At 36.3% G+C, this 1,153,433-nt stretch overlaps 1 protein-coding gene, 1 long non-coding RNA gene, 2 other non-coding genes and 1 pseudogene across 5 annotated transcripts; 4 read left to right on the top strand and 1 right to left on the bottom strand.

Annotated features, from left to right (window-relative positions):
• Window positions 1-412,455: 412,455 nt before the first annotated feature.
• Window positions 412,456-436,921, bottom strand: LOC150108271 (uncharacterized). Its single transcript, XR_016548128.1, has 3 exons — window positions 436,840-436,921; window positions 428,492-428,688; window positions 412,456-412,486 (listed from the first exon to the last, which is right to left on the bottom strand). It is a non-coding gene; the product is annotated as an uncharacterized LOC150108271 (long non-coding RNA).
• On the top strand, window positions 436,139-1,145,406 carry LOC150108267 (uncharacterized). 2 transcript variants are annotated; one of them, XM_090390670.1, is made up of 42 exons: window positions 436,139-436,420; window positions 444,206-444,283; window positions 450,050-450,198; window positions 450,386-450,600; window positions 450,715-450,992; window positions 461,686-462,057; window positions 464,892-464,976; window positions 489,159-489,514; window positions 490,036-490,262; window positions 511,720-511,903; window positions 514,745-515,263; window positions 529,825-530,100; window positions 530,867-531,030; window positions 534,554-534,706; window positions 550,675-550,837; window positions 574,340-574,702; window positions 602,720-603,142; window positions 653,711-653,935; window positions 661,007-661,076; window positions 683,875-684,125; window positions 705,941-706,111; window positions 725,712-725,825; window positions 741,803-741,922; window positions 753,384-753,506; window positions 753,619-753,675; window positions 766,962-767,476; window positions 790,177-790,252; window positions 811,639-811,788; window positions 840,337-840,453; window positions 845,239-845,355; window positions 870,808-870,913; window positions 897,989-898,057; window positions 911,644-911,715; window positions 926,791-926,862; window positions 943,378-943,452; window positions 952,284-952,355; window positions 997,919-997,990; window positions 1,015,367-1,015,438; window positions 1,039,223-1,040,091; window positions 1,077,521-1,077,694; window positions 1,128,730-1,128,953; window positions 1,145,011-1,145,406. In XM_090390670.1, the coding sequence occupies exons 2-42, from the start codon at window positions 444,214-444,216 to the stop codon at window positions 1,145,200-1,145,202; spliced, it is 8,172 nt and encodes a 2,723-aa protein (XP_090246796.1). In that variant the 5' UTR covers window positions 436,139-436,420; window positions 444,206-444,213; the 3' UTR covers window positions 1,145,203-1,145,406. The 2 variants fall into 2 exon arrangements, 1 of the variants encoding a protein (XP_090246796.1); XR_016548127.1 differs by lacking the exons at window positions 1,039,223-1,040,091; window positions 1,077,521-1,077,694; window positions 1,128,730-1,128,953; window positions 1,145,011-1,145,406 and adding an exon at window positions 969,689-969,725 and having other exon boundaries at window positions 1,015,367-1,015,395.
• On the top strand, window positions 588,180-588,251 carry TRNAG-UCC (transfer RNA glycine (anticodon UCC)). Its single transcript has one exon. It is a non-coding gene; the product is annotated as a tRNA-Gly (tRNA).
• Window positions 588,365-588,437, top strand: TRNAT-UGU (transfer RNA threonine (anticodon UGU)). Its single transcript has one exon. It is a non-coding gene; the product is annotated as a tRNA-Thr (tRNA).
• Window positions 1,024,983-1,026,076, top strand: LOC150108268 (small subunit ribosomal RNA; annotated as a pseudogene).
• Window positions 1,145,407-1,153,433: the final 8,027 nt, after the last annotated feature.

Raw genomic sequence — 1,153,433 nt, 5'->3', positions numbered from 1 at the left:
GCATTATCAATTAAGGTTTTAATTTTTTTATTATATTATTAGTAAAAAGAAGCACAAAATACAGTAGAAATGAGTATGTTTATTATTACAGAACAGTACGTTAGTTTTAATTATCCATAACAGAGGGTGCTGTTTTAATTTTCCCACAATGTTTCTGAAAATGCTGGGAGGTTTAAAAAAGATAATTTACTCCTTCCCGTAGGACACTTAACCAAATGTGGTTATAAATTCTGAAAATTTGTCATTCTCTAAGTGTATTTTTATTTCTTAAGCACGAATGTAATAGAAAAACCCCCGAGGACAATAAAAATCAAAATAAAAGACGTAGAGCGAGATAAAACTCCTTTTTTTAGTGTTCGCAAAATTTTGAAAACTACCAAAATGAAGCCTTTATTATCCATAGGCGCAACCACTTAAAGTTCCAACTGGCATCTCGTTTGCGATTTTTACCAACCATTTAAAACGCTGATGAGATTTAAAAAAAAAACGTGCTGTATTTTTCTCCTTATTCAACTTATTTTAAAATAAGTTTCAAAATGTATAGAAATCTGAATACATTTCGGTTAAGGAATGAGAATAACTAAATGCCATGCAGCTAAATCGATTATTTCACAGCAAAATCATTGAATGAAAAACACAAGTGTCAAAACTTGGAACGATGGAACACAAATTATATAAATACTTCCTCTAGAATGAACTATCTGGTCATTATTAAGTTTCTGCTGAGGTTTCTATATAAGCCTGATTCTTGAGAAATGAAAGTAGTCAGAAATAGAGAATACAAAAAAAAAAAAAAAAAAAAACTAGCTCCTTCATGACAGTCTTCTTCTTCTTTGATGCATCAATCCAAAGATTGGTAATTATAGCCACATATCACAACATTCTGTCCTGTGATCTCCTCTTTATCTCTTCTTAACTCCTAGCGCCAGTTAGCATCGTTATGTTATTTATGTATGAAATTTTTGATCTGCCTCGTGGCCCCTTTCCTTCTACAGTCCCCTCCATTATTTCTGTAATCAGTCCTCAAATGGTGTCCAATTAGGCTTTTTCTTCTCTTATTGATGTGATTTCATTAATGACCGCTCTTCATGAACTATATTCAGAACTTCTCCATTACTTTTCTTTTCTGTCCAACTAATTTTCATCATCTTTCTCTAGCACTAAATTTCAAATGCCTCCAGCTTTTTCATGTCTTGTTTTGTTAGAGTCCAGGCCTCACAACCATATAATGCGATGGTCCATATGTATGTTTTCACTAGCCTTTTTTTGAGCTGGATGCTAAGTCCTTTACTGGTAAAAATGTTTCTTCCGTTATAGAATGCTTTTTTGGCTAGGATTATCCGTGCTTTAATATCTGATTGGTTTCTTCCATCTTCTGTGATAAGACTGCCAAGATATTTAAAAGAGAATACCCGTTGTATTAGGTCATTGTTTATTTCCAGGTTTATTTTCATTGAATTTGCTTTACTTGTAATTAATAATTTTGTTTTCTTATAATTAATTTTTAAGCTGTATTGTGTGAAAATTTCTTTCATCTTTGTCAGGGTGGCTTTCAGTTTGTTTTCGTTATCAGCTATAACCGCTATATCATCCGCGAACCGTAGCCAGTTAATATCAATTCCATTGATCTTAATTCCTGTTTCTATTAGTTCTTTCAATTTATTTATTGCATCTTCAACGTAGAGATTAAACAGTATTGGTGAAAGAGAGCACCCCTGTCTTAGACCTCTTCGTATTTTTGTTCTTGCGGTTTTTGTTTTATTGCTGACTGTTTCTATTAGGGCTTCTTGATGCTTGTAAAGATTAAATATGAGCCTTCTATCTCTCCAATCTAACGTTATTGCTTTTAGGATGTGAAACATTTGGTTGCAGTCAATACTGTCGAAGGCCTTCATGACAGTAACAAATAAAAATATTTCCTCAGAAATCAAAATAATACTTAAAACGTCCTCTTTTTAAACAAAACTGTCCTGAAACGGAATTACAATATTTTCTTATGGAGAAGCAATGTAATTTAAACGGAAGTGATATGAATTCCATGAATTCCAAATATGAAATATTGTTAACCGATCGTAGATTAGCTTTATGGTAGGCTAAATATTATTATTATTTATTTTTTTTTTTTTGAAAACCAGTTACCTTCGGAAGACGAAACCTTGCAGTTTTTTAAAGTTACTTCAGACTACCAATAATCAGGGTGATGGTCTCACTTATGAGGGATAAAATTCATCTATCAGATGAAGGCATTCTCAAACATAACGTTCCAAAAGGGATCCAAACCCACATCCTATTACTTTGAAAGTGAAAGCATTTCAACTCTGCCAATCAAACAATTAACCGTTGAAGGCCTTTCTTTAAATAGAAAGAACAGAAATAAATCTTCCTTTTAATAACGAAGTAATTTAGTGCTATAAAATGTAAAAACGATAAGATTAATATATTAACCAACTCATATAAAAAGTAACTGGTAAAAATTCAGCAATCTAAATCAAGCCTATTGTTTAAATTGCAAAATTGTAAAACGGAAGTAAAGAATATTAAACATTCAAACCGGAAGTAAAGAATGTATGAAAATATAAAACGGAAGTAAAAATGTAAAAGAATATAAAACGGAAGTAAACAGTATTAAACATTCAAACTGGAAGTAAAGAATGTATAAAAACATAAAACGGAAGTAAAAATGTAGAATATAAAACGGAAATAAAAATATAAAAAAATATATAAAACGGAAGTAAACAAAACTCTAAAATGCATACCGGAAATTATAGACACTTAAAAGCTTAAGAATTAATTTGGTTGTAGGCTTACGTTATTTAATTAAGACAAAACTTTTATGCACGGAAAGTTATTTAACTGGAATAACAAATACGGAAACTCTTCAAAAACTAATAATACATAAAATAACTTGACGAGGTCAGAAAGTATAATAATCTGTTAAATAAAATTCTACTAATCGAAAACGCAAGCTTAAAAGTATGCAATTACATGATCTACGGAAGAAAAATATCACTTAATAGTTGTAATAGTTAAACGACTGTTTAATGCACAATAGTTTATCTTCTTACCTTCTAACGTATGCCTTTGTTTCTTGTAGCAACGCTGTACAAGTTGTCCGTATTTAAGGAATTTTCCGAAAGAAAAACCATTACTTGCCCGGTTAAGAATAATTTCATCTTTTTCTCGAGGCATCTTCCTTCTTTAAGATTAATGGCCTGCATTTCAGGAGACAGCGGAACGATTTTCTGTGAATGTTTGTGGAATCTTAATGATGAGCTGGAGGTGTACATTGATTGGAATTAAAATACAGCAGTAGCTCTTCCGAGATACAGCCAACGACCTTTATCGAAAAAAAAAAAAAAAAAACGCGATGCATTCTCTGTAGGCATGCTATTGCTTTCCATCTTAGAGATTTTCATGATAGCTGTTTATACTGAACAGGATAGGAATAGAATATATTATAAGAAATAATAGTCCTATTTCATACCATGTGGGAAAAAGACACGTTTTTAATTTAAAAAAAAAAAAAAGTTATTTTGAGCCCGTAGAGAAGCGCTGCAAATGATTAAGTAGTATCTTTCCTATTTGCGTTACCCGTACGTTTTCCATATTTCTTTCTTTTCTTTTTATTTTAAACTATCTTTACTAACTTTATTAACAACAAAAATAAAACGTCAAATTTCCTTATTTATGTTTTTTCAGTTTTGTGCCACATTTCCGTGGCGTAGTCGATTGCAACGACGTCCTGAAAATATACTTTTATTCTCTATCCATTCTGGAATGCATGGAACATTTATAAGACGTTTCAATTGAAGGAGAATTTGTCGATTTCCTAAAGAGATATCAGAACTTTTGCGTGCCGTAAAATCTTAATACCAGCCATAGCATTCACGCGCTGACAAACACAAGACTATGAAAATTGAATTAATTGCCCTGTCATTACCAAAAAAAAAAAAAGCTAGGACACTAGGCCTAACACGTACTAGAAAAGAGAATAGGATAATTTTTCCTTGTTTATATTTTTTCAATAATATCCATGGTATCAACTACTTAGTTTATATAAATGTCTGTGCGATAAGGTTTCTATTCTATGGAAAAATAAACTTTTCAGATTTTCAAGAATAACAGATTGGACAGAACGTACTGAAAAGGATTCTTATAACTTTTCTGGATGAATTTTTAATGGTTGAGGATTTTTATTAAAGTTACATGCGCTCGTGTTGTCTTTTGATCCACTATTCAGCTATTTTATAAACTCCAAGGCAGTATCTATTCATTCCATGATAAATGGGTAGTAACCATGGAAACGTACTACTCGTATTAGATCGAGAGCAATAGAAAAAATAAGTAAAAAGATGCTGAATTATTGTATATTGCAATCCCGAGGCAACTCGCCACGAAGATAACTTTAATTTCATTATTGTACTCCTGGTTTTCTTCTAATTAATTCAAAACACAGAATTTTTCCTGTACTATTTCAAAATTAGCTTTTCTTAAAGCATCCAAAAAAAGAAACGTACCCCTGACTGAAATACAACCTTCAAATGTACACCTCTGGACAAAAAATGCGCCATCTATAAGTCAGGTAACGAACTAGCATACATTTTTATCAAGAAAGAGGATATCTTCGTTTATTCACCAGAATTCCATTTATAAATTACCTTCATGTGTTACCCCCCGCCATTTTTTATCATTTATTCCTAATCTTCTTTGTTCCTTTTCCACAATTCCTCTTTTATCTTCTCTAGGCATTCTTTTATCCATTTACTTCTTTTCCAATTTCTCATTTTTCAGATTTTTTTTTCACTCTTTTGAGCTGTCTACACTTATGACGTTTCTTGGATAAAAATAAGGCCGCCTTTTTCTTCCTTTTGCATAGACAATGTAGGTCACATGCACGCCTCATCCATCTGAATCCCGGCATCACCTCTGACTCTGTTTGAAGAGCTTTCATTTGTTTCCTTTCCATTTGTGCTTTTTGTTGCTTCGATTTTTCTGACATGCAGAAGTTTGTCATTCTTTGACCGATGTCTCAGCATCGCTGGTCACTGTCTTTGTAAGGTGTGTGTAGGGTTGTTACAGTCACTCGTTTTTCGTATGATGTGCCCAGTGAATCACTCGAGATTCTTCACTCTTTCTATTGAATGAAGAGTTTCTTCCAAACAATTTCGCAGTACTGCATGTTCTTGGAAACGGACCCATTTATTTCTTCAGAAAAGTGTAATTGTAATTTATATGAAACAATCCACAAACAGGACTTTTTTATATTCTTACACAATAAAATGGATAAATACATATCGATATGAAATATGGAAGAGTGAAAAACAATCTAAACGAAATATCCTGTGTATACTTAATAATATAATACATTTGATTAAATGCGCAGGTTCATTGTCATGGTGCATATTAAAAAAAATCCCTAAAGCGTATTTGCGTGTCGATTCTCACACAACAAAATGGATGAATATCTAAATACGAACAATAACAGCGAAAACGTAAAAATGAATAAAAAAAATGGAATACTGTGTTTATTTGGCCATAAAATGCCGGTCTTGTTGGCCGAGTGGTTAGCGCATCCGCTCTCCAGCCAAAAGGCTGCGGGTTCGAATCCTGCCGTGAGCATGAATGTTTGTGATTGTCTGTGAAAATACTAGTGCACTAGTGGTGGTGGTGGTCAGTAGATGGCGTTGGTGTGGATGATGATTGCGGTTGCGGTTCGTTATGGTTGGTGTGAGTGATAGACTAGGTACCCTCCCTCGATGAGCATTGGACTCGCTGCAGCTGTAATGTAATAATAACAATAATAATAATAAATTATAACAGATTGGATTGAAAATGTGCAGGTGCATTGCCATGATGTATAATAAAAATTAGTCAATCATATTTATCGTATCGATTCTTGAACAATAAAATGAGTATTTATAAATACAAGGTAGAATACTGAAAAAATATAAATTAATAAAATAAATAATATAAAATATAAGACTGCATTTGTTTCATCATAAAATGATAACAGGTCGGGTTGAATGTGCAGATGCATTGTCATGGTGAAATTTCCATTCGCTGGTTTATCAATTCCGTGGTTTTGTAAAATGCATTCATAATGTGTCAACACTGTAATCAAACTAAAACAATAGGTGTCACTTTGTTCTTTCTGCGCACTTGTAAGCGTGCCGAAAAAAGATGGCAACATTATTACGAAAATGCTATTTGCATTACTTATATTTCGATTGTTGTGTTGCTCATTTTAAGGTAAAAATCAGTAACACAACAAAGATTCAGAAATATCAACAAACATGATAATAACACGTTGAATTACTATACTGACCACGAGTGACTAATTCGATTCAATGAGATTTTCTTTCGCATTGATATCCAGACATGTCATTGCATGTTCTGCACTAGGAAATAACCTAAAAGCCACGACTAAAAGAATTGAAATTATAATTAAATAATACTAGTTTTCTTAATAAGAAGGGGACAGATCGAATACAAAAACAAGATTGGATTGTTTGATTGATTTTGATAGTTTCTTGTACAGAATGCCTGCAAATAAGCAAACCTCGTAATGAAGTTATAATTTTTCCCAGAAATTTCTCTGGAATTTTTCCCAGAAATGATTCCTATTTCATTTTTCCTTCGATAAATGTCTAGCTCAATGGGTTTTAGGAAGACAGAATAAAAATCTGTTTAGGAGAACAAGAACGTATAAATAGGATTAGAATAAAACGAAACGTTGGCTAGGATAACAAAACTTAAGATGCGTATGACAAGAAAACCAGAGTACTTAAGGTTATTTGAAGGTCATCCGAACGTTATTTAGAAAAATATTTAAAATGACTGATCACGTTTGTCCCACACAGGAGAAAAGAATCTTCCACACTTTCTTTATTAAACCCAATATTTTCTTTTGTTTTCTTGTTTTTCTACGTCCTTAGGTCATCGCTTCCTTTTCTTGTCACACTTTCCTGTGTCCATCCCTCTGAAACCAATCAGCTGCTTTCTTTGACCATTTATCATCCTCTCATCTGACCATGTGTTCCGCCCACTCCCACTAAAGAGCTTTAATTCTTTTTGGCACTTTGATAATTCCAAGTTTGCTGCCTGAGTTTCTTTTTTTTCTCGTTCCTCTCTTGCTGTCTCGCTGTAATATTCCAAGTACATGCATCTCTATTGCTTGCTGACATACTTTGGGGTTATATTTTTTTCCTTTTTAATTTAAGCTATTGTTGTAATTGTTGTCTTGAATTATGGAAGAGGTGACCATCATATGATCTGTCCGGTTTGCATGTTTTGCGAGAGGATTAAAAAAAAAATAAAATGCTTGCCATCACCGTATGAGGTCGACTAGTTCATTGTCAGATGAAAAAGTCTTTATTAAGGTTATTTGCTTTTCAAGCAGGGTTTAAATGCACGTCTTTCACCAATTGTGTAAAAATCAAGATGATTCTAGATTTCTATAATAATTCCTATAAAACATTAAAGGAAACAAGCCGTGCTAGAACTATCGTGGAAAAAGCCATCAAAAAGTTGAAATGTGGAAAGGCAGCTGAGGTTGATGATGTTGGAGTAGAGCGCGCATAGTTCCCATTTGTTCCAAGTAGATTAAAGATGAATGTGAGAATTACAGAGGAATTTCTCTACCGAGTGTTCACCTAGTAATGTGCAGGCATACTTGAGAAGCAGCTTAGAAAAATTCTCTTCCAGAAACTTGGAAAAGAACAAGCTGGATTGAAGATAAATATAGATCGTGAAGATCAGATTTTCGCTTTTAGACAAATATTTGAGAAATTATCAGAATATAACAAAGATCTGTATTTACGTTTTGTACATCTGGAGAAATACTTAGTCTATATTTGAGTTATAAGTCAACAGTCAGAATTGAAGGAGGTACAGGAAGATGATTGGATGTAAAATCACGGTACGACAAGGATGTACATTATCTCCACTGTTATTCATCATCTATGTGGATCACATTATGAAAGAAAGTGGCATTAAACCGGATATTAGAATTGGAGACCAACTTAACTCTTTGCTTTATGCAGATGATGTTGATGTTGTACTCCTAAACACATCTAATGCAAGTCCCCAGGATTCACTAACTAAATGGAATAACAACTGTAACAAATGTCGCATGAAAACCAACAATAAAAAGACTAAAACTAGGAAAATTGGCAGCAGCATAGAAGAAAACTTCAGCTGCATTATGAATGGAGATCCTATACAACAAGTAAAATATTTCAGCTATTTAGGCACAGTTTTAAGTGAAGATGGAAAACTAAATACCGAAATAGACAACAGAATATAAAACTACTATGGTAGGGAGAAAACTGAATACATTTATAGAATAAGAGAAATTAGTCAAAACACTAAACTAATAATTTAGAATCCATAAGACAAATTCACATGAAATTTGTCTTATGGATTCGATATGTGGGTTGGAGTCAAAACAGTTTATTGAAGATTTCAAACTACAGATGTGAGAGTTTGGAGGAAAATTAGAGGAGTGAACAAGTGGCGTCAGTGGTGGAACCAAATTAAAAATGAGGATATAATGAAGAAGTCAGACAGTGTTAGCAGAAGACCCAAAGGACGTTATTAGGTGCGCTAAGTTTGTGCTTTAGGCAAACAGCTTTTTTTTTTATTTGTTTTTTGAGAAAGTTTTTTTGTTTACAACAAAGATCTGTTTTCACAGGATTAAACGAGAAAAAAACACTTTTTATTAAATTTATTAGAAATGTTCTTTCTTCCGAATATAGAGAAAGGTATTTGTATTTCACATCCTGATATTTTTGTCCCCAAACGCAAGTAAAAAAAAAAAAAAAAAGGTTATTTGAAGGTTACACGGAAGTGAATTAAGCCTATTTGCAAATTGGTGTTTACGTTGAGCAACAAAACTTTCTAAATAATTTTCCAGATTCTAAGTGATTTACAGCGGATTCTGAAGAGGCATTTTAAACTTCGTTTGTGTATGTGTGTGCACGTGTTCTTAATGATGAAAATTGAGATTTAAGGGAAATAATTTTCGTGTAACAGGTGAGCACAAAATTCCATTTTAACGTAACTCTATTTCGTTCCTACGGTTGCTTCATTGAGATATTCCATTAAGTTTTGGAAACTCTACTTGGAAAGCCATTAGTGTGGATTTTATAATCTTTCTACTAAGGGAAACTCTGCACTGTACTTTCGACAGAAACTGCTTTCGGTGACACCCGGTTAAAATGGAATGGGCTTTCGCACTATCCCGGTAAACTATAAAAGCGTAAATATTAGATTTTGGAATAACCCTAGGTTGCAAAATATCATAGACCTGTCAGATTTTAATGTTTCACGTAAAATATTGCAGAGATTTCTGTACTTCATATTAAATCTGATTACATCTAACTATTCTCTTGTTTCAACAACATTTTGGCCAATTACGTGACCAAAATCATCACTAATTCAGAAATCTATTAAGAAAATTGACTTTAATGTACTCGTTTTGTGGGTAAGTTGTAGCGGATAATTATCCTAAAAGCTATCCTAACACCAACTATCATGCCTTGGTGAAAGTTCAGCAATAACTTTCCTTCGTGAAAGCAGTTTCTAATATGTTAACAGTGTTTACTGTTATAGGCAAATAATAGGTGTGACTGTAACGTAATGATGGTAAATTTTATGGAGTGATTTAGATTTTGCTAGTAGGAGAGAAAAGAGCCAAGATTGATTCCCCAGTATCGTTTATTCATTATTAGTATTTCGTGATACCTCCAGGGAGTCCAAAGACTCATCGAGGGAGGGCACATCCTCCACAACTCTCTGTATCCACCAACTACAACCAACTGCAACTACTATCATCATCATCAATACCAACGCCATCTAGCCCCCACCGCCACCATTAGTATTTTAACAGACAATTTAAAACATCCATGTCCACGGCAAGATTCGAACCCGAGCCTTTTGGCTAGAGTGCTGATCCGCTAACAACTCGGCCAACCGGGCCGGCAATTAGATCTATTTGTTACTAGTAGTTACATGGTGGGACTAATTGTTTTGAAATTATGACCGACGCAACTAACTCCGAGAGCATGTATTAGACATTGATGAGCCAAAACTTTATAACCACCTACCTAACAGCGGGTTAGTCGTACTTTGACCGATCTGCTTGTACCGGACTTGGAATTGACTCCACTAGAGCATGGAAATGCCCTGGGGTATTATTCTGGACCAAGTGAAGCATGTCGTCGACCAGCGGTTGCTACTATCCACATGATTCCACAAACATTCAATGGAATTCAAACCAGGAGAAATAAGCGGACACAAAAGCACGGAATACTTGAATATTCTTCAAACCATTCTTGCACAGTGCGAGTCTTAAGACACGGGAGATGTTGTCTTGTTGAAAGAGTCCAGATCCATCGAGTCACATTGTCACCATGCAAAACAGTACCTGATCGGAAACAATTCGCAAGTAAGAATTAGCGGCCAAGGCGTGTTCAATGGAGAGGACCCAGGGATGTCCATGAGAATAACTTCTATATCAGGATATCATCATCACCGGCCTGTTTCCGGCCAACTATGCAGTCTGACTGGCCAGAATCGAGATGGGTGGTCATAATCTTTTGACTCATGCGTGTATCTGGTAATTTGCGTGCATGTGTATGTGAGATTTTGAAAAACCGAACTTGTAAAATAAAGACTGACGTTTCTGGTAGAGAAAAGCCTTAGGAGGTTGTGAGTATTTGGTTCTGTTGATATTAATTGTTCTCGTCGAGAAAAATTGAATCCACCATCTCATAAGACTATGTAAACCGAAGGGCTTTATCGGTACCGAATGAGCTACAGAAACTCGTAATCACTGTAAAAGGAATGTGATTTTACTGAGTGATAACTCAATCAGAATGTAACGATTGCTTATATTTATCATTCTCAGTCTAAATTGACCTTCACTAATAGCTCACTAGGTAGTACAGAGTTCCGAAACAAGTCTGTTCGTTTTAAATCAATGTTCTTGATCCAAATATAGTAATTAATCCTTCGAAGAAAGATGGGCTTGTACGAGGGAGTATAGTGGCTCTTTCGCTAAATCTGTTGGTCCATTTGTGGGTGAGTGCATTGAGTGAGAAAGGTTTAATTGAAAAGACAAATTCGTTGCGTGATGAAAACACGTTCTACTGTGGAGACTGGACTGTCATTACACTTAATGTAGAGAAAAAAGATAATGGTTCTGTTGATATCGCGTGTTCTCAACCAAAAAATTGAATCCACTTTATCTTAAGAGCAAACACGTATCTATAAACTGGGAATGCTTGAAAGCCTAAGATTAAATTAGAATTAAAATTCAATTTTTAAGTGGCTTCCGACAAAAAAAAAGGTTATACACCTACAGTACTTTAATACCATAAGTAATCTAAAGATTTTAATTGATTTTTATTTATTTATTTTATATAATCCAAAAACCTTCTCAGAAGAGATCAAACAAGGAACTTTTTTAAGCCATTTTAGGCCTCCAAATAAGCCGGAGGTGGTCTCACATCGGGCGGTGAAATTCATCTCCCACCTAAAGACAACCTCATACGCTCCTGCCCATGGCGAGAAGTCAGAAGTCACCTCCTGTTGGTTGGAGAGTTAACCATTCGACTCACTTACAAAAAATACTCAAATAATATAAAGGAAAATAGCAGAGTCGGATCGGCACATAAATCAATAACACCATCAATAACATCTTTGCCTTATCTCTAATATTTCTGTTATTCTTTACTTCTATAATAGTAATAACTTAAGGAGTTGGACCTTCCTTAAGTTTGTGTTCTCATATTCTACGCAAATCATTGACTTTTTTGTACTCCTTCCCTAACACCCTATCTTCACCAGTTAGCATATAAACATGCCTTTTTTATTTGTGCAATTCCAACTGTAATGTTGGTTCTTACCTATCTGTTGCCAATGAAAAACAACTGTATTTAATCAGTAGAAAGTGGTCTCAATACTTGAAAGCTAGCGCTGACTTGCATTGGCAACAGATAGGTAAGAACCAACATTACAGTTGGAATTGCACAAATAAAAATGGCATGTTTATATGCTAACTAGTGAAGATATCTAAGTAGAGTCTACTTCATGAGTCTACTTAGACATCTTCACGATATCTAAGTAGACTCATGAAGATGTCTAGAATAACACCTAAGTGAATTTGAATGTTTATTGCATCAATAAGATAATTATTTAAATAACCCAATTGAAGATTGTGATTTTATAATACTGACTTGGGTTCTGAAAAACAAAATCCTGAGAAATTTGTTGATCTTGTGGTAATAAGTTTCGCATTCATTATTAGGCTTAATATTTTACAGAATAAAATAAAATACAAGTTTATCGAATGCTATATTTCGATCCTGTAACAGAGGCGTCATCAGGGATACAATCTCAAAATTGTAAAAGAGCACCAAAAAAAAACAACAACACTCAAAATAATAAGTGGAAAGAAATTAGACTAAAAGCCTAAAGTCCTATTTAGGAGCGCCCTCTATGGATGCTGTTGAACGGGAAGCCTAAAAATTAAAATATTCGAAATCTTGGGAAGACCATACTTATTAAGTTAGGTTTATTTTTTAAATCTGCTGCTGATTCTAAGAAAAGTCTTTGAAGTTTGTGTGTGTGTGTATTGCGGTGAAGCATCGTAATTTTTTTTCTGTACAAGATAACCGAAGCATCGCCAGCTAGACCAGACTAAGCACAATAAGGGAGACAAGTGTATTCTATTATTCCGCTGTGCTGTTTTATTATTAACCAAAATAACCACATATAAGCCTAAATATAAAACTTTCAAATTATTAATCACGAATGAGTAGAAACTTATAATGGCAATGCCATTTCGTGCTTAGCTCCCATATTCTGTATACTTCACCCATATGCTCTTAGACAACCGCACACAATTACTAGAAATTTACTTACATTAGAAATAAAGATAATTAAAAAAAAAGATATTTAGGTTAAATGGCATTTTAACGCACTGATTCCAGTGAGCGCTATTTTCCTTACTAATATCCTGAAGAAGATCATATGAAGGATGGTTGAAACGTTACACGAAGTATCACTAAAAATCTGAATGAACACAAGAACATCATTCCCCCCCCCTCTTAGATGAGTCTTTAATGTTTTTTTTCCCACTCTCTCTTTCCTAGTGGGATTTCTTTAGCTATCTAAAACAGGCACCATACTTTTCGAAAGAAAATACTTAGAAGTTCTACAAGCGATTAACCGCTAGCACTTTCACCTTTTAGGTATCATTATCTCATATCAGACACTAGTTATTACCTCATCCAGTATCTGCGAACACCATTTACCGTTGATAGCCACGAACATGGAATTAGTGTCGAACATTATATTGTAGAACAAATCGAAAGAGCCAGGTTTGATCGTTGGAATAAAGAGCAACCAGTTTGTGTCTCAAGTTATGGCGGAGTTTCTTATTCTAAAAGAGTATTGGAAGATACAGGGCTCCTTATTCTAAAGAGAAATAGCTAGGTACAGGGCTCCTTATTTTAAAGACAAATAGCTAGGTACAGACTCCTTATTCTAAAGAGAAATAAGTAGGTACAGGGCTCCTTATTCTAAAGAGAAATAGCTAGGTACAGGGCTCTTCATTCTAAAGAGAAATAGCTAGGTACAGGGCTCCTTATTCTAAAGAGAAATAAGTAGGTACAGAGCTCCTTATTCCAAAGAGAAATAGCTAGATACAGTGTTCCTTATTCTAAAGAGAAATAGCTAGATACAGGTATCCTTATTCTGAAGAGAAATAGCTAGGTACAGGGCTCCTTATTCTAAAGAGAAATAGCTAGGTACAGGGCTCCTTATTCTAAAGAGAAATAGCTAGGTACAGGGCTCCTTATTCTAAAGAGAAATAGCTAGGTACAGGGCTCCTTATTTTAAAGACAAATAGCTAGGTACAGGACTCCTTATTCTAAAGAGAAATAAGTAGGTACAGGGCTCCTTATTCTAAAGAGAAATAAGTAGGTACAGGACTCCTTATTCTAAAGAGAAATAGCTAGGTACGGAGCTCCTTATTCTAAAGAGAAATAGCTAGGTACAGGGCTCCTTATTCTAAAGAGAAATAGCTAGGTACAGGGCTCTTCATTCTAAAGAGAAATAGCTAGGTACAGGGCTCCTTATTCTAAAGAGAAATAAGTAGGTACAGAGCTCCTTATTCCAAAGAGAAATAGCTAGATACAGTGTTCCTTATTCTAAAGAGAAATAGCTAGATACAGGTATCCTTATTCTGAAGAGAAATAGCTAGGTACAGGGCTCCTTATTCTAAAGAGAAATAGCTAGGTACAGGGCTCCTTATTCTAAAGAGAAATAGCTAGGTACACGGCTCCTTATTTTAAAGACAAATAGCTAGGTACAGGACTCCTTATTCTAAAGAGAAATAAGTAGGTACAGGGCTCCTTATTCTAAAGAGAAATAGCTAGGTACAGGGCTCTTCATTCTAAAGAGAAATAGCTAGGTACAGGGCTCCTTATTCTAAAGAGAAATAAGTAGGTACAGAGCTCCTTATTCCAAAGAGAAATAGCTAGATACAGTGTTCCTTATTCTAAAGAGAAATAGCTAGATACAGGTATCCTTATTCTGAAGAGAAATAGCTAGGTACAGGGCTCCTTATTCTAAAGAGAAATAGCTAGGTACAGGGCTCCTTATTCTAAAGAGAAATAGCTTGATACAGGGCTCCTTATTCTAAAGAGAGATAGCTAGATACAGGTATCCTTATTCTGAAGAGAAATAGCTAGGTACAGGGCTCCTTATTCTAAAGAGAAATAGCTAGGTACAGGGCTCCTTATTCTAAAGAGAAATAGCTTGATACAGGGCTCCTTATTCTAAAGAGAGATAGCTAGATATAGGACAATTTATTCTAAAGAGAAATAGCTTGATACAGGGCTCCATATTCTAAAGAAAAAGAGCTAGATATAGGACACTTGCTTCTAAGGGAAATAACTAGATATAGGACACTTCATTCTAAATAGAAATAGTTTGATACAGGGCTCCTTATTCTAAAGAGATATTGCTAGATATAGGATACTTTATGCTAAAGAGAAATAGCTAAATACTGGGTCCTTATTCTAAAGAGAAATAGCAAGATATAGGACACTTGATTCCAAAGAGAAATAGCTAGATATAGGACACTTCATTCTAAATAAAAATAGCTTGATACAGATCTCATTATTCTAAAGAGAAATAGCTAGATATAGAACACTTAATTCGAAAGAGAAATAGTTTGATACACGGCTCCTTATTCTAAAGAGAAATAGCTAGATACAGGGGTCCTTATTCTAAAGAGAAATAGCCAGATATAGGACACTTTATTCTAAAGAGAAATAGCATGATACAGGGCTCCATATTCTAAAGAGAAATAGCTAGATATAGGACACTTTATTCTAAAGAGAAATAGCATGATACAGGGCTCCATATTCTAAAGAGAAATAGCTAGATATAGGACACTTGATGATAAGGGAAATAGCTAGATATAGGACACTTCATTCTAAACAGAAATAGTTTGATACAGGGCTCCTTATTCTAAAGAGATATTGCTATATATAGGACACTTTATGCTAAAGAGAAATAGCTAGATACTGGACTCCTTATTCTAAAGAGAAATAGCAAGATATAGGACACTTGATTATAAGGGAAATAGCTAGATATAGGACATATCATTCTAAATAGAAATAGTTTGATACAGGGCTCCTTATTCTAAAGAGAAATAGATAGATATAGAACACTTTATTCGAAAGAGAAAAAGCTAGATGCAGGGCTCCTTATTCTAAAGAGAGATAGCTAGATATAGGACAATTTATTCTAAAGAGAAATAGCATGATACAGGGCTCCATATTCTAAAGAGAAATAGCTAGATATAGGACACTTGATGATAAGAGAAATAGCTAGATATAGGACACTTCATTCTAAACAGAAATAGTTTGATACAGGGCTCCTTATTCTAAAGAGATATTGCTATATATAGGACACTTTATGCTAAAGAGAAATAGCTAGATACTGGACTCCTTATTCTAAAGAGAAATAGCAAGATATAGGACACTTGATTATAAGGGAAATAGCTAGATATAGGACACTTTATTCTAAAGAGAAATAGCTTGATACAGTGCTCATTATTCTCAAGAGAAATAGACAGATATAGGACACTTCATTCTAAATTGATATAGCTTGATACAGGGCTCCTTATTCTAAAGAGAGATAGCTAGATATAGGATATTTTATTCTAAAGAGAAATAGCTTGACACTGGGCTCCTTATTCTAAAGAGAAATAGCTAGATATAGGACACTTTATTCTAAAGAGAAATAGCGTGATACAGGGCTCATTATTCTCAAGAGAAATAGCCAGATATAGGACACTTCATTCTAAATAGATATAGCTTGATACAGAGCTCCTTATTCTAAAGAGAGATAGTTAGATATAGGACATTTTATTCCAAAGTGAAATACCTTGATACAGGGCTCATTATTCTAAAGAGAAATAGCTAGATATAGGACAATTTATTCTAAAGCGAAATAGCTTGACATAGGGCTCCTTATTCTAAAGAGAAATAGCTAGATATAGGACACTTATTTCTAAAGAGAAATAGCTAGATATAGGACACTTCATTCTAAATAGAAATAGCTAGATACTGGGCTCCTTATTCTAAAGAGAAATAGCTTGATACAGGGCTCATTATTCTAAAGAGAATGCTGTGAAATAGATGATTAGAGAAAGCAAGCATTTGTAACATCACAATTCTTACTATGACCCGAATATAATCTGAACTGGATGAGAAGGAAAGGATAAATGTGTTTGTCTACAAATCAACTTTTATTTTCTCGTATAAGACACTTTAATTCATTAGCATGTGTTCTAGAAGATAGACAGCCACAAGCCTACCTCTCGAGTGCCCACACGCACATGCACACACAGAAATATTTTCATGAATATGTATTAGCTAGCGATTATGAGTGCGTTCACCTCTTAGTCAAGTCAAGGATTTGAACGTCTTTGAATAAACAGTAAGGATTTGGCTCGTTGTTAAATGTAGTTGTTGGATGGAGATAGCGACGGGGGAGTTGAGAAATATGTAAAGTATCCAAACCGACAGATAAAGGAGGTAGATATCCGTCATTAAAATAGCCCGAGAACATTACATTTATGATAACGATGTCGTCCTCAACTATCTTCAAAGTCTTATTTAGATTTTGTATGTGAAAACACAAAGTTTTATCCTCTTGAGCTTCGGTTTATCAAAGCACAGAAATGGCAACAAAACTCGAGCAACAGATGCTTGGAGGTATTTGGACATCCGGTCTGTTGCCTCAACAGAAAATCTAAAGAGCTACTTTACTCAGCTAGACTTCTCTGAGACAGAATGAAATAAAAGACCGGAGTTATTTCTGTGTTTAATCACATTAACCCTGGAGCATTGAGAATATGTGCGCATTTTAAATATTCTACTTTTCTAAGGCATGAAAATGACACGAGGTGTTCTGAGGAAACGGTTTTAGATTTCCACTGAGTCATCTTTTACTTTCAAGGGAGATAGCACGGATGGGTTTCCGTACTTATCACTTCACGTTTCAATTGTTAAGAGTTCGGTAACTTTTAATAATAATGACATTTCACAAAAAGAAAGAGCTAGAGTCACTTTAGAATGTGTCCATTTTTTGCATGGGGGGGGGAGATTTTCTGGAATTTATTTTGAGGTTGTTAATCTTAACAAAGACGAGTCTATCAATAAGTAGTTTGTTTATTTATTTATTAGAAACGTGAAATAAATGTTAATAGTAAAACAATAAAGTAAATTGTCTTAAAAATTAAACGTTATATGATAAGTATTTCTTAATATTATTCTGCTACAGAATTCTAACCCTTTAGTGAAGTGTGTTATCATCTCATCCCATTTTCCTTTATGTGTTAGGTCCAATGATCTATTAGGACCAAGTTCATTCATTTCTTATTAATATAATTTGAATAATAACAATATGGGTGGTTACTTCTATCTCCATAGTGTGCATTTTAGATTTAGTTTGTTTTGGTGGAGCTCAAGACCTGCCGCATCCCCGAACAAAGGGTCATCATTTACTATACCACAAAGGCAGCCCAGATCATAAAATAAATAATTAATTAATTTAAAATAATGACGCCTATCGTCAGAGTTATGAACTATATCATCTATCAATACTAACAAACTGCATCTCCATATGCTCAAAGCAGTTAAACGATACACAAATTCTGAACGTAAACTAAGGTCGAACATAGGGTAGTTCTGGCTTACACCATAATTTCTATTTACATTTATCCACCATATAATTTACATTTATTTATTCAACATATCTCATATAATGAGATCCATATAATGGTGGTCATTATACCTCGGTATCCTATTAACCTCGTTATAGCAAAGAGCCAGCCGAGTAGCCACAGAGCAAACACAATAAAGATAACAATAGAGTCCTATGCTAAGCAAATATCATACTACAGCTTGCAACTGTCAACCAACAAAATTGAAACACATGAGGTTAATAGTCTGATAGAAGGTTTGGAAGCAATACTCAAGCAAAATGGTTATGACATTCTGATACTTCCGGTTCCGGCTTTGTTGAACACAGACATTTTAGTCTCATACAATGCCATAAACAAGTATAAATGTGCACTTTTCTATTAGATTTTTTTAACCCTCTATAGTCATCGTTTTCCCTATAGAATTTTAGTTCTTTAACCGAGTCAATCGCGAAGAAAGAGAATACAGTCATTTAAGGTTATTTGTAGTTCGCCTTTCTTAGTAGAGTTATTTTCGGTAAAGAACAACCACTTCTGATGCTGGTTATCAGACACGAAGGTTTGAAATAATAATAATAAAGCCCATCTTTTGCCAGAAAGGAGTGAACCAAATACAGCCGGCTAAGAATCAGATTTACGTTAATTCTAGCAATCTTTTCAGAACTTTGTACATAAATAGAATTACAGAAACATCCATTGTGACGTGTAAATTACTTGCAATTTTCTCAACCAGAAAGATAACCGTAGTGGAGGTAATAATTTAAGTTGGCTTGTGGATCCTACCGGGCAAAATATGATTGTCTTTTGTTCTCTTCTATTTTTCTAGAAACGCCACTTTCATGTGAGTTACAAACGCTTTCTCTTTCTGTGCGTTCTTACTTGGCAAAATGCCAACAAGTTATGCTAGTGTACACTATATGGATTTGGTGTTAAGATACTGCCTTAGAGACCACGGACAGAAAAGAAAGGATAAAAAAAAAATAAATAAAAAAATTGAAAACGGCACCAAGCCATCCCACATGTTTCTAATAGCTAACATGGTGCGTGTAAGTGGAATGTGAATTAATGACTATATCATGAAAATGTGTGCATTACATGTAATGATGGCATACGGTTAGGCTTAAGAAACAATGTACGGGATCAGATAAAAAATTTAGTGCTCATGCAAGTCTATTTTGTTGGTTTCTATGGCGGTAGTAATTTCCTTGTTTTTATTATTCATTTTTTTAATGATACAGCTGGTGAAATGACTGTTGAAAGATAGTTGTGTATAATAGGAAGTCGTATTAATGGACATTCTTGCATTTTACTTTTCTTCTTTTATGGTAGAAGATTTTCCGACGTTAAAAATTTCAATTTTCTTTTGATACTATTTAAATAATATCCCTAAATATAAATGCTGTTCTGTTAACATTCCGAGTCAGAATAAAAGTGTGAATATAAATGTTGATTTTCGCTTGCAAAATATCTCAGTTCTTTTATTAAGTCGGACTGTTTTGATAGGCAGTGTATTATATTTATTGTATGGTTAAAATTAATGGTGCGTAAAATATGTGAATTTCATTGTTCATTGTTAGAATAACTTTCATTGTGATGCAAACTGCAAGAATTAGATTGTCAGAGCTGATGCTATTTCATTTGAATGAAAACTACACGATTTTTTAAAATTATTATTTTGTTTCGATTCTTGATAAATCTCTGATCATGGCAGGAAGGTAACAGCAATAGCAGAGCCTCAGTTAGCACTTCATTGGATACAGCATTGCCTTCCACTAAACATAAAAAGAAAAGGTCTAATTATTATTAGTCTTTTAAAGTAAGAATAGTGCCTAAAATTATTAAATTAAGCATTTTTTCTTCTTTTATATATTTTATTTTATTTTTATTTATTTATTTTTGAATAAGCTAGAGAAAATACAAGCTGTTGGTTAACATGAATAAAATTGGCTTATTCAACAGTTATAAACTATGTAATATCTATGCAGTATGTAACTCTGTGTAATATCGTGTTTCAGGACATGAATTTAAAAATAATATTTTGTTCCAGAATATGCTTTTTCGTGTGTTTCATTGTGAATGAAATTCCAGCAGACGCAACAAATACTAAAGTCCAACAATATGTAATATTACTCTAACTCAACGCATTTCTCAGCTTATTGAAATTCCAGTCTGACGTAACAATGTATGTTTCACTTAATATTGTTAGGTCGTTATCAATATTTCATTGTGACGTAAAACACACGAATATAGGCGTTTAAAATATGCTAAAAGTATCTGTTAAATCGACATGATCCCAAATACACGTTGAATTATAAGCAGAATGAACCTATACAAGTATTTTTATGCATAACATGGGTCGATACAAATAGTGGAAATCATTGCTATCCTTGAAATGCGTCCTACTGTGAACATTTCTCCTTTATTTAGAATAGTTTATCACTCGATGCAGGTGTAGGTAAACAAACTAACAGACAGAGTTCTTTGACAAGCAAATTATTCCCTCTACTTGTTCTCGCTAGTGTGCATTCTTGTGGGACTATTTGAAGTAGCATCAACGTAGGAAGTTATATGTTTTAAATTAGTTTGGGTTATCTGTCTGTGCTATTAGAACACAACAACCTCTAACTCTTTTATTAATAGACCTCGAATTAATTAGCTTTCCCGATTGCGTGTGATCAAAACTTAATTATTGCAAGCTACATGAATCGGATTTTCTACGTAGAAAGGGGGGGGGGGGCTGCAAGGCAATGAAAATGACAGATTGGATGAACTCGCTACCGTTAAAATTAAAGAGAACTACAACAATACATTCATCAAAATATAAATTAATTGTTAACGAAAATTTCAATAAGATGTAAAAATATGTGAATTTAAATACAAATCGATGTCAGTTGAATCAGATATACAATGAATGGTAAGTATATTAGATACACCTAGCATTCAGAACAGCCTCAAATCATCGGGAAGTGAAATCCCCCCCCCTTCAAACAAATTTTATACGCTTACTTGCTTTATGTAGCCTAGAGCGGGGTGTGTCCCTATGTTCCCTAGCAAGTGTAAACCCTCTATGGACGATATGGAGAGTTAATGCCAAGAGACGGGGTGCAAGGTTATCTCAGACCAAAGGAAACCCAACAAGTTTCTCTGTAGGTATTCGTAATGTATTAGCTTAGAGATAACCACTTGCACTCTTCTTGGCATTGACTCCACTACATCAAAAGTGTCCCGAGGTATTCTGGTAAACTAAACAGAATAACGTCTCGAAGGTGGGCCGCCTAGCGAGGAGAAGCTGCCATCGACCAGCAGATGCTGCGTTCCTCATGATCCCACAAACGTTCGATGAGATTCAATTACGAGATCAGGCAGCCAGTGGAATACATGGAATACTTGGATATGCTCTGAACCATTGCTTGCATAATTCAAATCTTGTGACACGAAGCATTGTCATGATGGAAGAGTCCGGATCCTTTGGACCACATTGTCACCATATATGGCAGTACCTACTCAACAGTTCCAATATATGAATTAGCGAAGACGTGCTCAGAGGGAATGTAAGGACCCAGTGATATTCACGAGAACAATCTGAATACGAGGATACCGCAGTCATCGGCCTGTTTCCACCAACCTTGCAGTCTGGGTCGGCGGAAACACGCTGAGTTTTCGTAATGTTTTGGCTCCTGAATATAAACGCATATAAATTTGTATATATAAATACAACAAAAATGCGAGCGACAATTCAGGCACTGTGGTTTCGTTTATTGTTGTACATCATTTTTAATATAATCATCATATTGATAGCATAACTGGATTATGCTATCAATAGCATAGGAAAAATAAAAAATTGTTCTATATAAACAAATTATATAAACTAGTCTTAAAATTAATTTCATTATTTAAATATGAAGTGTAAAATTTTAATATTAAAGAAAATTTTATTAAACACCTAAATTTTTTTGATTATTATTAAATATGATTTAAATACTAGACTTTTTTAATTATTGTTATTATTAAACATACTGTTTAACTACTAATAATACATGACGCAGTGATCCATATGATCAAACACGTAAATTTCTATGTGAATTTTCATAATATTTTCAGAATCTCTTTCAAATATCGTTTCTAACATACTCAAGACCATCACTTTATGATCTGCTCGTGTTTACCTTCCGTTCAATTCCTTTAACGCAAGATAGCAACGTTTATGTTGCTAATACTAAGAAGTAATTGTTGTGTCGATGATTTCCTGTATCAACTTGCCAGCAGTGAAAGTTTGTTGTTTACGTTAATTAGGACGTAAATTTTGATGTCATTCTCTCTAATTGATCACTTTTAAAAGAGAAGACGATATGCATCCAGATAGATATGAGAATGCAAGCAGACAGCGTAACCCAGACTACCACTTAAAAATACTTAAGTGGTAAAAAAAAAAAATAATAATAAATAAAAAAATAGAAATCAGTCTACAAAGAATTGTGGACAGATAAATATTTTAAAAAAGGCAATTGGCAAACATTTAATGAAAATGAAATAACTAAAGAAGAATTAGAAATCAGCCTGAAAGAAACAAGAAACGGAAAATCACCTGGAGAAGATAAGCTAGGTTCAGAACTATATAAAGATGCAGGAACTAGATTCAAAGAAAGACTCTTATTATTTTTAAATAAAATTTATTCAACTGGTATCCCCCCAATAGAATGGAAAAACGCAATTGTGATTCCTATCTTTAAAAAAGGTAGTAGAGATGACCCTAAAAACTATAGAGGTATAAGCATACTAAATTCCTGTTACAAAATATATAGCAGAATCTTAAATAGCAAACTAATGAAATATTCCGATATTTTAAATTAATTTCATTGAAATGGGTTTAGAAAAGGACGATCATGTATAGACTCGGCATTTTTCTTAAAATTAATAATAGAGAAAAGAAGAGAATACAATTTAGAAACACATATTACTTTTATTGACTTTGAAAAAGCATTTGACAAAGTTAAAAGAAGCATTTTATTCAACGTATTAAATGAAAGACAAATACCAAATAATATCCTAAAAGCCATCATAAGTATATATGAAAATAATCAAATACGAATAAGATTAAATCACGAGCTATGACATACAATGGAGATAAACCAAGGGATCTGACAGGGATATCCCCTCTCAGCAACTCTTTTTAATATTTACCTAAATGAAATAATAATAAAATGGAATAAAAATTTCCATTAAGGTATTAAACTTTCTTTTACTGTGAACTTAAAAACTCTGCTCTTTGCCGACGACCAAATAATAATTACAAATTCTGAAGATAACGTACAGAAAGCTATTTTAGATCTAAATGAGATATCCAAAGATTATGGTATGATAATATCAACAGAAAAATCAAAAACTAAAATCTTGGCCTTTAAAGGACAAAAGATCCAGCAAGAACTAAAATAGTAATAGATAACAAGATCTTAGAACAGGTGAATTCATTTAACTACCTAGGATGTATGATCACTTATGAAAATGAAAAAGATATAAACGTAAAAATTGCAAAATATTTAAAAATAACAGGCGTAATTAACTGTTTGTTTAAATCAAACCTAGTTCAAAATCAAACCAGACTAAAAGTATACAATACATTAGCCTTACCAGTCTTAATGTATGGAAGCGAAATCTGCACAATAAAACAAAAGACAAACAAAGATTAACAAAAGCAGAAATGAAGTTTATGAGAAAAACTACAAAGTATACCCTATTTGATCACAAAAGAAACGAAGAAATTATGAAAGAATTAAACCAAGAACCAGTAATAGAAAAAATTAAAAAATATAAACATAAATGGATAGAACACGTTCAAAGAATGAAAACAGAAAGATTATCAAAACAAGCCTTGAAGTACAAGCCATCAGGAAAAGGAAAACCAGGACGTCCTCTTAAACGATGACTTCTAAGTCCGGAACAGGCCACGTTAGGCCTAATTCCTTGATATGCATGATGATGATGATGAAGAAATCAGTCGTAAGAGGTTTTAAGATAAAAATCAAAATTTTTTAACGAGTATAGATACATCTTGTTATCGTATTTTTAAAATTTGATTTATATTTTTTCCTTCGTTGTAGATGGCGTCTCTGTAGCTAAATCGGTATTAATGCTACATTTCGAATGGAAAGACCATCTTATAGTAATAACGCACGCACACTTTTCCCATCAAATACGTCATTTGATTGGCTCCAACTGTCAGTCAATCGTACATTTACGGGAGGTTTTCGAGTGAATTAAATGGTAAATTAGTCCGCCTCATACGTTGTTGACAGGATATTTCCTTCGAGCAACTTGATTTTTCTCAACGAAACCAACCTAGCACGAGCAGCACAACTTTCAGCTCAAATACCAACTGCTGCAATTCTACGAAAAAGGAATTTTGTTAATCTAAGTAATTACAGAAAGCTTATTGAGTTAAGAACACCTTACATGTTAACCTCCGTTGGCAACTAACTTATAGTGATATGATTAGAACATAAGACGCTGTTAGATTTTTAGATTAATATAAATGAAGAAAATAAGACGTGCTGTACCTTTTAAGGTTAATGGAAAGGAGAGACCACCCTTCGAAATATCTACGATGTAAAACTGTGCAATTGCTTCGTCTGTTTCCTTGGAACAAAGAACGAAAGGTTCGTAATTAGTGACGGAGAGAGAGAGAGAGAGGGGAAGGGAATGAACGAGAAGCATAAGTCATTCATTCCTCGTGTCATATAGGACTTCAGCTAAATGTGAGTTAGCCGGTCTCTCATGCAATTTACAGACATTCCATCTCATTATAACGTAAGACGTTTCAGTGTAATATAATACCAATCGCCTTCGTAAATTTCTTAAACGGATGTAGACTTTGTTCGGAAGCGAATATTACTGCAACGAATCACTTGAACCAAAGAAATTACGCTGCTTATGATGAAAAGGTCTTCGTAAGGTAGTTGCAGCATTTTGTCCTGAAACTGAAAAGAATTCCATTCTTTCCTGGTTTGCGCCCTAACCAGGAAGCTAAGAATCTTTATAAGCTTTTCAAATGAAGCTGATCTTTCATGGAGATTAAAGAGATGTGCTCTACATAAACTCTGGTTGTTTTAATCTCCAAATGGACAGGCAAACCAGCCATTGAACGCATGCAATTCACAGTCATAATACAGTTATTGAGATGATAGGGTTACCCTATCACATATTGAATTTTCTTCATTGTTTTTTAAGTTTGTCGACGGATATTTCAATACACACGGGTCTTCTAAAATTTCATCATTCTTACAAAATTCTAAACTTCCTGAAAAACTTTTCTTTAGTGGCATGATTACCTGATTATATATTTTCATTATTCAGGAGCGTCTTTTAAAGATGAAGCTGATCTTTCAAGCAATTTTATAATTTAAGAATTCTATGTAACAGAAAACATAAGGTTTTCTTTTACATAGAATTCTTAAAAGAGAATATATATTTTAATATATATTTTGATTAGTTTTTGATTATTCAGGAGCGTCTTTTATCAAATCAAAAGCAATTTTATCAATCTCAATCATGCAAATTGAAGATTTCCATATAAAATAAAAGAAAACATTTACATTGACTTCTTAAAAGAGAGTATATATTTCAATAAAAGGTGTATACGGATTTCTTCTATTTTATTATTACATTTTTAAATTTTACTTCTTACTTTTTAAATTTTATAGATTTTAACAGAAACCAAATTATTATATGAAAAATATAACATTTTTCCTTTGAAATAGTTATTTATGGTATCTAAAGTTACCGAAAATTTCAACGCAGTATTGAGATAATTCAACAATCATTTAAAGACCACAGAACTCTCGAAAAATTTTTTTTTCAAATGTAATATTCGTGCTACATTATTAATAGTCGTGCAATTGAAATCCACCGACGGTTTAAACACCCCCTAAATCCCCTTGGATGGCATCGTTCTCATCAATACTTGAAAAGAAACAAACTTCATTGAGTCATTATTCGAAAAACAGTTTCCACTTTAATTCTTGGTCATTTTTAACTCTCATCGAACAAAAAAGGGCATACGATAAATAAAAATAAATCCTCTTCTTACCATTACTAAGATAAGGGTGGCTCCAGGCTGGCCATTATGCTAGTAAGGAGAAAAGAACTGTCTGAAATTGAGCTACATAAAAACAGGCCACGTTGACATGTGCGATACCTTGTAATAACTTAGCGATGAAATATTGCTGGTGTCAGGAGGCCCGTGTGCTGGGGGAAATGATAGTGTGTTCCTGCTTCATCCCTTCTTGTGATTAATTTTACGAACAAAATAAATTATATTAATCTGTTATGCTTCAGGGTTAAAATGATAGTCAGTTTGCCTTTTTTTTTTTCTCCCTACTCTCTTTCTATTTTTGCCAATACGTGAAAAATATAAATTTAGTTGAAACCAGAGATGATTCGGTAACATTGGTTTTGTAAGAAACATATTTTATTTGCACACACACCGACAGATTATGATTGTATATTGGCGAAATTGGTATTTGGGTAAATAATTTTTGCCTTTTGGCAACCAATGTGCAGCTTCCACTTTTATCTTGCTCAATGTTGACCTATACACGTTAAAAGCAATCATTGAAACCAAGGATATTTGCGCCAATATCATTAATATAGGAGGCTTTTCAGTTCACATTAGTCTCATAAATAGCAGCGTTTTTTCATCCGCAACTAGGCGTAGGCAAGCACATAAGGATAATGCATGAAATTTACATATAAAAATATATATAGACATATAATAAATTTAGTTTAATCCTTTATCCAAGTGTAAGCAAACAAAGTTTGCGCCTGAAGTATCTTCAGGACTGAGGCAACTCGTGGTAAAGGTAGACCAAGATCTCACCACTACTTGTCTTAGCATCTCCCATAATGCAAACTACATCTCCTTGCGGACATGTATAATGCTATGCATTAAGGGAAGGGCGACTATCCAGACCGGTTTCGACCTTTATTGAGGTCTCATCAGTAGGAGCTAGATCCAGAAGTGGTGATACCAAGGTGGAAGTAATGGAGAAGTCATATTTACCTATACGAGTTGCCAAAAGGTGCCTCACCTTATTATTAAATTACTCTGGATTTAGGAACTTCCAATATATAGACATGTCTAACCCCTTATATTATAATTAAAGTTAAGAAAACCGATCTGATTAAGTAGTTGGCTTTACGAGATTACTAAAATCACAATCATAACCCTAAATCATTCGGTTTCCATATTTTGAAATCATTTTTAAATCCGTTAGTTTCCATATTTTTTATAAGCAGTATTTGTAGTTTTGTGGCATCCAGTCGTTTTCGACTCTTGGCGATCCTGTGAACAAAGGCTCCGTCCCACTCGGCTTCATCCTTTCTTTCATCCATTGTAAGTTCAAGTTGGTAAGTTCTTTTATGTTGTCCATCCAACTCTTTTGCGGTTTTCTTCTTCTTCTCATCCCCCCCCCCCATCTTTCCCAACAGAACTGCTTTTTCCAATGATTCATCTGCTCGCGAATGTTCAAAGTACACCAACTTCTGTTTAGTGATCGTTGACTCTGAGGAGCATTCTCTTTTTACACCTTCAAAAATCATTAATTATTCTTACAGTTCATGGGATTCTCAAACGTTTTCTCCACAGCCATAATTCAAATGAATCAATTCACTCTTTCTATCTTTCTTCTTAATAATCCAGCTTTCACAACCATACATCACGACTGGAAATACCATTGCGTGGACAATTCTAACTTTCGTGGCCTTACACGTCTATCTTTCATAGTTTGTGTCAGGTTTCACATCGCTTTTTCCCTGTGACTATCCTTCTATTAATTTCATCTTCACATTTACCGTCGTTTCTAATTCTGAACCCCAGTAACTCATAACTTTCAACGATTTCTATTTTTATCTCCCTCTATTATAAATTCATTTAAATGGCCAGAAGCCATCACTTTTGTTTCGCTGATGTTTAAATTAAGCCCAGCTTGGTTACTTTCCGTCTTAACCAATAGGATCGACCCCTCCAGATCCTCCTTTGTTTCTGCTATGACTCTTGTATCATCTGCATATCTTAAATTATTTATTTATAAGCGGTATTACCTTGTTAAAATCCAATGAAAATATCAGCGATAAGTTAAACGTACAGTAATATTTCCATTATTATGTCGTTCCTTCACAATAACAATTCAGGGGTGGTTAGTGTCATCGTATCCTGAAGTGTTAGGTTATTTTTAGCCTAGCAATAACACTTCTCATTTCATTTACACAAATAGGGAAAAGATAAATGCAGTTATTAGCTGTTTTTACCGTGAAGTTTAACGAGGGATGCATTTAACAACGTTACATTTTAGCTGACTGTGACAAAATGATGATTCAAGTCGTTAGCTAATCTTCTTCCTTCATTATCTTTAAGTATAGGAAGAGTTGGATTATGTGTATCTTTGTCAATTACTTTAGAACAAAATAAATTAATTCTGGGACTACTTTGGCATTATGTGTGTGTGTGCGTGCGTACGTGCGTGCGTGCTTCACACAAATTCATTAATATGCTAGTGGTCTTGAGAAATTTTGTGCGTAGGAATGATATAAAAAAACTACATAAGTCCCCCCCCCTCCAAAGGTCAAATACGTTAATTATTTCTTCTTTGGGTGGGCCTACGGATTATTTTATTTGTATTAATTTCACATATATGTTTGAATTTTTTTATTTATTTTTACCATGGCCGTAAACTGTACTTCAGAAACCAAACATAGAACTTAGTCTAGCCACTTCAAGCCTCCAGTAAGCAGAAGGTCGTGTCACACCGGACGATGAAATTCATCTCCCCTCTAACACAAAATATCTAAGCCTAAATGCGTTTCTAATTCGCAGACTATTAGTCTATAGAGCGGTTAAGCTAAAATCAATCAACTAAATAAATATTGACAGCTTTGCGTAAAATAATAGTAGAGTATAATAATATAATATATTAAATAATATTCTTCGTCATTGATCATTATTTATTCGATTGAGAGTTTCGCTCTCTTTTATATTGCGTTTTCTTTATAAAATAGACAAACTAGCCGGAAAACACACCTTCAGTAACAAACAGTACATGACCTTGAATTTCCCTAAATAGATTTATCCAGTTTTATAATTGCCAAGAGATCACGCATGCGCCTTTAAGGTCCTATCGATTTCCTATAATGCCATCTACAAATAAGCAATAAATTATTTCTAAATATTGAGAAATGGTTTAATCTCTAAAAGACTATTTTCAAACTGCACATCAGATATGTAGGGCAATTTAGGTTCTTTTAATTTCCAATAAAACTGTTTTTAAAGAACGATAATTTAATTGATTTTGAAGTTATTGTATATGTAACGGAAATGTTGAGTCAAGAGTCTTATCAAGCCAATTTTTCAATATTCATAACTAAAAAAAAAAATTAAACGCTGTTACTTTGTACGGTGTAGCAATACCACCCAGAATTATGGACTAAGAGAACGAGAAACAGAAATCGTAAGATAAAATTAATAAACTGCTAACAACCTAAAGAATAGTCACAGTGGTATGTGTGCACGTTCCACGTGGAGATACGAAATGAATAACGTAGTATGAAATGGACCATAAATTAAGTTACACAAGCTGTTAAGTCCTTTTCACGCATGGTGCGCGCAGCATAAAGCGAACGACTTCAGTAATAAATAATGCAACAATGGCTTCACAGCTAGTAGAAATATGGTACGTCAGATACCACTCAACACTTCCAGATACTGCGTGTCAGTTTCTTTACAACAATTAAAGCAACACGTGCCAACTTTTTTCGAACTATGTGTCATTTCGTGCTCAACAATTAAATCAAATTAATGTCAATTGCCGCTTAGCAACTGAAAAGCCACTCATCAGTTTCGTCTCGTTTGAAGTCATTTTATGTCAATTTCTTTCTAACAATTAAAGCGAATGTCTATTAATATCACTCAACAATTAAACGGATTATACGTCAATTTCTTTCAGAAATAACAATAAAAAATATGAATTATTTAAAAGGAAGTCTGTATTTTTCACATGCTATCATCACCATGACGCAACATACAGAGATCAACTTCCCCACTATTAAATAACAATGTTTTGGCCCTGACACTACGTGGATAATAAAATTTTCCATGTAATCTCCGCGCATGGCCTTGTTCCCTAACATTAGCGGAAAGCAGTTAATTGGCTTCAACTCCAAATCCGGACCTATTAGAAGTGAATCTGATGACCTTCGTCAGAATGAAAGAGCACAATACTTCCTTCCGCTGACCTTAGTATACTAAGCTGTGTACAGTGATATTACCTACGGTTTCCTCATATGTTTTTTGGGCACGTGGTAATTAATGTTTGCGTTGCATACCTTTTGTATAACGAAGATAACAAGACACGTTCAATTATCTGCTTTCCACACTTTACTGCTGTCATCCCTTTTAAGTGAGTTGATGGAAAAGTTGCGCATGAGGTAAAAGTTCGGAGCCACTAATGAGTAAACAATAACAGCAATCTGGGTAAACACAATTATATGGTTTAAATATTAAAACCAGGGGGGTTACGCCAATGCACTGTATTATAATGCAATGTTTGGGAGCTTGTCTTGTAGTCTTAAGATCCCCACAAGTCATGTATCATAACGGCTGAGTAGGAAGGAGCTAGATGAACGTAGTGGAGTTAGAAGTATTTGTTGAAAATATACAGGATGCTTTTCCCGAGCTGTCGTGCAATATTTAAGAAAATGAATTCACCTCAAATGGACAACACGCATGAAAGTTATAGTTTTCAGTTACATTTCACATTTGATTGTAAAATGGGACTATATTATAATGTGATCTAACATGTTTGTGGGAACAGTGAAGAGATCGTTTGCATCGTCTGTTTCCTCATACGACCACCAGATGGCATCATAGTAATCGTACGGCCTAGCCATTATTTTCAAGATGATTGACTGGACGTACAGTCTTCGAGATGCGTAGCTTGATGATCACAGGCAGACTGTGCGCGCTGGATGCCAAATTAACTCGGGGATGTTTATTTGGACATCATGAACATGACAAATTCATGAACATCTTTGGTGTTCTTCATGCACCCAGCGATTTCTATCTCTTCAGGCTACTGATGGAGCACCTGACTGACGAGTGCTCTGCAAACCGATGGGGATGTGGAAAAACTTTTTCGTTTCCTAGTTAAGGACATTGACAGGAGTTTCTTCTACTTCGAGATAGATGACGAGTCCCTATAATAACACGGTAGAACAAATGTATTAACATTTTTGATGACTATATGATAAAGTGATATGTACCAAGTACATTGATAGGCTCATATCTTGTGTTAGAATAAAGCCTTTTGCATAAGAAATTATTTCCGCTTTATTCATTTGTTTATTTATTTGATATATCCATTTTTAGGGAATGCCGGTTATGTTAACATTAACCGAAACTGCATTTTTTAATCTTATAACCGGTTGAGTCATTGCCTAGTCACAAAACAGCATTGCTCGAATCGATTAGGTAACAGATTAAGCCTTCTTCTGCGATAAACTCAATGGCAACGTTTATAATTAAGATAATTATTGCTCTTAGGCTTTCTTAATAAGTTGATTACTGCGTTATAGATTTTGAAAAAAAAAAGTAGGCTGTGTGTTGCTGTATTTATTTATTTATTGAAAAACATAAGGAAAGTAAGCATTTTGTATTTTACACAATTTTTTGAAAAGATTTTATTGTTTAGGCCTTTTCTCACCAAATAGGCCTTTAATGTTTAGGCCTTTCTCAAAAAAAGTAGTTTTGTCATCTTTAGTATTTTTTCGAAAAGTGGATCTTTCTTATTAGATCTCTTCTAAGAACGTAGGCATTTTATATTTTAGGTCTTTTCTAAGAAGATAGGCATTTTAATTTTTAGGCTTTTTCTAAGAAAGTAGGCGTTTTGTATTTTAGGCGTTTTCTAAGAAAGTAGGCGTTTGTATTTTAGGCTTTTTTTCAAAGAATCTTTGTTCTTTTATGCCTTTTCAAAAAATTTGACTTTATTGTTTAGGCCTTTTCTCACAAAGTAGGCTTTTAGTGTTTAGGCCTTTCTCAAAAAAGTGATTTTGCAATTTTAATAAGTGATTACTGCATTATGTATTTTGAAAAAATAAGCTGTTTGTTGCTTTTTAGGTCTCTTCTAAGAACGTAGACATTTTGCATTTTAGGCATTTTCTAAGAAGATAGGCATTTTTTAGGCCTTTTCTAAGAAAGTAGGCGTTTTGTATTTTAGGCCTTTTTTCAAACAATTCTTTATTCTTTTAGGCCTTTTCAAAAAATTAGGTTTTATTGTTTAGGCCTTTTCCCACAAAGTAGGCTTTTAGTGTTTAGGCCTTTCTCACAAAAGTAGTTTTCTCATTTTTCTAAGTTGATTACTGCATTATATATTTTGGGAAAAAAAGTAGGCTGCTTGTTGCTTTAGATCTTTGTTGCTTTTTTAGATCTCTTCTAAGAACGTAGGCATTTTGTACTTGAGGTCTTTTCTCAAAACCTCCAAGTTAATTCACGCCTTTATTCAAAAAAGTAGACATTTTTATTGCCATTTCTCAAAAATTTTTTTTTTTTTAGACCTTTTTCTGAAAAAATTGCTTGTCGTTATTGTTGTTATTATTGTCTTTCTTAATGCTCCTAATGCGGTTTTTATTCTTCGTATGCTAATAGGAGAAAGAGACAATTTCTTTCTGAAGTCTGAACTTTCTAAAAATCATTTTAGAATGATTTTAGTAGGCATAAATAGTGTAATCACTGTTAATCGCTCTTCGTTTCAAAATTACGCCTGAATAATCCTTAATAATTACGTTTCTAAGACTTATCAATGCAATGTTTCTGAGCTTTAATTTTTCCATCAGTAAACTAATCATTTATTTCTCTAGAAGCAGTAGAGAATAATTAATCCAACTTCGTTTCCCATAAATATTTCTTTAAATAATGTCCCTTTCTCCAAAATAACCAAAAGGAAAATTCAGAAAAAAACGGTGATAACGGCATTGTTTTCAAGGCATTCAAGCTTATCTACCAGTTAATTTTACTACACAAAGATAGCGCCATCCTATCCATCTCTTAAGGTAATCCTTTGTTTATTAAAATAAAGCTCTTTTGAAAGGCTCAGTTCTATCCTATCCTTTGTGTTCTGTTTACAGTTGCCATAGTGATCATTTCCCGGTTAATGCTATTGCCAATTACAGATTCCTATGCAGCTACTTAAACACGAGCTTCACCAAGCGTAATATCCAACAATTAAAACAAGCATGTCTGTTTCACAAGGCAGGCGCGCACGCGTTCTAGCTCGCTGCCAGCTGCAAAAGCGAGTGTAAGGAAGGTGACAAATGGGATATTATTTTACTCTTCTGTCTCCATCTGTTTCGTTGCGCGCAGTCCAAATGTTATGTTTTAAATATAGCCAAGCCAGTGGGTAGCACTCCTTGGAGGACCGTTTCAAAATGTCGGAAGATGCCAAGATCTCTGATTTATAGATATGAGGAATAAGACCATTAACGTAGTTTTATGGGAAGTGCTTTGAAGCGTTATGTTGGTAATAAGCGTATGAATTCTTGCTTCCAGCTTACGCCTCTCTTTCTTTTAAGTGGTGGTAATTTAGTGAGTCTCACCCATCCTTTCTCCCCCCCCCTCCACCTCGCAACTTCCCCCCTAACTACTCCGGGAACGTTACCTCACTATATACTTTGTGCCTACGACCATTTCGAGAGAAATATATTAATTAATGAGAATTTATGTGCGAGTCTAATTAAACAGTCAGAGACCACAGTAAATTGCGGACACCAGGCCTCGGATAGACGAGCTAAAGCTTGACATCTGCAAGCGAAAGAAGACGTGGTTTATAGGCGGACGCTGTTGGATTTTCTGTGCGTTTTATTTAAAGAGGGGGGGGGTTAGAGCTATTCGGCAACACCTGCGAACAACCAAATCATTTGGACTCACCGCCTTTTATTTACGTTTAAGACACACGCCGACAACAGAATCATCGAGACTATTCCGTCCTTAATATATTTTATTATCTTGCTTTCGACTAATTCTTTTCCGTCTGTCCACCCTCCGCTTTGTCACGACAAGCGAAATGAATGTCCGGACCCTATCTTTATGAATGTAACCCCCCCTTTTCCGTTTTGCGCGGTAAACAGTTACGGTCTTTGCCGTAAATATCTTGAGAGACACATCCCGGAACTAGGAACACTACATTTATGTGTGTGTGTGTGTGTAACTCGGAATAAACTGTCGGCAGAAGTCGGGCATGCTTTAATTTCATTTCTCGCCATCTACATGGGGATGGTGGTGACTCGATATGAACAAATTAATGCTACCATCCAAACTCTTATAAGTAACATTGTTTCAAATTTAAATATATGTTAATGTTAATTACGTCTATCTTTTAAAATTAGCATTCAGGATTGACCAGATTTACAAATCATCCAATTTTTGTTTATTTTAAATTTAAAATGTAAATAATTCCATTATTGGTTTGGGTATATTATCTCATGCTAAGGAGGAGCTGTAATATAACACAAAACATATTTGGACTCCACACAGAGTTTCCACCTTATCCAATTCTCCAAATACGGTATTCACATGCTAGAGATATTCTTTCTAGCGGAATTAACATAAAAAAATAATGCATTACAAAAGTCAAATCAGGTAACCGAATTTCTTCTAGTTCTTCGTAGCATTTATCCATGATTCGTAAGGAGAATTACGAATTAGGAATCCATTTAGGAATCCTAAATGGATTCCTAAATGAGCAACATTTAGGTTATTGATGTCCATTTCGAAATAATGAAATCCTTATGTTTTAGAAAGGAATCTGATGAAAGTATTAGGGGATAATATAGAAATTTTCTAGTCCTTTCTAATCAAGCTGAATTAACCTGTCTCGGACGGAGACGGATGAGGTTTTCTATAAAACATAATTTAATACTTCAAGAAAAAGCAGTCGATAAATTTTTTTTAAATTTTTTTTATTTTTTGAAATTAGATAGTAATAACCAGCAGTTTATATGCAAATTAAAATACATTTACTACTGAGTCAGTTACCCTTGGGCGTCAGTGATTTTAATGGCTTCCTAGAGACTCACACAACGCAACCTTACCTGATCTTACCTTTTGTTTCTTAAGTAACAGTTGTTACATTTTAAATATATTTTAAACATGGCGAATATACATAAATTTTAATTCTTACTCTTTTTATTACAAACATTAAATATAAAACTACCGTCTTCTTGCTATGATATAGCATGCATATACGTAGTAAAGGATGAAGTCAGTTATTGGTTCCACAGAACACGTCATCATGACGTCACACCTTTCTTATGATGCTATTTGTCAAATAAAACCATTTTTATCGTATAAACTGTATATTTTATTATACTTCGCTTTAAAAAGAATGAAGGGAGGAAAAATAGAAAATATATGCAACATAATATTATAATTTTTTCCCTTCATTCTTTTTAAAGCGAAGTATAATAAAAATGGGTTTATTTGACAAATAGCATCATAAGATAGGTGTGACGTCATGATGACGTATTCTGTGGAACCAATAGCTGACTTCATTCTTTACTACGTATATGCATGCTATATCATAGCAAGAAGGCACAAGTTTTATATTTAATATAAAACTTGTGCTATAAAATTTAATATAAAACCTGTTAATATAAAACTTTAATATAAAACGAAGATTTAAATTTTGTGTCTGATTAAACTCTTCGATGTATATCTAAAGAAATTGAAGGTATTACTCTAAGTTAAATACCGAGAAGTCTTTTCGTTCTATATTTATGCAAAGTTTCATCCTTCTCTACAAACCTCCAATCTACTTGAGCAATTTAATATATGAAATAAGAATTCCCGGATGGTCAAGTGAAGAATTTAATAAATAGTCCGAATTCGTGTTTAAATCATGGCTTAGCTGAGCAATGATTTAATTCGTTGTGTGTGTGTGTATGTGTGTGTGTGTGTGTGTGTGTGTGTGTGTGTGTGTGAATATTCCTTTATTGTGGCAAACAGTCCCTTAATGGCCTCTCCCGTATGCGAACAGACACACTGGCTACAAGACAATGGAAGTCTGAAAACTTCATTACCACCATTTAAATCTCTTAATTAGCTCGGTCAGGCCTGCACATTTATACAGCTAATTGGGCTCGAGTCACTACACTGCCTATTGACTAGGGAGGAACGCGCAATCAATGTTTAAGAAAATACTCCGTGTTGGTCTTAGCAAAGGTGAAATAACTGAGCACAAAAGGAGATTCATAATTTGTCGGATTTGCGTATCAACCGCAGCCAAGATGTTCGCAGGCATTAAGGAAGCTCTGCAGGGAAATGATCTTAAAGTATTTGGTCGTCGGGAGAGAGCATTCATCTGGGAATAGACCAGCGGAGTTCAGGGATAGGAGCATATTGGGACAGTAAAAGGGAATTAACACCTTACCTACACGTTGTGTAACAAATAAAGTGCACAACTGGGATCCACTGACAGTATTGCATGTATCGAAACACAAAGACGTTAAGTGACACCATCTACAGACCGAATTACATCCATTTGATTAGTATTACATTACTTTATGCAGATAATCTCTCCCTCTTTCTCTCCTTCCTTTTCGCTATTAATGTATGAAGAATAAAATGCCTAACAGACACCATATCGTAGATGACTTATTCGCTCACACAAAATGGCATTCGCTTCTACTCCTTTATGGAATTTTGCCATAAATACATTGACAATGGATTACAAAGGTAGCAATTAACTATAATGTGCTCACGTAGCGAAGAGAGTTTTTTTCTTTCAATGTGTACCGTCCCTGGAGTCACTGGTCAGCAAATGCGGTACTAAAAATCGATGTAAGTTGACCTTAAGTCGCACTCTAGCAGGGGATCTTCGTAAATTAGAATTAATCTTTGGTACAACATCAATCATTTTGTTGTACGTTCCTAAGTGATGTTATTCACTAGCATGACAAGGCCGACTTCCTGCTAATCAGTGGCTCAAAAAATAGGACGGCAAAAGTCTAAAGTTTTAGAGTTTATGATTAAATATTGAGCTCTTTGAGACGCATTAAAATAATGGTTTTAAAGTCTTATAAAATGGTCTTAAAAGCCAACCACTTTGTTCCTTCTTCAATGTCGACTTGTTTTAATTTATCCTTCTCTCTTTCTTTGTATTTTTATCGGTTTCGACTAAGCAATAATTGGAGCCAACGCTGCCTCTCTGAGGAGGCAATTTCGTCGCACGTGCTTTAGCCCCTTGTAAAACGCTTTTCCCCCAAAACGAAGTGAGTGTTAAAATGCCGCCTGTTTTTTTTTTTTTTTTTTTTTTTTTTTTTTTTTTTTTTTTTTCCCTTAAGACAGCTTTTGCGAAATGGAAGAGGCAAGAGGTCATTCTACCTCCGTTTGTCTACCGAAGAATGAACACTTTAGCAGTGAGTTAGCAAGCACGTTTGGCGAGTACAAAACGCGGATGCCGTGTTATCATTGCGGATCGATTTCCCGATAGATAGCGGCGGTAATCCATGAAAATTATCCGACGCCATGTGTTAGGAAAAGGGACAAAAACCAGTGTATATATTCTGAGGGAAGAGTCGCAGTACATCGAACGGGTCGCTGTTAATGCGGGATTTTCTGCTCACCTATCGACCCAAGGGGGAAACGAGGAGAATGGGGGAAGGGGGGGGCTCCATCCTTTGCACTCTTTATGAAGCGCATTCGGTATCCTGTCTCGTAGCGTGCCAAAGATAAGGAAATTTCTTTAGAAGGAAGGATTTTTGATTCGCTCGAGGGCTTCAGTGTCTCTCTCTCTCTCTCTCTCTCTCTCTCTCTCTCTCTTTCTATCTTTCCATACTAGCATCGGAAACAATGTTGGCGATTTGCTGGAAGAATAACCCTCCTCACAGTTTCTTTAATTTCATTATATATTTCAGATTTTTCAGACTCTTCTTTGTCTTTTATTGCATTTTACACGCTCTCTCATCCCTAAGGTATATTTTAGATCTCATTTGTTCATCTATTACTGCATGCTTCTCAAGGTTTTCTCAGTTTCTCAAATTGCTATTCACTTAACATTCAGTTTTACTATTTTTTTTTCTTATATTGTTTTCCATTTTCTTTTTTTTTATCCAGTTTGCTCCCAGCTCCCTATAGAGCCACGACTACTTGACTACATTCATAACATTCACTAACTTTTCATCCATACGTACAATCTTTTGTTTTTCTTTCTTTCTTCTATCTATTTATCTATATAGATTCATTTTTATTTATATATTTTTTTTTAAAAAAATGCACTCAAAACATCCATTTTCTTGGCACATTGGCAAGGATTCGAATTCTGGATCCGAATCCTATCTTAGAACGCAAAGAATCATTGTAAAGACTTCTCATCTGAAGGTGAGTTAGGTGGTGTTATATGGAGATGGTAAAAATCCCCAGAATTAGACAAACTAGCCGAAGAACACATACGCAATTAGCAGACAGTTGTCTCGCATACTAAGTTGATTTGGACAGAATGTTAACTAATACATTCCGATTTTACTTGTTCGATTCATTTTGTCAGTCCGTACGCATAAAGTAGCTTCGCTTTCTTATGGCGAGTTTTTATTAAAATTTGTATTTGGGATCATGCAAAACTTTGCCAAGCCAAAGAATTTCATAAAATTTAGGTTCCGAACAAAATTTGACAAAATATTCGAATTTTATTTCTTCACCAATGTCATATTACTCATGAGATTCATTTTTTGACAGCACTTACAACTTTTTTTCTTAATAATAACAAAGAAAGAAGGGGAAAACTCCTCAGCAAAAGACATCTCAAACTGAATTATTGGAGCAGAGCCCCAAGTTCTCTTACCTGTAAAATTCTGCCGATTTCCTATTCCAAATTCTGTTTTCTGATTCCTCAGTGTTTTATGGAAAATTGGCTCACTATTGCTACTAAAGACATTGAAATGTGTTCAATCTGCAATATCAATCCGAAAGCTTGGATCTAAAATCGTATTTTTTTTTAATTTTTAATTCTTCAGTTTTAAAAAATTCCTTCCCATCATTTAAAAATCAGTCAAACTGTTTTTTAAAAAAAATGTTTATTTTTGTAATCGTTTTGATTTCAATAATTCTCTCTAACTTTTATCCGATTTTTGAATCTTAATTTTTCTTCCAATTTTTCATGTTTCTTTATTTTAAATTAAGTTTCTTTTTTATAAGGACTTGGCTCCCTTATGATCTTATCTCTTTCACCTCAAAATCTTGGATTACTTGATAGAAAATGGACCCCAGTTTATTATATAATTTTGTGTCTAAAACCATTTTTCGTAACATTCTACTGCGATTATCATCAATATAACGCTATGACCAAATAAATCCATCTGATACTATAAATGGTATTCCTTCATCAATTTGTAGAAACGTTTGGTAATAAACACAAATATAAATTTTTCATACGTATAAAACGATTATTAAGCTTCATATAGAGCACCAAATTATTCACTTTTGAGTCCATATTTAAGAAAAGCTATTGATATAAGAAAATACAGAGGATTAACGACCAAATCGATGTCTGGAATGAATGACTACCTGTATGAGGAAAGACTTCGACTTTGTAGGTTAAAAATCTTCGACATAAGGCGAATAAGAGGGGGATTTGATTGATATAAATCTCTTAAGGGAACAAGTTGAATTACACTTTTATAGTTTGGCAGGAATCGCGTGTCAGGGGACATAGTTGAAAACTAATGAAGGGATGGCTGTAGATTAAGTCAATATTCTTTTAGTCAAAGAGTAATCAATCATTCGAATTAACTTTTGGAAAGTATGGTAGCCAAAGATCCAGGTTACAATCCTTGTATTGGAAGTCATTAATTAACTATAACTAGTAGTTTTTTGATTTGTACAAACCCAAACGTTTTATCATGAATGGGCTGGGTGAATCTATTAAGGAGATAAGGGTATGTTAAGCTAATGAAACGTCTCATAGAATATAATACTAATACCCTTGTCATTTTTTTTTGTTTCTTGTGCTCTCTCTCTCTCTCTCTCTCTCTCTCTCTCATTCTTATTTTTATTACGCATTTATCTCACTACTATCATTCCATTGTTTTGCATCCTCTTTCTATGCTTCCTCTGTATTATTCTCTATTCACATCGAAAATCCCCTTATTAAAAGTTCATTATTTTATGAAACGCAATTCTATTGAACTCCAATATCTTTCAGTGCACATTCCCAGCCAGTAGGAAACCCAATTCAAATCCAATTAACAGCTATTCATTCTTTATCAATTAAAGAGATTTATTTATCGAAGCATCCTAACACTTAATTAGGTTTTTTTTATTTTTACTCATTTCTTCGATTCTTTCACCGATTTACAATGCAAACCCATTTGGCAAATTTGTTTTCCGTTACCCTGTGATTCTAAAGGTGTGGTAAGCAGCGCCGCCTGTAGGTGGTTTGCGTTACTACCGTTCCAAGTTCACTTTAAAACGATATCGGCTTTAGATGAATTCTCATCGTGCTCTGCGCGTTAAAACTTTTATCATTGACTTGTCGGTTTATTAAATGTGTCACATGACAGAATTCGTTCGTCACACGAGAGATGTCAGCTTTCAGTGGGAGCCACATTTGCATCTGAAGAAGTAGTAGTTTGCGTAATGAACAATTTGCCCTCAGAATAGGAAAGTAGGTTTGACTAAGACTGTAATCAACGCAGATAGGAAAATGCCACGAACACTCAAAATGTATTTCAATGCGCTTTTGTCGCTTCTCAAATTTGTTTTACGATGCTGGTAAAAAAGCGTTCGCCCACAATCGCTTTGCAAAAACTTTTTCGCACGTGTCTGTGCGTGTGTGTGCGTGCGTGCGTATGAGTATATCCGTGTATGAACTGTAAAAATTCTTGTGACTCGTCCTTTAATTGAGACCATAGAAACTACTTCGACAAATTAGAAATACGTTGAATACGCCATAGTGTTTTCTTGTAAAGCCGTTCAGTGGCGCAATAGGTAGGACGCTTGCCTTTCGATTGAGAGCCTCAGAGTTAAAATCCTTAAAAAAAAAATTAAAATAAGATGTTTTTTTTCTATCTAGTTTTAGAGCCTCAAATAACCCGTTATTTGCACACTAGACTATTATTATTAAGGAATAAATGTATCCATGAATTAAAGACAAAATAACGTTTTTTTGACATTAACTTCAGGGTTAGGAACTAGAGCATAAAAATATAAATAAAAAAATACACTAATAAATAAATAAAAAAAATAAATAATTAATAAATAAAAATGAAGAAATGAATAAAAAGTAAACAAACACATCAACAGAAAAAATAAACCGGATTAAAAATATACTAACAAACAAAAAAATAAAAATAAACCAATTAAAAGTAAATCATATAAAAACACACCATGTAAAATAATGAAATAAATAAAAATAGAAAAAAACGGAAACAAAATTTTAAAAATGTCTCAGCCCACCCATCGTACTAACCTCCAATCTTCTATAGTTTTACAATCTTGTGTTTGTAGGAGTCTCATTAAAATTACTTTTTTAAAAATTACGAATAGAAGGAGAGTTAAGTAAAAGTTAAAAAAACTGAAAACCAAAGAGAGTTTATTGCAACACGTGCTTAGTTTCCCAAGGCACATGTTGCTAACATATAAGAATGTCGCTAATATTTAACTGCGGATTTTTAAAGTGACTACCACCCCCGAAGAGTGGATATTATTAATTAATTTATACTGGTTACAAGAGTGGCAGATTCGTTAACATGAAGTTATCAGTTGATTGACTTCACTGAGCAAGAAAAGGAATACGTGGTTTTATTCAATTACTGGATTTTAATTAGGAAGTTAGCAATTTTTTTTTTTTTTAATAAAAGTTCATACACAGAATATACGAGGCTCAATGTTGATTTCAAATGGACGGAGTTTTTTTTTTTTTTTTTTTAATAAAATTACTAGCACTACCGAAGTGGCAACCGTGTAGAATATTTGTTTAACCTTGCAGAGGTCGCGACTGATCTGACAGATACAAACAAATCGTTTAATATTTAATATTCTTACATATATCCAGTGTATAGCTTGGAGGTTATGAGCAGCTACGCAAGCATATATTACGAGTGATATTCTACATTGTTTATGCGGTCAATTTTGGTTTAACACGTGTTATGTAAAAACGTGTGATATTTCATAGTAAATTGTATCTGGGAGATACCGCGACCTCCGATGTCAGTATTGGTTTAGTTTTTTTTTTTCTTTGTTTCTTTGTTCAATAATTTCTAGATTGTAATTGAAAATAAATAAACCATCATGTATGATATTTGCAGTTTTTTTTTTTTTAAGTTTTATCTCATCTTAGCACGTACTAGTAATGAATGTATCTTTCAGATACACGCGACCTACGCTGCAATTTTTTCGACCGCGACCTCCGCAGAGTCAAGAATGCTTCCTGACGCAGACTGGCGGAATAATGCAGCAGTTCTGAATTAAGTGCAAGTCAGTTCTGATCCAGAGCGTAAATACATCTTATGCTCTATGGAATTATGAAAGCGATATGTTAAAGGAGCAACAGGCACGCATTCAGTAGTACCGATGAAAATTTTGCCATAGAAACGTATCAAATATTAAGAATAGTATTCGGAGAAGAAATAATTTAATTACAAACACGAATGTTGAGAAAAATCAAATTACACGATAAATCATACTTGTCACTTATTTATTTAGTAATTTCTCCAATATCGCCACTCAAACCATTTCAACTTAATGCATTTTGATTAGTTAATTTTAGCCTACGCCCAGACCCGTTTCTACATTTTGCAGGGCCCTGAATGTTAGTAACATTTATGGAAATTTTAAATGGAAGAATATCTTGCTACTTAATTAATTAAATCAAATATGAATAATATTTATGCACATAAATAAACAAGTATGCTCTTTAGCATCAATTTAAGTAAAGGGAAAACATTAGTTACAAAATAAATGTGTTTATATGTACATGATATATTATTTTATTATGTAAGTACACATTATCATATAAATACGCCAGAACAATGATTTATTTAATAATATAAATAATAATATAAAAATATGAAAAAAAATATCCATTTTTACTATAAAGAATGAAATATATGTATAACAACTTATAAGATTTAAAAGGAATCTTAATATATTAAATTTTATTTAACCTGATGCGCTTATCAATAAAATCATTTATAACGCTATCAGAATTCAAATTTTTTTGCAATTTCATGCTCTCTAGATATTATTGCCAGGGACACAAACGTTCTTGAGACATAGAAGATCGCAAATAGGTTTTTATTAATTTTAATTTGGAAAATGACCTTTCTGCTGATGCGACCGTAATTGGACTGGTCAATAATATTTTAAATGTCGTAGTAATATTTGGATAAATATCCGACAAATTATCTGCAATTATGAATTTTAAAATATTAATGGGTGCATCTTCTAGAACAATATTTCTAAAAATAATTAATTCATTGTAAAATTCAGATTCATCAATATCTGCATTTAATTTTTGATACAGCTGTTTGCAGTAAAATTTTAATTCATTTTCTGTCATTTTTCTTATTAATTTCATATCATAAAGAAATCCAAATGATTTTTCGTGAATTTCATACAATTCAAATCTTTTTTTGACAGATTGTAAAGCAGTATCTAAAATTACAAAAAAGAAATTTATCCTAAAATTATCTTTGTTATCACCTATGTGTGATTCATCAGGCGTTTCATAATAAAAAAATACTTTTCTTCTACGTACTCGACTTTCTTTAAATTTAATTTCTATTTCTAATAGATTTGACAGTTCTTTAGCAATCTCAACACAGCTATCAAATCCTGATATTCTCTGCTCTTCAAAGTACTGCACTAACTCTTTAATATGCTTAGTTGCTACGTCTATAAGAATTTTTGCATTTTGTAATACTTTACTTACTAAATTAACTTTTGACAAAAGCTCATACCAAATTACAAGGCTTAGTATAAACTCAAATGAATCTATTTGTTCATATTTTGAAACCACTTCTACTTTGATAGTATTATCTGATGCAGTTTTAAATCATTCTTTTAGTGCATTTAAAAATTCTGGAATTTGAACACGTACAGCTCTAACTGATTCTATTTTACATTCGCATCTTGTGTCACATAACGGTTTTGGAGTTAATTGTTTAACAAATTTCTCTAATATGTCCGAACGTGAAGTTGAGGCAGCAAATAATGTACTGTATATATTTTTTGCATAACATTAAAAAAATTTATTGCTATAATTGATGATTTTGCGACATCCCCTAAAATCAAATTTAAATTACGACAGGCTCAAGGAGTATAAAATGGCTTTTCGTTTTCATATAAAATGTAAGCACGGACTCCCTTATATACTTCTTTCATATTCGCTCCATTATCATACCTTTACCATCTACAATCTGACAATTCAAGATTTAATTTATTCAAAAGTTAATTTATATTTTCATATATACCTTTACCAGTAGCGTCATTAGTTGTTAAAAACGTCAACAAGTGTTCACAAATTTCAATATCTGCTTAAAATATATGTAAAAATCTAAACATTACTGAAATTTGCTCCTGATGACTAACATCAGGAGTACAATCGAGAATTATTGAATAGTACTTTGCCTGTCGTATCATATTTACAATATTTTGTTGAATTTTGGTTCCCATATCAATTTTTCCCCCCGAACATCGCATTAAATGATCTTTTAAAAGTGGATCAAATTCTGCAATTAATTCTACGATTCCAAAAAAAATTACCGTTATGGGCTGTGTACAAAGCATCAAAATTACCTCTAAAAGCTAAATTATGTTCGGATAAATAAAGATTGCTGCTACTATTCTTCTTAAAACATTTCTTAACCGTTCTGTTTCAAATTCTATGACATTTTGATTTGCCTGATCAATTGTATTGTGATTTTTTAAATTACATTCGATTTGTGTCCATGAATACATGCATTTGATGTGCACTGGATTTCGGTCGTGCGACTTTAATCTTTCACTTACATGTCGCCAGTCAGAAAAGCCATTATTAGATAAAAAATTATCATCAGAAGAAAATAATTTGCAACAAAATAAAAAATAGAGTTGGAAGAGTTTGACTATACAAGCCATCTTCTGTTTTGCTTCTCTCCGTTTGCAATTGTCCTAACATAGTGAGCTGTGGAAAAACAGCTCTTGTTGTCATCTTTTGGAAAATCATTTTCAGTCGGAGGAGACGGTGGACCACGTTGTACAATTTGTATTAGTGTTGCGTTGTTCACAATTTTGAACCATGTTGCTGGATCATCAATAGTAAATAGTTCACCTTCCTCTGGTGTCTCAGTTTTAGGATCTTCAATACTCATTGTTTGACCAAACGCGTCATGTTCTCCGCTTCCTTTGAGTATTTCAGAACTCTCATTATTAATTAATGCTGAAGCCAAAGAACTGTTTGTAGTTACTTCAGAACTCCCGTTATAAACTGATATATCTGAACAACTATATGAGTTCAACTTCATAAATTTAAACAGTGGATTTCTTTGACGTTCCTCAGCCGCTTCTTTTTCTTGTTTTCGCTTTCGTTTTTCATGCCCACTTGGGTATTTTCTTCCATAATAATCTCGCTCACGACTAGTCATACTCTAGAATTAAATACGATAGATTTAATTATAAAATAAGTTAATAAATTAAAACAAAATGACTTACCTGATAAATAAAATATATCTAAAATAGATAATATTAGAAAATAAATAAATCTAATATAGATTGAAAACTGCTATTGAAGAAAAATTCTGATGTCGGATAACCTAAAACCAGTTTACAAAATATATTTTTTAAGATGTTTTGCAAGTAATGTCACATAAAAAAAATTGCCATGACAGTACGTGTATTTACTTACTTGTTAATAAAACCATAAACTAAAATCAAAACACTCCTTAAAATGATTAAAAACACCTGTTTCAAAATGCACTTTCCCTATTTAATTATGTTGTACGATATCTTAGAGTAGTTTCAAATATTACCACTCTAGCGCTACGATCTTATTTCGCTTACTATAACAACAATAATTGGTTGTAAAATTATATACATATATTTTTCTATATAATAATATTTTTATATAATAATTACAATATTAATTAATATAATAATTTTTTAAAAAAATGATTTTCTTTTTTCAATTTTTTGCACTTTGCGGGGACCCTGTGCCACCGCAAAGTTCGCACACTCATGAATACGGCCTTGCCTACGCCGATTGGACGAACTAACGCTGACGTCAGCAAGCAGTAGAGACAGATTGGTTTAGAGTGTCTACTGTCTAGATACAGTACCATCACTTAAACTTGGGCAAATGGCGATGAATTTTTATAGCGAGGCTGAGTTCAGATAATTAGTTTGGTGCTCTCAATCATTCAGGTTGCAATTAGACGAAAAAAAGTGCAGCATTAATATGAAAAATATTACATTAGCGTGCACACATGGAGTCTGAGAAATTAGAGGGAACATTGGCTATAAATAGAATCTCTCTCTCTCTCTCTCTACATCTGTTGTTTCTCCAATACAACAGATGTGGAAATGACTCGACAAATGTCATTCAGCATCCCATTTTATCCCTAGGAAAACGCATGAAGTCAAGTACAGCATCCTAGTATATGGCTATATTTGTATCCTGTGCTTCTTCTTTCGCATTATCCACACTGAAGGAGTTATACAACTGAATACAAACGCGGCAGCTGAGGAATGTTTAGATGGGCCTACCAGATCATTGAATATGGAAAGAGTCACTGCATACAATCAGATATATCGAACGTAGCAGGCGATAACTCAAAGCATCAGGCTATAGAAATGCCCCTGATAAAGATGCACCTGTAATTTGATTGCATATTGCGTCATATAGTGATCGAAAGATATCTAGGGATAAGTGGAAGACATTTCCGTATCAGTAATGCCACATGGTTGTTCGGTGATGAAAAAAAGGGTTGCTCCCGCTCTCACCTGCTGAGTTTATATGACTTTATCCTCCATAGATTAGTGAGAATTGACGATGCCCTTTGATCAGAAAGACCTAGATTCGAATCCGTTCATTTCAAACGGCAATATATGACCATCAAATATGTGGTGGTCTTAAATGTATAGCACTTTAGAATACTTTTAACCAAAAAAAAAAAAACAGTGAAGTTTTTAATTTTACGACCAGAGGGTATGTTCAACATTAAGAATGCAAATTCAATACTTTATCAATTACATCAGACATTTTTGAAAGGTAACAACTAGTGAAATATTCACCAGGTTGAATACATGTATACAAATTACAGTCAAATACCTGCATCGGTATTTGACTGTAGTTCGTCTTTCCAAGCACATCTCATTCTACCAATATACCCAGTCGAAAAAAAAAAAAAGAAAGAAAGACGAAATCTGTATGTAGACGGGGAGATGGCAGAAACCTAACCATTCGCCAGAACAGTCCCTCGTCTTATTTTAGACACTCGGGGCTCTCTCTCACTCTCTCCCGAGCGCGCGCCAGCTGTCCGGATAAAATCTGATTTTAATTTTTCAATAAAGGATAGCAGGGTTGAAAGTGGCTACAGCAAAACACCAGCCCTGAATGTAAAAACATTCTAAACCCGTGGATTTGAATGCAAGAGTAACTCACATGGCGAGTATAGAATGCCAGTCGGGCTAACCTATTTCGCTCGCTGTTAGCTTTTAAGAAATTTCATCGCAGGTTTTCCATTGCACTTTACCTGGTGAGACTATATATCTACCATTATTTATTAACAGCCCTAGTGGGAAAAAAAAATTCCGTTTGCCTCAGAAGGTTAAATTTACTTCTGCGTGTTTTTCATTTATTTATTTATTTTTATTTTTTTTAACTACACTGAAAATATTACATTTTAAGTCAATTAACAAAGCAAGCGCCACCTGCCGTTTAAAATATTTATTCTCATGAAATTGACTAAATTATATTAGAAAACGGATTATTTGCCAAAAGATAAATTGTGAATTTCATGATTTAAAAAAAAAATATATATATATAAAAAAAAAAAATATATATATATATAAATATATTTTTTTTTATATATATATTTTTTATATATATATATATATATATAATTCTGAATATTGTTGATTTTAATGAATTTTACAATTACTTGGCTAATTAGTAAGTCATTATATTTTTATTTATTAATTTTATGGCTATTTTGCCTATTGTTTTTAAATAAGTAAACAATATTTACCAAATCCAAATATTGCATAGCATCAGAAATTAAGATTTTTTCAATCCACGTACAACCGAAGGATAGATTCTTTATTATTGTGAGTTCTCACTAAATTCATTTGAGTTCGCCATTTTAGTGAGATGCGCGAAATTTACTTATTTTATGAAGAAAAATAAATAAAATAAGAATAATAACGAAATAAGCAAAAAAAAAAATAATAATAAATGAAATTAAATAATCATAAACAGTTAAAAAAAATAACATGCTATAAATATCAATAATAGAAAAATATTTGATGAAATGTAATATATTCAGAGTACGTTCTCAGAATTTGAGAAACTGATCAGAAAGTAGTCTCCTAATTTATTTCTCTCTAGTTCAAAAATGAAATAGAATATAGAAAGAAATCAATCAAATAATAATTAAAAAAAAAGCCTAATTCCAACATAGTTTGTCTCAAAATTCATAATATACGAAGAAAGTTCGACTATATTTTTATAGAGGAAAAAGACATTGGTAGGGTGCTACGAAGGATAATATAACTGCCACGTTGAATGCAGAGTTCCGGGCATCGACTGGAACACGAATCTGCACAAAAATATTCAGAATCGAAGCTCACAAAATAAGTTTCCATGGTAAGACCGCAAATATGCAAGCCCCACATTACTCGAACTAACACTCAGCGTCGTCTTCAGTGGCGCAAAGAGCGTGTACAGTGGGACGTGGAAGCTTGGAAAGCTGTGTTATGCAGCGACGAATCACGCTACGCCCTCTACCAAGCAAATGGAAGGGTGCGGGTGTGGTGGATGCCTAGTGAACATTTCTTACCGGAGTGCGTAACCCCCAACTATGAAATTCGAAGGTGGCGGTGGGATGGTATGGTCTTGATTTTCCTAATTTGGCCTCAGACCTCTGTTTGTGGTGCTACGAACATTGAACTCTAAGAGGTATCTGAACATTCTTGACAAGGTAATGCCTCCTACTTTGTGACATTTCATAGAAATGTCACAAAGTAGGAGGCATTACATTGAAATAAACTGGAGCATCGAGTGAAGTCAAGGGATATTCACTCCGCAACGGTCCAGGAAATCATTACATGCTTACAGGAAGAATGGTCCAAAATTCCGATTGATCTTCTTCCAAAATTCCCATTGAACCCATTGATATGAATTCCCATAAGTATCATACACTTATGGAAAAATATGCTCCGGAGGATTGTCGCAGTCATCGCAGCGAAAGGACGTTCTTTCCAGGCAGTGTAGTTTGTTAATTGTTATTACTCAGCGTAATCTTAATCTAGTCTCATTATTCCAGACCAACTTGCATAACTCGTATATAGTTTTAGTGTAATAAATGTGAACGCATCATTTGCAAGTTAAACACAGTCTCGTTAATTTCGAATATTTTGAATACATGGTTTAGCGGTATGACTTATTTGTACAAAACTCATTTTAAAAGTATTGAATGGACGCTGAAACGAGATGTATGCTGATATAGAGATGGGATGTCATAGTAATACCCTTTACATGTACTGTAGTATTACCTTTTTTGAAGAACTTGAATCTCAATAGGTAAATTACACTGTATTCAGTTACAGTGTAAGAATTCTTATTTTATGTTATTAATAAAATGTTATTACGAAAATTATTACGAAAGAAAAATTACGAAAGTTTGTAAAGAGTCAAATAAAACTGAATTTTCACAAACTAGACAAATTTGACGCTACACCTGATTGCTAATTTTGTCGTCAATGGGTTTCGGTTTGGTTTTGATTTGAATAATGGCCGTAGAAACTAAAACTGCGACACCAGTATATTGTGTCTATAAATTGAGTAACCTATAAATTTTGGACAACTGGAATCTTTTAAATAAAATTGTATTAATGCTACAACGAAATAATGTCAAAGCAACGAAAATTTTTCCTATATAAACATCAGTTCAATCTTGGTAATTTTCGGACTTTTTTCCCCCCAAAATTAAGTATTTTTGGCAATAAAATGCTTGAAGAAATAAAATACAAATAAACAAAATATAAATAAATAAAATATACTAAATTTATACCTTGCCCTTTATGTTATTACAATAACTTTGTGATTCTGGTGAAGTAGACTTGCGCAAATTTCAAAGTAAACTAACAAAATGCTTTAGCAAAAAAATGAATTTTTTATTATAAAATATGGTATCTATTTAAATTCTTAAAAATTTAGTTTAATGTAAAATATTTCTCCAAGAATAAATGAAAAGAAAAAGAATTATCATTACAAAACCAACTTATTTTCATAATAATACTAATACTTAATAAGGTCTGTTAGGTTGTTTTCAACGCTTAGTAACATGAACAGGTATAAATAGAAGAAATGCTTTTACACCATCTTTAATGTAAACATCTGACAATTCTTTGCACAGCAAACGCATTCTTCTTCATCAAAGAGGCAACGGGGACTGCTTATTTCTGTCACGACAGCTTTTCCACTTGTGTGGGACACCTGTTGTTATCACTGGGGAAAAGTTCATCAGCCCTCCGTTCAATCTTATTCTTGTGCTGGTTTTTCTATTGTGATAGATTCTCCAGTTCCCAGCCATTCTTCGAATACTTTCAACTAGCGTGATAAAAACTCTTACTAGAAACCTTTTGGCTTTGTAGTTTTTGTTACAAAGAGCTGCGTGTTGCCTGAAAAAAGCTTATTTTGAATACATGGTTTAGCGGTATGATTTACTTGTACAAAACTCATTTTAAAAGTATTGAATGGACGCTGAAGCGTGAAGTATGCTGATATAGAGATGGGATGACATAGTAATACTCTTTACATGTACTGCACTATTATCTTTTTTGAAGAACATGGATATGATTAGCCGTTTATTTGAATCATTTATTTTTCTCTGACAAGAGAAAAATATTCTGTCGGTTATTGAATAAGAATTTGAATGTCTTACACAACTTACGAAGATTTTATGATATGAAATTTTCTAGCTGATGGGATTTAAGTTAAAAAATATTTAGATATATTTATTAACCCATACATGGTACTAATGCACTATAGGTTGATCTACCAACCTCTCGTGCATGGGCTCAGCATAAAAAAAAATTAAGGAATTTAAAATAATATATTTATTTACTAGTTGATTTCCAGTTAGGGAATCAGTCCCTTTAGTTGAAAAGTTAACTGTTTTGGTTAAAAATTATATTTCATACTGACTACAATACATAAGAAACAAAACTGGAAAAAGTACTTTAAATTCTAAGTTGGAAAGAAATTTGTGCTTCAAGTACAAATACTGGTTTTCGAAAGTACTTTGACTATCCTTCTTTTCTCTATCTTAATGGAAAAAGTATAAATTCTTTCGAATATATCAGGTATTAGTTTTTAAACTACTTTCATCTCCTTTCCAACCAACAGGTTGAGGGATTCCGATGTTTGCGCGATTGTCTTTAGATTAGAGATAATTCCATCTTCCAGTGTGAGAATTATCCTCGCCCTTCCTTCACACACCTCTTACTGGAGGTCTGAGTGGCTTGAAGAAGCTACATGTTTGGTCTCTAGAGCAGAGTATCCGGATTATGTAAAATAAAATAAGTTAAAAAAAATTCAAAAGTAAAATAAAATAAAAAAACTTATCCTACGCATAGAGACATCTATATGCCTATTATGTATAGATTTGTACCGCGATTTCGGAGCGTTGGTATGTTCCAAAATGGAGTATAATAACAACACCCACGCCTATGATTATGTAGCACATTTCTTTTGATCGTGTTCTGTAGTTTTTTGAGCATCACCATCATAGATGGGGGAAGACGGAGATTACCCCAAAGAACGAATTGGATTCCAAGTTGGAAAGAAAGATATTTGACAACTGTTTCTTTCTTATTATTTTATTTATTTATTTATTTTTTGTTTTGTAGGATTAGAGAAATCAGGACGAATAATAGACGCCAATTGAGTTGAAATGCATAAAAACGAATCATCTGTAAGGAAGCGATTGGAATGAATCCGTGAGACAGACAGCAGAGAGAGAGAGAGAGAAGCAGGGATTACCAATTCGAAAACCCTCTGCTACCCTACATTTCTAACGAATGAAGATTTTTGGACGCAATTCCGAATGCGAAAACGGTATTTTACTGTTAGGCAGATTTGTGGTTTATATGAATTAGCAACCATACAACAGAAATGTAATGTTAGGAATTAAGAAAGGAAATGAAAACTCTCCGAAAAGTACTCCGATTCTCCGAACCATGTCGTGGCTCATGTCTAGAGATAAGCGACTCTGGCAAAAAAAAAAAAAAAAATCCCTGTATCGGGTGGGCTGCATAGGTTATAGTCACGAATTTATATTCCGTGAATTACAGCGCTTAACATCTGCACTGATCTCTAACGATGCTGTTAAATCAGAAAATATAAACAAATGGCAAACGCCTGCACAAGGCGTAAACAAAATGAAAAATTAGTCATGAGAATTTATCGTAGATCTATGAGTTGCATTCTCCAACCAGAACGGAAACTTTTGCTGTAAATCTAAAATACCAGTTTCTGATCACATCATTCGGTTAATTTGGACCATTCTTCGTTCAACGTGGCCATTTATTAGACTCACTGAAATGACTCGCATCGAAAGTTTGCGTCAAAGAATTTCTATGGAGTAGAGAGAGGAAATTAGCTACATCCCAGTCAAGTTTTTTACATCATTTTCCTCAAACCATGTCCCATAAGTACCTCAATAGGACATGATATATGCTCGTGTTGAAAGAGACACAGATGATTTCTGATAATAATATATAAATAAATAAATAAAAAGAAAAAGAAAACTTGCCACGAATTAGAAGCATTGTATTTCCGTCAGCGTTCGTTGTCTGCCTAGTTGAGAGAACGAATAACGTACTCGCTCTACGACCAATAGTCTATACGTTCGCATCGCATCCTGAGATGTACGAGTGTGTGAATATCTTGGAGTGAATTTCATAGAGGTGTGATTATCGCTAATTAAAGGTCTTCAGCGGCTTGAAAATGTTTCAGATTTAGTCTTAAGAGCAGTGTTTCCGAATTACTTAACCCTTAGCCTACTCAAGGTCATAAATGTACTATACCTATACAATCTTTCGTAGGTGATGCACTGGGGTCATGAGGCGTCTCTCAGGCATCCTTCACATCCACCAATCCACATATTCGAATGGAAAAAAATGTAGATTGGTTCGTTACTCCGCACTTCTGACGCTTTCCAGACTAATCGCAATGTTTTTACTCCATTGACTGATAATTCTTACTTCAAGCTAATGAATATTGAGAAAATTATGCAGTATATATTATGCACAAAGTTTTTTTTTGCAGTGTATAGGGCCTCTGTATAATACCTCTGCACTGTATAATGCAGAGACATGTAGCTTGTATATTATATATATATATATATATATAATATACTAATATAATAATAAATATATAATAATATTTTTGAATATCATAAAGGGACTTTCTAAATACTGACTGCATTTAAATATACTTTCATACAACGTGTGTTGTGTCTCCATAAATTCTTCACCATGAATTATGTACAAAGTTTCTGCATTAGAAGTATGTTTGTGACATTATAATGTTTTGTAAAAATGTGTCGAATCTCCTTGCATATATTTAACATTCCTTCAATGATATTTATAAATCCCAGTGTTATCCTGACGACTGTAGTCATCAAGTATTCTTCCGACAACGCTAATATCATCTACTAAATCAATTCATCCTAGACAAAACATCTGTTTGTTAGTCATCCAAAAGAAACTTTTCTGAATATCATAAAGGGACTTTCTAAATACTGACTGCATTTAAATACACTTTCATACAACGACCTCTCTCAGTAACTAGGCATTTTTTTTCGTTGCCTTTGTTCTCATTTGCAAATATAATAGCGAAACGTCATTTAGACCCAATCAATCAAATCTTCTTGCATTATTTACCGCATATATAAAAATTTTCATTATTCGATTCATATTTAAATGTACTGTATTAAATTAAAATACATTTAAATGTTTTAATATTAAATTGTGTCTTCTCCTTATGGCACGTTACCTTCATATAACGGCTTGCTGAGAAAGCAATTTTTAGTAATGAAAGGATAATCAATTCCATCCCCATACGTTACTGGATCTTCTCATGTTTCCCCTTAGGAAGGGAAACGAAATAAAATTTGTAACTATGACAACTGAACCACCCCCGTGTCGAGACTGACTAACTCAGTTTCAACTGAAAATGTCCTTACGACGGTCACCACTGCTTCCCAGATGGTATTCAAACCCAGAGCTTTTCAACCAGAAAGTATTGTTGCTATTGGAGATGTATAAATGCTTTACAAAATTAAACTGTCGCATTTTTTTATCTCCATAGGGAGTAGCGTGTATTCTTTTATCCCTAAATAACTTTTAGAAATCAACAGACGGCTTGTCATCAGTAGCCATCATCAAACAGCTGAGCTTATGACTACCAGTGATTTTTAAGACATTGTGACAAGGGTGTGGCAGACTACTGTAATGTTCCTAAACCCTAACATTCATATTATCTGAAATAGTGTGAGGTCGACTAATGTTTTATGAAATACTGGATTAAGAACCCAAGTTTTTAGGAAACTCTAGTTGCCTATACCATAGATATCGACTAACTCAGCCGGAAAACCGGTTGAAAAAAAGCACGTCTTATAGTCAGTGACTAGTGATCGAACCTACGGCAGTCTTTCTTCTGGTAGTCTAGCATTATGATGTCAGATTAGTATTAAAATTATATTCAATAATTTTTTTCTCATAGTGCCATTCTTTCGACGCCGTCTGGTCACTTACGTAATAGGGTTTTAGGAATAAAAACTACTAGATGACGAAGGGGTAAGGTCGCAACTCCCTTTGCGTGCAGAATGAGTGAGACATTCATTCGAACCTGCAGCCTACTGGCTGGAGAGAAGAGACGCTAACCACTCAGCCAACCAGGCTAGTCAATAAGTATTAAATTATATATAACGGAAAATATATTTAACGCAAATTATAACACTTGAATTGATTAAAAAGTGCACTTTAACTGAAATTTAAAATTCAAATCTACACTCCATTTGTCTCGATATGTATAGACTTAATTAATTTAAAATTCTTTGAAAATCAAGGATGCTTATTACAGAATCCATCCTTCTGTGTTCACTACATTCATAACAGAGGACCAGAATCTGAAGGGCCGTGTGATTTGCTTCATCTGAATTTCACATCGTAGATCTGCAGTGTTCCATGAGTCGGGAATTAACTTCGTTGCATACTGCATTAAAATTCTGTTAACGGCATCCAACAGTAATTTTCGGGTGTGTGTTTCCTCCTAAAAATCCAACTTTAAACATCGTAAATTAGCGCAATCTACACGCCGTTATTTAATTTAGGTCCATCTGTTATTAGACTAAATCTTCCTGGGTTAATGAATTTATCTAAACGATCGCATCCGTCGGGTTGGTAAACTAAACATCCCTTCTACGCATGCGCTTAATTAATCTCGGAGGGTTTGCCAATAAACGCACCAAAACAAGAATAAGCTGAAGCTCTCGCAGAAAATATACTAAAGTGCATTAACTATCTTTATATTACATCAGTTTTCATTAAACAACGGATTTATATTTTAATTTAGTGTTAAGTATCTTGAAATTAACGTAAAATGTAGGATTTATTTATTCATCCGTCTATTTTAATTGATTTCTACGCTTCGAACTTTTTTAGTCACATAAAACTGAATTTTAGAATCTAAATTAAAAAAAAAACAATTGAAAAATTATACATTTCATTTATTTTATTTACTTTTTTCCTTCTTTTTAATTTTTTTAAAAAATTTCTTAAGTTTATTTATTTTTTCCATTTTTAATTTTTTTTTTCGTTTTTAAATTTTTTAGAATAATTGTTTTTTTAATATTTAAGTTTTTCTTTTTAATTTTTTCCAATTTTAATTAATTTTTTAAATTTTAAATAGTGTATTTAATTTTTTTTAATTTTTAAAAATTTTCAATGAATTTTAAAATTTAAAAAAAAATTATTTTCCAATTTTAATACTTATAGTTTTTTAGTTTTTATTTTTAATTATTTTTTTTTCATTTGTCCACCACCATTTATTCAAATTAAAAATTTTCACCTTAATTAAAAATCTTTTTTAAATTAAACATTTTTTTTCGCAATTGCTTTTATAAATATTTATTTTGATACAACCTGATAATTAAGATTTCAACTTCTCACAAAAGAACGTGATAATTAACTAATATTTTTAATTAGACAATATTTAATTTACTGAAAACTCCTCATTATGTTTGCGTCCTTAACTTTTTACTTCTCAATACATGTATTACTTCACTAAATTAGCATGCGGCATTCAGAAAGTTAACTTCTCAGTATGCAACGTCATAATCTTGCGGAACAAAAATAAAAGATAAAAAAAAAATCCTCATTGCCATCATTAGTTAAATATATATTTTTTTAATTTCCGATGAATTAGTGTGTAAATAATTACCTCACCCTTCTTTAATGAATCGGATTCATTACCTACTTGGCTTCTTAGCTAGTGATTTGTTTGGTTAGTCATCAACAATCTTATTCAGGCTCCTATTTCAAAAATCAAGAAGTAATTTAAAGTGAGCGCTTTCTTTAGAAATTATTCGGTATTTTCTCTCTCAACCATCTTAATTAGAACCATTTAAATTAACATTCGTGGTCATATTTTCCTCATTAATGTATTTTACTGTAATTGGCAATTATTTCTTAATGATTCCTCTGCTATCCAACATTTATTTAATTTTATCTTTGATGTCTTATTTTTCGCATATTTTGTGGAATCTAAAACTGTACTTCAAGCAATTTTTTTGTGATTATTCCACCTATTACTGCATTTGACATTTCAAGTAAATTCAGTCTATGACGTAACAATACAACCACGCGTCTACAGATGTATCCATGACAACTGCAGTAGGCGGTAGCTGAAATTTGCAAGTATTTTGAAATATACTTATTAAACGTGTTAAGTAAAAGGATTGTGTAATATGAAATGTTCAGTTATTTTGATCGTTTTTTTTATTTTGCATGATGGGTTATTGTTCACTATTAAAGTAAGGTTATTTCAGAAGCAATTTACGCAAGCAAATTACTTAAACTCGCTACAGGAACTTTCATGATTATTCGTTTTTGATATTCTTAGAAAGACTGAATAGCAACTTAACTTAGAAGAACGGGCTGACCAATCTATTTTCGACTGTAATTTAGCCTCTGTTTACTAAAAGCATACAGTTTCACTGACGAGCTGAGTTTTAGCCAGGCTATTGCCTTTTACCTTATCTCTTTGCAGATTAAGGTAGATACGTCGAAAGCACGACTCAGTCTATTATTGTATCCCACCGAAATGGTAGATAAGTGCGTCCTAATAACTATAATCTCAATTTCTGTGGAATACGATTGGAGAGATGATACTACTTTGTAGTTATCATGCACAATCATCTACATAAATGACCCTGTTTCCTAAAATAACCTTCAAAATATTCAGGAAATAACTGTTTAAAGCGAAAGATTATGTGAACATTTTTGGACTTTGTTTTTCTGCTCACCGTTACTCGATATGCACGTTATCTATTGCTGCCTCGCCATGATTAATTAGGGACTATAATTGGTTCTTTCGTATATACGATAGGTTCATTAGTTCTCTGCATATTCGCGTAACCCATCACAGGTAATGTAATTTTGGTAAACACCACATTTTGTGATCTCTCTCTCTCTCTCTCCACTTTATTTTGTCTCTTTACACAAAGCAAGATCCGAATCTGATCGATGGCCTGAAGAACATTTATGAGTAAATAGGCATTATCAGCTGATCTCCTACGTGGAAATCATTTTTTTTTTTTTTACTTCATAAAATTTAGCTTTTTCTTAACGCAAAACGGAAAATCGGCCAGAGAACACTCACAATTAAAACATTGAAATACTATGTACTAACTGTGGATTGTGTAATGTAGACAGAGAATTGTGTATTATGTTGCGTACTCTAAGGTGACCTCTTTAATATTCATAATAATCCAACAAACAGACAAACGTCCTGAGACATTACTGTCATCACCATAATATCGGGAGTTCAACTGGACTCGCAATGGATGATAAGCTGATCAGAATCTATAGTAGGGTTTAATAAACTGTTCTACGGAACTCTAGGGTTCCTCAAAAACCTGCAAGGATTCACCAGAACATACGCATGCGAATATTAGTATTAAATGCAGTTTCTGAAAAAAAAAAAAAAAAAAAAAAAACTTCATTGAATGAGGAGAAAAGATTTTTTTTTAATTTTATTAAATTGACACATAGAACACTTGTGTTACTTTTTTATTTGTAATACTATCATGTTTTCTTGATTAAAATATTTTGCAGGTAAATGTTCATTGTCGTAATTCTTTTCTGAAATTTTTATGAGAATTTTCGCAAGCGTTCCATGAAAAATAAATAAAATAAAATCATTTATGTAGGATTCTGCAGTCTTAAAAAGTTTAAGAAATACTAATCTTAAGGGTCGCCAAAAGGTAGGATGTGGATTTAAGAGATAAAAAAGTCTCATAAAGCTAAGCAACAAACCTGAACATCGGACTAAAGGTCCGATGTTCAGGTTTGTTGAACATGAAACTCCCCCCCTCCCCCACCGCATACAACCAATGTAGTCTGTCTCTCTAATTCTAACCTTTTCGGTTTTTCATCTTTTTTTTAATTTTTTTTTTTTATAATGGCCATTTCGTCTCTTTCTTTCCATCTCTCTTTTTTTCTATTATTTCTATATATTTATTCTTCTTCCGTCTACCTTTTCTTTCATTTCAATCTCCCTCTTTCTCTCTACGTCTCTTCTTTTCTATTATTTCAACTTCATCTCTATCTTTCTCTCTCTTTTCTTCTTTCCACTAAGATCTGTAACTGCTACGTGAAAGTTTTGTCCTACTGAGACCCTACCAACCTCTTGCTGTGTGTGTGTGTGTGTGTGTGTGTGTGTGTGTGTGTGTGTGTGTGTGTGTGTGTGTGTGTGTGTGTGTGTGTGTGTGTGTGTGTGTGTGTGTGTGTGAAGGAAACCCCTTGTTACCTATAGAGAAGTACACACTGTTAAAAGTTCTTGTTAGAGCGACAAGCGAACAACTCCTCACCTCTCCACACTAATTGGCGACATGAGAACTTTCCTAATTAGTAGTCGACGAAAAGCTCGATGATTAAGGAACCATTTGTGTACGAAAAATCTTCTTTGAGTGCATAACTTGACGACGTGGTAGTACTTTGCAGTAGTTTGCCCAAGAAAGAGATTTACGAACGGCAACTATTTTTGTCCAACTCTTTCATCCGATGAGTTTGTTTTACAGTAGTCCTATGGGAAACAAATAAACGGAATTCCCGACAACCGGATATCTCTTATGGTTTATATATTAGCTGATGCACACAGTAGATACTTATTGCATTAGCAGTTTCTTCTCGACAAGTTCTGGCATGAATTCGTAATGATCTATTAAAGGTTACGCTTCGGCCTATGAAGAGATTTATTTATTAAAGTGAAGAGTTTACTCATTAAAAATAAATGATTTTCTATGATTTAATCATAGAAAATGATAATGAAATATTGCTAACAAGGACGGGCTCTTTCCTATTATACTCATAATAGGAACTTCGTCAACCTCATTGTTAAGCGAGTGCACGTTGCTATGACAACGCACATATGCTCTGGAGTGAAGAAATGGATTTGTTTATTACAGAGTTATTTATTAAAATGAATTTAATATTATTAAAATTTAAAACAATAACAACTAGATAATGGTATGCAAATGCCGATCATGTTAGACAAAGGCATTATTATTATTATTATTATTATTATTATTATTATTATTATTATTATTATTATTATTATTATTATTATTATTATTATTATTATTATTATTATTATTATTATTATTATTCAGTTCCCAAACAGACCTTGCCTATTTCCACTCGATTCTGTTTTCGAAACGTCTTTCATAGCAACGTGTACTTACTAGCACTATGAAAGACGTTTCATAGCGCTAGTAAGTACAAAAAAACAGAATCGAGTGGAAATAGGCAAGGTCTGTTTGGGAACTGAATAATAATAATAATAATAATAATAATAATTTTTTTAAACATTTTATTATTTCTCAGATAAATTACATACATTATATGAATCAACACAATTATGCATAACAAATGCTTTCTCGTACATAAAGTTTTTTTAAAAATAATAATAATAACAATAACTGTTTACAACGTATATTATTATAATATTCATAATGATGATTATTACAGATGTTTCTTTGCAATTTTACACTCTATATATACAATATAAATGGACATAATCACTCTATATTGCATACATTTGTTTACATATAATACATACATTACATACATTGGTTTACATGTGATACGTACATGCATTTGGTTACATCACTTGGATGAGAACTAATTTCTCTGCTTTCATCCTCGAGGATTATATGTAAGCTTATCTGAGGATGACACCAGTTGGTTATTATTTATTGCTTTTTTTGCTGTGTTGGGAAGCTACGAAATCTATGATTGAGAAATTCCCGCGCACGCACGCAAGCACGCACGCACGCACGCACGCACGCACGCACACACGCACGCACGCACGCACGCACACACACACACACACACACACACACACACACACACACACACACACACACACACACACACACACACACACACACACACACACACACACACACACACACACACACACACACACACACACACACACACACAATAACTTGGAATGTATTGATGCGTCGCTGAACTGGAAGCCTGAACGAATATATTGTGTGTCATTAAGTTTGTATGGTATTTTGGATGCGCGTTTCTTGTTCATAGTATGTCCTTATAACTCTTTTCAGGCTATTGTAGTTTGTAAGGTTTCTCTATTCAAAAGGTAATTTATTTATCATATCTGGCATGTAGAAGTTTCGCGTGGCCTTTCCGTAGTGATTATTGTATTTATATGTGATATAATTAGCTGTCTGAGGTCTTGTTATACGGTATGTATTTCTGACTGTCCTGTAGTTGGCATCGAAATAATGTTTTAGCAAAGCTGCATAGTGGCATAAATGTTTTGCTGCCAATATTTTGTGTTCTGACATTGCAATGTAAATAAGGTCGTTATTTTCTCTTTGTTCCCAAAAGATCAGTTTTATCATTTTGTGCTGTAGAGACATTAATCTATTTATTTTGTAGGGTGCACAGAAAGCATACGTTGTTATAGCGTATCTTAGTATATTTTGGCATAGTGCTTTGTATATTAGTGTTTTTAGGCGTTGGGAACTATGTCTTTTAACCTGTAGAGTTTGCCGCTTATTGTTCGGAGTTTGTTGTGTAGATGGTTTATGCGGCTATTCCAGTTCATATCTGCATCGAAGTAAATTCCGATGTATCGTATTGTTTCAACCTGAGTGGTTGTAGTGGTTTTGCTCTTCTGTGTGTTTTTTTTTTATGTTGGATGGTTATATATTTGTTATCAACTGGTCGAGTCAGTGGATTTCTGAATATCATTAATTTTGTCTTTTCTGAGTTTAGGTGTATGGAGTTTTTTCGTGGGCCAGTCTATGATCAGATTTATGTCATGTTGTATATTTTTTGGGCTATGCTTGCGATATTATGAATGGATATTTTTGCTGTATCGTCTGCGTATTGGAATATCTTACCTTTGAGTGGTAGCTAATTAATATCGTGCGTGTAAATGTTGAATAGAGAGAGTACAGCTGGGAGAGTACAGCTCCCTGTTGTACTCCATGGGTTACTAGTAGCTCTCTGCTTCGGTTTGACCCGATACGTGTGATATGCTTTCTATTTTGAAGGTAGTTTGTAAACTACCTGTGAAGAGGCCCGTCTATTCCAACATGCCTCAGCTTTTCTAACAAGGTTTGATGTGTAAGTTTATTGAATGCTTTAGTTAGATCAATAAAGACTACCATGGCAATTTTGTTTTTGTCTAAGGCGGTATTAATTACGTCTGTAAAGTCTTTCAAGAGAAATATTGTTCCCTTATTTTTCTGAAAACCATATTGTGTTTTAGGGATAATATGAAAGGTCTCTGTATATGCTGTGGGTTTCTTCAGAACCATCCGCTCCATAATTTGATTGATAATTGGTAATGTTGCTATGGGTCTGTAATTGCTGATTAAAATTCTTTTTCCATGTTTGTATATGGGTGTGATTATGGCGGTCTTTAGCATACTTAGTATCTGTCCTATTTTAAATATTTTATTTATTAATTTTAGTAGGATAGGACTTAAACTATAATAATTATAATAATAATAATGTTTTTGTCTAACTTGAAAATAAAGCATTATATTCAAATCACTTTGACACAGTTTCTAAAATAAATCATAATAAGCAAATAATGCATATTCCTACAGAATATTCTCTTTAATTAAAATGCGATGAAATTGTGATTCACTAGGTGGCGCTCGTAATTGTAGAATGTTCTGCTTTATGTCGATGAAGGATTAAAAGTAAAATATTTCAATTAATTATAACGAATGAAAGGCATTAAGAATAAAAATAGAAATAGAAAGATGATATAAAAAGACAATTCTCAATTTTTTTTCTTTAATAGAGATCTTAGATAACTGATTGTTTATCTTAAATCCCATCATATTAGAGCATTTAAAGCCACGAGGAAACGATCATTTTTAAAATTACTGAGTAATTCTTTTTTTGCTTATTCTTTATCAAGGTTTTTTAAGTCTCTTTACATTTTATTTTACAGAATTAATTCTCATAAATATCTAATATTGCACGACTCTTTAGAGATGAGAAAATATGTTGCTAAAAGTAATTACAATTTTTTTAAATACGCACTCTTTTTTTTTTTTTTTTAGATTATATTTCTTGTTTTCATCTATTCTCGATATCAATCTAAGTAATCAATTGCGAAAAATCATATTTCCACAATTTGTATTGAATATTAAATTTTAGATGTCTAACTTAGATATTAAAATGATATTGGTTGTATAGTCATAAAATATTTAATGCAGTAGGGCATTCTTTTTAGCTAAGATTTCGAAATAAATTAAAATAACATCTTGCATAAAATGTAGTTTACTCCTTAAATAAATTTAATACTTAGCTTAAATTTTACTATTTTTCAACTTTAATTGAAATAGAATTATACACCATTTTATGTTTTTAATATAAAAATTAATAACCTTTATGAGAATTTTTACGGTAGAAATTCCCCGTGTGGTGGCCCTGACGAGAAAAGGAGGGTAATGGATGGCAACGCTGTGGCCAATGAAGTTTTAACTGAGGCTCGGCTATTGCTCTTACCCTTCTGCCAAAAAAAAAAAAAAAAGATTCTGATTTTGATGGTAGAAATAAGATGTCACATATTGCCTACGAAATTGTGATAACGATTTATGTTGCTGTTGATATACTGTGGATGTACTAAGGATTTAAAAAAAAAATATCGCTCAATACTTATGTTTTAAGATTGCATTGTTCTAAGCATGACTTTAAGCTTCATAATGACGTCACGGTCAGAGTGTTCAAAATACCGTTTCAAGCCGGCTTAATGGTCTTCGAGTACCGGCTCTCTGACCACCAGGGCGGTAGCTTAAGTCCCGCCGTAGCACAGATGTTTGTGATTGTATTTAGGGAAGATGAATATCATCGCCCGATTTAAGATCACCTCCCCGCTTACTAGAGGCCTGAAGTGGATTGAAAAGTTTCATGTTTGGTCTCTAGAGGAGGAGTTACGGAATGTGTAAGGGATAAATAAAATAATAATTCGGGAACCGTCCTTAGTATTTCTCAAGTACTGTCATCGTCTACACTTTCTACGCATAACGTTACTAGCTGGATGGGTGAAGCAAACATGCTTTTCATATTATCCTTTATCTGTAGAAGAAAATTATGGATGGGGTGTTATTGAGCCTTAAGCTCTCCCTTTGGGGACTGCGGAGTTAGCTATGTTCAGTTGGAAGTAGGATTGACTTTGGTATTTTGTATTTGCAGTATATTGCTTCATTGTAGTTGGCAGCTTGCTTGATCAGCCGGTTTGGGTGAATGCTTAACTTATTGAAGAATTTTTGTCTGTTTGTCTCTGAGGCATGACTCCATGTTGGGGAAGCGTAAGTGATAACCGGACGAATTATCATTTTGTAGATAAGTAACTTGTTTGGCTCTACGGATGATCATGGGGTAGAGTTGAGTAAATACTTTAGATGTCTTCTAACCTATTAGTTTGATATGACTTTTAAATTGGAGTTTGTTTGTTTTTTTTATCTAGTTTCACACCGACATATTTGACTTCTGTCTGCCATCATGGAATCTTAACTCCATAGCTCTATGGATTTATCGACACTTCCTTTTTTTGGAGATGGACTGAGTCCTTGACTCTTTATCCATTCCTCTGATTGAAGAAAATCTGTGTGGATGGGGTGTTATTGAGCTAAAAGCTCTAGTCATGGCTAGGTAAGGCAATAGCCTAGCCTCAGTTAACACTTCATTAAAATCCAGTGTAACAGAGTTTTGACTCTTGGAGATTTCACTACCATCTACACTTCTTATCCTTATAAGGATTGGCTTAAAGGGGCCAAACAAGAATGCTTTTCATCTTCCTCGTTACCTGCTGTAGAGGACAGTTAACACTTCATTAAAATCCAGTGTAACAGAGTTTTGACTCTTGGAGATTTCACTACCATCTACACTTCTTATCCTTATAAGGATTGGCTTAAAGGGGCCAAACAAGAATGCTTTTCATCTTCCTCGTTACCTGCTGTAGAGGATAGTTTAGGGATAAGGTGTTATTGTGCTATTAGAGCTCTGATCATCGCAGGAGGGTAACAGCAATAGCCGAGCCTCAGTTCATTGGCTACAGCATTGCCATCCATTACCCTCCAAGGGTATTAATCACCGCATCTCACGGTCGATTCTTGACCCTTGTTCATCCCTTCACTTCTTATATAGTCCTTATATAAGGACTGGCTTAAAGGGGCGAAGCAAGAATGCTTTTTATCTTCCCCATTATCTGTACTGGAGAGTGTAGGGATAAGGTGTTATTGAGCTATTAAAGCTGTGATCATGGCAGGAGGGTAACAGCAATATCCTCAGTTAGAGCTTCATTGGCTACAGCATTGCAATATGTTAAGGTAAAGCCGTCTCTAAAAATTCGGACGATTCCTAGGCCACTCAATGGTGGGGGAAAGACCGTCCATCTCAGCCTTGGCTTCACTCAGTAATGGCCTTCCACCCACCACCACCACCGAGCAGAACCGCTCATATTCCGATTCCGAAGAAAAGCATTCACCGACAAAGCCCCTCACCGGGCCGTGCCGGAGAACACTTTACCCGGAGACTCAAATTGCTCCCTTAAGGCAAAAACCTTAAGAGAGCAAACTCAAACTCTCGAATCTCTGCGCCCCAGCGGGGTAACAGCCGAGCCTCAGCTAAACTTCATTGGCTACAGCATTACTATCCATTACCCTCCAAGTGATTTTCCCCTACACTTCTTATTAGTCCTTATAAGGACTGGCTTAAAGGGCGAAGCAAGAATGCTTTCATCTTCCCCGTTATCTGTAGCGGACAGTGTATGGATAAGATGTTATTGAGCTATTAAAGCTCTGATCATGGCAGGAGAGTAACAGCAATAGCCGAGCCTCAGAACTTCATTAGCTACAGCATTGCCATCCATTACACTCCAAAGGTATTCCCCCCTACTCTTCTTGACAATTGACAATTGACATTTATGTCTTTAAGGGTGAAGCAAGATGCTTTTCATATTCCCCGCTATCTGTCGTGGTTACAGTGAGGGTAAAATTTACGAGCAGTTTGCTCGCCCTGAATGGGCATGGAGAACCTACTCTTCTTTAGGATATCAGAATATCTATATATTATTGAATTATAAAATAAAAAATGGTGTCTTTCTATATTTCAATCACAACTGAAAATAACTTTCAATTTTGAAAATAATTTATTAAATTTAATAAAATATTACATTTTATGAGATTGTATTTCATTTTCTTTTATTTCTGATATTTACTGATTGAAATAGAAAATAATGATCGAAACCTCTCTAAATGACGAATTTTTCAAACAATGAAGATTATATTTTAGCAATGAGATATTAGCCTTTTTATGATTGGATATTACATTAGATATTCAATTAGCGAAGCATGTCGTGATTATTGTTTCGCGTGATATGAATCGATAGGAAATCAGTCGGTAAACCAATGGGAATGGTGATTGACTGGTAGCGTTTTGCGAAATGAATAATCTTGCTATACGAGAAAGCTTATTTAAACCTAAAGAGATACATAAAATGGCAAAAACCAAAGCTAGATTAACCACATTGAAATCGCTGATAGTTTTAAAGACTCAATCTTAGAGCAAGGAGCTGATGTAGGATATGATTTTTACTTAAGGCTAACTGAACTTAAATTAAGCTGTCTAGAATAAAAAAAAAATTAAAAATCAGAAAAGAAAAATAAGCAAGTTTAAAACGAAAAATAAACGAACATTTTTCTGTTATGATAAAGATTTGATTTCGAATTTTGGAGAATGAGAAACTAGAAAGTGGGAAGGAAGAAAACCACAAAGATTTGATATAAAGGAGACGGAAAATTTTAGGAGAGTACATAATGAGGCAGCGAAAGACTCTTGGAGTACTAAGAAAGGAAAGGAAACAACAACAACAAAGATTATCAAACAACATATGGAAGTTAATAGAAGAAAGGCACAGTATTAACACTATATTTAAAGATGCTAAATCTCAGAGAATTAAAGAAATTCATTTGAGAGATTATAGACAAGTTACTTAAAAGGAAGATGTGAGAAATTACGTGAACAGTATGGCAGAAGAAGTACAGAAGACTGCAGTATTAGAACACGTTCGAAAATTATAGGAAGTGACAAGGAAATTATGCCCTGAAAGAAGAAAACGTTAAAAGAGATGATGATGGTAACTTAAGAAAAAGGATATGATTTTGAACGATGGAGAAATTTTTGAGATTTTAAATGGGGAAAAACGTATAACTGACATAAGAAGTTCAGCTAAAATACTAGTGGTGGTGAGTAGATGGCGCTGGTGTAGATGATGCGGTTTTCTATAGTTGGTGGATTGAGTGGTGGAGACGGAGAGCAGGTGCCCTCGCTCGATGAGTCCTTAGACTTCCTGGAGGTGTCACATAATAATAATAAGATAACTTTTATTTATTTATTCGTATGGAGTTTCCTCCCTTTTTCTCCCCCCGTCCCTACTGGGGCGAGTTGAGCCCCCTCATGTGGGATTAAGTATTTATGGCTGTAGATCCATGTGTATTCACGGGACCGGTTGCCTGCTTGCGGGATGAAAACCGCCAGATAAACGGGCGAATAAAACTCTACTGCCCACACCCAAGACCGGCTCACTTGGCTATGGTAGATCCTCAAATTCCTCACGTCTTCGACGGGAATCGAACCTGGTATACTCCTTCCCCAATCATATGGTTGCGAAGCGCACAGCCACGAGGCTAACCGCGCGGACATAAGATAACTGAAAAAATGCTTCTAATAAATTGCAAGAATCTTTAATAATGTGCTAGAGAATGAAAACATACCCAGACAATGAAATTTAGCAATGTTAACCATAATTCTAAAAAACGCGATCCCACTAAATGTGAAAAATTGGAGGGGAATTAGTCTACTATCAGTACCCAGATCACTATTTTGTAATTAAAAAAAAAGTTTAAAAGTGAAATAAAAGAAAAACAAAAAACCTAAGGCATGGGCAAGTTGATTTCATAACAGATGGCGGTACTGCCCATCATATTTCTACTTTAAGGAATATCATAGAACAAACTTCAGAAATTAAGACCTCCTTAACAGATTTTACGAGTATTGATAGAGAAACTTCAGAATGGTTCGATATAAGAACTGATATGAGACGGTTGCGTAAGGTTCTGATCACTTTTTTAAAATAATTATTGATTGAATTATGAAAAAAAAATACAATTAGAAGACGGGGAGTAAAATGGAATCTCACATCACTGCTGAAAGATCTGGATTATGCAAATTGCGTAGTATCTATATCATCAAAACACACTGATGTATATGAGCAAAAATCAGAAGTATTGTATAAAACAGCTGAAAAGCTTGGGCTTTAAAAAAAAAAAACAATAAATCAAAGGACTTAAACTGATCAACCAAATGACAGAAAGAAATTAATATTGACCGAAATGCACTCGAAAAAGTTAAGAATTTTTATACGTGGTAGGTAACTGAAGGTGGAACTGGCAACGATGTAACACAGGGATTAACGAAAACAAATATTGCTATCAGAATATTGAATAACATATGGGTATCGTCCAAAATCACAATAAAAAAAATAAAGATTTTACATATCAGTGTTAACCTCGCTGAGCAAAGAAACAGGAAGCTAAATGAAAATTTTAAACAACGTTTTAAGTAGAGTATTAAAATATTTTGTCCACAAAGCATAACAAATGACGGATTATATAAACAGACAAAGCATATAAGTATCAACTGTAAAAATAAAAACACATGGACTGGATTGGACGTGTACCGGGAATGGAGAGCGATTCCAATTGTAGTTGTGACATAGATACCAAAAAGTAAAGGAAAAGACCTAAATTATTTTGCTAAGGAATGACAGAAAAAGAAAGAAAGATGTCTGGTTGATAGAGCTGCAGATAGATAGAATTATTGTTAATAGACAGAACTAACAAGAGAAAATGGATCTCGGCCTTCTATGCTATGCTACAGGACGAGGATAGGTACATACAAATATTCAAATTCATATATTTCCACTGATGCTTTAGGGGAATATGCATTCACGTGTTTCGACTACATTAGCTATGTTGTTGACGTAACCACTTCATTAGAACTTGTCATAGTCCATTGCCACTATAGTATACAATTATGATTAGCCCAGTGCATGTTTCAGTGCTTCGTTTCCACAGACAGGACCTGCTGCTCTACGATCCCCTGTTACCGTAAAGTTGATGTGAGGCTTCTGAAACTATTAATATGACTAATTAATGCCTGTCCTATGCAGAAGACTACCTCGAGTGTTAGTGTCACTAACAGGTAACGCCACCTAACTACAGTTTAGCGCCTTTTAATTATTAGATTTAGAAAAATCATTTTCGTGCGTTTATTAGATGAATTATGAAACATAAAAACACGTAGCTGTAAAAGCATTTTATCTTCTCTCTTTCGTCGTTAGACGGAGTTGAAATGCATATCCGTATAAGTAAAATTTTTAAAAAATAAAAAGAAAAAAAATTGAAATGTTTCTTTAATTTTGTATACCTTATTCTTTTGAATCCAAAATGGCGTATCTAAATTCGTATAGATGGCAGCACAAATTTTATTTTAAATTTCCCAGCCATAAATATTGTTGTTCCTTTGTCAATATTTTACAAACTAAGCTTACATAACGAGTCTTTATGAGCCAATTCACACACACACACACATATACAGTTCACAAATTAATATATCTAAATCGAAATGTACATATTTTAATTTCTGATAAATGTTTGATGCATTGAAATATTTATAATTCCGAACTGAGTTCGATTCTTGTCGTAACGAGAGGAATCTTTATATGGGCTTTTGCAATTGAAGGGGAGTTAGCCCAGGCAAATCGGCTATGAGAACACACACAGAGTTAACAGACAATATATGCTAGTGACGGTGGTGGGCGGTAGATGGCGCTGTGTGTTGACGGTAGTAGCATCACGTAGTTGGAGGATTAAGTAAGTGAGACGGTGAGTTATAGTGCAAAGACTCTCAAGGAGTCCAACGACTCTCACGGTGAGTCTTTGGACTCCTTGGAAATATCATGTAATAATAATAATAATAATAATAATAATAATAATAATAATAATAATAATGTGTGGGTGTGAGAGATGAGAGGGGTGATAGGCATTGCCATGGCAACCTTGATAATGACGATCTGATGTGACATATGATGGTTCTGAAAAAAATTAGCAGAGTAAAGAAGTGGTATCAATGGTGAAATGAATTTGATTTACATAGATTGAGGAGTACTTAAGACGATGGAATGTAAATGTAAGAATTGAGATTAGGGATCTGACAAGTGATATACCAATTTCGAAGACTTGTAGAAAACTAATAAACTATTAATGATGTGAATTTTTGTAATATGTAATTCACTTATTACAAACACACCGGACAATATTGATGACTTAGATACTAAGATATTTATGATCTTGCTTATATTTTTACCTGATAAAAATATCATATTGGAGTTGCTGTTTTCATCATTCTTTCTGTAAAAGGAGCATTAAAAGCTCATCTTGGAAGAACAAATTAAACTAAAGATCCGGTCCTGATATTCTACGAGAGACATTAATTCTAAGCCTCTCCATCTCTTCGCGACATTATATCTTTCAAATGAATCTTACAAAATCAACTTAATAATAATTCTGTTGGCGTAAATAGTACTCACTAAAGACCTCATTGTAACTGCCTTGCTATTCTTTATTCAAAGAGTTACGCTTAGGATTTTATTTTCAGAAAACTGTTGAACACACATGCGCACGCTGTGTGATAGAGTACGTTATACTCTAAGCCATACAAAACCCTCTACTGATTTCAACAATTTCAAACAAACTAGTTTCAATATTATACTTTTAAGTTTCAAATCTAGTTGAGAACTTAACTCGACTTGCCAAAAGAAGCAAAGTCCGTCTAAGAATGGTCCATCTTTTTTTACACTCATGAGTCAAACCATTGAACTAGATTGTTTCCGACCAAGTAGACTGTACGATTGACTAGAAACAGGCCGATGGTAGCGGTATCCTGGTATTGAGATTGTTTTTATGGACGCCTGGTCCTTTTGTCTCCATTGAACATACCTTGACCGGTAGTAGTTATCTGGGAACTTCTTACGGACATGGTTGACAATATGATCCAATGAATCGGGACTCTTGCAGCAAGACAACGATCCCGTGTCAGAAGCCTTGCATCATTGTGCAAGCATGGTTCCAAGAGTATATCCAAGTTTTCCATGTGCGCCTATGGCCGTCTAATTCTTCTGAATCGAATCTCGTCGAATATTTGTGGAATCATGTGGAACACAGCGCCCCCCCGGTTGAGACCAGTGCCTAGCTCGGTCTCTGACCTCTGGAATTCTGTTGTCTAGAATACCTCAAGACACCTATGTGGCCTAGTGAAGTCAATAATAAACAGGTTTGCACCCATCTCAGCGGTTATCTCAGAAAAAAAGGAGGCCCCAACCCGCTTCTAGGTAGGTGATCATAATGTTTTGACTCATGAGTGTATTTCTGGATAACCAAGTGCAAGCCCAACGAAATGCGAGGATTTTTAATCTTTGTCCATGATTCATATTACTTTATTCAGATAAACATTTTTGTCCTGTGCTTCTTTAATGTTTTTTTTTTTTTTAATTTCTTACTTTCTTTCATTGATTCTGTCCTTTTTCTAGTTCACAAAGAATGTTATATTTCTAAAGTAATATAACATTTCTTTGGCCACGCATACGTTTTTATTTTTAAATCATTCCAAGTTGTTGTAAATTGGCGTAAAAAAAAGTGCCAGTTTATTGATTTTAATTAAGACATTCATAAACGTAAGAAAAACACTTTATATCAAAAATAAAAATAAAATTCACGACCAACGATTTCTTCTCGACAAGACTGGTGTTTTAAAACACCGCTGCTATAAAACTTCCAGCTTTCAGAAGTGAAAATAAAATTCAAATCCGCTTCCAAAGGCTCCTTTCGGTTGTCGGTCGCGCATATGATTGTTCAGCAATAATAAAAAAAAAAAAAAAACGGTGATAATCAGATGGCGAGATAGTCTGAAGAATACGAAGGATGGAATAGAATTTCCCATCCAAAGCTGTAGAGCTTGTCCTGGGTCACTCGCTCCATGTGAGGCTTCTCATTCTTCTGAAGGAACACAGCGCCTTTACGGTTAACCAGTGCAGGCTGTTTTTGAAGCAGTGCTTCATAAACTCGCTGTAGTTGTGTGCTGAATAGGCTTCCCTCGTTCAGCTAGAGATAGACGCCTGGTATGGACAATACCAGCAGAATCCCACAAGCCGTACAACAAAATCTTCTGTTTAGTTCTCATCCAGTGAAAGCTGACAATTCACCTTGTGTGTGTGTGTGTGTGTGTGTGTGTGTGTGTGTGTGTGTGTGTGTGTGTGTGTGTGTGTGTCACAGATTCACTGGATAAGAACGCTTGGTTGTTGAACACTAGCTGTTTCTTCATTAGCTGTTATAAAAAAATAACAGCTAATGTTGAACATTAGCTGTTATTTTTTTATTTATTTTAATTTGATAAATTTAATGTTAAATTTTCTTGGCTAGATGGGTGAAGCAAGAATGCTTTTCATATTTCCCGTTATCTGTAAAGAAAATGTACGGATGGGGTGTTATTGAGCTATAAGCTCTGGTCTTGGCAGGGTAACGGCAATAGCCGAGCCTCAGTTAAAACTTCATTGACTGTAGCATTGCCATCTGTTACCCTCTGAATCCTCAAATACCTCATGCTCCTCCTAATATTACATTTGGCATTAATGACTTTAGGGGTGAAGCAAGCTTTTCATATTCCCCGCTATCTGTTACGGGGAATAACAGATAGCGGGGAATTTTATGAGCAGTCTGCTCGTCCTGAATGGGTATGGAGTTTATGCATCGCTAGAGGAAGTTAAAATGGCTTTTGGTATTATATGTTTGAATATATCCGTTGCCTCGTAGGCTACAGCTTGCTAAAGTAGATCGTTAGGGGGTGTATGGACGTTTTTAGGAAAAACTTTGTTGCTAAAGATTGTAGGAAAGAGAAGAGATGAGGAATATTTGTATCTCGATGAAGATGATTGTTTCTAACGAACCATGGGGCGTTTAAAATCATTCGCAGGCAGAATGTTAATTTTTTTTTCTTTTGGGCGGGGGGGGGGGAGGAAGATGGACAGAGTCCTTGACTCTTTACCCCTTCATCTGATTGAGGAAGATGTGTGGATGGGGTGTTATCTAGCTAAAAGTTCTAGTCATGGCTGAGTAACTGCAATAGATGACCCTCAGTTAAAACTTCATTGGCTACAGCATTGCTATCCCTTACCCTGGGATTCTTCCCAAAACTCAGAATGTTAAATTTCAGATCGGCTAATCATGTCACACACACACCAATGTTAAATTTGAACTTTGAACTTAATTGGTTGATGGACTGAGTCCTTGACTCTTTATCCCTTCATCTGGATTTTAGGTTGTGAATGATGAGATTATTGTGGGTAATTTACCCGCTCATTGTGAGCGTTGAGGCTGTATCAGCTTTCGGTTTTTTATGTTTGAAACGATCTGAGGGCTCGTAGTCCGCTGCCTGTCGAACTAGCTGATTCGGGTGATTATTCGTGATTGTGAAGAATTTCTCCGCAATGCTTGTCATGTAGGTCTTAATATCTGGAAGATTGGCTTCTTGATGTAACTGGATGTTTCTGATGAACCACGGGGCATTAAATGCCATTCTTAGGCATTTATTCTATATTATCTGAAGTCTGTTGATGTTGCTTTTAGCTGTGTGACCCCACGTTGGAGAGGCGTAAGTTAGTTGCGGTCTGATTACTGATTTGAAAAGGAGGATTTGGTTGCTTATGCTTAGGAAGCTGTTCCTATTCAAAAGTGGATATAGCTGCGCTATGGTCTGACTTGCCTTAGTGGCCACACTATCCATATACGACTTGACGTTTAGACGTGCATCAAGATGAACTCCCAGATATTTGGTAGAATTGCGCCAAGGGATGATTTTACCAAACATTTTTATTCTTGTATTCGGTTCTGCTTTACGTCTGGTGAAAAGTACTGCAGAGCTTTTTTTGGAGTGTGATTGTGATACGCCATTTGGTGTACCAATCCTCCAATTCATTGACTGCTCTCTGCAGCTTGATTGTGGCCAGATGTGGACGGAGGGATCTGGCTATAATGATTGTGTCATCGGCATAAAGAGCGGCGATAGCTGGGACAGTTTGGGGAGATCTGCCATGTATATGGAGAAGAGTAGGGGAGATAACAGAGAGCCTTGAGGGACTCCGGCCGTGGTTCTCCTCTCTGTGGATCTGATCCCGTTGAGTTTAGTTTAAATTTTCTGTTATTTAGATGTGATTTGATAAGTAGAACTAGTGGTAATGGAATACCAACTTCGTGTAGTTTAAAAATTAGTCCGTGATGCCACACTCTATCAAATACCTGAGTGATGTCCAGGAATACTGCGCCAGAGTGTTGGTGCCATTCATACCCTTGGGTTATATGTTCGATAACTCTGTAAATTTGTAGAGTTGTGGAGTGATATTTCCTAAAGCCGAATTGTTCACCTTGAATGACATGGTTGATATCTGTTGCCTCTTGAACCTGTGTGAGAATAGCACGTTCGGCTATCTTACCTATGAATGAAAGAAGGCTGATTGGTCTGTAATTTTCAGGAAACTGTGTATTTTTTCCAGGTTTGGGAATTAGGAAAACGTCGGCAATTTTCCATCGCTCTTGGAAATAATTTAGCCGGAGGATGGCATTAATGATGGCTACCAGATGCAATACCCCTTTGCGGGCGGAGAAATAACTTGAGTACCTTGTTTGTTATTCCATCTGGACCCGGAGCCTTTTTGTTATTTAGTTTTTTTAAAATCTCATATATTTCTGTTGGTGACACGGATTTGTTGTTGGATTGGAGTGAGGCATTTTGAGTTATTTTACGCACTTGTGTGTAAATTTTACTTATGAAATTTATATCTGTATTGATATAATTAGGGCTGCATTGTTTTTCTAAACTGTCAGCAAATGCATCAGCTTTTTCCTCATCGTTGTAGACAACATTAGATTCATCTTGGATTGGAGGAAATGGTATAAAAAATATGAAATCACTCTGTTCAAAGAAACGCTTTGAACAGAATGATTTCATCATTTTCCATATTGATTGATCCTCTGCGTTTACTTGGTGAATTTTGTTATTCCAGAGTTGGTTACGATGGTCCTTATCGAATCTGGTTTGTTGCTCTGTTAACTGATTGTTTATCAGCTGGGTCCATTGTTCTCTGATATTGTCTTCTTAATCTGTTTTTCTCTTGGATAAGACGTTTTATATCCTCTGGGAGTTTATTTGATGGTGCACATTTGGTTATATTTGTTACCTGTGTTATAGCTGTCAGTAGTTGTTTTTCAAGAGTTTTCATAGGCTGCTTTTTTCAAGAGTTTTGTAGGCTGCTTTTTCTATATCTTCGGTGGATGTTATATGCGGTATTGGACCAAGGTTTTCCTGGAAGGCTGAGGGAAGTTGTTTCCAATTTATAAATGTGGTGGTGTTTTCCGTTAAATCTTGTATGGTGCCTAGTTGTAATATGATGGGGTTATGATCAGAACTTAAGTCGTTGATTGCTTGTATCTGATAGCTGTGCGCTATGTTTTTTAATATAGCAATATCTAGTACATCAGGACGTCTGGTTGCTCCGTAATGTGTGGGTTCAGTGGGTCCTATTACTGTTATATTTCTTGAAGTGGTGTAAGAGTTGAGTATTCTTCCGTTAATATTTGAGTTTCTGCTATTCCAGACTGAATGTTTGTCATTAAAATCTCCGGCTATAATCACTGCTCTGCCTGTATTTAGTATCACATCTAAGTCAGATTCAAGGGGTTTTTTATTTTGGGGGTTGTAGGCTGCATATATCGCAATGCTGCTTGTGTTTTCCATATGTTCCATATGTGTTTTCCATGAGTTCTGTTTGAGATTCGGCTATTGAATTATGTTTTAATTTTCTTTTCACAAAGATGGCAGTGCCTCCACCCTAAGAAAGCATCTATCTGTACGGTAAGTGCTATAACCGTTAATTCTGATTTTGTCACTTGGACGACGATGCGATTCATTTATGAGGATGATGTCTGCTTGGGTTTCTACTGCAAACTCCTGCAGCTACTGTAATTTGTTACATAAACCATTTGCGTTCCATGAAAAAATTTGTAACGCTTTCGGTTTTCTTTTAGACTTATCCATTAAGAATTTCCATAAAAAGTGATTGTGTATGCCTTAAGATGATATCCGTGGCTTCTTGAGTTGGGTTGGTTTGTCGGAGTTCAGCAAGCATTTCTCCTAAGTGGCTTGTTATGTTTAGTAGGATAGGTTTGTTGGTTTGCTGTGACTGATTTGGTTTTGGGTCTTTTTGGAAGGTTGATCTTGTAACTTCAGCATACGATCTTCCATCCGTTGTAGAAACTATGGTTTGATGGGAGGACGTGTGTTTTGAAGAGGTTTACTGTTTTTGAGTTGAACCTTTTGGTTTTGGGGAAATGCTATACAGCCCCTATAGTTTGCAGGGTGTGGTCCTCCGCAGTTTGAACACTTTGCTGGAAGTGTGCGGGCTTTATGGCATTCATTTGATGCGTGTTTGCCACCACATTTCACGCAACGAAATTCAGCCTTGCAGCATTGTTGTGCGTGCCCAATCTTCTGGCATCTCTGGCACTGGGTTGTAGTTGATTTATGTTTCAATGACTCAACTTTTATGACTAGATCACAGATGGTTTGGAGATTGTATATATGTTTTTGGTCTTTACTTATTTTCACTAGAATTAGGGGTTAGGGTGTTTTATCAGCTCTCCGCATGCGGCTGACTTTAATAGGGCTAAATCCCTTAAATTGGAGGTCTGCTGTGAGGTCTTCTATTTGGATTGTTTTAGTAACTCCCCTTAATACTACTTTTAAATTTTTCTCAGTGTTGAGTGCAAAAGTGTGGTATGGCAGGTTGTTGTTGTTGTCTAGAAGTTTGGTTATTTTTCTGTAGTCTGATGACGTTTTAGGCTGTATGCGAATCCCTTCTTCTGTGTTTGTGGCTTTCATGAAGGTGATATCTGAAGATTTCAGAGCGGATGCAACGGACGTCCAGTGCTCCTTGGTCGTTAGGATGACTGGGGGCACCCTTTCTTTAAGTCTATTTTCCATTCTATCTCCGCTGTTTTGGGTGTATCTGCAGTGGAGGAGATTTTCCTTTTCTTTTTGACCGTTTGGAATTCTGTGTTGGTTTACAAAAACTGCGGAGTATTATCTAGCGATGCAGCATCCTCTATATTCGTGGAGTGTCTTAATTCTTTCAATCAACATACTTCCATTATTTAAATCATCCATCCTATCCTCTGTGACTGCTGTAGGGGGAATGTATCTAACAGATTTACTTTCCCTGGCCAGTTTTCGCTCAATAGTTTTCCTAATCTTAGAAATTCTCTGTAAACTTCTTCGAATATGCTTTCATTGAGGGGTTTTGACATGTCTGATAGGAGGTAATAACTCTCTTAGAATAAAGTTTGAGAAATGAGTCCAAGAGCACAATGTAAATATCCCGTAGATCAAATCGATCTACCAGCATAAGTAGCAATATTTTGCACTTAGAGTTTTCTGAACAAAATTACTTACCCAATCTTAACCCAAACTCAAGACATTATTCGTCAAACTAAATGATATTACATTCACTAGGCTTTATACGACTCAGCTAATCCTAATCTTAACTCCTAATCGCGATAGCTACCTGGAATCAAAACTGAAATCCCAATAAAATCGTAACACGCAGACCAAACCTCTAACAGAATTAATGTTAAATTTCCTTATAGTCCTTGCCTAAAGGGGCGAAGCAAGAATGCTTTTCATATTCCCCGTTATCTGTAGAGGACAGTGCAGGGATAAGGTGTTATTGAGCTATTAAATCTCTGATCGTGGCAGAAGGGTAACAGCAATAGCCGCGCCTCAGTTAGAACTTCATTGGCTACAGCATTGCCATATGTAAAGGTAAAGCGGGACGATCCCTTGGCCACTCAATCGTGGCGGAAGACCGTCCATCTCAGCGTTGCCTCCACTCAGTGATGGCCTTCCACCCACACGCCACCACCGAGCAGAACCGCTCAAATTCCGAGGAAAAGCATTCACCGACAAAGCCCCTAAGCTGGCCGTGCCGGAGAACACTCTACCCGGAGACTCAAATTGCTCCCTTAAGGTAAAAACCTTAAGAGAGCGAACTCAAACTCTCGAATCTCAGCGCCCCAGGGGGGTAACAGCAACAGCCGAACCTCAGTTAGAACTTCAATGGCTACAGCATTGCTATGTTAAGGTAAAGCCTTCTCTAAAAATTCGGACGATCCCTAGGCCACTCAATCGCGGGCGAAAGACCGTCCAGCTCAGCGTTGGCTCCACTCAGTGATGGCCTTCCACCCACCACCACCACCGAGCAGAACCGCTCAAATTCTGAAGAAAATCATTTCATTCACCGACAAAGCCCCTCAGCGGGCCGTACCGGAGAACACCTTCCCCGGAGACTCAAATTCCTCCCTTAAGGCAAAAACCTTAAAAGAGCGTACTCATAACTCTCGAATCTCAGCACCCAAGGGGGTAACAGCAACAGCCGAACCTGAGTTAAACTTCATTGGTACAGCATTGCCATTCATTACCCTCCAAGGGTATTACTAACCAACAACCAATGTAAAATTTGACAATTGACAATTGACATTTATGTCTTTAGGAGTGAAGCAAAATGCTTTTCATATTCCCCGCTATCTGTTGTGGTTACAGTGAGGGTAAAATTTACGAGCAGTTTGCTCGCCCTGAATGGGCATGGAGATTATGCATCGCTATGGGATGCTAATATAGCTTTTGGTCTTCTATATTTGAATATGTCTGTTGCCTCGTATGCTTCAGCTTGCTGAACCAAATCATTGGGGTGCATGGACGTCTTTAGGAAATACTTGGATGCTAAGGATTGCAGAAAAGAGAGAATATAGGGAATGTTTGTTTCTCTGTGGAGCTGGTTGTTTCTAACATATCACGGGGCGTTCAGAATCATTCTCAAGCACTTGTTCTGCACTCGCTGTATTTTGATAATGGTGTTAGAGGTGTTGCTCCAGGCCGGAGAGGCATAGGTGATTATAGGACGAATCATCATCTGGTATAGTTGCAATTTGATTCTGTATGTAAAATTTTATATCCTTATAAGGACTGGCTTAAAGGGGCGAAGCAAGAATGCTTTTCATCTTCCCCGTTATCTGTAGAGGACAGTGTAGGGATAAGGTGTTATTGAGCTATTAAAGCTCTGATCATGGCAAGAGGGTAACAGCAATAGCCGAGCCTCAGTTAGAACTTCATTGGGTACAGCATTGCTATCCATTACCCTCAAAAGGTTTTAATCACCGCCTATGTAAAATTTCCTTATCCTTATAAGGACTGGCTTAAAGTGGCAAAGCAAGAATGCTTTTCATCTTCCCCGTTATCTGTAGAGGACAGTGTACGGATACGGTGTTATTGAGCTATTAAGGCTCTGATCATGGCAGGAGGATAAAAGCAATAGCCAAGCCTCAGTTAGAACTTCATTGGCTACAGCATTGCCAACCATTACCCCCCAAGGGTATTCGATTGGATGAATCAATCACCGCATCTCAAGGTCGATTGATTCGCTCTATGTAAAATTTATTAATTGTAATAATTAATATATACAAATTACAATAATAAATTAAAGGTGTATTTATAAACCTTACTATATAATTCGAAATATTTCAAAAAATAAAATCTTTTAAATATATTTGAAGTTATATATATAGTTTTTCCTATATATTATATAAAACAAAGGTTGTTGCTGAAAATTAAATTGCATATTACTCAGCATCTTTTCAGAATAACCACTCTCTCTCTATTTATGTCATGTACAATGTTAAGTCGTTTTTAACATGCATATGAAATATGTGTTTAGTTTATTAAATTTTAGCGTTTTCTTACATTTCACATGGCAAATATTCCTCTAAGTTCGTTATTCATCCGGGTATATTAATGGACATGCGCAATAGAGACATGTCCAGAATTATGTGACAAGATCATTGCTGATGTTTGCTGTACATTAGTGTTCTCTCCAAAAAATCGAGGGCGAACCGGAGGGAAAAAGGGAGGGGGGGGGGAATAGAAACGAAGAGGTGGTGTCGCAAGCTGATCGCCAGTAGAAACTGAGATCGAGTTTATAACTCCTGCTGGTAGCAAATATTTCAAACTGGTCACGTGTATGATCAGAACATCGTGAGAAGATGTAATGAACCCTCTGACATACATCACATTAAAGCATGAAAGAAAAGGGATGGTCTCCATTAGCCAGTGGAGGAAAAAAAAAAAAAAACTAATCCTTTCGACTACTTTTTGAACTTTCAAAGAAATATAACGTTCCGGTCTATGACAGGTGGTGTAGACTTTCTGAAACTTAGCCATAAGTCGATATCCGCTTCGTGACTACAATTTAAATGATCGGAGAATCGAGTGCAATATTTATTGGCTCGTGTAGACAGTGATAGCCGTAGATTAGTGTCTTCATTCGTAGAAGTGTGTCCTGGTTCTCGTAAGATATGTTCCAATTTTAATTGCCAACTCCCATTAAGTTAGGTTTAAGATCTATGGATGGAGAGGGCCATACAGCACGGAGATAAATCTTCCGAGTCTTTACTTTTCGTCTTCAATGGCTTCGTTTGTTCTATTGACAGTTTTAGTGATGGTGGATTCAGTGGGGGTGTGCGCTTCAGTGACCTGTGACCCATGTAAGTAAATAAGAAGATCCATCCGAATAAACGTATGTTTGTGTGCTTTCATTTTTTGCACTCGTTACAAATTAATATTTTTTCTTTTCACTCTATCTTTCCTCTGTTCCATCGTTTTTTTTTTTTTTTATAAATTTCTTCGTTTTATTTATTTATTTTTTTTTATAAATATTATCCAACAAATGCATGATTTCTATGTAGGACACCTGTTGATCGAAATTGTAATCGAAATCCTATTGTAAGTAATTAACAACTCCGCCTATAGGCTGGATAGTTGAATTCCTTGTTTTAAATTCATCAACTAATTTTTAGAGGGCTTCTTAAAGCTCAAATATTAGCGATTAATAGTGTTTTTTTGTCTGCCATCTTCTATTATGATTTATTTTCGTTTTTGAATACCGGAAGTATTCTTTAGACCCCCCCCCCTCTCTCTCTCTCTCTCTCTCTCCAAGTAGCTCAGACGTGAATATATTTCACGCGCAAAACGTTCTTTTGCTTACTTGGGAAAAGGATTAAAACCAAGTATAAAATTTCTTGATATCTTTAACATATTTTACACCCCAGATAAAAAATTTTTACACTTTTCTCTCATCCAGTAAATTTTATTAAGAAAGTCAAACATCTTTTGTCTACTTGTATCCTATCCTATCCTATCCTCTGTTATGCTCACGCGCAGACCTACACTTTTTACAGTGTAGGCATCCGGAACCGGATCTTACGAAATAGGTTGGTTACACCTTATTCTTAAAGGTATCCTATGATACCTAAAGGTATCATAGGATACCTTTAGGAATAAAGTATAACCTTTAGGAACACACACGGACTACCTTATTCCTCAAGGTAGTCCGTGTGTGTTCACAGGGCCGGTTTGCCTGCTTGTGGGATGAAAAACCCCAGATAAACTTGCGGAAAAACCCTGCTCTTCACCCTCAAGACCGGCTAACTTGTCTATGACTGAGGAAGATCCTTAAGCTTCTCACGTCGTCGACAGGAATCGAACTCGAAACTAGGACACTCCTTCCCCAGGCATATGGTTAAGAAGCGCACAGCCACTAGGCTAACCTCGCGGACCTACTTGTATATATCAGATATATATGACTTCTGCATTAATTCACCCTTGGTATCTCTCCCGGGTTTGACTCTCACTGAAGAGACCTCAATAAAGGTCGAAACCGGTCTGGGTAGTGGCCCTTCCCATTATGCATTGCATTATACACTTCCGAAAGGGGGTGTGTGCTTTGCATTATGGGATACATACTAAGGCAAATGATATGAAGTCATTAGCCTCTGTATATAAGTAGCTCGCTCAGACGTGAATATATTTCACGCTCAACACTCTGTTTTGCTTACTTGGGAAAATTATTATATATCTTCGAATGCAAAAGCCAATTCTCTACTCCTGCTTGCCATAAAAGCTTAATAGTAATCGGTGAGATGACTCGAAGATGATCACGGGAGATGCATGCAGTCGCTAATCCTTCAACGCGAAGTTAGTGCTTTGGGTCGAGATTAATCAACGCTCCACCCGCTTTCTTTCTTTCTTCCTTCCTTTTTTTTTTTTTCTTGTTCTAGATGATTAGTTTAATTTGACTAGTCTCTGAAAAGCATAGTGGCATTACGTAAAGATTTATAATCATAAAAGGATTTTATGATAATAAGCTAGCATTGATTATTGTGAAATCCTTTATTCTTCTCCATGCTATTTATTTTCTTAGATCTTTTCTTTTGGAGGTGGATTTTTAGAAGCAGCAAATGAATTTTCAGTTAAAATGCGAACTTTTTGAACTGCAACTAATTAGTTCTGTATTTTATCTTTATGTTCTGTTTATTTTCTCCCCATTCTTTTCTCTCTAAATCCCCGAAACCGAACAGTGGAAAGAGAGAGAAAGAGAGAGAGAAAGAGAGAGAGAGAGAGAGAGAGAGAGAGAGAGAGAGAGAGAGAGAGAAGAAAAAGGCGAAAGAGAAAGGTAGGGAAGGTTCCCTGTATTTGTTAAAAAGCAAAACGAGTAAATATACTTATGAGACTTTAAGAGTCTAAATTCATTAAATAAAAAAATGTAAAAAAAAAAAGGTTTTTAACTGTTTTATTAAGTAAATTTAAGAGATCAGATTTCAATATTTAAATTCTTTTAAATTCAAATTTTCTACTATTACCTCCAAATAGGGTACTTCCTCGTAAGAAAAAAAAATACAAAGATGGCAGTCGTAAAATTAAAGTAATGAATGGTCATTTTTTTATAGATCTTGCTACTCCCACGTACACATACACACTCTTCTTAAGAAAAAGATTTCATACTCCATAAATCCTTTGATCATATGCCGTTGTCATGTTAATAGATCAAGAAATTAGAAGACTCACATAGAGGATTTATTATTATTATTATTATTATTATTATTATTATTATTATTATTATTATTATTATTATTATTATTATTATTATTATTATTATTATTATTATTATAATCATAAACAGAATAGAAATTATTATGTATAGTAATAAAATTAAAAACTTGAAAGTATTAAAATAGTTAATTCAGACCACTCTGACCAGTTCTCGAGTTTGAGAAAATAAAAACTGATACACGCAGTTTGCAATCATAATAGAGCTGACTTCGTTGCCCTATTTACTGCATCGGCCATAATTCAAACCAATTTCAGTTAAAGACGTTACTATTTCAATTTGTTTATTGTGAAGAATTAAAAAGCCTTTGAATCTCAATCTTAAATCTAGAAATTGTTTCAAAAGATTCTCCAGGTCTTGACGAAGTTTTTCCCATTGTTCTCTTCAGCCTTTTAATTCTCTCCTATTCCACTGATTAGGCCATATTCTAATCATTCTAAGAAACAATTCTTTACCACACAGTTTATCTCACTTCAATTCTTTATAAAGTAGCGAAGAAAACCGTAAACATTCAACTTCTATTTGGAAATGCTCAACTAAAATGGTCATCAACGTGAATGAATTTCGGTCACCCACGTTTTGGACGAAACGCCATGTTTCGTCCAAAACGTGGACGAAATTGTGTAAATGTTTAAGAAAGCTCTTCGTATCTCAAAGGCATACACAGGATGATCCTCTTTGAAACAGACACTTATCAAGCACGTTCCCATCATAGGGCTTATCTTTTGATTTCAGTAAGTGTGTTGTCAGATTTCTCTCCTGATGCATCGTATAATGATGGGTTAATTGTTATCGTCGAAATTTGCAACTCCTGTAGCGGTTCCGCAAAGTTCTGTTCTTTCACCTCCTCTTCTATTGATAAATCAGTAGCTTTCTCCAGTTGACTGCAAATCGAATCCAATAGTTTTGCTAATAACCCGCACAGTGGATTTCTCCTGCTCATTTGATAAAACTTGAAAAAAAAATCCTATTATTTCAGCGTTTCTTTGATACCACCCAAATCTTTGGACAAGATAAGAATTCTCTTCCTGGAATAACATCATCCATATGTTCACTGGACATCCACAGATGTCGTGTGGTCACTTCGATGCTCGGTGATGTGCCACACCAGGCCTCACCGTATAGTCCTGTTGTATGCTTTTCTGGAGGCTTCAACTCTCTGAACATCAGTCGCCACACACACACACACACACACACACACACACACACACACACACACACACACACACACACACACACACACACACACACACACACACACACACCATCTCATTGATGGTCTGCCCCTGCCTCTTTTTCAAGGAACTTTACCTCCTATTACTGTTCTAAGAAGTCCTCCTTCCATCCTTTCAATGTGTGCAAAATATTTTAACTTAATATTTTTGCTTAACATTTTGCTTGCACGAGATGTTAAACTAATAGTTCTATAGTTCTTGCAAGCCTTCGCATCTCCCTTCTTATGTAGTGATATGAAAACCAATAGATAACCACTACAATCAATCTATGAAACACTCTTATCCCTCCGTCCCCTGTGGCCTTAATTAACTCTATTGGGATTCCGTCTGCACCTGGGGCCTTATTGCCGTTAAATGCTTAACTGCTCTTTCAATTTCATGCCTTAGTAGAGGAGGTTCCAAATTGGAACTTCCCCGGTGAGAGGGCTTCTGCAAATTTTCTTTATCCACTCTCTTGTACAGTTTCTGACAGTATTCTTTCCATCTGTTCTTGATTTCCAATTCTTCTGCTAGTAATGCTCCATTCCTGTCTTTGATGACATTCAATTTGGGCTTAAACTTATGCTTTAGGTCACGAATTAAATAAAGCACCCTTTTATAACAGTTACTCCACGATGCTTTGAGTCACCACCTGAATAAACAATTAGCTTACTATCCTGTCTTTTGAAGTGACCGTCTCTTCACTCCATCTGGTCTCTTTAATTCCCAGGATGTCAATCTTATACCTATCCATCTCTTTACAGACAATCTCAAGAGTACCTATCTGTAGACCTCGAACATTCCATTCTAAGATTAATCCTATACTTTCTGTGTTGCTCATTCACGATATCACTGACTTTTGATGGAGACTTATAATATACTTCTCGACCAGGACCCTCTGCCTAAGCCCTGAACGCGCTTTGATTATTGTGCGTGACAACCAATGCAGCACGAGATGTGTTGTAAGGCACAACCATATTAGCATTTTGCAGTGAAGTCACTGCAAGAAGAAAGTGGTAGGGTTGCAGAGGCCCTTTCCACATAAGAAGAGATGAAATAGCAAAATAGGAAAGATTCACCCCTAGCCCTCAAATACTCTAATAGCATTGTGGAGGGGAGGGAAGCAAGAAGAAAAGAAAGAATGAAATAAAAAAGGGGAGGAATCAGTCTACAGATAATATGACATGTATATTACATGAAGTAAGGCAGGGTCCAGCACCAGGTACCTTGGGTTTGTCACAACCGTACTCACTTAAAGTTACCCCTTGAGGAACTGGGATAACAATACCCTCAGATATTTCTTAGAATAAACATGTTACAGATATCACCTCCTCAGTATCCAAGAAATTAGGTTATTTCTTCCACCCAACGCATTTATTTACGTCTACACATATATTAACCCCGCTGAATCACCACTCCGGCCAAATTTTGAATACATATCTCACATGAGGGGTGTTCTAAGGGTTCCATAAAACTTTTCTCAGTACAAAAGAGAGCAATTAAGTTGATCAGCGATCCCCATCTGTCACCAATGCATTTTCTTTTAAAAAGATGTTCAGCCTTTGCTGTTCCGTAATTTCGACAAATATTTCTGTGTGGAGAAATCAGTGGTTCGTCAGAATTGCCATCTATAATTCTTCCCGCTGTTCTTAAATCGGTCTAAATACGTTATTCGACACTCCTTCACAGTTCAACTCCAAACTTACCGTAGAAATCTTTCTTTCACTTTATTCATTCTTTTTATTGCTGTCTTTTCGAACTGCCTCCCTTATGTATTTCCCAAGCTAATCCAATTCGAACAAGTTTCTACATGCTCCTCAATTTTCTACTCATCCGCGGTACTGTAGGTTGAGCAACCTCTCTTGTATGGAATTACCATAAAAAAGAACAAAGTGCTGGAAATTTAAAAGAAATAGTTAGCAACGCTACTAAAATGCTTGTTCTATCGCGTTACCTTCAGCACAACTTGAGAATCATGATGATGATGTCATCACTAGATAATAAGTACAGCAATAAGAGCTTTGTATGCTACATCTATGTAAATTCTGTGCGAAAATCAAGTTAAAATAAAGAATAAAGTTTTGAAAAGTGATTAAAATTAAGTCCATATTTTATTCTTTTTAATTAAATTCATAGTTATCAATGGATTTGGATCCCACTGTTACAGGGATGCTTGTAAATGTCTATAAGTGGTCAATGATTTTCATCTTCAAATGTGCGACTATCACTCCGCTAACTGAAGAACAGAAGTCATTTGGAAAAGTTCAAAGTTCCACGTGTGGTTTCAAGCAAAGTTTCCCGGATGTCTAACTCACCCATCTACAGTTGGCTAAGGGTTTAAGCTTTTGAATCTACCTAACATTAGATAAAAGTTAGATTTGGAAGAATCCAGCTTACTTACCAAAGAATGAAGGCTACAGCTTATTAGGATTGTTGGCCACTTGAGACCAACAATGAACTGGAGAAAAAAACAGTGATTTCACATCGGAGGATGAAAATCATCTAGAACCCGTATATTACTGAATAACACTATTCAATATGTGTATGTGTGCGCGCGTGTGTGTGTGTGTGGCGTTATTCCAACCGAGTATACAAAATTCTTGACGAAAAAAAAAAAAAAAAAAACAGGGCGCCAACAAAATTTACAAACTTGAATGTAATTGGATTACTGTGCGATATCAGGCTTGTTGGTAAGTTTTTGAAAGAAGATAAAACCAAACGCAGCTTACTTCCCACAGGTGAAAGCGAGAGATAGGCTTAGAATTTTAGTTGTTAAGTTTCTTTGCTTGCTTTTCCTAATCAAGTTAGTTCTCGGTGGTGTTTTCTTTCAAAGCCATTAAGGAGAAACAAAATGAACAACATAACCTTGAGAAATACCAGTAGCAACTCTTACAAAATCCCATTTAGATTTAAGAATCTACATCCATACAATGTGCTCAGCTATAGCCACTCACCGTGTTTTTCAGAAGAAGCCCAATTTTTAGCGGCATCTAACCTTAAGCACATCACTTAAGTCTATTATCCACACTGCATGCATATTTTCCGAAGTAAAATCACCAAGCAAGTAGATGCTTGGATCAAAATATTTGATCTCTGATATTCTTAATGACACATCAGGATTTTTTCGTGCTTATGTAAAAGAACCACAAGCCTTTTATTACTTCCGAAGGATTTTCTCTAGGATTATCTTTCGCTTTTGTTTTTATGTGCGGTTACGATGATGCGGGGAACGTATCGATTAAACTTAAAGACATAGAGAGAGAGAAAGAGAGAGAGAGATTCAGACTTCTCGAAGATGAGGTCGACCATCTTTTGATATAGCTTTAAACACATCGTTTGAATACACCCAAGTGTCAAAAACTTTCTTTTTCAAACTCAGATCGGTTATTTGAGGTCACATTTTGTCTGAGATTTCCAAAATTTAGCTGATTGCTTTTTCAATAATGAAGGAAATTTTTTTTTTAAAAAAAAAAAGTCGTTCAGAAATGTGAACAGCACTCCTGGCAGAACATTTAGGTGCGATGTATTTACTTAATTTATAAATACTTTGAAGTACAAATAAAATACATTAAAATATAAAATAAATTAAAAAGAATAAATCATTTTTTCTAATAATTATCAATTATTAACTTAAAATTAGTAAAACAATTTAACACCATATATTTTTAAAGATAACTTATTATAAAATTTGTGAACGGACTTTTTTTTTATTTTTTATTTTTTTATAAACATCTCCCATAGACCTAGCTTCGGTATAATTCGATATTGTTCGGTTAGTTATTTGTTAATCTACTGCACAACGAGTCCTGAAGATGACAGGAAAATAAATGTTTATTTAGTCGCTTATGTTTTTAAAACGTTCAGATAGCCTACAAGCCACAGACTTAATTAAGATACTTTTTAATTACTTAAAATCTGAATGTTAATTATTTTTAACCAAGAGTGGATTTTTAAAGTAAATAATGATATTTACTTTATTTTATAAGATAAACAATATTTTGCAATTCTAATTGCAATTTTGTAATTTTACGTGTGAAATGACGCCAAAATAGAGAATTTCACCAGGTGGAATTGTCTATGTATTCAATTCCATCGAAATTGCTGCTCAATGTAAAGACAAACATGTCAGCGTAGATTTGATTACAATTAAGGTTGCATAATGTATTCGAACAATAATACACAATTAAACCGAATTCAGTTGGCGTTGCTATAGATATCATTTGGTTTTTTGTTAAATATCTAATAGAATGGAAAACGCCAGAGTAGAATTATATCAATGGTAATATAAATTGTCATGCAGACAGGAGTATACAAAACTCATGCAGGTAGGTTATTTTGTCACCACATGGATGCTAAGAGTGTCAAAAACAAAAGAGTAGAGTTTGTTGCCTTAGTCAATATGTTGGGACCTCCGACTGTAGGCATTAGTGAGACCTGGCTATCAGAATCAGACCTACTAACTGGTATCGAGTGTAAAGGGCACAGTATTTTTAGGCAGGATAAACAGGATAGGAGAGGAGGGGCAAGCTGCTAATGATATCGGATGACTTGAATCCAGTTAGGGTTGAGACTTATGATTGTAGTACTTCTACTAACAGTATTTCATGTAGCAGTGAGTTTGAAGTCATCTGTTATGAGATGGAATCTAACAAGAATCAATTACATAGTGGGGTGTTGTTAGAGACCTTGTGGATCGGTTGCTAGTGAAGAAGAAATGCATCACCAAATAGAAAAGATGAGCTCAAAAAGAGTAATCATAATGGGAGACTTTAATTATCCAAATATTGATTGGGTAGCAGTAGAATCTCATAAGAAGAATGAAAATAAATTTATTCAACTGTTGCGGACAACTTCGTCAAGCAGCATGTGACCGAAGGAACTCGAGGTCATATTTGATTATAATGTCAGAGAGCGTTTCAGTTAAGTGACCAGGGGCGGCTCGTGCATAGGCAACGGAACTGCGGAACTGCAACACCCCAATTTTTTTCGATATATAAAGATATTTATTAATATTTGCTTGTAATATTTAATTTTAGCATCAACAATCCTATACAATTCTCTTATTTTGTATAAAAAATAATAAAAATCCATCTTGTAGCACTTAGGAGGGCGAAGGACGTTAGCAGCACTGTGTTTACCACAGTGTCATATTGCTACGCCCGCAAGCATATGCACGTCATAACGAGATGCGAGTTATTACTGTAATGGCACTGTCCGTCGCGCAGTTCCACTGTTGTTTATATGCAGTTTGCGCTAGTAGTAGAGTGTTCGTAGTGCTTATCGTGTTTACTCCGTCTCTTTAAATTTTGGACATTACAATTAAAGACATAACATTTATTATAGTTTTTATTTTCGAACATTATTGGGGTTATGATAATGGATTTTATTTTTTAATAATTTTGAATTATACTAAACTATCATTGTATCGATAATAAACAATATTTTTTCGTGTTTAATTTTTTTTTTTAATTTTTACCATAATTTTGATATTTTATCCAAACACATGTACACTGTTCTTACAGTGTGTATGTATATTTCGAAAGTTGCAGCACCCTCACGATTTTAAGCCACGAGCTGCCACTGATCCTTGTAACTGTTTTTAAGTTAGTTAAGCCATACAAATGCTGCCAATGATACCACACGAAGGTGGAGTGTAGATTGCAAATTTTAAAAAGATCATATTTATTCACTAACTTTTTGCTATGTACAGCGCATTAGAGGAATTAACGCGAGTAGCGAAGTAACATAATAATTGCCAAACATTAGTAGCAACTCCGATGTCTATTTTTTCTTTAAATTAGAGGCAATTATCTTCGATAGCGTGTGCATAATTTATTTCCTGTTTGTAAACCACTAAATAAATCTCTTTTTAAATAATAAATCTATCTAAGAAGGATATTTTCTCCTTTATATTAACCTCAAAATCTCGAGAACCTGCAATTTCTTTAATTCGTCTTTGAGTTTTTAAGAAAAATCTTCATCTCACATGCGTGATCGGAGTCTATCGTCCCATCTTTCATTTACTGCTAAAGATTCCTCCCCCCCCCCACTTTTTTTTTCTTTTACTGATTACCAACTTCAGACATGATTCATTTAAGTTAATCCTTTGATTATGTCTCAAGTACGAGAAAGAAACTGTCACTTCTTGTATGCTTGCGCTAATAACCAAACCCCTTCGTGTTTCGATTCAATTACATCAGAGAATTCCAAGCGTTTGTAATCCGGGGATGGAAGGAAATATTTTCTTGTCACCTTAAGTTTATTATCACTTTAGCGAGTCCATTTTAAAAATAACGAAAGGCTTAGCGCACAGGAATTTTTCTAATTAGTGTAGCATACGAACAAATAGCGCTAACCAAGCAAAGAATGGGAATTAACCATTAAAATTAATGGATAGTACATTTTAGCTACCCTCGCGATAACAGAAAGGAAGTTCAATCACCCTACCAAAAGTCTATCTACCGATTCCCCCTATTGTTTGAATGGTTTAGTCCTACTGGAATATTCTCTTCTATATATAAAGGCAGCAATAAAATTTTCAATGCTTTTTAGCTTGAGATTCTTTTTTCTATGTTATGATTGTCGATTTCACGAGAATGATTGTGACGTCACATTGTTTGGATGATGTATATTCTTTTTCATGTTATGATCGTCGATTTCAACAATCAAAGTGAAAGTGACGTCATCATTGCTTAGATGATGATGTATTGTATAGGTAGAATGCATGGATCGTTAAATGAAGATGGATCAGTTTCCATAGCTCATTATTATTATTTTTTTTCTTTTTCTTTTATTTTAGGATTTCACTTTTGGTTCATACATTATAATTTTTTCTAGAAATAAATAAAAATATTTACGAAAAATATTTTCAATATGAATAAAGGATCAAAATATCGGAACAACTAAAAAAATAAGAATAAGAATAATAAAAAAACAACATAAAAGTATCCTTTCTTCAAACTTATGATCCCTATTACAAAGTTTGGAAACCTTCTATGTAAAAACTACAGGCTGAAAACTTTGAAAAGTTTCACAAGATTTTTTACACACAATTTTATGGTTATCGGTAACTTATGTCCATGTTGAAAATCACGTTTAATGCATAAACATCGCCAAGTTGGCCTAGTAATGTTTATTTATCCCTTTCGGTCCTCTGATGGTGCATAACTTAGGTGCTTCGTGCAAAGAACTTCAATCTTGCTTTATGGTTTCGGGAATTTAGAAGCTCGCCCAGTGAGCGAGGAAGAAAAATAGTTCACACTATTCTACTATCAATACACAGGCTGAAAGAAATGATGATAAAGTACGAAACATGACTCGAAGGAAGAAAAAATACAGTCTGTGTTTTCTTTATAAAGAGCTGTATTCCCCCCCCCTTTTCCCAGGTAACTTAATAATCGCATTATTTATCGTATTTGGATGGGAATAACAATTAACAGTGTATATTATTTCTTTGTACATTTATCACTTATTTATTTAAAAGATCATGCACAGTTCGTTCGAATAATAAACCAAGTACATTTCATTGCGGCAATGAACCAAGTATATTTCACAGTGCAATAATGAATCAAATACGGTACATTTCACTCAATTAATCAAGTATGTTTCACTTCAACAATGAACCAAGTACATTTCACTGCGACAATGAATCAAGTATGTTTCACTTCAACAATGAATAAAGTACATTTCACTGCGACAATTAATCAAGTATGTTTCAATTCAATAATGAACCAAGTACATTTCACTGCGACAATGAATGAAGTATGTTTCACTGTGTAATTTAACAATGAATCAAGTATGGTATGTTTCGCTACAACAATGAATCAAGTATGTTTCATTGTGTAATGATTACTACATACCATTGTAACAATGAATCAAGTATGGTATGTTTCACTACAACAATGAATCAAGTATGGTATGTTTCACTACAACAATGAATCCAGTATGGCATGGTATATTTCGCTACAAGAATGAATCAAGTATATTTAACTTCAACAATGAACCAAGTATATTTCGATGCAGCAATGGAACAAGTATGTTATTAAAAGAACTGAACAAAAAACTCCAGGTTCATTTTTACGAGCTCTTGAACACTTCTGAATAGGTGCATTAAAACTAAATATTATGTAAACAGAATAAAGTGATGAGTATGTTCTGTGACAATACTTTAGTATCAGTTTGCCTCGAGTCTGTATCTCCTTAAGTCCGACTAAATTAGCCGTACCAATAAACTGCAGTCATCACGCACGAGACTGAAATTTAAGAGCTTTTTACAAGAAAAGAGTCTTGTGGCGAAATTACTGAGCCATGATTATATGATTTTAAAAAAAGTAATGAGAAATTAGTAAGAAAGATACCATTTTATTTATACGAATTCTTAAAGAATCTATGAAAAGCAATTTATTTCCAATGTTCAAATAATCATCAATATTGATTGTTGTGATTAAAGAGGTTGTACTAGTATCTGTTCCAGATATAATACTGAACTGAATTGCGTGCTAAAATATCACTTATTGACGCTGCTGATATATACGCTGACTACTTTGTCACTTGGTATACGCTAGCAGAACCAATGGTTGCCATGGAATTCCGAAGCATAACATCACATCACAAAATAATTATTAATTATTGAATACTTATTAAATAACAATAATTATTATTGATGTTGAACTAAATCTCATGCAAAGAGGGGGGGGTAGAGAGGGTTCAAAACTTTGTCTCCGTGCAGATATCTGCTAATAGATCGGTCCTTACAGTGCGAAGTTCAAACTAACGGAACTTAGGAAAAGAACTATGTGCGTTCATCAAACCAATTATTGAAAGCACAGTCTGGGAATGGCAGAGAATGACTGCTAAAACCTTTTTAATCCTGTGGCCAATTGAATCTCCACTGCTCCAGAGAATCGATCAGAGAGAGAGAGAGACACGCACACACAAGGAAATGCTCAGCACTAAATAAGACTAAGGGAGTGACGTCATCAGAATGAGATGGGAAATATTGATCTTAGTCGCCCTGTCTCTCCTCATTCCTTATTAGTTGTCCGAACGCACCATCTGAAGAAACAGGTGCACCATCAAAAGAATGAGTGGACACAGTCCTGCGGATAGAATAGAGAAATTTATTCCGGAGGAAAAAGATTCATCAGATACAGAAAGAAGGAAAGAAAGAGGATTGATAGAAAGACGACAGTAACAGGATCCATATGAAAGAAGCGCCAAAAGAGGAGAGTGCGGGACACGTGCAATACATTGGGATGCAGAAGGCAACATGACACTGGATTTTGGGAAGGGAATGATAAATGATCTTTTCATAGCTTCAGCTCTCTCTCTCTCTCTCTCTGTCAGTGTTGCTCTAGATATCGTCTGAGCTATCAGTCCTGTTTCCATTTACTTTTTTTATGTTGGGTTTCTGTGCTAAACAAATTGCAGCAATTTTGTCTCTACTGATAAAAATATTCAACAAGGTAGTCTGTTAAGAAAAGCTCATAAATATCTTGAAAGGCATTTACCACACATTTTCTTTCTTTCTTCAGTTTCCAACAAATAGTATTAAGTTCCCATATTTTTCATTTTTTACCTGCTTCTATTGAATCAAGTTGTTAAGATAGAAGCGTTAAAATCAATCTCGTTAAAAGTAACTATGAATATAAATATATATATATATATATATATATATATATATATATATATAGAAAGTTTTTTACCTTGGGTATATACTATGATACCAAGCAATTTTATAAGCTAGGTTTTAATCCTTTTTCCCAAGTAAGCAAACAGGCAAGTAAGTCAAGTTTGCTCCTGAACATAGTTCAGATCTGAGGCAACTCGTAGTAAAGGTGGAGTAAGTTCTGATCACTTTCCTTAGTATTTCCCATAATGCAAAGCACATCCCATCAATGGTTACTTATGGCTATGCATTAAAGGCAAGGGCTACTACCCAGACCGGTTTCGCCCTTTATTGAGGTCTCGTCAGTGGGAGCCAGACCCCAAAATGCCAAGGTTGAAGTGATGCAGAGCTTATAAATTCTACCTAAATAAGTTGCCACAAGGTGCTTTGACCCTATTTAATAAAAATCTCAGGATAAGAGTAAGATGTAGAAAGTTTTCAACCTTGGTTATATATCATGTTAAAGATACCAAGCAATTTTATAAGCTAGGTTTTAATCCTTTTTCCCAAGTAAGCAAATAGACAAGTAAGTCAAGTTTGCGCACAAGTGTGTGCGCGCGTGTGTGTGTGTGTGTGTGTGTGTGTGTGTGTGTGTGTGTGTGTGTGTGTGTGTGTGTGTGTGTGTGTGTGTGTGTGTGTGTGTGTGTGATAATTGAAAAACAAAGAAGCGAGAAATTTAATTATAACATAATAATATTTAGATAAAAAAAATTTAATGGGAAACGTGGTACTGTATTGAGTTTTATCTGTAAAATATACAGTATATTTAAAACTCATTTGAATTTTAGTTTAATTTCAATTTTCAAGTTTAATTTTAATTTCCGGAATAAATCCATATATGCAGCAGCACTCTATGACATGCAGAAATATTAAAATACAATAAAATGCCAAACAGTGTATATTTAACTGCAAACATAATAACTGGCCTCCCGATTAAAGGTGCTCGTAGATTAGCTGATCAGTTGTTTTAATCAAAGCCCTCGTGCGTGTTTTGTCGGTTCGGCTGAACGTTCGTTAATATGCGTCAAATCTTGTGTAGGGAATGAACGTAGGGTCGAGAATATTGGCGATGCTCCGTAGGATATCTAAGTCACCTTCTTTTATTATTATTTAATTTTATTATTCTTTTTTTTTTATTTTTTTAAATTTACTTTGATTTATTATTTATTTAATTTAATTATTTTATTATATTCTATTTATAATGATAATTATATATTTTGTATTACATATCTACGCTTGATGATATCTAAAACCTTGCAATATCGAGGAAGATCAGATCGAAATATTCGATATTTTGTAATAGGGAGATTCGAATGTCGCCAAGAAAAATCTTCACATTTAAGAATACCCGAAAGGAAAGCATAGATGGAAATTGCCGGTATAAAAGGTAATGCGAACGTTGCCGTCTACTCAGAAAATATAAATAAACCAATTTGAGGATGTCTGGAAAAGTTTACGAAGGTTAATTGCTTAAAGAATGACTAACACGTAACAAGGAGTTGGACGGCTAAACCCAGACAGCTTTCAAATTGAATCACTGTATGTTCTTTTATTAAGATAATACTTGGACCTAGAGGGCAGCACTGGCAATTTGGAACTCATTTAGAATTTGTGTTATGTCCTTTTTATTCTTTTTTAATATGCCTACTTCAAAATATTTTTATGAAAAAAAAAACAGAAAAATAAAATTATTATAAATATATTTTTACTCGTATAAGATTGTGTACTATTTTATTTAAAATATATACGTGAGGTTTTTAATAATTTAAATAGGTGAAAGTTTAAAAAAAAAAAAACAGACAGGTGTTACACAATATGGAAATGAATGAATTAATCAATAAATTAATCAACTTCAATAAAGAAAAAATGATAATAAAAATTATAGAAAAAAAATTGTAATATTACTATTATTACTATTATTACGGGCAACTCCAGGGAGTCATTGGACTCATCGAGGGAGGCCCCAAATCATATTCATCACAACTATTTGACATTCATACAGTATCTATCATACCTCGCCTTAAACTCATTCACTGTCACAGCATCCACCACAGACTCAGGGAGTGCATTCCACTCATTCACTACTCTAAAAGTAAAGAACCCAGCTCTAACACCTTTACTAACCACACTTTTGCCCTGTTTCCATGGATGTCCCCTAGTCCTCCCACAACCAGCCCTGTACTCAAAAATATCTTCTGAATCAATTTTATAGAAACCCTTCAGTAATTTGAATGTCTCAATCATATCTCCCCTCCTCCGCCTATCAACCAATTTTTGCAACCCACAAATCCTCAACCTGTTCTCATACGGTTCATTCCACAGACCTGCTATCATCTTGGTCACTCGCCTCTGGATCCTCTCCACCTCCTCCCCATCAAGAAGAAACCTAGGTGACCAAATCTGAGCACAGTAGTCTAGATGGGGTCTTATCAAGGCTCGATACAGAGGAACAATAACCTGCTTGTCTCTGCTTGTCATCGTATTCTTCAGCAACCAAGTGATTTGATGAGCTGTTTTGGTCACTTTTGCAATGTGTCCCCTAAATTTCAATTCCTTATCTACCAACACTCCTAAATCTCGTGCCTCATCAATTTCCTGGAGCACGGTTCCACCAATGCAGTAAACTGCCGCCAATCTTTTCACCCCAAAATGCATAACCTTACATTTTGCCACATTAAATTGACATCCATTCTCCTTAGCCCAGACCTCCAATCTATCCAAATCATCCTGCAAAATTTTGACGTCATCTGCATTCACTATTGCCCTACCCAACTTCGCATCATCCGCAAACAAATGAACTGTTCCTCTCAGATCATTTCCTATATCATTTATGAACAAATTAAACAGCAGTGGTCCAAGAACAGATCCTTGTGGCACACCACTAGTCACAGGCCGTCTTGTGGACTCTACTCCCGAGTAAACCACTCTCTGATATCTCTCCGTCAACCACCCTCCTATCCATCTCACCAACCCTATGTCCATTCCCATATGCTGCAATTTACTGATTAGAATTCCATGTGGAATCCTGTCAAAGGCCTTGGCAAGGTCCAGTAGAATCACCGTAAACCCATTACCCTTATCCAGTTCAGCCGTCACTGTGTTATAATACGTGAGCAAGTTACTGAGGCATGACCTACCCTTCACAAAACCATGCTGTCCCCGATACAGTATCCCATTTTCTTCTATCCAATTTTGTATTTTCCTCTTGACTATTTTCTCTAAGACCTTGACAATGATTCCTGATATGCTAATCGGTCGGTAATTTACTACAGCAGTCTTGGAACCACCTTTATGCAGTGGAACTATTTTCCCCTCTTTCCACCCGCTCGGGACTAACCCAGACCCGAGACTCAAATTAAACAAAATGGTCAAGGGTACTGACAATTCTTTAGCTGCTTCTCGTACAACAAAAAGAAAGAAAAAACAAAATTGGAGACACACAAAATATATAAAATACATAAATAATAAATACACCTTTTATAAAAATTAATTCTAAATATATTTATTACATGTTGCTTATTTTTTTCTTTGACAATAAATGAAACAGTAACGACGTAATCAGTTGTTATTATCTTTGGTTGTATTATTATGTAATATAATATAATATCAGTGATATAATATATAATATAATATATAATATAATATAATATAATATAATATAATATAATATAATATAATATATATTATACTACGGGGGATCCACCCCCTGACGCCTACTGCGCCCAACCCCCGAGTTCCAGACTGCTAGGCCGGTTCTCCTTGAATTCTGATGACTCGAATTTTGAAGACTCGAAAGGGAGTTCCTCCCCCCCCCCCCGGCGCATAAGGCGCCCATCCCCCGAGTTCCGGACTGGTAGGCCGGTTCTCCTTGAATTCTGATGACTCGAATTTTGAAGACTGGACACTCACGGTAGCCCTTGAGTTTCAAACCGTTTCAAATAACTTGGCAAAAAACGTGACACAAAAATGCTACAAAAAACGTCTTAGCATTTTATATTATAGAGTAGATTACATGAGTGATATAATTGTTTTTTTCTTGCTTTCATCCTGTTTCTATGCCTACTCTTGCTTGTCATATAATTTGTGGCAATCCCTTGATATACGCGGCAAGAGTTTTGATTCACGCGCCTTTAACCCTGCAGAGCTCGCAGCTGATCTGACAGATACATGCAAAATGTTTAATATAAATATTCTTACACAATTCAGTGTATAGCTTGGAGGTCATGTGTTACGACATTCATATGTTACGAGTGATATTCCGCGCTGTTTTTTGCTGTCAGTTTGGTTTAACACATGTGATGTAAAGGTTTGTGATATTTGACAGTAAATTGTATCTGACAGTAAATTGTATCTGAGAGATACCGCGACCTCCGATGTCAGTATAGTATAGTTTAATTGTTTTTTTTGTTCTTGGTTCAATAATTTCTAGATTGTAACTGAAAATAAATAAACCATCATGTATTACTGAAATAGAAAGTCAAAGGCTTATTTGGCTCTCTATTTCAATAATACATGATGGTTAATACATACATATCCTCTAGGGGATGAGCTTTACATTATGGAAAATACTAAGGAAAGTAATCCGGACTTACTCCACCTTTACTACTACGAGTTGCTTATGCTTGCATCCGCCGAAGCTTTTAGTTTCTATATATTTGGCACGAAACTCTTGTAGTTTCTATATTCGGCTATGAAATAATGTTGGATTCAATATCCACTTAATTTGTACCATCATGTACTCTATTATATTTGCATTGTTTTTTCTTTATGTTTCATTGCTTGTTTGCTTTGCCGAGGTCTGGAGAGTCATTTTGCTTATTATCGTAGAATTTATGCCGATAAGAAAAAAACTAAAACTGTTCAAACGACTCTTGATAACTTCTTTTGGTAGAAAAATTGCAGTAAATAATGTAGGTACAAGCATTTATTAAACATTTACTTTGAATTCATTTTTATCTTTCCTAAAAGAGTACCATATAAAACGAATTATTAATAATTCGTTTTATATGGTAATCGATCATGGACGAATTGTAATTTTTACCATTGGTTATTAGATTTGATTAACGCGATTTTGATATACGCGGTAACATCAAGGGATTAATTTCTCGATTAATTTCTCGATTCCTCGATTAACGCAGTTAATCGAGGAATACCTGTAATTGTTTTTTTTCTTGCTTCCATCTCGTTGCTATGCCTACTCCTGCTTGTCATTTGAACCGATCGGGTTGATATTCATGTACGAATACGATTAGAAAGGAGTATCAGCTGTATCTACAAAAAGTAAATAAATACAACGAAAAGGTCAGGTCTTATTTCCGCGGTCCTCGGAAATCGATGCGTCAAGCAAATTGAACTGCATCTACTGCAGTGAACAATGCTGTGAGAAAACATCTCGCTCTCTGTTCCTATAAACTTTCAACTGTTACACAGCACCACAGCGAATAGCAAAGTACCTTTATGCATTTTGCTGTGACGCTACACTACCTTAGGATGGATCGAAATTATCTGTCTCCAAAATGGGTCTTAGTAGACATTCAAAGGAAAAAATTATCAAGCCATAAAGATCGCAACTCATCTACTCATAAAAAAAATGAAAATAGAACATAAATAATAAATTCTGTGATCATCATTATATGAGATAGTTTTTTTTTAAACATCACTCCCACACACACTAGAGGCTGTAACGTCTATAGGAAATCAATACCGTTTGTAGGCAGGGGTCAAGAAAAAAAAAATCTGCCGATATTCTTTTTGAAGATTTAGAGAGTGCAATCTTTGAAATGAAAAATGAATGGGCAATACCATGTTCCGTGAGTCAGTAGTTCAGCTGTAAAAAGATGTTGGACAGCTGTTGCTTTGTGTGTTATTGTAGGTCTAGCAGAAATGAGGAGAGGAAGGATGGATGCAAGTCCTGCTGAACAACGCCCATGAAATATCTGTAGAAGAGATACAATGCAGAAACCAACTGTGTGTGTGTGTGTGAAAGAGAGAGAGGGGGGAGGAGAGGCGAGTTAGCCGAATTTTCCTCTTTTGAACAGCTAGAGAGACGTATGAGGTGCACCAACCCAAGTGTGAGAACAGTATTCCAAGGATAGGATAAATTCATACAGAGTTATTAACCGGACAAATGAAATGTAATGTCTTCATAAAAGAAGAATACCATCGTTTCTTGAAGTGGAGGATACTATAGAAGCGATGAGATTATGACTGGAAAGGCTAAGAATAAGAGTTTGTCTGAAAACGGAAATCTGGTCTTGAATGCGAAGTTTAATATTATCAAAGTTAAATGGAGAAGACCAGACCCCAAGGTCTTTCTTTGCGAGAAAAATGAATACAAAACTGTGTTTCTGAAGCATTGAAGGCAACCAGATTGTTAATTTCCCCATTGATGGATAGTCCTGAAATTCAATGTTTAGAGCACTTGTTGAAGATGTTTCTTGAAGCTTGGCGTTTGAACAACTGCAAGGTTTATCGGAGGAGTAGGATGAATGGAGAGCGGATGGGGAACACTTCCACTAATAGAAAAATAAGAAGGAAGAGAAAACCTTCTACCTTAGACATAGTGAATGATCTGAAAGAAAATTGGCAATCCAATTACAAAGGCACACCTTAAAATGACAATTTGCTTTTTCTAAGAATCCCTCGATGCTAAACACTATCAAACCCGTTTCAAATGTCAAGTGCAACAGCACAAGCATCTCCAAACCTTCCCATGGCCCATGCCCATAGATGGGTGATGATGATGTAGGTGAGGAAATCTGCTATCAGTCTTCACTGGTGAGATCCATAGATTAGTTGAAGAAGCCGGATCTTGGTGACCTTCTCCATTATTTAGAAAGCAATGATTTGAGAGCAATATGTATATACTTTTATGGCAGACATTTGGAATCGGTTGTATGGTTTTTTCTATGTAGTACTCTGAGGGGAAGGAGCGAATATCATATAGTCTAATATGATATTCACTATATAATGAGTATAATATAGTTTATGATAAACAACAGGGTGTTAGCTCATAAGCATATATCCTAAACATCACTGGTGGAAAACCACGGCGACCAGAAGCCTCTTTTTGGTATCCAAGTTGTTGAAGATTTGGTTTCCAGATTATTCATGTTCAGGATGGTCAATCAACCCTCATGTGTGTGTGTGTGCGTGCGTTTACGTGTGTGTGATAGAGTATTATCGTGCATTATAACCACATCCATGCATTTTGGCCTATTACCCAATTTTAAGTCCTCTTGCAACTGATGATGATGCAGATGAACGATGACATCTTGTGGTCATATAATGAAACAGTCTATCGCCTTATTCATTTTTACTTGATCTATGCTATTACCTTATTTTTTTGAATATCTTCTTAAATAGCCTTTTGAAACCACTCACATAATTTGTGGATACCTTATCTTATTATTATTATTACTACTACCAGGGCCGGCGGAAGTGGGCATGAAGAACATGCGGTGCATACGGGCGCTGTCGCCGGGACATGGGTCATAAGTTTATTTTTAAGAAACAAAATTTTTATCATAAAAAGAAAAAATTCTTAGAATGGTCAATATTAAAATAAATAAGGCCGGATACACCGAATAAAAGTTTAAAAAAATTGTATATTGCCGCCTCTTTGATCAGCCGGCTGTTTACAATTTTGCAGCGAGAGCAGGCTAAATGCTTGCCTGCAGTTGTTGTGTCTACTGCTGTCTATCTAAAGTGAAACGGTGAACGGCTTTTATCAGCAGAAACGAATTTTCGTACAAAACATTTGTTCCTAGTTAACCAGTTCATATGGTACGCATCTCAGTAGGCTACTGACAGTAGCGCAGTGCGGACTGTTATTTCGTCTCTGTGTCGTGTTGTGTAATAATTTCTTGTTTGTATAAAATAGAAATGGAATCAAAAATTTAAAAAAAAAGTTATCCGGTGCACAAAATCGTAAGCGTCATGCTGAGAAAGAAGCAGAGATATTAAGAAACAAACTGGGGCTCTTAATAAATTTGTTAAAATATTAAAATATTCTGATGCAGATTGTAACCAACTCGATACATCAGAGATCAGAGTCGAAGAACCGTGCACATCATCCAGTTTTCATGAAAGTACTATTGCAACTATTGAACAAGATAACAAGACGCATGATTTAAGTGAAAACCAGTTAGGAGAAGATTTGTTAGTTGTAGTTGACCACGAAACTAACACATTGTTAGTCTTTGTAAATTTAGAAGATCCAAGTGAATGGGGAAATATTGATGAAAAATTACAAGTTGTTTTAATTGAAATGGGGCCTGTTCAAAAGAAAAATATAATATATCCCAGAGATACATATGGTCGTAAATTTGGCGACACGTATTATAATAGAAAAATGGAAAACGGGGAGCTTGTGCGAAGAACATGGCTCATTTATTCCGAAACTTTAAATTCTATTTTTTGCTTTTGTTGCAAACCTTTCGCACCTACCGAAACAAGTAGTCTTGTAAAAGGTTATAACGATTGGAGAAATGTAAGTATAACTTTGCATAGACATGAGACTAGTTTAACTCACATGAAAAATTTCTTAAAATGGAAGGAACTTGATAAAAATGTATAAAACAAAACTACTATTGATTGCCAGACTCAATGGAAAAGAAACATTGGAGTGAGTGCTTTAGAACGCTTGATTGAAATTATAAAATTCCTTGGTAGCCGAAATTTAGCTTTTCGCGGATCATCTGATAAATTATATGAAAAGAATAACGGCAATTTTTTAAAATTAGTCGCTGTTTGCAAAGTTTGATCCCGTTATGGAAAATCATGTTGAAAGGGCCCTACAACGAAACAATAGAGTACACTATTTGAGTAAAGACAGTCAAAATGAAATATTGGAAACTTTAAGTAACGCAATCAGGGATACAATTTTATTATCAATTCGAAAATCTAAATATTATTCCACAATTTTAGACTGCACACCTGATGCAAGTAAAACAGAACAAATGACCATTATTATTCGCTTTGTTTCCTGTGACAATGGAATTGTCAAGATCAAGGAAAACTTTTTAGGTTTTGCAGATATATCAGATTCCACAGGACGTGGTTTATGTGCAACAATAATGGAACAACTGGAAAAATGGAACATTTCCATTGAAGACATGCGAGGTCAAGGGTATGACAATGGGACAAATATGAAAACGGCAAAAGAACTGAGTGAAGAGGTGGATGGAGAACAAGAATTTAAAACTGGTACGGAAGTTCGACGACGAAAGAATACACGACAATTTGACTACGAGCATCATGACGAAACGCCACAATCGCCAGAAGATAAATTTAGAGTTAATATGTTTTATACACTTCTAGACGTTGCAATGTGTTCGTTAATAGAATGTTTTGAACAATTAAAGACATATGATGATAATTTCAATTTCTTATATAGATTACTACAAATTAATAACGAAGATTTACGAAAAAATTGTGACGATTTAGAGATTCTCTTGAAGGACGGCGACAATAAAGACGTAAATGCAATAGAACTATATGAAAAGTTATGTGATTTCCGGAATATTTTTTGGAAGGATAATTTAAATATTCAAAACCCTTTCGATATTGTTAATTTTATTGTGTCCAATAATTTATCTTTCCCTAACTTTTCAATTGCTTTAAGAATACTGTTAACCTTACCTGTTAGTATAGCGAACGATGAACGTTCCTTTTCCAAATTGAAATTGATTAAAACTTACTTAAGAACAAGTATGTCACAAAAAAAGCATGTTAGTCTGGCATTAATAGCTATTCAAAATTATATATTTGCGGCATTAGACGTTAAGACCATTATTTCTAATTTTGTGAATATGAAGTCAAGAACCCTAAAATTTTAATAAAAAAAGTTCAAGTATATTTATGTAATTTAATTTATTTTCTGTTATTCTGTAAAGATTGTATTTTTTTAATACTTATATTAAATGTTCTAATTATTTCTGAATTATTTTCTTATTTTCTCATCTATCTCGAGTTTCTTTTATTTTCCTAAAAGATAGTTCCACTTATAAAAATTATAAAAAACTTTTTACAAGTTACTAAGAATTTAGTAATTTGTAAAACGCAAAAATTTTTTAAACTTTAGTTCAAATAAATTTTAACTTTAATTAAAATTCATTTTAATTTTGTTAGCGATTTGGGTCGGTGAGAAGGCTCCTGTATCATTGTATTCAACGATTAAAGTGAAGTGGCTTTATCAAAATTTGCTTTAACTTTTGAGATTTTTTTGAATATTCGGGTTTTTAACGATTATCCTGCCTAGTCAACACCCCCGGTTCGTTACATTTAGCGAACCCACATGTGAAGGTTCTGTCAAAATTTATTTAAGAAATTACAAATAATTTAAATTTTTATTATCGTAAAAGAACCGCACACGCCCGGATCGTTACAGGGGCGCTTAGATAAAAATTGCATGCGGGCGGCAAAAACCCTAGCACCGGTTCTGACTACTACTACTATTTATTGAAACACCACTTTGTTTCGTCCACCGAATCAGAAAAATAAAAATCCACGATCCTTCGTCTTACTAGTTCTCAAATTTATCACTAGGTGGAGCCATACACCCTTTCTGTTTCTTGTTTCTAAATCTGGTTTTCTTAAACTGAGGCCATTATCTAACAATTCTAACATGCGCTTTTAAATTCGTTCTATTCGCTACAAGTGTGTGTGTGTGTGTGTGTGGGCGCGCATTATAATGGATTCTATCCATCAAAACGGTCCATTCGCTTTAATTTGTTCAAAGTATCAATTAGTTGTGTTGGTAGGATATTTATTTACTGATACTACTTTAGCTGAGAGTATCCGATGGTGGTTTATTTCACTAGCAATTACTGCTTGCATTTTGTCTAATGACCACTCTTCGACTTACTGAACTTCCTATCTGATTCGTTTGTTTTTGAGCTGCGTGTGCTGCTAACGATTCGATTAATATCCTAAAGAAATGATTTCGGGGCTCAATGTATACCTTAATGTTCATCTACATCTTGTTGTTGTTCCATCTCAAAAGGATAGAGAGTTAATGCTCTTTAGATCGATTATCGTAACTGCAAATAGTTGGGGAGTATGTGACTGGAATAGTTTACCAAAGGATTGGCAATCGTACTCTCGTCGATCTAGTCGCGATTTGAATTTTAATTACTTAAACAGAGAGCATTTTTATCCGTATTACGGAAATTGCGTACCAAATCGAGTGAACGGAACCATCTGTTATATCGATATTCCAGACCAGAGTAGTTAAATAAAATAAAAAAAATCATGTATAATTGCTTATCCTGTATTAGAACAACTAATACAGGAATCAAATTAAAATCAATAAGAAATAAACTAGTTTATGTTTATTTCTTATTGATAGCTTTAATTAATTTATCAATTTTATTTTTAGTCTTTTTTACGCTATTAAAATCCACATAACATTTAAAATAGAATACTGCATCAATTAAGTCGAAAATCGATAGTCACGAGCTAAACAATCAAAAAGGCATGATGTTGACGTCACTCAACAATTGAAAATGTTCATGAAATGATAATGAAATATACAATGTACATTGTTTAAAATTCAAGCACGTTTTGTGCAATTGTTGATTGCTTAAATTCCTGCGATTAGTGAAATGTAGTGACAATGTATGTTTCATTTCAGAGCCTTCTTTTTGTTTCACTGATTAAATATAGAATAAAAGATAATTCAGAATAGAGCAGTACATCCTTTGTTTTCCTGTAAACGAAGATACCTTCACAGAGAATTTTATATTAAAGTTTGCGTTGTATTACTAGACTATATGTTTTCTATTATAAAATATAAAATATATCCTTATCTCAGTAGATAGGCCAGCGTAATAATAATCAGTTTCATTTTTTTTTTTTTTTTTTAAATCTTGAAGAATGCGAAGATAGTGATAATTATCTTCGGAGTTCATTGAAAGAAAAACCTGTTCCTTTCACTTACACTGTTGGTTGTTTATCTAAACAAACCTGACGTATAAAATAGGTGGCTTTCTTTTCTGTCGTTCCCTTGGCCATTCTGTTACATTTAAAGGTGAACTTGTTTATTCCAGGCATCATCACAGGTCAGCTCTATCTGAAACCCACTGGCACGGAACACGCCTTTTTCACCGGAGAGAGATTTACTATTACATGCTTCGCTAATGAAGGCATGAGTGCTACACGACTTACCTGGCAGGGACCATCGGGCAGAGACATCACGGTGAGCGAAGGAAGGTATGTAACACACTCTTTCACTTCGTGCATGTGCGCGCGCACTCACCACACACACACACACACACACACACACACACACACACACACACACACACACACACACACACACACACACACACACACACACACACACACACACACACACACACACAGGGATAGAAAGATTAGGAAAAGAGAGAGTGAGTTAAACTGCAAAAAAAAAAAGAAAAAAAGAAAGGAGAAATGAAAGATGAAAATTAACCGGAAATTTAAACATAGACTAGTAGGAAATGAGAAGCACGTAGAGGGAAGGAGGGAACTACTGAAAGAGTGAAAGAGAGAAAAACAGACAGCAAGAGAATGAGGATTATACAGAGAGAGAGAGAGAGAGAGAGAGAGAGAGAGAGATAATGTTAGAGAAAATGAGAACATGAAAATGTGAAGAAAGAATGAATAGAATAACGAAAATAAAAGAAATAATAATACAGAGAAAGTATACACATATATATATATATATCAACAATTGGTATAATTGTTGATATATTGGGTATAATATACGTTAAGGATACCAAGCTATTTTAAATATAAACCTGGTTTTAATCCTTTTTCCCAAGTAAGCAAACAAACAAACAAGAAAGTCAAGTTTACACCTGCAAGTAGTGCAAGTCTGGGTGACCCGTACGTAGTGCAAGTCTTAGGCAACTCGTGGTAAAGGTGGAATAAACTCTGATCACTATTCTTAATATTTACCCTTAATGCAAAGCACATCTCCTGGAAGAAATGTATGATGCTATGCACTAAAAGCAAGGGGCCACTACCCAGACCGGTTTTGACCTTTATTGAGGTCTCATCAGTGGGAGTCAGGCTTAGAAATACCAAGGTTTTAGTAATACAGAGGTTATAAAACCAGCTTAAAACCAGGTTTAAAATAGCTTGGTATCTTTAACGTGTATTATACCCAAGGTAAAAAAAACTTTCTACATCTATCTCTCATCCTGAGATGTTTATTTAATAAGGTCAAAGCATCTTATGGTAACTTGTTTTGGTAAACTTTTTATAAGCTCTCTATTACTAAAACCTTGGTATTTCTAATATCCTGAAATACTCTCTCTCTCTCTCTCTCTCTCTCTCTCTCTCTCTCTCTCTCTCTCTTGTCAAGAGAGAGAGAGTATTTCAGGAATAAATATGATTTGATGGAGCAGCAAATCATCTCATGAAATTTATTGTATATGTTATGTGTATTTGTCTGGTTTGTAAATATTTCGTCCATTTTCCAAGAATGTATTTTGTTTACTGAGACTTACAGTACATAACATCCAGATCATTATGGGAATTATCTACACTTTCGGGAATCCGACATTCATTAGTTTTTTTTTTTTTTTTGTATCAGCGTTTCTTCTGTCTTATCAATCTCACATATGCTGGTATTTTATTGTAGATCAACAACGTCTTATAATACACAGAATATTCATTTTTATTCAGAAATAGATATTTTTTACTATCTGTTATTTCTGAAGACTAGAATAAAAATGTCTCTATATACTGTTAAAAAAACTTTTCAACCTCAACAGATGCTATACTGCACAAGCAAAAGAAAAAAACAAATAGCATCTTTCTCCTAACATCCACTTTCAAATTTTCAGTTCCAGAAAACGTGTAACAACTGTTTGTAATACAGCCATTGGATACAGAAAGCACTCAACTCATGACAAGTGACAACATTCAATTGAATGGGTTGACATAATATCTAATCACAGCCGCTATGTGCTGGGTGAGTGCAAAATGTTAGCTCACCCAGCTTCGCCTTCTCAGCGGTTTCAAAATACTAAAACGCTAAGAATTTAACCCGCTGCACTCTCTTTACATCTTAACGCAAATGCGACGCAATATTTACTCGCAATATATATATATATATATATATATATATATATATATATATATATATATATATATATATATATATATATATATATATATATATATATATATATATATATATATATATATATATATAGAGAGAGAGAGAGAGAGAGAGAGAGAGAGATAATGTGAGACAAAAAAAAAGGCAAGAGTGCCTTCATGTCAACAGGAATACGAGTGAAGACACGTGACCTATTTTAAATGGTTCTCTTTCCGAATGCTTCAATAGCCATTTTTCCCGTGATATTGTCCTAGTATGTACTTCCGAGAATGGCCAAGAATACATTGAAATCATTTTTCTATTTCATTCCTTCAAAATGAAGATGCATGATCTCTCTCCCCACTTCGCGCTTTCCTAAAATACCCCGATAAAGTGATATTCAGAATTTTTTTTTTTTTTTTTTTTTGAAAAGTAATGCATTTTTTCCCCCCTGTAATGATTTCACGTCTCTTTCAGGGTACACGTGGAACCAGCTCCTCAGAACAGTTTAGGATTACAGCTTATAATTCAGGAAGCCGAGTTTAAAGACGCGGGGCCCTATACCTGTTCCGCCATTGTGGGCGGGAGAGAAATAGCAACGTCTCTGGAACTTATAGTTTATCGTAAGTAGTTTTTTTTTATTGTTGTTTCTTTTTCTGTTTATTTTGTTCTCTGTTTTCCGTGTTTTTTCTTTTTTTTTTTTTTTGGCATTTTTTTTTATTTGTGAGCATCGCCATCACAACTCTTTTTTTCTGACATTCTAGTTTGCACATCAGTAAAAAACGAATGTCATTGGATCGCATCTTGGATCCATTTGGGATTCTATGGGAGGAGTTTGCGTCGTGTATTAACTTGGTTATGAAGATATCCACGACTAGGAGTCGCCTGTCAAAATCGGTGATTGATCAGAGAGTAAGAATAGAAATCACATGAGATGTAAAGAAGACCGAAAAGTTTCAGACCAAAAATAAAATAAAAACATATCAAACTTTTTTTTAAAAAAAAAAAAAAGATGCAAATAAAAAAAGAATAGTAAAAATATTGAGTGGGAATTAACAATAATTTGGCTAGCGTTCGTTTAAAAATGTCTAAACAATGTCAAGCTTTTATTTTATTTTATTTTTTATTTTTTTAGAAATGAAAGAAATCTACCACAAAACGTAATGGATGTTATCGTATTGTCTGTTAGACTAACGTTGGAACAATAATAGAAGCTACGCCCAGATCAAAGTACATGTTCGTTTCACTTCTGCATATACATGCTTTCATTGGTAGAAGTTACTATGGCAACTGCTTAGAAACTAACCGATCGAATTTCATTGTTGATTTCAACCACAGATTTTACTCTTTTTTTTTTTTTTTTTTATTTATCTTATTGATTAAACTTGTAATACAATTTTAGAATAGTAAAAAAAATATTCGAAATAGTTGGATTTCTTTAAAATCAGTTTTATTTATTTTTAGACCCGCTGCAAGATTAAAATGAAACCAATGATTAAAAAAAAAAGCATTTTATATAAAATTCCAGGCTTCCTATATCCTGGTGAAGCCCATCTAAGCACATTTGTTTTACGTTTACGGAGAAATTCTTGAACAAAATGGAAAAATAAACACTGAAATAGATTGCCGATAATACAGTCAAATGTCAATTATTAAGATTATTATTAAATGACACGCACACGTGCAAAATCTTACACTAATCTGAATTCTCGAACCTTTAAAAGCGTCGAGAAAAATTGAAAGTATCTTTTCTGCATTGTTCGTTTCCAAGCGAAAGGAATTTTACAAATACGAATTGAAAACTGAAAGAAAGGTCACAGATAACGAAGGAAAATTTAGTGTTCATTAAAAGTTTAATTATATTTAATTGAAATTAGAAGTTTCACCTTCCTTCGTATTTAAGAGAAATAATTCCGATTTAGAATTTAAAAAAAAAAATATTTTACAGGTTCCATAACGTTTACAAACACTCCCATGGAACAGTTCGCTGCAGAGAATGAGGACTTTCTTATACCTTGCAAGCCTAAAGCTGATCCAGAACCGTTAGTGTCTTGGTATTTGAACGGCAAAGCCTTATACAGCGGTGAGTGTCAATTGGTGAATTATTCAATTTGGATCTGCGCGAATTTTTTTTTCACAACTGTCTTATTAAAAATTAATGAATTAATTTTTCGATTAAAATTCTGTTTACGGATTTATTGTAGTTACTGTACTATGACTAAAATAATAAGCATTCAAGTTCTCGTGCTTGGGTCAAAATAATCCTCAGTATATATTGAACTTCAAGCTCTAATGTCAAAATAATAGAATCAATATGCTCGGAACTAAATAAGTCTATTGTTACTGTACGCCTACAGATACGAGACCCTTCGACACTTCTACGCTTGTCAAAAGAAGGAGAATCCATTCCACTAATAGGGTATTCAATCCGTATTGTGGGATGAGTTGTTTATTATTACACGTCGGAAAATCAACTTCTCTTTTATGATCATTGTAGTTTTTTTAAGTGGTCACTATTTTACTTGTATAACAGTTGGAAAATTTTACGTATAAATCACGTGATTTCGCGTGTTGGTGACCAATTCGTCCATCGCCTTATTGCTTTCTACCCTTCAACATGAATTGACTCTTCTTGGCAGTCTGCCAACGAGAGCTCTCGCTTATGTGGTCGGACAGTAGTAGATCTGTTCCGGTTCTTGTGCATGGTGTCAAAATAACTGTTACCATGTATTCCATTTCTGTACTCAAAATAATTCTATAATAATTCTATTAAACTTCAAGTTCTATTTGAAGATAAATTCTGTGCTAGAATGAAAATAATTCTCAGGACACACACATTCAATTTCGCGTGCTAGAGGAGTCAAATTATTTTTTAGATCAAATAATTATATTCTTATGTTAACAGCAGTTTTATTCTAATCTATTAAATTATTTCTGTTCATGTTCTGTAGTCAAAATAATTGTGTAGATTTAGTCAAGCTCTGGTCAAAATAATTATCAGGATGTATCAAATTCGTGTCTAAATAATTGTTCAGGATGCCTTCTAGCTCACTCTAAAATACATTAATGGCCATACATATTCTCTTGAATCAGTTTGATCCGAACATGAGACCTTGCATGAATGTGGAACAACTTTTATTAATATTTTTCTCTTCGTGCATTCATATATTTGAAATGAATGCATATTTTATTGATACCCATTTCTCAACCTTTCTTTCCTTCATTGTACTGTACTTAATCTTCAGGTCCCAGACATGTAATCACCGACGAAGGATTAAGAATTCACAGCGTCAGCAGAGATGATGCAGGTAATTACACCTGTCGTGCCTTAGTATCCGCACCCCGAAATTCCCAAGTCAAAGACTCTCACATATACGTTCATGTGCACTGTAAGTATTCCCAGTATTCATCTTCTCAGCGAAATGTAATTAATAACGAAATCTGTTCTGCCAATATGAAAACAATTATCTCGTGTGACAACGTGTGTGTGTGTGTGTGTGTGTGTGTGTGTGTGTGTGTGTGTGTGTGTGTGTGTGTGTGTGTGTGTGTGTTCTTTGATTTATGCATTTTTATTTGGCACTTCGTTTTAATTATTGTGAATGGTAGATATTAATGTAAAATGAAAATATTGATACTATGAGTAAACAAATAAATAAAAAAAGTTACCCAATATATGATCTTATATTAAGATGGTTCCGTCTATATGGCTTACCTGGTTTGGCTGAGTCGATAGTGAATCTGCTCCTAGTCAACAGGCTATGGGTTCGCATCTTGTTACGCGCATGGAAGTTTATGATTGCCTTTAGCTGGGAGATGAACGTCATCCCCTACCCCAGTGTAAGACGATCACCGTCCGTAGAAACACGAAGAGCTGGAAGAAGTTGGGCTTTTGGTTTGTAGCGCCGAGAGAAGCCTTCGTAGCTCGACTCGTATAGACGAGCCTGTTGGTTGGAAAGATCCTGGTCTCAATCCTTCCCATGTCTGACGTGAGTAATAGTCATGAGATGTTTTCGGTTAAAATGGTGAGTTAGCTGGCTTCCGGAGTTGGAGGGTTTTCTCCCTGAAACCCGGGTTTGTCGTCCCTCAAAAACAAGCATAAATACTGGTACTTAGGGAGGAGGAACAGCCGAGGAATGGCAAGATTGCATTAATTCTCTAAAATCCCTCATGAGGGGGACTGAATTCGTCTATTTCTTGGACAGAGGAGAAGTGGATGGATGGAAATCACACTTAACAACTCATTTGTTTATTTTTCATTAGCTGAATATTTTAATAATGTTTAAGAATAAAATCGTGCGATGATTACATACTATTTCTTACTTTTATTATCTTTCCATATGCACAGCTTGTACCATTATATGGTCATTGGGAAAGATCAGTGGATATAAAATCTTTTATTTTGGCGATGTCTTCTATTTTAAGTGTTTCTTGTATTGTTCATTACGTTTTAACAATTATATGAAATCTGAGCACTAGTAATAGAACGAAAAAGAGAATTTAAGCATTAAAATCTTTCTTTTGGTGTATGAGAGCAATGCGGTGGGGGGGGGGGTGAACTAGAAGGGATTTTAAGGGTATGATCGGCGAGAGCATTCAATGATTCCATTGATGGCAATCTCAGACGGTTCAAAAGTGAGAAGTTGCACTTTTGAACTCTGCTAAGATCATCTGCCTATCAGCACTTCCGTTCGAATAGCTACCCAAGTTGTAATAACCCGTTTTCGCACGTGCAGTTTCGACTTCTCTCAAGCATACTCCCGCTGGTTCAATGAACATCTGTTGCCGTTATAGATTGCTAAATCATGGAGGGTCCAGTTGGAACCACTTAGTCTCAACTTTACCAAACAACAATAAATCAAGTGACCGACATCAGTTACATCTATTCCCCCCCTCCCTCAACTCCCCCCCCCTCTCTCTCTCTCTCTCTCGCTCTCTCGGCTTCGTTCATCGCAGCCAGATGGTGTGAGTCCCCCAAACTGGGAAACATTCGGTTCAGAGACAAGTTATTAATTCCCGCTCCTAATTGTACCTTTTCCCTCCTGTAATTACCGACTCCTTATAGAATATCTTCAATGACTCTGTTTTTTTTTTTAATAGTGACGTCAGCAGTTTGTTATGAGAAGGACGATAAAACAATCCTTTCACTCGCCTATATTAGACTGCGGTAGATGAAGCTTTCACCGAACACACTTACTTAACAATGCGGAAAATGCTGCAACATTTCCCGGCAACAAAAACGCATCATTCACCGGCAAAAGCTAACTAACAATCATGCCCCGTTGGAATGATAGGAGATCATTAACTTTTCTCCACTGCCAGTAAACAGCAGCCGGCGTTTGTCTAAATGGCATTCTAAAGTAAATCTCTCGCTATCCTATAAATCTGAATAATAATAACGTCTTTAAGAAGAGTTATTCGATTACAAGTGAAGAATTCCAAATATGACAACTATTATCGTTACTATAATTAGTTGTTGGATTAGAAGTTCCAGACATGTCTTTGAGTAATACAAAGGTATTTTTGATTATTATTATAGATAAGAAAACTAGGTTTAAATAAAGATTTAGAAATAAAGTTCTAAATATATCGATGCGATCGCTCATCATACGAGTAAAATATATTAATATACCATATTAAAGGACATATATATACTGCGTTACAAAACTTATTCGGTCAGCTACGTTCCTCTTGGATACTGTAGAGCAGTGACATATCACGTGACTCAACAAGGTATAAATACAAGGGTCGCGCACAGAATGTCTATAATCGTGTGTGATAGCGGATACGAACATGTTATTTCGAGTTCCGGGAGTGGTAAAAGAATGCTAAAATAGCTGTGCCTTCTTCTTGTGCATCAGTGGATTCTTAAACAATCGTATTCCACGAGTGGTGCAAAGCTCGTCGTGATTGGACCTTCGATCCTTCTGAAAAAGCTATTGGCATTCAACAGAGAATCATGATATACATTCTGCAAATAAGATGGGCGTCTTTAGATAAATCAAGAAGGCATCGGGAGAATTTTATTTACCAAAGTGTATGGTCCGGTCTGTTTAAATCATTCAATGATTTAATTTTCAGGCACTTCTTGTCGTAGTGCCTGGAAAGATGAACATCCAACATTATATTGACATTATGGACAATTTTACGTTGCTTACATACATGGTCTGATGAAAAGAGAGCACAAAAGAAGGCTGTCTAGTCCAGAATTCCGAACTGAACTCTATAGTCCTTAAAATGGAATGTCAGTTACGGAGACGCCAAACACGGTCAACTACCCTATTGGAAGCGACTGTCATTTTGATGGACGAATAACCAAAACACTTGTGTCCGTTTATCGACATTTAATAGAAAATCTACTCATCAGAATGACATTATTGTTTAAATAAATTTGCGAAACAGATGTCAACATAACTTGTGCTACACAGTGTACACAAAATTTCCATACCAACGATCGGATGTATATAAACTGTTAAAATACCGGTTACTAATTTTTGCTTACTCAGTGTATACGTATTTGATTCTTACGTGTTTTATTTATTCATTTTTATGCGGTTTATATATATTTCTATCTTTGGATAATATAATTATCTTTCCTTGGATATTTGGATATTTTTATTTCTGAATGCCATTTAAATTAATGAATAGGAAATAAAATATTAAATATTCAAAAACTTCTGTATTAACAGACAACATTCCAGACTTGCAAATCGTCTCTGTATTTGTTTGTTTGTATCAGTGATCTACCGTACGCGCTATTGATGTAACTAACGAATGTATTACGCTGTTTAATAAAAGTGGAAGGAGAAAAATTTTTGTCGAATAAAGTTAGTTATTATGTCCCCTTTTGAAAATGCGCTATCAAAGTGTGTTTGCTTTAGTAATGTAGAAAGGAACCTCATTGGATGTTTCTTAGATCGTATCATTTCCGGAGGTCTAATTTGAATAAATATAAAGCTTCTGTTTGGAGTGTTGCACGCAATAGAAAGTAGTTGATGGCAGGTTCGTAAGACTCGTGTGATTTTTCTTCATCGAGTGGACCATTCATATTTAAATCATTGCCAAGATCAATTATTCTGTGTTATTTGTTAATAAGCTGTTAATATCAAGCCCAAGGGAGTCTCCAAAAGTCTGCCGGAAACTTAGAAAAGATAAGATCTGAATGAATGTGCCTTCGACGCTGAAACTAAAAATAAAAATTAAAATAAAGAATAACAAAAGTCATTCATTGGAATTAATGTAATCAACCAACCTTGTTTCTTGACTCGAAAACTTGTTTGGATTTCTGAAGTTTAAATATTCGTCTGTTTTTTTTTTTTTTTTGAATAATATCGGAGGAGTGATCTTAATTAGAAACGAATGAATTAGAATTAGTTCTTTTCAACTTTGGTATCGTTTATTTATAATGGATCAAATGTTGGAAGAGCAAACTCAGTCTGAAATGAAGGATAAATAGAAATTTTGCTAATAAAATATATATATTAATTAACTTTTATGCAAAAAATATGAAACAAATGAGATGAAATCGAAATAAGTTTAAAATACATAAAGAAAATGTTAATACCGTTTATAATATTGAATAATATTTCTATATTCTAACAATGCTATCATAAATAATAATATAAAATATTATAGGGAAGGATTGGACAGGGAAGGATTACATGTAGCTGCCTACAGAGGGTAACAGATGGCAATGCCATTGGCTGTAGCAAATGAAGTTTTAACTGAGGCTCGGCTATTGCCATTATCTCGCAATGACCAGAGCTTATAGCATCTAGCCATACATTGTCTTATACAGATATCGCAATGACCAGAGCTTATAGCTCAATAACACCCTATCCATACATTGTCTTCTACAGATAACGGGGAATATGAAAAGCATTCTTGCTTCACCCATCTAGCCAAAAAAAAAAAAAAAAAAAGAATAAATTTAAAAAAAAATAAAAAATTATAGACTTCTTTCCGGTGTGGTGGCTGGGATAAGAATAGCTCCACTGCAGCCCATGCATATCGTACCAGGTGACTAAATTGAGCACCCAGGGAGGGTAAATGGATCGCTGCAGCCAATGAAGTTCTAACTGAGGCTCGGCTATTGCTGTTACCGTCCTGCCATGATTAGAGCTCATAGCTCAATAACACCCTAATCTTACATTGTCTTCTACAGATAACCGGGATATGAAAAGCATTCTTGCTTCGCCCATCTAGCCAAAAGAAAAAAAAAAAAAAAAAAAATTATAGGTGTTATAGAGAGAAAGCCAGGGTAACAGATGGCAATGCTGTATCCAATGATACAGCATTGCAATATATATATATATATATATATATATATATATATATATATATATATATATATATATATATATATATATATATATATATATATATATATATATATATATATATATATATATTTATTTATTTATTTATTTATTATTTAATACATAAATATTAAAATTATATTTATATTTTATATAATTTAGCGACATAGCTAAATTATATAACTCTCTTGTAGAACTATGTAAAGGTTTATTGAATTTATGTCTTCTTCTTCTTCTTGGCTTCCCGTATTAGGCAACTGTTTGTCTATAACATTTTCAAGAGTTTGAAAAGTCTTCTGCATTGATCAGTGTCCCTTTGGTTTATATTTCCAAGCGCTATTTGGCGTCTGTCCTCATTCATTCTTTCTACACTACATAGTTCTTCCAGTTCTATAGTTTGTGATGTCTTCTGTTATGTTAATTATTTTCTCTATGTTTTTATAGCCTGTTTTATAGCTCTCTATGTTTTATAGTTTTATTTGGGTTGTTGTAGACATCTGTTTTGTAAAGTGTCTGTCCAAAGTTCTAATGGCTGCTAGAAATGTTTGTTTTTTATGTGCAATGTCCGAATATCTACACGTAATGAGTTTTAAGGTAATGAGCTAATTCTTTGGGTTTTTTTAACCACTTTAATTACAGATAAACCAGTGTGGACGACACCCATCATACAAAAAACATACGGTATGATTGGATCTATAGCCAATCTCACTTGCGAAGCAGTAGGAAAACCGAGACCAATGTTTGAATGGCTCAAAGATGGAGTGTTACTTGGAAACAGTGCTAAATACAAACTCATACATAATCCCATGAAAAGTATCTTACAGGTAAGCACGCAATGATAGTTTTATTTATAATTTCTTTGCATCATCTATTAATAGATTATTCATTTTTTATTACTCAAAGCGGATTTTTTCCTTCCCGGAAATCAATACAAATTATACATTGATAAAAAAAAAAAAAAAAAAAAAAAAAAAAAAAAAAAAAAAAAAACGACCCTGACCACCCACACAAAAGCACTACGACACTACAAACAGATTTCACTGCAGTGCCGCATTTCCAACCGACTCCTGCACATCTTCTGTCAAAATTGCCTTCCCATCAGTCTTCCAGAAGAAATCCGAGCAAGCCCGGCGCGAACGAATGCATTCCCTCAATTACAATGTCGAAGACGCATACTGCACTCATTTCCATAAATTTCCAGCCTCTCTTGTCCACAGAGAATTTTCCACGAGTCGGAGATTTACATTCTATTAGCAGCCAGAAGAACATTCATTTGCGCACCCTTTTGAAAACATTTCTTTCCGATGGTCACGTAAGACTTTTCATGCTCTAAACGTCAGTCGCTTGCTCATCTATTAACGATCATTCATTAGATTAGTGATGCATCGAACGTTACTTGCTTAAAATAAAATAAAAAAATATTAACTTATCAATTTATAAAATGAAATGTGTTATGTATATCGGGATGTTATTTACTGTCTTAATAAATTAAATGACATTTATTTACTGATATATTAAGCATCGTTCATTGAAATCTGTTTCCAATGTAGGAAGCATTTTCATTTAATAATTGCAACAAAACTTCGCTTTTTTGCTAATTGCAATATGGAATGATGATAAAATATTACGTATAACGTGAAATAATCAACTATATCTCTCTACAAACTCCCCGTCATCATATTAAGAAATATCAGGTTCATATTCGACTATTCATTCGGTTTTAATCTTTGCACTTGTTCATCTTGTACCTGCAAGTTAATATTTTGTTTTCATTCACTGCAATGAATTAATTATTTCATTCTAAAATAAACGTATTTATTTGCTGTTAATTTTTTATCATGTGTTTACTTTTCAAGCTGTTTAATTGGATAGAATGAGCTTTCACTTGTGTTTTAATGGCATTAGCCCCGATCTTTATCAACTCTCATTATGATAGGAAATGGATATATTAGTATCCGTGGATTAAAAAAGTATTAGAGCTATATAACTTTAATTGATACTGTACTGCTAATACTCTATATATAAACTCAAAAATGAGTTTGAATATTATTTGATTTACTACTTGTTTAAAAGTTATAGAAATGCCGAGTTATTAGTAATATTTATTAGTAACAGCAATGTCTTTCTTTAAGGAACTGAATAGGATTTGTTCCTTTTATTATTTTTAATTAAAGAATTTAAAAATATTTTTAAACAATTTTTATTTAATAATTTAATTTTTTTTTTCCTGTGAAGGATTTTAAAAAGGATTTTACTATAATTGTTTTCTCTTTAAAGGATTTACAGGATTTAAAAGATTTTCCTTTAAAGGATTTGAGCTTCCTAATGAAAAATGATGCTCAGTCCTTTAAAGATCATAAAAGATTTCTCTTTAAAGGATTAAACATGGTTTTTCATTGAAAGGATTTAACAGGATTAAACATAGTTTTTCATTTAAAGGATTAACCGGACTAAAAGGATTTTTCTTTAAAGGATTTAACTGGATTAAACATGGTTTTTCATTAAAAGGATTTTCCTTTAAAGGATTTAACAGGACTAAAAGGATTAACCAGACTAAAAGGATTTTTCTTTAAAGGATTTAACAAGATTAAACATGGTTTTTCATTAAAAGGATTTAACAGGATTAAAAGGATTTTCCTTTAAAGGATTTAACAGGACTAAAAGGATTAACCGGACTAAAAGGATTTTTCTTTAAAGGATTTAACAGGATTAAACATACTTTTTCATTAAAAGGATTTTCCTTTAAAGGATTTAACAGAACTAAAAGGATTAACCAGACTAAAAGGATTTTTTTAAAAGGATTTAACAAGATTAAACATGGTTTTTCATTAAAAGGATTTAACAGGATTAAAAGGATTTTCCTTTAAAGGATTTAACAGGACTAAAAGGATTAACCGGACTAAAAGGATTTTTCTTTAAAGGATTTAACAGGATTAAACATACTTTTTCATTTAAAGGATTTAACAGGATTAAAAGGATTTTCCTTTTAATGATTTGACATGATTTCATATTTAATTTTTTCCAATATAAGGATTTTTCCTACATTTTGAGATTAGCCCATTTTATTATGTTTTAATTCATTTATGTTTAAAGACTAGGTGTTATTATTTTAGTCCCATATTTTTCAACAACTACAGTAGACGTAGTAGTAAGAATATCAAATTCTATTGATCTTTTCTTAATAACTTTCACTTCATTAAACAATCAGTTCCATCCATCATGCTACTCCTAATATTGTTACTCATGATATTATTGTTTCTCCGACTTTTTCTCAGTTCTTTGCCGCAGCACATGAGTTTATGTTCGTGTTCTTTGTGTTTTAGGTGAGGATAAAGAGTGGCGGCCTCTTTGGCAAATTTATATGCATCGCTAGCAACAGTATGGGAGAGAGGAGGCGAGTCATTGAGCTTGTAGAAGGAGGTAAGCCAATTACGATGCACACGCTAATTATTTTACAATGATTTAGAAATTCTTTTAACCAATATGTAACAAATATACGGGTATAGCATAACTGTCATTGCTGTTTATTATAAGATTCAGTGATATCGAATTCGTTTCGACTTAGAAAAATATTTGAAGCAATTTTTTTACTTTTATGCATTTAAAAGAGTTTTGTTTATTGGTAGTCTTTCTTAGCTTGAAGTAGAAAACAAAAACAGTTTCTTACGGTATATCATTAGAGAGAGAGAGAGAGAGAGAGAGAGAGAGAGAGAGAGAGAGAGAGAGAGAGAGAGAGAGAGAGAGAGAGGGATTTATGGAGAGAGGCAACTAAGGCCGTGATGCATTTAACTGCATGTGTTCTCCAACCTTCGCAATCGGATAAACCTGCCATTTGGACATAAGAACAGCTAACTCAGTTACAGATGAAAAGCCTTTATTATTGTTCCTCGGTCGTAAACGGAATTCGAACCCAGGTCTTTCCAGCTACACGGTAAAATATCTTATTGCCTTTATAACTTTGCACACCTAGAAAGAGAGAAAGAGAGAGTATGTGTCAAGAAATCTAGAAAAATGAGATCAAAGAAAAAAGACAGAAAATGAAATATGAAAGCAAGAATGAAAATGAAACACATCAAAGAGAATGGGAGGACAAAGAAAAGAAAAGAAAGAAGAGAGTGAAAAATGAAGGAACATATAACGAAGATAAAAGATGGAGAAAAGAAAGAGGTGAAAATGAAAACAGCAAAAAGAACGCAATGAAGAAACAATAAAGTTTGTGTGTGTGTGTGTGAGAGAGAGAGAGGGAGAGAGAGAGAGAGAGATCGAAAGAATTATGTGATTGCATTGTGGGAAAGGTAATGAGAAAGAAAGAAAGAATGCGAGAAGGGAATCTAACACTATAGAATGACCAAATAACTCGAGAGAGATTTAAACATACTTGTGAAAGAAAGAACGTGGTAGCGAAATTAGTTGAGCAGAACAGAAAGAAAGAAAAATGAAACGCCACAGAGAGAGAGAGAGAGAGAGAGAGAGAGAGAGAGAGAGAGAGAGAGAAATCAGCCAGTGTATATGTGTGTACGAGAGAGAGAGAGAGAGAGAGAGAGAGAGAAAAGAGGAACAGAAAAATGTTTCAGAAAGTCATTACGTTCACATTCTCCAGTCCACTGTAACATCCCCCGACGCGCGGCTGCTGAGAGATTGTGGTCTTTATGCCGAGACGGAACTCTTCCTTGCTGCGACAAAAGTGTCACACAAAGCCGTCATGATAACATCTCGCATCCCTTCCTTGCACTGCCTTCAAGTTGCTTTTCAATTTTGCTCACCTGCAACTCTCAAAGTTTGCATAATACTGTCGCCAAATTTACGTTCCAAAAGTTCGCTTTTGTTCGCGGCATTCTGCCTGTTGACGCTATTTTATCTCCTTTTCCTAACCGACTATTCAACGAACACATTAAACGATGCAGCGACCAGCGTGTCCCTGTTTACATTTCACGCAAATAAATCTTCAAGACGCGTATCCAGAAACAAGTGATCTCGATCAGCTCGTTTACCGACCGCACAAATGAACGGGACGAAAACACTTGTCCTACTTTTCTGATGAGTGCATCAAATTCCATACGAAACAGAACGTTCCTCAGAAATTACGATTAAAAAAAACCCATTAGGTAGGAACCTTCAATGGATAATCAGATTAGCAAATTATCTAAAAAAGAAAAAATATGGCTATGGGCCATTGTTTATGAAAGGACAACCAAATAGATGCTGAGTTCATTTGAATTTTGAACAAAATTCAAAAAAAAAAAAAAAAAAAAAAAAAAAAAAAAAGATTATCAGCTATCATCCTGTTTTTCCAATAGTAGGCAGCTGATGAGAAAATACAGCCTTATTAACCTCTCTCTCTCTCTCTCTCATTCTTAAGAGCATAAGTATCGTATTTGGCATCGGCAAAATATCCTTTCATTCAATCCTCGACCATCCTGTTACCAGTTTAAACAAATGTTCCCAAACGTGTTGATTGATGGTGGCTTTGGATCGTAAGCTTTGACGGCATTCACCTGCCATTTGTCAGCCTTTCACCAATCTGCTCATATTAATGGTTTTGGTGCTGCCACCGGGATTAAATTTTCCTATCCAAAGTGCAGACAAGACGCAACGATTTATCTGTGTGTGTGTGTGGCCACTCCTTCTTTGTATGAAGAGGATTTTTTTTTTTTTTTATTCCGTAAGTTGACAAGCTCCTAAAGGTTATACTCCCTTTTTGTAACTAGGTAGAATGGGACGAATGAATCAATGGAAACTAAGCTTATTAACTTTTTCAAGCGATGCGATTAAGTGGTGAATGTAACTTGACTATAGCTGTAACACATTAGTCCTCACTTGCAGCAGACAGTGTTGGCATGTTTCACATTATTACTGTGTGTTCAGACTGAAGATTAATAGTGGTTAAAAAGGTAAAAAAAAAAAACTCATTCGAAAGTAATTAATTATTTAATTAATAAAACAGTACTTCTGCTAATATAAATTAATCAATACTTACGTCTCTTACATCCTGGAAGTATATTTACAGTCTTTAGAATAAATGCAGACGTGTTATGATGAAAATTAACTCAATAAATAATATATTTCTATTTTTTGATTATTAAGTCCTTTATACAATAAATTTGAATGAAAAACTTATTCAAAACGTTTTCATTGAAAACGTTATTTATATATGATTGAAAATACTTATAACAACTCTCAAAGAATAAAAACTTCTTCATAGTATTTTGCCTTTCGGTTTAAAAAAATCTGGGTTCGAATCACGTTGCTATGAAATTTATCAAGCCCTTTTCAACTAAAGGTGAGTTAGGTGGTCTCATGAGGTTTGGTTGGATTAGTTGGAATAATGGATGGAGCAACTTTCATCCCGTGTCTGGTAATTTCTTTCTTTCTCTCTCTCTCTCTCTCTGTGTGTGTGTGTGTGTGTGTGTGTGTGTGTGTGTGTGTGTGTGTGTGTGTGTGTGTGTGTGTGTGTGTGTGTGTGTGTGTGTGTGTGTGTGTGTGTGTGTGTGTGTGTGTGTGTGTGTGTGTGTGTGTGTTGTTTTTCCAGTCTCCTTTTCGGGACTCGCATTAAGTATACTTCCTGGCATCCCTACCCTGCGCGATTCGATAGAACATAGGTCTTTTCAGCCAATGAAGATCTCGTACAGAGGATGAAAGGGTGGTTTTATTTTTGTTTTGTTTACTTATTTATTTATTTTTACTGTTGAACATCGCACGCACTAAATCAGTGGTTCTTAACCGGTGTTCTCCGCAGGTGAAAGATGTCACTGAGTATAATTAGCTACTCTGAATAAAACTGTCGAGGGAATTATTTCCATTATAACAGAACAATTAACAATATTGGAAGAAAATATTTCAAGTTACTTTCCTTCCTTAAATACACACAATTATGACTGGATACGAAATCCATTTGGCACAGTTAATACATCGACTTGGGAATTTTCGTTACAAGAAGAACAACAGTTAGTTATCTTGTCAACGGATCGTACTCTGAAAATGAAATTCTTTGAAATACCTCTTGAGGAATTTTGGATTTTGGTCCAAGCCAAATACCCAGCTTTCTCCACAAGGGCACTGAAAATATTGTTGCAGTTTTCAACATCATATTTGTGTAAGCTCGGTTTCTCAATATTAACCCATATAAAAAATAAAAAGCGTGAAAGACTTACTAATATAGACCAAGAGAGATGAGGGTAGCTATATCACCTATTAGACCTGATATTGCTGAAATCTGCAAAAGCCGACAAGCTCAAGTATCGCATTAAACACACACACACACACACACACACACACACACACACACACACACACACAGGAAATTCCACTACCTCTAAAAAAAAAAATTTGATCATTTTGATCGCCATGTTTCCTCTCTTTTAGACCTTACACAAATTTAAGACGTAAATCTACCCTATATATATAAAATGATAAGCCTTTTTATGTCACGTTTTTAAAAACGCTTTGAAACTAAGGGGCTACCCTGAGTGTCGAGTCTTCAAAATTCGAGTCATCAGAATTCAAGGAGAACCGGCCTACCAGTCCGGAACACGAGGGGGGGCGCCCTAGGAGCCAGGGGGGCCGTATTCCCCTTGTCAATTTAAAAAAGAACAACTTTATAAGTATCTCGCCGATTCCTTTTTTTTCCCCACAGGCCTCAAGAGACAAAAATTAGCACCTACTCTCCCATAATGCCTATGAAATAAACAAAATATTATTTTATGTATTTTTATCCTGGATTTTTTTTGTACCACATATCCACTATTTCTCTGACCTTTCGAAAAGAGTGCATGCAGTTTATAAAGCAATTCTAAAGAATAGAGCACAGGTTCTTACTAAAAGAGTAAATTTCTTAGAGAAGTTGCCGTCATTTTCTCACCGGCCAATCTCTTTCAATAATTATAAACATTATTTCTAATTATGGTATTATGATTTTAAATTTGTAATGAACCTGTACAATTAAAATTATAATGAGTTACTTTATACGTCGCTTTGGAGAACAAATTGATGGAATTGTATAACTTTGCAAATAACATAAATAAAACATTTTCGAAGGTGAAATGTTTCAACAGATAAACTGATGGAAAGAATATCAGAATATATTGTAACTATATTTTTGTGACATCCTTTGAAATAAGAATCTTCGTATCCTAAAATGAGTCATAATCGATAGCGCAAATCATTGCCAGTGGAATATTGTCATTGTCGTAAATACGAGTATATGAAAAGCAGTCGTCATTTATTTCAGGACAGTAATTAACTTGAAATGATTAAAATTCTTGTGCAACTCTTTTTGTTGTAGAAGAGGTAATATTTAGTTAAAATGTTTCCGATAATAATAATCATAAAATTTCCTACAAGGATCTGAACGAATTTAGGAGCGTGTTTAGGAACATATGATAATAATGAGAGTATCCTGTTATATAATTATCAGAAAAAACTAAAGGGATTTTCATTCCCTTTAGTTTTTTCGAAATATTATATTTCGAAATTTATAGTTAGGAATGGTCAAAAATTGCTTGACAAATAGAAAACGAAGTATGGGAGTCATTTTGCAGCTGAAAATTACTTGGCTGGGACTTGTGGTTTATTTATTTTTTATTTTATTTTTTATTTATTTATTTTTTTTAATTGAAAGTGGCAAATGCATTTCTATTTCTTCATTTCCTACTATGAAGATCTTTACGTCCTGCTAGTGTTAGCTTGCTAAACCGGTTTGTTTTCTCTGATTTTTTTCTCATGTAGGAGCTATTAATCTGTTGTTTATACGCGTAATATAATAACTAATAACTGTTGTACGAATCTTCTAAGACAAAATGTCTTAGAAGATTCGTACAACAGTTATTAGTTAATAAAGGCTCTTCATTATTTTAATAAAAAAAATATGCACGAATTGTTACTATGGCAACAAGCAACTCACACTAAAAACCTAAATGAAAACTATTAAGTTTCGATTATTTTTATTGGGATATCCTTGAAATGTACAAAAGTATGTTAAAATATTAAATAACTAAATTACTTTTGTACCTTTCAAGGATGTCCCAATAAAAATAATCGAAACTTACTAATAGTTTTCATTTAGGTTTTTAGTGTGAGTTGCTTGTTGCTATAGTAACATCAAATGTTGCCATAGTAACACTAAATATCAAAAGATATTATTGACGGTTTCTTTACACGTAAACCTTGCAAAAAAAAAAATACTCACTGATAATTTGTTCATTTCTCTTTGAAGAAGCGCTGCGTTAGAAGTGATAAAGTTTTCTTCCCAAATAAACTTTCGGAAAAGACAGACAAGTTGAGCGACGAGCAGATCAATTCTAAAGGAATAGTTTTCGATCTTGAACCTCACTGAAAATTTATATCCCGTCACGAAACGGGGATTCTGTAATAGGCAACTTACTTATCTCGCGTTCTTCTTGCAATATCCACTGTCTTATCCTTTTCCCTATTCCTTTTCTAGTTTCTTATCGTTGTAGAGGAAAACACATCCCCAACCGTAATAGTGAGCCCATCTGTTGCCATCAGCCAATACTCCACTTCATTTCCATTGGGCCTGTTGGCACTCCTACGCTGAAAATACATAAAACAATCACTAGCGAGAATTTTCCTGCAAATCCCCGAGGATTCAGAACAACATTAACTGAATGAAAATGTCATATTTAAGCTATTCGGAGGGAATTTGTACTCTGAGAAAATACATCCCTTGCGAAAGCTAAACAGTGTTTTAACACCATTAGACCGATGAATAAAAAAAATTAAATAAAGAAATAACAAGGCAAAGATGATTGGTACGATTTTGTTGCGTATTTCATAGCACAAATTCCAATTGGTTGGTTGTTAAAAATTAAAAGACTTCCTACAGGAGTGGTTTTCACTCTATTTACAAAAATATTTTTGTAAATAGAGTGAAAACTATTCACTATTCACCACTATTCACTCTATTTTGAAAATAGAGTGAAAAGTGGAATTTTACATATTTTCGATAGATTTATATATTTTTCTATGAAATATTAATGTAACCTATATTTTACTTAAAATTATAAATTTTAATTTATTAAAATTAATTATTCTTTTAAAATTATCTGAAAAACTTAAAACACCTTTAATTTTTTCAGATTATAATAGTATAATTTGATTTCGTCGTTTTATAAGTTGAGAGTCAAAATTACAGACCAATCAGTCTCATCTCTAATCTCGGAAAAATTGCTGAGAAGGTAATTCTTACTAGGCTTCAAGATTCAGTACTCCAGTTAAACATCCTGCCTGAGGAGCAGTTTGGCTTCAGACAGTTGCATAGTACCACTCAACAAATACACCGATTGGTGGAACATATCATTACAGGTTTTAACTGGCGTCAATGCACTGGGGCTGTTTTCCTAGACTTAGCCAGTGCATTTGACAAGGTTTGGCATTATGGTTTGCTATACAAGCTTATATCATCCGGTGTTCCAATCGGAATCATTCAACTCATCAAGACATACCTCTGCGATAGGCGCATGCAAGTGAGATTAAGTGGAGTAGTGTCTGCACAGAAACACATCTTGGCTGGAGTTCCACAAGGATCCTTATTAGCACCGATCTTATTCTCCTTATACTTGCATGATATCCCACACAACCCATTATCTTCAATTAAAGCTCTTTACGCTGATGACACGGCGATATTGGCCAGATCATTAAAGCCTCATTTAGCCATCAAGAAACTGCAAGAAAACCTACTACAAATAGAACAATATTTTGCCAAATGGCGACTCCAGGTGAACCCTCAGAAGAGCGTAGCTGTCTTATTCTCTAGAAGATCAGTGCTTCCTAATGAAGATATTCTCCTGTTTAACACAAAAATTCAGTGGAAAACAGAGATCAAATATCTTGGTGTAGTAATGGACAGAAAACTGACTTTCAACTCCCATATCAAGACTCTCTGTGTAAACACGTCAAAAACCATAGCCCAGCTCTATCCGCTAATAAACAGAAACAGTAAGCTGAGCACCAGAATCAAACTTCTCATATATAAACTGATGGTTCGTCCAATACTCACCTATGCCTCACCGGCCTGGAGCCATACTTCAAACTCAAATATCATTAAATTACAACGCGTTCAGAACAAGTGTCTCAGAATGATCCTGGGCGCTCCATGGTTCGTCCGAACTGTCCGACTGCACCGGGACACGGAGGTCCCCTATATCTACACCTTCATGCAGACTATAGCAACCAAATTCTTTTCAAAGGCAACTGTGCACCCTAACAGACTGATCCAACTGGCTGCTGACTATGATGCTATGGACTACTCGAAGCACAAAAGACCTAAAGCCATCCTCAAACCCCTCACTGAGGATTAATCTCCTAGCCTGCTGAGGGCGAGCAATTTGCTCATAAACTCTTTCTACTCACAGTCTCTATTAAGATAGCCGGGAATATGAAAAGCTTTTGCTTCACCCGTTAAGCCAGTAATGTTACTAGTTGTTACTATAAGTTGAGAGTAGTATTTTGAAACTGCCCTATATGTCTTCTTCGTTCTCGTATCTTTTTCGTTCTTAGTGATGTTTTTATTTTTAGTGATAATGACAATTCGTTAGACCGACAATACATGCATTCATACATCTTCAAGGCCCACTTTCTTTTCCTAATTGGGTTGTGAGGGACAACAGCTGTATTTTTAGTGATAATGCATCCATACATCTTCAAGGCCCACTTTCCTAATTGGGTAGTGCGGGCAACAGCTGCATTTTTAGTGATAATGACAATTCGTTAGACCGACAATACATGCATTCATACATCTTCAAGGCCCACTTTCCTTTCCTAATTGGGTTGTGGGGGCAACAGCTGCAAGAGGAACTTCCAATGGTCACGATCCTCTGCCACCAAGCTCAGGTGTTCTGGTGAGATTCCAAAACATCTCCACCCAAGGTTTTGGATATAATCTATCGAGCAAGTCCTTGGCCTTCCACGTGGCCTCCCACCCTCTAGCTTGGCAAAGAGGGCCTTCTGGGGTAGCCTTTCTTGTGGCATTCTGACCAGGTGTTCGTACCAATGTAACTGTGATCTCTCAACACGGAGAAGCAGCGGTTGTGCATTGAGAGTTTCCCGAATTGCAGAACTTCTGACTCTGTCGAGTCTTGTCAGCCATGCAACCCCTCGAAGGAACCTCATTTCAGCCACTTGGATTCGTGTCCGCATTCTTTCGGTCATTACCCAACTCTCATGACCATAGGTGAGGATGGGGACATAGACCGTATTGAAGACAGCCAGCTTTGCCTTCTGGTTTAACTCCCGCTTCAGTAGTACCGAACGGCTAAGCTCCCGCAATATTGGGCTTGCTAAGCCAATTCGAGTATCTAGCTCTACGTCCCATTTTCCATCATTCGGGAATATGAAAGGTATTTAAACTTCTCTACCTGCCTCGGTGGGACTCCACTTACATTTAGAGTGCACTGGGATGGTTGTCTTGAGAACACAAATGTTTCAGTTTTTGCCACACTGATCTTCATTCTGGCGTCTGCACAAACAGCTACAAACCTATCCAGGATCCGCTGGAGGTCATCTGTGGAAGAGCTAAGCAGAACTAGGTCATCTGCAAAAAGCAGACGTCCAATGTCTTCCATTGTCCAATGTCCAATCTTCCAATTCTGACACACTCACTGCCTCGGCTGTGCCTATCAATCCAGTCCATAAATATTATGAAAAGGAGGGGTGACTGAACACACCCTTGGAGGAAGCCAACGGAGACTGTGAAAGGTTCAGACTTTGTGCTGTTTACCCTGACACAAAACTCTGGGCATTCATACAGGGACTTGATGGCAGCTAATAGTTGGCCATCCACTCCATACTCCTGTACTACTTCCTAAAGCTTATCCCGAAGAACCCGATCATAAGTCCACAAAACACGTGTAGACATTCTTGGCATATTCCCAAGATTTCTCAAAGACTTGCCTTAAAGTGAAGATTTGGTCAATTGTGCTTATACCAGGACGAAAGCCACATTGTTCTTCCTGGAATTTTGACTCAACTATGCTCCTGCACCGTCTTTCCAAGCACCTAGCATACACTTTCTCAGGCAGGCTGAGAAGAGAGATGCCACGATAGTTACTGCAATCCTTCTGGTCTCCCTTCTTGGAGACTGATATTATTATGCCTGTCTGCCATTGCTTTGGTGTTCGCCCAGATATCCAAGCAGCCTGACACACTCGAGTCAGCCAGAGAACACCGTCTCGATTTAAGGCTTTTAGCATTTCGGGCCGAATTTCATCATCGCCAGCAGCCTTGCCCGACTTTAGCGATTTTATTGCTAAATGGACCTCTTCTGCTGTGAGACTAGTCATTGCCACGATCTGCATCTCTTGGATGTCCACAACTGCTGGGCCACTCGGGTTAAGAAGGCTCTCAAAGTATTCCCTCCATCTGTAAAGGATATCCTCGGTTGTTAAAAGTGCACCATCAGAGGCCGTAATTGCCCTCCCTCGAAGGCGGCGGATGGTTTGCCAGAATACTTTGTTTGCATTTGCAAAGGATGAGTCTAATCTTTCTCCAAAGGATTCCCAAGCCTTCTGCTTTGCTGTCTTTACTGCCTCAGCAGCAGCTTTTCGTGCCTCAACATACCGCAAACGCATCCCAGGTGACCTGAGTCTGCCACGCCGAGCCGCTTTCTGCCACAGCATGAGAGTGCAGAGTCAGTGACAGCTGTTCTGAACAGCTTCCACTCCTCCTCAACATCTGCAGTATGCTTTGGAATCTCTTTGAACCTGGATAAAATGTCATCTGCAAAATTCTTTCTCACAGCCTCATTTTCCAATGCATCCCATTTCACGCGGTATAGCTGCTTTGGCCTGCCAGCGTTGATGGTAGCATCTGGTTTCTGAAGCCGTAGAGTGCACACAACAAGGTGGTGGTCAGTTGACAGTTCTGCCCCTCTTCTCTCACGAACGTCCAACACTGAGGAAAATAGGTCTGCTGAGACTATAAAGAAGTCAATCAGAGATCTTCGTTTCTAGTGTATCCCTGTACCAGGTATACTTATGGACTTCTCGATGCTGTAAGAAGGTATTCATTATGGACAAGCTGTTAGTACAGCAGAAGTCCAATAATTTCAACCCATTTGATTTAAGATCAGGGGCGCCGTTCTTCCCAACCACACCCCTCCATGTCTGGTCATCTGTTCCAACATGTGCATTGAAGTCACCCATTAGCAGGATTGATTCCATGTCTGCCACCCCGTCAAAAGCAGCATCCACTTCCTCTAGGAAGGCAGAGTATTCTGACTCCAGATTAGGTGCATAGGCTTGCACCACAGCCAAATCATGGTTTTTCATCTGAAGCCTTAACACACATACCTGTACCCCCAATGGGATCCACTCAGCAACACAATCTGACAGCTGGGGGCTTGTGAGTATCCCCACACCCGCCTGAGCAGACATTGTCGGGCTCACACCAGAGTAGTAGAGCTTCTACCCCTTATCCAGGTCGACAGTTCCAGAGCTTCTCCTCTTGGTGGAAGAAAGCCCGACTAAGTCTATCCGGTAGTGCTTCGCTTCCTCGTCCAGTTCCAACTCCTTCCCTGTCATAGAAGATGTTCCAGTTGCCTAAAGCCATAGTCTGGTGCCGTTGTAGTTGCCATTTCCGTCCTTTTGCAGAACCATTTCTTTGCGCTGCCCCTAAACACCTCCCCAAACGGGTAGCGTGTCCATTGATGGAGTTTCCTCTAGCAGAGTGGTGTCTAAGGGAGACTGTGACATATTTTTCGAACGGATCCCTCTGCCTAAAACCCGAATGCGTCCCTTGGTAACCCGCGCGACGGACGATGCGGTATGAACATTTTTTGATGGCCTGATCATGTTACAGTGTTTGATAATGTCCTGTTAGCACAAGACGAAATGACACAGCAAAATAGGAACGATTCCCCTCGAATACTCTAATAACATTCGGGGGAAGGAGCAAGAAGAGAAGAAAGAAAGAAGCAAGGGAGGAAGAGGAGGGACCAGTCTACAGATAATATAACAGATGTATATTACATGAAGTAAGGCATGGTCCAGCATCAGGCACCTCGGGTTTGCCATGCCCGTACTCACTAAAGTGCGCCCCTGAGGCTCACTTTAGTGAGTACGGGCCGACAAATATATAAAAAATAAATTAATAATGAAAGAAAAATAAATTAATAATGAAAGAAAAAGGCAAAGGTGGCTATTACGATGTGTGTCGTACGGGAGTGGTTTTCCTCTATCCATTATTATTATTTTTTTATTATATAAATTCTCCTGGAGTTAAAGACTCATCTAGAGAGAGGTTTATACCATTAACAATTACATACATTGCACAAGGTGGCCCATAACACACGAAGGGCTTTAAACATTTAATAACGAATTAAATAAAGAATTTATTTATTATTTATATGCATTCTTACTTAGGAAAAGTGGATATTAAAGATCCAACACTATTTCAAAGCCGATTGTTTGTAGAAACTTACGAAAGGTTCGTAAAATTTGACCTGAGATCCTACGAGAATGCAATCCTCGGCATCGGAGTTGACTTGGTTTGCACTACTTAAAAGAACACGACCGCTGCCCAAGCACCCGTATGTTCGCCTTTTATCAGTGAATGCACTAATAAAAGCCGCTAATAAGAAATACATTTGCCGAAATGAAGCCTCATTCTTTGTCTTGTCCAATTTTTATGAATACAACACCACTGAAAACATAATTAGTAATTAATTTGTATTCTTATTTTGTTATAATAAAATAATTAAATTAAATCTTCAGATTCTGTATTTCATTATAACAAAAAATAATTAATAAACAAACACGTTATTAAATGTTTAAACCCCTTCCTGCTGGGTAAGAAGTAGAGATCATCAGTTTACAATATGAAATAAATATACATATATTACAAAAGTCCACCGACTTACGTAAAAACTTTCCTAGCCTGTAATATATCGATTACCGAAGTTTAAAGTCGTTCACAACATACTTGGACAATTCATAATCATTCCACTCACTCACCACTTTCCGCGTAAAAAAATAAAATAAAATATTTCTCCCCCTCTTATTCACCACTCTCTCGCGCAATTTCCAGCGATGACCTCTAGTTGTAGCCCCTTCCTTATTTTCCACTATCTGAAAAACCTCTCTCGTATCCATCCGGTAAATCTCTCTCAAGAATTTAAACGTCTCAATGATATCACTCCTTCGCTTCTTTCACCCGAACTGCGGATTATATGACTTCAGTCTATCCTTATAGCTAACATTCTACAGTCCTGAAATCATGTTTGGCAACCGCCTCTGCACCCTCTCCAAAGTATCTTCATCCTCTCTAAACCCAGGTGGTTAGATTGGAGCACAATAGTTCAGATGTGGCCTTATCAGGCCCTTATGCAATGTAATCACTAACATTTTATCTCTGCAAATTAATGGTCATCTTAATATTGCAGCAGTCCTCTAAGTTGTCTTTATTACTTTGGCAATATCCCCCTTTAAATTTCAAATTTCAATCCATAACTCCAAGATCCCTTGCTTCCTCATACTTATACATGTAGATGCAATAGCCCATCTGCAATTCCCAAAATTCAAAACCATACATTTAGCAACATTAAACTGGTATCCCCATTTATCTACCCACATTTACAGTTTATTCGGAGCCTCCTGAAAAGTCGCTACATCAGCACTGCTCTCAATAACCTTCCCCAACTTCACATGATCCACAAACAACTGAAAATCTAATTGAATTCCGATGGCGATATCATTGAGATAAAGATTGAAAAGTAGTGTTCTCAGCTCAGAGCCGTGTGAAACCCCACTGGTAACTTTACTTTTCCCTGATGTTGTCCCTCATACAAAACCCTTTAATATTTATCTTAACCCATACGTTGCAGCTTAAACATCAGTTTATCACGTGGTACCCTAACAAATTCCTTTGCAAAATCTAAAAAAAAAAATTTACAGTGTATTCGTTTCTCTCATCAACTACGCTGGTTACTTTATCATAAAAGTTAACGAGATTACTGAAACAAGAACGCCCCTACACAAATTCGTGCTGACCTCCAAAAATAATATTAATTTGATCTTCCCAATTCGTATGCGAGCTTTAACCAGTATATTACTTCTGTGGTTTTAACAACAACAGAAGAAACATAGTGGTGTCCAAAAGCTAAGGAAGAACTACATTTTTACCTGTAAATGAAAAAAATGTCATGACTACAACCATATATTATTGCCAGCATACTAATAAATTAGATTACACAAAAACATGCTATTAATTACGTTTTTGGCTAAAGTTACAAATTTCTGAAAGACGTAGTTAAGGAGTTAATGTAAGAGTGTTACAGAAAGCTATGCAGAGAGATATTTCAGCATGGAATATGTCTATCCTGAACTGCGATGCGGCTCTCACATCGTCTTAGCACCAAGTGATTCAGGAGGTCTTGAGGCAAACTGCCTACTCCTCCTTCAGAGCAAGGATAAGGACTTGTTTGTTTACTGGAAGGGAGAATTTCGAGCAGCAATGCGTTTCCATATTGTATTCCACACTTGTTCTATGGGGATTGAGATCTGGGGAGCATGCTTGCCACTCGATTTGATTAATATCCTCGGTTTCTAGAAGTATCTCCACTGCGTGTGTACGATGCGGTGTGGCATTGTTATCTATAAAAATGAATTCTTCGCCTATAGCACCACGGAACAATCGAACATGAAATTGAAGAACTTCGTTGCAATATCATTCACTACTCATACTCTTTTCCCAACACTTTTAGCTCTGTGCGTCCATTAAGTATAATGCCTTCCCACACCATGACCCCAGCACCGCCGTATCTATACCATTCAAGAACATTCTCGCGATGGTAAGCAGTACCACTTTCACGCCAGATCAAGTGTCGTCTAGAATTGGAGGAAAAACTAGATCAACTAATCCATAAAGAGTACATTGGCCCATCGGTGTCTTGTCTAATTTTTATGGATACAGCACCACTGAAAAAAATGTGCTATACGATGAGCTGTGGATAAAGGAATGTAGATTACAGGCCTTTAGGCATATAGGCCTACTTGTCGCCGACGTCTTGCCACGTTTGTCAACATATCCGTGTACCTATGCTTGAATGGAGCTGACTTGCAAGCTGACCTGCCGTCGTACGTCGATTGTGTTTGGCTGTTATAACTAAAACTCTGTCTTCATGATCTGTGGTAGAGAGTGGGCAATCTCTTCGCATACGTCTGGAACACATTCCATTGATCTGAAACGCCCATAGCCTGGATATAACGCCATGTGAGATTCAAAACTCTTTAACAACATCAGTAATTCTGCAGCCAGAATTCTTCAGGTTTCCAATAATTCTTCCCCTGCATGAAACCATCTAGATGATGTCTTTGAGACATTACAAGACATCCAACTTCGCAACTTTATTCCTTCACGAAAAGAGCTTCGTTCAAACACAGTTCCCTTAATGCAACCTTTTGGCTTTTATCTTGTTGAGTGCTATTACGTGACCCCTTTGCGCGCGATTCGGAAATTTGAATGTGTTCCCACTTTCTACTCACCACCGGTGACATCGTCAGTTATACCAATTGCGATAAACTAATTCGTCTGAATTTGCTCTTGTAGTCTTTATAAACAGTGTTCGTCCTTAGGTTTTAGCCGCCTGTGTGCAAACGGTTTTATAATTTGATGCCTTCATTCTCCTATCACTCTTATGGACTGGCACCATCTCATCCTTCTTACGCTCCCCAGGAACTTTTCTAGTTGCAAGGCTTTCATTAAACATCCCATTCAAAGGATCTGTTAGTTCTTGAGCGCATTCGTTTAAGACTTGTTGCGAATTTCATCCCACAGCATTACTGACATCGAGTACTTATTGCAAACGCATCCACTTCACTTACTTCTGATCCGTTATGCTTAACTCTCTCTCTCTCTCCATTCCCTCTGGCATGACTCACCTCCCCAGAATGAAACACTCCAATAAAGTAATCATTAAAAAACTCTACAATATCATTCTCCTTGGTAATTCAATCACCTTCCATCTAAAAACACCATTCATCAACAATCATTCCTTCTTTTGCCAGTCACATAATGAAAAAAAAAAAACCTTGAATGTAGTGCTATAACCTCCTCCTTACTATATTGATTACCTTTCTAAACTTTGTATTCCTCATGCAACTGTTCACCACCTCTCATTCTACACTTTTCCATAACCTCCCTTTCATCTGCAGTTCTTTCTCAACTTCAGTGGTCATTTATTTTACTTCATTTTTTTCATTCGGTATAAATTTTGCTACTGCTGTTAACAAATGTTCCTTAACTGGCTTCCAAGCACTGACCTTTATACCCTCTAATTCCTCCATCTGTGGCACTGCCTCAAGTTCGTTTATAATACTAGTAAAATTGTCGGCCTTATAATTCCATATCACTCTCTTTCTCTTTAAGACTTTCGCATGCTTGTGCATTTCCCCCCACAGGTAAAAATCACGTGGTTACTTTCACCAAGTGAAGGGAAGCATAACATTTCAGTAACAATCAAATTATCTCACGCTATAACCAAATCTAAAACTCTTGATTCTCGCTTTCTCTCTAACACATGCTGTCTAAAACATTTGTCCCTGAAGAATTCCAAAAACTGAGTTTCCTTTTTACCATGAGCTACTTCCTCTATCCAATCTATATTTCTGCAATTGAAATCACCCATAATTATCACCTGCTTTCCCTCCTCATGAAGCCAATTTGCCTGAACATTTCCTGCTCATTCTTCTCTACATCCCCTGGCTTATAGCAACATCCAACCTGTAACCTCTAATTCATAATCTTTAATTCACCCCATACACCTCAAAGCAATGCACATTATATCCTTTCTGACTCTCTTTCTTAGAGGGTGCATCTCATCAGCTATCGTATGCAATACTACACCCCGTATCCTGCGGAAACAGTATATCCTTCTACTTCTATTCCTGTTAGGACATCATCCTCTGTTAACCACGTTTTACTAATACCAATAATTGTAGACGAGATCGAATCAATGAATGTTATTAATTCATACCCTTTATTCCTAATGCTCCTGGCATTAGTATGTAGAAAAAGATACTTCTCAGTCCTCTCTCTCTATATATACATATGTCAGCTGGCATACCCTTGGCCCCATATCTATTATTGTCCATAATATCCAATACATATCAATCAGCTAACGCCTTTTTTATTCTCTTAATGGGAGTAGGCAAGGCCGTTATAGCCCAATCTAACTTTTAGAGACTGAGTGGGCAGTTCAATCTCCACTTGGGATAGCTGGCCTAAGGCTATCACTAATTAAGCGGCACGCAGTGAAGAGAATGGCTCAACGAGTGCCGCCATCTCGTGGTCCCTAACCCTAACACAATATACTTAATGTATGAAATAGTGTGGGTTCTACGGTCGATTTTCTTCAGTTTAGGGGACGAAAAACCCGAGTTTCCGGGAGAAAAAACCCACTTGCCCGTGCCAGAGATCGACTAACTCGGGAACCGGTCGAAAATCTCCAATACAACGTTATCTTATCTCCTAAAACATTCCCCACATGAGACCGTCCCCTCCTGCTATCAACCCTATCAATTCTACTTTCCCTGCCCAAACATTTCCATTTGCTCAGAGAACAACCACTTCTCCAAACGCTTGTATCTCTCCTTATTCAGACGCAACCCACCTTTTGCATCGAGCGTTCTTCTACCATCAGATGCACTCCAAATATCGCCACATTCTAGACCTATTCCTACACAATGTCGCAATATCATTGACCGACACTCGCCCTAACCTTCAGGAGTAATGTGATTCTTGCCTAGGGTCTCAGCCTTGTATCTTACTGGAATACAACAAAAACAAAGTGGTACAGAGTTGTCACCTCAAAGAAGACGTAAAAGAGGAAGGCGCTAGTCCCGTGGGGTATAAATGGGCGAGGATGGGTCAAATGGCAAAGAACAAGTAAGTCATGCATGACTGTCTCCACAAGGCTTTGATGCTCTATGGTGAGACTGAATATCTAATAAGCCAACAGTAGTAAGGGTGAGTGGCTGATGTGCTACTGGACTAAACATATGACCTTGAGGTGGATTATCGGAATATATCGGCACATTTTCTGTTATCACTGATATAGAGTCTGGTACTGATAACCTTTGTTTATGCACTCCACTAGGAGGCAAAGCTTGAAAACTTTTAAAAAAGTTTTCTGTCATTTAATATTTTATGTATCGAGAAATTTAGGTATTTTTCTACGAAATATTAATGGGACTTTTATTATATTTGAAAATATAATTTTAAGTTTTTTAATTATTAATTATTTTTTCTAAATTTTTAAAACTATTAAAGATACCTTTAAGTTCTTTAAGATCATAATATTATAATTTATAACAAACGCCATACAAAGAGAGCGCTAATCGACCGTGAGATGCGGTGATTAATACCCTTGGAGGGTAATGGATGGCAATGCTGTAGCCAATGAAGTTCTAACTGAGGCTCGGCTATTGTTGTTACCTTCTTGCCATGATCAGAGCTTTAATAGCTCAATAACACCTTATCCCTACACTGTCCTCTACAGATAACGGGGAAGATGAAAAGCATTCTTGCTTCGCCCCTTTAAGCCAGTCCTTATAAGGACAAATAACTCATCCCCGTGTGGTTGCCGGGATAAGAATAGCGCCGACGTAAATCCATGCGTGTCGTAAGAGGAGACCAAATGGACGCAGAGTTTTGAGAGTTTTGCTCTCTTAGGTTTCTTCCAGAATTTCGCTCTCGGTGAGGTGGGGGGGGAGGCTTAGATTTCGGGAGGTTTGTCTGGGAGTGCATATTTTGAGTCTCTGGGGAGGGTGTCCTCCGGGACGGCGCGCTGAGGGGCTTTGTCGGTGAATGCTTTTCCCTGGAATATGACCGGTTCTGCTCGGTGGTGGTGGTGGGGGGGGTGCCCCATCACTGAGTGGAGCCACGCTGAGTTCGACGGTCTTTCGGCCACTATCGAGTGGTCTAGGGATCGTCCTAATTTTTAGAGTCGGCTTTACTTAAAAAAAGCACCAATGTAGCTAATGCATGTCGTATACGAGGCGACTGGCATCTATTACCCAGGGAGGGTAATATAATAAATGGCAATGCTGTAGCCAATGAAGTTCTAACTGAGGCTCGGCTATTGCTGTTACCCTCTTACCATGATCAGAGCTTTATAGCTCAATAACACCTTATCCTTACACCTACAGACAACGGGAAATATGAAAAGCATTCTTGCTTCTCCCCTTTAAGCCAGTCTTTATAAGGACTATATAAATAACTCATTCTGGAATTTCTCATTCACTCTCTATTTTTACGAGTTTTCCATTTTTTTTCCATATCATATATATATTTTTATGGGTTTTCCATACTTGGTAACCCTAATATACAGTATCCCCAAGTTAAAAAATTAATTACATTATATATATATGTAATGTAATTAATTTTGTTCTGAATTAGTCTCTGTTTTTACGGGTTTTCCTTTTTTTTTTTTTCATCTCATATATTACCTTATCTTTGTTGAATGATTAGCCTTTTGTACCAAGTGTATATGGATTTGATATTTTATTTGTTTTCCAGAAATTTATGTATTTTTCTATGAAATATTAATAAAATATTTATTTTACTTGAATATCTAGGTGTAAAATTTTAAATAAAAGTTTGTTTTTTTTTTATTTCTAAAAATGTTAAGTATACCTTTAAACTTTTCAAATCATAATATTACAATTCATTTATCATAAACATTCACCGTGTTTCTTGTACTGTAGGTAGGCAGCCTGGGATTTTTCCTTTATTATTTATTTCCGATTCGCTTATTTTACATTTGTTATATGAGTTATCCATTCAAATTTGTATTTTCACATTCAATAGTCATTTATTGATGACGTTTTCTGAAATTTAATATTGTTAGACTTTCTATGTTTCATTTCTACAATACAATTTCATTTGTTGGTCTAATTTTCGTAGTTCGGCTGCATATTGGTCATGCAACTCCTTGATCGGTTCTTATTTTTGTTCGTTTATTTATGATCATACTCTTCAGGATAACTCTTAAGCCATCGAAGTACCCTACAAACGTTTATTGCTTGTCGTTGTTTCACTCTAAAATAATTCATTATTTTGCAATTATCTGTCCTTTGATTTCTAATTTATATCTTGTAGGTTCGCAAGCAATTGTCCCAGTTTTGTGTTTTTTTTTTCTGTTCTTTATATTTTTCTTTCCTCCTGCATTATGAACTGTATTTAATTCTCTTTGTAATCCATCTTCATGTTAAGTTCACTTAACGATATCCAGCGTATCTAATTATACATAGTTTTTCATTTTTAATTCGTCTTCTACATTTTTCCATTTTGTTTACTTCTTCCGTTACTTCATCCATCACTAAGCTAAATAAGGTGGGCTTAATGAGTAACTTTGTTTAATTCCTTTGGTTATTTCAATTTCTTCTTTATAATTATCCTTAATTAATTCTCCTGTTTGTTTTGATTTTTAATGCGATTATTATATCTTTTAACTGTATTCTATCATATGATTTAGTTAGATTCATAAACCCAGAGTCATTTATGACATTCTCATTTTTTATTGTTGTTTTCTTCAACATAAATCTACCTGCTGTCGATTTGTTTTCTTCTTTGTTGCTCATAAATTCAAATAAATTTTTTATTATATTCCAAGTTATTTCGTGCAGAATTTTAACGATATGCTAAGAAATTTATTCTCTACAATTCTTAAGCTCTTTCACCGCTCATCGAATATTTTTTTTTCATTGACTACTTTGTTTAAAATACCAAAAAATTCTTTTGTTAATTACTTTCCTCAATATTGTAACATTTATTCTGTGTCTCTTGTCTATTTTAGCTGATTTGCTATTTTTAGTTCACTGAGGTTTTTTTTTTTAAATATTCTTATTTCGCACGTATATGATCACACTTTATTATTATTATTATTATTATTATTATTATTATTATTATTATTATTATTATTATTATTATTATTATTAAATTTCTCCTTTTGTGTTAATCTCGATGGCCAGTCTCTATAAAGTGACTAGACTTCTTAGAAACCTACATTCTGCTTACCATAATAATATACAAATTAACTGCTATGGTTGCACTTTTATTTTATTTATATTTTTGTATATTTTATTTTTGCACTTTAATATTTTATATTAAACTGCAAAGTATACTCTATTCGATCACAAAAGAAATGAAGAAATTATGAAAGATTTAAACCAGTAATCAGTAGCAGAAAAAATATATAAACATAAATGGATGGAACACGTTCAAAGAATGAAAACAGAAAGATTACCAAAAACAAGCCTGAAACTACAAACCATTAGGAAAAAGAAAAGCAGGGCGTCCTCTTAAGAGATTTGCTACCTGAATGATCTGATTTGTTATTGTTATTTGACAACTCACGAGGAGTCGAAGTACTCATTATAGGAGGGCACTCCATACAGCCCACTCTCCACATTTCTTAATCGTGTACTAGGGATAACCTGCCAATTGTTGCTTGTTAAAAAATGTACTGCGATGCTGGAAATGAACAGTATATGTGAATTTTGAGAAGCCTCTCTCTCTCTCTCTCTCTCTCTCTCTCTCTCTCTCTCTCTCTCTCTCTCTCTCTCTCTCTCTATCTATCTATCTATCTATCTATCTATCAAATCTAACTAGATAGATATATCCACTAGGTGGCCAAGTTGGTGCATGTGCGTTCATACCGCTCCTGCATTCTTCCACCTTTTATACGTTTACCCCCAAGGAAGGACTTAGCTTTTTATATAAATATATCCTCCAATCTGAGAGCTATCCACTCATACTAGTCGTGTACGCGACGCCTAAGGCCGGAACAGGCCACGCTAGGCTTAAATCCTTGACAAGCATGGTGATGCATATTTTATTTCATTCATATTTTTGTATATTTATATAAACATTTATTAATGTTTAAGATTAACCTTCAGTCACTTTTCCAGCTTTATCTTTCTTTGTACTAATCAATGGCTTTAAAACATCAGTATAGCAGATTTGTTCGTTAATTGGAACAAATGGTAAACTTCGGTAAATGTTTGGCATATACGGTGAAATAATTATTTATATTTGTGGCATGCTCTCTCTCTCTCTCTCTTTCTATATATATATATATATATACACACACACACACACACACACACACACACACGCGCGTTTTTTGTGCCGTAAATTGTTCGCCATGTTTGTTTAGTGTCCTCGGAGACATCCACTCCCAAGTGTGGTATCGATGAATTTTCTCTGAAGGGTTTATTGAGCAAAATGTTGTGTTACCCTTTATTGGCATTGTCTGTCTTTACAGCTTTTCGCCCGCGCGTGCTGAAGTACTTCAGTGTTACCCATATAATAGTGCAACTAGGGACCATGTCCCGCTGTGACATTCGTGTTGTCAGAAATTGACATTTTCAACAGGACAATTCCTGTAGCGAGTAAACAGATGGCGCTTTAGATGTTCGCTAATATTTCGTGAATTCCCAGATCACTTGTTAATCCATATTTCCTGATTCCTTTTTTTATTGTCTTTAATATCCATCTAACAAAAGCTCTTTGTTAGTTGGATGTTTTTGTACTGTCATATTAACGAGAAAAAAAAATTTTGAGAGTTGAGAGAAATGCGATGTAATGCATCTGTTTATATAGTTAACCAAAGTAATTCATTATCTGAATAAAAATGGATATTTTTATATCCTTAAACTAATGATTTAATTTCTAAAATTAAAACAAATATTAAACACCTTTAATTATTCTATATCAAAACGCTATAAAAAGAAAAAAAAATAAATATACATTCTTCTCAATATTTTTAAAAGAATTGAATGCCGTAAACTGACAACAAAGGAAAAAAAAAGATTTAATTAATAGTACCACACGACTAGTTTCGGCTTTTAACAGCCTTCCTTCAGGTGTTTTCATTAAAAAAAAAAAAAAGAAAAACATTAAACAGTGAAGACAAAAACTGTGAACAGCACAGGAAATCTCTATACATATTTAACGTGAAAACGTTGTAAAGCTGTTCTTTCGTTAGCCACATTGTTGGTTATGTGCGTGCGTGTAGCAATCTCGTGAGCGCCAGTATTTGATCACAGCAGAATGACAGTCTGGGAGGTCGTAGCTTAAATTATTATTTAAATGTACAGGGTTGAGGAGGATTCCTCTAGATTCTACAATTTTTCTCTCCAATTCGTCATAGCAACGGAAAATGTTGTTAGATCTATCCCGAAGGATTGTATGAGTATGGTTTTCATCATCAGAATGGGCAGAAAAAAGGACATGGCTGGATAAAGCACGTGTTCTCTTGTAAGTGATGTCCCTCCTGTGCTCCTCCATACGCAGTTCAATAGACTTATCCGTTTGGCCAAAGTAAGGAATATCGCAGTCACACCATATCCTGTACACACCGGGATATTTTAGATTGTGATGGCTAGGCTTTGGACGGCTCACTAGAGAGCGGATCTTAGGAAGCGGAGTGAATAAAGTTCTAATAAGATTTTTTTTGAAAACCTTGGCTAATTTTTGAGAGACAGCTTATGCATGGTATAGATATATTGCCTTTAACATTATTCATTTCTTCAGTATGGCGACTAGGAGGATTAAAAAGGTATTTTTTAGTAATTTTTTGAGAATAACCATTCAGTCTGAAAGTGGATCTTTTAATTCAGTTATTTTAAAAATATGTTTAACAACCGAGTAAATCAACCTCAATGCATATATATATATAATTTATATATAATATAATTGATATTATATATAAAAAATATATAAATTATATATATATAATTTATATATTTTTTTCTTTATATATATATATATATATATATATATATATATATATATATATATATATATATATATATATATATATATATTATTAATTATTAAACATAATTATAATTATTAAAATTATATAATTACAATGCTTCATATTCGGTTGTTAATTATTAAAATTTGATATAAAAATCTAAAATTACATAAAGATATTAAAATCAACATGATAAGTATGTAATAATTATTAAAAATGTAAATAACATTGAAATATTTAATATAAAATATTTACTATTTAGTAGCAGTGCTACAATTAATTGATTACAATGCGTTTTTTCTCTCTTTTTTTTTTTAAAAAAAAAAAGATTATTCGTTTTCAGAAGAACTTTGACTCCAGCAAGGATTTAGATTTATTACATATTCTACCTTCGGCAATTTTTTATTTTTATTTTTATTATTTTTTTATTTTATTTTTTTTTTTTAATGATTGACCTTTTTTTTTTTTTCCGGCTAGTTTTTATTGAAGTACTGTACTTGATTTGGACAATTTTTTTATTTGCATTCTTTTAACATATGTTTATATTTCATTATTTCTTTTATTATTAGTTCATGTTTTTTTTTTTTATTTCTTTTATGATCAAATAGGGTATATTTTACTGTTTACCTCATAAATTTCGTGTCGGTCGCTATTAATCTTTGATTATTTTATTGTCCAAAATTTACTTATATATAGTTCATAAGCGTTTAATCTAGTTTGTGTTTGTTCCGGTTTAGGTTCAAGTATAGAATTTAATAAATTCCCAGCTTAAAGTTAACATGAACAAACGCCTCTCATTTAAAAATATTTTGTAAGCGTCATGTTATGTCACGTGTTTGTTTGTTTTTCCATCTCCATATGAAATTATGTTTCTAAATATATTTTATAAATAGTTTATAATTAACTACAATAAAGAGCCAAGAGGCTAATTTTTTCGGCGACGTAAATTAAGCTAAGGGGATAATAAATCCTTCATTATTTCAAAGCCGAATAAGAAACGCGAAGATCGAAATCTAAGCGTTTCATGCCGAAGAACTTCCGGCGAGTCCAAGCGTAAGTCAACACCTGGTAGTACAACACTAGGGCAACTCGGAGCAAAGGTGGAGCAAGTTTTGATCACTGTCCTTAATATTTTCTCATAATGTAAAACGCAGCTCCTAGGAGCTGTATTACTGTTTTACATTATGAGGGAAGGTCACTACCCAGACCGGTTTCGACCTTTATTGAGGTCTCATCAGTGAGTAGGTAGACTTGCATAAAACAGTAATACATCTCCTAGGAGCTGCGTTTAACATTATGAGAAAATATTAAGGACAGTGATCGAAACTTGCTCCACCTTTGCTCTGAGTTGCCCTAGTGTTGTAGTGTTGACATACGCTTGGACTTGCCGGAAGTTCTTAGGCATGAAACGCTTAGATTTCGATCTTCGCGTTTCTTATTCGGCTTTGAAATAATGAAGGATTTATTATCCCCTTAACTTAGTTTATAATTAACTTATAAAATTATGTTGCTTCTTACTATTTTACTTTTTTCTGGATCTTGATTTTTAAAAATCATTGGTTTTGATTTTTTTTCCTTGCGATTATCATTTCGTGATCATTATTTCTTTCTTTTTGCTTTAGAATCATTGATTATCACTTGGTATCATTAGCAGAAAAAGAGTGCTTCAATTCAAGTTAGAGGATAGGTTAATATCTTAATATTTATATTCTCATTATTATTTCTTTGAAATACTTATAATAATTATATTTATATATTTCATATACTTATATGAAATAGCTATATAATTATTAAAATTTATTATATATATTAATTAATCATATTATTTTAATAATTTAATTTTAATTAAATAACTGCATTATATATTAATTAATTAATGTAATATTTATTAAATAAATATTATTTATTTAATAATATTTATCTCAACTCACTACGTGTTATTGAGCTATGATAAATCAAGTTGCACCTCGAAGACGATCCAAACTCTTCCACTAAATTTAGTCGCCTTTATACCTGATGCAAATTATTGTGAGCAAGCGGCACTGATGTGCTATAGGTCTCGTATATCCTCTCTAAGTGCTATATTTGCAACTAGTTTTTATGGATAATAATTTACAGATAATTCAATGTAGAGTATACAAAATATCCCATCTTCAGGTTAATATGTATTACATATGCATAATTTGTGAAATTTTCTATGAAATATTAATGCAATCTTATTTAAAATTTAATTAAACATTTAAACTATTATTTAATGTTTTCTAAATTTCTAAAAAATTTAAAGACACCTTTAAGTTTTTCAAATCATAGTAAAAAAAAAAAAAAAAAAATCAGCTAACGCCTTTTTATTCCCGTCTTTATTCATTCCCGTTTTTATTCAAATCATAGTATTACAATTGATTTATAATAAACATTCGTTGTAGGTAGGCTTTCTGCCTCTACGTTTCAATCATCAAGTCCATTCAAATTTTTGATTTCGCATATAATTATTTATTGATGGTACTTTTATTTAATTATTTGTTGATGGTACTTTTACATTTTTGTAATTGGTGTTTACCTACTTTTAATGTTATTACGCTTTCTAAGTTTCATTTCCACAATATCATTTATTGGTGTAATTTTTGTGTTCTGCTACATATCGATCATACTACTCCTTTATAGGTTCTTATTTTTGTTTCTTCATTTATGATCATGCTCTTGATTCCTAGAAGAACAGTTTTGAGTTGCACAAGGATTTAGGCTAATGATAGAATATTAATATAATTAAATTAAATTAATACGGAATTGATTGCCGCCTGAAATATTCTGGAAATTTTCTAGATCTAAACCCTAATGAAAAACTGAAAATTGGATGATACAACGAAAGATTCAAATTACTCTTCTCAGTAACGCATATATGATATCATAATGAAAAAAAAAAAAAAAAATCAACGCCATCTGTAGGAAAAAATGTTGCATTTACAAAGAATTTGTAAAGACACTATCACGTATTACAATATGATATTAATCGTAAAGAGATGCATATGAAATGATAAACTGAAAAGTAAAATATATTTGTATTTCTCTGGAAACTAAAGAATATATTTAACATTCTTCAAAAGGTATATATTCAAAATAATTGCATGTTTTCAGAACGATAAAGTTTAAAAAAGAACTTTATCATTCTTTTTTGAAACATCCATTGCAATTTTAGTCAAAAACAATACTTTTAAGTTTTTTTTTTGTTGTTGTTTTAGCCCTTCCTTGGCCTCCTTTAACATCAGTAACGAGCCCGGAGCCAGGCATTTTAGTTGTGGCTGTTCTTCAAGCAGTGGAGAATAAACCAGAAGTATTGGGATACAAAGTACAATACAGGTTATCTACACAAACATCGACAGAAAACCAGTATCAAGAATTTGATGAAAGTAAGTACCTTTTTTCTTTCTCTCTATCTCTCTCTCTATTTCTATGTGTGTTCCATGAAATTAGACAACCACAGTTTGCTAATCTTCTCAATGTCTAAAGAAACTTAAAACAAACCAATTACTTTACAGACTTTTATTGTAGTCTTTGGCAAAAGCCAGTAATTTCAATACGAGAACCTTACAATAAGGGTTTTAATTTTCTCTTGTTCTTGTTCTGATTACACTGGCAAAGCCAATCTTTAAGTCTCCATTATGCAACCTGAACTGAGAGGATACAAATGATGATTTTAGAAGATTGACAAGCTGGAGTTGTTGCTATGGTATCAAAGCTTCTCGCTCAGGATAGACGGATAGATCGTTTGCCTTGTTTACATGTCTTGAGCAGCTAACAAATATTTGAATCTTTTTTTTTTTAAATCCTTAGAATAATTTTACGAAAATGCACAACTTCGTTCGTTAGACCTACGAAGCATGGGTTTCCAATCACGACAGCCGTCTCCACCAGATGGATATGCAAGGAGGAAATTTATTCCTCAGAATCCTATTTAACGTTATAGGATATGACATCCCATCGCATGGCAGCCCAAATACATTACCTTGTTTAATCTGTCATGAGATTCTAAACAGCTCTCGCTGCCTTGCAATCTTTCGACGAAACTAGAAATGAAAATATGACCTGTAGAGGATTAGATGAACGTCAAGATGGATGCAGATTTTTTTTTTTTTCGTACATCGTCACCTTAAAGATGTAAAAAAATCCCAAGTTTGTGTATAAAGTCGAAGATCAGATCCGTTAATGATAGAATGATGGGAATAATTTTACGCCGTAGTAATTTTCTGGAGCAAAAGGCAGACCAAGAAATTTTTCTTCGATATCAGCTGAATAGTTACTGTATTATATATTCATAAATAAACTCGTTTTGGTGTCGGTTTGTATGTATTTATATACACAAATTTACATATGAAGTAAACAAGGACCTACTTCGAAAGATTATCTTTTATGCAATTCCTTAGGATGGTGTACTTTTCAATCCTTGATCAATGTTAAGTCCAAACTATAGCCTAATATCAGGGTTCAGTTGAGCTGCTTTGAATTATGATTGATGTAGTTGACTGAGTGGGTTCTTTTTCGCCTCTTCAGAGGAATAAAAAAAATCGAGACACCTTCATATGAAGACTGACTGATATTAAAAAAAAAAAAACTTATAAAGGTTTCGAATCGCATCTCAGACGCGATTCAAACCGAGACTTGCGAGAATTGCTTGTCAAGAAAATCGACATTCGTTTAAAGTTTATAGTTTAAAAACTGAACTTAAGGCCTTTGGGTCTTTCCTAATAGCCAGTCGACAGGAAAGTAGAGCGGTTGTGAAGATAGAAGAATCTCACAAAGTCTTTTCTAAGCAATTGATCGAAAGTTTCAAGTTCGTATACACTCAGGACTAAGATAGCAAGCAATAAGGCCTTTACTCCTCTGTGTATTACATCTCTCAAATGCGTCTACTCTAAGCAGTTTTATCCTGGTATGTAGAAACAAATACCTGACTTGAGGATTGAAAAAACTCAACGTCCGTATCTCAGACTACATAGCTCAGCCTAGGATCGGAACGTCATGACTGTTCAGGTCACAAATGAGAATCGAATCTGGATGTCTTTTACCATGGAGGAACCTGCTCAGAAGCACATCACAGGTATTATACACAAGTAAGTTTTCTGGCCTTAGTTGCCTAGATAGTCACAAGGCATGGGTTTTTCCATCATCAAAAGACATATACAAGATTTTTAATCTTATATATATATATATATATATATATATATATATATTTTATATATATTTTATATATATATATATATATATATATATAAAATTGACGATGTAGATATCTACGAGGCATAGGGATAACTACCTTATCCTCGATACGGTTGTGGTTAAATGCAGAAAAAATTCTTGATACCACAAGATAAAAGAGGAGAGAAGGAATAATAATAATAAGAAGATGATAATATCTACATTTAATACGTGTTAATGTACAGATTATATGTCTTATTATATACATATAAGCCCTAAGCTGTTTTATAATGGTAATATTATATGGCCGTGGTCTGTAAAGTTCTCGGCTTAACAATGAAAAAACGAATTTATAATTTCAAAGTTATTTTTATTTTTCAGCATAATCATCCCTTAAGGCTTATACATTTATTCCAGCGATGCTCCAGCGCCATTATCCCGTACCTGTAGTGGTTCTCAGTAAGAGCTGCAAAATACCCCTGTACAGCTGTAATCACCTCTTGATTCGAAGAAAAACGCTGATCAGCGAGGAAGAGTTTTAGTTTTGGGAAGAGACGGAAGTCAGAGGGAGCCAAATCTGGGGAATAGAGTGGATGTTCTCACAATCATAGTGCAGATCCTTTAATTTTCCCATTGCCAAAACACCTTTGTGAGCAGGTGCATTGTCCTGATGAAAGATGATTTTTTTTTCTTCTGCAAACCGAGTATTTTCTCACGAATTTTTTCATCTACTCTGGTTAGAAGATCGAAACAATATTCCCCGGTTATTGTTTTACCCATTTCAAAATGAGTAATAAACAAAATATCTTTTAGCATCCCAAAACACCGATGCCATGACCTTTCCTGCTGATGGAACCGAATTTGTCTTCTTTGGCACTGAACAACCGGCTTCTGTCCGCTGTTTTGATGCTGTTTGGATTCTGGTGTGTAATGGTGAATCCAAGTCTCATCCATAGTAATAAATCGACCCACAAAATCAGTTTTATTCTTGTTAAAACGCTTCAAGCACTGCTCAGAGATTTCCATGCGAGTGCGTTTTCGATCTGCTGTGAGCAAACGCGGCACCCATTTTGCGCAAATCTTTCTTATTTGCAATTCTTCATGCAAAATATATCCTGCACGTTCTTTTGAAATGCCTATAGTCTCAGAAATTTCACGCACTTTGACTTGCTGGTCATCCAATACCATATCATGCACTTGATCAATGATTTCTGGTGTTGTTACACTTTTTGGAAGTCCTTCATGTGGATCATCTTCAAGGCTGGTACGGCCACGTTTAAACTCGGCAGCCCATTTCTTAATTGTCGAAACGAAGGAAGAGAGTGTCCATAAACTTTTATGAACTTCGAATGAATTTCTTTTGGCGTTAAACCTTCTTTTACAAAGAATTTTATAACCACACGACACTCAGTTTTATCAATTTCAAGGGATACAGACATCACTTTTGCTTCAGACAGCTGTATAAACACACTACTTGATAGAATGATTTGCAATTTCACATGGATACTTATGATCGATGTACAAACTTAGAAAAAAATTCTTGCCGATAGTATTGCCATCTATGGTCGAGGCTGAGAACTTTTCAGACCACCCTCGTATATTATTGTAAATTTTCACTGGTGAATGCAAGTTGACCGGCATTACAGTAAAGTATTTTCATCGGTGAGTTAATTCTCACCTCTTCATATTCAACCGGTAAAAAAAAAAAAATAATAAAATAAAATAAAATAAATCCTTTTCTTGTCAGTACTCCAATTATAGGCCCGCCAGTTCAATGACATTCAGCGCCTGTTATCTGCGGAGATATTTCTGTCTGCCGCCCATCCAGGTGCTTGTAATATGAAATTCTAATATGAAACCCTGGTGATTCCACTCTCCCACATGATCGCTTATAAGAATACATCGAGAGGGTTGGTTGGTCGGTCTCCATTGTCCGATTCCCATAGCAGCTTTCAATTTCCCGGGAGATCATAAGAACAGTGTTTTCTCGTGAACGCGATAAACATTAGCAACATTTCTCATTGCTGGTAATTACGTCTAAATACCTGGCGACGTAATGGGTCGTCTATGAGCGAGAAAGTAGGAAATTTAGTAGAAGGACTTCATTATTCTAATTACTAGATCGAATAATTCATACATCTTTCTCTTCACTCAAGTCACTTCTCTATAATTAACCTTCTCCATAGTTCATTAAAATTTTGCGTACTTCTTTAATTTTCTATCTGGCAACGTATACAAATTATAAACTGCACCTTCTGGAGGAGCTATTACAAGCTCTGCTTAGCAAGGAAGTGTTTAAAATGCTTTAGGAAACCTTAAAATATTCGGAAAAGAATTAAAAATAAAAACTCGACTGGGCGCTGCAGTAGGGAAGGAGAAATAAACACTGTAATTTTGAATTGACGTCATCCATGACGTCATCGTTTAGAAATAGATCAGTACTCGTATTTAAATACACAAGTAGCTGTAAACACTGAAAATTGAAGTTGAAACTATATTGTTAAAAATATTGTTTGTAACCCACTCAAAAGATATGGACAAATATTAAACTGATTAATGAGGCTCCCTAACATTTCATTTTATACGTATCTTCGTAGAGCGCCATCTACATTATTTGCATAGCCTATGTTTGATTATTATTATTGTTTTGCATTATGTGCTACCGTAGAAATTCTATTATTTTGGCAATAGTGTGTATAAAATAGTATTTTCTTTTAATATCTCACCATTCTCAATATTTTAATCCAAGTCCTGATTTGTTCTTTTCTACAATAATCCGAGAGAATCGCTTTTGGTTATTTCTAACTTTGCTAGCGAGTATCAGACATAGTTAATCCTTTGTCTTTTATTTCCAAAACTGATTTAATTTTTTATATTCTTGTTTCGCTGTTCCAATCACTGACAATATTATTATCCGAGATTAGACTTTGCTGTATAACGTGGGCAAATTTCGATAACTGTTAATATCTTTAAATACATTAAAATCATGTACAATGTCAGATGAATTCACATAAATTTTAATTACTAATGTGATCAAAAAGTATGCGAGTCTTTTCCTGAGACCTGTTTACTTAGCCTAACCATAGAAAGTCCTAGAAAACTTCTCTTATCACAGCAGCATGGAACTCTCTTTACGAGAGGAATAACAATGGCTAATATCATTCCTCGGTACATCATACTGGACCAAGAATAAACAAACTTTTAAACTAATGTTTTGTACGTATACCTAGAAGAAGTTTATTCATAGTAGATTTCCCATACTAACTCATTCATGCATAACACTCTACTAGCTTGTCCGATCATGTGTCCACTGGCGATGCATATAAAACAGATACGTTGCATTAAACAGTGCCACATGCCGTAAATTATATTTGACTTTCATAACGATATGGAACGCACATCTTGGTCTTGTCTTTCGGTTGTAATGTGGAATAACAATGAAAGACCCGCCTTCATGGTTAGAACTTGATTTGCTTGCGTGCCTCATTCCCAGACCAAACCCATCTACTGGAAGCAGGTGTAGTTGTCTATTTTTATCTATGCCGTAGTCATCTACATAGGCATAAATTTCTCTTTTGTTTTATGGCATCTATATATTTTCTCTTTTTATCTTTACGACACGACCATCAATAGCCAGCTGAATATACGCTGTTTTTTTCCTGACTGGTGTAATATTTACGAATTTATACATAGTAAACATGAGTATTGCCTGTTTATGCTAAAGGCAGTTTCTTATAGCTATTATAGAAACCAACCATTTAGATGAATACGAAAAACTACTTCCATTTTCATTCTCTTAATCCTTATTCCACTCAAACGATGTACACAAAGTTTGCCAAATAACTTGCCATCTAGATTATAAAGTGGATGATGAGATAAGATCCAAGGTGTGGAATAAATGCTACAAGAAATTATGTACTCTGTTCAATCTAATGATCTAAATTATGGAAAATAACTTTATTTTGATAATTTTATTCATCCTGACCTCGAAGATGATATCAAGGTCATTCATACTGACCTTGAAAATATCAAATAATCTTGCATTAAAAATACTGATAATATACCTCTATAATTGCAATTGAATTAGTCCCGTTTAGGGGGGGGGGGAGAGAAGGAATAATTTATAGATGCATTTAATTAACTCGATTTAATGATTTATTTATTTCCAAATGTTTCCATATATAAGTTTGCGAATGTTAATCGTGGCTAGCACTGAATTTTGTTTATATACTCAGATATTATGCAATGTTTAAGAAGGGCCATGATTTTTAGAGAATATTGTCTCACACTAACAATATACAAATACAAAAAAAAAGAATATACCCAATATACAACTAGAATGACAATGATGCAATAAATGATAAAATGGAAAAATAATAATAATAAAAAAACATTAACTCCTTTGATTCCCTTACAGGGAGTAGGTGAGGTCGATTTATCCCTATCTAATGTTTTGGTGACTGAAGGGATTAGTTCAATCTCCACTGGAAGCCAATTAGAAATGGCAGCCCAATGCTATCACTAATTATAAGCGGCATCCGATAAAGAGAGGCGGCTTGCAAGTGCTGCCATCTTGTAATCCCTAATCCTAACACTATATATTTATTTTCTCAGATAGTATGGGTTCTACGGTCAATTTTCTTTAGATTACGGACGAAAAACTCAAGTTTCTGGGAGAAAAAACCTGCTTGCCCATGCCAGAGATCGACTAACTCCAGAACTTATTGAAGAAAGGGTAGGAAAATGTTCCTCTAGTCGGCCACTAGATTTGAACTTAGGTCTTCCTTTGGGCGATCAAACGATGTGGAGTGAGACCGGCACTTTCACTGAACTATACAGGCTCTAGGAAAATAATATTATAGAATAAAGTATATAACCAGAAGGATGCTCTTTTATTTAAAAATGAATAAATGTCTGATATCATAATAGCCATTGTATATTGTATTAGTGATATATTTCGACTATTAATAGTGCTTTGTTTCCTTTTTCAGCTAATCGCTTGGTAGTAACCGAGCTGAATCTAGGGAGTGAATACGTAGTTCGAGTGGCAGCTAGGAACATATTAGGTTACGGAAATTATTCGGATGAAGTGAGTTGCACTACCAAGCAATTAGTGCCTGAGACTGTAATCGATGGTAGTGCCAATGGAGCAAGGTTTTCTACACAAGCAACTCTTCTTTTAAGTGTCACCTTATTATTGGTAGTGAGTATAATGTGAAACAGCTCGCTTTTGAATCTGTCCAGAGAAAGAGAATGAGTGAAAGAAAGAAAGAGAGAGAGAGAGAGAGAGAGAGAGACCAAACAGAATATCTAAAAGACCACGTGGTTTACGGAGAATGCCTGTATGATGACTATTTCAATTCTGACCAAGTCCTCTTTGCAAAAAGAAAAAGGCGGTGAATTTTAAAACTTGAGGAGAAAATATATATAATAAATAAATACCGCTAGAGGGAGCTTCGAACAAAGTGCTGCAAAGAAGAGATATTTTCTTCGAGACAACTTCCTCACTGAACACAAGTCCTGTGAATGGGCATTCCAAGTCCCACTAGTAGATCGAACATAAGTGATTTGGTTTTATTATTTTCTTCCACAGATTTTTCAGTTATTTCTAAGCTATTCTAGTATCCGTAAAAACGACGTCATGAACATTCCATTTGGTATGACGAATCAAGTTCTGGTCGTGTGTCAAAGGATGATTAACATTTTTACAAAATACATGTGAATGTTTCAAAAACTTTGCTACCAACCCTTCTGTGTCCTTGCATTTCTCTCTGATATTTAGCCAACATATGTTCGAGTGTGCCTAGTTATTTTTCTACACGATACCAAAGAACACTCTATTGCGTTTTACAGGGTAACGTATGAGAATTATGAAGGATTTGTAGGTGATAAAATATGTCTTTACTTACTAATATATTTTTCACATTTATGCGGGCTCTTATGTGTTATTTTTAGCTTGTCTACTCATAAAGAAGTGCTTTACTTAACTGGCGATACGTAAAAACATTCTAAAGAGAAATTCGCATTTCGTTTATAGTTAACTTTAACGTTTTGATGAGGCCTACTAATCTCGAAATAGCAACCTGTAGATAGTTACAACAAACTGATATCTGCTAATTAATTTTTTTAATTATCAATAACAACTGAAGTTACTATACTTGCTTTTAAATTTACAAATGAAAATGTTTCTTTAATTATAGAATTTAAAAGAGTTTAGTGTGGCCTTTGATCTGAAAACAAAGTTTATAATGAAGAAGGACCATTAACTTTCTTTATATGTTGGAGAGACAAAATTGCCAAGAGCATTCTGGGAAGTTTGTAAACTATTTTACTTGTAGTGAATAGAGATCATTTTCAGTCATGTGAATGCTCAAATTCGTTATGAAATTTTATTATCTAACTATATGAGATGGCATCATCTATTACCAGAGTGATCTTCCATTTATACTTAAATAATGAATTTAAATTTCTTTCTAATGCAGGGCCGGCTCTAAACACTAGCAAAACTGGTGCATGTTTGGGACTACATATGTACACGGGCGATATACCTTCATTGGAAAAAAAAATAAAAATAAATAAAAAGTAAATCTTGAACATCGTAATTTAGTTATTGTGATGATATTAACATAAAAATAATTATATTAATAGGGAAAGGATTTATTTTATTTAATACATTTTTTTTTTTTTTGAAGAAGAAAAATACAGAAGTCAACAAAAGAGGGTCTCAGTTTGTTTGGGGAGGCGACAAAAATATAGAGCTGGTTCTGTCTAAAAGTTCTATTTACTGTGTCATCTTTCATTCAAATGTAATATGACATGCCTATTTGCAAAGGATTTTAAAAGATTAGAAATATATAATTCTCATTGGAATAAACCCATATTTCATGAAGTGCAGGCTATTCATTAAGAGTTCATTTTTGTTAGATAATCGTGAAAATTATCCTCTTTTTGAAACGACGATTAGCGAACGCTTCCATTAAAATCAAAGCAATTAAAAAATGACGTATTCAAATATGATTATCACATTATTAAATACAAATTCAATTTGTTGAAACTATGAAATTAAAACAAGTGTTCGAAAAAGATCAGCTTTATATAATTAGATCTTTGTACACCAGATGGCGCAGACTACTCAGCACTATTAGTGAATAAAGCAGTTAATGTTATGTTCAAGCAAATTTTATTTTAATTACGGTGAATAAGATTCACTATCCATACTGTTCTTTATAAAAAAGCTTCCGACTTTCTTCGAGGCTGATTTTAATTTTAGATTATATGTTCATAAAAAAAGCCTGTAATCCGAATTTAAGCGTCTTCACTCGTAGACTCATGAATTCAAAATTTTTACTAAATTGCTTAACAATAGATGGATAGATGGCGCTGAAGTCTCAGGCCAAAATGCAACACTTATTTACAGCTCGAAACTCTAAGACAGACAGCCTTTATGTACAGCTTATTCACGACTTACGAAATAGCGCTAAAAGTAATGCATCTATAAACAGATTAGCTGATTTATGAAATTATGTTTGCATTTGGTTAACTCAATGGTAAAATAAAGTTTTGCCGTAATGTAAATATATTTTTACGTGTCCTGTATATGTATATTCAAATTTTTCCTCTTTTTTTGAGCACATGAACAACTAAATATCATGAAAAATACTTATCAAGTATACATACATAAATATAAATAAACGATATATATAAATAAATGATAAATTACTTCATTTTAACGTCAAAAATTATAATTTATAATATAAATAAACGACACATTAACTTGCACCTTTAATGTCAAAAATTATAATTTATAATAGTAAAATATAACTAAATAATTGATGACAAATTGTATGTAACTAAATAATTTAATCGATGACAAATTGTATGTAACTAAATAATTTAATCGATGACAAATTGTATACATTTAAATAAATGAAACTAAATAACGATACATGAATTCGTTTAATAAGTGAAAATGAATAATGATATATACGACTTAGATTGAAAAAATGAAAAATGCTTATAGATTGTCCTTATAAGGACTGGCTTAAAGGGGCGAAGCAAGAATGCTATCATCTACCCCGTTATCTGTAGAGGACAGCGTAGGGATAAGGTGTTATTGAGCTATTAAAGCTCTGATCATGGCAGGAGGGTAACAGCAATAGCCGAACCTCAGTTAGAACTTCGTTGGCTACAGCATTGCCATCCATTACCCTCCAAGGGTATTGGATTGAATGAATCAATCACCACATCTCATGGTCGTTTGATTCCCCTGATCGATTTGCCTGAAAAATGCTACCCTCATTGTCATTATTTATAATAGAGCTACTAAAAAATAAATGGTGTATTATGTATTTATTTCTAAATAAATAAAGATGAAGCTTTTTTTTATTAATAATACTCTAATATTCACTTATGATATACATTTTAATGAGGTCTATATATAAAGTACTGAAGAATTAATTACAGGGTTCATACTTATAACAATTTAAATTTTGTTCTTAGTGAGTGTCTAAAATTCTAGTTCTTATCCATGTATTAAAGGAGACAAAGGTAATAAAAGTATAATAAATATTGTTGTAATAATAATACAGTTTTCTGAAATATATTTAAAGAAATTAGTTACTCCAGTCATGATGCACTATTTATTTATGCTATTTTATTTAAAAATTAAGGTAAAATCAGTAACAAGTAAAATTTAGTTTCTAAAATGATTCCATATATACTTGCAGAAATAAAATATTAGGAGGAAAAGTATATAAAATACTGGAAATTATGTTAAATGATAATTTAAAATTTATAAAATCACAGAATATAATTTAAAAGCTTTGAAAAATAACATTTACATCCTTTAAAATTAAAAAAAAATCGAATATTTATAAACATAACAAAAAAATTTTAATAATTGTAAAATTTATTCCATTTTATAATTTATAAATATCTATTTATAACATAATGACATCATAATATAAAATGCAATTTAATAATAAAATTTGTTTCTGATTTTATATTGTTGAATCAAATATTTTAAAATGATATCATAAGGTATATTTTATGATATTTATGATATACGGCGTAATACACCACTTGGATTCTACGAATAACTTCATTGAAATAAAGGCTCAAGATAGGATGCGTACTTTTTATTCAAATGTAAATAATGAGTAAATTTAAATCTCTCTCCATTTTATAAAATCATCACATTTTATTTTATAAAATCATCACATTTTATTTTATGAACCACTGAGAACCATATTATCAGTTGTTAGTCATCGGTTATGAAATGAGGTAAATAATTGTCAGATAACCACAAAACTGCTGGACACTGTTGCTCTTATGGAAACGAGATCCGATAAAATAACGATATATATAGCAAACCGTTATTTTCTATGCTGTGATATACTAATGTTCTGACTTCCCGAATTTGTTGATTACGATGGATGAGATCTGTGTATAAATGCTCCAAAATTATAGTACATATTACATGTCATTACACTCATATTTCTAATAATAATTCTTTGGGTCACTGCTAAGGATTTTTTTAAGTGAAGAACGTCAAGTTTGTAAATGTCAGCCAAACAGCGACGCTTTTCTCTGTTTATGATGTTATGCTAACTGCATATTATCTTTGCAGGTGTGGCTAAGGTGTACATTAAACAAGTGATTGAATCTGAGATTCTGTAATACTGTCAGTGTATCTTTGTATTATAAAATAAACGCATTGAAGTTTTGTATTTTGAGTGTCCTTTATGAACAAGTGAAACGCAAAAGATGTTTTCGAACTATGCGAGAATCGCCACAATCGATTGCCTTACATTGATCGTTTACATCCAGCGATATGTATGACCAGGACCGTCGCCAGATTAGATCGCACCCTGTAGCAAACAATTAAATAGCGCCCCTGATGGATTATAAGACAAAAATATAAGAAAATCTCCAATTGCTATTTTGTTTTTATTACAAGAGAAACATTAATGAAAAACGATTACATAATAATATTAATTAAATGTTTGCTCTACGGGGATATCGCACAATAAAACTGTTTATAAGCTCTTCTAAATTTCAATTATAAGCTGTGTCCGCCTCTGTCGATATAGTTGCTAGACCAACCAATCTTTCTTGGGTCATTGCTATTTGCTAATAATTTTTAATCAGTTTAAGCTTGGAAAAACTTCTTTCCGTACTTGCTACGCTAACAGGAATTCTTAGCGCAGCGACGGTGCCTATCGCAATATGGCTGAACAAGAACCCTTATTAAACAGCTCAGTGAGGTAGGCTGCCTCTATGCTACACCCTGTCGACGGTACTGTGTATGACTGATTTTTTTTTTTTATATAAAAAATAAGTTCTTTGTTTACCAGTTAATTTCATTATCATGTCTTAAGAAGTAAAAATGTTTTCAGTGTGACTTTCAGTGTAGATATTAAGTATATAAAAATAGTGAAACCTAAATACACAATTACAATAAACACGCTTAATAATAAACTTACCATTACAACAAATTTATTAAAATTTCATGAGTAGTTTCCTGTCGGTAACCTTCTCCACATTGGTCTTTTATTTACTAGATTATAGTCCTGTCATTTCTATATCCTAAAGCACTCCTAACTGCATCAATTCATCTATATCTCTGTCTTTCTTCCTGCCACTTGTGCTTCGGATATGTCATTTGCTAGTCTTTCATCTCCTATTCTGTTTAAGTGATCCAATCATCATAGCCTAGCTCTGCTTGCACATTCTTGAATATTGATAATACCAACTTTTTGATATTTTTATTTTTCATATGGCTCATATTCACGGTCGAATATTTCTCAAGAATTTCATATAAGAGATTTCGAATGTTTGATCGAATATTTTATTTCTATAAATGAGTTGAGTCGAACACTATCTTGTATGGTACTAGGTTGCTATTTTGACTGATTTCTCTCTTATTCCAAAAGAAAAAAACAAAACAATTATTTAACTGGTTTAATCCTATCGAAGTATCTTTACTTGGGTATGAAGGTGGAAGACAATCACAAACATTCATGCCTAAGCGGGATTCGAACCCGCAGCCTTTTGGATAGAAAGCGCATACGCTAACTACTAGGCCAACCAGGCAGGATATTTTGTTACATATGTCTATAATATAAGTTGCTGCATTAAAAAAAATCTAAGAAGAGAATATTAATTTCATAGAACTTATTTCCTTATCAGGTGAAATATCGTCCTCCTAATAGATTAAATACTTTACAAATAACAGCGCAGATGGGGAGACACTTGACTTACAGTTACATCATCTTCCTTTCTATCATTCAAATTTTACTTGTTGACTTACAAGTTGAGTATACACCAGATCCAAGGTCTCAAACTCAAACGCAGCAAAAGGTCAGTCAATTTAGATGTATATCAGACGCGGGCCGTATTCAAAATTATTCTGTGACCAAAACATAAACTAAAAAAAAAAAAAAAAAGGCTCTAACAAAGGCCCCTTTGTTGCCGGGCCTTTACGACTTACGTAAACAGTTACACCACCATGTAAATTTTAAATTTATAACAATTTTTATTTTTAAATTTTAAAAATATAACAAGTTTCGAAAATATAAGTTCAATTACATTTTCTTCATACTTTAAGAAAATTATTTAAATACATAATTTTGACTTACAAAAAGAAAGTTTTTTTTTTATCTACGAGTCCTTTTTTAAAATTTGATTTTGATCCTGAAACCTGACACCACTGGCCGGATACAAAGCCTTAGTTGGCCGTATTCGGCCCGCGGGCCGCCAGTTTGCGACTCATGCACTAGATATTACTTAGCATTAATGTTCCGTTTACGCCTCTTACTGTTGTGTTTCTTGAGACCTTTCTCTTGGTACTTTATCATATGCCTTTTCTAGATTTGCAAAACTTAAATACAGATCCTTGTTATATTCCTATGAAATCGGATCCTGAACTCAATTTTAATTTCCCAGGAGCTCTTCTGTAAATTTCTTTGGTCTTGTCTGCTTCTTTCGTAGGGAAAGTCCTCTGAAATTCTCGCATTTTCTTTACTTTTTTTATTTCTTCATATTTTTAAATATTTATTTTGGTACGATATTCACGATATGGTATTTAACTTCTATATATCTACTAAATTCTTCCTGTAGCTTAGATCCTGATCCTCTCAGAGCCGGGATTCACCAGAGCGGAAGATTCTGTTCGATAAATGATTCTACATGATAAACATATTCAATTACAAGAACTTCAATTAAGTGTTGCAGTTTATTATCATGACGATGATTCTGACATAACAGTTATGTTCATGTATGGCAAACAGCATAGAACAGGGTTGTTATAGCGAGCTTTGAACATTTTTAGATTTTATTATTTACAAATACAATTACGGTTGCTATAAAAATTACATTTCAATTAGATTATAGCGACATTATAATTCGCTTACAGTTACATTTGCTAGAAAGCTACTAAAAACAATTTTAAACAACGAATGTTTAATTACACTTTTTCGACATTCAGATTTAATTTATGAAACTTCTAATCAGCAAAGGGTTAATTCCGACTTTTATTCTCGATAATTTAAACGCCAGACACGAGTGAAAAGGAGAGCATTCTCAATTACTGGTTTCTTGATTCGATGATTGCGGAGTTATATTTTTCGAAAAAGGTATTCAAATTTCTCTAACAGCTGCCCGTATTCATATCATTTAATTTTTATTTGTAGTCTCGTTTTTTCTTTCTTAATTATATGCTTTAATTATACATACATAATACATTGTTTCATCAAAAGCTCTATAACCAACATAAAATACTGTAAGACGGTATTTATGTTGGTTAATTGAATATTTAAATTTCATGAGTTGTTCTTCAGCTGGTTTGCTTGTTTGTGCAAGGAGAAGTCCGTGTTTCCAATAGGGAAAAAACCTCTTTATCTCTGTATGACACCAAATCACCCATCTTTGGCTGTAGAAGCTTCTATAAATGCTGTTTACAATATAGAGAAGTTATTTTGAACCAAGATCTTCCGAGCAAAAGGCAAACATCCTGGAAACATAAACGTACTAATTTTTTTTTAACAACTGAGAATTTTTCATATGGTTCTCTAAATATGATGATTTTGAAGATAGAAGGAAGAACAACGTTGCCCTTGATCATTCACCACTTGTGCTGTGTGGCGCTACTTGCATGCCATCTTCTTCTTATGATGGCTCTACAAACCCAAATCAAGTCTTGGCCTCCAGATTTGTGTCCTCCAACCAATCCAACTAAAACCTTACTTCTCCAGTTTGGACATTGCAATGTGATGTTTCTATCTTTACTAATAGTATTTATCCATCTTATTCTTGGGTTTCTTCTTTGTAATTTACCAAGAATTTTACCATTTATAGTTTTCTTAGGTTATATTCCATTTTAAAAACATCTCCTGTTCACTGTATCGTTTTGAGTTTGATTAAATTAGATATTATAGGTTATTGATAGAATTGGCATAACTCATGGTGGTATCTGATCCTCCAGAGATCATAATCATTTACTAGGCCAAATATTTTTTTTAAAAAGTTTCCTTTCAAAAATTGAAATAATCCTGGCATCAAATATCCGAGTTTCAACTGTATACGAATTAACATTTTATGTATTTTTACTTTAATGTTCGTATGAATAACTTCTGACGTGTATACACGTGCGATGCCACTCCTCTATGATTTTTAATACAGAGAAAATAATTATAATAAGGAAAATAAAGTGACAAGGAAAAAAGTATAAAAAAACAAAATTAAAAAGACAAAAGAAATCTTAGAAAAAATGCAAATAGAAACATCGTATATTTGTGTGTTGAGAGGATGGAATATGACCTTTAATTTTGTTTTAAACTCTCCCCTTTTCTGCCTCATTAGGATTTCCAATTAACCATCCCACTACTCCAACATTTCTTGTCATCCCGCATTTATTTGCAGCTTAATGCATTACGTTAGCCCACTTTTATTCCTCCAAGAAATATGCGCTTGCGAATTCTTCCAAGCCTAGAAAAACATCGTCATGGCAACTTAAAAAAAAAATGAAATAAGATTCATTCGACTTTTTATTGTGTCCAATGATTTATTGGAATCTCTAATTAAAGAATTTACTAAGAAACTTGTAACACTTGAGTGAACGTCATGCGGTTTTGTCTTATTGCATTAACCAAACAACAAAGAAGAATGAAAGAAAAAAAATGCGGCTCATTTTTCAACATTTGCAACCCTCTTTGCGTACATAAATTAATATCGTTACCAATTAAACACTATAAGTGACTTCAGTCTTGGAATTACTAGCAGAATTTAAAACAACGACATGAAAACAAACAAAAAAAAAGTCTTTAGAATTTTTAACGACAATCACCGAGTTTTTATTAAGTATAAGCACTCATAAAAATATCCTTGCTATTAAAAAACCCTAAAATTAATTCCTAATGGAAAATGATTTCTTGTTATTGTTGCCATACGGTAAGAATGTATTTTACACTAATTACAATTACATTAGATTTTAGAGTACCATGACATTTACATTACTTGATCACTTTGTTTGTCAAGCAACTAATCCATTTTTTACATGTATGCAAGTTTATTATTTTTTTGTAAGATATTTGAATATTTCTGAACTTTGACAATCAAATATTTATTCGTATCATTACGATTATCTTTTTATAGAAGACTTTTTATAGAAGAAAAATTAGCAAATATAGTAAGAGTCCCGCCACAAATAATATAAATAAATAATAAAAATTTTAAGCATATCAAAATCTTAAGCCTTTTTGAACATATTTAAGATATATTATCTTAACGATCGCTTTGAATACTATCGCCCCTAGTGGCCAACACTATAACTAACGATGAAGCATTATTTATTTATGATGTTGTCACTCCGATTGTATGTTTCTCAAATCATGCGTAGAATTTTATCATTAAGTATACTTAATTTATCATTAGAAATACTTATTATTTAAAAGTGAGTGTATTTATTAAATTAATTATTATTTTAAAAAATAAACAAAATTTTATATTTGTATTATTTAAAAAAAATTTTAATATAAATATATATTCCAATATGGATGCCACAGCTCTTTTTTTTTTTTGTCACAAACGTTCTATTAAATTGCCAAATGTTTGTCAAAAGAGCTTGCTTTATTTATTCGTTGCTAGGAAACCGTTGCTACGAAACAACAATGAAATGGACTATTTCGAGAGTTGTACATTTTTTCTTCTTTAATCTCTAATGGTTGAAATAATACGCACATTTCGAGTACAGAAATGAATAAAAAAACGCAAATTAAATTACCCGTCTTTTTGTTTAACAGATACTATCAAGTCATTTATTTACAAAACACATCACTTGTATCTGTGTCTAGTAACTGACGAATAGTTTAATACCCTTCGTGACAGCGCGTTAAGATGCGACCACATAGAAACTTTTGAAAGAATACAAAACAGCGTGTACTTCTCGAGATGAACAAATTGGATAAGATGCCTTTCGTCATCCCTTTCTTCTTCTTCCCCCCCCCCACCTTCGGGTGAATATTTTCGCATACTTGTCAACACTTTCCGTAATTAGCGCACAAGTCAGAAAGGATTGTAATTAGTTACGTTCTTGCAGACGATAGCGGAACAGATAAAACAGTGTGCGAACACAATGAATGGAGGTTACGGATAGGACGATACCAGACGATTTCAACAGACAGGGAACAACAATAATAAACAATAGCCGTGGGGGGGGGGGGTGATACGAGGATGACTATCTACACGGAAATGTTTCTATTTGAAATCTGTTCCTAGTTAATCGGTATTCTAAGGCAGCTTAGAAAAGGTTATTTGAGTTTTCTCTCTCTCAAACAGGAACTCAAATAACCGCCATTTTACTCTTTCATGGGCATCTTTTATTATTATTATTATTATTATTATTATTATTATTATTGATTTCATAATTTCCTAAATTAAACCTTTAAATCAAACATTATTAATATCATTAAATTCGCAAAATAGGTGGACTTTGTTCATTTTATTTGTTATAAAGAACAACTCGTGTAAACATCCACGCGCTTTTAGAACCCACTCCTTTCTGAGTAGCAGTGGTTGCATTTATATCAACTGATCTGTCGAAATTGGCAAAATATTCAAATTAATTAAGTGGACATTTAAAGTTTTTAAATATTAAAATATTCTAATTCAAATAAAAAAAAATGTCAATCAAAATACTTAACTTTTAAATGCAATAAATACCGAGAAAAAAAACGGCTGCTTTGAAGTAATTCATTTAAATTAAACTTACACTTTTTTATTACGTAAAATAAATTTTATTTTATAGAATTTTATTTAAAGATTATAAACCTTCATAAAACACCTTTATTTTAGTTTTCATTCCCTATTTATATAATCCTTAATGTGCCCCAGTGGAAAATAATATTTCTTTTACAGATATTTATTTGTAATATTTATTTCACCACTATCACCTAACCCAGCACATTTCTATGCAACAAACCGTGACATGATATGGGCCATGACGTCATTGAAGATGTTCCTTTCAGTAGACACACAAATGTTTCAATTTTTTTTACCCCTTTTCATCCAGTCCGTTCAGTTGGTGCATAACCATTGAAAAAGATAAAATAGTTTAAAATATTAAACTATTTTATAACTTAAACTTATATAAGAGTAATATATAATAAAACAATATTTCACTTGTTAACTAAAACACAATTATACATAATTTAGCTTATTAATTAAAACATAATTCGCAAGAGTGCCACAGTACCATTTATTTGACCCAAACCATTTATTTGGCTAAGATACATAGATGATATATTTGCAGTATGGAATCACACAGAACCAGAACTCCATTCATTTTTACAAAAAAAAAAAAAAAAAAAAAAAGAAGTCTACGACCCCAAATTAAATTCGCATTAGAAAAAGACACACCAAGTAGCATTTCCTTTAGAATTACTATTACCATATATGCATTTTTCTCTTCCCTATACACAAATAGATATATTTTTGGCAGTACAGTAGTAGGGTAGCCACTATTAACCAGATCAAGATAAGATAAGGAATCGAGACGTGATTGGTTGTTCATCTGATGACGTCATTCTGTGTGTGACGTCATGGGTTTGGAATGTTTGGAATTTCCTTGTGGGGTATATATGTCAATCGCTTCAGTTCTTGAGTTTTGGTGCGCATATGGAATTATGGGTGATGGTGTAGATATAAGGAATCGTGTCATGATTGGTGGGTCACTTCTGACCAGATTAAGATCAAGATAAGATATGGAATCGTGACGTGATTGGTTGTTGAGATGATGACGTCATTGTGTGTGACGTCATTAGTTTGGAATTTCCCTGTGGGGCATATGTGTCAATGGGTTCAGTTCTTATGTTTTGGTTTGCATATTGAATTATGGCTGATGGTGGAGATAAGGATTCGTGTTGTGATTGGTGAAGCACTTCTGACCAGATCAAGATAAGATAACGAATCGTGACGTGTCGTGGGTTGTTTTCAGATGTAGATAAGTGATGTCATTTGTTAGTTATAAATAACTGACGTTGCTGTTTTGAATGGAAAACAGAGATATATTAGTGGATAAGGATTTGTGTCGTGATTGGTGGGATACTATGAACAAAATACGGGTAGGGTGAATGTGTGGGGGGGGAACGACGTCCGTGTCGTGGATGTGTGTTGTTTTGAGTTGTAGATAAGTAAATGGTTTGCATATGGCATTATGGGTGATGGATAGCGATAAGATAGATTTTTGAACGTTTGGAATTTTGCTGGGGGCCCCTTTCTCTCAGGGACATGACGTGGTGTGTTTGGTTCGCGTATAGCATCATCATCATCATCATCAAATTCCTGCCATGTACCCTCAAAGGGTGTACAGGATATGATAGTACTACATGAAAAAAATTACATCATTATTAATTTCCTATCTACAATTTTCCTCCAAATCAGTCTGTTACTTGTCAAGACTCCAACATTATCAGATCTTATATTTCTATCGTTTAAAGCACTTTGTACAGTATCAATCCACCTATATCTTGGTCTTCCTCTAGGTCGTTTTGCTGCCAACCTGGCAGAGAACACTTGTTTTGCTAATCTTTCCTCTCCCATTCTATTTAAGTGACCATACCACCTGAGATTAGCTCTGCTAACACATTCCTGGATGCTGACAATGTCAAGTTCTTTCCTAATATCCTCGTTTTTAATATGATATTGCCATTGATGCCATCTGTTCACGCCTATAATCTTTCTCAGGACTCTCATATCTGTGGTCTCTAGTCTTTGGTCAAGTGTTTTACTTCTGACCCAGCTCTCAGATCCATAAGTTAAAACTGGTTTGAACACTGTCTTGTACACAGCTAATTTAGTGTTCCGACTAATTTCTCTCTTATTCCATATGAATTTATTCAATTGACTTCCCACCATACCAGCTTTGCTTATTCTGTTGTCTATTTCTATATTTAATTTACCATCTTCAGTAAAAATCGTGCCTAAATAGCTGAAATGTTTTACTTGTTCCACAGGTTCTCCATTCACAACACAGTTGACATTTTCAATAATTCTGCCTATTTTCATTGTCTTTGTCTTTATATTGCTGACTTTCATACCATATCTATTACAACAGCTATTCAATTTAGTCAGAGAATCTTGCAGACTTGTAGCAGATTTAATTAGAAGTATAACATCATCTGCATAAAGCAAAGAGCTGACATTAACATCTCCAATTTTGATATCATGTTTAATACCACTTTCCTTCATAATGTGATCCATATAGATAATGAATAACAGAGGGGATAATGTACATCCTTGCCTCACACCAGATTTAACATTAAACCATCTTCCTGTACTTCCTTCAATTCTAACTGCTGACTCACAACTCAAATAAAGACAAAGTATTGCTTGATATAATGCCCCATTGACACCATATAACTGCAGCGTATTGAATAGCTTCTCTCTTGGCGCCTTGTCATATGCCTTTTCCAGATCGACAAAACTTAAATACAGATCTTTGTTATATTCCCATGCTTTCTCGACTATTTGTCGTAAAGTGAAGATCTGATCCTGACAGCCTCTATTTGGCCTGAATCCAGCTTGTTCTTCACCAAGCTTTTCTTCCACAATTCTTCTCAACCATTTCTCAAGTATACTTGCATAGATCTTGCCAGGAACACTCAGTAGGGAAATACCTCTGTAATTCTCACATGCAGTTTTATTTCCCTTTTTATATATGGGTACTATGAGAGCTCTACTCCAGTCATCGGGAATTCGTCCCTTTGTCCAGGCTTTCTGAACTATGCAGTGCAGCCACTGTAAGACTTTTATACCACCATACTTCAGCATTTCTGGTCGAATATCATCTACTCCTGCTGCCTTTCCACATTTCAAGCCTTTGATGGCTTTTTCTACTTCTAGTATGGATATGTATTCCTGACTGCATGCCAGGTCAGTGTTTTTTATCACTGTGCTATCATCACTGCTTGTTTCATTTAGCAGTTTTTCAAAGTAATTACTCCATACTTCAAGGATATCTTTTTCTCCCGTTTTCATGTCACCTTTATCATCTCTAATACCTTTTACAGCACTCTTTCCTCCATTCTTAAGCTTCTTCAACAACCTCCAGAATATTTTGCCACCTTCTTGATATTTATTTTCTATGTTCTTGCCAAAGTCCTCCCATGACTTTTGTTTAGCTAGTTTTACACACTGTTTAGCGTATAGCATTGTGGGTGATATTTAGAGATAAGCAATGGTGACATTATGTGTTTGGAAATTTCTGGGGAACATATGTCTCTCTGTGATATCACATAGTGTTTTCATTTGCCTATGGAATTGTGGGCAATGTTTTTGAGATAAGATATCTTAGAATTTTTCCAGGGTGACACACACACATCCTTCATTGTCATCATGTTTTGTCTATATATGTCTGTACTAATTTTCCAATACACTTTGGGGTATTTCTTTCCTGTGAAAGGGTGGGAATTCTTAGAGTAGAGTTCTTAGATATGGCGGCAGCAGTATGAAAAAAAAAATACTATCCAGTATTAGAATTACGCTTACCCAAACATACGACCAGTGGTTATTGTAATTAGAAATCACTGTTATGTTTAAGTTAAAAAAAAAAAGATTAGCTTCCATTTCTTTCCAGAATGAGACATCTTGAAAATATCGAGGGTTTTCTGAATATTCCAGGTTGCTGATTCTAACATATATTCAAATCACAAAACACACAAACACAAAATCTGAAATGCAGTTGACTATTTTTTCATTACAGGTTACTGGGGCTAACATATATTCACAGCACAAAAACACACAAAACAGGAGTTGAAAGATATTTCTGTAAATAACCAGGAAAGCTAGTTGACTACTTAATTTAGATTACTATCCGATCGGTTCTCTGTATTAATTCCTTCCCACAGTTGCTCATGATATGTTTTTCCAAGCTCGGTGGGAAAGTCTATGCGCCATTTTGTTGAGGGTAAGTGTTATTTCCTGTTTAGAATTCATAGTGCTGTTAGAGTATGGAATTCTGACAAGTGAAATGATTTTTTTTTTCAAATTGATTGGTTATTTTCTCTATTTTACTTTTAAAATTCAGTTTAACTACATATTCTAACAATAACTGAGCAAAAATAAAATGTATGTGAAGTTATTTTCTGACACTGTAAATTTCTCATTAAGTCTTATCTTAAAGATATCTCTCTTATCCGGTATTTAATTTGTTGTACGTAGGTGAGAAATCGTGTGCTTTGGTTGAAACTCTTTTCGTTCCTGTGGGAAATTATTGCCGTAGTAAATTAATCCTTATATTTATTTTTTTAAACCAATATGACTATTAATTTTACCTTCGATTCCTTGTACTCTTAACCTATTTCTGAACTGAAATTTATTTATTTTATTTATTTTTTTCTTTAGCATTAGTAATTTTAAGTAAAGGATATGAGACAAAGGTTTTGAACCCACTGTGGCATTTTGTTTTAGAAACTTCTTTTTCCAGCACAACAAATAAATAGTTATTTCTTATTATTTCAAATGATTATTAGCTCTGTAATATATACTTTGTTGATTTCTATGTTACTTTTTTTGAACTGTAATATTATTAACAAATTGTATTTACTGAATCTAACATACCAAAATTAAGTAAAGTGATAAAGACAGTATTTTTTTTCTTATTTTTCTGATTTAACGTTTGTGCTGATGTTCATAGGGCATGATTTGCCACTTTTGTTTACGTGTAATTCACGTTAATTCACGTGATTTTTTTCCATGTGACATTTCAAAACAAGTTGAACTATGGTTTTAACATAATTCAACTATGTAAAACTCATTTCCATTAGTCCCAATTGACTGTTGTCTTCTCAGCCCGACATTTATTTCACAGTAGGGATATTTATATATATATATATTTTAACACAATTATTATATTAGATATTCTTTCCAATACAAATAAATAATTATTTATTCTTATTTCAAATGAAATTAGCTCAGAAAGAAAGAAAGAAAAAATGTTTACCCTCAAATAAATATTTATGATCACAGCAAATAAGAAATTCATCAGCTTTTTCAAAGTTTTAAAATTCATGCAAATATTGCCTCATTTGGTATAATTTAACCACCTTACCAGCCATTATGGATCAAATATACATCCTCATATGCTTCGTATCCATCATATATTTCAATGTAATATCAGTGGTATTACAAATTTAATATGCACTTCGCATCCATGATAATCTTGACGTCTATAGACATCTTGGCCGGTAGTGGGGTCAAATGAAAAACAGGTCTGGCTATTAAGTTCGTTAATGCTTTTTATTTCTCTTCCAGTGACGAGTATTATTTGATATATGCATGTTGATTCACTTGATTTTATCTGCATACTACGATACCTTTTTTCTACAGCAATCTTTTTAAGAGTTTTAGTAATGTGTTTGTTTTTAACATCTAATGTCTCTCTGTAAAATAACCAAATTCTAACAGTCGTACTTTCAGTACAACTGTTTTTTCTAGTCTGTTAGAGGTATCTACAGATATAATAACAAAATTGTAACTTTTCAGGTGAAATCTTCTCCACTAAAATTCTTGCTATTAAATTAATACCTGATTCCTTTTGCTTCGAAGAGTTGACAGGTTCTTGAAATATTTTTTGGGTTGCATAAACAAATAAGACTTTTAGTTCACTGAGTGGATTTTCAAAAAAAAATCTCTATTGGTTAGTTTGTGGCATGAAGTTTCACAAAAAAGTCTAACTTAAATTCATATAACACATCCACAACACCCAATAAAGTGAAAAATACAATCTTATTTTTGGTCCTAAATCTGCTTATTTTGCAATGTTGTTCAAAGGTGCTTCCTATTTTTGAATTTTTCTCTTCATTTAGCAATCAATATTTGATATTTGCATGTTGATTCTATTATCCCATTTCTTAGTTTGTCCAGAGATAGTGAACCAATTTCCCACTTCAGCTGATGTTTATATTTTATTAACCAAGAATTCTGTTTTTTAACTCTTTCAGGTAATTCTTTCCAACTACAAGGTGATTTTGTCAATGCATATCTTAAAATAATCCCTTCAGAAATACTAATTTCTTTACAAAATAAATTTGAAGACTTATTCAAAAGAAATTAAACATCAACTATACCAATCATAACTGAAAATTCGTATTTTCCACCCAATGTCGATTTTTCATATTCGTTTTCCTTCATTCGTCTTCTTAGATTACTTCATATGGCACCACAAATAAATAGTTATTTAATTATTATTATTATTATTATATCTCTGATTATTAGCTCTGATCTTATGTTTTATGCTAACTTTCTGTTACAAATTTCTAAACAATTAGAACTTTTCACAAAGAAACTTTCAAAGAATTTTGTGGCTCACCCATTATTTTTACATTACCGAACACAAAACACCACAACACAAAACAGCAGCTGCAGTGGATTAACGATTACCTTAAGTCCAAAGTCACTCAACTGTATGGTTTTTTCTTATAGTACTGTTTACAATAACTAGGCTCTACCCTGACTTTTCCTTCAAAAATGAACCTTTTGTGCAGATGACTCAACAATATGTTTTCACATGCTGTTGGATATACTGTTGATCTGTTTTTATCTTACTTTGTGTGGGGAAAGGTAAAATGGTAAAATTCGTATTTCTGTTATCTGGAGAGTACAAACATTTTTCTATAACAAATTTTAGGTGTTTAAGTCACGTTTTTGGTTTAAGTTATCTGCTGTCACTCTGTAAAACCACCAAATTCTAACAGTTGGGATTTTCGATCATCTGAACGAAATGTTTTCAGATAACTCAAATAATGTCAATAGGTAGCATTAGACATTTTCTAAACTAATCAATTACATGGATATTAGTTTTCACCACTTTTTCCCCATTCCTGGCATTAATTTCACAGTAGTGATTTTTTTACAATAATTAAATAGAATTGCACTAATTTATAAAGTGGTGGATTTAAATATCAAATTCTAATCAGAATAAGTAAGTAAAAAATTCACCATGGAAAAACACAACAACAAAAGCACACATCTTTGTTCATTTAAGTTTACAAATTCATATTTTATTTTGCTGAAATACTATTTACAAGTATATTCACTGAGAAAAATTCGAAACATGTAATTACCTAAAAGTATTTCACAATATTTATTTATACTCTTAATATTTTCCAAAGAGTTCAATAAAGAAAATTTTTGTTTCTCACTGTTTCTTGGTTACATTACATCAAAATTGCTGGTCATGCAAAACAGTTTTTAGATCAAATACCATGGTAAGCACAGATCCATACATTTGATATTGTGTCAGTCTGGAAATGACACCATGCTTCCCTAAACTTTGTGTATTTTTTGTCAATAAATATACACAAACAGTTTTCGTAAAATGTTCGTAAATGTCCCAAAATAAAGAATCTTTATAAAGAATATAATCTTTAATTGGATAAAATTTTGAAAGTCTAATTTTACCATTGATGAATTTAAATGATTAGCGATAATTTACCCCATGACGAATCGCTGGTAATTTAGTTTCCAAAAATAGTAGATGATTATCAGTGTCCTACATTTTTGGTGAAAATCTCTTAGCTTCTTCACAACTAATAGAAAAAACTTTACTTCCCTCAGCTCCTGTATCATCAAGTATTAGTTCCCTATCTTGGCATTTCAGAATATAACACTCACTGAGGTCCATTTCTTAGTCAACTCTTCTTTGCAAGTAGCCACGGATATCAGACCACTTCCTGCATAACCTTTCTGAAGTGGTCCTGGATAAATACATCACAATGTATGTGTCTTCTAAAATAATAATCGGTTTCTATCCTTTTAGAGCTATGTGAAGAGTTTTGTCTCATGCTATTTTCCTAAAGAAATAAAATTTCAATGACTTTTGTAGCTTACCCATTATTTTACTTTACTGAGGGGTGACAGGGGGTCTTCCCTGCAATTCCCCCCTCATCCCTTCTTCTCCAGAAGATGTCCACTCAAGGTAGTGGAGATGAGCGAGCTCATCATTTGCAGATATCTTTTAGTGATGTCACCTCCAACTGATACTGATAACTTTGGAGGGGAAATAATGCGTTTTTTTCCCATCCCAACAATTTCAGACATATGAGTGAGAGAACTAGTCACATGGTCTAACATCAAAAACGCCAAGGATAAACTACTTTACATAATAATGCCAAATAATACAGAATACCCTTCGAGCCACAGAGATAACGTTTGCCCAATGGTGTCACAAATTAAGATAATCTCACATTGTATCCAACAACATGTAGAAACATGTCTGTGAATCATCTGCACGAAAGTTTCATTTTGGAAGGAATGGTCAGCATTAAAGGTCAGCTAAATAGTACTATAAGGAAAAACAAATGATTAAAGTGTCTTTGCAGTTACGGTAATTCGTTCATCCAGTGCAGCTATCGTATTGTGTTGTGGTGTTTTGTGTACAGTAAAGTAAAGTAAAATAATGGGTGAGCTACAAAAGTCATTGAAATTTTCTTTCTTCGAGAAAATAGCATGAGACAAAACTCTTCACATAGTTCTAAAAGGATAGAAACCGATTATTTTAGAAGACACATACATTGTGATGTATTTATCCAGGACCACTTGGGAAACGTTATGTAGGAAGTGGTCTGATATCCTCAGCTACTTACAAAGAAGAGTTGACTACCTAAATGGACTGCAGTGAGTGTTATATTCTGAAAAAATGCCAAGATGGGGAACTAATACTTGATGGAAGCAAAGTTTTTTCTATTAGTTGTAAAGAAGCTGAGAGATTTTCACCAAAAATGTACAACATTGATAATCATTTACTATTTTTGGAAACTGAATTACCAGCGATTCGTATCATGTGGAAAATTATTGTTAATCATTTAAATTCATCAATGGTAAAATTAGACTTTCAAGATTTTATCCAATTCGAAAAAGATTCTTTACTTTGGCCCATTTATGAACATTTTATGAAAGCTGTTTGTGTATATTTGTTGACAAAAAAATACACAGAAAGTTTAGAGGGGCATGGTGTCATTTCCAGACTGACACAATATCAAATGTATGGAAGTGTGGTTACCATGGTATCTGATTTAAAAACTCTTTTGTGTGACCAGCTATTTTGATGTAATGTAACCAAGAAACAATGAGAAATGAAAATTTTCTTTTTGAACTCTTCGGAAAATCTTAAGAGTGTAAACTAAATATTGTGAAATACTTTAGGTAATTACATGTTTTTTGAATTTTTCTCAGTGAATATACTTGTAAATAGTATTTCAGCAAAATAAAATATGCATTTGTAAACTTAAATGAACAAGGATGTGTGCTTTTGTTGTTGTGTTCTTCCACAGTGAATTTTTTATTTAGTTATTCTGATTAGAATTTGATATTTAAATCCACAACTTTATACCTTAATGCAATTCTGTTTAATTATTGTAAAAATTCACTGCTGTGAACTCAATGCCAGGAATGGGGAGATAATGTGGTGAAAACTAATATCCATGTAATTGATTATTTCAGAAATTGTCTAATGCTACCTATTGACATTATTTGAGTTATCTGAAAACAAATCGTTCACATAATCGAAAATCCGAACTGTTAGAATTTGGTGGTTTTACAGAATGACAGCAGATAATTTAACCCATTAATGACTTAAACTCTTAAAGTTCTAAAATCAGCTAACGCCTTTTTATTCCTGTATACGGGGAGTAGGCGAGGCCATTTAGCTCTATCTAACTTTTGGAGACTGAGTGGGCAGTTCAATCTCCACTGGTACCAATCAGAGATAGATGGCCCAACGCTATCACTAATTAATCAGTACTCAGTGAAGAGAGACGGCTGAAATGTGACGCCATCTCGTGGTCCCTAACCCTAACACAATATATTTAATGTCTGAAATAATGTGGGTTCTACGGTCGATTTTCTTGAGTTTATAGGACGAAAAACCCGAGTTTCCAGGAGGAAAAACCTGCTTGCCCATGCCAGAGATCGACTAACTCGGGAACCGGTTGGAAAAAGGCTTAGAAAAATTTCCTCTAGTCGCCGACTAGACTCGAAACCATGTCTTCCTTCGTGCGGCCAAGCGCCATAGTTGGCAAACGCCACATCCACTGAGCTACACAGGCTCTAAAGTTTAGTATAGAAAAATGTTTGTACTCTCCAGATAACATAAATACAAATTTTACCTTTCCCCACAAAAAGTTAGATAAAAACACACCAACAGTATATCCAACACCATTCAAAAACATGTCATTGAGTCATCTGTGCAAAAGGTTTATTTTTGAAGGAACGGTCAGGGTAGGACATAGTAAGGGTAATCAGTACTATAAGAAAAAACCAAAGAGTCAAGTGACTTTGGACTTAAGGTAATCGTTCATCCACTGCAGCTGCTGTATTGTGCTGTGGTGTTTTGTGTTTGGTAATGTAAAAATAATTGGTGAGCCACAAAATTCTTTGTGAAAAGTTCTAATTGTTTAGAATATTGTAACAGAAAGTTAGCATAAAATATAAGATCAGAGCTAATAATCAGAGAAATAATAATAATAATAATTAAATAACTATTTATTTGTGGTGCCATATGAAATAATCTAAGAAGATGAATGAAGGAAAACGAAAATGGAAAATCCGGTGAAAAACACAAATTTTCAGTTATCATTGGTATAATTGATGTTCCATTTCTTTTAAATAAGTCTTCAAATTTATTTCCTGAAGAAATTTGTATTTCTGATGGAATTATTTTAAGATATGCATTGACAAAATCACCTTGTGGGTGGAATGAATTATCTGAAAGACTTAATAAACAGAAAAAAAATCAGCTAAATGATAAGACTTTTATTCCGTTATAGGGAGTAGGCAAGGCCATTATACCCTATCTAACTTTTGGAGACTGAGGAGACAGTTCAATCTCCATCGGTAGCCAATCAGAAATAGCTGGCCCATGTCTATCACTAATTATATCAGCCACCGATGAAGAGGCTGGCAAACAAGTGCTGCCATCTCTTGGTACCTAACTCTAACAAGATATGCTACTGTCTGAAATAATGTGGGTACTACGGTCGATTTTTCTTGAGTTTATGGGATAAAAAACCCGAGTTTCTGGTAGGAAAAACCCGCCTGCCCATGCCAAAGATTGACTAACTCAGGAATCGATCAAAGAAAGGCTTAGAAAAAGTTCCTCCAGTCAGCGACTAGACTTGATCTTAAGTCTGACTTCAAGTAACCAAGCACAGAGGACACAAGCACCACTTCCACTGAGCTACAATCTTGGTTAATAAAATATAACCATCAGCTGAAGTGGGAAATTAGTTCACTGTCTTTGGACAAACTAAGAAATGGGATAATAGAATCAACATGCAAATATCAAATATTGCTCACCAAAGGAAGAGAAAAAATTAAAAACATTAACAAGGTAGTTAGAGAGACCTTTTCTTGATTTAAATGAAATGGATGCCCAAAAGCTTAAAACATAATGTGTACTTTTAAATACTTTTGGAAACATAGCAAACATTTCTGTGCTTTTAATAATGCTCAAAAATATATGTATTGGTTTCAAAATAATAAAAAGTGTGACCCTTAATTTTACTACAGTAATAAATTCCCAATGATCACAAATGAAGAAACTTTCAGTTGAAAGTCACATTGCTGAAAATCACATGACAACAATTCTGCAGCCATGGGAAGAACCTTTGAACAACAGCGCAAAATTAACAATAAACAGATTAAGGACCAAAAAATACGATTGTATTTTTCACTTTATTTATTTTCTGTGTTAGATTTAATAAGTACATTGTAAATAAAATTTTCACTCAAATAAAATGTGTAAATTAGAATGAACAAATTGGGTGTTGCTGATGTGTTGTACAAATTTAAGTAAGACTTTTTTTGTGAAATTTCATGCCACAAACTAACCAGATACTTTTTCTTTTTTTTTTTTGAAAATCCACTCAGTGAATTAAAAGTCTTATTTGTTCATGCAACCCCCAAAATATTTCAAGAAACTGTCAATTCTTGGAAGCAAAAGGAATCAGATATTAAATTAATAGTGAGAATTTTAGTGGAGAAGATTTCACCTGAAAAGTCACATTTTTTGTTATTATATCTGTAGATACCTCTGGCAGACTAGAAAAATAGTTGTACTGAAAGAACGACTGTTAGAATTTGGTTATTTTACAGAGAGACATTAGATGTTAAAAACAAACACATTACTAAACTCTTAAAAAGATTGCTGTAGAAAAAAGATATTGTAGTGTTCAGATAAAATCAAGTGAATCAACATGCATATATCAAATAATACTCGGCATTGGAAGAGAAAATAATAATAAAAAAAATTAAAGAACTTGATAGCGGATCCGTTCTTCATTTAAATGAAACCACATGATGAAAACAATATTTGAATGAATTTCAAAACTTTGAAAAAGTTAATGAATTTATTGTTTGCTGTGATCATAAATATTTATATGATGTTAAACATTTCTTTCTTTCTTTCTTTCTTTCTGAGCTAATTTTCATTTGAAATAAAAATAAATAATTATTTATTTGTATTGGAAAGAATGACTAATATAATAATTGTGTTAAAATATATATATAAATATCCCTACTGTGAAATAAATGTCGGGCTGAGAGAACCACAGTCAATTGGGACTAACGGAAATGAGTTTTACATAGTTGAATTATGTTAAAACCATAGTTCAACTTGTTTTGAAATGTCACATTGAAAAAAATCACGTGAATTACACGTAAACAAAAGTGGCAAATCATGCCCTATGAACATCAGCGCTAACCTTAAATCAGAAGAAAAAGAAGGGAAAAAAAAATTGTCTTTTTCACTTTATTTAATTTCGGTATGTTAGATTCAGGAAATACAATTTGTTAATAATATTACAGTCAAATAAAAGGTAACATAGAAATTAAAAAAGCATATATTACAGAGCTAATATTCAATTGAAATAATAAGAAATAACTATTTATTTGTTGTGCTGGGAAAAGAAATTTCTAAAAGAAAATGCTATGCAGAGTTCAAAACCTTGTTTGTCAAATATTCATTACTTAAAATTACTAATGCTAAAGAAAAATAAAATATTATAAATAAATTTCAGTTCAGAAATAGGTTAAAAGTACAAGGAATCGAAGGTGAAATTAATAGTCATATTGGTTTGAATAATAAATGTAAGCATTAATTGACTACAGCAATAATTTCCAAAGGGAACAAAGAGTTCCAACCTAAACACACGATTTCTCACCTGCGAACAACAAATTGGCAAATGGATAACAGATATATCTTTAAGATAAGATTTAATGGGAATTAAGTATCTTTAGGTCTTTATTAAGTAGTTAAGTCTTTATTAAATATCTTTAATAAAGACTTAATCGAGAGTGTTGGAAAATAAATTCACATACATGTTATTTATTTATTAATTTTTCTCAGTTATTCTGTTACAATATGTAGTTAAACTGAATTTTAAAAGTAAAACAGAGAAAATAGCCAATCAATTTGAAAAAAAATCATTTCACTTGTCAGAATTCCATACTCTAACAGCACTCCGAATTCTAAACAGGAAATAACACTCACCCTCAACAAAATGGCGCATAGACTTTCCCACCGAGCTTGGAAAAACATATCATGAGCAACTGTGGGAAGGAATTAATACAGAGAACCGATCGTATAGTAATCTAAATTAAGTAGTCAACTCGCTTTTCTGGTTATTTATAGAAATATCTTTCAATCCTGTGTTTTGTGTGTTTTTGTGCTGTGAATACATGTTAAAATCAGCAATTTGGAATATTCAGAAAAGCTCGATAGTTTCAAGATGTCCCATTCTGGAAAGAAATGGAAGCTAATGTTTTTTTTTTTTTTTAAACTTAAACATAACAAGTGATTTCTAATTACAATAACCGCTGGTCATATGTTTGGGTAAGCGTAATTCTAATACTGGATAGTTTTTTTTTTTTTTTCATAATGCTGCTGTCATATCTAAGAATTTTAAGAACTGTACTCTAAGAATTCCCATCCTTTAATGGGAAAGAAATACCCCAAAATGTATCGGAAAATTAGTACAGCCATCTATAGACAAAACATGAAGACAATGAAGGACGTGTGTCACCCTGGGAAAGTTCCAAGATATCTTATCTCAAAAACATTGCCCACAGTTCCATAGGCAAACCAAAACACCATGTGATATCACAGAGAGACATATCTTCCCTAGATATTTCCAAACACATAACGTCACGATTGCTTATCTCTAATATTACCCCCATTGCTATACGGGAATCCAACACACACCACGTGATATCCCTGACAGAATGGGAAGTCCCAGCGAAATTCCAAACATTCCAAAATCTATCTTATCATTATCCATCACCCATAATGCCATACGCAAACCATTTACTTATCTACAACTCATAACAATACACATCCACGACATGGACGTCGCTTCTCTCCACATTTACCCTACCCCTATTTTGTTCATAGTATCCCACCAATCACGACACGAATCCTTACCCACTAATATATCTCCCTTTTCCATTCAAAACAACCACATCACTTATTTACAACTAACAAAGTATGTCACTTATCTACATCTGAAAGCATCACATCCACGTCATGATTCTTTATGTTATCTTGGTCTGGTCAGAAGTGCCCCACCAATCACAACATGAATCCTTATCTCTACCATCACCCATAATTCCATACACGAACCAAAACACAAGAACTGAACCCATTGACACATATGCCCCACAGGGAAATTCCAAACTAATGACGTCACACACAATGACGTCATCATCTTAACAACCAATCACGTCACGATTCCTTATCTTTTGATCTTGATATGGTCAGAAGTGCCCCACCAATCACGACACGATTCCTTATCTCTACCATCACCTTTACATTCAATACACGACCAAAACACAAGAACCGAAGCCATTGACACATATACCCCCCAGTGAAATTCCAAACCCATGGCGTCACACACACACAATAACGTCATCATCTCAACAACCAATCACGTCATGATTCCTTTTCTTATCTTGATCTTGATCTGGTTATTAGTAGCTACCCTACTACTCAGTCCGTATATTATACGATACATCCTAGATTAGTACATTATTATTAGCTTATCTTAAGGATAAGTTGCTGTGGATATATACAATATTTAATTCCTTTTATACAAATAGATATACATGACTACACAATACCTGTACACTTATATATCCTTATTTAAATTATGTGTTTCGTTTTCTATTCCGTTAGTTTTCCCTTTCGGAGTGAGTTGTGTTGGCTTGTTTTCACGTTTTTTTCTTCACAGTGGATCTTTTATTTCCATGATTTGTATGTTTTCTTCATATTCTTCAGAGATAAGGCCTGTCTTCTGCCATTGGTATTTTGTTATATTTTTTCTGTTTATTGTGTCTGTTATGATTTCATTTAGTTGTTTGTTGAGTTTTTTTTAAATATATCTGGGCCTGTTTCTCTTCCATAAATTCTGTCACATCAGTATATCCAGATGGAGTACATTGTTGTTACAATTATAATTGCTTCGGTTATTGTTATGTTTCCGTCCTTTAGCCAGAATAGGGTGTGTTGTGTGACCTTTGTGTTTTATGTGTTTTTTGTGTTTTATGAATTTCTGAACAGTGTTCCATATTGTAGCGGTATGGCGACAGTATAACATTATGTTGTATAGTGTTTCTGCTTCAGGGCAGAAGTAGCATTTGGCTGGGCACATACCTTTGTATGTGCACCATATTTTGGTAGGTAGGCAAGAGTGGTGAACTTTGTAGTAAAATATTTTTAATTTCGGGTTTATAAGTAGTCTGAATGCCTTTTTGAGTACATTGGATAATTTTAATTTTACCTCTTTCAATCTCTCGGTGTTGTGGTATATAACTGCTCGAGTGGTGCTATTTTTAGTTTAATGTTGAGGAAATCTCTTATTGTTATACGGTTATTAATGAAGTTGTACCCTTCCGCAATTTCATGGAACATTTTTAGTGTTTTGCCATTCGATTGTGGAAGGGAACAAGTTATTTGTTGGGGCATTATTCTTTGCATGTAGTGTATGATATATGCACTCCATGCTTTGTGTTCGAGTAAGCTCTCTCTCTCTATGATTTTTGCTTTTGGGCTTTAGAGTTTTTAAATCTACGTTTATTAAGCCAAGTCCTCCAGCTTCTATATCGTGAAATATTGTAGATCTTAGTATGGGTTCGTATTTCGAACCCCAAATAAATTTTGTGCATTCTCTGTGAATTTTGTCAACTTCGTTGCCATTGTAATTAATGTGGGTTACAAGGTACCATATTTTTGATAGTAAAAACTGGTTACATACTTTTGCTTTGCTTGTAATGAATAGTTGTCTGGGTCTCATTTGTGATTTTTTTTTTTTTTTTTTTTTTTTGTAATTTTGTTATGGGCTACTTCCCATTGTTTGTTATGGGAAGTAGCCTCTATTATGGGTTTGGTCCCCTATAGTGAACCCCTAAAAGAGGGAGGTGCTCATTGATTTTAATTTCGTTCGGCATGTTTGGCTTATTTACCCACGTGCCGACGATTGCGTGACATTTATGAAAGTTTAATTTTAGTGCAGATGCCTTTTCCAAACATTTCAATATATTACAAGCAATCGTGAAGGACTCGACTGTGGCTGTGGTTAGCGTTAACATCACATCGTCCATACGGCCCACACTAGACCACATGATAGGGATGTAAATGATTGTTAGGTAATTTCTTTAATGGTGGGACACTAATGTTGGGGAGGGTTGGAAGAAAGTACTCCAAACTTTCCTAAACGTACTCACATTTCATATAATTTTTATACATATATTAAATATATAGAAAATTATTATAAATGAACTTACTCTTTTAAAAAAGTGTAAATGTTTGATTATAAATTCGATTTGGAAAATTTTAAAAAAATAACAGTGGAGTGTTATAAATGCGATTTCAATAAGGAAAACTGTTGTTCATAGCGTACTAAAATTAAAAAAAAAAAAAAAAGCTTTTCAGGAACACAGTTTAAAGAAACGAAATTGATATAGTAGTGTTTGTTTACAATCTACTGCCTCGGGCAACTACATCGACAGCTAGTAGTAAATTTTTTCCCAGGGAGGCTCTGTCTAAATCAGACCGCTATCACCTCCTCTCCACCAAAGATAATATCTCCCAAACGCTGCTAATAGACATTTATGTCTCTTCACATAAGCGATGAAGATTAGATAAGTGTTAGTTCTGATAAAGCCGAGCTCCTGTTAACATATATTAAGATGAACACTCTTTATCCGAAATGATATCAACCTCAACAGAAAGAGCTGATTCATTGGACAGCGCATCAAATAGCTGCTAACAAACCCGAGAGCGAGTCCTTTGCCAATAGGATGATCACTCATTGTTAACACCTGCAATCCGGGTCCACCTTAATACGTTCGCCACATAATCATATATATTAGTTACCCATTATTATGTTCGCCATTGATCCGAGCACCGGCAATGATGGGGTTACCGGGTATGTTAATATCGGTTACACACCACACTAACTTTGATCGCTGTCTGGTAATGTAGGGATGCTGTATTTCATCGATCGATCCGCATGCTCGGGATATGTAATTGCTTCCTAATGTATGCTACCAGTCAGTCCCTGCCACAGGCGAATGCGGAGATGCCATTATGTAAGATTTAATTTGCCGATTGATTTTATGATAGCGTATTGAAAGGGATGTTCATGGCCTATTAACGTACAAGTTCAGACAGTGAGTTCAAGAATGCCCACGTAAGGGAAAAATCACGTTTTTTGAACTGTTAGCGTTTTTAATGAATAGAAAACAGTTAACTTTAATAAGGATAACAATTGATATTTATATCTTTTGCTGTAAATCTGGTTAGCAATGATTTTTCACGTTCATTGCTGTTCGTCTCAGATACCACTGCATACATAATGGAAAAACATAACTAATTGTGCTTGACGTTTCGTCAATTTAACATCAGCATCCTCAAGGGAAAATTACGTATAATTCCAAACCAACAGAAAATAACAATAAAAATGTCGTTTATATCTTGGCTGATTATCTGCGCATGTTTCTTGAGGGAGGCAGAGGGACAGAATTTAAGATGAACTTTTATCATTTAACAGAATGTGGACTGCATCGAATCAAGTATTTTTAAGAATCTCCTGGGGACAGACACCCTTCCAAATGTGACAACTGAATTCAACATCTTGCGTAGAGTTAATGGCTGTTCAAAGGTTAATAGGAAGAAAAAAATGAATGCTGAGAAGGACACATTTGTAATACGCTTATGACATGAAAAATTGGAGTTTAGATCAATACCAAAAAGTAGACTTGTCTTACTTTAAACAACACGCCAACAGATTTGGCTGTCGTCAAAAGGGAGACTGAAAGAAAAGAAAAGAAAACATATATATATATATATATATATGTGTGTGTGTGTGTGTGTGTGAGAGAGAGAAAAGTTTTTTACCTTGGGGATAATATATATATTAAGGATAGCAAGTAATTTTATAAACTTGATTTTTTTACTTTTTTTTTTTATTCAAGTAAGCAAAACAGTTAAGTTTGCGCCTGAACGTAGTTCGAGTCTAGAGGTAGTGCAACACCAGGGCAACTCATTGTAAAGGTGGATAAAGCTCTGATCACTATTCTTAGTATTTCCCATAATGTAAAACACATCTCACTAAGAGATGTATACTGTTATACATTATGGGTGGGGGGTTCATTACCCAGACCGGTTTCAACCTTTTTTTGAGGTCTCTTCAGTGAGTAGCTAAACCCTGAAATACCTTTAGTAATACAGAGCCTTATCAACTTTACCTATACAAGTTGCTACAAGGTGCTTTTACTTTGAATAAGAAACTCTGGAGTTTTTTTACCTTGGGGATAATATATATTAAGCATACCAAGTAATTTTATAAACTTGATTTTTTTTACTCCTTCTCCCAAGTAAGCAAATCAGTTAAGTTTGCGCCTGAACGTAGTTCAAGTCTAAAACGTAGTGCAACACCTTAATATATATTATCCCCAAGGTAAAAAACTTTTCACATCTTTATCTCATCCAGAGTTTCTTATTCAAAGTAAAAGCACCTTGTAGCAACTTGTATAGGTAAAGTTGATAAGGCTCTGCATTACTAAAAATCTTGGTATTTCAGGGTCTAGCTACTCACTGAGGAGACCTCAAAAAAGGTTGAAACCGGCCTGGGTAGTGACCCCCCCACACACACACATCTATAATGCATAACAGTATATATCTCCTAGTGAAATGTGTTTTACATTATGGGAAATACTAAGAATAGTGATCAGAGCTTTACCCACTTTTACAACGAGTTGGCCTGGTGATGCACTACCTTTAGACTTGAACTACTTTCAGGCGCAAACTTAACTGTTTTGCTTACTTGAGAGGAGTAAAATTACTTGAGAGGAGTATATGGTTACGAAGAGCATAGCCACTAGGATAACCACGCGAACGTGTCGGACATAGTGGATGGTGATAGCATTACTGAAATCTTTCTGAAGAGAACGTCATCGATTTGGGGAATGATTGGTTACTATTATTATTATTATTATTTTGATAATGTCGGAACTCTAAACGTTTGTGTGTGTGTATTACAAGTCTCATTTTATACTCCCTGACAATGTAACTGATACGAAAAATCTTTGTAACTGATACGAAATATTGGAAGCATTAAATACTTCTTTTAATCGTTTCCTAGTGCTATTTCACTCCATTAAACTTTCATCACGAGTTTTTCCAAGAACTTAAGCCTTACTTAACACTCTGATCTCTTACTCTTTGACCCTGAGTTCCTTCTGTCACATGCTGCTTGACGAAGTTGTCCGCAACGGCTCAATAAATTAAGTTCCATTCTTCTCATAAAATTTTACTTCTAGTAAGTCAATATTTGGATAATTAAATTACGATTATTCTTTTTGCGCCATCGTCTCTATTTGATGATGCATTTCTTCATCACTAGCAATCGATCCACCAGGTCTGTAACAACACCTCACTATGTACTTGATCTTGTTAGATTCCACCTCACCAGATGGCTTCGAACTTACTGCCACATGAAATATTGTTACTAGTATTGCAGTCATAGGTCTCAACTCTAACTGGATTCAAGACGATATTTGATATCATTATCAGCACCCCCCCGCTCTCCTATCCTTCCTAAAAATACTCTACCCTTTAAACTCGATACCAGTTAGTAGCTCAGATTCTGATAGCTAGGTCTCACAAATGTGAGGGCCTAACATATTGACCAAGACAACAAACTGTACCTTTATTTCTGATACTCCTAGCATTCGTGTACAGATATAATAATCTATCCGCATACTCTTTTGTATACTTTTGTCTGCAGTCTGCATGACACAGTTGGACAACTTGCAGATGTTTGTTCTTATCTAGTACCTTACTTCTACAGACAACCCTGCTCGTAACTGAAAAGTCCGAACCAGACGAACACAAAATTGTTCTTTCTTCCTAATCGTCTTCATGATAATAATCATTCCCATCATGAACACGATTACCTAACATTGTCGCTCTTACACTCATCTTCTCACCATTCCTCCCGTTATAATTTAGTTTCCCTGACTCTGAGTGTTAATTAACATGGAGTCGTTAATAATAAATGAATTAATTATTAATGATTTTTTAAAAATTTTTCGAGACTCTTTTGATACCAAACGCATGAAGTGTAGGCTGTCGCTCTTATACAAATCCCTTCATCCCTAAAATTCACTAATATTCAAAAACTCGCATGTATTCCTTCTACATTCTCCTAGATCTCCTGTGTTCTGACAACCGAAATAACTATGGATATCAGAAATATTAGTAAATATTTAAAATTGTAACAGAAATACTTTTTGGTACTGATCATGTTTTTACACTTTCTTATCAAGTAAGATGTTTGCCAGTGAAAATTAGTTAAAATATTTTTCTAAAGCACATACATATTTTCTATGTATTTTTCTGAAGATTCCAAATATTTTCTAAGGATTCTATATATTTTCTAAATATTTTTATTAACACTAAATGTTTAAAAATTCTAAATGGATATATCATTTGTTGCAACTGCCTCGTTTGTGTGTGTGTGTGTGTGTGTGTGTGTGTGTGTGTGTGTGTGTGTGTGTGTGTGTGTGTGTGTGTGTGTGAGTTACGTTATTTTATACATGTATTCTTGACACAAACAATGTTCTGTTTCCTCTCATTTTTAAATTTTCAAAAAAAAATAATCAAAACTTTCATTCTTATAATGTGAAAGTTTATTGCGAACTCACTCAGAAGGTACAAAAGAATAATGTACGCACAGATTTTAGAGCAATAATCACAGTATTGTACAAACTCATGTTTACAGTATTATGGTAGGCTTGCGTATTATTCATATAAAGCTGGCTGTCAAAACTACGCATTAAGATATGTTTTTCCATATACGCTCATTCTCCATCTCGCAGTACCCCCAAAAGAATTCATCGCCCAGGTAAGATACCCCTGGGACTTGTAGATGGGCTTCATGCCAGAAAAGAAAAAATATGATCTCATATTTCACAAGAAATTCCGACTATCCGAAGACATATTTCGCACAGAATTCTGTCATAAAGAATGCAGTTACGCTGTTGTGCATTGAATAATTAAACAGACATAGTAATAATTAAGGACGGATATAGTTAAATATTGAACATTTCTTTTGAGAACTTAACTCCATCGATTAGCACAGTTTGTTTTGCATAAAAAAAGACTTATTTGTAAAAAAAGGCTTCTGACAAAATTTCATTGTGTTTTTTTTTTCAGCGCTTAAAATAATTGTATATTTCATTTCATTACTTAAATTATGTTTTTTTTTTTTTTTTTTTGCTGGACAGCTGAAATATACACTTATTACTAATGCGCAAGCAGAATCGCTTGTTACCATGGGAACATAGAACATAATAGTGCATCCGTCTTATTCGATAACAAACAAACGAAACCATTTTAAACCAAGTGCTAAACAGACTGCACTCCAAATTCATTACAATCACTCGTTAATTAAAATGTTGGGAAAAATCTTTCGTCTAGTATGGTTAATTAATTGTTACAAAGGAATAAAAATGCAGCCAAATAAATTCTTGAAGATTAATTCCGTAATTAAGCGATTATGATTTTGATTTCGACTAATCGCTTCTCTTTTCAGGCAAATAATAACGATTATCAAATGTTAATGAAATTAATATAAAAGTCGTGCGAAGCCAAACAAAAACTAATTTCTGCATCGACTTTGTCGCCGATTGTAGCTTGTAGTAGTCATTGCTTAGCAAACGTTTTCCAACCATATCGAAGCTGTTCTCTAACTGATTTGTTAAACCAAAATCAGAAGGAAGCCTCCTTAAAAGAAGAAAATATAAAGATTACTTATAGTCAAGTATGTGGGATATGTCGGCAATTTTTAGCCGAACATTCTTCTTTCTTCTAAAGTGAATTTCAAATTTCAGCTACTCATCCCCACTGAGTATCGAAGCGTCATTTGTCTCGTCTTGTCCATAAAGAATGAGGTACAAAGAAATTTTTCACAAATCCTTCAATTAAGTTGAAAACGCTGAGGTGTTTGGAATTTTTGGTATGGGAAATATCCGAGTGGACAATTTGTCAAATACGGCGTTGCGGTGGTGTCTCGCTAAGCTCAATGAAATTAAGGTTATAGACTCTTGAAAGAATCAAGAAACATACGAGGGGAAAGACCTCTTGCATGTTGTGCGGAAATGGATGATTATGTTACCATAAACGAAAACTTCATATAAATAAAACTGCTTTTTAAAGAATGATTTATTAAAGGCTACGTTTTTGAAGGATATTCATTTTAAAGGCTATGCACGTCTGTTTTAAATAATGCTTGTTTTGAAAGGAAATATTTACATTTAAATGCGTGCCTTTAAGGCGACATTGTTTTCAATGATCATATCTTTTACTTTAAATATATTTTGCTTAAAGAAGAATTTCCTTGATTTAAGGGCTATGTTTTAATTAAAAAGGCTTATTTTTTATTATAATGGCTATTTTCAAAGGCTTTGCAATTAATAAAAATAGTTATCGTTGTTTTAAATATGACCTTAATTTAAACAGGTTATCTTTTTTGCTTGTTTTAAAGGTATAGCCTTTAATTTAAACAGGTTATCTTTTTTGCTTGTTTTAAAGGTATAGCCTTTAATTTAATAGGTTATGTTTTAAAGGTTGTTTAAAGGTATGGCGTTTAATTTTAAAAAAAGTTACGTTTTAAAGGTTGTTTAAAGGCTATGTTTTAATTAACAAGAATTATCTTTTTAGGTTGTTTAAAGGCTATGTTTTAATTAACAAGAATTATTTTTGTTTAGTTGTTTAAAGGCTATATTTTTAATTAACAAGAATTATCTTCGTTTAAACTATGCCTTTAATTGCAGTTATCGCAGGTTGATGATATTATCCTTTAAAATAATGTCTATTTTAAAGGATAATATTTTTAAAGGATATCTATTTTAAAATATGTCTATTTCAAAAATTAACATTAAAGGCTATACGTTTGTTGTAAGGCTACGATATTTTAAAAGATGTCATTTTTCTTATAGTGTTTAAGTTTAAAATGTATTTGTTTAAAAGGCTTTCGTTCTTTAAAAAATGCTGCGTCTTTATTTTAAAGGTTAAGTCTTATTTTCTTAATAGGATTTTGAGTCTTAAAATCATATGAATCTGTATAAGCATGTAATATTTCAGAAGGAAAAAAAAAACTGCTGGCCGAATTGTTATTCGCTCTCTAACGAATTGCGGGTTCGGACGCCTCTATGGATATGAATGTTTGTCGTTGCTTTAGGTGCGGGGAAGCTGTTTAAGTGTAAGACATCCTCTCCGTTCCTTATTGGAGGCCCGAAGTGGCTTGAAAAAGTTCCATGTTTGGTCTCTAGAGCAGGGATTCCGGCTATGTAAGAATAAATATAAAATAGAAAGAATAGAAAAAATCATTAGCCTACTTATGGTACAAATGTACTACAATTATTAAATCTAATTTTATGAACAATGCATAAAATTGATGCAAATATATTGTCTTTATATATAATCTGTCGATAAACTCTTCGTGTTTCCTAAACCACATTCACAGAGATTGCTCGATGTCAGGTTTATGTTTTTATCAATAACCAAGAAAGATGTGTCCTTTTTGTTAACATAATAACAGTTAATACGTATATAAAGGAAGATTATGTAAACAGATAAGTAGAAGATATTGCGTTTTAACATGCACCTGTTACTGGGGATAAAAAGAACTCTTAGAAATACTATTGACGATTTTTAACAAGTTTTTATATGTCTTTTATTAGATGTTTAGTTGATGTTATTGTACAAACCTTTAGAATAGCACCACCACAGAGCAATCAAGTCATACGAAACCTCCCAACAGCTATAGACTGTAATAGATGTAGCAATTCAAGATATAGTTTCCTCATTTATCTCTTTTTCTAAGGCGTAAACTGTCTTGTGTCAGCACCTTGTACGAAGGTCTGACAATGACAGAGTTCTACACCTCCTACACATACACAACTCCTGGGCGTTTCTTGACATTGTAAAAGTAAATCTTGAAGATGGCTACAACGTCTTATAAACTCGTAATACGCCATCTTACGGAAAGTTATTAAAGGAAGAGAGAACGAAAGAGGGAGAATGGAATGGTCCGTCACACATGATTAGCGGCGGTAGAAAAATAAAATAATTCAAGTTGTCTAAAGAAATTTCACAAATAAGAATATTTCCTTAAGGTCCTTTGGATGAGTTCGTTGGAATTGCCTTATTTCAGGCATCTCATTCACCATTGCAGCCTGTTAAGCATTTTTATTCATTGAATTTGTTTAACGAACAACCCACTGACAGCTATATCCATCATCTTCCTTGCCGTAAGCATTTTCGACCTCCTCCCCCGTGTAGCTCTTTTCCCCTCTTCCCTAACTTACAAAACAACTTTTTCTTCAGATTTACAGAAAGTGTTGTGCGAAGAAACTTTTATGGATTTTGAAGTTTCTAAATATGTCCTGCTAATGGTTGTTCCAAGAGGTTGGAGCATCGACCAAGGACCACTTTTACAATATTTATTTACCAATGAAGAAAGTTTAACTGTGAATCACTTGCTGTTATCTGTCGTTAGGTAACGTTCTTGGCAAAGTGCCAAATTATCATTGGTAGCATTTAAAACGTGTAGAATTTTTGAGAAGCGCATTTATTAAAATAATTTAATAGTATTTTCGTTATTTATTGAGAAACTAATATAAACATATTGAAATTAGTTACTTAATTTTAAATTTATAAATAAATTTTGAAAATATTTAAATATTTTATTTTTAAAATATTTAAAACACTTTAATACACCCTTTTAAATTATATATTTTACTGCTATTTAAGATTTGTGGATTGCATTTTTTTGACTAGGTTTTTCAATTGGAATTCCTTTTGAATTCCTTCTCGCACTATTTCGTTTGTTAGAAGGCGGTGATTAATAATTAATAATATTTAATAATTAACCTTGGAGGGTAATGGATAATAAAGGGTAATAAAATATTTAAATAAATATTTTATTTTTAAAATATTTAAAACACTTTAATACACCCTTTTAAATTATATATTTTACTGCTATTTAAGATTTGTGGATTGCATTTTCTTGACTAGGTTTTTCAATTGGAATTCCTTCTCGCACTATTTCGTGTGTTAGAAGGCGGTGATTAATAATATTTAATAATTAACCTTGGAGGGTAATGGATGGCAATGCTGTAACCAATGAAGTTCTAATTGAGGCTCGGCTGTTGCCGTTACCCCCTGGGGCGTAGAGATTCGAGAGATTGAAGAGGTTGCCTTAAGGGAGCAATTTGAGTCTCCGGGGAAAGTGTTCTCCGGCACGGCCTGCTAAGGGGCTTTGTCGGTGAATGCTTTTCTTCGGAATATGAGCGGTTCTGCTCAGTGGTGGTGTGTGGGTGGAAGGCCATCACTGAGTGGAGCCAACGCTGAGATGGACGGTCTTTCGCCCACGATTGAGTGGCCTAGGGATCGTCCGAATTTTCAGAGACGGCTTTACCTTTAAATATCGCACTACTCTTCACAATTCTTCCCACGATATATAAATGAGTCAGAGGGAGGAGACAGGTATTCTTGTTTTCCCAGCTGTAGTAAAATTGGGTTATGGTCAGATGACAACACTTTCAATGATTTTATTGGGTTATGATCAGATGACAACACTTTCAATGATTTTAGGTTATACTGAAGATTAATATTTTGCAGAATCTTGGATGTCAGCAGCAGTGCCGTAACGAAATAAGCAGCCGCCACGGGCGCAACTAGATTTGGGGAGCAAAACGTAAAAAATAAAAATAAATAAATAGATATAAAGGTTCTCTATTTTATATTGTATTTTTAAATTTCGGCAATACGCCGCTTTAGACACAAATTCTGCCACTCATTTTGATGGGGTTAATATTAAGTATTTAACATATTGCATTTAGTAAAATTTAAGTTGTTGCATTTACATTTTTCAAACTTTTTGTCATTTTTGAGTTAGGGGGGGCGCAAGTTAGACACTTACCACAATCGCTTCATACCCTCGTTACTGTACTGGTCAGCAGTGCCAAACGTACTAAGATGAGTTGGTTCCTTGGCGCCTGCCACGACAGCATAGTTTGATCCTATGTAGTTGGAAAGGATGCAACCATTCTTGTTGGTGGTTCTACAATTCCAGGAAGGGTGCTTGGAGTTTAAATCTCCGGCAATAGTGATGGACTCTCTATTAAAATTCACTAGATTATTATCACCCACTAAACCCAAGGTATTAATGAGTTATAGATTTTTAACCAATCAAGAGCCGATTTTATATATTTAAAATCCTACATATATGACATATATTTCGCGCGTCTTCGGTATTTCTATTTACATTGCCCACGAGGAGGAAAAAAAAAAAAACTCAAAAACAAAAATCATCTCAGATACCAATAACTCACTATAAGGTATTCATCTGCACGCTGATATCAGTTTTCTGTTGCCATTTAAATTTACGAACCTCAGCATCAAAAAATGAAAAGAAAAAAGAATTATATTGGATAGCTGCTTTGCCATTTTTCTTAATGTTTCTACCACAAGAACATAGCAAGCAACAGCAATTACAGAATATAAAGACAAATTATAGATCTTCAATGTCTTTTTATGCGAGAGAACTGCCAACCTCCAACCGTACATTTATTCTAATTAGTGAAACGGGTGCCAATACACAGAGTTCCTTCTTTGGCTTCGCTATCGTCTCTTGTGTGGCGTCATTTAGCTTCCATCATCTAAGAATAATTAATAGAGTACTTCGGTGACTAGCAATAAACATCTTACACCCCCTAGCGGCAAAGTTGCCACCGCACATAAATAATTAGCAGCATTGCTTAATGAAAGAAAAAGTGTTTACTTGGCGTTTTCTTACTACATATATTATCGATCTGCTCATAGGCAGGTGATAAATTTTGAGAAACATGCGATGTTGCTAACTTACGTTAAAGTGCAGTAATGGTGGAAATCAACTGTTTTGTATGAATAAGCTGGTTAGTAGATAGTAATTGGAATCTTTGGAATGATTCGTTGTTATCGATCTAGATGTCGATCTCAGAAACATAAATTAATTGATTATTTTGTTTTAAAAAATAAATATTTTATATTTTGCTTAATAAATTTTATTTTATTTATTCGTATTTTTTAATTCTGAAATAAAAACTAATCTATAATAAACACACCATTTAAAATCCTATGTATTTTAGCATGATAATGATACGTTATTTTTTTTGCATAAAAAATAGGAAGGGATCGAAGGGATCAATCGACCGTGAGATGCGGTGATTGATTTTATATGAGATGCCCATATAGGGTAACGAATGGCAATGCTGAACCAATGAAGTTTAACTGAGGTTCGGCTGTTGCTGTTATCCTGGGTAAATGAGTTCGCTCTCTTAGGTTTTGCCCTAAGGGAGCACTTTGAGTCTCCGGGGAAAGTGTTCTCCGGCACGGCCCGCTGAGGGGTACTTGCCGGTGAATTATTTTCCTCGGAATATGAGCGGTTCTGCTCAGTGGTCGGGGAGCCCGTCACTGAGTGGAACCAACGCTGAGATTAGGACGGTCTTTCGCCCACTATGGAGTGGCCTAGAGATCGTCCGTATTTTTGAGATTTCACCTTTACTTACATAGTCGGTGATTGATTTTATATGAGATGCCCATATAGGGTAACGGATGGCAATGCTGAACCAATGAAGTTTAACTGAGGTTCGGCTGTTGCTGTTATCCTGGGTAAATGAGTTCGCTCTCTTAGGTTTTGACCTAAGGGAGCACTTTGAGTTACCGGGGAAAGTGTTCTCCGTCGCGGCCCGCTGAGGGGTACGTGCCGGTGAATTATTTTCTTCGGAATGAGCGGTTCTGCTCGGTACTCGAGTTTCACTGAGTAGAACCAACGCTGAGATTTGGACGGTCTTTCGCCCACGAATGAGTGGGCTAGAGATCGTCCGATATTTTTGAGATATCACCTTTACTTACACATACGGTGATTGATTCATTAATGCCCTTGGAGGTAATGGATGGCAACAATGCAATGCTGAACCAATGAAGTTTAACTGAGGTTCGGCTGTTGCTGTTACCCCCTTGGGCGATGAGTTTTTGAGTTCGCTCTCTTATTTTCCTCGGAATTTGAGCGGTTCTGCTCAGTGGTCGGGGAGCCCGTCACTGAGTGGAACCAACGCTGAGTTTAGGACGGTCTTTCGCCCACTATGGAGTGGCCTAGAGATCGTCCGTATTTTTGAGATTTCACCTTTACTTACATAGTCGGTGATTGATTTTATATGAGATGCCCATATAGGGTAACGGATGGCTAATGCTGAACCAATGAAGTTTAACTGAGGTTCGGCTGTTGCTGTTATCCTGGGTTAATGAGTTCGCTCTCTTAGGTTTTGCCCTAAGGGAGCACTTTGAGTTACCGGGGAAAGTGTTCTCCGGCACGGCCCGCTGAGGGGTACTTGCCGGTGAGTTATTTTCTTCGGAATGAGCGGTTCTGCTCGGTGGTCGAGTTTCACTGAGTAGAACCAACGCGGAGATTTGGACGGTCTTTCGCCCGCGAATGAGTGGCCTAGAGATCGTCCGATATTTTTGAGATATCACCTTTACTTAAACATGCGGTGATTGATTCATTCAATCCAATACCCTTGGAGGGTAATGGATGGCAGTGCTGTAGCCAATGAAGTTCTAACTGAGGCTCGGCTATTGTTGTTACCCTCCTACCATGATCAGAGCTTTAATTGCTCAATAACACCTTATCCGTACACTGTCCTCTACAGATAACAGGGAAGATGAAAAGCATTCTTGCTTCGCCCCTTTAAGCCAGTCCTTATAAGGACTATAAGGCATAAAAAAATAAAAAATATATTTTTTGTATTGTATAAAAAATCCAGGTGATTTTTTTGCATAAAAAATTAAAAAAACTTTTTTGTATAAAAAATAATAAAAAATAACCTTGACATGAGTGCAATGTTCAGCTGTGCTTCTAAATTACCTGTGCATCTGCTGTAGCATATGTTGAAAGCCTACGAACTGTCTAATCTCATACCTTGTCCAAAACTACAACTTAATCCCATTCTCGATCAGAGAGTGAAATTCTGTTTCACATATTTTAATGTCACTTTACCCTTATTCACACACCGATTTGTTACGATGGTGTCAGAACCGACACAGCAAAACTCAGACGACTATCTGCTAAACAAAGGATCTTTTTTTAAGCACCTGGAAAAACGATAACAACATGGATGTCACTTTTGTACTCAAATTGTATAATCATGTTAAAATCATTTATGAAAATTTTTTGTTTTGAAAAATCTTACCAGAACCCTTAGATAACCATGAACTTTTTTTTACTAGATTTTGATTTCACACACACGCACACGCACGCACGCACGCACGCACGCACACACACACACACACACACACACACACACACACACACACACACACACACACACACACACACACACACACACACACACACACACACACACACACACACACACACACACACACACACACACACACACACACACACAGTTGGCTAAAAGAAGCAGCCAGAAACGAACGCATAGAAACCAGTTATCAGAAATTCTCGAAATCTGCAATAAAAACACTTGCAGAAGAGAAAACCTAAATATGTGGGAAGAAGAATGGAAAACATCAAAAAACGGATCAACAACAAAAGAATTTTTTCCTAGCATCAGAAGCAGACTCCGACTGAAAAACACGCCATTTCTCCAGGTTTAACCACGCTACTAACGGGACACGGAAAACTAAGACACTACTTACACAGATTCCATATCCTGGAATCACCACTATGCATCTACAGTCCACACCTTCAACAGACTGGACTCCATCCGGATGCCCCTAATACAACATGTCATCTCTTCCGGAGGCAAGTGGCCAGTGTCAAAGCAGAGACTTATCGAAAAGTATTACGCAGAATTAATTAAATTTGCTAATAAAATCGACTTCCAATCCTTGTGACCTAACATAAATACTGATATTATGTGAATTATACTGTATAGTGTTAATATATGTGTATATAAAAATATGAATGTAAATATAAAAATTGATACAAAAATATCAATAGAAATGTTAATCAGTACTTGTAAGCTACATGTAATATAAGCATTGTAATCCAATGGGACATGTAGGAATAAATTACCTCCTAGTAGGGTTACTATTGGGAGGAAAACGCAAAACACACACACACACACACACACACACACACACAAATAATAAATATAATGCTAGCGTCGATGTTAAGCAAACTTTCTGAAATTTAGTCACTGACTTCGAGAGTGGAAAAAAAAAAAAAACACATATGCTTCGCATCCAACGGTATGTAACCGATTGACAGTACTCTTTCTTGCGTTCCAGGAGAGAGAGAGAGAGAGAGAGAGAGATAAAATAAACAGAAATATATAAAGAAGAAACTGATGAATCATTGAACTAAGAGCTAAAAAAGAAAGGAAGAAAGAGCAAAAAAGATAAAGTCAGTAGAAGATGAAAAAGGTTAAAGCAAAAGAAAGAATAAAAGAAAAACAGGAGAGAGAGAGAGAGAGAGAGAGAGAGAGAGAGAAGATGAAATAAGCGGAACCGAATCAGATAGATAGATGTGATGGGTAGTTGTTGGTTATTTCATCCTCGAACTCTCTTACGGATGGAGATTTTCCGGTTGAGCAGTCGCACACGTGGAGAGGTGAGAACACTGATGTTAGCAGCTTTTCCATGTTTAATGGAATATTTGTGTTCTGTTTTTATTGCCGAGCAGTTTTAGTGTCGCTCCTAATTAATCATGACTCCATTAAATCGCATCACTTTTTAATGGAGTTTTTCAGCAAATGCGAAAACTCGAAGATCTTTTAGTCGAAGCCTGCCTCTCGCAGTAGCTAGTCCGACATTATTGTTCCATTAGCTTGGTCGTCCCGTTCCGCCGAATGACTGGGCGATCGTAGTACACTCGCTAAAAACAGAGCACACTCCAACACAGCGGCTACAAAAACACTTTCGGTAATTGGAGAACATCGCGACAGAATTTAAAACGTGATAATAAAACAGCTGATAACGAGAGTAAATTCTTTACCCACCACTACGTATTAAGCTAGCTAAGATGTGCCGCGTGGTGGCAGATGAAGGCCGTTTAACAAACACGAAGCTAACAAAAGAGAAAAAAAAAATTCATCGTAGTCCGTGCTCGTGTGGTGTATGGAGTGGATGAAATCTCGTTTACAAAATTAAGTCCTGTTGACGGCTATCATTAGCCTTTACGAGAAAACTTCTCCGATCTGTCCATTAAAAACGGATGTTATTCACTTTGACTAGATTAGATGGAGAGAATCGAAAAGCGGCTTTGATTGGGTTTGGTCGTTTGAATCCGCATATTGATTTTTTCTCCTTTTTTTTTCTTTTGTTTGTTATTTTTTATTGTTTTTTTTTAAGTGTTCATCCCCACTGTTTCATTCCTTAAAGCTTTTCTCTTAAACCGCTTGACTGATTATGACGAAATTTGGTTGTCCAACCAACAGGATGAGGGTTCGAATCCAGCCGTAGGCATGGATGTTTGTGATTGTCTTTAGGTGGGAGATGAATATCATTGGTTGGTGTCAGATCATCGTCCTGCTTATTGGAGGCCGAAGTGGCTTGAAAAAAAAAAGTGGATTGTTTGGTGTCTAGAGCAGAGCAAGGTTTCCGAACCAGGTAAAAAAATGACTAAAAAGACAAAAATAAATAAATAAAAATAGAAAAAAGTCCTTAGCCCATCCATAGTACAAATGTATTGTAGGTTTCCAGCCTTTCATGGGTGGAAGTCACATAGAAAAATATAATAAAATAAAATAAAGACACACACACACATTCGCTATCCAGTTTTAATCCAGATTCTGTAGTTTGTTCATTCAAGTTTATATGCAATGGTTAATATTGCATAAAAGCAGGACAAATTGTAAATAATAAATACATAGCGTTCACATATAACCGTATAACTAGTATTATCGGCGAAGCTTTTATCTGCTTTTCATTTGTGGATTTCGAGATTTATGTAGAACTGTTTGAAGAGCAAACAACTTGAATAGCTGTTTCCACTTTAAGACAGTATTGATAACACAACACAACGCACATGTGTGATAATCACGTCATCACACAAGTGGTGTGTGTGCGTGTTTTGCGTTTTCCTCCCAATAGTAACCCTACCAGGAGGTAATTTATTCCTACATACCCCATTGCATTACAATGCTTATATTACATGTAGCTTACAAGTACTGATGAACATTTATATTTACATTTTTGTATCAATATTCATATTTATATTTTATATATCCATATATTAACACCATATGATTTACACAATATCAATAATTTATGTTAGATTACAAGCACTGGAAGTTGATCTTATTGGCAAATTTAATTAATTTTAGAAATACTTTTCGATAAGTCTTTGTTTTGACACTGGCCACTTGTCTCCAGAAGTGATGAATGACGTGTTGTATTAGGGGCATCCGGAGTCCAGTAGCTGACAGTCGTAGAGCATGTGGCCAACAGTCTGTTGAAGGTGTAGACTACAAGTGCATGATGGCGATTCCAGGATTTGGAATCTGTGTAAGTAGTATCTTAGTTTTCCGTGTCCCGTTAGTAGCGTGGTTAAACCTGGAGAAATGGCGTGTCTTTTCAGCCGGAGTCTGTTTCTGATGCTTGGCAAGAATTCTTTTGTTGTTGATCTGTTTTTTGATGTCTTCCATTCTTATTCCCACAACTCGAGGCTTTTCTCTTCTGGAAGTGTTTTTATAGCAAAGTTTGAGTACTTTTGGTGACTTGTTTCTAGCCGTTTACTTCTAGCTGCTTCTTTAGCCAGCTGATCCGCTCTCAAGTTTCCTGCTACCCCAGTATGCGCGTTCACCCACCCACCCACACACGTGTGTGTGTGTGTGTGTGTGTGTGTGTGTGTGTGTGTGTGTGTGTGTGTGTGTGTGTGTGTGTGTGTGTGTGTGTGTGTGTGTGTGTAAGATATTCTACTTTTGTTGAAAATACCGCCCTTCTCCGAAAGAAAAGAGATTAAAGTGAGCTTCCCAAAGGTAGGAAAGAGGTCAAAGTCCCAATGACTTCGACCTCTTTCTTCTCTCATAGAGCAGGTGCTTCAATGTTTTACAGTTCTAATTTTAGAAGTCGTCTGAAAAGTTCCACTAAATGTCTTATAGTATATTGTCCTGCAACATAATAGGCAGAATAGTCAAGAAATGTCTCATTTTGCGATATAACTCCTGTCTCAGACAGAGGTGGCCAGTCTCAGAAGTGGTCTCAGTAAGAGATAGCACTTATATACGTTGTCAGTGGTAATCCAGAAACAAGTATAAGATGAATACCCACGCAGTATAAGATAACTATCAGTACCCATTTTTACGTTATTTACTTCTTGACAGAACGTTTTTGATCATCGATATCCTTGAAGGCATCACTAGTCTCTTGGATCTGAATCATGTCTGCTGTAATGAATTTTGATGCAAACCGTGAGCAAATTTTTCCCTTCATGGATTTTGTTTCGGTTTTCTACATGCTTGGATACTAAATATTCCCTCTTTGTTTAAATGCCTCACTGTCCAATTACAGATGATGATGCCATAAGTTACATCACTATTGCCTGAACATCCCACATGCACACTCCTGGTCTGCTTGCATTGGTGACCATCGTGACATTGCCACTTTAAGTAAATTAATAAAAATGAAAGAAAATTAAATTAACTAAAAAATTGTAATAAACAGATATTTTCAGAATCGTGCCTTCCATTTATTATTATTTTTTTTCAATTTTTTATGGTCTCTCTTGCTTCATATTCATACCCAATTTCTTCGCCTTTCTATACTCAGAACTTCCCGCCCCCCCGTACTACTGTTTTATTCCCTCTCTCTCAGTTTTTCCCCCTATTGCGATGCTATTAAAAAGAGCAGCAGTTCAAACAGGCTTCCCTTTGTTCTTGTACGCTCTGCTATCGATTTTAAAAATCAATCTCACTACCTTCTACTGAACTTTTATTTGGACTTTTTTTTTTAAGTCTTGCATTTCCCAACTGGCGTTCTGTTTTGCATTTCTCTTAGTGTAATTCAGCTGAGTGTTTGTGCACATATATGATTTCCGGAATGTCTTATCTCTTCAACTTATCTTCAAGCATCTACTTTCTTTACATGAAGTTCGTTTCTTTGGCCACAACTACTCTGCTACGTAATACGTATATGTGATTCGATCTCAATCCTTATATCTGTTCAGCACTAGGGAACAGTTTAGAAAAGGAACTTGTACTAAGTGTTTGCTAGTATCCATTGGCAGCGCTATTTTGAGTTGCAAAATAATTGCATATAAAAGGATATTTTCAAAAATTCAATAAAAGATCTTTGTTTATACAAATTTATTTCCGCTTACGTATATATATATATATTTATTTATTTAATATTTCTTAATATATAAACAAAAATCCAAATAAAACATAACTGTTTAAACAGAAAACACAATTATGTAAAAAATTCTCAAAATATTATGATAAAAAGCTAATAAGTAATATTATTATTAAATAAAAAAATAAGTGTCTTTGGTAAAATATCATAAACTTTGTAAAATTTCTATTATTTTAAATAGAAATATAAATGCAATGCTAAAGGAAATAGAAATATAGAAACATGACAATTGTCTACGCACCAGTCCTCTTAAAGTTCTTAAAAGAACTGGGCGATGGACTGAGTCCTTGACTCTTTATCCCGTCATCTGAATGAAGTAAATCTGTGTGGATGGAGTGTTGTTGAGCTAAAAAGCTCTAGTCATGGCCGGGTAGCGGCATTAGCCGAGCCTCAGTTAAAACTTCATTGGCTACAGCATTGCCATTTGTTACCCTGGAAGTCCTAAAAAGGACTTTTGGCTTGTCCGCCTCATTCTCCGAAGGCCAAGTCCCAATCACGCACCAGTCCTTTCTTACCAAAGCTAATAAGTAATATTATTATTAAATAAAAAAAAAAATTAAAAAAAAATAAAAAATAAGTGTCTTTGATAAAATATCATAAATTTTGTAAAATTTCTATTATTTTAATTATAAACTTATTTTTTTGAATATAAAATAAAGTAGAAAATATTTTTTTTAATTAGTATTAATTTATATTCAAGAATAATCGAATCTTCTGGTTCTCAATGCAACTCAACTGAAATTACAACTGTATACCGCGATTGTACTAAAGCTCATCAAGGGATAGTAAATAGCAAATATACAAAACTAGGTATATTAACATTATTTGTGCATATATTGCACAAATAATGTTAGTGGGACTTATAACAATATGCAAATGGCATATAATATTACATGAAATATAATCATAATTCAATCCTAATTATTCCTTATTATTTAAAGTAGTACTCTAAATTTGCATTGGATAATTTCAGCACGTTGTGTCCTACTGTGGCTCATAACAGCTGGAATTCGCAAACATGATGTTATATTAAATTACACTCATGGAACAGAATACCGATTCGTCAAGATTTAGTGCAATGAAACTCTCCATATATACGGATATATTTCTTCACAAATTAGGTTCCAAAAATGTTAGACTTGAAATTACTGATTTTAGGAACAGAATTACATTTTAGTCCCAATAATTTAATCTTCAAACAACTTTGTGTCAGCATCTAAGAATGCTACTGTTTCTACCGCTGTCTTCCACATTAATGTCCTATATAAATAACATAAACAAATTATCACGATTTCAAATCATCTTGTGTTAATTAACATATATTAAAAAAAAAAAAACAGTTACCAATTTTATTTAAATGTCTTTTCTCTCCTGGCTCTCGTCTCTGAAGTTGCAAATGTAACTGATTTAGTTTTTCTGTAAAATCACAGAGAAAATCAAGATTAATCGTCCATTTTTCTCATCCAATCCAGGATCTGATTCCCATTCATCCATTAAAAAAATTTGAATAAAAGATATCTGAACCGTTTTGGAAAGTTACCACAGCTAAACCAACTTATGTCAGTGTGTAAATGAGAAGACTCCCTGTTCGGCTGGTTCGTTGGTTGTTTGAAATTCCGAAGAAGCTTCTAAAGTCTGTGGGGTCAATCAGTTGAAGAACTTAATTCCAGGAGGAAAAAATCGGCCACCTCTGTATCAATCCGGCTAACTCATCTTTCGAATTCTAATAAATCTCTTTGGAATTTGATACTTTTAAGCATTAAACACTACTGGCGGATAAGACCTTGGATTTCGTATTAACTTTGGTAAGAAAGGACTGGTGCGTAGACAATTGTCACTTAAACTGTCTCGCCTTTCTTTTTAAACAAATAAGAAGTCTTTTGTCCAGCGCCTTCGTACTATTTATGAGCAATTCTAAAATGTCTTTGGAACTCTTTTCGGAAGTGCAACGTTTGAATTTCAAATACATTTATCCTTCAACATAATAATAATAAAAATTCTCCTCCTCACATGTAATAATATGATGTCTTAAGTGGTTTGACCCTAATACAGTCGTCCCCTCCCCGTCCCCTTCGCGGATACCTGAAACCGCGGATAGTAGCGAACCACTAGCTTTTTGTACATATATAGCAAAATTGAAGCAGGAAATTATTAATAAATTGAACTTAGTCTCACGCGATAAGACTGTGGGGTTCTTTATTGAATATGTTATGTAGTTAATATACAACGTATACACAAAATTGTATAGCTAAATAAATAATAATAAAAAGAATTTTTTTTTTTTTTTTTAATTAAATGAGTAATTTCTGGACTATCACTTCACCCGTACTATCCAGGAGTGCTTTCTACCGCATTTGGGCACACATTCCATTGCTCCTCGATAATAATATTACAGATTTATTCAAAATTATCATGAAACAATTTTTACGTCTTTAGAATCTACGAGGAGCACTGGAATGCGTGCCCAAATGCGGTAGAAAGCACCCCTGAGTAGTACGGTTGAAGTGGCAAACCAAACGAATTGCCTCGTTCAATAAAACTTCGTCTTTAGACAAATAAAATTTAACCCACATAATAATTATGTAGAACGAAATGAGAAAAGATGCTAATGAAAATGTAATTGTTAATAAAATCTCAGCATCTTTATTCTTATTAGGAGGAATCAACCGAGATCAGAACACCTGGTTGTGTTCAGCTACATATTTATTCATCTTCCGAATCTTTGGCAGTTGACTGCTTGATTGTCTACTGAGCAAATGATATCATCGATAGTAGACGCTTTATCGACTTTTTTTAAAAACATTGTGATTGGAAGCTGCCGTTTTTGTCTCTTCAATTCAGTAAACAGCTTCTGTAAAGGTTTCAAAGCTTCTGTTATTGTGCGAGTCATTTTTATGCTGCGCTCCATCATTGAATCATAATCCATTATCTGTTACTTTAATGTTTGAGCGGTTGGTAATATCGTGGCCAATTTTTCGAGTGTCCACGCTGGTGGTTCTTGTTCACTTTCGTCCTCATCGTCATCTTCTTCTGTAGAAGATTTGGCAAGAAGATTATCAAGATCGTGAGGTGCTCACGAACATTTAAAGCCTGGTGCTTGCTTCACAGTTTTATGAATGTAGGTCCGTTGCGGCATTTTCTTCCAAATGAGGCCGGTTTCCACAATTGAAAATTTGTTTAGGATGATAACCTTCCTCTGCAATAATTTTTCAATTCTGCTGGGAACAATGCAACAGCTTTCTCATCAGCCGATGCAGATTCTCTCGTAATTTTTAGAATAAACCTAGTTTTGAATCTATGCAACCAGCCCTTTCTTAATGTAAATGACTTTTCTTCCTCTTCTGTTTCGTCTTGCGGCCGCATATCTTCATATAGGATCAATGCTTTTTTGTCGTAACTTGTTACCGTCAATGGGAATCCTTTTTCTTGTCATGTCTTCCACCCACAAATTCAAAGCTTTCTCTACCTCGAGAAACGCCTTACACTCACTGTACCCATAACTTTTGCAGATTTAGTCACAATGGAAAGACTGGCACGCTTTTTTCTTTGTTCTTCAACACTTCACGTATCCAAGATTCGTTTTTATTATAGATCTTGGCAACGGTTGCAATTCACTTTTTTTTTCCTACTTCAATCATACTGATAATCTTTGATTTTTCACTAATACTGAGCGCTTCAGTCTTCTCTTCTGTTTTGAAGCCATTTTTAAAATTTTCACTATTTATTTGCTTTAATTTAAACGCAATGACAGACAACTGACTGCTTTCTTCGACAATTCGAATAAAACTAAACATGAACAAACACGTACGTTTGAGTCCACGCACCTAGCAAAACAAGCGTGTTTCGACAAGTTTTCAGCCTGTGCGTATGCATGTTTCAACCGGCGCGGCGCTCGTCCGTTTCGCGCGCTTTTTTCGAACTGAAAAAAGCGCTGGGGGGGGGGGGAATACTGTACTTGGTTAACACATTTGGACTAATAACAACCTATATAAATAAGTTAATTACATAAAAAAATTAAATTAGATAAAATTTTAAAAAATCCTTAACCCACTCACAGTATAAATGTAGGTTTATACCATGAGTGGATTACAACCTACACAATAAGTTTGCAACCTTTCTCCGGAGGAAGACATAAAAAATGTAAAATAAAATAAAAACTTTAAATGTATAATATGAATAATGGTCACTTTAAGCCGAATGGGAAGCAACTACATCGTTAATATATATATATATATATATATATGTATGAAATTATTTAAAACTACCCCCTTTTTTTTTGGCTAGATGGGTGAAGCAAGAATGCTTTTCATAATCCCCGTTATCTGTAGAAGAAAATGTATGGATTGGGTAATATAGCGCTATAAGCTCTGATCATGGCAAGAGGGTTAACAGCAATAGCCGAGCCTCAGTTAAAACTTCATTGGCTACAGCATTGCCATCCATTATCCTCCCTGGGTACCCATTTTAGTCACCTCTGACGACATGCATGGACTACAGTGAGGCTATTCTTATCCCTGCCACTAGACGGAGTGTAGAATTGCACTTATAGTCCTTATAAGGACTGGCTTAAAGGGGCGAAGCAAGAATGCTTTTCATCTTCCCCGTTATCTGTAGGGGACAGTGTAAGGATAAGGTGTTATTGAGCTATTAAAGCTCTGATCATGGCAGGAGGGTAACAGCAATAGCCGAGCCTCAGTTAAAACTTCATTGGCTACAGCATTGCCATCCATTACCCTCCCTGGGTACCCATTTTAGTCACCTCTGACGACATGCATGGACTACAGTGAGGCTATTCTTATCCCTGCCACTAGACGGAGTGTAGAATTGCACTTATAGTCCTTATAAGGACTGGCTTAAAGGGGAGAAGCAAGAATGCTTTTCATCTTCCCCGTTATCTGTAGAGGACAGTGTAGGGATAAGGTGTTATTGAGCTATTAAAGCTCTGATCATGGCAGGAGGGTAACAGCAATAGCAGAGCCTTAGTTAGAACTTCATTGGCTACAGCATTGCCATCCGTTACCCTCCAAGGGTATTGGATTGAATGAATCAATCACCGCATCTCACGGTCGATTGATTCAATCATATCTGACCAAAACTGCACTTATGCTACTATACTAGCTTATATGAAAATGGTTATATTAAAATTAAAGGTGTATTAATAAATTTTATTAAACATTTTATTTCTGAAAGGTTTACTCATTAAAATATAAAATATTTTTAATTAATATAATTTCCTTAAAATTCTATATAATGTATATAAAATGTTTCGAACATTTTAGAGATAGAATGTAGTTTATTTCATGGAATGCACAGATATCTTTTCTTTTCAGAGCTGCTAACCGTTTGTTATTTGTAACATTTTGTTTCATGGTCTCGTCACCATGTGGCGTGAAATCTATTCCAACAATTCAAATATGTCATATAGTGTCTTATATTAACTGAAGCACTGTTTCGCGTTAAAATTAATGTTTCAATCAAAATTAATTCCGCATTGGCTTAGACCAAACTATAATATCTGTTAAAATAGACATTAGAAATCAGTGTACAACCACGTCAGTAATTCAGATATTACAAATCAAAGCACACAAAATGCTTTCATAATGGAATCGTTCCATTGCTTGTTTGTCTCTGTTACTGGCATCCACATTCTTTCCGCGAGTTCGAAGGTATTAAACGTTAATGATCGGGATTGGTAAATATACTGAAACATTGAATTTGTTTTTTAAAACACATCATATTAATTATTATTATTATTTGACACCTCCAGGGAGTCCAAGGACTCATCGAAGGAAGGCACTTGCTCTACAACTCCGTCTCCACCATTCAATCACCAACGGACCGCAACTACACCAACGCCATCTACCGCCGACCGCCATTGGTATTCCGACCGACAATCACAAACATCCATGCCCATGGCGGGATTCGAACCTGCAGCCGTTTGGCTGGAGACCTGATACGCTATACACTCGGCCAACCAGGCAGGCCCAAGGACAAAATGAGAGGAAGGGACGGATTCAATTTATTGAGGAGAATAATTATTGAACATTAATTCAGTTAGCTCAGGATGAACAAATGCAAAGAGTAAAACCGAGTATGGCTTTACTGCAATGTCGTAAATTATTCGCGTCGAGATGGATGATCGCTGTAGTCTCATCAAATTAAATCTCCCTAATCACAGCATAAATCCGTAATTAATCGAGAGAGAGAGAGGGGGGGGGCACTCAATTGATACTGAAATTCGGCAAACGGCAAAGCTAAAATTTTGGTTCAAAATATAGTCCTGAACATAAGCGGAAGCAGTTATGAAATTCAACATTACCTTCTGCAAGGAGTTCGAATGCATAAAACACAGGGAAAAGCAGACACCTATCATATGATGTGTGCATAACAGATGCAATGGATGCGGTCATAAATCGATATGTAGACAGAACAACTGATACAATCCCCATAAGGAATTTCTCTTCTATTTAGTATTGTTTCACTTTCCAGAGGATAATTCCTTAGACACTTTAAGATTTAGTTGTAAAAGTAACACATTCCAATCGGTTGACGACCTCAGTAAAGATCCAAATAACCACAGAGACATGTTGCTTTATCACAGCTCATCTCTCTCTCTCTCTCTGGATAAATGAATCAATTAATTACCATAGTTACACTATCCTCTGGGTTATTTTAGTGCGCGCAAGAAAGTGTTTACAACAGTCAGAGAAAATATTTATTCGCGTCAAACTGGATGATCGCTGTTGTCTCATCAAATTAAACCTCTCTAATAGGAGAAAGTTAAACACATTTGTCGTGTATCTGTCACATTTGTTGGTTCGAGATTTTAGTTAATCTTTTTTTTTTAGGGTAAGCTGGAGTTGATCATTGCCATAGAAACTGTCTTTTCGCGGTGCGTATTTGTTATCTCCATCAATATCTAACGTGAAAATATTCACGCCAGTTCTATGCTTGGTGGAGTTTTTGTCTGGTGATGTTTATTTATTCTTGCGACTTGTGTATATTTCTATGCTCTTTCTTGGATTTAGTATGAAGAAAAAAGAATCGAAAATAAATGATCTTCGACGATCTAAAGGTGGATGACTGCATAACATCAAGATTTGTTGAGCGTAAGAAAGTGTAAATGGTTTACTAGCGATGGGAGGTTTAAAACTAACAGACCACTTTTCAAGCACGCACTCATAGATATTTTTTATTTGGGAAAGTTATATTTTGTTGCCTTGTAGCTACTGATGGAGCCCATGCGAATAAAAAGTCTCCTAAAAGCACTACTAAGTATGGGCTTTTTATTCAATAACTACTCCACCTATAAATAAATTATAACATTAGGGAGAATATTGCTAACAAGTAGTATATTAAATATTCTGATATAAAATACTTTATATCAGAATATTTATACTTTGAATATCAGAATAAAACACTTTGTTGTGTGTGTGTGTGAGAGAGAGAGAGAGAGAGAGAGAGAGAAAGAGAGAGATATTCGCCTTTATTTCTGAGCCAGTCTTTTTCTCCCCTCATCTGATAATGATGTCATATAAACCACGCCTCTTACTGACGTCACGTACCTGTATTCATTTTCCCACACCATAGCACTAATACACTGTAAATTTCACAACTTTCGTATGTGGGAGTTGATAGGAAAAATAAAAATAAATAAATAAATAAATAGATCCAATTGTAGGCAAATATAAAAAGAGGAAATGTTGGATCCAATTGTATATAAAAATGTTGGAGATTGATGTGTGCTATTCTATACCAGAATAGACAGATTGATTCATTGATTTCTGTAGATCACAGCTTGCTTTGTAAACTATGCTTGAACTAGTCAATAAAAAGGTACAAAAGTTTCTAGAAATTTAAATGCAGGCGTAATTTATAGAAATGAAAGAAAGTTTAAGTAGAAATTTTGAAACATGTCTCAAAGACTGAAGGTAAAAATCTTTGACAGCATCAGTCTTAATGCTTTTTATAATTAGACATCATCTAACAGAAGAACGAGAGAGAGAGAGAGAGAGAGAGAGAGAGAGAGAGAGAGAGAGAGAGAGAGAGAGAGAGAGGGAGACTGGAATACCATTCCAAGTTTATCATTCAAAGATAGAGTAGAACTAGATTTAAAAAAGTCTTTTAAACAAGAAAAGTGCAATTCTCCTGAGTGTTGATTAGCTGCATAGATAAAAAAAAAAAAAAAAAAAAAAAAAAAAAAAAAAAAATGCAATTCAATTCTTCATGACTGCAGATCCCTAGAGAATAAAGTACCTCTTAGTGGGAATTCACTAGAGACACCAAATAGTACTCCCATCAGAGAGACCGTTCGCCTTTGCTACACCCAAAGCATAACATGGTCATAAATATAGCTGGGAACTAAGCCAGCTGTGGGGAAGATGAAGTTCCTCAAGATGTTCATATCTCAAGTGTACAATTCCTAATAAACACTTTTCTCACACGGAGTGTATACCCTATACAGCTTAACACAAACACATAGGCCCGAACTAAATATGATTTACAGCAGCTCCGTGATACTTCGAAGTTGTTGTTTTTTTTTTCAAATTATTTACAAAGTGACATTCTTCAGCAATATAATACGCATTATATACACTACCTTATCAAAAGTAAAGGCACACATGTGCTCCGAATTTCAAATATAGGAAATTTGGAAATCTTAATAAGAATTAAGTGATGTTATAAACCATAATGTATACTACCTTCCCAAAAGTTATGGATATCAGAATACTTCCAGTTTTTCAATTCAGATGGCAACCTAATCTGCACTGCCGTCCCGACAACTCCACATCAATTATATGCCACGAATTTTTTCGAATTTGTTTTCATATTTCAAATTATCCAGAAAGCGATATCGTCAGAACTATAATACGTATGCAGGCAAATCGACCATGAAAACACACACACAATTTACAGACAATATATACTAGTGGTGATGGTGGTGGACGGTAGATGGCGCTATGTGGTGATAGCAGCGGTGTCATGTAATTAGAGGATTAAATAAGGGAGGCGGTTAGCTCTGTTGGGGTGGTATGACATCCCACGATTAGTCCTTGGAGATATCACCTAATAATAATGATAATATACACTACCTGATCAAAAGTAAAGGCACATATGTGCTCCGAATGTCAGATTCAAAAGTTTAAAATTTTAATAAGAATAAAGTCATGGTAAAACACAATGTATACTACCTTCCCGAAGTTATGAATATCCGAACATTTCCAGTTTTTCAATTATTTTTCTCAGAATGTTAAACCGGGTTCGAATCTCCTTTACGACGTGATCAGCTTTTATCATGTCTTTTCAATGAAATAGTGAGCTAGTCAGTCGCATAAGGAGGTAGAGGTTTTTTTACTTCCTCGAAACTCGGGTTTTCGTCCCTCAGAACAGACAAAAACCGGCCCCATAAACACAGTTGTCCCCTGTTGAGTCCCCTGAATCCCAATTTAGGGGACACAACCTTTTTGGACGGATGAGAAATGAATAGACTGATCAAAGTATGAACCATCCTATTTTCCTATTAAAATTAAGCAAATATCTATCGCCATCTAGCGAATGAAATGTGAACTATTATGCATTTTCCTATTTAGACGAATAATAAAAAATTGTAAATTGCACATAGCATCAAATACTCGAATTTGTTTTTTCATTAAAAATCTCCAAGCCTCACAACAATCAGTAGAATGGGAATGGTGGAGATGCATAAATATCTTTTATAATCCCTCTAGTGAAAATTGAGTGTCGAGTGATTATAGTTCATGTCTGCATTGGAGTGGAACAGAAAATAAATAAATGAATGTGAACAATACATTTTCGTTGCGAGTCAGGCTTTGCAAATTAAATAGCGCAGCACATACAAACGCAGAGAGAGAGCTCAGTTCATGAACATTTAACTTTTGTCCAATAATGCTCTTGCCAGGAAAGATTGATAACAGTTAATAGCTGCTTGAAAGCGAACACATTAAACTTGGTGTGCCTGTGAATCAATGTTGGATAGTTTGATGTATGACTTCAACTTAATTACTAAGACTTCCGTCTCACTTCCAGTTCCCTACAAGCTCGTAGATAACATTTCGCCTAAATCCTTTTATTTAAAAAAAAAAATTTTTTTTTCATCATTTACGCTTTTTTTTTCTTTATATTACATTACTTATTACGCTACTATAACCAATTGAAACATTTTTACTGTCAATCTGCCACTTGAATTGTTTAAAGAAAATAGAAAACTGACAATTACAGATGAATTATGAGCGACCTGAGCGACACCTATACAAAATTAATGAAATAACACGTGAATTGCCTTGTTGGTTATTTGACAACCTAAACTGTTGCTAGGAGCGAAGTGTGTCATTGTTGAAATGGACAACTGGGTGATGACGTCATTGTGAGAACATCAAGGGTCTCGTACAAGGCTTTTTTGTTGTTGATAAAAAAATAAATGTACACGCAATAAATTTTTTTTATAAAAAAAAGAGACAATTATAACACAGTTACGAAAAAAAAAAAAAGATGTTTTTTTCTCTGCGATATGACCATTTCTTCTAAGAAATATTCGTCTGCAAAGTTTTTAAAATAACCAATAATTTGCTTATTCCACTTGGCTGAAAAAGTCGCTAACTATTCATCAGTGTCGTCTATTTTAATACCCAATACCACTGTGAAAATGATATTGGAAAGACATTATACAGCCTGAAAAATTGTTTCTGCTTTTTTTTTCTTTGTCTTTTTTTTCTTAACCACTGACTTGCCGTCAATAATTTCGAATTCTATTCTTAACGTTGTCATGGCGACAGAAGCATCTTCTTCATAAAGTCTTGCTATCTAGTTTAATAGCTTCCTCGGTTCCATTTTCAAACTACTGGTAAGAAGATTTCGACTTCCTATTGCTTTCATTATTGGAACTTCTCAATCCCTTTTTTTATACGTACTCTCTGACATGAATCTGAAGCGGAATATTTAAAGAGAAGCTCTGAGAACGACATGAACAAATCTTTTTTCTCTTCCCGCATAGTATTAGATAGCCTTAAAACGATGTGAATCGTTCGTCTCCACCCTACTGGGTTATATTGGCAACCGCAAAAAAGCAACACGTTTTCACAAAGCACATCGTACGAATCTACTGCCTTGAAGATCGAGAGAGAGAGAGAGAGAGAGAGAGAGAGAGAGAGAGAGAGAGAGTTCATAATATAGAAAATGGGCACACACAACAGGATACGAGGGAAAGTAGAATATAAATGATGGCAAATCAGATATCCCTACAGTGGAAGAGAAGTCAGAAATAAACCAAGAATAATTTCAAATAGGAATAGTTAAATAAAAGAAGCGAATGGTAAAATGAAGAAATGCGATGTTATTTGTAAGGAAATAAGTAAAATGCATACACAGATGAGGATATAATAAAAATGACTACAGATAAATGGATAATAAAAACATATGCGTAACTATGGATATAATAAATTTAAATAATAGAAGAATTAGATATTACTTGAAAAGGAAAAAAAATGGAAAATCACAAGAAGATTAAGATTTAGAAGGCGATCCTTATTGTTTTTAAATAACGTTTATGCAACAGAATATTTGCCCAAATAATAATAAAAACGCGATCTCATTTGGGATTCTTTTCCTTGGCCATTAATTAATGACCAAGCAAATATTTTATATTTGGACAGCATAGTGACCCACTGTAGTCTTTCCTTATATAGGATAATGGTAGCAGGCAACTAACAACTCTTCAATATATTACAGTCTCGTGCAGTCACTCTTACACCGTTTCCAATTCTCGGTTACGGGAAAATTCATCGAAAAAAAGTTCATCGAAAGACAATTCATCGAACAGCAATTCATCGAAAAAGCAATTCGTCGAATAAACAATTCATCGAACGACAATTTAACGAATGGCAATTCGTCGAATGACCTATTCATCGAACGACAATTCGCAGAAAATGCAATTCATCAAAAAAAACAATTCACCGAAAATATTTCGATGAATTCTTTTATAATGGAACAAAGGAACTGTATTTTTCATGAATTGTGATTTTTCGATCAATTGTTGTTTTTCTATCAATTGTGTTTCATCGTTGATTGCCTTTCGACGAATTGCTTTTTTGATTAACTGTTGTTCGATGAACTGATTTTCGATGAATTGTTTATTCGGTGAATTGCTTTTTCGATGAATTGTCGTTCGATTAACTGTTTTTTGGCGAACACTCCGATACCCAATTCTCAGCTCTGTAACGCAGAGAACCACACAATTATAAATCTCAACTTTCATTCTTAGCGCTATTCCAATGTCTTTTTCAAAGATTCTATGATAAGCTTTTGAACACGCTGGAAGCCATTCGTATCCTTTACTTATTTTATTCCCCACCTCATCAGTATCATTTACACAGAGACCAAGATAACTAAATTGAGAGATTTCATCTGTGGTACACCCTCTAAGAAATACAAGAGGGGTCACCTTTATTATTTCTTTTCAATACCTTTGTGTCCTCAACTTTGGTAATCACACGTATTTGATTCGCATTCCAGTGAGTTCTGTTGATTAGTCCCTAATTTATCCATTTACTGTTACGACATAATCATATCTTTGTGGGTAGTAGCATCAATTGAGACCAAAATTTACGTCCATATGCCTTAAGCGTCAGCGCGGTTAGTCTGTTGGCCATGTACTTCGCAACCATATGCCTGGGGAAGGAGTGTCCTAGGTTCGATTCCCGTCGTCGACGTGAGGAGCTAAAGGATCTGCCATAGCCAAAGTAGCCGGTCTTGTGTGTGGACAGCAGGGTTTTTTCCCCCAGTTTATCTGGGGTTTTTCATCCCGCGTAAAGGCAAACCGGCCCCGTGAACACACAAGGAAGGCAACGCGCAACCACCTTTCTCATAGTCATTTCCCTAGATGGTGTATATAGCTTCCCCTAAACAGCCCAAAGTTTATTATATAATTAAGAATTCAAAGATGGCGCTTTGGCTTCTGTAATTTAATATCAGAAATTAGAAATATACATCGTATATGGCCTCTAATGATCAGGTGACTTTTAATTCCCAAACTCTCCGCTTGGTGGAAGGAAGGAAAATTAGTAGATTTTCGACATAAGCAAAATTTCAGAATCTCTCTCTAAAAAAAAAAAGAAAAAAAAAAGAAATATAAAGTAAGAATTTAAAAGATAACTATAAGGAGATGAAAGACGAAAATTATAAGAATAAAATGACTATAAGGAAATTATGGCCAAAATAAGTATTCACTTTCAAACACGAGATTTTTTTGTGTGGTTGTTGTTATGACTTTTTTTTTTTTTTTTACCTCAGATGAGAGTACAGCGATATTCACCTGCAAACGTTATACAATTAAAATCATAAAAAAAGGAAAATGGAAGATAATAAAGCACGTGGGTGTAATTCATGAATAAAACTGTCTTAGTCAAACATATTAAAAATATTTCTTTACTGGAAGATATTTATGAATACGTTGGGGGAGGGGGTTGCTAAGGGAGAAAAAAAAGCGATTCAACTGGCCACTGTTGCCATGCAAATTAACGAACCTTGTCTGAGGCCATCCATGCAAATGACGAGTGCTTCGCATGCGGCTGTTAAAACGATCCAATCCCCACAAATGCTCCTGTTATGGCTGTAACAGTTGTGTGCTCTTTCGGGCGTGAAGATAAGCTGTAAGAATGAGGCCACACCGAGTCGTTGTTTATCCATTAGAATATTTTAAGGATTCAAAATGAACTTTGATAACTTTCTACTGGTTGAATGGGGTTCATAAGTAAACACAAGCACGAAAATTCAATTTTCTTTGTGCTCGTCAATAGATTCTTCTCCTTCGCTTGACTTTTCGTTCTATTTAAAGATGTAGCTGGTTATCAATACAGATTTTAATGAGAAAGTTGTCTCCGACTAATTATAGTTACTTGAACAATATACTTAGGGCTATTCTGTTTCTACAGAATAGAAAATCTTTTAACACTAAATAACTCATATAACCAGAAATCCATTATTAATTTTTGTTTTCCTTTTTGATGCAGAGTCAATGAAATAATTTCAAATATATGAAGATTTTAATCCTTTAACTATTTCTGCTTTTAAGTATAATTGACACCATTCGATCATTCTGTCGGTTTTACTCTTCTCATTTGTTCATCCTGAACTACTATAGACTTCAGTTGCATGAGTGCACAGACACGTCGGAAGGATGAATTCTGTAGTTATTCAAATTTATAATAATTAATATTTCTCGTTGCGAATTGAGTATATATTTTCTGTAAGATAAAAACCTTATTTCGACCGAATAATGCAGTGTATATACGTACAGTCTTTCGTTTGATAATTTTTTTTTTTTTCAATTTTAAAAATATTTTATAATTAAGTTATCCTGTATTCTTTATTTAGTTCTTTCTTAATGTTCATTTCAACTAAAAAAAAAAAAGAAGTTCAGTTTCGAAACTATTTAAAACAGCGAATCCTGACAGAAAATTTAAATTTGAATATACGAAAAACTCAGATATATTTACAAACGTATTTGCATATAATTACCATTCATTGAAATTCAATATGAGTATATTTGATTCGTCTATAGTTTAAAAGATTATATGACGCGTTTTACGATCAATCCAATAACTACCCCTGCCATGAAGATCTTTTTTAGAGGAAAATGTAAAAATCCGAAAAATTACCGTTATGTAATTTATGGACGATCCCTTTAGGGTGTGGTTACCTCTAAATGCTATGAAGACCTTACAGCATCTTTGCGTACTAACTCTCAGTGATTTTTTTTTTTTTTTTTTTAGATCGTTAGTCAGGACCGCGCCAAAGATAATTGTAACCTAAGTGTAAGATAATTTTGCCATTCTTTATCTATATCTGATCGCGTTAAATTAAAAACACTAGCCGAGTTACCAATTTTTCCCGCTAGGTGCGCCCTAGTTGGTAAATCGTAAAGACTATCATTGCGATAGACACTAAATGCGTACAAAGCATCAAAATGAATAGCTTTTTAAGAGTACAATGTCAAATAACTTACTTGAGAGAAAACAAGGTAATCGTAAATGCAGTACTTAAAATTGGGAAGCCAGACGTTTATTTATTATTCAATCGTTTCGAGAGATGATTATGTATATAAACTGCTTGAGCTACATGCTCAGTTTGCATGTCATGAGGGATAGTTGGGAATACAGAGATTTTTCGGGGTTTTTTTCGAGAAAAAAAACCCGAAAACTGGCTAACTCACCTCAAGTTGAGAATCTGTTATGTTTCCTGTCATACTACATTGGGAAATGTCCTGTTTATAAAAAGGGGTGATTCGGGGGTATGTTTTTTTCCTAAAAAGAAAACACTTCTTTAGGTCTATTAAGAAAATCATATATTAATATTCAAGGGAAATTTATTTGTTTGTTTATTTTACATTTATTTATTTATTTATTTTTGTAAAGCGGACTCCAAATCAATCCCAAATATTTCGAATCCTATAGGAATTTAATTTTAAATCGAAAATACATTATAAATAAACCTTGGTTAAACACTTTCTACCAAAACAGAATATATTAGTAACAATTTACAAAATCTTCTCTTATATTTGAATAGCACATGATGGTAATATGACACCAACTATTAAACCACATTTTAAATCCAAGAACGCTAAAACCTGAATTTATTGAACTTTTTTTCCTTTGTTCAATTATACAAATTGATTATTAACAATGTTTGTGAAAAATATGTTATGACTTTTTATTCTTTTATAAAAAAATAAATCAAAAACTTGATTTATGTGGCAATGTTTCTTTCAAATCTTTAATTCCGTATTGAAACAAACATCGCTTTCTCTGGAATCAGTTTTCTTCCACAAGTCTCTGGATGTTCACATATTTTATAAGTTATTCGCACAAAACAGCTGGAGGGAACTTTTTTTCCCTTCAATTTCTCCCTGTAAACAGATGGTACCATGGACACACATGGATAAGCGTGGCTTAGATAGCAAACGCAAACAGGCAAAAGCTTCAAACACACTTATATAAATATATTCAAAGATGCAGTGCAGAAAGCAAGACAGACACACACGCAAACAGAGAGAGAGAGAGAGAGATTTTAGTTAAAGAATTGAAAAATGCATTTATAGGAACAAATTCTGAATCGCGTCAAATAAATATTAATATTTTAAACATATTTCGAACAACAAAATAATAGAAATCATTTGTAATAACAATACAAAAGACAATTACTTTTTATCTCAGTAACTAGGCCTTCAGCACGCTATTAAAAACAACTTGAAAAAAAAAAAAACTATTGCTGAAATGTCATGGTTTAGTGCCTATTTCGTTCTAGCCTAGATAATTTACTTGCATGTTCGACAGATGTTTTGCGTATTTCATTTAATTGTACATTTCATTGAAGCAAAATTTAATTGTATATTTTATGAATCCAAAGCCAATCAGAAAACAAAAAGCATCACTCTGAAATTAGCAGAGTTCCCCCCCCCACACACACACACGAGATGACTTTTGTATATTTCATAAAACCATGACTTTGTTTGTGTATTTCATGGAACTGTGATGTCACATTCAATATCCCAAAACAAACAAAAAAAATTATTATACAATTAATAATTAAACATAAGAAAAATTGTTATAAAGTGGTGGCACAGCTGGTATTCAAATCACTAAAAAGATATTTTAATTGGTGACTTATAATAATAAGCTAATAAGAAACTATTGAACTTTAATACACTATTATGTATAAAAAAAATAACAGTTAAGTAATCAGGAATACTAGATGAAAAAAAAAAAAATCTAAAACTGTAAATAAAGACAGCAATTAACCCAGCACTTGTATGTTTTTGGTGTAAACAATAAGAATAGCCACATTGTTGTTAGCGCCCCCATAGTGTTTAATGCTTGCATCTAAACAATGAACTTAGCTACATTGTTAGCGCGCTCATGAACTGTACAAAACAAGCCAATTGTTATAAGTCCGAGTCATTAGTTTCACGTTAAAGGCCTCTATACAAGAATTATTTGCAAACAATGGGTCCACCGAGCCATCAAATTATCTTTTTGTATACAAGACTAATTAACAGGCTATTTTTTCCCCTTACTTCTTTTGGGCGTTTTTGCAGACACAACCAACAACAAAAAAGTAGAAGGAACTACATCTTGGTGGTACTTCTTGAACATTTACTACATGGTTGCCTGGAATTTTTTTTTTTTTTTAACCACGTTGGCACTTTACTGACATAAAAAACTGTCTTCTGAGGCATTCTATTTTGTTATATGTATACGATAGCCATAAGTAAAGTATGGTATGATTGTAAGTGTGGATTTTTGTCCATTTCTGTAAATAATTCTATACAAAAAGAAGAAAATAAGATGACGATGAGAAGAATTTACAAGACAGCGATGAGGACAATATCTGTAATATTTAGAACGGTCCTGTATATTAAAATCTGTACAATTTGGAGAATTAATTTATTGTAATTCTAGCTAATTGTAATTTGTATGTTGGGGTCCACTAAGTAAAATTAGCCGTAAATAAGCTAGTTAACACACCAGCATTCTTATAAATACAACAGAATTATAATTTCCCGGTAGTTTTTCGTTCCCCCGTTTGTGCTAACAAGAGTTGCAATCCTGTCTAGCAGATTTATTGTAATTACACTGCCACCTGTCAATAATCAACAGGGTACTGCTGCGTTCGTTCTCTCTTGTTCCGTCATTAACTTGCTCCATCTAGAAGTAATTAATAAGAGAACGCCGGTGAGTTGCAATAACGTCGTCGTGCCCTTTTCAAGAGCTCGGCTGGATCGTTCTTCTTAAATAATTAGTGTTGAGACTTAATGACAGAGATAAGTGGCGCTGCCATTTCTTAAGTTACTCAGCTTATTATTGATAGAGTGATAGGCAAAGTTGCATTAAGGCTTTGGTTGGAATGCTTTTATTAGCGTCGTTGTTCTTCCCAAATGCGTATATGAAAAGAAAAAGAAAAAGAAAATAAAAAAAAACAAGAAAGGAAGAGTATAAAGAAAGAAAAAAAAAGACGGATAAAATCAGAAGAAATAAGAAAAAGAGAGTTATTGGAAATACTGGGATAAAGCTCTGCATCGATTTAGTTAACAATGCAAAATAATAATAATAATAATAATAATAATAATAATAATAATAATAATAATAATAATAATAATCTGTGGTCCTGAACCAAATGTGGAAGTGTCGTATAATACTCCCTTCTTCCCCCTTTGGAAGAAGGGAGTATTTTCTTTCCCCCACAGAAAGGGAGAGCGTCGAAAGATGCACTTCAGGCATCCTTTGTCACTCTAAGAGATACCTGAAATCCTTTAACCAACAAACAATGCAATTTTCGAGATGACAGTTGTCGGAGCTGGTGTGCACTACGCACTGTCTTTTTCGATATTCTGTCACGTCGAAACAGAAAACATCATTCGGTTTAGAAGATCGCTCAGAAGAGATCCTGTTATAAGAATATCTACGGGGGGAGGGGGGGAGGACAAATTCAAGAAATTCAGTCTGTCTTTGTTCAATCCTGGTGCCGAATCCGAATTGCAAAAAGTGAAGTTTATTAGAAAAAAATATTCAGTTAAGTTAATATATTTATTAAATTTATATTATTATTATTATTATTATATATTTTTCAGTATATTAGTAATGTATTAGTAATATTATTAATACATTATTTATCAATTCATACTATATTTCTTGAATTTATTAAATTAATAAATATATTGATGAAATAATTATTAAAGAAAGCGATATAATAATTTTACATTAGAATTACGGCGACCAAACGCCCTTTATTTAAGAGGACAGTCCTTGGTATTTTACTGACATAAAAATCTGTCTTCTGAGCAGTGGTAGCCGGTGAAAATTTTAAGTGGGGGTGCTGCATATAAAAAATAAAAAAACCTTTTTTTTCCCCTAATCATCAACCAATTTATTAATAAATTACATATTAAGAAATTGCTTTATTAAAAACATTTCACCCTCACCATGAACACGCACCAATAATAAAAATTTCATATCTCATAGAAATAACGCGCGCAAGCCTACACTTCATCTGTAGCGACACTGCCCAACGAGCAGTGTCGGATTCACTTATTACGTACAGTGACAAGTGCAAATGAATATCGGCTAGATTAGCTGCAATTGGCCAAACGTGATAATTCCATCACTGTGTTAGATCGCAGCGCATTTGTTTCGTAATTTAAAGCGCTAATCGAACAATTCCAATTATTAACTATTCAATCCACGTCCAAACATAAGCTGTAACCTTTAACATGTTGAATTGTATTTATATAATGTTGTAAGCATCGTTATTATTTATAAACACAGACAAAATTTAATTTTTTCATTTTTTCCTTGGGGGGTGTGCTGCAGTGCTTATGTACAAGCCGCCACTGCTTCTGAGGTATTCTATTTAATCTAAAGGACACTGCTCTGTCCTTTAGATTTATTTCTTTTCTAAAATGGCCATTTTGTCCTTTATTTTGTGAATTGCAATAGTAAATTGAACACGGCCCATAGAAACATGAAACTGTCATTTCATCGGCACTCGCTAGCGGCGCGGCATATATGGCTGCGTCGTTGATGGGAGTATGTACATATTGTACGTGACTGTGTGTGTGTATGTGTGTGTGTGGTGTAGAAGCTGTGGTAGGAGTGAGTGGACGTCTTGAAGTTGGGACGTTGCATTGTCACTGATTTACGTATTAGTTCATTTTTTTAAAAAAATCTTTTGAAAGCATTTTAAAAATCGTTGAATTTTGCTTATGGCTCCCTGGATGGAATGCTCACATTGAACGAGTATTTTCATTAGTGAACAATATGCGGACCAGTGAAAAAAAAAAACAATTAAAAATCGAAACATTGAAAGCATGCATTTATACCAAATGCAAGTTTGACATGTTTTTCTTAAAACATTTTAAACGAGGTCTGTTACGATGTCTTTGTTCATACGAATAAAAACAATTCTGTAGAAAATTCTCCTTCCTGATCAGGCTTACTGTAATTAAAATGTACTTGAAACACAGGACCTTTCATAGTGGATAACATTGTGATTTTCAATGGGCAATTGTTGTTTATGAAAATAAAAAAAAAAAGTTTGGTGCGAGGAGTACTCTTTAGTTGAAGATTAAAAAGTGTAGTCAGCAAGTGCTACTTTTCAAAATCCCTTATAAACTTAAGGCAAATAACTCTATCCAGGTACAGTATTACACTGTGTCATGCTGTTGATCAATGCATATGTAAATATTACGATCAATAGATAATGCCTATCCTGAAATGAAACTACAATGGTATTGATGATATCCTATTGGATGATTGAAAACCATACAAAATGTACATTTCGAATATACTGTTAATTTCAAAAAAAAAAAAAAAAAAAAAAAAAAGGAGGTAAAGTTTAGTGATTTACTATATTCTATGTCATAGTATAAATATAAATATTAATATAATTTTATACCAAGGATCGTAACTTGACAGTTTTTCTAGTACCCGAAACGGAAACATGATTTAATAGGTTTACTTGGACTCCATTTGCCTAATAAAACCATTTTGTTTCTTCAAGCAGTTTCTCTAATGTGATTTGCTTCTTCCGGATTATATATTTATATATATTTATAATTGGAAAAAATTTACCCAGTTGCTTTATTTGATGAAACTAATTTGTATTTTTATTTGCAAACACAACTTCCATCAAACGACTTAATAAGATAAGGTTTTATCTTATTAATTACAATATTGGTATAATTATTATACCAATTATGATATGAGTAAAATGCAATATTCTATATTGCATTATATAATATTCCATTGAATTATATATTGAATATTTCATATTATTTCATATTATTGAATTTTCAATTGGGCTGATTTCATACCCGAAACTCATGACTGTATTGCATGAGTTCCTTTTTTAAAATCCTTTCTTGAAGCTGAAGGCAATGCAAGGCTAAAACATTCTGATAAAACATTTTAAAAAATGCTAACTTACCACACAACGGGATTTGAACGGTAAGTTAGCATTTTTTTAAAATGTTTTATCAGAAAAAGTTAGCCAATCAGAATCCCGATTTAAACCCTTAACTTATCTACATCAGATCGCTTGAGTTTTTTAAATAAAAGCTTAAACAAATCTTTAAATAAAATATCTTATATACGATTGGCTATCTAAACACTACACATATACATCGATAAGGGATTTCTTAGCAAGACAATTCTTTGAAATTGTTAAGATTGAACTTTATTCTCTTGACAATCACTCTTTTCGTTTAAGTGCCCACACACATAAGTGGGATCAGTTGCGGTGTCACCGTGAAAATAATGTGTGTGGGTCTCGCAATGTCGCCACTCTTTACGTATCTGTACACTTCTCTGTATTTGTTTCCTTTGTCCTGTCCCCTGTTAGTTTCAGCCTAGGATTTATCAGCAGCGTGCCTGAACACAGAGTAATCAGTTAGGTACCTCTCACACACACTGGCTAAAGGATCGTTTACTCAAAGTGACGACCACAACACACACTTCCAAAGCATCTTATATCTAGAATGAAGAGACCGGAGATTGCTTAACCAGGAGGATTACACGTACCTAGCAAAGGTAAGCAACCCTTTCTGTTTTATCGCGTCACTTTAGAAATTAATTTCTCGACTTCACATCTAAGATTTGCTAATAAACGTGTACTAAGGAGTTGCAAAGACGACAGCTACATGCACCGTGTCATGTCGTGTCGTCAAAGTCAAACGTTACATTAGCCGCAAATATGTTACTCCACAGATAGGGTCACAAAAGAGGATTGTATTAAAATAAAAAAAAAAAGTGTTAAATTAGCTTAAGCTTATGTAAAATAAGTTGCAAACGACTTTTAAATATAAATTTAATAATAGCGTGTTTATTTCATAGTTGTAGTCTAGTTAAACAATTGCCTGAGCTGCTCATTGTTGCCGTATTACATTTCATACCACCGGTCTAGTCCAACAATTACTACCTTAGTCCATTGTTGTCATGTTACATTTCCGAGCTTAAGCTTAGTGGTAACAATGTAGCACACTATCTGACATATTATGTTTCCTCAACTGGTAGCTATTACCAGAAGATGGCGCTTCTGTTCTTGATACGTTACCGGCTATTTCATTAGTGGAAACCAGAATAAATGAAGAATATTGAAGCAAAGATAAACAATCAATCTAGGAGAATGTATTCACTATCGAATTGTAACCTGTGGTGAGGCAAATTAAACACAGACCTATCGCTGATGTCTGTTAGAAATAATAGTCTGGGTTAAAGGAGACTACCCGAGAGAATTTATTGTAAAGGACTTTAAAGATGGAAGACCGAGTAGAAGGCACAGTTGACTGATTTATGAGTCTTATCTGTTTCATGGAGTTATAGTTGTGCGTGGCGTATGCAGAGAGGATTTCATATCGTAATACAGAAGTCAGTGCGGCTACTTTCAAGCGAAAATTAATGGTTTATTCGAATTTATGAAGGCCGTCGGTGATTCTGGTACATTTCGGTGCAATTCAGCAAGATAATGAATTCCTATTCATCTTCACATCCACTCAAAATATAATTCTATAGAAAATTACTCTATAAATTGATGTCCACAAGCCTACTCGAGTAAAGTCAATTCATCGCAGGATGCAACAGTGTGGAATTAGACCTAATCTACCGGAGGAAGTGAGTGCAGTCAATTTACGATGCGAGCATTGTGTTACGTAAACAATTAATTTATCGTCAAAACATTGTCACAAATATTCCAGAATAAAAAGTATTTCCAAAATAATATGACAAAAAAGATGTTGAAACCGGTAAAAAAAATTTTCCCTCCCAAAATTCTAACAAAAGTATTGCTGTAAAGTACTCTGGTAAAAAAAAAATCCCCAAATCCCAAAAGTATCTGTCAAAAATATTGTAGAAAAAAGTATTCTGATAAAAAATTAATTTCAAAGTATTCCGCAAAAAAGTATTATATTTCAGAAAAAGTATAGTCGTAAAAAAAACTATCCCCAAAATATCCTAGCAAAAAATATTGCCCAAGTATTCTGATCAAAAAAGTATTTTGAAAAGTATTCTGTTAAAAAATAGCCAAAAGTGTTCTGTTAAAAGTATTACCAAAAAGTACTTTGCTCAGAAAATATCTACAAAAGTATTTCTGCCAAAAAAAGTATTACCAAAAGGTATGTTAAAAGTATTGCTAAAAAGTATGCTAAAAGTATTGGCAAAAAGTACACTGCTGAAAGAATTTCCCCAAGAAAGTACACTGGTAAAAAGTATTCCCAATTTACTGAAGAAAAAAGTGCGTTGCTAAAAAATATTTCAAATAGTACAGAGGTAAAAAGTATTCGAAAAAAATACTCTGATAAAAAATTATCCACAAAGTATTCTCCGAAAAGAATACTTTTTGCAGAATGCTTTGAGGATAATTATATTTCATAAAACGTGCAGCTGTAAAAAACCATCAACAAAATACCTTAGCAAGAGTATTGTCGAATAAGTATTCTGGCGAAAATTATTCTGGTCAAAAAGGCATTTCCGAAAAGTAATCTACTAAAAAATCGTCAAAAATATTCCTTTAAAAAGTATTTACAAAGCAGTAATTTGCTCAGAAAATACCTACAAAAGTATTCTGGCAAAAAAGTGTTGCCAAAAAGTACACAGCTAAAAAGTATTCCAACAGTATTCTGACCAAAAGTACTTATTTAAACCTTTGCGCAAATATAATAATAATAATAATAAAAGCAAGCGTGTAATTTTAGAATTATATTGTATAAACACGTGGACCGCAAAATAATCCATCTTTCTTTACTTAAGTATTTCAAAGACTTTGGCAGTTTAATGCAAGTCAAGTTACATTATCTGTCACATGCTTTAACTTCATCGTTTTCCGCTCTTGTAGAGCGGAAACAGGAAGTCGATGCGACGCGCATGTCACAGTGGCATAAAGGGAATGCTTGACTGTTTAATTGCTAATATCCAAAGCTTGCTTCTTCAGAATTATAAATGCTTCGTGTAATCCTTTGATGGAATGTTTGAAATATTGTTTGTTATTTCGCTGGAAAGCAAATTTTAAATGCGTTTGGATGACATCGACCATGTTAGTCGAGAGAATTAACAACATAAGAATCATTCACATACTTTCGTGGGAAATTGATTGCTGTAAACTGACTGCTTAATAGACATTCCTTAAACTGCATTCACATACCGTCGTCCTGTTTCAACAACTAACTGCATTCAAGCAATATGTCCAATACATTAGTACAAAGTTGACAATTTTCTAATACCCTTTTCCCTTTCCACGAATCCTAGTTTATAAAGTACCCACGCTTACATCATGCAAGTTATTATCCATCTAAATCAAGTCAAGTCGTCTAACTTTAGGATAAATAAACCTATTCGTCGGCTTTAATATTGTATGATATTTATCTTCGTCCAACAATTACCAGAATATAGTATGAGTTATCTGTTGGTAACTTTTGTCAACAATACTTTGCGCGCGGCCCTTGCGAAATTGACTACGATGATAGATGTTAGTGGAATTAATGGCAAACAAAGCAACATTGGCTTGATCAATCTATAATGATAAATTGATTGCGGGCACTAAAAGTGAAAGAAAAATAATCTGTCAAGCGGAACACGAAGGATGAGAGAGAGCTATTGAAAGAGACTTAGTATCGAGAAAAAAAAAGCCAATCGATGCATTGGGGATAATATTAGAGTAAAAATATATATATGAAATAATCTGAATTATTTAAATTATTCCGAAATATTCATAAATAATAACGACAATATTATATAAAAACTGCTATTTTGTTGAATGGTCAGTTATTCGCATCTGCTGTATGCAGCTACATTAGGAAAAATAAATATGGACCCTGAGAAATTAAATGAATGAATGTGATTCATTGAATAACTTTTTAATGAAATTTAAGTATTGCAAAATATATTTTCCGTATAGCTAATTACTTTTATAGCTTTTATTATTACGTCATATTTTATCTCGCGCAAGCTCCATTGAATTGAAAACTACTGCTTGCAGCTAACAATATAATCACACGTGAACAATGATACCTTTGTGTGGAGCGTGACAATTAGTAGATTTTTTTTTCCCAGTTCAGCACGTGAAAACTCGTAATAAATACTGACACGCGCAAGGATCACAATTAGTAGATTTCTTTTTTCTTTTCTTTTTCTTTCTTTTTTTTTTCTCTTTTTCTTTTTCTTTTTTTAAGTTCAGCACGTGAAATCTTGTAATGAACACTGCCTCGCACGAGGGTAACAATTAGTAGATTTCTTTATACCGTTCTTTGCATTCAGTTCATATCTAATAGTAGTTTTAAAGCTCTTAATTTTGTTTTAAGAGAACTTTTGTGAAGATAAGAAATATGTGATTTTTTTTTTTTTTTTAGAAACTTTAACAAGCTTTTTTTTGTAGTTGTTCATTCTTGAAACATCTCAGACTTCGTTCGATGACATTTGTCGATATTAGCACCTTTAAAAAAAAAAAAAAAAAAAAAAAATTGAAACTAAAAGTGCCTTAAGGAAGTCGGATTACTTCTACATTCCCAACTGTTATTTTTATTTCAATGAAAGATCCTAACTTTCTCTGACACGTTTGGTACAAGACTTTTTTCTTTGTTCTTCTCGTGAATGCACTGGTTTAAATAAAAACTTTACAGTCTACAAGGACTGTAATTAGTTCGGGTATTGAGGTTATGTAAATGAGAAGAAATTCATGGAAATGATTCAGTGTCGGAATGAGACGGAACACCTGTAAGCATCATTTTAATTACCATATAAATTACTGTAATTATCTAGAAATGAAGGTACAAGATACCAACGCTGAACAACAGCGATGTTTTCCAACAAACAATTGTCAAAACACGAAAGAAATTGGACAACTTCATCAAATCTGAAGAAGGTTTTCTAAAGTCTTGATTTATATATACAACAAGAATTTCACTTAGATTTAAGCAAATTTTCCTCAACCCTTCGTAACCATTCTCCAGTAAATAACAATTTTTTTAAAATTAGGAAATAGTTTTAATTCCTTATTTGTTTATCCTGTTTTTTTCTAGAATTAGAGACACATGCAAAGCGAACTTTAGCATGTTGATCGCGATCGTCCGGAAGATCGCGAAGCTTTTTTTTTTAGGCTTAACTCAAAGTTTCATATTATTAATTTATTTAGTACACATCGATTCACAAAATTCGGAAATTATTGGGTGGGATAAAAAAATTACATCCCTCTAAATTACATATATTATGTGGCAATGCCTCCACTGATCTGCAGCAGATCAGTGGACTGGTTCCAAATCAGATGTCAATGGTTCCAAAGCAACACCCACTTGTATTATGAGCACGTCTAGGTAATATTTACTGCTCTCAATACGGCACTGACAGTGTATTTTAAAATAATTTTAAAAATTACCTGAATATAAAATAATATGTATTATTTAAATTAATACATATTAATTTATGAATTTAAAGAAATAGTTTAATTTTTAATATTTACTTAATTACTCGAAATTTATTCAAATAGCTTTTATAATCAGAAATAATTATAAATAAAATTTTGACAGTAATGTAGACTGCAATAAAAAAAAAAAACTGCAATGAAAAATTATTGATTGAATCTCAATGCGGATAGACGTGTTTTACTTACTGTGCTTGAAAACCGCACTCTTTTAGGCTGTACTTTACAATTTACCTCTGATTGATTGCACTGGCTCTAACTCCGCCCAAATTCCTACTATTCCCCCTATACACGAAATGTGTATGAGGTCAGTGGCCGCGTAGGTCCCAACCGCAATTGATGACTAGTGGTGGATTTATTGTTTTAGGGAGGTAGGAAATCCGACCTGAGCCAAGCAGTTTCAGGGTCTCTTCCCACAACACAACACCGCTTCTCGATCTTTGTTAGTTGACTGTTCCAGTCAACAGGATTGTGCTGGGCCTACAATTATATTCCCGCAGGCCTAAGGCCTGCGGGAATATAATTGTAGGCCCAACGTCCTACTTTATTACCAAGTCTTTCACAGCCCTCAAATAACTCCAGGAGACGCCCCATTAGCATGGAGGACATCAAGGAACAGACCGGGACTCTAAACAAGGAGGAGACACTAGATGTGCTAAAGTTCATCATGGCAAAGTTTGAGACTGACTGACCGCGTTATTTAAACCTGTACGACCCAAACAAACGATCCAAAAGGAGAGGATGAGGATTCTCAAGGGGAATTCATTACTGTTCAGCCACCTAAAACCTCCCGCCATAACAACTCACAAGGGGAGCTATTCCAGCAAACAGCGAAGAACAACAGAAGATCTTATGGAGGAAGGGCTCATCCACACAGAACGTTCCGAAAAATTCGGAGAAGGTCCCCCAGTCATATTACGGGATAAGGATAAATGGACTTCTGTCACATCAGCCCTCCGGGAGCACAACATCACATACTCATGGGCAAAAAACTCAGATGAGGGAGTCAAAATCCAGCCAGCTACCGTCACTGACTACAGGCAGATGACAAGGCTAATGGACAACAAAAATCTTCCCTACCATACCTTGGCTTTACCAAGCGAAAATACCCTAAAGGTGGTGATACGCGGTGTCACAGAAGGAATCATCTCTGAAGAAATCTCCGCTGATCTAAGCAACCGGAGCCTGACCCCCAATCAAAGTGAGCAGGATGCTCAGGTCTGATAAAAGGCCAATGCCTTTAGTACTTATAGAGATTGATAACAATCAGAAGAAGATATATGAACTGACTGCTATTTGTGGCTTCAGAATTACCACGGAACATCTAAGAAAGAGAGCGCGAGCCGGACAGTGCCACAGATGTCAGCGGTTTGGGAAAGCCCAAAATCTATGCCTGGCCAACTTCAGGCTTAAAATACGGCGAAGGCCACCAGACCATCATATGCACCAAACCAAGATCTACGCCGGCTAAGTGCGCAAACTGCGGAGGTCCCCATCCCGCCAACTATAAAGGGTACGCAACACACCCTAAGAACCGCGGATCAGCAAAAGCCGCCCATCCACCTCCCAGCAGGGACACTCCGGGGGAACCGTGCAGATCGCCATCCAGTCCAAACAACCTCCACTTTGATAACTCAGGAAGGAAAACAACCTGAAACCAGGACCAAAACATACGCCGAGGCTGCTCGAGCCAAGGATATTTCCTCCAACGAACTCACAATCTCCAACCTAACATCAGCACTAACTGCCTCACTAGCTACGATGCTTCAGAAATTCAGCAAAACAAATCCTACGCCATTCTCCACGAAGAAATTCCTGTAAGGTACCCATTCAATTTGGACAGCCCTCAATCATGAAATATAAGCCTAAACACCCTTATCATAACTGCGTGGAACGCAAATGGACTGAGGAACAAAATCCTGGAACTGCAAGAGTTCACTCACAGATACAATCCTGATATAATCGTAGTAAATGAAACACATCTCAGGCCAGCTAATAATCCTAAATTACGGAGATGCATATGGTAGAAAACAGACACACTCACCACCAGTGCAGGAAGTACAGCTGTATACATTAAAAACTATCTAAGCCACAATGTTCTGACCAATCCGCAAACCAAGAACGTAGGCATAACAGTATTGAAGTTCATTCAAACAATGCTGGCAGTGTCAAAATCTATGCTGTGTACAATCCAGCCAGCATTCCATTACTGGTATCTGACTTGGACTCCATTCTCGGCTCCACAGACTCCATCATCATCATGGCTGGAGACTTTAATGCCAAGCATACAGCTTGGCATTAAAGGGGTCAAGCTCTCCAGAACTCTCTCAGATCACATTGGCCCAGTACTTATTATCCACAATAAAGAGGAAATAGACATAGCCGCAAACAACCTTACCAGGCAGATCAAAAAAGCAATAGCGTCAGTTACCCAAACCACAGTCTTTCACCCTAGCGGTCGGATCCCTGAGGAAATCATGGACCTAATCAGATTAAAAAACAAAGCCAAAAAGAGGTAGCATAACACAAGAACCCCACAAGATAAAACAACTCTGAATAATTTAAATAGACAAGTCCGTGAAGCTCTGCAAAAACATTGCAACCAAGATTGGGAAACCAAACTGACGAATCTAAACCCAGAGGACAACTTCATCTGGAAATTCTTGAAAACCCTCCGCACTAAAAGGGAACTTATACCTCCAATTCAGTCCAAGAAGGGAGTAACCCACACTGACATAGAAAAAGCAGACGCCCTAGTTGACAGCTTGGAAACTCAATGTAACCCCCTCTTATGAAAATCTGAATATCAATCTTATCTACAAGTTTCACCGCCAAGTCAAACAGGTCTTAACACAACAAAAGGATAACTCAGAACCTATCACACCCACTTCTCCAGCAGAAGTTACAAATATCATAACCCATCTGAACAACAACAACAAGGCTCCAGGTCCAGATGGAATCATAAACAGAACAATTCAAACTACTCCCCAGAAAAGCCATTGTGCATCTAGTGAATATAATCAATGCCATCCTCAAATTTAAGTATTTTACCTTAACATGGAAGACGGTGGGTATCACGCTAATCGAAAAGATTGGAGTGATATCCGCCAATTGGAAAGAACTCTCAACTCCCTCAAAGCTACCGACCTATCAGTCTTCTATCCAGCCTTGGAAAGGTTGCGGATAAAGTCGTCCTTACAAGGCTTCACTCACCAACGAATAAATTAGGTATTATTCCAAACGAACAGTTCGGATTCAGAAAAAAAACATAGCACTGTACAACAAGTACACCGACTGGTCGAATATATCACAAAAGGTTTCAACTGGAATCTCCACACAACTGCAGTCTTTATAGATGCTGTGAAGGTTTTTGATAAGGGGTGGCATCAGTGTCTTCTCTACAAACTCATCAAATTCAATATACCAATTAATCTAATAAAAATAATCGACACATACCTCAAAGACAGATACATTCAGGTCAAAATAAATGAAACTGCATCAACCAGACGCAAGATCCTAGCAGATGTGCTGCAGGGCTCACTTCTGATCCCTCCCCCCTGCTATTTTGCTATTTTGAGGGATAGCTGATATCCCTCAAAACCCAAGTTCAATAATCACAGCATTATATGCAGATAATACTGCTTTATTAGTAAGACCTCTCAGCTCCAAACTGGCAATCAAAAGACTCCAAAGCAATATTCATACACTGTAGACGTGGCTGATGGACTGGAGGATCCAAACAAGCCCCCCCCCCCAGAAGAGTTCAGCGATAGTGTTCTCCAAAACGAAGCTCCAGACCAAGAAGGACATACACCTTCTAGGAATCAAGATTCCATGGCAGACTGAAGTCAAATATCTTGGCGTGATGCTTGTCAAAAAAACTCCAATTCACCAGTCATATCATATAAAACACATAAGCTCGAAGACATCCAAGTCATCATGCGACTCTACCCAGTGATCAACAGAAGAAGCAAACTGGATACTCGGAACAAACTACTCATATACAGGATGGTAATACGCCCAGTCATCACTTGCACATCTCCTGCATGGAGTCATACCTCGGATACAAACATTCAAAAACTGCACAGGATACAGAATAACATTCTGTATCCTCTGTCAACATTCCCTACACACACATCCCTCCTTCATGATCTAGCAGAAACGTTCTTCACCAAGACAAGCAATCATCCAAACCCCGCTGATCAAGCAAGCTTCAGACTACAATGAAGCAGAATTCTACAAATACAAAAGACCCAAGTCAATTCTATGCTCAGCTGAACACAGCTAATTTCACTGCCCTTCCAGGGCGAACTTAAAGCTCAATAATTCTCCACTCAAAGAACTTCCCTCTCAGGCAAAGGGGAATATGAAAAGCATATATGCTTCACCCATCAAACCAGTAACGTTCTGCGTTCTACGTGAGACTGCAATGAGAGAGGTTTTTGAGTTTAGAGTTTGACAAAGACAGACGTGTTTACTTCCTTCTGCTAGAAATCTCGCTCTTTTAGGCTACATTATGCTACTTACGGAGGTATTCCGTAAGTAGCATAATCTTGCATTGCACTGGCTCTAGCCCTGCCCTAATTCCCACTGCCTCTCCCTCTACACGAAATGTGTACGGCCGCGTAGGCCCCCACCTGTAATAAGGACCAGTGGAGGGTGTATGGTTTTAGGGAGGGAGGTAATGTCGAGCTGAGCCAAGTAAGTTCCATGGTTTCTTTCCACAACACCAATTGCTTTCCTTCTCACAAACATTGCTGGTAGACCACCTCAGTCTACAGCATTTTTACTGGCAGGTCCCTAGACCTGCGGGATTTTTCAATTGCGAGGAATAGTGCCGTAATCGCCATGAGCGGGAAGGAAGATGACTCTTACATAGAATCGCTCGATAGAGGCTGGGCGCTCAACATTTTCAAAAAACTTATAAAAAAATGTGAACACGAGTGGCCTGGCATCCTTAACTTATACTCCTTGTCCAGAGAAGATGAAGAGGGTGAAGACACTGCCCACATGGAAGAGAAGCTAGATTTAGTGGTCTCCACTCCCACAGAAATCTGTGGGAGTGGAGACCACTCCCACAAAATTTCTAAGATTTTGAAGAGGTTCATGAACCTCTTCAAAATCTTCAAACAACAACCACAGAGCCACCTAAGGACAATGGAATGGATGAAGATGGTCCCATCTTTGACTCCCCTGCCTCTCCCAAAGAGAAAGTACCCCGATCATTCTCCGTGAAAAGCGCAGATGGATGTCCATAAGGATCACCATGTGAGATCTCCAAATATCTTACAAAACAGCCAAAAATGTAGACAACCGCATAAAGATTCAGCCCGCCGCTGTAACCGACTACAGAAGATTGACGAAAGAGTTAGACTCACAAGGTGCACAATATCACACCTTCTCCCTCAGGTCGGCGAAAAACCTGCAGGTGGTTCTTCGAGGTGTTTCTGAGAACATATCTACAAATGAAATCGCTGCTAATCTTCGCTATCAAGACCTACTACCCATCAAGGTCAGCAAAATGATCAGAGCTGACAAGAGTCCGATGCCTCTGGTCTTGGTCGGAATCCATCAGGCCAACAAAAACATATATGAGTTGACATCGATCTGTGGACTTAAGATCAGTCCTGAACCTCTTAGGGAAAGGGCTTCAACAGGACAGTGCCACAGATGCCAGAAATTTGTCTATGATCAGAAACTGTGCCGAGCAGAGTTCAGATGCGTTAAGTGCAGGGAGAGCCACCCCACCAACACCTGCACCAAGCTGAAAACCACCCCGCTAAATGTGCCAACTGCGGCGGCTCTCACCTAGCCAACAATAAAGGATATACGCAACACCTGAAGAACAGACGGTCGGAGACATCCAAACAATCTTCTTCCTCTAATACACGAACACCAGAGGCTCTTGTAACACAGACAGAGGCTCAGAGGCTCATGGGCTGCAATCAGAGGTTTTTCAGACGAGATCACCATCGGCTGAAGAGAACTTATGCGGATGTAGTCCGTTCCAACAAGAAAACACATGAACAAAATCATCCAGCAGCATATACTAACCTGACCGCTGTTATTATTGCCTCACTAGCAAATATGCTACAAGATTTCAGCATGTCAAATCCTTTATTAACCTTCACGAAAAGATTCTTACGTGAAACACAAGCTGTCCTCACAGCACTTATTGACGAATAGAACCAATTGTTACTAAAAACGTCAAGAAAACCTTCTAAAGTTAGAAAAATGGTTCTCCAAATGGAGACTACAAGTAAATCCCCGAAAGAGCTCAGCCATTCTCTTCACGAAAAGATCCATATCTCATGCAGGAGACGTCTTACTATTTAATACTAAAATTCCCTGGCAGACAGAAATAAAATACCTTGGTGTAGTGCTGGACAAAAAAGTTAAATTTTAACCAGCAAATGAAGTCACAAGATCCGAATCAACAATTATATTACATACCACACAGACAAAACTTATGCAAGAAGAGGAGGCACCTCCATCTTTATCAAAAGAAAAATAAAACATAACACAATAGCCGATCCCCAAACAGAACAGATGGAAACTACAAGAATGGAAGTACATATGAAAACACAAGTAGTATCACGATCTTCGCAGCGTACAAATCCCCTGAATGAAAAATTCCTAGAATCAGATTTGGACGAGATGCTAAACGCAGGTAGAGCAGGTAATCATAGCTGGAGATTTTAATGCCAAACATTCAATCTGGAAGAGTGGCAACTCCAATATCAAGCAGAATATTCAATTCTTATACTACTATTACGAGAAACGTAACAGTAATTGGACCCACAGAACCCAGACACTAAGCAGCAACCGGCCGTCCAGATGTACTTGATATAACTATACTAAAAACATTGCAAACAGCTATCAAATACAAGCAATTAACGGCTTGAGTTCTGATCACAACCGCATCATATTGCAACTAGGAACCATACAAGATCTAACTGAAAACGTCACCACGTTTATTAACTAGAAAACTCCCCCTCAGCCTTCCAGGAAAACCTTGGCCCAGTACAACATATAACATCTACTGAAGAAATAGAAAAGGCAATGACAACCTTTCAAAAACAAATATTAACAGTAATATCACAGGTAACAAATATGACCACACGTACACCACCAAATAGACTCCCAGAGGACATCAACCATCTTATCTGAGAAAAAAAAAACAGGTTACGAAGACAATATCGCAGAACAGTGGATCCCGCAGATAAACAGGCAGTTAATAGAGGAAGTGCTTTTAGTGCATAACCCATCAGATTCCGTATGCACTAAAAGATCACCGAAACCAACTTTGGAACAATAAGATACATCACCTAAACATAGAAGATCAATCATTACGGAAACTTATGAGATCGGGTTCGCTCAAAACATAACACACTTCCTCCAATCCAAGGTGAATGTGGAATAGTCTACAAAGATGAAGAAAACGCAGAAGCATTTGCAGACAGCTTAGAAAGAAAATGTAATCCCAATTATGCCCAAGTAGACCTAAACTTCATAAAAAAAATCCACCACACCCAAGTGCGCAAAATAACTCAGAACTGCAAACCCAAATCAACAGCAAATCCATATCGCCAACAGAAATATATCAAATCATAAAAATAAAAAATAAAAATAACAAAAAAGGCACCGGATCCGGATGGAATCACGAACAAGGCGCTCAAGCTACTCCCACGTAAAGGTATTATGCATCTAGTGGCCATTAAGTGCCATCTTACGGCTAAATTACTTTCCAGAACGGTGGAAACTTGCAGATGTCTCCCTAATTCCAAAAACTTGAAAACAAATACACAAATTCCACAGAATTATCGTCCCATTAGCCTACTATTATGCGTAAGCAAGATAGCAGAAAGCGCTATACTTACAGGGATGAACGAGGCGGTAGAAACGTCATAAAAGACGAGTAATTTGGCTTTAGGAAACAGCATTCCACAACTCTCCAAGTATACAGAGTCATTAAATACAGCACCCAAGGATAGATATAAATGGCACCAACACTCTGGCCCAGTCTTCCTGGATGTAACTCAAGCATTTGATAGAATATGGCATTATGGACTAATTTTCAATTTACACCAAGTAGAAATCCCATTACCATTAGTTTTACTCATCAAATCATATCTGAACAACAAAAAATTTGAAACAAAAATCAACGGAATCAGATCCACTGAAAGAAGAATCACGACTGGAGTCAATTAAGACTCTCTCTCTCTCTGATCTCTCTTACTTTTCTCCATATACATGACAGAGCTCCCCAAGTTGTGCCCATCCATCACCGCCCTCTATGCCGATGACACGATTATCATTGTCAGATCCTTACGACGACAACTGGCCATAAACAAGCTGCAGATAGCAATGAACGAATTAGAGAATTGGTACAGCAAATGGCGTATCTCAATCAACCCACGGAAAAACTCAGTACTTTTCACCAGGCGTAAAGCAGAACCGAACACAAGCATACAAATGTTTGGTAAAATCATCCCTTGGCACAACTCAGCCAAATATCTAGGAGTTCAGCTTATAAATGCCTGAACTTCAAGACACACATAAATGGTGTCTCCACTAAAGCCAATTAGACCATTGTACAGCTCTATCCACTCTTGAATAGGAACAGCTTCCTTCCCAGCTTCCTGGGGGGCACACCATCAAAGCCATCAGCTGCACCGAGAAGCCACTGCCAGATATCAAGACCTATATGAGAGGCATTGCAGAAATATTCTTCACCATCACGGATAATCACTCAAATCAGCTAATTCGATAGGGGGCTGACTACACACCCTCGGATCGCTTCACGCATACAAAACCGAAATCCTTCATCGCAAGAGAAAGTTGATACAGCATAAAATGCTCACAATGAGCTGGTAAATTACCCACAATAATCCCCTCACCAACAAACTAAAGCTCAGATAAAGGGATAAAGAGTCAAGGACTCAGTCCATCCTCCAAATAAGTTCCCATTTCCCAGTCTGCAACGAAAACTTGCAGTAATGATGAAACATGTTAATTTCCTAGAAAATAATTGAAGTATTTGGGACTGGAAATAACGATACATACTCAGCGAAAAAATACAGTGGAATAAAGAATCAAACAAACGGAACATCCAATAATCAGTTAATTGTTCAAGGCAAACAGCACCGAGAAACATTACACTAGTTCAGAATTAGAATCTCCTAAATTTTAGACATGGTTAGCCATAATTCCGATTAAAATAAGTAACCGTAACAAATCAAGAGAGCTAGCCTTTAAAAAAACACTTGCTTGTGAAAAGCACTGTCGAATACGGGTACACTTCTAGGTAGTCAACGATGCCAATCTGCTGAGAAGAATGATGGGCCTAATCTTGTTACAGATACCTCCTGGTGAAGGTAGCTTTTTTGGGAAATTCATTTAGACAAAGTCATGAAGAGGTTAGGATAAGTACTTTCATTTTCCATAGTGACTTTGGTGCGAGGAGAAAGGATTTTAATTGTTGTACAAAAGGGATCAAGTCATTTACCAGATGTGGTCAGATAGCTAAAATATAATCAAGATAAGACCAAGAAAGAGGTTGAGCTTCAAAAACAAAACCAAAGTATCCTCAGGTATTGTAGCCAATAACCGTTAGCCAAAGGGATGTCATCCCATAGTGGTGATTTCAATATACCTATGCGTCTAATTCTTCCAGTTAAAATAATTTGGGTGCATGATGAAGTCAAAAGTCGTATTACATCAACGGGAAACTCTTGGGGTAGGCAATGAAGAGTTTCGTCGAGGGGAGGGGAAGGGGGTTGTAAACAAAGAAGCGATACTCAGACTGATCATCTATTATCGAATATTTGTTTTTGTTTAATGCGCCCACTATTCTCGTCCTTTGTCCAACTTCCCTGAAATATCTAAATTATTTAGACTATCTTGTGCGAACCTTCCTCCAGCATCGAGAAGTCGATAAGTATACCTGGTACAGGGATACACTTGGACAAGAGTCTTTGATTGACTTATTTATATTCTCAGCAGACCTATTTTCCTCAGTGCTGGATGTTCGTGTGAAGAGAGGGGCAGAACTGTCAACTGACCACCACCTTGTTGTCTGCACTCTACGGCTTCAGAAACCAGATGCTACCATCAACGTTGGTAGGCTTAAGCAGCTTTACCGCGTGAAATGGGAGGCATTGGAAAATGAGGCTGAGAGGAAGAATTTTGCAGATGACATTTCCTCCAGGTTCAAAGAGATTCCCAAGCATACTGCAGATGTTGAGGAGGAGTGGAAGCTGTTCGCAACAGCTGTCACTGCCTCTGCACTCTCATGCTGTGGCAGAAAGCGGCTCGGCGTGGCAACGGGCAGTGAGAAAAGGACACCTTAGTGGAACCAAGAGGTCCAAAAGATGTCCGGGCAAAAAAGGAGGCCTAGCTAACATGGCTTAGGTTCAGGTCATCTGAGATGCGTTTCCAGTACACTGAGGCACGAAAAGCTGCTGCTGAGGCAGTAAAGACAGCAAAGCAGAAAGCTTGGGAATCCTTTGGAGAAAGATTAGACTCATCCTATGCAAATGCAAACAAAGTATTCTGGAAACCCATCCGCCACCTTCGAGGGAAGAAATCGTGCACAGCAAGGGCAATTAAGGCCTCTGATGGTACGTTTTTAACACCTGAAAAGGATATCCTCCACAGATGGAGGGAATACTTTGGGAGCCTTCTTAACCCAGGTGGCCCAGCAGTTGTGGACATCCAAGAGGTGCAGATCGGGGCGATGACAAGTCTCATGGCAGAAGAAATCCATTTAGCAATAAAATCGCTAAAATCGGAAAAAATCTGCTGATGATGATGAAATTCGGCCCAAAATGCTAAAAGCCTTAAATCGAGACGGTGTTCTCTGGCTGACTCGAGTGTGTCAGGCTGCTTGGATATCTGGGCGAGCATCAAAGCAATGGCAGACAGGCATAATAATACCAGTCTTCAAGAAGGGAGACCAGAAGGATTGCAGTAACTATCGTGGCATCTCTCTTCTCAGCCTGCCTGAGAAAGTGTATGCTAGGTGCTTGGAAAGACGGTGCAGGAGCATAGTTGAGTCAAAATTCCAGGCAGAACAATGTGGCTTTCGTCCTGGTATAAGCACAATTGACCAAATCTTCACTTTAAGGCAAGTCTTTGAGAAATCTTGGGAATATGGCAAGAATGTCTACACATGTTTTGTGGACTTGGAGAAGGCATATGACCGAGTTCCTCGGGATAAGCTTTGGCAAGTAGTACAGGAGTATGAAGTGGATGGCCAACTATTAGCTGCCATCAAGTCCCTGTATGAATGCCCGGAGTGTGTCAGGGTAAACAGCACAAAGTCTGACCTTTCCCAGTCTCCGTTGACCCCCGCCAAGGGTGTGTTATGTCACCCCCTCCTTTTCATAATATTTATGGACTGGATTGATAGGCACAGCCAAGGCAGTGAATGTATCAGAATTGGAAGATGTAGTATTTGACGTCTGCTTTTTTCAGATGACCTCTAGCTGACCCTGAGTAGGTTTGTAGCTGTTTGTGCAGTAGCTGGAATGCAGATCAGTGTGGCCAATACTGAAACATTTGTGGTCTCAAGACAACCATCCAGGTGCACTCTCCATGTGAGTGGAGTCCCACTGAGGCAGGTGGAGAAATTTAAATACCTTGGGTCCATATTCACGAGTGATGGAAAGTGGGACGTAGAGCTAGACACTCGGATTGGCTCAGCAAGCGCAATATTGCGGGAGCTTGGCCGTTCAGTAGTATTGAAGCGGGAGTTAAGCCAGAAGGCAAAGCTGGCTGTCTTCAATACAGTCTATGTTCCCATCCTCACCTATGGTCATGAGAGTTGGGTAATGACCGAAAGAATGCGGACACGAATCCAAGTGGCTGAAATGAGGTTCCTTCGAGGGGTTGCGGGGCTGACAAGACTCTACAGAGTCAGAAGCTCTGCAATTCGGGAAACCCTCAATACTCAACCGCTGCTTCTCCGTGTTGAGAGATCACAGTTACGTTGGTACGGACATCTGGTCAGAATGCCACAAGAAAGGCTACCCCAGCAGGCTCTCTTTGCCAAGCCAGAGCGTGGGAGGCCACTTGGAAGGCCAAGAACTCGCTGGATAGATTATATCCAAAACCTTGGGTGGACACGTTTGAGAATCCCACAAAAACACTTGTGCTTGGTGGCGGGGGATCGTGACCATTGGAAGTTCCTCTTGCAGCTGCTTCCCCCACAACCCAATTAGGAAAGAAAAGTGGTTCTTGAAGATGTATGTATGTATGTATATCTTGTGTATACTTTAATTTTGGCAGTTTAACTATATTACTGGGTTTCGTTACGTTGATGATATTTTGGCTGTTATTTCGGATGACACACACACACACACACACACACACACAGAGAGAGAGAGAGAGAGAGAGAGAGAGAGAGAGAGAGAGAGAGAGAGAGCTTTGTGCGAATAAAAACCGAAGATTTCTGAGAGACAACTCTTTCCTGTAACCGTATGCGACTGGATAACTCACCTTCAGTTGAAAACCCTACTAAAGGTTTCGTCCCCTACCGGGAATTCTGTCTTTCCCAATAAAGGGTATCGTTGATATCCGCTGAACTACAAAAGTTCTTGGATGGTTTATCCTTTCCTAAATTTTGGGAGATTTTTTATCCTAAGCCTTTGATTTTACTTCTTTTCACTGCTTTCTGTCTACAAGCGTTGATGCCATTATTCTAGCGTGAGGAATCAACTAGTCATTGAATGTGCTACCTTGTTTGAATGCTTAACTTTTAGGAGGATGGATGGATGGCTATTTTCGGTCTCCGAATTATTTGTTCACTTCTGTTATTAATTAAACTAATTTAGTTCGCTGCTATGTCGATGTGTTTGCATTTGTTTCTACTACGTCGCAGCTTCCTTCAAGGAATCCAATAGGTGATTTGTGGAAAAAGAAAAAAAAAAGAAAAAAAAAAGTTAGCAATAGTTTTTCATTTAGAAAAAAAAAAAAAGAGATCTTTTGCCGCTTTTATCAGCGAAGCCTCTCTTAATGCGATTAATCTTTTACGACTGACATTTAAAAGGTGTGCAATCAAAAGACCACAAAGCTGAGTGTCACGGAGTTTTTGCTGCAATTTAAACAAGATGATGCTCTTCCTTGAAGAAAAGATTTTTCTCGAAGAATACTGTATTACAATGTAAAATTAATTAAATGTAATGACTTCAACCCTAATGATGAAGTTTTAGAGAATTCTGTCTAGTGCGAACATCAGTCACAAAAATCAAGAGAATATCCCATTTTTAAACATTCTATAAAAATCAAGTTTCTCAGCTTTCTTAATTATTTGTAGCGTTTAATATAAAAGTAAAAACTTTTTTAGACGTCTAAACGAATCACCATAAAATTTCATTCCTCCCCCAACAAGTTCTTTCACTCTTTTTTTATTTTACCTTGACGGACATCAGGAACTTGTAGCTTCCCCTAAATCTGCCGTATCTAACGATACAATTTATTACGTGTCATACTTAATGCAATAACCCTGACACATGCACACTAACAAAAGACACACAACCTATTCTTGCAGTCTCCCAAGCATATTTTTATCTCCGGAAGCCTTCACGCTCAACCATACACATCAAAAGCTCAACAATGGAGCATTCTACGCATTGAAAACAACCAGTTTGTGTCTTTGATTCATCCCAGATGATATCCATTTATAAAATATTTCCAACCTTAATAGTTCTTGGCCTGTATGGTCCTTACAATTTAAGGAATCTAAATGGCGTGCTGCGGGAATAATGGATAATGCCAAACTGGGTTCATTTTCTTTTAACAGATTCCTTTATTAAACACAAAGGGAGGGTTGGTTACAGAAAAGAGGAACCTGTAAGCAGTATAAAATATAAAAATGAAGGCCTCTCCTATAAGAAATTAATAAATGAAAATTCTTTGAGTGATAGAGCAGATAGCAACTATCTGTTTACGAAAAAAAAAAATCTACTGTTTTGTGATTAAAACCGCTGTCTTTAATAAAATAAAAATAACACACACACACACACACACACACACACACACACACACACATATGTTATTTTTATTTTTTTTAATGACAATCCCCATAGAAGGTCCGTCTCTCTCCTTTTACGTATAGCAATTAAACAAGCCAAGAAACTATGTTATCTATGAGTGAACGATATTGTGGCAAAGTCAATCAGTTAAAATTAATTTCAGCTGGTGGTTAAAAAAAAATAAAAAATAAAGAGTCCAATAAGGTAGAATAATGAAGTAATGTACAAGAGTACAACCTGGGAAAAAATTATCAAAATGATTTATTCAAATATTTTAACGTAACAATATTTGGGATTTAAAACCAAATTTTTCATTAAATGGATAAGAATCCTATATTGTGATATAGCCAGTAAGTGAAACTCAAGATCGAGAACTACGATCTATGAGTTTCAATGCCGAAAAACTATCGGCGAAGGCAATTCGAAGCAAAGGTGGAGCAAGATCCCTCACTATTCTTGATATTCTCTCATAACAATATAGGATTCTTATCCATTTAATATCTGTTCAATTGCCAGAAAACTAGCCTTTTGACTTTTTATTTTAATTACAAATTTTTCATTGTTTGAGTGATTCATATTAACGTATGAAACAATGAATATATTTGTCATCTTAACTTTTAATACTAGGCAAATCAAACAAGTGTGTGTGTGTGTGTGTGTGTGTGTGTGTGTGTGTGTGTGTGTGTGTGTGTGTGTGTGTGTGTGTGTGTGTGTGTGTGTGTGTGTGTGCGTGCGTGCGTGAATATAAATCCTTATCGAATGAAATAAATCGGTTATTTCAAATCCTATCTACTTCTTAGAACAAAAGAAGATGAATTTCAAGAGGATGTGAGATCTGTTTTTGTTTGCTATGTTCTTAAGTAGTTTTATCAGTGGAAAAGGTATGCGGATATCCTATTTGATGTACTTATCAACGTAATTGCTCTCATGAACACATTGGAATGTTCAAAAAAGTTACATTTTTGATTTTATTTAATGATAGATTTATTTCATAACTAAATGACTTAACAACTTTATTTAGAATTACTTAGAATTATTTTTCATTTTATTAGAATTATTTTCGAATTAGAATTACTTTAGAATTAATTCAGAATTCAGAATTCGCTTAGAATTAATTTAGAAATCAGAATTAATTTAGAATACAATTGGATTTAATTTTGATTAAATAAGACTTTATTAATGACTAAAGTTATTTTATTTTCTAATCCTTTCTAAAATAAATTAAGTCACAATTTGAATACCTCAAAATTGAATTTCTAAATTCATTTATTAAATTCAAATTTATATTTTAAATGTAATTTTTTTTTAAAAAATTAAACCTAAATAATTTAAATTTAAATTTTATTTACAGATTTAAGTGAATGATTTTTATTAAATTAAATTTGCAAATAAAATGATTGATAATAGCTTAATTACTATGAAATTGAATTTAATATTAATGGTCTTAATTTGATGCGTTGAATTAATATTGTTATTAATTGAAACCACAGTGAAGTCCGAGAACTTAATTCGGATGGCACACTCACAATGTCAGTGGAATAGTTTGCGAAAAATTTATTCTGAAAATTCTTTCATCAAAACCTCAGTTATTCAATTCTGTTTTCAATGCTGAATTCTTTTCAATACTTATAATTCAATACAATTCAGTCTTGCTTTAGATATTTATAATATTTTATCTAATTTCTTATAAATATATAATACATTTAAAATAACAAAAGTCACAGAATATTATTTTAACGTATAATTATTGTATTTAAATATGGGAAAATTCCAAACAAAAAATAGTGCCAATGAGTACCAGAAATAGAAATCCTGCTGGGACTTTAATATGCAAAATACTTCGATTGCAGAGCTTTAATGTGAAGCCTACGCTACAGCACAATATCCATCGGACTCCTCTTGACATGAATTGAGTGCAATCCACGCTTCTTCCAGCAACATTGCATTCACTCACCACGAGAAAAATCTATTCTCCAATTCCCTTACTGAACTTTCAAAGGTAATCCCTCGTTCTTTCAACTGCTGCCATGCGTTAAAAAACTTTCAATTAATTTTATAAAATGCATTCCCTAACTTATATCTCTTCAACATATTCCCTCTTTCGGTCTGGTTATTGGTCTTTGTTATCAGTCTATCCTTGCAGTCGTCGTTATATAATCTTAGCATCCTCTTATCCCACACCCGCTTTTGCACAGATCTAAACTCAGACAGCCGAATCAACACGACCTTATTAAAAGAAAGTGCTATTAATTGTTTGAGGTTAAGTCATCAAAACTATGACCATGAGGTCGGGATATTATGTGTATCCCCACTGAAAAAAAAAAAAAAAAAAAAAAAAACATGACCACTTCTCAGTTTGACTGATTCATTCAGTTGAAAAGCCTTTTATGAAGGTGCTTTCTTTTGTTAATTTCTTTTTTTCTTCCGTAAAACAGACAAATCAACTAGAGAACACACGCACTTAACGTACATAACCTCCTGGCTTTATTTCTAAATGGTATAAATAATTAAATCATGTCCTCTAACGTCATGTTTCAACATACAACCCGAGAATCTCAGTTGTTTTGATGGCATTAAAGAAGGGAAATATCTTTAAAATTGCCTATCATTTTAATGGCATTCTGTTTCCAGGGTTGTTTAGCAGCTCTCTCTCTCTCTCTCTCTCTCTCTCTCTCTCTCTCTCTCTCTCTCTCTCTCTCTCTCTCTCTCTCTCTCTCTCTCTCAGTTCAAACATATTTCAATCGAAAGACTTCAACATTTATTTCATTTAATGACGTCGATAACGTGATGATATTTATAAATATAATTTTACACCTACGCATTTCCGGTCGTTACTCTGCTATAATGTTCGCAATTTGCGAATTCTGTGGAACGGCCGTGATTTGTCTCTTTAATGAAATGCATCGTTATCATCTGCAGAGACAGATGGCAGCAGTGTTGTTAGTTAAATCTTTACGATGGGTAATCAGAACCAAGTTCTAGCAACAAAGTTCTCTGCCTAGTTATCTGGTAACTATTGCCATCTTAAGAACATCAACTCCGTTCTGGGAGTTCTATTTCCGTATACGCCACACTTAGTGCTATGATTTCAGATATTTTGCAATTTTAAGAAAAAGAAAAAAAAAAGGCAACTTAACATTTCGACTTTATTACTATAACCTTCTTCAGGCGGAGTACATCTCGAATACAATCATTACTAAATATGGTTTATGTGAATTACATGTTGTCCTACTTATAATGCTTACTCACCATAACCTATCTAGCAGTCTTATTAACAAGTAAATATAGCAAGATCATCACTATCAAGCTATTTGATTACGAGCGACTACCAACGAACTTATCAAAGCAATTTTATTTTCATAGAGTTGGAAATAAAAACTTCTGGATCTGAAATCTTATTTCAAACACTAAAGCATTCACTTTTAAAGAATAGCAAAACGACTTGTAATTTCACAGCAATATTATACTGTTCTTTTCACTTCACGCATGCTCCATGTGTTAGACTTCCGGTTTTCGTTTCAATCAGGAAGTGAAAAAAAATGAGCTGCCATTACGTGTTATAGTTTATGGCGTTTTATTTGAAAATAGTAAATCTCGCGAAGTATGCGCGAAAACATGTACGTTTTTCATCCCAAAACAAGTAACTCTTTCGTAGCATACATGCATATAAATTAAATTTCAGTTATTATTTCCAATAAATAAATTTTTAATCAAATCAAAGTATTCATTTAGTTCAATATTAACTTTCACGTAAGTATAGTACGGAAGAAGTGTAATAGATGATCTATTATTTAAAGACATGTAATTGTGCTTTTCTCGTAATATAATTTTATTAGCAAAGCAGAGCCTCCGTAGCTCAGTCAGTATAAATTTGGTCAGAAAGACATAGGTTCGATCCCGTCAGTAATGTGAGGAACCTTTATCTGGTCTCTTTCGACTAATGGTCAGTTAGCCACTCTCATACGATGGTTTTTCGCCCCCCTTCCCCACAGAACAGGCAAACCGGCCCCGTGAACACATATGCATTACTGACATACAGTGAATGCAATGTTTTCATTACTATAAGAGCTATTAATTACTAATATAAAATAGAAAGGTGTATTATATAATATATTATTTAATTTTAATTTTTAGAAAATTTTAAAAAAGTATTATATTAGTTCCATTTTTCTTTCTATTCTATATGAAATATTAATTTTTTTTTTATTGAATCGAATTGTATTTTATCATTGTCTTAATTTGCTTTGAGCAATATAGTCATATGGCTAAAAACGGATTTGAAAGTATTAAAGAAAATATTTCATACAACGGTAAGTGGCGTAGAAAAGAGAACAAAAATATTTATAGATGGAAAGAAAGGATAACGAAGAGAGATGGAGGTGATTTGACATTTATTCGTGCAGTAGTTAACGCCTGTCGCTAAAAAGAGCTATTAACTGTGAGTTTTTAATTCATCCCATAACATTGCAATTTACTGACAAAAAAATACTGTTGGTGGTGGTGATGGGCGGTAGATGGCGTTGATGGTAATTCCGTGTAGTAGGAGAATTAAGTAGTATGGGAGACTTAGATGTGTGTAGCGGAGTGGAATAGAGTGTCTTCTCGCGATGAGTCCTTGGACTTCTTGGAGGTGTTATGTAATAATAATAAACTAATGCCATTTCAACGCATACCATCAAGATTACCTTGACCAGTAACCAATCTCCTACATTTATAATCTTTCGTAAGATGCGTAGTCATAGCTTATTATTATTATTATTATTATTATTATTATTATTATTATTATTATTATTATTATCATCATCATCATCATCATCACGATAACCCCTAAGTTATCGTAAATTATGTAATATTGTTCAGTAGATCAATAATTTTTCTCTATGCCTGGAATAATGTATTATTATTCCACGCATAGAAAAATAACAGGGACGAATTCTTCATGCTTGCTCTGCTTGCTGCGCAAGCTCATTACTTGAGAAAGAAGTAATATTTATTTGTTAATAAATGCATGTATTTATAAGCATTCCATTTAGGCTTTTATTTTTGTAGACAGAAGACGTCTTAAGCTTGCGCGGCAATAATTGAGCTTTGGTTGTAGGAGCTTCCAGGTCCTCGCAGCAGCACTGTGATTTCATGCGCGCGCATAGCCATTTCACGTCGTCTCACTCTGTTGCTTAAACACAGGCCGTACGCAGTCAACGTAGCTCTAGCCAGTGAGCTTCAGCCAGTCTTTACAAGTGTGCGTGTTGATTGGGAAAATTAAGTTACAACCAACTTTTTATGACGATGTTATTGAGTAGTTCATAAAGAAGAACCGTAGGGTAGAATTTGTATTCAAGTAGCTAAATTGAAAAAGATAGAATGTCATTTGTGAAATAAATGTATTTGTATGATTAAATGTACATAAATTTCTAAATATATAGTTTTAAATGGTCAGTAATTCATTATTCCGCTAAACAGACTTCAATCACACCTCTCACTCCCTGAATGATAACGCACGCACGCACGCACGCACGCACGCACGCACACACGCACGCACGCACACACACACAAATTTATGCGGAAATGAGAAACATCACGACCGTATTCATTGCTTTCTTCTATGCATCTGTTTTAGAAGGTAAGTGTTGCCATACGTACAACAAGTACACTCGCCAGCTAGATTGCGTGACGAATGGAGACCCTTGCACAAACAGACTGCTTCGATATCTGTGTTCCAAAAATGTTTTCTGTAAACGACGAACTGTTTTCTAAATGATACTAACTATTAAGCTAAATCAAACAAAGAAACATCAGTACAAACACGTATCAATAGCTGAATGTTCAGAGTGCAAGGCACCTTTGCCAATAAGCTCTAAAATGCGTGCTTGAGTTCCATCAGGGGTCTTCTTTGTAATGCTACAATCGTACACACAATACGAAACTCAGTATTTTTTTTTTTTATGATTCTAAAATCGATGAAGCGAGTGCTAACTTCTAGAAATGGGAAAGCACAGCTGTTTCGATTTCTACGCATATCACTTCAATGTTCGGAATAACCTCCTGTGCATTTTCTTTGCAAGTGAATTATATTGAAGCTCCTCTCTAGGATATTCTCATTGATTTCATGCCTGCAAGGATTTATAGTAGAATGGCGACAGAACACCGATCCCAAATACACTAAATTAGTTTTATATTTTACCAATAGTTCATGTAAAATACGATTGTATATTAATATAGTTTCGATAACAGTCGAGAGATGGCACTGCTTACAAATATTCAAATTTAATTAGCTTCGCTAAATGGATCATGAAGTTAATATTTTAAGCCACAGCGAATGAGTACATCCAAAAAATTAACGTTCGTATTGCAAAAAGAAAATCTTTTTCACAAGTCACGAAGAATTTATTTTTGATTCTGATTTTTTCCCTTTTAGTCATTTTCGACCGTAGGTGACTTTGTAGGCATTGCCCACAAAGTATTTGTGGTGAGATTTTTACAGGGGGTAGTTCATCATTGCCTGGGACGTATTATATCGGGGAAGGTTTGCCTTTTCTGGGGAAGAAACACCCGAGTTTCCGGGTGAAAAAACCCTCTCCCTCGGTATGAGAGCGGCTAACTCACCTTTCGTCGAGAGAGGACAGATAAAGGTTGCGCACGTCACTGACGGGAATCCAACCAAGTTCTCTCCGAGCAAAGGGTTTCGTCTATACCGAATGAGATAAGGGGGCTCGAGAAATCAAAGCGGATGCAATTGAATTTCTAAATTCAAATGCATTGCTATTAATTAAAATTTTTCATATTCCAGATTGGACATCTCGCAGGAACTGCCACGACCTCGTGTTACACCATAATTTAACATCGTCTGGGAATTGCAAAACTGATGTCGACGGTTTGGGGCCCTTGCCCCCTTTTGAAGTGGGGCGCAAGATAGAGAACAGTACAAACGTCCCTGATATGAGTGGATTTGGTCTCTTACTCTTTTCAGTTCCCTCTCGTATTTCTCAAGATTAAACGGATTTCCTATCGTAGTGAAAAAATTAGATCTGCTTGATCTTTATTCAGGTATACACCATTGTTCACCATAACTCTGAAAGACCCAAGCCCGTCAGGGGTTATGAAGCCCCTGGTTCTTATTTACTGAACATAACTTACGAAGGGGCATCGGAGGCTCACCTCGTGCAGCTAATCGACCAGTCATATTCTTGCCAGCAGTTCATCAAATAGACGTGCAAAGGTGCAATGTTTGACTTCTGGTATCCATTCGATCTCGATAGCTGGTAAGAGACTCGTATTATTTTAACTCTGATATCATCCGCTAGATGGATCTACTTGTCCTTTCTAAAAGTACTTCTCGATGTCATTTTTGTATTTTTTTTTTTTTTATAGGTGGGTGGGTCGCAATTGGAAGGACCAATTCTACTTGGGAGACCGAGCAGAGACCGACAGTCAAAGTTGTGGATGTCACCCATACTGTTTCCCAACCAGTCGTAACAGCACTTGCAATTGTGAAGCAAATGATAAACTACGGTGATTAGAAAACAAAGGCCTACTTATGGATTCCAGTCGACTGCCTGTTCTACAGCTGCGTTTTGGGGATACGGGAGAAGCTAACGAAGCCGGACAGCACACACTAGGTCCACTGATGTGTCGTTCAACAGGCCACCAAGTTGAGTTCGCAAAAACTAATCAGCATATTCCAATTCCTCTGTAGGAACATTTCTAGCCATTCCCTCCTGTTCTTTATCCCTTTCTAACAAACCTAACAAAGCACTTCAGCCAATAATGGCCATCCTTGGTCTGTACCCATCTGCTTATAAATCACGTGCATTGTGCTGTCATCAGCATAAGGGTGGTCATGATTGATAGCTGCTACAAGAGGTCTTTTATTAGTATCTAGTAGAAATAATACTTCATTGCCAGAAGAGAAAAATTCAATTAAAAACAAGGACAACAACAGACAGAGGCTGGAGAAATATTCCAGCTTTAATATACATAAATGACAAGCAATTCAATGCATCCAATTATTATCACTATCAGTGATTTTCGAAAAGAACTCTGGGAAATGTAGTAGTTGGTTTACCTATTAAACGAACTGAAAACATCAAATATCAAACATTAAATACCCCAAATATTATGAACAGAATCCAGTAACATATGGCTGGCGATACGTGTTAGGCCTCGGCTATAAATAAGTTGTATATTTGCAATAGGGGTATATATGCGTTCAAGTGTATGTGTATGATCATGAGCAAAGGTCATAGTCGTTGAAGGATAATTATGGTAGTTAAACTAGCCGATAAATAAATGAACGATATTGACTGACGTACCAAGGCTCTACAGACAAAGTAATAAATTTACATTCTTGTTAAAGAGATTAGATTCGTTGTTTTAGGATTGTGGCTATGCAAAAGGCAAAGTATGGTCTAGCATTGCATCTGTAAATCGCGCGCGCGCGTGTTTGTGTGTTTAGGGATATCAATGATTCACGTTTCCTTAATCATTCCCTGCAGATATCGTTTGATTTTAATCAATTTCCGCATTATCCCTCTGTACCCAAGCGGCGTTTTCCAGATCTCCACTTCACTACACAAAGGCGATTCTTATATAAATAGGACTAACATGAACGCATCGTTGCGAAGACTGCATTTCAATGCTCGCCAACAAATCCTTTTAAAATCCCCCACTTAGTAAAAGTAACGACCCATCGAATAACGAACGAACAGAGCTATGAACGTGAGTTTGGCGACAACCCTCTGAACACTTCTGGGTATAGATGAACTGGAGAAAAGAGTACAAAGAAAGCATACGGAAAAGACCGCCAATCGTGGATTTTTGTTTACTTTGGGATGTTGATAAACGCCCTGATTCCTCGCGAGACAAGAAGCAACACACATGCGGACAAATGGACTTGCTTAATTACTAGCACGTTCAGAATCAGGCAATTATTTTCTTTGCCTGCAGGAATCCAATGCACACATTCCCAGTAAGTGACGTAGTCTTGTTAGTGTGGGAGTGTTTTTATTAGCGCGGAGTTGAAAATTTGTAACTACGTTGGGACACTTAGTGTGTAATGAATAGTTCAGTTGCTCTAAAATATTGTTCTCTCTCTCTCTCTCTCTTTCTCTTTCTCTTTCATTATTTCTTTTCTATGCAAAAGATTTGCCAAATACTGCTGTTCGCCGTAAGGGGGAAGATACGAATAGACAAGAAATACTGCCGGAGGATACTATTCGCATCTTTCATACAGTGTCCTCCGACACTATCCTTTCTATATGGATTTATAGGGTATGTTATTAGAGACGTCTGGTGTAATTATGATTATTAAAAAATAATCATAATGCAGCGCATTTTACAATAAATCTAAGAAACTATTAAGATGCATACCTATTTTTTTTTGTTCGTCCACCTCTCTCTATCTGTCTCTCTTTCTCTGTCCGTCTATATCCACGTGCAGTACAATAGTGTCGCTTTGATTGATGAAATTGGGTATTTTTACTAAAAGTTTGTTAAACTCTATTCTGATTTTCAGAAATTATGAAAAGCAACATCAAGTCGTTTCAATTTTGATGCCATTTGGATCATTTTAATGATAAAATTAGGCAAATCAAAATTACCTTTACGGTAAATGCCAAAAAAACAGCTGTAGCTTAGAGCAGTTGGGTTGTTGCATAGATCTGAAATAGTCAGAAGCAACTGATATACGAGGCCATTGTACTGTTAATTAGGTGTGATCTTCTGGACGTTTTTTTTTTTTTTTATTAAATGAAAAACCTGAGTTTCCGGGTGGGAGTGCTTCTCCCGCATGAGACAGTCTAATTAGTGAATTAACTTGTCTCAATTACGGAAGTAGAATAGCATTTTGCTGAAGGATAGCAAAATGCAAGTATTTTTATGATTGCCTCGAAATATTCCATACTTTTAATATATTAATTCTGTAGTAGAGTAACATATACCAAAGTTATGTTGCAGCCATGCGTAATTACGTTAGCATATACATTAGCATATTAGAGTATCATATACCAAAGTTATGTTACAGTGTATACCAACTCATCATTCTTCAAGAAGCTTCTCTGTAATACATCGGGAAAATATTTCATCGAAAAGATTACGGTTCGAATCCCGTCAGGAACTAAAATATTATTTTCTGGACCCTCACAAAGTAAGAAGAAAAGATAAACTATACTTGAACTCAAGAATATACGTCACAATGTTTGTATAGATGAGTCAGAGAAACTAGTGTATCGATGTAAGGAATCTTACTTGCAGACTTTCATCAACTTTACAAGCAGATGAATCACCTAAAATGGGTTTCTGAAGTATATTAAACAAGCCGATATCTCGGAGCTGATATTAATTTGGATGATAATCCTATAATTTAACACTACACATTAAAAGTAAAATGATGAACGACATTATGTATAAAGAGATAATTAAATGTGTGAAGATCAATGGGATGTTTCGTCATCTAACCACGCCGCCTTGCGGGAAAAAATGTGGTAGTCTGGCGAATATATCTAATGTACATCGTTTTTTCTTCCTTTCCAACATGATAAGAATGTATGAAATGCTAAAATAATCATTAGTTATCGTCAACGTATCGAAAAAAGAGAGATAATTTCTGGAGGGAATAAAATATGAAGGCACTGTGGATTTTTTTTATGCACAGGCGTTGCTCATCGGGACTTCTAGGCAAAATTATAAATCAAATTATCTAGGAACCATTATCTAGTACTTGGAGATGTGATTTATTGGAAATGGTCTAACAAATCGTGTTGGGTTTACGGCAGTGTCATGCGAACTTGAATATCTGGAAATTCTGAACCAAGTAAAGTATCCACAAGCGAGCTTCTTACCTTACTTACTAGATTTGGCCTCCTGAGACGTCTTTCTCTTCGCCAGACTGAAGCGTGCACTAAAATAGAACGAATTTTAACACGTGATAAATATATGTTCATTGGAATGTGATAGCAGCTGGAGGCCATTCCCAAACCTTGTCTAATGGAAATGCATTGAACAACCGAAGAGTCATCGTATCCAATCAGAAGGATTCCAAATTGAAGAAAATTAACCACAGGAATTTCTGTTTTATTTTCTTTAAAAAATCGGTTTTGGATATTTTTAGTAATCTCTCATGGATGATCTTAAAAAAAAAAAAGATATTTTATCTGAGGAATGAGTTTTACATTCAAGGAATGAAGCAGGTACTAAAATTTATTATTAATAAAATATGGCGGAAGGTCTTTAAGGAAATTTTAAATACAGCATCTAATAATATTATTTTATTCACAAATTGAATAAAAAAAAGAATAAAGAAGAAATATAATAATAATAATAATAATAATAATAATAATAATAATAATAATAATATTATTATTATTATTATTATTATTATTATTAAGAGAGACCTCCAGGGAGTCAAGGACTCATCGAGGGAGGCCACATACTACACGCACCAGTTATCATACTTATTCTTGAATTCATTCACACTGCTTGCACCTGCAACATCCAATGGCAATCCATTCCAATCACGCACCACCCTAAGAGAGAAAAATCTAGCCCTTATACCCTTTTTGGCGGCCTTCATTCTCAGCTTCCAAGGATGACCTCTAGTCTTTTCACCACCTCCATAAATTGAAAATTTCCATCAACAGAAATCTTCTGTTGATAGAGAATTCCATACTCTAACAGCAATCGGAATTCGAAACCGGAAATAACACTTACCCTAAACAAAACAGCGCATAGAGCTTCCTACCGAGGATGGACACCCGTGGGAAAGATTAATACAGAGAACCAAACGGATACTAAAGTAAATTAAGTAGTCCACTAGCTTTTCTGGTTATTTACAGAAATATCTATCAACTCCTATGTTTTGTGTGTTTTGTGGTGTGAATATATGTTAACCACAGTAAGCTATAATGAAAAAGTGAAATGTTCTTTTCAGATTTGTGTTTGTGTTCTGTGAATACATGTTAATCAACAATTGGAATATTCAGAAAACCTACTGTAAAAGACTTAATGAGAAATATTCAGTGTTGGAAAATAAATTCACATATACTTTATATATTTATTAATTCTACTCAGTTATTCTGTTAGAATATGACTTTTAAAAGTAAAATACAGAAAATAACCAATCAATTTGAAAAAAAAAAATAATAATAATTTCACTTGTCTGAATTCCATACTCTAACAGCAATCTAAATTAACATTAAATGTAAGCATTAATTTACTACACCAATGAATGCCGACGGTAACGAAGAATGAATAATTTTCATTCAAACATGTGGATACTAATCCCTTAGTCATATGTAAGTATTTGAGAAATATCCAAACTTGAGGAAATTCTGGCTTTTGAACAATATCCCAATTTACGGATGTGACTCATGTCATCCCCTTTGAAGAAAAGCGCTCGCTGGGGGATATTGCAATGACGAAACCTCACCATCTACGCTCCGTAATCTAAAGGACGAAGTAACTAGTTCAGGTTACAGTATTTACAGAAATTTCATTCTTTGTGGTTTTTGTGTTTGTGTTGTGTTGTGGATATAAAATTGAACTATTTTGGAATAATCGAATTTCGAAGAGTCATCTGGAAAGCTGTAAGTACTTTTTTAACTTAAACATAACTGATCGCATGTTGTTTGGTAAGCATAATTCTAATACTGAATAGTTTTTTTTTTCCATGAGAATAATCATAGGTTATATATTAGAGTATCAACATGGACACATTAGCGATTTTTTATGTCTAATGTGTGTGTGTGTGTGTGTGTGTGTTTAAGGACAGGTACTTTAAGTATATAATTAATTATTCAGAAAAGATCGAAACACGAGAGCCATCACGACTTTCTCTAAGAATTCCCACACTTTAACGGGAAAGAAATACCCAAAATGTATTGGAAAATTAGTACAACCATCTAGAGAAGAAAAAAAAAACTGTATGTTTGTGTGACATAGAATATAGTTAAATTAAATTATCATTCCAAACTCAATAACAACAAACATTCACGTCACGAATCCTAATGTTATCTTGATCTTGTCAGAAGTGTCCCACCAATCACGAGACGATTACTTAACCACTAAAATCATCCTTCCCATTCAAAACAATAACGTCACTTATTTACAACTAACAACAAATATTCACGTCACATTTCCTTATCTTATCTTGATCTTGATCTGGTTTAAAGTGTCCCACCAATCACGACACGATTTCTTATCCACTAATATCATCCTTTCCATTCAAAACAACAACGTCACTTATTTACAAATGACGACATTTATTTACAAATAACAAATGACGTCACTTATCTAAACAACACACACCCACAACACGAATCCTTATCTCTACCATCACCCATAATTCCATACGCGAACCAAAACACAAGAACTGAAGCCAGTGACACATATCCCCACAGAGAAATTCCAAACATTCCAAACTCATGACGTCACACACAATGACGCCATCAACCAATCACGTCACGATTCCTTATCTTATCTTGATCTTGTCACTAGTGGGACCCCTACTACTAGTTTAACCTTATTTTATCATATCACAACTGTAATAAAATTCCCTTCTTTTTTTTTTTTTGTTTAACAAACAATTTCAGCTATCTTTTTCACTGGATGCAAGCATGTGTTTCTTTCCTTTTTTTTTGTATTCGTTACTTTCAAAGGCTCTTAACAATATGCTTAGGAACAAGCTTGCTTACTTCGTTATCAATACAGGGTTTTTATTTCTTCTCTTGTTACATCATGATAACTGAAAATTTCACATTCTTAAGTTATCAGGGTGTAACACTAGTTTCTTCATCTAGTGAAGAGGTAGCAGCGAGCTCAATGTCGCTTTCACCAGGTTGATAGCTTTTAACAAAATGGGTACTCATTAGTTGAACAAACTCTTCTACATCTGTAGCCCTCACGCCATCTGCATTTAGAAAAGTTATTCTTTCTTATTCATTATTCATTCTTTCTTTTATTTGCAACATAACAATAGAATTCTTTTTGGTTGTCTTTAACTTGCGAGCCAGTTCCTTTCCATACTCTAACTTAACCTGCCGTACTAAAGTTGTGACTCTTCTAGCCTTCTGTTTATAATTTTCATAACGGATATCCTTATGCACGCGGTATTCCTTCCACATCATTCTTTTCTTACGAGTCACTTGCTTAATAAGATTACACATCCATTTGACTCCTACGCTATTTATTCTTCGAGCTCTCGGGAAACATTCTGATATCGCATCATTTAAGTATTGTTTAAATGCTTCTCATGCACTGTCGATATTCTTCCCATCTAGCAACCGATCCATTCCACTGAACTCAGTATACTCCTCAGTTGGTCATAATTTCCTTTTTCTGAATGGAACATTCATAAGCTTAGTCACTTCCCAAGTAAGTACCGCATGATCACTGTCACCAACCGGAGGAGAACAGTTACATCTTTAATTGAAAGGCTCTCTGAACATTCTTTGATCTTTTCGACCTTTGACCTCTTTCACCTCAAATCTAACGATCTTTGAAAAATGCAAAAAAAAAATAAAATTAGTAATCAAAGTACTAATTTTATTAGTACTTTGATTACTAATTTTGTAGTTGGAAAATAGAAAAATGAAACGAAAGAGTATGCAACGATCTAACTTAATAAAGAAAATTGTTTCTGGATATGAATAAAGTTCCAGAAGAGATTTCTTCTGGATTACATCTTGATGCAGACGTTGTACACACGAGGAAGAGACAAGCTGCATATAATAGCTGATGGCGTGCATTATCCGCGTGTTCAAAAACTGACAAAGCCTCCTAGTTCTGATGGTATAAGTACAAAATCGTTCAAGTAGCAGAACAGTAACCGTAAGAAGTCACAGATTTAAGTAATACATTCCGAAGACTTCTGTAGATCTACATACATCACTAAGAAAGGGGAACGAATCAAACTTATTCTATAAGCATTTTTAACGATTTAACAAAAAATATTTTTAAAGAATCATTTTGCAAAGAATAAAATAGATGAGACAGTTGCAATGGAAGTGTGTTTTTTTTTTTTTTGTCTGTCAACAAATCGATGATATCGGAGACGATTTTCAATTTAAGAATGATCGTTGAAAGAGGATCAAAATGTTAAAAAAACCATCTTCATCCGATCATGAATTACAGGTAGGTTTGATTTAGACAATAATACAATGGTAGAAGGAGGTTTTATAAACTTGAAAAGGATTTAAGAACTACTGTCAGTCTACTGTACAAATTTGTACAGTAGACTGACAAATTTGTAAGTCTACTGTACAAATGACAGTAGACAGTAGCAATGAAAATGAATAATAAAATAACGTGTTGAACAAACGTTGTTGTGAACAAAGATATCGAAAGACGAAGCTGTGTTTTTCCCCAATTCCTTGTAATACAAACGCTGTTTTGCAAAAAAAAAAAAAAACAAATTAATAAAGTAGTTGAAATATTCGTAAAAATGAACGGTTTCGAAAATTAAACAAAGTTTAAATTGAAAAATCATCAGAGATTTTACATAAACTAGAAAAGTGAATAGGTGTATAAAACGTAGTAGTGTAATCTTGTGAAATAAGCCTTAATTGGATTACTCGTGTTGTGTTCAACTGTTTATTAAAGAGAGTAAAAGATCCACATTCTTAAAACGAAATAAACAAATTAACTTTTACGTCCCAGGGATGTCGAGAAGGGAGCTTGCTCCACCTTTGCGAAGAATAAATTTGAGATAGATTTTGCTAACCTATTGTTTCAAGTTTTCTTCTCCTCAGAGATCAACTGCTCTCTAGTGCGATCAACAAACACGATGCACTTCAATAAGAAAGAGGAAGTTTGTCTAAGACGAAACCTGGCAGGTCTTTTCCTTCTTTAAGGGTGTACAAAACAGAGTAGAACATATGTAGTTTTACTTGGTTGGTGCATTGGAACAATCGAAAACAATCACCAGCAAATCATTCATAAGTCAAATAGAGACAGAATACTTGAGATAGCTCGCGTTTTATCTATCCACTTAAGGAATATATTATTCTGGTTTTATCGTGAAACTTAAGTAAAGGAAGTTCAACAACAAAATATTATGTATTATTAAATACTAAATCTTCAGAAGACTAAATGGCCATCTAACGAAGCATTGCAGATTTTGCACACTTCCGGTTTCTTTTATCTCTTTTGTTGGTCTCAACATATACCCCAAGAAACTAAAGCGAACAGCGGCCAATGTTGTCTGTAAACAAAAGAATGCATAATCTTCTCTGAAGATCGATTTACCTCTCGTTGTATCACGTCGTTGGAAACCACCAGAGCTGTTCACGGATTTACTCATTTCTTGGTCTCGTCTCTTAGCAGCTATTAATCTTGGAGTCATCGTTTTCTTAACATTCAACAGAATACAGCAATGCCTTTTCTAAGTGCCTTTCGATTTTCTGAATTCTGAAATTTCTTCACCGCAATAAAAATTCTTTCTGTTTAATTAAAAGGCCAAACGCCCATCCTACAATTTCCCTTAGAAGCTGGAAATATGGTTCATGTTGCAATCGCCAATAATCTGATTAGACTATTTGAGATCATCATTACCAGAATTCTATACCAAAAATCATAATGACTACCAATAATGCATTCGACTATTTGAGATCATCCCTGCCAACAATCCATTAGGCTATTTGAGATCATCATCAGTGGAAATAATCTATTAGACCGTTTGAGATCATCACTGAGAATTCTTATTTCTTTATTTGGCTGAACTGCCTAATCATTATATTCGTTACTATACTTCCTTTTATTCAACTAGTATACAAAGAATATTAACATTTTTGATCCAGACTCAACTTCCTCATTATATAGCGTGGTGCTTGAGGAGGGGAAAACAGAGAGAGAGAGAGAGATTGAGAAAGAGAAAAGCATCGCGTTCAAAATCGGCATGGTACTAGTGTTTAGACTTGCCAGAACCATGTTTGATGTTTGGTGTATACTAGCAATAGCTCATGCGTTGATCAGAAGTCAAGTAATAGATGACAACAGGTATTGCGAACATTGCCAACATCTACTTGCGATATTTATGCCATTTTTTTGCTACTTATCATATTAATGTATCGTGTTCCTCCAGATATTCTGTAAGAAAATTTATGATTATGTTAAATTATCAAAAGGTATTATTGGAAAAAATTACTCAAATAATGTCTCGTACTGTTAAATCAGTGCTAATGCAATTGAAAAAGACAGCTGTGGATTTATTCCTGTGTAATCGCAGCAATCTAGGGAGAAATTTGTCGTCCATTCAATGAACCTGCCTACTGATGAGTAGGCGTCTCATTATATCGATGATTATTTATTTATTGGAGATTTGAAGTGACTTGTAAAAGATCCATGTTTAGCCTCTGAAGCAAGATTAACTATCCCTTAGTTCAAATGAGGTTGCTTAGCTTATCTTGAATGGGTATTCGATATGGCGTAGCTCATTCGATAACAACGATATTCTTTTGGGTGGAAAGACTTGGATTTCGAATCCTATCTTGAAGGCCAAGAATGTTAATATTCAGTTTTTGATTGAAGGTGAGTTACGTTCCGACAGTTTTTCTCATGGAAATGCAGATTTACCATTAAGACAGACCAGCCGCTTGGAGAATACGAGCAACTGATTGACGAAACACACTCTACGCAGAGAAGATAACCGACCTGTCAGAACATTAGTTAGGTTTATATGAAGAGACTTTGACAGGTGTTGAACCTCATACAATAAGAAGATAATTAGGTGAAGTCTCCAGATGGTTAAGTACTTTATGTACCTTTGTGTTTCCTTTCACGCAATTTTTCGAACCCCACAGGATTGAATTAAAGTAGGGGTAACTGGGTTCATGATGCATCCAAATGTTCACAGTTTGCTTTTATTTTGTTTGTTGGTGTTAAAAAAGCATGCCTGGCTCAGTACAGATAATAAGTTTTTAAGTTTGTCAATAATTTGTGATCATTTTAATTCTTCAAAAAGAACCAACTCAGACAAAAAGGAAGCAATGAGAGAAGATTGGGAATACTTTCAACAAATCAAATGCTTCTGAATCTTAATGATGTTTCCAAGAAGATTAGAGTAAAATTATTTTGATATAGATTTCTAGTATAATACGATGTTATTGTATTATTTCCCTTTTTTTTGCAATTCTACGTGCAGGATGTATCAGATCTCTAAGACATTAGTACGGTTGAGAAGAGAAAAAGAAATTACTGATATTTCTGAGCGAGGAGTAACTGGGAAAGAGAAATAGTTTTAAAGAACATACAAAGAGAGAGAGAGAGAGAAGATTAAGAAATTGATTTTGTGGTTCTTTTAAATTTCTAGTTAAACTGTATACAGATGATGGTTGATTGTAAGTCATGTTTTTGCACGAATTGAGGAAAACGAATTCCAGGTAACGATTCAGTTGAATAACATTAACGAAAGAACAGATAGAATGAAAAAAAACGTTAGGTGTGGGGGGATAAGGAAAACACTGATGAATCCAACTATTTTCCTTACAGAAAAAAAGGAGAAAAAGAACTTTCATGATCTTCTAAAGTACGACGGATTTGGAATTAATGCAAAGTACGTGTTTGTTTAAGAGAACTAATGTCTGAACGAAGAGAAAAACAGTAAGTCAAGAAAACCGGTATCTGTTCTGATTTGTAGATCTTTTATTATATATTATCATGTATTAATGAAGAAGTAACTGCTTTGGTAAGAAAAATATATTTTAGTTGCACTGAAGTTGTTTCTGTTAGAGTGAATTACTGTGCAAAGTTTAGAATTTAAAGCATGAGAGGTTCTTTTAAATGACTTCCACTCATGAAAGGTTGTTTTCCTATAGTTCATCTTCTGGATGATACAACATGGCTACAGTAAAACTTTTTTACCCTCTCTTTTTAAGTCGGAACTCATCATCCACAATGCCCACTTGTCTTCTCCTCGCCCTCTCTATAACGAAATGAGATATACAAACTCTTGGGAAGTCGAGTTAACATCTTTGTAACAGTGTGATACAGCTTATAACAAACATTGTGTCATGTCTATCGGAAAAGTCTAAAATTGGTACTTCAATGAAAAATCTTAAGTTTTCCTAATGGTGATCAAACATACGAGTTTTGTATTGCTTTTATCTGTTGAGTTTAGTTTGTTTTACTATTTATGTATTCTTAATTTAAATTTAATTACTGCTACCAATTACATTTCAAGTTGAATTCTTTAGATTTAGAATTCTTTTCATTTCGTCAGTAAAAGTAAACCATAATCACTTTTCAAACATCTAGAATATTCTAAGGTATCTTTTGTCAGCATACGCTTTCTATGTTTATTGGAATAAGACTGGTATTTTATTTTTAATCCAGTATTATTTTATCCATTTGACTAGTTCCATCAGTATTTTGAAGGCTGAAACTATGAGGAAAATTACTATTATTTCTTTGGGAGTGTTCTTCTTTTGGATTTTGTAGGCATGTATGGGTCTAATTTGTCTCCATTAGGTGGGAATAAACAAAAAAGTTCCCATCTGGATTTCCGGTAACGGTTAGAAGCAACAGCATGCTCCTCACTTAACTGGCGACTTTCTATCGATAGAGATGAATAAATTGAAGTGGCAACAAGCTCTTATACTGGAGAATGGAAAAACAGTGCAAGAGGGAAACGAACTATGATAAAAATGATAGCCACCAGCAGGGAAAATATGACTGAAAAGCTCGAAGATATGTTATGAGATGGAAGTGTGTTATACGGGAGGAATACCAATGATGGTGGAGGAAGAAAATGAAAGAGATAATAATAATAAATAAAAAGCATACAGAAAACGGAGATACGAGTAATCAGTACAGGAATGACTGAGCTTTATTGCGAAGGATTGTCAGAAAAACTACGATGAAACTCGGGTGAACTAAATAGAAGCAGAAAACACCAATATCCTACGGAAAACAAATGCAAGATACTGTTTACGGGATGTTGAAAATACGTACAAACAGCTATTAAGTTTTGTGTTTTGGAGGTTATCTCTGTTTCTTTCTTTCTTTCTTTCTTTTGTAATTTTACTCTCTCTCTCTCTCTCTCTCTCTCTCTCTCTCACACACACACACACACACACACACACACACACACACACACACACACACACACACACACACACACACACACACACACACACACACACACACACACACACACACACACACACACACACACACACACACACACACACTAAGAACAATAAAAAGATAGAGAATATGAAAATATTAAGCAATATTGAAAACATCAACTGCATTCTGAATGGAGAACCTATAGAAGTAAAACATTTCAGCTATTTTGGCACCCTTTTTGGTGAAGATGATAAATTAAATTTGGAAATAGACAACGGAATTAGCAAAGCTGATATGGTTGTGAGTCAGCTGAATAAATTTGTATGGAATAAGAAATAAATTAGTCAAAACACAAAATTTTGCTACATACAAGACTTTCTCAGAATACCTAATGAATTACGTAATTAAAATAATAAATGGTGTTGAAGACGAGCCTCTGTGGCTTAGTGGTTATAGATGAAGTCCTTTGGGTGAAAAGACTTTGAATCTCTAGGATCCTATCCAGGACGAGAAGCACTTTTATCAAGGATTTTCTGTTGAAGTTGAGTTATTCGGTCTCATACGGAGGTCGTAGGGTTTTTTTCCTCCCAGAACTCGGGTTTTTCTTCTGGTCTGGCAAAACGGCAAACTGGCCACGAGAACACAAGAAATTTATATTCATAATATGGATTAATCATCTATATTATAAGAAGACAAGTTACTTGGTCGTGAAACGTTATTTAGGCTGGCACCTAAGGGAAGATGAGATGGTGTTGCAGGATTTTGCAATACTTCCTGTCTCTTCCAACAGCAAGATTGTTTTCTAGTTTCCAGTCTTAATGAGTGAAAGAAGACTGTTAAAATATTCAACAAGCACAACAAAAAACTTTGGCTGGAAAGAGGTTCAGTCAATCCCCATAATCGAGAAATGTGGAATTGTAGATTAAAAAAAAACACCCTCATTGATAGACAGTTGAATACTATAGATAGGATTAGCAGTCCAATTTAACAAAATAAAATTAGCTTTAAATAAAATAAAATTAGCTGGAAAGTAATAACAGGTCGTTGGGCTTAAATCCACAAAGAAAAATGGGATGAGATATTCGAATTCCATTCAATAGTACAGAATATTTTAAACAATCTTTAGCCTAAATTAAACATTTGCTTCATCGTTATTGTTAAAATGAGATTAAAATATCTATACTAGAGAATCCTTACCGAATGTTAATGGGACTAAACTAAACACCAGAACTGATAACTCCATCTTTGCTTGCTTTTCATCGAAAAGCAATCAAACAAAAGCCTGAATAGCTTGGACATGAACAAGTCATTCCTTTTGATGGTATTCCTCCTGTTGTGCTAAAAATTTGTCTTGCAAAATTACCACCTGTCCTGTATTGCCTTTTAGGTATTTTTCTAATTGTCTGAAATCTACTCTACATCATGGAAACAAACCGATATTAAGGTCGTTAAAATATTTAAAAAATAAAAATAAAAAGACAATAAAAGTCAGCCAACAACCTTTCGTCTAACTGAACTATTCTACCTTTGGTCCTCTCAAAAATCACGACGAAGGTCATCAAGAGATCTGAATTCTTCAGGATCTGGAGACCGTCAGCTAATTAATGATCACCAATATAGATTCTTCCACTCTCACACTTCTGGACACATTATGGAAAGGAGAAACTCACGTGGCCTTCACTAATGACGTTTGGCATTTGATCTAGTCTGGTACAGAGGCCTATTCAGCAACCTGCAGAAACTTTACTTCCATCCAACCTTAGAATCCTGCTCACACAGGGATGGTGCACCTAAAGCTAAGAGTGTTTTGATGCTATCCAGGAGGGAGCAATCCGATTAACCGAGGATCCATCTCTCACAGATTCACTCTACTTACGCTCTCTTACATAGTTGTTACTGCCTCATGTTTTTTCTATAGGTAATTCCATGGAGGAACTAACTAGCATCATTTCTCCACTGTCTTCTAAGACTATAAGAGCACGAGCAACATCCAAGTGCTCATCCACATCCATTTATTGTCCCTTTTCATATCTAATGAGCGAATTTTCTCTTTCTCCTCTTTCATTCCATCTATTGCTGTCCTTCAGGAGAACTTCTCTTAATCTTGTCTTATAACTTGTCTTCTCCGAAGACTACAACTTTCAACTATCCAAACAAATATGTTAACAGATTCCTTCTTTTATTTCTTAACTTCTTACCTTCCCCCTCAACACAGCACCGAACTTACTAGACGTTTTAAAAGCAATCTTGGTGTGCTAAAAAATGGTCTCGAAATTGATAAAATAACAACACGTCATGTTTTAAAAATAGGTGAAAATATTTCTAAATATTGAAAGAATTAATGGTAAAGTGAAAACTCAACAACTAATCATATCAAGATTGATAAAAATGTAATACTAAAACATTGAGATATTCGGTTCTAAAGAATGGATTGACTGCTTGTAATAATACTGCATAGGAACTAAATAGCAAAAACGCATTTCTAAATAGCTGACTGAACAGAAAAAAATTTTGGGAAAACAGGTGACTTTTCGCAAGAAATCTCCAAGATTTTCTGAGTTGTTATTGTTCCGAAAATCTTCATCCATTTGGAGATTTTCAAACAAAACTAATAAACTAAGCTATGCAACAAGTGTGTTGTCTGAGTGAGTATGTCTACAGGCCGTTTGTCTGGCTTTCTCTTTTTTTATTTCTTTCTTTTGTGAGGGTCAAATTCAGATTTATTGGCACAAAAAATCGTCCTGCTCCTTATAAGACTCTCTAACTCGCCATTGCTTGAAAAGCATAATGATTATTTATTTCTATCCAGAGAGAAAGAAGGACCAAGTCTCTTTCTTTCAGCTGTGCTCTACAGGAATTTCTCACTCCTGCAGAATCGTTGCCAATAATTCTGACAGTATCGAAGACAGAGATGATGACAAGATTGAGCTGTTTTTTTTTTTTTTTCGATAGAAAAAGAATCGCACACGGGAAGTTCGTTTCTTCTAGTCAATCAAAAGTATTTTGTTCTGGAGTTGTTGCGGTTACAACGCTGTTAGGCGTCCAAGAGCAGAATTGTTTCCTGACAAATAAGTGAACGCGCACACACACACAGACGTACGTTTTTCAAAAAGAGATCCTAGTCTACGAATATATGCTACGTTTAATCGCGATGACTTAGCCTTTGTGTATTTAAAATTTAAATAAAAAGATACCTTCCAGTATTGCACATTCATTTGAATGAAGATTATGTGAAAAATAGACTTGACAATGTTCAGGAGTAATTAATCGATCTTTCTAGCTTAAAGCTAGAAAGATCGATTAATAAAAAAAAAATTAGTTGTGAACTAATTTTCAGTGTGGTACTAAATGTCGTGAAAACTGATTCGGTAGCTTATGGCCTGATATGGGAAAAGACAGACGAACTCCACATATGACTAATAATTGTGATGTGTAAAAAAAAAAAATAATAAATAAACCTAACAAGTATAAATTCTAGATTTAAAATATATTATGTACTCTGAAATTACAAATTATGATTAATGGCAAATCTTTTAAATTACTATTGATTTGAACTCTCGGGATGTAGAATCAACGATTTAGCTTAGATAATTTATAGTATAATCAAGTGAAAAAACTTCCAATAAACTAAATGTTATATTAGCTAAGGCAGATTGAGGTTGGCTGCGAACTCAAATTCAGATTTAAAGCTATTACTGATTACTTGTGAAGTTGTTACTTGCATTAAATTTACTCTCTCTCTCTCTCTCTCTCTCTCTCTGTGCCTATATATAAAAATATTCATTAAAAGTAAGAATGTGATTTCGCAATATTGTATCGCACTATTCCAGTTAAATTATAACAGCAATATGCGTCCCAGTACTGAACATCTAAGCGTGAGAAAAATCTCGTCAATAATATAAAATAAAATAACATAAAATATGATATGGTATGATATACAGTATACCAGATATGATATAAAATATTGTATTAATATAGATTACATAATATGTATGGAGTTGAAGAAAACTGTTCCAAGGAACTGAGCTAGATAGAATGAAGATAGATAGATAGATAATCAAAGGGGGGGGGTGATAATTTGGTTAAGTTCGCAGATGGACAGTAAAATGTTGTTAGCAAGTATCGAAGCAGTAAACAAGCAGTTGCTCTTGTTTACAAGCTTAAAGGAATTCGAAGGAATGTGGAAGAGGGTCCACGAAAATATCTATAAAAAGAGACGCAATGTTGAAACAGAATGTCTGTGAGAATATAACTGGAATGAGTCTGAGAGAGAGAGAGAGATCATCATTTAACCGGATTACTTCTGGACGCTGTCATCAAGCATTCAGGGAGATTTTTACCACTTCAAATGTGGGAAACATATTCTGAGGTAGGTAGGGCGGATATGGCATTTATAGACTGTTAGAAGTTGTACAAATGAGAGATAATGGCTTTAACTGACACACACACACACACACACACACACACACACACACACACACACACACACACACACATGGTAATAGCATGAGGTATTACATATATTCTTCGGAATAGTCTAATATAATAGGCAACTTATGTATTACTTATAATATACTACGGAACTTTTATGTTGTTTATAACATTTATTAATAATATACCACTTATCACTATTTATTACTATTATATAATAATAAAAAAAAGTGTTGAACAACTATCGAAGAATATACCAAATGCATGAAGCGATAAACGTGAGGCCATAATTCCGTCAACACATGCTATCCTCAGCCAGGCCGGATGTCTCTAGCAGAAAGATACTCCAGTATTTGGGGATGCATCCGAAATTCTACACCGCTGTTAGTGTGAGAGAAACAAACAAACAAAGAAAAAAAGAATTTCCGATTCGATATCGTACTGGATCTCTGTAATCAGAATGTAAATCCAAGCATTAATGTTTCTGAATTCTTTAAAACGATCATTACTTTACAAGCTAAAGCATGCGTCCATGCTAAATAAGAACATGCGAAGAAATATTTTTAAATGACAGAAGCGTGACTAAAACATGTTTGATAACATTGTTTTATATGCATTTTATTCTATAAATAGCGTCTTTTATAATTTTGTACATTTGAAAAGTTATTTTTAATATACTAAATAATATATTAAATTATTTGTAATATATACTAAATCATAAATAAATAAAAAGTATATTGAAGTAAATGAAATCCTATGAAATGAATTTAATATATAATGCAATGAAAATGTTTGTAATATTAAGTGTATTTTAATCAAATATATCTGAATCTTTAATGTCTGTGTTTTATGTATTTATTTCTACCATCGTAATTTTTTTTTATTCAATTTTTCCCTAGATATCTTCATGGGGATTCACCGAGCTCCGTTTTCATTCTCCATCCCCCATTATGACGAATACCCCCCCTCCTTTTTGACGTTACACATGGACTGTGGAAATTGTCAAAGGAGACATGATGGAGTTGGTGTTTACAGATTATGACGTCGTCCATTGGGGGTTCTTACAATGCCTTACCAGAGTGTTGAAACATCATGGAAGTTACCGCAAAAGAAGAATCTGGAGGCGAAATGGTGACAATTAAGAGACAGACAATGCCACCTTATTATGCTTCAAAAGGACTTGAGATTGTTGTCAACATAACGTTTGCTACTTGCAACCAACATCCGAAGCTCCCGATGGGCAGAGGATTCAGAGCTGAATTCAGAAAAACAGTACGAAATTTTCAACGACTTGTGGAGCATATTTTTACTTATGTTGTAGAAGGGGTCATTGAAACACTGCAATGACGAAAACAATGTTAATGCATGATTCTGGCCACTGACTGCATGGTGCAGTGGGTAGCGACCATTTCTTGTTGGAAAACTTTAATTTTGTTTATGACACGAGAAATTTGCTTCATAAGGATATTTCATAGGTGCCTAGGAGGTGACTTTTTTTTTTTTTTTTTGTAAAACAAGCAAATCAGTCGGTAAACACGCATTGACCGACATAACAGATTATGGATTTAGGATTAACTGTCCTATCATCACATTAATTCCATTTCTAAGAATTCAATTAATTGGCCTCAACAGGCCATGTTTTAACACGTAAAGAAAGATCTGCTAAGACAAAAAATACCGTTAATTTCTTACAGAAAATTGGTTTTATGATATTAAAAATTAAAACGCAACGACGCAATGATTTTATATGCATAGATTAGGAGAAAAAATACGCCAATTCTAAAACAATAAAAATCAGTTATTCAGTTGTAACAAATATTATAACAAACACTTTAACGAATATTAAAATCTTTGTTCTGGTTACGAAGTGAAATGAACTGTGTCATCAAGACAGTCGTAAGCATCGGTTGGCTAGATTTTTTAGGATAGAAATCCCAATAGAATGTTATCTGGTCTCTAGTACATTAATAGTACGTAAAAGGGTTAAATTATACAGAAAGACCAAACATAAAATTTCTGCAGACACTCCAGGCTTCCAGAAAGTAAGCTAGTAATGGTTTCATAGCACGTGATGAAATTCATTTCTCTAATCAGCAAAATTCCTTTCATCGTGCTTGCGCATTTGAAATATGTAGAAAACTAAATATTTTGATTCCAAATAAGCTTTAAGATTTCTAAAATATAAACGCTAACTCCTTTTACTCTCCAACTGGACTGAACAAAACACTTCCAACCATAGTTTTTATTTTTTTTATTGATGGACAGCTGATCATCTAGTAATTGAACTCATGGTCTCCGAAAATTTTCAAACATTTACTGCTCTACGAGACTACGAAAGATAACTCGCGCCATCTTGTGATCCTAAAGCCTAAAACGTGTAATCTTTTCTCTAACATACTTTTATCTCCTTTTGGGAGAGGGGAGGATGAAAAGGGCCGAATATACGCTTCTTCTATGCTAGTTGGACAGATGTCAAATGAGTATGACATCTAGTATAGACGGTATACGATTGGATTTATCAGAATAAAGAGAGAGAGGTACAGAAACTGGAAACCTTGCGGTGAAGAATAAGCTCGCATATCGACTGTCCACTAGACAAGATAATGATGTTTCACTGGACAACGAAAGCCATCTGCTACCTAACTATGGGCATAGTTAGCATTTCATCCAGGTAGCCAATGCACGTTTGTAAAGTTCTGATGCATCCTTGTTCCATTTGTGGAAACATGACAGACATCGTGGAAATACTGGGTTAACTTGGCTGAGAGAAAGAGAGTTTATATATTGATCATTAGCACCCAATTAGTGGGTGACTAGTCTTGAGTTTCTGAAATATAATGTATTTGTGAAGATTAAAACAAAAGTGAGGGTACGTACACTCTATATCCTTATAGCAACGTTTCGGGTGCCTGATGCTGGACAATCAGAAAAAATACTGTCAGAAGTTCTGTTATATTCGCCTACTAGAAGAATTATTTTTCTAAACTTTTTTTTTAAGCCAGATCATGAATTAATCATTCTTTGAAAAAGGTAATTAGGATGATTTTTTCTCTCCTGGAAACTGTGATCTGTGATTTGAATCCCGTATTTACTCCAGACAAAAATACGAGTGGTAGGGTTTAGGATTACGAGATGGCGGTAGATGTCTGCCGTACTCTTTTATCGCTCCGTGGAAATCATCCCACACACTTCCAAAAGTCACTTAGAACTAATTCCCTTTGGGAAATAAAAAGGTGTTACACAGTTTATTTCATTTTAATATTTAAAACAATAATATTCGACTAAATCCATATGCTCATATGATTCAATTTTTTTTTCTTTCACCCCTCCCCCCTCAGAATGTCCCAGTTGCAGTGCAGGTTTAGGAGAAAATGGCGGAACGACAAAGTGCGACGAAGATTGTGGTATCATCGCCTCTGAGAAGTTAGTTTCCATTATACAAAGCAGTTTACCAGAATGAATAAACAAAAAAGTAATGATTGGAAACTATTATTTATACATACATACATACAGACGGGTAACATTTTAAATTATTATTTAATTGATTTTTTTTCTTTTCTTTTTTTTTTTTTTTTGGAACGCTGCGATTTCATTTAGCACAAACTAAATTAACTAATAGTTTTTAAATTTGCTGTTATTGAATGTGTTTGATTCTTTCCCACACTTTTCCTGTTCTGAGAAACGAAAATCCTGAATTTCCGCGTGAAATGAGAAACTACCACCGAATAAGACCGACTAACTCACCTTTACTCGAAAGAGACCAAATAAAGGTTCCTCACGTCATGAACGGAAATCGAACCCAGATCTTTCCGACCCAAGGGCTGCGTCTATACTGACTTAGCTTCGACGGCTCGTTAAGTTTATTAATAGTGTATATCATTACATAAATACTAAAAAAATATTTTGAGGAAGATACTCATGCCGATAACACATGCAAGTTTGGTGCGATGGCAGCTCTCGGATCTTAATCTTGTAAGGTTTGTCCTGATAATCGCAACTCGTGGATGATCGCATATTTCACTTTGAAAAAGTCGCTAAGCAATTAAGGGAAGATGGATCGGATACTTGATACCATATTTTCAAAGGAATTGTTAAAATGGCAAAGAAATGAACTTTTTATTTTTTCCCCAAAATTTTATATCTTCGTTTCCCACCGATAACACTATTGGCTCTACTTAATCTCAGATAAGGAGTTTCGTAATTTATGATTCTTTCTTATTATATATAAAAAAAAATAAAACATAAAATAAATGGGAGAAACATAGTTTTCTATTTTCGCCTCGAGACAAAACGAGTAATGAGTTAGTTGGGGTTTTTTGGTTAGCCTTTTTACACCTAGTACAAAGTTTTGCTTGCCACTTGGAGAACTGATTACGTTTTTAGAATTATGGGAGCAACAGAAACTATAAAGCCAGTGGATTCTAATTATTATTATGATTTTAGTAGGACCTAGCGCTCCCGTAATCTTCTTTGCACCCTTGGATTTTCTGACTGTAATTCCAGGATAGAGTAATGATTAGCCTTATGCCTATAGTATAGTTTGATGCTAATCGGATGTGTTCCTCGTGTGATCCTGGACGACTTGCCTGTTTTGCAAATGAGAAATCCGAGTTTCTCTGGAAACTCAGATTTCTCATTTGAAAAGCCTTTCCTTCCGGAACGACAAATTCCCAGACGGAATTTGTCATTCCAACTGAAGGGCTTTATCCAAACCGAATGAGCTACCGAGGCTGGCCAATGTATTATGTTTGTTAATTTCAACCCTGTTTGGGAGATGAAAAATCCGTGGTTTCAGGAGGAAAAACACTGCCATCTCCATACGAGACCGGTTAACTAATCTTTGGTTGTAAGCCCTCATAACCTTTCCTTGAGTCTTGGAGAGGAGTCTAACCAAGGCCTTTCAAACTAAAAGACTTTCGATATTGACTGATCTGTAAAGCCTCCTCCCCCCCCCCCTTGAGGTATTTTATATCCGAGCCGGTGTTTTAGTACCCAAGTCATTACGACCTGGAACTTCAAGATGCTCAAAAGATAGCACTATAAGTTGAATAGTACCCAATGCCTTAACGATCATTATACTCTCAAATGCACCGAAAAATACTGAGTTTTTTTCTCCTCTATTGAACTAGATAAGAAGTAGATCTTAATTTCACTTCTGAAATGATCAAAGTTTGCATACTTAATTAGGTTCTTTTATTCTCGTTTTCAATTAGCTGAAGTAGCAGAATAAGTTGGAAGTGTTGCTTTGTTCATCAAGGAAATGAATTAAAAAAAAAAAAAAAACGAAAAAAAAACAGAAGCATTTCGCTATTGTTGTTTAGTTTCCAGTGCTAAACAATTCTGAGTGAGATATATTAATTGTTTTCGAAGAATCTTTAACTTGCAAATGAAATTTAGCAAAAAGGGTCAAACCTCGAGATAATTGTCTTCAGCTTTTTTTTTTAGTTAATCCTTTTAACCGTTAAAAGATTGATAACACTTAATACTGGTGTTGAAAAGAGCAAAACAGTTTCTCTGTCATTTCATCCTGAAATAGTTTTAAGTATTAAAAAACAAAATAATAAAAAAAACACTAAATTCTGACTTTATTTTTTAGACTTGAAGGTTGGTCATTCGCTATCGACTTTGTTTAGCACATAAACAACCATAAAAAAGGGAGGGGGGAGAAAGCTTCAAATTTTAATTGTAGTCGGACAGAAAAGAAAAGGTAGAAATAGAATTTTTAAACGATAGGAAACAAAAACACCAAGATCATTTATAAGGAGGATTCATTTACTTTTTAAGATATAATTGCTAGCGCCTTTTCAACAAAAATAGTAGAAACCCATTGTGGAATGATGTATGGTCTCGATGTGCTTAAAAACGTCGTTTTTTTTTAACTAATGGCGAATCTCTGCAGTGATAAAGAAAGTGTTATTCTTAACAACCGCTTTTGTTTTCGAATTCAATACTCTTCTGTTAGCATTTTCCAATCCCCGATCATATTTTTCCTCCAAATCACGATAGCTTCAATATTACGTCAGACTATCCATTTTGCTAGGCCTAACAACATACAGTAATATTTATATATTAACTGTTTCTTTATTTATATTTATAGATTTTATTTTTTATTTATATAAAATGAACTCTATTTAATAACAAGGATGCTAATGATTCAAAACAATCGTAAAAAGATATTTCGCACATAGCATTCTTTTATACTATCACTATCTCAGCAATTGCACTGCTATATTCGTTTTTGTGTATAAAAAATCGACTCAAGGATCAATTGTCATAAGAATAAATAATTGCTTTAATTTAAACGAAATCACAGAGCTTCCACAAAGTTTAGTAACAATCTCAAAAAAAGAGTCGTATTAAATTCTGCACCACTGATAGGAAAATTCTTATACATACGGACAATACGCATCTAATACTTCGCTTATGCATTTTGCAAAATGCACAGTAAATTTCAGTATACTGCTGTCTCCATTCTTTATTCCTGTCTAGTGTTAAAATATTTTTATCACCTTCCTCTGAAGATAACTCTTACTACGAATCTTTTTGCCTACAGTGAACTTTGACTTTTTTGGTAGAAGTCAATAAAACATCAGGTGTACGGTGTAGTCCCAACCGCACTGAGACACAAATTATTCTAAGCACCAGAGGGCTCCCAACTGAGCTGTGTGACGAGCTGGAAAAAAAAAAAAAAAAAAAAAAAAATATATATATATATATATATATATGCTTAATACATACATACATAATATATATATATATATATATATATATTATGTATGTATGTATTAAGCATATATATTTAGCAGGCAACACACACACACACACACACACACACACACACACACACACACACACACACACACACATATATATATATTTGCATATTTTGTTAACTACTGGTAATTTGCGACTGGAAAAAAAAATGATATTGGGAAGCCGGCTTCTTGTTTCTTAATACGATACAAATTATGGTGTCATTTTTAATTCTCCCTAAAGCGCATTAAACTTCAGCATAATAAATTTGGTGTATTACTGCTTGGGGAACAGTTCTAAGTCGGGGTTAAACTATGTACTCGTTATTAATAATTCACGGTTTTCTCTCCTATTTAGACTATTATCAAATACCACAACAGCTAAACTCAAGAATAAGCTATTTTTTTTTTCGACTATCAATTTGTTACTAAACAAATGGACAAACGAGTTTTTGGCAGATTATTAACCTAGTTTTCTTTTTACTACTATTTATATAATGTTAATTGAGTATATACTGTTTTTTCGGCTATTAGCTATTTAAAACCTTAAGTATTCTTATGTAATCTATTGGGTGGTTAATTGCCTTCCCACAATTAATATAGCAAAAAAACTGAAAGGTTTAATTTGAGTAATAGGTAGTAACCTCCAGAAAGAAATAAAACGTCTCTTGAGTACGATTCACTAAAAAGGAAAAACGAATGCAGTTCCTAATTGACGATAAAATGGGTCATATACACTGTCTTGGGGTAAAAAAAAAAGAAAGAAAATAGGGAAAAAAAACACAATGGTACATCCTTCTATTCAAATGAAAACATTGCGTTGGAGGTAGTAATGTTCCCCATCACTGTAAATCTATTTACGGTGCACTCCCCCCACCCCCTCCTCAACTAACCTTCGTCTTTTCCCTTTCTTTCTCTCATCTCTAAGAGTGCTCTAGACTTCCGCCACTTTATTTTAGTGGATCTTTGCCAAAGGCAGCCACCTCCAGATGACTTAAAATTACAAAGTAATTCTCAGATGCTTTGAAATCTTTCTTTTCCCACATACTTCTATACTTTTTTTGTTCATAACACCGTGTTTTTTATGGCTTTGTTTCTTTGAAAAGTATTCTGTTTTTCTTAGCGACCACTTTCTCAACAAATAGGTTCCAAACATTTTTTTTTGTTTGTTTGCAAATTCTTCTTATGTATAACTACATCATCCTGTACAGACTGCTGATGTTTTTTTTTTTTTTCCCTCGCCCAAAGTGTTCGTCATGATTTATGACTACGCTGTAGAATATATAGACTATCATGCATGGAGTCTACTTAATGATTTACCCCTCCCAGAGGGATTTACTAACTTAGATACCGAGTGTCTGTTCACCGTCTTTATAAATAACAACCCAGCTTTAAAAAAAATTAATGATAATGATGATAGCTGTTTTCCCATCTCGAAGAATTTTTAATATTAATTACGATGCATGCTACAGTGAGAAAATTAAATCAGAATTCTAAGCTGAGGAATTTTCAAATCATTTTAAATAAAAACTAAATTTAGTAGAAAATCATGAAAAACAAAGTTTAAAAAAAAATGATAAAATCCCAACGAAATAAATACATGATTAAATTTCGCAAATTGCTACGCTGCCTTTGAAAAAAAAAATTTAAAAAAAAAAGAATAAAGTCCTTAAAATAAAACTTTAGAAAATTTTAATCGAAAGTCTTGAATTTAAAAAATAGAAGCACTCTTTGAAAAAAAAAAAAGAAATATTTTAAAAATATAATAATTAAAACCACAAGAGTGTTTGTAGTTATAAAAACACAACGACGATGTTCTCAATCTTTTAAAATCTGTATTGAATTTATTAAATAAGAATTCAACTTTTGATCATTTTAAAAACGCAGTTCAACAAATCTTAATTGCAAAAGCAAAGAATGGAAAACACGCAAATAATAAAAAAAATCATATATATACATACCATATAAATATTGAGTATTATGCTGTCTACACTAGCGCCACATTTGATAACTGCGGACAGTTCCTAAAGTCTGCTGTTTATTATTATGACCAGAGGTCTTTGTACTTCAATAGTTCATAGTGTGCACGCCGGTATAAAAATTAGTCTCAGATTAAAAGAATGGTGCATGAGAATGTTTGAGAAGAATAAAAGTGAAATAAAAGCTACGAATAAAACGTTAGAGAAAAATAATAATAAATAAAAAAAATATATATATATATACTCTTTTCCCCTCTTTCTTGAAACTTTGTCAACAATGCAATTCCAACAACAACAAAAAAAATCTTCTACCCGCTAACATCAGCAGACAAGAAGGCGACAAAAATTTTAGAAAACTTTGAATGATTGTGGAGAGGAACCAGTTTTATCGGTGAATTTGCTGTCTCAGCAAAAATGCTGTGTGTAGTTAGTTCATCTCAATCTTTTTGCGTTCTCGCCCTTCAACTCTCTCTCTCTCTCATCCGACTAAATAAGGGAGTCATATTCGAAAGGCTCAATTTAAAACGAGAGTGATGGAAGCAATACGATTTGTTTAGTACGGGTGTGTGTAGAATGTTTCTGACTTGCACCTTTTTGGTCAAAATACCACGCTTCTGGTGAAAACGCAAGAAACTACATGTTCGAGTTAGTCAAATAATTCACATTTTGAGAGAAAAAAAGATACGTTTCAATTTATTAAAGATTGCCTAATAATGTATTAATATCATATTTAAGCAATCTATAGAACACTTCGGGCATTCAAACCTCATATAACCTATGCGATAATCAAAGCAGGTTTTAGGTGTGTGCATCTCTCTTTCTCCGACCTACAACAATCGGTTGGTTTTGAATGGTAGAATTCAAAATTTGTATGATTATAAATCTATAATACATTAATAACGCATGGGCTAAGTGTTTTTATTTTATTTTATTTTTATATATATTTTTAAAGTCCGCGTGGTAAGCCTTGTGGCTATGCGCTTGGCAACCATATGCCTGGGAAAGGAGGTATCCTAGGTTCGATTCCCGTCGACGACATGAGGAGCTCAAGGATCTCCCTCAGCCATAAGCAAGTTAGTCGGTCTTGGGCGTGGACAGCGTTCTCCCCACTTTATCTTGGGTTTTTCATCCCGCAAGCAGGCAAACCGACCCCGTGAACCCAACAGAATACATTCATGAATATCGCCCTTATAGGATGCAGCAGAAGAGTGGCGAACCGGCTGCATTAATACGCCAATAACCTCCTCATTAGGAGGGGAATCAACCCGTCTTAGGACGGACGAGAAGGATAGGATATTTTTAAAACGTTTTCATAATCCGGAAACCTCTTAGAAGAGACCAAACAAAGAACTGCTTTCGAACCATTTCAGGCTTCCAATACGCACAGTAGCGATCTCTCACGTAAAGAAATTCGCCAACATCCATGCTCATAGCGGGATTCAAACCAGCAGACTGTTAGTTGGAAAGAGGATTTGGAAAAAAATTCAAAATAATAATATCATTCGTTTCCCTAACGAATGTTCGAACTTTTATACAATGACTAGCTTTTATGGTTTTCATTTTTTTGTGGGTTTCTAATCATAGTTTTAGAAATTGAGGACAATAGTGATTTGAATTACTTTTATTAGACCATGTGATCTTTCGCACAACGAAAACCGCTAAGAAAATGTTAGCGGAGAAAGTCCAAATATCTAAGATTATCAATGGTAATCTCCCTTACTTTTGCACTTTGATGTGAGCATGCATCGAGTTTGTAGAGATAGCGAAACGAATATAAATCAAAATAATTTTCTAATCATGTATATTAATACTTAAATACTAAGATTATGTAGCCAGCGTAATTTTGTATACCGATTATGGAAAAAATGTGTTATTTTAAATATGACGTTACTTATACATGCGAGGGTGTTCTGAAACGTTCTTGGCCTCGATCATAGATGGCAGGCAACATTATCGGTAAGATTTTTTTCTATTTCTAAGTTGGTACATCTGTCATAAGCATCCATGTCAAATTGCAAGTCATTCTATCAAGTAGTTTGTTTTATACAGCTGTCTGAAGCAAAAGTGTTGTCTGTATCCCATGAAAGGGATAAAATTGAGTATCGTGTGTTATAAAATTCTTTGCAAAAGGTTTAACGCCAAAAAAATTCATTCGAAGTTCAGAAAAGTTTATGAGCACTGTTCTCCTTCGTTTTCGACAATTACGAAATGGGCTGCCGAGTTTAAACGTGGCCGTACCACCCCTGAAGATGATCCACTTGAAGGACGTCAAAAAAAAAAAAAAAAGTGTAACAAGCACCAGAAATCATTGATCAAGTGCACGATATGGTATTGGATGACCGGCAAGTCAAAGTGCGTGAAATTGCTGAGACTATAGGCATTCCAAAAGAATACATAGAATATATTTTGCATGAAGAATTGCATATGAAAAAGCTTTGTGCAAGATGGGTGCCGCGCTTGCTCACTGCACATCAAAAACGCACTCGCATGAAAATCAGTGCTTGGAGCGTTTTAATAAGAATAAAACTGTTTTTTGCGTCGATTTATTACTTTGGATGACACTTGGATTCAGCATTACACACACCAGAATCCAAACAGCAGTCAAAACAGTGAACAGAAGCCGGCTGTTCAGCAACAAAGAAGACAAAATCGTTTCCATCAGCAGGAAAGGTCATGGCATCGGTGTTTTGGGATGCTAAAAGATATTTTGTTTATTACTCATTTTGAAATGGGTAAAACAATAACCGGGGAACATTATTCCGATCTTTTACCCAGACTAGACTAAAAAATTCGTGTGAAAAGACCCGGTTTGCAGAAGAAAAAAATCAGCTTTCATCAGTACAATGCACCTGCCCACAAAGGTGTTTTGGCAATGGGAAAATTAATGGATCTGCACTATGAATTGTTGGAACATCCACCCTATTCTCTAGATTTGGTTCCCTCTGATTTCTATCTCTTCCCAAAACTAAAACTCTTCCTCGCTGGTCAGTGTTTTTTTTCGAAACAAAATACTCCTCTACAGCTGATTGCAGCTATAGAGGAGTATTTTGCAGATCTTTCTGAGAACCACTACAGGAACGGGATAATGGCGCTGGAGCATCGCTGGGATAAATGTATTAGTCTTAAAGGGAGATTATGTTGAAAAATAAAAATAATTTTGAAATTATAAATTCATTTTTTCATTGGTTGGTTGAGAACTTTTCAGACCACTCTCGTACTGTAATTGTGGATAATAAAAAAATGTAAGAGGAAGCGATTTAGAGAAGTCATATAATTAGTCAGAATATAATCGATATTGATAAACTAAAATGAACATGAAAGTAATCTCACTTGGACATTTCATGTAATCAGTACATTTAATTGGTTTGATAAGGAAAATTATTACAGATTGAGCAGGAAATGTAGAGTTCGTTAAAACACACCGACATAACCAGCACTGACTTCAAAATATAGCGTTGGCAGTCATTGAGTATCCTAATCTGATTAACATTTCATTGCATACAAATTAGTTAAAATGATTTTTATCAAAAGGAAATCTGAAAATGGTTTAATTTTCTGCGCCCAAGCTGATATGGTAAGGAAATTCACTAAATAAACACATGCAAAAAAAATGCAAATACTCAGAAAATGCTATTCTCACAACTCCAACTTCTGTCGAGTACTTATAATTTAGAAATTTTAGACATTAATTTTCTTCATCATTTCCATTTTCCATTTTTGCTTTATTTATTAGCATTAAATCCCAAAGAGTAGACTATTATATGTAGTCTGCTGACTTTATAAGATTCAGTTAACTGTGTATGCCAGTTTCTGTTTTCAATGCATCATTAGTTTTTTTTTTTTGGTCCTGTAATGTCTTTTATTCCCAAAGGAATTCGGAACTCCTCTAATCCATTCTAACTAACTTTTGGACATCGATAAGCAGACCTCCTCCACTCTAAGCCATCAGCAACAGCTGAGCTCATGTTTACCGATATATATATATATATATATCAACCTTTGGCTAGGCTTTTCACATGTTTGTATAACTAGAGTCTCAGCTCAGGAATGATACCACAGCAATGGAAGGAATGTATGATAGTTCCATTATACATGGGTGGTGGAAAAACTGATGTATCTAACTACCAACTCATCAGTATCTCTGATGTGGTAGTGAAGATTTTAGAGAACTGGCATACAGAAATGGGCAGACAAACAAGCTATACTCTGCAAGGAGCCTTATAGGTTTACTAAAGGAAGATCATGTTTTAGCAATTTGCTCTAACAATGTTATGGCCGAATTGGATAAAGGGAATGGATACACTATGATAATATTGGATTTTTTCAAGGCATTTCATAGGATACCACACGAAAGGCTGTTGCATAAACTGGAGAATACAGGATTAGAATATAAACTCTTGACTTAGAGGACTGAACCGTGTGGTTCACCACTGGTCATCTTAAATCTGGCAGATTCACACCCATTGTATACCACTTTTTTATATCTATCTCTAACCACTCCCTGATCTAAGTCAAGAGTTTATATTCCAATCGTATAATCTCCAGTTTATGCAACAGCCTTTCGTGTGGTATCCTATGAAATGCCTTAGAAAAATCCAATATTATCATAGTGTATCCATTTCCTTTATCCAACTCGGCCGTAACATTGTTATAAAATATAAGCAAATCGCTAAAACATGATCTTCCTTTAGTAAACCCACGCTGTTTCTTGCAGAGTGTAGGTTGTTTGTCTGCCCATTCAAGTATGCGAGTTCTCTAAAATCTTCACTACCACACCAGAGATACTGATCGGTCGATAGTTAGAACACATCAGTTTTTGCACCACCCTTGTACAATGGAATCATCATACATTCCTTCCATTCCTGTGGTATCATTCCTGAATTGAGACTCATACAAACATATAAAATGTATTTTTATTTTAATTTTATTAACGATTGATGTCAGATACCATAATATAAAACTGAAGAACTTCGCATCCATCTGTAAACGTAACCATGGTTTCTCCATAACAACTAAAATCGCACGAGAATGCACGCGAACGTGATTTCCTATTTTCAGAAAGTAATGCGTAAATATTACTCTTTATGCTTATGGTAGTCTTTCAGAAATATAATTACAGCCGTCTAGCCGAAATAATGTTTCAGTTTACTACAAATTTAACTTTTATATACGCGCATAATTTATGACCTAGAATTTAATTTAAGTTATTCTTCCAGCCCAGCGTAACGTGTGTAATGACCGAAAATAGTCTCTCAACAAACACATACAATACCTGAAATGCAAATACACATACATGTAACGGGAATTCCCAAATGAATGTTAGTTCATAATTTAAATTAAATATTTCATTATAATGTCTTGTGCTTCTTGGCGAGTGCAAAGAATGGCAGGAGACTAATAACACATTTATGCGTCTAAAATAAGGAAGTCTACTTTCTTTCTTTTTTTTATTTCATGATTTTTTGGTTATCATTTAATAAATTAAATTTGAATTAAAAATGAGAAAATACACTAAGGAAATAGTATGTCGTAAGATAGATGAATCTGAAAGCTGATATCGTCTTTGATGGTATAATTTATTAATAGAAGTTTGGATATTCTTAAACTATTGTCTTTTACTTACATATTGGTATAAGACAATGGGTTAATTATAGTCTCTTCCATTTCAAAAACCCATATTCTCTCTTTTTGCGTACACTTTATCTTAGAAATTTACAAAAGCTACGAGATGATCGTGTAGTCCTGTGGAAATGGTGTTTGTTTCCATAGCGATAAACACTACCAGAAGAACGACGTTATATTGATTCTACCGATAATGAAATTATTTCTAGGCCTTTTTGTCTGCCATTTCTAGAGCGAGTCGATTTTTGGCATAGGCAGAAAGGGTTCTCCTCCCGGAAACTCGATTTTTTTTAACCCATTCACTCAAGAAAATCGAATTCGATTTTCTTGTGACCTGAATCGATTAGATCGAATTCAGACTCTAATATATCATGTTAGGCTTAGAGTTCACGAGATGGTGGCAGTTGTTTGCCATTCTCTCTTCATCGAATGCCTATGAAAATCATTAATAACCTTGAGAAGGCTATTTGACGGCTAAGGGTGAAGATGACTGCCGACAGCTCTTCATAGAGTTAGTTAGGGCTTAACGGCTTTACCTATTCCTTTTGAGAAACGAAAAACGTTAACGAATTTATATTTATTTGATACGGAAGTTATGGCAATCGTACTGAAAATTGCATCAAATTGTAATATGACTCTAATACAGTATTCTTAAATTGCTGTCTTATTACTACATTAATTATTAAAGTTACAAACTCGATCCATTTTCTGGAAATTTTGAAAACCACAAAGTTTTTTTTTGTCTTTTCTTTTTAAAAAATCTGGAATATTAAAAATTCATTTCTACTTAGGGTGTCAAACGTATAAACTGAGAAATTAGGCAAATTCCTAAATTCATTCTTATATCTTTACATACAATGTAACCCTTACCAATTTACACATATGTATCACTTCCACGCTCGTGAGGACACTAAAACTAACAGCATATCAATTTTTTTCTTGAATCCAGTTCACACAATACCTTGTGTGAACTGGATTCAAGAAAAAAAATAATTTGTGCATATTCTTCTTGAAAAGTTGGAGATTGTAGTCTTTGGGCAATAGATGAATTCTTTACTCATTGGAAGTGTCACGTAATAATAATAATAATAATAATTTTTTTTTGTACTATTAGTCACCAATACGATATGGGCTGTTCAACAGAACTGAGGTAGATGGAATGAAAAATGAATAGGAATAGAAGTTCGATGAGTTCACAATTCAAATGTAAACGGATGTCGTGTAACTGTTCCTCGTGTTATTGTAGGATTAGCAGAAATGGAGAGAGAGAGGGGGGGGCGCAACAGTTACCGAACTACCCTCTTCAGGACAGTATCAAGAATTTTTAGGAAGTATTTGGTGGATAATCCAAGATTCACATCTTGGATCAACGGTATTCTGAGGTTTGGAGGATTTGGAATTTGTATAGAGTTAATAGATGGAGAAATAAATATTTACGTCCTTAGTGATAAAGAAGGCCGAACTTTTACAGAAACCGAGGATGCTATGGAAATGATGATGGTTCCAGGAAAGGTAAGGAGGAATCAGTCTGAGATCTCGTCTTGACTGTTGAGCTGATTGTTATCAAAAGTAGAGAAGAGATAAGATCTTTTATGCGCTGGAAAAAAAAAGACAAAAATGTGTTTTCGAAGCAAAGAAGGTATCTAGGTTTTATCACTATACTGATGGATGGTAGGAAGATCACTATTTAGGGAGAAACTGAATTTTTTATGTGATAATGGACAAGCATTTGCACTTTCATCGCATAAGATACATCTCAAAAGTTCGTGAAACCTTCTCTTCTTAATATAACAAAGCAAGAAAACAATCAAACACCTAAAACAACTGTGATATCATTCAATGATTTCTTCTTCATACTCAGATGATCTGATTACCAGGCCATCACTTACTATATTTTAAGAAAGAATCCACACCTATAATTTTGCATCTATACTCATATTTCATAGAAGTTACTATAATATTTCATCTACTAAAACAACGTCTTTATATGTAATTAAAAAATAAAACAATAAAAAAAATGATTTTTTTTTTTGTCCTTTATCCTGCTTCTCAAGATTTGGCTCACTTTTTCTTCTCTCCTCCGCTTTTATCCGACTGTGCTGAAATCCCGAGAGGAACTTGAGTAGTTTAAGAAACGACAATATTCCAAGTTTAACGAGGTCAGCTAGATGATGTAACATATTATCTGCGAAGTTTGGGTTCGTTAAATATAAAATTCGCCATTCCATCTACCCCCCCCTTCCACCCACCCACCCACACACACACACACACACACTTGGTTATACAGTTGGCTTGGCTCCAAGCTCCATGGAGTCAGAAGTCAATTTTTTTGCATGTGCTTAAACTGCTTGCATAGATAAAAGCCGCAAGTAAATCAAGGACCATTACCATAAAATAAACAATCATTCTACATAAAGTTGTTTCTTGTCATATATACCCATTCACCCAAGATTTTTCTTATCTGAGTATATTAAATACACTTTTCTTTTGAATGGCTTTACATGAAAGAAATCATCGAAGAATAGCAGATTTTTAAAGCCCTTTCTTCATTTTTCGTTTCCACTTTAATGTTCTCTTTTTTGTATCATTTAAAAATGCATTCAAAGAAATTTTACGTGTGTGTGATTTGAGATCATGAAATTATTCCAGAATCGAGATCATATCAGATCAAAGAAGATAAAATAATCTTTATCATAGATGATCTTTATCATCAAAATAATAGAACAGGCGACACAGTTTTAATTATTAGTTACTAGGGTTGCATAATAAGATATCTGAAAGATAAAGATATAGATGAAAAAATAAATAAATGCAAGAAAATCCTTGGAATAATTAGGACACTGAATTAAAAATAAATAAATGAATGAAGACGAGAAACCTAACTTAAATTTTATGAAGTAAGGACCTTCCAATGCAGTATAGGGTTCAGAAACGTGGACTGTTGAAATGAAAGATTAATGTAAAATAAACGTCCATAAATGAGATTTTTAAGAACAATTAAAGGATGCACAAAATTAGACCGTATAAAAAATGAAGACATTATAAAGCTAGCCGTAACGTAAATGAAAAGATAAATGAATATAAAGAGAAGTAGAAATATCAAAATATAGTATGTTTGACACTATATCATTTATTATACCTTGTCATAGATGAAGTATTTTAGTATATCGCACAGATTTTGTTAGATTTTTTTCTGCATTATATTCTAGATTTTTGTTGTGTATTTTTCATTTTTTTTATTTTTTTTAACGTAAACCCGCGTGACGTCAGTGGTAACGTTTGGTTTCCATGACAACAAAGTTCTACTTTCGTTAATCAGGTGGCATATAACAGTGTACTGTATATGTTTCCGCTGTAAGCTTATATATTTATGAAATCAACAAGTAAAAGTTCTTACCACATTCGAATATGACTTACATAACGAGAATTGCTGATAACACTTTCAGTTGCTGAAACATTATATAAAGGGAATGAGGAAAACGAAAATTGGAAACTTACAGCAGAGCCCTGTGAAATTTAAATAAATAAATAAAAACGATCTAGGCAGTATTTTAGCTCGCTATGTAAGCGAACTGAAACTGTAGTTGTAACCAATGCCAATTTCTTTCTTGAATACAATTTACTACTAAGGAAAAAAACTATCAAAATTTAGTTGTTTTTTAATTTCACTATAACTTTTCAGTTATGAAGAAACTAAATTAATAAAAACACCATTAATATTACGATTTTAAAATTGTTATATAAGTATAAATCATTATTGCATAGTTTATTTTTATTTTTTACTAATAAAATGCTAATTTTAACGAAATTTATTATTTATTTATTTATTGAATGCTGAATTTTTTTCATGCAGCTATTAATAGAATATAATGAATCTAAATAGCGAAGATATGCACTCATCTTCATAGAAATCGCATCACCTTACATGATGTCATCGGTTTAATATTAAATATTTCATTGTATTGCATCATTTGTCATTCCCACGAGTTTCTGTATAAAGTAATAGTTGGTTCTATTGCTTCCGAATTTTTTTTTATTTTTTATGCTATGACGAGAGAGCTAGTTTTCACACTGAGATCGCTATGACTAGTTATGTGCAGTTAATACCTCGCAGAAAAAGTGTGAGTCAAGCTTTGAATAAAGAAGGCCATTCCTCTCGTGTAATAGCTAAAAGGGTGTCCTGTAGGCAATCTACTGGTACGGCTGCAGTCGAAAGTGAAGGAATCTGCATCTGCTGAAAGAAAGAAGGGAACAGTAAGAAAGCCACTGTCTACACTATGCCAAGATTTAGTTTTAAGGCGGCTCTACCTCAAAATCGCTGTGCGTCGTCCGGAGAACAGAAACGGGAGTTGTGGCAAGTTCTGTAACCATCAGAAGAAGGCTTATTCGACAGGGACTGATAGCCAAGCTCCTTAAAAATAAACCCTTGTTAACCAAAAAAATTAGATTGGCTTGGTTATATTGGTGCAAAGAGCATGCATGCCAAATGTACCCCTGATCAGTGCAAAAGATTATTTTTTTCTGACCAGAAAAAAAGTTTAACCTGCAGTGCGCCGACGGCAGATAAACATTCCAAGACGATCATGAGAAAAATTCAACTCTGACTGTCTGGTGTCAATAGTCAACCTCTCGGCCAGTCAGATTATCTGAGGCTGCGTGTCGTGTCATGGTGTTGGTCGCTTGAATTTCAGAAAAGGTTCAGTGAACGCACTAAAATGTTCCAGAAAATTTTAGAATTGCTGCCTACTATCAGAGACTACTTTATCGTAACGACGAACTACATCAATCAAGATGACTTTGACCCTTGTCATAGGGAAAAAAGTGTAAGCAATGCTATTATAACCCTAAAATGTACCATATGAATTGAGTTTAGTACTTAAAAGTTCTTTAGTTTTTGTTACAGGTTAATAAGTGGCTGAATGAACACTCGATCAGCGACTACCGTGGCCAGGAAACAGCCCAGATCTCAACCTCGTTGTGGTACCAAATGGAGTCTGAAATACACAAGAAAAGGAAGCTGAAAACACTTCGGGAGCTCTAAGAAGCCATTATAAGGGTACAGAACCATGAATTGACAGTTACACCCGTCAGAAAGTTGAATTTGTCAGTGTCCCGCCATGCGAAGCTATAATAAAGACAAGAGGAGGAGGACCCACGAAGTACTAAACAGCAAAAAAGTCAATTGTTAGCTTTGAATTAGTGAAACCCTGTAGTAGAACTAAATTCTGATACCGGTATTTGTTTTTCCAGTGACCATATCACGATCCACTCCATTTTGAATTATTTGCAAATGTGTCAAGTTTATTGCCATTTCCTAATTATATCACATCTTGTACTAAAAAGAGCCAAATATTAATCAAAAATAAAAATGTTGTATTACTTTCTTCATTATTTGTGACAATTATTGTGTTATTATCCTTTTTCAAATAGACATTCAAATTTAATTACCAAAAGAAAAAAAAAAAAAAAACTTGGTAACAGAGGGCGATGCGGTTTCTATGAACATGAGTGTATATGTATAGATTCTTCATTTCTTCTACTTGAATATGTGTTTTGTAGTGTATTGTTTTAACGTACAATTTCTTCATCTCTTTTAGCTATCCATTTCCACACAACTCCTATATAAAGTCTTCGACCTACAACCATACTTGGAAGATTCTTGGAGTTCAAGGCAATGTTATCGAGCTTCGTTTCAATGATTTCGATATAAAGGCAACACCTGGGGCTCGTAATTGTACTCCAGAACGAGGAATTTTCTACGTCTACGATGGTTCTCACAATGACACAAAAAATTTAATAGGTGATTTTTATAATTTAAATAAGCGAGGAATTATTTATTCCACTCAAAGTGCGTTGGTTGTCCTGCACGTAACGAGATGGTACAAGGTAGGAAATGGAAGAGGATTCCACGCTACTTATAAAGCTGTTCCATCAACGGATGCACCTCCCCCGGGTAAGCTGTGTAATTTTAGTGAACTACTTCACAGTTTCTTGTAGTCGAAAGTTGTTTTACTTCTAATTATATATTGGGTTTTATCCTTTATCCAAGTGTAAGCAAACAAAGTTTTGCGCCTGAAGTATTTTCAGGACTGGGGCAACTCGTGGTAAAGGTGGAATAAGTTCTCATCACTTTCTTTAGTATTTTTCTTTAGTATCTCCCCTAATGCAAAGCAAATCTCCTTGTGAACATGTATAATGGTATGCATTAAGGAAAGGAATTACTTCAGTCCTGAAATTACTTTACGCACAAACTTTGTTTGCTTACGCTTGGATAAAGTTAGTAGCGTAGCCAAGTGAAAAAACTTCCATAAAAAAGTTGTTTTACTTTTTTAAAGAGTTTTTAGATATTTTATTCAAATTATGACCATACTATATATAAGGTTCTTCTCTCCTAACCCATCATAAGAAATAAATTCTCTGACCCCCAGTTCATTTCCAAAAAGGTGATATTAATGTTATCCATTAATATCATCCACACGCTGATCACAATAAGAATTGGAAAAGTTGAAATAAATATCATTCGTGGTATACTAATATTAGTCTTATATTTTATGAAGTATTAATTATTATATAAATACGTATAATAAATATATAATAGTAATATCGAATGATAAATATCTAAAAATATAAATAGCTTTAAACACGTAACAGTCGTAATTAATTTTACTGGTTCACGCATCAATTATTAAAATAACAGTAACATTGAATTATTAATTTCGTTCAACAAGAGTTCAGAAATCATAGTATTTCATTTCTTAAAATAAAGTTTTATTTTTTTCTAGTTGATGTTGACCATCTCTCTAACGTAGCGGAGGGTAAACCAGCTAAGCAAATCAGTACTCGCGATGGAAGAGAGGCTCACTTGGCAGTCGATGGAAAATCTGACTCCACCGTGGCTGGTAACTGTATCGCAACGAAATTTGAACAAGAACCATCGTGGCAAGTGAACTTACAGAAGAGGTATTTGATCTACGGAGTAGAAATTATCAACAAGAGAGTAGATTCTCAGGTAAATACTTGTTTAAACTTAAAGTATCTCTTGCATTTCGTTTTTCAGCCATCTTATATTTCTTACTGGAGGTTTCCTTTTACATTCGCACTTAATGCTCCACATTGATCACTGACTGGTAAACTGCGATCTAGGAATGAATTAAAAAAAAAGAAAAAAGGAAGACGATAGTTAAAATCAACATGGAATGAAATGAACAACTACAGGTCAGAGAAAGAAAAGATGTCAAATAGCAATGAGGAATTCATTTGAATGGCTAATAATAGAACATGGTTGGAATCGAAGAGCGGAAAAAAAACTGTAGAAGGGATTATAGTCGGAAAAACTGACTCCACAGCTAAACATTGCTCCTCTGTATTTGTAAACCGGTATATGAAAGGAAAAAAAATGCAACATGAGCTACCTACCATAAGATGACTCCAACAAGAACAAATAGATTCCATTACAAAAAAAAAAAAAAAAAAAAAAACTACACTTTTGCACGTGCGACCATACTGGGCGACAACAGATCAGCACTTCTATGAGATAAAAGCAGAACGTATGCCAGCAACCCGACAGAAATTGTGAAAGGAGTGGAAGAATTCTGTGAACAGCCTTACAGCAATGAAGGTGAGCTATTCAAGGGCAGCGAAGCAAAAGAAACTAGTGTTCACCAAATTGTAGTTCACGACCTTAGGAATGCTGCTACGGTGTGGCCAGAGGTGAAAAACCGAAAGAAGTAAGGAAACGTATTGATCTTACTAAACAAAAGAATATTGTTTTTTTTAAAAAAAGTGAATGATATTTTAAATTGGCTGTAGTTTTCTCTACAGATTTCATTTGTAATTATTTTGTTTAATGAACTAATCGACTACAATCCCAAGCATTTTGCTAACTGTGAAAAATCATCGGTTTTTTTTTTTTTTTAAATCGCGTTATGCACGTGCGTCAGCCAAATCAGAAGAAAAGTTACAATTTTCAGACTCATAACAGAGCAATGTTGTTCATATGATCATGAAAATTACATGATTTTTGTCATTGTTATTTTCAGAATGCTTCAATTAATTTTGTTCAACCCATTACATTTACATTATTTTAATTATAATTAGTTTGATTTTTTTTTGTTTTGTTTTCATAAACAGTAATGGCAATAATTGAAAATTGGATCAACACCCAGAAAGAGTTATTTTTATTCATAAGAAACTCAATCAGCCTTTAGTTCATTCAAGACAAATAGTGTTTGCGATCGTTATACTACCAATGATGATAATGTAAATTATCAATCTACTTTCTAAAGTTCTCCTCCTAATGAAGCATAACTTTAGTAAAAAAAAATCTTTTCTCTTAATTAAAAAAAAAAAAAAAAACGGAACCGCACCATGGTGAGTAAGAACGCTGAATTTCTTCTGAAGCAGAGATCCAAGGAGTAGAATTTTCAAAAGCGCATCTAACTTTCTTTAAATTAATCCATCTAGAACCGCTTAGCTCAGTCGGTATAGACGAAATCCTGTGTTGTTACTATAGACGAAGCCCTTTGACCGGAAAGATGTGGGTTCGAGTCCCGTCCATCACATGAGGAACGGTTTATCCAGTCTCTTTCGATTAAAGGTGAGTTAGCCGGTTTCATACGAAGGTAGTGAGGTTTTTTATCCCCCACAGACAAGCAAACCGTCCCCTTGAACACACGCATCTACAAACATAGGATACACCGGGAGGCATAAGACTAACCACCTTATCCTCAAGACGGTCGCCGTTCTGAAGTTTACAGCTAAAGAATGTCAAGGGTTCGTGAAAATCTTAAGACAAGACAGTATTATAGAAGAGACCTACGTTGCTCAGTTACTATAGATGAGCCCTTTGGTTGAAAAAATAAGGGTTCGAATCCGATGTATAGCGTTAGGAACCTTTTTCAGGTATTTTCAATCAATGCTGAGTTAGCCGGTCTTAGACGGATTGTAGAGTGTTTTTTTTTCCAAGAAAGAAACGGGATTTGCGTCCCTCAAAACAGGCAAACCGATCTGGTGAACACACACACACACACACACACACACACACACACACACACACACACACACACACACACACACACACACACACACACACAAAATCTATAATGAATATATGCCCTTGCCTACTGAATTAATTGCCTAAAACTAATTAGGAGACAACCCTTCTCTAACCGAGGAGAATGTGTGTGTGTGTGGGCGGGGGGAATATATTCAAGAAACGTTTTTCTCGCAACTATGTTAGAGGTTATGATTCAGATAAGGATCGAAACGCATTTAAGTGGAAATCCACTTATATTGTAATCAAATACCCTCCTCTTCCTCCTTATACGTATATATTAGGCCCTAGTGGCCTGTTACGTTCGCATTAGGCATAGCCTATTACGATTTGAACCCGAACCGCCTCTAGGATAAGGTAGTTAGCCCTATGCCTCCCGGTGTATCCTAGGTTTGTAGATGCGTATGTTCACGGGGACGGTATGCCTATCTCTGGGGGGGATGAAAACCCACTACCTCCGGATGAAACCAGCTAGCTTACCTTTAGTAGAAAGAGTCGGTCCGGATAAAGGTTCCTCATGTCATGGACGGGAGTCGAACCCAGATCTTTCCAGTCAAAGGGCTTCGTGTATACCGGCTGTACTACGGAGGCTCTCTCTTCTATGATATACTCGTATAATATTCTACACAACCGAGTGAGAGTTTTCCAACAAAAAATCTTCAACTTACAGTAATTAATTACGAAATATGTAAAACGACTTTCCTAACTAAACTAAATATGAGACCAGGCCGCATTAAGTATATTTAATCCGTTAAACAACCGAAGTGGTTAAAAGGAAGAATAAATGTTTCATAAAGTAGCACTTAAGAAGAAGAAAAAGATTAATCAACGAATTCCGAACGCACTATAAACCCTTACTACGCAAATACGTGATCACTGTAACAATTAGAGCAACTGCAAACCTATTAGAAGAAGAAGAAGAAGAAGAAGAGTAGCACAATGAATTCCTAAATCACCCTAATTGCTCATTGCATGCGGATACCTGAGGCGCTTGTCTGAGATGCAAAGTTGGTTGATGTCAAAGGTGCGAAGCTTAACCACTTGAGATATGCTGACAACATGGCTCTCAACACTGAATTATATTTCTCGTAAGTAATTAGTGCGGTATTGTGTAGCAAGACAATACGGCTTATTCACCCCGTAAAGCCCAAGTGTGCTTACTAACTGAGAAGTAATAAACCTTCTTTATCACGTGAAGATGCATCGCTCCTGAAATATTGAAAACAACATTAACAATATTGAACTTTACACACAAAACGTACCATAAAGCTATTATTAGTATTTGCAACGACAGAGCATCTTGTTGATTGAGATGGAAGATATGATTTTTTAATTTCCAATACTGATGCAAAGGAGAATTTTGGATTTTAATCACTCCATTTTAGCATTCATCAACATCAAGCAAATTTTACCATTATCCATGGTAAGGTTTGCTAGTTCACTAAAACGATCTTCATGTTAGATTTTATAAATAAATCCGCTAACTGTTTTTACACTTCAAAGGGAGTAGGCAAAGCCATTTAGTCCTAACTTTTGCAACTGGTGAGCAGCGAGCCTCCATCTTTAGCCAACCGCGAAAAATGGTTCACAACTCTCAGTTATTTTAATTGGCTCCAGGGAAAGAGAGTATGGAAGACAAGTGCCATACCTCATGATTCTTAACCCTACAAATGTATATTATCGTCTGAAATTGCGTAAGTTCCACGGTCGATTTTCTTGTGTTTATGGAATGAAAAACACAGGTTTCCACCCCCCATTGCCACCCCCCATTGCCACATATCGAATAATTCCGAAATTAGTCGATCTATTAGTCGAACTAGCAATATGAATGTAAACAGCATTTTCACAGGAATACACAGGCCTCCGTTTAAAATATTAGATTTTGTTTTTTAAAAAACTTCATAACTTTATTTTTTTCTGTTTCATCCTCAGCGGATAATACTTTCTTTGTACATTGTCTCATTGAGACAAATCTATATTCAGCTATCGAACAGTATACGTCCTGTAGCCTTCCCGCCACACAGAAATGTAGCATATGCTATTGATTTCAAATTTCCTCATCAAGAAAATCAGTAGCACATGCTATTGATTTTAAATATTCTTTAAAGCTAATTACCTCAAAGATAACACAAAAGGTTTCGGAATTTGGACCTTTTTTTTTTTATTTGAGCGCTTCAAAATATTAAAAATGAAAAACATTATTCAACAAAGAAAAATTTCTACTATCTGTTATTTTTTCTTTTTAATAATAAAAAAAGGTATCATCCTCATAAAATGAGCAGTCGAGTGGAACAAGTAATACTTAGTTGATGACAAATATGCAGGGGAAGACATGGTTCTCAACTCTCAGTTATGTAGAGTTATATATAGCTCTAACTCTTCGATGCCTTAAAGTTTTCCTTTGGTCAGAACTGTTGTGTGAGGAAGGGACGGAAATACCTACTTTCGACCAACGGTGGTTCATAACAGAAGACGGATGATGGCGCGTCCACCCTTTTGGAACTATTTCAAAATGGAGTACTATCTAGAAATTAAGCCAAACTCCCAATACAACCTTCTTCCAGACAGATTTCTCATCGAGACTAAAAATGTTGTTTCATCCGTGTTTGAGTGATTATTCCCGTAAACGATAAAGTTATCTTTTATTATGATTCGGCTTATTAAAATAGTCCGATTTTTAATCTCAAGTAGCATTTCGCTTGATGAAACGTTCATCCCAAAGGTTAGCAATCCACTGGCTGTAGACGTCGGCATCATGCGAACTTGTTCTGGGATCAGTTTATGTGCGAACATTTCAACATCTTGTATGTTGAAATGTTCGCACAGCAAGAAGAGATGACATCACAAGGTTTCTCACTGAATACGTGATTTAGTGTATAATCAACGAGTGCTTGAGGAAAGATAGGCTTTAAGGGCATTGCAGGACATTGCCAACCATCCATATAACAGTCCTTGATGTATCGTGAATTCAGGAGCGAATGCTGGTCTTGAAATTCACGCTTGCTCTTGTTATCATTCTGGGAGTGAGAGGTGTGATTGAAGTCTGATTAGCGGAATAATGAATTATTGACCATTTAAAACTATTTACAGTATTTAGAAATTTAAGTATATTTAATCATACAAATACAACATTTATTTTACAAATGACATTCTATCTTTTTCAATTTAGCTACTTGAATACAAATTCTACCCTACGGTTCTTCTTTATGAACTGGTCAATAACATCGTCATAAAAAGTTGGTTGTAACTTAATTTTCCCAATCAACATGCACACTTGTAAAGACTGGCTGAAGCTCACTGGCTAGAGCTACTTTCACTGCGTATGGACTGTGTTTAAGAAGACGTGAAGGGAGCGGAAATGGCTATGCGCGCGCATGAACTCACAGTGCTGCTACGAGGAGCTGGAAGCTCCTATAACCGAGCAAGCCAAGGTAGCTTTGACTAGACGAGCAAGCATCGGCCTTCGATACACAACGCAAAGCTCAATTATTGCCACGCAAGCTTAAGACGTCTTCTGTCTACAAAAATAAGAGCCTAAATGGAATGCTTATAAATGCATGCATTTATTAACAAATAAATATTACTTCTTTCTCAATTAATGAGCTTGGATAATAGCAAGCATGGAGAATTCGCCCCTGCATGAATCTATCACCAATGAAATAACTAACTTTTGCGATAGAACAACCAAACCATTGCATTTTTAAGAATGTTCGATTTTTGAACTCACCTTCAGGTGAAAATTGACTAAATTCAGTTAAAATTGGGACATATCACTCTCGAAGTTTTATGAAATTTCTTCAGAAATGGAACTTGAGCACAGAAGAACGTGTTGAGTCATTATTTCCATGCTAACTTTGCGCCACTAGTGGTGAGCATTGGAATTATATCAGCGGCGGGCATGACACAAAAATCTAATGGTCTTAGTTTCATTCTCCATGCAGTTTCGAAAAACAAAATGGAGCACTGGTCAAAGAGAATGCTTCTAAATCGTTGTCATTTCATTGCCTGAGTGTGTTTATTATTATTATTCTGTAGTTTGCTATGCGTAAGGCACACTTGTAGTGAATCTCAAAGATCCGATCACATTACCAGTGCTGTGACGTAATTTTCTCCGGCTGAAATGAAGTTTAGACCGCGCCAAACATATTAAGTAATTTTGATAGTCCAGTGAATAACCTGTTTAGCGCAACAGATCGTCTGGACTGGCTTTAGGATACGCTATCAGGTTACTTTAGTAGATATCAAGCGTGATTTGATTGCCAGGACACTGTTTTCGTAGTTCTCAACATCACGAATATGTTGTTGTAATGTTACGGGTTCCAATAACGTGTCCGATTAACTATAACTAAACAAGTCATTCGCTTCTCCCATAAAACGAACAGTAGCAAACTATTGGTAAATTTGTATAAATCATACATTGCTTACGCCTGCTTCAGTAGAACAGTAAAACCAGATTTTGATTCCTGGCTATTTTGCAGCAATATTTTTAACTTATTATTATTATTATTATGCTTCCCTAGAGATCATTAGAAGCTAATTATCACTAGAATTAACGGCATAAACTATTAGTTACTCGTTTTGTTTAATAATAATAAGCACTTTAATTAAATTTATTTAATAAATTTAATATTGTATGATTTTTTATGTTCATAATTTCGCTTTTAGATTTTTTTTAAAATGTTTCCTGTGATAATTGTATTTTTTGGTAGATTTCCTCGTAAAACAAATCCGCTAGGGGGAACAATACTTCATATAGCCATAACTGCCACTCCTTTTTTTTTTTTTTTTAAACTGATTCCCGAATATTGTCCATTTCCTTCAAAATCACATTAAAATTCTTTAAGTGCGTTAAATATTATATTTCATTAAATGTTATATGTAGTCGAAAGTTTAAAACAAACGGTTTAAAGCAGCGGCCATTTAAAACTAGCACTTCGCTATCTTATTACAAGTAATTACATGGAATATTTATCTTAGTGGAATCATGTACAGTTTAATTCAATACCAGCTAAATGTATTCCATATTTTTTCAAAACGTTTAAAGAACTTTAATGCAATTAATACTTAACTTGCTTTCCTTTTGCCTTATCTTTAACATGTTAGGTTCAATGACGTAAATATTGCTCTGATATGACTTAATTCTATCTCGATAGCTTCTTATGTCTTAATGTTGTGCGTTCTAGGGCTGATTTGTTTTTTTTTTAATCAAATACCTGAATTTCCAAGAAAACCTCTGCGACCTATATTTAATAGCTAACCCACCTTCAGTTGAAAAGTCCTTATAAATATTTTCCCCCACTTAGATACCAGGATTCCAATCTAGGTTTTTCCAGCAATCGTCGTTACTAACTGAGCTGCAAAGACTCCACAAATAAAGCATTTCTTTACTGAATAAATCACAGACTATGTTATTAAGCAAAATAATGACCTAATTAGTATCGCTTAATTCAAGTAGTAATTAACCTTGAAATGTTATTATATAACATACTTCGTGGCACACGTGAATGGCAGATTTATCAACGATAACCCGTTACTAGGAGAAGTCTTTGTGTTGACATGATAAACGCAAAGTCTACGTAATGAAGCGTGATATGTGCACAAGTCCACAAGTCCACATAAACATTTGCATTTCGTCACAACATCCGCTCGGCGCTATTCATTCTCTGCATTTCTAAAACATACAAGATATGTTTCGAGCTAAACATTATATCTCGAATAAACAGCACCTAAGATCGTAATAATAGTTTACATCCGGGGAACAGCTGGTGTACATTTTCACGGTAATGAAGTAGAATGTTAGATGTTGGAATGAACACTAGCAAATGTATAGTTTCAGTTATGTTACAGTTGATTCATATTGTACGAACAAACAACTCTCTGAAGTCGAAATGATGCGTGCAGAATTTCATCTCTCTCTCTCTCTATCTGGGTGTAACATAGGGTATAATGTGTATCCTATTGTTATAAGACAGGTGTGTTCAACCCGTCGATCGCGGAGCGATTTTTGATCAATTTCTTGTGTATTCCTCCTTACTTACAAATTTAATTAAAACTGAAAACATAATATTTTATTCATCATTATTTTGTATTATTTTTAATTCGCTTTAAGTTTATTGCTATTGTTTTTTTATTTTTCGTTAAAATTGTCAAATCAGTAATTTTCTTATAAGTCCGGGTAAATGAATTAATTTGGATCAGTGGAAGTCAAACAGTGAGCCGAGTGAATACGATTATAAGCAAAGTATAAAAACTCGATTGTAGCTTAAATATTAAATATTCCAAAGCACATTACATCGATTTTTTACTTAGGTTAAGTCCCATGTGAATATTGTAAAAAAATAAACTTTGTTTGTCTCGGTATAGTTTGTATTAGATGTTTTTGTAAATAACTCTTTTGAAGCTAACAGTATATACTGCTTTAATAAGAATATGTTAGAGTGTTAAAAACAAAGGCAATGTTTTTGTCGCCGAAGCTGTACATGGCGGCATTAGAAAGATTGTTATTGAAACTTGTATGAATGAGAAAGGCTTGCAGGCTCTAAGTGTAAACATCTCCGAAGTCAGTCAGAAAGAGTTCAAACAACTTTCCGATGGCCGGCAACTTACAATCAAAAGAAAGCGGAGGAGAACAAAAGGCGTGCAGAACTCGAAACTTAAGATGAAAGACTCATACCGATTCTTTGGGGGTTGCCAAACTTCATGCGAGGTCTCAGAGGAGGCCTAATAAAAAGGGGACTGAAGCAAGCAGAAGGTGTCCCAGTTCCAGAATTGCTGTCAGAGAGGAGGACGCCCGGTCCAGAGTCGCTGTCAGAGAGATTGCCCGGATCCACGTTTCTTTTGAGAGGAGTTTCCCACTTCCAGAAAGGAGCTTCTCGGTTCGAGACGTCACTAGAGAGAGAGAATACTTCTAGGCCGCAGACAATATTTCAAATTGCCGAAAGGAAGAGTTCCAATTGATGGAGAAAAGTTTCCAGGCCAGGTTAATGTCAGACATTAACCAGTGTGTTGCGTTTTCATTACAATTTGATGAATCAAACGACTTCACTGATATTGCTCAGTGAATGGTATTTATTCGCATGGTATTTCAAGATTATTCAAGTAAAGAAGAACTTTTGAAAATTATACCATTATTGGGAAGGACTAGGGGAGAAGACATTTTTTCGGCATTTGATGAATTTGTGAAACAACACAAACTTCCGCTTTTTAAACTTGTAACTATTACTACTGATGGTGCTTCTGCAATGGTAGGTAATAAATCAGGCTTCATTTCATTATGTGAAAACGATGACAAATATCCAGATTTTTTAATGTACCACTTTATTATTCACCAACAAGTACTGTGTAGTAAAAGATTAAACACAAAAGATGTTTTGGATATCACATTTAAAATTGTAAATTCTGTTCGGGGAAAAGCCCTGCAAGCGGTTATTGAAATTACAGGCAGATGATGATATGGAACTTCTGTTGTACAATAATGTTCGCTGGCTCAGCAGAAGTCAATTTTTAGAAAGATTTCTTGTATTAATTAACGATATAAAATTTTTCTTGATGAAAAAGGAGATATTTATACACAATTGAGTGATGAAAGATGGTTGTTATACTTATCATTTTCAGTAGATTTCTGTACGAAATAAAGCAATTTAAATTGAGAGTTACAAGGTAGAGATAAAAATTTAATTGGCATGTTAAGTTCAATAAAAACTTTCCAACAATACTTACTTTTATTAAAGAAAAATATAAATGACCGCGAATTTAGACATCTCCCATATTTATTAAAATGTTTTGAACAAAATCAAGAAATGCTTCGCTATGATTTAAAAGAATTTATTCGTGAAATAGAATTAGTTGAGGAAGAAATCAATTCAAGATTTAAAGATTTTAATAAAACTGAAATGATTTATTAAAATAAATCATTTCAGTATGGTTTGTTATAAACCAAGGGCTATTTGTTATAAACCAAGCTGAAGTAGAACTTGAGATAATAAACATCCAGAATAGTTTACATTTAAAATCAATAAGCAATGAAGTCATTTGGAAGTATGCACATGAAAAATTCCCAATATTAACTGATATTGCGCGAAAAATTCTGTCGTGTTTCGGATCGACGTACTTGTCAGAATCCGCTTTTTCAAATATGACCGTCATAAAAAATCAGTTAAGAAACCAAATTGCAAATAATCGTTTGGATGATTGTCTGGGATTGGCCACTTCTTCATATCAACTTGACTATGAAAATATTGCGAGGTCTAAACAATGCCAAATTTCACATTAACTTTTTTTTTTTTAATCAACCAGCATTTCCTGTAACTTGTGAGTTTGCAATCAATCTGTTGTTTTTTCTAACTTTGGTTTTCCAAAATAGAGAAATAAATATTTTATTCCAATATTTTTTTTTGTTGTTGTATTAAAATATTTGTTGTATTAAAATAATTAAAAGTGATAAATAAACTTTTAAATACACAAATAAATTTTTATAGAAAAGTAGCTCGCATGGTAAAAAAGAAGATGTGTCTGTACCTCTAACAATAGGACACACACGCACACACACACACACACACACACACACGCACACACACACACACACTTTATAACAATAAATAAACAAATAAATACTCGTAAACGTCATACATACAGTACATTTTATTACTATTGCTATCGGTTAGAATTACCGTAATGCAATTACTTTTTTGAAGCTAGTGTATATATTATGTCTGTTAATTGTGCCTCTGGCCAGACTGGCTGTTTTGCACGAGATGAAAAACCCAAGTTTCCGGGAGCCAAAAACCTCAACTTCGCAACGGACTTTCCTTCGAATCGCTTCAATTGAAAAGTTCTCGAAACGGGATTTGAACCCAGATCTTTTCAGATGAAAAGCAAAATTTCGCACCCTCTCTTTGTAAATCCACTGAGGAAGAGCTCCTAATCTGGCAGATATAATCATTAGTTAGGAAATTTAGCACAATGAAATGCAATGCAGTAAGTATAAAATCCAACACATCTATTCGGAAACTTGGATATTTGCAGTTCGTTTGGAAACACCTTGGTTGCCATTTAGGACACAAGGGACTTGTGTTATGGCTTTTCAACTGAAGGTAAGTTAGTCTCATAAGGAGGTGATGCAAGATTTTTATCATGCGGATTCCCGAAATCGGTTTCAAAGAATCCTTTGGTTGGAAAGACCTGGATTCGAGACCCGTCTGTGATTCGAGGGATTTTATGGTTTTTCGATTGACGATGAGATAGCAGGTCTCATACGAAAGGGAAAGAATTTTCTCTCTGAAACCCAGGTTTTTCATCCTCCAAATTTCATCTCGCCGTACCTGTAGGTAAATCGGCCCCGTGAACACAACACATCTACAGACACGAAATACTTACCTTTAGAGGGATGCAGCAGATGAACGGCAAACTCTTTTGGCTAAACTCCTAATTAGGGGACTGAACCCTTCTAAGGACGGACGAGAATTCGATGGATGAATGGAGTAATGATTCTATTATTCAATTATTTAATTTATATTACTTTAAAATAAAATAAAAAATAAATCCTCTAACACGTTTTATTCCCTATAGGGAGTAGGCGAGGCCGTTTTAACCCTATAGAAAGCACTAAAACGGAATGTTTTATAAATGAATTGCTCCTGAAGAAGTTTCATTCTAAAAAACAAAGTAAATAAAATATATGTTATTTACTTTGTTTCATGAAAATTAAATAATTTCCGACTCATTGAAAAAAATAAAATAAATAAAATTGTTGAAAATAAATAAATACTGAAAATAAATTTGTCTGTTGTGCGATTTCGAAATCAGCACCGTCGACAGGGTGTAGCATAGAGGCAGCCTACCTCACGGAGCGGCTTAATAAGGGCGCTCGTTCAGCCATATTGTGGTAAGCGCCGTCGCTACGCTAACAATTCCTGTTAGCCTAGTAAGTGCGGAAAGAAGTTTTTCCAAGCTTAAACTGATTAAAAATTATTTGCAAACAGCAGTGACCTAAGAAAGATTGGTTGGTCTAGCAACTATATCGATTAGAGGCGGACATAGCTTATAATTTAAATTTAGAAGGGCTTATAAACAGTTTTATTGTGCGATATCCCCGTAGAGCAAACATCTAATTAATATTATTATGTAATCGTTTTGCATTAATGTTTCTCTTGTAATAAAAACAATTGGAGTTTTCTTATATTTTTGTCTTATGATCCATTATGGGCGATATTTAATTGTTTGCCTAGGGGCGCGATCTAATCTGGCGAAGGTTCTGTCTCTAATCATTAAAGATTTCCATTAAATTCATATGATTTTAGAGAAGCAAAATAACTTACTGTAGTCAAATATTGAACTTTTTTTTTGTTATTATTACAGGAGGTTTACTGCACCGAGGAAGCGTGAAACAGCACTTTTGTATGAAGACTACAAATTCCACCAAAGATGCTTTTAAATGGATGTCAGGACAATACTGCCAACCTGTCCAAACGGTTTTCAAAGTGGTTACATATCATGGAACCTTCTCAGTTTTTCTGGTGATAACGTGTTCAGCGACATAGGGGGTAAAGTGCCTAAAGGACATTATATAAATTCTTCTACGACCGTTTTTTTTTTTGTTGTCGTAACGACGACAGTCCTGAAACACCAATCCATCTTCCTACTAGTCACCCTTTCTACTTACTTCAATACGGGAGAAGTTGCCAAAAAGTGGAAGGAATGTCCGAAAGGTAGCAACATTTTCACTTCAATGAAGATTTTCAAGACTTGCCAACAGATGATGAAAATGGTGATAAAAGCGCTGTATATGTAAATATCAACAAATTAAAACTTATAAAATATGGTTTTGCAATATCGCGCGCGCGTGTGTGTGTGTGTGTGTGATATTTTACAAATATTTTATTTATATTTATAAAATTGACAAAGCGACAAACATGGAAAATTTAGAAATATTATCAAGAATGAACGTGTGCTGCCATCTAGTTATCTAAACTTTAAGTATTGGCAACGAGTATTATTGATTTGTCTGAACCCTTCCGGTAATATAATACTAATTTTGAATAAAAAAATAACAATTTACGTGAGATAAGGAATCTATTTAGAAATTTCATTTAATAGTGACGCATAAAATATATTTATATAGTATGTCGTGTAAAATAAAATAATACATTTCGCTATCAACAGCGTTGTGTTCTTTTATTTTCTCGTATCTTGTGAAATTATAAAATATTATAATAAAATTAAGTATTATAAAATATTTTGACGAATATCTGCAATTATAACGAATTTCAAACGAATAAATATTAAATAATAAATACAGATATAGATATTCTCAACGGAATCAACACTGAGAATGCACGGCTGTATTCAGTTCATGTAAATATTTTATATATTTAAATTTAGATTTTCATACCAAGAGGTATATCAGTTATTACTGATCGGGCAAAATCTTAACCAGTGGTTTTCCCAATCTTTTTCCACTTGTGTATCCCTTTTAAACCCATTTCTATAAATTGAACCCCTTGTTTTTAAAATACCTGTTTTTAAATACTGATGCTATTGTTCACTTTACATTCTGTTCACATTGTGTTTATTTTACTTGTTTTTCCGCCATTGCTGATTATTTTTCGTGAATGGCCCAGCATAAAACACGTTTCAAACGCGCGATGACGTCATCCGTCAGTCACGTGACCCAACCGTCTGCTATTTTGTCGCCTTGAAGTTGATAGCAAGTTAGTCTGCTGCATAGTTCTGGTTGAGAGTTATGATAGCGAGTGGGAGGTTTTCAAAGACTGATCGGTAATCCGTTGCAGTAAAGAGATGTGTACCCTTCTTCAAAAAATGAACAAAGAGACAAATAAAGCTTACAAGCAAAAAAATTTAGCAGGGAGTGATTACAAATGGGAATGTAAGACTATATAACTGCTAAATATTGTCAGCTTGTAAAGCATAGTGAAACTAAGAAACATCTTGCTGCAGTTCCCTATAAGGCTGATCCCATTACAAATATGCTTGTGAAGAAGTCTAATGAGACTGCAAACTTTGAAGGTAGCTTTGAATTATTTCTTTGTTGTCACTCATAGTTCAATAGTTGCGATCATCTAGTAGATGTTTGCAAAAATATCATTCCAGGCAGCTAAATTATGTCAAAGGTAAAAATGCGCTGAAACAAGGGTTCAGTAATTGTAAAGAATATTCTAAGTGAGCATTTCGAAGAAGATCTAATTGTAGACATTGGAGAGATGAAAATTTCAGCTTGCTAATAGATGAATCGAAAGACATCATAGTGAAAAACGATTTTAGCAATGCCATCATTTATTATAGCAAGAAATTCAACAAAAGTATGTATACATTTCTGAGCATGTTGGTTCTAGAAAAAAGTGTGATGCTAGTGGTATTGTGGCTGCACTGAAAAAAGAGCTTTTGACCAAGAAACTGGGCATTAAAAATCTCATTGCAATCGGTACAGACAACGCCAGTGTTATGGTGGGTGTCAATAATAGCGTTTATGAACAACTGAAGGCATATATTCCCTCCTTAATTTTAATTAGATGTGTATGCCATTCATTACAACTGGCAATGTCTCACACTTGTGCAGAATCTCTCCCAAGAAAATTAGTTGCCGAAACGTATAAGTGGTTTTCACATTCTTCTTCAAGACAAGCAGCATACAAAGAGTTGTATCAAACTATCAACGAAAATGATGCACCTCTGAAAACTGTAAGCAATTGTGCAACAAGGTGGCTTTCCATTGAACCTGCAGCAGACAGAATTCTCACCCAGTGGTTGGAATTAAAAACTCACTTCGAAATCGTGAGTGTGACTGAGAAATGTTACAGAGCTCAAATTTTGTGGGAGATGTACAAAGATGAAAGGAATCTGTTGTACCTTTCATTTTTGCATCTTGTTCTAGTTCAAGTTCAGCAACTTAATAAAATTTTCGAATCTATCAGTGCAGATAAGACGGGATCATTTTAAGACTTTTCTCGTTTGATTCGCTCTATTACTAATATGTTAGTGCTACCATCATCTAGAGTCGACCCTCTAGAGTCAGAGATTGATGACTCTAACTGGCGACTCTATTAGGATCTCAAACTGTGTTGGGAATTTAGCCCGACGATGAGAAATTGGTTCAATGAGTTTGGGGCCGAACTGTATATGAGTGTTGACCAGTAGCTGCCCGTGTTTGTATAAGATTAGAGGAAACAGGAGGGACTGTAGCCGTCAGTTCAGTGGAGCAGCGCTCATGCAAATACCAATGGAAGAGACATCATGCAGCAACAAAACGTATGTAGGAAAGTGACTGAAAGGAGTCATGAGCGAAGGGTCATTGCTCGCTTCCGAATACAATCAAGCATTCTGAGGTAGTAAGTGCATTTCCCCAAATGTGGAAACAGTATTCTAAAGTCCGGCGAATTTGAGCTTTGTAAAGTGTCAGTTGAGTAGGGACAAATACTGTTTGGAAAGAAAACGAAAGCCAAGCTTCTTGGAGGCTGAAGAGACTTTGGGTTTGAAGTATTTAAGCCAGGAAAGGTTAGATGCCAAGAAGACATGGTGGGAAGATTATTGTGAAAAGCGAGGAAGAGAGGCACTGTCTTTCTTCGTAGAAATGGGAGAGAGGATTGCATTTTAGTGCATTCAGATTCACCACGGTGTCCTCCCCGCACTTGAGAATGACAAGAAATAAGTGTTTGAGATAGTTTAATAATTTCTTGAGGCATGAATTACATGAGGATACAAGGTGTTTAAAATGAAAAAAGAGGAATGGCGAGTACTCTCACCAGTAAAGCTATAAATAGAATTGGATATGTGAGAGAGAGAGAGAGAGAGAGAAAATCATTTATGTATAGTAGGAAGAGTACAAGTGTTGGCATTGAGCTCTAGGGTACAAAAGATTTCATTGAAAAATCTGATGAATGGGAACCATTCATCCTGAGCTGCAATGAGTGACCAGAAAGGAAGCTGGCAATTCGTATTATCGATTGCCAGCTTCCATTTCGGTAAGGTACATTAAAAGCAACCAATTGTTTCTTCGAACTTTTCCATGACCTGCGCCTCAAGATGTTTGGCCAGGATCTGATGTACTTATGCCAGGAGAAGTTAGATGTCAAGAAGTCTTAGTAGGAAAGAAGAATATTGTGAAAAGTGAGGATGAGAGATGCACTGTCTTTCTTCGTGGAAATGTGACAGAATTGCATCGGATCTCCTGGCCAACCTCTTCAGAGATTAGCCAGGAGATCCGATGTGAAACAAGAAAGGTGGATTCCATATTGGTCATCACTCAGTAATTGGTGATAATTTAGTGTTCAGGTCAGAGCGATAGTTTCGCGGTTGACTTTTGGAAACCGGATGGATAAAATTGCTTCCAAGCAGTGGATAGATGCCAGATGAGTATGACAGTTTGAAAAGATGATAAAAGATGGGGATGCAAGTTCTGAAGTACTATCTTATAGTACAACTGGAAGAATGAAATCATGGCCAGGAAACTTATTGGTATCAAAGCTGTTGAGTATTTTTCTGATATTCTTCTGTCAAAATTTCAGAGGAAGAATACTGTGGATAATTTGTAATATAGTGAGAGGAAATCGGACTTGGTCGTCTATACAAGCGTAGGAGGAAACTGATACCAAGAAGTTTGCCATGTCTTTTGGAGATGCTATCATTGTGGACATATGAAAGGACAGAAGCCTTGACCATGGACTGAAGAACTCGACTGCCGTTTAGACAGGAGACAAGTTTAGTGCAGTTGGCCCTTACAAACGCTGTTTTGCATTTGTTCTCCACTAGAGCCAATGGATATGGGCTAAATTTTTTTTTTTTTTTTTTGGTACGGTTGTTGGAGAACGAGGGTTTGGACAAAGGAATGTGGTTTTGAGTGGAGTGGGGAATAAATTTCTATTATTCAATCAGAGCAGGTACTAGATCAGAATAGCATACTCAATCAGTTAAATGTTTTTATAAATCTTTTTAAACCAATTTCTCTGCGCCAACTAAATATCTGTAGCGGCAGGTCGTATTCAGTAGCTGGACATCTGTGATGTGTAGAATAGTCTGCAGCGACAGACGACATTTTTATTTATTTATTTATTACAGACAACCACTGTTGAAAAAGCCATACTGTAACTGTTAGATTAGTTTCATGAATTGTAATATTTCTTTATATTTTATTCATTAAAATCCTCGCTTATATTTCATGCTGCAAGAGAACAGTTTTAATTCTTTAATTAGATCTGGATTTATTTCTTTTTCTTCAAAATAAAAAAGTATGTTTGCACTATCGTTTAAATAATATATATTCCTGTACACGCAGCGATTGTATACTTGTATCACCAAAACAATTTTAGCGCAGCATTATTTTTAAATATAAACCTTATTTAACGATAAAAAGTGTTTTTCCCCTTTCCATATATAATCTAAAAATTCCTTGTGGGTTTCAGCAATCAACATAAAGCTTAAATTAATTTTAATAAGCTATATTTCTGTATAAAGCAGACTAGAAATGTTTGTTTACAAAAACCGAAGTAAACATTAATATCAATTAACTGGATGATTAAGTCGCGCATTCGATTTTTTTTTTCTTTTGGCCCGAAAATTTATGCTTTATTTGAATATATAGAGTAATTTTTTTTGTGTGTGTAGAGACAACAAAACATTAATTCTAGTTGTTATTACAATCAATTGTATTTTTGTCTGATCTTGTAAATTCTCTTACCAACACGCATGCGCAAAAGGGAACAAATGACATAAGCACATTTCTTGTCTAAACATTTTTATCGGTGAGCTAAGGAAAAGAATTAGTCTGATCTCAAAATGGTATTGACTCAATAGATAGTGTAGTAACGATGTCAACAACCAAGTAGCGTGATAGGTTTCTGTTTTCGAAAACAACTTTAGTTTTTATTTGTTTTTTCTATAAATTTCAGAAGAAAAAAATAATACTAAAATAATAATTCTTCGAAGTCAATGAACGCTTTGGTAATCATTTAAAACTTTTAAAAAATTGATGAAAATTGTTAAATAATTAATCCATTTACGTAGTTAAACGTGGCTTAATTAACTTACTTGCTAACTAAATTAACTTCTATGATGATTTCTACACATTCTTAATTTAAATGAATGTGCAACTCGTTTTTCTTACATCAAGATAATCACGTACCTTTCTTTATGTCACAAAGAAATTGTAACACATTTTGAATATTTCTTATTCCATAGAGAATTGGAGTACGACTATTTTTTTTTTTTTATTGCTACACATTTTATTTTTCATGTTTTACTTTTTTATCTCCAATTTTTATGAAAGGTTTCATGGTGACAGGGAAAGAGATATTTCTCAGTAACCTCCATTATATTCGAATGCTCTCACATACATCCGGGACCTAGAAAGAGTACAATATAAAAAGAAGAATGGGATAGGGTTGCATACTCATAGCAATAATTCAACGAGCCGAAAAAGCTGAATGAAATATTTGAATATTTGTGTATACGAGATAAAATAATAAAGAAATAACAATGGTCAAATTTTATTATTTCAGTCCTGTTTCATGCTCAGCGTTTTTTTTTTTTCTCTCAAAATATAGATAGATATTCTCATTTCGCTTGTATTCTTGTTTTCTCTGCGTATCGATAATTGATAGCCAGAAGCTTGAATATATTGAGATGGATGACTTATTTAAAGTTGAATGAGCTGATTATGTATTTTTTTAACTATTCACGATATAAAGGTTATTTTCCTTATGAAGTCTGAAAAAATATTTTTAAAAAAACATCCTATAATAAACTTGGCATCGTATTGATTATTCATTTTCTTCTTTCAAAAATTCCGATAAATATTCGCATCACTATCTGTCATCTTACTAGCTTTATGAGTTAGGACAGACAAACACACACCAATATCTTTGTAAATACGCCACCCAGCATGAGTTGTGTCATTCATATGATTATTCATATATGAATTAAATCATTTAATAAAAATACACTTATTATTATCAAGATAATCGACTTTAGCATTATTTTATTCAGTTTTTCTTTTGCTTTAGTTTTAAAATATTTAAAGCTTTTTGAGATTAAATTTTATCCTCAGATAAATGATGAAATATTTTAATTTTCTCAAAAGTATATTTAGAATATTTCATTGAACCTTATTTTGTTTGCTGTTGAATTATTCTCATAATAATAATAATAATAATAATAATAATAATAATCATAAGCTAATGCCTTTTATTCCCTTCATTATTTTATTCCCTTAACGCCTTTTATTTTATTCAATTGCACCCAGCCGGTATTTGGCCAGTACGTCACCTTACAGATCTACAATCGTTATGATAGTCTGCAGTTCTGTGAAATGAAAGTGTTTGGAACAGGTAAGCAGGACATTATTACTTGGAATTTTACGACGATTCTTCTAGAATCGTCATAAAATTCTCAATAGACTTTTTCTTCCCGTAATGGTAACATGGTTTCGTTGCCAAGTGTACTTTTCTCCTTTATAGATATATTGCAAGCCTTTGTACATATTCATTTAAATACGCAATATTTTTTCCTTTTTAACAGAATCGTGTGGTCAACCACACGGTTGACCACACGATGAAGAAATTAGCGCAACATCCAACGAAGATAACGACGGCCATTATTGCACCCATGCACGATTGAACACCAACTCTGGATGGTGTACATCGCCTACGGATGGGAAAAAAGAAATCACGGTACAAATACGCTAATCAAAGTAAATTTGAAAAGCAATAATTCGGTTATTAGTTTTTTTTTCTATAATTAATACGAAACAGATCGTCAGATGTCAATGTAAAAGCTAACTTTTGGATTTAGGCCCACAGTCTGTCGTTGTATCAAATATTTCTTAACTGTCACTGTGCAATATTAATCTATTTTCTTTTAAGTTCCTTCCCAATGAAATTGAATCAAACTCATTACTGAGCATTTCATAATCTCCTGTCCCATAATTCCACGAGTATCTTCTTATTCCAGATGCCTCTGCATTCCTCCGCATCTCCCAGGTCACGATTGCATGATCACTGTCACCAACTTGTGGTAGAGTTGATATCTTGTCTACAATCACATCGTCCGCTGTTGTTACTGAATCTAACATATTTAACCCAAGAGGGTTCCTTAAGAACTCAAGAAATCCTCTCTTTTCTTTCTTCCATATGCTATCTGTTCACTCTTAACTCTTTTCCAGATTGTATTTCGAGAGTTAAAAATCTCTCATTATGATAAACCTTTTTGCACTTCCTAAACTAATTTGCTTAAATATTTCTTTCTCATCTCATTCGTTATTTCCAGGTCTGTAACAAATTTCAATAATCAAATCTGTTCCCCCGCACCGTCTCTCTCTCTCTCTCCAGTCACGTTTATTTCATACAAAGCGCTTTCTCCCACTACTATCCTCTAGTCCCTCAACCTTAAATGGACACAACTCATTTGCCATCATCAGTCATTACCCCTCTTATTTTTTTATCATTTCTGCCTTCTTTAAAAATACAGCCCATTAATCCTTATCAGCCAACCATGTTTCCGTTATATCAATTACATGAAGTTGGACTGAAAGAGCCAAGGTCGTAAATTATTTCATCTTACTCCATTTACTTCTTGCATTGACGTGTAAACAGAAAAGAATATTTTTAGACTTTGACCAACATCTGACATGTTTCTCATCAACTTTTTCCAGTGAATGTTGGGACAGCTGTCCTCATTTCCTTCCAATCTGATCTTCGGCGTATAATTCTTTTCTGCAAACAAACTCATCCCATACATCCACTTGATCAAATCCTCTCTTCTTTACATTCTGGCTATCGCATCAATGCCCTTGTCAAGTCTCTACTGTCATATCTGGGCAGCACACTCACATCCCAGCACTTTCACTCTTTAATCTCAATGTCTGCAAAATCTCCCTCAAATCCCTTGCCAGACGATTTATGCTTCTTCTCAAATCATTCATCCTGCCCATCACAAGAATTTCCTCTAACTTCATACTTCGTTTTCTAGGGTGAATTACACAATTGAAAGTACTTGCAAGCAATACTTTCGTGCATCATCTCTTCAGTAAATTTACATTTCTTATATATCTTCAATTTCATACTGCATGTTTCTAAAACCCATAAGCATACATCTAAACACAAGATTTAACATTATTTTTAATATTATATCCTCAAGCAAAGGATATAGTATTAGTTAAATTGTGTCCACGTCCACTGAAATCCTTCGAACATCCTAATGTTGTCTGGGTAATCTTGAAAATTTCGTCGGAGAAATGTAAGACTTTAAGCCGACCAAACTGGTTGCTTTCTCATTAGTTATTCTCATCAAACTTAGTTTTGCTATATTATTATTATAACAGACCACCGTGAAGTCAAGAGACTCATCGTAAGAGGGCCCACTCTCACATGCAATCATCTCATCATACATTGACTTAAACACATTCAAATTCTCTGCAGACATCACACTCTCAGGCAAGGTATTCCAATCTCCCACCAACTGTCCATGCAAAAAAAAAAAAAAAAAAAAAAAAAAAAAAAAAATCAACTCCTCACCCCAAGGTTCATACCCACCTTATATACCTTTCAGGAATCACCTCTCGTTCTCTCCCTGTCTCTAGATATTCTTTGCAAGATCCCATCCACGCTAATCTGGTAATTATCCCTTACCAATTTATACGTCTCGATCATGTCTTCTCTCTTCCTTCTATCAACTAGGCTCTGTCCTCTTATTCCACGTTTCAGAGACCAAAAACCAACTTAATCAATCGTCTATGGATCCTCTCCAACATCCCAGGCGACCAAATCCGTGCTCAATAATCCATATTCCGCCTGATCAAAATCTTGTACAATGAAATCAAAACATCCTTACTTCTAAACGTCAGTGTTCCCATAATCCTCCGTGTTGTCCTCACAATTTTAGAAAAATTGTCCACAAAATTTCAAATTCCTATCCACCATCATCCCCTCCACATCCTCTAAAATATCCCTACTATTCCGCAATCCCTTATTTCATTCCCAAATTTCAAAACCTTTCACTTTGCTACATTAAACTGATATCCCCCACACACTCGCTCGTTCACACAGTCTATTTAAGTCCTCTTACAAAGTTACAACATCTGCTCTACTTCCCGTATAACTCTCCCCGACATTGTGTCTCAATGTTATTTACATACAAATTAAACAATCAATGGCCTCAAAACATTGCCCTGGGGTCACAGAACTAGTCGCTTTCCTCTTCTGAGATATCCTTCCTCCATACACAAATTGCTGATACCTATCACTCGGCCAATCTCCAATCCAACGCACTAATCTACTGTCCAACTCCCTTTTGTTCTAATTTAGCTATTAGTTTGTCATGCGACAATCTGTCGAAAGCCTTCGCAAAATCCAAAATATTTAAGATAGAGGGTTCAGTCTCTCTGCTGCCTAAAGACATTCACAAACATTTATGTCCAGAGTGGAATTCGAATCTACATTCTATAGGACAGAGACGGTAATGTAGTTTTTACAAAATTATCAACTTCTTAATATGCTCTACTAACTAAACCTCATTAATTGAATACTTCTTAACAATAGCTTACATCATATAATGTAAATAAATTTTAAAAACTTCAGATTTTAAATATTAAGTTTTGCATAAATGTCTCATACAAGCAATTGATTTATTTTTGCCTTTTGCAAACCACAGGTAGATTTACTGAATATTACGACAATCACAGGGATTGTATTACAAGGCTTAAATGGTGAGCAAAAACATGTCTACGTAAAAAAATTTCAATATTATTATTATTATTATGTGACACCTCCAGGGAGTCCAAAGACTCATCGAGGGAGAGTGCGCCAACAGCATCGAACGATTGACTCCCTTCCAACTACTAACCGCGCTCAAACTTGCTTAACTTTTTGCTGAGCCATTAGTAGTAGAGGCTCTACCAATCTCGCTTGAATTTCAGCAATGACAACAATTCTTGGACGTATGAAGAAGAACCAGTTGGCCAGCAGGTTTATTGCTTCTATAAATAAATATTACTAATATCATTTATTATTATTATTATTATTTGACACCTCCAGGGAGTCCAAAGACTCATCGAGGGACGACACCTGCTCTACAACTGTCTCAACCACTCAATCCACCAACTGACCGCAATTACACCAACGCCATCTACCGTGAACCACCGCCACTAATATGCTTTATAGTTTTTACAATGAATTTTATTGATCATAATTTGTTTGTTCTATTGAAACTCATTTCACATTATTAATTATTCGAATTATATTTTTCTCCATACGTTTTCTATTTAAAAGTCTGTGGATGCAGCGATGTAAAGACAAATATTTCCATGAAATAAACAATTAGTTTCATATTTTTCCATGAGATTCAAAATCGCAATCAAGAGAGTGCTTTATTGAGAAAGTACACACATGACAGGCGTAGAGCAGGCAGCAAGAACTCATATTTTAGATCTCTCTCTCTCTCTCTTCTTTTCTCTCTCTAATAAGAAAACTAATAAATTTCTGTAACAGTTTCATTATAGAAATTTAGAGCTATTTTTTGAGTCTAATCCGAAACGTTAGGAACCCATAAATACATCAGTACTATGGACGAGCCAAGGAATTTCTTTACTATTTTTTTTTTATTAATGTTTTACATTTTCCGGAAATTCTGCTCTAGAGACCAAACATGGAGCTTTTATTTCAAGACGTTTCAGGCCTCCATTAAACAGAGTGTTGGTCTCATACTGGGTGATGAAATTTATCTTCCACTTAAAGAACATCGCAAACATTCATACCTACGACGGAATTCGAACCCGAGAGCGTGTACATTTACCATTATGCCCATTTACCATTATGAGTTATGGCTAAGTCAGCTGGAGATCTTTTCAGTGGGAATCTTCGCGTGCTTCTTTCATGTCAACAACAACTGATGATAAAATCTGAATTACGGAACCAAATTTCTCCGTTGGAAAGTCATCGATTCTCTGTAAGCGATGATTTATTGACTATCAAATGCATTTCTGAGTCTGTTGGTAGTTTATAATCTGGAAGCGTTTTATCACTGAGGGTATTCAGTGAAACATGGGTTTATTGTGTCGATCATGTTTTCGCTACAATGCAAAGTACGGCGTTGAAATATTTAGTCATTCCATTGCGAAGAAAGTTCTGGTAGTGAATATCATTTCTTAGCGTCACAAATCTACTGCAGTGTGCGATTCATTGGAGGTCCATTCGAGTAACCTAGGATACCAAGCTATGAAAAGTTCCTGATGAGTTATAAATGCTTTTCATCTGAAGATGAGTTAGCTACTTTCATAAGTGCCAGAGTTTTTCACTTCCCAGAAGCAAACCGGACAGAAAAATACATCTACTTTAAAATCCTTACTATAGTAGCCTCACACACACAGCCTTAGTTGTTCAGGCAGTATTTGAAAGCAATCCAACCCTAGAAGTAATACGCTGTTTCTAAGAACGTACATTTCCAAATTAGCTTCCGTAGCTCAGTCAGTATAGACGAAGCCCTTTGGTCGGAAAGACCTGAGTTCGATTTCCGTCAGTGATGTGAGAAACCTTTATCTGGTCTCTTTCGACTAAAGGTGAGTTAACCGGTCTCATACGGAGGTAGGGTTTTCTTTTCATCCGGCAAACAGGCCTGCTCTTATCAGCGTGGTGATTTATATATGTGAAAAATATTGCAGTATTATTTGTATCTTGTGATTGATATTTATTGCTTAATTGAGGAAATAATAATAATAAATAAAAAACTAAGTTGCTTTTGGTTTCTTACTGGAACATGCTTGTTACAATTTCTCTGACGCAATACTAGTACATTTGAATATATAATATACTAAATAGAAAATTTTTAACTCAAATGTAATAAATACATTTGAGTTCAAAACAACTAAGCCAAATAAATTCATTCACGATTACTGATCTTTAATCAGAGAAGATAAAAAGGTTTTTATTATTATTAAAATTGATATTTGCAAATAAATGAAAATTATGAAAAAAAAAAAATCAGCTAACGCCTTTTTATTCCCGTATACGAGGAGTAGGCGAGGCCACTTAGCCCTATCTAACTTTTGGAGACTGAGTGGGCAGTTCAATCTCCACTGGTACCAATCAAAGATAGATGGCCCAAGGCTATCACTAATTAAGCGGTACACAGTGAAGAGAGACGACTCAAATGTGCCGCCATCTCGTGTCCCTAAGACAATATATTTAATGTCTGAAATAATGTGGGTTCTACGGTCGATTTTCTTGAGTTTCCGGGAGGAAAAACCCGCTTGCCTGTGCCAGAGATCGACTAACTCGGGAACCGGTCGAAAAAAGGCTTAGAAAATTTCCTCTAGTCGCCGACTAGACTCGAAACCAAGTCTTCCTTCGTATGGCCAAGCGCCGTGGTGTGCAAACGCCACATCCACTGAGCTACACAGGCTCTTGAAAATTATGATGAAATACATATTGATTACAGCTGCAGACACGATACCTTATTTTCGTCTAAATCACCTGAGTAACCTGCCTTTGCGAGGACAAAATTTAAAACAAAAGAAAAGAAGTTGGAAGTTTTTTCCCGCTTGGTTAGACTATAATAAATTTAGTTACCACGAGTTGCCTCTGTCCTGAAGATAGACTAAGTAAGTCCACCTTTAGGTCTGGTGCCCACTGACGAGACCTGAATAAAGGTCGAAACCGGTCTGGGTAGTAGCCTTTCCCTTAATGCATAGTATTATCATGTCCGCATGGGGATGTGCTGTGCGTGATTATGGGAGATACTAAGACAAGGAATGATGAGAGCTCGGTCCACCTTTACCACGAGTTGTCTCAGTCCTGAAGATACTTCAGGCGCAAACTTGGTTGGCTTACACTGGGATAAAGAATTAAACCAAATTTATAAAAGAAAAGAAAATCATACTTTTATAGCAAATATAAGCTTTCGTTCTGCTTAGAATTATCACAGAAGTAACAAAGGTTGTGAGGCTACTATGTCTGGTAAGATGACTTAGCTATTTTGCTTGCTTGCATCCTTGCAAAAATTCAAGTCGATCTCATAAGGAAGTCAGAAGTTTTTTTTTTTTTTACCCCAGAATTTCTTGGAGATGTCCTTTGACCTCATATGAGACCAGGTAACTTACATTCAGTTACCTTAAAAACTGAAATTACGGCAGCTCTGGCTGTGGCCAGTGTTACTAGTGGGATCTCCGATCATTTGTCTCTTCTACTGATTAAAAATTGAAACCGGCTAACGGACTTAGTGGAAAATCGCCTTCAATTATCAGACCCTTTGATAGAAAACAAACAAAATTTAAATCAGTGCCAACATAAAAAAGGTTATTGTTGTTGAACGGAAACTCGAATTTTTATATTAGATCTTTCTTTACATACAGCATCGTATTCCGCGGTATAACTATACGACAATAGAAATAAACTCCAATTCTTAATATAACACGAACACACAATAACGTAATAAAATATTTAAAAAATATTGAAACCAAGTTACTTCAAGAAACTCCAGTTAAAAGAAGGGGAAAAAAAAAGAAAAAAAAAACTTCTGCATAAGTTTCTTTTCTTTCTCAAGGAGCCTATAACTCCTACTCTTCCGCTTGGCGGCGAGGCGGTCGCCGTAATTACATCCCTTCTGGTGACATAAGGATCATACTTCCCACTAGGCCTCACGCTCTTTTGCAAACGTAGCAAGTATCAGAAGGCAAGCTCTTATAGTAATACAAAAAAGAAATAATAATAAATAAAAAAAATCCCCAAAAATAAAAATAGCCCACAATAAACAATTATTTGTAGCAAACAAGCAAAATTTCAATCAGTGCTAACATTTGACTTCAACAAAAAAGTATCACCTGTATACTCGTCATTTACATTTTTTTTTTTTTTCCTATTAGAAACGATAGGTCATTCTGAATATTTTTATACATTTTCAGGTATACGTGTGTGAGCAGTGCGATTCAAAGCACTTTACTAATGATATGCGAATCCGATACAGTTTGCTGAGTGGAATCTCGGCACGTTATGTTCGGCTGAAAATCTTGGAATTTCAGGAAATTCCCTCTGCCTTAGAATGGAAATAATAGGTTGCAGAAAAAAAAAGGTAACCATCTTATGCTTAATTATGAGTGCGAAATAACTATTTGTATTAAAATAATTGCAACTAATCATTTATTTTTCACGTTGGAATATATGACGCTTGCATCTTTTGTGATTTACGAACTTATGGATCGATACGTATTCAGACGTCTTACAATAGAAGACATTCACATGAATATTTATTCTTTCTAATACGTTGCATTAAGTAAGACGGTTGTAGTAGAATACAAAACAACCAATACTTGCTAAAAGTGTTACTTTTACCATTAAGGAAGCAGCATATGCAAATACATGATTTTCTGACTGTCATATGTCCAACGATCTTTGTTTAGAATCGTTTGTTTCGTTCGAAGGGACAGCATAGACAGAACTACTAGTGAAAGTGCGTTAATAAATTTGAAAAACAGCTCATACGCAGCAAACAATGCGTGTATGGGGGGAGGGGAAGGCAAATCTCTAGACAAAAAATAGCTCAGATAAAAATGGGCCAAAATACATAAACATGAATTTTAAGCTCTGGTAAATGCTGGGATATCAAGCTACTGAAGTTGTTATTTTTTTGCAGACTCTGAAGCCCTAAAAAAAAAAGTAATTTTTACGAATTTTAAAATTCGCTAGGGATGAAGGAAGTGAAAGAGCTACAGTTCAGTTGCTGATGGAAGGATTGAACTCTTCCGTGAACGAACAGTATCACAAATCACATCGAAACTACCAATGCTTTTACGATTTATTTTTCCATTGCCAACATCGATGCAAAATAAATTCATGTCATACCAACACAGTTTCTATTTAATAACTTCAAAAATACACTACAAACACTCTCGACGTTCGAATCAGCGTATGGTTTAAGTAGAATCTTAACTGCAACATGACGGGTTCAATTTCTAATGCTTCACGAAAACTACGAGGCCCGTCATCCGAATTTATCATTATTTTTTTCCAGCTTACGCATGTACCTGCATTTTTGTTCACATTGAAATAATCCTCCGTCACTTGTTTTCCCCTCACTAATACGTCAATCTCCATTCGGAAGGCATCGGGTGGGTGGCCATTAAAAGTAAAACAAAATTCCCTTTGGATTTGCTGCTCTTCTAAAGCTCGTATTGGAATGCGTGCTAAATGAGCACATGGCTTCGACCAGTCGTCCTGAGTCTCCCAAATCACTTTGCCAGACAGAAAACTAACTCTCACATACTGGATTTTGAACATTTCCGAACACATTTGAAATACAGTAACTGTATATGACACCTGGAATCACTCACAACTGCACTAAGCTATCAGCTCACCACCGCGCTTGCGCACATAGTATTTATAAAGCATATTTGACAAATAGACACGGGATGCATGGTAATAGCAATCGTATATTATGCTAATTTCTTTTTTGTTTGTTTTTAGGTAACAGGTAAATAATATGTATCCGGAAACTTTCAAATTGCTACGAACTTGTATTTAGAGCACTTAAAATGATGAAAATGTTTTTCATTTAAGATTACATGTAAATATTTATAATTGCGTCAGCACTTTCCAAGTTGCGATACGACTCATCTTGCTAAACTTTTGGAACCTCTACGTTTTCCTGCCAAATTCACTTTTATATTCATGGTGGAAGATACGTTATGAATTTTCTTTTTTTATTTCAAAAGTGGTTTTATCCCTGACATTACTGAATTTAATTTCTTAATTATTTTCCAGAAATAGCATTAATATTTAAAGTTATTCACCAAGATTTATGAATGAAGGAATAAATAAAATACTGTCAATTTAATGTTCCAGTATGTAAAATGAAATACAAATATTTACAGAAAATAAATTGTTCCAGTTGCAAATAACTCTTAATTATACACAGTGTGGGGCTCGTGGCTTGAAATCGTGGGGGAAATATCCATCATATACACAGTAAGTACAGCGTATACGTGTTTGCATAAAATATCAAAATTATGTTAAAAATTAAAAAAATAAAAAAACATCAAAAATTAACGATAAAATTATAGACTATGGTATAATTCAAAATTACTTAAAAATAAAATCTATTTCTTTAACTGTGATTAAAGGAATAAAGGATAAAAAGAACACTCTATTACTGGAGCAAACTGCATATAAACTTCAGTGGAACTGCGCGACCGACAGTGCCGCATTACGCTAATGGCTCGCATCTCACTATGACGTGCATATGCTTGCGCGCGTAGCAATATGACACTGTGCTAAACACGGTGCTGCTAGAATCCTTTGCCCTCCTAAGTGCTACAAGATGGATTTTTATTATTTTTTATACAAAACAAGAGAATTGTATAGGATTGTTGAATATAAATTAAATTGTTGATGATAAATATTAAATTAATTTATTTAATAAATAAATTTCTTAAATAAATTAATAAATATATTTATATATCGAGAAAAATGGGGGGGGTGCTGCAGTTCCGTAGTGCCTATGCACGAGCCGCCTCTGATTAATACAGCTATAGACTGATCAATTATCGCCTGTATTTTACCTGCACGCCACCATTGTTGCTGAATCAGAAGATTCCAAAGCCGGTATTCCACAATAGTATATAGTGCGTCTCTACAGTCAAACATTGCTTAGCCTTATTACTGGGAAGCAGCAGATGAATGCAAGCCGGCTGCATTAATTTGCCTAAAATCCCCTAATGACGGGATTCAACCTATCTAAGGACGAACGAGAACTGGATGGATGGGATTTATTATTTTTTTAAAAATAACTTCCGAATTTGCCCCTTTATAATTACATAGACCTAAAGGGGACACCTCCGTAGCTCAGCAGTAACAAGGATGCTCTTTAAAGCTTTCAGTTGCAGGGTCAGTCAGACAGACAAATCAGGCGGTGATACATGCAAGTGACATGCTTTATACACTGGTCTTCTTAGGGATTTCGGTCGTTTCTTCAATCAATACCATGCCTGCAAGTCCTTGTATTGAGATCATAAACACACCGGACAAAAACATCATGGAATGCAAACTTTATTCCTTAATATGGAGTTATATCAGCACCTGCTTTAATTACAGTTTGGATTTTTTTTACATGCTGTCAGTATGCCTCATTACTACGTGCATATTAAGTTTATTCCACTCCATGCTTAAAAGATCCCATAATTCCACCATATTTGCAGGGTGTTGATGTTTCTTCTTTACGACCCTTTATAAAATGTCCCAGATTTTTTCAGTAGCATTCAGATCGGGTGAATTGATTGGTCAATTGAGATGTGGAACGTGCTTCTCATGTTCTGCAAGTCAATCCAGCACAATTCTAGCTCAACGGACATGAGCGTTATCTTGAAAGTCAGGATCCATTATGTGTCCTTCTTGTTCCAAATACTGGGCATATGATTATATTTTATTATTTAAAAGCAGTACTTTTTTTTTTGGAGAAAAAGGTGCTGGTACTCACCATGAAGATGTTATTACAGAAACTTTCACACTTTTAACAAATCCTCCGATATACTCTCGTCGCCTCTAGATCACTACTTGCTTTTGGTATCAACTGTAGAATGACGACCTCGGAGCACCATGAGTCCACGTATTTGCTAGGGTTGAACTGAGTGAGAGGAGGTCCTACTATCCTGATGAACATCAGTACAGAAGTTGTCTGTACAAGCAGAGATGACCTAGATGAAGTTACTATAAGAATCATCTGAGAGAAACCCCCTTTCATATTCACTGGAAGATATTGCAATTGTGCCCAAAGTGTGCTTTAGAGGAAGTAGTATGTCGGGGACTTCACATAAGGCCCAAATCAAGAATAAAATTGCATGACGTTATTTTTCTTAAAAGGCCCTCATAAAGAAAGCGATCTGTTTTGCTTCTTCTGCCTCCAGAAAGCGATGGACGAGGGCTTCAAAGTCTTGTCACACTGCAGAAACAGTGCGAAAGCTAGATGAAACCCAGTCAGTGCTTAAAATTCTGCCAATTTTAAGAAGTTGAAGGTATAGAGTCGCTGCACATTCCTGTGGTTCCCTAGCATTCTTAGGTGAAGCATAAGTCACATAAATTTTGTCCATGAAACTCTTAAAGCGATTCACTGTGTCACTATCAGACAGTCAATGCGATGGTTAGCACAATGCCAGAAAAAACACTAGGAAACTTCTCTTGCATTAGCCTCCTAACACCATTACGCACACCAAACAGCTGCACCCTCACAAGTTACAGATAATAAATATACTCCTTTAAGTAATCTTCAGATAATCCTAAACACGCAAGATGACTAATTAAAGAGTTTAGAATTCCTCTAGCAGTTACATCTGATAATTCGATCAAATCTAGGAAAGGAGACTCACTGGAGCCGAAATTTCAGGAAGAACTACACGAACTATAACAATCAAATTTGTGTTACTGACAATTGTCGATTCACCAATAAGTAACGATATTTTGTTCTAGGAATTCACTATATTGTCTATTAATGTTTTTCTCATTTCATATGCGATATGGATCACAATGTTAATGCAAGCATTTGCAGAATGAAGAATATATCCCATGTCTAGGCCATTAAGTTCCTGTAAATTTATTTTGTCTTTAAAGTTGTTAAATGATTGATTTCTCCGAGCAACTTTGCAAGCGGTTCGAAACACTTTTCCTGTTACGTCTTTATTATGAGACAAAGTATTTAGGAAAACTTTCTCTAATGTTTTGTTTTTTTGCTTCAGAGTTTATTTTTCGGCACGCTTTATGCGCTGCACTCTCCTTATGATCGTAAATCTTTTTTCTTAATGACATTAACTGTTGTTTTTGCGAGATTCTCCAAAATGACTGATTTTACCATTTGCCCACTCCGCTGAAATTTCGTTCCCATGTGTTTATCGACGGCAAGACCTCCGACATCACGACAACACTTTACAGCCCAACATTTAGCCACTCGTTTACATACAGCCACTCGTTTCTCTCGCAGAAGTCGTTTTTCTGAAAAAGTGTCCAACATTCGGGCCAATCATTATCAGAATTTGCTTCCTTTTGACCACATGGATCTTCGGCCTTGGTTTCGTGATCCTCTTCACCAAGTGTATTTTTGGCGCTAGTTTTCTGTTTTACAGGATCACAAATAGATTCAACAATTTCTGCTTCTTCGGCCTTCCTTTCTTTACTCATTGGTAGAAAGTAACTACTTATTTTACTAATTTTGAACAATGATTGCACTGATTTAACTTAGATTAATTCAAAACTCACGTGAACCAGCTTGTTTCAGAGTAAATATAGAACTGATAAACTGATATTAGAAGCAATCGGAAGTGAACACAACTTCCTGTTTCCGGTTGCGTACCAACCTATGAAACAGGAAAGCAAGGTACCAACTTATGAGTAATCAAAACTGAAAATTCAATTCGTGAACACACTTAAGAAAAAAGGTGCTGGTGCTGCATACCGTTACGTAACCCAGAAAAAAACATTGTTTAAAAGTGTCAGATAATCCATGGATTTCATGCGATTGAACACCTTAACGAATGGACCAACTCCAGCACTTGAAATACAACTCCAAAACACGACACTGCGACCTCCTTTTTGCACAGCACTTTGGACATTCGGGATTAAATGTTTTTCCGGCCTTCTGCATGACCCTGTATGGGCTATCTATCGGCTTGGAATGCAAGCAGAATATGGATTCGTTGGACCATATTATTCGTCTCCACTGGTCAATGGTCCATTGACGATGCTCTTTTGCCCAAACAAGGCGATTTTTCATCTGGATACTTGTTAAATTAGGACGTATTCGAACAACGCGACGGAAAATGCATGACCCATGCACTTCCCTCCGTAGTGTTCTTTCTGAAACTGGTTTACTCGGTGCAGCATTGTACTGTTGAAGCAGTTCTTAATGAGTCTGGAAACAGTCAGCTGTTGCTAGTCGTCTCAAACGCCTACGAGCACGATATGTCATCATGAAGTTTCTATCACAGTTGCTTTCGCCTACAGTGATAGCGTTCTTACTTCTTCCACTGTAAATGGACACTACTGACTGTAGATTCAGACACTCCAACAAACTTCGCACCTCTTGCAAGAAATGTCCATGTTTTCGACCGAAAAAAATAATGGCACCCTTTTGCCACTCGATAACGTCACCTTTACGATCCATGGTTTAATGCATCTGTAGCATTCTACAGATGCATTAAACACACGCACGCACGCACGCACGCACGCACGCGCACGCACACACACACACACACACACAAGTGTCAATCTAAGCCTGATCGTAAATTAGGATAGGATAGGACCTAATATATATATAACGTGTGTGTGTGTGTGTGTGTGTGTGTGTGTGTGTGTGTGTGTGTGTGTGTGTGTGTGTGTGTGTGTGTGTGTGTGTGTGTGTGTGTGTGTACCGGTTCGTAATGTAAAATGTATTTTTTATTGCGGATTTCGGGTCAAAAAGTTTGAAAACACTGCTCTACAGCACAAAATCCACTCATCTAAACCACGCAATTCACCATATGCTGTACAACTACTGTGCCTATCATTTACACCACGCCATCTACCGCCCATTAACAGTATTTTTGCCTGCTTATATAAACAATTAATAGAATTCAAAATTCTGTACCATCAAAAATATAACAGATAATTAAATACTAGTCAATTGTATTAATTTATTTTAGTGGTTTCTTTTTATTTTGAATTTTAGAGTTTTAATCACTTGGAATGTGTGAGAGTAGTAAGTAAAATACTAATAAAAAGTACACTGGGGGAAAAAACGACTGAAGTACAGAAATTTGCGGTTGATGTATAAGATTAACATATTTAAGACAACTGTTCCTAAATGTAACCTTGGCTTTTAGCGTCCTCATTAATTAAATTTTAAATAAAAGGAAATAAGTGTTAATACGTGTTAAAGCTGTACTGATTCTGCTGAATGAAAGTAATAATTGACTCTTCCAGGAACTGAAACAATTTCTGATAATAACTTAGATTTCTCGTGATTATAAATGGCTGATTAAGTAGAATTAATTTAATGCACCAAAACTAAGGCACATTTGAAATGGTGAGCTCGTTGAGTACCAGTTCATTAATTAATGTTCTGTTTTTGGGTTTGTTTTTAAGTTTTCGGTACGAACTAATTGCATTACAATGGGACATTATTTATCCTTAAGCTATTTCATTTCAAATGGAATAAAAAAATATAAAAAAACTAAATGAAGATAAGAAAATTGAGTTGTTAAAGGAGTCGGAACTGATTTTTTTTTCTCTTTTTTTTTCATTTCCAATTAAAAAGTCATTTCCAAGTTCAATGAAGTCCAAGCCTTTGTTGCTCAGTTTCATTTTGAATTTTTTTTTTTTTTTTGTTGGACAAACAACACTATCAAAGTTTCTCTCGTAAATACTCTAGTGTGGTATAAAAGAGAAGAATCTTTGTTTACAAAGTCACCTAAAATTTTGCCTAATGCCGGACTTTAAACATGATTCTTAACATGCACAGGCATCTCTTAAAACTCTTTTTTTTTTTAAAAGTGGCGTCATAATGGCGTCTTATCGTATTAAATTGTGAAATAAACGGCGAATGATGACTGAATGCAATGGTGTTATTTAGGGTGAAAATGTAATATTTTGGGTCATAGGAGAACTTGGTTATAATTTATCAAAAAAATTATTCCATTTTTAATGTGTTAATAAAAATAGATGGAATTAAATGGAATTTGCTGTATAAGATCTCTATTGCAAGTTATGAAATTCCACTTTTGTTTTCATTTTTACCTGTTGTAGTGATCGCAAAATCACAAAACATATATATCTGGAGTGAATTAAAAAAAAAAACAAATTCGACGTATGTCATAAACGGATTATAATATTTGATACTCTGCTTGGAAATAAGTCAATGGACGCCACAGTGTATTTGTTCCTCACACTATGGTGTGAGGAACAAACGGCCATGGTACCCACCTTAATAAGATGTAGTACCTCCTTCGCTGTGATGATTGCAGCAATTCTACGGAGCATACTTTCCACAAACGATAGCGATCAATGGTAATTTTGGATCATTCTTTCTCTAGGCATGTAATAGGGTCCTTACTGTTGTGGGGCGAACAATCTTTGCCCTCATCCGACGCTCCAGTTCACCCCACAGACATTCAATAGGGTTGATATTAAGGCGCTGAGGAAGCCAGACAAGTGTACTGATGTTCATATCCACAAACCGCAGTTACAGCAGCCTTATGACACAGTGCATTGTCTTTCTGACATTCAATAGGGTTGACATGAAGGCTCTGAGGAAGCCAGACAAGTGTACTGATGTTCATGTCCACAAATCGCAGTTACAGCAGCCTTATGACAGAGTGCATTGTCTTGCTGAAAGAGACAATAGTCAGTTCAGAAGAAACTCCACAAAGAAGGAAGCGTTGCATTGTCCAGAATGTTCAGATATCTCTTGGAGTTGTGTTTATGGCACCACGAACAGAGGTCCAAGGCCAAACAGGACCATATCGTCACCTCCGAATTTCTTAGCTGGGGTTTCATACTCTAGTATGAGACGTTCACTGGGCATCTACCACACACCCACACCCTTCCATCTGCTCGGTAGAGGGCGTAGCGTGATTCATCCTTCATAACACCTCTTTCCAAGCTTCTACTTGACAAGCTTCAACTTGATATGTTCTTTGCACCACTGAAGACGACAGTGCATGTTGGTTCGGGTAATATGGAGCTAGCATATGCGGTCCTACCATGGAAACCCATGCTGGGAGCCTCGGTTTTGAATGTTTGTGTGCAGATTCATGTTCCAGTCGATGCCTGGAACTCTGCATTTAACTTGTCTCCCGACGAATAGCGATTTTTACACATTATCGTTCGTAGCACTCTACGGTCACGTTCGATGAGTGGTGAGTCGTCCACTGTGGGTAGCACTTGGTTGACTCCCTGCGCTTCCATCTGAGTATGGTATCGCTGATTTTTGGCCAATTTGCCGAACAGGTATACTTGCAACATGCCAAACTATTACAATGTAACTTTCAAACTCCGTCAATTCCCTTCTCGCAGCCATTTTACCAGGACACATTGCACTGACTTTGGAGCATCATATTACTGCAATTTATACCATCAGTGCATCATTACATGATACGATGTACTTTGCCCATGGGGGTGTCCATTGACTTCTTTCTAAGCAGTGTATGTAGGATATCAGTCTTATGTCATTCCTATCTTCTTTTATTTATTAATGTTTCTCTTAATTTATTATGGTGAACACTATCAAATGCTTTGTTATTATTATTATTATTATTACATGACATCTCCAAGGACTCAATGTTTATGCTTTGTAGCATCCTATAAATCCCACCAGAAGCATTGTACTCCACTGCACACGTCTCTCGTTTCCCCTAATAGTTAATTCTCCAACTAAGCACAAAGCCATCTATTGCCCACCACCACCACCACCAACAACAACAACAAAGACAATAGCATTTTTGTCTGTAAATTGCGTGTGTTCTGATAGTCTATTTGCCTGTGTGCGGGTTAAAAAAGGGAAAAAAATGCTACTTTCGTATAAAATCGCCTAGCTCACCTTCATCTGAAAGAGCCATGTAAAGATCCATTTCGTGCTATGAGAATCGACTTCAAGTCTTCTCCAATCGAACAGTGCAATGCCCTGCCGTCCTTAGAATTGCGTTACAGAGGTGCTTATTATAATCTATAAAACAGAGATAAATATCTTTCTGTCTGCATTTCCAAGTTTCTTTCTAGTATCATTCTTATATTCAAGTAATTCTGTCTTGTTCCTCTGTTTTTCTGTTCTGTCACTCTGGATAGCCTTTATTTCATTTGTTGTTTTTGATTTTATTCTTTTCAGTATAATTCGTAATAATAATTTTATTACAAGGCTCATCTTTACATTCAGTTGCTTGATCCTTTTTCGCGATGTTTATAAAGATAGAGAATCCATGTGTTCATTAGGAACATATAGCCTTTCATAAATATGGTTATGACTGCGCACGCTTAAACTATGAAATAAACGGAGAATAATGACTGACTGAATGCAATGGTGTTATTTAGGGTGAAAATGTAAAATTTTGAGTCATAGGAGAACATGGTTATAATTTGTCAAAAAAATTATTCCATTTTTCTGACTGTGTGTATATACTGTATATATAAAAGTAACTTATTGGCAACTCATGTTATTATTATTATTACGTGGGAGTTCCAGGTCGCTCAACACCTCGCCTGGCTATTCCACACAGCTATCCCTCGTTTGGTCACTTAACAGACAAAAAAAAACACATTTGTGTAATAGGTTTGTGTGTTCTCTAGTGAGTTTGCTTGTTTTTTGGAGGAAAAACCTGAGCTAACCGCAGAAAAAAAAAAGAAATGTTTCCTTAGTATGAAACCAACTAATTAAGAGAATTTTATTTCTCCTTGCTTTTGGTTTAGAATAGTGTTTCTCAACGGGAGGCAAAAAATTAATTTTTGGTGTGGAAAAAAAAACAAAAAAAAAACAACTAGGAATCCCACCATCCAGCAATGTAACGCTGTCAGACGAAAATGTATATATATAACAAATGAAGAACCACACACACACACACACACACAGTTTTTGAAATTGTGATATATAATAGAATATCCGTTTTAGATATGTTCTATAGGATATGATTCTTAAGCAATATGTTCATTGAATAAACATATATTGCTTTTATATAGCCATGTTTCATATATGTCAACCAAAGGAACGAGAAAATCACTAGACTTCGACAAGCTTGCTTTAATGTAACGTTGAAAAAAGCGCAGTAAACCCTTATGATAATAATATATTGGTATAGTAAATTAGTATAGGGAAGATTACTAAAGAAAGATTGAGAAAAACTGGGTTAGATTGAAATATAAAGCATGCAGTGTGAAAAATGGTAAACGAAAGTTAAGACAATAATAAAATAATGTAAGAAATGGTAGTGTACAGTATTCATTTTGGAAAAGTAAATCCTGTGTCTTATCGCATAATACAGTTCCCCGTTTAAGCCATGTATGTTTTATTTATTGGCCATATAACTCAATCCATAGGTGTGATTATCAGTGTTGGCAAATGATAAAACTGTGAATTGTAGCAAAAGACGTTTGGTGGTTAAGAAGGGCATAAAAACTTTGTTCAAATTTATCGAAATTGATTTTCTTCCCCATCCCCCTTTTCTCGGGCTTTTCTTCCAATCATTTGTTATCATGACCACAAATGTAAATCCTTTATCAATAGCAAGATATTAAACTCTCTTCAGATTGGTTCAAGTTAGAACATCGACGCTATGGGCAGTCAATAACCTCGTATTCCGAAAACGAGTTATTAATGTTCTCTTCACGTCTTGCTTTTTTTTGTGCGAAGTCTCTTTGCTACAGAAGTAAGGATTAAACAGAACTTCGCAAATAATTCATGTTTAGCTGATAATCTTTATCACGGTTCAATTCTTGGGATCTGTGGCATATTTAATACCAACATTTTGACAAATTATTATTATTTTAAATTATTTTTTTAATGTAGAACTTTTGGTGAATATCATAAATCATGAGTTTTTCTTATAATGTGGCGCATATTTGAAATAAAAAAAAATCGCTTTAAATGGAACCAAAGTTCAGTATTTAACATACCGTACACTCAAATATCGATGCTGAAAAGGCAGAGAGGAGAGAGAGAGAGAACGAGAGAAAGAGAGCCGCATCTGGTTTAGGCTGACTCGGTTTCACTGAAATAAGTCTGCATGGAGAGACTGAAATCGATGCCAAGAGCTCCAAATGAGGTCTAAGAACGAATCCTTGAAAAAAAAAAAAATCTTTGACAGCACCTCTCCATCAGAAATTGTTTTCAAGAAAGTTTAATGAGGATAGCATGCGATAAATGTCTTTAAACTAAGCGCTTTAATTTTAAAAAGCGCTCATTTGGTAATTATGGTTAGGTAGAAATTCAATTAAGTAAAATAGCACTTCCACCGAAACCATCTCTAAGTAGCAATGAATGAAAAATGGCAGTGAAAGCAAATTTTACTTCAAGAGTTACCAAATGCGTACATTAATCAAAACCCTTAAACATAAAATTATACTTCGGCTATAATTTTTATAATTTGAATATTACTTAATAGTAAGAAAAGATATCTTTTACGGACAAGATAGCATTTTTTACAATAAAAAATGTTATGGAAACTATTAACGAAATATTAATCGAGTTGATACTATTATAGTGTCTTATATACTGCTCGAAGGTGCATGTCAGAAAATCGTGTCATAACACAGCATTATATTTTTCACACATTTTTATGTTTTCATTTGCTGAGTTCTTATGATTTGTCATATCAGAACTTATTATTTTAATTCTTAAATAACTAAAATACCTATAATTCCAGTTTAATGCTATTAGTGTCCTGTTTATTATAAAACACATATCCGAGCATCGATTCCACTAAGTTCCGGACATACACCAGCATCTATCACAGACAGGCATCATGGTGGAATGAAGTGTCACGAGTACTTTATTGTGTTCTGGACAGCTCGTTATATAAAGGTTATATAATCGGAAATCCTACCCTAGAGAACGAACATGGAGTTTGTTTGTTTGTTTTTTTTTTCAAGGCACTTCAGGGTCTCAAATAAGCGAACGGTGGACCACCGGGAGATATTCATCTCCTACCTTCGGTAAGTCACGTGATTGTCTAATATTACAAAGAAGAAAATAAGACTGTAAGCCGTGAGCCATTTGTATTATGTCTTCTTGTGTACTCCGGCTGGCATGTCTGTTTTCCGAGGACATACACAAGTTTCCCGGAAGTCGAACCTGCACCTCTGTATGAGACCAGCGAGCTCAACTTTCTTTACATAAAAATGACACGCGGAGAAATCATTGAGCCACCGTTAGCAATAATAGCACACCTTGGCATCAAGTACTAAAACGGTGTGCTGAAATTTTTTGCTTCCAATTTCAAAATATGCGAACTTTATAATTAAAAACAATTATGCTGAAGCGAGCAATCAAAAATAAATGATTAGTATGATGATAACAGTAGTAATAATCCAAGTTTCCATTTATCTAAAGCAGATTTTACAGTGTTTTGAAGTACTTCGATTCTTTTTGTTTCTTGCTTCCCTTCTTTTCCTTGTAATGGCACTCGCTATATTAAAAACAATCGGAATTGCACTGTCGTAGTAGCCGACCTTTAGCCCACCTTATTATTTCATAGAAGTTGTGTATTTTTTATACTCATATGTGACACAAAGAATTTTACTGATAAGGATTCCATCTGTTTTTTTTTCTTTCTTAATACAGATTAATTCACACTAGCTTGCATAATTAAAAAGACACTAGGGTAATTCTTCAAAAGCTTTTTTAGTATCAGTTTTTCTCTTTCTTCTTCTTTTTTTCTCGCTCTGATAATTCTACATGTAGATTTTAACCCATTGTTAGTTATCATTATCATTATGCTATCTGTGTTTCGAAATTGATTTATTCTTCAAAAATAAACAGGATTTTTGATGAGTTATGAGTCGACCGCTAGGTGTCTGTCATTGACTTACTTAGTCGTATAGAAACTTACAACAGTAGGTAGCAGATAATATCAAGGGACAATGCAATGATAAAAATCGTTTTAGTAAACTGGAGTACGGAAAAGCAATCAAGCAGACAGCATTAGTCGTAAAAATATTGAACAGATGTCTCACTTTGTCTAGTTTCATTAATCACAGACCGTGACTTATGCGATAAAGGAATTTAAAAAAAAAAATAGAATGCTCATCATAATGAACTTTAATGAACACGGACAGATTATGAAAGCGAAGACATTAGCAGCAGTAGCAATAAAAAAAAAGCAAAAGTGCTAGATAGCAGAAGTCGATTGCAGCAACTTATGGCACGGAAAAACTCAGTAATCTTAAGAACGGTCTAAAGCACCTGGATGTATTTGAATAAATGTTAACTTGAGCTTTAGAGTGAAGTCATCGGAAAATGGAAAATAAAACAAAAAATACACACGGAAAAGAGATAACGACGCCATCTCTCGAATAACAATGAAATACCAAGTTTTCTCACAAAATGAAGCCATTTGAGTGCGCGACTAATAGCTAACAAATGGAAAATAAAAAGTGCCATTCCTTTACAACATACCATCAAGATATAAAGTAAATACGGAAATTTGGAACAAATGTCGTAACAAACAAAAGAACATTGCGGAGAAAGTGTCAACTAACAGTGAACACAATAATATATATATATATTAAAATAATGATAAAAAAAATTGTTGGTTTTTGAAGATAGCGGCTCCCGTGTTAGTGTTTCGTATATTATTGATGGTGAATTGCGAATTTGATTGATATGTTTTTTAGCGATTTATGCTTTCGTGGCGAGTATTATGTTCACAAGTATTGATCAAGCTTTTTGATTACGAAAAGGTTTTTAAATTAAAGGTGAGTAAATACTTTAATTTCAATTTTTAGTTCCGTCGGAAACCATCTTCTAAGCCTAATCACAGGGCATATTAAACTATATGTCGTACTGCTGGAAAACACCCGATTGTGTCTACGGAATTTGCTATGGCTAAACCTCTGAACGAGACAATTTTCGAGGAGGTTTATAATGAATTCCTCAGATTAGAAAAACTTCTGAGTGATAGTTGGCCGGGAAAAGTTAAGCTTTTTGAGTCATTCCCACCCTCTGCAGTCACAGAAGATAACTCGGACGATATAAATGAGGAGCTCATTACTCAGTTGCAGTCTCCCCCAGACTTTGAAGAGGTTCGTGTGTGCAAAAAGCTCAAAACCACTGACACAGAACCTCCCATAGATTTTGGTATGGAAGAGGATACTCCCAGTTCCAATCCCTCGACCGCCACGAAAGAGAGGGTTCCACCGATAGTCCTCTGGGAAAAGAAAAGATGGGCACAATTAAGGTCCACCATGATAAACTCACAGATACAGTATCTCTCAGCCAAGAACACTGATGATGGTATAAAAATTCAGCCGGCTACTGTGACTGATTGCAGGAAACTGACCAAAATGTTAGACTCTAGCAATATTCAATACCACACCTTTTCTCTTAGTTCGGAGAAAAATCTGAAGGTAGTACTGCGGGGTGTCACGGAGGATATAACTACAGATGAAATTGAGGCTGACCTCCACCACCAGGAACTGCCACCTATTAAGATCAGCAGAATGACTAGAGCGGACAAATCCCCTATGTCTCTGGTCTTGGTGGAGAGATCCACAAAGCCTATAAGAACATCTATTAATTAACATCTGTTTGTGGACTCTGGATCACCCCAGAGCCACTCCGTAAAAGGGCATCTACTGGTCAATGCCACAGATGCCAGAAGGTTTGGCCATGCTCAAAGACTCTGCAAGGCGTAGCATAAATGCCTGAAATGTGCTAAGAACTACCCCACTAACACCTGCACCAAGCCAAAAAACCACCTCGGCTAAATGTGCCAACTGTGGTGGTCCTCATCCAGCAAACTACAAGGGATGTACTCAGCACCCAAAAAACAGAGGGATGGAGACAGCTAAACCGCCCTCTTCCTCTAGTAAAAGATCACCTGAGGCCCCTGTTCCACAGCCTGAGACTCGGCAGCAACAGTCGATGACCTTCAAAGACAGTGGAAGCCAAAGGCAAACAAGAAGTTATGCTGATGTGGCCCGCACTAACAAACCAATATCAGAACAAAATCAGCCAATAGCACCTAATAATCTGACAGCAGTTATTACAGCCTCTTTAGCTAACATGCTACAAGATTTCAGCCTGTATAACCCTTCAGCAACCACCACTAAAAATTCCTGCAGGAAACATAGGCCATCCTCACAGTAATCATAAATGAATAAAAACAAACTCATTCCTGCCTCTCTTCAGATCATTGCATGGAATGCGAACAGTTTAAGGAACAAAATTCTGGAGCTACAAGATTTCACTTACAGATACCAACCTAATATTATACTAATCAGTGAAACACACCTTAGACCCTCTGACAGTCCCAAAATACGGGGTTATCTCATGTACAGAAATGACAGATCCAACTAGAGGTGGTGGCACTGCCATCTTCATTAAAAATTACATTAAGCACCATTCTGTGAACAACCCACCAACCAACTAATCTTGAAATTACAGGCGTGGAAGTTTTCACTAGCTCTGCCGGCAAATTGAAAATCTATTCAGCCTACAATCCACACTTAAAGACTCTGCTGCACATTGATCTAAATAAAATTTTAGGTGTTAGAGTATCCATCATTATTGCTGGGGATTTAAACTCCAAGCACCCTGCCTGGAATAGTAGAACCACCCACACGAATGGCTGCATCCTTTCCAACTACATAGCATCAAATTATGCTGTCGTGGCTGGACCTACCGAACCAACTCATCTCAGTACGTTTGGCACTGTTGACAGCCTGGATTTAGCTATCCTGCAAGACATTAAACTTCAGTACAGCCCTTAAATCACTAAACGAGCTGTCATCTTACTAAATAACAGGAATACCTGTCTCCTCCCTCTCACTCATGCATATCGTGGGATAGATTGTCTAAAGCACTTAGGGATCAAATTGGACCTGTCCCACACATATGCACAGAAGAAAATGCGGAATCTGCAGTGACTAGCCACACCCAACAGATTAAGTCCGCTATAACGGCAACCTTTCACAAACCTGTTCCCAAGCCTGGTCGTTTGCCCGAGGATATTATCGACCTGATCAGAGAGCAGAACAGAGCTAGGAAGAGATTTCGTAACACTCGCACTCCTCAAGACAAAACAGTCCTTAATAGATTGACGGGGCAGTGAGAGATGCACTTAAAATTCATAGAAACCAAGTTTGGGATGAAAAGTTAGCCTCTATCTCACCTATTGATCACTCTATCTGGGGGTTACTGAGAAATAAAACCAGATCCCCCATAATCTCTAACCAGGGCCTAGTTCGCACAGATGTAGTTAAGATAGAAGCCATAGTAAAGAATCTACAGGTGCAGTGCAAACCTTCATATAACAACTTAGATTTCAATCACTTATACAAAATCCACAGACAGGTCAGACACGTATTAAAACTTCCAGATACCAGTGCTGACCATATTGCACCCACATCACCTGTTGAATTATATCATATTATTAAAAAACTAAAGAACAATAAAGCTCCTGGACCGGACGGCATCTCGAATAGGGTGATCAAGCTGTTGCCTCGAAAAACTGTAGTGCACCTGCCCATTATAATTAATGCAATCTTATGACTTCACTATTTTCCTACCACCTGGAAACCGGCTGATGTAATCCCTATACATAAGACAGGCAAGGACCCACACCTACCGCAAAATTATCCTCCAATCAGTCTTATCTCCAATCTGGGTAAGGTTGTGGAGAAGGTCATCCTCTCACGACTCCAAACCTCAGTAAATGACCTAAACATCCTCCCTAAAGAACAGTTTGTTTTCGGCAACACCATAGTACTACCCAGCAAATCCACAGAATTGTGGAATACATCACCACCAGCTATAACTGGCGCCAGTGCACAGGAGCTGTTTTTCTAGACCTATCCAAAGCATTTGACAAAATCTGGCATTTCGGACTCCTACACAAACTTATCTCAGCCGGTATCTCACTAAAAATGGTTCATCTAATCCATTCATATCTTCAGAATAGATCAATACAAGTCAAAATCAACGGTTCTACCTCATCCCAGCGCCATATATTTGCTGGAGTGCCGCAGGGATCCCTACTAGCTCCATTGCTGTTTTCTATATACATGTCAGACATCCCGCACAATCCGATGTCTTCCATTTTGGCCCTGTATGCGGATGATACAGCAATACTAACCAGATCTCTCTGACCCCATTTCATTACCAGAAAACTTCAAGAAAACCTAAAGCTGGAGGGTTGGTTCTCCAAATGGAGATTGGAAGTTAACCCCCAAAAAAAGCTCAGCCATTCTTTTCTCGAAAAGGCCAATATCTCCTGCAGGAGATGTGTTACTATTCAATACTAAAATTCCGTGGCAGACAGAAACAAAATACCTGGGTGTAATTCTCGACAAAAAACTATATTTCAACCAACACATCAAGCTTACGTGCGCCAAGGCATCTAAAGCCATCGCACAGATCTATCCACTAATTAATAGAAATAGCAAGCTCAGCAACAGAATCAAATTGCAGCTATACCAGATGACGATTCGTCCTATAATCACCTATGCCTCTCCAGCCTGGAGCCACACCTCTAATACTAGCATTATCAAAATACGAGTACAGAACAAATGCTTGAGAATGATTCTGAACGCCCCATGGTATGTTAGAAACAATCAACTTCATAGAGATACAAATATTCCCTGTATTTTCTCTTTCTTACAATCTTTAGCATCTAAGTTCTTCCTATAGACGTCCATACACCGCGACGATTTGGTTCAGCAAGGTCCAGCATACGAGGCAACGGACATATTCAAACATAGAAGACCAAAAGCTATATTAATCTCCTATAGCGATGCACAATCTCCATACCCATTCAGGCCGAGCAAACTGCTCATAAATTTTACCCTAGCTGTAACCGCAACAGATAGCGGGGAATATGAAAAGCATCTTGCTTCACCCCTAAAGACATAAATGTCAATTGTCAGTTGTCAAAAAATTGTTTATAATATTCATGACTAGTAGAAGCATTTTTAAAGATCCATGCAATACTGATGTCATAATGTTTTTATATTTTTCTTTTGTATGCCATATATATCTGTGATATATATGGCATACAAATTATATATATATATATATATATATATATATATATATATATATATATATATATATATATATATATATATATATATATATATATATCATTTGTAAGAGACGCGCAAGTCTGGTCTCTTGGTTTCTGTGGTGATTCTGATACAGTAGAGAGTACAAAGGAGAGTGTCAAAATAATATAAGGATTGCGCAATACTGATTATGAAGACAGACTGAGAATTTGTAGGCTGCAGACACTAGCAAACAGGAGAAAGAGGGTGATATGACTGCGACTTGCAAACGTCTGAAAGGGTTATACAGAATTTCAGTAGATGGAATTTTTCATTTTATGAAGGACGGGGAAAGGACGCAAGGGCATCCATGGAAGTTGAGAATGAATGCTGCCGATGAGGAGGTGAGGGCTAGATTTTTCTCTCATAAAGTTGAACGTGATTGGAACGGATTGTCATTGGATGTTGTGTGTGTGCAAATCTTCTTCTTCTTCAACCTTTTGGTTCTGTCCACTGCTGGACGAAGGTCTTCCCTATGATTTTCCAGACCACTCGGATTTCTGCCTCTTCCATCCATCTCACTCCTGCAATTTGTTCCAGTTCATCCCTTCACCTTCTTCTCTGTCTTCCTCTTTGTCTTGCTCCATCCATTGGTCTCCACTCTGTTGTTTTTCTAGTCCATCTCCAATCACTGCATCTGGCAATATGGCCAGCCCATCTCCACTTAGCCTGTTTAATGTATTTTACAATATCCATGACACCTGTTTGAGATCTTTGCCAGGTATTTGTCTTCCTATCTCTTAATGTTATTTTTAGCATACTTCTCTCGCTGCGATGCTGTACTCATCTTTTTGTTTAGGGCTTCTGTTAAAGTCCATGTTTCTCCTCCATATGTTAGCACAGGAAGTATGCACTGGTTGAAAGCTTTCCTTTTTAGACTCATAGGGATGTCACTGCTGAATATGTCTCTCATTTTCCCATAAGCCATCTATCCAAGGTGAATTCTTCGTTCAATCTCTCTCTTCTTTGGCAATCCTCAAAGGATAACAATTGGCCCAAATATACATATAAAGTAACTTGTTTTATTTCATGGTTTCAACTTTGACAGTTCGTATTTATTCATCATTATTTTTGTTTTTTCTCTATTTATTTTTAATCCAATTACTTTGGAGGCCTCATTTAGCTGATTTAGCCTTTCTTCCAGATCTTCAAGAATATCTGCTATTAGGACAATATCATCTACAAATTTCAGATGATGCAGCCGTTCTCCATTTATGTTTATTCCTTTTGTTTCCCAATCAAGGCTTTTAACACTTTCATTGCCAAGCTGAAAATTGGAATTTCGTGTGGTGGGCAAATTTTTTTTATTTTTTTTATTTAGTTAGTGATGTCCACGCGATAACGCGTGATCGGCCGTTTGGTGAGAACTCGCATCGCGCGATATCGCGTGATTGGCAATGAACTTGTTAAAGACTTCCTCTAGTGCAGCTGTAAATAATTTCGGAGATATGGTGTCGCCTTGCCAGATGCCTTTTTTGTATTGGGAACTTTTCACTGTTTTTATATAATTTAAGTACAGAAGTTGCATTATTGTAAATATGTTTTAGTGTTTCAATATATGGTTTCTCAGTTCCCTGCGTTTCAAGAGCTTTTAGTGTTGCAGATGTTTTAACTGAATCAAATGCTTTTTCGTAGTCTAGGCCAGACAAGGGTTTATTTTATTCAATTGATTTTAAGTACAAAGCATTGTAATTCTTTTTAAATCCAGCTTGTTCACAGGATTGCATTCCCTCTAGTTTAAATTTTATTCTATTATTTATAATTTTTGTTAAGACTTTATATATGGTGGGGAGTAGGCTTATAGGTCTGTAGTTTTTAATTTCTTCCTTATTGCCCTTTTTAAAAATTAATATTAGAAGTGAACTGTTCCAATTTTTTGGAATTTTTCTCTGTTTTAGACATTTATTAAAATGTTTAGTCAGCTGTTTGACGACATGGCTTCCTCCCAGTTTTAAGAAGTCTACCATAATTCCATCTTCTCCTGGGGCATTTCCCGCAGTGCGATTTCCACTTCACCTTGTAAGATCTCTGGGGCATCGTGTCATTCTTCACTCGAGTTATCCATAGATGATTCTTGGATGTCTCGGTCTTTGTCTTCATAGAGTTCAGTATAAAATTCCTGAATGCCTTTGATTATTTCATCTCAATTTTTATAAGTTCACCATTTTTTCCTCTTACAGCAGCTATTTCCTTCGTTCCAACTGATAATGTTCGTCTTAGGACCTTCATATTACTATTGTTTTCTATTGTTTCGTTAATTTTCCTAGTATTATACGATCTAATTTCATGTTTCATCCTTTTACGTATAGTTTTACAAATTTCCGCATATTCTATTTTATTGGTGTCATTCAAATCTCTTTTCATATCTCTTCTTTTCTTCATCAGATCTAAGGTTTCCTGTCTTAGTTTTTCCTCTCTTTGGTGTCTTTTTACACCTCCTATTTCTAGTGCACAATTCAAGATAGATTTTGTTAAGATTTCATTAGCATCCTCGATGGTAGTAGCTGTGTTTAACTTTTTTTTAGTTCATTTTTGAGTAATTCTCTATAACAACTTTTATTGTGGTAGAGGTTTTGTAGATTCACTAAATTGGACTTTTTTCTTATGAGCTTATTCCGTTCCTATTTTTTGTTGATCCATACTTTTGCCCTTACTAGTTTGTGGTCACTTCCTATATTAAATCTATTAAGCACTTCGGTATTATTTATTATTTATCTTCTGTTGGAGAGGATGAAGTGTGCAAATAGCATGAATGAATTCAAGAACATTGATGACAGCTGGTGCGTTCAGTGTGTGGCCTTCATCGATGAGTCCCTGACTTCCTGGAGGTCTCTCTTAATAATAATTTATTTTTTATTTTCATTTTATTATTTTTTTTTAAGTTTGAGAAAGAAAAGAATGATTATACCATACAAATTTCTGCATTTGCTTATAAGGATTACTTGTAGATGAGTGAGGCAAGTTACGCCCACCTACTTCGAAGCTTGGGTTAGCTTTTATGAAGAGAGTGGGATTTAGCCTTCACTATTTGTGTCGTTGCTATTGTTTATGTGTGGGATGTAGGCATTGGATGCTAGTGATTTGTGATGTGTATATTAGTGTTAATAGTTTCTTAACTTTGTTGGTATATTTTCCAGAGTTCGTTTTTTAATGTTCTGTAGTTATCTACGTGTTTTAACTTTCTTGGTAGGTTGTTGAGTTGCGTGGGTATCTGATGTGATCTCACAAAAGAACTATGAGTTGTTGAAGGGTGTGGGGATGTAGAGAGTTGTCGTAGGTCGTGTTATACGATATATGTCTCTGTTGTTTCGATAGGTGATGTTGAAGTAATTCCTTGTTAATGTCATGTAGTGTTTCAGGTTTTTAATGCTCAGAATTCTGTATATCGCCATGTGCTTGTCGGATATTGGTTGTTGCGTGTAAAGTGTCCAGATCACTGTTGACACGATTTTCCTGTGTAATGTTTCTAATTTTGTTAGGTGGCTGTTTGATGTATTTGTAGTATCTGAGTAGGGATTCGCAGATACCGTGATATAGGAGTTTTTTTATGTTGGGTGGAATAATGTCTTTAACTTGGAAGAGTTTTGCTGCGATGATCCGAAGTTTGGTGTGTAGGTATTCTATATGTTTTGTCCATTTAAGGTGGGAATCTATATAGAGACCGAGGTATTTTGCGTGTGTTACAGGTTTGATTTCGGAACATTGGCAGGTATTTTATATATATTTATATGTATTTAATAATAATAATAATAATAATAATAATAATAATAATACTAATAATAATAATAAAAGAATTATACATTCTATTACATTACATTATAATATCAGTGATTGAGGGAAAGAATAATCAAATTGAAGTAATTCTGTTCCATTTTAATGATACGATCCACATATAGGAAAATTCACATTCTAAACTAAAATATTGCCTGTGACATACCTTTATATATCATAGCTGTCAGCCCATTCCGGAAAACATAAATAATTTAGTATTTAAATATCCACAGTCAGATATTAAACCTAACTAGGTTTCCTAGTCTCGGCTATTTTTCCCCCAAGTCTTGGATATTCCAGAACTATAATTTCGTTCTTAAAAATTGATTTTTGTAATGAATTTAATTTATTATTTACTCTGTTTTTCATAAGATGCGTCGACTACTGCTAAATGAGTGATGTAATTAATGCAGAGTAAATTTTCAACTGAGCTTCCACATCCAAATTTTTGCGTCATCCTCTTTCCATTTGTCGAATAAATCTGATTCAGTTATTGCCACAATATGTTTTTTTTTTTTTTTAAATATTTCAAATTCTTGCATTCGTGAGTCCACATTACATATTTTGAATATCAATTGATAAATATTTTTTCCTTGTAATAATTTTTAGTATAACAATTTCGCGAACTGGTAAAAATATCCGCTCAGTGGTGCATTGAAAACAGCAATAATGTAGTAGTGCAGTGGTGGCGAACCTTTTTATGTGCGAGTGCCAAAAATTTACAAATCAAATTGCTGACATGCCGGGTAGTTTTTAATAGGGGAAAAAATACAAAGATTACAACTGTGCACCACATTGATAGAACTGTACTCCAGGAAACTGATGAAGCCAAGGATTTGGGGGAGGGTTAGTAGATAGAGAGTTGAAGTTTAGAGGACATATTGCTCAAGTAGCCAGCATAACTCACAGCATTACTTGGTTGTTGTTATTATTATTATTATTATTATTACACCCTCCATGAAGTTGACAGACTCATCGTGAGAGGTCCATTCAACTGACAACATATTTATGATATAGAATCCTAAAGTCCTTAACACTCCTTGCATTAACAACACATTCTGGTAATGAATTCCATTCACTGCTAATTCTCCATGTAATAAATCTACTCTTCACCGACTTCTTCGCCATACTTTTACATAACTTCCAGGAATCACCTCTGGTTCTTCCCTTCTTAACTTCTACTCTTTTTATAATCCCCTCTGGATTAATCTGATAAAATCCTCTCACTAACTTAAACGTGTCTATCATATCACCTCTCTTCCTCCTATCCACCAAACTCTACAATCCACATTTCTTCAACAGCCAGCATTCCAAAGTCCCGATATTATCTTAGTCGCTTGCAGGGCTGTCGCTAGATAAAGATCGCGCCCTGAGGAAAACAATTAAATATCGCAACTGATGGATTAAAAGACAAAAATATAAGAAAATCTCCAATTGCTATTTTGTTTTTATTACAATTGCAACATTAATGAAAAACAATTACACAATAATATTAATTAAATGTTTGCTCTACGGGGATATCGCACAATAAAATTGTTTATAAGCTCTGCTAAATTTAAATTATAAGCTATGTCTGCCTCTATCGATATAGTTGCTAGACCAAGCAATCTTTCTTGGGTCATTGCTGTTCGCAAATAATTTTGAATCAGTTTAATCTTGGAAAAACTTCCTACCGCACTTGCCACGCTAAAAGGAATTGAATTGTTAACATAGGGACGGTGCCTACCGCAATATAGCTGAACGAGCGCCCTTATTAAGCTGCGCCGTGAGGCACGCTCTCTATGCTATACCCTGTCGACGGTACTGGTCACTCACCTCTGGACCCTCTCCAATGTTTCCACATCAAATTGAAAACCAGGTGACCAGATCTGAGCACAATAATGCAAGTGTGATCTGACCAGTGCCTTATACAGTGGCACAACTGTATAAGGTTGTGCCACTTATCCTTGCATGTTAGAGTACTTCTTATCATAGCATCACTACAATGTGCAACCTTTGCAACCCTAGCAATATGCCCTCTAAACTTCAGTCTACTATCAACCATCATTCCTAAATCTTTAATCTCATCCACTTCCTGCAGTACGGCACCATCGATATAGTACACTGCCTTATATTTCTGAACTCCAAAATGCAACACATTGCACTTATTGATATCAAAACTACAACCCCACTCTTTTGTCTATTCGCTAATTCATAAGTAGTATAGAAATAGAAGACACTACACAACATAAATAAAAAAAACGAATTTTTTTAATTAGGAAAAGATTTTTGGAAAATTTTTTAGTGTTTATTCATTTTTCTTTGGTGGGGGACCAGGGCCCCTTCTCCCCCCCTTCTGAGTGCGCCACTGGCCATGACTATCCACAAATGTTAGTCTTCCAGTCTTCCATAATTATTCTTCCTCTTTCTTGCTATGTAATGGAAAAATACCCTTGAGTTAACCTTGGCCTGAACAGCCAATCTCCTCTTATACTGCACCTTTTCTTTCTTTATCATGCTCGTCACCTTTCTAAACTGCACCTTATACTCTTCATGGATCTGATCACCACCAACTGCCTTGTACCTCCTCCATAATATTTTCTTTTCCAGCACAACTTGCTTGATTTTGCTGTTCATCCATTTCACTCCCATTCTATTTACTCGCTTAACCCTCAGTATGCAGTCATACATTGCTTTTGTCAGATACTGTCTTATGAGTGTTTCCATGCATTGTCACCGTCCTTTCTGCTCAGCTCATCTACCCAATATACTGATGCTAACTGTCTACAGAGCTTCCTATAATCACCTGCTTTATACTTCCGCATCTTCCCAAACAAGTACCCTCATGATTATTCTCACCAACTGGCGGCAGTGTAAACACCTAATTAACTATAGCTTGTGAAGTTATCACCAAATCCAAAACATTAAAGCCTCTAGTTGCTTCAATCACTTGCTGCTTAAGATACTTATCTCTCAGAAATTCCACAAACTCGCTCTCATTGTTCCCATACACTATCTCCTCCTTTCAGTCTATATTCCTGTAAATAAAGTCTCCCACCAGGATCACCTTCTTTTTACATGCCCAACTAATTTGCCTAAACATTTCACAATCAGTATTTTCTGCATTCCCTGACCTATAACAACATCCTATCAGATATACTAACAGGTTTATTTCAACTTCGCACCACACAGATTCAAAATCTATGTATGTATACCATCAACTTCCACTCTTTGTGGACACAATTCTACTGCAATCATTAACAGCACTCCCCCCCCTCCTCTTTTCACATCTCTATCCGTCTGGAAAATTATATATCCTTCTAATTCTATTCCCGACATCACATCCTCCTTAGACAACCAAGTTTCACTTATTGCAATTACTTTTGAAGAACACACTAACAAGCAGATATAAGGGAGTTATCATTCCTCTTTATAAAGCCTTGATACAAGGACATATGGATCGCTGTGTGCTCAGGTCTGATAGCCTGGGTTTCTTGGGGGTGAGGAAGAGGTTGAGAGAATCCAGAGGCAAATGACCAAAATGGTTAGCGGTATGTGAAATGCTCCCTATGAGGAGAGATTGAGGGTTTGCAAAGGTCAGTTGATAGGCAAAATAAGGGGGATATGATAAAAACATTTAAGTTACTTAAAGGATTTTATAGGATTGATACAAAGAAAATATTTTAGTACTTGGTTAGAGGGGGGGACAGAAAAAGGCCATGCCTCAAAGTTGGATAAGAGTGTTGTTAGCTAGTGCATGAGGACTTGATTTTTTGCTTGGAGAATGTGAATGGATCAAACGGGTTGCCTATGACAGCTGTGAATACTTTGTCTGTTAATGGTTTCAAGGAGAGATACAATACATATTGTGTTGATAGTTTTGGTCTTCCATGATGAGTCTTAGGACTCCATGGAGTCCTAAGACTCCATGGAGCCCATGCAATAATAATAATAATAATAATAATAATAACAGCGCCGGCACGAGCAAATTTTTGAGTGTGGGAAAGATTTTTTTCCCGCCCTTCGGTCGAAATTGTATATGTATATATAAAAATTATATACAGTGAATAAATAAATAATAATAATAAATAAATAAAATATTTTTGTGTTTATTATATAATGAGTACATACTTTTAACACAATTTATAAATATTACATGAATCATATTAAATATGACAAAACAAATATGAAAAAATCTAAATTAAGATTTAACAATTTTAACTATTTAAAAAAAACCTTTCTAGCCTTAATTTCGGCAAAAGACTTGACTACTTCTTCTAGATCTAATGTCTCGGCTATGTCACTTTCAATAGATAAAGTGGCTAAGCCAGCTAATCTCTCTTGGAACATTGTGGACCTCAAATAATTTTTAATAAGTCTTAATTTAGAAAAACTGCGCTCTGCACCTTGCAACTGTAGTTGGGATTGTTAAAAGAATTCGTAGTGATGTGTACACATTAGGAAAAAGACTTATGCAGTTATTTGCACAAATATAATTTAATACTTCTTTGGGAGAATAATTATTTGATATCCTCCAAGAAAATATTTTTAATTCATCTAATAAATCTATTGCTGAAATATCGTTTTGATCGCCATCAGACAGAACAATTTCTAAGTTGTAACTATCTTTTTTTACTGTATGATTAACAAATTTTAAGTTACCAATTAAAGAAAAACCCAAAAATTGATTCATATTTATTTAGCTGTTCAGATCTCTCTCAGTAATTGATGTTATTGTTGAATCAAGAATTACATTAAAAAATTAATTTGAAAATGTAGCTCAAAATTTGTAATTGATTCGTCAGTACATACATAATCAAATTGAGTTTTTACATGTCGAGTTTGTGTGCTGTGGCTAGTTGAAAAATCAGCATTTAATCCAATATTTAGAGCAAAGTTATGGGCTTGGTGCTTAACTTTCAAAAAATTATTTTCGCTTCTGTATGACATCAAGAATTTTTTGTGGCATCTAATGATTTCATGGCTTCCATAATATTGCAAGAGATATTTTGCAATTGTTTGCTAGATGGATTGATTTCACTTAGATTGTCATACCAAACAAATGTGCCAAATAGCGAGTTCGCTAGGTGTCGCGCTGATATGATCTTCGGCCTTCGAGAGCTCCTGAAAAGATCAGTATTATTTTATGTTATTATTGGCAATTTTACTAGAATTTTACGTAGCATTGTTTGCTTTTCGTATCGTAGTGTGTCTGTGTGATTTTTTTTTGTGTTTTCTGTGTTATTTCAATTATTATTTTTAAGATACGATAGCGTCCACATGGCACCGATTAAGAAAAAAATTGCGGCCAGGTCGTCATGTTTGTTTAAGAATTTTGATATAAATTCTTAAACAAAGCTTTTAAATTCTTAAATGCGCTGTCTGTGAGATGTATGCTTTGTGGAGAGCGGTTGGAGTCTGGTTAGATGGTGATAGTGGAGTGAATATGTGCAGAAAGTGTAAGGAGAATGAGGATCTATAGCGTGTTTGGGCTGATGAGAGTGATATAGTTATAGAAAGTCAGAATATAGAAAATAGTGGTGTGATATGTAATTGCGAGATAGTACCAGATAGGTGTGAGAGCGAAGTTGAAAGTGCAAATGAAGGTAAAAATACAGAACGAATGGATGATTTAAATGATAATGAAAATGGTGAGATTGATGCAAGGAGTGAGATCGCAAGGTTGAGCGGAGCGATACGTAGAGCAAAGCGGCAGCTCGGGAGTATGCAAAAATGTGTACCGAACGTACGAATTAATAAACGGCAAAAGTCGGATACGAAAAATAAGAGAATGTTCGTAAACGTAAACAAAATGAAGGGGCGAGTGTTGTATGGAGATTCGTTAGTAAGAGGTGTGATAGTTGAAAGTTTGACAAAATCGTACCAACCGGGTGCGAACATTAAAGACATCACCGAATTTATTAGAGCACAAAAACAGAGGGTGAAAGAAATGATAGTGGTGGCTGGAACAAATGATTTGAAAGAAGATAAAATGGAAATGATAGAGGATGTGAGGGAATTACTTGAGGTAGCAAAAGAGAAGAGTGTGAGAGAATTAGGAGGTGAGTATTTCCCACAGTATGACAGTGAAGTGTTTAGAACAGTGGTCGATATCGACCCCCCCCAGGGGTCGATATAACATTGTTAGGGGCTGATTCAGGCTCAGGAGTCGATAGAAAAATATAAGACATCATTGTATGGGTAATATTTAATTCGGTTTACTTGGATTATCTCCATCCTGAATGACAACCATGCAATTAACAGTGAATCGTGGGAACAGTGACATGAATAGGACCTGTAAGATGGAGCAAGGTCATGAAAATAGTTACGGAGGCCAATCAAGTAGGCCAAAATGATGTATTTACCAATAAACGGATGAAGTGGTTCCCAGCACAGCAGGACCAAGATTGCAACATGTGCGCGGTTCTTATTTACTTATACTTACATGTATTTGATCCCAGTCTTATTTTTTTGCGCATCGACATACAAGTGAGCATTAATGTTCTAAAATTCATCAACATACATATTATAATTCAATCGTTATTCATTCACGAACTAAACTTCTCTATGTTGAAGAGTTGAGCAGGACTGGTAGTAATACCAGCAGTTTATTAATACCAGTATATTAATATCACTAGTAACACCAGTGATATTACTAGTGATAGTAATAGTAGTAGTAATAGTAATATAATAATATATACTATATTATACATACAATAAACACTGTAACTATAAAATAAACAATCTAAAAACTCACATAAACGTCTTTTTTGCTTGTCCTATTATAATTACGTAATAGTAAAATAGAGGGGGTCGATAAAAAGTCAAGAAACTCTTGAAGGGGTCAAGGGTCAAAGAAGTTTGGTGAACCCTGGTTTAGAAGGAGGGCCATAATTGCCATTGACTTTATGCACGGGTTATGCATGGAGAGTGGTGTGGAATTTGTGGATGTGTGGAGTGAGTTCGATGGGCGAAAGGATTTTTATAAGATGGATGGATTACATTTGAATGGATTTGGTGTACGGAGGCTTGAAAAAGTGCTGACGAATGAAGTGGAAGTGGATGTGCAGACTCAGGGAATCTGGATTTATTAAGGGGGGTGGAGATATGCAGACCTTAGGGAGGCAGTGGAGTGTATGAATGAGTATAATGTGCCTGAGCGAGTACGAAGGACAAGAAATCAGAATGGGACAGTTAGTATAAGGCATCAAAGTAGGGATGGGACTAATGGGCTTCTGCAATTCATGTATACTAATGCCAGTGGTATTAGGAACAAGAAGGAGGAGTTTTTGGCCTTGGTTGGCACATCCAGGCCACAAGTTGTTGGTATTAGTGAAACATGGCTGACAGAAGAGGATAAAGCTAGTGGGATTGAATGTGATGGGTATAACCTGTTCAGGAGTGACAGGGAGAATAAAAAGGGGGGAAGTGTTATTGATGATAGCTGATGAATTGCAGCCAAGGGGAATAGAAGTTGAACTGCAGGATAGAAAAAAGAGCACATTTGAGGCTATTTGGTGTGAGAGAGAGGCTAGCAGAACAAAATATACAATTGGGTGCTGCTATAGACCAGGTGATTGAATAGATGGTGGGAGTATGCACAGGCAAATAGAAGAAATGAGTGGAATGAGGGTAATTATTATGGGGGTTTCAATTATGGTAACATTGACTGGAAGGAGAAGAGGGCATATGAGAGGAAGGAATTGGATTTCATGCGGCTATTAAGGGACAATTATCTGTGACAGCATGTAATGGAAAATACTAGGAATCAGAAAGTGCTTGGCCTAGTGATCGAATCAGAGATTGTGGCTGGAATGAATACGACCATGTTGCCACCAATTGTTGGGAGTGATCATAGGGTCATGACTTGGGAGGTGGCTAAAGGAGTGGAATTTACAATTAAGACAGGGTACATGTGGAATTACCAGGCTGGTAAGTATGGCAAGCTTAGTAGTGTGCTTGGCTCAGTGCCATGCCATGTAAAACTGCAAGAGCTGGATGTTGATAGTGCATGGGAGGTGGTTAAGAAGTGTTTGAGGACGCAATGGTTGACTGTATACCAAGAGTCCGAATAATAAATCAAGTAGAGGTTAAATGGATGAATAACACCATTATGCTTGAGCTGCAAAAAAAAGAAATAATTGTGGAGGGAATTTAAGGAGAAAGGTGACCTGCAGGCGCAGTAACAGTATAAAGCTCAGGCCAGAAAGGTAACAAGGGTGGTAAGAAAAGCAAAAGCGGATTATGAAAGAACATTGGCCATGCAGGCTAAAGACAATCCCAAACAGTTTTTCAATATGATGCAAGTAAAAGAAAAAATGTCCATGGCTGAATGATTTTCAAAAATGCTGAGGGTAGGGAGGTAACCGAATCAGTCGATATAGTGGAATTACTGAGCGAGCACTTTGCAAGAGTATATCATCCAGGTGATGACATTACAGGAATGGAAGAACCAACAGCCTATACTGTAGTTAACAAAGTGGAGGTAAATAGTCTATTACAGAACATCAATGTCAATACATCTGTGGGATTGGATGTTATACCAGCTCATGTCGTACGAGAAGCGGCTAAAGAATTGTCAGTGCCCTTGACCATTTTGTTTAATTTGAGCCTCGGGACAGGGTCAGTCTCAAGGGGGTGGAAAGAGGGTAAATAGTTCCGCTGCATAAAGGTGGTTCCAAGGCTGCTGTTGAAAATTACCAGCTGATCGGCATAACAGGAATCGTTATCAAGGTCTTGGAGAAAATAGTCAAGAGGAAAATACAAGATTGGATAGATGAAAATGGGATACTATATCAGGGACAGCAAGGTTTTGTGAAGGGTAGGTCATGCTTCAGTAACTTGCTCATGTATTCTAACACAGTGACGGCTGAACTGGATAAGGGTAATGGGTTTACGGTGATTCCACTGGACCTTGCTAAGGACTTTGACAGGATACCACATGGAATTCTAATAAGTAAAATGCAGCATATGAGGATGGATATAGGGTTGTTAAGATGGATAGGAGGGTGGTTAATGGAGAGATATCAGAGAAGAGTCCAAAAGACGGCCTGTGACTAGTGGTGTGCCACAAGCATCTGTTCTTGGACCACTGCTATTTAATTTGTTCATTAACGATATAAGAAAGGATCTGAGAGGAACAGTTCATATGTTCGCAGATGATGCAAAGTTGGGTAGGGCAATAGTTAATGCAGATTATGTCAAAATTTTGCATGATGATTTGGATAGACTGGAGGTCTGGGCTAAGGAGAATGGATGTCAATTTAATGTGGCAGAATGTAACGTTATACATTTTGGGATGAAAAGATTAGCAGCAGCTTACTACATTGGTGGAAATGTACTACAGGAAATTGATGAGGCCAGAGATTTAGGAGTGTTTCTGGATAAGGAGTTGAAGTTTAGGGGGAACATTGCAAAAGTGGCCAAATCAGCTCATCAAATCACTTGGTTGCTGAAGAATACTTTGACGAGCAGAGACAAGCATGTTATTGTTCCTCTGTATCGAGCCTTGATAAGACCCCGTCTCGACTATTGTGCCCTGATTTGGTCACCTAGGTTTCTTATTGATGGGGGAGGAGGTTGAGTGACCAAGATGATAGCAGGTCTGTGGAATGAACCTTATGAGAACAGGTTGAGGATTTGTGGGTTGCAGAAATTGGTTGATAGGCAGAGGAGAGGAGATATGATTGAGACATTCAAATTACTGAAGGGTTTCTATAGGATTAATTCAGTGGATATTTTTGAGAACCGGGTTGGTGGTGGGAGGACTCGGGGACATCCATGGAAGCTGGGAAAGAATGTGGTTAGTAAGTGTGTTAGGGCTGGGTTCTTTACTTTTAGAGTGGTGAATGAGTGGAATAAGCTGCCAGAGTCTGTAGTAGGTGCGGTGACAGTGAATGGGTTTAAGGCAAGGTATGGTAGATACTGTGTGAATGTCAAATAGCTGTGATGGACATGATTTGGGGTCTACCTCGATGAGTCTGAGGACTCCCTGGAGTTGCCCGTAATAATAATAATAATAAATATAAACTTGAAAGAATTAATTTTTTTGCTAACGAACTAGCTTCCAGTTTTGTTTTAATGCCTTGTTGCCCAATTAAGCTGTCATCTTCTGTGATGAAAATTATAGCTTCATGTATTTCTTTTACTTGATTTCGTATTGCTTTTACAGCTTCAAGGCGAATTTGCCACCTCGTCGTGCATAAAGGTTTTAAAGTGAAATTTTGGATGTGGTTTAAAAGAACTTGCCATCGATGACTCGATGAAAAAAGAAATTATAGATTGACTGTATGATGTCAAAAAATGAAACTATCTACATTGCAGCTTGCTGCATCGCTCAATACCAAGTTAAAGGAATGCGTACAACACGGAACAAAAATGCTCTAGGATTTTTGTTCCTTAAAAGTGCTTGTACCCCTGCATTATTCCCTTCATATTTGACCCGTTGTCATATCCCTGACCATTTTGAAATATTTTGAATATTTAAGTTTTTTTCGTCTAATAATTTTAAAATTACTTTAACCATGCCACTTCCTGTTGTATTATTAATTTTAATAAAATCTAGAAATCTTTCCTCTATTTGTATAATATCTTGGGTTTCCTCGTTTTTCTTTTATAGAAACGTATCTTACAATTAAGGATTTGCTCCTTCCGCGAAATATCAGTAGTGCAATCAACAATTATTGAAAAATATTTAGCATTCATTATTTTAGATACAATTTTTTTTTAATTTCATTACTCAATATATAATGATTTCGTTTTGTATATATTTCCCTAATTAATGAACGTGAATTTCCTTGTTTTTTATGCGTTGTACATGTTTTTGTAATACGCTGTCAAATTCGGCGAATAATTCATTCAGTTTCAAAAATTTTCCATTATTATTTGTATATAGAGTATTTTAACTTCCTCTGAACGCTGTTTTCTTTTGCAAAAAATTTAATAACCGATATTATGCGTTTTAAAACATGCATCCAGTGTTCTTGTTCATTTTTTTTGAGTAATTTTAGCTGATGTCGATCAATTGTAGATTCATTTTTTAAACGCTTTTCCAAATCAATCCATTTTTCAAAATTATTAAAATGTTCTTGAGATTTTTCGCGCTGAAGAACTTGGGACATATGTTTCCAATCGTTATTTCCTTCCGAAATTAAGTTCGTAGTTCGAATATTAGAAAATAATTTGCAGCAGAAGCGAAATACAGGTAGGTATTCAAAAATCTGGCAACCTCCGGACCTGAAGGGTGCCGGATTTCGGATGGTTATATATGCTGTATATTTTTAATGAATTTTAATTTACAGAAAATGACTACCTGTACAGTCCTTTAAAGAAAGAAAATTAAACACTAAATGAAAAGCTTATGAAATTTTAATGTTCACCAACTAAATATAACGGTTCTACAGAATTTTAGTTCAACCGAATAAAATAGTTCCTCAGATTAATTAATAAAATGTTGATGGTGGTGACAGCACATCTGGTTGACTTGAAGTTAATGGCATTGGATTATCAAGTGTGGACACCACTGCTGCTTCTTCCTGCTTCCTAGCTATTTTCTTGAATATATCGTGCAGTGTTTGCTGCTTCATATATTTGGGTCTTTCTCTAATAAGTTTATCTTGGAGCAAGTAAACATTCATGATTTCTTGTTCACTTACAAAACTTCGTTGCTCTAGTCCAGCCAGCAGTTTAGTTGTCAACGTAATTAACCTGTCAATGGAGATTCTTTCTCTCACATTTTCGTCACTACCTATAGAGGCATTTCTCTCCAGACTTTTAACCATATCTACAATTTCAAAAGCAGTGTAATGATGAACTGTAGGCACATTATCATCGACATTCATCCATTCCGTTAAAACATCTTTATTTATCCTTGATGAAAGCTCCTTGACATCAGGATTAGTTACATCTTTAACATAAGCAAGAAGTTTCTGTATAAGCTGCTTTTCTTTGGGAACCCTAAACCCTGCAATATTATTTTCAGTGTCTTCGTTAGAATGAGAAGTAAACATTAAACTTGGCCACAATTTATGCCATCCATTTTTCAGTGTTGATGTTTTTACAGACTTCCACGCATTGGCAACACAGTACACTGCATCCTTAATGTTGAATTCTTTTATGAACTTCTGTACTGGGGTGCCTGAATTAACTGAACTCACTAGGCGCCTCGTTAACAGGGATCGATACTTACACTTCATAGAACGTATAATACCATTTTCCTGTGGTTGAATTAGTGATGTGCACTTGGGTGGGAGGCACACAACAAAAACATTATCTTTCACTAGAAGATCTGCTTTTGGATGTGGCGAACAATTGTCTAAAATAAGAAGTATCTTGCAATTAGGGTCTAATCTAACCGAGTTACAGTGAGCCCTAGCCTCAGGAACAAAACAGTTTTGAAACCAATCCAATGTAATATCAGTAGTAACCCACCCCTTCTTGTTGGCACAGTAATGGACAGGAAACTGTCATACTCTTGAAGGCCCTCAGATGTAAACTTTTTCCGATAACGAGCAACTTAGATCTATGGGTATCCGCAGCATTAGAGCAGCACATTACCGTGACGCGATCTTTTGCGGGTGTCCTCCGGCGATGAGTCTTAGGACTCCTTGGAGGTGTCAGGAATAATAATAATAATAAACCCTGATGGCGATTCTGTATCCTCAGTTGTTAGAGTTCTTTTTGGCATACATCTCCAAAACAAGGCAGTCTCGTCAACATTGTACATTTGTTCATCACTAACTAACTTTGCAAATTCATCCACATATGCACTAGCCGCATCTTTGTCTGCTGAACGCCCCCCCCCCCCACACACACACCACGAAACTGTAAGCCATGTCGCGACTTGAAACGATGCAGACAACCTTCTGAATATTCACACTTGTGTTGCAATCCCAGCTCTTCATGAAACATTTTGGCTTGTTCCTTTAATAAATCACCAGAAATTACCACACCTTCACTTACACGAAAATTAAACCAGGTTATGAGAACTTGGTCCCGTTCCGAACTTTTTCCCTCCGTCATTGACTTCCTTACAAACATTTGCTTTTTTGATACACTTTCAGAAAATAACTTTAACAGTTTTTTTTCCGTTTTTTAATATCATACACTGTTGAAGAGCCAATCATACACTGTTGAAGAGTATGATATTAAAATGATATTAAAAGTGTTGTCGTATGTTTCACAAATGGTTCGCACAGACACGCCGCTATCAAGTTTTTTTAGCACTTCCACTCTCTCTGCGATCGACAACGCATGATGTTTACGTTTTACGCCACCTCTGTCCTCTGCTGAATCCATAATGGGGGGCTATACAGAAGCAAATAAATGATAAAATGAGAAGGAATAAGGAGGTTATCGCAATGCTTATCGACTACAGCGCCATCAAAACATAAACAGAAAACAGTGGCATGCCAACTGGATTATCGATGGCCGGATTTTTGAATGCCTACCTGTACTACATTTTTGAACTTGAGTAAATTAAGATCTTTTAATGATTTCTCCGTTACTCAAAATCCTATTATAATGCGATAAATGAAAACTTATATTATGTTCATCGCGTGGAAAAAAAGTCTCTTTTGATTCAGCAGGAGGACCTCGTTTTACTAATATATCAATTATTGAATTGGACAAGTTTGGCCATTAATTTAGTGTTGAGGTATTTGTATTTGAAGTCGAAGCTATTGGATGTTTCTCAAGAGCCTGATTATCATCTAAACACAAATTCGAATTTTCAGACTCATTGTCAGTGGGAGACTCCACAGGGACGTCGCTTTCACTGACTCTTGTTTCTGATAATTTAAAAATTCCCGCAATTGATTTTCTTGCTGAGCTCGAATAACTTATCATTCTTCTCGTCTTTTTCTGTATTGATGAACAGAAAGGGTTTTCATTTGTTTCGGGTCTGCCATTTTTGTCTGTTTCTGAAAACAAAACAAAAAAAACTTTTTTTTTTTTTTTTTTCATAAAGTATGGGCCCAAAAATTATTTAGAATTGAATCGTCATTTTCCAAGTCTCGCCCCTTTATACAATTATATCTAATTTTACTGCACTAAGAAAACTAATAAATTAGCAAAATAAAATTAAAATTTCCTTGTTTAATATTAACATAAAACTCCGTATAGTAAGTAGTCAATGGGCACAATTTCAAATATATGCAACATAGGCGTTAGCCGATTTTTTTTTTTTTTTGCAACAGTTCGTAAAATAATTTAAAAAAAAGTTAAAAACAACACTGCTATAGCTACAAAGAAAATGAAATGAATAATTTATTTAAAAAATCATTACTAAGAAAAATCACATATTTAACTACAAACTTACCTTCATAAATACGAGGCAACAAATTTCATTCAGCAAGCTAATACACACTAATACAGGGATAGCGAACTGGCATGTAAGAAATTTTTGCAGATATGTGAACGATTTATAATAATAATAATAATAATAATAATAATAATAATAATAATAATAATAATAATTATTATTATTATTATTATTATTATTATTATTATAAAAACCATGGAGTCAAAGACTCATCATGGGAGGTCCACTATTATACACATAGTTTATCATACCGCGCCTTAAATATATTTACTGTCTCTGCGCTCACCACACTCTCGGGCAATGCATTCCAATCACTCACCACTCTCCATGCAAAAAACCTGTTCCTCATTCCCTTGCTCACACCCTCCTTATACAGCTTCTAGGGATGACCTCTTTTTCTCTATCTATCTTCACCCATTCTGTTCAAAACCTTCCCGTCATTAATCTGGTAATAACTTCTTAACAGCTTATATGACTCGATCATATCCCCTCTCCTCCTTCTATCCACCAATTTCTGCAAATTGCATTTTATCAATCTGTCTTCATATTGAAAATTCCAGAGACCAGAAACCATCTTAGTCAATCGTCTCTGAACTTTTTCCAACACATCTTCATCTTTTTGAAAACCAGGTGATCAAATTTGTGCACAGCGATCAATATGTGGTCTGATCAAAGCCTTGTATAAAGGAACTATAACATCCTTACTTCTACAAGTTAGTGCCCTCCTTATATCATTTCCATTATCCGCTGTATTGTCCTCACAATTTTAGTAACATGTCCCCGAAATTTTAGATCCTTGTGTACTCTACATCCCATTTCTGCTTCCCAAATTTCAAAACTCAACAGTATTAAGAATAGGTGTCATATTCATTAATGGGATTAACAGTGCATCTTGGAACAAACTCTCAAAAGATTTTGCCACCGCCTGTGATTCCTCCAATTCTATTATTGTATATTCACTTTGTTGTGATCCTTTTACCAACATTGAACTCTGTACAGATGGAAATAAGTTCTGAGTTGAACAAGGGTATATATTTGAATGAGAAACAGAAATATCATTTAATGGATAATCAGTTCTTCTGACCTTCCGTTACTTTGGAGCGACTTTATTGGCCTGTTGGTATCTTCTGACGTGTCTAATTCGTTTATTTTTGATGACACATTGGTCTTCATGCATTTACTGTTAGAACCACGAGGATATCTATTCTGAGGCCTTCTTCTTTTCCTCTTAATTAACGGTGGCAATTCTGTGTTATGTTTTTTTGGTTGCACCTCAGCAAGTAACACGGCCTGGTTACTTGAGTCATATTAAATCTTCTCCTGAATATCAATATTGGAAGTATCCCAATGTGCAACCTCTGTAGAGATCTCAACATTCAGACTTTTAGCAACACTAAATAACGCAGCAAGCTGGTCCTGCAAAATGATCACTTCACCCTTGTACATAAAATCTATTATCATTTTTAAATCCGTGTATTTTATATCTTTGGGAATAACAACTGGATGTTTACACGAGTTTTCAAGAAATATGCCATAAAAGAAAGAACTGCAGACAGACAGCACTATTTTGTGTGCTTTAAGTCTCTTACCTTGACATACTAAAGTCACATCTACAAAAGTTTCAGTAACAAGTAATTCATTAAAAGCAGTTAATACATTGACCTGGTGATTATTCCTTCTTAAACAGATCTGCTGAGCTTCCATCTTCATAATCCAGTAACAAAATGCAACCAACACCTAAGTTGTTATGTCTTTACAAGCAATACAATGGTAGTAATACACGTGTAAATTAGGCCTAACTCGATGCATATACGAAACTCCAAGCAATGAAAAATCAACCACATTAATGACTTCATTTATCCTAGGTATGTCTTATCACACATATATTATACATACATCTTCAAGGCCCACTCTTCCTAATTGGGTTGTGGGGGCAACAGCTGCAAGAGGAACTTCCAATGGTCATGATCCTCTGCCACCAAGCATAGGTGTTCTGGTGGGATTCCCAAACGTGTCCACCCAAGGTTTTGGATATAATCTATCCAGCGTGTCCTTGGCCTTCCACCCTCTGGCTTGGCAAAGAGGGCCTGCTGAGGGAGCCTCTCTTGTGGCATTCTGACCAGGTGCCCATACCAGCATAACTGTGATCTCTTAACACAGAGAAGCAGCGGTTGAGTATTGAGGGTTTCCCGAATTGCAGAGCTTCTGACTCTGTCGAGTTTTGTCAGCCCCGCAACCTCTCGAAGGAACCTCATTTCAGCCGCTTGGATTCGTGTCCGCATTCTTTCGGTCATTACCCAACTCTCATGACCATAGGTGAGGATGGGAACATAGACTGTATTGAAGACAGCCAGCTTTGCCTTCTGGCTTAACTCCTGCTTCAATAGTACCGAACGGCCAAGCTCCTGCAATATTGAGCTTGCTAAGCCAATTTGAGTATCTAGCTCTACGTCCCATTTTCCATCATTCGTGAATATGGACCCAAGGTATTTAAATTTCTCCACCTGTCTCATTGGGACTCCACTTACATTTAGAATGCACTGGGATGGTTGTCTTGAGACCACAAATGTTTCAGTTTTGGCCACACTGATCTTCATTCCGGCATCTGCACAAACAGCTACAAACCTATCCAGGATCCGCTGGAGGTCATCTGTGGAAGAGCTAAGCAGAACTAGGTCATCTGCAAAAAGCAGGCGTCCAATGCTGCATTTTCCAATTCTGACACACTCACTGCCTCGGTTGTGCCTATCAATTCATTCCATAAATATTATGAAAAGGAGGGGTGACAGAACACACCCTTGGCAGAGGCCAACAGAGACTGTGAAAGGTTCAGACTTTGTGCTGTTTACCCTGACACAAAACTCTGGGCATTCATACAGGGACTTGATGGCAGCTAATAGTTGACCATCCACTCGATACTCCTGTACTACTTGCCAAAGCTTATCCCGAGGAACCCGATCATATGCCTTTTCCAAGTCCACAAAACATGTGGACTTTCTTGCCATATTCCCAAGATTTCTCAAAGACTTGCCTTAAAGTGAAGATTTGGTCAATTGTGCTTATACCAGGACGAAAGCCACATTGTTCTTCCTGGAACTTTGACTCAACTATGCTCCTGCACCATCTTTCCAAGCACTTAGCATACACTTTCCCAGGCAGGCTGAGCAGAGAGATGCCACGATAGTTACTGCAATCCTTCTGGTCTCCCTTCTTAAAGACTGGTATTATTATGCCTGTCTGCCATTGCTTTGGTGCTTGCCCAGATATCCAAGCAGCCTGACACACTCGAGTCAGCCAGAGAACACCGTCTGGATTTAAGGCTTTTAGCATTTCGGGCCGAATTTCATCATCGCCAGCAGCCTTGACTGATTTTAGCGATATATTATTATTATTATTTGACACCTCCGGGAGTCCAAAGACTTATCGAGGGAGAGTGTGCCAACAGCATCGAACGATTAGATCCCTTCCAACTACTAACCGCGCTCAAACTTACTTAACTGAGCCATTAGTAGCAGAACTTCGGCACCAACTAATAATGTAAACAAGAGAAGGGATAATTATCCGACATTAACTAATAAGCCACCTGCGCGAAATTTTAGATACTTTTAATTATAGATAATTATAGATAAAATAGAAAAGGTGTCGCACTGCTTAGATCGTCGGCTTGGGCTTGTCGAGAGCTCCTGAAAAGATTAGTAGTATTTTGTGTTAACATCAGATATTTTACTAGAATTTTAAGTAGTATTGTTTGCTTTTTGTTTCTTGGTGTGTCTGTGCAATTTTTGCATGTTTTCTGTTATTTTAATTATTATTTTTAAGAAAAGATAGCGTACATATGGCACCGATAAAGAAAAAAAATGACCGCCAGGTCGCCATGTTTGTTTAAGAGTTTTGATGTAAACGAATTTATGCAATGTGCTGTCTGTGAGATGTATGCCTTGCGAAGAGCGGTGGGAGTCTGGTTAGAAAGTGATAGTGGAGTTAATATGTGTAGAAAGTGTAAAGAGAATGAGGACTTCAAGCGTGTTTCGAGTGTCGAGAGTGATATCGTTAACGATAGTCAGAATGTAGAAAATGGCGGTGTGCTAGAGAATTGCGTGGTAGTGCCAGATAGGTGTGAGAGCGTCGCTGAAAGTGTAAATGAAGGTAGAAACACAGAAAGAATGGATGATTTGATCAATAATGAAAATGGTGAGATAAATGCGAGTAATGAAATTTCCCGTTTGAATGGTGCGATACACAGAGCTAAAAGACAACTGGAGCGCAAGGAAAAACGTGTATTGAACGTACCGACAAATAACCGGCGGAAGTCTGTGACGGCAAGTAATAGAATGTTCGTAAACGTCAATAAAATGAAGGAGCGAGTGCTATATGGGGATTCGCTATTAAGAGGCGTAATAATTGAGAGTTTAACGAAGTCGTACCAGCCGGGTGCGAACATAAAGGACGTCAGTGAATTTATTCGACTGCAAAAACAGAGGATGAAAGAGATGATAATCATGGCAGGAACGAATGATTTGAAAGAGGACAAAATGGAAATGATAGAGGATGTGAGGGAGTTGTTTGAGGTAGCAAAAGAGAAGGGTGAGAGAGTTAGGATGGTGAGTATCTTACCGCGGTATGACAGCGAAGTGTTTAGAAGGAGGGCCATAAATGACTTTATGCGTGGGTTACGCATGGAGAGTGGTGTGGAATTTGTGGATGTGTGGAATGAGATCGATGGGTGAAAGGACTTATATAAGATGGATGGGTTACATTTGAATGGAGTTGGTGTATCGAGACTTGAAAGAGTGTTGATGAAGGATGTAGAAGTGGATGTACAGACTCAGGGAAACTAGATTTATTAAGAAGGGGGAGGAGTAGATATGCAGACTTTAGGGGGCAGTTAAGTGTATGAATAAGTATATTATGCCCGTGCGAGTATGACGGACAACAAATCAGAATGGGATAGTTAGTATAAGGCATCAAAGTAGGGATGGGACAAATGGGCTTCTGCGATTCATGTACACTAATGCCAGGAGTATTAGGAACAAGAAGGAAGAGTTTTTGGCCATGGTTGGCACTTCCAGGCCACAGGTTGTCGGTATTAGTGAAACATGGCTGACAGAAGAAGATAAAGCTAGTGGGATTGAATGCGACGGGTATAGCGTGTTCAGGAGTGACAGGGTGAATAAAAAGGGGGGGAGGAGTGTTATTGATGATAGCTGATGAGCTTCAGCCAAGGAGTATAGAAGTTGAACTGCAGGATGGGGAAAAAAGCACATTTGAGGCTGTTTGGTGTGAGATAGAATCTAGCAAAACAAAATATGCAATTTGGGTGCTGCTATAGACCGGGTGAAGGAGTGGATGGTGGGGATTGTATGCATAAGCAAATAGAAGAAATGAGTGGAAGGAGGGTAATTATTATGGGTGATTTCAATTATGGTAACATTGACTGGAAAGAGGACAGGGCACATGGGAGGAAGGAATTGGATTTTATGCGGTTATTAAGGGACAACTATCTACGGCAACACGTATTGGAAAATACCAGGGGGCAGAGAGTGTTGGACCTAGTAATTGCAACTGAGAATGTGGCTGTAATGAACATGACCATGTTGCTACCAATTGGTGAGAGTGACCATAAGGTCGTGACTTGGGAGGTGGCTAAAGGAGTCGAATTTACAATTAAGACAGGGTACATGTGGAATTACCGAGCTGGTAAGTATGACAAGCTTAGGTGTGTGCTTGGCTCAATGCCATGGCATGTGAAGCTGCAGGGGCTGAATCGATAGTGCATGGGAGGTGGTTAAGAACTGTTTGCAGGAGGCAATGGTTGACTGTATACCAAGAGTCCGAATAATAAATCAAGTAGGGGTTAAATGGATGAATAACACTATTAAGCTTGAGCTGCAAAAAAAGAAACAATTATGGAGGGAATTTAAAGAGAAGGGTGACCATCAGGTGCAGGAACAGTATAAAGCTCAGGCCAGGATGGTAACAAAAGCAAAAGCAGATTATGAAAGGAAATTGGCCACGCAGGCTAAAGAGAATCCCAAACAGTTTTTTCAATATGTTGCAAGTAAAAGGAAAAATGCTCATGGTAGAATGATCTTAAAAAATGCTGAGGGTAGAGAGGTAACCGAATCAGTTGATATTGTGGAATTACTGAGCGAGCACTTTTCAAGAGTATATCATCCAGGTGGTGACTTTGCAGGAATGGAAGAACCAACAGCTTATACTGGAATTGTGATGAATGAAGTAGAGATAACTAGTCTATTACAGAACCTCCATGTCAATACATCTGCGGGATTGGATGGTATACCAGCTCGTGTCGTACGTGAAGTGGCCAAGGAATTGTCAGTGCCCTTGACCATTTTGTTTAATTTGAGCCTCAGGACTTCAGTCCCAAGGGGGTGAAAGAGGGGAAAATAGTTCCACTGCACAAAGGTGGTTCCAAGGCTGCTGTTGAAAATTACCAGCCAATCAGCATAACAGGAATCATTATCAAGGTCTTAGAGAAAATAGTCAAGAGGAAAATACAAGATTGGATAGAAGAAAATGTGATACTCTATCGTTGACAGCATGGTTTTATGAAGGGTAGGTCATGCCTCAGTAACTTGCTCGCGTATTATAACACAGTGACGGCTGAACTGGATAAGGGTAATGGGTTTACAGTGATTCTACTGGACCTTGCTAAGGCCTTTGACAGGATTCCACATGGAATTCTAATCAGTAAATTGCAGCATATGGGAATGGACATAGGGTTGGTGAGATGGATAGGAGGGTGGTTGACGGAGAGATATCAGAGAGTGGTTTACTCGGGAGTATAGTCCACAAGACGGCCTGTGACTAGTGGTGTGCCACAAGGATCTGTTCTTGGATCACTGCTGTTTAATTTGTTCATAAATGATATAGGAAAGGATCTGAGAGGAACAGTTCATTTGTTTGCGGATGATGCGAAGTTGGGTAGGGCAATAGTGAATGCAGATGACGTCAAAATTTTGCAGGATGATTTGGATAGATTGGAGGTCTGGTCTAAGGAGAATGTATGTCAATTTAATGTGGCAAAATGTAAGGTTATGCATTTTGGGGTGAAAAGATTGGCGGCAGTTTACTGCATTGGTGGAACCGTGCTCCAGGAAATTGATGAGGCACGAGATTTAGGAGTGTTGGTGGATAAGGAATTGAAATTTAGGGGACACATTGCAAAAGTGGCCAAATCAGCTCATCAAATCACTTGATAACTGAAGAATACGTTGACAAGCAGAGACAAGCAGGTTATTGTTCCTCTGTATCGAGCCTTGATAAGACCCCATCTCGCAGATTTGGTCACCTAGGTTTCTTCTTGATGGCGAGGAGGTGGAGAGGATCCAGAAGCGAGTGACCAAGATGATAGCAGGTCTGTGGAATGAACCGTATGAGAACAGGTTGAGGATTTGTGGGTTGCAAAAATTGGTTGATAGGCGGAGGAGGGGAGATATGATTGAGACATTCAAATTACTGAAGGGTTTCTATAAAATTAATTCAGAAGATATTTTTGAGAACAGGGCTGGTTGTGGGAGGACTAGGGGACATCCATGGAAACTGGGCAAAAGTGTGGTTAGTAAAGGTGTTAGAACTGGGTTCTTTACTTTTAGAGTAGTGAATGAGTGGAATGCGCTCCCTGAGTCTGTGGTGGATGCTGTGACAGTGAAGGATTTTAAGGCGAGGTATGATAGATACTGTATGAATGTGGAATAATTGTGATGAATATGATTTGGGGCCTCCCTCGATGAGTCTAATGACTCCCTGGAGTTGCCCGTAATAATAATAATAATAATAATAATAATAATAATAATAATAATAATAATAACATCTTATACGACTATAATACAGTTTTTTTAATATATATATATATTTTATTTTTTTTGAAAAGTTTCATATTTATATTATTTATTAATATATCAAATTTTTCATATTAAAATATTAAATTACTGAATAAAAATTTCCGATTAATTTTGTTTCTTAAATAAAAATATTCTGTTTATAAGAGAATCAAATTTTTTCAATGAAATTGGATCTAAATGTTTCTGTCCCAGGGATTATCAAAATAAAAATAATTATTTGGAGCTTATATAATTAGAATAAAATATAATTATCTTTATAAATATGTATATATAAATTTAATATTTTTTAAATATATGATATATCCAATTTATTTTTTTCCCTCTGGCTCCAGTATAATTGTAACATAAACTCTGTAGGTTTTCCGCCTGCGGCATTCGTCCATTTTGCCCCTGCCTTGCGCTGAGCTTGAATAATAATAAAATTGAAATGCTATGGTTGCACCGATAGTAACCCTTTCCCCCACACAATATACAGTCTGTAAAAAAACAGCAATATATCAACCGCGATTCCACTAAAGCTTTAAATGGGATGATAGTGAAATTACGGCAAATCTAAAATAACTCTTGAGGCAATTTAGGGAACAAATACAAAACAATAATTGTCATAAAAGAAGAGATTAAAGGTGACAGTTCAGCCATAAGAAAAGAAACTGAGAAGCTTTCAAATCTAAAGTTAACAATCTAAAACCATCACCCGGATTTAGTTTTGCTGACTTCAAGATCTAAAGAGTAAACTGGATAATGAAAAATTAATTAAAGAAATAACTAAAAAAAGAAAAAATGCATAAGAGATTAATGAAAATAAACTATTAAAACAACAGATACAAGACCTCAAATGGATGGTAAATGACATACAGGAGTATTTCAGATCAAGCAACATCGTAATAAATGGACTACCAGAGCTATCAAATGAAGATTAGTATTTATTATTATTATTATTTGAGATCTTCAAGAAGTCAAGGACTCAATGAGATGGTTATACATCAATCTAAACAACTGTCATATCTTCCCTGAAACTCATTCACACTAGATGCACATACTACCGATAAAGGCAAAATATTCCACTCACTCACTCACTCACCTCTGTGAGAGAAAAATTTAGTTCTTACCCCTTTCTTAACTATGAACAAACTTATCTTCCAAGAATGCCTGGCATTTTCTCTCCCCACCTTACATATAACAAAAAATTTCATCAGATGATATCCTATAACACCCATTCAGAAATTAGTAGACCTCTATCATATCACCCGTCTTTCATCTGTTAACCTGCCTTCATAATCGAATTCCATAATCCTTATATTATCTTTGTAGCTCTTCTTTTCACCTTTTCCACAGCTTCTTTATCCCCTTGGAAACCAGGAGACTGAATCAGTACACAGTAGTCCAGGTGCAGTCTTATCAAGGCCTTGTAAAGAGGCAAAAATGACTTCCTTATCCTTACATGTCAAGGTTGACTTCAACATCGTAATTATCTTGAGTTGTATTTGCAATTTCTGCTATGTCATCTTCGAACTTCAAACCAGCAAACTCACGAACAGTACAAGGATCAAGCAGGAAAGGTGACCAACATGGCAAGGAAAGCAAAATCAGATTATGAGTAGAATTAAGCTGAGCAGACGAAAGGAAATCCAAAAGATATCTTTCATTATGTGGCAAGTAAGAGGAAGTATGACTATGGGAGATTAACCTTAATGAGTGATGATGGTCACAAAAAGACAGAAACGGATAAAATAGTGAGTCACCAAGTGACCACTTTGCAAGGATACATCATCCTAGTGAGGTTACTGCTTTAACCTATGTGACAGACACTAATGTGAGAACAGAGGTGGATGAATTGTAGGTTCTAAGGATATTGCAGAATATCAGTGTAAATACAACTGTGGGATTAGATAGGATATCAGCTCGGATTCTGTGCGAATGTGCAAGGGAACTGGCAATGCCTTTGACTAGTCTGTTTAATTTAAGTCTCAGCTCTGGTAGAGTTCCAAGGGAGTGAGAGAGGACAAAAATCATTCCTTTGCATAAGGGAGGTTCTAAGACTAAAGCATCAAATTATAGACCAATCAGTATCTCAGGCATGGTGGTAAAAGTAGTAGAAAAATTGGTAAAAATATAGAATTCAAGAATGGTTAGATAAAAATATGATACTGTACGAGGGTCAACATGGCTTTGTGAAGTAGGTCATGCCTTAATAATTTACTGACTTTTTCTAATAGAGTAACAGCTGAGTTGGATAAATGAAACGGCTACCCGATAATTTTGCTGTATTTTGCAAAGGCATTTGACAAAATATCACATGGAACTCTGTTACGTGAATTAGAACACATGGGGATGGATATAACACTAGTTGAGTGGATAAGAGGATGGCTGCTTTACAGATATCAAAAAGTTATATGGAGAGGCAGAATATCAAGGTAAAATAGGTGACTAGTGGTGTGCCGCAAGGTTCAGTGCTAGAACCATTGCTGGTATATGCCAGCCCTAGACAAGCACTACTTTGCTGCCCAATAAATTCAATCAAAAGTTGTTTTATGGTTGAGACACAATTTATTTTAACATTTTAAAACACAAGTGTTTTGATAAGAACATGAACAATATATATATGTATCATATTTTATTATAGTTTATACTATATATATAATTTCGTTTTATATTTTATACACAAATATGTTTTATATATAAATATAAAATATATACTGCTTATGATAAGTGACAACTTATGTCCTCTAAGAGTGGAGACTGGAAGGCAGTGACACTAATGATTTTGAAAGCATATGGTGTGAGGTAGAGGTGGGCAAGACAGGATATTTAGTGGGGTGCTGCTGCAGACCCAAGAGTACAGAGGGTGGGACCAGGAAATGTTTAGACAGTTGAGTTTGGCAAGTGCAAGAAGAATGATTGTTATGGGGGATTTTAACTACAGTAGTATAAACTGGGGAGAGGAAGATGCATTTAGCAATAAGGGAATGGAATTTCTAGAATTCTTGAGGGACAAATGTCTTAGGCAACATGTAATAGAGGGAACAAGAGGTTCAAGAGTTTTGGATTTGGTTATAGCATCAGAAGAGTTGATAATAACTGAGATGACATCTCTCCCACCAGTTGGAGAGAGTGACCATATGGTTTTGACTTGGAAAATGAATAGACATGCAGGAGTATCAAAAAGACGGGAACGTATGTGGAATTATAAGGCAGGTGATTATAATAGTCTTAAACGTCAACTTGGGGAAGTTTCATGGAGGGAGGAATTGAAAGGCTGGGATATCATTAGTGCGTGGGAAATTATGAAAGAATATTTGTTAACAGCAACGTTAAGTTGTATACCATGAGTGAACAAGAGGACACAATTTGGAGTAAAGTGTATGACAAACAATATTAAACAGGAATTGCATGTGAAAAAGAGGCTGTGGAAGAGATATAAGGAGACAGGAGAAGAGAAGATGCATGAAGAGTATAAGACACAGGCCAGAAGAGTGACTAGTGTGGTAGGGAAGACGAAACTGGAATATGAGAGGAGATTAACCCTAAGATCCAAAGAAAATCCTAGGGAATTTTTTAGATGTGGCCAGTAGGAGGAGAAATGACTGTGGAAGAATGATATTGTGGGATAAAAATGGGAATAGAGTGATTGATGCAGCAGACATAGTAGAATTGTTCAATGAACACTTTATTGGAGTATTTCATCCTGGAGGAGTCAGTTTTAATGCTAGAGGTATAGGGCAGGTTCAAGGTTTAGAGGTACAGGAGGAGAGTGTGTTTCAAATACTGAGTACTCTGAATGTCAGTAAAGCTGTGAGACTGGATGGTATTTCACCACGAGTTTTGAGAGACTGTGCTAGGGAACTGACAGTGCCTTTAACCTGGCTTTTCAATGAAACTCTGGCTTCGGCAAAGGTGCCCAGGGAATGGAAGGAAGGTAAGATAGTGCCATTGCATAAGGGCGGTAGCAGACTGGAAGTGTCTAATTATAGGCCAGTCTGTGTGTCATCAGTAGTTAGTAAGATCTTGGAGAAAGTAGTGAAGGACCGTATACAGCATTGGGCAGATGAGGGTACTGTTATCTGTGAGAGTCAACATGGATTTGTGAAGGGGTGCTCTTATTTTAGCAATATGCTAGCCTTTTATGATAAAGTTACAAGAGCATTAGATGAGGGAAAGGCACATACTGCAATTTTCTTAGACAGCGAAGGCATTTGACAGGGTGCCACATGATAAGCTGATATTTAAGTTGCAGCACATGGGTTTGGATGTCAGATTGGTCAACTGGATTCAGGATTGGCTGTCTGATAGGTATCAGAGATTTGTGTATGGTGGGGCAGTTTCAAGGAAGCAGAAGTTTACAAGTGTGGTCCCACAGGGCTCACTACTGGGACCTATATTGTTTAACCTTTATATTAATGTCATTGTCATTGGATTGCAAGGAGATATTCAGTTGTTTGCAGATGATGCAAAACTGGGAAGGATTATTAGTAATAGTACAGATGTGGTAACCCTGCAAGAGGATTTGAATAAGCTAGATAGATGGGCAAATGAATGGGGGTATCAATTTTATGCAGCAAAATGTAAGGTCTTGAGGTTTGGGAAATATCGATGGGACACTGCATACTCTATGGGAGGAGTTATACTAGAGGAAGTAGGGGAGACAAGAGATCTGGGGTTGATGATTGATAGAAACCTGAAATTTAGGGGACATATTGTGAAGGTGGCAAAGGTAACACAGAGGATTGCTGGAATAATGAGAAGGACACTGACCTGCCGAGATAAAACAGTTATCATTTCGTTGTATAAGACCATGATCAGACCACACTTGGACTATTGTTCTCAGATTTGGTCCGCTGGATTTGAAGGGGGATAAAATAACTGTGGAAAGGGAACAAAGGTGGATAACAAAGATGGTTTCAGGACTGTACAATGATAGTTATGAGACTTGGCTGAGTGAATGTGGACTGCAGAGTTTGGTGGATAGAAGGAGAGGTGATATGATCGAGACTTTTAAACTGTTGAGAGGTGGTTACAGGGTTGACACTGGGGAGTTCTTTTGCTTGGTTGAACAGCGGGAAGGAGTGATGACAAGAGGCCATCCCTGGAAGTTACAAAAGGAAACTGTGTGCAAGAGGGTAAGGAGTGGTTTCTTTGCATGGAGGGTGGTTGAACCATGGAATGCATTGCCTGATGGAGTGGTGATAGCAAGAATGGTCAATGAGTTCAAGGAGTGGTATGATAGACTGTGTTTCTTATGGGGGGGACCTCCCCTCGATGAGTCTTTTGACTCCATGGAAGTCTGAATAATAATAATAATAATAATAATTATATATATATATAAAACAATATGCAAAATTGTTATATATATATATATATAAATTTTTTAATTTATTTTATATTAGTAATACACATATTGATTGCTGTGTATAGATTAGGTCACGTGGTTTTCAAAAGGATGAAGAAATATTGGAAAGGGTCCAGAGACAATTGACTAAGGTGGTTTCTGGTCTCTGAAATGTTGAGTATGAAGACAGATTGAGAAAATTCAATTTTCAAAACACTGGTGGCTAGCAGAAGGAGGAGGGGTGAAGATATGATTGAGGCATATAACTTGCCAAGAGTTAATTACAAGATTAACGTGGAAGCGGTTTTAATTTTACACAAAACGAGGGAAAATGCAGGGAGAAGAAGAGGTCACTGTGGAAGCTATATAAGGAGGACATGACCAAGGTGGTAAGAAGCAGTTTTTTTGCATGGTGAGTTAGTGAAATGCATTGCTTGAGAGTGTGGTGTGTGCAGAGATGGTGAATATAAGTAAGATGCGGTATGATAAAATATGTGACAGTGTGACATCCCGTAATGAATCTTGTGACTTCTTGGAGGTCAAATGATGATAACAAAACAAACATTAAACAATAAATTGCATGATAACCACAGTAATTAACTTTAATGAAATGAAAGTACAGATATTTCGTACTGAAATAACAGTACATCATCAGTGTCTAGAAATAAGCAAATCAAAGGAGCAGGAATACAAAGTACATACAACAGTCAATGGTTTACCAATTAAAAACTGTTCTCGCATGCTAGAAATGAATATTAATGAATAATATTATTAAAAACAATTTTTGATGATTACATAAGATAAGAATCTCCCAAACTTTCGGGCGAGAAAGACAATCATTCCGATTCAGATTTGGCTGATGTAGAAAGGCTTTGCAACTTTCTTTGAAAAGGTGTTCATGATTAAACCTACTTCTACGGAGAAGACGAGCTTCATTCCACTGGATACTGTGTTTACCTAAATAATGATAATAATAATAATAACCTGCTTATCTGAGTGTTCTTCAACAGGCACGTAACTCATTAGTTGTTTTGGCTACCTTTGCAATATACCCTCTAAACCTGAAACTCACTGTCCACAGTAACTCATAAATCCCTGGTCTCATCAATTTCCTATACTTCAGTTCCATTACTTTAGTGTGCAGCTTGAGATATCTTCATCCCAAAGTGCACATTACAGTTTACCACATTAAACTAGCAGCCATTTATCTTTACCTATGATGTCAGTCTATTTAAGTCATCCTGCAAGAATGAATATTCATTCTGCAAGAATGAATATTCGTCCTGCAAGAAATTTAAGTCATCTCTACATCATTTAAAATAGCAAACAAATTAATCCAAACAAGCCAAATTTTTGTCAAGTTTTTGATTTTGATTTGGTTTTTGTTTTAGTTTACAATAATTTTTGTTTCAGTTTTGGTTTTAGTTCACTATTTTGGTTGAGTGCTCCATGTTTTAATTGTCTCCATGATGTTTACTAAGAATGTTATGTGTTTTTAATTGTGTAAACAAATTGACATTCTTAGTGTTTTATTTCTTTTGTGTAGTTATAAAATGGATACATCTCCAAGAAAGCTTTCGAAAATTTGTTCTATTTCTCAGCACGCATCCATGACTAAAAGACAAACTGCCAATGAGTGTGGTGTTGGTTTGGGTACTGTTAATGTGCTTTTAAAGAGGTTTAGGGAGATAGGTACTTTTATCCTGACAGAAAAGGAAAACTACACTTACTCAAGATTTACTAGTTAGGAAAAGCAAAATGAAACCAAGATTGTCTGCTGTAGACTTGAATAGAGACTTGGCACCTAGTGGGATTAATGTTTCTGACATGACTGTCCTTCAAAGACTGTTGGAAACAGGGAGGACTACCTACAGACCAAAAAAGGAAACAACTGTTGATGATGCTATGCAGAAAAAAAGGCTCTAGTGGGCAAAAGTGTATAACGATTGGACTATTGAGAAGTGGAAGAAGGTCATATTCTCAGATGACTGCCATTTCTTTCTCTAAGGAGAGCGAGTATCCTATGTTTGCAAATCAGCAACTAAGAAGACTTCTCCTGCCCACCTTCAAAATGCTCGTAAACCCAGCTAAAAGGATGTTCTGGGGTTATTTTATACATGACAGTCCAGGATCACTTGTGCTTTTTGAGAGTATGATGAAAAGTGACCAATATATAAAAATATTGGAGAAAAGAGTGGTCCCACAGATCCAGAAAGACAAATAACTCATCTTCCAACAGGATTTCACTCCATGCCACAGTTCAAAAAAACTGAAATAGTTCTTCAAAAATCACAACTTCCAATTGCTTCATTTGCCAGGTAACTTTCCTGACATTAACCCAATAGAAATATTTCTGAGCCATTGTGAAAACGAGACTTCATATAATCCATTATACAAGAATCTAATCTAATATAATAGCATCTGAGAATTTAACTGTAATGAATATGACCATGTTGCCACCTATTGGTGAGAGTGATCATAAGGTCTTGACCTGGGAAGTGGCTAAAGGTGTGGAATTTTCAATTAAGACAGGGTATATATGGAATTAACGTGCTGGCAAGTATGACAAGCTTAGGAGATTGCTTGGATCAGTGCCATGGCATGTACAACTGCAAGGGCTGGATGTCGATAGAGCATGGGAAGTGGTCAAGGAGCATTTACAGGAGGTAATGACTGATTGTATACCTAGGGTCCGAATAGTAAAACAAGTAGGGGTTAAATGGATGAATAACACCATTAAGCTTGAGCTGTATGTAACAACTATGGAGGGAATTTAAAGAAAGGGTTGACCTGCAGGCACACGAACGGTATAAAGTGCAGGCCAGAAAGGTAACGAGTGTGGTAAAAAAAAGCAAAAGCGGATTATGAAAGGAAACTAGCTTTGCAAGCAAAAGAGAATCCCAAACAGTTCTTTCAATATGCTGCAAGCAAGAAAAAAACTGTACACGGCAAAATGATTTTAAGGAATGATGATGGTAAGGAGGTCACTGAATCAGTCGATATAGTGGAGTTACTGAGCACGCACTTTGCAAAAGCATATCATCCAGGTGGTGACATTGAAAAAATGAAGGAACCATTAGTTTATATGGGAATAGTGATGAATGAAGTGGAGGTGACTAGTCTATTACAGAACCTTAATGTGAACACATCTGTGGGATTGGATGGTATACCGGCACGGGCCTTGCATGAAGTGGCTAAAGAATTATCAGTGCCCTTGACCATGTTGTTTAATCTGAGTCTCAGGTCTGGTTTAGTCCCGAAGGTGTGGAAAGAGGGGAAAATAGTTTCACTGCATAAAGGAGGATCCAAGACAACGGTTGCAAATTACCGACCGATCAGCATATCAGGAGTCGTTGTCAAGGTGTTAGAGAAAGTAGTCAAGGGAAAAATACAGGAATGGATTGATGAAAACGAGATACTGTACAGGGGACAGCATGGTTTTGTGAAGGGTAGATCATGCTTCAGTAACTTGCTCAAGTTTTATAACAAGGTGATGGCTGAACTGGATAAGGGAAATGGGTTTGCAGTGATACTGCTGGACCTGGCAAAGGCGTTTGACAGGATACTACATGGAATACTAATCCGTAAACTACAACATATAGGAATGGATATAGGATTGGTGAGATGGATAGGTGGTTGGTTGATGGAGAGATATCAGAGAGTAGTTTATTCAGGAGTAGAGTCCAAAAGACGGCCCGTGACTAGTGGTGTGCCTCAGGGTTCTGTTCTTGGACCACTGCTGTTTAATCTGTTCATTAACGATATAGGGAAGGATCTAAGTGGAACAATTCATTTGTTCGCTGATGATGCAAAGTTGGGTAGGGCAATAGTGAATGCAGAAGATGTCAAAGTCTTGCAGGATGACTTAGATAGATTGGAGTTCTGGGCTAAGGAGAATGGATGTCAATTTAATGTGACAAAATGTAAGGTTATACATTTTGGGGTGAAAAGATTAGCAGCAGTATACCACATTGGTGGAACTGTACTCCAAGAGATTGATGAGGCCCCTGGCCTTGGGACTTGGGAGTGTTGGTGGATAGGGAGATGAAGTTTAGGGGGCACATTGCAAAAGTAGCTAAATCAGCTCATCAACTCACTTGGTTGTTGTAAAATACCTTGACGAGCAGAGACAAGCAAGTTATTGTACCTCTGTACCGAGCCTTGATAAGACCTCATCTCGACTAGTGTGCCCAGATTTGGTCATCTCGGTTCCTTCTTGATGTGGAGGAGGTGGAGAGGATCCAGAGGCGAGTGACTAAGATGATAACAGGTCTATGGAATGAACCATATGAGAACAGGTTGAAGATTTGTGGGTTGCAGAAACTAGTTGATAGGCAGAGGAGGGGAGATATGATTGAGACATTCAAATTGCTAAAGGGATTCTATAGGATTAATTCAGAGGATATTTTGAGATCAGGACTGGTGGTGGGAGAACTAGGGAACACCTATGGAAGCTGGGCAATAGTGTGGTTAGCAGGGGTGTTAGAGCTGGGTTCTTTACTTTTAGAGTGGTAAATGAGTGGAATAAGCTGCCAGAGTCTGTTGTGGGTGCTATGACGGTGAACGAGTTCAAGACAAGGTATGATAGATACTGTGACAATGTAATCGCATAGTTGTGTGGACATGATGTTTAGGGCCTCCCTCGATTAGTCTAAGGACTCCTGGAGTCGTCCAAAATAATAATAATAATAATAAAAACAAGAATGGTTTCAAAATGCAGAAATAAGAAAATGTATTCTGCATTGGTAGAGTCCATGCATAAACGAATTAATAAACTTATTAGGAACAGAGGGACACATAAATTATTAAGTAAAGTTAGAGTTTAATTTTTGTACTTATTTTCTAAATTTTTCTTTAAAATGCGAGTGCTCGATTTAATTTCTTCGCTACTGTACATTGATTATCACTCTTCCCAACTATTCATCACCAACAAACAATTGAATATTTGTTATATCATTTCCTATGTCATTGATGTATAAAGTAAACAGCAAAGTACTAAGTACTGCAGTACTCCAAACAAGCTCCTGACTTAACTCCCTCCAAAACCTTCTATCTGGTTAAGATATGTGAATCATGTGTTCTCTATTTGGCCTCATGGCCCACCCACCCACACCCACACACACAAACATACATTAGACTCTTTCCTCTCTCACATCAAAATTCAGTCTTCACTTTAGAATCCAGTTAACCATGGAAAAAAAAAAGAAACTAATAACAGATAGCCTTTCTAGACACCTTGGTAACCCACCCACCCAGTGGTAACCTGTCCTTTTCAGTATACAGGAAACTCACTCTCACAGGCAGATACATTCACAAACTTTCCTATCACTCCTCCTTCTCAACAATATGGTATCATAATGTTGAGGGGGTGTGATAGGGCCTATAACTTTTGTGTCAGTGAGTCTTTTCTTGCAGCATCAATTGATCATATACACTGTGTTGCCAAAAGTTCAGACAGCAACTGTTTGTTGGAAGTTTTTTTCCACTTGGTAAGACTATAATAAATTTAGTTTAATCCTTTATCCAAGTGTAAGCAAACAAAGTTTGCTCCTGAAGTATCTTCAGGACTGAGGCAACTCATGGTAAAGGTAGAACATGTCTGCAAGGAGATGCGCTTTGCATTATGGGAGATACTAAGACAAGGAGTGATGAGAGCTTGGTTCACCTTTGCCACGAGTTGCCTCAGTCCTGAAGATACTTCAGGCGCAAGCTTTGTTTGCTTACACTTGGATAAAGGATTAAACTAAATTTATTATAGCAACTGTTTGTATATTCCATTGCTACAGCATTGGTGTCAATATGAGGTAGGGCTTTCTTTCGCTGCTATTGCATCCATTACCCTTCAAGGTAGGTCCTCCACCAAGTGCTGGTAAACTGCTGCTGGAATTCGTTCTCATTCCTCCTATAGTATGCCGAATAGCTGATGAGTGTTGGTTGCATGAATAGATCTGGCACACAACATTTACCCCAGCTTATCCCAAAGATATTCAATAGGGTTGAGGTTGGGACATTGGGATGGTCAGTTTGGTTTTTTCACCTCCTTCAAACCACAGAGCTAGGACCCTTGCTATGTGAGCAGATGCATTATTGTGCTGAGGGCCTATTCCAAACTGTTCCCATAGTGTGAGAAGAATGGAATTGTCCAAAATGCCACTGTAGGCATCAGTATTTAAATATCCAGATATAGAAACCAATGGATCCAGTCCAAAGTAGGAAAAACAGCTCCAGTCCATTATGCTGTTAACTCCAAATTTCATGGTTGATACAAGACATTCCTGTAAATATCGTTCACCAGGCATCCAACCAGGTACAGGCATGTCCATTGGATTGCCAGATCACCTACTGGTTCATTGCTCCACAGCATCCTCTTCCATTGATCCACAGTCCAATGATGGTGTTTGCACCATTCCAGATCATGCCAGGCATTGGCAGGTGTAATCAAGGACTTGTGAGCTGCAGCATGACCATGAAACCCAAGGGAAAACACCTACTGGCAAAAGTTCTGTCACTGGCATCTGTTTCAGAGTTCATGCGTTTACTGTGACAACATGATTAAGATTTGCCAGTCCTGATTTGTCAGTTTCTTGGGCCTACAAGTTTGAGAGCAGGGTTTGTGGTTCCATCATGTTTCCACTTCACAATAACCTCACTGATAGTAGACCGGAGCGTGTGCAATATGGTAGAAATCTCTCAAACCAAATGACCAAACTTGTGGGCTCCAACTATCAAACCACATTTGAATGGACTCAACTCTTTTTCACCCAGTCATCCTAACAGTAAAGAATGTGTACACTGCTAATGCCCACAAGCCTATGCCTAGATAGCATTGCAGATGTGTATCTGTATCATACGGGCTAAAGTTATAGGGTGTCCAGACACTTTTGGCAGCATAGTGTACACCATACATTTTTATCTAATGGCTACAGGTCTCACAGAATAAAAAAAAAAAAAAATCAGTCCTTCAACCTTCTCTTCAGAAAGAATTCAGTAATGCTACCATCATCCCCTATGTCTGAGGTACTTCAGAAAAATAACCAGAATCTGAAAGAAATACAACCTTAGCATGGCTTTCAAATCCCACTTGAAACTATCTACCTTTATCCACTCCACTAAAAAACCATATCCTTCCTCTCTGTTCCTAGAGTATATGAAGTTCCCTGTTCCTGCATGTTGGTATACTATGGATAGACAGGAAGATCAGCCAAAACCTGCATGGAAGAACATAAAAAATACATCTGCAGTCATGACTATGGTCCATTGGGCCTTCCAGACCCTGATTCACATAGAATCAATAATTGGATAAAGACAGACATGCTCCTTCACAGTAAATATGGAAGAGAAAGACTGTTTTTAGAATCTGCAGCTGCTCTCAGAAATCAGCCTAACTTGAATAAATATGGTTGCATTAAACTTCCCAAAATATAGGAAATACTAATACTTTGAGATTCCAGTTTACATCATAGGCACCTGATAGTGTATTCCCATACACTATCTGGTCAAATTATGTACGAAACTTTCATAGTTTCTACTTTCGGCTTTGAAATAATGCTGGATTTAATATCCATTTGATTTATATAATTTTTGCATCACCGAACTGAAGCCTTTTGGCTTTTTATTTTAATAAATACTTTGAAATAATAATAATTATTATTATTATTAAGAGAGACCTCCAGGGAGTCAGAGACTCATCGAGGGAGGCCACATACTACATTTAGATGACATGGCCTTGCATTCCATGCCAGTAGTTATGTCATCTAAATCAACCAAGTCTCACTAATGCCTTTAAGTTTTGGTCAAGTTGAACTAACTGATGCTGAAAACTCCTCACCCTTATTCTGAATATTTCAGTCATTAGTATACGTGAACTGCAATATGCTGTTCATCCCACAACATCCACTTACACCAGTATTAAGACCTTGGGAAGCTACATTCAAGATCATGTGATTGCACTCTTTCACTTATTCATGTCTTGGTTGCCTGCAACTACACTCCTCCTACCTACATTCCACTTAAACATCCCAGTTTCCCTGACTGCACTTCTGAACTCTCAGTGAACACTTTCTCAAAACACCAATTTCTGAATTTATTCAGATGCAAACTATCCCATCTTATATTTGTCCTTCTGCCATTAAACTCACTCCACACATCTGCAAACTGTACACCATTTCGTCTGAAACAATCTGCCACTCACTCATTTTCAATCATTGCTCTTCATCTTAGCTTTTTTCTATCATATTGTGGCAGCAGACTCTAATTTTTACATTCTCACTCTGCTTATTCCTTTGCACTAGCAACTCTTATATATCTTCTTGCATACTGCACTTTTCACCTTTTAGATTATTATCAGCAGCCAAGAAAATTATGCTTCACTTGCCTTCTCTGCATTCTTACAGTATTGCTAGCATCCTTTATCTTTTCTCCATGGAAACATGATTTTGTCAAACTTTCCTCATGCACTCCTCTCATGATGGAATCATTGTAAAGAATTTATTCCTTATTCTTCCTCTTTTGCCATTTATGTTTTGTTCTGTGGTGAACTCCATGTAAACTCACTATTTCTTTCATTATCATCTTGTCATTCTCTTTATTTTCCACCATTTTGTTTTTGCTGTCACTCATTTTGCATTCACCTTCAATCATTTACAGAACTTAAACTGCAATTACAACTTCACCAAGATTCACATTTATTTTCTCATCTTTCATCATGAAACTCTTCGTTATCATTAATAATGACATTATTTAAGGTAAGGAAATTACATCTTCCAGGATATATTAATTTGAAAAACTTTTAAATAATTATATAAATCAAGTGGATATTAAATACAGCATTATTTCAAAAGCCAAAAGTAGAAACTTTCATAGTTTCTACTTTCGGTCCAAGCATCCATAGAGCAACTTGTAAATACTGGCGAGTGTATTCCTGTAAGCTCTCTGGTCAAATTATGAACAAAACTTTTTCATAGTGTCTACTTTCAGTCCAAGCATCCATAGAGCAACTTGTAAATACTGGCGAGTGTATTCCTGTAAGCTCTCTGGTCAAATTATGAACAAAACTTTTTCATAGTTTCTACTTTTGGCTTTGAATAATGCTGGATTTAATATCCACTTGATTTATATAATTTTTGCATCGCTGAACTGAAGCCTTTTGGAGCAGTGCTACTGCTTCAGAAGCTGCAAGGAAAGAATGTCAGTAATGCATGGGAAGTGGTCAAGGATTGTTTGAGAAATGAAATATCAGACTGCATTCTCTAGGTCAGAAGGATAAACAGTGTGAAATTAAGTGGATGAGTAGAGATATTATTGTTTATTATTATTATTAAGAGAGACTTACATGGAGTCAGAGACTCATAGAGGGAGGCGACATACTACATGCACCAGCTATCATACTTATTCTTGAGTTCATTCACACTGCTTGTGCTTACAACATCTGATGTCAATCAATTCCAATCACGCACCATCTTATGAGAGAAAAATTTAGCTGTCATCCCCTCTTAGTGGCATTCATTCTCAGCTTCCAAGGATGCCCTCTTGTCCTTTCCCCACCCTCCATAAAATGAAAAATTCCATCAACTGAAATCCTGTATGACCCTTTCAGAAGTTTGTAAGTCTCACTCATATTATCCCTCTTTCTCCTGTTTGCTAGTGTCTGCAGAATATAAATTCTCAATCTGTCTTCATAATCAGTATTCCATAATCCTGATATCATTTTTAACACTCTCTCTTCAATATATCAGAATCACAACAGAAACCAGGAGAACAGACATGCACACAATAGTCCAAGCTATATGGTCCCTGAACTTCAACTTCCTATCTACTAATACTCCAAGATCTCTAGTTTCTTCAAGCACAATCCCACCAATATAATACGACATTGAATATCTAATTATGTTGAAGGGCATGACTTTACACAGGGCCCTAGTTATGCTTTTGGAGGCCCAGCATCACAATGAGGCCTCAAAAGAACAAGTCTATTTCAGTTAATCAAATTCATATGCATCTTTTTTAGTTTATTGAAAATAAAAGTCGACATTTCCATAATAACTCATTTTAATAAAATAAAAATAACACAAATTGGTATACATATATTTGCATTTTAAAAAAAATGATAAAAAGAAATCAGTTCAAATTTAAAAATAAATTAATAACTAAAAGTTTTTTTTCTGTCTTTTGTTTTAGAAAATATATCTATAATGTCATCATAATTAATCAGGTCCATTACATCTGATTCAATGCATAATAACGACAGGTCACTTGTTTTATTTTGGTGCAAGTTGCTTCTTAAATAATTTTTTATTCATTTCAACACAGAAAACGAACATTCAGCACTTGCATTTGAAATAAGCATCGTCAAAATATTTTTAAAATTGTTTCTACGTTAGGAAAAAGTAGACCTTAACCCATCGGTTATAAATTTGTACACATTTATAATTGAAGAATTTTCTTTCTTTATCATTATTAAAAATTGCTTAACTTCATCAATACATTTTTCTGAGTCAATATCAGTCCCATAAGTTTGTAAAATTTTGTTAATGCTAGTTTTGTACTTATCTTGATCTATATATTTTTTCAAAAAAATGTCAAACATATCTGTTTGACATTTATAATATGTCTAAATAGCTTTTTGCTCTTTCATTAATTTCCAAAATTAGCTTATTGCAAATGACATTAAAAGTATTAACAATGAAAATTTCTTTCCCATGTATTATAATCTCATCGATAGATTGTGAAGCTTCGTCACACTTTTTTTTTTCATTTTTTCACTTTCCTTCTCATATTTAAATTTTGTCTCATCTGTTAATAAATTCGCTTCTTCATTTAAAGCAGCAAAACTATTTCTTATATATAAAATAAAAGCAACTAGAGACTATAACAAATTATTAGCTAACAATAGATCCATATCGGGATCTTGTAGAGATTTACTAGTAGCATTTATTCGTTATAAAATTTTGTGCAACACTGATAAAGTTGCTGTTTCTGAATTTCCAAAATGTTCTGCTAATGAAGATCTCTCTAATTTACAAATAGTTTTTCATGAGGAGAAATGAATAGTTCAAGTAATGCCTCTTTAGTTTGTTTATATCCACTTTTCAAAGCCTATATAGTATCAGCTTTTGCAGACATCTTGTTTCACTTAGTCTTTTAACTGTTAAAGATTTTTTTTCTAAATGTTTAAGGAGTATACCCCCATCCAAATGTATATAATTACCCCAAAAGTAATTATATACATTTTGAATAAAACAAAAATATTTCACTGCTTCCGGACAAGATTCTGCAGCGTAGTTGCGAATTAAATTTAAGGAATGACTACACCATGGTGTTTAATGTGCAAAGGGACTATGATTTTCAGCCTAGCTTGTAAACCTGTATAGGCACCTTTCATATTGGTAGCAGGGTCGGCTCAGATGTCGGCTTTTTGGGCCTGAAACCGAGGCCCTGCCCTCGGAGGGACCTCACAGTTTCAAATTTCTAAGAACATTTGATAATAGAATTTTTGACATTTCAGAGATGTATTGATATGGGAAAAATTTTAGTATATAACTATATGTATTGAATATTTGTAAATCATGTTTAATAAAATTATATGATTTTTTGATAAATTCTTTTTTGCAAATATTTTGGGACCCCATTAATAACTTTTTTCCGAGGTTCCGCATAACCTCCAACTGGCCCTGATTGGCAGGGTTATCATAGCTTTGTCCTCTGCACATTTTTATCTCCTTTGTTCCATTCATCTTTTTACAATAAAAATGTGATTCATTTACATTTCTGATATATATTCTATTGCATTCTGTGTATTATTTTTTTAAATTTTCTATTTTACCAACATTCTGAGGCATATTTATTAAAATATGCTCGATAAGCCATTTTTTCCTTTTCTCTGAGTCATTTTCTTTTACTAGCTCTGGATTCAAACTTTCTTGGCATCATTATGTGTATTATACTATCAAAAGGGAAATAAATATTTATTAAATCCAAAATAAATATATAAATAAATTATTACGTTAAAACCTAAAAAATATAAAAATAGAAACAGTAGTATCTTGTTTATATGATTATATGATAAACATATAATGATTATATGTTTATCATATAATCATATAATGGTTTTGTTAAAATAAACCAGTAACAGTAAAATAAGAATAATAAATTCATTGAAAAATATATTTTTACTGGCTATGAGAACTACTTTAACCATATAATCAGGTATATACACTTGTATACTGCTTTATAAATATTAGCCAGATAACGGTATCTAAACTATCAGTTTATATAAATCAAGTGGATGTTAAATCCAGCATTATTTCAATGCTGAATGTAGACACTATGAAAGCTTTGTATGAAATTTGACTAGAGAGCTTACAGGAATACACTCACTGGTATTTACGAGTTGCACTAGTGCAGACCTTATAAAAGACATGATTGATTGCTTGCCCGAGATTCCAAATATTTGCCTTCTGTTGGTCCATTTTTTGATAAGGTTTCACTGGCCTGACAGTTGTTTCAAACTAGTTGGTTCTCCTCAGAGACAAGGCAACTATTTAAGTAGAGCCCTCTCTAAAAATTAGGCGATCCCCCAGAATACTCCCTATGAGTGACCAAAAGATCGTCCCACTCAATGTTGGCTCCACACAGTGACAGTCTCACCCCACCACTGAGCAGAACCGTTCATATTCCAGGGAAAGGCACCAACCAACATGGTCCCGAAAGAGGCCCTGCCAGAAAGTGCCATTTCCCAGAGACTCAAATTGCTCTCTCTCAAGGCAAAACTCCACCAAAATCTTAAGTCCCCTCAGCAGGACAAGACCCATTAGAACCTTAAGAGAGCAGAAACTCTCATTCGGTACTAGGGAACTCAAAGTGTCGGAGAGGTGTATTTTTTGTCAGCAAACTCTCGGTCAGTATGTAAAGTATTTACTAAAAATAAAGAGCCAAAAGGCTTCAGCTCGGCAATGCTAAATTATATAAATCAAGTGAATATTAAATCCAGCATTATTTCAAAGCTGAATATAGAAACTATGAAAGTTTTGTACGAAATTTGACCAGAGAGCTTACAGGAATACACTCGCCTGCATTTACGAATTGCCCTAGCTTGGACTTGGGCAAATGATAATGTCTTCTATGTAGTCGACGCTAGGGCAACTCGTAAATGCCAGCGAGTGTATTCCTGTAAGCTCTGGTCAAAATTCGCATGAAACTTGCATACTTTCTACATTTGGTTTTGAAATAATGCTGGATTTAATATCCACTTGATTTAGATCATTTTGCATCGCCAAACTGAAGCCTTTTGGATTTTTATTTTTATAAACTATGAGTTGTTATGCATGCGTACGAATGGCACTTAACCTCCCTACCAGCTGAGGTTGATGAAATAGTCAGACCACCCTAGCATTTTTCATGGATCAAAACTTCATCAGCATTCTACCTTTTATCATGTAATTATTCCCCTCTGCTGTTAATCCCAGAACGGCGATTTTAGAGCTGTTAACGGATTAACTGTGGTGGAGCGACCTCTGTGTCACTGTGTTTACGTACACTGTGGTTATTTGGAATTTCCTTTACTATCCTATGATATTTGACCCTTTTTTGCTGCACAAATTTTTCAGTGGTCTCTAGTTTTTATATTATGAATTTAATATTTAAAAATAAGTATTTTATTTTGCAACTATAACTAAGCTGTTTTTTATATTGTTGTTTGTTGGGAGTAAGGTTTTAAAATGTGGCCCCCATAGAGAGTGAGGCCCCAGCTTGCACCTGATGGTAAATGTGGCCCTGACTTTACATTTACTGACATCCATTTTCCCATGCCCACAATTCCATTCTATTCAAATCATTCTGTAAGTACTGCATATCAGCAGCATTCCTGATTACCCTACCTATATTTGCATCATCAGCAAATAGCTGTATGTCGCTTGTCAAATCCTTCACAATATCATTAATGTACAGATTGAATAACAGTGGACCAAGCACTGACCCTTGTGGTACATCACTGGTTACCTTAAATATTGCAGACTCACATCCCCCATATACCACTACTTTTTGATATCTGTCAGTCAATCAGCCATCCATGCTAATATTCTATGATCCAAACCCACATTCTCCAATTTATACAACAGTCTACCATGCTGTATTCTATCAAAAGCCTTAGCAAAATCCAAAAGCATCATGATGTATCCATTTCCCCTTCTCTAGTTCAATGGTAACATTGTTATAGAATGTGAGCAAGTTGCTAAAACATGACTTTCCCTTAGTAAACTTATGCTCATTGCAAAGTAGAAATTCAATGTCAACCCATTTCTGAATGCAAGCCCTAACAAATTTTTCCAAAATCTTCACCACCACTCCTGAGATACTAATTGGTTGATAGTTGGATGCATCAATCTTTGCACCACCCTTGTGCAATGAAAATTACCATACATTCTTTCCATTCCTGTAGAATCATCCCTGTTCTGTGACTCATATTAAACAGCCTGGTCAAAGGAATAGCCAGTTCAGCTGAACACTCTTTTAGCACATGTGCTGATATCCCATCAGTCCCTATTGCTGAATATATATATATTATATATATATAATATTTTCAGTATTACAGCTGTCAAATTACCATCATTGAACAATGAACAAATTGATATATGCACAAAAGCACTACAGGGTAAATATGACTCGAGCAGAACAACAAAGGCAAGGGTAAAGTTTTTAAATAGTATCTATAGTAGACTGAGATGGATGTTCTTGGTTATTTGGCTGAAGGATGAGTGGTTTCCAGATTTGAAGTACATTTCATACAACCAAATTTGTTAAAGTTCAGGTACTTCTACTTCCTTAAGGTTGAGGGAGATCCTGGGAAATGTCTTTCATATGAGAAGGAGTTAGTCCACGAGTGAGTTTGATGAAAGGAAGGATTTATATGAAGTGTATCACTTGCATTTGAATGGATTTAGGATCAAGACTCTTGAGAGAGTGTTGTTCAGTGAAAGTTCTAAAGTGCAGAGAAAGGAAAAGTAGAATGTTTAGGGTTGATGTATGTTGATGATGCCAGATTTAAAGAATGCAAATTATAGAGCTTAATGGATAGAAGGAAGAGGGGAGACATGATTAAGATGTATAAGTTGGTAAGGGGTAATTACCAGATGAATGTGGATGAGATTTTCCATAGACTATCTGGAGACGAGGAGAACAAGAGGCCATCTCTGGAAGCTGTATAAGGTAGGTGCGAGCAAGGGAGTGAGGAGTAGATTGTTTGCATGAAGAGTGGTGGGTGATTGTGATTGGAATGCATTGTCTGAGAGTGTGGTGAGTGCATGGATAGTGAATGCATTTAAGTTGAGGTACGATGAACTGTGCATGTGAGCGTGGGACCTTTGATGATGAGTCTCTTAACTCCATGGGGGTCTGTTGATGATGATGATGATAATAATAATAATAATAATAATCCAGGGGTATAAGAGAGAGAGAATGTGCATGACATGCATTAACAAATTAGTACAATAAATGCAGATTGATTAATTATTATGGGGATTTCAACTCTGTGGACATAAATGGGAGGAGGAATAGTAACAGAGGGGGAAAGAAATGGAATTTGTGCAGCTACTAAGAGATAAACACATGAGGCAGCATGTAACGTGGGAGACACGAGGATCATGAGTGCTGGATTTGGTCATAGTATCAGAGAAATTAACAGTAACCAATCTAGTAACACTGCTTCTGTTTTGTAGTGATTAGATGGACTTGACTTGTGAGATTTCCAAACATGAAGAATTTTCTATTAAGAAGGGATATATGCAGAATTACAAAGCAGGTGATAATGACAAGCTGAAGAGTCAGCTTTCAGCAGAGAATTTGGAAGGAGGGGGGGAGAGAGAGAGAGAGAGAGAGAGAGAGAGATGTTAGTGGTTTGTGGGAGGTGTCCAGGGGTGTTTAAAGAAAAGAATTTCAGAATGTATAGCTAGAGTTAGAAGAATAAATCATGTAGGATTTAGATGGAAGAATAGCTTCATTAAGCAAGAGTTCCACACAAAGAAAAGGTTGTGGAGGGATTATAAAGAAAAAGGTGATCAGCATGTCCACAAGCAATACAAGGCACAGGCAAGAAGGGCATCCTGTATTGGAAAGGAAGGTCAAAGCTAATTATAAGAGAAAGCTAGCTGATGAAGCCAAAAGAATCCTAAAGAGTTCTTTCACTGTGTGATAAGTAAAAGGAATCATGAGTATGGAAGGATGACTTTAAAAAGTGTTGAAGGTGGGGAAGTAACATAGACAAACCAAATAGATAAATTACTGAGCGGGAATTTTGCAAAAGTTGTACTATCTAGGTAGTCATCGTGCAATGCCAGGTGTGACATTGACTGATAGGAGAATAGAGGTTGCAAAAATGGAGGTACTCAGAATCTTGCAGAATCTCAATATGAATGCAGCCATGGGATTAGATGGCACATCAGCCTAACTCAGGTGTGGTGGTTAAGGTATTGGAGAAATTGGTGAAAGACAGAATTCAGGACTGGGTGGATGGGAATATGATATTCTATAAGGGACAAATTGTTTTGTGAAGGGTAGGTCTTGCCTTAGCAATCTGCTTACACTTTATAATCAAGTGACAATGGAATTGAATAAGAGAAATGGCTACTCAGTGATGCTGCTGGACATTGCAAAGGCATTTGACAGGATTCCAAATAGAACTCTGTTCGATAAATTGGAGCAAATCATGATGGATACGAACCTGGTCTTTTGGATTGCAGGATGGCTGATGGGCAGATATCAGAGAGTGGTTTATGGAGGAGTTGAGTACAGGAGAAGGCAGGGATTGGTAGTGTGCCACATGTTGAAGTGCTTTGTCCTCTTTTGTTTAATAATGCACAGATTCTGCAGATGACTTAATTAGACTAACAGTATGAACAAGGGTAAATGGCTGCCAGTTTAATGTAACCAAGTGTAAGATAATACACTTTGGGAAGAAGAGATCATCATAAGCTGTGCACATATTGTTGGAAATGAATTGCAGGAAATTGATGAGGCTTGGGAGGACTGGGTGATTATGGACAGGGAGTTGAAGTTTATAGGATATATTGCAAAGGTACCCAAAAACAGTACATCAGATTACATGGTTGTTTAAGAATATACTAACAAGCAGGGGTAGAGAAGTTATTTTGTTCCTCTATATAAGACTCTAACAAGGCCACATCTGAACTCCCAAATTCTGTGGAATGAAGAAGTAGTGGAGACGATTCATACATCAGTGAAAGGTTTGGATAGGTCTATGGAATGTTTCCTATGAGAACAGATTGGTCTGTTGGCTTCGAAAAATAGCTGATATGTGGAAAAGAGGAGACATGATAGAATTATATAAGTTATTAAAGAAGTTTTATAGGATTGACACTGAAGATGTCTTACAGAACATTGCAGGAAGGGAGAAAGTGATGGATCACCCATGGAAATTGTTTAAGAATGTGGTTGGCAAGGGTGTTTGAACTACATTTTTTTGCTTGTTGGTGATGAAAGGGTAAAATGGCCTTCCTGTGGTGGTTTTGAGTGCTTTGTCAGTGAATGGGTTTAAGGATATAATATAATAATAATATGAAAAATAATATTTGAATTTGCTCCTGTGAGTAAGGTGGGCTTTTTTTTCCATTGTATCTTGTGGTGGGTATCCAAGCCATGGTCAGGAAGCCCTGAGTGACTTTAGTGTTGAACCAGATGCAGTTCATGTTTGGTGATTCTGATGTTCATTGTCTTGCCTGTTTGGTGACCATATTAGGACAGCTTACAACTGTACATGTACATGCCAGTTTCACTTTCCTTATACAAATCTTTCATGCTATGAAGTAAATACATTTTCTCACACTGTTGTGCACAAAATCATGCATATTGAAATCCCCTGCCATTGTTCCATGCATCAATGCCATGATGTGCAATACAGTATACTTATAACAAAAATAACAGCTTTTAAAATTGACAAACAACCTGTATATACAAACAAAAAACAAATCAAAACCCATAAAAAACAATAACCCAGAAATGCATATTTCTAAAACAACTTATCTTTCATTGTCTTAAAGCTTGACACGTAATAACTGCATGCACCCTCTACTTGCATGCATCAGTAGTCTGCATTGTCACAAAGATATATTGTGGAAACGTTATGTTTGTGATGAAGAGAAAATAAGTTTTTGGTATTATTGTAATCCTGAAACAGTCATTTCAGGCAATCTTCACAATTAGAGACTCCAGTATCTCTCATATCTTTCTTTAACTCATCTTTAGCATGGCTCTCCATCCATTATGGCAACATGTTCCACTCATCATTTCTCATGAAAAAATCTATTTTACTCACTCATACATTTACAGGGTTGATTTTTTGTTTTGCCACTAGTCTCTGCCCTTTGAAATATATATGTGCCTAGCTTATAACACCCTCTTACCAACTTGTAAACCTCAATTATATTAATTCTGTGCTTCATATTCTTCCAGGCTTTGCAAATCCTATTTTCTCGATCTATTTATATATGCAACATTTCATAGTTCCAGTTCTTAGGTATTGCTTCTTGTCCATCTCTAGTGTTTCTTTATTTACCATATATCCAAATGAATTGATCTCTAAACAGTAATGTAATGTTGGCCTGATCAGTTCTTTATTCAGTGGCACCATCACCTCTTTATTCCTGCTAATCACTGTCCTTCTCATTATGACAGTGACTGTTATCAGCATGAGCCATTCTCAAAACCCAGACCAAAAATTAACATATTTCACTATGTATGTATTTTTTTAAATATCACTTCCACCGATGAGAGGCTTTCAGACTTATAGCAGATTATTGCCATATTTTTATATAGATATGTATCTGTTTATGTTAAAATTAAAACAAAAATAGACAAATGGGCATCATTATCAGCCATTATTGATCTACTTCTCATATGTAGGTTTTTCCAAAATGGCTCCAAGACTGTTTGTCAATGGCTTTTCTTCGTCATGTCACTCAAACATATCTGATGCTTTCCTCAATCTATTGTGATTTTGGTTATCATTGTAGTAATTTTTCCTCACCAGTAATCCAAGCCAGTACTTTTCTTTTCCATCATTTGTCTTCTCAGCATTATTCCCAGTTCACTGCAATTTCAGACGTTTCTGAAATTGCAATGCAGACATCTTTTCCATACTAAAGTCATGTTGTTCTTAGAATTTGAATTTGCTTTACGTTTAATATATATGTTCTGCATATTTCAAATATAGGAAGAATACACTGGTTAAAAACCTTCCATTTTTTAGACATAGGTAATTGGCTTTTGAATATTGACTAAATTTTCCAAATAGTATCCAGCCAGCCAGAAGATTTATATAATATATTATTATTATTATTATTATTATTATTATCCTAAGACACCCATGGAGTCAAAGATCCATTTAGGAGGTCCCTTTGTTAGACACATCTCATAATACTGCACCTTAAACACATTCAAATTCTCTGCAGACATCACACTCTCAGGCAAGGCATTCCAATCATTCACAACTATGCATGCAAAAAACCTGCTTCTCACTCCTTTGTTCAACCCCTCCTTATACAGCTTTCAGGGATGACCTCTTGTTCTCCTCTGATCTCCCAACATTTTATGAAAAACTTCTTCGACATTGATACTATAACAATCCCTTACTAACTTGTACATCTCTATCATATCACTCCTCTTCCTGCTATCCACTAGACTCAGTAAATTATATCTTTTCAACCTTTCCTCGTATTTGACATTCCAGAGATCAGTAACTACCTTAGTCAGTCGCCTCTGAACTCGTCATCCTTTTGAAAAACCAGGTGACCAAATCTTTGTACAGTAGTCCATGTGCAGCCTAATCAGAGTCTTATATGATGGAACAAGAATCTCAAGACTTCTACAAGTCAATGTCCTCTGCATCATTCCCAGAATTCGTTGTGTTGTCCCCACAATTTTGGCATTGTATCCTCTGAATTTTAGATCCTTATTCACCATAACCCAAAGATCTCTTATTTCCTCCATCTGCAACATTATATCCCCACCAAGCATAAATTCTACATCCCATCTTTGTTTTCCAAATTTTAAAATCTTACATTTTGCAACATTGAACTGGTATCCCCACTCTCGTGCCTATTCACTCAATCTATTCAAGTCTTCTCGTAAGGCCAGAACATCTGCTCTGTTCCTCATACCGTATTTTCCGGTGCATACAACGCTCCTATGTATAAGATGCACCCAAGAAATTTAATACAATTTTCTGGAAAACACCTAACACAAAATATCTCAACACGTCAACTCAATACTGATAAACATCGGTAACTGATTACTTGGATAAGATATTATGAAACTTGAATAGGGACTCCCCGTTCTTAGCCAATGACGCGCTAGAAGTCATGTGAAGGTCATGGATCAATTTGATTGCACCATTAACTGCCTACAAAGATCCTGGAACATAAAAGGGAGTGCATATGACTTTGAAAAGAGGAAACAATCTTTACCTTCATTATATAAGATGCACCCCATTTTTAAGATGAATTTTTAAGGTAAAAAAAAAGTGTGTCTTAGACACCGGAAGATACAGTAATTTGTCCTGACTTTGCATCATCTGCAAACAACTGAATATTCCCATATTCTAGTAATGTCTTCCATTCATCCACAGTTCTCCATGTAAAAAAATCTACTCTTCAAATCCTGCTACACCACAACTTTACAAAATCTTGAGAGATGTCTCATTCTTCTCCTCTCACTTTCTCTTTTTAAATCCCCTCTGTATTAATCTGATAAAATCCTCTTACTAACTTAAATGTCTTTATAATATCACCCCTTTTCCTTCTAACCACTAAACTGTGTAATTTGCATTCCTTTAGCCTCTCTTCCTAGCCACCATGTCAGAGTCTTGGTATTGTCGTACACACTTGCTCATCTTTGGACCTTCTTCAATGATTTCACATCACAGTGAAAACTAGGTGATCTGAGCACAGTAGTCTAAGTATGGCCTTACCAGTGCTTTATTCAGTGTCACAATCACTTTCTCATCCCTACATGCCTGTGTACTCCTTATCATAATGGAAATGAGATGTGCAGTCTTTGCACTACTTGCAAGGCACTCTCTAAACTTCAGTCTACTGTCAATCATCACACACACAAATCTCGAATCTCATCCATTTCCCGAAACACAGTTTGTTCCATCAATATAGTTCACAGCCCCATTTCTCTGCACTTCAAAAGTGCAACACCTTGCACTCATTAATATTAATACTCCAATCCCTCTCATTTGTCCAAGGAAAAGTCTATTTAAATCTTCCTGAAGGGAATTAATATTAGCAATGCTTCTTAAAAATTCTCCACAACTTTTCATCATCAGTAAACACAGAAAGAAAATCAAACTTGCAGAATTTGATTTGTACCACGTGACGTAATTGCCATTATTACTGAGAATAGAAGACAAAATCAGGAGATATCTTACTGAAAAATAAATATAGGATGTTATATTTGAGTAATAGCAATCAAGGAAAGGAAGGAAGGAGTAGCAATAGCTTTCAACACCATAAATTTCTTGATTTGAAGGTAGCTTCAAGTAGAGTATTTGGGCATACTTCAAAATAAGGAAAATGGACAATGGAACTTTGTGTCTATGGTCCTACAGAAGGTTCTCCTAAGCAAGAAGTGGAGGAATTTTTTTGAGTCATTAGAGCAACAGCTGACATGAAGAAAATGGAGAAAGTGGTCCTTCTTAGGAAATGAATCCCATCAGGCATTTAGAAACAGTTTCAGAAAATCTAGAATTATGGGCAAGTTTAATAATAATGGTAAGTATCTGCTGGATTTATGCTCAGGATATAGACTGTTCATTTCTAATGCCATGTTCCAACATAAAGATGTGCACAAGTTCACATGGAGAGAGGATGCAAGAAATAAAAGTAAAGCCTCATTGACTATATCATTGTTAATAGCGATATCTTCATGCTGGTTCAGGACATAAGGGTGTACAGAGAATTTCAAATTGTAAGTGACCATCACTTAGTTTCAAGTAGGATAAAAACCAATGTCATATTGAAAAGAACAGTATGTATGAAAATTTTAAAAAGAATTAAAGTTACAGGTAAACTGTAAACTCGACCATACAAACAACCATACAAACATTACTGGAGAAAAAATGAAATAGTTTGAAAGCAATAGCTAAACCTTGGAGTCTCAGTGATAAACTCTGAAGATAGTATTAACTGATTCAGCTGGGGATATGCCAAAGTTGTCTGCAAGGATGGAAAAATAAGCACACCATGGTGGACACAAGAAGTTAAAGAAGCAGTTGTCGAAAAGAATGCATATTAAAGTTCCTAGCAAGTAAGTTGGCAGATGCCCTAAAAAGAATACAGATAAAAATGTAAGAGAGCCAAATTTTGCATAAAAATAGCTAAACAGACGTCATGGGAAGACTTTAGTTAAGAGTATAGAAGAAAAATATCAGGAAGGTGGCGAAATGTTCTAGAGGCTATTGAAAAAGCTTAGAAATGGAGGAAACAGTACTGTAAAAGAAATCAAAGAATATAATGGTGACATGAAAACTGAAGAAAAGGATATTCTAGATGCCTGGAGTAATTACTTTGAAAGACTGTTAAATGAAACAAGCAGTGACAGAACCATATTAGAACATTTTCAAGAGGAATACAAAGAGGAGTACATATCAATATAGTTTTAGGTAGAAAAAGCCATCAAAATCTTGAAATGTAGAAAAGCAGCTTGATATATGAATAGAAATGCTCAAATATGGAAGTATATTTCAGATGACTTGGTCAGAAGGTTGATTTCTAGAATTTTAGAGAAGAGCCCTAATAGTTCCCATCTATGTGAGGACTGCAGAGAAATTTCTCTACTAAGTGTTCCAGATAGGGTTAATGCAAGCATACTTTAAAAAAAGGATGGGAAAAAATTGTGGAAGAGAAACTTGGAGAAGAATAAGCTGGGTTCAGGCCAAATAGATGTTGTCGAGATCAGATTTTCACTTAATGACAAATTTTTGGGGAATCATTTGAGTATGACAAGGATCTGTACTTAAGTTTCGTTGATCTGGAAAAGTCATAACACAAGGTTTAAAAAAGAAAAACTATTAAAAATCTTAGTTATGATGTGATCTCTTGGACTGGCAAAGGAACTGATTCTTTGTCTTTATATTTTTATTATTATTATTATGATTCAGGACACTATAGAGTCAAAAGACGCACTGTGGGAGGCTCATCCTAGAAAACACAGAGTCTATCATACCACTCTTGAACTCATTGACTGTTCATGTTCTCACCACTCTATCAGGCAATGCATTCCATGGTTCAACCATCCTCCATGCAAAGAAAACCACTCCTCACCCTCTTGCTCACAGCTTCCTTTTGTAACTTCCAGGGATGGTCCCTTGACCTTGCTCCTTCCTCCTGTTCCACCAAGTGAAAGAATTCCCTAGTGTTAACCCTGTAACTATCTCTCAACAGTTTAAAAGTCTCAATCATTCCCTCAGCCTGTCTTTATAATTAACATTGTACAGTCCTGATACTATCTTTGTTATTTGCCTCTGCACTCTTTCAACAGTTAATTTATCCCATTCAAATTCTGGGGACCAAATTTGAGAACAACAGTCCAAGTAGTCTGATCAAGGTTTTATACAATGAAATGACAACTCTTTTATCTCTGCAGGTCAGTGTCCTCAGTATTGCAGCAATCCTTTGGGTCACCATCACCACCTTAGCAATATGTTCCCTGAATTTCAGGTTTCTATCAATCATCATCCCCAGATCCCTTGCCTTCACTACTTCCTCCAATACAGTTCCTCCAACAGAGTATATAGCCCTTTCATTGGTGTATCCCAAATTTCAAGATTTTGCTGCATTAAACTGATTTTGTTGCATTAAACTGATGTCCCCATTCATATACCTATCTATCCAGTTTATTCAAATCCGCTTGCAGGGCTACCACATCTGCACCATTACTAATAACCCTTCCCAGCTTCACATTATCTGCAAACAACTGAATATTCCCAAGTGTCATTGACATAAAGGTTAAACAATACAGGTCCCAGTACTCAGCCCTGTGGTACCTCACCTCCATACACAACTGTGTGATACCTATCAGATAGTCAATCCTGAATCCAGTTCACTAACCTGAAATCTAAACCCATATGCTGCAACTTAATATCAGCTTATCATGTGATAGGTACCCTGTCTGATGCCTTTGTAAAATAAAAAAAAAATATCAGAATATGCCTTTCCCTCATCAACTGCTCTTGTCAATTTATTATAAAATGCAATCATATTACTAAAGCAAGAGAGCCCTTTAACAAATACATGTTGACTCTCACAGATAACATTACCCTCATCTGCCCAATGCTGTATATGTTCCCTGACTAATTTCTCCAAGATCTAAACATCTATTGATGAAGCACCAACTGGCATATAATTTGACACTTCCAGTCTGCTACTACCCTGATGCAATGGCACTATCTTACCCTCCTTCCACTCCTTGTGTACCTTCCCTTGGCCAGACTTTCAATGAAATGCCAGGTCAACGGAGCTTTCAGTTCTTTAGCATGTTCTCTCAAAACCCGTTGCGAAATTCCATTCAGTCCAACTGCTTTATTGACATCCAGAGTGCTCAGTATTTGAAACACACTCTCTTCTTGCACTATTAAAACATACTTCTCCAGGATGAAATACCCCAATAAAGTGCACTAAGAACTGCTACAATTATACTAAAAATTTTTATATTTCAAGTAGAATTTCACCAACTGCAAATTACTTTACATTGTGTGATTTAAAGCAGAAAACTCTAATAAAATTAATGAAAATTTATCTTTTTCTTCTCTTCTAACTCAGAATGCATATAATTCTGACCTCACCCTCGTAGTAAGAATAAAACAGCAGCAAAAACAATACAAACAACAAAAACCCTCCAATAACAACACTACTGAAGGACACTTGTGTCAAACTGAAAAAAGTGTAGCTCAATTTGTGGCAGAAAGCCACATTATATACTGATTAAAAGCCTTTTTTTTTAGCACAGCTCAAATCTACCAATACATTCTTTTGGGACTGTAGCACCCTCCGTCTCATTTAAAAATTTGTGATGTGATCAGTGTATGATATCTTTAGGAGTCATCTATTGCACCTCATTTCAAATGCCAATAATCTCTTTTCATCTTCTTTCAGGAGGGTCCAAGTTCACTTTCATATAGAAATAATGAATTAACTAGTATATCAATAAGGAATAATCTGTTGGTAATTGTAAGCTTGTTATCTGTTTATAGTGGTTATAGTTTTTGGAGTGCTATTGTTGCTTTTACAATTTTTTCTAATATCCTGTTTTGGTTCTTCCATCTTTATTAAAGATAGTACATAGGTATTTAAGCTGATCAACTTCTTCTATGGGTTGTCCTCAAGTAGGATTTTTTTCAGTTTCTTCTACAGTGCTTCCTTCTTGGTGAGAAGCTCAGATATTTGCTAATGAGAACTGAACTCAGATATTTTACAATCAAACAGTGCATGTCGTGTTGTTCTTACAACTGTGTTATGAAAAACAGTCAATTCTCTTCTGATTAATTTATGCAATAACCAGTCATTATTATTGTTATTATTACCCAAGACCACATGGAGTAAAAGACTCATCTAGGAGGTCCTTTTAACATACACACACAGCTCATCATACCACATTTTAAACACACTCATTCTCTGCAGACGACACTCTGTCAGGCAAGGCATTTCAGTCATTCACAACTCTGCAAGCAAAAACACCTGTTTCTCATTCCCTTGCTCACATCCTCTTTTTACAGTTTCCAGGGATGATCTCTGGTTCTCCCCTGATCTCCCACTGTTTAAGGTAGAACCTCTCCAACTATTGATCCTATAACAACCCCTTACTAACTTGTAGATCTCTATCATATTCCCCCCCCCCTTCCTCCTGTCCACCAAACTCTGTAAATTGCATCTTCTCAATCCTTCCTCATATTCAAAATTCCAGAAGAGAAACAACTTTAGTAAGTCGCCTCAATAATCATATCGCCCCGTCTCTTCGTCCTTGTTACGTAGTGGCTGAAGGTCTACCAAATGCTGAATCTGCTTCAATAACCAGTATTGGCCACGATCGTGATATCATTTTTCACATTCACATTTGCAAAAATCTCACAACTTCTACAAGTCAGTCGTCCTCTGGACCCATTCACAACGTCTCTTCGTCCTTCTTCAAAGCCAAGTGACCAAATCTGGGCACAATAGTCCATGTGTGGCCTAATCAAAGCCTATCACTCTAAGATCACTTATTTCTTCCACCTCCACCAATATATCCTCACTAAGCATAAATTCTCTATCCCATCTTTGTTTTCCAAATTTTGAAACCTTACATTTTGCAATATTCAGCTCACATCCCCATTTCCGTGCCCAATCACTCAATCTATTCAAGTCTTCCTGTAAGGCCACAACATCTTCACTACACTTCATGGTTCGTTCCAACTTAGCATCATCTGCAAACAACTGAATATCTCCATTCAAATCTTTGCCAATGTCATTAATATACAAGTTAAACAGTAGTGGCCCTAACACAGACCCCCTGAGGCGATCCACTAGTGACTTTCCTTTTCCTGGATATTGTCCCCCCCCCATACACAACTTGTTGATACCTATCAGATAGCCAGTCTCCAATCCAGTGCACTAATCTAATATCCAGCCCCATCTGCTCTAGTTTGATTATCAACTTATCATGCGGTAATCTATCAAAAGCCTTTGCGAAATCTAAGTATACGACTGTGTATCCATCTCCTCTATTCAAGGAAGCAGTCACCTTATTGTAAGAAGTAAGTAGATTACTAAAACATGATCTCCCTTTAGCAAATCCATGCTGTCCATCAAAGATAATACCATTGTTGTCAACCCAATTCTGGATCCTAGTTCTCACAAGCTTCTCCAACAACTTAACCACAACATCTGACACACAGATAAGCCTATAGTTTGATGCTTGAGTTCTTTCACCTCCTTTATGAAGTAGCACAATCTTGCCCTCCTTCCACTCCTTAGAAACTTGACCCAGTGCAATGACTCATATTAAAATCATATGTCAAGGCAGGTGTCAACTCCCTAGCACATTCCTTCAGAATACGTGGTGATATATTATCAAGTCCCACAAGCTTATTAACATCTAGTTTGCTGAACTCCCCATACATCTCTTGCTCACTTATAGTCAGTCTCTCCTCTCTGTCATCAACTGCTTTCAATCCCTCCATGAAGTCACATACACAAGATTGAAAGACCTTTATCAACTGCTCATTAAGTATCTCCACTATATATATTTTGCAACAGCTGTCTTTATACTATTTTCTCCAATCAATGTCATCCTTCCATAATCATTCTTTATTTTGCTGGATACATTTCGAAAGAACTCCTTAGAATTCGTTTTGGCTTCATTAGCTAACTACTGCTCATTCGTCACTTTTGCTACCCTTACCAAACAAGTCACCTGCCTTTCCTTGTCTTTGTAATTCTCATGGAATTGGTTATTACCTCTTCTCTTATGATTCCTCCATGATTCCCTTTTTCTCTGTATCGCATGCTTAATCTCTTTATTCATTTCACACCTACCCTATTTAACCTTCTGACCCTTGGAACACATTTAGACATTGCTTCTATAAAATAGTTCTTGAAAATCCCCCAAGCTGTATTGATCTCTTTTCAAGCTAACTCCTCATTCCATGCTACACCTGCAAACTGTCTTCTGTCATCATCTTCTTCTTCATCATCATGCCATAGTCCACAAAGGACTGAGTAGATATTAGGAAATGTTCTTCTCAATCCTTCATTGACACTTTGCTTTCAGCTCTGTAAGTGAAGCACCTGTCCAAATTTTTATATTATCTATCCAGTTTATTATAGGTCTGCCTCTGTTTTGAGTTCCTGGAAAAAGTCCTTCAAGAACTTGCATTGGCAGACTTATTTGATCTGCTGATATTACCAAGTCATGCATTTAACCAGTCATACATTTGGTTAAATACTTTTACAAATATTATGATTTCAGAAATGGAAAGTTTGCAGTGTTGTTATTTGTATTAATTGTAGCATCTAAGAGAAAAACAAATAGAAAAAAATTAAAATTTTTTTCTCCTGTGGTTCTCTCCTATCTTACTCTCCTGCTCTTCCACATCACTTCCCACTTGATGTGATTCATTCTCTGTACTCACTTCTCTACACACCAGCACACTGGAAGGTAGAGAAGTGATATTAGTTATATAATGATATAAGTTAGTTAATGATATTAGTTATAATGATATAACTAATATATAATGATCACTATATCATTATATATTAGTTATATAATGATATAGTGATATAAGTGATAATAGTTCAAAAAAGCAGAAAACCACACATAAATTCTTAAATAATAATGAGAAATATTTTGTTCTTCAGCATGTGGCTATTTGATTAATTGGGTAAATAATAATGCAAATGTAATAGTAAATCAGGATGATAAGTATTATAAATCTCTTCCAGGCTTTTCCAGGCAGTAAAATGAGTAGAGTGATTGGAGCATTGGATATGAGTAGGGTGTGAGCAAAGGAGTTGATGATTATAATAGGTACAAATGACTTGTCAGAGGACAAAGAGCACATCAGAATGGATATCAGGAGGCTAGATGGATAAAAGAGAATAGTGTGACAGGAAGGGTAGTAAGCGTGTTGCCTAGGTATGACTGTGGTGAGATGAGGCAGAGAGCAAGGATTATGAATGATATATTAGCTGAAATTTGTGAGGAGAAAAGAGTAGAGTTTGTTAATGTGTGGAATAAGTTTAAAGGATGAAGTGAACTATATAGAGAGAGATGGACTGCATTTCAGTGGTTATGGTGTGAGTCACTTGGAGAGACTGCTGCTGGAAGGTAGAGAAGTGAATACAGAGAATGAATCACATCAAGTGGGAAGTGATGTGGAAGAGCAGGAGAGTAAGACAGGAGAGATTGAAGAGGTGGTTATGAATGAGGAAGTGAGTGGCATGAGTATGGAAAATGAGAGAACGGGTGTGCAAGAGGAACAGGGAAATGTGGAGGCTCAAGGCAGAAAGGGGTACACAGCGTGAGAAAGGCGAATGCTCTGAGAGGAGGTGAGAGCATGTGTAGACAGGAAAGGAATGGGATGACCTGGGATCAAAAGGAAACAGTTGGAATTGAAGAGGGTTCTAAAATGAATAAGTAGAAAGGGAAATGGCCCTAGTTGGGCGTGGGGAGATCACATCAAATAAGTGGTATCAGTGGAACTAGCTGTAGCTCCAGGAATGAGCTGTTGTGTTTGTATACAAATGCTAGAAGTGTAAGAAACAAGGCAGATGAAATGGTTGCACTAATCGAGTCTGTTCACCCAAAAATTGTTGGAATAAGTGAGACATGGTTAGATGAGGCGACATCCTGACAGAAATAGAGATGGAAGGATATGATGTGTTTCGTGAGGATAGAAGGGGTAAAAAGGGAGGGGGAGTGCTATTGATGATAAAGAAAGAGTTATGTGCATATAAAATAGAGATGCAAGAGGGAAATGGTGCCAGTGGTTTTGATAGTATGGTGTGAGATAGAGGTGAATGGAATGAAATACATCGTTGGATGTTGTTATAGACCAGGTAATGTGGATGGTAGTGATAATAAAATTTATGATCAAATTAGCCAAGCAAATAAGAAAAGAGTGATCATTATGGGTGATTTAATTATGGCAATATAGACTCAAATGATGAGATAGCAACTGGAAGTAAAGAAAATGAGTTTCTTGAGTTTTTGAGGTATAACTACCTCAAACAGTATGTAAAAGAGGGCACGCGAGGATTAAGGGTCTTGGATTTGGTTATCTCATCAGAGGATGTAATTATAAATGAAGTGTCAAATCACCCACCAATTGGTGAGAGTGACCATGAGGTGATTACTTGGGTGGTTGCCAGCAGTGTGAGGACCGCTGTGAGAAAAGGGTATATGTGGAACTACAATGGGGTGGGGGATTATGAAGAGCTCAGGAGACAGCTTGTAGATGTAGCATGGAATGAGGAGTTAGCTGGAAGAGAGATCAATGCAGCTTGGGGGCCAGTTATATATTTGGTTTAATCCTTTATCCTAGTGTAAGCAAACAAAGTTTCTGCCTGAAGTATTTTCAGGACTGCGACAACTCGTGGCAAAGGTGGTATAAGTTCTCATTGCTTGATTTAGTATCCCATAATGAAAAGTCTTATATCATAGCATTATACATGTCCACATCTCCTTGTGGACATGTATAATGCTATGCATTAAGGGAAGGATCACTATCCAGACTGGTTTCAACCTTTATTGAGGTCTGAACGGTAAGAGCCAGACCCAGAGGTGGTAAAGGAAGATCACTACCCAGACCAGTTTCAACCTTTATTGAGGTCTCATCAGTGAGAGCCAGACAATGAGACCTCAAAAAAGGTCGAAACCAGTCTGGTAATGATCCTTTCCTCAGCACATCTCTTTATGGACATTATACATATCCATAAGGAGATGTGCTTTTCATTATGTGATACTAAGGCAAGTGATGAGAACTTATACCATGCCACGAGTTGCTCCAGTCCTGAAAATACTTCATGCTCAGACTTTGTTTGCTTATGCTTTGATAAAGGATTAAACCAAATATATAACTAGTAGCATAGCCAAGTGAAAAAACTTCCATCAATTCCAGCAGCATGGGGGGGTTTTCAAACATTATCCAGTAGATGCAATGTCTAATTGTATTCCAAGGTGAGAAGGTTAAATAAGGTAGGTGTGAAATGGATGAATAAAGAGATTAAGCATGCAATACAGAGAAAAAGGGCATTATAGAGGCAGCATAAGAGAAGTGGAAATAACCAATTCCAGAGGATTACAAAGACCAAGCAAGGCAGGTGACTTGGTTGGTGAGGGTAGCTAAAGGTGAGGTATGAACAGCAGTTAGCTAATAAAGTCAAAAAGAATCCTAAGGAGTTCTTTTGATATGTAGCCAGCAAAAGAAAGAATGATTATGGAAGGATGACATTGATCGGAGAAAATGGTATAAAGACAGTTGTTGCGGAAGGTGTGGTGGAGATACTTAATGAGCAGTTCATAAAGGTCTTTCAATCTTGTGAATGTGACTTCATGTAAAGATTGAGAGCAGCTGATGATGGGGAGGAGAGACTGACTATAAGTGAGCAAGAGGTGTATGGAGAGTTGAGCAAACTAGATGATAATAAGCCTGTGGGACTTGATAATATATCACCACGTATTCTAAAGGAATGTGCCAGGGATTTGACACCTGCCTTGACATATTTTTTTAATATGAGTCATTGCACTGGGTCATGTTCCTAAGGAGTGGAAGGAGGGCAAGATTGTACCACTTCATAAAGGAGGTGATAGAACTCAAGCATCAAACTATAGGCTTATTTGTGTGTCAGAAGCTTGTGAAAATAGGATCCGGAATTGGGTTGACAACAATGGTATTATCTTTGATGGACAGCATGGATTTGCTAAAGCGAGGTCATGTTTTAGTAATCTACTTGTTACAATAAGTAAGTACTTATTACAATAAGATTGGTAGTAGAGGTGGAGAAATTTGTATAGTAGGTGTCCTCCCTCGATGAGTCTTCAGACTCCTTGGAGGTGTCACGAATAATAATAATAAGGTGACTGCTTCCTTGGACAGAGGAGAAGGATATACAGTAATATACTTAGATTTCACAAAGGCTTTTGATAGATTTTGGAATATAATAAATTTAGTTTAATCCTTTATCCAAGTGTAAGCAAACAAAGTTTGTACCTGAAAATATCTTCAAGATTTAGGTAAGGTGGTGCAACACCAGGAAACTCCAAGCAAAGCTGGACCAAGCTCTCCTCACTCCTTGTCTCAGTATCTCCCATAATGCAGTGTAAGCAAACAAAGTTTGTACCTGAAAATATCTTCAGGATTTAGGTAAGGTGGTGCAACACCAGGCAACTCCAAGCAAAGCTGGACCAAGCTCTCCTCACTCCTTGTCTCAGTATCTCCCATAATGCAAAGCACATCTCCTTGCGGACGTGTATACTGCTATGCATTAAGGGAAGGACCACTACCCAGACTAGTATTGACCTTTATTGAGGTCTCGTCAGTGGGAGGCAGATACAAACGTGGAGATACTAAGGCAAAAGCAATAGGAGAGGTCATATTTACCTATACAAGTTTCTAACAGGTGTATCACCTTATTATTGAATTACTCTGGATTTAGAGAAAGATATTGGAAGTTTATTTTGCACTTGGGTAGACTATAATAAATTTAGTTTAATCCTTTATCCAAGTGTAAGCAAACAAAGTTTGTGCCTGAAAATATCTTCAGGACCGAGGTAAGGTGGTGCAACACCAGGCAACTCCGAGCAAAGGTGGATCAAGCCCTCATCACTCCTTGTCTCAATATCTCCCATAATGCAAAGCACATCTCCTTGCAGACATGTATACTGCTATTACTGCAATAAGTTGATAGTCAAACTAGAGCGGATGGGTTGGATATTAGATTAATGCATTGGATTGGAGACTGGCTATCTGATAGGTATCAACAAGTTGTATGTGGGGGGAGCAATATCCATGAAAAGAAAGTCACTAGTGGTGTGCCTCAGGGGTCTGTTTTAGGGCCATTACTGTTTAATTTGTATATTAATGATATTGGTGAAGATTTGGATGGAGATATTCAGTTGTTTGTGGATGATGCAAAGTTGGGACGAACCATGAAGAGTACAGAAGATGTTGTGGCATTACAAGAAGACTTGAATAAATTGAATGTTGGGCACAGGAATGGGGGATGTGAGTTCAATGTAGCAAAACGTTTTAAAATTTGGAAAACAAAGATGTGATGCAGAATTTATGCTTGCTGGGTATATATTGTTTAAGGTGGAGGAAATAAGAGATCTTGGGGTGATAGTGGATAAGGATCTTAAATTTAGGGGACACATAGCCAAAATTGTGAAGACAACACAAAGGCTTTTGGGAATGATGCAGAGGACACTGACTTGTAGAAGTAGGGAGATTTTTGTTCCATTGTATAAGTCTTTAATTAGGCTACAGATGGACTATTGTGCCCATATTTGGTCACCTGGTTTTCAGAAGGATGAAGAGATGTTGGAAAGGGTCCAGAGTATATTGTCTGCAGAGAATTTGAGTGTGTTTAAAGCACGGTATGATGAGCTGTGTGTATGATAAAAGAACCTCCCAGATGAGTCTTGGACTTCATGGGGTCTTGGATAGTAATAATAATAATAAATGTTAACTTTAATATGCATTATGGCAAGGGGATAAAATTGTAATGACAATAAAAGAAAGAAAGAAAGAAGGAATCATAGTCTAGAAGAGATGACATAAGAAAAGAAATAGTAACTACAACAGTGGTGGAAAGGAAGTTAATTGAGTAATAATACTATTATTACATAGATATCTCTTAAGAAACAGAAAGACTCATTGCAGAATGACCACACTAACTGTTATTCACACAGTATTTATTATACCCCCTCTTTAAACTCATTCACAGTTAGTGCACTAACTCTCTGAGTACTCATTCCAGTCATTCACCACTCTCCAAGCAATAAATTTCATCTTAACATGAAACCCTTACTAACCCTTGTTTTTTCTCTCTCTCTATCTCTTCTCATTATGTACTGAAAAATTTCTTTTATATCAGTCTTGTAGAAACCCTTTTGTAACTTATAAGTTTCTAGCATATTGAAGCCATGTCTTCACAACTCTTCAGTCTCTCCTCATATGAATAATTTCATTGACCTCCACAATCCTGCTCACTCATTATTGGATAACATATTGACATATATTCTTAAGGAATGTGCACAACAGTTTGTCTTTGACCAGATTATTTAATGAGTTTTGCAGTGGGTAAGGTTCATAAGGAGTGGAAAGAAGACAAAATAGTACCACTCCATAAGCATGGTTCTAAAATAGAAATTTCCAATTATAGGAAATTTCTATTTTAGAACCACACTGTATAACTGCAGTTATAGTCAGGGTGTTAGACAGATTGGCTAGGAATAGAATACAAGATTGTTAATGGATATAATATTCTTTATGATATGCGAAGGATTGGTCTTGTAGCAATTTACTTGCATTTAATGACAACGTATAAGAGTGTAGTTTAGCAAAGGGTTAGGACTAGGTTTTTGGCTTGAAGGGTGGTGAATGAGTGAAATGGGTTGCCAGAGTGATTGTGGGTGCTTCATCAGTGAATAAATGGATCTCCCACACTGAGTCTTCTGACTCCATGGATATACCTGTGTAATAATAATAATAATTATAAGTAGCACTGCTGATATTAATTCCCTTCAAGTTTTTCCACTTGGATATACTATAAATTAAGCAATAGTGAAGCAAACAAAGTAAGGATATGTGCTTTCATTATGGGATACTAAGGCAAGTGATGTGAAGTCATTAGTCTGTATATACCAGTTGCCCAGTTGTGAAGTTACTTCACTCGCAAACTTTGTTTGCTTACAGTTGGATAAAGGATTAAACCAAGAATATAATTTCTCAGCATCTTAAATTTATAGTATAACCAAGTGAAAAACTTTCCACATCTCTCTTTAATCCAGAATATTTTAGTAATAAGGTGTGACACCTTTTGGTTACTTGTATATGGAAATATGACTTCTACGTTACTTCAACACGTATAATGTATAATGCTATATTGACAAGTAAACGTATAATGACAAGTATAATGCTATAATGCTATGCATTGTAGCATTATACTTGTCCATAAGGATATGTACTTTGCATTATAGGATACTAAGGCAAGTGACGTGAAGTCAGTAGCCTCTACGTACAAGTTGCCCAGTCGTGAAGTTTGCACGTGCAACTTCACGTGCAAACTTTGTTTGCTTTCACTTGGATAAAGGATTAAACTAAGAATATAATTTCTTGTCATCTTTAATTTATAGTATAACCAAGTAGAAAAACTTTCAACACATGATAGATATGTTTTCAGTTGAGTGAACTTCCCATGATGAGCTGCCGACTCCATGGAGAATGTAATAATAATAATAATATGGATCACATTAATTGATAGTGAAGTCTTGAATGAATTTGATGTGGAAATGAAATTCAATATCTTTTCTTGTAAGAAACATCTGAAATAGAAATAATATTAAAAGAAGTAATCATATTAATATATAGTGAATTCAGTGAATAACAAAATGAAGAAATAGCATTTAAAAACATTTTCTTGGCAAAACAGCTTAGAATAATAAAATTTCATTACTAGCACAGTTCATTATTTTATGAAATCTTCTTTTTTTTTTTTTCTTAGAAATTATAAACTATAAAAAACAACCGAAACTTTTATAGATTCTATATTCGGCATGAAACTCTTGTAGTTTCTATATATTGGGCTTTGAAGTAATGTTGGATTCAATATCCACTTAATTTGTAACTTTTGCATTACCGAAGTGAAGCCTCTTGGCTCTTTTTTCAGTAATTATTGATACCTTATAAAATGTGACACTTTTTGGCAACTCATATGGGAAAGAATGGCTTCTGCATCACTTCAACCTAGGTATTTTAATCTGAGTCTGGCTCCCACTGACGAGACCTCAACAAAGGTCGAAACCGGTTTGGGTAGTGACCCCTTCCCATAATGCATAGCATCATACATATCTGCAAGGAGATGTGCTTTGCATTATGGAGAATACTAAGGAAAGTGATCAGAACTTACTCCACCTTTGCCACGAGTTGCCCCTGTCCTGAAGGGTTGTTTATGCTTGGATCCGCCAAAACTTTTACAGTTTCTATATTCGGCATTCTTGTAGTTTCTATATATTTGGCATTGAAATAATGTTGGATTCAATATCCACTTAATTTGTAAATCAATTTTGATTTACAAATTAAGTGGATATTTATATAGTCTGACAAATTACAAATTGTCAGACTATATAAATTCTTACACACCACATTTCTCATGTTATTTTGATTGTGAATATATAAAAAATTATTATTGTATTAATTTCATACAGAAAATTATTTCTTAAATCATTTCACTTAAAAAATTCATTGTCATTGTTGATTTTATTATTATTATTTATCAGTCATCTAAATGCAGTCAAAAGCTCATTGCAAGGGACATGCAGCCTAATAATCGTTCACACAATACCTATCATACCACTCCTTGATCTCTTTCACCGATAAAGCACTCAAAACTAGTAACCCATTCACCGCCATCCAAGCAAAAAATCTAATTCTAACCCTTGCTGATCACACATTTATAATATAATTTACAGGAGTGACCCCCTTCTTCTCTACCTTCCTGCTATGTATTAAGAAGTCATTATTAAGAAATAATGTTGTTCTATGTGGAGAGTTGTGAATGAGTGGAATGGGTTTCCAGAGTCAGTTATGAGTATTTTGTCTGTTAATGGGTTCAAGGATATAGTATGATAGATTGTGTAGATAGTTTGAGCCTCCCACGATGAGTCTTTGCACTCCGTGGAGGTGCCCGTACAACAACAACAACAACAATAATAATAATGATGATAATAATAATAATGTCCTTTTTTTCTTTTTCAACTCTCACTAGGTTTTGAAGACCACAAACGCTCAACGTATTCTCAGAGAGAGCAGCCAGAATTTTGGTCACTTGTGTCACTTCTTCATCCCCATAAAATCCAGGCAACCAGATCTACAGGCAGTAGCCCAAATGTGGCATAATTAAAACCTTAAGGAGAATAATAACCTCACTTTGGTCAACTTTATAATATACCATCTAAACTTCAGCTCTCTGACCATAGTCACCCCCAAATCCATGTCCTCATAAAGTTCTTACAGTTGAGTACCATCAGTATAGTACACAGTTTATGATCTCTTCATCCCACAGTGCACAACCCTACACTTCGCCACACTAAACTGGCAGCCATTTACATTTCCCCCACACTGTCAGACTATATAAATTATCTGCGGGATCACTAGATCATCTTCATTGACTATCACTTTTCTTCAGTTTTGCATCATCAACAAACAACTGAATAAGCCGCCATAGCACAATTCGAAGAACAACGGAACATTGTGCCCTTCGATTGGAAAAGACTTGGGTTCGATTCTTGTCATGACAAGGGGAATCCTTATATGGGCTTTTTCAGTTGAAGGCGAGTTAGCAGATCTCATATGGTGGTAGCAGGGTTTTTCATCCTGCATACAGACAAATTGGCCTTCAGAACACACGCAATTTACAGACAAAAAATGCTACTGTTGGTGATGATGGACGATAGATGGCGTTGATGGTAGTAGTGTTGTAGTTGGAGAATTAAGTGGTAGTGGAGAGGATGAGATGTTTTTAGCGAAGTAGAATAGTGTGTCCTCCCACAATGAGTCCTTGGACTCCCTGGAGGTGTCACGTAGTAATAATAATAGTAATTTCCCTTTAAATCATTTCCTATATCACTGATGTACAAATTTAATGGCAGAGGGAGAACTGTAGTACACTCATAGTCACCCACCCTCACTCAGACTCAAATTCCTCATACACTACTCTTTAATATCCATCCATCAGCCACCTGGTTATCCAAATCACCAGCTTCATATCCATCCCCATTTCCTCCACTTATCCACCAGAATTCTGTATGGAATCCTGTCAAATGCCTTTGCAAATCTGGCAGCATCACTAAGTAGTCATTTCCTTTATACAACTCAATTGTTGTCACTTTATTATAAAAAAAAAAAAAAATGCAAATTATTAAGGCAAGATCTGTCCTTCACAAAACCATGTTGTCTACAGTATCATATTTCTGTCTGCCAATCATGGAGTTTTGCATTGTACCAACTTCTCCAGTACTTTAACCACCATCCCTGAGATAGTGATTGGCCTACAACTTGCTGCTTCTGTCTTTCAGCTTCCTTTATGCAGTGGAACTATTTTGTCCTCTTTCTACTATAGCATCTTCTAAGAAAGAAGTCAAATTAAACATCTTGATCAGAGCAGGCACCAACTCTTTGGCATTCTCATAATACATGGGATTATATGCCATTTAATCCCAGCCATGTTTAAGTTACAGTTCTACAATATCATAATTACCTCCAATTCACCTACCTCTATTCTCCCATCACATCTAACATCACAGTATCTTTACCTGGATGGTACACTTTTACAAAATAATCACTCAGTAACCTAATTGTTTCATTTGCTGCTGTTATCTTCCTATCATAATCACTCGTTAAAGTCATTCCTTCATGGTTAATATTCCTTTCACTTGCTGCATAGTGAAACAACTCTTTGGAATTTCTTTTGGTCCTATCAGCTAACTTCCTTTCATAATTAGCTTTGGCCTTCTGCATCACTCTGGTCAATATTCTTGCTTATGCATTATACTGCTCATGGGCTTGCTGATCATCTTTTTCTTTATATTACCTGGACTACTTTTTCTGCAACTTGTGCTTAATTATGCTATTCATCCATTTAGCCCACACCTGATTTATCTTACTGACTCTGGGTGTACAGTCTTAATACTGCTTTTTTTCAAATATGCCTTAACCATCTCCCATCCACTGCTGACATCTCTCTCCTCCAAATTCTTATCAGTTGTCATAATCACCTGCTTTGAAATTACAGATATATTTCTTCTTCTTAATAGAAATATCTGGCAATCTCCTAGGTCAAGACTTCATCATCACTTTTCCTAAATGAAAGCAGTGTTGCTACATTGGTTACTAGTCATTTTTTCTGATACTTTGGCAAATTTGAAAACTCAAGTACCCTCCATTACATGTTGATTCAGGCAATGATATCTTAGCAGTTCTATACATTTTGTTTCCTTCCCTCCCTGTGACCATTTCTTCTTCTAAGCTATATATATATATATATATTCGAAATCTCCCATAATAATTGCTCAGTCTGCACTCACTAATTTGCCAATGCACACTATTTACATTCTCCCTTATCCTTCCCCTCCAGCCTCCAACTATTTATATTTCCTCAGCAACCAACTGCATATATTTTATCCTGTTGGTCTCTATCTACTGGATAGCATCAAATAAACTGCCCTTTGCATTTCTGTCCTCCTGATGTTTCACTCTTTTTTGGCTTCAGTTCCTCTGTTATCATTAGCAAGCCCCTCCCCTCCCCTTCCCTCTCTTCAGCTAATTACTTATACATTTCTATCATGTCCTGTCTTTGCCACCTATCAACTAAACTTTGCAATCTGCATCCTTTCAAACTATCCCCCATAGGGAGAATTCCAGAGACCCATCACCAGAATGGTCAATTCTCAGTGTTGCAAAGTGTAAGGTTCTGAAATTTAGCAGGCCAGGATGGAATGCAAAATATACATGTGGGGAAATTTTGAAGGTGGTAGAGGAGATGCAGATTTGGGAGTGGTGGTGGACAGGGACTGAAATTTTGGGGATCACATTGCACAGGTCATCACAGTGGATAATGGCATGATACAGAAACCCTTGACAAGCAGATAAAGCCTTGATAAGGCTTTTATTAGGTCTTATGTGGATTATTGTGCATAGATTTCATCATCAGGTTTTTTGTAAGGGATGAGGATCTTTTGAATGTGGACTATGAAGGCAGATTAAGGGAACACAATTTGCAGAGCCTTGTAAATGGGAAGAGGAGAGGAAATGTGACTAACATATAAGTTGGTAAATGGATTATTGCTTGTGTAACTGGATTATTTCATGTGGAAGAAATTTTTCATAGAATGAGGGATGACTGGGTGTGTAGAATAGTAGGTTATCCTTGGAAATTGTATAAGGATAGTGTGAGTAAGGAGAAGGTTTGTATGAAAAGTAGTTGGAGAGGGGAATGTATTGCCTGAGAGTGTGTTCAATTCTGACACAAATGACTTTAAAGCATTTTATTAGTTGTTTGTGTAAAGTGTATACCTCCTACAATGACTCTTTTGACTCCATGGAAGTCTGGTGCAAATAATTTAATAGCATAGCTGAAGAATACTCTTGAAATATCTTTAACCTTTTTATTTTATTCAGAGTATGAGTCTCAGTAGATTGCAGTATGATCTCTGCTCTCTTCTAAACATGAAACCAGACCAGTACCTAGTTTGTCTCTGGATAAAATGGTGCTTGTACATCACATCTGAATTGTGCAGCATAGGAAGCAGCAGCCACATAGTGTCAATGGCCATGTTATGCTTCAGTTTTAATTGCCTCATCACAGAGCTATTGCGCCATAATAGTATGAAAGCAACCCCACCTAATCTGTTTTTCAATGCACATGACATGAATAGTATCATAGTAGCCAGACAAGATTCTGAGCTTAGAGGCATTTTGTCATCATCCTGCATTGAGAACTTAAAGACATTCAGTCCTTAATGTGTCATGTATGAATCTAAAGTCATTCAGTACAATTTCCATTACTGTATGGTCCAGGGACTATCATTCTATACTCTTACACTAATAATTATTGATTATTGCCAGATTTAGATTTGTCCATGACTTCACTAATACAAGGTCATCAGCCACAGATGTAGCCAGTTGAACTAGCACCTGTAGCTGATAGTAATGTGATCAATCACATGAAGTTGAACCTCTTCCTAACTTATACTACTTATAGCTAACTTATATACTAACTTAACTTCCTACCTATTTTCATCTATTGTGCATGTACTGGATGACACTACTTTTTACTTAAAGCTGTTTGATATCTTTTTTTTTTTTTGCAGCTTATCATCAGTAAAGTCTGACCTTATTGCCTCTCATTGTAAGAATTTAGTATTACACAATAAATTTTATGCTACAGCTGAATAAATGTAAAATAATAAGAATAATATGTCATCCAAACACTGCCATCTCTGATTCACAGGTACACCATCATGCCAATTACAACTATGGCTATAGTGTTGCACATAGAAAGTTGTTGTGTAACTAAGGATATAAACAGTATCCAGAGAGTGAGGTGGGGGGGGGGAGAAAGAGAGAGACAGACAGAGGGAGGGAAAAAGGAACAAAAAAAAAAGAGGGAAGGAGAGAAAACAACAGCATGAGGACACACAGGATGAAGGAAGGACATGCCAGCAAGAATGGAGTAACTTTTTTGTGTTGAAAGGCAACTTTTTCTAGCAGGAATGATAGAAAGTCATCAATTATAATTTGGAGAGATGAGAGATAATTTTTTGAATAATTATCGGTCATTAAGACTAAAGAGCTATGAAGAAAGTTTCAAGCTCTGACACACAAAGCTAATGTCCTTGAAGTAGAAGAAAGCAGGATCATTATCATTATTATTATTATTGCGCCCTCTATGGAGTCGGCAGACTCATTGTTGGAGGTTCATTCAACTGACAACATATTTATCATACTGAATGATAAAATCCTTAACAATTCTTGCATTAACAACATATTCTGGTAATGATGCATTCCATTCACTGACATTTACTCCATGAAAAAAATTTACTCCTCACACCCTTTTCATCGCACATAACTTCCAGGGATTCCTCTATATCTTTCCCTGTCTCTCCTTCTACTCTTTTTATAGTCACCTCTTTTCCTCCTATCCACCAAACTCTGCAATCCACATCCTCTTCAACTTCTTTCTCCATAGCCAGCATTCCAAACTTCTGATATTGTCTTAGTCACTCGTCTCTGGACCCTCTCTCCAATGCCTCCACATCACATTGAAAACAATGTGACCAGATATGAGCACAATAGTCCAAGTGTGGTCTGACCAGTGCCTTATACAGTGGCACAACCACTTCCTTATCCTTTCATTTAGAGTACTTCTTATCATAGCAGTACTACGATGTGCAAGCTTTGCAACACTAGCAATATGCCCTCCAAACTTCAGTCTACTGTCAACCATCACTCCCAAATCTCTAATCTTATCCACTTCCTGCAATATGACACCATCAATATACTACACAGACTTATATTTCTATACTCCAAAATGCAACACCTTACACTTATTAATATTAAAACTACAACCCACTGTTTTTCCAAGTCAAAAATCTATTCAAATCTTCCTGAGAGGAATTAACATTTGCACTGCTGCTTATAATTCTCCCCAACTTTGCATCAGCATACAACTGAAGATCCCCAGTCAGTTCACGTGATATTTCATTTACAAACCAGTTAAATAGCAGGGGCCAAAGAATAAAACTCAGAGTCATGCCACTGGTTACCCTCCTTTTTTTTTTTTTTGAGTAACTGCTCCATCATACACAACTTGCTGGTAATGTTCAGATAGCCAATATCAATCCATCAAACTTATAATCTATCAAATGCTTTTGCAAAGTCCAAGAATATCACTATATATGATTTTCTCTTATCTAACACACTCGTTACCTTATCATAAAATGCTAAAGTACCTTAAATGACTAAAACAAGACCAGCCCTTTACAAAGACCATCATAAAGAATGCTATGTCCATCAACCCAATACCTTGACTACAACTGCAGTTATACAGACTGGTCTATAATTGGAAACTTCTGTCCTAGAACCATGCTTGTGGAGTGGTACTGTTTTGTCCTCTTTCCACTCCTTAGGAACCCTACTCGCTGCAAGACTTTCATTAAACTACCAGGTAAACGCATAGCTAACTGTTGTGCACATGCCTTAAAAATATGTGGTGATATGTCATCCATTCCCACAGCCTTATTAACATCTAATTCAATCAACACCTGATTCTTTCACTTTCAATTCTCCTAATATTTGACTTCCTTTTATACATTGCACCACATCATTTACACCAATATGATATACAGTGATAAACTCCTTGTTTAATAATTCCACTATATCCTTTGAACTGTAATTCTACTGCCATGACTATCCACCAGTATCAACCTGCCATAATTATTCTTTCTTTTGCTTGCCATATAGTGAAAAAAACTCTGTTGAATTAACCTTGGCCTGACCACCCAATCTGCTCTCATGCTGCACCTTTTTTTTTCATTACCATGCTTATCACCTTCCAAGTCTGCACTTTATACTCTTCATGGATCCAATCACCACCAACTGTCTTGTACCTCCTCCATAGTATTTTCTTTACCAATACAGCTTGCTTGATTTCACTATTCATCCATTTCACTCCTACTCTATTTACTGGCTTAACCCTTGATATGCAGTTATACGTTGCTTGTGGCATGTACTGCCTTATGAATTTCCATGCACCATCAACCAGTTTTCTGCTCAACGTACTGATGCTAACTGACTACAGAGCTTCCTATAATCACTCGCTTTATACTTCCACATTTTTCTTGTCACCACTTCACAAACAAATACCTCATGATCACTCTCTCCAACTTGTGACAGTGTCAAAACTTCATCAACAACTACATTTTGTGAAGTTATCACCAAATCCAAAACATTACAGCCTCGCCTCTAGTTGCTTCATTCACATGCTGCTTAAGATATTTATCTCTCAGAAATTCAACAAACTCACTCTCCTTGTTCCATACACTACATCCTCCTTCCATTCTATATTCCTATAATTAAAGTCTCCTATCAGGATCATCTTCTTTTTAATTTACCTAAACATTTCACACTCAGTAATCTCTACATTCCTTGGTGTATAACAGCATCATATCATATATGCTGTTGTTGTTGTTAGCCTAAATGTCCCACTGCAGGGCAAAGGCCTTCCTCAACATCTCCCAATCTCTCTCTTCTATCCTGGGCCACTCTTGTCCATGTGACACCGAGCAATTTTTCAATGTCATCTCTCCACCATTTTCTTTGTATTCCAGGTTTTCTGACTCCTTCTCTTGGCATCCACTTGGCCATCTATCATCGTGATATCTTGCCAAGTGGCTTGCTCAACTCCATTTTGATTTACTAGCTTCCAGATGATGTCTTTTATTTTTGTTATGTCTCTTAAATACTTGTTCCTTATTCTATCTAATCTGGATACTCCGAATAAACTCCTCTCCATTGCTATTTGGCAAACTTGGAGCTTTTTTTGTCTGTAGTAGTTAGTGCCTAAGTCTTGAAACCATAAGTTAAAGTTGGTAGGACAATCATGTCTAATAATTTTCTTTTTAGACAAATTGGGTAGGTCCCCTTTCATCCAATGCTTCATTCTCCAGTAGCTCTTCCAAGCACTGTTGATTTTGAACTGGATTTCAAAGTCAAAGCGATTTGATGTCAATTGGAGATCAATTGTCCTAAGTATTTCTAGTTCTTTAGATTATTATAGTAATTTCAACATCAATGGGAATATGTTTATGGTTTGTCAATATTTTCATTTTATGATAGTTTATTGTTAGACCTAATTCATTGATTATCAAATTAAGTTGAGAACCATCTTCAGCAAACCAAACAACATCATCTGCAAAACATAAATTGTTTAACATCTTACCCTGAATATTAATACCATAATCATCCCAATCCAGATTCCTGAAGATAGCTTCAAGAGCTGCTGTAAAAATGTTGGGAGCAATGGGATGAGCTTGTTTGATGCCTTTCTCCATCCTAAAGAAGTTGTTTCTTCCCTCTAACCTGATAGATGCCTCACTATTTTCATAGATGGTTTTAAGTAGCCAGATATATTTTTCCTCAATTTGCATGTGTTTCAAGCACAGAAAAGAGGGTGATGTTCTATGGAGTCAAATGCTTTGCTATAGTTGATGAAGGCCATATATAAAGGTTTATTGTATTCTAAATATTTATGTACTCTTTGATTAACTGTGTGTAGATGGTCTAATTTCACCACACAAATTCAAAATCTGTGCATGTGCTATAAATCCACTTTTTGGACACAATTCCTGTTCAGTCATTAACAGCACCCCCCCCCTCCTCCTCCTTTCACATTCCTATTCCTTCCAGAAAATTATATATCCTCCCAATCTTATTCTTGACATCACATCTTCCTCAGACAACCAGGATAGCATAGTTGGAAGATAATTGGATAAAGCCCAAAGATAATTGATATAAGTGAAACATATTCCAATCATCTTTGGGCATACTGACTCAATCAATGCAACAAACTTAGCTCTCTTGTTTCGAATACTCCTTACATTTGTGTACAAACATAACAATCCCTGTATCTTTCAGGCCATTCTACCAGCATCAACATTCACTATTCTAACTGCTATACCACACCTTTCTCTCTCTCTCTCTTTTTGGTCTGATTGCTCTTGTTTCTCTAATCCTGATTCTGATTTCCATTCATATTTGTCTCATTCTCACCTTTATGCATCCATCACCTTGTGCTGTTGCAACCACATCTTCAACCTAGTTTCCATCTTCCTCCTGTCTTACAATCCATTTAGCTATGCTATCCTGCTTCACAAGTAGACTCTGATAATTTACTACATTAACTTCTTGAATCTGTGCCTTCTCAGAAAAACAATAGCCTTTCTAAATGCCCAACTCCAAAATTGCAATCCATCAACTTTAAACCATTCCAACTTTCCTTCAAATTCACTCCATAAATTTACAAACTGAATTCCCTTTGCCTCACACAACTCAGCCATCCTACTATTCATTATCTCTGCTTTCCTTCTCAATTCACCATTGTCATATCTGGGCAACACGCTAATGACTTTTCCACCAACACTATTATCCTTTATCTCCCGCAACATCTTTGTCAAGTGTCTACCAACATTCTTTTTTTCCCAAAGTCATTTGTGTCCATGACTACCATTAAATTTTATGCCTGCTCTTTCTTTTTCTACAGCACATCAGTCATTTGTTTCATTTTTCTGTCAGGAAAGCATGTTTTGTGCACTCTATTAGTCATCTAATGATCAAGTCCTCATACAATGTTATATTGGTCGATTGGTAGAGCCCCTGATACTAATGGCTCAGTTAAGTAAGTTTGAGCGTGGTTAGTAGTTGGAAGGGGACCAATCGTTCAATGCTGTTGGCACACTCTCTCTCGATGAGTCTTTGGACTCCCTGGAGGTGTCAAATAATAATAATATATATAATTATCCTGTGACTTTTTTCTTTGTAATACTAATTTCTTCCTTATTCTTATCAGCCAATCTCTCCTTTAGATGTTTAATGTCATCTTCCAGATGTTTCATTTCACTTTTCATTTTCACTATGGTCTCGATTCTTGCTCCCATTTCTAATCTTTCCATATTTCTTTCCAAATTTCACAATGAAATTTTAATTTCATTGTGAAATTTTCATTTCCAAAGAACTGTTCAAACCTAAGAAGATAATCTCATTAAGAAGAGATTTCTTATTCACTTACACTATTGTGGTTCTTAAGCACTCTTAACATAGTTTTGTGTTAAATTATGTTAACTAGATATTTAGTCTGAATGTAATTCAGATGCTAAACTATCTGTTTAAATTACTGGTAAGATGAGATTTGAATCCTCCTTAAAATTTAAATGAGCAGCTTGATTAATTTCTGTGCTTGTATGCTATCCTGCTTCACAAGCACTTTACTCATACAAGCACACATGTATGAGTAAAGTGTGTAATGCTAATTAAGATGATAGAAGTCATTCATTTATTAACCTGTTGTAGTGTATATCAGTTAGTTTTTGTCATTTATTTCTTTTGTTTAATGCTAATTAAGATGATAGATATGTGTAATAAACTACATGTCATGTATTTCTTTTGTTCTGTTATTTGTTAATTAAGTCTGTGTTGTTCTGAATTCTGAACAGTCATTTTACTATTTGCCATTTAATTAAGAGATAGTTATTATATAATCAGGAGACAAATCTGTTTCTATACCACTCAGCATACACTGAGTTTGTGACCCACCCAAGTTGTAACAATCTTCAATTTGAGACTGCCACATCAATCTGATGAGCACATTATCATTGTAGTCAGATCAGAACACATCCTGAAATTAATGTACAGGGGGCATGGTTTGGTTTAAAGGAGTGCACCACCTCCTTGTGACCCTAATGATGTCATCACTAGAGTTTTAATTGCTTATGATAATGCATATAGATATACACAGTATGGGTAACAAATTCCACATCTCTAGGGATCCACATCTAGGATCTCCCTACCACACAGAGGAAATAGCATTAATCCCTTTCAGGATTAATGCTATTTCATGCTCTTTTAATTGTATAGTTATATTTCAGATTTTATATTTAAACATTTAATTTTTGTCTGGCTTATTTTATCAGCAAGTTCAGCTCTCCTTGCCAGTATCCACTGCTAAGAAAGTCATATTATTTCCCATTACTTACTCCTAAATCGATATTCTTTCACTTAAATATTCACAGCACTGAGCAGAAATCTTATTACACCAATATCTTTCAAAGGCCACTGCAGTGCTATAATTAGACAGTCTGATTCCCCTGAAATCTGACTGTCAGTGCTGTTCTGAATTGACTATTAGTTGCTGTCCTAAATATCCTAAATGAGGGCATGCCCTCAGCTGAAGCATTCCACGAGAAGGCCCTGACATGGGTCTGGACTTGGCCATCTCATCATTGGACAGTTTTTCCCAGTGCCATACCAGCTTTGGATCCCCAGCCTGACCAGCTCAGTTTTCAGTGCTGGTCAGGCTGGTCAGTTTTCAGAGCGATTTCTTGTCCTGAGATTACAGATCTGTCTTGCTCACTTCCCTTGCCTATATTACTCTATCAACTAGAGGCTGTTCACTTTGAAATAAGTCAAGCTGTCCTGGTGCTCGCTTACAAAAACTTACACTCGCTCTACGATGGCTCAGGAATGACTCACTGGTCTAGCAATAATATCTATAACTAACTGGTATTCACCAGTTAGTTATAGATATACTATATTCACCAGTACAGCCACTCTGGGCTGGCAGACCATGCCTTAGATGCCCACCATAGAATTCATTGGAAGAAAACTAAAATAATACACCGCAGCAAGTTTAAGTAAGAAAGATTATTCAAGGAATCATCAGCAGCTCTAAAAAACGTTCCAAACCTCAACAAATTTGGGTGCATGAGACTATCCCAAATTTGGGAGACTTACATTATGAGAACTTCAGCCCAACGGCCAAGACAACAAAATTATCCCACCAGAGGGCCATTAGGACTTTAGGAACAATATTAGTTTCTTGCCTTCTTCCTCATTTGCTTTTGTTAGTGCCTGCGTGCACATACCATATTTTTATGTTCCTGAAGATGGCAATTTATTGCCATCTTCAGGAACATAAAAATATGCATAATAATTTTGCAACAATTATGCGTAATATTTTTGTAACAAGTTCTCCATTTGAGCCGTTCTCTCCGGATCCTCTTTTGGTTCCATTTGGTCTTTATTTTATGCTATTTCTCATCTATAGGATCAAAACATGTAAGTCGTGCAGCAAACATAAAGAATTATTGCATTTGTAGCTATTCGATTAAATAATTGCGTATTGAATCAATTAACTTACTGATCTAGCCAGACGCAGCATGAATGTAAAGAACAGAAAACATTATGTACGACATAATCTCATACATAATGTTTGCTAATCTCTTTTTTTTTTTTTTTTGCTAATTTCTTTTAAAGTTTATTATTATTGTCGCTCTTGTGTACTTCTGTAAACTTTGATATCGCGCAGTATGACTTTTACTGTTCTTTCGCAACCATAATAAACCAGAAATCCACCAACCGTCTGTCGCCTTTTCGCTATACAGGTCCATCTAGAGTAAATAGAGCATAAATTATCTACGAAGTACCTACCTTTTGGCCATTTTCTGCCTTCTACCTAACTTACGCTTAATACTACTAAGCGTGTTCGAGATCGGTTTTACGTTTGTGAAGTGGAACTTGGAGCACCAAAAGTATAAACTAACCCGAGACTACATCCTGATGACAACCGACCTATGAAAAACGAATGACAAGTGAACTTACATGCTGAATAAGCATTACTGTAATCAAACTGCGAAAACCCTTTTTAAATAAACCTACTCACCAAACAGCGGTGATAGTTATTGTGATCCCCTCGGAAGTTTCGACCTTTGACCACTTCGGAGACTAAATATCCAAGAGCAAAATATATTATTTCAGAAGTGAAAAGTTGCTCTTTCTGAGAAATCAAGAATGTTATCAAATCAAAACTTCATTTAGTTTTATTACAAAGCTAAAAACTTTCTTAAACTATATTTTGTGTATATAATTAAGTTATATATGCCATCTAACTTACTATATTTAATATTGGTTTCACGAATTAAAAAAAAATAATTTTTTTATATAAATTTATAAAAATATTTTTATATAATAATAATATAAAATAATTAATATTTAATTCAACGAATTAAAAAAATAATAATAATAAAATGCCCAGTACTTCGTAACCAACGATATTGCGTATTGTGCTTGATATAACCCTTAATATTCCTCAACTAAACCAGAATTCCAGCGAACTAATCACTGGACAAATTTAATTTGCATTCCTCTACGCTTGCATTTACTGTAGCGTGCAATAAAGCCATAGTATTATTATTGTTGTTGTTATTATGAAAGACTAATAGAAATTAGACTCAAGACATTAAGAGGCCACATAACAATAATTGATGCATATGCACCAGAAGAGGAAAAAGAAGAAGACAGTAATATATTTTATAAAGAATTACAGAATGCCATAGATAAAACAAACAAAACTGACTATTTACTGCTAGCAGGAGATTTAAATGCCAGAATAGGAAACAAAAAATACAAAACAAACATGGGTAAATTTGGCGAAGATACATGTAATCAAAATGGTCGCAGATTGCGCGATTTTGTCATTTATAATAATATGAGAATAATGAATTCAATGTTTAAACACAAGGAAATACATAAGTATACTTGGTCAGCCAGAGGATACAAATCAGTAATTGACTACGTTATCACAAATTTTAAATTAGCGGAGTTAATTTTAGACGTAAGAGCATATCGAGGCTTTGAATTAAACTCTGATCATTATATGGTATCAGCAAAAATTCGTTTTAAACCAAAGTGGCTAAAAACACATAGAATTGAAAATTCTTACCAGCCGAGCTACAAAATTTTTTCATTACAGGATCCTCAAGTTAGACTACAATATCAAAAATGCACAAACTTAAAAACAGAAACCACACATGAATCAAGTGACATAGAAGATGAATGGGAAAATTTGAAACAGATTCTCACAAAAGCAGCAACAGAAACCTTAGGAATAAAGCACAAATGGATTAGAAAAAGAGGACTACGAGACTGGAACAAAGAAATAGAAAATATAATAAAAAACCAAAAAGGACAGTTACCAGAAATGGCTAAATTCCAAAACAATAGAAGCAGAAATAGAGTATAAAAGAAATAGTGCAATTGCAAAACGAGAAGTAAGGAAAAAAACATAGAGAAAGATGAAACAATTTCGTAACAGAACTAGAAAAGGATTTATTTAAGCCACAACCCAAAACCTATAAAGTAATAAAATACATGAATAAAGAAATAAAAGAAAAGATAAAAATACAAACAATAGATTTAGAAAAATGGGTGATCTATTTCCAAAATCTCTGGACAGATGAGAACAATGAATTAAAATTTTATAAGACAAAGAATGACCTAATAGAAAATATCACAATGTTAGAACTGAAAAATATAATAAAGAAGAAAAATAGGAAAACGCCAGGAGAAGACAATATAAATATAGAACTATACAAAAATGCAGGTGAAAAATTTAATGAAAGCCTTTTGAAATTTTTTAATATGGTTTGGATGTCCGGAAAAACCCCTAACTCTTGGAAAAAAGCACTGGTCATCCCAATCTATAAAAAAGGAAATAAAGACAATTGCAATAATTATAGGGGAATTAGCCTGCTGAATACAGGATATAAAATATATGCAGGAATATTAAAAGAGAAACTAAGCAGCATTGTAGAAAACAAATTACTAGAAGAACAAAATGGCTTCCGAAAAGGCCGATCCTGCATAGATCCAATTTTTACTTTAAAATTATTAATAGAAAAGAGAAGAGAATTTCAAAAAGAAACACATGTGGCGTTTATTGATTATGAAAAAGCATTTGACAAAATTAGTCGACAAAAATTGTTTAAAATATTAACCAATTTAAACATACCAAACCAACTTTTACAATCTATTCAAGAAATATATACAGGAAATAAAATAGCAGTTAAATTAGAACACACCTCAGAATGGAAAGATATATCAAGAGGAGTACGACAAGGATGTACCCTCTCACCTCTGCTTTTCAATATATATATAAATGAAATATTAACAATCTGGAAACAGCATAACCCATTTGGTATACAAATGACCCCGCAAATGAAGATAGATACACTACTATTTGCAGATGATCAAATAGTATTAGCTACATCAGAAGATGACTTACAAAGATCATTAAAATCATTAAATGATATCTAAAAGCAATATAATATGACAATATCCAAAGAAAAAACAAAAATAATGGCATTCAAAGGAGAAAACCCAATAAGAAGTAAAATAGTGATAGATAATACAATACTAGAACAAGTAAACACTTTAAGATACTTGGGATGTGATCTATCATACGAAGAAGAAAAAGACATAGACACTAAAATATCAAACTTTGTCAAAGTAAATGGCATAATAAATAGTATATTTAAGCCATCCCTGGTACAAAAACACACTAGAATCAGACTATATAATGTCTTGTCAAAACCAACTCTACTATACGGAAGCGAAACATGGACCATGAAAAGGAAAGATGAAAAACGAATTCAAACAGCAGAAATGAAGTTCCTCAGATAAACAGCTGGATATACCAGGTGGGACCACAAAACAAATGAAGAAATCTTACAATCCCGAAAAATCAAACCAATTAATTACTACATAAGACAGTATAAACAAAAATGGCTAGAACATTTAAATCGAATGGACAACAGCAGACTACCAAAAATATTATACAGATACAAAATAAGTGGAAAAAGAAGAATCGGAAGACCAAGAAAGAGATGGCATGAGACCGGAACAGGCCACATGGCCTATATTCCATGATAGGAAGAAGAAGAAGAAGATTATTATTATTATTAAAAATATAGACATAAATGGATGGAGCCTGTGTCCGTGAGAGGAAGGGTCCGGGTTTGCAACATCTACCTAACATCTCGCCTGTGATACAAGATACACAACACCCCGTATCATGGGAGGTGGGCCGAAAAAATACACAGGCTCTGCGCTACATACATCTGGGGCTCTCAGTATGAACCCATGCGCAGATCAATGCTCTTCCATGAAGTTGAAGCTGGAGGTTTAGCATTGCTAAACATCCATCTGAAAACTCTCATCGGCAGGGCAATAACAACAGCCCGAGCACACACAAAAACCTATCATGCCTATGCGGCAACATTCTTACAAAAGTGTGTGCCGCATAGGTTTATAAGCTCACTTCCAGATATAAAAAAACCAAGCCCGAGAATGTTCAAAGAAATAGCCGAAGGGTACATATATATAATGAAACACTCAGATACCGAAAACTTACTGACAATCAAACCAAGAAAACTATATAAAACATTAAGTCAAGTGACATTGCCACCTCCCCAACACAGGGAAATAAGAAAAGGAGAAATTAGGCTAAGTCCGGTGCTTAACCAAGTTTTCCAACTTCCAATATCATCAAAATACAAAACATTCTTCTATAAAGTACATCATGCCTGTCTCCCCACAAAAATGTGGTGTGTGGCAAAAAAAAAAATCCCATTACAAGGCCCAGCGAAGTGTCATTTCTGTCCCAACCCAGAAACAATATATCATATTATGATGTTCTGTAGCAAAACGTCCACAATATGGAACACCATACAGAAACTACTACATAAGACACAACCATTCTCTGAAAACACATTATTTTGGTTGGAAGACCAAAAAATGAAAAAAAAAAACAGAAATAATAATCATAATAATAACAATGTATGCAATATGGTCCCACAGATGCGATAAAATACACGGAAGAGACACCAGACCAGACATACTAGCAAAAATTAACAATTATTTAAAGGAAATTATCATAAACACTACACAAACCAAAAGCATAACAACACAGCAATGGAAGAAACTCGGCCTAATTGAAGAAGGAGAAGAAGAAGGAAAAATAAAACTTATACCGATAATGGACCCCCCGTAGTTAGTGGTAAACAATAATGATAACCCACTATCTGAACAAAAAGCATAATCCCAGACAAAAGGTGCTGTTAACGTAGGCCCATTCGCCACAATGAGAGGAATAATGACAACAAGATATCAAATCTAATAAAAAATAAAATTAAAATAAATAAAATAAAAATAAATAAATTAAAAAAAAAATATATATATACAGTATATATATTTTGTAAATGAATTATGTAAATGTAAATTGTAAATATTGTAAATGTAAATATTTTGTAAATGTAAATAGTACTTTGTAAATGAATTTACAAAGTACTTACATATATCTATTTAAAAAAATCTTTAATTGTTGATTGTTTTTTTTTTTCGTTTTTTTTTTTTTTTTTTTTTGACAGCGCCAGATTGCTTTGCATTGAGTTCAATGCTTGACCTGTTTTTTTACTATCGTGTTCAAAGTGGACACGGAGAGTCCAAGATCTTATGCTAAATGCACACGTGTTCCGGCATGCCAATTTACCTCGCAGAATTGCCATCTTTTCTTCTACTGAAATACATTTTCTGTCTTTTTTCTCCATTTTACTAACATGGATAATCCACCACCGCAAAGCAACTTTCACACGCTAAATTACGTAGCAGAAATTCTGCGATATCAATTCGTACTGTGATTGAAAAATCACGGTATCGCTCATCACTACATTACTGCTACATGCGCGCAAGTCACCGTGATGGCGAAAACGAAACTACAGCCGAAAGCAACGCCACCTGAGAACAGAAATGCACAGATTTTCGCTGAAATCGATTCTTCGAAAATCGGTATTGCCACCGAGAAAAAAAAACGCAAAGAGTTGTTAATGGCGGGAAAACAATACATCGTGAAAATAGGCCTTAAGACGGGACCAACAGAAAATGACGTAAATGGCAGGAAAACGTAACTTGTTTGTCTGTTTGTTTATTTGGGATATATATATAGAAAGTTTTATATATATATATATATATATATGTAGAAAATTTTTTACCTTAGGTATATATTATGTTAAAGATACCAAGCAATTCGTTGTAAAGGTGGAGTAAGTTCTGATCACTTTCCTTAGAATTTTCCCCTAATGCAAAGCACATTTCCTTGCGGAGATGTATGATGCCAATTATTAAGGTAATGGTCACTACCCATACCGGTTTCGACCTTTATTGAGGTCTCGACAGTGGGAGCCAGACCTAAAAAATGCCAAGGGTGAAGTAATAATACAGAACTCAATAAAGGTCGAAACCGGTATGGGTAGTGACCATTACCTTAATGCATAGCATCATACATCTCCGCGAGGAAATGTGCTTTGCATTAGGGGAAAATTCTAAGGAAAGTGATCAGAACTTACTCCACCTTTACAACGAGTTGCCTAGTGTTGCACTATGTGCAGCCGCAAACTTGACTTACTTAGTATTGACTCGACTTGTAGATATTTTAGAAATTAATAATTATACTGACTAAGAATTATTTACAAGTGAAATATATATTGAAATATATATGTATATATATATATATATATATATATATATATATATATATATATATATATATATATATATATATATATATATTAAAAAAAAAAAAATCAGCTAACGCCTTTTTATTCCCCGTATACGGGGAGTAGGCGAGGCCATTTAGCCCTATCTAACTTTTGCAGACTGAGTTGGCAGTTCAATCTTCACTGGTAGCCAATCAGAGAGATAGATGGCCCAAGGCTATCACTGATTCATCGGTACGCAGTGAAGAGAGACGGCTCAAATGTGCCGCCATCTCGTGGTCCCTAACCCTAACACAATATATTTAATGTCTGAGAATAGTGTGGGTTCTACGGTCGATTTTCTTGAGTTTACAGGACGAAAAACCCGAGTTTCCAGGAGAAAAAACCTGCTTGCCCGTGCCAGAGATCGACTAACTCGGGAACCGGTCGAAAAAAGGCTTAGAAAAATTTCCTCTAGTCGGCGACTAGATTTGAACCACCATATCCTTTCTTCGTGCGGCCAAGCGCTATAAAGTGCAAATGCCACTTCTACTGAGTTTATTTGTATCAACAACAGCAGCTGTGTACATTTAAAAATAAATATATACAGCTATTTACAATTTGTACATAGGCTGCTAATTCTATTAGGCATTTTCATTTACTCGTTACAATATACTTATGACACCTGTTTTACAATCACTGTTTAAATAAGATACAACACGTCACATGCTCAATTTCTATTTTCCTTATTGTCCTATTGAATTGTTTGAGCTGTTATTTTTGTTGGTATATGTTACATAGTGATTTCAGTCTATTTATAAGTTCCATTATCAGATCAGTCTATTCCAGTTTACACACACATATATATGTGTGTGTGTGTTAATACATGTAACTTACGGAAAAATATAATTAATTATAAATATGTCAAATTTATCCCGAACACCCTGTATATATATATATATTAAGGATACCAAGTAATTTTATAAACTTGTTTTTTTTTACTCCTTCTCCCAAGGATACCAAGTAGTTTTATATATATATATTAAGGATACCAAGTAATTTTATAAGCTTGGTTTTTTACTCCTTCTCCCAAGTAAGCAAAAACAGTTAAGTTTGCACCTGAACGTAGTTCAAGTTTAAAGGTGGTGCAACACCAGGGCAACTCGTTGTAAAGGTGGGTAAACTCTGATCACTATTCTTAATATTTCCCATAATGTAAAACACATTACACTAGGAGATGTACTCTGTTATACATTATGGGTGGGGGGGTCACTACCCAGACCGGTTTCAACCTCTTTTGAGGTCTCCTCGGTGAGGCTAGACCCTGAAGTATGAAGGTTTTTAGTAATACAGAGCCTTATCAACTTTACCTATATAAGTTGCTACAAGGTGCTTTTACTTTGAATAAGAAACTCTGGATGAGATAAAGATGTAAAAAGTTTTTACCTTGGGGATAATATATATTAAGGCTACCAAGTAATTTTATAAACTTGGTTTTTTACTCCTCCGAAGTAAGCAAAAACAGCTAAGTTTGCGCCTGAACATAGTTCAGGTCTAAAGGTGGTGCAACATCAGGGCAACTCGTTGTAAAGGTGGGTAAAGCTCTGATCACTATTCTTAGTATTTCCCATAATGTAAAACACATTTCACTAGGAGATGTATACATTATGGGTGGGGGGGGGTCACTACCCACACCAGTTTCAACCTTTTTTGGGGTCTCCTCAGTGAGTAGCTAGACCCTGAAATACCAAGATTTTTAGTAATACAGACCCTTATCAACTATACCTATATAAGTTGCCTACAAGGTGCTTTTACTTTGAATAAGAAACTCTGGTAAGCAGTTTCTTATTCAAAGAAATTATTAAAAAATAATTTCAAAGAAATTGAAATTATTTTTTATATAGGTAAAGTTGATAAGGCTCTGTATTACTAAAAACCTTGGTATTTCAGGGTCTAGCTACTCACTGAGGAGACCTCAAAAAAGGTTGAAACCGGTCTGGGTAATGACCCCCCCCACCCATAATGTATAACAGTATACATTTCCTAGTGAAATGTGTTTTACATTATGGAAAATACTAAAAATAGTGATCAGAGCTTTACCCACCTTTACAACGAGTTGCCCTGGTGTTGCACCACCTTTAGACTTGAACTACGTTCAGGTGCAAACTTAACTGTTTTTGCTTACTTGGGAGAAGGAGTAAAAAACCAAGTTTATGAAATTACTCGGTATTCTTAATATATATTAACCCCAAGGTAAAAAACTTTTCACACACACACACACACACACACACACACACACACACACACACACACACACACACACACACACACACACACACACACATATATATATATAATTATCTTTCAATTCAGAGAGAAAACAACTCGCTGATATTTCATCTCTAATAAAAATATATTTACTGAGCAGGAATGAACGTATAATTAAAAAAAAAAAAATTCAACTAACTGTGGATGTGGCGTTTGCACACCACGACGCTTGGTCGCACGAAGGACGACTTGGTTTCAAATATATTCGGCGACTAGAGGAAATTTTTTAAGCCTTTTTTTGACCGGTTCCCGAGTTAGTCGATCTCTGCCACAAGCAAGCGGGTTTTTTTCTTCCGGAAACTCGGGTTTTTCGTCCCGGAAACTCAAGAAAATCGACCATAGAACCCCCACACTATTTCATACATTAAATATATTGTGTTAGTGTTAGGGACCACGAGATGGCGGCACTTCTTGAGCCATCTCTTCACTGCGCGACGCTTAATTAGTGATAGCCTTGAGCCAGCTATCTCCGATTGCGTACCAGTGGAGATTGAACTGTCCACTCAATCTCCAAATGTTAGACAGGGCTAAAAGGGCCTCGGCTACTCCCTAAACGGGAATAAAAAGACGTTACCTGATTTTTTTTTTTTTTCTAGCCTTTCATTGTAATCTTTTCAAATGCTTTGCGCTAAAGAGTTAATAATACCAGATTGACTCGCGAGCTAATGTGGCACTGAAATCCATGAACTAAGGGATAAACCATTAAGTATCCGTAGCTTAAAGGGATTCTAAACTTTCTCTCCACGCCTAAAGTGTGAAAATTTGTTACAATATTGTGACAGAGGAGGATATATCTAGAACGATGCGACGCCACAAATTAGAAAATCAGTACTACAATTTTAAACATTTTTTATAAAAAAAATTGTAAAATCTTTTTATAAATTCAATATATATACTGCTGATTACCAAACAGAATCCAGTTATTGATTTATCATATGATTTAAATATATATTATTGCATTTTTAAAATTGGTAACTTGACATGACAAAGAATGATTTGAGGTCTCCTGATTTGTAACGGATGCTGCAAAGATGGGGTAAAATTCTGAAAAAGCGTAGCGTCATTTGCAAATAATTTAATTTCAGTATTCGGGAGTCGAGCTTTTAAGATTCATGAAAACATTTGCTACATCTTTTATTATTGTTATTATAACGGTGTCTCCATGGAGTCAAAAGACTCATCGCGGAAGACCCCACATTGACACAGTAACCATTATTTACACAATACCTATCATACTTCTTAAATCCATTCGCAGACAACGCATTCACAACCACATCTGGCAACGCATTCCACCCCCTTCACAACCCGCCAAGTAAAAAATCTAGTCCTAGCACCCTTGTTAACCACACTCTTACATAATCTCTAGGGATGGCCCTCCTTCTCTCCCTTCCTGCACTGGTCTTAAGAATGTCTCAGTATCAATCCTGTAAGATCCATTTAATAATTTATATGCTTCTATCATATCTCCTCTCCTACGTCTATCAGCTAGTTTTTGGAGCCCACAGATCTTCAATCTATCCTCGTAGGAAACATCCCGCAGACCTGCAACAATCTTTGTAACTCGCCTCTGAATCCTCTCCACCATTTCTTCATCACCAAAAAATCCAGGTGATCAGATCTGTGCACAATAGTGCAAATGCGGTCTTATTAATGCCTTATAAAGTGGAACAACAACTTCCTTATCCCTGCTTTTTAGTGTGTTCTTCAACAACCATGTAATTTGATGTGATATTTTGGCAATCTTTGCAATATGCCGTTTAAACTTAAGTTCTCTGTCCACAATAACTCCCAAGTTCCTTGCCTCGTCAACTTCTTGCAGTTCAGTTCCATTAATATAGTAGACAGCATGTGATCTCATCCTTCCGAAGTGCATCACCTTACACTTAGCCACATTAAACTGACAGCCATTTACCTTAGTCCATACCGTCAGCCTATTTAAGTCATCCTGCAAGATATCTACATCATCTGAATTGATTATCGCTCTCCCTAATTTTGCATCATCAGCAAACAAGTGGATATTTCCTTTCAAAGTATTCCCAATATCATTGATATACAAATTAAACAATAGAGGACCAAGCACTGAGCCTTGAGGTACACCACTAGTCACTTGCCTTCTCCTGGACTCAGCTCCTCCATAAACCACTCTTTGGTATCTATCCGCTAGCCATCCTCTAATCCAAATCACCAGCTTCAGATTCATACCCATTTGCTCTAATTTATCCAATAGAGTTTCGTGTGGAATCTTGTCAAATGCCTTTGCAAAGTCCATCAATATCACTGCGTAAGGATTTCCTTTATCCAACTCTACTGTTACTTTGTTATAGAAAGTAAGCAAGTTACTTAGGCAAGACCTACCTTTCACAAAACCACATTGTCCCTTATGAAGTATCATATTGCTGTCCACCCAGTCCTGAATTCTAATTTTTACCAATTTCTCCAAAACCTTAACCACCACTCCAGATATATTGATTGGTCTATAATTTGCAACCTCAGTCTTGGAGCCTACCTTGTGCAGTGCAGTGGAATTATTTTCCCTTCTATTGGTATTTTACCAGAAGTGAGGCTTAAATTAAACAGCCTGGTTAGAGGAGGTGCTAATTCTCTTGCACATTCTCGTAACACATGGGCCGATATGCCATCTAACCCAATGGCAGTGTTAGCATTAAGGTTCTGTAATATATTATGCACCTTTATTTCGTCTATCTCTAGACTCTCATCAGTCAATGACACATTTGACACTCCGTTATCACAACCAGGATGGTACACTTTTGCAAAATGATTACTAAGCAACTCAACTATTTGATTTGCTTCTGTAATTTCCCTACCATCAACACTTTTTAAAGTAATCTTTCCATTGTTATTCTTCCTTTTACTTGCCACATAGCGAAAGAACTCCTTAGGGTTTCTTTTGGATTCATCAGCTAGCTTCCTCTCATAATTAGCTTTGGCTTTCATTAAAATACAGGTTACTCTCTTTGCCTGTACTGCTCATGGGAACGTTCATCAAATTTTTCTTTATACTTCCTCCACAACCTTTTCTTTATCTGCAACTCCCGCTTAATAATATTATTCGTCCATCTTACTCCTATTTGATTTCTCCTTCTGACTCTGGGAATACAGTCTGATACAGCTTTCTTTAAATACTCCTTGACAATCTCCCATGCACAATCAACATCTCCCCTTTTCAAATTCTCATGCCATAGCACTGCCTGAAAGCTATGGCATGAGAAGGGGTATATGTGTAATTCCACATATACCCCTTCTTAACACAATATTCAGCACATCTTACATCTCCCAGGTCAAGACCACATGATCGCTTCCCCAAGTGGAGACAGTGTAATTAAATTACTTATTGATATTTCTCCGATGTTATGACCAGGTCTAGCACTCTAGAATCTCTTGTCCCTTTCATTACATGCTGTCAGGTAGTTATCTCTTAACAACTGTATAAACTCCATTTCCTTTGTTCCTTGAGACCATTCCTTCTCCCAATCTATGTCCCAAAGTTAAAATCCCCCATGATAATTACTCGACCTTCACTCATCGTGTTAATTTGCCAATACATACTATCTACATTCTCCCTTATATTCCTTGGATTATAGCAACAACCGGTTACATATTTCGCCTTGTTAATCTCTATCTCACACCAAACAGCCTCGAATGAACTGCCCCTTTACATACCTGTCACCTTGAGGCACTTCTACCATTTTTGGCTTTAACCCTTCATCTATCATTAATAAAGCCCCTCCCACATTCTGTCATCTCTGTCCTGCCTGAAAATACTGCCCCTCTACATACCTGTCACCTTGAGGCACTTCTACCTTTTTTGGCTTTAACCCTTCATCTATCATTAATAAAGCCCCTCCCACATTCTGTCATCTCTGTCCTGCCTGAAAATACTGCCCCTCTACATACCTGTCACCTTGAGGCACTTCTACCATTTTTGGCTTTAACCCTTCATCTATCATTAATAAAGCCCCTCCCACATTCTGTCATCTCTGTCCTGCCTGAAAATACTGCCCCTCTACATACCTGTCACCTTGAGGCACTTCTACCTTTTTTGGCTTTAACCCTTCATCTATCATTAATAAAGCCCCTCCCACATTCTGTCATCTCTGTCCTGCCTGAAAATACTGTACCCCCTTACATTCAATCCCTACAACTATATCGTTCTTAGTTAACCAAGTCTCACTAATTCCGATAATTTTTGGCCAAGTTGTACTAAGTAATGACAAAAAATTTTCTCACTTATTCCGAATACTTCGAGCATTAGCATACATAAACTGCAATCAGGGGCGTGCCACTAGTGTCCGGCGTCTGTGTGCAAAACTTTAGTTGGCGCCCCTATCCCCCCCCTCCTATAAAAAATCACTTTAAAAAAAAACATCTAACGCCTTTTTAATCCAGTATACGGGGAGTAGGCGAGGCCATTTAACCCTATCTAACTTTTGGAGACTGAGTGGGCAGTTCAATCTCCACTGGTACCAATCAGAGATAGATGGCCCAAGGCTATCACCAATTAAGCGGTACTCAGTGAAGAGAGACGGCTCAAATGTACCGCCATCTCGTGGTCCCTTACCCTAACACAATATATTTAATGTCTGAAATAATGTGGGTTCTACGGTCGATTTTCTTGAGTTTACAGGACGAAAAACCCGAGTTTCCGGGAGGAAAAACCTGCTTGCCCGTGCCAGAGATCGACTAACTCGGGAACCGGTCGAAAAAAGGCTTAGAAAAATTTCCTCTAGTCGGCGACTAGACTCGAAACCAAGTCTTCCTTCGTGCGGTCAAGCGCCGTGGTTGGCAAACGCCACATCCACTGAGCTACACAGGCTAATACTTTAAAAAAAACGTTTTTTTTAAAGTATTTCCTCCTCTTTGGCACCTTTACTATCCTGGCGCCTGTGTGCGTCGCACACATTGCACATATAACCGGCGCTCCCCTGACTGCAATACTTCCTTCCTCCCGTAATCTTTCTGTGTGTGAATTAGGCCACTCTCCATACTGTTAATTTTCTGCGAACAATTAATCCCAAATTCACAGCGATTAATGATCTTAGTACTATTTACAGCTGACTCTATCACCTGCCTCCCTAGCAAATCCCGTTTCCCTGTTTTTGAACATTTACTCTATCCTTTATCAATAAAGGTTCTAAATGCCAAGCACCCAATCCATTTAAGTGCAAACCATCTCTCTTAAAATACTCCTTCGTTTTATCAAACTCATCCCAGACATTCATAAAATGAATATTCAGTTTCATTTTTTTGTAGAAGCTTTTACACAATCTTGACACCATTCCATTTACTATAATTGCTCTTCTGTTTAATTCATCACTATCAAATTTTGGTAGCACACTCATGATCTTTCCACTCTCGCTCTTTGAATTCATTGCTATCATTAAATCCTTCAAATCCTGTCTCACAGAAAATCTTTCGCTACGTAGATCATTCGTCCCTATAACTGCAATAATCTCACTCACTCTATCTTTCTGCAATTTCACAGCCTGAGTTATATCGTTAATCTCTGACCCTGGATAACACGCTTTAATTACTCTGCCATAATTCACACCTTTAATTATAGAATCGCCATACAGGGCAATATCTTTTTTGCTCATTTTTAACTTGACATCCTTTATTCCCCACTGATGCTTGTTTTTGTCCCTGATCTTCTCCCACATTCTTTTGTATATCACTCAGCAATCTCTGTGTATGTATTTCTGCTATTTATTCCATGCACACACTCACTTAATACGTTACTAAATAATCTGTCATTCTCATTCCATGTCATTCTTAATCTCCCCATACTTTCTATTCCATAAAAAACATTAGAACATATTGGAAATGCTGAAAGATAGACTATACAATTTGGTCAGATCAAAATTATAAAATATATTACAGTCATTTAAAAATGTCAGTTCCTTTGTCTCAGGAGAACTTGCACAACACAGTTTACTCCACATGCTTCTATCAGTTACATTGGGATATGGCTGTATAAAAAAGGAATGTTTCTTATGAGACTGATGGCACCTAACTGTGAAGTCTTGATGATCACTTAAACTTGGGACATTAGACAAACCAGATGTATCATCATATATTACACTAAAACTTCGGTGTTTATACTAGTCAATTAATACAGGCAAAACAGTTGATACATTAGAAGATGCGAAATGGTCTACATTATATTTCATTTCTACCTTGGTATCATCTCTTGAATCTGATGTCAAATCAGATTCAAGGGATGATACCATAGACACACAAGATGATAAAGATGTTAAGTAATCTGGATTAACATCCCTAGCAACTACAGAAGAAATGGTTGACTCAGATGACATATCAAAACTAGAAAATAAAGGATTGATGTCATAACTACCCAAGATTTTGATTGGCAGGTGAGAATTAACTGTAACATCAGAAACTCAATGGGACAATACATTGATATGCACACATTCATCTGAATTGATGAAAGGATTGTTGTCATCACTACCCAAGATTTTGATTGTGAAGTGAGAATTAGCTGAAGAATCAGAAACTGAAAGGGGCAATACACTGGGATGTACACATTCACCTGAAAATTGGCCTTCAGCAACCAGATCAAGGCCACTTGAATGTTGATTTAGATGATCATATTCATTTGGCAAGTCTGACTCCTTATCCTTTAATGATACCAAGTCATCTATAAAACTGTCACTTGAGTTGTCAAATGTTGTTTTCAAATATTTACCCAGCTTAATTTTACTAAGTGGGATAGAAACCATCGCTTCAAGATATTTAACCTCTGACAACGGCTGCCTTACATTACCTATATCAGACGTTTTGGTCATTTGACTCTTTGTAACGTTGAGATCTAAGTCCATCATAGAACTTTTTGACGATTTCCCTTTGTTGACTCTTACTTATCTGTGTTTCCTTCTTTGAATGCCGTTTTTTGGCCAGACACAATATAACTATGCTTATATCGGTTTCCCTGCTTCCTGACGAATATTACCTGAAGTTCCCTGCTGTGTGCCTTCCACAGAATCATAGTGCTTATTAGCAACTTCCAAAAAATCTTTCATTTTTAGCAATTCCGCAGCTTTTAACAATGATGGACGCATATCCCGTGAAATATTAATTTCTCCATGGTACATATATTGGACCATCAATCTTAAGTCATTAAAGTTTATATCACTTAATGTCACAACAGGATGATTATTTGAGTTCTCGAAAAATGAGCTGTATAGAAGAGAGCTGCTTGCAGATAGAACTACTTTGTGAGCTTAAGGGTCATTCCCCTCACACGATAACGTTACATCCACCAAACTTTCACTAGCAAGTAATTTATCAAAAGCACTTAATATATTATCTTTGTGATTGTGCTCTTTCAAGCTAATTTTCTGTGATCTTGTTATCATATTGAGTGCTGAACTAGGATTAAAATAATATATTCATATTAGGATTCTTTAACCAGAAAATTAGGATTCTTTAAAGTACCATGCCCCTAATTACGTAAAAAAAACTGCAGGAATTGCCAAAATGCTTCATCAAATACATCATTACACAGACGACATTAAACAATAAAAATATATTGCTTCAAATAATCATGTCAGTATTATACACTTATAATCAATAGTTCTCAATTTAAACCTACTACACATGTTCAGAGAATGACAAGATTAAGCTTAACAACAACAACGCGATCACAATGGCAAGATTAGGCTTAACAACATCACTACCACAATAGTAACATTTGGCTTAACGGCAAAGATTCTATACTCATACAATATGATGTCAAATACAAATCAATTATACCAAATAAAAATATCCCACACAAAAATATAAACACATACTTCAGAGAAACATTTAAATGAGAATCTACAAATACTGCAGCCAAAATGAGCTGGTAAAGCTAATTTTGGCTGCAGTATTTTGAACTGCCATATTTTGAATCATAACGCTAATAACAGAAAGAGAAACAATAGTAGAGTGACTAGCTAGATTTCCATCAGAATTTAGTGAGACAAGTAACATAAACAGGGAGACCAGCATATCAGCCGAAATGAAATTATAACTAGGCCATGGGAGACCAAACCACAGAGTATTATATGCTGCTCACCCACGCCCTCTATGCCACTTTTCGAGGTACTCATCTTTTATTTAGGTACTCAGTTCCATCTCAGTTATGGTGTGCTGAACTAGTATTCGGAGCAAACTTGTTTCGAAAGAGAATATTGCGATGCATGCTTCATTCTTGAAAACAAAGGCAGTTATTACTTGATACAGATCAAATCCCGATTTTATACATTTTCCCACCTGAAACAGAAAAAAGAAAAGCTGATGAGATAATAATAATAGTAATAATAATAATAATAAACATCACAAAGGTAAATTCGAAGTGAACGCCTAATCAGAAATACCTTATCTAGTTAATTACCACGTAGAACAAATAATATAGGCGAATGAAGTGTGTGTGTGTGTGTGTGTGTGTGTGTGTGTGTGTGTGTGTGTGTGTGTGTGTGTGTGTGTGTGTGTGTGTGTGTGTGTCCCACTCACGATGAGGTCGGAAATTAATCTAGAGACCAAATAGGGCTGTTTGAAGCTACTGCTTTCTAACCAAGAGGGGGGGGGGTCCACGTCAGGCGACAAAATTCATTTACCACCTAAAGACTTCACCAACATCCATATGACAGCGGTATTCAAACCCACAGACAGTTGGTTGTGGAATTAGGCCGAAGTAACTAAGGCAGTGCATTATGTGTGTAAACTGCGTGTTCTTTTGGCCGGTTTTAAGGGTATAAGACTCCGCACAAGACAGGAGCTAACTCACCTTCAGATGAGAAAAAAAAAAAAAAAAAAACGTATAAAGGTTCTTTGCGTCCTATACGGGTTTCGAACCGAGGTCTCTTCAACCAAAGAGCATCGTTAATACCGAGGAAGCTAGGGAAATTTTGGTTTGAGGACTGAGAGGATGTCTTCTTCTCGGAATCAGCCGAGTGTAACTAAAGGAACTCTTTACATTGTTTTGTTTTTCTGTCCGACTTCAGATTTAATCGATCTTTGGCCAACGTAAGAGAGAGAGAGAGAGAGAGAGAGAGAGGTATTCAGAAAATGAACGGATTTTTAATCTGTCAACAGAAAAATCGACATTAGAATACATACACAAGTATATTGTGTACATATACATAGAAGTACAATGCAGGTAAATAATATTTAGCTAATTTATTAATAACAGAATTTAACAAATTACTAATTAGAAATCATTGCTTCTTATCTCACAATCCATGCGAATATACTCAACATCGGTTATGGTGAGTGGTGACGAGAGCAGCCTACCAGTTTCCAAGAACTAGGGCTTCACTATCAAGTGATTCACCAAAAGGGAGTACTCGTAGAGTACTTAATGTACATGCACACATAGACTGCAATCTAGCTTGGTCATAAGCAGCAAAATGGGACTTACTACCCAATGGGGGTCAAATAAGAGCACTAAGTAGATTTTATTTTGGGATATTAGAAAAACTGATCTTCTGGTACGATATTTTTATTCATAAATGTAGATATGTATGTTCTCATATCTACTAAAAACAGTTGCTGATCAATGTTGCAGTATTTTTCTAGAAACGCCTTCTCCGCTCTTCATATCACCTCACAACTTAAATAAAATAACGCGTAAATGCATAACGTTATAACTTTAAAATTTTCAACTAAATTTATTTCTGTTTATGCAACTTCATAAATAGTAGATAGCATAAATAAAAACTAGTATTATAAATAGATAATAACGTCAAAGATTCATAAAATTAATGAAATTATTGAAGCTGGTGTATATATTACGAACTGGTTGGCTGGGTGATTATGTATATCTGCTTTTTATTCAACTGAGTGGGTTCGAATCCCAACATGCGCATGGATGTTTGTGAATATCTTTAGATGGCGGATGAATTTTATCGCCCACTGTAAGACCACGGCCCTTCTTATCGGAGGCCTGATGCGGCTCGAAAAAGTCGTGCTTGGTCTCTAGAGCAGAGTGAACAGAGTTAACCTTTAGCCTACTCGCGGTACTAATCTTTATGTACTACAGGCTAAAACAGTCTTTCGTTGCTTTGATTCACATTTAAAATAACGTGATTCTTTCGTTTTGTTTTGTTTTTTTAATTTTTAAGGCTCTTAAACACGTGAAAGTTGTGGTTCCATTTGAAAAATGGTAAATTTTTCAAGAATATGACATCGTTCAGATATACCACTCACAAAAATATAACATCATTTAAGGACGGCTATGTATTACCTACTGAAATTAATTTGCAACAAGTAGCTATAATTCTACAAGCTATAGTTGAGTTGGCCGTTCTCAAATACAGAGGTTGTAGAGTTTTCCCTCACTGAATCTCCCGGCATGACATACAGTTCCATCTCTAAAACCACGCAAAATTAAAATACAAAAATGCACTTCAGTAGAGTGACCTACTGCTATGAGTCCTGAGACTCCATGGAGGTCCTAAGTAATAAATATAATAATTTACAACACACACACACACACACACACATGGAAGATGCGTCCCTCTCCGTGTCAAACTTTAAAGGTGTATTCTGCACCTCAAAACTAATGAAAAAAGTTTTCAATAAACATTAGTTCAGAAACCTCGCATTCCGAGATACAGTCCTTTGTCCAGCACAAACGCTGTAGTAGGTTCTAGTAGGTTCGTCCTGAGCAAGTGGTATTTGCTATTTGTTTCAGTATCTTTCATAGGTCGGTGTTTAACGACGGAGGGCGAATTCACATTTAATAAACCTGGCTAATACTCGCGTTTATTATGGACATGCTAACAGAACAGCACATGATCATAGGTGCACTTTTGAGTAATTATATTAAAGAAAATGGTAATAAAATTACATAAATGCTATCATAATGATGTAAATCAGCATTAGCTAAATTGCCATCTGCGGCTGCAATACTAGTAATTAACAATAACAATTACAAACATCAATGCACCTATTGCGAGTTTCGAATCCACAGCTTATTGGTGGGAAAAGGTACGCTATCTAGTCGGTTGTTCATCATCATGGTTTATTTACAATTTACAATTTGTAAATAGGAGAAACGAATTAAATAAACATGAATAAGAAAAAGTTAATTATTATATGTAGCTTTCCAGGCATCTCTGTTTTGAGCCAGTTGAGTTATTTCTCGTGAGAGAGAGAGAGAGAGAGAGAGAGAAAATCTGAGCTGATAAGGTAGTTGATATACAGCAGAATTGTTTAGATGGTCTTCCTCTCCGTCATTGTCCATTTGAGGGGGGGGGGGTGCGTATAAAACTAAGATGTCAAATTATAGAGAAGGAGAGCATGTCTCAGTTGATGTCCAAGCCAATCAAGGGTTTTTGATATGCCTCTTCTAAAATATTAAGATTACGAATATGATTCTTCCAGAAGTAACAGTCTTAAGCAGGTTGTATTAAAGCTATTAATGGTTTTATTGCTTTTTGGGTGGAAATGTTCCATGTTTCTCTATGATATAAGAAGATAGCCTGAGAGGTTGCTTTGTAAAGCCTAATTTTTGTTTCCAAGATAATGCGGGGAGATTTCGATATATCTCTCAGATTCCTGTGTTGATCCTGAAATGAAACTACAGTAGTATTGATGACATCCTATTGGATGATTAAAAATCACACAAAATGTACATTTCGAATATACTATTAATTTCAAAAAAAAAAAAAAAAGAAAGAAAAAAGGATCTAAAGTTTAGTAAGTTACTATACTCTCAGGGGGCCCTGTAACCCCTAGAGAGCGCGTCCCCTGGGTGGCGGATAGGGGAGCCCACCATGTGTGTGTGTGTGTACATGCGCGTGCGTGTGTGTATATATATATATATGGTGGGGTGGTCCGAATATACTGAATAAGGACTCGTGGACCAACAGGGCCATAAGGGGAAATCATCTTGATTGTAAGGGAAGCGGCACTCCCATGGACCCCCTAGCTGGATCTATCCTCTCCTTCTTCTACTTTGAAGATGACCCACTTTAATCTTTCCTATAAGGCCTTATCAGCCAACTCTTCTTACTTTATGACCCTTGTGCTATTAGAGTACTCGAGGGCCATGGGGTCTTTTCATTTCTGGCCTTACAACTATGTCCTCTCTATAAACCTTACTATATTTCTTCTATAATCTACCCTTTCCCCTTCAATATACCCTATTCCTCCTATGGGTTTAAATTCGGAAGAAGGCGAGTTCAGAAGCCTTAAGGTAGCAGCCCTACCACTGAACTATTCCATCGTCAGGCTAGTCCCCTGACATGGAGAACATAACCATACTTGTAAGCTGACAGAAAAAGACAATCGGATTGAATCTATGGGAAACGACCCTGAAATGGAAAAGGGAAAACGAAAATGGAAACGACAAAATATAATACACATAGCAAACTGGAATGTAAGAGGAATAGCATATAAAGAAATAGAATTAGACCAGTTATTAAATGAAAGAAATTTTAAAATAGCAGTAATCACTGAAACAAAAAAGAAATTAAAAGGAACTATGAGAACTGAAAATTTTAATGTGATATACAGTGGAGTCGACAGAGACCAAAGAGCACAAGCAGGAGTCATGATTTGGATTCATAACTCCCTTTCAAAACAGTTAAAACATTATAAATTATGGAATGAAAGAATAATAGAAGCTAGAATAAAAATAGATAGAGGCCATTTAACAATAATTGGTTTATATGCCCCAGAAGAAGGAAGAGAACAGGATAATATTGATTTTTATAATCAGCTACAAAACATATATAATAAAATAAATAAAAATGATTACACAATTTTAGCAGGAGACTTAAATGCAAGAATTGAAAACACGAAAATTAATAATAATATAGGAATACATGGAGAACACACTCTAAACAGAAATGTAAAAAATTGATTGACTTTGTAGTTTATAATAACCTAAAAATAATGAATTCCTTCTATAAACATAAAGACATACATAAATATACTTGGGCAGCAAGAGGATGGAAATCAATATTAGATTACTTCATATTAAATGAAAAGACATCAAAATTTTCACTAGATGTTAGAGTTCACAGAGGATATGAAATAAGCAGTGACCACTTCCTTGTTAAAATAAAATTAAGATTACCACCTAAATGGCTACAAGTAACAAGAACAGAAAGAAAAATTGAAACATTTGTTTATAAAACTAGACTATTGAATGACACAAATGTACAATGGCTATATGAACAAAGAATTAACCAGTATCTAGATAAAATAAAAAAAATGAAGAAATAGAAATAGAATGGCTTAATATAAAAACGATACTAAATGCAGCATCAAATGAAAGCTTAGGAAAGACCAAAAAATTCAATAAAAGAAAAAAACTGAAGATCTGGGATGATACAATCAAAGAAATAATCAAAAAGAAAAAAGAAGCCTATCACAAATGGTTAAGCAGTAAAAAATTAGAAGATGAAATAGAATATAAAAGAATAAGAGCCATAGCTAAAAGAGAAGTCAGAAAAAGACATAGAGAATCATGGAATAAATTTGTTTCTAATTTAGAACATGATTTATATAAAATAAGACCCAATGTATATAAGATTTTGAAACACCTAAATGCAGATACCAAAGAAAACATAAAATTAAACACTGAATTGAAATTAGAAGAATTTCTAAATTACTACACAGAACTGTGGACAGACAAATATTTATTAAAAAGACAACTGGCAAACAATTAACGAAAATGAAAAGGAAATAACTGAAGAAGAATTAGAAATCAGCCTGAAAGAAACAAGAAACGGAAAATCACCTGGAGAAGATAAGCTAGGTTCAGAACTATATAAATACGCAGGAACAAGATTCAAAGGAAGACTCTTAATATTTTTAAATAAAATTTACTCAACTGGTATCCCCCCAATAGAATGGAAAAAAGCAATTGTGATTCCTATCTTTAAGAAAGGTAATAGAGATGACCCTAAAAACTATAGAGGTATCAGTATACTAAATTCATGTTACAAAATATACAGCAGAATCTTAAATAGCAAACTAATGAAATATTCCGAAAACTTTATTCTAGAGGTACAAAATGGATTTAGAAAAGGACGATCATGTATAGACCCAGCCTTCTGCCTAAAATTAATAATCGAGAAAAGAAGAGAATATGATTTAGAAACACATATTGCATTTACTGACTTTGAAAAAGCATTTGACAAAGTTAAACGAAACATATTATTTAACATATTAAAAGAAAGACAAATACCAAATAATATCCTAAAAGCTGTCACAAGTATATATGAAAATAATCAAATACAAATAAGATTAAATCATGAGCTATTATATACAAGAGAGATAAACCAAGGGGTCCGACAGGGATGTCCCCTCTCAGCAACTCTTTTTAATATCTACTTAAATGAAATAATAATAAAATGGAGTAAAATTTACATCAAGGAATTAAACTTTCACCTACAGTTAACTTAAACACTCTCCTCTTTGCAGACGACCAAATAATAATTACAAATTCTGAAGATAACTTACAGAAAGCTATTTTAAATCTAAATGAGATATCCAAAGATTATGGTATGATAATATCAACGGAAAAATCAAAAATTATGGCCTTTAAAGGACAAGAGCCAGCAAGAACTAAAATAGTATTAGATAACAAGATCTTAGAACAGGTGAATTCATTTAACTACCTAGGATGTATGATCACTTATGAAAATTAAAAAAGATATAAACATAAAAATTGCAAAATATTTAAAAATAACAGGAGTAATTAACTCTATATTTAAACCAAACCTAGTTCAAAAACAAACCAGACTAAAAGTATACAATACATTAGCCCTACCGGTCTTAATGTATGGAAGCGAAATCTGGACAATAAAACAAAAAGACAAACAAAGATTAACAACAGCAGAAATATATATATATATATATATATATATATATATATATATATATATATATATATATATATATATATATATATATATATATATATATATATATATATATATATATATACACAAAATTTATTCAGTTGCTTTATTTGATAGAACTCATTTTTATGTTTCTTTACAAGCACAACCTTCCATCAAATGACTTAATAAGATAAGGTTTTATCTTATTAATTACGATATTGGTATAGTTATTATATCAACTATAATATGAGTATAATAATTCAATATTATTATATTTAATTATATATTGAATATTTTATATTATTGAATTTTCAATTGGGCCGATCTCATAGCCGAAACTCATGACTGTATTGCATGAATTCATTTTTTAATCCCTTTCATATATGCCTTTAAGTCAAGAGAATAACTTACTAATGAAATTATTCCGGTAAGTTTCATTTTTAATTTAATTTCGGCACCTGTTGTATGTTAAGTATTGTGCACTGTTATGATCTACTTACCGATTGTGTCATCTTAGAATAGGGAAAAGGGCAAGTTCAAATCCAGTTGTGTGGTAAGTTAGCATTTTTTAAAATGTTTTATCAGAAAAAAGTTTGCCAATTAGAATCCCGATTTAAACCTTTAACTTACTGACATCAGATCGATTAAGTTTTTTTATCAAAGTTTCTTAAATAAATCTTTAAATAAAATGTCTTATATAAGATTTGCTATTTAAACTCTACATATACATCGAGAAGGGGTTTCTTGGTAAGACAAGCCTTCGAAATTGTTAAGATTGAACTTTATTCTCTTGACAACCTCTCTTTTCGTTTAAGTGCCCGCACACATAAGTGGGATCACTTGCGGTGTCACCGTCAAGATAATGTGTGTGTGTGTGTCTCTGAATGTCCCCGCTTCCTACGTATCTGTACACTTTTCTGTATTTGTTTCCTTTGTCCTGTCCCCTGTTATTTTCTGCCTAGGATTTATCAGCAGCGTGCCTGAACACAAAGTTATCAGTTAGGTACCTCTCACACGCACTGGCTAAAGGATCGTATACTCAAAGTGACGACCACAAACCCATACACATACACTTTCAAAGCGTCTTATTTCTAGAATGGAGAGACCGAAGATTGCTTAACTAGGATTACACGTACTTAGCAAAGGTAAGCAATCCTTTCTCTTTTATCTGATCACTTTAGAAATTAATTTCTCGATTTCACATCTAAGATTTGCTAATAAACGTGCATTAAGGAGTTGCAAAAACGACAGCTACATGCACGGTGTCATGTAGTGTCGTCAAAGTCAAACGTTACATTAACCGCAAATATGTCACCCCTCAGATAGTCAGAAAAGATGATTGTATTAAAATAAACAAAAAATAGTGTTAAATTAGCTTAAGCTAATGCAAAATAAGTAGCAAACGACTTTTAAATATAAATTTAATAATAATGTGTTTATTTCATAGTTGTAGTCTAGTTAAACAATTGCCTGAGCTGCTCATTGTTGCCGTATTACATTTCATACACCGATCTAATCAAACAATTACTATCTACAAAAAATTACTACAAAAAATCTTCCTTACTTAAAAATAACCTTAGTCCATTGTTGTCATGTTACATTTCAGAGCTTAAGCTTAGTGGTAACAATGTAGCACAGTATCTGACATATTATGTTTCCTCAACTGGTAGCTATTACCAGTAGATGGCGCTTCTGTTCTTGATAAGTTACCGGCTATTTCATTAGTGGAAACTGGAATAAATGTAGACTATTGTATAGACTATTGTAGCAAAGATAAACAATCAATCTAGGAAAATGTATTCACTATCGAATTGTAACCTGTGGTGAGGCAAATTAAACACGGACCTATCGCTGATGTCTGTTAGAAATAATAGTCTGGGTTAAAGGAGACTACCCGAGAGAATTTATTGTAAAGGACTTTAAAGATGGAAGACCGAATAGAAGGCACAATTGACTGATTTATGAGTCTTATCTGTTTCATGGAGTTATAGTTGTGCGTGGCGTATGCAGAGAGGATTTCATATCGTAATACAGAAGTCAGTGCGGCTACTTTCAAGCGAAAATTAATGGTTTATTCGAATTTATGAAGGCCGTCGGTGATTCTGGTACATTTCGGTGCAATTCAGCAAGATAATGAATTCGTATTCATCTCCACATCCACTCAAAATATAATTCTATAGAAAATTACTCTATAAATTGATGTCCACAAGCCTACTCGAGTAAAGTCAATTCATCGCAGGATGCAACAGTGTGGAATTAGTCCAAATCTACAGGAGGAAGTGAGTGAAGTCAATTTACGATGCGAGCATTGTGTTACGTAAACAATTAATTTATCGTCAAAACATTGTCACAAATATTCCAGAATAAAAAGTATTTCCAAAATAATATGACAAAAAATATGTTGAAACTGAAAAAAAAAAATTATCCCTTCCAAGATTCTAACAAAAGTATTGCTGAAAAGTACTCTGGTAAAAAAATCCAAAATCCCCAAAGAATTCTGTCAAAAAATATTGTCTAAAAAAGTACTCTGGCAAAAAATTATCCTCAAAGTATTCTGCAAAAATTATTATATTTCAGAAAAAAGTACAGTTGTAAAAAAACATCCCAAAAATATCTTAGCAAAAAATAGTGCTGAATAAGTATTCTGGTCAAAAAGTTCTCTGCAAAAGTATTCTAGCCAAAAATTATCTGAATAGTATTATGGCAAAAAGGTATTGCCGAAAAGTAATCTGTTAAAAGATCGCCAAAAATATTTTGTTAAAAACGTACTACCAAACAAAAGTACAAACAAAATACGTACCAAACGTACTTTGTTCAGAAAATATCTGCGAAAGTATTCTGGCAAAAATGCATTGCCAAAAAGTAAACTGGTAAAAAAGTATTTTTCTCCAAAAAAGTACACTGGAAAAAATTATTCCCGATTTACTGCAGAAAAAGTGCGTAAAAATATTCCCAACAGTATCCTGACCAAAAATACTTATTTCAACCATTTCGCAAATATATTAGGAAAATATTGCGGCATAAATGTCGCTAATAATACCAAGTTCCATATTTAATATAATAATAATAATAATATTAATAATAAAACCGGGCAAGCGTGTAATTTCAGAACTATGAGGGTAGGTTGAAAGGTTCTCAGCCTCGACCATATATGGCAATACTATCGGCAATATTTTTTTTTCTAACTTGGTACATCTGTCATAAGCATCCATGTGAAATTGCAAGCCATTGTATCAAGTAGTTTATTTTATACAGCTGTCTGAAACAAAAGGGTTGTCTGTATCCCTTGAAATGGATAAAAATTGAGTATCGTGCGGTCATAAAATTCTTCGTAAAAGAAGGTTTAACGCCAAAAGAAATTCATTCGAAGTTCGTAAAAGTTTGTGGGTACTCTTCTCTTTATTTAGTTTTCGACAATTAAGAAATGGGCTGCCGAGTTTAAATGTGGCCGTACCAGCCTTGAAGATGATCCATGTGAAGGACGTCCAAAAAGTGTAACAACACCAGAAATCATTGATCAAGTGAAAGATATTTGTATTGGATGACTGGCAAGTCAAAGTGCGTCAAATTGCTGAGACTATACTAGTTTCAAAAGAACGCGTTGGATATATTTTGCATGAAGAACTGCATATGAAAAATCTTTGCGCAAGATGGGTAGCGCTTGCTCACAGCAGATCAAAAACCCACTCGCATGAAAATCTCTGAACAGCGCTTGGAGCGTTTTAACAATAATGACTGATTTTGTGCGTCGATTTATTACTATGGATGAGACTTGGATTCACCATTACACACCAGAATCCAAACAGCAGTCAAAAGAGTAGACAGAAGCCGGTTGTTCAGCGCCAAAGAAGACAAAGTCGGTTCCATCAGCAGGAAAGGTCATAGCATCGGTGTTTTGGAATGCTAAAGGCATTTTGTTTATTACTTATCTTGAAAAGGGTAAAACAATAACCGGGGAATATTATTCCGATCTTTTAACCAGACTAGACGAAAAAATTTGAACAATGCACCTGCACACAAAAGGTGTTTTGGCAATGGGAAAATTAAGGGATCTGCACTATGAATTGTTGAAGCATCCACCCTATTTCCAAGATTCGGCAGCCTCTGACTTTTGTCTCTTCCCAAAACTAAAACTCTTCCTCACTGGTCAGCGTTTTTCTTCGAATCAAGAGGTGATTGCAGCTGTAGAGGGGTATTTTGCAGATCTTACTGAGAACCGCTACAGGGACGGGATACTGACGCCAGAGCATCGCTCTAATAAATTTATTAGTCTCTTAAGGGAGATTATGTTGAAAAATAAAAATAATTTTGAAATTATAAATTCGTTTTTCGATTGTTAGGCTGAGAACTTTTCAGACCACCCTTGTATATGAAGATGGTTAACAGCAAGTCGACGAAACGTTGTATAAACACGTGCACCGCAAAATAATCCTTGTTTCTTTATTTAAGTATTTCATAACTTTTTAATGCAAGTCAAGTTACATTATCTGTCACATGCTTTAACTTCATCGTTTTCCGCTCTTGTAGAGCGGAAACAGGAAGTCGATGCGACGCGCATGTCACAGTAGCATAAAGGGAATGCTTGACTGTTTAATTGCTAATATCCAAAGCTTGCTTCTTCAGAATTATAAATGCTTCGTGTAATCCTTTGATGGAATGTTTGAAATATTGTTTGTTATTTCGCTGGAAACCACATTTTAAATGCGTTTGGATGACATCGACCATTTTAGTCGAGACAATTAACAACATAAGAATCATTCACATACTTTCGTGGAAAATTGATTGCTGTAAGCTTACTACTTAATAGACATTCCTTAAACTGCATTCACATACCGTCGTCCTGTTTGAACAACTAACTGAATTCAAGCAATATGTCCAATACGTTAGTACAAAGTTGATAATTTTCTAATACCTGTTTCCCTTTCAATGAATCCTAGTTTACAAAGTACCCACGCCTTACATCATGCAAGTTATTATCCATCTAAATCAAGTCAAGCCATCTTGAGGATAAACTTTAGGATAAATACATCTATTCGTCGGCTTTAATATTGTATGATATTTATCTTCGTCCAACAATTAACAGAATATAGTATGAGTTATCTGTTGGTAACTTTTGTCAACAATACTTTGCGCGAGGCCCTTGCGAAATTGACTACGATGATAGATGTTAGTGGAATTAATGGGAAACAAAGCAACATTGGCTTGATCAATCTATAATGATAAATTGATTGCGGGCACTAAAAGTATAAGAAAATAATCTGTCAAGGGGAACACGAAGGATGAGAGACAGAGAGAGACACGCACACAGAACTATTGAAAGAGACTTAGTATCGAGGGGAAAAAAAAGCCAATCGATGCATTGGGGATAATATTAGAGTAAAAAATATATATGAAATAATCTGAATTATTTAAATTATTCCGAAATATTCATAAATAATAATGACCATAAAAAACTGCTGTTTTGTTGGATGGTCAGCTATTCTCATCTGCTGTATGCAGCTACATTAGGAAAAATAAATATGGACCCTGAGAAATTAAATGAATGAATGTGATTCATTGAATAACTTTTTAATGAAATTTAAGTATTGCAAAATATATTTTCCGTATAACTAATTACTTTTATATATTTTATTGTTACGTCATATTTTATCTCGCGCAGACTCCATTGAATTGAAAACTACTGCCTGCAGCTAACAATAATAATTACACGTGAACAGCGATACTTTTGTTGGAGTATAACAATTAGTAGATTTTTTTCCAGTTTAGCACGTGAAAACTACCAGTAAATAGTGACACGCGCAAGGATCACAGTTAGTATATTTCTCTTTCCTTTTAGCTATCTTTAATTCATCACGTGAAATTTTGCAATAAACACTGGCTCGCGCAAGGGTAACAATTAGTGGAATTTTTTGTACCGTTCTTTGCATTCAATTCATATATAGTAGAGCTTTTAATTTTGTTTTAAGAGAACTTTTGTGGAGATAAGAAATATGTGATTTTTTTAGAAACTTTAACAAGCTTTTTTTTGTTGTTGTTCATTCTTGAAGCATCTCAGACTTCGTTCGATGACATTTGTCGATATTAGTACCTTTTAAAAACAATAATAGAAAATAAAAGTGCCTTAAGGAAGTCGGATTACTTCTACATTCCCAACTGTTATTTTTATTTCAATGAAAGATCCTAACTTTCTCTGACACGTTTGGTACAAGACTTTTTTTTTTTTTTTTGTTCTTCTCGTGAATGCACTGGTTTAAATAAAAGCTTTACAGTCTACAAGGACTGTAATTAGTTCGGGTATTGAAGTTATGTAAATGAGAAGAAATTCATGGAAATAATTCAATGTCGGCATGAGAACATCTGTAATTACCATATAATCATTGTGTTCCGACAAACAATTGTCAAAATACGAAAGAAATTGGACAACTTCATTAAATCTGAAGAAGGTTTTCTAAAGTCTTGATTTATATATACAACAAGAATTTCACTTAGATTTAAGCAAATTTTCCTCAACCCTTCGTAACCATTCTCCCTCAAATAACAATTTTTTAAATTAGGAAATAGTTTTGATTCCTTGTTTATCCTAATTTTTCTGGAATTAGAGACACATGCAAGGCGCTCTTTAGCATGTTGATCGCGATCGTCCGGAAGATCGCGAAGCTTTTTTTTCATGCTTAACTCAAAGTTTTATATTATTAATTTATTTAGTACACAGTAGTTCATATAATGCAGAAATTATTGAATGTGATAATAAAAAATTACATTCCTCTACATTACATATATTAATATGAAATCTTAAATTTTCCATATTATGCGACAATGCCTCCACTGATCTGCAACAGATTATCTTTCAATGGTTTTCCAAAGCAAAAAGCCGCTTCCGTCCCCGTAATAGCTTTGGGCCCCCCAACTTGCGATGGTCTGTTGAGATAATGCCACTGTTTCCAACTTCTCAGCTAATTTCGGCTCATTAAATTGTTTTGCCATTTCAATTGCACATTTCTTCACAAACACACCATCACTAAAAAGCTTTTTTTTTTTTTTACTTTCGCTAACTCCAATGCTACTTTCTACGAAGCGGTAAGGCTTGAACTTTGTTTAGTACTATTTTTTGCAAAATAACTCGTTGCGTGAATCAATTTCTTCTTATATTCTGTAATAATGGTGCCTCTTGATTCTCCAACATACATCTCAACTATTTTACTGTGTAATGTAGTGTAGTGTCGTTTCACATTATACTCGCATGCACAAAAAACTTGCATGCAAACAAGACATTGAATTTTATTCTTGTTGTTTGTAATCAAATAGTCTGATTCCCATTAGCTTTGATACACTCACTTTTCATCTTCAATTTTTCTTTTCTTGTTAGGCATGGTGGTTGCAATAAAATTTATTAAGTGCAATTGCGATAAGTTGCAATAAAATTTATTAAGTAGAATTAGATTACTAAAGATTAGACGGAAATAAATCACAATGTGTATCTAGTAATTTGGTGAGCAGCAGCGACACAACCTCAATAGCTGAACAACGAATAACACTAATTGCACAATAACCACGAGCTCACGTTTCCCGCGAACTCCTGGAGCATGCGCATTGGAACAAAACAGTGTAAGGACGCTTCTTTGACATATCTAATATTTGAAAAACACGTGGGTATATGGTGATGTAAAAACACCAAATAAAATTACCGACATCGAGATTATCGATTAGTGATAAAATTGAAATATCTAATGCTCATTCGATTCAAATTGTTATTTTATTTCTTCGCTCGTGAAAATCAAAACTCAAAGGCGGGCTGCACAAAATCGCACTGCAGGGCGTCCATCATGATTCATTCCAGATCATATTCGTAAGGAATCTAAATAGCGCGTTGCGGGAATAATGGATAGTGTCAAACTAGGTTCATATTCTATTAATAGATTTCTTTATAAAGCAAAAAAAAGGGAGGGTTGGTTAGAGAAAAGAGGAACCTGTAAGCGGTATAGAATACAAAAGTGAAATCCTCTTCTATAAGAAATTAATGAATGAAATTTCTTTCTGTGATGGAGCAGATAGCAACTATATGTTTACGAAAAAAAAAACAAAAAAACTATTGTTTTGTGATTATAAAAAGAAATGAAACTAACACAAACAAATACAAAACACGAATGAAAGAACATTTATTTTCACACAGAAATGAGGAAGTTCAGTTCAGAATAATATATAAATGATTGATTTTTGCATATTGGATTAAAAATATCCTGTTTCAGGTGAAAAAAATATAAAAACCACTTTGTTTTATTTTGTTCCTAATTAATGTTATGCAACTTTCTCTGTATATATTAGCATGTCTGCTGTGATTTTATTATGTTATTATAATATAGTAATATATAATACGTATATTATATGAACGTACATATGTGTATATAATGATAATGCATTACTTAACTTTTTGTGACTTTATGCATATCGTAACCTAGACGAGCCGTTGCTCTTAGGTTACACATATGATTGTCAAAATGTTGTACTAGAATATGAAGCTTACAATAAAAAAAATAAATTTTTTTTTATTGTACTGGGGAAACTTAAAATTAATTTCAGCTGGCGGCTAAAAAAATAAAAAAAAATAAAGAATCCCATACGGCAGAATAATGAAGTAATGTACAAGAGTACAACCTCGGAAAAAATCCTCAAAATGATTTATTCAAATATTTTAATGTAGCAATATTTGGGATTTCAAACTAGATTTTTCATTAATCAATGAAATCTAATATGCCAAAAATTTGAGTGATTCATGTTAACGTGTGAAACAATGAATATATTTGTCATCTTAACTTTTAATACTAGGCAAATCGAACTGGTGTGTGTGTGTGTGTGTGTGTGTGTGTGTGAATGCAAATTCTTATCGAATGAAATAAATCAGTTATTTCAAATCCTACTTATTTTCTTTTTAGAACAAAAGATGAATTTCAAGAGGATGCGATATCTGTTTTTGTTTGCTATGTCCTTAAGCAGTTTAATCAGTGGAAAAGGTATGCGGATATCCTATTTGATGCACTTATCAACGTATTTACTTTCATTCCCATTTTAGAGAATCTTCAACAGATTCCTTATAAACGAAATAACGCATTGGAATGTTCAGAAAAGTTAAATTTCTGATTTTATTTAATCATAGATTTATTTGTCAACTAATTTACTTAATAACTTTATTTAGAATTACTTAGAATTATTTTTCATTTTATTAGAATTACTTTAGAATTAATTTAGAAATAGTTTAGAATTCAGAATTAGCTTAGAATTAATTTTCAATTCGGAATTAATTTAGAATACATTTGGATTTAATTTAGAATACATTTGGATTTAATTTACATTAAACAAGACTTTATTTAATGACTAAAGTTATTTTATTTTCTAATACTTTCTAAAATACATTAAGTTACAATTTTAAATACCTCAAAACTGAATTTCTAAATACGATTATTAAAAAAAATTATATTTTAAATTTATTTTTTAAAATTAAATTTAAATAATTTATACTTAAATTTTATTTACAGATTTAAGTGAATGTTTTTTATTAAATTAAATTTGCAAATAAAATGATTGATAATAGCTTAATTACTATGAAATTGAATTTAATATTAATGGTCTTAATTTGATGCGTTGAATTAATATTGTTATTAATTGAAACCACAGTGAAGTCCGAGAACTTAATTCGGATGGCACACTCACAATGTCAGTGGAATAGTTTGCGAAAAATTTATTCTGAAAATTCTTTCATCAAAACCTCAGTTATTCAATTCTGTTTTCAATGCTGAATTCTTTTCAATACTTATAATTCAATACAATTCAGTCTTGCTTTAGATATTTATAATATTTTATGTAATTTCTTATAAATATATAATGCATTTAAAACAATACAAGTCACAGAATATTATTTTAACGTATAATTAGTGTATTTAAATATGGGAAAATTCCAAACAGAGATTGAGTGCAATCCACGCTTCTTCCAGCAACATTGCATTCACTCACCACGAGAAAAATCTATTCTCCAATTCCCTTACTGAACTTTCAAAACTAACTCCTCGTTCTTTCAACTGCTGCCATGCGATAAAAAACTTTCAATTAATTTTATTAAATGTATTCCCTAACGTATATCTCCTTAACATATTCCCTCTTTCGGTCTGGTTATTGGTCCTTGTTATCCGCTAGTTCATCAGTCTATCCTTGCAGTCGTCGTTATATAATCTTAGCATCCTCTTATCCCACACCCTCTTCTGCACAGATCTAAACTCAGACAGCCGAATCAACATTACCTTATTAAAAGAAATTGCTATTAATTGTTTGAGATTAAACCATCAAAACTATGACCATGAGATCGGGATATTATGTATATTAATTGCGTGTGTTTCTGGTTACACTGAAAAAAAAAAAAATGACCACTTTTCTGTTTTGACTGAGTTGAAAAAGGAGCTTTCTTGATTTCTTTTTTTTTCCGTAGAACAAACAAATCGAATAGAGAACACACGCACTTAGCGTAAATGGCTCAAACATCATGTTGGAGCCTACAAACCGAGAAATTTCACTTGTTTTTATGGCATTAAAGAAGGGAAATATCTTTGAAATTGGCTATCATTTAATGGCATTCTGTTTCCAAGGTTGTTTAACAGCTCTCTCTCTTTCTCTCTCAGTTCAAACATATTTCAATCGTAACACTTCAACATTTATTTCATTTAATGACGTCGATAACGTGATGATATTTATAAATATAATTTCACACCTGCGCGTTTCCGGTCGTTACTCTGTTATAATGTTCGCAATTTGCGAATTCTGTGGAACGGCCGTGATTTGTCTCTTTAATGAAATGCATCGTTATCATCTGCAGAGACAGATGGCAGCAGTGTTGTTAGTTAAATCTTTACGATGGGTAATCCAGAACCAAATTCTAGCGACAAAGTTCTCTGCCTAGTTATCTGGTAACGATTGCCATCTTAAGAACATCAACTCCGTTCTGGGAGTGCTATTTCCGTATACACCACACTTAGTGCTATGATTTCAGATATTTTGCAATTTTAAGAAAAAAAAAAAAGAGAAGGCAACTTAACGTTTCGACTTTATTACTACAATCTTCTTCAGGTGGAGTACATCTCGAATACAATCATTACTAAATATGATTTATGCGAATGAACATGTTGTCCTACTTATAATGCTTACTCACCATAACCTATCTAGCAGTCTCATTAACAGGTAAATATAGCAAGATCATCACTATCAAGCTATTTGATCACGAGCGACTACCAACGAATTTATTAAAGCAATTTTATTTCCAGAGAGTTGGAAATAAAAACTTTTGGATCTGAAATCTTATTTCAAACACTAAAGCGTTCAATTTTAAAGAATTGCAATCTCACAGCGATATTATACTGTTCTTTTCACGCCACGCATGCTCCACTATACGTTATACTTAATCAGGAAGTGAAAAAAATGAGCGCGATTACATGTTATAGTTATGGCGCTTTACTTGAAAATAATAAATCTTGCAAAGTATGCGCGAATACATGCGTTTTTCATTGCAAAACAAGTAAGTTTTTCGTTTCATATATGTATATAAATTAAATTTCAGTTATTATTTCCAATAAATAAATTTTAATCAAATCAATGTATTCATTTAGTTCAATATTAACTTTCACGTACGTGCAGTAGGCAAGACACGTAATAGACATTCTATCATTGAAAGACATTTAATGCATTTACTGCAAAGTCAGGGAAACTAGATCATCAAGGGGTGAATGGGGAAAATGTGTGTGAAAGTTTAGTTAGGGTATGCAAACGTGATAAAGATATGAATGTCTTCGAACATGGTTATTATGGCGAAGGGGTGGAAAAATATGCTTTGGGGTTCGGACCTTTTAAGTATGTCTGAGGAAGGGAAAAGAGAAAATTCTAGAACAAGATCAAATAAATTGCATATCTAATTATCAGAATAGGCTAGGTGGTAATTTATTGCCGATGTGGCCTAAGATTGTTGGCAACATTGTGAAACGTACGTATCAGCATCAGATAATATAAGTGGGATCGAGTGTAAGGGGTATACTATTTTTAGAAATGACAGAAGAGATAGGAGAGGAGCAGAAGTGTAACTAATGATATCAGATGACTTAAGTCCAGTGAGGGTAAGAACAAAATAAAACAAAGATGATAACAATGTCCTATGTAGCAGTAAGTTTGAGTCTATCTGGTGTGAAATGCAGATTAACAGAAAGAAACATATGCAGGGGGTATGGCCACAGACCGGGCAGCTCAGTTGCACGGGAAGAAGAAATGCATCGCCAATTTAGCTTTATGGGTACCAAACGAATGATCATTAAGGGTGACTTTAATTTTCCAAATATTGATTGGATAGAAGAGATATCTCGTGATGAGTAAGAAGAGTAATTGATTGAATTCTTGCAAGACAACTTTCACAAGCAGATTTTTTCTTATTCATGCGATCACCTGCGATCAGTAACCAATGTAGTATCCTATATTTATAACATTTTGTAAGATGCATAGTCATACTTTATTATTATCATTACTTTATTCACATAATTGATATACAGTCAAAACAAGATATCATTTAAAGAACAATTTGATTGGTGATACAGAACAATTCAAATTCCATCCAAGAATCCAAGAATAGTCCGTCAGGTAAATTCTAGTGCGCCTTTGTTAAGCTTACATGTGCTGGGCTCCCAACATCCTTATGTCTTAGCTAACTCTGTGCTACTTTACTCTTAAATTAACTTTAATCTGCTTAACATATATATCACTGTTAATCCTACTTAATCTTCTTTTCTGTTCCCACTGCTAGAAAACACACCTTATGTTATCAGCCCATCTACAATATGAAGGTTACAAATTCTCGCACTAATGAATCAGAAAAATGTATGTTTTAACGACTGTACCATTTTAATTGATTCTCAATGGCGATTCTCAATCTAATGTGCACGCAGGTTCGCTAGTTTTTTTTAGAGATAGTGCATTGGCAAATAGATCAGGCAAGGTAGTTAAACAAACAAACAAAACATTTATTTAAACCTAGAAAGAGTGTACAATACACGCATCAGAGAGGAAATGATATCTCTCTCAGCCTATCTAAATGTACTAGGAGCAACATATAACTGACTATATTCCCACAACTTACTAAACCCCTTCACAATGATTGCTACTCTAAATTAAACATGTAGCTATTCTTTAAGTTATATCTTAGCTTAATTCCTTCCATTATATGTACAGATTTACAATCAATTTACCATTATGTAATCATAACTCATTATTTAACATTTTGCTAACAAATACCTGTAAGCACCCTAATTTTACACACTAATTTCAATTTCACCTTTGCAAAGCATTAACAAAATTTGTGCCTACTTACAATAGCCCCCTTACATACACATTTCGGTCTATTGCACAATACCTCAGTCTGCCTTCACCATAGGTTAGGATCGTTGCTTAGACGATATAGCGGTTCTCGCTCTGGGAATTGTCGGACAAGGTAGCTGCGATTCTTCCATCGGAAACTGGAAAGGAACTGCCGAAGTCTCTGTTATGACCATGGGTAGTAGCACTCTCCTAGCACGTCTATACATTCAAACAGGAGCTCCATTGAATAAGGCCTCGCCTCCACACACACACTTAGAACTCTGTTTTCTGGGAAAGGGTAAAACTTGGAATCTAAAAATCGAGAACCTTGCTTATTTTGTTATTTTTTGGCTAGATGGGCGAAGCAAGAATGCTTTTCATATTCCACGTTATCTGTAGAGGACAATGTAAGGATAGGGTATTATTGGGCTATGAGCTCTGATCATGGCAGGAGGGTAACAGCAATAGCCGAGCCTCAGTCAGAACTTCATTGGCTACAGCATTGCCATCCATTACCCTCCCTGGGTATCCATTTTAGTCGCCTCGTACGGCATGCATGGGCTGCAGTGGAGCTATTCTTATCCCGGCCATCACACGGGGGGGGGGGGGGGGAGAAAACCTTGATGATTCGTCTCAGTCCTCTTTTATATCGTCACTAATCCTTTGTTACTACGATGTAGTTTCCAGGATTACCCGCCAGTCTGATGACGTTACTTTGGCTTCCTCCGTTCGTGGGTGCATATTTTTATGTTCGCAAGACCTTGATAACGTTTGTTTCTGCTTAGTCATTGTTCTAATCTGGGTTAATCCTATCTTTTCGTTTTATATGCAACTCAATGGGCATTAAATTATGTATTTTTTTCAGAAAAAGTATTACAATTATTTTCTTACAATATAAATTCTATTTTATATAAGTTTGGAAACCTCTGTAAAATCGAACTCGAAAAATTAATTAACTTAATTTATCGTGAGAGATTTTAACAGAAGATTCCTCTCTCTCCGATATTCTCATTGATTTAATGCCTGCAAGGATTTATAGAAGAATGGCGAAACTATACACTGATCGAAAATGCACTAAATTAGTTTTATATTTTACCAATAGTTCACGTAAAATACAATTGTATATTAATATACTTTCGATAACAGTCCTTAGATGGCACTGCCTACAAATATTCACATTTAATTATCTTCGCTATATGGAATCCTTAAGTGTTCATATTTTGAGCAATAGTGAATGAATATATCCAAAAAATTAACGTTTGTATTGCAAAATGAGTCTTTTTCACAAGCCATGTTGAATTCATAGGAGATGCAACTGAGTTTCTGAATTGATAAGGCTATTAATTCTGAATTGATATTGCTATTAATTAAATTAATTGAATGATATTTTCATATTCCAGATTGGACATCTCGCAGGAACTGCCACGACCTCGTGTTACACCATAATCTAACATTGTCTGGGAATTACAAAATCGATGTCGATGGTTTGGGACCCTTGCCCCCTTTTGAAGTAGAGTGTATGCTAGAGAACAGTACAAACGTCCATGATGTGAGTGGATTTAGTCGCTTACTATTTTCAGTTTTCTGTTACTTCTCTCTCTCTCTCTCTCTCTCGGTCCTTCCTGTTCTTTTTTCTTTGTCCTTCGTTTCATCTTCCTCAATTCCCTCTTCTATTTTTCAAGATTAAACGGAATTCCTATCGTAGTGAAAAAATTAGATGTTTGATCTTTACTCAGGTATACACCATTGTTCACCATAACTCTGAAACACCCGAGCCCGTCAGGGGTTATGAAGCCCCTGGTTCTTATTTACTGAACATAACTTACAAAGAGGCAACTGAGGCTCACCTCGTGCAGCTAATCGACCAGTCATATTCTTGCCAGCAGTTCATTAAATGGGAGTGCAAAGGTGCAATGTTTGGCTTCTGGTATCCATTGGATCTCGATAGCTGGTAAGCGACTCTTATTATTTTAACTCTGATATCATCCGCTAGATGGATCTACTTGTTCTTTCTAAAAGTACTTCTCAATGTCATTTTTGTATTTTTTTTTTTTTTTTTTAATAGGTGGGTGGGTCGCAATTGGAAGGATCAATTCTACTGGGGAGGAGCAGAGACCGACAGTCGAAGTTGTGGATGTCATCCATACTGTTTCCCAACCAGTCGTAACAGCACTTGCAACTGTGACGCAAACGATAAACTACGGTGGTTAAATGACAAAGGCCTACTTATGGATTCCAGTCGATTGCCTGTTCTACAGCTGCGTTTTGGGGATACGGGAGAAGCTAACGAAGCCGGACAGCACACACTAGGTCCACTGATGTGTCGTTCAACAGGCCACCAAGGTGAGTTCGCAAAAACTAATCAGCATATTCCAATTCCTCTGTAGGAACATTTCTAGCCATTCTCTCCTGTTCTTTTCCCCTTTCCAACAAACCTAACAGTGCACTTCAGCCAATAATTCCATCCTTGGTCCGTACCGGTCTGCTAACTTTCGCTTATAAATCACGTGCATTGTGATGTCATCAGCATAAGGATGGTCGTGATTGATGGCTGCTACAGGAGGTCTTTTATTAGTAGCTAGTAGAAATAATAATTATAATAAAATAATCATTATCATAAAGTAGTAAAAATAATCATTGCTAAAAGAGAAAAAATGAAGTAAAAACAAGGAAAACAACAGAAAAAAGTGAAGGCTGGAGAAATATTCTAGCTGTAATATACGTAAATAACAAGCAATTCAATGCATCCAATTATTATCACAATGAATGATTTTTGAAAAGAACTCTGGGAAACATATGTCTGGCGATACTTGTCAAACCTCGGCTATAAATAAGCTGCATATTTGCAATATGAGTATATAAGCGTTTAAATATGTGTATGATCATGAGCAGAGGTCATGATCAGAGAACGATAAATATAGTAGTCAATACCGATAAATGAATTATCGATATTGACTGACGTACCAAGGCTCTACAGACGAAGTAATAAATTTACATTATTATAAAAGAGTTTGTATTTGTTGTTTTAGGATTTAAGAACTATAACAAACATACTGGTAGTAGACAGTAGCAATGAAAATGAATAATGAAAAACCGGTGTTGAACAGACGTTGTTGTTAAAAGATATTGAAAGACGAAGCTGTGTTCTTTCCTCAATTCCTTGTAATACAGAAGCTGTTTTGAAAAAATGAATAAAGTAGATGAAATATTCTTAAAAATGAACAGTTTCGAATACGGAACAAAGTTTTAATTGGAAGATCATAAGAGATTTTACATAAACTAGAAAACTGAATAGGTGTATAAAAAGTAGCAGTGTAAAGTGTAATCTTGTGAAATAAGCCTTAACTGGATTACTCATATTGTGTTCAACTCTTTATTAAAGTTAGTAAAAGAGCCACATTTTCAAAACGAAAGAAACAAATTAATGTTTACGTCCCAGCGATGGAGGGAAGGAATCAACAAACACGACGCACTTCAATAAGCGAGAGGAAGTTCATCTAAAAACGAAACCTGCAGAATCAAACAAATGATTCGGGTTTTGTTGTGGTTAGGTAAAGGAAGTTCAACAACAAATTCTTATGTATTACTAAATACTAAATCTTCAGAAGACTAAATGGCCATCTATCCAAACATTGTAGATTTTGCACGCTTCCGGTTTCTTTTACCTTTTTTGTTGGTCTCAACATATACCCCAAGAAACTAAAGCGAACAGCGGCCAATGTCTTCTATAAAGACCGATTTACCTCTCACGTCGTTGAAAACCACCAGAGCTGTTCACTGAGTTACTCATTTCGTGGTCTCGTCTCTTAATCTTGGAATCTTCGTTTTCTAACTTTATACTGTTGTTAAACATTCAATAGAATATAGCAATGCCTTTTCCATTTATAAGTGCCTTTCGATTTTCTGAATTCTGAAATTTCTTCACCGCAATAAAAATTCTTTCTGTCTAATTAAAAGGTCAAACGCTCATCCTGCAATTTCCCTTAGAAGCTGGAAATATGGTTCACGTTGCAATCGCCAATAATCTGATTAGACTATTTGAGATCATCATTACCAGAATTCTATACCAGAAATCATAATGACTACCAATAATCCATTCGATTATTTGAGATTATCGCTGGCAACAATCTATTAGACCATTTGAGATAATAATCAGTGCCAATAATCTATTAGACCGTTTGAGATCATCACTGAGAATTCTTATTTCTTTATTTGACTGAGCCATTATTTGTTGGTATGCTTCCACTAATGTATGTAGTATACAAAGAATATTAAAAGTTTTCTAGATCCAGACTCAATTTCCTTATTATATAGCGTGGTGATTGAGGATAGGGGGTGGTGGTGGGGGGGATGGGAACAGAGAGAAAGAGATAGAGAAACACCGAGCTCAGAATCGGCATGATACTAATGTGTAAACTTATAAGAACCACGTGTGATGGTTGGTGTGCACTAGCAATTAATCTTTTTTTGCTATTTATCATAGTAATGTATCATGTTCTTCTAGATATTTTGTAACAAAATCTATGATTATGTCAAACTATTAAAAGATATTATTGGAAAAAAATTACTAAAATAAGTTCTTGTACTGTTAAATCAGTACTAATGCAATTAAAAAAAGACAGCTGTGGATTTATTCCTGTGTAATCACGACAATCTGAGGGAAATTTGTCACCCTCTCAACGAACTTGCCCACTAACGAGTAGGAGTCTCATTATCTAGATGATTATTTATTGGAGATTTGAAGTGGCTTGTAAAAGATCTATATTTTGCCTCTGAAGGAAGATTATCTGTCCCTTATTTCAAATGAGGTTGCTTAGCTTATCTCGAATAGGTATTCGATATGGCGTAGCTCATTCGATAACAAAGATACTCTTTTGGGTGGAAAGATTTGGATTTCGAATCCTATCTTGAAGGCCAAGAATGTTAATATTCAATTTTTAATTGAATATTAACATTTCTCATGAAAATACAGATTTACCATCAAGACAGACCAACCGCTTTGAGAATACGAGCAACTGATTGACGAAACACACTCTACGCAGAAAAGATAACCGACCTGTCAAAACATTAATTAGGTTTATATGAAGAGACTTTGACAGGTGTTGAACCTCATACAATAAGAAAATAATTATGTGAAGTCACCAGATGGCTAAGTACTTTATTTACCTTTGTGTTTCCTTTCACACGATTTTTACGAAATTTTCTTCCCATCCACAGGATCGAATTAAAGTAGGAGTAACTGGGGTCATGAGGCATCCATATGTTCACAGTTTGCTTTTATTTTGTTTGTTGGTGTTAATAAACATGCCTGGCTCAGTACAGATAATAAGTTTTTAAGTTTGTCAATAATTTGTGATCATTTTAATTCTTCAAAAAGAACCAGCTCAGACAAAAAGGAAACAATGAGAGAAGATTGGGAATACTTTCAACAAATAAAATGCTTCTGAATCTTAATGATGTTTCCAAGAAGATTAGAGTAAAATTATTTTGATATAGATTTCTAGTATAAGATGTTATTGTATTATTTTCCTTTTTTTTTTTTTTTTTTTGCAATCCCAAGTTTGAGATGTGTCAGATCTCTAAAACATTAGTGCGGTTGAGAAGAGAAAAGGAAATTACTGATATATCTGAGTGAGGAGTTGGGAAAGTGAATTAATTTTAAGGAACATACAGAGAGAGAGAGAGAGAGTGCGAAGATTAAGAAATTGATTTTGTGGTTCTTTTGAATTTCAAGTAAAGCTGTATACGGATGATGGTTGATTGTAGCTTAGAAACATAGCTTATGTTTTTGCACGAGTTGAGGAAAAAGAATTCCAGGTTACGATTCATTTGAATAACATTAATGAAAGAACACATAAGATGAAAAAACTAAAAAAAAAACATTAGGTGTGGGGGATGAGGAAAACACTGATGAATGCAGCTATTCTACTTACAAAAAAAAAAAAAAAAGAGAAAAAAATTTCATGATCTTCTAAAGTAGACGGATTGGGAATTAATACAGAGTACGTGTTTGTTTAAGACAAATAATGCCTGAACGAAGAGAAAAGAAGATTTTTTATACCTTAAGTTAGCCTATGTGATACATTCGTGACACGAAACACTGAAGATTAATAGTAATTCAAGAAAACTGGTATCTGTTCGGATTTGTAGATCATTTATTATATATTATCATGGATTAATGAAGAAGTAACTGCTTTGCTAGGAAAAAGAGTTTTATTTGCACTAAAGTTGACAGGGTTGTTTCTGTTATAGTGAATTACTCTGTAAAATTGAGCATTTAAAGATCTAGCGTTAGCGATTCTCTTAAAATGAGTTCCACTTATGAAAGGTTATTTGAAGGGGTTTTCAAATAATAAAGGATAATAAAGAAGTAATGAGGTGGAGGATTATGAATGAAACTACGAATAGGACATATGTGGAGAAGAACAAGCTGAATCCAGCTTGTTCTTCTCCAAGTTTCTTATCCACAAATTTTCTTACCTCTTCTCAAGTATGCTTGCATAAATCTTACCTGGCGTACTAAGAGATTCCGCTGTAACTTTCACAGTCGGTTTTATTTTATTTTATTTATTTTTTTACCGATGGGTACTTTGAGAGCTGTAAACTAACCAACTACGCTTCGGGTAGCGGCCAGAGTATACCTTCTGGATGATACAACATAGCTACTGTAAAACGTTTTTTACCCTCTCTTTTTTAATTCGATCTCATCATCCACAATGCCCACTTGTCCCCTCCTCGCCTTCCCTATAACGAAATGAGATATACAAACTTTTGGGAAGTCGAGTTAACATCTTCGTAACAGTGTGGTACCTGGACGGCTCATAACAAAGGTTTTGTTATGAGCCGTCCAGATTCATGGATATGCTATCGGAAACTTCTAAAAATGGTACGTGAATGAATAATCATAAGTTTGCCTAAAATGATAAAACATATGCGTATTGTATCTGCTTTTATCTATTTAGTTTAGTTTAGTTTAATTTACTATTTATGTATTATTAATTTAAATTTAATTACTGCTATCAATCATATTTCAAGTTGAATTTTTTATATTTCGAATTCATCTCATTTCTTCAGTAAAAGTAAACCATAATCCCTTTTGAAACATTTAGAATATTCTAAGGTATCTTTTGACAACATACACATTCTATTTTTATTGGAATATGACTGGTATTTTTAATCCAGTGTTATTTTATCGATTTGACTAGTTCCATTAGTATTTTGAAGGCTGGAGCTATGAGGAAAATTACTATTATTTCTTTGGGAATTCTGTAGGCACGTACGGGTCTAATTTGTCTCCATTAGGTGAGAGTAAACAAAAAAGTTCCCATCTGGATTTACGGTAATGGTTAGAAAGCAACAGGATGCTCCTCACTTAACTGGCGACTCTCTATCGATAGAGATGAATAAATTGAAGTGGCAACAAACTCTTATATGGGAGAATGGAAAAACAGTGCAAGAGGGAAACGAACTATGCTAAAAATGATAGCCCAGCAGGGAAAATATGACTAAAAAGCTCGAAGAGATGTTATGAGATGGAAGTGTGTTATACGGGAGGAATACCAATGATTGTGGAGGAAGAAAATGAAAGAGATAATAATAATAATAATAATAATAATAATAATAATAATAATAATAATAATAATAATAAAGCACACAGAAAATGGAGATACGAGTAATCAGTACAGGAATGAATGAGCTTTATTGCGAAGGATTGCCAGAAAAACTACGATGAAACTCGGGTAAACTAAATAAAAGCAGAAAACAAATGCAAGATACTGTTTGCGGGATGTTAAAATAGGAAAATACGTGCAAACAGCTATTAAGTTTTGTGTTTTGGAGGTTATCTCTGTTTCTTTCTTTCTTTCTTTCTTTTGTAATTTTATTCTCTCTCTCTCTCTCTCTTACAAAAAGAACAATAAAAATATAGAGAATATGAAAATATTAAGGAACATTGAAAACATCAATTCAATCAGACTCTTCAACAAACTGCAAAACCTCACTTCCATCCAACCTTGGAATCCTGCTCACACAGGGATGGTGCACCTAAAACTATCTAATAGTGTTTGATGCTATCCAGGAAGGAGCAATCCGAATAACTGATGATCCATCTCTCACAGATTTATCCATGTACACTTTCTTAGATGGCTGTTTCTGCCTCATGTCTTTTCTATAGGTAATTCCATGGAGGAACTAACTAGCATCATTTCTCCACTGTCTTCTAAGACTATAAGAGCATTAGCAACATCCAAGCGCTCATCTGCATCCATTTATTCTCTGGTTTCATATTTTCTGAGCCAATTTTCTCTTTCATTCCATCTACTGCTGTTCTTTCTTCGAGACAACTTCTCTTACAACTTGTCTTCTCCGAACACCAACTATCCAAAGAAATATGTCAACAGATTCCTTCTTTCCTTTCTTAACCTCTTGCCTTCCCCCTCAACAAAGCACTGAACTTGCTAGACGTTTTAAAAGCAAACTTGATGTGTAGGTTGCTTGTTAAAAAATGGTCTCGAAATTGTTAAAATAATAACACGTCATGTTTTAAAAATGGGTGAAAAATATTTCTAAATATTGAAACAATTAATGGGAAAGTGAAAACTTAACAACTAATCATATCAAGATTGATAAAAATGTAATACTCAAACACCGAGATATTCGTTTCTAAAGAATGGATTGACTGCTTGTAATAATACTGCATAGGAACTAAATAGCAAAAACGCATTTCTAAATAGCTGACTGAACAGAAAAAAATTTTGGGAAAACAGATGACTTTTCGCAAGAAATCTCCAATTACATGAAGATTTTCTGAGTTGTTATTGTTCCGAAAATCTTCATCCATTTGGAGATTTTCAAACAAAACTAATAAACTAAGCTATGCAACAAGTGTATTGTCTGAGTAAGTATGTCTACAGGCCGTTTGTCTGGTTTTTTTTTTATTTCTCTCTTTTGTGAGGTCAAATTCAGATTTATGGGCACAAAAAAAATTGTCCTGCTCCTTATGAGACTCTCTAACTCGCCAATACTTGAAAAGCACAAACATTCGATATTTTTATGCAGAGAGAAAGAAGAACCAAGTCTCTTTCAGCTGTGCTGTAGAGGAACTTCTCACTCTTGCAGAATCGTTGCCAGTAATTCTGACAGTATCGAATATCGAAGACAGAGGTGATGACAAGATTGAGCTTTCTTTTTTTTTTTTTTTCGATAGAAAAAGAATCGCACACGGGAAGTTCTTTCCGTCTAGTTAATCAAAAGTATTATGTTGTGGAGTTGTAGCGGTTGCAACACTGTTAGACGCACAAGACTCTCTCTCTCTGTCCTCAGTACCTATATATAAAAATATTCACTAAAAGTGAGAATGTGTACTGCATTTACACAGCGATTTTTATTTTATTTTATTTTTAAAAATAATAACATAACTCATATTTTTCTTTACTTATTTTTTTTAAATTGTACCAGTACCACAATATTACAATTAAATTATAACAGCAATATGCGTCCCAGTATTGAACATCTAAGCGTGAGAAAAATCTCGTCAGTAATATAAAATATGGTATAAAACAGTGGTGTTTAACCTTTTTTTTTTCCTACGCGAGCTACTTTTCTATAAAAAGTTATTCGGCGACAAAAATTTATTTGTCACTTTTAATTATTTTAATACAACAAAAAAATATATATATTGGAATAAAATATTTATTTATCTATTTTGGAAAACCAAAGTTAGAAAAAACAACAGATGGATTACAAACTCACAAGTTACAGGAAATGCTGGTTGATTAAAAAAAAAAAAAAAATTAATGTCAAATTTGGCATTGTTTGGACCTCGCAATATTTTCATAGTCAAGTTGATATGAAGAAGTGGCCAATCATCCAAATGATCATTTGTAATTTGGTTTCTTAATTGAATTTTTATGACGGTTATATTTGAAAAAGCGGATTCTGACAAGTATGTCGATCCGAAACACGACAGAATTTTTCTCGCAATATCAGTTAATATTGGGAATTTTTTATACACATACTTCCAAATGACTTCATTGTTTATTGATTTTAAATGTAAACTATTCTGAATGTTTATTATCTCAAGTTCTACTTCAGCTTGGTTTATATCAAACAGCCCGCTAATTTTATTTGAAATTTCTGTGACGTTCAAGTTTTCTTGAAATGGATTATTGATAAAAGATACAATCATTTCAGTTTTATTAAAATCTTTAAATCTTGAATTGATTTCTTCCTCAACTAATTCTATTTCACGAATAAATTCTTTTAAACCATAGCGAATCATTTCTTGATTTTGTTCAAAAAATTTTAATAAATATGGGAGATGTCTAAATTCGCGGCATTTATATTTTTCTTTAATAAAAGTAAGTATTGTTGGAAAGTTTTTATTGAACTTAACATGCCAATTAAATTTTTATCTCTACCTTGTAACTCTAAATTTTAATTGCTTAATTTCGTACAAAAATCTATAAAAATGATAAGTGTAACAACCATCTTTTATCACTCAATTGTGGATAAATACGATATAAACATTTTATTGATGAAAAAGAATATCTCCTTTTTCATCAATAAAATGTTTATATCGTTAATTAATACAAGAAACTTTTCTAAAAATTGACATCTCTGCAAAGCCAGCGAACATTATTGTACAACAGAAGTTCCCTATCATCATCTGCCTGTAATTTAATTAACCGCCGTTGCAGGGCTTTTCCTCGAACAGAATTTACAATTTTAAATGTAATATCCAAAACAACTTTTGTGTTTAATCTTTTACTACACAGTACTTGGTGAATAATACAGTGGTACGTTAAAAAATCTGGATATTTGTCATCGTTTTCACATAATGAAATGAAGCCTGATTTATTACCTATCATTGCAGGAGCACCATTAGTCTTGAACTACCATGCGAATAAATACCATTAACTGAGCAATATCAGTGAAGTCGTTTGATTCATCAAATTGTAATGAAAACGCAACACACTGGTAAATGTTTGACATTAACCTGGCTTGGAAACTTTCCTCCAGCAATTGGAACTCTTCCTTTCGGCAATTTGAAACATTGTCTGCGGCCTAGAAGTAGTCTCTCTCTCTAATGACGTCTCGAACCGAGAAGCTCCTTTCTGGAAGCGGGAAACTCCTCACTCAAGCAACGTGGATCAGGGCAGTCTCTCTGACAGCAACTCTGGACAGGGCGACCTCCTCTCTGACAGCAATTCTGGAACCGGGATCCCTTCTGCTTGCTTCAGTCCATTTTTATTAGGTCTCCTCTGAGACCTCGCATGAAGTTTGGCAACCCCAAAGAATCGGTATGAGTCTTCCATCTTAAGTTTCAAGTTTGGCACGCCTTTTGTTCTCCTCCGCTTTCTTTTGATTGTAAGTTGCCGGCCATCGGAAAGTTGTTCGAACTCTTTCTGACTGACTTCGGAGATGTTTAGACTTAGAGCCTGCCTGCAAGCCTTTTTCATACATACAAGTTTCAATAACAATCTTTCTAATGCTGCCATGTACAGCTTCGGCGACAAAAGCATTGCCTTTGTTTTTAACACTCTAACATATTCTTATTAAAGCAGTATATACGGTTAGCTTAAAAAGAGTCATTTACAAAAACATCTAATACAAACTATACCGAGACAAACAAAGTTTATTTTTTTACAATATTCATATGGGACTTAACCTAAGTAAAAAATCGATGTAATGTGCTTTGGAATGTTTAATATTTAAGCTACAATCGAGTTTTTACACTTTGCTTATAATCGTATTCACCGGGCTCGCTGTTTGACTTCCACTGATCCAAATTAATTCATTTACCCGGACTTATAAGAAAATTACTGATTTGACAATTTTAACGAAAAATAAATAAACAATAGCAATACACTTAAAGCGAATTAAAAATAACACAAAATAATAATAAATAAAATATTATGTTTTCAGTTTTAATTAAATTTTAAGTAAGGAGAAATACACAAGAGATCTACTAAAAATCGCTCCGCGATCGACGGGTTGAACACCCCTGGTATAAAATAATATAATATAAAATATTATATGGCATGATATACAGTATACCAGATATGATATAAAATATTGTATTAACGTAGATTACATAATATATATAAGTTGAGAGTTTAGGAAAACTGTTCCAAGGAACTGAGATAGATAGTCAGAGGTCAGAGGGGGGGGATGAGAATTTGGTTAAGTTCGCAGCTGGACAGTAAAACGTTGTTAGCAAGCAGTTGCTCGTTTGTTTACAAGCTTAAAGGAATTCGAAGGAATGTGGAAGAGGATCCACGAAAATATCTATGAAAGAGACTCAATGCTGAAACAGAATGTCTGTGAGAATACAACTGGAATGAGTCTGAGAGAGAGAGGGACAGAGAGAGAGAGAGAGAGAGAGAGAGAGAGAGAGAGAGAGAGAGAGAGAGAGAGAGAGGGAGGGAGATCATCATTTAACCGGATTACTTCTGAACGCTGTCATCAAGCATTCAGAGAGGTTTCTACCACTCCAAATGTGGGAAACATATTCAGAGGTAGGTAGATAGGGCGGATATGGCATTTATAGACTGTTAGAAGTTGTACAAATGAGAGATAGTGGCTTTAACTGACACACACACACACACACACACACACACACACACACACACACACACACACACACACACACACACACATGGTAATAGCATGAGGTATTACATATATTCTTTGGAATAGTCTAATATAATAGGGAACTTATGTATTACTTATAATATACTATGGAACTTTTATGTTGTTTGTAACATTTATTAATAATATACCACTTATCACTATTTATTATTATTATTATTATATAACAATAAAAATACGTGTTCAAATAGCGTCTTTTATAATTTTGTACACATGAAAAAGTTATTTGTAATAATGATGAAACCTGTCTTATACACATATTAATTTTTCTTCAAAAACAGTGTCTAAATGTTTCTAATATTCAATGTATTTTAATCTTTAATGTTTGTGTTTTATGTATTTATTCCTACCATCGTAATTCTTTTTTCATTCAATTTTTCCCTAGCCATCTTCATGGGCATTCACCGAGCTCCGTTTTCATTCTCCAGCCCCCATTATGACGAATACCCCCCTCCGTTTCGACGTTACACATGGACTGTGGAAATTGCCAAAGGAGATATGATGGAGTTGGTGTTTACAGATTATGACGTCGTCCACTGGGGTTCTTACAATGCCTTACCAGAGTGTCGAAACATCATGGAAGTTATCGCAAAAGAAGAATCTGGAGGCGAAATGGTGATAATTAAAAGACAGACGATGCCACCCTATTATGCTTCAAAAGGACTTGAGACTGTTGTCAACATAACGTTTGCTACTTGCAACCAACATCCGAAGCTCCCGATGGGCAGAGGATTCAGAGCTGAATTCAGGAAAACAGGTACGAAACAGAAACAATGTTAATACATGAGTCTTCTGGCCATATATCTGTGGCCAGAAGACTATAGACTATAAGAAGGATATATGGCATAGAGCAGCGGGTAGCGACCATTTCTTGTTGGAAAATTCTAATTTTGTTTAGGACACGAGAAGTTTGCTTCATAAGGATATTTCTTAAGTGCCTTTTTTTTTTTTTTTTTTTTTTGTGTAAAACAAGAAAATCAGTCGCGAAATACACATCGACTGACATATGGAATTAGGATTGATTGTCCTATCATCACATTAATTCCGTTTATAAGAATTCAATTATTTGGCCTCAATAGGCCATGATTAATAAGTGAATTAAGAAAGATTTGCTAAGACACTAGATACATAAAAAATAGAATTAATTATTTCTTACAAAAAATGGTCTTATACAGGTTAAAAATTAAAACGCAACGACGCAATGATTTTATATGCATAGATGAGGAGAAAAAAACATACGCCAATTCTAAAACAATAAAAATCAATTATTCAGTTGCAAATATTATAACAAACACTTTAACGAATATTAAAATCTTTGTTTTAGTTACGAAGTGAAATGGACTGCGTCATCGAGACAGTCGTAAGCATCGGTTGGTTAGATTTTTTAAATAGAAATCCCAACAGAATGTCGTTGGTCTTTAGCACATTAATAGTGCGTAAAAGGGTTAAATTATTCAGAAAGACCAAACATGAAATTTCTGCAGACATTTCAAGCTTCCAATAAGTAAGCTAGTGATTTCACAGCCCTTGAAGAAATTCATCTCGCATTTTTATCGCATTTGAAATATTCAGAAGAACTGAATATTTTGATTCCAAATAAGCTTTAAGATTTCTAATATATATATATATATAACTCATTTTACTTTCCAACTGGCTCTACGAGACTACTACTACAGATCACTCCTGCCATCTTGTGATCCTAAACCCTAAAACTTGTATTTCTTTTCAGCAACATGTTTTCTACAGAATTTTTCTGATTTTTTGAGAGTACTGAAGTATAGACAACGGAGTGATTTGATAGCTTATTTTCATCTCCTTTAGGGGAGGGGGGAAGATGGAAAGGACCGAATATACGCTTCTTCTTCCATGCTAATTGGACAGATGTCAAATGAATATGACATCTAGTAAAGACGATATACGATTGGATTTAATTCTTGAAGTTTTTAATACTAGTGAGAGGATACCATTTGGACCAGGAGACGAGATAGTATCCAAGTTATTAAGAATTCTAATGTTTTCTAGTCAGTTGTCTATACACAGACTTATGCAAAGAAGTGAGTCTTACCTTTTGGATGATAATACTGATAGAGCAATGATAAACCATCCACATGAAAGAGTGGACACCGGGAGAGTCAGAAGCCGAGTTCAGTAACTTTCAGAAGGGACTAGTAGAAGACAAGGTTATACATCTAGCCTTTTCTAAATCTAATTTATATTTGATTAATTTTAACACAGGTTGTACGCTTCCGTGCAACCGAATGCAAAGAAAGATATTGCATTTGAGTCACTTCAGACATGACAATATTTTTTTCTCGAATTTTTTGGAGGACCTTTTTTGTTACATGTTGAGGACCATAGCTTTCCTAGAATTTTGTGTAGAATGAAGACCCTCATTTCAGCATTAATTATTTCAATGATTGAGTCGGAATAACTGCTTGAATCTTGAGAGTAAAAACAGAAATAAAACAAAATCACAAAGGACGAGACTGGGGGTGGTTGAAAGAGGATGTTCCATAGCAAAAGAAACGTCGACAAAATATGGTCTAACTAACCAAGAGGAGAAATGATATGCACAGTATATTTTAAACGAGAATTGGTTAAGAAAGGTCCATGACTCTGAGATGATAGTGACAGTTATTTCATATTCTGATAAGTATGTAGACAATTTATATTACAGCATTTTTATATACTCGTAGCAACTGACTGCACTCGATAGAGGGACATAATGGCTCTCTAGTCAATTACTCTGCATGTTAAAGAGAGAGAGAGAAAGAGAGAGAGAGAGAGAGAGAGAGAGAGAGAGAGAGAGAGAGAGAGAGAGAGAGAGAGAGAGGAATATCGGTGAAATACCTCAATGGTGTTTCACCGACGACGAAAGTCATCTGCTACCTATGGGTATAATTAGCATTTCGTCCAGCTAGGGAATGTATGTTTGTAAAGTTCTGATGCACCCTTGTTCCATTTGTGGAAACATGACAGACATCGTGGAAAGATTGGATTAACTTGGCTGAGAGAAAGAGAGTTTATATATTGATCATTAGCACCCAATTAGTGGGTGGACTAGTCCTGTGCTTCTGAAATATAATGTATTTGTGAAGATTAAAACAAAAGTGAGGGTATCCTCTATATCCTTATAGCAATATTTCGGGTGCTTGATGCTGGACCATCAGAAAAAAGACTGTTATAAGTTCTGTTATATTCGCCTACTAGAGAAACACTATTTTTCGGAAGTTTTTTTAAGCCAGATCATGAATTCATCATTCTTTGGAATAGGCAAATAGGATTTTTTCTCCTGGAAACTGTGATCTGTGATTTTAACCTCATATTGCAGAAGAATTCACACTACTTTAGACAACAATACGAGTGCTAGGGTTTAGGATTACGAGATGGCGGTAGCTGTCTGCCGTACTCTTTTATCGCTGTCTGAAAATCATCCCACACACTTCCAAAAGTCACTTAGAGCTAATTCCCTTTGGAAAATAAAAAGGTGTTAGACGGTTTATTTAGTTTTAATATTTAAAAACAATAATAATCGACGAAATCCATATACTCATATGATTCGATTTTTTTTTCTTCCACCCATCCCCTCAGAATGTCCCAGTTGCAGTGCAGGTCTAGGAGAAAATGGTGGAACGACAAACTGCGACGAAGCTTGTGGTATCATCGCCTCTAAGAAGTAAGTTTCTATTTCACAAAGTAGTTTACCAGAATGAATAAACAAAAAAAAAAACTATTTAGCACAAGCTACATTAACTAATAGTTTTTAAATCTGCTGGTTTTTGAATGTGTTTGATTCTTTCCCACACCCAGATAAATACCGTACATTAAACGCAATATACTGCAAAGTATCTATGTTCTCTTGAGTTTTTTTAAAGTACATAACTAAAACCCATCAACTATTTTAATACCGAGAATGTTTTTATTTCAATATTCATTGAAATGTTGATTACGGTGAAATTGTATGCTAATTTAATGCATGTTATTTATTCACTTTGCACACAATGTAGGATCGTTCACTTTCACAGTTGTTTTGATGAATTTACTTTAGTTACTGTAAAGTATATGGACGTTTAGGTGCACTTAATAAATATATAAATACCTTTTTAATATCTTTTCGTTTACTGAAAAAATACCAACAATTTATGCTATAAATTTATTAATATCCATCCTTCCCTTAGGACGGGTTGAGTCCCCTAATGAGGGATTTACGACGAATTAATGCAGCTGACTCGTCACTGCATTCCTCTAAGGTATTCATGACTGAAGATTCTTGTGGGTTCACGGGAACGGTATGCCTGTTCTGAGGCACGAAAAACCCCAATCTCCGGGTGAAACGACCCTCTACCATCGTATGAGAACGGCTAACTTACCTTTGATCGAAAGATAAAGCTTCCTCACGTCATGGACGGCAATCGAACCCAGATCTTTCCGATTAGTCTATACCGACTGAGCTATGGAGGATCGTTAAATTTATTAATATATAATTACATAAATAACTCATGTGTAGACATGTTGAAGATTCTCATACCGCCAAGTTTGGTGCAATGGCAACTCTCGGGCCGTAATCCTGTAAGGTTTGTCCTGATGAAGCCATATTTTCGAAGGAATTGTTAAAATGGCAAAGAAATGTTGGTCAAAATAAATGTTCTTTTTTATTTTCTCCAAAATTTTATATCTTCGTTTTCCACAGATAACACTTTTGGCTCTACTTAATTTCAGATAAGGAGTTTCGCAATTTACGATATTTTCTTATTATATGAAAAACCAGAGGAATGGAAGACCTCAAAAAACATACTTCTATTCAAAAAAGGGAACAAGGAAGACATAAAAAAAAACTATCCTCCAATCTGTCTACTCTCTCACATATATAAAATCATGAACAGAGTAACACTGAACAGAATCCAAAACACTCTCAAAGACAACTCCAGTAGAGAGCAGGCAGGATTCAGAAGAGGCTTCTCCACAATAGATCGTATCCGGGTCATTTCACAAGTAACAGAAAAATGCAGAGCATACCGAATCCCTCTATGTTTCCTCTTTATTGATTTTAAAAAAGCATTTCATACCATAGAACACAATGCAGTCATCAGTGCCTTGCTGCAAATAAATGTGGATCCTACTTACATCCACATGATAAAAGAAATTAACAAAAATCAGATTACACATATAACCCTATTTGATCAACCTATAAATATAGATATAGAGAGAGGGGGTCCTCCAAGGCGATGTGATTTCCCCAAATCTATTTATCAGCACTTTAGAATGCATTCTGATAAAAAAATAGAACCTAAATGGAGGAATAAGCATAGATGGTGAAAAACTACAATTCCTTATGTTTGCCGATGATCTAGTACTGATATCCCACAATCCAAAAGACCTGGAAGAAATGGGTGAAAAATGGGTTTTACACAAATAGCAGTAAGATAGGCTTAGAAATGAATCTAGAAAAAACAAAATGGATCAAAAATAACTACACAAGTGACAGTCACCTACGTATTAATAGCATCCCTATAGAATAAGTTGACTCCTACAATTACTTAGGACAAACAATAAAAATGAATAACGATTTATCTGAAAAACTAGCAAAAAGAAAGAAAGTTGCATGGCTCTCATTCAACAGACTAAAAGGAACACTTACTGATCCAAATCTTGACATCTCTGAGAAGGCAAAACTATTTAACAGTGACATTCTTCCATCACTCACATATTGATCCGAAACATGGAACACTACAAGAAAAGAAGAAGATACTCTCAGAATAACCCAGCGTGCAATAGAACCTAGGATTTGTAACATCAGCAAAATGGAACATGTTAGAAACACGGAACTAAGAAAGAGATCAGGCATAAAAGATGTGGTAACTGCAGTATATGAAAGCAAGATGAGATGGTCAGGTCACATAACCAGACTCAAGGTAAACAGGTGAACATATAGAATACTCAACTGGCAACCAAGAATAAAGAGAAAACAAGGAAGACCACCTACAAGATGGGAAGATCCACTAGTGAAATCTATGGGTATAACATGAAAAAGGCTCAAGATCGAGATCGTTGGAAGCATCTTTGTGACCTGCGCGCATGGACAAATCCTGAGTGAAACACAGGTCCATCAAGGTAATATGAAAAAAAAAGGATAATAAAATAAATGGGGGAAAACATAGTTTTCTATTCTCGCCTCAAGGCAAAATGTGTAAGTTGGGGTTTTTGGTTAGCATTTTTACACCTACGAAGGTGGTCTGAAACGTTCTCGGGGCCTCAACCATAAATGGCAACACTATCGGCAAGATTTCTTTTTCTTAGTTGGTACATCTGTCATAAGCATCCATGTGAAATTGCAAGTTCATTCTATCAAGTAGTTTGTTTTATACAGCTGTCTGAAGCAAAAGTGTTGTCTGTATCCTTTGAAATGGATAAAATTGAGTGTCGTGCGATTATAAAATTCTTTGTAAAAGAAGATTTAACGCCAAAAGAAATTCATTCGAAGTTCATAAACGTTTATGGGCACTCTTTTCCTTCGTTTTCGACAATTAAGAAATGGGCTGCCGAGTTTAAACGTGGTCGTAACAGCCTTGAAGATGATCCACGTGAAGGACGTCCAAAAAGTGTAACAACACCAGAAATCATTGATCGAGTGCACGATATGATATTGACCGGCGAGTCAAAGTGCGTGAAATTGCTGAGACTATAGGCATTTCAAAAGAACGTGTAGGATATACACGTTGTATTTTGCATGAGGAATTGCATATGAAAAAGCTTTGCGCAAGATAGCTGCCGCACTTGCTCACTGCAGATCAAAAACGCACTCATATGAAAAGCTTTGAACAGTGCTTGGAGCGTTTTAACAAGAATAAAACTGATTCTGTGCGTCAATTTATTACTATGGGTGAGACTTGGATTCACCATTACACGCCAGAATTCAAACAGCAGTCAAAACAGTAGACAGAAACCGGTTGTTCAGCTCCAAAGAAGAAAAACCATTAGCAGGAAAGGTCATGGCATCGGTGTTTTGGAATGCTAAAGACATTTTGTTTATTAATTATCTTGAAAATGGTAAAACAATAACCGGGGAATATTATTCCGATCTTTTAACCAGTCTAGACGAAAACTTTCGTGAGAAAAGACCCGGTTTGTAGAAGAAAAAAGCATCTGTCATCAGGACAATGCACCTGCCCACACAGGTGTTTTGGTAATGGGAAAATTAAGGGATCTGCACTATGAATTGTTCAAGTATCCACCCTATTTCCCAGATTTGGCACCCTCTGACTTCCGTCTCTTCCCAAAACTAAAACTCTTCCTGGCTGGCCATCATTTTTCTTCGAATCAAGAGGTATTGCGGCTGTAGAGGGGTATTTTGCAGATCCTACTGAAAACCACTATAGTGACGGGATAGTGGCGCTGGGGCATCGCTGGAATAAATGTCTTAAGGGAGATTATGTTGAAAAATAAAAATTAATTTTGAAATTATAAATTCGTTTTTTCATTGTTAGGCCGAGAACTTTCAGTCCACCCTCGTAGAACAAAGTTTTGCATGCCACTTGGAGAATTCTTTGGGATTAAGTTGTTGAGAATTATGGAAGGAACAAAAGTTATAAAGCCAGTGGATTCTTCTTATTATTATTATGGTTATAGTAGGTCTTAACGCTCCCATAATCTTCTTTGCACTCTCTTGGATTTTCTGACTGTAATTCCAGGATAGGGTAATGATTAGCATTATGCAATTTGCATGCGTTCTCGTGTTCTCCTGGACAGTTTGCTTGTTTTGCAAATGAAAAAACTCGAGTTTTCGGGAAGAAAACCAATTCACTTCCGTAACCCTTTCACTCCGTATGAGAGCCAGTCTCATGCTTGCGATAAAGGTTCTTCGTGTCCTAGAATTTGAAAAATGACAAATTCTGTCTGGAATTTGTCATTCCAACCAACATGCCTTGTCGAAACCGACTGAGCTACGGAGGCTGGCCAATGTATTATGTTTGTTAATTTCAATCCTGTTTGGCAGATGAAAAATCCGAGGTTCCGGGAGGTAAAACACTGCCATCTCCATACGAGACCGCATAACTAATCTTCAGCTGTAAGCTCTCATAACCGTTTTTGACATCTTGGAGAGGATGCCAACCAGGGTCTTTCTAACTAAATAGCTTTCGATATTGACTGATCTGTAAAGCTTCCTGCCCCCCCCCCCCCCCTTGAGGTATTTTATATCCGAGCCGGTGTTTTAGTACCCAAGTCATTACGACCTGAAACTTCAAGATGCTCAAAAGATAGCACTATAAGTTGAATAGTACCCAATGCCTTAACGATCATTATACTCTCAAATGCACCGAAAAATACTGAGTTTTTTTTCTCCTCCATTGAACTAGATAAGAAGTAGATCTTAATTTCACTTCTGAAATGATCAAAGTTTGCATACTTAATTAGGTTCTTTTATTCTCGTTTTCAATTAGTTAAAGTACCAGAATTAGTTGGGAAGTGTTGCTTTGTTCATCAAGGAAATTAATTAAAAACAAAACAAAACAACAACAACAAAAAAAAAACAGAAGCATTTCGCTATTGTTGTTTAGTTTCCGGTGCTAAGCAATTCTGAGTGAGATATATTAATTGTTTTCGAAGAATCTTTAACTTGCAAATAAAATTTAGCAAAAAGGATAGGACCTCGAAATAAATATCTTCAGCTTTTTTTAGTTAATCGTTTAACCGTTAAATAATTGATAACACTTAATACTGGTGTTGAAAAGGGCAAAACAGTTTCTCTGTCATTTCATCCTGAAATAGTTTCAAGTATTAAAATATTCAAGTATTCAAATTTTAATTATAGTCAGACAGAAAAGAAAAGGTAGAAATAGAATTTTTAAACGATAGGAAACAAAAACACTAAGATCATTTATAAGGAGGATTCATTTACTTTTTTAAGATATAATTGCTAGCGCCTTTTCAACAAAAATAGTAGAAACCCATTGTGGAATGATGTATGGTCTCGATGTGCTTAAAAACGTCGTTTTTTTTAACTAATGGCGAATCTCTGCAGTGATAAAGAAAGCGTTATTCTTAACAACCGCTTTTGTTTTCGAATTCAATACTCTTCTGTTAACATTTTCCAATCCCAAATCATATATTTTCTCCAAATAAATAGCTTCAATATTACGCTAGACCAGGGGTCGCCAAAGTCATTTGTCCATCGACCCCTTCAAGCGTTTCTTGACTTTTATCGACCCCCCTATATTTTACTATTACGTAATTATAATAGGATAAGCAAAAAAAGACGCTTATGTGAGTTTTTAGATTGTTTATTTTATAGTTACAGTGTTTATTGTATGTATAATATAGTATATATTATTATATTACTAATACTATCACTGGTATTACTAGTGATATTAATAAACTACTGGTATTAATATCACTGGTATTACTACCAGCGCTGCTCAACTATTCAACATATAGAAGTTTAGTTCGTGAATGAATAACGATTGAATTATAATATGTATGTTGATGAATTTTAGAACATTAACGCTCACTTGTATGTCGATGAGCAAAAATGAGACGGGGATCGAATACTTGTAAGTATCAGTAAATAAGAACCGCGCACGTGTTGCAATCTCGCTCCTGCTGCGCCGGGAACCACTTCATCCGTTTATTGGTAAATACGTCATTTTGGCCTACTTGATTGGCCTCAGTAACTATTTTCATGACCATCTTACAGGTCCATGAATAGGACCTGTAAGATGGAGGTACTGATCCTACGATTCACTCTTAATTGCGTTGTCATTACCTCCATGTCTTTTGTCATGGAGGTAATCCAAGTTAACCGAATTAAATATTGCCCATACAATGATGTCTTATATTTTTCTGTCGAATATAAGCCTGAGCCCGAATCGATCCCTATCAATGTCATATCGACCCCTTTGGCGACTACTGCGCTAGACTATCCATTTTGCTAGGCCTAACAACATGGATAGTCTAGCATAATTTTCAAAAATATATATAAATATAAATAAAGAAAAGTTAATATTTATATATCAACTTTTTCTTTATTTATATTTAGATACATATTTTTTTATTTATATAAAATGAACTCTATTTAATAACAAGTATGCTAATGATTCAAAACAATCGTAAAAAGATATTTCGCACATAGCATTCTTTTATACTATCACTATATCAGCAATTGCACTGCTATATTCGTTTTTGTGTATAAAAAATCGACTAAATGATCAACTGTTATAAGAATAAATGGTTCAATTTAAACCAAATCACAGAGCTTCCACAAAGTTTAGTAACAATCTCAAAAAAGTCTTATTAAATTCTGCAGCACTGAAAGGAAAATTCTTGTAAACATACATATGGACAATACGAATCTAATACTTCGCTTATGCATTTTGCAAAATGCACAGTAAATTTCAGCATATATACTGCTGTCTCCATTATTTATTCCTGTCTAGTGTTAAAATATTTTTATCACCTTCCTCTGAAGATAACTTTTTGCCTACAGTGAACTTTGACTTTTTTGACAGAAGTCAATAAAACATCAAGTGTACGGTGTACTCCCAACTGCACTGAGACAAAAATTATTCTAAGCATCAGAGGGCTCTTGATGCTTAGGATAATTTTTGGATAACTGAGCTGATAACTAAATAATTAGGATAACTTTTGGATAACTAAATAATTAGGATAACTGAGCTGTGTTATCCTAATTATGTGTATATATATATATATATATATATATACAGGGTGTCCCTAAATTCACGGAACACCCTGTGAATTTTGGGACACAGGAACATAATATATATATATATATATATATATATATATATATATATATATTTTTTTTTTTTTTTTTTTAAGTTTTTTACCTTGGGTTTATAATACGTTAGAGATACCAAGAAATTTTATATTTTATACTTGGTTTTATTTCTTATCCCAAGGAAGCAAAACAAAGTTTTGCGCATGAAATATATTCACGTCTGAGCTACTTGCATATAGAGGCTAATGACTTCATATCACCTGCCTTAGTCTATATCCCATAATGCAAAGCACTCTGCCCCTCCTTTCGGACGTGTATAATGCTATGTGCATAACGGGAAGGGGTACTACCCAGACCGGTTTCGACCTTTATTGAGGTCTCATCAGTGGGAGCCGGACTAGGAGAGATACAAAGGTTGAAGTAATGCAGAAGTCATATATATATATATATATATATATATATATATATATCTTATACACGAGTAGACAAAAGGCGCATAACCTTCTTAATGAAAATCTCTGGATGAGAGAAAGATGTAGAAAGTATTTTACCTTACCGAAATAATAATATCGTTTCACTAATGAATGTCTGTACTTTTTTAAAATGACTAGCTTTTACGCTTTTCATTTTTTGTGGGTTGCTAATTATCTCTTTAAAAATTGAGGACAATATTGTTTTGAATTACATTTATTAGAGTATGTAAATGATCTTTTGCACAAGGAAACCCACTAAGAAAATTTAAGCGGAGAAAGTCAAAATATCTAATAGCAATCGCCCTTACCTTTGCACTTTGACGTCAGCATGCACCGATTTTGTAGAGATAGCGAAACGAATGTAACTCAAAATAATTTTCTAATCATACATTTTAATGCTTAAACTCTGTACTAAGATTATATAGACAACGAAATTTTGTATCCCGACTTAAAATGTGGTATTTTAAATATCACATTACTTATACATACTGTAATTGTGAATAACAAAAGTTTACGTAATCTATTTTGATAAAATATAATGAACATGAAAGTAATCTTACTTGGAAATTTCATGCAGTCAGTATATTTAATTGGTTTAATAATGAAAATTATAGACTGAGCAGGAAACGTGAGTTCGTTAAAAATACATCGACATAACTAGCACTGACATCAAAATATAGGTGGCAGTCATTGCGTATCCTATTCTGATTACCACTTTATTGCATACAAATTATATTAAATTATTTTTATCAAAAGGAAATTTTAAATTACAAATATATATAAAAGGCAAAAAATGTTATAATATTATGCGCCCAAGCTGATATGGGAAGGAAATTCAGTAAATAAATACATTCAAGAGTAAATTGAAATACTCAGAAAATGCTATCATGATTCTCACAACTCCATCTTCTGTCGAGTACTTATAATTCAGAAATAATTTAGAAATTTTAGAAATTGATTTCTTTCATCATTTACATTTTCTATTTCTGCTTTATTTTTAAGCATTAAATTCGAAAGATTGGACTATTATATGTAGTCTGCTGACTTAATAAGATTCAGTTAACTGTGTATGCCTATAAGAAATTTAGTTTAATCCTTTATCCAAGTGTGAGCAAACAAAGTTTGCACCTGAAAGTATCTTCAGGACTGGGTTAAGGTGGTACACACCAGGGCAACTCGTTGCAAAGGTGGAGCAAGCTTCCAACACTTCTATCTCAGTATCTCCTATAATGCAAAACACATCTCCTTGCGGATATGTTTAATGTTATGCATTAAGGGAAGGGCCACTACCCAGACTAGTTTCGACCTTTAGTTGTTTTGTTTAAATTAAGGGGATATTAAATCCCTCATTATTTCAAGGCCGAATAAGAAACTCAAAGATAGGAATCAACGAGTTTCATGCCGAATATAGCAAACTATAAAAGTTTTGGCGAATTGTAGCGTAAGCCAAAGCACATAGTTCAACACTAGGGCAACTCGTTGCAAAGATGGGGAAAGTTCTGATCACTATTCTTAGTATTTCCCCATAATGTAAAACACAACTCCTAGGAGATGTATGATGTTATTCATTATGGTGGAACGTCACTACTTAGACCGGCTTCGACCTTTATTGAGGTCTTATCGGTGAGCAGGTAGACCAGGTAATACTGAGGTTATAGCGAAAATATGTGTTTTACATTATGGGAAATACTAAGAATAGTGATCAGAACTTTCCCCACTTTTGCAACGAGTTGCCCTAGCGTTGAACTATGTGCTTTACCTTATGTTACAATTCGCCGAATCTTTTATAGTTTGCTGTATTCGGAATGAAACTCGTTGATTCCTATCTTTGAGTTTCTTATTCGGCTTTGAAATAATGTGGAATTTAATATACCCTCAAATTGTTAATGTTAGATCGCCGAAGTGAAGCCTATTGGCTCTTTATGTTAATTAATTAGTTTTTTCCCCCTTTTTTGTGCTGCAATGTATTTTATTTCCAAAGGAATTCGGAACTCCTCTATTCCTCCAGAACTAACTTTTGGACATCGATAGGCAGCCGTCCTCCACTCTAAACCATCAACGCTCGTTAAACATGAGCTTATGTTTAATGAGGATGTCGAAAGCATCAGGGAAGAAGATTTGTTTGTTATACCAGTCCGCTACGGAAAAAATGCTTGTAGAACTCACACTACTGAATATAAAAACCAAGTTAGGATTTAGAATCACAATGGAATTTTATTATTATTATTATTATTATTATTATTATTATTATTATTATTATTATTATTATTATTATTATTTTAACGGTGTCTCCATGGAGTCAAAAGACTCATCGCGGGAGACCCGACATTGACACACTAACCATTAATTACACAATACCTGTCGTACCTCTCCTTAAATTCATTCACAGTTGAAGCATTCACAACCACCTCTGGCAACGCATTCCACCCATTCACAACCCTCCAAGTAAAAAATCTAGTCCTAACACCCTTGTTAACCACACTCTTACACAATCTCCAGGGATGGCCCCTCGTTCTCTCACATCCCGCACTGGTCTTAAGAATATCATCAGTATCAATCCTGTAAAATCCCTTTAACAATTTAAATACCTCTATCATATCTTCTCTCCTACGTCTATCAGCTAGTTTTTGGAGCCCACAGATCATCAATTTATCCTCATAGGGAACATCCCACAGACCTGCAACAATCTTTGCAACCCGCCTCTGAATCCTCTCCACGACTTCCACATCACCATGAAATCCTGGCGACCAGATCTGTGCACAATAGTCCAAATGCGGCCTTATTAATGCCTTATAGAGTGGAACAATAACTTCCCTATCCCTGCTTGTTAGTGTGTTCCTCAACAAACATGTAATTTGATGTGATGTTTTGGCAATCTTTGCAATATGCCCTTTAAACTTAAGTTCTCTGTCCACAATAACTCCCAAGTCTCTTGTCTCATCAACTTCCTGCAGTTCAGTTCCGTTAATATAGTAAACAGCGTTTTATTATCTGAAATAGTGTAAGTTCTACAAGGAGATCTTTCTGAGTTGTGAAATTAAAGACAGCGTTTTCAGGAGGAAAAAACTCTCTTGTATGCCCAAAAAGCGATGAATTGGAAATTGTTTGTGTAGAAAACAAAGTGCATTCTAAATAATTGTGTTATGCTTACAATGGTTTTCAGATTAAATTCGGTACCATCGAGCCGCATGGAAGCTGATTCAAGACAGCAATAGGTTTTCTATTTCTATTTCTGTTTCTATTTTTTCCCTAATCTCTAAAGAAAATTTACTTGTGAATGAAGCCTGTGTGCATTTCTACTCATTTTGCAAAATGAGTTGATAACTCATTACAACGATTTCAAGGATGAACAGCGGTTGAAGAAACTCATTATTATGAACATTTCCCTTAATGATTGAAGAAAAATAGATTGTTAATTTTATAATTGTATGAGAGGGTTTCCGAAAAGGTAACACATTTTTTCTCGAGGAATTTTAATAATATGAAGTTGAAATTATACAATAAGAAATAAGTGAACATGCACTACTTCTCCACAAAGTCACCAAATTTATTGCGGCACTTGTTCTAAAAAGAGATCAGGTTATCAATACTACTGCTGAAGAAGTCCGTGCCCACACCCTAACCAATAGTCAACCAGTTGAGGAAAGGAAAGTAATTTCTGATTTTACTTTTATAACATTTAACAATAAAAATACCTGTGTAGCGCTGCGGAATGTTTTCTTCCATGCTACTAGCCTACCAGAAGATAGAACGTTATATATATACGATTTTAGTCGCCATTAACAGGAACTCTTTCTATGCTTTTTCCCCTTTTCTTCTTTCGGCCGATTCCTGAACTACTGTTGATCATTCGCACAGATAAGCAGGTGTTTTCTCTCCCAGAAACTGATTTCAATCGAACAACTGAAGAAAATCTACTATAGAAACCTTATTTCGGGCAATCATGTATGTGTTAGGGTTACAGCTTACGAGATGGCAAAAAAGGCTGCCTTACTCTCTTCCCTGATGCCTATGAAATGATTGATAGCCTTGGGCCAGCTATCAGCGATCTGCAGAAAGTTAGGAGTACAAGAGTTTATTATTATTATTATTGTCTGAGACCTCCAGGGAGACAAGGACTTATTGGGGGAAACTATAAATCATCCAAACCAGACGTCATACCATCCCTTAAATTCATTCACACTAGATGCACTCACTACCCCTAAAGGCAAGCTATTCAACTCATTCGCTGCTCTCTGTCTCTGAGAGAAAAACGTAGGTCTTATCTCTTTCTTGACTGTGAACAACCTTAACTTCCATGGATGCCCCATGTTCTCTCCCTACCTTCCATATAACGAAAATTTTCAACAGATGATATCGTATAACAACCATTCAAAAGTTTATAGATCTCTATAATATAACCCCTTTTTCTCCTTAACCAGAGTCCGTAATCCACATACTCGCAATCTGTCCTCATAATCTAAATCCCATAATCTGGATATAATCTTTATAACTCTTCTTCTCACCCTTTCTACAACTTCTTTAGCTCCTTGGAACGTGGGAGAACCAATCTGCGCGCAATCATCCAGGCGTGGGCTTAGCAAAGCTTTATAAAGAGGCGAAGTTACTCCTTTATTCTTACATGTCAAGGTTCGCTACAACATCGCAATAAGCCTTTGAGTTGAATTTGCAACTTTTGCTATGTGACCTTTGAACTTCAAATTTCTAACCACCAATACACCAAGATCGCTTTCCTCCTTAGTTTCTTGTAGCATATCCCCACTAATATAATATGCTTCTGGAACTGTAATCATGACAAAGTGCATAACTTTACACTTACTAACAATAAAATGACGACCATTTTCGTTTACCCAAATTTCCAGCTAATTCAAAATGATTTGAATTGGCTGGAATTGAATAACGATAAAATTCTTTCGGATCGCCCTTAGCTTGCGTGGCCAATTTCTTTTCATATTCCGATTTAGCTTTCTCACAGTACTCGTTACTTTTCTGGCCTGAGCTTTATATATTTCATAAGATGAGTCTTCGGACTCCTTGGAGGTGTCTATATATATTTTTTATTTTTTTATTTTTAAAGTTTCAGAAAGAGTGATTATTCGTACAAATTTCTGCATCTGCTGATTACTTGTAGATGAGTGAGGCAAGTTAATCCCACCTACTTCGAAGCTTGGGTTAGCTTTTATGAAGAGAGCGGGATTTAGCCTTCACTATTTGTGTTGTTGGTACTGTTTATGTATGGGGTGCAGGCATTGGATGCTAGTGATTTATAATGTTTATATTAGTGTTAATGGTTTCTTAACTTTGTTGGTATATTTTCCAGAGTTCGTTTTTTAATGTTCTGTAGTTATCTACGTGTTTTAACTTTCTTGGTAGGTTGTTGAGTTGCGTGGGTATCTGATGTGATCTCACAAATGAACCGTATGAGTTGTTGAAGGGTGTGGGGATGTAGTGAGTTGTTGTAGGTCGTGTTATACGATATGTGTCTCTGTTGTTTCGGTAGGTGATGTTGAAATAATTCCTTGTTAATGTCATGTAGTGTTTCAGGTTTTTAATGCTCAGAATTTTGTGTATCGCCATGTGCTTGTCGGATATTGGTTGTTGCGTGTAAGGTGTCCAGATCACTGTTGACACGATTTTCCTGTGTAGTGTTTCTAATTTTGTTAGGTGGCTGTTTGATGTATTTGCATAGACTGTTATTCCGTATCTGAGTAGGGATTCTCAGATACCGTGATATAGGAGTTTTTTTATGTTGGGTGGAATAATGTCTTTAACTTGGAAGAGTTTTGCTGCGATGATCCAGAGTTTGGTGTGTAGGTATTCTATATGTTTTGTCCATTTAAGATGGGAATCTATATAGAGACCGAGGTATTTTGTGTGTGTTACAGGCTTGATTTCGGAACATTGGCAGGTATTTTTGCTGTTAATGCAGCAGTATGTGTGACAATGTATCGATAGTGATGTAGGGCGTATGATTCTTGGGTTGTGTATTATCAACATCTGTGTTTTGGTGCCGTTGATTAGAATTGCGTTTTGGTGGAAGTATGTTGTGATTTCGTATAGGTCTTGTTGTGCTTTGCAGAGAGCTGTGTTAATGTCTGTGTGGATTGCTAGTAGTGCAGTGTCATCTGCGTATTGAAATATTTGACTTCTTATGGATATGTTATGAGCATCGTTAATGTATATGTTGAATAGAGTGGGTGATAATATGGCACCTTGAGGTACGCCGTGTTTTACTTGTATACTCCGACTGTGACATGTACCTATTTTTGTTACTTGTGTTCTGTTTGAGAGGTAGTTCTTGAACCATGTATGCAGTGTTCCTCTTATACCTATTGAGTATAGGTTGGTGAGTAGTATGTCATGTTCAAGTGTGTCAAGTGCTTTGGTTAGGTCCAGCAGTATGAGGACGGCGTACTTGTTTTTGTCGAGAGCTTTGTTTATTGTGTCGGCGATGTCTTCTAATAAAGTAATGGTGCTTTTTGTTTTCTGAAATCCGTATTGGTTTTGTGAGATGATGTTGTACTTCTGTAAATAGTTCTGTAGTCTGGTGTATGTTATTTTTTCTAGAATTTTTGAGATGACTGGTAGTGTAGCTATTGGTCTGTAGTTCTGAGTATTGTTTCTTTTGCCGTGTATGTATATTGGCGTAATTACTGCAGTTTTTAGTTGTTGTGGAATAATGCCTGTGTCGAATATTATGTTCACGAGTTTCAAAAGTATTGGATTTATTTGTTCAAAATGTGTTATAAGGTCTGTGAGTCTTATTTTGTCTATTCCTGGAGTGGTCTTTGGTTTTAGTTGTAGGATTGCTTCTTTCAGTTCTTGTTTTGTTATGGGTGGAAAATACATCGTTTGTTGTTGACTTTGTGTCGGTAGTTTTTTGTTGATCGTTAGTAGTTTGTCTTTTTTGAGTTGTGTGATGTTGTTTGTGAAAGCATGGTTGAATGAGTCTGCGAGTTCCTCTTGGTTTGTGTCCTGACCGAAGCTTTTTGCAATAAAATCTTGTGCTGAAGTTTTCTTTTTTCGGGTTATTAATTCGTTGAGTGTAGCCCATGTTTGCTTAATGTTGTTGTTATATTCAATGAATTTTTGGAAGCAGTATCGTCTTTTTACCCTACGAATTTTTGTTGTTAGTTTATTTCTTGTGTTTTTGTATGAGGTTTGTAAATGTGTGTTACTGGGTGACTTTTTAAGTTTTTTCCATAGATTTTCTTTTTCAGTAATAGTATTTAGTATGTCGTCATTTATCCATGGGTTGCTGTCTGTTTGTCGCCTCGTCGGTGTAGGTTTTGTTGCTTTTTTATATATTTCTGTGAACATCAGTTGAAAATTCTCGTATAATGTTACAGGATCGTTTATTTTAAGTAGGAAATTCCAGTCTGTATTTTTTACTTGGTTATCGACAATGCTCTTTAGTATTAATAATAATAATAATAATAATAATTAATAATAATAATAATAATAATAATAATAATAATAATAAACTCCTCTCACTCTTATTCTCTCGATATTCTTTCCACATCATCTTCTTGTGTATCTCTTGCTTAATAAGATTGCATATCCATTTCACTCACAACCTATTCATTCTTCGAACACTAGGGGATACATTCAGATACCGCCTCATTTAAGAACTTTTTCAAGGTTCCTTATAATTGTCCTTATTGTCCTTAAAGATTCCCATGCATTGCTGACATTTTGCCCATTCAGTTAACTGATACCATGGGACCAAAGATAGTATTCTCCTAAGTTGATCATAATTTATAGCTTTGTAGATGAGCATGTAACCTGTTTTAATCGGAGGATCAATACAATTACCTAAGATACTTCCCAAGAAAGCACATCATGATCACTGTCACCAACTGGTGGTAAAATAAGCATATAACTAAGAGAGACCTCTTCTGACCTATGAGCAAATCCAACACTCTTTCACCTCGAGTTCCTTCTTTCACATGCTAGCTTGAGAAAGTTGTCTCAACAATTCAATAAATTACTCTTCTTCCTTATAATGAGATTTCTCTTCTACCCAATTAAGGTTTAGAAAATTAAAGTCATCCATAATTGGTACTCATAAGGCTAAACTGGGGATGCATTTCTTTTCCCTGAAACTGAGCAGCCAGGTTTGTAGGAACACTCCACGATATATTTCATTCTGTTAACGTCCACTTCACACCAGATAGACTCAAATTCACAGTTGCATAGGACATTGTTACCATTATTGTTTTCTTGTGTTTCTACCCTAACTGGACTTAAGTCATCTGATATCATTAGCAGTACTCCTCTTCCTCCTCTCCTATCTCTTCTGTCATTCCTAAAAATAGTATACCCATTACACTCGATCCCACTTACCATATCTGATTCTGATAGCCAGGTTTCACTAATACCAATAATCTTAGGCCATATCGTATTCAATATTAAATAAAAAATAAATTATTAAATAATAACCATGTTCGAAGACATTCATATCGTTATCACGTTTGCATACCATAGGTGAACTTTCACACATATTTTCCTCATTCCTCCCTTGATGATCTAGTTTCCCTGACTCTCTGCATTAGGTCTCATATTAAAAAATAATTTCTCCAAGTTACTGATGCCAAATGAATTCAATTGCAAGATCTGGCTATTCCCTTTAGAAATAAAATCTGTTAGAAAATTTATTTATTTATGTTTAACTTTTCTTAAAAATTAAATAAGAGAAATTATATAACTTAAAAATTAAATAACAGAAATAATATAACAAACATTGAGCATAAATTATTATTAAAATAATAGGGCAAATAAATGTTTTATTAGTTTTTATAAAAAAAAAAACTATTTAATATCTTTTATTTACCCAAAGTAAGTAAGCAGTATTTTAAAGCCGAAACTAACTTTTTTGAAAATAGGTAAACAGTCAGTCCTTATCTTTCAAGCCTTAGCTCACCGATACTGAATAAAAGCTATTAATGAATCAAGTATTTTCAGACGAGAGAGAGTACAACAGGCAACTATCCTCATCTTGTGGCAATAAATCCTAACATTAGTATCATTGTCCTTAATAGTGTTTGTTCTCTGATATATTTGTGATGTGTAGTTAGTTTGGGGAAATATTAAAAGAAAAGAAAAACTACTTTATTAACATGAACATGAATTAAATTAACATGAACAGGAGCCCAATATTTTAACGATGTTGTTAGCTTTATGCTATAAAATATATTTTCTATTTTAATTTTATGAACGATTAATGTTAGATAGCATAATATAAATTTGAAGAACTTCGCATCCATCTGTAAACGTAACCATGGTTTCTCCATAACAACTAAAATCGTACGAGACTGCACATGAACATGGTTTCCTATTTTCAGAAAATAATGCGTAAATATTATTCTTTATGCTTATGGCAGTCTGTCAGAAATATAATTACAGCCGTCTAGCAGAAATAGTGTTTCAGTTTACTACAAAAAGTTTAGGTCATAAATTATGCGGTTATACAACGCGCATAATTTATGGCTTGAATTTAATTTAAGTTATTCTTCCAGCCCAGAGTAACGTGTAATGACCGAAAATAGGCTAAGATGATTTATTAGTCAGTTTTGACGTTTCTGCCCTTTTCACAAATGTCCCAATCAGTGACACAATTCTTCTCCTACAGAACAAATTTCCTCCCGACATTACGGCTCGCTTTGTCCACATACTACGTTCCGGGTTAATTCGTGCTGCAAAATAAATTTTACCTACAAAAAGAAGAGGGAATAGAGCTGAGCCCTCGGTTTGCGTGGGCTCAGCTCTATTCCCTCCCCTCACCCCAATTGCTAACTTTTATATGGAAGTTTTTGAACAACATGCTCTTGATTCCTTTACTATAAAACATACAGTTTAGCTTAGATATGTTGGCGATGTTTTCGTTATCTGGCCACACGGTCGCCAAACGCTAAACATATTCCTTAGCCACCTGAACAAACAACATGAGCGCATACAATTTACTACTGAAATTAAAAATCAGAACTCGCTCCCTTTCCTGGATACACTAGTCACACGTCTTCCCTCAGGCTGTCTATCCTTCACTGTCTACCGCAAACCTACACATACCGGTCAACATATACCTGCTAACTCATATTACCACCCTTCGCAAAAATTTGGAGTTATTAACAATTTGCTCTAACGAAGAAGCTCTTCAACAAGAATTAAAAATTATTAGCAACACATTTATAAATAATGGCTATAGCAAAAATACTATTAATAAAGTTCTTCATAAAACTTCATCAAAAATAATATAGATTACAGTAAATCCATAGCTATTCCATATATTAAAGGGTTATCAGAAAAAATTAATAGAATCGTACACATTATAATCTTAATGCCACTTTCAAACCACCTTTAAAATTAAAATACATAATCAAGGATCCCCCCCTCCCACACACACATTGGCACATCCTGGAGTATACTGCATCTACTGCATCTATTGCCTGTAACTTACCTTATATTGGGGAAACTGGAAGTACAATCCCTATCCGTAAAGAAAGAGCACAATCGATAGAATAAATTTAACAATTCTGGTGAAGCAAGTTTTTCAGATCACGCTCTTAACACTCTACACCAAATTGATTGGAAAAGTACTTGCTTGTTACATCATACAAAAGCATACATCATACCAACATGTATTGTTGGTATGAACAGAAATTTAAACAAGCCTGTGAAATTTTGATTAACCACCCTAATCTCAACAAATATGATGGCATAAAAATCCCAAGAATTTGGATGGCACACATTCAGCCCACTTAGTTTCCAGCAAATCCTGACTTTATAAGAGTGTAAACAATTTTTTAACTTTTATTGGCCACTATCCATACCAGTTGGTTGTAATTTATATGTATACTTATATAAGTAATTTTTTATTTTTATTCATTATTTAATATTTTTTTTCTTTCTGTAAACATGTTGCTCCCCAGCTTAATTTAATTTTGTAACCTAATAGATTACAATAATAATAATAATAATAATAATTTATTTTTATTTTTATTTTTATTTATTTATTTTTTTTATTGATCTGTTAAAATATTTACACGTACATTAAACATCTTGAGTGACATTGCAACTTATAGTTTTACAGAATTCAGCACAAAGTGCTACATTTTCTACATTGGATTTCAATTAAAATTTTTAAAAATAGTTTTTGCCTTTGTATTATGTATTTACAACATGTGTTCTTCTAATATTTACAATAAAGATTATACAGAATTTTTGAATATGGAATATACATAATAATAATAATAATTTATTTATTTATTTATTATTATTATTTTTTTATGTGTCAGATAAATTGCATACATAGATGCTGTAATAATTATATATATATATATATATATATATATATATATATCTGAGGAAGATAATAAATGATAGATGGTGGTGGTTTCTTGGTTATGTTCCTATACTGGTCACAAGCCAGGTGTTGATTTTACTGTTTGTTGGTACGTGCGTGGAAGACTTCAACTGCTATTACAGTTTAACTTTTTTTTTGTGCAGATAGGGTTGGATTTAGACATGGCATGTTTGTTTCTTTGTGTTCTTGTAGTGATGGTTTTTTGAGAGGGGCTTTGTCATAGGTTTGTGTGTGGGGGAGAGAGAAACAGGAATTGCTCTAATTTTCATTCTCGCTATAATATTTATATAGCGCCTGTTTCAGCTCTGTATGTTCCTAGGTTTCTGTTGTCGAACGGCAGTTTGTTTATCATGTCAGGTACATAGAAGTTTCGGGTGGCTTTGCCGTAGTGATTGTTGTACTTATATGTTATGTAGTTTGTTGACTGCGGTCTTGTTATTTGATATGTTGTTCTGGTTACTCTTATGTTGGGCTGTAGTAATGTTTTAACATGACTGTGTAGTGGCATAAGTGTTTCACCTTAAATATTTTGTGTTTTGTCCATGCTTCCTGCATAAGAATGGGTTGTTCCCAGAATATCAGTTTTGCCATTTTATCTTGCAACCATTGTAGCCTGTTAAGTCTGTAGTCTGTGCGGAATGCGTATGATGTGGTTGCATATCTTAAAATGTTTTCACATAATGATTTATAGATTAGTATTTTTATGTGGGCTGGAGCAATGTCTTGTAATCTGTATAGTTTGCTTGCTATTATCCTAAGCTTGGTATGTAGGTAATTTGTATGGCTATTCCAACTTTGATCAGCATCGAAGTGAAGTCCGAGATAGCGTGTTGTTTTCACCTGTGTGATGGTTGTGATTTTAGGTTCTGCGCTTTGTGTTTAGGAGGATGAATATCAGATAGTGAGATATTTAATTTCTATGGGCAGGGTTTGGGGGTTTTTGAATACCATTAGCTTTGTTTTTCCAGGGTTTATATATATGCTGTTTTCGGTTAACCAGTTAGTGATTTGATTGATGTCGTGTTGCATATTTGTGTAAGCGATATTTGCATTGTTGTAAATGGATACTATGGCCGTGTCTTCTGCGTACTTGAAGATTTTACTTTTTAGGGGGAATTGGCTTATGTCGTGTGTGTATGTGTTAAATAGAATGGGAGATAGGACAACAGCTCCTTGCGGTACTCCATAGGTTACATGTACCTCTTTGCTGATCCTATACCTGTGATGTGCTATCTGTTTTTCGTGTATGCTTTAAACCACTGGAGTAGACGACCTCCAATTCCGATATGGGTTAGTTTCGTTAACAAGGTTTTGTGTGTTAGTGTGTCAAATGCTTTTGTTACGTCAATGAATACCACTAATGTCATTCTGTTTTTATCCAATGCAGCATTTATTAGATCTGTTAAATCTTCAAGGAGTGTTGCTGTTCGTTTATTTTTTTGAAAGCCATACTGTGTTTTGGGTATGATTTGAAATTTTTCAACGTATGTGGAGAGTTTCTGATGCACGATGCGTTCCATGATTTGGTTGATTACAGACAGCGTGGCGATGGGTCTGTAATTACTTATAATGTTTCTTTTTCCCTGTTTGTGTATGGGTGTAATTAATGCAGTCTTCAGTGTTTCAGGTATGTGTCCCGTTTCGAAGATTTTATTTAACAGTTTTTGTATAACTGGAAGTAGGTTGGTTGAGTGTTTCTTGATGTCTTTTGGTCTGATTCCATTTATCCCCGGTCCTTTGTTAGGGTTAATTTGTTGAATTGCCAGTGATAGTTCTTCTTTTGTTACTGTGGGAAACCACATCGACTGGGTTGCTCGTGGACCTAGTGGAGAATGTTCGTTTGTGTGAGGAATGGTTGTTTCTTGTAGCGTTTGGACAGAGTTCACGAAATGCTGATTAAAGTTGTTTGTTGAGGGAATTCGGGTCGCAGGCAAAGCTGTGTTTTATTGTTTCTGAGGCAGTGGTTCTATGTATATTGTCCAGCATTTCATTAATCAGGTGCCAAGTTTCCTTTATGTCATTCTGAGCTGTTGTTAATTTGTTACTGTAATAGTTTCTGTTTGCCGTTCTAATCTGTGTTGTTAGGAGATTCCGGTTTCTTTTGTATTCAGCTTTTAAAGCGATATTGTTCAGCGACTTCTTATGTTGTTTCCATAGGGCATCTTTTCTTTGTATGTCTGTTAGTATGTTGTCTGTTATCCATGGATTTTGTTTCGTTTGGGGGCGTATTTTTATTTTTGTTAATGCTTTGTTATATATTTTGTTAAATGCAAGTTTAAGATTATTATTATATACAGCTTCAGCAGGGTCTAAAGATGCTATCTGATCCAGTCTGTTTTTCTGATTTCATCGTTTACTATTGTTTCGTTTAGAATGTTATAATACTGTTTTTAGTCTCAGTGATTTTTATGGGTTCTGGTTCAGCGTGTAACTGTAATGCTATGAAATAATGGTCTGCCAGTTTGCATGTTATGACGGCTGCTGTGAGGCTGTTTGGAGGGGCCCTTATATTTATATGATCAATGCAGGATGAGGTTGTTGTGTTTCCGACTATCTCTTCTTGTGTATACGACTGTATGGATGGGGTTATGTTATATGCCGATAATAGGTCTAGGTATTGTTCTGTGTTGTTATTTATGTTCCTAATGTTTATATTAATGTCTCCTATTATTATCAAGTTTTCTGAGGTGCCTACTTCCGTGGCTGAAAGCCATCTGTTTAGTTCTTCTAGGAATTTTGTGGTGCTTAAGTTGGGTGGTCTGTATATTGCGTTTAATAGCAGGGAGTTTTCTTGGTTGATGTTTTTAATTTCGATGCATATGTTTTCTGGGTAATCTAATTTATAGTTTATTTCTGTTACTTCTAGTTTATGTTTGGTAAATATTATTATACCACCGCCTCGTTTTGTTTGTCTGCAGTGTTTGTGTTGTTGGAAGCGTGGCATTTGGTAGGTGGATGCCTCTTCGTTTTTCTTAGATACTTCAGTCAGTATTAAAATGTCTATTTCGTCTATATCTTCCTTCAGATAAGCTTGCAGGGTCAGCCAGTATTTTTGAATTTCTTCTGATATTGATGTGGAGAATAGATAGTCCTTTTTTGGGGATTGTCACTTGTTTCCATTCCGTTATTGATTTCAGAATGTGGCAATTATCATGTTCCGGGGTGATTACGTCTACTTGATGGTCTATATTCATGTTGGTTGGTGTGCTGTTCCTTCTTTACGAGTTGTTAATATTCCTTTCAGTGTGGCAGCCTGTTGAGGTCGTCTACGGATTTTATTTCGATTGGTTTTGCGTCTTGTGACTTCCTAAGGAATATTTTGCTGCCTCTTATCCATATAAACTGGTAATTGTTTTCTGTTTTTACTTTGCTTGCTTGGTAGAATATTTTCTGATAGTATGGCGTTAGGTATTCGGACAAATATATTGGGGTGCTGTCGTGGTCTCCTTTCAGATCCTTGACTACTGGTTTTTTAATCCTGCTGGCTTTTATAAGAGTAGTTTTTATTGGGCTGTTGGTGAGTCGCACCACGACGGGAGAAGGACGGGTATTATTTTCTCGTTTTCTTTTTTGTTGTAACCGATGCACTGACTGTATGTCTCTTGATTCAAGGAGAGCCTATTTTTTGGCTTAGTTGTATTACGGTGTCTCTTAGATGTTCCGTAGCTATTTCTGGGAGACCATTTATGAGATCATTTTTGTGCTGCTGTTGGTTTGAGAGTTCGTACTGTTGCTTTAAGGAGTTTAGTTCTTGCATTTTAATAATAATATATTAATAATATATTAATAATTTAATAATAATAATAATAATAATAATAATAATAATAATAATAATAATAATAATAATAATAATAATAATAATAGGACTCTTGCTTTGATGTAGTAAGGTTTTTTCTTACCAGAGTTCAGGCCAATGGTTGTAATGGTTGGTCAGTAACTTTAACATGACATGTAGATTGTGGTGCAGCTTATTTCTTTGTATACATATGTGTATACTCCAGATGATGACCTTGGTGTGAAGGTCGAAACGTCGAGTATTTATTTTGGTTTATATTAAGCTAAAGTTTTACTCTAACACGGTAGTTGTTTCCATAATTTTCATAATGTATTCTGATCACCATGTAACCATGAAGGAAAGGACTCTACCGATAAAGAAATTATTTCTAGGCTTTTTTATCTGCCGTTTCTTACGCTAGTCAAATTTAGCATAGTCAAATAGGGTTTCCCTCCCAGAAACTCGATTTTTTAACCCATTCACTCAAGCAAATCGACAAGCACTCACTATTTCAGACTCTAATATATGTGTTAGGCTCAATAAATTTATTTTCATTCTTTTTATAAGATTCTACTGCTACCCAATCAGTATTGGATATTTAAAGTCTCCCATTATGATTACTCTTTTTGCGCTTTCTTTTTATTTGGTGATTCATTTCTTCATCACTAGCAACCGATCCACCAAGTGGTCTCTAAACGCCCCACTATGTAATTAGGATTGTTAGATTCCAGCTCACACCAGATGGCTCGAAACTCACTGCCACAAGAAATACTGTTAGTAGTAGTAGTACTACACCACATGAAATACTGTTAGTAGTAGTAGTACTACAATCATAGGTCTCAATTCTAACTGGATTCAAGTCATTCGATATCATTAGAAGCACGCCCCTCCTCTCCTATCCTCTCTATCCTTCCTAAAAATACTGTACCCTTGACACTCGTTACCAGTTAGTAGGTCTGATTCTGATAGCCAGGTCTCACTAATACCTACAATCTGCGGTCGCAACATATTGACTAAGGCAACAAACTCTATCTCTTTGTTTTCGATACTCCTAGCTTTTGTGTACAGACATAATAATCTACCTGTTTGTTCTTTTGTATTGTCTTGTCTGCAGTCTGCCTGATACAGTTGGACAACATGCAGATCTCTATTATTCTCTAATGCCTTACACATGTAGACATCTTTGCACACATATGATGGAACCCGAAATCGTTCTCTCCTCGTCAACAATAATTATGTTGCATATTGTGCTAAAAAGAGCCAAATATTAATCAAAAATAAAAATGTTGTATTACCCTCTTCATTATTTGTGACACTTATTGTGTTATTATCCCTTTTCAAATAGACATTCAAATTTAATTACCAAAAGAAAAAAAAAAGAAACTTGGTTACAGAGGGCGATGCGGTTTCTATGAACATGAGTGTATATGTATATGTATAGATTCTTCATTTCTTCTACTTGAATATGTGTATTGTAGTATATAGTTTTAACGTACAGTTTCTTCATCTCTTTTAGCTATCCATTTCCACACAACTCCTATATAAAGTCTTCGACCTACAACCATACTTGGAAGATTCTTGGAGTTCAAGGCAATGTTATCGAGCTTCGTTTCAATGATTTCGATATAAAGGCAACACCTGGGGCTCGTAATTGTACTCCAGAACGAGGAATTTTCTACGTCTACGACGGTCCCGACAATGACACAAAAAATTTAATAGGTGGTTTTTGTAATTTAAATAAACGAGGAATTATTTATTCCACTCAAAGCGCGTTGGTTCTTGTGTACGTAACGAGATGGTACAAGGTAGGAAATGGAAGAGGATTCCACGCTACTTATAAAGCTGTTCCATCTACTGCTGCACCTCCCCCAGGTAAGCTATGTAATTTTAGTGAACTACTTCACAGTTTCTTGTAGTTGAAATTTGTTTTACTTCGTTTTAAAGAGATTTTTAGATATTTTTATTCAAGTTTTGAGCATACGATATATAAGATTCTCCTCTCCTAACCCATCAGAACAAATAAATTCTCTGACGCCCATTTCATTTCCTAAAAAAGGTGATGTTAATATCATCCACACTTTGATCACAATAAGAATTGGAAAGGTTTAAATTAGAGGAAAAATATAATTAATAGTATGCTAATATTAGTCTTATATTTTATGAAGTATTAATTGTTATATAAATACGTATAATAAATATATAATAGTAATAACAAATGATAAATATCTAAAAATATAAATAGCTTTAAACACGTAACAGTCGTAATTAATTTTACTGGTTCACGCATCAATTATTAAAATAACAGTAACATTGAATTATTAATTTCGTTCCACAAGAGTTCAGAAATCATAGTATTTGATTTCTTAAAATAAAGTTTTATTTTTTTTTTCTAGTTGATGTTGACCATCTCTCTAACGTAGCGGAGGGTAAACCAGCTAGGCAAATCAGTACTCGCGAGGGAAGAGAGGCCCACTTGGCAGTCGACGGAAAAACCGACTCTACCGTGGCTGGTAACTGTATCGCAACGAAATTTGTACAAGAACCATGGTGGCAAGTGAACTTACAGAAGAGGTATTTGATCTACGGAGTAGAAATTATCAACAAGAGAGTAGATTCTCAGGTAAATACTTGTTTAAACTTAAAGCATGTCTTGCATTTCGTTTTTCAGCCATCTTATATTTCTTACTGGAGGTTTGCTTTTACATTCGTAGTTAATACGACATAATGATCACTGACTGATAAACTGCTAGGAATGGATTTTTTTTAAAAAAAGGAAAAAAACAGTATAAATCAGTATGTATTGAACCGAACAATACATACTGATCAGAGAAAGAAAAGATGTCAAATAGCAATGAGGAACTCATTTCAATTGCTAATAATAGAACATGATTGGAATTGAAGAGCAGAAACAGAACTGTAGTGGGGATTATAGTCGGAAAAACTGACTCCACAAATACGCTTTAATGCTCTGTATTTGTAAACCTGTATAAAAGAAAAAAAAAATGCAACATGAGCTACCTACTATAAGATTACTCCAACGAGAACAGATAGATACCATTAAAAAAAAAAAAAAAAAAACTACACTTTTGCATGTGCGACCATACTGGGCGACAACAGATCAGCACTTCTATGAGATAAAAGCAGAACGTATGCCAGCAACCTGACTGAAATTGTGAAAGGAGTGGAAGAATTCTGTGAATAACCCCATAGCAATACAGGGGAGATATTCGAGGGCATCGAAGCAAAAGAAATTAGTGTTCACCAAATTGTAATTCATGACCATATTATTGCTGCTACAATGTGGCCAGAGGTGAAAACCCGAAGAAATAAGGAAACTTATTGATCTTATTAAACAAAAGAATCTTTTTTTTTTTTTTTTTAAAGGGAAATGATATTTTACATCGGCTGTAGTTTTTTCCTATAGATTTCATTTATAATTGTTTTGTTCAATTACAAAACAGTTACAGATGAAATCTGTAATTGTAATTGTTTTGTTCAATGAATTAATCAGCTACAACGCCAAGCATCTTGCTATTCACGAAAACAACATCGTTTTTTTTTTTTTAAATCGCGTTATGCACGTCCGTTCGCCAAAGCAGAAGAAAAAAATGTTACAATTTTTAGACTCATAACATGTTTTGTGTAAAAGGGCAATGTTGTTCATATGATCATGAAAATTACATGATTTTTGTCATTGTTATTTTCAGAATTGTTTAATTAATTGTTCAGTCCAATTACATTTACATTATTTTAATTATAACGATGTAGTTTGATTTTTTTTTTTTTTTTTTTGGTTCTCATAAACAGTAATGGCAATAACTGAAAATTGGATCAACACCCAGAAAGAGTTATTTTTATTTATAAGAAACTCAATCATCCTTTAGTCCATTCAAGACAAATAGTGTTTGCGTTCATTATAGTACCGATGACGGTTATGTAATAATAGCTCGACCTTATTCTCGAATCACTATTTTTAGCGTCAAAACCTTCAATACGAGATTTCTTAACGCCAAAATTAAACAAGGTCCCTTGTCTCTCATTCATATTAAAATTTAAAATTATAGACCTATTACTTTTAAAAAATCACGGCAATCGGGTTTCGAAACAAGCACACTTACACACTGCAATGTGAATTTGCGAAGAAACAGTATTAAATATATTACTAGATTTGAGAACTGGATTGAACTGAACTAAAATTGGACTTGTTCAATTTCAGTGGAAAAATTTTCTTTATACTTTCTGATTGTCACTGACATTTGCAACACAGATGTTATTTCGTTCAGTTTTGAGAACAGATGATGCGCCACCCATTGTTGTAATCGGCTTGCAGGCAATTTTAACGACTGGTCATAAATAGCGGTATTCTCTTTCCCGAATGTTGGATTTCGATGTGTCTGAAAATTAACGATAATTCATGAATACTTCCATGTTTAAAAATACGCAGCTTGATCACTGATATTTACTACACATATTTTTTAGGCATTCTGAGTCTGAGCTATTCGACACATTCATGAATATTATTCTTAGGCTAACCATATTTCATTGAGACAAAAATGAGACATTGGGATTGCAAAAACATGACGGGGATTATGTAATATTCTGTATTCATGGAAGATGATAAAAAAATGTTTTATTACACAAACATATCGAGCTTACCATTATTCTTCAGTGACAGAACCTATACAAAAATAGGTAGAGGAGGAGGAGGACTGTATTATAGCACGATCGTACCATGAATATTTGTCCGATGAAGCGATCTTACATAGCAACTTTCGGTCTTTCAATATCTTATCATAAAACTTCTCACACTCCATGACACAATTTCGTCTTACAAATAACATGGCCCCTCATTGTTTCAACACTTAATCTAGATTTCTCCTTTGACCACATTCTGTTCATAACAGAAAATATTCTCTCAACAGGTGCTGTACTTCCTGGAAGACAAAGAATAAACTCCACAATATTAAAAAAAATCTTAACATCTACGCGTTTTTCGCTCATTTAGAAAAAAATCTGACCCATCTATGAGATACAGGAATGTTTTCTTTATTCCATGTATCTAACTGCCTCACAATTATAGATTTTATGAGGGTTCACTGATTGAATACATGAGTTTCTTCTGTTTCTGTGCATGTGATGAGTTCCTCGTTCAGGCCGTCCTGTATTTCTTTCCATTCAGCTTGTCCAGTTTAATGAATTTGATTTCTTTCTGGAGATCGACATTAAAACTGCAGTTTCGCCTCTTTGATATTACAAGATAGACTTAAAGGTTTAAAAACTAAGACTTAAAACTTTAAAAAATGTGAAATTCAAACCACCACATTGAATAACAAAGCCACCGACTAACTTACAGGCAAAACGAAAACTAACGCTACAGCAGAACAGACAGCACGTCTAAGACGTGCAAGTGTTGCCAACATGTAGTTTTTTGTCCGCGCGGTTAGCCTAGTGGCTTTGCGCTTGGCAATCATAATGCCTGGGGAAGGAGTGTCCTAGATTCGATTCCCGCCGACGACGCGAGGAGCTTAAGGATCTTCCTCAGCCATAGCCAAGTTAGCCGGTCTTGGGCGTGGACAGCAGGGTTTTTTTCCCACCAGTTCATCTGGGGTTTTTCATCCCGCAAGCAGGCAAACCGGTCTAGTGAACACACACGGATTACAGTCAGGAATATCGACCCAGCCATAGGTCTGATTCGTCAGCTATGCCGGTTCCGGAACCCGGATAAAATTTGGGGGGACTGAGATGGTGCCGTACCTCCCCGTAAAGGGGACTCACGGCCGTGTATCATCATACGATTATTATTATTATTATGTAGTTTTTATTTTCTCTGAATAAATCACTGCAGATATCGATATTTAATATCGAACAATGCGACTCCATGGTTATACAAATTAATCGTATCCATGATATTGACAATAGGTTATGAATAATGATTTATGATTGACCAATATTAAAGTATATTTATAGTTGTTATTAAAAACGGTACAAAATTGGCATTTTTATTAAAACGACGGGACGGCTAGGAAATATGAAAAAAAACGGCACTGTTACGTTCAAAACGGTACGTATGGTCAGCCTAATTATTCTCCTCAGAATATTTCAACTATAAAATATTTATTCATGAAAAATGCTTAGAAAGCTAAATTGACAAATTCCATGGCAACTTCGGGGCCCAGTATAATTGATGCCATGGTCCAATACCGGGCTGCAGCTCGATGGTTGAGAAACACTGATCTAGAGGCTCTGTAGCTCAGTCAGTAAATACGAAGTCCTTTATTAGGAAAGACCTGAGTTCAAATCTCGTCTAGGGCGAGAACAACTTGTATGAGGGCTTTTCAAGTGAAGGTGAGTTAGCAGGTCTCATATAGAGGTAGAAAGTTTTTCCTCCACGAAACTCGGGTTTTCCTGCAAACAAGCAACTATACACACACATCTATAGACATAAAATACTTACTTTTAGAAGTTGCAGCAGAAAAATGGCAAGCTCGCCACATTAAAGTTGCGTAAAATCCCTAATCAGACTCGTCTTGGAGGGACAAAAATTAGATGAATGGAGTACCATCTTATATGTAATATACTATGTCGATATGTAATATGTGGAAAAATCAACATAATGACGAATCATTATAAAATGCAAGTGATACACATACCCGTCACTAAATTAGAAACTTTTTTAATACTAATTTGGACCTCCTTTGGCCTAAAGTACACTGCATATGAAGTTTGGCTTAGATTACACAGTGTTGAACTGCATCTATGTCTTCAACATACAAGACATTCACCAAACAGTCGTTTAACTGGCTCATCTTTCACGGAAGAAGACTTTGCTCCCATATCTGTTTTTCTAACATGTCGTATACATTCTCAACAGGTTTCAGATCCCAGCTATGTGGTGACCAGGGAAGATGGTGGAAGTCACTTTCATGCTCGCCGACACACTACTGAACAATTCTTGCATAATGGACAGTAATATCGGTGTCCATGAAATAACTGCCACCTGCTGGATAAAAAGTCAACATTACAGGATGGACTTGATCAGCAACAACGCTCAGATATTCCTTGATGGGCACCTGACCTTACAGAAATATCACGGGACCCATTCCATACTAACAGAACATGTACCACACCGTGACATCACCTCCAGAACCTTGAGTTGTGTTTACAAGGCAAGCTGGGGTCATTGCTTCAAGGAGCTCCTGTCAAACTTTCTGCTTGCCATTGATACAGAACAAGGTGTACCGTGACTCGTCAGCCACATGATATTTTTTGCAATCTTCCTGTGTCCCGTCATGGTTTTCTCACACCAATGTAGACAAACTTTCCACTTCTTCGCAGACATCAGTAAATTCCATATAGGTGCAGCACTGCCAGTACTGATCCTCTTCAATTCCCTGTGCACAGTTCAGTGAGATTATGAGTCACCAACACCCTTCATTAAATGATTCAGGCAACAGCTGAACACAAGTTCTGTTTTTCCGCAGATGACGCCGATCTCGTTCCTGAAAGATTGTCTTAGGACCACAATTACTCCTCTTAGACAAGTAAGGTGAGTTATTTTCTCACTGATTAAACACTTGGGATATCTCACCTTTTGAGAAACCAGTCAGCTCTACTGTTTTCATTATCTGGGTCTAGTCAGACGATCACCCACAATAATCCCTTTAGTGAACTCTGAAAGATACTTTGTTTTCCCATTGTGATCAACGTTAATGACAATTACTGACGAGCAGCATTCTTAAAAAGTTGTTTAGAACTCATGGTGAAGCAAATGACCAATTATTTTCTATATATGCTTCGTAAGTCATGTTTACGTATGTCCATGTGTGTGCGTGTGTTATGTAACTGATTGGAATTTGCAGAAACAAAGGATTGCTTAATAGCTAATAGAAAAAAAATGGTATACATTAATCAATTATGAAAACCTAGTGTAATATTTAGTGTAACCATCCTGATGATTGCTGATTCATATACACGTCGACAACAGCAATAAATAAGAAGGCAAATATTTGATTACAATATAAGTGGATTTCTACTTATATTGTAATCATTTCTACTTATATTGTATGTTTCGATCCTCATCTGAATCATAAACTATAACATGGTTGGGAGAAAAAAGTTTCTTATATATTCTTCCCACATTCTTGTCTATCCAAGTAGGGTTGTCTCCTAATTAGTTTTAGACAATTAATGCAGCAGGCTTGCCATTCCTCTGCTACAATCTCTAAGTGCATGTATTCATATATAGATTTATGTCTGTTCACCAGGCCGGTTTACCTGTTTTAAGGGATGAAAATCCCTACTTTCTTTCTGGGAGAAAAACACTCTACTTTCTGTCTGAGACCGGCTAACTCACAATTGGATTGAAAATACTTGGGATATCTCTTCTTTTGATATAAAGATTCCTAACGCTATAGATGAGATTCGAACCCTTATCTTTTCAACCTTTGGTTGAAAAGATAAGGGTTCAACCTTATCTTTTCAATCTATAGCAACTGAGCAATGTAGGTCTCTTCTATAATATGCTTGTATAATATCCTACACAACTGAGTAAGAGTTTTTCCACAAAAAATCTTAAACTTATAGTGATTTATTGTGGAATATATAAAACGATTTTCCTAACTAAACTAAATATGAGACCAAGTCGCATTGAATATATTTAATCTGCCGAACAAAGGGAGAATAAATGTTTTGAAAAGTAGCACTTAAGAAGAAGAATATTAATCAACGAATAATGAATGCATTATAGACCTCTACCACCCAAATACATGATCACAGTAACAATAAGAGCAACTGCACACCTATTAGAGGAAGAAGAAGAAGAAGAGTAGCACAATGAATTCCTAAATCACCCTAATTGCTCATTGCATGCAGATACCTGAGGCGCTTGTCTGAGATGCAAAGTTGGTTGATGTCAGAGGTGCGAAGCTTAACCGCTTCAGATATGCTGACATCATGGCTGTCAACACTCAATTATATTTCTTGTAGGTAATTAGTGTGGTATTGTGCAGCAAGACAATACAGCTTATTCACCCTGTAAAGCCCAAGTGTGCTTACTAACTGAGAAGTAATAAACCTTCTTTATCACGTAAAGATGCATCGCTTTATCACGTAAAGATACAACTGAAATACTTAAAACAACATTAACAATATTGAACTTTACACACAAAACGTACCATGAAGCTAACAATATTTGCAACAAGAGAGAGCATCTTGTTGACTGATATAGAAGACATGATGATTTTTTAATTTCCAATACTAATGCATAGGAGAATTTTGGATTTTAATCACTTCATTTTAGTATTCATCAATGATAAGGTTTACTAGTTCACTAAAACTATCTTCATCTTAGATTTCATAAAATATCAAAGTAAATCTGCTAACTGTATTTACATTTCAAAGGGAGTAGGTGAAGCCCTTTAGTCCTAACTTTTGAAACTGGTGAGCAACGAGCCTCCTCCTTTAGCAACCCACAAAAATGGTTCACAACTCTCCGTTGATTTTTAACTGGCTCCAGGGAAAGAGAGTATGGAAGACAATGTCCACACCTCATGGTCCTTAAAACTACAATTGTCTATTATTGTCTGAAATAGCGTAAGTTCCAAAAAATCAATTTTTTGAGTGTATAGGATGAAAAACCCAAAAAAATAAAATGTTTACCTTCAAATAAATATTTATCCATTTTAATTGTACCATTCATATTTTCAGGGGAATGAACTTTCTTTTTTTTAAAAAAAATTGTAATTTTTATCAGTTCATAGAACACTGAGCAATTCACATCTGAATTCACTTTTATTTCAAGAAGACGTTTAGTGTTTTCAGTTAAAAGTCAGGTTCGATCAGCAAACCAAACATTGTTAATCAGAGTAAACTTCTTTGAACTGGCACTATTGATCACAGCAAGCAAGAAATTCATCAGCTTTTCAAAGTTTTGACATTGACAGCCATATTGTTTTCATCATTTGGAATACCGCAACCCAAAAATTCACATCACTCGATGCAGGCTTTTGATAATCTTCTATATATTTTTTTCAATCTGATTGCTTGTTTTTCTCTATTTTACTTTTAAATGTTGCAGTAGTATTTTTATAATTGAAATCTCAGTAAAGAGATTGTATATTTCAACAACTGATTTTTTGGAAGTAGAGAGATATGGATTAACAAATTCTGAGGATGCATCAACATCTGCCCATTGAAGCTCAAAATACCATCTTCATTGTATTCATGAAAAACTGCTCTATAGCTTTGAACCTGCTTTCTCACATTAATAAGAGATACATTTCTCATAAAGTAGTAGTATGGTAGACTTTGTGTTTCCTAGGAGGAACCTCCCACAATGAGTCTTTTGACTTCTTGGAGGCCTAAATAATAATTATAATAATTCAAAATATGCTTTTCAATACCTACTTTTTATGTCTCCTTCATTGACATACAGAAACTGTTTTTGTTTGCAAAACTGTGGGGATGAACATGTTGTCCCTTCTGGCTATTAATTTTACATTCAATTTCTTGTGCTTCAAAGCTACTTCATTAGCTGAAATTTTAATTTTTTTCAAAATGTCATATTTTTCTTTAGTATAGTAAGTTTAACTAAAGGAAATGAGACAAACAAGGGTTTGGACTCTGCATTAGCGTTTTCGCATTTTCTTATTAAAAACTTCTTTTGTCATCACAAAAAATTTATTTATTATTATTATTTCAAATGAATACTAGCTCTGTAGTATACTTTGTTAATTTCTATGTTACAAATTATTATTTCAAATGAATATTAGCTCTGTAGTAAACTTTGTGAAATTTTATGTTACAAAGTTCCAAACATTTAAGTCTAATCATGACTCATACCACCCATTTGATGTTTATGTGCTGTCCTTCTGTGATGCTAATGACACCAACATTCTAATTGCAATTATCAGTTTTGATTTTCAAGTATATGGACGAAATTTTTACATATAACTCAAACAATGTCAATAGGTAGCATTAGCTATTTTTCTAAAATAATTAATTATAGGATATCAGATTTTCCAACTTTTTTTGTTTCTATCCTGGCATTAATTTCACAGTAGTGATTTTTATTTTTATTTATACATTTACTTTTTCTTGAGATATAATGTATTATGATCTGTGTTAATCATTCTGCTTAAAGATTTCTTTGTCACCAATTTTTACACATATGTTCTTCATATAAATGTAATTTTCCAGCTCTTAAAAGTTCATTACTTTTTCCTACAGAAATGTTAACTTTTTTATAATAATTAAAAAGAATTGCATTAAGGTAAAAAGTTATGGATTTATATATCAACTTCTAATCAGAATAACTGAGTAAAACATTCACTGTGGAAAAACACACAAAACCACAAATCTTTGTTCATTTAAGTTTACAAATGTATATTTTATTTTGCTGATATATTATTTACAAGTATATTTACAGAGAAAAATTCGGACATATAATTACCTAGAAATATTTCACAAGATTTAGTTTACATTTAACATTTTCCAATGAGTTCAATAAAGAAAATGTTCATTAATCACTGTTTCTTAGTTACATTACATTGAAATAACTGGTCATGTAAAAGAGTCATGTAAAAGAATGGATACCATAGGAAGCACAGCTCCATACATTTGACATGCCGTTAGTCTGGAAATGACACCATGCCTGTTTATCGATTCCTACTATTCTTTTGTCATCAGATATACACAAGCAATCTTTGTATAGTATTTGTAAATGTCCCAAAATAAAGAATCTTTATCGAATTGAATAAAGTTTGGTCTAATTTAATCATCGATGAATTTAAATAGTTTGTGATAATTCTTCCCATGATACTAATAGCTGGTAATTCACTTTCCAAAAATAGTAAATGATTATCAATGTCTTATATTTTTGGTGAAAATCGTTCATCTTCTTTGCAGGCAATAGAGAAAAGTTTACTTATATCATTTCCTGTCTCCTCTATCATTAATTCACCATCTTGGCATTTGAGAATATAATAGTCCCCAATGGCCAATTGTACTCTATTCTTTTTTGCATGTATCCTAGGATATCATTCAACCAGCAGCGCAACCTCTCCATTGTGCTTCTCGATAACCACAACACAACACAACATATGTGTCTTCTAAAATAATAATCAGGTTTCCATTCTTTTTGAGCTATATGCATTGCTTTGTCTCATGCTATTTTCCTGAATAAAGAAAATTTGGGTTCACCCATTATTTTACTTTACCGGACACAAAACAGTACAACACAATATGATAGCTACAATGTATGTATGAATTGCAGTAAACTGAAAATGCACTAGAGTATTATTCCTTATAGTACTATTTACCCTGACCATTTCTTCAAAATGTAACATTCACACAAATGATTAATGGGCATGTTTTCGCATGCTGGTGGATATGACGTTGATGTGATTTTATCTTACTTTATGATATCATAGGGCAAAACTTATCTCTATGCCTCGAATGGTTTTCTATATTATTTATCCTTATTATGTTAAGTATTTTTTCCAACACAAATAAAGTAATTATTTATTATTGTTATTATTGTTTCAACTGAACATTAGGTCTGATTCTATACTTTTCATGTCAAATATTCTCCTCTAAAATTCTGGCTATTAATTTAATATCCATTCCTTGTGCTTCCAAGCTACATCTGTAGCTGACATTTTTTTTACCAAAAAGTTGATACAGTTTCTGGAAATATCTGATGGTTGGCATGAACAAATAAGACTAATAATTCACTGAGTGGATTTTCAAACACGAGTCTGATTAGTTTGTGGCAAGAAATTTCACAAGATTTGTCTAGAAACTCACAAATTTCTTTTAGTTTTTCTATTCTAATCTGTTGGATATATCTATTATAGTAACAAACTTGTCATATTTAATTCATTTTGTAGTTTATCCATTAAAAAACCCACAATTATGTTATTCGCTAGTAGGGGCGTAAAGTATTGAAATAAATTTCGACTGTCAGTCACATGATTTTAAACTTTTATCATTTTTACAGCTGTGTGAAAAGAAGAAAAGAAAATGCACTTTCACTTTATTTTTGAAAACACCATTGGGAGTTACTAATATTACTTGCTCAAACAGCGTTTTTGATATAAGAGCAAGCGACTAGTTCTGTCACTCATATGTGCGAAAATTGTTGGGATGAACAAAAAAAGCATTAGATGGTGGAGGGTAATGGGATAATTCAGAGGGGAACCCCTCTCCTCCAGAAGATATCCACTCAGTCAAGAGAGATGAGTGACCTGCCCATTTGTAGATATCTGTTAGTAATATCACTTATCTCAAACTGATAACATCATTTGTGTGAATGTTACATTTTGAAGAAATGGTCAGGATAAACAGTACTATAAGGAATAACACTTTAGTGCATTTTCAGTTTACTGCGATTTGTACATACATTGCAGCTATCATATTGTTTTGTACTGTTTCGTGTCTGGTAAAGTAAAATAATGGTTGAACCACAAAATCCTTTGAAATTTTCTTTCTTTAGGAAAAAGAGGCAAAACAATCCACATAGCCCTAAAAGCATGGAAATTTTATTATTTTATACGATACATATGTTGTGTTGTAGTTATTGAGAAGCACATGGGAGAGGTTCCACCACAGGTGGAATGATATCTTAGGATACCTGCAAAAATGAGTAGAGTACGAATTGGACATCAGAGACTATTATATTCTCAAATGCCAAGATGGTGAACTAATGATAGAGGAAATAGGAAATGTTATAAATAAAATTTTCTCTATTACCTGCAAAGAAGCTGAACAATTTTCACCAAAAATGTAAGACATTGATAATCATTTACTATTTTTGGAAACTGAATTACCAGCTATTCATATCATGGGAAGAATTATCGCAAGCCATTTAAATTCATACATACATACATACATACATCTTCAAGGCCCACTCTTCCTAATTGGGTTGTGGGGACAACAGCTGCAAGAGGAACTTCCAATGGTCACGATCCTCTGCCACCAAGCTCAGGTGTTCTGGTGGGATTCCCAAACATGTCCTCCCAAGGTTTTGGATATAATCTATCCAGCGAGTCCTTGGCCTTCCACATGGCCTCCCACCCTCTGGCTTGGGAAAGAGGGCCTGCTGAGGGAACCTCTCTTGTGGCATTCTGACCAGGTGCCTGTACCAGCGTAACTGTGATTCTCTCAACACAGAGAAGCAGCGGTTGAGTATTGAGGGTTTCCTGAATTGCAGAGCTTCTGACTCTGTCGAGTTTTAAATTCATCGCTGATTAAATTAGACCTTCAAGGCTTTCTTGAAGGTCTAATTTTTGAAGTCCAATTCTAGAAGGTCTGATGAAAAAAGAATATGAGGAATCGATAAACAGGCATGGTGTCATTTCTAGACTAGCGCTGTATCAAATGTAAGGAGCTGTGCTTCCTATGGTGTCCCATCTTAAGACTTTTACGTGAATAGTTGTTTTGATGTAATGTAACTAAGAAATGGTGAGTAACGAATATTTTCTTTATTGAACTCATTGGAAAATGCTTAACATTTTCCAATGAGTGTAAACTAAATCTTTTGAAATATTTCTAGGTAATTACATGTTGGAATTTTTCTCTGTAAATATACTTGTAAATAATATATCAGCAAAATAAAATATTAATTTGTAAACTTAAATGAACAAAGATTTCTGTTGGTGGTATGTTTTCTACAGTGAAAGTTTTACTCAGTTATCCTGATTAGAAGTTGATATATAAATTCATAACTTTTTACCTTAATGCAATTCTATTTAATTATTGTAAAAAAGTTAACATCTCTTTAGGAAAAAAGTAATGAAGTTTTAAGATCTAGAAAATTACATCTATTAGAAGACCGTATGTATAAAAATCGGTAAAAAAGAAATCTTTAAGCAGAATCATTAACACAGATCATAATACATTATAGTACAAGAAAACATAAATGTAAAATAAAATCACTAACATGGAATTAATGCTGGGAACGGGGGAAAAAGTAGGGAAAATTGATATCCTCTAATTAATTATAGAAGAAAATGTCTGATGCCTCCTATTGACATTGTTTGAGTTATACATAAAAATTTCGTCCATATACTTCAAAAACCAGATCTGATAATTGCAATTAGAATGTTTGTGAGTCATTAGCATCACAGAAGGACAGCACATAAACATCAAATGGGAGGATATGAGTCATGATTAGACTTAAATGTTTGGAACTTTGTAAGATAAAAATTAACAAAGTATACTACAGAGGTAATATTCGTTTGAAATAATAATAATAAATAACTCTTTATTTGTGCTGGCAAAAGAAGTTTCTAATAAGAAAATGCTAATGCAGAGTCCAAACGCTTATTGTCTCATTTCCTTTAGTTGAACTTACTACTGCTAAAGAAAAATACATTTTGAAAAAAATTAAAATTTCAGCTACTTAAGACGCTTTGAAACACAAGGAATTGAATGTAAAATTAATAGCCAGAAGGGACAACAAGTTCATTTCCACAGGTTTGCAAGCAAAAGCAGTTTCTGTATTTCAGTGAAGGGGACATGAAAAGCAGACTTTGGAAAGCACATTTTGAATTTTAATGAGAAATGAATCTCTTATTAAGAAATGTGGGAAAGCAGGCTCAAAGCTACAGAGCCGTCTTCATGAGTACAATGAAGTCAGGATTTTTAGCTTCAGTGCCAGATGTTGATGCATCAACAGAATTTGTTAATTCCATATCTATACTTCCAAAAATCCATTGCTGAAATAAACAATCTCTTTGCTGAGGTTTCAGGCAAGATTTAAAGTAAAATAGAGAAAAAAAAGCAATCAGATTGAAAAAAAATTATAGACGTATATGAAAAGTCTGCATTGAGTGATGAGAATTTTTGGGTTGCGGTATTCCAAATGAAGAAAACAATATGGCTGTGAATGTGAAAACTTTGAAAAGCTGATGAATTTCTTGCTTGCCGTGATCAACAGCACCAGTTGAAAGAGTTTTTGCTCTGATGAACAATTTTTCGTCTGCTGATCTTCTGACTTTTAACTGAAAACACTAAATGTCTCCTTCAAATAAAACTAAATTCAGATGTGAATTGCTCAGTTTTTAATTAACTGTTAAAATGACACAATTTTTTTTAAGAAAAAGAAAGTTCATTCCTCTGAAAATATGAATGGTACAATTAAAATGAATAAATATTTATTTGAAGGTAAACATTTTATTTTTCTTTATAATTTTTTTATGATTGACATTGATGTTGGATATTGTTTTCAAGAAATATGGTAACCCTACTTTCAAAGATTTGTTAAGTTTAAAGTCTTAATTTCTGTTTAGTTATGAATGCAAAAAAATAATTACTAGTGTGAATTACCAAGTCTTAGTGGAATCTGTCACACTACAGTGTGAAATTAATAGAAGAGAATAGCAGTGACTTCACTTCCCATGATGTCATGAAGTACAGAAAATCCAAAACTGTGGGAAAACATAGCCATGGGCCACAGTGCGAATGATATTAAGGAAACAGGCAGAAACCTATAAGGAACAAGAATCAACTGCATTTTCAGGTTATTTACTGCAATTCGTTTTTTCAGGCTGCAGATCATCTTGTGTGCATTGGGCTGTACTGTACTCTTTTGTGTATCTTGTAAAGTAAAAAAAATGAGCAAACCCAATGCCCTTTGAAATTTTTCTTTCTTCAGGAAAATTGCAAAATAGACAAATCTTGTAAAATATTTATAGGTAATTACATGTTTGAATTTTTCATTGTGAATATACTGGTAAATAATATTTCAGTCAAATAAATGTGTATTTGTAAACTTAAATGAACAATTAAGGTGTCATTGATGTGTTCTCCATATTTAAGAATATTTATTCTGCTTTGAATTTGTAATAAAGTTAACAACATTTAATTAGAAAAGTAATAAAGTTTTTAAGATCTTAAACATGACATTGTAGCAATAAAACTGTGATTCCAGTAATTAATTATTTTAGAAAATCTGAACATGAAAGAAAAAAAAGTGTGTGTTTGTTTGGGGGGTGAGGGGGATACCACTGATATTTAGCAATTAATTATTTTAGAAAATGTGAACATGAAAGAAAAAAAATGTGTGTGTGTGTGTGTGTTTGATGGGAGGGGGATACCACTGATATCCTGTAATTAATTATTTTAGAAAATGTAAACATGAAAGAAAAAAGTCTGTACATGTGTGTTTGAGGGGGAGGAGACACTACTGATATCCAGTAGTTAATTATTTTAGTAAATGCCTACAGCAATCTATTGACAAAGATTTTCCCATAGTTCCACACTCGATATGTGAACCATTACCCAGAATTCGATATGCAAACAATTACCCACAATTCCATATGCGAACCAAAAAACACAATGTGACATCACACACAGATGTGTCCTCGGGGAAATTCCAAACATTCCATACTCATGATGTCATGAATCCTTATCTTATCTTATCTTGATCTGGATCAAAGTAACCCCACTAATACTAACCTTCTTCTTCCAGGAGAGATTGCTCATCAAGACTAAGAGTGTTATTTAATCCGAGTTTGATTGATTGTTCCCATAAATTATAGAGTTATCCATTGATATTAAGATTCGGCTTATTAAAATAGCCCGATTTTTAATTACAAATAGCAGTTCACTAGATGAAACATTCATCCCAAAGGTTAGCACTCAACTGGCTGCAGACATCGACATGATGCGAACTTGTTCTGGGATCAGCTTATGTGAGAACATTTCAACATTGTGTATTGGTCATTTGAAATTTGCAGAGATTACATTATTATTATTATTATTATTAAAGATACCTCCAGGGAGTCCAAAGACTCACTGAGGGAGGGAACTTATTCCACAACTCTCCATCTCCACTACTACCTTCATCCTCTATAGCCCACCACCACTATTATTTTCACAGATAATCACGAACATCCATGTCCATAGTGAGATATGAACCTGCAGCCTTTTGGCTGGAGAGCAGATACGCTAACTGCTCAGCCAGCCAGGCCGTCATCACACAGTTTCCCACGGAATATGTGCTTTAGTCTATAACCACTAAGTGCTTGTGGAAAGATATGCTTTAAGGGCATAGCAGGACATCAAGTACATGTTCTACTATTGCCAACCATCCATACGAGGGTGGTCTGAAAAGTTCTCGGCCTAACAGTGAAAAAACTAATTTTTAATTTCAAAATTATTTTTATTTTTCAACATAATCTCCCGTAAGATTAATACATTTATTCCAGCCCCATTATCCCGTCCCTGTAGTGGTTCTCAGTAAGATCTGCAAAATACCTGTATACCACTGCAATCACCTCTTGATTCGAAGAAAAACGATGACCAGTGAGGAAGAGGTTTAGTTTTGGGAAGAGATAGAAGTCAGAGTGAGCCAAATCTGGGGAATAGGGCAGATGTTCCAACAATTAATAGTGCAGATCCCTTAATTTTCCCATTTCCAAAACACCTTTGTGGGCAGGTGCATTGTCCTGATGAAAGATGATTTTTAATTTCTTGCAAACCGGGTTTTTTCTCACGAATTTTTTTTCATCTAGTCTGTTTAAAAGATCAGAATAATATTCCCCAGTTATTGTTTTACCCTTTTCAAGATAATTAATAAACAAAATGTATTTAGCATGCAAAAACACCGATGCCATGACTTTTCCTCCTGATGGAACCGACTTTGTCTTTGGTGCTTAATAACCAGCTTCTGTCCACTGGTTTGACTGCTGTTTGGATTCTGGTGTGTAATGGTGAATCCAAGTTTCATCCATAGAAATAATTCGATGCACAAAATCAGTTTTATTCTTATAGAAACTCTCCAAGCTCTGTTCAGAGATTTCGTGCAACTGTGTTTTTGATCATCTGTGAGCAAGCTCAGCACCCTTTTTGATATGCAATTCTTTATGCAAAATATATCCTACACGTTCTTTTGAAATCCTTATATTCTCAGCAATTTCATGCACTTTTTGTCTTGTTGTCATCTAGTACCATATCGTGCACGATATGGTACTAGATGACAACAAGTACCATATCGTGCACTTGATCAATGATTTCTGGTATTATTATTATTATTATTGTTCCGGGAAACTCCAAGGAGTCGACAGACTCATCGAGGGAGGCCCTAACATCATGTCTGGAACAACTATTCAACATTCACACAGTATCTATCATATCTTGCCTTGAACTCATTCATGGTCGTAGCACCCACAACAGACTCTGGAAGCTTATTCCACTCATTCACCACTCTCCAAGTAAAAAACCTAGCTCTAACACCCTTGTCAACCATGCTCTTGCCCAGCTTCCATGCATGGCCCCTAGTCCTCCCACCACCAGTCATATTTTCAAAAATATCTTCTGGATCAATCTTATAAAAACCTTTCAGTAATTTGAATGTCTCAATCATATCACCCCTCCTTCGCCTATCGTCCAAGTTCTGCAACCCACAAATCCTCAACCTATTCTCATAAGGTTCATTCCACAGTCCAGCTATCATCTTGGTCACTCGTCTCTGGACCCTCTCCACTTCATCCCCATCATGAAGAAAACCTGGTGCCCATAACTGGGCACAGAAGTCCAGATGGGGTCTTATCAAGGCTCGATACAGAGGAACAACAACTTGTTTGTCTCTGCATGTTAAAGTATTTTTCATAAGCCAAGTGATTTGGTGAGCTGTTTTACTCACTTTTGCAATGTGCTCCCTAAACTTCAACTCCCTATCCACCAGCACTCCCAAATCCCTGGCCTCATTAATCTCCTGGAGTACGGTTCCACCAATGTGATATACTGCTGCTGTTCTTTTCACCCCAAAGTGCATAACCTTACACTTTGCCACATTAAACTGACATCCATTTTTCCTAGCCCAGTCTTTCAAACTATCCAAATCATCCTGTAAAATTTTGACATCCTGTGCACTCACAATTGCTCTACCCAACTTTGCATCATCAGCAAACAGGTGAACACTTCCTCTCAAATCCTTTCCAATATCATTGATGAACAAATTGAAAAGCAGTGGTCCAAGAACAGATCCTTGCGGCACTCCACTACTCACAAGACGTCTTTTTGACTCCACTCCTGAATATACCACTCTCTGGTATCTCTCCTTCAACCACCCTCCTATCCATCTTACCAACCCTATATCTAACCCCATCTGCTCCAGTTTACTGATTAGGGTTCCATGTAGTATCCTGTCAAAGGCCTTGGCAAGGTCCAGTAGTATCACTGTAAACCCATTACCCCTATCCAGTTCTGCCGTCACTGTGTTATAAAACGTGAGCAAGTTACTGAGGCATGATCTACCCTTCACAAAACCATGTTGTCCCCCATACAATATCCCATTTTCATCTATCCAATCCTGTATTCTTTTCTTGACTAATTTCTCTAAGACCTTGACAATGATTCCTGATATGCTAATCGGTCGGTAATTTACAACAGCAGTCTTGGAACCACGTTTATGAAGTGGAACTATTTTCCCCTCCTTCCACCCGCTCGTGACTAACACGGACCCGAGACTCAAATTAAACAAAATGGTCAAGGGTACTGACAATTCTTTAGCTGCTTCTCGTACTACACGAGCTGGTATACCATCTAATCCCACAGATGTATTGACATTGAGGTTATGCAATAGACTACTCACCTCCACTTCATTTACCACAATTCCCATATAATCTACTGGTTTATTCGTTTCTGCAATGTCACCACCTGGATGATATATTCTTGCAAAGTGCTCACTCAGTAACTCAGCTATCTCAACTGATTCAGTTACCTCCCTACCATCGGCATTCTTTAAAATCATTCTGCCATGTACATTTTCCCTTTTACTTGCTACATATCTAAAAAACTGTTTAGGATTCTCTTTAGCCTGCATGGCCAATGTTCTTTCGTAATCCTTTTTTGCTTTTCTTACCACACTCGTCACCCTTCTGGCCTGCGCTTTATACCGTTCATGTGCCTGCCGGTCATCTTTCTCCTTAAATTGCCTCCATAGTTGTTTCTTTTTTTGCAGCTCAAGCTTAATGGTGTTATTCATCCATTTAACCCCTACTTGATTTATTATTCGGACTCTAGGTATACAGTCAGCCATTGCTTCATGCAAGCACTTCCTAACTACCTCCCATGCACTATCAACTTCTAGTCCTTGCAGTTGTACATGCCATGGCACTGAGCCAATCAAACTCCTAAGCTTGTCATACTTTCCTGCCCGATAATTCCACATGTACCCTGTCTTAATTGAAAATTTTACACCTTTAGCCACCTCCCAAGTCAAGACACTATGATCGCTCTCACTGATTGGTGGCAATGTGGTCATATTTGTTACAGCCAAATCCTCAGATGTAATTACTAGGTCGAGCACTCTCTGACCCCTAGTATTTTCCATTACATGCTGTCGCAGATAGTTATCCCTTAATAACCGCATAAAATCCAATTCCTTCCTCCCATGTGTCCTCTCCTCACTCCAATCAATGCGACCATAGTTGAAATCTCCCATAATAATCACCCTCCTTCCACTCATTTCTTCTATTTGCTTGTGCATACTGTCACCACCATCTTTTCCATTACCTGGTCTATAGCAGCACCTAATTGTATATTTAGTTCTGCTAGCCACAATCTCACACCAAATGGCTTCAAATGTGCTCTTTTCTCTATCCTGCAATTCAACTTCTATTCTCCTTGGCTGTAGCTCATCAGCTATCATCAACAATAGTCCTCCCCCCATTTTATTCTCTCTATCATTCCTGAACACACTATACCCATCACATTCAATCCCACTAGCTATATCATCTACAGTCAGCCATGTTTCACTAATACCAATAACCTGTGGTCTGGAAGTGCCAACCATGGCCAAAAACTCTTCCTTCTTGTTCCTAATACCCATGAATTTAATTTAATTTAAGATACATGAATTTAAGACCCCCATTAGCCCCAACCCTACCTTGATGCCTTATATTAACTATCCCATCTCTCGTTTGTTGTCCTTATTTGCTCTAGTATATTATATTCATTCTTACATTCAACTGCCTCCCTAAGGACTGTATATCTACCCCCCCCTTAACAAATCTAGTTTCCCTGAATTTGCACATCCACTACATTCAGTAACACTCTCTCAAGTCTTCTTACACCATAACCATTCAAATGCAGGCCATCCATCTTATATAGATCCTTTCGCCCATCAAACTCACTCCACACGTCCACAAATTCCACACCACTCGTCATACATAACCCACGCATAAAGTCATTCGCAATTATGGCCCTCCTTTTAAATATTTCACTGTCATACCGTGGCAAAATACTAATCATTCTAACTCTCTCACTCTTTTCTTTTGCTACCTCAAACAATTCATTCAGGTCTTCTATGATTTCCATTTTATCTCCTTTCAAATCATTCGTACCTGCCACAACAATCATTTCTTTCACCCTTTCCTTTTGCTCTCTAATAGACTCAGTTACATCCTTTATGGTCGCACCAGGTTGGTACGATTTTGTCAAATCCTCTACTAACACACCTCGTACTAACGAGTCTCCATACAGCACTCTATCCTTCATTTTGTTCATGTTCACATTCATATGCCTATTTTTCCTGTCATACCTTTTATTACTGGTTAGTTCATTCAGTCGACTTTTGTTCATGCACTCTAGCTGCTGTTTTGCCCTTTCTACTGCACCATTCAACAACGCGATCTCACTCAATGCATCTATCTCATCTCTTTTATTCTCTGAGAACCCATTAATACTATCATTCACACTTTCTACATTCACACTCTCATAATTCTCATGTACAACCTTGCCGTTTCTTGTCATATCGCTATTTTCTTCATTCTGAAGTTTGACAAAATTATCACACTCACGATCCGAAATACACTTCAATTCCTCATTCTCCCTACATTTTCTACACACATTCAATCCTTTATTATCATCTATCCACACTCCGACCGCACTTCGTAAAGCGTACATTTCACAGCTAGTACACTGACTCATTTCTTTTATACTACCGTTCTTTGATAAAGATGGCGAACCATCATTACTGGCCGCCATTTTCCTTCGTACAGGTGCCATAATTATTGCAACGTGTTTTATCAAATAATAAGTTATAACACACCAAAAAACACACAAATAGACGCACTAAAATACGCAAGGCAAACAAAACCACGCAATATTAAGTAATTTTATAAATGATAACTGAAAATAATACTTATCTTATCAGGAGCTTGCACGAACACTACACACTACGATATAACCTTGAACCCAACCAACGATGGTATTGTTACATTTTTTTGGACGTCCTTCGCATGGATCATCTTCAAGGCTGGTACGGCTACATTTTAACTCAGCAGCCCATTTCTTAATTGTGGAAAACTAAGGAGAAGAATGCCCATAAACGTTTATGAATTTCGAATGAATTTTTTTTGGTGTTAATCCTTCTTTTACAATTTTATAACCTCACAATACTGAATTTCATCAATTTCAAGGGATACAGACAATACTTTTTATTCAGACAGCTGTATAAAACGAACTACTTGATAGAATGACTTGCAATTTCACATGGATGATTATGGCAGACGTATGTACCAACTTAGAAAAGAAAGAAAAATCTTGCCAATAGTGTTGCCATCTATGGGCAAGGCCGAGAACTTTTCAGGTCACCCTCGTATAACCGTCCTTTATATATCATGAATCTGTCACCAGAATATAACTAACTTTTGCGATAGAAAAATCAAACAATTGCATTTTTAAGAATGTTCGACTTTTCAACTCACCATCAGGTGAAAATTGAATAAATTCAGTTAAACTTCGAACATATCGCTCTCGAATTTTTATGAAATTTCTTCAGAAAATGGAAGTTGAGCACAGAAGAACTGTGACTTCGGTGTTGGATCGTTATTTCCACGCTAACAGTTGCACCACTAGTGGTGAACATTGGAATTATATCAGCAGCAGGCATGACACAAGAACCTTTGGATGGTCTTACTTTGGTCTTACTTTGGATGGTCTTACTTTGGTTCAACTAATGGTCTTAGTTTCATTGCCTATGCAGTTTCGATAAATAAATAAATATTTATTTATGATTTATGTAATGAAAAGGTAGATTATAATCCAATAAAATTCTCTTTTTCTCCTAGAGAACACACCGTTCTAGAATTCGCTCATGGCCTCATGGGTACTACGGCCTTCCAATGCCAGTATCAGGATGTCCACAAGAGCCAGGCTTCAGTTGGGATACAGGCTATCTATATCAACGTTTCATTTATGAAGATGTTCAGGATGACAAAGTGGAGCATTGGTCAAAGGGAATGCTTCTAAAAGGTTGTCATTTCATTGCTTGAGTGTTTATTATTATTATTATTATTATTATTATTATTATTATTATTATTATTATTATCCAGGCCTCTATTATTATAATTATCCATTATTACAATAATTATTATTATTATTCTGTAGTTTGTTATGCGTAAGGCACACTTGTAGTGAATCTCAAAGATCAAATCACATGATCAGTGCGTTGACCCACTTTTCTCCGGCTGAAATGAAGTTTAGGCTGCGCCGAACATATTAAGTAATTTTGATAGTCCAGTGAGTAAACTGTTTAGCGCAACAGATCCTCTGGGCTGGCTTTAGGATACGCCATAGGTTGCTTTAGTGGATATCAAGCATGATTTCATTTCCGGGACACTGTTTTCGTAGTTCTCAACATCACTAATATGTTGTTGTAATGTTACGGGTTCCAATAAAGTGTCCGATTAAACTACGTCACTCACTTCCTTCCATAAAATGAACAGTAGCATAACTATTGGTAAATCAGTATAAATTATACATTCTTCTAAAGCTGTGGTCTCTGCATACGTCTCCTTCAGTAGAACAGTAAAACCAGATTTTGATTCCATTTGCAGCAATATTTTTAACTTTTATTATTATTATTATTATGCTTCCCTAGAGATAATTAGCAGCTAATTGACACTTGAATTAACGGCATAAACTATTAGTTATTCGTTTTGTTTAATACTACTACTACTACTACTAATAATAATAATAATAATCAATTTGATTTAATTAATTTCATTAAATTTAATATTTTATGATTTGGTAAATTGGTAAATCAAATTGGTAAATTGGTAATTTTTAAAATTTTTCCTCTGATATTATTTTTTGATTGATTTCTTATAGGAAATCTGCTAGGGGGAAAGAATACTTCATATAGCATAACCGCCACTCCAATTTTTTTTTTTTTTTTAAACTGATTTCCGAATATTGTCCTTCACAATTACATTAAAATTCTCTCGTGTTAAATATTATATTTAATTAAGTGTTATATTTAGTCGAAACTCTAAAACAAGCAGTTTAAAATGACTGTTTAAAAGTAGCACTTCACAATCTTATTACAAATAATTACATGGAATGATTTATCTTAGTTAAACCATGTACAGCTTAATTCAATACTAGCTAAATGTATTCGACATTTTTTTTGGAAACGTAAAGAACATTAATGCAATTAATATACTTAATTTGCTTTCCTTTTGTCTTATTCTTAACATGTTAGGTTCAATAACGTTAATATTCAATTTTTTTTAAAAAAAAATAATATATTTTTTTTTAAACTGATTTCCGAATATTGTCCTTCACAATTACATTAAAATTCTCTCGTGTTAAATATTATATTTAATTAAGTGTTATATTTAGTCGAAACTCTAAAACAAGCAGTTTAAAATGACTGTTTAAAAGTAGCACTTCACAATCTTATTACAAATAATTACATGGAATGATTTATCTTAGTTAAACCATGTACAGCTTAATTCAGTACTAGCTAAATGTATTCGACATTTTTTTTTCAAAACGTAAAGAACATTAATGCAATTAATATACTTAATTTGCTTTCCTTTTGTCTTATCCTTAACATGTTAGGTTCAATAACGTTAATATTCAATGACAGTTAATTCTATCTCGATAGTTTCTTGTGTCTTAATGTTGTGTGTTCTAGGACTGGTTTTTCAGTTTTTTTTTTTTTGGAATCAAATACCTGAATTTCCAAGAAAAACTCTGCCACCTGCATTTAATATCTAATCCACCTTCAGTTGAAAAGTCCTTGTAAATGTTCTTCCCAACGTAGATACTAGGATTCGAATCTAGGGTTTTCCAGCAATCATCGTTACTAACTGAGCAAAAACTCCACAAATAAAGCATTTCTTTACTGAATAATTTACATGCTGTATTATTAAGTAAAATAACAATCTAATTAGTATCGTTTAATACAAATAGTAATTAACTTTGAAATGTTATTATATAAATTTTTGCACAGAGAATCCCTAGTTTCAAAAACGTTACCAGCAATATTAAAACCTGTACTAGACCAAGTTGTAATATGATAAATTACATCAAGTCAAGACTTTAAAAGTACGCCTTTAAAAAAAAAAAAACTGCATAATGGAAGCCAAGTACGCATCTTTGTTTTTGCACACTGGAATAAGATGGTTATCCAGGGGTAAAATGCCATTCGGAATTTTAGAACTTAAGAATGAATTATTGGCCTTTTTTCAAAATGAAAAGTTGAAAAGTTCTCGAAAAGAGACTTGAACCCAGATCTTTTCAGATGAAAAGCAAATTTTGCTCCATCACTTTGTAAATCTACTGCAGAAGAGCTTCTAATCAGGCAGATATAATAATTACTTAGGAAATTTAGAACAATGAAATGCAATTCAGTAAGTATAAAATCCAACACATCTATTCGGAAACTTGGATATTTGCAATTCGTTTGGAAACACCTTGGTTGCCATTTAGGACACAAGGGACTTGTGTCATGGCTTTTCAACTGAAGATAAGTTAGTCTCATAAGGAATGTATGAAATCCGCTAACGCCTTTTATTCCCTATGGAGAGTAGGCGAGGCCGTTTTAACCCTACAGAAAGAGCTAAAATGGCATTTTTTTTTAAAAAAGGAATTGCTCCTGAGGAGGAAGTTCCATTCTAAAAAACAAAGTAAATAAAATATATTTTATTTATTTTGTTTCATGAAAATTAAACTGAAAATAAATTTGTCTGTCATACGATTTTCAAATCTCTAATCATTTAAGATTTCCATCAAAATTCATATGATTTTAGAGAAGCAAAATAACTTACTGTAGTCAAATATTGAACGTTTTTGTTATTATTACAGGAGGTTTACTGCACCGAGGAGGCGTGAAGCAGCACTTTTGTATGAAGACTACGAATTCCACCAAAGATGCTTTTAAATGGATGGCAGGACAATACTGCATATTTCAGTATGGGGCAACCTGTCCAAACGGGTTTCAAAGTGGTTACATATCATGGACCCTCCGCAGTTTTTCTGGTGATAGTGTGTTCAGCGACACAGGGGGTAAAGTGCCTAAAGGACATTATATAAATTCTTCTACGACCATTTTTTTCTGTTGTCGTAATGACAGCAGTCCTGAAACGCCAGTCCATCTTCCTACTAGTCACCCTTTCTACTTACTTCAATACGGGAAAAGTTGCCAAAAAGTGGAAGGAATGTCCGAAAGGCAGCAACATTTTCACTTCAATGAAGATTTTCAAGACATGCCATCAGATGATGAAAATGGTGATAAAAGCGCTAAGTTTCAGTCTCCACATCCGAAAGTAGACACAACACTGTTCGAGAAAGGAATCACCCTTTACTATTGTTATTACGATATTAGTAAGTATACATGTGTATCTAAATATCAACAAATTAAAACTTATAAAATATGGTTTTGCAATATCGTGTGCAATATTGGTATATATATATATATATACCAAGCTATATATATATATATATATATATATATATATATATATATATATATATATATATATATATGGCCCTTCCCTTAATGCACAGCATCATACATGTCCGCAAGGAGATGTGCTTTGCATTATGGGAGATACTAAGGAAAGTGATTAGAGCTTACTCCACCTTTACCACAGTTGCCTCAGACTTGAAAATACTTCAGGCATAAACTTAACTTACCTGCTTATTTGCTTACTTGGGAAAAAAGATTAAAACTAAGTTTATAAAATTGCTTGGTATCTTTAATGTATAGTATACCCAAGGTAAAAAAATCTTTCTACATATAATAATAATATATATAATAATAATAACAATAATGTTATAATAATAATAATAATAATAATAATAATAATAATAATAATAATAATAATAATAATAATAATAATAATAATAATAATAATAATAATAATATTATTATTATTATTATTATTATTATTATTATTATTATTATTATTATTATTATTATTATTATTATTATTATTCCTGATACCTCCAAGGAGTCCGAAGACTCATCGCTGAAGGACACTTACAACTGTCTCAACCACTGTACCGAACCTCTCTACTACGAATTATCTCCATCAACGCCATCTACCGCCCACCTCCACCACCACAACAACTAGTGTTTTTTGTCTGTAAATTGCGTGTGTTCTGAAGGACCGATTTGTCTGTATGTGGGATGAAAAACCCGAGTTTCCGGGAGAAAAAACCCTGCTACCTCCGTATGAGATCCGCTAAACTCACCTTCGATTGAAATCGTCCAGATAAAGATATATATATATATATATATATATATATGTGTGTGTGTGTGTGTGTGTGTGTGTGTGTGTGTGTGTGTGTGTGTGTTAAAGATACCAAGCTATTTTATATGTATATAAATATAAACTTGGTTTTAATCCATTTCCCAAGTAAGCAAACAGACAAATAAGTCAAGTTTGCGCCTGCAAGTAGTGCAAGTAGTTTCGAAGAGCTCTTGCAAATTTATTTTAAAAGAGTAGTATTACCTACACAGAGTTAAGTAGTGATCTTAATAATCCGAATCTGATATCGGTTTAATATTATTTTAACGAAGCTAATCATTTTGATTATAAATAGTAGCAGAAATAAAATATGAAATGGTCTTGCATCTTATTACTGAATCAGCTTCCCATACGGCTTTCGATTCTCACTACTGACATGCAACTAAATACAGTGTAAGCAATACTCACAGTATATGCAACTATACGCAGGGCCTCCTTATCCATTGGGCTAAATTATAGCCCAGGGGCACCAATGATCCAAGGGCACTTAAGAACTGAGTATGTTGAATTTTAATTCAGCAATATTATAAATATTATTGAATTAAATAAAAATGTGCAATGTCGATATATTTTAATATATATATAATTATATATATTATCTAATTATTGCTCAATCCAATGAGATTAAGGCGCCAATTTTTTTTTTTTCCGTCCAGGGCACTCAAGCTTATTAAGACGGCTCTAACTATACGCAATATACACAGTATATTCCAGTATATATACTTAAGTATAAGCTATACAATATATTTCATCACATGACCTTTTCAATATCTACGAAACATAACAGAAGCCTCCTTAATGTTTTTATAGTTTGTCTTAAAGTATCTGATGCTGATAATCCCTCTTTAGTCAGAACTAAGTTATTCTTGGTCAAATTTGTCTTCAATAATTTTTCTTAGACTCTTTTCAATATACATGTAAAAATCTTACACGGAACATTTAATAGGCAAATTCCTATTTAATTCACGCATTTAATTTTTCCCTTTTTTATAAATTGGCGCAATTAATATCTCTGCTCCAATTATCTCAGATTCAACATTCTAATAAGCATTCTGAATGAATTATAGCCATGTAAAAATTATTATACTTCAATAAATAAGCATTTAATCGGATATTATTTACTCCTTTCACTATTCAGTTTTGTAATATTTTATTCTTCTCTTCTTCTTTATATAAACTATATTAATCTCCGGCATGTTGGTCCAATTTTTTTATTTTTTTTTCCCATTTAACATATTTTCCAAAATAATTATTTCAGAGTATTTTTCTTCAATTTTTATATATCATCTTGCTTATCATAGTGAATTTCTTTTTGGACATGTTCAAGATACCTCTTGAACATGTCTAGTTGCACTAAAACTTAAAAAAAAGTGAAGTAATGATGTGGGACAGTTTAGCAGACACAGAATCCAGGGAAATGCTACAATATATATATATATATATATTCAGCTTCCAGTTATTTAATATTTTAACTGAACATATATAAGCGGAAACAGAGCATATACACACACATCCCAGTCAATGAATAAGAAACCTTCTTGCAGATGTACATAAACGTCACTTATGCAGTGTATATGCACAATAATTGGTCACGTGCCTCACCATGTGTTCTAGGCAACTATTTAAGAATGCTGTCGGTCAGTAATTGTCAACAGTGTTGATCACAATGGGAAAAACAAAAGATCTTTTGGGGTTCGATAAAGGCTCATTGTGTGTGTGTGTCCGTCTGGCTGGAACCACGATTTTAAAAACAGCAGAGCAGACTGGTTTCTCAAAATGCGAGATATCCGGGGATTTAATTAATTAGTGAGAAAATAATTTACCTTACTTGCAGGGCCTCCTTATTCATTGGGCTAAATGGGATATAGCCCAGGGGCACCATTGATCCGAAGGTGCTTAAGAACCAAGTATGTTGAATTTAAAAAAATTTTAATTAGAATTTTTTGAAGCTTTATTTCTATTATGTGTATTTTAATAAATACAAATAAACTACCTTTATTATATTACAAATATTGTTGAATTAAATAAAAATGTGCAATGTCGATATCTTTTTAAATAATTTTTTTTGCAATGAAAGTTATTTAATTAATTATGTGTTATTTAATTATTACTCAATCCAATGTGATTAAGGCGCCAAATATTTTTAGCTCGGGGCATTTAAACTTGCCAAGACTTGCTTACTTGTCGAAGAGGCGTAACTGTGAGCCTAAGAAAGTCTGTCAGGAAAGAGATTGCCATTTTCTGAGAAGGCTTACGGACAAACAGAACTTCCTGTGTGTGTGTGCAACAATTGACCAATGCATTTAATGAAGACTGTTTATGACCCATATCCCACCGAACTATGCTCAGGAAATTGAAGAGGGTAGGTCTTGGCAGTCGCATGTCTATACGGAAACCACTGATTTCTGCGAAGAATTGGAAAGTTCGTTTACAGTGGTGTCAGGAACGCCGTGATTGGAAACTGGGTAATCAGATAAAAGTCATGTGGTGAATATCTGATGAGTCGAGGTACACCTTGTTTTGTACCAACAATGGGAAGAGAGTTTTGTGAAAGCCTCATGAAGCAATGAACCCAGCTTGCTTTGTAAATAGAGTTCAAGGTTCTGCAGGTGGTGTCATGGTGTGGGGATATGTTCTGTTGGTACGTAACGGGACTCCTGATATTGTTGGAAGGTCGAGTGTCCTCCAAGGAATATCTGAACATTGTTTCCGATCAAGTACATCCTGCAATGTTTACTTTATATCCTGCAAGTGACAGTTGTTTCATAGACGAAAATGCTACTATCCATGATGCAAGAATTGTTCAGCAGTAGTTCAGCGAGCATAACAGCGACATCTATGATATTCTGTGGACACGACAAAGCCCGGATTTGAACCCTATTGAAAATGTACGGGATATGTTAGAAAAACAAATCCGAGAGCAAAGTTCTCTTCCATCTAATCTGAGCCAGTTAAAAGACTACTGGTGAATACCTGGTATGATGTAGACGTAGATGAAATCCAACACCATGTGAAATATATGCCAACCGCATATGTGTTATAATTCGAGCTAATGGAGGTCCAACAATGGCCGGTAATGACATGTAAAAAGTAATTGGAGTAATTCTGTGTGGGAGAGAGGGGAAGAGAAGTGTAAGATTCAGAAAAGAGAGAGAGAGAGAGAGAGAGAGAGAGAGAGAGAGAGAGAGAGAGAGAGAGAGAGAGAGAGAGGCCGTCACTTAGCTGGATTACCGTCTTCTACGAAATCTTTATTTTTAGGGAATTTTCTTGTGTGCTATCACAAATTTTAGAACATATTCTAAGGTTGGATCCCCATAGCTCATTTGGTTGCAACAATGCCTTTTGGTTGTAAAGATCTGGGTTAGAATACCGTTTAGAATACAAAAAAACTTTATCAGGACTTTTCGATTAAAGGTGAGTGTTAGTTAGCCAGTCTCATTCTGGAGTGGGATGGTTTTCATTCAGGAAATACTGTCATCCTGCAAACTAGTCAAAACCACACACAACGTACACACATATGCTAGTCATACTGTAAATCCAAACTAGGCAAACGTTTTAGTACTCTAATTCTATGAAGTGCGAGCACAAATGCTTCTAAATCGGCGACTGGATATAATCTTCTGTATCCAAACTGCAACACACAGATTAATGTGCAGTACGTTTGCAAACAAAAGATAGTGAACCTACAGCCCATTATACTCTGTGTTGGAAATGAAGTCTGACGATGAGCAGTTGGTTCAATGAGTTTGGAGCTGAACTCTGTATGAGTGTTGACCAGTAGCTTGACCAGCTGTTTGTATAAAATTAGAGGAAAATGGAGGGGACTGTGGATATCAGTTCAGTGGAGCAATGCTTATGCAAATACCAATGGAAGAGACATCATGTAGCAACAGAGTGTATGCAGGAAAGTGACTGGTAGAAGTCATGAGTGATGGGTCATTGTTCGCTTCCAAATAGTTAAGCATTCTGAGGTCATAGATGCACTTCCCAAATGTGGAAACAATATTCTAAAGTCGGAAGGATTTCAGCTTTGTAAAATGTCAGTTGAGCAGGAACAAATACTGTGTGGAAAGAAAAAGAAAACCAAGCTTTTTGAAGGCTGAAGAGGCTTTGGATTTGATATACGTAAGCTAGGGAAGATTAGATGTCAAGGAAACATGGTGGTGAAGAAGATTATTGTGAAAAGTGAGGGAGAGAGAGAGAGAGAGAGAGAGAGAGAGAGAGAGAGAGAGAGAGAGAGAGAGAGAGAGAGAGAGAGAGGCACTTTCTTCGTGGAAATGTCAGAGAAGATTGCATTTTGGTGCATTTAGATTCACCAGGTTGTCCTTACCACACTTGAGAGTGACAAGGAAATCGGTGTTTGGGGTAGTTTAATAATTTCTAGAGGCATGAATTATATGGGGATACAAGGTGTTTAAAATGAAAAAAGAGGAGTGAGAGTACTCTCACCAGTAAAACTATGAATAGAATTGGAAGAGAGAGAAAAGAAATCCTTTATGTATAGCAGGAAGTGTGCAGGTGTTGGCATTGAACTGTAGGGTACAAAATAATTAATTGAAAAATCTGATGAACGGAAACATTCATCTTGTCCAGCAATGAGTAACCAGAAAGGAAACTGGCAATTCATATTATGTATTGCCAGCTTCTTTTTCGGTAAAGTACAGGGTTGCAATAAAATAACTTTGGAGGCATCTTGAAAGTTTATTTTTCACTTGGTTAGAGTATAATAAATTTAGTTTAATCCTTTATCCAAGTGTGAGCAAACAAAGTTTGCACCTGAAAGTATCTTCAGGACTGGGGTAAGGTGGTACAACACCAGGGAGACTCCTTGCAAAGGTGGAGCAAGCTACCAAACTTCCTATCTCAGTATCTCCTATAATGCAAAACACATCTCCTTGCGGATATGTCTAATGTTATGCATTACGGGAAGGGCCACTACCCAGACTAGTTTCGACCTTTATTGAGGTCTCTTCAGTGGGAGCTAGGCCCAAGTTGAGATACCAAGTTGAGATGACCTGCTAATGCTTCTGCCTGGTATCTCAACTTGGGCCTGGCTCCCACTGAAGAGACCTCAATAAAGGTCGAAACTAGTCTGGGTAGTGGCCCTTCCCTTAGTGCATAACATCATAACATTAGACATATCCGCAAGGAGATGTGTTTTGCATTATAGGAGATACTGAGACAGGAGTGTTGCTAGCTTGCTTCACTTTTGCAACGAGTTGCCCTGGTGTTGTACCACCTTACCCCAGTCCTGAAGATACTTTCAGGCGCAAACTTTGTTTGCTCACACTTGGATAAAGGATTAAACTAAATTTATTATTTGGAGGCATCTGTAGCTTAAAACCAATAAACGGAATGAGACCAAATTTTATATTGAGACTTTTGAAGGTATGGGGAGATGAATTCTGCGATAAAAAGATTTAGTACCAAAAGTCGCCGATATCAGAAATTTTGGCGCTGCAGAGCTGAAAGCAGTTAAATATTTGCAGTAAATGCAGGTAAAAATGACTATGCAATATTTATTGTGCGTACGTGACAGCAGCGCCACCAATTCCACTTAAAAAGGGATTGGGAACGTTCAGGCAGTTATTCGAATGACTGACGAATTGTGCTCATTGCACTGTTTAAGGTAAGACAACTTAACAAGTGCAATGCTGTAGCGGCCCTTCGGGAATGTAGGTTTCAAAACCTGTGTACAGGTTCTATGTCAGCTGTAGCACTGAGAGCTATGATTAAGAAGGTTGAAGAAACTGGATCACGAGGAGTTAGACCTGACAGAGGACAGAAAGCATATTGAAAATTGTGTATGTGATCCAGGAAACCCCGATTCTGATGAATAAAACACTATTTTCTGTGAGTTCAATCACTACATTAATTTCTGTATCTCTTGCAAGTTGTTGTTTTAGTTTAATTATTATTATTATTATTATCATTGTAACACATCATATCCAGCTGGAATGAGTGACGCGGCTGTCGTTTACATCATCTAAATGTTATTATTCCATTTTATCTGCCTTTAATGTAATTATCCCCTTGTTTTAGACTCCACCAGCGCTAACATTTCCCCTATCGGAGACTTTTGGTACTAAATCTTTTTTTCGCAGAAATCATCTCCCCATGCATTCAAAAGTCTCAATATAAAATTTAGTCTTATTCCGTTTATTGGTTTTAGCTACAGATGCCTCCAAAGAGGGAAAGTTATTTTATGGCCACTCTGTACATTAAAAGCAACCAATTGTGTCTTCAAATTTGCATGGCCTGCATCTCAAGATGTTGGCCAGGAAATTATGTTCTTATGCCAGGAATGGTTAGATGCAAAGCAGATATGGTGTGGGGGGGGGGGGAGAGAATATTGTGAAAAATGAGAAAGAGAGAGTGAAACGAAAATGATGAAATCCATATTGGTCATCATTCAGTAATCGGTGATAATCTTAGTGTTCAGGTTAGGGCGATGGTTTGATGGTTGACTGTTGGAAACAGGAGGGATAAAATTGCTTCCAAGCAGTGGATAGATCCCAGATGAGTATGACAGTTGGAAAAGATGATACAAGATGGGAGTGCAAGTTCTGAAGTACTATCTTATGGCACAACTGGAAGAATGACATCAGGGCCAGGAAACTTATTGGTATCAAAGCTGTTGAGTATTTTCCTGATATTCTTCCGGCAAAATTTTAAAAGAAGAATACTGTAGATAATTTGTAAAAATAGAGGAAATTTGACTTGGTCGGCTATATAAGCGTTGGAGGAAACTGACGCCAAGAAGTCTGCCTTGTCTTTTTGAGATGCTATCATTGTGTACATGTGAAAGGATAGAAGCCTCGAAAACGGATTGAAAGACTCGACTGCCGTTTAGACAGGAGACAATTTTAGTGCATTTGGTCCTTACAAAGTGTGTTTTGCATTTGTTGATTATTTTTTTACTTGTTATGAGCTTTAGTATAAACTAAGTGAGAAACTGGAATTCTTCACTGGAGCCAATGGATATGGGCTAAATTTTTTGTTGGATTTTTTTTGGTACAGTTGTTGGAGAACGAGGGTTTGGGCAAAGGAATGTGGTTTTGAGTGGAGTGGGAAATAAAAGTACCCATCCCAGCAAAAATAATTTCTATTATTAGATCACAGCAGGTACTAGATCAAAATAGTATATTCAATCAGTTTAATGTTTTTATAAATATTTTAAAACCAATTTCTCGATGTATTCTCTGCGCCGAATAAATATCTGTAGTGGCAGGTTGTAGTCAGCAGGTGAACATCTTTGATGTATAGAATAGTCTCCAGCGACAGACGACATTTTTATTTATTTATTTATTTACTACAGATAACGATTGTTGAAAAAGTCATACTGCAACTGCTAGATTAGTTTCATGAATTGTAATCATAATATCAGTCTTTCACTAATAGCTGCCCAAAGTTGTAGAAATTTATTATTATTATTATTACTACGTGACAACTCCAGAGTCCAAGGATTCATCGTGGGGGGGGGGGACGCTACTCTACTTCGCTAAATACATCTCATCCTCTCCACTACTATTTAATTCTGTAACTACGATACTATTACTATTAACGTCATCTATCGCCCATCATCACCAACGATGGTATTTTTTTGTCTTTGAATTGCGTGTGTCCTGAAGGCCGATTTGTCTGTACGTGAGATGAAAAATCCAAGTTTCCTGGAGAAAACATCCTGCTACCACCGTATGAGGTCGGCTATTTAGTTATAAATTTAGTTATGATATATTGGAATATATTCATTTCTTTACATTTTATTCGTTAAAATCCTCGCTTACATTGCATGCTGCAAGAGAACAGTTTCAATTCCTTCATTACATCTAGGTTTATTCTTTTTTCCCTTCAAAATAATAATTATGTTTACACAATCGTTTAAATAATGCATATTCCTGTACATGCAGCAATTGCATGCTTTATCATTAAAACAATTTTAGCGCAGCATTATTTTTAAATGCAAATGTTATTTAACGGTAAAAATAATTTTTCCCTTTTCTATATAATCTAAAAATTCCTTGTAGGTTTCAGCAATCAACATAAAGCTAAATTCATTTTAATAAATAAGCTATATTACTGTATAAAGCAGACTAGTCATTTTTGTTTACAAAAACCGAAGTAAACTTTAATATCAGTTAACTGGATGATTAAGTAAGTCGAGCATTCGATTTTTTTTTCTTTTGGCCCAAACATTTATGCTCTATTTGAATATATAGAATATTTTTTTGTGTGTGGAGACAACATAACATTAATTCTAGTTGTTATTACAACCAATTTTATTTTTGTCTGATCGTACTAGTTCTGCTACCAACACGCATGTGCAAATGGGAACAAATGAAATAGCACGTCTTGCGTAAACATTTTTATCGGTAAGCTGAGCAAAAGAATTATTATTATTATTATTCCTGATACCTCCAAGGAGTCCGAAGACTCATCGCGGGAGGACATCTTCAACTGTCCCTACACCTTACCTCTACTACGAATCAACGCCATCTACCGCCCACCTCCAACACCACCACAACTAGTAATTTTTGTCTGTAAATTGCGTGTGTTCTGAAGGGCCGATTTGTATGTATGCGGGATGAAAAACCCGAGTTTCCGGGAGAAAAAACCCTGCTACCTCCGTATGAGATCGGCTAACTCACCATCGATTGAAATCGACCAGATAAAGAATGAACAAATTAGAATAATTAGAATGAACAAAAAATGTTATTATTATTATTATTATTATTATTATTATTATTATTATTATTATTATTATTATTATTATTATTATTCCAAGGAGTCCAAAGACTCATTGAGACTCCTTGGGGTATCGAGTAATGAATTGACTCGATACATATGGTACTATCAATGTTAATAACCGAATAGTGATAGGTTCTGTTTTCGAAAACAACTTTCGTTTTTACTTTTTTTTCATCTTCATTTCTATCCTTTTGTCTTTCCCCAAAATCTGTAAAGCATTTTCAGAAGAAAAATAAATAAAAAAAATGAGTAAAAAATAATAATAAATCTTAAAAGTCAATAAACGTTTTGGTAATCATTTAAAATTTTTTCAAAAATTTATGAAAATTGTTAAATAATTAATCCATTTACGTAGTTAAACGTGGCTTAATTAACTTAGTTGATAATTAAATTAAATTTTCTAATGATTTCTACAGTGTTAATTTAAATGAATGTGCACCTCATTTTTCTTACATCTAGATAATCACGTACCTCTCTTTATACCACGAAGAAATTAGTATTCTTAATAATATTATTAATAATAATACGGGCGACTTCAAGGAGTCCTTAGACTCATCGAGAGAGGCCCTAAACATCATGTCCATCACAACTATTTGACATTCACACAGTATCTATTATACTTTGCCTTCAACTCATTCACTGTCATAGCACCCACAACAGACCCAGGCAGTTTATTCCACTCATTCACCACTCTAAAAGTAAAAAACCCAGCTCTAACACCCTTAATAACCACACTCTTGCCTAGATTCCATGGATGTCCCCTAGTCCTCTCACCACCGGACTTGTTCTCAAAAAATCCTCTGAATTAATTCTATAGAAACCCTTCAACAATTTGAATGTCTCAATCATATCTCCCATTTTCCGCCTATCAACCAATTTCTGCAACCCACAAATCTTCAACCTGTTTTCATAAGGTTCATTCCACAGAACTGCTATCATCTTGGTCACTAGCCTCTGGATCCTCAAAAACACCTCCCCATCAAGAAGAAACCTAAGTGACCAAATCTGGGCACAGTAGTCAAGATGGGGTCTTATCAAGGCTCGATATAGAGAAACAATAACTTGCTTATCTCTGCTCATCAAATTATTCTTCAACATCCAAGTGATTTGATGAGCTGATTTAGCCACTTTTGCGATGTGCCTTCTAAACTTCAACTCCCTATCCACCAACACTCCCAAGTCCCTGGCCTCATCAATCTCCTGGAGTACAGTTCCACCCATGTGGTATACTGCTGCTAATCTTTTCATCCCAAAATGACATTTTGCCATATTAAATTGACATCCATTCTCCTTAGCCAAGACCTCCAATCCATCCAAATCATCCTGCAAAATTTTGACTTCTTCTGCATTCACTATTACCCTACCCAACTTAGCATCATTAGCGAACAAATGAACCGTTCCTCTCAGATTCTTCCCTATATCGTTAATAAACAAATTAAACAACACCAGTCCAAGAACAGAACCCTGCAGCACACCACTAGTCACAGGCCGTCTTTTGGACTCTACTGCTGAGTAAACTACTCTCTGGTATCTCCATCTACCCCATCTCACCAATCCTATATCCATTCCCATATATTGCAGTTTACGGATTAGACTTCCATGTGGTATCCTGTCGAAGGCCTTAGCCAGGTCAAGCAGTATAGCTGTAAACCCATTATTCTTATCCAGTTCAGCCGTCACTGTGTTATAAAACCTGAGCAAGTTACTGAGGCATGATCTACCCTTCACAAAACAATACTGTCCCCTATACAGTATCTCATTTTCATCAATCCATTCCTGTATTTTTCCCTTGACTGCTTTCTCCAGGACCTTGACAACGACTCCTGACATGCTGATCTGTGAGTAATTTACAACAGTAGTCATGGATCCTCCTTTATGCACTGGAACTATTTTCCCCCCTCTTTCCACCCTTTCGAGACTAAACGAGACCCGAGACTCAGATTAAACAATAAGGTCAATGGAACTGACTATTCTTTAGCCGTTTCACGTAAAACCCGTGCTGATATACCATCCAATCCCACAGATGTATTCGCATTAAGGTTCTGTAATAGACTATTCACCTCCACTTCATTCACCACAATTCCAATATAAACTAATGGTTCCTTCATTCCTTCAACGTCACCACCTGGAAGATATACTCTTGCAAAGTGCTCACTCAGTAATTCCACTATATGGACTTATTCAGTGACCTCTCTACCATCGGCGTTCCTTAAAATCATTCTGCCGTGTACAATTTTTCTTTTACTAGCAACATATTGAAAGAACTGTTTGGAATCTCTTTAGCTTGCATGGCTAATTTCCTTTCATAATCCGTTTTTTCTTTTCTTACCACACTCGTTACTCTTCTGGCCTGCGCTTTATACCGTTCATGTACTTTCTCCTTACATTCCTTCCTCAGTTGTTTCTTTTTCTGCAACTCAAGTTTAATGGTGTTATTCATCCATTTAATCCCTACTTGATTTACTATTCAGACTCTAGGTATACAGTCAGCCATAACCTCCTGCAAATGCTCCCTGACCACTTCCCATGCCCTATCATGGGAAATCCATGATAGGGTATGGGAAGCCCTTGCCATGATAGGGCAAGGGTTTCCCATTTTACATGGCATGTAAAACTGCATGGGCTGCATCCAGCCCTTGCAGTTTACATGCCATGGCACTGAACCAAGCAATCTCCTAAGCTTGTCATACTTACCAGCACTGTAATTCCACATGTAACCTGTCTTAATCGAAAATTTCATTTTCGATTAAGACATATTTAGCCACCTCCCAGGTCAAGACCCTATTATCATTCTCACCAATAAGTGGCAACATGGTCGTATTCATTACAGTCAAATTCTCAGATGCTATTACTAGGTCAGGCACTCTCGAACCCCTAGTATTTTCCGTTACATGCTGTCTCAGATAGTTATCCCTCAGTAATTGGATAAAATCCAGTTCCTTCCTCAGATGTGTCCTGTCCTCCTTCCAATCAATGTTACGATAGTTGAAATCCCCATAATAATTGCCCTTCTTCCACTCATTTCTTCTATTTGCTTGTGCATACTGTCACCACCATCTATTCCATCACCTGGTCTATAGCAGCACCCAACTGTGCATTTTGTTCCGTTAGTTTCAATCTCACACTAAATAGCCTCAAATGTGCTCCTTTCACTATCCTGCAATACAACTTCTATTCTCCTTGGTTGCAGTTCATCAGCTATCATCAATAACACTCCTCCCCCCATTTTATTCTCTCTGAACACACTGTACCCTACACATTCAATCCCACTAACTATATCATCTTCTGTCAGCCATGTTTCACTAATGCCAATAACCTTGCCAGGAAGAGCCAACCAAGTCCAAAAAGTCTTCCTTCTTGTTCCTAATACTCCTAGCATTAGTATACATGAAATGCAGAGGTCCATTTTTCCCACCCCTATCTTGATGCGTTATACTAACTATCCCATTCTGATTTCTTGTCCTTCGTACTGGCTTGGGCACATTATAAACATTCTTACACTCACTGATGTCTGCAAATCCACTTCCTCCCCTCCTTAATAGTTCTAGTTTCCCTGATTTTGCACATCCACTCTCACTTCACTCTGCAACACTTTTCCCAGTCTTCTCACACCAAATCCATTCAAATGTAAGCCATCCATCTTGTACAAATCCTTTCGCCCATCAAACACACATCCACAAACTCCACACCACACCGTCTGCATAACCTGCGCATAAAGTCATTTGTAACACATTCCGAATATTTTTTGTTCCATAGAGAATTGGAGTAAGGCTTTTTTTTTTATTGCTAGACATTTTATTTTTCATGTTTTATTTTTTTTTCTCCCATTTTTATGAACGGTTCCATATTGACTGAGTAAGAGATATATTTCTCAGTAACCACAATTATATTCGGATGCCCTCACATCCGGGACCTAGAAATAGTAAAATATAAAAAGAAGAATGGCATATGCTGAATGAAATATTTGAATACTTCTGTATACTGGATAAAATAATAAAGAAATAACAATGGTCAAATTTTATTGCTTCAGTCCTGTTTCATGCTCAGCATTCCCCCCCCCCCCCCAATAGATATTCTCATTTCGCTTATACTGTATTCTTGCTTTCTCTGCATATTAATAACTGATATCAAGAAGCCTTTCGAATATATTGAGATGGTTATTTAAAGTTGAATGAGCTAGTTAGGTATTTTTTTAACTATTCACGATATAAAAGTTATGTTCCTATAAAAGACTTCATATAAAAGTTATATGAAGTCTGAAAAAATAATTTTTTTAAAAAGATCCAATAATGAACTTGGCATCGTACTGATTATTTATTTTCTTCTTTCAAAAATTCCGATAAATATTCATACCACTATCCGTCATCTTACCAGCTTTATTAGTTAGGAAACACACACACACACACACCAATATCTTGGTAAATACACCACCCAGCATGAGTTGTGCCATTCATATGATTATTCATATATCAATTAAGGCATTTAATAAAAATACACTTATTATTATTATTATTATCATCAAGATATACGACTAGCATTATTTTATTCAGTTATTTTCTTTCGCTTTAGTTTTAAAATATTTAATGCTTTTTGAGATTAAATTTTATACTCAGATAAAAATTAATATAAAATATTAAATATATTTTATAAATGAAATTTATAAATTTATATAATAAATATAAAAAATATTTTAAATTTCTCAAAAGTATATTTAAAATATTTCATTGAACCTTATTTTATTTGCTGTTGAATTATTCGCATTATTAATTTTAAAAACAAAAGACAACTAATTTTTATTATATTTACTTATTATGAGTATTTATTTATGAAACAAAAGGTTGCGAAGTAATAGCTTGAGTGATATTTTTTTTTAATCATTAATAGCTAATAGTCTGAGAGGCTTTCGAGTAACAGTGGATGACACAGGACTCGTCAAAACTTTTGGTCGATATTATGATGATAAACATTATGGAATAGCTCACACTGAAGAAGGCCCCTTCCTGAACTCTTATACCTGTGGTTACTCTCCTGTCACCAATCCAGAGAAGCATATCCTACTCATCAATTGCTCCCAGCCGGTATTTGGCCAGTACGTCACCTTACAGATCTACAATCGTTATGATAGTCTGCAGTTCTGTGAAATGAAAGTGTTTGGAACAGGTAAGCAGGACATCATTAATTGAATTTTTATTTTAATAGAGAACTAGAAGTATCCCTAATTATAAGGGTATTTTATAACCGTTTAGCAGTTGGTCTTTGTTTTTCACTGATGTTAATACTACTAACGTCTTTCTCTATTTGTTTCATTTTGGTTTGTAAGACAATATTTGCTTTGATGGCCTTGTCCTTTTCATATGTTCCATTCGTTTGTTTCTACAAATATTTATTATCTTAATTATGCCTATCGATTAAGATTAAGCACGAATCAAGAACTAAGTTTCTGATTATTCTTTAATCTTAATTTGTCAGATCTGAGATATCTAGTTGTGTCTTTAAGTGTCTCCAGTCAATGTAAGCTTTCTCTGAATTGATTCTTTGTTACTTTAAATCTTTTTAAGGTAACAAATTAACAAAAAAATGCTCTTTCTCAGCATTATTATAAAGGATGTACGGCCAATTTTTTTTCTTTATTTTTGTCATTATTAGCGAGGACTAGTGAAGATATCCACAAAAACGATCGCTGATGTTTTGAATATTTATTCCCTTTATTATATCATATCATAATAAGTAATATATCATGTAATAAAAATTATTTCTACCTCTTTCGTTGTCTTTTACTGGAAGGATCGTCATAAAATCCCAATAGATTTTTTTCCCGTAATGGCAACATGGTTTCGTTGCCAAGTGTAATTTTCTCCTTTATAGATATCTTGCAAACGCTTGTACATATTTATTTAAAGACCCAATCTTTTTTCCTTTTTAACAGAATCGTGTGGTCAACCACTTGGAATGGCTTCCGAAGAAATTTATGATGAAGAAATTAGCGCAACATCCAACGAAGATAACGACGGCCATTATTGCACCCATGCACGATTGAACACCAACTCTGGATGGTGTACATCGCCTACGGATGGGAAAAAAGAAATCACGGTACAAATACGCTAATCAAAGTAAATTTGAAAAGCAATAATTTCGTTATTAGTTGTTTTCTATAATTAATATGAAACAGATTGTCAGATGTATGTCAATATAAAAGCTAACTTTTAGATTTAGGCACACAGTCTGTCGTTGTATCAAATATTTCTTAACTGTCACTGTGCAATATTAATCTATTTTCTTTTAAGTTCCTTCCCAATGGAATTGCATCAAACTCATTACTGAGCGTTTCATAATCTCCTGTCTTATAATTCCACGTGTATCTTCTTATTCTTATTAGTGGTGGAGGTGGGCGGTAGATGGCGTTGATGGAGATGATTCGTAGTAGAGGTTCGGTGTAGTGGTTGAGACAGTTGTAGGTGTCCTCCCGCGATGAGTCTTCGGACTCCTTGGAGGTGTCACGAATAATAATAATAATAATAATAAATAATAATATTATTATTATTATTATTCCAGATGCCTCTGCATTCCTTCGCATCTCCCAGGTCACGATTGCATGATCCCTATCACGATATCAACTCTACCACAAGTTGTCACCAACCTGTGGTAGAGTTGATATCTTCTCTACAATCACATCATCTGCATTGTTGCCCTATCTAACATTTTAACCCAAGAGAGTTTAATAAGAACTCAATTCTCTCTTTTCTTTCTTTCTTCCATATGCTATTTCTTCCCTCTTAGTTCTTTTCTAGTTTATATTTCCAGAGTTAAAAATCAGTCATCATGATAAACCTTTTTGCACTTCCTAAACTAATTTGCTTAAACATTTCTTTCTCATCTCATTTGTTATTTCCAGGTCTGTAAATCATCAGTCGTATACCCTTCTTTTTTTTTTAATCATTTCTGTCTTCTTTAAAAATACTGTGCCCATTAAACCTTATCAGCTAATCATGTTTCCGTTATCTCAATTATATGAAGTTGGACTGAAAGAGCCAAGGTCATAAATTATTTCATCTTACTCCGTATATTTTTTGTACGTTGGCGTGTAAACAGAGGATAACATTTTTAGATTTTAACATAGCTCTTACATGTTTTTCATCAATTTTTTCCTCATTCCAGTGAATGTTATTTTGGAGAGCCATCCTCATTTTTTTCTATCCTAATCTTCAGCGTATAATTCTTTTCTTCAAACATACTCAACCCATACATCCACATGCTCAAACCCTCTCCTCCATACATTCTGGCTATCGTATCATCAGTTTTCTACTATCATATCTGAACAGCGCATTCACATTCTAACACTTTCACTCTTTAATCTCAATGTCTTCAAAATACTCCTCAAATCCTTTGCCAGATTTATGCTGCTTCTCAAATCATCCTAACCATCACAAAAATTTCCTCTAACTTCTTGTATCGCTTTCTGTGTTGAATTTTACAATTCAAAGTACCACCTGGCAAGTACTTTCGTGTATTATCATCTCTTCAGTAAGTCTACATTTCTCATATAAAATTCGTTATATATATATATATATATATATCTTCAATTTCAAACCGCATGTTTTTAAAACTCATAAGTATACACCTAAATACAAGATTTAATATTGTTTTTGAATACTATATCCTTAAGTACTAGTGAAGAAAAAAAATCACTCGGTCCATTAGTTAACTTGTGTCTACGCCAACTAAAATCCTTTGAACTTCCTAATTTGTCCCGGTAATCATGACATTTTGTCGGGGAAAATGTAAGACTTTAGGTGGACCAAAACTGGTTGCTTTCCTCATTAGTTATTCTCAACAAACTTAGCTTTGCTATGTTGTTATTATTATTATTATAAACAGACTACCATAAAGTCTAGAGACTCATTGTCCTCCCATGATCTTGCATGCACACTCTTGCATGCACAGCTGACCATCTCATCATACTTTGCCTTAACCACATTCAGACTCTCTGCAGACACCTCACCCTCTCTCAGACAATGCATTCCAATCACCCACCATTCTCCATACGAAAATTCTACTCCTCACCCCCATGCTCATACCCACTTATAGACCTTTTAGGAATGACCTCTAATTTACCCCTGTCTCCAGACATTCTATGAAAAATCTCACCCATGTTAATCTAGTAATTACTCCTTACCAACTTATACATCTCGATCACGTCTCCTCACTTCTTTCTATCCACTAGGTTTTGTAATATTCATTCTCTCAATCTGTCCTCATATTCCACATTCCAGAAATCAAGTTAGCCAATCGTTTCTGGATCCTCTCCAACTCTGATCATTCTTTTGAAAAACCAGGCAACTAAATCTGTGCACAGTAATCCAATATGCTGCCTGATCAAAATCTTGTACAATGAAATTCAAAACATCCTTACTTCTACATGTCAGTGTTCTCAGCATCATTCCTATAATCTGCTGTGTTGTCCTCACAATTTTAGCAAAATATCCACGAAATTTCAAGTCCAAATCCACCATCATCTCCAGATCTTTCATCTCTTCCACATATTCTAAAATATCCCTACCATTCCTATATTCTGAATTCCATCTTTGATTCCCAAATTTCAATATTTTACACTTTGCTACATTAACTACCCAACCGGCCAAGACGTATATATACTTCCAGGTTACCATGGACGTGAAGTGCATATTCTAATTGTGATACCATTGATATTACATTGGAATATATGATGGATACGAAGTGTAGAGGAGTGATGTATTTTATCCATATTGACGGCGACGTGGTTAAACTGAATTCCTCACTCACTCGCTCAAATGATCAAACCCTCTCTTCCTTACTTTGTGGCTATTGTTTCATCAATGCCCTTGTCAATTTTTTACTATCATATCTGGGCAGTATACTCACATCCTAGCACTTTCACTCTTTAATCTCAATGTCTCCAAAATCTCCCTCAAATCAAACAGTCTATTTAGGTCCTCTTGCAAAGCTACAACATATGCTCTACTTCTCATAACTCTCCTGAACTTGTGTCATCTGCAAGCAACTATATAACACCACTTAAGCCTTTTCCAATGTCATTTACATACAAATTAAGCAATCAATTTCCCCAAAACAGACCCCTGGCGCACAGTACTAGTGACTTTCATCTTTTGAGACATCCCTCTTTCATACACAACTTGCTGATACTATCAGACTGTCAATCTCCATTCCAATGCACTAATCTACTGTCCAATACCATCTGTTATAATTTAGCTATTAGTTTGTCATGTGGCAATCTATCGAAAGACTTTGCAAAATCCAAGATATTTAAGATAGAGGGTTCAGCCTCTCTGCTGCCTAAAGACATTCACTAACATTTATGCCCAGAGTGGGATTCGAATCCACATCCTATTCATGTGGCTAATCTAGTTTATAAAAATATTAACATCTTTATATGCTCTATATAAATAATTAATATATAAATATATAATTAACTACACCATATTAATTGAATACTTAAGAATAGTTTAAATCATATAATACAAATAGATAAAAATTATATTTAAAATTTTAAATACTAAGTTTTCTATAAATATCTCATACAAGCAATTGATTTATTTTTGTCTTTTGCATACCACAGGTAGATTTATTGAATATTACGACAATCACAGGTATTGTATTACAAGGCTTAAATGGTGTCGAAAAACTTGTCTACGTCCAAAAATTTCACTTGAATTTCAGCAATGACAGCAGTTCTTGGACGTATGAAGAACAACCAGTTGGCCAGCAGAAGGTTTATTGCTTCTATAAATAAATATTATTATTATTAATGTGATTTTTAGTTTTAACAATGAATTTTATTGATCATAATCTCTGTTTGTTCTATTGAAACTCATTTCAGATTATTAATTATTTGAATTAAATTTTTCTTCATATTTCTATTTTCTATTTAAAAGTCTATGGATGCATTGATGTAAACACAGAATTTTCATCTCATGGAAATATTTTAGCTTTTTTCCATGAGATGCAAAATATCATTCAGGAGAATGTTTTATTGAGAAAATGAGAGGTGTAGAGCAGGCAGCAAGGAATCTTGGTGTTAGTGGGTCAAAACAATAATAAATAAATAAAAAGAAAGCTCAGATTTTAAATCTCTCTTTCTCTCTCGGATAAGAATTAACAATGTAAATTTCTGTAACAGTGTTATTACAGAAATCTGTAACTATTTTTTGATTCCAATCTGAAATGTTGTTAACCCATAATGCATCAGTACTATGGACATGCTAAGGATTTTTTTTACTATTTTTGTATTTTTTATCTATAGTTTACATTTTCCTGAAATTCTGCTCTAGGGACCAAACATGGAGCTTTTTTCAAGACATTTCTGGCCTCCATTAAACAGGGGATTAGTCTCATACTGGGTGATGAAATTCATCTCCCACTTAAAGACAATCGCAAACATCGATACCTACGACGGAATTCAAACATCTAGATTGTGCTAGAGAGCATGAACGTTAACCATTAGGCTAAACAGATTTTAACTTGAAAAAAAAAATAATAATAATAATCTCCTTCTCCCTTTAAAGAACTCGGATTCAAATTCCATCACCAGTGACATTTGAATTATGGCTAAGTTAGCTGGAGATCTTCGCGTGCTGTTTTTTTCATATAATAATAATAATAATAATAATAATAATAATAATAATAATAATAATAATAATAATAATAATAATAATAATAATAATAAACTGACGATAAAATCTGAATTACTGAGCCAAATTTCTCCATTTGAAAGTCATTGATTCTCTGTAAGCAATGATTTATTGACTGTCAAATGCATTTCTGAGTCTGTTGGTATTCCTGTTGGTAGTTTATAATCTGGAAGAGTTTTCCCGTATTTATCACTGAATTCGGGTATTCACTAAAACATGGGTTTATCGTGTTGATCATGTTTTCGCTACAATGCAAATATTGAAATATTGTTATTCCATTCTGAAGAAAGTTCTGGTAGTGAATATCATTTCTTAGCGTAGCAAATCTACTGCAGTGTGCGATTCATTGGAGATCCATTCAAGTAACCTAGGATACAAAGTTATGAAAAGTTCCTGATGAGTTATAAAAGCTTTTCATCTGAAGATGAGTTAGCTACTTTCATAAGTGCCAGAGTTTTTTACATCACTAAACAAGCAAAACGGACAGAAAAAACGCATGCACTTAAAAATACATACTACAATAGTCTTACATAGACTTAGTATTTGAAAACAATCTAGCCCTACATGTATGCTCTTTCAAACAAGGTACATTCACAAATGTACCTAATACCCACTTATCGGCTTATGAGCGGTCAGTCTTCATTTGTTTTCTCAAACTTAATGAGAAACTGAAAAACTAAGTTGATTTTATTTTCTTAGTGGAACATGATTGTTGCAATTTCTCTGATGAAATACTAGTACATTTGAATATATAATAAATAATACATTTGAATTCAAAGCAACTAAGCCAAATAAATATAAATAAATTCATCCATGATTACTTATCCTTAATCAAAGAAGAAAAGTGTTTTATTTTATTTATCAAAATCGATATTTGCAAATAAATGAAGATAAAATATATGATGAAATACATATTGATTATAGTACCAGACACGATATCTTATTGTCGTCTAAATCACCTGAGTAACCTGCCGTTGTTGAGGACAAAAATTAAAACAAAAGAAACGAAAATCATACTTCTATAGCAAATATAAGCTTTTGTTCTCCTTAGTTGGAATTATGACAGAAGTCACAAAGGTTGTGAGGCCAGTATGGCTGTTAGCCATTTTGCTTGTTGCTCTCATCCTTGCAAAAATTCAAGCCGGGTCTCATAAGGAAGTCAGTTTTGTTTTTTTTTTTCTACCCCAGAATTTCTTGGATATATCTTTCGACTTCATATGAGACCAGGTAACTTACGTTAAGTTGCCTTGGAGCTGCAATTGCAGCAACAAAGGCGGCGTCCCGTGCGATCTCCGATTGATTTGTATATTCGATTGATTAAACATTGAAACTGGCTAACTCACTTTCAGTGAAAAATTGCCTTCAGTTACCAGGCACTTATTAAAAAAAAAACGTTCTTGGTACTGAATGGAATTCTATCTCGGGTTTTTCCATCCAAAGATGCCCCACCCCGTAAGTCAAAATAGTCCTAAAATGTGGATAAACTACCCCATAGATAAATGGTTCTTAATTGGTGTTCCCCGGAATACTTGTGTTCTGCGAACGGGTTATAAGTGTCCTGCAGGTGAAAGATGTCACATGACACAGTTCTGAGTGTAATTGGCTACTCTGATCATAACAACTGAAGACTGCTATGCACGTTGACTTCTAAACCAATATAATATCGTTTATAGGTCACGTGTTTGCAGGAGGTTGGCCACCATGTCACCGAACTTTTTTCTTTCTTTTACTGGAACATTTATAGTAAATGAAGCCAGTCCAATCCTTAATGTCTTCAAACTGCATTTTCCTGGGTTTACCTCTTCCTCTTTTATTATCCAGTTTCCCTTCTAATATTAATTTCCGAATGCCCTCTTGTCTAGTTAGATGTCCAAAATATTTAAGTTTTCGTTCTTTAATTATTTCATTGATGTTTTTTTATTTTTTGCTTTCTTTAAAACATCTTCATTTTTCATTTTCTCTGTCCATGATATTTGCAACACTCTTCTGATGCTCCACATTTTGAAAGCTTCTAATTTTTTCTCTGCTTCTTTATTCAGTCCAAGTTTCACTGCTGTAGAGAAGGCTTGGAGATCATCTTCAGATTCAGCTATAAGGACTGTATCATCTGCATTCCAGAAGTTTTTGAAGTTCCTACCCCCGACTTTTACACCCTTCAATTCTGCAATATCTTTAAAAACTTGCTCACTATATTTGTTATACAGTAAGGGTGATAAGACACATCCTTGTTTTACTCCTTTTTTGACTTCAAAGTTGTCAGAATATGCATTGTTATATCTTATTGAGGCCATTTGATTCCAGTGTATATTTGTAATTATTATGCATAATTAAAAATACATATCCTTTTAATCCATTATTCTGTAGGAGATATGTATTAATTTCTTGTGATCTATTGAATCAAATGCTTTGGTGTAATCAACAAAACAAAGATATATGCTTTTCTGGTTATCGAGGCTTCTTTCACATAATGTTTTCAAATTGAAAATTCCTTCTCTTGTACTTCTGTCTTTTTGAAAACCTGATTAAGCGTTTTCTATTTCTATTGACAAAGTGGCTTTTATTCTTTCTAGGATTATTCTCAGTAGTAATTTTGTAGCATGGCTTGTTAAACTTCCAGTGGTGGCGAACCTTTTTATGTGCACGTGCCGAAAGTTTACAAATCAAGTCGCTGATGTGACAGGCAGTTTTTAATAGGGGAAAAATTAAGAGAAAATTAATTAATTTATTTATTTATAAATTTATAATATATATATATATATATATATATAATATTTTATAAATAATTATTTATAATTTTATAAATAATATTTAATTTTATTTATAATATTTATTTATATATAAATTTATAATATTATTCAGTGTATAAAACTGATTATTGTATTATTCAATTGATTTTAATGATGTTGGTTCGAAAAAAAAAGTGAGAAAAATACTGCAGATGAAAGAAAAACAAGTAGTTTTATTGTATCCCTGAATAAGGTAGAGTCTTTTTTAGTCTGTGTAATATACTGTATTTCTCAACAAACAGTGCAGTTAGAGACATCTGGAATAAAATGGTGCTAACTAATGAACATGTTCCTTCCTTCCCACAGAAACTATGATATATAGACTCAAGAAAAACCATATGTTGCACTGAAATATAGTATCTAACTAAAAACTATTGTCCAATTTTTCAATTACATGAAATAAGTGTTTGTTTTATTGCATTTGAAATTCTCGATGTCATTATGACAAATCACAAAGGCTAACTTGAAATAAAATTCTACCAAGAATTGAAACATGCCATATAATTGAGTGTATCAGTTCGCCTTCCAGTTCAAATGCAAATAAGCAGCCATAAAATTCAACCAAGGGCTGTTGAAACCTTGTGTGAGTTGAGTTGGTAATGAGAAGTTCTGTCGGAACGATAAACGACACCCTTCTTGAATGTGTTAAAACAGTTCTTGGAATTTTGGGAATAATGACAAAGATGGATTTCCGTAGATCATCAGGGATGTATCCTGTATCTAGATGTAATTAAAAATAATCTTTTGGTCATTAATTGTGTTTTCATTTAATTTCTTTATCATTTCGATAGTTATCTGATCAGTGCCTGGTGTTTTACCTGTTTTTATTTGACTTAGAGCGTATTCTATTTCTTCATATGTAATTGGTTCTCCATTCATATTTTGAATATCTCGTGCGTTGTGCGATCAGAGTCAAACAGTTATTTTCCATATTCTTTCAAACCTTTTATGATATCTTATGTCTCTAGTAGCATTTTTCCATTCTGATCTTTTATACAAAGATTATGGTTGAAATTTTTATTTTTATGTGTCAGAGCTTTGATTGATTTATGCATTTCTTTACTATTGTGTTTTTTGTCCAATTCCTCTATTTCTTTACATTTTTCATTTAGTCAATTGTCTTTAGCCTTCCTGCATTCATTTTTTATAATTTCACGGAGTATTTTATACTATGTGTAATTTTCTTTTTTCGTCTTTCATTCACAAGTTCTAATATTGATTCTGTCATCCAGGGTTTTTCCTTATTGTATTTAATTTTTGGAATAATCTCATTAGCTGTCTCATATATTGCACTGCTAAAATTTGACTATCTGTTTTTAATTTCCCCTGTGTTGCAAAGTATATCATCTTCATTTTTATATCCTACATGATCTAATATTTTACTAATTTCTGAGTTAAACACCATTATGTTGTCAGGTATATTCAGAGCTGTCTTTCAGTATGATTGTTTTTAGAAATGCTTTTTAGTTTAATTTTTAAAGTAGACACAACGGGGTTATGGTCTGAACCTATATCAGTATATAGGTTCAGACCATAGTTTCAGACGTAGGTTCAGCATATAGGTCCATGTGTAGGTTGTTTTAAATGCAGAATTGTATCAATCTCCCACCTCTTACATTTCTTTCATCCAATCCAAATTTTCCAACAACTGGATTTTCTTCCCCTTCCCCAAACTTTACATTCAGGTCACCCATCACTATGATAACTCATTTGATTTTACATATTTTATAGAGTTTTGTAAAACCTTCTATTTCTTCATCATTGTGAGTCGTCGTAGGGGCATAAATCTGAATAATTATGATGTTAAACGGCTTTGGGGATAATTTAATAAGTATCATTCTTTCATTTATGGGCCACAGCCCCATTACACATCAAAGCTCACCATACTGATCTTATGGTGAGCTTCGATGTAGAATCTCTATATACTAATGTATACGTCTCAAAGAGACTTTACAATTACTTGCTGACATTTCCCCACAAGACATTATAAAATTATTTGATTTCTGATATACTCTGGATATTTCTCATGTCAAAACAAATTCTACAACCCAGTAGAAGGAACAGCTAGGGGAAATCCACTTTCACCTGCTCTAGCCAACTTTTATTTGGAACATCTAGAAGAAGTCCTGTTTTCATCTATATTCCGTCAACCTTCCTTTTGGATGAGATATATAGACGACATCTTTTCAGTATGGCCTCATAACAGAAATTCTTTACCTTCCTTTTTAGCCAGAATCAATTTCTTACATCTTCGCATTAAGTTCACCATGGGGATTGAAAAAGACAACAAGCTATCCTTTTTAGATGTTCTCCTCATCCATTCACCCTCAGGTATTCTAACAACAACAGTTTACAGAAAACCCACTTTCACTGGACGTTATATTCTGAAACAGTCTGCTCATCATCCTTATCAAAAATCAGGAATCATAAAATGTTTAATCCAATGAGCCAGAACTAATTGTTCAACTCCTCATGAATTACAGAAAGAACTTTCAACTATCAAACATCACATGAAATTCAATGACTTCTCCGAAAAGAGTACACAACATCTGTTCGATTCTTACAAGCCAATCCAAAACAACACAGATTCAATACGTCGAGTTCCAATTCCTTATATTTCCGGGGTTTCAGAACCAATTTCAAGAATTCTGAAGAAATATGATTTAACACCCACTTATATACATATTAACAAACTATCCATCTATTTCCCCCTCTTCTAAAGATAAACGCTCAACTATGTCTCTGGCTGGTGTTTATCAAGTTTCTTGTAACTGTAATCGGTCCTACTTTGGACAAACAAGACGCTCTATAAAAAAACGAATTCAGGAACATCAATCATACATTCAGCACAACAAATCCGGTGTCTGGATTGGCTCAGCACGGAATAGAGACAAGCCACAACATCCTCTGGTCCAAGACTCGCCTCCTACACAGATGTCGCTATAAATTTGAACGTTTATTTAAAGAAAGTGCCGAGGCCTTACTTCAACGCCCTAACTTGAGTCGAAATGACTGAATATCTTTATCAAAAATATGGGAAAGTTTAATCATGATGATGTCAACATATATATATATATATATATATATATATATATATATATATATATATATATATATATATATATATATATATTTTTTTTTTTTTTTAAATAAAGATTTTAATTCTTAGATTAGTCTAACGCTATTTATAAATTAAGATTATTATATGAATTTGTGAAATAAAATCTTTAATTTAATCATTACTCTGATTAAAAAATGTTTTCCTCTCTTTAATACTTAGCGATATAACATCACCGGCTCGTTCTACTTTTGAATGATCAATTGTTGGTATTCCACCTTGTTAAAAAAAATAATCTTATATAGCCACTGAAGATAGTCTGTTATTTTCAGACTGAAATATTTGACAGATTAAAATATAACATTCTTGTGTAAACGTATTTATATATTATAATCTTAATGTCACAAGTTTCTCTAAAGAATCTTTTTTAGTTTTCCTATGTTAGGTCATCTTGTTTCACTAATTCCCATCGCATCAACTGTAAGTCTTCTCATTTCCTGTAGAAGGTTATCAAAATTTCCTAGTTTATATAATGTTCTTACATTCCAAGTTCCGATTTTCAAGAATCTGTTTCTTGTTTTCAAACGAGGAATATCAGATGCGGACCTTCCTTTTGGATTTAAGTTGACATCATCATGAAGTACATTTGCAACACTCGTTTTACTCATAGTTTCAGTGTCTTCTTCCTTCTTCTCTGTAACTATTCACAGTTTGGGACGTTGCAGAGGTTCCAACTTCCAATGCATAGCTTGTAAGATATTTCAGTTTCTCCATGGTTGAGTATAGGATAGTAATGTGGTGAGGCCCCGATCTCTTCCACGTCTGCAATAGCCAGCTAACTTGGCTCAAACTGTCAGCCGTTGATCTATATTCAGATTCTTCTGCCTGCCAGTTGTTTCACATTGCCGATGATATATGAATTCTTCCGCCAATGACGAAACAGCAGATGTCATTGCAGTCTTAACATCTTCACCAGAGCTCTTTTAGTCAGCCATTTTTCAAGGTTCTCTGTAATCCTTCACAGTTACCGTATCGGCCCGAGGCACACGCAGTCCTCCACCATACTTCACCTTACAAAGCAGTCCTCTACTTTTTGCTACTTCCACCCTCCAGGACATGGAGGCAGGATTGGACTTAAACATAGGATAAGATATTTCAGGAGGAAATTAAAATGTTTTTATAAATATAGCCTGTTGTTTCCCATATATTGCAAGATGCTCTCTTATATTGGTGTGTGATGCAAAATTCAGTGGATGGTAGGTCCCATTGTTCTGTGATATAACCTTACTTCTTCTAACTCACTTGAGCAACTGCGCCATTGTAACATTTCCAAGGTCAAATTGGAGGTGTGCAAAATTTGGTAATGTTAGGTCAAGAGCTGCGAACTTAACAAGTGGGCAAAAAAGTCATTCGTTTATATATATATGTATATATAGTTACTTTTAGGTATATTGTCAATGGATTGCAAGGGGACACTCAGTTCTTTGCGGATGATGTGAAGCTGGGAAGGGTTATCAGTAATAGTGCAGATGGGGCAGCCCAGCAAGAGGATTTGAATAAACTAGACGGATGGGGAAATGAATGGGGGTTTCGATTCAATGCAGCAAAATGTAAAGTCTTGAGGTTTGGGATCCATCGATGGGAGGATGCATACCATATTGGAGGAGGAGCTGTACTGGAGGAGGTAGGGGAGACAAGCGATCTGGGGGTGATGATTGAGAGAAAACTGAAATTCAGGGGAGCATATTGCAAAGGTGGTGAGGGTAACTCAGAGGTTTGCTGCAATACTGAGAAGACCGCTGACCTGCACTGATAAAAGAGTCATCATTCTGTTGTATAAGACTCTGATCAGAGCACACTTAGACTATTGTTCTAAGATTTGGTCCCCAGGATTTGAAGGGGATAAAGTGATTGTGGAAAGAGTACAGAAGCAGATAACAAAGATGGTTTCAGGACTGTACAATATGAGTTACGAGGATCGAATGAGGGAATGTGGACTGCATTTGGTGGAGAGATGAAGGAGAGGTAATATGATCGAGACTTTTAAACTGTTGAGAGGCAGTTACAGGGTAGACATTGGAGTGTTCTTTCACTTGGTGGAACGGCTGGAAGGAGCGATGACAAGGGGCCATCCCTGGAAGTTACTAAAGGAGGCTGTGTGCAAGAGGGTGAGGAGTGGTTTCTTTGCGTGAAGGGTGATTGAACCTTGGAATGCATTGCTTGAGAGAGTGGTTGGAGCGGGAACGGTCAATGGGTTCAAGGAGTGGTATGATAAATTTTGTGTTTCCTAAAAACGACCTCCCACGATGAGTCTTTTGACTCCATGGAGGCCTGGATGATGATAATATTTTTTTTTTGATATGATAATATTTTTATTGATCTGCTAAAATATTCACACATACAATAAACATCTTGAGTGACATTGAAACTTACAATTTTACAGAATTCAACACAAAGTGCTACATTTTCTACATTGAATTTCACTTAAAATTTTTAAAAATACTTTTTTGCTTCTATATTATGTATTTACAACACAATGCTCTTCTAATATTTACAATAAAGATTATACAGAATTTTTGAATATAGAATATACATAATAATAATAATAATAATAATAATATAATAATTTATTTATTTTTTGTCTCAGATAAATTGCATACATAGATGCTGTAATAAATATATATATATAATATTTATAACACATTACAATTGTGAATAACAGATACTTGCAAGTTAATAATTTTCTTCCTCGAAGCTTAGCAGAGCTTATCTGAGGAAGATAATAGATGATAGATGGTGGTGGTTTCATGGTTATGTTCCTATACTGGTCACAAGCCAGGAGTTGATTTTTCTGTTTGTTGATACGTGCTTGGAAGACTTCGACTGCTATTACAGTTTAACTTTTTTTTTGTGCAAATAGGGTTTGATTTAGACATGGTGTGTTTGTTTCTTGTGTTCTTGTAGTGATGGTTTTTGAGAGGGGGGTTTGTCATAAGTTTGTGTGTGTATGTGTGTGTGTGGGGGGGGGAAGATAAACAGGAATTGCTCTAATTTTCATTCTCGCTATAATATTTATATAGCGCCTGGTTCAGCTCTCTGTATGTTCTTAGGTTTCTGTTGTCGAACGGCAGTTTATTTATCATGTCAGGTACATAGAAGTTTCGGGTGGCTTTTCCGTAGTGATTGTTGTACTTATATGTTATGTAGTTTGTTGACTGTGGTCTTGTTATTTGATATGTTGTTCTGGTTACTCTATAGGTTGGGCTATAGTAATGTTTTAACATGACTGTGTAGTGGCATAAGTGTTTCACCTTAAATATTTTGTGTTTTGTCTGTGCTTCCTGCATAAGAGTGGGTTGTTCCCAGAATATCAGTTTTACCATTTTATCTTGCAACCATTGTAGCCTGTTAAGTCTGTAGTCATCGCAGAATGCATATAATGTGATTGCTTATCTTAAAATGTTTTCACATAATGCTTTATGGATTAGTATTTTTATGTGGGTTGGGGCAATGTCTTTTAATCTGTATAGTTTGCTTGCTATTATCCTAAGCTTGGTATGTAGGTAGTTTGTATGGCTATTCCAACTTTGATCGGCATCGAAGTGAAGTCCGAGATAGCGTGTTGTTTTCACCTGTGTGATGGTTGTGATTTTAGGTTCTGTGCTTTGTGTATAGGAGGATGAATGTTGGATTGTGAGATATTTAGTTTCTATGGACAGGGTTTGGGGGTTTTTGAATACCATTAGCTTTGTTTTTCCTGGGTTTATATATATACCGTTTTCGGTTAACCAGTTAGTGATTTGGTTGATGTCGTATTGCATATTTGTGTAAGTGATATTTGCATTGTTGTGAATGGATACTATGGCCGTGTCGTCTGCATACTGGAAGATTTTACTTTTTAGGAGGAGTTGGCTTGTGTCGTGTATGTATATGTTAAATACTCCACAGGTTACATGTACTTCTTTGCTGTATGCTGATCCTATACGCATGGTGTGCTTTCTGTTTTTTGTGTATGTATGCTTTAAACCACTGGAGTAGACGACCTCCAATTCCAATATGGGTTAGTTTCGTTAACAAGGTTTTGTGTGTTAGTGTGTCAAATGCTTTTGTTACGTCAATGAATACCATTAATGTTATTCTGTTTTTATCCAATGCAGCGTTTATTAGATCTGTGAAATCTTCCAGAAGTGTTGCTGTTCCTTTATTTTTTTGAAAGCCATATTCTGTTTTGGGTATGATTTGAAATTTTTCAACATATGTGGAGAGTTTCTGATGCACGGTGCATTCCATGATTTGGTTGATTACAGACAGCTTGGCGATGGGCCTGTAATTACTTGTAATGTTTCTTTTTCTCTGTTTGTGTATGGGTGTGATTAATGCAGTCTTCAGTGTTTCAGGTATCTGTCCCGTTTCGAAGATTTTATTTAACAGCTTTTGTATAACTGGAAGTAGGTTGGTGGAGTGTTTCTTGATGTCTTTTGGTCTGATTCCGTCTATCCCCAGTCCTTTGTTAGTTTTAATTTGTTGAATTGCCAGTGATAGTTCTTCTTTTGTTACCGTTGGGAACCACATCGACTGGGTTGCTCGTGGACCTAGTGGAGAATGTTCATTTGTGTGAGGAAGGGTTGTTTCTTGTATCTTTTGGACAGAGTTCACGAAGTGCTGATTAAAGTTGTTTGACAACTGTTTGAGGGATTTGGGATCGCAAGCAAAGCTGTGTTTATTTGTTTCTGAGGCAGTGGTTCTGTGTATATTGTCCAGCATTTCATTAATCACTTGCCAAATTTCCTTTATGTCATTCTGAGCGTTGTTAATTTGTTGCTGTAATAGTTTCTTTTTGCTGTTCTAATCTGTGTTATTAGGAGATTCCGTTTTCTTTTGTATTCAGCTTTTAAAGCGATATTGTTCGGCGACTTCTTAAGTTGTTTCCATAGGGCATCTTTTCTTTGTATGTCTGTCTGTTAGTATTTTGTCTATTATCCATGGATTTTGCTTCGTTTGGGGGCGTGTTTTTATTTTTGTTAATGCTTTGTTATATATTTTGTTAAATGCAAGTTTAAGATTATTATTATATACAACTGTAGCAGAGTCTAAAGATGCTATCTGCATCCAGTCTCTTTTTCTGATTTCATCGTTTACTATTGTTTCGTTTAGAATGCTATAATACTGTTTTGTAGTCTCAGTGATTTTTATGGGTTCTGGTTCAGTGTGTAACTGTAATGCTGTGAAATAATGGTCTGCCAGTTTGCATGTTATGACGGCTGCTGTGTGACTGCTTGGAGGGGCCCTTATATTTATATGATCAATGCAGGATGAGGTTGTTGTGTTTCCGACTATCTCTTCTCGTTCCCATCCATACAGTCGTATACACTGTATACGACTGTATGGATGGGGTTATGTTATATGCCGATAATAGGTATAGGTATTGTTCTGTGTTGTTATTTATGTTCCTAATGTTTATATTAATGTGTCCTATTATTATCAAGTTTTCTGAGGTGCCTACTTCCGTGGCTGAAAGCCATCTGTTTAGTTCTTCTAGGAATTTTGTGGTGCTTAAGTTGGGTGGTCTGTATATTGCGTTTAATATCAGGGAGTTTTCTTGTTTGATGTTTTTAATTTCGATGCATATGTTTTCTGTGTATTCTAATTTATAGTTTATTTCTGTTACTTCTAGTTTATGTTTGGTAAATATTATTATATCACCGCCTCGTTTTGTTTGTCTGCAGTGTTTGTGTTGTTGGAAGTGTGGCATTTGGTAGATGGATGCCTCTTCATTTGTCGTAGATACTTCAGTCAGTATTAAAATGTCTATTTCGTCTATATCTTCCTTCAGATAAGCTTGCAGGGTCAGCCAGTATTTTTGAATACTTCTGATGTTAATGTGGAGAATAGGTAGTCATTTTTTTGGGATTGTCAGTTGTTTCCATTCTGTTAATGATTTCAGAATGTGGCATTTACCATGTTCTGTGGTGATTACGTCTGCTTGATGGTCTGCATTCATGATAGTTGGTGTGCTGTTCCTTCTTTACGAGTTGTTAATATTCCTTTCAATGTGGCAGCCTGTTGAGGTCATCTACGGATTTTATTTCGATTGGTTTTGCGTCTTGTTTCTTTCTAAGGAATGTTTTGCTGTCTCTTATCCATATAAATAATTGTTTTCTGTTTTTACTTTCCTTGCTTGGTAGAATATTTTCTGATAATATGGGGTTAGGTATTCGGACAAGTATATTGGGGTATTGTCTTGGTCTCCTTTCAGATCCTTGACTACTGGTTTTTTAATCCTACTAGCTTTTATAAGTGTAGTTTTTGTTGGGCTGTTGGTGAGTCGCACTACGACGGGAGAAGGACGGGTATTATTTTCTCTTTTTCTTTTTTGTGGTAACTGATGCACTGACTGGATGTCTCTTGATTCAATGGGAGAGCCAATTTTTTTGGCTTAGTTGTATTACGGTGTCTCTTAGATGTTCCGTAGCTATTTCTGGGAGACCATTTATGAGGAGATCATTTTTGTGCTGCTGTTGGTTTGAGAGTTTGTACTGTTGCTTATAATAATAATAATAATAATAATAATAATAATAATAATAATAATAATAATAATAATAATAATATGACAAACCAATAATGTAACCTTTAAAAAATAATAGTCCGTAAAGTGCATTTGTAGCACTTTTTTTTAGAGGTAAACTTAGAGATTGCTTATTCGAAACATTTAGTTTTACATTTTGAGTGACTACTAAAAAAAAAAAAAAACGCTTTGAAAACTCATGTGTGACTTATCACTTAAAATAAACATGAAAAACTCTTTGTAGATACAATATACTTTCCAATGCACAGCAATTAGCATAATTTTAAATACAGGGAATTCTTTTAAAATTCTATTATTCAATTTATAGATTTTATTTTCCTTTAGGTCTTTCATTACACAAACATTGTATTCCGTAGTTTAACTATATGACAATAGAAATAAACTCCCGTTCCTAATATATAACCGAACACACAACGTAACAAACCATTTAAAAATATTACAACCAAGTTACTTGGAAAAGTTCCTGCTTTAAAAAAAAAAAAATTATCTGCTTAAGTTTCTTTTCTTTTGCAAGGAGTGTATAACTACTAATCTTCCTCTAGGTGGCGAGCCGGCCACCATGATTAAATAACTTCCGGTGACATAAAGATCGTATTGCAGAAGACATTGTATTACTTGCAAGCACAGAAGATCTACAACAAATTTCTGATAAAATAAGGAATGTATGAAATTTGGATTAAACCTATATATATATATAAAATAATATAAACAAAAATTATGCAAATAGTAAAAAAGAAACACCAAACTGAAAATTGAAACTGATAGAATCTAGAGTAGGTAGAAAAGTTCACCTGCCTCGGAGGGGTAATTGAGTACAATTGTGAAATTACAAAAGATATAAACAGATAAATTAGCCAAGCATCCCAAACTTTTGGACGACTAAATAAAATATGGAAGTCAAGAGAAATGAAACAAGTAACAAAATAAGAATCTATGAGACTGGTCCCCTCAATACTTCTCTATGGAAAGTGAATGCTGGAATCTCAAAAAAAAAAGCTGAAGAGAAAAAATTATTAACCACTGAAATGGGTTGGCTAAGAATATTACTTGGAGTTTCTATGCTGGATAGACTAAGAAATGAAGACATGTTTTAGTCGTTTCCTTTTTTAAGGAAACGACTAAAACAAGAAATAACAATACACAAAATCCAAGAAAGAAGACCAATGGTTTGGCCATAGGAACAGAAAGGTTACCAACTAAAGCGCTGTATACAATGATGGAAAGTAAAAGATCCAAAGGGCAGCTCAGAATTAGATAAATAGACAAAATAAAAGAGGACCTGAAAACCAAATCACAACAAGTGACACCAAACTGGACAGAACTGTTCAAACTCTCCAGGGACATACAGAAGTGCAAAGATGTTGAAAGCTTATTTTTCAATTGGTTAGAGTATAATAAATTTAATTTAATCCTTTATCCAAGTGTGAGCAAACAAAGTTTGCGCGTGAAAGTATCTTCAGGACTAGGCTAAGGTGGTACAACACCAGGGCGACTCCTTGCAAAGGTGGAGCAAGCTACCAAACCTCCTATCTCAGTATCTCCCATAATGCAGAACACATCTCCTTGCGATATGTCTAATGTTATGCATTAAGGGAAGGGCCACTACCCAGACTAGTTTTGACCTTTATCGAGGTCTCTTCAGCGGGAGCCAGGCCCAAGTGGAGATACCAGGCAGAAGCATTAGCAGGTCATCTCTACCTATAGGAGTTGCCAAATGGTGTGCCACCCTTTTTTAATCAATTACTCTGGATTTAGAGAAAGATGTTGAAAGTTTATTTTTCATAGCCCATTATAGCCCAGTCCTGAAGATACTTTCAGGTGCAAAACTGGGTTTGCTTACACTTGGATAAAGGATTAAACTAAATTTATTATACTCTAACCAAGTGAAAAATAAACTTTCAACATCTTTCTCTAAATCCAGAGTAATTGATTAAAAAAGGGTGGCACACCATTTGGCAACTCCTATAGGTAGAGATGACCTGCTAATGCTTCTGCCTAGTATCTCCACTTGTGCCTGGCTCCCACTGAAGAGACCTCGATAAAGGTCGAAACTAGTCTGGGTAGTGGCCCTTCCCTTAATGCATAACATTAGACGTATCCGCAAGGAGATGTGTTTTGCATTATGGGAGATACTGAGATAGGAGTGTTGGTAGCTTGCTCCACCTTTGCAAGCAGTCGCCCTGGTGTTGTACCACCTTAGCCCAGTCCTGAAGATACTTTCAGGCGCAAACTTGGTTTGCTCACACTTGGATAAAGGATTAAACTAAATTTATTATTTATTATAGAAGTGCAAAGAGTTCATTTGGCCTCATCATCATCCACATAGATGATGGAAGAGAGAGAGAGAGAAGAAGGATCATACTTCCCACTAGGTCTGAGGTTCTTTTGCAATGCAACTAGTATCAATAAGGCAAGATATTGTTGTATAGTAATACAAAAAAAAATTCGCCCCAATAGAAAATAGCCCACAATAAACAATTATTGGTAGAAAACAAACAAAATGTAAATCAGTGCTAACATTTGACTTCAATTAAAAAAATTTATATCATCCCTACTCGTGATTTACATTTTCTTTCTTTTGGAAAAAGATATGTCATTCTGATTATTTTTCATTTTCAGGTATACGTGTGTGAGCAGTGCGATTCAGAGCACTTTACTAATGATATGCAAATCCGATACAGTCTGCTGAATGGAATCTCGGCACGTTATGTTCGACTGAAAATCTTGGAATTTCAGGAATCCCCTTGCCTAAGAATGGAAATAATAGGTTGCAGAAAAAAAGGTAACCACCGTATGTTTAGTTATGAGTGTGAAATAACTATTTGTATTAAAATATTCAAATAATCGAAACTAATAATTTATTTTTCACGTTTAAATATATCACGCTTGCATTTTCTGTCCTTATTTGAACTTGTCCTTTGTGATTTACGAACTTATGGATCAATACGTATTCAGACATCTGAAATACAACATATTAACATGCATATTTATTCTTTCTAATATGTTGCATTAAGTAAGGTGGTCGTAGTAAAATACAAAACAACCAATACCTGCTAAAATGATTACTTTTACCATTAAGAAAGCAGCATATGCAAATACATGATTTTCTGACTGTCATATGACCAACATTCTTTGTTTTTCAGGGCTTTTCAATTAAAGGTGAGTTATTCGGTCTCATACGGAAGTTGCGAGGTTATTTATTTATTTTTTTGCTGGAAATGTGAGTTTTTTAACATTTACAAGAGACAAACCAGTCCCTTGAACACATAAAATACTTATTCTTGAAGGGAAGAAGCAGATGAATGGCAAGCCGGTTACATTAATTTGCCTAAAATCCCCTAATGACAGGATTCAACCCGTCTAAGGACGAACGAGAATTGGATGGATGTGATTTATTTTTGTAAAATAAATAACTTCCGAATTTGACCCTTTATAATTACATAAACATAGATCTAAAGGGGAGCCTTTGTATCTCAGCAGGAGCAAGGATGCTCTTTGAGGAAAGACCTAGGCTCGAACTTGATCTAGAACTCAAGAACTTTAAGGGCTTTCAGTTGCAGGGTCAGTCAGCCAGACAAATCTGCCGGTGATACATGACATGCCTTATACACTGGCCTTCTTAGTGATTTCAGTTGTAATTTCAACCAATATCATGTCTGCAAGTCCTTGGATCAAGAGATCATAAACACACCAGACAAAAAATCATTGAATGCAAACTTTATTCCTTAATATGGAGTTATAGGACCACCTGCTTTAATTACAGTTTGGATTTTTTTTTTTTTTTTTGACATGCTGTCAATATCACTCATTATTACATGTGTATCAAGTATATTTCTCTCCATGCTTAAAATATCCCATAATTCTGCCAGATTTGCAGGGTGTTGATGTTTCTTCTTTATGGCCCTTTTTAACATGTCCCAGATTTTTTTTAGTAATATTCAGATCAGGTGAATCAGTTGGCCAATTGAGATGTGGAATGTGTTTCTCATGTTCTGCAAACCAATCCAGCACAATTCTAGCTCAATGGACATGAGAGTTATCTTCAAAGTCAGGATCCACTGTGTCCTTGTTACAAAAGCTGTACAAACAGCGAGACTTCATTATTTAAGAGTGTCAGATAATCCATGGATTTCATATGATTGGATATCTCAATAAATGGGCCAACTCCAGCACTTGAAATATAGCTCCAATACACAACACTGCCACCTCCTTTTCTCATAGCTCTTTGGACACATTTGAGGTTAATTGCTTGTCCATTCTTCCGCATGACCCTGGAGCGGTATCGGCTTGGAATACAAGCAGAATCTGGATTCGTCGGACAATATTATTTGTTTCCACTGGTCAATAGTCTAGTGACGATGCTGTTTTGCCCAAGCAAGGTGATTTTTCTTCTGGACAGTTATTAAATTAGGAAGTATTCGAATAACGCGACTTAAAATGCCTAAACCGTGCAGTTCTCTCCATAGTGTTCGTTCTGAAACTGGTTTACTGGATTGCACTGTTGAAGCAGTTCCTCACGTCTGGAAATGTTCATCTATTGCTAGTCATCTCAAACGCCTGTGATCACGATATGTCATCATGGAGCTTCTATCATAGTTGCGGTGATAGCTTCCTTACTTCTTCCACTGTAAATGGACACTACTGACTGTGGATTCAGACACCAACAAACTTTGCCACCTCTTGAAAGTAATGTCCATGTTCTCAGCCAAGAAACAATGCCACCCTTCTGCCACTCGGTAATGTCACCTTTACAATCCATGGTTGTACCTGTAAAAGAAAATACAGAATCCCCCCCCCCACCCACATCCAGCATCCCTGTGCATCCATCTCAGTATGGTATCACTGATTGCTGACCTGTATGTTGACCAATTTGCCAAACAGATAGATTTGAAACATAGCATCCTACTACAATGCCTGTAGTGTTTTGAATAGCTTTTCTCTTGGCACCCTGTCATAGGCATTTTTATCTTTTATTATTATTATTATTACATTACACCTCCAGGGAATCCAAAGGCTCATCGAGGGAAGGTATCTACTCTACAACTCTTTGTCTCATCCTCCACCAACCTTCATCATCTAACACCAATGGCATCTACCACCGACTACCACCACTAATATTTTCGCAGACAATCACAAATATCCATGCCCACGGTGGGATTCGAACCCGTAGCCTCTTGGCTGGAGAGTGGATACGCTAACCACTCAGCCAACCAAGCTGGCATCTACAAAACTTAAATTTATATTCCATGGGAATCATGGGAATATAAATTTATATTTATATTCCTATGATTTCTCAACTATTTGTCGTAAAGTGAAAATCTGATCCCGACAGCTGCTATTTGGCCTGAATCCAGCTTGTTCTTAACCAAGCTTCTCTTCCACAATCCTTCTCAACCATTTCTCAAGTAAACACTCAGTAGGGAAATACCTCTGTAATCCTCACATTCAGTTGTAGAGTTGTAGAGTAGGTGCCGTCCCTCGATGAGTCTTAGGACTCCCTGGAGGTGTCAAATAATAATAATAAAACTTTCTTACATGTTCTTCTTTTCAATATCTTTTCATTTCAAGACTAAATTGTGATCACTTCCAATTTCAAATCCTCTGTACACTCTGGTGTCCTGTACCAGTGAGAAAACATCATTATCAACATTAACATAGTCAATGGGACTTTTCTTATTCCTTGCCTCTTCTCTCCATGTGAATTTGTGTACAATTTTATGTTGGAACATTGTGTCAATAATAACCAATCCATGTCTTGAGCAGAAATCCAACAGATATTTGCCATTATTATTAGCTTTGCCCTTTTCTCCAAATTTTCCCCAAATATTTTTGTATGTTTGACAATCATTTCCTACTCTGTTATTTAGATCCCCAACAAGGGGATCACTTTTCTTTTTCATTGTGTCAGTTGCTTTCTCTAAAGCCTCAAAAAATTCCTCCACTTCTACCTTAGTAGAACCTTCTGTGAGACCATAGGCACAAATAAGTCTCATTGTGCAGTTCCCCATTCTAATATTTGCCCACATCACTCTACTTGATATTGCCTGTCATTCAAGAAGATTGGCCTGGTATTTAGTGTTGAATACTATAGCTACTCCTTCTTTTCCTCGATTGTCATTTCCTGAATATAACATTTTGTATTTATTGCTCAGAAAGATCTCACCAGTTTTTGTCTTTCTTGTTTCAGACAAGGTCTGGTACTTATCCAATTCGTCTGCTAGCTCAATTTCTTTGCCATTGAGGCTTCTTATGTTGATAGTACCAATCTTGAACTCTTGTGATGTTGAGTTGGAGTGTTTCGAGATTTGTTCCAGTAGCTGACTTTTTGCTGTTCGCCCTGGTTTCCTGGCAAAAACAATTGGGGCCTTGTTTAACCATGCAACACCCCATCCGGCATGAAATTCTGTCATGTTGTACCATCATTTTGTATTGTGGTTTAAGCCAATAAGAATACAATTTGGTTGGCTAAATCTCAAACCATTCTAGTTCTTTCAGTATCCAGTTAGATATCTCACAGGGTACACCACAAGAAGGTAAGGATTGAACATTAAGTCAGAAGCCCTGGTTGGTTGTCCGCATTCCTTTAAAGGCTATGTGGTGATCTCCTCTCAGTATACAGCTTTGTCCCTTAAGCACCCCATTTAAAACAATGAAGGTTTAAAATTAACACATGGTTTACAAACCAGAGCTGATCAGTATTCGCTAGTGAAACATGCTTATTATTATTAAGCGAGTATCTCCATGGGTCCAATACTCTCAGAAAACCCACACTAACCAGTTCACAATATAGTGTCATAGCTCTCTCTCTGCAATGCATCAATACTTGCTGCACGATGTCCAAACCACCATTAGTCACACAATACTTATCATACTTCTCTTTACACTGATTCACTGACAACAAACTTAGGCAACCTATTCCATTCAGTCATTTTAATATGAAAGTCAATATGTCATGCCAGGTGATCCAGAAAAGAAAAGAAAAAAATTGTTTGAATTTTTTAATCTGTTATAGTGTAACACTATAACAGCTTTATCAAATAGATTTTTGGGGAAAAAAATCATAGTTCTCCTTTTAATTTTGTATGATACTAATTGATTAAGAGATGCCTTTAGTAACATTATTGAATTATTGTAATTAAATTATTGTAAAAATTAAGAAATTTTCTTAATGAATAATAAATAAATCAGAGTACATAGCTCAGTTGGTTTCAATGAAGCCCTTTGGTTGAAAAGACCTGGGTTTGATGTGAAGAAATTTTTTCAGGGCTTTTCAATGAATGGTCTTAGCTGGTCTCATACAGTGGAGAGTTTTTTCTGGAAACTTGGGTTTCCTCCCCCCTCAAAGTAAATAAACCAACCCCATGAACACAGATATTTACAGACATAGGATACTAACTGCTTCATCTCCCTATCCACCAACACTCCCAAACCCTGGCCTCATCAATCTCCTAGAGTACAGTTCCACCCATGTGGTATACTGCTGCAAATCTTTTCACCCCAAAATGCATAACCTTACATTTTGTCACATTAAATTGACATCCATTCTACTTAGCCCAGAACTCCAATCTATCCAAATCATCCTGCAAGATTTTGACATCTTCTGCATTCACTATTGCCCTATCCAACTTTGCATCATCAGTGAACAAATGAACCATTCTTCTTAGATTGTTCCTTATATCATTAATGAACAAATTAAACAGCAGTGGTCCAAGAACAGAACCCTGCAGCACACACCACTAGTCACAGGCCGTCTTTTGGATTCTACTCCTGAATAAACTACTCTCTGATATCTCTCCATCAACCACCCACCTATCCATCTCACCAATCCTATATCCATTCCCATATGTTGCATTTTACGGATTAGAATTCCATGTGGTATGCTGTCAAAGGCCTTATCCAGGTCCAGCAGTATCACAGTAAACCAATTACCCTTATCCAGTTCAGCCGTCACTGTGATATAAAACTTGAGCAAGTTACTGAGGCATGATCTACCCTTCATAAAGCCATGCTGTCCCCTGTACAGTATCTCATTTTCATCAATCTATTCCTGTATTTTTCCCTTGACTAATTTCTCCAAGACCTTGACAACGACTCCTGATATGCTGATCGGTCTGTAATTTGCAACAGTAGTCTTGGATCCTCCTTTATGCAGTAGAACTATTTTCCCCTCTTTCCACACCTTCGGGACTAAACCAGATCCGAGACTCAGATTAAACAACATGGTCAAGGGCATTGCTAATTCTTTAGCCGCTTCACGTAAGACCTGTGCCGGTATACCATCCAATCCCACAGATGTATTCACATCAAGGTTCTGTAATAGACTATTCACCTCCACTTCATTCATCACAATTCCCATATAAACTAATGGTTCCTTCACTCTTTCAATCTCACCACCTGGATGATATACTCTTGCAAAGCGCTCACTCAGTAATTCCACTATATCGACTGATTCAGTGACCTCCTTACCATCGGCATTCCTTAAAATCATTCTGCCGTGTACAGTTTTTTTTTTTTGCTTGCAGCATATTTAAAGAACTGTTTGGGATTCTCTTTAGCTTGCATAGCTAGCTTCCTTTCATAATCCACTTTTGCTTTTCTTACCACACTCGTTACCCTTCTGGCCTGCGCTTTATACCATTCATGTGCCTGCAGGTCATCCTTCTCTTTAAATTCCCTCCACAGTTGTTTCTTTTTTTGCAGCTCAAGCTTAATGGTGTTATTCATCCATTTAACCCCTACTTGATTTACTATTCGGACCCTAGGTACACAATCAGCCATAACCTCCTGTAAATGCTCCTTGACCACTTCCCATGCTCTATCGACATCCAACCCTTGCAGTTTTACATGCCATGGCACTGAACCAAGCAATGTCCTAAGCTTGTCATACTTGCCAGCACGGCAATTCCACATATACCCTGTCGTAATCGAAAATTCCACACCTTTAGCCAACTCCCAGGTGAAGACCTTATGATCACTCTCATCAATAGGTGGTATCATGGTCATATTCATTACAGTCAAATTCTCAGATACTATTACCAGGCCAAGCACTCTCAAACCCCTAGTATTTTCTATTACGTGCTGTCTGAGATAGTTATCCCTTAATAATTGAATAAAATCCAGTTCCTTCCTCACATGTGTCCTCTCCTCCTTCCAGTCAGTGTTACCATAGTTGAAATCCCCCATAATAATAATTACCCCCCTTCCACTAAAGTTATAAAGTTAGAGGTCCACTAGAGTTATAAAGATAATATAAGGATTATGGAATTCAGATTATTATTATTATTATTATTATTATTATTATTATTATTATTATTATTATTATTATTATGTGACACCTCCAGGGAGTCCAAGGGACTCATTGAGGGAGGGCACCTACTCTGCAACTCTGTCTCCACCATTCAATCCACCAACTACAACAAACCACAACTACTATCATCTATACCAGGGCTATCCAATCTTAGGTAATCCAAGGACCGCATTAGAAAAAAAAAATTATCAGAGGGCCGAATCACAATGCGTATCTAGTAATTTGGCAAGCAGCAGTGACATAACCTTGAAAGCTGAACAAACAACACTAATTGTGCACTGATCACACACTCGCGTTCCCTGAGAGCACCAGGAGCATATGTGTTGGAACAAAACAGTATAAGAATGCTTCTTTGACACATCTAATATTACCAACATCGAGATTATCGATTAGTGATAGAATTAAAATATCTAATACAAATTCAATTCAAATTGAATTATTATTTTATTTTTTCGCTTGTGAAAATCAAAACCCACTGGCAGGCTGCACATAATCGCACTGCGCGCCGCATGCAGCCTATGCTATCTACTGCCCACCACCACCATGGATTGTCTGGTATTTTCTGATATTTGTGATTGTCTGGTATTTTCACAGACAATCACAAATATCCATGTGCATGGCAAGATTATGAAAGCAAGTTCAGAAAGAGGGGGTGATATGATAGAGGTCTGCTAACTTCTGAATGAGTGTTATAGGATATCATCTGATGAAATTTTTTGTTATATGGAAGGTGGGGAGAAAAACACCAGGCATCTATGGAAGATAAGTTTGTTCATGGTTAAGAAACGGTAAGAGCTAGATTTTTCTGTCACATAGAAGTGAGTGAGTGATTGATTGGAATAGTTTGCCTTTAGCGATAGTAAGTGCATCTAGTGCAAATGAGTTTCAGGGATGGTATGACAGTTGTTCAGATGTATAGCCTCTTCAATGAGTCAGTGATTTCATGACAGTCTCAGATAATAATAACAATAAATAGTAATTTTCATTTGATAGCTCTGGTAGTCCATTTATTTCGATGCTGCTTGATCTAAAGTACTCCTGTATGTGTCATTTACCACCATTTGAGGTTGTGTATCTGTTGTTTTAATAGTTTATTTTTATTAATTTTGTTCTGCATTTCTTCTTTCTTTTTTAGTTATTTCTTTAATTCATTTTTCATCATCATCATCATCAAATTCCTGCCATGTACCCTCAAGGGGTGTACAGGATATGACAGTACTACATGAAAACATTACATCATTACTAACTTCCTATCTACAATTTTCCTCCAAATCAGTCTGTTACTTGTCAAGACTCCAACATTATCAGATCTTATATTTCTATCGTCTAAGGCACTTTGTACCCAATCAATCCACCTATATCTTGGTCTTCCTCTGGGTCATTTTCCTGCCAACCTGGCAGAGAACACTTGTTTTGCTAATTTTTCCTCTCCCATTCTATTTAAGTGACCATACCACCTGAGATTAGCTCTGCTAACGCATTCCTGGATGCTGACAATGTCAAGTTCTTTCCTAATATCCTCATTTTTAATATGATATTGCCATTGATGCCTGTTCACGCCTCTAATCTTTCTCAGGACTCTCATATCTGCGGTCTCTGGTCTTTGGTCAAGTGTTTTACTTCTGACCCAGCTCTCAGATCCATAAGTTAAAACTGGTTTGAACACTGTCTTGTATACAGCTAATTTAGTGTTCCGACTAATTTCTTTCCTATTCCATATGAATTTATTCAATTGACTTCCCACCATAGCAGCTTTGCTGATTCTGTTGTCTATTTCTATATTTAATTTACAATCTTCAGTAAAAATCGTGCTTAAGTAGCTGAAATTTTTACTTGTTCCACAGGTTCTCCATTCACAACACAGTTGACATTTTCAATGATTCTGCCTATTTTCATTGTCTTTGTCTTTTTATTGCTGACCTTCATACCATATCTATTACAAGAGCTATTCAATTTAGTCAGAGAATCTTGCAGACTTGTAGCGGATTTATTTAGAAGTATAACATCATCCACATAAAGCAAAGAGCTGACATTAACATCTCCAATTTTGATATCAGGTTTAATACCACATTCCTTCATAATGTGATCCATATTCATTTTTCATTGTTACCAAATTTGCTATTTAGATCTTGAAGTCAGTCAAAACTAAATTCAGGTGATGATTTGATCGTTAATTTCAGATTTGAAAACTTCTCAATTTCTTTTCTTATTGCTGAGCCTTCTCCTTTAATCTCTTCTTTTATGACTTATTGTTTTGTATTTGTTCCCTAAATTGCCTGAAGAGTTCTTTTAGTCCTGCCATATTTCACTATCATCCCTGTTTAAAGCTTTAGTGGAATCCCAGTTCATATATATTTCTGTTTTGTACAGACTGTATATTGCATGTGGGGAATTGTTACTATTTGTGCAACCAAGGCATTTCAATTTTATTATTATTATTATTGCATGGGCACCTCCATGGAGTCCTAAGATGCATTGTGGAAGACCCAGACTATCAACACAGTATGTATTGTATCTCTCCTTGAAACCATTAGCAGATAAAGTATTCACAGCTGACTCAGGCAAACCATTTCATTCATTCACCATTCTCCAAGCAAAAAATCTAGTCTTCACACACTTACTAACAACACTCGTACCCAACTTTCAGGCATGACCTTTTGTTCTGTCCCCCCCTCTAGCCAAGTGCTGAAATATTTCCTTTGTATTAATCCTGTAAAATCCTTTAGGTAACTTAAATGTTTCTATCATAGTCCCCCTTTTTATGCTATCAACCAACCTTGCAAGAAATAAAACCCTCAGTCTATCCTCATAGGGAGCATTTCACAGACCGCTAACGATCTTGGTCATTTGCCTCTGAATTCTCTCAACCTCTTCCTCACCCCAAGAAACCTAGGCCACCAGACCTGAGCACAGCAATCAAGATGTAGTTATTATTATTATTCAGGCCTCCATGGAGTCAAGAGACTCATTGCGAGAGGTCTTTCCTAGGAAACACAAAGTCTATCATGCCACTCCTTGAACTCATTGACTGTTCTTGCTCTCACCACTCTATCAGGCGATGCATTCCATAGTTCCACCACCCTCCATGCAAAGAAACCACTCCTCACCCTCTTGCTTGCAGCTTCCTTTCGTGCTTTCCAGGGATGGCTCCTTGTCATCGCTCCTTCCTGCTGCTCCACCGAGTGAAAGAACTGTTCCACCCTGTAACTGCCTCTCAACAGTTTAAAAGTCTCTATCATATCACCTCTCCTTCTTCTGTCTACCAAACTCTTCAGTTCACATTCCTTCAGCCGATCCTCATAATTAACATTGTACAGTCCTGAAACGATCTTTGTAATCCATCTCTGCACCCTCTCCACAGTTAATTTATCTCCTTCAAATCCTGGGGACCAAATTTGAGAACAATACTCTAAGTGTGGTCTGATCAGGGTCTTATACATTGGAATGATAACTCTTCTATCTCTGCAGGTCGCATCCTTCTCAGTATTGCAGCAGTCCTCTAGGTTACCTTCACCACCTTTGCAATCCAGATGTAGTTGTATCAAGGCTTTATAAAGAGGAATGATAACTCCCTTATCTCTACTTGTAGGAAATTTTTTTCCACTTGGTTAGACTACTATAATAAATTTAGTTTAATCCTTTATCCAAGTGTAAGCAAACAAAGTTTGTGCTTGAAGTATCTTCAGGACTGAGGCAACTTGTGGTAAAGGTGAACCAAGCTCTCATCACTACCTGTCTAAGTATCTCTCATAATGCAAAGCACATCTCCTTGCGGACATGTATAATGCTATGCATTAAGGGCAGGGCCACTACCCAGACTAGTTTCGACCTTTATTGAGGTCTCGTCAGTGGGAGCCAGACCCAGAGGTGGTGATACTAAGGTAGAAGTAATGGAGAAGTCGTATTTACCTATACGAGTTGCCAAAAGGTGTCTCACCTTATTATTAAATTACTCATCCCTTATCTCTGCTTGTTATTGTGTTCTTCAGTAACCAAGTAATCCTGTGAGTTACGCTGGCTACTTTAGCAATATGTCCTTTAAACTTCAATTCTCTATCTACTACTCCCCCCCCCCCCCCAATCCCTGACTTCATCAGTTTCCTGGAGTACAGTTCTATCAATGTGGTGCACAGTTGTAATCTTTGTATCCCAAAATGTATAACTTTACATCCTTTCATTTAGGCTTGCACTCTCATTCAAACATGGTAGTTGTCTCCATTTTTGAAAATTATGGAGACAACTACCATGTTTGAATAAAAACTTTAGTTTTTTATTATTATTATTATTATTATTATTATTATTATTACGGGCAACTCCAGGGAGTCCTTAGACTCATCAAGGGAGGCCCCAAATCATATTTATCACAACTATTCGACATTCATACAGTATCTATCATACCTCGCCTTAAACTCATTCACTGTCACAGTATCCACCACAGACTTAGGTAGCGCATTCAACTCATACACCACTCTAAAAGTAAAGAACCCAGCTCTAACACCCTTACTAACAACACTTTTGCCCAGTTTCCATGAATGTCCCATAGTCCTCCCACAACCAGCCCTGTTCTCAAAAATATCTTCTGAATTAATTTTATAGAAACCCTTCAGTAATTTGAATGTCTCAATCATATCTCCCCTCCTCTGCCTATCAACCAATTTTTGCAACCCACAAATCCTCAACCTGTTCTCATAAGGTTCATTCCACAGACCTGCTATCATCTTGGTCACTTGCCTTTGGATCCTCTCAACCTCCTCCCCATCAAGAAGAAACCTAGGTGACCAAATCTGGGCACAGTAGTCTAGATGGGGTCTTATCAAGGCTCGATACAGAGGAACAATAATCTGCTTTTCTCTGCTTGTCAACATATTCTTCAGCAACCAAGTGATTTGATGAGCTGATTTGGCCACTTTTGAAATGTGCCCTCTAAATTTCAACTCCTTATCCACCAACACTCCTAAATCTCGTGCCTCATCAATTTCCTGGAGTACCATTCCACCAATGTAGTAAACTGCTGCTAATCTTTTCACCCCAAAATGTATAACCTTACATTTTGCCACATTAAATTGATATCCATTCTCCTTAGTCCAGACCTCCAATCTATCCAGATCATCTTGCAAAATTTTGACATCATCTGCATTCACTATTGCCCTATCCAACTTTGCATCATCTGCAAACAAATGAACCGTTCTTCTCAGATCCTTTCCTATATCATTAATGAATAAATTAAACAGCAGTGGCCCAAGAACAGATCCTTGTGGCACACCACTAGTCACAGGCCGTCTTGTGGACTCTACTCCTGAATAAACCACTCTCTGATATCTCTCTGACAACCACCCTCCTATCCATCTCACCAACCCTATATCCATCCCCATATGTTGCAATTTACTGATTAGGATTCCATGTGGTATCCTGTCAATGGCCTTAGCCAGGTCCAGTAGAATCACTGTAAACCCATTACCCTTATCCAGTTCTGCCGTCACTGTGTTATAATACGTGAGTAAGTTACTAAGGCATGACCTACCCTTCACAAAACCATGTTGTCCCCAATACAGTATCCCATTTTCATCTATCCAATCTTGTATTTTCCTCTTGACTATTTTCTCCAAGACCTTGATAATGATTCTTGTTATGCTGATAGGCCGGTAATTTTCAACAGCAGCCTTAGAACCACCTTTATACAGCGGAACTATTTTCCCCTCTTTCCACCCCCTTTGGACTGACCCAGACACGAGGCTCAAATTAAACAAAATGGTCAAGGGCACTGACAATTCTTTAGCTGCTTCACGTATGACACGTGCTGGTATACCATCCAATCCCACAGATGTATTGACATTGAGGTTCTGTAATAGACTAGTTACCTCTACTTCATTCATCACAATTCCAGTATAAGCTGTTGATTCTTCCATTCCTGCAATGTCACCACCTGGATGATATACTCTTGCAAAGTGCTCGCTCAGTAATTCCACTATATCAACTGATTCGGTTAACTCCCTACACTCAGCATTTTTTAAAATCATTCTGCCATGAGCATTTTTCCTTTTACTTGCAACATATTGAAAAAACTGTTTGGAATTCTCTTTAGCCTGCATGGCCAATTTTCTTTCGTAATCCACCTTTGCTTTTCTTACCACCCTTGTTACCATCCTGGCCTGACCTTTATACTGTTCCTGCGCCTGCTGGTCACCTTTCTCCTTAAATTCCCTCCACAATTGTTTCTTTTTTTGCAGCTCAAGCTTAATAGTGTTATTCATCCATTTAACCCCTACTTGATTTATTATTCGGACTCTTGGTATACAGTCGACCATTGCGTCCTGCAAACACTTCTTAACCACCTCCCATGCACTATCAACATCCAGCCCTTGCAGTTTTACATGCCATGGCACTGAGCCAAGCACACTCCTAAGCTTGTCATACTTACCAGCCCTGTAATTCCACATGTACGCTGTCTTAATTGTAAATTCCCCTCCTTTGGCCACCTCCCAAGTCATGACCTTTTGGTCACTCTCACCAATTGGTGGTAACATGGTCATGTTCGTTACAGCCACATTCTCAGTTGCAATTACTAGATCAAGCACTCTCTGTCCCCTGGTATTTTCCACTATATGCTGTCGCAGATAATTGTCCCTTAATAACCGCATAAAATCCAATTCCTTCCTCCCATGTACCCTCTCCTCTTTCCAGTCAATGTTACCATAATTGAAATCACCCATAATAATTACCCTCCTTCCACTCATTTCTTCTATTTGCCTATGCATACTCTCCCCCACCATCTATTCCAGCACCCAATTGTATACTTTGTTCTGCTAGATTCTATCTCACACCAAACAGCCTCAAATGTGCTCTTTTCTCTATCCTGCAGATTAACTTCTATACTCCTTGGCTGCAACTCATTAGCTATCATTAATAACACTCCTCCCCCCTTTTTATTCTCCCTGTCACTCCTAAACACGCTATACCCGTCGCATTCAATCCTACTAGCTTTATCATCTTCTGTCAGCCATGTTTCACTAATACCAACAACCTGTGGCCTGGAAGTGCCAACCAAGGCCAAGAATTCTTCTTTCTTGTTCCTAATACTCCTGGCATTAATGTACATGAATTGCAGAAGCCCATTAATCCCATCCCTACTTTGATGCCTTATACTAACTATCCCATTCTGATTTGTTGTCCTTCGTACTTGTTCTGGCATATTATACTCATTCCTACACTGAACTGCCTCCCTAAAGTCTGCATGTCTACTCCCCCATCTTAATAAATCTAGTTTCCCTGAGTCTGTACATCATTCATCAACACTTTTTCAAGTCTCCGTACACCAACTCCATTCAAATGTAACCCATCCATCTTATATAAATCCTTTCGCCCATCAAACTCACTCCAGACATCCACAAATTTCACACCACTCTCCATGCATAACCCACACATAATGTCATTGGCAATTATGACCCTCCTTCTAAACATTTAACTGTCATACCACGGTAAAATACTCACCATTCTAACTCTCTCACTCTTCTCTTTTGCTACCTCAAGTAATTCTCTCACATCCTCTATCATTTTCATTTTGTCTTCTTTCAAATCATTTGTTCCCGCCACAATTATCATCTCTTTCACCCTTTGTTTTTGCATTCGAATAGATTCGCCGACGTCCTTTATGTTCGCACCCAGCTGGTACGATTTCGTCAAACTCTCAACTATCACACCTCTTAATAGCGAATCCCCATACAGCACTCACTCCTTCATTTTATTAACGTTTACGAACATTCTATTATTTTTCGTAATAGACTTTCGGCGTTTATTAGTCGGTATGTTCAGCACACATTTTTCCATGCGCTCCAGTTGCCTTTTCTCTCTGTGTATCGCTCTGTTCAATTTTGCGATTTCACTACTCGCATTTATCTCATCATTATCATTATCAATCAAATCATCCATTCTTTCTGTATTTCTACCTTCATTTATACTTTCAACTACGCTCTCGCACCTATCTTGTACTACCTCGCAATTCACTATCACACCGCCATTTTTTTCATTCAGATTATCGTTAACGATATCGCCATTTTTTTCATTCTGACTATCGTTAACGCTATCTCTCTCGCCTCCCGACACACGCTTGAGATCCTCATTCTCTTTACACTTTCTGCACATATTTATCCCACTATCACCATCTAACCAGACTCCCACCGCTCTTCGCAAAGCATACATCTCACAGACAGCACATTGCATGAACTCTTTTACATCAAAGTTCTTAAACACACATATTAAACACACCTGGCTGCCATTTTTTTATTTTTATTTTTTTATCGGTGCCATATGTACGCTATCTTATCCTCAAAATACTAATTAAAATAACACAGAAAAGACACAAAAATTGCACAGACACACCTAGAAACAAAATGCAAACAATACTACGTAAAAATTTAGTAAAATTGCCAATGAAACACAAAATACCACTAATCTTTTCAAGAGCTCTCGACAAGCCGACGATCATATCAATACGACACCTATATTATATATGAACATTTTTTAGATTTTAGTTTAATGTAACTAAAATCTACAGAATGTAGATTTTAGTTATATGAAACTAAAGTTTTTATTCAAACACGGTAGTTGTCTCCATAATTTTCAAAAATGTATAACTTTACACTTTTCTACATTAAATTGACATCCATTATGTTTTGCCCATACCATCAGCCTGTTTCATTCTCTTGTCTTTCAACATCTTCCTAGAATTAGTTTCAGACATACCATTGCACACAGGGTGAAAGTAATTGTGCATTGGTATCTCTTTCACCCTGTGTGCATTGGTATGTCTGAATCAAACCAATGCACACAGGGTGAAAGTAATTGTGACATTCTAGTGAGCATTGTGATAATTTATTTTTATCTTAAGCTTTAGCTTTACAGCTCTTGCTACAAAATTAATAACGGAAAAACTCACGTAAAAATGTATATGTATTTATATGTCTGCTCACGGTATTCCCTTATTAAAACAGCTCTTCTTGTTTTTGCAAACAAGACCCTTCAAGCAAATTACTGGGGATATTGGCAGGTAGCTGGACATGTTTTGAAGGGCTATAAACCCCACAATGTTTGGTCGGCAGATTTGTCTGATCACTGTGCTTACAATGGAGATTTTTAAGTACCCATTGTTTAAGAGTTACTTGACTAAATTAAATAAACCACCTGTCTGCACGGTTAGCCTAGTGACTGTGCACTTCGCAACCATATGACTGTGGAAGGAGTGTCCCAGGTTCGATTCCTGTTGAAGACGTGAGGAATTTGAGGATCTTCCTCAGCCATAGCCAAGTTAGCCAGTCTTGGGTGCAGGCAGTAGGGTTTTTCCACCAGTTTATCTGGCATTTTTCATCCCACAAGCATGAAAACCAGCCCCATGAACACACACGGATCTACAGCCATAAATACTTAACCCCCCCAATAGGGACAGGGGAGAAAAAGGGAGGAAACTCCATACGAATAAATAAAATAAATAAATGAACCAGTTGTGAACTTATTTGATTTCAATGAGAATAACTTCTACATGCTATTTAAAAGAACTAAGTTCTTTTAACAAGGAAACTATTTATATAAATGCTAAACACAGGTACAAACGCAACATTATGTGTTCATGTCTGTTCCTTTTTTTTGTGGAAGCTAGACCTAGGAAGATACCAAAGTTAAATCAGTGCAGGAGTCAAATTCTCTGCTTAATTTTACTGTGCAGTATGACTAAATGCAATAGAGTAACCCTTCAAAGCCAGTAATTTTTCCATCTTTCTCAAGATATTAATCCCACAAGTGCACCTGACTCTAACTTACCTTCTTGCCTTTTGTTTATTAACTAACAGTTATTAAGCTATCTACAACCAACAGGCTATCAAGTTTCTTCCCTGTGGAAACTCAGGTTTTGCACAGAGAATGCATGAAGTTAACAGAGGTATTACTGAACAGTAAATGGTGCAATGTGTAGAGTGCTCTCCTGTGATGGGTCCTTGGACTCTATGAAGATATCATATAATAATAGCATTCCATTTTCCCTGATATTGTTTATCTATAGCCTGGTGGAACTGTTCATCCTGCTCATCATTTCCTGCATGCAGGCTTTTCTTTTAGAAAAGATGTTTAGATGAAAATTTAAAAAAAATGTTTTTTTCTTGACATTCTGATTAAAACTTTTTTTTTTTTGAATGCTTCATATTTTAATACAACCCTAAACTGATAGCCAACAAATACACCTTTCTTAAGTTTGGTCTCCAAACTTTGACATTGGATACTAGAATTATTATTATTATTATTATGTGACACCTCCGGGGAGTCCAAAGACTCATTGAGGGAGAGTGTGCCATTAGCATCGAATGATTGGATCCCTGTCCAACTACTAATCGCACTCAAACTTGCTTAAGCCATTAGTAGCAGAGGTATCAGAAAGCCAGTCTCTGATCCAATGCATCAATCTAATATCCAACCTCATCCACTCTAGTTTGACTATCAACTTATTATGCAGTAATCGATCAAAAGCCTTTGCGAAATCTTATTATACCACTGTGTATCCCTCTCCTCTCTCACCTTATTGTAATAAGTAAGTATATTATTAAAACATGACTTCCCTTTAGCAAATCCATGCTGTCCATCAAAGATAATACCATTGTTGTCAACCCACTTCTGAATCCTAGTTCTCACCATCTTCTCCAACAACTTAACCACAACACCTGACACACACAGATAGGCCTATAATTTGATGCCTGAGTTCTACCACCAATCTTATGAAGTGGCACAATCTTGCCCTCCATCTACTACTTTGGAACTCAACTCAGTGAAAGACTCATATTTAAAAAAATATGTCAAGGCAGATGTCAGTCAGCTCTCTGGCACATTCTTTCAGAATACATTTTGGTATATTATTCCACAGCCTTATTGTTATCAAGTTTGCTCAACTCCCCATACATCTCTTGCTCACTTACAATCAGTCTCTCCTCTCCATCATTAACTGCTCTTAATCTCTCCATGATGTCACATTCACAAGAATGAAAGACCTTTATGAACTGCTTATTAAGTAACTCCGCTATATCTTCAACCTCAGTTGTCCTTATACCATTTTCTCCAATCAATGTCATCTTTCCATAATCATTCTTTATTTTGATGGCTACATATCAAAAGAACTCCCTAGGATTCTTTTTGGCTTCATTAGCTAACTGCTGCTCATACTTCACTTTTGCTACCCTTACCAACCAAGTCACCTTCCTTGCCTGGTTTTTGTAATCCTCATTGAATTATATATAACCACTTCTCTTATGCTGCCTCATAATGCCTTTTTTCTCTGTATCACATGCTTAATCTCTTTATTCATTCATTTCCCCACCTACTTTGCTTCTACTGGATAGTTCTTGAATATCCAACAAGCTGTATTGATCTCTTTTCCAGCTAACTCCTCATTCCATTCTACAACTGCAAGCTGTCTACTGAGCTCTTCATAATCACCAGCCTTGTAGTTCCACTTTTCTCACAGAGGTCCTCAGATGAAGAGAGAACAGGAATACAAGAGGAACAGGGAAACAGGGAATGGGCCTGGGTGGTCAGGGAGATATAGGGAGAGTGGATGTTGAAAGTAGAATGACTTGCTTCTACTGGATAGTTCTTGAATATCCAACAAGCTGTATTGATCTCTTTTCCAGCTAACTCCTCATTCCATTCTACAACTGCAAGCTGTCTACTGAGCTCTTCATAATCACCAGCCTTGTAGTTCCACTTTTCTCACAGAGGTCCTCAGATGAAGAGAGAACAGGAATACAAGAGGAACAGGGAAACAGGGAATGGGCCTGGGTGGTCAGGGAGATATAGGGAGAGTGGATGTTGAAAGTAGAATGAATGCATGCATGGAGATGGAGTATATTACATGTGGGTGTGGAAGTTGAGACTGAGCTGATATATGTGGTAAGTGATGATAAAGGTGATTTGGTAAGGACAGTTGTGGTGGGGGAGATCACAACCAACAAGTAGCTTGGATAAGAACTATCCAAGCTACTTGTTGGTTGTGATACCTAAAAATGAACTGCTGTGTTTTAAGAAAAATTAAATATGCTAAGATATTATATTCTTGTTTTCATCCTTTATCCTAGTGTAAGCAAACAAAGTTTGAACGTGAAGTCACTTCACCACATCAACTTCCTTAGTATCACATAATGAAAGCACATATCCTTACACACATGTATAATGCTATGCATTATGGGAAGGACTGTAAGAATATCCATAAGGATATTTGCATTTCATTATGGGATACTAAGGCAATTAATGTGACGTCATTAGCTTCTATATGCAAGTAACCCAGTGGTGAAGTGACTTCATGGGCAAAGTTTGTTTGCTTACACTTGAATAAAGGATGAAACCAAGAATATAATTTCTTGGTTTCAACCTTTTCATTTTTAATTTATAGTATAACCAGATGGAAAAACTTTCATCTTCTGTGTTTGTTTACAAATGCCAGAAGTATCAGAAATAAGAGAGATGAAATGGATTCACTGATTGAGTTTATTTGCCCCAAAATCATTGGAATAAGGGAAACATGATTGAATGAAAATGATATCCTAACAGGAATAGAAATTCAAGGATACAGTATTTTTCGCAAAGATAGAAAGGACAAGGTGAACCTCTGTAGCTCAGTCAGTATAGACAGAGCCCTTTGGTAGGAAAGACCTGGGTTCGATTCCTGTTCAAGACATCTGGTTATCTGGTCTCTTTCAATTAAAGGTGAGTAAGCCAGTCTCATATGGAGATTGGGGATTTTTTTGTCCTCCAGAACTGGCAAACTAGCCGTGTGAACACACACAGCTACAGACATAGGACACACTGGGAGGCATAGCGCCAACCACCTTATCCTCGAGATGGGTGCAGTTGTGAAGCCCGCAGCTAAAAGAACCTCATTGATTTGTGAAATGCTTAAGATGATAGAAAGGACAAGAAGAGAGGGGGAGTGCTGCTGATGATAGAAAGGACAAGAAGAGAGGGGGAGTGCTGCTGATGATAGAGGGGAATTATGTCCACATAAGATAAATATTAAAGAGGGAAATGGTGATAATGGACATGATGCAGCATGGTGTAAAGTGGAGGTCAACTGAAAGGCATATTATTATTATTATTATTACATGACATCTCCAGGGAGTCCAAATACTCATCGAGGGAGGACACCTACTCCACAACTCTCAGTCTCCACCACTCAATCCACCAACAACACACCACATCTACACCAATGCACAGTATTTTCTCTACCACAGTATTTTCATAGATAATCACAAACATCCATGCCCATGGTGGGATTCGAACCCATAGCCTTTTGGCTGAATAACAGATACACTAACCATTCAGCCAACCAGGTCAGCTACTATGGGCTAGGTAATGTGGAGGGTGGGTATGAAGAAATGTATAAACAACTTCAATTAGTGAATAATGGAAGAATAATTATTATGGGAGATTTTAATTATGGCAGTATAGATTGCAATGAAAAGATAACATTTGGGAATAAGGAAAATTAATTTCTTGAGCTCTTGAGAGATAACTCTCAGGCACGTGAGGATCGAAAGCTTTAGATCTAATCTTTCCCTTAGGAATGCAATTGCAAGTGGAGTTCTGCAAGGGTTGTGATTATGACAAATTTAGGAGACAGCTTGAAGCTATAGAATGGAACAAGGAGTTGATTGGCAAAGAAATACATAACTTCATCAATGTGTGAATATATTTCAAAGGCCAAAAGGACGAACAAGATAGGTGTAAAATGAATGAATGAGGAACTTAAGCATGAAATCTGGAAGAAGGTACTTTGGAGGCATTACAAGATGAATAATTGTAATAATCAGTTACATGAAGTGTATAAAGAACAAGCTAGGAGAGTGACTCATTTAGTAAGGAAAGCAAAAGTGCAGTATGAGCAGAAATTGGCAAATCAAGTGAAGAAAAACCAGAGAGAGTTTTTTTAGATATATGGCAAGTCGAAGGAAGTATCCCATAATGCAAAGCACATCCTTACGGGCAGTGGTGAGCTATGGGGGCTCGTGCTAGCCCTTTGTTAAATTTTTCCAAAATTTGCGAGCCCCTTGTTCTTCTTGTTTAATAATCTTGTAGAACTAGAAAATACCACCGTGGAATGTAAAATGTATAATATCACCGTGGAATGATACTATAATTGCTACTTTAAATTCATATAGATTTTCTGATAACTATATAAAAAATCATTTCATTGCATTTTGTTCTGATGGAGCTAGTGTAATGTTAGAAAACAAATCAAAACATTTCACCACCGTGGAATGTAAAATGTATAATATCACCGTGGAATGATACTATAATTGCTACTTTAAATTCATATAGATTTTCTGATAACTATATAAAAAATCATTTCATTGCATTTTGTTCTGATGGAGCTAGTGTAATGTTAGAAAACAAAACAAAACAGGTGTTGCAATCAAACTTCTACAAAAATTTCCCAACGTTGTGATTTGGCATTGCGCTCATTGTTTACACTTAATATTAGACGATTCAATAAAAAACATTAAAGAAATAAATCATTTTGAAATATTTATGGATAAATTATATGCTTTTTATCATCAATCACCAAAAAATCAACGAGAATTTAATACGATTGCAAAAGACCTTGGTATCGAAATTTTAAAGATCGGCTGTGTGTTTGGACCACGATGGGCAGCTTGCAGTTTACGAACTGCTCTTGCTTTGTGGAAATATTACCCAACTTTATGCAAGCATTTTGCATCGAACAATAAATATAAGGGTGTTTTAAGCCGACTTCTCAATTTGGAATTTTTAAAAGATCTAGCAGTAATGATTGATATCCTTCATATATGTCAGAAGCTCTACAAAGTCACAATATAAGTATTATAAGGGCTAAGTTTTTTCTTTTTTTTTTTGCCGATGATGCGAGCTCTTTGTTAAAATCTCCATAACTCACCACTGCTTACGGGTATATATTATATAATGCTATGCATTATGGGAAGGGTCACTATCCAGACCAGTTTCGACCTTTGGGATACTAAGACAAGTTATGATGTGAAGTTATAAGCTTCTATGTACTAGTTGACCTAGTTCTGAAAATAGTTTAGGCACAAACTTGTTTGCCTAGACTTGGATAAAGGATTAAACCAAGTAATATAATTTCTTGGTATCTTTAATTTATAATATAACCAAGTGAAAAATTTTCCAACACCTATCTCTAATCCAGAGTATTTTATTAATAAGGTAGGACACCTTCTGGTAACTTGTATATGAAAATATGATTTCTGCATTACTTCAACCTTGGAATCACCTCTGGGTCTGGCTCTGACTGATGAGACTTCAATAAATGTTGAAACTGGTCTGGGTAGTGACCCTCCCCATAATGCATAGCATTATACATACCTGTAAGGATATGTCCTTTGAATTATGGGATACTGAGGCAAGTGATGCAAAGTTATAAGCTTCTATATACTTGTTGCCTTTGTCCTGAAAATAATTTAGGTGCAAGTTTCCTACACTTGGATACTATATAATTTCTTGGTATCTTTAATTTATAACTTGAAGTGTTGATCTTCTTCTCAATTGCTTTATTGTCCAAGACAACTTGTATATTAATTTGTACATTAGTGATATATGAAATGATGTGATGGAAAATATTCGTTTGTTTGCTGAAAAAGTAAAACTGCATAGAGCAATAATTGATAATGATGCTGTAGAGATGATTTAAACTGACTGGCAATATAGTCAAAAGAGAATTCCTATCAATTTATTATAGAAGTGTAAGGTTATGCATTTTGAGATTAAAAGGTTACTACATTGATGAAACTTGCTGCAGGAAGTTAATAAGGCCAGGGATTTGGGAATGTTAGATTGGATATGACTGGAGAGTTTCAACAGCTAAAACAAAAAGGACAATTGATGATTATTTAAAATTTTAAGTGAATATTGACTACTTCATGAAAAAATATTGTAAAAAAAATTATGGAAGTGTACTTATCTGTAAAACAAAATTTATATTTTGTATGTTAAGGTGCTGAATCCAAATCTGCAATAAAAAAAAATTCATAATGTAAGAAGTTTGTTTCACAAATAAGTATACTTTCCTAGCTTCATCACTTTTCATCATCCAACCTCTATGGAATCAAAAGACTTGCTGTGGGAGGTCCCACTGTCACATACATACATAGCCCATCAACCCATGCCTTAAAATTATCCTCTGTTTCTGCACACTCACTCATGAACACTTACAACTCTCCATCCAAGTAAAACTTGCTCCTTATTCATAATTTTAGAAATGAAGCCCCTAAATTTTTAAGTCCTTGTTCACCTCCAGATCCCTCCATTAGCTATCATACCCTCCTATCATTCTTTCTTCTTCTTCTAGCCACATACTGAAAGAATCATTCAGGATACACTATTGTTGTTATTATTATTATTATTAGCATCTCACCTCCATTGAGTCAGAGACTCATCCTGGGAGGTACACACTATCTAAGCACACGTAATGCTCATCTAACTGTGTTTCAATGTGTCTACGTGCACAACATACACAACAAAAAATTCCACTCACCAACCACTCTCCGTGCAAAGAATTTGTTCCTCACTCCTCTATTCACACCTTCCCTATACAATTTCCAGTGATGGCCTCTTGTTCCATGGTGTAATGGTTAGCACTCTGGACTTTAAATACAGTGATCCGAGTTCAAGTCTCAGTGGGACCTTGTAGTTTATTTTGAATAGGACCTATTTTTGAGGAGAGATCCTCATGGTAGGATGGAGGAAATTGAGACTTTTGTGTCGTTGATGAAGTGAGCCAACAACAGAGACCACACACACAGCTGAGGCGTGGATGAGCCTATCTGCTGGTGAGCCTCCTATGTCTACACCGTTCATGCAGCATATGATATTAAATTAAATAAATTAATTTTAGCTACAAGTTTTAATATGTTGAACATTATTACTGTTTCATTAATGATGCATTTTGTTTTTCAGTACTTTGTAAGGTTATTATGAATCAATCAGAAGGAATACTAACATCACCTCATCATCCATACTATTATGGTCAAGATAAATCCTGCTGGTGGATAGTTACTCCTCCTTCAAATACACATGTTCAGCTTGATTTTATCATATATGATATAGCCCAAAAGGAAACTGCTCATCATTCTGGAAGCTGCAGAGATGAATTAATAGTATATCCAGGTTATACAAATAATACTGCAATAAAGTCACCAGATAGCAAAACATTTCCTAAACGCATAATATCCAAGGGTGAAATGCAGATACATCTGAAAAGCTGTTTTCGGTATTCCTTGAGTCGTTATCGTGGTTTTTATGCTATTTATAAATTCGTTGGTGAGTATTGAATAAAAACCTTATTTTTTTGTAACTTGTATGTAGTCTTTAAATGGTTGTTTTGTAGATTACTTTTGTAATAGCAATCCTATCTCTATAGTAGCACAATTTATACTTACCATGGGTGGGCTAAAGGTTAGCGAATTCTAGAATTCTGCTTTGCTCTGGTGAACAGAAGTATAATTTTTTGACATTGAACAGTATTACCTATCATCTAGAAGAAATAAGAAGCTGCATAATTGCATTAGAGAAGTGATTCCCAAACACGTCTGTAAGTATTTTTTTTTGTTTATGTGTATAAAAAATATCCTTGCTAGCCTGGTGCCACATAGCTTAGCTTATCTGCTTTCCAACCAAAACGTTTTAGGTATGGTTGTTTTATGAATTTCTCTTTATGTGGTTAATGAATTTCAAATCCCAGTGAAAGACCACTATCCTGATTACTGAAGACTTGAAGTGAGTTTACAAAGTTTCATGTTTTGGCCTATAAGAGCAGGATATTTTAGTATTTTATCATATATTTTTATTAAGATATTTCAATATTTAGTATACGTTTAAAATGGCACCAAAAAAGGGCAAGAAATGTAATGCTAAAAAAAGCACCACAAGCGAGAACAAGAAGATTAGCCTTGTTAACGAGGTTATTGTACACATGGAGGAGATTAATGAAAATGAATTAACTACCAAAATAGCAAAGTTGAAGCAGGTCATCAGAGAGACGACATGGGAATTGCAAAAAGTTGAGAGTCATTTAAATAGGGAGAAAAAGAAACATGAAGAGGAAAATAAGAACGACAAAGCAAGGAAACAGGCAAGTCACAAAATAACGGAAATCAGGTAAGTGATGCTGTTTTTAAAAAGAAAGAAGTTATTTGGTATGGTGACTCTATAATAAAACATGCTGTAAATAAGCAAGTTATAACATCAAGTTTTCCTGGAGCGAAAATTAAAAATATAATGCAAGCAATTCAAAAACAGAAGAAAGGTAAATGAAATCATAGTTGTAGCAGGTACTAACTATTTAACTGTCAATAAGTTCAGTATGAGAGAGGACATGAAAGAGTTGTTGGAAGAAGTGAGTGAAGAGTTAGAAACTGAAAATCATTATTTTACCTCGCTATGATAAAAATGAATTAAGAAGAAGGTTTGCTATGATGGCAAACGATTCAATGCGTAGGCTGTATAGAAGGAATGGATGCGAGTTTCTGGATGTGTGGAGTGACTGAGGGAAGACTGGATTTGTAGAAGAGGTTCGGCCTACACCTGAATACGTTTGGTATCTGGAGTCTAAAAAAACTAATAACTGGTATGAGACCTAACACAGAGAGTCAGGGAAACTAAATTACAAAGGGAGGAATGTGAATGTGAGTGCAAGCGTGACAATGTTACATTACTGTGATAATGATGCAAATGGGCTTTGTCATGGAAATGTTGACAAAGAGAGAATGATTTTGGTTTGTGTTCGTCTGGTTCAGAACCCATCAAAAGTGTGCAAAGATGTCTACATGTGTAAGGCATTAGAAACGAATAGAAATTGGCAAGTTGTCCAACTGTGTCAGGCAGACAAGATAATACAAAAGACCAAACAGGTAAATTATTATGCCTGTACACAGGGGTGCACTGGCTATATGTGCAATGTGTGCGATGCACACAGGTGCCAGGATAGTAAAGGCGCCAAAGAGGAGGAAATACTTTAAAAAAAACGTTTTTTTAAAGTGTTTTTTCTATTGGAGGGGGAGGGATAGCGGTGCCAACTAAAGTTTGCACACAGGTGCCGGACACTACTGGCGTGCTACTAGGTATAGGGGCACCAACTAAAGTTTTGCACACAGGCACCGAACACTACTGGTGTGCCCCTGCCTGTACATGAATGCTAGGAGTATCAGAAACAAAGGGATAGAGTTTGTTGCTTTAATCAATATTATTATTATTATTTCTGATACCTCCAAGGAGTCCGAAGACTCATCGCGGGAGGACACCTACAATTGTCTCAATCACTACAATATGTTGCGACCTCAGATTGTAGGTATTAGTGAGACCTGGCTATTAGAATCAGACCTACTAACTGGTATCGAGTGTCAAGGGTACAGTATTTTTAGGAAGGATAGAGAGGATAGGAGATGAGGAGGGGGGTGCTGCTAATAATATCAGATGACTTGAATCCAGTTAGAGTAGAGACCTATGATTGTAGTACTACTACTAACAATATTTCATGTGGCCATCTGGTGTGAGGTGGAATCGAACAAGATCACTTACATAGTGGGGTGTTGTTACAAACCTGGTTGATCGGTTGCTAGTGATGAAGAAATGCATCACCAAATAGAAAAGATGAGCATGAAAAGAGTAATCATAATGGGAGACTTTATCCACTATTGATTGGGTAGCAGTAGAATCTCTTGAAAAGAATGAAAATGCATTTATTGAGCTGTTGCGGAACAACTTCCTCAAGCAGCATGTGACAGAAGGAACTCGAGGGCAAAGAGTGCTAGATTTGATTATATTGTCAGAGAGCATTTCAGTTAAAGATGTAACTATTCTGCCTCCGGTTGGTGACAGTGATCCTGCAGTAATCACTTGGGAAGTGACTAAAGTTTATCAGTGTTCCATTCAGAAAAAAGATTACGTGCTGAACTACAAAGCAGGAAATTATGACCAACTGAGGAATATACTGAGTTCAATGGAATGGGATCAGTTGCCTGATGGAAAGAATATCAACAGTGCATGGGAAGCATTTAAATAATACTTAAATGATGTGATATCAGAATATGTCCTGAGAGTTTGAAGAATAAATATAATAGGATTCAAATGGATGTGTAATCTTATTAAGCAAGAGATTTATAAGAAAAGGATGATGTGGAAGGTATACTGTTTGCACAAGGATGATGAACGTTATAAGCAGCAGGCTAACCATGCTACCTGCCATAATGCCTATAGACATCATGGTTATCATGGATGCAAAGTGCATATTAAAATTGTGATACCATTGATATTATATTGAAATATATGATGGATACGAAGCATATGAGGATGCATATTTGATCCATAATGGCTGGCAAGGTGTCTTGCCAGCCATTATGGATCAAATATACAACCCCCACAAGAATTCTATTGATATGCTGCAAGTAAAAGAAAGAATGAATATGAAAGAATAACTCTTCTAAATGCAGATGGCATGAGGGGTTACAGATGCAGGTAAGGTTGTTCAGCTAATGAGTGTCCATTGTGTTAAAAACTATCAACCTGGCGAATGCAACATTGATGGGTCTACAATTTTTAATATTATCCTTTTTCACCATTTTTTAAAATAATTATTATTAATGCATTGTTCTATGCTTCTGGGGTTTTTCTCTGTTACAAACAAAGTATAAAGAGTCTTGCCAAATAGTCAGCTACTGTCTTCCCTCCAAATTGCAACAGTTCCTTTTGAATCCCATCTTCGCTACTTCATTGTTTTCAAAGCTGCCTCAACCTCTTCTCTGATAACTTTTCACATGTCCAATTGAAAATTCTTCTCGAAGCTGATTCTTTCTAAATTTCTCTCTAAAGAAATAAGTTCTTCATAATTTAGTCTAATGGGTACCAAACGAGTGATCATTATGGGCGACTTTAATTTTCCAAACATTGGGTAGAAGAGAAATCTCATGATAAGAATGAAGAGGAATTTATTAAATGAGACAACTTTTTCAAGCAGCATGTGAAAAAAGGAACTGAAGGTCAAACAGTGTTGGATTTGCTCGAAAGGGGTATCTGTTAAAAATATGGCTATTTTAGAACCAATTGGTGACTGTGATCATGCTTTGCTTTCTTGGGAAATATATAATTGTATTGATACTCCAATTAAAACAGGTTACATTGTAAACTACAAAACTGATAATTATGATCAACTTAGGAGAATGCTATCTTTGGTCCCATGTATCAATTACTAAATGGGAAAAATGTCAGCAATCCATGGGAATCTTTGAAAATGTGCTTATCTGAGGCAGTATCTGAATGTATCCCTAGTGTTCGAAGAATAAATAAGTTGCGAATGAAATGGATGTGCAACCTTATTAAGCAAGAGATCCAGAAGAAGATAAGAAATATAAGAAGAAACATATAAAGCTCAGGAAAAGTAATGTGCGGAAAGCTAAATCACAGTATGAAAAGAAATTGAGCATGCAAGCTAAAGGCAATCCAAAAGAATTTTATCGTTATGCCACAAGCAAAAGAAAGAATGAATGTGAAAGAATAACTTTATTGAATGCAGATGGTACTCAAATGTCGGAAGTTAATGAGACTGTTCAGTCAATGAGTGCTCACTTTTCTAAGATATCAACAGGTATATAACATGGTGCATAGTGCTACTGCTACATTGGATGAAGAGTTAGAGGTTCATGAAAATAAGGTTGAAGAGCTGTTGCATAAGAATTTGTCTGTAGGGACAGATGGAATATCAGCCCAGTTGCTAAAAGAATATTCAGTCAAATTGGCTAGGCCTTTCACATGTTTGTATAACTTGAGTCTCAGCTCAGGAATGATACCACAGGAATGGAAGAAAGGTATGATGCAAAAACTGGTATGTTTAACTACTGACCTATCAGTATTTCTGGTGTGATAGTGAAGATTTTAGAGAAGTTGGTGAGAACTTGCATATAGAAATGGGTAAACAAACATGCTATACTCTGCAAGGAGTATCATGGATTTACTAAAGGAAGGTCATGTTTTAGCAATCAACTCATATTTTATAACAATGTTATGGCCAAGTTAGATAAAGGGAACGAATACACTATGATAATGTTGGATTTTTCTAAGGCATTTGATAGGATACCACACAAAAGGCTGTTGCATAAACTAGAGAATATGGGATTGGAATATAAACTCTTGACTTGGATAAGGGGATGGTGGACAGACATATATCAAAAAGTGGTATACAGTGGGTGTGAATCTGCCAGAATTTAGGTGACTAGTGTACCTCAGGGTTGAGTCCTTTGGCTATTATCGTTTAATCTATACATTAATGACATCAGATGTGCAATTGTTTGCCGATAATGCAGAGATAGGCAGGGAATCAAGGATGCTACTGCTATTCAGCACTTACAAAATGATTTGAAAGGCTGGAAATTTGGGCAAACGAAAATGGCTATTGGTTTAATATTAGTAAGTGTAAAGTTAAGTGCTTTGGCATGATTAGAGTTCCAGCAGCAATTATATTAGCTGGGTTATGCTACAAGAAACTGAGGAGACAAGGGATCTTGGTGTATTGGTGGAATTTGAAGTTCAAAGGTCACATAGCAAAAGTTGAGAATACAACTCAGAGGATAATTGCAATATTGAAGCAAACCTTGATATGTAAGGATAAGGATGTAATTTTTCCTCTTTATAAGGCTTTGATAAAACCACACCTATATTATTGTGTGCAGGTTTGGTTTCCCAGGTACCAAGGGGATAAAGAAGCTGTGGAAAGGGTGCAAAGGAGGGTTTCCAAGATTATATCTGGATTATGGGATTAAGATTTATGAGGACAGATTGCAAGTATGTGGATTGCAGACTTTCGTTAACAGGAGAAAGAAGGTTGACATGATAGAGATCTATAAACTTTTGAATAAGTGTTATAGGATATCATCTGATGAAATTTTTTATTATATGGAAGGTGAAGAGAGAACACGGGGGCATCCATGGAAGTTAAGTTTGTTCACGGTCAAGAAAGGTGGTGGTGGTGAGTGCATCTAGTATGAATGAATTTAAGGGAAAGTATGACAGCTAGTTTGGGTGATTTATAGTTTCCCTTGATGAGTCCTTGACTCCCTGGAGGTCTCAGGCAATAATAATAATAATAATAGTATTCTTCAATTCTGTTTATTATTTTGTTTTATCTCTAATTATTTTGTCATCCTTTTGTATTAGAGCAACAATTTTTTCCTATTGCCAAAGCTCCCAAAACTTCCATATTTTTAGTATTTTCAATAATTTCTTTTATTTATTTGGTATTAAAGAATAGGATTTCATGAGTCCTTCTTTTTCTGATAGTTATGCATAATTCTGAATATTCTATTGAATTTCTAGTGGTAGCATCTGTTTTTAATTCTCTGTGGTTTCTTAACAAACCTATAATTTCTTTTAAAAGTTTGTTATTCCTTTCATGGAAATAATTGCACTATTTTGCATGGGAGATATGAATTACAGTATTGCTTAGTTTCTAATTAATCATAACTAGGTTATCTTCTTCTTTCCCTTTGCTCTCTAAATTTATTTGAAGGTTTTCTTTTACAGCTTTTCAAGTTTTGAGGTTTATTGCACCCTCCAAGAAGTCAGATTCAACTGACAACATATTTATCATACCGAATCTTAAAATCTTTAACACTCCTTACATTAACAACATATCCTGATAATCTATTCCATTCACAGACAATTCTCCATGTAAAAAATCTACTCCTCACATCCCCTCTTCACTCTTTACTACACTCTTACATAATTTCCAAGGATGGTTTCTGGTTCTTCCCCTGTTGCCTTCTACTCTTTTTATAATCCCATCCGGATTAATTCTATAAAATCTTCCCCTGTTGCCTTCTACTCTTTTTATAATCCCATCCAGATTAATTCGATAAAATCTTCCCATCTTAATATATCACCTCTTTTACTCCTATCCACCAAACTCTGCAATCCATGTTTCTTCAACTTCTCTCCACAGCCAACATTCCAAAGTCCAAATATTGTCTTAGTCACTCATCTCTAGACCCTCTCCAATGTTTCCACATCACATTCGAAACCAGGTGACAAAATATGAACACAATAGTCCAAGTGTGGTCTGACCAGTGCTTTATACATTGGCACAACAACTTCCTTATCCCCACAAGTTAGAGTACTTCTTATCATAGCAGCACCACGATGTGCAGTCTTTGCAACACTTGCAATATGCATTCTAAACTTCAGTCCTGTCAATCATCACTCCCAACTCTCGAATCTCATCGACTTACTGCACTACAACACCATCAATATAGTACACAGCCTTATATTTCTGAACTGCAAAATGCAACACTTTGCACTTATTAATATTAAAACTACCACCCCATTCTTTTGTCTTTTATCTTAATTAAGACAACCCAAATGAGCCAGTTTCTTTTCATGTTCAGACAGCTTTCTGTACATTATTTGGAACTCTTCTGGTCTATCATCATCATAATCATAACGCTAATTACGAATATAGCCATATTGGTCTCTTCTGGTCTAATTATACATCTAATATCCTTTTTTGAGGTCTACCTGGCCTTCTCTTTCCAATTGGTTTATATTTTATTATTTGTTTAAGATATCGGGTGTTGGCCATTCAGTTTACATGTTCTATCCATTTTTGTTTATAATTGTTTAGTTTTTCTTCTATTGATTTTGTTTTTAGTTCTTTTAAAATATCTTTGTTCCTTTTTTTTGGTCTAATAATGTGTATTTTGCAATTCTCATAAATCTTATTTCACTTGTTTTTATTCTTTGTGTATCTTGTTTGTTTATTGCCCAAATTTCTCTGTCACATAATAATGTGGGCACTGCTAAAGTTTTGTATATTTTCAAGTGTTTCTTTTTGTACTATATTTGGATTGAGTGTTCTATTTATCAGGCCTATTTGTAAAAATTTTGAGGTTTTTAATTTTATGTCTCTTTCTCATTCATATGATATTTGGGTATAGAAACAATGGCATTTATATGTTTTATACTAATGCCAGGAGTATCTGGAATAAGGGAGAGGAATTGGTGGCGCAGATAGCATCAGCCTGGCCAAAAATTATTGGGATCACTGAGACGTGGTTGACAGAAGGGGATATAATAACAGGAATAGAAGTCGCTGGATATAGCATTTTTCGTCAGGATAGGAGGGGAAAGCGTGGTGGTGGGGTACTGCTTATGATAAGTGATGAGCTATGTCCTCTAAGAGTGGAGGCTTTGGAAGGAAGTGAGACAAGTGATTTTGAGAGCATATGGTGTGAGGTAGAGGTAGGCAAGACAGGATATTTAGTGGGGTGTTGCTACAGACCCAGGAGCACAGAGGATGGGGACCAGGAGATGTTTAGACAGCTAAGTTTGGCAAGTGCAAGAAGAATGATTGTTATGGGAGATTTTAACCACAGTAGTATAAATTGGAGAGAGGAAGATGCATGTAGCAATAGGGGAATGGAATTTCTAGAATTCTTGAGGGACAAATGTCTTAGGCAACATGTAACAGAGGGAACAAGAGGTTCCAGAGTTTTGGATTTGGTTATAGCATCAGAAGAGTTGATAATAACTGAGATCACATCCCTCCCACCAGTTGGAGAGAGTGACCATATGGTTTTGACTTGGAAAATGAATAGACATTGAGGAGTATCAAAGAGACGGGAACTTATGTGGAATTATAAAGCAGGTGATTATAATAGTCTTAGACGTCAACTTCGAGAAGTTTCATGGAGGGAGGAATTGGAAGGCTGGGATATCATTAGTGCGTGGGAAATTGTGAAAGAATATTTGTTAGCAGCAATGGTTAGTTGCATACCACGAGTGAAGAAGAGGACACAATTTGGAGTAAAGTGGATGACAAACAATATTAAACATGAATTGCATGCGAAAAAGAGGCTATGGAAGAGATATAAGAAGACAGGTGAAGAGAGGATGCATGAAGAATATAAGGCACAGGCCAGAAGAGTGACTAGTTTGGTACAGAAAGCGAAACTGGCATATGAGAGGAGGTTGGCCCTAAGATTCAAAGAAAATCCTAAGGAATTTTTTAGCTATGTGGCCAGTAGGAGGAGAAATGACTGTGGAAGAATGATATTGTGGGATAAAAATGGGAATAGAGTGACGGATGCAGAAGACATAGTGGAATTGTTCAATGAACACTTTATTGGAGTATTTCATCCTAGAGGAGTCAGTTTTCATGCTAGAGGTATAGGGCTGGTTCGAGGTTTAGAGGTACAGGAGGAGAGTGTGTTTAAGATACTGAGTACTCTGGATGTCAGTAAAGCTTTGGGACTGGATGGTATTTCACCACGAGTTTTGGGAGAATGTGCCAGGGAACTGACACTGCCTTTAACCTGGCTTTTCAATGAAAGTCTGGCTTCGGCAAAGGTGCCCATGGAATGGAAGGAAGGTAAGATAGTGCCATTGCATAAGGGTGGTAACAGACTGGAAGTGTCTAATTATAGGCCAGTCTGTGTGTCATCAGTAGTTGTTAAGATCTTGGAGAAAGTAGTGAGGGACCATATACAACATTGGGCAGATGAGGGTAATGTTATCTGTGAGAGAAAACATGGATTTGTGAAAGGGCACTCTTGTTTTAGCAATATGCTAACCTTTTATAATAAAGTTACAAGAACATTAGATGAGGGAAAGGCATATACTGCAATTTTCTTAGACTTAGCAAAGGCATTTGACAGGGTGCCACATGATAAGCTGATATTTAAGTTGCAGCACATGGGTCTGGATCTCAGATTGGTCAACTAGATTCAGGATTGGCTGTCTGATAGGTATCAGAGTTGTGCATGGTGGAGCAGTTTCAAGGAGGCAGAGGGTTACAAGTGGGGTCCCACAGGGCTCAGTACTAGGACCTATATTGTTTAACCTTTATATCAATGACATTGCCAGTGGATTGCAAGGGGATATTCAGTTGTTTGCGGATGATGCGAAGGTAGGAAGGATTATTAGTAATAGTGCAGATGTGGTAGCCCTGCAAGAGAATTTGACTAAGCTAGATAGATGGGGAAATGAATGGGGGTTTCAGTTTAATGCAGCAAAATGTAAGGTCATGAGGTTTGGGAAACATTGATGGGATGCAGCATACTCTGTGGGAGGAGTTATACTGGAGGAAGTAGAGGAGACAAGAGATCTGTGGTCGATGGTTGATAGAAACCTGAAGTTTAGAGGACATATTGCAAACGTGGTGAAGATAACACAGAGGATTGCTGCAATTATGAGAAGGATACTGACCTGCAGAGATAAGAGGGTTATCATTCCGTTGTATAAGTCTCTGATCAGACCACACTTGGACTATTGTTCTCAGATTTGATCTCCAGGATTTGAAGGGGATAAATTAACTGTGGAAAGGATACAAAGACGGATGACAAAGATGGTTTCATGGCTGTACAAGGATAGTTACGAGGATCAGCTGAGGGAATGTGGACTGCAGAGTTTGGTGGATAGAAGGAGAGGTGATATGATTGAGACTTTTAAACTGTTGAGAGGTGGTTACAGGGTTGACACTGGAGAGTTCTTTCGCTTGGTTGAACAGCGGGAAGGAGTGATGACAAGAGGCCATCCGTGGAAGTTACGAAAGGAAACTGTGAGCAAGAGGGTGAGGAGTGGTTTCTTTGCGTGGAGGGTGGTTGAACCATGGAATGCATTGCCTGATGGAGTGATGAGAGTGAGAACGGTCAATGAGTTTAAGGAGTGGTATGATAGACTTTGTGTTTCTTAGGGGGGGGGGATCTCCCCTCGATGAGTCTTGACAGACTTTATGTTCTTAGGAAGGACCTCCCACGATGAGTCTTTCGACTCGATGGAGGCCTGAATAATAATAATAATAATAATTATTTCACATCCAAGATAACTGAAAGTATTTATCTGTTCTATTATTTTATTATCAATAACTATTTTACTTCTAACTGGAGTTTGTCCACAAAATGCCATTGTTTTAGTTTTATCTATGAATATTTTCATTCAAAACTGTTCTACTATATATTGCTGTTTTGATTATATATTGCTCTCTGTAAATTGTCTTCCTTATCTGACATTATTACCTGATCATCTGCAAATAAAATCATATTTATTTTGTTATTGTGGGAAATTTCTATAACCCAGATTGTTTAAGGTGTTCCGCTGTATTAATATTTGTAATGTATTAATATTTCCTTAATATAAATTTTAAAAAGTGTTGGAGACAGAGGGCATCCCTGTCTTACTCCTTGGTTTATAGATTGTTTTTCGGGCATTTTTTCATTTATTTTTATTTTTATTTCGTTATTTTTGTATATATTCAGTTTTGCACGTAGTAAAATATTAGGTATATTTATTCTTTGTAATATATCAAACAGTATTATTATTATTATCATTACCCAAAACCCCATGGAATCAAAGACTCATCTAGGAGGTCCTTTTATCAAACACGCAGCTCATCATACCGTGCTTTAAACACACTCAAATTCTCTGCAGACACCACACTTTCAGACAAGGCATTCCGATCATTCACAACACTGCATGAAAAAACCTGCTTCTCACTCCCCTCCTCACACCCTCCTTATACAGCTTCCAGGGATGACCTCTGGTTCTCCCCTGATCTCTCACTATTTTCTGTAGAACCTCTTTGATCCTATAGCATTGCTCTGATTGCATTGCTATAACACTGCATTGATCCTATAACAACCCCTTAATAACTTGTAGGTGTCTATCATATTTCCCCTTCTCCTTCTGTCCATCAGCCTCTGCGCAAGTTGCATCTTCTCAATCTTTCCTCATTCTCGACATTCCAGAGGTTAGAAACTACCTTAGTCAGTCGTCCAGAGATGACTGACTCAGGGTATATATATCATTTTACTTTTTCGAATGCTTTTTCATAATCTATAAACAAAAGATTAATTTCTAAATTAAATTCTCTTCTTTTTTCTATAAGTACTTTTAAACAAAAAGCTGCATCCATTGTAGAGCATCCTTTTCTAAATCCATTTTGACATTCTAATAATGTTTTTTGCTGTATATTTTCAAATTTCGACTACCAAGGAATTTTATAATTTCAATCAAGCATTCTAAAGCACTCGTCCAATGTTTCTTTTCCATTTCATACATGCTTTGAGTCTGGAAATCAATAGTAGTTTTTAAATTTTTATCAAGTTCCTTCCATTTAAAGAAATTTTTAATGAGTTAAACTAGTCTCATGTCTGTGTAAAGTTGTACTTACATTTCTTCAATCGTTATAACCTTCTACAAGACTCAGTAGGTGATTCAGTTGATTTAGTAGGTGCGACAAGTTTGCAACAAAAGCAAAAAACAGAATTTAAAGTGTCGGAATAAATGAGCCATGTTCTTGGCATGAGCTCCCGTTTTCCATTTTTCTATTATAATATGTGTCGCCAAATTTACGACCATATGTATCTCTGAGATATATTATATTTTTCGTTTGAACAGGCCCCATTTCAATTAAAACAGCGCGTAATTTTTCATCAATATTTCCCCATTCACCTAGATCTTCTAAATTTGCAGAGACTAGCAATGTGTTAATTTCGTGGTCAACTACAACTAAATCTTGTTGTAGTTGACTAAATCCTAACTATTTTTCACTTAAATCATGTTCAATTATCTTGTTCAATAGTTGCAATAGTACTTTCATGAAAACTGGATGATGTGCACGGTTCTTCAACTCTGATTTCTGATGTATCGAATTGGTTACAATCTGCATCAGAATATTTTAATATTTTAACAACTTTATTAAGAGCCCCAGTTTGTTTCTTAATATCTGCTTCTTTTGCAGCATGACGCTTACGATTTTGTGCACCGAATAACTTTTTTTTAAATTTTTGATTCCATTTCTATTTTATACCCACAAGAAATTATTACACAACATGACACAGAGACGAAATAATAGTCAGCACTGCGCTACTGTCAGTAGCCTACTGAGATGCGTACCATATGACTGGTTAACTAGCAACAAATGTTTTGTATGAAAATTTGTTTCTGCGCTTAAAAAACGTTCATTGTTTCACTTTGGATAGATTGCAGTAGATGCAACATTCTGCAGGCAAGCATTTAGCCTGCTCTAGCTGCAAATTGTAAACAGCCGGCTGATCAAAGAGGCGGCAATACACATTTTTTTAAAATTTTTATTCGGTGTATCCGGCCTTATTTATTTTAATATTGATCATTCTAAGAATTTTTTGTTTTTATGATAAAAATTTTGTTTCTTAAAAATTAACTTATGAACTGCTCCCTGGCAGTGGCCCCCCATCATAGTGGCGCTCACATGCTCTGCATGCCCGCTTCTGCCAGCCCTGTAAATACGTATGAGTTATGTTAATTTTTTTCTGCTTGTTTTTATCGTATAATTATAGTTTTTAATGCCAGTGCAAAATAAGAAATCCTTTCATACTTTCTTCACTCCATATTGTATCACTTTGGAAGATCAATGTCACTATCAATTTTTTTGCTAATTATTGTAATCGCCAATACATTTTAAAATTCTCCCAGAACTTGAATGAAGATAATTATTTTTGTCAAACAATTATTTTATAAATTCATGAAAATCCGAATCTAAAAATGAATACAGCCTTCATCTGTTCCAAATCAAGTTTTCTTTTTTTATTCATAATCTTAGTTTGAAAGTTAGTTCACAGATTGCACAAAAGTTCGCACTTTTAAATTTTCCTTTATAGAGAATCATACGTAAATTTTGAATCATATCATGTAATGCATAATTTTTATAAGTGTAATAAACAAGTCGATGTCATTTGTTGTATTATCGCTACAGTAGGGTAGCGAAGTCCTTATATGTGCGACGGTGGTATAGTGGTTAGCATAGCTGCCTTCCAAGCAGTTGACCCGGGTTCGATTCCCGGCCGTCGCAGAGTTTTTTTAGGCCTGTGTAGCTCAGTGAAAGTGGAGCTTGAATCTTCTGTGCTAGGTTGCCCGAAGATGGACGTAGAGTTCAAGTCTAGTCGTTGCCTGGAGGAACTTTTTGCCTTTGTAGCTCAGTGGTTAGAGCACTGGTCTTGTAAACCAGGAGTCGTGAGTTCGGTTCTCACCAGAGGCTTTTTTTTATTTGGTCACCTCGGTTCCTTCTTGATGGGGAGGAGGTGGAAAGGATCCAGAGGCGAGTGACTAAGATGATAACAGGTCTAGTCTATGGAATGAACCATATGAGAACAGGTTGAAGATTTGTGGGTTGCAGAAACTAGTTGATAGGCGGAAAAGGGGAGATATGATTGAGACATTCAAATTGCTAAAGGGATTCTATAGGATTAATTCAGAGGATATTTTTGAGATCAGGACTGGTGGTGGGAGAACTAGGGGACACCTATGGAAGCTGGGCAAGAGTGTGGTTAGCAGGGGCGTTAGAGCTGGGTTCTTTACTTTTAGAGTGGTAAATGAGTGGAATAAGCTGCTAGAGTCTGTTTTGGGTGCTATGATGGTGAACGAGTTCAAGGCAAGGTATGATAGATACGGTGAGAATGTAATCGCATAGTTGTGTGGACATGATGTTTAGGGCCTCCCTCGATGAGTCTAAGGACTCCTGGAGTTGCCCGAAATAATAATAATAATAATAATAACATAATCTGTTGGTTTTTGCATTTCAACTGTCTTGGTTTCTCCCTAACTCACTACAAATCGAAATAAACGGCAGTTATGAAGTCAACTGTTATGTACATATTTTCGGCTAATTTTGATATTATGTGGCAGTTTTGAAGTAGCGATATTTTCCCTACACTTTATCTTTCGAAACATGTGTAGGTGCATGCGTCAAAATGAAATTTTATTTCCAAAATTTTCATTCAAACTAACTCCCCCCCATCCCAAAATTATCATCACACACACACACACACACACACATACACACACAAAATACTGCTAGATCACATATGTGCACCTTCTTTTTGTTTGAATTCATTATTTTTCCAAAGTAATTGTAGCAGAGAACTTTTAATATTCCGATACCAAAAGTAAATTGTGATTATTATAACTTAGCAAATTTTGTATGTTTTTCATTTATATTATTTCCTGATAAGTATAAATCATTAAATTATGTAATATTGGGGAAATTATTGTTTAAAAACAGTTTCATCCTACAAAAGCAGTATCAAAATAAAACGTTTTGAACATCAGTAAAGCAATCAGAAAGGTGAAAAATATAATAATAAAATAAAATAAATTTCTCTGTGTATTCGGCTATTGTTAGGGACTTTTTAGTGTGTCTACTGGATGTATTCGTTTCTCACTTTCTTAATAATTTTCGTTAGCTTACAGACTGTTACTCGAGCAGAAAGGAATAGTTCTATAACCCCCCCCCCCAAAAAAAAACATAAATGATTATGTAATGCACATGTGCCTTTTCTTTTAAATAATTTAAATCTTTTTTTTTTCAAGATAATTGTATCAAATTATTTATAATTTTCAATAATAAAAATGAAACTATAAATTAAGAAATCATTTTGGTATAACTGTTGTATCAGCCTGCAAAAGATATGTCGCAATATTTTCCCTACACTTTATATTTGATTACAGACATTTTATATTTGATTACGTTGATTACAGATATCCTAACATTCTGTGTTAGGATGTTGTAATCAACAATGGAAAACGAAACAAGACATTCTTGATGTATTCTGCACTACAGCTAGGCAATTTAGTGTGATTTCTGGGGAAACTTTTTCTCTTGTCTTTCTCAATAGCAGTGAGAGTAATCTAAGTTTAGCTTTTCCTCCAGCTAAGAGGATTATTATGGAGTATTTCGAAGATGTAGTAATATTTAGAATTAAAAAAAAATAACGAATAACAACAATAACACTACTGAAATTTCAGCAGACCGCTGAACAACTGATTTCAGATTGCAAAGAAATAGTACAGAATGACAAGCTTCGGCGGCATGACAATATTATTGCTTTATTTTATTTTATTTATTTATTTTTTTGTCAAAATGGTAAACTGAAGTAACAGATTTTGAATACTGTCTGAAAGCTTTCGAACCAGTAGAAATTTAAAGCAGTTATGTAATTGAGTTCCAGGAGAGAAGGGAGGTAGATGCAGTAGAAAATCTTCAAAATGACATAAATTTTGAATTATTTTGTATAGAATATCCTTCATGAGCATATCTACAGTGGTTACATTGGATATTATAGCAATTCGGATCCTATAAAAAAAAAAAAATCTGTTGCAGTTTTAAGCAAAAAAACAAAGGCGAAGAGTCTCTGATAAAATACCATTGGATATAAATTTTTTGTATTAAAAAGACTCACATTCGGAAACCCCGAGTAATGCAGTTTAACATCATTTGTTGTTCATAAAAGAAAATCGTTCCTAAAATTGAAATGTGTGACCCATATAATCTTATTTTGCAAGGAAAGAAAGCAAAATGTCATATTTATTTCAATAAATGCTATTTAAAAAATATAAATATTTGACATATTTCCAATGCAAACAAACATTTTGATTATTTATTTTCCTACATGTGAAATTCGTTTTTATTTTGAGAAGAGACACAATAAATAAATTGTGCAGCAAAAAGGGTCAAATATCGTAGGACAGTAAAGGAAATTCCAAATGAGGGAGGGGGGATAATTACATTTTAACAGATAGAATGCTGATAAAGTTTCATCAGCATTCTACCTTTTTATTAGGTCAAAGGGATTTTGAGTATATTTGTGAACAGATATTCAACATAACTTATCCAGTTTTGTTGTAAAAAGTGCTGCATTTGAAGAAATATTAGCGGCATAATAATAAAATGGCAAAATTCATAATGCTTCAGAATAACTTGATAATACCAAAACAAGATGAGACACATCTGTAGAAATCTATTATTATTATTATTATTATTATAGTCCTTTTAATTATGAACTCTATAAAGATATACTTAATAAATTGGTTGTATTTTTGTGTTTTTACTTAAATAAACTACTTTCATTTTGTCACAGATGGTTTTCACTTCTAGACTATTTGGACTTTTAGACTATTGTTCTTATCAATATTATTAAATTCCAATCTCCTCTGGAAATTTTCTCTTAGTAAATGTTTGACTTGTGTTGACCAACCACTGAGTGACTTAGCAGTTTAATCCAGAGATTAAATATATGGTCAGTTTAATCCATAAAGTTCTTAAGAATATTTCACTCTGTAATTTCCCAGAATCCTGTTAGGAAAGAACAGATTACTGAGTATTGAAATTGCGATCATTTTGAAACACGTTCCTGAGACAACAGAGGTTGTTTTGTGTGCTGCTGCTATTTGTATTAATTAATTGGGTAAGAGCAGTTTCTGTATCACATAAATAGAGCATTTGATTTTCAAGTTTATTATTATTTATAAATTAAATTGATTTTTCGGTTCATTTTTTTGTGCATCAAGATTCTAGTTATTTTAGGGTAAAATGTCGAGTAAAGAAGTGAATGTTAGCGAGCATAGCAAGTTATCATTACTATTTATTGCCTCTATGTTTTAACTAAAGCTGGAATTATTATGCTTATTACTGCAACTTAAAAAAATCAAAGCTGGAGTTGAATAAATCTTAATAATTGTGCAATAAAGTTGGAACTGAATTAGTCCTATATATATATATATATATATAGAAGTTTTAGGTAACGTTTTTTTTTTGTCTTACCGGCTTACCAGCCCGGAACTTGGGGGGGGTTGGGTGCCGTAGGTGCCAGGGAGGGCGGATCCCCTCTAGTATATATATATATATATATATTATATGCTTTTTGTGTGACTCCCAAGCCGCCAGTAAGTAAGGTGGTCTTGCACTAGGCGACAAAACTTACCTTTCACCTAAAGTTGGGTGGTTGGGAAGCAGATATATTAACCATTCTGTCAACCAGGGAGACATACTATGCATGTTACTGCAAACTGAAACATTTTATATTTATATTTAGATCCATGTTGTAATTCCATAAATATGACGATTTTTGCTACAATTTTTATTACTGTAAATTCAAAATTTTTATTTTTAGTGAAAGTATCTGAACTTTACAGGTGATGAAGTTCCTATTTTTACCTTGATTAGCAAGCTTAATTTGATTGAATTTAAATTCTTTTTTTTTTTAAAAAAAAACTTTTATTGCTATACTAAATTAATACCATACCTTTTAATATTTTATCAGTATTCAGAATTTTTGTAGCAACTATGATGCTTGTCAAACAAAATCAACATTGCAATTGAAGTCTTTCACAGAAAGATTTTAATTACATGGAATATTTAAAAGCGTAAATAATATATATATTTAGAATTACAATAAAAGATTTTAAACTATTTAGAAAATTTAATATTAAATATAAAGTATGGTAGAAGTTGCATAATTATTTATAATCCATCAATATAAGTTAATCATTTCTTTATATAAAATGACTTACAGCATTGCTGGTTTAATATTACCAAGATTTTTTTAATATTAATATTCATTGTATACATATGAAATTCGTTTTTATTTTTGGGAAGAGATACAGTAAATAAATTGTGCACCAAAAAGGGTCAAATATCGTAGAACAGTAAAGGAAATTCCAAATAACGGTAATTAAACTGATTGTTTAGTTACCGTTATTTGGCTAGTATTTGTAAAGCAGTATATACTGTATACAAGTGTATATACCTAATTATATGGTTAAAGTAGTTGTCGCAGTCAGTAAGAATATATTTTTCAATTAATTTATTATTCTTATTTTATGGTTACTCGTTTATTTTAACAAAACCAAAATACTACTGTTTCTATTTTTGTATTTTTTTAGCTTTTAACATAATTGTTTATTTTATTTATATGTTTATTTTGGATTTAATAAATATTTATTTCGCTTTTGATAGATTAATACACATAATGATGCCAAGAAAATTTGAATCTGCAGCTAGTAAAAGAAAACAACTCAGAGAAAATGAAAATCAGCTAAATAATCAAAAGGGAGGAAATTTTTTTTTTCCTGCATTCTGAAAATGAAGAATTTCATAGAACTGAAGTTGTACTTCACACTTCTCGGAATGAAAACGGAACATTGGTATTCTTATCAGAAGGAGATGAAAGTGAAAATGAAGAACATCAAATTGTTGTGGAAAACATAGAAGGAGAGAAAGAAGTAAATGAAACAAATCAAGTGGGTTCTGAAGAAAATTTTCAATTGGAGTCTGTACTTACCAGCAAGCAAGCTATCTCTTATCCTACCAGTATAGCAGTTTATCAAGCATATTTTAATAAACATGCCCCAGAATGTTGGTAAAATCGAAAATTTAAAAAAAGAATACACAGAACGCAATAGAATGTATGTCAAAAATATAAATGAATCACATTTTTACTGTAAAAAGGCAAATGGAACAAAGGAGAAACGAGAGTGGCTAATTTTTTCAGAAACCAGCAAAGCAATTTACTGCTTTGTTTGTAAATTGTTTTCTAAGTCAAATAATAGCTTAATGAACGGTTTTAATGACCGGGGAAATATAACAAGAACCTTATATGATCACGAGCATTCTACTGAGCATATACAAACGATGTGCACATATCACAAAAGAAAATCAAGTTCTGTAAATAGTCGAATTGATCAAACAAATACAATCTGAAGAAAATTATTGGAGAGAGAGGTTTTAAAAAGAATAATAGCTACCATTAAGTTACTGAGTAAACTAGGGCTAGCATTTAAAGGAAATACAAATGATATTTTATCGATTCTTGCGGAAATTATTTATCGTGTTTACATTATTTAAGTGAATTTGATGATTTTTTAAAACATCGCATGAAAATGTATGCCAACTGTGGTTCGGCAGAACAAATTATCTTTCTTACCACACTTGTGATGAATTCATAGTGTTAATAGCTAAAAAACAAGAGAAATATTAATATCAGAAGTTAAGGAAGTTGTTATTTTGCAATAATACTCGATTCAACACCAGACATTGCTCATAATGACCAATTAGCTATGATATTTAGGTATGTTGCCGCAAATTCTGATATTAGAGAAACATTTATCTGGTTCATCAGTATTACACAACATAATTCCTTATATTTAGAAGAGGTAATGTTAAAAAGATTAGAAGAATTATCTTTGGATATAAAAATGTGCAGAGGACAAAGCTATGACAATATGAAAGGTATCTATACAGGTTTACAAGCTAGGCTGAAAAACATACTCCCTCTGCACATTATATACCGTGTTCAAGTCATTCCTTAAATTTAATTGGCAACTATGCCACGGAATCTTGTCCAGAAGCAGTGCAATATTTTTGTTTTATTCAAAATGTATATGATTACTTTTCATCTTCAAGAAGAAGATGGCGTATACTCCTTAAATATTTAGAAAAAAATCTTTAATAGTTAAAAGACTAAGTGAAACGATGTGTCTGCAAGAGCTGACACTATATTGGCTTTGAAACGTGTTTATAAACAAATTAAAGACGGGAAATTATCGATCCAGAGGATCCAGAGACAAGTGACCAAGATGATAGCAGGTCTGTGGAATGAACCTTATGAGAAGAACAGGTTGAAGATTTGTGGGTTGCAAAAATTGGTTGATAGGTGGAAAAGGGTGATATGATTGAGACATTCAAATTACTGAAGGGTTTCTATAAGATTAATCCAGAAGATATTTTTGAGAATTGGACTGGTGGTGGTGGGAGGACTAGGGGCCATACATGGAAGCTGGGCAAGAATGTGGTTAGCAGGGGTGTTAGAGCTAGGTTTTTTACTTGGAGAGTGGTGAATGAGTGGAATAAGCTGCCAGAATCTGTTGTGGGTGCCATGGCTGTGAATGAGTTCAAGGCGAAGTATGATAGATACTCTGTGAATGGTGAATAGTTGTTCTTGATATGATATTAAGGTCTCCCTCGATGAGTCTGTCGACTCCTTGGGGTTGCCTGAAATAATAATAATAAAGACGCATTACTTCAACTATCCATTTCTAATGAATAACATTTTTGGCTAGATGGGTGAAGCAAAATTACTTTTCATATTCCCCCTTTGTCTGTAATGAAAGAACTTTGAATGGAGTGTTTGTGAGCTATATGCTCACCCATTGAGGGCAGTGAAATTAGCCGTGTTCAGGTGAACTTAAGATAAACTTTGATCTTTTATATTTGTAACTTTCCACTTCATTATATTCTGAAGCTTCCTTGATTAACGGGTTTAAATGGTTGCTTGTCTTGGTAAAGAACTTCTCAGCTATATCTAGGAGAAGGGAAGAGATAAGGGATATTAACTTCTCTATGGATCTAGGAGTTTCTAATAAACCAAGGGGCATCCGGAATCATCCTCAGGCACTTATTCTGTAATCTCTGAAGTTTCAGAATGTTTGTATTTGCGGTGTGGCTCCAAGCAGGGAATGCGTAAGTGACGACCGGTCGAATTACCATCTTGTAAATTGTTAATTTTGTTTGTTTGTCCAGTTTACTTTGTCTGTTGATCATAGGGTAGAGCTGTGCTAAGACTTTGGATGTCTTCGAGGTAATGTAACTTATATGTTTGCTGAATAGGAGTTTACTATCAGATCGCTCCAAGATATTTAACTTCAGTCTGCCATGGAATCTTTACTCCCAATAAATAAATGTCCTCCATGCTATGGATTTTGGATTTTCTTTCTAGTAAACAGTATGGCTGAGCTTTTCTGGGGGTTAACTTGGATCCTCCTGTCTTCCATCCACTTTTCTAAAATGTGTATGCTAGTTTGAAGTCTTCTAGTTGCCAGTTTTGGGCTCAGAGATCTTGCCGTCAGTGCAGTATCATTTTCATATAATGCAATGAATGTTGTTCTTGGGTTCAGAGGGATGTCTGCTACGTAGATTGAGAACAGGAGAGGGGCCAGAAGAGATCCCTGAGGTACGCCTGCCAATACCCTGCTTCTGGTCAAAACGGTTTTGCCGACCCTGACCTGCATATATCTGTCTTTCAGGTAAGAGTGGATTATTTTTATTAACTTGATTGGCAAGTTAAATTTTATCAGTTTGTAGAGAAGGCCTTGATGCCATACTTTGTCAAACGCCTTCTCTGCATCGATGAAGATGGCAGCTTTATGGAGTTTCCAGTTATAGCCTTTATTAATGATTTCTACCAGCCGGTGTACTTGTTGAGCTGTACTATGGGCCTTACGGAAGCTGAACTGTTCATTAGGCAAAATTCCTAAGTTATCTGTATCCATTTCTCCTCATGAAAAGCCTATTTCTAAATTAGAGAGCTCATCATTGGCTGAACATTTTGACATACCAGAAACAGCAATTTTAACAATTGTGTGGGACAAAATTATACAACAAATACATGCTACTAGTCAATCTCTACAAGATCCCGATATGGATTTGTTTTTCGCTAATCATTTGTTACAGTCTTTAGTTGGTTTTATTTTAGATATAAGAAATAGTTTGCTGCTGTAAATGAAGAAGGAAATTTATTAACAGATGAGACAAAATTTAAAGATGAAAAGGAAAGAGTTAAAAAACAAAAAAAATGAGTAACGAAGTTTCACAATCTAACAATGAGATTATATTACATGGAAAAAAAATTTTGCTGTGAACACTTTTAATATATTTGCTATAAACTAATTTTGGAAATGAATGAAAGAACAAAAAGCTATTTCGACATATTAGATATGGTTGACATTTTTTTGAAGAAAGATATAGATCAAGACAAGTACAAGACTAGTATTAATAAAATTTTACAAACTTAGGGAACTGATATCGATCCAGAAAAATTTACTGATGAAGTTGAGCAAATTTTTAATAATGATAAAGGAAGAAAATTCTTCAATTAAAAATATACACAAATTTATAAACGATGGGTTAAGGTCTACTTTTCCGAATGTAGAAACAATTTTAAAAATATTTTTGTGACGATGCCTATTTCAAATGTAAGTGCTGAACGCTCATTTTCAGTGTTGAAACGAATAAAAAATTATTTAAGTAGCAACTTGCACAAAAATAAAAGAAGTTACCTGTTGTTATTATGCATTCAATCAGATGTAATGGACTCAATTAATTATGATATTATAGATATATTTGCTAAAACTAAAGCCAGAAAAAAAATTTTGTTATTAATTTTTTTATTTAAATTTGAACTGATTTATTTTTATACTTTTTTTTAAATGCAAATATATGTATACCAGTGTTGTATTGTGTTATTAAAATGAGTTATTATGGAAATGTTGACTTTTATTTTCAATAAACTAAAAAAATGCTTATTTTTGAGTCCTCATAATGATGTTGTGCCTAGAGCCTCCAAAAGTATAAATGCGGCCCTAATCATGTGGCAGGACATGTACAATCTTCACCTTCTTGCTCATCTTTTTCCCTTTTTGCAACAATTCCTTCATATCCTCCCTCATGGAATACTTCTCATATCTTGGGTCATTAGTACCAACCAAGAAAATTATTTTTTCTCAATTTACCTTTCTGTATCTGGATGGTATCACTAATATTATTAATTTTTGCACCAGGAAACAGGATTTTGTTGCTCTTTCATTAAGTACTCCTCTGATCATAAGAATCTTCATACAGATTTTTGGAGATTCGTTATAGAGATTCGCTATTAAGAGGTGTGATAGTTGAGAGTTTAACGAAATCGTACCAGCCGGGTGCGAACATAAAGGACGTCAGCGAATCTATTCAAGTGCAAAAACAGAGGGTGAAAGAGATGATAATCATAGCAGGAACAAATGATTTGAAAGAAGACAAAATGGAAATGATAGAGGATGTCAGGGAATTACTTGAGGTAGCAAAAGAGAAGAGTCAGAGAGTTAGGATTGTGAGTATTTTGCTGCAGTATGACAGTGAAGTGTTTAGAAGGAGGGCCATAATTGCCAATGACTTTATGCGTGGGTTATGCATGGAGAGTGGTGTGGAATTTGTGTATGTGCGGAGTGAGTTCGATGGGTGAAAGGATTTATATAAGATGGATGGGTTTCATTTGAATGGAATTGGTATACGGAGGCTTGAAAAAGTGTTGATGAATGATGTGGATGTACAGACCCAGGGAAACTAGATTTATTAAGGGGTGGGGAGTAGATATGCAGACTTTAGGGAGGCAGTTGAGTGTATGAATGAGTATAATATGCCTGAGCGAGTATGAAGGACAACAGATCAGAATGGGATAGTTAGTATAAGGCATCAAAATAGGGATGGGACTAATGGGCTTCTGCAATTCATGTACACTAATGCCAGGAGTATTAGGAACAAGAAGGAAGAGTTTTTGGCCTTTGTTGGCACTTCCAGGCTACAGGTTCTTGGTATTAGTGAAACATGGTTGACAGAAGATGATAAAGCTAGTGGGATTGAATGCGACGGGTATAGCATGTTCAGGAGTGACAGGGAGAATAAAAAGGGGGGGAGTAGTGTTATTGACGATAGCTGATGAGTTGCAGCTAAGGAGTATAGAAGTTGAACTGCAGGATAGAGAAAAGAGCACATTTGAGGCTATTTGGTGTGAGATAGAGTCTAGCAGAACAAAATATACAATTGGGTGCTGCTATAGACCAGGTGATGGAATAGATGGTGGGGATAGTATGCATAGGCAAATAGAAGAAATGAGTGGAAGGAGGGTAATTATTATAGGTGATTTCAATTATGGTAACATTGACTGGAAAGAGGAGAGGGCACATGGGAGGAAGGAATTGGATTTTATGCGGTTATTAAAGGATAACTATCTGCGACAGCATGTAGTGGAAAATACTAGGAGGCAGAGCGTGCTTGACCTAGTAATTGCATCTGAGAATGTGGCTGTAATGAACATGACCATTTTGCCACCAATTGGTGAGAGTGGTCATAAGGTCATGACTTGGGAGGTGGCTAAAGGAGGTGAATTTACAATTAAGAGAGGGTACGTGTGGAATTACCTGGCTGGTAAGTATGACAAGCATAGGAGTGTGCTTGGCTCAGTGCTATGGCATGTAAAACTGCAAGGGCTGGATGTTGATAGTGCATGGTAGGTGGTTAAGAAGTGTTTGCAGGAGGCAATGGTTAACTGTATACCAAAAGTCCGAATAATAAATCATGTACGGGTTAAATGTATGAATAACACTATTAAGCTTGAGCTGCAAAAAAAGAAACAATTGTGGAGGGAATTTAAGGAGAAAGGTAACCAGCAGGTACAGGATCAGTATAAAGCTCAGGCCAGGATGGAAACAAGGGTGGTAAGAAAAGCAAAAGCTAAAGAGAATCCAAAACAGTTTTTTCAATATGTTGCAAGTAAAAGGAAAAATGTTCATGGCAAAATGATTTTAAAAAATGCTGAGTGTAGGGAGTTAACCGAATCAGTCGATATAGTGGAATTACTGAACGAGCATTTTGCAAGAGTATATCATCCAGGTGGTGACATTGCAGGAATGGAAGAACCAACTTATACAGCTTATACTTGAATTATGATGAATGAAGTAGAGGTAACTAGTCTATTACAGAACCTCAATGTCAATACATCTGTGGGATTGGATGGTATACCAGCACGTGTCATACGTGAAGCAGCTAAAGAATTGTCAGTGCCCTTGACCATTTTGTTTAATTTGAGCCTCGTGTCTCGGTCAGTCCAAAGGGGGTGGAAAGAGGGGAAAATAGTTCCGCTGCATAAAGGTGGTTCCAAGGCTGCTGTTGAAAATTACCGGCCAATCTGCATAACAGGAATCATTATCAGGGTCTTGGAGAAAATAGTCAAGAGGAAAATACAAGATTGAATAGATGAAAATGGGATATTGTATCGCGGACAGCATGGTTTTGTGAAGGATAGGCCATGCCTCAGTACCTTGCTCACGTATTATAACACAGTGATGGCTGAACTGGATAAGGGTAATGGCTTTACAGTGATTCTACTGGACCTTGCTAAGGCCTTTGACAGGATACCATATGGAATTCTAATCAGTAAATTGCAGCATATGGGGATGGATATAGGGTTGGTGAGATGGATAGGATGGTGGTTGATGGAGAGATATCAGAGAGTGGTTTATTCAGGAGTAGAGTCCACAAGACGGCCTGTGACTAGTGGTGTGCCACAAGGATCTGTTCTTGGACTACTGCTGTTTAATTTGTTCATTAATGATATAGGAAAGGATCTGAGAGGAACAGTTCATTTGTTTGCGAATGATGCAAAGTTGGGTAGGGCAATAGTGAATAGAGATGATGTCAAAATTTTGCAGGATGATTTGGATAGATTGGAGGTCTGGGCTACGGAGAATGGATGTCAATTTAATATGGCAAAATGTAAGGTTATACATTTTGGGGTGAAAATATTAGCAGCAGTTTACTACATTGGTGGATCTGTATTCCAGGAAATTGATGAGGCACGAGATTTAGGAGTGTTGGTGTATAAGGAGTTGAAGTTTAGGGGGCACATTGCAAAAGTGGCTAAATCAGCTCATCAAATCACTTGCTTGCTGAAGAATACGTTGACAAGCAGAGACTAGCAGGTTATTGTTCCTCTGTATCGAGGCATGATAAGACCTCATCTCGACTACTGTGCCCAGATTTGGTTACCTAGGTTTCTTCTTGATGGGGAGGAGGTTGAGAGGATCCAGATGTGAGTGACCAAGATGATAGCAGGTCTGTGGAATGAACCTTATGAGAGCAGGTTGAGGATTTGTGGATTGCAAAAATTGGTTGATAGACGGAGGAGGAGAGATATGATTGAGACATTCAAATTACTGAAGGGTTTCTGTAAAATTAATTCAGAAGATATTTTTGAGAACATGGCTGGTTGTGGGAGGACTAGGGGACATCCATGGAAACTGGGCAAAATTGTTGTTTGTAAGGTTGTTAGAGCTGGGTTCTTTACTTTTAGAGTGGTGAATGAGTGGAATGGGCTGGCAGAGTCTGTGGTGGATGCTGTGACAGTGAATGAGTTTAAGGTGAGGTATGATAGATACTGTATGAATGTCGAATTGTTGTGATGAACATGATTTGGGGCCTCCCTCGATGAGTCTAAGGAATCCCTGGAGTTGCCCATAATAATAAGAATAATAATAATAAATTTTTCTTCTGACCTTCTTTCACTCATTTATTGATGTGATCTCGATTCATTTCCTGGACCTCGTGCTTCTTTCTCATCTCTGCCTTGCTGATCTCGATGTTTCTGCATGTTTTTGATTTCGTGCATTGTCCTGTGCATTATAACATGCAAGCTTCTTATTTCTTTATTTAAGTATATTTTGTTTCTCCTGTACTTCCACAACCACACTTTCAACATGAATTTTCACATTAACATTTTCTGGTCTACTGTCGATACTGTCTATTTCAATAACACATGCTTCATTATCTCCATCTAACTGACACTCACTCTTAAAACACTTGCTACGTACTTGTTCACAATTTCGCTCTCCTTCCATAATTTCTTTAGCTTTTACATCTCTTTCTCTCTCTCTCTCTCTCTCTCTCTCACACACACACACACATATGCAATGAACAAAATCATGTAAATCCAGTTCATTCAACAATGATGTCTTCTGCCATTGTTCTACCACACATTGGTGTATACCAATAATATTGAATTTAAACAAAAATACATGGTTTAATTAAAACTAAATAACTCATTCTATCACATATCCATGTGAAACAAAAAACTACAGTGAATTGACATATTCTTTCAGCACTACTTCTTATCAGTATCTATCGTGTACAAACAATGTGGATTATTTGCCAGCCTGGTTGTCCGAGTGGTTAGCGTATCTGCTCTCCAGCCACCGGGTTTAAATCCTGCCGTTAACATTACATGGGCATGGATGTTTGTGATTATTTGTGAAAATACTAGTGATGATGGTTAGCAGTAGATGGTGTTGGTGTAGATGATGAATGTAGTTGTAGTTGGTGGAGACGGAGAATGGTTGAGTAGGTGCCCTCCCTCGATGAGTCTTTGGACTCCCTGGAGGTGTTACGTAATAATAATAATAATAATTTTTTGTGATGACTATGCAACTCCATCTTCAGTTAATTGACCATTCCATTATATAACCCAAAGATTAATTTCCTCCTGCAGTAAGATAATTGAGGGATTTCTGTATAGAAGCAACTCGCACTAAATATTTACACCTTTATGATCATTTCAATATAAGAGAAATTTTAATTTTTAAAATGAAAAAAAAATGCTTGAGGAATTGAAAGTCAGAAAATAAATTGACCAAAGTAAAACTAGTCTATTATGAGGGTCTCATGTATACAAACATTCAGCTATCTCCAAAAAAATTGTGTCAGAAAGAGAAAATAAAAAAGCTATTTACTGAGAGCTCAGCCCTTCATCAAGGTGGAATGGTTAATTATTATAATTTTATTCTTCTAATCCTTTAAATTCATTTGTATTATAATTATTACCAATAATCAAGATATCTTTACTTTAAAAACATCTACTTTTTCCATCTTTTTTAATATATATTTAACTCTCATTTTTTTAGCTTGCCCAGGATGTGGAATGGGAGAATTTCAATGCTCTAAAATTCACATATGTGATGCATCCTGTGGATATATAACATCAATTTCATATCCTTTAGCATATGAAAATAATTATCGATGTCATTGGTTAATTAAAGCATCATCATCCCACTTTATTAACATTACATTTCATGATTTTGATGTCATTGGTGGTGAAAATTGTGTACATGATTATCTTGATATATATGATGGTGAAATTAGCTCAAAAGAAAACTTAATTGGGAGGTTTTGCAATAGCAAAAGACCACCACAGCATATTGTCTCAAGCTGGAATGTTCTTTTGCTGGAATTTTTTTCTGATAGTGAAGTTTCTGCCCGAGGATTTGCAATATCCTATATTTCACAACAGTTTCAAGTTCCTTCTGAACTTTATAATTCATCTGATGGTATGTATTAATTTTTTTCTCATTTCCTATGTATATATATATATGTGTGTGTGTGTGTGTGTGTGTACACTGAGTTAGCTTTGTATTAGGATCCCCCCCTCCGATTTGCATATTCAGCATGTCATACATGAAACGGCTAAAGTCAGTGCCCTTGACCATTTTGTTTAATTTGAGTCTCGGGTCTGGGTTAGTCCCAAGGGGGTGGAAAGAGGGGAAAATAGTTCACTGCATAAAGGAGGTTCCAAGACTGCAGTTGCAAATTACCGAATTGATCAGCATATCAGGAGTCATTGTCAAGGTCTTGGAGAAAGTAGTCAAGAGAAAAATACAGGAATGGATAGATGAAAATGGGATACTGTATAGGAGACGGCGTGGTTTTTGTGAAGAGTAGATCATGCCTCACTAATGTGCTTACGTTTTATGACACAGTGACGGCTGAACTGGATAAGGGTAATGGGTATACAGTTATAGTGCTGGACCTTGCTAAGGTCTTTGACAGGACACCACATGGAATTCTAATCAGTAAACTGAAGCATATGGGGATGGATATAGGGTTAGTGAGATGGATAGGAGGGTGGTTGATGGAGAGATATCAGAGAGTGGTTTATTCAGGGGTAGAGTCCAAAAGATGACATGTGACTAGTGGTGTGCCACAGGGTTCTGTTCTTGGACCACTACTATTTAATTTCTTCATTAACGATATAGGAAAGGATTTGAGAGGAACAGTTCATTTGTTTGCGAATGATGCAAAGTTGGGTAGAGCAATAGTGAATGCACATGATGTCAAAATTTTCCAGGATGATTTGGATAGTTTGGAGGAGTGGGCTAAGGAGAATGGATGTCAATTTAATGTGGCAAAACGAAGGGTTATGCAATTTGGGGTGAAATGATTAGCAGCAGTATACCACATTGGTGGAACTGTACTCCAGGAGATTGACAAGGCTAGGGATTTGGGAGTGTTGGTGGATAGGGAATTGAAGTTTAGGGGGAACATTGCAAAAGTGGCTAAATCAGCCGATCAAATCACTTGGTTACTGAAGAATACTTTGACGAGCAGAGACAAGCAAGTTATTGTTCCTCTATGGAGCCTTAATAAGCCCCCATCTTGACTACTGTGCCCAGATTTGGGTGCCAGGGTTTCTTCTTGATGGAGAGGAGGTGGAGAGGATCCAGAGGCGAGAGACCATGATGATAGCAGGTCTATGGAATGAACCTTATGAGAACAGGTTGAAGATTTGTGGGTTGCAAAATTGGTTGATAGGCAGAGGAGGGGTGATATGATTGAGACATTCAAATTACTAATTACTGAAGGGTTTCTATAAGATTAATTCAGAGGATATTTTTGAGAACAGGACTGGTGGTGGGAAGACTAGGGGCCATCCATGGAAACTGGGCAAGAGTGTGGTTAGCAAGGGTGTTAGAGCTAGTTTTTTACTTGGAGAGTGGTGAATGAGTGGAATAAGCTGCCAGAATCTGTTGTGGTGCCATGACTGTGAATGAGTTCAAGGCGATATATGATAGATACTGTGTGAATGTTGAATAATTGTTCTTGACATGATATTAGGGTCTCCCTCGATGAGTCTAAGTACTCCTTGGAGGTGCCCGTAATAATAATGATAACGAAGTACAATGTGATATCAATGTCACACGTGGCTACTATAATTGAGCACGTCCTTTGTACATAATCAGTAAATGTTTGCCAGTAATGGAGAAACATGGTGATGTAAGCCAATCTGACCGCAAGCAGATAGTTGAGGCCAGGAGGGCGGGGTGACAGTATTTCGGAAACAGCAGCATTTGTTTTGGTCCTCTATCAAGGTCCTGAATCAAGGATGTACCAGGACTCGATTAACCATGAACAGACATCCAGCAGAAGGGCCCACATTGGTCAGCTATATGCATGGTTGCTCCTAGAGGTGAGCATCAAGTGTCATGATTGGTTTCTCAGCAATGATATGTAACAGTCACATAGCTCAGCCATCAATACAACAGTGGCACAGTTCGATCCATTTCTACATGCACCGTGCTCTGTATCTTGCTTCATCTGTGGTTCCACAGCCAGAGACCACCAATAACCCATGATGACGGCCACATATTGCAAACAATGCCCTGCATGGGCCAAAGAAAGTTGGCAGTGGACCCTCGGCAGATGGAAGAAGGTTGCCTGGATTGATGAGTCCCATTTCCTATGTACCTCTCGTGGAAAGGCTTAGACATTGATTATGCATTTTTAATAAATAGCTTAAGGAAATTACAACGTGTACTAGGATATACATTAAAATAAATTTTAATACACTTCCAATATTTCGGCAATGTCACATTACCATTTTCACAGGAACTTAAAAACAAGACACGTGCATGCAAGCAAAACAAACAGTAAATGAGGATGAAGCAGGAAGCTATTCTTTCTCCTAAAATTCCTGATGGTGCTCCCTAGTGGGCAATGTTGGTATTTTTGGGCGATTGGGCTGAAGGTCTTCTGATGTAGGTTTCCCAAATTTGGGGCAGTCTCATGCAACCAAATTTGTTGAGGTTTTGATTGTTTCTTAGGGCTGAGGCTGATTCCACGAAAAGCCTTTCGTATTTGAATTTACTACGGTGTATTATCGTGGCTTTCTTCCACCGTATTCTTTGGCAGGTATCCAGCGCATGGTCTACAAGACCAGAGTACATCCGGTATTGGTGAAACCGGATGTAGTCCTTGTGTTCTGAAATTCTGATATTAGATGTCCTGCCTGTTTGGCCAAAGTAGGTCAGCTTACAGCTGCAAGGGACCTGGTATACATTAAGTAGGTCTAGTGGGGAGAGGTTGGTCTTTAGTAGAGCGGATAAGGGATGCCAGATTTTTATATTGTCTGTAACAAGAAGTTGTCATGTTTTTTTAGGATTTTTGTAATTTTTTCTGAGGTGCCTCGGATATAGGGTATGGTGATGGATTTAGAGTAATCCTTGTTGTGAGGGGGGGGGGGGTATTGGTTTCAATATTTTTTGGATTTTTTGGGGGGGAGTAGCCATTGGCTGAGAAAGTGTTGAGAATGTGGTTTAGTTCTGTGGTTAAGGCATTGTCATTTGAACAGATAAATTTAGCCATGTTGTGTAGTGTCTTAATGACTCCATATTGTTGTGAGGGTTGGTGGTGGGATTGTTAGTGAATGTATCTGCCTGTATGGGTGGGTTTTCTGTAGACTGAGAAAACCAAGGTTCCATCAGGCTGGCAGGTGACTAGTGTGTCTAAGAAAGGAAGGCAGTTGTTTTTTTCTTCTTCCAGGGTGAATTTGATTCTGGGGTGTTGGTTGTGTAAGTGTGTTAGGAAGGAGAGGAGTGCATCAGAGCCATGTGGCCAAATAGCAAAGATATCATCAACAAAGTAACGAAGACATATGGTTGGTTTTTGTGGGGTGGGGAAGAGTTTAAGGCTTTCTCTTCAAACATCTTCATATAAAAGTTGGCCAAGGGTGGGGAGAGTGGAGAACCCATGGCTGTCCCCTCTATGGATGAATTACTCTAAATCCATCACCATACCCTATATCTGAGGCACCTTGGAAAAAATTACAAAAATCCTAAAAAAACATGACTTAACTTCTTGTTACAGACCATATAAAAAATTGGCATCCCTTATCTGCTCTACTAAAGACCCCCCCCCCCCCCTAGGCCTACCTGGTGTATACCAGGTCCCTTGCAGCTGTAAGCTGTCCTACTTTGGCCAAACAGGCAGGACAGCTAATATCAGAATTTCAGAACACAAGGACTACATCCGGTTTCACCAATACAGCCACTCTGGTCTTGCAGATCATGCGCTGGATACCTGCCATAGAATACGGTGGAAGAAAGCCACAATAATACACCGTAGTAAATTCAAATATGAAAGACTTTTTGTGGAATCAGCCTCAGCCCTAAGAACCAATCCCAACCTCAACAAATTTGGTTGCATGAGACTGTCCCAAATTTGGGAAACCTACATCAGAAAACCTTCAGCCCAATTGCCCAAGAATACCAACATTGCCTGCTGGGGGGGGGGCACCATCAGGACTTTTAGGAGAAAGAATAGCTTCCTGCTTCTTGCTCATTTACTGTTTGTTGTGCTTGCGTGCACATGTCTTGTTTTAAGTTCCTGTGAAAATGGCAACGTGATGTTGCCGAAATATTACAACATATATCCTAGTATACGTTTTAATTTCCTTAAGCTATTTAGTAAAAATTCCTATTGCACCATGCTGATGGCCATGTTTGCATTTGGCATAAAGAGCATGAAGTCCTATCTCCTGGTTGTATAGTTGGGGTACAACAGGCTTGCTGAAGTGATGTATGGTCTGTGCAGCTTTTTTTCCTGAAACACCCTAGGTCCATTGGTTATCATCGCAAACAACAAATGGTGATGATGACACAAGGATCTGTTAGCCAACCATCTCTATCCATCCATAACTGCATGAGATCTACCCCAACCACAGTGCCATCTTTCAATAGGTCAATGCAACTTATCATTGGGCTCATACAACTACTGAGTGGTTGGAGGAACATGACATCGAATTTGCACGATTGCCTTGCCCCCCCCCCCCCCCCCCCCAACCTCCACTTACTGTAACCCAATTGAACACATATGTGGGGATATGCTAAAATGGTGTGTGAAAACTGCTGATTCTCCTACACAGAATGATCATGAACTGATGGAGTTGTAGCAGACATGGCTTGAGTTATTCATGGTGGATGTTGGTGAATGTAGTAATCTGTTCCTGAGCATCTGCAAACTGTGATTGCAAAGAGAGGTAGAGCAACGTATTATTAGGTGGGTGTTCCTAATGCAACGCTGTGTGTGTGTGTGTGTGCATGCACACACACACACACACACACATATATATATATATAGTACTTTTCTTTTGAGTATTTAGTAATGAGTATTTTTGTAATGTATTTATTTTAGGTAACTTAAAGAGTAGATTGACAGTGTATACTACGAATAAAACATAATGTTAAAGTTGCATAAAGGAATGTAGATAATAGATGTTTAAAAAGGAGGTGAGGGTGGGAGAGGGAATTTTATCATTATACATGACTTAATCAAATCAATAGTCTCATTTCAAGAATCACCACTGGACCACTAATACATCACTCATTGTTCCTTAAACGCATTCACACTTTCTGCACAGTACCCTCCAGTAATGCATTTGACTCATTCACTATGCTTCATTACTCTCTTTACCACGCACCTTACTTCCTCTCTCTCTTTCTCTGTCCAATGGGTAATCTATTCTATATTAATCTAATGAAATCTCCTTACTAGCTTAAACATCTATCAGATTACTTCTGTTTATTCATCAAGCTCTGCAATTTACACTCCAGCACCAAATGTCTTCATAAGAATATTCCAGAATCATGATATTGTCCGAGTTTCTCCTCTTTGAGTGCCTTGTAGAATTTCATCATCACTATAGAAACTAAATAGAAACACTCCAGCACCAAATGTCTTCATAAGAATATTCCAGAGTCATGATATTGTTTGAGTTACTCCTCTTTGAGTGGCTTGTAGAATTTCATTCTCAACTTCCTTAAGTAGAGTTTTTCAGTATAGCACAGCATTATGCTTCTGCACTCTAGAGTGTCTTGCACTTATTAACATAAAAAAAACAACAACCCTACTTTCCAAGTTAGCAGACTACATAAATTTGTGTTACTTCTTTTGTCTTCCCAATTTTTGCATAATCATCAAAAACTGAATTTGTCTGATAACTTTCATACCACATGCAATCACCACAAAAAAAGTTGAACAAAATTAGCCAAAGAAGAGATTTCCTCACATCGTATTAGTTACTGTCCTTTTTTGAGACACTACTCTCGAATACAAAACTTGTTGATGTCTATCAAACAGTTTGACCAAATGCTGTTGTGATGTCCAAAAATATTGCTTTAAATATGAATCTGTCCTTTTCAGTACATAAAATGCACTAAAAAAGCAGTTATTAAAGCATGATCATAAATCAATTGCTAAAGCATGATCTCTCTCTCTTTTACAAATCCATGATGGCCTTCACAGAAGAACCAGTGGAGTTTACTCCTAACCAACCTCTCTGTTATCATAACTATAGTTGGAAATATACAGCCTGGTCTCTAATTTAAAATGAGCGAGATCTTATAAAACAAAGTTAATTTTTTATAATATAGTAGAAGAAAAAGAAGAACTTTTGCTGAGATTTTATCATGAATTTTGAGTAAAAGTGTGATCGAAGAGCGAGGAGTACATTCTCAAGGAAAGTGGTAGGCAAAAAGAATGCATTATCATGAAGAGTAATGAGTGTAGTGAATTTATTGAGTAAAATTATGAAGGACAATATGAAGGACAGCTGGAGTGGTATATCCCTTCTTGATAAGTCTCAAGACTAAGGGGTCTGGTCAGTACCATCAAGAGAGTGTAGCATAGAGGTAGCCTGCCTCACTGCACTGCTTAATAAGGGCGCTCCAGTCCAGTTCAGCTGTATTATGGCAACAAGATATTTTACTAATATACAGTGTTTAGTTTGCCAAATAAAAAAGGTGCCATTTCCCATTGACAGTTAACCACATTGCCATCAATATGGATAAAATACATCACTCCTCTACACTTTGTATCCATCATATATTTCAATATAATATCAATGGCATTGCAATTTTAATATGCACTTCGCATCCATGGTAACTTGGACGTATATATGCGTCTTGGCCAGTTGGGTGGTTAAATATGTGCTTATTATATTTTATTAATAAAAAAATTATAGTAATACATACTAAAACTAAACATTTTAGAATCCACTTATTAGGTACTTAAGGAAACAACCCATAAAGTATCATACCATGTGAATTTCATAAACTTTTATAGTCTATATATATATATATATATTTTTAAAAATTATATTCATGAATTTTCCTACTCAAATTGCGAGTTACTATCGCCCTGATGTTCACGTTGGGGAATGAATCGCATCTCCTCTCCCACAGAAACTGCTGTATAGACTCGAGCAAAACCATATATTGTACTGGCAACATATGGTTTTGCTTGACACTACCCTGTCGTGAACAAATTAAAACTAAGAAATGTATAGTGAATGTATTTCAGATAATATGGAAATCGATTGAAGAGAATTAGCATTTCAACTCAAATTGTCTGCTTGCTTTTTCTTTGGGTCCCACGATCTTTTGTTAATACCCCACCAATCATATGCACTTCTTCATAGCTGCTCTTTCTCTACTGACTTATCATTGTGCACAGCTTTCACTTCTCATTAGTCATTTGTGAAGGATTGTTCATTACGTATGTCAAGTCTTGTAAAATACTGATAATTTTTGCTTGACATAATGGGAAAGAAGATGACACTATTTGGGTAGATAACTTTGACGTTGCACATAAGGAAACCACTCTCGAGGCCAGAAGAAGCGATGGTGAATAGGAGCTCCTTGGTAAGTCATACCCATTTTCAGGTTTTTTCTGAAAAGTTCTCAGAAAATTCCCGAATGTATCATGGACTACGATTTTTTTGCTTTAATTTTTGGGAAAAAATGCGAGTTATATTCGAGTAAATACGGTCATTTTTTTCAGCTTTCAAATTCTTAAGTATGGATCATTGGTTAAAGACTGGATTTATAAAACACACAAAAGAGAGCAATATAGCAGATATAGAAATAAGCAATTTCACTCCTCTCATTGATGATAAATTATTTATATTAAGTAAAAATGTGTAGTATCTTTATAAATTTTGTTCTATTAAAAATAAATCATATTTTTCTGTTTAAATGTGCATCTAAATTCAAATAAAGTAGACATTTACAATGAAATATAATTTTATTTATTTATTTATTTATTATTCTTATTATTTTGATAAGGGTATTTTGATAAGGTACTTAGTAAAAATGAAAATTTAAGAAGGGGTACATGGATACCTGAAGTTTGAGAAACACTGGTTTATTTAATCTGAAACACAGGTGTATATTATGCTGTTCGTTTTCTTAAATTTCGCTTCAAATTTGGATAGACAAAACAGCGTGATATGCACTTCTTACATTTTTATCAGCATCATTTCAATTTTGAATGTAAAACATATTGAGTGTATTGTGTATATTTTGTGTGTAAGTGACTTTGAACAATTTTTGACATTGATTTTAATTACTTATTTTTGGATTTTTGATGGACAAAATTTTTAACTAGTTAATAAATTATAAAAATATTAATTAGAGGCGCATTTTTCTAAAATGCCAAAATCGCTCGTTGGACAGCACACTTTACGTCTTACATTGCCCTCGATAATATAGTTTACTTTTAGTTATCAAATTTTCAAATTATTGTATAAATTAATTATTTATAGTAAAGATCTGTAGATGGCAACTGCTTTAAATCGATATTTTTTAAAAATAATATTTTATTGTTTTAAAACTCTTAAAAATAATAAATAAATTAACACAAAATTAATAATTAATAGAAAAAAAAGGAATAATTTATCAATACGAAATTTATTGTCATTTAGATGAGTAATTTGAAAGAGAAAAAGTTATCGGGAGCTGCTTTTCTCAAAAGGAAAAGAGAAAGGAAGAGCAAGTAAAGAAAACACAAGCGAAATATGATTTGGAATTTTAACAAAAGACACCAAAGAGAATGAGTTTTCAACAGAATCAACACTAAAATTTATAAAAATTTCAGCACCAGCCGTTGGAGCAGCTTCTACATCCTCATCCACAAATACCTCGCATCAGCCACTGATACTGATGTAACAACCATTTATGGTGATTCCACAACAATTGATGATTCCAAAAATGATGAGGTAAATGATGATAATGAGAAACAGAAATTGCAAACAGATGATCCAATTAAAAATCAAGATTATTTTATTGAAACTGATCCATACTACTGGACACAGAAATTTGATGACAAAACTAGAATTGAACTTATAAAAAAAGGTCCTATTCAAGTAAAATTAAATAAATATTCTTTGAATGATCAAGGCAGAAAATTTTTGAATAATTATTATCAACGAATGCTTAAAATTTCTGAAAATGTTCAACGTTCATGGTTTTTATTCCAGGGAAAATGATGCTGTTTACTGTTTCTGCTGCAAAATTTTTAATCATGTTTCATCAGAGCAAAAAGGCCTTATGAAGAAAAGTGGTTTCGATTATTGGAAAAATATCAACAGAAAACTTCAAACATGAAACTTCACAATCCCATATTCATTGTTTTTCTGAATGGAAGGAATTGACAATCCGGTTAAATTTGAAACGATTGATGCAGACCAACAAAGAATTTTGGACAATGAAACACAATTCTGGAAAGCAGTTTTAATATGATTATTAACAATAATCTGTTGCATAGCAGCACAAAATCTTGTGCTTCGGGGATTGTCCTCTACAATTTATACTCCTAACAATGGAAATTTTCTAAAAATTGTAGAACTTTTTGCATTGTTCGATGAAGTTATTGATGCTATAACCAAAAACAAACAAAAACGATGTCAAGTTCATTATTTGGGTCCTGAAATACAAAATCAATTAATTCAAATTATGACAGAGAAAATAAGAAGTAAAATAATAAGCGATATTAAAAAAGCCAAATATTATTTCATTATTATAGACTGCACACCAGATGCCAGTCATACTGAACAAATGACTGTTATAATAAGATACATTCGCTCAGAAACAGGGAAAATATGTGAAAAATTCATGGGTTTTTGGAAATTCATGACAAAACAGGACTTAGGTTGACTGATAAAATTATAAAAGAATTAGAACAATTGAATATCAATATAGAAGACATGAATGGGACAGAGTTATGATAACGGCGCTAACATGAAGGGACAAGAGAAAGGCATTTTAAATATAAATCCCCGCACATTTTATGTCCCATGTAGTGTTCATTCTCTCAGTCTTGTTGTTTATGATACAGCTAAAAGCAAAGTTGACATTATCATTTTTTGGAATAATTCAACAACTATTCAACTTTTTTTCTGGATCGATAAACAGGTGGGAGGTTCTTTTGAAATACCTACCAAACATGACAATAAAAGGTGTGTCTGATACTTGATGGGAAGCTCGAATTGCAGCAATTAAGCCAATTCGATTTCAAATCTGCAAAATTCATGATGCAATCGTGGAAATATATGAACATCCTCAATTGACAGGTTCAACCGGAAATGAAACAAAATGCACTGCTCATGCCATTGTTGAAAAAATCCCTTCATTCAAATTTTTTTGCAGCATAATTATTTGGTATGACATTCTGTCATTAATAAACCCAGTGAGTAAAATATTGCAAAGTCTAAATTTAAATATTGGTCATGCCTTAGAGCAGTTTGACACCATCATGAAATTTTTAACCGATTATAGGAAAAACGATTTCGACAAATGAAAACAACTGCATATGAAATTGCAGAAAAACTTGATGTACCACTGGTATTTCTTCATGTAAGAATAATAAGAAAAAGAAAAATGTTTTCCTATGAGAGCCATAATGAGCTGCAAGCGACCCCAGAAAAACTTTTCGAAGTTAATGTTTTTAACGTCTTAATTGATAACGTCAGCTGTTCAAATCTATTTTGTAAGCTATAAATACCTTACAAAATGCATTTGAACAGCTGAGATCACACAGTGATCTATTTGAATTTTTATATAATATAAATTATTTACATAACTGGAGTTCAGGTGAAATATTAAAACATTGTAAAGACTCTTGGAAATTGTTTTTAGCAGTGCAAAACATCTGATGTAGATGCAATAAATTTATTTGAAAAAGTAAAAATTCTTTCAAAATAATACAAGAGAAAAATGGTCCTCACCAAATTTTATCATATGTATGTAACCAAAATCTTGAGAAATTTATCCCAAAATAAACACTGGCCTAAGGATATTGTTAACAATTCCTGTTAGCGTAGCAAGTGCGGAAAGAAGTTTTTCCAAGCTTAAACTCATTAAAAATTATTTGCGAACAGCATTGATCCAAGAAAGATTGGTTGGTCCAGCAACTATATTGACAGAGGCAGATATAGCTCATAATTTGAATTTAGAAGAGCTTGTAAACAGCTTTATTGTGCGGTATCCCCGAAGACAAATAATTTAATTAATATTATAGTGTAATTGTTTTGCATTAATGTTTGTCTTTTAATTAAAAAAAATAGCAATTAGAGATTTTCTTATATTTTTGAAAGTTTATTTTTCACTTGGTCAGACTGTAATAAATTTAGTTTAATCCTTTATCCAAGTGTATGCAAACAAAGTTTGCACCTGAAAGTATCTTCAGGACTGGGGTAAAGTGGTACAACACCGGGCGACTCCTTGCAAAGGTGGAGCAAGCTACCAACCTTTCTATCTCAGTATCTCCCATAATGCAAAACACATCTCCTTGTGGATATGCATAATGTTATGCATTAAGGGAAGGGCCACTACCCAGACTAGTTTCGACCTTTATTGAGGTGGGTGAGAGTAAAGAATAAACCCATCATCGGCCTATTGAAAAATAAAGGGGTCAGAGTACCCCCGAAGAGAAGTAAAAGAGGGGTAAGGAAGTGACAGAGAGGTCAAGGTGGGGTGCTGGGGGGGGATGGGAGGGGAAGAGGAGAGGAAGCGGAATAGGATGGGAAGGGCAGGTGGGGAGGTGGGGGATAGGGAAAAAGAAGAAAATTGGCCTCAGCTCATTATTCTCATCTTGCTAGCTTAAAGCTATCAAGTGATATTTCCTCACCCTCCTCGGAGATCTGCCTCAAGAAATCAAAATGACCACGGAGGTAGCCGGTGCCCAGGTGACCCGCCCCTTCAGGGCAGCCCGCCTCGAGTTGGCCTGCACTGCCTGGGTTTTTCCTCCGAACTACCTCTCTGGGAGACCAGGAAACAAAACAGACCTCGGGGGGGGGGGACGCAGAGACCAAGAAGATGACTCGGAGTGGAGCTGCTGCTGCAGATGGAGATCTTAAAGCAGCAGCAGGCAGAACTTGATGGTGTTGTTTCTGACAGTACACAGGATTGGAGGTGAACACCACTTGTTGTTAAATTTGGTGTCACCCAGAGCCTCTCTCTCGAGATGTAAAAATCTTCTTAAGGAGCCATAGAACATGTAGAGGACGATCCGAGAGAGATCCAATAGACTCGGAGGATTAGCATAGTTGGAAAATTTTTTCCTAACCTTCCAGATGTGATATTTCAATTCATTGATGATAAATACTAGTAACTTCTGCCTGGTGGAGCGAACTGCAGGAAGATCACTTGCTCCTGCAGTAGGAGGGGGATGCGGAGCACGTCGCTTAGCCTCCTTCAGATGAAGATGGAGATGGGACACCCGTAGAAAGCGTGCTCTATGGTGTCCGGGCTCCGGCAGAAGCTACATAATGGGTCCAGGTTGTTGTTGAACCACCACTTATTCACATTGACTGGAAGGTGTCCATAGGCTATCCTCCAGGCCAGGTCCTTTCTCGACGGGTAGCCTCGATGTTTAGATAGGTGGCCGAAGAGGATGTCATTGGTGTTGATTCCTAGATCCGGAACGTCAGTATGAAGGATGTTAAGGAGATGATCATACCACATCTTGCTGTTCTGGATCCCGGCAGTGTTGACACCCGACGAGCGGAGTTGTTGTACTAGCTGGCAAAGTCTATTGTAATCCTCTGGAACAATATCTGCCTTGGGACCTTGGTGGACTGGGATCCCAAAAAGGGGAAGCTTGAAGCCTAAGAAATACCGCACAGGATAGCTGCAGGGATGGTTGGTCTGTAGTATCCTGCTAAGATGGAAGGCGGTATTGCTCAGGTATTTGATGTTAAGGACGGGGAGGCCAAAGCCTCCCAGCTTCTCCGGAAGTTGAAGGATCTTCATGTTAACCTCCTGGCATAGCCTGCCCCAGAAGAACTTCAAGGGTTTCCTGTAAAGCCGAAGTTCTTGATCTTCGCTGATGTTTGTTATATTTACGATGTGCTGGTACATAGGGCACAAGATGGTCTTGATGACAGTAGCCCTAGAGGAGAGCGACAGCTGTCCGTTTGTCCAGTCCTTGAGACGCTCGACTGTGGTGTTGATGAGTTGTTGAACGTCGAGCACAGGCTCTGCTGCAAATGGGACCCCCAGGATGGTAAGGGAGTCTCCTGTAGGGACGAGACCCATGGGGATGTTGTTTAGGTCCCAGACTCCATACGTCTTGATCTTAGTTTTGTCGGGGTTGGGTGTTAACCCCGACACTTTGAACCTCTCTAAGATGTTGAAGAAGCTCTGTATGGAGTCGTTGTCCCTGAGGGTGCCCACCACGTCGTCCGCATATGCAATTACTTTGGAGTCATCCGTGGTGAGTGGTAGTGGAATCCCTCTCACAGCTCTTGAGCTGTTGACTGCCCGTAGAAATGGCTCAAGGGCTAGTGCAAAGAGCAGTGGACTGAGGGGACACCCTTGTTTGACCCCTTTCTGGATGTTAATGGGGTCCGAAAGGTGTCCATTGACGAGGAGGCAGGTGGAGCTGTTCATGTAGCTTCTTCTGATGATGGAAAGCAGTCCGCTGCTGACCCTGACTTTCTGCAGGATGTTGAACAGAAGGGAGTGCCGGACGCTGTCGAACGCTCGGTTGAGATCGATGGTCAGCAGTGCCATTGAGTACGTCTTAAGGTTGACCAGACGTAGCAGTTCTCGGATGAGGATGAGATTAAACTCCATCGATCGGCCAGGAGCACCATACACTTGTGTGCTGTTGATGACGTATCTCATCCCCAGCTTCAGTCTGTCATTGAGAACACGGGCGAGGATCTTGTAATCCGTGTTCGACAGACTGATGGGCCTCCAGTTTTTGATGTTGGATGGATCCCTGTTGGCTTTGGGGATGAACACTGTATGGCATTCCACGAATTCTCGCGGCACGTTCCCTGTGTTGAGAAAGTTGTTGAATAGTGCCACGAGAATGGGGAGGATGTAGTCCCAGGCTTCTCGATAGAGTTCTGTGCTTAGTCCGTCTGGCCCAGGCGCTTTCTTCGTATGGCACTGTTTGAAGGCTGATGTTATTTCGGCCGCTGTAATTGGTGCATCCAACCCTGCTTGGATGTGTACAGGGAAGGGGTCAATATTCCAACAGGAGTAATCTTGGGGGGTACTGTTATCCTGGTAGAGGGTGTTGTAATACCCCCAGAAGGCCTTCAGGATGTCGGGTGTTGTGGTGTAAGTACACCCGCCTTCAGTGATGGTGGTGATTGTTCTCTCCTGTCGAAAATTGACATAGCGCCTGTTGTAGAAAGCAGCCGATTGCCTGTCTTCCGAGCAGAGGTGGAGTCGGATCTTGGTGTTCTTGTCTTCCACTTGCTTCTGTCTCTCCACTTCAATGTCGAGATTAATGTCACGGATGGCGTTGTGACATGGAAAGCCTTGGCGTTGGCTGGCCACGAACCAGCTTCTTTCCTTGTATAGATCACGAAGCCGAGATCTTCTGAGAAAGGCACGTTCTAGGCCCCATTTTATCATGTTTTCTTTGATGTTAGATTTTAGCCCACTCGTCCCAGTCCCAGCCAGCAGTGCTCCAAGTGGAGCACAGTTGGTTAAGCTTAGCCGAGAACAAGGACGGGAAGTCTGGTGGTAACTTCCAGGGGCCCGGACCAACTTCTACTGCTTCTAGTGGATGATATGTGAGCACAACCATTTTGTGGTCCGAGATGGTATAATTAATTTGAACGTGCCTTATGGCTTCGGATCTGGAGACAAGGGAGGGTGACAGGTAGAACCGGTCGAGCCGTGTGCCGATACCTTGGCCTGTCCACGTATAATCCCGACAGTAGGGGTTGTGAGCCCTCCAGATATCCGTTAGCTGGAGATTCTTGAGGTGAATTCCCAGTTGCCTGTAGCCAGCAGTACCTGTATTGGGATTACCCCCCCACTTTATCGTAGGCCAGGTCTGCCACGCAGTTAAAGTCCCCCATCAGAAAGACGTGATGGGTGCCATATAAGTAAGTGTAAAGTGACTGGAAGAAAGTCGATCTTGATGTTGGATCTGCCGGGGCGTAGATGTTAATGTACCTGGTGGTACAGCCCCGATACTTCCAGTCAATGGTGAGAACTCTCCCTTCTGCATCCCTCTGGATGTTATGGAAGGCTCCGAGGAGGGGGGCTAGCATAAGTACCCTGACCCCGGCGCTGTTTCTGTTGCCGAAGCTCCAAAACGATGTTACGGGGTACTTATGGCTTAGTTAGTGCATGTCCTTGTAGTGGAAAAAGTGTGTTTCCTGCAGGAACAAAAGCCGGATGTTGAATGCTAGCATGAGCTTCCACACCTCCTCTTGTTTTGATGGTGAGCGGAGCCTTCTGATGTTGAGCCAGGCAATGCAAAAAGGGGGTGGCGGCATTATGATGTTTTACGTTGTTATACCCGGCCTAGGTCTTTGATTCGCAATTGCTTGACGTATTTTATTAAGGCTTCAATTTGTGGGGGGGAGGTAGTATATCCCGCACCTTGCAGACCGGCTGCCAGTTCTGTATACGAGCTCGAGAGGACCTCGAACTCGTGACGACTGTTCTTAATCTTGAAACTTGCTAATTTATTATTTACTATCTCATGGTCAAACCAGTTGAACTGGGAGCCGGTGTGTCTACTAATTTTAGCATTGATGCTCTCTTGATGGCGGGAAGGGGTTTCCACCTCCATTTCGGACTCAGATGTTGTTGAGTCCGTGCTTTTTCTGGAGCGGCTTCGATGTTTTTTCCCCATTTTAGAGGAAGCCTGCTCCTTCCTCTTCTTAGGAGGTTCTTTGGGGGGTGGAAGTTGATGTTTCCCTTCCTCTGTCTTCTGTTCTTCTGCAGGGTGGACGCTGCCTACTATAGGGGAAATATTAGAAGCGTCTACAGACGAAGCCTCCTCCGATGTTGTTGAGGGGGGGATAACTGGTGAAGTGTTATCCATAGCTTCATCTGTATCCTCGGTTGTTCGTTGTTCCTCCTTCGCTAGTAGTGGTGCGGTTGAAACGACCGAGGGGGGGACTGTTTCCTCAGCTGATGTTGTTGCTGGGGGGGAAACAGTACCTTCTGCTGTTGATGGTGCAGGACGTTTCGTAATTTTCCCTAGAACTGTTTGAGAGAATGTTTTCTCCCCATTGGTTTTGGGGAGTACCGGAAATTCACCGGCGTCTTGAGCAGGCTGCGGGTTCAACGGTTCAATTGGTGCCCCTGCCTGCTCTGCAAATGTGCACATAGGACACGATGTTATTTTGTGCTCTGTATTGGAGCACTTTCGGCAGGGGTGTGGGCGCTGGCTGGAGATGTGCCCGACGGCGACGCAGTTGAAACACTTGGCTCGGGGGCAGTCACTACCCAGATGTTCAGTCGAGCCACATCACAGACACTGTCTTTGTACCCCGGGATAATTAACCATGACACGCGACGTGCCGATGGTAACGAGGTTTGGCACTGGCTGTCGCATGTCCATGGTAAAGGTGACTTCGCCGGAGTACCAGGCGGGGTCCTCCTTAGAGACACTCTTCTTTATATTACTCATTTTCCCCCACTTACTAAAAGTTTGTACAAGCACGTCTTCTCCGGCTTCTAGATATTCCATAGGGAAGCGGTCGATCTTAATTTGACGTACTTGTGACCCCACCATGGTAGGGGTCACCTGCTTCCCTCGGACGGGGAACCCTTCAGAAGTAAGTTGATCTCTCGAAGCTAAATTCTTGACTACTATGAGAAATCGTCCTCCTCCATACGGGGTGAAGGAGTAGATGTTAGAAACTCCTATTATCTCCTTAAAGGCTGCAGTGAGTGCTCTAGGATCCTCCATTCCTGGAATCTCCACTCCTAATGTCCGGGTCCTGGGGGGGACGGGGATTACTTTACTCATGATTGATCTCTGCGTTCTAGAAAAAAAGAGAAAAATAAAGAGTCCTAAGACTCTGCAAGGAAATCCCGTAGTGCGTATAAACGCACTACCAGCAAGTTAGTAGAGTTATACTAAGAATACAAAAGGTTAGTACAGCAAACTAAACAAGTATGAATAACAAAATATTATTAGTAAGTAACAAATTTAACAATGAATAAATACAATACTCTCCTGCTTCAATCGCGGTCTCTTCAGCGGGAGCCAGGCCCAAGTGGACACACCAAGGCAGAACCATTAGCAAGGTCATCTCCTTCTATAGGAGCTGCCAAATGGTGTGCCACCTTTTTATTAAATTACTCTGGATTTAGAGAAAGATGTTGAAAGTTTATTTTTCACTTGGTCAGACTATAATAAATTTAGTTTAATCCTTTATCCAAGTGTGGCAAACGAAGTTTGCGCCTGAAAGTATCTTCAGGACTGGGGTAAAGTGGTACAACACAGGGCCACTCCTTGCAAAGGTGGAGCAAGCTACCAACACTCCTATCTCAGTATCTCCCATAATGCAAAACACATCTCCTTGTGGATATGTATAATGCTATGCATTAAGGGAAGGGCCATTACCCAGACTAGTTTCGACCTTTATTGAGGTCTCTTCAGTGGGAGCCAGGCCCAAGTGGAGACACCAAGGCAGAAGCATTAGCAAGGTCATCTTGCAAAGCCTGGCTCCCTCTGAAGAGACCTCAATAAAGGTCGAACCTAGTCTGAGTAGTGGCCCTTCCCTTTATGCATAACATTATACATATCCACAAGGAGATGTGTTTTGCATTATGGGAGATACTGAGATAGGAGGGTTGGTAGCTTGCTCCACCTATGCAAGGAGTCGCCCAGTGTTGTACCACTTTACCCCAGTCCTGAAGATACTTTTAGGTGCAAACTTTGTTTGCACACACGTGGATAAAGGATTAAACTAAATTTATTATAGTCTGACCAAGTGAAAAATAAACTTTCAACATCTTTGTCTGGAGTAATTTAATAAAAAGGTGGCACACCATTTGGCAGCTCCTATAGGAGGAGATGACCTTGCTAATGCTTCTGCCTTGGTGTCTCTACTTGGGCCTGGCTCCTACTGAAGAGGCCAGCTCTGGGCCTGGCTCCCACTGAAGAGACCTCAATAGAGGTCGAAACTGGTGGGGGCCTGCTTTGAGAGGCTCTGCTCAGGGATAGTTTTTGCCTGTCTCTAAGTAGAGCCACCGCTGAGATTATGGCGCTGGCTGGTGGTGGGGTGAGCCTGCCACTGGGTAGAGCCAATGCTGAGAAGTTTTTCTCAGTGACAGAGTGAGTCTGTCACTGAGTTGAACAACGCTGAGTTGGATGGTCTTTCGGCCACTATGGAGTGGTCTAGCAATCATCCTACTTTTTAGAGAGGTCTTTACTTAAATACACCTCAATAAAGGTCGAAACTAGTCTGGGTAGTGGCCCTTCCCTTAATGCATAACATTATGCATATCCACAAGGAGATGTGTTTTGCATTATGGGAGATACTGAGATAGAAAGGTTGGTAGCTTGCTCCACCTTTGCAAGGAGTCGCCCGGTGTTGTACCACTTTACCCCAGTCCTGAAGATACTTTCAGGTGCAAACTTTGTTTGCACACACTTGGATAAAGGATTAAACTAAATTTCTTATGTTTTTGTCTTATAATCTGTCAGGGGTGATATTTAATTGTTTGCCTCAGGGTGCAATCTAATCTGCCGACGGCCCTGGGTCTGGTAGTACTAAAATAATTCTATCAATGAAAGAAATGGATAACTTAATGTTTAGAGAACTTTTGCCTATGCATGTATCTAAGGCATCTTCAGTACAACTAAAACATGGAACAAGATAATAAACAACTAACAGATAGAATCGAAAAATTGCTATAATAGTTTTAGTAAAGTAATAACAAACAATCAACCAAATTCCTAATTTAAAAAAATAATAAAAAATATAATAAAACAATAAATTACAAAAGGTTAGCAGGTGAAAAAAAGTGCTACATTACATAAAGAGATAAACATTGGCCATTATATCTATTTGGGCAATGTAGTATCATTTCATGAATTTCCTTATAACATTTCACAAGTTTACATATAAAGACATTTCATAAGAATCTGCACTCATGTTAATATTTTTGTTTTTTTCTGCAGGAATCTTTGCTTAGTAGAGTTAGCATGTTCAGCAAGGCCAGATTGTTCAGTTAAAGATACTTTATATAAGATTTACTTTACTCATGACACACAAAGGCAGATCGTCCAAATTATTCACATTAAGATAAGCCACAAGAGAAAAAGATACGGTAGACACCTAGAAAATTAAGCAAAGGAAGCTTGTCTTTTTGGTGAAAAAAGAAAGAGAGAGAGTCTTCTGACAGGATGAAATGGTCATAGCTGTTGAAGGGCTTTAGAAGTTTTGCAGCACATTCAGATATTCTTTTAAATTAGAAAAATGCAGTGTGAGTAATTTTTTCTTGAGCAGAAGTGGCAGGAAACCTCTGTTTGAATGGTTTGTTAATAAAGGCCTTACTGAAACCATTTGCTGAAGAAGGTTGATGTGGCATAATATAGTTCGTTATGTAGTAAGTCATCTTAGAAGAGAAATCATGGAAAGATGTATTAAGATCTTAATAATCCGAGTTTTATGACTGGGATGATGGTAACTTTGCATGAATATAATGGCCTGTTTGAGTTTTTTACCAAAACATTGAGATGACTGACATATGGTTCATGAAAAATTAGCCAATCCAAAAATGCTAATTGGTTTAAGTTAAGGGGTTAATAAATCCCGTATTATTCCCTTAACTTAATTTATGTTGCTGGAAAAATAGCTTCTTGACTCTTTATTGTAGTTATGCTAATTGGTTGTTTTCTTCTTTTTCTAAAGTGAACTGTATGAACTGTATTTATTTTGAATTCAAAATTTTCTTCCAATTTCAAATCCTCTGTACACTGTATCTTGAACCAGCATGAAGATATCACTGTCAACAATAATGTAATCAATGAAGCTTTTCTTATTTCTTGTGTCTTCTCTCTACATGAACTACGCATGCACATCTTTATGTTGGAACATAGTGATGACTAACCTATGTCCTCAGCAGAAATCTAGCAAATACTTACCATTATTATTTAGCCTTTCCCTTTTTTCCAAATTTTCCCAAAACATTCCTATATGTCTGGTGGAATTCATTTCCTACTCTGCTGTTTAGATCTCCAACAAGGACCACTTTTCCATTTCTTTACGTCAGCTGCTTATTCTAATGACTCGAAAAAATCTACCACTTCTTCATTGGGAGAACCTTGTGTAGGACCAGAGGCACAAATAAGTTTCACTGTCCATTTCCCCATTTTAACGTGTGCCCACATCACTCTACTTGAAACTGCTTTCCGATCAAGAAGTTTATCTCCATCTTTGGTGTTGAATGCTATCACTACTCCTTCCTTTCTATCACTACTGAATATAATTCCTATACTTATTATTTATTATTATTATTCAGGCCTCCATGGAGTCAAAAGACTCATCGTGGGAGGTCCTTCCTAGGAAACACAAAGTCTATCATACTACTCCTTGAGCTCATTGACTGTTATTGCTCTCACCACTCTATCAGGCAATGCATTCCACAGTTCAACCACCCACCATGCAAAAAAATTTAGTAAGATCTCACCTGTTTTTGTTTTCTTAGTAATGCCAGTTATTTCCACAAAGATAATGCAAGAATTATGGAAGAATTGCTCTAAATTCTTCTATAATTTACACAAGCATACTTAAAAAAGAGGTTGAGAAGGATTGTGGAAGAGAAACTTCGAGAAGAAGAAGCTGGGTTCAGGCCAAATAGAGGTTGTCGAGATCAGATTTTCACTTGACAACAAATAGTTGATAAATAATGGGAATGTGACAAAGATCTGTACTTAGCTTTGTAGATCTGGAAAAGGCATATAACAAGGTACCCAGAGAAAAGCTTTTCAAAACGCTACAATTATACGGGGTCAATGGAACATTATACAGAGTAATACATAGTCTATATTTAAGTTGTAAGTCAACGGTTAGAATTGAAGGAAATACAGGAAGATGGTTTGATGTCAAATCAGGAGTAAGACAAGGATGCACATTATCTCCACTGTTATTCATCATCTATATGGATCATATTATGAAAGAAAGTGACATTATGCCTAATATCAAAATTGGAGATATCAAACTTGGCTCTTTGCTTTATGCAGATGATGTACTCCTAAACACATCTAGTGCAAGTCTCCAGGATTCTCTGAATTGAATAATAGGTATAACAAATTTGGAATGAAAATCAGCAATAAAAAAGACCAAAACTATGCAAATAGGCAGAAAATTTCAACACATAAACTGCATTCTGAATGGAAGGCCGCCTATAGAACAAGTAAAATGTTTCAGCTATTTAGGCACAGTTTTTAGTGAAGATGGCAGGTTAAATCTGGAAATAGACAACAGAATAAGCAAAACTGATGATGGTGAGTGGCCAGTTGAATAAATGTATATGGAACAAGAGAGAAATTAGCCAAAACACCAAACTAACAGTATACAAGACAATGTTCAAATCAGCTTTAAGTTATGGATTCGAGAGTTGGGTTAGAAATAAAGCACTCAATCAAAGACTAGAGACCACAGATATGAAAGTTCTGAGAAAAATTAATTAGGCGAGTGAAAACAGATGGGATCAGTGGCATAATCATATTAAAAATTAAGATATTAGAAAGGAATTTGACATTGTTAGCATTCAAGAATGTGTATGCAAAGCTAATCTAAGGTGGTATAGCCACTTAAATAGAATGGGTGAGGAAAGGTTAGCAAAACAGGTGTTTGATGCCAAGATGGCAGGAAAGAGACCAAGAGGAAGACCAAGGTCTAGGTTGATTGATTCAGTCAGAAGTGCCTTTGAAGAACGAAATGTTAGAAACAGCAATATTAGAGTGTTGACAAGTTATATACTAATTTGGAGAAAAATTGTGGATAGGAGATTGATAATATTGTAAACTTTGTCATGTAGTGCTATCATATTAATCTAAAAACACTTTGGGAGTACATATCAGGGAATTGATGACAACATTTTATAGATCAGAAGAACCATTCCAAATTGCATAGATATCATCAATATATCTACATCAAAGTGCAGATTTCAAGAAACATCACTGAGAGAGACATTATTTGAAATGTTCCATAAAGTAGTTGGAATGAAGGCTTTGTTTTAAAACTGTGTAATGATATGGCATTTTAAAATGTGTAATGGTAAGTGGAGAAGGGAATTCCAAGTATAGTTAAGAGGTTCTTTCTTAGAGGTTAGTCCAAAGTGAATGCCTCTGAGATCAAGAACTATTAATTTTGTCTTGTCAGCATTAGCAGTTAATCCATTGATTTTTCTGAATTTTTCAAAATTTCAGAATTCAGAATTGAAACAAGAAATGGAAAATCACCTGGAGAAGATAAGTTAGGTTCAGAATTATATAAATATGCAGGAATAAGGTTCAAAGAAAGACTCCTATTATTTTTAAATAAAATCTATTCAACAAGTAACCCTCCAGTACAATGGAAAAAGTAATTGTGATCCCTATCTTTAAAAAGGTAGTAGAGATGACCCTAAAAGTTATAGATATAAGTATACTAAATTCCTCTTACAAAATATATAGCAGAATTTTAAATAACAAACTAATAGAATATTCTGAAAACTTTATTTTAGAAGTACAGAATGGATTTAGAAAAGGATGAGCATGTATAGACCCATCCTTTTGCCTAAAATTAATAATAGAGAAAAGAAAAGAATACAACTTAGAAACACATATTACATTTATTGACTTTGAAAAAGCATTTGACCAAGTTAAAAGAAGCATTTTATTTAACATGTTAAAAGAAAGACAAATAATTCACAGCGTGAGAAGGGTGAATGCTCCAAGAGGAGGTGAGAGCATGTGTAGACAGGAAAGGAATGGGATGACCTGGGATCGAGAAGAAACAGTTGAAATTGGGGAGGGTTCTAGAATGAATGGGCAGAAATGGAAATGGCCCCAGTTGAGCATTGAGAGATCACATCAAGTGAGTGGTATCGGTGGAACTAGCTGTAGATCCAGAAATGAGCTGTTGTGTTTGTATCCAAATGCTAGAAGTATAAGAAACAAGGCAGATGAAATTGTTGCACTAATTGCGTCTGTTCACCCAAAGATTGTCGGAATAAGTGAGACATGGTTGGAAGAGGATGACATCCTGACAGGAATAGAGATGGAAGGGTATGATGTGTTTCGTGAGGATAGAAGGGGTAAAAAGGGAGGGGGAGTGCTATTGATCATAGAGAAAGAGTTATGTCCATACAAAGTAGAGATGCAAGAGGGAAATAGTGCCAGTGGCTTTGAGGCAGTATGAACCCAGAGAAAAGCTTTTCAAAACACTACAATTATATGGGGTCAATGGAACTATTTCCCTTGAGAATTGAAGGAAATACAGGAAGATGGTTTGATGTCAAATCAGGAGTAAGACAAGGATGCACATTATCTCCACTGTTATTCATCATCTATATGGATATTCCATTCAGCTCTATCGGGGTGAGATAGAGGTGAAGGGAATGATATAGTTGTTTGGATGTTGTTATAGACCAGGAAATGTGTATGGTAGTGACTATGAAATGTATAATCAAATTAGCCAAGCAAATAAGAAAAGAGTGATCATTATGGGCAATTTTAATTGTGACAATATAGATTGGAATAATGAGATAGCAACTGGAAGTAAAGAAAATAAGTTTCTTGAGTTTTTGAGGGATAACTACCTCAGACAGTATGTAACAGAGGGCACACGAGGATTGAGGGTCTTGTATTTGGTCATCTCATCAGAAGATGTAACTATAAATGAGGTGTCAAATCATCCATTGGTGAGAGTAACCATGAGGTGATTACCTGGGTGGTTGCCAGCAGTGTAAGGACCTCTGTGTGAAAAGTGTATATGTGGAACTGAAAGGGGGATGATTATGAAGAACTCAGGAGACAGCTTGCGGGTGTAGCATGGAATGAGGAGTTAGCTGGAAAAGAGATCAATGCAGCTTGGGGGATTTTCAAAAACTATCTAATAGATGCAATGTCCAAATGTATTTCAAAGGTGAGAAGGTTAAATAAGGTAGGTGTGAGATGGATAAATAAAGAGATTAAGAATGCCATACAGAGAAAAAGGGCAATGTGGAGGCAGCATAAGAGAACAGGAAATAAGCAATTCCATTAGGTCTACAAAGACCAGGCAAGGAGAATGAATTGGTTGGTGAGGGTAGATAAAGAGAGGTATGAACAGCAGTTAGCAAATGATGCCAAAAAGAATCCTAAGGAGTTCTTTCGATATGTAGCCAGCAAAAGAAAGAATGATTATGGAAGGATGACATTGATTGGAGTAAATGGTATAAAGACAGCTGTTGCAGAATGTGTGGTGGAGATATTTAATGAGCAGTTCATAAAGGTCTTTCAGTCTCGTGAATGTGACTTCATGGTGAGATTGAGAGCAGTTGATGATCGGGAGGAGAGACTGACTGTAAGTGAACAAGAGGTGTATGGGGAGTTGAGTAAACTAGATGTTAATAAGGCGGTGGGACTTGATAATATATAACCACATATTCTGAAGGAATGTGCCAGAGAGTCGACACCTGTCTTGGCATATTTTTTTAATACGACTCTCTCACTCAGTCAAATTCCTAAGGAGTGAAAGGAGGGCAAAATTATGCCACTTCATAAAGGAGGTGATCGAACTCAAGCATCAAACTATAGGCCTATCTGTGTGTCAGGTGTTGTGGTTAAGTTGTTGGAGAAGCTTGTGAGAACTAGGATCCAGAGTTGTGTTAAGAACAATGGTATTATCTTTGATGGACAGCACGGATTTGCTAAAGGGAGGTCATCTTTTAGTAACCTACTTACTTATTACAATAAAGTGACTGCTTCCTTGGACAGAGGAGAAGGATACACAGTAATATACTTGGATTTTGCAAAGTCTTTTGATAGAGTACCTCATGATAAGTTGACAGTCAAACTAGAGCAAATGGGGTCGGATAGTAGACTAGTGCATTGGATTGGAGACTGGCTATCTGATAGGTATCAACAAGTTGTGTATGGGGTGTGATATCCAGGAAAAGGAAAGTCACTAGTAGAGTGCCTCAAGGGTCTGTTTTAGAGCCATTACTGTTTAACTTGTATATTAATGATATTGGTGAATATTTGGATGGAGATATTCAGTTGTTTGCAGATGATGCAAAGTTTGGACGAACCATGAAGAGTAGGGAAGATGTTGTGGCCTTACAAGAAGATTTGAATAAATTGAGTGATTGGGCACGGAAATGGGGTTGGGAGTGCAATGTTGCAAAATGTAATGTTTTAAAATTTTGAAAACAAAGATGGGATGCAGAATTTTTACTTAGTGAGGATATATTGTTGGAGGTGGAAGGAATAAGAGCTCTGAGGGTGATAGTGGATAAGGATCTGAAATTTAGGGGACACATGGCCAAAATTGTAAAGACAACACAAAGGCTCTGGTAATGATGTGGAGGACACTGACATGTAGAAGTAGGGAGATTCTTGTTCCATTGTATAAGGCTTTGATTAGGCCACACATGGGCTGTTGTGCCCAGATTTTGTCACCTGGTTTTCAGAAGGATGAAGAGATGTTGGAAAGGGGCCAAAGGCGACTGACTAAGGTAGTTTCTGACTTCTGGAATGTCGAGTATGAGGAAAGATTGAGAAGATGTTATTTGCAGAGTCTGGTGGACAGGAGGAAGAGGGGGAGATATGATGGAGACCTACAAGTTGATAAGGGGTTGTTATAGGATTAATGCTGGAGAAGTTCTACATAAAATAGTGGGAGATAGGGGGAGAACCAGAGGTTATCCCTGGAAACTGTATAAAGAGGGTGTGAGTAGGGGAGTGAGAGGCATGTTTTTTTCGTTCCGAGTTGTGAATGATTGGAATGCCTTGCTGAGAGTGTGGTGTCTGCAAGGAGTTTGAGTGTGTTTAAGACACTGTATGATCAACTGTGTGTGTGATAAAAGGACCTCCCAGAAGGGTCTTTGACTCCATGAGGTTTTGGGGTAATAATAATAATGATAAATAATAATAATAATATTCTAAAAGCTGTCATAAGTATATATGAAAATAATCTAAAAGCTGTCGTAAGTATATATGAAAATAATCTAAAAGCTGTCATAAGTATATATGAAAATAATCTAAAAGCTGTCATAAGTATATATGAAAATAATCTAAAAGCTGTAATAAGTATATATGAAAATAATCTAAAAGCTGTCATAAGTATATATGAAAATAATCAAATACAAATAAGATTAAATCATGAGCCATCATATACAAGAGAGATAAACCAAGGATTCCGACAGGGATTTCTCCCTTTCAGCAACTCTTTTTAATATTTATCTAAATGAAATAATAATAAAATGGAATAAAAATTTCCTTTGTGTTATTAAGCTTTCTTTTACTGTGAACTTAAACACCCTCCTTTTTGCTGATGACCAAATAATAATTACAGATTTTGAAGATAACTTACAGAAAGATATTTTAAATTTAAATGAGATAGCCAAAGATTATGGAATGATAATATCAACAGAAAAATCAAAAACAATGGTCTTTAAAGGACAAGATGCAGTAAGAACTAAAATAGTAATAGATAACAAGATTTTCGAACTGGTGAATTCTTTTAACTACTTCAGATGTATGATTATATATGAAAATGAAAAAGATATCCAAAAAGTTGCAAAATATTTAAAAATAACAGGTGTAATTAACTCTATATTTAAACCAAACCTAGTACAAAACCAAGCCAGACTAAAAGTATACAATACATTAGTTCCAGTCCTATTGTATGGAATTGAAATCTGGACATTAAAACAAAAAGATCAGCAAAGATTAATAACAGCTGAAATGAAGTTTATGAAAAAAACTGCCAAGTATGCTATATTCGATCACAAAATAAATGAAGAAATTATGAAAGAACTAAACCAGGAATCAGTAATAGAAAAAAATTAAAAAATATAAACATAAATGGATGGAACATGTTGAAAGAATGAAAACAGAAAGATTACCAAAATAAGCCTTAAATTACAAACCATTACGAAAAAGAAAACCAGGATGTCCTCTTAAGAGATTCAACGATGACTTCTAAGGCCAGAACAGGCCACTCTAGGCCTAAATCCTTGACAAGCATGATAATGATGATCAAAAATGATGTATATGAAATAATTATCACTCAAAATGTCTACTATATTGTCCATATGCTAATACCTTATTTTCCTTCATAGTTGAGGGAAGCTAGACCTCCAGAGAAACTGTGAACTAATTGGATGGCAGAAGTCATTTTTATATACAAATGTCAAAAGGGTGTATGTAACCTCAATTTTTTAATATGCTGGTTCTTCAATGGTTGAGCAATTGAGTTACTTCATAATTTTTTCACAGTCCTAGCTTTCTTCTGATTCAAAATTGGTGCAAGAAATTATTCTCTTGTAATAATGTTAAGCAATATATACTTTGTAAGAAATGTTTGATTTTACATTATGGCTGAATTTGGAGCAACTGGAAATATAGATATATTAGTATGAATGAAATGTTAAAATGTAATTAATATTTGTCACTCATAAATCCATAGAGGGATAGGGCAGGTTCGAGGTTTAGAGGTGCAGGAGGAGAGTGTGTTCCAAATATCTGAGTATGCTGGATGTCAGTAAAGCTGTGGGACTGGATGGTATTTCACCAAGAGTTTTGAGAGAATGTGCTAGGGAACTGACAGCACCTCTGACCTGGCTTTTCAATGAAAGTCTGGCTGCGGGAAAGGTGCCCATGGAATGGAAGGAAGGAAGGTAAGATAGTGCCATTGCATAAGGGCTGTAGCAGACCAGAAGTGTCTAATTATAGGCCAGTTTGTGTGTCATCAGTAGTTAATAAGATCTTGGAGAAAGTAGTGAAGGACTGTGTACAACATTGGGCAGATGAGGGTAATGTTATCTGTGAGAGTCAACATGGATTTGTGAAGGGGTGCTCTTGTTTTAGCAATATGCTAGCCTTTTCTAACAAAGTTACATGAGCATTAGATGAGGGAAAGGCATATACTGCCATTTTCCTAGACTTAGCAAAGCCATTTGACAGGGAGCCCACATGATAAGCTGATATTCAAGTTACAGTACATGGCTCTGGATGTCAGGTCAATTGGCTGTCTGATAGGTATCAGAGAGTTGTGTATGGTGGAGCAATATCAAAGAGGTAAAAGATTACAAGTGGGGTTCCACAGGACTCAGTACTGGGACATATATTGTTTAACCTTTATATCAATGACGTTTTCCGTGGATTGCAAGGGGATATTCAGTTGTTTGTGGATGATGCGAAGCTGGGAAGGGTTATTAGTAATAGTGCAGATGTGGTAGCCCTGCAAGAGGATTTGAATAAGCTAGATAGATGGGCAAATGAATGGGGGTGTCAGTTTAATGCAGCAAAATGTAAGGTCTTGAGGTTTGGGAAACATCGATGGGATGCTGCATACTCTGTAGGAGGAGTTAAACTGGAGGAAGTAAGGGAGACAAGAGATCTAGGCTTGATGATTGATAAAAACCTGAAATTTAGGGGACATATTGCAAAGGTAGTGAGGGAAACACAGATGATTGCTGCAATAACGAGAAGGACACTGACCTGCAGAGATAAAAGGGTTATCATTCCGTTGTCTAAGACTCTGATCATACCACACTTAGACTATTGTTCTCAGATCTGGTACCCATGATTTGAAGGGAATAAATTAAATATGGAAAGTGTACAAAGGCAGATAACAAAGATGGTGTGAGGACTGTACAATGTTAGTTATGAGGATCGGCTGAGGGAGTGTGGACTGCAGAGTTTGGTGGATAGAAGAAGGAGAGGTGATATCATTGAGACTTTTAAACTGTTGAGAGGTGGTTACAGGGTTGACACTGGGGAGTTCTTTCGCTTGAACAGCAGGAAGGAGTCATGACAAGGGACCATCCCTGGAAGTTACGAAAGGAAACTGTGAGCAAGAGGGTGTGGAGTGGTTTCTTTGTATTGAGGGTGGTTGAACCGTGGAATGCATTGCCTGATGGAGTGGTGAGAGTGAGAACGGTCAATGCGTTTAAGAAGTGGTATGATAGACTTCCCTCGATGAGTCTTGATGGACTTGTGTTTCTTAGAAATGACCTCCCACGATGAGTCTTTTGACTCCATGGAGGCCTAAATAATAATAATAATATCTCTGTCAGGATTTTATTAAATTTATTAGCAAGATGTTTTTAATTGGATATGCATCATTTTGCAGTGATGCACAATTGCAGAGAACTATAATAAACAAAATTGATGTTGTGGCCCTCCAGAAGGAATGAAGTAGATTCTCTTTGTGGGTAGATAAGTGGGAAATCACTTAATGTTGAGAAATCTAAGGGTTTGAAATTAGAATGCAAGGATGGGATAGTGGTAATTTAGTTGGCTAGTCTGTATCAAAAGAGGTGGAGTAATAAGATACCCAAGGATGATAAGCACATGAAATCTAGGGACCAACATTGTAAAAATTTTGAGAACAACAGAGTAGATTATAGCAACAATGAGGAAGGATATTGTATTACTTGGATGTTAAAAAAATGTGTTGACAAGTAGTGATAAGGCAGTTATTAACTACATAACCACATCTGAACTGCTGTGCTCAATTTGGTTGCTTGGATGTATTGGGGTATGCAGAGGTGGTGGAGATGATCCAGATGCAGGTAACCAAGATGATGACTGGTCTGTAGAGTGCTCCCTATGAGAATTAAGTTAGGTTAATTTGAATTACAGCTAAAGTAACTAAAGCTATGAAGACTAGTGTATTAATTGTATGTGTGTGTGTGTGCTGTATTCTTCTGGCAGTTTTCCTGTTTTGTGGGATGAAAATCCCCAAGTTTCTGGGACGAAAATCTTGCCTGTCTGTAAGAGACTGGCTAACTCACCTTTAGCAAAAAATGTCGTTATAAAGGGATTTGAATCCAGGTCTTTACCAATTGAAGATTATTACTTTTACTCTAAGATGAGCATTGAAGGTTTGTGGATTGCATAGTTTGGTTGACAGTGGAATATAGGGGATATATAATAAGGATTTTAAAAGGATAGATATGGAAGAGTTTTTCAATACATAGGGGAGTACATGGTTAGTAAGAATTAAAACCAAAATTTCTTGCTTGGAGAGTGGAATGAGTTGCTAGAAAATGTTGTGAATGCTGGGTGGTAGTGAATGAGTTTAAATAAAAGTATAATAGCATTGCTAGAATAATGATTAGTGTGAGTCCTATAATGAATATTTGAGCTTTGTGGTGGAGATGCTTACATAATAATAATAATAATAACCTTTATCTATTCATAAAAATGTATCTATTTACCTTATCTGTTTTCACACAACTGCAAAGATTCCATGCTGCTGTACTGATACATTATTTTGCAACAATTTCTGCATAAAGCATACATAGGGTAAAAATGGGAGTGTGGAACAAATTTATATAAATTCAACAAAAATTCTATCTCATATTTATGATTGAAAGAAAATTCACATTCTAATTTTTTTCTTTATCTGAAGTAAATATTTTGACATTAGATTGGTACAGAAAGTATGTTTAACAAGTCCAATACAAACCTCATTAGATGTCAACTAGATGTAACTCAAAACTTTGTAAACTTGAAGTTTCTGCAGGTTGTCTTGCAGCAATTCAGTTGAATGATGCATCTTCTTCCTTCTGGATTGTTATTTGGTAACCAACTATGGAGAGAGCACATCCTAAAGGATGAGACCAGAAAGAATTATAATAATAATCTCAACATGCAGAAATAAAGAAATTATAGTTTTGGTGTAAGATCTTGATCAGGCCATACATATGCATATGCGTATAGACAACTATACACGTATCTAATTATTGGTTTTGAGGGAATGAAAAGATTATTAAAGGTACACTTCTAGAAACATGATAGTGAAGTAGCATTAGGTCCTTACAGATCTGAAATGATCTGTAGGGATCTTAAGGGAATGCCATCTGTCAGCCAGGTGTATAGGAGGAGGAAAAGTAATATGATTGAGACATACACAGTGAGAGTTTTGTAGATTTTTCATGGAATGGAGAGAGCGAGATGGGACAGGAAAGAAATTAAAAGTTATCCATTGAAACTGTGTGAAGAATAGGTTCTTTGTATTGGGAGTGGTAAATTGGTAAAATGCATTGTCTGAATATGTGGTGACTGCAGAAACAGTAAACATGTATAAGGCACCATTTAATGAGCATTGTTTGATAATGAAGGTTTTTTTTTTTTGACTTGATGGAAGACTGTGTTTTTTTTTCCAATCAATTAAACTTTATTATTTATACATAATATTTATAATACATTACACGAAACACAATTGTACATAACAGATTAATAATAATAATATGTTACATTTTTTAAAAGCTTAACAGAGTGTTATGACACTGATTATGTACATTTATACAATTCATATATTATGTTTTTGTTTACTACAAACATACAGTAAAGATGAATAGAGGAGTAACGGATGGCAATGCTGTAGCCAATGAAGTTTTAAATGAGGCTCGGCTATTGCCATTACCCAGCCATGACTAGAGCTTTTAGCTCAATAACACCCCATCCACACAGATTTTCTTCAATCAGATAAGGGGATGAAGAATCAAGAACTCAGTCTATCTCCCAAAAAACATACAGTAAAACATACATTCTTAGATAAATATACATACTACGTAACTTAGGGATAACAATAATAATATGAATATTTTTGATTTTTACATTATATATTCATATATTACATGGTAATATTATTATATTATTTTTAACTGTTTATCACCTCTAATTTAAATTACATAATAATAATAATAATAATTTTTTTTTGATATTGACAAGTTTATTGTCTTCATCACATATAATATTTACAAATATACAATTGAAGGTGCTATCACATTTTCTGTTCAGTACAATTATTCATTCCAGAAGGTTAAGTAAATAATACTATATATATATATATTTATATATTCATAAATATTAATAATAATAATAACGTATTTTACATTTTTTCACATGCATAATTTACAATGGTTCATTTAATATGCTAAGAGTGATCTTTTTCATTTAATGATATTGGTTATGGAATAATTTTATATAAATATACACAGTAATAATAGTAATAATTATTTGTTTGGGTGGCATTTCTGCTTTCTTCCTTGAAGCTTCTGCAAGTTTATCTGAGGAAGATAATAGATGGTGGCGGTTTCGTGGTTTTGTTTTCAATATCCATTGGGAGCCAGGTGAAGATTTAACTGTTTATATGTATGTGCTTGAAAATATACATACATATATATATAATTTGCGCTTCGCAACCATATGCCTGGGAAAGGAGTGTCCTAGGTTCGATTCCTGTCGCCAACATGACGAGCTTAAGGATCTTTCTCAGTCATAGCCAAATTAGCCAGTCTTGGGCATGGACAGCAGGGTTTTCCTCCCCAGCTATATGGGGTTTTTCCTCCTGCAAGCAGGCAAACCAGCCCCATGAACACATCAGCTGCAGCCATAGAATATACCAGGAGGCATAGAGCTAGTCACTTTATCCTCTGGATGGGTATGACTTAGAAGGGCTTAAGATAGTTCTGTAACAGGCCAGTAGGCCTAACACATAGAAGGGAGAAGAAGAATATATATGCTTTTTTACGGGTAGTGTGTTGAGGTGAGTACATACACCCACGGACTACCACTGCTTGAGCACGGTTGACTTTTATGAAAAGGGGGGGAGGGGTTGGATTTGGATATGGCATTTTAGTGTCCTTGTAATGGTGTTTGAGAGGGATTTGTTATAGGTTTGTATGTGTGAGTGTAATAATCACTATGGAAAAGCCGTAGTTATTATCATACTTCTATGTTATGTAGTTTGTTGAATGTGGTCTTGTTATCTGATATGTTGTTCTGGTTAATCTGTAGGTTGGACTGAAGTAATGTTTTAGCATGACTGTGTAGTGGCATAAGTGTTTCAGCTTAAATATTTAGTGTTCTGTCCTTGCTGGCCGTATAAGTGTGGGTTGTTCTCTTTGTTCCCAGAATATCAGTTTTACCATTTTATTTTCCAATGATTGTAATCACTTAAGTTTGTAGTCTGCGTAGAATTAATGTTTTCGCATAATGCTTTATAGATTAGTATTTTTATGTGTTTGGTGCAATGTCTTTTAATTGATATAGTTTGCTTGCTATTATCCTGAGTTTGTTGTGTAGGTAGTTTGTATGGCTATTCCAACTTTGATCAGCATCAAAGTGAAGTCTGAGATAGCGTGTTGTTTTCGCCTGTGTGATGGTTGTGGTTTTAGGATCAGCGCTTTGTGTACAGGAGGTTGGATGTCGGATAGTGAGATATTTATTTTCTATGGGTGGGGTCTGGGGATTTTTGAATATTATTAGTTTTGTTTTTTCAGAGTTTATATATATGCAGTTTTCAGTTAGCCAGTTAGTGATCAGATTGATGTGGTGTTGCATATTTTTGTAAGCAATATTTGTATTGTTGTGAATAGATACTATGGCTGTGTCATCTGCATATTGGAAGATTTTACTGTTTAGGGGAAGATGGCTAATATCATGTGTATGTATATGTTAAACAGAATGGGAGATAGAGCAGCTCCTTTTGGTACTTCACAGGTTACCGGTACCTCTTTGTTGTGCACTGATCCTATACGTGTGATGTGCTTTCTGTTTTTCATGTATGCTTTTGAACCTCTAGCGTAGATGACCTCCAATTCCGATATGTGCTAGTTTGTTCAACAAGGTTTAGTGTTAGTGTGTCAATCCTTTTGTTAGGGCAATAAAAACGACTAATACTACTCTGTTTTTATCTAATGCTGCATTTATTAGGTCTGTGAAATCTTCCAGGAGTGATCCTCCTCCTCCTCCCTAATCCGTACAGTCGTTATTCTGACCCTGATGACCTTGTAGACATTGCCCACAAAGTGCTCTTGGTGAGATTTTTACGGGGTAGTTCAACGTTGCTTTCTCCAACCCCCCCAATTTTTAGTCATGAATACGTCCCAGCCAGATGCCGATCCAGGAGTGTTGCTGTTCCTTTATTTTTTTGAAAGCCATATTGTGTTTGTGGGATGATTTGGAATTTTTCAATGTATGTAGAGAGTTTGCAATACACAATGTGCTCCATGATTTGGTTGATTACAGACAATGTGGCATTGGATCTTTAATTACTTATATTGCTTCTCTTTCCATGTTTATGTATGGGATTGATTATTGCAGTCTTTAGTGTTTCTGGTATATTATGTGCCCTGTTTCGAAGATTTTATTCGACAGTTTTAGTATAACTGGACATAGGTTAGTTGAGTGTTTTTTTATGTCATTTGGTCCGATTCCATTTATTCCTGGTACTTTGTTAGGGTTAATTTGTTGGATTGCAAGTGACAGTTCTTCTTTTGTTACTGTGGGGAACCACATTGACTGGGTTGCTCGTGATCCTAGTGGAGAATATTTCTTTGTGTGAGAGGAGAATGTTTCTTGCACCTTTTGAACAGAGTTTGCGAAGTGCTTATTAAAGTTGTTTGCCAACTGTTTAAGGGATTTGGGCTTTCAAGCAAAGTGTTGCATTTGATTGTTTCTAAGGCAGTGGTTTTGTTTGTATTGTCCAGCATTTCATTGATCAGGTGCCAGGTTTCCTTTATGTCGTTCTGAGCTCTTTCTATAATAGTTAATTTGTTTCTATAATAGTTTCTTTTTGGAGTTCTAATCTGTGTTGTTAAGAGATTTGTTTTCTTTTGTATTCAGCTTGTAAAATGGTATTGTTAGGTGACGTCTAAAGTTGTTCCCATAGGGCACTTTTCTTTGTATGCCTATTAATTTGTTGTCTGTTATCCATGGATTCTGTCTAGTTTGGAAGCATATTTTTATTTTTGTTAATGCTTTGTTATATATTTTATTAAATGTAAGTTTAAGATTACTATATACAGCATCAGCAGAGTCTAAAGATGCTATCTGCATCCGGTCTGTTTTCTGATTTTGTTCGTTTACTATAGTTTCATTTATGATGCTATTATACTGTTTTGTTATCTCAGTGAGCTTTAAGGGTTCTGGTTCAGTATGTAACCGTAATGCAGTGACATAATGATCTGCCAGTTTGCACGTTATGACGGCTGCTATATAGCTGTTTGGAGGGGGCCCCCGTATATTTATGTGGTCAATACAGGATGAGGTGATTGTATTTTTGACTATCTCTTCTCGTGTGTATGAATGTATGGATGGGGTTATGTTATATGCTGATAAGAGGTCTCAGCAGTGGTGAGCTATAAGGGGCTCGTGCAAGCCCTTTGTTAATTTTTTCTCAAATTTGCAAGCCCCTTATTCTTCTTGTTTACTTTTTTATCCCCCCCCCCCAAAAAAAATTTTTTTTTGAAACAAAAGCAACAAACTCATACGGTAACGTAACAAAAATTAGTCTATTCGGCAGTGTTTAGATTATTTGGATTTGTTGTTTCAACTCCTCTATAACGAATACCCCCAAGTTTGAAAATAAAATAAGCCCATGCAAAATCTATACTAGAAGATCCCCTAACTACTTTGTATGTTTCTACCATATCCTCTCCTCCTCAAAATCCTTGACTCAATACAGAGGAGAGCAATAAGATGATTAATGACTCATCTGTTACCAACTCACTTCTCCCACCTTCACACAGACATTTGGTTTCTGCAATATGTATTCTATAAATATTTCTGTGGCAAATGTTCATCTGAAATAGCATCAATAATTTCTCCACTTAGTACTAAGTACATAGTACACTGGAACACTTGCAGCTGCTGCTCAATATCCCTTCGCAGTGCACCTTGAAACCCATAGAACAAGTTTCTTTTCCTCCTCCTCCTTCATCCCTGCTACTGCTGCAGTGTGAAACAGTCTTCCACCTTATGTGTTTCCCAAGGAATACAATTAAGGCTTTTACATCAAATTTAAACAAGTTTCTCCTTTCCCAGTCCACTATCCATATATGTCACTAATATCCTATAGGTTGATTAACCAACCTCTCATGCATGGGCTCAGCATAAGAAAAAAAAAAAAACGATTTTTGAAATTATCATACTTTTTACATGCTTTTTTTGCTAGTATTAATTTTATAATTATGATTGCTGGAAATATAAACTCCACCTTGTTTTATTTTGATTCTCCATATTTTAATAGTTTGATCTAATAATTTAATTTAATAATCTAATAATTTAATAATTTGATAATAAGTGACTGCATATTATTGTATGTATTGTATATGTATATTATATACAGTATATACACTATGGCAACATGACATAAACTCATTGACTTCAAGAAAAGTGTCATCGTGGGCTGTAACATTAGTGATATGTCTATACATGCCAATGCTGCTCAACTGAACACCTAGAGTCAATGGTTGGTTGTGTGATCAACAAACGGAGATGTTCTGGCATCACTAGTGCAGGAAAACACCCAGTACGGCTGCTGAAAATGACCGACAGGGACAGGAGGGTGTTAAAACGGGTGGCATGCAAAAACCAGCAATCGGCACAGACCATCCATCATGAGTTCCAGAGCACCATTAACACCATGGTGAGCACTAATGTTGTACAATAAGAACTCCACTTACTGGGTTTCTACAGAAAAGCAGTGGGACACAAGCTGAACATCACAACAACAAACAAGGTGGCTCATCTGGCCTGGTGTAAAGAGCATGCGAACTGGACAATTGAATAGTGGAAAATGGTATTCTGGAGCAGTGAATCAAGGCTCACCTGTTTCCAGTCTAATGGCAGGGTGTGGAGGCAGCCTGGTGAATGCTTGTTACCACAGTTGTTGTACCAACAGTAAAGTTTGGTGGTGGTGGTGGAGTAATGGTGTGGGATGCATTCAGCTGGTTTGGAGTTGGACCACTAGTCATTATCCATGGATTCATGAAGACAGGTCAGTATCTTGATATTCTGGTTAATCAGGTGCTGCCTACAATGCAGTGTTTATGGGAACGGACTCATGTTACTATCAAGACAACAATGCAAAATGCCACAAAGCTGCAGCTATTATGGAATGTTAATACCCATGAAGAGATGGATGTTAAATGACTGCCCTGGCCTGCGCACAGTCCTGACCTCAACCCCATCAAAACCCGTGGGACAAATTGGAGTCGTGATTGAGGTCCAGAGCAGCACATCCTCGATCTGTCACTGAACTCAGTGCTGCCAGAGGAATGGAGACAAATTCCACCTGATATCTGCTGCACATTGGTGGAAAGCGTCCCTCAAAGGGTGCAGGAGGTGATCAAAGCCAAAGATGGACATACCCAATGTTAGGGTTTGCCTGCTGCTTTATCAATTGTAAATTTCTAGAGTGTCCAGATAATTATTGGTAGATATTGTATGGTGAGTGGCTGAGTATAATTGTATGGCCAAGTGAGATAGCCTTTGTTCACAAGTCGAAAATGACTGGATGGCACATTATTGTTAAGCAGAAGAGCAAGGAGAAAGTGTCAGGGGAGAGAGAGAGAGAGAGAGAGACATTCAGACACATGATGTATGGAGAATTGATGATCTGTGGAGTGCAAGATAACATGCCAAAGGATTGATTTGCCAGGAAGAATGATATACATTGTGACTATGGCAGTAAAATGAGGTGAAAGAAAGGATGAGATGATTGTGATGGTGGGTATGAATGATTTGAGAGGCAGTGTGAATTGGGTTGCAAGAGAACTGAGTTTCATGCTTGAGGTTAACTTGTGTTGTATGGCAGAACACTGTCAGAGGAAAGATCGTTAATGTGTTATCCAGGTATAATAATGTAGAGCTGAGTACAGGAGTGTCAGTATCGAATGATATGATAGCCAGAATGTGAAGAAAGAGAGGCTTGGATTATGCCTGAAGTACATTTGAGGACAGAAAAGAAGTGTATGTGAGAGAAAGCCTGCATTTGAATTAGGAAAGACATAGGCATCTGAAGAGAATGTTGTTCTCTGAAGTAAGAGTATTGGTGCAGGGAAACTAGAATTATCAGAGTGGATGATAGCAGGGATTGCCTCTTGTGACAATAGCTTGGGAAATGATGAAACACATGCTGCAATGCAGAATCCAGTGGAATCTGGAGGGAATAATAATAATAATAATAATAATAGGTAAAGAAATACTGACAATTCATTGATCTTTCTTTATACTAATGCCAGGAGTATCTGAAATAAAGGAGCTGAATTGATGGCACTAATAGTCTTAGCCTGTTGAAAGTAGGAAGTTTTTCCAAAGTGTGCACCTGAAGTATTTACATGACTGGGCAGCTCATATATAGAGGCTAATGACTTCACATCACTTGCCGTAGTATTTCGTAATTCAAAGCACATATCCTTACTGATATGTACAATGCTATGCATTATGGCAGTGGTTCTTAACCGGTGTTTTCTGCAACACTTGTGTTCAGCGAACTGCATACAAGTATTCCGCCAGTGAAATATGTCTCGTGACATCTTTCGCCAGCGGAATGAATTGGCTGAGTGTAATTGGCTACTCTGATCCTAATAACTGAAGACTGCTATGCGCGTTGTGTGTGTTGTCTAACATCGTAATAACCCACAGTCCAATTTTAATGTGTATTTGGGTTTGTGGGTTGTCTAACATCATAGTAGCACACAATGGATTAATTTATTATTAAACAAAAACGTGATTCTGAGGCAAATATTAATGATTGGGCAAGAACAACTGGAAGTAGTAATGACGTTGCTGCAAATACGTCTCATACAGCAGACAGCATTATACGTAGAAAAATAAGAAAAATTAATAGACAATACTTGGATGAATATTTAAGTTGTGGTTTTTACATGGACCAGTGAGGAAGAATGTCCTATTCCCCAGTGTCTTGTATGTGGGGAAAAGCTGTACAATAGTGAAATGATTCCTGCTAAGTTGAAACGCACTTTTACTAGGAAGCACGCCAATCTTGCTTCAAAAACGAAAGATTATTTCAAGAGATTGTTGGACATGCAAGTTAAACAAGTAAAAGATTTTGAAAAGACTTAAAATTTCTGCTAAGGCACAACTTGCATCATGTAAGGTAGCTGAATTAATTTATATAAAATTTGAATCCCTAGTTTCAAAAACATTAGAGCAATATTAAAATCTGTACAAAACCAAGTTGTAAATATGGTAAATTACATCAAGTCAAGACCTTTAAAAGCACGCCTTTTTAAAACACTTTGCATATCTATGGAAGCCAAGTACGAATCTTTGCTTTTGCGCACTGAAATAACATGGTTATCCAGTGGGTAAAGCTATTCCGAACAGTGGTGTAGCTAGAGCTTTTGCTGCCTGGGGCGATCTCTGAGTTTGCCGCCCGTATCAGTACACACCAAAAATAGTACAAAAAGTCAAAACGACATATAGGGAAATAAATTAAAACACTATTTTTATTTCTGAAGTAAAACTTTAATTTCAACATTCTAAAACGTTATTTTACTTGCTTTTCTCTTAGCAGAATCGTTGATGTCATTGGCGAAGTCTATTTCATAGTAATGTAGCTAATTCTTAATCAATTTTATTTAGAAAAACTCCTCTCATAACTAGCAACACTTACAGTAATTGTGAGGAAAATTCGCAGTAGTATTGCAATATTTGGAACTTAGTTCTTGAGACAGTATTTTAGAATTAACTGCAAAAGTTCAAAAAAGGTTCAAGGTGCTGCTCGGGGCAGACCCCCCCCCCCTAGCTGCGTTACTGATTCTTAATTTTAGAACTTAAGAATGAATTATTGGCCTTTTTTACAAAATGAAGGTACAGATGCTTTTGTAAAATGTCTTCAAAATGATATTTGGTATGCTAAAATGGCATATTTGGCCGATATTTTTAATTTCTTAAATAACGTTAATACATGTATCCAAGGGAAAAATAAAAATATTTTGACATTTACTGACAAATTGTCAGCTTTTCAGAAAATAGTATCTCTTTGGAAAAACCGCATATCAAAAAAAAATACAGTAGATATGTTTCCATCGCTCCATAATAATATATAAGGGAATTATATCCCTTATAACAGAACATTTAACAAATGTTAAAGATACCAAGCTATTTTAAACCTGGTTTTACTCCATTTCCCAAGTAAGCAAACAGACAAACAAGTCAAGTTTGCGCCTGCAAGTGTTGCAAGTCTAGCTGACCCTGCACGTAGTGCAAGACCAAGGCAACTCATGGTAAAAGTAGAATTTTTTTTATTTTTGAAGATTTTTATTTAATAAGGTTAAAACACCTTATGGTAACTTGTTCTGGTAAAATACTTATAAGCTTTGTAATATTAATATCTTGGTATTTGTAGCCTGGCTCCCACTGATGAGATCTCAATAAAGGTCGAAACCAGTCTGGGTAGTGGCCCCTTGCCTTTAATACAAAGCATCATACATCTCCTCCAGGAGATGTGCTTTGCATTAAGGGTAAATATCAAGATTAGTGATCTGAGCTTATTCTACTTATTCTACTTTTACCATGCGTTGCTTTGGTCTTGCACTACGTGCAGGGTCAGTTAGACTTGCAACACTTGCAGGCGCAAACTTGACTTGTTTGTCTGTTTGCTTACTTGGGAAATGGAGTAAAACCAGGTTTAAAATAGCTTGGTATCTTTAACATTTATTATACCCAAGGTAAAATACTTTTGAACATTTAACAATTATTGGAAGAAAAGATTTCAAGTTACTTTCCTTCCTTAAATACACATAATTATGACTGGATACAAATTTGGCACAGTTAATACATCGAGTTGTGAATTTTCGTTACAAGAAGAAAAACAATTAGTTACCTTGTCAACGGATCGTACTCTAAAAATGAAATTCTCTGAAATGACTCTTCAGGAATTTTGGATTTTTGTCCAAGCCGAATACCCAGCTCTCTCCGCAAGGGCATCGAAAATTTTGTTACAGTTTTCAACATCATATTTGTGTGAGCTCGGCTTCTCAATATTAACCAATATAAAAACTAAAACGTATGAAAGACTTATATCACATATTAGACCTGATATTGTTGAAATCTGCAAAAGCCGACAAGCTCAAGTATCCCATTTCCGTTAAATTTTCCATTTTTAAAAAAGGCAAGTCCATGCATATTTTTATTGTTAGTTTTATGACCCTAATGCTTTTGGTGTTCCCCAAATTTTTCTTATAATCAAAAGTGTTCCGTGACTTCAAAAAAGGTTAAGAACCTCTGCATTATGGGAAGGGTCACTACCCAGATCGGTTTCAACTTTTATTGAGGTCTCATCGGTGGGAGCCAGACCCAGAGGTGATACTAAGGTTGAAGTAATGCAGAAGTCATACTTTCATATATGAGTAGCCAAAAGATGTGATTGATTAGTGGAGTTGGTTGATAATCACTTATTAGGGTATTTCATCCTGGAGAGGTAGTTTTAATACTAAAGGTATTAAGTGCAAGAAGAGAGCGTTTCAAATACTGAGTACTCTGGATATCAATAAAGCAATGGGACTGGATGGGATTTCACCATCTGTGAAATGTGCTAAAGAAATCACAGCACCATTGACTTAGTTGTTCAAGTCTGACTACAGGAAAGGTGTGCAAGGAGTGGAAGGAGGGTAAGATAGTGCCGTTGTTTAGGGTGGTAGTAGAATGGAAGTGTCAAAATATACACTGTTTGTATTTTATAGTAGCTGTTAAGATTTTGGAGATATTAGTGAAAGATCATATACAATCTTGGACAGATGAGGGTAATATTATCTGTGAGGGTCAGCATGTTTGTTAAGGGACACTCTTGTTTATGTAATCTAATTGTCTTTTATAATAAAGTAACAAGAGTGGTTGATGAGGGGAAAGGCATGTACTGCCTTTTTTGGATTTCACTAAGACATTTCACAGGGTGCCACATGATAAGTTGATAATTAAGTAGCATATGGGTTTGGATATCAGGTTAATGAATTGGGTTGGAGATTGACTTTCTGATAAATATCAGAGATTAGTGCATGAGGGAGCAGTATTAAGGAGACAGAAAGTTACAAGATTCCCCCAGGACTCAGTATTAGGACCCATATTGCCTTTATATTAATGACATTGTCAATGGGTTGTGGGGAGATGTTCGGTTGTTTGCAGATGATGTGCAGTTGGGAAGGGTTATTAGCAATAGTGGAAATGTGGTAGCCCTTTAGAAGGATTTAAATATGCTGAACAGATGAGCAAATGAATGGGATTAAAGTTTAAGAGAAATACACATAAGGTCTTGAAGTACGGGATCCATTGATGGGAAACTGCTTATTCTGTTGGAAGAACTGTACTAGAGGAAGTGGAGGAGGCAAGGGATGTTGAGGAGATGAGTGTGATAGAAACTTGAAGTTTAGGGGACATATTGCAAAGGTGGTAAAGGTAATCTAGACGATAGCTGCAATACTAAGAAGGACATTGACCAGCAGAGATAGAAAAGTTGTGGTTCCATTGTATAAAGCCCTGATCAGACCACATGTGGTTTATTGTTTTCATATTTGGTGACCAAGATTTGAAGGGAATAAATTAACCCAAGCAGCATTGATCTCCTTTCCACCCAACTCCTCATTCCATGCTATAGCTTGAAGCTGTTTACTGATCTTCTCATAATTATTAGCCTTGTAGTTCCACACATACATATCCTTTCCTCACAGAAGTCCTTGCATGGCTGGTAACCACCCAGGTAATCACTTCATAGTCACTCTTACCAACTGGAGGAAGATTTGACACCTCATTTATAATAATATCCTCTGATGAGATGATCAAATCCAAGACCCTCAATCCTTGTGTCATACTGCCTGAGGTAGTTGTCCCTCTAAAACTCAAGAAACTCATTTTCTTTACTTTCAGTTGCTATCTCATCAATCCAGTCTATTTCCCATTTGCTTAACTAATTTGTTTATACATTTCTTGTAGTATGGTGAGAGGACAATCTTGGAAATTGAGAATGAATGCCACCAGGACGGGTGCCGAGAACTAGAATTTTCACTCAGAGAATGGTGAGTGATTTGAGTGGATTGCCAAATGAGATGGTGAGTGAGGGTAGTGGGAATAATTTCGAGAGCAGGTATGATAGCTAGTGCAGGTAATATGTAGCCTTCCTCAATGAGACCCTAACTTCCTGGAGGTCCTCTTTTAATTATAATAATAATACGGATTTCGTGATTTTGTTGTTAATAGACATTTCCCCAGATCATCCTACAACTAATTCTGAGTTGTACGAACATGATAAAATCCTGTTAAGGGGATAAAAATCCCTTATTGTTTTTCAGCCAGTAAGCGAAACTAAGATTGAAAATATTTTCGATCTTAGTTTCGCTTACTGGCTGAAAAACAATAAGGGATTTTTTTTTTATCCCCTTAACTGATCAACCTCGCCAGAAAAAAATAGCCGTTTGGCTTTTCATCATGATAAAATCCTTTTCTGCCACCCAACACATCATTATTGCAGCCAATGGATCAGTGTTTTTGCTATATTTAAGGCCTATTATTATTATTATTATTATTATTACCCCAAGACCTCATGGAGTCAAAGACTCATCTGGGAGGTCCTTTTATCACACACATAGCTCATCATCTGCTTCTCACTTCCCTACTCACACCCTCTTTATACAGTTTCCAGGGATGGCCTCTGGTTCTCCCCCGATCTCCCACTATTTTCTAGAACTTCTCCAGCATTGATCCTATAACAACCCTTTACTAACTTGTAGGTCTCTGTCATATCTTCCCTCTTCCTCCTGTCCACTAGACTCTGTAAATTACGTCTTCTCAATCTTTCCTCATACTCGACATTTCAGAGGTTAGAACCTACATAAGTCCGTTGCCTTTGGACCCTTTCCAACATCTCTTCGTCCTTCTAAAAACCAGGTGAACAAATCTGGGCACAATAGTCCATGTGTGGCCTAATCAAAGCCTTATACAACGGAACAAGAATCTCCCTACTTCTACACGTCAGTGTCCTCCTCATCATTCCCAGAAGCCTTTGTGTTGTCTTCACAATTTTTGCGATGTGTCCTCTAAATTTCAAATCCTTATCCTATCACCCCCAGATCTCTTATTTCCTCCACCTCCAACAATATATCTTCACCAAGCATAAATTCTGCATCCCATTTTGTTTTCCAAATTTTAAAACCTTACATTATGCAACATTGAACTCATATCTCCTATTTCCGTACCCAATCACTCAATTTATTCAAGTCTTCTTGTAAGGCCACAACGTCTTCTCTTCTCTTCATGGTTCATCCAAACTTTGCATAATCCGCAAACAACTGAATATCTCCATCCAAATCTTCACCAATATCATTAATATACAAGTTGAACAGTAAGGGCCCTAATACAGACCCTGAGGCACACCAATAGTGACTTTCCTTTTCCTGGATATCACACCCCATACACAACTTGTTGATACCTATCAGATAGCCAGTCTCCAATCCAATGCACTAATCGAATATCCAACCCCATCTGCACTAGTTTGACTGTCAACTTATCATGAGGGATCTATCAAAAGCCTTTGCAAAATCCAAGTATATTACTGTGTATCCTTCTCCTTTGTCCAAGGAAGCAGTCACTTTATTGTAATAAGTAAGTAGATTACTAAAACATGACCTCCCTTGCAAATCCATGCTGTCCATCAAAGATAATGGCATTGTTGTCAACCCAATTCTGGATCCTAGTTCTCACAAGCTTCTCCAACAACTTAACCACAACGCTTGACACACAGATAGGCATACTTTATTTAGATCACCCCTTTATGAAGAGGCACAATCTTGCCCTCCTTCCAATCCTTAGGAACTTGACTGAGTGCAAGACTTGTATTAAAAAAACATCAAGGCAGGTGTCAACTCTCTGGCACATTCCTTCAGAATCAAGTCTCACAGCCTTATTAACATCTAGTTTGCACAACTCCCTATACATCTCTTGCTCACTTACAGTCAGTCTCTCCTCCCCATCATCAACCGCTCTCAATCTCTCCATGAAGTCACATTCACAAGACTGAAAGACCGTTATGAACTGCTCATTAAGTATCTCCACCACACATTCCACAACAGCTGTCTTTATACCATTTTCTCCAATCAATGTCATCCTTCCATAATCATTCTTTCTTTTGCTGGCTACATATCGTAAGAACTCCTTAGGATTCTTTTTGGCTTCATTAGCTAACTGCTGTTCATACGTCACTTTAGCTACCCTCACCAACCAAGACACCTGCCTTGCTTGATCTTTGTAAACCTCATAGAATTGGTTATTTCCACTTCTCTTATGCTGCCTCCATAATGCCCTTTCTTTTGTATTGCATGCTTAATCTCTTTATTCATCCATCTCACACCTACCTTATTTAACCTTCTCACCCTTGGAATACATTTAGACATTGCATCTACTAGATAGTTTTTGAAAATCCCCCAAGCTGCATTGATCACTTTTCCAGCTAACTCCTCATTCTATGCTACACCTGCAAGGTATCTCCTGAGCTCTTCATAATCACCCCCATTCAGTTCCACACAGTTCTGATGAGAAGATGCAATTATTTATAATTGCATCTTCTGATGAGATGACCAAATTCAAGACCGTCAATCCTCTCGTGCCCTCTGTTATGTACTGTCTGAGATAGTTATCCCTCAAAAACTCAAGTAACTCATTTTCTTTACTTTCAGTTGCCTATCTCATTATTCCAGTCTGTATTGCCATAATTAAAATTGCCCATAATGATCACTCTTTTCTTATTTGCTTGGCTAATTTGATTATACATTTCATGGTCACTACCATACACATTTCCTGGTCTATAACAACATACAACCAACTATTTCATTTCATTCACCTCTATCTCACACCATACTGCCTCAAAACCACTGGCACTATTTCCTTCTTGCATCTCTACTTTATATGGACATAACTCTTTCCCTATCATCAATAGCACTCCCCCTCCCTTTTTACCCCTTCTATCATCACGAAACACATCATACCCTTCCATTTCTATTCCTGTCAGGATGTCATCCTCTTCCAACCATGTCTCTTATTCCGACAATCTTTGGGTGAACAGACGCAATTAGTGCAACCATTTCATGTGCCTTGTTTCTTACACTTCTAGCATTTGTATATAAACACAACAGCTCATTCCTGGACTTACAGCTAGTTCCACTGATAGCACTCATTCTATGTGATCTCTCCATGCTAAAACAGAGCCATTTTCCTTTCTGCTTATTCATTTTAAAATACTCTTTAATTCCAACTCTTCCAACTCTTTCCTCTTGATCCCAGGTCATCACATTCCTTTCCTGTCTACACATGTTCTCACATCCTCTTGGAGCATCCACCTTTCTCACACCGTGTACTCTTGTCCACCCTGGGCCTTCCCGTTTCCCTGTTCATCTTGCACACCCATTCTCTCATTTTAAATACTAATGCCACTCACTTCCCCATTCATAACAACCTCTTTAATCTCTCCTGCTCTTCCACATCACTTCCCACTTGATCTCATTCATTCTCTCTACTCACTTCTCTATATTTCAGCAGCAGTCTTTCCAAGCGACTCACACTATATCCACTCAAATGTGCTATCGCTCCCATACAGTTCACTTGGTCCTTCAAACTCAATCCACACATCAACAAACTGTACTCTCCTCTCCTCACAGATTTCATCCAACATATCATTCATAATCCTTGCTCTCCACAGTCATACCTAGGCAACATGCTAACTACCCTTCCTGTCACACTATTGTCTTTTATCTGTCTAAGCAGCCTCCTGATATCCACTCTGACGTGCTCTTTGTCCTCTGTCAAATCATTCGTACCTAATGAAACCATCAACTCCTTTGCTCTCTCCCTTTTCATATCCAATGTCTCAATCACTCTACTCATTTTACCGTCTTGAAAACATACCTTGTGCATCCTGTCATCCAGCACACCTTTAATAATGGAGTCTCCATACAATGCAACTCGTTTGTCTTTCATTAACTCTTTCGTGCCATCACGATTTGTTTTAATCATTTTTGCCCTATCTCATCCAATCCAATTCAACTTCTGAATCTCGCATCACATTCTCTCTATCGTTCAATCTTTCTAATTTTCTAACTCTTGACCTCCCCCCCCCCTTCTCACTTTGACTGTCATTCATCCTTTTGAGTTTCTGTACTTTTGGTTCATGCGTTCCAACTTTCGCTATCATTTATTCTTTCTATTTTTTCTACTTTCAAATCTTGCATCACGTTTCCGGTTTCATTTGTTCTCTCAATTTCATTTTCTTTCGTCACTCTCGCCTCACTTTTGTCCTTTTTACCATCCATTATGGTTTTCAAATCACTCATTTTCTTTGATTATATTAGGTGGACTTTTACTTTTAATCTATCAAAGTTGTGGCTTAAAAGCCACAACTTTGATAGATTTTTGGACACATTTTAATATCAGAAATACTGTTGTAAATATTGGTGAATCATGGATTGAAGTAACTACCAGCAATATGAGAACTGTAGCCCTATGTTTTACTGCATTGTGGGAATAATTTCGCTAGTTTTAAATTGCAAATTAAAAACATTTCTGAAATTCGACGATTTGGGAAAAGATCTTGGATTTTAAACTTTGGATTCTGACAATGTGTGCAAATGCATTGACTCACATTCAAATAACCTATATGATGAAACTTTCGTGGAGATAGATCAACGTTTATATGAGGAAGATCAAGATCAAGATCACCTACCAAATAATTCTCATTAAATGAGCTTTTGACTTTTATTGGATAAATGATGCTATCTTCTTATGGACACTGGTCCTAACATTAAATGAAGATGTAAAGTTCGGCAAGCATTGCAGGATGATGTTTGATGTCACAAAGATATACATGTAGAGAAGATTAAGGAAAAACTTGTGTCTACATTGTTTAAATACAAATTTTTCCAAATAAAAACTCATATTCAGTTATCAGTGATAAAAATCTTAACTAAATTTTTTGTCTTATTTTAATCCTTTTTAATTTTTCTGTGCACATTGATTAGTATTTCTGGTGAGCTTGCAGTACACAAATATTGCAAATTGTTTTTTTTTTGTTTGTTTTTTCATCAATACTGTAATTATCTATTTGGAATGCATTACACAATAACACATTTAATAACATTTTGGACAGTGCAGTTTTTCATAGCATCAACTTTCTTGGCACCTACAGCATTAACCATGCTATGCAAGATAGTACTGTATTTGAGAAATACATGACTTCTGCATTAATTCAATGTAGCTATCTCTTCTGGGTCAGGCTGCCACTGATGAGACCTTAATAAAGTAGAAACCAGTCTCAGTATCAGTCTGACCCTTCCTATAATGCATTACAGTATACACTGCTGAAAGGAAGTGTGTTTGTTTGTTTTTTCTGGTGAAATGTATTTTGATGTTGGGCCATTTAAATATGCATTAACAATGTATGTAATATGTCTAGGTCATGAGAGTAAATAGTAGAAAAATAATTTAATAATCATTATTATTAAATTATTTATAAATTGATTAAATTAAACCAATTAAGAATTATTATTATTATTATTATTATTATTATTATTATTATTATTATTATTATTATGTGACACCTCCAGGGAGTCCAAAGACTCATCGATGGAAAGTGTGCCAACAGCATCGAACGATTGATTCCCTTCCAACTACTAACCATTTAATTTGTTCTTCTGACATTGTTTATACAGTAAAGCACTGCTATGAATAACACTAATTCCTATGCCTGTCATTACATTTATGTAGATATTAATAAGAGAGATATTAATGTAATGTGTGTTCATTAATATTTAATTACATTTAATTACTAGTGTGGTAAAAAAGGCAAAACTAGAATATAGAGGAGATTGGCCCAAAGATCCAAAGAAAATCCTAGGGAATTTTTTAGCTATGTGGCCAGTAGGAGGAGAATGGTATTGTGGGATAAAAATGGGAATAGAGTGACTGATGCAGAGGACATAGTGGAATTGTTCAATGAACACTTTATTGAAGTATTTCATCCTAAAGGAGTCAATTTTAATGCTAGAGGGATAGGGCAGGTTCGAGGTTTAGAGGTACAGGAGGAGAGTGCCTTCCACATACTGAGTACTCTGGATGTTAGTAAAGATGTGGGACTGGATGGTATTTCACCACGAATTTTGAGAGAATGTGCTAAGGAACTGACAGTGCCTTAACCTGGCTTTTCAATGAAAGTCTGGCTGTAGGAAAGGTGCTCAGGGAATGGAAGGAAGGTAAGATAGTGCCATTGCATAAGAGTGGTAACAGACTGGAAGTGTCTAATTATAGGCCAGTTTGTGTGTCATCAGTAGTTGTTAAGATCTTGGAGAAAGTAGTGAGGGACCATGTACAGCATTGGGCAGATGAGGGTAATGTTATCTGTGAGAGTCAACATGGATTTGTGAAAGGGCGCTCTTGTTTTAGCAATATGCTAGCCTTTTATAATAAAGTTACAAGAACATTAGATGAGGGAAAGGCATATACTGCAATTTTCTTAGACTTAGCGAAGGCATTTGACAGGGTGCCACACGATAAGCTGATATTTAAGTTGCAGCACATGGGTCTGGATGTCCGATTGGTCAACTGGACTCAGGATTGGCAGTCTGATAGGTATCAGAGAGTTGTGTATGGTGGAGCAGTTTCAAGGAGGCAGAGAGTTAAAAGTGGGGTCCCACAGGGCTCAGTACTAGGACCTATATTGTTTAACCTTTGTATCAATGACATTGCCAGTGGATTGCAAGGGGATATTCAGTTGTTTGCAGATGATACGAAGCTGGGAAGGGTTATTAGTAATAGTGCAGATGTGGTAGCCCTGCAAGAGGATTTGAATAAGCTAGATAGATGGTCAAATGAATGGGGGAGTTTCAGTTTAATGCAGTAAAATGTAAGGTCTTGAGGTTTGGGAAACATCAATGGAATGCTGCATACTCTATGGGAGAAGTTATACTGGAGGAAGTAGGGGAGACAAGAGATCTGGGGTTGATGATTGATAGAAACCTGAAATTTAGGGGACATATTGCAAAGGTCGTTAAGGTAACACAGAGGATTGCAGCAATTATGACAAGGACACTGACCTGCAGAGATAAAAGAGTTATCATTCCGTTGTCTAAGACTCTGATCATACCACACTTAGACTATTGTTCTCAGATCTGGTCCGCAGGATTTGAAGGGGATAAATTAACCGTGGAAAGTGTACAAAGGCGGATAACAAAGATGGTGTGAGGACTGTACAGTGTTAGTTATGAGGATCAGCTGAGGGAGTGTGGACTGCAGTGTTTGGTGGATAGAAGAAGGAGAGGTGATATCATTGAGACTTTTAAACTGTTGAGAGGTGGTTACAGGGTTGACACTGGGGATTTCTTTTGCTTGGTTGAACAGCAGGAAGGAGTCATGACAAGGGACTATCCCTGGAAGTTATGAAAGGAAACTGTGAGCAAGAGGGTGTGGAGTGGTTTCTTTGCATTGAGGGTGGTTGAACCGTGGAATGCATTGCCTGATGGAGTGGTGAGAGTGAGAACGGTCAATGAGTTTAAGGAGTGTTATGATAGACTTTGTGTTTTCTTGGGGGGTGGGAACCTCCCCTCGATGAGTCTTGATAGACTTTATGTTCTTAGGAACGACCTCCCACGACGAGTCTTTTGACTCCATGGAGGCCTGAATAATAATAATAATAATGTTAATGTTTTTTTATTGAGAATAAATTTTTATATAAAAATAATTGAATAAACTATTTTCATATATACAAATATTGAAAAATGTGTTATAAATTTTTTCAGATATAGGTGCATGTCCTCTTCCATGGAAGTATTATGATGGCTACTGCTATAACGCTTTTCATGAAAGTGAGGCATTACAATGGTATGAAGCAGAAAGTAGGTGCATGGCTAAAAGTAGTGACCAGAATGGACATTTAGTTAGCATTGTAGATAAACAAGAAAATGCTGCTGTTCATTTTTTCCTGACAAACTTTTGGAATGCTCAGCATAAAACTCTCTATATAGGTATTTTTACTGGCAATATTTTTATTTGGTTCATTTTTTTCCAGCTCTATGACTTAACAGCATTTTTGTTTGCATAACATAATTATTTTTATTTATGTTCTTTTATACAACTTTCACTCACAAAATTTTGTGAACCTGATGCACGTTAGTATCATGGGTGGGTTAATCTTGATGATGAGAAAGCAATAAGACATGTTACATATCACTGCATGTAACATGCAGTGATATGTAACATGTCTTATTGCTTTAAAAGGAATGTTCCAGGAGAGTGGGAAGAGGTTAAAAGGTTTTTCCACTTCATAAAATAGTTATAAGGATAATTCAGGTATTGGACATGAGGAAGAAACAAGCAAGCGAGTTAGTGGTGATTGTGGGGACAAATGACCTAAGTGGACATAAGGAGTATGTGAGCGCAATTTTCAAGAGGTTATTGAGAAGAGTGAAAGATAACAGTGTAGTGGGAAAGGTTTTCAGTGTGTTGCCGACGTCTAATCATGATGAGTTGCAACAAAGAGCCAAATAAAGAATGGTATGCTAGCTGAGTTGTGTGAGGAAAGAGAGTACAGTTTGTGGACATATGGCATGTGTTTCAGGGAAGAATGAAATTATACAGGCATTGATGGGTTGCATTTGAATGGCTTTGAAATGAGTGCACTGGAGAAAGTGTTGCAGGATGGAAATACAGTGTGTGATGTGTGCAAGAGATGAAATGAACAATCAGGAGAGTGGTATGAAGAGACAGAAGTGCTTGGCAGTGGAAACAGTAGTAGTGTGAGAGATGAAGAGAGAATGGGAATGCAAAAGGAACAGTGAAACATGGGGAGTCCAGGTGCACAGGGAGGCATAGCATAGGGAGAGTGGATGTTGGAAGTGGCAGTAAATGTGTGTGTGTGTGTGAAGATGGAGTATATTGCAATGTAGGCAGAGAAGTTGAAACTGGTAAGTAGTGATAAAGGTGAATAGGCAGGTGTTGTGGGAAAATCACAACCAAGAAGTGGCAGGGATAGGATTGGTTGGAGACCTAAAATTACTGTGTATGTTTACAAATGCCAGAAGTATTAGAAATAAGAGAGATGAAATGGTTTCACTGATTGAGTTTATTTTTCTCAAAATCATTGGACTAAGTGAAACATGGTTGAATGAAGATGATATTCTAACAGGAATAGAATGGAAGGACACAGTATTTTTTGTGAGGATAGAAATAACAAGACGAGAGGGGAAAGTTCAGCGGTAAGGAAATAAATGCTGCTTGTGAACTGACAAAGAAATACTTAACAGCACCAATGCATGAATGTATTCTGAAGGTCAAAAGGCTGAATAAGGTAAGTGTATTGATGAACGAGGAGCTTAAGCATGAAATCTGGAAAAAGATATTTGGAGGCAGTACAAGATGAATAATTGTAATAATCAGTTAAATGAAGAGTATAAAGAACAAGCCAGGAGAGTGACTCAGTTAGTAAGGAAAACAACAAAAGTGCACTATGAGCAGAAATGGGCAAATCAAGTGAAGAAAACTCTAGGGAGTGTTTTAGATGTGCGGCAAGTAGAAGGAAGAATGATTATGGTAATATGATGTTAATGGATGAAAATGGTACAATGATAACTGCTGCAGAAGATAATGCTGAGTTATTCAGTGATCAATTTATAAAGATGTTTCATTCTGATCAGGATAGAATCATTAGGAACTTAAGTGTAGAGGAAATAGAGGAGAATGGCTTTTTTATTTGACGAAATAAATAACCATGATGTCAATAAGATGATGGGATTTGATGACACCTCACCACGCATCTTAAGGGAATGTTCCTGGGAATTAGCAGTAGCATTGGCATGCCTGTTTAATAAGAGTTACAAGGGACTGGAAGGAGGGTGAAATTGTTCCACTGCATAAGTGTGGTAATAAGGTACTAATTTATATATCTGGAATTCTGATGAAGGTATCAGAGAGATTGGTGAGAAGTAGGATACAGAAATGGGTTGATAACAGCAGTATTCTCTGTGATTATCGACATGGGTTTGTTAAAGGGAGATCATGTTTTACTAACTTACTTATGTACTATAACAAGGTGATAAATACCTTGTACAGGGGAGATGAATATAGAGTGGTGCAGTTGGATTTTGCAAAAGCTTTTGATAGAGTGCCACACAACAAGCTGTTAAATAAATTGAAACAGATGGGATTGGATAACAGTCTTTTGAGTTGGATAAGTGACTAAACTGTCAGATAGGTATCAGAACGTTGTATATGGGAGTGCAGTATCCTGAAAGAGGAAGGTCACTAGTGTACCACAAGGGTTAGTTTTGGGATCATTGCTGTCCAATTTGTATGTTAGTGATACTGAATGGGTTTAACTAGTGATATGAAATTGTGTGCAGATGATGCAAAATTGGGGAGAGCAATGCAGAGTCAAGTGGATGTTATGGCATTACAGATGTACTTATAGATTGCGTGAATGGGCAGTTAAGTGGAACTGTCAGTTCCATGTTGCAAAGTGTAAGGTTTTGAGATTTGGTAAACAGTGATGAGATGCAAAGTTTACACTTAGTGGATTAACTTTAAGGGAAGTGGAGGAGATGAGAGATCTAGGAGTGATGGTGAACAAGGACATGAAATTCAGGCACCACATTGCACAAGTTATGAAGACATCATATTGGATAATGGCAATTATGCAGAGGACCCTGACATGCAGAAATAAAGAGGTTATGATGCCATTAAATAAGGCCTTGATCAGGCATCATATAGATTATTGTGCACAGATATGGTCACCAGATTTTCATGGCAACGAGGATATGTTGGAAACAGTCTAGAGAAGATTCACAAATGTGGTCAGTGGTCTTTGGAATGTGGAGTATAAGGACAGATTGAGAGAATGTAAGTTGCAAAGTCTCATGAACAGGAGAAAGGGGGAGGAAGTTATATGATTGAGGCATATAAGCTAGTCAGGGGTTGTTATCATGTTAACATGGAAGAGATTTTTTATAGAATGGGAGGTGGGAGAGTGGAACGAGGCCATCACTGGAAACTGTATAAGAAGGGTGTGTGAGGAGCAGGTTCTTTGCATGGAGAGTTGCTGGTGAGTGGAATGCCTGAATGTGTTGTGAATGTAGACACATTGAATCAGTTTAAGACACGGTTGGATGGGCATTATGTGCAATAGTGTATACCTCCCATGATGAATTTCTGATTCCATGGAGGTCAGTGTCAATAATAATGATAATAAAATAAAGATGGTCAGACTATGAAGTGTAGGCTGATTTTTCATAGATTACCAAATGACTAGTTGGTAACTAAATTATTATTATTATTATTATTACTTGACACCAGGGAGTCCAAGGACTCATCGAGGGAGAGCACCTTCTCTACAACTCTCTGTCTCCCAATCCACCAACCGCAACTACCTTCATCATCTATATCAATGCCATCTACTGCCGACCACCACTACTACTATTTTCATGGACAATCACAAACATCCATGCCCACAGCAGGATTCGAACCCGCAGACTTTTGGCTGGAGAGTGGATATGCTAACCACTTGGCCAACCAGGCCGGAAAAATTGGAATGAATGGGATTAGATTAAATCAGTGAGTTGAATGCCTGATTGGTTGTTGGATAGGTATCAACAACTTGTAAATCAGATGCAGTATTCTTAAAGAGGAAAGTAACTAGTGATGGTCAGCTAGGGTTTCCTTTGTGGCATTTGTTCTTTAATTTATATATAAATGATATTGCAATAGATTTAACTGGACGGATGCAGTTATTTGCAGGTTATATAAAATTATGGAGATCAATGAGAGTGAATCAGATGTTGTGGCCTTACAGAAACATATGAATAAATTGTATGAGTGATTTGGCAAGTGCCAGTGTTGCAGAATATAAGACTCTGGAATTTGATAGGCACGGATGGTATGAAAAGCATACAGTTGGTGGGGAAATTTTAAAAGAGATAGAGGAGTTGAGAGATTGAGAAGTGGTGGTGGTGGTGGTGGACAGGGAGTCAGAGTTTAGGGATCACATTACATAAGTTGTGAAGTCATCTCATTGGACAGTGTAATGATGTAAAGGACCTTGACATGCAGAAATAAAGAGGTTATGGTCCATTGTATAAGGTCTTGATCCAGCCTCCTATGGATTATTCTGTGCAGATGTGGTCAGCTGGTTTTCATGTGGTGAGAAATATATTAGAAAAAAGCTGAAGAGAATTGACTGAGGTGATATCTGGTCTTTGGAATGTGAGATATAAAGATAGGTTGAAGGAATGAAATTTGCAGAGCTTCTTTAACAGGAGGACGAGAGGAGATATGATTGAAACATATAATTTGCTAAGAGGTTGTTACTAGGTTAATGTGGAAGAAGTTTTGCATAGAATAGGAGATAGGAGTAGAACAAGAAGTTGCTCCTGGAAACTATAAAATCACATTCTTATAACATGCAGGAGCACATAAGCCATTCACTCCCACTGCTGTCTTCACATTGATATTTCTCAGTGAGTGGTGAGTGAAATGCACTGGCTGAGAGAGAGTGGTGAATGCAGACATATTTAATAAGTGTAAAGCATAGTTTGATGAACTTTGTGTGTGTGACAGTGTATATATATATTTATATACAATAAGTCTTTTATGTCCTTGGAGGTCTGACTTTAATAATTATCAAGAACAAGGAGATGAGGAAGAATGAAGGCTTCATATAAATCAGTCATAAGACAAGGATGTGCTCTTTCTCTCTCTCTCTTCATTATTTGTCATTTATATGATCATTGAATTATTTATATGATTATTGAATGAAAGTGGCATTAAACCTGTTATCAGTATTGGAGATGTTCAACTGAAAACCATTATTCTTTGCCCACACTGCCAGTTTATTTAAACCATCCTGCAAGATCTATTGCCCAACCTAGTTTTGCATCATCAACAAACAAACAATTGAATATCCCTTCTTGTGGTGAGCCATGGGATCTCCACTCCCCCCCCCCCCCTGGCAAAGTACATCATGGAGACCTTTGAAGAAAAAGCCTCTGCACTACACAATATAGATACACTATGTTGATAATGTGTTCTCCATTTGGCAACATGATGCTGAGGCTCTTAACACTACTGTGACATCTTAATAACTAGCACTACAGGATCCATTTCACCATGGAAAAGAAAAAAAAAAATAACAGTCTGCCTTTCCTTAGACATCTCGATTACATGCCAACCTGATATGTAATATGGATCCCTGGATTTCTCAGTTTACAGAAAAGACACACACACACACACACACACAGACGATACCTTCACCATCAACCAATTACCCCCCCCCGCAACAGTCTGGGATTATTAAGATCTGGTACAACAGGGCAAAATTGATTAGCTCTAATGATGCTCTCACCACTGAACTTGAACCCTTTCGCAACACCTTCTTACCCAGTGGCTGCAACCCCTCCTGAATAGAGACTATACCAAATCTGTTATAAATCCCATATATCCAAGGCACATCTAAAAAAACTGATAAAAATTCTAAAAAGATAAAACCTAACAATCACTTTTTCTTTATGCGACTGAAACCCACAAATGATTGTAAACCTATAGTATATTAGCACTTTGGGTGGGATGAGTTTTTTTTTTTTTCTATTTTATTAATTTTTATACATTTTTTCTATATTTTATGCATTTTACCTAGTCCACAAACCCTGCTCAAATTTTGTTGTATGAAACTGCCTCAAATCTAGGAATCATCCATCCTTAGAACTTCATCCCAATAGCCAAGAACATCCATTCCAGCACACTAGAGGCACTATTTAGAACTTTATTCTTGTCATTGTTTTACTGCTTTAATGATACCGTAACATAGTACCTGTGTGCTCATATCAATTTGTTCATTGTTCCCTTATGATGGCAGTTTGACTTTGCTGAAATGTTGGAGAGAGAGAGAGAGTAATTAAATGTTTTTATAATTAATATATACAGTATATGTTGTAATCTTCTTAAGTAATATCATCATGAGTTGGATACCCACCCCATAGATGGTTCCCTGTACCATTAATATACAAATTAAACAGCATTAGCCCCATTGCAGAGCATTGAAGCAATCCGAGAGTCACCCTCATTCTTGTGGATTCAACCCCACCATATACTATCTAGAGTCTATCTGTTAACCATCTCTATCCATGCCACTAGTGTTAGGTTCATCCTAATTTGCTCCAACATATGTTATAGTTTTGTGTGCAGTATATTGTCAAATGTCTTTCACAATATACTGTACATTAATAGAGACCATGTGAGTGCATGATTATTTCTGCACTCATATTAATTTGTCTCAAGGATGGCTAGACATATAATTGAGTGCATCCCCCCCCCAAATGCCTCTACTTGCACTAATTTTGCACTTCTGAACTCTCACTGAACAACACTTCCTCCAACATCTAATTCCCAAATGATTCAAGTGCAAGTTATTTCATCCATCAAATTCATTCCATACATCTATCAACTGCCTACCATTTCTTGTGCACAATCTTCTCATTTGCTTTACAATGCCCTTCTTCTTAGTTCAGTTCTTATTTTACCATGGCTGTTATGCTATTGCTTGCAATTTTGTGCTTAAGGCTCATTATTATTATTGTATGGGCACATCCATGGAGTCCAAAGACTCATTACTGGAGGCCAAAACTGTCCATGCCATCTATCATATCCCCTCTCCTTGAACCCATTAACAGACAAAGTATCCACAATGTTTTGTGGACTTTGTATGTTATTAGTCTGTTATTGCATTAGCATGGCCTTTCTGCCTCTGCAAATATGCCATTTATTTATTGTAGTTTGTATATTTTGTATTTAGCTGTAATTTAAGTTATAATTAAATTGTTTTTAACTTATAACAAATTATATTTAAATTGTATTGGACCATGAATTGTCATGTATCAGTCTTTTATGATTCATGTACATAATACAAATACAGAAGAAAGGTATTTCATGTCTCTTCCATCACTGGATAAATTTAAAATTTTCCATGAGAATATTTATTGAAGAAGAAGAAATTGAAATCAATAGAACTTATAAATTAATGGCTAAATAACTTATAAAGTTTTATCTTACAGGGCTTAATGATGAAGCTAAGGAGGGTGTTTATAGATGGAGTGATGGCAATCCTATGATTTTTACTGATTGGTGAGTAATCAGACACAGTTTTAATTATTTGTATAATAATAAAGGAAAGAAATAGTTTGTTATTATTAAATTTATTATTTAATTATTATTATGACATTAGTATAATGGACCTCAGCAGCGTTACATCAGAAACAGGAGAATACCGACCGAGAAAAATGAGTAGCGTGATTGAGGGTGAGGATAACGAGCAGAATGTGGATGAAAAAATAAAAGTAGGGAGTATGGTAAATTTGAAACATTGTGAAGTTTTTGAAGAGGATAGCTTGAGAGAGAGAGATGCACCAAAAGAGAAAGTGGAATGTCTTGGGAATGAGTTGAGAAGCATGAAAGAAGAGATTAGGTGAATGGAAACAATGAATGCAAAGTGAATCAGAGTAGGAGTGTGTGAGAGAGAGAGAGAGTTATGGGAATGATAGAAGGGGAGAGAATAGAAGAACCAGTAAAAGAGAGGGAATGAGAAAAATGTGAGAGAGTGCTGGAACCAGGAATGAGGAGATGACAGGACAACAACTAAGTAGGGAAACAAAGAAAGAACGTGTTAGAGGGGAGAGAGAGAGTGAGGGATGCAGGTGAGCCAGCAAGAAACAGAGTGGTAAGAGGTGTGATGTATGGAGACTCAATAATCCATGGTGTGCAAGATAGAATGCCTGAGGGGTGTTTGCCTTGAGGAACAATAGATAGTGTGACTATAGCAATTAAGTGAGTGAAAGGGTGGATGAGATGATTGTGATGGTGGGCATGAATGACTTGAGAGGCAATGTGAATCGGGTGGCAAGAGATCATGTTTGAAGTTGTACAGAAGACTGGGAGAAGGAAGATTGTGTATGTTGCCAGGTATGATAATGCGGAGCTCTGGAGAAGAGCATCAATAATGAATGGTATAATAGCCAGAATGTGTCAAAAGGGAGGCTTGGAATATGGGGATACTTGGAGGACATTTGAGGACAGAGAGGAATTATATGAAAGAGATAGTATGCATTTTAATGAGGAAGGATATAGGCATCTGGAGAGAATGCTGTTCTCTGAACAAGTAAGTCTGTCAATGCAGGAAAACTAGAATTATCAGGATGGAAAATAGCAGGGATGGCTCTTGTGGGATTAGAAGGGGGAAATACATCAGGTAATGCTGAATCCAGTGACGTCTGGAGGGGATAATGATAGGCAGTGCTTTTTTTCTGGAAAAAAGGTGCCGGTACTCACCATAAAGATGTTATTACAGCAACTTCCACACTTTTAACATATACTCCGATATGCCCTCATCGTCTTGCTTTGTTGGCATGCTTTGTGTGCTGCACTCTCCTTATGATCATAAATCTTTTTCCTAATGACATTAACTGTTGTTTGCGAGATTCTCCAAAATGACTGATTTTACCATTTGACCACTCCGCTGAAATTTTTGTTCCCATGTGTTTACCGACGACAAGACTTCCAACATCACAACACGCTTTTGCAGCCCAACATTTTATTCTTGACATACAGCCACTCGTTTCTCTTGCAGGTCATTTTTCTGCAAAAATGTCCAACATTTGGGGCGTCATTATCAGAAGCTGCTTCCTTTTGACCATGTGGATCTTCGTCTTGGTTTCGTGATCCTCTTCACCAAGTGTATTTTTGGTGCTAGTTTTCTGTTTTACAGGATCACTAGTAGATTCAACAATTTCTGTTCCTTCAGCCTTACTTTTTTTCTCATTGGCATAAAGTAACTACTTATTTTACTCATTTTGAACAATGATTGCACTGATTTAACTTAGATTAATTCAAAACTCACGTGAACACCTGCCTGTTGCAGAGTGAATATAGAATTGATAAACCGATATTGGAAGCAATCGGAAGTGAACACAACTTCCTGTTTCCGGTTACGTACCAACCTATGAAAGAGGAAAGCAGGGTACCAACTTATGAGTAATCAAAACTGAAAATTCAATTCATGAACACAGTACCACCTACCGGAATATTTATAATACATTTTGCTGTCAATAAATCGCAAATTTTTAAAAACTTAAGAAAAAAGGTGCCGTTACTGCGTACCGTTGCGTACTGCCAGAAAAAAAGCACTGATGATAGATATAGAAATATGGGTACAGAGGCAGATAACGAAGATGGTATCGGAACTGTACAGTGTTAATTATGAACAACAAGCTGAGGAAATGTGGACTATAGAGTTTGGTAGATAGAAGAGGGAGAGGTAGGGGCGGCTCGTGCATAGGCACTGCAGAACTGCAGCACCCCCCAATTTTTCTCAATCTATAAATATATTTATTAATTTATTTATATTTTCTTGTAATATTTAATTTTATCATCAACAATTCAATACAATTCTCATATTTTGTATAAAAAAATAATAAAAATCCATCTTGTAGCACTTAGGAGGACGAAGGACGCTATCAGCACTGTGTTTACCACAGTGTCATATTGCTACGCGCGCAACCATATACACGTCATAGTGAGATGCGAGCTATCAGAATAATGTGGCACTGTCTGTCGTGCAGTTCCACTATTGTTTATATGCAGTTTGTGCCAGTAGTAGAGTGTTCGTGTTCACTCCATCTCTTTAAAGATTTGGACATTACAATTAAAGGATCTAATTGTAATGTCCAAAAATTGTAAATCCATTCCTTTAATTACAATTAAAGGAATGGATTTTATTTTTAAGTAATTTTGAATTATACTAAACTGTATAATTTTATGGATAATAAGCAATATTTTTCATGTAACAAAACAAGAAAAATATATTTTATTTTTAAGTAATTTTTAATTATACCAAACTGTATAATTTTATCGATAATAAACAATATTTTTTCATGTTTAATTTTTTAAAAAGATTTTTACCATAATTTTGATATTTTATCCAAACACATGTGCACTTTACTTACAGTGTGTATTTATATTTCAAAATTTGCAGCCCCCCCCCACACACACACAATTTCGAGCCACGAGCCACCACTGGGGAGAGGTAATATGATTGAAGTTTTGCTTTTTGACTGTTGAGAGGTAGTTACAGGGTTGACAATGGGGAGTTCTTTTGTTTGGTGGAACAGGAAAGGAGCGAGGACAAGGGGCCCATCCCTGGAAGTTATGAAAGAATGTTGTGAGCAAGAGGGCAAAGCGTGGTTTCTTTACATGGAAGATATTTGAACCGTGGAATGCATTGCCTGATAGAGTGGTGAGAGCACGAACAGTCAATGATTTCAAGAGTGGTATGATAGACTTTGTGTTTTTCTAGGATGGGCCTCCCATGATGAATCTTGTGACTCCATGTAGGCCTGAATAATAATAACAATAATTAAAAGTGTATCATACTTATACAGTATGGTAGAACATAGTATTATAGAGTATGATAAAAAGAATGCATTGAAACCAAAAACTACCAGTAACAAAAAACTACAATTGCTGGATTTACTCATAGATATATTGTAAAAATAAAGTTGACTTCAACATGTTTTGCAGTCTACTGACTGAAGGCTTGGTTACATAGATGAATGTATTAGAAAATATACAAAAAAATATATTTTGTAATAGTAGCATTTTTTTTGAAATATATGACCTTAATAATAATGTTAGTATGTCAACACAGGCATAGTCATTTGGCATATCAGACATAAATGTTCATTGTTGTGCAAATCATTTAGTTTGCTGTTGGCATAATGGAGCTGAATTACATAATTGTTATAAGAGACTTTGAAATGTCATGAAATATGATGTCCTAGTTTTTTTTTTATAAGTTGCCTTGTAATCCTATTGCTTCAGAGGATTCCTTAAAAAGAATATAATAAGAATATAATAAATATATTATTATTATTATTATTATTATTATTTAGGTCTCCATGGAGTCAAAAGACTCATCGTAGGAGCTCCCTCTTAGGAAACACAAAGTCTATCATCCTACTCCTTAAACTCATTGACCATTCTCTCTCTCTCTCACCACTCTATTAGGCAATGCATTCCACGGTTCAACCACCCACCACGCAAAGAAACCACTCCTCACCATCTTGCTCGCAGTTTCCTTTCGTAACTTCCAGGGATGGCCCCTTGTCATCACTCCTTCCCACTGTTCGACCAAGCAAAAGAACTCCCCAGTGTCAACCCTGTAACCACCTCTCAAGTTTAAAAGTCTCAATCATATCACCTCTCCTTCTTCTATCCACCAAACTCTGCAGTCCAGATGCCCTCAGCCGATCCTCATGACTAACATTGTACAGTCCTGAAACTGTCTTTGTTATCTGCCTTGTACCCTTTCCACAGTTAATTTATCCTCTTCAAATCCTGGGAATCAAATCTGAGAACAATAGTCTAAGTGTGGTCTGATCAGGGAATGATAACTCTTTTATCTCTGCAGGTCAGCGTCCTTCTTATTATTGCAGCAATCCTCTGTGTTACCTTCACCACCTTTGCAATATGTCCCTTGAATTTCAGATTTCTATCAATCATCAATCCCCAGATTTCTTGTCTCCTCTACTTCCTCCAGAATAGCTCCTCCAATAGAGTACGGAGAGTGTGTATATATATATACATATTATATATATATATATATATATAGGTAAGGCATCAAGACTGATGACCATTTCATTTTGTCATTTTGTGATGTTCTGAGAAAGCATGAGCAGTGAGGCTACTTTTATCTTTCCATTTATATTCAACATTGTATAGATGTTCCCTTTAAGGATTTCAAACTTCTTGTGATCTGTTTGATATAAGCTTGCCAGCCTGGTTGGCTGAATGGTCAGTGTACTTGATTTCCATCTGCGTGTTCAAATCTGGCTATGGGCATTGGATGTGTGATTATCTTGAGATGGGAGATGAATTTAAATCACCCAGTGTGAGACCACCTCCCCACTTATTGCATTGGAGGCCTGAAGTTACTCAAAAACGTTCCATGTTTGGTCCTTAGAGCAAGGTTTCCAGACTATGTAAAAATAACTTAAAAAAATATATATATATATAGGAGCCTGTGTAGCTCAGTGGATGTGGCGTTTGCATACCACCGCGCTTGGCTGCACGAAGGAAGATTTCATTTCGAGTCTAGTCGGCGACTAGAGGAAATTTTTCTAAGCCTTTTTTCGACCGGTTCCTGAGTTAGTCGATCTCTGGCACGGGCAAGCAGGTTTTTCCTCCTGGAAACTCGGGTTTTTCGTCCTGTAAACTCAAGAAAATCGACCGTAGAACCCACATTATTTCAGACAATAAATATATTGTGTTAGGATTAGGGACCACGAGATGGCGGCACATTTGAGCCGTCTCTCTTCACTGCGTACCTTAATTAGTGATAGCTTTGTGCCATCTGTCTCTGATTGGGTACCAGTGGAGATTGAACTGCCCACTCAGTCTCCGAAAGTTAGATAGGGCTAAATGGCCCTCGCCTACTCCCCTATACGGGAATAAAAAAAAAAGGCGTTAGCTGATTTTTTATTTTTTATTTTTTTATATATATATATATATATATATATATATATATATATATATATATATATATAATTGATTAAAATAGGTACAAAACTGTACTATAGGTTTGCAAATAGCAAATAATCTTTCATGGGCGAGAGCAATATATATATATATATATAAAAAGCATTCCACTAGTACATAGAATCCAGTATACCCCAGTGTGTTTTTCAAAATGAATTGGTGTATTTTAGAAATGTAGAAAATTTTGTAGGGTGTGAACAGGTATAAAAGCATTTTGCTGAAAAGGTAAGGAAATGGTACTGTGTGACCACAGATGCGAGACCCCCCCCGCTCGACACCTCTGTGCATGGCAGAAGAAGGTGAATGCATTCCAATTATAAGATAATCAATGCATTTCATGGGATGAGTGTTTATTATTATACTTCAGAAAATTAGCTTTTCTTTAATGAAGCTTTTCTAGTTTTTAAAGTGGTGACTATTTTGCTTGTACAACAGTTGGAAAATTTACATATAAAGCATGTGATTTCGTGTGTTGGTGTCAAATTCGTACATCGCCTTATTCCTTTTACTCCTTCAACATGAATTGACTCTTCTTGGCAATCTGCCAGCAACGGCTCTCGCTTCTGTGGTCATACAGTGTCTTTATAATTCATTTTTGTAACTGTAAGAATTGGTTTTTCAGAAAGAAAGAAGTAATTTATTTTATAACTTTTTGATTGGCCATGTTGAAGAAATTGGTGGAATAGAATATTAAATTTGTCTTTCTTAATTGTTTCTCATCACTAACTGAATCATTTCTTAATACTGTGATAATTCTCATCTTTTGTTAAGGTTCATGAAGGAGTAGGTGTGGATATGTCTTCCTGTATGGACTGGCTTCCTATAGACTTCTGATGATATTCCTCAGGATTTTTTTTTTTTTTTTTTGATTAAACATCCAGACATGGAAGTTACCTGTTTTCATTCCAGAGTAAACTTAATTTTTGGGTAACAGAGTTGCTCAAAGAAGAAAACATGACCCTTTATGTCTTTTAGAATTTGTTTCCATCATTATCCTCATCATTTATTTATAATTTTACAATTATAAATAGGGAAACCAATCAAAACAAATAAGTAGTCTGTGTACACTAAGATAGGACTTGGAGATTGTTATGACGTGAAGGAAAACCAGACTTCTCTGTCATATGCTAATTGACAGATCTCTGATGCAGAGAATGGTGGGAAACAGGGAGAATATTGCTGATGAATTTCCAATATGGAGTTCGGAGTCTGCCTCTTTTTCTTTGTTTCTATATGATAAAAAATATCATCCATGTATTTCCACTACATATGTTTTTAAGGTAGCATATGACAGAACTTCTTTAAAATTTTCCATGTATAAATTGGTGATAGGAGGTGACAGTGTGTGTGGGGAGGTTTTTTTTTGTTTTTTTGCACAATTTGTTTTACTTTTATTTCTTAACGTGATCTTGTTCAGGTGAGCAGGAAACTGTCGCAGCCACCTTGACCAGAGGGCAGGGCAAGGGGATGCATCTCATCCAGCCACAGTTTCCTGTTTGTGTATTGGTGGATGTGCCATGTATAATGTGTTCTTCGATTCTACCTATGTGTGCATGTGGGGGGGGGGAGAGGGATGTGTTTATTTCAGGATATTTTTGAAAACAATAATAATAATAATAATTATTATTATTATAATAGATTTAGTTTAATCCTTTATCCCAGTGAGAGCAAACAAAGTTTGCGCCTGAAAATATCTTCAGGACTAAATATAGTGTTGTACTATCTTATCCAGTAAGTAGTGCAACACCAAGGCAACTCGTGGCAAAGGTGGAGCAAGCTACCAGGCACTTCTAACCCAGTATCTCCCATAATGCAAAACACATTTCCTATGTGGATATGTATACTGTTATGCATTAAAGGGATTGGCCATCTACCCAGACTAGTTTCGACCTTTATTGAGGTCTCTTCAGTGGGAGCCAGGCCCAGAGCTGGAGATACCAGGCAGAAGCAGTAGCAAGTCATCTGTGCCTATGGGAGTTGCCAAAAGGTTTATCACCTTTTTTAAAAATTACTCTGGATTTAGAGAAAGATGTTGAAAATTTATTTATCACTAGGTTAGACTATAATAGATTTAGTTTAATCCTTTATCCCAGTGAGAGCAAACAAAGTTTGCGCCTGAAAATATCTTCAGGACTAAATATAGTGTTGTACTATCTTATCCAGTAAGTAGTGCAACACCAAGGCAACTCGTGGCAAAGGTGGAGCAAGCTACCAGGCACTTCTAACCCAGTATCTCCCATAATGCAAAACACATTTCCTATGTGGATATGTATACTGTTATGCATTAAAGGGATTGGCCATCTACCCAGACTAGTTTCGACCTTTATTGAGGTCTCTTCACTACTTACTGGTGTTGCACTACTTACTGGATAAGATAGTACAACACTATATTTAGTCCTGAAGATATTTTCAGGCGCAAACTTTGTTTGCTCTCACTGGGATAAAGGATTAAACTAAATCTATTATAGTCTAACCTAGTGATAAATAAATTTTCAACATCTTTCTCTAAATCCAGAGTAATTTTTAAAAAAGGTGATAAACCTTTTGGCAACTCCCATAGGCACAGATGACTTGCTACTGCTTCTGCCTGGTATCTCCAGCTCTGGGCCTGGCTCCCACTGAAGAGACCTCAATAAAGGTCAAAACTAGTCTGGGTAGATGGCCAATCCCTTTAATGCATAACAGTATACATATCCACATAGGAAATGTGTTTTGCATTATGGGAGATACTGGGTTAGAAGTGCCTGGTAGCTTGCTCCACCTTTGCCACGAGTTGCCTTGGTGTTGCACTACTTACTGGATAAGATAGTACAACACTATATTTAGTCCTGAAGATATTTTCAGGCGCAAACTTTGTTTGCTCTCACTGGGATAAAGGATTAAACTAAATCTATTATAGTCTAACCTAGTGATAAATAAATTTTCAACAATTATTATTATTATTAGACACCTCCAGGGAGTCCAAAGACTCATCGAGGGAGAGTGTGTCAACAGCATCGAGCGATTGGTTCCCTTCCAACTACTAACTGCACTCAAACTTACTTAACTGAGCGATTAGTAGCAGTCATGTGAGAATGGTAAATATAAGGATGAGAACTGGTGTGAATAGAAATGTCATTACTGGCAAATGAATTATTAGTAATTTACAATTGTGTTATTATATTTGTACATCCAATAAGTTGCTGGGATGGAGTGAATTACATGTTATCCTATAAAATATATACATACATGTTGCATATTGGCGAAGATTTGGATGGAGATATTCAGTTGTTTGCAGATGATGCAAAGTTGGGATGAACCATAAAGAGTAGTGAAGATGTTGTGGCATTACAAGAAGACTTGAATAAATTCAGTGATTGGGCAAGCAAATGGGGATGTGAGTTCAATGTTGCAAAATGTAAGGTTTTAAAATTTGGAAAACAAAGATGGGATGCAGAATTTATGCTTGGTGAGAATATATTGTTGAAGGTAGAGGAAATAAGAGATCTGGGGGGTGATAGTGGATAAGGATCTAAAATTTAGGGGGCACATCGCCAAAATTGTGAAGACAACACAAAGACTTCTGGGAATGATACGGAGGACACTGACGTGTAGAAGTAGGGAGATTCTTGTTCCATTGTATAAGGCTTTGATTAGGCCACACACATGGACTATTGTGCCCAGATTTGGTCACCGGGTTTTCAGAAGGATGAAGAGATGTTGGAAAGGGTCCAAAGGCGACTGACTTAGGTAGTTTCTGACCTCTGGAATGTTGAGTATGAGGAAAGATTGAGAAGATGTAATTTGCAGAGTCTGGTGGAGAGAAGGAAGAAGGGAGATATGATAGAGACCTACAAGTTGGTAAGGGGTTGTTATAAGATCAGTGGTGGAGACGTTCTACAGAGAATAGTGGGAGATCAGGGGAGAACCAGAGGTCATTCCTTGAAACTGTATAAAGAGGGTGTGAGTAGGGGAGTGAGAGGCAGGTTTTTTTCGTGCAGAGTTGTGAATGATTGGAATGCCTTGCCTGAGAATGTGGTGTCTGCAAGGAGTTTGAGTGTGTTTAAGACACGGTATGATGAGATGTGTGTGATAAAAGGACCTCCCAGATGAGTCTTTGACTCTATGAGGTCTTGGGAAATAATAATAATAATAATAATTTATGATGGGCAAACTTAAAAAAAAAAAAAAAAAAAATCGAGGAGGCGGAAAGAGATTTGTTTGTGAAATATGAATAACTAACCAATAACGAACATCAGTTGTATGCATTGGTAGCTTTGTAAATAACAATAGGGCAGGGATTATCCAAACAACTAATGACATTGATCAGGTGATTCATCTAGATGTGGCAGGAATACATGTGGTTTTATGGAGAAGCAAATCATTCTGTGCATGTTATGCATGTTATGTAGATTTAGTTCTATGTTTTGCTTATATTTACCTAATTTTCTAAGAATTTTCTTTTACTTACTAATAATCAGTATACATTTTTAACATAATATATATACACAGTTTCCATAAGTTAAGGAAACAAAGAAAAAAATCGCAATAACTCAGCAGGGAGGGGGGGGGCATCTGAAAGTTAAGTACTTTATGTAAAATTGATGCAGAGGTCTGGTTATCATATTCAAATAAGTGGTGCTGTCAGCAGTATGCAAATGAGCTATAGCATAAAAACAGGTGTTTTGGAATTGCCGTAGTTTTCCATTTGATGTCTGTAGTGAGAACAAAACATTTTTTGATAGCAAAATTCTTGAATATGTAGGTATTGTTTCTGGGAAAATTCCAATGTTACTCCTCTAAAAATAAACTATTATTTTAATGGCTAATATATCCTACTTTTGTTTAGGAGTGCCCCTTTTTTTTTACAATGTCATTGGCTCTTTACCCAAAATTCTAGGGCATTACTGAAATGTTATAAAACTAATATATGAAGAATAAAAATTTCGACATACCTTTTTGGATGTTATTTTCTGTCTTCTTATTCTGGCGATGTGCCTTCATATGCTGTTAAGCTTTTAAAGGAAGTTTTTTTTTTTTGGGGGGGGGTAAAGTAATGTGGGGGAATTATTTGAAAAAACCCAGGGTTTTTTCAAATGGATAATATTATTATTATTATTAAGGGTGAGTAGAGAGCATTTTGGGAGGATGAGGGGATGAGAGAGAAGGATCTGAAGATAGAAATTTTTTTTTGGGGGGGAGGAGGAGAGATTTAAGGGAAAGGTCAGGGGTAGGAGTAATGGAGTGTGAGCTGTTTTGACAACCGTCGTCTTTGGAACTTGTGGGGGAAGTGGATGCTATGTCATGTCAGTTAGGTGTTTCTGTCTTTGGTGTACTTGTGTTGTCTCCTATTCGTCAGAGTCGTGACCTAATTTTTATGTTATGGAGATTATGCAGGGTCGGTGGACGTTTATTGAGTTTTCGTCACATTTTATGGCTGTCGTAAGCGGCACTCCTAAACAAAAGTAGGCTATATTAGCCATTAGGATAATAGTTCTTGAATATGGCTTCAAGACATAATTTAACCAATTAATTCAGGTCATGAGCCATTTTAAGATTACAGGCCTGCCAAAGTTAGGCAGAGGTAGCCAGATGGTTGCATGTGAGTCGTTTTGTGGTTCACACACTGAAGAACTAATTCCAACAGTTACGAACAGCATCCCAGAGACACAGTGAAGAAAGGCTAGGAGATACAACCATAGTGGGTAACTGATACTTCTGGTTATTGCTTGTCGAAACAGGTGTGCTACTCTGAATCTGACCTCATGTCAGCTACAGGAACATTGGTATCTGCTTCTACTGTACTCAAATCTCACAAAGGTAGTCTGTGTGCCAGGTGACCAATAGTCTGCATGTTTCTATCACCATGATACATGCTTCACATCAACTGGACCCAAGACCGATGGGGTTATTATTATTATTACTGTTAGGCATACGGCTACACAGTGATATCACTGCTCCCGTTTTTATACTTTTAAAGTAGTTTTAACTCCTGTTTTTAATTTTAAAGTGTTGCAGAGTAATTCTACTTGTCACTCTGAAGACAGGTGATATATAATTCACTGAAATTAGCTAAGTAAAATCCAAATTTTGAGTGCTGAAAAATTGAACAAAGTGTCATCAGTGAGCGAAGAACAAAGGACATCGCCATCTTTACAGTCACTCAAGGGAAGAAAGGTGAGTCATGAAGTGCAACAAGTACCTGCCGTCTGAAGGATCTATCGTCCAATGGAAATCATATAACCTGTAGGAAATGCCTTAGGAATCTTCACTTTACATGTTGCGGCATTTCAGAAACCACCTTGCAATAATTGCATAATGCGAGGAATGGAAGTGCTTATACTGCAGAGAGAGAACAAAGAAACGCTTCCACCTATTGTGCAGCCAATTATACTGGAGGCACAATCTGAAACGATAAACTGAACAGGCAAAAAAATACAGATGAGTTCTATAATTTGAACACTTTAAATATACTACTAGAAAACGGTTTAGAGACTATAAAAGCCAGCTTAGTAGATCTTGTCCATGAACTCTTTGATAAGCAGAATGAACAAATAACAAAAAAATTTAGCGAATAAGAAGATTTTGTTAAATATAATTATTTAGCAGTGGAAGAAGTCTTGCAAATGGTAAAAGACTCCTTCCACTGCTAAATAATTCAAAAATCAAAATTAGTGTTGTACTAACTGAGGGGCAACATAATTTGATGAAAGAGACCTCCGAACTCCATCAAGAACTTAATTCTCTAAATCTACAATACAAACTTTTAAACCAACAACAATATAAAGAAGATCTTGTCATAAACTGTTTCATAAACTTGAAACTGAACATACAGAAAATATCAGATGTAGTTTTAAAGTTAGGCTATGCAGTTGACATCTCTCTACAGCATAACGACATTCACCGTAAATTGGATTCCCAGGAAGAGCAAAAAAAAAAGGCTTGCATGACCTGCACCAGTCATAGTCTGACTTATAAGCAAATCCACAAGAGACAATCTCATAAAAGCCAGAAGACTGAAAAAAACAGTTGCCAAGTACTTGAATGCATCACAAGGCAATACACCAATCTTCCTATCTGAGTATTTAACACCATTCAACTGGAATCTCTTGTACCAAGCAAGAAAAGCAAAAATGGAAAAAAAATTACAGATTTTTGTGGATCAGAGATGCCAAGATATTTTTGAGGAAATCACAAACTTCAAAGTCGATACAAATCAAAAGCTCAGAAGATATAGATAGGCTGCCACAGTAAAAACAAAAGACTCCTAATTAGAACCAAAGAAGACCACACCATCACAACAACAACAACAAAAAAAAATGAATGTGAACCATCAGAAAAATAGAATAATACCAGAATATATTTGCAATTGTACTTTTGACTCACTCGATGCATTGAAACAACACATAGTTCAAACGAGAGGACTCTCCATCCTGCACATTAACATCAGAATCATCTGAAAATATTGGATAATGTTACAGGCTTATCTGAAGAATTACAACAGTGTTAATGATATATTGGTCCTAACAGAAGTATCTGTTACTAATGATGAAGCAACTGCCTTCCAAATTCAGGCTTTCAACAACATAAGTCCTGCCACCAAACAAAAAGAGAAGGTGAAATATTAATATTTATCGAACATAAATTAATAGCAAAAGAAACTGTTTATCAGTTTGAGCAAGCTGAAATCATCTGCATTGAAATCATTAATACCACCAATCGACAGCATCCCTTAATACTAAATGCTATTTACAGGCCACTAAACTTAAACATGATAAAATTCTTGCACGAACACAATTGCTGGCTTTCATGCCAAGAATTATGCTCAACTGAATACCTAATGATAATCGGTGGCATAAACATAAATATTGCAAACAAAAACCATAACAACACTGTACAATACCTAGATATGCTATTTATGTATAACCTAATACCAACCATAACATCATGTACTAGAGAAGAAATAGTCGGAAATGCTATCACTGCTTCTTGCTTAGATCATATAAATATTTGGGCACTGCCAAATAGTTACCTGCAGCAGCCATAATGTGCAAAGTAGCAGACCATTACAGTTCTAAACTGCACACTAAGACAATATTCATGCAATTCTCCACATATGAAAAGCAACACAAAACAATAACACCTGAAGAAATAGTTGACCATGAAATAAGAAAAATCGATTGGAAACACATCATCACCAGATTCAATAGATATCTTATACAACAACATTAAACTCTCACTGGATGAAATATATAAGAAAGCTGCAAAGAAAATCAGAATTCATTCAAAAACAAGCCAAAATCCTTGGATAATGCAAAACATAATCCTAGATATACATAGAAAGAACATCCTATGGAAACAATTAAAGCCATATCCAAATAACGCAGCTTTAAAACAGAATATAAGATAACAAGGAATTGCCTTACAACGCAAATAAGAAATGCAAAAAGAAACTAATACAGAGACAAATTAACCTCCACAGAATATAACATGAAACAAACCTGGCATCTCATTAATGAGATGCTAGATTGTGCTCCCAATACTACTACTACCTCTGAAACCATAAAACACATCTTCATGAAAGACACAAATCTGTCCAACTAGCAAATGACTTTAACCAATATTTTGTAGATTCATCCAAGAACTACAGAGAAATATCCCTCCAATCTCAAAACACGATCCTCCACTTGGGCCACAAGCAAAACATTATGGTTTCCAACCATAAAAGAAGCAGAACTCCCCTCTGTAATACAAATCAAACCAGGAATCAATGGTATAAGACCACCTAAGGATATCAAGCAACACACAAGTAGTCTAGGCCCAATCCTACTAAAATTAATAAATAAAATATTTAAAACTGGAGAAATACCAAGTATGTTGAAGACTGCCATAATCACACCCATATACAAACATGGAAAAAGAAATTTAATCAGTAATTACAGACCCATAGCAACACTATCAATTTTCAAATTATGGAACAGATCGTACTAAGGAAACTCGCAACATATACAGAGAACTTTCATATTATCCCCAAAACACAATACGGTTTTCAGAAAAATAAGGGCACAATATCTCTTTTGGAAAACTTTATGAACATAATGAATACCGCCTTAGATAAAAACAAAATTGCCATGGTAGTCTTTATTGATTTGACTAAAGCATTTGACACTCACACATCAAACCTTATTAGAAAACCTTATTAGAAAAGCATGTTAGAATAGAAGGGCCTTTGCACAGGTGTTTATAAACTACCTTCAAAATAGAAAGCATATCACACGTATCAGGTCAAACCAAAGTAGAGAGCTACCAATAACATGTGGAGTGCCACAGGGAGCTGTTCTCTCCCCAACTCTATTCAACATTTATATGCATGATATTAACCGGCTACTTCTCAAAGGCAAGATCTTCCAATACGCAGATGATACAGCTATAATATCGTTCCATAATAATGCAAGCATAGCCCAAACAAATATACAGCATGACATAAATCTGCTCATTGACTGACTCACCAAAAACTCCATACACCTAAACTCAGATAAGACAAAATTAATTATATTCAGAAATTCACTGACTCAACCAGTTGATAACATATGTATAACCATCCAACATCCACTCTCCAACATGAAAAACACACAGAACAGTAAAACCACTACCATCACTCAGATTGAAATAATACGATACCCTGGAATTTTCTTCGATACAGATATGAACTGGAATAGCAAAACAAAATCCAAACAATAACTGGCAAACTCTACAGATTAAAAGACAAAGTTAACACACACACACACCTGAAAACACTAATATACAAAGCTCTATGCCAAAATATACTAAGTATATTTTGGCATAGAGTATATAAGTATATAAGTAAATAAGATACACTATAACAGCGTATGCATTCTGTGCACACTACAAACTAAATAGATTAATATCATTACAGTACAAAATGATAAAACTTATCTTTTGGGAACAAAGAGTCAATACTAGTGTTGCCAAATTAGCTTTTTTGGAGCTAGATCTAGCTTCTTTTTCACTTCCATAGCTCAAAAAAAATTTAATCTAGCACATAGCTCCAAATCTAGCTCCTTCAGAACTTGTTTCAGCTATTTTTAGTTGTTTTCATGACTTGCTCTTAAATAAATTGTTTTAGAAGTTTTTCAGATGTTTGCATTTGATAAAGAATCATATTGTACGTTTGGTGCTAGTATCATACACGTTTCAAACATGCAATGACATCAGTCATTGCATGTTTGAAACCTGGCCCAACAGTCTGCCATTTTGCCACCTTTAAGTTGATAGCACTCTACAAGTTAGTTTGTTGTACATTGTTCTGGTTGGTAGTTACAAAGTTTTCAGAGACTGATTGTAATTCGTTGCAGTAAAGAGTTGCGCACCCTTCTTCAAAAATGAGCAAAGAGACAAATAAAGCTTACAAGTTAAAATTTTATAATTATAATTAAAATTCCCATGACAATCATTCTTCTTGCACTTGCCAAGCTCAACTGTCTAAACATCTCCTAGTCCCCACCCTCTATGCCACTTGGTTTGTAGCAGCACCCCACTAAATATCCCGACTTGTCTATCTCTACCTCACACCATAGGCTTTCAAAACCATTAGTGTCACTGCCTTCCAAAGCCTCCACTTTTAGAGGACATAAGTCGTCACTTATCATAAGCAGTACTGCACCACCCTGCTTTCCCTTCCTATCCTGCCAAAAAATGCTGTACTCTGCTACTTCTATTCCTGTTATTATATCCTCTTCTGTCAGCTACATCTCAGTGATCCCATTATAATCACTTCCCAAAACTAATAGATTGGCATAGTCAGAGTGATTAATGTTTGGATGATATCGTAGCATTTCATATGTTTCAAAAAAAATGATCAAATTTGAGCCTGCTGGAATGAAAATTGTCTGGTTCCTGAAAACTCTGTGCCTGATGTCATAAGAAGCAAGGCTAGACTTCTCAGATTCCAAAAATGCAATATAGTCTTGATGTTCTTGGATTCTAATCAAAGCATTGTCAGCTTATTTAAATTCACATAAACACAGGCTATTTTACATATCAGAATAATTGGTCAAACAAATCAAAGGAACAGTGGGCAGTCTTATCTCACCAGTTTTAGCTGACTATTTTATGATTATCATATCCAGAGTCAGAATTAATTCAGTTCTTGGAGAAAATAAATTCTTTGTACTCCCATATCAAGTTCACTTTAGAACATGAATCCAACAACCATGTACCTTTTTTTTTGATACTTTAATAATTTGAAATCCTGCAGGTCACATTTAACTTTCAATTTATTGAAAATTAACCTATACTGGAAGATACATTCACTTATGCTCACACAATGCAGCAAAATGTAAGGTCTTGAGGTTTGGGAAACATCAATGGAATGCTGCATACTCTGTGGGGGAGTTATACTGGAGGAAGTAGGGGGAACAAGAGATCTGGAATTGATGACTGATAAAAACCTGAAATTTAGGGGACATATTGCAAAGGTGGTGAAGGTAACACAGAGGATTGCTGCAATAATGAGAAGGACGCTGACATGCAGAGATAAAAGAGTTATCATTCCATCATATAAGACCCTGATCACACTTAGACTATTGTTCTCAGATTTGATCCCCCAGGATTTGAAGGGGATAAATTAACTGTGGAAAGGGTACAAAGGCAGATAACAAAGACAGTTTCAGGACTGTACAATGTTAGTTATGAGGATCAGCTGAGGGAATGTGGACTGCAGAGTTTGGTGGATAGAAGAAGGAGAGGTGATATGATTGAGACTTAAACTGTTGTTGAGGTGGTTACAGGGTTGACACTGCGGAGTTCTTTTACTTGGTCAAACAGCAGGAAGGTGGCAAAGGTGGAGCAAGCTACCAACATGTTGGTAGCTTGCTCCACCTTTGCTATGAGTTGCCCTGGTGTTGCACTACTTACCCAGGTAAGATAGTACAACACTATATTCAGTCCTGAAGATATTTTCAGGCTCAAACTTTGTTTGCTCTCACTGGGATAAAGGATTAAACTAAAATTATTATTATGCTCTGACTGTGTGCCAATCTCTAAGTTTGGGAAGTGATTACTATTAGTTGTTCATAATGTTTATTATTCTTGTTATTATTATCCTAAGATCCCATGAAGTCACAAGACTCATCTAGGATGTCAGTTTTGTCATGCACACAGCTCATCACACCATGCCTTAAACACATTCAAATTCTCTGCAGACAACATGCTCTCAGGCAATGTATTCCAATCATTCACAATTCTCAATGCAAGGAACCTGTTTCTTCTGTTTCCCTTACTCACACCCTCCTTATACAGATTTCAGGGATGAACTCTTGTTTTCCTCCAGTCTTACACTATTTTATGAAAAACCTTTTCAACATTAATCCTATAACAATGCCTTACTAACTTGTACGTCTCTATCATATCATCCCTCTTTCTCCTATCCACTAGATTCTGTTAATTGTGTCATACCAACCTTTCATCATATTCAACATTACAGAGATAAGAAACTATTTTGGTCAATCACCTCTGGACCCTCTCCAACATCTCTTCATCCTTTTGAAAACCAGGTGACCAAATCTGTGCACAGTAGTCCATATGTGGCCTAATCAGAGCCTCATACAATGGAACTAGAATCTTATTTCTACAAGTTGGTGTCATCCGCATCATTGACAGAGAAAGGTCATCAGCAAGTTCATGAGCAGTAGCTGAGGCAGGAAAGGTGACCAGCATAATAAGGAAAGCAGAATCAGTTCATAAGAAGAAATAACTAAGCAGGTCGAATAAAATCCCAGAGTTCTTTCACCACATAGCAAGTAAAAGGAAGAGTAATAAGTGCTGATTGTAGTGAGGTGACTGATGTAGACGAAGTAGTTGAATTACCGAGAGACCACTTTGCAAGGATTTATAATCCAAGTGAGGATATTGCCATAACAGATGTGACAAGAACTGATGCAAGAGTAGAGGTTGAGGAATTGGAAGTACTTAGGATATTGCAGAATCTCAATGCAAATATGGCTGTGCAATTACATGGGATATAAACTTGCATATTATTAAAATGTGTAAAGTAATTGTCAATACATCTGACTAGGCTGTCTAACTTAAATTTCACTTCTGCTCAAGTCCAAAGAAAATGGAAGGAGGTAAAAAAAGTTCCTGGGCATAAAGGAGGCTCCAAGAATCTAGTAGCAAATTATTATTATTATTATTACCCCAAGACCACATGGAGTCAAAGACTCATCTGGGAGGTACTTTTATCAAGCACACAGCTCATCATACCGTGCCTTGAACACATTCAAACTCCTTGCAGACACCACACTCTCAGTGAAGACATTAAAATCATTTACAATTCTGCACGAAAAAAACCTGCCTCTCACTCCCCTACTCACACCCTCTTTATACAGTTTCCAGGGATGACCTCTGGTTATCCCACGATCTCCCACTATTTTCTGTAGAACTTTTCCAGCATTGATCCTATAACAACCCCTTAATAGCTTGTAGATCTCTATCATATCTCCCCTCTATATCCTGTCCACCAGACTCTGCAAGTTGCATCTTCTCAATCTTTCCTCATACTCGATTTTTCCAGAGGTCAGAAACTACCTTAGTCAGTCGCCTTTAGACCCTTTCCAACATCTCTTTATCCTTCTGAAAACCAGGTGACCAAATCTGGGCACAATAGTCCATGTGTGGCCTAATCAAAGCCTTATACAATGGAACAAGAATCTCCCTACTCCTACACGTCAGTGTTCTCTGCATCATTCCCAGAAGCTTTTGTGTTGTCTTCACAATTTTTGCGATGTGTCCCCTAAATTTTAGATCCTTATCCACTATCACCTCCAGATCTCTTACTTCCTCTACCTCCAACAATATATTCTCACCAAGCATAAATTCTGCATCCCATCTTTGTTTTCCAAATTTTGAAACTTCACATTTTGCAACATTGAACTTTTAACCCCATTTCCATGCCTAATCACTGAATTTATTCAAGTCTTCTTGTAATGCCACAACATCTTCACTACTCTTCATGGTTCATCCCAACTTTGCATCATCTGCAAACAACTGAATATCTCCATCCAAATCTTCACCAATATCATTAATATACAAGTTAAACAGTAATGGCCCTAAAACAGGCTCCCGGGGCACTCTACTAGTGACTTTCCTATTCCTGGATATCGCTCCCCACACACAACTTGATACCTATCAGATAGCCAGTCTCCAATCCAATGCACTAGTCTAATATCCCACCCCATCTGCTCTAGTTTGACTGTCAACTTATTATGAGGTACTCTATTAAAAGACTTTGCAAAATCCAAGTATATTACTGTGGATCCTTCTCCTCTGTCCAAGGAAGCAGTCACTTTATTGTAATAAGTAAGTAGATTACTAAAACATGACCTCCCTTTAGCAAATACATGCTGTCCATCAAAGATAATACCATTGTTGTCAACCCCCACTCTTGATCCTAGTTCTCACATGCTTCTCCAACAACTTAACCACAATACCTGACACACAGATAGGCCTATAGTTTGATGCTTGAGTTCGATCACCTCCTTTATGAAGTAGCACAATCTTGCCCTCCTTCCACTCCCCATGAACTTGACCGAGTGCAAGACTCATATTAAAAAAATATGTCAAGGCAGGTGTCAACTCCCTGGCACATTCCTTCAGAATGCGTGGTGATATATTATCAAGTCCCACAGCCTTATTAACATCTGGTTAATTATAGACCAATTATAGTTAATTAATTATGGACCAATCAGTTGGAAAAGTTGGTCAAAGATAGAATTTATTATTACTTGACACCTCCGGGAGTCCAAGGTCTCATCGAATTCATGAATGGTGAATAAAAATATGATACTCTCTGGTGGACACCATGCCTTTGTGAAGGGTTGGTTGTACTTTTGTAATTCACTAACTTTTTATAATAGAGTGATGGCTGAGCAATTAACTGAATGGCCATATGCTGATATTATTATTACAGTGATTATTATTTGCTGGCCTGGTTGACCGAGTGGCTAGCTCTTCAACCAACAGGCTGTGGGTATGAATCCTGGGGCATGGATGTTTGTCATTGTTTTTAGGTTGGAGATTAAGTTCTTTGTCTCATTCACTAGAGACGACTGCCTTGCTTATTGGAGGCTTAAAGTGGCTTGAAAAAGTTCTATGTTTGGTTGCTAGAGCAGGGTTTTTTGACCAGGTAAAAACATAAATAAGAAATACAAAAAATAATTATAAAAAAAAGGGAAAAAAATCTCAGCCAATCCATGGTATGAATGAATTTAGGTTTACAAAAACTTTTCATGGTTGGCTACCACATAAAAAATATTACAATGACACCATTGGATTTGCAGACATGTTTCACAGGATTTTATTCTTTAATAAGATTAAAGAATAAAATCTTAAGGTAGAACTGTTATAGGAGAAAATATTAAAAGACTTTATCAATATCAATGAAAAATAGATGAGCAGTTCAACAAAAACAGTTTTCATGAAAGCACAGAACTGAATTAAGCTGGAAGATCTTTAAAAATAATATTAAACAAGCAGCATATGAGGATTTCAGAGAAAGAGAGAGAACAGTTGGAAATAAAAAGAAGAGATGACCTTCTTGGTGCACAGATGAGGTTAAACTATTGGCACAAAACAAAAGTGTTTTTAGCATATCTACAATATAAATCTAGTGAAGAAAAAAGATAACTGATACAAAAGCTTAAGAAATGAAAATAGTAACAAAATCTGGAAAATAAAAGGAGAATTCTGGAATAACTGTTCAAAATATTCAGCTTGAATATGACTTTTATAGCACACAGAATCAAATATGGAGATTATTCGAAAACAGAGAACTGAATTATGTTCATGTATGAACTTACCCTTAATTGAACAAAAATGTCGGGAAGAAAGAACACTTTACTAAATTGTATGGAGATACAGAAAAAATAACTTTAAACTTGAAAGATGATGAAGACTTAGAAATAGTGTCACAATAAATAGAAAACATTTTAAGAAAAATTAGAAATAGAAAAAAGCTGCAGTATACAAAATACAGAATAAGTTTTTAAAATGTGGAGAAAGAGATATAATATTTAAAAAACACTATTAAAGTGTTTTCTAAAAAACAAATACCAGAAGAATGGAGAAAAAATATAATTTTACCAATTTTTAAAAAAGAAGATAAAACAGCTACCGAATAATAGCCTCTCTAATATCCTTAATCTTGGCACCTGAGGTGCTCTTATCAAGCACTCCCCTTATCATATAAATTACCATATAAAATTTTCTTACATTTTCTGTTTTACTTTTTCATGTTTTGTTTCCTATTTCCTTATATCTCTTCTTTCTTTTTGTTTATCATATACCACTAATCAAACGTAGGAGTAATTATTTTTAACCAAACAGGAATTAAATGCTGAACCACTCTCACGTATAACCATATTACTCACCTGAGACACCAATGAATAGATGTCCACAAGAAGCTTCAGAGAATGTAAGTTAATAAGAGTAAAGGAAGACTGATTTGTCTTTACCAGTTTGATCTTTCTCATCATGTAACACACACACACACACACACACACACACACACACACACACACACACACACACACACACACACACACACACACACACACACACACAAAGTTGCCTACAGTGGTGTGTACCCAGGAGGGGACTAGGGGTCCCTGGTCTATCCCAAAAGAAAAAGGAAAAAACACTAGAAAAATTTCCAAAAATCTTTTCCTAATTAAATTTTTTATTTATTTATTTATATTGTGTCGTGTCTTCTATTTCTATACTACTTATGAATTAGTGGTCACATAAGGTGGGAATACCCTATAGCTCTCCGGAATCATGGCCACTGTTGAACGCAAGGCGAACGAAGTATTGCTCCGTTGGTCCGAGCGCTACTTCGCTTGCCCGAGCCGGGCCAAAGGAGTCATGGATATCATGTATTGGCGATCACTGCAGATACTCAGTCATAGGTCATGTGCAATGCGTAGTGTGTATTCTCAAATTGTATACTTAACTCGCCCCCCCTCCCCCAAGATTAAATCCTGAGTCACCACTGATTGCCTATGTGTTTTCTTATTTGTATTTGGTGTTCATGTTGGATCAGAAATCAGAAAACCATTTTGACAGTTTCATTATAAGTGAAATAAGGAGCTCATGACATTCATGCATAATTTTGAGAATTCTTTTAAATTTTTATTTCCTTATTGTGATTTATAATTATTTTAATTCAATATAGCTCTGTTGTTTTTCTGCAGATAAATAAAAATTCCACTATTTTGTTTCCTTATTCCATTTCTAAATTCATTTCATCTAAGCTCCTACAAATCTTTATTCATTTCAGGGCACCAGCTGGTCGAGGTCTGCCAACACAGCCAGATGGAGGCGCCTATCAGGATTGTACAATGTTACGTGTAGACAGTGGCCACTCAACAGCTCACTGGCATGATATACCCTGTTCTTTAGGAACATTAGCCTTTCACACGGGTGATGGAATTGATTGGGGAGTTGATCCTTTGAAAAGGAGCGGAGGGGAAAGAGAAACTTTGACATCTATTAGCAGTTATATATGTAAAATGGAAAGTGACAGGCAGAGTAAGTTACTAAATCAAGTTAACATTATAAAAGAAGATCAGTTTTTCAAAGACCATATATAGATGATATTGTCTACTTTGATTGATTGGAGAATAATAATTCGTTTAGTAATAATAAAACTGTTGCTAAACTTTGTTTTTTGAAATCTTTTTATCCATAAGAATCTGATCTTTAGAAAAATGTGATATGCAGGTGAAAAGTCTGTTTTGTTTGTCAATTTTTTATTTCAGAATTACACGGGGCTCAGGAGCATGGCTTAAAAATATAATCGTTATAATGTTGAAAATTTATACAGCTTTGAAGCTGAAGTCCATGTTGTATAGCATACTTCAAGAAATCAATTGTCATGTGGTTTGTTTTGCTGGAAATATCATTACAAAATAATTAAATAATTGTAATTATTCATATTTTGAAAGGAAAAATAAATATTTATATACAGGGTGGCCATAATTAAAGAAGAGGCATTCAGAGCCTGTAGCGAAAAATGCATTGAACAAAATTTAATGAAACTTGGTGTAAGTACACTATGAAAGATGTTGTTTTTATCTACAGAAGATAAAAAATAAAAATTCTGCCACCAGGTGCATTTGGCACTATAAGCGCTAAGTTTTGGATTAATTAAACAGTAATGGCTAGAAGAGACACAACAAATCAGTTTTTGTGTTCATATAACTTACAGATGTCTTTCAATATCCTCCTTTGAGATGTTCTAAGAACTGCATTCTGTGAATGACATTTTCTGCAGTGGAATGCAACAGATTTGCCTTACATGCTGCATTATTTTATTCTGTCTTTCAAGGTTGCTAAATCAGGAACATGTCCTTCATACACAAGCATTAGCAGATGGCCCCACAACCAAATGTCATAGGTTGAGATCAAGCGGACGAGGTGGCCATGCTGTGGGAAATGCACGACTAATCACCCTGTGTTCTGTGAAGTGTTTTTGTAGCATTTGCTGTACTGGCAATCCAATGTAAGGTGGTGGTGGTCCATCCTGCATGAATATGGTAGAGTCAAGGCATCTTTGCTTCTGCAGTTGTGGAACAACAAAGTTGTGCAGCATCTCTCTTTACCTAACAGCAGAGATAGTACAAGTCACTGGTCTTGTCAGGCGAAGTTCTTTGAAGAAGTATGGACCAATAATAAGTGATGCAGTGAAACCACACCACACTGTGATTTCTGTGAGTCTAAAGGGGGTCTAATGGAACACATGAGTGTTATTCGCAGCTCAGATGCAGCACTTTTGTGAGTTAACGCTACTGTTCAGATAGAAATGTGCCACATCACTCCATAAGATCTTCCACGGCCATGCATCATCTACCTCCATTCGAGCTAAGAACATCAGGGTAAACTGCAGTTGAGTTTCCACATCACCATTAAGCAAAGCTTGAGTATGGGAGATCTTGTAGGAGGGAAAACCTCAACATTTGATGCAGCATTTTCCACATAGTTGAGTATGGTATGTCCATTTTCCTTGATATTGCCCGAGAACTGCTGGACCCTTGTGCATTATTTATTCCATGATCCATGTCGGCAGTTGCAACTTTGTCAACTTGTTGTGGAAAAATCTGTTTGCACTCTTGTTCTGGCCTCACTGCTAAAAATCTGCCATTTTCAAATTGTAAAGTCATTTTTCTAAGATTTGTTATTGCCATTGGACCTTTTCTCCTATCTTTCAAATGGCGGAATTCTCAAAGCATGGTATTAGCTTCCTGTGTTGTTAATAGTACTAGCAACACACATTCCAGTAAGGTGAGATCCATAGCACTTCTGTCTTATCCGAATGAATGCAAATCCATTTTGGTCTTCCTTATATTCACCAACTCATCAGTAGAAATAGTGAGATTATGCAAATATCACCCGAACCTATTGGCAGTTTTCCATTGGTGGCAGAATTTTGTACCTTTTGTTTGTTTTTTTTCTGTAAATCAAAATCCCATGTTCCAGAGTTTACTGATACCAAGTTTGGTTATATTTCATCAATACATTTTTTGCTACAGGGCTCTGAACATCTCCCCTTTAATTATGGCTGGCCACCCTGTGTGTATATATATAATCAATCAATGCATAAAATGTAACTATTAAATTGTTTCAGGAAATTACAACATATACTAAATATTAATTAAAAGAAAACTTTAATCAATACTTCCTATATTTTGACAATGTTACGTTGCCATTTTGCACGTGAACATAAAACTATGATACCTGCATGCAGGCATTGAAGTCCTAAAGGACTTTAATGGGTCATCATGAGACCCATTAAAAAAAAAAATTGGGTTGACAAATTGGGTTGACATGAGCTAAGTCAACCCAATTTAGCCCCCCCCCCCCCCCCCCAGTGGGCTAAATTGGGTTGACTTGGCTGTTGGGCTGATGTTCTCATGATGCAAGCTTCCCAAATTTGGGGCAGTCTCATGCACCCAAATTTGTTGAGTTTGGGGAAGTTTTTTAGAGCTGAGGCTGACTCCACAAAAAATCTTTTGTATTTATATTTGCTGCAGTGTAGTAAATTGGCTTTTTTCCATCGTATTCTGTGGTGGGTATCCAGAGCATGGTCCACAAGCCCAGAATGGCTGTATTCATGAAACTCGATGTAGTCTTTTTGTTCTGATATCCTGATATTAGCTGTCCTACCTGTTTGGCCATAGTAGGACAGTTTACAGCTGCAAGGGACCTGGTATACTCCAGGTAGGTCTAGGGCAAGTGGCTGGTCTTTGGTGGAGTGGATAAGGAATGCCAATTTCTTATATGGTTTGTAACAGGTCATCAGGTCATATTTCTTTAGGATGTTAGTTAACTTTTCAGAAGTTCCCCAGATGTAAGGAATGGTGATAGATTTAGAGCAATCTTTGTTATGAACTGGTTTTAATGCTTTCTGAATTTTTTGGGGATTGTAGCCATTGGCTAAGAATGCGTTAAGGATGTGGTTTGGTTCAGAGGTTAGGACATTGTCATCTGAACAGATTAATTTTGCCCTGTTATATAGGGTTTTTATAACCCCATATTGTTGTGGGGGGGGATTGCTGGTGAATGTATCTGCCTGTATATGGGTTGGTTTTCTGTAAACAGAGAAAGCCAAGGCTCCATCAGGCTGTCGTGCAATCAGAGTGTCTAGGAAAGGAAGACTGTTGTTTTTTTCTTTTTCCAAGGTGAACTGGATTCTGGGATGTTGGTTGTTTAAGTGTGTTAAGAAGATGTGGAATGTATCTGAGCCATGTGGCCAAATAGTGAATACATCATCCATGTAGCGTAGCCAAATAGTGGGGTTTTGTGAGGCTGAGTTTAAGGTTTTTTCTTCAAATGGCTCCATAAAGAAGTTGACCAGAAGTTGGGGGGGAGAGTGCTGAACCTATGGCTGTCCCCTATATGTGTTTGTAGAATTTTCCTTGCCAAACGAAATAGCCTGAGTTCATTGTGAACTGAAATAGGGCTGAGATATCGGGAGAAAATTTGGCTTGGATGAGCTCTAAGGTATCTTTGAGTGGAACATTTGTGAATAGGGAGGAGACATCAAAACTGACCATTATGTCAGTGTGTTGAAGTGAGAGATTTTCTATACTGGCTTCGAAGTGGGCTGAGTTTTTTATGTGTGATGGTGTGTTGCCAGTATGGTGTGCGAGCTCTTTGGCTAAATGTTTGGCTAATTTGTATGTGGGAGAATCAATGCCATCCACTATGGGACACGCAATGGCACATTTAGTTTATGGATTTTTGGTACTCCATATATTCGGGGGGGGGGGTCTAGAATAAAAGGGCTTTAGTTTGTTAGTAACTTCCTCAGGCCAAGAAGTAACTTTCTTAAGGAGCCTTAGGAGTGTTATGATTTGGGAACTGGTGGGATCATATTCAATAGGAAGGTAGGTAGACCGATCTAACAATAAAGAAGTAAGCTTACCTGTATAGTCTGTTTGGTTGAGAACCACAGAGGCATTTCCCTTATCTGCTTTGGTGATTACTGTTTCTCTGTTGTTCTTCATTTCTTATTTTCTCATTTCTTATCTTTCTCATTCAATAAGAAGAAATTAAGAAATGAAGAACAACAGAGAAATAGTAATCACCAAAGCAGATAAGGGAAATGCCACTGTGGTTCTCAACCACAGTGGCATTTCATACCTCCCTATTGAATATGAATATTGAATACCTCTCTATTCACTATTTGGCCACATGGCTCAGATACACTCCACATCTTCTTAACACACTTAAACAACCAACACCCCAGAATCCAGTTCACCTTGGAAAAAGAAAAAAACAACAGTCTCCCTTTCCTAGACACTCTGATTACACACCAGCCTGATGGATCCTTGTCTTTCTCTGTTTACAGAAAATCAACCCATACAGGCAGATACGTTCACCAGCAATCCCACCCTCGCTCACAACAATATGGGGTTATAAAAAAAAAAAACCTATATAACAGGGTAAAATTAATCTGTGCAGATGACAGTGCCCTAACCTCTGAACTAAACCACATCCTTAACATGTTCTTAGCTAAAGGCTACAATCCCCAAAAAGTCCAGAAAATATTAAAACCAGTTAACCAAAGCTCCCTCCCCCCTTCCTCCCTTCATAACAAAGTTTACACTAAATCCATTCCTTACATTCGGGGAATCTTTAAAAAGTTAACCAAAATCCTAAAGAAATATGACCTGTTACAAACCATATAAGAAATTGGCATCCCTTATCCACTCCACGAAAGAACAGCCACTTCCCCTAGACCTACCTGGAGTATACCAGGTCCCTTGCAGCTGTAAACTGTCCTGCTATGGCCAAACAGGCAGGACAGTTAATATCAGGATATCAGAACACAAAGACTACACCTGGTTTCACCAATCTCCTCCCTTCATAACAAAGTTTACACTAAACCCATTCCTTACATTCGGGGAACCTTTGAAAAGTTAACCAAAATCCTAAAGAAATATGACTTACAAACCATATAAGAAATTGGCAACCATTATCCACTCCACAAAAGAACAGCCACTTCCCCTAGACCTACCTGGAGTATACGGTCCCTTGCAGCTGTAAGCTGTCCTACTATGGCCAAACAGGCAGGACAGCTAATATCAGGATATCAGAACACAAAGACTACATCCAGTTTCACCAATATAGCCATTATGGGCTTACAGATCATGCTCTGGATACCATCCACAGAATGCGATGGAAGAAAGTCACTTTTCTACACCTCAGCAAATATAAATACGAAAGATTGTTCATGGAATCAGCCTCAGCTCTAAAAAACTTCCCAAAACTCAACAAATTTGGGTACATGAGACTGCCCCAAATTTGGGAAGCTTACATCATGAGAACATCAACCCAACAGCCAATTCAACCAAATTTAGCCCACTAGGGGGCAACTTTAGAACTTTAGTGCCTGCGTGCAGGTATCATAGTTTTATGTTCCCATGAAGATGGCAATGTAACATTGTCGAAATATAGGAAGTATTGATTAAAGTTTTCTTTTAATTAATATTTAGTATACTTGAATTTCCTGAAATAATTTAATAGTCATGTTTTACCAACGTATAAGCTTATCAACAAGAAGCATAAAAGATAGAAGAACGTATAGTACATCATTGAAGTGAGAGTTATGAAAGGAGAAATTTATTGACATTTGTCAACAGTTCAAGGTTGTAGTTGTTGAGGAATGCTTCACATGGAAGTCTGTCTAGAAGGGAGAGGTAGTGGAAATCAAAAAAGGAACAAGGGAAACAAGTTCAGTTTGCTTTGAGTTGTAATAAAAAGGGATGTTAAAATAAGTCAGTTAAACAGGAGCAGCAGCAGCACTTGAATTTAACATATTCAACATGAAGTGCAAAAATGATAGTTGCCAGTTAAATGGAGTAGTGACCTTGGAAGTACATGCAAGACATACAGCTGAAACAGTAATAAATTTAGTTTAATCCTTTATCCAAGTGTGAGCAAACAAAGTTTACACCTGAAAATATCTTCAGAACTGAATATGGTGTTGTACTACCTTACCCCAGTAAGGTAGTACAACACTGGGCAACTCATAGCAAAGGTGGACCAAGCTAACATCACTCCTATCCCAGTATCTCCTATAATGCAAAAGACATCTCCTTGCGGATATGTATAATGTTATGCATTAAGGGATTGGCCACTACCGAGACTAGTTTTCGACCTTTATTGAGGTCTCTTCAGTGGAGATACCAGGCAGAAGCAATAGCGAGGTCATCTTTACCTATAAGAGTTGCCAAAAGGTGTGCCACCTTTTTTATTAAATAACTCTGGATTTTGAGAAAGATGTTCAAAGTTTATTTTTCACTTGGTTACACTATAATAAATTTAGTTTAATCCTTTATCCAAGTGTGAGCAAACAAAGTTTGCGCCTGAAAATATCTTCAGGACTGAATATGGTGTTGTACTACCTTACTGGGGTAAGGTAGTACAACACCGGGCAACTCGTAGCAAAGGTGGACCAAGCTAACATCACTACTATCCCAGTATCTCCTATAATGCAAAACACATCTCCTTGCAGATATATATAATGTTATGCATTAAGGGATCGGCCACTACCCAGACTAGTTTCGACCTTTATTGAGGTCTCTTCAGTGCAGACACCAGGCAGAAGCAATAGCGAGGTCATCTTTACCTATAGGAGTTGCCAAAAGGTGTACCTGGCTCTGGGCCTGGCTACCACTGAAGAGACCTCAATAAAGGACGAAACTAGTCTGGGTAGTGGCCAATCCCTTAATGCATAACATTATACATATCCGCAAGGAGATGTCTTTTGCATTATAGGAGATACTGGGATGGGAGTGATGTTAGCTTGGTCCACCTTTGCTACGAGTTGCCCGGTGTTGTACTATCTTACCCCAGTAAGGTAGTACAACACCATATTCAGTCCTGAAGATATTTTCAGGGACATACTTTGTTTGCTCACACTTGAATAAAGGATTAAACTATATTTATTATAGTCTAACCAAGTGAAAAATAAACTTTCAAAAGCTGAAATAGTGTTTCAGTAATATAAAGGTTGAAGTTAATTCATGAGGTTAGAAGGGATTGTGGATCGTATATAAACCAGATTGCTCTCTTCTGTAAATCACCAAGAATTTTTAGGAAATGTTTTACATGCACCACCCAAAATTGAAAACATTATTCTACAGATAAATAGATGTAGGATTTATATAGAATTAATAGCTAGAGGGATGAAAAATGGCTGTGAGCAACCCCACTCTCACAGCTATCAGCTGTGAGAGGGCGTTGAAAGAGAGAATGAAGTTAAGCATACAGAATGATTGAATGAATCATTGGAGAATAAAAATGATGACACTGACGCAATGAGTGAAATAGCACTATTACACGGAGCGATACATACAGTAAATCAGCAGCTGGAGCATTGGCAAAAATCTTTAACAAGCGTACCGACTAATAATTGGCAAAAGTATGATAGAAAAAATAAGGGTATGAAAGTGAGTATGTTGTTTGGGTATTCCTTAGTAAGAGGTGTGTTAGTTGAGAGTTTAACAAAATTATAGAAGGGTAACGAGTGTGGTAAGAAAAGCAAAAAAGGATTACGAAAGAACATTGGCCATGCAGGCTAAAGAGAATCCTAAACAGTTTTTTCAATATGTTGCAAGTAAAAGAAAAAATGTATATGGCAGAATGATTTTAAAGAATGCCGATGGTAGGGAGGTAACCAAATCAGTTGATATAGTTGAATTACTGAGCGAGCACTTTGCAAGAGTATATCATCCAGGTGGTGACATTGCAGAAATGAATGAACCAATAGATTATATGGAAATTGTGGTGAATGAGGTGGAGGTGAGTAGTCTGTTGCAAAACCTCAATGTCAATACAGCTGTGGGATTGGATGGTATACCAGCTTGTGTCGTAGGTGAAGTGGCTAAAGAATTGTCAGTACCCTTGACCATTTTGTTTAATCTGAGTCTCAGGTCTGGGTTAGTCCTGAGGGGGGTGGAAAGAGGGGAAAATAGTTCCACTGTATAAAGGAGGTTCCAAGACTACTGTTGTAAATTACTGACCGATTAGCATGTCAGGAATCGTTGTCACTTGGAGAAACTAGTCAAGAGAAGACTACAGGATTGGATAGATGAAAATGGGATACTGTATGGGGGACAACATGGTTTTTGTGAAGGGTAGATCATGCCTCAGTAACTTGCTCACGTTTTATAACACAGTGACGGCTGAACTGGATAAGGGTAACGGGAAATTTAGCAAGGCCTTTGACAGGATACCACATGGAACTCTAATCAGTAAACTGGAGCAGATGGGGATGGAAATAGGGTTGGTGAGATGGATAGGAGGGTGGTTGATGGAGTGATACTAGAGAGTGGTTTATTCAGGAGTGTAGTCCAAAAGACGGCTTGTGACTAGTGGTGTGCCGCAGGGTTCTGTTCTTGGACCACTACTTTTCAATTTGTTCATTAACGATATAGGAAAGGATCTGAGAGGAAGTGTTTGCTTGTTTGCTGATGATACAAAGTTGGGTAGAGCAATTGTGAGTGCACAGGATGTCAAAATTTTGCAGGATGATTTGGATAGTTTATAGGACTGGGCTAGGGAAAATGGATGTCAATTTAATGTGGCAAAGTGTAAGGTTATGCATTTTGGAGTGAAAAGATTAGCAGCAGTATATCACATTGGTGGAACTGTACTCCAGGAGATTGATGAGGCCAGGGATTTGGGAGTGTTGGTGGATAGGGAGTTGAAGTTTAGGGGGAACATATTGCAAAAGTGGCTAAATCAGCTCATCAAATCACTTGGTTACTGAAAAATACTTTAACAAGCAGAGACAAACAAGTTATTGTTCCTCTATATCGAGCCCTGATAAGACCCCATCTGGACTACTGTGCCCAGATATGGGTGCCAGGGTTTCTTCTTGATGGGGAGGAGGTGGAGAGGATCCAGAGACGAGTGACCAAGATGGTGGCAGGTCTGTGGAATGAACCTTATGAGAACAGATTGAAGATTTGTGGGTTGCAAAAATTGGTTGATAGGCAGAAAAGGGATGATATGATTGAGACATTCAAATTACTGAAGGGTTTCTAGAAGATTAATCCAGAAGATATTTTTGAGAATAGGACTGGTGGTGGGAGAACTAGGGGCCTTACATGGAAGCTAGGCAAGAATGTGGTTAACAAGGGTGTTAGAGCTAGGTTTTTTACTTGGAGAGTGGTAAATGATTGGAATAAGCTGCCAGAGTGTGTTGTGGGTGCTATGAACTTGAATGAGTTCAAGGCGAGGTATGATAGATACTGTGTGAATGTCGAATAGTTGTTCTTGACATGATGTTAGGGCCTCCCTCGATGAGTCTGTCGACTCCTTGGCGTCGCCCGAAATAATAATAATAATAATAATAATAATAATAATAATAATAAATAATATCTTGTACCAGGAGAGGCTGGAAGTAAATGTTTGTCAATATAGATATTAGATCTTATCTGGTGATTTGTATTTTACATTACTGAGGGTCAGGGGATGTTGGTTGAGATTCCTTTTAGAAGAGAAGGGCAGATTGTGTTTTGATGGCATCGACAATAGCCAGGTTATCCTGATCCCATTGAAGGATGGAATGGAGATCACTGTTTAATGCATTAGTTGCAGATGATCTTAAAGCTTGGGATGTCTGAGTACTGTCATGAGAAAAACTGTGGATAGGCTAGTGGTGACTGACAGTAGCTCATTTATGTATAGGAGATTTAAGTTATTGATAAAACAGAGCTTCGAGGCACACCTACATGTGTGATAAACCTTGAAAAGAGAGAGATGTCCATCATGATAACATGATAATCTGTGAATGATCAGAGACAGCTGGTTACCAAGCTGGCTGGCTGAGTGACCGCTTGACTGATTTACTGTATTTTAAACCTTGCTGTAATTTAAGTGAATGTTTAAGTGACTTTAAGTAACCTCAATGTCCATAACTTCATCTGGCTCTCTTTTCCAGCACCACTGACCAAGCTGGATGTCAAACTGAAGTTTTGCTACAAGCAGTTACTAGATGCAAATCATGTATTTAATTACTCAAATTTCTGATAACCCTCTCCATCAGTCTCTCAATATCCTTGATCTTTTTTTTAACCAACTTGCCTTCCATATAAACCACTGATTGTGCAAGTATCTTCTCACACAGAAAGTCTTCCCTCCTTTCAAATGACCTTATGTCTTTTGAAAGGATGTTGGAGGGAAGACTTTCTCACTCACTCAAAGCAGGTGTGACTAACTCACTCTGTGACTCACTCGAAGCAGGTGTGACTCAAACACCTGCTTTGAGTGAAACAGAAATTACCCTCACTGGCATGAATGCCTACATCCCCATCCTACCCAAAATTCTCTTCCATTTTCTAACCCTAGGTCAACAGAAGGTATACCAAAGCATTTGAAGAAAAAAAACCTCAATTTGCCACAGGTGGATCACAACAAACAAAAACCCCTCATTCTTGGATTATGCTGAAGCACACAATAAGTACACAACGGTCATCAGCAAATCCATTAAACTTCATGAATGCTTGACACCAGAAAATGCTCCTCCTGTCCAAATAGAAATGATGCCTTCTGGTCCCTTGCAAAAAGTCATTGGATAAAACTTTTAATTACCTGCACTTCCACCTCTCACTCTCTCTTGACTAGATGGCACCACTGTTGCCGCACTTAAAGCTGACTTCCTAGCATCACTTTTTTCCCCTTCAACTCATGCATAGATGACCATTCCATCCTTCAATGGGGAGTGTGGATAATCTGGTCACCTTCAATGCCATCAAAACACAATCTCTCCTTTTCTCTCATGAAACAGATCTGAACTAACCTTTCCTTACCCAGTAATATACAAATCATCAGATAGTGCCTTAATCTCGCTCTCTCTCTCTCTCTCTCTCCCTCCCTCACTCCAAGGACTGACATTTACTTCCAGCCTCTCCTGGCTCAGAACATCATCAGTAGCTTCCACAGCCTCTAAAAAAATCTAGGCATTGTTTGCTGTTCAAGATGACATATTTCACTCATTCAGCTACTAATTCTGTATAAATCTTACATCCAGCTGTCCATAGAATAATGTTCACAATTTTGGGATGGTTCATTTAAAACTTCTTCAAAATTCTTGATGCCACACAGAGGAGAGCAATTTTGCTCATAGATAATCCCTCCTTCACTGATTTAGATCAACTGCTATCTCAAAGATGCAGTTTCAGCTCTAACTTTCTCTCTCTATAAGAACTTCCATGCTCACTGCTCAACTAATCTGGCAACCATCATTCCTATACTTGCTGTTGGACATGTTAAAACAAGAGCAGGAACTGCCCAACATCCATTTTTACTGCTACAGACTTATTGAGCATGCTTCTTCTCTTTCTCATTTACTATTGTTATTATTATTATTATTACTTGACACTTCCAAGGAGTCCAAGGACTCATTGCGGGAGGGCACTCTACTCCACTCTGCTACACACATCTCACCATCTCCCCTACTATTTAATTTTCCCTATACAAAACTACCATCAATGCCATCTACCACCCAGCTACAACCAACAGTATTTTTTGTCTATAAACTGCATGTGTTCTGATGCTTGATTTGCCTGTACATGGGATGAAAAACCAGAGTTTCTGAGAGAAAAACTCTGCTACCTCCATATGAGATTAATTCACCTTCAGTTCAAAAAGCCTATAGAAAGATTCCTCTCATCATGATGAGAATCAAATTTAGACCTTTTCCAGTCGAAGGGCACAATGCACCGTTGTTCTTCCAGTTGTACCACAGAGGCTCTTTTTAGCATTTGTTATGTCTATATGAAGGTTGTCATTAAAATAAAATTCGTTTATATTAAATGGTCATTATAAAATAATAAAAAGAGACTGTTGTGAATTGGTACTGCATATAAAAGAAACGGCCCTTCATTGTACTGTTTATTTACAATAGGCAGTACAATGAAGTATTTGGCCCAACACTAGATTGTAAATAGGAGATTTATCATATTTTATGAATATACTAAATCATTTACATAATCTAGTTACAGTACATCCAGTTTTTTTTATTATTATTGTTTTGGTGAGGTGTAAGGTATGAGTAGTAGGAATAGCACCTCTGCCTGCTCAGCAGTCGCATCAAAATATTTGGTGGTAGTAAATATCCAAGTAGCTGGCAGAGTGCACCAGCAGCCACACCCTGGGACCGTCCCTCGACTGGCATTCAAAACTAAGTGAGGGTATCAGCATTTTATGCTGTAGTGAAGGAGAGTTTCTCCTGCTTGTTGCACTTGAAGACTGGAATAGCAGAGTTAGCAGATGACCAAAATTTAATTTGACAATGGCAATGAAGGAATGACAGCAAACTATGTGACATAGTCCAGGCACACTCTGAGACAAAACAGAGATGTCGCCAGTTCACCGTGGAAAGAGACAGACACCTCACCACATAACCTTCCATAGTAAACCATGAAACAGAGAACCATGTCGGATTTAAGCAATAGAGACAAGGTTGGACCCCCTCTGCAACTTTTGTCTCTTGGAAACATTACAGGGAAGAAGAAGAGAAAGAAACTGGGGAATATAAGACAGACACTATGAAAATAGCATATGATGAAGATACCTTAAATCCTCCAGGAAGGGTATCTCCTGATCCTTCATGTCTGAAAACCAAGAATCTTCTTTTAAAGCTTGCAACTTGGAATGTAAAGACCTTATGTGAAGCTGGGAAGTTAGATAACCTTATACAAGAACTTGAAGCAATAAAAATTGACATTGCTAGCATCAGTGAAGTCAAATGGACTAATAGTAGAAAAATAAACAGAAAGAGCTATTCAATTATATACTCATGTGGAGACAGTCATAGGAATGGAGTAGCATTTGTACTAAAAAATAAGATTGCGCAATCCTTATTTGGATTTTGGCCCATAAGTGACAGGATACTTGCATTAAAAATTGCAGCTCAACCTTTTAATATATTTATTGTCCAAATATATGCACCTACTTCAGATTACCCAGATGAAGATGTAGAATTTTTATGAAGGCATTCAAAATGCATGTAAGGCTAAATCAGATGACATAACTATCATTATGGGAGATCTAAATGCTAAAGTGGGCTCAGAAAAGATCTCTTCCTGCATGGGAAATAGAAATCCAAGAGGAGAAAGATGAATACAGTTCTGTGAAGAAAACAATCTGTAATAACAAATACTTTATTTAGCCAACCTCCTAGAAGACTTTACACATGGAAAAGTCCCGGAGACAGCTGTAGGAACCAGATTGACTATATTATGATTAAAAAAAGATTCCGGAATAACATCTTATAAGCCAAAACATACCCAGGGGCTGATATTGGATCAGACCACAACCCTGTGGTCATTAAAGAACCAAAATTAAAGAAAACAATGAAACCTATAAACATAGAAAAATATAATCTTGGCTCCCTTAAAAATCAAGAAATACAAGATAAATTTTTAAAGGAACTGACTCAATCCACTGCTGTTAACGTTCCTGTTCCACCAAGTATCCTTACCCTAAAAATGAGATTGAGGATAGATGGCAGAAATTTAAAGAGGGCATAAAAAAAGGCAATAAAACGAACAATTCCCAAATTTGAGAAGAAGATGAGTAAACCCTGGATGAATGACAAGATACTGAAAATGATGGAGGGAAGAAAGAAACAAAGAAACACAAACATCATCCTGAATACACGAACTTAAACAAGGAGATCTAGAAAGAATGTAGGATTGTAAAAGAACTATGACTCAACAACAACATATGCAAGGAAATTGAACTTTTGGACAAAAGGCACAAAACCAGAGAACTTCATGAAAAAGTTAGGGAGCTAACTAGCAAATCTTGCAAAAGGGTAGGCTCTCATTGCATTCAAGATACCAGTGGAAACATCCTAATGGAGAAAGACAAAATAAAGGATAGATGGGTAGAGTATTCAAAGGAACTCTACAATCATGATAGAATAGATAAGCCAATGCAAGAAGATTTGGAGGGGCCTACTATTCTTACCTGGGAAGTAACAAATGCCACTAGGAAACTGAAACCTGGAAAAGCCCCTGGAATGGATGAAATTGTGGCAGAATATCTAAAGGCTTTAGATGATAAGGCTATAAGATCACTGACTGACATATGTAGCAAAATATACAAAACTGGACACCTGCCAAAAGATTTTAAGTACTCAACATATACCTAATACCTAAAAAATCGAAGACAATCAAATGTGAAGAGTACAGAACAATCAGTCAGATAGCAAAAGTTATGTTATATATCATCCTAGAAAGAAATAAACATAAAATCAAATTGGATATTAATGAAACACAGTCTGGTTTTCAGGAAAATAAAGGAACTAGAGAAGGACTATTCAATGTTAGAACTATTATAGAAAGATATCTGGAGAAGCAGAAAGAAGTCTACTTATGTTTTATTGATTACCAGATTACTGATAAATCTATATTGTTATATTGTTAGCAAACTGCCTCAATAAAAATATCAAGAGCCTCGGAGAAATTCCCACTAAAGAAGGGTGTCAGACAAGGCTGTGTTCTTTCTCCTATATTGTTTAACTTCTATACTGAAAATATCTTCCAGCAATTAGAAGAATTTAAAGGAATCAGCACATGAGGCAGGAATATAAACAACTTAAGATATGCAGACGATACAGTACTGCTAGCTGAAAATAAAAAAGATCTTCAAAACCTACTAGAAGAGATGCTGAAACTAAGTGAAAAATATGGACTTCATTTCAACTTCAAAAAAACCAAAGCCATGCTGGTAACAAGTGAAAAAAGGAAAATACCCAAATATAAATATTAAGATCAGAGGAAATACTTTAGATCAAGCAGAGAGTTATATATATTTTGGTCAACTAATTACAGAGAATGGAAATTAAGAAGAATAGAAATTGCTAGATCAACCTTCATTAGCATGAAAAGCATTCTGACCTCAAGGGAAATTCACACAAAAACAAGAATTAGGCTGTCCAAATGCTACATATGGTCAACACTGCTATATGGAACAGAAACCTGGACAGTATCAAAATATTGTGAAAATAAGCTAAAAGCCTTTGTGATGTGAATCGTCAGAAGAATTCTTAGAGTCCCATGGATTGCCAAAAAAACTAATTTAGAAATATTAGAGATTATTATTATTATTATTCAGGCCTCCATGGAGTGAAAAGACTCATCGTAGGAGGTCCTTCCTAAAAGATGATTGGAGAAGATAGGACTCTGTTGAAAACCATTAAGAAAAGGAAACGACCTACCTTGGTCACATGCTAATGCATGAATCCCTACAAAAACACTTCTAGAAGGAATGATACAAGGAAAAAGAAGAAGAGGAAGACATAGAACAGATTGGATGGGAAATATTAAGGACTGGACCTTTTGTCCTATGAAGAATATAAAAGAGAAGCACAAAACCGTACATGGTAGAAGCTCATGGTAGTCAACCTCCTGGAAGGAGATGATATCTGACAAGATTATTTCGGTAACCTCCATGGAGTCAACAGCTCCTCAAACACAGTATGTAGCCATAGATCTCTGTATCCTAAAGTGCAATACCTTGCATTTATTACTATTAAAACTGTAAACCCACTTATTTGTTTAACTAAAAGTCTGTTCAAATCTTCTTGTAGAGAATTGACATCAACACTACTCCTGATAATTCTACCTAGCTTTTCATCATCAGCAAACATTTGAAGATCCCTGTCAATCCACATGAAATACCATTAACACCTGATCCTGATCCCATTGAAGGATGGAATGTGTCCTGCTATAATCACTTCCTCACCTTTGTATCCATCCTCTTCTTCCTTCCACAACCTGCTCCTCAACCTCTCTCTGACTCTTAGCGCTACTACTAATTTCATATGAACCTTTTCTGTACTGCTGGTAAACAACAGTCACTCCTAATGACCAACACCAAACCCATTCAATTGCATTCCATCAACTCTGAACCATTCTAACTTCTCTTTGCTTGCTAACAGTGCACTTACACAACAGAGATTCTGTCTTGGAGCCTAGTTAAATTAAACAATTTAGTCAGAGTGCACTGCCATTTCTTTTGCACTTTCCTATAACACACAGACTGATATCACATCCAACCCCACTGCTGTATTACATTGGTATTTCTTAATATCAGAAACATCTCAAGTTCATTTACTTCTGTTCTCATCCTGATTCCTGTCATGCTAGTTAAACTGTTTCCTCTACTTTTGTATTATTATTATTATCATCATCTTCAGATCTCTTTGGAGTTTTTAGACTCATCGTGGGAGGTGGGGGGATGTAACAGTTACATGTATAGCTCATCACACACACACACACACACACACACACACACACACACACACACACACACACACACACACACACACACACACACACACACACACACACACAAAGTAATGCATTCCAATCACCCACCATTTTCCATCCAAAGAAATCTCGTTGCTCTCCTGCTACAATTGAATATTTCCCCTCAGATCATTTTCTTTATCATTTTGCCATTTCATGAGCAGCTATAGAATGGACACAACATTTTTTTTATTTAATAAAAAACTTTCTAAACAATTTTTTTTAATTGGGGAAACCACAGAAGAAGAATATTTGTAATATAAAGGCCATTCTAGTAACAAAATATTAAGGTAACAATTTATATTTTTCGAATTAATCAATATTTCCAGAGAAGGATGGTCTCGTGTTCTTTCCTCATCTCCCTCTTCTGGGAAAAACATCTTCCACATTAATTGGTAAAAGCCCATTATCAACTCATATGCTGTCTCAGTTATATGTCCATCATTAGCAAACACCTTGAATATTTCCCCTGAGATCATTTCCTTTATCATTAATTGAACAAATTAGATAGCAGTGGCTCAAGTACAGAGTCCTCTGTCTCACTGATAGTGAGCCTCACAGGCCTTTTTCTGGGCTCTATTCCTCCATAATAAAGTCACCCTCTTATCCATATCACAAGATTTATATCCATGCCCAATTGCTTCAATTATGCTGGGCTTAACAAATACACTTGCTACTTGCCCATACGGAGTAGATTTTGTTGGCTGCTGGCTAGCTGTAGACCAGGCAAAATATTTTTTATTTAATACAAAATAACTTTCTAAATAATTTTTTTTAACTTGAAGAAAGCACAGAAGAATATTTTTAATATAAGGGGCCATTCTAGTAACAAAAAAATAATGCAACAGCGTATAATTTCCAAAAAAAATCAGTACTATTTTACTGTTCTTCCTATTCTTTTTATTTACTTACTTCTCCTTCTTGGAATAGTTTCACACAATGGAAATATTCTTCAGATTTGGAACATATCATTAAAAACCTTTGGGGGGGGGGTTTCTTCAGTGAGTATATTTTTTCATGACAAGTATGATTTTGCACCCTGAATTTATCTAACAAAGTTCCATGTGGAATCCTCTCAACCCCTTGCAAAGTCCACTAGCATTATCATCTAGCCATTCTTTTATCCAACTCAGCTGATACTTTATTATAAAAAAATTGGGAAATGCTGAGGCATGACCTACCCTTCAGGAAACCATACTGTTCCCTTTACAGTACTGTATGCTGGAATGAGTTTCCTGTGATGAGTCTTTGACTCAATGGAGTGCCCATGTAAATAATAAATAATTTTACCCTTAATTAACTCCTCCAGTACCTTGACTACTACTACTCCTGAGATGCTAATCAGTCAATAATTTGCTGACTCTGTTTTGGAACCACTTTATGCAGTGGACTCTTTTCCTCTTGTTTCCACTCCCTTGGGATCCTGCCAGAGTTTAGACTTAAATTAAATCATCTAAGTAGTTCAAAATTTAAAATCTAAATAAATCAAAATTCTGTATATCCCTATTTCCACATCAATTTTTGTGATATCTCCACCTGGATAATAGCATTACAAAGTGATCACTGTAATTCAACTTTTTTGTCTGGTTCAGTCACACATCTGCCATTGACATTCATTGGAATTATTCTACTGTAATTACTCTTCCCTTTACTTTCACATACTGAAAGAACTATTTGGATTGCCTTTTGATTGTACAGCTACTTTCCTCTCATACTCAAATTTTGCTTTCCTTACCATAAAATAAGTTATGAGTAACTTATTTTAACAGTATTACAACACCAAATCAGCTAAATTATAAAAAAATAATGTTTATTAACTGGCTTATATTTTGCTGGATTTCAAACCAGCATCTCCAGAGCACAAAACAACATGTTACAGTTTATACACAACAAGAGTAAGTGACACAATTCAAAGTGTAATGGACAAAAGCTTCAAAGTCTTAATTTGGTACCCTTACCCTCTGATGTAGTGAAACAGTATTACTTTATTATCTTTAGAAGAAGGACTTAGAATCTTTTGTCCATTACAGTTTGAATTGTGTCACTTACTCATTGTCATATGTGAATTTTAACATGTTTTGTGCTCTGAAGATGCTGGTTTTAAATTCAACAAAATATAAGCCAGTTAATAATTTTTTTTTTAATAATTTCTACATTTGGTAGATGTGCTTGCTCCCCCATCAGTTAAGAATAAAAGATCACCAAAGAACTAAAGTTTCTTCTAACAACCTTTCAGAAGAATGGTTATCTGAAGCAGATTATTAATAAGCTCCTGTTTAATACACCCTCACCATTATTGAAAATGGGATTTTGCTATGTGTTTTTAAAGGGAATGTATTAAGGAAGTGATCATACCATTAACTTAGGTGTTTAATGAAAGTCTTGCAATGAAGCAAGTTCTTAAAGAGTTTCATTGCAATAATGGAACTCTTTAAGAACTTTCCTTTCCACTCTTAAAGAGTGGAAAGGAGGTATCAAAAGATCTGTTTACATACCTTCTGTAGTTGTTAAAATTGTAAGATGTCCAGCATGGATTTCATAAGAGACACTCATGTTTTAGTAATTTAAAAAAAAATTATGCTGCTCCCACCCATGAAAGGTTTTAGCAGATCTATAGCACATGTGGACCATGGGTGGGCTAAAGATTAAAATATATGTGTGTGTGTGTATTATTTTTTTGTATATTTTATTTGTTTTTTACACATTCTGGGAACCCTGCTCTAGAGACTAAACAATAAAGTTTTTCAAGCCACTTTTGTCTCCAATAAATGGGGCAGTGGCCTCACACGAGGTGATGAAATTCGTCTTTCACCTAAAGACATTCATAAACATCTGTACCCAAGCAGGATTTGAACACACAGTCCAGTCATTGGAGAGGGATATGCTAACTATTCCTCCAGCCATTCCACCTTTATAACAGAGTAACAAGCAGTGGATGAGGGCAAGGCATACAGTGTTATTTTTTTTTAAATTTTGCACAGGCATTTGATAGAGTGTGCACATGGTAAGTTGGTGTTTACTTTGCAACGTGTGGGTCTCAGAGGGGATTTGATTGGTAACTGGCTTTCTGATAGATATCAGTTATATTGTCACTGAATTACAGAGAAATATTCAGTTGTTTGTAGTTGATGTGAAGCTTGGCAGAATTTATTATTATTATTATTATTATTATTATTATTATTATTCAGGCCTCCAAGGAGTCAAAAGACTCATCGAGGGAGGTCCTTCCTAAGACATAAAGTCTGTCAAGACTCATCGAGGGGAGGTCCTCCCCTGAGAAACACAAAGTTTATCAATCCACTCTTTAAAGTCACTGACCGTTCTCGCTCCCACCACTCCATCAGGCAATGCATTCCACGGCTCAACCACCCTCCACACAAAGAAACCACTCCTTACCCTCTTGCTCACAGTTTCCTTTCGTAACTTCCAGGGATGGCCTCTTGTCATCACTCCTTCCCGCTGATCAACCAAGCGAAAGAACTCCCCAGTGTCAACCCTGTAACCACCTCTCAACAGTTTAAAAGTCTCAATCATATCACCTCTCCTTCTTCTATCCGCCAAACTCTGAGGTCCACATTCTCTCAGCCGATCCTCATAACTATCCTTGTACAGTCCTGAAACCATCTTTGTCATCCGTCTTTGTATCCTTTCCACAGTTAATTTATCCCCTTCAAATCCTGGGGACCAAATCTGAGAACAATAGTCCAAGTGTGGTCTGATCAGAGACTTATACAACGGAATGATAACCCTCTTATCTCTGCAGGTCAGTGTCCTTCTCATAATAGCAGCAATCCTCTGTGTTACCTTCACCACCTTTGCAATATGTCCCCTAAACTTCAGGTTTCTATCAATCATCAACCCCAGATCTCTTGTCTCCCCTACTTCCTCCAGTATAACTCCTCCCATAGAGTATGCAGCATCCCATCGATGTTTCCCAAACCTCAAGACCTTACATTTTGCTGCATTAAACTGACACCCCCATTCATTTGCCCATCTATCTAGCTTATTTAAATCCTCTTGCAGGGCTACCACATCTGCGCTATTACTAATAATCCTTCCCAGCTTCGCATCATCCGCAAACAACTGAATATCCCCCTGCAATCCACTGGCTATGTCATTGATATAAAGGTTAAACAATATAGGTCCTAGTACTGAGCCCTGTGGGATAGTGCTGATGTGGCTATTAAGAGCTTTTGAATAAGCTGGAAAGATGGTCAAATTAATGGGGATATCAGTTTAATGCAACTAAATGTAAGATTTGAAAATTTGAGATCCATAGATGTAATGCTTCACACTTATTCACTTGGTTAAGAGGATAAAAGGAAGAGGCAAAGGATCTTGGAATGATTTTAGATAGCAATTTGAAGTTTAGAGGACACATTGAAAAGGTTGTGAAGATGACTCAGAGAATTGCAACAATATTGAGGACATTGACCATGATTGATAGTTCAACTGTATAAAGTCCTAAGCAGACTACATCTGGATTATTTTGCTCAGTTCTGATCACTAGGATCTGAAGCAAAACTGTGCAACTTCTCCAACAGTGAAAATCCAGATAACAAAATTGATATCAGAATACAATGTTGGTTATGAGTATATACTGAGGATATGCAAACTATAGAGTTTGCGGATAGAAGATAAGGGGGAATATGATCAAGATATTTAAGCTCTCAAGAGGTATTTACAAGATTGACTGGTAAATACCTCTTGATACTTGGAAATACCTTTTACTGGGGATATTTTTTGTATGTAGAATGAGGGGAAAGAACAAGGACAAGGCACCAGCTCCAGAAGCTGCAAAAGGAACTAGTAAGAGGATTAAGTTTTATTCCATGGAGAGTTGTAGGAGCATTGAATGCATTGCCTGACAACATAGTGATAGTGCAAACAGTAATTGAATTTAAGGAATATTATGATAGACTTTGTATTGTCTAAGACAGCCCCCCCCCCCCTTCTCACACGCGAGTCTTTTAATTCCATTGAGGTCTGGAATAATATCAGTAATAATAATAATTATTATTATTGTTATTGCATGGGCACCTCCATGGAGTCATAAGACTCATCATGGGAGAACCAAACTCTCAACACATTACTATGATACCTCTCCTTAAATCCATTAACAAGCAAAGCACTCACAACTGACTCAGGCAACCAATTCCATTCATAATCATAGTAATAACGCTTCTGAAACTATGTTTTATCTAGTCCCAATTTTTTATAATCATTTTTTGACACTATCTGTATACAGGTTGTTTGAGATTTTATATTTAAACATTATTCAGTAATTAGTATCTGGCATTCTGACACTGCAAAATATTTCAAGTGGAAAGGTGCAATATAAACATAAAACAGCATCTAATCATAATGATTTGCTTCTCATTTGTTTTATTAAATGTTTAACTAATAAGTGGCGAAGAATGTTATGAGTTTGGAAATCAATATTATGAACATTTTGATAGATTTTCATGTAAGGTTATATGATAGTGAAATTTTTATTGTATTACTTTTCAGGAATAACAGGCGAAGTGAATCCTATCCATGAAGAAATTGAACCTAAAGAAACGCCAATAAGCAATGATACTGTACGTTATTTTACATGCAGAAATCGAGAAATTATTTCTACTCTCTTTGTATGTAATGGAGCAGAAGACTGTAGAGATGGGAGTGATGAAGACATGTGTAGTATCTATCCTCTTGTACATGTTGTCACTTTATTACTATAATTCCATTATAGAGTTAATTAGATCTATATAGCTCAGAAATATGGTTTGAAACACTACCTAGAAAGTATGAGGAGAAGGAAGAAGAAGATTATTATTATTTCAGCAATCTCCATGGAGTTAATAGACTCATCGTGGGTGGCCCACTCAACTAGCAACATGTCTATCATAATAACTTTGAAGCTATTTACACTCCTTGCATTCACAATGCATGCTGGCAATGCATTCCAGTCACCAACAACTCTTTACATAAAAAATCTACTCCTTCATTCCCTTCTTCATCACATTTTTATACAACATCTTATACAACAACTTTTATTTGTGCTGGCTCATTGATCTAAGGATGTGATTCTTGCTTAGGGTATGAGAGGTTCTGGATTCAAATCACGGATGAGCCCAAAGATTAAATTTTGTTAGTTGAAAGCGTTTCTTAATCAAATGCCAGAAGAGTGAAGAGCGTAAGAAGAGCAATAGTGAGTTGAAAGACAAAATGCATGTAATTTGATTGGCATAGTTAGTAATTCTTGTAGATAGGCTTATATGTTGGCTACTCATCATCATCATCATCAAATTCCTGCCATGTACCCTCAAGGGGTGTACAGGATATGACAGTACTAAATGAAAAAATTACATCATTACTAACTTCCTATCTACAATTTTCTTCCGAATCAGTCTGTTACTTGTCAAGACTCCAACATTATCAGATCTTATATTTCTATCGTCTAAGGCACTTTGTACCGTATCAGTCCACCTATATCTTGGCCTACCTCTGGGTCATTTTGCTGCCAACCTGGCAGAGAACACTTGTTTTGCTAATCTTTCCTCGCGCATTCTGTTTAAGTGACTATACCACCTGAGATTAGCTCTGCTAACGCATTCCTGGATGCTGACAATGCCAAGTTCTTTAATAATATCCTCATTTTTAATATAATATTGCCATTGATGCCATCTGTTCATGCCTATAATCTTTCTCAGGACTCTCATATCTGCGGTCTCTAGTCTTGGTCAAGTGTTTTACTTCTGACCCAGCTCTCAGATCCATAAGTTAAAACTAGTTTGAACACTGTCTTGTATAAAGCTCAATCAGTGTTCTGACTAATTTCTCTCTTATTCCTATGGAATATATGAATTTATTCAATTCACTGCCCACTATACCAGCTTTGCTGATTCTGTTGTCTATTTCTATATTTAATTTACCATCTTCAGTAAAAATCGTGCCTAAGTAGCTGAAATGTTTTACTTGTTCCACAGGTTCTCCATTCACAACGCAGTTGACATTTTCAATGATTCTGCCTATTTTCATTGTCTTTGTCTTTTTATTGCTGACCTTCATACCATATCTATTACAACAGCTATTCAATTTAGTCAGAGAATCTTGCAGACTTGTAGCGGATTTATTTAGAAGTATAACATCATCTGCATAAAGCAAAGAGCTGACATTAACATCTCCAATTTTGATATCATGTTTAATACCACTTTCCTTCATAATGTGATCCATATAGATAATGAATAACAGAGGGGATAATGTACATCCTTGTCTCACACCAGATTTAACATTAAACCATCTTCCTGTACTTCCTTCAATTCTAACTGCTGACTTACAACTCAAATAAAGACTAAGTATTGCTTGATATAATGCCCCCATTGACACCATATAACTGCATTTTCCAAATCGACAAAACTTAAATACAGATCTTTGTTATATTCCCATGATTTCTTGACTATTTGTCGTAAAGTGAAGATCTGATCCTGACAGCCTCTATTTGGCCTGAATCCAGCTTGTTTTTCACCAAGCTTTTCTTCCACAATTCTTCTCAACCGTTTCTCAAGTATACTTGCATAGATCTTGCCAGGAACACTCAGTAGGGAAATACCTCTGTAATTCTCACATTCAGTTTTATTTCCCTTTTTATATATGGGTACTATGAGAGCTCTACTCCAATCATCGGGAATTCGTCCCTCTGTCCAGGCTTTCTGAACTATGCAGTGCAGCCACTGTAAGACTCTTATACCACTATACTTCAGCATTTCTGGTTGAATATCATCTACCCCTGCTGCCTTTCCACATTTCAAGCCTTTGATGGCTTTTTCTACTTCAAGTATGGATATGTATTCCTGACTGCATGCCTGGTCAGTGTTTTTTACCACTGTGCTGTCATCACTGCTTGTTTCAGTTAGCAGATTTTCAAAGTAATTACTCCATACCTCAAGGATATCTTTTTCTTCCATTTTCATGTCACCTTTATCATCTCTAACTCCTTTTACAGCACTCTTTCCTCCATTCCTAAGCTTCTTCAACAACCTCCAGAATATTTTGCCACCTTCTTGATATTTATTTTCTATATTCTTGCCAAAGTCCTCCCATGACTTTTGTTTAGCTAGTTTTACACAGTGTTTAGCATTCTTGCATTTGTCTCTATATTCTCTAAGAGCACAAGCTGACTTATTTGACAGGAACTTTTGATATGCTTTCTTCTTTTCCTTCACTGCCTCTTTAACTTCCTGTGTCCACCAGGGAGTTCTGATTTTTTTATCCTTACAGACAACCTCACCACATGCCTCTCTGGCAGAATAAATCAATGTTTTCTTCAGAGTTTGCCACTGAATCTCCAAGGTTTGATTCCTGTTCTCAAACTCTTTCATTTTTTTTTCAATAATCTTTGTGTATTTTAGTCTACAGTTCACTTCTGAGAGCTGCTCAACTTTTATTAGCTTTAAAACTTTCTTACACGTTATTCTTTTCAATATGAAATTCAAATTTATCCTGCTCAAGACTAAATAGTGATCACTTCCAATTTCAAATCCTCTGTATACTCTGGTGTCCTGCACCAGGGAGAAAACATCACTATCAACAGTAACATAGTCAATGAGACTTTTCTTATTCCTAGCCTCTTCTCTCCATGTGAATTTGTGCACATTTTTATGTTGGAACATGGTGTTAGTAATAACCAGTCCATGTCCTAAGCAGAAATCCTACAAATATTTGCCATTATTATTAGCTTTGCTCTTTTCTCCAAATTTTACCTATATATTTTTCTATGTCTGACAATCATTTCTACTCTGCTATTTAGATCTCCAAAAAGGACCAACTTTTCCTTTTTCATTGTGTCAGTTGCTTTTTCTAAAGCCTCAAAAAATTCCTCCACTTCTACCTTAGTAGAACCTTCTGTGGGACCATAAGGCACAAATAAGTCTCATTGTCCAGTTCCCCATTCTCATATTTGCCCACATTACTCTACTTGAGACTGACTGCCATTCAAGAAGATTAGCCTCGTATTTTGTGTTGAATACTATGGCTACTCCTTCTTTTCCTTGATTGTCATTGCCTGAATATAACATTTTGTATTTATTGCTCAGAAAGATCTCACCAGTTTTGGTCATTTTTGTTTCAGTCACCCCTATTATGTCGATCTGGTAGTTATCTAATTTCTCAGCTAGCTCCATTTCTTTGCCATTCAGGCTTTTTACGTTGATAGTACCGATCTTTAATTCTGGTGATGTGAGTTGGGGTTTGTTTTCAGATTTGTTCCAGTAGCTGACTTTTCGCTGTTCGCCCTGGTTCCCTGACGAAAACAACAGGGGCCTTGTTTAACCGGGCGACGCCCCAGCCGGCATGAAATTCTGTCATGTTGTACCATCATTTTTTATTTTGGTTTAACCAATAAGAATACAATTTGGTCGGCTAAATCCCAAATTGCCAGCCCATCCTCATTCGTTCAGTATCCAAGTAGATACCCAACAGGGTGCACGACGAGAAGGTGAGGATTGGACATTAGGTCAGAAGCCCTGGTCAGTTCTCCGCATTCCTTTAAAGGCTATGTGGAGGTCTCCTCTCAGTTATATAGCTTTGACCCTTAAGCACCCCGTTACTCATAACTATTAATTTTTAAAATAACAACATACTAAAATAGTAATTATAAAAGACTTGAATTAATACTTCCCTGTATTTCTGCAGCATTACATTGTCATTATCAGGGATCACAAAAACAATGATGTGTGCATGCAGATACTAACACTGGGCAAATGAGGCTGAAGAAAGGCACCAGAAATCGAGTCATTAGCAGTGCTCACTAGTGGGCTAAATTGAGTAGTCTTTGCCCTTGGGCTGATGATCAGTCTCATGCACCAAAATTTGTTAGGTTTGGAAAGTTTTCATTGCTGAGGCAGATTCGAGGAATACATATATACATACATCTTCAAGGCCCACCTTTCCTAATTGGGTTGTGGGGGGGGGGAAACAGCTGCAAGAGGAACTTCCAATGGTCACGATCCTCTGCCACCAAGCTCAGGTGTTCTGGTGGGATTCCCAAACGTGTCCACCCAAGGTTTTGGATATAATCTATCCAGCGAGTCCTTGGCCTTCCACGTGGCCTCCCACCCTCTGGCTTGGCAAAGAGGGCCAGCTGAGGGAGCCTCTCTTGTGACATTCTGACCAGGTGCCCGTACCAACGTAACTGTGATCTCTCAACACGGAGAAGCAGCGGTTAAGTATTGAGGGTTTCCCGAATTGCAGAGCTTCTGACTCTGTTGAGTCTTGTCATCCCTGCAACCCCTCGAAGGAACCTCATTTCAGTCGCTTGGATTCATGTCCGCATTCTTTCGGTCATTACCCAACTCTCATGACCATAGGTGAGGATGGGGACATAGACTGTATTGAAGACAGCCAGCTTTGCCTTCTGGCTTAACTTCCACTTCAGTACTACAGAACGACCAAGCTCCCACAATATTGAGCTTGCTAAGCCAATTCGAGTATCTAGCTCTACGTCCCATTTTCCATCATTCGTGAATATGGACCCAAGGTATTTAAACTTCTCCACCTGCCTCATTGGGACTCCACTTACATGTAGAGTGCACTGGGATGGTTGTCTTGAGACCACAAATGTTTTCAGTTTTGGCCACACTGATCTTCATTCTGGCATCTGCACAAACAGCTACAAACCTATCCAGGGTCCGCTGGAGATCATCTGCTTTTTGCAGAACTAAGTCATCTGTAGGTCTGCTTTTTACAGAACTACGTCATCTGCAAAAAGCAGACGTCCAATGCTACATCTTCCAATTCTGACACACTCACTGCCTCAGCTGTGCCTATCAATCCAGTCCATAAATATTATGAAAAGGAGATTCGAGAAATAATCTTTAATATTTATATTTGCTGTGGTGTAATAGAGTGGCCTTCTTTCTGCATATTCTGTGATGGGTGTCCAAAGCAGGGTTAGCAAGTCGTGATGGCTGTATTGGTGGAACCAGATGTAGTCTTTGTGTTCAGATATTGGCTGTCCTGCTGTAGTAGGACAGTTTGTAACTGCAAGGGACTTGGTATATTCCTAGGTCTAGGGGATGTGATTGATCTTTGGTGGAACAACCTTGGTAAAATTTATGAGTAATGCAGAAGTCATATTTCCATATACAGGTGGTCAGAGGGTGTCACGGCTCGTTACTAAAATATTCTGGATTAGAGATAGATGGTGAAAGGTTTTTCACTTGGTTATACTATAAATTAAAGATGCCAAGAAATTATATTCTTGGTTTCATCCTTTATCCAAGTGTAAGCAAACAAAGTTTGCAGATAAAGTGACTTCACAACTCGCTACTAGTATAGAGGCTGCATTACTTCAACCTTAGTATCGCTTCTGGGTCTGGCTCCCAGTGATGATACCTCAATAAAATTCAAAATCGGTCTGTGTAGTGGCCCTTCCCATAATGCATAGCATTATACATGTCTGTAAGGATATGTGCATTGCATTATGGGATACTAAGGCAATTGATGTGAAGTCATTAACCTCTATATACAAGTAGCCCAATCGTGAAGTGACTTCATGTGCAAACTTTCTTTGTTTACACTTGGATAAAGAATTAAACCAATGAATAATTACATAACTAAAAACACAGAATGTGTAGGTACCATGATGCAAAAATATGAGTAAAACAGAAACACGTGGAGCACGGAAGTTGGCACATGGTCAGTTATTGTTCAGCAGGTGTGCTTGATTGTTTGCGGTCATCATTTGATAGATATGGCCGTCCACTATGGCCGTCCTCCACTGGCCAATAGAGGATGAAATAGTGAGACCAAATTGCACTTCTTATCCATGTTATTCAATAGGTGTTACAGAATCATATCCAGATTTTGCTGGACGCCTATAGACGTCATGGCTGGTTGGAGTGTTAATCTTCCTGAGGATGTGTTAGATATAGATAGGAAATATGTAGATGTATATTTGTTTTCCATTAAATCTAAAACTGAAACCTACTATTAAATAGTTATTAATATCAAAGGCCTTTGCAAAATCTAAATGTACTATGTTATATGCATCTAACTCCTTATTCAATGCATTAGTCACCTTTTAATATGTCATCTAAACATGATCTCTCTCTCTTGAATATGCTGACAGTCAAAGAGAACACTTGTAAATTCATCCTGGATTCTATCTATCATTAGTCTTGCTCACAACTTATTCCCAACTCTAGCCATGCAGACTGACCTATAAACTGAAACTTCAGTCTTGTCACATTTTTTGTAGGTGGAACAATTTATCACCCTTTCTGTCCTTTTGAACTCCTGCATTTCAAGACCTTGTCAAGTAAATATGTCAAGGCCATTGAAAACTCATTGGTGCATTCACTCAAAACAGTAATATGTCATTCAGTCCTTTCATCTTATCAAGTTTACTTAATTATTCATATACCTCCTGCTCATTCAACACCAGTCCCTCATCCTTCTCCATTCCTACTGCACTCAAGCTCTGTATAATGCCACATTTATAAAGATGAAAAAGTTTTATGAACTGCTCATTTAATTTGAACTATATCTCTGCATAACTGGTAATTAGTTTACGGAATTAACAATGCCTATAAAGTATATTAATTAAAGATAACTTTAATAAATAACTTCTATATTTCGGCAATGTCATGTTGCCATCTTCAGGAACATAAAGATATGGCATGTGCACGCAGGCACTAACAAAGGCAAATGAGGAAGAAAGCAAGAAACTAATATTGTTCCTAAAGGCCTAATGGTGCCCTCTGGTGGGCTAATTTGGTTGTCTTGGCAGTTGGGCTGAAGTTCTCAAAATGTAAGTCTCCCAAATTTGGGGTAGTTTCATGCACCCAAAATTTGTTGAGGTTAGGAACGTTTTTTAGAGCTGATGATGATTCCTTGAATAATCTTTCATGTTTAAACTTGCTGCGGTGTATTATTTTTGTTTTCTTCCAACAAATTCTATGGTGGGTATCTAAGGCATGGTCTGCCAGCCCAGAGCGGCTGTACTGGTGAAACCGGATGTAGTCTTTGTGTTCTGAAATCCTGATATTTGTTGTTCTGCCTGTTTGGCCAAAGTAGGACAATTTGCAGCTGCAAGGGACCTGGTATACACCAGGTAGGTCTAAGGGAAGTGGTTGGTCTTTGGTAGAGCGGATAAGGGATGCCAACTTTTTATATGGTCTGTAACAAGAAGTAAGGTCATATTTTCTGAGGATATTGGTTATTTTCTTAGAGGTGCCCTGGATGTAGGGGATGGTGATAGATTTAGTGTAATCTTTATTGTGGAGGGGGGAGGGAGGTTGTAGTTTACTGGTTTTAGTATTTTTTGGATTTTTTTGGGGTTATACCCATTGGCTAAGAAAGTGTTGTGGATGTGGTTTAGTTCAGTAGTTAGGGCCTTGTCATCTGAGCAGATTAATTTTGCCCTATTATATAGTGTTTTTATAACCCCATATTGTTGTGAGGGGGGAATTGCTGGTGAATGTATCTGCCAGTAAGGGTGGGTTTCTGCAAACAGAGAAAACTAAAGATCCATCAAGCTGGCAGGTGATTAAAGTGTCTAGGAAGGGGAGGGTGTTGTTTTCCTCTTTTTCTAAGGTGAACTGGACTCTGGGGTGTTGGTTGTTTAAGTGTGTTTAAGTGAGCCATGTGGCCAAATAGCGAACACATCATCCACGTAACGAAGCCAAATAGTGGGTTTTTGTGGGGCGGAGTTTAAGGCTTTCTCTTCAAAGGTCTCCATAAATAAATTGGCCAAGGGTGGGGAAAGTGGTGAACCCATGGCTGTCCCCTCTATCTGTTTGTAGAACTTTCCTTGCCAAACGAAATAGACTAAGTTCATTGTGAACTGAAATAGGGCTGAGATATCGGGAGGAAACTTGGCTTGGATGAGCTCTAGGGTTTCTTTGAGTGGGACATTAGTGAATAGGGAGGAGATGTCAAAACTGACCATTATGTCAGTGTGTTGGAGTGAGAGGTTTTCTATACTGGCTTTAAAGTGGGCTGAGTTTTTTATGTATGATGGTGTTTTGCCAGTATACTGTTTGAGTGTTTTGGCTAAATGTTTGGCTAATTTATATGTGGGGGAATCAATGCCATCCACTATGGGACGTGATGGCACATTTTGTTTATGGATTTTGGGAGTCCATATAATTGGGGGGGGGTCTAGAGTTATAAGGTTTTAGTTTGTTAGTGACCTCCACAGGCCAAGAAGTGACTTTCTTAAGGAGTCTGTGGAGAGTTCTAATCTGAGAGCTGGTAGGATTATATTTAATGGGGAGGTCTAGTACTAAAGCATTAAGCTTACCTTTGTAGTCTTTTTGATTTATCACCACAGTGGCGTTTCCCTTTACCTTTAATTAATATACTTTATATGCGTTGTTAATTCCGTAAACTAATTAGCAGTTATGTATGACCAACGTATAAGCCTTGCTACTAGAATTATATCTCTGCAGTAGTTATTAAACTACCAATTTCACCAACTGATATCCTTCTGTTATCATTCATTGTGAATAATTTATGGAGACAAAAACACGTGTTGGAGTAATTACTTTAATTATAATTATGATTATTATTATTAGGAGTATTATCCTAAGATCCATGGAGTCACAGACTCATCTTAGAGGTCTGTTTTGTCATACACACACACACACATTTCATCATCATGCCTTAAATTCTCTTTAGATGCCATGCTCTCAGACAATGCATTCCAGTTATTCATAACTCTTCATGCAAAAACCTGCTTTTTACTCCCTTGCTCATGCCCTTCTTATACAGCTTCCAGGGATGACATCTTGTTCTCCCACAATCTCCCACCATTTTATGAGAAACCTCTTCAGCGTTAATCACGTAGCGACTCCTTACCAACTTGTACGTCTCTATCATATCACTCTCTCTTCTTCCTATCCACTAGACTAGTGGTTCCCAACCTTCTTCCACTTGTGTACCCCTTTTAAACCCATTTCTATAAATTGCACCCCTTGTTTTTAAAATAACTGTTTTTAAATACTGACACTTTTGTTCAGTAACTATCTTAATGTAAAATAGTGGAAATCAGGTAAAGAGTTGGGAAAGGAAAATTACCATACTAAAAGTACAAACCACAGATTTAATTTTACAATATTCACAACACAGAAATTAGTCCGTGGAAGGTTCGTTATTGCAAAGGTCATTTCTTAGTAACATGCAGTTCTTCTGGAAAGGAGGATGAGTGACAAATGTGATGGATGAACTGTGCATAATGATTGGTAGAAGAGTGGTTTGGGGGAGGGGTTCATAACCACACCCTCACCAATCATGATTCGCTAATATGAGCTAGTTTTGAAGTGTCTCCATTTGTGGTGATTCAAACTTAATGTTTATTGTTTCATAACTAACATTTTGTTTACTTTACTTGTTTTTCATCCATTACTGATTATTTTTCATGTAACCCTGAACGTTCCAGCACGTACCTCCAGGGGTACGCGTACCACCGGCTGGGAACCGATGCACTAGACTATGCAAATTGCATTATCTCAACCTTTCTTTATATTCAACATTTCAGAGATCAGAAACTATTTTGGTCAGTTGCTCTCCAACATCTCTTCATCCTTTTGAAAACCAGGTGACCAAATCTATGCACAGTAGTTCATATATGGCCCAATCAGAGCCTTATACAATGGTAACAAGAATCTCCTTACTTCTACAAGTCAGTGTCTTCCACATCATAACCAGAATTCATTGTGCTGCCCTCTAAATTTCAGATCCTTATTTATGTCCTCTAAATTTCAGATCTCTTATCTTCACCAAGAGTAAATTCTACATTCCATCTTTTTAAAACCTTACATTTTGCAACATTGAACTCGATTCCCCACTCCCATGCCCATTCACTCAGCATATTCAGGTCTTCTAGTAAGGCCACAACTTCTGCTCTACTCCTCATAGTTCATCCCAACTTTGCATCATCTGCAAACAGCTGTATATTCTATATTCTGATTTGAATATTCCCTAATATCAATAACATGCAGGTCAATGACTTCCCTTTAGCAAATCTGTGCTGTTCATCAAAGATGCCAGGCTTGTTGGCTGAGTGGTTAGTGTATCCACTCTCCAGCCAAAAGGCTGTGGGTTCAAATCCCACCGTGGGCATGGATGTTTGTGATTGTCTGTGAAAATACTAGTGGTGGTGGGCAGTAGATGGCATTGGTGTGGATGATGGTTGTAGTTGAGTGGCGGAGACAGAGAATTGTAGAATAGGTGCTGCCCTCCCTCAATGAGTCTTTGGACTCCCGGGAGGTGTAATGTAATAATAATAATTCCACTGTTGTCAACCCAATTCTGGATCCTGATTCTCACCAGCCTTTCATTAACACTTTAACACAACAAATGACACACAGATTAGCCAATAATGCGATGCTTGAATTCTGTCCCCTCCTTATGAAGCGGTACAATCTGACTTTCCTTCCATGCCTTTGGAACTTCACCCAGTATAAGACTTGTATTAAATATGTCAAAGTAGATCTCAACTCCATAGCACATTCCTTCAAAATATGTGGTGATATATCATCAAGTCCCATGTACTTATTAATATCAAGTTAGTTTAAAAATCTATACCTTTTTCTCGCTCACAGTTAGTCTCTCCTCTTCATTGTTCACTGCTCTCAATCTCTACATGATGTCACATTCACATGCTCATTAAATATCTGAACTATACCCTCATTTGCTCTTTTACCATTTTCTCCACTCAATGAAACAAAAATAACACTCGATATTTTGACTTCTGTATTGAGGTCATTATCAGGAAGACATACATATGCACAAGATCCAAGCTACATTACACTACACAAAAGTAAGATAAATATAAATGCTTTGTTAATCGTTTATCCTAGCCTGACCTCTGGTGGAAAAAAATATTAAATAAAATAAGTAATAAAAAAATAATAAACAAATATAAATTAATTAACAAAATAAAATAATTTTTATACATATAAATGTAATAGTATATATATATATATATATATATATGATAAAAAAATTTAATAAATAAAAATAAGTTTTATTATTATTACCCAAGACCCCCATGGAGTCAAAGACTTATCTAGGAGGTTATTTTATCAATCACACAGCTCATCATACCATGCTTTAAATACACTCAAATTCTCTGCAGACACCACACTCTCAGGCAAGGCATTCCAATCATTCACAACTCTGCATGAAAAAAATCTGCTTCTCATTCCCCTACTCACTGAGGGGAGCTATTTTCTGTAGAACCTCTCCAGCATTGATCCTATATCAACCCCTTAATAGTTTGTATATATCTCCCCTCTATCTCCTGTCCACCAGACTCTGCAAGTTGCATCTTCATAATCTTTCCTCATACTCTACATTCCAGATGTTAGAATTTAGTTAGACCTTAGTTAGTCACCTCTGGACCCTTTCCAACATCTCTTCATTTTTCTTAAAACCAGGTGACCAAATCTGGGACAATAGTCCATGTGTGGCCTCATCAAAGTCTTATACAATGGAACAGGAATCTCCCTACTTCTACAAGTCACTGTCCTCTGTATCATTTCCAGAAGCATTTGTGTTGTCTTCACAATTTTGGCTATGTGTTCCCTAAATTTCAGATCCTTATCCACTATCACCCCCAGAACTCTTATTTTCTCCACCTCCGATAATATATCCTCACCAACCATTAATTCTGCATCCCATTTTTGTTTAACCACAACATCTGACACAAAGGTAGGCCTATACTTTGATGCTTGAGTTCTATCACCTCCTTTATGAAGTGGCACAATCTTGCTCTCCTTCCACACGTTAGGAACTTTACCCAGAGCAAGACTCATATTAAAAAAATATGTCAAGGCTGGAATCAACTCCCTGGCACATTCCTTCAGAATATGTGCTGATATATTATCAAGTCCACAGCCTTATTTATAACTAGTTTGCTCAACTTCCCATATACCGCTTGCTCACTTACGGTCAGTCTCTCTTTCCACATCATCAACTTGTTTCAATCTCTCCATGAAGTCACATTCACAAGAGTGAAAGACCTTTATGAACTACTCATTAAGTATCTCCTCCACACCTTCTGCAACAGCTATCTTTATACAATTTTTTCCAATCAATGTCATCCTTCCATAATCATTCTTTCTTTCTTTTGCTGGCTATATATTGAAAGAACTCCTGGATTTCTTTTTGGCTTCATTAGCTAACTGCTGTTCATACCTCTCTTTAGCTACCCTCACCAAGCAAGTCACCCTCCTTGCTTGGTCTTTGTTGACCTCATGGAATTGGTTATTTCTACTTCTCTTATGCTGCCTCCATAATGCCCTTTTTTCTGTATGGCATGCTTAATCTCTTTATTCATCCATCTCACACCTACCTTATTTAAACTTCTCACCCTTGGAATACATTTAGACATTGCATCTGCTAGATAGTTTTTGAAAATCCCCCAAGCTGCATTGATCTCTTTTCCAGCTAACTCCTCATTCCATGCTACACCTGCAAGCTGTCTCCTGAGCTCTTCATAATCACTCCCCCCCTGTAGTTCCACATATACCCTTTCCTTACAGAGGTACTCACACTGCTGGCAACCACTCAGGTAATCACCTCATGGTCACTCTCACCAATTGGTGGGTGATTTGACACTTGATTTATAATTACATCCTCCGATGAGATTACCAAATCCAAGACCCTCAATCCTCGTGTGCCTTTGTACATACTGTCTGAGGTAGTTATCCCTCAAAAACTCAAGAAACTTATTTTCTTTACTTCCATTTGCCTATCTCATCATTCCAGTCTATATTGCCATAATTAAAATCGCCCATTATGATCACTGTTTTCTTATTTGCTTTGCTAATTTGATTATATACATTTCATAGTCACTACCATACACATTTCCTGGTCTATAACAACATACAACCAAGTATTTCATTCCATTCACCTCTATCTTGCACCATACTGCCTGAAAACCACTGGCACTATTTCCATCTTGCATCTCTACTTTTGTATGGACATAACTCTTTCTCTATCATCAATAGCACTGCTCTCCCTTTTTATCCCTTCTATCCTCATTAGACACATCATATCCTTCCATCTCTATTCCTGTCAGGATGTCGTCCTCATCTAACCATGTCTCACTTATTCTAACAATTTTTGGGTGAACAGACTCAATTAGTGCAACCATCTCATCTGCCTTGTTTCTTACACTTCAAGCATTTGTATATAAACACTACAGCTCATTCCTGGATCTACAGTTAGTTCCAATGATAGCACTCATTCTATTTGATCTCTCCATGCTTAACCAGGGCCATTTCTCTTTCTGCTTATTCATTTTAAAACCCTCTTCAATTCCAACTGTTTACTCTTGATCCCAGGTCATCCCATTCCTTTCCTGTTTACACATGCTCTCACATCCTCTTGGAGCCTCCACCTTTCTGATGCTGTGTACCCTTGTCCACCATGAGCCTCCCCGTTTCCCTGTTCATCTTGCACACCCATTCTCTCATTTTATATACTCATGACACTTACTTCCTCATTCCTAACCACCTCTTCAATCTCTCCTGTGGTACTCTCCTGTTCTTCAACATCACTTCCCACTTGATCTGATTCATTCTCTATACTCACTTCTCTACCTTCCAGCAACAGTCTCTCGAAGTGACTCACACCATTACCACTCAAATGCAGTCCATTGCTCTCATACACTTCACTTTGTCCTTGAAACTCATGCCACACATTAACAAATTGTACTCCCCTCTCCTCACACTTTTCAGCCAACACACCATTCATATTCCTTTCTCTCCACCTCATCTCACCACAGTCATACCTAGGCAACATGCTTACTACCCTTCCTGCAACACTATTCTCTTTTATTCATCTAAGCAGCCTCCTGATATCCATTTTGACGTGCTCTTTGTCCTATGGCAAGTCATTCGTACCTATTAAAACCATCAACTCCTTCGTTCACTCTCTCCTCATATCCAATGCTTCAATCAATCTACTCATTTTACTGCCTGGAAAACATACCTTGTGCATCCTCTCATGCAGCACACCTTTAGTAGTGGAGTTGCCATACAACGCCACTTCCTCGTCTTTTGTTAACTCTTTCGTACCTACTTGATTTGTTTTAATCATTTTCACCGAAATTTTCTTAATTTCACTCCACATCCATTTCATCTCTTGCCTCATCCAATCCAATTCAACTTTCGAATCTCTCGTCACATTCTCTTTATCATTCAATCTTTCTAATTTTTGAACTCTTGACTCCCGCTTCACACTTTCACTCTCATTCATCCTTTTGAGTTTCTGTACTTTCAGTCCATGTGTCCAACTTTCTCTTTCATTCATTCTTTCCATTTTTTCCCACTTTCGATCTTTTCGTCACACTATTTCAGGTTTCTTTCGTTCTCTCTATTTTGTTTCCTTCTACCACATTCGCCTTGCTTTCGTTCTTTTTACCGTCCATACGGTTTTAAAATCACTCGTTTTCTTTTTCAATGCTTTTTTAACAATTTTTCGCCTTTCTTTCACACTTTGCTTCTTTTTCGAATGAGCACTCATTCTTCCTTCGGCATTCTCGCTACTAACACTTTCTGTCATCAAATTCATATTAGCACTCATCAAATCCTCATTTAGCTCACACTTCACACATACCCTCTTTCCATCAGCCCTAAATGTCCACAAATCATCTATATAATCAAAAGAATACATGTAGCACACCTCGCACTTCACAAAACGACTGAAGTCTAAGTTAAAGTCATGCACTGACAAAGCAACTGCCATCTTTCCTCTGCCGGTTACTACTCTAAGGGCCAAAAACAATGAATTTGTAATTAAGTTGAAGCAAAATATCCCCCACACTAATAATGCTAGTAGCTCATCGCTCCCATAGAAAAGGAGTAAGAGCTCCTTTTCTAGGAGCTCTTACTCAAACAATCACTCATATACAATTAATTATTTCAAGAATAACTTATCTGAATTTGGAGCTTTTCTTACATACCACCGCTACTGTTGCCTCTTATGCCTCACAAGTGCCCTCTTTTATAGCAGAACTACATTAAATATCTCTGCAGTCCTCTTATATTAAGATTTTATTGTGTTGGGGTTCTACCATCATGTTCTGGATGCTATATTGGTTGCAGATGGGTGGTCCAGATTCTTGGAATTACTAATCCATCCTTCTTGTTTAGATTTGGATTACATTTCAGCATGTCACAAGCTTCCTTGAACTTTCTTTCAAACAAGGTTTTGGTGCAGTTTAGGAACTTGGTGCCTTTCCAGTTGATTCTATGACTTTCTCATTCATAACCTTGAATGTGGGAGGCTTAATGGATTGTATACAGCACTCAGAAAGGATTAAAACAGAATTTAATACTTCCTATATTTTGTCTCAGTCACTGAGACACCTTCAGGGATTACAAAAAAACTAATGTAACATATACACAAATTCCACACAATACTAGGCCATCCACATGGGTAATGCTAAAGTCCTATCTAGGTGGAGCGCCCTCTATGGGCAGTTGTAGGTAGCCTGGAATGTACAGTGGGATCTCTGATGATAAGTGTTTCCCAAATCTTAGGAAGCTTAATGCAACTGTATTTATTTAGATTTGGTTGATTTTTGAGAGCTGCTGCAGATTCTAAAAATAGTCTCTCTTTTTTGAATTTGCTGTGGTGGAGCATGGTGGTTTTTTTTCAAGCGATCCTGTGGGTTGTATCCAAGACATGGTCAGCCAGGCCTGACTAACCATAGTCGTGGTTGCAGATGTATGACTTGTGTTCCTCTAGGCAGATGGTTGCTGATCTGTCTGTCTGTCCAAAGTATGCCAGCTCACAGGAACAGGGTACTTTATAAACTCCAGGCACTGAGAGAGGAGGGAGCTGATCTTTTGTAGACCTGATAAAAGTAGCCAGTTTGCAGTGGGGCTTAAATTTTTAAATTTCCTGTGTGTAGGCTTTACTTTTTTTAAAATCTTGGATATTTTTTCCGATGTGTCAAAACTGATTATTTTGTGAGGAACTGATTATTTTTTTAATACTGTGATCGCTGTAGCCATTGGAGAGGAAGGTGTTGTGTATGTGGTCAAGCTCAGTTGCAAGGGCGGTTCCACTGAAACAAAGATTGTGGGCTGTCTTGGTTAAAGTTTTAATAATGCCGTATTGTTGGGTGGGATGGTGGTGGTGGGAGAGTTTGTGAATGTATCTGCCTGTGTATGTAGGTTTTCTATATACAGTGAAGGGAAGTATACCATTAGGAAGGCGTGTAACTAAGGTGTCTAGGAAGGGTAAACTATTGTTCTTTTCCTTTTCCATAGTAAACTGGATTCTTGGATGTAAGCTGTTGAGGTGACTGAGGAAAGAGTCTAATGTGTCTGGGCCATGAGGCCAAATAGAGAACACATCATCTACATATGTTAGCCAGATAGAAGGTTTGAGAGGGGCATGGGTTCTATGACATGTTTGAAGTGCATGGTGTGACAGGCCTGTTTTACTATAGTGGAGGAATTTAATGTGGCAATTATGTATGCTTTTCTTATTGGGATGGTGCACCCTGTTTCCCCTATGTAGGGTAGGTTGCAAGTGCACTGAATTTGTAAACTCCTGAGTGGGCAAGGTAGGGAAGGAGATCTTTGGATAAGCTTAATATACTTTTTCATTTTCCACGAGGTTTGAAGGTTGCCTTTATGTTGTAATAATGTAAAGTTCTATCTATTTTTTTCTGATATTCCCCTAATGTACAGTATGGCTATGATGCATTCTTATAATCTTTTTTGCTTTTAATAGTATTGTTGTGGAGGATCTTGTGAACTGTTTTTGTTGTGGCCATTTTTTTTTATAAATGTTTGGCTAATAATTTCATATTCCTTCTTAGTGCCTGCTCATTGAAGCAAATTATTAGAACTCTATGCTTGAAGGTGTCGATGACCTTTAGTTTTTGTGTTGGATGGTGGTATGAATTTTTGTGTATGTCTGTTGGCTAGTGTGTGTATGTAGGTTTGCAGTAAACCGTGAATGAAAGGAAGCCCTGAGGGAAGACATGTGATAAGTGTTTCTAGAAAGGAAGAGAGTTATTGATTTCTATCCTGATGGTAAATTGGATACATTTGTGTTGTTGAGCTTGGGCATAATGAGATAATAGCTTTTTAATTGTTTCCTCTGGCCATGTGATCACTGACATGATTATTTTTCTTGCTTTCTTTTTGATGTGGTTTGTAGGATTGTAGTTAATCAATTGGTACATGTTGTGGTCAGATACCAGTTGATTCATTTTTTCAAGGTACGCTGTCCGATCAAGAATGACAGTAGCATTGCCTTTGTCCAACTTGGTAATAACATCTTGGTTATTTCTTAGAGATTTAAAGGCTAATTTTTCTGCTTTGGTTAAATTGTAACTTAGCTGTCTATTAGAGCTTAGTGTGTTGGATGTTTCCATTTGTATTTGGCTATATTGGAGGGGGAGGGATTTTAGATCTCTTTCAATGTGGTATATGAAGTCTGGTTTGTTTACTGACTTTGGTGCAATAGCATAGTTTGAGCCCTTTTGCAGAAGTGAGAGTTCTCCATTGTTAAGGTTTTAGCTGTATTGATAACTTGACCATGGTCCATTGGTGGTTGGTTGCTCCTTACTTGTTTATAATTGGCTATTCCTTATATCGCTGGTTTGTGATTGGCTTCTCCTCTGGTCATGGCATCGGGATTGTCTGTTGCTTTCTTATTATTTCAGTCCTTGGAACTTTGTTGTTAGTTTTACTTTGTTTTTACATAACATGTGCTTTGCAGAGTCATCTGTGATCCTCTCTAGAATATCACAAATATCAGGATTTATGTAGCTCGAAAAAAATATAGAATTTTATTCCAAAACCCAGATATAATTCATCCAATGTAACATAGACATCATCAGGGAAATATACCAGTAATTACATTCAAGACATGAATCATAAGAATGGGTTGTGAAGCTTATGTTTACTATCTCATTTGCAGCTGAGTTGATAGGATTACACTATTAGAATTCAAACGAAGAAGTCTAGATGAAAAATAAATAAAATAAAAATAATAATAATTGTTCATAATGTAATTGCCTGTGTAGTTCATTGGAAGTAGCATTTGCACTCCATGATGCTTGACCATATGATAGAAGACTTGGGTTCAAATCTAGTCACTGAATAGAGGAACATCTTCTAAGCCTTTTTGACCGGTTCCCAAGTTAGTCGATCTCTGACATGGGCAAGCAGGGTTTTTTTCCCTTCTGGAAACTCGAGTTTTTCATTCTGTAAACTCAATAAAATTGATCACTGAACCCACACTATTTTCAGACATTAAAAATATTGTGTTAGCGTTAGGGACCATGAGTTGGTAGTTCCTTTTAGCTGTCTCTTCACTGCATGCCAATTAAATTAGTGATAGCCTTGGGCCAACTATATCTGATTGGCTACCGGTGGAGATTGAACTGCTCACTCAATCTCTCTAAAAGTTAGATAGAGCTAAAATGGCCTCACCTACTCCCTATATGGGAATAAAAGGTATTAGCTGATTTATTTATTTATTTTTATTCATATTGTGTTTTTTTTAATTAATTGATGACTACATCTAAGAGATGTAGTTACAGGTCTGTATCCCAGATGATGCCTATTCACATTGAATGAAATATGCCGGCCTGGTTGGCCGAGTGGATAGTGCATCCTCTCTCCAGCCAAAAGGCTGCGGGTTCGAATCCTGCAGTGGGCATGGATGTTTGTGATTGTCTGTGGAAATACCAGTGGTGATTGGCGGGTAGATGCGTTGGTGTGTGGTTGTGTCAGTTGGTGATTGAATGGTGGAGACAGAGTTGTAGAGCAGGTGCCCTCCCTCGATGAGTCCTTGGACTCCCTGGAGGTGTATTTAGCCGGCCTGGTTGGCCGAGTGGTTAGCATACCTGCTCTCCAGCCAAAAGGTTGTGGGTTCGAATCCCACCACTGGCATGGATGTTTGTGATTGTGAAAATACTAGTGGTGGTGGTAGGCAGTAGATGACATTGGTGTAGTTGTGGTTCGTTGGTGGATCACGTGGTGGAGACGGAGAGTTGTGAAGTGGATGCCCTCCCTTGATGAGTCTTTGTACTCCCTGGAGGTGTCACATAATAATAATAATAATAATTATGATAATATATCTGAGTTTTTGAATAAAATACTATATATTTTTTACTGATGTAAACTGTATAAGTATTTATAATTTTTATAGTATGCATTCTACTATATGTTCTAAAAGTTGTTTTCAGCCTTCCACCTTCCTAAAATATACCAATAAAAAAAAAATCTCTTGAATTCTAATTTATTTATTTTGCAAGGTAATATATGTCCGGAAAGCAGCTTCAAATGTCTTAATGGAAGATGTGTTTCAATAACAGCATATTGTGATTTCAAGGATGACTGTGGTGACCCTTCAGATGAAGCAAGATGTGGTAAGTTCATCTTTTATGGTTTTATTTTTGGTTGAAGTGATAGAAACTATATAAATGGAAAGTAAGAATCATAATAAGCAGTAAATATATTTTCAGTATCCACTCTTATCCCAAATAATGGTTTCCAGTTCTCAGGCTTCAGTTAGTCTTCCTATAGTCAACAAAACCTAAAACCTATTTCACATGTGATGTGTTTACTTTCTACATCTTCTTAGGTAAATCATGATAATTTTAGGTAATGAAAGAATTAATTACCCCAGAAGATGGAATAAAATGAAATTAAGATGGTACATTGATTCATTTTGGTCATTTTCAGAAAATGACCATATTATTGTATGATCTTATTTTAATTTTACTTCAGTACTTTTATCATTATTATTATGAATATTTCTCTTGAGAATCCAAGGTATCAAGGGAAGCCACATTTAGGCCCTCATACTTAAAATACCTGTCATATCTTTCCTTGAACACAATCAATTCAGATGTTGGGAGTTAGTGGCACACTTAGGATTTAATCTTGAGGGCCGAGCACTCAAGATTTAATCTTGGGGTTGGCCAAGTTGAGTAGACAATTTGAGAATACACACTACACATTGCATATGACCTATGACTGAGCATCTACAGTGATCACCAATACATGATACCCATGACCCTATCTGGCCATGCTTGGGCAAAGAAAGTAGCGCTTCATCTACCCGAGCACTACTTCGTTTGCCTTGAATTCACAGTGGCCGTCATTCCCAAGAGCTATAGGGGTATTCCCACCTTATGTGACCACTAATTCATAAGTAGTATAGAAATAGAAGACATGACACAACATAAATAAAAAAAATGAATTTTAATTAGGAAAAGAGTTTTGGAAAATTTTCTATTGTTTTGTTCCTTTTTCATTTGGTGGGGCAGGCAGGGTCCCTTTGCCCCCCCCCCCTCCCGGTGCACCATTGTTGGGAGTGCATCTTATCCCATTTCATATTCACACACACACACACACACACACATGCACTCAAAACATGCAGTGAGAAGAACTTGGGCATTGCATACCTCTTAACCACAGCACCAACCAGCAATTCTGGGATTCACCCTAAGCTCTATCTCCACAATCTAAAAGCTGTAAAATCTCACTTTTTTCAAAACTGTAAAGATCTCCTTTCTGACTTGTGTGTTTTATCATATCTCCTCTCTTCCATCTTTTTCTCAAATTCTAAAGACCACATTCCTTCAAGAGGGTGCTGCTAGCATGTGAAGATGGATGCAATAAGTGATGCAAGCTGTTAAAAAATGATTAAAAGATCAGTATTAGTAGTAAGGAAAGATTTTATTGTGTTTATTTTGTGACAATACTAGGTTTTAAGTTTTGCTATTCTACCTATTCTATCTATTCTAATTAATGAATTTTTTTGTACAATTGTATGGTATTTAATTAGGATTTTACAACTCAGTATTGTCTCCATGTATATTCGACATGGTGGCCACCAGTTAAAGTATACTTTCCCCCCGCCCCCACTCCCCACCATTTAAAGACAATGTTTGTAACTTAGATGATGACTTGCTACACATGCAGTATGTATGTATGTATGCATCCCATTGTTTAAGAATGTGGCAGGTGTGATGTGTATGTGTGTGTGAAATGCAGGCAGTGGGAGGCACTGGCAGATATGAGGGTCTCAATCTTGGGAATTAGCGGCGATAGTACTTCAGAAATGGGTGACAGATATAGTGCTTCAGAAATGGATGACTTTTAATTAATGGATTCCATTAATGTGTTGGAAGATGGAGAGAATGTTAAAGACCTACATACAGATTTAGGTTTGGGTAGTTTAGTAGAAGGAGATGGTTTTGCCTGATGACCATGATTGTGTGTGTGAAAAGCAATTGAAATTAGAATGTGTGGAGAGGGAAATAGAACTGCTGAGAGAAAGAAGATGGAAGGAATGAAGACTGAGTTGAGGAGGGTGAATGAAGATCTTGAGAGGATAGAGAGGTTGGCAATTGTGAGAGGAATGAGAGTAGATGTAAGAGAACATCATCGAGAAGACAAGGGAGAGAGAGGAAGGTGAGAGAATGAGAGAGGCAGTGGAAGAGAGGAAATTGTCAAAAGATGAAAGAGTATGGAAGCAAGGGATAGAGAGATGAGAGGGAGTATGGGAGAGAGAGAGAGAGATTGGATGCCAGTGAGAGAAGGATGAATGAATCTATTCGGAGTGTCATGTATGGAGATTCAATAATTTAGAGTGTGCAGAGTAGAGTGCCAGAGGAGTGTCAGCCTGGCAGAAAGATAGAGAGTGTGGCAATGGCAGTGAAGAGGAGTGAAAGTGTGGAGTAGATGATAGTAAAGGTTGGGACGAAGGACAGAGGTAGCATGAATTGTGTAGCTTGAGATTTGAGGTTAATGTTAGACATAGTGAGCAGAAATGTGTTTGAGGATAGATAGTGAGCCTGTTGACCCGGTATGATAATGCAGTCTGAGGGAGAAGAGCAGTGATAATGAATGAGATGATAGTGGGAATGTACAGGAAAATTGTTTTGGAATATGTGGATGTGTGAAGTACATTTCAGGATAGAAGAGAGCTATATTCAAGAGATGGATTGCATTTGAATGCAGAAGGGTGCAGGCATTTGGAGAGACTGTTGTTTTCTCAGCAAGTGAGTGTGTGGATAGGGAAACCAGAATTGCACAGATGGAATGTTGCAGGGATGGCCTCGTGGGATAAGCTTGAGAAATGAGCAGTTGTACACTGTATTAAAGACGTGTATAGAGGCTTAAGTGCTGTGAGGACATCATGTTGGAGGCTTAATGGATTTTTTACAACACTCAAAAAGAATTAAAATAGAATTTAATACTTCCTATATTTCGTCCTAGTCACTAGAACATCTACGGGGATTACAAAAACAATTAATGTAACATATACACAAATAACAAACAATACTAAGCCCAACCACGTGGGTGACACTAAAGTCCTATCTAGGTAGAGCGCCCTCTAAGGGCAGTAGTAGGTGGCCTGGAATGTAAGGTGGGAACTCTGGTGATGAGTGTTTCCCAAATCTTTGGAAGCTTAATGCAACCATATTTATTGAGATTTGGTTGGTTTTTGAGAGCTGCTGCTGCTTCTAAGAAAAGTCTCTCTTTCTTGAATTTGCTGTGGTGGAGCATGGTGGTTTTCTTCCATGATACCCTGTGGGTGGTGTCCAAAACATGGTCAGCCAAGCCTGAATGGCCATAGTTGTGTTTGAAGATGTAAGACTTGTGTTCCTCTAGACGGATGGATGCTGATCTGCCTGTCTGTCCAAAGTACGCCAGCTTACAGGAACAGGGTACTTTGTAAACTCCAGGCAGAGAGAGAGGAGGGAGCTGATCTTTCGTAGAATGGATACGGGTAGCCAGTTTGCGGTGGGTAGATTATATGCTGTGTGTAGATTGTACTGTTTTAGTATCTTGGCTATTTTTTCGGATGTGCCACGGATGTATGGTATGGTGATGGCATTTTTAAATTCTTGTTGACGAGAAGGACGGGGAATGGGGGAGGTTGCTATCTCTGATGTGAACATCGAACGTGGAATCAGTCGCTTACCGTAAGCGACTTGTCTCGTCGCGTCGGAGATAGCTAACAACATCAAGTCTGATGTTGTTAGCTATCTCCGACGTGAACATCAAACGTGGAATCGGTCGCTTACCGTCGGAGATAGCTAACAACATCAGACTTGATGTAGCCAACATCCTCGCGCATTCTTCGCCGCCAAAAAGTAAGTTATCATATGCATAACGCACGGCTCTCCTGAAACTACGTAAAGAAAAAAGTATCGTCATCACCAGAGCGGATAAGGGTAATGCCACAGTCGTTCTTAATACCAGTGAATATAATCGTAAAATGAACATTATCCTCTGCGATCGCGCTACCTACATCCCGCTAGAACACGACCCAACAAAAACACAAGTTAAGAAACTAAAAATTTTACTCAAAAAAGTATCTTCCTGGCCCCCTGATGTCACGAAAAAACTTAAACCTTTCCGCTCCCGTCCCCCCAGAATATACGGTTTACCAAAAATCCACAAACCCAATTCCCCACTCAGGCCTATAGTAGATGCTACCAATGCACCTTGCTATAGACTATCTAAACAGCTGGCCAACTCTCTGATCCCCCTCACCGGAAGGTCCCCTTCCTATATAAAAAACTCGACCCACTTTAAAGCCCTCACAGAAAATTTAACCTTGAAGAAGACAGACATATTGGTAAGCTTTGATATCTCCTCTTTGTTTACCAATATTCCCTTAATTGACACCTTATCTCTCTTAGAAAACGTTTTTCCCTCTGACATCTTAGATCTCTTTTCCTTTGCCATTAACTCTGGATATTTCTCTTGGAACAACAAAATCTACAAGCAGATAGAGGGAACTGCCACGGGTTCCCCCCTCTCACCCCCCCCTTGCCAATTTCTATATGGAAGATTTCGAAAAACGAGCCATAGACTCAGCCCCACTCAAACCTTCTATCTGGCTAAGATATGTAGATGATGTGTTCTCTATTTGGCCTCATGGCCCAGACACGTTAGACTCCTTCCTCAGTCATCTCAATAGTCTACATCCAAGAATCCAGTTCACTATGGAAAAGGAAAAGAACAATTGTTTACCCTTCCTAGACACCTTAGTCACACGCCTGCCTAATGATACACTTACCTTCACCGTATACAAAAAACCCACACACACACACACACAGGCAGATACATTTACAAACTCTCCCACCACCACCACCCCTCTCAACAATATGGCATTATTAAAACTCTTACCAAGAGAGCCCACAATCTTTGTTCCAGTGGAACCGCCCTCACTACTGAGCTTAACCACACATACACAGCACTTTCCTCTCCAACGGCTACAGCGATCACAGTATCAAAAAAATAATCAACTCCTCCCCCATCCTTCTCGTCAACAAGAATTTAAAAATGCCATCACCATACCATACATCCGTGGCACATCCGAAAAAATAGCCAAGATACTAAAACAGTACAATCTACACACAGCATATAATCCGCACCACAAACTGGCTACCGTTATCCGTTCTACGAAAGATCAGCTCCCTTCTCTCTCTCTCTCTGCCGGGAGTTTACAAAGTACCCTGTTCCTGTAAGCTGTCGTACTTTGGACAGACAGGCAGATCAGCATCCATCCATCTAGAGGAACACAAGTCTTACATCTTCAAACACAACTATGGCCATTCAGGCTTGGCTGACCATGTTTTGGACACCACCCACAGGGTATCATGGAAGAAAACCACCATGCTCCACCACAGCAAATTCAAGAAAGAGAGACTTTTCTTAGAAGCAGCAGCAGCTCTCAAAAACCAACCAAATCTCAATAAATATGGTTGCATTAAGCTTCCGAAGATTTGGGAAACACTCATCACCAGAGTTCCCACCTTACATTCCAGGCCACCTACTACTGCCCTTAGAGGGCGCTCTACCTAGATAGGACTTTAGTATCACCCACGTGGTTGGGCTTAGTATTGTTTGTTATTTGTGTATATGTTACATTAATTGTTTTTGTAATCCCCGTAGATGTCCTAGTGACTAGGACGAAATATAGGAAGTATTAAATTCTCTTTTAATTCTTTTTGAGTGTTGTAAAAAATCCATTAAGACTGTATTAAAGAGCCAGGTGGAGTATGAGGAGAATAATAATGGCTATAAGAATGCTGGCAATACATTGGTTTTTCTGTATGCAAATGCTAGGCATTAGGAATAAAGGGAATGAGTTTGTGGCATTGACTGACTCAGTCTCTCCAAAGATTGTTGGTATCAGTGAAACTTGGTAAACTGAGGAAGATGTTCTAACAGGGTCAGAAATCAAAGAATATAACATATTTTGACAGGAGATAGGGAAGGTAAACATAGTGATTGAGTGTTACTCATGATAACTCATATCATGTGAACTCTTGCGGTGGGAATATCAGTGGAGATAACACTGATGGCTTTGAGAGTATATGATGTGAGATGGATGTTTATAGGACAAGATATTTAGTGGGATTTGCCACAGCAATTGCAGATTGTATACCTTGAGTGAAAAAAGATAAAGCAATTTGGAGTCAAATGGATGACAAAAGAAATAAAAGGAGAATTGCAGAAGAAAAGAAATTATGGAAGGTAATCGAGAGAGAGAGATGGAGAACTGTTACATGAGGATTATAAGGCTCATGCTGGAAGAAAGTGACTAGTATTGTAAGGAGAGAAAAATTAGAATATGAGAGAAGGCTGGCACTGCAATCCAAGGAGAATCCCAAGCAGATTTTTCACTATGATGAGTAGAAGGAAAAAAAGCATAGTGGATGGATTATCTTGCTGGGTGAAGGTGGGAATTGGGTGACCAAAGCAGATGACATAGTTGAGCTATTTAATGATCATTTTCTTAGAGTGTTCCATCCTGGTACAACAGGCTTTATTCCTAAAAGGATACTGAGTAATGAAGTGTTAGAGGTGAATGAAGAGGATGTATTCTGAGTACTAAGTGCACCAAATGTCAATAAGGCAAGGGGACTAGATGGAATTTCACCATGTGTTTTCAGGAAATGTGCTATGGAACTGTCTGTACCATTAACTTGGCTGTTTAATGAAACAGAGAAATTGGTAAGAACTCATATAGAGAATTGGGCAGATGAGGGTAATATTATTTATGCAGACTATCATGGATTTTTTTAAAGGATGCTCTTGTTTAAATAATCTGGTTACCTTTTACAATAGAGTAACAAGAGCAGTGGATGAGGGTAAGATATAAACTGTTATTTTTTAGATTTTTCAAAAGCATTTGATAGGGTTCCACATTACAAGTTAATTTTTAAGTTGCAACATATGGATTTGGATATCAGGTTAGTAGATTGGATTGGTGAATGGCTCTCTGATAGATATCAGAGAGTTGCTATATGGCAGAGCAGCACCTATGTAGCTCAGTGGAAGTGGCATATGCCATCCATGGTGCAAGACCATCCAAAGAAAGGACATTGCAAGTTGAATTCTAGTTACTGGCTAGAGGAATTTTTACTAAGCTTAGAGTGTTCCATGAACACTCTAAGCTTAGTAAAGACTGGGAAAACTTGGGATTTTCATCCTGTAAACTCAAGAAAATTGACCATAGGACCCATACTATTTTCTGACTGTAAAGATAGTGTTAGGATTAGTAACCACAAAATGGTGACACTTATCAGCCGCCTCTCTTCACTGGAAGCCATGTATAATTAGTGATAATCTTGGACCAGCTTTCTCTTATTGGCTACTAGTGGAGATTGAACTGCCTCCCCCTCAGTCTCCAAAAGTTGAATAGGGCTAAAACTGCCTCACCTGCTCCTTATAAGAGAATAAAAGGTGTTAGCTGATTGATATGGAGGAGGAGTATCAGGGAGTAGGAATGATTATAACAATTTGGAAATAACTGGTACAAATTCAGAGTTTCAGTTTCGCAACTTTACGATCACCCTGTATAATAATCTGACTGCAAAGTCCTCCATACAAAATGTATTAATCTTGGCAACATGTATCTGGTTACAACATGTTACAAGCAGGGGTGCGCCGACCATATGTGCAGTGTGTGCGAAGCACACAGGCACCAGGATAGTAAGGGCGCCAAAGAGGAGGAAATACTTAAAAAAAAACGTTTTTTTTAATGGAGGGGGGGGGAATAGGGGCACCAACTAAAGTCTTGCACACAGGCACCGAACACCACTGGTGTGCCCCTGGTTACAAGTTATTATTATAGTTTGGCATGAGAGATTTTGTGCGATATAGTGTATAATCTATGTATTCATTACCAAGACTGAATGGTTTGTGATACGAAAGCAAAAGTGGCAAGATAGTATGCTATAAATGTTTTGTTTGTCTGTTGAGATAGTATGTTATAAATGTTTTGTTTGTCAGTGCAAGAAATGAGAGTTGTGGGAAAATGAAGCAACAAATATTAACTCAAGAAAAGATAGTGAAAGTGTTCTGGACAACGTGGATGTAGTAAATGCTAGTGTGTGGAAACATAAATGAGAGCATGAAAGAAATGTGAATGATGAGGTGACATTAAGGAGTGAAATAGCATGCTAATCTGGCATCTTTCACAGAATAAAATGGAGCTAGAGAGACTGGAGAAATGATTGTTGTATGGTATAGCAGGCTATAGAATGATTGAGAAATCTAAGACAAAATCCTTCTCACTGATTTGGCTTATACAGGCCCACACTGCCATTGTATGCATGCGCACATCTCTCAACACTTCCACATATGGTCATATATTGACATCCGAACATGATGACATCATGCTTTGCATGTCCTTTGAAATTGCCATATATGGACATGGGTTAATAGCATTATATAATGACATCATGTGCCACATTATTTTAATCAAGGCCCATGATTATGTAGTCATAAATACAAAATTATTACAGACAAAATTGACATTTCTTTAAGTTCAATCTCTCTTGAAAAACATGTAAAAATGAACATGATCTTATTGTGCTATCTTCTATCGAAGGTCAGCGACCATCTTGGTGAACAAACTGCACTCTTATGCTAATCTGAGCAGTTGTGCTCTGCTCTTTCCTGTCCACGTCTTGATGTTGTCAAACCATGATATTCTTTTTCTTCCTCTAGTTCCTTTGCCATCAATTCTTCCTACCAAAATAGTTTGTAGAAGTTGGTATTTGCTGTTTCTCATGATGTAGCCAAGATATGATGTTTTTCGTTTCTTGATTATTTGTACAAGATGTTTAGCTTTGCCAATGGATTTTAAGACCTCTTCATTGGTAATTTTTTCTGTCCATGATATCTTTAGCATTCTTCTGTATAGCCACATCTCAAAGGCTTCGATTTTCTTGATGGTTGTCGCCTTCAATGTCCATGTTTCAACTCCATAGAGTAGAATAGACCACACGTAACATTTCAGCATTCGGCATCTGACTTCCATGTTTAGGTCTTTATTGCAGAATAGTGTTCTCATTTTCATGAAGGACTGCCGTGCAACTTCAATCCTTGTCTTTATATCTATTTCTGGATCCCACCGTTCATTAAGCCAACAACCAAGATATTTATATCTTGACACTTGATCAATATTTTTCCCATTGAGTGTCAGTTTCATTGATGAGGCTGGTGTGGGGGGGGGGGGGGGTGGGGGGGGGGGGGGGTGGGGGGGGGGGGGGGTGGGGGGGGGGGGGGGTGGGGGGGGGGGGGGGTGGGGGGGGGGGGGGGTGGGGGGGGGGGGGGGTGGGGGGGGGGGGGGGTGGGGGGGGGGGGGGGTGGGGGGGGGGGGGGGTGGGGGGGGGGGGGGGTGGGGGGGGGGGGGGGTGGGGGGGGGGGGGGGTGGGGGGGGGGGGGGGTGGGGGGGGGGGGGGGTGGGGGGGGGGGGGGGTGGGGGGGGGGGGGGGTGGGGGGGGGGGGGGGTGGGGGGGGGGGGGGGTGGGGGGGGGGGGGGGTGGGGGGGGGGGGGGGTGGGGGGGGGGGGGGGTGGGGGGGGGGGGGGGTGGGGGGGGGGGGGGGTGGGGGGGGGGGGGGGTGGGGGGGGGGGGGGGTGGGGGGGGGGGGGGGTGGGGGGGGGGGGGGGTGGGGGGGGGGGGGGGTGGGGGGGGGGGGGGGTGGGGGGGGGGGGGGGTGACCACTAGTATTTTCTCAGACAATCACAAACATTCATGCCCATGGCAGGATTCAAACAGTCTTTTGGCTGGAGAGCAGATACTCTAACCACTTGGCCAATCTGGGATTATGGAACATAGATTATGGGGATAAATTGAGAGCATGTAGACTGCAGACCCTGGTAAACAGGAGAAAAAGGGAGAAGATATCATAGAGGTGTATAAACTTATGAAAGGATGTTATAGAATGTCATCTGATGAAATTTTTCATTGTATGTGGATAATGAAAGGTAGTATGGCATCCATTGAAATTAAGTTCTTTCATGGTTAAGGAATGAAGAGCTAGATTTTTCTCTCACAGAGCAGTGAGTGAGTGGTACAGTTTGCCTGTTGAAGTGCAAGTGCATCTATTGTGAATGATTTTAAGAGAAGGTGTGATAGCTGGTTATTATTTATTGTATGGGTATAGAGCAGGTTTAATTAAAAGTAAAAATAGTCTCAGAGAACAGAATAGAATATATAAAATGCAAGTGTAAACCATTACACAAAGTAAGTCATCATTTGTGTTATAGATTTATGTCCAAATTCATCAGCCACTCAGCTGCCTTGTTGATATGCTCAGTAGATCTTATGGGCTGCCAGTGAAGGCTCGTAAGCAATATTCATACATAATGGGATTCCCTATTTGAATTCATGCTCCATAGTCGCAAGCCAGAGTTGAACTGATGCCCCAGGAGTGCGAGCATGATGCATTCCTGCCTTGTCCAGTTCGAAGACCGTTAAGTGTTTGCCAGGCATGATGAGGGAGATCCAAACCAGATAGTCGATTAATCGAATCCTTTATAACTTCTTTGTTGAACAGTGTTGACATATTGTTCCACTCTTCTTTCCAAGCACTGGAAATATTAAATCCCTTTTTGTTCAGCTGTTCTGCAGTTTTCAAGGAGGGATATTGAGATCTGAGTCTGTCGTGTCCAAACCAACCATAAAAACTCAGTCCTCACACATTTACTAACCACATTCTCACACATCTTACAGTTCTCTCTCTGTTTGTCGTGTATTAAACAATTTTTTGTGTCATTTTATAAATCCCCTTTAATATCTTATAAGTTTCCATCATGTCCTCTTTTTTCTATCAACTAAATTTTGTAACCTACACACCTTTACTTATCCTCATAAGGAAGCATTCCACAGACTTGTCACCAGCTTGGTCACTTGTTTCTGAATCCTCTCTACTACCACCTGATCCCCAAGAAACCCATGTTTTTCCTGTTTGTAATCAGTATTCCATTTTAATCTTTTAGACCTCTCATATAAAGATTACCTGCATTATCAAGAAGTTTCTTATATTCTTTACACTGTTGTTATTATTATTATTATTATTATTATAATAAACACTAGACTGAAGTCAAAAGACTCATTGCAGGAGGCAAATGCTGTTACATATAAAGCCCATCAAACCATGCTTTAAAATCATGCAATGTACTATCATATCCACTCTCTTTCTCCTATTCACAAGATTCTCCAAGCTGTATTCCCTCAATATTTCCTCATATCCCACATTACAAAGACCAGTTATCACCTTAAGCGGTGTTCTCTGGACCCTTTCCACTATATCCTCATTGCCATGAAAACCAGGGAACCAAATCTGTATATACTATGAAACCAGAACCTTTCTGGTTTCATATACTATGAAATATAGTCCTCTGCATCATTGCCATAATCTAATCTGATGCGATGTGATGTCTTCACAACTTGTGCAGTGTGACCTCTGAACTTCAGATTCTTGTCCACTACCATTCCAAGGTCTCTTATCTCCTCTACTTCCTCCAAAGTATACCCACCAAATGTATACTTTTTATCCCAATGTTGTCTACCAATTTAAGAATGGTACACTTTGCAACATTGAATTGACAGTCCCATACTGTTGTTCACTCATAGAATCTAATCAAGTCCTCCCATAAGTCCACATCTGCTTGATTCCTCTTCACGCTCCCAAGTTTTGCATTATGTGCAAACATTTGTATATCACCAGATAAGCCTATCTCAATATCATTAATATACAAATTAAATAACAGTGGTCCCAAAACAGACCCCTGTAGCACACTGCTAGTGACTTTCTCTTTCAAGATAGTTCCCCCCCCCCCCTTCCTCCATATACAACTTGCTGATATCTATTAATAGCCAGTCACCACTTCAACTCACAAGTCATATCTAATCTCATCTGCTTCAGTTTGGTGACCAACTTGTGGTGTGGCAATCTATCAAAAGCCTTTGCAAAATCTAAGTATGCTGTCGAATATACATTTATTATTATTATTATTATTATTATTATTATCAACATTTGACCTCCATGGAGTCAGAGACTCATCGTGGGAGACACTCACTATTGCATACAATGCTCATCCAACTGCATCTTAAACTGATTCAATGTGTCCACATCCACAACACACTCAGGCAATGCATTCCACTCACCAACCATCCTCCATGCAAAGAACCTGCTTCTCACTCCTTTGCTCACACCCTCCTTATACAGTTTTCAGCAATGGCCTCTTGTTCTACTCCCCTCTCCCATTCTATGAAAATTTTCTTCCATGTCTACCTGATAACAACCCCTGACCAGCTTATATGTCTCAATCATATCCTCCCCCCTCTTCCTCCTATTCACGAGGCTCTGCAACTTGCATTCTCTTAATCTGTCCTCGTACTCCACATTCCAAAGACCACTGAATACCTTTGTGAATCTTTTCTGTACCCTTTCAACATATCCTCGTCACCATGAAAACCTGGCAACCAAATCTGTGCACAATAATCCATATGAGGCCTGATCAAGGGTTTATACAATGGAATCATAACCCCCTCTATTTCTGCATGGCAGGGTTCCCTGCATCCTTACCATTACCTGATGTGACATCTTCACAACTTGTGAAATGTGGTCCCTGAATTTCAGGTCTTTGTCCACCATCACTCCTAGATCTCTCATCTCCTCTACTTCTGTTAAAGTTTCCCCACCAAGTGTATACTTTGCATTCCATCATTGCTTACCAAATCTCAAAACCTTACACTTGGCAACATGGAACTGAAGTTCCACTTACCTGCCCATTCATGCAATCTATTCAAGTCCTCTTGTAAGGTATTAACATCAGCCTGATTGTGCATTGCTCTCCCCAGTTTTGCATCATCTGCAAACAGCTGGATATCACTAGTTAAAACCCAACCCAATAGCATTAACATGCAAATTGAACAACAATGGCCCCAAAACTGACCCCTGTGGCACACGAATGGTGACCTTTCTTTTTCGAGACACTGCACTCCATATACAACTTTCTGATACCTATCTGACAGCCAGTCATTGATCCAACATGGAAGTCCATATGTGAGAGAGGAGGAGGCATATCTCCTCTAGTCTTCCCCCCCCTTCCAAAAAAAAAAGACATCACAATCACATGAATTTTGAACAGCTCAAATACTAGAAAGTCTCCTGGAGAATTTTGAACAGCATAAATACCAATGCTACTGACCCCTTGCCTAGATAGTGGGAATGATGTCTGCCCAAAAAAATACTTCGACTCCTCACATTCAGATAGTGACATTATATAAAGACAAAACTCATTGGTTGGCATTAATTTTTATCTTCTAATTTTTCATGAAAAAGACTCCAGAAGAATTTTGAAGCAGCTTAATTAATAAAATGTCTTCTGCAGAATTCCAAACAGCTTCTGAATTACCAAAAATATTGTCTTCTACTCCTCTCCTCTCATAAAGTCTTCAGAAAGAAAGGAAGCTGTCCACCATGACAGCTACTATTTGACCACATTGAGTGGTCAAATAGTAAACTAACTTATCAGAATTCTCCAGACCAGAACTCTCTACACGGTTTCATAACTCAGTTGACATCTATCTCACATTCTTAAAGTAGGCCTATGTCCATTTCAGAAAAAAAAAATACATAAATAAAAATTTACCATTGAATTATTGATCCAATGTCCTCACTTCAGTTTTATCTAAAATAATAGAAATGGTCATTACCATTTAATTTCTAAACAACTAGTAGTTGGTATTCATTAATGGTTACCAGTAACTTCTAGTGTGGATTCTACTACTGTTGATTCACAGTAATCTCCTTGTCATCACCCATGCCTGGATACACATCAGAGAAAGGTTTGGAGAAACTTATGTAGTTGTCCTTAATATTTTGAAAACATTTGTTCATGCATGTCAAAAAAAGAGCCAATCAAGCAACTTACTATCCTATGATCTGCCTTCCACCCATTGTATCTGAATGACCAGTTTACCATCTAGCCATTCACTGTACATCATGTTGATTTTCATCTCTGGAACACTTATTTATTTATTTATTTTTATTTATTTAATTTTGGTATTGAAAACTGTTCAAAATTCTAAGTAAATTATAATAGACAGGAAATTATATTCTTGTTTTAATCCTTTACCCAAGCATAAGCAAACAAAGTTTGTGCATGAGGTACCCTAGTGACTAGGCTACTTGTGTGTAGAGGTTGTTGATGTCACATCGAATGCCTCAATATCCACAATTGGTCACATTTCTTCTGATTTCCACTTTTATGACAGACTAGATGAAATATAGTAGAAACCAATTTGCCAGGGTCCTCTATAGAGAGGAGTTTGAAAATGAAAATGAAAGCCAAGTGGTGACCTTTTTTTTCCCCACTCCATTTCAGCCCTAATTTTTGTATAGAATAGAGGATGAAGACATTCATTCCTTCAAAAACTGTTTCAGCAACTCAATTAGAGGTAATTCTTGGATCAAGAAAATTGAAAAATTCAACAATGGATGTAAATTTTGATAATTTACAGCCATTGCTGTAATTATCAAAATTAATACAAATTATTCCCCTTGATCCCATTGTAGTGATGAGGGATGTGAGACTGAGAGTTCCAAGAGAAGGGTGTTCTGAGATCTAGTATCTTCGAGAAAACTGGTTAAAGGAAAAATGTCAATCTGGTATTCTGGTGGGTAAATGGACACTTTGAGAAACATCATTCATTAGAGCAATAGGCATCTTTTAGCATCTTATTAATGGCATACTTAGGCATCTTTTCTGAATCTTATTAATGGAACTGAAAAAATAGAAGCCAATTAGTATGTTAATGTTAAAGTCACTAAGGGAGGTCATGTCATTGTTTTTGTTATTAGACTAGAAAACCAAGATTTGGGAAATGAAAATTTGAAGAGATTTAGGTGATTTTTAGAATTTGGAGAATGGTAGAGGCAGTAAATGAATATGAGAGAATGTGGAAAGAAACTTTTGAGCCAAGAGAAAATCAAAAAGATAGGATTCTAGATTTGATATGAAATGCTGGATCACACAAATATCTGAACTTACTTACCCACAAATCTGCAGTTAAGATGGACACAGGCTATAGTAGTGTAAGTTGTGGTTCAGTTAGGAATAGGAAATTAGGCCTGGATGTCTGTAAGTAGGGATAAATATCATCATTTATATTCATGTTTAGGCTGCATATTTGTGAAGGAGATTAAGGTTTTGTTGTATTTTAAGGTTTACAACCCGCAACAGATTGTAAATCTTTCTTTGGTTGTAAACATCCAACATATAATATCAGTTGCAAAATGAATATGAGAGATTTGTTATACTAAATACAACAAATATCTGCTTTAGAGAACAAACATGCACATTTTCAAGCCTGCATTAAGCAAGGTGGTAAAGAATGAATGAGAATTGCCTGCCACTTAGTGACATTTACAAACATCACTGCCAGTGAGATTTGAAGCCATAGCCCATAAATTGGAAATTAGAGATGTTATCTCACTTGTGTTATGCCCACTGAGACTGGCAAGTTTGGCCTTGACAGTTCACCCACAACACCACTCAGAATCTCTCAACCCACAGTCTGGCAGAGTAGATGGCAGCAGGATTATGTGCTACTCTTCTTAAAAACCTCCTAATGTATTACTGTTACTAATGTATTACATTTTAGACATCTAGCATGTGGAACTGCTTTACCCTCAAATGAGAGTAAACCGTGGGATATATATTTTTAGATATCCCAAATATGTTTAGCATTGGCTTGGAGGATGTCACTTACACTTCATGTAAGAAGAGAGAGTAGCAGAAAAATCTGGAGTTCTTACTCTAAGGATCAAAACATCAGCCATTCCAAGCAAAGTAGTGTTCTTTTACTGCAAGATAAAAGGCAGCTACTGTGTAGAGTTCTCTGTTTTGTGTGTTCATTATTATAATGCTACTTGTTATAGAATATTATTTTAGCAAGTAGGGGTGTATATCTGCAAATACTTTTTTTTTTATTAAGCTCTCTCTCTCTCTTTGAACTCTCCTGCCTTCAATATTTATTCTTATAATTCGTTTTCATTTTTTTTTCCTTAGCTCACAGAGAGTGTGAAACTACAGAATTTCAGTGTAGAAATGGACAGTGTATTCCTCGTTCCCAGAGATGTGATCTGATGTATAATTGTAATGATAAGTCAGATGAGCACAACTGTGGAGGTATTTTTTGTTTGTTTGTTTGTTTTATATTTAATTTAATGCACACAGTAATGTAACGGTGTATTTAATTCATCATCCAAGTTTCATCAGCATGTTGCACAAATATAATGAAACAACTGATTATCTCTCTTTGATTCAGCTTAAAATCAACAGAATTTGATTTTACAAAGTCATTTTTCATGTTGTTACAAATGCTTTCTTTAAAATAATTATTAGTTACTAATATTATTATTATTAGTAGTAGTAGTAGAAGTAAGACTCTAGTAAAGTAAATAGACTGACTCCATCTCCCTCAACCAGGAATATAGCTGTCACAATGTAATATTAAACTCATGAAACCTTTTTATATTTACAGTGCACTCTACCAATGCATTCCATTTGACCACTATTCTTTTCATGTAAAAACACACTCTTCACTTCATTGTTCATCACATTCCTTCAGGGATGGCCTTTTGTTTTTCTTCATTCTCCCTGTACTCCATAAAAATTCGTCCATTAAGCTGTGCAATTTATATTTTCTCAACCTGTCCTTATAAATCAGGAGAGTGGTACTGAATTGACAGAAGTGCTTGGCAGTGGAAACAGTAGTAGTGTGAGAGATGCAGAGAGAACGGGAATGCAAGAGGAACAGGGAAACAGGAGGGGCTCAGGTAGACAGGGAGTTATGGTATAGGGAGAGTGGATGTTGAAAGAGGCAGTAAATGTGTGTATGAAGATGGAGTATATTGTGATGTGGGTGGGGAAGTTGAGACTGAGTAGATATATGTGGTGATAAAGGTGATTGGGCAGGTGTGGTGGGGATATCACAACCAACAAGTGGATTGGATCGAACTGGCTATAGAGACCTAAAAATGAACTGCTGTGCTTGTTTACAAATGCCAGAAATATCAGAAATAAGGGGATGAAATGGTTTCAGTGATTGAGTTTATTCACCCAAAAATCATTGAAATAAGTGAAACATGGTTGAATGAAGATGATGTCATAACAGGAATAGAAATGAAAGTATACAGTATATTTTGCAAGGATAGATAGGGCAAGAAGAGGGGGGGGGCTGATGATGATAGCAAGGAAATGAAGTCTACATAAGGTAGACATGAATAGGGGGAATGGTGGCAATGGTTATGAGGTAGTGTGGTGTAACATGGAGGTTGAGAGCAAGACATATTTCATTGGATGTTGTTATTATAGGCCTGAGAATGTGGAGGATGTTGATGAAGAAATGTATAAACAACTTGGATTAATGAACAAAGGAAGGGTAATTATTATGGGTGATTTTAATTATGGCAATATAGATTGGAATGAAGAGATAGCATTTGGGAATAAGGAAAATTAATTTCTCAAGTTCTTGAGATATAACTATCTCAGGTAGCATGTAAAGGAGGGCATGCGAGGATCAAGAGTTGTAGATCTACTCATTTCATCACAGGATGTGATTGTAAGAGGGGGTTTTCACACTTTCCTCCAGTTGGTGAAAGTGATCATGAAGTAATCAGCCGTGTTGTGGCTAGTCATATGCAGACTTTTGTGAGGAAAGGATAGATGTGGAATTATAAAGCTGTTGATTATGACAAGCTTAGGAGACAGCTTGGAGCTATAACATGGAACGAGGAAGTGAGCGGTAAGGAAATAAATGCTGCATGGGAACTGACAAAGAAATACATAACAGCATCAATGTGTCAATGTATTCCAAAGGCCAAAAGGCTGAATAAGGTAGGTGTAAGATGGATGATTGTGGAACTTAAGCATGAAATCTGAAAAAAGAAAGTAATTTGCAGGAAGTACAAGATGAACAATAGTAATAATCAGTCACATGAAGAGTATAAAGAACAAGCCAGTAGAGTGAATCAGTTTGTAAGGAAAACAAAAGTAGAGTATGAGCAGAAATTGGAAAACAAAAGTAGAGTATGAGCAGAAATTGGCAAATCAGGTAAAGTAAAACCATAGAGAGAGTTTTTTTTAGAGATATCTGGCAAGTAGAAGTAAGAATGATCATGATAAGATGAAGTTAATGGATGAAAGTGGCAGAATGGTAACTGCTGCAGAAGATATTGTTGAGGTATTCAGTGATCAATTTATAAGCATGTTTCATCCTGATCAGGGTGGAATCATGAAGAACTTAAGTGTAGAGGACATAGGAGGGGATGGCTTAATTGTAAGTGAGCAGGAGGTATTTGAGGAAATAAATAACCTTGATGTCAATAAGGCGATAGGATTTGATGACATATCACCACACATCTTAAGGGAATGTTCCTGGAAACTGACAATTGCATTGGCATGTCTGATTAATAAGAGTCTTACAACAGCACAGGTTCCAAGGGAGTGGAAGGAGGGTAAAATTGTTTCATTGCATTAAGGTAGTGCTAAGGCTGTAGCTTCAAATTATAGGCCAATTGGTATATGTCTGAAGTTGTGGTGAAGGTATTGGAGAGATTGATGAGAAGCAGGATACAGAAATGGGTTGATAACAGCAGTATTCTTTGTGGTTATCAGCATGATCATGTTTTACTCACCTACTTATGTACTATATCAGGGTGTTAAATACCTTGGACAGGAGAGAATCAAATACAGTGGTGTACTTGGATTTTGCAAAAGCTTTTGATAGACTGACACATGACAAACTGTTAAATAAATTGAAACAGATGGAGTTGGATCAATGACTGGCTGTTGGATAGGTATTAGAAGGTTGTGTATGGGAGGTACAGTACCCCAAAAGAGAAAGGTCACTAGTGGTGTGCTGCAGGGTTCAGTTTTGGGGCTATTGTTGTTCAATTTGTATGTTAATGATGTTGGGATGGGTGTAACTAGTGATATGCAGCTGTTTGCAGATGATGCAAAACTGTGGAGAGCAATGCAGAGTCAAGCAAATGTTATGGTCTTACAAGAGAACTTGAATAGATTGCATGAATAGGCAGGTAAGTGGAACTATCATTTCAATGTTGCAAAGTGTAAGGTTTTGAGATCTGGTAAGCAACAATTGGATGCAAAGTATACACTTGATGGGGAAACTTAAAGGAAGTAGAGGAGATGAGATATCTTGGAGTAATGGTGGACAAGGAGTTGAAATTCAGGGGCCACATTGCACAATTTGTGAAGATGTCACATCAGGGGCATATCTAGGGGAGGGCGGAGGTCTGCCACGGTGGCACTTTGCTTTTAAGAAATCTTGCCATACTGTCTATAGACAGATTGAGAGAATGTAACTTGCAGAGCCTCATGAATAGGAGGATGAAGGGGACGATTTTGCTAACAGAAAAGCAAGAAAAATAACATTTTAGAATGTTGGAATTAAAGTTTTACTTCAAAAAGAAACATAGCATTTTAATTTATTTCCCTATATGTCGTTTTGACTTTTTGTAGTATTTTTGGTGTGTATTGAGAGGAGCGGCAAAAGCTGTAGCTATGGCACTGTGTCACATCAGATAATGGTAAGGATGTGGAGCACCCTGACATGCAGAAATAGAGAGGTTATGATACTATTGAATAATGCCTTGATCAGGCCTCATATGGATTATTGTGCACAGATTTGGTTAACTGCATATCATGGTGATGAGGATATGTTGGAAAGGGTCCAGAGAAGATTCTACAAGAATCTTCTCTAAACCCTTTGAGAGAATGTAACTTGCAGAGCCTCATGAATAGGAGGATGAAGGGGATATGATTGAGACATATGAACTAGTCTGATATTGTTATTGCATCGATATTGAAGAGATATTTCACAGAATGGGAGAGGAGGCTTGGACAAGAGGTCATCACTGGAAACCGTATAAGGAGGGTGCAAGCAGAGGAAGGGTAGGTTCTTTACATGGAGAGTGGTTGGTGAGTGGAATGCATTGCCTGAGTGTGTTGTGGGTGTAGACACATTGAATCAGTTTAAGGCACAGTTGGATGAGCATTGTGTGCAATAGTGTGTACCTCCCACAATTAGTCTCTGATTCCATGGAGGTTAAATGTTAATGTTGATGATAATAATAATAGTAATAAATGATATTGCATCCTTATATGCCTTATTACTCTCTCCATAGTTTCTTCGCCACAATACAAATATTGTGGATAAATTACCACACCATAGTCAGAAGGCAGTCTGCTGTGTGCAAAAGGTCTTGAAGAATAGTACAGCCACCTCTTTATTTCTACTTGTCCATGTTTTCCTTATCACAACAGTAATATGTTGCTGATTTGATTTCACATAACTTTTGCAATGTAAATCACATAAAATATTATTAAGAGATATGTTGAACACTGAGGAAATTACTGCAGAACTCTGAGGAGTGCCATTAATTATCTTTCTTTTCTTGATTCTTTCCCCTGCACAAATCCCCTCCCCATCATCCTATTCACAAGGCTTTGCAAATTACATTCTTTCAATTTATCTTCATATTTCACATTCCAAAGACTAGTTATCAGTTTTGTGAATCTTTTCTGGATGCCGTCTAATATATCCTCATTCACCATGGAAACCTGATGACCAAATCTGTGCACAATAATCCATTCACATGACAAATTCACAAATTGTGCAGTGTGGCCCCTCAATTTTAGATCCTTAGATGATTGAGCATGGAATGCTAATTTCTGACACAGATTTCTGACCTCTTTTATTTCTTTCAAAGTTTCCCCACCAAGTACAGGGTGATAAAAATTAAAATATCTTTGTTTCGGGCCTTGTTGAGCACCATCCAGTGATACAGATACTGGGATACTTTGCAGAAATTCATAGTGCATCATGCAAAACCAGTATATGAGGGGGGAAAAATAGTCCAAAATTCACCCACCTGGTGCATTGTAAACATCAAATGCATGGAATTTCCATATCACACAACTCGGCAGTGTTGTGTGATATTTGGTATTTTTCCCCTTCATCCTGGTTGTTAATACCATCCACAGTGATGGCACTAACCTTGCCCCAATGTGCTTTGCTCCTGAAGCTGTACTGCCTAATCAATTCCGATGCTTTTGCTGCACTTTGCAAATTTCATCACCTGAACAAATGTCAACAAGGTCTACTATCTCCATGCGATCTGTGACAAATGATTAGTCATTTTGAGGAAATGCGATCATTGGGAATTAGACCTGGTAGATGTCACAAAGCAATTAGTTCACAACAAGTCAATGAAGTTGCTACTGCTGTTGTGGAACAGACTATAAATATCAGTGTTATATCCCCTGTTTTTCTCATGCTGACTTCTTTATCGTTATTTTATCTTTAATTTTCTTATCTTTACTTAACTCTTTAGTTTTCAGTTACCATTAAATTTTCGTATCTCTTTTTCTCTCAGACTTTGGTTACAGACAAATTTGTATAGATTAAGACTGCACCAGCCGGCAACTAAATTCTGATACACTATCTAAAATACTTAAAGAAAATTGTAGGGATCAAGATATATGCAGTCGTGGTCCCTATTCTCATATCACTATTGGTTTCCCCTTTAAATGCAATGGTACGAAATTTTCCAAACGGTAATTCAAATCCGCAGAAGATATGACAAACTCAATTGATTATGTAAAAGAAACACATTTATTATTATTATTATTATTATTATTATTATTATTCCTGATACCTCCAAGGAGTCCGAAGACTCATCGCGGGAGGACATCTTCAACTGTCTCTACACCTTACCTCTACTACGAATCAACGCCATCTACCGCCCACCTCCAACACCACCACAACTAGTAATTTTTGTCTGTAAATTGCGTGTGTTCTGAAGGGCCGATTTGTATGTATGCGGGATGAAAAACCCGAGTTTCCGGGAGAAAAAACCCTGCTACCTCCGTATGAAATCGGCTAACTCACCATCAATTATTTCACAAAGACAAGTATACATGTTATTTAAATTCTTAACCTTAAAAGTGTCTAGGTTCCTTTTCTCAATAAATCACAATTCAAAACTTCTGTACTATATTCTCTTACTGGACATAAATTCCCCACTTCTAAACATATATCTATCTTCAGACTCTCACAATTAAGTTACCTGATAATATCATACATGAAACATTACATATAAACACTAGACAATTCAATAAATCTGACATGTAATTCTCTAGGACAACAGTACTTACCCCAAAATATCTGTTAACACTTAATTACTTTCTGATCATATGACATTACTTTTCTTAAATCACTTAAACAGTCTGGAGCCCGGCCTCCTGTTCGGCTGGAGCCTAATATGTTTTCTTCTTAACAGTAGACACAAGTGTCCAAATTGCAGACTGTTCTTATGATACAACACGTAAATAGCGTGTGTTCTTAACTTCTGTTTCTTTATTCCACGGATACTTTAATCCTACATTAATATAAGAAAATCTTCGCTTACCATTCTTGCTTTGACTAGGTATTCTGATCTGTTCACTGTACGTCCTCTGATGGCTGGCTTTGTTCCTTTGTTCTACACGAACCGAAAACACTCATGCACAGACGCTGACGTGGATTTCATCAACGGCTCTTTCTCCTAATGTGTTTGAACACATCGTAGTTGCAGCTTTGACCGATGTAACATGCATAGCAAGGGGAGATACTTGCTACACGTGGTGGCAAGCTCTACATAGCTCTCCTACGGGAACATGGTGCCAACGAACCTCGGAGACGAGACACAAGCGATAAGAGGTAAGAGACCAGAGATAAGAGAAAAGAGATAAGAGAGCAATTCGAACTCCCACTGAAACTTTTATATCCCGGAACAGCTCCCTCACTCGGCGGTGTCATCACGCATATGGCGGCAGCCGATTGGACGCCGTGGCTACGAACTGTCTTTACATACCTTAAACTTGTACTTAGCTTATACATATTTATTTGTTAATATTACATGACTTTCTAATTTAATTCATTCACAATTACTATCTTAATAAACTCATGGGCTATCTCAACACTGTTTAGAATTTACACATCTGGTTATTTGCATTTTCTTGGGACGTTATTCGGTGCATTTCCCATCAGGAGGCATAAGCCTGTCCTTATCCCTTCCTTTTGAGGTAACTTAATGTTGGGTGGGAAAAAGGGATGACTCATCACTTTTTCCGACACAACAATCAGCATTGGTTCCCACAGTGAATGTGCTGCATCAGATGCTTGAATATGCCTTTGCCTTCACTCAAAGTTGCTGTTTGGTGTGGGTCTTACAGCTTCGTTTATCATTGGACCATTCTTTTTTGAGGACATTTGCTAGTTGGATCCTGTGACCTGCTCAGTTACTGATAAGAGGTATTGCAGTATGATAAACAATAATTTTATTGTACCACTGCTACAGCAGTGCATGTGCATGGATTCAGTAATTTTCGTGCAGCATGGGCCCCTTCACACATCAGTCAATCTGTACAGGATTTCTGGGAAATGTTCTTTCTCAAAAGCCAGAGTGATTAGCCATGCATTTCCCACTGCATGGTTGTCTTGTTCACCTGATCTGATCCTCTGTGACTTCTGGCTTTGGGGATTTCTCAGTCACAGCGTGTATCGGGATCATCCTGATAACTTGCTAGCAGTGAAACATAACGCAGCAGGTGTGCAACATCAGTCCCAACCAGCTGCTTTCTGTGCAACTGTGCAAAGGATGCAGTTTGTGGCATACCAGAAAGAACAGCACATTGAACAGACAGGCATGATGAAAGTGAATAATAACGTGCTATTTATGCTTGTGTCGCTTTTCTCCTTCTTACACACACACAGAAAAATTACAGTATATCCCACAGCAGTCCCTGGTGGTGAATTTTTCAAACTACTTTTTTATTTTTCAGATATCGTTTCTGCATGATTGACAATGTATTTGTAAAAAAGTTTCACAGCATTTGGATCACTGGGTGGTACTCCACTAGTCTCTTAAACAGGAATACTTTAATTTTGATCACCCTGTATATACTTTGTATCTCATTGTTGCTTACCAAGTTTCAAAATCTTACACTTTGCAACATTAAACTGACAGTTCCACTTACCTGCTCATTCATATAATCAATTTCCCTCTCCATCTTGTTATTTCTCTCTCATTCTCTTCACTCGTGCCACTCACTTCTCCATTTGCAAAGTCTCCTACCTTATTCTCCTACTCTTCCACACCACATCTGGCTTTCTCAGGTCTTCCATTTACTTCAGTCATTATTTTCTTTTGCAGCAACAATTTTTACAATTGTCTCACACCAAATCCATTTAAATGTAGTCCATTTTTTTATACAGCTCTATCTACCCCTCAGCTTCATCCCAGACATTCACAAAATGAACTTCTCTTCACACAACTCTGCTTCCATACCATTCATAATCGTTACTTTTCTTCTCAACTCATCATTATAATACCTGGGCAACATGCTGACTACGTTACCTATAACACTGTTATCTTTCACTCTTCGTAACAGTCTCATGACATTCCTCCTTACATTCTTTTTGTTACCAGTCAAGTAATTTGTGCCAACTCTTGCTCATGTGCTCCTCTTATCCAATAGTTTAATCATCCTGCTTATTCTACCTACCACAAAACAGACCTTGTGCACCTTTTCACTCACCACACCCTTTTGGCCCATTCTTCTTCACATTTCCATACGAATCTGTAATTCTCCTCAGTTCATTCCTCGCATGTTTAATCTCTTGCCTCATCTTTACCAACTCCAAGAAAAAAGCTGGGTTGCTAAGTAATCATTCTGCAAAGGTGTGTCACCTAGGAAAATATAACTGCAATTACTTTCTCACTGCCATTTATGCCAATTGCATTTTCACTATCTTGTCCATCCACATCCCAACAGTTAACACTTACCCACTAACTCGCTGCCATCTACGCACAATGTCTTACCAATCGATGTTGCTGACTCACTGCCACTTTCACCCACTTTCAGCAAGAGGGTGAGGAGTGGTTTCTTTGTATGGAGGTTGTTGAACTTGGAATGCATTGTCTGATAGAGTGGTGAGGGCACGAACGGTCAATGAGTTCAAGGAATGGTATGATAGACTTTGTATTTTCTAGGATGGATCTCCCACGATGAGTCTTTTGACTCCATGGAGACTTGAATCATTATCGTCATCATAATAATAATAACATACAGGCTGACATGCTCCAATCTACTGCTTTATTTATTTTTCAATGATGTTTTAATATGCTGAGCATCTCCAGTTCACCTTAGTTTTCACATCATTCTCTGTCACATTGGCAACTGCAGTTATATTTTCCTAGGTGACACACCTTTGCAGAATGATTACAGAATGATAGCTTTTTTCTTCTGCTTTGTGACTCTGATGCTCTGGGCACTGGTTAAAGTTATCCTTCCATAATCATTCTTCTCACTTGCTACATAGTGAAAAAAAAAAAAAAACTCCTCTAGGATTTCCTTTGGCTGTCTTGGCTAATTTCTTCTCATAATCTGGTTTATTCTACCTTACTATGGTGATGACCTTTTTCTTTACATTCCCTACACAATATTTTCTTTCTTTGCAGCTGCTACTTTAAAGTCTACTTATCCATTTTATTCTCACTTGGTTTATCCTTTTAACCAAGGGTATGCAATCTGATACTACTCCCCTCAAACAATCCCTTACCATTTTCCATGCACTAGTATTCATTCCTTGTTGATTCTTATGCTGTTACACAGTTCCAAGTTACCTCCTAACCTTGTCATAATTGCTGCCTTTGTAGTTACATATATATCCCTTCTTAACTGAGACCTCCAATGTTTAGAAACCTCCTAGGACAAGATGGCATTCTCACTTTCCTAGATCACATGCAGATTAGCTACTTTGGTTATGGATGGATTGTCTGATGCTATTACTAGATCCAGGCCTCCCAAACTCCAGGAGTCTTCCATTACATGCTTTTTCAGAGAATTATCGCTTAGTAACTATATAAATTCTATCTTGCTGTGTATCCTTTCCTCCCTTCAGTTGATATCCCTATCATTAAATCCCTCATAATAACTGCTCATCCTGTATTCATTTGCATTATCTGTAAATGCATGGCATCCACATCTTTTGTGCATCTCCCTTCTCCCCATATTTCATCTCTCCAAGGCATCTCTGAATCATTTAAATTGATAAGCTCATAGCATGTTCTTGCTAATGCATGGTATCTGATAAACTTCTTACTTGTGCATCTTGAAATAAGTTCACTTCTATATAAGATATGAGCAATCTGAAAAATGTAACAGAGAGAAAATTTCTTCAAAATTTAAATAAACTTGTTAATAATTCATTTGTTCTAATTTCTTTCTTTTATTTTTCAGGTAAACCTTGCACTGTTCTTGAATCTTCATTTGAAAAGAAGTAAATTGAATCCTCTCTGGCTATTGAGCTGAAGTCTTATCAGCTGTCAAAAGAAAATTTAGGATTCAATACAAAGACAGAAATTTAATTACATATTGAATGAAAATATTTAACAAGGCCAGCTCCATTATTGATAAGCCACAAATTGAAATTTCAGGGATAAACAATGAAACTGTGTTGTCTGTACAGCAACCTTTTACAAACAATCCATGAAAATCAGAAAGATGAGTTTCACTGAAATCAGGCATTCCAATGGCAACAGTTCACAAAATTTCAGAAGAAACTTACATTGACTTGCATACATGATTCAAGTTCATCAGTTGTTGGAAGAAGACTGTCATGCAGGATTAGCTTTCTGCTATTAGTTTAATCATGAGATTGAAAATAATGCCTTGTTTGTTAACAATTTATTGTTTAGTGATAAAGCAAATAACAATCAAGGTTAATTGCCATTTGGGGTGGGGAGAAAAACCATAAATTTGGGAATGTGAAAGAGATTCTCCTCAAGTTAACCTCTGATGTGCCCTGTGAAAATCAGACATAATTGAGCCATTTTCTTTGAAGGAACTGTTTTGAATGGTGAAGTTTATTTGAATTATCTGCAGAATAACTTCATTGTGGAACCGAGGTGATCAAGATGTATTGACAGTATGGTCTTGCAGCAAGGTGGGAGTACTTTGTCACTTTGCCTACATTTGCCTACATTTCAATTTTCATGATGTTTATTGTAAATAGAGGGATCAGAATTACTGGGCCAACACCTTGGCGACTTTACTGGCTCGATTTGCCTTCATCAGATGTTTTATAGGAGCATTTTAAAACTGATGTTTACTCAACAGGGCCTTTCTATCAAAATGATCATCATGATAGGTGATCATATGTGATCAGTACTATAACACAGCTGCAAAATTCAGGCACTTCAGAATTGTGCTACTCCTTGTAACCAGAACGATGGTGGATATGTTGATAGTTAACATTCCTACAATGAAATATGCTAAATCCTGAATTTTCTTCTCTGTTTCAGCTTGTGAATTTTTTATATCTTATATAGAAGTGAAGCTATTAGAACTTTAAACTACATAAGGGCTTTATAGATACCCAGTATTTCATTTATGATCTTAGCCCTCTTCCTATGTTCTGATTTTGTCACTTTTAGCTGTAGATAATATAGATTTTTTTTTTTTTTAAGTTCAGAACTTAACGTTATATTTCAAATGAATTTTCTCTTTTTGCTTGCAGGATTTTGTAATCCAAATAGCACATTTCAGTGTTATGATGGTACTTGTATTCCAAGATATACGCTTTGTGATGGCCACAGGGATTGCCCTGGAAAATATCATGAAGATGAACATTTTGGGTGCCGTTAGTAAAATTTTTTGTAATCAGAAATATTTCTCAGTGATGTTCAATTTGTTATTTCTTTTTTTTTTTTGTTCTTTTGATATACATGCATTAATATTTTGGATATTTTTAGTGCGTCAAGAAGACAAAAATGGACAAGAGGAGCATAAAAGATTGTGTGCTAACAGAGGTAAAATACGTTAGAGTGTAGTTCATGTTGATTTTCCTCCTTAACTTTTAATTTATTTCTTATACAAGAGCACCTTCATAATGCAGTCATGAGGGTCACAAGCCATTTGCTCTTTGGCTGATGAGAACTGGGTTAAAATATTCTCTATGATGTGTGGAACCTTATATGGGAATCTGTTTGCAATCTGAAGGTACATCACAGAGACCTAAACTAACTAGCATTTAAATAATACCTATTATACTCCTCAAACTCATTCATTGTCATAGCATTCAATAACTACTTCACACACACTCATTTCCTTTCTAAGGAAAAAGTCTAGTCTTCACACACCTCAACAAGCCATACTCTTATACAACTTCTAGATGTGGCAGTAGTTTTCACCATGTTTGTCATATATTGAAAAATTTCTTTTGCATGAATCTTATAAAGCCTCTTTAGTAATTAAGCATTTCTATCACATTCTCCTTTTTCTACATGTCAACTAAATTTTTCATTTTGGGCACTTTTAATCAATCTCCACAGACCTCACATCTTACTCTCTCATAACTGGATCCTCTGCACCACCTCATTTAAAAGAAACCAAGGTAACCAACCCATACCGGTAAACAGGATGGCCATATCAAAGCCATATAAAGAGGGATAAAAACTTTCATAAAAAACTTCCTTAGTTGTCAATGTGTTCTTCAACTCCAAGTACTTCTTTGAGCTATTTTGCCCATTTTGCCCATTTTTGCAATATGTCATCTGCACTTCATTCCTGTTCACCATCATCCTCAAATTTCTAGGCTTAATCAAATTCTTGCAGTACCATCAGTGCAATACACAGTGTATAATCTTTTTAATCCCAAAATCTCTGACTTCACACATTGCCATATTTAACTGATAACCATTATAGTTTTCCCATACTGCCAATTTATTTAAAGTCTCCACAGTTTTGGATGATTGTCAGGAAACAACTTGATAATTCCTCCCCCTCCCAATCATTTCCAATATAATTAATATGCAAATAAAACGGTGGTGCTAGTTTAGAGCCATGGACACTTCACTACTTAACAACATTGTCCTGAATTCTATTCCACCATATACCACTCTCTGGTGTCTCCCTGTAAGCCACATCCTATCCCACCAGCTTCATATCCATTCCCATATTTAGGCTTGGGTTTGGTTTAAACTTAAAGTTATGTTTAATAATAAATTTACATTTATTCAGTTGACTTCTTACTATACCAGCTTTACTAATTATTATTATTATTATTATGGGCAACTCCAAGGAGTCCTTAGACTCATCGAGGGAGGCCCTAAACATCATGTCAAGAACAACTATTCAACATTCACACAGTATCTATCATACTTTGCCTTGAACTCATTCACAGTCATGGCACCCACAACAGACTCTGGCAGCTTATTCCACTCATTTACCACTCTCCAAGTAAAAAACCTAGCTCTTAACACCCTTGCTAACCACACTCTTGCCCAGTTTCCATGGATGGCCCCTAGTCCTCCCACCACCAGTCCTGTTCTCAAAAATATCCTCTCAATTAATCGTATATAAACCCTTCAGTAATTTGAATGTCTCAATCATATCTCAATCAATATCCCAATATCCTATCACCATGTCACCATGATTCTATTGTCTGTTTCCATATTTAATTTACCATCTTATTATAAACTGTGCCTAATTAGCTAAAATGTTTTACTTGTTTTATAGGTTCTCCCAAGATGTAGTTAATACTTTCAGTGATGATTTCAATATTTTCAATGATGCCAGCCTGGTTGGCCAAGTGGATAGCACATGTACTCTCCAAGTAACAGGTTGCAAGTTCAAATCCCACCTTGGACATGGGGGGGGTGTAAAAACTTGCTTGAAAGGAGTATGATAACACTCTTTAAGTTTATATGACTTGTCTTTACTTAAAAAAAAAAAAATTTCTGCCTATTTTCATTGTCTTTGTCTTTTTATTGCTGATTTTCATATCAAATTTATTAGAACAATTATTCAGTTTAGTTAGGGAATATTGCAGACTTGTACTGGATTTGGTAAAGGCATCATCATATTAAAAATGAGGATTAGGAAAGAACTTGACATTGTTATCATTCAGGAATGTGCTAGTAGAAATCTCAGGTGAAATATTCACTTGAACTTAAAATGTCCCATTTACACTATATAACTGTAACATTTTAAACAGCTTCTCTCTTGGCACCTTGTAATATGCCTTTTGATCTATGAAACTCAAATACAGATGCTTGTTATATTCCCATGATTAATCAACTGTTTATCTTAAAAAAGTAAAAATCTAGTCCTGGTATAAGGCTTTGATTAGGCCACACATGGACTATTGTGCCCAGATTTGGTCACCTGGTTTTCAGAAGGATGAAGAGATGTTGGAAAGGGTCCAAAGGCGATTGACTAAGGTAGTTTCTGACCTCTGGAATGGTGAGTATGAGGAAAGATTGAGAAGATGTAATTTGCAGAGTCTGGTGGACAGGAGGAAGAGGGGGAGATATGATAGAGACCTACAAGTTGGTAAGGGGTTGTTATAGGATCAACAACCCCTTACCAACTTGTAGATAAGGGGTTGTTATAGGATCAATGCTGGAGAAGTTCTACAGAAAATAGTGCGAGATTCGGGGAGAACTAGAGGTCATCCCTGGAAGCTGTATAAAGAGGGTATGAGTAGGGAAGTGAGGGGCAGGTTTTTTTTCATGTAGAGTTGAATGGAGTTTGAACGTGTTCAAGGCACGGTATGATGAGCTGTGTGTATGATAAAAGGACCTCCCAGATGAGTCTTTGACTCCATGAGGTCTTGGGGTAATAATAATAATAATAATAATTTATTAGTGACCTGTTGGTTAAATTTATAACCCAGCTGTTATGGATAAATTCAGTTATCAGTGGGATATTCAAACATGCACAATCTTGAAATTCCACTACTGTTGTGAGGTTATGAATTCATCATGCCTGTCTGCCTCTGCTGTATAGTCTACCTAATGTCCACAAGGATTACAACCCACTACACTCATTTAATTGGAATCTGTATAAGGAGAGTGTGAACAGGGGAAGTGAGAAGCAGGCTCTATGTGTGGAGAGTAATTGGTGAGTGGAATACATTGCCTTAAAGTGTGGTGAGTGCAGAAACTGAGAATGGGTTCAAGGTATGGTTTGATGGAGTATAGACCTCTCACAATGAGTCCTTTGACTACGTGGAGGTCAGATAATAATTATTATTATTATCCAGGCCTCCATGGAGTCAAAAGACTCATTGTGAGAGGTCGTTTTTAAAAAACACAAAGTTTATCATACCACTCCTTGAACCCACTGACCATTCTCACTCCAACCACTCTCTCAGGCAATGCATTCCAAGGTTCAACCACCCTCCATGCAAAGAAACCACTCCTCACCCTCTTGCACACGGCCTCCTTTAGTAACTTCCAGGGATGTACCCTTGTCATCGCTCCTTCCCACTGTTCCACCAAGTGAAAGAACTCTCCAATGTCTACCCTAACTGCCTCTCAACAGTTTAAAAGTCTCGATCATATCACCTCTCCTTCTTCTATCCACCAAACTCTGCAGTCCACATTCACTCAGTCGATCCTCATAACTCATATTATAGAGTCCTGAAACCATCTTTGTTATCCGCCTCTGTACCCTTTCCACAGTCAATTTATTCCCTTCAAATCCTGGGGACCAAATCTGAGAACAGTAGTCTTAGTGTGGTTTGATCAGGGTCTTATAACAGAATGATAACTCTTTTATCTCTGCAGGTCAGCATCCTTCTCAGTATTGCAGTAATTCTCTGAGTTACCCTCACCACCTTTCCAATATGCTCCCTGAATTTCAGTTTTCTATCAATCATCACCCCCAGATCTCTTGTCTCCCTTAACTCCTCCAGTACAGTTCCTCCAATCGAGTATGCATGCTCCCATCGATGGATCCCAAAATTATAATAATAATAATAATAATAACAATTGGCTCTCTCACTTACTACCTTGCAAAACATCTTTCTCATCATCTTCAAAATCTCAATGGCCATACTAGCTGCTATATAGTAAAAACAGCTTTGACTTTAAAGAGAAAATTAATGATCTATGCCTGTCTAATAACAAGATTATGGTTTCATTCAGAGGCAGCTCGTGCATACGCACTGCAGAACTGCAGCACTCCAATTTTTCTCGATACATAAATATATTTATTAATTTATTTATATTTGCCTATAATATTTAATTTTATCATCAACAATCCTATACAATTCTCTTATTTTGTATAAAAAATAATAAAAATCCATCTTGTAGCACTTTGGAGGGCGAAGGACCTAGCAGCACTGTGTTTACCACAGTGTCATATTGCTGCACGCCCAAGCATATGCACGTCATAGTGAGATGTGAGCTATTGCATAATGTGCCACTGTCTGTCGTGCAGTTCCACTGTTGTTTATATGCAGTTTGCGCCAGTAGTAGACTGTTTGTAGTGCTTAATCGTGTTTACTCCGTCTCTTTAAATATTTGAACATTACAATTAAAGACATAATATTTGTTATAGTTTTTATTTTAGAACATTATTAGAGTTATGATAATAGATTTTATTTTTAAGTAATTTTGAATTATACTAAACTGTATAATTTTATCGATAATAAACAATATTTTTTCATGAAACAAAACAAGAAGGATATATTTTATTTTTAAGTAATTTTGAATTATACCAAACTATATCATTTTATCGATAATAAACAATATTTTTTCATGTTTCATTTTTTTAAAATTTTTGCCATAATTTTGATATTTTATCCAAACACATATATACACTGTACTTACAGTGTGTATGTATATTTCGAAAGGTGCAGCACCCCCACGATTTCAAGCCACGAGCTGCCACTGGTTTCATTTGATGTAGTCTCCCTATTAACTAACTTACCACTACAAGAGACTCTTCATCCTATTTCACTGAAGACATTTTTAGCTTATTTAAATGCACCATGTAGACTGTTTTATATGGCAGAAGCTTTATCATACTATTTTATGGATAATTTATAAAATCAACTTTTTCACAATATATTTCCTCAACCACATATATAGTTACATTGATTTATCAGCCTGGTCTCACTTGAAGTCAGAATTACTTCAGTACCTGTAGAAAATAAACTCTTTGTAATCACGTATCAAGTTCACTATTAAACATGAATCAAGTAACCATCTATTCTTTTTGGGTAACTTAATAATTCACAATCCTACAGGTCAGTGTTCAATTTTCAGTTTATTGGAAAGCAACCTTTACTGGCAGATACATTCACTTGTCCCGACACCATAATTTATCACAGAAAATAGATATTATCAAGAGTTTTGTATGTAGAGCTCATATGATTTGCTATTCTGATTCCCTTTTTTTAGATGAACTGAATAAAATGAAAAGCAATCTGATGTCTAATGGATACAACAAAACTATCATTCAGAAAAATTATTAATCAGTGTTCAATACCCTACTTGAAAGGAACCTCAGAACAGATAGCATGGATTCTTTGCAAATTCAATCTATACACTTCTTTCAAACCAACTTGGAAACTATCTTTTTTAATTAACATCTACGAAGGATACATTATCACTTATCTCCTTACCAGGTTTCTATCAGGTACCTCTCATTTCGTCTTAAAAACAACTGTGGTTATCATGTAATTTGTTGTTTATAGTCATGCCATAGGTATCTTTAATGATTAGTCATTTCATCTTTGCTATTTTGAACAGACTAGCAGTTCTGCTTTGAGTAAAATCCAAGAACATCAAGACTGTGTTACATTCTCGGAATCTGACAAATTTGGCCTCCTTCTTATGCTATTGACACTAGGCACAGAGTTCTTTGGAAAACCAGACAAATATTCTTCATTCCTGCCGATTCAAATTTGATTGTCTTTTCCTTGAAACATGTGGAATGCTAAGAGAGCATCTGAGCTGCAACTGCTGCTCAGATGTATGCATGTCTCTATGTTTTAGGAAGTGATTATTATTTATTAACTGATTATTATTATTTATTTATATTTTTATCTATGGAACCTTTACAATTATTCCTCTGAACTCTAATCGTATCACCTCATATCTCCACCACTCAATCCACCAACTACAACAAACCACAACTACCATCATCATCATCATCATCATCTACACCAGGGGCCTCCAAACTATGGCCCGTGGGTCAGATGCGGCCTGCGATATGATTTTATCTGGCCTGCCAATTGGACTAATTTTTCAATAAGAATCTGCAAAAAAAACATGGGGTGTTGATAGATTTCAAATGCATTAATTAAAATTGCACTCAAAATATATTCCCGAATAACAAAAAGTAACCGTAATCCAAGTTACGGTCTTTCTGACTGTAAAAGGTCCGTTAAAATGGACTAACGAAGAAAAAAAAATTGAATTTTACAAAATTTTACAAAATTTACAAGCAAATTTCTTCAAATTTGCTTGTAAATTTATCTATATTTTTGGGACAACGTATCTTTGTGAACAAACTTTTTCCCGAATGAAGTCAAAATACAGGGCAAATTTATCTGATGAACATTTGAAATCGCTACTTCTAATTTGCATTTCAAAATTTGAACCTGAGTTTAATAAGATTTTAAAAACACAAACACAGTTACATCATTCACATTAATGGTTTTATTATAATTTGTGATAAAAATATGAGAATTTGCTGATAGTGTTCGTTGTCATTAATATACGATAATTTAATCTCACACACTCTGTAATCAGTTTTTATCTGCTTTCAATAAAACTCATATATCTAGTTCTAGAGGTTTTTTTTTACTACGGCCTGCTGAACATTGCTGAAATACCCAATGTGGCCCTCACGGTGAAAAGTTTGGAGATCACTGATCTACACTAATGCCATCTGCCATCTGCCATCCACCACCACTACTAGTATTTTCACAGACAACACAAATATCCATGTCCACAGCAGGATTCGAACCTGCAGCCTCTTGATTGGAGTGGATATGCTAACCACTCGGCCAATCAGTCCAGCATATATCAGAGTTTTTGAATAAAATTTTGGATTTTTTTTACATTGTAAGTAAGTCATTAAGGTTTCTAAATTTTCATGATATTTATTTTCTATTTTCTTACCAAAGTCTTCCCTTGTCTTTTGTTTAGCTAGTTTTACACAGTGCTTTGCTTTCTTACATATTTTCTCTGTTATTCTGTAAGAGCATTAGCAGACTTTCATCCCAGGAAACTTTCAGGAACTTACTGCCTGTTTATCTTCCTGAGGCCAACTTGAAGTTCTGATTTTTTATATCCTGGTAGACAATCTCAACATATGATTCCCTGGCTGAATCATTTAATGTTTAATTCAGAGTTTGCCACTGAATCTCCAAGGTTTGGTTCTTGTTTTCAAACTCTCATTTTTTCTTTTTGTGTACTTCAGCTTTCTGTTCTTTTCTGAAATCTCCTCAACTTGAATCATTTAACATGATTCAAGCTCTCTTCTTTTCAATATAATATTCAATTTTATCATGTTCAAAACTAAATGGTGATCACTTCCAGTTTCAAATCTTTCTATAACCTTGTGTCCTGAACCAGGGGGAAAGCAGGGCTATTAACAATAAAGCAGTCAATGCAACTTTCATTATTTTTTACATCTTCTCTCCTTGTGAATTCCTGCACATTTTTATGTTGGAACATGGTGTTGGTAATAACTAGTCCATGTGCTGAGCAATAATTTAGTTATTTAGATATTTTAGTTATTTAATAATTTAGAATATTTAATTTAGTTATTTAATTTTAAATTTAGTTATTTAATTTTAAATTTAGTTATTTAATAATTTAGAAAAATTGCAACAATACTTACAATTATTCTTAGTTTTGTTTCCCATAACATTTCTATATGTCTGGTAATATCCTCTGCTGTTTTAGATATCTAACAAGAGCCAACTTTTCCTTTTTTGTTGTGTTAGCTGCCTTTTCCAATGCCTTGAAAAATTCCCCTATTTCTTTCTTAGTAGAACCTTCTGTGGAACTATAGTCACAAATAAGTCTCATTGTACAGTTCCCAATTCTGATGTTTGCCCTCATCATTCTACATGATATTGCCTGCCATTCAAGTAGATTATCCTCATATTGATTGCTATAGATACTACTTTTTCCCTGATTGGTAGTAACTAAATGCAACATTTTGTATTTGTTGCTGCTTAGGAAGATCTCACCTCTTTTTGTCTTCTTTGTTTCAGTCACACCTGTAATGTTGATCTGGTACTATCCAATTCTTCTGCTAATCCATTTCTTTTCCATTGATGCTTCTCATGGTGAAATTTCAATTTTGAACTATGTAAGTTGGAATGTGTTTTGGGAGTTGGTCCAGTAGCTGTCTTTTCAATGTTTGCTGTTCACCACCTCCTAGCCTTTGGCATTAATTTAAACTATCCTGTTTTACTCTTCTTCTTTTTACTTTTCATATTCATATAGTTATCCTTTCTTAATCATTCTTCCTTTTACATTTTTACTCTCCGGATTCACTTTATCTTCTCTCACAATCTGCATTTGTCTTCCTTACTGTGCTGGTCACTCTTCTTCTGTATGCTTGATATGTGTATGGGAACGCATTATCCTGGAAGAGGAAAGTCACTAGTGGTGTGCCTCAGGGGTCTGTTTTAGGGCCATTGCTGTTTAACCTGTATGTTAAGGATATTGATGAAGACTTGGATGGGGATATTCAGTTGTTTGCAGATGATGCAAAATTGGGATGAACTATGAAGAGTAGAGATGATGTTGTGGCCTTACAAGAAGACTTGAATAAATTGAGTGAATGAGTGTGGGAATGAGGATGCAAGGTCATTGTTGCAAAATGTAAAGTTTTAAAATTTGGGAAACAAACATGGGATATAGAATTTATACTCGGTGGGGATATATTGTTGGCAGTGGTTTAGCTAGAGCTTTTGCTGCCCGGGGCAGTCCCTGAGTTTGGCCACTCTTCTTAATACACACGAAAAATACTACAAAAAGTCAATACAACATATAGGGAAATAAATTAAAATTATTTTTACTTCAAAAATAAACATAGTTTATTTTTGAAGTAAAACTTTAATTTCAACATTCTAAAATGTTCTTTTTCTTGCTTTTCTGTTAGCAAAATCGTCGTTGACATTGGCGAAGTCTGTTTCATAGTAAGGTAGGTAATTCTTAATCAATTTTATTTAGAAAAACTCCTCTCACAACTAGCAACACTTACAATTGTGAGGAAAATTCACAGTAGTATTACAATATTTGGAACTGAGTTCTCGAGACTGTATTTTAGAATTAACTGCAAAAGTTCAAAAAGGTTCAAAGTGCCGCCCTGGGTGGACTTCCCCCTCCCCCTCCCCCCCCTAGCTATGTCTCTGATTGTTGGAGGTAAAGAAAATAAGAAATCTTGGGATGACAGTGGATAAAGATCTGAAATTTAGGGGACACATAACCAAAATTGTGAGGACAACACAAAGAATTCTGGGAATGATGCAGAGGACAATGACTTTTAGAAATAAGGAGATTCTTGTTCCATTGTGTAAGGCTCTGATTAAGCCACACATAGACTACTGTGCACAGATTTGGTCACATGGTTTTCAAAAGGACGAAGAGGTGTTGGTAAGGGTCCAGAGGTGACTGACTAAGGTAGTTTCTGATCTCTGGAATGTCAAATATGAGGAAAGGTTGAGAACATGCAATTTACAGAGTCTAGTGGATAGAAGGAAAAGGAGATCATATCATGGAGACCTAGAAGTTAGCAAGGGGTTGCTATAGGATCAATATTGGAGAGGTTTTACAGAAAATGGTGGGAGATCAGGGAAGAACCAGAGGTCATCCCTGGAAGCTGTATAAGGAGGGTGTGAACAGGGGAGTGAGGAAACAGGTTGTTTCATGCAGAGGTATGAATGATTGAAATGCTTTGCCTGAGAGTGTGGTGTCTGCAGAGAATTTGAGTGTGTTTAAGGCACAGTATGATAAGCTGTGTATGACAGAAAGACCTCCTAGATGAGTCTTTGACTCCATGGGGGGGGGGGGGTCTTGAGATGATAATAATAATATGCTTTGTGCTGCTCATGAGCTTGCTGTATCTATATTTCATCCAATTTTTTTTTTTTTTAATCTTCTGTTTAATGATCCTTCTCATCCATTTGCTTCCTGTGTGATTTATACTCTTGATGCTTGGCTATCAGTCTGATGCTCTTCCTTTATACACTACTTGACCATTTCCCATGCACATTCCTTACCTTGCAGTTTGTTATGTCATAGCACTGCTTCTGGTTGTCTCCTAAGTTTGCGATAATCACCTGCTTTGTAATTCCATATACATCCCTGAATGAAAATTCCACATGTTTAACTTCCTCCCAGATCAAGACTATAATCATGTTTCCCAGTCAGAGAAAAAGTTATAACAAATTCTCTGAATCTTGATTATGGACAAATACACTGAGTCTGTTGCCAGATCCAGCATTTTGAAATTCTGGCTTCCCCACATCACATGATGTTTCAGAAAATTATCTCTTAGCAGCTAGATAAATTTCATTTTCTACATAATAAGTGTTCTTTCCTCTTTCCTATCTGTGTTGCGATAGAATATGTCCCCATAATAATTACTCATCTCTATTCATTGAATTAATCTGTTGATGAATTCCTCCCATCTTTTACATCTTCCTTCACATCCCTCTTGTCTGTAATAGCAAGAGACTATATATTTTGTCCTATCAGCTTCTGTCTTATACTGGATAGCCTTAAATATACTGACACACTTAATACCTACTCTTCTGCCTTCCTGAATATCTCCATCCTTTCTGAAAATACAATATGCCTTACAATCTATCCCTTCAACTATTTTATTGTCTGTTAACCAAGTCTCAATAATGCTGACACTTTTGGCTAGTTAGAACTAATATCAAAAACTTCTCACTCTTATTCTTGATGCTTCTGGCATTAGTATACTGATCTGATCTGATTTTCCCTTTCAGTCATTTCCGACCGTAGGTGACTTTATAGACATTGCCCACAAAGTATTCCTGGTGAGATTTTTACAGGGTAGTTCACCATTACTTCCCCCCCTCACAATTTTATCTGGGCTCGGGACCGGAATATGGATGGGATGTATTCATGACTGTAATTCATGTGTGTTCACAGGGGTCAGTTTGCCTGTTCTGGGGGGGGGATGAAAAAACTCAAGTTTCTGGGCGAAAAAAAAAAACCCTACCTCCATATGAGACCGGCTAACTCACCTTTAGTTGAAAGAGACCAGATAAAGGTTCCTCACTTTACTGACAGGAATCGAACCCAGGTCTTTCCAACCAAAGGGCTTTTCTAATTGGCATTTTGATTTACATTTCTTGATCTTAATAATATATATTATGTACAATTTATTTTTCCTTATTTTTAACATCAATAATCTGCTCAGTGTCTGCTTCTTCCTACAGTCCTTTTTACATGAGTTGAGCAGTATTTTTCTTTTAATGTAACATAACTTTACTATCCATGGAATTCTGTATTATGAATTTAAGTTACCAGTCACATTTCTATTTCCATACCTACTGTCTAAGATATGGTACCTCATGAACAATACCAACTACAACGGTCAAGCAGTAGACAGAATACACAGAGAGTGCGCAAAGTTCATCTGGGGTTCCAAATACGAACCCATCAGAAGATCCACAATATTCCATGACATTGAGGCGGGAGGACTCGGCTTAATAAACGTACACCTAAAAACTCTAAGTGCGAGAGCAAAAATCATAGAGAGAACTTACACGGAGGAAAAAACGTGGAGCGCATATATAATATATTATATGCAGAAGATAATGCCCGTCAAAGTAATATGTTCCCTTCCGCGTTCGAGTGGCAAAACACCAAGAATGTTCCACGAGATTGCGGAAGGTTACAACTTCATTAACAAATACATAGGAATAAACGAATTCTTGAAGATAAGACCTAAAGCAGCACACATCAAACTCACGTGCACAGTTATACCACCACCACAACACCGGGAGATTGAAAGAGGGACATTAAGACTATCAAAGGCACTTAAAAAAGCTTTCAATCCGCCCATAAACCCCAAATTAAAAACCTTCTACTACAAAGTACACCATGCTTATTTGCCCACCAAAATATGGTGCACAGCGAAAGAGATCCCTCTTCAAGGCCCCGCCAGATGTCATTTTTGTCCCCAACCAGAAACACTTTACCACTTAATGATGTACTGTCCTCACATCTCCTGAATATGGAACATGGTTCAAACATTAATAAAACACAAACAACCCCTTACAGAACACACATTATACTGGTTAAACGAAGGAAACATTAACACAACTAAAGCAATCATTATTATAACAACCATGTACTCGATTTGGACATACAGATGCGACAAAATTTACGGAAGGGAAACAGGACCAGATATACTGACTGAGCTATGGAGGCTCATTAGTATACTTGTATTACAATATCCCTTTATATCCACAGCTAACTTTGCCTCTGTTAATTACTTTTCCATTTAAATTCTAGATCTGAGCTGAGATGTTAGTAAGCATTTTTTGATTATTTCCTTTCACACATGCTCACCTGCATCCCTCCCTCCAACAGCTGTAGTTTTTCTCATTTTGCTTCTGTCAGTAATGTTTTCTTCTTTTGTCAGTAATTCTTTCATATGTTCTCTCATTCCATACATATCACATTTCAAATCATTTATTGCTGTCCAGACTTCTTAACTTTTTCACTTTCTCTTTCCATGCCATACTGTCACTAACATCCACGATCTTTGCACTAGAAAAACATGATTTCATGATGCTCTTATCAGGCACTTCTCTTAGCATGGAGTCACAAAATACTTACCCTCCCCGTTTTCTCTTTCATACTCTCACTCCTCTCTCACTTTTTCTCCTTTTTTTCCTCTTTTCTTCTCTTCTCTGCTTTACCTCCATTCTCTTTACCTGTTCTGTCACATAGCTTTTTTGTTTATGCTAATTATCTATCTTACATTTTTATGCATAGCTATATCGTAAATAGCTACATGTTAACATTAAGAAGTTTATATTTTAAATAATTAATAATTTTAGAATGTTATGTTCTTGTAGATAGAGTTCAGAAATTTTGGTTACATTAATGTACATTGAAGTTTTATATGTGGTCATGTAATTAAAAAATGCTTTTTTTCAAAAAGTAAAGAAAAAAAAAGTCTAATTTTTTCTTAATGTGTAAACTTAAAGAACGTGCTTTTACAGAACTTTGACAGTGATACATTCCTTATTTAAAATTAACTAATGTAGAAACTTTTTTTTTTTAATATGTAGCCCGAAGAACATGTCTGGATCTGTACCTCCATGATCACATTCGAGAAAGTGGACAATATCAAATAGACTCTGATGGTTTTGATAGTCTTGTCACTCCTTTTATTGTACATTGCGAGATGGGAAACTCATCTGATAATGTGAAAACTGTTATTCGCCATGATTCTGAAAAAGAAATTTATGTGAAGTCAGGAAGATATAGCAGAAAAATTGTGTATGATATTAGCATGCCATTAATTGAATCTCTAATAGATGTTTCAGAGAGATGCAGACAGTATATTAGCTGGAGATGTCAAGGAGCAGGTTTTGCTTTTAGCAGCAAAAAACCATTGGCATGGTGGATTTCAAAAGATGAAGAACCTCAGTATTTTTGGGGTGGTACTCTAGAAAACCAAAAATGTGGTTGCTATCCACATTGTAACCACTCTCAGGTATGCAATTGTGATAGTGTTAAACCTTTTGAGTGGAGTGAGGATAGTGGTTACTTGGAGGACAAATCAAAATTGCCTGTGAAAGAAGTAAGTTTTACAATGACTTCTTGAAACATAATGATTGCTAAATTTGCATTTATATTTTAATGAGACATCATATGATTTCATATGTTTAAGTAGTTAATTTATGAAATATATGTAGCAGTGAATGTGTCTATGAAGTGGCGTACATTGTGATGTGGGTGGGAAAGTTAAGACTGAGCAGATATATGTGATGAGTGGAGATAAAGATGATCGGGTAAGTGTGGTGAGGAAATCACAACCAACAAGTAGCTTGGATAAGACTGATTATAAACCTAAAAATGAATTACTATGTTTATTTACAAATGCCAGAAGTATCAGAAATAAGGGAGATGAAATTGTTTCACTGATTGAGTATATTCATCTCAAAATCATTGGAATAAGTGAAACATGGTTGAATGAAGATGATATTCTAATGGGAATAGAAATGGAAGGATACAGTATTTTATTTTTTTGCAAGCAAGGATAGAAATGACAAGAAGGAAGGGGGAGAGCTGCTGATGGTAGCAAGAGAATTATGTCCACATAAAGTAGACATGACAGAGGGAAATAGTAACAATGGTAATCAGGCAGTGTGGTATAGCAGTAACATGGAGGTTGACAGGAAGGCATATTTAGTTGGATGTTGTTATAGGGCCGGAAATGTGGAGGGTGGTGATGAAGAAATGTATAAACAAACTTGATTTAGTGAACAATGGAAGAGTAATTATTTTGGGTGATGATAATTATGGCAGTGTAGATTGGAATGAAAAGATAGTATTCGGGAATAAGGAAAACGACTTTCTCGAGTTCTTGAGAGATAACTATCCCAGGCTGCACATAAAGGAGGGAACGTGAGGAGGATCGAAAGTTTTAGATCTGATCATTTCATCAGAGGATGTAAATGTGAGTGAGGTTTTCACACTTTCCTCCAGTTGGTGAGAGTGATCATAAAGTGATCACCTGGGTTGTGACTAGCCATATGAAGACTTTTGTGATGAAAGGATGTATTTCACATACAGTTATAAGACTGGTGTTTATAATAAGCATAGGAGACAACTTGGAGCTATGACATGGAAGGAGGAGTTGAGTGGTAAGGAAATAAATGCTGCATGGGAACTGACAAAGAAATACATAACTTCATCAATGTGTGAATGTATTCCGAAGGCCAAAAGGCTGAATAAGATAGGTGTAAAATGGATGAATGAGGATCTTAAGCATGAAATGTGGAAAAAGAAAGTAATTTGCAGGAAGTACAAGATGAACAATAGTAATAAGCAGTCACATGAAGAGTATAAAGAACAAGCCTGGAAAATGACTCAGTTAGTAAGGAAAACAAAAGTGCAGTGTCAGCAGAAATTGGCAAATCAGGAAAAGAAAAATCCCAGAGAATTTTTTAGATTATGTGGCAAGTAGAAGGAAGAATGATCATGATAAGATGATGTTAATGGATGAAATTGGTAGAATGGTCTTGCTGTAGAAGACATTGTTGAAATATCCAGTGATCAATTTATAATGATGTTTCATCCCGATCAGAGTGGAATCATGAGGAACTTAAGTGTAGAGCACATAGGAGAGGATTGCTTAATTGTGAGTGAACAGGAGGCATTTGAGGAAATAAATAACCTTGATGTCAATAAGGTGATAGGATTTGATGACATATCACCACGCATAAGAGAATGTTTCAGGGAATTGGCAGTAGCATTGGCATGTCTGTTTAATAAGTGCCTTACAACAGCATAGGTTCCAAGGGAGTGGAAGAAGGCTAAAATTGTTTCATTGCATTAAGGTTGCTAAGGCTGTAGCTTCAAATTATAGAACAATTGGTATATATCTGGAGTTGTGGTGAAGGTATTGGAGAGATTGATGAGAAGCAGGATACAGAGATGGGTTGATCTCTGTATCCTGCTTCTTATTATCGCATATCCTTGTTATTGTACATTTAATAAACCCATTCTATGTGGTTATCAGCATGGGTTTGTTAAATGTACAATAACAAGGTGCCAAATACCTTGGACAGGAGAGATGCAAATACAGTGGTGTACTTGGATTTTTCAAAAGCTTTTGATATACTGACACACAACAAACTGTAAATTGGTAAGAGGTTGTTATAAGATCAATAGTGGAGAAGTTGTACAGAGAATAGTGGGAGATCAGGGGAGAACCAGAGGTTATCCCTGGAAACTGTATAAAGCGGGTGTGAGTAGGGGAGTGAGAGGCAGGTTTTTTTCATGCAGAGTTGTGAATGATTGGAATGCCTTACCTGAGAGTGTGGTGTCTGCAAGGAGTTTGAGTGTGTTTAAGACACGGTATGATGAGATGTGTGTGTGTGATAAAAGGACCTCCCAGATGATTCTTTGACTCCATGAGGTCTTGGAGTAATAATAATAATAATAAATTGAAACAGATGGAAATGGATAACAGACTTCTGAGTTGGATCAGTGACTGGCTGTCAGATAGGTAATAGAAAGTTGTATATGGGGTTGCAGTATCCCGAAAGAGGAAAGTCACTAGTGGTGCACTGCAAAGGTCAGTTCTGGGACCATTGTTGTTCAATTTTTACATTAATGATATTGGGATGGGTCTAAATAGTAATATGCAGCTGTTTGCAGACAATGCAAAATGGGTTAGAGCAATGAAGAGTCAAGAGATGTTATGGCTTTGCAGTAGGACTTCAATAGATAGCATGAATGGGCAGGTAAGTGGAACTATCATTTCAATGTTGCAAAGTGTAAGGTTTTGAAATTTGGTAAGCAATGATGGGATTTAAAGTATACACTTGGTGGGGAAACTTTAAAGAAAGTAGATGAAATGAGAGGTCTGGGCGTGGTGTTGGGGGGGGGGGGAAGGACCTTAAATTAAGTGGCCCATTGCACAAGTTTTGAAGATATCACATTGGATAATGGGAATGATGCATAGGACCCTGACATTCAGAAATAAAGAGATTATGATGCAATTGTATAAGGTTGATGAGGCCTCATATGGATTATTGTGCACAGATCTGGTCGCTGAGTTTTTATGGTGACAAGGACATGTTGGACAGAGTCCAGAGAAAATTTATAAAAGTGGACAGTTGGAATGTGGAGTATGAGGACAGATTGAAAGAATGTAAATTGCAAAATCTCATGAATAGGAGGAAGAGATGGGGGGGGGGGCAAAGAGGATATGATTGAGACATATAAGTTAGTCAGGGGTTGTTATCAGGTTTACTTGGAAGAGATTTTTCATAGAATGGAAGATGATGTAGAACAAGAGACCATCGCTGGAAACTGTATGAGGAGGATGTGAGCACAGGATGGAGGTGCAGGTTCTTTGCATGGAGAGTGGTTGGTGAGTGGAATGCATTGGCCGAGTGTGTTGTGAATACAGACACACTGAATCAGTTTAAGGCACTGTTGTATGAGCATTGTGTGTGTGTGTAATAGTTTGTATCTCCCACAATGAGTCTCTGACTTCATGGAGGTCAGATGTCAATAAAAATAATATAAATATCACAGTACTCATCTCATTTGCAAAAGTAATTTGTAGTAGTTGTCAGTATTTGTGATAAATAATATATCTTTTATTCAACCAAGTTCTGAAAATTTTTATTTAGGACTTATTCCAGAAACTTAGATGCAAATTCACTCCTTCAGTACCTCATCATAGGTGTGCTTCCATTCATCCTCAGTATTTACATATAAATAAAGAAGAAATGTGGTGGGCAATCATTAATGTAGAGATCCAGCAGGACAGTTTAAACAGAAATGGCAGTTGGTCCATAGGATGGTGGTTGCCATTTCAATGGCAAAGCATAAGATTATTCACTCTTAGATGAAAATACTACTACAACTGTATGTTATATAGATGATACTGAAAAAAGAAAAGAAAAGAAAAATTGATGAGACCAAAGATTTCAAAGTGATGATCAAGAGAAAATTTTCACTCAGAGAACATTGAAAACCAAAATAGCTCAGGGGATCCATATAATGTATGGTATAAACAACACCAAGAGGAAAAAATATATTTATTAAATTTGCTAATATTTCGCTGATTTTCTAACCAACATCATCAGAGCACAATTATAACTGTGATAGGCACACAGCACTAAACTACATAATTGAGGAAGACACTTTTAAATTGTAACTGACAACAGAACTAATGTCATTATGTGGTGCCCTCTATGGGTTCAGATAGCTATAAAGTTAATTTAGAGAAGTCAGGCTATCAGATCTAAAAATGATAGTCTCCGAGATCTTAATGCAACTATTCTTGTTGAGGTTGGGAGAGTGCTTCATAGCTAATGCTAATTCTTAATCAGTTACAATTTAAGTTTTTCTCAATTATGTAGTTTAGTGCTGTGTGCCTATCACAGTTATAATTGTGCTCTGATGATGCTAGTTAGGAAACCAGCAAAATGTTAGTGAGTTTAATAAATATATTTTTTTCCTCTCTTGGTGTTATTTATACCATAAAACATTATTATGAATCATGAGTGACACTTAAGCCTTTGTATATGTAGCTCAAAGAATCACTTGGATGTTACGAAACACGCTGACAAATAAGAAGCAAGCTATCATTCTTTATGTCTTTAATATGATGACATCTGCAGATTTTTTTTTTGAGTGTAGATTGAAGGTTTGTCGATTACAAAGTTTGGTGGATATGTCAAAGAGAGAAAAAAAAGATAGGATGGGAGAGAGCAAGAGGATCACCATGGTATGAAGACCAGATTTTTTGCTTGGTGAATGGAGCTGGTTGGAAGAGATTGTTACAGGTGTTTTTTCATTAAAATAGTTTAAAGAGAAGTGTGATAGATCTGTTAATGTCTGCCTTGAAGAACACTAAATGACATCCACAATTATCTATAATACAAGTCAGGACTGGCAGGTCTGAGAGACTACTTTTAGAATCGGCATGAACCATGAAGCACTTTCCAAACTCAACAAGTATGGCTTCATTCATTTGCCAAAAATTCTGAGACCAAATATAGCCTGACTTCACCAAACTCCAAATTAACTTTATGGTTATCTGGTCCATAGAGTGGACCTTGTTAAGACAATTTTTTTTCAGTTAGAATTGTTATTACAACCATCTAGTTGATCGCCATGTGCTTACAATAGTTATTTGTGTCTGATGATGCTGGTTAGAAAAAGAGTGAAATATCAATAAGTTCAAATAAATTAATTATATATTTTTTCTCTTCTTGTTGTTTATACTGACATATATAGAAATGGGCACAGGAAGTTAATATTTTTAGGAAGGGCAGCATGGGTTTATTAATGTGCATTTTTTAGTAATCTGCTTGCCATTTATTATAAAAGTAACAAGTATGGTTGATGAGTTAAAGGCATGCTGTTGTCGTTTTTTCTGAATTTTGCAAAACCATTTGATTGGGTGTCACATGATGATTTGATGTTTAAGTTTGGGTTAGTAGATTGGATTTGATATCTGAGATTAAGGTATATAGGGGAGAAGTGTTGGGAAGAAGGAAAGTTACAGGTGTGGTTCCACAGGACTTAGTACTTGGTCTATTACTGTTCAACCATTATGTCAACAATATTCTCATTGGATGGCAAGAAGATATTCACTTGTTTGCAGATGTTTGTGTTATCAGTTTGCTTTTTTTTTTCTATAATTTGTAGTTTGCATTGAACAAAAATGAGATGGCAACAAGAACAAGGTTGTCGTATTGCATGGTGTGAAAACGAAAAAAAGGTTAATGGCATAGATTTCAATAGGATGCTTTTTTGTCATGAGTGCAATATGTATGCATGAAGAAGAGTGAGGACTGTGTTTTTGGTAAAACTGAACAAGATAAATGAGAAGGTCTGGATCTTCTGAAGGTATATTTTAATTGACTATGAGGTATCAGTAAATGAGAGTAGGAAACAAGGAGTGAATATTAGACAAACGGTGGAAGTGAGGAAAGTAGGTTTGTTGAAACTGGAAGAGCAAGCAAGAAAATAAGAGTGGTGAGCATGTGATTATGAGTGTACTAATAGAAAAAAAAGTGAGTATGAATGCCAGAATGAGAGTACAGATAGCTGAACAAGAGAGCATGATTGCTGGAATAAAAGCATGCATAACTGTTGGAACAAAACAAAATGCAGTTACCAGAATGCAACATTTGAACAACAAGTTGATCAGATGAGAAATCAGATGTGGTATATGCACAATAAGATTAAATGTTTGGTGGATAGTAATAAAAGGCTGCCAAAAAGATTAGAATGAATGAAAGTAGGGAAAAACAAATGATAAATAACTTCATAATGGCATAATTGCAATGTACGGGGATTATATTATTAAAGGTATAGTGAATCATGTCCAGACAGTTCATCTTGGGAAAATTGATCACTGACAATTCGTCATGGGAAAATTCATCGCAGGGAAAATTCATTGCATGACAATTCTGCGTGGAAAAATTAATTGCATGAAAATTCTTCGCGGATATGTGAAACAAAAAAGGAAATATTTCGTATAAGGAGTTTTCAAGTATTTCGGTATGTAAGGAGTATTCATAGCAAGAGAGCTGATTGTGTAGCATTGATTGAGACATTATGCCCAGAAGTAATTGGAATAAGTGAAACTTGGTTGTCTGAGGAGGATGTGATGTCGAGAATAGAATTAGAAAGAATATAATTTTCCAGAAGGATAGAGAGTGAAAAGAGGAAGGGGGAGGGTGCTGTTAATGATTGCAGAGGAATTGTATCTGCAAAGTGTGGAAGTTGATGGTGCATGCACAGATTTTAAATCTGTGTTGTACGAAGTTGAAATAAACGTTATTATATCTGATAGGGTGCTGTTATAAGCCAGGGAATGCAGAGAATACTGATTGTGAAATGTTTAGGCAAATTAGTTGGGCATGTAAAAAGAAGGTGTTCCTGATGGGAGACTTTAATTACTGGAATATAGACTGGAAGGAGGAAATAGTGTATGGGAACAAGGAGAGCGAGTTTGTGGAATTTTTGAGAGATAAGTTTCTTAAGCAGCATGTGATTAAAGCAACTAGAGGCTTTAATGCTTTGGATTTGGTGATAACTTCACAAGGTGTAGTTGTTAATGAGGTGTTGACACTGCTGCCAGTTGGTGCGAGTGGTAATGAGGTACTTGTTTGTGGGAAGTGATGAAACAAGAAAAGGTCACTGCTAACTGACTACAGTGCTTCCTATAATCCCCTGCTTTATACTTCCACATGTATCTATTTTTGGCAGTGACCTTTTATTGTTTCATCACTTCCGAAACAAGTACGGATGCAGTTGAATGAGCATTGTATGCACTAGTGAGTACCTCCCACGATGAGTCTCTGACTTCATGGAGGTCAGGAATTGATGATAATAATAATAATAATAATATCCTTTGCAGCTGTTAGTCTGCTGCCATGACTATCCACCAATGTTAATCTGCCATAATTATTCTTGCTCTTCCTTGCCATGTAGCGGAAAAATTCCTTTGACCTGACCAACCAATCTCCTCTGCACATTTTCTTTCTTTACCATGCTCTTCACCTTTCTAGCGTACACCTTATACCCTTCATGGATTTGATCACCACCAACTGTCTTGTACCTCCTCCATAACATTTTCTTTTCCAGCACAGCTTGCTTGATTTCACCGTTCATCCATTTCACTCCCACTCTACTTACTCGCTTAACCCTTGGTGTCTCATACATTGCTTTTGAAAACTCATATGAATTTCCATGCATTGTCAACATCAATACATTGGGTAGATGAGCTGAGCAGAAAAGATGTCGACAATGCATGGAAATTCATAAGGCAGTATCTGCCTTATTAGTTTTCAAAAGCAATGTATGAGATACCGAGGGTTAAGTGAGTAAGTAGAGTGGGAGTGAAATGGATGAACAGTGAAATCAAGCAAGCTTTGCTGGAAAAGAAAATGTTTATGGAGGAGGTACAAGACAGTTGGTGGTGATCAAATCCATGAAGGGTATAAGGTGTAGACTAGAAAGGTGACGAGCATGGTAAAGAAAGAAAAGGTGCAGAGGAGATTGGTTGGTTAGGTCAAGGGAATTTTTTCGCTACATGGCAAGGAAGAGGAAGAATAATTATGGCAGATTAACATTGGTGGATAGTCATGGCAGCAGACTAACAGCTGCAAAGGATATTATTATTATTATTATTGCCTGACCTCCATGGAGTCAGAGACTCATCGTGGGAGGTACTCACTATTGCATACAATGCTCATTCAACCGCATCTTAACTGATTCAATGTGTCCACATCCACAACACAACATATAGTGGAATTATTGAACAATCATTTTATCAGCATATATCATACTGGTGTAAATGATCTGGTGCAATATACAGAAGAGAGGCAAGTATTAGGAGAATTGGAAGTGAAAGAAACAGGTGTATCGGATGTTAGTTGAGTTAGATGTGAATAAGGCTGTGGGAATGGATGACATATCACCACTTAGTCTTAAGGAATGTGCACCACAGTTGGTTATGCCCTTGACCTGGTTATTTAATGAAAGTCTTGCAATGGGTAGGGTTCATAACCAGTGGAAAGAGGGAAAAATAGTACCACTCCACAAGCATGGTTCTAAGACAGAAGTCTCCAACTATAGGCCAGCCTATATAACTGCAGTTGTGGTGAAGGTGTTGGAGATTGGTAAGGAATAGAATACAGGATTGGATTGATGGACGTAGCATTCTTTATGATGGTCAGCATGAATTTGTAAAGGGCAGGATAGGTCCTCTTACAGTAATTTACTTGTATTTTATGATAAAGTGACGAGTGTGTTAAATAAGGGAAAATCATATAACAGTGATATTCTTAAACTTTGCAAAAGTTTTTGATAGATTACTACATGATACGTTGGTGTACAAGCTGCAGAGGCAGCTTGTACACCAACTAATCATGTACACCAACTAACACCAACTAACACCAACAATAGACAGTATATTGGTTAGATGGGTCACAGATCGGCTCTCTGAAAAATACAAGCAGGTTGTGTATGATGGAGCAGTGTCTCAAAAAAGAAGGGTAACCAGTCGCGTGCTCCAGGGTTCTGTTCATGCGCCTCATGCTCTTTAACTTGTTTGTAAACAATATATCATGTGGACTGACTGGGGATCTTCAGTTATTTGCTGATGATGCAAAGTCGGGAAGAATTATAAGTAGCACTGCTGATGCTGAATCCCTTCGAGAAGATTTGAATAGACTTTTTACTTGGACAAAAGAGTGAGGTTGTAGTTTTAATATCAATAAGCGCAAGGTGTTGCATTTTGGAGTGCAGAAATATAAGGCTGTGTACTATATCGGTGGTGCTGTACTGCAGGAAGTGGATGAGATTAGATATTTGGGAATGATGGTTGACAGTAGACTGAAGTTTAGAGGGCATATTGCTAGGGTTGCAAAGGTTGCACATTGTAGTGCTGCTATAAGAAGCACTCTAACATGCAAGGATTAGGAAGTGGTTATGCCACTGTATAAGGCACTGGTCAGACCACACTTGGACTATTGTGCTGAGATCTGGTCACCTGGTTTTCAGTGTGATATGGAGACATTGGAGACTGTCCGGAGACGAGTGACTAAGACAATATCAGGAGTTTGGAATGCTGGCTATGGAGAGAGGTTGAAGAGATGTGGATTGCTGAGTTTGGTGGATAGGTGGAAGAGAGGTGATATGATAGAGACGTTTAAGTTAGTGAGAGGATTTTATCAGATTAATTCAGAGGAGATTATAAAAAGAGTAGAAGGTGAGAGGAGAAGAACCAAAGGTCATTCCTGGAAGGTATGTAAAAGTGTGCTGAAGAAGGGTGTGAGGAGTAGATTTTTTACATGGAGAATTGTCAGTGAATGGAATGCATTACCAGAATGTGTTGTTGCAAGGAGTGTTAAGGACTTTAAGATTCTGTGCAATAAATATGTTGTCAGTTGAATGAACCTCCCACGATGAGTCTGTCGACTCCATGGAGGGTGTAATAATAATAATAGAAATATTTTTAAAAAAAAATTAAGAAATATTTTATATACACTGCTCAAAACAATTAGGGGATATTTTAGTTTCTGTCGTATAATTATAAATTTCTGCAAATAATTATAACTATTGGGTATTTTATACATGTATGAATATTTCTTACTTATGGATAGGGTATAATTGATCAGATATTGTTTAAATAATCGATATTTATTACAAATTTAACAAATTATACATTTTAGCGTGAAATAATTTTAACAAGATTATTAATTAACTTAAGGAATTCACAACATACACTAGAATATAAATTAAATTAAACTTGAATCTATATTTCCAGTATTTCAGCAATGTCATGTTGCCATCTTCAAAGGAACTTTCAATAAAGACACGCAGGCACTACACACAGTAAATGAGGAAGAAGCGAGGAAGCTATTGTTTCTCCTAAAAGTCCTGATGGTGCCCTGTAGCGGGCTATGTAGGTATTCTTGGCCGTTGGGCTGAAAGTCTCATGATGTACGTCTCCCAAATTTGGGGCAGTCTCATGCAACTAAATTTGTTGAGGTTTGGCATGTTTCTTAGGGCTGAGGCTGATTCCATGAAAAGTCTTTCGAATTTGAACTTGCTCCGGTGTATTATTGTGGCTTTCTTTCACCATATTAAGCGCCTCCGTAGCGCAATTGGAAGAACGACGGTACATTGCGCCCTTCGATTGGAATAGGCCTAAGTTCGATTCTCGTCGCGACGGGAGGAATCTTTATCTGGTCGATTTCAATCGATGGTGAGTTAGCCGATCTCATACGGAGGTAGCAGGGTTTTTTCTCCCGGAAACTCGGGTTTTTCATCCCGCATACATACAAATCGGCCCTTCAGAACACACGCAATTTACAGACAAAAATTTCTAGTTGTGGTAGTGTTGGAGGTGGGCGGTAGATGGCGTTGATTCGTAGTAGAGGTAAGATGTAGAGACAGTTGAAGATGTCCTCCCGCGATGAGTCTTCGGACTCCTTGGAGGTATCAGGAATAATAATAATAATAATAATAATATTCTGTGGCATGTATCCAGAGCATGGTTGACCATGCTCTGGATACAGGCCACAGAATATGGTGGAAGAAAGCCACAATAATACAACGTCAGGGCACCATCAGGACTTTTAGGAGAAACAATAGCTTCCTATCTTCTTCCTCATTTACTGTGTGTAGTGCCTGCGTGCACGTGTCTTTATTGTAAGTTCCTTTGAAGATGGCACGTGACTTTGCTGAAATATTGGAAATATTAATTAAAGTTTAATTTAATTTATATTCTAGTGTACATTGTGAATTCCTTAATTAATAATCATGTGTAATCAACGTATAAGCCTTTCTACGAGAATTTTAACAAGAATAATAACAAGAATAGCCAAAAATGCTTTTTGTTAATTTTTTTAATAGGGCATATGGTCGCCATTAACAACCAAAACAGCAGTACAACTTGATTTCATGGACTGGATAAGACGATCAAACAGTTCTTGTGGGATATTTCCCCACTCTTCTGTGAGAGCAATTTCTTGAAGCGATCGTAGTGGCGCCAATCGAGCAGAAACGCGCCTACCTAAAGCATCCAGGCATGTTCGATTGGATTACCATCTGGTGAACAGCAGACCAGTCCATTTCATTCAACACCTTCCTCAAACCACTCTTGTACGAAATTTGCACGGTGTAAACGAGCATTGTTATTGATAAAAATGAATTCTTGGCCAATTGCAGTAGTATATGGACAAACTATAGGTTCCAAAATCTCATCCCAATACCTTTGGGCTGTTAAGAAACTGTTTCTGATAAAATAGAGATCAGTATTGCCACCTATACTTATTCCAGCCCATACCACCAAACTCCCACGTTGATGTTGGGGTCTTTCACGAACAAATTGTGGATTATTTCTTGTTCCACTTTCATGCCATATCAAGTACGTCGGCTATCTGGTTGCAGACTGAACCTGGACTGGTCACTAAAAAGTACACGAGTCCAATCCTCATTTGACCAATTGCGGTGTTCCTGTGTCCCAATTCTTCAGGCTCTTTAGTGATTAGCAGTAAGTGGAATGCAAACTATTGGTCTTTGAGCATATACACTTATGGCATGAAGACGATTTTGTAGTCTGTGTCAATACCAGCCTCCCTGTTGCGGCAGCAAGTTTACTTCGAAGTTGTATTGTGTTAAGTGTTCGATTTCTTCTGGCAAGTAATGACAAATACTGATCATCTCTTCAAATTGTTGTGGATGGGCGACCTTGACCTTGTCTTAGGAAACATTTCCCGTCTCCAGAAAGCGATTCTAAGGTCGAGAAATTATGCTCTGAGATACACGACACCCTTCAGCGAAAACCTACTGCTTTTGTCCAGCTTCTAATCGACCAATGGCTCTCCAAGCCATGGATTCCCTGATATCATGTTGCTCTGCTATTTTTAACAAAAGAATGGGTGGTAGGTGATACAAGTTTACAATTGAAGTGATAATTATACACTGTGGAAGTGAGCGAAACAAGCCACGCTTTTATACCCCTCACACGCTAATACGGCTGACACATTTCAACAAGTCTTAACATGATTTTGTATGCAGTTGCATGTTCTACATTGTTGTATATTAAGAATATTTTAAAATAAATGTGTTACATTTGTAAATTATATTTATAACTTTATAATTTACAAGAAAACCAAAATATCTCCTAATTGTTTTGAGCAGTGTATTATTTAATATTTAGATTATATTTAGCTTTCTGAAAATTTTTATTCCGTATAAAATAAAGTTATAAGATTCTTTCTTGCTACAGGCTCTGTAGATTAATTGTGTACAGAACTGGAACTATACATCTTCCTATTATTCCTATTAACTATTCTATTAATAGTTAGAATAGTTATTAGGGAGAATAAAATATTTAAGAATAGTTAAGGAGAAAGGGTACAGTATTTAAGAATTTTTATTCTTCTAACCGTTCCATATTTTTCTGTTCTAGCAATTATGACATCCATCCAGGTGTGATATATATATTTTTTATCTGAACTAATATTCAGAAGGTGACATGTTTCAGTTATTGAAACGTGTATTTTGAAAATGATTCCACTTCTGCTACATAGGAAAGATGTCTTGTACGATATTATCATTTCCAGAGCTAGTTTAAGATCATAGGTGCACTTTTAATTAATTATATTAAAGAAAATGATAATAAAATTATGTAAATCCTATCATCATTATGTAAAGCAGCATAAGCTAAATTTTCATCTGCAGGTGCAATACTAGTCTTTACCTTTTCCTCCAATACTAGTATTTTATAACACTAAGAAATTTTAAATTTTATATTTAGTCTTCTTTACTGAAAAAAAAAATGCCATTAACATTATTTTGACATGATACCGCATAACAACATAAAAGTTGCTATAGGACAATATTATATATTTACATGAAAGTAACAGATGATCATTATTCATGCTATTAAGCACAAAAAATCTTTCTTCCCCCTTTTCTTTCCACTTCTGTGTTGAAAAGTGGACTATGCTGCAGTCATTCTGCTCAGTCAGGAGTTGATTCTGTGGGTTCCAGTCTTGGTGGAAAAGATCTAAGGTGTTGTTCTGCTTGTGGTGGTGATGCTCGTGTAGGATCCGACTTCTCACGTTTTATTTGAAGGCTGCAAGGAAATGGTCAGCCACCTCTCTCTGTGAAGCTGTTGTGCTGTCTGATCTTCTATGTTGAAGATAGAAGCCCATATATTACCATTTTTGCAGTGATGAAAAAGTAGTTGCAGATCGAATGATTATTTGACTCTGCATGGAAGAGATTGAAATACTCCTCTTCTGTATGAAGACTACTGCAGGTTAATGCAATACAGAGACAAACAGATTAATTGGGTGTTGACTGCACATTCTAAGTAGATATACCAGACTGTTCCTGATCAGTAGAAGAACAGGTAGTTATCTGAAACATCCAGGTTAAATTTTCGTAATATAGTTGGAGTGTGTAGTGCATTGTGCCACATTCTCCACTGCATATCTGCATCGGCTTTGGTGGCTCTTGTGCAATATGATAGGTCTCATTGAAATAGTGTTTGGTGGGATGATGCAGGATTTTCCAATGAAGCCCTTTGGTCCGGCTGTTATGTTAAAGTGGTGTAGATTTTGTTTATGTTGCAGGGTATAAGTTTCTCCCATCCATGGTTGGTCTTTATCAGAAAGATAGGCACCAAATCTTCTGAGTTAGGAGGGTTGAGCCCCTCTTCCATTATGCTATTGGACATAACAGCTTGAAAAGCGAATTTTACAGTGTGTATCTGCTCAGCCTGATTCCCGTATTCCAGGTTTGTGAGCGATTTTGGAAAGCGCCAGGTGAGGCTCTGAGAAACAATGTCACCCCCAAGATGCTCACACCTTGCCAGCTCCATGGAGTAAAGAAAATCTCTTTATATAGGGTGGATGCTGTCTTCACTGTGTGCTGGAGGTTTAGCTTCTTCCATCTTCAAAGGGCATCTTTGTAGAAGTTTGTTAGATTCACAGGAATGCGAGCTGTTGTCATTCTTAAGGTTGTGGAGAAAGAGAGACCTCTAGTGGCAGAAGTGAAAATATACTCGATGGTGTACCGTACATTTGTGTGCCATTTCCTCTTGTAGGGTATTAAGGAGAAAGCGAATGCAGAGCATTGTTATCCTGTTGTCAGTGGAGGATAAGCTTTGTCCTCCTTCTTTGAGAGAAGTACTTAGCTTGGAGTAGGAAAGCCAGTTTGTTTTGTTCCATATGAATTGATAGATGGTTGACTGTATTTTTTTGATAAATTGCATTGGTGGCATGAGAATCTTTAGTGTATGTCAAAGGACACTGTTGGCTATTTGGTTAACAATTATTGTTCTTCCTCTTGTGGAGGCAGATGCTCATATTGCTGCCCACTTTCCTAGTACTTGCTTGAAATATTTAATAAGTTTTCTCAGTTCTTATCCACGTAAGTGGGTGTGTTTCCTTGGTAAATTCCCAGGTGTTTGTTTCTCTCCGTGGACCAGTGACCAGACATTGGGGGAATCGGTTTGGTTTTTCCATTTGTCACAGTCCTGTGGTTTTATGTGCATTTAGTTTGCCTCCTGAGGCTGCTTGATATTGTTGGTATGCTGTTTGTATGTTATAGAAATCATCTTCTTTGCAGGCTATAACTGTAATATCATCAGCATATGCTGTCAGGGTTATGGCTTGGTAAGAAAGTTTAAGACAGGATGCCCTAAGCCCTAAGCTTATTCTACCAAAAAGGGCTTAGTGGCAATTGTGTAAAGTGGACCGGAAAGTGGACAACCTTGTTTAATACCTCTGCTGTATGGTACAGATATGGTGAGTCTGTTGTTTATTTTCATGCAAAAGTATGTTTTAGCATATAACATCTTAATAGATTGAATGATGCCTAAGCCAAAGCTAAAGGCTTTCAAGCAGTTGATTAGGTGTTAAATTCGTTCAAAAGCTTTTTCTTGGTCTAGTGTTACAAGACTCATTGTTTCACTGTTGCTGTTAGTTATGCTTATGAGATCCCTTATGAGGTGTAAGTTTTCGTGGATAGATCATCCAGGAATGGAATAGCTCTGATGCCTATCAATTATTTTGTTCAGAGCGGGTTTAAGTTTGTTGGCAATAGCTTTTGATATTATTTTACAGTCGGTATTTATGATGGAAATGGGTCCCCAGTTTCCTAATTTTGCCACATCTCCTTTCTTTGGAATAAGCTTAATAACAGATATTGTCATATTGAGTGCGAAGCCATTGGTATTGACTTCAACATATACTCTCTAGAGCAGCGCTGCGAAACTGTGGGCCGTGGAGCCCTTGGGAACCAGAGGTTTTGATGAGGGGGGGGGTGAAATAATGAAAACAAATTTCAGATGTTTTAAGACTAAGTAGAGTTTTTTATCTTAAAAGAAACGTATTTAATTTTTATTATTTATTATTTCTTTTTTGTTATTTTTTATATTTTAATGGAAAAAATCACACATTGGTGCAGGATCACACAAATTTTGCTTCCTGTGTATTTCGACACTTAATGAATATTAGTAAATATATGCTTATTCATATAAGTTTCATTTCAAAGTTGAAATCTAAGAATTGAAGTTTCAAATATTTCACCTGATATTGACTTTTTGTGTAGCAGTATTGAAACACATCCATCACATTAAATTGTTATTAAACTTCTTTTATGTTTTTAATTCTTTCTTTATTACTAATCATTTTACATTTCATGTACTTGTACTGCAAATATACAATAACAATATATCTATCTATCTATATAAAAATATGAGATAATGTGTTATGTCAAATGTGTATGTAAGATGCTAAAAATGTAATATTTGCATTTGATTTTTGCAATATTTGCTGTGTATGTTTTGTATTGAATATAAATACAATAAATATTATAATAAAATATGTCTATATTATGATTTTTTTTTGAGGGGTGCCATGAAGTATTTTAATTTTTCCAAAGGGGGGGCCCTGACATCCAGAAGTTTGGCAAGCACTGCTCTAGAGGATAGGTCCAAGCGGTTCCAAGAAGGACTGGTAATATTATTCAGTGGTGAACCCATCTATGCCAGGAGTTTATCTTTAGGTAAGGAGCTGCAGGCAGTTGTCAAATCATGTAGCATGATGAGGAGTTCTGTCTTATGCTGTATTGCAAGTCTTTTCACATCAAGAGAATTATATCAGTGGCATCCATGGATGTTGAGTTAGCTTTGTATAAATGTTTGTAGTACTGCAAGGTATATAACATGATTTCATCATGATTTCCTATGATGTTTCCACTATCTGTTGCTATAGCAGATATAGTGGTGCACTCTTGTTGGATTTTTCCAGTGAGAAGAAATACTTTATGGGTGCATCTAGTGCTCTAGGTGTGAGCGTGGTGGCTTCTAGGGACTGGTATTCCTCAGATTACAGATGATGTATTTGCTGTTGTTGTTGTTGTTGTTGTTGCAGATTTTTTAGGGCTGAATGTTTATTCAAATTCCTCTGGTGACTATACTTTTGGGTAAATATCCTGACTTTGACCTTAAAGTGTGATCACCACTCGGAAATTGATTGGGAAGTAGACATGTCCCTGATGAGAGTTGCAATATAGTTTTTGGAGATTCTGAAATATTCTGTGTCTTGTAGTAAGCTGTTATTAAATATCCAATATGCTCCTCCTTTGTGTCCGGTGTGTCCAGGAATGCAAATGCCCAGAAGAATGGAATTGTGGTCCGATGGATGAGATGAATGGCACTCTCCTTACGAAAGGTATTGTGTGCATGGATGTATAGTATCTATCGAGCTGTGCCTGGTATAGGACCACCTTTGGCACTCCAGGAGAACACGTTTTTATTTGGCGGCAGGTTTGTGTTGTCTTCACAATTTTGGCAATGTGTCCCCTAAATTTTAGATCCTTATCCACTATCACCCCCAGATCTCCTACTTCCTCTACCTCCAACAATATATTCTCACCAAGCATAAATTCTGCATCCCATCTTTGTTTTCCAAATTTTAAAACCTTACATTTTGCAACATTGAACTCACATCCCAATTTCCGTGCCCAATCACTCAATCTATTCAAGTCTTCCTGTAATGCCACAACATCTTCACTACACTTCATGGTTCGTACCAACTTTGCATCATCTGCAAACAACTGAATATCTCCATCCAAATCTTCACCTATATCATTAATATACAAGTTAAACTGTAATGGACCTAAAACAGACCCCTGAGGCACTACACTAGTGACTTTCCTTTTCCTGGATATCGCTCCCCCATACACAACTTGTTGATACCTATCAGATAACCAGTCTCCAATCCAATGCACTAATCTGATATCCAACCCCATCTCTCTAGTTTGACTGTCAACCTATCATGAGGTACTCTATCAAAAGCCTTTGCAAAATCCAAGTATATTACTGTGTATCCTTTTCCTCTGTCTAAGGAAGCAGTCACTTTATTGTAATAAGTAAGTAGATTACTAAAACATGACCTCCCTTTAGCAAATCCATGCTGTCCATCAAAGATAATATCATTGTTATCAACCCAACTCTGGATCCTAGTTCTCACAAGCTTCTCCAAAAACTTAAACAACACCTGACACACAGATAGGCCTATAGTTTGATACGTGAGTTCGATCACCTCCTTTATGAAGTGGCACAATCTTTCCCTTCTTCCACTCCTTAGGAACTTGACAGAGTGCAAGACTCATATTAAAAAAATATGTCAAGGCAGGTGTAAACTCCCTGGCACATTCTTTCAGAATATGTGGTGATATATTATCAAGTCCCACAGCCTTATTAACATCTAGTTTACTCAACTCCCCAAACACCTCTTGCTCACCTACAGTCAGTCTTTCCTCCCCATCATCAACTGCTCTCAATCCCTCCATGAAGTCACATTCACAAAATTGAAAGATCTTTATGAACTGCTCATTAAGTATCTCCACCACACATTCTGCATCAGCTGTCTTTATACCATTTTCTCCAATCAATGTCATCCTTCCATAATTATTCTTTCTTTTTCTGGTTGCATATCGAAAGAACTCCTTAGGATTCTTTTTTGGCTTCATTAGCCAACTACTGTTCATACCTCTCTTTAGCTACCCTCACCAACCAAGTCACCCTCATTGCTTGGTCTTTTTAGACCTCATGAAATTGGTTATTTCCACTTCTCTTATGCTGCCTTCACAATGCCCTTTTTCTCTGTATCGCATGCTTAATCTCTTTATTCATCTATCTCACACCCACCTTATTTAACCTTCTCACCCTTGGAATACATTTAGACATTGCATCTACTAGATAGTTTTTGAAAATCCCCCAAGTTGCATTGATCTCTTTTCCAGCTAACTCCTCATTCCATGCTACACCATCAGGCTGTCTCCTGAGCTCTTCATAATCACCCCCCTCCAGCTTGTAGTTCCACATATACCCTTTTCTCACAGAGGTCCTCGCACTGCTGGCTACCACCCAGGTAATCACCTCATGGTCACTCTCACCAATTGGTGGATGATTTGACATCTCATTTATAATCTCATCCTCTGATGAGATGACCAAATCCAAGACCCTCAATCCTCGTGTGTCCTGTGTTACATACTGTCTGAGGTAGTTATCCCTCAAAAACTTAAGAAACTCGTTTTCTTTACTTCCAGTTGCTACTCATCATTCCAGTCTATATTGCCATAATTAAAATCACCCATAACGATCACCCTTTTCTTATTTACTTGGCTAATTTGATTGTACATTTCATTATCACCACTATCCACATTACCTGGTCTATAACAACATCCCACCAAGTATTTGATTCCGTTCACCTCTATCTCATACCATACTGCCTCAAAACCACTGGCACTATTTACCTTTTGCATCTCTACTTTATATGAACATAACTCTTTTTCTATCATCAATAGCACTCCCATCACTTTTTACCCCTTCTGTCCTCACAAAACACATCCTATACCCTTCCATCTCTATTTCTGTCAGGATGTCATCCACTTCCAACCATGTCTCTTATTCCGACAATCTTTGGGTGAACAGACGCAATTAGTGCAACCATTTCATGTGCCTTGTTTCTTACACTTCTAGCATTTGTATATAAACACAACAGCTCATTTCTGGATCTACAGCTAGTTCCACTGATACCACACATTCGATGTGATATCTCCATGCTAGACCAGAGCCATTTCCCTTTCTGCTTATTCATTTTAAAATACTCTTCAATTCTAACTGTTTCCTCTTGATCCCTGGTCATCCCATTCCTTTCCTGCCTACACATGCTCTCACCTCCTCTTGGAGCATCCACCTTTCTCATTCTGTGTATCCCCTGTCCACCTTGCACACCCATTCTCTCATTTTCTATACTCATACCACTCACTTCCCCATTCATAACCACCTCTTCAATCTCTCCTGCCTTACTCTCCCGCTCTTCCACATCACTTCCCACTCAATCTGATTCATTCTCTCTATTCACTTCTCTACCTTCCAGCAGCAGTCTCTCCAAGCGACTCACACCATAACCACTCAAATGCAGTCCATCGCTCCCATGCAGCTCACTTTGTCCCTCAAACTCATTCCACACATTAACAAACCGTACTCCCATCTCCTCATACATTTCAGCCAGCATATCATTCATAATCCTTGCTCTCTACAGTCATACCTAGGCAACACACTAACTACCCTTCCTGTCACACTATTCTCTTTTATCCTTCTAAGCAGCCTCCTGATATCCATTCTGACACACTCTTTGTCCTCTCTCAAATCATTCGTACCTATTAACTCTTTTGCTCGCTCCTGCCTCAATCACTCTACTCATTTTAGCACCTGGAAAACATGCCTTGTGCATTCTATCCTCCAACACACCTTTAATAATGGAGTCGCCATACAATGCCACTCGCTCATCTTTCGTTAACTCTTCCATGCCTTCATTATTTATTTTAATAGTTTTTCCCCAAATTTTCTGAATTTCATTCTGCACCCATTTCATTTCTTGCCTCATCCAATCCAATTCATCTTCTGAATCTCGCAACACATTCTCTGTATCATTTAGTCTTTCTAACTTTCTAACTCTCGACCCCCCTCTTCTCACTTTCACTCTCATTCATCCTTCTTTGTTTCCGTACTTTCGTTCCAACATGCTTCCAACTTTCGCTATCATTCTTCCCATTTTCACACTCATTCATCTTTCTTTGTTTCTGTACTTTCAGTCCAAAATGCGTCGAACTTTCGCTATCATCCATTCTTCGATTTTTTTTCACTTTCGATTTCTGCGTCACACCATTTCTAGTTTCATTCGTTCTCTCAATTTCGTTTCCTTCTGCCACTCTCACCTCACTTTTGTCCATTTCAACATCTGTTACGGTTTTCAAATCACTCTTTTTCTTTTTTACTGATTTTTTAAAAATTTTTTCGCCTCTCTTTTTCACCATCCTTCTCTTTCAAACGTGCACTCATTTTCTCCATGACAATATCACTACTAGCACTTTCTGTTATCAATTTCATATTTGCATTCATCAATTCCTCATTCAGGTCACACTTTGCACACACCCTCCTTCCATCCTCATCAAATATCCACAAATCATTTATGTAATCGAAAGAATACATATAACAGACCTCACACTTAACCAAACGACTGAAATCTAAATTAAAGTCATGGAATGACAATACTGTCGCCATTTTTTGCAGGTTACTAAGTCTAATAATAACGATTTCGTAATTAATTTTTGGCAAACAAAATCCCCCACACTAATAAAACCGGTAGCACACAACGTTTACAGCCTCTCTTACTCAAACAATTATGCATATATATTTAATTATTCCTAGAAAACCTATCCCAATCAGGAGCTCTTCTTATACATATCACTGCATTATTAATTAATAATTGATCATTAATTATTAATTAATAATTAATTAAACATCAATTAAACATAAACATCATCAAATTAATTTGTGCTGATTTTCATTGACATATCATTCTGATCACCAAAAATTTATGATATTATTATTAGTACTTGGGAGTGAATGCAGACTTTTTCTCCTGTGTGCTGGTAGTTTTCCCCTCCTTTTGTACATCCTGGAGATTGCTTTGTAGGCTGGTGGTGGATGATTCACCATCTGTTGCATCACAAACACCTTCAATAAGAGATTTCTTAATACCAAAATTAAACAAAATCCCTTGTCTCTTATTCATATTAAAATTTAAATCTGCAGGCCTATTATTTTTAAAAATTGAGGGCACTGATTTCTGCAGAACACTAGTGTGGAACACTAGTGTACTGCAGAATACAGTTTGGGAAACCCTAGTGTAGATGATGCAGTTCACTGTAGTTGGTGGATTGGGTGGTGGAGGCAAAGAGTTGTGGAGTAGGTGCCCTCCCTCGATGAGTCTTTGGACTCCTTGGAGGTGTCACGTAATAATAATAAATAACATTTAAATTCCAATTTTTTTCCATTTATGTTTAAGACATATATTAATTTTTAGAGTTGATCTTCACTTCTTGCTATGATTATTTGGTCATATTTAATATCCTTTTGTTTGCATATGACCAAATAATCACAGCAAGAAGTTAAGATCTACTCCAAAAATCAATGTATGTCTTAAACATAAATGAAAAAAAATTGGAATTCAAATGTTATTTTGAATATATTGGCATCATTAATGGACCTGTCTGTTTGTTAATATCCATTTTGTAACTTTTCATTCATTCTTACAGCTATTTGGTTGTTCTGATACATGTTAGTTATTGCAGCAAACATCTGATTTGGAATGTTTAGATTCTTGGGTATGGTCCACAGTTTGTTCCTTTGTCACAGGCTTTCTTGTAGTCTACAAATGCTATATGCATTTCTATGTTGCATTCGTAATGTTTTTCCATTAACATTTTTAATGTAAAAGCTAGTTCGATGCACAGTTGTCCTTTTTGAAAGCCATGATGTTCTTTGCAAAGTGATTTATCCTTTATTTATATGTGAATAAATTCAAGGAAAAGTATGATAATGATTGTGCAAATAATAGTTAGTACAGGCTATAATGAGTCTTTCATTCCATGGAGCTGCACAAAACAATAATAATAATTATAATTATTATTATTATTCCTCTTCTCTCAGTTTTCATGTTTTTGTTCTGATAACACACTAGTTTTAAGACGCACAACCAAACTTTAATTTTCTCTCACAGTATTTGTTTATTTAATGAATTTTTTAGTGAAGTTTATTCTAATGATGTAGTTTATTCCAGTGAACCTTATTTATGTATTGTTGACTGCTTATTATTATTCATTTCAAATATATTTGAAATTTTAATAACACAACTGTAGGTTAGGTTTGATAATACCTTCAGAACTGGACAGTCAGGATATCATCAGATTGGACCATTAGAATGCTTTGGTCAAGGTAAATATTTCAAAATAAGAATAAGATGTATAGGTATATTCAGGGGCGTGCCAGTAGTGTCTGGCACCTGTATGCAAAACTTTAGTTGGCTCCCTTATCCCCCCCCCTCCAATAAAAAAATCACTTTAAAAAAACGTTTTTTTAAAGTATTTCCTCTTCTTTGGTGCCTTTACTATCCTGGTGCCTGTGTGCATCACACACATTGCACATATGGCCGGCACGCCCCTAAGTATATTCATATATACAGTTGACTCTCACTATAGCAAACACCATTATAACAAATTCATTATAAAAATTATAGAAACAACTGCCATGTTAAAGTAAAACTTTAAATTTTGGTTTAATATAAACCAAAATAATCACTTGACGTTTTGACCTTCACATTAAGGTCATCATCTGGAGTATACACAATATATACAAAAAAAAACAAGCTACACTATAATCTACATGGTATGCTAAAGTTACATTAATTTGGTCAACCATTAAAATTACTGGCCTTACCTCTGGTGGAAAAAACAACAACAAAAAAAAAAAACACCTTCCTACATCAATACTACAGTCCTTTTATTATTAAGGGGTGATCTGAGAGATTTAGTGAAGCAGACCTCTCAGATCATGCCTTTATTACCTACACTAAATTGACTTTATGACAAACCTGACTTTATGACTAAGCAATATTTTCAACACTTATTTGCTGCCATGTATACTGTTTTGTTCTAATTTATATGAGTAATTATGTGAGAGCGTGTTGCCCTCTAGCTTAATTTATTTATTTTTAACCAAATGGATAATAATAATAATAATAACATGACTCTAGCATTGATGTAATAAGGTTTTTGTTGTTTTTTCCCACCAGAGATAAGGCCAGTAGTTTTAATGGTTGGCCAGATTAGTGTAATATTAGCATACCATGTAGATTGTAGTGTAGCTTGTTTCTTTGATGTGTATACTGCATCATCTGGAGTATACACATATATGTGTGTATACTCCAGATGACCTTGATGTGAAGGTCAAAACATCAAGTGATTATTTTGGCTTTTATTAAACGGAAATTTTTACTTTAACATGGTAGTTGTTTCCTTAATTTGTGTAATGAATTTTGATCACCATGTAACCAATAAGGAAAGGACCATTATAACAAACTTGATCACTATATTCTATATTTAACACCATCATACCAACCATGTATAACTGACCTGCTTATTACTATAAAACTCCTGAAAAGTGGCAATTCAAGTCCCATATTCATGATGTTGTTCTTAAAGAAATTCATCATAGTAAGTCATTCCTGTGGTCCCTGAGGTTATAACAGCAAGAGTTTGGCTATAGTTTAATGAATGATATTTTGTAAATAAAGATATGCCTTTGCAAGTATAATTTGTTTGTTATTATTATCTTCATTACTAGATCTGGATGAAGTCAAAGATACATAATGAGAAGTCTTTCATATTTTTCTCTCATAAATTCACCATAAATTTATTCATTATTTGTAAACCTGCACCTTTCTGTCACAGCACATTCCACTGCCTTGCTGCCAGCACTTAATGAATAAAGCTTTCTCTTTCCTTCCTTGCAAGCAGTGGACTTAAATTAAGAACCAAATTATATAATTTAAGTCTCAGCTCTTGTAAGATCCCAAAGTAGTAGAAATAGACATAGCAAATTATAGATCAATTTCAGCAGTGGTGGTTAAGGTATTGAAAAAATTTGTCATATTCTGAATTCAGAAAAATGAGGGGATAGGATAATGCTCAAAAAGGAATAGCACAGTTTTGTGAAGGGTAGGTCTTGCCTTAGAAATTTAGTCACTTTATTATAAAAAGTGACAATTGAGTTGAATAAAGGAAATGGCTACACAGTGATACTACTCGACTTTGCCAATAAATTTGAAAGATATTGCATGAAATTTTATTACAAAACCTGAAGCAAATCAGGATAGATATGAAGCTTCTACCACTAAGAAGCCAATTGCCAAACAGACATGAGTAAAGAGTATTGGAAGAGTTGATTCCAGAAGAACTCATGTGTCTTTTTGGGGATTGGAAAACCCATCCGCGAGAGGTTATTCAACCTATAGTACCATGGATGGCATGAAGGAACATGTTAACATTTACTTTGAATTGCTGTGGATTGTATACTTTGGGAAAGTTTTAAGACAGCACACTGTTCCAGAGGGTAGCAATGGAAGAGGTGAATTAAAAGGATGATAAATTTGTTCTGTGAGTTTGGTGATGCACTCGGGAGTGTTGAATTAGTTGCTACATGCATTTGAGTGGATTTGACAGAGAGTGGGGGAATTATTGATGCTAATTCTAATGAACAGTAGTTGTAGAAGTATTTTTGAAAAATGCAAGCAGTGAAAACTGAGATGAACTTTGTGAAAGTGAGTGAGGCATATTAGTGAGCAAGGGATCATTAATCAGTCTAACCATCCTGAAGATATTTAGGGAAACCACCCCAGATATGAGAGCAATATTTAATGGTTGGACGGATTTACGATTTGTATAAAGTTAGAAGTTGTTTGGAGTTAACGTAACACCTTGAGTGAAAAAAAAAAAATCTTGATTTTTTTGGAGGCAGAGGAGGCAATATTTGTAATATATTTGTGCCAAGAGACAGATTTGAGATTAATGTTATCCCAAGAAGATAGATCTCGTCATGCATAAGAATTTAGGTGTTGTCAAAAATAAGGCTGAAAGAGAAGAGTTCTTTCTCTTTTTGTGTGTGTGTGTGGGGGGGGGGAAGTAATGCAGAGCTGTGTTCTGCTGTCATTGAAATTGATGAGATTATCCAAACACCACTGTTGAATGTTTTGGAATCCGTATTTAATGTACTAGTGGTTAAGGCTATGGAGATTATGGTGATTTGTGCACTGCCAAGCTTTCTAAATGTAAAGGAGCTATGCAATGTGCTGTTGTCAGCAAAACTATGTATTTGGTTGGTAGTCTGCTGGAAGAAGTCATTTATTTATAGAAGGAATAGGGTTGGTGAACAAATACAGCCTTATGGGACCCCCCCCCCTGCATTGGTTGTATACTTAGAAGATAAGGAACCACCCATCATCATCCACAGCTTTGGCACATCCATAGGTGTGTCAAAGCTATACAAGAGAAGGGGATAGGTTCTCAGATCAGATCCATAAGTTAAAACTGATTTCAATACTTGTCTCGTATACAGCTAGTTTAGTATTTTGGCTAATTCTATGTAAATTTATTAAGCTCAATATCTACCATCATTGCTCATTTCTGCTGTTTATTTTCATATTTAATGTGCTATCTTCACTAAACATTATACCTAAATGGCTGAAATGCTTTCTTCTATGGGTTCTCTAGTCAGCAGATAAATTTGCTATGTCATACCTATTTTCGTGGTCTTCATCTTTTTATTATTATTATTATTATTATCCAGGCCTCCATGGAGTCAAAAAGACTCATCGTGGGAGGTCGTTTTTAGAAAACACAAATTTATCATACCACTCCTTGAACCCATTAACCATCCCCACTCCAACCACTCTCTCAGGCAATGCATTCCAAGGTTCAACCCCCTCTCTCAGGCAATGCATTCCAAGGTTCAACCCCTTCCAGGCAAAGAAACCATTCCTCACCCTCTTGCACACAACCTATTTTTGTAACTTCCAGGGATGGCCCCTTGTCATCGCTCCTTCATGCTGTTCCACCAAGTGAAAGAACTCTCCAATGTCTACCCTATAACTGCCTCTCAACAGTTTAAAACTCTTGATCATATCACCCCTCCTTCTTCTATCTACAAACTCTGCAGTCCACATTCTCAGTCGATCCTCATAACTCATATTGTACAGTCCTGAAACCAATGTTGTTATCCGTCTCTTTCCACAGTCAATTTATCCCCCCTTTAAAATCCTGGGGACCAAATCTGAGAACAATAGTCCAAGTATGGTCTGATCAGGGGATTATACAATGGAATGATAACTCTTTTATCTCTGCAGGTCAGCGTCCTTCTCAGTATTGCAGCAATCCTCTGAGTTACCCTCACCACCTTTGCAATATGCTCCCTGAATTTCAGTTTTCTATCAATCATCACCCCCAGATCTCTTGTCTCCCGCTACCTCCTCCAGTTTAACTCCTCCCATAGAGTATGCAGCATCCCATCGATGTGTCCCAAACCTCAAGACCTTACATTTTGCTGCATTAAACAGACACCCCCATTCATTTGCCCATCTGTCTAGTTTATTCAAATCCTCTTGCAGGGCTATCACATCTGCACTAATACTGATAACTCTTCCCAGCTTCACATCATCTGCAAACAACTAAATGTCCCTTTGCAATCCATTGACAATATCATTAATATAAAGGTTGAACAATACAGGTCTCAGTACTGATCCCTGTGGAAATTTAATTTAATTTAATTTAAAATAATTTAATTTAATTTAACTGCCCTTGCAAAGTCCACTAGCATTATCATCTAGCCATTCTTTTATCCAACTCAGCTGATACTTTATTATAAAAAAATTGGGAAATTGCTGAGGCATGACCTACCCTTCAGGAAACCATACTGTTCCCTTTACAGTACTGTATGCTGGAATGAGTTTCCTGTGATGAGTCTTTGACTCAATGGAGTGCCCATGTAAATAATAAATAATTTTACCCTTAATTAACTCCTCCAGTACCTTGACTACTACTACTCCTGAGATGCTAATCAGTCAATAATTTGCTGATTTGTTACAGAAGTTATTCAGTTTAGCCAGGGAATCCTACAGTTCTATACTGCATTTATTAGGAGACTAACATTATTTGCATAAAGTAAACAGCTGAGATTGACATATCAAATCTTGAAATCATGTTTAACACTGCTTTCCTTCATAATGTGAATCATGGAGATTATCAATAACAGTGGAGATAAAATGCACCCTTGTCTTGCACCTGATTTAATATTAAACATTTTTCTGTACCTCCTTCAATTCCAACTTTTGACTTACAACTCCAATATAGATTTGTGTATTGCTTAATGTAATGACCCACTTACACCATATAACTCTACTGTTTTGAATAACTTTTCTCTTCGCACCTTGTCATATGCCTTTTCCAGACCTGCAAAACTTAAATACAGATCCTTGTTATATTCCCATGATTTCTCAACTGTTTGTCATAAAGTGAAAATCTGATTCTCAAAACCTCTATTTGGCCTAAATCCAGCTTGTTCTTCTCCAAGTTTATCTTCCACAATTTTTCTTAACCATTTTTCAAGAATACTTGCATAAATCTTACCAGGAACATAGTATGGAATCCTCTATAATTTACAGATTCAGTTTCATTTTTCATCTCTTTTTACATATTATAAGAGCTCTACTCCAATCATCTGGAATTCTACCCTCTGACCAGGCCTTCTGAATTATGCAGTGCAGCCACTGTAAAATTTAATACCTCCATATTTCAGCATTTCTAGATGAATATCATCTACTCCAACTGCCTTTCCACATTCAGGTTTTTGAGGTTTTTTTCTGCTTCAAGTATTGATATGTATTTCTAATTGCATTCTTGGTAAATATTTTCTACCACTATGCTAGCACTGCTTGTTTCATTTAGCAATATTTCCAAGTAGGTAATCCAGTGTCATTTAGAATAGGTTTATCTTCAGTTTTCATTATTATTATTATTATTATTATTCAAGACCTCCATAGGGTCATAAGATTTGTCGTGGGAGGCTCATCTTAAACAACAGTTTATCTTACCATTCGTTAAACTCATTCACTGTACATGCTCTCACCACCCTACCAGACAATGCATTCTACCAGGGGTAGTTTCTTGTCCATGCACCTTCCACTTGATCTTCCATATGAAAGAACTCACCAGTGCCAACCCTCAAATTACTTCACAACAGTTTACATTGTACAATCCTGATATCATTTTTGTTATCCATCTTTGCATCCTCTCCAAGGTTAATTTATCCCTTCAAATTCTGGTGACCAAATCTGAGCACAGTAATCCAGATGTAGTTTGATCATGCTTTATACAATATTACCACAACTCTTCTATCTCTGTCAGTCAGTGTGTCTTTCTTAGTACTGCAGCAATTATCAGGGTTGCTTTCACCATCTTTGCGACATGTCCTCTAAACTTCAAGTTTCTGTCAAACATTATGTAAAGGTCCTTTGACTTGTTTCACATCCTCTAGTACAGTTCCCCCAACAGAGTATGCAGCTTCCCATTGATGGATCTCAAACTTCAAACCTTACATTTAGTTGCATTAAACTGATATCCTCTTTCATTTGCTCACTTGTCCAGTTTCAAATCCTCCTGAAGGGCTACCACATTGTCACTGTTATTAATAAACCTTCCCAGTTTCATATAATCTGCAAACATCTGAATATCTTATCTCCCTGCAGTCCATTGATATCATTGGTATAAAGGTTAAACAATACCAGGTGCTGAGGGAACCTACTTGTGACCTTCTTCATTCTTGATGCACCCTCATACACAACTCAGAAAACCAATGGGATTGTCAGTCAGATAATCCCATTGGCTCTCTGATATCTATCAGACAGCCATTTTGCTAATCCAATATCTAAATCCATTAACTGATTTCCCCAAAATCTTATAAACTGCAGAAGGAATACAAAATGGCATATAGTTTGATTCTTCCATTCTACCACCACCACCATGCAATGGCACTATCTTAATCTTCTTTAACTCCTTTTCCTAAGCCAGACTCTTATTGAAAAGCCAAGTCAATGGAGCTGCCAGTTCCTTGGAATATTTTCTTAAATTGGATGAAATCCCATCCATTCCCATTGCCTTATGGACTTCCAGAGAATTTGGTATTTGGAATACACTCTCCTCTCAAACTTCCAAACCTTGAATCCTACTCATCCCTCTAGCAATAAAACCCTCTTTTTCAAAATGAAATACCCCAATAAAGTAATCATTAAACAACTTCAAAGAACTCCACTATGTCTTCTGCATCAGTCACCACTCCCATTTTTGCCTAACAATATTATTCTTCTCCAATCATTTCTCCTCATACTGCCACATAATGCAAGAATTCCTTTTGATTTTCCTTGGATCTCAGGACAAATCTCTTCTCATATTCAAGTTTTGCCTTCCTTACCATACTAGTCACTCTCGTGGCCTGAGTCTTACATTCTTAGTGCACCGGCTCATCACTCCCTCTCTTTATATCTCTTCCGTAACCTCTTTTTCATCCACAGTTCCTATTTGATGTTATTTATCATCCACTTTACATCAAATTGTGTTCTCTTTTCTCTCGAAGTATACAACTTGCAATTGCTGTTAATAAAGTTACATGCTCTGGTGATATATCTCCCTTAAAATTCTTCTACCCATGAAACTGGCCCAAACAGATTTCTAAGATTATTATAATCACCCGCTTTATAATTCTATATATATATATGTATATATATATACACAGGGTGGTTCAAAATTCCACATACAAACTTTGAGGGGTGGTAGAGAACATCAAAATCAACCATATTCACATAGGAAAACATGACCGGAAACGCCACCTGGAAGTGATAGGTGGTGCTGTTCACCAGTGCTCCAGGTGAGCAATTGGGCTTCCTCATTCAAGCTTTCGACATCGTATGAAGAACATGCATTGTTTTACGAATGCTGAGATGGCAGACATGCACCTCATTCATGGGTTAGCTGATGGTAATGGACGAGCCGCTGTACGAATGCATCGCAAAAGGTACCCAAACAGACATGTACTTCATCACCAAATATTTGTGCATTTGCATCAGAATTTGTATGACTATGGATCATTCAGGGATCGCAGGCATGATAGTGGGTGACCATGATCGACGCAAAATCCTGCCATGGAAGAGGAGGTGTTGCATGCAATGGACAATAATCCAGAGACAAGCACACATGCCGTTGTCTCTACTATAGGAGTATCTCAATCCAGTGTATTGTGCATTTTGCACTCTGAGTCCTTACATCCATTTCAAGATTATCCTCGATGTTTGGAATTCGCACAGTAGTTTCTGCAGAAAAGTGCCATAGACCCGGATTTTCCAACTTGTGTTTTGTTCATGGATGAAGCTTCATTTACCCATGAAGGGGGGGGGGGGGTCTTCAATCACGACAATGCTCATGTGTGGGGCCATGGGAACCCACACATTGTGTGATCACATGCTGCACAAATGCTTTGCCATTAATGTATAGAGCAGGTATCGTCGCTGATTGTTTAGTCGGCCCATACCTGTTACCACCCTGACTGGACTCCCAGAAGTAGTGGACCTTTCTGGAAGAAGTTCTGCCGGATTTATTGAACAATGTTCCAATAACTGTGCATCGGCAGATGTGGTTCCCAACATGACGGGGCAGCCCATTTTGGCATTTCTGTGCATCAGTATTTGGACAGGTCTTTTGTGGGCTCGATGGAACAGTTGCATGGCCCCACACACTCACCTGATTTATCAAGCATTGATCTCTTTCTGTGGGGGATCCTTAAAGCCATGGTGCACGAAACGCCTGTTACCTCTGACATGGAACTCATGGCAAGAATTGCCATCGTCGCTACTAATATCCGGGAAACTCCAGGTATTTTCGAAAATGTACAGCAATCAATGCGTTGTCAGTGTCAGGCATGCATCACTGCTAATGGTCGTAACTTTGAGCACCTGATGTGAAACCATATTATGTATCCAACTACTATTGAACTGTTCAGTTACATCTAATAAAATATTTTACACTACTTACTGCCTTGTGTTATTTCTGTATCTTTGTGTCCCTGTTAGCACCTTCCGGTGGCGTTTCCAGTCATGCTTTCCAATGTGAATATGGTTGGTTTTGATGTTCTCTATCTCCCCTGAAAGTTTGTATGTGGAATTTTGAACCACCATGTATATATATATATATATATATATATATATATATATATATATATATATATATATATATATATATATATATATATATATATATATATATTTAGGAAGATTTATTTGGTTTAAGGACATGTTAAAAGTATTAAATGACTAAAGACTGAGAATAACATAAAAGGTTTTAATTGCACATCTAGTTTCATCTAAACATAGACTTCTTCGGGTGCTAAAAAACATAAAAGAATCCCATTAAATAACTGTAGAGGAACTGGGTCTGAACAGTATTAAAAAACGCAGCAAAAACACTGTAGAAGTACAGTCTAGATGAGTTTAAAAAAGAAGAACAATCTTCAAGGCAGATGCATGCGTCCATGATCTTGCACAAGCCAATAATGGATGGCAGAGCTGTGGCAGTCTGATAAGTTGCAGCTTAAATTACTATTGATATGAATAGGGTTTAGGATTATTTCTTTTGACTCTAAAATTTTCCTTTCCATCTTGTCATAACGATGATGAAGATTCTTAGACTTTTCCCAGAATACTGGATGTGGGAGGTCCTACTCGTTCAAATTTTCTGAAAACAGGATATGGCTAGATAAGGCACTGGCTCAAGTTCTCTTGTAGTTGATGTCTCTTTGGTGTTCTTTGATACGGAGTACAATTGATTTTTCTGTCTGTCCAAAGAAGGTCTGCCACAATTGCAGAAAATTTGATAAACACTGGGATATTTGAGACCATCATGCTCATTCTTTGATCAACTGAGAATGGAACGTAACTTAGGCAGTGTTGTGAAGAAGGTCCAAATTTTCTTATGATTTTTGCTAATTTTGGAGAGATGGAGCTGATGTAAGGAATAGAAATGCTGTCCTTCAAAACTGTAGTATCTTCATTACAGCATGGGGGAGGATTGAAAAGGAGTTTGTTGATAATTTTCATTGAATAGCCATTTAACTGATATGTGCTTTGAAGTAGATTAAGTTCGTTGCTAGGATCCTGTTCATTCGAAAGAAGTGAGTTAACCCATTGTCCAAGAGTAGATATGATGCCAAATTTCTGTGGAGGGTAATGGTAAGAATCAGTGTGGAGATATCTGTCTGTATGGTTCGGTTTCCTAAAAATAGTAATTTTGAATTTTTCATTTAAACAGGACAGTTTTATATCTAAGAGATAGAGAGCGAGAGCCTTTATCCTCCAGTTCAGCTGTAAACTTAATGTTAGAATGTATATTACAGGGGTCCTCGAGTTATGTCGGAGATCCATTCCTATGGACCGACGTAAGGCGATTTTCAATGCAAGTCAGAATTACCATAGCCTAAGTTACTTACCTAACCTAAAACACCCTAAAGTCATACGTATATATCAAGAAACAGAACTAGGCCTTCCAGCCAAAGAACAAGAAGCCTTTCCATCTCAATCATGAGCATACTACGTTTTTTCGTAATCACAATCGATTTCACGGGCACCAATTCTTTCACGTGTTCGAGGATGTGAATTTTATCCTTGATAATAGTCCCAACTGTGATACGACTTAAGTTCAACACACAGCTGATGTTCGTTGGCATTTCTCCTTTTTTTCCCTTTTAATAATGTCTAATTTCACTTCTAATGTAATGGCTTTCCTTTTCTTCGGCACACTGCCATCAGAAGAATCTGCCTTACGTTTGGGAGCCATATTGAAGGGTAAAAATCACAAAAAACACAAACACAAAAGTGAGAGAGCGGACGTAAACAAAGCACGCGGTACCTAAAGAGTGTATGCTGGGACCCAAGCGACGCCACCTCTCCCAAACAAATGGCGCATAACAGCGTACTCACATGTATTCTTCCACTGTGCTCACAAACAAGTTCACCCGCTACGTTTGAATTTTACATCATGCTGCTTCAAGTCGAAATTTATTTTTTAAATTATTTATGGGATTACTGCCGTAAATTCGAAACGCCGCATGTCGAGGATGACATAGATCGAGGACCCTCTGTATTTAGGTGTTCTTGAAAGTTACAGAGGGTATCAAGGCCGTTTCCCAAATTAGAAAGATATCGTCAATGTAGCGTGTCCACACACTTTAGGTTTTAAAGGGAAGGATGAAATGGCCTATTCTTCGAAACCTTCCAGGTAAATGTTAGCAAGAACTGAGGTCAAAGGGTTTCCCATAGCTAAGCCTGAATTTTGCTTGTAGATTGTGTCTTCGAATTTGAAGTAACCGGAGTTGACACAGTTTGTCAATAAGGTCATGATCGTCTTAGATATTTTGTCTTTTAAAAGGAAAAGTACTTCTTCTGTAGGAACATTTGTAAATAATGAACCTACGTCAAAGCTAGCCATGATATCTGTGTGTCTGATTGTAACATCTTTGAGCTTGGAAACAAAATCTGGGGAGTTTTGCACAAAGGATGTAGATTTCCAGAAGAAATATTTTAGAGAAGAAGCGAGATATTTAGAAAGCTTGTATGTCAGAGAATCAATACCTTTGACTATAGAACGAAGGAGGGATATTCTCCTTGTGAATTTTTGGAAGACCATATAGCCGAGGAATTAGAGGATGGAGAGAATGGAGGGAAAGGCATAAATTTCTTGGTAATTCTGTTGTTGTTTTCAGCAAATTGTTTGTAGAGTTCTGAAATTCTCTTGTAGGATCTCTTTCGAGAATTCAGGAGGTGTCAGTACGTAGTAAATGCAGTATCTTATGCTGATAATCTGTTTTGTTGAGGATTACTGTAGCATTTCCTTTATCCTCCAGGAGAATGATGATGATGTCTCGGTTATTCTTAAGTTGTTTTATAGTCTGCCATTCAGAAGAGGGAATGTTGTTGGTAGGAGGTTTAGCATTGCTAATAGGGAAGATAGATTCAATACGGAGTAGCTTTGTATCCTGGGTAAGAAGAAAAGAAGCAGTACTGATCCTCTTCAATTCCCTGTGCATAGTTCAGTGAGATATGGGTTGGTTACAACCTTGATTAAATGCTTTGATCAATTGCTATACACAGGAAATTCTGTTTGTTCATACAAGACTTTTCAGACAACGGCAACTTTGTTCCTGACAGACTTAGGACAACAGTTAAGCCTCTTACACAAGCAGTTATTTTTCCACTGATTAAACACCTAGGATAGCTTGCATTTTGAGAAACCAGTCAGCTTTGCTGTTTTCAAAATCATGGCTCCAGCCAGACAGACAAACACAATAAGCCTTTATCAAACTTCGAAAGATGCTTTGTTTTTCCCATTGTGATCAAAACTATTCATGATTACTAACCAGGCATTCTTAAATAGTTGCCTAGAATGTGTGATGCACATGACCAAGTATTTTGCATACACACTGCAATACTGATGTTTATGTATATCCACATAAAGGTTTTTAATTCAGTAGCCATATATGTATCAGGGGCAAATATTCTGGGTGTGCCAGGTGTGCAGTGCTCATTCATGAAGTATCAGTATCACCGATATTATATTTTTGCATTTATTCCCGTTAAAGACTCCCCCCAATTGTTTGCAGACTTCGCGCAATTCCTAAAATTGAACACAATATACTAACGCTTCATTGTCCTCTTCATGAGGGTAATAAAGCATTAATGCTTCATGAAGAGGGCACTTTTTGACGCGTAAACATTGCATCACATTCGTGTGCTTTTAAAATTCATACACCTTTGAGCCCTTCGAAAAGATATAAAGAGGGTGCAGCGGATCAAATTCTTAGCATTGTAGTATTTTTAAACTGCTGAGAAGCCAAAGCTGGATGAGCTAACATTTTGAACTCACCCAGCATCTAGCAGCTGTGATTGGTTATTGTGTGAACCAATCCAATTGAGCATTGTCACTTCTCATGAGTTGAGCACTTTCTGTATCCGATGGCTGTATTACAAACAGCTGTTACACATGTTTTCTGGAACTGAAAATTTTAAACTGGATGTTAGGAGAAAAAAGCTAATTGTTTTTTCTTTTGCTTGTGCAGTTTAGCATCTGTTGAGGTTGCAAAGTTTTTTAACGGTATAGAGACATGAAATTCTCTGATTCCAATCTTTGAGTTTCTTATTCGGTTTTAAAACAATGTGGGATTTAATATCCCCTTAATTTAAATAATGTTTATATTGCCGAAATGAAGTCTATTGGCTCTTTATATATAAGTAACTTAATAGGTGCACCTTTTTGACAACTCGTATAGCAGAGTATATAAGTTCTTTTCACTATACCCTTTGGTATTAATTTCGTCTAGCTACTCACTGATGAAGCCTCAATAAAGGCTGAAACCGGTCTGGGTAGTGACCTCCCACCATAATGTAATAACAGCATACATTTCCTAGGAAATGTGTTTTTACATTATGGAAAATACCAAGAATAGCGATCAGAACCACCTTTGCTGCGAGTTGCCCGAGATTGTACTATGTACTAGGACTACTTGCATTAGCTCATGCTAGTAATCACCGATACTTTTATAGTTTACTATATTCGGCACGAAACTCTCTGATTCCAATCTTTGAGTTTCTTATTCGGTTTTAAAACAGTGTGAGATTTAATATCCCCTTAATTTAAATAGTATAGAGACATTTTTTATTCTAGCCTTTGGAAACAACAGACAGTAAAAATATCTAATCCTGAATAAAAATGAATATTCTGTGTATTATGACATTGTTGATCTACAACAAAATACCAGCATATGTGACACACTGATAAGACTGCTGATACTGAAAAAAAAAAAAAAAACTAATGAATGTAGGATTCCCAAAAGTGTGCATAATTCCGATAATGATCAGATGTTATGTATACTGAGTCTCAGTAAACAAATGAAAATTTTTGGAAAATGGAGCAAAATATACACAAACCAGAGAAATACACTTAACATATGCAACAAATTTTATGAGATGATTTGCTGCTCCCTAAAATCATATTTATTCCTGCAATACTCTCTCTCTCTTCATAATTTTTTTTTTTAATTAATTTATTTATTTAACGTATGGCTCACACATGAAAAGTTACATTAATCCTTAATATATATGGACATAGTAATAGACATGTGTACAATAAGAAGACATAATAGTCATAAAAGAGACACTCAAGAATCAAGAATAGGCTACAACTGAATGTCTAGGTTGATTATCCAGTTGACTGCACTGGATAATCAACTGTAGCATGGATGAAGTCTGACAGGTTTCCACTGTATGCACGTAGGACACATTCTGCTATAATATGATTAATTGTCTGGCGGGGTGATCCACAGTTGCACCTGGGTGAGGCAATCATGTCCCATTTGTAAAGGTGGTCTGCACATCTGCCATGGTTGGTGCGGATTTGGTTAGGGGCAAACCAAGTTTTCCGAGGTAGGTCAAAACTCGAAGGTATCTGTGTTGGGTCCACTAATTCATGGAAGATTCCAGTTGAAGTGTTACACCAGAACTCGTTCCACTTCTCCTTCATGTTGAAACTTGTCTCTGCAAGATTTTTTGCTGTTAAGATTGGAGGGTGCCTTGACTTTGGCCTGTTTATTTCTGGGGGGGGGGGATGTCTTTGTGGATTGTAAGATTTTGGATTTCCATGATTTTGCTGTATTCATGTAGAACAAAGTTGGATCTGCGGATGTGTGGAGGCGAGATGTTGCTTAGCACTGGGAGCCAGTAGGTTGGAGTTGATTTTACAGTTCCAGAAATAAAGTGCATAGTGGTGTTAAGCTGGGCATCAACCAAATACACATGGGTGCTGTTCAGCCATACAGGTGAGCAGTATTCAGCTGTAGAGTAAACAAGGCCAAGAGCAGTGTGCAGCGAAGCGTTGTTGCTGAGGCACCCCAAGTTGTTCCACATAGTTTTTGCAGTATGTTGTTTCTTGTTTTTAGCTTGGATGCTGTGTTAGTGAGATGTGGTTTAAAAGATAGAGTTCTATCCAGAGGGACGCCCAGATATTTCGGGAATCTATTGTAGCGTAGCAGATTGTGGTTGAAGTAGACCATGAGTTCTTTGTTAGCCTGGTTATTGTTCAGGTGGAAGCATGAAACTTCTGTTTTGTTAGGATTTGGGCATAATCTCCATTTGCTGAAGTATCATTTAGGACTGCAAGGTCGTTTGTTAGTGTATCTTCCATTGTAGTAAAATTGCCGTGTCTGGTGGCTAGAGCAATGTCACCTGCATAACAAAATTTCTTGGAGGCTGTATTAGGCAAATCTGCCTAATACAGCCTCCAAGAAATCTGGCTCTCTCCTAATAAAAAGGAGGGAGCCAGAACTGACCCTTGTGGTAATCCATTATCCAGTGTTCTTTGTTTACTTTTGTTCTCATCCATACACACTTGGAACAGGCGGTTGCTTAGCATGTTATCGATTAGTTTTGCTGTTGTTTTACATGGGACTGCACAGAGCAACTGGCAGACTGGGCCATGCCTCCAGACTGTATCATAAGCTGCAGTAAGATCTGCAAAAGCTACAGCTGTTTTCCAGCATTGTTGGTAGCCTGCCTCTATATGTGTGGTGAGTGACAGAACCTGATCACAGCAGCTTCGTTTATTTCTGAATCCAGCCTGTTCCACTGGGATTTGTTCTATTATCATAGGGGCAATTCTATTAAGGATGAGCCTTTCTAGGAACTTATAGCAGGTGCTAAGCAGGGCGATTGGTCGGTAGTTTGCTGGTTTGTTGTTGGTTTTTCCTGGTTTTAAGATAAGGATAACTTTTGTCCTCTTAAACTCTTTTGGAAGTCTACCAGTCTAGAGGATGTCAGAGAAAAAGCAAGCCAACCACTGTCGAGCTTTTTGGCCTGTCTTCAACAGAAAACAGGATGAATTCCATCGAAATCTGGAGCCTTGCCTGGTTTCATATCCATTAGAGCAGTGTTAATATCTTCAAGAGTGAAGGGCCGTGAATATAGAGAGTCTGATGGTCTGTTATTTTTCAAATATGTAAGTTCTCTTTTTATTTGAAGAGTGTGTTGTTTGACCTTGGTGGTATATCTTGACGTGTTGACAATATGTGAGGCGTTTTGGTTAGGAGAAATATGTGATTGTTCCCAGACAGTCAGGGTTCCATTACCTAGTTTTCTTAGAAGGCTCCATGCTTTTCTACTGAAGTGCCGAAAATCAAGTCTTTCTATTGTCTCAGTCCATTTCTTCTGTCGGCTGGTGTCAAGGCTGTGAATGAGTTCATTTACAATTTCAGGATCGCCATACTCTAGATATTCTTGATACAGTTTATTACTATCATCATCCCATCCAGGGATATACTCCTTCCGGAAGCCTCTTGGTACGGTTTTTATACCTACAGCTAAGACAGCTCCCGCAAATCTCTTGTAACGACTGATTCTTGGAGGGATCCGACGGACATATTTGTCAAGACAGGCAGCAAATGTATCCCAGTTGGCTTTCTGGAAGTTCCAACAGGGATGTTGGATGGATCTGACAAGGGGTACCTGCAGACCTACCTCTAATATAATTGGTCTATGTTGGCTTCTGGGAAAGTTGGAGAGAACCCCCTCTCGATGTGGGTAACGGTTGTCTACTGTTGTCTTGAGTGATGAAGCAGAGGTCGAGGTTGTACTCCCTGTTCCAAGCTGCTGACCTGAAGGAAGATCTATCTTTTGTATCAAAAATTAGGTGCATGTTGTGAATTTATGCCCATTCAGTCAAAGTCTCTCCACATTCATTGTTGGAAGCATATTTCCATAGTGTGTGGTGGCTGTTAAAGTCACCTATATGCATCGCAGGGTGGTTGTGCACTGGTAGAACTTGTGGAGGCCACAAGAGGGCAGGAGGTTTATACACGTCGGTAATGGTTATGTTCCCTATCATAGTTGTTATCAGATGCACGCCGCCGACAATGCTGGTTGTAACGAGGTGGGAATCTTCTAGGGTGTTACATACATAGGTGGCAAGGCCATGTGCATGGTTAGTTAAACAGAAGGCCTGGTTACATTATTCAATGATAATGTAACCAGGAATTCTGCCCCTGTGGTGGAGCTGATCCTCATCCTTACAGTGAGTCTCTTGAATAAGAACAACGTCGACATTGTTGTCATATAAAATCTTTGAGAGGTATTCACATTTTGCTCTACATATACCCTCAATGTTAATTTGGCAAATTCGAACTACAGGTCTAATATTCCTAGTTATCTTGCCCTTAAGAGAGCTAATTCACATGCTTGAGTTCATGTGTGCTGTAACCAGGAGATCGAAAAGATAGTCCGGTTGCCAAGTCACTCTAGCTCTTTAGCGTTATCCAGGATGCACCACGAGGAGGCAAGCTAGGATTGCACCCCTAGATTGAATAAATGAATTATTAATAATTCATTTACCATTAATGAAAGTGTTTCTACTCACACTTATTCTTTCCTATTCTTACATAGCTTATAAATGATGGTTCACATATTTTCATCTTGGAGTATTTCAAATATACCAACGAAATATAGCATTCTCCTTCATTGTTGTTTTCTAATAAATCCTAAAGCCAACAGATTGTTCCCCCACTCTATGCAGAAGTATTCAAAGTTATCCTGCAATTAATTGCATTGGACCAATTAAGATGAGCTCTGATGCGCTATGCACTCTCAAAACTTTCATACATTGATAAAAATGATCACACATTCATGGACATCCAAAGAGCGGGGTGGGTGGGGGGTGCAAACGGGGCATTCTCCCTGGGATCGAGTAAAAATTCGACAAATTATAATCATAAAAGTGATTGAAATATGTAATCTTACACCCTCGAATGTTTTGTTTGTCTTAAAATTTTATTATGGGTTGGCCTATTTTGGCCCACAGTGGGGTAGCCATAGGACACGTGTTTTATTGCAGCAATAAAACGCATGTTCCTGTTTTTGGTTCATCTTTTTCTGATTTGTGAAAAAAATGTTCATTGCTGTTGTGAACAGTAACCAATTCGTTTGCCCTTTGTGTCTAGTGAGTCACTGAGTAAAGTGTTAATTGTATTTTATAGTGAAATAAATATAAACAGAAAAATACATTTTTAAAAGGTAAGTATATGTAATTTGATATTATTTTACTTGTTAGTTTTATGATTTTTTTGCTTTTAAAGTGAAATAATTTAATTTAGGATTTTGGGATTAATTAATTAGTTGATTTTTAATAAAATATTCTGGTCAATTTTTTTATATATGAAATTGTGCTAAAAACTGTATTAATTCCAAATACTTTTTTCCCAAGAATTAAGGATCATTAAAATCGATGTAAAATGAAAATAATGTATTTATAGTTTACATCAACAAATAATTACATCAAAAAATGCTAAAATACATTTATTCATGTAATTATATAATTACATCAATAATTATAAAAATTTATGGATGTAATTATTTGCCTCCAAGCTCTCCCCCCCCCTGGAAAATTTTCAGCAGACACCCATGCATACGGTCAAATTGATGTGATATTTGTAGCGGGGGTTGCATAACCCACACGACAGCACATCCAACTGAAATGGGCTCGCGACGCCACTGATATGTATATGGACTTATTGTATGTAGTCAAGGACTCATTGTGGAAGGTCTCCCTATCATGCACGCAGCTCATCATACCATACCTTTAATGTATTCACATTCTTTGCAGACACCACACTCTCAAGCAATACATTCCAATCATTCACTGTTCTCCATGCAAAAACCCTTCTTCTCACTCCTTTGCTCACACCCTTCTTATACAACTTCCACTGATGAATTCTTGTTCTCTCCTTATCTTCCAGCATTTTATAAAATACCTCTTGAATATTAATCTGATAAAACCCCTTATCAACTTATAATCTCTTTCATAGCACTCCTCTTCCTATCCACTAGATTGAAAATTACATCTTCTCAACCTTTCTTCATACTCAACATTCCAAAGACCAGATATCACCTTAGTCCATCGCCTCTAGTCCCTTTCCAATATCTCTTCAGCTTTTAGAAAACCAGGTGGCCAAATCTGTGAATAGTAGTCTGTATGTGGTCTAATCAAGGCTTTGTGCAATGTAACCAGAATCTCCTTTTCTATAAGTCAGTGTCCTCTGCATCATTGCCTGAATTCATTGTGCTCTCTTCATAATTTTAGTAGTGTGTGTCTTCTAAATTTTAGATCCCTATCTACTATTATACCTCAAACTCTTATTTCCTCTACCACCATGTGTAAACTCTTCATCCCATCTTTGTTTTCCAAATTTTCAAACCTTACACTTTGAAACATTGAAATGGTATCCTCACCCCCATGTCCATTCACTTAGTCTATTCAAGTCCTCGTGTAAATCCATAACATCTGCTCTTCACAGTTCTTTCCAATTTTGCATCATCTGCAAACAACTGTCACATTCAAACTTTTCACAATATCATTAACACACAAGTTAAATCGCAATCTCCTTAAAACAGACCCTTCAGCCTCACCACTTTCCTCTTCTGGGATATTGCTCTTCCATACACACCTTATTAAAGTTTATCAGACATTTGGTTTCTAATCCAATGCACTAATGTAACATCCAACATAATCCATTCTAGTTTAACTATCAACTTATCATGTGGCAGTCTATCAAAAACCTTTGTAAAACGAATGCACCTGTTACCTTATTGTAATTAGTAAGCAGATTACCAGAACATGACCTTCCATTAGCAAATCCATGCTGTCCATCAAAGAGAATATGTTGTCAACCCAATTCTGGATCCTGTTTTCACTAACTTCTAAAGCACTTTAAGCACAACACCTGACACATAGATTGACTTATAATTTGAAGTTTAAGTTCCATCACTTTCCTCATAAAGCGGTACAATCTAACCTTCCGTTCATTCCTTTTGAACTTGACCCAATGTAAGACATAGTAAACAAGTATGCCAAGGCAGATGTCAACTCCTTGGCACATTCCCTCAAAACACATGGTGATATATCATCAAATCCCACAGCCCGATTAACATCAAGTTTGCTCATTCACTATATACTTTTTGTTTGCTCACAGTCAGTCTCCTCCTTTCTTCCATTGCTCTAAAACTCCTTATGATGTCACAATCACAAGGATGAAATACCTTTATGAACTGGTCATTTAATATCTCAACTATATGCTCTGCAAAAGTTATTCTTTTACAGTTTTTCTCCAATCCATGCCATCCTTCCATAATCATTCTGTGTTCTGCTGGCTACATATTGAAAGAACATCATAGGGTTTTTTGAGCTTCATTAGCTAACTCACATTGCACCTTTGCTACTCTTATTGACAGAATCTTCTTCCTTGTCTGTTTTTTGTACTACACGTGGAACTGATTACCATTCATCTTATGTTGCTTCCATAATGCCTTATTCCTCTGTATTGCAGGCTTAATCTCTGCACTCATCCATTTCACCCTATCCCCATTTAACCTTCTGACCTTTAGACTTCTGTGAGAAAAGGTTATATGTGGAATTACAAGGTAGGTGATTATGGAAAGCTCAGGAGACAGCTTTCAGGTTGCATTATAGAATGAGGGGTTGGATGGAAAGAAAATCAAATTCTGCCTGGATGCTGTTCAAGGAGTATCTAGTAGAAATGTAGACATCACTTCTACTAGGTACTCCTAGTAGAAGAGTTTTTATTTCAGACAAATGGGAGTTTGTCTGAAATTAAATAACCCACAAGAGCAGGGAATTTGGTAGACACCTGGATGACTTAGATGTCGAGGCTTGTCCTTTGGAGGAATGAGAAAGGTGGCGATTTTTCTGATGGGTCGAAAGGCAACAAAATGCCTTGCACATAAGAGATAGGAATATGCATTATTTCTTCTGTATTTGAAGAGGAAGATATATCAAAACTACTTAAAGCTCTTTTGATGAAAGAATTCTTATATCCATTAGATAGAAAGGAGGAAATAATATATTGCACTTCTTTCTGTAATAGTCCCTCAGAAGAACAAAAGGTGTGGGCCAGATGAACCAGTGTTTTAATAGTTCCCACCTTTTGACTGGGATGGTGATAAGATTCAGCATGCTATCTTGTCATTCCCAATCTATATTGCCATAATTAAAATCACCCATAATGATCACTCTTTTCCTATTTACTTGGCTAATTTGCTTATACATTTCATGGTCACCACTCCTACATTATCAGGTCTATAGAAACATCTGACCAAGTATTTTGTTCTCTTTACCCTCTATCTCACACCACACCGTCTCCTGTTTCCCTCCTACACTCCACTTGATTCTTGTCTGTTCACACTTTCACTTCCTCTTTAAACATCAATCTTTCTCAGACTGTGTTCCCTTGTCCACCCTGAGGTTCTCTCCCCACCCCATTTCCCTGTCTGTCTGTCTTTCCCACTTGGTCTCTCATTTTCTACACTCATACTACACACTTCTCCATTCATAAGTGTTATATCAGTCACTCCTTCCTTATTCTTCTGCTCTTCCATATCACTTCTGACTTGCTCAGATCCATTCTCTGCACTCATTACTCTCCCTGGCAGCCTCTCCAAATGACTTATACCAGACCATTCAAATGCAGTCCAAATTGTCTGAGGCTGAGCTTATCAAACTTATAACAAACTGTTATGTATAATATTAATGTAGTGTGCCAATTCAGTTATTCCATTGATCCATTATGCCCAAGATATATATTAAATTTTTTCTCATTTTCTTTTTCTTTTTTTTTAGTAATTCCAGAAGATAGCTGTATCAATACTACTAATTATATTCGATGCCACACTGGTCATTATGTTAATATAACATTCCGCTGTCTGTATGAATTTGATCAGTTTGGTTATCACCTTGGTTGCCGTGATGTGACACATTTACAGAACTGTGGTAAGTAATGCTTTGCAACATTCAGATATCTTTCTGATATGCATTTATTTGTTACTACTGACTACTAGTGAAAATTTCTTGCAAAAGTAGAATTAACATTGACTGATATCCTGAAATCGCTTTTTTTTTCCTACTTTTATTCTAAACATCTATAATGGTATAATTCATAAATGATGGAGAGGACACACACATATTAAGAAATAATTAGCTTATTTCTGGCATTTGTTATGTTATCAGCCTTATGGAAAAATTATGCATGTAAAAAAGCCTCTTTTTTGGAAATTATGATCGGACATTTGAAGTTTAGTACAAATCTAATCTTATAAGATATGTCAGCAGTTAGTTACTCTTCTCATCTAATAAGACGAATGGAAGGTGTTGTGAAAAAAAAATTCTCCTATCATAATACCTCGACTCAAGGTTGCATGGAATATTATAACTTGTGGAAATTAATTTTTCTTCTTTATCAACAGCTTAATGGCCCATTTAGGTCTAATGTGCCTCTAACCACATTTCTCCTTCTGGATCTACCGTGAGCTGTGGCTTGAGTAAAATGTTCATCCAGCTGTCTTAGATCTTTCATTACCACACTGATCCATTATGCCCAAGTCTTCCTGCAGTTATTTTCTTGTCCTGTTATTATTATTATTATTATTTTATGGCATCTCCATGGAGTCCAATGACTCATTGTGGGAGACCCAAATTAACCATCGTGTACACAAATCCTATCATTGCTCTCTCTGAATCCATTCACCATCTGGGAACTCGCAACCAATTCTGGCAATCCATCCCACTTACTCGGCACTCTCCATGCAAAAAATCTGGTCCTTGCATCCTACTAACTAGAGTCTTACACAATTTACACGGATAGCCTCCCTAGTTCTTTGACTATTTGTCATATATTGAAGAATTTCACTTGCATCAACTTTATAAAACTCCTGTAATATTTTAAAAGTTTCTATCATGTCCCCCTCTCCTCTGCCTATCAACCAAACTTTGTAACCCACAAACCTTTGACCTGTTCTCGTAGGGAGTATTCCACAGATCTGTCACCATCTTGGTCACTCATCTCTGAATACTCTCAACCACCTCCTGGTCCCCATGAAACCCAGGTGATGTTAGGATGTGGGTGTTTTTTTTTTACATAAAAAATTACATTGAATAAGAAATTATTTCTTTATTTTCTTGCCTACTTTTGTGAAATTCTTTTGTTTCACTTCATCAGGATAATTACAAGAATAAACTAAAAAACTAATAAACAAGTAATAACCATCGACAAATCTAGTGAAATATTTGAACAAGATAAACAATGAAAAGTGTGCATTCACTAATACTCTGGGTGCTAGTTTTTGGGTTGCTGTATAATACTGGTAGATATACAAGTTTATTGTGATGAATTAATGAATATTAAAAGTGACGTAAAATCATTCCTTGTTTTTTCTTCCACTGTAGGTATCATTTCATCATTTCAGCTGATTGTCTGAATGCTCCTGAGAAAAAAACAATAATCTATGTGGAGCATTTTTGTTTGTTGCCATGATACTTTATGTTTTGTTTCAGTTCTATGTGCTAACCAGCCCTGATTTATGTTTTCTTTCATTCTCAATGTCAAAATGTTCTGATCAGCATACATCTCCAGAGCTACATGTCTGTTCCTATGTAGTGTAAACCACAACTACAAATGTTCTTGTAGATAACTATTTTTTTTTTTAAGTGGCTGATGTGGTTAGAGATCTTACTGTTTGTGTAGAAAATGACCTTTAAGTTTTGTTGGTGAAGCAACCTTGCTATTTTATGTGACTGATTGTATGTATGTATGGGAGAAATGATGCTTCTTAAAAGTCTTGGTTTTCTTATTCATCTGATTGTTTTGGATGTTGAAGTAGAATTTTTTGATTAATATTTAGAATTTGTTTTTGATTAATATTCTGCTGTAGCCATTCTTTGGTAGGACTGAACTCAGGTATTGTACCTCTTAGTTTCTTTTATCTATGTTGGTGGAAGTTCTATAGGCACTATTGTGTGAGTAATGGTTGATGCCTATTTTTTTGCACTGGGTGGTGATGAGATGTAGTTTGTAGGTCCTGTGTGTGTTAGTTTCCTATAGATCTCTGGTTGTTCGTGTAATTATCCTGATGAAGTGAAACAAAAGAATTTCATGAAACTAGTCGAGAAATTGAACAAGAGTTTCTTATTCTCTGTGATTTTTTTTTTTTCATGAAAAACTACCAGAAAAAAATTTCCTAGCATATGCTATCCCACAGAAGTCTACTCAATGATATGTTTTTTCTCAGTTTCATATGTAAGCACTTATTTAATCAACTGGTCACTGCCCTCCAAACATGGCTCAACATCACTCATTTCTATCACTTGTTTTAAATGATAAAATTCTGAAACTTTGAAACAAGTTTCATAGTTGTTCATTATGTCTTTTTTCATCCAGTCAAGTATTTTAATTGTGAGATGATCCAGAAATCTTTCTCACTGCTTTTCTTTCAAATGAATGAGTTTTCTATTATTTCCCTTTGTTGTTGACCATGCTAGTTTTACAACTATAGGTTAACGACAGGCATAGATAATTTAGAGTTTTTCTTTAGATTTTTTTGATAATATTATGGATTTTAGGAGTGTAAGATTGCAAAATATACATTACTGGCTTTCTCAATTCTCTCATTGATGCATATCAGTATAGCTATTAATGTTGATCCCTAGTTAATTAAATCCACTTGCTCAAAAGTAATTATGAAAAACAAGTTCTAGTCATATTGAGTCCTTGAAATCCACATATATTTAGACTTTTTCTGTTTTATGACAAGCTCACAGACTTACTTGCTTTAATTAAATTAGATGCAGGTTATATAGAATTAGATGCAGGGGGGCGCTAGTGGGTCAAGCGCTACAAACGTGTTTTGAAGAGCTCCTGATTCAGATAAGTTTTACTAGGAATAATTAAGTATATATGCGTAATTGTTTAAGTAAGAGCGGCTGTAAAAGTTGTACGCTACCGATATTATTAGTGTGGGGTTTTTTTCCTTGCTTAAACTAAATACGAAAACGTTAATATTAGACCTAGTAACCTGCAGAGAAAAAAAAAAAAAATGGCGGCGGCATTGTCATTCCGTGATTTTAATTTGGATTAGAGCGGTTCGTTAAGTGTGAGGTCTGTTATATGTATTCCTTCGACTACATAAATGATTTGTGGATGTTTAGTGCGGATGGAAGAAGGGTGTGTGCGAAATGTGACCTGAACGAGGAATTGATGAATGCGAATATGAAGTTGATGACAGAAAGTGCTAGTACCGATTGTGTCGTGAGTGCACGTTTGAAAGAGGAGGATGGCGAGAAAAGACAGGCGAAAAAATGTTAAAAAATCAGGAAAAAAGAAAAAGAGCGATTTGACAACCGTAACGGATGTTAAAAGGGACGAAAGTGAGGCGGAAAGAAACGAAATTGAGAGAACGAATGAAAGTAGAAATGGCGTGGTGCAGAAATCGCAAGTAAAAAAAATCGAAAGAATGAATAATAGCGAAAAAAGAATGACTGATGGCGAAAGTTGGACGCATGTTGGAACGAAAGTACTGAACCAAAGAAAGATGAATGACAGTAAAAGTGAGAAGAATGATAGCGAAAGTTGGACGCATGTTAGTCCGAAAGTACAGAAACAAAGAAAGATATGTGAGAGTGAAAGTGAGAAGAATGATAGTGAAAGTTGGACGTATGTTGGACCGAAAGTACGGAAACAAAGAAGGATGAATGAGAGGGAAAGTGAGAAGAGGGGGTCGAGAGTTAGAAAGTTAGAAAGATTTAATGATAGAGTGAATGTGTCGCGAGGTTCAGAAGGTGAATTGGATTGGATGAAGCAAGAAATGAAATGGATGTGGAATGAAATTAAGAGAATTCAGGTCAAAACTATTAAAATAAATCATGATGGCATGAAAGAGATAACAAAAGATGAGCGAGTGGCATTGTATGGCGACTCCATTATTAAAGGTGTGCTAGAGGATAAAATGCACAAGGTATGTTTTCCAGGCGGTAAAATGAGTAGAGTGATTGAGGCATTGAATATGAGGCGGGAACGAGCAAAAGAGTTAATTGTATTAATTGGTACGAATGATTTGAGAGAGAACAAAGAGCATGTCAAAATGAATGTCAGGAGACTGCTTGGAAAGATAAAGGAGAATAGTGTGACAGGAAGGGTGGTCAGTGTGTTGCCTAGGTATGACTGTGGTGAAATAAGGCGGAGAGCAAGGATTATGAATGATATTCTGGCTGAAATGTGTGAGGAGATGGGAGTACAGTTTGTTAATGTGTGGAATGAGTTTGAGGGACGAAGTGAGCTGTATGGGAGCGATGGACTGCATTTGAGTGGTTATGGTGTGAGTCGCTTGGAGAGACTGCTGCTGGAAGGTAGAGAAGTGAATAGAGAGAATGAATCAGATCGAGAGGGGAGTGATGTGGAAGAGCAGGAGAGTAAGACAGGAGAGATTGAAGGAGTGGAAATGAATGTGGAAGTGAGTGGTATGAGTATAGAAAATGAGAGAATGGGTGTGCAAGAGGAGCAGGGAAACGGCGAGGCTCAGGGTGGACAGGGATACACAGCGTGAGAAAGGTGGATGCTCCAAGAAGAGGTGAGAGAATGTATAGGCAGGAAAGTAATTGGATGATCAGGGATCAAAAGGAAACAGATGGAATTGCAAAGGGTTCTAAAATGAAGAAGCAGAAAGGGAAATGGCCCCAGTGTAGCATGGAGAGATCACATCGAATGAGTGGTATCGGTGGAACTAGCTGTAGATCCAGAAATGAGTTGTTGTGTTTGTATACCAATGCTAGAAGTATAAGAAACAAGGCGGATGAAATTGTTGCACTAATTGCGTCTGTGCACCCAGAGATTGTCGGAATAAGTGAGACATGGTTAGATGAGGATGACATCCTGACAGGAATAGAGATGGAAAGGTATGATGTGTTTCGTGAGGATAGAAGGGGTAAAAAGGGAGGGGGAGTGCTATTGATGATAGAGAAAGAGTTATGTTCATACAAGGTAGAGATGCAAGAGGGAAATGGGGCCAGTGGTTTTGAGGCAGTATGGTGTGAGATAGAGGTGAATAGAATCAAATACTTGGTGGGATGTTGTTATAGACCTGGTAATGTGGATGGTGGTGATAGTGAAATGTATAGTCAAATAAGCCAAGCAAATAAGAAAAGGGTGATTATTATGGGTGATTTTAATAATGGCAATATAGACTGGAATGAAGAGATAGCAACTGGAAGTAAAGAAAATGAGTTTCTTGAGTTTTTGAGGGATAACTACCTCAGACAGTATGTAACAGAGGGCACAAGGGGATTAAGGGTCTTGGATTTGGTCATCTCATCGGAGGATGTAATTATCAATGAGGTATCAAATCATCCACCAATTGGTGAAAGTGACCATGAGGTGATTACTTGGGTGGTTGCCAGCAGTGCAAGGACCCCTGTGAAAAAAGGGTATATGTGGAACTACAAGGGGGGTGATTATGAAGAGCTCAGGAGACAGCTTGCAGGTGTAGCATGGAATGAGGAGTTAGCTGGAAAAGAGATCAATGCAGCTTGGGGGATTTTCAAAAAATATTTAGTGGATGCAATGTCTAAATGTATACCACGGGTGAGAAGGTTAAATAAGTTAGGTGTGAGATGGATGAATAAAGAGATTAAGCATGCAATACAGAGAAAAAGGGCATTGTGGAGGCAGCATAAGAGAAGTGGAAGTAACCAATTTCATGAGTTCTACAAAGACCAGGCAAGGAGAGTGACTTGGTTGGTGAGAGTAGCTAAAGAGAGGTATGAACAGCAGTTAGCTAATGAAGCTAAAAAGAATCCTAATCCTAGGGAGTTCTTTCGATATGTAGCCAGCAAAAGAAAGAATGATTATGGAAGGATGACATTGATTGGAGGAAATGGTATAAAGACAGCTGTTGCAGAATGTGTGGTGGAGATACTTAATGAGCAGTTCATAAAGGTCTTTCAATCTTGTGAATGTGACTTCATGGAGAGATTAAGAGCAGTTGATGATGGGGAGGAGAGACTGACTGTAAGTGAGCAAGAGGTGTTTGGGGAGTTGAGTAAACTAGATGTAAATAAGGCTGTGGGACTTGATAATATATCACCGCGTATTCTGAAGGAATGTGCCAGAGAGTTGACACCTGCCTTGACATATTTTTTTAATACGAGTCTTGCACTTGGTCAAGTCCCTAAAGAGTGGAAGGAGGGCAAGATTGTGCCACTTCATAAAGGAGGTGATCGAACTCAAGCATCAAACTATAGGCCTATCTGTGTGTCAGGTGTTGTGGTTAAGTTGTTGGAGAAGCTTGTGAGAACTAGGATCCAGAGTTGGGTTGACAACAATGGTATAATCTTTGATGGACAGCATGGATTTGCTAAAGGGAGGTCGTGTTTTAGTAATCTACTTACTTATTACAATAAAGTGACTGCTTCCTTGGACAGAGAAGGATACACAGTAATATACTTGGATTTTGCAAAAGCTTTTGATAGAGTACCTCATGATAAGTTGACAGTCAAACTAGAGCAGATGGGGTTGGATATTAGATTAGTGCATTGGATTGGAGACTGGCTATCTGATAGGTATCAACAAGTTGTGTATGGGGGTGCAATATCCAGGAAAAGGAAAGTCACTAGTGGAATGCCTCAGGGATCTGTTTTAGGGCCATTACTATTTAACTTGTATATTAATGATATTGGCGAAGATTTGGATGGAGATATTCAGTTGTTTGCAGATGATGCAAAGTTGGGACGAACCATAAAGAGTAGTGAAGATGTTGTGGCCTTGCAAGAAGACTTGAATAAATTGAGTGATTGGGCAAGCAAATGGGGATGTGAGTTCAATGTTTCAAAATGTAAGGTTTTAAAATTTGGAAAACAAAGATGGGATGCAGAATTTATGCTTGGTGAGAATATATTGTTGGAAGTAGAGGAAATAAGAGATCTGGGAGTGATAGTGGATAAGGATCTAAAATTTAGGGGACACATCGCCAAAACTGTGAAGACAACACAAAGACTTCTGGGAATGATGAGGAGGACACTGACGTGTAGAAGTAGGGAGAGTCTTGTTCCATTGTATAAGGCTTTGATTAGGCCACACATGGACTATTGTGCCCAGATTTGGTCACCTGGTTTTCAGAAGGATGAAGAGATGTTGGAAAGGGTCCAAAGGCGACTGACTAAGGTAGTCTCTGACCTCTGGAATGTGGAGTATGAGGAAAGATTGAAAAGATGTAATTTGCACAGTCTAGTGGAGAGAAGGAAGAGGGGAGATATGATAGAGACCTACAAATTGGTAAGATGTTGTTATAGGATCAATGGTGGAGAAGTTCTACAGAGAATAGTGGGAGATCAGGGGAGAACCAGAGGTCATACCTGGAAACTGTACAAAGAGGGTGTGAGTAGGGGAGTGAGAGGCAGGTTTTTTTCGTGCAGAGTTGTGAATGATTGGAATGCCTTGCCTGAGAATGTGGTGTCTGCAGGGAGTTTGAATGTGTTTAAGACCCGGTATGATGAGATGTGTGTGAGATAAAAGGACCTCCTAGATGAGTCTTTGACTCCATGAGGTCTTGTTTAATAATAATAATAATAATAATAATAGAACATCCTGATGAGAATCTCCAAGGATAATGATAATGAGGTCACTCTAAGGACTTTTTATGTTTTTTTTTTTCCTACTAGTAGGTTGAACAGGGTCAGTGAAAGAACATCTCTTTGGCAAAGTCCACATTTTATTTCAAAACTTTATGAATATTCTTGAGGAGTAGAGTGGCCTCCCACGATGATTCTTTGGACTGCTTGGAGGTGATACGTAATAATAATATTCCTTGCAGAGAGTATATGATGATTCCATGCTTATATCATATTTATATAATTTTGTAGTGTTACAGTGGTCTCATTGCATTTCATAGTGCATTTCAGTGTATACTATCATATGTTTGTTTGTAGTCTATAAATACTAGATCTAATTCTTTATCATTCATGATGTTTTTCTAACAGTTGTCAAAGCATGAAAAGATGGTCACTTATCATATTTCTGCAGAAGCCACACCAGTGGTCTCTGATGATGTTTGAAGCATATACTTGAATTCTTTTTCAGATGAGTGGAGATAGTATTTTGTAGCAAATGTCCAAGAAGGAGATACCTCTATAGTTGCTAAGGAGTGGAAGGAGGGCAAGATTGTGTAACTTCATAAAGGAGGTGATAGAACCTCCTTTGTGAAGGAGGTTCTATCACCTCTGTGTATCAGGTGTTGAAGTTAAGTTGTTGGAGAAGCTTGTGAGAACTAGGATCTAGTATTTGGGTTGACAACAATGGTATTATCTTTGATGGACAGCATGGATTTGCTAATCATGTTTTAGTAATCTATTTACTTATTACAATAAGGTGACTGCTTCCATGGGACAGAGGAGAAGGATACACAGTAATATACTTAGATTTTGCAAAGGCTTTTGATAGATTACCACGTGATAAGTTGATAGTCAAACTGGAGTGGATGGGTTGGACATTGAATTGGTGCATTGGACTGGGGACTGGCTATCTGATAGGTATCAACAAGTTGTGTATGGGGGAGTGATATACAGGAAAAGGAAAGTTACTAGTGGTTTGCCTTAAGGGTCTATTTTAAGGCCATTGCTGTTTAACTTGTATATTAATGATATTGGTGAAGATTTGGATGGAGATATTCAGTTGTTTGCAGATGATGCAAAGTTGGGACGAACCATGAAGAGTAGAGAAGATGTTGAGGCCTTACAAGAAGACTTGAATAAATTTAGTGATTGGATACGGGAATGGGGATGTGAGTTCAATGTTGCAAAATGTAAGGTTTTAAAATTTGGAAAACAAAAATGGGATGCAGAATTTATGCTTGGTGAGGATATATTGTCGGAAGTGGAGGAAATAAGAGAACTGGGGGGTGATAGTGGATAAGGATCTAAAATTTAGGGGACACATTGCCAAAATTGTGAAGACAACACAAAGGCATCTGGAAATGATACAGAGGACACTGACTTATCGAAGTTTGGAAATTCTTGTTCTGTTGCATAAGGCTTTGATTAGGCCAATCATGGACTATTGTTCCCAGATTTGGTCACCTGGTATTCAGAAGGATGAAGAGATATTGGAGAGGATCCAGAGGCAACTGAATAAGGTAGTTTCTAACCTCTGGAATGCCGAGTATGAGGAAAGATTAAGATGATGCAACTTGCAGAGTCTGGTGGACAGGAGGAGGAGGGGAGATATGATAGAGACCTACAAGTTATTAAGGGGCTGTTATAGGATCAATGCTGGAGAGGTTCTACAGAAAATAGTGGGAGATCAGGGGAGAACCAGAGGTTATCCCTGGAAGCTGTATAAGGAGGTAGTGAGAAGCACGTTTTTTTTCATGCAGAGTTATGAATGATTGGAATGTCTTGCCTGAGAGTGTGATGTCTGCAGAGAATTTGAATGTGTTTAAAGCACGGTATGATGAGTGTGTTTGATAAAAGGACCTCCTAGATGAGTCTTTGACTCCATGGGGTGTTAGGTAATACTACTACTACTAATAATAATAATCCTGGGGTCTCCTTTTTTAAAAAAATGGCATAATATGACTGTATTCTTATCCACTGTGATTTCTTCTTTTTTGTCATCATCTTCTCTTCTTGAGTATTCTAGAATTGAGCTGGTTCTTCTCTTAGTAGCAAAACTTTCCTTCCACTCTCTTCTGTTCTGAGCTTTCTCTTTCAAGGTTGTGTACCTGTCTCCATTCAGCATGTCATGTAGCATTGTTTTCCTTACTCTTCCTCTGGGTCTTTTTTTGTATATTTTCCCTTCAATAGCATCTCTGATGATTTCATTTCCTCTCAGAATATGTCCGATCCAGTTTCCTTTCTTCTTTTTTATCCTCTTTAACAGACTTTCTTTTAGTGTTACATGGTGATCAGCATTTATTTTTGAAATTATTGATTCTACAACCGTGTTAGAATAACTCTTTTTATTATCCCGACGTTTCGATCTTCATATCAAGATCATCATCTGGAGCATACATAAATATACAAGACAAGCTGCATTACATTTCAAACTGAAAGCTAGAGAAAGAATGATTTGATCACATGCTACTCACTGGCATGACCTCTAGTGAAAAAAAAAAATTAAAAAATAATAATAATAATTACATCAAGCTAGATTTAATTTATGATTACATGAATAAACATTCTTGCTTACAGATAGTTTTCCTTCCAGTAACAGTGATGTCCTATTTCTATTATTACAATTGTTATTTTTGATTTAAAAAATTATTCATAAATTACAATATGAATAAACATTCTTTCTTACAGATTTTTTCTTTAACAGGGATGTCCTATTTTTTAGTATTAACATTGTTATTTTAGATTTAGGATCCTGGATTTTCTACAGTACTATTTATAGTTGTTCTTAGAGAGGAAGGAAAGTATGCTACTAACTCTAATCCCTCTGGAGGATGTGAAGTTAATATCTCTATTCACACTGTCATTACTAATGGGGAAAAGCATTAGTTAAATTATTTATTTTTATTTCTTTATATAATTATTGAAATACAGGCTATTTTGGAGTCAGATTTCTACATTAAAATGCAAATGAATTTATATTAGGTTAGTGCAGATTTTCTGAATTCTTTTTAGCTTATTTAACACAATCTCTAGCTTTTCCTAACTTTCATAATCGATATGCCATCAATTGTATTAGTTTACTTTTCTTTACGGGTTTTGCCATAGCACTTAAAAATATTATGCAGCAGTGCTGTTTTATGTTTATGTTAATGAGGTTGCTCTGAAGAAATGATGCAAATAAAGCTTCATTTGTGGTACATACCTAAATGAAATTGTGAACGAATGAGCACTACTGCATTTAAAGATTATGAGCACTACTACTGCGTTTAAAGATTATGTAGGTCTTTATTATATAGGTATATAATAAACAACTATAGGTGTCTATTCTCAAAACCTGGATATGTACAAAAAATGTCAAATGTGTATCTTTATGAGCTTTATGTGCTAAGGAATTCATACCTTCACTCAATTTATTAATTTATGTCTCAATTCTGGCTGGTTCCAAATGGAATGGAGAGAGGGGAAAATCATTATCTGATCAAAAATATCCAGACACCTCTTTGTAGTAGTGCATATGGCTATACATCACAACCACGGCTGATACAGGTATAAAAGCAAATACTCAATCTTGCAATCTTCATAGACAAACATTAACAGTAACATGGGCCATACCGAAGAGCTCACTGCTTTCAATGCGGCACTATTATAGAATGCCACTTTTGCAACAACTCGGTTTGAGAAATTTCTTCCATTCTGCAGTTGTTATGATCAGCTGTAAGTGATGTTACTGTGAAGCAGAAACACCAAGGTGCAACAACAACAACAGCAGAATCACAGTAGGCCACATAAAATCACATAGCAGAACCGATGAGTGCTGAATAACATGACATGAAAAAAATCACCCATCCACCGTTGAAACACTCACTATTGAGTTCCAAACTTCCTCTTCAAGCACCATGACTTTTCATCAGAGCTGAAGAACATGGGTTTCCATAGCAGTGTAGCTGCACACAACTTAAGCACAGCAAGGGAAACACCAAGCTTCAATTGGATTGGTGTGAAGCTAACCGCCATGGAATTCTGAAACAGTGAAAACATGTTCTCTAGAGTGATGAATCGTGCTTTATCATCTGGAAATCCAACAAATGAGTCTAGTTTTGCAAAGTCTGGTGGAGGAGGGGGTCTGAGAATGCTTTTCATCATTTAGGTACATAGTTCCAGTGATGGGGAAACTTAATGCTGCAGCCTTATAATGACATTCTAGACAATTCTGTGCTTCTGACATTAAGGCAGCAGTTCGGTGATGATCCTTTCTTTGATGATCCTGTTCACAAAGCAAGGTCTGTGCAGGAATGGTTTGATAAGATTTTTTTTTTATGTTGAGCCCATACACAAGAAGTTGGTCAATCAACCTATACTACATTTAGTACTATAACTATGGGCAGTTTGTTGGGAAAGAGAAACTTGTTTGCATTTTATTTAAAAGCCTGTCTATTGTATTCCTTTGGAAACACATCAGGGGGAAGACTGTTCCACAATATGGCAGTACCAGGGATGAAGGAGGAGGAAAAGAAGTTTGTTCTGTGGGTGTCAAGGTGTACTATGAAGGGACGATGGTTGGCAGCTGCACTTGTTCCAATGGGCTTAGTACTGTGTGGAGGAATTATTGATGCTATTTCAGATGAACATTTGCCATGGAAATATTTATAGAATACACAAATTGCAGAAACCAAACATCTGTGAAAAAGTGAGAGGAGTGAGTTGGTAAGAGATGGGAGAGTAGTATTTTCATTAATCAATCAAATTGCTCTCCTCACTATTGAGTGAAGCATTTTGATGGCGCTCTTAGGAGCCCCATTCCAAATGGGAGAGTAGTATTCGATAGCTGGGTGAATTTGTGATTTATATAGGGTTAACAACTGTTCAGAGGTGAAGTAGCGTCTTGAGCAAAAGAGAAATCCTACTTTTTTAGAAGCTGAGGACACAACGGTGGTGATATGTTTATGCCAGGTGAGGCTTGATGACAAGGTAATTCCACGAAGCGAAATCTCATCTTGTCTGGAAATTTGAGTGTTGTCAAAAATGATACTGGGAGAAAATGGTTATTTTTTGTGAGAAATAAGACAGAACTGGGTTTTACTAGCATTGAAACTGACAAGGTTATCTGAGTCCCATTGGTAGATGGCTTGGAGATCAGTGAGGGCAGTGATGGTTGATCTTCTGTAGTTGAGGTGAGTTGTGTAGAGTAAGGTTTATCAAATGAAAGGGAGGAGTGCAATGTGCTGTCATCTGCAAAACAGTGTATTGGGTTGAGGTGAGGTGAGTAGAGTAAGGTTTAGTAGCAGGGAAGAAATAGGAGTTATACCTTGAAATTGATATCAGAGTGTGGTTAGCAAGGATATGGAAAATGAGTGGAAAAGATTCTGTTGTGGTTACTTTGTTGAGGAATGAATTAAAAGAGAAGTATGACAGATATTGTATGAATGTGTAATTTAATAATAATAATAATAATTTTTGGCAAAGTAAATCTGGAAATTTTGGGAAGTTTGCCTTTTTCTGAAAGCAAAATATTTATCATTGCTTGCCTTTTCATAGTGGTTGTTTAAATAGTATTGAGTTAAATGAGTTGAAATTGAGGGACTGGATGACAATAATTCTTTATTAAGTCATATGCATGGAGAATGTCACCTAACTTTACAGTTTCACTTCCAAAGTCCCAAGGGTTTGTTTGCTCTAATGAACACTGAATATTTTTCTGATAGAGGACAGTTTATTACAGTGAATCTCCTTTAGAATAACATTGTGCTTTTGGGGATTAGGACATGATTTTAATGAGCTACTTATAACGAATGAGTTGTTTGTTATAATAGTATTCACTGTGGTTATAATCAACTGTACCAGCATTTCTCATTCCAGGCAGAGTTAGCAGAATAGTAGAAGCAAAGTTGTTTGCTATCTAACCTGGAAACTTCTTAAAATTAACGTTTAGTTCTGTCCAGTATAACTATTATTATTATTATTATTATTATTCTCAGACCACCATAGATTCAAAAAAACTCATCAAGAGAGGTGGTGCTGCTGTCACACACACACACACACACACGCACACATAACTCATCAAACTATACCTTAAATGCATTCACTGTCTTTGTGCTCAGCAAACTCTCAGGTAACACATTCTAATTGCCCACAACTCTTCCTGCAATAAACCTACTCCTCAGTTCAGCCCTGTTCACACCCTCATTATACAGTTTCTAGAGATTGCATGTAAAACTTCTTTCATATTAATCTGGTATTAACCCCTTGTCAACTTATGCGTCTCAGTATCATATCCTTGCCCTTCTCCTGTCCAACAGACCCTACAAATTACTTTTCCTAAATCTTTCTTTGCACACAACACTCCAGAGATGACAAATCACCTTAGTCAATTGTCTGTGGACCCTTTCTAATATCTTCTCATCCTTCCTGAACCAAACTACACACAATAATCCATATGTGGCTTAATCAACCCTCATAAAATTGGACAATAATCTCCAGCATGTCAGTGTCCTCTGCATCACTGCTGTAATCTGCTGTGCTACCCTCACAGTTTTAGCAATGTGTCCCCTACATTTTAGGTCCTTATCCACTATGACCCACAATTCCCTTATCTTCTCCACTCCTCTAAGATTATTCCCACCAATTGCATACCCTGCATCTCATCTTTGCATCATAAATTTTAAACCATTTTGGTTCATTGAATTGGAAACCCCTCTCACACAGTCTATTCAAATCCTCTTGTAAAACTACAACATGCTCTAATCCTCATGGTTCTTCCAACTTTGCATCATCTGCAAAAAACTATATGTCCTTATTCAATCCTTTTTCAGTATCATTAGCATACAAGTTAGACAGCAACAATCCCAAAACAGACCTTTAGGATATACCACTAGTGACTTTCTTCTTCTGGGATATTACCTCCCCCCCCACCACCACCTTGCTCATGACTATCAGACAGCTAATTTCTAATCCAATGCATTAAACTATTCAATCCCATCCATTCTAATTTAATTACCAATGTTTTGTATGCTATTCACTATGGGTAGATTTGCTTCGATAATAGATTACCTGGGTTTATTAGAATCACTATTTTCCAGTATTAAACCACTCACAAAGAAGAAAAAAAGAAACTGTTTTTTTTTTTTTTTATTATTATTATTCAGGCCTCCATGGACTCAAAAGACTCATCGTGGGAGGTCCCCCCCTAAGAAACACAAAGTCCATCATACCACTCCTTAAACTCATTGACCGTTCTCGCTCTCACCACTCCATCAGGCAATGCATGCCACGGTTCAACCACCCTCCATGCAAAGAAACCACTCCTCACCCTCTTGCTCACAGTTTCCTTTTGTAACTTCCAGGGATGGCCTCTTGTCATCACTCCTTCCCGCTGTTCAACCATGCAAAAGAACTCCCCAGTGTCAATCCTGTAACCACCTCTCAACAGTTTAAAAGTCTCAATCATATCACCTCTCCTTCTTCTATCCACCAAACTCTGCAGTCCACATTCCCTCAGCCGATCCTCATAACTAACATTGTACAGTCCTGAAACCATCTTTGTTATCTGCCTTTGTACCCTTTCCACAGTTAATTCATCCCCTTCAAATCCTGTGAACAATAGTTCAAGTGTGGTCTTACTGTGGTCTAACTGTTTTAATTCACCTAGTTTTGTGAAAATACTTTGTTTCACTTCATCAGGAAATAGCATGAATAAATTAAAAAAACAAAACGCAAAGTAATAACAGTTAACATTTCACGAAGGATATTGGAACAAGATTAAACAATGGAAAGCTTGCATTCACTATTACTCTGACTGCTGATTCATGGATTGCTGTATACTACTGGAAGATGGTGGAGATAGTTGGATATGGACTGAATAGATGGTGGAGATAGTAGGATTAAACAAATTGATGAAATGAGTGGAAGGAGGGTAATTATTATAGGGGATTTCAACTATGGTAACATTGACTGGAAGGAGAAGAGGACACATCTGAGGAAGGAACTGGATTTTATCCAATTACTGAGGGATAACTATCTGAGACAGCATGTAATAGAAAATACTAGGGGTTTGAGAGTGCTTGACCTGATAATAGCATCTGAGAATATGACTGTAATGAATATGACCATGTTGCCACCTATTGGTGAGAGTGATCATACGGTCTTGATCTGGGAGGTGGCTAAAGGTGTAGAATTTTCGATCAAGACAGGGTATATGTGGAATTACCCGGCTGGCAGGTATGACAAGCTGAGGAGATTGCTTGGTTCAGTGCCACGGCATGTAAAACTGCAAGGGCTGGATATCAATAGAGCATGGGAAGTGGTCAAGGAGCATTTGCAGGAGGTCCGAATAGTAAAACAAGTAGGGGTTAAATGTATGAATAACACCATTAAACTTGAGCTGCAAAAAAAAAAAACAACTGTGGAGGGAAATTAAAGAGAAAGGTGACCTGCAGACACACGAATGGTATAAAGTGCAGGCCAGAAGGGTAACAAGTGTGGTAAGAAAAGCAAAAGCAGATTATGAAAGGAAACTAGCTATGCATGCTAAAGAGAATCCCAAACAGTTTTTTCAATATGCTGCAAGTAAAAGAAAAACTGTACACGGCAGAATGATTTTAAGGAATGCCGATGGCAAGGAGGTCACTGAATCAGTTGATATAGTGGAATTACTGAGTGAGCACTTTGCAAGAGTATATCATCCAGGTGGTGAGATTGAAAGAATGAAGGAACCATTAGTTTATACGGGAATTTTGGTGAATGAAGTGGAGGTGAATAGTATATTACAGAACCTTAATCTGAATACATCTGTGGGATTGGATGGTATACCGGCACGGGTCTTATGTGAAGCAGCTAAAGAATTATCAGTGCCCTTGACCATGTTGTTTAATCTGAATCTCGGGTCTGGTTTAGTCCCGAAGGTGTGGAAAGAGGGGAAAATACTTCCACTGCATAAAGGAGGATCCAAGACTACTGTTGTAAATTACCGACCGATCAGCATATCAGGAGTCATTGTTAAGGTCTTGGAGAAAGTAGTCAAGGGAAAAATACAGGAAAGGATTGATGAAAATGAGATACTGTATGGGGGACAGCATGGCTTTGTAAAGGGTAGATCATGCCTCAGTAAGTTGCTCAAGTTTTATAACACAGTGGCGGCTGAACTGGATATGAGTAATGGGTTACAGTGATACTGCTGGACCTGGCTAAGGCCTTTGACAGGATACCACATGTAATTCTAATCCGTAAACTGCAACATATGGGAATGGATATAGGGTTGATGGGATGGATAGGAGGGTGGTTGATGGAGAGATATCAGAGAGTAGTTTATTCGGGAGTAGAGTCCAAAAGACAGCTTGTGACTAGTGGTGTGCTGCAGGTTTCTGTTCTTGGACCACTGCTGTTTAATTTGCTCATTAACGATATAGGGAAGGATCTAAGAGGAACGGTTTATTTGTTCGCTGATGATGCAAAGTTGGGTAGGGCAGTAGTGAATGCAGAAGAAGTTAAAATCTTGCAGGATGATTTGGATAGATTGGAGTTCTGTGCTTAAGGAGAATGGATGTCAATTTAATGTGACAAAATGTAAGGTTATGCATTTTGGGGTGAAAAGATTAGCAGAAGTATACCACATTGGTGGAACTGTACTCCAGGAGGTTGATGAGGCCAGGAACTTGGGAGTGTTGGTGGATAGGGAGTTGAAGTTTAGGGGGCACATTGCAAAAGTGGCTAAATCAGCTCATGAAATCACTTGGTTGCTGAAGAATACTTTGACAAGCAGAGATAAGCAAGTTATTGTTCCTCTGTTCCCAGCCTCATCTTGACTACTGTGCCCAGATTTGGTCACCTAGTTTTCTTCTTGATGGGGAGGAGGTTGAGAAGATCCAGAGGTGAGTGACCAAGATGATAGCAGGTCTATGGAATGAACCTTATGAGAACAGGTTGAAAATTTGTGGGTTGCAAAAATTGGTTGATAGGCGGAAAAGAGGAGATATGATTGAGACATTCAAATTGCTGAAGGGTTTCTATAGGATTAATTCAGAGGATATTTTAGAGATCAGGACTGGTGGTGGGAGCTGGGAAAGAGTGTGGTTAGTAAGGGTGTTAGAGCTGGGTTCTTTACTTTTAGAGTGGTAAATGGGTGGAATAAGCTGACAGAGAGTTCATATGATAGATACTGTAAGAATGTCGAATAGTTGTGTGGACATGATGTTTAGGGCCTCCCTCAATGAGTCTAAGGGCTTCTTGGAGTTGCCCGTAGTAATAATAATAATAATAATAAAGATATAAATTTGTTGTGATGAATTAATGAAGACCAAACTTGATGTAAAATTATCTGTTATGTTTTGTTACGCTGTAGAGGATACTTCATTTTCAACTGATTCTTTGAATTCTCTTGAGTAAAAGTGGTAATCACTGTGGAGTATTTCAGTTTGTTGCCATTCTACTAGATGTTTTGTTTCTGTTGTATGTGCTTCCAGCCCTGATGTGTGCTTTCTTTCATTTTCAATGTCCTTGGTGTGTTCCAGTCGGCATATTTCCCCAGATCTGTCAGTTTGTCCTTTGTAGTGTAGACCACAACAGCAACTGATCTTGTAGACACCTGGTTTTTTAAGTGGTAGATGTAGATTAAGAGGTTTCAGATGCTTGGAGATTTTGTTGATTGGGGAGAAAGTGACTTTTAGTTTTATTATTTATTATTATTATTATTATTATTACCCAAGATCCCATGGAGTCAAAGACTCATCTAGGAGGTCCTTTTATCAAACACACAGCTCATCATACCATGCTTTAAGCATACTAAAATTCTCTGCACACACCACACTCTCAGGCAAGGCATTCCAATCATTCACAACTCTGCATGAAAAAAACCTGCTTCTCACTCCCCTACTCACACCCTCTTTATACAGTTTCCAGGGATGACTTCTGATTCTCCCCCTGATCTCCCACTATTTTCTGTAGAACATCTCCAGCATTGATCCTATAACAACCCCTTAATAACTTGTAGGTCTCTATCATATCCCTCCTCTTCCTCCTGTCCATCAGACTCTGCAAGTTACATCTTCTCAAGGCTTTTGTAGGCTCTGTTGCATAAGGAATGGATGATGCCAATTTTTGTGCTGGGTAGTGATGAGAAGTTTGTAGATTGAGAAGTTGAGTGAATTTTGCTCTGATATCTCAACTAACGTATCCAAAAATGGGGTAAAGACCTGTTTCTTTCTCATTCAACTGTGAATTTAATTTGATGATGAATGCTGTTCAGGAAGGTAACGAAAGCTTCTAATTGGGTAGAAGAACCAGTCAGATGATAAAAATGTCATCAACGTATCTTTGCGAAATTTAGATTGTGTGTCTTGATATTGGAGGGCTATTTTTTCAAACAGCTCCATGAATAGTAGTTCAGCTAACATACGAGAGAAGGAAGAGCTTATAGTTAATCCTTATTTTTTGTTAAAAAAATCTTCAAATTTGAAAAAAAAAAGCACTATTAATGCAATGTTTAAATTGGTCATATCTCCACAGGTATGATGGAGATATGTAGATGACATCTTTATCATCTGGAGACATACACACAAAAACCTTGAAGATTTTGAAAATAGGTTTTAACTTGTATATGTTTTTTATTTATACCAGATGTATTTTCTCAGCATGTTTTGCTGTCTATATGGCTAATAGCATCTTCAAGAAGTTGCTTAACATAAATAAAAAAACAACAAAAATTATAATTTAATGTAATAGAATTTGATCTCTAGTACCTTTGAATCTACAGAAGACCTTTAAAAAACAACTGAAATTGAGACGTGATCACTCCAAGATTATATCACATTAGTACCGTTGACAGGGTGTAGTATAGTGGCAGCTTGCCTCACAGCGATGTTTATTAAGGGCCCTCGTTCAGCCATGTTGCATAGTGCCATGTTACAGCAACAGGATATTTTACAAATATACAGTGTTTAGTTTAGTTTATGTGCGTTTTATATTTTAATAATAAAAAATTATAGTCATACATAGTAAAACTAAACATTTTAGATCCGGAAGTCGCTACTTAGCATAGCAAGTGTAGAAAGAAGTTTTTCCAAGTTTAAACTGATTAAAAATTATTTGTGAACAGCAATGAACCAAGGAAGATTGGTTGGTTTAGCAATTATATCAATAGAGCAGACATAGCTTATAATTTAAATTTAGAAGAGCTTAAAACAGTTTTATTGTGCGATATCCTCTTAGAGCAAACATTTAATTAATATTATTATGTAATTATTTTGCATTAATGTTTCTCTTGTAATAAAAACAAAATTGGAGATTTTCTTATATTGTTGTCTTATAATCCATCAGGGGTGATATTTAATTGTTTGCGATCTAATCTGGTGATGGCCCTGTATCACATGGTAGAAATTCTTCAGCATATCTTCTCTCTCTAAACATTTATCTAATATTCTCAAGCCTTATATCAGATATACTAACTCCTACTTGAAAAACTCGACACATTTTGTAGATAAACTTTCAAACATTCAAATTTCTCCATCAGATATATTAGCTAGTTTAGATGTAGTTTTGTTACTAATGTCTCTATTGAAGAATCAATAGATATACTTGAAAACCTATTTTTGGACATCATATGTCTCTTCTAACATAGGCTAAAATCTTCATTCTTCATTTGGAAAGGAAAATTTTACTACCAAACATATGGTCTTGCTATGGGCTCACCTATTCTCACTTCTGATTGACAACTTATGAAAAAATTTGAAGAATTAGCTATAGCTCGGGCAACGTTAAAACCACAGGTGTGGTGGAGATATGTGGATGACATTTTTATTATCTGGAAACATACCTCCAGAACCTTGAAGATTTTGTACATTTTCTGAATAACTGACATCCAAAAATAAAATTTACATTAGAAGTAGAAAAGAATGGAAAATTACCATTGACATTCTTGTCAACAAAAATATCACTGGAGGATATTTTAACCATACTAAAAAAAAAAAAAAACGATGAAATCAAATGAAAACAACAAGTCCTATTTAATCAGTTCCTCCAGAATGGCTACTCTGACAAGGTACTAAAGAAATTTTTATTTTCTGACAAATCATCCTATGATTACCCAGAAATCAATTATAAAGGCACACCATATCAGTACCATACATTGAAAATGAATCAAGAAAAATAGCCGAAATGTTAAAGGCAGTCAACATCAGAACAGCCTTCAAACCAGTCACTGTCTTATGAAACTTTCTACACTACCCTAAAGACAAAGTTTTATTTTATAAGCATCCAGGTGTATACAAGATTCTGTGGTCTTTTGGAAAGATATATGTAGGTCAAACTGGAGGAAGTATTGAAATCCACAACAAAGAACATATAGGCAATGTTGAAAACAAAAGCAGACTCATAGCATACATCCTCAAAGAACATTGCATGGTAAATTGGCAGCCATCCTCCATGCCTTACTTAGAAGTGAATTACTTTGACAGGTTGTTTGAGCACTCCTCCAAGGTGATTCACTCAAAAGGCAAACTAAATAGTAACCAAGGATGATCCTTCATAGTATTTGGAAGTCATTAATTTCTGTGTGTAACATTGAAGACCTATGCTGTGCTATGCCAGCTGTCACATGTAGAATTTACACAACAATGTAGAGACTGCATGCAGCATGCCTAATGTTACTCATCATTGAACTATCATTCTAGTCTTTTCAATGTATGTATATTACCGCCTGTTAGAAAAGGTTTGTTTTTTGTCAGTTTTTTACTTATGTTAAGTAACCTCCTGAAGATGCTGCTAGCCATATAAACAGCAATACAAGTTGAGAAAAGGCATCTAGTATAAATAAAATATATATATATATATGAGTTGAAACCTGCTTATCTTTTATAAATTACTAACTTGTCATGTATCAACCTATCAAAGGCCTATGCAAAATATAAATGCCTCTTCCTTGCCTAATGTATATGTCATTAGGTTGTAATAAGTAAGCAGATTGCCAATATATGATCATCCTTTAGAATACTTATGCTATCCACCTAAGAGGATGCTGCTGTTGTCAATTCAATTCTGGACCTTGATTCTCACTTACCTCTGTGACAACTACAGTCATACAAATTGGCTTATAATTCAAAGCCTTAGTCTTACTTCTCCTGTATGGAGCATTCCACTCCTTTAGAACTTGGTCAAATGTAAAACTTATGTTTAAAAGTTATGTCAAAACTGTTGATAACTCCATGGAACATTTCCTTCATATACTTCATATATGAAGAAAATGCACAATTCTTCATATACTTCCTGGTTACTCACTATCATTACCTCCTTCCCCCTTCACTCAGGTTCTGCATGACGTCATGTTCATGAGAATGAAATACTTTTATAAATTGCTCATTTAATATCTCAACTATATGCTCCATAATTATGATTTTACTATTGATGAAACAGTGATTATTCCATAATCTCTGTTTCATCTGCTGGCTAGACTATGGCAGTCTAGTTTTCAGCTTTGGCATTTTAAAGTTTCAAGAGATCTATCTTCAATAGCAAGACTCGGAGCACTTTGTCATTGCTCTGCTTTGTTGCCATCATCTTTTCTTGGTGCTGCAGGCATGGCTAAATGTTGGCTGCTAATGCTTGCTGTGGCCAATATTAAAATATGAGAAAACTCTTTTGAAATTCAATGAGTACTTTGATTGGTTTAGTGACTTTCAGTCCCTTGAGAGTTGTATTTTCTTTTGTGACAGAAGGTTAAGTGAAATCACTTCTAAAACGATATAATAACAGAACACAACTGCCAAGTAATACAATCCAAAATTCTAATCCAAGTACCATTTGGATTAGAACTGACTAAAATATTAAAATAGAGTAAAAAAAAGAAAAAAGATTAAATAGATTGAAGCAGTGGTACTGTTTATGTAATACTGTTTAGTGGGGGGTCATTTCAAAAGATCTTACACTATACTCTGTTGTTAAACCAAATATTTATTTAAAATATACCTGCAGACCTTCCGTATAATTTTATTCTGATTTGTTACTGCTAGCCAATGTTCCTGTTAGCAAACTTTTTTGCTGTTGTTGTTGTTGGTGGTGGTGGTGGTATGTTAAGTTGGGTCACTTCAGCAGAAACTTCATCACTGGTAGTAAATTTTTTCCCATAGAGTGGTTCTTTTGAGTTAGTGAAAATGAAGTCTGAAGATGACTCATAAGAACTGTGTGGGTGTGAAGAAGTGTGTTCACCCTACTTTTCCATAAGATCAGATACCTCATGTAAAACATATGGCTTCACATGGCCATGAAAAATACAAAATATATGACCTTAGTCAAGTTTCTCCTTCACTGTGAAACCCTATTTTGTGGAACCCAAATGCTAGAGAAACAGAAAACAAACACATGACATTTTTACTCAGCCTGGCTTACAACTGATAGAAATGTGGAACTCTGGTCACTTTTGAACAGTGACCAAAATTTTATAAATGACGTGTAATATAATATCCATTACATATATTAAGTGTCCATATCAAGAAATAAACAATGATGATAAACAGCACATTCCATGGGTATAGAAATAATATTAATCTTACAGAAATAATATTAATCTTACTTTTTGTTTTTATTATATCAGTTTGTAAAGCTGATCAATAATAATAAAAAAAAAAACCTTTGTCTACACACACACACACACACACACACTGCTTGGAAAGACATCAACAGACACCATGGATGAGGATTGCTGTGATCTGCAGTGGAAGGAGGTCCTACCGCTGCAGTGATTTCAGCAATCCTACAGGGCACACTTTCCACAAGCATATGATAGCGATCCATGGGAATTTTGAACCATTCTTCCTTTAGGAATGTAATGAGATCCTGGATTGTTAAGGGACAGATATCCCTTGACCTCACCCATTTCCCCAGTTCATCCCACAGATGTTCAGTAGGGTTGAGATCATGGCTCTGTGAGGGCCAGTCAAGTGTGGAGACATTCATGCACACAAACTACATAGTTACAGCATCTGCTCTATGACATAGTCCATTGTCTTGCTGAAAGAGACAATGGTCAGCTCCATAGAAACGCCACAAAGTAAGAAGCATTGCATTGCCCAGAATGTTCAGATACCTTTTTGGAGTTCAATGTTCATGGCACCACAAACAAAGGTCCGAGACTAAACCAGGAAAAACAGGACCCTACCATTTGTAAGAGACGTTCACCAGGCATCCACTACACCCATGCCTGTTCATCTGCTCGGTATAGGGTGTAGTGTGATTCGTTACTCCATAACACACTTTTCCAAGTTTCTATGTCCCACTATACACGCTATTTGCACCATTGAAGATGACACTGCATGTTGGTTCGGGTAATGATGGGCTTGTATATTGTGGTCCTACCATGGAAACCCATGTTGTGAGCTTCCGTTCTGAAGTTTTCGTATTCGAATTGTATTGCAGAATTGTATTCGATTCGATGGCAAGAAATATGCATTCAACATGAATAGCAGTTTTTGCATATTATCCTTCATAGCACCCTACAGTCACATTCAATGAGTGTGGTGGGTCATCCACTGCAGGTAGTGCTTGCAATTGACTCCCTGCACTTTCATATCTCGGTATAGTATCATTGATTGTTTACCTGGCTGAATTTTTCAACAATTTGCAAAACAGATAGGCCTGCAACATGGCATCCTTTCACAATGCCTCTTTCATACTCCATCAGTTCCCTTCTCACAGCCATTTAACCTGGACACAGTTGCACTGACTTGGGAGCAGCATATTTCTCCAGTTTATACCAGCTACAAACACATGACTTGTTACATTGCATGATGCACCTTGCACATTGGAATGTCTGCTGACTTATTTCCAAGCAGTGTGTGTGTGTGTGTGTGTGTGTGTACACACACACACACACACACGGATGACGTGGATGAATTTTTCCTCATTTGGAGCCATGGACATGATTCCCTAATAGATTTCCTGGAACATTTCAATAGTCGACATCCAAGTATAAAGTTCACAGCAGAGCTTGAAACTGATAGTTCCCTGCCTTTCCTAGATGTGAAACTGACCCAGTCTTCTGGTAAACTTAAAATTTCGATGTATAGAAAGCCTACACATACCAACAGATATCTTCATAGTCAGTCCCATCATTTCCCTCCCCAAAAACTTGGAATAATTTCTACCTTGGGACATAGAGCTCGTTCTCTTCTTGATTACCCAAATGAACTTCAAAAATAAATCAACTATCTCAAAACTACTTTCGTACTTAATGGATATTCTAAAAGAATTATTAAAAAATTCCTTCTTAATCCTCCTAGTCATCACACAGAAGAAATAAATACATTTAAAGGCAATATATCTATTCCTTACATAAGTTCAGTTTCACAAAAATTAGCCAAGGTTCTAAAAAAATACAACATCAGAACTTTGTTCACTCCACTTCCAAAAATCTACTCCTTAATAAGCCACCCAAAACCATGTCATCGTCATCTTAAATTTCCTGGTGTGTACAAAAGTTGGTGTGATTGTGATATTCCTTATTTTGGCCAGATAGACAAATCTATTGAATTACGCATGGAGGAACACATGAGTGACATTGCTTACAAGAGACAGCGAGCCAGTGCCTTATCAAGCCATATCCTTTTCTCCTCTAATCCTAATGATGAAACCCCAAGTCATACAGTCCACTGGGACAGATATACTAACATCTTTCATTGCCATGATGAATTGGAGAGAAAAATCGTAGAATCTAGGGAAATCATCCTCAACCCTGAACATCTAAATAATAACTTGAGCTACAACCTCCCAGATAGTCATTCAGCTGTAATCATGTACTGGCGTTCACGTGATGCTGCAAGCACGCACTCTCCTAACAATGTAACAAACGAAAGAACAGCTTTAAATACAACTACAACGTTTGCATGCTAATTATGTATAGACACTCTCTATGTTGTTCATGGTTTTTTTAACCATCAGTGTTTAGTGTTTTTTCTTTTATAATGTCACCTGATGAAGGCTGTTATAAGCCAAAACTAGTCGTGTTTTACTATTAAACCCCCTTTTACCTAACTCTCGGTTTAAGTCTTTCAACTCTTTTCACAATATATATGTAAAATGATGGTTCTTATTTAAAATGATGTCCTTTTAGTCCCTTCTTATATCTTACGCTATTACTTTTTCTTACTCTTCCTTTTACTTTAATTTCTCTGTATATCTTTACTTTCTCTTTATTTTTACGTTATATTCTTATCTTTATGCTCTATTTACTTTACTTCATCTTTATATTCTATTCCTTACTTTCCTTTCTCTTTATTACTCTATACTCCTATCTATTTCTTATGCATTACACTTTTACTTAAGTTACCACAAGTTATCTAATACCTTGAGAATCTTGGAAAATTTATTTAATATTATGACTGTGCCACCAAGATTCTCCTTTATGGGTATTAAACATAATTAATATCACCTGCAGTATCTCTCTAAATCTATCTCAGGCTTTATTGTCAGTCATGGCTGCACTTATTTAACTTTGCACACAGGTTCACATTTTATTTAGGAGCAGTGTATTGGATTAAGGATCAGTGAATAAATACACATTCTTTAGCATAACAAACATATTTATTAAACTAGGATACATTAATACAGTTTCTTAAATGAGTTGGCTCTTCAGAAAATTAAAAGCTAAGAATTCTAATCTCATGCAAATACACACATCAAAACACACAGCAATACTATCAAATGCCAATCTATAACCTCATTCATTCTGCTGCTAATAATTATAATCTCATTTAATATACACACATTAAAATACACAGCGATACTATCAGATACCAATCTATGATCTCACTCATTCTGCTGCTAAGAATTACAATCTCATACATTGTATATACATAATGAACATGCAGCAATGCTATCATATAAGAATCTATGTTTGCATTCTAGAACTAATCTGTTTAAGCAATATACGCATATCTCAAACAGCAAGTTTACCTATCTAAATTATCTCAACTATTCTTTAGCCTCTTAATCTGGGACAAATCATCACAATTTAACTTTTATATATATATCCTGCCGAATATATATACTTCAAACAACAGGTATGCTATATCTAAATCACTACCAGTATTTCTTTAACCTCATAGTCCGGGACAAATTATCAAAATTTAACTTTATATATGTCCCGCTGAATATATAATTACTTTAAGGTTGTACTCACAGTTCTTCTCATGACGCAATTATCTGAACTGGCTCTTTCGTCTCTTATCATTCTACTGGCTTCTTTTCCGGCCTGGGCCTCATCATTCGTGTGGGTTTCCTTTTCGTTAGCTCTGTCGCATTGTAGAAGATTTTCAGGGATTAGATCATGTCTTACTGATACTGCTTTTCCATCCTGGGCGCTTTTAACATTCATGTGGGCTTCTCTCCTTTAGCGGCATCGCATCTCTAAGAATTCCCAGAGCTTGATGCATATCATTACAGTTCGACTTCTCCAACATTTCCCTACTTCTCTCCAGACGTTCAACGGATCCGTGATGCTGGATTCCGAGACACTACGAGAGGAGACTGCTTTTCCTTCTGCATTTCTGCATACTTGCTTCCTTCCCTGTTTCCACCTATGTGTACTGGCATACAGCTGGTGCACCACTGCATACTTCCTCCACCTGCTACATTTTCGATCTGCTGTGTCTGGATACCTGGATAAAGAGTCCCTTTGGATACTTCTGGGTCCTTTCTTATACTCCCTCTTGCAGTCCCTGGAATAAGGGTTGAGAACCCCCTGAGCATTCCTGTGCAAAAAGGGGGATGTGACCTTCGAGTTGTTGTTTACTTTTATTTCCCCCAGAACACACAAAAACAATCTTATTCGCCGTGCGTGGGAGATCCTTTAGTTGTTCGCCACCTGTTGTTGCACTGTCCTTGGGACACACATTAGGTTAAGCTTTGAACAATTGAAGCCACTTTACAATTTCCAAATGAGGCTTTTAAGCTCTTTCTTTCAAATTGGAACCGCTGAAATGACAGGCTGCTTTCTAAGGCATTGGTCTTGAAATACACAGCTTAACATTCCTACCATTTCAATACATACTTGTATGGTTTTTCAAATCACAAAAAAATTATAACTTCAGTTAACATAACCCTTATATACAAAATTCGTAATTACAAGATTCCACAATCAGCATTAAAATTACAATCTCCTTCTATATACAATGTTTGTGACCTCTGTAAAAGTTGATGCAAAGTTAAAAAAAAAAATTCTTACTGCATCGAATTTTACATATATATATACACACACACATACCTAGTGATCATGTTTTGTGCCTAGTGATTAGTCTGTAAAACTGATCACTAAGCACAAAAAAAAAAAAAAAAACTCTTCCTACACACAATGTCAGAAGCACAGAAAGAAAGTGATAATCCATATAGTGGTACTTTATAAAATAAGTCATATTGTGAAATATGACTCAAAATTATTTACATTGTATTAATCCTGAAGAAAAATACTCATGAAATCTTAGCATATACATTGAATAAAGAACAAATAGTAGGATCATCCTTTCCTTTAAAATTGACTGGAAAGGCACCTGTTGTTTACATCACACCAAAATGTGATACAGGTGTAAATTTAAGGACGCCTATGAAATTCTTATCAACTATCCTAATCTTAACAATAATGGTGGTCTATTCTTTGATGTATTTTTTTTTCCATTAGAGGTTATGCCAGTAGAATAATGGTTGATTAAATCATTGTCACTTTGTCATACTGTTTGAAATGTAATATAGCTTATCTTTGTATGTTCGAGATGATGACCTCAATATGAAGGTTGAAACTTCAAAAAATTAAAGTAATTATTCCTAACATGGTTGTAGTCTTCATAATTTACCAAAATGAAAAACAGCAGGAGGTTGACTACGATTTTTTTTTTCTTTTCCCCCTCTCCTCTATAGAAACATTCCTGTGTCCCGAAGATTATATAAAGTGTCCACATTCATACTGTATTCCTACAAGATATGTTTGTGATGGAAAATGGGACTGCATTGATGGAGCAGATGAAGTAGATTGTGGTAAGTTAGAATTTAAAGGATATAAAAATCTACCTTAGAGGGTGAGTTATATGATAAACATTAATCACTTACACACATTCATAATTTACTCCTGTAAAGTTTACTTACTTCTGTTTATTTTTATTTTTTCAGAATTTATTCCTGTAAAGTAATTTTTTTTTTATTTCAAAATTCTTCATTGGGATATATTGAATGAAGTTCTTGGTTACAATGATCTATACAAAAAAAAAAAATAATAATATTTGAAAAATGGATTATGAGATATTGTGAATAGTTTGCACAGAAAATAGAATCATTATTTTAATGATTTGGTACATGAATTTATTTTATTTATTTTTAGAGGTACCTGTGGCATAGTATGATAATTAATAAATAACAGTAAGTCCACTGTTATTTATTAATTATATATGAAATCTTCTGAAGAGATGGCTGAGGAATGGGGGAGGAACTGATTATTTTGGTAATTCTGTAATCACCTTAGTAAGATGTGGTGTATATGGCTGATTTCAGTTGAAATAGAAGTTCCACTGGAACAAAGGTTATAGGCTCTATTGGTTAGAGTTTTAATGATGCATATTGTTGAGAGGGGTGATGGTGGGAAAGGAATGTATCTGCCTGTGTGAGTGGATTTTCTGTATATTGTGAAGGAAAGATTACCATTTGGAAGGCCTTTCAAATGGTAACCTTTCCTTCCATTTAGATGAATACAAATCTTGCATCTGCAATCACGGCTATGGTCAATCTGGCTTGCAGACCATATAGTAAACACAACTCACAGGTCCATGCAAACCTACAAATACCTATAGAGGGTGCACCACCTAAATATTACACAATACTAAAAGAAACACCCATGTGTTTCATTTAGTATTGTGTTGTTTTTTCTGTGTGCTTTTGTAGTCTCTGAAGATGTCTCAGTGATTGAAATGAAATATTGGAAGCATTAAAATTAGTTTTTAATTCTTTCCTAGTGCTGTCAATACTCCATTAAACCTCCAACATGAAGGATAAGAGCAGAGGGATGTACTGCTAATGATAATGGATGACTTGAATCCAGTTTGCATTGAGACCTATGACTCTAATTCTAGTGACACGATTATATAAAGAAACCTGTGGAGAATTCATGACTAAATAAACACACATAAAACCACATTAATAGGTTTTTTAATACATAAATATTTCGACCTAAGTGTCTTAGGACATCGTCAGTACATTGTTCCTAACTGTACTGACGATATCCTAAGACACTTAGGTCGAAATATTTACATATTAAAAAACCTATCACTGTGGTTTTACGTGTGTTTATTTAGTCAATTCTAGTGACAGTTTTTTCATATTGGAGTGAATTTGAAACCATCTGGTGTGAGGTGGAGTCTAACAAGATCAAATACCTAATGGCGTCTTATTACAGACCTAGTGGATTGGTTGTTAGCGTTGAAGAAATGCATCACCAAACAAGATAACACAAACTTTTTGCTTATTGCAAAGAGTTTTGTGTGAAGATATTTTGTGCATCTATATGATATCTGCATTAAGTTAGTATGATTGAGTGTAGATAGATGAAGAAATGAGTACTCATATTGGTGGACTTGAATCCATTCATTGATTGGGTAGCAATAAAATCTCTTGAAAAGAATGAAACTCAATTTATTGAGCTGTTGCATAACTTCCTCAAGCAGCATGTGACAGAAGGAACTCAAGGTCAAAGAGTGTTAGATTTGATTATAGTGTCAGAGGAGATTTCAGATAAAGATGTAATTCTTGCAAAGAGTTTTTGTGTGAAGATATTTCATGCATCTATATGATATCTGCATTAAGTTAGTGTGATTGAGTGTAGATGTTTGTTTATATGATATACAGGATATGTACAACTCCTACTGAAGTGTTTTGCTTGCTATAATTTTTTTTTATACCTCTAATAAAATGGCAGTTGCTAAATATCAGTTATCAGAGTAGTATGTTTGAGGGTGAGGAGAATGGAAAAGATATGTGAATGAAGTAGATCTCAGATTGTGTGGCACGGGAAGATGTTCTGATGGATGGTCTTGATTCTGTGAGAATCTCATATGAAAGCAGGATATGTAGAGAAGGAAACAGGGATGATGAAAGGGGAAATGGAAGGCATGAAGATTGAGTTGAAATGGTTGAATAGAGAGATTAAGAGAGACTTGGGAGGTTAAATGATGAAAGGGGAAATAAAAGTAGGGATAAAGGAAAGCTGTGAGAATGTCAGAATAAAGAAGATGAGAGAACCAGAAAGCACAAGAAAGAAAGTGAGAGAATTGAAGAGAGAGCAAGTGCAGAGAATGTAGAAGTAATGGATACAAAGCTAAGAGTATGACATGAAAGTGGAATAGAAAGGAGAGAATGTGGAAACAAAAACAGTTGGGATGTCGCTGAGAGAAAAATAAATAGATTTGTAAAGAGTGTAATATATGGAGTTTCAATGATCATGATGTGCAAAGCTCAGAGAATCAAAGTGTTTTGGTGGTGAAAGACAGAGTGTAATGATGATTATGGCAATGAAGTGAGGTGAAATGTCAACATGATAATAATGGTTGATAAAAATAAAAATTAACTGAGAGACAGTATGTTTTGGGTAGTAAGAGATTTGAGACAGATGCTTGTAATTGTGCAGGAGAAAGACAGGGCAACAGAAGACAGTGACTGTGCTCCTAGGAAGGATAATGTAGAGTAAAAGAGAAGTGATAATGACTAAATTAACACAAGCCCTCCATGGTAAGTCTTCAATGATAAGTCTTTTGACTCCATGGAGTCAAAAGACTTATCATTGAAGGTACACACTGTTACACAAAGCTCATCAGACTATGTTTTAAACTCATTCAAATGTCTGCATTCGCCACACTGTCAGACAACACATTCCACATACCAACAAAGCCTATTATGACATATAATGCAAAAACCAGACCAGACACTATAAAAACAAGACAAATGTTAAACACAGGTGAAATGTATTAAGAAAAATAGTGAATAAAACTAGACTAGATAAAATAAAAAATACAGATATAAGAAAACAATGTGAAATAAAAGCAATAAACACTTGGGTATCAACCCAAAGAATAAAATGGATTGAACATGTGGAGAGAAGAAGTGAAGATAGAATAATGAAGCAAGTCTATAGTTGGAAACTAAAGAACAGGAAGACCTAGAAAAAGATTAAAATATACTATTAAAGAAGATGAAGTCTTGGTCACAACAGATATTACATCTAATGCATGAAGAAGAAGACTTCCAAGGAGTCCAAGGACTCATCGCAGAAGGGAACTCTGCTACACACAATATCACTATCTCCCTTACTACACACAACTACCATCAATGCCATTTCTGCTCATCACCCATCCACCACCACCAACAACAGTGTTTATTGTCTGCAAATTTCATGTGTTCTGATGGCCTATTTGCCTGTACACAGGAAGAAAACCCAAGTTTCCGGGAGAAAAAAAATCCTGCTACTTGTGTATAAGATCAGCTAACTCATCTTCAAATGAAAATGCCCATATAGATTCCTCTCATCATGACAAGAATCAAACTGAAGCCTTTTCTAATCGAAGGGTGTACCATATCATTGTTCTTCCACTTGCACAATGGAGGCATATTCACTTCTGCCTTACTTTTTAATACTTTCGCCTTACCTTTTTTTGCATCAACCCTGCTAATTTCTTTTCATTTCTGCAAATTTTCAATTTTGCGCTTTGTTCTGTGAAGGATAACATGCAAGCCTGCTATTTCCTTATTAAGGTCTACTTTGTTTTCTGAACTTCCACCACCACATGTTCAACATTAATTCTGACATTAATATTTTCTAGTCTGCCATTGATACTCCACTAATAACACTTGCTTCGTTCTCACCACCCAACTGGCACTCACTCTTAAAACACTTACTACATACTCACTACAAGTTTCGCTCTCCTTCCATAAATCTTTTAACTTTCATGACGAATACATCTCACCCACACACTGCAGTGTGAAAATTAATGCAAATTCAGTTCATCCAACAATGATACCTTTGCTGCCATTGCTCTTCCTTGTGTTGGCACCATCCTGACTATCAAATTTAAACAAAAATACAAGATTAACTTAATAACTAAATAACTCAGTCACACACCCATATAAATCAAAAACTACAATGAATTAACCTATTAACTAAATTATGAAAAAATGACTTAACTTTCAGCAGCACTAATAACCAATGGTATATATAATATGCCATCCTCTCAGTTAAGTTGTAGGCTGTTCATTACATTCATTTATCTCTGTTCCTTATAAATTGATCTAAGTCAAAATGGTACAGTGAGTGAGGTCTTTATGTTGTTTGCCATGAAAAGGGATGTTGTGAATCGATGCAGATTTTTCATGAATGATGCATTGCCATTATTATAACATGTACTCATGGAGAGATGTTTATGTGAAGAGATTTAATAGGAGGGATGAGCAAGGGTGTATCATGCTCACATCTCATAAGTGTGACATGCTAATAAAATATCAAGAAAATCTTATAGTCCATACTAACAGACTGTGAGATTTCCTTGAATGTGGCAACAGTGCTGGATAGAACAGTATTGAATGCCACACTAACTTTAAATGGTAATTATTCCCCATATCAGTTTCTCTTCTTCATCTTTCATCGAACAGTAAGTTAATGATAATAATAATGTCACAATAAAACAAAACTTTTTTCCACTCACATGTATGTTATATGTAATATATAAGATTATGATTTATGAAATCATATTGTATTTGAATCAAATATGTTATGATTATTTTTAGATGCTTACAGCTGTCCAGGCCAGTATAAATGCTATGCTCGCAGTTCCTGTATTCCGACACACCAGGTATGTGATGGAGTTCGTCAGTGTCCAAATGGTGATGATGAGTTCCTCTGTGGTAAATAATATTCTCATATAGACTATAACAATATGATACCTGTAAATTATTTTTGTTGCTGAACAAATATAATATTGCTTCATGAAATTATTATTATTATTTATTATTTACGACACCTCCAGGGAGTGCAAAGACTCATCAAGGGAGGGCACCAACTCACCAACTCTGTCTCCACCACTCATCAATTCACCAACTACACCAATGGCATCTACCACCCACTACCACCACTAGTATTTTCACAGACAATCACAAACATCCATGCCCATTGCATGGATGTTTGTGATTTTTACAAATTTGTACAAATCTTTTGTGTTGCACAAATGGCTATCTTAATACTTGAATTATTTTACTAAATTTCTGTTTAGATACTTGTTTTTACTTTGTTTCAGAAATTAATTACATAACTTCTGAAATAACATTTTCAAAATAGATATTCATTTTGTTTGAAATTCAAGAATGAAACATGGCTCATAAAATTGCAATGTATACAGAATTTTGTGTTTACTTTTCATTATGAAAACTAGCACACTAGATGAGATGCTGGAATTTTCTATATGAAATGCTGGAATTCCCCCCAGTCATCTTTATATATATATATATATATATATATATATATAAGAAAGTGTTTCTAATTATATATATGTAGAATGTTTTTTACCTTGGGTGTAATATACGTTAAAGATACCAAGATATATATTATTACTATTATTATTATTTAGACCTCCATGGAGTCAAAAGACTCATCATGGGAGGTCCTTCTTAGGAAACACAAAGTCTATCAAGACTCATTGTGTGTGGTCCCTCCTAGGACACACATACCACTCCTTAAACTCATTGACCGTTCTCGCTCTCACCACTCTATCAGGCAATGCATTCCACGGTTCAACCACCCTCCATGCAAAGAAACCACTTCTCACCCTCTTGCTCACAGTTTCCTTTTGTAACTTCCAGGGATGGCTCCTTGTCATCACTCCTTCTCACTGTTCAACCAAGTGAAAGAACTCCCAAGTGTCAATCCTGTAACCACCTCTCAACAGTTTAAAAATCTCAATCATATCACCTCTCCTTCTTCTATCCACCAAACTCTGCAGTCCACATTCTCTCAGCCGATCCTCATAACTATCCTTGTACAGTCCTGAAACCATTTTAGTTATCTGCTTTTGTATCCTTTCCACAGTTAATTTATCTCCCTTCAAATCCTGGGGACCAAATCTGAGAACAATAGTCTAAGTGTGTTCTGATCAGGGTCTTATTCAACGGAATGATAACTCTTTTATCTCTGCAGGTCAGCACCCTTCTCATTATTGCAGTAATCCTCTGTGTTACCTTTACCACCTTTGCAATATGTCCCCTGAATTTCAGGTTTCTATCAATCATCAACCCCAGATTTCTTTTCTCCCCTACTACCTCTAGTATAGCTCCTCCAATAGAGTATGCAGCATCCCATCGATGTGTCCCAAAACTCAAGACCTTACATTTTGCTGCATTAAACTGATAACCCCGTTCATTTACCCATATCTCTAGCTTATTCAAATCCTCTTGCTGGGCTACCACATCTGCACTATTACTAATAACCCTTCCCAGCTTCGCATCATCTGCAAACAACTGAATATCCCCTGCAATCCACTGACAATGTTATTGTTATAAAGGTTAAAGAATATAGGTCCCAGTACTGAGCCCTGTGGGACCCCACTTTTAACCCTCTGCCTCCTTGCCATACACAACTCTCTGATACCTATTGGACAGCCAATCCTGAATCCAGTTGACCAACCTGACATCCAAACCCAATATTCAGAAATGAGTAAAAAAAAAGTAAAGTTGCAAATCTGCTTTATATAGCTCTCTCTCGTCTTAGATATTGAGATCCATGGCAAATTTGTATTTTTTTATATTGCAGGTTTTTTTTTTCATTTATATATAGATATATATATATATATAATACTTTCAATGGTTAATGAAGGAAAAATAGTGGTGAGAACAAGAGCCATGTGAAGCACAACGTGAAAGTCTAATGTGGCAAGTGTTATAGATTTTTTGAAGACAGTTCCTTGTCTTAAGCATAGTATATATATGTAGGAAAATGTGGAGGATGTCTTTATTGAGAGATTGAATAAGAGAAAAAGGGGGGGTATGGACTGGATAAAGCTTGATATTTTGAAGGACTGTGAAGTGTTGAATGAGAGTTCAACGCAAGCTGTGAATGCTAATCAAAGGACAGAAGGAAATTATAAGCATAAGACTGAGAATGGTTCAGTCAGAATGTTGAATGAGAGAGAGAGAATAAGATTTTGAGCATGGAAGAGACTAAAGGAGCATGACTGTGGAAACATAGGAGAGCCCAAATAACAAAACATAAACAAGCATAATTGCTGAGATGAGAGAGAGCACAATTGCTAGTATATAAGACTTGAAAAATTAGATGATTAAGATGAGGAATGGTATGAGTCATATGCAAAATTAGATTAAATGTTTAGTGGATATGAATGAAAGGGTGGTGAAGAATAAAATGGTTTAAAAAAAAGAGGTAGTAAATCTTGAGTGGTTCGCTGTGGAGATTGCATTATTAAAGCTGTGATGGATAAGATGGTGCACAAGGTTTGTTTTGCAGATTTTGATTTGGTTGAAAACGATGATTGATGCTTTAGATATGAGAAGTAAATGTGCAAGGGAGTTACTAATTCACCTTTGAATGAATGAATGGGTGGGCATGAAAGTTTGCTTATGCTTGGATAAAGGATGAAGTAACTTCACTACTGGGATACTAAAGGTTGAAATTGGTCTGGGTAGTAGCCCTTCCCATAATGCATAGCAATTATACATGTCCGTAAGGTATGCACATTGCATTATGGGATACTAAGGCATTTCATGTGAAGTCATAAGCTTCTATATAAAAGTAGCCCAGTCGGGAAGTTAAGTTACTTCACATGCAAAGCAAACCTTTTTTGGATATACACTTGATGAATAGGGAGATTATGCATGCAGTCTGGAAGAAGAAATTGTGAAGACAGCATGGGTAATAATCAGTTATATGGGGAGTACAAAGAGCAGGCTGGAAAGGTGACCTAGTTAACAAGCACAGCAAACTCATGTGCAGAAATCAGCCAATCAGATCAAGAAGAATCCTCAAAAGTTTTTCCATTATGCAGCAAAATAGATGAAAGAATGAATATGATGGTCTTAATGGATGAAAACAGTAGTTAGTACTGTAACTGCTGAAGAGGATATATAGTCAAAGATTTAATGAGCAGTTTCATCTGCATAAGTTCTGGCATATGAGAAGCCTGCATGTAGAGAGGATGGGAGGAGATGGATTAATGTAAGCGAGTAGGAGGTATATGAGGAATTAAGTAAACTTGATAGGACTCATAGACATATCATTGTGTCTTAAGGGAATGTTCCCAGGTGTTAATGGCACACCTGGATAACAAGCAGCAGGGCAGGTCCCAAAAGAGGGGAAAGAGTGTAAAATTATTTGAATTCATCAAGATGGTGATAAAACCGAAGCTGAAAAATTATAGACCAGTCTGTATTTCTGAAGTTATGGTTCAGGTTAATAACAGGTGTGTGTTCTCTGTAATGGACTGCATGGGTTTGTAAGTTGAAGTCATGTTTTACTAGTCTACTTATATACTTAGGTGAAAAATGCAGTGTATAATGGGGATGCATATATAGTGGTTACTTAGATTTTTCAAAGGCTTTTGATTGATTGCTACAAAACAAGTCAATAAGTAAACTGAAATGGATGGGATTAGGTACTAGATTAGTGAGTTGGATAGGTGATTGGTGTCCTGTGGTAATGATATTGGAACAGGTTTAAGTTGAGATCTCTTTGCATAGATGCAAAGTTGGAGAGAACTATGAGGAGTGGAGCTGGTATTATTTTGGCCTTACAGGAGTGGAAAGTTCAATTCTACCTCACTGGGATGTTGGGAATCCTAACCATTATCGAACCTGGACCCAACACCACTAACAGAGCTCTGGTGAACACTTGAGAACCCTAGTCAGGAGAAGTGTATATGCAACCACAGCAAAGATGCCACTACTACAACAGAAATGGCCTCGAGTCCTGCGCAGCCCACACTCACCTTTCTACAGCGGTTATAAGGCACCGAGTGAGGCCAAGGGTGCTAAGAATCTCGCAGATGAAAACAGGTTGCCTCTTACATCTATGAAAATGGCAATCTGTATCCTCAATACTCAAACTTTGGCAAGAGACTACAGAATAGATTTATTAATCAAAGAACTAACAAATATCAACTTAGATATCCTGCTAGTGAATGAAACAAAAAGATTGAAAGAACTGACAGCAAGATGGTACAATGGCTCACAGATACTCCTCAGAGCATCCTCAAACAATGGCAAACAAGGTGGAATGGGCTTCGTTGTTAAATCTAAGCTCACCAAGTTGATCCTTTCTTGTAGCATCATATCTGAAAGAATAGGTGTACTCCTAATTGAAATAGAGAACAATATAACAATAAAATTAATATCCTGCTATTCTCCAACATCTGTAGCTAATAATCAAGAAATAGAAAATTTTTACATGAATCTTGAACAGGCATTAAATTACAAGTCAACATACACATTTGTTGGTGGTGACTTAATGCCAAAATAGGATGTGGAAAAGAAAACGAAAAGTTTATAGGTCAAAATGGCCTAGGAGAAAGAAATAGAAGAGGAGAGAGATTAGCTGAATTTGCTGCAGCTGAACAACTCTTTATCATGAACACTTTTTTCAACAAACGCCCAGAAAGAAAGTGGACTTGGCAATCACCAACTGGAGACACAAAAAATGAAATTGACTACATTTTAACAGACTGTAAAAGATTGGTACAAAATGTTGGTACAATAGGCAAAACATACTTCAACATAGATTCTGACCACAGACTCCTCAGAGCCATTATAAGAATAGACCACAAAAAAGAACAACATATCAGGGCAACATCAAACCATAAAAGACAACCCAAACAAAAACACTACCACAAGTTCAGGAAGTACATAGAAGAGACCGAATGGACTATTAAGAATTGTTATGTAAATGATGACTATATTGACTTTATTAATAAATTCAATGAGTGCAAGAAAAAATCAGAAATTCCTGTGAAACAAAAGGAAAAGAGAATGACTCTCACCTCAAACTATAGAACTACTGAAAAAGAGAAAAGAACTGAAGAAATCTGAAGGAAATTTTCTAGAATACAAAATTATCTGTAAGTTACTAAGGAAAAGAATTCCAGAAGAATACAAAACTTTCAGGATACAAAAACTAAGAGAAGCAATGAAGGCAAAAACCAGTCTGAAAAAAATAGAGAAAGACTTAAATTTTAAATAGTCAATTCCATCTGCTTTACAGGATCAAAATGGAGAAAAACATACTAATAGAAAAAGGATAGAAGAAATTGTGAAGAATTTTTATAATGATCTTTATGCAATTAAATGCCAAGTCTCAGAACCTATCATTCCAAAACCAAGCAATATACCAGATGTACTTCCAGAAGAAATAGAACATGCCCTTAAGAAAATGAGTAAAGGTAAAGCTTCAGGACTTGATCATGTTAAGGCTGAAGAAATCCAACAAGGTGGACCAATTATTTTCAAACCTTGGCTGCCAGATTCACGTGGTACTTCAAAAAAAGAAAGATTCCAGAGGAGTGGAAGACCTCAAAAACCATACTTCTATTCAAAAAAGGAACAAGGAAGACATAAAAAAACTATTGTCCAATCTGTCTACTCTCCCACACATATAATACTGAACAGAATCCAAAACACTCTTGAAGACAACCCCAGTAGAGAGCAGGCAGGATTCAGAAGAGGCTTCTCCACAATAGATCATATCTGGGTCATTTCACAAGTAATAGAAAAATGCAGAGAATACCGAATCCCTCTATGTTTCCTCTTTATTGATTTTAAAAAAGCATTTCATACCATAGAACACAATGCAGTCATCAGTGCCTTACTGATGTGGACCCTACTTACATCCACATGATAAAAGAAATTGACAAAAATCAGACCACACAAATAACCCAATTTGATCAACCTATAAATATAGATATAAAGAGAGGGGTCCGCCAAGGTGATGTGATCTCCCCAAATCTATTTACCAGCACTTTAGAATACATTCTGAAAAAAACAGACCTAAAAGGAGGAATAAGCATAGATGGTGAAAAACTACAAATCCTTATGTTTGCCAATGATCTAGTACTGGTATCCCACAACCCAAAAAGACCTAGAAGAAATGGGTGAAAAAATATACACAAACAACAGTAAGATAGGCTTAGAAATGAATCTAGAAAAACAAAATGTATCAAAAACATCTACACAAATGACAGTCACCTATGTATTAATAATATCCCTATAGAACAAGTTGAATCCTACAATTAGGACAAACCATAAAAATGAATAATGATTTATCTGAAGAACTAGAAAAAAGAAAGTTGCATGGCTATCATTTGACAGACTAAAAGAAACTCTTACTGATCCAAATCTTGACATCTCTGTGAAGGCAAAACTATTTAATAGTGACATTCTTCCATCACTCACATATGGATCAGAAACATGGAACATGACAAAAATAGAAGAGACGCTCAGAATAACTCAGTGTGCAATAGAATTAGGATTTGTACATCAGCAAAATAGAACATGTTAGAAACAGAACTAAGAAAGAGATCAGGCATAAAAGATATGGTAACTGCAGTATATTACTATTATTATTACTATTATTACGGGCAACTCCAGGAAGTCATTGGACTCATCGAGGGAGGCCCCAAATCATATTCATCACAACTATTTGACATTCATACAGTATCTATCATACCTCGCCTTAAACTCATTCACTGTCACAGCATCCACCACAGACTCAGGGAGCGCATTCCACTCATTCACTACTCTAAAAGTAAAGAACCCAGCTCTAACACCTTTACTAACCACACTTTTGCCCAGTTTCCATGGATGTCCCCTAGTCCTCCCACAACCAGCCCTGTTCTCAAAAATATCTTCTGAATTAATTTTATAGAAACCCTTCAGTAATTTGAATGTCTCAATCATATCTCCCCTCCTCCGCCTATCAACCAATTTTTGCAACCCACAAATCCTCAACCTGTTCTCATACGGTTCATTCCACAGACCTGCTATCATCTTGGTCACTCGCCTCTGGATCCTCTCCACCTCCTCCCCATCAAGAAGAAACCTAGGTGACCAAATCTGAGCACAGTAGTCTAGATGGGGTCTTATCAAGGCTCGATACACAGGAACAATAACCTGCTTGTCTCTGCTTGTCAACGTATTCTTCAGCAACCAAGTGATTTGATGAGCTGTTTTGGTCACTTTTGCAATGTGTCCCCTAAATTTCAATTCCTTATCTACCAACACTCCTAAATCTCGTGCCTCATCAATTTCCTGGAGCACGGTTCCACCAATGCAGTAAACTGCCGCCAATCTTTTCACCCCAAAATGCATAACCTTACATTTTGCCACATTAAACTGACATCCATTCTCCTTAGCCCAGACCTCCAATCTATCCAAATCATCCAGCAAAATTTTGACGTCATCTGCATTCACTATTGCCCTACCCAACTTCGCATCATCCGCAAACAAATGAACTGTTCCTCTCAGATCATTTCCTATATCATTTATGAACAAATTAAACAGCAGTGGTCCAAGAACAGATCCTTGTGGCACACCACTAGTCACAGGCCGTCTTGTGGACTCTACTCCCGAGTAAACCACTTTCTGATATCTCTCCGTCAACCACCCTCCTATCCATCTCACCAACCCTATGTCCATTCCCATATGCAGCAATTTACTGATTAGAATTCCATGTGGAATCCTGTCAAAGGCCTTGGCAAGGTCCAGTAGACTCACCGTAAACCCATTACCCTTATCCAGTTCAGCCGTCACTGTGTTATAATACGTGAGCAAGTTACTGAGGCATGACCTACCCTTCACAAAACCATGCTGTCCCCGATACAGTATCCCATTTTCTTCTATCCAATCTTGTATTTTCCTCTTGACTATTTTCTCTAAGACCTTTACAATGATTCCTGATATGCTAATCGGTCGGTAATTTACAACAGCAGTCTTGGAACCACCTTTATGCAGTGGAACTAATTTCCCCTCTTTCCACCCGCTCGGGACTAACCCAGACCCGAGACTCAAATTAAACAAAATGGTCAAGGGTACTGAAAATTCTTTAGCTGCTTCTCATACAACACGAGCTGGTATACCATCCAATCCCACAGATGTATTGACATTGAGGTTATGCAATAGACTACTCACTTCCACTTCATTAACCACAATTCCCGTATAATCTAATGGTTTATTCGTTTCTGCAATGTCACCACCTGGATGATATACTTTTGCAAAGTGCTCACTCAGTAACTCAACTATCTCAACTGATTCAGTTACCTCCCTACCATCGGCATTCTCTAAAATCAATCTGCCATGTACATTTTTCCTTTTACTTGCTACATATCTAAAAAACTGTTTAGGATTCTCTTTAGCCTGCATGGCCAATGTTCTTTCGTAATCCTTTTTTGCTTTTCTTACCACACTCGTCACCCTTCTGGCCTGCGCTTTATACCGTTCATGTGCCTTCCGGTCACCCTTCTCCTTAAATTCCCTCCATAGTTGTTTCTTTTTTTGCAACTCAAGCTTAATGGTGTTATTCATCCATTTAACCCCTACTTGATTTATTATTCGGACTCTAGGTATACAGTCAGCCATTGCTTCATGCAAGCACTTCTTAACTACCTCCCATGCACTATCAACTTCTAGTCCTTGCAGTTGTACATGCCATGGCACTGAACCAATCAAACTCCTAAGCTTGTCATACTTTCCAGCCCGATAATTCCACATGTACCCTGTCTTAATTGAAAATTCTACACCTTTAGCCACCTCCCAAGTTAAGACCCTATGATCACTCTCACCGATTGGTGGCAATGTGGTCATATTTGTTACAGCCAAATCCTCAGATGTAATTACTAGGTTAAGCACTCTCTGACCCCTAGTATTTTCCATTACATGCTGTCGCAGATAGTTATCCCTTAATAACCGCATAAAATCCAGTTCCTTCCTTCCGTGTGTCCTCTCCTCACTCCAATCAATGTGACCATAGTTGAAATCTCCCATAATAATCACCCTCCTTCCACCCATTTCTTCTATTTGCTTGTGCATACTGTCACCACCATCTTTTCCATCACCTGGTCTATAGCAGCACCCAATTGTATATTTAGTTCTGCTAGCCACAATCTCACACCAAATGGCCTCAAATGTGCTCTTTTCTCTATCCTGCAATTCAACTTCTATTCTCCTTGGCTGGAGCTCATCAGCTATCATCAACAATACTCCTCCCCCCATTTTATTCTCTCTGTCATTCCTGAACACACTATACCCATCACATTCAATCCCACTAGTTATATCATCTACAGTCAGCCATGTTTCACTAATACCTATAACCTGTGGTCTGGAAGTGCCAACCATGGCCAAAAACTCTTCCTTCTTGTTTATGAAAGCAAGATGAGCTGGGCAGGTCACATAGCCAGACTCAGGGATAACAGATGGACATATAGATTACTCAACTGACAACCAAGAATAAAGAGAAAATCAGGAAGATCACCTACAAGGTAGGAAAATAGAACATGTTAGAAACATGTTCTATTGATTGGAGGTTCCATGATTGGAGGTAGGAAGATCCACTAATGAAATCTATGGGTATAACAATATAGAACAGAGAGGGGCTCAAGATCGAGCTCTTTGTGACCTGCACTCATGGAGAAATCCTGAGTGAAACACAGGTCCATCAAGGTAATCAAGGAGGATATCAATACAATGTATGTGTCACATGATTGGAGTCACCAGTGTAATGTTGCAAAGTATAATGTTTTGAACTTTGGAAAATTTTGCAGGAGGTGGAGGAGGCGAGAGATCTGGGAATGATGATCATGGCCTCGAAGTTTAGAAGTCTCATTGATAAAATTGTAAAGACAAATCAGATTATGACAATAATGAGGAGTAACTTGATCTGTAGAAGTAAATAGGTTTTAGCTCCATTGTGTAAGACTTTTGATTGAAGCTGCATATGTTTTTTTTTTGTGTATAGATTTGGTCCCTTGGTTTATATGGAGAATGAGAATTTATTAGAAAGGATCCAGAGTTTATTGACTTAGGTCTGGTTTGTGGAATGGTGGATATGAAGCAGATTGAGGGAATGTCATTTTCAGAGCCTAATGAATAGGAGAAGGGAGAGGAGGTGAGATATGATTGAGACATATATGTTAGTAAGGAGTTATTACCAGATTGATATGGAAGAGGTTTTTAAATGAATGAAGGAAGACAGCAGAACAAGAGGTCATCCCTGAAACCTTTATAAGGAGAGTGTGAGCAAGGAGTTAAGTAGCAAGTTCTTTGCATGTTGGTAACTGGAATGCACTGTGTGAAAGTGTATCATGTGTGGAAACTGTGAATGAATTAAAAGCATGGTTAAATGAGCTCTATGTTTGGTAGTAGGTACTTCCTACTATGTCTTTGGACTTTATGGCAATCTAATCTTAATATTAATAATAATTAAAATAATAATAATATATAAATATTTAAAATTTATGAATTTTGAAGATATTAAAGAATAATCACTGGCTGTGAAAAAATCCAGCTCCATGTATGCAGACAAGATGAGGAAATTGCAGCTTTGCATGCAAAACTTGCATGGCATTACTCATAACTTCTTTTCTTTGCCCTGTGTGATGATTTTTTTTTGTTATCTATTAACCCCCCAACTGGCCACGACGTCTATAGATGTTCAGCTAAATCTGGATACGAAGCTCTAACACCCATTGAATAACATGGATAAGAAGTGCAATTTGGTGTCAGTATTTCATCCACATCGGCCGGTAGGGAGGTTAATCCTTTATGGGAGAAGATCCTTTATCCCAGTGTTAACCAATCCAAGTGGTAACACTTGGATAAAGGATTAAACCAAGAATATAATTTCTTGACATCTTTAATTTATAGTATAACCAAGTGATAAAACTTCCAAAACTATCTGTAATCCAGAGTAATTTAATAATAGGATGTGACACCTTGTGGCTACTCATATATGGAAATATGACTTCTTCATTACTTCAACCTTGGTATCACCTCTGGGTCATGTTCCCATTGATGAGACCTCGATAAAGGTTAAAACCAGTCTGGGTAGTAACCCTTCTCATAATGCATAGCATTATACATGTCTATAAGGATATGTGCTTTGCATTATGGGCCTTTGCACTATATACGAGTTGCCCTATCCTGAAAATATTTCAGGTGCAGACTTTGTTTGCTAACACTTGGATAAAAGATTAAACCAAGAATATAATTTCTTGACATCTTTAATTTATAGTATAACCAAGTGATAACACTTCCAACAACCCTGCCCTATCTTGTGTCCTTTGACACTATTGTGCTGCCAAGTTTATAGTGCAGTATAGTGACAATGATGTCAAATAGGTTAACCTCTGTAACATTTCATTTCAGAATGATATGAATGAAAGTTATTATCCATCCAAAATTCTAAAATCTAGCTTTGCTTTAGCAATAGCTAGATTTTACCAATTAGTTCAAAGAAAAGAAAAACTGGTATACCATTGATTGCTTGTGATATGAACTTCAGCTTCATATGCAGCCTAATCTGAAACATGCTATATCCAAATCTGATTTTGAAAGAGCAAAAATTAGAAAGTGAGAGGAGTTCATCATAGCCTAGAGGGGATTAGATAGTGGGAGACAAGACAGCCCAGCAGTGTAAAGGTAAAGATATAAGATGGCAGGAGAAAAGAATAAGACATCAACCCTTTTATTCATCACATAGTCAGTGACAATTCACACTTTCTCTTATCAAGGAAAAAGACTCAGAAATGCTGAAAGTGGTTAGTGCCCAAATGATTGGTCCTTTCTAGACTTGACCATCTGGGGGATAGCTGTCTTTGGCTGAGTTTATACTTCAGTCTTCTAGTTGGTTAAATAACCTTGGTGGGCAAAAAAAAGTCAGCTCTCATAATGAAAGAAGACAAATTTTGATTTCTCTTTGTTGGATAGTGCATAGGATAGAGTTTTCCCTTTGCTTGAAATTAATCTCTTCTAATGTTTCTTTCTCTAAATGTGGACTTCTGAATACTAAGTAATATAATTTCCTTAGGATTGTATTATATATGGTTATGTTGGAGTCTCAGTTGTCAAAAGGATCTTTTTTTCTTGACTTTTCAAATGAGATACTTCAACTCATTGATTTATCATCATCATCATCATCATCAAATTCCTGCCATGTACCCTCAAGGGGTGTACAGGATATGACAGTACTAAATGAAAAAATTACATCATTACTAACTTCTTATCTACAATTTTCCTCCAAATCAGTCTGTTACTTGTCAAGACTCCAACATTATCAGATCTTATATTTCTATCGTCTAAGGCACTTTGTACCCAATCAATCCACCTATATCTTGGTCTTCCTCTGGGTCATTTTCCTGCCAACTTGGCAGAGAACACTTGTTTTGCTAATCTTTCCTCTCCCATTCTATTTAAGTGACCATACCACCTGAGATTAGCTCTGCTAATGCATTCCTGGATGCTGACAATGTCAAGTTCTTTCCTAATATCCTCATTTTTAATATGATATTGCCATTGATGCCATCTGTTCATGCCTCTAATCTTTCTCTTTCTCAGGACTCATATCTGCAGTCTCTAGTCTTTGGTCAAGTGATTTACTTCTGACCCAGCTCTCAGATCCATAAGTTAAAACTGGTTTGAACACTGTCTTGTATATGAACCAGCTTTGCTGATTCTGTTGTCTATTTCTATATTTAATTTTCCATCTTCAGTAAAAATCATGCCTAAGTAGCTGAAATGTTTTACTTGTTCCACAGGTTCTCCATTCATAACACAGTTGACATTTTCAATGATTCTGCTTATTTTCATTATCTTTGTCTTTTTATTGCTGACCTTCATACCATATCTATTATAACAGCTATTCAATTTAGTCAGAGAATCTTGCAGACTTGTAGCGGATTTATTTAGAAGTATAACATCATCCGCATAAAGTAAAGAGCTGACATTAACATCTCCAATTTTGATATCAGGTTTAATACCACTTTCCTTCATAATGTGATCCATATAGATAATGAATAACAGAGGGGATAATGTACATCCTTGTCTCACACCAGATTTAACATTAAACCATCTTCCTGTACTTCCTTCAATTCTAACTGCTGACTTACAACTCAAATAAAGACTAAGTATTGCTTGATATAATGCCCCATTGACACCATATAACTGCAGCGTATTGAATAGCTTCTCTCTTGGCACCTTGTCATATGCCTTTTCCAAATCGACAAAACCTAAATACAGATCTTTGTTATATTCCCAATATCCTCATTGATTTATGTATGTTCTAATTCTGTTGGCTTTGCTCACTGGGAGGGATATTGCAGGAAGACTACTATTTTTGGCATTAGTGGAGAAGTTTGTCTGATGTATAATCATGTCAAGATTTTCTCAGCAAGAGTACAGCTGAAAAATTCATGTTCTGAGGTCTCCAGTCTATAAGAAATGTTGCAGACTAGATCTGCAATGTTGAAGTATTTCCATTTAATGGTGTTAACTGGAAGTCTTCCACATGGACGAACCATGAAGGCAGTATTAATTCTATCAGTAAAGTCTTCCAAGAGAAATATTGTTCCCTTATTTTTCTGAAAACCATACATTGTATTTTGGGGATAATATGAAAGTTCTCTGTATATGTAGCGAGTTTCCTTAGTACGATTCACTCCATAATTTAATTGATAATTGGTAGTGTTGCTTGGGTCTGTAATTACTAATTAAATTTCTTGTTCCATATTTGTATATAGGCGTGATTATGGAAGTCTTTAACATACTTGGTATTTGTCTGATTTTAAATATTTTATTTATTAATTTTAGTAGGATAGGGCCTAGGCTAGTTGCATGTTGCTTGATATCCTTAGGTTTTATACCATCACTTCCTCGGCCTTTGTTTGGTTTGATTTGATGTATTACAGAGAGAGAAGGTCTGCTTCTTTTATTGTTGGAAACCATAATGCCAGTTTTGATTGCCGTCCAAGTGGGGAATCATGTTTTGTGATTGGAGACATATTTCTGTGTAGTTCTTGGATGGAGTCTACAAAGTACTAGTTAAAGTCATTTGCTAGTTGTTGGATGGATTTAGTGTCTTTCACGAAGCTGTGTTTTATGGTTTCAGAGGTGGTGGTATTGGGAGCACAATCTAGCATCTCATTGATGAGATGCCAAGTTTGTTTCATGTTATTTTCTACAAAAGTTAATTTGTCTTTGTAGTAGTTTCTTTTTGCATTTCTTATTTGCATTGTAAGGCGATTCCTTGTTATCTTATATTCTGTTTTTAAAGATGCATTATTTGGATATGGCTTTAATTATTTCCATAGGATGTCCTTTCTGTGTATATCTAGGATTATGTTTTGCATTATCCAAGGATTTTGGCTTGATTTTGAACGAATTCTGACTTTCTTTGCAGCTTTCTTATATATTTCAAGCAGTGAGAGTTTAATGTTGTTGTTGTGTAAGGTATCTATTGAATCTGGTGATACTATGTGTTTCAAGTCGATTTTTCTTATTTCGTGGTTGATTATTTCTTCGTATGTTATTGTTTTATGTTTGTTTTCATATGTGGAGCATTGCATGGATATTGTCATAGTGTGCAGGTTTAGAGCCATTATGACTGTGTGCAGGTTTAGAGCACTTTATGACTGCTGCAGTGTAACTATTTGGTGGTGCCCAAATGTTTATGTGATCTAGGCAGGAAGCAGTGATAGTATTTCTGAATATTTCTTCCCTAGTACATGATGTTATGGTAGGTATTAGGTTATTCATGGATAGCGTATCTAGGTATCATATAGTGTTGTTCTGGTTTTTGTTTGCAATATTTATGTTTATGTCGCCAATTATCATTAGGTATTCGGTTGAGTATAATTCTTGGTCTGAAAGCCAGCAATTGAGTTTGTGTAAGAATTTTATCATGTTTAAGTTTGGTGGTCTGTAAATAGCATTCAGTATTATGGGATGTTGTCAATTGGTGGTATTAATAATTTTGATGCAATGTGTTTCAGCATGCTCAAACTAATAAACAGTTTATTTTGCTATTAATTTATGTTCTGTAAATATTAATATTCCCCCCCCCCTTTTTTTTTGTTTGATCTATGTTGTTGAAAGCCTGGAATTTGGAAAGCAATTGCTTCATCAATTCTTCAGTTTTGTTTGTACTGTGTGTTGTTTCCATGCATTGAACGAATCAAAAGTACAATTGCTGATGTATTCTGGTTTATTATATATGTCTGATGGTTCACATTCATTTTTGTTGTGTTAAGGTCTTCTTTTTGATCTAAGAGTCTTTTTGTTTCACTGTGGCAGTCTATTTATGTCTTCTGAGCTTTTGATTTGTATTGACTTGGAAGTTTGTGACTTCCTCAAGAATATTTTGCTGTCTCTGATCCACAAAAATGGATATTTTTTTTCTGTTTTTGCTTTTCTTGCTTGGTAAAACGGATATTGGTTGAATGGCATTAAATACTCAGATAGAAAGATTGTATTGGTCTTGTTGGAAAGCCAGCAGACTGAAAAAACCATTGGCAGTGGTTTTTTCAGTCTGCTGGCTTTTATGAGATTGTCTCTTGTGGACTTGCTTGCAAGATGAACCATGACTAGTGCAGGTCTTGGTAAGCCTTGTTTTTTGTTCTTCCTGGGAATCCGATTTACAGTCTAAATGTCATTATGCTGTGGGGGGGGGGATGTCAATTGCATGGCCTAACTTTAAAACTATCTCTCTGAGATTTTCTGTGGATGCAGTTTTAGGAAGACCATTTATAATAACATCTTCTTTATGTTGTTGCAGATTTAAATGCTCATATTGTAGTTTTAAGGAAATAAGTTCTTGACAGTGTTTGGATGTCTCTCTCATCAAATTCTGTTGCATGTCGGTTATTGCTTTAATACTGATTTTAATGTCTTTTACCATTTGCAAGACTTCTTCCACTGCTGAATTATTATATTTAACAAAATCCGCATATTTGCTAATTTTTTTTGGTTACTTGTTCATTCTGCTTGTCAAAGAGTTCTTGGACAAGATCTGCTATGCTGACTTTTATAGTCTCTAAACCTTTTTCTAGTAATAAATTTATGGAATTCAAATTATAAGACTCACCTGCAATTTTTTGTCTGTTCAGTTCATCATCTGATTCTGCCTCTGGTGTAATTGGCTGTGCCATGGGTGGCAGCGGTTCTTTGTTCTCGCTTTAGTATAGGCACTTCCATACCTCTTGTTTTGCACTGGATTTACATTGTCAGGTTGTTTCTGAAAGACCAGAACATGTGAAGTGAAGATTCCTAAGGCATTTCTTACAGGTTATATGATTTCTGTCAGACGATAAATCCTTCAGGCACTTGTTCCACTTCATGATTCACCTTTCTCTCCTTGAGGAACTGTAGTGTGACTGTAAAGATGGTGGTGTCCTTTGTTGTTTGCTCGTTAGTGACCACGGTGAACACTTTTTTGCTACACTTTTAAATTAAAAACAGGAGTTAGAATCACTTTAAAACTATAAAAATGGGAGCAGCGATATCACCAAGCTCCCGTTCGTATGCCTACACAGCGCCCTCTCAATAATAATAATAATAATAATTATTATTATTATTATCTATCATACCTTTGATACCAATTTGTCTACACTTTGTTACTTTTGCATTGGAGTCTCCTACATTAATTAATAGAATCAAACTTTGTTTGCTTACACTTGGATAAAGGATAAAACTAAATATATAATTTATAATCATTTTACCTTCTTTCTGCTTCATTTCACCACCTTCTCTTGTTCTGTCATTTCCATGCTATCAGCATTCATTTAAATTTTCATGCTGTAACTATTCTCTACTTCACTTGCCATGTAGCAAAACAATTCTTTGGTACATTTCCTCTGGTTTTTTCATCCAATTTTCTCTCATAATATGATTTTGTTTCATTAAACCTGATATCAAAATTGGCAATATTCAGTTCAGCTATTTACTTTTTGCAGGTTGTGCTGTAACAAATTTGGTATGAAATACAAAGAAATGTAAGTTAGAGTTGGCAAAGAAGTAGAGTTTGTTGCCTTCAACAACTTGTAGATCTCTATTCTTCTCTAGTGCTTTACATGTAGACATCTTTGCATATGTTTGATGGGTCTGATTCGGATGAACGCAAAGTTGAAATCTTTCTTTACTCTGATCATTTTTATGATAATGCCCATTACCTTCATTAACACAGTTATATAACACTGTTAATCTTACTTATATTCTCACCATTCCTCCCATTATAATTTAGTTTCTCTGAGTCTCTGTGTTAGGTCTTATACCAATTATTAGTTTTTCAAGACTCCCAATACAAAACACATTGCAGTATAGCCGTGTTCCTCTTATAGAAATCTAATCTTCCCTCAAACTCACTCCACACATCCAAAAACTCATATCCATTCCTTCTACACAGCCTATGCATCAAATCATTTGCCATCATAGCCTTCGTAATTCTTTTTTTATCATAGAAGGTAATACACCAACTATTTTTACTTTCTCACTCTTGCCTGTTCCAACAACCCTTTCATGTCCTCTCTCATACTGAACTTATCGCTAGTTAAGTCATTAGTACCTACCACAATTACAATCTTGTTTACTTTTCTTTACTGTTTCTGAATTGCTTGCATTATATTTTTAATTTTTGCTCTGAGAAAACGTGAAGTTTTAATCTGCTCATCAACAGCATGTTTTATTATAGAGTCGCTATACCAAATAGCTTACTTCTTTTTACAAACAACATTACTTACCTGATTACTTACTAACTCACCTGATTCCATGCTTTGTTGTTTCTTATTTTGCTGCTTAATTTTTTTTATTCTTCATATGTTCATTCAAACACAGCTCAACTTTCTGTGATTCTTGCATCGTCTCTCCTATGAGTGCTTTAACTTTGCTATTTCGGAGGTGAATTGATTTTCAATAACTTACTAAGCGTAGCAAGCTTACCTCTTCTCAACTTTGCAGCTGTTCTTAGTGTTATGTATTTTGTGCATTTTTGGTGCCATTTTAATTATTATTACTATCATTATTTAGGCCTCCAAGGAGTCAAACGACTCATTGCAGGAGGTCCTTCCTAGAAAACACAAGTCTATCAAGACTCATCGTGGGAGGTCCCTCCTAGGAAACACAAAGTCCATCATACCACTCCTTAAACTCATTGACCGTTCTCGCACTCACCACTCTATCAGGCAATGCATTCCACGGTTCAACCACCTTCCATGCAAAGAAACCACTTCTCACTCTCTTGCTCACAGTTTCCGTTCGTGACTTCCAGGGATGGCCCCTTGTCATCACTCCTTCCCGCTGTTCAACCAAGTGAAAGAACTCCTCAGTGTCAACCCTGTGACGACCTCACAAGTTTAAAAGTCTCAATCATATCAACTCTCATTCTTCTATCCACCAAACTCTGCAGTCCACATTACCTCAGTCGATCCTCATAACTAACATGGTACAGTCCTGAAACCATCTTTGTTATCTGCCTCTGTATCCTTTCCACAGTTAATTTATCTCCTTCAAATCTTGGGGACAAAATCTGAGAAGAATAGTCTAAGTGTGGTCTGATCAGGGTCTTATACAACAGAATGGTAACTCTTTTATCTCCGCAGGTCAGCGTCCTTCTCATTATTGCAGCAACCCTCTGTGTTACCTTCACCACTTTTGCAATATGTCACTTGAATTTCAGGTTTCTGTCAATCATCAACCCCAGGTCTCTTGTCTCCCCTACTTCCTCCAGTATATCTCCTCCAATAGAGTATGTAGCGTCCCATCAATGTGTCCCAAATCCTCAAGACCTTACATTTTGCTGCATTAAAGCGACAACCCCATTCATTACTCCATCTGTCAAGCTTATTCAAATCCTCTTGCAGGGCTACCACATCTGCACTATTACTAATAATCTTTCCCAGCTTCGCATCATCTGCAAACAACTGAATATCCCCTTGCAATCCACTGGCAATGTCATTGATACAAAGGTTAAAAAAAATAGGTCCCAGTACTGAGCCCAGTGGGACCCCCACTTGTAACCACTGACTCCTTGAAACTGCCTCACCATACACAACTCTCTGATATCTATCGAACAGCCAATCTTGAATCCAGTTGAACAACCTGACATCCAAACCCATGTGCTGCAACTTAAATATCAGCTTATCATGTGGCAAACTGTCAAATGCCTTCGCTAAATCCAAGAAAATGTCAGTATATGTCTTTTACTGCTCTTGTAAGTTTATTACAAAAGGTTAGCATATTACTAAAACAAGAGTGCCCCCCCCCTCACATATCCATGTTGACTCTCACAGATAACATTACCCTCATCTTCCCAATGTTGTATACGGTTCCTAACTAATTTCTCCAAAATCTTAACAACTACTGATGACACACAAACTGTCCTTTAATTAGGCACTTCCAGTCTGCTACTGAAGGTAAGATAGTGCCTTATGCAATGGCACTATCTTACCTTCCTTCCATTCCCTGGGCATCTTTCCCATAACCAGACTTTCATTGAAAAGCCAAGTCAAAGGAGCTGTCAGTTCGTTAGCACATTCTCTCAAAACTCGTGGTGAAATACCATCCAGTCCCCAGCTTTATTGACATCCAGAGTACTCAGTATTTGGAACATGTTCTCCTCCTGCACCTCTAAACCTCAAACTTGCCCTATCCCTCTAGTATTAAAATTTACTCATCCAGGATGAAATACACCAATAAAGTGTTCATTGAACAATTACACTATGTCCTCTGCATCAGTCCCTCTATTCCCGTTTTTATCCCACAATGTCATTCATCCACATTCATTTCTCCTCCTCCTATCCACATAGCTAAAAAATTCCCTAGGATTTTCTTTGGATCTTAGGGATAATCTCCTCTTATATTCCAGTTTCATCTTCCTTACCATACTAGTCACTCTTCTGGCCTGTGTCTTATACTCTTCATGCATCTTCTCTTCTCCTGTTTCCTTATATCTCTTCCATAGCCTCTTTTTCACATGCAGTTCCTGTTTAATATTGTTTGTCATCCACTTTACACCAAATTTTGTCCTCTTCTTCACTTGTGGAATATAGCTCACAATTGTTGCTAACAAATATTCCTTCACAATTTCCCAAACACTAATGATATCCTGGCCTTCCAATTCCTCCCTCCATGAAACTTCCCCAAGTTGATGTTTAAGACTATTATAATCACCTGCCTTATAATTCCACATATGTTCCCTTCGCTTTGATACTCCTGCATGTCTATTTATCTTCCAAGTCAAAACCACATGGTCACTCTTTCCAACTGGTGGGAGAGATGTTATCTCACTTATTATCAACTCTTCTGATGCTTTGACCAAATCCAAAACTCTTAAACCTCTTGTTCTTACTATTAAATGTTGCCTAAGATATTTGTCCTTCAAGAATTCTAGAAATTCCATTCCCTTATTGCTACATGCATCTTCCTCTCCCCAATTTATACTGCTGTAGTTAAAATCTCCCATAACAATCATTCTTCTTGCACTTGCCAAGCTCAACTGTCTAAACATCTCCTGGTCCCCACCCTCTGTGCTTCTTGGTTTGTAGCAACACCCCACTAAATATTCTGCCTTGCCTATCTCTATCTCACATCATAAGCTTTCAAAACCATTTGTGTCACTGCCTTCCATAGCCTCCACTCTTAGAGGACGTAAGTCATCACTTATCATAAGCAGTACTCCACCACCACCACCACACTTTCCCTTTCTATTCTGCGTGGTATTCCATAATGTGGTATTCAATATACACTTAATTTTGAATATAATGTGGTATTCAATATCTACTTAATTTTGAATAATTTTACTTTGCCAAAGTGAAGCCTGTTGGCTCTTATTTCAGTAAAGGAATGGATTTTATTTTTAAGTAATTTTGAATTATACTAAACTGTATAATTTTATCGATAATGAATAATATTTTTTCATGAAACAAAACAAGAAGAATATCTTTTATTTTTAAGTAATTTTGAATTATACCAAACTATAATTTTATTGAAAATAAACAATATTTTTTCATGTTTAATTTTTTTTTAATTTTTACCAAAATTTTGATATTTTATCCAAACACGTGTACACTGTGTTTACAGTGTGTATGTATATTTCAAAAGTTGCAGCACCCCCACGATTTCAAACCACGAGGTGCCACTGCACAGTAAATTAAATTTGAAATATAACTAGTGAAATGTACAGGAAAGTGCACCAAAATATTGGAATATTTCCTTTCGTTCAACGTATTAATATTATCACATTGCAACTGATGAGAATCCTGTGTTTCTGTGAATTCGTTATAGACTTCTTTCTCTTCAGAAACTACACACGAACTGTCATTATAATCATTTTGTATTATCACTGTCATCCGAGCCATTTTTCCGTTTGAAGGAGGTACCAATGTACTTATTCACAGTTGAAATAGTAGGCCTACATAAACACAAAAATATTACATGATTTTCTTTGTGCTTCTCACAATCACGAACTCTGATAAACAACTGCTAATCTGCTATTTTATTGTTGGTTACTGACTGTTGCTGATGTTGCCAACCAGAAAAGGCAAAATAGAGCAATGAGTCTGTCTACATTCCACTAGACTATGCTGCAATAATGTTTGCTTGTCAATCACTGCAAGATAACACATTACAGGAAGTTCCATACCTCCCCGTCCCTTTCATCACACATTCGTAATCAGGCGACTGTTGATATTGACTTTATATACACATTCAAAAACTGTAAACAATTGTTGAATAATAACACAATATTGTAGGCATAATTACCTTAAAGGGAGAAAAGTCACAAAACAGAAAAATGTTCCAGGCCCGGTGCATAAGAAAGTTCTGCGCTCAGGACCCAGAGGGTCCTGGCTGAATTTAACCACTACATTTAACATGTGTTGGGTGGAGAAGTGGCTAAAGTCAACGTTTCAGTGTGCAATTCCCTAAGGTATGTTCACATGACTAACGATCCTGGATCATGGTCCAGGTTGCACGAGGTAAAACTGTGAGTGACTTATTGTAGTCTTAGGGAAGCCCGTGATGACAGTGCCCTGCCATACCAGGCTGTCACAAGATGGGTCAGTGCATTTCGTGCAGGGCAAGATCACCCAGATGATAATTGCCATGCAGGATGACTTGCCATTTCAGATGAACATGTTGCAATTGTTTGTGGACTCCTTTTGGTTGATCGACAATGGACTGTATGCCAGTTGGCCCAAGAAACAGGGATATACCACTAGAGTGTTTGGTACACACACAAAATTTTAACTCATTGGGTTCCATGTCACTTGACTGAGATTCAAAAATGGCACAGGTAGATCTAGAATGATACGAAAATGAAGGAAATGCATTTCTGAATTGTGTTGCAGCCATTAGTGAAACTTGGGCAAGTGCTGAGCCTGAACTGAAGAGACAGTCCAAAGAATGCTGCTTTCAGGATCACTTCATCTAAAAAAACTTTGCCAGAAACCCAGCATCGTGATAGGCGCTTACATCATAGTGATAGTTCTTTGCGACTTTCAAGGTGTCATTCTTTATCAAGTACCCCAAGTGCAGACTGTTAATGCACTTTGTACAAAAATGCTTAAGTGTTTGTTCATTATCTATAATAAAGCTTAACAGTATACACCAATATTTAAAAAATACATTTATTAACCTTACTAATATTTTGCTGGTTTTCTACCCAGCATCATCATTTGTGCAATTGATGCAACCATACTCAAGTATGGTTGGATTAATTGACCAAAGATCTGGTCATTTTAAGACCTAATAGCTGGACTTCTCTGAATTAACTTTGTAGTTATCTGACTCATAGTGGACATCACATAAGGACCTTAGGTGTCAGTTACAATTTAAATTGTTTCTACAATCACTTGGCTTAGTGCTGTTTGCCTGTCACATTTTCATCGTGCTCTGATGAAGCTGGGTAGAAAACCAGGGAAAAATATGAGTGAGTTTAATAAATGTATTTTTTTCCTGTTGGTATTAGTTATACTGTTAAGCTTTATTATGTTAACATACAATGCTGTCAAAGATTTTCTGGAGCACTATTTGTGTCCAGCTTTAAGGAGAAAATTACCACATTTTTTCATGCAATCTCCACAAATTTCTATCACTAATTATGACATGTCGTAATTCGATTAGAGATGTTGGACAGGTGGCAATGGGAAGCATTAGAACATCCTCCATCAGATGTTCCCGAGGTACGACTTTGTCTTATTCCCCAAAATGAAAGAACCCCTGAAATATTCTGCAGTTTTGTGATGTACAAGAGGTTCTTCGAGCAGTAGGTTGCACTATTACTGATATCAGCCAGCAACACTCTGCTGATCCAGCTGTCACACAAAATTGAAAACAAGTGCAGAACATGGCAGGAGATTATGTTGAAGGGATGTAATTGTATAGATTTCATAAATAAACTAGATTACCTTTTGTGCACTTGTTGCCACTGCTTTATTTACAACTCTCAGATATTTTTAACAAATATGTGTAGTAGACATGTTTTTATAATGGCTGATACATACAGAGAAAAATATAATTTATTTAACTCTAGTATATTTCATCCTACATTACAAGGACATCATTGGGGAGAAAAGTAAAGATTGGTTGATAACATTCAAAACATTCACACCATCAGCCATCACAGAAGACAGGTCAGAGGACATACTCATCTCACAACTCACACAATCTGTTCTGATTCCTTTCTTTTCAAAGAATTAAATAACATAGACATCACCTTGACTTCTAATGGATATAACACAAGCCACTATCCAGAAAATTACTGATAGCTACAGTGGCGGCCCGTGAAGTTTTAAATGGGGGTGCTGTCTATACAAAATAATTTTAAAAAAATTATTTTTTTCCTAATTAGTAATCAATTTATTAATTAAAACATCTGTGGATTTATTTATTAATAAATTAGTTACTGATTAGGAAAAAAAGAATTTTTAAAGAATTATTTTGTATAGGCAGCACCCCCACTTAAAACTTCACGGGCCGCCACTGGATAGCTACCATCCCTCAATTAGACTACAATCTGATACAAACAAAGATTTTTCATACCTTCCGTAAAGGAACATTGAAACAAATAGCATCCATTCTTTGTAAGTATAATCTACATGCTGTCTTCAAACCACCTCAGGAACTATCTTTCTAACATCCACCAAAAATGAATTAATACCTCTCTCTCTCTCTCTCTCTCTCTCTCTCTTTGCTTGATACCTATCAAGTGACCTCTTTATGTTGACTTTGTTATTTTAGATATAGAATCTATTCTGCTGAGATTAGAATTCGAGAATATCAGGACTATTTCAAATTCTTGGAATCTGAAAAGTCTGGTCATGCTTATTATTATTATTACGTGACACCTCCAAGGAGTACAAAGACTTATCGAGGGAGGGCACCCACTCCACAGTTCTCCGTCTCCCCCACTCAATCCACCAACTACAGCGAACAGCAACTACAATCATCATCTATACCAATGCCATCTACTGGCCACCACAACCACTACTAGTATTTTCACAGACAATCACAAACATCCATGCCCAGAGAAGAATTCAAATCCACAGCCATTTTGCTGGAGAGCAGATATGCTAACCACTCAGCCAACCAGGCCGGCATGCCATTGACACCAGACACAGAGTTCTTTGGAATCAATCCAACTTTCTTCACTCTAGTAGATTTTAATTTGATCATTTCTTTCTTGAATACTTATGAAAACTTTACAACATCATCGAAATCTTAGCTGCGCTCATTGCATGTATGTCTCAAAGAGTTTTGGGAGATAATTGCGATTAACTCCTCATAATTTTTTTAACACTAAAAGGTTACATAACCTTGTATTTGAATCACAAAAGCTGACCATTATTTCTCTTTGAATTCTAATTGTGCATTCTCATGTTAGCTCAGCTGTGACTGAAGCATGAGCTAGTAAGCACATGCTACATGACTTGTATCTTGTGATTCATGTTCACAAATTTGCAGAATTTATGAACATGAATGATAGATGAATGATTGCCAAAATATAAGTATTTATTAATTAAAGTTTTTATAATTAATAATTTTGTTTATGTTGTCATTTCCTAAAAAATTAGAAGTAAAACAATCATATGAACAAATGCAGTGTTGTATAAATAGGCTTTGGTCATAATTGAAAATTGCCATATTAACAGTTCACCATAACATGAAATGTTGTAAGGGGCCTTACTGTATATACCATATTTGATAAGCACCAAAATTACCAATTTAGTTGAAACTAATTACCAAGAAAAGAAGAAAAAAGTGTAAATATTATTGATACAGATTGATTTTCCCTTTCTTTTACTGATACAAAAATAACACTTTTTTTAGATCTCATTTGTCCTCAAGGTTGTATTTGTGTTGGTCTTTTTGCTTCCTGTATGCGCCGTAATTCTTCCACCCTACCTACAGGACTTCCTGCAGGAGTTCGTAAATTGTGAGTATACTTAAATCTTTTATTTTGTTAGCTAACATTGACATTAAGTAATTATAATATAGTAAACTTTTTGCTGGGCATCAGAAAAATTTAAAAATCTCTAAGTTCCATTTGTTCTCAACCCTGTTATATTTTTACTATTGTTTATATTTTTTTTACTATTGAAATAGTAAACATTGTTTACTATTTCCATAGTAAAATATGTTTACTATGGAAAAAACCTCATACCACAACATCATATAATGAGTGCAACCTAACAGTATCATTTGTGAAGTCAACAAATGCTTCTTAGAAATCTTGTTACTTTAAAAAAAAAAATCAGCTAACACCTTTTTATTCCCGTATACGGGGAGTAGGCGAGGCCATTTAGCCCTATCTAACTTTGGAGACTGAGTGGGCAGTTCAATCTCCACTGGTACCAATCAGAGATAGATGGCCCAAGGCTATCACCAATTGAGTGGCACACAGTGAAGAGAGACAGCTCAAATGTGCCGCCATCTCGTGGTCCCTAACCCTAACACAATATATTTAATGTCTGAAAATAATGTGGGTTCTATGGTCGATTTTCTTGAGTTTACAGGACGAAAAACCCGAGTTTCCGGGAGGAAAAACTCGCTTGCCTGTGCCAGAGATCGACTAACTCGGGAACAGGTTGAAAAAAGGCTTAGAAAAATTTCCTCTAGTCACCGACTAGACTCGAAACCAAGTCTTCCTTCATGCGGCCAAGCGCCATGGTGTGCAAATGCCACATCCACTGAGCTACACATGCTCTAATCTTGTTACTAATCTTTTAAATTCATGGTGGTAAGCAGGTTTAAGTATAAAAAATTCTGTTTATAGTTTACTGCTTCTGTTCATTAATTTTGAAGGAATGTAGGTGTTGTATAACTTAAATTCATTGATTGATAAAGCACTCAGAGAGATTTCTGGAAAACTTTTATATTCATTCCCCACTCTCCAAGCAAAAAAAACTACTCCTTATATATTTGCTGACCATGACACTTTTACACAACTTCCAGGGTTTATCCGTTGTTCTATCCATTCTTGATTGATAACAAGTATTGAAAAATGTCTTATCCATCAGTCCTGTGTAAAAACCCTTCAGTAACTTATATGCTTCTATCATTTTCTCTCTTTTCTGCTTATGAACGAAATTTTGTTAAGTTATTAAACTATCTATCAATATCTATTCTCATAGGAGCATTCTACACAGGTACAAAAGATGCAGTGAATTAGAATATTACATTCAGCAGTCATTGGATTGTAGGTTCCTGTGATTCAATGGATCTTCAAGGATTTCAACTAATTTTAATTGCATGACCATTGTAATGGTGTTTGATTCTTGATGAAAGTCAAAAACAGCGGAACGGATGAAGTGAGACAGATAAAGTGAACTCTGTTGAGCAAAGTTTTAGCAATACCTATTTTTTTGTGATGGGCTGAATCATATGAAATATATCTAGCAGCCAAGACTGGTTTTCCAATAAACAGAACTGGATAAGATACCTGAGGAAGAAGGAAAGAGCAAAATGTTTATAAAGGATAATTTTCCATCTTTTAATTTTTTTTTTTTTTATGTTAGTGATGAACTTAATACAAGGTTGTAGTAGTTTATTGATGTTTATTATTTCTGGGAAAACTCCCATGGCATCCACTTTCCCAGTGCCTTCAGATGATAACCAAGAATAGTCAAAACGGACCGCACCCCGTCAACCACCTTTCCCCTTCCCCCTCCCTATTTTAAAAAATCAACCCTTTCACCTTTTCCTCCACCCTATATAATATAATATATATGTTTATATATTACGAAAAAAAAACCGGGTTTTTCTAACTTAATTCTCCCAAATTGCCTATCCCCCCCCCCACACACTCAGTAGTTTTTTGACATCGCAGAAAGAGGAAAAGCTGCAACACCCAGAAAACGGCATGTGTAAATTTCTATTTCTTATGCTACATATACTTTTTGGTAAATTTACACCTACAATGCCCTAAGAATCCATGAGTAAATAGCCAATGACATTTAAACAGGAGCACTCCTAAACTGAAGCAGGCTAAATAGCCGTAATTATAATAGTAGTTTATTGATTTGCTTTAGGGAGAGAATAAGAGCATTTTCTGGATATGGCTAGATAACAAAAATATTATCAGAATAGCATATCTAGCTACTGTTTACAGCAGAGATTTCATGTTCTAAACCACAGTTTGCCAAGGTAGGTGAGAAGAGCCTCAGCATGGATGGATCCTTTATCTTCTTTAATATTTTGTTGTTTCAGCAAAACAAATGACTAATGTATATCTCTATATTAAGTTTATCATGGAAAAAGGAAATTACTGAAAATTAGCCTTAGCAGACTTCTGCTCTCACATTCTCTTTCAAGTGTCATCTCCACTTCATTTCAGTGCAAATCCACCATCACTGGTGGATTCAGCACTAAGAGGACATAAATTATCACTTACATAAGTACCACTCCAAACACTCCATTTACCTACTTTGTCTTTCTGAAATATTCTGTACCCATCCATTTCTATCATTGTGAGAACTTTCTGATCTGTCAGCTAAGTTTCACTGATACAAGTAATAAATATAGGCTGAGTCAGTCAGTGCCATCATTTCCTTTATTCCTTAGATTCCTGGCATCTATTTATAGAAAATCCAATGCACTGTTAGTATTCCCATAACCTTTACTCTTCACAGCATCCACTTGCCTATGCCATATATGACATGCTCTCTCTCTCCCAAGCCACTATCCTCACATGAGGCCATTCATTCTACTTATCACCTTGGCATTTCTACTTCCTTACATAACATAGTCACTTACCCAGAAAATAACCTCTCCAAATCCCTGCACCCTCCTATTTTCAATGCATTCCATATTACATACAGCTCCTTTCTATCATCAAATGCACTTCTACCATCCATGTATGCCATACCTTCCTTCATATACACATTCTTGCTAACATCTGATTTATTATCACTGTTCTTCTACTCGATCTGCATAATCTTACCTCACCAACTCAAGGAGTCAAAGACTCATCTAGGAGGTCCTTTTATCACACACAATCTCATCATACCGTGTCTTAAACACACTCAAACTCCTTGCAGACACCACACTCTCAGGCAAGGCATTCCAATCATTCACAACTCTGCACAAAAAAAACCTGCCTCTCACTCCCCCTACTCACGCCCTCTTTATACAGTTTCCAGGAATGACCTCTGGTTCTCCCCTGATCTCCCACTATTCTCTGTAGAACTTCACCATTGATCTTATAACAACCCCCTTACCAACTTGTAGGTCTCTATCATATCTCCCCTCTTCCTCCTCTCCACCAGACACTCTGAAAATTACATCTTCTCAATCTTAACTCATACTGAACATTCCAGAGGTCAGAAACTGCCTTAGTCAGTCACCTTTGGACCCTTTCCAACATTTCTTCATCCTTCTGAAAACCCGGTGATCAAATCTGGGCACAATAGTCCATGTGTGGCCTAATCAGAGCCTTGTACAATGGAACAAGAATCTCCCTACTTCTACACATCAGTGTCCTCCGCATCATTCCCAGAAGCTTTTGTGTGTCTTCACAATTTTGGCGATGTGCCCACTAAATTTTAGATCCTTATCCACTATCACTCCCCCCCGATCTCTTATTTCCTCTACCTCCAACAATATATTCTCACCAAGCATAAATTCTGCATCTCATCTTTGTTTTCCAAATTTTAAAACCTTACATTTTGCAACATTGAACTCACATCCCCATTTCCGTGCCCAATCACTCAATTTATTCAAGTCTTCTTGTAAAGCCACAACATCTTCTCTACTCTTCATGGTTCATCCCAACTTTGCATCATCTGCAAACAACTGAATATCTCCAACCAAATCTTCACCTATATCATTAATATACAAGTTAAACAGTAATGGCCCTAAAACAGATTCCTGAGGCACCCTGCTAGTGACTTTCCTTTTCCTGGATATCGCTCTCCCATACACAACTTGTTGATACCTATCAGATAACCAGTCTCCAATCCAATGCACTAATCTAATATCCAACCCCATTTGCTCTAGTTTGACTGTCAACTTATCTTGAGGTACTCTATCAAAAGCTTTTGCGAAATCCAAGTATATTACTGTGTATCCTTCTCCTCTGTCCAAGGAAGCAGTCACTTTATCGTAATAAGTTAGTAGATTACTAAAACATGACCTCCCTATAGCAAATCCATACTGTCAATCAAAGATTATACTACCATTGTTGTCAACCCAATTCTGGATCCTAGTTCTCACAAGCTTCTCCGACAACTTAACTATAATACCTGACACAGAGATAGGCCTATAGTTTGATGCTTGAGTTCGATCACCTCCTTTATGAAGTGGCACAATCACACCCTCCTTCCACTCTTTAGGAACTTGACCGAGTGCAAGGCTCGTATTAAAAAAATATGTCAAGGCAGGTATATGTCAACTCTCTGGCACATTATTTCAGAATACGTGGTTATATATTATCAAGTTCCACAGCCTTATTAACATCTATTTTACTCAACTCCCCAAACACCTCTTGCTCACTTACAGTCAGTCTCTCCTCCACATCATCAACTGCTCTCAATCTCTCCATGAAGTCACATTCACAAGATTGAAAGATCTTTATGAACTGCTTATAAAGTATCTCCACCACACATTCTGCAACAGCTGTCTTTATGCCACTTTCTCCAGTCAATGTCATCCCTCCATAATCATTCTTTCATTTGCTAGCTACATATCGAAAGAACTCCCTAGGATTCTTTTTGGCTTCATTAGCTAACTGCTGTTCATACCTCTCTTTAGCTACTCTCACCAACCAAGTCACCCTCCTTGCCTGGTCTTTGTAGACCTCATAAAATTGGTTATTTCCACTTCTCTTATGCTGTCTCCACAATGCCCTTTTTCTCTGTATCGCATGCTTAATCTCTTTATTCATCTATCTCACACCCACCTTATTTAACCTTCTCACCCTTGGAATACATTTAGACATTGCATCTACTAGATAGTTTTTGAAAATCCCACAAGTTGCATTGATCTCTTTTCCAGCTAACTCCTCATTCCATGCTACACCATCAGGCTGTCTCCTGAGCTCTTCATAATCACCCCCCCCCCTTGTAGTTCCACATATACCCTTTTCTCACAGAGGTCCTCGCACTGCTGGCTACCACCCAGGTAATCACCTCATGGTCACTCTCACCAATTGGTGGATGATTTGACATCTCATTTATAATTACATCCTCTATATGAGATGACCAAATCCAAGACCTTCAATCCTCGTGTGTCCTCTGTTACATACTGTCTGAGGTAGTTATCCCTCAAAAACTCAAGAAACTCGTTTGCTTTACTTCCAGTTGCTACTCATCATTCCAGTCTATATTGCCATAATTAAAATCACCCATAACGATCACCCTTTTCTTATTTACTTGGCTAATTTGATTGTACATTTCATTATCACCACTATCCACATTACCTGGTCTATAACAACATCCCACCAAGTATTTGATTCCATTCACCTCTATCTCACACTATACTGCATCAAAACTACCGGCCCTATTTCCCTCTTGCATCACTACTTTGTATGGACATAACTCTTTCTCTATCATCAATAGCCCTCCCCCCTCCCTTTTTACCCCTTCTATCCTCACGAAACATATCATACCCTTCCATCTCTATTCCTGTCAGGATGTCATCCTCATTTAACCATGTCTCACTTATTCCGACAGTCTTTGGGTGAATAGACGCAATTAGTGCAACCATTTCATCTGCTTTGTTTCTTATACTTCTAGCATTGGTATACAAACACAACAGCTCATTTCTAAATCTACAGCTAGCTCCACTGATACCACACATTCGATGTGATCTCTCCATGCTAGACTGAGGCCATTTGCCTTTCTGCTTACTTCATTTTAGAGCCCTTTTCGATTCCAACTGTTTCCTCTTGATCCCTGGTCATCCCATTCCTTTCCTGCCTACACATGCTCTCACCTCCTCTTGGAGCATCCAGCGCTTTCTCACGCTGTGTACCCCTGTCCATCCTGAGCCTCCCCGTTACCCTGCTCCTCTTGCACACCCATTCTCTCTTTTTCTATACTCATACCACTCACTTCCTCATTCATATCCACTTCTTCAATCTCCCCTGTCTTACTCTCCTGCTCTTCCACATCATTCCCCTCTCGATCTGATTCATTCTCTCTATTCACTTCTTTACCTTCCAGCAGCAGTCTATCCAAGCGACTCACACCATAACCACGCAGATGCAGTCCATCGCTCCCATACAGCTCACTTTGTCCCTCAAACTCATTCCACACATTAATAAACTGTACTCCCATCTCCTCGCACATTTGTTTGCTAAATCTCTATCATAAATCACAACTCTCTTGCCACCATTCAGACTACATTTCTAGTCATTCGTACTAATCAATACTGTCATTTCATTCACATTTGTGCTGTGTTTCTTTGCAGTCACCACACTTTTTATCATTCCTCCAGGAAAACAATATCCTATACTCTTCACACTCCAAATCATCAATCATCATCATCATCATTCTTGCCAAGGATTTAGGCGTAGAGTGACCTGTTCTGGCCTTAGAAGATTGTTGAATCTCTTAAGAGGTCATCCTGGTTTTCTTGTTCCTAATGGTTTGTAATTTAAGGCTTGTTTTGGTAATCTTTCTGTTTTCATTCTTTCAATGTGTTCCATCCATTCATGTTTATATTTTTTAATTTTTTTCTATTACTGATTCCTGGTTTAATTCTTTCATAATTTCTTCATTTCTTTTGTGATCAAATATAGTATACTTTGTAGTTTTTATCATAAACTTCATTTCATCTGTCATTAACCCTCCTACCGACCAAGGTGGATGAAATAGCAAGACCACCTCAGAATTTTCATGGATCAAAACTTCATCGGCATTCTATCTTTTATCAAGTATTTACCCTCCTCTGCTGTTAATCTCTTAACGGCGATTTAAGAGCCATTAGCAGATTAACTGTAGTCGAGTGACTTTTGAGTCACTTGTCTTTACATGCACTGTGTTACCTGGAATTTTCTTCATTATAGGATATTTGATCGTGTTTTTTTTTTTTTTTTTTTTTTTTTTTTTTTTTTTTTTTTGTTGTTGTTGTTGTTGTTGCACAATTTATTTATTGTGTCTATTTCCAAAAATAGAAGTTTCACATCTTCCAAAATAAATAATCAATTCTGAAATGACCACAGATCAGCCTTTGCAATTAATATATTTCAGTAATAGTAAATTTCCTTCACTTTACTGACAATATAGATTATTTTTCACGATTTTTCAAATGTTTGTTTACATTTAAAATATTTTGTCAGATATTTATATTTTTAAATAACATTTATTGAAATAAATATGACATTTTGCTTTCTTTCTTTGCAAAATACCTTTATATGGGTTGTCACATTTCAATTTGAGGAACGAATTTTTTTTTTTTTTTTTTTTATGAATCACAAATGATTATAAACTGCATTACTCAGTTTCCAATATTGTCTTTTTTTTTTAGTATCAAAAATTCATACCTAATGGTATTTTATCAGAGACTCTTCGCCTTCTTCTTTTTGCTTAAAATTGCAACAGATTTTTTTTTTTTTTTTTTTTTTTTTGTATGATGCACATTATTATAATATCCAGTGCTTAACCACTGTAGATATGTTGAAAATATAATAGGAAGGATATCATTTAGTGAAATAAATATTTTGCTTTCTTTCTTTGCAAAATACTGTATATCGTATATTGGTTATACTTTCTAATATTTCTGTATGGAATGATTCAAAATTTATGCTAATTTTTAGGATTTTTTACTGCAACTCCTGCCTCCTCTCCTATCCTGGAACTAAGTTGCATAACTACTTTAAATTTCTACAGCTTTGAAAGTTTCAGACAGTATTCAAAATCTCTTATTTCAGTTTACCTTTTTGACAAAAGAAATAAAGCAATAATATTGTTGTATATTCAAAGCACTTCTAATTCTGTACTCTTTCTTTGCATCTGAAATCAGCTGCTCAGTGGTCTGCTGAAATTATTCTAAGATTTAGAAATACTATGCCATATTTTCAAATGTAAAACTGTATGCCACACAAAGAAAGTTCAGTTGTGTTATTTTTGTTTCTTTTTTTTAAAAAAAAAATCTAAATATTACGAATTCTATTGCTGCTGGTTGCTATTTCTGAAATACATCTTAGAAATGCCGGACAATAATCCTCTCAGCTGGAGGAAAAGCCAAGTCTTACATTACTCTTTTGAGAAACACAACAGAAAGTTTCTGAGAATTCGCACTAAATTGCTTCAAGCAAGAATGTCTTGTTTCGTTTTCAGTTGTTCAGATATCCTAACACAGAAAAACTGACATTTCTTTTACAGGCTGATGCTGCAATTATGCCAAAAATGATTTCTTTATTTATAGTGATCAGTTTCACTTTTATTACTGAAAAATTCTAAATTATTTGATACAATTATCTTGAAAAAAATTACTGCTATTGCTGCTGATGCTCTTGCTTGCCATCTCACAAATGAATTGTGTATTGGGTATACTCTCTAATATTCCTTTCTGTCCAGTAACAAGTTATAGACTAACGGAGATTACTAACCTTCCCCCACTGGGAACCAGATCAAAAGAACATGCCCAGCAGGCAGCACACTAAAGTGCCTCGTGCAATAACTGAATATTTTTTTCTCGTGGGAAGGCTTAGATGTTGGTTATACATTCTTACTAAATAGCTTAAGGAAATTACAACATACAATAGAATATACATTAAAATAAATTTTAATACACTTCCAATATTTCGGCAACGTCACGTCGCCATTATCACAGGAACTTAAATACAAGACACGTGCATGCAAGCACAACACACAGTAAATGAGGAACGAAGCAGGAAGCTATTTTTTCTCCTAAAAGTCCTGATGGTGCCCCCTAGTGGGCAATGTTGGTATTCTTGGCCGATTGGGCTGAAGGTTTTCTGATGTAGGTTTCCCAAATTTGAGGTAGTCTCATGCAACCAAATTTGTTGAGGTTTGGATTGTTTCTTAGGGCTGAGGCTGATTCCATGAATAGCCTTTCATATTTGAATTTACTACGGTGTATTATCGTGGCTTTCTTCCACCGTATTCTATGGCGGGTATCCAACACATGGTTTGCAAGACCAGAGTGGTTGTATTGGTGAAAACAGATGTAGTCCTTGTGTTCTGAAATTCTGATATTAGCTGTCCTGCCTGTTTGGCCAAAGCAGGACAGCTTACAACTGCAAGGGACTTGGTATACACCAGGTAGGTCTAGGGGGATGGTTGGATGCCAATTTTTTATAAGGTCTGTAACAAGAAGTTAAGTAATGTTTTTTTTAGGATTTTTGTAATTTTTTCCCAGGTGCCTCGGATATAGGGAATGGTGATGGGTTGTTTTATGAAGGGGAGGGGGGGGTGGTTTATTGGTTTCAATATTTTTTGGATTTTTTTTTGGGGGGGGGATAGCCATTGGCTAAGAAAGTGTTGAGAATGTGGTTCAGTTCTGTGGTTAGGGCATTGTCATTGGAACAGATAAGTTTAGCCCTGTTGTGTAGTGTCTTTATGACTCCATATTGTTGCGAGGGGGGGGGGAATTGTTGGTGAATGTATCTACCTGTATGGGTGGGTTTTCTATAAACTGAGAAAACCATGGTTTCATCAGGCTGGCAGGTGACTAGTGTGTCTAAGAAAGGAAGGCAGTTGTTTTTTTCTTCTTCCAGGATGAACTTTTCAGGGATGTTGGTTGTTTAAGTGTCTTAGGAAGGAGAGGAATGTATTGGAACTGTGTGGCCAAATAGTGAACACATCATCAACATAGAGAAGCCATATGGTTGGTTTTTGTGCTGCAGAGTTTAAGGCTTTCTCTTCAAAAGTCTTTATATAAAAATTAGCCAAGGATGGGGATAGTGGAGAACCCATGGCTGTCCCCTCTATTTGTTTGTAGAATTTTCCTTGTCAAACAAAATAGCCTGAGTTCATTGTGAACTGAAATAAAGCTGTGATATTGGGAGGAAATTTAGCTTGGATTAGCTCTCAGGATTCTTTGAGTGGGACATTTGTGAATAGTTAGGAGACATCAAAACTGACCATTACGTCAGTGTGTTTGAGTGTAAGGTTTTCTATGCTGGCTTTGAAGTGGGCTGAGTTTTTTATGTGAAAAGGTGTGTTGCCAGTATAGTGTGTGAGGGCTTTGGCCAAATGTTTAGCTAGTTTGTATGTGGGGGAATCAATGCCATTCACTGTGGGACGTAATGGCACATTTTCTTTATGTATTATACCTCCCCCATATATATTAGTCCATATATACGGGGGGGGGGGTATGGAGTTAAACGGTTTTAATTTGTTCGTGACTTCTACAGGCCAAGAAGTGACCTTCTTAAGGAGCTTGTGGAGTTTTCTAATTTGTGGGTTGGTGGGATTGCACTCGATAGGGAGGTAAGTAGCCCGATCTAAGAATAGAGCATTCAGCTTACCTGTGTAATCCTTTTGGTTAAGTAATACAGTGGCATTCCCTTTATCCACTTTGGTGATTATTATTTCCTTGTTTTTCTTTAATTCTTGCAGAGATTTAATTTCCTTATTGGGCATGTTGGTGGTTTTGGTGGCTTTGGTCAGAACACAAGCCACATCCAGTCTAATATCATTGGCGATGTGGTTTGGAAGGTGTTGTATCCTGTGTTCAATTTGTATCATAATGTCTTCAGCAGGTATTCTTCTGGGCGCAATAGTGAAGTTGTGGCCACGTGAGAGAGCATCGAGAGCTTCAGGTTTCAAACTAATTGACGAAAGGTTGACTACCGTATTGGTAGGAAGTTGTGGTTGGAGTTCGAGTTTACTCTAAATCCATCGCCATTCCCTATATCCGAGGCACCTCGGAAAAAATTACAAAAATCCTAAAAAAACATGACTTAACTTCTTGTTACAGACCTTATAAAAAATTGGGATCCCCTATCCGCTCCACTAAAGACCAACCATCCCCCTAGACCTACCTGGTGTATACCAAGTCCCTTGCAGTTGTAAGCTGTCCTACTTTGGCCAAACAGGCAGGACAGCTAATATCAGAATTTCAGAACACAAGGACTGCATCTGTTTTCACCAATACAACCACTCTGGTCTTGCAGACCATGCGCTGGGTACCCACCATAGAATACGGTGGAAGAAAGCCACGATAATACACCGTAGTAAATTCAAATATGAAAGGCTATTCATGGAATCAGCCTCAGCCCTAAGAAACAATCCAAACCTCAACAAATTTGGTTGCATGAGACTGCCCCAAATTTGGGAAACCTACATCAGAAGACCTTCAGCCCAATCAGCCAAGAATACCAACAGGACTTTTTAGGAGAAAGAATTGCTTCCTGCTTATCGATAATTGAAATACCGTACTTACTCAAATATAACTCGCCCTCACATATAACTTGTACCCCTGATTTTACTTTTTGAAAAAAGATATTAAAAAGTTTTGCATATACCTCACAAATGAAAAAAGCTGAAACACATTTAGAGCGGGGGATAGTAATTTGCTCACGCGGTAAACAACACGTCCTTCCCAATGGCCACTATATTGAAGAGGCAAGAAAAACAAGTACTTTTATTATGTCAGTGAATAAGGTACCATCAGTCTGTATAATATATTTCTCAACAAATAGTGCAATTAGAGACAACTGGGATAAAAATGTCGCTAATTAATGAATCACATGTCCTTTCATACAGAAACTATGCTATTTAGACTCAAGCAAAACCATATGTTGCACTGACAAACACAGTATCTAACTAAAAACTATTGTTATTAATTAGATGTGTGTGAGTTCGCCTGCCCCAAAGCAGCAATAAAGTTCAATTAAAGGTGTTAAAATTCGTGAATATGTTAAAACTTAGAAATATATATATAGTGAATGTTGTTATGGCAGTTTCACATATGGAATTCGGTTGAAGAGAGTTAGCATTTCAACTCAACTGGCAGCTTGCTTTTATGTTTCAATCGTGCAATTTCCTAAAATTATATAAATACTGGGGTTAGCTCACAACACACTTTGTCCAAGTATAGCTCAGCACTTCTGAAGATATATTGAGCCTTGGTTGAAGAAGGAAACCCTTCAACAATAAAAATCAATAAACAATAAGCAATTGGTTGAAATGTGGCCATGTGTACAACACATGTTCTCTTCAAATCTGACAAAACAGCAAGGGAAAGTGGAAGCAATAAAACCATATTGTTGCTCACTTAATCTTTCTTTTATTACTCGTCATTCTGCCGCTATTTTTATTTTATTTTTCAAGTATCCATTTTATTTCAATAATTTTTACTTATTCAATTTTAATTTGTTTTGCTTGGATAATTAAAATATATAGATTTATTTGGTTAATTTAAGTCTGCCTGTGGGCCACCTGTCCCATCATTGCAGACCACAGGTTGAGAAATACTGCTATAGGGTACTCTCACCTTATGTGACCGCTAATTCATAAGTAGTATAGAAATAGAAGACACAACATAACATAAATAAAAAAAATTAATTTTAATTAGGAAAAGTATTTTGGAAAATTTTTTAGTGTATTTTAACTTTTTCTTTTTTTGGGGGGGGTGGGAGTGGCAGGACCCCTTGGCCCCTTCCCTGGGTGCACCACTGGTAAGCCAACAAAGTTTGTGCCTGAAGTGTCTTCAGGACTGAGGCAACTCATGGTAAAGGTGGACAAAGCTCTCATCACTTCTTGTCTCAGTATCTCCCATAATGCAAAGTACATTTCCTTGTGGACATGTATAATTATTATTATTATTATTATTATTCAGGCCTCCAAGGAGTCAAAAGACTCATCGAGGGAGGTCCTTCCTAAGACATAAAGTCTGTCAAGACTCACTGAGGGGAGGTTCCCCCCTGAGAAACACAAAGTCTATCATACCACTCTTTAAACTCACTGACCGTTCTCGCTCCCACCACTCCATCAGGCAATGCATTCCACGGCTCAACCACCCTCCACACAAAGAAACCACTCCTTACCCTCTTGCTCACAGTTTCCTTTCGTAACTTCCAGGGATGGCCTCTTGTCATCACTCCTTCCCGCTGATCAACCATGCGAAAGAACTCCCCAGTGTCAACCCTGTCAACCACCTCTCAACAGTTTAAAAGTCTCAATCATATCACCTCTCCTTCTTCTATCCACCAAACTCTGCAGTCCACATTCTCTCAGCCGATCCTCATAACTATCCTTGTACAGTCCTGAAACCATCTTTGTCATCCGTCTTTGTATCCTTTCCACAGTTAATTTATCCCCTTCAAATCCTGGGGACCAAATCTGAGAACAATAGTCCAAGTGTGGTCTGATCAGAGACTTATACAATGGAATGATAACCCTCTTATCTCTGCAGGTCAGTGTCCTTCTCATAATAGCAGCAATCCTCTGTGTTACCTTCACCACCTTTGCAATATGTCCCCTAAACTTCAGGTTTCTATCAATCATCAACCCCAGATCTCTTGTCTCCCCTACTTCCTCCAGTATAACTCCTCCCATAGAGTATGCAGCATCCCATCGATATTTCCCAAACCTCAAGACCTTACATTTTGCTGCATTAAACTGACACCCCCATTCATTTGCCCATCTATCTAGCTTATTTAAATCCTCTTGCAGGGCTACCACATCTGCACTATTACTAATAATCCTTCCCAGCTTCGCATCATCTGCAAACAACTGAATATCCCCCCTGCAATCCACTGGCTATGTCATTGATATAAAGGTTAAACAATATAGGTCCTAGTACTGAGCCCTGTGGGACCCCACTTGTAACCCTCTGCCTCCTGGAAACTGCTCCACCATACACAACTCTCTGATACCTATCAGACAGCCAATCCTGAATCCAGTTGACCAATCTAACATCCAGACCCATGTGCTGCAACTTAAATATCAGCTTATCATGTGGCACCCTGTCAAATGCCTTCACCAAGTCTAAGAAAATTGTAGTATATACCTTTCCCTCATCTAATGTTCTTGTAACTTTATTATAAAAGGCTAGCATATTGCTAAAACAAGCTATGCATTAAGGGAAGGGCCACTACCCAGACTACCCTTCCCTTAATGCATAGAATTATACATGTCCACAAGGAAATGTGCTTTGCATTATGGGAGATACTGAGACAAGAAGTGATGAGAGCTTGCTCCACCTTTACCATGAGGTGCCTCAGTCCTAAAGATACTTCAGGTGCAAACTTTGTTTGCTTACACTTGGATGAAGGATTAAACTAAATTTATTATAGTCTAACCAAGTGAGAAAAAAACTTCCAACATCTTTCTCTAAATCCAGAGTGATTTTAGGTTTATATCTTTTTCATTTTCATATGTAATCATACATCCTAGGTAGTTAAATGAATTCACCTGTTCTAACTTGTTATCTATTACTATTTTCATTCTTACTGGATCTTGTCCTTTAAAGGCTATCGTTTTTTATTTTTCTGCTGATATTATCATTGAATCATTTTTGGGTATCTCATTTAAATTTAAAATATCTTTCTGTAAGTTATCTTCAGAATTTGTAATTATTATTTGGTCATCGGCAAAAAGGAGTATGTTTAAGCTCACAGTAGGAAAAAGTTTAATACTTTGATGGAAATTTTTATTTCATTTTATTATTATTTCATTTAGATAAATATTAAAAAGAGTTGCTGAAAGGGGACGTCCATGTTGGACTCCTTGGTTTATCTCTCTCGTATATGATAGCTCATGATTTAATCTTATTTGTATTTGATTATTTTCATATATACTTATGATAGCTTTTATAATATTATTTGGTTTTTGTCTTTCTTTTAATATGTTAAATAAAATGCTTCTTTTAACTTTGTCAAATTCCTTTTCAAAGTCAATAAATGTAATATGTATTTCTGAATTGTATTCTCTTCTTTTCTCTATTAATAATTTTAGGCAAAAGGCTGGGTCTATATATGATTGTGCTTTTCTAAAACCATTCTATACTTTTAAAATAAAGTTTACAGAATATTTTATTAGTTTGTTATTTAAAATTTTGCTATATATTTTGTAACAGGAATTTAGTATACTTATATGTCTATAATTTTTAGGGTTATCTCTACTACCTTTTTTAAAGATAGGGATTACAACTGCTTTTTTCCATTCTGTTGTGAGGGGGTTACTAGTTGAATAGATTTTATTTAAAAATTATAGGAGTCTTTCTTTAAACCTTAATTCTGCAAATCATTGACTAGAAAAAGGTTGGTCGATTAGTAGAGCTTCTGCTACTAATGGCTCACAGAAAAAGTTAAGCAAGTTTAAGCACGGTTAGTAGTTGGAAGAGTTTCAGTCATTTGATGCTGTTGGCACACTCTGCCTTGATGAGTCATGAGTCTTTGGACTCCCTGGAGGTGTCACATAATAATAATAATAATAATAGTAATAAAAACTGAATAAATTATTTATTTTGCTCTTCTTGTGTTGTTTATACTGTAAAGCACTATTTTAAACACTGCATTCTTGTTTCTGTTTTGATAAATCTTGTTCTACACAAATTAAAATAACTGCCAGAATATCAACTTCTGTTACCCAGAACATCAAATTTCGATCTTCAAACTATTATTAATTAGGGTTCTAATAACCTTGTAAATTTCATTGCTAGTAAAACTCATCATCATCAAGTCTTTCCATGCCTACTGGCACATAAGGCTGTAATGCTTTTTTTTCCATCTGCTCCTGTCCCTCACAGCTGCTCTTGCTTCTTGCCCAACTTGTCTCCTTCATTTCGGATTCCATCATTCTTCTCCAAGTTAATTTTGGATGACCTCTAGAGCATCTTCCTTCTGGAGCCCAACTCTGTGCTACTTGGGGAATTCTGTTTATTCCCCATATAAAGAACATGTCCAGTCCATTTCCATCTTCTTAGCGAATCTCTTCATCTGTTGACTTGGAGAAAGTTTTCTTTAAAAGTTCCTCGTTAGTAACTCTATTTGGCCAGAAAATTTTTGAAATTCTTCTTAAACACTTGTTTTGGAAAATGTCCAATTTATTACTTTGTGCTTTGGTAAGTTGCCACGTTTTAGAGCCATATAGCAGTACTACTCACACAATTGATTCATAGATATTAATTTTCACTTTATAATATTTGATGCCTTCCATAATTTGTTTAATGACCTGAAACAATTTTGTGCTTTAGCAATTCTTTATAAAACGTCTTCGTCAGTGCTGCCTTGTTTATTTATTACTGATCCAAGGTATGTAAAAGTATCAACATCTTCAATTGTTTCATTTTTTAACTTAATTTCTTCATTTGATTTTTCATTTATTCACATGACCTTCGTTTTCTTGTTGTTTATATATAGACCCATAGCTTCTGTGCATCAAGCAAAGTCATCAGTTTTTAGCTGTAAGTCATTTAACTTGGAGGACAGGAGCACAGGGTCTTCCAATAAAGTCCCAATATATTCCTCTCTTTTGATGATTAATTGATTTTTTCATAATCCAGTCAGTTAAAATTATAAATAATAGACCAGAGAGCACACAACCCTGCCTAACTCCAGTTTCAATGATAAAGAAGTCTGTAAATTTTCCATCTACTTCCACATAAGACTTGCTGCCATCATGCATATTCTTCATAATGTTGAGAAATTTATAAGGTATTCCATATTCTTCTAATATTTTCCAAAGTTTCTCTCTATTTACTGAGTCGAATGCTTTACTGAAATCGATGAAGTTTAGGTAAAATGGGTCTTAAAATTCTATACATTGTTCAATTATATTTCTAAGAGTAAATATTTGTTGGATGGTTCTGCAATCAGTTCGAAAACCTGCCTGTTCTTCCCTTAGTAAATTTTTGATTTCCTTTTTTAATCTATTAATTAAAATTTTGGTAAATATTTTTGGGGGAAGTGAAAGCAAACTAATTCCTCTTTATGTTAAAGATAACAAGTAATTTTATAAACTTGGTTTTAATCCTTTTTTCCCAAGTAAGCAAACAGACAGACAAGTAAGTCAAGTTTGCGCCTGAATATAGTTCAGGTCTGAGGCAACTCGTGGTACAGGTGAGGGGTAAGCTCTGATTACTTTCCTTAGTATTTCCCCTAATGCAAAGCACATCCACTTGCAGAGATGTATGATGCTATGCATTAAAGGCAAGGGCCACTACCAGACCGGTTTCAACCTTTATTGAGGTCTCGCCAGTGGGAGCCAGACCCAAAAATGCTAAAGTTGAAGTAATGCAGATCTTATAAATTTTACCTAAACAAGTTGCTACAAGGTGCTTTGACCTTATTAAATAAAAATCTCAGATGAGAGAAAGATGTAGAAAGGTTTTTACCATGGGTATACTATATGTTAAAGATACCAAGTAATTTTATAAACTTAGTTTTAATCCTTTTTTCCCAAGTAAGCAAACAGACAAATAAGTCAAGTTTGCACCTGAAGATCTTTAACATATAGTATACCCAAGGTAAAAAACTTTCTACATCTTTCTCTCATCCTGAGATTTTTATTTAGTAAGGTCAAAGTACCTTGTGGCAACTTGTTTTGGTAAAATTTATAAGCTCTGCATTACTTCTACCTTGGCATTTTTGGGTCAGGCTCCTACTGACGAGACCTCAATAAAAGTCGAAACCCATCTGGGTAGTGGCCCTTGCCTTTAATGCATAGCATCATACATCTCCGCAAGGGGATGTGCTTTGCATTAGGGGAAATACTAAGGAAAGTGATCAGAGCTTACTCCACCTTTACCATGAGTTGCCTCACACCTGAACTATGTTCAGCCGCAAACTTGACTTACTTGGGAAAAAAGGATTAAAACCGAGTTTATAAAATTACTTGGTATCTTTAACACATAGTATATACCCAAGATAAAAAACTTTCTACATTATTCCTATTTAATTTTCACACTTGGTCAAATCTCCTTTTTTGGGGGATTTTTATAATTACTGCTTCTTTCCATTGTTCAAGAATTTTTTCTGTCTTCCATATTTCATGGTATAACCTTTGTAATTTGGCAATAGTTGTGTTAAGATCATCTTTTAACATTTCAGCATTGATATTATCATTTTCGCATGTTTTGTTAGATTTTAGTGCTTTCAAGGCATCTTTGACTTCGCTCAACGAAATTTCGTCTTCAGAAATGTTCATAGTGGGTATTACACTAGTTGTAATATTTTGCGCCCGTTGAGATCCTGTATCTACCTTTACATTCAAAGTTTCTTCAAAACAGTCTCTCCATCTTCTTTGATTCTGGAGTCAATCGTCGATAACTTTCCTTGTTTGTCTCTAATGGAGGAAGGGATCTTTTTTTGTTACTATTGATTTGTTTTATAATCTGATAAAGTTATTTAATTTGTCCATGTTCTGCAGCATGTTGTGCTTCTTTTGCTAATTCATCAATATATTTTCTCTTGCTGGTTCTTGCAGCTTTCTTTGCACTTTTATTTAGTTCATTATAGTGATTGCTGTGTACCTTATATAATGGTTCAGAATTTGTATTGTTCATTAATAATTTTATCTTTTTTCTCTCTTCAATGATCTTCCAAGTTTCTGCAGTTAGTCATTCTTTATTTTTCTTTTTTCTTCGTTTACCAATTACATCTTCAGCAACTTCATTATATGTATTTTATTTCTGAAGTTTTCAAAATATTCTTCTACTTTCTTGTTTTCTACTGTTACATCTTGATTTTCCTCTATTTCTAATATATTGAATCTGTTCATTATCTCCAAAGCACTTTTCTCTTGTTTCTTTAATTTTTAATTTTTAATTTTTCAATATCAAATGCTGTTCTTGAACTTCTTTTCTTTCTTAATACACTTTGAAGTTTTAATTTCAATTTTGTCATTTACAAGAAGTGGTCAGAACCAACATCTGTATCACGTTTGACTCTCACATCAAGCATGAATCTTACTAATTTACTATTGATAGCAACATGATCAATTTGGTTTCTTGTACTGCAGTTCGGTGCGATCCAAGTCAATTTATGTATTTCTTTATGCTTGAATTTACTTTCTCCAATGACAAAGTTGTTCGTTTCACAAAAGGATACAAACATCATGCCATTTTCATTTTGGTCTCCACAAGCCTCGGAACCTAAGGATTTTTCTTCTACATATGACCTACTTCTTTATACCCACTTTTACCCATTTTACCCACTTTTGCATTAAGATCGCCAACGAGTATTATCATATCATGTTTTGGAATAGAATTTATTACCTTTTAGAGTTGTTCATGAACGCATTCTTTTATTTCTTCATCTGCATCATTAGTAGGTGCATAAACCTGCACAACAGAAAGTTTGATAAATTTGGAATAGAATCTTACTTTTATAATTCTCGCATTTACTGGTTCCCATTTCCAACAGGCTTTTGGTTACTTTTGGGTTCAATATTAGCACAACTCCTTTTTAATGCTTCTCCTCTGATCCGAGTACAATATTGTCTTGTTGTCTTTAGTTATGAGTCTACCAAACCAGTCCATCTGAGTTCAGTGATGCCTAAAATGTCTAACTTGTAATTGTCCATTTCATTTGTTACCTGCCTAGCTTTTCCTACCTGGTACAGTGTTCTGACATTCCATGATCCAATCTTTAAAATATTTTGTGGCTTCATAAGTGACTCTTTCAACAACAAGGGTTCTGAAAGGCTGGCTTATCCACATCAAACCAGGCTAGATAACATCTTTTGGGGTCTTGCAAATCACATCTGTTGCCAGGAGCATTTGTTCATCCAGATTTGCAGTTTCTATAATCAGATAATTTTTGCAGAGAGGGGTGATTAGCACTTCTCCCTACCATCCAAAGGGGAACCAGCTATACCCCTGGGACTGGATCTCCATTCATTGCCTCATATGATACGCTGGAATGCTGTTGGGGTATTCTACTATCCGCCCCAACACGAGGAAGTAAAACTCATTACTGTCTTAATTCTCAAGAAAAAGAACCCATTCTTCCAATCCTACTTTTGATGAACACTCAAATCTCTAAAAATGATGCTGATGAAATTTCTCTTCATACAGTAATTCTAATTCAATTTTTATTAGCAAAATTAAGAAAACCTTTGTAACAAAGGTTTTCTTCTCAACATTTAAGAAATTAACTTTTTTTTTTTTTCACACAAGGTGTTATTTTATATCTGAGTAGTTAGTAATTCCAGACTGATCATCTGTCTAACCATTGAGTACTGTTCTCATTTTGTTTGGTACCCCTAAGAGTTCCTACAAATTCTTTAACCAGTACAGAAGAAAACAATTAGGTTGATTAATGTTTCATCTCACATAGTTTCTTTCATTCACAGTTTCTGCTTGACTTTTCTGTAGATATTTTCAAGGTTACTCATCAGTATAGGTAATTCCACACTCTTCTCTTATGCTGCTAAAACCCATTCTGCGACTGTTCAATATGCATTCATCACAGTTCAGTCCAAAACTTTCAGAACAAACTTTCTTCTTACATAGCAGACATGAATGAAAAGGAAGAAAAATTTGTTATCTCCTGTCTTCTGAAATAGCTTTATTTATTATAATCAGTCACCAGGATTTGAAAAGAATAAATTAACATTGGTGAGGATACAGAGGTGGATAGCAAAAATGATATCATTACTGCACAGTGTTAGTTATAAGGATAGACTGAAGGCATGCAGACTACAGAGTCTGGTGGATAGAAGATGAAGGGGTGACGTGTTTGAGACATTTTAAACTTTTTGGGAGGTATTTACAGAATTCAAACTGGAGAGATTATTCATCTCTTGCAAAAGGTGGTTAGTAGGAGGGTGAGAAGTAGCTTTTTTTATGTGAAGAGCGGCTGGACCATGGAATTCATTGCCTGATAGGGTGGTGAAACAAGTCTATATAGTCGTATCATAGACTTTATGCTGTCTAAGATGGGCCATCCATGATGAGTCATTGTTTGTGTACATAATGTTCCACTTTGGTGGATAGTTGATGGTACAGACAGCCCTAATTATTACCTGGCCAAGAAATTAGCACTAACACTCAAGGAGTTTGTAGGCCACTTCCCCCTCCTTTATAAAGAACATACAACATTTCATAAACAAAATTAAAACATAATTCTCAGCAAAGATGATTTATTAGTCAGTTTGGTACTTCTGTCCTTTTTTACAAATGTCCCAATCAAAGACACAATTCTTCTTATCTTACAGAACAAATTCTTGCCTGATATCATGTCTGTCTGTCTGTCTGTCTCTCTTTCTCTACTATATTCTACATATGTTCTGGTCTGGCAAAATAATTTTTACCTACAAAAAAGAAGGTACAGCCATGGGCTCACCACTATTGTTTTTTTCCCTCCTCCATTGCCTGAGTTTTATATGGAAGCTTTTGAGCTACATGTGCTAGATTCCTTAACTTTAAAAACTATAGTTTGGCTAAATATATATATTGAAAGTTTTTCACTTGGTTATACTATAAATTATAGTATATTAGTCTCCAACATAAGTCAATGATACTGTGAACAAGGAATACAGAAGGTATGCATTAACCTTAGAGTTGAACCTTACATAGACACATGGAATCTATGAGGCCTACAAATGGGTACTCTTGATATTGTTTGTAAAAGCCAGAGAGAGAGAGATAAAATTTACATGTGAGGAATTACAGAGACCAGATGGAATGGAGAAGTTCACTTCAAAAGACAGGATGGTAAGCCAGTTGTTTGTTTCAGTAATGAAATACTGTGAGTAGGCATATTTAAAATAATTATAATACCAGATATAAACTCCTGTAATATATTTTATTAGCATAGAATTTTTGCCTAAGTATCATAGGCATCTTCAGTACAAGAACACATAAAGGCAATTGAATGTTAACAGACAATTCCAAAAGGCACCACCTAAGTAGCTAATGTAAGATAACTAAAAAGGTCAGTAAATTTCTTAACTTATTAAAAAAAAAAAAACATATATATTTAGACAAAATAAAGTTAGGAATGATTAGCTAATTTAAAAATTACTATCTCCCCCAAAGGGGATAGACGTAGACCATCGGATCTGTTTAAGTTAGGAGAGTGAAGTAAAGTTTTACATTTTTTTATAAAGCTGTTCCATGAGGAACTGACTTTTATGAAGAACTCTTGTCTTGTTCTAGCTTACCTTTAAAGCTTGCTAAAGATAAGCTAGTTGTTTATTCAAGAGGTGACTCAAAGCATCATGGGGTAGCTGGGGTACTGAGACAGTTCATGCAAGAGCCCTTTTTGATTATAATCCTGTTAATGACAGGATACTTTGTATTAGACTTAATGCTCATCCTACCAATGTGTCTATCATGGTAGTTTATGCATCAAACACAGATAGGTTTGATGAAGGAATTCTATGAAAACCTACAGACTGTTTTGGACTGCTTACCAATGAGGGATGTGCTTTTCATCTTAGGATGTTTTAATGCAGGAAAATATGAGAGCTAGGCCTGAGCGAGGCATGTTTGGTCTGGGTGAATGTATTACCCATGGTGAAGGACTGTTGGAATTTACCCATGCACAGATTAGTTATTACCAATATCTGCTTCCAGAAACACCCATGATGGAGCTATATTTGAACATCTAACATTGATAGATCAAGGCACCAGATTGATTACATCCTGTTCTCCAGCAGTGGGAAGACAGGCATCCTTGATGTGCATACTTGTCCTGGAGCAGACTGTGGTACAGACTGTCAGCTAGTTTACTCACTAGTAATTACTAGTTAGTTCACAGAAGAAACATCAACTTGGTTGGATGATCTTTTGGAGACTAGTGAGGAGAACTCACCTGAAATTCTCTAATTCTCTAGAAAGGAGTCAATGTTATAATGCAGGATAATAATCATAATTATTATTATTAAGAGAAACCTCCTGCCATGAATGAAAGAGCCCTCACCCCCTTCTTAGCGGCATTCATTCTCAGCTTCCAAGGATTCCCTCTTGTCATTTCTCCACCCCTCCATAAATTAAAAATTCCAACAACTGAAATCCTGTATAACGCTATCAGAAGTTTGTAAGTCTCAATCATATCCCTCCTCTTTCTCCTGTTTGTCTGCAGTCTGCAAATTCTCAATCTGTCTTCATTACCAGTATTCGACAATCCTGATATCATTTTTAAAACTCTCCTTTGCACTCTCTCTCTCTCTCTCTCTCTCTTTCTTTCTCCACTATATGAGAATTACAACAGAAACCTGAGCAGAATATTCCAAGTGAGTTCATATCAAGGCCTTGTAAAGAGGTAAAATGACATCCTTATCTTTACATATAAAAGTTTGTTCCAGCATTGCAATTATCTTTTGAGTTGTATTTGCAGTCTTTGCTACATAGTCCCCACTAAATTTCAACTTCCTATCTATTAACACTCCAAGCTCATTAGCCTCATCAATTTCTTCTAGCATAATCCCACCAATTCAATATGACATTGGATATCTAATCATGCCTAAGTGAATGATTTTACATTTACTGACATCCATTTCCCCAAGCCCACAATTCCAGCCTATTCATATCACTCTGCAAGTACTGCATATCAGCAGTATTCCTGATTACCCTACCTATCTTTGCATCATCATCGTCATTAAATAACTGTATGTTGCTTGACAAATTCTTCCCAATATCATTAATTATTATTATTATTATTATTATTATTATTATTATTATTATTCAGGCCTTCATGGAGTCAAAAGACTCATCGTGGGAGGTCCTTCCTAAGAACATAAAGTCTGTCAAGACTCATCGAGGGGAGGTCTCCCCCTAAGAAACACAAAGTCTATCATACCATTCCTTAAACTCATTGACCGTTCTCGCTCTCACCACTCCATCAGGCAATGCATTCCACGGTTCAACCACCCTCCATGCAAAGAAACCACTCCTCACCCTCTTGCTCACAGTTTCCTTTCGTAACTTCCAGGGGTGGCCTCTTGTCATCACTCCTTCCCGCTGTTCAACCAAGCGAAAGAACTCCCCAGTGTCAACCCTGTAACCACCTCTCAACAGTTTAAAAGTCTCAATCATATCACCTCTCCTTCTCTGCAGTCCACATTCCCTCAGCCGATCCTCAATACTATCCTTGTACAATCCTGAAATCATCTTTATCATCCATCTTTGTATCCTTTCCGCAGTTAATTTATCCCCTTCAAATCCTGGGGAACAAATCTGAGAACAATAGTCTAAATGTGGTCTGATCAAAGACTTATACAACAAAATGATAACCCTTTTATCTCTGCAGGTTAGTGTCCTTCTCATAATTGTAGCAATCCTCTGTGTTACTTTCACCACCTTTGCAATATGTCCCCTAAATTTGAGGTTTCTATCAATCATCAACCCCCAGATCTCTTGTCTCCCCTACTTCCTCCAGTGTAACTCCTCCCATAGAGTATGCAGCATCCCATCGATGTTTCCCAAACCTCAAGACCTTACATTTTGTTGCATTAAACTGAGATCCCCATTCATTTGCCTATCTATCTAGCTTATTCAAATCCTCTTGCAGGGATACCACATCTGCACTATTACTAATAATCCTTCCCAGCTTCACATCATCCGCAAACAACTGACTATCCCCTTGCAATCCACTGGCAATGTCATTGATATAAAGGTTAAACAATATAGGTCCCAGTACTGAGCCCTGTGGGACCCCACTTGTAACCCTCTGCCTCCTTGAAACTGCCTCACCATACACAACTCTATGATGCCTATCGGACAGCCAATCCTGAATCCAGTTGACCAATCTGACATCCAGACCCATGTGCTGCAACTTAAATATCAGCTTATCATGTAGCACCCTGTCAAATGCCTTCGCTAAGTCTAAAAAAATGACAGTATAAGCCCTTCCCCTCATTTAATGCTCTTGTAACTTTATCATAAAAGGCTAGCATATTGCTAAAACAAGAGCGCCCTTTCACAAATCCATGTTGACTCTCACAGATAACATTACCCTCATCTGCCCAATGCTGTATACGGTCTCTCACTACTTTCTCCAAGATCTTAACAACTACTGATGACACACAGACTGGCCTATAATTAGACACTTCCAGTCTGTTACCACCCTTATGCAATGGCACTATCTTACCTTCCTTCCATTCCCTTGGCACCTTTCCCGCAGCAGACTTTCATGGAAAAGCCAGGTTAAAGGCACTGTCAGTTCCCTGGCACATTCTCTCAAAACTCTTGGTGAAATACCATCCAGTCCCAAAGCTTTACTGACATCCAGAGTACTCAGTATCTGAAACACACTCTCCTCCTGTACCTCTAAACCTCGAACTAGCCCTATCCCTCTAACATTAAAACTGACTCCTCTAGGATGAAATACTCCAATAAAGTGTTCATTGAACAATTCCACTATGTCCTCTGCATCAGTCACTCTATTCCCATTTTTATCCCACAATATCATTCTTCCACAGTCATTTCTCCTCCTGATCCTTGTGGTACAACCACTGGTTACCTTGAATCTTGCAGCTCACATTTCCCTATATACCACTTTCTAATATCTGACATTCAGCCATTCTCTTATCCATGATAATATTCTATAATCCAAACTCATATTCTCCAATTTATGCAACAGTCTACCATGCTGTATTCCATCAAAAACAAATATTATTTTCCACTAAAAACGTTTTTAGTGGAAAATAATATTTTTGTTCATTCTGAGTTTGTGGAAAGGGTTTGTAACCACCTTAAAAATTTGAAATGGAATTTTGAAGCATATTTTCCAAATAACTTTTATAAGAAATTTCTGTGGGTTCGCGATCCATTTCAGGCTTGCTTGCAGTCACGATAACGACCTTTCGTTATCGAAAAAGGAACAGTTAATTGAGCTTTCAAGTGACAGTGGGCTTAAAATGCAATTCCGTGATCTTGGTTTTGCTCGATTTTGGATCTCGCCTTCAGTGAGAAGTGAATTTCCAGAATTATCTGAAGAAGCATTGAAAATCGTCCTGCAGTTTTCTACAACCTATCTTTGTGAGAAAGGATTTTCATTGCTCCTTCAAATAAAAACAAAATACAGAAATCGTCTTAGTGTGTGTGCCAATCTTCGACTGAAGTTGACCAATATTGAGCCAGATATCCAGCAACTCTGCAAGGGCCGAGAAGCTCAACCATCTCATTAAAATTAAGTAGTAACATTATTATATCATCTTATTTATTTGTTTAATAAAAATTAAAACTTTGTTCAATGATGATACACTTTTAATTGTTTACTTCCAATTTAATTAATTATGTTGCCATATCTTTCAAAACATGCTTTTAGATTTATTATGTTATAAATGATACAGTTTTTCCGAAATGTTGGTAATTCCTACACAGGTTTTTTAAAAAAAATTACAGAAAGTCAAAATGACAGATAAGGAAATAAATTAAAAACACTATGTTTATTTTTGAAGTAAAACTTTAATTCCAACATTCCAAAATGTTATTTTTCTTGTATTTCTGTTCGCAAAATCGTCGATCACATTGTCGATGTCTATTTCATCACTCAGTTGCTATTTTATAGACAGTAAGACATGATTTCATAAACGCCAAAAAAAAAAAAAAAAAAAAAAAAGTGCCCCAGCTACGCCTCTGTAACTTAGTGGTCTGCAGAATTGTTTTAGGCATTTTACTGGTCCTTGGGCTTAGAAAAGTTGAGAAACGCTGCACTAGATTATATTGTCTACCAAATGCTTTTTGACTGTATAGGATGTCCTACTTAGGATATCTAAATATTTATCCAATTTTAGAATTGCCTGTTATTGTCCAATTGCTGTTCTATAATCTTGTACTGAAGATACTTATGACACTAGGGTGAAAATCCTACAATAAATTACTTTTAGTGTGAGTTTTGCCACACAGGCTCCACTCCTATCCTATCCTTCCTAAATACTGAAATGATACATCCTTATATTTTGAAATTATATTATACAGTAACAATTTAAAATAATGTTATGGGCTGAAACGTGAAGTATGTTATGCTAACAAAAACACATTTGTTTAGAAATCTAATAAGCATTTGTTATCAAAGCCACTACTTTGCTCTTTTATCCACCCCCAAAAAAGTAAATACTACTCTTAATAATAATAATAATAAAATTTCATGTAATTCTGAAAATTATCAGTATAACATAAACATATAATTATTTCTGGTTCATAGGGATTTCAGTTTTAATCGAATAGATCTTAAGAATACAGACTTCAGTCCCTACACAAGTCTTGGAGAACTGTATGTATATACTTATATTAATTCATGTCATTTTTAAGTTATCTGTTAATAAAATAAGTTCTGTTACGTTATTTAATTTTAAAACATGAAATAAATGTATCAAGTAATGCATGAACTATTTTAGTGCCCTAGCAAAGTATACTTATTTTTGACAGTAATATATATATATATATATATATATATATATTTGGCCATGTAATGTTTTACACATTCTAATCACTACACCAAACTGTACCATTTTGAAGAGATGGAAATTTTGATCTTCAAAAGTAGGTCATGAAAAAATATTGACACATAGAAATGAGTAGTTTAGAATTCATAAATGAGTTGCAGGTGGAGGTTGCTGTTTTAAAATAGCAGTTAGACAAAAACAGTTAAACAAAAACAATGATAAATGATAGTTTTAAAAAAACCACAGGGGATATTGTGCTTATTTTTGCTTCTGGCTCTGCGGTAGTGGAATAAATCACACTTCTAGTAACAAAGCAATAGTAGTAAACTACGATAGTAATTCATAAATAGTGATTTAAATCTTGCAAAAAAAAATTGGCTGAGAGAAGGACATTCCACTAGCAATGAAACTTAGATAAGATTGTAATATGAATTACCAAGCAGTCCTCAAGAGTGTACTTGGAAGAAGAAAAAGAAGAAGAAGAAGAATTGATTATAAAAAGATCCAGAGTGCTGGGTGAGTAGAGAGGATTGGCAGGAATTCTCATTATTGGGAGATGAATGAAAGGTAGGCAAATTTAGTTTAATCCTTTATCCAAGTGTGAGCAAACAGAGTTTGTGCCTGAAAGTATCTTCAGGACTGGGGTAAGGTGGTACCACACCAGGGCAACTCGTTGCAAAGGTGAAGCAAGCTATCAACACTCCTGTCTCAGTATCGCCTATAATGCAAAACACATCTCCTTGCAGATATGTCTAATGTTATGCATTAAGGGAAGGGCCACTACCGAGACTAGTTTCGACCTTTATTGAGGTACAATGGGAGTTCATGCCTTTCATCACTGGCCTCTTTAGATTTAAAAAAAGTTGTGCTGAGAGTCAGCTTGATAGTGAGAGAGGAGGAGAAAGATAGAGTGGATAGTAATAGATAGTTAAAGAGGCCTTAGTTGATCTACTTGGCCTGACTTAAATGCCGGCACCAAGCAGATCTCCGACATTATCTCCCTCCATCCGTTTGTTCTTTTCAGCTTTTCCCGGTCAGTCACCTCTTCAGATGACTGCCCTATGAAAGTGGGGAAAAACAAATGAAAGAAGCACTACATGAAAAAGGAACTGGTAAATAACATTAAAAATTACATATCACAATTTGTAAGACAGAACCAAAGAAATGAGAAACTAGGTGAATTCTGAAATTTCAACCTGAATGATCAGAAGAGCGGGGGAAGAGCCTAGCCTGGGTGATGCAGCCCACGAGGAGCTGCACCGCCTCGATATAGGCCTTCGCAGCCCAGGTTCTCAGGATACCCCCCTCCTGTGTGGAAAAGACATAGACTTTTTTCACAAAAAAAATTCTAATTCTGAAAGAGAGAAAAAGAAAATTCACCCCCCCCCGAGTCTGGCAACTGTATGCGAGGAATCGACTAACTTGTCAGCCTGTTAGGCAGGGCTTAAATCCTCCTGCTTTCTATTTTTATGGGTACTAAGGATGTGATCATATAACTTTTCTCTGCGGGAGTAGTTTAGCATTCCTAGGCCTCTGTACAATGCTGCTCCCACGTCATCCTTTGCATCAATAAATTCTTCGATTTGTTCTGGAGTGATTTCGTCAATGTCTTCGATAAACATATCGTTCCACTCTGTGCTTACCACTTTAGGCCTGTTTTTCCCTGTGAGGATAAGTAGAATATCCCCGAATGTTTCTATTCCATTTCGTAAAACCTTCGCATCCTCAGGGAAGTCTTTTAGTAGATGCAGTATCGGTGCATTGGCTTTTGCATAAGGGTACTTTGTGGGTTCTGCTGTTATTACCTTTCCAGGTTCAGCTATGCCCGGACTCCCTGGTTTTATTTTTTTCACATTCCCTTCTTCAGGGCTGCCTGGTCTTTTTTGTGTGGTTTCTTCACTATGAATTTCCATTTCTACTGTTTCTTCTTCTGTTGTTTCTTCAACTACCATGATAGGACCTTCCTGCTGGTGTGTCTGTTTATTTTCTGTGGCAGTGGTTTGGTCGTTGTCTAGCTCCTCATGCTTTGCTTCTTTCCTGGCTACTTCTACAGTTTTGGCTGTAGGTTTCGCTGTTACTTCAATTTGCGATGTGGCGGTATGATTCTTTGTTGCTGCCCTTTCATGCGCAGCCTTCAGAATTGGGAAATCATTTGGTTTCGCAGCACTGACATTTTTTCCTGGTGCTTTGGTGTTGGGCGTGATATTGCCTCCTATTTTTTCTGCCAAGTTTCTCCTCGGACAGGTGTCCACTTTATGGTCGGTAGCGGCGCATTTTAAGCATGCCAACTGGCATTGTGCCAGTGAATGACCCGCTGTGAGGCAGTTCTTACATTTCAGTTTGGGGCACTGGACTCCGAGGTGACTGAGGGCGCCACATTTATAACATTGCCTTTTTACTCCAGGGTAACTAACCATTACCCTGGCCAATCCAATCATGATAAAATTTGGGACTTCCTCCTTCATTGTTAGCGAGAACGTGACTTCCCCCGACATCCATTCAGGGAAGTCAGCGTCTTTGCCTACTTGGATGTCTCGTACGGTTCCCCATTTTGAAAAAACTTGAGTGATAATATCATTCCCTCCTTCAAGGTATTCTAGTGGGAAACGGTCTATTCACATTCTTTTAGCAATACTTCCCACAACAAATGGGTGGCAAATTTTTCCTTCACATTAACCCTTTGCAATAGTTTCTCTCTTGTATTGGTATTCTTACACACTACTTGATATCTTCCCCCCCCCATAGGGGGTAAAGCCAGAAATATTGTCAGCTCCGACGCAGTCTATGAGAGCTTTCGCAAATGTCCTCTTAAGGATACTTGCGTCAATTTCGAACCCAAGGGTTCTTACTCTCGGAAGAGCCGAAGACATGCTTTAGGGGAAAAAAAAGGAAATACCTGTTACACTAGGGTACAGGTGGAACACCAATAACCAAGGGAAAAAAACAACAACAACAACAAAGGGTTCTTACCAAGGCAGCAGGACTGAAATAGGAGCTCTCTCTCTCGGGGTCTGGTAACTGGAATCCAAGGCTGGGATACTTCCACTGTAAGACTGGATCATGAAGCTTTCTTTCGGGCCGCTTGAAAACGCAAATCTCGTCAGCTGGGTAGGCGATCCTGAAGGTGGTGCAATACCAAAACGCTCTTTCTCTTCGATCTGGAGCTCTCCTTTAGGTCCTAGTTATTGAGGTCTCATCAGTGGGAGCCAGGCTAGAAATATCTCCAAGAAGGCTAGAATCTGCACAAAAACATTCAGAACTGAGGCTCACAACATGGCTTTCCATGGTATAACTGCAATAATCAAGTTACACATTACCCATGCCTACATGCAATATTGTCTTCAGTGGTTCAAAGAGCATGTGCAGTGGGACATAGAAGCTTGGAAAGTTGTGTTATGGAGTGACAAATCATGCTACACTCTCTATTGAGCAGATGGACAGGTGCATGTATAGCATATGCCTAGTGAATGCCTCTTACCAGATTGCATAACCCCAACTATGAAATTCGGAGGTGGCAGTTCTCATCCTGTTTTTCCTAGTTTGACCTCTGAATTCTATTTGTGTTGACATAAAAATTGAACTTAAAGAAGTATCTAAACATTCTGGAGAATGCAATGCTTCCTATTTTGCAGCATTCCTATGGAACTGATCATTGTCTCTTTCAGCAAGATAATGCACTTTATCATAAAGCTGCTGCTGTAACTGCATGATTTGTTGACATGAACACCAGCACACTTGACTGTCCTCCACAGAGCCTTGATCGCAACCCTATTGAACATCTGTTGGATGAACTGAAGCATTTGGTGTGGTCAATTGGCATCCACCCTATTATGTGCCTATAGAAAGAATGGCCCAAAATTCCCATTGATTGCTATCGTATACTTGTGGAAAGTATGCCTTGTAGGATTGCTGCAGTCATCACAGCAAAAGGAGATCCTATATCTTATTAAGGAGGGCAGCATGGCTGTTTGTTCTTCGCACTATGGCGAACAAATTCTTTCCATGCAGTTTATATTATATTGCATAAGTGTGTATGGGGCCACTATTCCAGAAGTGGAAAGTGGCTTGTAGTATGGTAAAGAGCTCTGTTTTACAATTGTTGTTGTTTAAATTATATGTTGATGATATTGGGAAAGGTTTGAATGAGGATATATTGTAGTTTAAACCATGACTGCAGTGGAATGGTAGAAAATAGTGTAATGCTGTATGGGAATTCTGTAGTGAAGGATGTGAAAATGGTGCAGGCGTCAAAAGTATGAGAGCAGCAACAAGAAGAAGAATGATTGAGGTTGTGGAGAGGAAAGAAAATGCAGAGGAGTTGACTGTGCTGTTTGGAACAAATGACCTGCAAAGAAGTATGCATGAGGTAGTGCATGATTTTTTAGTGTTTCTAGAGATAGTGAAGCAAAAGATCATGAGAGATAGAATTGTGAGTGTGTTACCAAGGTATAATAGTAGAGAACTGAGGAGAAAAATAACGATCAGCCATAATGGTATGAGAGCTGGAATGTGTGGGAATAGCATTTGAGTTTGTTAATGTGTGACATAAAATTTGAAGGTAGGAAAGAGCTGTTTGATACAGATCATGTGCATTTTTGAGTGGGACTGATAGTGTGAAGCTGGGTAGATTGTTGATGAAAGGAGGAGGAGTTAGTCAGGGAAATGAAAACTAGATGGTGGGACTGTGAGTGTAAGATACCAAAATTGGTGTGAGATTATCTTGTGATTGTCTGCGAAAATGCAGATGGTGGTGGTGGTGGGCAGTAGATGGCATTGGTATGGTTGCGGTTCATTGTAATTGGTGGATTGAATGATGGAGACGAAGAGCATGAAGGGTAGATGCCTTCTGTCGATGAGTCTTTAGATTCCCTGGAGGTGTCACATAATAATAATAATATGTGAGAAAGGAAGATGTTAGAGATGCAAAATAGCCTTGATGTGACCAGTAGAGTCAAATTACATGAATCATGGGATAAGGAACTGTGGGAAGGAAAGGGAACCAGAGGAAAGCTATTGTGCTTATACACCAATGCAAGGAGTATTAGGAATAATGGTGCAGATTTTAAAGTGGCCTTGATATAGTTAGTCAGCTTACAAATCATTGGTATCAGTGAGACATGGTGGTTAACATGAGGATGACATGCTCACACAAATAGAATGTGATGGTTATAGCATTTTTCAAAAAGACAGAAAAGATGAAAGAAGAGGTGGAATGCCCATATTAGTGATGATTTCAGAACAGTTATATCCTCTTATTGCAGAGCTTGAAGAAAAATAATGGGGCCATTTGAGGCCATTTGGTGTGAAGTTGAGGTTAGCACAAATTTTGATATTTAGTGGGATATTGCTACAGGCCAGGGAATGCAGAGGAAGAAGATTCTGAAATGTTTAGACAGATAGGACTGGATGGTATTTCACCACGGGTTTTGAGAGAATGTGCTAAAGAACTGACAGCACTTTTGACCTGGCTTTTCAATAAAAGTCTGACTGTGGGGAAAGGTACCCAGGGAATGGAAGGAAGGTAAGATAGTGCCGTTGCATAAGGGTGGTAGCAGACTGGAAGTGTCTAATTATAGGCCTGTTTGTGTTTCATCAGTAGTTGTTAAGGTCTTGGAGAAATTAGTGAGGGACTGTATACAGCGTTGGGCAGATGAAGGTAATGTTATCTGTGAGAATCAACATGGATTTGTTAAGTGGCACTCTTGCTTTAGTAATATGGTTGCCTTTTATAATAAAGTGACAAAAGCAGTTGATGAAGGTAAGGCATATACTGCCATTTTTTTGGATTTTGCAAAGGCATTTGACAGAGTGCCACATGATAAGCTGATATTTAAGATGCAGCACGCCACATGATAAGCTGATATTTAAGATGCAGCACGCCACATGATAAGCTGATATTTAAGATGCAGCACATGGGTTTAAATGTTGGGTTAGTCAAATGGATTCAGGATTGGCTGACTGATAGGTATCAGAGAGTTGTATATGGTGGGGGGGGGGAGAAATATCAAGGAAGCAGAAGATTACAAGTGGGGTTCCACAGGGCTCAGTACTGGGACCTGTATTGTTCAACCATTATATCAATGATATTGTTAATGGATTGCAAGGGGAACATTCAGTTGTTTGCTGATGATGTGAAGCTGGGAAGGGTTATCAGTAATAGTGTAGATATGGCAGCCCTGCAAGAGGATTTGAATAAACTAGACAGATGGGTAAACGAATGGGGGGGTGTCGGTTCAATGCAGCAAAATGCAAAGTCTTGAGGTTTGGGATCCATCGATGGGAGGATGCATACTTGATTGGAGGAGCTGCACTGGAGGAACTGCACCCAACCTCCTCGGGGAGACAAGAGACGTTGGGGTGATGATTGATTGAAAACTAAAATTCAAGGAGCATATTGCAAAGGTGGTGAGGGTAACTCAGAGATTGCTGCAATACTGAGAACGATGCTGACCTGCAGAGATAAAAGAGTTATCATTCCGTTGCATAAGACCCTGATCAGACCATGCTTGTTGGGTTTTTTTAAGCATCCATTTTATTTTAATAATTTTTACTTACTTATTCAATTTTAATTTTTTTTTTGGATAATTAAAAAATATATATTTATTTATTTAATTTAATTCTGCTGTGGACCACCTGTCCCATCGTCGCAAACCACAGGTTGAGAAACACTGCCTTAGTGTATTTCATGTAGGGGAGGCAATGAGTAGTATTAAATAACATTAGGATGGACACAAAACTGGCAGTTCAAAAGTGTGTAGAATATTAAGCAGTGGTGGCCAGTGAAATTTTTAAGTGCAGGGTGGTGCATATACAAAAAAAAAAAAAAAAAAAACTTTTTTTTCCTAATCAGTAATGAATTTATTAATAAATAAATTTACATATTAAAAATTGCTTTATTAAAAATATTTCATCCTCACCACGAACAAACACCAATAATAAAAGTTTCGTATCAATAGCAATGACAAGTGCAAACAAATATCGGCGTTAGATCGCAGTGCATTTGTTTCGTGTAATGATAATTGAAAAAATATAATTCTTTTCATATTTTGAACAGTGACACACGGCATACAGTCTTGTATCTATAATAAATAAATAATTATATGTTATTTTAACAAAATAAAATGAGATTTACAAAAAAATAGTTCACCACGAACACATGCCAATAATAAACATTTCATATCTCACAGAAATAACGAGCGTAGGCATAAGATATGCTGCCCAAGCGGCAGTGTATCTAATGATGTAACGTGCAACGACAAGGCAAGTGAATATTGGCGTCAGATCACAGTGCATTTGTGTCGTGTAATGATAATTGAAAAAATATTATTCTTTTCATATTTTCAACAGACACTTGTCATAATTCAGCCTTGTATCTATAATAAATAAATAATTATATGTTATTTTAACAAAATAAAATAAGATTTACAAAAAATAGTTCAACACACACACGCACCAATAATAAATATTTCATATCTCATAGAAATAAGGCACGTAAATATACTAAAAATACACTGCCGTTTGAGCAGTTACAGTTGGGAATGACATGACTGTGCAATGACAAGCACAAACTATCAGCTTTAGATCGTAGTGCATTTGTTTCGTAATCTAAAGCGTTAATCGAACAATTCCAATTATTAACTATTCAATCAATGCCAAAACATAAGCTGTAACCTTTAACATGTTGTATTGCATTTTGTATAATGTTGTAAGCATTGTTATTATTTATAAACACAAACAAATTTTAATTTTTTCATTTTTTCCTTGGTGCAGTGTCACAGTGCTTATGTATGGGCTGCCACTGATGTTAAGCAACCTTGATGTTAATAAAGTTATTGGATTATCTTAAGGGAATGTTCAAGAGAGAGAAAGAGAGAGAGAGAGAGATGGCAGTGCCCTTGACTTAGTTGTTCAACAGACATCTGGCTACAGGAACAGTTCCCAGAAGAGAGGAAAGAAGGAAAAATAGTGCCACAGCATAAAGGAGAATACAAGTCAGTGGTGTGAAACTATTGGCCAGTGTGTATATCAAATGTAGTCGGGAAGGTATTAGAGTGGCTGTTTGAAGACAGAATACAAACTTGGATTGATGAGAATGGAAATCTTTTGCGGGAGCAGCATGTGTTTGTTAATCGGAGATCATGCTGTAGTAACTTGGCTACATTTTATAATAGGTTGTCTAGCACACCACATAGGGGAGATGCTCATACAGTTTATTGAATTTATATAAAATACAAGGAAATAAGGGAATAATATTTATTTAAAGGCCATATATTTCAGCCAGAGAATTATAGGCCATCATCAGTGGCACTGTTAATTAGTAATTAACTAACATTGCCACTGATGATGGCCTGTAATTTTTAGGCTGAAATATATGGTCTTTAAGTAAATATTATTCATTTATTTCCTTGTGCTCTTGTGTGAATTGAAGAAACCTTATAACATAAAAATCTCTTAAAGAACAATCGCACAGACAGTGATTTATCTGAATTTTGCTAAAGCATTTGATAGAATACTAAATGGTAAACTGCTGTTAAAATTGAGTAAGATGGGGAAAGATAGCCATTTGGTAAGTGGATCACAAGGCTGGTTGACTAATAGGAGCTAGCAAGTTGTGTATGGAGGTGCAATGTTCCAAAAAATGAAGGTGACATGTGGGATATCACAGAGTTCTGTTCTGGGACCACTGTTGTTTATCTTTATATCAATGAGATAGTTGACAGTGAAGGAGATATTCATTTTTTTGCTGCTAGTGATAAATTAGGAAAAACAATGTCAGGAAGTTCTGATGTGTTGTTATTACAAGAGGATTTGAATATGTTGGTGCTTTGGACCAGAGAAAAGCTTTACCACATTTGAGGAATTTTGCTTCAGGATGTGGACATGTTGGTGGATAGGGGACTGAAGTTGGGGGAGTGGGAGCATATCATGAAAACAGTAAGGATTACACAAAAATTGCTACTATAATATGAAATATTTGAATTTCTGTAAACAAATCTGGTCACCTGGTTATATCAGTGATAGAGAAACATTAGACTGAGTGCAGAGGCAAATAACTAAGACAGTCTCAGGACTCTGGAATATTGAGTATGAGGACAGATTAAGGGATTGTGCTCTTCAGAACTCAGTGGATAGGAGGAGGGGGGGGTGATATGAGTATTTCATTAAAATGTATAAGCTGGTGAGAGGAGCCTACCAAATAGATCCCATCCCATTCATGAGTCATCTCCTATCCAGGAGGTTGGCTACCATGATGTGACTCATGGTAGACATGAGCTATGAGCATAACAACATGTGATGAGGGCTCTATCTCTTCTACATATTGTCATAAGTATTCATGGCTGTAAATCGATGTGTGTTCACAGGGCTGGTTTGCCTGTTCTGAGGGAAAAACCTAAGTTTCTGGGTGAAAAAACCCTCTACCTCAGTATGAGATCGGCTAACTCACATTTAGTAGAAAGAGACCAGATAAAGGTTCCTCATACCATGGATGGGAATCGAACCCAGGTTTTTTGACCAAAGGGCTTTGTCTTTACTGTCTGAGCTACAGAGGTTCACCAGATAGATACAGGGGGGATTATTACATAGCATAATGGGTGGTAAAAGAACAAGAGGTCGTCTCTGGAAACTGTACAAAGGTCATATGAGTAAAGATGTGAAAAAGAGATTTTTTTTCTCGGTGGGTGTTGAACAAGTGGAATGCATTGACAGAGTGGGTAGTGAGTGCTCCAATATTGAACGTGTTAAAGGCAAGGTATGATTGTTATTGTGGTCTGAGTGTTCACCTCGCATGATCAGTGTTCAGACTCCATGGATGCTTGGAAGTAATACTAATGATATTTTCAGAAAGAGTCCAGAGTGACAAATAGATTGAGAGAATGGCATCTGCAGGGTCCTTTGTTTGGGTAAAGTTTGTAACAGATTAATACGAAAGAGATTATTCATTGGATTGAGCTAGAAAAGAGAGAATAAGAGGCCATGCCAGGAAGTTATTATTATTATTATTATTATTATTATTATTATTCAGGCCTCCATTGAGTCAAAAGACTCATCATGGGAGGTCCTTCCTAAGAACATAAAGTCTGTCAAGACTCATCGAGGAGAGGTCCCCCCCCCCCCTAAGAAACACAAAGTCTATCATACCACTCCTTAAACTCATTAACCGTTCTTGCTCTCACCACTCCATCAGGCAATGCATTCCACGGTTCAACCACCCTCCACGCAAAGAAACCACTCCTCACCCTCTTGCTCACAGTTTCCTTTCGTAACTTCCAGGGATGGCCTCTTGTCATCACTCCTTCCCGCTGTTCAACCAAGCGAAAGAACTCCCCAGTGTCAACCCTGTAACCACCTCTCAACAGTTTAAAAGTCTCAATCATATCACCTCTCCTTCTTCTCTGCAGTCCACATTCCCTCAGCCGATCCTCATACCATCAATCTTGAAACCATCTTTGTCATCCGTCTTTGTATCCTTTCCAAAGTTAATTTATACCCTTCAAATCCTGGGGACCAAATCTGAGAACAGTAGTCCAAGTGTGGTCTGATCAGAGATTTATACAACGGAATGATAACCCTCTTATCTCTGCAAGTCAGTGTCCTTCTCATAATTGCAGCAATCCTCTGTGTTACCTTCGCAACTTTTGTAATATGTCCTCTAAACTTCAGGTTTCTATCAATCATCAACCCCAGATCTCTTGTCTCCCGCTACTTCCTCCAGTATAACTCCTCCCATAGAGTATGCAGCATCCCATCGATGTTTCCCAAACCTCAAAGACCTTACATTTTGCTGCATTAAACTGACACCCCCATTCATTTGCCCATCTATCTAGCTTATTCAAATCCTCTTACAGGGCTACCACATCTGCACTATTACTAATAATCGTTCCCAGCTTCGCATCATCTGCAAACAACTGAATATCCCCTTGCAATCCAGTGGCAATGTCATTGATATAAAGGTTAAACAATATAGGTCCTAGTACTGAGCCCTGTGGAACCCCACTTGTAACCCTCTGCCTCCTGGAAACTGCTCCACCATACACAACTCTCTGATACCTACCAGACAGCCAATCCTGAATCCAGTTGACCAATCTGACATCCAGACCCATGTGCTGCAACTTAAATATCAGCTTATCATGTAGCACCCTGTCAAATGCCTTCGCTAAGTCTAAGAAAATTGTAGTATATGCCTTTCCCTCATCTAATGTTCTTGTAACTTTATTATAAAAGGCTAGCATATTGCTAAAACAAGAGCGCCCTTTCACAAATCCATGTTGACTCTCACAGATAACATTACCCTCATCTGCCCAATGCTGTATACGGTCTCTCACTACTTTCTCCAAGATCTTAACAACTACTGATGACATACAAACTGGTCTATAATTAGACACTCCCAGTCTGCTACCGCCCTTATGCAATGGCACTATCTTCCATTACCTTTGCCGAAGCCAGACTTTCATTGAAAAGCCAGGTTAAAGGCACTGTCAGTTCCCTAGCATATTCTCTCAAAATTCGTGATGAAATACCATCCAGTCCCAAAGCTTTACTGACATCCAGAGTACTCGGTATCTGAAACACACTCTCCTCCTGTACCTCTAATCCTCGAACCAGCCCTATCCCTCTAGCATTAAAACTGACATCTCTAGGATGAAATACTCCAATAAAGTATTCATTGAACAATTCCACTATGTCCTCTGCATCAGTCACTCTATTCCCATTTTTATCCCACAATATCATTCTTCCACAGTCATTTCTCTTCCTACTGGCTACATAGCTAAAAAATTCCCTAGGATTTTCTTTGGATCTTAGGGCCAATCTCCTCTCATATTCCAGTTTTCCTTTCCTTACCACACTAGTCACTCTTCTGGCCTGTGTCTTATATTCTTCATGCATCTTCTCTTCACCTTATATCTCTTCCATAGCCTCTTTTTCGCATGCAATTCCTGTTTAATATTGTTTGTCATCCACTTTACTCCAAATTGTGTCCTCTTCTTCAACTTACCATTGCTGCTAACAAATATTCTTTCACAATTTCCCACGCACTAATGATATCCCGGCCTTCCAATTCCTCCCTCCATGAAACTTCCCGAAGTTGACGTCTAAGACTATTATAATCACCTGCATTATAATTCCATATAAGTTCCCGTCTCTTTGATACTCCTGCTTGTCTATTCATTTTCCAAGTCAAAACCATATGGTCACTCTCTCCAAGTGGTGGGAGAGATGTCAACTCAGTTATTATTAACTCTTCTGATGCTATAACCAAATCCAAAACTCTTGAACCTCTTGTTCCCTCTTTTACATGTTGCCTAAGACATTTGTCCCTCAAGAATTCTAGAAATTCCATTTCCCTATTGTTACATGCATCTTCCTCTCTTCAATTTATACTACTGTAGTTAAAATCTCCCATAACAATCATTCATCTTGCACTTGCCAAACTTATATGTGTCTAAACATCTCCTGTTCCCCATTCTCTGTGCTCCTGGGTCTGTAGCAACACTCCACTAAATATCCTGTCTTGCCTACCTCTACCTCACACCATACGCTCTCAAAATCATTTGTCTCACTTCCTTTCAAAGCCTCCACTCTTAGAGGACATAGGTCATCACTTATCATAAGCAGTACCCCCACCACCACGCTTTCCCCTCCTATCCTGACGAAAAATGCTATACCCAGCGACTTCTATTTCTCTTATTATATCCCCTTCTGTCAACCATGTCTCAGTGATCCCAATAATTTTTGGCCAGGCTGATGCTATCTGCGCCACCAATTCCTCTCCTTTATTCTGGATACTCCTGGCATTAGTATAAAGCATATAAATGCCATTGTTTCTATACCCAGCATTATCCCTTCTAGACTCCATTGGGCTCAGTGTTACCTGACATCTTCTCCCTTCTCCCAAGTATCCATTCCCACAAGAGGCCACCCCTGCTATCATCCTCCCTGGGACACACTGACTCGTTCAGAACAGCAATCTCTCCAGATGCCTACGTCCTTCCTCATTCAAATGTAAGCTGTCTCTCGCATACAATTCCTCTCTTTCCTCAAATGCACTCCAAGCATCCACATATTCCAGTCCTCTGTTGTCACACATTCTCGCTATTATGCTATTCAATATCATCACTCTTCTGCTCAGCTCATCATTATCATACCTATGCAACACGCACACTATTTTTCCTCTCTCTGTCTTCTTCTGTACAGCTTCAAGCAAAAACAGGTGCGAGTATTTGATTCTTTTGAGTTCTTGATAATTATAAGTTTATAGTTTCATTTATTGACATCTTGTTAGTGCTATAAAAAATATGATACCTTTATTGTTTATTTAATGGCATGCTATATTTAAATTAAATATCAGTGAGAGTTAATTACCTTATTCTGATATTTATGGAATATGAGTAAATTTGGAGTCCATTTTTTACAGCATCCTTCAGTATAACTATCTAACAGTTATACCTCCAGAGAGATTTATAGCTTTACGAAACTTATACAAATTGTAAGTATATGTTTAAAAATATATTATCATTATTATTATTGTTTTGGAATTTAGGCATGGAGAGTCTCACTCACCATCAGTATATCTGTAATACTGAAAACTCAATCCCACTCTTCACATTGACAACAATTTCTAGCAATGTATTTTACTCATCCACCTTCTCTGTGTGTAAAAAATAAATAAAATTAAATTAAAAAATGCCCTTATTTTGTTTATCCCAATTCATACAACTTCCAGAGATGACCTCTCATTTTTATTCTTTTCTCCTCACTGTATGAATAATTTATTCTGTATTAATCTGGCTGGTAATTTCTTGCTAGCTTTTAAAGTTTCTAACATATCACTTCTTCTTCACCTACCCACCATCCTCTGTATTCACATATCCTCAACCTCTTATATCTAACATTCTAGAGTTCTGATATCATATTAGTTAGTTGTCTCTGGCCCTCATTCAGGAGTATTTTTTCATCACCACATTAAACAAGAAGACTAAATTTGCACAAAATTGTCCAGGTGTGTTCTTATCAAGGCCTCAGAGTGTGTTATACTTACATTCTTATTTCTGTTTGGTGATTGCCTTATTATTACTACTACTACTACTACTACTACTACTATTTCTTCAGAATCAGTATGTAGTCAAAGACTCATTATGGATGACCTCACTAAACATTGTTCACATGATACATAGGACTTGGACTCGATCACCAATGAAGCACTTCCAACCAATCTGGTAACCCATTCACCATCTTCCAAACAAAAAAAATATAGTCCTAATACTCCTGCAAACCATTATGCAATTTCCAGGAATGAACTTGTTCATTCCCTGCTGTCATATAATGAAAATAGTCTTTTCTGACAATCCTATAGAACCCCTGTAATAAGTTATATGCATCCATCATGTACCTTCTTATGCACCTATCATAAATTTAGTTTAATCTTTTATCCAAGTGTAAGCAAACAAAGTTTGCACCTGAAAATATCTTCAGGACTGAGGTAAGGTGGTACATCCCTTGGCAACTCGTAGCAAAGGTGGACCAAGTCTCATCACTCCTTGTTTCAGTATCTTCCATAATGCAAAGCATATCTCCTTGCAGACATGTATACTGCTATGCATTAAGGGAAGGGACACTACCCAGACCGGTTTCGACCTTTATTGAGGTCTCGTCAGTGGGAGGCAGACCCAGAGTGGTGATACTAAGGTAGAAGCAATGGAGAGGTCATATTTACTATATGAGTTGCCAACTCGTATAGGTAAATATGACCTCTCCATTGCTTCTGCCTTAGTATCACCACTCTGGGTCTGCCTTCCACTGATGAGACCTCAATAAAGGTCGAAACCAGTCTGGGTAGTATCCCTTCCCTTAATGCATAGCAAGGAGATGTGCTTTGCATTATGGAAGATACTGAGACAAGGAGTGATGAGAGCATGGTCCATCTTTGCTACGAGTTGCCAAAGGATGTACCACCTCACCTCAGTCCTGAAGATATTTTCAGTCACAAACTTTGTTTGCTTACACTTGGATAAAGGATTTAACTAAATTTATTATAGTCTAACCAAGTGCAAAATAAACTTCCAATATGCACCTATCAGCTAGTGTTTGTAGCCCACAAACTTTCAGTCTATTCTCATTCGGAGCATATCATAGAACTGCCACAATCTTGGTTACTTACCTCTGGATCTTTTCCATCACCTGTTCATCCCCACCAAATTCAGGTGATCAGATCTGTGTGTTAGTAGTCCAGATGTGATCTTATAAATGAGAATAATAACCTACTTATCTGTGCTTGCCTGAGTGTTTTTCAACAGGTACATAATCTCATTAGTTGTTTTGGCTACCTTTGCAATATATCCTTTAAACTTGAAGCTCACTGTCCACAGTAACACACAAATCTCTAGTCTCATCAATTTCCTATACTTTAGTTCCATTACTGTAGTATGCAGCTTGAGATCTCTTCATTCCAAAGTGCATGGCTGTACAGTTTGCTATATTAAACTAGCAGCCATTTATCTTGCCCATGATGTCAGTCTATTTAAGTCATGTTTCTGACATGACAATCCATCAAAGATTGTTGGAAGCAGGGAGGACTGCCTACAGACCAAATTAGGAAACAACTGTTGATGAAGGCCTTGCAGAAAAAGAGGCTCCTCCAATGGGCCTCTTTTTCTGCAAGGCCTTCATGAAAAGGGAAAGAAGGTTATATTTTCAGTGTGAATGAATGACATGAGAGCCATTTCTTTCTCCAAGGAGAGCGAGTACCCTATGTTCACAAATCAGCGACTGAGAAGACTTCTCCTGCCCACCTTCAACAAGCTCTTAAATCCAGCTCAAAAGATTTTCTAGGGTTGTTTTACACATGACAGTCTAGGATCACTTGTGCCTGTTGAAAGTATGATGAAAAGTGACCAATACATAAAAATATTGGAGAAAAGAGTGGTCCCACAGATCCAAAAAGACAAAGAACTCATCTTCCAACAAGATTTCACTCCATGCCACACTTCAAAAAAACTGAAATAGTTCCTCAAAAATCACAACATCCAGTTGCCAGGTAACTCTCCTGACATTAACCCAATAGAAAATTTGTGAGCCTTAGTGAAAAAGAGACTTCGAAAATTAAATTGTGATACAAAGGAGAACTTAATATAATCCATTATACAAGAATGATTTCAAGATGCAGAAATAAGAAAAATGTGTTCTACATTGGTAGAGTCCATGCATAAGTGGATTAATAAACTTATTAGGAACAGAGGGGCAGATATGAATTATTAGGTAAAGTTTGAGTTTAATTTTTGTACTTTTTTTCTTGCAGGATTAAATTTTTTTTTAAAAAATGTGAGTTTTCGGATTAATTTGTTCACTACTGCACATTGACTATCACTCTTCCCAGTTATGTATCACCAACAAACAATTAAATATTTCACCTTAAATCATATCCTATATCATTGATGTATAAAGTAAACAGCAAAGGATCAAGTACTGTAGTACTCCAAACACGCTCCTGATTCAACCCCTCTAAACCTTCTATCTGGTTACGATATGTGAATCATGTGTTCTCTATTTGGCCTCATTTCCCAGACACATTACTCTTTCCTCTCTCACCTCAGAATCCAAGTCTTTACTTTAGAATTCAGTTTACTATGGAAAAAAAGAAACATAACAGTTTAGTCTTTCTAGACACCTTGGTAACACACCTACCCAATGCTAACCTGTCCTTTTCAGTATACAGGAAACCCACTTGCACAGGCTGATACATTCACAAACTTTCCCATCATCCCCTCCCTCTCAACAATATGGTATCATATTGTTGAGGAGAGTGTGATAGAGCCTATAACTTTTGTTCCAATGAGTCTTCTCTTGCAGCATCAATTAATCATATACACTGTGTTGCCACAAGTGTCCAGACAGCAACTGTTTATATTTTCCATTGCTACAGCATTGCTGTCAATATGAGGTAGGTCCTCTTTTTGCTGCTATTACAGCCAATACCCTTCAAGGTAGGCTCTCCACTAAGTTCTGGTAAACTGCTGCTGAAATTCATTTCCATTCCTCCTGTAGTATGGCGAATAGCTGATGAGTGTTAGTTGCGTGAGTAGGTCTGGCACACAACATTTGCTCCAGTTTATCCCAAAGATATTCAATGGAATTGAGGTCAGGGCATTGGGCTGGCCAGTTTAGTTTTTCCACCTCATTCAAACCATGGTGCCTAGGAGTGCAATAGATCTCTTGCTGTGTGAGCAGGTGCATTATCATGCCGATATAGTAAAGGGCCTATTCCAAACTGTCCACAGTGTGAGAAGAATAGAATTGTCCAAAATGCCATGGTAGGCATCAGTGTTTAAAGATCCATATAGAAACAACCAGTGGACCCAGTCCAAACTAGGAAAAACAGCTCTAGGCCATTATGCTACCACCTCCAAATTTCAGAGTTGATACAAGACATTCCTGTAAGTATCATTCATCTGGTATTCCAGGCATGTCCATTGGATTGCCAGATCACATACCCTGATTCATTGCTCCACAGGATCCTCTTCCATTGATCCACAGTCCAATGATGGTGTTGTTTGCACCATTCCAGATGATGCTAGGCATTAGCAGGTGTAATCAAGGGCTTGTGAGCTGCAGCATGACCATGAAACCCAGGGGGCAAACACCTCCTGGCAAAAGTTCTGTCACTGGCATCTGTTCCAGAGCTCATGCATTTACTATGAGAACAGTCTTGAGAGTTTGCCAGTTCTGATTTGTCAGTTTCCTGGGCCTACTAGTTTGGGAGCAGGATTTGTGGTTCCATCACATTTCTACTTCACAATAATCTCACTGATAGTAGACTGGGCATGTGCAATGTGGCAGAAATCTCTCAGACCGAATGACCAAACTTGTGGGGCACAGCTATTATACCACATTTGAATGAACTCAACTCTTTTCATTCACTCATTCTGACAGTAAAGAATGTCTACATTGCTAATGCCCATATGCCTATGCTTATATAGCATTGCAGATGTGTATCTGCATCATACGGGCTAAAGCTATGGGAGTGTCCAAACACTTTTTTGCAATTTTTGTTTTTGGACACTTTTGCAATATAGTGTACACCACACTTTCTTATTGCAAAAGTGTTTGGACACCCCCGGAAACATCCTTTCCCCCTTTGACCTTCTCCTCAGAAAGAATTTAGTAATGCTACCATCATCCCCTACATCTGAGGTACTTCAGAAAAAATAACCGGAATCTGAAAAAAATACAACCTTTGCACGGCTTCCCACTTGAAACTATCTACCTTTATCCATTCCACTAAAAACCATATCCTTCCTCTCTATCAGTTCCTGAAGTATATGGAGTCCCCTGTTCCTGCATGTTGGCCTACTACGGATGGACAGGAAGATCAGCCAGCATCTGCATGGAAGAACATAAAAAAAATACATATGCAGTCATGACTATGGTCAATTGGGCCTTACAGATTCGTATAGAATCAATAATTGGAAAAAGACCAACATGGCTTCACAGTAAATTTAGAAGAGAAATACTTTTTTTTGGAATCTGCAGCTGCTCTCAGAAATAAGTCTAATTTGAATAAATATGGTTGCATTAAACTTCCCAAAATATGGGAAATACTAATACTTCGAGGTTCCAGTTTACATCATTGGCCACCAACAGGTGCCTACAGAGGATGCCCCACTTTGTTAGGACTGCAATCTTTCATCCACGTGTTTCACTTAGTTTTGTGTTGCCTTTGTGTGTGTGTGTGTGTGTGTGTGTGTGTGTGTGCGTGTGCGCGTGCGTGCGTGTTAAAGTCTCATATTGTACTCACTAATGATGTCTCAGTGACCGAGAAGAAATATTGAAAGAGTTAAATACGATTTTTAATCCTCTAACATGCGACCCATTATAATTCTCTGAACTGCACTCATTGTCCTAATTTGCCAATGCATGCCATCTACATTCTCCTTTATACTCCCTGGGCTATAGCAGCAACTAACTATCTCATACTAGTTAGCCTTGCCTCTCTCTGTTGTTCTGATCTTTTTCTACTCTTTTTGGGTACGTTGTGATATCATTAGCAAAACTCTTCCTCCCATTCTGTTCCCTCTGTCCTCTCTGAAAATATTATACCCCTTGAATTCCATTCCAATGGCTATGTCATCTAATTTGACAGAACATATGACCAGTTAGCAAGTATTGTTATCCAGATATCAAACAAGGTTATATAAGTCTACCCATCAATGATAAGTCATATTGATAAAGAAATTAATGACTTCTCTTATAATATATCCCAATTTTACAACAAAGGAAAACATCATTTCAAAATTGTATGACAGAGGTCATCAGTTTCTTGAAGTATAAATGACATTGTCATCTTTTCTTCAAGTCTAGATGGACAACAGACTTGAATCTCCAAATTGATAGCTAAATAGCTAGCTTATAGATAAACTTAAAGAAGACCCACGTTTAACAGTCATGTGCAACTAGAAATAGTAAATTCAAATTATGGATTCTACAACTATGTTATAAATAATTATTTTAATTTCCCGACGTTTCGACCTTCATATTATGTTCATCATCTGGAGTATATGCACATATATACAGAGACAAGCTAAATTACATTTCACAAAGTATGCTGAAGAGACAATGATTTGATCAATGGTTATTCTACTGGCCTGACCTCTAGTGAAAATAAAATAAAATTACAATAAATAAATGAAAAAAAAATTAACTATACCAAAGCTATATTCTATTTAAGACAACATCAGAGAAGCATTCTTTCATGTAGATAATTTTGATACAGTAAAAACGATGTCCTAATTTAACATGACAATTGTATTAGATTTAGGATTCTGGATTACCTATGGTTCTATTTAAAATTAACTCTTAGGGAGAAAGGTTAAGTGGATAGAATATATACCTTCCATATGCTTGGGATTTTTAGACCATCATTATTGTTAAGATTAGGGTGATTGATAAGAATCTCACAGGCCACCATGTTTTGGTGTGATGTAAACAACTTTACAAGGCATTTCTATGTAAAGTGTTCAGGACATGATCAGAAAGACCAGCTGGACCGTGGTTATTATATTTAATGTGTCGTTTATGTTCCTTTTTTCTGATAGGAATTGTGCATCCTGTTTCCCCTATATAGGGCAAATTACAGGTGCATTGAATACAGTTTACTCCAGGGTGGGCCAGTGGAGGGAGTGGATCTTGGATGAGTTGAGTAAGTTATTTTTTGCAGGAGGTTTAAAGGTGGCTTTAAGGTTGCATTTTTGTAGTATTCTGTTTATTTTGTCTGATATCCCTTTATTATATGGAATGGTCACAATTTTATTGTAGTCTTGTTTATTTTTGTTTTTAAGTGAGGTCTTGTACAGAATTTTGTTGATAGCATTTTGGTTGTAAATATTTTTAGGAAGGTATTGTTGATAACTTTTAATTCATCTTTAAATGCTTGTTCATTGGAGCATATCTTCAAAGCCCTGTTTTTAAGTGTATTAATAATCTCTAGTTTTTGTGTTTGGTGGTGGTAGGAGTTTTTGTGTATATATTAGCGAGTATGTGTCAATTTCTGATAAACATTGAAGGAAAGACTGCCAGAAAGAAGATGTATGACAAGTGTATCTAGAAACGAAAGTGTGTTCTGCTTTTCAGTCTCAATTGTGAATTGTTTGCATTTGTGTTGTTTGTTTAGGTGGCTGAGGAAAGTGTCTAGTATCTGGTGGCCATGGGGCCAGATAGCGAAAACATCATCAACGTATCTAAGCCGGACTTTGGGTTTTAACCCTTTAACTGCTATGGTCAAGGGTTAACCCAAGGGTTAAACCCTTTAACTCAAGGGAACCCTTGAGCTAAAGGGTAATTCAAGGGTTACATTGAAGTAAACTCAAGGTTAGACCTTTAACTGCTATGTAGCAGTTAAAGGAGACGAATCTAGATCATGTTGCTCAAAATGTTCCATGTAAAAATAAAAACTAGGAGTCATTAATACACTTAAAAATAGGGCTTTGAAGATTTGCTCCAATGAACAAGCACTTAAAGATGAATTAAAAGTTATCAACAATACCTTCTTAAAAAATTATTACAGCTAAAATACTATCAACAAAATTAATTCTCTACAAGACCTCATTTAAAAACAAAAATAAACAAGACTACAATAAAATTGTAACCATTCCATACATTAACCCCTTAACGCACCAATTAAAAATCAGAAAGCGGGCGTTTTTCAGCCAGTTTTTTGGCAAGGGTAATTTGCTGGTGTATATAATAATTGATTTTTTTCTCCAATAATGACGGTATTCTGGTTTTCAGCAGGCAATAGTGGACAAAAAATGTGCAAACGCAAACAAAATAGCTGATACATGCCGTTGGCAACTTTTCTCGGCTGAAAGGAAATAGGCACAAAATTGTCTAGCGTGTATATTCGGTTGTATTTATATGTGAAACCAAAATTCATGGTCACACGTATCTCGGGTATGCGGAAAAAATTCAGTTTCTCTGACCCGAGATAAGTCGGTTCAATGCGTTAAGGGATTAAAGGGATATCAGACAAAATAAACAGAATACTACAAAAATATAACCTTAAAACCACCTTTAGACCCCCTGCAAAATTGAAGAACTCACTCAACTCATCCAAGGATCCACTACCTCTGCTGGCTCACCCTGGAGTATACTGTATTCATTGCACTTGTAATTTGTCCTATATAGGGGAAACAGGATGCACAATTCCTATCAGAAAAAAGGAACATAAACAACACATTAAATATAATAACTATGGTTAAGCTGGGCTTTCTGATCATGCCCTGAACACTTTACACAGAATTGACTGGAAAAGCACCTGTTGTTTATATTGCACCAAAACATGGTATGAACATAAATTTAAGGAGGCCTGTGAGATTATTATCAATCACCCTAATCTTAACAATAATGATGGTCTAAAAATCCCAAATATATGGAAGGCACGTATTCTACCCACTTAACCTTTCTCCCTAAAGGTTAATTTGATATAGGTAATCCAGAATACTAAATCTAATATAACAATTGTCATGTTAAATTAGGACATCGTTTTTACTTTAACAAAACTATCTATATGAAAGAATGCTTCTCTGATGTTGTCTTAAATAGAATAATATATCTTTAGTATAGTTAATTTATTTAATTTAATTTATTTATTTTATTTTCACTAGAGTTCAAGGCAGTAGAATAGCTGTTGATCAAATCATTGTCTTAATATGAAGGTCGAAACGTCAGGAAATTAAAATAATTATTTATAACACAGTTGTAGAGTCCATAATTTGTGTAAAATGAGTGCTGATCAACATGTAACACTAAAAGAAGTCTAGAAATAATAAAAATCAATTATGTGAAATTCATCGAGTGAATCATTACATATACTTAGGATATCGTCGTCGTCGTCGTCCGGTAGCATCCTCTAGCAAGAGGGTTGCAGCTCTTCTCCATTTCTCTCTGTCTGTCGCTTCCATCATTCTTAAACCAGTCTATTCCACGATGTCATTAAACCACTCTAGTTGGTCTTCCATATCTTCTCTTCCCCTCAACTTCCCTTGTAATATAATTATTGTCAGGTGTCCCAAAGAACCTCTCAGAAGATGTCCTGCAAATCTGGTCTTTCTTTGCATAATATTCTTTAGCAGTGTTCTTTCCATCCCAACTCGTCTTAAAACTTCTGGATTTGATATTCTTTCTGTATAGCTAATCTTTTCCATCTTTTTATAACACCACATTTCAATGCATTAATTCTTTCCATATCTCTCTTTCTGAGTGTCCATGACTCACTTCCGTAACTTGCAATACTCCAAACTGTTGCTTTAACTATTCCAATTCTAACGCCTATTTTAGTGTTCTTGTTTATTAAAATTCTCTTCAATTCCATAAATGCCGATTTAGCTTTGCCTATTCTATTTCTAATGTCCAACTCTGAAGTTCCTTTTTCTGAGATCCAGCTACCTAAATATTGAAATCTTTCCTTCTTCTAAAATCTTTCCTCCACATCTTATTTTTACATTATCTCCTATTTTTCTACCCATTATCATTATCTTGGTCTTTTTTGTGTTAATTCTTAGTCCATACTCTTTACAAGAGTTTTCAATTCTTTGAATAATTTGTTTTAACCCATTTTCACTTTCTGCCATCACCACTACATCATCCACATATCTTAAGTTGTTAATGATTCTTCCATTTATTTTTATTCCTTCTACATCCTCAAGTGCCTCTCTAAACATTTGTTCACTATAAAAGTTAAACAATAATGGTGATAACTTGCATCCTTGTCTGACTCCTCTCTCCACCTTTAATTCTCCTGTTTCCTCTCCATTTACACATACTGATGCTATTTGTGACCAATATAATCTCTTTAAAATTTCCAAGTCATAAGAGTCAATATCAGTATTTTCTAGAATGTCAAAAAGCCTTTCATGTTTCACTGTATCAAATGCCTTTTCAAAATCTAGAAATCCCAAAAACAACTTTCCACCATGGATATCAGGAAATAAAATATCAGTGAAGAAGTCAAAAGACAACCGATGCTTGACCTGAAACCTTTGAAAAATTACAGTTGATATTTAAAAGCCAGTTACCCTATGTCTAAAGTCTCAATAGATTTTAGGCATAGTGGTGACTTTCTGAAGCTCATTGGACTGGCATATTGCTCAAAGACAAGATCAAGATTCATAATGAATAAGAGAAGTACTGAATTAGACTCCACAGGAGAAAAAATAACTACAATGCTGATCAAAATCACAGTAGATTGAAGAAATCATCCTGGAGTGATGGGAAAGAAAAGTCATTAACCAATCTTAGTCATCTTGGAAAGGCCTTCACCCATTAAGAAATTAAACCAAAGTGTCTGACATTATAGAAAGAATAAAACATCAGAAGTGGCAATGGGCTGGGATTATTATTATTATTGCTATTGTTATGATCATTATCATCAGATCTTCATGAAGTCCAAAGACTCGTCGTGGGAGTTCTCACTGTCACACACAGTTCATCATATCATGCCTTAAATGGATTCTCTGGCACTACACTTAACCACTCTTTCAGATAATGCATTCCAGTCACCCACTGCTCTCAATGCAGTGGACTCTTGTCATTATCTCTTCATTCTTTTGAAAAGTCTTTTGGCATTGGGAGCTCAACTTTGTTACCTTGGACAAGGTTCTTGTTTCCATTTGTTGTAATATGCTCTTCAATAACAATCTGGTATTAACTGCCACCAATGGGTGTAAAAGCATAGATATTTCCTACTCTAGCCACCTCCTTTAGGATTCAGAGTATATCTCTATATTGATATCAAAACCAAGGGAAGAAGGGAACTTATAATGAGTTTCACCATTCCTGATTGATCTAGTGAAAGACCTGTGATGAGATCTAAAAGGTTTTTCATTGCCATCAAGTTAACGCACATAGACCTTCAGTTCTGTACTAGAATTAGTATTTGAAAAGGGACAAAAAAACCAGAAGGACTGATGAATTCTGCACTAAGAAGGAGGGTGTCAGCAAGAATGTGATCCTAATGCATGTACAGTGGTGTACATGGATTTTGCAAAAGCTTTTGATAGACTGCCACATGATAAGCTGTAAAATAAATTGAAACAGATGAGATTGGATAATAGACTTCTGAGTTGGATCAGTGAGTGCCCTGTCAGATAGGTATCAGAAAGTTGTATATGGTGGTACAGTATCCCGAAAGAGGAAGGTCATTAGTGGTGTGCTGCAGGGGTCAGTTTTGAGACCATTGTTGTTAAATTTGTATATTAATGATAATGGGATGGGTTTAACTAGTGATATTCAGCTGTTTGCAGAAGATGCAAAATTGTGAAGAACAGTGAAGATTCAAGCAGATGTTATGGCCCTTCAGGAGGACTTGAATAGATTGCATCAATCATAGGTAAGCAGAACTATCGGTTCAGTGTTGGAAAGTGTAAGATTTTGAAATTTAGTAAGCAGTGATTGGATGCAAAGTATACACTTGGTGGGGAAACTTTAAAGGAAGTAGAGAAAATAAAGGATCTAGGAGTGATGATGGACAAGGACTTGAAATTCAGGGGTTACATTGCACAGGTTGTGAAGATGTCACATCAGATAATGGCAGTCATGCAGAGGATCCTGACATGCAGAAACAAAGAGATTATGGTGCCATTGTATAAGGCTTTGATTAGGCCTCACATGGATTATTATTATGGTTATTATTATTATTATTTAGGCCTCCAAGGAGTCAAAAGACTCATCACGGGAGAGCCTTCCAAGGAAACACAAAGTCTATCAAGACTCATCATGGGAGGTCTCTCCTAGGAAACATAAAGTCCATCATACCACTCCTTAAACTTATTGACTGCTCTCGCGCTCTCACCACTCTAACAGGCAATGCATTCCACAGTTCAACCACCCTCCATGCAAAGAAACCACTCCTCACCCTCTTGCTCACAGTTTCCTCCCGTAGCCCCCAGGGATGGCCCCGTCATCACACCTTCCTGTTGTTCCACCAAGCGAAAGAACTCCCCAGTAACCATCTCTCAAGTTAAAAGTCTCAATCATATCACCTCTCCTTCTTCTATCCACCAAACTCTGCAGTCCACACTCCCTCAGCCGATCCTCATAACTAACATTGTACAGTCCTGAAACCATCTTTGTTATTTGCCTTTGTACCCTTTCCACAGTTAATTTATCCCCTTCAAATCCTGGGGACAAATCTGAGAACAATAGCCTAAGTGGGGTCTAATCAGGGTCTTATACAACGGAATGATAACTCTTTTATCTCTGCAGGTCAGCACCCTTTTCATTATTGCAGCAATCCTCTGTGTTACCTTCACCACCTTTGTAATATGCTCCCTGAATTTCAGGTTTCTATCAATCATCAACCCAGGTCTCTTGTCTCTCCCACTTCCTCCAGTATTGCTCCTCCAATAGAGTATGCAGCATCCCATCGATGTGTCCCAAACCTCAAGACACATTTTGCTAAATTAAACCAACAGCCCCATTCATTTTCCCATCCGTTTAGCTTATTCAAATCCTCTTGCATGATTACCACATCTGCACTATTACTGATAACCCTTCCCAGCTTCACATCATCCGCAAACAACTGAATATCCTCCTGCAATCCACTTATTGTGCACGGATTAGGTCACCGGGTTTTTATGGTGATAAGGATATGTTAGAAAGGATCCAGAGAAGATTCACAAACGGTGAGTGGTTTTTGAATGTGGAGTATGAGAACAGATTGAGAGAACGTAAGTTGCAAAGCCTTGTTAATAGGAGGGTGTGAGCAGTGGAGTGAGGAGAAGTTTCTGGTTGGTGAGTGGAAGGTATTGCCTGAGTATTTTGTGAAGGTAGACACATTGAATCAGTTTAAACCATGGTTGGATTTGTTGTATTGTGTGCAGTAGTTTGTAACTCCCACAATGAGTCTCTGACTCCATGGAGTTCAGATGTTAATAATAATATAAATAATAATAATAATAATAATAATGCACACGATATCCACTGTATTTCTCATCGGCAGACAGATCACTCACAACTGACTTTGGCAACCCATTCTACTCATTTGCTATCCTCTAAATGAAAAATCTAACTTGCTAACCACATTCTTGCTCAATTTCCAGGCCTTTTATTCTATCACCTCTAGCTTGGTGCTCCTCATCAATCCTATAAAACCCTTTTAGTAACTTAAATGCTTCTATTCCATCTGCTATATTTCTGGCTATTTCTTGTCATAAGGAAGATTCCATATTGCTTCCTTCAGATACTCCTTGACTATTTCGTGCTAACTTCCTTCCCTTGCAAATTCTTATGCAATGGCACGGCTTCAAGTTGCCTTCTAAGCCTGTCATAATCAACTTTCATGTTCCACCCCTTCTTAATTTAAAATTTTTTGGTTCTCCATTTTCCAAGTTAAGACTGCATGATCACTCTTCTCAACTGGAGGCAGAAAAATTAGGTTACTGATGTTTCCTTTATTTACATAATTAACAAATGTTAAAATTCTCTCAGCATAATGACTACATTAATGTTTTGTAAATCAAAATGCAAGCTTTTTGAAAAATATTTCGTATTACATTTAATAAATTTCCGGATTTAATTGTAAATTGTTAATAACAGACTTTGTGGATAGGTGTTGGACATTAATTCTTTCCTTTAATGGGATTACACCATATGAAACAATAATTAGATAAATAAATAAATAATAAAAAATATTGACTGGCTTATGTTTTGCTGGATTTCAAACCAGTATCTTCAAAGCACAGTTACTTACAATATACAAATAACAATAGGAAATAACTCATCTAAACAGCTGATGACATCATAAAATATTGGAAAAACACATTGGAAAAAATGTCCAATGACAGACAGTCTTTCCTGCATTAACACACTAGTCACACATGTTTCAAATGGCTTACTATCTTTTCTGATTTTAGAAAGCAGTGCACTTTTAGACTTCCATCAGAATCACACCATCACCCATCCCACCAGCACGAGATCCTCAAAATACTAACTCATACAGCCAGAGCTATGTTCTAGCAACACAACACTTATATAGATTTTTTTACATTTTCAGGAGGACTATGGCTATGGTCCCTGCAATATAGATACTACTCCTCCCTGAATACACAACACCAAAGCACTTCTATTCCTATCCCATATACCTGAGACATCTCAAAAAAAAAAAACATTATTTATTTTTATTTGACACCTCCATGGTCCAAAGACTCATCGAGGGAGGGCACCTGCTCTACAGTCTCCACAACTCAATCCACCAACTGACCACAACTACACCAACGCCATCTACCACCAACCACCACTAGTATTTCCAAAGACAATCACAAACATCCATGCCCACGGCAGGATTTGAACTTGCAGACTTTTAGCTGGAGAGCAGATACGCTAACCACTTGGCCAGCCAGGCTCAAACTATTTTTCAAACTGGCAATTTTGATCTACTTACCAAAGAACAAACTCCATTCTCTATCACAATCTGGACTGTAAAAAAGCATCCTGTTCTACTGTGGACAGGAAGATCTGTTAACATCTGTCTCAGAGAGCACAAAAAACATATTTTTTGCTACCATCTTTATGGCAAGTCAGGACTGGCACACCATGCTTTGAACAGCCTTTCACACAGAATTAGCTGAAAGAAAACCAGCATGCTATACAGAGGTGATTACAAGGTGAAAGAGAGAGAGACTATTTATAGAAATGCAATGGCTATGAAACACTCACCTAACTTCAACCAGTATGGGTGCATTAATTAATCCGGGAATAAAAAATTTGGGAGAAAGTCAGTCCAACAACTGTAAAAAAAAACTTCTATTTATGCAACATTATAGGGATCAAAGTCCAAATTAGGACGTTAGGTTGTAATTTTAATTTTTTTCCTATATTTATTGTTGCTTGTGTATTGTAACAAGCAGTCATTCTCTGAAAATTCTGATTTTTGAAATCCAGCAAAAAATAAGCCAATTAATAAATGTCTTTTTTTTATTTATTATTTTGGTGTGGTCTAATACTGTTAAACAGTAGAAATGAATATTAATAACAGATAGAACATTATATAATATGATGCCGTTTATTATTAAAGGGATCTCAGTAACAATAGACTAATTTCTATCTCAAGATCATCATTTGAAGGACTGAAAAATTTGCGACTCTTGTAAGTACCTATTTCATATTTTAACTCTTTTTTTATATTAGTGGTTTGTGGATTGTATTCTGACACAGAAAAAAATGACACTGTGCCTGTATATCTTTTTATTTAACAAACTGAGTAAATCAATTACGATCCCCCTACAAAATAGTTCTTCTGTGTTGACACACAGCTACATACAATGCTGCCAACATTCAGAGTAATTCTGTAGATCATTTTCTGAAAGGCTGTTGAGAATCTTCGTCGTGTTTGCTTTCACATCTTCTACTTTAACAAAAAATGGGTTCTTTTGAACACCGATTTGATCTTTGGGAAGAGGTAGAAGTCACAGGGAGCCAGGTCTGGTGAATAGGGTGGGTGCTCAAGCACAGTTTAGCTAATTACATTGTAATTAGCTAAAAACTGCCTCACAGACAAAGCGTTGTGGGCTGATGCATTGTCTTTGTGCAAAATCCAACTATTTCTCCACAATTCTGGTAGTTTCCTTCTCATTCATTCATACAATTTCTTCACAGGGCCGGTTTGCCTGTTTTGAGAGACAAAAAACCCGAGTTTTTGGGTGAAAAAACTCTCTACGTCTGTGTGAGACCAGCTAATTCACCTTTAGTTGAAGGAGACCAGATAAAGGTTCCTCACATCATGGACGAAAATGTTTCCCGACAAAAGGGCTTATACCGACTGAGCTATGGAGGCTCACTTGATGAAATAATGCATTATGGCATTGCCACGGTTTGCATGGTTTTGACTGCATTGCATTTGTGCTGCGCTGTCACTCTGTCTTGCGGAGCACCACAGTATCTTTCTTTTAGTAATAGACAATTCAACCGATCCCAGAAGAAGTCCAACATCATGACAACTCATTGCAAAGGTGGAGAAAGCTACATGCACCTTGCAGCCTTTTGGAAATCAGGAATATCAAGAATTGTACACTGTTCTGAGTAGTTCTCGGTTATCAGATTGACTGTCGCAGGATCGCAGTGCTTGTGTTCAAGTAACCCTTATTTTATTTAATAATGGTTCAAAAGCACAAGAGTAGTGATGCTGGCAATTTGGATATGCCAAAGAGAAGCCATAAAGTGCTTCCTTTTAAGTGAAAAAAGGTGAAAGTTCTTAACTTCATAAAATAATAAATAAATAATAATAAAAATAAAAAAACATATGCTGAAGTTGCTAAGATTCCATTCATATTCAGATAATTTTTATTACAGTATGTTGTTATCACTGTTCTATTTAATTATTAGTTATTATTGTTAATCTCTTACTGTGCCGGAATGCGAATTTATAAATTAAACTTTATCATAGGTAAGTAGTTAAGCAGCTCAACAGCAATAAGGCCCCAGGTGCAGATGAAATTCCAGCAGAGTTAATTAAGGCCACAGGGGATGGAGGGATAAGAGTGTTTCATAGGTTGATTACAAGGATATGGGAGACAGGATCATAGCCTAGAGACTGGAAGAAGTCAGTTTTCATACCACTACACAAGAAAGGTGATATGAAGGAATGCAAGAATTATAGAACTATTAGTTTGATATCTCATGCAAGCAAAATTTTATTAAAGATCATGCTAAATAGGATTGAGGCCAAAGTTGAGGCAGAGATGCCAAGGAACAAGCAGGCTTTAGGAAAGGTAGGGGCACCAGAGATCAGATCCTTTGCCTTAGACAGATCATAGAAAAATATAAAGAATTCAGACTCCCTCTGGTAATGTGTTTCTTAGACTACTCTAAAGCTTTTGACTGTGTTGAGCATGTGAAACTGTGAGAAGTAATGAAAAGAATGGGTTTTCCTCAACACACTATCAGGTTGATAGCTAACTTGTATAAGGAGCAAGATGCCACAGTAAGAACAGGTGACTGACAGATTGACTGACTGGCTTCAAGTTGGAAAAGGAGTTAGACATGTTTACTTTTTCCTCACTTGTTTAGTATATATGCAGAGGACATCATGCGTGAAGCATTGGATGAGCTCAGGACAGGAATTAGGATAGGAGGTAGATTGATTAGTAATCTGAGGTATGCTGATGATACAGTACTCCTTTGTAATGACATGGAAGAACTAGGACTAATTCTTGACAAAGTTAACAAGATCAGTAATAACAGAGGACTTCAACTCAATTCTAGCAAGACAAAGATCATGGTTCTCAAAGGAAAAACAAGCAGAGCAGCTCTTGAGAAACAAGTGTATCTTAATGGAGAAAGAATTGAGGAAGTCAGCAAGTTTGAGTACCTGGGATCTATTAATGTGAAGAATTGCTGTTCAGAAGATGTCAGAAAAAGGTCAGGAATGGCTAAAACAACAGTCAGAGACCTGTCTAAAATCTGGAAGGATGGATCTATCTCCATGGGAACAAAGTTAAGGATTTTAGATGCAGTTTTTTTTCCAACAGCGATTTATGGATGCGAGACTTGGAACCTAAAGAAGTCAGATAAGAAACGGATATCTGCTTTTGAGATGTGGTGTTACAGAAGGCTGTTGAGGATATCATATACTGAAAGGCGTACAAATAAATGGGAGTTAGAAAAGATTAATAGAACTTTAAGGCTCCTTAAGGATATTGACAGAAGAAAGTTAAAATATTTTGGACACATAGAAAGGATGGAAGGAGGACTTCTCAGAACAGTAATAGAAGGTAAAGTTCCTGGAAAAAGAGGCAGGGGTAGACCATCAATGAGATGGATGGATGGCGTGTGTGGAGTGACTGATCTTCAGAGAGTTGAGGCTGCCAGAAAAGCAAACAACAGGACTACATGGCGAGGCCTGGTGTGGAACATCACCGAGCATCGGAGTGACCATACGACATTTGTAGATACCCAGTGAACATAGAGAGATTGGTAAGTACCTTTAAGAAAAAACATAGTATATATTGGGTTTGGTACTATCCATAGTTTCAGGTATCCGTGGGATGTCTTGGAATGTATCCCTCAATGCAGATGGGGGGGGAGGACTATTGTATCTCCCTGCAATCCATTGACAGTGTCATTGATATAAAGGTTAAACGATACAGGTCCCAGTGCTGAGCCCTGTGTGACCCCACTTGTAACTTCTGCCTCCTTGATATTGTTTCCCCCATATACAACTGTCTGATACTTATCAGTTAGCCAATCCTTAATCCAGTTCACTAACCTGATATCTAAACCCATGTGCTGCAACTTAAACATTACCTTAGCTCTAAAAACTTTAGAAAAAAGTATCATCTTATACACAGAAAAATACGGTAAATGGAAGATCTAGATTATGCTGATGACAGTCCCTGCCAAATGCCTTTGTAAAATTAAAAAAAAAAAAAAGGCAGAATATGCCTTTCCCTCATCAACCACTCTTGTCACTTTATTATAAAAGACAATCATATTACTAAAGCAAAAGAAACCCTTAACAAATCCATATTGACGCTCACAGATAACATTACCCTCATCTTTCCAATGCTGTGTATGGTCCCTCACTAATTTCTCCAAGATCTTAACAACTATTGATGAAGCAGAAACTGGTCTATAATTTGACACTTCCAGTCTGCTGCCACCACCACCACCCTTATACAATGGCACTATCTTACCCTCCTTCCACTCCTTGGGTACCTTTCCCTTGTCCAGACTGTCATTGAAAAGCCAGGTAAATGGAGCTGTCAGTTCTTTGGCACATTCTCTCAAACCCTTGACAAAATTCCATCCAGTTCCACTTCTTCATTGACATCCAGAGTACTCAGTATTTGCAACACACTCTCCTCTTGCACTTTTAAATCTTGAACTTTCTTATCCCTCTAGTATTAAAACCTACTTCTCCAGGATGAAATACTCCAATAAAATGTACTAAGAACTATTACAACTATACTAAAAATTTTATGTTTTTAAGTAGAATTTCACCAACTGCAAATTACTTTACATTGTGTGATTTAAAGCAGAAAACTCTAGTAAAAATAATGAAACTTATCTTTTTTTTTTTTCTCCTATCTCTGAACGCATCCAACTCTGACCTCACCCTCTTGGTAAGAATAAACTAACAGCAAACACAATATAAACAAAAAAAAAATCCAATAACAACACTATTGAAGGATACTTGTATCAAACTGAAAAAAAAAATGTAGCACCATTTGTGACAGAAAGCCACACTATCGTCTTCTTCTTCTTCAATCTTTTGGTTCTGTCCACTGCTGGACGAAGGTCCCTCCCCCCCATGGTTTTCCAGATCACTTGGTTTTCTGCCTCTCCCATCCATCTCCGTCCTGCAATATGTTCCAGTTTAATTTAAATTAAATTAAATCAGTTCCGTGATTTAATTTAATTTAATCAAAAGCCACACTATATACTGATTTAAAACCTTTTATTTTTTTTTAACACAGCTCAAATCTACCACTATGTTGAAAACCAAAAAAGAAAAGTAAAAGAGATGGTAGTTCTGGTGGGTACAAGTAATTTAAGTAGTGACAAATATAGTATGGGAGAAGATATGTAAGGTCTGTTGGAAGAAGAAAGAAAGAAAAGTGAGAGATTAAAAATTGTTGGATTACTACCCAGATATGACAGTACTAAGTTAAGAAAGAGGGCGATAACAGCAAATGATTTTACATGCAGGCTGTGTAGAAGATATGGATGCGAGTTTTTAGATGTGTGGGGTGTGTTTGATGACAGAAAAGACTTGCATAAGAATTTACTAATTGACTAATTGTATAAGAAAAGACTTGTATAAAGATGGCCTAAACTTGAATTCATTTGCCATCAGAAGCCTGGAGAAATTGCTTCTTGGTATGAGACCTAATGCAGAGAGTCAGGTAAACTAGATCATCAAGGAAGGAATGGGAAAAATGTGTGTGAAAGTTTAGTTATGGTATGCAAATGTGATAAAGATTATGAATGTCTTCGAACATGGTTATGTATGTGGTGAGGGGGGGGGCGGTGATATGCTTTAGGTTCGGACATTTTAAGTATGTCTGGGGAAGGAAAAGAGAAAATTCTAGAACAAGACCAAATAGATCTCATCTTCTTTATACCTTCTTTTACCTTGCAGTGTCAAGGGTTTATTAATCATCAGACCTTAAACCATTCATAGGATAAGGTGGTCAGCCCTACGCTCCAGTGTATCCTATGTCCTGTAGTGTTGAGTTCTCAAGGCCAGTTTGCCTGCTTTGTGGGATGAAAACCTCCAGGATAAACTGGGGAAAAAACCGTACTGTCCATGCCCAAGACCAGCTAACTTGGCTATGGCTGAGGAAGATCCTTCAGCTCCTCACGTCACCGACAGGAATTCGACATAGGCCACTCCTTCCCCAGGCATATGATTGCGAAGCACACAGCCGCTAGGCTAACTGCGTGATCCAAATAGATTGCATATCTAATAATAAGAATGGGCTAGGCGGCTAAACAAAGGGGTTGAGTTCATTGCTTTCTTGAATATGATGTGGCCTAAGATTGTTGGCATTAATGAAACCTGGCTATCAGGATCCCATTTATCATAAAAAAATATGGTAAATGGGATCACGTGTAATGGGTATACTATTTTTAGGAATGACAGAAGAGATAGGAGAGGAGGAGGAGTGCTACTAATGATATCAGATGACTTAAGTCCAGTTAGGGTAGAAACACGAGAAAACAATGACGGTAACAACGTCCCACGTAGCAGTGAGTTTGAGTCTATCTGGTGTGAAGTGGAGGTTAACAGAATGAAATATATGGTGGGGTGTTGCTACAGGCCTGGAGGCTCAGTTGCAGGGGATGAAGAAATGCATTGTGACTTTAATTTTCCAAACATTGATTGGGTAGTCCTTTCTTTTAGGCTTGCACGGTGATCCTAAAGCATTTTTGGAAATTATGGAGACAACTACCGTGTTTGAATAAAAACTTTAGTTTAATATTACTAAAATTTTACAATTCGACGTTTCGACCTTTATGTCAAGGTCATCTTCTGGAGCATACAAATATACACAAGAAACAAGCTATACTACAATCATACTGGTTCGTTAAAGACACTGACTAACCGCTACCACAATTGTTGGCCTGACTTCTGGTGAGAAAAAAAAGAAAAAAATTATACATCAACGCTAGAGTCCTATTATTTGTGTTGTCTACTATATACATATATTAACATCATTCCAGCCAGTTGGAGTGGAAAGGTTTCTAATACTAGCGGATTGGCTAGAGTCCTGACTAATGTTGAATCTTTCATATTAGGTTGGCTGAATGTGTGCCATCCAGATCCTTGGAATTTTCATACCATCTTTATTGTAGATATTTGGGTGGTTTATCAGGATTTCGCAGGATTCTTTAAATTTTCTTTCTTACCATGTTTTTGTGCGGTGTAAGGAGCAGGTGCTTTTCCAGTTGATTTGGTGTAAGGTGTTAAGTGCATGGTCTGAGAGGCCTCCTTCACCATAATGGTTATATTTAATGTGTCTAATGTGTTCTTTCTTGCGTATCGGGATTGTCCGTCCTGTTTCACCAATGTACGGTAAGTTACAGGTGCAGCGGATGCAATAGACTCCAGGATGTGCTAATGGGAGGAGAGGATCCTTAGAGGCGCTGAATATGGTTTTAAGTTTAGTGGGTGGTTTAAAGGTGGCATTGAGGTTATAATGTTGTAGGATTCTGTTGATTTTTTCTGATAACCCTTTAATGTATGGGATGGCTATGGTTTTACTGTAATCTAGATTCGTTTTTGTTGTGGTTTTATAGAGTATTTTATTGACAGTATTTTTGTTATAGCCATTGTTTATGAATGTGTCACTGATGATTTTTAGTTCTTGTTTCAGGGCTTGCTGGTTAGAACAAATATTGTGGCTCTGTTTTTAAGGGTGTTTATGACTCCATATTTTTGTGTTGGGTGGTGGTATGAATTCGCATGTATGTATTGGCCCGTGTGTGTCGGTTTTCGGTAGACCGTGAAGGATAGACTGCCTGAAGGAAGACGTGTAACTAGTGTGTCTAGGAACGGGAGCAAATTTTGGTTTTCGATGGTAAATTGTATGCGTTCGTGTTGTTTGTTTAGGTGGCTGAGGAATGTGTTTAGCGTTTGTTGTCCGTGCGGCCAGATCGCGAACACGTCGTCAACGTATCTGAGCCAGATTGTTGGTCGAAGCGTGGCGGAATCAAGAGCCCTTTGCTCAAAAGTTTCCATGTAGAAGTTTGCGATTGAGGGGGGATAATGGTGAGCCCATGGCTGTACCTTCCTTTTGTAGGTAGAATTTGTTTTGCTACACGAAGTAACCGGACTTTAGTACATGGGCAAAGAGGGCCGTAATGTCGGGCGGAAATTTTTTCTGTAGAAGGAGAATTGTGTCATTGATGGGGACATTAGTGAAAAGAGCAGAAACGTCAAAACTGACTAATAAGTCGTCTTTGTCGAGTGTTATATTTTTGATTTTGTTTATAAAGTGTTGTGTGTTTTTTATGTAGGAGGGGGAATGACCTACCAACTCCTTGAGTGTTGCCGCTAATTTCTTGGCTAGGTGGTAATTGGGACTGTCTATTCCTTCCACTATTGGTCGAAGGGGCACATTTTGTTTGTATATTTTCGGAACCCCATATATTCTGGGGGGGGCGGGCGTAGTGGGGTTTGAGTTTTTTAACTGTGTCTGGTGGCCAAGAAGTGACGGACTTTAGTAGTTTTTCTGTTTTGTCCTTTATCCTTTTTGTTGGGTTATAATTTACCATTTTATATGTGTTGTTATCGGCTACTAGTTGGTTCATTTGCAGTATGTATGTTGACCTGTCAAGGACAACAGTGGCACTACATTTATCAGCTTTCGTTATTATTATGTTTTGTTTGGCTTTTAATGATTTAATTGCTGCTAATTCTGTTTTAGTCAGGTTGTCCTGTATGGTTTTCTTGGTATTTAGGACATTACTGGTTTCTAGTCGTATTTTGTCTGCTATGTTGTTAGGTACGGATCTGATGCCTCTTTCAATGTGGTAGATAAAATCCAGTTTGTTTACCTTTTTTAGGCGCTATTGCGTAGTTCAGTCATTTATTCAGCAGCGTGAGTTCGCCGTTGTTCAGGGTGTCGCTTGATATGTTAATCACATGGTTCTTGCTTGTCGGTGGTTGGTCGCTCCTTGTCTCCCTTGTTTGTTGTTCATTGTTGTTTCTCGGGGAGGAAGTCCTCTGATTGGCCGCCATATTTTGCCGTTGTTTCAACCTGTGGAATTTTTTTTTTTCCTGAGTTTTTCTTTGTTCTTTTCCAGGGTATGCTTGGCCGAATTGTCAGTAATTTTTTCAAGTGTTTGTAGAATGTCTGGATTAACATAGTTCGATAGTTCTGATTGTAATTTAGAAACTAGATTTTGTGTTGTAGCTAGGTTTCGACGGGCTGTTTGGATCTGTTCTCTAAGCATTGCTTTTTCTGTGCGGTCATAGATACGGAGTGCCTTAGCGGACGTAAATTTCTTTTTTAGCCTGATGCAGATCGGAATGAGGTTATTGTCTCTGCATCTTTTTAAAAAGGCCAGTCGATTGATCAGGAGAGAAATACGAATCTTTAGCTTACCATAGCGATTGCAGCGCTTGTGGGTATCATTTCCATGGATGATCTGAATTCTTTCTTTTAGGCTTGCACGGTGATCCGAATGCATTTTTGGAAATTATGGAGACAACTACCGTGTTTGAATAAAAACTTTAGTTTAATATTACTAAAATTTTACAATTCGACGTTTCGACCTTTATGTCAAGGTCATCTTCTGGAGCGAACAAATATACACAGGAAACAAGCTATACTACAATCATACTGGTTCGTTAAAGACACTGACTAACCGCTACCACAATTGTTGGCCTGACCTCTGGTGAGAAAAAAAAAAAAAAAAAGGATCCTCTTAGGATCCTCTCCTCCCATTAGCACATCCTGGAGTCTATTGCATCCGCTGCACTTGTAACTTACTGTACATTGGTGAAACAGGACGGACAATCCCGATACGCAAGAAAGAACACATTAGACACATTAAATATAACCATTATGGTGAAGCAGGCCTCTCAGACCATGCACTTAACACCTTACACCAAATCAACTGGAAAAGCACCTGCTCCTTACACTGCACAAAAACATGGTACGAAAGAAAATTTAAAGAATCCTGCGAAATCCTGATAAACCACCCAAATATCAACAATAAAGATGGTATGAAAATTCCAAGGATCTGGATAGCACACATTCAGCCAACCTAATATGAAGGATTCAACATTAGTCAGGACTCTAGCCAATCCGCTAGTATTAGAAACCTTTCCACTCCAACTGGCTGGAACGATGTTAATATATGTATATAGTAGACAACACAAATAATAGGACTCTAGCGTTGATGTATAATTTTTTTCTTTTTTTTTTTTTTTTTTCTCTCACCAGAGGTCAGGCCAACAATTGTGGTAGCGGTTAGTCAGTGTCTTTAACGAACCAGTATGATTGTAGTATAGCTTGTTTCTTGTGTATATTTGTACGCTCCAGAAGATGTCCTTAACATAAAGGTCGAAACGTCGAATTGTAAAATTTTAGTAATATTAAACTAAAGTTTTTATTCAAATACGGTAGTTGTCCCCATAATTTCCAAAAATGCATTGATTGGGTAGAAGAGAAATCTCATGAAAGAAGAGGAATTTATTGTTGCCAGACAACTTTCTCAAGCAGCATGTGAAAGAAGGAACTTGATGTTAAAGAGTCTTGGATTTGCTCATAGCATCAGGAGGGGGGGGGTCTCCATCAAGAATACGGCTATTTTACCACCAATTGGTGACAGCGATCATGCTGTACTTTCTAGGAAGTATCTAATTATATTGATGCTCCGATTACAATAGGTTACATGCTGAACTACAAAGCTGGAAATTATGATCAACTTGGAGAATACTAACTTTTGTCCCATAGCATCAGTTACTGAATGGGAAAAATGTCAGTTATGCATGGGAATCTTTGAAAAAGTGCTTAAATGAGGGGGTATCTGAATGTATCCCTAGTGTTCGAAGCATAAATAGGTTGGGAGTGAAATGGATGTTCAACCTTATTAAGCAAGAAATCCACAAGAAGGAGATGATGTGGAAAGAATATCGTGAGAATAAGAGTGACAGGAGTTATGAAATATAAAAAGCTCAGGCCAGAAAAAGTAACGAGTATTGTGAGGAAAGTTAAATCGGAGTGTGAAAAGAAATTGGCCATGCAAGCTAAAGGCAATCCAAAAGAATTTTATAATTATGCCACAAGCAAAAGAAAGAATGAATGTGGAAGAATAACTTTATTGAATGCAGATGGTACTCGAGTGTCAGAAACTGTTGAGAGTTTATTTTTCACTTGGTTAGACTATAATAAGTTTAGTTTAATCCTTTATCCAAGTGTGAGCAAACAAAGTTTGCACCTGAAAGTATCTTAAGGAGTGGGGTAAGTTGGATAAAGGATTAAACTAAACTTATTATAGTCTAACCAAGTGAAAAATAAACTCTCAACATCTTTCTCTGAATCTGGAGTAATTTAATAATAAGGTTGTACACCCTTTGGCAACTCCTCTGGATGACCTCTCATTGCTTCTGCCTTGGTGGGAGTCTCATCAGTGGGAGCCTGGGCCTGGCTCCCACTGGTTTTCGACCTCAATAAAGGTCGAAACCGGTATGGGTAGTGGCCCTTGCCTTAATGCATAGCATTACACATATCCACGACGAGATGTGCTTTGCATTATGGGAGAAACTGAGATAGGAGTGATGAGACCTTTCTCCACCTTTGCAACGAGTTGCCTGGTGTTGTACTACCTTACCCCAGTCCTGAAGATACTTTCAGGCACAAACTTTGGTTGCTCACACTTGGATAAAGGATTATACTAAACTTATTATTTACTATAGTGTCGAAAGCTAATGAGATTGTTCAGTTAATTAGTGCTCACTTTGCTAAGATATATCAATATCAACCAGGTATTTGTAACATGGTGCACAGTGTTACTGCTACATTTCATGAAATTGAGGTTGAAGAGCTATTGCATAAGAATTTGTCTATAGGGACAGATGGAATATCAGCCTGTTTGCTAAAGAAATGTTCAGCCAAATTGGCTACCCTTTTCACGTGTTTGTATAACTTGAATCTCAGCTCAGGAATGATACCACATGAATGGAAGGAATGTATGATAGTTCCATTGTATAAGGGTAATGCAAAAACTGATGTGTCTAACTATCAACCTATTAGTATCTCTGGCATGGTAGTGAAGATTTTAGAGAAGTTGGTAAGAACTCAAAAATGAGTAGACAAATGAGTAGACAAACATGCTATACTCTGCAAGGAACAGCATGGGTTTACTAAAGGAAGATCATGTTTTAGCAATTTGCTCATATTTTTTAACAATGTTACAGCCAAGTTGGATAAAGGGAATGGATAAACTATGATAATGTTGGATTTTTCTAAGGCATTTAATAGGATACCACACAAAAGGCTGTTGCATAAACTGAAGAATATGAGATTGAAATATAAACTTGACTTGGATCAGGGGATAGTTGACAGACATTTATCAAAAAGTGGTATACAGTGGGTGTGAATCTGCCAGATTTAAGGTGACTAGTGGTGTACCTCAGGGTTCAGTCCTTGGGCCATTATTGTTTAATCTATACATTAATGACATCAGAAAGGATCTAACATCAGATATGCAATTGTTTGCCGAATGATGCGAAGATAGGCAGGGCAATCAGAGATGCTACTGATATTCAGCAATTACAAAATGATTTGAATAGCCAAGGAATTTGGGCAAATGAAAATGAATGTCAATTTAATGTTAGTTAGTGTAAAGGTATACACTTTGATGTGATTAGAGTTCCAGCAGCATATTATATTAGTGGGGTTATGCTACAAGAAACTGAAGAGACAAGGGATCTTGGCGTATTGTTGGATAGGAATTTTAAGTTCAAAGGTCACATAGCAAAAGTTGCAAATACAACTCGGAGGATAATTGCGATGTTGAAGCAAACCTTGATATGTAAGGATAAGGAAGTCATTTTGCCTCTTTATAAGGCTTTGATATGACCACATCTGGATTATTGTGCATAGATTTGGTCTCCCTGGTTCCAAGGGAATAAAGAAACTGTGGAAGGGACAAAAAAGATACAAAGATTATATCTGGATTATGGGATTTAGATTATGAGGACATATTGCGAGTATGGATCATTACTAGATCCTCTCCATCACCTCTCATTCCTAAGAAACCCAGACAAAAATATCTGTACACTGTAGTCAAAACGTGACTGTATCATAGCCTTGTGAAGAGGGATTATAACCTCCTTATCATGACTTGTTAAGTGTTCTTCAACATCTAAGTAATTCTTTAAGCTATTTTGGCCATTTTTTTACAATATTCCCTCTGAATTTCAACACTCAGTCCACCATTACCCCCAAATCTATATCTTCTTCAATTTCTTGAAATCTAGATCCATCAATGTAATACAGCATGTTGTAATGTACAATACATAATCTTTTCATCCCATGTACATTTTACCACATTATACTGATAGCCACTATCATCTCCCCCCACACTTGTAGTATCTGAATATGGGAAAAGGATAATTAGTTAATTATCTAATAGATAATTACTGCCTCATTGTTGCATTAGTAGCAAACAACTGGATATTTTCCCTCACATCATTCCCAGGGGCAGCTCGCAGCACCCCCAATTTTTCTCGATATATAAATATATTTATTAATTTATTTATATTTGCTTGTAATATTTAATTTTATCATCAGCAATCCTATACAATTCTCTTATTTTGTATAAAAAATAATAAAAATCCATCTTGTAGCACTTAGGAAGGCGAAGGACGCTAGCAGCACTGTGTTTACCACAGTGTCATATTGCTATGCGTGCAAGCATATGCTTGCACGCATAACAGTATAAGTTTTTATTTTAGAACATTATTGGGGTTATGATAATGGATTTTATTTTTAAGTAATTTTGAATTATACTAAACTGTATAATTTTATCGATAATAAACAATATTTTTTCATGTTTAATTTTTTTTTTTAATTTTTACCATAATTTTGATATTTTATCCAAACACTGTACTTACAATGTGTATGCATATTTCGAAAGTTGCAGCACCCCCACAATTTCAAACAACAAGCCGCCACTGATCATTCCCTATATCAATAATATAAAAAATTAAACAACATTAGCCAAAGCAGCATCCTGAGGAGTTACTTTAGTCACTGCCATTCTCCTGTATTCACTCTACCATACACTACTCTCTGGTGACTGTCCATCAGCTAAACTTCCTATCCATGCCACCAGCTTCATATCCATTCCCAATTACTCTTACTTTCAGGAGTCAGGGACTCATTGAGCAAGGTCATGTATTAACCATAATATGAGACTACAATTTCTGGACTGCATGGGTGTTCTATCGTCCTCTCTGCACCTTCCATAAAATGAAAAATTTCATCTATTGGTATCCTGTATGACTCTTTCAGATGTTTGCCCATCTATATTGTAATATTTCCCTTTTCTGTTCTCATTCATCACCACTTTAGAGATTACGATAGTGACCAGTTGATTAGATACATTAATTTTGCACCATCCTGATGGAGAATTTTCATATATTCTTTCTGCTCCTGTGGAAAGAAATGGAAAGAATATATCTCTGACTTTCCTACCCTCATCAGTAAAATTATACAGCCAGTTTGCAGGCACAGTCCAGTTCAGCCGAACACTCTTTGGGCATCCTTGCTAATATTCTGTCATTCCCTATTGCCAGATATTTATTCAGTTTATGAGACAGATCTATTACCTCTTCCTCATTCTGAGTTCCTCCACCTGGAGCAGTCATCTCTGTGTTGCAATGTGCTTCAGGTTGCTTATCTCTTAGCATGAATTACTTGAACAATCTCTTGCATCTGCCACCTGCGTGCCATCTTTTTTTTTTTTTTTCATAATCAAACATAGCTTTTTGTACAGTAGATGTAACACTTCTTGCCTGCACCTTATACGTTTCATAACTAGTATCATCCTTTATCCGATTATCCACCACATTGATTGTCCACCATGTAAGGTGCAGCTGCACAAGCACCATATCAAGAATGGCCTCTGTTTTGAGAATTGATGGTAACCTGCACTAGCCCCTGGCTAGGAAGTAGCAACTTCTGACTAATACCTTAACTCAGGGTCCAAATGCTAACAATGGTATCCTGAATCCTGAACACTACAAGAAATGATTACGCACTTTCAAAGCAGATATACTGGCATGAACATTGTCCAGGTTAACAAAGTTCCATAGCTTAGACAGAGAGCTATGTTTGAAAAGTCCACTACAGTCTCCAAATCATTTAGATGGGAGATGAATATCATCACCCAGTGTGAGACCACTGTCCTGTTTATTACAGGCCTAAAGTGGGTTCAAAAAGTTTCATGTTTGGTTCTCTAGAGCAGGGTTCCTGTCCATGTAAAAAATAAATTAAACAATACAAAAAAATATATAAAATCAACAAAAATTGGAAAAAAAAAATCCTTAACCTACCCACATACAAATGTACTATAGGTTTACAAATAAATCTTTTGTGGGCAGGAACCACGAAATGGTTCTACGCTAAAAAAAATAAAACTGAACAAAAACAACATTGGAATTGTCTGGAATCTAGTAAATTTGATCTAGTAAATTCCTCCAGCTGGAATTTACTAGATCAAACTCGGAACTACTAAATAATAATATCCTTAGTAGGCACAAAGTAAACATGGCTCCTCTACAAGAAAGTCACCACACCCCATTCCCATTGATAAACCTGATAAAATATATCGCTTGGCAATCTATGCAAAAGCAAATCTGGAATGCAGATCCATATAAAAGCTGGATACACCAGCTTTTATATGGATCTGGTTTAAAAACAGCCTTCATAGACCTAACATCAGCTTGACACAATATGGAAGTAAGACTTACTGTATAAAACAGCCATAATAATAAACTGCCAAAAAAAACTCCTAAAACTACTAGAGCAAATGCTTTCCAGTAGGAAAATGAAGGTTCATCTGAATTAAAAAAAAAAAAAAAATTATCCCACAGGACAGACTGCTGCAAGGATCTGTCCTCATCCTATCTTTATTCAACTTATAAACAAAGTGACATTCCTCCAACAGCTATTTGAAATTATATCTACATTGATGACATAGAAATCACCACACCCACCCAAGCCAGTACCTTTCAAGACCTTGAGGAAACACTGAGCAAAGATCTGAGCTCACTGCAAAACTACCTTGAACCTGGGGACTATCCCTTAACTCAAGCAAAACTGTTGCTGGGATTATGGGATAATATGCCTAAATAACCATAAGGCTCATGGAAAAATTAAAAATAAATTTCTTTAATAGGACTTTAATCCATGAAAGTAATCCTTGTTACATTGGTGTCACACTTGATCACAACCTCACGCATTGACAACATTCAGAAAAAGCTAAGTTAATGATATCTGCCAGGAACAGAGGTCAAGTGCATCAGTCATGAAGTCATCACATTGGATAATGGGAATGATGTAGAGGACATTTAACTTGTAGAAATAAAGAGATTCTTGTTCCATTCGGCCTTGATCAGGTCTCAAATGGATCGTTGTGCACAGATATAGTCCCCTTGGGTTTTTTCATGGTGATTAAGATGTGGGATATGAAGAAAGATTGAAGGAATGCATTTTGCAAAGCATTGTGAATAGGAGGAAGAGAGGGGGATATGATTGAGAAATTTAATTTTATAAAGAGTTAGAACAAGGGGGCACTGCATGGAGAGTAGTTGGTGAGTTTAATGCATTGCCTGACATTGTGGTAAATGCAAATACATTAAATCAATGTAAAGCACAGTTTGATGGACTTTGTGTGTAACAGTGTGCATGTGTGTATGTCTCCTGCAAGGAGTCTTTTGACTCCATGACGGTTTGATATTAATAATAATAATAATAATAATATAGCTTGACTGACTAAGTATCAAATTGCCAACTCATCTTTGTTTATTCAATATCCTGGTGGATATATAATTATGGGGTGCATCACAAAAAAGTGTGATTTGAAGTTGTGACCCCTCTGGTTTCTTAATAAACCTAATTAATTCTGTTGTAAGAAATTTATTTCTGTATAATCTGCTATGGTTATCAGTTTCATCTATTCTTAGGTTGGTTTAACTATTTTTGTGATAAAAACCTTAGTTTCCTTGAGGAGAATCCTGCCAACTTCATATGAGATGGTGCATGGATTCATCTATAGTGATAAACATCTTTTAATGGTTCTTTACATTCTAGATGGGAATCAGATTCTGGTCTTTTCAACCATAGAGCACTCTCATTACCAACTGACCTAGACAGGTGCTTGTTTCAAATATAATAATGCATAATATTTCCTTACATTCTCAGGATATTGAACACAGTGTTAAGGTAGTCAATACAAATTAAAGTTTATTAATTTCAGTAAATTAAAAATCATCAAACATACGAAAGTGAATGTAGATAAAAATTTTCTGGAAGAGATCATGCATCCTAAACGATGATCAATGAATGGATTTGATTGTTTCTTAGTTTATTTATTTTAAAATCATGGGCACTTATTCTTTTTTATTTTTATTTTTAAACAGATACCTTGAAAATAATCCTACAATAACACAGATAGAACCTGAAGGATTCATTGGTTTAACAAGCCTTCCAGTTTTGTAAGTAATACATTATATTAGATTCATTTTTATTATTTGAGTAATAAGTTAGTAGCACTGTCATGCCTTGGATATTGCAGTGAATCAAATGAGAAAATAAGGAAAGAGGTTAGTTGATTAACTAACAAAGGAGGGATGTTATAGCATTAATAAGTGCAAGATGTTGCATTTTGGAGTGCAAAAATATAAGCCTATATACTGTATTGACAGTACTATACTGCAGAAAGTGATTCGAGATTGGGGAGTGATGGCTGACATCAAACTGAAGTTTAGAAGCATATTGCAAGTGTTACAAACACTACACGCCAAGCCGTAGTGACTCTATGATACAAAGTACTCTAACATGTAGGGATAAGGAGGTGATTGTGCCACTATAAAGCACTGGTATGACTACACTTGGACTATGTTGCCCAGATTTGGTCACCTGGTTTTCACTGTGATGTTGAAAGATTAGAGAGGGTCCAGAGAAGAGTGACTATGACAATATCAGGACTCTGGAATGGTGGCTATGGAGAGAGGTTGAAGAAATGTGGATTGCAGAGTTTAGTATATAGGAGGAAAAGGGATGATTGATATGATAGAAATGTTTAAGTTGGTGAGGGGAATTGTATTGGATTAATCCAGAGGGGATTATAAAAAGAATAGAAGGCAAGAGGGGAAGAACCACAGGATCTTACACAACTTCCACAGGATCTTACCTCTGGAAGTTGTGTAAGAGTGTAGTGAAGAGGCATGTGAGAAGCAGGTTTTTTACATGGAGAATTATCAGTGAATGGAATGCATTCACAGATAATTCTCCATGTTAATGCAAGAAGTGTTAAAGATTTTAAGATTCAGTATGATATATTGTCAGTTGAATAAACCTCCCATGATGAGCTCATGGTTGAGAATTTAGAGAGACAGAACACACTTGTTAAAATAAATACTTTACTTAATACTAAGAAAGTAACAAGTGACGTTTTGTATTGAGATTATCATCAGAAAAATACATATGTATAAGAAAACAAGCTACATGCTCTTGTACTCTACAAAGGTAAAAAATGTATGATGAGTATGAGGAGTCTGCCAATTCCATGGAATGGATGGTGGGCTGAATTACAGCTCCATTAGATGCAAATGGTGGAACTGTCAGTTCAATATTGCCAAGTGAAAGGTTTTCAGATTTGGTAAGCAACGATGGGATGCAAAGTATACACTTGGTGGGGAACTTTAACAGAAGTAGAGGAGATGAGAGATCTAGGAGTGACAGTGGACAAGGACCTGAAATTCAGGGGCCACATTTAATAGCAATGATGCAGAGAACCCTGACACGCAGAAATAGAGAGGTTATGATTCCATTGTATAAGGCCCTGATCAGGCCTCATATGGATTATTGTGCACAGATTTGGTTGCCAGATCTTCATGGTGACGAGGATATGTTGGAAAGGGTCCAAAAATAATTCACAAAGGTGGTCAGTGGTCCATTGGAATGTGGAATGCGAGGACAGATTGAGAGAATGTAAATTGCAGAACCTCATGAATAGGAAGACGGGGGGGGGGGGGGGGGAATATGATTGAGACATATAAGCTAGTCAGTGGTTGTTATTATTTATTATTATTATTATTATTATTATCAGGTTGACAATAAAGAGATTTTTCATAGAATGGGAGAATGGAATAGAACAAGGGACCATTGCTGGAAACTGTATAAAAAGGGTGCGAGGAGCAGATTCTTTGCATGGAGAGTGGTTGGTGAGTGGAATGCATTGCCTGAATGTGTTGTGAATGTAGACACATTGAATCAGTTTAAGGCACAGTTGGATGAGCATTGTGTGCAATAGTGCGGTACCTCCCACAATGAGTATCTAACTCCATGGAGGTCAGATGATAATAATAATAATGATATGAATAATAATAATAATCTTCAACCCCTGAGGCAAAAAAGTGAATGTTAGCATGGAAATTCAAAAAATGCCAAATATAGTTTCTCTGGTCTTAAATCTGAATACAGTAGTCATTACAAGATGCAAGGGTAGTTGTGAGCCTTAAAGATATTGTATTTCATCTGTATAAATACGAGAGCATCAGGAATAAGTGTGAGGAATTTTGTTCAGTGTGAATAAAAATGATCAACATTAGTGGAAAATATAAGGGATATTGCATTTTCAGGTAGTATGTATATGTGTGTGTACATATATATATATATATATACATACCCCCTGAAAAAAAATATATATATATATGTATATATATATATATATAGAGAGAGAGAGAGAGAGAAAGAGAGAGAGAGAGAACAGAATAGGAGAAGGATGATGCTGATGTCAGCAGAAGAAATGTAACTAAGAGAGTAGTATTTTTAAAACTATCCAGTGTGAAAAGAAAGAATGGGATAAAAAAAAAACATATAGTTCATTGCTGATATAGGATAGGAGTATAATAGCACCATGTATGATGATTATTTTTATGGGGACTTTAATTATGGAGTAATGGATTGGAAGAAGGCAAGCACACATGGAGAAGGAGAATGAAATTTAAGCAGTGTGAGATGATCACATGAATCAATATGTAAACAAGATGACAAGTTTAAAGTGCTGGATCTGGTGACAGAGAAACAGATTTGTTCATAACTAGTTTACTTTCAACTGGCAAGAGTGATTATTTAATCTTGACTTCAGAGAATTCTAAGCATATGGAATTTTAGGTTAAGAAGACTATAGAACCAATGATTACAAGGCTGCTACGCTGCCATTGCATAAGAAACTTCAATCTAAGGATGTAAATAATGTATGGGAAATGCCAAGGGATAATTTTATGAAAACAGTATCAGAATGCACATTGAGGATAAATGAGGCAGGAGTTAGAAAGATCAGCTGCTTCATTAAGCAAGAGCTGAAAGGGAAAAAAAAAATTTTGGAGGGGATATGAAGACAAATGCAATTAGCAAGTTCATGAGCTACACAAAGCACAGGTGATCGACTGTGATTTTTAGTACTAGCATGGTAAGAAAGACAAAAGGAGATTATGAGAGAAAATTCTGTCAAAAGCCTTAGTAAAATCCAAAAGTGTCATGGTGTATCTATTCTCCTTGGTTCAATGGTAACATTGTTATAGAATGTGAGCAAGTTGCTAAAACATGACCTTCCCTTAGTAAACCCATGTTGCTCATTGTAAAGTAGAGATTCACTGTCAACCCATTTCTGAATGTGAGCCCTAACCAGTTTTTCCAAATTCTTCACCACCATTCCTGAGATAGTAATTGGTTGAAAGTTGGATACATCGGAACAGGGAATATTCCACAGGAATGGAAAGAATGTATGCTAAGAGACTCGTATTAAACAGCCTGGTCAAAGGAATAGCCAGTTCAGCTGAACGTCTATTACCACACGTGCTGATATCCCATCAGTCCCTATGCAAAGTTAGAATTATTAGTAGCACTGCTGATGCCATTTCCCTTCAGGAAGATTTGAATAGACGTTTGACTTGGACAAACAGTGGGGTTGTAGTTTTAATATTAATAAGTGTAAGGTGTTGCATTTTGGAGCTGCAGAAATATAATACTGTGTACTATATTGACATAATTGTACTGCACGAAGTGGGTGAGATTCGAGATTTGGGAGTGATTGTGGACAGTAGACTGAAGTTTAGATGGCATATTGCAAGTGTTGCAAAGAGTGCACATCGTAGTGCTGCTATGATAAGAACTACTCTAACATATAGGGATAAGGAAGTGGTTGTGCCACTGTATAAAGCACTGGTCAGACCACACTTAAATAGTTGTGCTCAGATTTGGTCACCTGGTTTTCATTGTGATGTGGAAACATTAGAGAGGATCCAGAGATAAGTGATTAAGACAATATTAGGGTTCTGGAATGTTGGCTATGGAGGGAGAGGTTGAAGGAATGTGGATTGCACAGTTTGGTGGATAAGAGGAAAAGGAATGACATGATAGATAAGTCAGATAGATAGATGATAAGTTAGTGAGGAGATTTTATCTGATTAATTCAGAGGAGATTGTAAAAATTGTAGAAGGCAAGCGAGGAAGAACCAGATACAATATATAGCTTTTTTTCCAGAGGTCATTCCTGGAGTTTATACAAGAGTGTGGTGAAGAGATATGTGAGGAGTAGATTTTTTTACATGGAGAATTGTGGGTGAATGGAATGCATTCCTAGAACATGCAGTTAATGCAGGAGTGTTAAGGATTTTAAGATTCACTATGATAAATATGCTTTCAGTTGAATGAACCTTCCATGATGTGTGTGCGTGTGCTGACTCCATTGACATGGTAATAATAATAATAATAATAATAATATCCTTTATAGTGTAGTGGTTATCTCTCTATCCCTTCTATAAAACTGGACACACACAATTTGCCTTTAAAAGGAAAATAGTGATTCTTTACTAATTTCACTGTGCGGAACACAAAAATGACAATAAAATCTATCAGTTGTCTCTTGTTTAGGAGAGACTAGGTCTACATTGTGTACATAAGTATCATTTGGTAACACTGTATTTCATACTCCTGATTGCAACATATTGCATCAGCCAATCATACACAGCACCCCGAGGAGCTATTGTATCTTTGGCTGATGTAATGCAGTTGAGTCATGATGTCGCTGTCGTAAGATGGTGCAATCATTAGTATAAAGTGAATTTTTTTAGGGTGAGCAAATGTTTATGTGACTTCCTGGGCTACACTCCCATTTACTCCTGCTTAATAAGTACTACACAAGTGATCCCTGCAGTGTAAATCCAGTGGTAGTGATGCCTCATACTTGTATTAATAGTGCAAATCACTCACAAATATTAATCACAATTAATATTTGCAATATTAATACAATTTGTGAAAAAGGCGTATATCAGCTTTATTTCAGATGTAAGATCAGGGACCAGGACAAGGCCCGGACACATGCTGTGGTACATATGCTAGAATCTTCTGAAGTGGCTGAAAGGCGGTAATATGTCGATATCATTTGCTGTTCCTATGGTTTGGAGGTAGCCAGGGAATCATGCCATTGACTGCTACTTCTGCATGGTACCACCTGCTTCGAGATGCATCACGAGAAAAAAGAAGTGCACAATAGCATACCTGAATATACCATCTGCTCTCTGACCAGTTCTGCACAGCGAAGGACTTCCTGTTCCTGAACCTCCAAAAGAATTTTCCATCGATTCAGAGGATGATGAGGAAAGCAGTAAACCGATGTTGGGTTTTCCTGAGCCTTTGGCATCTAATGATGATCCATATGTTGGCCATGGTGGGTCATCTGCACTGCACTACACATTCTCACACAAGAACTGAATGATCTTGTTCACAATCTAGAGCTATCCAAGGCCAAAGCAGAGTTAATAGGATCAAGACTTCTACAATGGAATCTTCTCAAGGAAAATGTCTGAGTGATTTTGTTTCACACTCATCATGAGCAGTTTGTGCCTTACTTCTGAAAGGAAGATGAGGTTGTGTTCTGCTACAATGTAGATTGCCTGATGAATGCCCTTCGAACCAAACATGACCTGCATGAATGGTGACTATTCATAGACTTTTCAAAATTGAGTCTCAATGTAATTTTGCTGCATAATGGAATCCAACTTCCATCCATTCCAACAACATTATGAAAACCTAAAACAGCTGTTGGATATCTTTAATACTGCAAGTATGGCTGGCATGTCTGTGGTGACTTGAAGGTAGTGTCTGCGTTGATGGATCTGCAGCTGGGATATACGAAGTACTGCTGTTTTTTTGTGTGAATGGGACAGCCAAGCAAGGACTTTGCACTATGTAAAGAGCGACTGGCCTGCGAGGAAATTTCAGAAGATTTCAGAGAAGAATGTACAACACCCAGCACTGGCAGAAATGCACAAAATTCTATGCATCAAACTCAGTCTGGTAAAAAAATTTCATAAAAACCATGGACCAGACTGGATCAGCTTTCAAGTACCTGACAAATTCCTTCGACTCAGCAAAGTAAAAATTAAAGAGGGAGTTTTTTTGGATCCTTAGATTCAAGAGCTCTTCATTGATGAGCTGTTTGACAACCTGCTACAGGGAAGATTAGAAAAAAGCTTGGGACACGTTTCACCCGGTATCAATAACTTCCTTGGAAATGTCAGGGCAGCAAACTACAAGGAACTGGTTGAGAAGTTGTTCTCTCTGTATCACCAACTTGTCTGCAATATGTCCTTAAAAATTTACTTGCTCCATTCCCACTTGAATTTCTTTCCTGACAACTGCGGCATGGTTAGTGATGAGCATGGTGAATGTTTTCCATCAAGAAATTGCAACAATGGAGAAACAATACCAGAGAAAGTGGTCCACTTTTATGTTGACTGACTACTGTTGGATGCTTGCTAGAGATGATCCTGAGCAACTATGCAAGAGAGAGGCAAAGTAATGTTGGACATATAAGTGGACATATCACATATGTTCACTTCTATACATACGTAATACATACTTATATGTGATAAGTATGTATTACTCTATTATATAAGAAACTATTGTGTATCTCTCACAAACCATAGCCAATTTTGCATTTTCATTATCATATTTGTGTTCAGTGCCTTGAAATCTATAAGAAATGACTAAATTAATCTGAGGGGCATGATTTGTAAAATTTTGTTATCCAGTGTAATAATTTTTTTTTTTTTTTTTTGTCTACTGGCTACATACTGAAAGTACTTTCTTTACTTAAGTTTCACCCTCCTACCCTGCTTGTTATACTCTTCATATATACATAACTTATTATTTTCTCCATACCTTTATTACATACAATACGTTCTTCATCTTGCAGATTGTTTTCTTTATTCCATTATTCTTCCATTTTACACCTACCCAAATATACACTGCTGTTGTTCTTTATTCTTTCATGCTAATTAATGCCACCAGACAGTACTGACCTCCTCTTTTGCCTAATTTCTCATTTCCTGCTATTCTTTATTTTATTTCCTGACCTTTTACATAATAACTGGTGCCTTATTTTACACGCAGACATATAACTTTTCCTCAGAGAAGCTCTCATATAGCTGGCAAAAGTTCCTCTTGGTCATTTTCACTAACTGGAGTCATATTCAACACCTCATGCTCAACAGCATTCTGTGATTCAGTGATCAAATCCACTTGAAGTGGTTGATTCTCTGTAATTCGAGAAATTATTTTTCCATGCTCCTGGATTTATCTCTTCATAATCAATATTTTCATGGAGAAAAGTAATCATCCTGATGATCATCTGTCTCTTAATTGCTATAGCAGTTTTCGTAATCATTTCCTTGTTATAATTCTCAATACTTCTAATCCTATGGGAACATCTCACTAAATATTTCATTCTACCTCCTCTTTCCCCTTTCACATTACCTGAAAACTGCTGCCCCTATTTCTCCTGCTGCATCTCTGCTTTGAGCAAGGAAAAATTCCTTGGCTTATATTACTATCATCACCCTTTCCTCTCTTATCCTACCTATCCTCATGAAAAATACCATATTCAACCCGCCCTTTTTTTTCTTCTCTCTCTCTCTCTCTCTCTCTCTCTGTTCCTATCAGTACATATCTTTTGTCCAACTATGCCAATTACTTTTAGGCAAATCAGCTCAGTCATTGCAAAAATTCTTCTCTCTTATTCTCTATACTCTTGGCAGTCCTAAAAAATGTGATCCATTTTTGACTGTAAACAGTTGGCCCTCTGCTCCCCCCTCCTATTGTGCTTTCCAAATCCTGCAGAGTTTGGTGGATAGGAGGAAGAGAGGTGATTGATATGATAGGAACGTTTAAGTTAGTGAGAGGATTTTATCAGATTAATCCAGAGGGGGGGATTATAAAAAGAGTAGAAGGTGAAAGAGGAAGAACCAGAGGTCATTCCTGGAAGTTATGTAAAAGTGTGGTAAAGAAGGGTGTGAGGAGTAGTAGATCTTTTACATGGAGAATTGTCAGTGAATGAAATCCATTACCAGAATGTGTTAATGCCTTGTCAGTTGAATGAACCTCCTCACAATGAGTCTGTCGACTCCATGGAGGGTGTAATAATAATAAATAAATAATTTATCCTGAGCCATTCCCTACTACTTGTTTTAATGCTATTTATTCTGTATCTTGCTCTCTAATCAGGCTGTCTCTCTTTCCATTTCTGTCTATTTTGTACACTTTTTTTCCCCTTGCATCTCTCATCCTCTCTCTCTCTCTCTCTCTCTCTATATATATATATATATATATATATATATTCACAATCACTGCTTCAATCTCACCTATAATTCTCTCTGTTCTTTCACACACACACATCCTCTACTTTCTCAAATTTCTCCTTCACCTTAATTTGCTCTCATCTCTATTCCTCCTCATTTCTAACAACAGCCTTCTCAGATTATTTATTCTGAACTCAATCAACTGTAGTTTATAACCCTCATATTGTTTCATCCATCCCTGAAATTTATTTTACATATTCACAAACCATATCTCACCCTCCTCAAGTAGCTATATCAAAAAACTGTACTCTTTCAAGATGCCATTTATCTGTTTAGCCACTGTCACTTCAAATCACTCAGTTCAACACTTGGGTAGTACACTAACCACTTTCCCTACTGCACTGTTATCTCCTGATATCCATCCTCACATTCTCCTTCTCTTCATTCAAATAATTTGTTCCTACACCAAAGCCTTAATTGCCCCTCTCATTGTTCCTCTTGGAGAATAAACCTTCTGCAAACTATTTCTTTCATATTAATATTTGAAATTTGATTTGAAAGGGATCTATTTCTTGATTTTGGAATGCAAGCTATGTTATTAAATGTAAGCATGATAATTCTAAACTGAACATATATATTGATAATGAACATTGATTTATTATTGAATCAACATATCTTAGAAATCTGACTGGAATGTCATTATCTGTATTAAAGAGAAATACATTTTGGACAATGTCAAGACTCCGAACATTGTAAGTATTAATATTTACAATAGCATCTTATTTTATAGATATTTTTTGTTAAAAAATAAATTATTTTATGTAAAATTGTATTTATAACCATCAGCTTTATATAAACTATTATAAAATATCAGAAAATATTTTATTAATTTTTTAGTGAGGGATTTTTTCAATGAATATAGAAGATTACTATAAAACAGTCATTAAGATCTTATTAATATCTTATTAGTCAAGTGATTTATTTCATATTATTCTAAGACTGACGTACCATATTTATAGTATTGTACGTCGTTTTTAGAATAATATGAGACTTAGAATATGTTATCTTAAATGTAGGCCCGCTTAAGGATTAATCATTCACATCTTCATGGTTCAATGCAGCTAAATGTGTAAGCTTGAAATTTGGGACCCACTTATGAGAAGCAGCATACTCTGTTGGTAGAATTATATTGGAGGAAGAGGAGCAGGATTAAAGAGATCTTGAGGTGATGGTAGGTAGAAATTTGAAATGCAGGGCACATATATAGCAAGTGTGTAAAGGAAGACAACCCAGAGGCTGCAATACTGAGAAGGATGAATGGTGATCAGCAGAGATAAGGGGTAGTGGTTCCATTGTATAAGGCTGTGATCAGACCACAAATTAATTATTGTGCTGAGATCTAGTCATTCAGATTTGAAGGAAATGAAGTAACTTGGCAAGGCACAAAGGTGGATAACAAAAATATATTACATCTATAGAACATTAATGTGAAGATAAACTATTATTATTATGTGACACCTCCAGGGAGTCCAAAAACTCATCGAGGGAGATTGTGCCAACAGCATCGAACAATTAATCCCTTCCAACTACTAACCCACGCTCAAATTTGCTTAACTTTTTGCTTGAGCCATTAGTAGCAGAGGCTCTACCAATCGACCAACCTTTGCTGGCAACTATGGACATGTAAAATGCTGCGTTTAGTAGATAGAAGACAAAGGAATGGTATGATTGAAACATTTAAGCTCTTGAGAGGTATTTACCAGATTGACACTGAAGAAGACTTTTTATATGGTAGGACAAGTAATTCACTCCTGGAAGTTGCAAAAGAAAGAAAAGAGTAAATAGGTAAGAAGCAGTTTTATTTTTTGATTGACTCTCTGGGAGTCTCAAATAATAATGATAATAATAATAATGTACAGATTTAGACGAAAACATGGATGTGAAGTGAGTGATAATATTGAAATAATATGAATGCAAACTATAAGTCATCAGATATTCTGTTATGAGGTGCGTAGAGTATACACTGAGAAAAAATATTTTACTAGATTAATTTGTATTTATTGCTGTGTTCCTTATAAGTCTCAGAGGAATGGCTCATGAAGTTATTGAATGCAATAACTCTTTTTAATCCTTTACCCACCCAGATGAAAACCAAAGTTTGCACTTAAAGTATCTTCGTGACTACTCTACTTATATATGGAGGCTATGAGCTCCACATCAGTTGCCTCAGTATCCCCTAATGCAGAAACATTATTGATAAAGCCATTACCCAGATCAGTTTTGACGCTTTTTTTTTTAGGTCTCATCAGTGGCAGCCAGATCCAAAAAGATACCATAGTTAAATCAGTGCAGAAGTTATATATTTCCTGTATACAAACAGAAAAATTGGTATCCGGAGAGTTCATCGAAAAACAGTTTACCGAAAGACAATTCATCGAACAACAATTCATCGAAAAAGCAATTCACCAAATAAACAATTCATCGAAAATCAGTTTATCGAACAACAATTAATCGAAAAAGCAATTCATCGAAAGACAATTCCCCAAAAAAGCAATTCACTGATGAGCAGTTAATCGAAAAGACAATTCATCAAAACTCAATTGATCGAAAAACAACAATTCATCGAAAAATCACAATTCATCGAAAATACAGTTCACTGAAAAATGAATTATAAGGTGTGGGGGGGCGAAGATGTGTGTGTGCATTTTTTTTTTTTTTTGGTTTGTTTTGGATTATTTTGAGAGGTATATATCTTTTTATTATCTTACTATTTATAACTACTATTTATCCTACTTCGTTCGGAAAGCGATTTTTTGGCGGGGCATACTGGTTGCAGTGAATGATATCCACTGAGGCGGGTATAGTTGAGATGTTAAAAGAACATTTCATAAAGGGATTTCATCCTCGTGAAATTTTTTAGCTCATATTCTAACCGTTGATGAAACATGGCTTCGTCACTATGACCCAGAGAACAAACAACAGTCAATGGAGTGAAGACACAAAGGTTCTCCATGGCCAAAGAAGTTTCGAACCAAACGGTCAGCAGGGAAAGTTCTTGCCATTGTCTTTTAGGATATGGATGGTGTAATCCTTACCTTACCTCAAGAAAGGTAAAACTGTTACAGCAGCTCTGAAGGAATTGAAGGAGGTACTGAAGGAAAATCGGTTCGAGAAACTAAGCAGAGGCATGTTGCTTTTGCAGGACAATGCACCTGCTTATGAAATCCAACAGACAATATACGACTTGGGATTTCAATATCTACCTCAAACACCATATTCACCAGGACTGGCCCCAGGGCCGACCCTAGAAATTTTGTCACCACGTGCAGTAGCATATTTTTCCACCCCTTCCCTTTAAAAAAACTCTTTTACTTAATTATTTATACACAAATATAAATATACGCAAAAGAAGAAATCCGTCGGAATCAAATTGGGACTGCGCAGTGGCCACAAGCAGTGGGATATGCGCAGTCGCCATAATGTGGAGTTGTTCCATCATGTTGGAAAATGAGGCCCTACACATTCTCAATCTGGGGAAGCACAAATTTCTCTAGCATATTTAGGTATGCCACCCTCGTAATCATCTCCTCATAGAAAAAATGGCTCAACAATGCGATCATGTGTGGTCACATTGTTCAGCCATATTTTCGAACCAACTCGAAAATTCCAAAACAGAAAAATCAACTTTAAGAAACATCTCATCTCTGGAAAATGGAAGACTACAAAAAAACTTGGCATGAATGTATAAAAAATGTCCTCCATCCTAAACTTATTTTCTACAAAACTGCAGAAACCGAGAAGAGAAAAATTCTACAGCTCATTTAATGAAACTGCTGAAAAGGACTTCAGCTTACGTTTTATCAAGGATGTCAAGCGCCTTAATCAGGGCGTTTAACCTGAAGGTGAGTTAGCCTGTCTCATACGAGGATGGAAGGTTTTTCCTCTCTGAAACTTGGTTTTTTTCTTGCCGAAAAACAAGCGAACCGAATTGGAAAAACACGCAGGCATTTAAGGCCAGTTGCCTCTTCCTTAATTCAAAAGAACTCAACCCAATTCCAATTTCCTTTAGCACTGTGTTTTCTAACTGTGATCTGCCGACCACTGGCATCCTTCAAAAGTCGAATAAGACTTCCACCCACTACTCATCTAAATATAACACCAGATGAGTATGCTTCTAAAAGGTTTATTATTATTATTATTATTATTAAACAAGACCTCATGGAGTCAAAGACTCATCTAGGAGGTCCTTTTATCTCACACACATCTCATCATACCGGGTCTTAAACACATTCAAACTCCTTGCAGACACCACACTCTCAGGCAAGGCATTCCAATCATTCACAACTCTGCACGAAAAAAACCTGCCTCTCACTCCCCTACTCACACCCTCTTTATATAGTTTCCAGGAATGACCTCTGGTTCTCCCCTGATCTCCCACTATTCGCTGTAGAACTTCTCCACCATTGATCCTATAACAACCCCTTACCAACTTGTAGGTCTCTATCATATCTCCCCTCTTCCTTCTCTCCCCTAGACTCTGCAAATTACATCTTTTCAATCTTTCCTCATACTCAACATTCCAGAGGTCAGAAACTACCTTAGTCAGTCGCCTTTGGACCCTTTCCAACATCTCTTCATCCTTCTGAAAACCAGGTGACCAAATCTGGGCACAATAGTCCATGTGTGGCCTAATCAAAGCCTTATACAATGGAACAAGAATCTCCCTACTTCTACACGTCAGTGTCCTCCTCATCATTCCCAGAAGTCTTTGTGTTGTCTTCACAATTTTGGCGATGTGTCCCCTAAATTTTAGATCCTTATCCACTATCACTCCCAGATCTCTTATTTCGTCTACTTCCAACAATATATTCTCACCAAGCATAAATTCTGCATCCTATCTTTGTTTTCCAAATTTTAAAACCTTACATTTTGCAACATTGAACTCACATCCCCATTTGCTTGCCCAATCACTCAATTTATTCAAGTCTTCTTGCAAGGCCACAACATCTTCACTACTCTTTATGGTTCGTCCCAACTTTGCATCATCTGCAAACAACTGAATATCTCCATCCAAATCTTCGCCAATATCATTAATATACAAGTTAAATAGTAATGGCCCTAAAACAGATCCCTGAGGCACTCCACTAGTGACTTTCCTTTTCCTGGATATTGCACCCCCATACACAACTTGTTGATACCTATCAGATAGCCAGTCTCCAATCCAAGCACTAATCTAATATCCAACCCCATCTGCTCTAGTTTGACTGTCAAGTTATCATGAGGTACTCTATCAAAAGCTTTTGCGAAATCCAAGTATATTACTGTGTATCCTTCTCCTCTGTCCAAGGAAGCAGTCACTTTATTGTAATAAGTAAGTAGATTACTAAAACACGACCTCCCTTTAGCAAATCCATGCTGTCCATCAAAGATTATACTATTGTTGTCAACCCAACTCTGGATCCTAGTTCTCACAAGCTTCTCCAACAACTTAACCACAACACCTGACACACAGATAGGCCTATAGTTTGATGCTTGAGTTCGATCACCTCCTTTATGAAGTGGCACAATCTTGCTCTCCTTCCACTCTTTAGGGACTTGACCAAGTGCAAGACTCGTATTAAAAAAATATGTCAAGGCAGGTGTCAACTCTCTGGCACATTCCTTCAGAATACGTGGTGATATATTATCAAGTCCCACAGCCTTATTTACATCTAGTTTACTCAACTCCCCAAACACCTCTTGCTCACTTACAGTCAGTCTCTCCTCCCCATCATCAACTGCTCTCAATCTCTCCATGAAGTCACATTCACAAGATTGAAAGATCTTTATGAACTGCTCATTAAGTATCTCCGCCACACATTCTGCAACAGCTGTCTTTATACCATTTCCTCCAATCAATGTCATCCTTCCATAATCATTCTTTCTTTTGCTGGCTACATATCGAAAGAACTCCCTAGGATTCTTTTTAGCTTCATTAGCTAACTGCTGTTCATACCTCTCTTTAGCTACTCTCACCAACCAAGTCACTCTTGTTTGTTTACAGGTTTGTTTTTTAAGACTCTTTATTCATCATTCCTTATTTTATTATTTTCCTTTCCTAGAGAATATTTTAACCTTTTATTTATTTTTTAACAAACTGCACCGATCACCTCCTCAAAACCCAGAAATATACCCACACATATACTCTTCAGTATTCTTAGCCTATTCCTCCCCTTATTAACTGCAATTACTTGCTTTCGAGGTTATTCGGGAGATAAGTGCATGTGGCACTCCTGTCGTTGAGGAATAACAGAAATAGGAGTAAATAAGTGAAACGTGATTGAAAAATCTTCAGGAATGAATTTTTTTCAAGTTTTCCAATATTTTTACTCTGAATTCCTGTATATTTTATTATTATATTGTGAAAAATATTTACATCAAAGAATCAATTTATTATTATTAGTAGTAGTAGTTGTAATATTAATGATTAATACTATTTTCCCTCATCCTCCTCAATATAATGATTGTTGGTATAGCAATGCTGCTTTACTAAGGAATAATTATGAAACAATATCGATTCTTATTGTTTTTCTTGTCTGATTTGCCTATTTCCAGGAGGAAAAGCCTAGTCATCTCAGTATTAGGCCTACTAACTTACGTTCAGTAAATTTATTTATTTATTACATTTATTAATTAAAAAATTTTATTTGGATTCCGTATTTGAAACTTTTACAAAAAAATGTCGAACCCTTCCAGTTTTCAGTTCAGCTATATTTGGGGCTACAAAGAATAGTGTCGAAATTATGTATACAATAACTCGCAGACTTAGCAGAATTCGCAGAAGTTTTCAGAACAAGAAGCTGAATGCACGGTTCAGTTTTTAGTTCATGGTTCATGAATCATGGTTCAGTTTCAGTGATGGACAGTAGATGGCATTGGTGTAGATGATGTGGTTAGTGGATGACAGGTAAATGAGATTGTGTGGTGGAGACGGAGAGTTGTAGAGTAGGTGCCCTCCCTCAATGAGTCTTGGACTTCCTGGAGGTGTCAAATAATAATAATAATAATTAGCTCTGAAAAGTAAATTCAGAGGTGTGCTTTTGTCATGTGGCAATAGGAGGAGAAATGATTATGGAAGAATGATATTGTTAGATGAAAATGGGAGTAATAAAAATAACTGATGCAGAAAATGCAGTGTAGTTCTTTAATGATTACTTTATTGAGGTATTTCATCTTGGAAAAAGTAGGTTATATTAGTAGATGCATGGGGAGGATTCAAGGTTTAAATATGCATGAGGAGAGTATATACTAAATACTTTGTATGACAGTAAGGCAATGGGACTAGAGGGGATTTCACCATCTGTTTTATAAGAATGTGCTTGAGTATGTAGGGAAAGATATCCAAGGAGAGGAAGGAGGAGAGGTATTGCCATTGCATAAGGCTGGTGATCCAATGGATGTGTTTGTATTTCTTCTGTAATTGTTATCTGTGATGATCAGTATGGATTTGTTAAAGGGTGTTTTTGTTTTAATAATCTAATTGCCTTTTACATAAAGTAACAGCAATTGAAAAGAAAAGGCATATACTGCCATTTTTTAAATTTTATTTTTATTTTACAAAGGCATTTGACAAGGTGCTACATGATAAGATAATATTTAAGTTATAGCACAAACTTAAATATTGGGTTACTGAATTGGATTTAGGATTGAGTGTGACAGATATCAGAGAGTTGTCTATGAGGGGGGGGGGATTTATTGAAGAAGCAGAAGGTTACAAGTGGGGCTCCACAGGTCTCAGTATCAGTGACATTCTTGTGTAGAGGCTTAAGTGCTGTGAGGACATTATGTTGGAGGTTTAATGGATTTTTTACAACACTCAAAAAGAATTAAATTAGAATTTAATACTTCCTATATTTCGTCCTAGTCACTAGGACATCTACGGGGATTACAAAAACGATTAATGTAACATGCACACAAAAACTTACAATACTAAGCCCAACCACGTGGGTGACACTAAAGTCCTATCTAAGTGGAGCGCCCTCTAAGGGCGGTAGTAGGTGGCCTGGAATGTAAGGTGGGACCTCTGGTGATGAGTGTTTCCCAAATCTTCGGAAGCTTAATGCAACCGTATTTGTTAAGATTTTGTTGGTTTCTGAGAGCTGCTGCTGCTTCTAAGAAAAGTCTCTCTTTCTTGAATTTGCTGTGGTGGAGCATGGTGGTTTTCTTCCATGATACTCTGTGGGTGGTGTCCAAAACATGGTCAGCCAAGCCTGAATGGCCATAGTTGTGTTTAACGATGTACGACTTGTGTTCCTCCAGGCGGATGGATGCTGATCTGCCTGTCTGTCCAAAGTACGCAAGCTTACAGGAACAGGGTACTTTGTAAACTCCAGGCAGAGAGAGAGAGGAGGGAGCTGATCTTTCATAGAACGGATAATGGTAGCAAGTTTGCAGTAGGGCTTGTATGCTGTGTGTAGGTTATACTTTTTTAGTATCTTGGCTATTTTTTCCGAAGTGCCTCGGATGTAGGGTATGGTGATGGTATTTTTAAAATCTTGTTGATGAGAGGGATGGGGAATGGGGGAGGAATTGATTATTTTTTTGATACTGTGTTCGCTGTAGCCATTGGAGAGGAAAGTTCTGTGTATGCGGTTAAGCTCGGTAGTGAGGGCGGTTCCACTGGAACAAAGATTGTGGGCTCTCTTGGTAAGGGTTTTAATGATGCCATATTGTTGTGAGAGGTGGTGGTGGGAGAGTTTGTGAACTTTTTTGTGTGCATGTTACATTAATTGTTTTTGTAATCCCCGTAGATGTCCTAGTGACTAGGACGAAATATAGGAAGTATTAAATTATAATTTAATTCTTTTTGAGTGTTGTAAAAAATCCATTAAACCTCCAACATAATATCAGTGACATTGTCAATGGATTTCAGGGGAGATTGCTGCAAATCTCAGAAGATGTTGACCAGCAGAGATTGAAGAGTAGAATGAGCAATGATTCCATTATAAAGCTCTGATCAGACCACACCTAGATTTATTGTGCTCAGATTTGGTTGTAATTAGTAGATTAGTAATTAGTGCCAATGTGGCAGCCTTTCAAGAGAATTTAGATAAGCTGGACAACATAGACAAGTGGATATCTGTTTACACAACTAAATGTAAGGTGAAGTTTGGAATAATAATACATATGTATGTATGCAGTCTACATACTCTGTTGAGGAGCAAGTGAGGGGGAGAGAGAAGCTTTTTTTTGCATGGAGTGTGGTTGGGCCATGGGATGCATTGCCTGATATGATATACTATGAATGGTAAATGAGTTTAAGTAATGGTATGATAGACTTTGTATTGTTGTGTGATTGGCCTCCCATGATGAATCTTGTAGCTCCATGGGAGTTGCAAATAATGATAATAAAATGAATATTTGTAATCATATACTTCATAATTTCACATTAATCCTTTTTTTTCTTGAAACTTTTACATGTCTACTCACCACAGGTTATGATCATGTGATTCTCTCTCTCTTTCATTCCAGGTATAAGTATTCACAATGACATCTGACTAAATACACCTGATCTTCATTCTCCCTCCGCTACATGTTGCTTGAGATAGTTGTCCCTCAAAAATTACCTTATTATGGGATACTGATTCCTCTTTTCCAATTTATTATTATTATTATTATTATTATTATTATTATTATGGGCAGCTCCAAGGAGAGTCCTTAGACTCATCGAGGGAGGCCCAACTTATGTTGCTTTATTGAAGAAGCAATATAAATTGCACCTCCGATTAGTGCATCTATATACATCTTAAAAATAAATGTTATAGATTTTAAAAATTTTCGGTCTATACATTTTTATGGCTAACTATTTTAAAAAATCACTCACCAGGATGAAATAATTTAATTACCAATTTAAAACATTTTACAAATTCATTTTTAATGGCACACAGTACTACACTATTTTCATGCATACTATGTTCCAAATTTCCCGCCAAAATTTATGTCGTTTGCTAATTACTTAGCATTTTGATTATCATACTTGTGTCTCCTTTGCAGTTAAAAATATGTGAATCAACTATGTAAGCAATTTTAAGCAAAGCTGCTGAATACAAAGAGAAATGTAAGGCTGCTTCAAGTTCATCATGCATTCACTCGAAATCAAAGTATTATAATGATTGAATTAGAGAGAGAGACTTCTTTCTATATGGATTGAAGAGTGTAACCAAAAATGGATCCCGCTAAGCACTGACCTTATTAAATCAAAAGCATTAAGTCTCTTTGCAACCTTGAAAGAAAGCACTGTCAATGATGGAAAAGAAGAAGAATTCCACGCTAGTGCTGGGTGGTGTGAGCATTTCAAAAAGAGAAATAGCCAACATAATGTTTGAATCACAGGCGAAGTTGCAAGTGTAGATAAGGAGGTGGCTGCAAATTATCCACAGATTTTTAAGAAAATTGTGGAATATGGGGGGAGGGCTATTGTGACCAACAAATATTTCAATTAAACAAATTTCAATGAACTTTTTTTTTTTTTTGGAAACAAATGTCTTCCAAGACTTTTCTTGCCAAATCAGAGAAATCTCAGCCTGGTTATAAAGTCACGAATGAAATTACTAGCAATATGCGAGCCATTTGTAAGCACATTCTTCCACAATGTGCAAATAATTTTAGAGGCTTTTCAATTGAATCTAAGTTAATTAAATCTCATTCTGAGAAATTGAGTGATTCCCACCTGCTAAATTTAAATGCACAAGGGGAAGATCCTGAAGATATGAAGAAAATGTAATCACTGATAAGCCCAAAGAGATTTCACAGAAACAATTTGCAAATATTTTTTCATACAATTGAAGTTTTTATGCAGCAGTGCTTCGAGGCTGACCCTGATGAAGAGAGCAGTAAAATTTGCAGAAGTGGTAGAAGAGGCGATAGGGATATATGATGAGTTGTATGAAAAAAAGAAAGAGAATGCTTGCCAAACTACATTAGCTCAATTCTTTATTAAGAAGGAGAATAATAAATTTATATTCTCAATATGTTTTATTGTCTTTCAGTTTCATGGTTTTCCTTTAACTAGGCCTTAAAATATACCCTAATTATGAAAAAAATAAAGGTTAGAAAAGACATTTGAGCAACGAATTATACTTTTTCCCATAGGTTATTATGTTCGATTAATGCGCCTGCTTTAAAGAATGCATTAGGTGCATTACTCGAAGGATTGCTGTATTATATAAAAATAATAAACTAATAATAATAAAAAGAATGAAAAAAAGAACTTTGAATAGAGGAATACCAAAGGAAAAGGCAGAAGATCTGGAACTGTCAGTTCAGTGTTGCAAAGTGTAAAATTATGAGATTTGGTAAGCAGTGATGGGATGCAAAGTATACACTTGGTGGGGAAAGGAAGTAGAGAAGATGAGAGATCTTAGAGTGATGGTGGACAAGGACCTGAAATTCAGGGACTGCATTGCACAAGTTGTAAAGATGCCACATCAGATAATGGCAATGAGCTAGAGGATTCTGACATGCAGAAATAGAGAGGTTATGAATGCCATTGTATAAGGCATTCATAAGGCCTCATATGAAGTATTGTGCACAGGTGATGAGGATATGTTGGAAAGGATCCAGAGAAGATTCACAAAAGAGATCAGTGGTGTTTGGAATGTGGAGTACGAGGACAGATCGAGAGATTGTAAGTTGCACAGCCTTGTGAATAGGAGGATGAGGGGAGGGATATTTTTTGTCAGCCTGGCTGGCCGAGTGGTTAGCGTATCCACTCTCCAGCCAAAAGGCTGCGGGTTTGAATCCTGCCGTGGGCATGGATGTTTGTGATTGTCTGTGGAAATACTAGTGGTAGTCGTCAGTGGTAGATGGCGTTGGTGTAGTTGTGGTCATTTGGTGGAGAGAGAGAGTTGTAGAGCAGGTGCCCTCCCTTGATGAATCTTTGGACTCCCTGGAGGTGTCTAATAATAATAATAATATGATTAAGACACATAAGCTAGTCAGGGGTTGTTATCAGGTTGACATGGAAGAGATTTTTCATAGAATGGGAAATGGGTAGAACAAAGGCCATTGCTGGAAACTGTATAAGTAGGGTTTGAGCAGAGGAGTGAGAAGAAGGTTCTTTGTATGGAGAGTGGTTGGTGAGTGAAATGCATTGCCTGAGCATGTTGTGAATGTAGACACATTGAATCAGTTTAAAGCATGGTTGGATGAGCATTGTGTGCACCTCCCACAATGAGTCTCCGACTCCATGAAGGTCATATGTTAATAATAATCATATTTGAGCACCATAGTGTAACTGATTGGCTCCAAAATGGCATTCCAGTCAAAACCACAGACATCATCTCTGTTAATCAAGAACCAAAAAAAAATAAAGAGACTGCCACCAAGCATCACTCATTTTACCAGCAGAAGTCTGAGAGACTGAATTCACACAGAAACAAGAAAACAAGGCTCACAACATCGATCCTAACTGACAAGAAACTCTGAACTCCAATCTATATATCTGAACACTGGACTCTATACTTCAAAAATTTTTTATACCAGGAAAACAAAAACTACAAGTTCCTGTGGACTAAGGATTCACAGATATTTATGAGCAGAATGAAAACACTCGAATTTATATAATTGCAAGAGAATCTGACCTATGCAGTCTACCAATATAATACATTAACTCTCCCCATCATTAAGAACAAGATTTTAAATTATTTTAAAAACTATATCATAGAGATCTCAAATCTCGGTGAACATATCCAGTCAGAAAATATAAATTTAAAAGTCTTTGACTCTTTGAAAAAATGGACAGACAACACTTTCACCAATACCGACTTCACTATTATACACACAAACATAAGAAGTATAAAGAAACTCTGGCTTGCATTAATAAAACTCCTCAACTACAACTTGATAAAAATAGAAATACTAATCCTGACTGAAGTTGCAATAAATAACAGAGAAACTTATGTATACATTAATAACTAGTCCCATAACTTATGTAGACCAAACAAAAGGGGAGTTGGCATCGTCGCATTTATCAAAGAAAAAATACAGTGACCGAAAAACTCATTTCAAACCAGTCATTTTAGAAATAACAAATAATGACGAACATAGTATCACATACACAATAAACATAATATACAGCAGTAGCGCACTGAGGATTTAATCTTCGGGGAGGGGAGTAGACGAATCGAGAATACACACGACACATTGCATACGACCTATGACTGAGCATCTGCAATAATCGCTAATTCATAAGTAGTATAGAAATAGAAGACATGACAACATAAAATAAATAAAAAAAATGAATTTTAATTAGGAAAAAATTTTTGGAAAATTTTCTAGTGTTTTTTTCCTTTTTCTTTGGGGGAGCCAGGATCTCCTACTCCTGCTCTGGGTGACCCACTGATATACAGACTCCCAGATAATAATGCACTCAGTTTTTTTCATGAATTAGAATCGGCTAATTGGCATTGAACCCCCGTAACACATCGGCGCATCCTAATAGGAAACATTAACATAAATACTCTTGATCATGCTTCTTCAACCACTTACACATACCTTGATATACTAAGTCAGTACAACATAAAAACCCTACCATAAACTCTCCAACAAGAGAAGAAATACTCAACATTTCACTAACACAATCATGCATTGACCATATCAACATACAGGCTTCCATCCATACATATACCCAAGGCCGTTTTAAGGTAACGGTGTAAAGAGCAGGGCCGCCAGGGGCCCTGCTCTTTAGGTGTGTGCTTCCATTCTCTTATTTTTTAAAATAGAGAAACCAAACAAATTTGCAGTGCTCGACATGGGCTGGTTAAATATTACATACCCCTAATATAACTTGATGCAAAGAATTTTATGAAAATGCTATGAGGAAAGAACTTATAATTATGTTGAAAAGCTTAATTTAGTTTTCAAACTCCAGTTACAAGAAACCCGGTTAAACAAAAAATGCTATTAAACTCATAGTGAGTTTAATAGCAGTTTAATAGCATAAAAGTGAGTAACTCATAGCTTAGCACTTTCTGTACTAAGCTATGAGTTACTCACTTTTATGGAATTAACATTAACTTGATTTGGTGCATCCTACATCAACCGTCATGAGTTTCTGACCAACACATTGTTGATATTCCTTATGTGCAAAAGGTTTGTGTGCCAAAGCCGATACAATGCAAATCGAACCTTGGAAGGGTTACCGGCACTTCTAAATTTCTATTTCGAGCACTGCAAAATATAATACATAAATAAATAGAAACTTTTTTAAATCTCGAACAACTTTCATAGCTGGAATGCTGCAACAATGAATGAATCTTCTCATAATTGGCCTGGTAAATATTCCCCAAAATGCTCACTACCCAATGCTTCCCCTGTCTTTTCTCCAGAAAGAGATTAGTAAAATTCCAAATTAGACATTTAAGTCTCCTAGTCCTGAGGGTTTGTGTACTAGAACTGACTCTTATTCTGTGTTGCCTGTTTATGTTTTCTGATTTCACTAGTATATATTCTCCACAGCATGGAAAACTGACGTCTGTTCAACCCATTCCAAAGAAGGGTAACAAATCACTACCACCAAACTATTGCCCAATTTCTCTCACCTGCAGGTGATTGTTCAGTACCAACCGTAATATATACATAGCAGTTCAGGTTCAGCTTTCTGCTTTACAAGTTTAAACTAGTAGATAAGTATATTGTGTTATTGTCTTGGTCTAGTTTGAAAATAGTTAAAAGTTATAGGTGAGTCATAGGGATATTAGGAGAACACACTTCCCCTCAATATGAAACTTTACGAAAGTGGTTGTGCCAAACGAAAGAAAATGAAAGAACAGGCAAAGGCTATTCAAAAACTTCCAAAACTAACAACATTTTTTAAGAGCAGTGAAAGTGAAGTTATTGGGGAGAATGAAGTGCGTATGGAAAGGGAAAATATGGAATCTCCAGCAATTTCTCTTTTTTCATACAACCACCAGCAGAGGTTGTGTGAAAAAACAACCTTCGCTGGTGCTACAGCAAACGTAAGTACAAATAATGACAATTATAAGAGTTTAGATCCCGGACTATGGCCAATGGCAAATCACATCTTACAGGAGTACTTGGTTCAAAAAGGTCCATCCTAATGCCAAAATAATCAGTGCAGCTTTAGTCAGACCGAGAATATATATAGTAGGAAGCAACAACTCAGATAAAGAAACCAGCTATTTAACACTGGCAATGTTTTTGTGATGGTTGTCGAATGGAGAAACTCAACTTTGAGATTAGCTTATTTATTCTCCCACAAAAGGAAAAGTATATTGTTTTATTTATAAATTTGAAGTTTTTTTCCCCCACTTGGTTAGACTATAATAAATTTAGTTTAATCCTTTATCCAAGTGTAACCAAGTGCACCTGAAGTATCTTCAGGACTGTGGCAACTCATGGCAAAGGTAGACCAAGCTGTCATCACTCCTTGTCTCAGTATCTCCCATAATGCAAAACACATCTCCTTGCGGACATGTATAATGCTATGCATTAAGGGAAGGGCCACTACCATTAAGAACAGAAATCGCATTAAGAACAAAAATAGCTTCCAGTTTCCTGAAATCACACCCATAACACATGCAAATACCTTGGCCTTTACATGATTGCCACTGTAAATGGACAAGACATATAGAATACCTACATACTAAATTTCTCATCATTGCAACAAAACTTTTCCAAGTAAAAGACATGATTCCATATACCTAAAAAAAACTCCTATATCATGGTATTTGTGAATCGCTACTCAGGTATGGTATAACAGTCTTCAAACACATCAACAGCCATCTAGTGAAAATAGAAATATTAAATAGGAAAATTATTTCAATAGTGATTTGGAGGCCTCTCTCAAAGGCAATATTGGTTATTGCCATGTTCTCAAATGCTACCATAAATTTCAGTACTCTTGAATCCCAAGTCTCCTCCATTACATGTTGTCTTGGGTAATTATTAACTGTATTGCATCATCATCACCCACAGAAAAAACCAATCAACTGGCTTCATACTTTTCCTCTAGTGCAGGCATAATTGGCTTGGTAAATATTCCCCAAAATGCTCACTACCCAATGCTTCCCCTGCCTTTTCTCCAGAAAGAGATTAGAAAAGTTCCAAATTAGACATTTTAGTCTCCTAGGCCTGAGGGTTTGTGTACTAGAACTGACTCTTATTCTGTGTTGCCTGTTTATGTTTTCTGATTTCACTAGTATATATTCTCCACAGCATGGAAAACTGACGTCTGTTCAACCCATTCCAAAGAAGGGCAACAAATCACTACCACCAAACTATTGCCCAATTTCTCTCACCTCAATCCTCTCTAAAGTAATGGAGGGAAAACATCAGTACCCACCTCTAAAGATACCTTCTGCTGCTGCCAATTAACAAGAGATCTGCTCACATCACTTATCACAAATACCATTGTCAGAGTTTGGTAAATCTCAAGTGGTCACATGGAATATATCCAAAGCGTTTGACTGGGTCTGACATAAACACCAGATCTGGTGTTTCATTGGCATCAGAGGTGCCTTAACTTACACTACTTAGAAGAAGACAGACACTGCCCAAGCACTAATAAAAGGCTAATATACGAGGGAGGGAAGGAACTGACAAGTTCTGATAAACACCTGGAACATGGTTCTACCTCAATTCCTTCATGGTGATTATCACAACTTTTCAGGACCCCCTCCCCCTGCATTATGGATGCTTGGGCAGTGGTCACATTCATTTAAGTAGTGCAAGCCAAGCTAAGGCATTCATAAGCTCTGTGGTTTAAAATTACAAAACATTCACAGTTTTTATATACATTTGACTTTGAAATAATGTTGATTCTTTAATATCCATTATTTCTATATAATTTACATCACCAAAAGGAAGCTGTATGGGCTCTTTCTTTATTAATTATCTTTACACACTGATTGAGAGTTCACTTATGAAAAATTCAAGTCTCTGACATTGGATTGTTTTAGTATTGATTGGGAGTTTTTGTTCTCTTAAGGTTTCTGCCTAGACTCTGAAGAGAACCAATCAATTTGAAACAGATGTCAGGATAGTCAAACCTTTATCAAATGTACTAATAAAAGGCAAAAACAATATGGCGACTTGTGCAGAATTCATGTTCTTTTAAGTAGCTCAAGCTAAGGCAACTCTGATACCAAGGATTATATTCTCGTAAGCTCTCTGGTCAAAATTATGAAACTTATGAAAGATTCTACATACATTCAGCTTTAAAATAATGTGGAATCATTAATATCCACTATTTCTATACATATTACATTGTCAAAATGAAGCCGTATGACTCTTTCTTTATTAATTTCTTTATTTACAAAAAAAAAAAAAAAAGAACCATTTTATTCCAATATTAACTTTATCACTCATATTTATAAATAAGATGAGATTTCACTTTTTGGAATTACACTGACATCAAAGCTCTCCTGGTATAAACACATGCACAACCACTGCCTCCTCATCAGCTTCCAAGAAACTAGGATCTTTTGCTTAACACTTCACCTCTGAACAGCTTAACCTTATTCAAATCACTAATCCACCCAACTATCAAATAGTTTCACATTTGGAGATAGTGTCCCTAAATTTTCCCTTCAATACTTAATACAGAAGGAACACGGTCAACTGGACGATGGCAACTGACCAACAGTCAACTGGGTGATGGCCAAGTGGGCGACGGAATAAAAGATGAAATATGCAATTCTATTCTGTTGATCTATTACCAGGTAAAAATGAGTTAAAAGAACAGTATAAACAAAAAAATTGAAAAATCATGCTTATAATTAAGTTTATTTAAGTTTATTTTTATTGTGTAGAATTATGAATTGTATTTAAGTTATATTGAAATTTCCCATAGAATTATGGTATAAACATAATTCATTTTTTTTTACATTTATTTTTATTGTCTGAAGAAGTATTTCTGAGCTTCACTGCGTAAGGTCTCGTGTTTGGAAATTTATCATTTGGGCGTTTTGTGTGCAGTTATTTAGTTTAATACGCATTCGCAAGATATTTTGACTTCTATTAAACAGTATGACTAGTTGTTTGTTTGTTTATTACATCGTTTCCGATATTTGTGTCAACGTTACAGTTACCACGTGCAAAGAACAAGTTTAAGTAAATAAAAGGTATGTATTCAAAATTTATAATCTTAATCGTATACTAAATTTTACACCTGACATCTAAATTAATTTAAATAAATTTCAAACTCTTGATTATCTCTCAAATGAAACAAATTGATAAGTACAATTATATAGAAGTATAGAAATATTTCACTATTGATATAATTAAGAATTTTTTCAATACTATTTTTCAAATAGTACTGAAAAATTCTTAATTATAGCAATAGTGAAAACTTTTTAAAATTTTATTTTTATATTTATATTTCTTGTTTCTATTCTTCAGAAATGGATAATTCAAGAATATTAAGTCAAAGAGACAAGGAAAAATATGCTTGGAATGGGTATCTTTATGTTAAAGACAAGATTGATAAGAAAGGTTCAATTCAATTTTGATGATATGAAAATAAAAACAAAGGATGCAAAGGTAGAATCTTAACAAGTGTCTGTTCTAGAAATGCAGCCAGAGTAATAATACCAGAAGTTAGTACAACAGCCAAAAAATTAGCGGATACGACAATGAGCAACCCATCACAAATCAGAACTCAAGTTCTACAAAATGTTTCTTCTGCAGTAGAAGGAATGCTTTCAAATCATAGCAGTCTGTGCAGAAATATTCAAAGAAGAAGATTAAAAAATTTAAAAGTCCCAATTAATCCTCATTTTATGGAAACAATAATTATTCCTGAAAAATACTTAAATTATGAATTCAGTCTATCACAATTTGAACGTTTTTTATTGGCTGATTCTGGATCAGAACAGGTCGACCCCATGAAAATATTAATTTTTGGTCATGAAAGCCATGCAGTGTGGTGCCAAAGCATGAATAAATTATTTATGGATGGCACATTTTCACTTTCTCTCCCTCTTTTTGTTCAAATTTTTGTTATTTTGGCTAGAAAGGATGGAGGTCCTGTTTTCTCTGTTTTTATATTGTTTATTACCTAATAAGATATTAAAACATACACAAAATTATTTTATATGATACATGAAATGTGGCCATTACTTGATCCCGAAAATATAAATGTTGATTATGAATTTGCCATTCATCAAGCGTTACGTATAGTATTTACACAAGCTAACATAAATGGTAGCTTTTTTTCATCTCGTACAAAATCTTCGTAAGCATTTAGCTTCATGCAGTCTTTTAACCAGATATAATTCTGATGCGCAATTCGCTTTAAATTCAAAAATTATCACTTCGCTTGCCTTCATTCCAAAACAAGATATTATTTACGCTATTTCTGAACTCGAGAATCATTTATCCAATGAATTTGAACCAATTTCAGAATGGTTTATGAACACATACATAGGTCATCTAAGGAATAACAGAACTTTTTTGAATTTATTAATTCATATTATAGTTACATAATATGAATTACATAATAAAAGTTACATAATACTCCAATCTATCCAAATCATCTTGCAAAATTTTGACGTCATCTGCATTCACTATTGCCCTACCCAACTTTGCATCATCTGCAAACAAATGAACTGTTCCTCTCCGATCCTTTCCTATATCATTAATGAACAAATTAAACAGCAGTGGTCCAAGAACAGATCCTTGTGGCACACCACTAGTCACAGGTCGTCTTGTGGATTCTACTCCTGAATAAACCACTCTCTGATATCTCTCTGTCAACCACCCTCCTATCCATCTCACCAACCCTATATCCATCTCCATATGCTGCAATTTACTGATTAGAATTCCATGTGGTATCCTGTCAAAGGACTTAGCAAGGTCCAGTAGAATCACTGTAAACCCATTACCCTTATCCAGTTCAGCCGTCACTGTGTTATAATACGTGAGCTAGTTACTGAGGCATGACCTACCCTTCACAAAACCATGCTGTCCCTGATATGGTAACCCATTTTCTTCTATCCAATCTTGTAATTTCCTCTTGACTATTTTCTCCAAGACCTTGATAATGATTCCTGTTATGCTGATTGGCCGGTAATTTTCAACAGCAGCCTTGGAACCACCTTTATGCAGCGGAACTATTTTCCCCTCTTTCCACCCCCTTGGGACTAACCCCGACCCAAGGCTCAAATTAAACAAAATGGTCAAGGGCACTGACAATTCTTTAGCCACTTCACATACGACACGAGCTGGTATACCATCCAATCCCACAGATGTATTGACATTGAGGTTCTGTAATAGACTAGTTACCTCTACTTCCTTCATCACAATTCCAGTATAAGCTGTTGGTTCTTCCATTCCTGCAATGTCACCACCTGGATGATATACTCTTGCAAAGTGCTCGCTCAGTAATTCCACTATATCGACTGATTCGGTTACCTCCCTACCCTCAGCATTTTTTAAGATCATTCTACCATGAACATTTTTCCTTTTACTTGCAACATATTGAAAAAACTGTTTGGGATTCTCTTTAGCCTGCATGGCCAATTTTCTTTCGTAATCCGCTTTTGCTTTTCTTACCACCCTTGTTACCATCCTGGCCTGAGCTTTATACTGTTCCTGAGCCTGCTGGTCACCTTTCTCCTTAAATTCCCTCCACAATTGTTTATTTTTTTGCAGCTCAAGCTTAATAGTGTTATTCATCCATTTAACCCCTACTTGATTTATTATTCGGACTCTTGGTATACAGTCAACCATTGCCTCCTGCAAACACTTCTTAACCACCTCCCATGCACTATCAACATCCAGCCCTTGCAGTTTTACATGCCATGGCACTGAACCAAGCACACACACCTAAGCTTGTCATACGTACCAGCCTTGTCTTAATTGTAAATTCCACTCCTTTAGCCACCTTCCAAGTCATGACCTTATGGTCACTCTCACCAATTGGTACAACATGGTCATGTTCATTACAGCCACATTCTCCGTTGCAATTACTAGGTCAAGCACTCTCTGCCCCTTGGTATTTTCCACTACATGCTGCCGCAGATAGTTGTCCCTTAATAACTGCATAAAATCCAATTCCTTCCTCCCATGTGCCTTCTCCTCTTTCCAGTCAATGTTACCATAATTGAAATCGCCCATAATGATTACCCTTCTTCCATTCATTTCTTCTATTTGCCTATACATACTATCCCCACCATCGATTCCATCACCTGGTCTATAGCAGCACCCAATTGCATATTTTGTTCTGCTAGATTCTATCTCACACCAAACAGCCTCAAATGTGATCTTTTCTCTATCCTGCAGTTCAACTTCTATACTCCTTGGCTGCAACTCATTAGCTATCATCAATAACACTCCTCCCCCCTTTTTATTCACCCTGTCACTCCTGAACACGCTATACCCGTCGCATTCAATCCCACTAGCTTTATCATCTTCTGTCAGCCATGTTTCACTAATACCAACAACCTGTGGTCTTGAAGTGCCAACCAAGGCCAAAAACTCTTCCTTCTTGTTCCTAATACTCCTGGCATTAGTGTACATGAATTGCAGAAGCCCATTTGTCCCATCCCTACTTTGATGCCTTATACTAACTATCCCATTCTGATTTGTTATCCTTTGTACTCGCTCAGGCATAATATACTCATTCATACACTCAACTGCCTCCCTAAAGTCCACATATCCACCCCCCCCTTAATAAATCTAGTTTCCCTGAGTCTGTACATCCACTTTCACATCATTCATCAACACTTTTTCAAGCCTCCGTACACCAACTCCATTCAAGTGTAACCCATCCATCTTATATAAGTCCTTTCGCCCATCGAACTCATTACACACACATCCACAAATTCCGCACCACTCTCCACGCATAATCCACGCATAAAGTCATTGGCAATTATGGCCTTCCTTCTAAACACTTCACTGTCATACCGCGGTAAAATACTCACTATCCTAACTCTCTCACTCTTCTCTTTTGCTACCTCAAATAATTCCTTCACATCCTCTATCATTTCCATTTTGTCCTCTTTCAAATCATTTGTTCCTGCCACAATTATCATCTCTTTCATCCTCTGTTTTTGCACTCGAATAGATTCGCCGACGTCCTTTATGTTTGCACCCGGCTGGTACGACTTCGTCAAACTCTCGACTATCACACCTCTTAATAGCGAATCCCCATACAGTACTCGCTCCTTCATTTTATTGACGTTTACGAACATTCTATTATTTGTCGTCACAGACTTATGCTGGTTATTAGTCGGTACATTCAGCACATATTTTTCCATACATTCCAGTTGCCTTTTCGCTCTTTGTATCGCACCGTTCAAACGCGCAATTTCACTACTCGCATTTATCTCACCATTTTCATGATCAATCAAATCATCCATTCGTTCTGTATTTCTACCTTCATTTACACTTTCAACAACGCTCTCACACCTATCTGCCACTACCATGCAATTCTCTATCACACCGCAATTTTCTACATTCTGACTATCGTTAACGATATCTCTCTTGCCACGCGAAACACGCTTGAGGTCCTCATTCTCCTTACACTTTCTGCACATATTAATTCCACTATCACCCTCTAACCAGACTCCCACCGCTCTTAGCAAAAGCATACATCTCACAGACATCACATTACATAAATTCGTTTACATCAAAACTCTTAAACAAACATGGCGACCTGGCCGCCATTTTTTTCTTTATCGGTGCCATATGTACGCTATCTTATCTTAAAAATAATACTTAATATAACAGAAAACACACAAAAATTGCACAGACACACCAAGAAACAAAAAGCAAACAATACTACTTAAAATTCAAGTTAACACAAAATACTTCTAATCTTTTCAGGAGCTCTCGACAAGCCGACGATCAAATAAGTGCGACACCCAATATATTGCACCCTTCCATTGGAAAAGGCCTGAGTTTGATTCTTTTCATGATTAAAGGATTCTTTATATGTACTTTTTCATTAAAGGTGAGTTAGCCAACCTCATACGGAGGTAACAATTTTTTCTTCCACAAACTCGGGTTTTGCATCCCGCATGATGGTGGGCGGTAGATGCCGTTAGTGTTGTTGTGGTTAGTTGTAGTTGGTGGAATGAGTGGTGGAGACTGAGTTGTAGAGGATGTACCCTCCCTCAATTAGTCTTTGGACTCCCTGGAGGTGTCAAATAATAATAATAATAATAATTTGTGGTGTAGCAAGATCAGTAAATTATTATTGTTGTTGCACCCTCCACGGAGACGGTAAACTCATTGAGGTTCATTCAATTGACAACATATTTATCATACTGAATCTTAAAATCCTTAACACTCCTTGCATCAAGAACACATTCTGGTAATGCATTCCATTCACTGACAATTCTCCATGTAAAAAATCTACTCCTCACACTCTTCTTCTTCACCACACTTTAAATAACTTCCAGGGGTGGCCTCTGATTTTCCCTCTCTTGCCTTCTATTCTTTTATATAATCCAATCTGGATTAATCCAACACAACCCCCCCCCATCACCAACTTAAATGTCTCTATCATATCAATCATCTCTATTCCTCCTATTCACCAAACTCTGCAATCCACATTTCTTCAACCTCTCTCCATAGCCATTTCTGATATTGTTATGGTCACTCTTCTCTGGACCCTCTCCAATGTTTCAACATCAAAGTGAGAACCAGTGACCAAATTTAAGCACAATAGTCCAAATGTGATCTGACCAGTGCCTTATACAGTAGCACAACAGAATACAGAACTAAGAGATCAGGCATAAAAGATGTGGTAACTGCAGTATATGAAAGCAAAATGAGATGAGCAGGTGGCATAGCCAGACTCAGGGATAACACATGACAACTAGAATACTCAGCTGGCAACCAAGAATAAAGAAAACCAAGAAGACCACTTACAGCATGGGAAGACCCATTAGTTAAATCTATGGGTATAACATAAAAGACAGAGGCTCAAGATTGAGATCGTTGGAGGCATCTTTGTGACCTGTTTTCATGGAAAAATCCTGAATGATACACTGGTTCATCAAGGTAATATCCAGGTTTCACCACTTCCCAAACAAGTATCTCATGATCACTCTCACCAACTGGTGGCAGTGTCAACACGTCATTACAATTACATCCTGTGAAGTTATCAACAAAAACAAAACATCTGGTGGACAGGAGGCAGAGGGGGAGATATGATAGAGACCTACAAGTTATTAGGGGGGTTGTTATAGGATCAATGCCGGAGAGGTTCTACAGAAAATAGTGGGAGATCAGGGGGAGAACCAGAGGTCATCCCTGGAAACTATAAAGAGGGTGTGAGCAGGGCCGGTGGATGCGGGCGCCACTTCGAAGGGGTGCCACCAATGGGGCATGGTTCGTAAGTTCATTTTTAAGAAACAAAATTTTTATCATAAAAACAAAAAATTCTTAGAATGATCAATATTAAAATAAATAAGGCCAGATACACTGAATAAAAATTTTAAAAAATTGTATACTGCCACCTCTTTGATCAGCCGGCTGGTTACAATTTTGCAGCGAGAGCAGACGCTTGCCTGCAGAATGTTGTGTGTACTGCAGTCTATCTAAAGTGAAATGGTGAACATGCGCAGAAACGAATTTTCGTGCAAAACATTTGTTGCTTGGTAAACCACTCATATGGTATGCATCTCGCCTCAGATCATGCCTCAGTAACTTGCTCAAGTTACTGAGGCATGATCTGAGGGATTGGCAAAGGCATTTGACAGGATACCACATGGAATTCTAATCCATAAACTACAACATATGGGAATGGATATAGGGTTGGTGAGATGGATAGGTGGGTGGTTGATGGAGAGATATCAAAGAGTAGTTTATTCAAGAGTAGAGTTCAAAAGACGGTGTGTGACTAGTGGTTTGCTGCAGTTTACTGTTCTTGGACCACTGCTGTTTAATCTGTTCATTAATGATATAGGGAAAGATCTAAGTGGAACAGTTCATTTGTTCGCTGATGATGCAAAGTTGGGTAGGGCAATAGTGAATGCAGAAGATGTCAAAATCTTGCAGGATGACTTGGATAGATTGGAGTTCTGGGCTAAGGAGAATGGATGTCAATTTAATGTGACAAAATGTAAGGTTATGCATTTTGGGGTGAAAAGATTAGCAGCAGTATACCACATTGGTGGAACTATACTCCAAGAGATTGATGAGGCCAGGGACTTGGGAGTGTTGGTGGATAGGGAAATGAAGTTTAGGGGGCACATTGCAAAAGTAGCTAAATCAGCTCATCAACTCACTTGGTTGTTGAAAAATACCTTGAGGAGCAGAGACAAGCAAGTTATTGTACCTCTGTACCGAGCCTTGATAAGACCTCATCTCGACTACTGTGCCCAGATTTGGTCACCTTGGTTCCTTTTTGATGGGGAGTAGGTGGAGAGTATCCAGAGGCAAGTGACTAAGATGATAGCAGGTCTATGGAATGAACCATATGAGAACAGGTCGAATATTTGTGGGTTGCAGAAACTAGTTGATAGGCGGAAAAGGGGAGATATGATTGAGACATTCAAATTGCTAAAAGGATTCTATAGGATTAATTCAGAGGATATTTTTGAGATCAAGACTGGTGGTGGGAGAACTAGGGAACACCTATGGAAGCTGGGCAAGAGTGTCGTTAACAGGGGTGTTAGAGCTGGGTTCTTTATTTTTAGAGTGGTAAATGAGTGGAATAAGCTGCCAGAGACTGTTGTGGGTGCTATGATGATGAGCGAGTTCAAGGCAAGGAATGATAGATACTGTGAGAATGTCGTATAGTTGTATGGACATAATGTTTTGGGCCTCCCTCGATGAGTCTAAAGACTCCCTGGAGTCGCCTGAAATAATAATAATAATAATCTCAGTAGGCTACTGACAGTAGCACAGTGCGGACTATTATTTCATCTCTATGTTGTGTTGTGTAATCATTTCTTGTGGGTATAAAATAGAAATGGAATCAAAAATTTTAAAAATGTTATCCAGTGCACAAAATCATAAGCATCATGTTGCAAAAGAAGCAGATGTTAAGAAACAAACTGCGACTCTTAACAAATTTGTTAAAATATTCTGCTGCAGATTGTAACCAACTCGATACATCAGAAATCAGAGTTGACAAACCATGCACATCATCCAGTTTGCATGAAAGTACTATTGCAACTATTAAACAAGATAACAAGACGCATGATTTAAGTTAAAAACAGTTAGGAGAAGATTTAGTTGTAGTTGACAACAAAACTAACAAATTGTTAGTCTCTGTAAATTTAGAAAATCCAGGTGAATGGGGAAATATTGACAAAAAATTACGAGTTGTTTTAATTGAAATGGGGGGTCTATTCAAAAGAAAATTATAATATATCCTAGAGATACATATGGTCTTAAATATGACGAGACGTATTATAATAGAACAATTGAAAATGGACAGCTCATGCCAAGAACATGACTCATTTATTCCGAAACTTTAAATTCTGTTTTTTGCTTTTGTTGCAAACTTTTTGCACCTGCTGAATTAAGTAGTCTTGTAGAAGGTTATAACGATTGGATAGACATGAGACTAGTTTAACTCACATGAAAAATTTCTTAAAATGGAAGGAACTTGATAAAAATTTAAAAAACAAAACTACTATTGATTGCCAGACTCAAAGCATGTATGAAATGGAAAAGAAACATTAGATGAGTGAATGAGAAAATTCCTTGGTAGCCAAAATTTAGCTTTTCGCAGATCACCTGATAAATTATATGAAAGAAATAACGGCAATTTTTTAAAATTAGTCGAACTGTTTGCTATGTTTGATCCCGTTATGGAAAATCATGTTGAAAAGGCCCTACAACAAAACAATAAAGACAGTCAAAATGAAATATTGGAAACTTTAAGTAACGCAATCAGGGATACAATTTTATTATCTATTCGAAAATCTGAATATTATTCCATAATTTTAGACTGCACTCCTGATGCAAGTAAAACAGAACAAATGACCATTATTATTCACTTTGTTTCCTGTAACAATGGAATTGGCAAGATCAGGGAAAATGTTTAGGTTTTGCAAATATATCAGATTCCACTGGACGTGGTTTATGTGCAACAATAATGGAACAACTGGAAAAATGGAACATACCCATTGAACACGTGAGGTCAAGGGTATGACAATGGAGCAAATATGAAAGGGAAAAAATATGGCACCAAAATTTGGTTTTCAACAAAAATCCTTGAGCTTTTTACGTGCCATGTGCTGCACATACTCTAAATTTAATTATTAACGATGCAGCCAAAGTGAATGCAGATACAATTAGTTTCTTTGCAATTATTCAAGAAATATACAATTTCTTTTCATTCTCTTACAAATGTTGGTCAATCCTTTTAAAGTTCGTAAAAAATCTAACATTAAAACAGTCATCAGAAACATGATGAGAAAGTAAAATTAATGCAACCCATCCACTGCGATATCAGTTAGGAGAAATTTACGATGCACTTTTTGAAATTTTAAATGAATATTTTAATAAACTCAGCATGAAGCACAAAGATTATGTGCTTAAAATAAAGGACTACAAATTTATTTGCTCTCTTATAACTTGGCATTGTTTAACAGAATAAACCCTGTGAGTAAAATGCTTGAAGACAAAAAAATGAACATTACGCTTCCTTTGGAATCTATCGAAAACTTATAAATATTCTTACAAGAGTAAGAATACTTGAGGAAAGATTGAGAAGATGTAATTTGCAGAGTCTGGTGGACAGGAGGAAGAGGGGAGATATGATAGAGACCTACAAGTTGGTAAGGGGTTGTTATAGGATAAATGCTGGAGAAGGTTTACAGCGAATAGTGGGAGATCACGGGAGAACCAGAGGTCATCCCTGGAAACTGTATGAAGAGGGCGTGAGTAGGGGAGTGAGCGGCAGGTTTTTTTCGTGCAGAGTTGAATGATTGGAATGCCTTCCTGAGAATGTGGTGTCTGCAAAGAGTTTGAATGTGTTTAAAACACAGTATGATGAGCTGTGTGTGTGTGATAAAAGGACCTCCCAGATGAGTCTTTGACTTAATGAGGTCTTGGGGTGGTAGTAATAATAATAATAATAATAAGAGTATCGATCAAATACAAATTTTAAAGAAGTTCTAAAAACGCCAAAAGAATTGAGTGAAGAGGTGGATGAAGAACAAGAATTTAAAGCTGGTACTGAAGTTCGACGACGAAAAAAGACACAGCAATTTGACTACAAACATCGTTACGAAAAGCCACAATCGCCAGAAGATAAATTAGAGTGAATGTGTTTTATATGCTTATAGACGTTGCAATGTGTTCATTAATAGAACGTTTTGGACAACTAAAAATATATTATGATAATTTCAATTTCTTGTATAGATTACTACAAATTACCAACGAAGATTTATGAAAAAATTGTGACGATTTAGAGATTCTCTTGAAGGACGGTGAGAATAAACACTTAAATTCAATAGGACTGTATGATGAGTTATGTGCTTGCTGGAATATTTTTCAGAAGGATAATTTAAATATTCAAATCTGTTTCGATAGTCTTAATTTTATTCTGTCCAATAATTTATCTTTCCCTAACTTTTCAATTGCTTTAAGAATACTATTAACCTTACCTGTTAGTGTAGCGAGCGGATAACATTCCTTTTCCAAGTTGAAAATTGATTAAAACCTACTTAAGAACAAGTATGTCACAAAAAAAGGCTTGTTAGTTTGGCATTAATAGTTATTGAAAATGATATATGTGCAGAATTAGACCTTAAGACTATTATTTCTAATTTTGTGAATATGAAATCAAAAACCCTAACATTTTAATAATAAATTTTCAAGTATATTTATGTAATTTAATTTATTTTCTGTTATTCTGTGAAGATTTTATTTTTCGAATACTTATATTAAATGTTCTAATTAGTGCTGAATTCTTTTCTTATTTTCTCATCTATCTTGAGTTTCTTTTATTTTCCTAAAAGATAGTTCCACTTATAAAAATTATTAAAAATTTTTACAAGTTACTGAGAATTTAGTAATTTGTAAAATGCAAACATTTTTTAAACTTTAATACAAATACATTTTAACTTTAATTAAAATTCATTTTAATTTTGTTAGCGATTTGGGTCAGTGAGAAGGCTATAATCCCTGTATCATTATATTCAATGATTAAAGTGAAGTGGCTTTATCAAAATTTGCTTTAACTTTTGAGAATTTTTTGAATATTTGGGTTTTTAACGATTATCTGGCCTAGTCAACACCCTTGTTCGTTACATTTAGTGAACCAACGGGTGGCTGTTCTGTCAAAATTTATTTAAGAAATTTCGAATAATTTAAATTTTTATAGGATGTCCCAAAATTCACACAAGATTTAAATTTAGCGCCATTTGTGCAGTAAAGTGTTGCCAACGAGGAAAAAAAGACAATGTGACAGCTGACAGTTCAGGGTTATTAAAAATGGAGCGCTACATGAAAGAACAATGCATTTTCATTGTTGAGCAATATTTTAAAAATAATGAAGGTTTGGCAGCTACAGTTCGCAATTTTTGTACAAAATATGGTCGGAATAGTGATTTAACTTCATCAACTGTGAAAAGATTAATTAAAAAATTCAAGAAAACTGGATCAATTAGTGATCTTATACACTTTGGCCGTCCTTCAACAAGTCGTTCAACAGAAAACAATGAAGCAGTTCGTGAGAGTGTTGCTGAGAGTCCAGGAACATCAATTCGGCACCATGGTCTTGAATTGGGCATTTCGAGAAGCTCTATACAGCGTATTCTCATGAAAGATTTGCATCTTTATGCTTACAAAGTTCAATTGATTCAAGAACTGAAGCTTACTGACCACACACAGCAAAGAGAGTTCGTTGAATGGATTATGGAACAACAACAAGTGGATGCTTATTTTTCGAACAAAATCATCTTCAGCGAGGGTCTCATTTTCATCTTGATGGCTTCGTTAATTGACCAAATTGTCGCATTTGGGGTTCAGAAAATCCACGAGTGATTGTTGAGAAACAAATGGATCCACAACGTGTCACTGTTTGGTGAGGATTTTGGACTGGAGGCATCATCGGTCCATTCTTCTTCGAAAATGTGGCTGGTAAGGCAATAACAGTTAATTATGCTCGCTATCGCGACATGATAATCCAGTTTTTTGTGCCTAAATTGCAAGATATGGATGTGGACGACATGTGGTTTCAACAAGACGGTGCCACATGCCATACAGCCCAAGAAACAATTCAATTACTGCATGAGTCATTTCCTGGTCGTGTACTTTCCCGTTTTGGTGATCAGAATTGGCCGCCCAGATCAAGTGACAACGCCGTTGGACTTTTTTCTTTGGGGTTTTTTGAAGTCTAAGGTTTATGCCAACAAGCCCATGACCACCCACGCCTTGAAGGAGGAAATTGAGCGCTGTATCAACGAAATTCAGCGACATTTATGCAAAAGTGTCATGGAAAATTTCGACAAAAAAGTGCGTATGTGCCAGCAAAGCAGTGGAGGCCATTTAGCTGATATGCTATTCCATGCATAACCCTATACTGTATACTTTATGAAACAATAAGAAATTACAATTTTTAATTAAAAACCTGTGTTTTCTATCAAAATTACTTCTTGCGTGAATTTTGGGACACCACGTATTATCGTAAAAGAACCACACACACGTCCGGATAGTTATGGGGAGCTTAGATAGAAATTGCATGTGGGCGGCAAAGACCCTAGTGCCGGTACTGGGTGTGAGTAGGGGAGTGAGAAGCAGGTTTTTTTCATGCAGAGTTGTGAATGATTGGAATGTCTTGCCTGAGAGTGTGGTGTCTGCAGAGAATTTGAGTGTGTTTAAAGCACAGTATGATGAGCTGTGTGTACGATAAAAGGACCTCCTAGATGAATCTTTGACTCCATGGGGTTTTGGGTAATAATAATAATAATTAAAGCCTCTAGTTGCTTCAGTCACATGCTGCTTAACATATTGATTTCTCGGAAATTAAACAAACTCACTCTCCTTGTTTCCATACACCAGGGGTGTTCAACCCATCGATCACAGAGTGATTTTTGGTCAATCTCTTGTGTATTCCTGCTTACTTAAAGATTTAATTAAAACTGAAAACATAATATTTTATTTATCATTATTTTGTATTATTTTTAATTCGCTTTAAGTGTATTGCTATTGTTTATTTATTTTTCGTTACAATTGTCAATCAGTAATTTTTTTATAAGTCCTGGTAAATGAATTAATTTGGATCAGTGGAAGTCAAACAGTACGCCGAGTGAATACGATTATAAGCAAAGTGTAAAAACTCGATTGCAGCTTAAATATTAAATATTCCAAAGCACTTTACATCGATTTTTTACTTAGGTTAAGTCCCATGTGAATATTGTAAAAAAAATAAACTTTGTTTGTCTCAGTAAAGTTTGTATTAGATGTTTTTTGTAAATAACTCTTTTGAAGCTAACTGTATATACTGCTTTAATAAGAATATGTTAGAGTGTTAAAAACAAAGGCAATGTTTTTGTCGCTGAAACTGTACATTGAAACTTGTATGTATGAGAAAGGCTTGCAGGCTCTAAGTGTAAATATCTCTGAAGTCATTCAGAAAGAGTTTAAACAACTTTCCGATGGCCGGCAACTTACAATCAAAAGAAAGCGGAGGAGAACAAAAGGCATGCCGAACTTGAAACTTAAGATGAAAGACTCATACTGATTCTATCGATGTTGCCAAACTTCATGCGAGGTCTCAGAGGTCCTGGTTCCAGAATTGCTGTCAGAGAGGAGGCTGCCCGGTCCAGAGTCGACTTCAGAGAGACTGCCTCGATCCACGTTGCTTGAGAGAGGAGTTTCCCACTTCCAGAAAGAAGCTTCTCAGTTCGAGACGTCGCTATCAGAGAGACTACTTCTAGGCCGCAGACAAGGTTTCACATTGCCGGAGAAAAGTTTCCAGGCCAGGTTAATGTCAGACATTAACCAGTGTGTTGCGGTTTTCATTACAATTTGATGAATCAAACGACTTCACTGATATTGCTCAGTTAATGGTATTTATTCGCATGATATTTCAAGATTATTCAAGCAAAGAACTTTTGAAAATTATACCATGATTGGGAAGGAAAGGGCAGAAGACATTTTTTCGGCATTTGATGAATTTGTGAAATAACACAAACTTCCACTTTTTAAACTTGCATCTATTACTACTGATGGTGCTCCTGCAATGATAGGTAATAAATCAGGCTTCATTTCATTATTTAAAAACGATGACAAATATCCAGATTTTTTAACTTACCACTGTATTATTCACCAACCAGTACTGTGTAGTAAAAGACTAAACACAAAAGATGTTTTGGATATTACATTTAAAATTGTAAATTCTGTTCGATGAAAAGCCCTGCAATGGCAGTTATTTAAGTTACAGGCAGATGATGATAGAGAACTTCTGTTGTACAATAATGTTTGCTGGCTCAGCAGAAGTCAATTTTTAGAAAGATTTCTTGTATTAATTAATGATATAAAAAGTTTTCTTGATGAAAAAGGAGATATTTATCCACAATTGAGTGATAAAAGATGGTTGTTACATGAAATTAAGCAATTTAAATTTAGAGTTACAAGGCAGAAATAAAAATTTAATTGCATGTTAAGTTCAATAAAAACTTTCCAACAATACTTTTATTAAAGAAAAATTTAAATGACCACGAATTTAGATATCTCCCATATTTAATACAATATTAACAAAATCAAGAAATGCTTCGCGATGATTTAAAAGAATTTATTCGTGAAATAGAATTAGTTGAGGAAGAAATAAATTCAGATTGTATCTTTTATCAATAATCCATTTCAAGAAAACTTGAACATCACAGAAATTTCAAATAAAATTAGTGAGCTATTTGATATAAACCAAACTGAAGTAGAAATTGAGATAATAAACATTCAGAATGGTTGACATTTAAAATCAATAAACAATGAAGTCATTTGGAAGTATGCACTTGAAAAATTCCCATCATTAACTGATATTGTGCGAAACATTCTGTCGTGTTTCGGATCAACATACTTGTCAGAATCCACTTTTTCAAATATGACCGTCATAAAAAATCAATTAAGAAACCAAATTACAAATGATCATTTGGATGATTGTCTGCGATTGGCCACTTCTTCATATCAACTTGACTATGAAAATATTGGAAGGTTCCAAACAATGCCAAATTTCACATTAACCTTTTTTCTTTTTTTTTAATCAACCAGCATTTCCTGTAACTTGTGAGTGTGTAATCAATCTGTTGTTTTTTCCAACTTTGGTTTTCCAAAATAGATAAATAAATATTTTATTCCAATATATTTGTTTTGTTTTTTTTGTTGTATTAAAATAACTAAAAGTGATAAATAAATTTTTAAATACACAAATAAAGTTTTCAGTTATGTATTTTTTTTTAGTTGTTTATTTGTGCATAATCAGATATCATGTTGGGGGAACATGATCTCTATAAGAGAGTAGATCGCCGAATAACTTATATATATGAGAGAGTAGATTGGTGAATAACTTTTTATAGAAAAGTAGCTCGCGTAGTAAAAAAGGTTGAACGCCACTGCCATACACTATCTCCTCCTTCCTTCTATATTTCTCTAATTAAAGTCTTCCATCAAGATCACCTTCTTTTTACATACCCAACCAATTTTCCAAAACATTTTGCAATCTGTATTCTCTACATTCCCTGGCTTATAACAGCATCTTATCAGATTTACTAGCCTGTTAATTGCAACTTTACACCACATATTCAAAATCTGTCATTAACTGCCACACTTTGTGGACACAATTCCTCTGCAATCATTAACAGCATTCCCCTCCTCTTTTCTTTACTTCAGGAAAATCGTATATCCTTTCATTTCTATTCCCGACATCACATCCTCCTCAGACAAAGTTTCACTTATTCCAGTTATCTTTGAGAATACTGATTCAATCAGTGCAACATACTCAACTAACTTGTTTTGAATACTCCTTACATTCCATGTATCTTTGAGGCCATTCTACCAGCACTAATGCTGATATTGTCTAAATTGTAGATTAATTATTACTGTGAGATATTTGAGTGTGAAACTTGGTTTTTGGATAATTTCTTAAGCAATATTATTATAAATTAATTTTGTTTGTTTGTTAGCATACTGATACAACATGGCAGTGAAAGGCAGATCTTGCATAGGTCTCTGTGAAAGACAAAGTAGATGGCATGGATTTCTCAAAAATGGTACAGTGTTGTGAATATAATATGTATGCATGGGAAGATGTCACAGATATTTATGTAGAGAGGCTGAATAAGAGAAAAGAATGAATGTGGGTATATAAGAAATGTGATAACCTGATTGACCATGAGGCTTGTTTAAATATGAGTTTTAATAGTTTAAATACAAGGTCTGTGTAGCTCAGTGGAAGTGGTGTTTGTATGCTTTGCACTAGGCTGCTCAAAGACAGACTTGAGTTCAAATCTAAACTTTTTGTAAGTTAAAGAAAAAGAGGAACTAGAGCAGATGGAATTAGATATTAGACTAGTGTATTGGATTGGAGATTCTGTGTGATAAGTGGCAGCAAGTTATGTATGGGGGAGCAATATTCCATAAGAAGAAAGTCACTGGTGATGTGCCTCAGGGGTCTGAATTAGAGCCATTGTTGTTTAACCTGTATGTTAATAATATTGGGGAAGATTTGAATGGGGACATACAGCTGTGTGTAGATGATGCAAAGTTGGGACAAACTTTAAGGAGTAGAGCAGATGTTGAGGCCTTACAAGAAGACTTGAATAGACTGAGTGAATGGGCATAGGTCTGTGTGGGGATGCCAATTCAATGTTGTGAAATGTAAGGTTTTAAAATTTGGGAAATAATGATGGGATGTAGAATTTACTCTTGGTGAGGATATATTGTTGGAGCTGGAGGAAATAAGAGATCATGGGGTGATGTAGAATAAGGGTCTGAAATTTATAGAACATTTTGCCAAAATTGTGAGAATAACACAATGAATTCTGGGAATGATGCAGAAGACACTGACTTGTAGAAGCAAGGAGATTCTGGTTCCATTGTATAAGGCTCTAATTAGGCCACATGTGGATTTCTTTGCACAGATTTAGTTACCTGGTTTTCAAAAGGATAAAGAGATGTTGGAGAGGGTACAGAGGTGATTGACTAAGGTAGTTTCTGATCTCTGGAATGTTGAATATGAGGAAAGGTTGGGAAGAACCATAAAGAGTAGTGAAGATGTCGTGGCCTTGCAAGAAGACTTGAATAAATTGAGTGATTGGGCACGGAAATGGGGATGTGAGTTCAATGTTGCAAAATGTAAGGTTTAAAATTTGGAAAACAAAGATGGGATGCAGAATTTATGCTTGGTGAGAATATATTGTTGGAGGTAGAGGAAATAAGAGATCTGGAGGTGATAGTGGATAAGGATCTAAAATTTAGGGGGCACATTGCCAAAATTGTGAAGACAACACAAAAGCTTCTGGGAATGATGCGGAGGACACTGACGTGTAGAAGTAGAGAGATTCTTGTTCCATTGTATAAGGCTCTGATTAGGCCACACATGATCTCTCATGTGTGGTCTAAATCTGCCCAGATTTAGTCACCGGGTTTTCAGAAGGATGAAGAGATGTTGGAAAGGGTCCAAAGGCGACTGACTAAGGTAGTTTCTGACCTCTGGAATGTTGAGTATGAGGAAAGATTGAGAAGATGTAATTTGCAGAGTCTGGTGGAGAGGAGGAAGTGGGGAGATATGATAGAGACCTACAAGTTGCTTAGGGCTTGTTATAGGATCAATGGTGGAGAAGTTCTACAGAGAATAGTGGGAGATCAGGGGAGAACCAGAGGTCATCCCTGGAAACTGTATAAAGAGGGTGTGAGTAGGGGAGTGAGAGGCAGGTTTTTTTCATGCAGAGTTGTGAATGATTGGAATGTCTTGCCTGAGAGTGTGGTGTCTGCAAGGAGTTTGAGCGTGTTTAAGACAGGGTATGAAGAGATGTGTGTGTGATAAAAGGACCTCCCAGATGAGTCTTTGACTCCATGAGGTCTTGGGGTAATAATAATAATAATAAGATGCAATTTGCAGGGTCTAGTGGATAGGAGGGGGTGATATGGTAGAGATGCAGATTTATTATATGATTAACACCTTAGAGGTTTTTCATAAAATTGTGAGAGATTGGGGAAAAGAACAAGAGGTTATCTGTGGAGCTGTACGAGTATAAGGAGGGTGTGAGCAAAGTAGTGAGAAGCAGATTTTTTACATGCAGAGTTGTGAATAATTGGAATGTATTGCCTGAGAGTTTTGTCTGCAGAATTTGAATGTGTTTAAGGAGCAGCATGATGATGATGATGATGAACTGTGTGTATGAAAATTCATCGTGGGACAATTCATCGCAAGACAATTCATCGCTGAGACAATTCCCCTCAAGGAAAATTCATCGTGAGAAAATTCTTCACAAGAAAATTTGAAATCCTATTTCACGTCATTCCCATATATTAAAAAAAAGAAATATTTTATTTATTATTTATTATTTAGATTATACTTAGCATTGTGAAATTTTTTATTCCGTATAAAGTTATCAATATTCTTTCTTACTACAGGCTCTGTAGATGGAACATTAATTGTTACAAAACTGTGATAGGATAGTTAGGGAGAAAGTGCACCATATTTAAATATATTTAGGGATAACAATTATATTCAACTAATATTTATTGTTAACTATTTACATATTCCTATTATTTTTATTAACTATTCTATTAATAGATAGAATAGTTATTAGTGAGAACAAAAATTTAATAGTTAAGGAGAAAGGGCACAATATTTAAGAATATTTATTCTTCTAACTATTCACTATTTTTCTGTTCTGTGCATTTAGACATCCATCCAGGTGTGATATATTTTTTATCTGAACTAATTCAGAAGGTGATGTTTTTCAGTTATTAAATACACGTGTATTTTGAAAATCACTGCAATTTTCTTGCATGGTAAAGACATCTTGCATGCTGCTATCATTTGCAGAGCTAGTTTAAGATCATAAATCGAATTTTGAGTAATTATATTAATGAAAATGATAATAAAATTATGTAAATGCCATCATTATGATATAAATCAGCATAAGTAAATCTTCTGCTTCAATATTAGTCTTTACCTTTTCCTCCAATACTGGTATTTTATGACACTAAGAAATTTTAAATTTTATATTTAGTCTTTTTTACTGAAAAAAAAATACAGATAGATGCTCCCAAAGTGAAACACGGGATTAGTTACCTCTCTTGTGAACCTTTCAAGAGTAAACTGTAATCAGAAATATCATGTCGTTAACAACCTCATCTATGCAAATGATATATAGTATTAATAGACTCATCTTTAGCCAAGGCACAGCAACACTTTGACAAACTATGCCAAGCTGCAAAAATATTTGGATTGACAGTTAAATGAAATAAAACTAAAATGCTCACAAATATAATACAAGGTTCCATCATTAAAGAACACAACCAACCTTTAGAAGAAGTAGAAGACTTCCAATACTTAGGCTCGAATATAAATAATACTGTAAATAACATATTAGTAATGGTGATGGGTAATGGTGATGATCATGATGAAAGAACAAGAGGTCATCCCTGAATATTAAGGAAAAGTGTGGTTAACAAGGGTGTGAGAACGAGGTTTTTCACCTGGAGGTTGGTGAATGAGTGGAATGCATTGTCTGACTCAGTTGTGAGTTCTTCGTCTGTAAATGAATTCAAGAAGAGATATGATAGATATTGTTTTGATAGTTTGGGTCTCCAGCAATGAGTCTACTGACTCCATGGAGATGCCCGTAATAATGATGATAATAATAATAGTAAGAAAATATAAAGCTCTCAATCAACACAGGAATCTAAGAAATATATCAAAATCGCCACTCATTACCTTGGAAACAAAAATTTGGCTTTACAAAGTAACCTCTCAGGCTATCTTCTTATATCTTTGAGAAACATTGAATGTTTCCACTCAAAAAAAGCAATAAAAACCATTGACTTTAATACAACCTGCTTAAGACTGTTATTCGGTTACTCTTGGAAGGATCATATTCGTAATTCCACTATTTTAGAAGAGGCAAATCAAAAACCCTTGATTGAAACCCAATACAGACATTGACTAAGGCATCCTCCTCCTCCATAATTTGACATCTTATTTTTATACGCTCCCTCAAATGGACAAAGACGGACAGGAAGGCCAACAAAACAATTCTGGCAGTATATTAACCACCTTATCAGCACAGATACTCTCTCTCCATGAGAAATAACTCAACTGGCTCAAAACAGAGATGCCTGGAAAGCTACATATAATAATTAACTTTTTCTTATTCCTATTCATTTAGTTCATTTCCCTATTTACAAATTGTAAATTGTAAATAAGCCATGATGATGAACAACCGACTAGATAGTGTAACCTCTCCCACCAATGAGCTGTGGATTCAAAACTCACAATATGCATGGATGTTTGTAATTGTTATTAGGTGAAAGATGAATTCCTTCATCTGAAATTACTAGCATTGAAGGAAAAGTAAAGACTAGTATTGCAGCTACAGATGGCAATTTAGCTATTGCTGATTTACATCATTATGTTAGCATATACCTAATTTTATTACCATTTTCTTTAATATAATTACTCAAAAGTACACCCATGATCTTAAACTAGCCCTGTTAACGATAACAATGTAACACCATATCTTTTCTACGTAGGAAAAGTGGAGTCATTTTCAAAATACACGTGTATTCAGTAACTGAAACACCTCATCTTCTGAATTAGTTCAGATAAGATGTGCATATACTGTATATATATATATCACATCTGAATGGGTGTCTAAGTGAGCCGAAAAACAGTGAACTGTTCGCAGTTCACTGTTTTCTCAACAGAACCTGTGGTATCAAAGTAAGAAAGAATATTTATACCTTTTTAAGATGAAACAGAAATTAGGAAACTCACCGATCAATAAAATATTACTTTCACTGTATAACAATAAAAATATTATGAGAATCTAATTAAAATCTGAATAAACAATACATAGATCTTCTTCTTCTTAATCTTTTCCTCTTTTACCTTTATGGTATCGAGGGTTTCTATTCCTTATAACCACAACCGTTATATGAGGATAAAGTGGTTAGCCCTATGCCTCCCAGTGTATCCTATGTCTGTAGAAGCATTATGTCCTCAAGACAAGTTTGCCTGCTTGCGGGAAGGAAAAATCCCAGAACCTGGGGAGAAAACCCTGCAGTCCACGTCCAAGACCAGCTAACTTGGTTATGTCTGAGAAAGATCCTAAGCTCCTCACATCAGCGATGGGAATCGAACCCAGGACACTCCTTTCCCAGGCATATGGTTGTGAAGTGCATAGCTACTCTGCTAACCATGCGGACTAATAGGTAGATTCATAATAAAATTATACTTTGTGAAATTTATCTTGCACTGTATTTGCTTTTCATATATCGGTATTAATGCAATATCATTTCAATTTTCTAGCGAATATATCGATATCAATGTAATATCATTTCAATTTTCTAGAAAATATATCGGTATCAATGCAATATCATTTCAATTTTCAGTGAATTTTTTTCCGCAATTAGCAGTTTGCGTGATGAATTTTTCCCGCGATGAATTTTCCTTGCAATGAATTTTCACAATAATAAATTTTCAGCACGATGAACTGTCCTTGAATCATGACAGAAGGGACTTCCTTGATGAGTCTGTGACTCCATTGGATCTTAGTATAATAATAATAATAATAATAAATGCTTTTGTGACGTTTGCTTTTTTGATAAAATATGTATTTGCACACGTTAAACATATTTGTATGTTACATGTTGATTAAAAATAAAAGAAAATAAAGAGAAAATGAGGAACAACTTTAAATTAATAATGCCCTTTTGTTATGAAACAATTTAAATGAAAGAAAATCCTTCTGGCAACCTGTTCTAAAAGAAAATATAATTCCATCCATGGAATCAGTGTTCATTTCATTTACTTGATGAATATTACAGAATCTTTGGTGAGACATGTGAAGTACATTTCCTATAAGAGAAATTCAGTTTATTAATTAGATTATGTTCTAGGTCATTTTGTAGTTGCTTGCAGATTGGAATCACTCTGCTTACTTTTTGAGGGACAAAATCAGAGAATTTTCCTGCTCTTCTGAGATAAGCAACAAACCGTAAAAATTTGGATGATTGATATGAAGAGGATAGATTCTTGACATTTTTCTGAAGATGGAATGAACAAGTGATGCTTTTCCTAAAGAAAGAGTCGATTTTCACCTGTTTCAAATGTTTCAACTCATTCAGTACTTGCTGAAATACACATTCTTTGAGCAGTGTTAATGGGTTTACAGTAATATGGACTAATTAAAACTTGCATAACTGAGGTAGTTAATTACAGGCCAATCACTATCTCGGGAGTGGTGGTAAAAGTATTGGAAAAATTGGTTAAAGACATAATTCAAGAATGGGTTGATCAGGACATGATACTCTATAGAGGCTAACATGGTTTTGTTAAAGGTCGATCCTGCCTTAGCAATTTATTAACTTTTTATAATAGAATGACATCTAAGTTGGACAAAGGAATTGGCTACACAGTGGTACTTCTGGATTTTGCTAAGGCTTTTGACAGGATACCCTGTGGAATACTGTTGCACAAATTGGAGCAGGGGATGGATACTAAACTGGTGATATGGATAGAACAATGGCTCAGGGAGAAATACCAGAAGGTGGTGTATGGAGGAGCAAAGTCCAGGATGAGGCAGATGACCAGTGGTGTGCCTCAGGGCTCTGTGCTTGGGTCATTGTTGTTTAATTTGTACATAAATGATATAGGAAATGGCTTAAAGGGAGATATTCGGTTGTTTTCTGATGATGCAAAGTTGGGTAGTGCAATAAAAAATCAAGCTGATGTTGAGAGCTTGCAGGATGTTTTAAATAAGCTAGCAAAATGGGCAGAAGGTAATGGATGTCAGTTCAATGTGGAAAAGTGTAAAGTTATGCATTTTGGGATTAAAAGATTACCAGCTGTGTACTACATTGATGGAATGGTACTCCAAGAGACTGATGAGGCTAGGGGTGTTGGTGGACAGGAAGATGAAGTTCAAGGGACACATTTCTAAGGTGTCCAAGTTTGCACATTAGGATTACTTGGTTATTGAGGAACACACTGACATCCAGAGATAAAGAGGTTATTATTCCCCTTTATAAAGCATTGATACTTCCATATTTGGATTACTGTGCTCAAGTCTGGTCACCTGGATTCCTTGGAGATCAGGAAGTTGTGGAGAGGGTTCAGAGGAGAGTGACTAAGTTGGTGAGTGATCTACATTGATAGATTGAGAGCTTGTGGATTGCAGAGGTTGGTTGATAGGCAGAGAAGAGAGGATATAATAGAAACATTTAAATTACTAAAAGGTTTTTATAAGATTGATGCAGGGGAAATATTTCAGCTGTGTGATAGTGATGGAAGAACAAGAGGTCATCCCTGGAAATTAAGGAAAAGTGTGGTTAACAAGTGTGTGAGAACTAGATTTATTGCTTGGAGGGTGGTGAGTGGGTGGAATGCATTGCCTGACTCAGTTGTGAGTTCTTCGTCTGTAAATGAATTCAAGAAGAGGTATGATAGATATTGTTTTGATAGTTTGGGTCTCCCGCAATGAGTCTACGGACTCCATGGAGATACCCGTAATAATAATAATAATAAAAATAATATTATGTTCATGATTTAGCTAAAGTATTTTACAGTATTACTTATATCAAAGCCTCTTTATGAATGACATTAATTGTTTGCCAAATGGAATGCATATGTGCATATCTTCACTGTGACTCATCCTGAAGCAGGCTACATATAGCTGCCCATTTGATACACAGCAGGACCTTAAAATATAACTTCTGTAGTTTTCAGCATTTAGCCTTGCATCTTCATTACAAAACTCATTTCTAGAATATGGGAAGAGCAAGTAGGTATGTTTGGGCACTATCCAAAGTTCATTTGTCACCTGATTATTTTATATTACTTTTTTTATTATAAAAACAAAGATACTAAAAATGTGTATTTTGAAACAACTTATGTCAAGTAAAAATTAGATTTTTGGTATATTCTTTTCACCATTACAATGCTACAAATTCAACTACAGTATTTTTCTATAGATAAGCTTGCATTATCTATACAAAAAAGTCGAAATTCGTTAAAAATTAACATGTGCGGTATACATTTGAAAGGTATGAGAGGTAAATCAAATGTAATAACAAAACTAAGGTAGAAGTATTACTTAATATTTATTGAACATTACACTATTCAAATGCAAAAAATTCTTCATCAGACTCAATATTGAAAGAATCAATTGCATTGCAAATTTCGTTTGGTATTTCTTCAGCTTCATAATCATTGTCACTGGACACCACTGCATTCCCTTGTGCTTTAATGAAATCATTTCTAACACAGTTTTCAATTACAGCAGCCTAACTTTCTACAATCCATGTAACTATATCTTTATATGACGTTCTTTTCATCTGCCCTGTTTTGTTATATTCATGGATGACATTCATCATCCAGTCTTCCCACTTAGCCTGCAAATTGTCTTTGAATGGTTTATTTACTGCAAGATCAAAGGGTTGGAGTTTTTTTGTTAAACCATCTGGAATGACGGCCAATTTGGAATACTTACAATTGTTTTAATTTCTGCTGTCATGTGTGACCTACACGAATCCAACACTAACAAGGATTTTGGGTCGAAAAATGCCATTTTTCTCTTTCGCCACACATTCTTCAACCAAAATTTCATAACCTCGGAATTTATCCAACCTTTATCATTAGCAGTAACAATAATATCTTTGGAATCAACCTTTTGGAATAGTCATTCATTTGAAAAATCACTGTCGGTGGCAGTTTGAAACCATCTACAGTTACACAGAGAACCACAGTAAAGTTAGACCTTTCATGCCCTGTTGTAGCAACTGGAACCTCATCCATATTCCCAAAGTGACAAGCATTAACCCCACACAAGTTTTCTCTCAGAAACAAATGAAATTTAGCTACTTTCGCTTCCCAGTCGCACGACAAATTTTGTCCAACACTAGTGGAGGAGCACACACTTAAATTGTTTCTCTTCATAAATCCAAAAACCCAAGATGGGTAGGCCTTGAAATCCTTTATATTATTGTTTTGTGCAATTATTTTCGATTCCTGCAACACACGAACAGTCAATATTCTCATACCTTTACTCTTTCACTAACAATCCAATCAAACAGTTTTTTTTCTATGGTTGGCCACAAGCACCTTCTAAACCTCATAGCATGTTTCCTCGTAAGTAAACATTTCAGGACTATTTCAGCCTTTTGCCTTAAGAACACTATTTTCTCCAACAGTGAACAATCTACAAGCTTCACGATTCCCTTTTTCCTTTGCTGCTTCTACCACTTCAAGCTTGAACTGCGATGTGAAGACAGAAGTACTCTGAGAAGTACTTCTGTCTTCCATGGATAATTCAGATCTAATAACAATGCAACTAGTTACAAGAGAATGATTACTAGCAACACACGTGCTTTTAAAGAATTCCTCCATCCTCTGTCTGTACTTCCTAACTCTGCTGCTAGTTGGCGCATGCACGTTATCTATACATCAAAAGGAGTGATGAAAATGTTGGGGGTGCGCGTTATACATTAGGTGCACGTTATCTATCGAAAAATACGGTACTTGCTTTTTTATTATTAAAAAAAATTCGCTAAAACCTTTTATTTCCTTATAAGCATGGAATAGGTAAGGGCATTTTAACCCTAACTATTGGAGACTGAGTAGACAGTTCATCCTCCACTGGTAGCCATCAGAATTGATTGGCCCAAGACTGTCACTTTTTTTAAGCAGCATCCAGTGAAGAGACTGGCAATCTAGTGCTTCCATCTTTGTTTTATTGAATTATTGTTATTATTATTATTCAGGCCTTTCATGGAGTCACAAGACTCATCATGGGAGGCTCATCCTAAACAACACACAGTCCTTACCACTCCTTAAACTCATTCACTGTTCATGTTCTCACACCCTATTTGGCAATGCATTTCCCATGCAAGCATGCTAAAATTATATTAGTGTGCTTTGTCTGGTGTGATTATATTATTTAATCTCTACACAATACACTTCTGAGAGCCTCATTCATTATATCAGCATTATTTCCTCTTTCAATGGAATCCCTCACACTCTCCTTTCCTTTGCTGTACTCTTGCAGTTTCCTCTAATTTCTTCTTTCCCTTATTTTTCCACTCTCTCTCATCTTCCTCTTACTTTTGTCCTCATTCCCTCAACTTTTCTTTTATGTTCAGACCTAAAGGGGACTTCACACATTCTTAGGCATAGTTCAGTATATGATTTTATAGTTAGGAATTCTAAAATAAAAAATGGTGTATTCCTATATTGGTAAGCTACACTACAAGATAGAGAGCAAGGATCTTAGAATGATGATAGATAAAGAGGTCAGAAAAATGCAAATGTAGTCATCATAGAGAATTACTGCAATATCAAGATGAATACTAAAACATACAGACATGGAAATGGATAAACCCATAACTGAACTCCTGCATACAGAGGAGTTCAGTTATGGGTTTATTTTGCTCATTTTAAGAATTTCAAGATGAGTAAACTGAGAGGTTCAGAGTAGGTAACAGAAGCACCAAATGTCATCTACAAGGACAGACCAAAGCAATGTAATTAAAAAGTGACGAATAGATCATGTAGTTGAGATGAAGTTCCCCCCCCCCTTCAGTGTGAGAAGGAGGAGATAGGAAGAAAGTTTACCTGATAAAGATAACAATGATTTTTTACAGGACAGAAGAGGAAAAGGAGTAGAAACAAGAAGCCATCTTTGAAAATTTTATAAAAGTGTGGTCAGCAATACAGTGTGGAGTAAATTTTTTGCAAAATTGTTGCTATGATGCAAAGAATCTTGACAAGTATGGATAAGGAAATTATAGTTTTACTGTATAAATGCCCTAATCAGACCTCATTTGGATTTCTGTGCATAGTTGTTCTGGTCATCTGGATATATTAGCAATAAGGAAACATTGGAAAGAGTGCAGAGATGAATAACTAAGACTTTCTCAGGACTCATATGTTGGGTACAAGATTGAGTGAATGTAGTCGAGATAGGAGAATGGAAAGGTGATATGATTCCATCTGTTCACTGGGCATCCATATATTCCATATGTCACTCTGATGCTCAGTGATGTGCATATGATTGAGGCACATAAATAGATGAGAGCAACCTATGAACTGGATAAAAGGGAATTATTGCACAGGTTAAGGGGTGAGTAATTGATGGTAAGTGCTCCAGTGCTGAATGTCTTCAAGACAAGGCATGATAGTGATCTATGAGTGTTCGCCCTGCTACAATGAGTCCAGAATCTGTGGAGGCTTTGAAGTAATCCCAATAATTTTATTAATTAGTTTTTTAAGGCTCTATATTTTCCATTTACTTTACTTTTTCCAGTTATCTTTATATAATCATCCTTTTATTGTAGAAACCAGATTGTTTAGTAGATGATATCCCAAAAAACAGCATGTTTATTCCATGTATTCTGCTGCTGTTTATGGATTGCCATCTGTTGCTTTATGATACATTACATGCTTAAGCAACATTTGATATTATATGTCCATAGCACTGGAACAGTCTGCATTATGTTACTGCCTTTCAATATTTGATGTTACTTATTGGTATATGATTGAACATTTATATATACATATATATATTAAAGATACCAAGCAATTTTATAAGCTAGGTTTTAATCCTTTTTCCCAAGTAAGCAAACAGACAAGTATGTCAAGTTTGCACCTGCACGTAGTGCAAGTCAGAGGCAACTCGTGGTAAAGGTGGAGTAAGCTCCGATCACTTTCCTTAGTATTTTCCCCTAATGCAGAGCACATCACCTTGCAGAGATGTATGATGCTATGCATTAAAGGCAAGGGCCACTACCCAGATCGGTTTCGACCTTTATTGAGGTCTCATCAGTGAGAGCCAGACCTAAAAATGCCAAGGTTGAAGTAATGCAGAGCTTATAAATTTTTACCTAAACAAGTTGCCACAAGGTGCTTTGACCTTATTAAATAAAAAAATTTTAGGATGAGAGTAAGATGTAGAAAGAATTTTACCTCGGGAATATAGTATATTAAAGATACCAAGGCACAAACTTGACATCCTTGTCTGTTTGCTTACTTGGGAAAAAGGATTAAAACCTAGCTTATAAAATTGCTTGGTATCTTTAATATACTATATACCCAAGGTAAAATACTTTCTACATATATATATATATATATATATATATATATAATTTTTTCATTTATATATTTTATTTTATTTCTTTTCAGAAATTTAAAGAATAACATGATCAAGCAAATTGAAGATGGTGCATTTTTAGGACTCCACTCAGTAACTGTTCTGTAAGCATTTATAATATCAATACACCTCTGTAATTAAAATGAAAAGCCAAACGGCTAGTTTTCTGGCAACTTCATAGAAATTAAGCGGATAAAAATCCTATGTTGTTATATAGCCAGTAAGTGAAACTCAAGATCGAGAGCTACGATCTATATGAGTTTCAATGCCGAAAAACTATCGCCGCAGGCAATTCGAAGCAAAGGTGGAGCAAGCTCCCTCACTATTCTTGATATTCTCTCATAATGTAAAACACAGCTCCTAGGAGTTTCACTTACTGGCTATATAACAACATAGGATTTTTATCCGCTTAATCAATACACCTCCTCATGTTTAGTCATCATCATCATCATCATGAACCATGGGCTCACTGTCTATTGGTGTCTGATGCCTGCTTCACTATCTTCTTCCACCTTTTTTTTTGTCCAGTGCACAGTGTCACAGTTTCTGTAAATCAATTCCACACCAGTCCTTTATTATTATTATTACATGACACCTCCAGGGAGTCCAAAGACTCATCGAGGGAAGGCACCAACACTACAAGTCTCTTTCTCCACCACCAATCCACCAACTCTGTATGGCTTACCGTTTACACCATCCATAATACAAAACACAAATGCCTTTATTTTCCAATCCTCCCTCATTCTGCAGATGTGTTCAAATAATTGCAGCTTCTATTGTATAATCTTCTGCATTAAATTATCCTTTGGTTGTATCTTCTGATAGCGCTCTTCATTTGTTATTTTCTGTACCCGTCCTATTCTTAGAATCTTCCTGTAACAAGTTCTTTCAAATACCAAAATTCTTTTTCTTGATTCCTTATTTATGAAGATGCATGTTTCCAATACTCTTAGTTTTATTTGTAGGCTGATCACTTCACTTTTCCAGATGTTATCCATATCCTTCAGATTTGTTCTTCCCTTTGCAATCCTGATCTTTATTTCTTTTTTACAGTCCAAATCATATGTCATTTTACTTCCCAAATATGTGAATTGTTCTACATTTTCTATATCATTTCCATCATTTGTATCTTTTGTTTCATGTTCTTCTCACCAAATACCTTTGTCTTTGTTTTTTCATGTTCATAACAAGTCCAAATCTCTTGTAATTCCAAATCTCTTTTTGTAGTTCTCTTTAGTCTTCTTCAATAATAATAATAATGTCATCTTCAAATCTCAGATTGTTAATTTTCATCTCATGTATTGATATTCCTTTTTGCATCTTCCTTCATTTTATCCATTGCTCTTTCTAAATGTGCAATGAAAATAGCAAAGGTTGGTCGATTGGTAGAGCCTCTGCTACTAATGGCTCAGCAAAAAAAAGTTAAGCAAGTGTGAACATGGTTAGTAGTTGGAGAGGATTAATCATTTGATGCTGTTGGCACACTCTCCCTCGATGAGTCTTTGGACTCCCTGGAGGTGTCACATAATAATATAATAATAATATTGGTCCCCCTGTTTAGTACCTCTGCTTGTTCTAAACCATTTCCCCAAAACATCACCTATTATAACTGCAGCAACTGCATTCTTATACATATCTTTTAATATAACTATTAGTATCCATCAATTCCATAGGATTCTAGCACTGCTACTGTCACTTTCTGATCTATACTGTCAAATGCCTTCTGCAAATCAACAAAGCAAGTATATGTATTTTTGTTTTTTCTCCTAGCTTTCTCTGCTATTAACCGCATTGTCAAAATCTGTTGAATCTATATTTCCTAAATCTTGCTTGCTCATCTGCAAGGTATGCTTCCAATTATGTTCTCAATATTCTGTCAATATCATCATCATCACCTTACCAAGGTGATTTGTCAAAGCAATGGTTCTATAATTTTTACATTCTAGCTTATTTCCTTTCTTGTATAATGTCACTAATATCAATTTCACACACTCCTCTGGCATTTTCCCTTCTTTACATACCATATTACATACTTGGTGCATTTCAGTAACCATACTTTTGCCACCATATTTAATCATTTCTCCAGTGATGTTATCATTACCAGGACTCCTGTTGTGTTTTAGCCATCCTGTTGCTTTTTCTACCTCTCCTCTTAAAATGTCCATATCATACTCATTACCTGGTGGTGATATCTGCTTCAATTCTTCAATCAGTTTGCCAACACTATCTAGAATATATAACTCACTATAGTACCTTGTCCACTGTTGTACAATTTTATCTTTATTCATCAATACTTTGCCTTTTTCATCTTTAATTATGGTCTGTTTTGGTTGCCACTTTCTATTAATAATTCTAATAATTTTGTACACCTCCTTAGTTTTATGCTCTCGATAGTGCTGTTCTGTATTATTGCATTTAATCATTTCATCTTATCCATTTTGACTGCTTTTTTCACCTCATTACACTTTCTTCTATATTACTCATCTATTTGTTCTAATGTATCCCTTCTTATCCTAAACATTCTCTTCTCTTGTACTAACTTCAGTGTTTTCTGTCTAACCACTTCTTCTTGATCCTGTCTTCTTCTGGTACTGTTTCTTCAACTGCATCTTCTATTGCCTTCATTACTCCATTCACTCGTAGATTCAATTTTTTTTTCTTTTTCCAAACTTTTAGTTTCTCCTCTAACACTGTTCTGTACTTCTTCCAATTTCTGCTTCACTTATTTTTGCTGTATCTCTTCATTTCTGATGATGGGATTTATATTTTCTTTTTAATTTCAAGTTGATGTTTCCAATCACCAAAACTGTGATCTGAATCTATATCTGCTCCTTGAAAAGTTCAAAACAATGGTGTGAGGTAGAGGTAGGCAAGACAGGATATTTAGTGGGGTGTTGCTACAGACCCAGGAGTACAGAGGGTGGGGACCAGGAAATGTTTAGACAGTTGAGTTTGGCAAGTGCAAGAAGAATGATTGTTATGGGAGATTTTAACTACAGAGATTTTAATGTAGTATAAACTGGGGAAAGGAAGATGCATGTAGCAATAAGGGAATAGGATTTCTAGAATTCTTCAGGGACAAATGTCTTAGGCAACATGTAATAGAGGGAACAAGAGGTACAAGAGTTTTAGGTTTGGTTATAGCATCAGAAGAGTTGATAATAACTGAGTTGACATCTCTCCCACCACTTGGAGAGAGTGACCGTATGGTTTTGACTTGGAAAATGAATAGACATGTAGGAGTATCAAAGAGACGGGAACGTATGTGGAATTATAAGGCAGCTGATTATAATAGTCTAAGACATCAACTTTGGGAAATTTCATGGAGGGAGGAATTGAAAGGCCAGGATATCATTAGTGCATGGGAAATTATGAAAGAATATTTGTTAGCAGCAATGGTAAGTTGTATACCATGAGTGAACAAGAGGACACAATTTGGATTAAAGTGGATGACAAACAATATTAAACAGGAATTGCATGCGAAAAAGAGGCTGTGGAAGAAATATAAGGAGACAGGAGAAGAGAAGATTCATGAAGAGTATAAGACACAGGCGAGAAGAGTGACTAGTATGGTAAGGAAGATGAAACAGGAATATGAGAGGAGATTAGCCCTAAGATCCAAAGAAAATCCTAGGGAATTTTTTAGATATGTGGTCAGTAGGAGGAGAAATGACTGTGGAAGAATGATATTGTGGGATAAAAATGGGAATAGAGTGACTGATGCAGAGGACATAGTGGAATTGTTCAAAGAACACTTTATTTGAGTATTTCATCCTAGAGGAGTCAGTTTTAATGCTAGAGGGATAGGGCAGGTTCAAGGTTTAGAGGCATAGGAGGAGAGTATGGTTCAAATACTGAGTACTCTGGATGTCAGTAAAGCTGTGGAACTGGATGGTATTTCACCACGAGTTTTGAGAGAATGTGCTAAACAACTGACAGTGCCTTTGACCTGGCTTTTCAATGAAAGTCTGGCTGCTGGAAAGGTGCCCATGGAATGGAAGGAAGGTAAGATAGTGCCATTGCATAAGGTCGGTAGCAGACTGTATACAGCATTGGGCAGATGAGGGTAATGTTATCTGTGAGAGTCAACATGGATTTGTGAAGGGGCGCTCTTGTTTTAGTAATATGCTAGCCTTTTATGATAAAGTTACAAGAGCATTAAATGAGGGGAAAGGCTTATACTGCCATTTTCTTAGACTTAGCGAAGGCATTTGACAGGGTTCCACGTGATAAGCTAATATTTAAGTTTCAGCGCATGGGTTTGGATGTCAGGTTGGTCAACTGGATTCAGGATTGGCTGTCCAATAGGTATCAGAGAGTTGTGTATGGCAAGGAGGCAGAGGGTTACAAGTGGGGTCCCACAGGGCTCTGTACTGGGACCTCTGTTGTTTAACCTTTATATCAATGATATTGTCAGTGGATTCCAAGGGGATATTCAATTGTCTGCAGATGATGCGAAGCTGGGAAAGATTATTAGTAATAGTGCAGATGTGGCAGCCCTGCAAGAGGATTTGAATAAGATAGATAGATGGGTAAATGAATGGGGATGTCAGTTTAATGCAGCAAAATGTAAGGTCTTGAGGTTTGGGACACATCGATGGAATGCTGCATACTCTATGGGAGGAGTTATACTGGAGGAAGTAGGGGAGACAAGAGATCTGGGGTTGATGATTGATAGAAACCTGAAATTTAGAGGACATATTGCAAATTTGGCGAAGGTAACACAGAGGATTGCTGCAATAATGAGAAGGACACTGACCTGCAGAGATAAAACAGTTATCATTCGGTTGTATAAGACCCTGATCAGACCACACTTGCACTATTGTTCTCAGATTTGGTCCCCAGGATTTTAAGGGGATAAATTAACTGTGGAAAGGGTAGAACGGCAGATAACAAAGATGGTTTCAGGACTATACAATGATTGTTATGAGGATCGGCTGAGAGAATGTGGACTGCAGAGTTTGATGGATAGAAGAAGGAGAGGTGATATGATTGAAACTTTTAAACTGTTGTGAGGTGGTTACAGGGTTGACACTGGGGAGTTCTTTTGCTTGGTTGAAAAATGGGAAGGAGTGATGACAAGAGGCCATCTCTGGAAGTTACAAAAGGAAACTCTGAGCAAGAGGGTGAGGAGAGGTTTCTTTGCATGGAGGGTGGTTGAACCATGGAATGCATTGCCTGATGGAGTGGTGAGAGCGAGAACGGTCAGTGAGTTCAAGGAGTGGTATGATAGACTTTGTGTTTCTTGGGGGGGGGACCTCCCCTTGATGAGTCCTGATAGACTTTGTGTTTCTTAGGAAGGACCTCCCACGATGAGTCTTTTGACTTCATGGAGGCCTGAATAATAATAATAATACTGTACTGATATTATCCATCTTCTTTTAATCATAATCATATTGATCATATTCTCGATTTTCCCATCATTTGATCACTACATCCATTTTTTACACTCCTTTTCTGGAATCTTGTGTTATCGATCATCATCTCATGGTCCACAGGAAATTTTAACATATTTTACCTCATTCATTTCTTTCTCCAAAACCATATTTTCATGTTGCTTTCACAACCATCATTATCTATTCTGATTTTGGCATTCCAATCTCCTTTAAGAATTAGTACATCTTGCTTTGGTATTGTTTCTATTGTCTGCATGAGATCTTTGTAAAATAAGTCAATATCCTCATCTGTGCTGTCAGATGAGATGTCAGATTATGTGTAGTGTTTAATTATAAAACAATTCAGTGAAAAAAAAAAAAAAAAGATGGATCTGTGACTTCACTATGATAACAAGAAGATTAGTGGATTTTCTTGTTTGTCCATTTGTCCATGTATGGTTATGATGCACTTTTTTTTCTGAGAAATTAGTATTCAGTTGATTTTGAATACTTTTTCAAAATCAACTGAATACTAATTTCTCAAGGTATTTTTTCTGGCAAGGTTAGCAATGAAAGCCATAGAAGTATTCTTTCTCTATCCAAATGGCAAACTTCTTCATAATGTGGTGCCCAATTAAAACATGTAAGGAAAGAAAGGTTCTCACTTGTTTTTCTGTGTAATTTTGCTTTTGGGTTTTTATTATTAATAATAAATATCCATGACATCAATATACATGGTTTATTTATCATAATGAACCTTAAACTCAATCATGATGTAGTCTGAAAACCATCCTCCATACCTACTTACTACCATTTCACCATTCATATAAAAATTTACCTCTCACTCATCATTCATTAAATTCTTCTACAGATTTCAGAGATGTCCTATTGTCCCCCCCCCCCCCACACACACACACTCTCTCCACTCTGTGTAATATCTCCCCTATATTAATCTGGTAAAACTTCCTTGCCAACTGAAAAATCATAATCACACACCTCTATGACACCTATCGGCTAAACTTGTAATTTCCATTTCAAATTTCCTCAGTTTCTTCTTCATAACCACCATTTTCCAAATCCTGATACTGGTTTAATCACATGTCATTTTTCATGTCTCTAAACTCTGTTTATAGACAAGTGACTAAAGCAATGAAATGAAAATAAATAATTTAGGAAAATGAATGAAATAAATGAATGAATTTTTATGAAGGAAAATAAATAATTTATTAATTATATAACTAATATAATAAATAATAAACAGAAGACGGAGAGTTAAATAACCTATTTTACTCTCAGGCTTTTTTGGGCATATTTTGTGCCCAATATACATCATGGTTTGTGCAGTTCACACCATTAGTTCTATTGCAGTTAACCAGATTCTGGAGAATTTTAGCTAATTCCAGAAACTGTGTCTGTGATTTGAACTGAGATGTGTGTTTTAGACTGGTTTTCTTCCACCTAATGAAATGGTATTCAAGGCATGTTGTGCTAGTCTATGTTTTGGTAGCTCATACTTAATGTTTTTTTTTTTTTTTCTGACCAAGGTAGTATGTTTTATCTGTCCGAAATACTGTGTTCCACATTGACAGAGGATACGTGTAGACCCCTGCTAAGGAGAGCAGATCCTAACAATCCTTGATCTGTCTCAGGAAAGTGGAAACTTTGTTCACAAGTTTGTAGACTGTTCTAATTCTTATGATGTTTAGGATCAAGCCAATCTATCTGTTGTAATTTTGACGTATAGAGATATGGTATGTATAGTCTGGTTGAGAGGTTTGTTGTTGTTGTTCTTTTTAAGAAGCAAGGCTTTTTCTGTCATATCTGATTTGTATTAATGATATAAGAAGAGTTTGTTGTTTCAGATCCAATTCTGGTTCTGAGGACAGAATTGGTTTGTCCCAGGAGGATAAAGATTTGAAATTTCACAAGTACACTGAACACTAGGGGAATCCATCCAGTTGCCTTGTACTGAAAATATTCAAGAAGTCTAGGACCACTTCTTGTTCCTCTGCAACAGTAAAACTAGTTTGTTAGTGAAGGATGTTGAGAAATTGTATTATACAGAACGTGTGTTCTTCAATAAGGCCAAATGATAGTGATGTCATCAATATGTGTTGAGAGTGAAATGGATGTGCTATTTTATTAAGTGAGATATTCTTAAGAAAAAAATGATGTGGCAGGAATACCACTGTGTACATAAGGGTGATGTTAGTTATGGAAATTATAAGGCCAGAAGAGTTACAACTTTTGTACAGAAAACCAAGTCTGTATATGAAAAGGCACTGAGTCTGCAAGCTAAAGACAACCCAAAAGTTCATCTCTCTAGTATGAATGTGAAAGAATTAATCTACTAAATGCAGATGGTATGCAGGTGACAGATACAGAAGATATTGTTCAACTAATGAGTGTCCATTTTGTAAAAAGCTATCAACCTGGTGTATGCGACATTGAGCTCACTGTTACCTCTTTACTCAATAAAGAAAATCAGGTATATGAAAAAGAGGTACTAGAACTGTTGCACAAACTGAATAAGAATTTGGCAATAGGGACTCATAGGATATCAGCATAATACTGAAAGAGTATTCAGATGAACTGGTGTTCCTTTGACTAGCCTACTTTATTTGAGTCTCAGCACAGTAAAGATTCTATGGGAGTGGAATGAATATATGATAATCCTATTGCACAAGGGTGATGCAGACTGATGTGTCTATCAACCTACAAGTATCTCTGGATGTGGTGGTGAAGATTTTGGATAATACTTTGCAATTAACATGGGTTTACTAAAGATTTACTCAACTGGTCATGTGTAAGTAAATTGCTCACATTTCATAATAATGTTGCCATTGAGTTGGACAAGTGAAAAGGATGCAACATAATACTTTTGGACTTTGCTAAGGCTTCTGACAGATATAGCATACAAGACTGTTACATAAATTGGAGAAACTGATCGGGCTATGGTTCTTAGTTTTAATAGAGAGAAAGTTGAATTTTAATGCCATATAGTAAAGTCTCAAATACGACTAGGAGGGTAACTGCCATGCTGAAAGGAACCTTGTCATGTAGGGATAAGGAAGTCATTTTGTCTCTTTACAAAGCCTAGATACAACCTCATTTGGACTAATGTGCACGGGTCTGATCTCTTATTTTTTACAGTGGTGCTGATACATTGGAGGGAGTGCAAAGGAGAGTGTTAAAGATGATATGAGGACTGTGGAATGTCAATTATGAGCACTGATTGAGAATATGTGTGTGTGTGTGTGCTGTTTACAACACTAGTAAAAAACAGGAGAAAGAGTGTTGTGTGATAGAGACCTTTAAACTTCTGAAAGGATCATATAGGATACCATACTTGGAATTTTTTCTTTTATGAAGAGTGGAAAGAGAATGAGAGAACCTCCATGAAAGTTTGGAATGAATACAGTCAGGAATAGGGTGAAGCAAGTTTTTCTTTCATAGAGTGGCACATGCTTGGAATGGATTTAGGCATTAGTGAGTGTGAACGAATTCAAGAAATTGTATGACAGCTGGTGTAGGTGATATATGGCTTCCATCAATGAGTCCCTGACTCATTGATGGTCTATACCTCAATGTACCAGTTGGTCTATACCTCAGCCATATTTTTGGCTTGGTGTGTGTGTGTGTCTGAAGGGGACTTAGTGACAGTAGGAGTGAAAGTTAGAAATCTATTTCTATAGCTTTAGTTTGTTTCAGGAGCGGATGTTCCAGCCAAAACACCCCGATTTAAGATGATAATGTAACAGTAATGTTTTGAAAGAAGTATGGAATATTTGATATTGTGATGGACTCCAATGTGTTGTAGCTTTTACTCCAAATTTTCCAGTAGATGATATGCTAGTTTTCATTTCAACAGTCTCCTGCCTGACATTTGCAATCTATTAAAGCACTGCCTTAAATCCAGGTGTATTTTAGCTGGAATAACTAGCCCCTCAAACAGATTGGAGGTGTAGCAATGGGATCCCTCCCCTTTCTTTTCTTATTGCTTACAGACTGAATTATTTAGTTTTAAGCAAACTGGATAATTTTGTTTAAATTCGATATTGTTGGTATGGCACTTATGTGTGGAAGAACAATGGTGGCAAAGATATCATTGTTGGGTGAATTGAATTTATGTGATTTTGTTCAGTGCAGTATATGTGAGATATCTCCTTTGTGAAAGCTGATGGAATTATCAAAGGAGAGTGAAACTGGTGAGCGAGTGTGTAGTAAATGTTTTAAGAGTGAGTGCTAGTTGGATGGAAAAAACAAAGCAAGCATTAGTAGAGTAGACAATATTGATGGAAAACTGAAGATTGTTAATGTCAGATTTACTGTTTCACATATGGATATGACACTGGTTATATGGATTCAAGGGTGGCTGATGTTTAGATAGCAAAAAGTGGTATATGTTGAAGCAACACCCGTCACCTGCATTCTAGGAGAATGCAGGTGACGGGTGTTGTTCTTTAAGGTTCTGTGCTACAGACATTACTGTTTAATTTGTACATAAACGGTATACATATTAATCCAAAGAGAAATATTCAGCTGTTTGCTGATGATGCAAAATTGGGTGAAGTAACAGTTAATCAAAGTGTTGTGGAAAGCTTGCAGGATGATTTAAATAGGTTGTCAATATGGGAAAAAGATTATGGTTATCAGTTTAATGTGGAGAAAAGTAAAGTTATACATTTGGGGATAAATAGATTACAAGCTATGTACTACATTGATGAAGCTGTATGCCAGGAATTGATGCAGCTAGGGATTTGGGGATAGTGGTAAACAGAGAAAGAGAGAGAGAGAGAGAGTTGAAGTTTAGAAGGCAGGCATATTGCTAAGATTGCCAAGATAGCTCATACGATTACTTGGCTATTGAAGAATACACTAACAAACAGAGATAAGAGAGTTATAATTCCTTTTTATAAAGCCTTGATATGACCACATCTGGATTACTGTGTTCAGGTCTGGTCACCTGGGTTTCTTTGGGGGGAGAAAGCAGTAGAGTGGATTCAGAGGCAAGTGATCAAGATGGTGAGTGGTCTGTGGAATGCTCCCTATGAACATATATATTGAGGCTTTGTGGTCTGTAGAAGTTTGTTAATGAGCAAAAAAGAGAGAATGTGATAGAAACAGGTAAGTTACTTAAATGGTTTTATAGGTTTAATGAAGGGAAAATGTTTCAGCTCTTGGCTACAAGGGATCAAAACAAGAGGTCATTCCTGGAAGGTGAGTAAGTGTGTAGTTAGGGGGGGGGGGGGGTGATGACCAGGTGTTTTGCTGGGAGAGTGGTGAATTTATGGAATGGGTTGTCAGAGACAGTTGTAGGTGCTTTGTTTGTCAATGAGTTCAAGGAGAAGTATGATATATATTGTGTAGATAGTTTTTCTGTGATGAGGCTTTGGACTCCACAGAGGTCCCCATACAGCAACAGTAATAATAATAATAATGATAATATCCTCCTATCCTATTCCTATCCACTAGATTTTGCAAACTTTCTTCAATCTTGCTTCATACCCAACTTTCCAGAGATAAGAGACTGCCTAAGTCAGTCATCTCTTTCCCTTTCCAATATATCTTCATTCTTCTGAAAACCAGGTACCAAATCTGAGCACAGTAATCCATATGTAGCCTGATATGGATAACATAACTATAACTTACTTCTACATGTCAGTGGAAGTCAGTGTGTTCACACATTATTGGCATATTCCATTGTGCCAGCCTTACAATTTTGGTACTGTGTCCCCTGAATTAGGTCTAAAGTCCTTATTCTTCACCTCCTATAACATATCCTCCACAAATTGTATACTTTTCATCTCACCTTTGTTTCCTACACTTTGAAACATTGAACTGGTATCCTCACTCAGTTACTCTTCATATGTTCTATTTAAGTTCTCTTGCAAACCACTACATCTGCTCTTCCACATAGTTCTTCCTTTGCATCATCTGCAAACATTCAAATCCTTTGCAATATTATTAACATAAAAGTTCAACAGCAATGGACTCAATAAAGATCCTTGGAACACAAAGACTAGTGACTATCCTGTTCTGTGATGTGTATTACATACACAACTTGCTGCTACCTATGACAGCTATAGTAACTCTATTTTAACCTCAGGACCACCACTATGTCTGGATGATGCAGTGAATAGATATAATAGATATCTATTATATTTATTTAAATGGATATAATAGATATCCATTTTATATATCCATTATATATAAAATGGATATCTAAAATCCATATCTATTATATCCATTTTATTCAAATAAAATGGATAAAATAGATAAACCCTTGCTGATATCCTTAAAAGAGAATAACAAACTCCTAACTTTCCCCAGTGTGGCTATTATAAATGGACACACCTATCCTCTGTATGTAATCAGTAAACATTTGCCAGTAATGGGGAAACATGGCAATGTAAGCCAATTTGACCACAGGCAGATAGTTGTGGCATGGAGGGTAGGTACCAATATTTTGAAAACAGCTGCAGTTGTTGGTTGCTCCCATACTACTGTATCAAGAGTGTACCATGACTGGATTAACCATGAACAGACATCCAGAAGGGCTCACACTAGTTAGTCACGTATGGTTGATCCTAGAGGTGAGTGTAGAGCGTCACGACTGGTATCTCAGCGACAACATGCAATAGGCACACAGCTCATCCACCAGAACAACAGCCGGGAAGTTTGACTCATTTCCACATGCACCACGTGCCATATCTTGCTTCATCTGGGGTTCCATAGCTGGAGACCAACAAAAGTACCCATGTTGACAGTCAGACATCGCAAACAATGCCTCGCATGGGCCAAGAAATGTCAGCCATGGATCCTCAATAAGTGGAAGAAGGTCATCTGGAGTGATGAGTCTCATGTCCTTCTGCACCATGTTGATGGCCGGGTTCACATTTGGCATAAACGGCATGAAGCCCTATCCCCTGGTTTGCATAGTTGGAGTTCTACAGGACAGTGGAGGTGGCATTATGGCCTGGGGAGCTTTTTTTTTTCAGTCAGACATCGCAAACAATGCCTCGCATGGGCCAAGAAATGTCAGCCATGGATCCTCAATAAATGGAAGAAGGTCATCTGGAGTGATGAGTCTCATGTCCTTCTGCACCATGTTGATGGCCGGGTTCACATTTGGCATAAACGGCATGAAGCCCTGGTTTGCATAGTTGGAGTTCTACAGGACAGTGGAGGTGGCATTATGGCCTGGGGAGCTTTTTTTTCTGACACATCCTAGGTCCATTGGTTATCATCCCACAAACACTGAATGGTAAACACTACAGGGACCTGTTAGCCAACTATCTCCATCCATATCTGCAAGAGGTCTACCCCAAACACAGTACCATCTTTCAACAGGGTAATGCACGTTGTCATCAGGCTCATACATTTACTGAGTGGTTGGAGGAACATGACAATGAATTTGCCACATTGAACATGTGTGGGATATGCTAGAATGGGGTGTGAGAACTGCTAATTCTCCTCCATGGAATGATCGTGAACTGACAGAGTTGCTGCAGTAGACATGAATCATATCACCCCTCTTTCTCCTCTTTCCTAGTATCTAAAGTCTATAAATTCTCAATGTGTCTTCACAATCAGTATTACAACAATCCTGATATCATTTTTAGAACTCTCCTTCGTACTCTCTCTTCACTTTATCAGAATCACAACGGAAACCCGACCTGTGCACAATATCCCAAGTAAGGTCTTATCAAGGCCTTATAAAGAAGCAAAATGACATTCTTATCTTTACATGTAACAGGTTCATCCTTAACTTTACATGTAACAACTAGGGATCTTGGAGTATTAGTAAATAGGAAGTTGCAGTTTGTTTCAGCATTACAATTATACTTGAAGTTGTATTTGCAATCTTTGCTACATGGCTCTTAAACTGCAACTTCCTATTTACTAACACTCCAAGATCCCTAGCCTGATCAGTTTCTTCTAGCATAATCCTGCCAATATAATACAACATTGGATATATAATCATGCCACAGTGCATGACTTTACATTTACTGACATTGAACTGACATCCATTTTCCCATGCCCACGATTCCAGTCTATTCAAAATCATTCTGCGAATACTCCATATCAACTGCATTCCTGATTCCTTACCTATCATGAGCAAGTTGCTAAACCATGACCTTCCCTTAGTAAATCCATGCTGTTCATTTCAAAGTAAAGATTCTCTCTCAACCCAATTATAAATGTGAGCCCTAACCAACATTTCCGAAATCTTCACCACCACTCCTGAGATACTGATTGATCAATAGTTGGATACATCTGTCCTTTCACCACCTTTGTGCAGTGGGATTATCTTACATTCTTTCCACTCCTGTGGAATCTTCCCTGTTCTGATTCTCAAATTATATAGAATGAGCACTCTTTTAGCACCCATGCTGATATCCTGTCAGTCCTATTGCTGAATTCTTATTCAATTTGTGAAACAGCTCTATATCTCTTCCTCATACACCTGAGTTTCTTTATCCGGTGAAGAGGTAACAATAAGCTCCTTGTTGCATACACCAAGTTGATATCTTTTAGCGAAATGTTGATCAGTCTCTTCTGCATCTGTCACCTAGACACCACTACATTTAGTAGAGTTATTCTTTCATATTCATTTATTCTTTTACTGGCAGCATAATGATAGAATTTTTTGGGTTGTGTTCAGCTTGCAGTGCCAGTTTCTTTTCGTATTCAGACTTAGCTTTCTGTACAACAGTTGTAACTCTTCTAGCCTGCTCCTTATAATTTTCATAACTCAAATCATCTTTATGCACCGGGTAATTTTCCACATCTTTTCTTGCAAATCTCTTGCTTAATAGGATTACACATCTATTTCATTCTTATCCTATTTGTTCTTTGCACTTTAGGGATACATTGCAATATTGCATCATTTAAGTATTTTTTAAACACTTCTCATGCACTTTCACTATCCTTCCCATGCAACACCTGATACCATGTTGCAGAACTGAGCATACTCCTCAGCTGGTCATAATTTGGTCATCAGTATTTGTCATCATTTGGTGTGTTTGAAACTCTGTGTTAAGTTATAGGAGGAAATACAGAATTTTTTCAGTTTTTGTGACTATGTCTAGCAGAATCTCATCAATTAGCCACTTTTCTGTATCTCTTTCTGTATTGCTGTAAAATGGCACCAAAAACGCAGAAGAGATGCTAACAAGAACAGTGAAGTAGTGAAGGAACAAGAAAGTTTTCTCCACTAAAGACGATATTGAAGAAGATAACATTGGCCAAGTGGGTAGCGTATCTGCTCTCGCCAAACGGCTGCAGGTTCGAATTCCACCGTGGGCATGGATGTTTTTGATTGTCTGTGGAAATACCAGTGATGGTGGGCAGTAGATGCCGTTTGTAGATGATGAATGTAGTGCTGCTGTTCATTGAAGTTGGTGGATTAGGTACCCTCCCTCAATGAGTCCCTTGGACTCTCTGGAGGTATCACGTAATAATAATAATATTTGAAAATAATTTAACCTCTAGAATTCTAGCATCATAACCTTTATTGTTTTGGTGATAATTCCAAACAAGATGTTACTAGAGGACTATGAAATTTTCAGAGATAGCTTCTTGTTCTTACTTCTCTTTGAAAAACTCAGAGCTGATGCGAACTTCTTCTCAATAATGTGTTTTTATATCACTCAAGCTGCTTTGAAATTTATACTTAGGCCTTAAACTTCCTCGTCCCCATGAAATAGACTCCTCTTCCCTCCTCTTTACTTTTCTAGAATTTCCATATATCAACAAATACCACATGACTAGTTCTCCATACATCACTCAGTAGATAGTGATTTAAAAAAATGTGTATAACTTGGACCATTATTTGCTTACTCTAAAGGACCATTTTTTAGTTAAATGAAATTCGTTCATTCCACTACTATGGATTTCAGCAATATTTTATAATTCCTGAATTTTTAGGCAAACAAATCCTGGGTCTGCTTTGAACTTCATACTTTTACAGTGAGATTATCTAGTATTTTGCAATGTTTGGTAAAACAGCTTCATTTGATATACAGTATTGTCTGTGTTGCTTGATTTATATTACAAACTGCTAATTAAGTGTAAAGTAAGGGATATGGGAGATCCAAAGTGTAAGATTTTGCATTTTAGGCTGAAGAGATTAAAACTATGTATTATATTTACACTGCTTGAAAAGAAGTCTATGGATACCATGGTATGAAGAACAAACAGTCATGACATATCCACCTTAATAAGATGTAGGGCCTCCTTTTTGCAACAATCCTACAGGGCATACTTTCTATAAGCATGTGATAGTGTTCAATGGGAATTTTGGACCATTATTCCTGTAGGCATGCAATGATATCCTGGATTATTGTAGGGGGTAGACATCCCTTGACCTCCCCTGATGCTCCACAAACCATGCAGTTGCAGCAGCAGCCTTAATGGTGTATTGTCTTGCTGAAAGATGCAATGGTCAGTTCTGTAGAAACACAACAAAAGTAGGAAGCTTTGCCCAGAATGTTCAGATACCTCTCAGAGTTCAATGTTCACCACAAACAGAGGTCCGAGGACAAACCAGGAAAAAACAGGACCATACTATCACACTGCCACCTCTGACTTTCATAGTTGGGGTTACACACTCTGGTAAGAGATGTTCACCAGCCATCCACTATACCCACACCCATCCATCTGCTCAGTAGAGGTGGAGCATGATTCATCCCATAATACAGCTTTCCAAGCTTCCACGCCTCATTCTACATTCTTTGCATATTGCCCTTCCACTATGGAAACCCATGTCGTGAGCCTCAGTTCTGAATGCTTTTGTTCAGATTCATGTTCCAGCTAGTTCCCAGAACTCTACATTCAACATGTTGGCTGACGAATTGCAGTTTTTACATATTATCTTTCATATCATCCTACAGTCACATTCAGTGCATGTGGTGGGTCATCTACCTCCAGGTAACACTTGCCGTTGACTTCCTGTGCTTCTATCTCAGTATGTTATCACTGACTGTTGACCTGAGATGGTCCTATTTTTCAACAGTTTGCCAAAAAGATAGGCCTGCAACATAGCATTGTATCATGATGCTTCTTTGAAGCTCCATCAGTTTCCTTCATGCAGCGATTTCACCTGGACACAGCTGCACTGACTTGGAAGCATCATATTCCTCCAGTTTATACTGGCTACAATCACATGACTAGTTAAATGCCATAATACACCTTGCCCATGTGGTGTCCATATTGACTTCTTTCCATGTAGTGTATATTTATTTATGTGATTCCCATGTCCAAAAAGTTTATTTGTAATCCTATATATATATATATATATATATATATATATATATAGAAATCTTTGGGAATAGCATTACATCCTAAACATTTAAATATTAACAAAAGTATTAACTTGTCTGAATACATCCTAGCCTTCATTAATCAAGAACTTTCACGTGGATGCATAAACACGCAGAACGTTCGGAACAGTTGGAAATAATTTTTAAAAATTAACATCAGTCTTTTTTATAACTTCATAACAGTTATCACCTTTGTTAGTCCTGTCTACTAGTTTGTTTATTTACACCTGAAGAAATCCCGTGCAATCGGGAAATGTCATATTACTAGGTAAATAAATGTTATTAACTTATTCTGGTGTTCTGCCTTATAAACTTTAATTAAATATTCATTAACCGGTAAAGTTTACTTACTTTCTAAACATATATATATATATAATATATATGTTGTAAAAAATAAATAAATTGAATTTATTTATTTTTTACATGATTCCCACCCATGAAAGCTTTATTTGTAATCCTATAATACATTTGTACTGTGGATGCAAATGAGTTAAGGATTCATTTTTTAGTGATTTACTATATATTTTGTATTTTTATTTACTTTTTACATAATCCAGAAACTCAGCTCTAGAGACCAAACATAGTACTTTTTCAAACCACTTGCACTGGATACTGAAATTCACCTTCCACCTAAAAACAATCACAAACATTCACGCCCATCCTGTGATTCAAATCAGAAGCCTTTTGACCTGTAGGTAAGTTTTTTTGTTGTTGTTGTTGTTGTTGTTTTTATGTAATTGTGCATCATTACTTAGTGAACATTCTTTTATGATTATAGGGATATTGAAGGAAATGACATTCAAGATTTTTCTCATCATATGTTCAGTGGTTTAAGGTCACTAGAATATTTGTAAGTAGCCTCCATCTTGTTTTTATTTATAACTTTATCTTTTCTTAAAAAAAATTGTTATATTCATAAAAGTGACTTCTTTTAATAGCATATATGGCCAGCCTGGCTGGTCGAATGGTTAGCGTATCTGCTCTCCGGCCAAAAGGCTGCAGGTTCAAATCCCGCCGTGGGCATAGATGTTTGTAATTGTCTTTGGAAATGGTAGTGGTGGTGGTTGGCGGTAGATGGCATTGGTGTAGTTGTGGTCAGTTGGTGGATTTGAGTAGTGGAGACAGAGTTGTAGAGCAGGTGCCCTCCCTTGATGAGTCTTTGGACTTCTTGGAGGTGTCTAATAATAATAATATAAATATAGCAGGATGAAAAATTTTCATCTATTTTATTATTATTATTATTATTATTATTCGTGACACCTCCAAGGAGTCTATAGACTCATTGCAGGCGGACACCTACTGTACAACTCTCCTTCTCCACCACTACACTGAACCTCTACTACCGATCATCTACATCAATGGCATCTACTGTCCACCACACAGCTAGTATTTTTTGTCTATAAATTGTGTGTGTTCTGAAGGGCTGATTTACAGACCCGAGTTTCCAGGAGAAAAAACCCTGCTACCTCTGTACGAGATCGACTAACTCACCTTCAATTGGAAAAGTCCATATAAAGATTCCTCCTGTCAAGATGAGAATTGAACTTAGGCCTTTTCTAATGGAAGGGTGCAGGATACATTTGTTCTTCCAATTGCACTACAATTTCTTTATGCAAATCATACCCACAAAAATACTGTAAATGAATGTATAGCACATTAAGTACAATCAGTTTTGCTAAGGATTAATTTTTTTTTTTTTTTTTTTTTTTTTAAATAACGAAACCTGTGGTGAGATTATAATTAAAAGAAACACATGTATTAACCACTGTGAAAATTATTTAATGGATATAATCCTAAAACAACTCAAAAATTCATCAGTCACTTTCCCGCACATCAAACCAGACAAGAAGAAGTCCATAGGATTCCCATACCTTAGGTCAAAGTCATCTCCGAACGTCTTTCTAAAATTATGAAGAAATACAATTTTGCCACTACCTACAAACCTATCAAACAAATTTACAACTTGTTACTTCTCCTAAGGACAAACTGTCACCTTTGATGTTGCCTGGCATTTATGAGATTCCATGCTCATGCAGATTGTCTTACTTTGGACAGACAGATAGGTCTGTTCAGAAAAGCATCTCAGAACATCAAGACCACATTCGTCTTTTTAAACCACAGAAATCTGGCCTCTCTCAACATGGAATTGAAAATCCAAGCCATAGAATCCATTGGGAAAAGTCTAAACTTTTACATAGATCTTTATATAAACATGAATGTTTATATAAAGAAAGTTCTGAAGCCCTACTACACAGACCAAATTTAAACCACAATGACATTCTTACTATTCCTAAAGTATGGGAAATTGTCATACAAAATTGTGTAAAATAATTATTATTAGTTTTTTTTTAACTTCTGTAACATGTTATGCACGTTTAATGAGATTCTGTTGTAATCATGCACCCTAACTGTATGTTATTTCTGTTATTGTTTAAACTACTGTACTGATGATGTCCTAAGATACTTAGGATGAAATATTTACAATTAAATAATTTTCACTTGGTTAATACGTGTGTTTCTTTTAATTAAGGATTAAATAATCATGTTTCCTAGCTATTGGGACAAACCATGATACTTGTTCAAGCCACTTTAGAACTTTATTAAACATTTCAACAAATATCAATGCAATTACTGTTAATTGGAAAGTAAGTGTGCTATCTCCTTAGCTAACTACACAAAATTCAAAAAGTGGATTTTGTAGTAGTTGAGCAATATATAAGCATGTATTACACATTTTAATCAGAAATGAAAATAACTATCTCAATTTTTTCAAATGAAAGAGAATAAATGTTCACTGTTAATTTATAGCCAAATATGGTAAAAGTGTGGCTATCAGATGAGTAATTCTAATATAATATACATAATAGATAATAAATATACTGTTTATTAGTTATAATATAGATGCCTGTTATTTTTTCTTTTTTTAACTGCAGAGCTAATTTTGTCAGAATTTACCACTGAGCAAATCAGTTTGATTGTTACATGGTTAGAAAAGAAAGTTTAAGTATTTAAATAAATAGATCTATCTCAATTTTTTTGTGCTTATGTAAACTTATAACACAATAGTACACTCACAACACAGCAAACATGACAGCTGACTTAAGAGATACCCTGATGACCATCTTCCAAAAAAAAGGTCACAAATCAGACTGTGGAATTTTTTTGGACATCTCACTCTATAATTGTCACAAATATAGTATAAGAGAAGATAAGAAAGGACTGTTAGAAGAGGTAACAAAGTAAAAGTAAGAGAGAGAGAGAGAGAGAGGGGGGGGGTGATAGCAAATGATTCCATGCACAGGTTGTGTAGAATGTGTAGAGTGAGTCAAATGGTCAAAAAAGATTTGCATAAGAGGAATAGCACTTGAATGGATTTGGCATCAGGAGTCTGGAAAAAATGTTCCAGGAAAAAAATTAACGCAGAAAGTCAGAGAAACTAGATTATCATGGGAAAAATGGAGAAAACGTGTGCGTGTGTGTGCGCGCGTGTGTGTGCGCGCGTGTGTGTGCGCGCGCGCGCGCGTGTGTGTGTGTGTGTGTGTGTGTGTGTGTGTGTGTGTGTGTGTGTGTGTGTGTGTGTGTGTGTGTGTGTGTGTGTAAAGTTCAGCTATGGCATGCAAATGCAGTAATGATATGAATGTCACCTAGTATGGTTATGTATCCGGTGAAGGGGTGGAAATGCACTCTTTGCATATCGATCATCTGAGTGCATCTAGGAAGGGAAAAGAGAAATTTCCCCAACTGGAAAAATAAGCTTTAGATTTAAGTATAAGAAAAAGCCAAATAGTAATTTGTTTGTCTATACACAAATACAAGAAGCATCAGGAACAAATGGGTTGAGATCATTGTTTTGGTGAATACATTGTGGCCTAAGATTGTGGGCATCAGTGAAAGCTGGCTGTCAGAGTTTGATGTTGTAACTAGGATCGAGTGTAAAGAGTATAAAGGAAGGGCAGAAAGGAAGGAAGGAGAAGGCGGAGGAGGAGAGGAGAGGATATTAATAATGATATATGATGATTTGAGTCCAGTTAGGATAAAAATGCATGAAAGAAATTATAATAATAATAATGTCCCACATAGCAATATGTTTGTGGCTGTGTCATGTGGTGGCTAACAGGATGAAATGTATCATGGGTGTTGCTACAGACCTGGCAGTTCAGCTGCTGGAGATGATGAAATGTACCCTTAAATTATCAAGTAGAAGAAAAATTGCATGATAAGAATGAAGGAGAATTTATTGAGCCATTGCAAGACTTCTTTAAGCAGTATGTGAAAGAAGGAGCTTGAGGTCAAAGAGTGTTAGACTTGAGCATAGTGTCAGAAGGGGGTCTCAGATGAGAATTTTACCAACATTTGGTGACAGTGATCATGCTGTACTACCTGGGAAGTAGAAAACTATATGGATGTTCAGTTAGGACAGGTTGGATGCTGAACCACAAAGCTGGAAATTATGACAACCTCAGGAGAGTACTATCTTTAGTCCAATGGTAATCTGTTACTAAATAGGAAGGATATCAGCAGTGCATGAGAAGCTATGAAAAGCTATTTAAATGAGGCAGCATCTGGTGCCTCCCCCCCTAGATTTGGAAGAACAGATAGTGGGAGTGAAATAGATGTGCAACCTTATTGAACAAGAGATCCATAAAAAGAAGATGATGTAGAATGAATATTGTGATCATAAGAGCAAAAGGATTATGAAATATATAAAGTGCAAACCAGAAAAATTCCAAGTATTGTACAGAAATCTAAATTAGAGAACGAAAAGAAATTGTCTGTGCAGGCTAAAGGCAATCCAAAAGAATTTTATCATTATGCTACAAGTGAAAGAAAGAATGAATATGGAAGAATAACTTGACTGAATGCAAATGGTAACCTTGTATCAGAAGCAGATGAGATTGTTCAAATAACGAGTGCTCACTTTGCTAAGATCTCTCAGCTAGGTGTAATATAACATGGCAGTGCTACTACTGCATTAGATTAAGATGCATGAAAATGGGGTTGAAGAGCCATTGCATAACCTGGATATCAATTCAGCAATAAGGCCAGATGGGATATCAGCACATATGCTAAAGGAATGTTCAGCAAAATTGGTTAGTTGGTTGGGCCCTTGGCATGTTTTTATAACTTGAAACTCAGCTCAGGAAAGATTACCACAGGAATAGAAAGATTGTCTGAAAGAATATTTCTGTTATAGAAGGGTGATGCATTTAACTTCATATCTATCAGTATATCTGGAGTGATAGTGAAGATTTTGGACAAGTTGATAAGGACTCACATATAGAAGTATGCTGACAAGCTATACTTTGCAAAGAACAGCATAGGTTAACTAAAGAGAGGTCATGTTTTAGCAGTTTGCTCATATTTTATAATAATGCTATGGCTGAATTAAATGAAGGGCATGGATGTGCCATGATAATTTGCTAAGGCATTTGATAGAATGACACATGAAGAGTTATTATGAACTAGAAATATGGGATTGGAATATAAACTCTTGACTTAGATAAGTGGATGGCTGATGGACAGGTATCAGAAATGGCATATGGTTAGTATGAATCTGTTTGAGGGGTAAAGTGGGGATACAGGCATCACTTCTTGGACCATTTTACTGTTTATACATTAATGATATTGGGAAGGATTTGAGAGATGTTCAGTTGTTTGGTGATGCAAAGAGAGGAAAGGTAATTGGGAATGCTGCTTATATCGAACATTTACGGAATAATTTTAACAAACTGGATATATGGGCATGTGATAATGGCTGTCTATTCAATGTTAGTAAGTGTAAAGTTATACAGTTTGGTATGATGAGATTTTCAATGGAATATTATATTGTCAGGATTATGCTACAAAAGAAAAAAAAAATAGAAGACACGGAGTCAGTCAGCAACATTTGCGGTGGAAGGGAAGATAAGTTTTCGCTATCTAGTATAGTTGAATATAGCATTATATTTATATATACATGTTTATATTTAGCGTTTATTTATATATATATATATATATCTGTGATATAGTGTTCATATATACTTTTAGCGATTAGTTTAGTAGTCACTTGACAGTAAGGAATGATGGCAGATGCAGATGCAATCACAAATGGCATGTCACCAAGTCCTCCACAATTTAAGAACTCCATTATATGTAATATAATAAAGGACTTTGTGCATGCAGTGTTTGCAGCATGTATGCTTCCCCGGAGTTGGATATGTGGCGGGTGAGAGAAGGGGGGGGGGGAGTGCATGTATGCACAAAATGTAGACACTGAGAGGAAATCAATGAATTAAATATTTCGATGACTTACCTAGTTGCTTCAGGGATGGGAAATGAATGTCGGGAGACAAGTAGTATGATAGGAGAGAATAATGAGCGGGAAATGAGTAGTGTAATAGGAGAGAGAATGATGAGCGGGAGACAAGTAGTGTGATAGGAGAGAATGATGAGCGGGAGACGAGTAGTGTGATAGGAGAGAATGATGAGCGGGAGACGAGTAGTGTGATAGGAGAGAATGATGAGTGGGAGACGAGTAGTGTGATAGGAGAGAATGATGAGCGGGAGACGAGTAGTGTGATAGGAGAGAATGACAAGTGCAAGACAAGTAGTGTGATAGGAGAGAATGACGAGCGAAGTATGAATGAGAAAATAAGAGTCGGGAGTGTGGAAGGCTTGAATCACTGTGAAGTTTACGGAGATGTTTTTGATTGGGTAAATGAATGGCAAGTAAGAGTGACTAACTTGCAAAGAGGGATAGATGAGCTGAAAGAGGAGGTTGAATGTCTTGTGAAGGAGATGAGAAGTATGAAAGACGAGATTAGGAGAATGGAAGAGATGTATACAAGGCAAATCAGAGTAGGAGTGAGAGAAAGTTTTGGGAATGATAGAAGAGGAGAGAATAGAAGCAATAGGAGAGAGGAAATGAGAGAGACGTTTGGGCATGATAGAAGAGGAGAGTATAGAAGCAGTAGGAGAGAGGGAATGAGAGAGAGGTTTGGGAATGATAGAAGAGGAGAGTATAGAAGCAGTAGAAGAGAGAGGTTTGGGAATGATAGAAGAGGAGAGTATAGAAGCAGTAGAAGAGAGAGGTTTGGGCATGATAGAAGAGGAGAGTATAGAAACAGTAGAAGAGAAGGAATGAGAGAAAGGTATGTGAATGATAGAAGAGGAGAGAATGGAAACATGGGAAATCGGAATGGGAAGAGGAGAGAATGGGAACAGTAGAAGAGATGGAATGAAGAAGCATATGATAAGTGGAAGAGAGGGAATGAGAGAGGTATGGGAATGATAGAAGAGGAGAGAATGGAAACAGTAGGAAAGAGGGAATGAGAAGAATTGTGAGGGAGCACTGGAACCAGGGATAGAGTGATATCAGGAAGGCAGGTAAGTAGGGGAACACAGAGAAAAAGTGTTGTGAGAGATGCATGGGAGCAATCGAGGAACAGGATGGTAAACGGTGTAATGTATCCACGGACTCAATGATCCGTGGTATGCAAGATAGGATGCGTGAGGAGTGTTTGCCTGGAGGAATGATAGAAAGTGTGGCTGTGGCAATTAAGAGGGATGAAAGGGTGGATGAGATGATTGTGATGGTAGGAACAAAGGACTTGAGAGGTAATGTCAATTGGACAGCGAGAGATGGGAGATTCTTGCTTGAGATAGTACGAAAGAAGACACAGAGAGGAACGATAGTATGCATGTTGCCTAGGTATGATAGTGACGAGATGAGCATAAGAGCAGTAATATTGAATAACATAATAGTTAGAATGTGTCAGAAGAGAGGATTAGAATATGTGGATGCTTGGAGGGTGTTTCAGTACAGAGAGGAATTGTATGCGAGAGACCGCTTGCATTTGAATGAGGAAGGATATAGGCATCTGGGGGGAGAGATTGCTGTTCTGAACGAGTCAGTGTGTCAATGCAGGGAAACTAGAATGCCCAAAGTGGATGGTAGCGGGGGGGGGGGGGGTAGCTTCTTGTGGGAAAGGGTAATTGGGAGGGGGGGGTATGACATCAGGTAATGCTGAGCCCAGTGGAGTCTAGAAGGGATAATGCTGGGTATACAAATAGTGACATTTTTACGCTTTATACTAATGACAGGATTATTTGGAAGGAAGGAGAGGAATTGGTGGCAATGATAGCATCAGCCAGGCCAAAGATTATTGGGATCACTGAAACGTGGTTGACAGAAGAGAATATAATAACAGGAATAGAAGTTGCTGGGTACAGCATTTTTCAGCAGGATAGGAAAGGAAAGCGTGGTGGTGGAGTACTGCTTATGATAACTGACGACTTATGTCCTCTAAGGGTGGAGGCTTTGGAAGGCAGTGACACTAACGATTTTGAAAGCATATAGTATGAGGTAGAGATAGGCAAGATGGGATATTTAGTGGGGTGTTGCTATAAACCAAGGAGCAGAGAGGATGGGGACCAGGAGATGTTTAGACAGTTGAGCTTGGCAAGTGCAAGAATGATTTTTATGGGAGATTTTAACTAAGCAGTATAAATTGGGGAGAGGAAGATGCATGTAGCAATAAGGGAATGGAATTTCTAGAATTCTTGAGGTACAGATGTCTTAGGCAACATGTAATAGAGGGAACAAGAGGTTCAAGAGTTGTGGATTTGGTCATAGCATCAGAAGAGTTGATAATAGAGATGGCATCTCTCCCACCAGTTGGAGAGAGTAACCATGTGGTTTTGACTTAGAAGATGAATAGACATGCAGGAGTATCAAAGAGACGGGAATATATTTGGAATTATAAGGCAAGTGATTATAATAGTCTTAGAAATCAACTTGGGGAAGTTTCATAGAGGGAGGAATTGGAAGACTGGGATATCATTAGTGATTGAGAAATTGTGAAGGAATATTTGTTAGCAGCAATAGTAAGCTGAGTTCTACAAGGGAATATGAGGACACAATTTGGTGTAAAGTGGATGAGAAACAATATTAAACAGGAACTGCATGTGAAAAAGAGGCTATGGAAGAGATATAAGGAGACAGGAGAAGAGAAGATGCATGAAGAGTATAAGACACAGGCCAGAAGAGTGACTAGTATGGTAAGGAAGATGAAACTGGAATATAAGAGGAGATTAGCCCTAAGATCTAAAGAAAATCCTAAGGAATTTTTTAGCTATGTGGGCAGTAGGAGGAGAAATGAATGTGGATGAATGACGTTGTGTGATAAAAATGAGAATAGAGTGACTGGTGGAGAGAACATAGTGGAATTGTTCAATGAACACTTTATTGGTGTATTTCATCCTGGAGGAGTAAATTTTAATACTAGAGGGATAGGGCAGGTTCGAGGTTTAGAGGTGCAGGAGGAGAGCATGTTTCAAATACTGAGAACTCTGGATGTCAGTAAAGCTGTGGGACTGGATGGTATTTCACCACGAGTTTTGAGAGAATGTGTTAAACAACTGACAGCTCTTTGATCTGGCTTTTCAATGAAAGTCTGGCAATGGGAAAGGTGCCCAGGGAATGGAAGGGATTTAAGATAATGCCATTGCATAAGGGTGGTAGCAGACTGGAAGTGTCTAATTTTAGGTCAATTTGTGTATCATCAGTAGTTGTTAAGATCTTGGAGAAATTAGTTAGGGACTGTATACAACATTGGGCAGATGAGGGTAATGTTATCTGTGAGAGTCAACATGGATTTGTGATGGGGCACTCTTGTTTTAGTAATATGCTAGCCTTTTATAATAAAGTTACAAGAGCAGTAGATGAGGGAAAGGCATATGCTGCCATTTTCTTGGATTTAGCGAAGGCATTTGACAGGGTTCCACATGATAAGCTGATATTTGAGTTGCAGCACATGGGTTTGCATGTCAGGTTGGTCAATTAGATTCAGGATTGGCTGTCCAATAGGTATCAGAGAGTTATGTATGGTGGGGCAGTTTGAAGGAGGCAGAGGGTTACAGGTAGGGTCCCACAGGGCTCAGTACTGGGACCTATATTGTTTAACCTTTATATCAATGACATTGTCAGTGGATTGCAGGGGGGGATATAGAGTTGTTTGCAGATGACGTGAAGCTGGGAAGAGTTATAAGTAATAGTGCAGATGTGGTAGTCCTGCAAGAGGATTTGAATAAGCTAGACAGATGGGCAAATGAATGGGGGTCTCGGTTTAACACAGCAAAATGTAAGATCTTGAGGTTTGGGACACATCGATGGGATCTTGCATATTCTATTGGAGGAAGTAGGGGAGACTAGCGATCTGGGTTTGATGATTGATAGAAACCTGAAATTCAGCGGACATATTGCAAAGGTGGTGAAGGTAACCCAGAGGATTGCTGCAATAATGAGAAGGATGCTGACCTGCAGAGATAAAAGGGTTATCATTCTGTTGTATAAGACCCTGATCAGACCAAGTGATTCACAGCGATGCCACATTGCATTTATTCATTGAGTGCTACCTGTTGATCCTGCTAGTAGTCATTATACTTGCTTGAAAGATTAAGCCATGCATGTCTAAGTACATGCCTAAGCAAGGTGAACCTGTGAATGGTTCATTAATTCAGTTATGATTCCTTAGATCATACCTTTTTACTTTGATAACTGTGGTAATTCTAGAGCTAATATATGCAGCAAGCTCCAACCTTCAGGGACGAGTGCTTTTATTAGATCAAGATGATAACTTTCAACAGATCACATAGTCTTGTACTGGTGACTCATCTTTCAAGTGTCTGCCTTATCAACTGTTGATGGTAAATTATGCCACCTACCATGGTTGTATAATGGGAAACAGGAAATCAGGGTTTGATTCCAGAGAGGGAGCCACAGAAATGGCTACCACATCAAGGAAGGCAGCAGGCATGCAAATTACCCACGTCTTGCACAGGGAGGTAGTGATGAAAAATAACAATATGGGACTCCATTAAGGCCTTGCAATTGAAATGAGTACGTGTAAATCCTTCAACAAAACAAAGATCTATTAGAGGACAAGTCTGGTGCCAGCAATCATGGTAATTCTACTTCCAATAACGTATTTAAAGTTGTTGCAGTTATAAAGCTCATAGTTATATCTCAGTTCCAGAGGGGGTGTTTCACTGTCCGGTGGTTACTGCCCAGCCTGAATAATCTCACCAGTTTTCCTTCATTCTCTTCACTGATTGTCTTGGGTAACTGGCATGTATACTTTGAAAAAATTTGCATGCTTAAAGCAGACATAATGCCAGAATAATGGTGCTTGGATTAATGGAATAGGACCTTGGTTACTGAAACACAAAGTAATAATTAAGAGGGGGGGGGGCAGACAGGACATTCGTATTGCAACACTAGGGATGAAATTCCTGGAATATCACAAGATGAACTACTGCAAAAGCATTTGCAAAGAATCTTTTCATTAATCAAAACAAAAGTTAGAGGTTTTGAAAGTGATCAGATACTACCTAGTTCTACCCATAAATGTGCTGCCAAATCAGCAATCTGCCTGAGTTCCTCAACTAACTCAGTGCCTCAACTAACTCAGTGGGGAGCTTCTGAGAAACTGAAGTGATTTGGGTTTTGGAAGTATGCTTGCAACACTGAAACTTGAAGGAATTGATGGAAAGGGCACGCGGCTTAATTTGACTCAACATGGGAAAACTTACCCAGCCTAGACACTGGAAGAATAAGAGCCCTTTGTTTAATTCAGTGGGTAGTGGTTCATGGCCATTCTTAGTTGGTGGAGCATTTGTCAGGTTAATTCCGCTAGCCAATGAGACTACAGCCTACTAAATAGAGAACCAATCACTGAAGCTGGTCTGTCTTCTTGGAGAATGGAGGTTGAAGAAATGAAGCTGCTGAAAATATTGTGGAAGCTCAATCAAATACAAGCATTGGATTAAATAGCATATCATCTCATACATTATTAGAATGTACAAGAGAAATATCAGCACCTCTGATCAAGCTGTTTAATTTAATTTAAGCTTCAGTAGTGGGAAGGTGCCATTGGAGTGGAAAGAGCCCAAAATAGTCCCATTGCATGAAGGATGCTCCAAGACAAAAGTAGAAAATTATAGGCCAGTCAGCATCTAAGGAGTGGTGGTAAAGGTATTGGAGAAATTGGTGAAAGGTAGATCTTGCTTTAGTAATTTGCTTACTTTTTTCTAATCAAGTGACAATGGAGTTGGATAACCGCTATTACTCGACTTTGCAGAACTCTTTGACTAGACTTAGACTAGACTGGATTTTGATTAGAACTCTACTGCATAAATTGGAGCAAATGGGGATGGATATAAATCTGGTGATTTGGATTAGAGGGTGGCTGATGGACAGATATCAGAGAGTGGTTTATGGAGGAGAGTCAAGGAGATGGCAAGTGACTAGTGATATAACCACAGGGCTCAGTACTTGATCCTCTGTTGTTTAATTTGTATATCAGTGATATAGGAAATGATTTGACAGGAAATATTCAGTTGTTTGCTGATGATGCGAAACTGGGAAGAGCATTGATAAATGAAGATAATGCAAGGATCTTTTAGGAAGACTTTAAACAGACTAGCAGTATGGGCAAAGGTAAATTAAAGATTAAAGTGGCAAAGGCTGCCAATTTAATGTGGCCAAGTTTATGGTATTGCATTTTGGAGACAACAGAAGCTGTTTACTATATTGATGGAACTGAACTGCAGGAAACTTATGAGGCCAGGAACTTGGGTGTGATTGTGGACAGGGAGTTGAAGTTTAGGGAGCATCTTGCAAAGGTAACCATAACATCACATTACATTATGTGGTTCTTGAAGAACATGCCAACAAGCATAGATAGAGAGGTTATTGTTTCCCTATATAAGGCTTTAATAAGGCCACATCTGGATTACTGCACACAGATCTGGACTTTAGATTCCATGTTGATGAAGAATTTGTATTGAGGACCCAGAGGTGAGTGACAAAGATTGTGGCAGGTCTGTGGAATGCTCCCTATGAGAATAGATTGACAGTCTGCAGGCTTCAAAAATTATAGATTGACACTGAAGACTTTTTTCAGTATGTGACAAGAAGGGAGAGAAGAAGGGGGTCATCAGTATGGAAGTTGTATAAAAGTATGGTTAGCAAGGGTGTTAGGACTAGGATTTTTGCTTGAATGGTGGTGAATGGGTTACCACAGGTTGTTGTGGGTGCTTCATCAGTGAATGAGTTTAAGGAGAAGTATGATGGCTAATGTGTGAATAAATGAATCTCCTTATGATGAGTCTTCTGACTCCATGGAGATACCTGTATAATAATAATGATAATAATTTTGGTGAAAATGAAAAAAGACAATGTGAACAGATCTCAGTAATTTGAAACTGTGCAGTATGCAGCATGGTGTTAGAAGAGAGAAAAAAGAAAAGAGCTTTGGATTTCATAGGGAAATGCTTCACAAAACTACTAGAGTCTCATGGAAGCATGCAGATCATGAATTGGTCAATTCAGCCATTTCTGGATTCTTTAGTGGATAAGTCTGGAAAACAACAATATCATACTCTTTTGTAAGTGACTTCTAATGCTGATCATTTTATCATCATCATAATTTAACTTTGTCAAATATTACATAATCCAGGAATTCTACTCTAGAGAAGAAACATGAATTTTATTCAGCTTTACTTTTCCTTCAGTAGGTGATAGAAATTTGTCCCTCAGAAACTCAAAAAACTCATTTTCTTTACTTCCAGTTGCTATCTCATCATCCCAGTCTATATTGCCATAATGATCACCCTTTTCTTATTTGCTTGGCTAATTTGATTATACATTTCATGGTCACTACTATCCACATTATCAGGTCTATAACAACATCTGACTAAATATTTCATTCTGTTCACCTCTATCTCACACCATACTGCTAGCTTACTGTGTGGATTAATTATATTATTTATTTGTTTATTTTTTATGGGATTTGGTTACAAAGTAAATTATACTTAACAATAAATTTCCTGTTAAATATAATTTATACTTTTCAATCCTTTCTTTAATTTGTTTGTAGTATCATAAAGGGTAGAAAGATGAAGAAAAGGGGAAACTTGTTAACATTGAAATTTAAAACATGTAAATTGATTATACTCTTTAGGAAATGCATAAGAGACAATATTGTGCCAAAAGATAGAAGAAGGAATGAATAAAAAGGAAAATAAATTTTTTTTCTATGAGTTTTGAGATGAAGTATGAAGGAAAACTGAATAGATGCTGCATATGTTTTAACACATTTAGAAGAAAGTGGAAAATTATGGATGCCACTTTTGATTAACAGTGTTCATCAAAATATTTGTAGAAAATTCAAACAGCAAAAATAATTCTGTGTGTGAAAGAGGGTGGAGCAAACTAGAGAGAGAGAGAGAGAGAGAAAAAGGAGGAGAAGTACAACGAGGACAATCAGTGGTGATCAAATCCATGAGCATAAAATGCATGCTAGGAAGGTGACCAGCATAATAAAGAAGGAGATTGGCTAGTCAGGCCAAGGGTAATTCAAGGGAATAATGCTACATGGCAAACAAGAGTTACAATAATTATTATTACAACTATAATTATGGCAAGTTGACACTGCCATAATTGGTGGATAGTCATGGTAGCAGTGTGACAATTGCAAGGATATAGCAGAATTATTGAATGTGCATTTCCCCAGTGTATATCATACTGATGTGCATGATGCTGTGCAGTATGTAGAAGGGATGCAAGTATTAAGAGAATTAGAAGTGAAAAGAATCAGAGGTATATTTAACTATTTAACTTGTATCATTACTATTTAACTTGTATACTAATGATATTGGCGAATATTTGGATGAAGACATTTAGTAGTTTGCAGATGATGCAAAGTTGGGACGAACCATAAAGAGTAGTGAAGATGTTGTGACCTTGCAAGAAGACTTGAATAAATTGAGTGATTGGGCACGGAAATGGGGATGCGAGTTCAATCTTGCAAAATGTAAGGTTTTAAAATTTGGAAAACAAAGATGGGATGCAAAATTTATGCTTGGTGAGAATATATTGTTCGAGGTAGAGGAAATAAGAGATCGGGGGTGATAGTGGATAAGGATCTAAAATTTAGGGGACACATTGCCAAAATTGTGAAGACAACACAAAGGCTTCTGGGAATGATGCAGAGGACACTGACGTGTAGAAGTAGGGAGATTCTTGTTCCGTTGTATAAAGCTTTGATTAGGCCACACATGGACTATTGTGCCCAGATTTGGTCACCGGGTTTTCAGAAGGATGAAGAGATGTTGGAAAGGGTCCAAAGGCGACTGACTAAGGTAGTTTCTGACCTCTGGAATGTTGAGTATGAGGAAAGATTGAGAAGATGTAATTTGCAGAGTCTGGTGGAGAGGAGGAAGAGGGGAGATATGATAGAGACCTACAAGTTGGTAAGGGGTTGTTATAAGATCAATGGTGGAGAAGTTCTACAGAGAATAGTGGGAGATCAGGGGAGAACCAGAGGTCACCCCTGGAAACTGTATAAAGAGGGTGTGGGTAGGGGAGTGAGAGGCAGGTTTTTTTCATGCAGAGTTGTGAATGATTGGAATGTCTTGCCTGAGAGCGTAGTGTCTGCAAGGAGTTTGAGTGTGTTTAAGGCTCGGTATGATGAGATGCGTGTGTGTGTGTGTGTGTGTGATAAAAGGACCTCCCAGATGAGTCTGTGACTCCATGAGGTCTTGGGGTAATAATAATAATAATATTAATAATAATAATAATAATAATAATATCAGGTGTTGATTGAGTTAGATGTTAATAGAGCTGTGAGAATGGATAACATATCACCACATATTTTTAAAGAATGTGCACAAAAGTTAGTTATGCCTTTGACCTGGTTGTTTAATGAAAGTCTTGCAGTGGATAATGTTCCTAAGAAGTGACAAAGAAAAGGCAAAGTAGTACCACTCTGCAAGCATGGCTTAGGACAGAAATTTCCAATTATAGATCAGTCTCTATAACTGCAGTTGTAGTCAAGGTGTTGGAAAGATTGTTTAGGAGTAGAATACAGGATTAGATTGATTTAAAATAGGATTCTTTATGATGACTAGCATAGATTTGTGACGGATAAGTCTTGTTTTAGTGATTTACTTGCATTTTATGATAAGGTAACAAGTGTTAAGATACGAGATTATCACATACAGTGATATTCTTGGACTTTGAAAAAGTGTTTGATAGATTACTTCATGATAAGTTGGTGTACAAGCTGCAGAGCATGAGAATAGATAAGATATTGGTTAGATGGGTTAGAGATGGACTCTCTAAAAGATACCAGTGAGTTATGTATAATAGAGAGGTGTCTCAAAAAAGGAGGGTAACCAGCGGTATGTCCCAGGGTTCAGTTCTTGGGCCCTGCTGTTTAACTTGTTTGTAAATTATCATGTGGACCGACTGGGATGTTCAGTTGTTTGTTGATGATGCAAAGTTGGGAAGAATTATAAGTAGCACTGCTGATGTTAATTCCCTTCAGGAATTAACAGAATCTTTGCAGATGATGAGAAGCTGGGAAGGGTTATTAGTAATAGTGCAGATGTGGTAGCCCTACAAGAGGATTTGAATAAGCTAGATAGATGGGCAAATGAATGGGGGTTCAGTTTAATGCAGCAAAATGTAAGCTCTTGAGGTTTGAGACACATCAATGGGATGCTGCATACTCTATGGGAGGAGTTAAACTGGAGAAAGTAGGAGAGACAAGAGATCTGGGTTTGATGATTGATAGAAACCTGAAATTTAGGGGACATATTGCAAAGGTGGTGAAGGTAACACAGAGGAGTGCTGCAATAATGAGAAGGACACTGACCTGTAGAGATAAAATGGTTATCATTCTGTTGTATAAGACTCTGATCAGATCACACTTATTGTTCTCAGATCTGGTCCCCAGGATTTGAAGGGGATAAATTAACTGTGAAAAAGGTACAAAGGCAGATAACAAAGATGGTGTCGGAACTGTACAATGTTAGTTATGAGGATCGGCTGAGGATGTGTGGACTGCAGAGTTTGGTGTATAGAAGAAGGAGGGGGTGATATGATTGAGACTTAAACTGTTGAGAGGTGGTTACAGGGTTGACACTGGGGAGTTCTTTCGCTTGGTTAAACAGTGGGAAGGAGTCATGACAAGGGGTCATCCCTGGAAGTTATCAAAGGAAACTGTGATTAAGAGAGTGAGGAGTGGTTTCTTTGCATGGAGGGTGGTTGAACTATGGAATGCATTGCCTGATGGAGTGGTGAGAGCAAGAACGGTCAATGCACTTAAGGAGTGGTATAATAAACTTTGTGTTTCCTAGGAGGGACCTCCCTCGATGAGTCTTGATAGACTTGTGTGTGTCTTAGAAAGGACCTCCCACGATGAGTCTTTTGACTCCATGGAGGCCTGAATAATAATAATAATAATAATAATAATAATAATAATATCTGTGCACTATATTAATGGCACTCTTCTGTAGGAAGTGGATGAGATTAGAAATCATTTTGGAGGTTGAAGTGTGGAGAGAATATTGCAAGTGTTGCAAAGACTACATATTATATTGCTTCTCTGATAATTAGACTAAGAGGTAAGGTTAAAGAAATTGGCCAATGTATAAAGCATTGGTGAGACCACACTTGGACTGGTGTGCTCACATTTGGTCACCTCCTTTTCATTGTGATGTGGAAACATTGGAGAGGGTCCAGACATAAGTAATTTAGACAGTATTAGAGTTCTGGAATGTTGGCTATGGAGGGAGAGGTTAAAGAAATATGGATTACAGAATTTAGTTGATAGGAGCAAAAGAGGTGTATGATGGAGATATTTAAGTTAGTGAGGGAGTTTTATCAGATTAATACAGAAGGGATTATAAAATGAGTAAGGAGGTTGGATGGAAAAACCAGATGGCATCCCTGGAAATTCTGTGACAGTGTAGCGAAGAGGGATGTGAGATTTTTTTACATATGAATGGAACACATTACCAGAATATGTTGTTAATGGAGAAAGTGTTATTGATTTTAAGATTCAGTATGATAAAGGATTTTTTTGTAATAAATAAAACAGGACTGAGTTTTACTAGCATTGAAATCAGCAGGGTTATCAGAAATCCATTAAAGAAAGATTTGAAAATTAGAAAGATTGTAAAAATTTATATTTTGGAAGTTTATATTTAATCCAACTCCTTGCCATATTGAAGACAGGAATGATGTAAAAGGCTATATATCTCTACCATATATCAACTCCATTTCTCCTAAGTTAGCTAAACTTCTTAAAGAATTTTAAATTTGGACTACTTTTGCTTCTCTGCCCAAGCTTTGTTCCTTACACCTAAATATCCTGGTGTTTACCACCTTTGGTGCAACTGCAACATGCCCTATTTTGGTCAGACTGAAAAATCCATTGAATTACATCTGGAAGAAAATATGAGAGACATCGAATATGGCAGAAATAGAACCAGCACATGGCCTAATCATGTTCTTAATTTTGCTGATCCTAATGTTGAAAATTCTATCACTCATCCAGTCATCTGGAACAAATCAGAGAACATCTTTAGATGTTCTCTGATGCTGTGACAAACTCAAGAGAAGAACTGTGGAATCTGAGGAAATCATTCTTAATCATTATATCTTAACACTCACCTCAGCTATAATCTCTCTGATTATCACTGCACTGCTATGCAATTTTGGCATTCATGTACATGCCTAACAATATAGAAGTATCTGGAATTATCAGTAATATATTGGCTATTTAATTTATAGCTTTCCTCTTGCAATGTTTTTTTTTGTATTTCTTTTTTCATGTAATGCACCACCCAATGAAGTCTTCTAAGAAGACAAAACTAGTTGTGTGCTTTAACTAAATTAAGAGTAGTGTTTCTATTTTTATCTCTCATCTTCCAGTCATTTAATCTACTTGAAATATGTCTCTAAACCAAGTAAATCTGTTATATATATATATATATATAACAAGCTATTTTGAATTTGAAGGTAAACTTTATAAACAGGTCAAAAGGATTTGCAATGGGAAGCCCCTCTCTCCTATATTAGCCAACATTTCCTCCTCTTCTAGTTTAAAGCCAAGAATTTGGCTTAGATATGTGAACGATATTACTCATATGGGAACATGGTATTGAGAATCTTCACAGTTTTCTCAACCACTTAAACAACCTCCATCAAGATATCAAATTGACCATTCAATTGTTTTCTTCAATTGGAGATGAAGAAAATAGTTCCCTCTGTTTCCTCGATGTTAAACTCACCAGGACGCCTGAGTCCATAAAAGTCAGTGTATTTAGAAAGCCGACACACACACACACACACACACATGGACAGATATCTGCATTTGTCCTCACATCACCATCCAGCGCAAAAGTTGGGTATTATATCAACTAGCGAATCGTGCAAGATCTGTACTGTCAGATGAAGAAGAACTAAAAAAAGAACTACAACATCTTAAATGGACCTTTAAAAGCAATGGCTACTCTTTAAAAAGTATTAACAAACAATTATTCCACCGTCAACGTAGCAACATAGAGACACAGGACGACTCCAAAGGTTATCCAAAAAACTGAGTAGAATCTTAAAGAAGTTTAACATACAAACGTGCTTCTCGACTCTTCCAAAAATAAGATCAAGTTTCAGCAATTACAAACAATCTCACAACCTTCTACAATTCCCAGGTGTATACAAAATCACATGTGAGTGCGGAAAAACCTTACTATGGCCAAACGGAGAAATCTATCCTCCTACGTCTCAAGGAACACCAGAGAGACATTGCTTACAAGAGAACCAGGGTTACTGCCCTATCAGGCCATGTCCTGTTTTCAATAAACACAAATAACAAAAGTAGCCAACATGAAGTAAATTGGACAACAACTTCAAACCTGCACATTTGCCACGATGAGGTAGAATGCTGCATTGTCGAGTCAAAAGAAATTACCTTGGACCCTCTTCATATGAACAATAATCTCAGTTATAATTTGCCTGACTCTTTCAGCTCTACTATCAGATACTGGCGATCCTGTGGATCCACACACGCACAGATGTACAACAATAGAACTTTAACACAGACTATAGCTCAAGTTCATAATAACTGTAATTTACAGTCAAATTTATAGCTTTAGAGTGTCTCAATGTTTTTTTGTTTTTTTTCAGTGTCTTTTAATAGCTTTCTATGTTCTTAACACCTGATGAAGTCGATCCCAACGAAACATGTTATGTATCCAATAAATCTCAATTTGTTATAATTCTCGGATTTTTAGTCAGTTTATATAAAAAAATGAACATATCTCAACTCCAAGTTAATATTAGTAGTCATATATATATATATATATATATATGCATGGAGGTTCATTTACTCAGTTGTTATGCATATTTTTTTAAAAGAATTGAATGACATAAACCGAGAGAAAAGGAAAAAGGTTTAATAGCATCAACGACTAGTTTCGGCTTTTTACAGCCTCCTTCAGGTGTTTTTATAAAAGAAAAGAAAAACATTAAACATTGAAGATAAAAACTGTGAACATCACAGGAAGTCACTATACATATTTAACGTATTCAAAGCTGTTCCTTCGTTGGCCACATTGTTGGGTGAGTGTGTGCGTATAGCATCTCGTGAGCACCAGTATTTGATCACAGCAGAATGACAGTCTGGAAGGTTGTAGCTTAAATTATTATTTAAATGTACAGGGTTGAGGATGATTTCTCTAGATTCTACAATTTTTCTCTCCAATTCGGCAAAGGAAAATGTTGTTAGATCTGCCCCAAAGGATTGTATGACTATGGCTTTCATCATCAGAATCGGCCGAAAAAAGGATATGGCTGGATAAAGCACCGAGACATGTTCTCTTGTAAGTGATGTCCCTCCTGTGCTCCTCCATACACAATTCAATAGACTTATCTGTCTGGCTAAAGTAAGGAATGTCACTGTCACACCGGGATATTTTAGATTATGATGGCTAGGTGTTGGACAGCTCACTAGAGAGCGGATCTTAGGAAGTGGAGTAAATAAGGTTCTAATGTTATATTTTTTGAAAACCTTGGCTAATTTTTGAGAAACTGAGCTTATGTATGGTATAGATATATTGCATTTAACATTATTAATTTCTTCAGTATGGCGACTAGGAGGATTAAAAAGGAATTTTTTAGTAATTTTTTGAAAATATCCATTCAGTCTGAAAGTAGATCTAAGAAAATTGATTTCTTTACGAAGTTCATCTGGGTCGTCAAGAAGAGAGCGAGCTGTATGTCCCAAAGTAGAAATTATTTCAAGTTTCTGAGAAGGGAAATGATTGGACTGACTATGGAGATATCTGTTGGTGTGCATAGGTTTTCTGTACATCGAAATTTTAAGTTTTTCAGAAGAACGGATCAGTTTCACGTCCAGGAAAGACAGGGAACCATTAGTTTCAAACTCAGCTGTGAATTGGATATTCGGGTGTTAAGTATTGAGATGTTCAAGGAAATCCAGGAGAGAATCACATCCATGGCTCCAAATGAGGAAAATGTTGTCCACATACCATTTCCAAATTCTAGGTGCTAAAGAATAGGAAGAGATAGCGTTAACTTCAAAATTTTCCAGATAAATGTTGGCAAGTACATTTATCTGGAAAAAGGATTACCCATTGCTAGATAAAGGATTACCCATTGCTAGACCATGATTTTGCTTGTAGATGGTGTCCTGAAATCTAAAGTATCCAGACTTGATGCAATGAATAAGTAAGGCTAACATTTTTTTGGATAACTTATCTTTGAGTAGTGATCAGGACTTTGTCTGTAGGAATATTTGTGAACAAGGATACTATGTCAAAGCTAGTCATGATTTCATTTTCTTTAACAGTAATATCCTTAATGTATGATACAAAATCTGCAGAGTTATTAATAAAGGACGAAGACTTGCCTAAAAAACATTTGAGGTATTTTGCAAGATGTTTTGAAAGGTTGTATGTTGGTGAATCAATACCTTCAACGATGGGACGAAGTGGGGTATTTTCCTTGTGGATCTTGGAAACTCTATATATGCGTGAAATAAGCAGATGGAGAGAGCGAAGAGAAAGGTGAATGTCTCTAGACAGCTCAGAGGTTGTTTTTAATAAATTGTTGGTACGATTTTGAAGTTCACGAGTGGGATCTCTCTTAAGAATTGAGTAAGTGTCACTGTAGTAATTCAAGCATCTTATTTTTATATTCTTCAAAGTTAAGGATAACTGTTGCATTGCCTTTATCTGTGGGAAGGATAATTATATTTCTGTTATTTTTTAACCTCTTAAGAGCCTGTCATTCCGACAAAGAGATGTTATCTTTGGGTGGTTTTGCATTGTTAATGATAAAGATGGATTCAATACGGAGAAGTTTTGTATCTTGTGAAGGGAGGAAGGAAGCAGCCTTTTCTATCTTGGTGAGGAGTGCTTTTGGGATAGATTTTGGAGAAGGAATAAAATTTAAACCCTTGCTGAGGAATGCTTTTTTCTGCATCTGAAAGGATGTGAGATGATTTATTAATTACAACTTTGTCAGGGTTGATTTGGGGTTTTGAGAAGATCAGATTATTTTGTACTCTTTTTAGGGCTTCAAATTTCCTGATAAGTTTTAATTTGTTGTTATATCGGATTTAGGCTGCTTGAGATTCACTATGCATACTAAAGAGATGCCAACTTTCATTTTCTAGAGATTCTTCAAGTATTTGAGATACTGTACTTTTTTTGACAAAGAAAAAAGCGAGAGTACGTTTTGTGTCGAATATTCTTTCAGCAAGAAGGTCTAACTTTGCTTTGTGATAGATTCCTTTGGCACGTTCTGTTGTAATATTCTCTTTAAAAGATAAATACTTTGGGACAGATTTAACAACATTTTCCGTTGCCATGACAAATTCTCTCCATTCATTTATTCCATGCATATATGGAGTTCCCAAGATCCACAAGGAAAATACCCCACTTTGTCCCATCATTGAAGGCATTGATTCACCAACATACAACCTTTCAAAACATCTTGCAAAATACCTCAAATGTTTTTTTGGCAAGTCTTCGTCCTTTATTAATAACTCTGCAGATTTTGTATCATACATTAAGGATATTACTGTTAAAGAAAATGAAATCATGACTAGCTTTGACATAGTATCCTTGTTCACAAATGTTCCTACAGACAAAGTCCTGATCACTACTCAAAGATAAGTTATCCAAAAAAATGTTAGCCTTACTTATTCATTGCATCAAGTCTGGATACTTTAGATTTCAGGACACCATCTACAAGCAAAATCATGGTCTAGCAATGGGTAATCCTTTATCTCCTGTACTTGCCAACATTTATCTGGAAAATTTGAAGTTAACGCTATCCCTTCCTATTCTTTAGCACCTAGAATTTGGAAATGGTATGTGGACAACATTTTCCTCATTTGGAGCCATGGATGTGATTCTCTCCTGAATTTCCTTGAACATCTCAATACTTAACACCCAAATATCCAATTCATGGCTGAGTTTGAAACTAATGGTTCCCTGCCTTTCCTGGACATGAAACTGACCCGTTCTTCTGAAAAACTTAAAATTTCAATGCACAGAAAACCTACACACACCAATAGATATCTCCATAGTCAGTCCCATCGTTTCCCTCCTCAGAAACATGGAATAATTTCTACTTTGGGACATAGAGCTCGCTCTCTTCTTGACGACCCAGATGAACTTCGTAAAGAAATCAATTTTCTTAGATCTACTTTCAGACTGAATGGATATTCTCAAAAAATTACTAAAAAATTCCTTTTTAATCCTCCTAGTCGCCATACTGAAGAAATTAATAATGTTAAATGCAATATATCTATACCATACATAAGCTCAGTTTCTCAAAAATTAGCCAAGGTTCTCAAAAAATATAATGTTAGAACCTTATTTACTCCGCTTCCTAAGATCCTCTTTCTAGTGAGCCATCCAAAGCCTAGCCATCATAATCTAAAATATCCCGGTGTGTACAAGATATGGTGTGACTGTGACATTCCTTACTTTGGCCAGACAGACAAGTCTATTGAATTGTATGGAGGAGCACAGGAGGGACATCGCTTACATGAGAACACGTGCCAGTGTTTTATCCAGCCATAACCTTTTTTCGGCCGATTCTAATGATGAAAACCATAGTCATACAATTCTTTGGGACAGATCTAACAACATTTTCCGTTGCCATGACGAATTGGAGAGAAAAATTGTAGAATCTAGAGAAATCATCCTCAACCCTGTACATTTAAATAATAATTTAAGCTGCAACCTCCCAGACTGTCATTCTGCTGTGATCAAATACTGGCGCTCATGAGATGCTATACACATGCACTCACCCAACAATGTAGCCAATGAAGGAACACCTTGGGAATACATTAACTACAATGTTTTCATGTTAAATATGTATAGTGACTTCCTGAGCTGTTCACAGTTTTTGTCTTGAATGTTTAATGTTGTTTCTTTTCTTTTATAAAAACACCTGAAGAAGGCTGTAAAAAGCCAAAACTAGTCGTGTGATACTATTAAACCTTTTTCCTTTTCTCTCGGATTATGTCATTCAATTCTTTTAAAAAAAAAATATATATATATATATATATATATATATATATATATATATATATATATATAATCTTTCTTTTAAGAAAGGAAAGATATTTTTTGATGAATCTATTAACTCCATAGAGATCTGTTAGTAGTAATAATTTTAATTTATTATTATTCTTATATAATTAGGAGAAACTTGTGTTATATATATATATATATATATATTTTTTTTTTTTTTTTACTTCTATAGGTATAGTGATTCTTTCAAGTTCTGCTGTATTGCTAATGCACAAATTCCATTTGAAAACTGTTTACCCCCTCCAGATGAGATTTCATCTTGTGAAGACTTGATGAGTAGTCCCCTTCAGAGGTCATTTCTGTGGGTTCTTGGTGTTCTTGCTCTTTTAGGAAATCTGTTTGTTATTGTATGGCGATACAAAACCCAAGATTCTAATCAGATAAGTTCCACCCTTATCTTATCATTAGGTTGTGCTGATTTTTTAATGGGAATTTATTTAATTATTATTGCCAGTGTAGATGTTTATTATCGTAGTCGCTATATTGAAAATTCAGATCACTGGAGAAGAAGTACTCTTTGCAAGTTTTGTGGCTTTTTGTCAACGGTTTCTAGTGAAGCATCGGTATTTACTTTGGTACTCATTACTATAGATAGACTGATTTGCTTATCTTTTCCTCTTTCTGTTCAAAGATTTAGTATCCGCCTTACTTATAAACTGATTGTATTAACTTGGATTTTTGCAGCTCTATTAGCTGCATTTCCATTAATTGTTCAACCCTATTTTATGGGAAGATTTTATGCTCGTTCTGGTGTCTGTTTGGCTTTGCATATTACTAGCCAAAAACCTGCAGGGTGGGAATATTCTGTTGCTGTATTTTTTTGCATTAATCTTGCCTGTTTCCTTTGCATTATATCAGCATATGGGTATATGTATTTAACTATTAAGAAATCATATCATAACATGAATCGCCTTTTGGCCAGACAAGCAAGGGAAAACAAAATTGGAAGGCAAATGGCACTGATTGTTTTGACCAATTCTCTCTGCTGGTTCCCAATTATAGTTATGGGTCTGATGGCAATGTCAGGAGTGAAAATGACAGGTAAGAGTATTTTATATTATGAATATTTGCATTAATAAGCAATGCTTATTATAATTATTTTTATTATCACCATTAGACTACTCTGGATTACCAGAAAGTCAATTCTGTTTCAATTCTGTGCCAAAGTTTGCTTTATATCATTCAATTCCATGCACTTAACACTAATGTTCCCTTTTTTTTTTTTTTTTTTCATGTGTGAAATGAATTTTTGCTGTCTATGCACTGAGTGCATGCTGTATTAATCACAGTTTCCTCTCTTGTGGTATCTGAACTTACTGATGATGAAAATGTCGGATTTTTTTTTCGCAATCAGATCCTGCAAGAAAGTGAAAGTGAAAATTTCCTGTAATCCATAGTAATAATAAAATAGTTTGGAATGAACCCTGCTCAGCATCTTCTTGGACAGTATTGGATTTATCTCATGAAAAAATCTTCATCTTTTTCTAACTTACTACATTTTTATGTAACTTCCAGGAAGGCTCTTATTTTCCCCCAAGCAATGATATCATAAACAAACAATTCAATAAAACTGTACACCAGCTGTTTCATGGGAGCATCATTTTGCTAAAACAGTAGTATAAATGAGCGCAGCTTCATATAAATGGACATTAATCATAACTGAAAAGTGTCATATGAATGAATGAATGAAGCATCTTATAAATGGGCATTGGTCATAATTGAAAGCATCATATGAGCAGATTGTTATGAAGCAAAGTGCTGAAAAGTGGGACATTACTATATATATATATAAAACTTACTATTATTGTTATTATTATCATTCAGACTCATTGTGAGAGAGATTCTTGTTGTCACATGGAAAGCTTATCAGGCTGTCTTGAAATCACTTACTGATTCTGCACTTGCTCCTACTTAGAACATTCCACTTACAAATCACACACTGTGAAAAAATTTGTTCCTTGCTCCCCTGTTGTTATCAGGTTGACATGGAAGCGATTTTTCATAGGATGGGAAAAGGCAGGTAGAACAAGAGGCCATCACTGGAAACTGTATAAGGAGGGTGTCAGCAGAGGAGAGTGAAGAGAAGGTTCTTTGCATGGAGAGTTGTTGGTGAGTAGAATGCATTGCCTAAGTGTGTGTTGTGAATGTAGACACATTGAATAAGTTTAGGGCACAGTTGGATGAGCATTGTGTGCAATAGTGTGTACCTCCCTGTCTCTGACTCCATGGAGGTCAGATATTAATAATAATAATAATATAGCATACTTATACAGTTTCCAGGGATGATTTCTTGTTCTCTCTCTTTCTCTGTCTTCTTCCTCTGTTATATGGAAAATATCTTCCACATTAGTCTGATAACAACCCCTTACTAATTTATCATCTTACTTTCTCACTCCTCCTCCTATCCACTAGGCTTTGCAAAATGCATTTTGCAATTTGTCCATATACCCAGAGACCTGTCATCTCCTTAATCACACTCGTCTTTGTATCCATTCCGGTATATTTATATTCTCCTGGTAAACCAGGTGACAAACTCTATGCACATCAATCTGTATAGTCTGATCAAGCGTTTTTACAAAGCAACTATTTTCTCTTTATTTCTGCATGTCAACATCTTTCTCACTGTTGCTATAATCCATTTTGACATCCTCACTATTCTAGCAATGTGGATCCTAACATTTGGGTCCTTGTCTACCAATATCTCAAGATCACTTATTTCTTTCATCTCCTTCAAAATATTCTTACCAACTGTAAACTCGCTGTTAATATCAGTAACATATAAGTTAAACATTAGTAATGAAAAACAATCCCCTTCCCCACTACAGTGATGACTTCCTTTCTGAGATATCATTTCCCACCACACAACTTGCTGATACCTATCAGAAACCCAATCTCCTGTCAATAACTGATCTGTTATTGAACCATGTTTGATCCTAAATTATCAAGTGATAGTGTGACAAGCTGTCAAAGGCCTTTCAAAATCTAAATGTACTACCATTATATCTCCCTCTCTCTCTCTCTCTCTCTCGTATGCATTTGTTTCCCTCTATAATACTTAAGTCAATACTTAACATGATTAACATTGTTAATCATGTTAAGTATCGACTTCCCTGTTAAGTCACAACTTCCCTGCAAACTGCTTCCATGCCAGCCTGGCTGGCCGAGTGGTTAGCGTATCCACTCTCCAGCCAGAAGGCTGTGAGTTCAAATCCCGCTGTGGGCATGGATGCTTGTGATTGTCTGTGAAGGTACTAGTAGTGGTCGGTGGTAGATGGCGTTGGTGTGGATGATGAAGGTAGTTGTGGTTGGTGGAGACGGAGAGTTGTAGAGCAGATGCCCTTCCTTGATGAGTCTGGGACTCCCTGGAGGTATTAAGTAATAATAATAATAACTTGCCATCACAGAAAATGCTGCTGGTGTCAATCCAGTTATCGATCCTAGCCCGCATAAACCTCTCTAATACTTTAACCAAAATTCCAGATGCACAGAATGGCCTGTAATTTGAAGCATGAGTCTTACATACCATACTTTATAAGTTTATTAATTTTACTCCTTTCTTCTCCATTGAGATTAGCCCCATTTCAAAACTCTTGTTAAACAAGTATATCATGCTTTTTCACTTGGTTAAATTAAATTAATGAGAAGTCATTAGCCTCTGTATACAAGTAGCTTAGTTGTGAAGGTACTTTACACGAACTTTGTTTGCTTACACTTAGATAAAGGATAAACTAAGAATAGATGATAATAATAATAAATTAAGTTTAATCCTTTATCCAAGTGTGAGCAAACAAAGTTTGCACCTGAAAGTATCTTCAGGACTAGGGTAAGGTGGTACAACACCAGGGCAACTCCTTGCAAAGGTGGAGCAAGCTAACATCACTCCTATCTCAGTATCACCCATAATGCAAAACACATCTCCTTGCAGATATGTCTAATGTTATGCATTAATGGAAGGGCCACTACCCAGACTAGTTTCGACCTTTATTGAGGTGGGTGAGAGTAAAGAATAAACCCATCATCGGCCTATTGAAAAATAAAGGGGTCAGAGTGCCCCCGAAGAGAAGTAAAAGAGGGGTAAGGAAGTGACAGAGAGGTCAAGGTGGGGTGCTGGGGGGGGGAGGGAAGAGGAGAGGAAGCGGAATAGGATGGGAAGGGCAGGTGGGGAGGTGGGGGATAGGGAAAAAGAAGAAAAATAGGCCTCAGCTCATTATTCTCATCTTGCTAGCTTAAAGCTATCAAGTGATATTTCCTCACCCTCCTCGGAGATCTGCCTCAAGAAATCAAAAGGACCACGGAGGTAGCCGGTGCCCAGGTGACCCGCCCCTTCAGGGCAGCCCGCCTTGAGTTGGCCTGCGCTGCCTGGGTTTTTCCTCCGAACTACCTCCCTGGGAGACCAGGAACCAAAACAGACCTCGGGGGGGGGACGCAGAGACCAAGAAGATGACTCGGAGTGGAGCTGCTGCTGCAGATGGAGATCTTAAAGCAGCAGCAGGCAGAACTTGATGGTGTTGTTTCTGACAGTACACAGGATTGGAGGTGAACACCACTTGTTGTTAAATTTGGTGTCACCCAGAGCCTCTCTCTCGAGATGTAAAAATCTTCTTAAGGAGCCATAGAACATGTAGAGGACGATCCGAGAGAGATCCAACAGACTCGGAGGATTAGCATAGTTGGAAAATTTTTTCCTAACCTTCCAGATGTGATATTTGAATTCATTGATGATAAATACTAGTAACTTCTGCCTGTTGTTGGCTGGTGGAGCGAACTGCAGGAAGATCACTTGCTCCTGCAGTAGGAGGGGGATGCGGAGCACGTCGCTTAGCCTCCTCCAGATGAAGATGGAGATGGGACACCCGTAGAAAGCGTGCTCTACGGCGCCCCTTCAGGGCAGCCCGCCAACTCGAGGCGGGCTGCCCTGAAGGGGCGGGTCACCTGGGCACCGGCTACCTCCGTGGTCCTTTTGATTTCTTGAGGCAGATCTCCGAGGAGGGTGAGGAAATATCACTTGATAGCTTTAAGCTAGCAAGATGAGAATAATGAGCTGAGGCCTATTTTTCTTCTTTTTCCCTATCCCTCACCTCCCCACCCATTATGTAGCTTCTCCAGCAGAAGCTACATAATGGGTCCAGGTTGTTGTTGAACCACCACTTATTCGCATTGAGGCAGGCTGCCCTGAAGGGGTGGGTCACCTGGGCACCGGCTACCTCCGTGGTCCTTTTGATTTCTTGAGGCAGATCTCCGAGGAGGGTGAGGAAATATCACTTGATAGCTTTAAGCTAGCAAGATGAGAATAATGAGCTGAGACCTATTTTTCTTCTTTTTCCCTATCCCCCACCTCCCCACCCATTATGTAGCTTCTCCAGCAGAAGCTACATAATGGGTCCAGGTTGTTGTTGAACCACCACTTATTCACATTGACTGGAAGGTGTCCATAGGCTATCCTCCAGGCCAGGTCCTTTCTCGACGGGTAGCCTCGATGTTTAGATAGGTGGCCGAAGAGGATGTCATTGGTGTTGATTCCTAGATCCGGAACGTCAGTATGAAGGATGTTAAGGAGATGATCATACCACATCTTGCTGTTCTGGATCCCGGCAGTGTTGACACCCGACGAGCGGAGTTGTTGTACTAGCTGGCAAAGTCTATTGTAATCCTCTGGAACAATATCTGCCTTGGGACCTTGGTGGACTGGGATCCCAAAAAGGGGAAGCTTGAAGCCTAAGAAATACCGCACAGGATAGCTGCAGGGATGGTTGGTCTGTAGTATCCTGCTAAGATGGAAGGCGGTATTGCTCAGGTATTTGATGTTAAGGACGGGGAGGCCAAAGCCTCCCAGCTTCTCCGGAAGTTGAAGGATCTTCATGTTAACCTCCTGGCATAGCCTGCCCCAGAAGAACTTCAAGGGTTTCCTGTAAAGCCGAAGTTCTTGATCTTCGCTGATGTTTGTTATATTTACGATGTGCTGGTACATAGGGCACAAGATGGTCTTGATGACAGTAGCCCTAGAGGAGAGCGACAGCTGTCCGTTTGTCCAGTCCTTGAGACGCTCGACTGTGGTGTTGATGAGTTGTTGAACGTCGAGCACAGGCTCTGCTGCAAATGGGACCCCCAGGATGGTAAGGGAGTCTCCTGTAGGGACGAGACCCATGGGGATGTTGTTTAGGTCCCAGACTCCATACGTCTTGATCTTAGTTTTGTCGGGGTTGGGTGTTAACCCCGACACTTTGAACCTCTCTAAGATGTTGAAGAAGCTCTGTATGGAGTCGTTGTCCCTGAGGGTGCCCACCACGTCGTCCGCATATGCAATTACTTTGGAGTCATCCGTGGTGAGTGGTAGTGGAATCCCTCTCACAGCTCTTGAGCTGTTGACTGCCCATAGGAATGGCTCAAGGGCTAGTGCAAAGAGCAGTGGACTGAGGGGACACCCTTGTTTGACCCCTTTCTGGATGTTAATGGGGTCTGAAAGGTGTCCATTGACGAGGAGGCAGGTGGAGCTGTTCATGTAGCTTCCTCTGATGATGGAAAGCAGTCCGCTGCTGACCCCGACTTTCTGCAGGATGTTGAACAGAAAGGAGTGCCGGATGCTGTCGAACGCTCGGTTGAGATCGATGGTCAGCAGTGCCATTGAGTACGTCTTAAGGTTGGCCAGACGTAGCAGTTCTCGGATGAGGATGAGATTAAACTCCATCGATCGGCTAGGAACACCATACACTTGTGTGCTGTTGATGACGTATCTCATCCCCAGCTTCAGTCTGTCATTGAGAACATGGGCGAGGATCTTGTAGTCCGTGTTCGACAGACTGATGGGCCTCCAGTTTTTGATGTTGGATGGATCCCTGTTGGCTTTGGGGATGAACACTGTATGGCATTCCACGAATTCTCGCGGCACATTCCCTGTGTTGAGAAAGTTGTTGAATACTGCCACGAGAATGGGGAGGATGTAGTCCCAGGCTTCTCGATAGAGTTCTGTGCTTAGTCCGTCTGGCCCAGGCGCTTTCTTCGTATGGCACTGCTTGAATGCTGATGTTATTTCGGCCGCTGTAATTGGTGCATCCAACCCTGCTTGGATGTGTACAGGGAAGGGGTCAATATTCCAACAGGAGTAATCTTGGGGGGGTACTGTTATCCTGGTAGAGGGTGTTGTAGTACCCCCAGAAGGCCTTCAGGATGTCGGGTGTTGTGGTGTAAGTACACCCGCCTTCAGTGATGGTGGTGATGGTTCTCTCCTGTCGAAAATTGACATAGCGCCTGTTGTAGAAAGCAGCCGATTGCCTGTCTTCCGAGCGGAGGTGGAGTCGGATCTTGGTGTTCTTGTCTTCCACTTGCTTCTGTCTCTCCACTTCAATGTCGAGATTAATGTCACGGATGGCGTTGTGACATGGAAAGCCTTGGCGTTGGCTGGCCACGAACCAGCTTCTTTCCTTGTATAGATCAGGAAACCGAGATCTTCTGAGAAAGGCACGTTCTAGACCCCATTTTATCATGTTTTCTTTGATGTTAGATTTTAGTTGTGCCCACGCGTCCCAGTCCCAGCCAGCGGTGCTCCAAGTGGAGCACAGTTGGTTAAGCTTAGCCAAGAACAAGGACGGGAAGTCTGGTGGTAACTTCCAGGGGCCCGGACCAACTTCTACTGCTTCTAGTAGATGATACGTGAGCACAACCATTTTGTGGTCCGAGATGGTATAATTAATTTGAACGTGCCTTATGGCTTCGGATCTGGAGACAAGGGAGGGTGACAGGTAGAACCGATCGAGCTGTGTGCCGATACCTTGGCCTGTCCACGTATAATCCCGACAGTAGGGGTTGTGAGCCCTCCAGATATCCATTAGCTGGAGATTCTTGAGGTGAATTCCCAGTTGCCTGTAGCCAGCAGTACCTGTATTGGGATTACCCCCCACTTTATCGTAGGCCGGGTCCGCCACGCAGTTAAAGTCCCCCATCAGAATGACGTGATGGGCACCATATAAGTAAGTGTAAAGTGACTGGAAGAAAGTCGATCTTGATGTTGGATCTGCCGGGGCGTAGATGTTAATGTACCTGGTGGTACAGCCCCGGTACTTCCAGTCAATGGCAAGAACTCTCCCTTCTGCATCCCTCTGGATGTTATAGAAGGCTCCGAGGAGGGGGGGGCTAGCATAAGTACCCCGACCCTGGCGCTGTTTCTGTTGCCGAAGCTCCAAAACGATGTTACGGGGTACTTATGGCTTAGTTCCTGCATGTCCTTGTAGTGGAAAAAGTGTGTTTCCTGCAGGAACAAAAGCCGGATGTTGAACGCTAGCATGAGCTTCCACACCTCCTCTTGTTTTGATGGTGAGCGGAGCCCTCTGATGTTGAGCGAGGCAACGCAAAAAGGGGGTGGCGGCATTATGATGTTTTACGTTGTTATACCCGGCCTAGGTCCTTGATTTGCAATTGCTTGACATATTTTATTAAGGCTTTAATTTGTGGGGGGGGGAGGTAGTATATCCCTCACCCTGCAGACCGGCTGCCAGTTCTGCATACGAGCTCGAGAGGACCTCGAACTCGTGACGACTGTTCTTAATCTTAAAACTTGCTAATTTATTGTCCACTATTTGATGGTCAAAGCAGTTGAATTGGGAGCCGGTGTGTCTACTAATTTTAGAGTTAATGCTCTCTTGATGGCGGGAAGGGGTTTCCACCTCCATTTCGGACTCAGATGTTGTTGAGTCCGTGCTTTTGCTGGAGCGGCTTCGATGTTTTTTCCCCATTTTAGGGGAAGCCTGCTCCTTCCTCTTCTTAGGAGGTTCTTTGGGGGGTGGAAGTTGATGTTTCGCTTCCTCTGTCTTCTGTTCTTCTGCAGGGTGGACGCTGGCTACTATAGGGGAAGTATTAGAAGCGTCTACAGACGAAGCTTCCTCCGATGTTGTTGGGGGGGGTAACTGGTGAAGTGTTATCCATAGCTTCTTCTGTACCCTCGGTTGTTTGTTGTTCCTCCGTCGCTGGTAGTGGTACGGTTGAAACGACCGAGGGGGGGGGGGACTGTTTCCTCAGCTGATGTTGTTGCTGGGGGGGAAACAGTACTTTCTGCTGTTGATGGTGCAGGACATTTCGTAATTTTCCCTAGAACTGTTTGAGAGAATGTTTTCTCCCCGATGGTGTTGGAGAGTACCGGAAATTGACCGGCGTCTTGAGCAGGCTGCGGGTTCAACGGTTCAATCGGTGCCCCTGCCCGCTCTGCAAATGTGCACAGAGGACACGATGTTATTTTGTGCTCTGTATTGGAGCACTTTCGGCAGGGGTGTGGGCACTGGCTGGAGATGTGCCCAACGGCGACGCAGTTGAAACACTTGGCTCGAGGGTCGAGCCACATCGCAGACACTGTCTTTGTACCCCGGGATAATTAACCATGACACGCGACGTTCCGATGGTAACGAGGTTTGGCACTGGCTGTCACATGTCCATGGTAAAGGTGACTTCGCCGGAGTACCAGGCGGGGTCCTCCTTAGAGACGCTCTTCTTTATATTACTCACTTTTCCCCACTTACTAAAAGTTTGTACAAGCACGTCTTCTCCGGCTTCTAGATATTCCATAGGGAAGCAGTCGATCTTAATTTGACGTACTTGTGACCCCACCATGGTAGGGGTCACCTGCTTCCCTTGGACGGGGAAACCCTTCAGAAGTTGATCTCTCGAAGCTAAATTCTTGACTACTATAAGAAATCGTCCTCCTCCATACGGGGTGAAGGAGTAGATGTTAGAAACTCCTATTATCTCCTTAAGGGCTGTAGTGAGTGCTCTAGGATCCTCCATTCCTGGAATCTCCACTCCTAATGTCCGGGTCCTGGGGGGGACGGGGATTACTCTACTCATGGTTGATCTCTGCATTCTAAGAAAAAGAGAAAAATAAAGAGTCCTAAGACTCTGTAAGGAAATCCCGTAGTGCGTATAAACGCACTACCAGCAAGTTAGTAGAGTTAGAACTAAGAATACAAAAGGTTAGTACAACCAACTAAATAACAAATTATTATTAGTAAGTAACAAATATAACAATGAATAAATACAATACTGTCCTGCGGCAATCAAGGTCTCTTCAGTGGGAGCCAGGCCTAAGTGGAGATACCAGCCAGAAGCATTAGCAAAGTCATCTCTACCTATAGAAGTTGCCAAATGGTGTGCCATCTTTTTAATAAATTACTCTGGATTTAGAGAAACATGTTGAAAGTTTATTTTTCACTTAGTTAGAATATAATAAATTTATTATAGTTAAAATATAATAAATTAAGTTTAATCCTTCAAAGGATTAAACTTAATTTATTATATTCTAACCAAGTAAACATGTTGAAAGTTTATTTTTTACTTAGTTAGAATATAATAAATTTATTATATTCTAACCAAGTGAAAAATAAACTTTCAACATCTTTCTCTAAATCCAGAGTAATTTATTAAAAAAAGGTGGCACACCATTTGGCAACTCCTATAGGTAGAAATGACCTTGCTAATGCTTCTGGCTGGTATCTCCACTTGGGCCTGGCTCCCACTGAAGAGACCTCGATAAAGGTCGAAACTAGTCTGGGTAGTGGCCCTTCCACTAATGCATAACATTAGACATATCCGCAAGGAGATGTGTTTTGCATTATGGGAGATACTGAGATAGGATTGATGTTAGCTTGCTCCACCTTTGCAAGGAGTTTTTCTGGTGTTGTACCACCTTACCCTAGTCCTGAAGATACTTTCAGGTGCAAACTTTGTTTGCTCACATTTGGATAAAGGATTAAACTTAATTTATTATATTCTAACCAAGTGAAAAATAAACTTTTAAGAATAGACGAGTATCTAAGGATAAAGAATAAACTAAGAAGATAGGCTAGAGTCATGATGAGAAGTAGCAGTGTATTTAAACAAATACAGTAGCAGTGTTACAAAAGAATTTTTTTTTCCCTAAATTATATTGTGTAGATTTATATAATAGTGCTTTTGTGTAATAGCCACACTGGATATAATTATTGTACAGTGGTATTGTGGTTTTAAAAATGTTTGCTTTGGTTGTTATCTTGATTGACATGAAAGTGCTAGTTAACGCTACAGAAATGGCCGCAGTGGCAGCAAAGTAGCATATGCCAGTAGCATGGAAGGTCTCAACTTGGAGATCACGTTTTTCCCTGGAATTTTTGTCATGACTTTAGCCTATCTTCTTAGATATTCTTAGTTTATTTATGGAGTTTACTTTATCTATGTTAAAGATTTATGGAGTGTTGGATTGAATGATAAAAAGGAACATATTATAGTATGTGAGAAGTGTGATGAAGGCCACGACATTCCAAAAATGGGAACGGCATTACCACGATTAATCATAAAATGGATAGAAGTGCTTTGCATGATAATATTAGTACGTGGAAGAGCTTAGGCAAGAGTTAATGAAAATGAAGAGTCAGGTTACATGTATGGATGAGAAAATTGAACAAGGAGCATAACTGGTGTAAATGAGAAGGAAGTCAATAAGAAAAAACAAGTATCTAGGGATGATAGGGTTACTTTATATGGTTACTCAATCATTAAAGGTGTGGTAAAAAAATAAAGTGCACAAGACATGCTTTACAGGTGGTACAATAAAATGGATATCAGATGCTTTGCATAAAAGGAAGGAATGGACATCAGAATTAGGTAGTGGTAATGCAAAAGCACAAATGACTTGAATAGTGACACAAAGAATGCAGAAAGGGATTAGAAGAAGTTGTTGCAGGAAGTGAAGGATAATAGTGTCATTGGGAAAGTGATTAGTTTGTTGCCCAAATATGACAGTAGTGAACTGAGGCAAACAATGATACTGAATAACAAGATTGCTGAAGGAGAGCATTCAATTTGTGAATGTATGGAATGAATTCGAAAGGAAGTTAGAATGGTTCAAGCTGATGGAATGCATTTGAATGAGTTTGGTGTTGGTCATCTGGAGCAATTGTTGTTTAATAACAGTACACAGGGTTCATACAAAATTAGTACCACTAAGATTCAGAGAAAAGTTGAGAACCAGGTTGTGAAAGGATGGGAAGAGGAGAGATACATAAGTGAGGAAGTGATTATAGCAGAGTAAAGTGATGCAGTAAAAAATAGTGGGGATGATAAGAATATAAATGAAATTATAAGTCAGGATCAGGGAAGCAGGGGATCTTCAGGACGAAGAGCGAGATGAAGAGAGAGAGAAAGAGAGTAAAGAGTGATTGTGTTGATGGGATGGCCTCAAAGAGTGAAGAATTGCTATGCTTGTAACGTATACTAATGTATGGAGTATCAGAAATAAAAGGGCTAAGTTTGTAGCATTCATTGAATCAGTATGCCCAAAGATTATTGACATAAGTGAAACTTACTGTCAGGACTTGAAATGGTAGGATGTATAATTTTTGAAAGGATAGGAAGATGAAGAGAGGATGGGAAATATTGTTAATGGCAGCAGAGTAATTGTGTCCTTCAAGAGTTGAAGCGGGAAAAACTATTATGTGTGAAAACATTGAAGCTGTTTGGTGTGAAGTTGAGATCAGTAAAATAGTACATCTGATAGGATGCTGTTATTATTATTATCATGAGTTTCTCCATGGAGTCCTTATGCTCATCGAGGGAGGTTCTAAACATCATGTCAAGCACTATCCAACATGCAGTATCTATCATACTTGGCTTTGAACTAATTCATAGTAATGGCCCCTACAACAGACTCTGGCAACATATTTCACTCATTAACCACTCTCCAAGCAAAAAACCTAGTTCTAACATATTTGCCAACTACACTCTTACTCAGTTTCATAGTTCTCCCACTACCAGATCTGTTCTGAAAAATTTCCTCTGAATAATTGATCTTGTAAAAACCTTTTAGTAATCTGTATGTCTCAATCATATCATTACTGCCTGTCAACCTGTTTCTGTAACCCACAAATCTTCAACCTATTCTCATAGGGGTTCATACCATAAACTTGCTACAATCTTGATCACTCACCTCTGGATTCTCTCCACCTCTTCGTCATCAACAAGAAACCCTGGTGACTAGATCTGCATGCAGTAGGCAAGATGGGGGGGGGGTCTTACGAAGGCTCAAGAAAGAGGAATAATAACCTGCTTATCTCTGCTCATCAAAGTATTTTTCAGTAACCAAGTAATCTGATGAGCTGCTTTAGCAACTTTTGTTATGTGCCCTCTAAACTTTAATTCCCTATTTCATTAACACTCCCAAAACTCTGGCTTTGTCAATTTCCTGGAATACAGTTCCATCAATATAGTATACAGATGGTAATCTTTTCATCCCAAAATGCATAACCTTACACTTTGCCACATTAAACAGACATCCATTCTCCTTTGCCCAGACTGCCAGTCTATCCAAATCATTTTGCAAAATTTTAGCATCATCATCTATATTAAATATTGCTCTACCCAACTTAGCATCATCAGCAAACAACTCAGTAGTTAGTGTCAGATCCTTTCCTATATCATCATTGTACAAAATAAACAGTAGTGGCCCAAGAACAGTGTCCTGCACCATGCCACTAGTCACAGTTCTTCTTCTGGACTCTACTCCTGAATAAACTGCTCTCTGATATTTCTCCATCAATCACCCTCTTATCCACCTCACCAACCCTATATGCATCTCCATGTGCTGCAGTTTACTGATTAGAATTCCATGTGGTATCCTGTCAAAGTTTTTTGCAAAGTTCACCAGTATCACTGTAAACCTTGATCCAGCTCAGCTGTCTCTGTATTATAAAATACGAGCAAGTTAATGAGGCATGACTTACCCTTCACAAAACCATGTTGCCCCCCCCCTCTCTCTCCATAGTATCCCATTTTTGTGTATCCATTCTTGTATTTTGCTCTTGACTAACTTCTCCGGTACCTTGACAACTCTTGATATGCTGCTCAGTCAATAATTTGCTACATCAATCTTGGAGCCTCCCCTTTATGGAATGGAGCAATTTTCCCCTCTTCCTCCCCCTGTGGGACTAACTCAGAACTGAGACTTAGATTAAACAAGTGGTCAAGGGCACTGACAATTTACTAGCACCTTCACATAAAACCTGAGCTGGTATACCACTACTTCCATAGCTGTATTCACATTAATGTTCAGTAATATGCTATGCACCTCCATTTCATTTACCTCAGTTCCCATATAAGCCTTTGTGTCTCTCATTACTGCAATATATCTTCCTGGATGATATACTCCTGCAAAGCATTCACTTAGTAATTCTATTATTTTTGCCTGATTCAGTTACCTCTGTACCATCTGCATTCATTAAAATCATTCTGCCATAAAAATTCTTTCTTTTACTTGCAGCATATCGAAAGAACTGTTTGGGATTATCTTTGGCCTGCACTGCTAATTTCCTTTCATACTTTGCTTTTGGCATGTACTTCAGGCATGTGCTTTTTACTCTTCATATGCCTGCTGGTTACCTTTCTCCTTGAATTCCCTCAACAATTTTTTTCTTTTTTTGCGGCTCCAGCTTAATAGTGATATTCATCCATTTAACTCCCCTTGATTTGCTATCCTGACTCGAGGTATGCATTCTGCCATTACTTCCCTCAATCACTTCTTTACACTCCTGCACTATCATCATCCAACCCCTGCAGTTTCACATGCCATGGCACTGATATAAGCAGTCTCCTAAGCTTGTTATACTTACCAACCCTGTAATTCCACATATACTCCCTATTAACTGAAAATTTCATACATTTAGCCACCTCCCATGTCAAGACCATATGATCACTCTCACCGATTGGCAGCAACATGGTCCAGTTGGTTATAGACATATTCTCAGATGCAATTACTAGATCATATCCCTAGTACATTCCATCATATGCTGTCTCAGGTAATTATTTCTTAGTAACTGCATAAATTCCATTTCTTTCCTCCCATGTGTCCTCTCCTCCTTCCAATCTATGTTCCCCTAGTTGAAACCCCCATAATAATTACCCACCCTCCACTCATTGAGCCTATCTACTAATGCATACTATCCCCCATCATTTTTTCCATCCCCTGTTCCATAGCAGCATTCAACTGTTTATTTTGTTCTGCTGGATTCTGTCTCACACCAGATAGCCTCAAATGTGCTATTTTCACTAGCCTGCAGCTGTTTGGTTGCAGTTCATCAGCTATCATCAATAACACTCCTTCCCCCATTCTTTTCTCTCTATTCTCCCCTGAAAACACTATTCCCTCTACATTCTATCCCACTACCTATATCATCTTCTGTCAGCCATATCTCACTAATGCCAATAACCTTTTGCCAGGATGAACTAACCGATTCCAAAAATTCCTCCCCTTGTTCCAAATGCTCCTGGCATTAGTGTACATAAACTGCAAAAGCCCCATAGGTTCACTGCTATCATGATGCTTTATACCAGGGGTCAGCAATCGGCAGCCCGTATGTGGCCCAAACGTGCATTTTTGGCTACCCATAATAGGTTGACCGTACTTACATGGCATTTGGTCCATATGTTGAATTATTTAAATAATACATTTTATAATAGGAATAATAAATTAAAAATAATTTTATACCTATACTTCGTGATATTGCCATGCAACTTGGCATGAATCAACCTTGTGAGTCATCATGAGTGGGGATAACAAAGGTGACTTCACCCGATGACAACCGAGATTTTGGCGCACTTTTGCAGTTGCGTTCCTAGTCCGTCTTTTAATATAATTCAATAACATCAACTAGTATTTTCAGAGGATATATATTTGTTAAAAATAATTTCAAAAATGGGTTCAAGAAAACGTGAAATTGCAAATGAAGAAGGTTTAATGATGAACCGAACAGCAAGCACTTCTTTATTGAAAACGGGGGTATTCTATTTCTATCAATGAAAGACGTTATGGACATCATGATACTACTGTCAATTACATCTGACACAACAGTCTGAACCACCGCCAATTTCAAGAATTCTTGATAGAAACAGAATCGGAGTGCAAAGACATTATCTACTACTCGGCTATTAGATGGTTAAGTAGACATGCTGTGCTAAAATCAACTTTTAATTTATATGAAGAAATAGATATTTTCATGAGGAACATGAAAATACTGCTCACAACTATCGGATAAAAAATGGATTATGTCTCTTGCATTTACGGTGGATATTACAATGTACTTTAATTAATTTAATGTGAACCTGGCCAAGGTAAATTACTAGTCGAACTGTTTTCTAATATAAAAGCTTTTGAAAGGCAAACTATGTCTGTTGAAGAAACATACGATGGAAGGAAATCTACATCATTATATATGTTGCAAATCTGCATCTACAACTGGATGGCAAACACAAAAGGAAACTTTTGTTGGTATTATTGAAGATTTACAAACGGAATTTTCAACAAGATTTGTGGATTTTCATAAAAATAGTATCGAAGTGCGATTATTTTTGAACTCTTTTAATGTTGACATCAATAACGTATCAGACCAACTACAGATGGAAGTTTTGGAACAGAATAAAACGTTGAAGAATGCATTTTCGTTAGAAAATGTTGAAAAATTTTATCGATGCTTAGCAAAAAAATTTGAAGGATTAATCAGTTTCGCAAAGAAGATGATGGTCACATTTGGAAGCACATACATTTGCAAACAAGCATTTTCTATCATGAGTTTTAGAAAAAGTAAATTTTCTTCTTGACTGACTAATGAACATTTGCATGCTTCGATTCGAATTTGCACATCAGGTTATGAAGTGAATATAGATAATTTGGCTAAGGGAAAACAATCACAAAAGGCACATTAAGTAGGGAGACACACATTATGATGCATAAACTATATTACTTTGTTTTTACGTGATAATAATTTTTCGTTGAGTTTTATTTTCATGCTTGTTTCATATCTTGTACTTTAAATATTTCTGTGTTTTTTAAGATTGATATATTAAAAATTGATAAATGAAGTATTTTTTTCACTCACTATTTTCTCTTAATTAAACGCTTGCGGCTTGATTATTAAAAATAAAAGTGGAATGTGGCCCGCGAGTCTGAAAAGGTTGCCGACCCCTGCTTTATACTAACTATCCCATTCTGATTTGTTACCAGTGGTACTAAAGTAGGCATTTTATACACATTCTTACTCATCTGCCTCACTGATATCTGCATATCATGCTCATCAGTTCCCCCCCCCCCCAAAAAAAACTGTTGTTTCCCTGATTTTGCACATCCGCTTTCATTTCACTCAGCAACACTTTTTCCAGACTCTGAACACCAAATCCATTCAGATGTAAACCATCCTTCTTGTTTAAGTCCTTTTGCCTGTCAGACTCACTCGACACATCTACAAACTCCACACCATTCCTCCTGCATAACCTATGCAGGAGGAAACCATCGAATCATTCACTGTTATGGCCCATCTTATCTGTCATACCACAACAACAAACTCACTATCTTAACTCTCGCTCTTTTCTTTTGCTACTTTCAGTAATTCCATTATAATCTGGGAAATGTGAAGAGTATTGATTGTGGAATGTTTAGACAAATTTGTTGGACAAATAAAAGGAAGATTATCCTAATGAGAGATTTTAATTATAGGAATGTGGATTGGAAAGAAGAGATAGTGTAACAAGGAGAGTGAATTTGTTGAGAAACTGCAGGATAATTATCTAAAGCAGCATATGATGGAAGCAACATGAGGGTTTATCAGTATTAGATTTGGTGATATTCTCACAGGAGATGGTTGTGAATCAGGTATCAATACTGCCACCTGTTGGTGAAAGTGATCATGAAGTATTAGAAGGAAGTCAAACAGGAAAAAGTTGTTATCAAGAAGATTTATATGTTGAACTATAAGGTGGGTGATTATCAGAAGCTCCATAGTCAACCAACATCAATACATTGAATTGATGAATTGTGTAGAAAAGATGTTAACAGTGCATGGGAAATGATAAGGCAGGATCTAATACAAACAATGCTTAGCAAAAAAGAGTTAAGTGAATAAATAGAGTAGAAGTGACATGGATGAACAGTGAAATCAAGCAAGGAGTACTATAAAAAAAGTTGTTATGGATGAAGTACAAGACAATTTGCAGTGAATGGATGCATCAAGAATATAACGTGCAGGCCTGAAAAGTGAGAAGCATGGTTTAAAAAAAAAAAAGCATAGAAAAAGTAGAATGTGAGAGAAGATTGGCCAGTCAGATGAAAGCAAATCCAAGGGAATTTTTCTGCTATTTGGCAAGCAAGAGGAAAAATAATTATGGCAGGTTGATGCTGGTGGATAGTTATGGTAGCAGAGTGATCATAGCAAATGATATAATGGGATTATTTAACGAACACTTCATCAACGTATATCATAGTGGTGTGAATGATGCTGTGCAACCTGTAAAAGGGAGGCAAGAATTAGGAGAAGTAAAGGTGTAAGAATCAGAGGTGTCTGAAGTGTTGCTCGGGTTAGATGTTAATAATGCTGTGGGAATGAATAACATATTTTTAAAGAATTTGTAAAAGAGTTAGCCATGCCCTTCCTGTTATTTAATGAAAATCCTGAGGTGGTAAATGTTCCTAAGGTGTAGAAAGAAGGCAAAATAAACCTCTCCACAAGCATGGTTCAAGAACAGAAGATTCCAATTATAGACTGGTCTGTACATCTGCAGTTGTGATCAAAGTGTTGGGAAAATTGGTTAGAAATAGAATACAAAATTGAATTGGAATGATGAACATCAGAATCTCTATGAATCCGCGCAGTTAGCCAGGTGTCTATGCGCTTCGCAACCATATGCCTAGGAAAGGAGTGTCCTGGGTTCAGTTCCGTCACTGATATGAGGAGCTTAGGATCTTTCTCAAACATAGCCAAATTAGCTGGTCTTGGGCGTGGACTGCAGGGTTTTTCTCCCCAATTTATCTGGGGGTTTTCACCCTGCAAGCAGCAAACAGGCCTTGAGAACTCAATGCTTCTACAGAGATAGAATATACTGGGAGACATAGGGCTAACCACCTTATCCTTGTATAATGATTGCTGTTAAATGAATAGAAAACTCTCAACACCGCAAGGTAAAAGAGGGAAGAAGAAGAAGCAAAATGATTGTCAGCATATGTTTGTGAAGGGCAAGTCTTGTTTTAGCAACCTGCTTATGTTTTATGATAAGGTGACAAATGTATTGGGTAAAGGAAAATCATATACAGTGATATCCTGGCTGAAAATAAGAAAGATCTTCAAAACCTACTAGAAAAGATGCTGAAACTAAGTGAAAAATATGGACTTAATTTCAACTTCAAAAAACCAAAAGCATCCTGCGCAAGATAGGATACTCCTCGGTGTCCTGAAGTACTGTAGTGTTGTCCTGTAGTGCTGTAGTGTTGAGTTCTCAAGGCTAGTTTGCCTGCTTTGCGAGATTAAAAACCCCATGATAAACTGGGGAAAAAACCCTACTGTCTATGCCCAAGACTGGCTAACTTGGCTATGGCTGAGGAAGATCCTTCAGCTCCTCATGGCACTGATGGGAATCGAATCTAGGACATTCCTTTCCCAGGCATATAGTTGCGAAGTGCACAGCCACTAGGCTAACTGCGCGGATGAAATCAGCATTAAAAAATATAAAGGAGGGAAAGAGCTAAGGTCTCTTTTTTGTGAGAAAAGAGACAAAAGTTGTTAAAAGTCGCTAAGTTGTTATCATCACATTGAAGAACGGTATAGAAATCAGTGTTTTAGGACATTGATTGTAAATGATCTTGAAGCTTAAGATATTTGAGCATTTGCATGGGTTGTCATATGAGAGGAGGAATGAAGAGTGTTATCACCAGCAAAACTATGAAAAAGTTTGAGCAGTTAGTGAAAGAAAGTTGAAATAACAGAGCTCTGAGGAACACCTCCATTAGTAGGGAAAACACCCTCCCCAATTACACAGAGTGAATGGTCTGACAAAAATTAGTGATGAAATTACAGATTAATTGTTTAAAAGACAGATTGTGAGTTGCTGAGAAGCTGCAGATCAAATCCTATCAAATGCATTTGAAACGTGTAGTGCAACAGCATGAGTTTCTTCCAGCCATTTCCATGATATGTGCCCAGGCCTAGGTGATATAGTCAAGACTTGTATACATTACATTGGCTGGCAGAATTCACACCGATGGTCACTGATTAGTTGACAGTTCTTTGTGTGTTGAAGAAGTTAACTCTAGGTGACCTTTATTACTCTAGAGCACCAAAGTGAGAGCAGTAGGTCAACAGTTTGATGGTAGATGGTAGACACTTATCTCTTTGAATCAGGATTTGTTTGAATCAGCTGAATATGGATGTTATACCCAGCTGACAACATCTGCTCCATGCTATGGAGCAGATGTTGTAAGCTGGGTATAATATAGGGCAGAGATGATGAAAGGTAGGTTTTTAGTTCAGGAACACAATTTGGAGTAAAGTGGATGACAAACAATATTAAACAGGAATTGCATGCGAAAAAGAGGCTATGGAAAAGGTATAAGGAGACAGGTGAAGAGAAGATGCATGAAGAATATAAGACACAGGCCAGAAGAGTGACTAATGTGGTAAGGAAAGCGAAACTGGAATATGAGAGGAGATTGGCCCTAAGATCTAAAGAAAATCCTAGGGAATTTTTTAGCTATGTGGCCAGTAGGAGGAGAAATGACTGTGGAAGAATGATATTGTGGGATAAAAATGGGAATAGAGTGACTGATGCAGAGGACATAGTGGAATTGTTCAAAGAACACTTTATTGGAGTATTTCATCCTAGAGGAGTCAGTTTTAATGCTAGAGGGATAGGCAGGTTCAAGGTTTAGAGGCATAGGAGGAGAGTGTGGTTCAAATACTGAGTACTCTGGATGTCAGTAAAGCTGTGGAACTGGATGGTATTTCACCACGAGTTTTGAGAGAATGTGCTAAACAACTGACAGTGCCTTTGACCTGGCTTTTCAATGAAAGTCTGGCTTCTGGAAAGGTGCCCATGGAATGGAAGGAAGGTAAGATAGTGCCATTGCATAAGGATGGTAACAGACTGGAAGTGTCTAATTATAGGCCACTCTGTATGTCATCAGTAGTTGTTAAGATCTTGGAGAAAGTAGTGAGGGACCGTATACAGTATTGGGCAGATGAGGGTAATGTTATCTGTGAGAGTCAACATGGATTTGTGAAAGGGCGCTCTTGTTTTAGCAATATGCTAGCCTTTTATAATAAAGTTACAAGAACATTAGATGAGGGAAAGGCATATACTGCAATTTTCTTAAACTTAGCGAAGGCATTTGACAGGATGCCACATGATAAGCTGATATTTAAGTTGCAGCACATGGGTCTGGATGTCAGATTGGTCAACTGGATTCAGGTTTGGCTGTCTGATAGTTATCAGAGAGTTGTGTATGGTGGAGCAGTTTCAAGGAGGCAGAGGGTTACAAGTGGGGTCCCACAGTGCTAAGTACTGGGACCTATATTGTTTAACCTTTATATCAATGACATTGCCAGTGGATTGCAAGGGGATAGTCAGTTGTTTGCGGATGATGCGAAGCTGGGAAGGATTATTAGTAATAGTGCAGATGTGGTAGCCCTGCAAGAGGATTTGAATAAGCTAGATAGATAGGCAAATGAATGGGGGATCTCAGTTTAATGCAGCAAAATAAGATCTTGAGGTTTGGGAAACATCGATGGGATGCTGCATACTCTATGGGAGGAGTTATACTGGAGGAAGTAGGGGAGACAAGAGATCTGGGGTTGATGATTGATAGAAACCTCAAATTTAGGGGACACATTGCAAAGGTGGTGAAAGTAACACAGAGGATTGCTGCAATTATGAGAAGGACACTGATCTGCAGAGATAAAAGGGTTATCATTCTGTTGTATGTCTTTGATCAGACCACACTTGGACTATTGTTCTCAGATTTGGTCCCCAGGATTTGAAGGGAATAAATTAACTGTGGAAAGGATACAAAGACGGATGACAAAGATGGTTTCAGGACTGTACAAGGATAGTTATGAGGATCGGCTGAGGGAATGTGGACTGCAGAGTTTGGTGGATAGAAGAAGGAGGGGTGATATGATTGAGACTTTTATACTGTTGAGAGGTGGTTACAGGGTTGACGCTGGGGAGTTCTTTCGCTTGGTTGAACAGCGGGAAGGAGTGATGACAAGAGGCCATACCTGGAAGTTACAAAAGGAAACTGTGAGCAAGAGGGTGAGGAGTGGTTTCTTTGTGTGGAGGGTGGTTGAACCATGGAATGCATTGCCTGATAGAGTGGTGGGAGCGAGAATGGTCAATGAGTTTAAAGAGTGGTATGATAGACTTTGTGTTTCTTAGGGGGGGGACCTCCCCTAGATGAGTCTTGACAGACTTTATGTTCTTAGGAAGCACCTCCCACGATGAGTCTTTTGACTCCATGGAGGCCTGAATAATAATAATAATAATAATAATAATAATAATAATAATAATAAACACAACAGTTGTCCACAGTTTGTAAGATACTATCAGGACCAGAAACCTTAGAAGCCTATTTTGATATCCTGGTTTTTCAAGATTCTTTGTGTTTCTACAGAAGGCCACAGGAATCATGCAATGCAATGTTACTGGCATATTTGGCATTGCCTTGGTCATCTATGCTAGATTGAATGAAAATAATGATAGCACTAAGTTATCTTTATCTTTAGGTGATGTTGCAATATTACCATTAGAATAAGGTGAGGCAGGAGCATAAATGGATAGAGATTAGACCGAACAGCCTTTTAAAGGACAAAAGAGCATTTGCAATTTGTGCAAAAGGCCAGTTATCTATATTTAACCCTTTCAAAGTTAGACTCAGCCTTTCTAATCATAGTTTTGCAAGTGTGTTGTAGGCTGAATAGGATGAATGGAGCTGTATTTTTTCTCTCAATCATGCTTATGATATTTTTTATTTTTATTATTTTTTTTGCTCCTTGGACTTTCCTTGCACACTTCTCAGAATATTTATTTTATTTTGATTTGATTTTTATGGCACAAAGACATCACAGCTCATGCTGTGCCAGGACACACGTTATAGCAGCACATATGGTGAACAGCTAGTAGGTTACTCACAAACATTCCATGCCCTTGTGTGGGATTTGAACCCTTAGCCTCTTGACTGGAAAGTAGATACCCACTCGGCCAACCAGGCTTGCACATACTTCTCAGAAAACCATAGCTTTGGAAATTGTATGGGAATTTCAAATAATGTGGAGAACAAAGGTTCGCTTATTCCAACTTGGATAATTTCTGTAACATGATCATAAGAAATATCTGAATCTGGAGAATCTTTTACTTCTCCTTTTTAGTGAGAACTATGGAAACGAAGAGCAAAAGTCTCAGAGATTCTTCCACTTCGCACATTCATAGTACCAAAGGATACAAGGCTGTGAATAGGAGGTGTTCCACTAAAGATGAAACATGTATGTGATTATGATTTGAATTACCAAGAGAAGAGGTCACCTCAACTGTGCACTTGAAAGGACAACTGTTTAAGAAAGGATATAGACTATTGGGTGAATGGAGAGGAATGTTGGCTATTTTGGTAGATGAACTATTTGCTTTAGGTCTTTGCTGTAAGCAGTGATCTAATGCAAATAGGTTAACGTTCATTGCTTAGGTTTTCTGCCTGGATAATCAATGGATGTTAATGACCAAATAAGATGAAGAGAGGAGTCTCTCGTCATATATACAGGGTGTTCGGGATAAATTTGACAGTTTCGTAAGGAAAAAGAAAATCTTCTTTGTATCTATTAAATTTAATGAATTGACAAAAAAACATTACAGGCAGAGTTAATTACAATACTATCAACAAGATTTACTCAAAATAACCACCATTAGCATCGATCACAGCTTCAATTCTGCTTCGGAACCTCGAACAAGCTGATGCTACAGTCTCCCTGGGAAGGGCCGCAAAAACTGTTTTAATTTTATCCATTAACTGGGCTTTTGTATTACTGGAAGTGCGATTGGTGTCTTTTTCAACTGCGCCCCATACAAAATAATCCATGGGGTTAAGGTCTGGGGAGTTTGGAGGCCAAACATTTGGACTGGTGAAGTCGTAGAAATTTTCAGACAACCATTTTTGACTTTTCCCAGAGGTGTGGCAAGGGGCCCGAATCCTGCTGCCATACATACGGCCTACCATTGGCTACCCTTGTTATCCAGGGCTTGACTACAGTTAGCAACTCCACGAACAAAGCCCGAATTCCAATGCCAGGGTTCTTCAACACCTGTTCCTGCAGATTTGCGAGGAATTCTGCTGTACGAACGCAATCAGATCGTCTGCTAGGGATCTTTCTTCTTGCTACATCCTCGTAGTCACCATTGCAAGTCTCTAGTTCATGCCTGATTGTTTTTACTGTATTCAGGGAGCATTGGGCAGCAGTCGTAATATCCTTATTTTGATGGCGGGCACGAATCATCATGATACAAGTTATTCTCTTCCATGATTCAGGTGGGTTCCAGCTATCCATCCTTTCTGACATCTTGTATATGAATGAAGAAGGGTCCAAACTTTTAAATGAAGAGAAGTGTGTGTTAATACATGTAACTTACGGAAAAATATAATTAATTATAAATATGTCAAATTTATCCCGAACACCCTGTATATATATATTATATATAAGTCAAAGAGGTTAAAAATGATTTTCAGAATTGTAGGTAGCGGACAAATAATACATAATAGGATGATGAAATATTAAACCGCAGAAGATTGAAAAGAAGAGATTCAAGATTTTACATCCTCTTGCAAGGAATAACAAACTGCACGAAAGTTCAGGTACTATCTTGTTGGCAAAAGGAATCATACAGATGGATTATCGTTATTGTTACAGTAATTTAGAGTGCTCAAAAACAGAAGATCAGGTGTTAGATGTCTGTGGGTGAAGGTGCATGTTATTTAAGTTTGTGTTTATGGGTTTATGTGTTTTGGGATGTGAAAGTGGAAGGGTGTGCATACTTTTTTTTTAAATTTTTTAGGGAAGTTTATTATTTTAACCATAGTGATACTATATCTGTTCCAAAGTACTGTCATGTTGGTGTTTCAGAGGTGAAAAGAAAAACAGCAGGATTAATATGTAGTGAAAGATTCATTTTGACGTTTCTGGAACAAAAAAACTACATAGACACTGGAATGCAAATAAATAATTAACTAATTAAAATTAATTATTTACAAGCTAATGTTTCACTATCTCAAGCAAGGATTATCAGAGGCAATTTAACAGTATGCACTCAGTGAAGGTGCAAAATAAAATGACCTGGATAACAAGGGCATAGAGAGCAATAGTTGTTCTCTTCACTATTAATTCTGATGAATAGGAAGGGTGGTGCACCACAATCTATGCAAGATCATACCATTGATTCTCTTTCAGTTAATCAGGTTCTGTAGAACTTGTTCCAGATATATTTTATGTTATTTAGATCCAGAAACGAGCTGTTGTGTTTGTATACAAATGCTAGAAGTATAAGAAACAAGGCAGATGAAATGGTTGCACTAATTGTGTCTGTTCACCCAAAGATTGTTGGAATAAGTGAGACATGGTTGGAAGAGGATGACATCCTGACAGGAATAGAGATGGAAAGGTATGATGTGTTTCATGAGGACAGAAGGGGTAAAAAGGGAGGGGGGAGTGCTACTGATGATAGAGAAAGAGTTATGTCCATATAAAGTAGAGATGCAAGAGGGAAATAGTGCCAGTGGTTTTGAGGCAGTATGATGTGAGATAGAGGTGAATGTAATGAAATACTTGGTGGGATGTTGTTATAGACCAGGTAATGTGGATGTTGGTGATAATGAAATGTACAATCAAATTACCCAAGAAATAAGAAAAGGGTGATCATTATGGGTGATTTTAATTATGACAATATAGACTGGAATGATGAGATAGCAACTGGAAGTAAAGAAAATGAGTTTCTTAAGTTTTTTAGGGATAACTACCTCAGACAGTATGTAACAGAGGGCACACAAGGATTAAGGGTCTTGGATTTGATCATCTCATCAGAGGATGTAATTATAAATGAGGTGTCAGATCATCCACCAATTGGTGAGAGTGACCATGAGGTGATTACCTGGGTGGTTGCCAGCAGTGCAAGGACCTCTGTGAGAAAAGGCTATATGTGGAACTACAAGGGGGGGGGTGATTATGAAGAGCTCAGGAGACAGCTTGCAGGTGTAGCGTGGAATGAGGAGTTAGTTGGAAAAGAGATCAATGGAACTTGGGGGATTTTCAAAAACTGTTTAGTAGATGCAATGTCTAAATGTATTCCAAGGGTGAGAAGGTTAAATAAGGTGGGTGTGAGATGGATGAATAAAGATATTAAGCATGCGATACAGAGGAAAAGGGCATTGTGGAGGCAGCATAAGAGAAGTGGAAATAACCAATTCCATGAGGTCTACAAAGACCAAGCAAGGAGGGTGACTTGGTTGGTGAGAGTAGCTAAAGAGAGATATGAACAGCAGTTGGCTAATGAAGCCAAAAAGAATCCTAAGGAGTTCTTTTGATATGTAGCCAGCAAAAGAAAGAATAATTACGGAAGGATGACATTGATTGGAGAAAATGGTATAAAGACAGCTGATGCAGAATGTGTGGTGGAGATACTTAATGAGCAATTCATAAAGAACTTTTAATCTTGTGAATGTGACTTCATGGAGGAATTGAGGGCAGTTGATGATGGGGAGGAGAGACTTGATAATATATCACCACGTATTCTGAAAGAATGTGCCAGGGAGTTGACACCTGCCTTGACATATTTTTTTAATATGAGTCTTACACTCAGTCAAGTTCCTAAGGAGTGGAAGGAGGGCAAGATTATGCCACTTCATAAAAGAGGTGGTCGAACTCAAGCATCAAACTATAGGCCTATCTGTGTGTCAGCTGTTGTGGTTAAGTTGTTGGAGGAGCTTGTGAGAACTAGGATCCAGAGTTGGGTTGATAATAATAGTATTATCTTTGATGGACAGCATGGATTTGCTAAAGGGAGGCCATGTTTAATAATCTACTTACTTATTACAATAAAGTGGGAAAAGGATACACAGTAATATACTTGGATTTTGCAAAGGCTTTAGTTTTAGGGGTTTGTTTTAGGTCCATTACTGTTTAACTTGTATATTAATGATATAGGTGAAGATTTGGATGGAGATATTCAGTTGTTTGCAGATGATGCAAAGTTGGGATGAACCATGAAGTGTAGTGAAGATGTTGTGGCCTTACAGGAAGACTTGAATAGATTGAGTGATTGGGCACGGAAATGGGGATGTGAGTTCAATGTTGCAAAATGTAAGGTTTTAAAATTTGGAAAACAAAGATGGGATGCAGAATTTATGCTTGGTGAGAATATATTGTTGGAGGTAGAGGAAATAAGAGCTCTGGGGGGGGGGGGGGATAGTGGATAAGGATCTAAAATTAGTGGGCACATTGCCAAAATTGTGAAGACAACACAAAGGCTTCTGAGAATGATGCGGAGGACACTGACATGTCGAAGTAGGGAGATTCTTGTTCCGTTGTATAAGACTTTGATTAGGCCACACATGGACTATTATGCCCAGATTTGGTCACTGGGTTTTTCAGAAGGATGAAGAGATGTTGGAAAGGGTCCAAAGGAGACTGACTAAGGTAGTTTCTGACCTCTGGAATGTCGAGTATGAGGAAAGATTGAGAAGATGTAATTTGCAGATTCTGGTGGACAGGAGGAAGAAGGGAGATATGATAGAGACCTACAAGTTGGTAAGGGGTTGTCATAGGATCAATGCTGGAGAAGTTTTACAGAGAATAGTGGGAGATCAGGGGAGAACCAGAGGTCATCCCTGGACACTGTATAAAGACGGTGTGAGAGGCAGGTTTTTTTTGTGCAGAGTTGTGAATGATTGGAATGCCTTGCCTGAGAATGTGGTGTCTGCAAAGAGTTTGAATATGTTTAAAACACGGTATGATGATCTGTGTGCGTGATAAAAGGGCCTCCCAGATGAGTCTTTGACTCCATGAGGTCTTGGGGTGGTAATAATAATAATAATAATATTTTTTCCTAACCAAGGTAGTCCACTGTCTGAAATGCTGAGTTCGACATTGTCTGGAGATGCTGTAGACATATGGGAAAGACAGCAGGTCTTGGCATTCCCCTGTTCGTCTCAGGAAGGTAGATACTTTGTTTAGAGGTTTGTATATTTCTCCGATTCTGTGTTGTTTAGGAGAGAGTGCAGTTTATCAGTTGTAGTGGTGATGTAGGATAAAGATATCATGTATTGTATAGTATGGTTTTGGAGATGGGGGAGGGGGGAGACAGGTTTGTTTTTGTTTTAAAGAGTTTGGTGAGGATTTTTTTTTTTTTTTTTTTTGTATCTATTTTATTGGAATGATGTAACTAAAGCCTGTTGTTCCAGGTGCAGTGCTGGTCACGAGGACATAATTTGCTCTGCCCTGAAGGCAAACGTTTTTAAAATTACAAGTTTCTGGTCAGACTGGTGGTACAAAGTTGCATGTAGGTGCCTGTGTGTGTGTGTGTGTGTGTGTGGAGGGGGGGGGGGCTTATGTTAAGCTGAACACATGCATGACCCATCTGCTTGCCTTGTAGCTAAAGTATCCAGTAAGGCTAGAGCCCTTCTTTCTTCTTCTTCTTCTTCTTCTTTAGCTAGTTCTTAGCTCTTAATTAGTGCATGCAGCTAAGAACCTCTAAGGTTCTTAGCTGCATGCACCAATTTCTGCCATTCCTTTCTGTCTTGAGCTTTTTCATTCTGTTCTGAATTCCCTTGTCATCTGTCTTTTTGGATATTATTCTCTCAATGCATCCATAGTCTACCTCTGGGTCGCTTTCCATCAGGCTTCATCTTGAATGCTTGTTTAACCATTCTCTCCTCATCCATTCTTTCCACATGTCCAGGCCATCTCACTCTGCTTGCTTGAATCTCATCAACTACAAGTAGGGATCTGTAGATTTCATATAGATCTTGGTTTTGTCTTCTTCTCCATTCACCTGTTGTGTTATTTCTTACAGGTCCATAGACTTTTCTAAAGATTTTATTTTCAAAGATCTGCAATGCTTTTGCATCTTGGTCTATTATGCTCCAGGTTTCTGCTCCATATGAAACAACAAATCTAATAACTGTTGTGTATATTTTTGTTTTTTCTCTTCTACAGTGTAACTAATTTGAGGATCAATATTGTTGAAAAAATTTAAAAACTTAGAGAGTGCCTGTGGGCCATGTGGTAGAATGCAAAGACATCATCTATATATCTCAACCATTTGGGCTTGATGGGGACAGAATTAAGTTATAACGATTCAAACAATTCATGTCTAAATTAGCAATGGGTGTCCACTGCTACACCTTCAATTTGTTTAAAGAGCTAGTTGTTCCAGCTAAAATACTCCAATTTAAGAAAGTGCTTAAAGAGTTTGCAGATGTCAGGAGAGGGGGGGGGGTAAATTTTGGAAAGAAGAACTAGTGTATCGTTTACTGGCAGATTCGTAAAAAGGGATGACACATCAAAGCTTGCTAAGATCATTCTCTAATTGAAGATTCTGATCAGTGGTTTTGAAGTGTGTGGATTTTTTTCTGTAAGAAGGAGGAGACAAGGAAGAAGCAGGGGCACTAGTCTTCTTGGATACTTTAGCTACAAGGCAAGCAGATCAGACCTTCATGTCTTTAGTCTACTGTAAGCCCACACATACACACATAGGCAGATGCCTACATACTGTTTCACACTATCATGTGCAGAATCTTGGAATTTTCAAAACTTCTGCTCTGCCCTGGAGGCTAATTTTGCCTTCAGGACCAGCACTGCACCTGGAACAAAAGGCTATACTCATATTATTCCATTAAAATAGATTCAACCAAAAAACCTTGCCAAATTCCTTATAAACAAAAACACCACTGCCTCCTCCCAAACCTATACATATGTCTTTAACCCATCAAAGGTAAAAACAAATAAACTGGACTCCTGCCTGAAACAACACAGAAACCAAATAGTATACAAACTTCTGAACAAAGTATCTGTCTTCCTGAGATGAAGTAAGGATCACTTGTTCAAAGTTGTACACTTGGTTGTAAATTAAATTAAATTAAATATGACAAGAAATTATTATTATTATTATGTGAAACCTCCAGGGAGTCCAAAGACTCATTGAGGGAGGGCACCTATTCTACAACTCTCTGTCTCCACCAATCCACTAGCCACAATTACCTTCCTGATCTACAACAACAGCATCTACTGCCGACCACCACTAGTATTTTCACAGACAATCACCAGCATCCATGCCCAAGGTGGGATTCAAACCTGCCTTGGTCATTATGTTCTTGTTTAATCCTTTATCGAAGGAAAGCAAAGAAAGTTTGCAAATGAAGTATCTTGATGATTAGGCTACTTGAATATAGAAGCTAATGACCTCGCATTAATTGCCTTAGTATCCCATAATGCAAAGCATACACCCTTCTGAGTGTGTATAATACTATGCACTATGGGAAGGATCACTACCCAGATTGGTTTCAACCTTTATTGAGTCTCATCAGTGGGAGCCAGACTCAGAAGAGATACCAAAGTTGAGTATCCATATATTAAAGCTTAAATGCTGGGAAAGACTCATGTTAAAAGTTTGATGGAGTGAAACATCACTAAAAAAAGAATTAAAAATGGTATTTAATTCTACCAATGTTTCATCTCAGTTACAGAGACATTGTCAGGGAGTACAAAATGAGACTTATAACACACACACACACACACACACACACACAAAAGCACCAAAATATAAACTGAAACATGTGAATGAAAAACTAAAGTCCAAACCAGGTGCAGTGTTTTGTATGGACACCTGTCAGCAGCCAAGGATGTAAATTGGGATCTCTTCCATATTTTGGGAAGTTTTATATAACCATATTTATTCAAATTAGGCTCATTTTTAAAAGCAGCAGCAGATTCTAAAAACTTGAAATTAAATGATTATTATTATTATCATTATTAGGAGAGATTTACAGAGAGTCAGGGACTCATCGAGGGAGGCCACATACTACACGCACCAGCTATCATACTTGTTCTTGAATTCATTCACACTGCTTACATATATCCAATGGCAGTCCATTCCAATCACACAACTCTGTAAGAGAAAAATCTAGATCTCACTCTCTTCTTAGCAGCATTCATTCTCAGTTGAGAATGAATGCTCTTCCAAGAATGCCCTCTTATTCTTTTCTCACCCTCCATAAAATGTAAAAAATTCCATCAGCTGAAATCCTGGTTTCAGCTGATGGTTTGGGTTGAGAGAGAAACCCTTTCAGAAGTTTGTAAATCTTAATCATATCACCCCTCTTTTTTCTGTTTGCCAGTGTCTGCAGTCTACAAATTCACAATCTGTCTTCATAATTACTGATATCATATTTGGCACTCTCATTTGCACTCCCTACAATGTATCAGAATTACAATGGAAACCAGACCTGTGCACAGTACTCCTAGTGAGGCCTTCTCAAGGCCTTGTATAGAGGCAAAATGACATCCTTATTTTTACATATGAAAGTTCATTTCAGAATTGCAGTTATCTTTTGAGTTGTATTTGCAATCTTTGCTACATGTCCCCTAAACTTCAACTTGCTGTCTACTAACACTCCAAGATCGTTAGCTTGATCAGTTTCTTCTACCATAATCCCACCAATATAATATGACACTAGATATCTAATCATGCCAAAGTGCATGACTTCACAGTTACTGACATTGAACTGACATCCATTTTCCCATGCCTACAATTCCAGCCTATTCAAATCATTCTGCAAATATTCCATTCAGCCACATTCATGATTCCCCTACCTATCATGAGCAAGTTTCTAAAACATGACATTCCATTATAAACCCATGCTGTTCATTTCAAAGTAAAGATTCTCTCTCAACCCAATTCTGAATGCGAGACCTAACCAACATTTCACTTCATTTCCACAACTCCTGAGATACTGATTGGTTGACAGTGAATACATCATCCTTGCACTACCATTAGATGAAGAATATTAGTTAGGCAATCGTTAGTTGAACACCCTCTTCTGCATCTGTCACCCTCACACCATCTGCATTCTTTCATATCCATTCTTTCATTTACTTGCAGCACTTCAATAGAATTCTCTGGAGGTATCTTCAGCTTTCAGAGCCAGTTTCTTTTCATACTCAGACTTAGCTTTTCGTACAACAGTTGACTCTTCTGGCCTGCTGCATATAATTGTCATAACTGACATCATCCATATGCACATTGTATTCCTTCCGCATCATTCTTTTCTTATGAATCTCTTGCTTGATAAGATTACAATTCCATTTGACTCCTATGCTATTTATTCTTTGAACTCTTGTGACACATTCTGATATTACATCAATTAATTTTTTTAAGTGCTTTCCATGCACTGTTGATATTTTCTCATCCAACAACCGATACCATTGTGCTGAATTTAGTATACTTCTCAATCATAATTTCCTGCTTTGTAGTTCAACATGCAACCTTTCCTGAAGGGAACATTCATTAACTTAGTCACTTCCCAAGTGAGTACCACATGATTACTGTCACCAACCATAGGCAGAAGAGTTATGTCTTTAACTGAAACACCCTATAATACTATAATCAAATCTAACATTCTTTGTTCTCGAGTTCCTTCTGTCACATGGTGCTTGAGAAAGTTGTTTCACAATAGCTCAATAAATTCAGTTTCATTCTACTAATGAGATTTTACTGTTAACCAGTCAATGTTTGGATAAGCCCCCCCCCCCCACCTAATACTCATTTTGCACCCATCATCTTTATTTGGTGTTGCATTTCTTCATCACTAGCAGTGAATTCATCCCACTATGTATTTAATCTTGTTAGGATGCACCTTACACCATATGGCTTCAAACTCATTGCAACATGATAAACTGTTACTAGTATTACAATCATAGGTCTACACTAACTAGATTCAAGTTATCTGATATCATTAGCAGCACATTCCCTTCTCTCCTATTCTGTCTATCTTTCTTAAAAATACTGTACCCTTTACACTCAGTACCAGTTAATATGTCTGATTGTGATAGCCATGTCTCATTAATGCCTACAATGTGAGGTCCCAACATATTGGAATCAAGGCAACAAACTCTCTCCCTTTGTTTCTGATACTCCTAACATTCGTTTACAGATGCAATAAGCTACCTGCATGTTATTTTGTATACTCTTGTCTGTAGTCTATGTGACACAGTTGGACTACTTGCAGATCTTTGTTCTTCTCTTGTGCCATATATATATATATACAGACATCTTTGCACGTGTTTGATGGGTCTGAACCAGACAAACACAAAGTCAAAATTGTTCTCTCCTCATAATCATTTCCATGATAATGCCCATTCTCATCATTAACACAGTTACATAACATTGTCACTCTTACAAACATATTCTCACCATTCCTCCCATTATAATTTAGTTTTCTGACACTCTATGTTAGGTCTCATATCAGGTATTAGTTTTTCAAGACTCCTGTATCAGACACATTCAAGTGTGGGCCATCCCTCTTATACAAATCCAATCTTCTCCCAAACTCGCTTTTCGCATCCAAAAACTCTCATCTATTCTTTCTATACATCCTACACATTGAAACATTTGCCATCATAGTCCTTCTTCTTCTTAATTAATTTTTGTTATATCAAGACAATATACTTACAATTTTCACTTTCTCACTCTTCAAATGAGTTTAAAATTAACTGATTGCTGTGAAAATTTTTGTGTGAAAATTATTATTATTAGCATTATTATTATTATTAATATTTTATAAAAATCTTGATGCAGTCAGAGACTTGCACTAATCTTTGTGCACATAATTCCTATCATATATCTCCTTAAAAGTCATTCACTGTTAGGAATTCTGGAGAACCATTCCTCTCATACACCCAACCAAAAAATTTAGTCCATGCATGCCTCGCTAACCACACTGTTACTCAACCACTCTAGTTTTCTGTCTGTTTTTCATGCATTGAAAAATATCCTTTGTGTCAATTTTACAGAATCCCTTTTTTTTCTCTAAATTTGTAACCTACACAACATCAACCTATCTTCATAGGGAGAATTCTCCAGATCTGTGACCAGCTTGGTCACTTATCTTTGAATCCTCTCCACCTTCCTGATCCTCAGGAAACCAAATCTATGCACAGTTGGCAAGATGTGGCTGAATCATAGCCTTATATAGAACGATAACAAACTATCTATCTTTACTTGTTAGTGTTCTTCAACATCCAAGTAATCCTTTGGGCTATTTTACCAAGTTTAGCCCTCTGAATTTCAACTCTCTGTCCTCCATTACTCTCAGATCCCCAGTCTGATAATTTCCTGTAATCTGTTACAATCAATGTGATACACAGTATGTAACCATTTCAATTAATCACTCCCTGTATTCACCTGATTTAGCACCCTGTGACTTCTTTCTCTTACCCGACTTCATTTGCCGATGAAAGGAAATCGACACCATTGAAAATGTTCAAGCGGCAGTAACCACAACCCTCAACAATATCCCCAAAACCAATATAAAAAAACTCGTTTAATGAATTAATTGATCGTGCCAAATGCTGTATCAAAGCTGATGGGAGTATATTGATTGAAATAAATGATTTTAATAATTATAATTGGCCTGTGTTTTATTTTCTATCAAAAGTTTGGTTTCTTTTTGGACAGAGGGTATAATTAAGGATTAAATCATTCTGCATATCCTCCCTCTCAAAATCATTATCTATATCATTAATATTCAAGCTATGGCTCTAGTACAGAGCCTTGATGCACTCCACTGGTCACTTTCATTCTCCTAGAATCCATTCCACAATATACTGCTCTCTGGTGTCTGTCTGTCTCTGCCTCCCCCCCTCTCCCCCCCCATCCATGCCACCAGTTTCATACCAAATCGCATTTACTCCAAATTGTGTAATAGTTTTCCATGCAGTATTCTGTCAAATGCAAAAATTGACAAATAAAAGACTAAAACCATGAATATAGGCAGGAAAACAAAACATGAACTTCTCGGGAATGGGCAACATATTTTATCTACTTGAGAACAATGTTTATCAAAGATGGAAAATTATCCATAGGAAAAGATAACAGAATAAGTAAAGCTGGTGTAACAGAATGCTAACCAGCCAAAAAGGCATGAGTTCAAATCCCACCGTGGGCATGGACATTTGTGATTGTCTGTGAAAATACTAGTGGTAGTGGTGGTGCCCAGTAGATTGTGTTGGTGTAGATGATGTGGTTCACTGCAGTTGGTGGAGACGGAAAGTTGTAGAGTAGGTGCCCCCCCCCCCCCCCGATGAGTCCTTGGAAGTGTCGTAATAATAATAATAATAAATTTATATGGAAAAGATAGAAATCAGCAAAAGGCTAAGCTAGATAGAAGACAGTGCTTAAATAAATTTAAATTATTGATCTGAGACTTGGATTAAAAATGAAATACTGTTGATCCTTGAATAACACCGGTTTGAAATGCACTTATATGTGGCTTTTTTTTTTTTCAATAAATATATTGGAAAAATATATTTATTGCAAAAAAAAATATATTGGAAAAATATATTTATTGAATCCTTTGGAGAAAGATTAGACTCATCCTATGCAAATGCAAACAAAGTATTCTGGCAGACCATCCATCACCTTCGAGGGAGGAAATGTGCAGAGCAAGAGCAATTAAGGCCTCTGATGGTGCACTTTTAACAACCGAGAAGGATATCCTCCACAGATGGATGGAATACTTTGAGAGCCTTCTTAACCCGGGTGGCCCAGCAGTTGTGGACATCCAAGAGGTGCAGATCGGGGCAATGACTAGTCTCACAGCAGAAGAGGTCCATTTAGCAATAAAATTGCTAAAATCAGGCAAGGCTGCTGGCGATGATGAAATTCGGCCCCGAAATGCTAAAAGCCTTAAATTGAGACGGTGTTCTCTGGCTGACTCGAGTGTGTCAGTCTGCTTGGATATCTGGGCGAGCACTAAAGCAATGGCAGACAGGCATAATAATACCAATCTTCAAGAAGGGAGACCAGAAGGATTGCAGTAACTATTGTGGCATCTCTCTGTTCAGCCTGCCTGGGAAAGTGTATGCTAGGTGCTTGGAAAGACAGTGCAGGAGCATAGTTGAGTCAAAGTTCCATGAAGAACAATGTGGCTTTCGTCCTGGTAGAAGCACAACTGACCAAATCTTCATTTTAAGGCAAGTCTTTGAGAAATCTCGGGAATATGGCAAGAATGTCTACACATGTTTTGTGGACTTGGAGCAGGCATATGACCGGGTTTCTCGGGATAAGCTTTGGCAAGTAGTACAGGGGTATGGAGTGGATGGCCAATTATTAGCTGCCATCAAGTCCCTGTATGAATGCCCAGAGTTTTGTGTCAGGGTAAACAGCACAAAGTCTGAACCTTTCACAGTCTCCGTTGGCCTCCGCCAAGGGTGTGTTCTGTCACTCCCTCCTTTTCATAATATTTATGGACTGGATTGATAGGCACAGCCGAGGCAGTGAATGTGTCAGAATTGGAAGATGTAGCATTGAACGTCTGCTTTTTGCAAATGACCTAGTTCTGCTTAGCTCTTCCACAGATGACCTCCAGCGGACCCTGGATAGGTTTGTAGCTGTTTGTGAAGACGCCGGAATGAAGATCAGTGTGGCCAAAACTGAAACATTTGTGGTCTCAAGACGACCATCCCAGTGCATTCTACATGTACGTGGAGTTGCAATGAGGCAGGTGGAGAAGTTTAAATACCTTAGTCCATATTCACAAATGATGGAAAATGGGACATAGAGCTAGATACTCGAATTGGCTTAGCAAGCTCAATATTGCGGGAGCTTGGCCGTTCAGTAGTATTGAAGCGGGAGTTAAGCCAGACGGCAAATCTGGCTATCTTCAATACAGTCTATGTCCCCATCCTCACCTATGGTCATGAGAGTTGGGTAATGACCCGAAAGAATGCAGACACAAATCTAAGCGGCTGAAATGAGGTTCCTTCGAGGGGTTGCAGGGCTGACAAGACTCAACAAGTCAGAAGCTCTGCAATTCAGGAAACCCTCAATATCAACCGCTGCTTCTCTGTGTTGAGAGATCACAGTTACGGGCACCTGGTCAGAATGTCACAAGACAGGCTCCCTCAGAAGGCCCTCTTTGCCAAGCCAGGGGGTGTGAGGCCACGTGGAAAGCCAAGGACTCGCTGGGTAGATTATATCCAAAATCTTGGGTGGACATGTTTGGGAATCCCACCAGAACACCTGAGCTTGGTAGCAGAGGATCGTGACCATTGGAAGTTCCTCTTGCAGCTGTTGCCCCCACAACCCAATTAGGAAAGGTATGCTTTGAAGATGTATATATGTATATATATTGGAAAATTGTTTGGAGATTTGTGACAATTAGTCTATTTTATTATTTACTGCCATAAAATATACATAAATTTATTATAAAAAAGTTAAAATTTATCAGAACTTACACACAAAAACACTTACAGACTGTACATAGCACTACTTGCAGTTCAAGATAAATGTAAACAAACATAAAAATGCAGCATTAAATCACAGCTGTATAAAATTAACTGTTATTAATTAATTAGTATAAAATAAACATTTTATAATGATTCATTCACTAGTGTATATGCTAGGCTATGCTACCATATAGTAATCATATTGCTGCTTCTTTGTTATTAATGCATGAATTTTTATACCTGTAAATAAATATGAATTTCTTTTTCACATTATATCTTTTCATTTTTGATGTCTAGTGTTAGTAATATGTATATATGTATAACATATATAATGTTTTGTATCATATATGACAATATTGATGAAGGTACTGACTGACAGACAATTCATAATGTATAAAGATGGCATAAACTTATGATATTAATAAATACAGTACAGTCCTGTAAATGTATTTTCTCTTTATGATTTTCTTAATAACATTTTCTTTTCTCTGGCTTCCTTTATTGTGAGAATACAGTATATAATATATATAACATACAAAATATGTGTTAATCGACTGTTTATGTTATCAGTAAGGCTATTAGTAATAGCCTATTGTTGACCAGAAGTCAACAGTAGGCTATTAGTAATTAAGTGTTTGGGGAGTTAAAAGTTATATGTGGATTTTGACTGACTGTGTGGGTGGTCAGTGTCCCTAACCCCCATGTTGTTCAAGGGTCAACTGTAGTAGTAGACTGAAGATCGAATACTACAAATATAAGTATTCTGTAGAAAATTAGGGATGTAAACATTTGGTTTTTCCATGGCAGAACAATAATTTTTTTTTAAAAAATGAAGGTATTCAAAAGAACATAACATTATCAGCATTTAAGAAACATGCAGAGCTAATCTAAGGTGGTATCATCACATAAATAATGATAAGATCTGGTTAAGATCTTGAGAATAACAACATGTAAGAGCTGAGCATATAAACATAACCACTTTTGAAGCAATTTGTTGATAGGAAATTAGTCATGAAATATTAATTGTTCTGGTCATTATATCCAGTATCTCCCCCATCCCTCCATATTGGTATATACCAGAAAATCATGATGTGGGTTCTTCAGTCAGTTACGATGCATTTGTTCCTGATTATCATTTTTTCTTAGTAATTCTTTTTCATTTCTTTCAGGTGAAGCTTATGCATGGACTGCTGTATTTGTACTACCACTAAACTCAGCTACTAATCCTCTGGTATATACCATCTCTTCTTTGCATTTTCATACATCACTCTTATCACTGTTTGGTTTCATATCAAAGGATGGACATAGTTTAGCTGTTCAAAAATCAACCTATTCATCATCAAGTAAGTTGAAATACTTTTAAGTTTTGTTCAATGTATTCATTTCCTCATTAACAGTATTTTCTGTGTGATAACATATGGCTGGAATATTAAAAGATCACTTTGCAAAATTATGATCATGTATTGGCTATATAATCTGGCCTTCATGAAAACAAATCCTGATAATAAAATATTCATCATAGATGCATAAACACTAATAATTGTCTGGACATATGCATATCTACCAATAATTGTCCGGACACTTTAATAATTTACAATTGATACCAGCAGGCAAACCCTAATACTGATATGTCCACATTTGGCTTTGATCACCTCCTGCATCCTTTGAGGGAGGTTTTCCACTGTGTAGTAAACATCAGGTGGAATTTGTCTCCATTCCTCCATCAATGCAGCACTGAGTTCAATGGCAGATTGAGGACGTGCTACTCTGGACCTCAATTGACACTCCAATTCTCCCCACAAGTATTTGATGGGGTTGAGATCAGGACTATGCACAGGCCAGGGAAGCCTTTTAATACCCATCTCTTCATACCATTCTATAACAGCTGCAACTTTATGGCATGGGGCATTGTCATCTTGATAGGGTCCGTTTCATAAAACCTCCACACTGTAGATAGCATCTGATTATCCAAAATATCAAGGTACTGAGCTGCCTTCATGGAACCACTGACAACAACCAGTAGTCCCACTCCAAACCAGCTGAACGCACCCCACACCATTACTCTTCCACCACCAAACTTTACTGTAGGTACAACACACTGTGGTAATGAGCATTCACCAGGATATTTTCACATCCATACCCTGCCATCAGACTGGAAACAGGTGAATGTTGATTCATCGCTCCAGAGTGCCTTTTTTCCACTGGTCAATTGTCCAGTTCACATGCTCTTTGCACCAGGCCAGGCAAGATGCCTTGTTCATTGTTGTGATGTTTGGCATGTGTGCCACTGCTCTTCCATGGAAAGCCAGTAAATGGAGTACTTTTCGTACAGTATTAGTGTTCAAAGTGTTGTACCACCTTACCCCAGTCCTGAAGATACTTTCAGGTGCAAACTTTGTTTGCTCACACTTGGAAAAGGATTAAAATAAATTTATTATTAGTATTAGTGTCGCTCTGGAACTCATCATGGATAGTCTGAGCCAATTGTAGCTGGTTTTTGGATGCCACCCATTTTGAGGCCTTCCTCTCACTGTCAGTTATTTTCAGCAGCTGCCCTGGGTGTTTTCCTGCACTAGTGATGCCAGAAAGTCTCCATTTGTTGATCACATCGCCACCTGTTGATTTGGGATGCTCCCGTTGAGTGACAATGGCAAGTAGGAACATACCATGAATGTGACAGTCCACAATGACACTTCTCTCGAAGTTATTGAGTTCACGTTGTGTTGCCATACCACCTGTATTCAAATGCTGCGATGAAATACTGCTCCCTACTATCTGTACACCAGTTTTTATGTTATTAACAAACCTGGAATATTCCAAACTTCAAATAACAGGAATGTCTGGACAATTATTGGTAGATAGTGTATATATCCTAGTATGCACTGCTCACTCCTATACATTATTTGTAAAGTTATATCATTTATATCCCACTTTTCTGACTGCCTTCATTGTCCTGATTTCCTTTCATTTAAGTCACTGTTTAAATATTTTTCCACTGTGAGGTTCTGTTTACTTTTCTTAGCTATCTGTTGATATTAGTCATAGTGAAATCCAAGCAAGCTGTGTTGCAAAAGAAAATGCTATGGAGGAGGTACAAGACAGATGGTGGTGACTTAATCCATGAAAAGTATAAAATGAAGGCCAGGAAGGTGACAAGCTTGGTAAAAAAAGAAAAGATGAAGAATGAGAGGAGATTGGCTGGTCAAGCCAAGGTCAATTCTAGGTAATTCTTACACTATATGGCAAGCAAGAGAGAATAATTACAGCAGGATGACACTGGTGGATAACATGGCAGCACAGTGACCATTGCAAAGGATATACTGGAATTATTGAATAAGTACTTTATCACCATATAATATACTAGTGTATATTATGTGATGCAACATATGGAAGAGAGGCAAAATCAGAAGTGTATCAAGTGTTATTTGGATTAGATGTTAATAAGGATTATAGGAATGGATGACATATTGACATATATTCTTAAGGATTTTGCTCCCAGTTAGCCATGCCTTTGATCAGATTATTTAATGAGTCTTGCAGTGAGTAAGGTTCATAAGGAGTGGAAATAAGGCAAAATAGTACCACTCCACAAGCATGGTTCTAAGACAGGAGTTTCCAATTATAGACCAGTCTGTATAACTGTAGTTGTAGTCAAGGTGTTGGAGAGATTGGTTAGGAAGAGAATACAAGATTGGGTTGATGGATGTAATGTTCTTCTTGATATGGCAGGTCTTGCATAGATCATGTTTTAACAATTTACTTGCATTAATAATAAATTTAGTTTAATCCTTTATCCAAGTGTGTGCAAACAAAGTTTGCGCCTGAAAGCATCTTCAGGACTGGGGTAAAGTGGTACAACACCAGGCAACTCCTTGCGAAGGTGGAGCAACTACCAACACTCCTATCTCAGTATCACACATAATGCAAATATGTATAATGTTATGCATTAAGGGAAGGGCCACTACCCAGACTAGTTTCGACCTTTATTGAGGTCTCTTCAGTGGGAGCCAGGCCCAAGTGGAGATACCAGGCAGAAGCATTAGCAAGGTCATTTCCTCCTATAGAAGCTGCCAAACAGTGTGCCATCTTTTTATTAAATTATTATTATTATTATTATTTCGGGCGACTCCAGGAGTCCTTAGACTCATCGACGGAGGCCCTAAACATCATGTCCACATAATTATGCGATTACATTCTCACAGTATCTATCATACCTTGCCTTGAACTTGTTCACCATCACAGCACCCACAACAGACTCTGGCAGCTTATTCCACTCATTTACCACTCTAAAAGTAAAGAACCCAGCTCTAACACCCCTGCTAACCACACTCTTGCCCAGCTTCCATAGGTGTCCCCTAGTTCTCCTACCACCAGTCCTGATCTCAAAAATATCCTCTGAATTAATCCTATAGAAACCCTTTAGCAATTTGAATGTCTCAATCATATCTCCCCTCCTCCACCTATCAACTAGTTTCTGCAACCCACAAATCTTCAACCTGTTCTCATATGGTTCATTCCATAGACCTGTTATCATCTTAGTCACTCGCCTCTGGATCCTCTCCACCTCCTCCCCATCAAGAAGGGACCGAGGTGACCAAATCTGGGCACAGTAGTCGAGATGAGGTCTTATCAAGGCTCGGTACAGAGGTACAATAACTTGATTGTCTCTGCTCGTCAAGGTATTTTTCAACAACCAAGTGAGTTGATGAGCTGATTTAGCTACTTTTGCAATGTGCCCCCTAAACTTCATCTCCCTATCCACCAACACTCCCAAGTCCCTGGCCTCATCAATCTCTTGGAGTACAGTTCCACCAATGTGGTATACTGCTGCTAATCTTTTCACCCCAAAATGCATAACCTTACATTTTGTCACATTAAATTGACATCCATTCTCCTTAGCCCAGAACTCCAATCGATCTAAGTCATCCTGCAAGACTTTGACATCTTCTGCATTCACTATTGCCCTACCCAACTTTGCATCATCAGCGAACAAATGAATTGTTCCACTTAGATCCTTCCCTATATCGTTAATGAACAGATTAAACAGCAGTGGTCCAAGAACAGAACCCTGCAGCACACCACTAGTCACAGGCCGTCTTTTGGACTCTACTCCTGAATAAACTACCCTTTGATATCTCTCCATCAACCAACCACCTATCCATCTCACCAATCCTATATCCATTCCCATATGTTGTAGTTTATGGATTAGTGTTCCATGTGGTATCCTGTCAAACGCCTTTGCCAGGTCCAGCAGTATCACTGTAAACTCATTTCCCTTATCCAGTTCAGCCGTCACCTTGTTATAAAACTTGAGCAAGTTACTGAAGCATGATCTACCCTTCTCAAAGCCATGCTGTCCCCTGTACAGTATCTCGTTTTCATCAATCCATTCCTGTATTTTTCCCTTGACTATTTCTCCAAGACCTTGACAACGACTCCTGATATGCTGATCAGTCGGTAATTTGCAACCGTAGTCTTGGATCCTCCTTTATGCAGTGAAACTATTTTCCCCTCTTTCCACACCTTCGGGACTAATCCAGACCTGAGACTCAGATTAAACAACATGGTCAAGGGCACTGATAATTCTTTAGCCGCTTCACGCAAGACCCATGCCGGTATACCATCCAATCCCACAGATGTGTTCACATTAAGGTTCTGTAATAGACTAGTCACCTCCACTTCATTCATCACTATTCCCGTATAAACTAATGGTTCCTTCATTTTTTCAATGTCACCACCTGGATGATATGCTTTTGCAAAGTGTGCGCGCTCAGTAACTCCACTATATCGACTGATTCAGTGACCTCCTTACCATCGTCATTCCTTAAAATCATTTTGCCATGTACAGTTTTTTTCTTGCTTGCAGCATATTGAAAGAACTGTTTGGGATTCTCTTTTGCTTGCAAGGCTAGTTTCCTTTCATAATCCGCTTTTGCTTTTTTTACCACACTCGTTACCTTTCTGGCCTGCACTTTATACCGTTCGTGTGCCTGCAGGTCACCCCTTTCTTTAAATTCCCTCCACAGTTGTTTCTTTTTTTGCAGCTCAAGCTTAATAGTGTTATTCATCCATTTAACCCCTACATGTTTTACTGTTCGGACCCTAGGTATACAATCAGCCATAACCTCCTGTAAATGCTCCTTGACCACTTCCCATGCTCTATCGACGTCCAGCCCTTGCAGTTGTACATGCCATGGCACTGATCCAAGCAATCTCCTAAGCTTGTCATACTTGCCAGCACGGTAATTCTACATATACCCTGTCTTAATCGAAAATTCCACACCTTTAGCCACCTCCCAGGTCAAGACCTTATGATCACTCTCACCAATAGGTGGCAACATGGTCATATTCATTACAGTCAAATTCTCAGATGCTATTACCAGGTCAAGCACTCTCACACCCCTAGTATTTTCAATTACATGCTGTCTCAGATAGCTATCCCTTAATAATTGAATAAAATCCTTTTCCTTCCTCACATGTGTCCTCTCCTCCTTCCAATCAGTGTTACCATAGTTGAAATCCCCCCATAATAATTACCCTCCTTCCACTCATTTCATCAATTTTCCTATACATACTATTTCCACCATCTATTCCATCACCTGGTCTATAGCAGCACCCAACTGTATATTTTATTCTGCCAGTCTCAATCTCACACCAAATAGCCTCAAATGAGTACCTTTCACTATCCTGCGATACAACTTCAATTCTCCTTGGCTGCAGTTCATCAGCTATCATCAATAATACCCCTCCCCCCATTTTATTCTCTCTGTCCCTCCTAAACACACTATAACCTACACATTCTATCCCACTAACTATATCATCTTCCGTCAGCCATGTTTCACTAATGCCAATAACCTGTGGCTAGGAAGAGCCAATCAAGGCCAAAAATTCTTCCTTCTTGTTCCTAATACTCCTGGCATTAGTATACATGAAATGCAGTGATCCCTTAGTCCCACCCCTATATTGATGCACTATTCTAAATGACCCATTCCCATTTTTTGTCCTTAGTGCTGGCTCGGGTACATTATATACATTCTTACACTTATCTGTCTCACTGATGTCTGCATATCCATTCCCCCCCATTCCCCCCCCCTCCTTGGTAGTTCTAGTTTCCCTAGTTTTGCACATCCATTTTCACTTCATTCAGCAACACTTTTTCCAGTCTCCGCACACCAAGTCCATTGAAATGCAGGCCATCCATCTTGTATAAGTCCTTTCGCCTGTCAAACTCATTCCACACGTCCACGAATTCCACACCACACCATCTGCATAACCTATGCATAATGTCATTTGCTATTATGGCCCTCCTTCTAAACTCCTCTCTGTCATACTGTGGCAACAGACTAACCATTCTAACTCTGTCACTCTTTTCTTTCGCTACCTTTAACAATACTTTCAAGTCCTCTCTCAAAATTATCTCAAATTACTCTGGATTTAGAGAAATATGTTGAAAGTTTATTTTTCACTTGGTCAGACTATAATAAATTTAGTTTAATCCTTTATCCAGATGTGTGCAAACAAAGTTTGCACCTGAATGTATCTTCAGGACTGGGGTAAAGTGGTACAACACCAGGCAACTCCTTGCAAAGATGGAGCAAGCTACCAAAATTCCTATCTCAGTATCACCCATAATGTAAAACACATCTCCTTGCAGATATGTATAATGTTATGCATTAAGGGAAGGGCCACTACCCAGACTAGTTTCGACTTTCAGGACTGGAGTAAAGTGGTACAACACCAGGCAACTCCTTGCAAAGGTGGAGCAAGCTACCAACACTCCTATCCCAGTATCACCCATAATGCAAAACACATCTCCTTGCAGATATGTATAATGTTATGCATTAAGGGAATAGTCACTACCCAGACTAGTTTCGACCTAAACTAAATTTATTATAGTCTGACCAAGTGAAAAATAAACTTTCAAAAAATTTACTTGCATGTTATGATAAGTTAACGTGCGTTGGATAAGGGAGAATCATATACCTACAGTGATATTCTTGGACTTTACAAAAGTGTTTGATAGATTATTATTATTATGTACACCTCCAAGGAGTCAACAGACTCATCGAGGGAGGGCATCTACTCTACAACTCTCTGTGTCCCTCACTTAGTCCACCAGCTACAGTGAACAGCCACTACCATCATTGTCATCTAGTGCCCAACACTTCTAGTATTTTTTATCTGTAAATTGCATGCTTTCTTAAGGCCAATTTGTCTGTATAACAAATCGGCCATAATTTGGTGTACAAGCTGAAAACAATGGAAATACAGAGTGTATTGATTACATTGATTGAAGATTGGCTCTCTGAACTATACCAGGCAAGTTGTGTATGGAGGAGTACTGTCTCGAAAGAAAGCAGGGTAACCAGAGGTATGTCCCAAGGTTCTGTTCTTGGGCCCCTTCTGTTTAATTTGTTTGTAAATGATATGTCATGTGGAATGACTGAATTGGTAAGGAAAAACAGAAATGACTGTGGAAAGATGAATTTGAAAAGTTCTGATGATAGGGAATTAACAGAACCAAACCAAATAGTTGAATTACTGAGTGAGCATTTTGCAGGAGTGTACCTTCTAGGTGGTGAAATTGACTGATAGGAGAATGGAGGTTAAAGAAATGGAGCTGCTTAAAATATTGCAGAACCTCAATACAAACATAACCATGGGATTAGATGGCATATTGGTTTGTGTATTATGAGAATGTGCAAGGGAATTATTAGATCTGCTTGCCAAGCTGTTTAATATAAGACTCAGTAGTGGAAATGTGCCAGTGGAGTGAAAAGAGGACAAAATAGTCACATTGCATAAAGACTGCTCGATATAGAAGTAGCTAATTATAGGCCAGTTAGCTTCTCAGGAGTGGGCTAATGTGACTATTTTGTCCTCTTTTCACTCCACTGACACATTTCCACTACTGGGTCTTATATTAAACAGCTTGGCAAGCAGATCTGATAATTCCCTTGCACATGCTCATAATACACAAACCAATATGCCATCTAATCCCATGGCTATGTTTGTATTGAGGTTCTGCAATATTTTAAGCAGCTCCATTTCTTTAACCCCCATTCTCCTATCAGTCAATGTCACCACCTAGAAAGTACACTCCTGCAAAATGCTCACTCAGTAATTCAACTATTTGGTTTGGTTCTGTTAATTCCCTGTCATCAGAACTTTTTAAATTCATCTTTCCACAGTCATTTCTGTTGGAGAAATTGGTGAAAGACAAAATGGTGAAATGGTGGATGAGATGATTGTGATGGTAGGAACAAATGACTTGAGAGGTAATGTAAATTTGGCAGCCAGAGATATGAGATTCTTGCTTGAGGTAATACGAAAGAAGACGCAGAGAGGAAAGATAGTGTGTGTGTGTTGCCTAGGTATGATAGTGATGAGCTGAGCAGAAGAGCAGTAATATTGAATAACATAATAGCTAGAATCTGTCAGAAGAGAGGATTGGAATATGTGGGTGCTTGGAGTGCGTTTGAGGACAGAGGGAAATTGTATGCGAGATACTGCTTGCATTTGAATGAGGAAGAACATAGGCATCTGGAGAGATTGCTGTTCTGAACGCATTCAGAATGCTCAAGGTCAATGGTAGCAGGGGTGGCCTCTTGTGGGGAAAGGGTACTTGGGAGAAGGGGGACAACATCATGTAGCACTGAGCCCAGTGGAGTCTAGAGGGGGGGGGATAATGCTAAGTATAGAAATAGTGACATTTATACTAATGCCAGGAGTATACAGAATAAAGGAGAGGAATTGGTGGCGCTGATAGCATCAGCCCGGCCAAATATTATTGGGATCACTGAGACATGGTTGACAGAAGAGGATATAATAACAGGAACAGAAGTAACAGAATACAGCATTTTTCAGCAGGATAGGAAGGGAAAGCGTGGTGGTGGTGGTGGTGGTGGTGGTGGAGTACTGCTTATGATAAGTGATGACTCCTCTAAGAGTGGAGGCTTTGGAAGGCAGTGAAACTAATGATTTTGCAAGCATATGGTGTGAGGTAGAGATAGTCAAGATGGGATATTTAGTGAGGTGTTGCTACAAACCAAGGAGCACAGTGAGTGGGGACTGGGAGATGTTTAGACAGTTGAGCTTGGCAAGTGCAAGAAAAATTATTGTTATGAGAGATTTTAACTACAGCAGTATAAATTGGGGGGGGGGGGGAGGAAGATGCATGTAGCAATAAGGGAATGGAATTTCTAGAATTCTTGAGAGACAAATATCTTAGACAACATGCAATAGAAGGAACAAGAGGTTCAAGAGTTTTGAATTAAGTCATAGCATCAGAAGAGTTCACGACATAACATCTCTCACATCAGTTAAAGAGTGACCATGTGGTTTTGACTTGGAAGACAAATAGACATGCAGGAATATCAAAGAGCCCATAACATATGTGGAATTATAAGTCAGGTTATTATAATAATATTTGATGTCAACTTGGGGAAGTTTCATAGAGGGAGGAATTGGAAGGCCAGGATATCATTAGTGCTTGGGAAATTATGAAGGAATATTTGTTTGCAGCAATGGTAAGTTGTATACCACGTGTGAAGAAGAGGACACAATTTGGAGTAAAGTGGATGATAAACAATATTAAACAGGAATTGCATGCGAAAAAGAGGATATGGAAGAGATATAAGGAGACAGGTGAAGAGCAGATGCATGAAGAATTTATGACACAGGCCAGGAGAGTGACTAGTATGGTAAGGAAGGCGAAACTGGAATATGAGAAGAGATTGGCCCTAAGATCCAAAGAAAAACCTAGGGAATTTTTTAGCTATGTGGGCAGTAGGAGGAGAAATGATTGTGGATGAATGACATTGTGGTATAAAAATGGGAATAGCGTAACTGATGAAGAGGACATAGTTGAATTGTTCAATGAACACTTTATTGGTGTATTTCATCTTGGAGGAGTAAATTTTAATACTAGAGGGATAGGGCAAGTTTGAGGTTTAGAGGTGCAGGAGGAGAACATGTTCCAAATACTGAGTACTCTGGATGTCAATAAAGCTGGGGACTGGATGGTATTTCACCACGTGTTTTGAGAGAATGTGCTAAACAACTGACAGTGCCTTTGACCTGGCTTTTCAATGAAAGTCTGGCTGCTGGAAAGGTACCCATGGAATGGAAGGAAGGTAAGATAGTGCCATTGCATAAGGATGGTAACAGACTGGAAGTGTCTAATTATAGGCCAGTCTGTGTGTCATCAGTAGTTGTTAAGATCTTGGAGAAATTAGTCAGGGACTGTATACAACATTTGGCAGATGAGGGTAATGTTATCTGTGAGAGTCAACATGGATTTGTGAAGGGGCACTCTTGTTTTAGTAATATGATAGCCTTTTATAATAAAGTTACAAGAGCAGTAGATGAGGGAAAGGCATATACTGCCATATTCTTGGATTTAGCAAAGGCATTTGACAAGATGTCACATGATAAGCTGATATTTAAGTTGCAGCGCATGGTGTTTGGATGTCAGGTTGGTCAACTGGATTCAGGATTGGCTGTCCAATAGGTATCAGAGATTTGTGTATGACAAGGAGGCAGAGGGTTACAAGTGGGGTTCCACAGGGCTCAGTACTGGGACCTATATTGTTTAAACTTTATATCAATGACATTGTCAGTGGATTGCAGAGGGATATTCAGTTGTTTGTGGATGATGTGAAGCTGGGAAATGTTATAAGTAATAGTGCAGATGTGGTAGTCCTGCAAGAGGATTTGAATAAGCTAGACAGATGGGCAAATGAATGGGTTTGTCGGTTTAATGCAGCAAAATGTAAGGTCTTGAGGTTTGGGACATATTGATGGGATGCTGCATACTCTATTGGAGGAGATATACTGGAGGAAGTATGGGAGAAAAGAGATCTGTGGTTGATGATTGATAGAAACCCGAACTTCAAGAGATATATTGCAAAAGTGGTGAAGGTAACACAGAGGATTGCTGCAATAATGAGAAGGACGCTGACCTTCAGAGATAAAAGAGTTATCATTCCGTTGTATAAGATCCTGATCAGAGATATGATAGACTTTTGCCCACACTTAGATTATTGTTCTCAGATTTGGTCCCTAGGATTTGAAGGGGATAGATTAACTGTGGAAAGGGTACAGAGGCAGATAACAAAGACAGTTTCAGGACTCTACAATGTTAGCTATGAGAGTCAGCTGAGGGAATGTGGACTGCAGAGTTTGGTGGATAGAAGATGGAGAGGTGATATAATTGCGACTTTTAAACTGTTGAGAGGTGGTTACAGGGTTGACACTGGGGAGTTCTTTTGCTTGGTTTAACAGCAGGAAGGAGTGATGACAAGGAGCCACCCCTGGAAGTTACGAAAGGAAACTGTAAGGAAAAGGGTGAGGAGTGGTTTCTTTGCATGGAGGGTGGTTGAATTGTGGAATGCATTGCCTGATAGAGTGGTGAGAGAGCGAGAATGGTGAATGAGTTTATGGAGTGGTATGATAGACTTTGTGTTTCCTAGGAGGGACCTCCTACGATGAGTCTTAATAGACTTGTGTTTCCTAGGAAGTATATCCCATGATGAGTCTTTTGACTCCTTGGAGGCCTAAATAATAATAATAATAAAAAAATTCAGGGCTGGGCAGATAGGAATATGATACTCTACAAGAGACAACATGAGTTTGTGAAGGACAGGTAGTTCTTGTCTTAGTAATTTGCTTACTTTGCATAATCAAGTAACAATAGAGTTTAGTAAGGGAAATGGCTACTCAGTGATATTGCTAGACTTTGCAAAAGCATTTGACAAGATTCCACATAGACCTCTGTTGCATAAATTGAAGTAAATTGGGATAGATATGAATCTGGTGATTTGGATTAGTGGTGGCTAATGGACAGATATCAAAGAGTCATTTATGGAGGAGTTAATTCCAGAAGAAGGCAAATGACTGGTAGTGTACCACAGGGATCAGTACTTGGTCCTCTGTTGTTTAATTTGTATATCAGTGATATAGGAAATGATGTGACAGAAATATTCAGTTGTTTGCTGATGATGCTAAACTGGGAAGAGCAATGGTAAATGAAGGTGATGCACAGATCCTGCAGGAAGACTTAAACTGACTAGCATTATGAGCAAACATAAATGGCTGCCAGTTTAATGTGGCCAAGTGTAAAGTGATGCAATTTGGGTAGAGATGAGAAGCTGCATATTATATTGATGGAACTGACATGGAGGAAACTGATGAGGTAAGGAAGTTGAACTTTAGCGATCATATTGCAAACATAACCAAAACAGATCATCAGATTACGTTATTGTTGAAGAATGCACTAGCAAGCAGGGATAGAGAAGTTATTGTAATCCTATATAAGGCTTTAATAAGGCCACATCTGGACTGCTGTGTATAAATCTGAACTCTCAATTCTGTGGTGATAAAGAAATGTGGAGAGGATCCAGGGGGACAGTGACAAAGATGGTGGCATGTCTGTGTAATGCTTCCTATGAGAATACAAGGCATGTTAAAAAAAAAAAGACCGAACTTTTTCTATAAAGACTTTATTGCTTGTTTTACAACATCTTAAGCACTGTCCCCTAAAAAGTAGTCCCTCTACTGGCAATACACAGTTCCCAACATTTCTTCCATTGTTAGAATGCTTCCTAGAATGCACTTTCTGCGATGGCACAGTTCTCTTATCACATTTTCCCAAATCTCCTCCATGGTTTGGAGATGATGTCCTTTCAAAATGGTTTAAAGTTTGGGAAACAACAGGAAAAAGTCTGCTGGGCTAAGTCCAGAGAACAGGGTGGATGGGGCAGAAAGGATATCTGATGTTTTCCCATATAACTGCAGATGAGGAGCGACGTATGAGCTGGCACATCATCATCATGGTGCAACATCCAAGTCTGGTTTTTCCCACAATTCAGGCCTCTTCCTGCACATAGCATCCCTCAAAAGTGCTAAAACTTCCTTGTACAACTCTTTGTTTACCATCTGACCATGTGGTATTCATAATGGACAATACCTTTCCAATCAAAAAACACAACCAACATCACTTTGATCCATGACTAACTCATTTGTGCTTTTTTTTTTGGTTGAAGAGACCCTTTCCCCTCCCACTGCAATGATTGCATCTTGGTTTCATCTCCTGTTATGATGTACTTAAGAAAGTTTTTATTACCATTTGCACTGGCAAGCAATTCCTGACTGATTTCCACACAGTTCTCTTTCTGATCTTCAGTCAACAAATGCAGCACAAATTTTGCACTGACACTAAGCATCTGTTGATGTGGAAGGTCATCCAGGCCTGGGATCTTCACTGACCGATGTTCTGCCCTTTTTAAAAGGCTTAAACCACTCATAGCACTACATTCAGCTCATATAGTCTTCCCCGTATGATTGGTTAAGCAACTGAAATGTCACTGTAAAATTTTTACCAAGTTTGCAGCAGAATTTCATTGTTTGCAGCAAAATTTCACACATGCACAACAAAAATTGTGCATGTGCTCACTTCAGCAGATGTAATTTGACAACTAATGCTCATTGCAGAAGGGGCAAATGGCAGTTTGTTGTAAAACCTACTGCTAAATGTGCTTAGTAGCCTCAACACACACATTCTGTGCCAGTTGGCATGCTATTTAAAAAGTTCATTCTTGTTTTGAACACCCCCTCATAGATTAATGGTCTATAGGTTTCAAAAATTAGCTGATAGACATGATAGAAGCATTCAAGTTATTAAAGGGGTTTTATAGGATTATTATTATTATTATTATTACCACCACCCCAATACCTCATGGAATCAAAGACTCATCTGGGGGGGGGGGGCTTTTATCACACACACACACACACGCAGCTCATCATACCGTGTTTTAAACACATTCAAACTTTTTGCAGACACCACATTCTCAGGCAAGGCGTTCCAATCATTCACAACTCTGCACAAAAAAAACCTGCCTCTCACTCCCCTACTCACACCCTCTTTATACAGCTTCCAGAGATGACCTCTGGTTCTCCCCTGATCTCCCACTATTCTCTGTAAAACTTCTCCAGCATTGATCCTATAACAACCCCTTACCAACTTGTAGGTCTCTATCATACCTCCCCCTCTTCCTCCTGTCCACCAGACTCTGCAAATTACATTTTGACACATGTCTTTTTTCTGTACATGGCAAGAAGGGAGAGAACAAGGTCACCACTGGGTGTTGTATAAGAGTGTAGTTAGCAAAGGGTTAGGAGTAGGATTTTTTACTTGGAGAGTGGTGAATGAGTGGAATGAGTTGATTGTGGTGATTGTGGATGCTTCATCAGTGAATCAGTGAATAAATGGATCTCCCACGATGAGTCTTCTGACTCCATGGAGATACCTGTGTAATAATAATAATAATAATTATAAGTAGCACTGATGATATTAATTACCCTCAAGTTTTTCCACTTGGTCATACTATAAATTAAGCAGTAGTGTAAGCAAAAAAGTAATGATATGAAGTCATTAGCCTCTATATATGAGTTGCCCAGTCGTGAAGTTACTTCACATGCAAATTTTGTTTGCTTTCACTTGGATAAATGATAAAACCAAGAATATAATTTCTTGACATCTTGAATTTATAGTATAACCAAGTGAAAATCTTTTAAAATCTGTCTCTAATCCAGAGTATTTTAGTAATAAGGTATGACACCTTTTGGCTACATGTATATGGAAATATGACTTAAACTTTGGTATCACTTCTGGGCTTGGCTTCTCCTGATGAGACTCAATGATGGTTGAAACTGGTCCGGATAGTGATCCTTGCTATAATGCATAGCATTATACATGCCATAAGGATATGTACTTTGCATTATGGGATACCAAGGCTAGTGATGTGAAGTTATTAGCCTCTATATACAAGTTTCCCAGTTGTGAAGTTACTTCATGTGCAAACTTTATTTTCTTACACTTGGATAAATGATAAAACCATGAATATAATTTTTTGGCATCTTTAATTTATAGTATAACCAAGTGGGAAAACTTTCAATAGTATGATAGATATGTTGTCAGTTGAGTGAACTTCCCACGATGAGCTGCCAACTCCATGGAAGATGTAATAGTAATAATAATATGGATCACATTAATTGATAGTGAAGTCTTGAATGAATTTGATGTGGAAAATGAAGTTCAGTATCTTTTCTTGCAAGAATATATGAAATAGAAATAGAGATAAGACCCTGATTAGACCACACTTAGACTATTGTTCTCAGATTTGGTCCCCAGGATTTGAAGGGGATAGAGAAATTAACTGTGGAAAGAGTACAAAGGTAGATAACAAAGATGGTTTCAGGACTGTACAATGTTAGTTATGAGGATCAGCTGAGAGAATGTAGACTGCAGAGTTTGGTAGATAGAAGGAGGAGAGCTGATATGATTGAGAATTTTAAACCTTTGAGAAGGTGGTTACAGGGTTGGCACTGTGGAGTTCTTTCACTTGGTTGAACAGCAGGAAGGAATGATGACAAGGGGCTGTCCCTGGAAGATACAAAAGGAAACTGTGAGCAAGAGGGTGAGGAGTGGTTTCTTTGCATCGAGGGTGGTTGAACCATGGAATGCATTGCCTGCTAGAGTGGAGAGAGCAAGAATGGTCAGTGAGTTTAAGGAGTGGTATGATAGACTTTGTGTTTCCTAGGAGGGCCTCCCATGATGAGTCTTGATAGACTTTATGTTTCTTAGGAAGGACCTCCGGCGATGAGTCTTTTGACTCCTTGGAGGCCCAAATAATAATATTATTATTATTATTAAAATAAATAATCATATCAATATATAGAGAGAGTGAATTCAGTGAATAACAAAAGGAAGAAATAGCTTTTTATTTTTATGGCTATTTAGTCTTTTTTTGTTTAGTTTCCCAGAAATAATACTAATGAAGAAATAGCATTTCAAAGCATTTTCTTCACAAAACAGACTAGAATGATAAAATCTCATTACTAGCATAGTTCATTATTTCTTGAAATCTTATTTCAAATTTTTTTTAGAAATTATAAGCTATATAAAACTATTAGTCTTGTTCTTATACACCACATTTCTTATATTATTTTAATTGTGAATTTATAAAAAATTATTATTATTAATTTTATACAGAAAATTATTTCTTAAAGCATTTCACTTAAAAAAAAAAAAGTCTGTCATTGTTGATGTCATTATTATTATTTATTGGTCATCTACTTGGAGTCAAAAGCTCATTGCAGGAGATGGAGCCTAATAATTGTTCACACAATACCTATCATACAACTCCTTTAACTCGTTCACCAATAAAGCACTCAAAATTAGAAACCCATTCACCATCATTCAAGCAAAAAATCTGGTTCTAATACCCTTGCTAATCACACTTTTATAATATAATTTACAGGAGTGATCCCTTCTTCTCTACCTGCCATGTATTAAGAAAAGTCTTCAGTGTTAATGCTATAAAACTCATATGTTTCTATCATGTGGAGAGTTATGAATGAGTGGAATGGGTTTCCAGAATCAGTTGTGAGTGCTTTGTCTGTTAATATGTTCAAGGAGAGGTATCATAGATTGTGCAGATAGTTTGAGCCTCCCACGTGTCTTTGGACTCCAAGGAAGTGCCCATATAACAACAACAACAACAACAATAATAATGTCCTTTCTTTTTCAACTCTCACTAGGTTTTGAAAACTACAAACTTTCAATGTATTCTTAGAGAGAGTTCCATAGAGCTGCCAGAATTTTGGTCACTTGTGTCACTTCTTCATTCCCATGAAATCCTGAAATCCAGGCAACCATATTTACATGCAGTAGCCCGAATGTGGCATAATTAAAATCTTAAGAAGAGGAAGAATCCTGCTTTATTACGTTTTAAACGTATTTTACATATTTTAAACTTTATACAATAAAGTTTATTACAATATTACAATACAATGTAATATTTTGTGCTGTTTTGGTCAACTTTATAATATACCATCTAAACTTCAACTCCCTGACCACAGTCACCCACAAATCCATGGCCTCATCAAGTTCTTGCAGTTCAGTACCATCAGTATAGTACACAGTTTATGATCTTTTCATCCCACAGTGCATGACCCTACACTTAGAGGCCACATTAAACTGGCAGCCATTTATCTTTCCCCACACAAACTATTTAAATTATCTGCAGGGTCACTAGATCATCTTCATTGACTATCAGTTTTCTCCAGTTTTGCATCATCAACAAACAACAACAACTGAATATTTCCGCTTAAATCATTTCCTATATCACTGATGTATAAATTTATGGCAGAGGACAGCACTGTAGTACACCCATACTTAAATTTCCCTCATATACTACTATTTGATATCTATCCATCAGTTACCTATTACCCAAATCACCAGCTTCATATCCATCCCATTTCCTCCACCTTATCCAACAGAATTCTGTATGGAATCCTGTCAGATGCCTTTGCAAATCCGGCAGCATCGCCAAGTAGCCATTTCCTTTATACAACTCAATTGTCACTTGATTATATAAAAAAAAAAAAATAAGCAGATTATTAAGGCAAGATCTATCCTTCAAAAAACCATGTTGTCCACCTATACAGTATCAAGCACTGAGTTCTGCATTGTACCAACTTCTCCAGTATTTTAACCACCATCCCTGAGATAGTGATTGGCCTGTAATGTGCTGCTTCTGTCTTACAGCTTCCTTTATGCAGTGGAACTAATTTTGTCTTCTTTCTACTGTAGCATCTTCTCAGAACTGAAGTTCAAAATAAACATCTTGATCAGAGTAGGCACCAACTCCTTGGCATATTCTCATAATGCCTGGGATTATATGCCATGTGATCCCAGCCATGTTCAAGTTAAAGTTCTACAATATCATAATTACTTCCAATTCTTCCACCTCTATTCTCCCATCACATCTGACACTGCAATATCTCTACCTGGATGTTACACCTTTACAAAATGATCACTCAGTAACCCAACTGTTTCATTTGCTTCTGTTATCTTCCTGTCATAATCACTCTTAAAGTCATTCCTTAATGGTTATTCTTCCTTTGATTTGCTGCACAGTGAAACAACTCTTTGGAATTTCTTTTTGTCCTATCCTAGCTTCTTTTCATAATTAACGTTGGCCTTCCGCATCATCCTGGTCACCATTCTTGTTTGTGCATTAAACTGCTCACGGGCTTGCTGATAACCTTTTTCTTTATATTCCCTATACAACTTTTTCTGCAACTCATGCTTAATTATGCTATTTATCCATTTAATCCCTGCCTTATTTATCTAACTGACTCTGGATGTGCAGTCTTAATACTGCTTTCTTCAAAAGTCTTATGCCATGGCATTTCTCTAAGCTAGCTCTTCAGTTGTCATAATCACCTGCTTTGAAATTACAGATATGCTTCTTCTTAACAGAAATGTTTGGCAGTCCTCTAGGTCAAGACTTCATCATCACTTTTCCCAAATAAAGGCAGTGTTGCTACATTGGTTACTGGTAATTTCTCTGATACTTTGGCAAGATCCAGCAAATTTGAACCTAAAATACCCTCCATTACATGTTAGTTTGGGCAATTATTTCTTAGCAGTTCTATACATTTCATTTCCTTCCCTCCCCATCTTCCTTCTAAGCTATATCTCCATATTCAAAATCACCCATAATAATTGCTCAGTCTGCACTCACCATATTAATTTGCCAATGCACACCATTTACATTCTCCCTTATTCCCCCCCCCCCCTCCAGCCTGTATATATTTTATCCTATTGTCCTTTATCTACTGGACAGTATCAAATAAACTGCCTTTTGCATCTCTGTCTTCCTGATGTGGTTTCACTCTTTTTGGCTTCAGTTCCTCTGTTATCATTAGCAACCCCCTTCCCCTCTCCAGCTAATAACTTATACATTTCTATCATGTCCTGTTTTTGCCACCTACCAACTAAACTTTGCAACCTATATACCTTCAAACTATCCTCATAGGGAAAATTCCAGAGACCTGTCACCAGCTTGGCCACTTCTCAATGTTGTAAAATGTAAGGTTCTGAAAGTTAGCAGGCAAGGATGAAATGCAACATATACACTTGGTGGGGAAATTTTGACGGTAGTAGAGTAGATGCAGATCTGGGAGTTGTAGTGTACAGGGACTGAAATTTTGGGGATCACATTGACAGGTCATCACATTGGATTATGGCAATGATACAAAAACTGTGATAAGCAGTAATAAAGCTTTGATAAGCCTTTTATTAGGTCTTATGTGGATTATTGTGCATAGATTTCGTCACCAGGTTTTTTGTAAGGAGGTATGAGGATCTTTTGAATGTGGACTATGAAGGCAGATTAAGGGAAGAGAATTTGCAGAGCCTTTTAAATGGAAAAAGGAGAGGGAATGTGACTAACATAGTTGGTAAATGGATTATTGCTGAGTTAATGTGGAAGAAATTTTTCATAGAATGGGAGATGGGTGGGTGGGTAGAATAATAGGTTATCCTTGGAAATTGTATAAGGAGAGTGTGAGTAACGAGAAGGTTTGTATGAAAAGTAGTTGGAGAGTGGAATGTATTGCCTGAGAGTGTGTTCAATGCTGACACAAATGACTTTAAAGCATTTTATTAGTTGTATGTGTGACAGTGTATACCTCCTGCAATGACTCTTTTGACTTCATGGAAGTCTGGTGCTACTAATAACTTAACAGCATATCTGAAGAATTCTCTTCAATTATCTTTGAACTTTTTATTTTATTCAGAGCATGAGTCTCAGTAGATTGTAGTATGATCTCTGCTCTTCTAAATATGAAACCCAGAGCAGAGACCTAGGTTATCTCTGAATGATATGATGCTTGCACATCACAGCTGAGTGGTGCAGCATAGGAAGCAGCAGCCACATAGTGTCAATGGCCATGTTATGCTTCCATTTTAGTTGAGAACCACATTGCACAGGTCATCACATTGGATTATGGCAATGATACAAAAACTTGGATAAGCAGTAATAAAGCCTCGATAAGCCTTTATGGCCAGAGGTATTTGCACCATAACAGTATGAAAGCAACTCATTCTAATGTTGTTTTTCAATGCACATGGCATGAATGCACATGGCACATAGCATAGTGGCCAGAAAAGATTCTGAGCTTAGAGGCATTTTGTCATCATCCCACATTGAGAACTTAAAGGTGTTCAATTCTTAATATTTGTGGTGTATGAACCTGAAATCATTCAGTATAATCTCCATTTCTGTAGGCTCAGGGACTATCATCCATAGTCTTACACTAATAATTATTGATTATTAAGATTATTGCCAGATTTGTCCATGACTTCACTAGTGCAAGGTTAGCCAGCCATAGATGGCCAGTTGAACTTGCACCTGTATCTGATAGTAATGTGACCAAGCACATGAATTTGAACCTCTTCCTAAATTATACTACTTATACTAAAATATTAAATTATACTAAAATATACTAACTTAACTTCCTACCTATTTTCATCTATTGTGCAGCATACATTGCATGATGCTACTTTTTACTTAAATCTGTTCGATACCTTTTTTTTTTTGCAGCTTTCATCAGTAAAGTCTGACCTTATTGTCTCTCATTGTAATAATTTATTATTATTATTGTTATTACTTGACACCTCCAGGGAGTCCAAAGACTCATTGAGGGAGGGCGTCTGTTCTACAACTCTCCATCTCCACCACTCAACTCACCAACTACAGCAAACCACATCATCTACACCAACGTCATCTACCGCCTATCACACCACTACTAGTATTTTGAAGGACAATTGCAAACATCCATGCCCACGACAGGATTCAAACCCGCAGCCTTTTCACTGGAGAGCAGACACGTTAACCACTCGGCCAACCAGGCTGGCATTATTATTTAATATTATGCAATAAATTTTATGCTACATTTGCCAGCCTGGTTGGCTGTGTATACCCCTCTTCAGCCATAAGGCACTGCTGGTTCAAATCCCACCACGGGCATGGATGTTTGTGATTGTCTGTGAAAATACTAGTGGTGGTGGTTGGCAGTAAATGGAAGGTGTAGATTGGTGTAGATCATGAAGGTAGCTACGGTTCATTGTAGTTAACGGATTGAGTGGTTGAGACGGAGAGTTGTAGAATAGGTGCCCTCCCAAAATTGAGTCTTTGAACTCCCTGGAGGGTGTCATATAATAATAATAATAATAATAATAATAATAATAATAATAATAATTTGAACTCATTTACATCTGAACAAATGTAAAATAATAAGAACAATGTGTCATCCAAACACTTCCACAATGTCATTCAATTACAACTATGGCTATAGTGTTGCACATACAAAGTTGTATAACTAAGAATATAAAAAGTAACCAGACAGGGAGGTGGGAAAAAGGGGGGAGGAAGGGAGAGAGAGAGAGAAGGGAAAATAGAGACAACCAGAGAGAAGTGGAGAAAACAACAGCATGAGGACACACAGGATGAAGGAAGGACATACAGGAGAGAATGGAGTAACTTTTTTGTGTTGAAAGGCAACTTCTTCTAGCAAGAATGATAGAAAGTCATCAGCTATTATTTGAAGGGATGAGAGATAATTTTTTGAATGATTATCAGTCATTAAGACTAAAGGCCTATGGAGAAAGTTTCAAGCTCTGACACACAAAGGCTAATTTCCTTGAAGTAGAATAAAGCATGATGATGATCATCATTATTATTACTATTGCCCCCTCCATGGAGTTGGAAGACTCATTGTGGGAGGTTCATTCCATCGCCAACATATTTATCATACTGAATGATAAAATCCTTAACACTTCTTGCATTAACAACATATTGTGGTAATGATGCATTCCATTCACTGATATTTACTCCAGGAAAAAATTCTATGCCTCACACCCTCTTCATCACACTCTTACATAACTTTCAGGGATGCCTCTAGTTCTTCCCCCTCTCTCTTTTTTCCTCTTATCCACCAAACTATGCACATTTCTAACTCTCTCCATACCCAGTATTCCACAGTCCTGATATTATCTTAGTCACTCATCTGTGGACCCTCTCCAGTGTTTCCACATCACATTGAAAAAAACCAGGTGACCAGATCTGAGAACAACAGTCCAAGTGTGGTCTGACCAGTTTTATACAGTAGCACAACCACTTCCTTATCCCTACATGTTAGATTACTTCTTATCATAGCAACACTATGATGTGGAGTCTTTGCAACACTTTTAATATGCTCTCTAAACTTCAGTCTACTGTCAACCATCATTCTCAAATCTTGAATCTTATCCACTTCCTGCAGTACGATACCATCAATAAAGTACACAGTCTTATTTACACAGCTGCACTCCAAAATGCAACTCCTTGCACTTACTAATATTAAAACTACAACCGCACCGTTTGTCCAAGTCAAAAATCATTCAAATCTTCTTGAGGGGAATTAACATTTGCACTGCTGCTTATAATTCTCCCCCAGCTTTGCATCATCAAACAACTGAAGATCCCTAGTTAAACAGCAGGAGCCAAAGAACCCTGTGTCATGACACTGGTTATACTCCCTTTCTGAGAAATTGTTCCATCATACACAACTTGCTGGTGATGTTCAAAGAGCCAGTCTTCGATCCATGAAGAAAATCTATCAAATGCTTTTGCTCCAAGAATATCACAGTACAGGTAACCCTCATATAACGCAGATGTTAGGTTCCACAGAAATGCTGCATTATATAAATCGCGTTATGCGAGACTCAGATCATATAGAAAAAGTAGGGTTATGTTCTGAAATCGTTTTTTTTTTAATTATATAAACAACGATGACATATCCAACAAAAAATATTTTTATTTAATTCAGGTAATTCATGTAAGTTAAAAAAACATATAAACTATGAAACAAAATATATAGTATAAACTCATAAAAATTACAAATTGTATGCAAACTTCATTGCACATAATGCATAAATATTTTATGCAAAATAAAATAAAGAGTATAATTTAATCATCACTGTCTTCAAAATGAGCATTTCATAGATGTTCTTTATTTGCGAGTGACCTGATGTCATCATCACTTGAAATTTCTTGGACATCATTTGTATAATTCTCATTGCATACTTCAGCTGGTTTAGCTATCAAGAAGTCAGTAATAAGACCTTGCTTACCACTATGCTGCAATTTTTTATTAAGTTCATAATATGAAGACAAATATTCAACTGTTTGTGAATTTTCTGGAGCACTCCATTGAGACATCATTATCCATAAAATAACTTCCTATCTTTCTTGCCAAGTCCAATCCTTCTGCTAATTTCTTTAAACTGAATTCTTTAACGGATTCATCACAATCAGAATCTTTGGCAGAACCTTCCCCGCCATTTGGTTCAACATCATTTATTAATTGTACCAGTTCCTCCTAATTTAAATCTATTTCCCCATCAATTAATTCACTAATTTTGTTTTCAACCATATCGCAAAAGCCTTCTATGTGGCCATTACTATAAAAATAACCTTTTTACATAAAAAAGCATTACATATTGTAACTCACCAGAAAATAAAGTGCTCAGTTTGAAATTAACACACTTATGATTTTTAACTCACTTTCCTGGCAGAAAATGAAGACAACTTTCAACAATAAACACTTTATACGGTAAACAATTGACGTACATGTGTGCTAATGGGTATTTCCCCTAATATAAATTCTCTACTTATAACTACATGCATGATACGGGCAGATGCGATTTAACGAAGATAAAATTTGATTTTTAAGTCACGTGCTGAAAAATATATGAAAAGATAAAGGGTTACTACAATTTGTAGACCATGTTTTTATCGAAACTGCATTGTATAAATACCATGTTGAACAAGGGTTACTACAATTTGTAGACCGCGTTGTATAAGTACTGCGTTATACGAGGGTTACCTGTATATGATTTTCTCTTATCACACACTGATTACTTTATCAGAAAATGTTAAAGTGCCAAAACATGACCTACTCTTTACAAATCCATGTTGACCATCATAAAGAAGGCAATGTCCATCAACCCAACACCTTGAGTACAACTGCAGTTATACAGACAGGTCTATAATTGGAAACTTCTGTCCTAGAACAATGCTTGTGGCCCTCTTTCCACTCCTTAGGAACCCTACTCAGTGCAAGACTTTCATTAAATAACCAGGTCAAGGAATGTGCACCACAGTTGGTGATATGTCATCCATTCCCACAGCCTTATTCACATCTAACTCAACTAACATCCGATACATCTGTTTCTTTCACTTCCAATTCTCCTAATACTTGGAGAATTGGACTTGTCTCCCTTCTATATATTGTACCACATCATTTACACCAGTATGATATACACTGATAAACTGCTCATTCAATAATTCCACTATATTCTGTTGCCATGACTATCCACTAGTGTCAACCTGCCATAATTATTATTTCTCTTGCTTGCTATATAGTGAAAAAACTCCCTTGAATTAACCTTGGCCTGACCAGCCAATCTGCTCTCATACTGCATCTTTTTTTTTTCTTTTCTTTACTATGCTTGTCACCTTCCTAGCCTGTACTTTATACTCTTCACCACAAACTGTCTTATACCTCCTCCATAGCATTTTCTCTTCTTTCACATCTTGCTTGATTTCACTGTTCATACTTGGTATGCAGTTATACATTGCTTCTGTCAGATGATGCCTTATGAATTTCCAAATCAATCAGTTTTTTGCTCAGTTTATCTACCCAATGTACTGACACTAACTGACTACAAAGCTTCCTTAATCACCTGCTTGATACTTCCACATATGTCCATTTTTGGCAGTAACCTTTTCTTGTTTCACTACTTCACAAACAAATATCTCACGATCACTCTCACTAACTAGCTACAATGTCAAAATCTCATTAAAAATTAAATTTTGTGAAGTTATCACCAAATCCAAAACAATTAAGCCTCTAGTTGCTTCAGGGACATGCTGCTTAAGATATTTATCTCTTGGAAATTCAACACTCACTCTCCTTGTTCCATACACTATATCCTTGTTCCATTCCATATTCCTATAATTAAAGTCTTCCATCAGAATCACCTTTTTAATTTAGTTAAACATTTCACACTTAGAATTCTCTATATTCTCTGGTGTATAACAGCATCCTATCAGATATGTTGTTGTTAGCTGAAATGTCCCACTGCAGGGCAAAGGCCTCCCCCCCAACCTCTCCCACTCGCTCCTATCCTGGACCACTCTTGTCCACGTGACGCCGAGCCATTTTTCAATGTCATCTTTTCGTTGTCTTCCAGGTTTTCTGACTCCTTCTCTTGGCAGCTATTTTGTTGCTCTCTTTAACCATCTGTAAACTTGATATATTGCCAAGTGGCCTGCCCAATCCCATTTTAATTTCCTAGCTCTTCAAATGATGTCTTTTATTTTTATTAGGTCTCTGAACTCTGAGTAAACTCCTTTCAATTGCTTTTTGGCAAACTTGAAGCTTTTTTGTCTGTGTAGCAGTTAGTGCCCAAGTCTGGAAACCATAAGTCAAAGTTAGTGGGACAAACATATATACTAATTTTCTTTTCAGACAAATGGGAAGGTCTCCTTTCATCCCATGCTTCTTTCTCCACTAGCTCTTCCAAGTACTATTGATTCTGCAGTGGATTTCAAGGTCAAAGTGATTTGACATGAAGATCAACTGTCCTAAGTATTTGTTGTTCTCTACATACTCTATTATAGTATTTTCAACATCAATGGGAATATATTCATGGTTTGTCAATATTTTTGTTTTATGACAGTTTATTGTTAGACCAAATTCGTTGATCGTCAGATTAAGTTGAGAGCCATCTTCAGCAAAAAGAATAACATCATCTGCAAAACATAGATTGTTTAACATTTTCCCCTGAATATTATTCCCATAATCATTCTCCCCTGAAATTGGCTTCAAGGGAGCTGCTGCAAAAAGTTTGGGAGCAATGGGCTCAGCTTGTTAGATGCCTATCTCCATCCTAAAGAAGTTGCAGCTTCCCTCTAACCTGATAGATGCCTGACTATATTCATAAATGGTTTGAAGTAGCCCGATATATTTTTCCTTGATTCACATGTGTTTCAAAGTACAGAAAAGAGGGTAATGTTCTATGGAGTCAAATATATATTTATTATTATGCATTTTTGGAAATTATGGAGACAACTACCGTGTTTGAATAAAAACTTTAGATTACTATTACTAAAATTTTACAATTCGACGTTTCGACCTTTATGTCAAGGTCATCTTCTGGAGCGTACAAATATACACAGGAAACAAGCTATACTACAATCATACTGGTTCGTTAAAGACACTGACTAACCGCTACCACAATTGTTGGCCTGACCTCTCGTGAAAAAAAAAATAAAAAATTATACATCAACGTTAGAGTCCTATTATTTGTGTTGTCTACTATATACATATATTAACATCATTCCAGCCAGTTGGAGTGGAATGGTTTCTAATAATAGCAGATTGGCTAGAGTCCTGACTTATGTTGAATCTTTCAAATTAGTTTGGCTGAATGTGTGCCATCCAGATCCTTGGAATTTTCATACCATCTTTATTGTTGATATTTGGGTGGTTTATCAGGATTTTGCAGGATTCTTTAAATTTTCTTTCGTACCATGTTTTTGTGCGGTGTAAGGAGCAGGTGCTTTTCCGGTTGATTTGGTGTAAGGTGTTGAGTGCGTGGTCTGAGAGGCCTGCTTCACCATAATGGTTATATTTAATGTGTCTAATGTGTTCTTTTTTGCGTATAGGGATTGTCCGTCCTGTTTCACCAATGTACGGTAAGTTACAGGTGCAGCGGATGCAATAGACTCCAGGATGTGCTAATGGGAGGAGAGGATCCTTAGAGGAGCTGAATATGGTTTTAAGTTTAGTGGGTGGTTTAAAGGTGGCATTGAGGTTATAATGTTGTAGGTTTCTGTTGATTTTTTCTGATAACCCTTTAATGTATGGGATGGCTATGGTTTTACTGTAATCTAGATTCGTTTTTGTTGTGGTTTTATAGAGTATTTTATTGACAGTATTTTTGTTATAGCCATTGTTTATGAATGTGTCACTAATGATTTTTAGTTCTTGTTTCAGGGCTTGCTGGTTAGAGCAAATAGTTGTGGCTCTGTTTTTAAGGGTGTTTATGACTCCATATTTTTGTGCTGGGTGGTGATATGAATTCGCATGTATGTATTGGCCCGTGTGTGTCGGTTTTCGGTAGACCGTGAAGGATAGATTGCCTGAAGGAAGACGTGTAACTAGTGTGTCTAGGAACGGGAGCGAATTTTGGTTTTCGATTTCGATGGTAAATTGTATGCGTTCGTGTTGTTTGTTTAGGTGGCTGAGGAATGTGTTTAGCGTTTGTCGACCGTGCGGCCAGATCGCGAACACGTCGTCAACGTATCTGAGCGAGATTGTCGGTCGAAGCGTGGCGGAATCAAGAGCCCTTTGCTCAAAGGTTTCCATGTAGAAGTTTGCGATTGGGGGGGATAATGGTGAGCCCATGGCCGTACCTTCCTTTTGTAGGTAGAATTTGTTTTGCCACACGAAGTAACCGGACTTTAGTACGTGGCCAAAGAGGGCCGTAATGTCGGGCGGAAATTTGTTCTGTAGTAGGAGAATTGTGTCATTGATGGGGACATTAGTGAAAAGGGCAGAAACGTCAAAACTGACTAATAAGTCATCTTTGTCGAGTGTTATGTTTTTGATTATGTTTATAAAGTGTTGTGTGTTTTTTACGTAGGAGGGGGAATGACCTACCAACTCCTTGAGTGTTGCCGCTAATTTCTTGGCTAGGTGGTAATTGGGACTGTCTATTCCTTCCACTATTGGTCTAAGGGGCACATTTTGTTTGTGTATTTTCGGAACCCCATATATTCTGGGGGGAGGGGCGTAGTGGGGTTTGAGTTTTTTAACTGTGTCTGGTGGCCAAGAAGTGACGGACTTTAGTAGTTTTTCTGTTTTGTCCTTTATCCTCTTTGTTGGGTTATAATTTACCATTTTATATGTGTTGTTATCGGCTACTAGTTGGTTCATTTGCAGTATGTACGTTGACCTGTCAAGGACAACAGTGGCACTGCCTTTATCAGCTTTCGTTATTATTATGTTTTGTTTGGCTTTTTCACCAGAGGTCAGGCCAACAATTGTGGTAGCGGTTAGTCAGTGTCTTTAACGAACCAGTATGATTGTAGTATAGCTTGTTTCCTGTGTATATTTGTACGCTCCAGAAGATGACCTTGACATAAAGGTCGAAACGTCGAATTGTAAAATCTTAGTAATATTAAACTAAAGTTTTTATTCAAACACGGTAGTTGTCTCCATAATTTCCAAAAATGCATTCGGATCACGGTGCAAGCCTAAAAGAAAGAATTCAGATCATCCATGGAAATGATACCCACAAGCGCTGCAATCGCTATGGTAAGCTAAAGATTCGTATTTCTCTCCTGATCAATCGACTGGCCTTTTTAAAAAGATGCAGAGACAATAACCTCATTCCGATCTGCATCAGGCTAAAAAAGAAATTTACGTCCGCTAAGGCACTCCGTATCTATGACCGCACAGAAAAAGCAATGCTTAGAGAACAGATCCAAACAGCCCGTCGAAACCTAGCTACAACACAAAATCTAGTTTCTAAATTACAATCAGAACTATCGAACTATGTTAATCCAGACATTCTACAAACACTTGAAAAAATTACTGACAATTCGGCCAAGCATACCCTGGAAAAGAACAAAGAAAAACTCAGGAAAAAAAAAAATTCCACAGGTTGAAACAACAGCAAAATATGGCGGCCAATCAGAGGACTTCCTCCCGAGAAACAACAATGAACAACAAACAAGGGAGACAAGAAGCGACCAACCACCGACAAGCAAGAACCATGTGATTAACTTATCAAGCCACACCCTGAACAACGGCGAACTCACGCTGCTGAAGAAAGGACTGAACTACGCAATAGCGCCTAAAAAAGTAAACAAATTAGATTTTATCTACCACATTGAAAGAGGCATCAGATCCCTACCTAACAACATAGCAGACAAAATACGACTAGAAACCAGTAATGTCCTAAATACTAAGAAAACCATACAGAACAACCTGACTAAAACAGAATTAGCAGCAATTAAATCGTTAAAAGCCAAACAAAACATAATAATAACGAAAGCTGATAAAGGCAGTGCCACTGTTGTCCTTGACAGGTCAACATACATACTGCAAATGAACCAACTAGTAGCCGATAACAACACATATAAAATGGTAAATTATAACCCAACAAAGAGGATAAAGGACAAAACAGAAAAACTACTAAAGTCCGTCACTTCTTGGCCACCAGACACAGTTAAAAAACTCAAACCCCACTACGCCCCCCCCCCAGAATATATGGGGTTCCGAAAATACACAAACAAAATGTGCCCCCTTCGACCAATAGTGGAAGGAATAGACAGTCCCAATTACCACCTAGCCAAGAAATTAGCGGCAACACTCAAGGAGTTGGTAGGTCATTCCCCCTCCTACGTAAAAAACACACAACACTTTATAAACATAATCAAAAACATAACACTCGACAAAGACGACTTATTAGTCAGTTTTGACGTTTCTGCCCTTTTCACTAATGTCCCCATCAATGACACAATTCTCCTACTACAGAACAAATTTCCGCCCGACATTACGGCCCTCTTTGGCCACGTACTAAAGTCCGGTTACTTCGTGTGGCAAAACAAATTCTACCTACAAAAGGAAGGTACGGCCATGGGCTCACCATTATCCCCCCCAATCGCAAACTTCTACATGGAAACCTTTGAGCAAAGGGCTCTTGATTCCGCCACGCTTCGACCGACAATCTCGCTCAGATACGTTGACGACGTGTTCGCGATCTGGCCGCACGGTCGACAAACGCTAAACACATTCCTCAGCCACCTAAACAAACAACACGAACGCATACAATTTACCATCGAAATCGAAAACCAAAATTCGCTCCCGTTCCTAGACACACTAGTTACACGTCTTCCTTCAAGCAATCTATCCTTCACGGTCTACCGAAAACCGACACACACGGGGAAATACATACATGCGAATTCATATCACCACCCAGCACAAAAATATGGAGTCATAAACACCCTTAAAAACAGAGCCACAACTATTTGCTCTAACCAGCAAGCCCTGAAACAAGAACTAAAAATCATTAGTGACACATTCATAAACAATGGCTATAACAAAAATACTGTCAATAAAATACTCTATAAAACCACAACAAAAACGAATCTAGATTACAGTAAAACCATAGCCATCCCATACATTAAAGGGTTATCAGAAAAAATCAACAGAAACCTACAACATTATAACCTCAATGCCACCTTTAAACCACCCACTAAACTTAAAACCATATTCAGCTCCTCTAAGGATCCTCTCCTCCCATTAGCACATCCTGGAGTCTATTGCATCCGCTGCACCTGTAACTTACCGTACATTGGTGAAACAGGACGGACAATCCCTATACGCAAAAAAGAACACATTAGACACATTAAATATAACCATTATGGTGAAGCAGGCCTCTCAGACCACGCACTCAACACCTTACACCAAATCAACCGGAAAAGCACCTGCTCCTTACACCGCACAAAAACATGGTACGAAAGAAAATTTAAAGAATCCTGCAAAATCCTGATAAACCACCCAAATATCAACAATAAAGATGGTATGAAAATTCCAAGGATCTGGATGGCACACATTCAGCCAAACTAATTTGAAAGATTCAACATAAGTCAGGACTCTAGCCAATCTGCTATTATTAGAAACCATTCCACTCCAACTGGCTGGAATGATGTTAATATATGTATATAGTAGACAACACAAATAATAGGACTCTAACGTTGATGTATAATTTTTTTTTTTTTTTTCACGAGAGGTCAGGCCAACAATTGTGGTAGCGGTTAGTCAGTGTCTTTAACGAACCAGTATGATTGTAGTATAGCTTGTTTCCTGTGTATATTTGTACGCTCCAGAAGATGAACTTGACATAAAGGTCGAAACGTCGAATTGTAAAATTTTAGTAATAGTAAACTAAAGTTTTTATTCAAACACGGTAGTTGTCTCCATAATTTCCAAAAGTGCATTCGGATCACCGTGCAAGCCTAAAAGAAAGAATATATTTATTATTATATTTAATATATATTATGCAATAAATAAATATTTATTTTATTCTAAATATTTATCTACTATTTGATTAACTGTGTGTAGATGGTCTAATTTCACCACACAAATTCAAATCTGTGCATGTACTATTAACTTCCACACTTTGTGAAAACAATTCTCGGCAATCATTAACAACACTCCTCCTCCTCTTTTCACTGGAAAATTATATATTCTTCCATTTCTATTTCTTTCTGACATCACATCCTCCTCAGACACCAAGTTTTACTTATTCCAATTATCTTTGGACATAATGACTTAATCAATGCAACAAAAACTTAGATCTCATGTTTCGAATACTCCTTAGATTTGTGTACAAACATAATAATCCCTATCTTTGAGGCCATTCTATCAGATCAGCATTCTCTATTCTAGCTGGAATCAGTGGTGCACCCAGGGAGGGGGCCAAGGGGCCCTGCCCCCCCACCAAAAAAAAAAAGAAAAAGGAAAAAAATCCTAATTAAAATTCTTTTTTTTTTATTATTTATGTTGTGTCTTATATTTCTATACTACTTATGAATTAGCGGTCACATAAAGTGGAAATACCCTATAGCTTTTGGGAATTGCGGCCGCTGGGAATGCAAGGCGAACGAAATAGTGCTCTTGCGGATGGAGCGCTACTTCGTTTGAATGAGCGGCCAAAGGAGATCACGGGTCGTATGCAATGTAACGTGCATTCTCAAATCATCTACTCAACTTGCCCCCCTCTCCTGATTAAATCTTGAGTGCTCGGCCCCTCCAAGATTAAATCCTGAGTACGCTACTGGCTGCAATACTACACCTTTCTCTCTCTCTTCAGTCTGATCACTCTCATTTCCCAGATCCTGACTCTGATTTCCATTCATACCTGTCTCATTCTCATCTTTATGCATTCGATCATCTTGTACTGCGGCAACCACATCTTCTACTTTGTTTCCATCTTCCTCCTATCTTACAGTCCATTTAGTTGTGCTATCCTGCTTCACAAGTAGACTCTGATCATTTACTATATTAACTTCTCAACTCTGTGCCTTCTCAGAAAACAATACCCTTTCTAAATGTCCAACTCAAAACCCATTTAAATGCAATCCATCAATGTTAAACCAATCCAACTTTCCTTCAAATTCACTCAAATAGGTTTACAAACTGAACCCCCCTTTGCTTTGCAAAACCCAACCATCCTATTATTCATTATCTCTGTTTTCCTTCTCAATTCACTATAGCCATATCTGGGCAACATGCTAATGACTTTTCTCTTTAAGAAGAGATTTCTTATCCCCTTATACTATCATGGTTCCTCTCTCTCTTCTCTCTTTTTTTTTCCCCTTTCAGTCGTTTCGACCGTAGGTGACTTTGTAGGCATTGCCCACAAAGTATTCCTGGTGAGAGCCATCTTCATTATTCTGACTTTTTAAGAAGAGATTTGTTATCCCCAATGTAACTGGGCTCGAGACCGGCATATGGCTGGAACATATTTATGACTGTAATCCATTGTGTGTGTGCACAGGGCTGGTTTGCCTGTTCTGGGGGATGAAAAACCCGAGTTTCCAGGTGAAAAAACCCCCTACCTCCATATGAGACTGGCTAACTCACCTTTAGTTGAAAGCGACAAGATAAAGGTTCCTCAAGTCACTGATGGGAATCAAACCCAGGTCTTTCCGACCAAAGAGTTTCGTCTATACTGACTGAGCTATGAGGTCTCTTATGGTTCCTAAGAACTCTTAACATACTTTTGTGTTAAATTATGTTCTACATGTTTAGTTCTGAAAAGAATTCAAATGCTAAGCTATCTGTTTAAACTACTGGTAAGATGAGATTTGAATACTCCTTAAAATTTAATGAACTTAAAAAACTGATTAATTTCTATACTTGTATGAATAAAGTGCTTAATGCTAATTAAGATGATATGTGTAATAAACTACATGTCATTTGTTTATTAACCTATTGTATTATATATCAATTAGTGTTTCCATGGAGTCAAAAGACTCATCGTGGGAGGCCCTACCTAGAAAACACACAAAGTGTATCATACCACTCCTAGAACTCATTGGCTGTTTATGCTCGCACCACTCTATCAGGCAATGCATTCCATGGTTCAAACTATCCTCCATGCAAAGAAACCACTCCTCACCCTCTTGCTCACAGCTTTGTTTTGTAACTTTCAGGGATGGCCCCCTTGTCCTCAATTCTTCCAACTGTGTCAAGCAAAAGAACTCCCCACTGTCAACACTGTAACTAGCTCTCAAAAGTTTAACAGTCTCAATCATATCACCTCTCATTCATCTATCCAACTCTACAGTCCACATTCCTACAGATGATCCCCATAACTAACATTGTACAGTGCTGAAACCATTTTTATTATTTGCCTCTGTAATCTTTCCATAGTGAATTTATCCTCTTCAAATCCTGGGGACTAAATTTGAGAACAAAAGTCCAAGTGTGGTCTGATCAGGGCTTTATACAATGGAATGACTACTCTTTTATCTCTGCAGGTCAGCATCCTTCTTAGTATTGCAGCAATCCTCTGGTTACCTTCACCACCTATGAAATATGTTCCCTTAATTTCAGGTTTCTATCAATCATCACCCCCCTAGATCTCTTGTCTCCCCTACAGTTCCTTCAAAAATATATGCAGCCTCCCATCGATGTATACCAAAGATCAAGACTTCACATTTTGTTGTGTTAAACTGATGTCCCCATTCATATGCCCATATGTCCAGTTTATTCAAATCCTCTTGCAGGGCTACAACATCTGCACTATTACTAATAACCCTTCCTAGCTTCACATCATCTGTAAACAATTGAATATCCCCCTGCAATCCACTGACAATGTCAATTATATAAAGGTTAAACAATACAGGTCCTAGTACTGAGCCCTGTGGAACCCCCCCACACTTGTAACCTTCTGCCTCCTTGATATTGCCCCACCATACACAATTCTCTGATACCTATCAGATAGCCAATCCTGAATCCAGTAACTCTGACATCTAACCCCATGTGCTGCAACTTAAATATCAGCTTATCATGTGACACCCTGTTAAATACCTTTGCAAAATCCAAAAAAAATGGCAGTATATGCTTTTCCCTCATCAACTGCTCTTGTCACTTTATTATAAAAGGCAATCATGTTACTAAAGCAAGAGTGCGCCTTAACAAATCCATGTTGACTCTCGCAGATAACATTACCCTCATCTGCCCAATGCTGTATATGGTCCTGCACTAATTTTTCCAAGATCTTTGCAACTACTGATGAAGCACTAACCTGCTTATAGTTAGACACATTCAGTCTGCTACTGCCCTTATGCAATGGCACGATCTTGCTTCCATTACTTCCTTCCATTTCTTGGGTACCTTTCCCATAGCAACTTTCATTGAAAAGCTAGGTCAACAGAGCTGTCAGTTCTTTAGCACATTCCCTCAAAACCAGTGGCAAAATTCCATCCAGTCCCACAGCCTTATTGACATCCATTGTACTCAGTATTTTAACGCACTCTCCTCTTGCACCTCTAAACGTTGAACCTGCCCTATCTAACTAATATTAACACCTACTTCTCCAGGATGAAATACTATAATAAAGTGTTCATTGAACACCTCCACTATGTCCTCTGCATTAGTCACTCTGCGTTCCCATTTTTATCCAACAATGTTATTCTTCCACAATCATTTCTCCTCCTGCTGGCCCCTTGCTAAAAAATTCCCTAGGATTTTCTTTAGATCTTAGGGGCCAATCTCTTCTCATATTCCAATTTTGCCTTCCTTACCATACTAGTCACTCTCCTAGCCTGACTCTTATATTTTCATGCATCCCTCTCCTTATATCTCTTTCATAACCCCCTTTTCATCCATAGTTCCTGTTTGGCATTGTTTGGCCACTTTACACCAAATTGTGTTCTCATCTTCACTCATGGAATACAGCTTACTATTGCTGCTAACAAATATTCCTTCACAATTTCCCAGCACTAATGATAACTCGCCCTTCCAATTCTCCCCTCTGTGGAACTGCCCCAAGTTGGCATCTAAGACTATTATAATCATCTGCCTTATAATTCCACATATGTTCCCTTTCCCTTTTTTTTGATACTCCTGCATGTCTATTCATTTTCCAAGTCAAAACCATATGGTCACTCTTTCCAGCTGTGGGAGAGATGTCATCTCAGCTATTATCAGCTCTTCTGATGCTATGATCAAATCCAATACTCTTGAACCTCTTGTTCCCTCTGTTACATGTTGCCTAAGACATTTGTCCCTCAAGAATTCTAGAAATTCCATTCCCCTATTGCTACATGCATCTTCCTCTCTCCAATTTATACTACTGTAGTTAAAATCTCCCATAACAATCATTCTTCTTGCACTTAGCAAGCTCAACTGCCTAAACATCTCCCACTCCTCACCCTCTGTACTGCTTGCCTTATAGCAACACTCCAGTAAATATCCTGTCTTACCCATCTCTACCTCACACCATATGCTATCAAAACCATTAGTGTCACTGCCCTCCAAGCCTCCACTCCGAGAGGACATAAGTCATCACTTATCATAAGCAGTACTCCACCACCACGTTTTCCCTTCTATCCTTCTTAGAGAAAGTGAGAAGAGGGGGTTGAGAGTTAGAAAGATTGAATGATAGAGAGAATGTGTTGCGAGATTCGGAAGTTGAATTGCATTGGATGAATTGCAAGAAATGAAATGTATGCAGAATGAAATTAAGAAAATTCGGGTAAAAACTATTAAAATAAATAATGATGGCATGAAAGAGTTAACGAAAGATGAGCGAATGGCGTTATATGGCGATCCATTATTGAAGGTGTGCTGGAGGATAGAATGCACAAGGTATGTTTTCCAGGCGGTAAAATGAGTAGAGTGATTGAGGCATTGGATATGAGGCAGGAGCAAATAAAAGAGTTAATAGTATTAATAGATACGAATGATTTGAGAGAGGACAAAGCGTGTGTCAGAATGGATATCAGGAGGCTGCTTAGAAGGATAAAAGAGAATAGTGTGATAGGAAGGGTAGTTAGTGTGTTGCCTAGGTATGACTGTGGTGAAATGAGACAGAGAGCAAGGATTATGAATGATATGCTGGCTGAAATGTGTGAGGAGACAGGAGTATTGTTTGTTAATGTGTGGAATGAGTTTGAGGGACAAAGTGAGCTGTATGGGAGCGATGGACTGCATTTGAGTGGTTATGGTGTGAGTTGCTTGGAGAGACTGCTGCTGGAAGGTAGAGAAGTGAATAGAGAGAATGAATCAAGTCGAGTGGGAAGTAATGTGGGAGAGTAAGACAGGAGAGATTGAAGAGGTGGTTATGAATGGGGAAGTGAGTGGTATGAGTATAGAAAATGAGAGAATGGGTGTGCAAGAAGAGCAGGGAAACAGGGAGGATCACAGTGGACAGAGGTACACAGCATGAGAAAGGTGGATGTTCCAAGAGGAGGTGAGCATGTGTAGGCAAGAAAGGAATGGGCTGAACAGGGATCAAGAGGAAACAGTTGGAATTGAAAAGGGTTTTAAAATGAAGAAGCAGATAGGGAAATGGCCCCAGTCGAGCATGGAGAGATCGCATCGAGTGACTGATATCAGTGAAACTAGCTGTAGATCCAGAAATGAACTGTTGTGTATGTATACAAATGCTACAAGTATAAGAAACAAGGCAGTTGAAATGGTTGTACTAATTGTATGTGTTCACCCAAAGATTGTCGGAATAAGTGAGACGTGGTTGGAAGAAGATGACATCCTGACAGGAATAGAGATGGAAGGGTATGATGTGTTTCATGAGGACAGAAGGGGTAAAAAGGAAGGGGGAGTGCTATTGATGATAGAGAAAGAGTTATGTCTATATAAGGTAGAGATGCAAGAGGGAAATAGTGCCAGTGGTTTTGAGGCAGTATGGGTGAGATAGAGGTGAATGGAATCAAATACTTGGTGGGATGTTGTTATAGACCAGGTAATGTGGATGGTGGTGATAATTAAATGTATCATGAAGTTAGCCAAGCAATTAAGAAAAGGGTGATAATTATGGGCAATTTTAATTATGGCAATACAGAATGAAATGATGACATAGTAACTGGAAGTAAAGAAAATGAGTTTCTTGAGTTTTTGAGGGATAGCTACCTCACACAGTATGTAACAAAGGGCACACGAGGATTAAGGGTCTTGGATTTGGTCATCTCATCAGAGAATGTAATTATAAATGAGGTATCAAATCATCCATCAATTGGTGAGAGTGACCATGAGGTGATTACATGTGTGGTTGCCAGCAGTGCAAGGACCTCTGTGAGAAAAGGGTATATGTGGAACTACAGGGGGGGGGGGTGATTATCAAGAGCTCGGGAAACAGCTTGCAGGTGTAGCGTGGAATGAGGAGTTAGCTGGAAAAGAGATCAATGCAGCTTGGGAAATTTTCAAAAACTGTTTAGTAGATGCAATGTCTAAATGTATTCCAAGGGTGAGAAGGTTAAATAAGGTGGGTGTGAGATGCATGAATAATGAGATTAAGCATGCAATACAGAGAAAGAGGGCATTGTGGAGGCAGCATAAGAAAAGTGGAAATAACCAATTCCATGTGGTCTACAAAGACCAGCGAGGAGGGTGACTTGGTTGGTGAGGGTAGCTAAAGAGAGGTATGAACAGCAGTTGGCTAATGAAGCCAAAAAGAATCCGAATCAGTTCTTTTGATATGTAGCTAGCAAAAGAAAGAATAATTATGGAAGGATGACATTGATTGGAGGAAATGGCATAAAGACAGCTGATGCAGAATGTGTGGTGGAGATACTTCATGAGCAGTTCATAAAGATCTTTCAATCTTGTGAATGTGACTACATGGAGAGATTGAGAGCAGTAGATGATGGGGAGGAGAGACTGACTGTAAGTGAGCAAGAGGTGTATGGGGAGTTGAGTAAACTAGATATTAATAAGGCTGTGGGACTTGATAATATATCACCATGCATTCTGACGGAATGTGCAGGGAGTTAACACATGCCTTGACATATTTTTTTAATATGAGTCTTGCACTTGGTCAAGTTCCTAAGGAGTGGAAGGAGGGAAAGATTGTGCCACTTCATAAAGGAGGTGATCGAACTCAAGCATCAAACGTGGTTAAGTTGTTGGAGAAGTTTGTGAGAACTAGGATCCAGAGTTGGGTTGACAACATTGGTATTATCTTTCATGTACAGCATGGATTTGCTAAAGGGAGGTCATGTTTTAGTAATCTACTTACTTATTACAATATAGTGACCGCTTCCTTGGATAGAGGAGAAGGATACACAGTAATATTCTTGGATTTTGCAAAGGCTTTTGATAGAGTACCTCATGATAGGTTGACAATCAAACTAGGGGAGATGGGGTTGGATGTTAGATTGGTGCATTGGATTGGAGACTGGCTATCTGATAGGTATCAACAAGTTGTGTATGGGGGAGCGATATCCAGGAAAAGGAAAGTCACTAGTGTAGTGCCACAAGGGTCTGTTTTAGGTCCATTGCTGTTTAACTTGTATATTAATGATATAGGTGAAGATTTGGATGGAGATATTCAGTTGTTTGCAGATGATGCAAAGTTGGGATGAACCATGAAGTGTAGTGAAGATGTTGTGGCCTTACAGGAAGACTTGAATAGGTTGAGTGATTGGGCATGGAAATGGGGATGTGAGTTCAATGTTGCAAAATATAACGTTTTAAAATTTGGAAAACAAAGATTGGATGCAGAATTAATGCTTGGTGAGAATATATTGTTGGAGGTAGAGGAAATATGAAATCTGGGGGTGATAGTGGATAAGGATCTAAAATTTAGGGGACACATCGCCAAAATTGTGAAGACATCACAAAGGCTTCTGGGAATGATGCTGAGGATATTGACGTGTAGAAGTAGGGAGATTCTTGTTCCGTTGTATAAGGCTCTGATTAGGCCACACATGGACTATTGTGCCCAGATTTGGTCACCGGGTTTTCAGAAGGATGAAGAGATGTTGGAAAGGGTCCAGAGGAGACTGACTAAGGTAGTTTCTGACCTCTGGAATGTTGAGTATGAGTCAAGATTGAGCAGATGTAATTTGCAGAGTCTAGTGGACAGGAGGAAGAGGGGAGATATGATAGAGACCTACAAGTTGGTAAGGGGTTGTTATAGGATCAATGCTGGAGAAGTTTTACAGAGAATAGTAGGAGATCAGGGGAGAATCAGAGGTCATCCCTGGAAGCTGGTATAAAGAGGGTGTGAGTAGGGGAGTGAGAACCAGGTTTTTTTCATGCAGAGTTGTGAATGATTGGAATGCCTTGTCTGAGAATGTGGTGTCTGCAAAGAGTTTGAATGTGTTTAACACACGGTATGATGAGCTGTGTGTGTGTGATAAAAGTACCTCCCAGATGAGTCTTTGACTCCATGAGGTCCTGGGGTGGTAATAATAATAATAATAATCTCAGGCAGCACATAAAGAAGTGCATGCGAGGTTCAACTGTTGAATCCTCGCATGCAAGATCATTTAATCAGAGGATGTAATTTGTGAGAGGGGATTGCACACTTCCCTTCAGTTGGTGAAAGTGATCAGGAAGTAATCGTCTGTTTTGTGGATAGTCATATGCAGACTTTTGTGAGGAAAGATTATATGTGGAATTATGACAAGCTCAGGAGACAGCTCGAAGCTATAACATGAATCGAGGAATTGAGCAGTAAGGAAATAATGCTGCATGGGAAACTGACAAAGAAATACATAGCAGCATCAATGTGTGAATGTATTCTGAAGGACAAAAATCTGAATAAGGTAGGTGTAAAATGGATGAATGTGGAACTTAAGCATGAAATCTGACAAAAGAAAGTACTTTGGAGGAAATACAAGATGAATAATGGTAATAATAAATCACATGAAGAGTATAAAGAACAAGCCAGGAGAGTGACTCAGTTAGTAAGGAAAACAAAAGTAGAGTATGAGCAGAAATTGGCAAATCATGCAAAGAAAAACCCTAGAGAGTTAGATATGTGGAAAGTAGAAGAAAGAATGAACATAGTAAGATGAAGTTAATGGATGAAAGTATAAAAAATGGTAACTGCTGCAGAAGACATTGTTGAGGTATTCGGTGATCAATTTATAAAGGTGTTTCATCCTGATCAGGGTGGAACCATGAGGAAATTAAATATTATGATTATTCGTGACACCTCCAAGGAGTCTGAAGACTCATCGCGGGAGGACACCTGCTATACAACACTCCGTCTCCACTACTGCACCGACCCTCTACTACCAATTACCTACATCATCGGCATCTACTGCCCACTACCACCACAGTTAGTATTTTCATCTGTAAATTGCTTGTGTTCTAAAGGGGCAATTTTTCTGTATGTGGGATGAAAAATCCGAGTTTCCGGGAGAAAAAAATCTGCTACCTCCGTATGAGATCAGCTAACTCACCTTCAATTAAAAAAGTCCATATAAAGATTCCTCCCATCATGACGAGAATCAAACTTGGGCCTTTTCTAATCGAAGGGCATAACGTACCGTCGTTCTTCCAATTGCGCTATGGAGGCGCTAAAAGTATACAGGACATAGGATGGGATGGCTTAATTTTGAGTGAGCAGGAGATATTTGAGGAAATAAATAATTTTACTGTCAATAAGGCAATAGGATTTGATTACAAATCACCATGCATTTTAAGGGAATATTCCAGGGAATTGGCAGTAGCACTACCATGCCTGTTTAATAAATCTTACAACAGAACAGGTTCCAAGGAAGTGGAAGGAGGGTAAAATTGTTCCACTGCATAAAATTGTTCCACTGCAAATTATAGGCTGGTCTATATATCTGGAGTTGTGCTGAAGGTACTGGAGAGAGATTGGTGAGAAATAGGATACAGAAATGGGTCGAAAACAGTAGTATTCTCTGTGGTTATCAGCATGGGTTTGTTAAGGGGAGATCATGTTTCACTAAATTACTTATTTACTATAACTACAAATCACCATGCATTTTAAGGGAATATTCCAGGGAATTGGCAGTAGCACTGCCATGCCTGTTTAATAAATCTTACAACAGAACAGGTTCCAAGGAAGTGGAAGGAGGGTAAAATTGTTCCACTGCATAAAGGTGGTGATAAGGCTGTATCTTCAAATTATAGGCTGGTCTATATATCTGGAGTTGTGGTGAAGGTACTGGAGAGAGAGATTGGTGAGAAGTAGGATACAGAAATGGGTTGAAAACAGTAGTATTCTCTGTGGTTATCAGCATGGATTTGTTAAGGGGAGATCATGTTTCACTAAGTTACTTATGTACCATAACAAGGTGACAAATACCTTAAACAGGGGAGATGCATATACATTGGTGTAATTAGATTTTGAAAAGGCTTTTGATAGCCACACAACAAGTTCTTAAATAAATTGAAACAGATAGGATTGGATAATAGACTTCTGAGTTGGATCAGTGGCAATGGGGATGCGATATCTTGAAAGAGAAAGGTCACTAGTGGTCAGTTTTGGGACTCTTGTTGTTCAGTTTGCATGTTAATGATATTCTGTCTTTAATTAGTGATATGCAGCTGTTTGCAGATGATGCAAAACTGGAGAGAGCAATGCAGAGTCAAGTGGATGTTATGGGTTTACAAGAAGACTTGAATAGATTGCATAAATGGGCAGGTAAGTGGAGCTATCAGTTCAGTGTTGCAAAGTGTAAGGTTTTGAGACTTTGTAAGCAATGTCTCAAAACCTTACACTTTGCAACACTGAACTTTGCAGTTCAGTGTTGCAAAGTGTAAGGTTTTGAGACTTTGTAAGCAATGATGGGATGCAAAGTATACACTTGGTAGGGAAACCTTAATGGAAGTAAAGGAGATGAGAGATCTTGGAGTGATGGTGGATAAGGACCTAAAATTCAGGGGCCACATTGCACAAGTTGTGAAGATGTCACATTGGATAATGGCAATGATGTGGAGGACCCTGACATGCAGAAATAGAGAGGTTACGATTTCATTGTATAAGGTCTTGATCAGGCCTCATATGGATTGTTGTGCACAGATTTGGTCGCTTGGGTTTCATGGTGATGAGGATATGTTGAAAAGGGTCTGGAGCAGATTCACAAAGGTGGTTAGTGGTCTTTGGAATGTGAAGTACAAGGACAGATTGAGAGAATGTAAGTTGCAGAGCCTCGTGAATAGGAGGAAGAGGGGGAGATATGATTGAGGCATATAAGCTAGTCATGGGTTGTTATCAGGTTGACATGGAAGGGATTTTTCATAGAATGGGGGTGGGGGGGGTAGAACAAGAGGCCATTGCCGAAAACTGTATAAGGAGGATGTGAGCAGAGGAGTGATGTGTAGGTTCTTTGCATGGAGAATGGTTGGTGAGGGGAATGTATTGCGTTAGTGTGTTGTTGTTGGCGTAGACACATTGAATCAGTTTAAAGCATGGTTTGATGAGCTTTGTGTGCAATAGTGTATACCTCACACGATGAAATTAGGTTTTTTGCATACATTGATGGCAATACAATAGAAGCGAACAACTCAGTAAGTTGAATTGATCATATATTCATAAGAAACAAAATGGCTTATGAGAATGTTTATCTATTTTAGATAAACTCTGCAATCTATTTTAGCAAAATAAGAGATCATCATTCTATACTGTTAAAGCTATCATTACCCAACAGTGTTGATATGAGCTGTGCTGTAGTCATGAAATATTTGAAATTGGCACCAATTTTAATGAATTTGAGAATTACATAAAAAATTATCAACTGCCTCAAAATGATCTATTAGATTCAAATCAATTATATGAGGAACTTATCAAAATGATCAAATATGCAGACATCATATCGAAATATCACAAAAGAGTTACTGTGAAAAGGATGTTCATGTATGCTGGATAACAAATGAATTAAAAAATATGATAAGGAACAAAAGAAAGCTGTATTATAAGCATAGACAGAATCCCCAAAATATAATGTTTGAACATGGCATTCCAAAATTTTGCTAAACACTTAATGTTCTTTTTGTGTGCTTTCTTTTTTCCTTTATTTCTTAACAAAATTTCTTTCTTGTACGAATGATACAAGTAAAGGATGGAGGTTGATTAACATTATAATTGGTAATACGAAGCAGTAAACATGCAAATTCCTAGAGTTCAATGACATCACCATTGTACTTAACTAAATGAACAACCACTTCACAAACTATGGTTGTTGTGATTTTGATCGTACAGAGAGGATGAAGTATGTGAATCACCTTCCATGGATTAAGAATTTCATGTATCTATATGCAGTAACTGAAGATGAGATAAAGAGTGTAGTGAAGTGGTTGTTCACTCCACTCTTTATGAACTTTTTTTTTCACTTTTTTTCTTTGAAAAAAAGGAGAGGGGAAATGGGATGTGACCTTATAAATGTCAAAAAATTAAATATTATCATTAAACATATTAATAATAATGATATTAATTATAAATATCATTAATAAATCTTTTGAACATGGGAAACTTATAGTACACTTAAAGATTGCTTCAGTTATTCCATTCTTTAAAGGAGGTAACAGAAATGAAATCAGAAATTACAGAACAATATTTCTATGCTATACATGGTCTCAAAGGTTATTGAAATCCTAATGAAAGAACAATTAAATAGCGATCAAAATACCATATCCTTAATCCTGGTTCAGATCCAGATTCAATACCCCCCCCCCAAAAAAAAAAAAATAAAACGCCATTGGAGTTCCATAAAACAGTTTATAGTGGAATAAATAAAGCAATATACACAGTAACCATTTTTCTTGATATTTCTAAGGTGTACTCTGTTCATTGTGACCTACTACTACTGAAAATGTCTAGATATGATATTAGAGGTTACTAAAGACTGACTCAAATCCTGTCTAAATAATAGAATACAATATATCAACTATGGCACATTCAATAGTGCAACAAAAATAATAAAATATGGAGTCCTGCAAGTTTCGGTGCTAGAACCCATCCTATTTTTAATATATGTTAATGAACTGTTCGTGTGTAGAGGCTTAAGTGCTGTGAGGACATCATGTTGGAGGCTTAATGGATTTTTTACAACACTCAAAAAGAATTAAAATTGAATTTAATACTTCCTATATTTCGTCCTAGTCACTAGGACATCTACGGGGATTACAAAAACAATTAATGTAACATGCACACACACAAATCTTACAATACTAAGCCCAACCATGTGGGTGACACTAATGTTCTATCTAGGTGGAGTGCCCTCTAAGGGCAGTAGTAGGTGGCCTGGAATGTAAGGTGGGGGACCTCTGGTGATGAGTGTTTCCCAAATCTTCGGAAGCTTAATGCAACCGTATTTATTAAGATTTGGTTGGTTTCTGAGAGCTGCTGCTGCTTCTAAGAAAAGTCTCTCTTTCTTGAATTTGCTGTGGTGGAGCATGGTGATTTTCTTCCATCATACTCTGTGGGTGGTGTCCAAAACATGGGCAGCCAAGCCTAAATGGCCATAGTTGTGTTTACAGATGTAAGACGTGTTCCTCCAGGCAGATGGATGCTGATCTGCCTGTCTGTCCAAAGTACGCCAGCTTACAGGAACAGGGTACTTTGTAAACTCCAGGCAGCGAGAGAGGAGGGAGCTGATCTTTTGTAGACTGGATAAGGGTAGCAAGTTTATGGTAGGGCTTATATGCTGTGTGTAGGTTGTATTTTTTTAGTATCTTGGCTATTTTTTCCGAAGTGCCACGGATGTAGGGTATGGTGATGGCATTTTTAAAATCTTGTCGACGAGAGGGACGGGGAATGGGGGAGGAATTGATTATTTTTTTGATGCTGTGTTTGCTGTAGCCATTGGAGAGGAAAGTTCTGTGTATGTGGTTAAGCTCAGTAGTGAGGGCGGGTCCACTGGAACAAAGATTGTGGGCTCTCTTGGTAAGAGTTTTGATGATGCCATATTGTTGTGAGGGGTGGTGGTGGGAGAGTTTGTGAATGTATCTGCCTGTGTGTGTGGGTTTTCTGTATACAGTGAAGGCAAGTGTATCATTAGGCAGGCGTGTGACTGATGTGTCTAGGAAGGGTATACAGTTGTTTACTACAACCACAAATTCAACCGCTCCAGACAGTAGTAAACCTCTCTTCCAAAAGGCTCAACGACAATGCCGTCAGTGCCCTTTGCCTCGGCCGTAATTTTGCCGTCGCTCCAAAGGAAGTGCCGGTGCTCGATGTAATGGTTAACATTGAACGTGGGATCGGTCGCTTACCTTCGGAGATAGCCAGCAACATCAGACTTGCGCTCATTCTTTGCCTCCAAAAAGCAACTTATCGTACGCCCAACGCATGGCTCTCCTGAAACTACGCAAAGAAAAAAGTATCGTCATCACCAGAGCAGATAAGGGTAATGCCACAGTTGTTCTTAATACCAGTGAATACAATCATAAAATGAACATTATCCTCTGCGATCGTGCTACCTACATCCCGCTAGAACACGACCCCACAAAAACACAATTAAGAAATTAAAAATCTTACTTAAAAAAGTAACCTCCTGGCCCCCTGACGTCACGAAAAAACTTAAACCTTTCTGCTCCCGCCCCCCCCCCCCCGAATATACGGTTTACCAAAAATCCACAAACCCAATTCTCCACTCAGGCCTATAGTAGATGCTACCAATGCACCTTGCAACAGACTGTCTAAACAGCTGGCCAACTCTCTGACCCCCCCCCCTTACCCTAAGGTCCACTTCCTATATAAAATATTTGACCCACTTTAAAGTCCTCACAGAAAATTTAACCTTGAATAATGCAGACATATTGGTAAGCTTTGATATCTCCTCTTTGTTTACCAATATTCCCTTAACTGACATCTTATCTCTCTTAGAAAACGTTTTTTCCCTCTGACATCTTAGATCTCTTTTCCTTTGCCATTAACTCTGGGTATTTCTCTTGGAAGAAAAAAATCTACAAGCAGATAGAGGGAACCCCCATAGGTTCCCCCCTATCACCCTCCCCTTGCCAATTTCTATATGGAAGATTTCGAAAATCGAGCCATAGACTCAGCCCCACGCAAACCTTCTATCTGGCTAAGATATGTAGATGATGTGTTCTCTATTTGGCCTCATGGCCCAGACACGTTAGACTCCTTTCTTAGTCATTTCAATAGCCTACATCCAAGAATCCAGTTTACTATGGAAAAGGAAAAGAACAACTGTTTACCCTTCCTAGACACCTTAGTCACACGCCTGCCTAATGATACACTTGCCTTCACTGTATACAGAAAACCCACACACACAGACAGATACATTCACAAACTCTCCCACCACCACCCCTCACAACTATATGGCATCATCAAAACTCTTACCAAGAGAGCCCACAATCTTTGTTCCAGTGGAACCGCCCTTACTACTGAGCTTAACCACATACACAACACTTTCCTCTCCAATGGCTACAGCGAACACAGTATCAAAAAATAATCAGTTCCTCCCCCCCCCCCCCTTTCCCTCGTCCTTCTCGTCAACAAGATTTTAAAAATGCCATCACCATACCATAATCTGTGGCACATCTGAAAAAATAGCCAAGATACTAAAAAAGTACAACCTACACACAGCATATAAGCCCTACCATAAACTTGCTACCCTTATCCGTTCTACAAAAGATCAGCTCCCTCCTCTCTCGCTGCCTGGAGTTTACAACGTACCCTGTTCCTGTAAGCTAGCGTACTTTGGAGAGACAGGCAGATCACCATCCATCCGCCTGGAGGAACATGTCTTACATCTGTAAACACAACTATGGCCATTCAGACTTGGCTGACCATGTTTTGGACACCACCCACAGAGTATCATGGAAGAAAACCACCATGCTGCACTACAGCAAATTCAAGAAAGAGAGCCTTTTCTTAGACGCAGCAGCTCTCAGAAACCAACCAAATCTTAATAAATACAGTTGCATTAAGCTTCCGCAGATTTGGGAAACACTCATCACCAGAGGTCCCAACTTACATTCCAGGCCACCTACTACTGCCCTTAGAGGGCGCTCCACCTAGATAGAATGTTAGTGTCACCCACGTGGTTGGGCTTAGTATTGTAAGATTTGTTTGTGCATGTTACATTAATTGTTTTTGTAATCATCGTAGATGTCCTAGTGACTAGGACGAAATATAGGAAGTATTAAATTCAATTTTAATTATTTTTGAGTGTTGTAAAAAATTCATTAAGCCTCCAACATGATGTTAATGATCTGTGTAAATACAAACTTTTTTAGCAAAATGATACCATTCATTAATTATATTATTATTACTATTATTATTATTCAGGCTTCCATGGAGTCAAAAGACTCATCACAGGAGATCCTTCCTAGGAAACACAAAGTCCATCAAGACTCATCGCAGGAGGTCCCTCCTAAGAAACACAAATTCTATCATATCACTCATTGACCATTCTCACTCTCACCACTCTATCAGACAATGCATTTCACGGTTCAACCACCCTCCATGCAAAGAAACCACTCCTCACCTTCCTGCTCACAGTTTCCATTCCAGGGATGGGCCCCCTAGTCATCACTCCTTTCCCGCTGTTCAACGAAGTGAAAGAACACAAACTCCCCAGTGTCAATCCTGTAACCACCTCTCAACAGTTTAAAAGTCTCAATCATATCACCTTTCCTTCTCCTTAAAAACTCTGCAGTCCACATTCCCTCAGCTGATCCTCATAGCTAACATTGTGCAATCCTGAAACCATCTTTGTTATCTGCCTCTGTACCTTTCCACAGTTAATTTATCCCCCTTCAAATCCTGGGGACAAAATCTGAGAACAATAGTCCAAGTGTGGTCTGATCAGGGTCATATACAAGGGAATGATAACTCTTTTATCTCTGCAGGTCAGTGTCCTTCTCAGTATTGCAGCATCCTCTGTGTTACCTTCACCACCTTTGCAATATGTCCCCTGAATTTCAGGTTTCTATCAATCATCAACCCCAGATCTCTTGTCTCCCCTACTTCCTCCAGTACAACTCCTGCAATAGAGTATGAAGTATCCAATCGATGTATCCCAAACCTCAAGACCTTACATTTTGCTGCATTAAATCAACAAACCCATTCATTTGCCCATCTGTCTAGCTTATTCAAATCCTCTTGCAGGGCCACCACATCTGCACTAGTACTAATAACCCTTCCCAGCTTCACATCATCTGCAAACAACTGAATATCTCACTCAATCCACTGACAATATCATTGATATAAAGTTAAAACAATACAGGTCCCAGTACTGAGCCCTGTGGGACCCCACTTGTAACCTTCTGCCTTCTTGATATTGGCATACCATACACAACTCTCTGATACCTATCAGACAGCCAATTCTGAATCCATTTAATTACCCAACATCTAAACCTATGTGCTGCATCATAAATATCAGCTTATCATGTGGTACGCTGTCAAATACCTTTGCAAAATCGAAAAAATTGGAAGTATACCTTTCTGTCATCAACTGCTCTTGTCACTTTATTATAAAAGGCAATCATATTACTAAAACAAGAATGCCCCTTAACAGATCCATGTTAATTCTTACAGATAACATTACCCTCATCTGCCCAATGCTGTATACGGTCCCTCACTAATTTTTCCAAGATCTTGACAACTACTCATGACACACAAACTGGCCTATAATTAGACACCTCCAGGCTGCTATCACCCTTATGCAATGGCACTATCTTACTTTCCTTCCATTCCTTGGGCACCTTTCCTGTAGCCAGACTTTCATTGAAAAACTAGGTCAAAGGAGCTGTCAGTTCTTTAGCACCTTCTCTCAAAACTCATGGTGAAATACCATCCAGTCCCACAGCTTTACTGACATCTAGAGTACTCAGAAATTGGAACACACTCTCCTCCTCCTACTACACCTCTAAATGGGATTAGTATACACAGAAATGACTCTTGGGGATCTAGAAAATCATTTAGTTTCAACATATCATCCATGATATGTTGAAACTAAATGGCATTGAAACAATGGCATGAAGCGAAATGTAGTGATATCCAAAATTGTAACTATAGCTTAGTCCAAAAATAAAAAAATCAGCCAAGTATTTGGGCCTTCATTTCAATAGCAATGTGAAATGGAACTCCCATATCACATTTTTAACAAATAAATTGAGGTTCATAATTAACAGAATATATTATGTTAAAAAATTGGTAAATGCAACATTAAGATGCTTATACTATTATTTGGTAAATTCCTTACTGCAATATGGTTATCACCCATTGAAGTGGAGATTACTACAATAATCTACTTCCTTTGATATGAAATAGAATAATTAGAGCTTTAGCCATTACTAACTAAGCACGTTCAACCAATGATCTGTTCGGCATTCATAGTATTTTGCCTTTACCAAAGCTCTATCTTTATTGTTGTATATTATATGTAAAAAAGAATGTTGTAAGTTTTGCGGTATATAATATCAGTGGTATAATACAGGTGTTAGCAGGTTTTTTTCTCCCAGAAACTCGGGTTTTTCATCCCGCATACAGACAAATTGGCCTTCAGAACACGCAATTTCCAGACAAAAAATACTTTTGTTGTTGGCAATGATGATGAAGGGCGATAGATGGCATTGATAGTAGTAGTGTCATAGTGGAGAATTAAGTAGTAGTGGAGAGAATGACATATGAATGACAACGAAGTAGAGTAGTGTGCCCTCCTACGATAAGTCCTTGGACTCCATTGAGGTGTCACGTAATAATAATAATAATAATGTAGACCATGGTGCATGCTATAGCCAGAACTTGCTGGTAGTACCCAAGGCAAACAAATAAATTTTTCATAAATACTTTGAACACCTAGCAACAAGCAGCTACAATAAACTCCCAAATGAAATCAAATCAATCTCATAATATGCCTTCAGAAAAAGATTGAGAGACTACCCCATGGGACTAAATAATGTTGACCTTTATTTTAAACATATAAGAGATCACTATAACATATATATCATGTCCATTTATCATTCTATATTATGACAAGTGTATACCATGTTACATGGATTCTCATTGAAATTTAATTTCTAGTTTCTAGTTTTAAACATTTGTATAGACTATGGAAACTGATTATGTATTTTATCCTATTTGTATCTATAATGAAAATATTTTTATTTGTACATAACAAAAACTCAGCCCAAAATAAACGAAAAACCAACAGAAAATGTTGATGGTATACTTGAATTGTATATTTATAAATAATATGTATATATAATAAATTTAATTTAATCCTTTATCCAAGTGTAAGCAAAGTTTGTGCCTGAAGCATCTTCAGGACTGAGGCAACTCATGGTAAAGGTGGAATAAGCTCTCATTACCTGTCTTAGTATCTCCCATAATGCAAAGCACATCTCCTTGCTGACATGTATAATGCTATGCATTAAGGGAAGGGCCACTACCTAGACCGGTTTCGACCTTTATTGAGGTGCTGTTTAAGTAAAGACCTCTCTAAAAATTAGGCAGTCCCCCAGACCACTCCCTACGAGTGACCGAAGGACCGTCCAACTCAGCGTTGTTCCACTTAGTGACAGGCTCACCCCATTACTGAGAAGAACTTCTCAGCATTGAGGCAGGCTCACCCCACCACCAGACAGAGGCATAATCTCAGTGGTGGCCCCCACTCAGACACAGACAAAAACCTACCCCAAGCAGAGCCTCCCATACCTCAAGGAAAGGGATCAGTTCTGTGCAAAAGCACATCAGTGGGAGCCAGACCCAGAGGTGGTGATACTAAGGTGAAAGTAATGGAGGAGTCATATTTACCTATACAAGTTGCCAATAGGTGTCTCACCTTATTATTAAATTACTCTGGATAAGAGAAAGATGTTGGAAGTTTTTTCCACTTGGTTAGACTATAATAAATTTAGTTTAATCCTTTATCCAAGTGTAAGCAAACAAAGTTTGTGCCTGAAGTATCTTCAGGACTGAGGCAACTCGTGATAAAGGTGAACTAAGATCTCATCACTTGTCTTAGTATCTCCCATAATGCAAAGCACATCTCCAGACAGACCAATTTCGACCTTTATTGAGGTCTCATCAGTGAGAGCCAGACCCAGAAGTGGTGATACTAAGTACTCAGTCCTGAAGATACTTCAGATGCAAACTTTGTTTGCTTACACTTGGATAAAGGATTAAACTAAATTTATTATAGTCTAACCAAGTGGGGGGAAAAAAACTTCCAACAATATGTATATATAAGAATAATTGTGTAGTTAGTTAAAGGTGATTAGGACTAATTTTTTGCTTGGAGGGTGGTGAATTGATGGAATGTGTTGCAGGAGATGTTTTTGAGTGCTTCATTAGTGAGTGAGTTTAAGGAGAGGTATGATAAGTATGTGAATAATGAATCTCTAGCAATGAGTCATCTAACTCCATGGAGATATCTGTATAATAATAGTAATAACAATAATTATTATTATATTTTATTAGATACATCAAATGGCAATAGGCTTAGAGATCCATTGAATAGTCGGCCTTTTAAACCTCCGCATGGATACATATCCCTGCTTCAGTTTCTAAGAACAATGCAGCCACTTACTCCAAAGCATTTAATCCGAATTGCTGCTGCTATATGTGAAATGCTGAAGGAACTTCATGCTGCAAGTTATGCTTTAGGAGGAATTAATGTGGATGCAGTATTTGTATCTGTTGTGGTAAGTTTTTATTTTATGTTCTTCTAAATTATATGTTGTAATTTTAATTAATTCTAAGAAACTGGTCTCTACATACAGATTTGTTAGGATTTTAATGGTGCATAGCCCTGTGGAAATTATATAGCTCAGTGCTTACATATCCCTAGGCTGCCAGAAGAAAGATCATTCCGGTTTCAAATCTAGTCACTGCCTAGAAGAACTTTTTCTAGGTTTATTTCAGACAGGCTTGTTTGGGTTTTAATATATTTTAATTTTGAATTGTGTAGGTTATTGTGTAGCCCTATGGAAATGACTTTGTTTACATAACCCCAGGAACTTCTTGGCTTATTTTCAGCTGGTATGAAGTTAGGCTAATATCAAACGTAGGAAAGTAGGGTTTTTCTTCTTTTTTTTTTAGGGTTTTAACCCTAAAACTCACATTTTTTTCATACAGAATACAGGTTATTTCTGTATCCAAGACCTTTGCATTGACATTTCTGACATGCATGAAGGTGGATGAAGATGGTCTTGGTACATCCTGTGGAGTAACAAAGTGCATTTTCATCTGGCATAGAATTGGATCAAGGTATGGAGAAAAGAACAACAGGTAGGAAAAGGAAATTATGTCAGTAATAATATCTGATAAAGAATATGAAAGTTTCAAATTTAATGATCCAACTACACGGAATTTCGTTACACAAAAAAAAAAAAAAAGACACAATTTAACAGATCCAGAAACTAAATAGTGATAAGTACAAATTCTGTCACTAGTGACTAATGTTCCAAATAATTCATGGAAATATAAGAATGCTGGAAACAAGAATATTAAATTAAAAACCAAGAAATTATGCTATTGCTTAATACTTGATCCAAGTGTAAGTAAACAAAGTTCATGTATGAAGTTTCTTAACAGCTAGGCCACTTGTATATAGAGGATAATGACTTTGCATTAATTGCTTTAGTATCCCACAATGTAAAGCATACATACTTTTGGATGTCTACAATGATCTGCATTATGGGGCAAGCGGAACACTACCGAGACCAGTTCCAACCTTTACATTACTCCTAATTAGGTGTAAATAGTACTTAGTTGGTAATTACTAATTACCAACATTCAGATCTTACATTTAAGCTTTTTAATGCATTTCTAATTGTAAATATACACCTAGAGCTTGATCTTCCTCTGGGCCTTTTTTCCTACCATTGAACACCTGTGTTGCTAACTTTTCTTCTCTCTCTTTCTCTCCTGATTAAATTACCTTACTGCTTTTGATTTCCTCCTGACATATTTTCTTGAATGCTAATAATGTGAATATTTTCCCAATATTTTCATTTTTAATATGATGCTACCATTTGTTTACCCCACCCCATTAATTTTTCTCAAAATTCTTATCTGTAATCTCTGTTCTTTGATTATCTGTTTTATTTCTAATACAACTCTAATATACATAAGTTAAAACTGTTTTGGTCTCTGTCTTGCTGTATAGTTAGTTTAATGTTTTAACTGATTACTTTTGTATTCCATATAAAATTATTCACTGGACCCCTATCATACCAACATTATCTATTTCTGTATTTAATTTGCCATCTGTAAATCACCAAAACAGTTTACTTATCTTATTAACGGGGTAAAATGAATGTGAGAATTACAGAGGTATTTCCCTATTGAGTGTTCCTGGTAAGATTTATGCAAGTATACTTTAAAAACAGTTGAGAAAGATTGTGGAAGGGAAGCTTGGTGAAGAACAAGCTGGATTCAGGCCAAACAGAGACTGCCAGGATAAGATTTTCACTTTAAGACAAATAGTTGAGGAATCGTGGGAATATAACAAAAATCTCTATTTAAGTTTTGTAGATCTGGAAAAAGGCATATGACAAAGTGCCAAGAGAAAAGCTATTCAAAATGCTACAGTTCTATGGTGTCAGTGGAGCATTATATAAGCAATACTTAGTACTTTATTTGAGTTGTAAGTCAGCAATTAGAATTGAAGGAAGTACAGGAATATGGTTTAATGTTAAATCTGGTGTCAGACAAGGATGTACATTATCCTCTCTGTTTATTATCTATATGGATCACATTATGAAGGAAAGTGGTATAAAACCTGATATCAAAATTGCATATGTTAATCTCAGCTCTTTACTTTATGCAGATGATGTTATACTTCTAAATAAATCCAGTACAAGTCTGCACGATTCCATGACTAAAGTGAATAATTGTTGTAATAGATATGGCATGAAGGTCAGCATTAAAAAGACAAAGACAATGAAAAGCGGAAGAAACATTGAAAATATCAACTGCATCATGAAATGGAGAACATATAGAACAAGTAAACCATTTCATCTACTTAGGCACAATTTTTTATGAAGATGGTAAATTAAATATGGAAATAGACAACATAATCAATAAAGCTGGTATGGAAGGAAGTCAACTAAATAAATTTATATGGAATAAGAGAGAAATTAGTCAAAACAATTAGCTGTATACAAGACAGTGTTCAAACCAATTTTAATTTATGGATCTGAGAGCTGGGTTAGAAGTAAAACACTTAACCAAAGACTAGAGATTGCAGATATATGAGAGTCCTGAGAAAGATTAGAGGCATGAACAGATGGCATCAGTGGCAATATCCTATTAAAAACAAGGATATTAGGAAAGAACTTAATATTGTTAGTATCCAGGAATGTCTTAGCAGAGCAAATCTCTGGTGGTACAGACACTTAAACACTTAATCTTAATTAAACAGAATGGGAGAGGAAAGAGTAACAAAACAAGTGTTCTCTGCCAGATTAGCAGGAAAAAGATCACTTGTTTTGTAAGTTTTTCATGTAGTACTATCATATCCTGTACACCCCTTGAGGGTACATATCAGCAATTTGATGATGATGATGTAGTTAATCTATCTTAATTAAATATTTTCAATTGTGTCTATGTGTTACTTATTCAGAATTAAAAAAGGAAGGTTTTTCCAATGGTGATGTATGGATGACAAAGAGTATGTACCAGTCAGGGAAACAGAAACTGGATTGTCAGACAGCATGTATACAATACCAGAATCAGTGTGAGATAAATGATGAAGGAAGACAAGATTAGGATATGGGAATGGCGTAAATGGGAACAACTTGTGGGAAAGAAAGGTGGCGGGGGGGGGGACCAGAGGAAAGCTAATGTGCTTATGCACCAGTGCAAGGTGTATTTAAGCATAAGAGTGGCCTTGCCAGAGTTAGTCAGTCCACAAATCATTGGTGTCATGAGACTTGGTTAATGGAGTATGATGTCCTCATTGAAATAGAATATGATGGTTATAGCATTTTTCAAAAACACAGTAAAGATAAAAGAGCAAGTGGGGTGTTACTGATGATTTCAGAAGAGTTTATTCCTTCCATTTAGAACTTGAAGAAAGCAGTAGTGATAATGGTTTTGAGACCATTTGGTGTGAGGATGAGGTAAGCATGAATTTAGATATTTAGTGAAGGGGGGGGGATTGCTACTACAGGAAATGTGGAGGAAAATGATTCTGAAATGTTTAGAGATGAGACTAGTGAGTGAGCAGTTGATAATAATGGATGGTTTTTAACTATGTATTGATTGGAAGCAGGAAATAATGTAATAAGTAAGAATTCCTTGAGTTACTTAGTGATAACTACCTTATGCAGCATGTTATGAACATTAGATTTAATAATACCCATCACATACAATGATAATAGAAGATGTCACCACAACACCAATTGAGGAGAGTGATCATGCAGTTTGATGTGGGGATGGCTAGACAGATGCATTCTTCATGAAATGAGAGAGATGTGTGGAATTACAGACAAAGGACCATGATAAATGAAGGAAAGAGATTGGTGATGTACAGGTATCTTGAACAGGTTGAAAGGGAGAAATCAGCAATGTCTTGAAATAAGCCCAGAATTAGATATTTATGGCAATGTCAGATTGTGTTCCTAAGGCTAGGAGGGTAAATAAAATACAGGTGAAATAAATGACTCATAGAATTATGAAGGAGCTTCTGAAAGAGAGGATGTTATGGTGGAGATATAAAGAACAGGGCACTACTCAACAGCATGAAGAATATAAAGCACAAGGAAGGGGACAAGAATATAGTGAAAAAGGAGAAATTGGTGTAGGAAATGAAAGTGATGCCCCTCAGCTGCATGAGAAGTATAAGGCATAGATAGATTAGGAAGGGAATGAGCACAGTGCAGAAGGATAAATATGAAAGGAGATTGGCTTAAGCAGTAAAGCAAAACTGTGGATAATTCCAGTTATGTCACACTAGTAGAAAAAAGGTCAAATATGGAAGAGTAACTTTAGTTGCTGGAGATGGAATATGGGTTTCATCTGCCAAAGATATAGTAGAAATGATCAATGAGTATTTTTTGTCAGTATATTTTGCATTGGGAATTAGGAGTAGTGCTGAATAGCAATAGAAAGGAGAACAGAAGACCAAAAGTTCAAGAAGGGGAAGTGTTTAAAACATCAAACAACCTTGATGTTAATAAAGCTGTGGGACTGGATAGGAAATCGTCACATATATTGCGGGAATGTCCAAAAGAGCTAGCATTGTCCTTGATTTGATTGACAGGTGTTTGGTAACAGTAGTAATCTCAGAAGAGTGGAAAGAAAGAAAAATAGTACTGCTGCATAATGGAGAATCCAAGTCAGTGATGTCTAATACTACAGGGTGGGCCAAAAGTCATGAAGGGATTTCAATATTTAATAACTCCTTTATTTTTTTTTGTTTTAAATTTATAATACCATAGCATCATATACAGTATATATATATATATATATATATATATATATTATGAGAATTCATTTTTACTCGGTTGGAATATTATGGAAAGGCTTTAATGACTGTTACCGAGAGATAAAAAGATGACAAGATATATTTAAAAAGATACTACTAGTTTACTAGTTTCGTTGAATAGATCAACATCCTCAGGTATCACAATCAAAGAAGTATATACAAAATTACGGAGACTTAAAATTGTAATAACAGAACAAGTATAAAAAGACAGTAGCGTGTTTGAAAAACAAATGTATGAGTTCCAAACAAACGTATACTACGCGCTGTCGCGAGTGCGCCAGTACTGAACAGAAGCAACGTGTGCATCAGAGAGATTGTAACTCAGGCTGTTGTTGATATGAGAGGAATCTAGAGAAATTTCCCTGGATTCGACAATCTTTCTTTCTTTTGAGTTCATCGTAGCACACATGGATGTTAGAAGTTTGAGTCCAGTTTACAATGTGTTGGCGGCCTTCGTCTGAGTTAGCTGAAAAGAGAACGTGGCTAGAGAGAGCGCTAGCTCTAGTCCTGTTATAGGAGATATCTCTCCTATAACAGGAGTTATAGGAGAGATATCATTGCCTTACATCAGCTCTCTTTCACCAAAACTGGCCAAGATTCTCAAGAAATTTAACTTCAAAACTTGCTTCACTACGCTTCCAAAACTTTGTTCATTACTTAGCAAACGTAAACAGAAACATCTTCCTACTCAGTTTCCAGGAGTGTACAAGATTTTGTGAGATTATGGAAAGCCATACTATGGACAGACTGCTAAATCCATCCTTCTACGTTTGGATGAACACCGTAGAGATATCTCCTATAACAGGACTAGAGCTAGTGCTCTCTCTAGCCACGTTCTCTTTTCAGCTAACTCAGACGAAGGCCGCCAACACATTGTAAATTGGACTCAAACTTCTAACATCCATGTGTGCTACGATGAACTCGAAAGAAAGATCGTCGAATCCAGGGAAATTTCTCTAGATTCCTCTCATATCAACAACAGCCTGAGTTACAATCTCTCTCTGATGCACACGTTGCTTCTGTTCAGTACTGGTGCACTCGTGACAGCGTGTAGTATACGTTTGTTTGGAACTCTTACTCACATTTGTTTTTCAAACATGCTACTGTCTTTTTATACTTGTTCTGTTATTACAATTTTAAGTCTCTGTAATTTTTTATATACTTCTTTGATTGTGATACCTGAGGATGTTGATCTATTCAACGAAACTAGTAAACTAGTAGTATCTTTTTAAATATATCTTGTCATCTTTTTATCTCTCGGTAACAGTCATTAAAGCCTTTCCATATATATGTGTGTCTGCTTGTGCATGTGTGAAGATTGATTTACTCGTTTGTTATACATATTTAAAAAGAATTAAATGACTTAAACCAAGAGAAAAGGAACAAGGTTTATTAGTATTGCACAACTAGTTTCAGCTTTTTGACAGCCTTTGTCATGTGCACATTATAAAAGAAATAACCATTAAACATGGAAGAAAAAACTGTAAACATCAGGGAAAGTAAATGTATATATTTAACGTTAAAACATTGAAGTCAACATATTCGAAGCTGTTCCTTTTCGAGGCTACATTGTTAGACGTGTGCGTGCATATGGCATCTCGTGAGCGCCAGCATTTGATCACAGCAGAATGACAGTCTGAAAGGTTGTAGCTTAGGTTGTTGTTTAGATGTACAGGGTTGAGGATGATTTCCTTAGATTCTATAATCTTCCTCTCCAATTTGTTATGGCAATGGAAAATGTTGTTAGATTTGTCCCACAGGATTCTATGGCTATGGTTTTCTTCATCAGAATTGGCCGAAAATAGAACATGGCTAGATAAAGCACTGGCACGTGTTTTCTTGTAAGCAATGTCCTTCTTGTGTTCCTCAATGTGTAACTCGATTGACTTATCTGTTTGGCCAAAGTACGGAATGTCACAGTCGGACAGATCTGATAAACACTGGGATATTTAAGATTATGATGACTAGGTTTCAGATGGCTTACTAGAGAACAGATTTTTGGAAGAGGACTAAATAAAGTTCTTATGTTGTATTTTTTGAGAACCTTGGCTAATTTGGGAGGAACAGAGCTTATTATGGTATAGAGATGTTGCCTTTTACATTATTCATCTCTTCATTATGGTGGCTAGGAGGATGAAATAGGAATTTTTTTAGTAATTTTTTGAGAATATCCATTTAGTCTGAAAGTAGATCTAAGAAAATTGATTTCTTTATGAAGTTCGATTGGGTCATCAAGAAGAGAGTGAGTTCCGTGTCCCAAAGTAGAAATTATTCCAAATTTCTGAGGAGGATAATGATGGGATTGTCTATGGAGATATCTATTGGTGTGGGTGGGTTTCCTGTAGATCGAGATTTTTAGTTTTTCTGAAGAATGCGTCAGTTTGACGTCTGAAAAAGGAAGGGAACCATTAGCTTCAAACTCAGCCATAAGTTTAATATTTGGGTGGTGACCATTTAGATGTTCAAGAAAATCCAAGAGAGAATCACGGCGATGGCTCCAAATTAGGAAAATGTCATCAACATATCGTTTCCAAATTCTTGGTTTTAAGGGATAGGAAGAGATAGCTTTAACTTCCAAATCTTCAAGATAGATGTTGGCAAGTACGGGAGATAAAGGATTACCCATAACAAGACCATGATTTTGTTTATAGATGGTATCCTGAAATTTAAAGTATCCAGACTTGATGCAATGAGTAAGTAAGGCTAAGATCTTTTTAGATAATTTATCCTTGAGTAGTACCAGAACTTCGTCTGTAGGAACATTTGTGAACAAGACTTATGTCAAAATTAGCAATGATTTCATCTTCCTTGACAATAATATCTTTAATATATGACACCAAATCCACAGAGTTATTAATAAAAGACGATGACTTACCAGAAAAACATTTGAGAGATTTTGCCAGATATTTTGAAAGGTTGTATGTTATTATTATTATTATTATTATTATTATTATTATTATTATTGTTCCGGGAAACTCCAAGGAGTCGACAGACTCATCGAGGGAGGCCCTAACATCATGTCTGGAACAACTATTCAACATTCACACAGTATCTATCATATCTTGCCTTGAACTCATTCATGGTCGTAGCACCCACAACAGACTCTGGTTAAAGAATCAATACCTTCGATGATAGGACAAAGTAGGGTATTTTCCTTGTGGATGATCTTGGGGACTCGACTCCATATAGACGTAGAATAAGTGGATGGAGAGAGCTAAGAGAAAGGCGACTGTTTCTAGACAGTTCAGAGGTAGTTTCCAATAATTGATGGTCCGGTTTTGGTGTTCATGAGTGGGATCTCTCTCGAGGATAGAGTAAGTGTCACTCCGTAATAATTCAAACATCTTATTTTTATAATCTTCAAAGTTAAGAACCACTGTGATGTTGCCTTTATCTGCAGGGAGAATAATTATATTTTTGTTATTTCGTAACCTCTTAAGAGCCTGTCATTCTTATGAAGTGATGTTATCTGTAGGGGGTTTTGCGTTGTTGATGATAAAAATGGATTCAGTATGGAGTAGTTTGGCATCTTGTGAAGGGAGAAAGGAGGTAGCTTTTTCTATCTTAGTAAGAAATGACTCTTTTGGGATAGATCTGGGAGATGGAATAAAATTGAATCCTTTACTGAGGATACTTTTTTCTGCATCTGAAAGATTGTAAGTTGATTTATTAATCACAAATTTGTCAGGATGGATGTGAGGTTTTGAGAAATTCAGATTTTGTATTCTTTTCAGAGCTTCAAATTTTCTAATAAGTTTTAATTTGTTGTCATTTTGAATTTTGGTTGCTTCAGATTCACTACGCGTTCTAATGAGATGCCAACTGTCACTATCTAGAGATTCTTCAATTTTTTGAGATAATGCGTTTTTTCTGTTAAATAAAAAGGCGAGAGTGCATTTTGTGTCGAATATTCTCTCAGCGAGAAGATCTAATTTTGTTTTGTGATAAATCCTTTGGGCCCGTTCCATTGTAATGTTTTCTTTAAAGGATATAAACTTAGGAAACACAGCATGGAACTTACAGCATTTAAGGAACACTAACCTGTTGATGTTCAGACCTATCTTCTTCAATGTTTTCTGGAAATTTCTTATATTATTAAGAGAAGCCTCGTCATAAGGACTATAGATGTATGAAGATTGATTTACTCAGTTGTTATACATATTTAAAAAGAATTGAATGACTTAAACCGAGAGAAAAGGAACAAGGTTTATTAGTATTACACAACAGTTTCAGCTTTTTGACAGCCTTCGTCAGGTGCACATTATAAAAGAAATAACCATTAAACATGGAAGAAAAAACTGTAAACATCACGGAAGGTAAATGTATATATTTAATGTTAAAATGTTTAAGTCAACATATTCGAAGCTGTTTCCTCATTGGCTACATTGTTAGATGTGTGCATGCATATGGTATCTCATGAGCACCAGTATTTGATCACAGCAGAATGACACTCTGAAAGGTTGTTGTTTGGTTTGGCTGTACAGGGTTGAGGATGATTTCCTTAGATTCTATAATCTTCCTCTCCAGTTTGTCATGGCAACGGAAAATGTTGTTAGATTTGTCCCAAAGGATTGTATGGCTATGGTTTTCTTCATCAGAATTGGCCGAAAATTTTTTAGATGTCAAACTGACCCGTTCTTCAGAAAAACTAAAAATCTCGATCTACAGGAAACCTACCCACACCAATAGATATCTCCATAGCCAATCCCATCATTATCCTCCTCAGAAATTTGGAATAATTTCTACTTTGGGACATAGAGCTTGCTCTCTTCTTGATGACCCGATTGAACTTCATAAAGAAATCAATTTTCTTAGATCTACTTTCAGACTAAATGGATATTCTCAAAAAATTACTAAAAAAATTACTATTTCATCCTCCTAGCCGCCATAATGAAGAGATGAATAATGTAAAAGGCAACATCTCTATACCATAATAAGCTCTGTTTCTCCCAAATTAGCGAAGGTTCTCAAAAAATACAACATAAGAACTTTATTTACTCCTCTTCCAAAAATCTGTTCTCCAGTAAGCCATCTAAAACCTAGTCGTCATAATCTTAAATATCCCAGTGTTTATCGGATCTAGTGTGTGTCTGTGACATTCCTTACTTTGGCCAAACAAATAAGTTAATCGAGTTACGCATTGAGGAACACAAGAGAGACATCACTTAGAAGAGAACATGTGCCAGTGCTTTATCTAGCCATGTTCTATTTTTGGCCAATTCTGATGAAGAAAACTTTTCTTTTAATCCTTTCTTTTAAGCTTACACGGTGATCCGAATGCATTTTTGAAAATTATGGAGACCATAGCCACACATTTTCTCAAAAACTCATGGCAAAATCCCATCCAGTCCCATTGCTTTGTTGACATCTAGAGTACTCAGTATTTAAAACACACTCCCTTCTTGCGCTTCTAAACCTCGAGCTTTATCTAAGCCTATCTAAGCTTTATCTAGTATTACAACCAACTTCTCCAGGATGAAATACACAAATAAAGTGTTCATTAAAAAACTGTACCATGTTCTTAGCATAAGTCATTCTTCTTTCATTTTTATATAGTAGTGTCATTCTTCCACAATCATTCCTCCTCCTACTGGCCATATAATGAAAGAATTCCTTAGGATTTTCTTTGGATCTCACAGCCATTCTCTTCTAATATTATAGTTTTGCCTCCCTTACTATAGTAGTCACTCCCCTGTCCTGAGTCATATTCTTTATACATCTACTCTCCAACCCACTCTTTACATCTCTTCATTAACCTCTTTTTCACCTGCAGTTCCCATTTGATATTGTTTGTCATCTCCACTTTACACCAAATTGTGTTTTATTTTTTATTCGGAATATACAACTTGCCATTGCTACTAATAAATATTTCTTCACCAGTTCCCAAGCACTGATGATATCGCACCCTTCCAATTCCTCATTCCATGGAGCCACTGCAAGCTGATTTCTAAGAGTATTATAATCATCTGCCTTATAATTATTCATACATTATTTTCTCTTTGATACTCCTACATGCCCTTCGAGTCATCTTAGAAAATGAATAGGCATGATAAGCTTCTCTGTAACCAGGGGCAGAGATGCTATCTCAGTTACAATCAGATCTGTTGTTATGACCAAATCCAAAACTCCTGAATCTCGTGTTCCTTCTACTACATTTTGCCTAAGACATTTGTCCCCTCAAGAATTCAGAAATTTCATTCCCTTATTATTACCTGCAATTTCCTCTTACCATTTTATACTGCTATATTTAAAATCTCCTATAATAATCATTCTTTTCGCGCTCACCAAACTCAACTGCCTAAACATCTCCTCTTCATCTTGGCTCAAAGAGACACCACTAAATATCCTATCCTGCTCGTCTCCACCTCATACCATCACTTATCATAAGCAGTACTCCATCAATGTATTTGCTCTTCCTGCCGAAAAATGCTATATCCTGTATCTTCTATTCCTGTTAGTATATTAAGGACATGGTGGAGTTGTTTAATCTTCCATGAATCATGTCTCACTGATTCCAATAATCTTTGGACAGGTTGAGACAATCAGCACTGCCAATTCATCTCCTTTATTCTAGATGCTCCTGGCATTAGTATAAAGATTCAAGGTATTGTGACCATTTCTATTCTCTTCATTATTCTCTCCAGTCTCCTGAGCATTACACCATGTATTCTCCCTTCTTCCAAGTGACTATTCCTACAAGAGGCCACCCCCCCCCCTGCTATCATCCACCCTGATGATTCTAGTTTCCCTGCATTGACACTGTGTCTTGTGTGAAGAACTACATTTTCTCCAGACCTGTGTCTTTGCTCATTCAAATGCAAGCTGTCTCTGGCATATAGATTCTTTTTGTCCTCAAATGCCCTCCAAGCATCCACATAATCCAGGTTTCTCTTTGACATATTCTGGCTATCACACCATTCATTATTGCCACTCTTCTCCTCAGCTCTGCATTATCATACCTGAGTAACACACTTTCTATTTTCTCTCTCTGTCTTTTTCTATATAATCGCAAGAATGAAACTGAGATCTCTCTCACCACTTGATTCACACTGCTTCTCAAGTCATTTGTGCCCACCGTCACAGTCATCTCATCCACTCTTTCACCTTGCTTAATTGCTATCATTCCTCCAGGCAAACACTCCTCTAGTATGCTATCTTGCACACTATGGATCATATAATCTCCATATACATAACACCTCTTACCACTCTGTGCTTTATTGCTCACCTGCATCTCTCACTCTCTTTCCTCTAACAGTTTTCCCCCTTATATGGAGAGAATCTTGCCTTGTTCTCATTCCCTTCTATCATTTCCATAACTCTCTCTCACTCCTACTTTGATTTGTTTGCATTTGTTGTTTCCAGTCTCCTAATCTCTTCTTTCATGCTTTTTAACTCGTTCCTCATACATTCCACTTCTTCTTTCAGTGCATCTCTCTCTTTCTCTCTCTCTCTCTCCCTCTCTCTCTCTGCAAGCAACTTATTTTTGCTTTATATTCATCCTTCCAATCAACAATCTTTCAAACCTACTATACTCCCTAATTGTATATTCTCATTCAACATGCTGCTTGTTTGATTTATATATTAATGATATAGTTCAGGGTGTGAGAGGAGATATTCATTTGCTTGCTGATGAAACTAAATTATTAAGAGCAATTTCAGGAAATTCTGATGTGATGTTCTTGCAGTGGGATTTATACAGGTTGGTACTTTGGGCTGAAGAATGGGGATGTCACTTCAGTTTTGCGAAGTATAAAGTTATGCACTTTGGCCAGAGAAGATGAAATGAGATTTATCATATTGGAGGAACTTTCTTCATGAGGTGGAGAATGCAAGATCTTTGAATAGGAACAGAAGATCACAGTTTAGGAGACACGTTGCAGAAGGTGGAAGAGTTACCCAGAAACTGTTTCTTCAATGCAAAGAACACTGACAATTACTGATTAGTGATAGTTTCACTATAAGGCATTAATCAGGTCTCATCTGGTCACCTGGCTATATTTGATGATAGGAAAACATATAGGCAAATAACTAACATTGTTGAACTGTAGAAAGTTAAGTATGAGAAACAATTGAAGGAAAATGTAGTCTGCAGAACTTGGGAAATAGGAGGATGAGAGGTGTTATGATTGAGACATAATTTGGTGAGAGGAACCTATCAGATAGATACAGGGGAATTATTGCACAGGGTAATGGAAAAATGTGAGATCATCACTGAAAAATGTACAAAGGTCATGTGAGTAAGCTCCTTACTCACATGACCTTATCAGATAAGGATATTTTTTTGCATGGTGAGTGGTGGTGAATGTCTGCAATGCACTGCCAGAGTCGGTTGTAAATGATCCAATGATAAACATCTCTAAGGCAAAGTGTGATATTTATAATGGTCTGTGAATGTTCAATCTTCTGCAATGAGTCGTTGGACTCATGTGAGATTGGAATTAAGAGGATTTGCTAATGCTAATAGTAATTATGCACTCCCACTCCCATTTATATAATCAATTTCCAGGCTCCTGGCTCAACCTTATATGGATGTGGGTCTCAATGACCAAAATAAAAAGTGATGAACTACTAATTATATGAAGAGCCAAAGGCTTCAATTTGGCGACATGAACTTATTTAAGTTAAGGGATATTACATCCCGTATTGTTTCATAGCCGAATAAGAAACTCAAAGAGTTTCATGCTGAATATAGAAACTATATAAAGTTCGGTGAGTCCAAGCATAAGCAAATACCTGGATAGTGTAGCATCTGACCCATTTGGGAGTGCAACACTGAGGTAACTCATAGTAAGGGTGGAGCAAGTTCCGATCACTATTCTTGGTATTTACCCATAATGTGAAACCCAGAACAGTAATACAGCTCCTAGGAGCTGGGTTTCACATTATGGGTAAATACCAAGAATAGTGATCAGATGCTACACTATCCAGGTATTTGCTTACGCTTAGACTCGCTGAACTTTATATAGTTTCTATATTCGGCATGAAACTTTTTGAGTTTCTTATTCGGCTATGAAACAATATGGGATGTAATATCTCTTAACTTAAATAAGTGATGAACTACAACAACTTGAATTCTAGGTTCAACACACAGATGGGTGTGGCCTACAAGTAAATTATCAATGACTTGGCATGCAGGACCTCAGAAAATTTTTCTGGGACCCCAATGTACATATGACTTATATATACATATATGTGTTTTTTTACTAATCCTTAAAAAGAGTTTATTGTAATGAATGAATTATTTTTTTAATCACTAAGTGTCAAGTTTATTATATGTTAATAAGACAAATGGCGAATTGTTTCCTTATCCTGTTACATCATAGTTTCCTGTATTCCACTACTACATGAGAATGACCATGATATAATGATCAAACCACTGATTATAACCTTTAATTATATAAAAAAAGTAGTCTCTAAGGTATATCCCATTATATTTAATTATTAGAGGTCACTTTCACTTTTACGAAAATTAGAGGAAGAGAAGCTTGCTTGATCTCAAAGCCTGTTTGACATCAAATTGCGAGACTAGGTTCATCATCAGAGGAGCATGTGTAACAGTGAGCAGAACATGAGAGTGAGGATGAACTAATTAATGTCTTTCACCATGCATAGGTTTTTACAAGTTATAATTTAATGTTGATTTTTTTTTTTAATATGAGAAATGTAAGTATGTTTGGTTATCACAGTATTTTTTAAAAAGCACGATGGAAGTGGTGTATTTTGTGCTGTATTTCTAATATTTATAAACATATCTGCTTAACTTAAATATAAAGAGCCAATAGGCTTCATTTCGGCGATATAAACATTATTTAAATTAAGGGGATAAACTTGGGATTTAATATCCACTTAATTTAAATATCTGCTTAAGATGTTGGAAGTTTTTTTTTCACTTGGTTAGACTATAAATTATATATTTAGTTTAATCCAAGTGTAAGCAAACAAAGTTTGCACCTGAGGTATCTTCAGGACTGGGACAACTCGTGGCAAAGGTGGATTGAGTTCTCATCACTTTCCTTAGTAATAATGCAAAGCACATCTCCTGGCAGACATGCATAATGCTATGCATTATGGAAAGGGTCACTACCCAACCGGTTTTCCCTGTTTAAGTGCGGGGGTTACCTCTCCAAAAACTCATGAGATCCCCCGGATCACACAATAATGAGCAACCCGAAGGATCAAAACTCAGCATTGTTCCCCTCAGTAACAGGCTCACCCTGTCACTGAGAAGAACTCTCAGCATTTGGCTCTACCCAGTGGCAGGCTTACCTCACCACCAAGCAGAACTGCTCATATTTCATCTGAGGGGTAAAAGAAACAGCCATGCCTCAGTTAACTTCATGGGCTACAACATTGCCATCCATTACCCCTCTACCTGGGTAACAGCAACAGCCAAGCATCAGTTAGAACTTCATTGGCTACAGCATTGTCATCCATGACCCAAGCTTCCAACCGGTTTCGACCCTTAGGGAGTCTCATCAGTGGGAGTCAGACCCAGAGGTGATACCAAGGTTGAAGCAATGCAGAAGTCAAATTTCCATATGCCAGTTGCCAAAAGGCATTACACCTTATTATTGAATTACTCTGGATTAAAGAAAGATGTTGGAAGTTTTTTTCACTTGGTTAGACTATAAATTATATATTTAGTTTAATCCTTTATCCAAGTGTAAGCAAACAAACTTTGCACCTGAAGTATCTTCAGGACTGGGGCAACTCGTGGCAAAGGTAGACTGAGTTCTCATCACTTTCCTTAGTATAAAGGATTAAACTAAATATATAATTTATAGTCTAACCAAGTGAAAAAAACTTCCAACATCTTTCTCTAATCCAGAGTAATTTAATAATAAGGTCTAACACCTTTTGGAAACTGGCATATGGAAATTTGTCACCTCTGGGTCTGGCTCCCACTGAAGAGACCTCAGTAAAGGTCAAAACCGGTCTGGGTAGTGACCCCTCCTATAATGCATAGCATTATATGTCCACAAGGAGATATGCTTTGCATTATGGAATACTAAGGAATATGAAGAGAGCTCAGTCCACCTTTGCCACGAGTTGCCCCAGTCCTGAAGATACTTCAGGTGCCAACTTTGTTTGCTTACACTTGGATAAAGGATTAAAGTAAATATATAATTTATATCTGCTTAAAATTATTTTACTATAATTGCCACATTTTTGATTCTCTACATTTAAAATGCAAAATTATATGTGAGAACATACAAAAGAAGTCTCTCTTTTTCAGAACTTTAAATCACACTTTTTCCCCCCCCTAGGATGGTGTCGAGAAGCTTCATGTCTATGTACCAGACTTTAATGCATATAGAATTTGCTCAACATCAGTTAGTGACATTCCTGATGATACTGCAGTTGATATGGAGGAATTTGGCCTTCTGGTGAAAAAAATGTTGCGCATTTATCATGTTAGGTCTCGATCTAGTGATCCAATGCAAGGTACTGCATGCTAATTTCAGTGAAAAAGATTAAAAGTGATAGAGACATTGAAGATAAAGATGCCTATGTTCCAATAAGTAAAAAGTGGAAATTGCTTACTTCCTCTGAACGGAATTTCTTTCTTTAAGCGTTGTAGTTTTAAGCTGAATTTATAATTTATCCATTCAGTAACTGAATTTTATCTCTTAGCTAGAAATAAAATTTTTAGCAACATAATATATTGATGTCAATGATATTTTTTTGGTGAGTAGCAGAAATCGATTGCTCAAGAAACAGACCATGTTTGTATTTTTTTATACCTTATGCTTTATGCATTTAGCATAGCATTATAAGAAGACTTTTGTAAACAAAGAAGGTATGAGATTTATATTCATCTTTACTGAATTGTAAAAAAAATTAACTTATGAGTTCATTTTTCTTGCAGAAAATATATTAACAGTTTCTTTTCAGTATTGTGCCACCTAAGATTATTAACATAATAACTCTAAATAATGTTATGAGAATTAAATTATTTAGATTAGATTTTGAATTTAATTTACTTTGTGATTTAACTTCACCATTAGCAAACACTTGAAATCATAATATAGTTGTATTATCAGTTGTTTTGCAAAGTTTGATAATCAAGTTGTGCAAGGTTTGTTAATCAAGCAGAAAACTGTCTTAATAAATAACTGTCGTGCTGGTATTTGTAGGAAGCAGTGACAATTTATGTCATCTAATAATAACTAAAAAAACTATACATTACTATTTCCAGTACAAGTCAAATTGACATCATCAGAGAACAGTGCAGTTATAGATAGATATGTCTGCATAAGCACTGCCTGGCAAGAAACACTGATACAGAGAGGTAGAGTGAGGAGGGGTTTGGAGCAAAGTCTACAAGGAGCTGACTAACAACTTTCCTTACAGAACTGTCAAAGTTTGTTTTTTTTTGAAGATTCAACTTGACTATAACAAATTTGGATGTATAAGAATCAGATATCTGGAAAACTTTAGCATAAGCCTATCATACAGTGCTGTTCTCTCTAATGATACCAATTTGACTTGTAAAAATACTGTAAATAGTAATTAGCATTTTTAATTATATGCAATATCATCTGCATCCAAAAAAATACCAGAACAGGTGATATTTAACATATTACACACAAAAGTAATCCAATTATTATTGTAATATTCTTGGTTATCCCCATGCATGTCAAAACTCATTCTGGGATGCCCACACTAACCATTATTTACACAGTACCTATACCATAATTCTCCTTGAACTCATTCACTAACATAGCACTCAGACTGACTCTAGCAACCCATTCACTATCACTAAGCAAAAAATCTAGTCCTCATGTATATGCTAACCACACTCTTACAGCTTCCAGGAGTGAACCTTTGTTCTCTCACCTCCTATTATGTACTGAAATATTTCTTCTGTGATAATCAAATAAAATTTATGTTTCTCATCCTCTAATAACTTATTATTATTATTATTATTACATGACACCTCCAGGGAGTCCAAAGACTCATTGAGGGAGGGCACCTACTCTAACAGCGGTTTCCACCAACTACAACGAACAGCAACTACACCAATGCCATCTACTGCCCACTAGCATCACTGGTATTTTCACAGACAATCACAATCATCCATGCCAATGCAGGATTCGAACCCATAGCCTTTTGGCTGGAGAGCAGATAAATTAACCACTCAGCCAACCAGATATCTGCAGCTCTTATCTGCATATATCTACAGCTCTTTTCTCATCCATCAACTAGACTTTGAAACTCACAAACCTTCTTGGGAATATTTAACAGACCTAACACTACTTGGTTGCACATGTCTTGATCCCTTCCAGAGATTCAGAATATTCACAGCTTTTTGAAATAACTTGAAATCATTTCCTGACAATCACCAAAATGTTTACTAAGTGTTTACTTTAAAACTACTATAAGTTATGCAGCAAATTATAGCCCAATCAATATTTCCAGAATGGTAGTCATATTGCAAGATATATGAAAGGTTTATGGTTGCTTATAGAGTTTCTTTCCTTGTTAAGAGACAATCTTCTCTGGTTGTCCTACTCTTATAATATAGAGAAATGGAGATGATCATTTCAGATGGTATTAGTATTACTGAACTTCATGACAGTATTTAACAGATATTACTCTGAAGGCTGTTATATATATATCAGATGAAATGAGAATGGAAAAATTGGCTGAGGGCACAGAAAAATGGTTGCACAAGTGAATATATCTAGTCGGTTTAGTTATCCTCATTTTCTCTAATTTATATGACAACTTTTTTGGATGCTACTCCTAAATTTGGCACACATGGCCTGTTAACCTTTAAAAATGTTTACACTTGCTTAGCAATTTCTGTGCATTTAATGGTGTAAACCAGGGGTCGCCAAAGTTATTTGCTCGTCGACCCCTTCAAGAGTTTCTTGACTTGTTATCAACCCCCCTATATTTTACTATTACATAATTATAATAGGACAAGCAAAAAAAGACACTTATGTGAGTTTTTAGATTGTTTATTTTATAGTTACAGTGTTTATTGTATGTATAATATAGTATATATTATTATATTACTATTACTACTACTATTACTATCACTAGTAATATCACTGGTATTACTACTAGCGCTGCTCAACTCTTCAACATAGAGAAGTTTAGTTCATGAATGAATAATGATTGAATTATAATATGTATGTTGATGAATTTTAGAACATTAATGCTCACTTGTATGTCGATGCGCAAAAATGAGACTGGGATCAAATACTTGTAAGTATCAGTAAATAAGAACCATGCACGTGTTGCAATCTCGCTCCCACTGTGCCGGCCGGCAGGAACCACCAACATCCATTTATTGGTAAATACATAATTTTGGCCTACTTGATTGGCCTCAGTAACTATTTTCATGATCTTACTCCATCTTACAGGTCCTATTCATGGACCTGTAAGATGGAGGTACTGATCCCACGATTCACTCTTAATTGTGTTGTCATTACCTCCATGTCTTTTGTCATGGAGGTAATCCAAGTTAACCGAATTAAATATTACCCATACAATGATGTCTTATATTTTTCTGTTGACCCCTGAGCCCGAATCGACCCATAACAATGTCATATCGACCCCTTTGGCGACCACTGGTGTAAACGTTCTTGAATCATCATTATCACCTGGCATATCAAATCCAGAACCTAATTTGCTATACTAATCAAATGCTATATTTAGTCTTAAAAACAGCTCTAGGTTAAGAAGTCTCTCCTACTCACTGACTTTTATTCCTCAAGAAAGAGTAGGCAGAACTCTTTAAGCCCTAACTTTTGGAAATTATTAGTAGATTTCCACCCTTATCATTATGAATTCATGTCTACTGATCATCACTAGTTGGAGAATTTGTCTACTGATAATCTGTAGACTTGTGGATGGAATATGGCAGATAGCTGTTGCCATCTAACGTTCCTAACACTAACTTGTAGTATTGTTTGAAGTAGTGTAAGTTCTGTGGTTGATTTTTTTGAGTAGTGGAATTAAAATTCTGAGTTTCTAGGAGGAAAAAGTCTGCAGTAAAAGGAAAATGTCTGTAGTAAAAATCAAATAACTCAGTAAATGATTTAAAAAAGGCCTAATTCCTCTAGTTGGCAACCTTTCTTCTACTAGTGTAATGGTGTAATAGAAATTACCAGGACACTACAAATCATAAATAGTTAAAATTAATTAATAAGTTTACTTGTTGGTATTAATTTTTTTAAAAAAAAGCTTGTAAATCTAGAAATATATATTTTAAAAAAGGCAACACTAACTGGAATGTTTTTGTTTTTTGTGGAATACACTGGTGGATTGCTGTGATTTGTTCATAGACTTTTTTGAGAAACATCAATACGAAACATTTCACAACAGCCCACATTTCTTCTTGATAAGATGTGAATGCATCATTTGGTATTTGAAAACAATTTTGGTAATCTCTAAGAGTTGAATTTTTGCTCTTCAATCAATATTAAACCCCTCTGAATCATCCTAAATGTTTCAGCTGATTTCTTTGTTGTATTTTATCCATTACCTACCTCTATAACATTCTCTTTTGCCTCTCATCATCATCACCACTAGAGAGTTCCACTACATGGGAATTCAACAATTCTTCCACATTTCTCTAGTCAGATGAAGATGAAGTTGTTTTCCTGTTCTCTGTCACCTTCATATGTTTTCCAAAGCAATAAACAAATTAAGTATAACATTTTTTTCAGATACCATTCATGTTGGTTCTTTTTTGCTTCTCCACAATGATTCTCCGGTTTTTGTTATGATAATGTAAATATTATAATCTTTCTAGAAATCCTTGAAGGCAATGTTTGTCATATCCATTGATTTAAATTATAACAGTTATATGGATTTAATAAGCATTTAAGTGCTTATTATTATTGACAGTGACTATCATGCAGTCAAAAGTCTTCTGTGTATCTATACTTTAAACTCATTTAGTTTCTGCATTCATCACACCTTCAGGTAATGCCTTCCACTAATCAACCACTCTTATACAAAGGACCTGATCCTTACTCAACACATCCTCCTTATACAGTTTCCAGAGATAGATAGCCTCTTATTCTAACCATCTCTCATTCTATGAAAAAATTTTTCCACATTAACCAAGTAACAACCCCATCACCAAGTTATATCTCAATCATATCCCTCTCTTCTCCTATTCATAAGGCTCTGCAAATTATGTTCCCTTAATCTGTCTTCATAGCCCACATTCCAAAGACCAGATAGCACCTACATCAATCTTCTCTTGACCCTTTCTAACATATCCTCATCTCTCACAAAAAACTGGTACCCAAATTTGTGAGTAATCCATATGAGACCCAATTAAGGCCTTATACAGTGAAAACATAACATCTTTATTTCTGCATATCAAGAGGTCCACTGCATAATTGCTATAATCTAATGTAATGACTTCACCCTTGTGTAGTATGATCTGTAAACTTCAGGTTCTTGTCCATGACCACTCTCAGATCCTCTACTCCTTCAAAATTTCCCAACCACATGTATACTTTGCATCCCATCCTTGCCCTACCAAGTTTTGGAACCTTACATTTTGCAATTGAAATGATAGTTCCACTCATATTGTCTATTCACATCCTCCTGTAAGGCCACAAGATCTGCTTGACTTCTCATAATTCCCCCTAATTTTGCAACATGTGCAAACAGTTGGATATCTCCAGTTAAACCAATCAAAATATTATTAATATACCAGTTAAACAAAAATGGCCCCAAAACAGACTTATGCAGCACAACACTAGGGATTTTTTTCTGTTTTGGAATACCATTCTTCCATACACAACTTGCTCATTCCTGTCTCACAGCCAAGCATTATTACATATGCAGACAGGTAAAGAAAAGAGAAATTCTTGCTCATAAGAGATCACTTAACTTTAAAGAAAACAAGGTTTGGGATGAAATGATGTTGTCTAGTGCCAAACTGAAAGAAAAGAATGCGTGTACATTATACCAGCCAACCAAAAATTCATTACATAGAGAGTAGTGAATGAATGAAATGGATTGCCAGAATTAGTTGTAAGTATCATGATGGTAAATGAGTTTAAGGAGAGATATGATAGATTTTGTATGCATAAATTTAAGTGTGGTTCTCCTATGATGAGACTCTAGACTCCATGGATACTACTATTAATAATAATAATAATAATAATATTCCACTGGACTTGATTGCACATTGCTAAGCAGCTTGCACTCTTTTCTTGGGCGTTTTTTTGTTGGCAATACCTTTTCTTATAGAAAATTCAGATTTCAAAAACAAGACAGCAAATCGTCACTTAGCTTCTTCAGATATATTAATTGCTTTGAATATAGGTTTTCTTTTTATTAACATTCTGTTGTTCATTGTTTATTAACATTAATCATCGAAGAAAGCTTTTTCTCCTGATATCCCAAAAAATTGCTTGAATTTACAAGCAACTTTGGATATTGCATATGGAAAAAAAAATTTAAACAGCTATATGACACAGCAGTGAATTATTTGATCTTACCTACTCTTACTGAACTCATATATAATTTTACTGGACATACATACATGCCATATGGTCACTCACCACCTTGGTCATATGCCACAAAAATTCTTGTCAGGTGGACCTATGGTAGGCTTTTCTTGAGGTTTCAGTTCTCTGAACACTAGACAATCCTGTCAGCTATTTCAAGAAAAAACAACACAATAGAATCTTAATTCCATCATCCCATGTTGTTCATTATGGATGACATATTTTCTGGAATTCTCCATTAGTAGATTTACAAACTTTTCTATATAACATCAATGTAGTTGATCAGAAGATCAATTCAAAAATATATATTAAAAAAAAAAAAAACTTTCTCTGTTCTTAGATCTTCTTATTAAGGTAACTAAACATGAACTTTTACTTCTTTATACTAACACCCAAGGAGTACCATAAATAAGGGAGATGAATTTGTACCATTGATCAGGTGAGTGAGCCCAAGGATTATTTGCATTCAAAACTTGGTTAATTAACTGAAGATGATATAAATGTGGGAACTCAAATGGAGGAAAACAGAATTTTTCCTCCATCACTTCTTTATACTAACCCAAGGAGTACCATAAATAAGGGCACTGAGTTTGTAGCACTGATCAGGTGAGTGTGCCCAAGGATTATTTGCATTCAAAACTTGGTTAACTGAAGATGATATAAGCTCTGTAATTATTTTACATCAGTACTATGGAATGATTAACTGTAAGAAAGAAAGGCTGATAGAGCATGGGAATTGGTTAGGACATATCTGACATAGGTAACATGTAACTGTATGCCAAGAGGTGAATAAATAAAGCAGGAGTGAAATAAAGCAAGTGGTTCAGAAAAAGAAGTGGGGGAGACAGCAAAAAATTACTACAAGATTGGCTAATCACACCAAAGTAAATACAAAGGAGTTTTGCTATGTAAAGCAAGAATAAGAATAATTATGGAAGGAAGATGGTAGAAAAGTGATTGTTATGGAAGATCTAGCAGAATCCTTGTTAGTGTATTTCTTACTGGTGTGAATGATGCTGTGCAACACAGAAGGATGATATATTCTGCAGGACCAGGAGTGAATGAACCAGTGGTGTATGAGTACACAAGATGTTAATATGATTATGGGATTGAATGATATATCAGTGCATATTTTAAGTTTTCAGTAATGGACCACTGTGTACATATGCAGTTGTAGTTAAGGTATTAGTTATTAGGAATATAATACAGGTCACAGGTCTGTTTTGATACCATAGGACTCTCTCTCTCTCTCTCTCTCTCTGTGGTCAGCATGTTTGGAAAAAGTGGGCTTGCTTAAGCAATCTCCTTGCATTTCAAGAAAAAGGGACTGGCACATGGTGATTCATTTGGCAGATACTGCATGGAAAGTCGGTATACAAGTTGATTAAGATAAGCATGGATAATATATTAGATAGATACAGCAGACTGGTTATCTGAATAATACAATCAAGATGTGTATTGAGGAGGACTCTATGAGTCACAGAAATTTGCTCTTGGACTACCACTATTCAACTTATTTTTAATAATATTTCACATGGATCTGCTGATGGAAATTCATGTTGAGAGGCTTATACGCTGGTTAAACACGATAACTAATATTTAAGGAATTGACAGCGCATACTAGAAATATAGATTAAATAGACTTTAATTTATACTTTCCGATATTTCGGCGAATGTCATGTTGCCATCTTCTTGGGAACTTATTACTAAGACACGTGCACACAAGTACTAATAACAGCAAATGAGACTAAAGCTAGGAAGCTAGCGTTTTCCTAAAGTCCTTATGGTGCCCCCTGGCAGGTTATATTGGTAGTTCTTGGCCTTTGGGCTGAAGTTCTTCTGATAAACGTTTCCCAAATTTGGGGCAGGCTCATGCATCCAAATTTGTTGAGGTTTGGCATGTTCCTAAGGGCCGAGGCTGATTCCATGAATAGTCTTTCATACTTGAACTTGCTGCGGTGTATTACTGTGGCTTTCTTCCATCTTATTCTGTGGCGAGTATCCAGAGCGTGGTCTGCAAGCCCAGAGTGGCTGTACTGGTGAAATCGGATGTAATCCTTGTGTTCTGAGATTCTGATATTTGCTGTCCTGCCTGTTTGGCCTCACAGGCAGGACAGCAAGTTTATCAATTTTACATGTATTTTTTGTATTTTTAATTAATTTTTTTTTTAGATAGTCCAGAAACCCTGCTCTAGAGACCA

This window comes from Typopeltis vanoorti, chromosome 3 (assembly GCF_054136105.1).
Source record: "Typopeltis vanoorti isolate ZY-2024b chromosome 3, IOZ_Tvanoo_1.0, whole genome shotgun sequence".
NCBI classification, from domain to species: Eukaryota; Metazoa; Arthropoda; class Arachnida; order Uropygi; family Thelyphonidae; genus Typopeltis; species Typopeltis vanoorti.
The sequence above is the reverse complement of the archived record's forward strand: the minus strand, read 5'-3'. Positions and strand labels throughout refer to the sequence as shown.

Coding starts and splice junctions, on each gene's coding strand:
- LOC150108267 (XM_090390670.1), top strand. CDS start 444,214: ATGAATTTCAAGAGGATGCGATATCTGTTTTTGTTTGCTATGTCCTTA. Junction 767,477..790,176: donor CAAAATTGCCTGTGAAAGAA/GTAAGTTTTACA, acceptor ACACAACTGTAG/GTTAGGTTTGATAATACCTT. Junction 997,991..1,015,366: donor CTCCACTCAGTAACTGTTCT/GTAAGCATTTAT, acceptor TTATGATTATAG/GGATATTGAAGGAAATGACA.